The sequence below is a fragment of the Lissotriton helveticus genome, chromosome 11 (assembly GCF_964261635.1).
Source record: "Lissotriton helveticus chromosome 11, aLisHel1.1, whole genome shotgun sequence".
In the NCBI taxonomy this organism is placed as follows: Eukaryota; Metazoa; Chordata; class Amphibia; order Caudata; family Salamandridae; genus Lissotriton; species Lissotriton helveticus.
The window spans coordinates 53,556,774-54,659,081 of record NC_136072.1 but is presented as its reverse complement, the minus strand read 5'-3'; the positions used below and the strand labels follow the sequence as shown (position 1 = coordinate 54,659,081).

General features: G+C 45.3%; 4 protein-coding genes and 1 long non-coding RNA gene across 5 annotated transcripts; 2 read left to right on the top strand and 3 right to left on the bottom strand.

Annotated features, from left to right (window-relative positions):
* Positions 1 to 50,688: 50,688 nt before the first annotated feature.
* Positions 50,689 to 171,181, bottom strand: LOC144792908 (acetylcholine receptor subunit delta-like). The gene is made up of 12 exons (XM_078668111.1): positions 171,017 to 171,181; positions 114,567 to 114,712; positions 111,806 to 111,850; positions 105,812 to 105,921; positions 98,107 to 98,262; positions 95,613 to 95,728; positions 92,690 to 92,890; positions 91,489 to 91,600; positions 81,035 to 81,149; positions 65,981 to 66,191; positions 58,791 to 58,909; positions 50,689 to 53,560 (listed from the first exon to the last, which is right to left on the bottom strand). Exons 1-12 carry the CDS (start codon positions 171,066 to 171,068, stop codon positions 53,378 to 53,380), a joined length of 1,566 nt encoding a protein of 521 aa, XP_078524237.1. The 5' UTR covers positions 171,069 to 171,181; the 3' UTR covers positions 50,689 to 53,377.
* Positions 171,182 to 174,660: 3,479 nt separating this feature from the next.
* LOC144792760 (uncharacterized) lies at positions 174,661 to 220,690 on the top strand. Its single transcript, XR_013602617.1, has 3 exons — positions 174,661 to 174,713; positions 193,124 to 193,155; positions 220,606 to 220,690. It is a non-coding gene; the product is annotated as an uncharacterized LOC144792760 (long non-coding RNA).
* CHRND (cholinergic receptor nicotinic delta subunit) lies at positions 194,897 to 271,100 on the bottom strand. Its single transcript, XM_078667943.1, has 12 exons — positions 270,944 to 271,100; positions 256,070 to 256,215; positions 249,696 to 249,740; positions 248,859 to 248,968; positions 244,425 to 244,580; positions 242,332 to 242,447; positions 234,542 to 234,742; positions 229,862 to 229,973; positions 220,720 to 220,834; positions 211,260 to 211,470; positions 197,890 to 198,008; positions 194,897 to 195,243 (listed from the first exon to the last, which is right to left on the bottom strand). Exons 1-12 carry the CDS (start codon positions 270,993 to 270,995, stop codon positions 195,061 to 195,063), a joined length of 1,566 nt encoding a protein of 521 aa, XP_078524069.1. The 5' UTR covers positions 270,996 to 271,100; the 3' UTR covers positions 194,897 to 195,060.
* Positions 271,101 to 291,600: 20,500 nt separating this feature from the next.
* Positions 291,601 to 353,371, bottom strand: PRSS56 (serine protease 56). The gene is made up of 16 exons (XM_078666068.1): positions 353,305 to 353,371; positions 349,577 to 349,777; positions 346,403 to 346,456; positions 337,294 to 337,480; positions 329,543 to 329,651; positions 328,630 to 328,789; positions 327,283 to 327,425; positions 321,870 to 322,029; positions 313,332 to 313,520; positions 312,224 to 312,385; positions 306,345 to 306,441; positions 298,586 to 298,757; positions 295,647 to 295,797; positions 294,163 to 294,246; positions 293,823 to 293,929; positions 291,601 to 291,774 (listed from the first exon to the last, which is right to left on the bottom strand). The coding sequence occupies exons 1-16, from the start codon at positions 353,369 to 353,371 to the stop codon at positions 291,601 to 291,603; spliced, it is 2,217 nt and encodes a 738-aa protein (XP_078522194.1).
* A 194,148-nt stretch (positions 353,372 to 547,519) lies between these two features.
* Positions 547,520 to 1,072,992, top strand: LOC144790700 (solute carrier family 12 member 9-like). Its single transcript, XM_078665423.1, has 13 exons — positions 547,520 to 547,851; positions 655,296 to 655,430; positions 688,766 to 688,903; positions 724,339 to 724,638; positions 740,878 to 740,985; positions 751,173 to 751,284; positions 834,488 to 834,645; positions 922,766 to 922,848; positions 979,305 to 979,429; positions 1,054,732 to 1,054,924; positions 1,067,581 to 1,067,755; positions 1,070,083 to 1,070,229; positions 1,071,332 to 1,072,992. Exons 1-13 carry the CDS (start codon positions 547,671 to 547,673, stop codon positions 1,072,177 to 1,072,179), a joined length of 2,703 nt encoding a protein of 900 aa, XP_078521549.1. The 5' UTR covers positions 547,520 to 547,670; the 3' UTR covers positions 1,072,180 to 1,072,992.
* Positions 1,072,993 to 1,102,308: the final 29,316 nt, after the last annotated feature.

The window sequence follows — 1,102,308 nt, the reverse complement described above, 5'->3', positions numbered from 1 at the left end:
TGCTAATCGCACATTTCCCCTTCATTCCTATGGTCCTCCTGGCCCATAGAAATGAATGGAAAATGATTCCTTAATTGCGATTAGCAATTTGCTTATCGCAATTAAGGAATTCTATGAAATCGCTAAAAAGAAGCTGATTTCTACATACATACCATTTTGCGATTTCTATATAGCTATTTAGGAATCGCAAAACGGAATGTTGATACATATCGCCCTAAGTGCCTTCTGTGAATACCAAAATGGTAGTAAGTTTAGGATTTTGTCTTAAGTTAGTTCTGTGAATCGGGCCCTGTGATCTTGAATAGAATAGGGGTGTGACCAGCGAGTGTAGGGTAGGGTTGGACTCAGAAACGTAGCTATAAGAACAACATATTTTGTAGATATTTTGACAGGTTTTGTCCTACAGATATCTTCATATAAAACATAATGCAGTCATCTCAAATGAAAAATAAATGCAGATTAATCTGTGGGAAATGCATTTTTAAGGCAGGACAGCTTGGTTGGTTAATGCGATTGCTTCAGACATCTGTGGGTGTAAAAGGCGGTCACTCATTTGAATCATGGTCAGTGCCCTGGGGAAATAGTGACATGTATTTATAGTGCTAAGAGGAGCAAGATTGTGACAGAAGTCACAGCGAATTAAGTAAGTCATTTTTTTTAAAACATGCATTACACTCAATAGAAAGTAGATTGAACACGTGCAGTCAGGAAATGTGTAATAAGATGTTTAAATGTTTGCAATGCTTTCAAAATGTAGGTTTTTATCAATGCGTTATTGTACCTAGTGCAAACATCGTTTCGAGAGTTCCTTTAAAAGGAAAGCTTTTGATGTGGAAGCTCGCCACCCCCGTGTTCACCATTGTCAATGCCCCCTCACTCACAGCATCTTCCCGGAAGCTCCCATGACAGGCCAGATAGTTCCACTCCTAAAGAAACCTCCAATAGACCCTTGTGACATTTGACGAATGCTGCCTTTCACTCATCATCATCATCATCAAATAACTTTATTCGGTTATTTGTTCAAATACCATTAAAGTGTACAACAAGTAAAAACATTTGTCGATTTACAATTTAAAAGTATAAAAACAAATACATTCCCAAATCACAATTAAAATAAGAAACATTAAATCTTCGGACCGAACTGAGCAAGCGCAGCCTACGGTCCTCGACCTAGAAAGGGGGCTATAAGAATAGTCGGCCAAACATACGTCAGAATAAATAAAAACAGCTGATGTACAGGCTTCCTAGTGGAAGTAATACTGCTTGCAGATACATTAAAAAGAGAGGAAGCATTCCCACAATACGCAATGCATAGGGTACATGTACAACAAAAGACAGAAAATATAGTAATACAAGCTATGATAAAAACTTCTGTCGAATTATCCAGAAGGCAAATAAAAAGCGGCTAACAGCAAAAACTATTGGCGCTGATGTGTCCGGTTTTAGAATTCTAAAAGCAATCTGGTGCTGCCTTGCACCTAAATTAAGGCAAATTGGTCTTATCCACCTCTTGCATAGCTGTCGATATTTGGGACAAAAATACAAAATGTGTTCTTCATATTCTTTATCTTTAGTACATTCAGGACAAGAGTCTAATGATAAACCACCCCCTCCATGCCAGGGAATTTTAAAAGCAGATTGCCGTATCTAAATCTTACATATAAACTTTTAGCAAGAGGGGGCGAAATTTGGTCCAGGAACTGTGAGCATGATTTTATAGCTAAAAATGTAGATGATAACTGATTGCTAGTTAAAGTATTAGTGTAGCGATCTCCCACCACCTCCCAGTACCTAATTTTTAATCTTAGCAGATCACCTCTTGTGGCCCTTCACTCACTTACCCTTCATTAGCAATGTCTTTGAAAAGTAATCTGAGCTCAGCTCCCGCATCACTGCACACCGGATGTATGACGTTACAACGCATGCTTTTACCACGCATGCTGTTACAACGCAGTTTTTACAACGCAAACCTTTACAATGCATAGCGCTTTGGGGTGCTGGATAGTGAATAGTTTAATTTACTATTCCAACTCCAATCCCCGTGGACACTAGGGAAGGTGTTGGATAGTAAATTAAATCTATTCCCTATCCTAGAGCGCCCCCCAGCGCAATGCGTTGTACTGGTTTTCGTTGTAAAACCTGCGTTGTAAAAGCACTGCGTTGTAAAAGTTTCATTGTAAAGGATGTTTCCCCTGCACACCATCTCCTGCATGACATTCAATCGGGCTTCAGATCATACTATTGCATGTAGACCTCTACCATAGAAATCATAGACAATACCCTCCTGAACCCAGATAAAAATTATCTGGTGATGCTGGAACTCTCAGCAGCCTTCAACATAGTCGACCATCCATCCCACACCCACACCCTGAAGTTTCTAATGGGATTAACGGGTGATGTCTTTCATAGATTCTTTACCTACCGTTCCAGTCACCACCAGTTTGTCCACATGGGCACTTCCAGGTCCTAATAAAGATCCTATCACCTGCAGAGTTCCCCAGGTTTTCCTACTGGATTCTGTAATCTTTAGCCTCTACATGAAGCACCATCAAGATTCACCAGTATGCTGACAATACACAAAGCGCTTAATTTGTAAATGAATAAGTACCTAGGCCCAAAGATTTGCTCAAAGGCCTGCAGCCATTGAAATTGTATATCAGTGTGCTGCATTGGAAGGCTGCACAGTCTTGATTCCACCTCATTCCTCTTTTATCTACCATCAGACAATACCTGCCCCATTTGTCTCATCTCTTGCAGGGTCCTGCTTTCTCCTTTTGTTATTTTTGTTTCAATTTTTCTCTTCCTCCTTTTTACTACTTGTGTACTTTTCCATCTCTTGCTCTGGGTCAAAGTCTGATGAGAACAAATAAGTGCCGGTCCACTAGAGGGAGTGCCGACAGGCACTACTACCTGCAACCACCAGCTCCCGTTAAGCCATGAATACATGCCGCTACCCGAAAGTCTCCCCTGAACCACATATACAGATATCCAACGCTTCAAACACAACCTACACCTCATCCAGAGCTGAATGCCCAGAAATCACCTGAACCTCAACCCATCCAAGTCAGAATTGATTTTTTTTGCTGAGAACAATCAATAAATATTTAAACCTGGCTCAATGGCATTAAAATTTGACAGTTTTGAGCCACAACTTTCACCACATGCCAAGTCACTTTGATTCACCTTGGACACCATCCTCGCCCTTGAGGAACACACTGGAAAAAACATACAGAGGGCCTGGAGCCAGCTCTCTCTTCTAAAGAAAGTGAAACTGTTTCTTTCAGAAAGCGACTTCAGAACTGCTGTTTGAACTAGGGGTGGGCGGAATTTGCGTTGTCGTGCTACGCAAACCTCAGCGAAATAGTAAAAAAACTCTACGAACACGCGGAATTGCTTGTTCCGCCCGTTTACGATGCTTTTTTCCTGTTCATGAACGCTGTTTGCGTGCTCGGGGAGAAATATCTTGCAAACATGTATTTTGAAAGCGCAAACAAGCAAAACATTTTGCGAAGCCGCAGATTTTTTGCCGGTTAAGCATTCTCCGTGGAAAGCGAAATTATCCAAATTCCGTGAGCGGAACGGAATTTACCGTCCAGGCCTAGTTTGAATTCTTGTACTCTTATATCTGGATGGTGGTAACGCCCTGTTCCATGGCCTTGCAGACACCACAAGGAATCCATCAAGGGCACCGTACAAACTGCACTATATCTTCAGAAGAAATATGACCACATCACCTCCGTACTCCTAGAACTCCATTGGCTCCCCTTGCTGGCCCTCACCAACTTCAAAATTAGCTGCATCATTCACTAGCCTTCATGCCCAGCATTTCCACTTATCTTAGGGACCAGCTCACCACCTCTGGTGGCTCTCAGCACATCTGCAACCACAACACCATCTGACTGAAGACCAAGAAGTGTAAAAAAGGAAGAAAAAGATAACAGTAGGCCTTTTCCATCTATGCACCCAGGATCTGGAACATCCACATATCCATAAGGACTTCCTCCATGTTGCTCCAGTTTAGGAAAGAGTTGAAGACACAGCTTCCTCCCCTATCGCTCGGTGACTGTATGCTTCCATTTGACACAGTACATCGCTTCACTGCTTTTTTGGCTTGGTTTGTGCTATACAAATGCCACATACATTCACACATCCACGAGGCCTGAGAGAGGTTGTTGTGTTTCTATCTAGGACCCTAATTCAATATTCCCGATTTATGCCCTTATGTGGTTATAACAAATAATATCCTTATAAAGGCATAAGAATCATATCCATATTTAGTAATAGCCAATGCAGTCCAAATACGGCAAGGCTACTCCCCTAGACTCCTAGAAAGTACAACGCGTTCTTGAAACAAACCAAGCCTCCAGCAGCCCGGGAATTCCCCTTGCTTTTGTTTTGATTTGCACAAGAACTCATTGAGTCCAGAAAGAACTGTTAGTTCTTAGTGACGTCTTATGTCCAACCTTACGTCAAACCCGGCACCTTTCAGGTATAAATATACCAACGTTGCCTTAAGCAAACACACAGTGGTTTGGAGCAGAGTGGCTATCTACTTGCCCGGAAGCCCAGCTGATGTGAGAGCCGACGGAAGCCGCCCCTCCCCCTTTTGACGCACTGAGAGAGACGCTGTCTTTTCTCCTGCCGAGAAAATCCAGCTCCGGTGTTTCCAGTCACCCTTGCGGGTTGCTGGGAGATCGAGTCCTGAGAGAGAGATACAAGACCTCCTACATTCTATTACCAAGGTACGGAGCTGACTAAACCCTTAAGAGAATTCTTGATTCAGATTCTTGGCAAAAAACCTAACTTAATTTAAACTGCAACTTACTTACTCCTTCCCACGTATTAGGCTTAGGTCAGGTACACCTGGGTAGGCGTAGATTAGAAGCACCAGTTGAGTACGTTAGTCAATGTTTTTATGTATGTATATATTTTATCCATTTTAAAGTATCACATGGCTAAGAAACCATATCAATGCTTTTACAGTATTATTTCATAATACTCCTTTTACTGTACGTACTTTACTTCATGATAAGTATTGCAATTGTGGCAACTCATTTCTCTTGCATGAGAAAGGAGACTGCTCAATAAATAACACCTTTTATTGAAAACGCCCGTCTCTCTATTTCTCTGCACTCTGGTGAAACTAAGTATGCACGATTGACTGAGTGAAATAACCGTCTATTGTTTTCACACGACTCTAGCGATACACTCTTTATTCTGAGGGAGCAAAGTTGTCATGTTTATGCGGTTGTCAGAAACTAATCCCTTCTTGTCTAAATCTGGGGAGTTAACTCTCTCCTGAACATTCGAGAAAGTTTCTAGTGACCTCTGAGCTAGCTGGCAAAACTAATTAAGTCTAATATAGTCAGTAGAGACCTAGTCGACTGCAGTCCTACGTCTACACTGCTGTTTATATTATTCCAATGCGCAGAGCCTATTGGGAATATAGGAACTACACTACAAGGTAGTGGCCTTACCAGCAAAAAGGCAGTATTCATAAAACTAAAGAAAACACATTTGGCTCCCAACATTAGAACAGAGCAGATTCTAAATTAGGAATGCAATGTGGGAATATGCACTTAGAAAATTAAATACTACACTTGGCAATCTGGTGCAATGGTTGCATTTTTAATGCAAGCATATGCTGTCAAAATGTAGTAGCCTTAGGCTTGCATAAAACATAAATAAATAAATAAATACATAATTGAATACATATATTATTTAATGAATGAATGAATTAATAAATAACAATCATATATAATTTATATAGAAAGCAGTGTGTCTCCTTACAGGTGTACTTTAGGAGGTCATCAAAGCTTATTTTGATTTTATTCCATGTCACAGGAACATATGATTCTTATTAGCAGTAATAAAAGGTGCAATCCATTAAAAATTATTATAATATGAAAACATGATTTAAACAATCAATGATGAAAAAAATAAAATAAAAAAAGGATAAGAAATATACATAAAAAGCATGGGTAAAATAAAGTATTGGCCTGACAGCCCTGGCGCTGAAGGTCACTTTTTTTTAGGTGGATGAGCACATATAAAGAGGCAAATGCCTTTGCTCACACTTCAAGAGAATCAACAAATTAACAAGGCTGTCTTATTGCTCTTTGATGTATACTATAGTGATTAGAAGGCAAAATGTGAAGGACAGTTGAACAGGGCAATTGGTGGAGTGGGCTGACCCAGATCCTTTCCAATGTGTATGTTTCATTTGTTATTTTTATTCAATAATACTGGTGAGACAGCTAACGCTTTTTTTCCAGATTGGCCCTAAAAAGCATGCTCTTGAGCACCAATGTGCTTGAACAACTAAATATCTGTATTAGGGTAAGGCCTTTAGTCTTATCCGAAGTCTTCTGCTCAATCTAATGACCAGCAAGGGGTGTGCTTAAAAGGGGTGGGCCAGTATGTTGATGCTGGGTGTTAGAATTGAGGAGCGGCCATGCTAGTCTCCATAAGGCGATTTCCTGCTGGGAGTGGGGGAAAAGAACGAGTCTGACAATATGTTTCTTGTGAGTGAGGAAGTACAAGACAGGTGGCAACCTGAGCCAAAACTCATCTCTCATAACACTCTATTAAGACCTAAGAGCTTGTATAGGCAGTGGCGGCTGGTATTTGAAGGCGGTGGTGGTCACAAGGGCAGAGGGGGGAGGTAATTAAATAAAAAAAATACAAACTTATTCGCTTGCTGCTGCCTCCATTGGCGCCACCTTCTCTCGGTCCTCTTCCCCGCTTCCAGAACAGAAAGCAGGATGCACCCGGCACCCAGCTTCCTGATAGCCAAACACAATGCTGCAATACAGCGTTGTGATTGGTCTAAGCTCCGGGCATCAGAGCTCAACCAGAGAATAATGCTCACTTTAGGGAAAGCAAACCACTCCTCCCCTCCCCCACTTTGTCAGCAGAGCAGCCCCGCCTGCAAAGCGGCAGCAAAACGGAAAAAAAATAAAAAATAAAATGATAATAACTTAGTTTAAATAGTTGATAGATGACTTTCTCTTCTTAATGAGTTTTTTGTTAATGGAATAATTTCCAGAATTCAATGATCGTTTCCAAACACGGTGTATTTATTTAAAATTTTCACACATAAAACAAAGGACAGCCGACACGTGTTTGCCCCGTTTGGCCCGATGTCCGTGGGCTTTCTCAAGGCAGGTAGTCGTCGCTGGTAATCCAGTCCCATAAGTGCCATGTGTGGCGGTCTCTGCGGTCCCAAGAATGAAGAGTTGTTATCATTTTATTTTTCCATTAGTAACTGGGGCGATGGTCCTCAGCCTTAGTGGAGGAGCTGCCACTGTACATAGGGGTCAGTTCTGTCTATAAAAGAACACATAACAGCCAGGTCTTCCCTGAACCGGAAACAAGCATCCTGGGACCGGTTTCTGGGTAACACCCTTCATCAGCCAGGCTACCTTGAATCCAGTGGCAAAGTGAGCGAGGGACCCAAGTCTGGGCATACCCTTCCAACTTAGGGCGAGTAAAGCAAACACAAGGAGATGATGGACGGAGCACTGAAACTTTTCAGACACTCACCCCGTCACGGATCTGGGTTCAATCCATCATCGATCTTTAGTTCACTTCAACACCTTCCATTCTTATTGAAACTCCAAGCTCCCATGCTTGGGGTGCACAACAAAACAAGGTGTTGAAATCCTCTGCACAGTCCCTCTCCATCGTTTCAGTATTTGGGTGTGTATGTGATCCCTTATTGGAAAGAGAGGATACTCACTTGCATGAATCTTGAAAGACACTTAGTAATGGACCAAAACACAGCAGAGGACAAATTGGTTCCAGAGCCTCTAGTGTGTCCAGAATAACTGACAACTCCTTCTTTGGCAAAAAGCCGAAATGTCCATATTCCTTACAAAGCCTAAATACCTGCATAGGAATGAGATTGCAGATTCACCCAATGCTGAGTCATACTTGTAGGCATGCTCAAGTGTTTCCTCCTTTCTATGTTCATTCAGCTGGTGCTACTCACTTTTATACCTTGAAGGTCCTTTGATGGTAAACATCCTTTATAACGGAGCTAGAATCACCCTGTGCCTTTACAATGGCAATAAAATGAACACGTCATTATCACGCATTCGTTTAGCATGCAAGTATTTACAATGACTTGCTTTAGGGGGGCACATTGGTGGAGTGGTGTTGGATTTTAAGTCCAGCACCTTCCCTACTGTTGCTCAGACTGGAGATGGAATAGTAAATGATACTATTCCAAAATCCAGCGCTCCCCGTAGGCAAGATGCTGTAATGAGTTAAGGAAAGCGCCGTAACAACAGGTTCATTGTAATGGTAGAGTTGTAAAGGCATGCGAGCAAAAATGCATGCAGGATTCCATCATGCAACAGCCTTTGATATGAGGTGCTGCACAGAACCTAAGTCAATATGCGCTACTCTGTTGAGTGCCTTCTAGTTCTTTTGCTAAGCAAGTCCAAACTCAAACTGTGTTGTTTGACCAAAGATTCACACTTACCTGTTGTTAGAAGGTGGTTCTGACACTATGGGCCGCCCGGGTTTTTCGCTTTTTGAGCATCTAATTGTTGAGCTTTTACTGTGGGGGAGCATCATAAATTGGGACTCACCCACAGTGAACTCATAATGAAAGAGACTGTATGGGGATTTTACTGGTGTCCCCCTGGCTTGAACAGGCCACTGCGCAGCAGCTGGAATAAGGGACACCGGGCTGGATACATGCAGACACAGCTGTACATGCATGTGCACACGTGTAAGGGCTGCACAGGGGAGATTCTAAGCATGCGCGGTCCCGGAGCAGCTACTAAGTGAATGGTGTGGTAGGACTTATGCAGAATTGGGTGGTGACATGGAATAGGCTTTATACCCTCGGAAGGAATATGCCAGGGAAAGTCAGTGTGTTTTACTGTTTTTCACTTCATTATTCCCCTATGGGGGTGTGGAACCCATCGGCTAGAGCAAAGCTTTCCAAACTATGTGGTGTGACACATTACTGATTCGCGACCCATATGTCGGTGTGTCGCATCGTCATAGTCGAGCTGCAGGGGCTCTTAGAAGGGGCAAAGCAACAACAAAGCCCTATTAACATGCACAAGGTCTTTAAAGACCTGTGAAGTGCTCAGGTGCTGCTGTGAGCGGTTCCGGGCTGCCACACACGACAGGGGGGGGGGGGGAAAGTAGAGAAATGTCCAGGTTTTACAACAGCGTCCGGGTAAAACATCCAAATGTCCCGGTTTTAGTATGCTGTTTAGATCACCCCGGCGGGCCTTCCAGCAACATGCAGAGTGGCCCTGCAGGGGCTCTAATATGAATAACAACAAGGCCTTATTAGCACGTTAAATGGTCTTTTAAAGACCTGTGAAGTGCTCGGGTGCGGCTGTGTGTGTGCCCCCGGAAGCTGTCTCAGCCGGGGCCGACACACACAAGACGGAGGGTGGGGTGGGGAGGGATTCATTTGTGGATAGTCCATTTGGCAAAGGGCCCTTCAATGGGTGAATACGGTGGGTTATTGGGTCCAGGGGGTTGGCCTGGGGCAGCCCCAGGATCGCGGTGCATTGGAAAGAAAAGCTGCCAAGAAGCCCCGTAGAAGCTTTCACATTTACATCATTCGGCACGCTGCGGCTTGTAACCTTACGAAAACAAAAACATAAACAATTCAGTTCAATGGAGAATGCCCGTGTGAGCCATGGGCATGGAGGAGTGCAGGGGAGGGAGTGGGGAGGGGCTCTGCGCACCTGGGCACAACCAATACAGGAAAATATTAAAACGATTTAAGAATGAAAGCAACATTTTTTCCTCTTTGCCACAGACCCTTATGGAACCCACAGAATATGTTGGTCGGGGGAGAGGGAGGGAGTGAGACAGAAAGGGAGGAAGACAGAGAGAGAGAGTGAGACAGAGGGAGACAGGCAGGGAGGGAGACAAAGAGTGAAACAGAGAGAGTGTGACAGAGGGAGATAGAGAGAGTGAGACGGAGGGAGGCAGAGGGAGACAGTCAGAGGGAGTGGGAGTGAGACAGAGAGGGAGTGAGATAGAGAGGGAGGGAGACAGAGGGAGGGAGACAGTCAGAGGGAGAGGGGGTGAGACAGAGTGAGAGAGACAGAGAGGGTGTGAGACAGAGAGGAAGTGAGACAGAGAGGGAGTGAGACAGAGAGGGAAGGAGGGAGGGAGACAGAGGGAGGGAGACAGTTGGAGGGAGAGGAAGTGAGACAGAGGGAGGAAGACAGAGAGGAGGGAGACAGAGAAGGAGTGAGACAGAGAGGGATTGAGACAGAGAGGGAGCTAGGTAGGGAGACAGTCGAAGGGAGACAGATGGAGGGAGACAGATGGAGGGAAAGGCCACCTCCGCCACTGATTCCCTCACCAGTACCCTTTAACAGTGCCCCTCAAGTCTCTGTGTGTGGGGTGTGTGTGTGTGGGGGATGTGTGTGTGGGGGTGTGTGTGGGGGTGTGTGTGGGGTGTGTGCGTGTGGGGTGTGTGTTGGGTGTGTGGGGTTGTGTCTGTGGGGGGTTGTGTGTGTGTGGGGTGAGTGTGTATGGGGTGGTGTGTGTGTGGGGTGGTGTGTGTGGGGTGGTGTGTGTGGGGTTGTGTGTGGGGTGTGGGGCCCGAACCCACCATAGGTGGTTCGGGCTCGCTCGCAATGCTTCCTCGCGTTACCGTGTCCCTGAAATTTTTTTCACAATATGGTGTGTCACCAACATGAAAAGTTTGGAAAGCTGTGGGCTAGAGTAACTTTCATAAGGCCTACAGATTCTAGACACGCACTAAAGTCCACTGTAACGGATGTGAGAAGGAGCATTTGGCAGAGTCCAAAGTCATATTTGTACTGCTTTTGGGTCATCCAGAACTGTCATATTTCTCTGAGCAAGCCATAACCAGCCCTTGCTGGGAGCTGGCCTCAGTAGAGTGGATTGATGACCTTTCTCCCCAGAGCGAAGACCTCCTCTCCACAAAGACAAGATGGGTGGGGCTACAGGCTCATCCATCAGCAGCTATCACTGGGTGCCAGGCACCAGGCTGCACCAAGGAGGGAAGGCAGTGAGGGGGGAAGGGGATTTTTCAGAGACCATGTGGCCAGAGACCCTGGACGACTCCATCTTGAACCAACCCAGAGGCCTGGGCAGGAAGGAGGGAGCAGGGGCAGTGAAGTGATGTGTCACTGTTTGATAGGACAAACAGAGACTTCCTGACAGCCCCCTACTCAACTTTAAAAAGTGCTTGCACAGGAAGAGAAGCTCCCTCTGGGGTGTGGTCGGCTGAGGCAAAAGGTGCTGGAGTCTGGTGCAATGGGCAGTTGGAAGGAGGAACCCCCTGACTGCCCCCAGGGTCCTGAACAGCACCAGGAGAAGAGTCCAGGACTGGTGCACAGAATCAGGGGCATTGCATGGGTAGAAGAGAGGCCCAGGAGGAGAGCAGGCAAAAGGCTGGTGCAGGGAGCCAGTGAAGACAGCTCCCTGCTGAATCCCCCCTCTCAGAGACCCAGAGGGCAAAGGAGAGTGCTCCCAGTGGCTAGGTAGTGCCACCAGGAGCAAGAAGAGGCCAAAAGCAGGAATATCAAACCCCTGGGGGCTGAGATATGACCCCCAGAAGGTGAGCGAGCTTTGACCTGTGGCCAATCATAGAATGCCCACGGGGTGGGTCAGGTCCCAGGGGCTGCCCCCACAAGAAGCAAAATCGGGGAGCGCCGTTGTGCTACCCATGAAAAATGCCCTCCTTGGGGTTCCAGGAGCCCACCCTGGCCCCCATCAAAACCGGGGACAGGGGAGCGCTGCCGTGCCCCCCTGGGAATGAGAGGATTGGCCCGGGATCCCAACTCCGGGCCCCGTGTGAGACAAGGAGGCGGGGAAGCACTGTCGCGCCCCCGCAAAGATGTCTCGAGGGGCCCAGGACCCCATCCCTGGGAACGAAGCAAAGTCAGGGAGCGCCGCCGCGCTCCCCATGAAGATGCCCCCAAGTGGAGCACCAGGAGCCCACCCGGACCCCCGCCGACGCTTGATGGCGGAGTGCCATCGCACCCCTCGAAGATGTTCAGGGGCCCGGGATCCCATCCCCGGGCCCCGAGTGCTGGCAGGCGAGTGGGAAGCGCCGTTGCACTCCCCCGGGAAGCCGGAGGAGCTGGCGAAGATCCGAGCATCTGCCCGCCGGAGCGGGCAGACCAGAAGAGGAAGCCGGCTCCCGCTGCAGCACGCGAGGGTGCTGGCCAAGCGGGGAGCCGGCGGGGGCAGCCGGGGTTGGGCTCCCTGAGCTGGCCTCCACCGGGCCGGCATGTGGAGGCCCCGGGTGGGACTGGGACCCCGGAAGAGTAAGGAAGTGCGGCCAGGGGCCCGGTGAAAGTTGGCAGAGGCGGCCGGGGGTGGGCTCCCTGAGCCATTACACTCACCTGTGGGTCTGGGTGGGACCGGACTCTCCAGTGAGGGATGCCACGGCCGGAGGCCCACATCGCGTCTCTCCCCAGCGCAGCGGGAGAGACGCTGTTATAATAAGCATAGAAAGGAACCTGAAGCGCCCCATAATGCCTTGCAAGGCTTGGGGAAAACCATAGTTTTTGGTGCCTGGTGGCCCCCTGAGAAGGGGGGTCACCCTCATTGGTGAAAGAGGTGCTGCGGGAGCTGCTGGAGAAGCGCAGTCTCCCCCCCCTGTCCCCCCCCAGCACGAAGAGACGTCCCTCCGTAAGTCTCAGGGGGACTTGAAAAGAATAACCCCTCAATGGCTTAGCCAGCATTTTAACTCCTCTTGGGCTGGAACTTTTGTTCTACAGTTGGAGGAGGGTTGAGAAGTATATCAAGGAGTGAAAGGCTAAGTTGGGGATGTCTGGAGAAGGGCATCTCCTGGAGGTGAAAAGGTGTAATTGCACCTGTAATGCATTTACTAATGTTATTTCTTTTAGAGGGACTGAAGGTCAAATGTGTAATGTGAAGTGCCTCTGTAAGGCAATGTCATAAGCAAAGTGGGGTTATTTTGCCAGACATTCCTGCTAGGGTGTCTGGCTGTATATGCGTAATCCTGTGATTTCATTTGTGATGCCTTTAGGGGCTGTAATTGCAATGCATTCTAATGATCCACAAATGTGATGAGTACTGTCATTCTAAAGTGATGCTCAAACATGTATTCTTGCTGCTACGCTTAGGTGAAGGACCCAGACTGCTAGCCCTTAAGATGTAGAGGTGTATACTTCATGGTCAGTAGGATATGCTCAGTCAGGGTTATCTGTCACAAAAGCAGGGTTACCTATTTTAAATGCTTGTTGAGATAATGGGGTGGGTCGCCACTGAGATGGTGCCAGTGCGCAGGACCCTCGCTTCAGGTTATGTTCAACTAACTTCATTGGGGGCAAAATGATGTGCATACATGGGAGTGGTGGTACTAGACCCCAACCCCCTGAGGGAGGGGTGGAGATGTTATGCAATGTCACAAATTAATCCCAACAGCTTATGTATATTTGTAAATTGGTGCATAGTATTGAGGAGTGTGTGTGTTTAATTAATGTACTCTTACTTTTATAGAGCAAAGTACAGACTGGACAATCAATTATTGAGTGTTATTTCTGCGCACCTGCAAATGGCGATTTCTAGCCCACACCACCTCCCTTGAGTAAGCCTCAGACTGCTCTTCAACACTACCCTCTGAGAGTCAGGCGCTAGAATTGGGTGTTTGGTTCCCAGTGAAGGACAAATGTAGTCATGTTATTTGTGCAGGCCTCACTGATGCTGCCTAGTTTTCCAACACTTTTACCTTTCGCTGCACAGCAGACGGGCTTTTAGGACAATCGAAGGTCCCCCACCACAGCCACATCATGCAACACCTCCGACAACTCCACTGGTTCCCAGTCAACAAGGGAATCACCTTCAAGCTCCTCACACATGCCTAGAAAGCTCTCCATAATGAAGAACCATCATAGTCGAACCACCGCCTCACATCTTACGCACCCGCCAGACAACTCCGTTCCACCCAAGTCACACTTGCCGCTGTCCCCAGGCTCCACAAGACCAGAAATGGAGGAAGATCCTTCTCCTGCCTCGCCATCAAGATCTGGAACACACTGCCCCTCCAACTCAGGCAGTCGGCGTCGCTGACACAATTCAAGAAGGACCTCAAGACCTGGCTCTTCGAATTATTCTACACCCAGAAGAACCAGCAGCCCCTCCACCCCCAGCACCTTGAGACCCTGGCGGTTGAGTTGTCGTGCTATACAAACCCCTGATTGATTGATTGATTGGTTGAAGATCACATTTGTTAATGTAACATGGAAATCTGCAAGTGCGAAATGCTGGGTCAGAGTTATTAATGGGGGTGTACATAGCATAAATATATGGTACGAGAATACATTGCCCACGGTATTGTCTAACAAAAATATTTTTTCTAAATGTTGTCGACATAATTATCACACCATTGAAGAAAATCTACACCCAATGGAGCGATATTTTGGTAAACAATGTTTAGGCCACAATTTCTAGATCAGACAATATTTTTGTTGTGGTTGTCTTGACACAGACCCACATCACTGGGTTATGATTGTTAGATGTGCTGTGGAGGTCTGAAGACTCTGCTTTCCGGATGAGAAGCAGTAATACAACTTTTTAAAGGCCCAGGTAGAGGGTATTGCATGAGTCAATCACTGAAGCCCCAAGTAGAGCCATTGCTTGCACCAGTCACCAGAGCTCCAAGTAGAGTTTGTTGCATGAGTCCGTCACTGAAGGCCCAAGTAGAGTCATCGCATGAGTCAGTCACTGAAGCTCCAAGTAGATTACATTGTCTGACCCAATCACTGAAGGCCCAAGCAGAGGTCATTGCATGAATCGACTACTGATCAGAGTCCTCTGCTTTTATCAACCACTACATCTACAAGTAGGGTCTATTGTATGGCTCAGTTACTGAAGGGTCAAGTAGAGGTCATTCCATAAGGCACCCACTGAAGCAGAGCCTACTGCTGGTGTCAGATTCAGATTCAGATTCAAAATACTTTATTCGGTAAAAAAAGCAAAAATAACCATAAAAGTAGCATGAAAAGGTACAGTTTGCAGGGGAGTCAGGTGTTCATTATTAAAAATATATATGTACAACATAGAGATTAATTCATTTGAATCGATTTGCGACATTTAAAAACAGATTTAAAAAATTCACCAAATGAGGCTACCATAAAAACAGTTTCCATTTTCTGGCACTCTAAAAACGCTAAGCGACATCTGTGTATATTTAAGTCTTTAAGAATAGGGATGATAAGTTTCTTTCGAAAAAAGGTATAAAATTTACAAAAAAATAAAATATGTATATCAGACTGTGGGGACACATCGTCACAAGGGCAAAAGGATAGTACTTTCGACCAACAATTCATCACAGGAAAAGATAAAACCCTAAAAACAATGTTGAGTCTAAACCGGGTTAGAAGGAAACGTTCATGGTTGGACATATACAATGATAAATATGGCTGTAGTTTCTCTCCACATAAAATGTCCTGGTGGGCGGAAACAGTCTTTTTTCTTGCCTCCTCTAAGTGTCTTTTGTCCCTGAGGTAGGTAATGCACAAATTTTTCAGGTCTCTTCTCGATATGCCTACTGCTGGTGTCAACCACTGAAGCTCTAAGTGCAGTATTTTCATGAGTCAGTCACCAAGGTCCAAGTAGAGTACGTGGCATGACTCAACCACTGAAGGCCCAAGTGGAGTCCATCTCTCAGTCACATACTGATGGCCCCGGACAAATCAATTACATGTGTCAATTGCGGAAGCCCAAAGTAGAACCCATTACCTGGAGTCATGAAGACACAAGTAAAATGTGTTGCATGAGTCAATCATTGAAGCCCCAACTATAGCCCATTACATATGCCAATCACTGAAGGCCCAAGAAGAGACCATTATTTACTAACCACAAGGGCGACCCTAGAACAAGAACCAGGGGTAACAATAGCTATTATCCAAAGAATGGTTCTTGAGCTGCGTTAACAAACTCAACCACTAAAAGAACATGTAAATAATTAGAAAAACTATATATACCAGAGAAGAGGTGGGAGAAAAAACCTTATAGTGCCATCATTTCACAAATAACCATGTACATAAATAATTACATAAATAAATGTAATGAAAAACAAAAGGGCGCTCAGACAATTACACTCATACTATACACTAAAAAAACATTGACATGTATGAAATCAAAAAACAATGGCAGAGAAAAATATACATGTAACAATTAACACAGTACACAATCAAACAATAGTGTCATCTCTAATTTAGGCCATGTTAGAGGCGACAACGGCGTTTCAACCCGAAATTGCTTTAAGGGTCATCATCAGGACAATGGACTTCAAGAGTGAAAGCGACCACTTATTTAGGTTCTTAACAATCTTCCTGCACGTAACAGTACTCTTTCCCTATCCGACCAACATTTTTCAAAAGAGTTTGAAGGGGAGACCTGTTAGTATGTGAAAATCCCACTGAATGGAAAAGCTTCAGTAATAAAGAATTCAATAAAAAGGTCAGTCAAACGCTCCGGTTAGACAAGATGGAGCCAGGATATCAAATTCTTGTAAAGTCACCAGGGGGTTAAATAATTTATGAATTGGAAATCCTCGTGTGCCGAATCCCGTTCTCCATCGAACAGCCGGCAGTGGAAGAGACCATGGCATTGCCCTGTCCCTGAAGGCTCAAGTAGAGTCCATGGCATGGCTCAGTCCCTGAAGGCTCAAGTAGAGTCCATGGCATGGCTCAGTCCCTGAAGGCTCAAGTAGAGTCCATGGCATGGCTCAGTCCCTGAAGGCTCAAGTAGAGTCCATGGCATTGCCCCGTCCCTGAAGGCTCAAATAGAGTCCATTTCATGAGTCAATCATGAAGACCCATGTAGAATCTGTTGCATGATCATCGCTCCTACTCGGGCTGCAGGACAAAAGCCTTTTTATAGCATAACTCCATGTGCGTCATGTGGTTACTGGGGTACAGGCAACAGACAAAAGGGACAACGCATCTGCATGGAGGAGTTACTGCATTACATTTATACCTGGGGAGGTGCTTTAATTCTAATGTCTGTGCCCGGAGGAGGTTTTGTGAATACATGAATCTTTGAGGATGCACATGGGGCAGAGAAAGAGGGTGGGGAAGGGCATGTCTTTGAGCATAGCAGTGATATCCTTAGTTCTTGGAGGATGTGAGTCCAAATATGATCTTACAATTACCATACAAGCACCACAATAAATGACACTGACAACTCTTTGTGAATAAAACGCTGTCACAAGCTTATTGATTACACACGTTGGGTTAGCTTAGATCCAGGTGTCAGCGGTGAGGTCCCCAAGCAGCTGGCACCAATCCTGAGAAAGCTGGAGCTGTCCTGTTGGTGCTATCAGCAACAGTGCCCCTCACCTCTTTACAGCTCATTCACTGGACCTGGGTTCTCACCCTATCCTTTTTTTAGCACCATAAACTTGACAAGTCAGAGAGACCAAGGCCAGTCTCAACAGTCGCTCATGATTCCAACTGTGCCTTGAGGGATTGAAAAGCGCCAACATGTCGTCTCAGGCCCCACTGCAATGACTCCCTATGACCTGAATAATTTTCTTTTGGCTCCAAGATCCACTATCTTCTGGCCTTTGTCGCTGTATAAAGGTTTAGGATCGCCCTGTAACTCCGCCAAGCTTTTGGTATGGCACTTCGCGAGACAAAGATCCCTGTTAAATACATTTGGTCCCTCCATGGCCTCTTGAACATTAAGCAAAAGAGTGTCCATTCCATTTGCTAACACATGCACCTCACCTAATACCGAGTTTCCACCACATACTCATAAGACACTGAGTAACAAAGCCAAACCCCATTCGGCTTCATAAACTTCTGTCTATTGAGATTAATCGTCTTCCTAACAACTCAATGTGACTTGGTCTCGACCGAGAGTTATGTGGGTTGATTTCTGACCGAATTATTTCAGAATCCCTCAACAGAGCGGCCGCATTCCTATTGGTAGCGGCTCCTCCACTAAGGCAGAGGAGCTTCGCCCCACTGCTCTCAGAGCAGTGGAATAAGAAAAAAGAACATGATCATAACAGAAGTTATGATCAGTTTATTTTTAGCATCCGCCAGGTTAGTGCGAGGCTTGGCTCCCGAACCATAGGGGAGGAGGAGTGGTCGCTGCACTCTAAAGTTTATATGAATGTTTGGCCGGCCTTCTAGGCCCGGCCAAACAGTCTTGCACACTTTGCATGTTTTCCATCCAGGCTGCACTACAGCCGGGGTGGAGAATATACCTAGACTTCCATTTCCCGTCTGAGTGCCGAACCACGGCGCTCAGCCCTTTGCATGTTTTCCATCCAGGCTGCACTACAGCCGGGGTGGAGAATATACCCAGACTTCCATTTCCCGTCTGAGTGACGAACCACGGCGCTCAGCCCAATCACATCGCTGCATTGCAGGGTTATGATTGGCTTAGGGTAACCAATCAAAACGCTGCATTGCAGCATTGAGATTGGCTTTGGGGATCCAGGGTGCTTCTTGGTTGAGGAACGGAGGAGAGAAGACGTGGAAGGGATGGCTGCTCAGGTGAGTTAATTTTAAATGTTCTTTATTTTTTTTTTCTCCTCCCCCACCCTCTGCCCCGCCACCCCCGTACAGTACTGGCCGCCACTGATTCCTCTGACCCTTTCTCGTGTGTACTGTGGGGAAACTGCCCATAGGATGAAAGGTTGTTCCTCCAACTGTATTATAAATATGTCTGATTCATGCAAATTCCCCATTAACAGCTGGTGCATATAAAGTTCCAGCATGGTCCACTATACTACTGGGGTTCACCCCAAAGAAAGTTGAATTTTAGAGAACCTTTAGCTCTCTTTACCTTGTCCTGGGGCCCTGCTACGGTCACTAATAAGAGGCCCCTCACCCATAGGACTGACCCTTTTGCATGATGACAAGACAAGAAGTGTTCACCCATGTTACACTACTGAAGGTGAGGGTCCAGGGCAGGCCTTTGTGACTAGGGCACCGAGGGTCAATTTTACATCATTGGTAATTCAATGCAACGCAACCTTGAACACAGTACATTAGGAGCTTTCATGCTTGCCATTTTGGAACTAAATTCAGCTATAGCAAACATGATATTACCCAATTCCTATAGAGCTGTGATGGCAACCATCCGTAGAGGATTGGGTCTGCACATGTAGTTCATTACAAGAGTGCATTTCAACATAGCTTATAATTAATAGAACATCACAAAATAAAAATGGACGGAGTGTTGGAACTTTTCAAACACTCACCCCCAGTCACAGATCTAGGTTTAATCCATCATTCTTTTGCTTGCCACGCCACCCCAGTTCAGATCCGGCCATATGCAAATTAGTCCTGACCCTGCTCCTGATGGGCACCATCTAGCCGGAACTGCCAAGCCAGGGCCTCTCTGGACCAGAAACAAGCATCCAGGGACCAGTTTTGGGGTGACACCCCTCATCAGCCAGGCTAGCTTAAATCCAGTGGCGCATCGAGCAAAGGACCCACGTCTGGGCATACCCTTAACCACTTAGGGCGCACTCAGCATTATCACAAAATAAAATTATGGACGGAGTGTTGCAACCTTTCAAACACTCACCCCCAGTCACAGATCTGTGTTTAATTCATCGTTATTTTGCTCGCCACGTCACCCCAGTTTGGACCCATGAGTATACAAATCAGTCTTCAGTATGCCATCCATCTTTTTATTTTGCGATGATAATATAATTACTGTAACCAGGCCTAGCCCACAATAAATCTAGAGATTCAAGGATTGTAATTGGAAACTAAAATATCACTCCAGCACTAAGAGTGTTATCCAAATTTCAACAGAGGATGCTAATGCAACACCCTGGGAGACAGGTTTGTACATACAATCTCCTGTGAATTCTTTGCAATGTGCTGCAACAACCATTACGTAGTACTGTCGGGCATTCAACCAATGTCTTTGGCCAGCTTAAATGTAATCCCTGCTGGCATCAACGATTCATGCCAGAGGAGGTGATCGCAATCCCCTGAATGTCAGGTTCGACCGTACAATTTACAGTGTTCAAGTTGCCTGCTGCCACCTTTCAGGTTTGACTATACAATTTATATAAGTCAAGTTGCCACCTTTCTATATAGGATAGCACGCCTCAGGAGCCCCCTTCCCCAGTCCCTGCAGTAAAAACGTGTCCTGATAAATGTCTCCTTTTTTCCCAGTCCTCAATATTAACCAGCAAGCTAAGACTCTACCCACCACTTTGTGGTTTTGTAAAAATAGGAACTAGCAAATGTTCTTTAAACTAGGCCTGGGCGGTGAACTGCGCTCCATTCGCGGAGTTTGCGGAGTTTACTGGACTCCGCAGACCACGCGGAGTTCCGAAAAACTAAGCTCTGTGTAGCAGAGTTTTTTCTTCGATCACGCTCTCCAATGCCAAGTTGGCAAGCACGAGCAAGGAAAATCCACCTCCCGGCGAGATTTCTCAACACGGGCGGTCACAGACGGTCGCGACCGCTCATTTTAAGAAACCTTCTGTTCACGTTGAGAAAGCTGCCGCTCGGGTAAAAGATCAACACAAACGGTAAAAAAAGAAGCAGCGTCCGCTTATGATGCCCATGGTGCCTTTTCCGTGAATTTTACTATGTGGGACCAACACCCAGCACTGAAAATCAACGCTTACGGCATGACCAAGCACACTCTGCCACTTGCGGAACTCTGCGTAGCGCGGAGAGTTTTTTGGCCACCTCGCAGAGTTCCACAGCGGAACTCCGTGACCACCGCCAGGCCTACTTTAAACTGAATCTCTTGTAATAAAACCTGTTTTATTGTAAAGCACTATTTCAGCTTTGGGTGAAGTCTGTGCAATATGAAGAAAGAAAGAAAGAAAGGAAGAAAGAGGGAGGGAGGGAAGAAAGAAAGAAAGAGGGAGAAAGAAAGAAAGAAAGAAAGAAAGAAAGAAAGAAAGAAAGAACGAAAGAAAGAAAGAAAGAAAGAAAGAACGAAAGAGAAGAAGGGAAGGAGGAAGAAAGAAAGAAAGAAAGAAAGAAAGAAAGAGAGAAAGAAAGAGAAAGAAAGAAAGAAAGAAAGAAAGAAAGAAAGAAAGAAAGAAAGAAAGAAAGAAAGAAAGAAAGAAAGCAAAAAAGAAAAAGAGGGAGGGAGGAAGAAAGAAAGAAAGAAAGAAAGAAAGAAAGAAAAGTCAGTAAGTAAGCATGCAGGGAGGGGCATAGGATTGCAAGAGTTTAACAAGACAAAAACTGGGAATTACATATACACGTGCGTGCTTTTATTCTAATGCTTGTGCATAGAGGAGGTCGTGTGAATACAAGGAATGCGAGGGCGCACAAGGGGCAGAGAATGCGAGCGGGAAGGCCATGTGTTTCAAAATGCCAGTGAGTGTCTCTCATCACCCTAGAGTCTTGAAGGGGTTAAGTACCGCGCGCCGCACACTGTGTTCCTCTGCTATTCTTATCCAGCAGCCACGATACCTCCAAGGCCTCTGGGGAGATGGTGGCATCCTCTCCTCCTCGCGCCCTGCATCCTCTCGCCCCCGTGACCACCAGATGCCCACGTGGGGCCATCTTCCGAGAAGCACCCTTTGAGTGCCGACGGAGGGTGACTTCACCCGCTTTAAGAAACCAGGAGGCACCTGTGGCTGCCCCGTGCCCACAGCCTGGTACCCCGGCAGACGTCAGTCGAGGATCACGGCGCGACGGCGTGCGCAGCTGGGATTAATCCGCGCCATAGGCTGCGGAGCGCACCACCACATCAAAGCGACGCATTCCAGGCGGCTGTGGCAGTCTGCTGTGAGCACTGGGGGCTGGGGGGCACATGTAACAACAACAGGTGCCCACTATGACCACACATTCTGATGCCAACACCTGCCGCGTTCCTAAAATATGAGATGGCACGTAGCTCTCTGACCCCATGGTCCAATTCAGGTGAAGCAGTTGGCTAAAATCAGGGTGCCGAAGGCCTTAGTGCAAGCAAGAAAGTGGGCCCTCCGACTGCTGTATGGGTGTCAAAATGCTGCAGGTATCGGGGTTCAGTGAAAACCCAGTCTTCGGAGTCCCGGCGCCACTGCACCTGCTGCACCGTCCATAGCTGCAACCCTCGGTAAACATCTGGGCCCTCATTTATGAAGAGCTTGCGCCGGCGGTGCGTCAAAAATAATGGCGCATCGTCGGCGCAACGCATGCGCCATATTTATGAAGTGGCGCATCTCCGACGATGCGCCACTTTCTACCCACTGCGCACGGAAATCCACTGCGTGAAAATGCCCTGCGACACGTAAGTATTAATGTATGCATGGTGGGCGTTACGACGGAGAAACATGCGCAAAAGTGACGCATCCATATTAATGACTCAATCCACTTTTGTCGCATCTGTTGCGGAAAATGCGCATCGTTGCGGTTACGTCAGAATTGGTGCGCCTGCAAAACGGACGCGCAGGAAATGACGCATCGGCACATAGCAAGAGGAGAGGCCACAGTGGACATTGCTGCAACAATCCCCACACCATGGAGGTGGTAATGCTGCGAGTAGCTGCCAGACGGAGACGACTAGCACAAGGAATCCAACCACAACCCCCTGCCCCACAAACCCCCCCCCCCCCAAGGCAACGCCGCAGAAAGGAGCGGTTATTCCGTCAAAGGAGTGTCCTGAGAGGCCTCAGGAATGAGGAGGTCATAAGTCTATTTCGCCTCAAGAAGCAGACCATACTACATCTACTGCGACTCATTGGACCAAGGCTAGAGGTAGGAACCAACAGGCCTACCAACATACCGCCACAGGCAAAGCTCCTGGCTGTGTTGCACATGCTAGCGTCGGGCTCCTTCCAGACAACAGTTGCCAAAGTGGCAGGAATATCCCAGCCAGCTTTCTCATCATTCCTACCAACTGTCCAGGATGCCATCATCCAACTGACACCCCGCTACCTCTGTTTCCCCAACAATCCACAACAGCAGATGGAGATCAAGCAAGGATTCTATGACATAGCAGGCTTACCCCATGTGCTGGGTGCCATTGACTGTACACATGTGCAATTAGTACCTCCGGCAGCAACAGCACATTTGTACATAAATCGCAAACATACATATTCAATCAATGTACAGGCCATTGTGGATCACCGTGGACTATTCACCAATGTGCTGGCAAAATACCCTGGCAGTGTACATGATGCCTTCATATTCCGGAACTGCATCATAAATGACCGCTTCAAGAATGGCCAGTATGGCAATGGCCTACTTGTAGGTAAGCAAAAGAGTATGATACAATGCACCATCCATGCTACCATACTGTTAATATTGCTTCAATTACGCTTTAATGAGGACATGGATGGAATAATGTTGCACTACCATATACATATACATCAATAGAAGGGGCATAATTAATTTAGGTCATGCGCTGCTGGTGCCTAACTTTAAAAAAATTAAAAAGTCAGGCACCAGTGGCGCAAGTCCTTCAAAAAAGAGGGCCAAGGTCATGTAGAGGCATATAGGGAGTCAATGCATGTCCGCCCAAATCTGTGTCCATTTCCCAGCATAACTATGTGCCAAAGGTGTCTTGCATGTGAGTCACTGGGTGTGTTCACTGCAACATCCATGCCCAATGGACACTGTCAAAAGAAATATTACACACAACATATGGCCTGTACTCGACCAGAACCATTACAAGCATTTCATTGTACCTTCTCATTTATTCCATTACAGCTGACCAGGGATATGGCATCCAGCCATGGGTGATGACACCTTATGGAAACCCACAGTCGCCACAGGAAGTAGCGTACAACCAAGCACATTGCAGGACCAGGAACATTGTCGAAAGAACATTTGGTCTGCTCAAGGCCAGGTTTCGGCGCCTGGACAAGTCTGGTGGACGTATGCTGTATTCACCAGAGACAGTGTGCAAATTAATTTTGGCTTGTGCAATACTGCACAACATATGTGTGCTCACAAAAGTCCCCTGGGATGAGGGACCTGAATTAAATCCACAAATGCCGGAGGATGACCAGGAGGACGGCCATGCTCCTGTAAACCAAAGCACAGCAGCAGGCATCCGCAGACGTGCTGACATAGTGCATAATTTTTTTTAACAATGTCAAAAATAACAGCCTCAGCATGCATTTTGAGTTTTTGTAAGGATTAATAAAAATACATCATACTACCTTTACTCCCTTGTGTATGATTAGTTTTCTAAAATTTATACTGCAAGTTGAATGACAATCTCATATGTGGAGTACACAATCAATCAATCAATCAAAGCTATTATATAGCGCACTACTCACCTGGAGTGTCTCAAGGCGCTAGGGGAGGGGGGGTCCGCCACTGCTCGAACAGCCATGTCTTCAGCCACTGCCTGAAGGCAAGGTGGTCCTGGGTCAGGCGGAGGTGGGTCGGAGGGAGTTCCAAGTCATGGTGGACAGGTAGGAGAAGGACCTTCCTCCTGTGGTGGCTCTTCGGATGCGGGGGATGCCGGCGAGGGCGTGGACGGTCGATTGAAGCTGGTGTGTGTGAGCGTAGAATTTGAGGCGGATGTTGAGGAATCCTGGGCCTTGGTTGTGTCGGGCTTTGTGTGCGTGGGTGAGGAGACGGAAGGAGAATCTCTTCTTGACCGGGTGCCAGTGCAGATCTCTCAGGTTTCCGGAGATGTGGCAGCGATGGGGAATGTCCAAGATGAGTCGTGCTGAGGCATTCTGAAACCGCTGGAGTGTGTAGTGGAGTCTGGCAGTGCTTCCTGCGTAGAGGGAGTTGCTATAGTCCAGTCGGCTGGTGACGAGGGCCTGGGTAACAATCATTCTGGTCTGGGTGGGGATCCACTGGAAGATCTCACGTAGCATGCGCAGGATGTTGAAGCACGACGAGGAGACTGCGTTGACTTGTCTGGTCATGGAGAGGGAGGAGTCCAGGATGAAGGGCAGGTTGCGTGCGTGGTCTGTCGTTTTGGGTGCGCTGGCCAGGGCGGGGGCCCACCAGGAGTCGTCCCAGGCGGAGGGTGAGGATCCCAGGATGAGGACTACTGTCTTGTCCAAGTCCAATTTCAGGCGGCTGTTCTTCATCCACATGGCTACGTCTGTCATCCCTTCGTGTAGGTTGGCTCTGGCGGTGGCGGGGTCGTTGGTAAGGGAGAGGATCAGCTGTGTGTTGTCGGTGTAGGAGATGATCTAGAGGTTGTGTTGGCGTGCGATGGCAGCGAGGGTGTTCATGTAGACGTTGAAGAGGGTTGGGCTGAGCGAGGAGCATTGAGGAATGCCGCAGATGACTGTGGTGGCTACTGATCTGAACGGGGGGAGGCGGACTCTCTGTGTCCTTCCGGCGAGGAACGAGGTGATACATTCCAGTGCCTTCCCCTGGAGTCCAACGTTGCTGAGGCGCTGCGCTAGGGTACGGTGGCAGACAGGCCATGGAGAGGTCTAGGAGGATGAGGGCCGCTGTGTCTCCACTGTCTAGCAGGGCTGGGATGTCATCGGTGGCTGCGATCAGGGCCCTCTCGGTGCTGTGGTTGGGCCAGACTACGAGAGGTTGAGCGATCCGTTCATCTTGAGGAAGGCATCCAGTTGCTTGTTGACGGTCTTCTCGATGACTTTAGCTGGAAATGGGAGCAGCGAGATGGGGCATCCCCATTTAGTGGTGCAGAAAATGATAAAACCACAGGTGAAGATGAGCCCACATTATGAAATCACACAGCAGGTAAAAATAAGAAACATTTCTTGTATGTTGCTAAGTCATGTTGGAGGTAATTCAATAATAGGACAGACATTACATTCATTAATATGTTACACAGTGGATGTGAGGCTAAATATGACCATCCATGAAAAAGTACACCTCAGTGCCCACACAGGTTTGCACAATAGAACTAATGTGGCAGGCACATAAATGAAGTAGGTGTATCATACTTCACAATCTCATCCATGCATTCATGACTCTACACACAACTGTGACGTTGGGTCTGCGTACGTCACAATCTGACCCATGCATTCCGGACTCCACGCACAAAAGTCACGTTACACAAGGACCAAAGTGACTTTGGTCAACACATGTCATAGTGTGACTCAGCAGAATTTAGAAACATAAAATATTTACACACAAACATTTTGTGTTCCTGTTGAGACACTTTCACGCTAAGCGTAAACACACATCTTTTGGCCAGCGTCAAAACATACACCACTTAAGATATGCTACAACATTGTCAGATAATAACTGCAATGTGCCATTAATGAAGATAGTGACGCATGCCAATAAAGTCACATCTACATATAACACTGGTCGCACCTTGGGAGTAAAAGATGTCATCAGTCAGCCATGCATCTAATCAATGATGCGACATAATAAAGGTAGTGTCGCATTACAATAATGACGCTTCCACCAGAACTGGTCGCACCTTGAGGGGAAAATATGTCATCAGTCAGCCATGCATCTAATCAATGATGCGACATAATAAAGGTAGTGTCGCATCACAATAATGACGCTTCCACCAGAACTGGTCGCACCTTGAGGGGAAAAGATGTCATCAGTTAGCCATGCATCTAATCAATGATGCGACATAATAAAGGTAGTGTCGCATGACAATAATGACGCTTCCACCAGAACTGGTCGCACCTTGAGGGGAAAAGATGTCATCAGTCAGCCATGCATCTAATCAATGATGCGACATAATAAAGGTAGTGTCGCATCACAATAATGACGCTTCCACCAGAACTGGTCGCACCTTGAGGGGAAAAGATGTCATCAGTCAGCCATGCATCTAATCAATGATGCGACATAATAAAGGTAGTGTCGCATTACAATAATGACGCTTCCACCAGAACTGGTCGCACCTTGAGGGGAAAATATGTCATCAGTCAGCCATGCATCTAATCAATGATGCGACATAATAAAGGTAGTGTCGCATGACAATAATGACGCTTCCACCAGAACTGGTCGCACCTTGAGGGGAAAAGATGTCATCAGTCAGCCATGCATCTAATCAATGATGCGACATAATAAAGGCTCGTGTCGCATGACAATAATGACGCTTCCGCCAGAACTGTTCGCACCGTAAGGGGAAATATTTTAACTGTACCATGCTTCAAGTCAACGATGCGACATAATTACGTTTTATTCGCATGCCAATTATGACGCATCACCGGAAACGAGTCGCATCGCAACAGGAAATGATGTTACCAGCCTGCCCTGCCCAAAAACAGGAAGTTATATGATACTTTCGCTTTCTCTTTCACTCCTTTGTAGTCTCTGAGAGGTGTAGGAGTGTGTTTGCAAAGTGCTTGAGAGTTTTGTCCTGTCCTGCAGTTGTTTTACAGTGTGTGTCTTGCTAACTGTGTCCAAATTGTCTCTGTAGTGTTCAGTATTGTCTACCTGTGTGTTGTGTGTAAAGGGGTGTCTGTCTGTTTAGGGGTTTTATTATTCATTAATAGGGGGATTTGTGTTGTTTTAAGGGGTTTTCAAAGTTAGTAATAGGGGGAATAGTGTTCTGTTTAGTGGATTTAAACTATTAGGGGTATTCCTGTGAAAGCCACTATTTTTTTTGTAGCATTCACACAGCGTGGCTTGTGCTTTGTCACAATGTCACCCAGGTCTAGGAACCTCACTGAGCAGGAGTATGGGGGGCTACTGTGGCTGATTGTCCACTACCTCCCTAACATGATTGGGAGTGGAGGCAGGGTACTGCTGGGTTACCCAACCCAAGAAAGGAAGCAGAGGTGGGAGAGGGTCCGGTACCAGATGTTGCGAATATTTGGAGTGGACCGGACCCTCCGACAGTACAAGCATCGGTGGGCTGATGTCATCAACCGTGAGCAGGATCTCCTGGACCACCTTGGAATCGAGGTCGAGGGAACAATTGGTAAGTCAAAATACATTTATTTAATGTATTAACAGCTGTATTGTAAGGTTAAGTTATTCAATTGTGAAACTACAGGGGTCTCACTGATGATCCCCTTGCAACGCTGTGACATCAGATAAAGGGCCATATCTATCAACAAACCCTTTTGGTAATCTAAACTTGAGATTAGCAAGGAATCCATATTTATGATTTGACAAATGGTATGCATTAAGAAAAATTACTATTATTTTAGGAATCCATTAATCTTTCGTATGTGCAACTTTGCATGTTTAGCCTTAGCAATTAAGGGATAATTCCTTATGCATTGCCATGGCCCAGGAGGGCCATAGGGAAAATTTAAAATCTATACACTTATTTCAAATCAGCTATTTGCTAATCGACATAAGTGAATTATTACAAGGGTGCAGGGTTGTCTCAAAGACACACTGCTGCAGTCCTCAAAAGTATATGTGTGTGCATATGGTGCACATACATGCCCTATGGCCATGTGTGTTCATCACCTGCCACCTTCCAAAAAGCAAAATTGTGCATGTTGAGAAAAATAAGCACCTTACCATCAACTACAGGTTGGTGTTAATTTGTTAAATATCAAACATAATTAGCTACACAAAAATGCAACATACATAAAGCCAGATTAATGAGGCATGTGTGCCTCTTTGCACCGCTATTGCGTCACTTCATTTGACCAACTGCCGCACAAATAAAGCGCCCTATTCACAACTTCGTAAAGCACTGCGCCATAAGAAGGCGTTCCTGCGCAGGGGGGGGGCCTTCCTGCGCAGGAACCCCTCATGAAAGTGGCTGAGTGAAATCAATGAAATTTCACTCATTCACTTTCTGGGCAATGCTGCGTAACAACCCTGCGCCTGCTTGAAGCAGGCGTAGGTATTGACGCAGCATTGTGCAGATGGTGCATCCCCGTGCCTTGCTGGAGCTGCGTTGCGCTTGCGACGCAACTCCAGCAATGGCCCACAATTCCCACACAGATGCCTCGCGCATCTGTGCCGTTTGTTCACCATGGTGTGCTGCTTTATAAATGAAGTCCCCCATAAAATCACAATCACATACATCTACACAATGCAAACATATTATCGATATGGGACAAGTGTGCAAGTATTTGGCAAATGCCATCTCAATGTGACACCACAAACAAGGGATCACATGTGTGTCATACATGCAGTGGAAGAGTGTTAGAACCTGAGATGCCAGGTCACCTAGGGTAGCCTGGCCTAGGGGTAAGACATGCAATTTCTAGAGGCACAGTGTGAAGGTTGCAGACCACCCAAAAGTAAATTCACGCAATAGCACACAAAAACAACACTACACAAAATTTCAGGAAAATAAGTACTGCTGTATAAAAATAATATCTTCTATTCTTTTATGCTTTAGATTTTACAGTTCAGTACTTTACCATCAGTCAGGTGAAATCACTATCCGCTAAAGTTTTGGAAGAGAAACTACTACTCAATATACGCAAAGGCAGATATCATCACAGTATTAGCATTCTTTTTCGCAGAGTCACTGGCATTAAGAATTCACATTACATTACTAGAATTTCTAATAGTTATTTAGGCATAGTTTCTAAATATGATCTATACTCTACAACTGGTCTCAGCAATAGCAATAATACTCTTAAATTACTATGCTAGTTGTTAATTAATTCCAATAGCGCATTACAGTTAAATATGCACCACAACCAGGTCTGGTAGGTAACCCTTTTAATTCCATAGGACAGTTAATTATGCTATATGCTTTCATTTTGGCTTTTCAGACACTCTACTCCATCAGAGGGGGGCAAACTGTCATTGATGGTCAAGAGCCAGGGGTTGATTATGATGTTATACTCCTGGCACCCCCACTGGTAACCAGGCTTCTTGAGTCAGTTAGTGTTTAATAATTAAGCCTCTCGTTTGCCAGGCTCTCCTCCCTCCTCCTCTCTCTCAATTATAATCAGTGTAGGGAGGAAGCCAGACGATCAGGAGGCCTGACCAGCTCTCCCACGCTACCCCTCACTCCTCCCTGCTTACTTGTGAGGGTGGCCAGCAGGCGGATCTTCCGCTCACCCCCTGTACCTTTCAGATGCTTCTCTCCTCCTACTCGGCCTCTCCGCCCCCTGTGGAGCAAAACCGAAGCGCTTAACACAGCGCAACAGCCGCTTAACAGGCTGCTCCTCACCACCACGGATCTGACCCTCGGCGCGCAGATCGGTCCCAGCCACTCGCCGAAGCCGCCTCCTCACAGCTCTCCTCAGCGGTGGACGACAACGTTGATTTCCACACCCATGGGCTCCACTGCGCATGCGCGGGGGAAAAGCGACTCCGCACCGGGCCTGCTCAATCCTCGGCCCCTCCTCTCCAGGCAGTCCCCCAATTCAGTGGGGAATTAGCGCGCTGGCGCCGGGCATGAGCACTGCGCTCACTCTCACTCCTGGATTCACCGGACGCCGACACAGAGCGCGACAGGTGCCCCCGGGGTCCCGTTTACGGCGCTGGCCTCACAAGGCTGCCCAGGCTCAAGGGAATCTTCCTCCAGTCTCCAACCACTGGTCAATTAGTAAAGTGTCGGCTCCCTGCCAGTCCTGACACAGGTAAGAGATGCCCAGTGCCACCCAGGTCAAAAGCTTACTTCTTGCCCTCAACAGGGAAAGGGGGGATCAAAGGGGCTTCCACAGAATGAAGCCACAGGGCGCTTTTTCCACTCTAGGACCCCAGCCCTTTTTACTGGACAGTTAACAGGAGCCCTCTTTAGTACAGTTCCCACCACTGGGCAGAGGACTGCGCTCCACAGCGCCGCAGTCTCCTTATCCTACCTACACCCCACTATTTTGAAGCTAGGGTCAGTCAGGCGCCCAGGGTCTCCCTTAAACTTCCACAGCGGGGACAGGACAAGGAACCCACTGGAGAAATAGAGAAGTGGAATTATTAGGCTGCTTCCCAGTCCAGGAGTTCAACCCTTACACTAGTCTCCTCCCACCTGCCAGGATAGCCTGTCCTCCAGCTGACTCTCACAGGTAGACAAAAAGGCGGCCCCGCATTCCGCCTTTTATAGGCTGCCCTTCAGTGGTCCAGAATGGACCAGAAGGTTCTGGAATGCCCTATGCTGGTCTATGGGTAAGTTCTGGACTTGGCAGTTAGGGCAGTTGTTAGCCACCATTTTGTGGCTCCAACTTTCCCTGTCAGAACAGGCCTCTGGGCCTGAGGTAAAAGATTATGGGGGGAAAAAGAACACCTATCCCCTTGACCAACACCTATAAAAAGTAGTAGACACAAAAATATTAAGGGTATGAGGGGCAAAAAGGGGACAAAATAAAGAATAATGAGGAGGGACTACGCAAAAAATCCAGACAGGTCTAACAAAGAGTGTGCTTCACATGTGAAGCACTTAACCAGAGACTGTTGTATGAATCAGGTTGCCTCATGGGATGCATCGTAAGCCAATGTTGAAGATACCACTGACTCTCATGTAATCTCTGTACTATGTTGAAATATGCAACATACGCTGAGAATCTGCTCTATTGTCTTTCCCTTGTAGGTGGTCCACCACCATACACAAGGGGTGAGGTGGAGTCCTTCAAGGATCCTAAGGCCATTGGTGAGTTAGAAATCCTTACTATGTTTGTCTGTATGCTTAAAATGTCTCCTCATGCATGCCAAGTATGCAGACAGTGCCAAATTCATCATTCTTGCATGCAGCATGTTTACACATCACATGTGCATGGAAGTGTGAAGGACTCAATGGCACCATGTGGAAATCCATTTACTCAATGATAAGGGTCACATGTATGAGGTGTTACAGTGTGCAAGGGACACAGTAACAAATCTTGTGCTGCTGTAAGTATCTATCACATAAAATTAGACCACAATCAAACTATACATCTATACCTCCATAGAGCACCATACTCAGGTGTGAGGGTCTGAAGGCACTGAAGGGAGGGGGTGTGCTGCTACTGATGAAATAGGCAGCTCTTGAGTTCTTTCATTAAGGTAAGATGTTCCTGGTCAGTCGTAGTTGTGCGCCAAGGGACTTTCATGTCTTGGTGCCCAGGTATGAGGATGATCTACGTCCAGTGGTGGATGAGTCAATCCTTGGGATGGTGGCCAGTGGGAGGCTGGTGGAGCAGAGTTGGCGGGTAGGATGTGAGAACGAGAGGCGGTTGAGGAGTCATTCTGGGCCCATGTCATGTGTCTGTGTGTGTGTGTGGGTGAGGAGCCATAACGTGATCCTTGTGTTGAAGGTGACCCAGTGTTGGTCAATATGGCCTGTAGAATAGCAGCTGTGGTGAGGGCCGTCGAGGATGAGTTGTGCCGATGCATTTACTATGGGTAGTAATTGTAAGTGAAGTCTGGCAGTGGTTCCTGTGTATAGGGGCTTCCCGTTGTACAATTGGCTGTTGATGAGGGCCTGGGTGACCGTCTCACACGTTCCGGTGGTGATCCACCAGAATATCTATCCGAGCATGTGCAGGGTGTAGAATCATAAGGATGACATGACGTCCACTTGTTTGTTAGTTATGAGTGAGTAGACCTGGAAGTATCCCAAGTGGGGTGTATGCTCCGTGGGTGTTCTTGCAGTCACCATTGTTGTGGACCAATAGGCGTCGTCCCTGGCGGATGTTGATTTGCCAAGAATGAAAACCTCTGTATTGTGTGTCTACAGTATCCGCTGACTGACCTTTTTCCATTCTGCTGCGTCTATCTTTCCTTCATGGAGGTTGTTTTTGTTCGGGGCTGGGTCATGGGTGAGGGACCGTACCAGATGGGTGTCATTCGCATAGGTTTGTATGTTGTGGTGTTGTGTGCATACAATGGTGGCAAGTGTGCACATGGAGATGTCGAAGAGTGTCATGCAGAGCAAGGAGACTTGGGGTACGTGACAGTCAGTGTATGTAGACCATGGCTACGTGACACATGCTAATTCCAGTACAACATAGACATACCTCCTACAAGTAGGATTTCCTTGTGCCCCATGTGTGTCAGTACTTGCTATTGTTAGAGGGATGCAACAGTGCTGCAAGTCCATCATCAATCAGCACTATAATAATGCAGTTACCTATGCAACTAAAAGGGCTACCGGCAGATTTGACTATTGACATCAGTATTAAATATGCATTGATGTACATGTCTATAAATGGCCATAGCATCATTTATCATGCATTGTCAACTCACATACCAGGCCTTGATGCTGGCCATTATATGACGTCCCCTGTGAAGATGCGTCTAACATGAAAGTGTTGTGCAGTGTGTGTTGTGTAGTGTGAAAATGCAGCACTTATGTACTCCCAAGCAGCACCCCATGTACAAGAGTTAAATGATAGGAGGCGGTGCACAAATCAATTGCAGTGCACACCTGTGTCTTTCCTTGAAACACAATCCTAATTTGGCCATGTTTTGTTTCCATGGTGCATTTTACATGGGTGTAGGCTTGTGCAGCATACAGGGATGATGGTCCATATACCTTGCTATGTATCTGCGTATGAAGAGCACAATTACAATGCCTATACAAACCTTGCCTGCACACAGATGCACAGGCATCATTTTGAGAAGGGGCCTGCATATGTGAATGGCGAGCATTGGGTTCATGGCCAGGACATATGATTTGGAATGCCCAATCTCATATGTATTGAGGCCTTACATGTCATGTAGATTATTTATCATGTTAGGTAGTACGCAATATCACTTAGCATCCCTGTGTATGACCATAGATGATGATGCCACCATGCTTTTAAATTGATGCCCTGTTAACGATAGCCCCGTGACAAATGTACCGAAGGTTGCATGAATGTGCATGTGTACAGGTGTCAATGTGTTAGTGCAGACTGATGTGGATGTCATTGCTCCATTACAGAAAACATGACACAAGATGAGGAGAGGCAGTATCGCATCCGTCTAGAGAGATACCTCCACATAAGGAATGTTGGTCGTTCATTCAGGCAGATGGGACGCCGACATGAGCACTCACGTGCTGATGGAGCATGGAAATCACCAACTCCCACTCCACCATCCAACACGCGGAGCCGGAAGGAAAAGGCCAAAACCTCACACATGCACTCCGGACCACCAACAGGATCATGTGAAGATCAACATCCCCAGATGGACACTGAATCACCTACAGGGAGTGGACCATCAGGCATGCAGACATCAGCACCCTCAACATCAGGTTTGGTTGCACCCCCAGCTGATCTTGGTTCAGGATCTGCTACTCAATCCACTTCTGGACATCCCTCAGATATGACCCCAGTGACAACCACTGCTCACAAATCGCCAACCACCACAGCAGAGGCCCTTCCAACGAGTCCAGGTGGAGGTGCAGTAGGGCAACTTGGACGTACAGCAACAGGGCATGCAGCAGCTCCCCCTGAGATCGACGGTGTGCTCCTGATGGCCAAAATTAACAAGATTGAGGGGCAAATGGAAATGTTTGAAAAAGGCCAAAAGGAACTGACATTGAAGGTTGCGGGCATGCAACTGCAGCTGGCCACCCTGCTGTCCATGGTTGCGGACATGAAGGCCAACATTGAACAAATGGACGAGCAGGAATGAACACATAGTTAACAACTGTGGTCGTTGTCCATGACATGGAATTTCACTTGTCAAGTTACGGACCTTGTTATTGTTTACATTTTTTACATAGTATTTAGGATAGTTGTAGTACTTAGGAATAGTGTTAGGATAAGTGTTAAGTTATTAGGAGTGGGTGGGGGTTGATGTATAGTGTATGTTAAATGTATTTTTATATGTATAAAAAAAAGAAAAATATTAAAAAAAATATATCATTGTTTAGTTAGGTAGGTTAATTAGTATGTGTTTAGATTAAGTGTATGTATGCCTGATGTGTGATTGTTGAATAGGGGGTAGGGGGTCATCTGTGTGTTGTGTAGTATGTGTGAGGTAGGTATAGGAACAGTTAGACAAGATAAGTGTAGATGTTAGTGCATTAGATTAGATTAGTGTAGGATTTTATAAACATTTTTGAATAGTGTAGTGTAGTTTAGCATTACATTTAAATAGTCTGAACAATTTTTGTTAATAAAACATCTGTTTCAATTACAATCAGTTGTACTTGTAGGCATATGAAGTAGAGAAATCAGCTCTGGATGAGCCTTACCCTTGCTGGCCAAGGAATGTGAACAATGATCTCATAGCTGAGATTACCGTTACATGTTAGCTATTGTAAGCGAAATGTTCATTACCCTATCACTAATTCATACAGGCCAATACTCACCCTTGAGGGACTTTAGGTAATGTGTCTCAGGTGAGCCCATGTGATCAACAATCATGTGTAAAGATTCTGGGACCTCTGTCATGACGTTTTTCCGTAGTGGAGCACAGCAGGCCTTCCTGTAGCGCTACCCTTTTGCAGGATGAAGTGCAGGACCGTGCCGTATCTGCTAGTTACTGCGCAGTCCTGTTGTTCTCACCAGCACTGTTGCACAATGTCCTGTTCATCGCTAACGCAGTCACCTTTGCACAATGGGGCAAGTGTGTTTGCCTTGCTGTGAACATCAGACTTGTACAGGAACGGACACCTCTCAGTTAATCAATCATCACAACGGCCTCTTCCTCTTACTATGTCTACTGCATTGTGAGGAAAAGGGGAGACAAGGAGAAATCATCATATTTGTCAACATTGAGCCTTCTTCACGCCTGCACTGGGTCTGTGTAATTTCTGGACAGTGCCTCACATTTCATGTTCCTATTACATCTGTGGCAGTGTCAAAAGGCAATGGATGTTGCTGGGAAGGCACCCAGCAACACCCATTGCACGTGCCTGTACCGCAGATCAATGCGTGCAAGGGTTGGATTAACTGCATGCAGCATTATCCCATGACTATGTGCCTTGGTGATGGATGATGACTGTTAGGCAGGGTTAGGCATCACACAATGTCACAACAAGTGAGGGTCAGATGGCACATGGGCCGTCATTTATTGGGCCACCTGGTATTGAGACTGTACCTCAATGTTTGCAGTGTTTCCCAATGCTGAGGGCCAGTATGACCCACGTCTTTCCTGCAAGTGGAAAAGAAAGCAGGTTTACAGCCTGGCTATGTAGATGCAGGGAAATGTGACCATGGATAGGTCTGTATTGCAGACGTATGTCTTGTGGGCCTAGAAGCAGATTCATTGGTAGAGGTTTGCTGGCCCAGGGTTCTGGCTGACTGTGTAGGTGTGTGTGAGCTCCTTGAGTGTCAGTATATCTGTATGGGTGTGGATGCAGTAGAGCTCCTGTATGTGCAGGCGGAAGTGGTATTATCATGTGAGCCACAGGGAACGTCTACCTACGGTTGTCTGGACATTAATCTTTTTTGTACAGAGGGTATTTTTTGATAATGTTATTGAGGGCTTTCACATTGCACAGGCTGATGATGATGGGTGTGTGGCAGATCCAATCAATGCATCAGTTGGCAATAATTTTGATGCACTTGCAGAGTTAGCAGAGGGTGAAGAAGTATGGTGAGGATACTACTATTATCCGTAATGACGGGGTGAGGGATGTGTTCTGTACAATGTATAGTTTGTGTGGCACATATGAGTGCTGAACTGTTTATCCAGCCCAGGGTACCCCCAGGTATAGTTCCATGTGGTAGTGGTTCTTGGGATTATGATGATTTTTTTTTGACAACAAATGGAGATGTGTCCAGCTGAGGCACATACTTGTTGGCACATCTCGCATCCATTGTGGTTAGTCGTGTCCTGTAATGTTGGGTACCTTGGTGAGTGAGAGGCAGAGCTGGGTGTATTAGGCGTAGGGTACTATGCAGAGTCCATGTTCACTGATGCCCTCAGCAAGCGGAGCCATGTAGACATAGCAGACAAAGTTACTGAGGGACAGTCCCTGAGGAACTCAGCATCAGTACTCTGTGTGTTGCGCTGTGAAATGTATTAGGCTGAATCATCTGCTCCGGTCTGCAAGGGTGGAGACATTCCAGTGTGGTGTTTTACCTTGCCTCATGCCATAGTGGAGTCTAACTGCTAGTGTGTTGTGGAACATTGTTTCTTGCAATGATGCAATGTATTGTGTATATGGAGTGGCAGTGTGACCTACTTTGAGGATTGTGTGGATGTTGTTGTGGCATGTAGGAGGGACCTCTTGATGCTGTTGTTTGTCATGGCGGAGGATTGGGGATGTTCAATGTTCCTATGAACATCACTGGGTGCATGATGACCCTCTGGTTAAGGATTTAGACTGCATATGTGTGTGGAAAGATGTGCCTGTGGGTCTTCACATCTGTTTGGTCAGCAGGGGTGTAACTGCAAATGTCATGTAGCTCTCAGCATTTGCTATTACTGTGGAGGTGCATGTTCCAATGGTGGAGGCCATGTACTGTCACTGTTTGTGTGCTGTGGGGGATGCAGCCCTGTGGAAGATGTGCTGTGGGCAGGGGTGTGTGGGTGCTCCTTAAAGTATGTCCATCACGGTGTTTGTCATGTGAAACATGTAGCCAAGTGGACACCAGAGGATGGTGTGTAGTGTGGCTTACTTGGGCTAAGGTGTAGTGTGGTATGCCTTGCTTATGTTCATCTAGGTTGACATTCACCTTGATGATCTAGTGGTAGGAGACTGTACCAAGTGTGTATCTAAGGCAATGAGGCATGAGGGCCACAGTCTTTGCAGCAGCACTGAATTATTAGTAGGAATTCATACATGAGACACCATGTGAGTGTTGAATGATGTTGTTTCAATCACTGGTGTGAAGCATGTCCCTATTCCCATGCTTAAGTTAATAATATTGTGTGCTACTCTTCTTACCTTAGGATGTGCCTCTGATGCCAGCCACCTGCTGATGTTTTCCTTTCATACATACATGTGGTATGTCAGATATTTCATCATCACATACATACACCTTGGACTGAACCACAATCATGTTAGCGTGCAAGCATATCTGATGTTCCCCGTCACCCCCTCCTTGTACAAACTTGTAGTGTTACTCATTAGAACTAAAGTCATCATTCGTAATGTTGCACATTTGCTATGCTGTTGTACACACGTTACTACTCACTTTATGAACTTTGCCAGTTGGACTTTGCATGTTGTGGGTGCACATTGATGTAAGTGACACAACTTAGCAATTGGCAAGGTATGACAGGACTATAATGATCAAGGGCCACATACAGTAGGGTTGAGTTTGTATATGCACAGTCCATACATCAACATGACATTTAAGACATGCATGAGTGAGTAGTGTTTTTATTGTGTGAGAAGGGAGTGTCAAAATCATATGTTCACCTCATGGAGGGAGACCGCAGATAATTCATTGTACATCCATTGGCTAGCAGTAATTTGTTGTTCATCATTACTGTGGTACAATGTCAGTTTTATGTGCACCAGACAGTGTATATGTATAGTCCATGTACAATATGTCATGCTAACGCATGGTTCTGCGGAGGACTGGACAATCTTCAGACTCTTCTTCATCAGATGTGTTTGTTGTCACAGCTGATGGTGGACTCAGTGGTGCAGTTGACACGGGAGGCATAGACACATCAGGGGCTGCAGATGTAGATGGGATTGTACCAGCATCATGTTCGATGCCCATCAGGTACCGCATGAATGCACTGAGCATGAGTTGTTGATTTTCAAGCACAGCTGTTACATCATGTTGGTAGTTAGCCAATTTGGTCAGGTAGGCATCCTGTTTAGCATTCATATCTTTAAGGGTGTCCTGAATTTCCTTCAGTGTGTTGGCCACTTCAAGACTGCCACTTGTGTTAGGCATTTGTCTGTGCCTCTGCTGCATGACCTTTGATATCTCATTCATGGCGTGAAACAAAGTACGTGGTGGTGCATCATTGGTGCTACCAGTTTCCGCATTGCCACTATTGGATGTTAGGCAACGGAGCACTCCCTCTAGGGTGCCTGCCATGCTCTCAATGCCTTTACGCACCTCCTGTGCCAACTGCCCCTGTACATCCACGACACGTTGTTCAAAAATATTCAGCGTGTTTGGCGAGTGGTGAGGCAGAGATGTTGTGGGAGGTGGCGTAGGAGTGCTTCCAGGTTGGGCAAGCGGAGATCCCACTGTGCTGGTTTGCCTTCTGGGGCGGGGAGAGGGAGTCTGTATTGATAGTAAGAGGTCCTGGATGACGTCTGTGTCCACACTTGGTACACTTTCCACGGCGTCATCATCGGATTCAAACATAGGTTCCTGCTCATGAGGATGTGTACCATGCTCTGAAATAAAAAAATAGATGTATGTTTATGATCATGTCTGACATATGGTGTACAAAAGCACAATTCTCAGTCATCTACCCTTTTTGAGTTTGATGTGTGTCAACATGTCAAAGTTAAAGCTACACATCATCACTCATGTTACCTAAAATGACATGGCATGATTCATTTGATGGATTCTATATATTTGTCTAAAAACATGGCACATGGCCAGACAGTGCTTGCACACTTGCAACATTCAACTTGAGTGCATGTCCTGATGTATGTTTTGTTGGTGTATATTGGGGACTCATTCCAGCACAGTAGCAAGTCCAAGTGGCTTTATGCACTCTATATGTGTGCAACAGGTATCAGGCCATAATTACAGAGGATTGGGGACATGGATTTCTTACCATCTCCCATCATCCCACATGTCATAGCCATCACAGCTGTGTTGTTTGTATGTGGACCATTTCCTGTGTCTTCATGCTAATTACGTTACATTTTGATAATACAGATTGCTCCTGGTATGTTGCTCAACCTACACCCAGCTCCCCCTGTGTGCCCCTGCTGCCGCTGCTGAGTACACACTGGCAGGTGTGCAGTTCCACCATATTAGTGTCCCATTAGTGGCCTCATTACAACTATTTTACACACTGTTTGCACACCATTTTTGTTTCTGTGCCACTGTTCCACCACCCCATGCACACATGCTGCTCCCGCCTACCAGCTGCTCCTCCCTCCCACATCCCCATATGTCCCAAACTGTGCTCGACTGTGCTACTTGCGCACCAGAGACACACCTTAAGCAAGCCAGTCTGCTGCCATCTGCGCCTCGACCATGCCCAGCGGCAGGACCCCTTGTGGCCACTAACGCCACTACACCACACTCAAGTACTACGCCGGTACCCTCCATGCACTCAATGCCATCCAACACAACAGTTGTTTCCAGCCCACCACAATAACATACACACGGGACCCTTCTCCTGCCGCACATGCAGCTTCACATGCAAGTGAACCACCAAACCCCCATGGAGTGGACCCAACCACCTCTGATGCATTATCCACAACACCCACTCCACACGAACACAGCCCATGTGGCTCTGGGATGTGCTTGACACCTCCGCCCCAGATGTGTGATCATTAAACTTGAGCTGGTGGGACTAGTCCTCTGCAACCAACATCCCCATAGACATCCCAGACAGCTACAAGTTGAATCGCAGGGATTGCGCTGACTGATTTGGTGTATGGGTCACCATCGACCACAAGTCCCCCCTCAAGGTCGGCACCCATGCAGACAACACCATCAACACCGCCAACCACCTGCACATACACATCCACACCGACACACAACACCACCTTCAGAGGACCCTCATGTACAGCACACCAACCCTGTGCTCAGTTTTGCTGCTCGATCAAGGCCCTCCCCAGCACCCACACACTCCCCTCCACGCACCACATCATCCTGTGTGACCTGACCTTACACCTCAAGGACAACAACGACGACAACTCCACCATACTGATCAACTACCTGACCAGACCCGGCTGCAGACTACTCGGGACCAAACCCACGCCGCCAGCCACAAGCTGGACCCCGTCTTCTCAACAGGCACCCACATCACCTCCAACCACACCACTGACCTGCACTCGACCGACCATGCCTGCAGCAGAGCCACCCGGTTCACCGACTACCTCCAGACCTACCAAGGCACATGCCGGAAGATGGAGTGAACATGGCTCCATGGACACACACTGCACAACCACACAGTCCACAAGGACGCCACGTGTATACATCACCACCTCAACAGATTGGCAAAATGCTCCTCCTTCCAAACATTTCTGGATACCAATGCACACAACAGCAATGATGTCTTCTGCATCGTTATTGAACAGAGAAACCCATGCGAAAATGTTGTCAACATCCCACCCTCACAAGAAGTGTGGGACTCACTGTCCATCTTCTCACAGCGCACGTTTAGTGCCATCGACGACAGCTTCACCACCACATCCACACCAACTTTGCCAGACTCCACCTCCCCAGCGAGGACCACCAGCCCCAAACACAGCACATCCTGGTACTACGTCGACAAGGACGCAACACACAAGGTCATGAACTCCGTACACACCACCAGTACCATCACCACACCACTTATTGTAAAAGGCAGAGGAAGCGATCATACCCCAACTACACAAGTTCATCTACATTTACTTCAATGCAGCAACATTCCATGAAATATGGAGGCACGCCACAAGCAATGCCCTCCTCAAGATGCACAAGTCACACCCCGAGGCCCTCGGGGACTCACCGCCCATCTCCCTGCTCACGTTCCCAACGAAGTTCATCTAGGTAATGAAGAACATGCAATTGTGGCGCCGGCTGGAAGACCCCTACATGTTTCACCCGTCCCAGTCCAGATTCATACGTACATACAGCAGCAAGACAGTCCACATGTCCAGCACAGACAACATCATGCACCAACTAGCCAGCACCAAGTCAGCAGCCCTCTTCCTCCTGGACCGGTCAACCGCCTTTGACACGGTATGCCATCACACTCTGAAGACACACCTCCGAGAATCATGATTCCAATTGAAGGCCCTACACTGAAGAACGTCCTTTCTCTCCCGCAGCACCCAGAGCGTCCAGAGTGTCCAAAACCCATCCATCAAATGGGACGCCCTCAACATCATTTGCGGCTTACCCCAGGGGTCATCCCTCAGCACAACACTGTTCAACATGTACATGTCCCCCTCGTACAGGTGGGCCGCCATCACAGCCTCTACATCATCTCCTACACCAACAACACCCAGCTCATCCTCTCCATCACCAGGGACCCACTCACACCCTCAACAAACCTCGACGAGGGACTGAATTCCCTCACCAAGTGGATGAGGTGCAACAGTATGAAATTGTACTTGGACATGACACAGGTCCTCATCCTTGGACCCACACCCTGAGCCTGGGACGACTCCTGGTGGCCAACCACACTGGGAACAGCAACAACACCCACTGACCATGCACGCAAATTACTATACATCCAGTACTCCTCCCTCTCCATGTCTGAGCAGGTCGACGCCATGTCCTCCTCATGCTACAACTGCCTCCACATGCTATGCTGGATCTACAAGCGGATCCCCACCACAGACTGACATTAGTGTGACGCAGGCGCTGAGCAGCAGCGGACTGGACTACCGCAACGCACTGTACTGAGGATTCCCAAACAAACACTTACAAGTACAGCAACTCATCCAATACACTTACGGCTCATTGATTGTCAACGTCCCACACCGCAGCAACATCTTCCCCAAAATGTGAGACCTACACTGGTTCCCCATCAGCAAGTAGATTAGCTTCAGGCTCCAGACCCAGACGCACAATACACTCCAGTGGCCCGGAGCAGGCTACCTGTACAGCAGACTCAGCTTGTACACCCCCACACGCCAGGTCCACTCCACCAGCCTCCCCCTCACCACTGTCCACCGCATCCTATGACCAACCTCCAGCAGCAGATCCTTGTCCTACCTCGCCGCCAAGACCTTGCACACCCTCCCGGCCCACCTACGGCAGACCCAGGACCTACTCTCCCATTCAGAAGACTCATCATGACCTGTCTCTTTGAGCGGTAGCCGCAGCCCCTTCCCATCAGAGTGGGAGATCCAACAGGTGTTTTTACATGCTGGAAGAGTTGTTCCAAGGACACAGACTTCTGTTATCTCAGATTTATATTTTCAAGCAGCTGTGGTTCATGCAGACTGCAATGTAATGCATTCCACAATGTTGCAGAAAAAAACCTGCGCAGCCAAAACGCGTCTGCTAGACTCATAGTAGACATCCCGCACCAAGATCACATCACCAGACACCTAAGAGACCTCCACTGGCTCCCCGTCAACAAAATCATTACTTTCCGCCTTCTCACCCATGCACACAAGGCCCTTTATGATATAGGACCCAAATGCCTCAACACTCGACTGTCCTTCTACAAACCCACACGCCAACTAAGATCATCCAATCAAGTCCTCGCCGCAGTCCCGCGCATCCAATATTCCACCATGGGGGCCAAATCATTCTCCTTCCTGCCCGCCTAGACCTGGAACTCACTCCCCACCCACCTCCGCCTTACTCAGACCCACATCCCCTTCAGATTAGAACTGAAAACCTGGATATTCGACAAATAATGAACCCCTCCCTCTAGCGCCTTGAGACCCTCCGGGTGAGTAGTGCGCTATATAAATGCCCGAACTTGAACTTGAACTCCCTGGTACAATACTTTTTGTAGACCCTTCACAGTTCATGACATTGCATGACTACTCTTTCCACTACACGTCTGTAATTGAGCCGGCTACCTTACTTTATGCACTGCACAACATTACCTTCTTTGCACAGTTCCCCTTGTAGGGACTTACCCTGTGTGTCTTGCGGTTCCTCATGCTCTGCACTGTCCTGTCCTGGGACGCCAACCACCAACTCCTCTGGGATGACCGCCGTTACCCGCTCCTCAAGGTCATCCAGCTCTTCCTGTAGTGATGGGCTGCCTCCTCCTGTCACCCCAGCTTCTTTGCGGTTTCTTGCCATTTTCTCTTTTGTCCGGCGCTTTATGTCGTTCCAGCGTTTCTTCAGGTCAATGACTGTCCTCTTAGATTGGGCCACACAGTTGACCTTTGCCAATATGGACAGCCAAATTGCCTCTTTTTTTGATAGTGGCAACTTTGAACTGGCAAAGAGGTGGTGCTGGTGGTCTGTGACCTCATTTATGAGGATGGTGTTCTCCTCAGCGCTGAAATTAATTTTCCTCTTCCTCTTGCCATGGGTTTCTCCCTGTGTTTCAGGCTGCGCTTCCTGGGTGCCATGTGGCTGGACATCCTGGCTGCCATGTGGAAGGTCCCCTTGGCTGCTGCTGTGTCCTTCAGGCTCCATGGTAACAATTTTTTCCATTTGCGGGAGAATTGGGTGATGGATGCGTGTATTTTTGGCGTTTTCCAGATTGTGACGCAACGTAAATGTGACGCAGCGATGCGTAAGCTTACGTCAGTTCCGCGATTGCGACTTACGGCACTTTTCCCGCACTTGCGTGACTTTCCGGTACGTCAGGACGCCAGCGTCTGCGTGTCTTTTTTCCGGCTTACGGCATCACTTGCGACATGATGCGCCGTTCCATTAATGTGACGCATTCGCGTCGCAAACTTCTGACGCAGCGCGACGTAAGGAATTGTGGCGCATCCCTGCGCCTGCGCAAGGATGCGTCACTTTTCATAAATGAGGGCCCTGCTGCTAAGAACCGTGTCTACCATGAGGGTCACCCGTTCAAATCCTGAAGGGGAAGATGCAGCCTTTCATCCTTCTATGGTCGATAAAAACCGCATTAAGCGTATTTGACAATGAAAGTTCTCTTTTGTATTTTGTAAAGCACCGAGGGGCAGATTTACAAGAAAGTGACGCATCTATAGCGATGCGTCACTTCCCTTGTGCCACCCTAAAAAATGGGACGCACCATGGCGGAAGGATTGACAGATGCGTCAGAAATTCTGACGCATCTGTTGGGGCAAAAGTCACGCACTGCTTGAGTTGTGTCGCAAGCACGACGCAACTCCAGCAATGCATCTTGTGGCCTATTCCCACTACACTGTGTAATTCCTTACGCCTGCTTCAAGCAGGTGTAAGGCTTTGACTCAGTGGCGTCCTAAAAGTGATGCAGTGAAATCTTGTAGATTTCACTGCCTCATTTTTACGAGGCTTTCCTGCGTAGGAACGCCCCCCTGCTACATTATACCTGACGCAGGTATAATGTGATGCAGGGCTTTACAACGTGACGCATCTCCCTAGATGTGTCACGTTGCAAATAGGGCGCATTGTTTGTGCCACCACTGCGTCACAAAATGTGACACAATAGCGGCGCAAAGAGGCACAATGGGCTTGTAATTCTGCCCCCTAGAGACGTACACGAGAATACTGTGCACTATGTATAAATAAGAATACCTCTAGTAATAACTTCAAACAGTGGACGCTTATATAGTACATGTACACTTGACACATATTTTAATTCACAAATGTTGCACTATTTTAGTAAACACATCCTTTAGCCTAGAGCTCGTAATTACAGTGTACTATCGTAAACATATTCTACAATCACCACAGTTCCACTTTTCACTCAGTACTTTCTCTCAAATGTAACATGTGCATGCAAGTGCCTGTTAAAAAGTGCAACCCCTCATACATGTGCACACCCAGCCCCTGTTTCTGTATCCGACTTGTGCTACGGAAGACCTTCACATGGCTCCTTCAGAACTCAAGACGCACCGTCACACAAGCTCTCATCACCAGCAGATTGGATTACGGCAAAGCACTCTATGAGCAGATTGGATTACGGCAAAGCACTTTATGAGGATGTATGTCACTACAACGCATGCTTTTACAACGCATGCCATTACGACGCAGGTTTTACAACGCAAGTCGTTACAACGACTTGCGTTGGGGGGTGTTGGATAGTGAATAGTTTAATTCACTATTCCAACTACAGTCCCCATGGATAGTAGGGAAGGTGTTGGATAGCAATTAAACTATTCCCTATCCTAGAGCGCCCTCCAGCGCAATTCGTTGTAATGACTTGCGTTGTAAAAGTTGCGTCGTAATGGTAGTGCGTTGTAAAAGTTGCGTTGTAAAGGATGTTTCCCCTTTATAAGCAGATTGGATTACGGCAACGCACTCTAGGCAGGAATGTCCACTCACCTACTCCACAGACTCAAGACCATCCAGAACTCTGCCACAGACTCACCCTGGACCATCCAGGACGTACCCACATCACACCACACCTCAGAGAGCTCCATTGGCTTCCACTGCTGAAGCACTGCCACTTCAAACTCTTGACACACGCATTCAAAGCCCAGCACACCTTGGGTCCCACATACCTCAACCACCAGCTGAACTTCTACCAACCTAGCAGACCGCTCCGATCTGCAGCACTCCCGGTAGCACTCATTCCCCACAACCACAGAAGCAGAATGCGAGGCCACTCATTCCAATACATTGCAGACAAGTCCTGTAAAGGCCTCCCACATCACATTTGGGACTTCACCTCACTCCTCGAGTTCGAGAAGAAGCTCACGACCTGACTCTTCTGATCTACTTCACGGAAACCCCATAATCAGTCGGCCTGACTCCTGAGTCCATCTCGTGACCCCCGCACCTCCTCCTCACCTTGATACCCTCACAAATGGCAAGCTGTGCTTTGCAAATCTTCATAACATAGCATAACGAGCGACCCTTGACCCAACCAAGTAGGTCGCTCCTCCTCCGCACAGCACCGCCTGTGTCTCCCTGCCCCAGCTGCTGCTGTTGAGTACGCTCGAGGCCCTTCACCACCCGCAAGCTGCCACCTGCGCCTTATCCCTGGGGGCCAGTGGTAGGCCGTAGCTGCTCCTCCCTCCCACCTCCCCATATATGCCAGCCGCTGTGCAGCAGCGTCGCTGGCATGCAGAAGGCATGCTTAAGGCGAGCCCATCTGCGCCTGTCCGCACCTGGACCTCGCCCAATGCCAGAACCCCTGGTCCCCGCACCCACCACGACGACCGCCGCCACTACGATGCAAGCACTCTGCACGCTCTCAACTCCGGACGGAGACACACTTGCTTCAAGGTCATCCCGAAACGCACACATGGCCCCTTCACCTGCCGGAACTGCAGCTACACCAGCCTCAGAGCCGATGAACCACCGCCAAGAAAGACCCCAACCACCTCAGATGCATACTACTGAACACCCGCACCGCACGCAAACATGCCGTTGAGCTCTGGGACCTGCTCGACACAACATACCCGGACGTCGCCTTCCTGACAGAGACCTGGTTTAACGACTCCTCCGCACCCGACATCGCCATAGCCTTCCCAGAAGGCCACAAGATCACCCGCAGAGACGGCACCAACAGAGTCGGAGGAGGAATCGCCATTGTCCACAAAAACAGCATCTCGACTAGCACAGACGACGCGCTCAGCACCTCCAAACACATGCATTTCCAGATCCACGCAGACCCTAATTCCACCCTCAGAGGCACCCTCGTCTACCGACCCTCCCGGACCCCGCCCCCAGTTCAGCGACTCCATCACCGACTTGATAAGCACGCACACACTGACCTCCACCGACTACATCCTCCTCGGAGACCTGAACTTTCACCTTGAGAACAACAACGACAACAACTCCCCAACCCTGATCGATAACCTCGCCAACCTCGGACTGAAGCGACTCGTCACAACGCCCACCCACTCTGCCGGCCACACGTTCGACCCAGTCTTCTCCTCAAGCCCATACGTCTCCATCAGCCACACCACCGAACTCCTCTGGACCGACCACCGCTGCATCCACTTCGCCTTCCAGAAGCCAACCACACACCACCACACCCAACAGATCCCCCACCGCTGCTGGAGCAAAATCACCGAAGACCAACTACACGCAAACCTCGCTTCAGCCCACCCATCGAACGCTCCAACACCGCTGACGCTGCCCACAGCCTCAGACGCTGGATCGAGGACTGCGCCAACACCCTCGCCCGCTGAAGAAATCCCCCCACAGAGATACCAGCAAGAGGGCCAGCTGGTTCACCCCAGAGCTCCTAGTCTCCAAGCAAACCTGCCGGGAACTAGAGAAGAAAGGGCAGAGTGAACAAACTTCGGACAGCCACGCAGCCCACAAGGACGCCATTCGCAACCACCACCACCTCATCAGGGCAGCCAAGAGGACCTCCTTCAAAGACCGCCTCGACAACAATGCACACAATAGCAAGGAGCTCTTCAACATCATGAAGGAACTCTCCAACCCCAGCTCCAACACCAACGACATCCCGCCGTCGCAAGCCGTGTGCGACTCCCTCGCCACCTTCTTCCACCACAAGATAGCAGACATCCACAACAGCTTCAACACCCAGATAGCCCCAACAGACAGCAACCCAACAGACCCTCCGTACACCATCAACCACGACCCCCTGCTAGCCTGGAAAAGCATGAGCATCGATGGCACCATCAAGACCATGTGCTCAATCCACTCTGGCTCTCCGTCGGACCCATTCCCTCACCACGTCTTCAACAGAGCAAGCAGCACCATCGCACCCCACCTGCGCAACGTCATCAATCTCTCCCTCGAGACCGCGACCCTCCCAGAGATCTGGAAACATGCCAAGATCAACGCCCTACTCAAAAAACCTAAGGCAGACCCAAAAGACCTCAGGAACTTCCGACCCATCTCTCTGCTCCTCTTCCCGGCCAAGGTCATCGAGAAAACCGTCAACAGACAGCTAACCCGATACCTCGAAGAAAACTGAATCCTGGACCCTTCCCAGTCAGAGTTCCGCAGCAACCACAGCACCGAGACTGCCCTCATCGCCGCCACCGACGACATCAGGACCCTGCTGGACAACGGCAAGACCACAGCACTCATCCTCCTAGACCTTTCTGCCGCCTTCGACACTGCCTGCCACTGCACACTACGCACACGCCTCCACGCCGCAGGGATCCGAGACAAGGCTCTGGATTGGACCACCTCCTTCCTCTCTGGCAGAACCCAGAGCGTCAGCCTCCCCATTCTGTTCCAAAGCCTCCGCGATCATCTACGGCGTACCCCAGGGATCCTCCCTCAGCCCGACGCTGTTCAACATTTATATGGCCCCGCTCGCACACGTGGCCCGACAGCACGACCTCAACATAATCTCCTATGCCAACGACACTCAGCTGATCCTCCCTCACCAAGGACCCCATCAAAGCCAACCTCCACGAAGGAATGAAGGCCGTCACCGACTGGATGAAGACCAGCCGTCTGAAGCTGAACTCGGACAAGACGGAGGTCCTCATCCTCGGATCCAACCCTTCAGCCTGGGACGATTCCTGGTGATTGACAGCACTGGGGGCAGCCCCGACATCCACTCGCCACGCACGCAACCTGGGAATCATCCTCGAATCAACGCTCTCAATGACCAAGCAAGTCAACGCCGTCCCCTTCTCCTGCTTCAACACCCTCTGCATGCTCCGCAAGATCTACAGATGGATCCCGACAGATACAAGAAAGACAGTCACTCAGGCCCTCGCGGGTATGTAGTGCGCTTTACAAATGATTGATTGACAAATCTTCCTAACATAACATAACGTAGCAGCAGCTTTAGGGGAATCATTTTCTTCTGGTGTGCCAGATGTTTGCCACAAGTGCAAGGCACAATATTATTCAACATCTTTAACTTTGATCTTTTTTACCTTTAACCGTTGAACTTTAAGCTTTAACCCGTTTGCTGCTTTGAACATTCCACGCCGGTGCAGAGCATTCTATTAAGCGGGCGGGGCCACGCCAGCCAACAGACTTGCGCAGCACTACGGAGGTAGTGCTTGCGACAGAAGCAGCAAACGGGTTAAATTAATGCAGCACTGTACAAAATAAAAGAAGATGAATGAAATGCTTCCCTATTATAGCCACTTCTGGGCACGCGTTGGAACATGATGGATTAAACTAAGAACGGGTTTTCCAATTTCCACATTATTACCCTAGGTGTGCATAGAGACTAGGGGCCATATGCGCGAACGCATTTTCCTATAGACACAGAATGGGTAAAACCCTTTGATACATCTGGCCCTAGATATATTCATGACCCGAAAAATAAGACATTAGCTGCGTCACTGGTGTAACCTTCCTAAGCGTCTAAGTTCGGTGACTGAAAACACACTATTGCTATTTTATAAAACTTTGTGTATATTTTATGTGGTTCTCTTTGAGTTCCAAATCATCATAAAATCTTTGACTTTGAAAACTTACTATAACTCTGATCTCTTCTAAAATGTTGAAGATGGTATTTAAATGACAGCCTACACAGTAAGCAGTAACAACTCATTTGCAAAAATTGTTTCAGCACCCTCCATCTTGTTTCTGTGCCTTAGAGATGGAATAGACAATATACTTTCCCTCTAGACATCTGTACATATATCTGCTTATACATCTACAAACAAAGGAACACTTATACACATAAATCAAAGCAACACTAGTTAATATTAAATAAATCATTTATTTGAACAGTAACTTTTATCAGAGTAATCAAATTTATTTTTGTACATTAACCAATTGCCAACACAAGCACATGCATGTGCACACCCCGACACATATTGGTATAGATATTTTAAATAATTCTCGAACGTTATCACAGCTTTGTTAAATGCAAAGATTGACAATGCTCAATAAAGTCAGGAGACTACCATCCTGTCATCTGTGGGGAGGATTCATCCCAGCAGACAGTTCAATGTCTTTCATTATTCCTACATCTATAGACAGAATTAGATAACCTATGAAAAACTCACAAGAAAGATGTGATGAACTGAATATGTTCTTAATTGATAAAATAAAATGAATCAAAGATGATATAACAAGCAAATAAAGTTGGCTTCTTTTAGGTCATTTGATCAAGAGACCCTACAGTGTCTACTAACGAATTTAAAAGCAGCCTAGGTGCTAACCAATCACAACGCTGCATTGCAGCATTTTGATAGGCATGGGGAGTGCGGCTCTGACAGAGTCCGAGACGGAGGAGAGCAGTAGCGGAGATGCAGGACCAGCGGCACGGTAAGTGTATTTTTAAAAAAAAAATTACATTGTCCATCCCGCGCCCCCCTTTACTGTCTCCCGCACCACGCCACCCGTGAACCGTGCCGGCCGCCACTGGTGAGAACCCTGAATTATTAAAGAATTATCGGCCCATCTCATTGCTGCCTTATTGTGCCAAACTCCTTGAGGTTCATGTAGCACATGAAATTAGTAGTCATGCGCAAAACTCTAATTTCTTGGATCTTCATCAGGGCAATTTTCACCTTATATATAACACCGAAACAGTGAATCTTTCCGCCATTGACGACCTAGGATTTATCCACAGCCTTTGGCACAGTAGATCACAATATTTTACTCTATCGTGCTTAGGCTGCGGGTATCCCAGGGAGAGTACATACATGCCTGGCGTCATTCCTGAGGAGCAGAGTGCAGCAGTAAACCTACCTTCGATTACAGCTGGGGAGATCAGAGTGGAATGTGGGGTTCCACACGGCTCAGCTCTTTCATCTCATCGTTTTAATATTCAACCTTTATTAAATGAGTGGATTAATCAGGGATACCAGTTTTAATATTATGCAGATAACCCTCAGATTTTATTGTGCCTTGATGAACATGCACCTTCACAGCGAAAATCTTAGTTATGATTTGTTTCATCCATTTGGTCCAATTAGTCCTCGCCCATAGAAATGCGTACGCTCCCTATACCTAAGCGAGCGACTAAAAGACTAGGAGACCTAGTAGACCAACAGCTATCATTGAGATCTCAAATTAACACTGTGGTCTCAAAATGTATTTTTATTCTTAGGACCACTAAGAAAGTGCAACCTTTTCTTCCTTCAGAGGCCTTAAAGACAACCATTGCAACAGTGATTACAGCAAGGCTGGATTATGCTAATATTATATCTTGGCCTCCCCAAATTTGACATCCACAAATTATAATTGGTTCAGTACGTGGCGGCAAGATTTAGTATTTAAGGCCCCCCACACTACACCAGTCTTGAAAGAGTGTCAATGGCCACCTATTAAACAGCACATACAATTTAAAACATTTTTTTAGTTTAAAAGCCATTTACGGGCTGGCTCTGAAAATTTGTAGACAAACAAATGTCGAGAAACACACCTTCAAGACAACTCCACTTATCCACATCAAATCTACTGACCATGACAACATTTTGTAAAGCGAAATCTGGAAGTCAAAGGTTCTTGTGCTGGAACCTATGATTGAATTTCCTTCCACCAGACGTAAGATCACATAGTGATTTAATCACTTACAAGAGGGTCTTTAAGACCTGGCTATTCAATAAAGCTATTGACCACTAATCCTACGTGTCGCTGTTCTTTCCATGACACCATTCAGGTTATCTCCAGCGCCAAGAAACCTTTGGGTGACTGTGTACTTTATACAATTAACATTAACATCATTAACATTGACCATGTTGAAGTAACTCCCAGTGTTTTTCTTTATTACATTACACTGCGGTCAATATTCTGTACTCAACGTGAGAGGAACATTTCTGAAAAAGATATGTAATAGAACTTCTTAATGGTTCTAAATGTGTTCTCTGTCTGATAAATCTTTGCTCTATCTGTCCTTCTCAAATTCCTCACCTGCTCTTCCTCTCAAAATTTTAACTGAATATTCTAAAGGCAATATTCCGATAAATGTGACAGATCAAACTCCACTAAATCAAATTACTCAGTTAACGTCTACTCATAGTTCAGTGTGAGTCTCACTCTTTAGAAATCAAGCTTTTTTTACATCTGCTTCAGATAGGAATGTTACCTAAAATGTACATTTAATTAATTATTTCATTGGTACTTTGTATTTAACACACTACTTGGCTTATAACTCAACATTTCTACAAATGTATTTTTTAGAAAAGAAAATGTTTCTTAAGTATCATATTTACTTTGCTGCAGAGGCTGTTCCCAATACATAAATAAATAGTTTAACCAGCCGAAAAAATACATTCTATGTGATACATATGTCCTTTGCGTTGGTGAAGGCGAGTTAAAATTAATTTATTTGGGTGTTTATATTCTAAATCTGAGCATTACCTTAATTACCAATTTTTAATTTAGAATAATGTGTCGAAAAGACCCAGCTATGGGACATTCTCGTAGTCAAGAATGAGATTTATATATATCTCTTGTTTTTTCGCCCATGGGACAATCGCCTAGTCACGCACAAGATCTTCTATTTATATCTCTTGTTTTCTCACCCATGAGACAATTTCCTAATCAAGTATGAGATCTATACATATCTCTTGTTTTCTTGCCCATGGGACAAACTTATAGTCAAGCATTTGATCTCCTATAGATATCTCTTGTTTTCTCACCCATGGGACATTATCCCAGTCAAGCATGGGATCTACTATATATATCTCTTGTTTTCTTGGCAATGGGACATTCTGCAAGTCAAGCATGAGCTATTCTATATATATATATCATATTTTCTCGCCCATGGGACATTCTCGTACTCAAGCATTAGATATCCTATAGATATCTCTTGTTTTCTCACCCATGGGCCATTCTCCTAGTCAAGCACAGGATCTACTATATATATATCTTGTTTTCGTGGCAATGGGACATTCTGCAAATCAAGTGTGAGCTAATCTATACATATCCAATATTGTCTCGCCCATGGCACATTCTCGTAGCGAAGCATTAGATCTCCTATAGATATTTCTTGATTTCTCGCCCACGAGCCATTCTCCTAGTCAAGCATGAGATTGCCCATATATATCTCTTGTTTTCTTGGAAATGGGACATTCTGCAAGTCAAGCGTGAGCTTTTCTATACATATCTAATATTTTCTCGTCGTTGGGACATTCTCGTAGTCAAGCATTAGATCTCCTATAGATATCCCTTGTTTTCTCGCCCATGGGCCATTGTCCTAGTCAAGCATGAGCTCTACTATATATATCTCTTGTTTTCTTCTGAATAGTCATGAGGATCTCCAGCAAAGGGAAGAGGGGGTGGGTAGTTGTAGATGCCCCCCATAAAAATCGACACAGTTGCCAAAATCATCACCGGAGTCACCAAGAAGAGACAGAGCCGGTCGACCGTCCGCGCCATCCGGTTCCAGTTGTCCTTCTCCTGTAACGCAACAGGAGAAAGAATAAGCAATGCATTGAGGGAAACAAGTCAAATCCTTGTAAAATGGGGTGAAAATCAGAAGAGAAAGATAAGACAGGCAGGGGATTCTTTGATTTTGAGGTTTAGAGGATTGTAATAATTCACAGATAAAGTAATAGGAAACTTTTCCATGGGCAGATCTAAAACCTAATGACTCACTGTTAGAAGGCTAATTTATGAATGAGATACTGCAATTTGGGCTTATTGACACTGAAACCAACAAAATACATTTATCTAAAAATGCCAACTATTTTCTCAATGTATTAGTACAAGTAATAAGTTGTGGGGGTAGTTTTATGACAGACATCTTGGACACACGCCCAGGTTGTGCTTCAATGGTTTCCAGACCAGTTTACCATTTATCATCCACCAAACTGCTAGAAATACCAAATTATTCTTTAAATAGTTTGCATTCATTAGAAAATAATCTATCAAAACAGCAGAACCTTTTACTTCATATTTTACTATCTGTGGTAATAAAAGCCTGGGGTAGTAGAAAATACATAATATAGACATAAGATATATGCTGAAAGTTGGGGTGTTGTGACCGAGCCTTTTGATGTAAAGTGGGTGCAACTAATAGAACATACATAGGGGAGAGCTATAGATCACAGCTTCAGTGACCGCCAAAATGAAGAATTAAGGAAAACACACAATTGCCTGGAGGGAAAATACCCCATATTCCCAGTCACTGAACCCAAGTCAAATGAACAAACTTGAAAGTTATCAAAATTACTTAGAAATACAATACCATTGTAGTTGTATAGTAACTGGTAAGACATTAATGGTGTAATGAGTAATTTCTAACATGATACTCAAATGAAAGGGTAAAATGGTTAATTGATTGCTAGTATAGAAATTAATACAATTTCAGTTGATCCCTTGCACGCCCTGCTGTCAGTTTACCTCCCAGTTACCGGGGGTCCCACTTGACAGACCCCCAAAGTCCCAAAGACAAACTGTGACCTTTTCAAAGAAAAGGAGAACTGATAAGTGTCCCTCACTCCTCTACTGAGGTATGCTCTGGCAGGTAAGAGTGCTAGTAGTCAGGCAAGCCTGTCAGATAATCTCTCATCAGGTTGGAGTAAATGCTGAAATCAGCACACACACAATATTTGGTATTTTACACTATATTATACATTATTCTGCTCTAGAAATCATATGCACTTGCTTGATTAAGAATTTCAGATGGATCTCAGCAAATATACTTGTTACGACCAAGGTTAGATAAGTTATAATAATTTTTCATCACAGATTCCTAATCTTTTAGTCTAAAACCTACCTAAATTATTCCCAGTGGACCAGCATGGTTAAATTAGATGACCAGAAGTTACCAAGTCATGTAAAGTGAATTTCCGACTTGAGGCCTGATAGCACAATAAGGTACATTTAGAAGCTGTAGGACTTGGCCTTTTTGTCTAAAGTTCCCTAAACATTTTGCTTTCCCCTTTGACCGTTTTCTTGACTTAGAGTTGCCAATTTAGATTCTTTGGGTACTTTGCCACTGTTGATCAGTGTCAAAGTACAAGTGTTCCATGTGTAAAGTGTGATGGTAATTGGTTGGCCATGAATGGTATGTGTTTTTTTATTTTATTTATATTTTGTTTGCCCTCCTGCCCTGCTACCCCTGTTCCCTGCCAGCCTCTACTGCCTGGAATGTTATGTTATGGTAAGGTACAGTATGTTATAGTGTTGTATGCTATGGTATGGTATGCTATGGTATGGTATGGTATGGTATGCTATGCTTTGGTATTGCATGGGATGGTACAGTATGTTATGCTATGGTATGGTATGATAAGGTATGGTACAGTATGTTATGGTAAGGTATGGTAAGGTATGGTATGGTAAGGTATGGTATGGTATGATAGGGTATTTTATGGAACAGTATGCTATGGTATGGTATGCTATGGTATAGTATGCTATCTTATGCAATGATACAGTATATTATGGTACAGTATGGCATGATATGATATGGTATGGTATGGTATGGTATGCTATGCTATGCTAAGCTATGGTATGGTATGAAACGGTATGGTATGGTATGGTACAGTATGTTATGAAATGGAATGGGAGGGTATGGCATGATTAGTATGTTATTGTATGGTATGCTAGGCTATGGTATGGTATGGTATGATAAGGTATGGTACAGTATGTTATGGTACAGTATGTTATGGAATGGAATGGGAGGGTATGGCATGATTAGTATGTTATTGTATGGTATGCTATGCTATGGTATGGTATGATAAGGTATGGTACAGTATGTAATGGTACAGTATGTTATGGAATGGGAGGGTATGGCATGATTAGTATGTTATTGTATGGTATGCTATGGTATGGTATGGTTTGGTATGGTATGATAAGGTATGGTACAGAATGTTATGGTATGCTATGGGATGGTATGTTATGGTATGGGACGGGATGGTATGGTACAGTATGTTATGGTAATGAATGCGATCGTATAGGATGTTATGGTATCGTGTCGTTCAGTATGCTATGGTGTGGTATGGTACGGTATGATATGGTATGCTATGGTATGGTATGCTATTTTATGATATGATACAGTATGTTATAGTACAGTATGGTATGATATGGTACGGTATGCTATGCTATGCTATGGTATGATATGGTATGGTACAGTATGTTATGGTATGGCATGCTATGGTATGGAATCATATGGTGAGGTATGGGAAGGTATGGTTTGGGACGGTATGTTATGGAATGGTATGGTATGAAACGCTATGGTATGGTACAGTATGTTATGGTATGGCATGCTATGGTATGGAATTATATGGTGTGGTATGGGAAGGTATGGTTTGGGACGGTATGTTATGGTATGGTATGGTATGAAACGGTATGGTATGGTACAGTATGTTATGGTATGGCATGCTATGGTATGGAATTATATGGTGTGGTATGGGAAGGTATGGTTTGGGACGGTATGTTATGGTATGGTATGGTATGAAACGGTATGGTATGGTACAATATGTTATGGTATGGCATGCTATGGTATGGAATCATATGGTGTGGTATGGGAAGGTATGGTTTGGGACGGTATGTTATGGTATGGTATGGTATGAAACGGTATGGTATGGTACAGTATGTTATGGTATGGCATGCTATGGTATGGATTCATATGGTGTGGTATGGGAAGGTATGGTTTGGGACGGTATGTTATGGTATGGTATGGTATGAAACGGTATGGTATGGTACAGTATGTTATGGTATGGCATGCTATGGTATGGAATCATATGGTGTGGTATGGGAAGGTATGGTTTGGGACGGTATGTTATGGTATGGTATGGTATGAAACGGTATGGTATGGTACAGTATGTTATGGTATGGCATGCTATGGTATGGAATCATATGGTGTGGTATGGGAAGGTATGGTTTGGGACGGTATGTTATGGTATGGTATGGTATGAAACGGTATGGTATGGTACAGTATGTTATGGTATGGCATGCTATGGTATGGAATCATATGGTGTGGTATGGGAAGGTATGGTTTGGAACGGTATGTTATGGTATGGTATGGTATGAAACGGTATGGTATGGTACAGTATGTTATGGTATGGCATGCTATGGTATGGAATCATATGGTGTGGTATGGGAAGGTATGGTTTGGGACGGTATGTTATGGTATGGCATGCTATGGTATGGAATCATATGGTGTGGTATGGGAAGGTATGGTTTGGGACGGTATGTTATGGTATGGTATGGTATGAAACGGTATGGTATGGTACAGTATGTTATGGTATGGCATGCTATGGTATGGAATCATATGGTGTGGTATGGGAAGGTATGGTTTGGGACGGTATGTTATGGTATGGTATGGTATGAAACGGTATGGTATGGTACAGTATGTTATGGTATGGCATGCTATGGTATGGAATCATATGGTGTGGTATGGGAAGGTATGGTTTGGGACGGTATGTTATGGTATGGTATGGTATGAAACGGTATGGTATGGTACAGTATGTTATGGTATGGCATGCTATGGTATGGAATCATATGGTGTGGTATGGGAAGGTATGGTTTGGGACGGTATGTTATGGTATGGCATGCTATGGTATGGAATCATATGGTGTGGTATGGGAAGGTATGGTTTGGGACGGTATGTTATGGTATGGTATGGTATGAAACGGTATGGTATGGTACAGTATGTTATGGTATGGCATGCTATGGTATGGAATCATATGGTGTGGTATGGGAAGGTATGTTTTGGGACGGTATGTTATGGTACAGTATGTTATGGTATGGCATGCTATGGTATGGAATCATATGGTGTGGTATGAGAAGGTATGGTTTGGGACGGTATGTTATGGTATGGTGTGCCATGGTATGGCATGGTATGGTCTGTCTGCCTAAAAGTGTTCTCTGGCCCAAACGAACAAGGATGTTTGAGCATGGAAGGTACTTCAGAGCACACACCTGGAGCTTTAGTCACTTATAGCTAAGGAAGTGTACATGCGAAGATGAAAATAAACAAAGTCCTTTTTTCCCTATAGAATTAGTAACAAGGGCGAAGTTGTGGCACCACCTTCTACCAGAATAGTGATTAACTTCTTTGCATAAAGGTGAACCTGCCAGAAAAGAGAGAAAGGAATTCGAGTGAATGCTTTCATTTACCATGGAGTGAAGTGTTTAGCCAGATGGGTGGTGCTGCAGTGACGTATATCAGAATGACCCCAAGCTAAGAAATGATGAACGTGCGGCTAAAGTATTTTGAGTGATCATTAATTTAGTATTTTCTATCGTTCTGGAAATACAATCACTCCGTCACATCCCTTTTCAAATCTGAGGCAAAGATATTACTGTACGTGTTCTTTTGTCTCCAACCGGGCTCAAAGTTTGACAGAACAACATTAGTTAGGGACAATGGACCTGGACTTCTAAAGATTGTTAAAAAACAATATCAATTGGTAGGTAGCCAAAATACTCATGAAATAAATTTACCTGATCAGACATTCCTTTCACCCCAGACGACTATGAAGGCTTCATTCACAACTTCCTGGCACTTTTGTATAGCACTTTTCATAGATTTCTGTGCCTATTTCTATTGCTTTTTGTGAATTGCGTCAAATACATAAATATAGGCAAATCTTAAGCGTAAGGTTATGAAGCTCAATTTTTCACATATTTATTTGCATTTAGCCCCAAGTTCTTGATTAAATTGCTAGAAGAGATCACAGACCTCATTGTAAGCATTCCTGTCCCTCATGTGCTTGACTATGAAGTTGGCGCCTTCGATGGACGGCGTCACTTCGGTCAGCAGTTGCTCCTGGACTTCATTTTGGGTAAGAGGTTTCATGCCTGGACAGAAGGACGAAAAAATAATTTAAGAAAACAGAACTTTACTGATGATGCAATTAGGACGAATTCACTATTTATGATTTTACATGCCAAGCCCTGTTGGATTTTGCTAAATATTTAATTAATTGGATTTTGGTTGCTGCAGGCTTACTATCTAGAGATATTAATAACCTTTACCATTGTTTGGGGAACTTTCTCAACAATGTTAAAAAGAAAAAAATTAGCATGAAATTAGATCATAAATAAATCATCATTAATAGTTTCATGTCACTTACATTAGTTTCATGGCAACATGTTTTCCCTATCCTCTAGTAACGTTTTAAACCAAATCACCACCATGTTTTTGTTTCTTTGGGCATCTAACCGCCCCTGACAGGCTATGATGTTTCATCATGAATTTAAGTCACTCTTTTTTCACTTGTCGGGGCTAACAAACCATTTGACAAATGTCTTGCACTCCCACTCCTGTTGTATTTATTGATATTCATGCTACTATGATTTCTCTAATTTCTTTATTCTGGAAGATTGTTTATTAAATGTACTTGGCAGCAGTATTATATAGCATGTACCATACCACTGAGGGGCCAGAGTACTTTACAGAGTCACATAAGTTTTAGATTTAGGATGGTAGGTATAAAGGAGCAAAGAGGCCTGAAGGCCACCAACATTACAGTAAAATATACAAACAAAAATGGGATAAAAATGGAAGAAGGATGCTCTTAAATTTATAATTGACATGTACAAGGTGAGGTTGACCTCTTTATGACTTTAGTCATTAATGGGAGAAATTTTATGCAGTGAAAATTATTCAGGTCTTCTGGATCAGCATTGGGTTTTACGGGGTTCGGGGGAGGGAGTGGTGTGGGACACTTGTCCTAGCAACAGGGATGCTGCAACTCACATTTTCAGGGATGTGTTTATCAGGTTTATCCAGCAGATTCTCTAGAGATGAGTCAGTAGGAGGAGGGTTCAGTGCTCATTGTTATCTATGTACTTCTTTTGGGAGACCTCATCAAAGAAAGACCAGGTTTCTGCAGATTTCTTGGTTGGAGGATGGGGGTCCATAGTAAAAACTGCATGAGTTGAGAGGGTCTCAATCCCTTTGATTTTCTCTTCAAAGCATTATGAGAACTCCACTCCCTTCTTTGGTATTATTTATCAGCGGAATTTGATGGATTGGTGATCTTTTCAAGTATTGTGAATAGGTTCTTCAGTCAATTGTTTGGCTTGCTCAGTTTCTGTTATGTAATATGTGGATTTCTTTTCAAAGATAATTTTTTGAAGTGTCTGTATTCTAGATGTTGTGTTACTTGAAGGTGATTGTTACTAGATGTGTTCTTTAGCTCTGAGCAACGTCTTCACAAGTTGGCAGGTGTACCAGGGTGCTGGGCTGATTTCTTCTGCCTTAGTCCTTTTTGCTTTTTAGGGCAAAAAGGCTGTTTAGTATTTCAGATGCTTCCCCTTTTTGTTAGTGAGTCGCATGAGGGCTGATCTCTTGGTTCTAGGATGGATAATACAGGGCTGAGGAAACTTTGGTGGCAAGAGAGGAGGTGTTTATGTACTTAGGGGGTCATTAGGATTGCGGTTTTTCTGCATCCTCCGGGCCGGCGGAAGTGTCCGCCGGCCCGGAGGATGAGGAAAAACTGCTGCGGAGCCTTCAAAGACCCCCCATCAGATTAGGATGGCTGCAGGGTCAGGAAGACCGTCCGCAGCATTTCCGCCGCGGTCGCCTTCCGACCGTGGCGGAAAAGCACTAACATGTCTGGCGGTGTCTATCAGACACCGCCAGGCATATTAAGATGTCTGCATTTCTATGCCTTTCCACGGCGGCATTTCCGCCGTGGAAAGGCATACAGACTTTTGTTTGGGGGCCCGTTGCGGGCCCCCAGGGGTGAAGGGGGGAGGGGGGTGCACATGGGGGGTACCTATGATACCCCCCTGCCTTTGCATGCACCAAGCGGCAGGCACCGCGCGGTGCCTGCCGCTTTGTGCATGCAAATGCACTGCTTTCATTTTTAACATTGCGGCGGGTGCTGCTGCAAGCAGCACCCGCCGCAATGTTAAAAATACAGGATGTGACCGCAAGGGTGGCGGTCACATCCTAATTTGCACAGAGGGACCGCCGCTGCCCCTGCGGACGGTCCCTCCTACTCTGGGGTGGCGGACGGACGCAGGTCCATCCGCCATCCTAATGAGCACCTAAGTGTCTGCTAAACGAATTGTTTTGAATAAGATTACAGAGACAGCTTAGATAAGACTCTATGCTCTGACTGACCCTTTCTGTCTGATCGGTTGGCTGTGGATGGTAACCTGAGGATAGAACTTGATGTTCACCTAGGGAAGAGCAGATTGAGGGGCAGAACCCAGACATGTATTGAGAGGCCCTGTCAGAGTTTATGGTGTCAAAGAGCAAATGCAGGTGAAATATATGAGCCATATATTTGTTACCTATCATGCTGGCAGTCGGAAGCCTCCAACATAGGGAAAAATGAGCAACATTGAAAAAATGCTCTACAGTGACCGTGATCAGTGCATTTTTATAGTAAGTGGGAATTGTGTGTAAAGGATGAGGAGAAGCAGGCAAAAGCTGAAGAAAACCAAAGAGCTTATCATGGATTGCCTTGGACTATGCACAGATAGGGAAAGAGTGATTTGACATAGAGATAAACATCCTGGTGATCAGTAGTCCACCGGAAGGAATGCAAGATACATTCGAAGGTTGATTTAACTGCACAGTGCCCTGCTACCTCCAAATCATGACACATTTCCAGAACCTTGGTTTGAAAACACGTTCCAACAAGGTCTGCTGGAAAAAATATAGATTCTGGTTGTACTTGCCTCTGCAGAGCATCAAGATCTTCTAGAGAGATCACAGCATGAACACCTCTCACACGCTGTAAGAAGGACTTTCCCGGACAGTTAGCTTTGTCAGGGAGTAAAAGGACAGGTGTCCCGATACCCTAAACCACAATTGCTCATCTGGGCAAGGCATCAGCATGAATTATTTGAGTGACGGAGATGTGAGTTACAAAACAGTCATAGTTAGAAAGGAATTGGCCCTATGTCTGCTATTTTTACAGTGCATGCTCTACAGAAAATTGAGGTTTTAATCATCTGTCTGAACCTCTAAAGGTTCAACTGCCCCCATCAAAAAATGCCTTCCCTTCATACAGACATGTTTAAGGGTCAAGAGCTTTTATTCCAAAATGGAATACCTTGGTTCACAAGGGTTCTAGACATGGGCGAGATAAAAGATGGGATGGTTGAATGATATTGTTCTCCACCTGGAGCTCAAGCAGAACATTCCAAAAACAAAATTAGAGACATTGGTTGCCACAATAAATATTTTGGATGTACCTGAGTGTCTGAGAATAGGGGCTTGTGTGAAAGCCTTCTTGAGCTTGATAAAGGTGTCTTGAGCATATTAAGTTAAAACAAAACCTTTAGTAGGGTCTCCTTCATAGCAGCAGAAATGTGACTGTTCATTTCAGCAAAGTTATTAATAAACTTGCTGTAAAAGTTAGCCAGTCCCATACAACTCTGGGTCTTCTTGATTGACTTGGGGGTTGACAATTAAAAATTGCAGAGATCTTAAGAAAGTTCATAGTTGGTCCACCTTGTGAGAGACAGTATCCCTGATACTCCACTTCTGTTCTCTCGAATTCACATTTCTTTGCCTGACAGGTTTTCCCTGAAATGTAGAAGGACTAAATTAGCAGAGACTTAATGCTCTGGAAAGGAAGCAGAGAATATCTAAATAACTTCCAGGTATACTACAAGAGACTGGTTCAGAATGTCATCAAACCTGCTACTGATGAACCTCTGAAAAAACACTGGTGTGCGTGTAAGGCCAAAGGATGTCCAAAAAGTCATCTTCCACTCATCACCTTCCTTAACCCCTTCCATGCTCATGACGAGCTCAGCTCGTCATGGCATATTCCTCTCAGGTGCTCATGATGAACTGAGCGCAACATGACCACACCCGTTTTCATTTCTGTCTAGCACAGCAGGGGAAACTCTCAAGCAGCGATGAGGTTAATCCAGAGCAGATGGTAAGCTCTACTGAGATTTAACATCGTGAAATATTTTGCACAACAAATGGACTCAGGTATATCCTTAATGAGTGGAAGCAAGTAACGGTCCTTCTTTATGATCTTATTTAACCCATGTTAATCGATGCAAGGTCATAGCTAGTTTGACTTTTAAGGGACGAAAAAAGTGGGGCTCCAGCATGTGATGTTGAAAGGACAATTAACACATTTTGAGATTCTCATCTAAATATTCCTTTAAAAAGTATTTCTCATGCTGGGATAGAGAGTACAGTCTACCTGGGGGAATTATGACTCTGGGTACAGTTGGAAGATGTGATTATATCCAAAGCAATTGTCTCATTTTGATAGTTTAAAGACACTAAGAGCTGAACTTTGATAGATGTCATGAGACTAGAAGTCAAAGGATTACATCTTCCTAAATTGACATTTTAGTCATGCTGCCCAGTCTAAGTCAACATAAATGCAGGAGGCACTGAAATCTAACAGAGCAGGACGGACTTGCAGGATCAACTCTAACAAGAACATACTTGAATTGGATCCACAGAAGGAACTAACATCTTGAAGGAGAGTTGAATCTCCTTCCCTATTTTCTCTTACAAAGAATGGGACCTGGCAGTTCCATGTGGCCTTGAGAGACAAACAGTATCATTCCACAGGAGGTGGTTAGGACTCGCACAATAGGGACACAAATGTTCCTCACATCTTCATTCTCTTTATTCATTGGACAAGAGTCCTTCAGAAGTACTGAGCCTCATTGGCTCATCAGGCAAGGAACAACAGTCTCAGTAACTGCCTCAGTTTGCCTAACATCTCGGGAAGAAGGCGTCATTTCATTTCTCCTTTCATTAAGTCAGTGGGCAATCATGAGGACCTGGTTCAGAAGTTCAGTAAATAAAGAAGCTCGTGGAACTCTTGCCAGTCTATCGTTTAAGACCTTCTTTAACCCTCTCTGAAATAAAGTTACTAGTGTTCCACCCAGCTAGTGTCAGCAACAAGTTCGCAAAATTGAGTACTTCAGAATTTTCCTGAGAGATCTCACACAGGGTGTCCTCGATGGAAGCTCTGTGACCTGTGCTCTCAAAGATTTTCTTCAACTTTGCCAAATAAAATTGCATAATTATCCAGGCTAGGCTCTGCAACAACAACTACAAGAATTGCCCAGTCTGGAACTGCACAAATCAAGACACCAACTTTGGATCTGTTAGAAGAAAATTGTCCAGGTCAAAAGGCAAAATAAACATCCAGGCCATCCCAAAACTCATTCAACCCCATAGGATCTCTAGAATACTCTGATGTTGAAGGGCGATGGTAAGCAGAGCGCAAGGCCTGGAATGGATTGCTTGATGAAGGGCAGTAGTATTGGGCCTCAATTGGTCTCATTCCAGAGTTTGTTGCTGGAGAACAGTGGTCAGGTTAATACTAGGATCCATGCTGGAAACAGTCAGAAGTTTTTGTTTCATTTTTTTAAAATTCCAAATATCAATATTAAAAGAAGCTAAATATGTGTAACACTTAAAAGTAGCCGCAAACTGCGCATAAAAATATATTAAAAATAAATGAACTAGAATTATAATAAAACAGAACTGGTGCTTCCTAAAAGACGGGTGAACCTAGAAGATGTAGGAAAGTCCTTTTTTTGGTGTAAATGCATATTACTGGAAAATAAGGTTCATAATCACATAAATACAAAGGACTATTAGCTTTGCATTAGTGTGACCTGAAGACACAGTTCAAACACATTGGCAAAGCCCAGGGGTATTTTTAGAAAGGCAATGTCACTCTTGTTTTCTTGCACATCAAACCAGTAATCACTACTTTCCTGATGCAGGCTGTGGTGTTAAGCCAGTAATTGGGCGTTAGTCAGGGCAAACCAGGTAAAATCTACCAAATTCATAATGGTGTCCTCAGTGTCTGATTAATCCAAAGTCATCACTAAAGGAAGGTGGTTTTTAGTATTTGAGCTGAAGCAATGGAGAAAGACATTTCCCATTTCAATTAGTTCATAAACCAGGGAGCTTCAGGCTACGAAACTAAAACAAACTAAAATCCATTTGTTCAAGGAAGCAGAATAAGTGTTTCCACAAATAGGACACGTTACAATGCAAACATTTACAACGCATGCTTTTACAATGTGGTTTTTACATACCAACATCCATTTCAACGCATGATTTTACAACACATGCCATCACAATGCATTTTTGAAACTACATTTACAACACATTCCATTACAATGCATACCATTACAATGCATAATACTTTTAGGGCAACAGTAGGGTAAGTGTTGGATAGTATAGGGGTTCATCATCATCGTCATTAATACTTTATTTCGGCCTCTCGGGCCATTAAAGTGCATCGTTAAAACAAATAATATACACGTCTGGTTTAAAAACAGTGAATGCTGGTAAAAATTACTATTCCCACTCCAGTGAGTGCAACAGTAGGGTAAGTGTTGGATAGTGTAAGGGTAAAAATTACTATTTCCATGTACCTCAAAACTCATACCCACCCTAAAACGTAAAAAATGCCCATTACTTGCCTTATAATGCGTTGTAATGGCATGCGTTGTAGTGACATGCGTTGTAATGGCATGCATTGTAGTGACATGCGTTGTAATGGCTGCGTTGTAATGGCATGTGATGTAAAGGCTGCTGTGTTGTAACAGCCGCGTTGTAAAGGTAGTGCGTTGTAATGACTGCGTTGTCATGGATTTTTCCCATTTCCACAGTGTTAGTGCTACATTTTTAGTTCATTGCCTTCAGTGAGCTATATAAATGCATTCATTCAGACATACTCCCACACTCACCCTTACATGGGTACTCACACACTCACAATAATTCACTCATGTACTCTCACTCACTCACACACTAACAATCACTCTCACTCACTCACTCACACACTCACAATCACTTACTCATACGCTCTGACTCTCTCTCAAACTCACTCACACAGTAACTCGTTCAAGGCTACACTCACGCCCGGTGATGACATAGAGAAGCTCCAGTGAAGGCTCCTTACTTACTTGCAGGAGTGGTTCTGCTGGTCAGACCGTGGCGCTCTGACTGCTTCTCAAACATCAGTTCACTGCGCGATTTGATGTTGAAGTACTCCTCTGCCTTGACGATGTACCCCACAGAGCTGCTCCGCCTCTGCAGGACACCATCCCAGGGCTCCACTGGGCTCTCTTCTGGCTGGGACATGTGCAGGATCCGAGGCAGCTTGTACAGGAAGAGCTAGGACCAAAAACACAAACAACAGTTCAGCATCATCAGCAATAACAACTACTATATGATGACACATTTAACTAGTGTTCCAGGTGCTATATCACACTTCCAAGTTGGGTACTAGTTGACCTCAGTTTGCCTATACTTACTCTTTTAGTTAGCCTCATATGTGCTGCATGGCCGACCTTTGGTCCCACTGTTGTGCTGATGAAATTATTGGGGGTCACACCTGGTAGGTTTCCTAATCCCCAAAAGGAAGCTATGACCTTTTCCGAGAAAAGGAAACTGCCAGGTGTATCTTACTCCTCCTGCTGAGTTATGCTGGATAAGGGTGTTAGGAGTCAGACCAACCTATCAGGGAATATTTCATCTGCAGGGGATATATTGGAAACCCACACTGAACCCCAAAATCTGTACACACATTAAAGTAATAAAATAATATTTATTATGTACTATTCTCACACAAGATATGTCAGCATTATTACTATAATTATTAACAACTCTACTAACAAAATGGATAAAAGTGTGAACGATAACTACAGCCTTATTATATTTGTATACTTCAGAGCTATGATCTAAGTGCAATGGGTATACCAGATATGGGTCCTGTGCTCACTGTGCCACTGCAACTGAAGGGCCCAAACCAGGATGAAACCGGTCTTGTGCTACTTGTGTTCCAGTTCAGCCGGGACAGTTTGGGCTGGACTGCTCCTATTAGAGCATTTCCAAGATTGACTCTACTTGGGCCAGTGGTCGAGTCATGCCACGTACTCTACTTGGACCTTTGTTATTGACTCAAGCAAAGACTGCACTTGGGGCATTAGTAGACTTGGGACAAGCAGTAGACTCTTCTTCAGTGCATCCTGGAAAACTGGATGAAACAATGGATGGAAGGTGGATGCAAAGATGGAGAGGGTGGGGTCAGAAGGGGGTGGATGTGAAGATGGAAAGAACATTAAGACAGAATATATTGGAGAGCAAAGGTTCAGAGGAGAACATCAGTTCAAAGGGGACAGTTGAGATAGAAGGAATACCGGTGCTGAGTACAGATTGCTGGATCATTTTATGCAGAGAGAAAGGGAGAACAAAGGAATAGAAGTTTAGACAACTTTCTATATTTGGTTTGTTTGGTCTATAACACTCTACCTTTCAGCCACTCAGGAGCTCCTCAAGACATTGATTGCAATGCTGGGCAAATATTTAATCTAAGATAATGTACATACACAGGTGGGAGAACCAGTAAAGTGCATTATGAATTAGCACCAGCCCATGGATTCCTAACTGACAATATTACCAAATCCTAGCGGCTGCATGAAATATATCCAGGACACTCTTATGTGTTAATCTCCCTGCCTATACAGGATATGGATATTCTCCTTCATCTCTGGAATAGCCAGACTGCTCTGAAATCTAGCTGGCCTTTTTGAAATCTAATGGGACCTGGTAAAATTTGAAAGTGATGGGTGGTAAATAGAAGCCCACCTTTCCCAAAATTAGTGCGGCCTTTTTATGCTGGGATTGTTTAAAGTTCACCAGACAAATAGAGATCGATGGAAATTCAGCTCTGACGGCAGAGTTCGCAGAGTTTTGTGCATTCCACTTTCCATTTAGAATACAGAGTTCCATCTAAACTCTGCCAACCGTCGTGTGGCGGTGTTTTGTCACGCGAACTACTCACCAACGATGAGATTTCTCAATGCGAGCGGCAGGTTGAAATCCGTTCGCGTTGAGAAAGCTGCCACTCGAGTAGAAAATCTGTCGTATGGCATGATGAAGCCTCACTCTCTGGCACATCGCAAGGTGCCGTTTGTGTTGATTTTGCAGTGCGGAACAAGCGCCCAGTACAAAAAAATCAGTGCAAGCAGCGCAACATGCTAAATCCGCTCACTCGTGCGACTCCGCAGAAGCTTGTGGAGTTTTTATGTAACTCTGCGGAATAACGTGCAGTGAAACTCCACGAGTTCCATCCACCCCTACAGACAATACATTTTTAGAAGACACGAGCTAAAATTATGCAATTTACGGAACAATGCTAAATAAATTGCCTAAAAAGCTGCATGGATTACCTGCAGCTCCAAAGGGGTTCTATAAAATGTAAAATGTGTAGTTTCTTTGTGATTTGGGAAAGCCAGAGCCTCCCTGTAGGGCTTGGTGGGAAGGAGTTCCCACAAAGGAAATTTTGAAAAGAAATATGGTCAGTTGTGCCTTTCTCAGCATAATTTACCCAAAACAGGATACAAAAGATGCAGGTTGTACAAATAGTTCAAGTAATCTGTTTATGTGGTTCGGCATGGCATCCTCTTATTTTACTTGATGTACATAGTATCCTTCTTCAGTCCTGAATTTCACTTTCTTTGATTTATCCATCGTATCCATTCCAAATAGATTTGCAATTTTACAAAATAACCAAGAATTTACATGGGAGGGACAGGATTGGAAAATTAAAACCCCTGTGGTTAGATAGATCTCAGAGGCTAACATAGTGACAATCGGTTGCATAGACTTCACAGGTTTTGATGTAATACAAATGACTTAGAATTTGGAAACTGAATTACTCCCTCACAAACATGATGGATTTCCTGTCTGCCCTATTACAAGTGCCATGGGTTTTCCTTGACATTTGTGACGGAATAACCGGCTGCCAGACTCTGGCCCTTAGTCTACACCAGTCTTATATGCCTAGTCTGGAAAAAACTATTGCAAATATAATACTATAACACACTTTTTTATTATTATTATTATTGACATGAAACAACAGCCACATGGCAACCTCCCTATCACAAGGAAAGCATGTCAGCAATAGGTGCACCCAAATCAGTATGAATTGTCACTCTTAAAAGCAACTTTAAATATATCATGCGAATGCAGTAATTTTGTTGCCAAAAAACTTGCTTGAATTTTTATAACACAACACATATTTTGTATCCAAATGTGAGCTTTTCAATTTAGGTGAATAAACTCAATTCCCACAAATAAGGGGCCCGATTCACAAAAGTAATCTGAGACAAAATACTAAGGGGCAGATTTACAAGCCCCTTGCGCCACTTTTACGCCGCAGTTGCGTCACTTTTGTGACGCAGCGGCAGCGCAAAAGATGCACCATGGTGCGGGGTATTTACAACGTGACGCATCTCCCAGATGTGTCACGTTGTAAAGCCCTGCGCCAGAAGCGGCGTACCATCACAGGGGGAGGCGTTCCTGCGCAGGAACGCCTCCCAAAAGTGGCTGAGTGAAATCTACAAGATTTCACTCAGTCACTTTTGGGCCCATGCTGCGTCAAAACCCTGCGCCTGCTTGAAGCAGGCGTGAGGATTGACGCAGCATTGTACACATAGGCCCCCGATCATTGCTGGAGCTACATCGCGCTTGCGACGCAACTCCAGCAATGCACTGATTTTACGGCACCGATGCGTGACGCATCTGTGCCGTTTTTGCCCCATGGTGCGCCGCATTGTAAATGCGGCACATCATGGGTGGTGGAGCTGCGGCGCACAATTACTGGAGCATCTATGCCGATATGCAGGGATGCGCCAGTAATTGTAAATCTGCCCCTAACTTTACTACTCCTAAATGCCCTTTGTGAACAGTGAAAGTCGTAAAGTTAGGATTTTGTCTCTGTTAAACTTAAGTTTGTCTTAAGTTTAACCAGATAAATATTAAAAGTGTAGGGCTCAGTGATATGCCCTGAGCGATTACATTTTGATCCCTTTGCTTCCTGATTATTAGAAATTAAACATAGTTACTGTCTGGTATCTGTTGTACAAATACCCATCTCTGACACGTTTCTTCAAGTTACAGCGTGTGATACTGTGTAAAGGCCACCGACAAATCAAAACAGAATGAAGACGGCCTTCTCCCTTTTGTCTAGAGAGATTCTAATAAAGTTGGTTACCACCAGAAAGGCTGATTCTGTGCTGTAATGTGGCATGAACACTGACTGACATGAGAGCAGGAGAATAAACTGCTCAAAGCATTTTGTGAATTGATTATTAACCAACCTTTCTGTTAGAAATGACTGGAAGTATTTGAAACAAGGAGAAAATTGGCTATAGTCTTACAGTTTGCCACTATTATTTTTTAGGAGAGGTTGCTGGAACGGTGGCAAATTCTGAGGAGGAATTAGGCAAGGCATTCACTACAGGATTAATAACTCCTACTGCCTTGGTTAGTATTTTTGGCTGACAAGGGTCAGTGGTTATCCCAATTTGCAGCTTATAAAGGCTACCTCAGATTGTTGTTAAGTTATTTGATTATCAGCTTTTTTGGCCTCCAGAACATAGATTATTGATTTTAATGCCACAACAAGGTCCAGAAGGACCGTATTTATATATGGATACATTGGCAGTTATCAGCATGGCACCACAATTTAACAATGTCAAAACAGACCAAAAAAAGAATGAACTGCAAAATATCTTGTCTAAGGCATTGCGCTTCAAACCCCTGCCGCACCCCGCACCCTCGACTGTCAAACCATACAACATATAATGCATCATGACCATAAGACCAGACCTCCTCATCAAGATTTTGACTAATGATTTGGGAACAATTTTTGGCCTATATGAACAAGTGAAAAGTATATTGCGACTAAATATTGTGCAAGAGTGCTTGTTTTATTTTTATTTCGTAATATACTTTATGAAGGAGTTTTAAAAGAATATCCCGCTTGAGAAGAATTTGCATTGTTTAGAAAATTATGTAATTATTGTTATGTGATAAATTGTATACTCTTGATGTTATGATGCTAATCTTGTGATGGAAGTGTGGAAGAAAAAAAATAAAATAAAAAAAATAAAAAAAAAGATTTTGAGTAACCAATGGCTGGGGGACAAGGGTGAGACAAGGATAGCCTGCCCACTGCTTCAAATTTTGAAATTAGTCTGAGGGCATCCTCTAGCTCGAACAAATTGTATCTCTAGACCCATGCAAAAAACCAAAACCCTATTCCAGATGCCCACGAAGAACGGTGTCTCTGCCCTCCATACGCTGGCTATGTCTCGCTTAGCAAGTGTAAGGCCCAGGAAAAGGAGATGACATCAGTATCTGTTTCCTCCAATCCCTTCCATGTTGTGTAGTAAAGTCAGTCTGGGAGACCAATGGAGTACCCATATCTGGACCTCCGTAAGGAAAGAAATTACCCCGCTCTAGAATCTATCCAGAGCGGTACAGGTCCATACAGTGTGTAAGAAAGTGCCTTCATCAGTACCGCAGCGCAGACATATCGGAGACACCACTAACCCACTTTCCAAAGCCAATGGCGTGTATAGTGGGCCCTATGCAAGAATTGGAATTGGACGAGATCACTGCTCCTCTGGTAGATTCTAAGGCCTCAACCAAGAGGGGTGTGTGAGAGGGGTGTGAGAGAAGAGTTTGAAATGGACTTTGCATACCAGCTCCTTCTCTTTGATTCTTAAAACCTTTTCCATATGTAAGACCAAGGTATATGTTGAAAAATGGGACACTTGAGATTCCTAATCCAGCCCTGATTCTCAAATAAATAATGGAGTTACGTTTGTGTCATGAAGTGTCCCATCGCTGCCCACCGTAATGGGAGATGTGTCCCAGTGCGCTTTCAGGGTCTGCGCTACGCCTCGAGCGCCTAGGGACACCGGGGGAGATCTTGTATCCTTTTAAGAAGTAATGGGAGTCTCACCCTTCCTTCCCTACAAATCTCTGTCGTACTCAGCACACTCTCGGTTTGGAAAAGGGTCCAAGGATGCCTGACCCCAACATGGCCGACAATGGTGACTTCTTTCCCCTTGCTGAAGTTTTACTTACTCAACCTTTCTAGGACTGTGCCTGACCTCAAGAAGACTTCTAGAATTCTTTCGGACCATATCTCCCCCCCCCGCACTACTCTGACAATCCCTGAGTACACATGACCTCTTTCCTGACAGCGGAATCCGAGCATTATGTCCGACGCCTGGTGGAGCTGCTCTGTTCAGCTAATGAGGAGATCGGACTTGGTTCACCCCTGACCGTCACCTGCCCAGCCAAACCTTGGGCAACGTTTCTCCACTTCTCCCTGTCTCACCCACCCCCCCACCTCATCGTATTCCTGCTGTTCTGCTTTTGCCTTGTCTCCTTTCTATCCACCTGTCTGACCAATACCCGTTGGAGCATCCTTTGAGAGCTAGACTGGCCTTGGACTACCTCCCTGGCCGTCACCTACCCATTCGGTCTTTGGGCTGACTTTACCTCTGTCTCTTATTCCGTCTTCCCCCTCATCCTCTCCCTTCTCACTCCCCCTCTCTACTGGTCTCTCCTTATCTCCAGGGAATGTGCCTCATATATTTGATGTAATGTGTAATTGTTATTATTGTTGTAAATTTGCTGACCTTATGTAAAGCGCTCTGATACCTACAGGTCTAGCCAGCACTATATAAAACTCTTTAAATAAATAAATAAATAAATCATTGTCGATGGGTCCTAAGTCCAGCTGCCATGTCTCCCTAAGGGCCCTTAAGCACGGGGGCACTGTTTGTGATCAGTGTTTGATATATTTTCAAAATGTTATGAACTCCAAATTATCCTAACAGGAGTTTGCCTTCCTATGGATTGAATTTGGAGAGGGTCATAAGGTCAGAGATGTGTGGTAACAATTTGATTATCAGATTTTGGAGTGATGACTTGTATTTATAGAAGGTGGTTTTCGGAAGAACTTTGAGTGTGCTATTGAAATTATTACTGTCAAATTCGGATTGCATATTTGTCGCTTTCTGCTCATAAAAGTGGACACGTTATTGCATAGCTAGGGCCTAATATCCATTTGGCAAGCTCACAGGTTCAGAAATAACTTGCAATTATATTGTTTTACAGTTGCTTACAACCTACTGCATTGTTTCAGAGCAGATATATATTTTGCTATATCTTTAGACAAATAATTTCTATGCCACCTGTGCACAACATTTTTACATTTTCATTTTTCTGTAACTAGAGGCGTTGAGGACCAGGGGTCGGATTTTCTATGCTCATGTTGAGCAGTAGGGACTAATGAAACCAGCATGTCCATTGGCAACTGAATCCAGTTTATCAGTTAGAATCATTTTCATTGTCTCCAGTAATTGTTTGCATATAATTCATGAGAGCAGCTTGAATTTCATATTCCTTCATTTTACCCCATTTGACAGAGATGGGTAATCTCCCCACTTTTCTGCTTTTATCTTCTGATGTCTGCATAGCTAAAATTGATGACAGGTAGTCACACCATACTAAAAGTACAGGTTGTTAGATTTGTAGTGATTGGTCATTTGTTGCAAATAACTTGAGAATGTGGCTCGCTGAGTGATTAGGTGAGAAAACCTGCTGTTTCAAATATAAAATGTTATGTTATGTAATGTTGGTTTGTATAGTGCACTAATCACCCAAGAGGGTATCCAAGCACCTGGGCAAGATGTGCTGGTGTATGGTCCCCAGGTGCTTATATGAAGAGCCAGACCTTCAGCTTCTTGCAGAACTCAAGAAGTGAGTTCTGATGTGCTGAGGGAGGTTGTTCCGTCTCTAGGGTGCAATGTAGGAGAATGAGCGACTTCTGGTTCTGCTTTTGCAGATGTGGGGAGTGTGAGAGTGAAAGTGAGGCAGACCTGAGGTGTGGTGTGATATGGGTGCAGCAGGTTAGGTCAAGTATGAGTCATGGGCTACATTCTGGATGATCTGCCTTCTGTTTAGGAGTTGTTTGGACATTCCGGCATAGAGGGTGTTGGCGTAGTCCAGACTGCTGGTGGTGAGTGCTTGCATGATGGTTTGCCTGGTGTTCTGAGGCAACCATTTGAATATCTTCTGCAGGATGTGTAGGATATGGAAGCAGGAGGTGCACACTCTGTTAACTTGAGCCGTCATGTTGAGATTGTCATCTATGATGATCCCTAGAGATCTTGGCTTCTGTTGTCTGTGGGTGTTGGCCCTAGCTCTGATGGCCACCAGGTGGAATCTCATGGAGAGGCCTTGTTGGCGAGGATCAGTAATTCCATCTTGTGGGAGTTGAGCTTCACGCTTTTTGTTTCCATCCAGTCTGCTACCATGGATATGCAGTTGATGAAGTTGGTTCTGGTGGTGTTTATCTTGTCCACCAGGGAAAGGATGAGATGGGTGTCATTGGCATCCGAGATGACGGCGATGTCTTTTGATCAGATGATGTTTGTGAGAGGTGTCATGTATCTGTTGAAAAGAGTGGGGCTGATGGAGGATCCCTGTGGGATACCACATATCACTTTCTTGGTCTCTGATTTAAAGAGTGGCAGTTCTTTGGGTTATTCCAGTGAGTAAAGAACAGATCCATTTGACAGCAGATCCTTGTATACCAATCTCATGAATTCTTCTGGTGAGGGAGTTGAGACATAGTGTAGAAGGCTGCTGAGAGGTTGAGCAGCTTGAGGCTTGTTGTTTCGACTTGATCCAGGATGTTTCGAATGTCATCGTTGGCCGCGATGAGTGCTGTTTCAGTGCTGTGGTTCTTTTTGAATCCTGATTGTATGCTGTCTAGAAGATGGTAAGTTCAAGGTGAGTTGTGTGTTGCTTCTTAATGGCCTTCTCAATCAGTTTGGCTGGGTTGGAAAGCAGGGAGTAAGGTTGGAAGTTGTTCATTTAATTTGAGTTGTCTGTGGGCTTTTTGAGGAGGGTGTTGATTTCTGCAAGTTTCCATTCATCCAGGAAAGTGGTGGATGTGATGAAGGTGCTGATGATGTAGTATAGCATTAAAACTATACAGGTAGTAGTTTTCCCCTATAGAGAAGCATCCGCAAGTTCGCTAAGCAAAACAGTAATCTAGCAATAATAGAGCGTAAAAAATATAAGTATCCTGCTGTATGTCTGTACACGGGTGCTAGGTTAGCCCCAAACACCTACTACCTAATGGTGTTATCGTCACAACTAAATGTGCAACCAATTTGAACACAAAAAAAAAACTAGGGCTTTCACAGCACACCACTTGTCCTTATTCAGTCTTGAATCCGTATATCGCACCTCTGGCTATAAATAACCCTCTGCTACAAATAGAGACAATTCAACAATAGTGATCAGAACAGACATCCAGAAAGATCAATCTTCTTGCTGTTCAGCCATCTTTATTCATATTATAAAAGTGTAAAAACTCCCAGCACATGATTTGCCAACACGTGTTTCATCTCTTTTAAATACTTTTTCTAGCATGAATGTTGAAGTCAAAAGCCAGGACTGTAACTGGACCAAAATTGGTCCCGCGTAATAGTGTAAGTGCCGGAATCACCAGTCTGCCAATATGCGCTCCCAAGTCAGTTCCAAATATCCCAAGTGGAATTCATATGTTCAAGTCCTGTAATATGTGATCGGATCCCCGTAAGCACACCAACTATCCGCTGTATGCAACTGTAAACAGACCCTTATTAACGCCCCTGCTCCAATACGAGCTGTCACCTTATAATTAGTCAAACCGTCCTCCTTTACCGGTCTTCGGGGACTCTACTAGTATTGCCACGCACTGCTTAAAGGGTTACTTTGTTGGAAATAACCAAGCACATATCACCCATTCCCACCTTATACGGTCCACCCATAGTACGTTGAGATCTTACAGTTTACGTAGTCTGCAACCGATCCGCACCTCCCTACAGTCCCAAGGGACCAAGTTGCATACAACGGATAGTTGGTGTGCTTACGGGGATCCGATCGCATATTACGGGACTTGAACGTATGAATATTATCCATAGAGGAGGCGAATGAGTCTAGCGGCTAAATGATTGCCCGTACCCAGCTATAGAATTTATTGAACTATCGGGACTGAATTGACGGATATCAGGAATGTACCCGTTCCACTTGGGATATTTGGAACTTACTTCGGAGCGCATATTGGCAAACTGGTGATTCCGGCACTTACACCATTACGCAGGACCAATTTTGGTCCAGTTACAGTCCTGGCTTTTGACATCAACATCCACGCCTTGAAAAAGTCTTCGAAAGAGACGAAACACATGTCAGCAAATCGTGTGCTGGGAGTTTTTACACTTTTATAATATGAATAAAGACTGCTGAACAGCAAGAAGATTGATCTGTCTGGATTTCTGTTCTGATCACTATTGTTTGAATTGTCTCTACTTGTAGCAGAGGGTTATTTATACCCAAAGGTGCGATATACGCAATCAAGACTGAATAAGGACAAGTGTTGATGATGTAGGTTAGGGTGGTGCTGATTGGTGAAGTTCCTAGGTTGTTCATGTGGTGGGGCATGAGTACATTGGGACCCAAGAGTGGATGATTCGCATGATTGCCACTGTGCTGTTTCTGTTGAGGGTTGTCCATTCAGTCAGATGGCTGTCTTTGTTGTTGGTTAGAAGTTAGCAATGAGTACTCCGGGGTTGAGTTAGTGTGCAAAGTTGCTGCAGATGTTTGCGATTTTGCTGTGGAAGAAGATTGATGGGGTGTCGCAGAGTTGTTAGGAGGCAGCAATGTTGTTGACAGTGGCTGAGGGCGAGGTGAAATCCTAGACGATCAAGAAGATCTCCTTGCAGCTGTTGAAGCTTCCTTTGATGCGGTCCACCAGTACGTTTTCTACTTTGTGACTCTAATTTGCTGGTGATAATGTCTGAGTGAAGCCTTGTAGGTAGTCTGTCTGTGGTGTTGTGGCAGGCTCTCCATTTACTCTCTAGCTGTTTACCATGTCGTTTGGTGTCTCAGAGGTCTTTAGTGTACCAGCTGGCTTGTTTGTTTGATCTATTAGGCTTGTTGGGTTTGTTGCAAGGGAGTCTGTGCAGTTCTTGATCCAGTTGGTGAAGTTGTTGATGTCCTTGTTGAGGTTACCTATGGTGCTGTGAAGTTCCTACCAATCTGCACATTTGTTGGACAACATAAACTACCATGGTGTGAATGGTTTCTGGCAACAACTGAACATGACATCCCTGACCCCTAAGGGATCGTGGAAACAGTACGAAACCATTTTTTTTAGTCACTTGTGCTAACTTATTCACAGAGAAAATATACAGATTGATTGACAGAGAATACACAGTGGGGCGTTTTCAGCAAATTTATTGAACCAAAGTTATTCATGTATAAAACATGTGTGCTGTAAAGATCAATAGACAGAAGCAGATAAAAGTGATTACGAGCACCAAGAGCACAAATACTAGATATATTTCTACCATGGTGCCAAAGCAGTGTATATATGCAGGCATATAAAACAAGGCAGTACTCAATCATTCTCCTACTATGTGAACCCTACTCTAAGTGTACCTAGAGTGTGTGTGGGTGTAGAGCCAATAATCCCACCAAGGGACGATCCAAACCCATTATCTGATGGGATAGAATGAAGGAACCCGTCTTGGTGACGAACTGGACACCCCCCACGAGATGTCAGACCCCTGTGTGGTGAAGTCTCAGCATGCAGGGACCCTCGGTGTCAGCTGAAGTGCCCCCTCTACTAATCTATAAGGATGCTCATCTCTTATAATAGAATCAGCCTTGCAATGTGCGTATAGCTGGATGTATGACATTACAACGCATACTTTTACAACGCATACCTTTACAACGCAACATCCATTACAACGCATTCCATTACAACGCATGCCATTACAACGAATTTTTAAAAACTACCTTCACAACGCATTCCATTACAACGCATACTACCTTTACAACGCATTCTATTACAACGCATAACATTACATTGCATGTATGGTAAGTATTGGATAGTGTAGGGGTAAAAATTACTATTCTAACTCCAGGGGGGTGCAACAGTAGGGTAAGTGTTGGATAGTGTAGGGGTAAAAATTACTATTCTAACTCCAGGGGGTGCAACAGTAGGGTAAGTGTTGGATAGTGTAGGGGTAAAAATTACTATTCTAACTCCAGGGGGTGCAACAGTAGGGTAAGTGTTGGATAGTGTAAGGGTACAAATTACTATTCTAACTCCAGGGGGGTGCAACAGTAGGGTAAGTGTAGGATAGTGTAGGGGTAAAAATTACTATTCTAACTCCAGGGGGTGCAACAGTAGGGTAAGTGTTGGATAGTGTAAGGGTACTATGTGTTGTAATGGTATGCGTTGTAATGGTATGCGTTGCAATGACTGCGTTGTAATGACATGCGTTGTAGTGGTATGTGTTGTAGTGTGTCATGCGTTGTAATGGTTGCGTTGTAATGGCATGCGTTGTAATGGATGTTGCGTTGTAAAAGTTTTGTTGTAATGGTAGTACATTGTAAAAGTTGCGTTGTAAAGGTTCTTTCCCGTATAGCTTAGTGATGTTATGGATCTGTAGATAGCACTGTCGCCCTGTAGATGAAGATAAAGATGACATTTGTACATAGTGCGAAAAGAGACCATGTACATGAAGTTCAGGGCATTGTGATAATGTTGTGCGAATCTAGATGTGTAAACAAGTTTAGTTTCAGGGAAATTAATCCAACATTTTCATGCATGTAAATATGTGCGAATGGTCACAGCTGAAATTATATTGAAAGGACAATGTAAGAAAATTAGCTGCTTTACTACATTGGCCTAACCCGGGAATATAACAGTGGGGCTAGGCTGATCAGTGCTGAGGTTGCTCAGCCAGTTTGCTTATGTGATTTTGCCCCAGCTGTGGCTTGGAGTGCTGAAGCTGGTAAGAGTGTTGATTTGAGGTGTGTTGATTTGGAGTGGTCAGTCCATATGACGTGTGCTGCTGAAAACTAGAACACTATACTAGAAAGCTAGAAAACTAGAAAACTAAAATTATAAATATGTCTAAAATGGCTTGAGCATAAGGATCATCCTTATTATCAATGTTTAGAGTAAAGTCTCCAAGAAATGTAAAATTTGTGAATTTAATTGAATTGTGTGCATTAGCAACACTTAAGGAATTAATAAATAAGGAGTCTATATATTAAATACATAAAATTAAGTTTGTTGAGAAGTTTTAATACAAAAGCCAAGGCTTTCAGCATTTCATACATCTGCAAGTGGAAATATGGAGTACTGAAACAAGACTTTAAAAAAAAAATGAGGCTTTCTCCTCAAAGAAAATATCCAGGGACGAGGACTCGTTAATCCAAGTTTCGGTGATAAATAAAATATTGACCTTTAAATCAATAGAAAGGTCAGCGATGTCCATCACTTGTTTAGGGAATGACCATGTATTTAAGAGCCTTCTGGTGAAGTTAACAGGTAACATAGAATAGTATTTCAGATTGGATAGGGATATGTTGCTTAGAGCATGACCCAAGTTGCCTTACTTGGTGGCAGCCATAGCCAGCTGGTGACACTCAGGGCGTGGCACTGGACTGAAAATGTTTTGCACCTGGAATCCAACTTTGCAACTTTTGTTGGCACCCCACATTTTGAGTTCTTTAGTGGAATAAATAAGACTTGTGAGACCTTTGTGATGGCAGTATGGATGGTACTGGCCATGGAAGGGCCACTGATGGATGGGTGCAGACGGACTTGCCTTTGGCGCACCTTTGGCATGCAAGCACCGCAGCTGCTGCGCACACCGTTACAAGTCCACGCCTTGGTCTGTCTCATAAAGGGAGAATTCGCATGCATCCCTAAAAGACTAGAACGCTCAGCACTTCAAAAATGGCACCTTGATATGACTTTGAAGGGGGAAAAAATTCCATCAGACACTTAACTCCCCCAATAATTATACGTGGACTGGGGAGCTAAAGTGCACAGTAACCTATAAGTAACATTTATCCCCACATTTTAAAATATAAACACATGCCCAAAGTAAAAAGTTTTAAAACTTAAAAATGTCAAGGGGCTAAACCAAAACAAATTACCTCGGTTATCGGCTGAGCATATTGCTGTAAATAAAAGAATAATAACATGTTGTACACTTTTGAAAATATGAATGCACTGGCCTCTGTACTTCTGTCCTGTATAGTGTACTGTGTTGCACAGTTAACTGTGGGCCAGATGTAGGAGAGGAAATACCGGTCGGTAACGGCCGAATTCGGCCGTTACCGACCGGTATTTAGGATTCGGCATGTAGGGGCCAGCATTTTACAGAATCAGTAAATTTACCGGTTCGGTAAATTTACAGATTCGGTAAAATACCGAATCGGTAATTTTACCGATTCGGTAATTCCACAGGCCCTTAAGAGTCGGTATTTTACCACCCAATCCTATTGGGTGGTAAAATACCGAATTCAGGTGTGCATGCACATCTGTGCATGCACACCTGTGCCATGTGACACACAGACATGCCCTTAGGGCATGTATGTGTGCCACATGACACACATGCCTGTATTTGGGGTGCTAGAGGGTGTCAAAGGGACACCCCCTGCACCCTTGCAGGATTCGGTTACCGAATGTTACCGATTCGGTAATTTAACTTTAAGAATTACCTACATCTCCCACCTTCATATTTACCGATTCATAAATACCGAATCGGTAAAATTCGGTATTTATGAATCGGTAAATAGGAATTACCTACATCTGGCCCTTAGTAACTGTGAGTGTGTTACCTTTGTCCTTAAGAATGTTTTGGGAATTGCTCTAACAAAGTCAGTGTCGTTTTTCTGCATATCATCCATACTTTTGTATGACTGGCCTGCTTGTCACCATATTCATGAATAACTGGTTTATAATGCTCTTTATGGGTGGGTGACCATTGGGTGGGAGACCCACATCATAACCATGGAATTTCACCAATTTTTGGGGCCCTTTAGAAAATGTAAATAAGGAACATGGAGTGACAAGAGAACAACGGCTGCTATCAAAAGAAGCACAGGTGAACATGCGCTATTGCATTCAAAGAGACGGCCACATACCAATGGTGATGGACTGAATAATATATTTTATGCTGTTGTTTATTACATGCCCTCAGATGGATTTTATTTACAGTGAGTCCATGGGTATGGAGATGACCAAGGAAAGAAAGATGATTCTCTGCAGAAAGTAATCAATAGTTTCTTACCTCCTTCACCCAGGCTGGCATGGTATGGGTGCTTGGCGTCCGAAAGTGGATATTGAGAACAATTACACAGCACACAACCACCACTGTCACCAACACCATGATGAACAGCAAATATCTGTAGAAACAGAGATAACACTTTACTTTACTGACAATAAATCTCATAGTACATGAAATTTGAGGTTTTATTTCTAAGATGCATTACTGTTTACTTCCGGGCACCTTAGCTATTAGGGACTGGTAAACATAGAAAACATAGGCGGCTATTCACAAACTTTATTGTGTAGTATGTGAGTAGTGGAACTACTCACATACAACAAAATGTTATTCACAAACTTAAGGGCAGTGGCCTCCGTCGCTCAGATCTTTTCTGTGCAGAAACCTCCACAACATATGCAGAAATCTCGGCACATATATGTATTCCTTTTTTTTTGCAGTAAATGTGGAAGGTACAGTCGAATGGCAGGAAAACAGGGAATATTTGCTAGTAAATGGGGGGAGTTTCGTGAAATATAGGGGAGGGGTTATGACACTCTGTCGAAGGCTTTCTCTGCGTCTAGGGTGATTGCCACCGCAGGTTTGTTAGAACTGGCTGACTGTTCGAGGACGTGGCAGAGGAGTCTTGTGTTGTCATGTGACATCCGTGTCTTCAGGAAGCCTACTTGTGAGTACCTATTAACGTTGTGAGTATCACGTTGAGTCTTGTGGCTAGTATTTTGAAGTAGAATTTGCCATCTAAATTGATGAGGGATATGGGCCTGTAGTTCTGGGGCGTTGCATATCCTTGCCTGCCTTAGGGATAACTATAATGTTGGCTTCCTTCATAGAGTTTGACACCCTGCCCACCCCTCGCAGTGGTTGAAGACCTTTTTCATAGTTGGGAGTAGTTGAGGCCGGAAAGTTTTGTAGAAGGAGGCTGTATAGCCGTCCAGACCCGGGGCTTTGTTATCTTTAAGTGAGTTGATTGCCATCTCAATTTCGGCAGCACTTATCTCCCTACCTAGGGTGAGTGCCTCTTCGTTAGTTATCTTGGGCAGGTTTAGTCGGTTTAGGTATTCAGTGACTCCGTCCTGGTCTAGTGAGTTGTCCCTTCTGTAGAACTCACAGAATGTGCGAAGGATGTCTCTGTGGTGAGTATGCGTGTTGTTATTTGAGTCCGTGATGGATGATTAGGTATGTTGTCTCTGTTTGTATTTCAGGTGTGCCGCCTGCCTTATTGGCCTCGCAAAGGTTGATCTGTTTGTATTTGTTAATCCACAGACCCGCCCTTTCACTCAGAATTCTGTTATATTCGTATTTCTTTTTAGTCAGCTCACTTAATGCGTGCGCGTTCCTTGTATCATTGCTATGGGTACCCTCTAGAGTTTTGATGTCTGATTCTAGTTGGTCTTGGTGTAATCTCGCTATCTTGTTTAATTTTGCCATGATGTAGATTAGAGTACCTCTGACTGTAGCTTTTAGTGCGTCCCACATTACTGTGGGGTCCATGTCTAGCGTGTCGTTATGTTTTATGTATTCGTTAATGGCTCGCTCTATTCTAGACCTGTCTGCTTGGTTGTGGAGAACAGTGTTGTTAAACCTCCACCTGTGTGTGATGTGTTCGTTGTGTCAGCCCGACAATTGCAGGCTGATGCAGGAGTGGTCAGAGATACTCCTAGCCGCTATCTCCATGTGATCTATTAGGTGGGTGTGAGAGCCTGATAGTAATGTATAGTCTATACTACTGTAGGAGTTGTGTGGTTTGGAGTCAAATGTATAATCTCTGGTGTCTGGGTGTTGTAGTCTCCAAGGGTCCCTGAGGTTGAATCTGTTGCATATTTTCTTTACGATGCTTTGTGAGGCTGGGAGGTTGTGCGCCTGTGATTGTCTGTCTAAGGTGTGGTCGAGTGCCAGGTTGAAGTCACCTCTCAGCGCTGTCATGTCATTTGTGGGCTCGCTTCCAGTCTCCTGCCAACGTCCTCCAAATATGCGGTGTCGTCTGTTTTTGGCGCGTATAGGTTCACTACTTGGATTGTTTCGCTGCCTCTTGTCAACTGTGTTACTAGTATCCTACCTTCAGCATCATGTTGTTGGTCTTCTATGGTTATCCTAGATTTCTTGCTTATGAGCGTAATCACTCCTCTTTTTTTCCCCTGTCGCTGGTGAGCATGCAACCTGTCCTAACCATCTAGCCTTGACTCTAGTCGCGTCCTCTAGGGATAGTTTTGTTTCCTGTATCAGTATGACGTCCCCTATTCCTGCTGGCTCTCGAACCGCTGATCAGAGACATTGTAGCCAATAAGGATGTGTCGGGGGTCATTATAAATGAGGCTACTGCCAAATTAGCCGCTTACGCAGACAACATCCTCTTAATCACAGAGGACCTCAAGGCATCCATCCCCGCCCATATGGAAATCATAGGTATATACTCGGCCCACTCAGGATACAGACTTAACAGGGGCAAATTGGATTGCATGCCACTCAATATCCATAACATCAGAGAGGTGCTTGACAACTCAGGTCTTGTCTGGAAACCAGGGTTCATCAAATATCTAGGTATCCAATTTGGCAAAAACCTCAAATCCACACTCAACCAAAATGAGAAGCTAACTTTAGGAAAAATAACAAAGCTCCTGGAGGGCTGGTCCCCTAAGTTTGTATCCTGGTGGGGAAGAGTAGACACAGTTAAGATGATGATCATGCCGGTGATCAACTACCTCATGGGAATAATCCCACTTACACTAACGGACGACTTCCACCGCAAGACTGACAAAATGCTAAACAAATTCATTTGGCAAGACAAAAAACAGAGAATAAGCTTAAAAAAATTAAGACTAGATAAGAAACTAGGAGGCTTAAACCTGGCAGACTTCAGAACGTTTCAGACTGCATTGATAGCGAGACAGGGGATCTACTGGGTCATACCCAACCAGAGCCACACACCAGTTTGGCTCAAGATAGAGAAGGCCATACTCAACAACCTTGACCCACTATCATTACTCACCATAAACAAACAATCACAAAACATGAGCCTTATACTCAAAAACACCAGACTCGCTCTGCTCAAGGTGGATCAAAAACTAAAACACAGCATCAAAAACTCGAAATGGGAATCGTTGCGGGGAAACTAAAAAAATAGAGGGAAACCCCTCACCATAGACACATGGAAAAAATGAGGGCTCTCGTTCCCTGCCCAGCTGGAAGAAGGGGGATCACCCCTTACCTTTAACATACCTCAAATCCGACACAAACTACCTGACATAGAACTCTACAACTTTCTCAAAATCAGAACCATCCTATGGTAACAGAAAGGGCGGTATACAAAACAAGAGCTAACCCACATAAGTGGAACAAAATCTGGCAGCCGTGGAATACATACAGGGGGGACATTTGTGACCCATTATCAGAGGACGAAGTGGATAGCTCTGAGGATGAGACAGAGGAGAGCTAATTGATTGCCATAACTAACCGGGGATATTGTTAGAACTTTAGGATAACTTGATTGATGTTCAGATTAGGATTGTGGACCTTCCGGGTGGGGAGCGGGTGCCCATATCACGCACTAATGTGATGCCTAGCAGGATAAACTGAAAGATCTATGAAACAAAGAAAACCGTGCGTAATTTTACTGAGTCACAAGTTGAGTTTTTGTTAATATAAAAAAGAAAAGCAAGATGATAACGCATATATGTAATAAAATGAATCATAGCCCGATAAATATTCATACCCGCAGAATCCGTGAACCATGTCACAGTAACAGCCGGCCTCAGGGTTGTAGGCGCACAGATGTATGTTGTTGGAACTTCAATAAAATCTTGCATTTAAAAAAAAAAAAAAATCAGAACCATCCTAACCAAATCAAGTATAGCCAGACATGATCCATCAATTTTCCAATATATGGAGAATCTGAACAAAGTTGGCCATCAGATCTCCCACATATACAAACTTCTCTGACCCAACACTTCCACGCTTAATAGCAAAACAACCAACTACTGGGAGGCAGACCTAGACTCCGCCCTGACCGAACAAGAAAGACACGCCCACTGAATGCCCCCCTCGAAGAATATGGTATCCCCGGTACTCGCCCAGACAAAATTCTGGCTGCTGCACAAACTATATTGGACCCCGGCCCGCCTTACGGCCATGGGCCTGAGAGAACACGACCGTTGCTGGAACTGTGACTTAGAACAAGGGGACCCGGCACACCTCATCTTCCACTGCACAAAAGCCAAAAAATTCTGGAACAAAGTTTTTTCCTTCATAAATAAAGCCTTAGGTTGTACTCTTAAAGAAGAGTTCTCCTCACTCACCACCGCATTCATAACGTCTGCTCTAGATTCACAACACGACAGAAGCTTGCTCGACCCCCTATTAACAGTAACAGCTAAAATAGTCCTCACCAACTGGAAGGACACATCCACGGCCACCTTCAAGGGGTGGCTGAATTAGGTAACGTTCTTGAGGGGAGCCGATATCACAAACCCTACGCAACACACCATGGAGAAACCCCAATAAGGGACTGTGGTCCTCCCTGGACAGATTCCTAGACCTGTATGATCCACTGTGAAGGTGCAGGTCAACACCAGTGACATATCCCAACACGGTCCCGTTAGTCAGAAGCAGGACACCCCCACTCCCCTTTTCCCCTAGAACCCTCTATCCTCGCTCTCTTTTTCTTTCTTCCCCCATTCTTCCCCCCCTCAGAGTAACCCACGGGGCAGGGGCCCGACTAAGCCCATGGTCCATTGAACCCACCCCGACCCCTCGAACACCCCTAACACATAAAAGCCGCAGTGATGAACGGATAAACTTTGTACCTGTCCCATCAATTATTTCTACGGACCTGTAGCCTTTCTAGTGTTGAAAAGCCAGGATCTAGATCTATCACCCTCTCAATACTGCCTAGCCTTCGCATGCTCCCCCAGTGTTTGAGCTCTCTATCAGCCTCTTCCCTGAATTTAAACAATTTTGTGTGGATTTGGTGAGCTATTATGGTGTCCTGGTAATTTTAATATTGAATTTCAGGGAGCTTTAGTTTCCCTTCTGAACTTAGAATTGTGTTTCTAATTGATTTAAGAATCCAATCTGTTTGAAAATTGACACACCCCTAATGAAAGTCTTAGAGGCTTCCCAAATGACCAGATATGTTGACACTGACCCATCATTGTGCTTAAAGTATTCTTCAACACACTCACAAACTTCTCTGTACAACCAATTTAGGATGACACAGTCTTGCACCAAACATTTTCTTTTTTAATCTTAAAAAAGAAAATTCTGAAACAATATTTTTATTCTCGAAAGTAAAATAGTAATGCTACACTCACCAATGAGCGTGATCTCCCATGGCGGGAAGGGCATTGTTTGCAATTTACTGTCCCTCACTCCCAGGTTTTGATAGAAAATATATATTTTTAATAGTCTTTTTGCATAGACTCATATTTTATGTGACTGCAGCTTATTTTTCAATATTCAGCAAACACTCTTTGCGCCTGGTTTGTTGAATACAAATACTTTACCCGTATAGTACCTATGAAACTTATGGGTGAAATCTATGGGTGAAATGAAATATAATGATAACATATTCTGTAGGAAATTTTATTTCTACAGTGCAAACATTATTTTAATGTGATTTTGTAATGTAGTATTTTTAACAGCCTGCTTCGTGAAATAAATGAATATAATATGAAAGCACTGTCACTGGTTAGTGTAGGCAATCAATAACATATCATAAACACTTTTCGATGCACTCGTTCATTCACCCACCATCCCCTTATTGCATTTACTCACTCTCTGACTAATAGTAAACTACACACACAAAGTAAAAGAACAGAAGTAAAAAAAGAAAAAATGCTCCTGCCAAATCATGGCTGGTACATGTCTACTATAAAAAAAAGTTGTAAAAAATTAAATATAGCAGTGAACGATCATCATAAAAGGTTATTATTCATAGTGTGTCGTTGTTTGAAAGTTTAGAAGCAGTGACCACGTGGGATGTGACACATTGCAGATGAAATGAGTGGCCCAATAACACAGAACCCTTATTACGATGTCAGTTGTGGAATTGGGACTGACCGACCTCCGGTCCTCGGTCCCGACTGCAGCATTACAGTGCGACCGCACAAGGTGTGGTCGCATACCTCCATTCTCTATGAGAGCTTGTGCTGCGGTCGTAAACTGGCCATATCACAAGCTCCCATAGAGAAAAGGGAGAATATGTTGATCCCTGGACTGTGTGGCATGCACCTTATGGTGCCTGCCACATGGCGCAACGATCAACAGGGGGCACCATATGCGCCCCATCTGCCCCCAACAGGAGGCTGGAGAGAGAAGCGGGCCCTGCTAAGGGCCCCCAAAGTTGCTTTCTGACACGCTTTCCATGTCGGAAAGCCGGACATGGAAAGCCTGTTGGCAACCAACAGTGTAATCCTGACGGCAGAAACGTCCTCCATTGGGATTACGGTCAGGCCTTTGACTGGCCGATGGGCTCCTTGAGCCCGTCGGAATCCAGCTGGAATGACCGGCCAGTTTCACTTTCGACCGCTGCATCGTAATGCGGCGGTCGAAAGTGAAACCCATGGTGTGACTCAGAAAGCCTCCGACCGCAGCTCAGCGGCCATCCGAGTCTCATCCTGATTAAGCCCACAGTTGAGAATAGTCAGGTGCTCTAAAAACCCCTAAAAAATACAAAAAAGAAACAATAATTGATAACAGCCAAAAAAGGAGAAAATGAAAAAAGTAAAACACTGGCCCCCCCACCCCCGGCACTGATGCACACCCATTTTCATACAAATGTATACATGTGATCAGAGGAAAATGATGTAGTCTCTCAAAGGGAAAGCAAACCAATTGCTAGTGTGGCTGACCCATTGCCCCCAGCTAGAACCTCTCATGGCAGAAGCAGAATGTGTATGACACTTGAAGAGCCCATTGGCAAGAGACTCAAACTCCCTTTATGGATTTGAATGCAAGCATCTCATTATGGTTTTAATTATTACAAGAACCTGACAGATAAGAGTGCCAGACCAGATTAAATACTTTCATACAAATAGCTAACTATTATGCATGAAATTACAAATATGTATACAATTGTAGGAGGGAAAACAATACACAACCCCACTTAATGTGGCCTAACAAGGTTTATCACAGTTCAAATATATTTCTCAGAGCAGGAGCCAACAACTGAACACTTGTCTATTGTGGTAATCTGTGAGATTTCATGTAAGAAATGCTTATTCTCAGACTTTAACACAGTGTCATAAATCCATAATTTAGAGCCAACTGCTTTAGAATATATGCTTTTCACAATGAGTCAAATCTACTGTCTCTATTGTAACTTTTCATAACAAACAGATCAAATCTAAAACTTTGGACATACCTTTTCCAAATAAACCAATCAGGCTTGCTGGCTTGATCAATAGCTTGTCTGCATAGCCAGCTCAGGCCTACAGTACTGAGCATAATCTGTGCAATTCTTTTTTAACTGAAGCACACAACTTGGACCCCATTAATTCCTGTATGAAAGAAGATCTAGATTTCATCAGAGCCAAAGTCCGTCTCTCTTCTTAAAGCTCTTTTTCTGTTGGTCACACTCAGTTGAGTGAGAGCTGTGCTGTCAAGCCAGACCAAAATAAACCCCATTTCTCAAAAGTGACGCCATTTCAGCATGCATGACTGTGCACAATCTACAATTAGAACACTGGGATGTTGTGAGCTTCACTGAAGACAATGGAGTGCTCTGGGCATCAAATGGCTGGCAGATGCCGGAGCATCAACTTTCAAATGCTTTCCTTTCACAGCTGTTGCTGTGAACAAAGGCCTCATGGAGCCTGAGGGGACTTCAGCTCCTGGTGCTCTGTGAGGCCTTTATTTTACTCATTAGAACATTCTGCCTTCTATAGGTGGAATGTTCTAATAGCCTTATAGCCCTCTATAGCAGACTACACCCGCCATTAAAAGCCTACTCCCTAGTTAAAGACACTCACCTTCGGTTCGGGCCTTTAACACTGGAGCGGGCCTTTAATGGCCGGTATAGCTACTTACAGGAGGGCTATAAGGCTATATTAAAACCAATGCCAACATAGAGGTAATACACAGGCCTAGCCAGGAGTTGATAAAACATCTCCTAAATTAGAACATTGGAATGTTGGGAGTTCCAATGAGTACAATGGAGTAGCTCCAGGCTTCTAATGGCCAGTATAAACCTGAAGCTCAAACTTTTCAAATTTTTGTTTTACCTTTCTCCCTTTTTAATTTAGAACATTCTACCCTTAGAAGGTGGAATTTTCCAGTAGCCTAATTGCCTTTTTGCCTTGGGCTATACCGGTTGTTAAAGGCCCTCTTCCTCCTTATGGGGTTCAGGGCCTTTAACAACATGTATAGCCCTCGGCAGAGACCTATAAAGCCATAGTATGCTTTCTAAGATGTGACTCTGGGCCAGCATTCCAGGAGTAATTTGGAAAATGATGTGAATTTAAATTTGAATCCATTCAAAGTGATTAGATGTGTGGATGAAAATGTATGTCCTTCTTTTTTAAATGCCACCCCTGGAGGTTAAGATTCTACCAACCCCCCTGAGGCAATTTCTCTTATAGTGATTTATAGACCTTCTAAAGATTCATTCTCATTTGAATTTGACATCCCAGATAGATCTATTTTTTTAAGATGAAATCATTATTATTGGTCATTTATTCCAGAATTCCAGGACTAGAGAATAATGTGTGGAGCACTCTGAAACAACTTCATTAAGAGCATCCTGGACTGGCTACTTCCTGTTAAGATAATCCAAAGGTCATTGGTTGACATCAACTTGAGCGGCTTCATGAGGCTACTCATTTTATCATTTCAAACATCCTGGGTCCCTATCTAAGACTCCTACAAATATCTTTAGTACCTTAAAACATTAAGAACATTTAAAGAGTTGTAAAGGGTTAATAGTAAATTATTGGGATATTTTTCACTAAGGTGTTCTGACTGGCATCAAATATACAATGATAGCAAATCTTGACCAGCATGTCACTAAGGGCCATATGTAGGAAGCCAAATTGTGATTGCAAACGATGAAATTCACAGAATTTCAGCGTTTGCGATCACAATTTGGCTGTGTGCAATGTAGGTAGGCAAATACCTACTCGCAACATAAGGAATCGCAAAAATTGGGATTCCTTAGTTTGCGCAATCATTTAGAGAATCGCAGTTTGCGATTCCCTAAATGCTATGCTAGTGTGCATCGCAAATTGCGATATTGCCTTAAGAAATCGCAAATTACCACCAACTTCAAGTTGGTGGTATTTTGCGATTTCCATTAAAAAAAAAACTTTTTTGCTTTTTTGAAAGTGCCATGTGGCACAAATACATGCCCTTAGGGCATGTGTGTGCGCCACATGTGCACACAGGCACATTTCAGGGGTGCAACAGGGTGTCCTTTTGGAATTCTTGTACCCTTGAAACTGCGCACGCAATTTGCGAGTACCTCTTGTTTACTTGCAAATTGCGTGCGCAAATCCCATTAATTCCTTTGGGCCCCTTGGTCCATAGGAATGAATCGGAAGGTATTCCTTGATTGGGAATCTCAATTTGCGATTCGCAATTAAGGAATATTAAGGAATCGCAATTATTTTTGCGATTCCTACACACATTCCATTTTACGAGTCCTTAATAGCGATTCTGTAAAAATAACTATTAAGGACTCGCAAAATTGACTTTACCTACATCTGGCCCTGAGTACCTCCAAGTGAAACGCATCCCTGTTCTTTACTTTTGACCACCTTTTGTTTCCCACTGGTGTTCATCATAGCAGTGAATGACCAGATGTAGAATGTGGTATTCATGATAGAGGTTTCCAATAGAAACCTTACATAACATAAAGATGGGTAAATGTGAATAATCATGATGTTGTTGAGGAAATAGACAACAAGATCAAAGCCAAAGGTGTTTATGGCGTCACTCAGAACCCTGATGGGAATAACATCCACTTTAATCACATTTTGGCCACATTTAATTTTATGTTGTATGTACTCCACCTAAATCAGGTTCCCGTGCTTCCAAAATATATCCAGGCACAGAAGAGTAAAGAGAGGACCATATATATAATTTAAGAAAAATACTATATAAAAAATTTGGCCTCCATGTTCACTTTGGTTTATCACTTTTGTGATGTCACTACAGTGAATTACCAGATTCAGATCCTGTTATTCATGCTAATGGCTTCCACTGTAAGCTATATACAACAAGATCATAACAAATGCTTTGGATATCCTCCCCACTATTCAACCTGTGCATGACAGTAAAATACCATCTGTTCCGGCTGGTACCTCAGAAGTCTAACATAAGGTACTGTCAATGGATAGTGAAAAAAAAACCCACTGGTTTGGACTTTAAAAAATACAAAAACTAAAATAAATTGTCCTCTTTAGAAATAAAGGCCTCTACTTAAAGTCAACATTTCAAACCCAAAGGCCATTGCGCACCACAGTACTCACTTGCCGATGAGTGGAATAGCCAGGGAGGTTTCCGGCAGACGCTTGGAGATCAGGAGCAAGAAGACAGACTGGGCCAGCAGGACAGATATGGACACTGTCATCTTCTCCCCACCTGGAAGGAAGGAGACTACATTTGAAAAGAAGTCCTAGAACAGGGAAGGAATTGAAAGAGAAACAGAACCATTGGGCAAGACAGGACACCCAGGTGACTGCTGTCTGGTAGCGTCCGCTGATGTATGATTGGGGCAGTGCAGGGCCTGCCCCTTTAGTTTAATTTTCTCAATACTATTGGCCCTAGACTGTGACTGTATCAGAGTAGCCGCTGCATGGCATTACTTTCTTTACTTGGCCATTTTTCGCAAACATATATCTTAATAATGTGCTTTTTGTTCCCTATATCTCCCAGTGTCTCACACAGGTTTCCATGGCCAACAAATTTAGCTTTACCCCTTCCAGCACTACACAACACTTACGTTCTTTGGTACCCAGCTATAGACTTGCATTCCCATTATCACTGCCCCCTCCAAACCTATTAGGATTTAAGTGGAATTATTTAGGGACAAATACACTTTTAGTGAAAAATAATATGAAATACACTTGATACAAAGCTTTATATGGGAAAGGTATTCTGGACTAACATCTATACTGTGGCAGAATGATCCCCTAATTTGCAACATCACCCAAGGGCCAAAGCTGTACTATGACACAGGGGTGTAGTTATCAATGGAGCAGCAGGTGCAGCGGCACCGGGGCCCAAAGCTGGGAGGGGTCCTTTTCACCATATTATGGATGTTTTAAGGACCCAGAAATCTGGCAAACACAGAAATCTAAAAGTTTTTACGTTACCATCTGGAGAATGCAATCCCTGTTCACGCTCATTGTATTTCAAGTTGCAAAAGGAGTTCAGTAAAATCCAATTCTGATTGGTTGGATCAAATAGCGCTCACCAATCAAAATCATGATTCAATACTCCACTTTTTTAAAATTCATGTTAGAACAATCTCAATTTGGAATGACCCAAGAATTTGCCTCTACACACCTACAGAATGTTGCTTGGTGCAGGTGAGAACATGGATCCCCAGATCTGATAGCTAAATTGGAGCCCCCCTTCCTCTCCCTCATGCCCCTCCACCCACCGACAGCACATGTGCACACGCGCAGCGCCATGCAAATAATCCACCCTCATTACTTCATAACTCACTGTCTGCGGGCAGGTAAAAGACGAAGTTGGCCAAGCAGGCGATGAGGATGGAGGGTGTGAGGATGTTGATGACATAGAAGAGGGGCTTGCGTTTGATGATAAGGTAGAATGTGACGTCCTGGTACTTGTTGCTGTCCATCGGTACACTTTTGTCGATATTCATCTTGGCTGGTCGATGAACTATCTCCCACTCGCCATTTTCTGGTGGAGGAGAAATATCAGAAAGTCAAAGGTAGAAGGGGTTGTCTCTTTGAAGCTGGATGCCTTGATGGCTACTCTTAGGCGTCTGCGAAATTGTGATTTAGGAAGAAATAGTGTGAATTATGCATAATTACGCTAATGTGAATCCGTAATTTATTGCTATATTTTGGCGCGACATGAGTCCTTGCATCAAGGTTTGCAGTAAAAAGGCATAAGGAACAATATTGCAGATAACAGCGCCTGCTTGCTTTCTGGTTGTTCGCAAAGTTCCTGCACTCCCATGCTATTTTTTTGCCACGAATGGTGGCATAATTACATGATGTAATAATGGAGTAATTTGGGGAATTTCGCATAATAAGCTAACACAATTGACCCAAGATTATGCAAATTACAAAGCGTAAGTCAAATTTTGCCTGGGCCTCCTACTCATATGATGTATAAAATAATACCTAAAATGTTGTCACATGATTACCTGACGAGGCCTGAACTACACATACGCCCATCTCACTTACATTGGAAATGTCTGGCTCAATATTCCATCTTAAAATCACTCTTCCTGTGTAACTTCGCACACCAGGTAAATAACTTCAGTGAGTTAGAAAATGAAACATTTGAACCCCCTGATGATTCCATTTAAAAGCCTTCAATATCTTCAACTTCCATCTTTTGGCAATAGAAAGAGAAAAATAACTAGGAAAGCTTTCACCAAGCACACACCTATAGCCATAGGCAAGGACATAGTTTACTGCAGCTTAAACCATTGTTAGGGGGAGGTCTGTGGCACTATTTCAAAGATTATGAGTCAGGCAAGTTCTACCGTGCCCGTGATGCTGTAGGTCAAGTAGATAATCTTTGTGAGAAGTATGGACCTTGTTCTTGGAGACACAGGGACCAGTTGTTCCTGCAGGTTTACTGAATTGCTAAGCATCTTCTCATCAGAAGTCAAATTGCACTAATGTTCAAAGGGTGACCCTAAATCCCTAGCAATCTGGGTAATATAACCAACACAAAGAGTTGTGGTTTCTTATGAGTGAGGTGGAAATGCACAAATACCAAATCCATAGCAGCAGAATCTCATAAACTCATGGATACATGCCCGATAAAGTGTCGACAGAGACGTGAGGTATTCCTAATAGTTTGTGTGAGTGCCATTTAAAGATAATAAAAAGGTTGACGTTTCGACCCCTGCAAGTAATTTAGCACAGGGTCATCATCAGGATTGGGTCAATGACATTCAAAGGAAGCATCTCAAAAGGCAGCAATAAAACAGGCTCCAGAGGTAGGCGTAGCTGTCATAAATGATGAAGAATTATGTCACATTCAAATTCTCTCCAATAGACAGGTAGGTTCAAGAACCCAGGCAGTGCACCGTCACAGTCCTGTGTCTATGTGTTCTCTCTGATCTTAATCCCCCTTCCCCACTTTCTACCACTGGCCCTCATATAGCCTAATAGCCCACCGTAGTGGGCTATACCAGCCATTAAAGTCCCGCTCCAGCGTTTAAGAATGGAGCGGGCCTTTTAAAGCTGGTATAGCTAACTATGTAGGGCTATAAGGCTATTAGAACATTCCGCCCCTAGAAGGCAGAATGTGCTAAAAAATAAAACAAAGGCCTCAATGAGCCTGAGGGGATTCAAACCCCCTCGGGGTCACTGGTCAATTGAGCTCCCAACATTCCAGTGTTCTAATATTTTTGATCACTGGTTGAGGGTTGAAAGACGGGCAATAGCATCACTGAGTTGGATACTGCACACAATGCCTCCTAACACTTCCTACTCTGCAAGGCACTGCACTGTGATGGTCTATAAGTCGTATGAGAGGCAGTTGCGCTCTCAGTCTTAATTGAGCCTGACAGCCCTTCCAACTAGTGAATAAAAACATTTTGACATCTAAAGAGGAACAGATCAAGAAAAGTCAGCCACAGAATACACGTTTTACATCTCAGGAATACTAGAAAGGTACAGGAGGAAGGCATACTTACTGTCTGTGTGGTACACAACATGCAAACCCCATAAGTCATGTTAGTAGGAGTGTATGTTCCACTTTAATATGAAACTATACACTTGAATAGTTGATAGCAAATCATTTATCAGTTAAATACTGGAATAATGATAGTTTAAAATCAACCTTACACATTTTATCTGGCTTTGTGATGTCACACAATCAGCTAGACTCTATTGTACATGAACTTTAATGTGGAGTTTCAGAAACAAATTAATTAAATAGTATTTTAGTGAACCCAGCAGGCCACAAGTCCTCTTTGGTTTGGTTTAGAGGATGCAATTTTTATAAGCATCTCCAGACCAATAAAGGGTTGAGTTGAGGGGTATTACCATATACAAAAGAATCCCATGAAAATTTACCAGAAATGGTTGCATTATAAATGTCAAATATTTCTAATATTTCTATTAGAAATTCATACTTTACATCACTTTAAAGTTGAATTAAAAAAACATTCTTTTGAAATAAAATATTATTATATGGATTTCCCCCAGTTCAGATCCTCCGTAGCCACTAGTAATTTGTTTCTATCCTACTCCCTCACTGAACTCAGGATCCTTCTGCCTCAACCTTTCCTCTTATCTTTTCTTTTAGGGCATTTATTGTACTGTCCCTTCACTGATAACTTCAATCACACAAGACGTTTTACATAAATAATTCAAACAATAATACTTTGCCTTTTGCTTTGGGAAGGCCGATTGAAAGCGAAGGGTCTACTCACCTGTGAAGGCCTCGGTGTCGATGATGATGAACTCTACCATGTACATCTTGTCTTTTTCCGGGTCGTGGTCTACATGAAGCTTCATCGTGATCTCCTTGGCACTGTAGGCTAGAGAGCTGAACCAAAACGGGAACAGAGACTGTTGATTGTTACTGGGTATTCAATGCAACCAGATGTCCATCCTCTCTGTCTTCTCCCTTTCCATCATGGAGGTCTAAAAATATGTTAGCATCTTCTATTGTGTAAGTTGTGCTGCTCTTTTGTAAATCTCCTCTATATAATTTTTTCCAATTCTCCCATCTAATGCTATGGACTTGGACCCCGATTCACAAATGTTCTTCGCAATGAGAAACCTCAACGAGAAACACCTGCCTCTACTGCAAGGCCACTGCCGCGAGTGCCGAGGGCGTTTGTGAATCGGGCCCTTGGAGTATATCCAAGTCTGAGGGTGTGGTTGCTGTTATGACTCTGGAGATACCCGATAGATGGAAAATAAATCAGCCTAGTCAGCTAAATGACCCTTAAGTCCAGTAGAGTCTAGAAACCATGAAGGTTTAATAAAACATTAAGGGCCATATGTATCAACATATTTCCCCATAGACACAGAATGGGCAAAACCCTTTGATACATCTGGCCCTAAATGGCTATACAGAAGGCTAAATCATAAAGTTAGTCGAAATACATGTTAAAAAGTATATAGGAAAATAGCACAAGGCTCAGTCCAAAGCAGTAAACAGAATTCCATGAAGTCAAGTCTAAGAGTAAAATATTTCTATGTACCAAGCATTTTTGATTTAAGGCTCATTTAATTGAATATTCTGATTTATTTTCTGTCTAACTGGTATAGGTTGGGAAGCATTGCCTCATATAATCTTGAGGTTAACACTGTCCTTGATCCTGTGAAAGTGATTTATGTTAAATTAGCTAATAAGTAAGGTCTAAAACCTTCATTCAGGTGGTGGAGGACAATTGCATAAATTCACCAGGCTTCAATTGCTGAGAGGAGGCCCAACTCAATAGTTTGTCCTGGTAGCTTTTTGCAGTTTTCTATATCTCAGGTAAAGTTTAAATCTCTAGAGTTCCAGGTTTCTGATTGTTTAACAATAGACACTCATTCTTCTGAGAAACCCCCTGTCATTTATTTTTCAGTGGTAACATTTGTTGTAGTCTGAATTCTAGGTGGAGGCTTATGTGCCAACCCAAAGTAATTAATGCTCTCAATTGGAGAGGTGGTTATAAATTTCATTATTCCATTTATCAGCCTGGTGATGCGGGGCAGGTTGATGCTGACAGACGGCGGAATAGGTATTATTTATTTATTTAATTATACCTATTCCGTCGTCTGTTGACTTCTCCGCTCCCAATCAACCCACCCCTGCCACACCGCATTTACCTGTGCCGGCTGCCGCTGTCATCATCCTCCATATAATATTACTAAAGGAAGAAATAACATACTCAAGTATGTTAAAGAATTATGTTGATCTTGTGTTTTCATGGCTCTAATATTCTTAGAGACTACTATTTTAATAGGACTCTACTAAGAACAACAAAACAAAAGTTCAGTTTTTAATTTAAATAATATTTTGGTGGTCAATACAAAGTAAAGCCTTTTGTTGAGTAACATAATTTCCGCTCGCGCCAATTAATGAGTAATGGGTTTCTGGGTTTATGATGTCACCAATACCCCTTGATGGCAATGTCGGGCCAGAAAAGGAGAGTGTAACTGCAATGTTGGGCCAGAGAGAGAGAGGGTGACTACAAGACGGTGTGTTGTGTGTTGTGTGTGTAGCTGTGGTTACACCAGCAGAGGCTCATCTGAATGTGCACAGAGGGGTGAGGCTGGGCATGTGAGGGGGAGGAGAGTGTTGGTGCACTTTTAAGTATATGTGTCAGTTTATCTGGCTGTCTTAGGCTGGCCAAACTGACATGCGCACTTAGGATTCTCTAACCCAGCTGTATTGCCCAGCTGAGTTGGAGCAACAGCACAGATTTCATGTGGCTGAGCGAGTGTTAATACAGCCCATACAGGCCAATTACCACGCTGCTCAGTGGAGTGCACGTATTGGATGGGGAGTCAGTGATGCTGTCCCAAGGACTGCTGGGACCAGGAACTGGATGCAGAGGGGCACGAGGAAGCCAGCATCATCAGGTGCGTTTTTTAATTTTTTAATTTTTATTATTAAACCGTCCGCTGCTGTGCGCGCTCCCACACACTCCACCTGCAGCCCTCCCCACAACCCTCCACCCGCCTCACCACTCTTTATCTTTGTGGGCCACCACTGATGTATGCACACGTTTCAAAAAACAGGCGCACACTGTATGGGGTTATGAATAAGACATTAGGTTTCAATCTCAATTCAGTCCCATACCTTGCAGTCAGTAGGAATGCTAGATAATCAGATAAGCAAAACTTCTGCAGTGTGCTTCAAGTCTCATTTTGATTTTGGCTTTGACCACATTAATTATCTTTGTGTATATAGGAGCCAAATTTTACCTGAACTTCAAGGAGCAGTTCTGCCAATCGAAAGGAAAAAAATTGACGTTGATGGGGCACGTGCTGCGGAAGATGGATGGGGGTTGCCAGGACATAAAGCCGTCATTGGAGACCAACACGTTGCAGTAGTAAGCTACATTGAAGACTGCGTCATTGCTGGCAGGAAGGGAAAAAAGAAAAATAAATATATATATTTCTCACAATTTGCGATTCCTTATTTTGCGATTGCATTTAAGGAATCGCAAATTTTGCTATTCCTTAAATGCAAGGTAGAAAGCACCAAAAAAGTGCAATTTGGCCTTAAGGAATCACTAATTACCACCAACTTCAAGTTTGGTGCAGATAGTGCTGATCTCTAGACACGTGTTTCTGGTTTATTAACCGTCATCAGTAGAGAATACAGTCTTTTACTTTGGGGTTTGCTGAGTAGGCTGCCAAACCGTATATCAGGTCCGGTACCACTCACTGGCGTACAGGTGCTTCATCCACGAGCTCGTCAGTTCAATGCCTTAACCAAACAGAAGTTCACTCGTCAGGAAAGCCGCCCGACAGTGGCATTTCCAAGACCGTAGGAGCACCATACTCCTAAACCAGGAACCCAACTACCCTGGAGGACTCCCACCTGGATTCATGGCCCTTTGGATCCCCATCTAAGCCCGTACATTGAAACATAAGGGTTTCACACCGCCCGGCTTACGCAATTCCGAGCGAAGCCCTGACAATTCGCAATCCTCACCAGCGCCTGACCCAGGCCAAACCGTGGACACTGGCAGGCGTTCATAATTACAAAACAGGCAACTGATCACATAGTCCTGATGATGATCCCGGTTTACTAGGAGCCAGGGGATCGAAACGTCGACGGTTAAAATAGTTCTGCAATATATCCATTGTGTTCACAAGATTGCAGTAACTGTTTGTCAAAGCTTGCTGTATTATATAACCAGTTGCAAGAGACAATTGGCTCCAACGTTTATGCATGCTATTTCTTTCCCTTACTTTTTCTACTTTTTCCTAACTATATGTTTTCTTACTCTTGGATAGGTACAGGATTGTGCCCTATCTAATGCTTATAAATGGCCTTTCCAAGGCGTTCTATCTTTCTATTGATTTGAATAAATATTCCTTACCCGGCTAGGTATAGGAACTGAGAGTATAGCACTGATTCTAGTCTATAACTTCATTGTGGATTTAATCAACTCATCCTTAGGACCTTTGTTTCCTTTAATAGTTAACTGAATTCAAACAAACCTGCAGTACTTTCCCCTCATTGTCTCTGCATAACTACACGGAGAGAAGTTGAAAGACGTTAAAATATATTTTTGTGTGTATAGTACAGTAATTGCTAACATATCATATTAATACATACAAAGGTGTGGAGAATTTAAGTGCTGTGTTTGAGTACTTGCCTACTGAAAAATCCAGTACGTGTCTCACCCCCAGAAAAGGCATCTCAAACCCCTGGGGTCCATGCACCCTGGTGTAAGAACTACTGGTCTAGATACACCCAGGTGTCCTGGTTGACACATGTACATATGTTAGCAGAGATCTACTTATGGGAAGAAATGTGTTCTTGCATTTTACTGAATACAGGTAACCTATGATGCAGCATTACGTATGAGGAGATCTGCAATATCCCACTAACAATTTGCATATGCAAATCATGAGTGGCTTAATGAGCCATGCTTTGAGTACTCACGCTCACCAGAAAGTACTCATACACATAGTTTCATGTTCTAATGTCTTACCCTCTTCCTTTCTACAGGACTGTGTTCCTGAGACACCAGGAGAAAATGGAAGCTACACCAGTGATGAAGAGGAGTAACTTCATGGATATGGTAGCCATGGACATTTTCTAACCACCCCCATCATGGCTAGGATATTGTTTTTTGAAAATGTTTACTATCTGCATCATTCTGATTGTGTACACCAAGGCACACGGTCACAGGCACCACAACATCTTGATCTTGTGTCATACAAGTAATGATGTTGTGTCTTGAAATCCATACGTTACCATTAGTAACAACCACAAGTAACTGGGACTTATGCTTACAAGGTTGGCCTACAATTTTTTTTTATAACTCTTTTTATTAATTGTGCTCAGCAAATTAACCTGTCAGATACATACTTTGGATTCGGATTGTAAGATATACATTTATCCAGTGAACCACCTTAAGGCTTTACTGGAGGCGACAGAGCAGAAGCTTCGTCAATGGACTACCCTTCCCTACAGGCCCCAGAATGCTTGCTAGCACCCTCAAACGTTCTCCCATTTCTTCGGGCACCCTCTACTTAAGTAAATGGAGTGTTCTGCCTGCATTCCCACTTCAACCTAAAATTCAGTATGGGAAGTATTCCTTTCCTCAAGCAAAAAATTCTGTTCCCTCTCCAACCCAAGCTACAGAAGGGAAAGTGTTGGACTTTGGAGGGCGACAGATTAACTATTCTTACACCAACCTGCCTAACAATAGGGAAAGTGTTTGCCTCTGGGGATGAGACACACTTAATATTTCCACTCAAATCACTTCAACACTGATGAAAGTATTGGACATTGGAGGGATAAGATTTACTATTCCTACAAGAGTGGGGAAAATGCCAGACTACGGGGGGATAATGTTTACTATTCCCACCCCAACCTAATCAATAGTAGGGCAAGACAAACTTTGGAGGGGTCAGATTTTACAACTCGCCTGATGACCTTGTATTTGTTTAATTCAAGCAGGATGCATCTACACCTTCATGTGAATCCACCATTACTGTTTGTCTATTAGTGATATTGCAAATAAAGTATATTAGAACATTGGAATGCCCATGCTTCTAAGGGTCAGTAAAAGCCTGCAGAGCAACATTCCAATGTTGTTTGAACAAAGGCCTCTCAGAGCCCGAGGGGATTTCAGTCGGGCTCCTGAAGCCTTTGTTTTATTTGTTGAAACATTCTGCCCTCTATTGACAGAATGTTCTAACAGCCTTATAGCCCTTCATAGCTGGGCTATACTGGCCATTAATGTCCTGCTTCCTTGTTAAACGCTGGAGCGTGTCTTTATTGGCCGGTATAGCCTGCTATGGCGGGCTATAAGGCTATATTAAAGTAGATCGTTTTTTTGCTGATTGGGATATTGTGGTTAAAATACCTGCTGTCCCAAAAAATCCAACTTTACTTGTCAATGTAGAACCTCTAAAAATGAAGATTCATTTACTATCACAAAGATCAGTGTAACTGTAAACCAGATGACCTCTCTGTTACTTCAGGTCTCGCAATTCAGACTTTTTTCCCAGGAGTACTTACTTGTTAACAAATCTCAAGAAAAAAAGGAAATTCATGAGGACTGGACAGGGCTTCCCAGCATTTTGTCTGAAACAAAATCTGGTGGCATGGGTTGATGTTTGAATGAGTAGTATGCCGGAAAAACATACACAATTATGGTGCTGGAATGTACATGAGCTGGCAAATTTGATGGATGAATCAGATACCCTAATCTTTCTACGAACTTTCAATATTTTGATGTTTCTGGAAATTTGGAAAGAACAAAACCTACTAATTATTGGTTTCTAATAATTAAGCATTCCAGGCACCCGCTCATCACAGCAAGGTTGACCTAAATAAGTCTTTCCTTTTACATTACTTTTAGTTTTGCTGTCAAGATTGAGGCAATTGATTTTCAATTGAATTGGCTGCAGTACATTAAACTACACTTTCATTCCCCGGTGATAATTCTCAATATGTACCTGATTAGGCAGTGAAATATTAAATACTTAATTGTTCTCATTGCAGAAAATCAAAACTCCTAAACGTCAGCTTCCAAACAGCAGCTTAATTGTCTCTGGGGATTTTAACTTTCATTCAATCATAACTAATACTTCTGAAAAGCAGGGTAGTAATATGGCCCAATTTTGCTGTGAAAATATGTCATTTAGTCTCAGTGATCCTAAGTAAAACCTCCACAGAAAATGCATTAACAGTACCGACTTTTAAAAATCTGAAACATAGTTCCGCTATAGATTATACTTTTATTATGGAAGATTTGGCCAGCAATATTTTACACTATACCATCATACCGAGAATAGAAAGTGATCACAATCCTCAAGAACTAACCTTAGATTACTCTATCCGACATGTGCAAAAATCCAAGGTGCTACAACAAATTTCATCTGTTTATAATCTGAAAATAATTGTCTGGCAATCAGATAAACAAGATGAAATATTGAAATTTGCACACATTTTATTTGGAGAAGTGATAAGGCAACTGAACAACTAATGGTGGTTAAATGGAAGTTCATTTATAAATCTCGGGTGTACAAATTTGCACCAAAAAATATGTTAAAAGCAAAACCGCTTATATATAATATCAAAAAGTGGTATATGCATTATACAGTCAGAAACAGCTTTCAACAGACTCCCCTCTCAAAGAAAAACTGAGGAGGGTAAGGAGGGCCTATTGCCAAGAACTATAGAAGGCTAAAATGTCTCACCAGCAAGAACTATGGAATAGATTGTTAAGTGCTAGTAAGGCTAATATCTCCAAGGCTTTCTGGGGGATAATTAATTAACTTGAAAATGCTGTGATCAGGGCCTGAAGTGCAAATGTCACGGAAAATGACTGTGGTGATTATATCGCTACCTTTTATGGTCCTGATAATTTCTCTAAAGATTGGGGAAATGGAGTAGATGAAAGTGTACCATTTTGAATGAGGTTGAGTAGCCAAATTGATTCTGCACTGGGGTTAAGATTAACTTCTTTAAGATAAGATGAAGTATCACCTTAATACGACAGATTAGACCAAATGGGGCCGGGCCCAAATGGTCTTCCAAATGGCATTTTTAGAGAAAATACTGAGGTTTTTACTCTTCTATATAATGAGGTTCTACTAATTAATGTGGTTCCTGAGACATGCAAAGAAGTGGTGTGCAGCCTACTTACAAAACTGGTCCATATGAAAAACTAACCAATTACTGAATAATATCCCTAACAGATGTTGAGGCAAAAGTCTTTGCTACCAGTTTTTTGGTGGGATCTTGAAGAATGGTTGGTGGACAAGCATCTAATCTCAATCAATGAATCAGGTTTTCATAAAGGTGAACCCACAGTTACTAAGCTATTAACCTTAACCCTGATGTCAGAGAGATCAATTTTGAAAAAAATTAAATCTATATGTCCGTTTTTTTATCTAAAAGCAGTATTTGACTCTGTCTCACGAGCTACGCTACAGAAAAATTATTAGGATGGGGCATTCCTCGTAAATTACCGTACACAATTATATTATATACAAACACTTTGGTTCAGGTTAAGTTAGGGAAGGGCCTTGATCTGACTCAGCGAATCAAAACCATTATTGGTGTTAAACAAGGATGTGTACTTGCTCTGTGTTTCTTTAATCTTTTTATTTCTAATTTTTACCAGCATTTGCATAAAATCAATGCCCATCCACCTACGTTTGTAAACTGTTGCATAAAATATTTACAATATGCGGACAATATGATCCTACTTAGTCCAAACCCTATAGTGTTACAGTGATTCATAGATTCTTTTGAAGAATATACAACTATGAATTGTTTTGAACTAAATATTAAGAAAATTAAGATAGGGGCATCATTCGCCAAGTCTAAAGTATGGCATGCTAAAGAAATGACAATGGATGTTGCTAGAAGCTATAAATACTTGGCAATCCTAATTGATGCTAAGGTCTCTTTTAAAGATATATTTTAATGTTTTAAGAGCTAAGACATCATCGTCTATCTTTGCTTTTAAATTATTATGAGATCTAGGTGTCAATCGTATGACCATCTGGTGAAAATTGTGAGAGCCAAGTTGATTCCAGCCTTAGCCTACGGTTCAGTTATATTCAAAGGAAAGAAAGCCAAATTACTTGACTTACTTCAGATGTAAGCATTTTATGAATCCAAATTACACTAGCCAAGCTGGAGTTCAGCTAGAGTTTGGTCTATAAAGCCAAGTCTTAGCAAGGCAGGTGGCATTTCCCAAATGTATGTTTTCTTTATCTCCATCTGACTCAGGCTCTCTGGCGAACATGTGTTGGCAGGAAATAAATCACTTGACCCATACTGGTGCTTGAAGATTGTATTTATCCAACTGCTTCCAGACCAGACTTTTGAGCTAGAGTCTGAATTTCAGGAAATGGCTAGAGCCTCCCTTAAACTCTTCTCAACTGGAAAACAAAAGTTCTCTTGTTTATAGCTGATAAGGATGCTCTGGCAGCAAAGAAACATGCTTGGGCACTGAACATTTATTGGAAAAACAGGAAATCCAGCTTGAACTGTCTGCAAATTTTCCTTCACGGATGGCATACTAAATTGGATACAACAATGGACGGACATCTGTAGATGTTATTGTTAAATGCAAGAACATTTATTACACTTTTGTCTGTCCTTATTTTGTTGAGGCCTGTCATGTTCTTTTAAAGTCATTTAAATAAAAAAGGATTGAGAACATGTTGTAAAGCTTATAAGCTTTGCCTAGTGGGCAAATCAATTCCAATGACTTGCCAGTTTGTTACGCTTCTGGCTTTGGTGGAAGAAATTTTTAAATCTTTATCTTAAACCATTAGCATTGTTTTAGTTCTTCTTTTGCACTCCACTGTATAGTTTTAAACACTGTGATCATATGAAGAGATGTTTTACATCATATTGAGATTTAATGGACTGATAAATTATAGGCATTTATGTACTTTAGTATTAATATGCAAAATTGTTTTAAATATCTCGTATTTGTTATTTTAATATTCATGCTATTCTTGCTCATAGTGAATGTTTCACTGGCAAAATGTGGCTCTTTTTATCTTGAGCTATTTATGAATATTTTGTATTAATCAGACAACAAACATTGCTTACTTACTTACTATTGCCACTTCACTATAATCAAGAATAGGGAAGGTGTTCAACACTGGAGGGGTCAGATTTACTATTCAAACTCCAGCCTAAGCTAATTTTGTGAAGGTGTTATACTTCAGAGGTGGGGAGGGGACTTTATTATTTTTACTCCAAACTAAGCAACAGAAGGGAAGCAACACTGGACTTTGGAGAGGTCCAATTTACTATTTATTCCCACAGAAAACTATGCAACAGTAGGGAAAACATTGGACTTTGGAGGGGTCAGATTTGGAGGGAGCACTCTAACCTATGCAACATTGGTGAAGGTGTTAGCCTTTGGAGGGAAAAGATTTACTATTCCCACTCCAACCTAAAAAACAGTTGGGAAAGTGTTGAACTTTCTAGGTGTCAGATTTTCTTTCGACTCCCACTCCAACCGAAGCAACAGTAGGGAAAGTGGTGGGCTTTGGAGGCGTCAGGTTTATTTTCCTTACTTCAACTGAAACAACAGTAGAGAAAGGATTGGATGTTTGAGGGGTCAGATATACTATTTGCATTTCAATCTAAGCAGAAGTAGGAAAATGGTTGGATTTGAAAAAAGTGAGATTTACTATTCCCTCTCCAAATTAAGAAATTTGAAGGAAAGTGTTGGACTTTTGAGGCGTTACATTTTCTATTCACTCTACAAACTAAGCAATAGTAGGGAAAGCAAACCATTTTTAATGCACTGAGTACTTTCCAGTGGCGTTTTTAATTGCTACACTGTTCAAGTAGTTGAAGACATTAATTTTCACAGCCAAAATGTCAAAGTTGCATTACTTCTGATCTCAAACTGTACACAACATGACAAGCATTGATCAGGAAAATTATTAGCGCTCTTACTTATTCTCCAGAGTGATTTTGGGCAGCCACACCATGTCAGCAGGCATACGGATGATAGAGATGTTATAGAAGTCAGAGGGATTCCATGTCAGCCTATAATCATACCAGACCTGGAAGTAGCAAACAAAAGAGTGTAAATCACACTGCCTTGCTCTTGCGCTGTACTTTCATAAAGCTGCCACGTTAAATAAGCATTGGCAAAGTCAGCCAGTCTGGTTTATAAGCAAAAGTTAGGGTTTATTGATGGTAATTGTGGATGTGTGGGTGGGTCGTTGAATTGATAACGCATTAATGATTCAACCTTGGTAGCTGCAGCCTCACCTTTAATTCTCTGTGTCAGATCAGCTGCATAAATAACAGAATGTATTTATCTAAGATTTAAACAACTCCAAATTGGTCATACTTATATGAGGTACATAAGATCAATGTTGATGGAGTAGTTATAAATAGGCTTGGGAGTAATTTAAAATAAATCAGATTAATCTGGGTAATTTTGGTAATCCCACATTGCTCTTTGATGCAGGGTTACAAGTAATGATATGATAATCCCTGCTTGGGTAATTAAGAGTAATTTTGGAGTAAAAATCCTATACAAACTGCACATTTAGTGAGCAAAAGCGGCTACTCACAGTGCTATGCATGTTCTGTTCAATTTAGTGCTATTTCCAAAATGAATGCGAGGGGGCAGTATTGCGCTAAGAAAATAGCGCTACGTGTAGAATGACTCTTCTTGTGTAACTCTGTGGAATCTCACAGAATGAATAGTTCATTCCGCATGATTACGATACACTGAATTACGTGAGTTACATATACTCCTGGTTACAACCAGAGGTGGCTATGGTGACGGGTAATAAATCGGACAATACATTGACAGTACGTTACACAGTATAAGCATTTACAAGTTAGAGCACTTGGTGATAAAGTGATTTGCACAAAGTCACACAGTTGTTGGTACAATGCCACAGCTCTACCTTTGCAAGGTCAGCAAGATATCCACATCTCCTTTTTAACATCTCCCTCTTCCAATAACCAACATCTGGTAAAATAATCTATTTCACAAAACTGATACTCAGGGACAGAGTGCACACTTCATTAGTACTCAATGAACACATGTTTAATTTTTCTGCTGCTAAATAGGATGTGTTTGAAGGGAATATTAGTTTATGTTAATTGTACTGTGTGGAACAGGATCATAATCACACAAAAGGTTCCTTTAGATGATGGTGGCCAGCCAGCCTGCCAGATGAGCGGAGGATTTGGCCTCCACTCCACGATTGTCAGCCATATTTAGAGGTCTCGGCCTTGACAAAGAATTTGTGACAATCATGTCTTTTTCATATTCACTAATTATACTAATTACAAATACATTAATGAAATTTCCAATCAACACACAACCAAGGATTATCATAATAAGAAAAAGTGTTAATGCGTGAAAAGTCATGCCTTAAAATGTTGCGAGAGAATATAAAAATTAACTAACTGGAATACATGTGCTTCATTCAATTCTTACCCCAAGTTAAGGGAGCGAGTAACTAGGCACTTACGACCAAATGTACATCTTACTAACACATGGGCAAACTAAACCTTGAGCCGAGTGACAGAAAGTAATGTTTTGGGACCTATTCACAAACAGGATTTTGTAGTACGTTTTGTAATACTACAATAGTGCTACAAACTACAATATGCTATTCAAAAACCTAAGTGTGTAGTTTATACCTCTGCCTTCAATACTTTTTTCTGCATTGAGATCTCCGCCACACGGTGGAGTTTCCACACACATAAGTATAAGTTTTAGTAGTGAATATTGGTAGGGACATGGGGGTGGCAGGAAAATGGGAACTATTACTACTAAATGGGAGGTGTTAAGGAAGGAGTGAGAATTGGCTGAGAAAGGGCAAAGAAGGGGTTTAGATTTTTAGCAGTAACTTGAACTCCTAAGTTTGGCTCCACCCCTTTTTTCATGGGTAGAGATGTGTAGGTTTACACCTTTGTGTAAATTTATGCTTGGATTTTGTTAGTAAACAAACGTAGTAGAGTTACTCAAACGTGTAAGGGCAAAGTTACTTGTGTTAATTAGTCACTCTTAACTTACGCTTGTGAATAGCTTTGCCAGAGACCAAGAATAGGTAAACCAAATAAGCATGTACCAAAACGTTATTTTTACCAAATACCTTGAGCGATGGAACCAACAACAATGCTACATCGAGAAGCAAAACATAAATAAATAAAACACATATTCATGCATGTCTGTAAAGAATGATCAATATGGGTTGGTCCTCTTGCCCCCAGCTTACCTGGTAGCCCTATGTTCTGTCAGCATGAACTGCTGGTCCGAGAACTCGCTTTGTATCAAAGCAGATGATTTGTAACCAGCTTACGAAGAAAATTAATGATCACGCTACCCGGTTGCCTGGAATGGTAGTCTGTGTCGAAGAAACCTCTAAATCAAGGCAATAACTTTACTAAAATGCTGAAACTGCCTTTAAAATCCAAATTGTGATGCTGAGTGCAGCTGCACACTACTAATCAATGTCACACCTGGGGGCATACTACCAACAAATAGCGATATTTATCGCTAAGTAGGGTTAGCGGCAATATTTTTATCGCCGCGCCTCACCAGTATTTATCGCTGAGATAACTTGCTATTAGCAAGGTTTATCTCAAAAGCGATAAAAATCAGGCAAAATGTGTGAATATCGCTGAGAATACAGCGATATTCACACATTAGCGATGAAATGCTCTTAGCCATGTTATCCACCTCCCATTGGATAACATGGCTAAGAACTGGTCTGAGCAGGCGTTGGTTTTTGCCGATAGCGGGAATATTTCCATCGCTACGCCTGCCTTGCTTTCAGTCGCTAACAGGTTGGGTACGCCCACTTTGCATGTCATTAGCGATAAATATCGCTGACATGCAAAGCGGGCCCCAAACCGCTCGCTATCGCCTAAAAGCTGTCGCTAACATCAGTTAGCGACAGCTTGCTAATAGAGCGATATAATTATCGCTGCTTAGCAGCCGAAAACGGCCGCTAAACCGGCAATAATTGCCTATCGCCACCCTTGATAATATGCCCCCTAGTTCAGTAAGCCTGTTGCGCTCAAATGATCATCTAGCTATCGAGCTGTTACCCAGGTACCTACCTTCTAAATACATGGTAATTACAGCAACTTGTGTATAATCAGATTAATCCCTATATAATTCTGTAGTCACAAGATAACTCTCATTGTGTAGAGCACTAGGACCTACTTTCTTATTGTACTAGGGTAGCCATGGATCATTTAGTACAAACTTGGCATGTGATAAGGAAACATCACTGAACCAATATACAAGGATCTCGAATCATTAGAAAACTTCTAACTCATATAGTACCACCATGTGGTACACAATATCAGCTCCCTTCACATGTCACCCGGAGAGGAGCCGATATCACATCCCATGCACATAATTGACTAGAAATGCCAGCAGACAGCAGGTTTCCAGCTATTGTTTGGAGGCTCCAACAGTCGGTGTCCTTTATGGAGTGTCAAACACACACCATTGGTGGTACGTAGAAGGTTTGTTTTTTAGGTGCTGGAAACAGCGGGTACAAAACTTTGCTTACCGGGAAGAAACATCATAGCACCCTGCTCCAGATGACACATGTAATAGCAATCTCTGATCTTACTTGCATGCACCAGCCCGAGAATGAAAACAAATACACTTCAGTCGATAATCCAAAAATCTTTTTGGGACCAAAAGGGTGCAGTGTAGTGCAAAGTGGGATCTGATCAGCAGATGCTTAACAGTTTTTCTAAAAGCATTGATGGATTTAAATGTCAATGAAGCAGAATAAGTTTCTGGTTAGCCCCACGAAAAGACTTTAATCTCCTGTATATACATCAAAGGGCTGGAGTTGAAAACAGTAAAGATCACATTTCCCAGGGATCATATCTTCAAAGGGAAAAAGCCTAGTGTGACTGGTCATCTGAAGATAAGGAAGAACACTTCAAAGACAACTTTTTGACCAAAAGACACGCCACCCTTCCCTTGTGTAACTAAACATGTTGCTGAAGGGGCAGAAAAACCCTGGTACATTTATGACAGAATTAAATGGGTTTGTTAAAAATTTGCCACTTTAAAACTACAGAAAAGAGAATGTGCACCAATGTCCCCACTGCAAGCAATGGCAGTGCTGCAAGCAACATTCCAGGGCATGAGGATGAATTGTTTAAGATGACTTGACTCCTCAGAAAAGGGACCATACTCACATGCTCATGGATTACACCACAGGCTAAACATAAGTGGTTCCTCACAGTGGGAAAATAGATTCACACTTCTGTGAACTGTCATACCATTCTTTCTCTGATTGAGATTACAGAAGAACATAGTCACGGATTATAAAAGATAGCTCCTTTCCAGTCTCTTGAAATATGCGTGTGCGGACATTCAGAACTATCATCCGAGAAAGTCTATATACCATCACAGAACAGATGGTCACGTACATTAAAAGAATGGAATCATCAACTGATGTCACACAATACTTTTGGATCTCAATGTAGACCATACAAAGCACCTCAGAGTCCTTCAAACATTTTGAATCGGTCTTGAGGTACCAACCGCAGAATCATATTGATAGGACTCTACAATATTTTAAGAGAGCAGGGTTTCCTAGAGGAATTACCAATTGAACTCTACATTTTGGGACTCCCCCTTATTTTTAGCCACCGCTTGATGGATCATCGCAAAACTTTCTATGAAGGAGCCGAAGTGGATGAACCTTTTTGTGTGAAAGTTTTGGCACATTCATCGATTGGGACCAAAATTTATTAGCAAAACCAAAAATGGTCTTCTTATGAAAACTCTTACCTAACTATAACTACACAGTGTTGATTGCCACTGTGTTATATACATAGCATATTAGTCAACATTAACTCTACTTCAATCATGTTTTCAGGCTATATATACTAAGTAATGTGTCTCTTATTAGTGAAAATTAATTTTGACAGTATTCTAAAGTACGTACAATTGCATAATTGAGCAAAGCGGAAAAGTAGACTTAAAGCTGGAGAGTTGAAATGGAGCTGCAGCATCCATTCTATTCATATTTATGTAGAGTACTGTGCTTGTTTCAGTGCTCTAACACAAGAATGTACAATGCTGAAAGCATGCATACAATAAATGCAGGTGTGTTTGCCTCCACTTTAAAGAGAGAGGGCGTTTCTTCTTCTTTCAAGAAAATGTTTTTCTTTTTTTCTAATACCATTTACCCAAACTGCATAAAGTTCAATCTAGAAATGGGAAATATTGCTATATCAATAAAAAAAAAGTTCTTAAAATCACAACCTGATTTATATGAAGAATCAAGCAAATATTTTAAAACTGGATAAACTCTGATGGACTGGTCACTTTAAAACAATATTCGCGAGCTGAAAATACTTTAAATATATAACTATACCACAGATGGATAAATAATGTTTTTGTGGTTTCTTGTAGCTCTAGAACTTGAAGTTGTGCAGGAGAGAACCAATTTTAGATATACAGTCACCCTGGCACACAGAAGGTGATGTTTCCCATCATGACTTCCAGTGCTGCCACTCTATGAACTAGGTTAGCGCTCTAGTTCTTTACTCAAACTATGTGATGTTCACACACAGGCGGTATAGGCACAATATGCTGTGATGTGTTGGCTGGTCCTGCAACCAGGCATAGCGTGGCTTCTGGATATGAATCTCCCTGGTAGATATTGCCGAGCATGGGGCCAATCAAAATGAAGCATTTTCATTTTGTGCAGCAGACTAATTTTAAATCAAATTAACTTTCTCATTTGCATTGGAATTCACTGTTCATAATCATAATAATAACTGGCAACAACAAAACAACAACAAAAACAATAATCATAGTGATAATAATAGCAATAATAGGAGCAACAATTCTCCTACTACCTCTCCTACTACCAGTGGTAATAGTTTTACTACTGCTACGTCTACAATTAAAAATAATATTATATATCTTACATGCTTCAGCCACACATTTGATGTAAGCGTCTCATCAGCCTCTTTCTGTAAGAGAGTAAATCAAAGCATACAGTTACTACAGGTTATCCTTTAAGTTATGGAAACACATTCAGAATGTCAACTTGTTTACCGCTTACATGCGTTTCAAATAGAGGTATATAAGCCTGAAGAGTGACATATAGCCTCTTGAAGGCACTCATTGAGGTTAGCCAGGAGGATTTCCACCTCTTACCATCTAAATTTCTAATAGCTTCTTGCCAAGGTGGTGGCCATTTTTATTGTTGGCAGGCCTTCTTGAGATTTGAGGGTGAAGGTCTTATAACCATTGTGTAATAGTCTTTGTATAGTGTGCCAATATGAAAAGAAAACACATGGCGGTGAGAATGGGGCCACGTCTTGACTTACTTTAAGCAGACGCTCCTTGTGCATGCAACATTAGGTCCACATACATTCTACTGCTGATGCAAAACCTATTGAGCAATACTGAAGGTCTAAGCCATCATTTATGCAAAACACTTTCTACTTAAGTGAGATACTTGTCCAATGGAAATGGTGGAAGAAGGTTCTTTGCTTTACTGAGCTAATGGACTTAACTTTGACGTCTACAGAAGTAGACCTTGACCACTTCACAGTGTATTATAGATAGTGTCGAAACATGTCATGAGTGGTTATCCCACCTTTTTGCACCACTGTTATCCTACTCTACTACAAAAGGGGCTGCAGATGCTTGCGAACCCTTTGTATAATACGGATGGTGTCAGTGCAATCCCAAGGTTCTACGACCTTACTTGTAGGGTGCGTAGCCCCTTGCAAATGAGTAAATCCTTTGACTCTGCACCATGTTACAGATGTGGGTACAGAGGCAAAGAGGCCATTAACTGTGCACCAAAATAGAAGGTACGAGTGTCCCACATTCTCCAGGCATCTACCTGCAAGCGGGAACAGTCACTCTGTGTATCAGAGTACAGGGGTATCTCTGCCTCCCCTTTGCCAAGGAGTCCATGTTGCCATTTTCAGTCCAAAGGAGACCGGTAACTTGAAATCGCCGGTTCGTCTTTGCCTAATGGGTTCATGTCTACACTGAGAACAGTGGATTTGCTGTAATATGCACAGACTCCTGGTTTGCACCAGGTAAGCATATTTAAGGGTGCGCAGAAGTGCAAAGTGAGACAGTGCACAGTATGTCTCACGCGCCCCCTGAACTCCTTGCATACTAATGTAACAAACCCTGAATGTAGCTTGGCTACCAAAGATCATGGGTGCAAAGCAATCAGTGTATGGGAAATTTAAGTAGAAGATTGCTTTTCCTCCTTAAAGGTGTAATGGGCATGCCTTGTGAATGCCTGTACCATTTGATCTTTGGCTGCGATAATGTCATTATTTTGAAATCTGGAAGCTCGCCAGCTGCAGCCTAAGTCTTACTCGAGAAACTTCCTAAGGCAGTAAAGAAGATCACTGTTTAGGTCAGTATGTATATGTAATCCCTCTTCTGATTTGTAGCTTGAGTCATATAATTGATGTTTTAGTCATAATACTTTTCTTCCTTGGAATTTAGATGGATCCAAACTACTGATCTATCCCAGGGTTTCTTATTAGTTCACTAACAGTGTTCTGAATATTATTTGTATATCAGTGCTTAATTTGAGCCAGTGGTTTCCGGTGCCGGTACTTAATTGTCAACACCGGTGCTTGTGGCAGTTTGCCACAAGGTGGCAATGTCTGGCTAATTTAGAGATGAACACAACAACAGATAATTATCAATTCAATGAACATTAACAATGACTATTACCTGCAGCCCAAGCCATTCTTATAGCTTTGGGGGTGGGGGCTGGAATAGTCTGACTTGTCACACTTGAGGGAGTGTGATGGTTAGTAGTAGTGTTGTACCATCATTGGCAGCGTAGCAGGAGCTATGGGTGGTACAAGCTAAAATGGCCTCCTGACGAGAGCCACGTCACTTCTTTTTGTTTACAAATTAAGCACAGGATTAATATCTGAATTTATGGGCACTTGAATAACTATTTTTATCTGCTAGCAAGTTTACACTCAATAACATTTTAAGTTTCAAATTTAATTGTATAACCTCTGCACTTTATGGGAAACTCATAATTTTCAGAGTTTTGCAGCTCAGAATGAGGGAAATCATGTAGAATCACCGTATTAGTGCACATTTTGCGGTATCTTTCTTACAAAAATTTGAAGATAGCACTACCTCCAGCGGTAATAGCATCCGAAAAACCATGACCCTGGGAATGAGGCTCATGGTCTATCTCGGTGGCAAGGTGTATTGTTGCCTTAATCACATAAATCATTTTAATAAAATCATTGTTTATGAGAGTCAGCTGAGGGAAACAGGAAAAATAAAATTATAATAAAACCATTTTATTATTGTTTTATTTTTCTTTCCACCTAGAGCCAGCCATGCCTGGGCAGGGTGGGGCAATGTTTACAGCAGGGTAATGGTAGTGTGCACTGTAAGTGTGCATGACGGTTTGGCATCAAACCAGCCCACTCAGACCAATCATGGTGCAGCTCTCATGCTGTATAACCATTATGAGAGCAGTGTCTTGATTGGAGTACAGCCACTTGTGCAGTGTGCACCATCCCATGGGGAAATGGAGTCAGGACAGCAGCAGAACCCGAAGACGTCGGGCAGCAGGTAAGGGCTTTTTTGTGTGTTATTTACCCCCACCCCACACCTCCCCACCCCGCCGCACCACTTGCTATTGAGAGCAGCCGCTACTGCAGAGGAGTGACTCACTAGAGAAATGAGGTTGGAGAGGGTGAGTTCAAGGGCGACGTCCACAGTTTCATCCTTGTTTTTCACTGGCCGAATCTCCTTGTTATAACCTTTATCAACCATGAGGTAATGGATGAGGGTCTCCTCCTCACTCCGACCAGAAAGACCTGCAATGTAAAACAACAGCTGATTGGGTGGAGCTCTTGATATTGTGGACAGTCACATAGAGATATCAAAAAGGGAGGGGAAGCAGTTCAAGTAAAAAAATAAATAGATATTTAATACTTTCCTGAAGGAAATCTCAGTAAATAACATAAAGCATAAGGAAAATACATTATTGCATATTGATAATATAAAAACTAGAGAAAAGGCACCATTAGTACTTATACTAATACTAATAATACAGCTAATAATAATACTAATAAAAAAATTTGTGTTAGTCTTAGATCTGATCTTTTATCACTTCTATGTACAATTGTTTCACTGTCTTCCTGGCTGGTCCAGCACACCTCTCATGTTTGGATAAACCATTCCAGGAACTAGTTACAAAATTAACAGATGGCTAGATGTAAATAACATATATTAGAGTGTGATCTCATGATCCATTAATACATTTAAATATGGCTGCAGACCCTTCAATAAGAAAAGTTTCATGTACATTTGCCCACTTGCCTTTTCCAGATAGGGATAGCAAATTAATCACTTTCATCCTTTCATCCTGATCTATATATAGACCTAGTAACTGCAACTAGTGCAGGGCACCAGCAAGTCATCTATGAAATCACCAATAGCTGGATCACCCTTGATTGTCCACTCACGTCTTAGCTGTTATTGCAGTATGTCTTCATTAGCCTATTTACCACCTGCTGCTAACCCGCAAGAAGCCGGAAGTGATATTTCTCGATTTAGCCATTCAAATGGTATAGAGTTACCTATGCCGCATGGTGGTGCCATGATTAAGTCAAGGCAACAAGAGTCACCCGTACTCTATGTAGTGACACAGAATACAGGGCTAGAACATTTTTTGGTGCCATGTGCCTTCCTGAGTCCAGCTATTGCTTACCCAAAAAAGAATTGATTAAATATATTTAAACCATTTTGGCTCTATTCATTGTTTCCCTTTTCAAAATCACCAAAGGTTTCCAAAGTAACCAGGTGTCAATGATATGTCAAATTCACAGATTTGATTTAAAGTTTGCAAATGCTAGACAATTTTGGGATATATAAATCACGTTGAATTATTTTTGTTTAGTGTAGGCTGGGTCCAAATTGTGTTTTGCAGGTCATTTATAGTGGACTTTAAAAAAAGGTCTGGGTCTGTGTACTCATACCTGATTCTACTAACCCTAACCCAGCATGCCTAGTGCAGAGGGCAGAACTTCCACCACAGTCTGTGGGCTTGAAACAAGGTCTGCTGGCTTTTTGCTATGAGCATTCTGAAGCTTTTATTAGCTGAAACGTCATATATATTTCTATCACATCAAAAAGTGCATGTTCCATAACAACTGGAGGCATGTCTGCCATTTTGTAACCAACAGGACACCTGTGAAGTTCACAAAGACAATCAGTGCTCCTTCAAAAATGGAGCAGTGCCTGCCACATCTGATGGTATGAGCTTTGAGCAGCTAAAGAGGCTTCTCCAGAGGAAGAAAAATGAATTTGTACTGGGAACATCATACAAATGGAGAAGCACCTCAAGGACTCCATCACTTCATCACTTGGAAGTTTGTTACACATCCCCCAGGAGAGCAAAACTGAGCATGTGAAGGGTCATCTGCAAGCTCTGTGCTGGGAAATTAAGCCGCAGGAGAGAGGTCTATAGTCATTTAGCGGTTCCATCATTACGTAACCTCAAGCCAAAGCATGGCAATGTTGTTTCGAAGTTTCAGGGCGAATAAGCAAAAACAAATTATACGCAACTGATGCACAGAAAGCAGAAACACTGCATAACAAACCACACATCAAAATATTTGCCTTGTATTGCATTGACTGAAAACCAACCTTGAGGAGCAGAGAGAAGAACCCTAGGATTGAGAACAACAAGATGGAAGACAACCACAAATATTCCACCAATAAAAAGATGTTTAACGTTTGTAAGAGGTTATTTGCCAATGTAGTTGCACCAACGTTCAATAAAACACACAAAACAACTCAAAACGAAAAAAACACCTTAATAAATAATGGATAATTTTGAGTACCAGACTCAAGACTGAATAAAAGGCCTGTCTTTAGTAGGTCCTGAAAGGCCACCTGCTGCAGGATGGGTGCAGGGCTTGCTTCAAAGAGAGGACTCAGCCAACACTCACTGCGCATTGCCAAAGTTTGTGCCCAGCAGCTCTTGACCTTCTTCAGTGGTTGTGCACAAGAAAGGCCCTGCTCCCAACCCCTGCTAAGTATGGCCAATTCAAGGACGACTTAAGGCTTTGGAGGGAGTTAAGGCACAATTTATTGGTCGGGACATACCAAATGGGTAGACAGAGCACCCTTAAGGGGATGATTCAGTGGGCACTGATGGAAGGATAAGGGGGGAGGACCTTTACCACGCTGCCATTACAACGCAAGTCGTTACTACGACTTGCGCTGGATGGCGCTGTTGGTTAAGGAATATTGTAATTTTATATTCCAACACCTTCCCTACTGTTACGTGGACTGGTGTTGGTGTAGTGTTTTATCTAGGAAACCTGAATCGATATTCCTATTTTATGCCCTTGTCCGGTTATTATCAATAATGTCCATACAACGGCATAATAATCATATCCATAATTCAGTCGTAGCACATGCTGTCACATTAAGCAAGGCTACTTCTCCGGCCCCCTAGTAAGCACACCGAGTTCTCTAAACAAAACCAAGCCTCCAGCAACCTGGGAAATCCCCCTTGCTTTTGTTTTGATTTCATCCTAGAACTCCTGTAAATCACTGTAAGAACGGCCAGTTCTTAGTGACATCTTTATTGACGTCTTATGTCCAACCTTACGTCAAACCCAAGCACCTTTCAGGTATAAATATACCAACGTTGCCTTAAGCAAACACACGGTGGTGATTCTGGAGCAGAGCAGCTAGCTACTTGCCCGACAGCCCAGCTGATGCGAGAGCCCACGGACGCTGCCCCTCCTCCCTGACGCACTGAGAGAGACGCTGTCTTTTCTCCTGCCGAGAAATCCAGCTCCGGTGTTTCCAGATACCTTTGCGGGTTACTGGGATATCGAGTCCTGAGAAAGAGATACCAGACCTCCTGCTTTCTATTACCCAGGTACGGAACTGACTAAACCCTTACAGAGAATTCTTGAGTCAGATTCTTGGCAAAACAAACTTACCTTAAACTGCTACTTACTTACTCCTTCCCACGTATTAGGCTTAGGTCAGGTACACCGGGGTAGGCGTATTTAGAAGCACCAGTTGAGTATGATTAGTCAATGTATATATGTATGTATATATTTTATTTATTTTAAAGTATCATATGGCTAAGAAACCATATCAATGCTTTTACAGTATTATTTTATAATCCTCCTTTTACTGTACGCACTTTACTTTACCATGAGCATTACAATCGTGGCAATTCATTTCTCTTGTATGTATGTATGTATGTATGTATTTATTTACTTGATTAAGCGCAACTGCCACCCAAAGGGTACCCTGGCGCTGAGACTGCGTCCGTGCTGCAACAGGTCTATCATTACATTTTCCTAGGGAACAAGAACGTTTTCAGGTCCTTTTTAAAAGAGGGGAGATCCTGTGTACTCCTCAATGTCAACGGGAGTGAGTTCCAAAGTGTAGCGGCCGTAAAGCCAAACGCCCGGCCGCCCATCCTCACTCTATTTATCCTCGGGACCGTCACTAAGAACGCCGAAGAAGATCTTAATGATCTAGTAGCGCAGTACCAGGAAAACAGGTTTTGGATCGGCGTTGGCCCCTGTCCATGCAGGGCCTTGAAAACAAGACAAGCTGACTTGAACAATATTCTCTGCTGGACAGGTAGCCAGTGGAGATCAGCCAGTGCTCCCGTGGCAGAGGCAGATCGAGGACGCGCTAGAGCCAGCTTAGCCGCCATATTTTGTATCCTCTGTAGTTTTAAAATTAGAAGTTTTGGGGCCCCCAGGAGCAGTGCGTTGCAGTAATCTAACCGGCTAAGGATAGAACTGCGCACTACTTCTGTTCTAGCATTTTCAGGGAGAAGAGGTAAAATCTTGCGTAAGGCCCGAAGTAGGCCCATGCAAGTCGCTACTGTTCTGTTCACCGACGCATCAAGCTGCAGGTTGGGTTCAAATAGAACTCCCAAATTCCGGACCGACTTTGCTGCCTCCACCGTGCCAGGAATAGATGCAGGCCAGAAGTCGTCCGGGAGCGGGCGCGGTGTACGATCTAAGGAGCAGTGGACCACTTCCGTTTTTAGGCTATTAAATTGTAGCGAGTTCGCGAGCGAGTTGTATGAGGAAGAAGACTGCTCAATAAATAACACCTTTTATTGAAAATGCCCGTCTCTCTTTTCTCTGCATTCTGGTCATTTGACTGAGTGAAATAGCTGTCTATTGTTTTCACACGACTCTATAGATACACTCTTATTCAGGGAGAGCAAAGTTGTCATGTTTTATGGTTGTCAGAAGCTAATTCCTTCTTGTCTATCCAGGGAGGTTAAACTCCTCCTCGTTTATTCGAGAAAGTTTCTACTGATCTATGAGCTAGCTGGCAAACCTTAAGTCTAATATAGTCAGTAGAGACCTAGATAACCTCAGTCCTACGTCTACACTGCTGAATATACTATTCCAATGCGCAGAGCCTATTGGGAATATAGGAACTACACTACATGGCGCCCAACGTTTGGTAAGGCGATAAATCTAACGCAAGACGTTAGAGCAGAGGTACTCATAGTAAGGCCCGCGGGCCGGGGGCGGCCCGGCATGCCTTCCCTGGCGGCCCGCGCATCATACCTGTGTTTTACTTTTTTTTTTTTAAGTGTCTGCAGCAGCACGAGAGACTCTGCTGCTCTGTGGGGGCTGCCGGCCGGGCGATCCTAGCAATGGCCAGAGTAAAACTGCAGGGCCTAAGAAGAGGGGAAATACAAAGGCCTCATTAACATGCAAATGGTCTTTTGAAGACCTCTGAAGTGCTCGGGTGCGGCTGTGAGTGTGTGTGTGTCCCGGCTGGCACACAGGCAGGGTGAGATGACAGAGGGTGACAGAGGAAGTGGGAAGGAAAGGGAGGGGGAGGGGGATGGAGAGGGAGTGAAAGGGAGTGAGAGAGAGTGAGAGGGAGTGAGTGAGTGAGAGGGAGTGAGTAAGGGAGTGGGAGGGAGGGAGTGAGAGGGAGGGAGTAAGTAGGTGAGTGAGAGGGAGTGAGAGGGAGGGAGTGAGTGAGTGAGAGGGAGTGAGTGAGTGAGAGGGAGGGAGTGAGAGAGAGGGAGGGAGTGAGAGAGAGGGAGTGAGTGAGAGGGAAGGAGTGGAAGGGAGTGATAGGGAGGGAGTTAGTGGGAGTGAGTGAGTGAGAGGGAGTGAGTGAGAGGGATGGAGTGAGTGAGAGGGATGGAGTGAGTGAGAGGGATGGAGTGAGTGAGAGGGATGGAGTGAGTGAGTGGGAGGGAGGGAGTGAGTGAGAGGGAGTGAGTGAGAGTGAGAGGGAGTGACTGTGAGGGTGTGAGAGGGGCTGAGTGAGAGGGATGGAGTGAGTGAGAGAGAGGGAGTGAGAGGGAGGGAGTGAGTGAGTAGGAGTGAGAGGGAGGGAGTGCGTGAGAGGGAGGGAGGGAGTGAGAGTGAGAGGGAGGGAGTGAGAGGGAGGGAGTGAGTGAGAGGGAGTGAGTGAGAGGGATTGAGTGAGAGGGATTGAGTGAGGGAGAGGGAGTGAGTCAGAGGGAGTGAGTGAGAGTGAGTGAGAGGGAGGGAATGGGAGGGAGGGAGTGAGAGTGAGTGAGAGTGAGTGAGAGAGAGAGTGAGTGAGAGTGAGAGTGAGAGTGAGTGAGAGGGAGTGAGGGAGTGAGTGGGAGGGAGTGAGGGAGAGGGAGGGAGTGAGTGGGAGGGAGGGAGTGAGTGAGAGTGAGAGTGAGTGAGAGTGAGTGAGTGAGAGTGAGTGAGTGAGAGTGAGTGAGAGTGAGTGAGTGAGAGTGAGTGATAGTGAGTGAGAGTGAGTGAGAGTGAGTGAGAGTGAGTGAGAGTGAGTGAGGGAGTGAGAGGGAGGGAGTGAGAGGGAGGGAGTAAGTAGGTGAGTGAGAGGGAGTGAGAGGGAGGGAGTGAGTGAGTGAGAGGGAGGGAGGGAGGGAGAGGGAGTGAGTGAGAGTGAGAGGGCGTGACTGAGAGGGAGGGAGTGAGTGAGAGGGAGGGAGTGAGAGGGGGAGGGAGGGAGTGAGTGAGAGGGAGGGAGTGAGAGGCAGGGAGTGAGAGAGAGGGAGTGAGAGAGAGGGAGTGAGAGAGGGAGTGAGAGAGAGGGAGTGAGTGGGAGTGAGTGAGTGAGGGAGGGAGTGAGGGAGTGAGGGAGTGAGAGGGAGTGAGTGAGTGAGAGGGAGTGAGTAAGTGTGAGTGGGAGAGGGAGTGAGTGGGAGAGGGAGGGAGAGGGAGTGAGTGAGACGGAGAGGGATTCAGACGGACAGGGAAGGAGAGGGAGTGAGACGGAGACAGAGAGGGAGGGAAAGGGAAGGATAGGGAGGGAGATGGAGAGGGAGGGCAAGGGAAGGAGATGGAGTGAAAGGAGGGAGATGGAAAGGGAGGGAGACGGAGAGGGAGTGAGAGGGAGGGAAAGGGAGGGAGACTGATAGGGAGTGAGATGGAGGGAAATGGAGGGAAAGGGAGGGAGACTGATGGGGAATGACACTGAGGGAAAGGGAGGCAGACTGATGGGGAGTGAGATGGAGGGAAAGGGAGGGAAATGGAGGGAGGGGGAGGGAAAGAGAGGGAAATGGGGGGAGAGGGAGGGAAAGGAAGGGAGACGGAGAGGGAGTGAGAGGGAGGGAAAGGGAGGGAAATGGAAGGAGAGGGAGGGAAACGGAGGGAGAGGGAGTGAGAGGGAGGGAATGGGTGGGAGACGGAGAGGGAGTGATAGGGAGGGAGACAGAGAAGGAGTGAGAGGGAGGGAGAGGGAGGGAAAGGGAGGGAGACGGAGAGGGAGTGAGAGGGAGTGAGAGGGAGTGAGAGGGAGGGAAAGGGAGGGAGACTGATAGGGACTGAGAGGGAGGGAGAGAGAGGGAAAGGAAGGGAAATGGAGAGAGAGGGAGGGAAAGGGAGTGAAAGGGAGTGAGACGGAGAGTGTGAGAGGGAGGGAAAGGGAGGGAGACGGAGAGGGAGGGAGAGAGAGGGAGGAAGTGAGAGAGAGGGAGTGAGAGAGAGGGAGTGAGACAGTCAGAGTGAGACAGAGGAAGACAGGAGGGAGAGAGGGAGAGAGAGCTAGAGAGAGGGAGAGAGAGCTAGAGAGAGGGAGGGAGACAGGGAGAGAAAGAGAGAGATGTGTGTATGCTGGGACAGCTCAGTGGACGAAGGCGTCCGCTGCAGGGACCTGTGATCAACCTCATGGTCAGTTTTATGTTGTTGCTCTAGCCCCGCCCCCTCCCCCACTGACCCCGCCCCCCACCGATGCGGCTCTCGGACATAAACCAAACTGTAAATTTGGCCCCCGAGAGAAAGTTTGTGAGTACCCATGCGTTAGAGTAACTCAGTTGTGCTTTTTCACACAGACCCTTTTTCCCGTAAATACTCCAAAAGACGTCTGGAGTGGGTAAAAGGTAAAAAATCCGCCGGAACTTAGTAGGAAGAGATTTCTATGTATAGTTTCTGGTTTAGTCAACGTTGAAGGATACAGTGTTCCAAAAATATTGTTCACCTAATCTTTGTTTCCTTGAAACCTGATCTGCAACAAAAACCTTTCTGTCAGTAAAAATGTCAGAAAATGAAGAAGAAAGGGAGACAGCTGGAATAGCAGCTCAACTCCTAGAGGATGACACTAGTCTCCTGCAGACCGACCCGAATGCTATACTCATTCCGGTCAACATAAGAAAAACTATAACTCTTAAACTTATAGAGAATGGACTAACATCGAGAGGTGGTATAGTCGTATTCGTAATTGAGGCACATGAATATCGGCAGACAGAGGTATTCTATTCATGGATAAACTTTCCAGCAGCAAACGCTGTCACACACGAATTCCACTGTTACACAATAGAGGAACCTCCGCATGAATACACTCCTTTCGAGGAGGTGGAAATCCCATTAAAATACCAAGAGCACCTGCTCTGGTTTAAAGGCGCCCTAAAACACAATAATCACATCACCAGGCTCGATCCACTAGGTAGACCAGGAGCAACGTGGCCGGTTCTAGCCAGCTACACACCACATCCAGACATTGAAAAAATGTCAATACCAGAACTTTTAGCACAGCTAAAACAACTGATTAAAATTCATAGACAATTAGTCCAATATGTAATGCGGACTTCAACAGTCCAACCATCTATTAACATTCCACAGCTGACCCCTCATCAGGGGAACACAAACAAAATTACACCACAGAACATACAATCATGTCTGGGTAAAGTACCAATAAAACGGGAACAAATTCCATTCTGGTTAGCACAAAAAGTCACTCAAATAGAGGCAGTATTTCCTGATACTACCCCTACTAAGAAACACAGAATTCTGACTATCTGCCTTCCAATGGGATCGCACCACATATAGAGGACTGTGACACTTAGGGCACAGTCTTTGCTTCCATTTACACAAAAACACATGGTGTTCCGTCCATGGCGGTAATACCCGATGTGCTAAGACAGATTCAAAATTAATACGGTCCAGAACCTGCTTTAACTCTGGGTATGAAATTACTAAAAGACTTCAAGCAGGTCTCGGCTATATTATTAGCCAACATAAAAGGGGAAGCAGCATCTGTTGCGATCCGTCAGAAATTGAAAGAGACAGATATAGCAGAACAACCATTTGAACTTGCCAGAATCAAAGAAAAATCCTATGAAGAACTAGGAAGAGATAGTTTGGGTGGGAAACCAGTAAAACCCCAACTAACTGAAAATCCTGAAAAAATATTTATTAAAAATAATCTAAACACTCCAAAAAAGAGCTGGGATGGAAATAAACAATCCACTCCCAAAGAAAAAAGATTCCAGTCCAGAGGAACGTCTCCTCGGCGGAGAGAAAGATCTCAGGACCAAGGACACAAGTCTCCCCAGAGGGAGCCCTCTGAGAAAAGATACAACCTTAGAAATATGGATAATCTAAAGAAACCTGATAGATATCAAGATATTGATACACGTCCCTCTCGATCTTTTCAGACTTCCTCGCAGAAATCGGAAAGAAGAGGACGGTCAGAACAAAGGGAAGAGCACGTCAAGTCCAAAGACAAAGAACCTGCTCATCAAAGTAAAAAAATACAATTTCCAAGAAAGAAGGTAGCCAGCATTAAAATAGTCAACATGCCGAGGATACTGAGGACACAGCTGAAAAACGGAGAGTGGGCCCAGACAGTGCTAGACAGCGCAGCAGAAGTGACCATAGCTCGCAAGATCCTGAGGAATCATCTGGAGACAGTGGACACGAATGAATACATTCAAGTGGAAACTGCAGACAGCAGAGTTAGCAAACCTCATAAAATATACGAATTAACACTACGTATAGAGAGAGATAAGACTAGGAAAATAAGGGGTCTATTTTGGGATAACCTTTCCAAAGGCTATGACATCCTTTTAGCTGAAAAGGACTGGCCACCAGAGTTTGTCAGGGAGTGCCCTCATGGCGAAGAAATGATTATGCCTGCCTTCTCAAATCACATTCCAATTCATAAAAAATATACACTTGCAAGAAAGTGGGCAGTAGCCCAAGCTCCTGCATTATATAAAAATCATGTAGGATGGGATTAGGACTCTCCTCCTCACAAAATCCAATTAAAATGTCAACCGACTTCACAAAGGCAGTACCCAATTAAGCAAGAAGCTAAAAAACAGGTCAGGGAGATCTTAGATCAACTTGAATACCAGGGGGTGATTGAAACATGCACCTCACAAATGAACAATCCTTTGTTTCCTGTCTCCAAGCCAGACGATTCATATTGTCTAGTTTTGGACTACAGACACCTTAATTCATGTTGCAAGACATTTGCAGTACAAAACTCACACAGTGCAGCACTAATGAATAACATTGTGCGCAAAAAATACAAAACAACATTAGACATCTCTAATGGATTCTTTTGTCAAAACATTGCACCTGAAAGCAGGTATTTGACCGCTTTCTCAATAATGGGCTCGCAGAAATTTCTGTCGACTCCCACAGGGGTTCAAGAATAGCCCATGATTATTCTCAGCAAGAGTAACAGAGTTACTACAAATGTATGATGATGAGGCATTATCTTATGTCGATGATATCTATCTCACAGATGATGATTTGGATACTCACTTGAAAAGAGTGAACACCATAATACTTGGGTTCGCAGCAGAGGGTTACAAATTCAACTTTAAAAAGTCATGAATTGCCCATCTAACTGTCCTGTTTTTAGGATATGAATTATCAAGTGAAGGCAAAAGCCTAGCAGACCATTTCTTAGAGAAGTGTGCTGTACTCCAAGCACCAAAAACGCTGAGGAACTTACAATCAATACTAGGTTTCCTGAATTTCGGAAGAACATACATTTTAAATTATGCAGAGAGGGTTAAACCTCTCTATGAATTAATAAAACCAGATTTTAAACCAATCAATTGGACTCAAAAACACACAGAAATTTTGAGATCATTGCAAACAGACATGTTAGCAAAAACAAAATTGCAAACTCGCGATAACACATGCAACCTTGTAATCCGAGTCATCCCAGGAAGATGCAGATTCACGTACCTGACCTCTAATGAGGGAGAAAAGGTACCAATAGCATACAAATCACACTTGTACTCACAAGCTGAAAAAACATTCAGTCTTGCCAAAAAATTTTGTAAATGCGTTTCAAACAGCTGTAGCAAAAGAAAGAGCCCAGGCCCAAGGCAGACGGATTACTATTTTAACAGCAGAATCAGCCTTCGAGGCATTAACAAGCCCATGTAATTTAACTACCGTGGCATTAGATCCAAAATGGATACAATGGGAAAATTCGATTGCTACAGAAAAAGTGAAATACTATTTTGACCCGGAAATGAAAAAATTGAAATATCTAACATATGAAAAAGAATATCCTCTGCCTAACGACATTCTGCTCCTACAACAGTACGCCTGCGTAATATACACAAACAGTTATGCAGAACCCTCAGTTTGGGAAAAACAAGCTTATAACGCTACGTGCGAGGTTGTCAAATGCCGGTGGTGCGGAGGTAAATTGAGACCACTGGTAACAATGTCACAATCTGTAAAAAACAATTCAGGTCAACAGACTGAATTAATAGCTTTCAAAATGGCGCTCGACATTGCCGATCGCGAATTCCCGACACTAATAGTATGCGATTTGCATTCCTGCGTCAAATCATACAATAATGACTTGCAGACATGGGTTCAAAATGGTTACAAAGATGACACAGGTGCCACAATTAAGCAAAAATCGCTTTGGGAACAAGTAGTTCTTGTAAAGAAAGAACTACAAAAGACTCACGTGATACATACACTGAGTCATCAGCGTGATGGCGTTCACGCTGCAGGAAATTCATTGGCTGAAACACCCACAGCGGAAGCAACTAAACCGGCTTCCGTAGCCACAAAAAAGCGTTTAGAAAAACACATAGACGGGGAAACCGTGCTGGCGGTAAAAACGTCTTCAAAAGGCGACTGTGCAGCATTACCCGTGAACTATCCACTCAATTATACATACATAATCGATGCAAACTCCGTTCCTTTTGCTCGAATCCCTGGAGTGGGGGATAGAGTAATTCCAAACACGAACAGGAGAGTCTTGCTAATAGCAGACGCACACATGAGTGAAGGGCTAGGGCACCGAAAGATCAAGGAATCTCTGAAGGAATTACAATCAGAATACTGGTGGCCGGGAATGAGCCTGTAACATTACAAATTTGTAATAAGCTGTCAAAACTGCAACAGAGATCGCAGTGGCGAACCGACTGAAGTAGTGCCAGAACACCTAATAGAAAGCATAAGGCGATCTATACGCATGATTAAACAAGAAACATGCGTCCCAATGTATATTATTTAAGACTTGATTCACTTAAAATGTAGACACCAGCGCTCGGCTGACGCCAGAACTGTTATAAAAGATTTGCGAGTCTATATCGGCACATACGCAATTGGCATGCTACATTCTGACCATGGTCCTGCTTTTAGCTCTCGAGCTTATAAGGAGGCCATGACCAGCATGGGCATTGCATTGCGGTACTCTTGTCCCTTCCATCCTGAGGGAAACGGGATTGTGGAAAGAAAAAACCGAGACATAAAGCAATCTATAACGGCGAGGGTATTAGGTACGGGTACTGGGTGGGTCCAACATTTAACAAGTGTCCAACGTAGTCTTAACAATCTGCCAAGAAATTCTCTAAAAGGTTTCAGTCCGTATGAACTATTGTTCGGGGCTAGAATGCACATTCAGGACCTCGATAGTCAGACTTCAGTAGTAGAAGAAAAATACTTTGATATCAAAGATCGTTTGGCTATTTTACAGGACTTAAATGAAACAAGAAAAGACCTGAGCAACGTAAAGCAAAAACAGCAGCCAACAGCCACTGAAGAGAAACCACCTGTCCCAGCAAGGCCTATCTGGATTCCAAAGATTGGGGATCTGGTCAGAGAGAAGATCGCGGTGAAGAAGGAATTTGGGCCTTTTTACAGAAAAGCAGTACCTGTCTTAGCTGTCAACGGAACAAGATCAGTTGTACTACCGCCCCTTGCTGGTAAAAAGGAGAACCGAGTTGTATCAATCGACCTGGTAAAACCACAATCATGTGGCCGATAATAAGCAGTAGGCCCAGTGGACTCCCAAGAAATAGCAGAAGACCCATTCTTGCTACAATACAAGAGGTTCAAACTGAGAGACTAATCAAACCTGCAGTGATTAAAAAGGGACTATGCAATAATGCCATGGAACTTGTGCCTCTTGAAACCCAAATTGAAACAGTTCATCAAGAAACACCTGTCTACAACGATGTAGACACTGACTATGCTAATGAAACAAAGAAAATTCCAAAAGCAAATAAAAATCCGGAAGCGATTCCAACAATTGATAGAACTGCATCTGGCTACTTCATCAATTTCGATGACTTTTCTGAGGATCCAAGCGAGCCTGAAGAACAGCCATCAACAAAAACTTTTAAAGACAAAGTAACAGAACTCTTTCATCAACTCAAAGAAACCTATCTGATTTCTCCATGGATTGAATTTTGGGTTGTGTTAGGTGTACTTTTCCTCCTGCTTTGGCTCATCATGGTTCTTTGTTTGGGAAAATTCATTGAGGGTAAATATAGTACAATGGACACAGCAAGTCAGAACATCAACTTGGTCCTAAAGCCACACAAGTCATCTCACATCGAGAAAAGAGAACTATCATCCGTGAATGTCACAGACAATCCAATACCCGGTGGGGTAGCTCGGGACAAAACAGATTACGATATTTATGGCCCGGTCGAGCTCCTAAAGTATCCACACCAGTTTAAGATTTCATTGAGTGACTTTGTAAAACCGAGCACATTCTCTGATGATTGGGACTTTGAAAGTATTAATGATATGATGTCAGATTTAGTAATGTCAGCAAAATTTACAGAACATGATTACTTGCAGGGTTCATCTAATTATGAAGAAATGTACTGCTACAACCATTTTGCACATCACTATTTGCATAAATCTGCTCAACCTAGAAATGTTTTAAATTATAATCAGTGGGAACTGTGCAACTCCACCAAAAGGCAGTTCAAAAACATTTTATGAGAAATTCCCATACTTCTCAGGGTTTAACACAAGTGAAGCATAAGTATTTTATTTCAAAATGTTAAATAAGACAGGAATGAAAACAATGCTGACAAACACTAAATTAATCTATTCGGAAACATTTTATGAAAAAATGACTACATTTGGTTTTGATTTTTGGAAAAACAATATTGAAACAAAAACCATCTGGGGTACCAAAGATTGGCAGGTCCAAGGTATAGAATCATTATTTAGAGCCTGCATGATCCCAGAACAAATTATATTCTTGAATGATACCATTCAACAGACAACCTGTCTTGGTCTAGCCAAAATTAAAGACTTAAACAAACCGTCTATTCCAAAGCCAACACCTGACAATAATAGCACTACAGATGTTGAGATAGACGTATCCCATATTTTTAACCAAAACAGAACACATCCTGATTGGAAGAAATGGTTGATCTGGCCCACAGACACAAATAACTGTCAAGATAGATTCCTGAACAAAATACAGGGGTTCAAATTGACCAGGCCAGACCCTAGATACTCCCAGAGACAACATCCAGGGATAGTTACAACATACAGTGTAGGAAAACTCTGCCTCGAATGGCTACAGAAATCCACACAGGCAGAAATTAAGCAACACTTGACTTTCCTTAAAGACGGTGCTGACTTGCGTGATTTCATAATGGGACCACGCAAACAGCGTCAAAAACGTTTAATAGCGGCCAGTATATATGCAGCTTACAACGAAGCTTGGAAAGAAACGCAAATTGAAACAGCAGAAAAAATATGAGAAATTGACCGTATTAATTTGGAAAAATCACTTTCTGTTTTGGACAATGGGTTAATGACTCTGTCTTCCAGAATATATTCACTGGACAGCATTGTATCATCTGCTATAGATATAATAGAGCAGGACTTGCTAATGTTACAAAATGGTCAGTCCCAATTACGTTCTATTGTACAGCTTGGCTGGACGTTACAAAATCTGCGTTCAGGCTATGTGCCTTGGCGTTTAATCAACACAACGTCATTATTCTCTATCTTTAACCTTACTGATACACAAATCAGCTTGGCACAGAAAGGAGCAGAATATACAATTCTGAGCATTGAAAAACTTGAGAGATTACCATTGACAATGTCAGAACGACCTGTCATTGAATAGATAATACACGGAATAATAACTATTCCGATAACAACTTTCAAATTTAAATTCTGTCAAGAATATATACCAGCAGGCCAGTATGAAAGGTTGGGTAAAGGGTACATTAAGTCATCATGGAAATTACCTTACACACACACATGTTATAGTGAAAAGGAACAGAATGTATTTCTTAGTGGTAATAATTGTAAAAGATCACTAACTGGTATACTTCTGTGTCAAGGTATTAACTTGCATGGGGCCTGTTAGGGGACTTCAAATAACCTTTCATGTCACCAGCATGGCACACCTGCAACTCGAATAGAGCCATTCTTTAGACGGCTTTCTAACGGGAGCTATATTCTAATAGTGGACCACAGATGTTGTGGCATGGTGCCAGGAAAAGCTTATCTCGTGAGCGTTAGTTCCATGGTCACTTGCTGTGTGCAAGTATTGTTTCCAAACAGCACTCCAGACAGGGAGGAAAACATTTGGCCATTTTTGAATATCTCTTCTATTCGAATTGATACTTTAAGCAGAATGAAGTCTGTCCTTTTGCAGACAACTGTGCCCTTGACGTCATCAAAAGAAACGTATGATCTGCAAGTCGCAAGGACAACGGCAGAGATACATAGCCTTTTATCAACAAATTGCCCCCTACATTTCGCAGAAATGTTAAGCCAAATCCTAAATATGTCTGATACTGGCGGTATCCCACATGTATTTAAGACAATTTTTTCGGGACTGTTAACACCCTTCACAACAGTTCTGGGCATTTTTCCTAATTTTGTCCATTCTGTCTTTGGCGGCCTACCACTCCTGTTGGGACTCGTAGCAGGCATTTTATTTTTGATACTTCTGCTTCGTTATGGCAAGCCAAAACGCAGACAAGACTCCAGCAATGATGGAAGAAACGATCCTAGCTATACGTTATCGGGACCGCATAACTAAAGTCCTTGGATTAGCCCGGCTAAGAGATCTGAATATGACCTGGTTTCTTTCATTCAGACCCATCTGGCAGAATTGTATCGTACCTGTGCTTCGATGTATGCTATGCGGAGAAGAATGCGTGTTGGACGTCTGTCTTACACTACAATCAGCAGTACCATTGGATACAGATACTTTGCTAAGTCCTGTAACGGCTCATGCATCGTGTTGTCCCCAGCGGTTACCAATCCTGATGACGGGATTCGTTGAGACTTCACCACTGCGATTAAAGGGTAGTGAAGTACAAGATGAAAGCAATATCACCCAGGTTCGACCTTCTGTGAGCACTGCTGATCCTGTCATCGATGATAGCAATCATGCTCACGACTGCACAGTTGCGGCATTTTCCAACTTGGTCGAACTTTCACCTGAAGCGGTAAACCACTTTTTTGAAAGTCTGTCTGAAATGATGTTTTCCCCCGAACAAAAAGAATAACTTTTAAGCAAACTAGTACACAGCGTTCCCTGAACTCTGAATTCGGCCTTCGGCTTTGATAAACAAAAGCTACTGAACATATTTGGAACTATATTTTTTCTCTCTCCCCTGAAAGCGAAATTATTTTTTTTCCCGATTCCAAAATATTTACCTTTTTTTTTGGGCACATTTACTCTGCTTGAAGTAGAACTATTCTTAGAGAACAGAGCTTCTATTTTAGGAACTCTAAAGACAATATATCACGTCAGCCTCTAGCACATTTACAGCAACTGTATTTATATGTGATGGAATGGTCTCGACTCTTTTTTTCTGTATTAAGAGCCATTTCATGTGTAAATTTCGCAAATCATTCATGCCGATATATATATATGCATCCTTTTTAATGAATAATTACACTGCTTAAAAAGCGTACAGTACCTATAATCATTTTCATGTATTCGCATACACCATTTCAAATGCAAAAATGTATTTTGGGGTGGGTTGGTATACACATGCACCTTTTATGTTTACTATTGCTTAGTTTTTAGTAATGATGGACATTAATTCGTGGAGTGGGTGTAGTGTTTTATCTAGGAAACCTGAATCGATATTCCTATTTTATGCCCTTGTCCGGTTATTATCAATAATGTCCATACAACGGCATTATAATCATATCCATAATTCAGTCGTAGCACATGCTGTCACATTAAGCAAGGCTACTTCTCCAGCCCCCTAGTAAGCACACCGAGTTCTCTAAACAAAACCAAGCCTCCAGCAACTTGGGAAATCCCCCTTGCTTTTGTTTTGATTTCGTCCTAGAACTCCTGTAAATCACTGTAAGAATGGCCAGTTCTTAGTGACATCTTTTTATTGACGTCTTATGTCCAACCTTACGTCAAACCCAGGCACCTTTCAGGTATAAATATACCAACGTTGCCTTAAGCAAACACACGGTGGTGATTCTGGAGCAGAGCAGCTAGCTACTTGCCCGAGAGCCCAGCTGATGCGAGAGCCCACGGACGCTGCCCCTCCTCCCTGACGCACTGAGAGAGACGCTGTCTTTTCTCCTGCCGAGAAATCCAGCTCCGGTGTTTCCAGATACCTTCGCGGGTTACTGGGATATCGAGTCCTGTGAAAGAGATACCAGACCTTCTGCTTTCTATTACCCAGGTACGGAACTGACTAAACCCTTACAGAGAATTCTTGAGTCAGATTCTTGGCAAAACAAACTTACCTTAAACTGCTACTTACTTACTCCTTCCCACGTATTAGGCTTAGGTCAGGTACACCGGGGTAGGCGTATTTAGAAGCACCAGTTGAGTATGATTAGTCAATGTATATATGTATGTATATATTTTATCTATTTTAAAGTATCATATGGCTAAGAAACCATATCAATGCTTTTACAGTATTATTTTATAATCCTCCTTTTACTGTACGCACTTTACTTTACCATGAGCATTACAATCGTGGCAATTCATTTCTCTTGTATGAGGAAGAAGACTGCTCAATAAATAACACCTTTTATTGAAAACGCCCGTCTCTCTTTTCTCTGCATTCTGGTGAAACTAAGTACGCACATTTGACTGAGTGAAATAGCTGTCTATTGTTTTCACACGACTCTAGAGATACACTCTTATTCAGGGAGAGCAAAGTTGTCATGTTTTATGGTTGTCAGAAGCTAATCCCTTCTTTTCTATCCAGGGAGGTTAAACTCCTCCTCGTTCATTCGAGAAAGTTTCTGGTGACCTCTGAGCTAGCTGGCAAACCTTAAGTCTAATATAGTCAGTAGAGACCTAGATAACCTCAGTCCTACGTATACACTGCTGAATATATTATTCCAATGCGCAGAGCCTATTGGGAATATAGGAACTACACTACATTGGAATATCAAATTATAATAATCTTCAATCCGTGCCCTCCAACGCAAGTCGTTGTAACGACTTGCGTTGTAAAATCCGCGATGTAAAGTACCGCGATCAAAATGATCGCGTTGTACTATCATACATCCGTCTTAAACGCTCAGTTCTTGCCTCAGACTATGAAGGTAGGGGGGAGGGGTCAATGTCTTACAACATTGTCATTGTTTTACATGCCTATGTATCGCCTCTGTTCGCTACTGTGTGTGCACCAATGGTTTATGTACTTGAAAATCTTAAAATAAAGTTTATAAAAAAATAAAAACTATGGCCAAACCACCTTAGACACTGGTGGTTGGCTTCCCTAGGAGGGTTTCATGTAGGGCTTCCATACAGCAACAGTCATGGTTGTCTCAGTAATAGTCCTCAGAATAATGTGCTAAGTAATCTCACCTGTGTAAAGAACATGAACTTGAAGTTCTTTAAGTCAATGTCTCTCTGCACCTGTATAGCACAATGTGCGCTGATCTAATATCATCAAACATGAATGTAATTTTTTTATTTATCTGAATTGCCCTTTAGCTGCAATATTGTTTGCTAAATATTATTAATTTAGTAGGCCTAGACGTCCATGTTATTTTCAAAATCTGCACAGTTGAGCCGACAAATGTCTCTAGATTATTTGTGGTGTTGCTCACTATTTTCCCATAAAACACATGCTAGACTTTTGGCTTGTCACACATGTTGTGTTTTATTTTTACATCTGTAACATCATTTATGTCAGCTGGAATTGTGTTTGTCACATCAAGAGTCTTTATCAATACGCATTTCAATTGGTGTGCGGCTATGGTTTTCCAAGAATTTGTGTGAGTTACGGTTTTGTGAACCTAACCATATTTGGTGATTTCAATGGTTTTTCAGTTTTAATTTGATCCCATGCTTGACTTAAGCTATGATTTTTAAGTGAATTCCTAATATTTTAAACAACCATTAATGTCATCCATCTGGAGTCACCTGAAAAATACATCCATTTACTTTCTCTTTCTTCTTATGGAGACTTAACTTTACAATATTACTTTAGAGACACAACTGATTTCATAACCAAGGTTTTAACAATATATACTGGTAACCTGTTTGCATCATTGCTACACCAAATACAAATGCATTCTATAGTAAAATCAACCGTAAAGATGCTTGTCAGCATTAATTGAGCGTTAGACACATTAACCGTACAAGCACAACATGATGCTGATAAAAAAATTCAGAATGAGCGACACAAATTTCATCATGGGCTGGTGGGAGGAGCCAGTGGCCTAGCACCTCCCTCCCCCCACCTTTGGAGAGCTGTACTTAAATTGCAATCATGTGACTGTGTTGCATCAATGATTTGTTTATTATTTGCTATGGCTAGGAGAATGAGTTGGTAGAGTTCATCAAGATCTGGAAGGTGAATCAATTCAATTTGACATTTATGACATTTACCATCAACTATAATATCAATGCAACTGATTTTTTTTTATCTGAATTTACAAGAGTAGGAGCTACATGCATACTTCTCCACATGAAACCAACACTGGGCAACAGTATTCTCAATGCCACAAGTAGTCATCTAATAGCTCCTAAGAGGGGTGTTGCCCACAGGAAATTACTCAGATTAACAATTACGATTGTTTATGTATAAGACATTAGAGAGCTATAGAGCAAGAGATTTCGGGAACATTTATTAAGAAAGGCAGTGTATAAAGTAGACTCCCAGAATAGAAAAGCATTGGATCTCATGCAAATAAAATTGAGAGAATCAAAACAAGATGTAATCAAGGACGATAAGTTTAGGCTCTTTGAAACATTTAGTAAGCAAACCCACATTACCACCTTTAAACGTTGGAGTTTGTTGCAAAATTATAGCGTGATTGTGTGGTAGGAAGATCTCTGAAAATGACAAGAGGAATGTCTTGTTGTGGCTTAATGGATGAAAATGTATCTGTCATTAAAAATTAAATAAAATTCTAGGTTTCTTTTGTTACAAAAGATTAAATCTTTCAAACAAAGTACCATATTATTTTTTTCTCCTCTGAATAATCAAAAAAGAGGGTAAGAAACAAATAACATACCATTCTCAATATATCAATGAAGTTTTGACATGCCCTTCTAACCTTCGTTTTGGTGGAAAAAACTTCTTGCAGGTCAAGAAACTGATAATGGAACATATTAACGCCATCAATAATCCTGATGTAAAATATCCAAACAGAAGATTTCCATAAGAATGATTGGATTCTGATAGAGTGGCATAAGATCCCAGAGATGGAGCTGGGTTTTTGGAACTTAGAACATTGTAATCATGACACAAAATTGATTTGGAAACATCCGAACCTACAGGATTAAACAGTGGAGAAGAACTCAATGTGCCTTTATAAAATGTATGTGCTAGTATTTGTTCTGAGCTTATAACTCCTCTTTTTAGTGTGCTCTGACATGACTTTAAATCTATATATTTTTCAGTTTAATATTAGACATTGGGCTCTATTGAAGTGCATTATATTATGATAGCCAGAGGAGACTTCAACAATTATCTTGGAAAATCCCTGAGAGACAGAATGATTATCATACTTTACACTTAAACTAATTCTGTGACAGTAATTTGCCCATCATATGCTTTATATATCATATATATCATCATTACGGAGCAGCATCTACAAGCGGATCCCCGTCCTCACCTACACATAGATCAAGCTGCTGCTCGTGTGCTACTCAAAGGTGGACAACCTTGGAGCGACAATTTATACGCAGCCGTCAAGCCGCGGAGTATGCACCACCCCGTCATCCTTGGGGGTCACGGAAGTGAAACAGCAGCCATACACGGGATTGAGGACAGGCCCAATTGCGGGGTCCATACAGGACTTGATTATGTGTTTTCCGCACCACACTTCCCATAATACACAGTCTCATTTGAGCCTCCCATTGCTGGGTGTGTCATATGGAAAATGGAGAAGTGGGTTAGCGGTTGCGCACACCGCTTTTGTTAAAGCCCCTGAAGAGAAGCATATGGAGCTTTGAAACGCGTCGGGCAGATCCATTAGGGAGCAGCATCTACAAGCGGATCCCCGTCCTCACCTACACATAAATCAAGCTGCTGCTCGTGTGCTACTCAAAGGTGGACAACCTTGGAGCGACAAAATATATATACATATATATTATATATATATATATATATATATATATATATATATATATATATATATATATATATATATATATATATATATATTACCTACTGGCGGTCGCCAGTAGGTATATATAGTTAGGATTTTTTCTCTATGGGATTTTTGAAAATTCTATGTCTAATAACTTTGGCGTTTGTGGACGGAATTGGCTGAAATTTTCAGGAAAATGGAACATTTTGTTTCTGAGCAGATACTGAAAATTTGGGGGGGGTTTGTCAAGGGGGGGCTGAGAATAAAGGGGGGTCCCAAAACGTGTTTTTCCCATGTTAATTTCCATAGGGCGGTTGGCCTCACTTTTAGCCCAAACGGCTGAATGGATTTGTACGAAACTTGGCAAAATTGTAGGGACTGGTAGCCCGATGTGCCTTTGCTAGGTCTCAATATATGTGATCCAGTGGATTTTGAGAAATTAACGTTCCAAAAAAGATATATATCTGTAAGCGCGCTCCGGGCAGCGCTCCGGTTCGCGTACCTGACGCGTAACGGAACTTTGCGTAGCGAAGCTGATTGGCTCTCCGGTGTCTGTCAACATTCTAAACAGTCCGGAGCGGCCGCCATCTTGTCTCTCGGTAGGATCGAGAGACAAGAGGAGGCAAAAACAAAGGGGGAAATTACCATAAGGGGGCATAGTAGATCCTCCCTGACCCCCTAGGTTTGATGTTGAGGCTTTAAAAGGGCCCCGCTTTTTGCGTGGGGAGCGCCCGGTACGCGCACCGGGAAGCGCTCTGGGGAGCGTACTATAAGGAAAAAAGAATGATAGACTTTTCAAATATTGTATGTTAATTGATTGTTTGTTTTGTTGATTTTTTTTTATTTCTTTATTTTGTAAGCAATTATTTATTATTGTGATTGTGTTTCAAAATGTAATAAAATGTCTAACATTTCACTGTCTGAAATGTCGTTATTTTCATTGAACATAGCTTGTAATTTTTGAGTGTGTAAAATGTCCTCATTTTCAAGGAGGACATCTACTGATTGCACACATTGCAGTAGTTCTTGGTCCCAAGTTTCATCCATAAATTCAATGTCATTTGGATCAATGATTTCTTGGTTGGTCTCTGCAAGGACAATTTCAAATGAAACTTTCTGTTCGCCTTCCATTTTGTCTGAAATTTGCATAAAAAAATATATATTAGTAGAGATAGGGCACTGTTGGGATTAATTTTAGATAGGCAGTTTTTAACAGTGAATTTATCTTTGGGCAGTGTATAGTATCAGAGTGGAAGTAGGAATATAAAAAAGTGTATGTGATTTAACGTAAGTAAATTCATAATTATACAAGAGAAGCCTAAGTCCATCCATAACTATAACAGAGAATTCTATCTAAATCTATAACTACTACAGAGGGATAGTATATAACTATCAGAAAAAGTTTACCATATTAACTTAAAGTGCACAATATACTTCAGTTTTTAAAATAACAACTTACCTTTAAAAAGAAGTTGAAGTTATTAGTGAAAATCCTATTGAAATGTACACCAGGAAGTAGTAGTCAAAATGGCTGTGTTTCCTTCTCTTCCTTTATATATATTCAGGTACATAAGCAATCAAATGTCAGGCAAAAAAAAATAGAAAATGAAAGTAACATTTTAATTGGTTGTCAATTCCAACACTTCAGGTGTGTTTTGTGAAGTAATTTACCTCAGGGTATTTAGAGAGGTCTACAGGCTAAATGGCTAAATGGAATTCCAACCAAATTTGTGAAAATGGTAGGGATTGGTATGTAGTATGAGCTAATCTATATTTGGTGAAAGTGTCTCCAGGGTTTCTTCTGTAAATTACTTTCCCATCTTTTTTGATGGAGCGCTTCCCGGTGAGCGCCCCGGTACGCGAACCGGCAGCGTTACAGGAGTCCACCATTTTGTGTTTCGGTCGAATTAAGATACAAGATGGAGGGCAAATAATGTTCAGAATGGGTAGAAGGGGGCACGGTAGACGTATCTTGACCCCCTAGGTTTTCTGAGGGTGGCTGAGGAGGCCCATATGTGCGGAAAAAAAACATTTTGGTTTAAAAAATTTTGCGTGGTTAGCTTCTGGTTCGCGTACCGGGTAGCGCTCCGGGGAGCGTACTTTGTTGAAAATTTGTGAAAAAAGTTAGAGTAAAATAATAATTGTGAGTGATCAGATGTAGGGGAGCTCTGAGAAGAGCTTTTGGGTTTATGGTACATTTAGGTACTTATAAGTAGGTACCAATGCACAGTCTTAAATTCAAAATGAAAACTCTGTTGCCCTCATCTGAGAAGTGAACTCCATCTCCTCTGTAGATATCTTGCATGTAGTAACGCAAGTTATTGTTGTACATGGAGCCCATTCCATGGTCTCTCATGTAAGCTGAAACAGATTTGTTTACATGCTTCCTCGACTTCTCAATTTGTGGACAAAATTGGTTCGACCACCTCCATTTCTGTCTTTGGCATATATTTGAATATACCAAGGCAGTTTGAGGAAAAAGTGCCATCAATTGCTCAAAGGTGTCCTTTAAAAGCATTTCCAGACCTACACCAGTCAAAGTGCCCAAGTCATTTCCTCCACAGTGCACAATTAACAGGTCAGGTTTAGGCAAATGCATAAAGGTTTTCACCAATGGTATCAATTGGTGACATTTCAATCCTCTGTGGCCAAACCACTTAATTTCCACATCTTGTAAATTGAGGTTAGGTAAATTTCTGTTCTCAGCATACCTTTGAGCCCAGTAGATGTAACTATGTCCAACAATCCAGACAGAAAACATGGTGAGAGGAGGTTCTGCTGCAGTCAGATGAAGTGTGGCAATGAAATGGGAGTTGAAAAAATAAGAGTTTAAAATGAAAAACACTGTGGAGTTTCTGTGTTAAGGAAGCAGTAGCAGTGATTGGTGGATTTTGATTGCTGAAAACAGAAAGTTAGGGTGCATGGATGTGTTGTTTGAAAGGTGTAATTTGAATGGTCAAGAAAAAAATCATTTAATGAAAGATTGCACTGGATACGCAGGTGCACTGAGAGTTCAGAGTTCAATTGAAACATTGTTGTGTGAACTTGCAAACATGAGAGGTCTTTCAGGAGGTGGTTGCTATGCAAAAAAGGCAGAAAGGCCAGAGGGGGGAAGGGTGTTGATTTGAAAAAAGTGAGGGAAGAGTTTTGATTGGGTGACATGAGAGATATGTGTGATGAGTTACAGCATTTCTGTGCTTTTCATAGCTGCAGACTCTGGAGTGCATACCTTTTGCTCTGCTAAAGACAATTTGGTGTGTTTCTGAGACTGCTTTGAAACTCATAAAGTATTTGCTAAGGTGAGAAAAGATTCATTTAATTTAGGTAGAGAATAGTATGGTTTAGGGAGAAAATTATGAAGAAAGTTGTGTATTTAAAATGTTGCTTTGTGTCAAGTGTTTTACAAATAGATTTTGTTTCTTTGTGTTACATAGCCATGTTAAAAGTGATGCAAAAAAAGTGCAAGGGTCTTACAAAAATGCTTTCATGTGTCTTAGGGTATTTTAACTCACTTCCCCATGAATGTATGAATATAATTGTTTTACAAGATGTGTTTAAAAACGTTTTTAAAAATCAATTAGGTTTCTTGATATGTACTGCTAGAGTTTCATAGGTTGCTTGGGGCATATTTTCAAGGCTTTTGACTTCCTTTGATGTAATTTTTCCCATTTTAATTTAAGACCTTTCCCTGTGGTGCAAGGTCCTTGTAAATATGCCCCCATCTGTGCTTGGCAAATTTAGATTTTAATTCTTTGACTAACATAGCCATGTTAAAAGTGACCCAAAAATGTTGCAAGGGCCATTTTAAGTCATTTCCCCTTGAATGTAGGTATCTAATTGATTTAGTTGATGTGTTTAAAAACGATTTTTGAAATCAATTAGGTTTCTTGATATGTACTGCTAGAGCTTCATAGGTTGCTTGGGGCATATTTATAAGGCCTTTGTGTCTCTCAGATGTTATTTTTCCCATTTTAATTTAAGACCTTTCCCTGTGGTGCAAGGTCCTTGTAAATACGCCCCCATGTGTGCTTGGCAAATTTAGATCTTGATTATTTGACTTACATAGCCATGTTAAAAGTGATCTAAAAATAGAGCAAGGGCTTAAAAAAAACGCTTTCATGTGTCTTGGGGTATTTTAAGTAACTTCCCCATGAATGTATGAATATAATTGCTTTACAAGTTGTGTTTAAAAACGTTTTTTGAAATCAATTAGGTTTCTTGATATGTAATGCTAGAGGTTCATAGGTTGCTTGGGGCATATTTATAAGGCCTTTGAGTCTCTCTGATGTTATTTTTCCCATTTTAATTTAAGACCTTTCCCTGTGGTGCAAGGTCCTTGTAAATATGCCCCCATCTGTGCTTGGCAAATTTAGATCTTGATTATTTGACTTACATAGCCATGTTAAAAGTAATCTAAAAATGGAGCAAGGGCTTAAAAAAACGCTTTCATGTGTCTTAGGGCATTTTAAGTCACTTCCTGATGAATGTAGGTATATAATTTATTTAGATGATGTGTTTAAAAACGATTTTTGAAATCAATTAGGTTTCTTGATATGTAATGCTAGAGCTTCATAGGTTGCTTGGGGCATATTTATAAGGCCTTTGAGTCTCTCTGATGTTATTTTTCCCATTTTAATGTAAGACCTTTCCCTGTGGTGCAAGGTCCTTGTAAATACGCCCCCATGTGTGCTTGGCAAATTTAGATTTTGATTTTTTGACTTACATAGCCATGTTCCATACAGTTGTAACCTTCTGCGTAGTCTTTGATATGCTAGACTCCATCTGCACTATGAGATACCTAAGCAAAGGAAACACAGGTGATGTGATTGTGAAATGAGGAAAAGAAACTCCACATTTTTCAATTACATCACATGTGTTTCCTAAGTTTACGAATGACATTGTGCAGATGAGGTTTAGGTCAGTCCACGGACACAGAACAGGTCTGGCCTTTGTTCAAGAGTGAAGTGGACATGACTTACTTCATTGGTAGGGCTTCACATGTATTATCTCCTCTGTACTCTTCAAACAGCGTAAATTTCATCTGCAACCCTGAGTAGGCCTCACCTCAGACAAACCTCTGGATAGGGCACACCTTATCGTCATCCTGAATCAATCATTTAAAATATTAGGGACAGATTTATGATAGGTGTATGCCTCTTTTGCGTCACTGTGCGTCACTTTTGTGACGCAGCGGCGGTGCAAAAGATTTGCTATGTGGTGACATATTTACAACTTGATGCATCTAGGCAGATGTGTCATGCTGTAAAGTCCCGTGCCACATGAAACCGATGCAGCAGTGATGCAAAAGATGCACCATGTTGCAAGACAGGCCTCATTTCATCTCCAACAAGATAAGGAGCTGAATCTTCTCTAAATGTCAAAATTGTTGTATTCACTGCTCAACTTATGTGTACTCTTTGATATGCTGGAGTCCATCTGCACTATGAGATACCTAAGCAAAGGAAACACAGGTGATGTGATTGTGAAATGAGGAAAAGAAACTCCACATTTTTCAATTACATCACCTGTGTTTCCTAAGTTTATGAATGACATTGTGCAGATGAGGTTTAGGTCTGTCCACGGACACAGAAGAGGTCTGGCCTTTGTTCAAGAGTGAAGTGGACATGACTTACTTCATTGGTAGGTCTTCACATGTATTATATCCTCTATACTCTTCAACAAGCGTAAATTTAATCTGCAACCCTGAGTAGGCCTTACCTTAAACAAACCTCTGGATAGGCCACACCTTAATGTCATCCTGAATCAATCATTTAACATGTTAGGGACAGATTTATGATAGGTGTATGACTCTTTTGCGTCACTGTGTGTCACTTTTGTGACGCAGCGGCGGTGCAAAAGATTTGCTATGTGGTGACATATTTAAAAATTGATGCATCTAGGCAGATGTGTCATGCTGTAAAGTCCCGTGCCACATGAAACCGATGCAGCAGTGATGGAAAAGATGCACCATGTTGCAAGACAGGCCTCATTTCATCTCCAACAAGATAAAAAGCTGAATCTTATGTAAATGTCAAAATTGTTGTATACACTGCTCAGCTTATGTGTACTCTTTGATATGCTAGAGTCCATCTGCAGTATGAGATACTTAAGCAAAGGAAACACCGGTGATGTGATTGTGAAATGAGGAAAAGAAACTCCACATTTTTCAATTACATCACCTGTGTTTCCTAAGTTTACGAATGACATTGTGCAGATGAGGTTTAGGTCTGTCCACGGACACAGAAGAGGTCTGGCCTTTGTTCAAGAGTGAAGTGGACATGACTTACTTCATTGGTAGGCCTTTACATATATTATCTCCTCTGTACTCTTCAACAAGCGTAAATTTAATCTGCAACCCTGAGTAGGCCTCACCTCAAACAAACCTCTGGATAGGCCTCACCTTATCGTCATCCTGAATCAATCATTTAAAATGTTAGGGACAGATTTATGATAGGTGTGTGTCTCTTTTGCGCCGCTGTGCGTCACTTTTGTGACGCAGCGGCGGTGCAAAAGATTTGCTATGTGGTGACATATTTACAACTTGATGCATCTAGGCAGATGTGTCATGCTGTAAAGTCCTGTGCCACATGAAACCGATGCAGCAGTGATGCAAAAGATGCACCATGTTGCAAGACAGGCCTCATTTCATCTCCAACAAGATAAGAAGCTGAATCTTCTCTAAATGTCAAAATTGTTGTATTGACTGCTCAACTTATGTGTACTCTTTGGTATGCTAGAGTCCATCTGCACTATGAGATACCTAAGCAAAGGAAACACAGGTGATGTGATTGTGAAATGAGGAAAAGAAACTCCACATTTTTCAATTACATCACCTGTGTTTCCTAAGTTTATGAATGACATTGTGCAGATGAGGTTTAGGTCTGTCCACGGACACAGAAGAGGTCTAGGCTTTGTTCAAGAGTGAAGTGGACATGACTTACTTCATTGGTAGGTCTTCACATGTATTATATCCTCTATACTCTTCAACAAGCATAAATTTAATCTGCAACCCTGAGTAGGCCTTACCTTAAACAAACCTCTGGATAGGCCACACCTTAATGTCATCCTGAATCAATCATTTAACATGTTAGGGACAGATTTATGATAGGTGTATGACTCTTTTGCGTCACTGTGGGCCACTTTTGTGACACAGCGGCGGTGCAAAAGATTTGCTATGTGGCGACATATTTAAAAATTGATGCATCTAGGCAGATGTGTCATGTTGTAAAGTCCCGTGCCACATGAAACTGATGCAGCAGTGATGGAAAAGATGCATCATGTTGCAAGACAGGCCTCATTTCATCTCCAACAAGATAAGAAGCTGAATCTTATGTAAATGTCAAAATTGTTGTATACACTGCTCAGCTTATGTGTACTCTTTGATATGCTAGACTCCATCTGCAGTATGAGATACTTAAGCAAAGGAAACACAGGTGATGTGATTGTGAAATGAGGAAAAGAAACTCCACATTTTTCAATTACATCACCTGTGTTTCCTAAGTTTACGAATGACATTGTGCAGATGAGGTTTAGGTCTGTCCACGGACACAGAAGAGGTCTGGCCTTTGTTCAAGAGTGAAGTGGACATGACTTACTTCATTGGTAGGCCTTTACATATATTATCTCCTCTGTACTCTTCAACAAGTGTAAATCTCATCTGCAACCCTGAGTAGGCCTCACCTCAAACAAACCTCTGGATAGGCCTCACCTTATCGTCATCCTGAATCAATCATTTAAAATGTTAGGGACAGATTTATGATAGGTGTGTGTCTCTTTTGCGCCGCTGTGCGTCACTTTTGTGACGCAGCGGCGGTGCAAAAGATTTGCTATGTGGCGACATATTTACAACTTGATGCATCTAGGCAGATGTGTCATGCTGTAAAGTCCCGTGCCACATGAAACCGATGCAGCAGTGATGCAAAAGATGCACCATGTTGCAAGACAGGCCTCATTTCATCTCCAACAAGATAAGAAGCTGAATCTTCTCTAAATGTCAAAATTGTTGTATTGACTGCTCAACTTATGTGTACTCTTTGGTATGCTAGAGTCCATCTGCACTATGAGATACCTAAGCAAAGGAAACACAGGTGATGTGATTGTGAAATGAGGAAAAGAAACTCCACATTTTTCAATTACATCACCTGTGTTTCCTAAGTTTATGAATGACATTGTGCAGATGAGGTTTAGGTCTGTCCACGGACACAGAAGAGGTCTGGCCTTTGTTCAAGAGTGAAGTGGACATGACTTACTTCATTGGTAGGTCTTCACATGTATTATATCCTCTATACTCTTCAACAAGCGTAAATTTAATCTGCAACCCTGAGTAGGCCTTACCTTAAACAAACCTCTGGATAGGCCACACCTTAATGTCATCCTGAATCAATCATTTAACATGTTAGGGACAGATTTATGATAGGTGTATGACTCTTTTGCGTCACTGTGCGTCACTTTTGTGACGCAGCGGCGGTGCAAAGATTTGCTATGTGGCGATATATTTAAAAATTGATGCATCTAGGCAGATGTGTCATGTTGTAAAGTCCCGTGCCACATGAAACCGATGCAGCAGTGATGGAAAAGATGCACCATGTTGCAAGATAGGCCTCATTTCATCTCCAACAAGATAAGAAGCTGAATCTTATGTAAATGTCAAAATTGTTGTATACACTGCTCAGCTTATCTGTACTCTTTGATATGCTAGAGTCCATCTGCAGTATGAGATACTTAAGCAAAGGAAACACAGGTGATGTGATTGTGAAATGAGGAAAAGAAACTCCACATTTTTCAATTACATCACCTGTGTTTCCTACGTTTACGAATGACATTGTGCAGATGAGGTTTAAGTCTGTCCACGGACACAGAAGAGGTCTGGCCTTTGTTCAAGAGTGAAGTGGACATGATTTACTTCATTGGTAGGCCTTTACATATATTATCTCCTCTGTACTCTTCAACAAGTGTAAATCTTATCTGCAACCCTGAGTAGGCCTCACCTCAAACAAACCTCTGGATAGGCCTCACCTTATCGTCATCCTGAATCAATCATTTAAAATGTTAGGGACAAATTTATGATAGGTGTGTGTCTCTTTTGCGCCGCTGTGCGTCACTTTTGTGACGCAGCAGTGGTGCAAAAGATTTGCTATGTGGCGACATATTTACAACTTGATGCATCTAGGCAGATGTGTCATGCTGTAAAGTCCCGTGCCACATGAAACCGATGCAGCAGTGATGTAAAACATGCACCATGTTGCAAGACAGGCCTCATTTCATCTCCAACAAGATAAGAAGCTGAATCTTCTGTAAATGTCAAAATTGTTGTATACACTGCTCAACTTATGTGTACTCTTTCATGTGCTAGAGTCCATCTGCACTATGAGATACCTAAGCAAAGGAAACACAGGTGATGTGATTGTGAAATGAGGAAAAGAAACTCCACATTTTTCAATTACATCACCTGTGTTTCCTAAGTTTACGAATGACATTGTGCAGATGAGGTTTAGGTCTGTCCACGGACACAGAAGAGGTCTGGCCTTTGTTCAAGAGTGAAGTGGACATGACTTACTTCATTGGTAGGTCTTCACATGTATTATCTCCTCTATACTCTTCAACAAGCGTAAAGTTAATCTGCAACCCTGAGTAGGCCTCACCTCAAAGAAACCTCTGGATAGGCCACACCTTAATGTCATCCTGAATCAATCATTTAACATGTTAGGGACAGATTTATGATAGGTGTATGACTCTTTTGCGTCACTGTGCGTCACTTTTGTGACGCAGCGGCGGTGCAAAAGATTTGCTATGTGGCGACATATTTAAAAATTGATGCATCTAGGCAGATGTGTCATGCTGTAAAGTCCCGTGCCACATGAAACCGATGCAGCAGTGATGGAAAAGATGCATCATGTTGCAAGACAGGCCTCATTTCATCTCCAACAAGATAAGAAGCTGAATCTTATGTAAATGTGTATGCCTCTTTTGCGTCACTGTGCGTCACTTTTGTGACGCAGCGGCGGTGCAAAAGATTTGCTATGTGGTGACATATTTACAACTTGATGCATCTAGGCAGATGTGTCATGCTGTAAAGTCCTGTGCCACATGAAACCGATGCAGGAGTGATGCAAAAGATGCACCATGTTGCAAGACAGGCCTCATTTCATCTCCAACAAGATAAGAAGCTGAATCTTCTGTAAATGTCAAATTTGTTGTATACACTGCTCAACTTATGTGTACTCTTTGATATGCTAGAGTCCATCTGCACTATGAGATACCTAAGCAAAGGAAACACAGGTGATGTGATTGTGAAATGAGGAAAAGAAACTCCACATTTTTCAATTACATCACCTGTGTTTCCTAAGTTTACGAATGACATTGTGCAGATGAAGTTTAGGTCTGTCCATGGACACAGAAAAGGTCTGGCCTTTGTTCAAGAGTGAAGTGGATATGACTTACTTCATTGGTAGGCCTTCACATGTATTATCTCCTCTGTACTCTTCAACAAGCGTAAATTTCATCTGCAACTCTGAATAGGCCTCACCTCAAACAAACCTCTGGATAGGCCACACTTTATCGTAATCTTGAATCAATCATTTAAAATGTTAGGGACAGATTTATGATAGGTGTATGTCTCTTTTGCGTCACTGTGCGTGACTTTTGTGACGCAGCGGCGGTGCAAAACATTTGCTATGTGGCGACATATTTACAACTTGATGCATCTAGGCAGATGTGTCATGCTGTAAAGTCCTGTGCCACATGAAACCTGCGTCAGTTTTCATATAAGTGTTTTGTTGCAAGGTATGCATTAATTTGCATGAAAGCCCTGTAAAACTAACACAGTGAAATTTAGAAGATTTCACTGAGTCAGCTTTATAGCATTGTTGAATCAAATCCTTACGCCTGTTTGAAACAGGCATAAGAAGTGATGCACCATGCAATGTGAGGCTTCCTCCTGTGCATTGCAGTAGACATGTCGCGCTTATGACGTGATTCCTGCAATGTGCTGCTTTTGCGGCACAGATGCGTGACGCATCTGTGCTGTTTTTGCTCAATGGTGCTCCACATTGTAAATGCGGCACACTATCGGTGGCAGAGCAGCGGTGCACATTAACTGGTGCATCCGTGGGGATGCGCCACTTAGCATAAATCTGCCCCTGTACATTTAAGTATGAGCAGGGGACACAGAGTCGGTGAGGCTTATCCAAGGTTAAGAAGAGATGAGTCCTGTTCACTGAAAACTTGGACATAGGCCTCACCTCCTCAGCATCGCTGGACATGGCTAAATAATAGCTGCAAAATGTTACTCTTGTTAAACAAATTTACTATTATAATCTCTGAGATTTGTCTCTTACTCTGCAACATCTCATTGTTGTTCTCTTTCTTTAAAGATAACGACAACATCAACATGAGTGACAATCAGGAATCAGTTGATCTCGACCTCATCATTGAACTTGTAATTGAAACGTCAGTGGAAGTAGATCCCTTGGATGATTTAAATCCTGAGGATGATGAAGAATATGATGAGGATGCCGATTTGTCAGAATTGTATGACATAGGGTGGGAAGCTGACCTGCTTGAGCCTATGGAACTATAAACATTTATTTTTAAAATTTAAAATAAATGAAAAGTAAAAATGTAAACTGTTTAATTTTAAATTAAACACACCTTCAAAAACAGGTTATGTGTAGTGTCTTCAATAAAATATTAAAATATGCTCATAAAATTAGATCAGATTCACATATAAAACAGGACAGGTAAAATGAAGAAGAATTCCATTTCTTTTCTGCTATTTCTGTATTCTAAATTTGCCAAAGCACTAAAAAATATTATATGTAAAAATGTTAAGTAGTGTGTTAAGTTTTTGATGACTGTTATTGATTTACTGTTTGGTAATAGTGGTTAATAACATTTTTTATTATATTTTACCACAGATTCAACTGCAGATCATTTCAAATTTTGAGAATGCCAACTAAGGAGAGAATGAGAAAGGCTACAAAACGTCAAAGACAGCAGGTCCATCATTTACAGCAGCAGTCCTCTACAATAAAAAATCGTCAAGTCACCAAGAAAGCACCGGGTAAGACCACGAAAACATTCATAAGAAACATTTCTAGAAAAAAAAGTAGTACTACAGAAAATGTTTTTGTCCAGAAAAAGAGAAGCAATTTAAACTGAAAGGAAAGGCCAATCAAAAATGTTACTGCTAGAGCAAGAGATAACTCTGTGCATGATAGTAGAAGGAAACAACAGTTTAGGGACATTCGTAAATGAATGTTCCGCAACAGGATAATTGGCAATTTGTTAAAAAATATTAAGAAAGGTCAACAGAAAGTGGGTTTTTATAAGAGAAAAAAAAAGTTGAGAAAGTTATTGATCAGGCATTTGAAATTAAACGAAAGTTATTTATTTTGATAATCAATAGAATTGGGAAGCTAAACAAGGCAATTTATGATTTCAAAAGAAATAGTAGATGGAAGAGAATAGTTAATCGTAGTAATTTTTGTGAATTTTTTTCCGGAGAATGGATGCATAGTTCAAGTTGTGAGGCATTTTTCAATGAGGAGAGTTATTTCCAGGATAATGATTTGGTGCATGCAGTTGACACCAGTGGTCGAGCTTATGAGGTGAAAGATGGTTGTCCAGTTGAAAAAGAAAAACTTGTGACAACAGAGGCAGAAGAGATGTTAGGTAATGAGGTTTTAGGAAGACGTCCTAAGGGACCTGTGTACACCTGGAAGTGTAGTAGTATTTGCAGTGTGCGACAGGATTCCATCAATTTGCTTTGTGATTTTGTACGGACATTTAATAAGAAAAGTTTGAAGCAGAAAATGAAGTTGTTGCAAGAATTAGATCCTTGCAGAGTGAGAGAAGTGACAGGTTTGCATGGTCATTCACTGGCTTGTCTTTCCAGGAGAGTATGCCAGAGTGTTTTTCCTCATTTCAGGATGCTAGCAGTGCATCATAATAAAGTGAGGAAATTAGTTAGAATGTTGTATTATGCTAAGAGTCCAGCAGTTATGCTTAAACAATTATGCGCTGCTCTTTTGCATGGTTCTGAAATAGATGTGAAGAATATGTGTGAAGAAATTGAATTTTGTTACTTTGGAAGTAAAGAGGAGAATGTTGAAATTGACCCAGAAGAAGAGGGTAATGTGGAAGATAGTGTACAGGTTTCCAGTACAGATAATTTTCAGAAGGAAATTGCCACGTTTCAGGTGAAATCAAGTGAGAGGCCTAATTTCACTTGTGTGTGTTGTCGACGCACTTATTATAAGTATCAGACTAAGTTAGTGGATTTATATGCAAGAAGTGAAAGGGAAAATAATAGTGAATGGAAGGATTTCGCTACATACTTGATGGTAGAAAATTGTTTTGATTTGGGATCGGATCAACGTGTGTGTACTTATTGTTGTAACAAATTAAATCAAAACCAGATGCCTGCTAGAGCGGTTCATATTAATCTGGAATTGGTTGAGATTCCTTCTGAATTGAAGGATTTAAATACTTATGAATCTATTTTGATTCAAAGTATCCATCCCTTTCAGGCTATTGTAAGAATGGAGCCAAAGACAGGGAAATTGCCTCCATCAGATTTACAGAGAGGATTAAAGGGAAGAGTTGTTTATTTGCCTCTAGATGTGAAGAAAAACATTAACACAATTGGAGTAGAAAAAGTGGAAGAGGAACCTCTGGTTATCTTAGTTAATGGGGTTCCGACAAAGAATAAAAAAATATGGCAAGATTTAGTGGATGTTAGGAAAGTAAAAAAGGCAACATTGTATTTGAAAAAAAATAATAAGTACTATAAGAATGTATATGTTGCAGAAGAGGAAGTAAGTGAGGAAGAGGATAGCGATTTGTGTGCTGGTCAAATTGAGAAAGTAGAACCCTCTAAAAGTGAAGAAATATATGAACATTATAGTGTTCATCCTTTGCATTCCAAGGAAGTCATGGGGAATGCTATTGAGTTATTTCAAATGAAACAAGCCAAAGGGAGTCCCATTAGTGTCTGGGAGGAAAGTTTGGAAGCTCGGTGTTTTCCACAGCTATTTCCAACAGGTCAAGGAGGAAGATATGATGAGCGACCTCATCAAATTCCTGCTTCTGAACACCGGACTTTACGATTGTATGCAGAAGATGCTAGGTTTCGACAATGCATTCCCTATTTGTTTCATCTCCTGTTTGAAAGCGATCTGTCTGGACTGTCATATGCAGTGAACCACATCTTGAAAAGTGGTATACAGATGCAAAACATCTCGGCAAGTGACTTTATGGATAAAGTCAATGTCCAAGACAGTATTTTGGATTGTCACCTGATTAATCTCATGGCGTGTCAGCGTGGTACTAATGAGTACTGGTACCGTCGTCATGGTGATTTAAAATGTATGCTGAGGAACTTAAGAACTCCCATATGGTTCCTCACTCTGAGCTGTGCCGAGTATGGCTGGGAAGACTTACTTGAATTTCTACGAGAGGCAAATGGAAACATCGAAAACATCGAATTCAAGACACCCGGAGAACTGTGCTCTTTGGATCCAGAGAATGTATGCAGGTACTTCAATCATAGATTTGAAGCTATGATGTCTTTCATCATGAATAAGAAGAATCCACCTCTTGGAGAGGTGTTGGATTTCTTCTGGAGAAAGGAGTACCAAGCAAGAGGTGCTCCTCATATACATATGCTGCTGTGGATCAAGGATGCACCTAAATTTGGAACAGATCCAGAAGACTTAGTGATGAGTTTCATAGAACAGTATTCTACATGTGCTGTTCCAAACGCAAAGGAGGACAAAAGCCTAAGAGAACAAGTTCTACGCTTCCAAAGCCATCGTTGCGGAAAGTACTGTCGTCGTAAATTCAGAAACAAGGACAAGTTCTACACCAAATGTAGTTTCGCCTTTCCAAGACCGGTGATTTCTAAAGGAAGAGTGAACAGTTTGATGTCTTCGCTGCGACATAATGTGACAAGGAAATCACCTAAAAACACATACAATTTGAAGAGGAACGAAGAGTCCAAGTACATCAACGACTACAACCCAGTGATTTTGTCCATGTGGAATGCTAACATGGATATACAGTTTGTGGCTGATAACTGTATGGCTGTGGCTCGGTATGTGACATCTTACATCACCAAAAAAGAAAAGACAGAATTGAAGGATATGTGGGAGGACATTTCCCATGAAAAGAGCCTAAGTAAGAAGTTGTACAGTTTCAGTCTGAAGATGTTGTCGCATCGAGAAATCGGAGCTTACGAATGTTCTGATCGGTTGTCTTCAGCAAGTCTCTATGCCAAATCTAGGAGTATCGTTTGGGCGAGTCTTGGTCTTGCTGCAACGCGTAATCGAGTTCTGAAACCTGTGCGGGAAATTGAGTATTTGGCGGAAAAGGAGCCAAACAGTACCGACATTTTGAAGACCAACATGTTGGATACATATTATCCAAATCGAAGCAGTCACCTCGAGAATGTTTGTCTGTATGAGGTTCTACAAAATTACATATTCAAGAGGAACATCAAAGAAGATATTGATAAAGGAGTGTATGCTGTAATTGGAAGTGAGGGATGTCTGGTCAAGCAAAGAAAATGCCACTTGGTAAACCATCTAAAATTGAGTGGCGAATCTCCTGAAAAAAATGAGTTTTTCTATTTAGCACTTTTGCAACTTTTCAAGCCTTAGCGTGCAGAAGAGGAACTGCTTGGAGATTTCCTCTGTTATGAAGACTCTTTCACTGCCGCCAAGGAGACCATAGAATGTCCTGCTTTTCCCAAATATGTACAAATGTTGAATGCGGAAATCGAGCAGGAAGCAACGATTGCAGCCGAGATTGCCAGAGACAGTTCTCAGGACAGTCAGAGTTCTGTTTCATTGAGTCAGGATCCACTAGGAGGACCTGTTATCGAAAATGAAGCTGCCACTGCCATGAATGAAGTGGAAAGAGCCATGGCACATGCTCAGGAGGATGCGGTTAACTTAGAAGACTTGGAAAGACAACTCAACGTTGAGCAGAGGAAAATATATGACGAAGTTACCAAGCAAATTGATCATGGATTAAGTCATGAGAAGAAAGAGTGCTCATGTACATCGTTGAAGCCTGTCCGACTGTACGTGAGTGGAGAAGCGGGAACTGGAAAGAGTTTCCTCATTAAAGCAATTTCATGTTATTTGAAGGAAAGGACTGAGTCATCGCTGTCTTGTGTTGTCACCGCTCCAACTGGACTGGCAGCACATAACATTAAAGGTATTACTTTGCATCGTCTACTGATGCTGCCAGTGGAGCATGATAACAAATTACAATACCACAAGTTATCTGGAGATGCTTGTTGTGAAGTTTCAAGAGTCTTGAGGAAAATGAAACTTCTTATCATTGACGAAGTAAGCATGGTTTCCAATGTCATGCTTGCCTTTGTGCATTTGAGAATGCAAGAAGTTCTTAAAACAGAGTATGATGTGTTATTTGGTGGCAAACACATCATTGTTTTCGGAGATCTTCTGCAGCTGACACCAGTGAAAGGACAACCTGTGTTCAAAATGCTCACGCATGAAGATACCAGGAAGTGCCTAGGGAGCATTGGCAACGTCAATATATGGTTAAACTTCAATTATGCTGAACTGCATGAAAATATGCGTCAGGCGAAGGATGAAGTTTACAAGAATATTCTACAAGATGTTAGAATTGGAAAAGTGACCGAGCATGGGAAACAAGCTTTACATGCACGATTACTGTCAAATTTATATCCAGAACAAGACGTTGTGCCTGAGAATATTTTTCAGAAAATTACTGAGAAGAAATCTGGAATATGTTTGATGCCAACTCTTGCAGAATGTGCCATCTTCAACAACAAAATGTTGTATTTAGAAAACCAAGAGATTGTGAAACCGGAAGCTATTGACAGAGTAGAGCATATGGGATCAACAATTATTTTGTCTGAGAATTTGAAAACAAAATTGGATTCATTAGAGAAGACTATATCTAAAACTGCAGGTTTTGAAAAGACTCTGAATGTGTGCTTAAATTGCCGTATAATTTTAAGAAGGAATTTACATGTTGAAAGAGGTCTGGTAAATGGATCAATGGGTAATGTTGTTGATTTTGTGAAATACAGAAATAGAGATGGAATTGAATTTTTAAAAATTAAATTTGATGGCATTGAGGAAGTACAGCTAATTGGTCGTTGTTCTGCTAGATTTTTGCTTGTAAAAGACTTATATGTTCGCCGTAAGCAGTTTCCTGTTTGCTTGGCATATGCGGTGACAATCCATAAATCACAAGGTTTAAGTGTAGACAGTGCATTGGTGAATATTGGCAGTTCTGTGTTCAAGGAGGGTATGGCATATGTGGCATTGTCACGAGTTAGAACTTTAACGGGATTGTACTTGATTGAGTGTGATGTCACAAACATTTGTGCGGATCTAGATTGTGTTAAGGAATACAATAGGTTAAGAAGAGAGTATGCGCCACATTTGCCTCAATATCCTTTGTTTGAGAAACGTGTGGTAGGCCGGAAACGAAGAAATGTGACCAATACTAGGGAGGTTGTACCAAAAAGACGAAAAGTTGATGAACCTGAAATTATAAGCAGAAAGAAAAAGGATTCTGTTGAAGATGTTGTTGGTTTTCAATTTGAAAACAGTTCTGGTGTCAACTGCTATGCTAATGTAGTGGTTAATGTTTTGTTTTCTCTGCAAAATGTAAAAGAAGAGATTGTGGTCAATTCGGATCACAGATTTTGCAGTTTGTTAAATTCTGTGTTAGAGAAATGTAGCACTGATAGAACAAAAATAGAAAGTGTGTCTGAAATTCGAAATCTGTTAGACAGATGTTCAGGTCAAACACAATTCTCTCAAAATATTCAGCAAGATTGTCAGGAGTTTTTAATGTATATGCTTGATGTATTGCATGCTGAAGGTGTAGATGTAGATCACCTGTTTGGGCTTTCTTATCAATGGCAGCATGACTGCGAGAACTGTAGGGTATCAAGTACTACTAGTGTAGACTCAGAAAGATTTATACATTTAACTTTGCCAGACAGTAAATCAGTGTCCTTTAATAAGCTCGTAAAAGCAGCTGATCACAACATGGAGTGTAGCCAATGTAAATCTGAAATGATGTCAACATTATTTATACGAACATATGGCCAGTATGTCATTTTAATGTTCCAACGATGTAGGGCTGATGGAACAAAATTGACAACTTTAATAAAAAATGTTGTAGCTTCGCAGTTGTCAATATCAGGAAGGACTTTTGTAACTGCAGCAATTATATATCATGACGGTCCTTCAATAACATCAGGACATTACACAGCTTATTTAAAGTCTAGAAACGGCTGGTCATTCTGCAACGATTCTGTTTTAACTTTCAAAAAAAAATTGCCGTATGACCTTAAAAATTCTTACCTGGTGTTTTTAAAACCAAAATTTTAGGGAAAGAATCTCGGGATGTGCTCTGAGGAATTTCAAGAGGTTCTAATGGCTCCTACACGATTTGGCCTTGAGGATAAGTGTAGTACAGAGACAATAGTTCCTGGAAAAAAAGAAGATTTTCTTACAGAAAGTGGTGGGCACAGATTAGTTGAAGGACAACAGAGTATTTCCCAAAGCAAACGGTCTTCTTACCATAACACTTGACGTCATGGAAAAATAACTGCACTTTGAATGAGTTCAGAAAAACTGTTTCTTTTTATAAGCTAATTCAAGCAGCCAATCAAAACATGGAGTAGAGGGAATGTAAGTCTGCAATGCTGTCTAGATTATTGGTCCAAACTTTTGATTATAATGTCATTTTAAAAATCCAATTATATAAACCTGATGAAAGTAAGTCTTCAACTTTAATTACAAATGTTGTGGCTACACAGTCGTTGATTTTAGGAAGAAGATTTGTAACTGCAGCTATTATATTGCATGATGGTTATTTGACAAGATCCGCTTATTACACAGGTTATTGAAAATGTAAAAAAATTTGCTGTTTCGGAAATTATTGCCATTTGACTACGATACAATGTTGCCTTTTTACTAAAAAATATTCTTACTTTCTGTTTTCAGAAAAGAGAATTTAGGGTAGGTAACTGGCGTATAATGATTCTAGGGGTTGATATAATTTTATCTACTGTTTTATATTGCTTTGTGATTAAAAGTGATGTAGAGAATTAAATAATTGTAGTAGTCATAGAGGTAGTGTAAGTCTGCTTCATAGTAAGCAGTATCAGTGTCATAGGAAATGTAGAACATGAGTGAGCAAAAAGGGTAAGATATTACTAGTCTAGGATTGTGAAAGTGATCTTGAACGTTTTCTTTCTGAAAGTTGCGGAAATACAAAATGACGGGATTTGCTTACAAGAATTCCAAGAGTTATAAATGGCTCTTACACGATTTGGCCTTGAGGAAACGTGTGGTAGAGAGCGAGAAGTCATTTATTGTATGTAACATATTTTTCAAAACGATGGAGCTTTTCTTTCAGAAAGTGGCGGGCTGAAAAAACAGCACAACCGAGTGTAAGCTGTTCATAGGACATCCTTCGACGTCATGGAAAGTAAGTTACTTTTGAGGAGTTTTGATTTCTGATTGGTTATGTTATATGGGTTTTTTAAACACAATCATTTTGATTGTGTTTTTTTTTCCCCGCTGTTATATGATGAATACCTTCAAGTCACTGTTTTTAGTGAAATTTGATACATTCTGAGAACAGCAAAAATAAACCATTTAACATGTATAGTTAATTCTGTACTGTTTGTATTTATGATGTACATTTAGAACTGTGTAGGAGGCATGGAGAAGGTGAGGCTTCTGTAAGTGTCAAAGTTGTTGCATTCAGTGCGTACTCTTTCATATGCTGGACTACATCTGCATAATGAGATACCTAACCAAAGGAAACACAAGTGATGTGATTGTGAAATGAGCAAAAGAAATTGCATATTTTTCAAATACATTACCTGTGTTTCGTAACATTCCGAATCAAATTGTGCAGATGAAGTTTAGGCCTCTCCAGGGAAACAGAGGAAGTCTGAACTTTATTGGTTGCCCTGCACATGTATTATCTCCTCTGTACTCTTCAACAAGGCTAAATTTGATCTGCAACCCTGAGTAGGCCTCACCTGAAACAAACGTCTGGATAGGACACACCTTATTGCCATCCTGAAACAGTCATTTAAAATGTTAGGAACAGTTTTATGATGATTGTGCACCTCTTTTGCGCTGCAATTGCGTCACTTTTGTGAGACAACAGCAGTGCAAAAGATGCACCATGTTCCAAGATAGGCCTCAGTTCATCTGCATCAAGATACTGTTAGTTTAAAATGTATATCTTTAGGACTGTGTAGGGGGCCTGGAGAAGCAGAAGCTTCTGTAAGTGTCAAAGTTGTTGAAAAACTGTTTGTCCTTCAATCTTTTCCCTTGTCTTTTCTAATTTTTAAATACATGTTTTAATATTTTTCAAATGTTTGTTCTCTCTTTCACAGATTGAAAGTATAAAAATAACAAGTGACTAAGTTAACGACAATTATAAGGTAAATGTTTTGTACTCTTTTCGTTACATTTCTATCACATTTAACTACTATTAGTTCCACTGCTTCATTTCTTTAACCCTAACTTTCCTGCCTTTGCTACTTCCCTCATTCCTTTCTCTATTACTTACTTACTTACTCTACTCCTTCCACTCCTTTTCTCAGTCCCTCTCCTCATAGTTCCTCACTCTTGTTCACTCACTCCGTCTCTATTACTCTTAGTGTCTCTGACTGATCACTCTTTCACTACTTGTTCATTATGCTTTCTCTGTGTAGTTGAAGCACACTAAGGGGCATATTATGAACACAGCCAATAAAATTATTGCTGCTTTTATCGGCAGAAAACTGCTGCAAAAGTGGCTGTAGCGGCAGTTTTCTGCTGCAAAAGCGGCTTTAGCGACACATTTCTGCCAATAAAAGCTGCGAAACTTTTATTGCCTATGTTGATAATATGCCCCTATGTTATTTACATTTCTTTGCTGTTTCAATTATTCCTTTTCTGTTACTTCTTCTTTTCTGCTTTCTGTTTTTTCTCTCTGTTATTCCACATGTTTTAATCTTATTTTGAACATTCACTCACATTCTCTAAGAAACTCTTCTTTGTTATTCTTCTACTCTCCTTTTTTTCTTTCACTTCCTTATCTATTTTCTTTTTCACAATTATACCCTCTTCCATCTTTTCTTCGGTAAATAAATCTATTAAACAGTATCTCTGGTTTAGTCCCTATAGCTGTCTTTGTTTTAACATTACTCTCTGTTTACTTCCCTTATACTTACTCTTCTTTTTTTTTTTTATATTTTTTGGTTCGCTCCCGGTTCGCGTACCGGTTCGCGAACCGGGAAGCGAACCAAAAGAAATAGAGCTTGCCAGAGTGCTAAACATTCTAGCAATTTTTTTATAAAGGGGAGGTAGTTCTGAAAAGAACTTTTTTTTAATGTTTTTGTTGTTTTATATATATATATTTTTTTTCTGAACTTTTTTTTTTTTTGTATTTTTTGAACAGTTGTATGTTTTTTTTGGTTTTTTTGGGGGGGAAACAACAAAAAACAGGCATTGGAAAGGGCTCAACAGGAGCAAAAAAAAAATTTACTTTTTGGGGCGTTTAGAGCACTTGTGGTTTTCAAATGCTCTGTTTATTAAGTTAATGCTCATATTGGCACATGAGAGCAATGTACCACAATATAAACAGGTAATCTTCATATGGACAAAGTTGTCCTGAATGTTTGGCACGGTTTCCCGTGCCTCTGGCCCCGACAGAGATACCTGTGACGATGTCCTGGCCACAGGAGTTGGTGGATTGTCCTGAAGGTCACGCATCTCTGCCCGGCTGTAGTTTAGTGGATGCCACCTCAGCATGTGACGGTGCATAGTATAGTTGCCGTAACCATACTTCTTTTCTGTGCCTCTAGATAAGTCCTCTTTACATATCAGGCACGTCACATATCGAGCATTAACTTTTTTCTGTCCTTCAGGAAATGAAAAAAACTGCCAAATGAAACTAGTTTTATGATGAGATACCCGGGGCTCCTCTTGTAAAAACGGTGTTTCCTGTATCTCCTGTTCCTCTTCTTCATCCTCTTCCTCCTCTGTGTTGGTAATGAACTGTGGAGGTGGTCCTCTCTTCCTATGAGGAGGTGGTGGTGGTGGTGGGGGTGCACCAGCTGAAGCTACTAATGAAGCCATTGCTCAGTGATCACAAAGGGTCTTCCTCTCACAAAGATGAAAGTCAGAGTGAAGAAAGAAGGAGGGGTTTTCATCATTTTGGAAAAAAAATAGGTCTTAACCAATGAAAAGTGTTATTTTTAGGTCACATGACCTAGCCTTACATCATTAGGAAACCAAAAGTGAAATGAACCAATATAAAGTTTTATTAACAAGTCACATGACCTGTTACGCTTAAGTTACGCGCTGCGGAACGCGCCCCGGATCGCTTCCGGGGAGCTGCGCTTCGCGCCTCGGTTCGCGCTCCGGAGCACTTCCAGGTGCGCTAACGCGGCGCGTCATAAGACGCATTACACGGCAACGCAATACGTTGCGCTTTCGCGACGCGCCCCGGATCGCTTCCGGGGAGCTGCGGTTCGCGTACCGGAGCACTTCCGGGTGCGCTAACGCAGCGCGTCATAAGACGCATTACGCGACAACGCGATACGTCGCGTTTCCGCGACGCGTCACGATGTTGATTTCTAACGCGGCAGTTGCGCAAACAGAACGTTTACTGGTTCGCGGACCGGGTCGCGGCACCACATTGAGCTAACGGGAAGCTTCCCGGTTCGCGAACCGGGAGCGAACCAAAACATAATAATAAAAAAAAAGAATAATAAACATATAAAATAAATTTTTTGATTTAAAGAAGAATACATTTTACAGCTATAGATATTAGCTTTTAAAAAACCAATGAAATTCACTGAAAAAAACATAGGTTATAGACCATATATAGTTAGGAATTAGCATTTACAAAACCTTGAAAATTCACTGAAAAAACCATAGGTTATAGACCATATATAGTTAGGAATTAGCATTTAAAAAACCTTTTTTTACTGACACAAAACCATTGAAATTCCATATATAGTTAGTTGTACTAACTATATATCGCGCACCCGCAATCCACTGCTGATCATGTCACATATTACATCATTCATGACATGGTCAGTGACATCACTGATGACATCACTGATGACATCTCAAATGACATCACTGATGACATCACTGATAACAACATCCAGTGATTTTATGTTTCTGTAAAGTTTAAATATGTCTTACATATTGAAGAATGAGTGGATGTATAAGTGTCTGGATGAAGGATTTAGTAGGTGCATGACTGACTGTATGAGTGAGTGATTAAATATGTCTCACTGAGTGCATGGGTTAGTGACTAAACTGTCTTAATTTGTGCATCATTATGTCTGTTGTTCTGTAAACTGCCGCATGTGTTGATCAGTAGCTATATGAGTAACTTTATGGGTTATTGATTGGTTGCCCAAGTATTTGTATGGGAGACTGAGTGTGTGTGTTGATGGTTGAGAGGTGTATGACTCTGTGCATAGATGTGTGAGCAGTTGCTTCACTAGATGTATGGGTTCAAACGTGCATGTGGAAACAGCTCTATGGGTGGTTGACTGTGTGCATGAGTGTATTGGTGAGTGAATGTATATCTCAGTGCTACATGTCAAAGTAAAAACATATGTAAAACACAGTATATGTGAGAGTTGACATATATAAATAACTGTGCATAAGAGGCAGTGAATGTGTGAGTGGCTGTATGGATCATTATGAAATTGTATCAGGGATTGTATAAGAGAGTAAATATGTGTTAGTATCTGTTTGAATACGTAAGGTGTGTATAACTGCATAGTTGAGGAAATGGAGGTGTGATTGATTCTTTGCATGACTGACTAGGTGTGTGAGTAACTCCATGGATGAGTGACAGTCTGTGAGTGTCTATTTACACTGAGTGTACATAAGGTTATATTAGAGTCTGAAGAAGTTCATCGTATTATCACATGAATGATGTCATCAGTGATGTGATCAGTCATGTCAAATGAGATGTCATCAGTGATGTCAATTGAGATGTCATCAGTGATGTCATCAGTGATGTCATTTGAGATGTCATCAGTGATGTCATCAGTGATGTCACTGACCATGTCATGAATGATGTAATATGTGACATGATCAGCAGTGGATTGCGGGTGCGCGATATATAGTTAGTACAACTAACTATATCTGGAATTTCAATGGTTTTGTGTCAGTAAAAAAAGGTTTTGTAAAATGCTAATTCCTAACTATATATGGTCTATAACCTATGGTTTTTTCAGTGAATATATATATATATATATATATATATATATTCCACAAGTTGTTGCTGATAAAATCCTGTACAACAAAGAGCCGACCCAAAGAATGCTGGTGCAAGTTCAAATTTAATCCAGTGAAGCCAGCGCTGCCGCCATGACGCGTTTCGCCTCCAGGGAGGCTTGATCACATGACAAACTACACATGGTGTGTAAGGCTATTTAAAGTGACAGTGCAATTTAGTTAAATCATAGACATGGACAAAGTACTGTTTAGTAAAAACGCCGCTAATGTGCAAACTGACCAAACTAATGCCTATAATACAGCAAAAATATATGTATAGCTGACAAGAGCACACTCCATAATTTCCAATAACACAGAATTCATGGGAAAAGCGCATATTCATCGGGTAAAAATACATGACGACTAAACAAAGTATTTACATGACAATCAATATTATCTATGTGGCAACAATGTTTGATTCCTCCATATTCATGTAAAACCCTTTAGTGAATAGCTCAAAGATAGACAATAGCAGCGTTTTATCCAATGTCTTATGAAACTGTTTCGCAAAAGTAAAGCCCAAGTGGGCAAGTCACATCAAGAAAACTTGAATAGCCAAAGAGTGCAAAAAGCAATAGTGCAAATACCAATAAAGTGCATATAGTAAAATATATATATATATATATATATATATATATATATATATACATATATATATCCACTTCGGTTACACCAAAACGGGTCACTCGTGGACGGGTGCTGTGCGTGGTGGTGCCCCACGTAACATCCTCGCTCCAGTTTCTTTACTTACAGGTAAAGAGATAAAAGCACTCACGGGGAGAGTTTCTTGTTTATAATTTATTTAAACAAGTACACAAACGCGTTTCGGGTGTCCTTCTTCTTCATTGTCCTGAAGAAGGAAACCCGAAACGTGTTTGCCTACTTGTTTAAATAAATTATAAACAAGAAACTTTCCCCGTGAGTGCTTTTATCTCTTTACCTGTAAGTTAAGAAACTGGAGCGAGGATATATATATTTTATATATATATATATATATATATATATATATATATATATATATATATATATATTAACCCAAAGGTTAAAGTAGCATTATAGTTAAGTGAATTTGTAAGTGACAAACTAACTCTTGCAACTACAGAAAACAGAAATTCACCAGTTATAGTTAGCAGCGCTAACTATAACTTGCGCCCCCACCATGCACTGCTCATGACCCTACATAGGACATCACTAATGACATGTTCTATGACATAATTTATGACATCACTGATGATATCTCAAATGACATCATTGATGACATCACTGCCACTGTAGGTACTGTGTACCCCATCCTCCAGGGCCCTGTATTTTTTTAAGTATTTATTATTGCAATACACTAGGCAGGACCACAGAGGTCCTGCCAAGCATATTACTGCCTCTACACCGCCGCACCACCACCAGGGAATGGTGGTTCCCTGTCGTTTGTGGCGGGGCAATGGCAATCCAACTGCCCTGATTGTAAAAGGAAAATGTCCCTGATTTTATAGGGCAGTCAGGAGACTGCCAGCACCTCGCACCCATCAGTCTGGACCGCCAGACTCATGATCAAGCCCCAAGGGTGGTTTCCTCGGGGCTTACAGGTTATAAATGCGGGCCTGATTACTATTTTATTTCTCGATCCCACAAGAGTCTTGCTGAATCGTGACATTTGTTGTCATTTTTTACTCTTTTTTAGTAGGTTTGGGTGATAAATTCTGCACCGCCGGCGTGGTTGACAGAGTTTTGGCTACTTCCCATTACGCATGTAATGCAGAATTCCAGACAAATTCTGCCAACCTCCATGTGGCATATTTTTTTCTCAAGGTAGCTTGCCAATAAAATGTTGGTGAGTGCGAGCGAGATTTAGTGTCCCATAGTGTAATTTTCGTCGCTGGGAGGGAATACGGCATGATTTCCCCAAAGCAGGTTGTCGCAGGCGGCCACATCTGTTCATGGTCAGAAAACTGCTGCTTAAGTAGAAAATCTACTTGAGTGGCAGCAAAATCAACTTGAGAAGCAGCGCTCTCTGCATCGCCACCTCATGTCATTTGCGCTGATATTTCAGAATGGAACGAGCGCCTGGCGCAAAAAAATCAGCACGAGTAGCGCAACATGGCTAAATCTGACCGTTCATGGTACTCCGCAGAATCTCGCTGAGTTTTCATGTTACTCCACAAGCTCCACCCAACCCTAAAAAAAAATTTAAAAATTGCACTAGGGCATCCTTCATATGTGATATATGCTACCCTTTCTCCTAGAGTCAGAAGTATATGATTTAGATACTTCAGAGTCAGGGTTCACTACTGTGTCTGCAAGTCCTACGACTTTTAGGCTTGGTGGTATCTTGTTGCTCCTGCTTGCCAGAGGGTCAATGAGAGCTCCTTAGTGACGTTTGATATTGTAGTGGCTTCAATGCCAAGGCTGCTTTTTAGTTTGGGGAAAGATCTTCCAATCTATTCTGCTGGATCTTCATTGGTGGATGAGTCACTAAAACCTCACAGTAGTTTGCTCTTCAGTCCCCTGTAATCACAGGCTACCGTGGTCATGGATGCCTCCTTATTGGGTTGGGACACACATATGCATGACATCTGACCCAGGACCTGGTTCACTAACAGAATATCGAGGCCAAACATATTGTGATACAGAAATACTGTTTCCAAAATATCCAATTACAAAAATATCATTGTCCTATATTTATAATGGTAAGTACATAAATATTAGGGGAAAAAATATTGTTTTACACTAATATCGAAAGAATATATACAATAATATTGTTTTTTAATATGTAAAGTCAAAAGCAGTAAATATTAAATATTTTAACATTAATATAATGTGAATTAAATATGTTTAATATTTACAGATATATATAAAAACATATGTAAACAAGCACACATTAGTTACATAATTAATTACATAATTAATATTTATTATAAATTAATTATTACATCATCATAATTAAATTACTTCACACCCTATACCCTACAAAATCCACAACCTGCTACAACACTACAAATTACAATAAAAATTAAAACAAATATTTTACACATATACAATTAAAATATGTAGTAAAATACATAAAAATAATTTAAAAACAACATCATAAACAGCGATATTTTTGTAAATGAGATTAACTACATATATATTTTCAATTTTGATTTTAACATATATATTTTTATACATGAAATTAACACAGATATTTTTGTAAAGAATATTAATGGCATGGATATTTTTGACATAGATACCTTAGAAAATCAATATTCTTGTCACTGATATTTCTGCATCATGATATTTCTGTATCACAATATTAAAAACCCTACATTTTTGCATATTGACATTTTTTTTTGTATTTTGTCTGAACACCCAGGACTTTCAATCATAGTCAAACCAGCGGCTACATATAAACATGTTGGATCGGAGGGCTGTTCACCAGGTCCGAAAGGCTTCCCTCACTACCATCTTAGGGAGGAGTACCACCTACATCCTCTTGGACAACTCAACCAATATCAACTATGTCAACAAGTAGGGTTGTGTGGGTTTCTGAATCCTGTTTTTTGGGGGGGTGGCTTATGCCTGTGGCAATGGATTCTGCAGAAGGGCATCTTCCCTGTGGCAGCCAAACTTGTGAGTTTCTTAGCAATGAGTGTAGAGGCTTCGAGTCACCACTCCCCTCCCATTAGCGAACCATGAGTGGATACTTAATCCTTACTCTTCTTGGCTTGAAAAAAGACAAAGTTATGGATGGAATGCTTAAATTATTCTCAGCCACTGACAATCACAAAGGGCTACATCCCAATCCATCATTATTCGTCCACAATGCCACCTCAGTTTAGACCCAACCATATGCAAATCAGTATTGACCCTGCTCCAATGGGAACCATCCAATGCAAACTGCTATGTCAAGTCCTGCCTGAACCGGAATACAAGCATAGGACTGTTTTGTGCTTATTATGGGTTCATCAGCCAGTTATAGCTCGATTCCTGTGGCACAGTGAGCACGGGATTCCCGTCTGAGTATACCCATCACACTAAGGACATCAAAAAAGCAAAGTGATGGATGGAAAGATTGAATTAATCTAGCCACTGTGCTCACATTCATTCACCACATTTCTCAACTCTCTCCTTGTACTACTCAATCTAACCTAAATCCTCTATCACCTTTTCCTGTTACCTTCTAATCGCCCACAACTACTGTTTTTGCCCTTCTTCGTGCCCTGCTTCTTTCAAGACTGCCCCACACTCTTTAATCAACATCTTTATTCATTTCAGTTTTCATTCCATCTTCCACTTCACCAGTCTTATTCTCAACCATTGACTTCCTCTTTCAACCTATCTCTGTACTATTTTATACCTGTCTCAATCCACCAATTAAATCTCCTTCATTGCTTTTTTCCTACCTTGATGTATTTTTCTGTATTATACGGCTGTCTATCACTCACTCTCCTTTCTTTACTTTTTTCCTTCTTTCTTTTTCTGTGTTCTCTTTCTTGTTTCTTTTATTTTCATTTTTCGCCATTTCATTTTTTTATGTTTTCCTATGGAGTTCTTTCTTCTTTCATCTCCTTCTTTCATATCTCACTTTCTTTTAAATGTATTTACCAATTACTCTTCTATCTCTTCTACTCTTTCCTTCTTTTATGTTTTCTTTCCTTCACCTTTTATTTCGTTTGTGCTTTCTTTTCTCTTTTTAACCTTAGTCTTATCTCTCTTCTATTGGTTTCTCCTCTTCTTTCTCATTCTTGCTACTTACTTTCCTCTCTCGTTCTTTCCACTCTTGCTTTACTTCTTACTTTTTTCCTTCCTACTCTTTTTCTCACTCTTTATTCTCACTTTGTTTCTCTTTCTATTACTTTCTGTGTTGCTTTTTCAGTATTTCTTCTCTGTTCTCACTGTTTCTTTTATACCACTATTTTTGTTTCATTTTTATCTTTCACACACAATCTGCATTGTTCCTTTCATCCTGCATTCTTTCTTCCCCACAGCCTATTTATCTCTTCCATTCAATATCTATATTTCTCTTTTTCCGATTTTTCTTTTTTTCTTTCTTGCATTCCCTCTCAATTTTCTTTTTTCTGTTTTGTTCTTTCTCATGTTCATAGTTTCTCTTTCACTATGCCATTGCGCTCGCTTCTGCTGACATTCTGGCCTCTGACTTGTCAGCTCTGTTATGCTATTTGTTTACAGAGTTGCTTACGACTCTGAACTTCTTTATGCAGACATGCAAAGTTGAGATGCCCATAAAACATTTTGAAGGTTTAAAGTGACCCAATAAAACTGACAACACTACCTGCCAGGCTGAGAAGCTCAACAGCTCTGGTGGCTCGCTGCACATCGCAGCCAGAACACCATCAGACTGGAACTAAAGCAGTGTAAGGCCTCAAAAACAAGGCAACAGGCCTTGTAGCCGGATAGAAGAGAAAGTGAGCAGAGTTTGCTATTACTACTGCAAGCGGGCCGCACACAAGCACTGCTGCTGCTCTCTCAATGGGATGTTTAAATACAATGTCCCATAATAATTTTGAATATGTAGAGACTGATCGTTTGACACCACGACGCTGAAACTAAATGACTAGCCTTGAGAAAGCCCTGGCTCAATTTGCCACATAGGGCGAAACACGTGTCGGCTGTTCTCTTTCCCTAATAACTTATTCTGTGAAAAACTAAAAATGAGTGAAATGGATTTAATCAAGTGGTGAATAAAAAGAACTATTCTCACTCAAATCAACCTGGATTACTGTGTTGTATTTAAATAAGGAATTACCCTACTGACCAGAATTTACTCTTTGGAAAGGAGGAACACGTGCTCACACCCCCTCCCTTATCCAGCTAAGCACCTAGGATTTGGAATGATATCTCCATTTCCATGAGGACTGCCCCAATTTAGGAAGAGCTGAAAACTCACCTCTTTAAAGGACACTAAACCTTGTTGCAGCAACACTCCACAAACCAGTTTCCCCTCTGATCACACATTGACTGTGTTTTTGCCTTTGAACATGTACAGTTTTCTGCTGCCTTTTGGCAAGGTGCCATTCGTGTAAATACTAGGCCTGGGAGGAATTTTTATTATGCTGGAATAATTTTGGTAATTCAGCATTACTCTTGTGATGCAAAATTACGTGATTACCCCTACTGGGGTAATTAAGAGTAAATTAGGGCAAAAAACTCTTCCTCAGGATGACACGAGCAAGATACTTACCTAGCACAGAGTGGCTGCTGGCTTCTGCTGTTTGTGTCCAGCGGCGGTCCGTGCAGGTAAACGCGGTGGGGGGGTTCGGGCGGGCGGAAGGGAGGTCTGGACACAATGGAATATGGAAAATTAAATAAATAAATAAATCCTATTCTGTCGTCTGTCGACATCCATCCTGCCCCGCTCCACCCCGCTTATCTGCACTGACAGCTGCTGCTCATGTCCCGTTGCATTTAGGGCAAAATGCATCCTTCAGTCCATTTTGGATACAACGATTAATGTTGTGCTAATAAAATATGTGCTAAATGGTAGAATATGCTCCTCGCCTAATTATGAATAATTAGGAGTACTTTTGTGGTAATTACAAGTAATTAAGCTAGAGGCAATTACACCAGTTACGCCCACCCTTAAAAACCACATCCAAACATACTACATCCATGTATGCATACTTTCCCAGGGCTGCATGAGTTTTTGAGAGCAATGATATGTGGGACTTGACAATGCAACTGCACACACTCGTGCACACCTGAACATGCCAATACACACACACACCATGCAAACAAATTCACACTGCAAACATACACCCCCTCCCTCCCTCACACACAGACAGGAGTTGGCAATGGCCTCTGGCTTAAGAAAAAAAGGCTATTTATAGTAACTGCAGCTGGCCTCTCAGCCAGCCTTCCATGGCTGTGGTTAAAGGCATGTCCAGACCCCTGATAAAACTGGAGATGTTTACTTTTTGATCACAGAGGGGGGACGGTGGGGCTGGGGTAGAGAGATGTGCATTTCAGGGGCCTAATAGGCCTGGGGTGGAGTCATTTGCATGTCAGAGAAAGCCTGCACATAAACCCCCTTGTAATTATAAGTAACAAGGACCCCCTGAAAATTGGATCAAGCTCCTGGGTCAGGGTAAATAGACTATTGAAAATAACACACCCAGGTAAGCAACCTAGATAAACAATGTGATGAGATCCAGACAACTGAAAATGACATGAAACAGCAAAATAGTATCTGTTTTTAGAAAATTCTTAACGTTTTAATAATTATCATATACATATGAATAAAAAGGTTTTACATACAAAATATTTATACATAATAAAAGTACATTGCATGTCCATGCAATGTACTTTTATTAAATATTTTGTATGTAAAACTTTTTTATTCATATGTATATGATAATTATTAAAACGTTAAGAATTTTCTAAAAACAGATACTATTTTGCTGTTTCATGTCATTTTCAATTGTCTGGGTCTCATCACATTGTTTATCTAGGTTGCTTACCTGGGTGTGTTATTTTCAATAGCATAAACCCCCTTGGAGCAGTCGAAGATTCCTGCACTGGGTCAACTTAAAAAAAATCTTTAGTTCCTTTACAGAGAGACTCGCTTATATATTTTATAAGTAACTGAATATGCGTGAATCAGTGGGTTGACAATGTCCAGATTCATCAGTATGGAAACTATTTCTTTAATCGAAGCATTAAGTGGTGCAAATTAGAAAGGCTAGTTGAAAAAAAGTATACCTTGTTTACGGATAAATAAGAAATAACAAAATTAATCAGCTTTGGATGAGTGGGGAGGTGGCATGTTAGGGTGGTCACTCTTTGGTTAATATTTTTAATCTAAAAATTCAACGCTTCAAAATTATTCAAGAGCTGTATTTCACTCCAGAATACCGGATTCAGGGGCTTAAAATATTTGTCAGGTGTTTTCCATGTGGAAAAGAAGCTAGTCTTGTGTTCAAACCCTGTTGCCAAATACAAGATATTTTGGAATCATTTTTTTATATATTCTTCGCTCTGCCTTTGACAAGCAAAACTAAGAGAAGGTTGCCGGGGAAAGGGAGGGGTGGGGGGTGGATCTTGGGGCAATTTACACTAACCTTCATCTCATAGTAGACACTTGATATAGCTAGATGTATGGCTTAGGGCTCAAAAGGCGGTAGTTACCTCCTAGATTATACAAATATATGTGAGTCAACCTGCATCAAAGAATATACGAATATATAAGTGAGTCACCCCGCATCAAAGATTACACAAATATATGTTAGTCAACCTGCATCAAAGAATATACGAATACATAAGTGAGTCAACCTGCATCAAAGATTATACAAATATATGTGAGTCAACCTGCATCAAAGAATATACGAATATATAAGTGAGTCAACCTGCATCAAAGATTATACAAATATATGTGGGTCAACCTGCATCAAAGACTATACGAATATATAAGTGAGTCAACCTGCATCAAAGATTATACGAATATATAAGTGAGTCAACCTGCATCAAAGATTATACAAATATATGTTGTCACTCTGCTTCAAAGATTATACAAATACATAAGTGAGTCAACCTGCATCAAAGATTATACAAATATATGTGAGTCAACCTGCATCAAAGATTATACGAATATATAAGTGAGTCAACCTGCATCAAAGATTATACAAATATATGTGAGTCAACCTGCATCAAAGAATATACGAATATATAAGTGAGTCAACCTGCATCAAAGATTATACAAATATATGTGAGTCAACCTGCATCAAAGACTATACAAATATATAAGCGAGTCAACCTGCATCAAAGATTATACGAATATATAAGTGAGTCAACCTGCATCAAAGATTATACAAATATATGTTGTCACTCTGCTTCAAAGATTATACAAATACATTAGTGAGTCAACCTGCATCAAACTTTATACAAATATATGTGAGTCAACCTGCATCAAAGATTATACGAATATATAAGTGAGTCAACCTGCATCAAAGATTATACAAATATATGTGAGTCAACCTGCATCAAAGATTATACGAATATATAAGTGAGTCAACCTTCATCAAAGATTATACGAATATATGTGTCACCCTGCATCAAAGATTATACAAATATATAAGTGAGTCAACCTGCATCAAAGATTATACGAATATATAAGTGATTCAACCTGCATCAAAGATTAGACAAATATATGTGACTCAACCTGAATCAAAGATTATACAAATATATAAGTGAGTCAACCTGCATCGAAGATTATACAAATATATGTGTCACCCTGCATCAAAGATTATACGAATAGATAAGTGAGTCAACCTGCATCAAAGATTATACAAATATATGTGAGTCAACCTGCATCAAAGACTATACGAATATATAAGTGAGTCAACCTACATCAAAGATTATACGAATATATAAGTGAGTCAACCTGCATTAAAGATTATACAAATATATGTTGTCACTCTGCTTCAAAGATTATACAAATACATTAGTGAGTCAACCTGCATCAAAGATTATACAAATATATGTGAGTCAACCTGCATCAAAGATTATACGAATATATAAGTGATTCAACCTGCATCAAAGATTATACAAATATATGTGAGTCAACCTGCATCAAAGATTATACGAATATATAAGTGAGCCAACCTTCATCAAAGATTATACGAATATATGTGTCACCCTGCATCAAAGATTATACGAATATATAAGTGAGTCAACCTGCATCAAAGATTATACGAATATATAAGTGATTCAACCTGCATCAAAGATTAGACAAATATATGTGAGTCAACCTGAATCAAAGATTATACAAATATATAAGTGAGTCAACCTGCATCGAAGATTATACAAATATATGTGTCACCCTGCATCAAAGATTATACGAATAGATAAGTGAGTCAACCTGCATCAAAGATTATACAAATATATGTGAGTCAACCTGCATCAAAGACTATACGAATATATAAGTGAGTCAACCTACATCAAAGATTATACGAATATATAAGTGAGTCAACCTGCATCAAAGATTATACAAATATATGTTGTCACTCTGCATCAAAGATTATACAAATACATAAGTGAGTCAACCTGCATCAAAGATTATACAAATATATGTGAGTCAACCAGCATCAAAGATTATACGAATATATAAGTGAGTCAACCTTCATCAAAGATTATCCGAATATATGTGTCACCCTGCATCAAAGATTATACGAATATATAAGTGAGTCAACCTGCATCAAAGATTATACGAATATATAAGTGATTCAACCTGCATCAAAGATTAGACAAATATATGTGAGTCAACCTGAATCAAAGATTATACAAATAGATAAGTGAGTCAACCTGCATCAAAGATTATACAAATATATGTCACCCTGCATCAAAGATTATACAAATATATAAGTGAGTCAACCTGCATCAAAGATTATACAAATATATAAGTGAGTCAACCTGCATCAAAGAATATACAAATATATGTGTCACCCTGCATCAAAGATTATACAAATATATAAGTGAGTCAACCTGCATCAAACTTTATACAGTGTATGTGATTAATAAAAAGGACCCAGATAGTTTAATGTTTGAGAAGCGCAACCCTGGGATCCATATAGCATCTGAATAGGGTGACCAAAATTGCCTACGTGGGAGGTACCATGGCCCTACAAGTCGATGCCCAGAGTTCAAAGGTCAAGGTGCTTCCGAAGTGGGAGGGACCATGGTCCTATAAGTCGATGCCTAGAGTTCAAAGGTCAAGGTGCTTCCGCCTTTCACTCCCCAGAGGGCACAGACGCCTACTTACCTGCCATACTGCAGGCTGACAGCAGGGCCAGGAAGAGAGGGGTTCTCCACATGTTGGTTCGCTCCTGGGGTTCTGGCTCTGATGCAGCAGCCGCTAGGAAGAGGTTACGCTCTCTTCAAGTTTCATTTTCCAGCTTCTGAGCCCGATGTGGCCACGAGATAGGAGTGTCGCTGAACGGGGAGGTGGCGACGAGACGGGCACATCCGAGGAGTAAAAATAGACACTTCCTATTCCTGGCGCGGAATTCATAGGGTGGGTTGAGAACGTGTGTTGAGCTCGGGCTTCGACGCTTTTCTTGTCAGCCGACAAGAATGTGCTTTTTAAGGTAAGTCCCTCTCAACAGCAGAGAAGTACTGCCTGCACTGAGCACACAAGATACATATGGAAACGTGGAAAGTAGCAGGGATGTCAGGTCCCACTTTGAAAACAGATCCCCTTTGAAGAAAGGGTATAAGGTTAAATCTGTCAACTTAAACTTTGACAATTCAGGGCCTGACTCACAAAGGTGAACTTACACTTGTCGAGGTTTACTATTTTTTGGTATTCACAAACTACAAGTTTACTGTTACTAATAGTAATTGTGCGTCTGCATTCATTGCGGAGAACTCCTCACATAAAAAGATAGGACAGACCTATCTAATCAAGTGCGGAGTCTCTGCAGTCATAAAATTACTATTGTTAAAATTAAACTCGTAGGGGCTTATTCATAAAATACTTGCGCTGCCGGTGAGTCACTTTTAATATCGGAAAAAGTGATGCACTGATCACACAAGGGGCTTCTAAATAAGCCCTGTAGTTTTACGAGTAGTACACTTACCTTTGTAAATCCAGCCATATGTGTTACAGTGGACCAGTCACAGATGACTCGTCATCATGTTACTATCCATCATTATGTGTACCCTTCGATTAGTCAGTATCGCTGTTAATCAGTTTGTGTGGTATCGCGATGACTACCGCAGACTCCCAAATAAATTAGTATCCTCCAGGCTCCAGACTGGATCCGGAAACTTTTTCGACAGCATCATCTCTCCAGCAGCACCAGGTCAAGTGATACGGCTTTAGCCACAGACTTGTGATCACATACCGGCATATGTGGTTCTGACCGGCTCACGCGTGTAAGTTTCTGTTTTCCATCACCTCATTGATGCAGGTGAGGAGCACTTTTTTGTTTTTTACCAAAGTAATTCTTCAGCAAACCAGTTACGACTAGATCAGATGTCTTAAAAAAAGATGCCCTTATCGTATCTACATAACATCTCTATGTAGTGCCTTGGATATGACCGAGACCTCTTAACCTGTGATTCCTGATTTTCAGTGAATCCAAAGGCGCTAGGGAGCAGGATGGCATGATATCCAAGCTATATTCTGTCTATGGTCTGTCAAGAGACCCCATAGAGGTCCATTTCTTCCCCTTCAGGAAATTCTCCAGATAGGGAGTGGTCTCCAAAGGGATCTTTGCTCAAGAAAGATAAAAAAACACAGCAACAAGAAGTCCTCTTCTTCCTCAATGTCTTGTTCTCTGAACCCCTTGGAGACTCAACACTATTCAGCCATGCTAGCCTCTTCCTTGTCTTCCAAGGCCAAGGCATTTCTACAGGCCATGATGTGTATCTTGCGGATAGGCCCTCATCCCCCTGGACCACTCCGAAGAGTAGCCCTGATTTGAGATGTTGCCGTTCTAGTAGCTCTGTCTCCTCCACCATCAGACATCTTGGAAACCACCTTTCAATTATAGAAATCTATGAGATTCCATTGTTCCAATCATTCATTTAATGTGCGTCTTTGGTCAGACATTTAAACATTTCAGGATGCTGACAATGTGCCATATATATATATATATATAAGAAATATCCTTAGTACGAAGTATGAATGTATGGATACATGATTGTAGTTAGAATGTTGTATAGCTCTTGTTCTGTGATCTAACAAAATGTCTTTATAGAATATATATTGCAATAAATAATTTTGTATTTTTCTATCCCTAGTGTCACTACTTTCATTTATAAATATTTACTTAGATTGTGTATTAAGTAGCCATAGGAACTTCACAGCATCCTCCACCATCAGACCCAGTTTATAGGATCTGGCTTTGGTATAGTTTTAACTTTCTAAGCAGCTGCCCCTTGTGATTCTTTGCTGGCCATGGCACCATATTTAGACACTGCTTCCCCCTTTGAAGTCAATTGACATTATATGGGTAGCCTAAGAAAATGTTCATGCAAGTTATGATGATGCCCCTTTAGCTGAACGCTTACCTAGAGCTCAGAGTTTTCCCCAAGTGGAGGAACTTTAAGACCAGAGTCCAATGTCCTAGAAATGCCAAATAGACAACATTGTTGCAGGGAGGAAGATGATTCAAAACATAACATAACACATGTATTTGTAAAGAGCACATTCACCCAAGGGTATCTTTGTGCTGAATAACAGATGTGTATTGTTACTCATCTCAATGGTACTCATTTTTTCCACTTCAGGACGATGAAAGGCTGAGTGGACCCACTGGGATTTGAACCTGTAACCATGAGGGCGAACACAGGCCCCTTCAGTGGCTGCATTAGTTTGACAACCCACTTCATCCGTATAATACATATGATCCACTGTACCTGGACTTACAAAACACGAGTGGCCTTAAAATATCCCTGGAAGAGGAAATTCCTTAACCTTCTGGATCTCTTTAGAGGAAGTCTTTTCTTTTACCTCCATGGTTCCTAAAGCAAGAGACGCCCTGGAACTGTTAAAAGGAAGTTCAATGCCCTTCTGTATCATCATCAGTTTTGGAACCCTTGCTCCAACTTAATGAAGTCCACATGGAGCCAATTCTGGCTTCCCAGCAGAAACCCTGCAATCTGTAGACAAATTGCACAGTGCCAGAGACTGGCCCCCTTCTAGTAGGATGGAGAATGGCCCGCCATGGCGTGGTGCAAGTACTCCTACCTTGAAATCACCATAACAAGCAGTCAGCTTTGAACCATGCCTCAGCACACACAGCAATAATGTCTGTGCTCTGAATGCATTCTCAGGACATGGATTGAAACCCAGAGAAGGGGTCTGTGGTCTGAATGGACACTCCATTTGCACTCTCATTGTCGAGAATGACAACCGTCAGCTCACTGGGGTGTAAAGGGCTGGCAGTAGTGACAGTGATTTTATTCTAGATGCATCACTGCTGTTTGTATCAGTTGCCTGCCTGGGATGGAGGATTACCAACCTCCCAATGTCTTTAAAGGGGTCTTCCAGTGCACTGCAACCTGAGCCTTTGGCCTTCCACCAGGGGCGGCTCTTCTGCTAAGACAAAGGAGTGTCACCCTGCTGCTTTCAGCACTGCAAAAAAGGAAAAATAAAATGATAATAATGCAATGTTATTATCATTATTTTCGTGCTGCGGCAGCGTTGTGGGCAGGGCGAGGCCGGGTAGGAGTAGTTTACCCACTCCAAGTGAGCATGAATGTTTGGCAGGCCCTCTTGGATGTTCTCCATCTAGGCTGCATTATAGCCTGGGTGGAGAGCATGCCCCAGGCTCCCATTCCTTGGTTGAGTGCCAAACCACAGTGCTCAGACCAATCACAACACTGCATTGCAGCATTGTGATCGGTCAGGGGAGCCTGGGTGGGTGCTTTCTGTTGCTGCTCCCAGAACGAATTAAGAGGACACAGAGGACCGACGAGAGGCGGTGACTGGTCAGCCGGCAGGCCGGCAGGTAAGTGTTTTTATTTTTTTAAAACCTCCCCTCCCCTCCCACTAATGCTATTTGGAAAGAACTGCCCCTGCCTTCTATGTAAGAAATGTCATTGAATGTGTGTACCATGCTACGTGTGTAAAGGCTGCATGTACAGAGCATGTGGTTATAGACACACTGGGCTCCATTTTGTTGGCACTATGGTTGCTACATTCCAATTGAACCTATGGTATAGTGTTGAGGGGGAGTCAAGAGGTGAGTAGCATGGCTCCCATCACACAATATTCCAGGGACATATTTTCTAATGTGTCAGACTGAGGAGTCTTAAAGAAAGATAGGGCACTTTTGAAGCTATGGATTTTCCACTGTACTTTCCTTGCCCACTATTCTCAAACTTAAGTGGGGAAGCCACCATTGACTTTGTGCCCTTGTTTTGAGTTTCTCCTTCCTAGAGACTCCCAGCTCCACCCACCTTCCTGCTCCCATTTGTGACAAAGATCCTGGCCGCAGTAGCCTGAGTTGACTAAGAAAAAGTGTAGAATTGTCCATAACTGATAACATAACTGACTGTTGGAATACACAACTACTCTCTACAACTTGACTATAAAGCTGGGGAAGAAACTTCCTACCTGTGTCCCAAGATTTCCTTACTAGGAATCTAGGGTCTCGGGGTGGGCGGAATTAGTGTAATCGCGTTACGCAAATCTCCGAGAAACTGTAAAAAAATCTAAGCGAACACGCAGAAATTCGGCGAACACGCGGAATTGCGTGTTTGCTATGCTTTTTTACTGTTCGCCATCGCTGTTTGCGTGCTCGGGGGTAAATATCATGTGAACATGCATTTTGTGACGCAAACAAGCGAAGTCGCAGAACGCAGAATTTTTGGCAATTTCGTGTTCTCCACGGAACGCGAAATTACCCAAATTCCGCAAATTCCGTAACAGAATTTACCACCCAGGCCTAGATAACAATGATGACCGAGGAACTAAATAGTGCTCCAGGATTGAGGTAAGCACTGTAAATTCTGGATACTCCAGCTATGATTTCCATGAGAGGACCTCAATCGCTCTGCAACAGTGAAGCCTAGGGATGCTGAAGTGACCCTGCAGTCAGAGCGAAAATATGTAACACGATGGACAGACAATATGGAGAAATATGAGTTGTACAAGTTCCATACAGTCATATTCGGGTATTCTCCATAGGGCTTCAAAAACCAAAGTGATGGATGGAATGCTTGAATTAACCTCAGCCACTGGCAATCATTCAGGGTCACATCCTTAACCACCGTTTTTCACTCGCTATGCCACCTCAGTTTAGACCCAGCCATATGCAAATCAATGTTGGCCCTGCTCCAATCGGAAAAGTACTGCCAGAAATGCAGAGCCAGGTCCTCCCTGAACCAGAATACGAGCAACCTAGGACCCGTTACTTGGGCTCATCAGCCAGGTATAACTGGATTCTAGTGGCACGGTGCGCACGGACCCATGTCTGAGCATACTCAATACACTTGGGGTATCAAAAAAATAAAGTGATGGAAGGAAAGCCTGAATTAATCCCAGCCACTGCCAATCATTCAGACCACATCCCAATCCATTGCTTTTCATCCACTATGCTTCCTCAGTTATTTTTAGCGTTTTCTATAGCACAGACAAGGCCCAGGAAAGGGTATCAGAGCGCTTTACAAAGAAACAGAGGGGCATATCAACAAGCGGCAGCAATAATATTATCACTGCTTCAGAGCCCGTTTAGGCACGAAAAGCGGCGATAATATTATTGCATTATCAACAAGGACATGGCGATAATTTCCAGCGATAGCTGGCGATATGAAATCTGACGCTCAGAGCGGCCAGCGATAATTAACGCAGCCGCTTGTTGATATGCCCCAGAGTCATTTGTAGAAAAAAATTCTACAGACAGAGCAGACAAGGTATCATAATATTTGTAAAAACGTTCGGCAGGTAGCAGACACAAAAAGGGAGACGATTTGCTCGGAGTGGTATGAACAAGTTTGGGCATGTGTTTGTCAACGGGGCGACAATGTCAATAAGAGTTGTGGAGGGACAAATTTGGAGTCGTAGACTGGTTCAGTTCCATGCAATTCAATGAGAGCTGGTGCGGAGGTGAGGTCCTATGTGGTGAGGAATGTGCAGAGTTAAGAGAGAGATTTGCACATCAGCAATGATTTGGACCCAGCTATATGTAAATCAGGCTTGCCCCTGCTCTAGGGGGAACAGTCCAGCTCGAACTGCCAAGCCAGGTGCTCCCGGAACCAGAATACAAGTAACCTAGGACTGGTATCACCCTTGTTATGGGCTCATCAGCCATGTATAGCTTGATGACAGTGGCAGAGTGAGCACAGGACCCACATCTGGGCAAACCTGTCACACTGAGGGCAACCCTCATAGCAATTGCAACATTCCTAGCTGGTCCAGACCAGTCTAGACCCCACAACAGCTTTATTGCTCCTTTCAGGTGAACTTAAGGGATTCAACAATACCAGTAGCTGCTGCAAATTTAGACAGTTTCCACTAGATCTGCTGTCCCAAAAATATTTGACTCCTCCCACATTATTACTAAGTGAGGAATGATTGCAATAGATCTCTGGGTGCTTCAACTTATCTGCAGTGGCTATGCCCTTTTCTTCCTCTTGCTCCCCACTAGGACAGACATCAAATTCAACTTGACTCTAAAATATGATTTTGTGCACAAAGCGCACACTAATTCTAACTGCTTTCAGCTACAATTTCATAAACTTTGAGAGACTTTAAAATCCAGTGTGACGGATCGGCTAGCTTGCTTCCGTTTGTACAGGTGACATTCATAGAATGCGGCCACTGGCAAACCTGTCTCTTGGCACTGAGGGGCTTATTTACAACAAAATGACGCTGCGCGGCCTCGCAAGCCATTTTTCTGTGCCGAGCTGCGTCATTTCAAAAGCACAGGGGTGTGTGATATTTGCAACAATACGGCGCATCCCTGTGCTTTCCCCTCTGCTAGTGCACAATTGGCTGCCATTGCAGACACCCTTGCACTATGGATTGTTTTGTGCAGGAAGGGACACCTTCCTGCACAAAAACAATCACTGGTAGTGTTTTCCTCTTTCTATGTGTGCTTCAGAATGCAGTACACTTAGAAAGAGGAAAAAACAAGGAGAATTAAAACCTTGTTGCGCCTCCCCTGGGGAGGCTTAGGATTCTGACGCATTCCCAGGTTTACGAAAGTTGTAAATCTGGGAATGGGGCAGATACCATGGGTGTTGTGTGGGAACACCCACAGCAGCACCCATGGCACACTCCTTTCACGAAAGTGATGCGTGAAAAGGGATCGTATTTACAAGGCCCTGAAAAGCCACGAAGATTGGCTGTACATGGATAGAAAAGTGAAAGGGTGGGTTTATGAGTGTGGCCTTGTAAATATGAAGCGCCACGCTGCGCCTACGATGCATTAAAAAAAAGTGACACGCTGGTGGCGCAAGGGGCTTGTAAATAAGCCCATGAATGTATAAGTGTTACTGTTTCCTAATTAAGGGGCATATTTACAACAGACGGCGATAAATATCGCAAAGCGCGCTTAGCGCTTTTATATTAATTGCTGTCTATCGCTGGAATATATCACCATGCTTGCGCTGTATTTACAGCGCATAGTGAACAGCGATATAAATTCCATCAATAGCGTGGTAATCGCCGTTTTGCAGGGAACATCGCTGGGTTTCCGATATGCTTGTAACACAAGAATCCACCCCCCATGTTAGGTATGGGTGTGTCATGATTTTAGCAGACGTTAGTTTTTGGCAAAAAACAGCGGTTTTCACCCAAAGCTAACGTATGCTAAAATGTGTGCGCCACCTTGTAAATATCGGGATGTGCACATCAGCGATACTTACATGGTTGCACCGCCCAGTGACGCCCACTTTGCATCTCATTAGAGATGCAAAGGGAGGCGTTGGAAAAAGGGTGCTAACATGCGTAAATGCATGTTAGCACCCTCTTGTAGATAGGGCGATATTTTTATCTCCGAGATATGGCCCTTGTAAATATGCCCCTCAGTGCGCTCATTTCATCAAGCTAAACGTAATGAAAGTCAGCCTCACCGAGACTCGAACCAGCAGGATACATATAATAGATTTTCGCAGGCAGCAGGCGCTCAACCTCCGGAGCTGCCGTGCTTATTTCCACTGGCCACTAGCCTATGGTTCCTGCTGCAGCCAAAGGCAATGGCGCACACTCAAGACTGGCACATTCCTGGCGTGGTCCTGTTCGCACGCCCAAGCCTCTGAGGCCAAAAATAACTCCAGTGATGACATAAGCCTGCTGCCTGCTTCGAGGACTTTGTGGTGTGGTTTCAGGGGGGTGCAAGCAGCTAGCTGCCTGCCCCCAGATGACCTGCTGTGTACACAGGGCGCACAGCTTACTGCCTGACAGGGCTCATTTGTCGGCCATGATGCCTGGGCTCGGGGGAGTGGGGGTGCTGGGTGAGACGCTGTCACTCACCCTCCACCCACCAGCTGTTCTCTGCCCTTATAGAAGTGCCCTTTAAAACCATATCTGTTTTAACCCGTTGTGGCACAACCTTCTAACAGTAGGAGTCAAAATGACGTGCTACGTTACACGTCATTTCAAGGGAGTAGCCAGAAATGTAAAATACCCCCACTTTGAAACAAATCTTCAATGACACCGAGTGGGTGAAGCGGGTTAGCCTGACACTACCTAGAACTGTTCTCTTCAGCTGTATGCCTTCCTATCGTTCCTTTCACTGTCCCTCCCTTCCATTCACCCCTTCTTTTTATATAGCGCGGACTTTACCCGAAGGTGTCAGAGCGCTTCAAAATAGGAACAGAACTGATACATGAGAACATTACAAGTGAGCAAAATACAAAAGCAAACGTTACATTAAATGAAGCAAAAATGACAATTGTGCGCCAACAGGTAGCAAACAGTGCATTACAAAAGTGACAATCGTGAGACAACAAAATACAAGAGGTAGCAAACGGTGCATTGCAGGAGGAAAAAGTGACGTGTGCAGGTTACAAAAAGCGTACAAAATAAACATAGAGGTATAATACTGCAATATATGGAGGACACTCCAGCACAAGAACAAACGTTACGTAGGCACTGGTGGCACTTGTGCAGGTGTCGAAACAAACAAATGTAGGAGGTAGAAAACAGTGTGTTACCGGAGAGAGTGACGGGTGCAAGTTACCCACGAGTCCCAGACACAGGAAGAAGGACAATACTGCAATAAGAGGCAGACTCTCAAACCACAAGAACACACTGGGAAGACACTTCCATAGTCAAATAAAGTAGGTTTTTCAGTAGTTGAAGGGCTTCCTTCAGATAGCAGAGAGGGCATGAATTACATTTGGAAATGTCTTTGAAGAAGGAGAACTTTGAGGTCAGATTTGAAGGCTTGGGAGGAGGAGGTGGTCCGGAGCTGAGGCGGAAGTGAGTTCCAGATTCTCACTGCGCTGCCTGAAAAGGATTGGGCCATCGATCTCTCCTTCTTGAAAGTGGGAGGTTCAAGCAGTAGATTTTCCGCATTTCGTGATGGTCTAGAGCCTCCAGAGAGTTTCAGTTTATTCGCAGGGTAGCGCGGAGAGGAGGAGTGCAAGGCTTTATGGGTGATGCAGGCAGTCTTGTAGATAGCTCTAGCCTCGATGGGGAGCCAGCGGAGGGAGGATAACATGGGAGTGATGTGGTCGCTTCTTTTGGCCCCATAAATGAAACGAGCTGCTGAATGTAGAACAGACTTAAGGGGGGATAGGTGGGATTTGGGGAGGCCAGTCAGAAGAGAATTGCAGTAGTCCAGTCTGGAGAGGACCAGCGATTGGACCAGGGTTTTGAGGTCATGCACCGGGAAGAAGCGGCAAATCCCCCAAAGAAGGCGCAGTTGGTATCGGGCAGACTTTGCAATTGAATTAATGTGGGAGAGTAGATTGAGTTTTGTGTCGAGTATGACACCAAGGGATTTTGCGCTGTCGACAATGATGGGATTAGTGTTCAGCAGATTCATCTGATCCATCCATGATTGCACCGAGGGAGGAGAAAGTGAGGAGGAGAGGAGGAGGAACTCAGTTTTGGAGGGGTTCAGAATCAGTTGATGTGTTGACATCCAGTTATGAATGGAGTCGAGGGTAGAGCTTAGGACAGAGAGATCGTGAGTGGAGGCAACCTTGAGGTAGATTTGAGTGTCGTCAGCGTAGAGGTGATAGTTGACCCCAGATTTACTTAGGAGATTTCCCAGAGGTTCCAAATAGAGATTGAACAATGTGGGTGCAAGAATAGAGCCTTGGGGAACACCTTGACCCACCGCCAAAGGAGGTGATAGACTGTCCGCTATTTTGATCATTTGGGATCTATCAGAAAGGAAAGAAGCAAACCATTTAAGCACGGTGCCCTCCATGCCCATTCTCTGTTGAAGGGTGTTGAGGAGGGTGTTGTGGTTGACAGTGTCAAAGGCTGCCGAAAGGTCAAGGAGAATTAGAAGACAAGACCCCCCCTGAGTCTAGTATTCTCAGCGCGTCATCGATCACTTGCAGCAGGGCAGTTTCAGTGCTGCAGTTTTGGATGAAGCCGGACTGAAAATTGTCAAGAAGATCATTGTCCTTGATATGACGTGAGAGTTGTTTCGCAACACATCTTTCTGTGATCTTTGCAAGAAAGGGTAGGTTAGTGATGGGGCGGAAGTTGTTGAGGTCATTCGCATCCGCAGTGGGTTTTTTAAGTAGAGGTGTGACCTGCCCAGATTTGAAGGGAACAGGGAGGGAGCCTTGACAGAGGGAGAGGTTGACCAGAGTGGTCCAATAGGGAAGAGAAAGGGTATAGAAGTCAATGGCAATGGCACTGGGGATGGGGTCGAGCGAGTGGTTGGAGGACTTTGTTTCGAGGATGCACTTGAGGAGGACATCTTCAGAGATGGGGTCGAAGTTCTGCCAGATGGCTAGTGATTTGCGCTCCTCTGGAGGGGTAGGATGAGCGACCTGAACCACAAGTGATTTCACTTTTTCGTCAAAGAATACAGCGAAATCAGCAGCTTTCTTTGTAGAATCCTCCAATTTGGAGGTTGGGGGAGAGTATTTAGAGGTCTTGATGAGATCAAATCATTTTTTGGGTCTATTTTTGGCTGAGTCAAGGAGGGTTCTGAAGTGTGATGCTTTCCCAAGGAAGATGTGCTTGTGGTACTCGGATCTTGCTGAACGAAGCGTGGCCAAGTTATCGGTGGAGGGTGCTTGCCTCCATTGTTTCTCCAGGCGTCTTAGGTGCTTCCTTTCTTCATATAGGGATTTGCTGAACCAGGGTGCTAAGGGAATGGGCCTTTTCTTTTTGCTTTGGAGAGGAGCAACGCTATTGATTTCGACTGCAAGGACTGAGAGGCATTGTGAGGTGAGATCATCAACATCTAGGTTCGGGTCTAGCCTTGGAAGTGACAGCAAAGCTGATTCACAGAGGGAAACAGTGTCAATATTCTTAGCGTCACGGAACCAGGAGGTAGCCCTCTTAGGTTGGCCAAGAGTGATAGAGTGTGCTAGGAGAAGAGAGAATGGAATGAGGAGGTGGTCAGACCAGTCTACGTGAATAGGGGTAGCGATAGAAAGCATGCCTGCTTTAGAAATAACAAGGTCCAGGATAGAGCCCTTAGAGTGTGTTGATTCTGTGCAGTGTTGGGTAAGATCGTTTGTAGAGAGGAAGGAGGCCAGCCCGTTCGCGGAAGAGTCTTGCAGGGAGCCCCAGTGGAGATTGAAGTCACCCACGAAGGTCTGATTGTCACTTTGTGCGTATTGGTCGCTGATGAAGTCAGTGAGTTCCTCCATAAATGAAGGGCCACTGCCAGGTGGGCGGTATATGACATGGAATCTAAGGGGTGAGCGGTGGTGTAGTTGAAGCTCAAGAGATAGACATTCAAAAGTGCGGAATGCGCTGATGGGAAATGCCTTGAGTTGAAGGGAGTTTCTAAAGATAACTGCAACACCTCCCCCAACTTTGATAGGTCTGTCATTCCTGAGAAAAGAGTAGCCAGTGGGTAGGAGGAGATCAAACATGGAATGAGAGGTATCGTTGAACCAGGTCTCTGTTAGGAAAAACAGGTCAATATTGTGAAGGGTGATGGTATCAGAGATTTCGAGTTTGTGTTTTATTGCAGATCTGCAGTTGTGGAGCATGCAGGGCAGTTCTGTCGAGACTGTTTTGGTGACGGGGGCACTTGGGCAAAGAAGGGTGATAGGGATAATATACCTATATGGGGGTGCACGGGAGTGTCTAGGTGGATGCTTGGTTCTGACAGAGGAGATGGTTGGAATAGAGTAGGTAATTGGGTTACTCGGAGGTGCTGGTTGAAGAAGGGTGGCGTTCAAAGGCTTGTGTGAGTGAGCGATGTTTGCAGACGACAGGTTATGCTTGGCTATAATGGTGTGAGGGGTCAAGGTGCAATCTCGTGGGAAGGTGAGAGTTTTCCAGAGGAGTTGATGAGAATGGGAAAGTTGAAATCTTAGAGCTTAGAAGTGAAATGGAAGCTACAAGCTGGGAGATGGAGGTGATGAGAGAGCATATCTTATTTTCGAGAGAGAGTAGGGCAGAACACGGATGGTTGGGTGTCTCGATGGCAAAGGGATGGGGTGGTATAGGTGGTGGGAGGCAGGGAGAGGTGGGAGGACAGGAGGAGAGTTGAGGTATAGGGTTCATAGGTGGGGAAAGGGGGAGGTTGAGAGCGGGGGTTGGGGTATCACAGGAGAAGGGGAAGTTGTATTTGATGGCGCTGCACGAAGGGAAGGAATTAAGGACATGTTTAGGGGGGATGGGTGCGGAACAAGACGGTGGGGAGGAGGTAGAGGGGAGGACTGTGAGGAGTCATAGGAGTGTAGGAGGTTTGGGAGGAAAAAAGGGGAGGTGGTTGGAGAGGTCCTGTTGGCTAGGAGCGGTGGCTGTGAGGGAGCCGGTATCTGGTAGAGTGGGGGGGGTTGGGAGAAGGGGAAGTTGACGACAGGAAATGGTTCTGCTGTGCCTGAAGGGGGGGATGGAAAGGGGTACCAGGGGGTAAAGGGGGGGGGCAGCACAGCATTGCTAGCGGAGTGGGGGGAAAGAAAGAGATGCCATGGGATTGTGAAGAAATCGGGGAAAGAGGTGAGGAGAGGAGGGGGTAGAGAAGAGGGGGAGAGGAAGGGATGAGGGGAGCATAAGGAAAGTTAGCTGGGTGGGGAGGTTGGCGGAGAGGTGGACTAAAAAAGGGAGTAGCAGAAAGGAATGGGGGGACGAGATGAGATTGGGGTACCGAGAGGGTGCCGACTGGACGAGGAGCGTATTGCCTAGTGGTAAGGCTGACGTGATGAAGGGTGGGGCATACTGTGGAGTGGGATGAAAGGGAGAGGAGGGCACAAGGGAGGGGGAGGGAAGAGGGCCGACCTGAGCCTCCCGAGGGTGCAGCCTATTGGAGTGTAGGGGGGTCAGGGGAGGAGAAAGGGAGTAAAGGGTGGAGTTAGATGGAGAGTCGGGGGAAAAACCTGGTCGCAGGGGAGGGGAGGGGAAGAGGTGGTCAAAGGGAGAGAAGGAGGTGTCTTTGCCTTGGATCAAGACAGTACCATTGTTACAGTGGCCGTGGCCAGGGCGACTGACTCCAGAATCGGGGTATCACGGTTCGATCCCGGGCGCCCGTGGCAGATTAGCCCAGCACCATGTAACTCTGGGCAATAGCTTGCTTAATTTTCCCGACGGTCCCCAGCGCCTAGAGACCCTTACGGGTGATTGGTGCTTTACAAATGTGGATTATATATATTCCAACAATCCGTTCCATATTCCATCTATCCATCAGTTCACTGATTCATTCATTTATCTTTTCACTCATAAACCCACCCTTTCACTTTTCTATCCATGTACATCGGCGTCGGCAGGGCGTGGCAGGGGGGAAGCCAACAGACGACGGAATAGGTGTTATTTATTTATTTAATTATACCTATTCTATGGTCAGTTGACTTCCCCCCTCCCGCCCCGCTCCACCGCTCACCGCGTTTACCTTTGCCAGCCGCCGCTGTCCATGCATCCATACATCTGTTCATCATTGCATCCATCTACTGACCGGTTCCTTCACACATCAATCCATCTTTTCACACTTCCATCTGTTTGTCTTTACACCCTTTCGTCCAACCTTTCATCCACCCTTACAGCCTTTCACTAATTGATCTTTCACTTCTCCATCCAAACTTTCCCCCTTCCAGCCCTCTAGCCTTGCATCATTTATTTGTTTTCAATCTTCCTTCCTTTACCTTTTGTTTTCGAATGATATCTACCATCATTTTTTCCTGGTATTTCTTCTCACATTGTCCTTCATCCCCCACTCTATTTGCTCCTCTCTCTGTTCTTTTTAAATATGTTCATCATTTTTTCCTTTTCCTTTCCTGGGTCTGACTTCACAGCACTGGACCTCCACCTCTTAGCCCTGCCCTGGTATGTTTTATGACACATTGTCTGCCACCCTCCAGAATAGGCCAAATATAAAAGGAATCAACTTTCACTGGGATTCAGATTTCTGCGCCATGGGTGCAGTGCCGACTCCCACTTAAGCTGCTTTTCATACACAAACCCTGCACAGTCAGCACCTTTTTTGTTGTTGCAGTTTTATATAGCGAGAACTCGACCCGAATATATTGGAGCGCTTTATATGAGCAGCAGTTGCATTACACAAGGACACACTCATTATTTGGTAAGCACGGGGATATTAAGGGGCAGATTTACAAGGATTGGCGCATCCCTGCATATCAGCAGGGATCCACCAGTAAAGATGCGACACGCATTTCTACCCTTGCGACATAACGGGTGTGTCGCATTTACAATGCAGCACACCGTGGCGCAGGGATAGACAGATGCGTGTCGCATCTGATGGCGTAAGGGCAGCGCATTGCTGGAAATCCAGCAATGCTCAGGGGCCGTCCATTCCTAATGTGCTGCGCCACTCCTTTCGCCTGATTCAAGCAGGCGTAAGGTTTTGTCGCAGCGGCCTCTGAAAAGTGACTCAGGGAAATCTTGTAGATTTCACTGCGTCACTCTTACGAGGTTTCTTCCGACAGAACACCCACCCTGCATAAATTAAACCTGACGCAGGTTTAATGTGACGCAGGGCTTTACAACGTGACGCATCCCCTAAATGCGTCACATTGTAAATAAGTCGCAATGTGGCACATAATTTACACCGCCGCTGCGTCACAGAAGTGACGCAAAGTCGGCGTAAATGTGTCGCAAGGGGCTTGTAAATCTGCCCCTAAGTGATTTACCCAGAATCACAGGATGTTGAGCCAACGCAGAGACTCGAACCTGAATCCCCGCTCCAAAGTCGTCAGCTCTGGCCGTTACCTTTACTCTTACTGCAGCACACGTTTTTCGATTCTTTTTCCTATATCAGTCTCCCAAGTATTAGTCAAATTAGTAAATGGGCATAACAATCATACATGTTAAAACATTCTGCTGTAATGTGCCCGTAGTACAATGATGGGTGCTCCAGATTACATAGTACATCCTTTCTTCTTGTAATCTCTACTAAACTTCAGCTAAACTAAGCCGCTGTGCATTCCAGAGCTCTCGAGTTTCCTGGTTCCATGCCGGAGTAACTCACCCAGTCCAGGGTTTTCTTTCCGTTGTGGCCTATGTGGGGACTTCAAGTCCCAGAAGGCAAAGCGCAAACCTGGACTGGTGATTTTGCGCATAGCCGTCGGAAACCCAAGACATCTGTCACTCTCAGGTACAGCCTCACTCAGGTTACCAGAAGACTTCATGTCTCAGAGACGTTTTAAGGCATGGACAATGTGGGCTCTGGCCCCGGGCCCCATCCTTTCAGGGGACCCCTGATAGAGCCAGCTCTGTTCTGCAGACAATCTTGCCCTGATGACCTTGAAGACTTCCTAAACAGATAGTTTGAATACTGTTTCCTTTTAATTTGTTTTTATTGTGGGTGATGTGTGAGAATTTATTACAGACATTTTGCAGAGAAATGTTGCCTTTATGTTTCTTGCAACATCCATAAAAAAGTTTCTTTTAGATCAAATCCGACCTCAGATATGAGACATGGGAGGGGGGGGTGTCACAGAAATTATTTCAAGTAATATTGATGAGCTACTGCTGTGTTACAATATTGAAAACACACATCATTATCCCTGAATATTAGATGTAACAAATTTAGAATCTCAGGAGTGTTCCTATGCATTGCCAATGACCTGGCCAAAGAGGGCAGACTAGAACTGAAGTAGGATCATAAATTAAAATCTGTTCAGAACAGGGGCCCCCTAAATAAGTTAGGCCCAGGGGCTCTAAAATCCTTAAAATATCCCTGCATGTCATCAGGCGTACCGTGCTCCAGTCGAGTCTTCACTTTTAGGAATCATTGATGTCAGGAGTATTAACCCCTTTAGCGCAGCGTAGAATCCGCTACAGTGCGGACGTTTCCGTGCACGGGCGGGGCCGCGTCAGCCAACGGACGTGCGCAGCACAACGGAGGTAGTACCCATGACGGCCATTGGCCGACGCATGCAACAAACGGGTTAATCCAATTCATTGAACTGAAATAAAACAATAATAAAACTCCCAGAATGTGTTAGGCTGCTAAATAAACGCCCAGCACTAGAAACTGGAGTTAGATCTCAGTCAAAGCTCTTACAGTGTATAATTGCAGCTAGAGCTTAAAGTAGGCCAGGTCCTGCCAGTGCTGAGGTTCTAAAAAGCAGGTTCTGAGACGGGTCCCTACCGGGCTCTCAATTTCTGCCCTCACCCTCCAGGTGAAAAGAAAATCTCATCTCTGCAGCAGTGAGTGCCTGTGAGGTAACTCCAAAGAGACTCATTATAGTTCTTTCACTGTCTCATTGTTTCAGAACTGAAGCATTTTCAAGATCATATACAACGAAGCTATACTTGTTGCTTATTTATCCTATGTAACTAACAACCATTGGCAAAGCCAATAGACTGGCTTGCTGTAGGTGGGATGGTACTTGTATTATAGATCTGGATACAATGACAGAAACAGCAAAATACCAGTCGGTGGCACACTATGCTAAGCACAGGTTTTTTAGTTTACGAGTGTTTAAGCCACGCCTTTAATTACATAGGCCACGCCCCTTTCAGAGACCCCCTGTGTTTTCCCTCCACTTAAGGCCCAGATTGCAGCACTCTTCTGCCCAGTCCTTTGTGAGGAATTACAGGTTGGGGCAGAAGCCCTTTCTGGGAGGGAATTCCCCCCCCCTTGAAGGCTGTCATATAAATGCCATTTATAAGAGTGAAACTCACTCATGCTAGGCCTTGAAGGCTCCTGTGTGTAATAAAGAAATGGGTAACAACAAAGATGGCATTTGTCTGTGACTTTTAAGCTGCAATGTATGTATTTTGGTAGACTTGTATAGAGCAAAGCCAATTGAAAAAGAAAACAAGCAATGTTAAAGGTAGGGTGGTCAGACATCCCGGACTTGACCGGACAGTCCCGGGTTTTCACCAGCTTTCCCGGCAGATTTCGACAATTTTGGCTCATGTCCCAGTTTTTACAGGGGGTCGACTGAAAACAGTAAGAGGCACTTTTTTGGGTGTTCTAAAGCTTTACCAGTTAGCAGCTGTTATAAGTAAGCAATCTAATTAACAGGTATGATGTTGGTTGTAAAAATAATATTTTATTTTCTTAATGCATCTTCTTTGATCCTATGTTGATGAGAGCTGTCATTCTGCGTCATTCCGTGAGTGAATATTTTTAGTCCTTCTTCTATTTTTCCAAAGTGTCCTGGTTTTTGGTTCGCAAGATCCGGTCACCCAAGTTAAAGGAAATAGTTCTGGCTTTAGTGCGCAAAATGTACAGAAGCACAATTTCTTTGTGCCTTCATGCGCATGTGCAAAGACAATGAAGCCAGAAATATTGCCTTTCAGAAGCTTTTTATTCAAGTAAAAACAAATACAAGGAGGAACCATGGATACGAAACAGATAGAAAAAACTATGGTTATAATCATACATGGAAGTTTATGCATGTTTACATGCAGAGGGGAGAGATAAATGTAGAAGACAGACAAGAAAAAAAAGCTTTCAAGTGCTGATTGGAACATTAAAAAAGCCCGCTGAAATAAACATATAGCAAAAAAGATTTGTTTACAACTCATATATAAAATATATGACTTGTTTACAATTCATATGTAAAACAAATAGTGTAAGTGTAACGATTCAGTGTATTTATCAAATTTGAGATAGTCCCTCATACTTAGCTATGCAATCATTCCATAGGAGATGGGAGGATACACCACAGGGGGAACATCCTTTACAACGCAACTTTTACTCCGCACTACCATTACAACGCAACCATTACAACGCAAGTCATTACAACGACTTGCGCTGGAGGGCGCTGTAGGATAGGGAATAGCTTAATTTTCTATCCAACACCTTCCCTACTATCCACGGGGACTGGAGTTGGAATTGTAAATTAAACTATTTCACTATCCAGCACCCCAAAGCGCTATACGTTGTAACAGCATGCGTTGTAAAAACTGCGTTGTAATGGCATGCGTGGTCAAAGCATGCGTTGTGATGTCATACAACCCACCACAGAGACACTACGTGAGAAAGTATGGCTGGAGACAAAGCAGTTTATGTATGTTTTAAAGAATTACTAACAATAGGCATTGGCAAAAGCTGGGCTTTCAAGCCAGACTTAATACGTCTGTACAAAGTGGTGAAGAGGAAGATGCAAGGCATCAGTGGAGGGTATGGAGCTCCATGGGCACCTGGACCTCCAGTAAATCCATAATCTATGTTGCAGCAACTCATGGAGGAAAATTGCAATAAATGATATATAGCGCTGTATCAAATCTTGTGAACTCGTTCAGTACATCACCCAGTTACATGCAAACAAAGAGATTCTATCAATGTGTAGAGGTGCAGAATATTTTATAATTTTTGTGTTTGGTGAAATGATAGGCTCTCTCTTATGAATGGAAAGATGAGAGCACAATGTGCTTGTTAAAATACCCCTCACACACTAAAAAAATCCTTTAGTGTCATGCTTCATCATGGGGGTCTTCCCGTCCCTATAACGGGGCGGGGCGTGCTACGACCAAACGAACTACGCGGGAGCACTATAAGTGTGACAAGGCTATGTGTGGGTGCAGTGGTGTCAGTGAAGTGTAGGGACCTAGCTAGTGAATGCACAAAAATTACAAAAAATTAAAAATTCCCTGGCTAGTAGAAAAAATACATTTTATTGGTTTCTCTAGCTGGAAATATTAAAAAGGGGATGTGAGGTAGAGCAATTGCTAACTACCGAGTCAAGTTACTCCAGGGCAGTTTGACCCTTAGTACACATTGGGGCATATTTACAATAAACTGGGGGACCGCGGTGAAGCTCCAGAATTGCTAACGCAGCTCTCCATCAGCTTTCATAACGCAGGGATGCGCTGTATACACAAGAATGCTGTGCACCCCTGCATTTCCTCTGCGCTGGCGCTAAATCTAGCTGCCTAGCACCAACACAGGCACCCTTGCACCATAGTGCAAGAGTGTCTGCATTGCAGGGAATGATTGTTTTTGTGCAGGAAGGTGTCCCTTCCTGCACATAAACAATCCCTAATTGCGCTTTGTAACTTCTATGTGTGCTGCTTTTTGTTTTGAATTTTTAGACATGTAAAGGATAAATAAGACTACATATCACAGCATGCAACCGGGATAACCCGGTACCAGATGAGCTACCCAGACATGGAATGGGCAACTCGAGAGCTCTGCACATTTAGTGAACTTTCCCGCAAAACATCCCACCATGTCAGTGGCTCTGCTCACAGTACAGAGAACAAGCATTGGCAGAGAAAACCATCTTGGGCTATGTTAGATGAATGTGCCATTTGTTGGTAGGGTGTGCATGAGATGGAAGAAAAGTTGCTGCATATACTTTCAATGGCGATCACAAGACCTGTGGCAGGAATTCACAAACAGTAGTGTCAGAAGTAAGACAGACGTACGTGCAGTTCTCAGTTTGACCAACGACTTGGCTTCAGAAAACCAGATGTGTATGGAGAAATCCAAGGATGGATGGGCGAGACCTCATTGGCCTAGACTCAATGACGCTAAGAGGGAGTGTCTGCTTTGCACCACTAAGAAAAAGTTGCTAAAGTCAAACAGCTGTACTTAGGCATCCAATCAGAGCAGCTATGGGTTGTCCAATGGTGAAGATGACGACATTGATTGAATAAACACATATACATGCTGTTGATAGTACCACCGCATATTCTAAAAGACTCTTAGAACAATCATCCATTGTGGCCCCAAAAGCGCGATTACTGTATCTTCCTTTGGGTAGGGATTTACATCACAACGCTTCATTGACTGAATTCTTGCCAAAACCAGCTTCTAGGATTATTATGAATTTCCTCCTATGTTCCTTATTCATCTTGTTCTCCACCATCTGCAGTTGGGCTGGAACAGCCTTTTTCTAGGAAAACAATAGGCTATATAACATTATATACCACATTTAGACTTTTCGCGCCAAAAAAATCGTTCTATCACCCTCCCCCATTCTATGTTGTGATGAAGTCTTTTTACAGCTGTAGTCCTAGTGCTTGGATGCTCCATGCAAGTGTCTAGCGCGTTGCAAGCACAATGAATTAGCTTGTATCTTCAGGCCTCAGGTTATTTTCCTTTAAGTCCTTTGCCCCATCGCTGTCCCTTAGAGTCTGACATTAACGTGGTGTTGCTACTTCTTGGGATGTGATGTTTGTGATAATTCTGCGGTCAACTTTTGCTGGGATCCTGACATAGAGGCAACACAAATTACTTGCAAATAGTCTCTCTCAGCATTCAGAAAGGCCATCAAATTGAATAAAAGGCTATCAGCTCTCTGCACAGTTCAATATGTCTCTTGGACCTCTGATCTATCCTCCCATGATACATCTTGGAGTTACACCCTCCATTCTCACCCATTAGGGTCTTAAGGCACTGGGCGGGGGGTGGGGGGGGTGGGGTATTACGTTGCATGTCAGAAGTGGCACCTTTTTAGGTCGAGGGACCGTAGGCTTGGCCATAGGCCAAGCCGGAAGTCCGGAGAATTATTGTTTCTTAGAGTGGCTGCTTTATCCCGCCTCTCTTTTTGTCTCTCCTCCATTGGCTGGCTTCCTAAACGGAGGCCAGCCATTGGAGGAGAGAGCCGTCACTCCAATTTAGCCCCGTCTCTTTCGGATTTGGGGGCGTAAGTGTTGCTGTTCTTTAGACAGTGACGTTGTCTGTCACTCAGAACCACAAAACCACGCCCCCAATTCCGAAAAAATCGGAAGCTTGCGGCCGCCATTTTTTTTCACCGCCGCAGTGAAGGTGAGCATCGAGCCTCTGCCTCTGCCCCCGTTTATGCTGGTTTTAGTGTTCCTGCACCCCTGTTTGATGCTCTCTATCTCTTATGCTGCCCCCACAGTCCCCTCTCTGCTAGATGCGTGTGTTCCCCTCCCCTCTACGTACTGCATCTTCGGCTTTCTCCTCCCCGCCCCCTCCTGAATGCTTCGTGCTCGTCCGTCACCCCGTCTCGTCTCTGTGCCTTGTGATAGTGGGCATTTGTGCAAATTGGAAAGGAGGAAAATCTGTTCCCGGAGTCCATCACTGCGCCTGTAGCGCTGTAGCTTGCTATCAAAGGAGCGCGCATAGCCGATTCCGCCACTTCAAGAGAGCTGAAACCAGATTCAGCCCAATCTGAGAAAAGAGCACTGAGAGGTTCAGGATGAACTGCCTTAACGTGCCGGAGGTGACCCCCGGCTCCCCCAGCAAAGTCCGAGGACAGATCCAGGTACTGGGAGAGCGGGAGCTGGCACTCGTCCCAGAAAAGGGATGCATTTAGCCGGGGGAAGGGCAGTGGAGCTGGGATGTGGTCGCCCATTAGGAATGGTAGTCTGGATGCTTGTAAAATACTTGGTTGTTGGTGGTCCGTTAACTTTAGCTCACTTTGCCACGCTGGGTGATCTAAAATTCCTGCTGCCTCTGGATGATGTTTTGAAATCTGCAATACATCGAAATCAAAATGAAGGTTCTAATTAATTTCTCACACTATTTGTTGTTGTTGTAATTTAATGCAAAACTCCCTTGATTAACGCTATTGTTTTTTTGTAATTGGGCAGTACTGATATAATTGCCGCTCAGAAGGGATTGCGACGTTGGTGTGAAAATGTTTCATTTTCAATAATCTCTGGATTCGGGCTACACTATGGTACCATGGAAATTCTGACTAGCAGGTGTAGTCTGTGGAAGGGCTGTGGAAGGGCTGTGTTAGGGCGGGAAGGACGATGAAGGAGATGGTAGACGCTCTGCTAGTGCGGCCCTGCTTAGCATTGCCATTTACATAAATCGAAAAGGCGCACAGAAGTATTAGACTGTAAACGGTGGATCTGCATATAATTCAGAGGGTGGTTGGGCTTAGTTCTGATAACGTGAAGGTTAACAAAATGATTGTCCTCCTTTTACAGGTGATTTTTGGACCCATGTTCTCTGGCAAGAGGTGAGTGGCTTGCTTCCAGTTCAGCCTCCTTGCATGGTTTCTGTTGAAAATGCCCGCCATTTGTATGGCCTGGAAGCTTATCTTAACATTAGTTTGCCTTTTAATGTCCTTGAGAAGCCCTGCATTTTGTGTCTGTGCCTCATTTGTATTATTTGGGAACTATAAACCCGTTCTTTCTTGCCTATGCTCGCTGGGATGGGCCAGTTACCCTATCTGTGGAGGGGTAGCATCTTGCATGCACTTCCTGTTTATGGTAGCCCCCTCTGAGCAATAGAAACCATCATTGTGTTTATCTTCCGCCGGATGAACAGACTATGTTGAGTTTTATTTTCTATATCCATCTCCTCGAGATGTGTATGCCATGACTATCTTATTGCTGGCCCTATGGTTGCTGCTGGGGATAGAAATACCCCTGTCTCTCCCGACTGGCACTTTTGGTCGTGCCACCTAGACAGCACTTCGGAAGGCTACCACCATTGCATAAGTGGGATGTATTGTATTGTATTGTATTGTATTTGCATTTATATAGCGCTTATTACCCCTGACGAGGCGTCGAAGCGCTTTTTCGGCAGGTAGCACGCTACTCCGGGACCCACAGAGGATTAGTGTTGAATTAGTATAGTGAAACATGCAAGTATATTTTAAGTGGTGGATAGGTTAATCAGTTATTTGGATTTGGAATGATAGCAGAAGGATAGAGTAGGACAAAGGTACTATTATACTTACAAAAATGATATATTAACAAAGTCCAGGTAGTTTATGCCAGGATTTTTCTCCAGTCATTCGGGTGTGGGAAGATCAGAACAATTTCGAAGAGGAAATCTACTATTTATTTTCTTATAGACCCAAAATGTTGCATGCTAATACTTTAATAATCCCTTCTCCTTCAAGACTGTCCTTTGGGAGCTGTGGTTGAGCAGTAAAGACTTATTTGGAAAATATGGTGTAAAGGTTGTTTTCAGATACAATATAACTCACCTAATAAAGGTCAATGGTATATATATATATATATATATATATATATATATATATATATATAACATGAAGTTATATATTTAAGTTCTAAACAACAAAAAGCAGACATACACCAGTTATAGTTAGCAGCCCTAACTATAACTAGCGGCCCCCAATGCACTGCTTATGATCTCACATATGACATCACTCGCAACATGTTCTACGACATTGTTTATGACATCTTTCTGCTAATACAATAGGTCTCGCATATGCAAGCAATTAAGCTATTGCCAATATAAATGACAATGCCATTTATTTAGGGATACAAAAAAAAAATGAGCAATGCCAATAGCTCTACCTATAATATTGCCGAGACCATTGCATTGTTAATGCTTGTTTCTTTTTGAGTAAAAGAATTGTCTGGTCCCTGATACCAGATGTCGTCTCGATGAGGTCTGAGTTTCTATGCTACACCGCTTCCTTGTGTAAGCCTTGGAGAGTTCGATTTTGCTACTTTGAGGGTCAACTGCTAAAGTGGTATACTTAGTGCTCAGTTTTGGGCTCAGTGGTTGAGTAAAGTCCTAGAACACAACACAGGCGATAAAAGGCTCAGAGTGTTACAATTTAACCCACAAACACCTAATAATGGAGATATTCCATGATGATAAATGAACCTGCCTATTAAGCTGTATATATAAAAATATATATAAAGCAATCTTTACATAAATATCAATAGCTTGCATTTACTGACTGAAATTCTAGACTATGTTTAAAGAGATCAACAAACTCATAGTTCCTTTTTATTTTTAAATAAATATATTAAAAATGAAAAAAACAAAAGGTAAAACAGCGCACATTCCAAATGAGTTATTTGCCGTTATCAACATTACATATATGTTAAAAAATTCAAAATTTAAGACATTAGTTCTTATGGCAATGACAGGAGATTTCCTATATGTATCGTTTGTTGGATTCTCGGTAGTCGTAGGGGTCTCCGGCAAAGGGAAGTGATGGGGGATAGTTGTAGGCACCGTCCATGAAAATCCACATGGTCCCGATAACCATCACTGGTGTCACCAGGAAGAGACACAGACGATCGACTGTCCGTGCCATCCTGTTCCAGTTATCTTTCTCCTGTTAATAGAAAGAGGATCAGAAAAGGTGGCAGAGGAACAAGTGTTATGGCATGGAGTTCAGAGAGAGATTCTTGTAAATTTGAAGGATATTTTATAACTCTTTTTTTTATACAAGCTTCTTCTGCCTCTTTCAATTAATACACTGGACTATCCCTATCATTGATGATCTAATATTGACATAAATACAGAAACAGAAGCTAGGCTAGAAAGGACAGAAGCAAAGTTATTAAGTAAAAATGTTGGTATGGGTCTTAAACCATTCCATACCTCGGTGGTGGTTCTCTATGCGCACCCTCCTTACATGCTGACATAGCATCGAGAAAGATCTTAGGTATCAAGGAATACAGATATCAGGTCATCGCATACAGGGTTTGTTCAATTAAGGATAAAAGAAACCAAAGGATAACCCACTACACTAAAGACAAAAGAAACAGCTGATTGATGATAATGTACTGAAGAAAAAACACGGAACACAAACAAGGACTGAAAGTGGGATTACTTAATTTTACCACAGCCATCAAGAAGGTAAGGCATAACTTATTGTCTCAAACTACTAAGAGGTGTAACTATTAGACAACTCATCAACATTTCTACAAAAATAGGTAAAAAGGGAGAACAGGAAAATGCTAAGACACCATAAATAAATAAAATAGGAATATTGAAAGATGGGAGGATGGCAGTAATATATAAATAAACAATGAATCAAAATATCATACTGAAGGACTATTTAAGGAAAAGAAAAGAAAAACCATCATTCACAGTCAGCTCATAAGACACACTAAGCAATCAACTTGCCAACATTTGAGAACTAGATAATGTAAGAATAAATACAAAATGAAGTATCAAGTTAAAAAAAAACAAGTGGGTTTCTGTAATTTAAAAATTGAATTTAAAAGCATTTATTGCTATCTCTTTACAGGTGCTGTGGAAACTAAGTATACTACAAACTCATAAATGAGGGGCCTGAAGAAACTTATTTAGTCAGTGGTAATGTATGTTGTTTGACTATGTCCTGGTGAAGGGTCAAATAAAAAAATTCTGAAACAGGTTGACCCCCTATGCCGGGATACATTTTAAGTTTGAGCGGAATGGTGTGAGATGTAATCATTTTAATTGAGTGGCAAAGGTTATGATACAGGTTATCCCTCAATTCTGCTAATATCTAACCCCCAGTAGCCATCTAAAAAAGATGGTAGGGTCTAACAAAAAAAGTAAGGGTTATTAGGTAGATAGGTCCACACATCCGCAGAAATAGATTTATGAAGCGGACCAATTCCACGAATATTATTAAGGTGCAAAGAGAGTGAGATTAAATAATGATATTGTAATGATAATAACTGGTGCAGACTTAGAATGCCTACTTAAGAATAGGCAATGGAAGGTATTTTTAATGAAGACAATTTTAATTATCTTCTAAGACTGTGTAATTTTCTGGGAAGACTATTAAAGAGAATTCAACTTGCGTAAACTGGGTTGGTAGCGGCAATATGGAAAGCCTGGCTAGGGTTACAGCTGGAGCCCGACACATATCTACTGAATCAGATGCTACCTGATATGTATGGGAGCACAAGGTAATTTCACGATTATATGTGCTACTGACCCCGCGTACTGATAGACGTATGACTACACTGGAATCCCACTGGTAAAGAGATATGAGGGAAGACTTGGGGGAGAGAGAGTGGACGAGTATCGTCAGCGACGGCAGGAAGGTCACCAGCAATGCTCGGTTGAAATAATCCAGTATAAATGTGGACATAGGGAAACTGTGACACCTCAGATGCTGCACAGATTGGATCCGTCCAAACCATATAACTGCACCACATGTAGGATTGCAGTGAGCACAAATTTACACATGTGGTGGACTTGCTAGGAGCTGTGGAACTTTTGGGGAGAGGTGCTCCACACTGAGTGCATTGACTGGGATCCCGTTGCAGCTGACGATACAGTTATGCGTATTGGCTATATACCCCACCCTAAGCGAACAAAAGCAATGATCAAAGTGGTGGAATTAGGATTAGCGGTGGCCCAAAAATGTATTGCATTGAATTGGATAGTTAGTCAATTGTCGACTAAAGGGTGGTGGACCAGGGAATTTACCCGATTGGTACGAGCTGGATGTGGAGTGGGGTTCAAATAAACTGGAGGTGGCAGGGGGGAATCATGGAATGGAATATAATAGAAATCGAATTGCAACAAGCAGAATGAGAAGCCGCCAAAGGAGAAACCCTACAAAATGACATTGAGCTGCCAGGGTGAGAGATGGGAGGGGATTCCAATGTGTATATCCACTGGGTCCGATGGCTTAGTGGACTATTGAGTTCACTGTCGGGGCCTGTGTTTGACCTCATATTCAAAGATTCAGAACCCAGCTGGTCCACTCAGCCTTTCATCCTTCTGAGGTCGATAAAATGAGTAGCATTGATTTGGGTAACAATAAGCATTTGTTATTCAGCGCCAAGATACCCTTGGGTGAAAGTGGGCCTTATAAATACATACGTTCTGTTATGTTATGTCATTGAGCAGATGTGATGCAAATTGTGATAATGTAGGGCAGTGTCACTCAAAACCAGTGGCCTTAAAAAAAGTGCATAAATGTTGATGTAAGTTCTTCCATGTACAAGGGGATTAGCAGGGAAACACAAACCTCATTGTAGTCGTTTTTGTCCTTCATGTGCTTCACTACAAAGTTGGCCCCCTCAATGGACGGCTTTATCTCGTCGTAGAGCAGGTCCTGGACATCATTAGCACTCAGGGGGTTCAATCCTTTTTAGGAAAAAAGACAAACAGAAAAAGAACATGTTAGGGGTGATACAAGAAGTGGTTGTTGTACTGACTATGCAGTGAAAAAGCAGGAGGTATGGAGGCCAGGGCCAGAATGGGAACCAAAATCGGACCTGGCAAAGTGCACGGCCGTAGCCCCCCCCCACCCCCCTCCCCCCCCTGGGGGAGTTTTGGGGTGCAACCGAGCTGTTTGCCACGACCGGTTTCGGCCTATTTCGTTACAGCAGCCGATATTGCAGCTATGCTGCAAAAACAGCCCTGTAATAAAATCAGCCCCCAACCCGGGCAGCCCACTGGGGAAATGCCCGGCGTCCGCTAGGGCCAGTCCAGCCCTGATGGAGGCCTCCCTCCAGAGCATCCTCACTACAAACATCACTGGATAGGTTCATTGAAGTGAATAACTAGGGCTGCCTTTTATAACCTATCCAAGGTGAAAGTGGCAGTTTCCCCAGCTTGTATTAGGGCCCATGGCAGCCTGCTATGCCACTGCATGAACAGCACACAGTGAGAACTGAATGTCATCAAACAGAAAACAGACCTTTGGACTAGGACACAGTAAGATATCAAAGTGGAGAAATACTGTCAAAGAGCTGTAGGTAGAGCTGGTGGATAAGGTATGATCAGGGCCACTGGAATTATGTGATTGTGCAGCGATTTTTAGATAATTATAGATTTGCCACATTTGCCACATAATCCATAATTTGCTGCACAATCTGCAGATTTTAACCCCAAAAAATAGTTTCTAACCCAAACGGTGTAAAAGTGAATAAAAATCCAGCAAAAAGTGTTGCTGCACAGTGGAAGAACCTTTGCAAAGCTGGACTGGTCACCTTCATGTTGCTTATTGCTACCTTTGGGTGCTAAACTCGTGCTAATGCGGCAAAGCCAATGCCCAGACAGTGTTACCAAGTTTAAAAATGCCGAAATAATGAACTTATACTATTACAAAATGTGCTGCTTTATGCCGCATAATTTGCCTTTTCTGGCTGCCTAATTTACTGAAAGCTGCCACATAATTTGGCGCTCTGCTGCCAAATAATTCCAGTGGCCCTGGGTATGAAAGCTGCTGTTTATGCACCTGACCTCTCCACTACACTGACACTTTAGCATGTATTCAATTCTGCTTAGATGTGCAGTGCTTTGCTCCACAATCTTTTTAATTGAGAGTGGAACCTCTCAGTACAGACTGCCATTATTGTCTGCATCTTCTGGGTGGGTCACATGAAATTAATTGTGTGTTTTTTAGTCCAGTTACTAGGAGGGAGTGAAATGTACCACATTTGTTGTCCTACTAAATACAGATTTCCATCAGTGTTTGTTACTCAGGAGATGTGGCCTCCAGAACTCATCATAATGCTCTGAATTAATCCTTATGGGTGCTTGGTACAGCCATGGCACACCATCACTTTTTGAGTTGGTTATACTTATCCCTGGACAACCCAGTATGCCTTTCCATACAGCCTTATGTACACGTTTTACCTACAGACTTAACACACTATTAGTCCACTTTGTGATCTTCTGATGTTCTAACCAGAGGTGGCCAGATGGTACTTGCCTATTTATACTCAAACCCCACAAACACAACCATGGATGTTGATTTCACCAAAATGCCAGCTGAAATGACTTAACACAGTTATCACAGGAAGTGACCTCATATGATCTTTGACCCTGGATCTTCCCAGGAGGTGGTGTCACATGACCTTAACCCTGATGACAGCACAATAATTGTCCCCTAACTGCATGATTAATATCAAAACACAACATAGATAAATGTCTATATGAGAAACCACCCATATTAAGGTGCCTTCCTAATATGCCAGAGGACATTACTCATTCTCTTTCTAAGGCATGAAACTTAAGAGTTCGTTTGAAGAGGATATAGCCCCACAAAACACAGAACATCACTGGGATCCAAATTATCTATATCATAATCTCTCAATATTTATTAGTTTCCCTATTGTATACTGCAAAGAGGAATGTATTGATAAATCAGGTGAAGAGGAAAAAAAAGAGATAAAAAAAACAACAACAATAGTAGTAATGTAGGGGGCAGAGCTTGCCAGCACCGATGGCGGATGCTTGATTTTGGAGCTCCGCGCCTTCGCCACAATAATCCTACAAAATCCTTCCAAGTCGGTCCAATAGGAGGCAGGGTGCCTCGTATAATCTTCCGGAGCTCTACTCTGCCTGGTGTGGGTTCCAGCGCGACGCTGCGCCGCTCGGAGCTGCCGGAAACGAGAGTGCGGGAACCGACACCCTAGGCCACTAATCCTCGGCCTAGATTTAAACGGCAGCCGGCGTACGTGATCTTGCATGCGGCGGGCCAGTAGCACAACCATCCGGTGAGGCTGCAGAACACTTCGGGAGCCCGGGAACACACGCCGAGACACCGGAGGGGATCGAGTTTGACCTGCACCCCAAGCAACGCACTACACGACCAGGGGGAAGCCTCCCACGAGTGCACGGGTGGCGCGTCATCAGAGACGCGCTTCAAGACCCAGAGGCGCAGAGCATCGGCCCCCCTCCCACACCGCTGCACCACACGATGCCCTACGGCGGCAGCTGATTTACTGAGGCATCGCTTAAGTGGACACGAGGCTGCGGAACTCAGCGGGAGCCCGGGAGCACACGCCGAGGCACCGGAGGGGTTCGAGTTCGACCTGCACCCCTAGCAACGCTCTTCACGACCAGGGGGAAACCTCCCACGAGAGCACGGGTGGCCTGTAATTTGGGACGCGCTTGCAGACCCAGAGGCGCAGAGCATCGGAGCCCGGCGGCCCCCCTCCCACACCACTACACCACACGATGCCCTGTGGCAGCAGCTGATCTACTGAGGCATCACTTAGGTGGCCCAGAGGTCAGGCGCTAGCTACGCACGACCATTGGGGCTGCGCAGAGGGGCCCTGGGTGCCTGAGAACTTACGGCTGCCGGGTGGGCCCACGCGAAGACAACGCAGCTGCAGCAGGTGAAGAGTACAGGCTGTGCCCCCTGATTGCAGACGGTTTGAGTGGCCCGCCATGGTAGCGCTTTAGGGGTAAGGCACTCCCTTTTGACTCAAAGGACAGCTAGACTGAGTGATGCACGGACGGATCCCCAGTGGTGATAATTCCACCTTTGTGGCCTAGCTGCGTTTTATAACCCCGAGTCAGCTGCGACACCAGACAGCAGAAGCGAACATTTGGTGGACGGAGTGCTGTGTGGTTAACCGCCCGGCGCGGTGAAAGCGCGGCATTGCGAGAGTTCTACCTGGGAGTTACTCAGGGCCACTAAAGAAGCATGGGCAAAGGGGACAAAACCCAAACTAAATTACCCTTCGAGCAGCGCCGCACAAAGGCCCCAGACACGCGGGAAACGGAGGCTACGCCACAAAACAAAGGTACGGAAGGCTCGATTTACACAGACATTAAGGCCCTGCTGGTTACAATGGAAAAGAGCCTACAGGACAGTATGTCATCCCTGGGCACTAAGATTGATGCGCTCTCCTACCGCATGGACCGCATGTCAGAAAGGGTGGATAAACATGCGGAACGTCTGGATATGGCGGAGAGGCGCATAACAGAAGTAGAAGAAGCGCAATCGGAACAGGATAAAGTTTGCAAACAACACGACAGACTCTTGCAGGTAATTCAAGATAAATCAGAGGATTTGGAAGCCCGTTCCCGAAGAACGAACATACGCATTACGGGTGTATCAGAGACTGCCCAGACTGGGAAAATTGAGTTATTTGTGGAGAAGCTACTGACCACGTTGCTGGGTGCAGATGTATTTTCGCCAATGTTCATTGTCGAGAGAGCGCATCGTACGCTGGACCCGCGCCCGAAACCGGGTGCTCCCCCGAGGCCGATCATCGCCAAGCTTCTGAACTATAGGGATAAGGACACGGCTCTCCGGATTGCCCGGGAAAAGAAGATGCTGCAATATGAAGGATCAGACATATCACTGTATCCAGACTTCACTGCAAAGGTACAAGAAAAACAAAGGCACTATGCTCCCTACAAGAAACAGCTTTGTGACCTCGGACTGGACTACGCCATGCTATATCCAGCGAAATTGAGGATAAATCGGCAGGGCCATTCACACATTTTCACAGACCCCAAAGACTTCCAAAAAGCACTGAAAGTTTGGTCCAAGGAGCGTAGAGGTAGTCCCAGGAGTCAGAACGACGAAGAGGACCACGGCAGTCAACTGGAGAAACAAGACTAGAAACACTGAACGGTCTGGGGATCGAGCCCCGGGCTGAGATTTGGATGTCTGTTAAGCACCCGGGTCTGGCCTTGGGGCCCGGCAGTGATGCATGAAGCCTCCGGTCTCCTGAACACTCACAATTCAAGACTCTATGAGGGGTACTGCGAGTGCCTGGAGGCTCTGTCCAATGGGTGAGAATGTTCCGCTTTACCTACTACTTCCACGCTTAGTATATTTCCTGTAAATGCGCGTTAGCATGCAATTCACTCGCTGTGCAGGGATGTTTGAGGTACCTTGCCCGGAGCACTCCGAGGGATAAGCGAATTGAACTGAGGGCATGATATTATAGTTTACCGGTAATTTGTCGTCCCACGTTGGGATAAAATCTTTGGCGATGGCGCCGGGAGCGATGATTGCACAGGCACCAACTGAAGCAAAGACTACTACACCTGGCAACCTCGGCCCCGGCGCTGCATGCACTGTTCGTCCCCACTGGGGACCTCCAGAGTTTGGTGGGATTGACAGGGGGGGGGGTACTGACATGCTAGGCCAAGTTGGGGCTGGTCTGCTGTGGGTGGGGGGTCACGGGGTCCATAGGGGGGGAAGCTGCCGAGTTGGGGTTGAGCAGTTGCAGATTGGGGATGGGGGACACAAGGGGAAGGGAGTTCCCTGCTCCACTGGTGCAGATAGGATTAGACGCACACAACCACAGAAATTACTGCCTTGTTTGGATGAAGTTCGTTATGTTATCTTTGGTAATCTGATTAATCTGACCTTGCACCTTGTGATTACAACCTGCACTGAAGTACACTTGCTCCGATTATTCCGTACTGTATCTCACTATGGATGACTACTGCGGATGGGGGGACATCGCACACACCTAAACTAAAAGCTATCACTTGGAACGTTCGAGGCCTGAATGACCACCGCAAGGTCAGGAAGGTCCTCAGCTACCTACAGAGCCAGCATATAGACGTATCCCTGCTCCAGGAGACACATCTCCCTACACACAGTCACATGCTCAGATGCAGAGGGCTGGAGGGTAATATCTCAGCCGCAGGGTTTACCTCTAGTTCCAGAGGGGTTCTGACATGGGTGAACCCCAAGTCCAAATTGCAGATACAAACCCTAAAGTCAGACGCGGACGGCAGATATGCTATCTCTAGATGTCACGGCCCTACTGGGGAATTCACTGTAGTCAACACCTATGGCCCCAACTTTGATTCACCAGAATTCTATAAGGCTCTTGCTGCCGAAGTTAAGCGCTTGGACCAGACACACTTGGTTCTATGGGGGGGAGATTTCAACCTCACTATGAACCCGACTCTGGATAGGTCTTCCCGCCCTACTCGTAGACCCGCTGCCGCTGCTCTGGAACTGCAGGGCGCAATGACTTGCCTGGGCCTGGAGGACGTGTGGCGTTCACGAAATCCCCAACAGGGTGGGTACACACATTATTCAGCATTTCACAATGTCCATACTAGGATAGACTATTGGCTTGTGTCCTCCTCTCATCTGGATCGCATAAGAGACTGCAGAGTTCTGCCCAGAACACTATCCGATTACTCACCGGTGCTACCGGAACTACGTACACCAGGCAAATCTATACCGCCATTCACGTGGAGGTTCCCGCCTAATTCTCTGCTCGACCCGGGGTTTCGGGCGGAGCTGGCAGAGGTCAAAGATGTTTTCTTCGAAACTAACATAGGCTCAGTTGAGAGCTTCCAGACACTTTGGGAGGCCTTCAAGGTCTATATTAGAGGGGTCGTAATGTCTAAGCACTCGGGCATACTCAAAGCCATTCAGCGGAGGCTGGCGGACCTTGAGGTACGTCTAGGCAGGCTGGAACGCATACAGTGTAACCTCGAAGACGATACTGTGAGTGAAGAGATTAAAACTCTACTAACGGAGTATAATGAAGAGGCAGACAGGGAGGTTAGACACATGAGCAAATATTCCACAGCTAGAGTGTATGGCGAGGGGGAACGATCGAGTGCGGTTCTAGCCAACCTCATGAAGGGTGCAAGGCAACACCAGCATATCACTGTGGTGAATACTGCCGAGGGAGAACCGGTCACAGATGAAAAAGACATAGCTGAAGTCTTTAAAGGCTACTATTCGGACCTGTACTCCTCTAAGAGTGGCAATATGGAGGAGGAAATTAACGACTACCTAGATCATATCGATATTCCCACACTGCCTAACTCTGGCAGAGAATTCCTCATGCATCCTATTGAAAAGGATGAAATCCTGGAGGTGCTGGCTAGCATGAAGTTGAGTGGTGCTCCGGGAGCTGATGGGCTCACTGCGGCATTCTACAAAACTTTTAAGGATCAGCTACTCCCGTACCTATCGACAATTTTCGATGATATATGCGTGGAGGGCCGCATGCCCCAGTCAATGAGGGAAGCACTATTGGTAGCTATACTAAAACCGGGTAAGCCCCATGATGAGGGCAGCTCATATAGGCCCCTGTCACTGCTGAACGTAGACACCAAATTGTTTGCCAAGGTCCTAGCCACCCGCCTGGCGCTACTTGCTGAGGGGCTGGTTGCCCAGGAGCAGGCCGGATTCATCCCAGGCAGGAACCTAGTCTACAACATACGCACGGTCCTGGGCTCAATCCAACATGTAAGACAAGATAGGAAGGCACTGGCTGTATTCCTGGATATGGAAAAGGCCTTTGATTCAGTAGAGTGGCCTTTCATGCGTACAGTACTGCAGCGTATGGGCCTAGGACAGCCGTTCCTGCAGATGTTAGGGGCACTATATCATGACCCGAGGGCTCGGCCACGACTGGGAGATCTGGTCACGGACTCCTTCCCCATTAGTAGAGGAACTAGGCAGGGGTGCCCTCTCACCCCTTCTATATGCCCTGGTGGCTGAGCTGCTAGCATGCGCCCTCCGCGAATACCATGGAAACGTGGGTATAGGATTCCCGGGCTATAAGATCATAGTGTCGATGGACGCAGACAACACACTACTGTATATACGAGACCCAGACACAAACTTAGCATCGGTACTCAGAGAGGTGGTCCGATTTGGAGCGCTCTCTGGCTTGAGGGTCAACTGGACCAAATCGCTGGCTTTCCCACTAACATCGATCACGCAGCCAATGCCAATGGAATACCCTCTACAGTGGACCACAGATCCGGTCCGCTATCTGGGAATACAGTTGCACACAGACGCAGAAATCCTCTTCAGAGCCAACTACGGTACTGCTGTTAGCTGGCTTGAGGATGATGTGATTCACTGGAGCAACCTCCCTCTGTCCTTGATGGGACGCATATCAATAATGAAAATGGTAGTGCTCCCCAGATTCCTGTTTCTGTTCACGGCTATACCGATGGTCCTTCCCAAATCGTTCTTTGCACGGCTGCAACAACAGCTGACCAAGCTAGGTTGGGCGGGCGGACAACCACGTGTCTGTTGGACGACACTCACTCTGCCATATCACATGGGAGGGCTAGGCACCCCGGACCTGGAGGCATACTACCGAGTAGCCCAGGCATCACACCTACACACCTGGCTGCATGGAGACCGGAAAATACTGCATGTCCGCATGGAAACTCTCTTTGCACGTCCTGACCTGCTACAGCACACGATCTTCCGATCACCCGATCGCAGAACAGGCCTACTCAACTCTATAACAGCCACTAATCACCAAGACATGGGAACAGGCACTGGGCACCAGGGACACGCCCTCACCACTGATACGATTCCAATTCCATAGGGTGCGCAGCGCTATGGGCGAACTGTTGGGTGGGGACATGGCGGAGCCCCCTGAGGTTCCAGAGCTCACACATATCATTAAAGCTACTGCTCCCCGGAAACTGCTGTCCAACCTATACAAGCTGACACAGGCGAGCGCGCGTCAATCATACACTAAGGCAAGATTGGCATGGCAGACTGACTTAGACACTGTACTAGATGATGACACATGGCGATACTGCTGTACTAGCACTAAGACAATATCACTCAATGGTAGGCATCGCCTGGTTCACTTCAAATTTCTCAATAGAGTGTACTACACCCCAGCCCGACTCTGCAGGTATGGCTTGAGGGATTTGGCCCAATGTGAAAGGTGTGCTGCTCCAGAAGCCGACTTCCTACATCTTGCCTGGCAGTGCCCTGGCGTCAGGGATTTCTGGAACAAGGTATTTGCCGACATTAGCAAGCTTACAGAGGTGGAAATAGCGCCTGACCCCCTGATGGCACTCCTGGGGTATACAAAAAAATTGCCGAGGGCGATTAGACGTCTGGTAGACATGGGCTTACTTGTGGCCCGCCGAGTGCTAGCTTGCTGCTGGATGAGAGGCCCGCTGCCTACACCGAAACGCTGGGCTCACGACATGCTCTACTGCTGCACTCAATCTGAAAACTATGGGGAGTTGTTGCCCCCCGCTAGCAGACCTAAGAACGTTTGGGGCTTGTACCAAACCTACTTGGCAAACAAAGAGGTACCTGAGTTGTCTGCACAGTGATAATAAGTGGGGTGGTCTACAGGAGAGAGTGGCTGGGACAAAACTCGAGGGAGCTCCAAAATATGTTGTTGCGTGATGTACAGTATGTCTCATACCAGTAGTATGATTTACAGACGCAGCGAAACGCCGCCTGCCCAGTTACGGGTTGTTGGCTAAATGGCTGTGTACACACCTCTTAGAAGGATGCATTGATACCGTGCAGGCAGACGAAGTCAGTACTATCAGATTGGGGGGAGGGCGGGGCTCTTTGTTTTTGTTCTCTTTGTGCTGGATTATGGTTTAATCTTGCTGTTCTCAATGCAAAACAATAAAGACATTTAACAAAAAAAAACAATAGTAGTAATGTCTACATGTATTGTTCGCTATAGACCATATATTGAGTATGAAACACGTTACTGGTTTAAACTCTTGCTTATTAACTTATGATCATTTGCAAGGTATTATCACTCACGTGAAGCTCGGAGGTGAAGCTTCCATTCAAACACATGAATCTTCATATATTCAAGGTAATAAAACATGGCGACAACTTGTTCAAAAATGTGTTTTTGATTTTTAGTTCATTTTTTTATTAATCTGAAGCGTGTTCCTTGTACTGCTTAATTTATTAATTTAAAATACCCTAAAACAAAATGTCTTGGTTGCAGTGAAAATTGTAGAAAGTAAACAGTGCTCAGCAAGACACTAGTTTCCGTATGTTCTTGCGATGGCGGCTGGTGATCTTTGAAGTGGTGGCCATAATACTTTACTTTCCCTTAATTGTACCGAGTATGCAAAGTGAGTGAGCCCAATCTCCTACAGATGTGGTTCAGGGGCGTTCTTCTCATTAGAAAATTTCGAAAAAATTGAGTCATATAATTATGGGTGTGCAAACTTCACATAATTTGATTTCGGATAATAACGCCAAATATTGGCAAAATCATATGAAATTACTTATAATTATGTGAAATGTAAATCTGTCACTTTGTTGGATATTTTAGGGCAAAATGTGGCCTTGCGTCAATTTGTTATGCGAGGTAGCATTTTACAAGAAAAAAATTGTGGGAAAAAACAAAAGCACAGAGAAGAACAGCTGCACGTGTTCTGCTGTTTCCTGTGGGTTTGGGGTACAGTTTTACCGTGAATGGCACATTCATGGTACATTTTTACTGTGAATCGCACGAAATTGTGCAAAGTGGAGTAGTTGTGTAAGTTCTGGAATTCTATGTAGCAAGCATAATGGGAAAATCCCAAAATTACGGAAATTACACCGGTGTATTGTACATTTTGCCCAGGCCTACATGTAATGCATTTTAAAGCGCCATTTTCAAATAATTCTGTTAAAAAGCCATAGATGGGCTGCTCATTAAATATTCAAGTCCTTTCTTGCTATGTCAAGCTAATGAAAGCTGATGCTCACCATGAGTTGGTACAATTTTTAGCAAAATGTGTGCTCCCATATGTCAAAATTGACCCCCATTGTGTCAGGGCCTGCATTCTGCCATGAGTGCCCCATATATCATAGGTGCCCTATATATCATAGGTGCCCCTTTAAGACATAAATTGCATCCAATATGCCAGTGCCAGAATTTTACCATTAGCTCCATTCAAATCCATGGGTAACCTCATAGCAAAAACCTCTGGTAAGTTAGGACCAACATTTTTTCATGATTGTCCTCCTTCCTTACACAATGGTTGTCCTCCCTTAAACTAAGAATTGCCCACAATGTGCCAGTGCCAGAATTTTGCAGCGGGTGCCCTTTCTGGCAAGAATTTCCTCCAATATGCCAGTGCCAACATTTTGTCATCTATGTTAAGAATTACCTCTGGTTGGCAAGCGCCAGCACGTTGCCATTGGCTTCTTAAATGCTAAATGTTATCTCTAGTATTCCTGTGCCCAGTATTGTGCCACAAATATCTGTCATGCTAAGAACTGCCTCCAGTAGGCCGATGCCAGCATCTTGCTAGTGGTGGTTCTATAAACCAAATATCACCTTTAGTATGGCTGGCCCAATGGGAGATCAACACCACATTCTTCTTACACTCACCTTCCCTTACTCACACTCATTCTCATTTCCACTCACTTCCATTCATTCTCACTCTCTCTCACTCACTCTTACTAATTCTCACTTACCCACTCTCACTCACTCTTAATCTGACTCATTTATAAGTTCTCATACATCCACACTCGAACTGTCACTCACTCATTCAGACTCTCTCATTCCTATTCATTCACACTCACCATCACTCACATTCACACCCTGACACTTACTCACTTGCACTCAATCTTGCACTCTGTCTCACTTATTCTCACGCACTCCGAGTCACTCATTCTCATTCATTTACAGTCTCTCACTCTTACTCTCACTCACATATACTTTCTCTTTCACACTCAGTTGGACTCACTCTTTCACTCACTCACTCTCTATTCTGTTCTATCCTAGAGTTTTTATATAGCGCATGGCTACCCGAAGGCCTCCCAACAATGCAACAGACACCGTAAAACACCAAACTGCCAGAGGATCAGTTGCAGAAAAGCCACGTCTTCAGAGCTTTGCGGAAAGGAAGTTCCTGCTCTAATAGGCTCAGTTTCAGAGGTAGAGAGTTCCAACGTTCACTTTCATTTATCACTCACTCCGTTTCACTCATTCTCACTCACAGTTACACTCACTGTCATTCACTCATTCTCACTCACACTCATTCCTACCCACAATGCATTACACATTATTATACTTTAATTCTCATGCCCTTGCAGTCACCCTTTCTCTCACTCAGTCACCCATTCTCACTCATTCTGACAAACTCATACTTGCTTACTGACACTCAGTTTGACTCATCCTCTCCTTGACTCGCTCTCACTCAGTTTCGCTCTTGCACAAGCTCACACATACAGGAATCCATGCTCACACATAAACACGCGTTCTGGCACAGAAACACAGTCTCAAGCACATGCATGCACCCAACATATATTTCAGATCAGTTTACTTTATTTACCTCAGCTGCCAGTGAGTGTCCCATTCCAGCTCAGAGTGCTCCATTTTTTTTATTCAACTAATAGTGAATAATATACAATTGTTCACTGTTTGTAGACAAAACAATTGATAGAGAACAAGGCGAATGGAGCCCCAGTGCTCATAAGAATAGCCAGCTGTGTTTTCTTGGTACTGAGTTTGTCGCCTCTGAGGCTAGTGGTCACAAAGGCAGTGCCAGGGGTGAGAAAAGGCAAGTGAGGGTTAGCAGTTGTAAACCCTTTTGACCTCCAAATGACATCCTAAAGATTTAAACATCTTAAACAAACATGTATTTGTGAGAATACTCACAGATACACATATGTACACATTTGCTTAAGATGTTTAAATTTGACTTTGTGCATCTATCTAGGTACATATATGTATATATATATACTCACATACCTCAACAAACATGCATAGTCATATTTAAACATTTTAAGCAAATATGTAGGTTCATATTTTGCCTCAAACAATCACCGCTTTACAGTGAAAGGTAGTTGAACAAATTAATGTATGGGGCTAGGTGCAGCATCCGTCTTTTGGCCTCACACCTCCCTGTACATTGAACAGCCATGCTCGTGGGCCTCATTTGGGGGTCACCACTTTAGAAGTGCCCTTAGTGGGCGGTCCCATAATTTTATCACTAGTCCATCGTTTGGTCAGCTTTCCAGTTGTCAATGATTGGTCTAGAAATGTACGTCACTGTCCATGTGATAATATTTCAAATCAATCTACTATACACGTGATTCTCTTTTGTAAAATGTATTGTAATGAAATAACTAGATGGATTGTGCCATTTTTAAAGCAAGGGGGTTGGAGGCAGTGCCGTCCGGCCTTTTTATATTTGCAATTACTGGAAAATGTGTATTGTACGTCCATCATGACTGGCTTCCTGAAAAGCATAATAAGGAAAAGAAAGAGCATAACTGTGTGATAATGTGTATTATCACTTTTTTAAAATTTTAGATAGATTGATAAAAACCTGATGGAAATGTTTCAAAATATATTAGAACATTGGAATGTTGGGAGCTCCATTAAAGACAATGGAGTGCTCCGGGCTTATAATGGCTGGTAGAAGCCCGGAGCTCCAACATTCCAATGTTTCTTTGTTCACAGCTCTGGCTGTGAACAAAGGCTTCGGGGAGCCTGAGGGGAGTCCAATCCCCTCACGCTTCCAGAAGGCTTTGTTTTTTTTGTTAGAACATTTTGTCCTCTAGTGACAGAATGTTCTAATAGCCTTATAGCCCTTTGTAGATGGGCTATACCGCTATTAAAGTCCCTCACCCTTGTTAAAGGCCCTCGCCTTCGGCTCGGGGCCTTTAACGCTGGAGAGGGCCTTTAATAGCCGGTATAGCCCTCTACGGCGGGCTATAAGGCTATAATCTGCCTAGGCAATTCTGTTGAATTAATTATTGATAATAACGAACGTTTAAACTGTGACTTTTATGATTTTGACATGTTTTGAAATCGAATAAAGTTTATTCTGATTCACTAGTGCAACGTTGCTCTCTCCCTAAAATTCACTTCTAAGGATGCTACTTCTGCACCTCTGGTTTGCTAAAGGGCAATTCCTTACGTGCTGGCGTCACCCTGCTGGCCAGGCCATGCCGCTCCGACTGCTTCTCAAACATGAGTTCGCTCCGGGACTTCACGTTGAAGTATTCATCCGCCTTGACGATATAGCCCACCGAGCTGCTGCGCCGCATCATGATTCCATTGCAGGGTTCCATCTCACTCTCCGCCGGCTGCGACATACGCAGGATCCGGGGTAACCTGTAGAGGAAGAGCTGGGACAACACACAGAAGTCAAGAAGGTACACAGAGAAGGAACCCCCAACTCACACGATGCCTTAGCATTTTTAAAAGGGCAGTTCATGCTTGAGCACTGAGGGCCATATTATCAAGAAAGGGCGATACATTATCGCCGATTTTCTCGGCAGGAAACTGCCGCTAAAGCGGCAATAATGGACTTGATAATATGCCCTTGTGAATTTCCGTAGATGCCCAGGTTAACACCAGAACCTTTCTTGATAATATGGCCCTGAATAGGTTCCTGAAATGCCCAGTAAAATGAGCAGTATTGACTGCAGCAATATAACCCGGTCTACTGGAATTATGCGGCCGAGGAGAACCAAATTAGGCAGCAGTATTGACTAAATTATGCGGTAAGAAACCAAAAATTTTGCAGAATAATGAGGCACATTTTATTATAATAGTTTTACTTTATTATTTTGTCATTTTTGACAAAGGCATTCTCTGTGAGAAGGGTCCACCTCTTTAGTTTCAGTTTAACACCCAAATACAGCTATAAGCAACAGGAAAGTGCTCAGTCAAATTTATTCGATGGGACTTCCACTTTGTGGCAACATGTGTAGCCACATTTTTTGTAACTTTTGATCCATTTTAGCTAGAAACATTTTTTGAGGTTAAAATCTGCAGATTACGTAGCAGATGATGAATTACATGTCAATGTGGCAAATGCAAAATTCTGAAGGAACGCCCCAGCCCGCAGGGACAAAATCACATAATTCCAATGGCCCTGAATATAACCAAGTCTTGATCTCTATTCTATAGCCAAAGTCTAGTTCCATCGCCGTCGAGATGGGTGGACTATGTCCATCTACACTTTCCTCAGTGTATAAGTGATGTAATGTGCAGACCCAGCCTGTGAAGCTATCATATCTCAAATCGGGGGGATGCTCGTTGGTTCAATAGGGACTGTGGAGAGGGCCGCGCTTGCCTTATGTCATATTCCGTAGTATGCCATAGTGTGCATCGTGGAGGGGCGATGGAAGTAGTCAACGTATTAAGTGTAATAAATTTCACATTTATAAAAAGATCTACTAGATGCAGCATGTGCTTGTTAACCAGGATATCTATATAGGGAATTACCCCATAACTATATATTAGCAGCATAAAGTTGGGGTGGGCCTGCTTTTCTGCAGGATTCCCAAATTGCCCAGCGCGTAGAGTAAAATGTGCGGATTTAATGAGTGGGTCTTGGAAGTGGAGTTGAAGCAAGAGAGTGTAGTGAACAATCACTAGATGGTCTCTCTTGGCCACTACATGGGGAGCATGGCAATTTGTCTGTAGCCAGTGTATAGTTGGCTTGGGTGGTGAACTCCACTCAGTTTGCAGAGTTTTCTGCGCTCCACAGAGCACCCAGAGTTCCGAAAAACTTGCTGAATGGAGATTTCTCCTCACTCACCAACATTAAGTTAGCGAGCAAGAGAAATCCAATGCTAGACCACCTCCCAGTGAGATTTTTCAGCGTGAGCGGTCGAGGATAGTCGTGACCGCTCACTTTGAGAAACCATCCATTTGCAGTGAGGAAGCTGCCACTCGAGTAGAAAATCTACCAGAGCGGCAGAAAGTAGCAGCACCCTCTTGCGCTGCATATGGTGCAGTTCGTGCTGAGTTTTCAGTGCAGAACAAACACCCGGCGCTAAAAATCAGCATGAACTAACGCACTCCGCCACTTGCGGAACTCCACATAGTGCGATGGAGTTTTCTGGCCACTTCGCAGAGTTCGGCATAGCAGAACGCCGCGAACTCCACCCAGGCCTAGTGTATAGCTAGATAGGACTGAGCAGCATAGTAATAAATGTCCATCGGTGGGACTGTAAAATCCTCTTTCTCGATCATGACAGTAATGCATTGATTCTGGAGAAAAGTGTGGTATTCAACGTGACTGGGATAATGGTAAGTATTTAAAGTAAGTTCAGTGACTGACCATTTCAATATTAGCTATGCATCCTGCCACCGACAGAGGGAGTCTTATCCATCAGTCTGTCTGTAGCTCCAATTTTGAAATAGCTGTCTCTCACTATGTGTCACTGCCTCTGTGGGTTCGGATGCCCAGATATTTTGCAGAGTCATTGCACCACCATAGTGGTCCTTCAGTCTCTGTTGGCGGAGTCTTTACAGTGAGTGGGAAACCTCTGATTTGGCCCATTTTAGCTTGACAGACATGATGCTAAATTTGATAAATTCTCTGATTACTGGCTGAAGGATGAAGTCGATGAATTTCGATGAACAAAAGGAATATCGTTCGCATACAGGACCCAAGCATTCTCTGTGTCGGCATTGAGATTTCTCTATTTGGATAGCATTCCTGTAAGATAGAGAATAGGGGTTCTATTGCTTTGGTGAGAAGAAGGGGAGCAAGTAGACATCCTTGTCTTGTGCTTTTGCTGTTTGTTGACTGAAAAGGTTCAGAAAGGCAGCCTAGGATGGAAACTCTACACGTTGGGTTGGTATATAATAAGATAATGAGAGAAACCAGGTGTCTGCCAATGCTCAGTTGTTCCAGCACTGACAGAAAGACCGGGCACTCAAAAACGCTAAAAGCCTTCTAAGCCCCTAACAGTACTGCTGCTTCTCATGTGTTGTGGTACATCTGGGGCATAAAAACAAGCAGGGTTCTAAGATTATGGGATGCAGATCTTCCCAGTATTGAGCTAGACGGGTCAAGAAGGACCACTTTGTCCATCAAGTGTATTATTCTGTTAGCTATTAGGTAAGAGTTCCTTGTAGAACTGCCCGCCCCACAACAAAGGTCATCCTGTCACAGAGGGAGCGGCCCGCCTACAACAGAAACTTGGATTTCAAAGGAAGATGTAGTGATGCCTTGCCGACTGGCTCTGTTCTCCTGACACACGCTGCTGCTTTTTTTTTCCTTAAGAATTTTGGAAAGCCCCACGAGGTTGAAGAAGAGGGAGTGCGAGCATGAGGCCGGACCTTCCACCAGAGACAGGGGGAAAAGGTCCAGTGTCTCGTAGAGCCCAGCACAAGGCAAATGCATATAGTTACGGGAGACCACTCAAGACCGCGCCGTGAGGGAAACGGCCATTCTGATTCTGGTAACAGCGCACCTACCTGCCGCCGAGGCCGCCGTGAGGGAAACGGCTGAGGACATCACTGCACCCCTTGCAGCGCCGTGAGGGCAACGGCCGACACTACATTTCCCAGGTGCCCCGGGGCTCACCGGCGCACCGGTGACGACAGAGGCAGCACCCGGGGGCGCTATTAAGCACGAGTACGCCTCCCGTCCCGCGAGGACGCGCACGGGACGTGCCGGGCGGAGCCCGGGCAGAGGGCGGGCCGTCTAAGGCCGTCCAAGGACGACCAGGGATGGGACGGGCCACATCCCTTTCACCATGGGTAAGCGCAAACTGGTAACAACGGTGCCTGGTGAAGTTAAAGCCAAGGTGCCAAAGTACACAACCAGCATTATTACATATTTAACAACTAAGGTGGGGGAGCTATCAACGCAGATTGCAGAGTCAGAACGTGAGTTGGGTCTTGCAACCAGCCCTGGGGCACTTAACATATCTAGTGCGTCTGTCATAAACTGCATACCGTTGGAACCTAGGGTCATCATTGATTCTTGCAGACCCACCCTGCCACAATCCTCCACAATTCTTCCTTTACCGGTTTTGCCCGAAACAGTGATACCATCTTTACCCATGACCCCGGGGGTTGCATGTAAGACTGCTTCCAACCAGCCTGGGCCTTTACAGCAAACTTACGTAACTGAGGAGGGCATCTCAACTTTATTGGAAAAACTGTTTACAGAAAGACTGGGAGCCGCTTTAATCCAGATTGCTTCTGACATCACTGAGACTCTGAGGGATTGTGTCAAGACTCTTGTGGCAAAATGTGAGCGTATCAATGACGCTCTTAATAGGCAGGCCCCCGCTTCACTTACACCTATGGGGCCATGTCCTTCAATTGTCCAGGTTCCTGCCCCTAATGTCAGGGGTCCTTCCATAAATATATCGACTGTCACTTCTAATGTGGTCACTGAAAACCCTGTTAAAAAAAAATGGAAAGTGGAGGAGGGGATATATATTCCCATGATGGAGGCGGTTCCCAGTGTAAATACCTCAGTAAGGCCTAGAGACCAGCGGGGGGCTGTGGCGAGAAGGGTACCCCCAGTAAATCTACCTCCGGATGCAACACCTTTTGTAGCAATTCTGGTTAACGTGCCCAAACTTGCAGATGGGGAGGTGGAACATCAGGATACTCTTTTTAAGCATGTTAAAAAATGGTGCAATGCTAATTGCACGGGAGAGAGTAACATCGCAGACAATATTGTTACAAGTAGAAGGGTGAACTGGGTGGGCTCAAGTAAGAAAAATGTAGAAGGAGATTGTGTAATTGTTAATTTTAAATCTAGAAGTGTCGCCAGCCGCCTCTTCTGGGATGGTTCTCCTTTGGACCCTGTAGGAAAAGGTGTTCGAGCAATGCCCCTTGGCTTTTTCTACCCTCGAGCCTATAGGCCAGGCGATAGTGAAAACAATAAGCCACATTTTTCCAAAAATATTTGGGCGGAGGACAAACTTATCTCGCCTATGTGTGGTAATGACTGGGTGACAAAGCCACCCAAGGGTAGCAGCCTAGTTAATTCTGTAAGGATCAGTCCTTCAAACGATTTATTGTTGTCAAATAGGTTCTCGGCTCTAGCCGATCGAATAGATATTGAATGACTAGAGCCTGAGCACGATAACCGGACTGTCCCATGCCCAGTTAATGTAGAGGCCACCACATTAGATAATACGGTTAACATTGCTACAAATGACCCTCCAGAACTGGATCGGGGGCACATCAGGTTATTATCATGGAACATCGCGGGCCTACGGGCCAAACAGGATGATCCGATTTGGCTACACCAAGTGAAGGATCACGATATAGTTGCCCTACAAGAAACATGGTCAAAAGATAAGGGATTCTGGGTAGATGGCTATATTTCATTCTTTGTCAATGGGCAGAGCTCCACGGCTGGAAGGGATAGAGGGGGGCTGTTACTTCTAGTTTCAGTAAAATTAGCAGGGACAGTCAAAGAGATACCCAGTTCCTCACACTTTTTTCAGCTGGTGGAAATTCTTTTGGCAGACAAGAATAAGATTGTGTTTATAAATTGTTATAACTCCGTGCAAGGGGGACCCCCTAATTTTGTTCTTGAAGGTTTATCCTCTTTTTTAAATAATTACATGTCAAAACAAACCACTTTTGTTCAGTTAATTATGATGGGAGATTTTAATGTTCATCTGTGTGAGTTACACTGCCAGATCATAGATGATACCGGTCCAGACCACACATCGTTGCCACATTTCGAACATACCCCGAAGGGTGTGGCAATGGAAAATCTGTTATCATCCAATGATCTATATGAACCAGGGTTTTCAGATTCAACAAACCGTGTGGTCACGTATAATGCAAGAGGGAGTGAATCAATTATCGATTATTTTTTTATGTCCCCGGGGCTCTTACGTCATGTATTGTTTTATAATGCAATTGTAAGCGGGTTTAGTGACCACAACCCGGTGCTGTTAGTTTTGGATGCTTTTTCGGGTTTGAGAAAAGGGGATTTGAGGGCTACTGGTGCGAGGGACGTAAAGAATAGAGACCAGGGTAGGCGCCTCAAATGGTGTAAAGTTTGCCGTGAGGATTTTCATGTCCAGATTGAGCAAAAAATGGCCGCAGAAATTGAGAAATGTAGGGACGGAGAGAGGGGGGGGAAGGAGGTAGTTAGTGCCTTCGAAGCTATTTGTGCCAGAGTTGAAAAGGAACTAATAGCTAAACCAAGGAGGGGTTCCGCTCCAGCCTTTGGGTGGTTTGATCGCTCCTGCTCCAAGGCACACTCGGCTTTGCTGAAAGCCCTTAAACAATCCCCTAGAGATAGGTCTTTGGTGGCACAGTTGAGAAAAAGATATGCTTTGGCGGTTAAGGCGCGAAAAAAGGCCATCAAAGATGAAGCATGGGATTCACTAATGGATTCTGTAACCCTTAAACAAAGTTCTAAATTCTGGTCCATAATTAATAATCCTTTATTTGCTCAAACAAGCAACACCGATCTTGAAATTAACATCCCTGAAGCTGAATGGATCAAACATTTCTCTAACATATATGGCTAAAATGAACCAGTTGAGGCATTTGTAATGTCCGGCTCCCCAACTCCCCCTACTAAGTTAAAATTTAGTAAACCTTAAGTAGAACTGGCAATTTTAGGTTCTGCTGCTAATAAAGCTCCCGGCCCAGATGGGGTACCTTTGGACCTATACAAACTTAATCCTGAGATGTGGGCTGAGATTTTAGCCAATGTCTTTAACTGTGTGTATGAGGGGGGATTGCCAAAAACTTGGGCATGTTCAATCATAGTACCCATTTTTAAAAAGGGCCTAAGAAGTGACCCCAAGTGTTTTCGTCCAATTTCTTTATTGGATTCTTCCATGAAGATTCTGGGCAAAGTTTTGTTAGCAAGAATTAACAATTGGTCGCTAGACAATGATATTTTATCAGATGCCCAGTATGGGTTTCGTGCTGGCAGAGGAACAGAGGACCAATGCTTAAATCTTCATTTGTTAATATCGAAATACACTACTGCAAAAAAAGGGTCAATTTTTGTAGCATTTATGGACCTGTCCACGGCCTTTGATTTGGTAAATAGAGCTCGGCTGTGGACCATGCTGTTAAAATTGGGACTTGATCCCCCACTTGTATACTTTTTGGCAGAACTCCACAAGGATCTAAAAGCTTCTATTAGAATGGATCATGACGGAAATCGTACAGCTTGGTTCAAATCAAGTAGGGGTGTGCGGCAGGGCTGCATTCTTGCACCCATGCTGTTCACTCTATATATAAATTCCTTAGAGAAGACTCTTTTAACTGCTACCTTGGACACTCCGCGTGCAGGGGATACACGCATCCCTGTTCTCCTGTACGCGGATGACGCAGCTTTGATGGCTCGGACTCATTTAGGTTTGCAAAGACTTTTAAATGCTTTTAATGATTTTATGTCCTCACTTGACTTAGTGATAAATAACTCCAAATCTCACGTCATGGCCTTTGGGGCCGCCAAAAATAATACAAAGCAGTTTTATTGCAATGGCGGCGTGATCACAAATGTCAAAATTTTTACTTACCTGGGTGTAATTTTTGACACCAAAGGAAGCTGGGCTCCTCAAATTACAGCTAAAATCAAAGCAGTTAGGAGCTCGGCCAATGCTATTTTAAGTTTTTCGAGGCGACTGGGTGGGAAGCCAACTGGTGCTTTACTAAACTTGCACAGGGCAAAATCTGTGGCTATAGCGAGGTATGGTTCAGGTCTGTGGGGTTATGTGAATGGCGAAGCTATTCAGAGGGAACAAAATAAGTTCCTTCGTTCCATATTAGGGCTTCCCCAATCACCAGCCTTGTTTTCAGTTCATCAGGAACTCGGCTTAAGGTATATTACTGATACCCTCTTAATGGCTCCTATCTTGTTATGGATTAGGACCTGGGCCAATAATAATCTAGGTCTGAACCATAAAATACTGGCCGACTGTTTAAAACTGGATAACTCAAAAAAAATAGCTTGGCTATCATACGTTCAAAAATGTTCTTTGGACCTTGGTCGACCAGAGATTTTTTCTGCCCCCCATGGTCTAAAGAAATCTGATTTAGATTGGGTTAAGCTCAACTTTGCTAAGTTGAAATTTATGGAGAGGGAGGAACGCCAACTCACTAAACCCACGATCAGAGCCCATTTCTTGACCATCACCTGCTTTACTATACAACCGTACCTTGCCATTGTTAACATCCCTTTTCACAGGTGGCTTCTGGCTAAATTTCGGTTTAACCAGATTTACATGGTCCTTTGTGATAGTCAAGGCTGGCACAAGGAGGAGGATGCTCCTGTTTGCAATTGCGATAATTTCTCAACGCAAGACAATATGCACCTTATGTTATTCTGTCCTTTTTTTTATTGTGCCCAGACAAAAATATCTGATACCTTTACTGAAGGACAAAGCCTTCCACCAGGCAAAACCCGCCCTCCTGTATCTCCAATTGTTGGATTCAGCTTTGGTCATGTTTAGCGTGGCCAACTATCTTGTTGCTGCTGTTAGGATCAGGAGGAGACGACTTAAAACGTAACACAAGGGTTTTTGCACGAAAGAAGGAAATGGAAAATGCTTTTGTTCCTGTAATTTTTTAGCTAAATATTTATTTCTCTATAACTGTTTTTCTTTTAAAATGTGAATATATAAATTATGATTGATGGTTTTAAACTGTGTATATATAAATTTTTACTGAAGTGTGTAATCTCTAAAAGTAATCTCTAAATGAATATGTACTGTCCCTTTCCCTTTGACTGTAGAATGCTTTTATGATTTTTAACTAAATCGAATAAAGTGGTTTTTGACTTGACTTGACTTGACTTGTTAGCTATTAGACCGGTGAAGATTGTATTGTCAAGGTTAAGTACAGAGAGAAGGTGGTAGGATTGAGAGTGTTGCTCATCTTTACCGTGTTTCAGCAATGCTCCTGTCGCCAGATGATTTATTGTACTCGTATTGTCGCAATACCACTGAACCCCCTTCGATACATGTCTTATTTGGGGGAAACAACCATTACAAAGCAGTCATTACAAGACACTACCTTTAGAATGCTGTCATTATAACGCAACTGCCTTTACATTGCATGCCATTACAACGCATGCCATTACAACACATTTCACTACAGCGCATACCATTACAATGCATGCCGTTACAATGCATTATAAGGTAAGTAATGGGTATTTTTTAGTTTTAGGATGGGTATGGTTTTTGAGGTACATGGGAAGAGTATTTTTACCCCTACACTACACTATCTAACACTTACCCTACTTTTGTGCTCACTGGAATGGGAATAGTAATTTGTACCCCTACACTATCCAACACTTACCCCACTGTTACGCCAAAAGAATTATGCATTGTAATGGTATGCATTTTAGTGGTATGCATTGTAATGGTTTGCGTTGTAATGGTAGTTTCTAAAAATGCGCTGTAATGGCATGCGTTGTAAAATCATGCATTGTGATGGTAGTTGTGATGTAAAAAACATGATGTAAAGGCATGCGTTTTAATTGTTTGCGTTATAACATCATTTATTCCTTATAGGAATCTACTCAGCGATATCCGTACTGAGGACAGACTCATAAACAACGATGGAAATGGAAAATACCCAAGCCCTTCTCCTCAAGCTGCCTTACCTGTCCCTAAGGTCAGTCTTACCTCTTTGACCCAGGCTGGCATGGTGTGGGTACTGGGAGTTCGGAAGTGGAGATTCAGCACGATGACACAGCTCACCACCACCACAGTGACCAGCACCATGATGAACAACAGGTACCTGCAATGCCAAGGACAACCCATCAGTTGATCGTCATGGAATTCACCATTGTTAGCACCCATGGTACAGCCATTACAGCGTTGTAGGCATCCAGGGCTTCAAACTTCAGACAGACTCTGCCAATTATTTGCAAATGATTCTTCATTACATAGAGGCTTACCTCAGTAAGATGACTTTCCTCAACATCAACCACAGTTGGCAGTGCATCAGGATTCGAATTCTATTGTGTTAGTAAGCAGAGCATTCCCAGAGCAGAAACCATTGTCACTGTTTACCTAGAAACCATGGAAGAAGCCACGTGTTCCTATGGTATACCCAGAAATCTCAGGGGCATATTTACACGGAAATGTCAAAACGCTGAGCTGTGCCAAATTTTTCTGAACTGGGGTGGCAGAGTGGGCTAAAGAACGGTGATGGATTAAACCCAGATCAGTTGACTCAGGGTGAGTGCTTGTATTGTCAACGCTCCGTCCATCATTTCCTTTGGTTTTCCAAATTTGGCAGCGCCATGCTACCACATTTCCAAAATGCATTGTTGTGCCGTATTTACAAAAATATGGTGCATCCCTGTGTTTTCCCTGATGCTAAAATGAGCTGCCTCGTGACAATGCAAGCACAGGGAATGATTGTTTATGTGCGGGAAGGTGTCCATTCCTGCACATAAACAATCAATAATGGTGGTGTGTTACTTCTATGTGTGCTGCAATCTGCAACACACATAGAAGTAGCAAATTGTCATTATTTAATGATTATTGATGTGCAGGAAGGGACACGTCTCTACACACAATCATGAATTCCTCAGGACAAGGTGATACAAGGGACAGCCTGCACAATTAGAAATGGGTAGATTTTAGAATGGTGTGTTTGACAGGAGAAAATACTGCTCCTTTTCCCTTGTATCGTCTTGTCCTGAGGTAGACCCGCCGTGCCTATTAGTAAATCAAGCAACCCATCGGGTCGAAACGTCGACACGCTCGTGATAATCCTGACCCTACTCTCTCCGCCCCATGTGAAACAGATATTTAAAATCCCAAGCGGTGCAGAGCTTTATGTACCAAGGGATAGATGTCCTTTGAATGGCCAGTTTTAGCAATTCATACTGCACTGTATATATCCTTGTTCACATTTGGCACTTTTTTCACATCTTTTTTCACCATATCACTTGCGCCTTTGCAACAAATTGTATGTTGATGAACTTTGACAGCCTTCTAATGTCATTTCAACACTATAAAATGTTTAACAAAAATATGGATTTATCCTTCAAGACAGATTTTGATTGATTTGATTTTGGTGAGTTTTTTTTGTTTCTTCTCTTCCCTTTTCATTGATTATTACTGAAAAGTTTTCAGTATTATTGTTTGTTTTTATTGGTTATTATTCAGTAAACCAAGAATCGATTCTGTACCCAACATAACCAACATTTTCCACATCCTTGTACACCCAGGTTCTGAGGGGCACTGGGTCACCCCATTATACTAGATGCAATGGGTGAAATTAGGTAGACAAAATGCCGACTCAATGTATATTGTTAGCTATAAATCTGTCAAAACCAAGACCTAAAAATCATTACCAAAATGAAATTAAGCAGGGGCAAACCTTGCAAACTTGGCATAATTCACACAAAGGAAGCTATACACAATACCTGGGACAATAACTGCAATTATGCCTTATTAAATGAAAAGCATTCCCTCACCTTGTAATAAAAAATTAATGTGAGGATGCATTTTGTGCTAAAACTAGTGAGACATTACATGTGACACGAAGCAAGTGGCCATTTTGTTTAGGGTGTGGCAGTTTTATCTCTATTGAACTAATGAGTTAACAGCCATAGCAGCAAGTGCTCTCCGATGCCAAGGAAATAATATCAGCAACACATCATAGCAATTCGGTATGAATTGTCACTTAACTATCATCCTTAAACATATTATAGCAACACAATGGTTTTGTCTCCATTTATTAATGGATTCAGTTTCTTAAAATGCACATGTTTTGCTATCAAATGCAAACTTTTTATTTTGGGTAAACCCCATTACCCTAAAAAAAAGTATGTTATTTTCTACTTTTTTAAATCTCAGGTTTCATTTTTAGGATCACCATGTTTGGTCTCCACGCAACCTATGATCATTTTCATCAGGTATTCATTGTACATAACAGCCTTCCATCAACATTTTTTGCCTCATATATATCACCGTCGTATGTCAGTGCTGAATATTATGCTACAAGGATTCCCTCAGCATGAAACAGATGGTTGCTATTGTGTCAGGTCCTCCTTTGTGCAAGGACTGGATACCATAAGTCAAGGATGCCCACAGTGGTCAAGAATGGCCATCTTTATGCCAGGGTTGCCCACAGTTAGTCAAGGATCTGCAAACTATGTGAGAGATGGCTATAAAGGATGCCCACATAATGCCAAGAATTGCAGGAATTACGTCAGTTTCCCAGAAGACACACTCAATCATATAAGCACACATACAACAGGGTGCAAGAAGGTATACACACACCCAAGGCAGACCCCAAGGACCTCAAGAACTTCCGGCCCATCTCCCTGCTCCCGTTCCCAGCGAAGGTCATCTATAAGACCATCAACAGAAAACTGACCCACTACCTCGAGGAGAACAGCATCCTGGACCCCTCCCAGTCCGGGTTCCGCAGCAACCACAGCACCGAAACCGCCCTCATCGCCGCCACCGATGACATGAGGACCCTGCTAGACAACGGTGAACCGCGGCCCTCATCCTTCTGGACCTGTCAGCCGCCTTCGACACTGTCTGCCACCACACACTACGAACACGCCTCCATGAAGCCGGGATCCAAGAGAAGGCCCAGGACTGGACCACCTCCTTCCTCTCCGGCAAAACACAGAGCGTCCGCCTCCCCACCTTCTGCTCCAAAGCCACTGAGATCATCTGCGGCGTACCCCAGGGATCATCCCTCAGCCCTACGCTGTTCAACATCTACATGGCATCGCTCGCCCACGTCGCCCGATTGCACGACCTCAACATCATCTCTTAGCCGATGATACCCAGCTGATCCTCTCCCTCACCAAGGACCACCACACTGCCAAAACCAACCTCCACAAAGGAATGAAGGCCGTCACCGAATGGATGAGGAACAGCCGACTGACGCTGACCTCAGACAAGATGGAGGTCCTCATCCTCGGATCCAACCCTTCGGCCTGGGACGACTCCTGGTGGCCGCCCGCACTGAGAACAGCTCCAACACCCACCGACCACGCTCGCAATCTAGGGGTCATCCTCGACTCCACCCTCTCCATGACTAAGCAGGTAAACACTGTCTCTTCCTCCTGCTTCAACACCCTCCGCATGTTCCTCAAGATCTACAAGTGGATCCCCACGGAAACGGGAAGAACAGACACCCAGGCCCTCGTCAGCAGCAGTTGGACTATGGAAACGCCCTCTACGCAGGAGTCTCGGCAAAACCCCTGAAACAGCTTAAACACATCCAGAACGCCTCTGCACACCTGATCACACATCCCTTGCCACAGCCACATCACACCCTACCTGAGAGACCTGCGTTGGCTCCCTGTCAACAAGAGGATAACCATCAAGCTCCTCACCCACGTACACAAGACACTTCACAACACCTGACCAGCGTACCTCAACAGACGACTCAGCTTCTACACCCCTATCCGCCAGCTCTGCTCCACCGACCTCTCCCTCGCCACAGTCCCCCGCAGCAGAAGAGAGACCTCCAGCAGCAGATATTTCTCCCTCCTCGCCCCAAAACCTGGAACACCCTCCCCATCCACCTATGGCAGACCGAAAAACCTGCTGACCTTCAGAAAACTCCCCATGACCTGGCTTTTCGAGCAGTAGCAGCATTCCCCAGCGCCTTGAGACCCTCCTGGGTAAGTAGTGCGCTTTACAAATGCTATGATTGATTGATTGATTGATGGGCACAAACATACACAAACAGATACACAGATATGTGCACACAGGCACTTGCATGCTTGCGATCTCTCTATTCTGCACAGAAAGAGGAGCAGTTGCGTCTCAACTCCTAGTCTGGCCATTGTTTACTCAGAGCTCTTCCCAGCTTGTACACTTTCACTCTGACAGGCATTTTTTCTTTTGCGTGCACAATAAGGGTGGGCAGAATGGGCAGGATTTCATTCTGTTGAATTCCACTGAATTACATTAAAATTTCATGAGATTTCGGGAGATTCCACAGAATTCCAGTGCGGGTGGAGTGGGAGTTTGGGGCTATTTACTTGGGGAAAAATGCAGCCTTGGCTGCATTTTGAGCTAAGAAAACAGGGCAGCCAATTGCCACTCGGTGCCCTTACATACTCTGCAGTGATTACTGCAGAGTATGTAATGGCACGCCGCCGAGTGGTACGAAGGTGGTTTCTAACATTTAGGAAGCATTGCATATCCCTCTGCATTGCATACGCCTTGGGGCCCTTACCTACTCTGCAGTAATCATTGCCGAGTATGTAAGAATGCCAAGTGGAATGCACTGCTGTGGTTTCTAAACAGGGCAGCAAGAAAGAGCGGCCCCTCTATGTTGTCATTTCACAGGAAACTGTAATCTGCAGTGATTTTTAAACAGTACACGAAGGGAGTCACTGTTCCTTGTAGAGCATGAAAGAGGAAGAAACTTTTGTCGTGTGCTACTCTATCTGTGGGGGACAGTGTGTTCTCATCATAATGCCCTCACACACCCCGAAGGATGTCATGCTTCATCATTTGGGCTTTGCTCCTCGTCGGGCCGGCGCTGCAATGCCCTACGGGTCCCTCGAACGGTCTCTTTATCGGAGATCTTTTGATAAGAAGCCGTTTGGGTGCGTGGGTGTAAGTGTCAGTGAAGTCTAAAATGGTGTGTTAAAAAATTACTGGAGGGAGAGTGGGTACTATTTATTAGGGTGATGCCTCTGTCACTGTTAAAACAACGTGTGTGGTGCTGCTCTTCCTGTCTCCACCGGTGGATCGGCGGGGACAGGGAGAGGCACGCAGGTGGATCCGCCCTGCTACTGCGGGAGAACCTTCCCGAGTGCCCTCACTGATCTCATTAGGTCCTGACTCTAATATTAAGGGAAACGCTACTCCCTTCTACAACTTGGTGGCTCTGGTTAGTTCAGTAGTACATACTTTTCCAAGCAGGAGTGTTTACATATGGTCCATCAAAAGAAAGGACAGAGTGCTCATAATTCCCAAGGCCTCGTGCTATTTGAGGGCCTCTAGTTCATGCTGCAACATTTATATATAGATTTTAAAGCATGCTGGCCCTCCTTATTAATGACGTGCCCCGCTTCCGTTTTCTGTCCCAGGCACCGCAATAGCTTCTGGCATGCAAATGGATAACCATGGTGCAATGGTGTTTTAAGACTACATAGTTAATCTGTGTTAAATATATGATTTCCTGCTGATTTGTCAAATGCCTACTGCCCGTGAATCAAGCCAGAAAAATAACAGAATTTTCTAAAAATGCACGCATTTTCCAACCCAGCTATAAATGAACATATGAATTCTCAGGACCAGAAACATTTTAGAGCAAGTGGATCCATAAGAAATTTATTTTATTTATTTTGCGATTTCTAAAGCGCCTGGTGACCCGTAGGCATCCCCGCGCTATTCAACCTGTGAGGATACAAAGGGGGGTAGGGGGGTGCTTTATTTCGGGAAAAGGAGGGTTTTAAGTTTCCTGCGGAACACCATGTGGGAGGGTTCCAGGCGAAGACTGAGAGGGAGTGAGTTCCACGCTGTGGAGGCTTTGACCGAGAAGCGGCGACCGCCGGTGCGGGCCTTCCTAAATTTAGGCACCGTAGCAAGGTGTTCGGCGTCGGAGCGAAGGGGTCTTGAGGCTTTGTAGGGGGTGACCATGTGTTTAAGCGCGGCAGGGCCAACTCCGTTGATGAGCTTGTGGGAGGTACATAGGGCCTTGAACTCTACTCTCTGGCGGACTGGAAGCCAGTGTAGGGCTTTGAGGGCAGACTTGGCCGACGCTCTGGGGGGAAGGTTCATAATGAGCCTGGCCGCCGCGTTCTGGGTACGTTGGAGTTTGGCCAAGGTGTATTCAGGGGCCCCCAGATATATGGCATTGCTGTAATCGAGCCGGGCCAAGACCAGACCCTGGACAAGTAATTTCCTGGATGGAATGGGAAGAAGGGGTAAGATCTTACGTACGGACCGCAGGAGACCGCAGCAGGCACCTGCTGTCTTGGCTGCCTGCGTTTTCATGGTAAGGTCAGGTTCCAGCCAAACTCCTAGTGTCTTGATTTCCTTTCTAGGAGAGGGGATTTCGCCGAAGGTGTCGGGCCAAGATGTGGGTGGAAAGGTCGTCCATTTATTGCCCAGGAGCATGATCTCGGTCTTTGCGCCGTTCAGCTTCAAGGCAGAGTCACACATCCAGGTATGGATGTCCTGGAGACAGTGCAGCAGGCTGTCAGGATGGTTATCCAGGTGAGACAGGGATACAACAAGTTGGGTATCGTCAGCGTAATTAATTATTTTTATACCGTAGGGGGCCACTACGTCTTCCAGGGGAGCCATATAGACATTAAACAGGGTGGGGCTGAGCGACGACCCCTGGGGAACTCCATTCTTCAGTGGAAGAGGTTCTGACCGGGAGTTGCCGTCCCACACCTGGAAGGATCGATGAGAAAGAAAGGATTTGATCCAGGCTCGCGCCGTACCCACAACACCTGCCTTGGCCAGGCGGTGTAGAAGGACACGATGATCCACCGTATCAAAGGCGGCGCTAAGGTCCAGGAGGATCACTGCCACTGATCCCCCTGAGTCTAGGATACACCTTGCCTCCTCGATGACGGAGAGGAGTGCGGTGTCCGTGCCATGGCCAGGTCGAAACCCAGTTTGGGATTGGCGCAGGATATTGTTTGTCTCGAGAAATTGGGATAGTTGCGAGTTGACTAGTTTTTCAGCCATCTTACTGATACAAGGGAGCAGTGAGATCGGTCTGTAGTTGGACATGTCGTCCGGGTTCAGTTGGGGCTTTTTCAGTAACGCCTTCACAACTGCGTTCTTCCAGTTGGAGGGTACCGTTCCACCAGCAAGGGAAGAGTTGATAAGGTCCTTGATGATTGGGGCTATGGTGGAGGACACCTTTTTTAAGAATCTAGCCGGGGCTGGGTCAAGGGGGGAACCGCTTTTCATATTCTCTAGCGTGGACGTCACCTCGGTGAGGGAAACTGCCCTGAAAGTCTCCAGCTGTGGGCTGTTGTTTTCGTCCGCCGTAGCCAGGATGGGAGGGGGGCTGACGGTGGGAAGGGAGTCCAGTATCCGCAGAATTTTAGACTCGAAGTAATTAGCCAGATCCTTGCTTCTGTCTGGGGGGGGGGGAGTGAGGGGGGGGTGCTGTTGGGATATTTAGTAGTTCTTTAACTAAGAAATGCCGGATGTATGACGTTACAACGCATACTTTTACAACGACTACCATTACAACGCATTTTTTACAACGCAAAAACTTTTACAACGCATACAATTACAACGCAGGATTTTACAACGCAAGTACCTTTACAACGCATACCATTACAACGTAAATATTGGTAAGTATATAAAAAAAAATTAATATAAATTAATGTAAATTATTAAAATATAATTACATTTAATTTAATTTAATTTAATTAATTTAATTTAAAAATAATTTTAATTTATTTTTACAAATTAACCCTGTACCCCAAAAACTGAAAACTGACCCTGAACCCTAAAAATACCCCTTTACCCAAAAACTGAAAACTGACCCTGAACCCTAAAAATACCCCTTTACCCAAAAACTGAAAACTGACCCTGAACCCTAAAAATACCCCTTTACCCAAAAACTGAAAACTGACCCTGAACCCTAAAAATACCCCTTTACCCAAAAACTGAAAACTGACCCTGAACCCTAAAAATACCCCTTTACCCAAAAACTAAAAACTAACCCTGAACCCTAAAAATACCCCTTTAACCAAAAACTGAAAACTGACCCTGTACCCTAAAAATACCCCTTTACCCAAAAACTGAAAACTGACCCTGAACCCTAAAAATACCCCTTTACCCAAAAACTGAAAACTGACCCTGAACACTAAAAATACCCCTTTACCCAAAAACTGAAAACTGACCCTGAACCCTAAAAATACCCCTTTACCCAAAAACCCAAAACTGACCCTGAACCCTAAAAATACCCCTTTTCCCAAAAACCCAAAACTGACCCTGAACCCTAAAAATACCCCATACCCAAAAACACAAACATATAATATATTAAAAATAATTATATACTTACCAATACTTACGTTGTAATGGTATGCGTTGTAAAGGTACTTGCGTTGTAAAATCCTGCGTTGTAATGGTATGCGTTGTAAAAGTTTTTGCGTAGTAAAAATTTCGTTGTAATGGCAGTTCGTTGTAAAAGTTGCGTTGTAAAGGTTGTTTCCCGAAATGCCGTAGACTTTATTCCTACAACCTTAACCCTGCGTGGAATGTACTCCTGGAAAGTCTGGCCTGGGTGTAGTTTGCGTAGTTTTTCTACGCGAAACTCTGGAAAGTGACAAATAAACTCTGCAAAGTCTCTCAAGTGGCGGAGTGCAGTGCGAACTGCTGTTCACGTTGGTTTTCTTACAGCTCGGGCAGAAATTCTACCCGAGCGGCAGCTGGCGATCGTGAACTTACCGTTCGCAAGTGGGAGCGGGAAAAAAACTCTGCTGCACTACGCGGAGCACAGTTTTCTGCACTCTGCAAGCTCCGCGGAGTGCAGAAAACTCCGGAAACTCTGCGAACTGAGAGAAGTTTACCGCCTAGGCCTAGTTCCAGTACCTGGGGAGATCTATTTCATATCTCCACTGCAGTTACACCATTTTGGTGCTGATCTCATACTTATATGTCGTAGTAGGTCATATGAGACCAAGGTAATCCAGAGGAAAGGCTGAATTTTGGAATGAATGTGGTTAAACAAAAACATAGGTATAGACCCCTCCCCCTCACCCTATCAACTAGTATATTGCTTCAGGTTTCCATGCACTCTTATTCACCATAACAGCAGCCCAGATGGTAAATCACTTCCAAGACTCACTTGCCGATAAGCGGGATAGCGAGAGATGTTTCTGGTAGTCGCTGGGAGATCAGCAGTAGGAAGACAGCCTGGGCAAGCAGGACTGAGATGGACAGAGTCATCTTCTCACCACCTGGAAGGAGGAAAATGAAACCTTCAGCAAGAGAGTCCAGGTTCCATATGCAAAGGCTGTTTCTTGCCAATCAATACAAGATTATTAGAACTTGAAAGAAGCATTGGAGGCCGATATCATTTAAAAGTGGGCGGGCGCGGGGTACTGCAGGGGAGGGGGGAGGGCACAGGGATTGAGTAATAAAAACTAAAAACTTACCTCATGGTGACGGCTGTCTCGCCTCTCACTGCTTCTCTGCTCTGCATCTTCAGGTAGTCCCTGGGGCAGCATCACGGACTCCCCATCCAATCCCCATGCTGCTCTCAAGCATGACAGCAGTGTGGGGATTGGCCTGAGTTGGCTGAAAAGACACTCGCTCACGCACAGGGAGTCTGTGCTGTTTCTCCAACCCGGCTGTACAATGCAGCCGGGTTGGAGAAACAGCAAAGTACACATGTCAGTTTGGCCAGCCTAAGGCGGCCGGCCAGAATGACATGCGCACTTACAAGTGTACATACCACTCCTCCTCCCGTCTTCCATGGCCCGGCCCAACCCCTCCCTGCACACGCTGGCTCAGAGCTAGCAGATAAAAAATAAAATGATAGTAAGATGCCATTTTGTTTTTCAGCTGCTGGCTCTGAGCCAGTGGGGCGACGCTCCTCTGCCATTGTGGAGGAGCCGCCACTGTAAAGAAGCCCTCACCCTCTTGCTGGGACATCACTGACTCTTATTTACATCATACGTCTGCACCTTTATAAACATCTTCCTCAGAAGAAATCCTCAATAGGAGATAAAATAATGGTATATAATTGTGAGCAGGCTGGTGGGAGACGGCTTGGGCGACTAAGTATTGCAAGAATTTCAGCACTTGAAATAAAATGTAATTTTGCCATCTGTAGTGCTTGTCATGTGCTGAAAAAGGTAAGTTTCAGGCCTTTCCGTCGTTTCTGGGCCTCACAGAAGGTGGCGCCCAGAGGATGCCGGCCTGCCTTGCTTTATTGATGTGCTGGTACTACGCGGGCTCACAGGCATTCTGAATAAGCCTGGGCGGAGCTCGTGGAGTTCTGCTATGTGGAACTCTGTGAAGTGACAACAAAAACTCTGCCGTGCTCGCCAACTTTTTCGTAAGTTCCGGTAACACCACAAACTCCAACAGTGGATTGGAGCTCACCACCCAGGGTTAATTCTGAAACAACGTGGCAGAGTTGGTACCATTCCAGTGCTGCCTGAGTCATTACTGACCATACCTTAGTCTTAGAAATATTCCAGAGTACCCAGCCTTTTGGGATGTGTCCTGGATTCCCCCAAAGCCATTGAATATATCAGCACTCTAGGGGTAGAAGTGCCCAAGGACACACTGGTAATCCTGAAGAAGACCTTTATGGTTCAGGTGCAATCTGCTCTGTTATTTGTAGCTCATTAATTTCATGTCACGTGAAACATTGGAAGGTTTTAGTGAATAAATGGTCAAAATGTCTTTTACTATATATTTTTGACTAAATATTTGCAGTGAGGATGCTCGATGTATATTCGAATTTTTTGTTAAATATTTTGGGTTGGGAACTTGAATTGGAAACAATGTCAGTCTTTCCTCATTAATATTCAAGAACTAGATACATATGGGGCCAGGAGTTTACTACACGTCCCAGAGCCCCAGCGCCCCACTACCTCAGCGCCCCACCACCCCACTACCCCACTGCACCACCACTCTTACTTGTACTGGCTGCGCCTGCTGGAAATAGTGTTTTAGTTGATAGGGAGGGAGGTAATCAACCTATCTGGTGGATAAGGAGGAAGTTTAGTTAGATTCTGTTCAGACGTATTTTTTTTTTTTTGCAGTTTTATATAGTGCCAACTCGACCAGAAGGTATCAGAGCCCTTTACCAGAGCACCAGTTGCATTACAGATGGACAAATTAATTTTGTTAGGCACTGGGAGATTAAATGATTTGCCCAAAATCACAGGGTTGGGCGCCCCTGCCTGAGAGTCGTACCCAGTTCCCCAGCTTCGAGGTTGATCGTTTTAGCCCTTAGGCCACATCCTCTCCCTAATGCCTCTGTCATTGCAGCAATGTGACATTAAGCCCATAACACTCACTGTTTATTTTTTTAAATAAACAGAAATTACTTTATACATTGTTTTTGTTAGGAGCCCACCTCTGGTGCTGCTGCTTTGCAGGGTTACTAAATAGCAAGGCTGCCCAGGCTTGATTCCACATCATGCCATTTCTTTCCACCACCCTCCACTTCCTGTCTCTCCATTTCACTCTTTCCATCCCTGCTTTCTCTCTTTGTCACTGGTTCCTACCTTTCTCTTCCTTTTCCATTTACTGCCTTTCTCTGCCTTGTCCTGGTACAAAGTCTGATGACGAAACATAAGTCCTAGGCCCCACGACTCACTGCCTGTGCTCACATAGTTGCCAAGTTCCCCAGGTCCATGCCAGCCTAGTTGTTCCAGTTTGAAGGTTTTCTTTCCATTCTGGGCTTGTAGTTCTGGTTTAATAATGGGGTAAACAAGAATACAATTCCCAGAATGCCATGAGAAAACATGGACCTCCAACCACCAGCACAAATAAAGCACGACTGATGCCCATGGTGGGCATTAACGAGCAAAGGTTAGGTTTCCTTCTTGTGCCGCTCTATCTATCCAACCTCTAAGCGCCTGTTAAGAGGTTGGGTTACACACAATAGTGAAGGACCCCATAATCTTCTGAGAGACATGAACTTGGTGCTGGCTCCCTCGAAAGTAAGTCAAAACTTTGCGACCAATTCAACAATGTATGATCGAAAGCTGCTGAATGATAAATACACACATGTGGCTGGTATTTACTACATGCTAGTTTTTCCGATAAAGAAACATATTACTATCCAAGACCCTAACACATTCTTTTGGACGCACCATCTTGTGGTCCCCTCCCCCATTCAGGATTCCACTGTCAGTCAGTGTTGTGTTTAGAGAGAAACTGGAGACAGATCAATTTGGGGTTGGCCACCTTATCGCCTCTTATCGCTGGATTTTATCGCGGAGATAACGCAGTGTTACCAACGCAAAGTTTATCTCCACGGCGATAAAAAACCCAGCGGTAGTGGCGAATCCCATCTATAACGTGAGATTTTCAGCGATAAAATTCCTATTGCTAAGGAAAATCTCGATTATAGGCAGGTGGGGACTTAGCTGTAGAATCCACCTCCCATTGCCCATTATGGCTAAATCAGGTTTTTACCAGGTGTAAAATCCTGGCGCTAATCACTGTTAGCACGCGTTTTTTTACCGCGTCGCGGGTATTGCTAATAGGCGATAACTGTGTTAGCGACTGCTTTCAGTTGCTACCAGTTTGGGTACGCCCACTTTGCATGTCATTAACGACAAATTTCGCTGACATGCAATGCGGGCCCCAAACCGGTCGCTATCGCCCGGAAACTGTCGCTAACTGCTGTTAGCGACAGCTTGGTAATTGGGCGATAAAAAAATCACCACTTTATTTGCAAAAAGTGCTGCTAAAGTGGCGATAACGCCCTTGCTAATATGCCCCAGAGGGTGATGAATAATTCAGTATTGTGCAATAGAGTAACCCTTTTTCTGCTGAACTACTTATCTCAGTTGCCTCACTCTGGTCAAAAATGGATTAATCCAGATAATAAAAACTAATAGAAACTCATTTATATGAAATTAAATGGTGTGCATATGGAATTCGTTTATTTGAACCATGAAAATGTCTGTTATTCCGAAAGAAATATATCCCATTGATGTCATATTTAACTCCTCTGTCTAATTCCATACATGCAAAATTGTCAAAACGAAAGGAGCTATAGTTTGAGACATCAGCCCTAACACAGTCACATAATGTGTGCCTTGAAATGGTAATATACTGAAAAGTGTACTGCACAAGGCAGCAAGAGAATTTACATATTATGTTACAATATGGCTATCATCTTAATCCAAGCCACTAATTTGCAAAATGGTCATCAGCAAAACTCTTCCATTTAATACAAATATTTGGATTTTACAGCTCACTTTAAAATGGATGCAAGGACACATTTTGCACTAAAATATAGCTATAGATGTTGGGTTTGCATTTTGCATAATTATGCAAAAAGAATATTATGCTGAATTTCGCGCGACCCTCCCTGTGACCTGTACGTTTACAACTGATCACAGTCATGACACTGTACTTAAAAACCAAATCTACCACCCACATGCTCCGGCATGGGTTGGGAAATGGGACCTACCTCGAGGATGTCTCCTAATCAGTGGCAGCCGGCACAGGTTTGAGCGGTGGGGCAGGCGGGGTGGAGGGTAGTTGACAGACGACGGGATAGGTCAAATGAAATTTAAAAAAATAGAACCACTTACCTTGCGCTCGCCGCATTGCCAATGCGGCGAGCCCAAGGAAAGTGGTTTTATTTATTTTTTATTTAATTTGACCTATTCTGTCGTCTGTTGACATCCACCCCTCCACCTGCCTTGCCCCCGCCCGCCTCACCGATTTTACCTGTGCCGGCCGCCACTGCTCCCCGTGGCCCACTGTGTCCCTGTTCTGGATTGTGCAGAGTGGTCACCCCCTCCCACTGGTCAGCCCCACGACTCACTGTCGGCCGGCAGGTAGAAGACACAGTTGGCCAAGAAGGCGATGAGGACGCAAGGGATAAGGATGTTGATGATGTAGAAGAGCGGCTTGCGTCTGATGATCAGGTAGAAGGTGATGTCCTGGTACTTGGTGCTGTCGGGGGGCAAACTTGTGTCGATATTCTTTTTGGCTGGAATATGTGTGATCTCCCATTCACCGTTCTCTAAAGAAAAGAATGAAAATTGCATTATTTCCAAATTTTGACCACTCATTCATTGTTCAGTTCTGTTAATCATGCAGGGGTGTAACACATTCCCCTGAAGCCCTTGCAGAGATGTGGGGGCCCCATCCCTTCAAGGGGGGGGGGGGCATTCATCTCAAGGCCACTGAATACCTGTGAGATCTGGGCACCTCAGGGAACCCTCATGGCATTCTGAAGTGGCCTCATAATTTTGCCATATGCCTAGGGTGACCAGATCTTGAGAACCGAAAACTGGGACGTTTTGCAAAAATAGAAGAAGGACTACAGATTTACATCAATTTAGCAGTGCAGAACGACAGCTCTCATCAACATAGGAGCACAACAGAGTCTCTAAGAAAATTATAAAAATTTAGGGGCATATTACCAACAACTAGCGATAATTATCGCTATGTTGGCTTAGCGGCAATTTTTTTATCGTATCTCCTAAGCGATAAAAATCGGCCGAAATGCATGAATATCGCTGTAAAGTCAGCGATATTCATGCATTACCGAGCTAATGCTCTTAGCCATGTTATCCACCTCCCATTGGATAACATGGCTAAGAACTGCTCAGGGGCAGGTGTTAGCCTTTGGAGATATTCGCGCTTAGCGCGAATATCTCCAAAAGTTGGTAATAGGAGATAGCGATGTTAGCGACTGTTTCCAGTCGCTAACATCTTGGCACGCCCACTTTGCATGTCATTAGTGATAAATATCACTGCCATGCAAAGCGGGGCCCAAGATTGTCGCTATCTCCTCCTAGCTGTCGCTAACTGGTGTTAGCGACAGCTAGGTAATAGGGAGATAATTTTATCTCCGCTTTCTTGTCTTTTAAAGCCAAAAAAGCGCAGATAAACCCCCTTGATAATATGCCCCTAAATTTTTAAAATCAGCATCACACCTGTTTATTAAACTGCTCACTATTAACAGCTGCAAACTAGCACAGTTTTAGAACACCTAAAATAGTGCCTCTCACTGTTTCCAATCGACGCCCTCCAAAAACCAGTACATGAACCAAATTTGCCGAATCTGCCGGGACAGCTGCTGAACACCTGGGACTGTCCTGACAAATCTGGGATGCCTGGTCACCCTCCTTATGCCAGTGCATGCATGGTGACCCACTTAGGTGTGAAACATCAGGACACTTATGTCTTTGAAGTCTTGGTGTTAAACAATGTTCAGAATGAGACCCCACTCCATGCTAGGCCTTTCTGCACTAATAGCTCCTATTGTGAATGAATTATCTAGCATGTCTTCATTGATGCACTATGCACTGGACAAAATTCCACTTGCTGGGGAAATCCACCCTCAAAGCTGTAAATTAAAACATCATTTAGTAGCTATAAAAGCTGACATTTACTTTTAAGAAGTGCAAGTTTGCTTTTACACTGAAATGAACAAGCTCAACTTTTTCAAAACTTCAAATCATTTCCATAACTAAAGCAGGGTTTCAAGTTTAAAAATAAATTCGATAATTTCAGCAAACAAAACTTGTTTTAAAGTTAAATAACTGTTCATAAGATTTCCACAGACATTGCAGACAGTTTCAAAGCTCCCAAAGAAAGTAGAAGGTGTTGCTTGTACTATCACGTACATGTGAATGGCAAACAGTTCTACTATTTTTAAATCACAAGAATGCTGCAAGCTTTTAAACAAATCACTCACACCTTTAAAATAATCTGTGTTATCTGGAGCCCAATGGCACTTTACATTTATGTATTTATTTATTTAAGGAGTTTTATATAGCACGAACATGACCTGTCCGGATATCAGAGTGATGTACACATAGCAAAACAAGTTAAACACAAAAAATGCGAAAGAACAGGCAATACACAGATATCAATGCAAAAAGCAATAGGTTGAAACATCAAAAATCAAAAAAGAACAAGCAATATATATATATATATATATATATATATCCAAGAAAGAAGTGACTCAAACAGATATATTCACCAAAGAACAAAAATATATTTCCACTACAACGTTTCAGCTTCCGCCTTCCTCAGGTAGTTTCAAGATGGTAAGCTCAGTGGCTGCACAGATGACACAGCTGAATTTTCAAAAAGCATCATGAGTGAAGATTCCATTTGGAATGTGGAATCAATGCAGTCCTGAGAGTTCTTGAGATATGCAGTAATCAGGATGTGTTGTCAGTAATGTTCAGTCCATCTGGATGCAATGATTTTAAACGGTACATCCAGAAGTTTTCCCTGGAGGCCAGTAGTTCTTCCTTTGAGACATGTTCCACGGGGAAAATCTTCAAATCTGATAGTGAATGATCCACAAGGTTAAAATGATTGGCTACAGGCTGGTCAATTTTCTTATTGATTATTGCTGATTTGTGGTTCCTGAATCGTGTGCGGAGGTCATTCATTGTTTGGCCTACATATTGTTTTTTACAGCTTTGTCGTTGGCATTCAATCACATAAATAATGCATGTTGAGCGACATGTAAGATGCTGTCTTATTGCATAGGTCCTTCTGGTAACATAACTAGTAACTTGAAATTAAAAAATTAAAAAAAAAAAAATACCATCTTGAAACTACCTGAGGAAGGCGGAAGCTGAAACGTTGTAGTGGAAATATATTTTTGTTCTTTGGTGAATATATCTGTTTGAGTCACTTCTTTCTTGGATATTTTATTTCTTTGTGACTCATTGTATCCTTTGGGATCCAGATTTTTGCCCTGGCTGGCTGTTGTTTTCTTGTGATCCTTCATCTTCAAGTATATATATATATATATATATATATATATATATATATATATATATATATATATATATCTTGTAAACAAACACATTGTAGTAACTTTCCAACTTTTGAACGAATACATTTGACATTTTCGGCAGAAATTGTGATTTTCTGCTGAACAGCAAAAAATGATAGACGCGTGTGGATTTGATCCCTGCAGGGAAAATTCTGTCTAATCAAAAGCTCTAATGATTTTTAGTGTTTAAGAGTTTCTTTTCTTTACTGCACTGGCAACATCGGTAACATCTTTTTCTAAATAAAACGAGATGTGCACCAAGTTCTACTGCAGAAATAAAATTGAATTATTTTCTGCGAAAGATGGCAGTTTCAAACAAACAAGCCTGATTCTGATTTTTTTTTTTAAATCGTTTTAAATTTATTACATTTGGGCTTCCAACAAACAAACCCTAAAAAATTGTAAAAGTAAAAAATTATTAAGAATTTTAAAGAAGCTTGAACTGTTTGTTAAAACGATACAGGTGGTATTTGGGATTCAGAGTAACTTTCTGTTGATTAAAGATGCTTGCCTTTTACCAACATTAAATATTTTGCTAAAAAATTAGACAAATTCAGGATTTGTCCTTAATTTTTTCACAGTCATGATAAAGTTTAAGTTTAAAATATTTATCAAGCGCAACGTACACCTGGGCGGTTTCTTGGCGCTAAAGTAGAAGGCAACCAACTGAGCTAGAACGGTAACTAAGGCGGCAACTGGAAAACAGGTAATTTACTAAAGAAGAGCCTGAGAGAATAAAAAGGTCTTCAGAGCTTTGCGAAAGCCGGAGTACTCGGTGAGGGACCTAAGATGAAAGGGAAGAGAGTTCCAGAACATGGGGGCAAGAGTGGAAAATTTTGAGCCACCCAGTTTCTTTTTCCGGTAACGGGGTACAGCTAAAAGGAGATGTGCCGACGAGCGGAGGTCTCTGCCAGGGACGTAAGCCTTGATGGCTGAAGATATGAAAAGGGGGGCCAGGCCAGTCCTGGCCTGAAACGCCATGCAGCCTAGTTTAAACAGGGCGCGTTCCCGCACAGGGAGCCAGTGAAGAGTTTTCAGGAGGGGGGAAGTGTGGTGGAATTTAGGAAGACCAAAAGCAAGGCGGGCAGCCTGGTTCTGCACTAATTGCAGTTTACGGAGGCTGTACTGAGGGATGCCATTGTACAAAATGTTCCCGTAGTCCAGGCGGGACAGGACCAGTGCGGACATAATTAGCTTGAGTGCAGGAAAAGAAAAGAAACGGGAGATAGAACGGATAGTACGGAGAGTAAGAAAGCAAGAAGAAACCACCGAACCAATCTGGGAGTGCATAGTAAGTTGATTGTTTAGCTTAATACCGAGAGTCTTAACAGAGGGAACAGGGGTAGGAGGAGAGCCAAAGGAGGGGGGCCAAAAGAGAGAATTCCAGGGACTGGAGCAACCACCTGTCACCACAAGTTCCGTTTTATCGGGATTGAGCTTCAGGTGGTTGAAGTTCATCCAGTCCCTGATGAAAGATAGAATAGATTGGAAATTAGAAATAGAGTCAGGAGTAGAAGAAAGATTAAAGATGAGCTGGAGGTCATCGGCATAGTTATATACCGAGACCTCCAGTTGCTGTAGAGCAAAGATGAGGGGAGCGATATACAGATTAAAGAGTAAAGGAGAGAGAGAAGAGCCCTGGGGAACACCGCACTGGACCTGACAGGGGGTAGCTGAAAACTCCCATAAAGAAGAAGCGTGTACAATTGCCAACTTTGTAAAGTACTTTCTTCAATGTCATGAACTTAGAGGAGCAAAGATTGGTAATTTCGTCCATCTCTATAAAAAATACAAAAATTAACAGTTCTCCTTATGACACAATATTAAATCACACCAGTGGCGTCTCTTCCGCTTAGGCAGTGGAGTGTTGCCCCACTTCTCTTCAGCAGTATAAAAAAAATAAAGGAAAATAAAATGAAAATAACTCAATGTCATTGTCATTTTATTCTTCCTGCTGAGGCAGTTTGGCAGGGCGGGGTGGGGCTGCACTGCTCACAGAGAAGCAGGGGGAGGAGTGGTGGGCAATCTGTAAGTGCGCATGACTGTTTGGCCGGCCGTCTTGGGCCAGCCAAACAGTCATGCACACTAAGCATGTTCTCCATTAGGCTTTATTAAAGCCTGGGTGGAGAACATGCACAGGCCCATAGCCCCCATCGAAGCCCCAAACCACGGCTATCAGACCAATCACAACACTGCTATTAGCAGCGTCATGATTGGCTAGGGGAGCCTGTGTGCTTCACTGCTTCCTGCTTCGTTCCAGTCGCGGAGAGACGACAGAGGAGAGAAGCAGTGGTGAGGTGGGTTTACTTTTATTTCTATTTTTTTACACAACCAACCCCCTCCCTATTGCCCCGGCACCCCCGATCCGTGCCAGCGTCACTGAATCACACACACTAAACACCACTAAAATAAACAGAAGTGATCTGGGAAACTGTGGTGAAATTCACAACTCGTCAATTTGAAAAAAAAAAAAGCTATACTGACCACTATAGATTCAGAATTTGAAAAGGAAGAGTAATAAAGACATTTTAAATTGACGCATTTCCATAGAATGAGCCTCACCTACTAGATCATTGTATGCAAATGCAGTAGAATTTCTTCTGGACAAACAAGTTCTTTGATTTTCATCAATATAGTGCCTAGCATGCCTTCAAACAGATGAGTTGTTTGCACGTTATGAAGAGCAGGTCTGTGTTAGACTGTTGCTACCAGTGTCCATCAAAACTCTTGGGGGCTTATTTCTGGAATGTTTGACGGAACGCTGCATGCATTTCCTATGCCTGCCTTTCAGGGGCTGCTCCTCAGCAATGGTGAAGGAACATCACCCCACTGGCTCTGAGCCAGCAGGTGGAAAATAAAACAATGTTGCGTGGTGAAGGAACTCGCGGTAATGTCAGGGTAGTGACTGCGGAGTAAAGGCAGATCGTTGTCCTGCCTGCTGCGTAAAGGATGTTTTCCTTATTTATGTGGCTTGCGCCATCAGAGTGTCACTTTTCTTGATGCCCCTGCGGCGCAAACCTCTTGGCCATATCCAGGGAAGACATGTCTTGGCAGTTCGGGCTGGACTGCTCCCATGAGGCATAGGGTCAGACTGATGTGCATGTCTGAACTGGGGTGGCTGAGTGAGGTAAAGAATGGTGATGGATTAAACCCAGATCAGTTGACTGGGGGTGAGTGTTTGATTTGCTCAAACGCTGCGTCCATCATACCCTTTGGTATCGCTTTGTTCGCCCTAAGTGTGGCAGGGTATGCTCAGATGTGAGTCCCTTGCTCACTCTGCCACTGGATTCAAGATAGCCTGGCTGATGAGGATTATGAATCCGAAACCGGTCCCAGGAAGCTTGTTTCCGGTCCAGGGAAGACATGGCTTGGCAGTTCGGGCTGGACTGTTCCCATGAGGGACAGGGTCAGACTGATTTCATATGGCCATGTCTGAACTGGGGTGGTGGAGTGGGCTAAAGAATGGTGATGGATTAAACCCAGATCAGTTGACTGGAGGTGAGTGTTTGATTTGCTCAAACGCTCCGTCCATCATTCCCTTTGGTATCACTCCCTTATTTATGAGGCTTGCGCCATCAGAGTGTCACTTTTCTTGATGCCCCTGCGGCGCAAAGCTCTTGACCATATCTGTGAGGCAACAGAGAACCACTTTGCAAGGCTTTGAATGGCCTCATAGATATGGAGTCAAACAAAGCTGCGCAAGTCGCTTTGTTGCCTTACTATACGCCATGGAGGTGTTCCATGGGCATTGCGGTGGGTATTCCCATGCAACAACCATAGGTTTAAACGCTGCCCCAGATTGACTTTATCACGTAAACATGGTAAAGTGCCAAAGTCTTAAGCCTCCCCACAGCAGGCGTAATGAGGAGAAATAATTGTATTTCTCCTCGCGTTTTCCTCTTTTCATGTGTGCTGCATCCTGGTTGTATGTCAATACAACGCGGTGTTTACACCGTACTACCATTACAACGCTGGTTTTACAATGCAAGTCGTTGCCACGACTTGTGCTGTAGGGTGCTGGACTTAGGAATAGTAAGATTTACTATTCCAACTCCAGCCTACGTACAGTAGGGAAGGTGTTGGAAAAGTAAATCTACTATTCCTTAGCCTAGAGCGCCCTCCATCGCAAGTCGTGGTAACGACTTGCGTTGTATTGCCCGCGTTGTAATGGTAGTGCGGTGTAAACACCGCGTCGTAATGGATGTTCCCCCTGCATCCTACAGACATCTCACTAGAAAAGACCCTGCCCTTTATTTGACACTTAGCCTTACTCCATGGGAGCGGTCTCTCCGTTTCTGTTTTAGGGCTCGTACAGAGTGGCGGATCCTGAACGCAGACAACCCAACCAACATGTTGGAGGGAGGGGGCATATCTTAATCTGTTCCTGCGATGGGGTCTCTGAACAATCACTGTTACACTACATTTTTTTGGTAACTTTTTTAGATACCATTGTAGGCTTTTGCTCTAACCTTTGTTAAACTCATTGGGTCACCACAAATGTAGAGAGTCTTTGTTCCATCTGCAACTACTGAACATTTGCCATAGAGTGTGCTCCTTTTTAAAAGCTGTAGTTAGAACTAGGAAAACCACGCAGGATCCTCTTTGGTAAAATAATATTTATCTGTGTGTCGGTTTTTTAATTCTGTGTTGTATGTTTTTACCATTGGATTTAATATGTTTTATCTATTTCATCTAGCACTTTGCACTTTACAGAAATGTTGACTAATGCTTAATTGTTCTGCTTCTTTTATGACAAATATTTGGCCGATTAAAGATGTATTGATTGATGATTGACTCTCTCTTACCGGTGAATCCTTCCGGGTCGATGATGATCCACTCCACGGGATACGCCCTCCCGTTTTCAGGGTCGGTGTCTTGCTTCAGCTCCATCGTGATCTCTTTGGCACTGTACGTTAGAGAACTGGGTGAAAGCAAGCACAAGACACAGGGCTCATTACCTAAGAATAAACTTACATAATCCAAAAATGCTGCGACATAAGAGCACAAGAGCAGATCATCGCATATGGCACAAAAGTACATGAATCGAAGATGTAGGTTTTAGTGCTTAATTTGTCCAGTGGTTTCCGGTTCTTGTCACCAGCACTTAATTGTCAAAACCGGCATTTATGGCTATGTGCCACCACGTGGCGCTGTTTGTCTGATTTATAAATGAGCACAACAACTCCTTATTAATTCAAAATATACTACCAATGACTAATACCTTGTGTCCAAGCTGTTCTGAAAGCTTTGGGGCCTGAAAGAGTCTGAATTGTCACTCTTGTAGGAGTGTGGTTGTTAGTAGTTTTATGGTTCTGTGATTGGCAGCACTGGCAGGGGACATGGGTAGTGCGAGGTGCTGTAACCTCCTGACGAGGGTCTTGGCACTTATTGTTTTAAGTGAGGTGCTTTTAATCCTCTCAAGGGAGAAGACGCCTATGGTCTCAATCTGTCAGCAGGATCATGTGATAGAGCCCCACCAGTGAAACAAAGAAGTGGTTCTAAGTGAAGCAGTCTATTCTTATTACCCCTGTTATATGTGCGACATACTTTTTTTTTTTAGTTTTATATAGCGCAAACTAGACCCGAAGGTTTCAGAGCGCTTTACATAGCACCAGTTGCGTTACAGACGGACACATTCATTTTGTTAGGCACAGGGAAATTAAGTTACTTGCCCAGAATCACAGGATGATGAGAGTCCTTGCCGAGACTCCAACCCGGTTCCCCAGCTTCATGGTCGACCGCTCTAGCTGTTAGGCCACATCCTCTCTTACCAAGATGTTTAATAGAGGTCAAACAGTACTAGCATTGATAGTTGCTGGGAGACCCCAGGAAACAACTGCAGTCTCTGTGTGCTGAGAACTTGGAGGAGTAGGAAATGAGGTTACGACTTATAAAAATGTCTCTTTAAAGCAGAACATACTAAGAGGTCCAAACTGACTCAGTCAGGACTGAACCCAAAGTTAGAATAGGAAAAGATGGTTAATAAGCCCTTGGGCTGTATATGCCAAGGGAAATACACTTAGTGCGGTCTTAAAGGCGTTATCAGGGATATGATGTCATAATAGATCCTAAAACCCAAGCACACGTCATCATATAAAAGAAAATTCTGATACGATTATTGCTAGTGAATGTTAGAAATGGAGGTCTGGGTAAAGGGAACAGATATTGTCAGTGCTTAATTTGAGCCGGTGGTTTCTGGAGTTCAGCACCGGCCCTTAATCATCAACACTGACACTTTACTTTTCATGAGCACCAGTTAAGGACACCATTATTTTACAGTGAGAGTAAGTGATTTGCCCAGAATCACAGGATGTTGAGCCAATGCTGAGACTAGAACCTGGTTCTCTTGCGCTGAAGTTGGCAGATCTGGTCATTACGCCACATCCTCCACTTACTTTCATGGTTAGTAGTAGGCTCTGTTTTAGGCGGCGCAAACAGGAGAAATGGGCTGGTGCAAGTTGCCTCCTGACGAGAGCCCCGGAACTTATTTTTTTTACAAATTAACCAATGGTCATTCTCAATGCCCAATGACCCTTTCAGTACAGATCAGGAACCCAGATTAACCCATGACTTGTCTAATCCGACCACAATGAATCCTTCTACGTAAAAAATATCAAAATGTACATTTAATACTGCTGTGTACCCATAAACAGTGGTTTGAGCTAGAACTGTGTATCTCAATAATTTAATTGCCACTTTAACCCTGATAAACATTTATGTCTTTTGCACACTTCTTTCTTGTAAGGACTTTTGTAGTGTAGTGTGTACTTAAGAAAACAAATATTAAAAACAACTGAGCTCCTTTAAACTGGCCCCATGACTTGTACAGTATCATGTATCCCTTGGTCTGTAGTTTTTTTTTTTATCACTACAGGTGCAACATGTTAAGGCGCTATACCTGAACTTCAGGGTGCAGTTCTGCCAGTCGAACGGGAAGTAGTTGACGTTGATGGGGCACGTGCTGCGGAAGATGGCGGGAGGCAGCCAGTAGACGTAGCCGGAGTCGTAAACCAGCACGTTGCAGTAGTATGCCACCTCAAAGAGTCCGTCATTGCTGTTTGGAGAAGGCACAACAGTCAGTTATTCCTTAAGAATTCTAATATTTCAATAAAAATACCACTATACAGCACTCTGTAGATAACCAGCTAAATTTTCGAATTTATACAGTGCTGCAATACAAATATTTTTGGAACTCCAAGCAAAATGACACTTTGTCATTTATTTATTTGGTTTTTTACTTTGCCATTTATTTTATTTTTTAGAGTTTTATATAGCGTGAACAAGACCCTTACCGGTGACAGAGCATTTTACAGGAGCAGCAAAAGCAGACAAGTAATATTATAAACATAGTACAGCTTGATCTAGCATACATAACATAACATATACATATATCCCCGAGATCAGCAATTGCATGGGAAGTAGATCAAGAAGAGAGGGGAGTAAGTCCTCAGTGGGTGGTAAATTTGTTGGATAGTAGAATTTTTACTTCTTTCTTGAAAAGGCATGTGGAAGGCTGGCATCTGATCTCGGGAGGGAGAGCATTCCAGATTCTGGGAGCTATCTGGTCCCCCAGCAACGCAGCAATGTTTGAGGTTGTATGAGGGAATCTGGAGCCCTCATGTGGCCACTTCTGGTGGCCCCAAAAACAGATTTGTACTGTCAATTTAAAGCTTAGAGCCACCATGCCTGTTTTGGTCTCCCCTACCACACATGTTTTAGCTGTCTGTATACAAAAACAGAGAGGATGTAACCTTACGGCTAGAGCGGTCAACGTCGAACCTGGGGAACCGGGTTTGAATCTCGGCATCGGCTCAACATCCTGTGGTTCTGAGCAAATCACGTAATCTCCCCGTGCCTACCAAAAATGAATGTATCCTCATGTAATGAAACTGATGCTATGTAAAGTGCTCTGATACCCAATATCTTCGGGTCTAGTTTGCACTATATCAAAATCTACAACAAAAAAAACCATGTGTACCATAATAAAACCTTACAGTGGGCTTAGAGCCCGCTCCTTGCTTACCATTGGCTGGCTGAATTGTCACTTTCATTTGCTTGCTTCTTATGCTATGGCCTGCCTTCCTATTCTTGACCGTGTCCCTCTCCCGGATCACACCCTCTTTACCATCCTTTTGATCGAATGAGTTGTATTCTTCCACTGCTCACATTCAGGGAATTACTTTTTTCTTTTCTTATGAAGTTTACGTATTTAGGTATATTGTGATGAACAACGCCTCTTCCCCAGTCAAATGATCAAACTAGTACTAACCGCATAGAGACCAATTTCTAGATCAGTGCTATGCTTCCAGAAGAGCTCGGTATCCTAAAGCTCTTGACAATATGAAATGTTAAATTATTAATCAAATAAAAATATGCTCTCTAGTAACCTTATCAGTATTTAATATACAAAATCACTCCAATATCATCCCATAATTATAATCAAGGATACCAAGTGCAGCATGAAGTCTGTATTTCTTCCCAGAATCTTCAAGCCCGGACATTTCTCATCAATGGGATCTTTTGCAATCTTAACTGGTTTAGGTGTGACTAGGGCTGAGCGTAGCTTGCGAAGTAGCGCTACGCATAGCTACGCGAAGTGCACTTCGCGAACTAAGCGTAGCACTACGCGAATTGCGTAGTACCCTGTTCGCACTGTGCAAAATGCTGTTTTCAATGATTGCACAGTGCGGACAAGCATCCCGCCCTCTGCAATCATTGAAAACTGCATCTTGCACAGTGCGAGATGTAGTTTCTGCCGCTCGAGTAGATTTTTACTCGAGCGGCAGCTTTCTCAATGCGGACTGGTAGTTTCTCACCGAGAGCGGTCGCGAGCATACGCGACCACTCGCAATGAGAAACCTGACCTCCCCGCGTTGAGAATCTCGCTGAGAGGTTTATTTTCCATGCTCGCGATCGGCAACTTGATGTTGCTGATCGTGAAAGAGGAAAAAGTCTTGCCGGGATGTCATTCTGCTTGCTCGCGGTCACCAACTTGACGTTGAGGAATGCGAGCGAGCAAAAAATGACTGCTGCACTACGCTATGCTACGCTACGCTACGCTACCCGTGTTCGCACTGTGCTACGTGCAGTTCGCGTAGTGCGGAGTTGCACAAACTTCACAAACTACGCAAGCGTAGCATAGTGCTTTGCCCAGGGTTAGGTGTGACCTGAGAGAGCAGCACCCAGGCAATGACTGGGGCTGGATGGCTTGGACATATGGCAGACACCTTCGTGAAGCATCTGAGCTAAAGCCCCACATCCACATCCTCTCTTTTGTGGTTTTACCAAGGACTATCTACTTGACATGTATAAACAGCAAGGGGCGACATCACCCTGAAAAGGTTGACATAGGGGTGTGGATAATTGGAAAAGTTGCACTCACCAAGGATAGGTTCCCATCAAACGCTTGAAGTTGAATTTGCTTATAAAGCTCTAGATGCCATTTTTTCTACAAGGCTGTTTAACAGTGAGCACCAAAAGTTCATCCTGTATTCATCTTTTGACTCACAGAAGCTCTGCACATCATTCTAGATTGCGGACCAGACCAGCGACAAGATCCAAGCCTGTCTTCCTTTAAAGGCTTAGAAACAGATCCCTAGGACTGGAGAAACAGGATCTGTGCTTCTTTGCCTTGCCGGGAAGGAAGGAGGCTGCCTTGGGCACTTATAACTTGCCTTGCACTGCTAGGGCTTGAGATGTCCTGTACCCATGGTGCCAAGATGCGCTCAGCACTGAAAAGTTCAACGGTGACCAGAAATGTCACTCAATGGCCCAGAACTTGAGGAAAGTGAACACAGGAGCGGTCTGTTTATTGAAATTCTGGAGGCCGAAGAACCATTAGTGAACCAATGAGAGGCACCCCCATAAGGTGGCCCATTACTGCTGTGAGCAATGGCAACCTGCATTCCAAGGACAACCTTTGATCCTGCTTGAGAGTCTGTCCCTTTTGTGAGCCCAGCAGTGCTTAATTTGAGCCGGTGGTTTCCAGTGCTTGGCACTAGCACGTAATTGCGAACACTGGCACTTATGACTGTCTACCACTTGGTGGCGATGTCTGTGTAATTTAGACATGAACAGAACAACAGTTGTTTATTAATTCAATATGCATTAAAACGACTGCCGCCCAAGCCATTCTTATTTCTTTGTGGGCCTGGAATAGTCTGAATTGTCACTATTGCAGTACTGCTATGTTTAGTAGTTGTGTAAGTACTGTCGCTGGTAAAGGTAGTGGGTGGTTGAAGCTGCAGTGACCTCCTAATGGGAGCCCTGTCACTTATTTTATTACAAATTAAGCACTGATGACCAGCAACTAGGGAGCCAGAGGCGAACATGGGACCTTGGTAGTGCAATGAGGTGGCCCATCATCTCAGCGAGCGCTAGCCCCACTGCACAGGAAACACCCTTTAGCATGACACTGGAATCATGCTGTGCCATTACAGCACGGCAAATAAACTAATGTGTCATTAACTTGCGTTAGTTTAGCATGCAATTCACTACAACAACTAGCTTTAGGGGGGTGCATTGGTGCAGAGGTGTTGGATGTAAAAGTCAACACCTTCCCTACTGATGCGCAGACTGGAGTTGGATTAGTAAATTATACCAATACAAAATCCAGAGCCTCTAAAGGGCAAGTCGTTGTAACGACTTGCGTGCAAAATAAACACGCCATTACAATGCTTTTGTACTAATGACGGCATAAAAAGGCGTGTGTTCTAAACACATGCGTAATTCTGACATACAATCCCACTGCACATGTGACCCTGCAAAGCACTTCACGTGATGGCCTATCACACCCATGAATCTTGTGGACTCAAACCAAAAATGAACTTGATTCAATATCTTAAAAGCAACAATCAGTGGAAAAAAGCCACCATCTTCTCTTGCATGCAGTCAAAAGACCAGTGCAACCCAGACTGCAGTGTCTCTCGGTGTCAGCGAACCCCCTGTACAGTTACTTTATCACAAGTTTGTATGTTTGCATCACTAGAGGCCAGTTAACACCCAATTGGACCGTCGTCCATGGATAAAACACTGTGAGCCAATAATATGACTCCCCACTTCTGCCAACCTGTCAGGCTCCAAACACAACAGTGACCGTGTACCCATGTGGTGGCTCTGAATTCTCACAAGAGACTATGATAGGTGCCCTCATTAGTGCAACATTAGAAAAACGCCTGCATGCTTTGTTAATCCTAGATGACATTTGTTTAATTGTAACCCCGATTCCCCCTACAAGACATCCTGAGGTAATACAATGTGTAGCGCCAACTGATTGGCTCGCGCTCACTCATCTCACTCATGCGTAGTTCCTTGGAGACCTTCTGCCTCTTACTTGTTCTCCAGGATGATCTTGGGCTGCCACACCATGTCTGGTGGGAGGCGGATAGTTTCAATGTTGTAGAACTCTGTCTTGTTCCAGGTCAGCCTGGTGTCATACCAACCCTGGTGGAAGAAACACAAGAGCATTGACCACGTGTTATCAAACTATGGCAGTGGGATGCAAAGGACAAGACACCAGGGCTCTGGTCACACATCAACACGCAAGCTCTTTCAAGTTCCAAAAGCAAATTATTAACGGCTAGGTTTTTTTCTTGGATTTTTTTGGTACCATATTTTCTTGCAATTTCCATAGCATGGTCCACCCAACAGACTCACACATACACAACTGATTGATCTCACCCCACCAAAAATTTGGGGATCCCTTCCCAATATTACAGGATCATCTTTGCATTACAACGTTGATGCCAATGAGACAAACATGAGGAGCTTTCAGAAGTCCCTTTAGAAATTGCTATTTGGTCAAAAGGAGACAGGTAATAGTCAGTGCTTTATGAAAGTTAATATAGCCAGGGATAAGCTGGGATGCTTTTTTCCCTTTCGCTTTTCTGCATTTTAACTCCGGACTTCCACATAGTTCTTAGTGACCAACAGATTCAGCTTCTCTTTCATCATGTGTCACTCAGAACCTCTGGGTCACTTAAAGTCCTTGATACAGATGTTTGCATGTTACAGCAAATAACCAGAGATTTCACCTGCTAGGTACCACCTAAGGGGGTGAGAGCAGACCAAGGGTTATGATTGGCTCAAGAGGATCAGGGAGAGCTCTTAACATGCACCCCCCACCATAAGAAGACGCGCTCAGGTGTTTCATTCATGATTATTATCTTACGTGTTCAATCCACAAGTTCGTTGTAAGGGTCTCATCAGCTTCTTTCTGGAATGATCAGTGAGAAACAAAATCAATAATTAATAGCAATGTAAACAGTAAATGGAGAAACATGCACATAGTAGTGAGCTATGTAATGAGTTACGTGAATACAGTTAAATGGCGTGCGGAATTCACATGTTTTACAAAGTCCCTGTGAGCTCTGTGCTGATTTCTGAGACTATAGGCAAGGATTCCTTTCTTCGCCTTTTGTGTGTTTGATTTCACACCCTAAGTTGCCAGGGGTGTGCCCAAGCTTTTCAATTCTTATTCATGAATGTATCACGTAAGATTTAAACATGAATACTGGCAATTGTAATACCAACATTACAATCAATGTTACAGGCATTAAAATGCAAGTTCATTTGAAATGTTGATGAGGGATACATGTCAAAAAACAGGAGACAAGTTTTTTGACATGTATCCACCATCAACATATGATACATTCATGAATAAGGATAGTCTACACCATATGAGACTAATTACTAAATGTCGGTTGGCAGGTATCGTTTACAGGCTCAAATAAGCAACATAATCATTGTCTAAAAATTATTTGCATATAATAGTGAGATATACATTATTTTTGTTGATGGTGGTGTTTATTTCTATTTTCTTAGAGTCCCCTGACAAAGGGAAGTTTCCCGAAATGCATTGGGACATTTTGTAATAAAATCATGACATGTGGATTGATTTTACATCTCCTGTGTTTTGATAACATCTGTTCATGGCATCTGGATGAATACAATTAATTGAAAAATATTATTGAGCAAGATAAGTAAAAGTTTCTGAAGAATCGAAGAGGAAAATAATGAAGAATTATGTAGCTTTGATTGATTGGATTCATTCTACAATGGTTGTGACTGTACAGTTTGACTTGGTACCTAACTCTGGTCCCTTCGCTGTTCAAGTGCACCCACATGCCATTTCCTTTTTGTACATGTAAGGTACCCACAAGGGCAGGGTGCAGTGTATGAGAAAGGTAGGACATGAGCTGGTTTGTGTGCACGTCCTGATAGTAAAATACTAACAATTTTGTTTTTCCCTATTGAAAGGCTATCTGTCCCCATAAGTTAACAAAGGAGTTACTTTGTAACATCTTACAAATATAACTTTCCATTGGGACAAGATAGGAAAACAGAGTTTAGTATGTCTGAACTCAGAATTTAAAAATACATCTTTTAGGAAAGATGGTTTTTAAATTGTGTGTTTGAAAATGCCACTGTTAGAAAGTATATATGAAAAAACCGAGCACTGTCCTTGCGCTCTTGTACTGGTGCACTGCGCTGAGTGGGAACAACTCCCTCCAATTAATCATATTCCTCCAGATAATCCAAAGTAATCTTTTGAATCAATGGGATTTTCTTGCTCCTTGTTGCTATTTAATCCTAAATACGTAATATACTTCACCACAACGGAGACAGTAAGATACAATCTGTAGTCTTTATTAGACATTCCAAATACATACTGTATGCCATTTTAAGCTTCGTACAGCAGTACGTACAAATTGATCTCTGTGTCTCCGTTGTGGTGAAGTATATTAAGTATTAAGAATTAAATAGCAACGTTACCTTTGTGGTTTGGGGCGATCCGCATATCACTGGTAGTACACAATCATATGAAAATAATCAAGGATGGTATCTGTTAGAAAGTAGGCATTTTCTTGCTTAACCATCCTGTGTGCCTCGGCTGGATTGTGGATTGACTATCTGGCTTTGGAGTGACAGGGGCTTGGGATGTGCATTCACTGCAGGCAGCCACGGTGCACAGACATAATATCGACTCCAAAATATCGTCTGGACAGAATATCGAGTTTTAAATATCGTTTGGAGAAAATATCGACTAGACAGAATATCGACAGCCAAAATATCGTTTTTAAGGTAAGTGAAGTAATATCGACTGTAAATAATATAGACAGTGAAAATATCCAAGTATATAATCTAGATAGTAAAAAATATAGTTTTTTAAATAATATTTAATTATTTATAGTGTGTTTATGTTATAATATGTGTGAAAAGTGTCAATTTATTTTATTATTTTTTTTAATTAATTATTTTTTTAATTATTGTGTAATTTAATTCTGTAGCGGGTTGTGGGTTTATAGGGGAATAGGGTGGGAAGTAATTTAATTATAATTAATTAAATATGTAAATTTATTAATTGGTAGTAATAATTAATTAATTGGTAATTAAATAATATATGTTAATTATTTAAAATTTAATTGGTAATTAATTTTATTTAATTGATTAATTGCTAATTATGTTAATTAAAATAATTTATTTTCTCTAGCGGGTTGTGGGTTTATAGGGGAATAGGGTGGGAAGTAATTTAATTATAATTAATTAAATATGTAAATTTATTAATTGGTAGTAATAATTAATTAATTGGTAATTAAATAATATATGTTAATTATTTAAAATTTAATTGGTAATTAATTTTATTTAATTGATTAATTGCTAATTATGTCAATTAAAATAATGTATTTTCTCTAGCGGGTTGTGGGTTTATAGGGGAATAGGGTGGGAAGTAATTTAATTATAATTAATTAAATATGTTAATTTAATAATTGGTAGTAATATTTAATTAATTGTTAATTAAAAAATGTTTGTTAATTAATTAAAATGTAATTGGTAATTAATTTTATTTAATTGATTAATTGCTAATTATGTTAAATGAAAGGGGTATTTTTAGGGTTCAGGGTCAGTTTTTAGTTTTTGGGTAAAGGGGTATTTTTAGGGTTCAGGGTCAGTTTTCAGTTTTTGGGTAAAGGGGTATTTTTAGGGTTCAGGGTCAGTTTTCAGTTTTTGGGTAAAGGGGTATTTTTAGGGTTCAGGGTCAGTTTTTAGTTTTTGGGTAAAGGGGTATTTTTAGGGTTCAGGGTCAGTTTTCAGTTTTTGGGTAAAGGGGTATTTTTAGGGTTCAGGGTCAGTTTTCAGTTTTTGGGTAAAGGGGTATTTTTAGGGTTCAGGGTCAGTTTTTAGTTTTTGGGTAAAGGGGTATTTTTAGGGTTCAGGGTCAGTTTTCAGTTTTTGGGTAAAGGGGTATTTTTAGGGTTCAGGGTCAGTTTTCAGTTTTTGGGTAAAGGGGTATTTTTAGGGTTCAGGGTCAGTTTTCAGTTTTTGGGTCAAGGGGTATTTTTAGGGTTCAGGGTCAGTTTTCAGTTTTTGGGTAAAGGGGTATTTTTAGGGTTCAGGGTCAGTTTTGGGTTTTTGGGGTACATATACAATATTGCCTATTATTTAATTAAATGTTGTTACTATATATATATGTTTTAAGAAATATGATTAAAAATATATATTTTTTTTTTACTTTCATTAAATATTTAATTATTAAAAGTTATTTTAAGTATTGTTAATTATATTTTAGTAATTAATTTTTTATATTAATGTAATTAAACATTGTTTTTAGTAAAGTCGATATTTTTTACAACGATATTTTTGTAAACGATATTTTGTAGTCGATATTTTTGTACTTACCTGTTTGTACATACAAACTCGATATTTTTGTAGTAGATATTTTCACCTCGATATTTTGGGTACTCGATATTGTGGTAGTCGATATTCTTTCAGTGATCCGGCAGCCACTTGTGGGGGTTGAGGTGTATTCCGCCTTTCCTGGATGAGTCAGGACTGGGCTGAATAGAGTACTGGGAGGAGATTTCCTTGCACCTGAATAGGCCTAGTCTGCCTTACACAAAGCTGTTTCTACCTCCTGCCAGGTAACTGGGCCAGAGAGGACAGAACTGGTTTGGACCAAGCACAGAGACTCTCTGCCATAAGAGAACAAAGGGAAATGTGGTATAAATATTGGTGCCCAGACCTCAGAACTTTAGAAATCTTTTCGACTCAGAAACCTGCCAAGAAGAAGAGCTGGAGAAGTTGTGAGGAGGAACTACCACTTTTCTGTGCGCTTTGCTGTGTTGGCCTGCAGTGTCTGCTTCTGTCTTGGACAGAGAAAGACTGGACTCGTCTGAACTTTCTGCAAGTTCTTTTTTTGAGTTTCTCCAAGTGCCTGAGGTAGAGCTTGCCCCCTGTTCAAGGAGTCTCAGGAACAGCAAATACTTCAAGTTCATCTGCTACGAGCACTGGGATTTCTATGTTTTGTCCTGCAACAGAAGAAAAAGCAACCCAACACCGTCAATGACACCGCTTCCGACTAAGTGTCCTGAAGGCACCGCAGAGGGCATCACCGTACTTCGCACTGCAATCCAGGTCTCACCAACAATGACGCCTGATGCCGCATGAGCCGCTGCTAGCACTACACCTCCTCGCTGCACGCTGCTGCCCTCGACAACACTGCTCCATGTCAACCTCATTGACGCTGTTTGCATGATGGTTCAAGTACACTGCTTGTAAGTTACACAATGCACCACCCTCATCCTGCACCACAGCCTTGGCCTACCAATGCCAGTGCCACTGACTCCAGTCATCAGCCGATGACAGCGCTTCAGCAATGACGATGCCACTGCTTGCACCGTGAGCTGCCAGCATCGTGACGAGCCCCTCATCACTTCACATCCCAGCCCTGGTCTCACCGACTGGACAACCACGACCTGAGGGCACTGCACGCCACACTTCTGCACCTCACACCACAGCCCAGACACCTTCTGGCACTCCCGACTTCAACTGTGAGGAGTTTGATCTGCAGCGCATGTGACTTCAAGGGCCCGACAACTCCTGCACCGACCTCCGGAACCAATGCCTGCTGACGCTGGCTCTTCGGAGATCAATGAGAGGTCGCTGAAGCTATTGATTTCAAGGAACTGTATGGTGGATTGTTAAATCATTTTGGGTCTGGTTTGGAGCAGATAAAATTTTTGATATTTTTCTAAAACTGGTGAGGTGTCCTTTTTCAGTGTTTTCACTGTACTACTGTTGTTTAGGTGCAATGCTTCACACACTACCTCTGAGATAAGCGTGACTGCTCGTGCAAGGCTACCAAAGCTACCAAGGGGGTGAGCAGGGGTTGTTTCAGGAGTGTAACTCCCTTATCCTGACTAGGAAGAAGGGTCCCTACTTGACAGGGTAACAACCTGCCAGCTATAGACCCCCATTTCTAACAATGACTATGGGGTAGATAAACAGAAATGAGAGAGACGCAATGTGTGTAAAAAAGTGCATTTGTGCTTCGCTCAAAAAGTATAGCAAAAAAAGCAAAAGGATTGAGCAGAGCTTGGTGACAGAAAGACAGATGGAGAGGGGTTTCGAGAGCAAGGGAAAGAATATAAGTCTTCTCTGTATGCAACGAGTATGGAGCAGAGCTTACACTCCCATGGAGTGCTGTATAAGAAGTGAAAGCAAAATAATGTAGAAGAAAAATACTTCCATGATGTTGGCAGTGGAAGGATGCTGCCCAGTAAATAAAAAGCAAAGGTAAAGAAGAAATGCTCCGGAGATGGGACAAAGATGACAATATGGTAGAAAGCCATGCAATGAAGGCAAGGAACTAAGACAGACAAGAAAGCCATCCAATCATGAGCAAGGGGCTGACACACAGCTTACTACTGTATGCTATGCTGTCTTTAACAGGCAGCTGAAGCTGTCTTATCAAAATGCAAAAAAGAGAAGCAAGATGACTAGTTTGATGCAGAAACGCCACTCTGCTAATAACCAGAGTTTCATTTGTAACAAAATAAGTGCTGGGCCCTCGGCAGGAGGCCACTGCAGCTTACACCACACATTACCCCTGCCATGCTGTCAATGACAGTACCAGCTCAACTACTAACCATCACACTCCTACAAGTGTGACAATTTGGGCTATTTCATGTCCCCAAAACTATAAGAATGGCTTGGGCGGCAGGTAATAGTCATGTGTAACCCTTATTGAATTAAAAATTAACTGTTGTTGTGGTCATCTCTAAATTAGCTAGACAGTGCCACCTTGTGGCAGGCTGTCACAAGCATTGGTGCTGACAGTTGAGTGCTGGTGCCGAGCATCGGAAACCACCGGCTCAAGTTAAGCAATGCTAATGTCTACTATACTTTAACACTAAACTCAACTCACCACTTTTATTGCCTTCTTTCAATGGTCCTCTTGTATAACTATTTTAGTCTCACCCAGCAGATCTTCTGCCACACACATCAGCCTCACTTTCTTCCCTGCTCCCTGGCCTTCGGCTATATTTATTGGCCATCTTAAAAGACAACATCTGTGCGGATTCTTCAATTCATGCTCATTGTCTATCAAGGCTTCCTGTACAGTTGTTCCTCCAACACAACACAAGATGCCACACCACAGGCTTACTAGAGAGATTGCTCCTCAAGATATACTGCTAGAGATGGTCTTTCAGGGAGGCATGCTCATGGTCTTCATCCTAGTTTGTTTGTAAGAAGTAGCCTTACCAGTGAGATGAGGTTGGACAGCGTCAGCGCCAGATACACCACCACTGCTTCATCCTTGCTCGTCACTGGCCGCAGGTCCTTGTTGTATCCTTTTTCATTGAATAGGTGATTGATTAATTCCTCCTCTTCACTCCAGCAGACAATACCTGGAAGGCAGAATGTCAGCAATGGTGAGAGTGAGGGACATTAGGGCATTAGAGTACAGGATGTTGTGAATATTTGTGGGCACCTGTGCAAGAGTGGATCATGTTCTAAATGTTGAACAACACTGTTGAAGGCCTTCAGATCTATTTACTTGTGAGGTCTCGAAGTGATGAACAGAAAGAACATGAGGAAAGCTGTCCAACAGAATAATGAGAGGAGTAGAGGCCACAGAAACTGAGTCCCCTTCTGGTAACAGACTAACACAGGTAAGACAGCTCTGGAGGTTGAGTCTCTGCTGCAGCCCACGGGCAGCATCTCAGTAGCTCCAGTGCCAGTAGGACAACTTGAACATTCTTAAACCAGCAGGAACATATCAAACTTAAGATGCAGTCCTCAAAACATTATTGTGAGAGTGGAGTCTAGCTAAAGTCCCATCCTGTAGACGGGCACGACCTAAGCAACGCGGGCGGCTGACTTTGGAACACGTGTGACTATTAGTCACCACCCCGCCAGGACCCATGCTGTAATACCTCTTCATTTTAAAACATTTATTAACACATTCAGAAGTCCTGAAGGTGTGAAATTACGAACCGTGAGTAATCCGGTTCCTTATGAGGCCATAGGTTAGGGTGCACCTTAGCGAGTGCATACCGCCATGGTCCCTGGTCCTGAGGAAAACCTCACAACTGGCAAACAGAGGCTGAAACATGTAGACCTAACATTTTAATTTGGGATGTGGCTGACCAATTTACTCAGTTGCAACACCCACTACACATTTTTTATCTAGCCTTACTATCCCACCATAGTAAAGACTATTTTAACTCCACTTACTGCACCCTCACTTGCACTTGTCACAAAAATCCAGCTCTGCTGTAATCAGGCGTTGAAGCACAGCGGAGAGGCATTCGGCCTCTCTGGTGGGGGCCCAATGATGAAGCATGTCACCAACTAGGTTGGTGAGTGAGAGCCCTTTATAAAAACATGAGTGATTCCTGCTTATAGCCCTTCAACCTTCTGGCTTCACTCTTCTGTTGTTTATTGAATATTCCCGGTAAATAAGAGTGGAGGCAACGGATTCCCTCTCTCTCTTGTTGTTTATACATATAAAGTCATATTATACAAATCCAGAAGAGGATGATGTAAGCAGTAGCAACTTGGTATTGCCAGATGACACAGTGTACATAATCTCTTATATTCCACACTGAACAAATGTTCTACTTTAGTACTTCAATCTGCAACATTAGAACATTTGCATGTGATAGTAATGAAGACAGTTTCTGTGATTGGAGACGGGATACAGATGTAAGAGGTCAATTGACATCGCATTTGTTCCATCGTGCCACAGTCCAATTACGAAAGGCGACTTTATGAAGTACATCTGGAAGCCATGGTTATCTTACTTACATAATTCACTATTAACACAAGAGGAGAAATGGTGGCTTCACTCACCGCACTGCCTTCCAAAATTCATAACCACCAAAGGACGCAGCTAGGCTTTTCACGAGGGAGAGTGGTCCTTTACCCCCACCCCCCCATCTATCTGAGTGATGCTTATCCTAGATGATAACCTAGTCTGAGAATTGTAAGATATTGGATGAGGTGGTATCACCCATGTGATGTGGCATGCTTCACCATCTGCCACCTCATCCCATCCTGGTAAGATGGTACCACCAGGTAGGACTCAACTCCTGATTGTTGAGGAGTTCTTAAAATATAGTAATCTTCTGAATAATGTTTTGGGGATCTAGTTATATACTAAAAATACCTTAAGGTAAACCACAAGGATTTCCTTATTAGGTGGTGTCTTAGGAATGAATACAAATACTTTAAAGTATAATGAATGGATGCAATGAGGTACAATGTCCCTGGCATCCTTATTGTTTGCCAACAAACTCCACGCCACAATTCAGCTGAGGACAGGGGCTGTATAGGTGAATAATGGTTACATCTTCTTGACAAATGTGTGACTACAGAAGTTGCCATCCCTTCTCAAACCAGGAAATGCAGGAATAGCCCAAATAGGGTGTTATACTATTATTATACAGGAAAGGGAAGGTCGGACTTTGCCTCTGATTCTTTACATGTACTCTATGCTAGGGATCCTTCTAGAGCCCTGAAGAATGCCTGAGACCAGTGCATGGCTAAAAAGAGGCAGAAACATGTTGGCAAACGATAGGGATGCAAGGATGTATTTTGCGCTAACAAAATATTGCTAAGAGCGACAGAACATGAAAAGCAATCCGAGCAGTCTTTTGCGCTCACTAAATGTGCTCTTATTGTAGTATTTTTCCCCCCAAATGCTCTTAATTATACCAAAGGCATAATTGTGTTATTATTGCAAATTCTGCGTCCAGCAGCACACATTTTCTGAAATTACCCTGGCATAATTGAAGTTCCACCCTGGCCTAGATATAGCTGTTCATGTCCAACCATGTACTTTGTGTCAGAGAAAATAATGTTTCTACACAGAACAGGGGTATGGTGGACAGTCTGTGAGAACGAAGTAACGGCCACATGCATCATTGTTGCCGTTTGCGATTTCTTAATTGCGAAAATTAAGGAATCGCAATTAAGAAATCGCAAAAGGCTATGCATTAATAAATCGCAATTTTTTTTGCAATTTCTTAAAATTCCTTAATTGCGATTCACAATTTGCGAATCGCAATTAAGGAATCCCTTCCCATTGATTCCTATGGGCCTAGAGGCCCATAGGAATTAATGGGAAGTCATTCTCAATTTGCGATTAGCAATTTGCGAATCGCAAATTGAGAATGCAATTTCAAGGGTGTAGGTGGGGTCCAAAGAACCCCCCCTGCACCCCTGAAATATAACTTTAAGTGCATTTTTCACACACACACATGACCCAAGGGCATGTGTGTGTGTAAAATGAAACTTTCAAAAATGCACTTTTGTGCATTTTTGAAAGTTTTCGCAAATTACCATGAAGGTCAACTTCATGTTAATTTACCTCTCCCTATTTGTGAATTCGCAAATTTAAAATGTTCATGCATTGCATTTAAGAAATCTAAAATTGCGATTTCTTAAATGCAATCGCAATTTTAGAAATCGCATTATGATTGCGATTCCTAAAATTGCGAAAAACATGATGCATCCCAATTTTGTCAATTGCATTCGCAAACGGCAGAAAATTGCAATTCGCACCGTTTGCGAATGCAATTCACAATGATGCATGTGCCCGGTGGTCTTTGCCAAGATTTCAGATGGGCCCTACTGACTTCAATGCGCCGATGATTACAAGTGGTGATTTCAGAACCATGGACAGCTCCGGGCGGTTCCTGGTAAAGATACTGGGGGCAGTGCAAATCTATGGGGTGGGGGGCAGAGAGTGATGCTTCAGGCGTACCAGGGGCTCTTGCAAAACACTTTCCTTTGGGTTCCCACGTGTTATCATTGCCAGAACCTTGGTATTTGAAAAATAACACACAAGAGGATATAAATATTTAAAGTAAATTTCATTTGAGTGTTATATTTGTGTATTTGTGCTATTCCTAGAGGCACTGTTCTTGGGCAACTGGACAGTTATAGTGCCCCTAAATGTCCCACTGACCAATGAACCTGCACAGCTGGAATCAGGGTTCACAGGGGATTGCTATGATTTGGAACTTTCTAGTCATTAAAGAGTCAAAAACTCCGGATCCACTGTCAAGAACAACATTTTAGCCAATAGGGGTCACAGCTGGATGAAATGAACTTTGGCAGACATGTAGAAGGAGTCATAGACCCTACCTCCATTTCTATCATAGCAGAGTCTCCTTCAAGGTGTCTTTTAAAGGTTAGTAGATGCTTTAGGCAGGTTCTGGTCCTGGAGAAACTTCCTCCACCTTCATCCTTCCTAGTGAGGGAAAAATTTACCAAGGCACATCTAAATTCTGGAAACTCTTGCCAGCGCCTCACAGGCCCTCGGTTGTATTCTAAGTGCTAAGTGGAGGTTCCACTGCCTATACTGCCTTGAACGGAGTCTGCTCAGGAGGTATCATCTTGCACTTCTTCTCCGGCTACCTTGGGGGGAGCTGAATTGATGGAATAATCTGTGTTTTCCAGCCAGCCTTCTCAGCTATCTGTAAGACAACTCCATATGTATGCATGCTGTGACCAGCTGCATTTCGTTTGGCGGTGGGTCACATGTACAATTGCATTTTCCTCTCAACTTTAACTAGCTCAGACTGATAAATACATTTAGATCACACGTACATCATGTACAAACCCTTGATGTACACTTCACAATACATTTATTGCAGATGTTAGTGTTTCCTACATTTTTCACAATTTTCACACTTCTCAAGTCACGGTGTATCCCAGTACATTGAAGCAGCTGTAAGGCTGCAATGCAGCTATACACAATACATAAAAATACACCATAGCGTTTAATATCTAATGTACCTCAGAGAATTCATACCAATTAATTTCAATATCTTTTTCATTTTTACTTTGGTATATTTACCAAAGCAGGCCTTTTCCCCAAAGCCTTGCCTCTTTTCACTCAATAACCATCATTGTCTGTTCATTAGTTGTTTTCACTTTCACAGTGGGTATTGTTAATTTCAGTAGCACACACCACAAGGATTATGATTTGTTCTATTGGAATGGTCTGTGTTCCTGTTGCCCATTGTCCTACACCCTGCATGCAAGTCTGGTGCTCCATGCCTGTGTGCACGTGCAACACAAGCATCACTATTGTAGGGCCTTTCGGTGCATGTGCGACATGTCATATTTTGCTTGTGCATGATCAATGTTAGACACACAATGAAATGCATACTTATTAAATTCACATTTACTTAGCCCAGTTGAAAAATAATATTTTAGAGTAGATGGACGGATGATGGCATTTATTAAGGCGTTTTATCATGTTTTCCTAAAAGAGGTGTGTTTTGGGTGTCCTGCTAAAGGGGCAAGGAATGGAGAAACCATAAATGCTGAGGCAGGGAGTTCCAAAGGGTTGTCCCTTAGACTGTGAATGATAGGCCCTTCCTCAGTTTTTGTTTGGACTGAGGAGCTTGCAGCACCCTTTTGTGTTGGCTCCTCAGATCCCTGCTAGGTTCATACAAGCGATTCCCTTAGCTGTACACGAGGGGATGTCGTCGATGCGTCTGTGCATCCACCATCTCAGTGGGAACAGAATTCTCTCCTCACCATGCAGACTCCAGGAAGAGGAGATTTTACCTACAACTCCTGACCTCTCCTGCCCGGTCCCTGGATTAGCTTGACTGCGGTGGATAATCTAGGGATCTATGGACCCATTTGGGTGGCGGGATCCCTGCGTCAAGCATTGATAGAGTCAGGCACTAGCAGGATGATATATGGGATGGAAAGTCAGGATAAAGGTAGTCTGAGATTAAAGGATTGAGGATACCAGCTTCCCCCAAGGGGTCATTAAGAGTCAAAGTGGAAACCAAGGTTATTGAGTCTGAAGGCTACCTCTAGTCTTGAGGCACAGATTTCAGGGTACGGTGAAGGCTGATGTTGGGGCTTCAGAGCAGGATTGTTACTATGATGCTATAATCATAAAACAAATAGAGAAATACTTACCATTTGATATTTTAAAGACAGTGGTCACTGCCATTGTATTGACAAGACTAGACTACTGCAACAGCCTCTATCTAAATCTTCTGGTGGGCTCACTGAAGAAGCCTCAGATTTTTCTAAATGCTGAGGCACGTGTCCTTCAAAAGAGCCCCAAAAACCACTCAGCAAAAGCGGCCATTTGCAAACTTCGTTGGCTGCCTGTTAGGCACAAATTGTCTTTAAAACTCTTTGCAAGGCCTATTATACCCTTCATGGGCATGGCCTTTCTTATTTCAAAAAGAATCTGGGGTGGTGTACGCCCGGTAGGACCCTGCGGTCCAGATCTGCAAAGCATTTGGTGGTCCCAGCTTTCAAACGGGCCTCTTGGGGTGGCAGAAGAGCTTTTAGGTCCACTGTCCCACTTTGGAACAGACTGCCTTTTGAACTCAAAACAGCTGCCTCCCTTTCCCTTTTAAGAAAGTCATTGAAAACATGGCTCTTTGTACAGAAATAGATGATGGTGCAGGCCTTTTCTTGTCTTGTTCAGTGCTAAGACGCCTTTGGGTATTCGCGTGCACTTAACACGTTTCCTCGTTCATTCATTCATTCATTCATTCATTCATAAAGCTCGAGTTGGCTGCTGTGCATCCACTCTTGCCTGGTTATTAATACATTTTGAAGTTCCAGCACCGCAGAATGATCCAGACTCCACCTGCCCTAGACCTGGATCAGCAGATGACTCTGCTTTTACCTGCATAATCTCAAGAAGATGAAACAGAGGTGCCGGGTAGATACTGCCTCAGGTAGAGACGGGGTGCACCCAGAGGGACCCCACAGGATGAAGACAGCTCCCTGACGCTATGGAAACTTTTTGTGACCAGTTAGAGGGTTAGGGATCAAGTCACTTCAAAGTTTCATGAGTTACCTGAGCCATTGTGGTCAAACTGCTCAGCAGAAGATGGTGGTCCACAGCTCAGAAGCTGCGGAGACGCCCAGCATCGCCTGCAGACAGCTCGCAACCTCAGCAGTGGCGGCTGCCGCATAGCTAGATGGGGGGTGGGGAGGATGGCGAATAAGAAAAAAACGTACCTGTCAATGCCGGCCGCCTCAGTGCTCTTCTCCGGCTCTCCTCCCGACAGTCACTGGGGCACAGGCTCCGCACCCAATCCCGGCGCTGATCTCAACAGCATGAGAGCAACGCCAGGATTGGTCTGAGTGGCTTGGTTGGCCGCTCAGACAGTGCCTGGGAGTCTGTACTTTTTCTCCAACCTGGATGTGCAACACAGCTGGTTTGGAGAAACCTAATTGCGCATGTCTATTTATTTGGCCGGCCTAAGGTGGCCCTCCGAACCAACATGCGCACTTTAAAGTGCCCATCACTCTTCACCCTGCAAAGTTCGGGCCCGTCCTACACTGACATTGGGTTAGTAAGCCAAAGGAAAATAAAATTATAATTTTGTTTTATTATCATTTTATTTTTCCCTGACCAATTTTGGCAAGTGGGGTGACGCTCCTCCACTTACCCCTGAACACTGCTGGGGTCTAAAATGCGTCACCCTAAAGAGCTAATAGGGTTCAATCTGTGTTATATTGTAGGTGAAAACCAGATTAAAATGGAGCCAGGCTGCTGTTGCTCTTAAGGGCTTTTGGTAATCCCAGATTTCTCCACAATTTTGACCAGAACCGATAAATTGGTAATAAGCCAAGATCGAAATTTTCTACACTAACTTCCTTCTGTTTTTACAAATGCATCACCATTACTCTGACCTACAATCTTCCCCTGCAATTTTTTTACATATGAATCAACTAGGACATTCAACTGGAAACATAGAATTTCAAGAAATAAAACGGAATATTAAATAATCCTTTTTCTGGGATCGCCTAAACAATCTGAAACTTGTTTCCTAATTCCGCCTGCCATATTCTCTGGGACTGTGGCCTCCAACCTTTTCTGAAGTACAAGCTATTTATTCTCAATTGAAATATTCCTGAGCCACGAATATTAATGTTGTAATGCTGACCACATCAGACAAGATTACATTAGTGGCCACCCCTATGCAAATTACCAGCAGTGAACACATCAGTGCATGTTGCAGGGTTGGATGCAGAAATGCAAAAAAGGCTTTGCCAATGTGGAATGCATCTATATGAGTAATACACAATAACCATTGCTGCAATGCCCCAGTGCAAAGGTCATAATGTTAATTTTTCCAAAAACGTCACATTATTTATCACTCAAATATTAGCTTTAAATATATTTTGGGAACTCAACCATTCTTCTCCAAACATCAGCATATGAGTTCTGAAAATATATTAATTTTCATCTTGAGGACAAACTTTACAATTTTGGTATACATGTGTTAATTCAGCCAAGCAAAAACTTCAAGTTTAGCATGCTGGACTGCACACAGGAGAGCTACTTACAAGTAGTGGAAGAGCTGCCTGTAGCTCATGAGCTACTTATTGAAGAAGCCTGAATTATGGAATCTAAAAGTCTCCCCCATGCCACCAGCTCCCTCCAGCAACCGTCCTAAATGCACGCGCTGATCAACAAGTTAACATGAAGAACAAACCAGTTTGTCCTTCCCAAGAATGGGCACCAGTTTCACCAGAAAAATTGCACCTGCTATCGTCTGTACTTTCCTAGTGATTTTAATCAAGCGCCTACTCAGTTCAAAGCCCATTCTAGGTGCCTGGGTACCCTCCACTGGTTCCGTTTCTTGTAATGATGCCAATGTCCTAGTTATGCGTCTTTCATACACGACTGGCAATGCTCAACCTGTTCTGACACCTAAGCCACTATGCCAATCCACCACGCAGAAGATGAGCAGGCGCACCCGGTACTTAGCAGAGGCATACCTTTTGAAGCACCATATGCAGGTGTAAGAGGGAGGCGGTCAAATGGTTGTACATCTCGGGTGAGTGACATCATCAGAAGGAGTACATCTGGTAGTTTTAAAGCACTGTAGGTGAAGGTTGACTCCTCGTGGACTCCTATACTTGGGGCTGGAGACCCCATCCTGCTGAACACAAAGACCCACCAACCCTCTAAACGAGAGCTGAAGTGGCGCAATTGCTAAGCAGAAGTGAACGGGGATACACAAAAAGTGGACTGGATATGCAACTCCAACAGACAACGCCCCAGGAAAGCCACCTGGTTCACCACAGACCTCCAAGAGTCAAGATGCACCTGCAGACATCTCGCGAAGAACCGGAGAAACAGCAAAACGCCAGAAGCTCACAGCCTACAAGAACGCCATGACTTAATAGCACCAATGCATCAGGTCCACCAAAAGGACCTTCATCCGAAACAAGATCCTCACCAACTCTAGCAACTCCAAGGTACTTTTCAGCGTCATCCAGGAATTCACCAAGCCCCCAGTGAAACCAACCACGGACATCATCCCCTCCCAGTACCTCTGCGACAAGCTTGGATTCTACTTCCATCAGAAAATCAAGGACCTCTATGACAACTTCAAGGACCTGACACCTGACACCAGAACCACCTCCCTCTACAGCAACGCCATCTGGCCTACCATTTCTTCCTGGACCCCGGTGACCATGAGGACACCACCTCAACCATGAAAGGCATCCACTCAGAGGCCCCCACAGACCCCTGCCCCCACACATCTACCACAGGGCCGCCATTGCTCCCGAACTACGACGCACAATCAGCACCACTTTCAAGACCGGCACCTTTCCCAACGACTGGAAACGTACAGAAGTCAGACCCCTCCTCAAAAAGCCATCAGCAGACCCCTCGGACCACAAGAGCTAACGGCCCATCTCCCTCCTCCCTTTCGCGGCAAAAGTCACAGAGATCGTCAATTACCAGCATACAACATTCATCGAAGAAAACTCCATCCTTGACCCCTCCCAATTCGGATTCCAAAGCAATCACAGTACCAAGACCACCCTACTTGCCACCACACACGACATCCGCACCTTCCTCGACCAAGGACACACCGCGGCCCTGATCCTACTTGACCTCTCTGCAGCGCTCAACACCGTCTCTTACCGCACACTCACCACCAGACTCCACGACGCCGGCATACAGGGAACCGTCCTTGACTGGATCCGCTCTTTCCTCGCCGGCAGAACCCAAAGAATCAGACTTCCATCCTTCCTTTCCGAACACACCAAAATCCACTGCTGAGTGCCCCAAGGATCGTCGCTCAGCCCCACCCTCTCAACATCAATATGGCCCCCTAGCCACCATCCTCAGACAGCACAAGCTCAGCATAGCATCCTACACTGATGACACCCAGCTTATCCTCTCACCCACCAAGGACCTCGTCACCACCAGACTCAACTTCCAGGAAGAAATGAAGGACGTTGCATCCTGGATGAACAGCAGCTGCCTGAAGCTCAATACGGAGAAGACAGAGGTCCTCATCCTCAGACCTTTCCCCTCCACATGGGACAACACCTGGTGGCCCACCACCCTCGGCAGCCCTTCCACCCCCACGGACCACACCCAAAACCTCGGCATCAGACTCGACAGGTCAATGCCGCTGCCCCCAGCTATTTCAACACCCTCCACATCCTCCGAAAAACCTTCAAATGGATGCCCCCTGAATCAAGAAAGACCATCACACATGCACTCATAAATAGCAGACTGGACTACGGAAACACCCTCTATTCTGGGATCAACAAGTCTCTGCTCCACAAACTCCAGACCATAGAGAACACCGCAGCCAGACCAGTCCTCGGCATCCCTCGATGCGAGCATATCACCCAACACCTGTGCAACATCCAGTGGCTCCCCGTAGAGAAGAAGTCACTTTCAAGATACTCACCCACACCTATAAATGCCTCCACAACAACGGACCCCAATACCTCAACAAGAGGCTCTCCTTCCACGTCCCCAAGAGAAACCTCCAATCCACCGACCTTGCCCTGCCGAAACCTTGCGCATCCACAAAGCCAGAACAGGTGGAAGAGCCTTCTCCTACACCACGGCCAAGATCTGGAACAAACTCCAGATCGAAATCAGACGTGCCTCCTTCCTGAACAGCATAATGATGCTGCATTTCGTAATGATAAATTGTGTGAACAAGACTGCTTAGCCTGTTGAAACGCATTACAGTTTGTTAAATAAATTCACTCCGGCATAAACCTGAGAGAGTGAACAATTCTCCTTTCATGTTGAGTGCGATATATATATATATATATTCTAGGCTTTGTCATTAGTTGAAATGGCAGAGCGAGTTAGCAGTTTAAACGTGCTCTACTAATCTGCAGCAGCAGGCTGGGAGACATGTTTTACTTTCTCACACTGACAGTGACACAATATTTGCTTCAGCCCACGAGGGACACTTTAACTTACAGGCCCTGGTACTATGGTACTATATACTAGGGAGCTCTAAGTAAGGTATCCTATGCCAATTGGGTATAAGCCAATTACACATAAACTTTTGAGTGTCTAGAACGACTATGGAGGAAAAGATGTGATCCCCTGAATAAAATCACCTATAAATTGGTGCTGAAAGCCCACTATGGCAAAGTCTGTGAGGGAAAACATATTTTTTGGCCTCAAAAATTGAACAAGCTGGGAACAGCAGCAGGGAATTGTTCAAGATTGTAAAGGACTTTTCTTCCCCCAATGCGATAAAGAGCCCCTTCACACCTACTTATGAATGGACGAATCATATTGCGCAATACTTTTATAATTACATTTAAATTATCCAGGATTTGCTTTGGGATTTGCCTCTAGCTGGCAAGGGCAATACTGGCCTGTCCTCCCCTGGCACCTCAATTTTAGATGAGACCCTTCTGGAGTTCCCTCCCTTTCCACTGGCCACGTCACTTAAAATAATGCAGGCTCTGAAATCCGGCTCTCCCTCGGACCCCTGTCCTGCCAAAAATGTGGCATCCATCGCTGAGGTATTGAATTCAGCCGTCAACCGGGTTTTGAACCTGTCCTTGTCTGAGGGATTTATGCCTGATAGCAGAAAACACAGGAAAATCCTCCCGCTCCTAAAAAAAACCTCAGCTGATCCTTTGGTAGCCAGCAATTATATTCCAATATCGTTGCTGCCTTACTTCTCCAAAGCTTTGGAGAAGTATGTGACTGTTGTAGTCACTGATTTTGCAGAGGCAACCCATTTACTACATCCGAGCCAGTCAGGGTTTGGAGCCAACTTTAGTATGGAGACGGCCTTATTGGAAGTCTCAGAGACGATTAAAACTACTCTTGATAGAGGAGGAAAAGCTGTATTGATATTACTGGACCTTTCGGCGGCTTTCAATACCGTGCCCCATGACGAACTTCTGAGCAGACTTCAGGGCTGCGGCATTGGGAGCACGGTCCTTAGATGGTTCTCTTCCTTCTTGGAAAGCCGCCAACAAACAGTTTGGTCCCCCCTTTTTCGATCCTCATCCCTCCGTTGAAAGTATGAGTGCCACAGGGTTCTGTTCTAAGTCCAACCTTGTTCAACATATATATGCCCCCCCCTTGCACCTCTGGCAGAGGAACATGGGGCAAAAGTAATATCCTACGCCGACGACACTCAGTTTTTGTATACCTGTGAGAAGGATGAGGTGCTAAGAGGAAATGAAATCAACACGTGCTTGGCAAAGGTGTTCGCCTGGTATGGGCAAAATCAACTGCTATGCAACTCAGAAAAGTCTGAAATTATTTTCTTTGAACATACTCCAGGCGATGAATGGTGGCCCCAGAATTTGTCCCCTCCAGCAAGCCCAGTCCCCACCGTAAAAAACCTCGGGCTGAAACTGGACGCTGATATGTCCATGAATTCCCAGGTCCAATCAGTTGCCGGCACTTGTTTTGGGCTATTAAAAATTATGAGTAACTTCCTCCCCTTGCTTCCAATCTCACATAGGAAAACTGTGGTCCAAGCCCTGATTACGTCAAGGTTGGACTGGGTTAACTTGCTGTACTTGGGCCTTCCTGATTACTTCCTAGGCTGCCTGCAGGTGGTACAAAACGCGGCGGAAAGGGCTGTACTTATGGTCGGACCCAGGACACACATGACCCTTTACTTGAAGTCCCTGCACTGGCTCCCAGTGCGAAAAAGGGTAAATTTTAAAGCCCTGGTGCTGGCCTTCAAAGCCTTTTACAACATTGGGGTCCCTTATATTAAGAAAAGAATTCAGCCCCATACACCATCCAGAACCTTGCGGTCTTCGACCCAGCGCCTGACGATCGTGCCAAAGTTTTTTCGGTCACATAAGGGGGGACGCTCCTTTCAGGTGGCAGCCTCGAAGCTATGGAGTAGCCTGCCGCCTTCCCTATTTTCAGGAGAATCTTAAAAACGGAGGTGCCTGATGTTGTGTTTCACTTCTCTGTTATGGGGTTATGCTAGCGCCGGGACACTTCCAGGAGTAGCCGCGTGCTCTACACATACCATGTAACCTAACATAACATAACAGTGCTTTGCACCAGCACTTAATTTTCAATACCTGCACTCCTGACAGTCTGCCCCATGGTGGCGCTGTTTGTCTAAATTAGAGATGAGCACAACAACAGTTGTTTATTACTTCAATATGCATTAAAAATTAGTATTGCCTTCTACCAAACAAATTCTAATAGCTTTGGGGGTCTGGAAAAGTTTGAATTGTCACACTGGTAAGACTGTGATGGTTAGTATTTGTGTTGGGACTGTCATTGGCAGCGCTGGAAGGAGCAATGGGGGGTGCAAGCTACAGTGGCCCCTTGATGAGGGGCCTGGTACTCACTTTTTCACAAAATAAGCCCTGGAGCTAAGCTGTGACTAGATAAAGTGAGTTGGGGGGGGGGCAGACATGTTTGTTCTGTTCAGACACCAGTCATTGCTCAAACGTAACCAACTTGAACTAACCTGTGAACACAGAAGGTGCCCCCTGCTGTATCATTTTGTTCACCAATGGCAGTGGGGGCACCAATTTTCTTTCTGCTCATCACCCCAAGGCGCTATCCAAGCAAGGGCAAGCTTTTATTTATGTACATGTCATCCATCACAAGTAATATGGATTTAAATATGCAACTTCATTACTGTTTGCACAACTTTTAATCACACATAACTGTTCAAGTTACAGGTGACATAATTTTCCTTCCACATACAAAGTGGCAGTGTGTGACCAAACATCTTTAGAGGGATAAATCTTGATGTGGAGACTGTTTAGAGCCCACCAGTGAGATAGCCACCATGAACACAGTGATACAAATCACTAGCGCCCCCTCGCGGATGGATTGTGCAGTACATCAACTCATAGTCCTACCAAATGCATTACAAGCAACAGATATTTTATGTGGCACTCAAGAGTATGTGTAAGAGCTCCAAATTTTGGCCTGCAATATAAGGAAATAAAGTGCATGCCCAGGATCACACAGTTAGATGAAGTAGGGCGGCCACAATTAGAATGAAATATAAAACATATTGGGCCTAATTTATGTGTGTTTGCCGTGGGGCAGCGCACCAGGCCTTCCTGCTAGGCTGCCGTATGGCAAAAGAAAAGGGCAGGAATGAGTCGTATCTATGAGATATGGCGCATTCCTGTCCTTTCCCCCTGGGGTGGCGCACAATAGGCTGCCGTGCGCCAACACAGGCACCATTACACCACGGTGCAAGGGTGCCTGCATTGAGGGGATGATTGTTTTTCTGGAGGAAGGGAAATACACAAAAACAACCACAAGTGACGTTTTCCTCTTTCTATGTCTGCTGCACCGCTACTATAACAATAAGTTTTTTTATGCGTCTCAACATCCATGGTTTCCAGCAGCGACTCAGTACTTTTAGCACGCAGCAGGTACATTAGTCTGTCGAACTATCTTATCTGTCGAGTGCCTCATGCATTTCAATTTGGGGGAAAGGTAAAATAGCGCACAATTCACAAGTCCCACAGCTCCATATGTGAGTGGGTGATCTAGTCCCAATAGTTCCTTTGCATTCTAGTGCTTGTAGTCCTCTTTACCTCGGTGCAAATTAAAACTACAAGTAACAGAATGCAACAAAAAATGGAATGGAACCCCTACGAGCGCATGGAACCGGGCAACGCGAGAGATTTTCTATACAGGACTTGTTTTCATTCTGGGGTGTTTTTAGAACCCTCGAGAAAATAAAACATTTAGTTGCATGCATCCTTCCATGATTCCGAGCTGCCCAAACATTGACCCACTGAGCTATCCTAGTAGCTCTCACCACAGCACACATTTCTAGACAGGGGTGGTTCTTGGCACCCACTCTTTGCCCCCGTCCCCCCTACCTCTCAGGCAGAAGGCCCAGAGCAGGCCGAGGCCGAGCACCTCCTTCCCCATGGCGCCCGAGGCGCGGCTCGGGTGTCTCTCACGTGAGGGGCCCGGTCTCCGGTTCGAGGCCTCCCTGCTTCAGTTCCTCGCTCCTCAAGGCCGGGGCAGGCAGTGGCGAGTGCCAGGGTTCCGGGGACGGACAGGGGCAGGTGCCCAGGCGGAAGGGGCAGGAAGCCAGGGGGCAGGTGGAGGCCTGGGATGGAAATAGAAACGGCTGCCAGCTCGGCCCGCCACTGGAGAGACTGAGGAATGCCATTCATCCGCCTCCAGGCATGCGAAGGAGCCGGGCCTTCATAGCTGCCGGGCATGGCGAGGAGAAAACAAGCACTGGAAATGCAAGCGGTCTGGCGTTTGTTTGAGTTAGAGCTATAGGCATTGTAAAATGGCTATGTTAGTTACCTACGTGAGTTGGAATGTATGTATGTGGTGTGTAGTGGAAGTATGTGGGTTGGATTGGATTAGTTAGTTGTGTAATTGTGTGGTGTGTAATTGTGTGTCTGGACTGGAGTGGATTTGTGGAGTGGAATTATGTGGCATCCACTTTAGACACGCTTCTAAACCTGCCCACAAGTTATGCCCACCCCCAAAAATGAATGAAATATCTCGAAATTATGCGTTATGCAATTTCACTTTAAAAAAATGTTTATTTACTCAACCTCTCATTTTGTATCATAACGTCCTGACAAATTATATACCAGAGGGATGTTTTACAGACAGACATTTTAAACTTGAACCAGTCTCTTGATGGTAACACACAAGGGGCCTCATTTATGAAAAGTGACACATCGCTGCGTGAAAACAGCGATGCGTCACTTTTCATTGCGCCCTCCTTGCGACACCAATGATGCGTCATATTTAGAGTATGACGCATCATGGAGCAAGGAGATACAGAAACGTCAGTATTTCTGACGTCTCAGTATGGGCCAAAAGTGACATATTGCTAGAGTGTGTCACAAAAGTGACACAACTCCAGCAATGCGTCCTTTCACATGGGGCAAGCCCCATGTGAAAGGGCCTGCGTCAGTCTTACGCCTGCTGTGAGACAGGCGTAAGAAATCGACGCATTTGTGTCCTAGAAGTGGTGCAGTGAAATCTTATAGATTTCACTGTGTCACTTCTTTGACCCTGTCTTGAGTCAGAACGCCCACCCCTGCATACATTATACCTGGTGTAGGTATAATGTAGCGCAGGGGTTTACAAAGTGACGCATCTACCTAGATGCGTCACTTTGTAAATATGGTGCAACAAGGCACATTTTTTACGCTGCTGGTGCGTCACAAAAAGTGACGCACCGGCGGCGTAAAAGTGACACATGGCCTCATAAATGAGGCCCAAGGTATTTTTTACGCTATTTGCATATTCACCTAAAAAAGTGACATAAGGGTATGGCAAATCACATTTCACTATAACAGCATCATTTGGTGACTTTTTTGACGAATCTCAAAAATGTCTTGACGAAAAACAGACAGATTTTCAACTAGGTGTAATTGCAACTGTTTGAGGCTGGTGCAACCCATGACAAACCACATGATGCCCAACAACTGGCTGGTCCTGGGTAGTTTGTGAATGAAGGCCTCACTAGCCCCTCTAGTGCAGTAGATGAAGCGTTTATTCCCATTGTACTCCCTGAGTAGTGCGGTGGACGTGAACAGTCTGTCCAATGACGGGGGTGGGATAAGAGGGAATCTCTGGTGCTTGGAATGGAGGCTTCCCTGAGTGGGAATATGTATGGTGGCCAATGCGGAATTACATCCACACCCGCACTCACCCCTCCTTCCACCGATCAATGATGACATTGTGCCAACGAGGAGTATGTAAGTTAGGCTCTGTGAACAATCGCGGGATATCTCTATGGAATATCTGCTCCCAGCCGGCATCATATCTCTCCTTCCAGCAACACCTCTCGTAAAAGGATTCCTGTTGGTGGATCACATACACACAATGATTCACTAGCCTGAATCCTCACTGGACATCAAGGACATCTGTGGTTTTTTTTGGAGTGGGGATGGTCAGCCCCCCTGAAATAGGCCGACCCCCATAGGGGCAGTGGCATATACATAGTTTTGAATTTTTCCTTTCAAAGGTAAGCTGATTGAGCCCCCAAGGAATGGAAAATATGGCAGCCATTTTAACTCTGGTCGCACATGAAATGAAATGAAATGAAATGTGGCATTTATAGAGCGCATACTGTCGCTCCCAAAGGAGCCTTCTGGCGCTATACAGATAACAAACAAACTAGTGAGAAATTAGAGCCTAAATAAGGGCAAGACAAGATTCATCACTTATTCCATGGATCCAGGTCTTTAGAGCTTTCCTGAACTGTTTTTCTGATACCATAATTCTCAAAATGTTAGGTATGATATTCCATGCTTTTACACCTAATACATTGGCAGTCTTCCCTCCCCTGGTTTTAAGTTTAAAGCCAGGCAATTTGAGGAGGTTAGCAGATGTAGATCTAAGTATCCCCCCGGTGGTGTATGGTGTGAATCTCCTAGAGAGATATTCTGGTCCAATTTGGTAGCTCTGAAAATAATAACCAAGAGTTTAAAAAGAATTATCTTGTGTAGCGGGAGCCAATTAATAATTTTCAGAGCTTCTGATGATGAATACCTACGTGGAAGTTTCAAAACTAGTCTAACAGCTGCGTGTTGTACTACCTGTAGTCTCTTCAAAGTTGATTTATTAACCCCTGATAGTAGGCTATTACAGTAGTCTAGGCATGAGAGTATTAACACCCCAGCCACTGTTTTCCTTGCAGCCAGTGGAATCAACTCAAAGAATGTTTTCATAGTTTTAATTAGGCCAAAGCAAGTACCCACCAACTTAAGGGTATGATGTTTGAAATAGAGAGAGGAGTCAAATCACACCCCCAGGTTTTTGGCCACGTACACTGTGGCTGGGGGAGCTGCTGCCTCTTCCGGCCACCAATCTTTTGGTTGAAATGTATTGTCTTTCCCGATCAACAGGATCTCTGTCTTATCCGTATTACAATGAAGATGGTTGCTTTTCATCCATGTGATGAATGCTGTGAGACAGGCTTTAAAATTTTCTTCAGCCTCTGTTGAGATTTCCTCAAGGTACAGGATCAGCTAAGTGTCATTAGCGTAGGATGTTATCTCAATCCCGTAGGCTGAAATAAGGGAAATAAGCGGGCCATACATATATTGAACAGGATTGGACATAGTGAGGCCCCCTGTGGGACTCCTGTGTTGATAGTACATTCTGAGGAAAGAAAAGTGCCAAGGAAGGCTGCCTGCCTCCGATTGGACAGGAAGGATGTGATCCAGGCCAGAGCTGTGTTGGAGATGCCGCAAGATTTTAATCTGGCCAGAAGGATGTTATGAGATATAGTATCAAAAGCGGCCGACAGATCTATAAGGATCAGCACTGCCTTCCTGCCATGGTCTGTAATGAATTTCAGAGTGTCAAATATCTCCAATAAGGCTGATTCCATGGAATATTTTGGGCGGAAGCCAGATTGTTGAGAATGGAAGATCTGGGCTGATTCAACGAAATTAGAGAATTCCTTATAGACCATTTTTTCGGTAATGTTACCCAAGATTGGCAGTAATGATATGGGCTTATAATTAGACAAATTGGAAGGGTCAATATTTTGTTTTTTCTTTAGGGGCTTGACTATCGCAAATTTCCATTCATCAGGCACTATTTCAGAGGACAGCGAGGAATTCACAATCCCATTATTCACGGGGTTCACTATGTCCATAATGTGATGCAATATCATTGGTGGACAAGCATCCAGTGGGGAGCCTGATTTACACGCTAGGATCGCTTTGTGTGTCTGTTTGAAAGGTATGAAGAGAGGGTCTATCCTGCCTGTGATTTGATCCCAACTCGTTCACCACTTCTTCTGTTCTTAGTACTCCAAAGTCTTTTTGGATCTTGATGATTTTTTCCTCAGAAAATGTAGCGATGTCATTACAGAGAGATTGAGAGGGAGGGACTTCTGAGTGAAGGGCTTTAGGATCCATAAAAGAATTTACGATAGGAAATATCTCTTTTTGATTTTGCTTTGCCATAGCTATTCTATTCCCAAAATAGTCTTTTTTTGCAAGTTTGATAGCTGTATGGTATTGCTTCCTGTATGATTTAAAGATCTGTAGATTAGCTATCTCATAGCCCCTTCTCCATTTACGTTCTAGTTGTTTACTGTGTAGCTGGAGCTTCGCTAGATCTTTAGTAAACCATGGATCATTATGTGATTTTATTTTGCCTCTACTGGAGGAGTGTTTTAGAGGCATTAGGTCATCACTTATGGCCGTCATCCAGGTTTTGGAAATGATGGGAGTCTCCCGCTGGCTCTCCAGTAAGCGTAGGAATTGTTTCTTGGGCAATTTTGGACAAGCTGGGATTAGTAGCTAGCAGATGCCATTTCCGTTTTGGAACCCCTATAGAGCTATTATTAGAAGCTTATGGCACCTTGGATATTGGGATGGCCAAGGGAATGAAATGATGGTCTGACCATGCCTGAGGGATAGATGCCTCTATCTGGATTGAGGGAGAATTTGAAAAAACACCATCCAATGTGTGTGCTGCCCTATGTGTCGGGCCTTGAACTAATTGATTCAAACCAAGGGGAGTTATAATTTCCAGGAATGTAGTACCCCAGGGTTATTGCCACATTCTAAGTGGAGATTTATGTCCCCAATCAATGTAAAGTTATATCATATCTAAGCAGAGCTTGGCCAAGAGTTTCTCCTAGAGTCTAAAAACGTACCACTGTTGCCCGGAGGGCGATAGATTAAGGCTCCAGCGAATGAGGTTGATCCATTTATGGCACAACAGAAACCAAGGCTTTCGGCTCCCTTGAGTTCCTGTACAATAAAATTCTCCCACAGTAGAGTATCTCTGTGAATGATAGCCACTCCCCCCCCCCTACCATCCTCTATATCTTTCCTACAGATTGTGTAATTAGGGGGTAGGGAGACTGCAATATCTGGGCTGCAGTCTTCCTTTAGCCATGTTTCGGTAATGCATAGGAAATCTAAATCATTATCAATGATAAGTTCCCTGATGTCAAATGCGTGTTTAACTAGGGAGCGTGCATTAATTAGGCCCCCCTTCATTAGCATTTCATAATGGGCCATTTTGTTTTTTGGCATTACTTGATTAAATTGCAAAGGCAGAAGCTGTACTCTACATTCTCTACATGTAATAGGGCCTCTAAATTTGTCCACATCCAGGTGACGTCCACACTGATTTTTGGTATTTAATTGTTTTAAGGAGATGGAAGAAAATACCTTATCTAAATGTGAACCGGAAGCATGGCTGGCGCTGGACACGTTCCGGACGCTGATGGGCGCAGATGGGCTTGCCTATGGCGCGCCCGCTGTGCACGTCCGCTGCGCGTCAGCGCCATCAGCTGTTTTTATATCTGCAGTGCCGGTATACTTGTGCAGAGACTAGACCCTCTCCAACACAAGATGGCGTCGGTAAAGTGCCCTGGCAGAAGTGAGGGCAAATCTGGCGTAAGTGTTCCCTCCACATAACCAGCAAAAGCTGTGGTGGACCGGGGAACAAACGCGAAGGAGCAAGAAGACCCAGGCAGCAAGACCCACACAGGTACAAATGCGTTCTAACAGTATGCCCAGCCCTGACAGTTTGGTGAGAAGTACTATCTAATTACGGCGTATTATTAAAAGAAACAGGAATACATTAAAATCCACAACGAAGTGTAGGCATTTAAAAATTAACAGCAATAAACAGGAGCGTGACTGCCTCAAAACCTACTAGCAGCATTTATCTGATGCGCATCAGCAGGATGTATGACATTACAACGCATGCTATTACAACGCATGCCTTTACAATGCAAGTTTTACAACGCAAGTCGTTACAACGACTTGCGTTGGGGGGCGCTGGATAGTGAATAGTTTAATTTACTATTCCCACTCCAGTCCCCGTGGATAGTAGGGAAGGTGTTGGATAGTAAATTAAAACTATTCCCTATCCTAGAGCGCCCCATTGCGCAAGTCGTTGTAAAAGTTGCGTCGTAATGATTGCGTCGTAAAGGTACTTTGTTGTAACAGTTGCATTGTAAAGGATGTTTACCGCATCAGCGCCATCAGCTGTTATTATATCTGCAGTGCTGGTATACTTGTGCCCCTGGCCCTTCCACTCCTCTCCTCCTATCCCTGGGCTGCAATATTTACATGAGGGGCACCATTGGAAATGGAGTAAGTGAGAGGATTTAGGGGTGCAAAAAGGTTATAAACTTTATGTAGGCAACTTCTATACAAGAGTCTAGCTATTCAGCAAGCTTTATAAAGTCAGCGCTGTGGTTTGTGGTATAATTCAAAGTCACCACAGAAGAATCCCTTGGGAGCTTGTTTGTAAGAAGCTCCAAAAAGCCCAAAGCTGTGTGTTGTGTTACAATGACCTGCTCACTGTCAACTTCAGGCAAGAAGTGCATACGTTCACTACAATTTACAATGGAAACAGTTCTTCAGTCACAATTGATTCCGGGTCACCAAGGGCAGAGACAGCACAAGCTGCTAGACGGGTGTTTGAAGGCTAGAGTGAAGCCTCCCCCTAACTGCCGTGGTTCCCAAGTCTTACATAATGTAGAGGTACAATGTGACCTACTACCACAAAACGAATCAGGTTACAAATGTACCTTTTCCTTTCCTTTTTTTCACTTAATCACTTTATGGTCCTGAGGAAAGCCGACTGACCAACAGGCAGATAAGGCTGAAACATGTCGACCACTTTTAACCTCACAAGATTAGTGCGCTAGAATTCCTAAATAATTCCATAGCGACACGCCTTAACCTTCTACCCGAATCCAGAAATATTAAAGTTGAATCTCTGGCTGTCCGGGTATTTTAGAACACCTTTATAGCACTATTTCACTTATTCACCATCACTACTGTTTTAACCAATGGTACAACCTCCTGGCGGAGGGTGCAAACAAAAACTGACCCAAGGATTACGCACGGACACGTGTTACAAGAAGCGGGGACACATCATATACCGCTACACGACTCTGAAAAAACACGTGTATGAGGGTCTTTTATTTGGGAGACACCTACCGATCCACCTGCAGACCTTGGTTATGCAGGACCAGTGATCCTTTCCACATTGATTTATAATTATTGAAAGGAGATTGAAAGGATCTCTACTCTTTCTCCCTCCACCAATTGATGATTTGTGTTACAATGACCTGCTCACTGTCAACTTCAGGCAAGAAGTGCATACGTTCACTACAATTTACAATGGACACAGTTCTTCAGTCACAATGTGGAGTCAGTTGGCAGACATCTACAAGCCCAACTCTATACTTGATTACAAAAAGTACATGGGTGGAGTGGATACGATTGACCCGGTACTTCAACTATTTAATGTAAATCATAAAACTGACACATGACGTAAGAAGTTGGCTCCCCATTTGATCCAGTTGGAAGCATACAATCTGTGTCCAATCTACTGTCAGGCCATCACAGGTGTCCTTCCTTGATGTTTAGTTATCCATTTTTTAAAGTTGTACTGCCGTAGAAGGAGTAATCTCTACTTAATCAATTTATGGCAGCTGCTGCATGGCTGCGGGATCTGTACTTTGCACACCCCGTTCCTCCGACAGAGAAAAAGAGTACTCTGTATCACTGATTCAGAGTTTTGTCTCTGCAAGAAAATAATATACGGTCGAGTTGATATTACTGTCCTCAGTGGCAATGTCATCCTGGTTTTTGTTTTCCAACTTGACTCACTTTATGCCACATAAATGTGAAGTTATAGGAGTCTGACAGAAGTGGAGCAACTAGAGTAATCATAAGTATGTGATTTGAAATGGCTGTGCATGGATACCTTCCCTCCAAGTCCCATTTCTTGACTAGCTAAGTGATTTTTAGCACAAGGTGTTTGTCCCGCACTGGAAATTCAGCGCAAACAGCACCATGTGCAGCGCAAGAGGGCCCTGATTCCTTCTGCTGCTCGATTAGATTCTCTACTTAAGTGGCAGCTTCTTCCACGCGAATCGAAGGTTTCACAGTGAGAGCGGTGGGGCCCATCCGCGACTGCCCGCGTTGAGAAATCTCGCTGGGAGATGGTCTGGCGTAAGTTTTTCCTCGCTCGCACACGCCAACTTAATGTTGGGAAGCGAGGAAAATACTCCGGTCCAAACTCCGCTTTACATGGAGCGGGGAGTGGGAAAAACTCTACAAACTCTACGAGTGGAGCGGAATTTAACTCCGAGGCATATAAAGCAAACCTTCAAATGAATTTATCTAATTTAAAAACTCTTTCTTTTAGTTTTCAACCAAAAAAGTACCATCATTCAAGACTGCTTTTCCTACTAAACTGTCTTTATTGAATCCAGTAAATATGTACACATGTGTCTTGCTTGAGACTTACTTGCCACCTTCATATTCTGGCAAAAGATGCCAGGTGCTCAGTCCACTGTATTACAAGTGCCTTACAGTCAACAAACAACACATAACAGAGGCCAGGACTTCTGCCATGTTTTGACAGAGTACATTGTCTAAGCAACCCTATTGACCCTTAGTCTTTCTGGAAGTGCTCTTCAGGGAACTTTGCAGAGTCTGCCCTAGCATGTTTCCCCCACTTTTTAAATGCAGATGTGCTCACACTGTCTGCGTAATGAGAAGCAGGGCATCCTCAGCTCCCCCTACCCAACTTACTATTATACCTTGGATGGAGTTAGATTTAATGCAGGGAGTGTGCTAATGGTGTATGAAAGACAAGTCTTCCTAAGTACTGTGGCACAGGGCACCCACATAGAACTAGGTGGGACTCTGAGTGACACTGAGACATGAACAAGTCATCAAAGCTCAGCCTAGGTTTGTTTTCATAAGAATCCCATGTGCGTAGAGGACAGATGGTCAAGGTAGGAGTGACCCAAGATCCCTACACCCACCTCCACTCACATAAGTCATACTTATGGCTTGCTTGCTGCCTTCCATCTCTGTCAAAATGTTGACTGTAAGTTACAAGTGAATTACAATCATGCACTGCAGATGATGGAGGACAGGCAATCCACTGCGTTTTGATAGAATATTCTATGTGATAAGCCCTCTTAGTCTTTCTGGAAGTGCTCTTCTGGAAACTTAGGAATGTCTTTACCTGAATTTTTATCCCAGTTTTCAAATGTATTTATTTTCACACTGGCCGATGTATGGGTCAACAAAGACATTCTCATACACAAAGACATCCTCAGACTAAGGCCGGACTGGGAACCAAAACCGGCCCTGGAAAACTGATCGGGCAGCCCCCCATGAGGGAACAGGGTGAGTGCGGCTTAGCTGTTTTCTAGGGCCGGATTCAGCCGATTTTGTTACAGGGTCGAATATTGTCGGCTCCCTATAACAGAAAAGGCCCACCAGGGGTCCAAAACCGGTCCCCATCCTGGCGGCCCACTGGGGATATGCCCGGTGCTCGCTACGGCTAGTCCAACCCTGATCAGATACTGTCACCTTACTACCACGCAATGGGAAAAGTTAGATTTAGCCTCTAAGTGTGTAAAATGTGCATAAAAGACAAGTCTTCCTGAGCCTAAGCAGCCTGCCATGGGTTGGTGTTAGTAAAGTTGCCCCTAGTACCTGCACAGTATTAGTGATGACTTCAAATGAGACAGAGACACAAAGATCCAGTCCAAGCGTAGTCGATGCCTCTTTGCCTAGTAGGTGGACAGCAGATGACAACGTAGGTGACACACAGATGACAGCACCCACTGCTACTACTACTGGCAATATGTGTGGCTGTTTGCTGGTGGTATGTGAGGCTGTTGGCTGGAAGTATATGTAGTTATTGGCTGGCAATATTTATATAGTGGTTTGCTGGGGGTATATTTCCATTAAATTGGCCAATCACTGGGTGAGTGGTGGTGTGAATGCTGTTTCAGTTTTGTGGGCATATGGATGTGATGAATCCTTGAATTACATTTTGTCGATACACACTTCATGTTGTGTTGGGTCTGCTGCTTCGGTGAATGGCTTTGTCTGTAGTGCATGAAAGGAATGTGAATGGACAGCAAAATAGTTGGTGCCTTGATGTTGCCTCACAACTTACAAGCAAAGGGCTTTGGGGTTCAGTATTCTAATATACAAAAGGTTTCATTAACTGTAAATTTGGAGTTTTGATTCACTTGAGAATATGTTGTTAATAGCATTTGCTCTTTGAACCTTTTACCACTGCTTGTGCTAAATCCAACAGGTTTGAGTCTGTACTTGAGTAGTGGATTTGTATGCACTTGAGTATGGGGTGTTGTACAATAATTATTAGAATGGTTTCTTAGAAATGTAAGTGTCCAATAAGTCTGTTGCATTACTTCCCCTACACATGTGCATTCCAAAAGTCATACACATGAGATTTTAAAAGTAATTAACATTTTGTTTTGGAACAAGGGTGTGTGGGTTCTATCAAGCATAGGTTTTGTAACTGAGGTATACCCTTCCTGTACAAAAACTATGATTTGACATATTTTAATACTTTTCACACTTTTTCCGTGTTCTGTACAAGTATGGAGACTTTGAAAATGTGCTCCATTGTAACACCTACCTCAAGGACTCACAATTGTTCAGTGCAAATCCCTGTATACAAATGGTAGATAGGCATTTATATCAAAACACATGGACATTTGGGGGGGGGGACACCCTTGTACCAAGCATGAGATGCTTCCTTGAAATGGAAGTATCATAAAATAGCACTTAGTTTAGCACTAGTGCTACTTTGTGGTAACTTTTGCAACTTTCCAATGCAAGTCATGACTTTATGTTAGACAGTAAATCCCAACATAAGAGATTGTGCCAGGTTTGTGTGATGTTTTGGACACAAACCCAGCACAAATTATTAGTACATTTCAACCCCATTCTCTTTTAGGATAGGAAAAATCTACAGTGAGAAAGACACTTAAAGGGTTATCCTAAAGTTGGTCCCCACATTGATGCCAGCCTCACTTATGAACATTGAGCAACAGGTATTATTTCACAACTGCTGGGCTAGAAGTGACTTCAGGACAATGAAAACTCTGTAAGGTGACAACTTTATTGTAAGATTAATTAAAATCCTTTACAAAAACGGCAAATAGTGCAAGTTTAGAAAATATAATAATAAAATTAATAAAATCTAAATAAAACAACATGTTTAACATGCAAAGATACAATAAAGTAGCAGAACACAAATGACTTAGCACTAAAAAGAGAAAGGGAATAAAAAAAAAAACAAGCGTTCCATTTAGAAACAACGAATGCAGAATTTGACATGCGGAGGATGTGCAAAACTGCAGGAGGCATCCTGTTCCTATCAAAAATTAGTATAGATATGTATATTATTAAAAATGTGGTGATAAGTATTTAAAAGTGTCAAGTGACAATGAAAACTCAGCAATGGGGGTCCTCAGGTCCTCAGGAGTCAAAAGTTTGGTAACCACTGCCCTAGAATGCTTGCACATGCCCATACCAAATTGTCATCTGTGATGCCTGCAGTATTTTAGGCCTGTACCAGCTAGCTCAGAGGGAACATTAGCAACCCCTGACATTTTGTAAATCTAAACACAGAGGGAAGTCCTGGGTTGTGTGACTTGCAAGGCTCCCACCAGTGTCGCTCAGACTCTCTCGTGAGGCGGGAGATCTTATGCTCGCTGCTATTTTTAAACTGATCTTAAAAACTTGATTTTAGCTTGTATTACTGTGTTGAATTTGAACTGTGCCATTTCACTGCTCGCACCCGTTCCGCCCAGCAGATTAATTGCTGATGCGGAGAGGGTTGCCATAGCAACGCCGCCCTTCGGCTACAAGCCACGCCCCTTCACGCTGATCACGCCCACATCCAGCCCTTAAAAAGCGAAGCGCTGATCACTAGCGCTGTCGCTCAGACTCTCTCGTGAGGCGGGAGATCTTATGCTCGCTGCTATTTTTAAACTGATCTTAAAAACTTGATTTTAGCTTGTATTACTGTGTTGAATTTGAACTGTGCCATTTCACTGCTCGCACCCGTTCCGCCCAGCAGATTAATTGCTGATGCGGAGAGGGTTGCCATAGCAACGCCGCCCTTCGGCTACAAGCCACGCCCCTTCACGCTGATCACGCCCACATCCAGCCCTTAAAAAGCGAAGCGCTGATCACTAGCGCTGTCGCTCAGACTCTCTCGTGAGGCGGGAGATCTTATGCTCGCTGCTATTTTTAAACTGATCTTAAAAACTTGATTTTAGCTTGTATTACTGTGTTGAATTTGAACTGTGCCATTTCACTGCTCGCACCCGTTCCGCCCAGCAGATTAATTGCTGATGCGGAGAGGGTTGCCATAGCAACGCCGCCCTTCGGCTACAAGCCACGCCCCTTCACGCTGATCACGCCCACATCCAGCCCTTAAAAAGCGAAGCGCTGATCACTAGCGCTGTCGCTCAGACTCTCTCGTGAGGCGGGAGATCTTATGCTCGCTGCTATTTTTAAACTGATCTTAAAAACTTGATTTTAGCTTGTATTACTGTGTTGAATTTGAACTGTGCCATTTCACTGCTCGCACCCGTTCCGCCCAGCAGATTAATTGCTGATGCGGAGAGGGTTGCCATAGCAACGCCGCCCTTCGGCTACAAGCCACGCCCCTTCACGCTGATCACGCCCACAGCCACCCTTCCATTTCTATATACATGTACAGGAACCGGAAGCGCAGCGGACGAGCGCAGCGGGCGCGACGATTGCGCGCCGAAGGCGCGCATAAGGCAAGCTCGTCTGCGCTCGTCCGCGCCGAGGACGGGCCCGGGGCCACCCCCCCTGTTCTGCCTGGCCCACGACCCACCATCAATACTCCTCTGCTATGTTACTCCTCCGCAGAACTCTGGAGCTATAAACCTTATGCCGAAATAGCCCATCCCATACCCCTCTGTAATTACGACTCTTGCATTGGACCGCTTATATGTCCTACATGCATAAAGATACCGTCTACAGACATTACCACCTCCATACCCACAGTGTCTGCAGCTTTAATAAACGTTCGTTCCTTACCCAAACACAAAATGGAAATCGCCGAGTTCATTGACTCTCATGACCTCGACCTATTATTTATCACCGAAACCTGGGGAAATGAATCCTCTGGACCTGATTTCAGAGATGCCATGCCTAACAATTACTGTGTAAGCAAGCTAAACAGACCCCTAAGAAAAGGCGGAGGAATAGCAATCATACATAAAGAGCACCTAAAAGTAACAACATCAGAAACTAGCCTCCTTGAGTGTGAAGCTCTCCTCTTTGCCATACGCACCTCCAGCAAAACTACCTTTAGAGGTTTGTTAATTTACCGCCCCCCAGGATCCAGATCTAAATTTCTCTCAAATGTAGACAAAATCATTGAGATGTCTATTGGAGCCCAACACTTCACCGTATTAGGTGACTTCAATTTTCATCTCGAATCTCATGATGACCTTGATACAGGAACATTATTAGGTGACATGGAGTCAGTAGACCTCCTACAAATTGTTAAATCACCTACCCACTCAGCAGGGCATACCTTAGACGGCCTATTCACCAACGACAGAGATATTACAATCAATAATGTTCTTCCTCTAACTTGGACAGACCATTCGGCAGTTTGTTTTTCAGTCCCCATTACTCCTTGTCCACCCTCCCAGACTACTTCTGGACCAATAAAATTCAGAGACTGGAAAAACATTAATATCGACCAGCTCACTGAGATCATACGGGACAGCCCTCCGCTAAACAAGAAAGACCCTGTAGCTGCGTCAGCCACATACTTAAACATCCTGAACGCAGCCTGTAACAAACTAGCCCCCACAAAAACATCTAACAGGAACAGAAAGCATTATTCAGCCCCTTGGTTCTCGGAATCACTCAGATTGCAGCGCCAATATTGCAGGAACTTAGAAAGACAATGGCGTCGACACTATAATAACGCAGACAAGATCAGCTACAAAAACGCCCTTTCCATCTATAAAAAACTGATCACTTCCGAGAAAACCACTTACTATACCAACCAAATCAACCAGGCTAAAAATTCATCAGGAAAACTGTTCCAGGTAGTAACATACCTGTCCAATCCTCCCCCACCCCCCTCAGAGGGATCGCAGGACCTCTCAGATGCACTGGCCAAATTTTTTGAAGACAAGGTCAGAGCCATTTTTTCCACTTTTGCACCTGACCCTTCTTTATCCCCTACCGAGCACCCTACGACAAATAACTCTCCTAATTTCCCAGCCTTCGAAAACATTACGAAAGATACGGTTCAACCCCTTATCGCCAGAACCAAATCTGGATCCCCATTTGATCCATGCCCTCCTGCGGTTCTCAACCGTATCCCAGAAGCTGTTGCCCCGTCACTCACTACGATCTGCAACGCAATGTTCACATCCGGCACCTACCCTTCAGTATGGAAGGAAGCCATTATCAAGCCACTACTCAAAAAACCCAGTCTAGACCCGTCTCTTCCATCCAGCTACAGGCCTATTGCATGCCTTCCTTTTCCGGCCAAAATCTTTGAAAAGATTATGAACCAGCAACTGGCAACATACATCCACAACAACAACTTACTGGATGATACCCAGTTCGGGTTCCGTCAGGGACATGGCACAGAGACAGCTCTCCTGAAGGCAGCGGACGAGATTCGATCCACTATGGACAATGGAGGAGCTGCAATCCTCATACTCTTAGACCTGTCCGCAGCCTTCGACACGGTCGATCATGCCACTCTGATCGACCGTGTCGCGGCCATAGGAGTAAGGGACAAGGCTAAGGAGCTTCTGGCCTCATTCTTGTCAAACCGCCTACAAACGGTGAAGCTGGGACAATACACTTCCCAGACCTTCTCCCTGCCTTGCGGGGTACCACAGGGATCCTCGCTAAGCCCGACACTGTTCAATATATATGTGTCTGACTTAGCGAGGGTTATCAAGTCCCATGGTATCTCTCTCACTACATACGCAGACGACACACAGCTGGTGTTGTCCGTATTCGATGATGGCCAAACAGTAGCGTCAAACTTCCAATCTGGCATGGAAGCAATAAGCTCCTGGATGTCATCAAACTGCCTCAAACTAAATTCTGATAAAACAGAAGTGATGACATTCGGGAGACTACAACCAACCTGGTCTCCTCAATGGTGGCCCCAACAACTGGGACAACCTCCAGTACCAGTGATCAAGGTACGAAACTTGGGGGTCATCTTCGACAACAAACTGTCCTTCCAGCAGCACGCAAACTCAGTGGTCTCATCTGCCTTCCACACCTTAAAAAAAATCAAAAAACTCATTCCGTACCTACCATCTTCCGCAGGCAAAACTTTAGTCAGCACGCTAGTCTTCTCCAAGACTGACTATTGTAATGCCTTACTCCTAAATGCACAACAAAAGGTCCTTAATAAATTACAGACTGTACAGAATGCAGCAGCTAGGACCCTGCTACGCATTCCTAAATTTGCATCTGTCTCCCCCTACATCCAACAGCTGCATTGGTTGCCGGTAAGGAGCCGCATCAAATTTAAAGCCTTGTGCATAGCGTACAAAGCCATTCATAACCAGGGCCCCCTATTTCTAAAACAAGCCTTTCGTCCACCTGAACAGCAAAGAACATTGCGTTCATCTTCTGCCCATCTACTAACAGTCCCCCGCACAAGAAGGGCTAACTGGGGAGACAAACGTTTCACCGTTGCCACAGCTAGACTGTGGAATACTCTCCCTCTCCACCTTAAGTGTGCACCTACCCTGCTTAAGTTCAGAAAAATTCTGAAAACATGGCTATTCCATGCCTAGTTTCCTTTCCTACGGAGAGTTCTGTTGACACAGCGCCGAGACACCCTCGGGTATTTGCGCGCTCTAAAAATTGCCCCAAATAAATAAATAAATAAATAACACAAAGTTGTGCTCCGAAACCAGGGCTGGCACCATGGAAGGTGGGGGGTGAATACCAATGCTGCACAATCTTGATTCCACCTCTTGCCTATTTCATCCAACACCAGACACTCTCTACCCTTTGATTATGCTCTTCCGGGTTCTTTTTCATTCCTGCTTTCTTTCCTTATCTCTGTTTCTTTGTCTCTCTCTTCCTCCTTATTTCCCTAATATGTGTGTTTCTGTCTTTTGCTCTTGGTCAAAGTCTGATGAGGAAAAATAAGAGCTGGTCCCACCTGCAACCAATAGCTCAAATGAAGCACTGCCCCATTGCATTTTCTAACCCAGAATACTCTGCAAACATCAAACCTTGGCAAAAATCAAGAAATGTTCCTTTCATTTCTGTCTCAAAAGTTGTGGGAATCCACACAACTCCTAACATCCAACTTCTCCACATTGCTCCAGATAAAAATGGTGCTCCAGTTGTGTGGTTAGGCCAATTGCCTATGACGGGAACGGAAGAAAACAATGGCCATATGAAGTCAATGTACCATCAATGTGGTCTTCACATGGTCACTGACTTGGTTTGTTCTTGTCTCAGGTAAAAGACCCAGCCACACAAGGGGGACATTTTTTATTGTGAGAAGTGTGGGAATGCTGGGTGGTAGGAACTTTGAGGATCCCCCGAGATTCTTGAACTTTTCCTGAGCAAAATGTGTGATTTTAGCCAAATATGGATATTAGCAATACATTAAAAAAAAGAGAGTCAGATCAATGACAAATGAAATCACCCTCGACCCCACATGGTGTCCAGTTTTCATAAATGTCTCGGTTTGGTAGGTTTCTCCTGGTGATCACCAGAATATGGTAATTTTAACTCTGTAGATCTTCTGTTGTTGCTATTTTTAGAAAAAAACACGACTTATATATTCTTGCACACCACTTTTCCCCAGAAAAAAAAATGCTACATTTTGGTTATTTTCTCTATTTCCTCCAGGGAAATCCATAAATCCTGGCTATCCTTAGAATGCCCAAGGTATGGTAAAAAAGGGCACACTTTTGACATGGATACCTCATGTGAAAAAAAGATACGAAGGCTTTAGACTGAATTGCCTCAAACATCAGAAATACATATCTCAACAGTTGTGGGAAAGGGGAGTGGGGCGAGTAATCACAGCAGCTAAGCGGATGACTTTCAAACAGGAAGTGTTATGTAAACAAGAGTGAATTAAATTTTCAAAGCAGATATACTCTTCAGCACTACCAGTCAAGGCCACGAGAGGGCACAAGGCTGCAAAACATATTCCGAAAACTACCTTGATACTGGGAGAGGTGTATACATGGCAAACTAATTTTACCTGTAGATTTTAAAATCCTTCCCCCAGAGGGGACCTGACGGCGTACCAGACTTGACTGTCACTTTTTCATATTTCATGTTCTCCCCCTTAAAATCTCTGCATATTCAAAGAGCACGAATCCTGAAGATGCTACTTGTTGACCGGGCTAGAAACTGCTATGTCAGCCTCCATTGCAGTTAGCCTCAATTGTAACTAAGGCTCCCTTGTTTCCATTTTTACTGATTTTTACAGGTAAATATAGACAGAAAACAATGTGTTTTTTCTGTATTTATTTTAAAAGCAGAAAATACAAAAAATTGTGCTTTTTTGTGAGTGATTTTTGACATTGCCTTTTATTAATTCCAAACCAACATCTGAACAGAGCCACAGCATGGGGAGTTAAAAAACATGATGGGGTTTCCTTAAATGTAGGCATATGTTGACATATATTTGTAAAAATTGCTAATATTTACATGTGGGTGTTGTGTTCTGCTATATTGGCTGCTTAATTTGCTAAAACGTACCAGGCATTAAAGTATGAGTGCATTTTTATCAGTTAAATAAATGTAGAAATGCACCATATTATGACTCCATTTATTTTTAAAACACAAAAAATGGATAAATACCAATAAGATGACTAAAAAATAAATATGGATAAATACAGATGGAAATGTTGAAAATATAAATCCAATATAAAACCGGGAGCCCTAATTGTAACCGATTGAAAAGAACAAATAACAGACTCCTTTCTGTTTTATTGTAAGATCTTTATTGTAGTAAAAGTGTACAAAAACACAAACATGAGAATTCTATGTACAAATAGAGAAGATATGACATCAGGCAGTGCAACTCTTCCATAAGTTACTGGCAGAAAGTGGGTTTCAAGGACATGCTGTACCTGATATATTCTTATATACATATTTAACAATTTATACAACCTGAATAATTTACAATACAATCAATTTTCAGAAAATCAGACGCCTTAACTCATGGATGTTGTCAGTTAAGGTTAATCGATATGGAAGGTTCTGTGCTCCTAATCCTTTTTTTCACAGCGCTCATTGTTCACAGAACCGCGTCTAGGCACTTGAGGGAACTTTATGGTGTGATTTTAGTGCTCATCAAAGGATAAGTCAATGCAGCTTGATGCCATCCTGCATTAAGGAAGCAGTATAGGCCAAGAGGTAGGTACATCCTGCACATTCGGTTCTTGGCCTCTCGGCTGAGAATGTGTCCATCAAGGTCACCTAGCACCAGTGTGTTTTTAGTCCTGTGGACACCGATCAACATGGCATTGGTCTGAGACCGCAGACTCACTATTACATGGGCAACAGAAAAAGTCTGAAGGAATGAATTTTAATTTCTATGGCATTAGTCAAATTCTACACAGAAAGTAAGACAAACCAATTTAATATGGCAGTACAACATTGACGTCACTTATCAACACCATAGACAGGTCTCAGGGATGCTGTGTAAACAGGGCGGAGAAAAGGATGAGACGCCCCGCCCAGGTGATGCGTCACCTGCCACGTAATGGACTTTCACCCATTGTGGAGAAGTGCAGGTTTCTGGCTGGGGCTCTGCCCACGGACAGCTACAGTCGGGCATCGCTGGCCAGCGCAGAATGTGGATCAGGGGTTACCAAACTGGGGTGCCCTCACCCCCAGGGGGTACGCGGTGGCATTTCAGGGGCTGCGTCAAAGAGATAAGGTACATGACATCGTTTATATTTGCATTTTACTAACTTTTTTAGGGGGTGTGAACATTAATCAAACATTTCCTAAGGGCGCGAGGTATAGAAAAGGAAGGAAACCCCTGATATAGATTCAGCGGTGGCCGGCACAGGTAAATGTGGTGAGGCGAGGGCTAGCAGGGGGCGGCAGGGAATGTAGCCCACAGGTGACAGAATAGGTGTTATTTATTTATTTAATTATACCTATTCCGTCGTCCGTCGACTTCCCCACGCTCCCACCCGCCCCACCGCGTTTACATGTGCCAGCCGCTGCTGAGTAGATTCAAGTAGTGGGCGGCTCCTCAGGGGAGCACCCGTTTCGTCTGTTCACCAAACACATCCATCTCATGTCATCCACCAAATGTCCGCTCGTGCAGTGGGATGAGTAGATGAACGAGGGAAGGATGCATCATTACACAGGCCTATGAGGAAAGAGTTAATGATGAGATATCTAAAGACAGCACATAAAGCAACCCTCGCTCCAAAGGCTGCAGGCCTTGTTTTTTAGACCACATAGACATATAGTTACTCATGCCGGTGACCGGTGGACCTGCAGACTCCGCCTTTTTCTCAGGGGTTGACACTACACCCTTTGCTGTTGCTCAGTCGTGGTGCCTGCAGTATCCAGGGCATACAGGTAACCAATGGCTAGGACTGCCATTGCTTAGGCCAACAAAAGACGTGGGGCCAGCCTACTTTCCATTAGTTGAACAAGTGGAGCGATCCTGCACAAACGTCAACTTTCATTGGTGGCCTTCTGTAAGCATTTGAAATCTATGGCATCCATTGGTTCTTGCTGAAGAAGCATCATATGAGGAGCCTATCACCAACAGCTTGAGACGCTCTACTCTAAGACCTTCTAGAGATTGGGTGGGTAAGATACTCCGATATAATGTTATAAGAATCCCTTTCAGATAAGCCCACATTAACTGAGAACATCATATGAATATTCTACGCTTCATCCCGCCTGCAATGTTGTGGAGAGTCATCGTAAAGACAATCCTGGTGGAAACCAGAAAATGTGGCGCATCACCATGCAGCTGCGTAGGTCTTGTTGCGTACGGTCATGAAGATCGTCTTGCACGCTGAGGTTTGGAGTCAAGGCAACGGGACCATGTGATGAATGCTCCTCAATGTGTCAAGTCCATTGCATTCCTGGTCTCCTGGCAATTGACCGCCTGTTTCTTGAATGTTCTAAAAAATTGCCCTCAAGGGCTTCTAGAACCTGAGCTGAGTCTCCTTGGGAGTGTGAGGCCTCAGGTGAGCGTGGGGCTGTACGCCTTCCTTTAACTGACTCCACAGCGTACAGGATTCCATGAAGAGCGAACTTGGTCAGGCCAATGATCAATGAAAACATCAGAAAAGTAGCATTGCCATCAGTCTTGAATCCTGTCCTATTAGGCAATTGAACATCGAAGGTGGTTTGAATCATCACTTCCACGACAGCCTTCATCTTCTTCCAGACCTCTTCCGGTCCCTGGTTTCTGTTCAAGTGATGAGGATAAGCATGGCAACCTCCATAGACTCTCTTTGCATCAGCCTTGGCCAGCTCAGGCATCATCGGACTTTACGTCGACTGTCGATTCCTTGGTGTGTCATGGAAGCAGCGCTCCAATAGACTATCAAAGGCCAGGAACATGGATGGCTTTCGCCTTTCTTTGGTTTTCTTTGGTGCCTGAAGCATTGATCTTGGATCTGATCCAGACTACGGCTTCTTCTCTTCCCAGCAGATGTGGCCGCTTAGGTCTTGAACGCATCGAGGGCTGCGGCAATGACTGCCGGCACACTGCGATCCAACGAGTCCTTCTCCAGGCCCACCAGGCTGTTGAAGGTGATAGCTTTACCAGCCACTTTTGCTTGGACTCGGGCCCGGAACAGCCCTTTGCCGTTCTTTGAGCCAAGGTCTACCAGGATCTGGAAGAGAGAGAGGAGTCAATGAGTCAGCGGTGCTGACGCGAGCGAGGAGGAAAGCAAGAGACGAATGATGGACATCCAGAAACAGCAAGATTGAGGAGATAGAACATGATAAACATCAAGCCTCGACAAGGGACATGTGAGAGCGCTTTGAGAGAGAATAAAGAAGGTGCACGTAGGTGGAGAGAAGTGGGGAGTATGAGCAAGATATGAAATAAAAAAGAGAGAAAGGTATGGGGAGCTGAACAAAAATTGGGAATGAGTGATTGAACAATGTTACGAGTGATGACTGATATGAAAACAACTTACAGTGAGTAAGAGAGAGAAGAACAGAAGAAGACACTGGGGTTTGTGAACTGACAGAGTAAGAAAGAAAATGTGAAGGCAAGTGATAGAAAAGTGAGGAAGGGCATGTAAAAGTAAGATAGGGAATAAGTGGCATTGAAACAGAGAAAGACAAAGGTGGAAGCAAAGAGAAGACCCTTGGTCCAAGATGAAGCAAGAAACCTTCATGTAGGACCAAGAAATTGTGAGACAGCAAGAGTTTGTGAGGATGTGTGGATAGGGTGCGAGAGCAACTGAGGAGGTGGAAGAGATGAGAAAGAAGTCAACACTAATGTAGCAAATAAAACAGCCTTTGTTGAGTAGGCGGCAAAGATCCTGAGAAAAGAAGGAAAGAGATCTCGGCCAGGTCCATTATAGAAGCACAAAAAGAGGCACTGGGGGCACACTGGCCATCTATAGACACCCAAGCCGCTTGGCAAACAAGAGAACTGATCTCATTTATAGTATTCATGGAATCTCCATAGGTTGTTACCCTATGATGAAATATAGTTCTTTAAAAAACAGGAAAAATACAAGAAGTAGCTAAAAAAAATTAGCCTTTCCAGTGGAAGAACAAACTTCCTCAGTAATTTGCACCAGTCCATGCAGGTTTTATGATAGAGAAAAGGCTGGGTGTTTTTTTTTAATTTCTAGTTTTCAGGTTATGCGTATTTTTTATAGTTTATATTTTTCCACCACCTATTTTGTCTATTTAATTTTCACTCACATGAGGCTTGTTCAAGCAGAAAATGTCTAGTGAGCAGAAAATGCCTCAGCTGCATGGACTGCCATAGCAACATTCACTGTGTGACTTTAGAAGCTGGATGGACAATATAAAAAGAGAGTATCTTGGGTGAATTTTGTGCATAAGGACCAGGCACAATTCACGTAGTGTGAGTAATATAATGAAAATCACAACTATTACTCGTGCAAAAGTTGCACGATTTTACCAACTTCTACTAAAGGGTTGTGTAGATGTTGACTCTCAAGAACACCATTTGGTTGGGTTCCTCGGTGGCAACATCTTGCATGGTAGAGGGTCATAGCTTGATTAAGTGCATTTCACTATCCCGGCTAGTGGAAAGTGCTTCTTTCCAAAGTCTCCCAGTGATAAGTGTGCAAAAAGTGAGGCAGGAGTGAAATCACGATGATCCTATGTGCACCTTCGCCAAAGGCAGGGCCATCACAAAGGACTCAGGGGCTTATTTACAAACCCCTTGCGTCACCGGTGCGTCACTATTTATATGGGAAAAAGAGACGCACTGGAGGCGCAAGCGGATTGTAAATAAGCCCCTCAGCGTGCACTGTGGGTTGCCAGGGAGATGGAGCAGAGTTGAAGCACTGCGATCTCAGCCGGCTGGAGGGTGAGATAGCTGTGACTCTTCCAACAGGTGTATACCCTGATCATTGGGTTTTATTGACATGGACAACCATCATATAGAGCCTGATTTATGAAGAATTGATTCTGGATTAAGACAGGATTACAACCTAATGGTATTCAGCCTTTCCTGGCTGTAAATTTGCATTTCCTGGTTTAAAATTCCGAATGGTCACCTTGAATTTTCAGGATATTTGATAGTGCTGGAAGAAGAGTGAATTTATAGAGTAACAATTTCAAATCTTTAGGCACCATTTCTGGGGATATTTCTCTGTGTATTTAAGTTCTCTGGGAATCCGGTGATGGGTGAAATGGGTATATGACCCTGCTCAGCGCAGTTACCCACCTCCTGGAAGACCATGGACAGCTCGGGCTCAGGAACCTGCAGAATCCACCGGTACCGCTGCTTGAGGGCAGCGACGTGCGCCTCAGACTCGTTCAAAGCCTGGCAGGCTGGACAGAAAAGGGACATGTTGGATTCAGTAAGAGAATGTCATTGAAGTCAATTAACATCTGTTAATGCACTCAGCTTTGTCCTGATTTTCAGGAGATCCACCAGAAAATTAGACAGGAAGTTATTCTAAAGGAAATGTATTTACCATAAAGGTTATCCTGATCATGTGGCAGGGAAGGGGTGTGCCCATCACTTGTGTACTTTGTATTAATGTAAGCATCTCTCACTGTACCTGTAAAGTCCTTCCTTCTGTCCACAAGGGCCCCAGCTGCTTCTCTCTTTTGTCTCCGAGAAGGTCTTCCAAGGTGCTTGGATTCTGTTGAGAGTCACACATACAAAAACAATGTCATGAGAGTTCTTCAGTGTTAATGTCCTTTCTTTAACAAATCACTTCCTGTCATCCATAGCCCACTCCCTATCACTCACAGCTCACTTCCTGTTCAATGCCATCTAAAGCATTCATCTGTGCCGTCTCTTTGCATCTCACCTCACACTGTCCAGCACATCTCAGCGCGTCTAATACAAGTATTTTGGAAACAAATTGAGTCTAGAAAAAATCTACTAAGGCCCACTAGATACATGAGCCAGGAAGTAAAAAATGTCTTGGCTTTGTGTTTAAATTATGACTTCCAGATTGAGAGCCTCAGCAGTATCTCTAAACAGGAAGATACCCAGGTTAAATCTTTTTGTCATCTTATTACATCTCCTCACCCTCGCTCTGTGCTTGGCAAGGGCATTCTTACAAATCCCATTTTATTTATAAAGTTTTGGCTATTCTGCTTTCTGCTTTTTTTCTGAGGATTGAAAATCATAAATCAGAAGTGTAGTGGCACCCGTGTGGTAATACGGCGCTACAACTCACCATCCCTGCTCGGCAAGATTGATTGGTAATCAGACTCGTGGACACAGCGAACGAATCACTGATGGTCCGCCTAGGGAGCTGGTGCTGTTTCCCCACCTTGTCGTAGTTGGTGTAGAGAGCAGTTTCTCTATATAGTACCTGCTAATGTCCAAGGGCACCTCTCAGATACTGAGCAAATAGAGGTGGAGTGATGCTTCTTTCTCCGCCTTCACCAGTTGGTAGATCCACAAACCTGGCTCACTAGGCTGTGACATCGAATACTTCCCAGACCCATGTTGAGTATCTAAAATATTACTCTTAATTAGAAGAATCCAGAGGGGCTTTGGTGAATGCGTGGCATGCCATTTTCACCTGGCACCCACATCCTATGGGTCACTTGCTTTAGTCCTTCTTTGCTGTTCATGCGCTGGACATGGCTCAAGCTCCAGAACTTCCACCAGGTCAAGGGCTTCGGATAGCGAAGCTAGGCTGAGACTCCATGAGCAGACACATGTTCCTTCTCCAATCTCTAAGCGGGGCAGGAGAAGTACTGCCAATTTATGTCACCCCCCACTGCACCAAATATTAAATGACCCCTTAAGTCCCTTGACCCTGATATCCTGCCCCAATCCCTGAAGTCATGTCCAGTAAGGAAACAAGCATTTCACAGGTTCAATGTTTTTTTATTTTGCAGTTGAATCCCACCCTACTGCCGCCGCAGGACTAGGACTGCCAGAGACAGAATGCTCTGTACAGTGCGTCTGAGAGACTGAGGAAACATTTCATGCAATGCCAGATTGATTAGATCTGGATTCTGCCACTGGTATGCAGTGTGTTGCTACCTCCTGTTAAATCTGTCACAGAACTAACCTTACCGTTGAGTACGGGGACGTCCAACTGTTCTGCAACTGGCATTTCAAGATGGCCGACATCTTCCGCGAGTCCTTCTGTCGTCAGTTCCTGCCTCAATCTATGGATGCTCAGCCATCCCTGTCCTTTTAGCTCTTCCAGTGACGTATCATCCATCTATGAGGCAAGAAGCATTTTTATCTTTGATTCCCCTTGTTTCATATCATCCATACTCTTACATAATGTATTTTGTAATCAAAAGCACTTCCCCTTGCCAGGAGCTTCTAGTATTATTCTAAACATACCCAAAATCTATATCTATAGAACTTTGTTAGCATTTAGAGGCATTATCCAGTATTCTGTTGTGTTCTCTATTAAATCACTTATGCTTCACAAGTTCACATCTGTATGGAATACAGCATGCTGCTGTGATATGTTTAATCAAAACATTGAGCTTACACTGGTAAATTGACTACAGAAAACAAAACTGAACGAAAGTAGCATTTTTTTGGCATATATAATTTTGGTGCAGTAGGCGCACACACACCCATTTCACTATGCTGTAAATTTATACTACAAAAATAAGTTTGACAACTGTTTCCTATCGCCTCTGTGCCATGCTCAATTTGAGCCGGTGGTTTCCGGTGCTCAGTACTGGCACTTAATTGTCAACACCGGCACTATAAAAGTCTGCCACATGGTGGCACTGTTTGTCTAATTTGGAGATCAGTACAACAGCAGTTGTTTATTAACTAAGGATACATTATACATGACTAATATCTGTTGCCTAATATATTCCTATAGAATTCTGATAGTATTTGGGGACTGGAATAATCTGATTTGTCATACCTGTTGGAGTGTGATGGTTAGTAGTTGTGTTGGTACTGTAATTTGTGACATTAGTAGGGGCAATGAGTAACAGCAATAATAAATATAGAGCAGCTATGGGCTGCAATTCTACTCGAGTTTACGTGGCTTCACTTTCAATCTATACGCATTGAGGACAATAATTGTTCATGGATTACCAATAGCAAATGCTGCATTTTATCCACAAACCAGTGTTGGGGTCCCACAGGTAAATCCCTGAGAGGATGAAGTGTTCACACCCAGGGCTTTAAGTGAATTGAAAGCAGTGGAGAGGTCTCTAAAAGGGGCGTGGTCTGTGTAATTAAGGGATTGGCATAAACATGTAAACTAAATGTAAAGTGTAATGTGCCATCAACTGGTATTTTGGTGCCTGTATGAGTTTTCTGTTATTGCATTCTGATATAAAACACAGCAACTGACATGCACCTAAAACCAGACAGGGCTATTGGCTTTGTCAATGATCCTTGACTGCTTTAGATAAAGCACTTTGCAAGAGTAATATGCTACACAGAAAAATATAAACTAATAAGACTTTGGAAATAGCTAAAACTCTTAGGGAAAGCAAGATTAAGTATACCATGCAAAATATATACAGGAACTAAATCCCTGCCACTGATTACTTTATCATCAAAAATTGATAATTGTTTTTATGTGTAAGCTTAAGGACAATGATACAGGGCCAGTGAGGGACCCTTTTCAATGTCTGTCTTTAATTACTACCAGGTGTGAGACCTGGATGGCCCGGCACACTTAAAACCCAGACCAGAGACAGGTGGTTAATTTGTAGTGCATTATTTGCAGCATGCGACAACAGTGGGTAGCAACCTTACTCCTCATAGTCATTCCTCTCAAACGTCCAATTCCTTGGTCAGTCTTGGTTACTCCTTGACCCGGCTCGTAGGAGGTAGTGACCACTCCAGAAGGGTTATTCTGACTTCCTCTGGGTCCAATGGGTTCTGGTTGCCCAGAGATGGCCTCTTGAAAACTTACATCTTAAACTTGTTCTATGAGTCGCACTGGCCTCTTCCTGGATGGGCTGGTTCTCCAATCTCACTATGCTTAAGGGTTCTTTGGAAATTGCAGCTGGGAAAATCACATGAGGCTTTGGCTGCAACGCATCGTCACTTCATACTTGGGAAACTTTTATTTCTTTGGTAGGGGGGCAATGATCATTACCACTAAAACTATTCTCAGCCCCGCCCCCCAAAAGCTCCCTACCCAACCACACCTGCAAGGAAGCAAATGCTTCCAGTTACCGCCTGGTATATGGGAGCATTAAACCCTTCAGAATAGGAAATACTGTGTTGAATTCTATGGGAAACAGCCTTTACAAAGAGATTTTTAGCACGTTGTGCCTTTACCACACATTTTGTACGATGCATGTTTTTACCACGTAAATGCATTTACAACATATGCCTTTACCACGCATTTAAGGTAAATTGGGAGGGGCATGGGTGGGTCTCCCCCCCATAAATACATTGTTTATATAAAAATACAATGCATGGTAATGAGAATTCCGGTCACTGACAATCTCTGCGTGGAACTCCACCGAACTCATAATCAGGGCCTTAGTAGGGTTGTCTATAGGATATCTTTAAGAGATCCCTTTCAAACAACGTCTTGCCATGCTGGTTTCCTGGATTAAGAAAGGAAGCAATGCTGTCTTCACCACTACATTGTTTGCCCTTTATTAAAATATTTGTTTCTTCTCTGTAAGAAATGTCATTCCCTCTCATAAATGAAAATGGAAAAGGTCTGGTAGATTATTTATGGAAGGTAACAACACACCTACTCACTTACAAATACACAGCAAGAGTTTGGAATCTACAATAACGTTTTGGACTTGCATTTCTTTCCTTGCTGTACTATGTTTCATACTAAAGTATTATTGAAAGACTTGAACAGTCAAGTAAAACATATATAAGGCCAGATATGATAGGTCATGTGTATAAGTTGAGTTGAGGAAGTCTAATAATTTTAAAAATTATTTTTCTTGATATCCTCTATTATCTGATCATCTAGATGTCCATGGGTTTTCATAGGTTTCTCTGTCCCTCTCTAAGTTTATACTTTCAGGGAAGTGTAATCTTCTGCTTACCTGGAATAGTTGCTTCTCCATGGTCAGACCATCTGTGTCCACAGCTGGGGGCATTTCATTGGCCTCTGATTCTTCAGTGTTGAGTCCTCTCAGGTGGCTCACCCAGTCCTCTAGACTGGGGCCAACACCTTGGAATAAGGACTCGAAGGAGAGGGAGCGAGCCTTGAAAGGCCTGTAAGGAGGTGAGAGTTGAGCACACTGGTAAGAAACTGGTGCATGGAAAGAAGAGTGCACAGTGTCACCTAGAAGCATGTACTAGAAGCAACGTTTGTGAATAACTTTATCAGAAACGTTTGACCCAGAATATCCACAACCAAGACACAGGCTCATCTCAGCTCTAACCAAAAGCCCTGGATTTTTAGGGGGAAGGTGGGTAAAAGGCACAGACCTGGATGCCCTGATGTGGCTTCTGTGTGTGTGTGTATGAGGGTGTGTGGTGTAAGTATGTGTGTGTGAAAGAGAGAGATGGCACAGGTGCATACAGTTGTCTGGCGTTACACAAGATACTCTACCTGTAAATATATAATACAAGATTCTATTAGATTCTTTAAGACATGGGAAAGCTCCTGAACAGTTACAGTTATTTTCTATTACTTATATATTTACAAAATGGGTAAAGAGTGGACCTAGTGACAGAGAGACCTGATCAATTCCTCAAATAAAAAATAAAGAGAACATCTAGAATAGGGCCAGGAAAGAGACAAGAAGGATAGGCATTAAGGTATATTTTAAATAGATCCATTAGAACCTTTTTCAGAAAGATAGGAAGTTAAGGTTGAGTTTTAGATCAGTAACTATGCACAAAACAGTGAGCGTCTGCTGATTCACCAACACTACACTGAGGTGGGTGGACTACAAATGCTCAAAGATGGCATCCTTCATAAGATGCACTGACTCTCACCCACCGATGTGGCATGCTTCCTCATCGGGTATCGCTTCTCACAAGGTGGGCACTGCAGTACCCACTGGGCCCTCTTGGGGGCCCTTTGCTGGAGATCTTATAAGCGCAGGGGTGCATTTACTATCATTTTACACACCACAGTGCAGCAAGGGACCTTACTGTGCCACACTGCATGAAAGGGGGAGAGCAGAAATGCTCCATGTTTACAAATATGTGGAGTATTTCTTCTCTCTCCTTGCACTGGCGCACAGTGTGCGACCTAACGCCAATGCAATTACCCTGGCACCATAGTGCAAGGGTGTCTGTATTAAGGGCAGGGATATTTTTGTGCAGAAAGGAATACCTTCTTGCAAAAACACAATCTTTAGAGGCATATTCCTCTTTCTATGTGGGATGTATGACGTTACAACGCATACTTTTACATCGCATGCCTTTACAACGCGGTTTTTACATCGCATACCATTACAACGCATAGCGCTTTTGGGTGTTGGATAGTGAATAGTTTAATTTACTATTCCAACTCCTTCTATGTGTGCTGCAGAATGCAACACACATGGAAAAAGAAACTAACAAGGGGAAATAAAGATGCTTCTCCTTGTTATGCCTCTGTCATTTAGGGGCACCATTTTGGTGCAAACCCAGGTCTGCAAGTCTTTGTAACTCTGGGTTTGTGTCTAAGTACATGGGTGGATGCATGGAAACGTCCGTGCTCCACTTAAGTAATGCCTACCCGGCAGCGAGTAAGACAAGGCAGGGCTATGCTCTGCGTTTCTTTGTATTTACTAAACCACGCAAAGTGGCTTTGTGTGGCTTAGTAAATGCCAAAAATGATTTTTTGTCAGGGCTGCACCACAAAAGTGATGCAACACTGATACAAAATCACAGTAAATCTGGATCTCAATGTCCGGTGTTAGCCAGACAATGGCATGATGCCCTTCTCTTAACCTGTTTACCTTGGCGGAATGTTACCGCGGCGGACATTCCGCCTCGGTGCGGACGTTCGACGCTGTGGGCGGGGGCGCGCCGGCCATTGGTCGTGCGCACCACCCGGGAGGTAGTGCGAGCACGCAACGGGTTAACTATGGAAGTGATGTGGTAGATTAGAGCTGTGCTTGGAGCTAAAATTGCCTACTGGTTGTCCGATGCTGAATGTATTAACCTCTTCCATGCTCATGACGAGCTCAGCTCGTCATGAGCCACGGCGCTCCGGTGCTCATGACGAGCTCAGCTCGTCATGAGCCGTGGAACGCTCACACGCGGGGATAATTCCCCTGCTGTGCTGAGCGTTCCACGGCAGGTAATGCACCTGTGACGAGCTGAGCTCGTCATGAGCACAGGAGCGCCGTGCCTCATGACGAGCTCAGCTCGTCATGAGCATGCGGGCGCCGTGCGCGCCCCCCCAGCCCCCCAGCACAGCGGGAAATTAACACCCGCAGCGAAGGGGTTAACAAGAGTTGCCCATGCCAAGATTAAAATACCAAGTGAACCAACAGGGGGAATCTTGCCACTATTTCTACTTAAAACTAGGCCTGGGTGGAATTTCATTATGCCGGAGTAATTTGAGTAGTTGCTGTAATTCTGCATTACATTGATGCAGAATTACCTATAATTATGAGATTACAACTCCTTGCATAATTAAGAGTAATTTGTGGGTCAAAATCCTAGTGCAAGAGCACATTGAGCAAGTACAGGTGGCTGTTCACGCTCGCTATTTATGTTCTGCTGCACTGTGGGTTGTTTCTTTCAGTAAAATGCATCCTTGCTTCTATTTTGGATGTGAGGGTGCATTTTGCGCTAAGAAAATACCGCTAAATGTCATAGTAAATGTCACAGTAAAAATCCTACCCTAAGAGCACATTTAAAGAGCACGAGTAGCCGTTCATGCTCAGTATTCGTGTTATGTTGCATTTAGCGCTGTTTCTTACCACAAAATGCATCCTCGTGTCTCTTTTGGACGCGAGGGGGCATTTTTGCATTAAGAAATATCATTAAATGCAGAATTGCTCTACTTGTGCAATTCAAGTATGATCTTGCAGAATTTTTAGGTAATTCAGTGTGAATATGTTACACTGATTTACAGGAGTTACACCCATCCCTACTTAAAACTTTAAAAAGTCATATCTGCGGTTCCCAGCATTCGATTTGTCTCATGTTGGTGTCATTTTGTTTTTTAATTTGCAGTCTATTTCTCTTTTTGGGATTTTTATTCTTTTGCATTTCCACTTTATTACTGTTTTGGTACTGCATACATATTTTACATATTACCTCTAAGAGAAGCCTTTCTGCTCTGGGTTCTACCTACCAGAGGGTTGAACTCAGGTTAATTCAGTGACTTTGAGGGTTCACCCTGACAAGTGCTGTAATTATTCCTTGTGGTGGGGAAGTCACCAATCCAAACAATAATCCAATTTTTTCCAACTTCCTTTTTGGGAAAAACACTTAGGGCTTTATTTAGAATGTGGTGGATGCAGGATGTCTCATCTGCTAAAAGCAATATTTTCACCCAATGTGGTGGGGAGATACTCCACTCGGGTACCAATGGGTAACAGGTTAGAGATGGCAGAGGGATGGATGTGTGCATTTTACAGTGCTTATGTGTGCTACCCAGTGGTACAAGCAGTGAATGGCTGCTGGGACCCCAGCATGCAAGAGCCATGTCAGTTGTGTAGAAGCCCAACATATACGCCTCAACGTCGAAGGCGGAGTCGCGGAGTAGAACTAGTTTCAGCTGGTGTAACAGTAGAACGAAAAATGACAGTGAGGACTTCAGCCTAGGGCTATGACCTTTGCTTCAAAGAAAAGCTGGACTTGCCCATGAGGAAGTGACACCCTAGAGGAATAAAAAACAGACTTTTGCACAAGATTCGACCTGTGAGTTTTATGTTGCTCATGGTCAGAACATTATCTCACTGAGCTAGCTCATTAGAAACATCTGAAGTGTATCTGCTGGTTTAAAATGCTCCTATGAATGACCCACCTGCTGCAGGGATCTATTTGTGAACGACTATAGTTTATTACTCACAAGAGTAATGCATGAGCTGCAGAGATCTGTAATCACCTATGCATAGCTTTCAATAATCAATAATCAATAATCACAGGCTTAATGTAGACTCTGAAGAGAACTACATCTAACCAGCCACTGCACTGCTTTGAATCCCAGTAAGAAAGCTCAGTGGGTTTATGTGTTTACTGATGAGATCCTGTACAACAATAAGGGTTACTCTGACTTCCTGTAGTGCTAACAATGTCTCCTTCTTTTATGGTCAATAAAATGAATACCGTTGAGATGGCTATTATTTAAAACCTACTATGAAGTATCCAAACAATGCTATCTGTAGCTTTCTTATTGCTGACAGCAATGGGTGGTTCTTTGGTCACATATATTGATTGTTGCAGCATTAAAAATGTTTGATCTCGGGCTGCGCGTTGAATGCATTGGAGTCAGACAAGCCCTATGCTAATATGCATTGATGATGCCAGTGTAGTGAGATTGTATTGTACTTGTTAGATCTGTCAGCCTAAGGGTGGTCTTTCCCAAACATTTTGCCTACTTACCTCCATTTTGTTGCTGAAATGTGTTTTTCTTGGCCGTAGAACTCTGTCAACTTTACCACTGCTAACCAGTGCTAAAGTGCTTGTGCTCACAACCCTAAACATGGTTTAATTGGCTTACACCGGATTGGCACATACAATTAACGTATGAGTCCACTGCAGTGTGGTATACTGTAACCCAGGGCCTGTAAATTAAATGTTATTAGTGGGATGCAGCACTGATTGTGCCACCCACTTAAGTGAAACTCACAAAAACGACATCTCTTGTGAACCAGAGGTTGTGTATTGAGAGAAAAAGGAAAGCAGAAAGTGATCCTTTATAAGGATGAGAACCGTCACTCACCCGAGGGTGACATGCTCCATCATTGGGTTTCCTCCTCACATCGGGAGTAACACCTTAATACATGTTCCTGGCCGGCCATTGCAGCCTGAATGCAGTTTTAAACTTCAACTTCGACTTGCCAATGTGACCCCCTAGCCTTAAACTTCACTTTTATTGCATATGAAATACCTCTAAGGTAGTCCCTAAGTAGCCCTGGTGGCAGGGTGCATTGTAATTAAACGGTTGGGCACATACCTTTACATTTTACATGCAGTGGTAGTGAAAACCTCCAAAATTTGTTTTTCACTACTGTGCGCCCTATCTGTCCCATAGGATAACATTGGGTTGCCTTAGTACATTTAATAAGTGCTAACTTTCAATTGGGACCAGGTAGCCAGTTCATGTTTCATTTCTATGAAATTGCAATAAAAAACCTTCTTTAATTGTAAAGTCGGATATTTAATTACAAATGTGAAAATACCACTTTTAGAAAGTTGGCATTCCATTTTCCTGCCTTAGCCCTTTTATACCTGCAGCATATCTTTGGTCACATGACTGGGTGTAACTGGCAGCTATAGCTTGTGAATTCCTTCTAGACAGTCACACAATAGACAGATTAGGTGTGCCTGAGTGGGCCACCCGCTGGCAGGATGGTCGGGGAGCGAAGCTGAGTACTGCTCCACTTGCAACTGAATAGGCTGTGTGTGTCACAGAAAGGAATTATCACCTCCAAATTGTCACTGTAGCCAGATTAGCGCCAGGGCAGGTGAGTCAGGAAATTCCATGCACTTTAAAGAGACTTTCTAGAAGCTTCTCCCACCTTCCAGAGAAAGGGCACCAGGTATACAAATAGGACTCTCAGGCTCACTCCTCAGTCCAGTCCTGGTCCTGCGGAAGGACTCTCAGAGGACTGCCTGCTGCGGTGACCTGCTGTTCACTCTGCAAGGCTGCATTGCTGTACCTTGAAGGGCTGATTTGCTACATGGTGCCTGCCTTGAATCTTCAGAGGCCAGCCATGTTGTTTGAGCCCTGCATCTTCACCAAAACCCAGGACTACCAGAGTGATTCAAGGGGCTAGTTAGCTGGTCTCATGTTCAGAGTCACAGGGACATTAAAGGCTCTCACCATTTTGAACCCACACCTGGTCCCATTCTGAGTGATTTCTGAACACCAAAGTGATGGCCCACTAGCCCTGAACCCTTGGTTGTGTAGCTTATGGTGCTCAGATGGCCAAAACCTAAAACTGAGGACTTAGAAAATGTTTGGCCGAAAACTGATCTGAGAACCAGGAAGAGACCAACCTGCTTGCCTATCTGCCTGAGGTGCGTCGCTAGTCGGATTGACTTTGTGGCTTATCCCTCTATGTTCTTCTCTGCTGCAGCAGATACTGTTTAGCGGTTCTTTGCTAAAGGGCTATACGAGCCACTGGAATGGTCTTTGGCTACAGCCTTTTGCCTCATCCCGCTGGGGATTTTCACTTTCAAAAAAGAGACTAAGTCAAAATGTACAAATATTCACTGCAGCTTCGACCCAAGGCTCCCCGACGAAGATGCTCCCTTCTCGGCACCACTTGTAGCCTTGACCAGCTGAACTTTACCTTCTCAGAACATAACATTTCTTCAAAGTCTGAAGGTAAACGCTGTCTGTGCGTGCACCACTTCTTCTATCCGAATTGTGCTCCATTGCGGTCAGTCATATTTTGCAACTTTGACCCGTTCTTGTGCAATGTCTGCGGATGGCGCTAGTTTTTACTAAAAGCTTTAAAAGTTTATAGCTCTGGTTGTTCTGATTGGATTTTTGCCATTTTGGTGTCAAATCATCCTCTAAAATGTATTCTATGTTTCTAACTTGGTGTGGGATTTTTCTTGTATCATATTTTCACTTTATTACTGTTTGTCTGCTGCATAAATACTTTACATATGGCCTCTAAGTTAAGCCTGACTGCTTTTTGTGCCAAGCCAGGATTAAGCACAGGTCAATTTAGTCACTTTTTGCGGTTCATCCTGCAAGGGATTGTTACTGATGCTTGACCAGGACTCACACCCAAGTCAACCAACAACCACATCTCTCACAGTAAAGCACTGATTTAAGTCTTTTACCTAAGATGTAATAGTTTAATTGCTATCGAGCATCAATGTATGTGCCACCAATTTACAGTGAGAATTACGCGCTAATCTAGATCATGGGGCAAGTCCATGATATGCAGTGGTAAGCCTTATTTACTAATTTGTTCAATAAATTGAGATGTCATAGGAACTTCGCTCATAGATAGCGCCTCCCTCCAGTGAAACTGAACGTACATGTTTTTAACTTAAAAAGATCACGAGAAGGATGTCCAAGGAGGGGATATGTTTTAGGGGGGAAAACCTGGAACCACATAACTTGAGGTCAAGTGGCAGCTACTCCCAGATGTCCAATGTGTGCAAGCCTGAACAAATGATGTCATCTTCATCTGATGTTTTGAAATATCTGCCTAAAATGGATGACTAAATCGCATTAACAACTAGTAATGGTTCTGCCTGACCCTTGGTATATTACACTGCCTGGCCTTTTATGTCAGATAATTGTACAAGGCAATATTGTCCTGTAGCATTGTGTACAGATGTTCTGTTCTTAACTAGAATGGGGCAATTTTTTTGTAGACAATATTCAGGACACAATATATATGTTGGGCAACTTCTTGACTATGATATGCTGATACCACACCGCTTATGTGTACCTCTTATCTGTACAGAGGTAGCACTTGGAAAAAGAGATCAGACCCATTAGGTGGGATTTTATCAGAGGGTCTACTCATTTACTGGCTGCTATATGGACCACAGATTGAGCCCTCCTTCGAACCACATTTACTCTGTAAGGTCGGAAGCTGGATTACGGATTGAGCCCTCTTTCGAACCACATTTCCTCTGTAAGGTCTGAAGCTGGACCACAGATTGCACCCTCCTTCGAACCACATTTCCTCTATAAGGTTTGACGCTTCTTACCTCTCTGCGTCCTCCTCAGGTCGGGGTCTTGCGACTGTGGCATCTCTGGCCATCGGCCGTTGGGCTTCTTCTGAGGACACGTCCTTCTGCATCTGCTCTTTAGTAAAAGAATAGGGAACTCAGTAATAGAGTTGAGGGAGAGATGAAGGAAGCAGAGATTCTAACACCAGGGCATGAATACCAAACAACCCTCTTGAGTAGGGATGAGTGTGTTTATGTAATGCATGGTATAATGCTGGTGGCAGACTACAGAATTTGGGATGAGGCTACCCCGGAGGATGGTGGGCAGATAAGCATAGACCACTTTGTACAGGAAGCTATCTTGGACTCCCATGTATTCTCCAAAGCCAGGGGGATTTAGGAAACTTTAGACGGGTTGTTCAATTGTGTTATAAATGTGGTGACCTCCCAACGGCACAAAGTGGTAGACCTCTAACTCACTAGGGTGGTGGCAATGATATAGATATAATACAAAGGATGACTATTTAGCCCTATAGGTAGGTAGGCGTAAGTCTTTTGCCGCTGGGCTTGGGAACAAAAATGTCTAATGCAATCCAACTCAACAGGAAAGATACACTTAGGAGGAAATGCTCTACTCTGCCAAGCCAGGGCGACGTGAGCACTAGAAGTAAATAAAGGACTCCCTGAGTCATATTGCTTTCCCACTCCCCTGTTAATGTGAACATTAGGGTGCACCATCCCTTGGTGGAGTAACATGGTCTGAAGAGGGGTACGTTACAAAAAGGGGGTTTGGGACCAGGAGCCATTATTTAATTAGGTCCTGCATACAGGGCTCCTAGTAAACTGTGCTACAAGGGGTATGCAGTTCCTAAGGGGACAGAGAGGACAGGTCTTTCTTCTAATGCCCTCACACACCCCAAAGGATGTCATGCTTCATAATTGGGCTTTGCTCCTTGTCGGGCTGCAATGCCCGACGGGCTCACCGTAAATGGGGCTCTTTGGCGGAGATCTTTTTGAAGAAGCCGTAGGGTGCGTGCGGGTGAGATGGCAAAGATAGTGTAGTGCACAAGTAGTGTATATATCTATTTTATTGAAGGCATTGTTAACAATTGTATACTTTTATGGTTGTATAAAACCGAATAAAGTTTTATTGAATTGGGTAGTGGATATTAAAATCAGTCTGGAGCAGTCCTATTCAAAAACATTACACAGCAATATCCCTTTAGGAACATTACATCCACATAGGGCTTCCACACACCTTTTAACTAAGCTGGTACAACCTGAACCATTAAATTGTTTTTGACTTATACCCCTTGTAGCACTGAAGAGGGGTACATCATCTCATACAAGCGTTATGATGCATGACTAGGTCTGCCAAATCCAAGATAGCATTGAATTATGCTCATTGTTTGTTTGCAGTGAAATATATTTTATGTAAATTGATCTTGTGTGAATATCCTACAAGTCTGACCTGGATCCGGCCCTCTTGGGTCTACATTGGTCACCCCATTCTAAGGCATCACTTGAGCACATCCTTTGCAGGTATGGGCAGCGAAACAACATATATCTTAGCAGATATGTAGAGTAAACAGGGTTTTTATTACAACAACAAGCAAATGTTGATTCAAAGAAGGACTATTCAGCACAACTCCCACACTCAGAAGGCCGGAGAGTATATCTGCAAATTCGATTAAGGTAGGCACGAGTTTGGCAGGGGAGGGGGGTCTGTCATGATGTCCCTACTGGAATCCAACCAGGGAAGATGTTGTCTGTTTACCATAAAGAGTTGAATCGTACCAAAGTTAGAAACTGATGCCAATCTGTTTGATTAATTTGACATTAACGTAAACTATCCCCTATCCTTTGGCATAGCATGTGAATATATTTATTGCAAGGGAAATCCACTCGCATCACTGTTATGAAATCGGGACAGTAATGGTTGTACGTGGATCTTTGGGTAAGTGTGATTTCCCTTGTTGTGTTGCATTGTGCAGCTCTCTTGGTTTGTGATAAAGTAACACACACCATGTTTAAAGACAGGAGCCGAGTGTGAGGTGCATACAACAGGGATAATGCTGGAGGCAGGGTTACAGGGGTTTACTAGCAAGTGAGTGTGCATGTGTGTGGGTGTTACTTTGTGTGTACTGAATATATGTATTCATGGGAGGACAGCTTCTGGGAGGTGAGCTGGGAAGTTTTGTGTGTGCGTGTGAATGTGTGTGTGGGAGTGTGTCTGGATGTGTGTGTGTGGGTGCACGTGTGTGGATGTGTGTGCATGTGTGTGTGGGTGTGCATGTGTATGTGGGTCTGCGTGTGTGCGGATGTGTGTGTGTGGGTGTGTGTGTGTGCATGTGTGGATGTGTGTGTGTGTGGATGTGTGTGTGTGGATGTGTGTGTGTGTTGATGTGTGTGCATGTGTGGGTGTGTGTGCATGTGTGTGTGCATGTGTGGATGTGTGGGTGTGTGTGCATGTGTGTGTGTGGGTGTGGGTGGATGTGTGGATGTGTGTGTGCGTGCATGTGTGTGTGTGGGTGCTCGCATGTGTGTGTGTGTGTGAGTGTGCGTATGTGTGTGTGTGTATGTATGCTGTTAAGTATGCTTGTGTGTGTGATTGTGAGTAGAATATAGGATTAATAGACATTTTCCTGAGCTGGGGCAGCCCCAGGACATGTCCAGCGGGGGTGAACAGTTAATGTTGTGCATGTAAGGATGCTATAGAAGTGGATGTGTGTGTCTAGCAGGGTGCGAGTGAGTGACAATGTGCCACCTTAGCTGCAGTGCCTGAAAACAAGCCATCAGAACCCCTGTGCCAGTTGATATGCACAACAAAACGATTGATCAGTTAATACGATTTTGAAAATGATTGTGTTGGAACAACTCGCTATAAAAATTAAATTGACAGAAAATAATGTGAGACCGTAGCTGCAGTGTCTGAAAACCATACCATACCATCAGAACAATTGTGGCAGTTGATATGCACACCAAAACTGTTGTTCAGTTGCCATGACATTGAAAATTATTGTGTTGCAACAACTGAATTTCAAAAGTAAATTGTTAGTAAATAGACCTGTAAAACTATTGTGTCTGGAACTTTTCCAGAACTTTACCATATCAGTAACTTTACTCATTAGAGTGACCGGTCTCAATTATGTGGCACCGCAATTAATCAGTCCTTCGGAATTCCTGCACCATTTAGATTGAAATTAGAATGTCTGTGCCAATTAGACTCCCTATCAACAACGGTGCAGTTGATTGGCCCAACAGAATACACGCGCCAGCTAATGCGCCATACTGAATTAATGCAACGGTTCCTTATCCAGTAGAACTGCCATGCCAGTCGTATGCCACACAAATGACCATGGTACTTAATAGGATTAACTAATTGCACGCCGTTTCATTTGCCATGCTGATTAATTGCATGGTGGTCGCGGACAAGGACAAGCTTCCGACACATTGATGCCCACAGACCAGTGGCAAAGAGGCTACTGGGGAAGATGTCTGATCGCAGAGCCATCTGAGGTTCCACAGATGGAAATTGGCCAGTTTCCCCACCTTTCAATGAGGTGTGGACCTGAGGGTTTGGGGGGGTGGCGGTACGTTCATGACGCTTTAAAGCACTTCTCCAGTTCCTCTAACCGCTCAATGATCCCCTAAATTTGCACCAGAATTTGGGATTTGATACAGCAATAATCCAGACACCATAAAGATGTTCTCCTGGCACCTACTGAGGCTAAAGATGGCCGCCTACTGCAGAGAGACCCTTCGAAAGCATTGTATGGCCAGAATAAGTTGTGAAATCGAAGCCACTGAAGTATTGTATTATGGCAATGCTCCTTTTTGTTGGCCATGTGAAAGTACGCATCCTGAAAACTTGTGCACAACATCCAATGATATAGCTGCATTGCCTTCACAGAGATCCAAAATTTATCTGATTTCTAGGGTGGACAGAACTCTCAGGGCCCACTTCACAAAGGCAATCTGAGACAATCTAACTTTACAACTTTTGCTATATACATACGTCATTTACGAGTTTTATCTTTACGTCCGCAGTTGGGCCGGAATATCCGGCTTGGGCCGTACTCTCCACACCCGGGCTGTATCTCAGGCTGGGGCCGGAAGAAGTGTAGTCAATGAGCCAGAATGCAATTTTTACAAAAAGGAACATGTGAAAAATGGTAGAGGAGGACATGAAAATCAGTTTGGGCAAGGAAAAGGGTGTGGCGGACACTACATCATATCCCAAAAAGGTTTGCTCCTTTGCAAAATGGTAGATGCAGTCCACAATTTGAGCTCCCCTCAGTGTTGACTTTAGTATTAACACTACAGTCAACAGTCAAGTGGAGAGAAAATTGTGGACTGCATGTGCCATGATGTAAAGGAGCAAACTTTTCTGGGATATGATGTAGTGTACGGCAACACCCTTTTCCCTGCCCAAACTGATATTCATAACCTCCTCTACCATGTTTCACATGTTCCTAATGTTCCTTTTTGTACAAATTGCATTCTGGCCAATTGAATACACTTCATCCGGCACGAGCTGGAGAGTACGGCCTGAGTGCGGAGAGTACAGCCCATGGCAGAGATTCCGACCTGACTGCAGACGTAAAGATCCGACTCGTAAATGACCTATGTGAATACCAAAAGTCGTAAAGTAAGACTTTTTGTCTCAGATTGCCTTTGTGAATCAGGTCCCCAGAGTTTTACTCCACGAAATTCCACAGATTTACCTAAAAACCCTGCGAGATTCCACGAGCAGCAGAGTTTGGTACAACGTGCTGCTCGTGCTGATTTTTAGCATCAGGAGCTTCTTCTGGGCTGAAAAATCAGTGTGAATAATACCACGTGGCATTTGACAGGGCGCTGCTTCTTTCTGCCGGCTGAGTAGATTTTCTACTTGAGCGGCAGCTTTCTCAACGCGAGTGACAGCTTTCTCAATGCGAGCGGTAACAACCTGCTGCGACCGCCTACCTTGAGAAAGCTTGCCAGGAGGCAGTCTAGTGCTCAATTTTCTCGCTCGCCAACTTAATGCTGGCCCCACGTGGCAGTTGGGGGAGTTTGCCAAAACTCCATACTCCAAGCGGAGCGAGTAGTGGGGATGACTCTACGAACTCTGCCGGAGGAGCGGAGTTTACCGCCCACCCCTACTGATATTTCAGATTTTGGAGTAAAATCCCAAGGTTCATCTCTGTTACTGGAGCCGGGTTGATGGCTGCCAAAGAGAACAAAGCTGGGGATCTCCAGTAAAAGCTCTAGTGATGGTTTCATATATATTTTGTACACAATGCACATGGAGCTGATATTGGTCTTGGTTGACGTTGAAGGCTTCTATGGGAAAGAGTAGAGTCTACTGTTTGTGAACTGCTTCAGGAGTTCCAGGGCAGACAGGGGCAGTGGGGACCATATTATAACAATGAGGGCCTTTTTTCTGCAGACATTTTGCGATTTCTCAAATTACTGATCTCAAATCTGAGCACCAAGTACACCAATTTACAAGTTAATCATCAGTGCAGCAAAGCTGAGCACTCTAAGGCTTGCTGAGAGTAGTGGCATGGGGAGAAGCCCAGATGTCATTGAAACATGTAACAGCAGTCAATAAACCATCGTCTACCCAATGCTTTTGTTTTAAAAAAAAAACTTTACTTGTAACACACAACATAGTTCCGAACACATAAACTTCCGCGGGCAATTATGTTGTATATATAGGCCAAGGTAACAATTACTATCTGCAGGGGCCAGCCACTATTAGCTAATGTAAATCCTCACTAATAAAGTCTAGAGGTGGGCAGAATTATCAGTTTCATTTCGCAAAATTCTGCGGAATTACATTAACATTCTGTGAGATTCCATGGAAATCCACAAATGGGGTATTCAATAGCAAAGCTGGGCACACGAAAGCAAAGGCATGAAATGGGTAGTACCTGTAATATCCCTGCGGACACGGGCTGAAAAGACCTGGTGGTACATCTGCTCCATGAACTGTGGAAGGGTCTGAGTGAAGAAGGAGAAATCCACATTGTTGCGCAAGAACTCCTCGGCTAACCGCAGAAAATCCAGGAGCCCCTGCACGTACGAGCGAAGCTCTGAAGAACAAGAAAAGCACATAAGGCAATGCAAGTGCTGAATGCACACCATACTTTGTATTTGGGAATTGATGTAGGTCAGGAAGAAGCTGACAGCCGGTCACATGACACCTGACACCCTTCTTTGGCCAGAGACCCATTTTTCTCTTATTTGTCCCAGGTCCCTTCATGTTGTTGGCAGCCTAGGGGTAACTTCAGTAGTCAGTGTTGTCAGTGTTGTCCTGTAAGGCATTCCTACTGACAAACCTTTATATTCCACTTTTTCTCCTTCTTTCCCTTTGCAATCCCTTAACCCTTCCTATTGTCCTAAGGCAAAGATCCAGGGCAATCTTCCAAAATGTCTTCCCTCCATCTTTCACTACCCTCTAAAATGACCTCCCAGCTATCTGGTGTTGTAGGTGTTGAGTTATTGGCTGATTGTGTGTATTTTGAGTCCCATGAGACCTCCTCTCTCAGAGATAGTACATTGTATTGTTTTGCTCCACTGCCCTCTTGCAGTCCTTTTCCCTACTTCTCTCCTCTGGCGACCAAGACCAAGGAATGTTGCCTTCCTCCATGACCTTTTAGTGGGCCAAGAATTTGTTGTGTGACATATGGTCTGCCCTCATGGTCACCCTTTAAACTTTTACTCTTGCAAGTCCCTTTGCATGTCTCCTACTGATGCAAATTCACCAGACCGCTTTCCTTTTGCATTTCCCTCCCTCAATTGCCACCTTCAACACCAACCTCTCCAATTCCTCAATGCAGTAGATAAGCAGAGATTGGCTCGTATCACATTGTGTCACCTGACTTTTGTTTTAATGTCAACCAAAGGCTTCCTTGCCAAAGCGTACTAGCAAAGGACCTGACAAGATGAGGGACCATCAACACTTTTTGGACAGGGCACTGGAATCCCTCCTTTGATGGACATTGGCTGTATTTGTGTTTCTCTTGTCACTGCACTCACCACATTTCTTCAGCTTTACTCTGCATTTCTCCTCTGCCGCTTGGGTGCAGCCCGCCTGGCTCAGGTGTGGGGTGCACGACTGACTGTAGAAGGAGCAAAGCCGACCAAATTCTGACCCTTGAGCATCCTCTGGCAGCTTGGACAGACTCAACAACTCATGGCAGGTTGGCTCCCGGCTCAACGGTGATTCTGTGAGCAAAAAAGAGAACTTAGAGCTTGCCAACATGGCGGGAGAGAAGGCGATGGGACGGAACCAGGCACAAGTCATCATAGTTGAGCAAAGGGAGTGAGAACAGGGGGTGAGAAGGAACTTACAACAGACCAATATGGCAGAACAATGAGAGAGAGACCACTGGTTAGTGAGGTAACAGTAGAGGCAGGGGAATAGGGTGAAATGATGGAAGAGACAGGAAGAATAGAAGGAACAATTCTCAATAAGCTTGGCAGAACAACAGGGAAGAGGCCAAGTGGAGGGAAGGAACAACAGACAAGTCAGCATGGCAGAAGTCAAGTCAAGTCAAGTCAAGTCAGCTTTATTTCGATTAATAAAGAATCATAAAAAGCACACAGACACAGTAACATAATCAGGGGAATACAGTTGCAGTAAATTAAAAATACTGTTTAAAATTGAGCAATTTAAAATATTTACATAATTTAAAAAGAAACACAGTTTTTCAGTAATTTCATAAATTGTCACTAGAGGTATTATGTTGTCTGTTCGTCGTACATTTTTTAAAACGATAAGCAGCCACCAGAAAATTTGCAACACCAAACATGATTAGCGGGGAGTCTAACTGCTTAAGGTGAAGAAGAGCTGGTTTCGCTTGAACAAACCCCTTGTTTTTGAGTTGTGGGATAATATATTTTTTCCTAGGCAAATCAAAAAAATTACAAAAAAATATGAAATGTAGAGTGTCCTGCAAAGAATAACCATCGCAATTACATACAGGCAAATCCTTGGGCTTAGCCCACACCTTAGAGTCATTTAACAGGAGGTGAATCTGGTTAAATCTTAATTTGGTAAGTAACCAGCGGTGAAACGGAATTGACACAACTTTTAAGTAAGGTTCGATAGCAATAGTAGTCTTGGAGATATAGTGCCCCCTCACTGTTAGTTTCACAAGTTCGCTGCTCTCCCGCTCTAATTCTCTGTGTTTAATAAAAGTCGTTTTTAGCCATACCAGGTCGGCTTTAACAATACATTCAGGTTTCGAAAATAAATCAGAACGGCCCAGGGAGCTTAGGGTATTATTAATGTATGCTAACCACGGAATATTTTTCATCTTGTCCATACGTAGACAGTCCCTTAAGATTGTATGATTCAGGGTTAGGTTAGAGTTCAACCAGGTTTTTAGCCACATCATGATTGGAGATTGTTTAATGATGTCACTTATGTACCCCTGACCTAGCTCCGTGTGGACAGAAAAAGTGGCCGTGGATTGTGGTAGACCAAGGAGCATACATAAGATTTTATTTTCCTCTACCTGAATCGCTACTACATTGTTGGTGTAGCCCCATATAGAAGCCCCGTACCTTGCTATAGCAATTGTTTTGGCTCTGTAAATTGCTAACATGGCTTTTGTAGGTTTGCCACCCAGTCGTTTGGGAAAACCTGCAATAGCAGCCGCAGATCTTTTTATGGCATTAACTTTAACCGATGTTTGGGGTCCCCATGTGCCATTTTCGTCGTAAACCACCCCTAGATAGGTACAAGTTTTAACGCTGGAGATAGGTGTGTTTGCGCAGAAGAAGGACTTCAGCTTTTTGTTCTTCCTCCCACCCACTGACATGACATGTGATTTGTCTGTATTTATTTTCAGGTCGAGAGAGGTCATGAAGGCGTCAAAAGCCGTCAATAGTCTTTGTAGTCCAAGAGGTGTTCGTGCCACAAGCACGGCGTCGTCCGCGTAAAGGAGGACCGGGGTGGACAGCCCTCCAAAACGCGGGACGTCTAATGTCGCCAGATCCAAGGTGGATTCGAGATGGTTTATGTACAATGTAAACAGCAGTGGGGCAAGGATGCAACCCTGTCTCACCCCTCTGGTTGACTTGAAGCCAGCGGTACAAGCTCCCCCCTGAGTCATCCTGATTGAGGCTTCCAGATCCCGGTGCGCCTCAGCCAGAAAATGCACCAAAGAATGGTCCATCCCCAGGTCCAAGAGAATTGCCCACAGCCTGGACCTGTTGACCAGGTCGAAGGCAGTGGACAAATCCATAAACCCTAAGTAAATAGAACCTCTTGATGCCATGGTGTACTTTCCCAGGATCAGGTGTAGATTAAGACACTGGTCCTCAGTCCCCCTTCCCCTTCTAAACCTATATTGGGCATTAGATAGGATATTATTGCTGGCAGCCCACTCATCGATTCGTGCCAGTATCACTTTCCCCAAGATTTTAAAGGAAGAATCGATGAGTGAGATGGGGCGATAACACCTTGGGTCTCCCCGTTGGCCTTTCTTGAAAATAGGAATAATGGTTGCCTGTGACCAGGAAGCAGGCAGATTGCAAGTGGTGGCATTATTGAAAACATTTGTCAAGATTTTGGCCCAAAAAGGGATATTAGCTTTGTACATATCGGCTGGGACGCCATCTGGGCCTGGAGCTTTTTTCCCTTCGGTGTTGGTTATGGCCTTTTCAACTTCTTCCACAGAAAAGGAAAGTGCCGTCTTGGGTGAATTCGCTGCGAAAAGAGTGGAAGATTCACACACATAATCACTCCTATAGATGATTTTAAAATGGGCTAACCAATCTTCCTCGCTAATGTTGGCCTCTAAATTATCATTTACTTCACCGGTAAAGAGGGGATTATTTATTATGGCCCAAAAACTGGCACTATCTCTTAGTGTTGCCTTTTCCATGAGTGCAGATCATGCCTCCTTTTTAATGGCATCCTTACGTGCGTTGGTAATAATTTTGTATTCTTTTCTTAATCTGGACACTTCCCCCTTATCCCTTGGTGATTTTTTAAGTTCTGCCAGGAGTCTAGTGTGTGCTTTTGAACAGGCTCTATCCAACCAACCCTTGTGTGGCTGAACGTTCTTTCTGGCTTTAGCTGTGAGTTCATTAGAAACCAATGCGCACAGAATAGTATAAGCAGGGATCACTTCCTCCCCCTGTTTTGAACTGTCTAGGCAAATGTCTATTTCTTTGCGGGCTATACATGTTATGTTATTAAAAAAGTCTTCAGGAACTACTTTGGTCCACTTCACCCTTCTACCTTGGTCCATGGACCGCACAGCCGGGACTGACGGTTTAATGTTTCCTTCCTTGATCAAACCGACAGAGTTAGTGAGTTCAAGGATAACTGGATTATGATCACTAAACGCAGCCACGGCTGCATTATAAAAAAGAACCAGATTTAATAAACCAGGGGAAACAAAAATATAGTCTATAATTGATTCAGAGTTTCTTGCACTATATGTCATGACACGGTAACTGATATCATTAAACCCAGGTTCATATAGATCAACAGTAGATAAGAGATTTTCTAGAGCTTGTCCTTTTGAGCTGTGTTCAAAGTGTTGGTAATGTGCAGAGGTGGGACAATCTATATCTTCTATATGGCAAGATAGCTCGCAGAGATGAGTGTTAAAGTCCCCCGTGACTATGGTGTGTACAAAGGTTGTTTGCCTTTCTTTATAATTAATCAAAAAGTGCTCTAAAGAGCTGAGGTGCTCGATCGGATCTCCGTCTAATACGGAGTTGTAAAAATTAATAAAAATAAATTTGAGATCATTGACAAGACTGATCTCTAGACATAGAAAGTTAGGGGAACAGGTAGCGATTTGTTTAACAGTTCCCGCCAGGAGTACAGTGGTCAGGATCATGAGGCCCCCTTTGTCCCTACCAATGGGAGATGTGGTGGCTGGGACAAAATAGGATGTGTACCCAGGGACCCAAAAATTGCTATTGCAGTCCCATGTTTCTTGCAAGGCTATGATGTCATGTAGATTTAGGAAGTTTAGCCATGCACTATCCTCCCTCTTTGAACGGAGCCCGGCTATGTTCCAACTTACTATTTTAAGCCTTCTACTAAGATTTCCTGGCAGGGAGTTATTCACTAAGGGTAGAATAGGCGATGGGGCATTAAGGGTTTGGCGTCAGTTCTGCTCGGCAGCCCAAGTCAGAGGCATGAATCTGTTGTGCAAAGGTATAGGTCTGTTTAAGGCCGATGATGTGTATGTACTGGATTTAAAGTTGTTCGACCTATTACTCTTGGTCCAGCTATAGTCAGGTTCCTGAGGAGAGTGCACTGATTGAGTAGGCCAGGTGGTTATCCGATCATGTTCCTTTCCTTGGGCACAGCCCTTATTCAGGGTTAAGTGAGGTTTGGTGATGGGGTAAAAAAAGCCCAAGGGTACTGCTCGGGGCCCAGCATCCAGTCCTTCCAAAGGTGACGCGTCCCATAATAATCTACTCGCTTCCCCAGGATTATTAAAATTAATTATCACACAATCACCCTCTACTGATTTAGTAGTGCGCCCTATCCAACCCACCCGCCGGGCTGAAAGAATCGCGCTAGAAATATCATTGTCACCTGAGCAAATTGAATTTGACCACGACTTTACCCTTGCTAACAGTTGGTGGGATTGTTCATACTCTCTTGGCTTGAGTGGGGGAACATTAACCAGAATGGCTACAAAAGGCACAGCCTCAGGCGGCAAATTAATAATGAGCTGACGTGCCGAGCCAGGTAAGTTGGGTGACTTCTGTTGTGCCGGGGTCTTATTTTTAGGTGGCAGAGGGTTCCCTCCTGCTATACTAGATGTGTCTGCCTGGGTGGTGGCTAAGCCACTAGAAGAAATGGTTGTGGTTGCCAAGGCAGGTAAATTAAGTGGCTTCTGTTGTACCAGGGTCTTATTTTTAGAGGGCAGAGGCTTCCCTCCTGCTATACTGAGTGCGTCTGCCCGGGCGGTGGCTAGGCCACAGGTAGATGTAGTTGCCGCACTCTTTGCTACTGGGGATTCCTCTCTGGGTCTTTTTGAGCCACCAGTTAGCTGAGAGCAAGAGGGTCCTGGTGCCTCAGGCGTGTTCCCTTTAAAAACAAACATGGGAGGTTCAACGGTTTTTAGGCATGCGTTCAAGCGTTCACATTTCCTTAGAATACCATCAACACACTGTTGTAGGACGTCAATAATGTCTGAGGCGATTTTTGTTAGCGTGGGTTCAACCTTATCTGTAATAGCTTTTTCCACCATGCCTCTAATTGCTCTTTCCATTGAACCCACAGTGCCCCTTCCTCCCTTTGGTTTATATCTGTACTTTTTCTTGTACTGCCTCTTAGGTGGTTTAGGGCATGCAACAGTGCTTACTCCAGCAATACCAGAAGGAATTGGGGTCACCCCAGTAGTCTCAGCGGTGGCAGGGATAAGGATAGGAGGAGTGACAGTGTCATTTGATGGCCCAATAACAATCCTTGTTTCAAGAGGGATAGAAGTAATACCCCCCTTGTTGTTTGTTGATGGATCTAATCCCAATTTCCGTTCAGTCCTAGCAATTTCTGTGGTCAGCTTCCCCACCTCCGTAGTCAGGAAAGATAGGATACTGTTAGAGTTCCTGGGTGCTTTTACCTTTGGGGTACCGCCGGCAACAGGGGAGGGCAGCTTTCTCTTACCCATCTTGCGCTTGTGTCCTGACTCCTGGGTGTAAGGGAGTGGGCCCGTCCCGTCCCTCGTCGGTCCCGGACGGCCACTGACGGCCCCGCCCTTGTCCCGGGCTTCTCCCGCGCGCGCAACTCGCGGTGCGAGAGGGCATGGGAGGCTTTGAACCGCCTCCTGTCGCAGCCTGCGCATCAGGTGTGCGCCTGTGTCCCCGGGGCTGCTGGTGATTGAAGTCCTGCCGTTTCCCTCACGGCTGCCCGATGGCGATGTGCAGCTACGGAGCCGGAGGTCTCCCGACGCCCCCTCTGTGCCCGCAGCAAAGTTTGTGCTTCCACCGCTCCCCGCAGTGCTCGCTGCCGCGGGAGGCTTTGAACCGCCTCCTGTCGCAGCCTGCGCGTCAGGTGTGCGCCTGTGTCCCCGGGGCTGCTGGTGATTGAAGTCCTGCCGTTTCCCTCACGGCTGCCCGATGGCGATGTGCAGCTACAGAGCCGGAGGTCTCCCGACGCCCCCTCTGTGCCCGCAGCAAAGTTTGTGCTTCCACCGCTCCCCGCAGTGCTCGCTGCCGCGGGAGGCTTTGAACCGCCTCCTGTCGCAGCCTGCGCGTCAGGTGTGCGCCTGTGTCCCCGGGGCTGCTGGTGATTGAAGTCCTGCCGTTTCCCTCACGGCTGCCCGATGGCGATGTGCAGCTACGGAGCCGGAGGTCTCCCGACGCCCCCTCTGTGCCCGCAGCAAAGTTTGTGCTTCCACCGCTCCCCGCAGTGCTCGCTGCCGCGGGAGGCTTTGAACCGCCTCCTGTCGCAGCCTGTGCGTCAGGTGTGCGCCTGTGTCCCCAGGGCTGCTGGTGATTGAAGTCCTGCCGTTTCCCTCACGGCTGCCCGATGGCGATGTGCAGCTACGGAGCCGGAGGTCTCCCGACGCCCCCTCTGTGCCCGCAGCAAAGTTTGTGCTTCCACCGCTCCCCGCAGTGCTCGCTGCCGCGGGAGGCTTTGAACCGCCTCCTGTCGCAGCCTGCGCGTCAGGTGTGCGCCTGTGTCCCCGGGGCTGCTGGTGATTAAAGCCCTGCCGTTTCCCTCACGGCTGCCCGATGGCGATGTGCAGCTACGGAGCCGGAGGTCTCCCGACGCCCCCTCTGTGCCCGCAGCAAAGTTTGTGCTTCCACCGCTCCCCGCAGTGCTCGCTGTCGCGGGAGGCTTTGAACCGCCTCCTGTCGCAGCCTGCGCGTCAGGTGTGCGCCTGTGTCCCCGGGGCTGCTGGTGATTAAAGTCCTGCCGTTTCCCTCACGGCTGCCCGATGGCGATGTGCAGCTACGGAGCCGGAGGTCTCCCGACGCCCCCTCTGTGCCCGCAGCAAAGTTTGTGCTTCCACCGCTCGCCCATGGCAGAGAAAATGGAGAGAGCTAATGGGTTAGAAAGGAACTGGAGGTAAGCCATCATGGCAGAACCATTGGAGAGGCACAAGGATAAGAATGGATTAGCAGTAGGCCAACATGGCAGACAGTAAGAGAAAGACATAAGATTTGAGAAGAACTATAGGCAGGTCAACATGGCAGAACAGTGGGAGAGACCCAAGGATGAGATTAACCAGAGGCAGGCTAACATGGCAGAAGAATTGGAGAGGCACAAGGATAAGAATGGATTAGCGGCAGGCCAACATGGCAGAACAGTAAGAGAAAGACAAAGGGTTGAGGAGACCTATTAGCAGGTCAACATGGCAGAACAATGGGAGATACAATAGGGTTAGAAGGAACTTGAGGTGGGCCAACATGGGGGACAAGGATCTAGAGGCAGGTCAGCATGGCAGAACAATAAGAGAAAGACAAAGGGTTGAAAAGAACTATAGGCAGGCCAACATGGCAGAACAATGAGAGAAAGACAAATGGTTCGAGAAGAACTATAGGCAGGTCAACACGGCAGAACAATGGGAGAGAAACATGGGTGAGCAGGAACTAGAGGCAGGTCAACATGGCAGAACAATGGGAGGGACACAAGAATGTGAATGGAATAGCAGCAGGCCAACATAGCAGAACAGTAAGAGAAAGGCAAAGTGTTAAGAAGAACTACAGGAAGGTCAACATGGCAGAACAATGGGAGAGACACAAGGGTGAGCCGGAACTAGAGGCAGGCCAACATGGTAGAACAGTGGGAGAGACACCAGGTGGACAACGACATAGAGTCAAGCCAACATGGCATAACAATAAGAGAAATACAAATGGTTGAGAAGAACTATATGCAGTTCAACATGGCAGAACAATGGGAGAGACACAAGGATGAGAAGGAACTAGAGGCAGGCCAACATGGCTGAGCAATAAGAAAAGGGCAAAAGGCTGAGAAGAGCTATTGGCAGGTAAACATAGCCGAATAATTGGAGAGACAGAAGGATGAGAATAAACTAGAGGCAAGCCAACATGGCAGAAGAATTGGAGAGACACAAGAATGAGAATGGAATAGCAGCAGGCCAACTTAGCAGAACAGTGAGAGAAAGGCAAAGTGTTGAGAAGACCTACAGGCAGGTCAACATGGCAGAATAATGGGAGCGACACAAGGGTTAGCATGACCTAGAGGCAGGCCAACATGGCAGAACAATGAGAGGGACAGAAGGGGAAAAGGAACTAGAGGCAGGTCAACATGGCAGAACAATAGGAGAGACACATGGGTGAGAAGGAACTAGAGGCAGGTCAACATGGCTGAGCAATAAGAAAAAGGCAAAAGGCTGAGAAGAGCTATTGGCATGTAAACATAGCCAAACAATGGGAGAGACACAAGGGTGAGAAGTAACTAGAGGCAGGTCAACATGGCAGAACAATGGGAGAGACACAAGAGTGAGAAGGAACTAGAAACAAATACCGTATACTAGACTTTGGTAAGTGTAAGTAATGGTAGTGACAGCTTTCAGTAGTGAATCAAATGTTGGTGCATGATGCTTTAAGGCAGATACGTACTACTCATCTGATGAGAGATCCAGTCTGTGAAGGCCGTCACCCGAGTGTAAACTCCCGGCTTCCCTTTCTCTCCGCAGCCATCACCCCAAGACGTGATGCCATGCAGGACATACTGCTTGGAGGTAGGGTCCTGGCAAGCCAGAGGGCCCCCAGAATCCCCCTGGAAGGAAAGCATACGACTTTGAGTGAAATTGTTGGTTTTAGGTGAACATTAGTGAGACATTCTAAGAATCATTCCTCCCCCACAGAGGTGACCCCAGGAGCTGTAAAGGGCAGATAGGAGTGACCTGTGAGTACTAATATTCGTAGACATCAACTAGTGCATTGAAATAGTTCTAGAACAAACATGGTACTTAGCGTCACACCATCCTTGCACTCGGAGGAGTGAGTCAATGACTGCACTTGTGTAGTGCACTGTCTCAACTGACTAATTGCTGGTGAGTCTAGGTTTTTTGTGACAATAAGGCAGTAATCCCATGGACTCATTGGGGCAACCATCATTGGGAAGCTGTGGTGGATAGAAATGGTGGGTGGTGTAGCAAGATGCAGGAGCTAGGACGAGAACTGAAGTAATGGAACCTCTTTTGAATTGACACTAAGTGTGCTTGTGTACATACATTTCCCACACAAGGACGGTTCTCTCAACTCTCAAACTGATGTGTCTTTAAACTGCATCAAAGTAGTGAAAGGGAGAACATAGGTTTACAAAAGCACAAAGCCAATGGCCAATCTGGATGCAATGTTGCAGTGCACAGGACTTCACTGTATTTTATTTATTTATTTTTTATTTAAAAAGTTTTATATAGCGCTGGCTAGACGCGGAGGTATCAGAGCACTTTACATAAGGTCCCACAGAAATTATACAATTACTTCAGTTACACGTTACATCAGTTACTAGAAAAACATTTCATAGTGTAGAAGACGAAATAAATAGAGTTTAGAAGGGTAAGGGGGTGGGGTAAAGGGGTAGGAGTTAGATAGAAAGGAGAGAAAGGAGAGACGAAGGAGGGTCTGCCCAAAGTCTGGCTGGGTAGGTGACGACCGAAGGGGATGTCCACAGTCCATCTCCTCTTTAGCTGTCAGGTAGCTCCACCAGGCATCAGCCAAACAGAACATCTAGAAGTGAAGGGCTCATTGTGAGGGAGGCAGGTCTCTCACTTCAGATGAACTCTGGTGCTTTATACTAGATCAATCTTAATTAATCTATTGTGCTATACAGCGAGTGTTGCATGTTGATTCAACACTAATCGCTTCCAAAGGTTTGACAGAACTGAGTGGCAAAACCTTAAGGTGTTTACTAGGACTGAGCAGAGCTCTGCGTACGCCAGCTACACTTGTTTTTAGCGCCGGGTGTTTTTGCCGTGCTGTAAAATTAGTGCGAATGGCACCACGTGCAGCGCAAGTGGATGCTGCTTCTTTCTGCCTCTCGAGTAGATGTTCTTCTCGAGCTGCAGCTCCCTCAATACGAATGTACGGTTTCTCAATGTGAGTGGTAGCGACCATCTGAGACCACCCATGTTGAGAAATCTCACCGGGGGTGTTCTGGAGTAAGATTTTCCTTGCTCGTGCTCGCCAACTTAACATCAGTGAGCACGAGCGAGGAAAAAACTCTGTTCCATGGAGTTTTTTGGAACCCCACGCTCTACACCGAGCACAGAGTGGGGAAAATTCCGCGAGCGGAGCAGAATCCCACACCCGGGCCAAGTGTTTACCTTGGGTCACACAGTTCATTAAAGTGGAGAAGCTGAAATGCAATTTAGGCATATAAACTACATCTCCACTCAAATAACCCTAAGTAAACGTCACAAGAATATTCGCCAATGCAAACCCAGGGTCTCATTGATTGAATAAATTAGTTAGAAAGGTTTTGGAAATTCAAAAAAAACTAGACTGTCACAAGTGGGCATGGGGGCAACTGCGGAAATGTTCCCTCTATTCCACACCTACAAGTGTAGCAACCTGTCCTGGTCTTTCATGGGTATGCTTCTTTCTATTGATGTGGTGAAAGCTAGGATGGGGAAATGCAAATTTTTTTTACCCAGCTCACAAAAGCTTATGAAAGGCCTGCACGAAATAATAATTACAAAGTTTGTAAGCACACACTTTTGATATTTAAATACCTCGAAACAGAGGCCGATGTCTGAATGACAAAGTTTCTATTCGAATTTTTTTTATTGTCTACTTGATTAGTAGGTGTTATTTGAACAACAGCTTTCAGGTGAAAATCAGACATTTGGAAAAGAGAGGTTAACGATTTCACATTCGGGTTTTACTTTTACTTGCCTTGAATTAAACACTGGTTGATCAGTGAATATTATGCCATGTTTATATTTCGTTTTTTTGTCAGCATTCTCTACTAATAAGTTCCTAAACATGAAAAATAAATGTCTTTTAAAAAATGTGGAACTCTAGAGGGAACAGCTAAAAAATGTTTTAACTAACTAGTGCACATGCCCAATTTAAATAATGCATCCTCTGCCCCCATGTGTATGAAAACCCAAAGCATCCAGTTGCGCTAAGGACGCATCACTTAGCAATCCTTGGAAGCTGCACTACAGCTCAACTCTAAATATCACCTCCTTCCCATACTCCCCACCCACCCTGTCTATCTGGAGCTTGCGTCCAGCACATCCCTCCAGGGTGAGCCTTTTGTTCTCTCTCCTGAAGAAGGCACTACTCTCAAAGAACAGTTTAAATGACACGTAGCCTGCAGTCAGTACGGACAAGAAGTCTAATAGTGACAGATATCACGATCGCGGAAATATACATCCCAAAGGATATAAATTAGATTTATATTTCGGCGGACGGGATATCCCTCACCGTTGTGATGGAGTAACCCATCTGCAGAGATTTAAATCAGGCCCTTAGTTACAACAGATGCTGTACATAGGAGGAAGAAACCAGGGAGTGGATGGAAAATTTTGATTGAGTCAAAAGGTACAATCCAATGCTTTTAACGGGTATTGCCAAATGTAAGCCTTGGGAGGTTGTCCCTCCATCTTAACAGGCGGAGAGGAGTTGGCCTAACGGCTAGGGCGCTCGACCTCAGACCTGGGGAAGTGTGTTCAAGTCTCGGCAGTGACGCTGAACATCCTGTGATTCTGGGCAAATCACTTAATCTCCTCGTGCCTAACAAAAATGAATGTGTGTCCTCATGTAACGTAACTGGTGCGATGTAAAACGCTCTGATAACTGATACCTTCGGGTCAAGTTCGCGCTATATAAAACTCTGCAAAAAAATGTTTAAATCTGAAAGCAACCGGCAAGCACATGCAGTAGTGGTCTTCTTCTGTGTCCTACAGTCTGGTTCAGGAAGCAAATCATTGCTCCTTTTCACCAAAGGGTTACTCACTACAAGCCTGTGCACCAGAAGTTCAGAGGGCACCCAGTGCAGCTTGAGGCGTATTCCTTCTAAATAATGAAAGGGCTCTGTACTGGTATGGAAACCTACTGTGCCCAGACACCCCCAGGACATATAGCACCCATAAGGTGCCGTAGGGTGGGTATTTAAAGTCTCTCATGAGTAGTACATCACCTGTCACCCAGACTTATCATTTGTGGGCTCCCATTGGTCAGTAGTGAGATGCCCTCCGCAGAGACACACCCTCGGTGTCTCATAATTACTTTCCTCTGACTGACATTCACAAAGGTAACTATACATGTGAATATTTAGTAATACGCCTAGGTGTAACTCTACACTATTTTACTATTCACCATTTCCAAGTGCAGATTTACCCCTAGGTGTAGGCCCCTCTAACCAGGGGTGAGCCTACTACAACAACTTCAATGATTGTGAAGTTATTGGTACAAGTAGGTGGAGGTCGTCACCACCAAGGCAGATGGGAAAGTTTACGGAAAGTTACTTATGTTTTTTATCTTTAAAAAATAAAAATATTTTATTGTAAAATATACATTTTAATTTATTTTAAACATATATCTTTAATGTAGAACTAATGAAATAAAATGCTACAGCACACTAACTGTTCAAATTGAATGTGCTTTAAATATAATACTTTAAAATATAAGTAATATATTGTAAACAATAAATTTTTTAAATCCCGTGTCACTCACACTTGAAATTGTATTTAATATCTAGAAAACATCTAGTTGTGTTTGATCAAAGTAAGTTATTTGTAATGTGTTGAAGAAAGTTTCATTATATTTTGTTTTAGTAGTTTATTATTAACTTTTTTTTTTTTAACCTAACTTTATTACTTTAACATTTGTTCCTATGAGTTGTTTTTGTTTTCAGGGTCTACATTGTTGTATATGGGAGTCTGTTGTAGTACATGTGAGTTATCATATGTTGGTCTTGACTTAGCCGGAGTTTAATAAATTCATACACGCCTTGACACCTTTTGGGCTGTAGTAGCTACAAAAGTGAAGTTTGTGAATAGCAACGGTCTTACTCTTTGAAAGATGTGTGTTAGTGTTAGAATGTTCCTCCTTAACCCCCTCCCTAAATTTCCCTAACCCCTCCCATTAACTGGTAAATATTCTCTGTTTTACATGCTTTCCCAATTGTTTGTCCCTTGTTTACTACTGAAACGTATACCAATGTATCCAGAGATCCCGTAGCTTTCTCAATCGCATTTTGTTGTAATACTGCATTGCCACTTTACATACTACAAAATGTGGTTTGTGATCGGTTCTCATCTTTACATAAGAGACCCTGTGGCAACATCCATTGAGCGAGCTGTAAATACTACAAAGAGCCTTTGATTTCTCACCAAGCGGTGAGATCCAACAGTAATTTCAATACGTACAGCAGTCTTAAGTGATGTCCAAAGTTCACGCTAGAGAGGTGTGTGCATGTGCGCACCTGGGAGACAACCTAACTCTAATTCATTACAGCCAGTGTTTCCAGCCTGAACTTTTTAGTTACAAATCACTTCATCAGGTGTGATAGTCTAAATAATTCAATGAAACCAAAAAAAGACTAAAAAAACAGATTGCTTTAGGGTAACACAAAAAAGCCCTTATATGTGTGTGTACATGTGTGTGTCTATATGGGTGTTTGTGTGTCAGTTTATGTATGCTCATGTGTATGTCTGTGAGTGTGTGTGTGTGTGTGTGTGTGTGTGTGTGTGTGTGTGTGTGTGTGTGTGTGGTACTAACATATGAGTCTTGGATTTTCACCTGTTTGATGGAACGCTGTGCTAGCTTCCATGAGAACAACTCCCCAGTAAGTCTTTGTTCTTGGGCTATGTGGAGGGACCTAGATGTCAACATACGCGGAGAACAACACTCATTTACAAGCAGGTTGTCTGTGGTGAATACCTTGGCTGCGACAACTTAAGAAAAGTAGTTGCAGCTACAGGGGTTCCAAACCCAGGATAAAACTGCCTCCCGCCACACCTCGGCCAGTCTCTTTGTTCATGCAATGGGCTGTGACCGTACGTTACCCACATACCTGGCAGGAGTCTATGCCACCCGAAAGGTACCCAGCACAGAACATGGTGCTGGTGAGCAGGTCTTTGCCCAGTGCATTCCGGCAAGAATCCTGGCTTAGCATTGGTACCCGGGCCTCCATCACTACATCTGCAGAGGGTCCATCTTTCAAGGGCAAAGGTGGTACAAATAACAAGACATGGTCATCTTAAAGTACCAGAGGTTTTGAGTAACAGAACATAAAATAATACAAAGTGGCAAGGAGTTTAAACAGCAAAGGAGAACAGCATCTCATCATGGGATTAAAGTCACTGATGAACAGTAGGATTTAACTTGGGCCCATATGTACTAACACATTTTCCTCTAGACACAGAATGGGTAAAACCCTTTCATACATTGGGTATGTGTGATTAAAGTCCAAACGTGAATTCTGATAGTGTGAACATTGCTAGTGATATTTCTAAATTAGAGCAGTAATTTCCTTCTTGGTCTTCCTTTTGCTAACACTAGATCTCATTATTGATAAAAGAAAATTGCTATTTATTCTTACTTGTATGGAAAATTCTTCAACCTTTTCAGTCTCTCCAAAACAAGCATAAATATGTCAGAAATCTCTCAGCAGAGGATATCAGAGCAAGTGTACTTGGTCTAAGTTTATTTACATAACATTGGGGCCGATTTACAGAACTAACTAAAGACAAAATCCTAAACTTACTACTTTTGGTATTCACAAAAGTTAGGAATTTGTCTAAAGTTTGTCTTAAGACAAACTTAAGACAGACTTAAGACAAAATCCTAACTTAAGTCTGTCTTAAATTTGTCTTAAGACAAACTTAAGACCAAATCCTAACTTCTGTGAATACCAAAAGTAGTAAGTTTAGGATTTTGCCTTAAGTTAGTTCTGTGAATCGGGCCCACTGACATTATTTCCTTCAGCACACTGTGACTTGAATTCCATGTTTGCTCAAGAATCAGCAATCCTTTGCAGTCATCTGTGCTCACCATGTGCTGAGTGCCTTCATAGGTGTTAGCAAAAGTGTCTACTGATGAGTGTCAGACCCAAGGTGCCCTAATCCTGATCATTAATTGGCATTTTGTAGCTACTCAGATAAAACCGCAGAATCTTATAGAGAAGGGATTTTGCCTTGCAAAAGAAATGCGATATGCACTATTGACAACTACCACAACTTGGGGATCACAAACCTACACACCTGCCCAAGTGCCTGGATACCCTCTCGGGTGATTAGTGCGCTATACAAATCAATATAGCATATTATAACATAACAGCACTTGGCCTGGTCCCTCTGCGTGTGTGGTCACTGGTCTACTGGTATGGTTCAACCCATAATGTCTGCTCATTGCTGCTTACCTTGGTAGGCAGAGCCCCAGCCGGCAATGAAGCAAGGTGTGCCGGCGGGCGGGTCCTGCAGGAACTCTGGTAGGCAGACGGGGCTGGCATTTTCCAAGCCCAGAGTGGAGGTGGTGAGCTCCACAAGGGCCAGGTCATTATTGAAGGTCTTTTGGTTGAACTGTGTAGAAGGCAAAAAAACAACACACGCTGTGAATGACTGTGCGTCTCACTTTGGAGTATTGATGTTTTTATCGTAGAGTTTAATTTGCAAGACATCGGCTGGGCTAAGTATTCTGGTTTAACCCCTTTGACGCTCATGACGAGCTCAGCTCGTCATGAGTTACGCCTCTCGTACGCTCATGACAAGCTGAGCTCATCATGAACCGCGGGTTTTTTAAAACTTCAGCACACGGCGGGAAAATGCGCGGCACGCATGGAGTTAACTCCAAAATAGAGACCAAAGCATCAAGTGTGGCAAATGTGCAGTCAGCGTGTGAGTAGTCCCCAGAACCGCACAGTTGGGGGTGCGGGTGTGGATATCCCATAGTGGCTTCTTTATTGTAGGAAGTGGACACCCAACATGTCAGTATTAGAGGGGGTGATATGTTTGAGAAGGTTTGGAGGTGAAGAGCAGGAAATGGACTACAAGGGATGTTCCCTCCCAGCAGGGATTGGTCCAGGAGGGGTATTGTCAGTGGGTGGGCCAGAGTCCAAAGCTGGTACTGGCATCTAGGAGGGAATGGTATTTTTAACCCAAAGTCTGCTGGACAGCTGTCACTTTTAAGTTTAATTTGTACTGGGGTTTCAGCCAACTCATACTTGTTTGATTAAAGTCTAAACTTGAGCTAAACAGTGCTTCAGTCATTCAGTGAAGATTACTTGGTTCTCTACATCTTCTTGGCAATGAAGGTAAGTTCTGCCTCCTACCTACCTTAGGGTGGATAACAATCCGGTTCACCCCAAGAACAGTCTCCCCCTCATCTGGTTGGCTGAGGTCGTAATCTCCTACCACCACCGTCCAGTACAGCTCGTTGCTGTTCCTGCCCCGGAAACAAAAAGTCATAATTTCAGTAAAAATACCCTGTCAATTGATACTTTCTTGCCTCAAGATTACAGAACCTTTGGAGACATTTTATGCATTGTCTGGAATATTCACAAAGGTAAATAACACTTGTGTGTAACTTACATATGTAAATGTACTCTCATGCTTTTGAGTAACTTTACTACTTTTGGCTATTCACAAAATCCGAGTGTAAAGTTTCTGAAAAGTGTAGGCTAAAGCCCCCAACCCAGGAAAAGGGGTGGAGCCTAACTTACAAGCATGAGCTATCACTAAAAAACACAGTACTGAGTCCAGTGTAAGTTACGACTAAAAAAACACAGTAGTGTGTCCAGCACCACACATGGCCAACCCCTGGTAGAGCAAAACTCTCCTATAGAAAATAACGAAAGCAGGAGCTTAAATGTAACCCCATAGGAAATAATTTTAAATTAAATAAAACTAATTTATAAAATAAAAAATGTAAATATAAATTATTGTTAAAATTACATACAAATAGTCCATGTAGTGCACAAGTAGTTTTATAACTCTGCAAAATTTCTAAAGCTTTTCATCACAGCACCCAAAAATCTATTTTGACCACATTATGTTTTGCTGGGCCTTCCTAAAACAAAGACTATTACCGAACCTGTGTTTTTCACTCAACAGTGAAAAACAAGTTAAAAAGAAACTAAATATATTGTGCCATTAGAGACTAGTACTGCCTTTACTGTGTCTCAAGGAATTCAGCCCCCTAGAAATATTGTAATGGGGGCACAGCTCTCACTGAGATGATAGGCCAACCATGCAGTGCACTTATCCATTGCTGGCTGCTGGCGAAAACTCCAAATTCAGCTCCTCCAGTTCATGCATATAGCCTCTTCCCTCAGGCCAGTGACACATTGAAGCACACTCCATGTACGGTTTCTCTAAACCTGGACATTCCTTCATGGCACAGGCATGATCTACTTATTTGTCTCCAGTTTGGAGGAGGTGAGAGGGGTGGGCAGCACAAACCATGTCCATCAACAAAGATGGTGTTTTCTAAAAAGTCCTGTAGGTTGTGGCTGCCACCCACTGCACAGCTCTGGCCAGGGACACAAGAGGTGAGCAGGCTGAGGTCAATGTTTCTAGATTTGGATTTTTGTCACATAGCTAAGGATATGTTTTCCCATTTGTGTAGGTAAATAATGACTTGTTAAGGTTCTCATTCTTAAAAATGTGAATTACTTTCTACTTTCTGTGTTTAGATATGACTTTTTGATGACTTGTTTCTCATAGCTAGTTGACTAGCAGGCATGGAACGTGGCACGTGACAGTCTTAGTTGCTGTACATTTACAGTCCAAGTTGCAGCGTTTTTTCAGGAGGCCTGTGTTTTCGATCCCAGCTACCCCACATGGCACTTGACCAAATTGTGTGATCGTGGGCAAGTACCATTATCTTTTTATAACTCTCTTCCGATATCTTATTAAGAATGCCTTGGGGCAATTCAGTTGTGCTCTTTGCAAGCACACGCCCTATGCCTGAAGAAAATACTGTCAGGTAGTAAGCTCGTGTCAATGACTAAGGAACATGTTTAAGGAACATTTTGTCAGAATACATTCTCTGGGACGTTTTCTGAAGATTAGGCATTGCACTTTTGTCATTTTTAAGCTTTCTTTTAGCATATTACAAGCCACTATAGAGTTTTTAGTGGTTCATACATGCTTAAAGATTTGTCTAGGGCTATTTTGATTTTACTTCCCTAATTTTCCATATTTGCGTTAGTTTCTAAAGAAGTCTTTCTCCCCTTTGCTTGTTTAAGGATGTAGCTACAAATTTATTTTTAGGCATTTTGGTATTCTGCTATATATTCATCTTTGCACATTTATGGCCAGCACTACATATTTGTTTCCATATATTTGTTTGCTGAAAGGATACATTAATGGCATCTTTGTTAGCATAGGGATTACTTCCCATTATGCACAGCTTTTCTCAGATGTTTGCATTCTGGGACTTACAGTTTCACTTCTTTTGGTATATGTGTGGCCCTAAAAGACCTATCATGCAGTTGCAAAAACCCAGGGCTGATAGGAACTTTATTGCAATAGAGCTATTACTCAAGTGTGGCACTGTATAGTGTTTCTTTCACATGCTCTTAAGGAACCATTTATATGTTATGGAAGGGCTGCCTGCCTTCATTGATTAGGGTTCATACATTGCTTAAAGTATTTGTAGAACAGGCAGCATTAGGCACAATAATTCATATTGAATTTGTGGCAATTTTAGCCATATAAATATTAAATGCTGTAGCTAGTTTTGGCAGGTTGTATGATACAACTACCCATGCCTAAACCACAAGTTCCTTAACAACACGGTCAGAACAACGAATGTGTCTTAACCACGCATTCCTTTACCACGCCAGTCTTTACAATGACTTAACTGAGGAAAAGCGTTGGACTTTGGAACAGTATAATTTGCTAGTTCCCTTAAATCAACTCTCAAAATCTAGCAACACTGGCTGAGGTGAGGATACCTTTCTCTCAGATTTTGTGGCACATGGGGGCATGTTATTACTCCACTAGTATTCCTTCTACTAATAGACCACTGTTAAAATGAGGGAACTGGAAGCAATATTTGCAGAGCTGTGTATGTGGAGGCAGATTTACAAGAAAGTGACACATCTGTAGAAATGCGTCCCTTTCCCTGCTTCACTATGGAAAACCCTTGCATCACCATGGATGCGCCGTATTTACAATACGGCGCTCCATGGCACAAGGATTGACAGATGCGTCAGAAATTCTGATGCATCTGTTGACGGAAAAGTCACGCATTGTTGGAGTCGTGTCGCAAGCACGATGCAACTCCAGCAATGTGCATTGCGGCCTATTCCCAAATACACTGCGTCACTCCTTACGCCTGCTACAAGCAGGCGCAAGGTTTTGACGCAGTGGCGTCCTAAAAGTCACGCAGTGAAATCTTGTAGATTTCACTGCGTCACTTTTACGAGGCTTTCCTGTGTGGGAACGCCTACCCTGCATACATTATACTTGACGCAGGTATATTGTCATGCAGGGCTTTACAACGTGACGCATCCCTCGAGATGCGTCTTGTTGTAAATGGACCGCAACTTTTACACCACCGCTGTGTCACAAAAGTGATGCAATGGTAGCACAAATGTGATGAAACGGTGGTGCAAAAGTGACGCAAGGGGCTTGTAAATCTGCCCTGTGGTGTTTTTCTGAGGGTGATGTTCGTAACTGCGAAGTGGGCTCATGTAACGTGTGATACCTTCAGCCACTCTTGACTTTTAAGAGCACTTTGCAAGTTTAGCTTTTTGCGCCTATTCCTATTTTGACTACATTTGGTGTGACTACATGCCCCAGAATGCAATTTACTTTCAGATAAATCAATGGGCCTGGGTGAAGGTATCAGAGAGGACCGGACATGGATCTGTTTGGCAGCTGTGGTGTTTCTTGGCTACCTCAAGGAGTAGTCTAGCCTGTTATTAGGAAACATATTTTACTGCAGCCAGATAACGCAGATAGCCTTTGCATGAACTCTAAGAGGACAGTCAAAAGCTAAAATCATTCGACTTTTAAAATTATCACCTGTTTGATCGTTTACACCGAATAATAGGGGTTGCAAAGCAATTTAGAAGGGTTGTAAACAGGCACTTTTACACCCTCAGTAATTTAACCAATCCATTACTGCTATTTAAAAAAATATGTCTTACGCTTTTCCTTTTTGAATCTGGTGTTTTTGAATATTATAATTGCACATATTGTAACACGCTTCAATGTAAAGGTTTCTATAAAAGAAGTTAAAAACAAATACTAATAGGCCCTTCTTCCGGGTTAAAAGTCCAGTGGCCAACAGTTCTGACCTTGGCAGGATTGCCTGAACGCCTGTCCCTCTTCAGTATTTGTGAGTATGTGCCAAATGTGAGAACTGTGATGTAGGGATGGCTAGTGGCAAGTAAACAGGGCCAGCTTTAGCGCTGGCGGCGCCGAGGGCGATAGTATATTCTAGCCACCACTCCCCCCCCCCTGCCCCCCATGACCTCCTCCTCGGATTCCTTCACTACGACCCGCAAAAGTGCTTCTCATATCTCCATAGCCCCTCTCTCACATACATTTCATTCGCTTTAAGGCTCTGGTGAAGGCTGGCTTTACTAATCTACTTAGATCAAATACAGATCTGTTCTTTGCAGCTGGCATATTAACCCTCTGCGCTACTTCGTGGCGAGTCAAAACTGCTATTAGGCAAAACTTTGAGCTCGCTGGCTAGCAGGAACATTTAATCACAAGAGATATCTTGACATTTGTATTACTGTTTGAAACATGGACACACAAGGAACTATGGAGCAGTTGCTTTTAAATCTTAAGTTATTGCTAAACACAGCGCCCTCCCTCTGAAGTCAGCGCCCAGTGCAGCACTATCAGTCACACTGCCCTAAAGCCTGAAAGTTTTGCTCCCCTTTCAAGACTCAGTTTAACTTTGGTCGGACGTCCGCATAGCTACATGAAGTTCTTATTAGATCCTCTAGGGGGTAGTACAGGACAACGAACTTCAATCACTAAACTGTGCAAGGAGTTCTGGTTTGCGAGACGGCTGAAATAATCATTCACAGCCTATTTGGACTGTTTAATTTATATAGACCTAGGGGCATATAATCAAGAGATATATCGCCGTGTTTTCGGCACATAGCGCCGAAAAAGCAGCGAGTTTATTATCTCAATATTAGCAAGGCGTCACTAACATGCATTAGCGCATGTTAGCGGCTGAATCTGCAAAGCATTTCATGACAGCGATAGATATCGCTAATAAGATGCAAAGTAGGCGTTCCCTCCTAGGACAACATGTGAAATGATCGCAAAACCAACATCGTGGTATTACCAATGCTGCCCCTGAACAGCGAAGCGATGATAAAAGGCGCCCTAAACCCCCATTATCGCATGATTCTAACGCCTGAATAAAACCTGACTTAGCATTATTGCCTATGGGAGGTGGATTGTATGGTTAAGTACACACTCCCCTATTACCAAGCTTTTCATTAGCGCTGTGAAATCATCGCTGGATTTCACACGCTAATGATCATTATCGCAGTCTATCGCTGGATTGTACTTCGCCTGTTAGCAAAGCATTGCTAATATGCAGCTATCACCGCGATGTAATTCAGCGATAGAGGGCGATAGTGAAAAACGCGCTAAGCGCAATTTGCGATATTTAACGCGTGTCCTTTATAATATGGCCCATGGTTTTTCTGTCATCAGTGAGATGGCGACAGTGGTTCGGTGGAGATGCAGAATACTGGGAAATCTTTAGGCTCCCAAACAGGCACACTGATGTGTAGAACTGTAAACCAGATGTTTGCAGACATTGCTTGAGGTGGGGGGTTCTGAGAATGAACTCACCTGTGCGTTTGTACCACAGCCATAGTTCATTCACAGTAGAACAGATTCTTGTTACGTTGGTGATGTTGACAGTGAGTATCTCGAGTGTGTTATTCTGTGTTTCGGAATTATTTACTCCACGCAAGTGCCGATAAATCATTAGACTTGTATAACTCCAAATCAACCCAGGGTTTTTAACTTAAGTGTGGGTGTTGCATCGCACACAGCGCCACAATGTGGAATGTTGGAATCGACGTGAATTTGATATGCATGCCATTAGGTGCTTTCCACACCCAGCTAAGAACCATAAATCTTGCATACCCAGGTGTTGAAATGTGTAGGATTAAGGCAACCAAATATTCTGACATTGTTGCTGGGGGCATATCCTAGTGTAGACACATAGTGCCTGGTGGCCATATAATGAGGGTGGACACGAAGTGCCATGTGCCAGCATGAACAATATTGACGAATCTGTGTATCTGTATCTCAGCACATCAACCCGTTTGCTGCTTCGAACATTCCGTGCCGGTGCGAAGAGTTCTATTAAGCGGGCAGGGCCGCGTCAGCTAACAGACTTGCACAGCACTACGGAGGTAGTGCTCGCGACGGCTGTTGGTCAACAGAAGTAGCGTACGGGTTAAGTACGAACTGTTGCATTGAGGCTGACTGAAAGAAGATGGGTTACACCTGGAGTCAGATTGAAAGAAAAACACTGGACAGGGAAGATTGAGAGTACTGGTTTCTGGCCTACACCCAGTAGGGGCAGCCGGCATAGGTAAGTAAGTATGTGTATCTGAATAAAATGATTAATCGGTTAGGCTACAGTAAGTTACCAGAATTTAACACATTTATGAGCGGATCTTTATTATGGAAGGATAATAACAAACACTTCCACTGAGATGGCAGCTTTTACTGTCATGGAAATTAATTCTTGATGAAATAGAAAAATTTGCTGCCTGCCCTTTCCTCCTTTTTGCCAGACAGGAGGTGTCCTGTGCTCAGCATAGGCACCTAATAGTCTAAACTGGCGCTTAAAATGGTCTGCCACATGATGGCGATGTTTATTTAATTTAGAGACCAGCACAACAACAGTTCTTTGTCATTTCAATATACCTCTAAACTGACTAATACCTGCCCCCAAGCCATTCTTAAATCCTAGGGGGCTGGAATAGTCTGAATTGATACACTTCAAGGAGTGTAATAGTTAGTAGTTGTGTTGGTACTGTCATTGGCAGAGCTGGCAGGAGCAATGTGTGGTGCAAGCAGCAGTAGCCTACTGACAAGGACCTCTGCACTTATTTTTTCACAAATTAATCACTGCCAGTATGTAAAAGCACAATTGCCATTAAGATTGAATGTCGCAGTAAGGTCAGAACCATTGCCATCATGCGGGCATGCCCCCAATACAGAAGCACGACTACTGTTTTTGTGGCAAGTCAGTATGATTGCAGTCTTTAAGGCACCGTGGCTTTCATTTCAATGCACGTAAAGAGGCTCTGCATCATATCTTATAGTTAGGGCCACAGGAATTATACGATTGCGCAGCTGCTGCTACTTTCATATAATTATAGTTTTGCTGCATTTTCTACATAATTCATCATCTTCCAGGTAATCTGCAGATTTTGGAAACAAAAAAAGTTTTTTCTACCTCAAAGGGTTCAAAAGTTGGATAAAACAAAATGACTTGTGTTGCCACCCAGTGGAAGGACCTGTGCAAAGGTTGACTGGTCACCTTTGTGTAACTTATTGCTATCTTTGGTTATTAAACTGGTACTAATGAGGTTCAACTATTGCTCAGACAGTGTTAACGCGTTCAAAAATGACTAAATAATGAAGTAATTCTAGCACAAAATATGCCGCATAATTTGCCTTTTCTTGCTGCATAATTTACTCAACCCTGCTGCATAATTTGATCCTCCCCTGCCGCATAATTCCAGTAGCGCTGCTAAGAGTTCCACTGTAATCATATTCTGTGCCCTTATTATTTAAAGAACAATTTCACCTTCCTACACCTCACTCATTGGTCTCACTGGACAAGTCCAGCTCAACTGGAGTCACAAGCAAAGGAAAAAGTTACATCTGATTTTGTTTGCACATACCCACTCCGCAACGGCAACAGTTGGCCTACTTTTCCCCTATCAGCTTTAGAGTAATATTGACCTTTGTTACCTATATCTCATGAGTCCATGTTAATCTAGTGTGCGTTACATTGATGAGCAGAGATCCACCCGCCCAACACAGTTTAAAATGGCCGCTGTTGAACTCACCCTGAGAAGCAGTGCGCAGCCGTCAGCACCCAGGTCTGGCCCACCAACACCCCACCGCACATCAGTTCCCCGTTGAGGCGTATGGCCACCAGCCAGGGCCACGCCCCAGGGCCCGCTGCTGTGCCGCCCACGATCCTGCCCTTCACGGCCGTGGCATTGGCAGGAGCAAGCCGTCGACCACAGCTCCCTGCGGAAAAAAGAAGAAAGACTCTTAGAAACAATTCTGTAGTGCGACATGCAAGGCGAATATCTTTCTTTCTCCTCAACAATAATTCATTAATTTCTGCTTTTCTTAAGTGACTTTTAGTCATTCATGATTATTTTGACACAACACAGAAAAAGTGCAAACACTATGGGCACGATTCAGAAGGGTAAACTGAGACGAAAGTCAAACTTTACGCTTTTCTGTATTCACAAAGGGCATTTACGAATAGTAAAGTTAGACTTTTGTCTCAGTTAAACTTATGTTTTGGTCTTAAGTTTCACTGATCTGTCTCTGTCTGAGTGTCTCAGTTAAAGTTAGGAACAAAACATAAGTTTAACTGAAACAAAAGTGTTGGACCCGGCCTCGTGGCGTGGTTCGCCCCTGTCCCTCCACACCCTGTGAGTGTAGGCCTGTACCCCGAGTCCCCTGTGCAGCCTCCCCATTAGTGTAGCCTGCACCCCGAGCCTGGTCGCCCTACTCCAAGTAAACCTAGATCCCCCAAGAACCTTGACCAGGCTTGCCTTTCCCGCTCCACGCCCGGCTCCGAGCGCCTAACCATGCATGCCCCACAAGGCCCGGACGCCATTTTCCCTTCCCGAGATCGTTGTCTCCCTGGGCCTAGCGTGACCCCGGCCCCAGCGAAACCCAGACTCCAAAGGCGCGCCAGTCCCGGATGGGGGGTAAAGGGCTCCCCGAGTGAGATAAGCCAGGGAGTTTCGATGGCATCTCCAGCCCCCCCTGAGGGGCCGGTATCTGTCACACCTTTGGCCCTCCCCTATGGGCCAGTTTCGATCACCCCTCTGGCCTCCCCAAGGGCTGGCTCCAGACCCGCTGGGCGTCTGGGAATTCCCGGGCCCATCTTTCAAAGGGATCAAAGAGCCAACCGCCGGACCCCACCAACGACCAGCCCCCCGGGCAGGAGACCTCCGCCTGCGAAGGTCCGGAGATCAAAGAGCAAAAGGACTATAACTGGGCCCGCCCGACAACTAGCGGGCAGTTGTATCTTGGACCTGAAGCTTGCTGATCTGATCGCGGCTGACCCTAAGACGAACTCATCTGGAACCTCGGAGCCCGGCTGACGCTGTCGCGGCCCAAGCTGAACTGAACCATCGGAGCCCTGCTGACGCTGTCGCGGCTCAAGCTGAACTGTAACCATCGGAGCCCTGCTGACGCTGTCGCGGCTCAAGCTGAACTGTAACCATCGGAGCCCTGCTGACGCTGTCGCGGCCCAAGCTGAACTGTAACCATCGGAGCCCTGCTGACGCTGTCGCGGCTCAAGCTGAACTGTAACCATCGGAGCCCTGCTGACGCTGTCGCGGCTCAAGCTGAACTGTAACCATCGGAGCCCTGCTGACGCTGAGGCGGCTCAAGCTGAACTGTAACCATCGGAGCCCTGCTGACGCTGTCGCGGCTCGACCTCTCCAAGACCATCCGAGCCCTGCTGACGCTGTCGCGGCTCCTCACGAACTTCTCCAGATCGAGCCATGCTGACCTCGTCGCGGCTTGAGGAGTGCTCTGGTCCGGCTGGACCATCGAGACCACCATCACGACCGCGCCGACACGACGGAGGCGAAGCAGCCAGTACAACCATCCTCCCGTATCCCCCGGCTCGAGGATTGAGAGCTGTGCGTAGGGTACGCCTCGTACTGACCCAGAGACTAAAAGACTGTCCCGCTTCCCCCTTCCCGAATCCTCCAGGACTTTGTGGTCCCTCGACCACGGTGTATATAAGAGTGCTTCCTTCGTTTATTGCTTATATAAAGAACTTGTTATTAGAATCCAGCGGTGTGGTGTCTGTTCATAGTGTGGTGTGAGCTCAGTGTGTACGATCCTAGACTCGAAGTCCTCCCCGGTGAGGACCTCACAATCAAGACTCGGCAAGTTCTGTGGAAGAGGTGGGTCTTGGGAGGACTGGGTGAGCATAACCTGGCCCTCTGAGTGCGCCCCTTCCAACATTGGTGGCAGCGTCGCGATAAGAACCTACGTCTAGGGATCGTACAGCACTGACACACTACCCGAACGAAGAGCAACCACGAGCATCACAAACGACGAAACCACCTTCCAGATGGAACTTCTGGGAGAATATACACACCGGCAGCTGAAGCAGTTTTGCATAAATCGCCAAATACTGACAACGGGACTAAACACCAAAGAGGACTTTCAACAAGCTCTAACAGCCTGGAGGAGACCGGAGCCCAACCTCCAGCACCGACAGAAGCCGATGGAGGGGGAGCACCCCGGATCGAAAACCACGCCCCAGAGCAAGAAAGAGCAGAGTCCCCGACGCGGACTCACAGCACAGAGAGAGGTCTATCTCGAGAAGAGATGACAGACCGAGAACGCAACCGAAGCCACGAGCTAGAACTAGCCCGTTTGAAGATGGAGGTAGATCTCAAGCTGGCCGAGAAAAAGCTAGCCATCGAGCAGCTACGGCTGCAAGGAGAACTGGAGGAGAAAAAGCTCCAGAGAGAACTGGAGGAGAAGAAACTCCAGCGAGAACATGACGGAAAGAAGCTCCAGCTGGAGCACAAGCGCAGCATATTGGAAATGGAACTAAAGGCCCGGAACGAAGACAACCGAACAGCAGCGACCCGAGAGTCCGTTCCCCCGGTGGAACCCAAGGTCCACATCCCCAAGGATGTGGTCAAGGAATATTACAAAAACAATGATATCCAGCAATGGTTCAAGGCCTACGAGGTCGCCATGACATCCCACCGAGTTCCGCAGAAGGATTGGGGAGCCGGGCTATGGGGGCGATTCCTGAGTGAGGGGAGAGACACCCTACTTGACCTACCGTCTGCCGAGCAGACCTCCTACAGCCACATGAAAGAGGCCCTCCTCACAAGGTACGGGCTCACCCCAGAAATGTACCGCCAACGCTTCCGAGAATGCAAGAAGATCCCCGGCACCACATGGGTAGAATATGTCAATTTCTACAGCCGGGCCCTGGAAGGGTGGATCAAGGGCAGCAAAGTATCCACCTTCGAGGGACTCATCGACCTCATTGCTTATGAACATTTGTCCCTGAATTGCTTTGTGGAACTCCGACAGCACCTCCTGGACAGCAAGTTGGCTGACCCACGGAAACTGTCCGTCGAGGCCGATCGCTGGGGGAGCACCAGAGTACCCCGGGGGCCCGGGGGAGACTCTGGCCGAAATGAACAGGGACCTTCCCGCCCAAGGGGAGGGGGGAATCAGAATAGACAGAGGGGATCCCAGGGAGGGTCCTCGCGCAGCCCCCCCAGAAACCAGCCTGGCACATCGCCTCCCACAGCGCGCGCAGGGTTCCCCCCAGCTAAGCCAGGGCCCCGAGTCAGCCAAGCCTGCTTCCATTGCCAGCAACCCGGGCACTATGCCAATGACCCCCGCTGCCCTTTGTTCAAGAAGCCTGCCGCTGCCGGGCCCCCAGTGCGCCACATCACCTCAGTAGCCCTAGAAGAGGAGGAGGAAGAGGAGTTCGAGGGAGCTGACCCCGCAGCCATGATGTTAGTCTCCCTGGGTGATAGGGAGATGGTCCCAGGAGCCCCCCTACCAGACAACACAGAGAAATACCGACAGCAGGTGACTGTCAATGGCCATCACATAGGGGCGCTCCGAGACACTGGGGCCAGTATCACCGCCGTCAAACGGCACCTCGTCACCGAAGCCCAGATTGTTCCCCACATCTCCTGCAGGGTGATCGCAGCAGATAACTCCGTCCGCACCTGCCGGATAGCTCAAGTCCCGTTCGAATGGGGGGGCGTCTCCGGAGAGTTACGAGTGGCGGTCCGCTCAGACATGCCCGTGGACTGCCTGCTCGGCAACGATCTAGAGAGCTCCCCATGGCAGCGGGTTGAGAAAAGGACCCACTTGGAGATGGTGGGCCTGCCCGAGTGGGCCTGTGTGAGTACCCGGTCGATGACCACCCGAAGGGCCACCCCCGAAGGGGCGACCTTAGAGGCGGCACCGGCGACCCCCGAGGACCCCGAGGTCCCTGAACCGTCTGAGACCCCTGAGCTGTTCCCCGGAGAGAGTTTCCCCCCCGACGCAGGTCCCCTCGGCCCTGGCGTCGAACCGACCCCGAGCCTGGACGACCTTCCCGAGCTGGCCCAGTGGCGCCAGGAAGGAGGACCGTCCCGAGAAGAATTCTGCCTAGAACAGACCTCCTGTCCGTCCTTGGTTGGGCCGCGGCAGTAGGCCGCCGCCCAGGCCGCCGGTGACCAGTCCGGCTCCCACTTTGTCTATTGGGAAAACGGCCTCTTGTACAGCGAGCAAAAGTCTGCCGAGCTAGGGTCAGCCCGAGTGCTGGTGGTACCCCTACGCTTCCGTGGCTTTCTCCTGAACCTGGCCCACGATGTGCCCCTGGCGGGACACTTGGGTCAAGACAAAACATATCACCGCCTAGTCACCCACTTTTACTGGCTGGGCATGCGCTCCGATGTGGAGGCCCACTGTAAGTCCTGCCCCACGTGTCAGTCCAGCGGAAAGAGCAGAGGGAAGCGCAAGGCCCCCCCTCCAACCCTTCCCCGTGGTCAGTACCCCCTTTGAAAGGGTGGGAATCGACATCGTGGGCCCCCTCGACCCCCGGACCTCCCTGGGGCACCATTTTATCCTTGTCTTGGTGGACCATGCCACCCGCTACCCCGAAGCCATTCCCCTCCGAACGGTGACTGCCCCCGTAGTGGGCCGGGCCCTCATGGCCATCTTCTCCCGGGTGGGATTCCCCCGAGAAGTCGTCAGCGACCGAGGGGCCAACTTCATCTCGAAATACATGAAGTCCCTGTGGCAACAATGTGGAGTGACGTACAAATTTACCACCCCATATCACCCCCAGGGTAACGGTCTGGTGGAGCGATTCAACCGGACCCTCAAAGGAATGATCATGGGTCTCAAAGAGCCCCTGAGGCGTAAGTGGGACGTCCTCCTTCCCTGTCTCCTCTTCGCATACCGCGAAGTACCCCAGAAATCCCTGGGGTTCAGCCCCTTCGAACTCCTTTACGGGCACCCCGTCAGGGGGCCCCTCAGCCTGGTCAAGGAAGGGTGGGAGACGGCGGCTCCAGAGCCCCCTCCCGATGTGTTTCGATACATTCTGGCCCTCCGGAACCAGACGAGGAAGTTCAGAGAACTGGCCGAGGCAAACCTCGAGGCCAGTCAAGAAGAAATGAAATGGTGGTATGACCAGAATGCCACTCTGGTCGAGTTTCAGCCCGGACAACAGGTCTGGGTGATGGCCCCCGTGGAGCCCTGTGCCCTGCAAGACAAGTGGACAGGGCCCTTCAAGGTGGTGGAACGTAAGAGTCAGGTGACCTACCTCATTGATGTAGAGTCCCCAAGGAACCCCTTGCGGGTCCTTCACGTGAACCGCCTCAAGCCCCACTTCGCCCGGTCCGAGTTGAGCTTGCTCCTCGCCACGGACGATGGAGAAGAAGAAGAAATGGAGCCTCTCCCCGACCTCCTGTGCGTGAAAGAAAAAGATGGCTCCGTAGAGGGGGTGAGTCTCTCCTCCTCCCTCTCTCCCGAGCAGCGCGAGGACTGTCGCCAGTTGTTGGGACAGTTCTCGGACCTCTTCTCCCTCACCCCCGGCGTCACCAACTGGTGCGTCCACGACGTGGACACCGGGGACAGCCCCCCGGTACGGCACAGAGCCTACCGCGTCCCTGACAGAGTCCGGGCCTGCATCAAGGCCGAGGTATCAAAGATGTTAGCTCTCGGGGTGGTCGAAGCCTCTGACAGCCCATGGGCTAGCCCCGTGGTCCTGGTTCCGAAGGCGGCCGCTCCAGGCGCTGTTCCCGAGCTGAGGTTCTGCGTTGACTACCGCGGGCTCAACGCAGTCACCAGAACCGATGCGCACCCCATGCCCCGGGCCGACGAGCTTATTGAACGCCTCGGGGCTGCTCGCTTCCTAAGCACGTTCGACCTGACCAGTGGATACTGGCAGATCGCCCTCACCGAGGGAGCTAAGGAAAGATCTGATTTTTTCACCCCGGATGGTCACTACCATTTCCGGGTGATGCCCTTTGGGATGAAGAACGCCCCCGCCACCTTCCAGAGACTGGTGAACCAGGTACTGGCTGGGTTGGAAGAGTTCAGCGCTGCCTATCTGGACGATATCGCAGTGTACAGTACCCACTGGCCCGAGCACCTCCAGCACCTCTGGGCGGTGCTGACGGCCCTGAGAAGGGCTGGTCTCACCATTAAGGCGAGCAAGTGCCAGATCGGACAAGGGTCCGTAGTCTACCTCGGGCACCAGGTCGGAAGCGGCCTCGTAGCCCCCCTCCAGCCCAAGATCGATGCCATCGTGGCCTGGGAGGCCCCCATGACCCAGACGGAAGTGCGGGCGTTTCTAGGGCTCACGGGGTACTACTGCCGGTTCATCAAGGGGTACGGCAGCATCGTAGCCCCCCTCACGGAGTTAACCTCCAAAAACCAGCCGAAGAAAGTCAGCTGGACCCCCACCTGCCAAGAGGCGTTCGAAACGTTGAAAGACGCCATGTGCACCGCCCCCATCCTACAGGCCCCCGACTACTCCCGAGAGTTTGTAGTCCAGACGGACGCGTCCGAGCATGGCATCGGAGCCGTTCTGTCCCAGTTGAACGAGAATGGCCTGGATCAGCCAGTGGCATTCATTAGCCGGAGGCTACTCCCTCGAGAACAAAGGTGGAGCACCATCGAGCGGGAGGCCTTCGCGGTGGTTTGGGCCCTGAAGAAGCTGAGGCCCTACCTGTTCGGTACTCACTTCCGGGTCCAGACCGACCACCGACCTCTCCGGTGGCTAATGCAGATGAGAGGGGAAAATCCCAAATTGCTGCGCTGGTCCATCTCCCTCCAGGGGATGGACTTCACTGTGGAGCACCGGACTGGTTCTGACCACGCCAACGCAGACGGCCTGTCCAGATTCTTCCGCCTCAGCGAAGAGAACCCCCAAGAGGAGGGGTAGTTCTCCCCGCCTTCAGCTGGGGGGGACGCGTGTTGGACCCGGCCTCGTGGCGTGGTTCGCCCCTGTCCCTCCACACCCTGTGAGTGTAGGCCTGTACCCCGAGTCCCCTGTGCAGCCTCCCCATTAGTGTAGCCTGCACCCCGAGCCTGGTCGCCCTACTCCAAGTAAACCTAGATCCCCCGAGAACCTTGACCAGGCCTGCCTTTCCCGCTCCACGCCCGGCTCCGAGCGCCTAACCATGCATGCCCCACAAGGCCCGGACGCCATTTTCCCTTCCCGAGATCCCTGTCTCCCTGGGCCTAGCGTGACCCCGGCCCCAGCGAAACCCAGACTCCAAAGGCGCGCCAGTCCCGGATGGGGGGTAAAGGGCTCCCCGAGTGAGATAAGCAAGGGAGTTTCGATGGCACCTCCAGCCCCCCCTGAGGGGCCGGTATCTGTCACACCTTTGGCCCTCCCCTATGGGCCAGTTTCGATCACCCCTCTTGCCTCCCCAAGGGCTGGCTCCAGACCCGCTGGGCGTCTGGGAATTCCCGGGCCCAGCTTTCAAAGGGATCAAAGAGCCAACCGCCGGACCCCGCCAACGACCAGCCCCCCGGGCAGGAGACCTCCGCCTGCGAAGGTCCGGAGATCAAAGAGCAAAAGGACTATAACTGGGCCCGCCCGACAACTAGCGGGCAGTTGTATCTTGGACCTGAAGCTTGCTGATCTGATCGCGGCTGACCCTAAGACAAACTCATCTGGAACCTCGGACCCCGGCTGACGCTGTCGCGGCCCAAGCTGAACTGAACCATCGGAGCCCTGCTGACGCTGTCGCGGCTCAAGCTGAACTGTAACCATCGGAGCCCTGCTGACGCTGTCGCGGCTCAAGCTGAACTGTAACCATCGGAGCCCTGCTGACGCTGTCGCGGCCCAAGCTGAACTGTAACCATCGGAGCCCTGCTGACGCTGTCGCGGCTCAAGCTGAACTGTAACCATCGGAGCCCTGCTGACGCTGTCGCGGCTCAAGCTGAACTGTAACCATCGGAGCCCTGCTGACGCTGTCGCGGCTCAAGCTGAACTGTAACCATCGGAGCCCTGCTGACGCTGTCGCGGCTCGACCTCTCCAAGACCATCCGAGCCCTGCTGACGCTGTCGCGGCTCCTCACGAACTTCTCCAGATCGAGCCATGCTGACCTCGTCGCGGCTTGAGGAGTGCTCTGGTCCGGCTGGACCATCGAGACCACCATCACGACCGCGCCGACACGACGGAGGCGAAGCAGCCAGTACGACCATCCTCCCGTGTCCCCCGGCTCGAGGATTGAGAGCTGTGCGTAGGGTACGCCTCGTACTGACCCAGAGACTAAAAGACTGTCCCGCTTCCTCCTTCCCGAATCCTCCAGGACTTTGTGGTCCCTCGACCACGGTGTATATAAGAGTGCTTCCTTCGTTTATTGCTTATATAAAGAACTTGTTATTAGAATCCAGCGGTGTGGTGTCTGTTCATAGTGTGGTGTGAGCTCTTGCTTTGTCCTGTGCCACTACAGTTGCTTGGATTACTAACGGATGTATGACATTACAACGCATGCTTTTACCACGCATGCTTTTACATCGCAAGTTTTACAAAGCATGTCTTTACAACGCATAGCGCTTTGGGGTGCTGGATAGTGAATAGTTTAATTTACTATTCCAACTCCAGTCCCCGTGGATAGTAGGGAAGGTGTTGGATAGTAATTTAAATCTATTCCCTATCCTAGAGCGCCCCCCAGCGCAATGCGTTGTAATGGTTTGCGTTGTAAAAGTTGCGATGTAAAAGCACTGCGTGGTAAAAGTTGCGTTGTAAAGGATGTTTCCCATTACTAACCAATATTCTTCTTCAATCCTGATCCAGGCCTCTTTCTCCCTCGTCCTCTCCTTTCTCCCCTCCTCTCCTCTCCCCTCCTTTCCTCTCCTCTCCTCTCCTGGCACTCCATACAGACTCCCCATGTACAGATGGAAGGTGTGGGGCTCACCTGCAGGTTCATCCTCCGGGGCTGTGCTAAGATAGTCCATGTCCTGCTCCAGCTCTGTGAGGGAGATGTAGAAGAGCACACAGTGAGTTCTGGACAAGGAGAGGCCCACACAGCACACTGGCTGTCAGTACCCCAAGAAACATCTTGTTTACACAGACGACAACCCACAGAACACCAAATGTAGAGTGGGAAAACTCTGGAGCAGTTGTATTAGTTTTACCTCCATCATGGTTTAAATAGAATAATATGTGTTTACTTTTATAAGTATAGCACAGACTTGGCAATACATTCACTGTGTGTTATTCAATTGTGAAGTGCGTTTTGCTTTAAACCCCACACCACCCTTCAAGAGTAAGCCTCGACTGATCAACCTCACTCGCGTCCAAAGTCAAACCCTAAGCAAGAGGCCCTTGGCGGTCTGTGAGCCTACAAGGGTACCCGGTTCATGTGGTGCCAAAGTCAAAGGGTAACTCTTGCGGTACAGATTGAGCAGTTGCCATGGAGTTCCATATACTCCATGAACTACACAGGTTCAATTACACACTATTCTACTCAGAGGAGGGAATGTAACAAAGTTGTAATTTAGGGGCCGATTCACAGAACTAACTTAAGACAAAATCCTAAACTTACTACTTTTGGTATTCAAAAAAGGCATTTAATAGTAGTAAAGTTAGGATTTTGTCGTAAGTTTGACTCAAGACAAACTTTAGACAGACTTAAGACAGACTTAAGACAAAGTTAAGACAAACTTAAGACAAACTTAAGATTGACTTAAGACTGACTTAAGACAAAATCCTAACTTAAGTCTGTCTTAAGTCTGTCTTAAGTTTGTCTTAAGTCTGTTTTAAATCTGTCTTAATTCTGTCTTAAGTCTGTCTTAAGTCTGTCTTAAATTTGTCTTAAGTCACACTTAGGACAAAATCCTAACTTTACTACTACTAAATGCTTTCTGTGAATACCAAAAGTTGTAAGTTTAGGATTTTGTCTTGGGTTAGTTCTGTGAATCAGGCCCTTAGATACACCCAACACCTGAAAGGAAAACAACCTCTGATACACCTAACAGGGAAAATATGCAACTGGGAATACACTTCTATCAAATTAAACTTAATTTGGTGTAAGATGTGGCTTACTGTAACCCTGGGCGAAGCACTACGCTATGCTCGCGGAGTTTGCGAAGTTTTCGCAACTTCGCACTACGCGAGCTGCACGTAGCACAGTGCGAACATGCGCAGTGCAGCGTAGCGTAGTGCAGGGGGTCATTTTTTGCTTGTTCGCGGTCCTGAACGTCATGTTCGCGACCGCGAGCAAGCAAAATGACATCCCGGCGAGATTCTCAACGCGAGGAGGTCAGGTTTCTCATTGTGAGTGCTTGCGCATGCTCGCGACCGCTCTCAATGAGAAACTACCTGTTCGCGTTGAGAAAGCTGCCGCTCGAGTAATAATCTACTCGAGCAGCAGAAAACTACAGCTCGCACTGTGCAAGATGCCGTTTTCAATGCTTGCACAGTGCCGGATGCTTGTCCGCACTGTGCAATCATTGAAAACGCATCTTGCACAGTGCGAACATGCTACTACGCAGCTCGCGTAGTGCTACGTGAAGTTCGCGTAGTGCGAAGTGCACTTCGCGTAGCTTCGCGTAGCGCTACTTCGCGAACTACGCCCAGGGTTAGCTTACTGCACACATAAGATATGTTCATAGCTACAGTGAGACTGATTAGATGTAAGATGTGGTGTAGCACGCGTGCTCTCTACTTAGCTACCCTGAACCTGGTTGGGTATGGAGCCTGATTTGGTATAAGTTGTGGTGCATCACAAGATCTCTTCTTAGCTACACTGAGCCTGATTGGATATAACTGTGGTGTACAACACAAGATATCTTCTTAGCTACACTGAGCCTGATTGCGTATAAGTTGTCGAGCTGAGCCTGATTGGGGAAAAGATGTGCCCTATAGCATGAGATCTCAAATATCTGCAATAAGCATGTTTAACCCCTTGCACGTGGCGCGAATTTTCGAGCTGTGCGGGTATTAATTAATTAGTGGGCGGGATACGGACTCCGGGGGCTGTCCTCCGCACACACCCACCGTGATGCATGACGGCTCCCGGCAATCACGAGCATGCAAGGGGTTAAGTATAAGTTTTGGTCTAGCTCATAAACCTCTCCATAGCTCTACTAAGCCTGCTTTGGTATAAGATGTGGTCTACCACAACTGCATTGATGCTGATTGGAGGTAAGAGGTGGTCCAGAGCTTGTGATTTGTTTATAGCCCCCGTATGACAGGTACTCCTTGATTATAGGTATCAGACCGCACCTCCCCAAGTTCTGTTGGTTAAAATAAAAAAGAACTAACTGAATGTGAGCCTCAAAACAGAAAGGCACTTGGCTGCTACGTGTGTTTTTGGTGGCTAACCAAAGAAAGCGCGATGGATGGAAATGCTTAGATTCACCATAACCACTGCTAATTACTCTGAACAGCATTCTATTCCACTATTTTAGTTATTTGCTCTATTTTAGAAGGAACCCACCCAGATACAAATCAGTTTGGCCCTACCCAAAAAGGGACAGTCCAGCTGAGCTGCTAGATCTCACCTTTTAATAAGGGTGAACACAAGCTCAGATATGTTTCAGACCTATGGGGCCTCATTGGAGAGGTGAAGTTTGAGCCCCTGTGATACAGTGGGTTTGGGCCCTTAACCCCTTGGCAGTGGGGGTAATTCCCCCACTGTGCTGGGGGGCGCGCACAGTGCCTTGGTGCTCATGTGCTCATGAAGAGCTCAGCTCGTCACGGCCACACCCGTTTTCGTGGATCGTTCAGCACAGCAGGGGAATTATCCCCGCGTGCAAGCGTTCCACGGCTCATGATGAGCTCAGCTTGTCATGAGCACATGAGCACCGTGCCTCATGACAAGCTGAGCTCGTCATGAGCTCGGAAGGAGGTAAATCTTAGCATAACGGTACCACCTACAGCAGTTGACGTACACCACAAAAATGTGATGGACGGAAAGGTTTGGCTCATTCTTTACCATTACTCATAGTAACCTACAAGAGGTTCAAAGATATCCCAAGACCCCGCCGAGTCCATGTGGATCCACTTGAACAGCATTTGTGTGCCCAGGACAAGAGAAAAACATCCAACAAACCAAAACAAGCTAAGGTGAAGTGAAAGCACCTACTACACTCCTGCAGCCTGAGGTTGCATTGGCCGGCCATCACCTGGAGGCAGGTTCCTGCGGCAGCGCTCCCTTCGGGGCAGAACCGCTGGTAGTAGGAGCAAGCCTTGCTCAAGGCCCAGTTTCTTTGGGACTGTTCTGGTACTTTTTGGGTTTCCAGGATCACTGCACAGCTGGGCTCTGAGGTTTGGGTAGGATCAAGAGCTAGATAAAGGAGAGGTTGGAAAAACAGTTTAATACCTGTGAGTTTTGGGTACAAGTATCATTAGCAAAACTCTTGCGCTACTTTATAGTGAGAGGAAAGAGCCACACAGTAGACAGCGGAACAATCACGCACTCTACAAAGAGCAATCAGGACAATACCAAATTGGGGTGCACTAGAGATATATAAATAGTACAATAGAATGCAGTCTGCTGGTAACTGCCTGGGCAACATGGGAAGGATTTATGACGTTACAGCGCATACATTTACATCGAGGTACATTACATTGTGGTTTTTACAACCAAGTCGTTACAACGACTTGCGTTGGAGGGCGCTCAACTTAGGAGTAGTATAATTTACTATTCCACCTCCAGTCTACAAACAGTAGGGAGGGTGTTGGATAGTAAATGATACGATTCCTTGTCCTAGAGCGCCATCCAGCGCAAGCTGTTGTAATGACTTGCGTTGTGAAAACTGCAATGTAATAGCATCACGATGTAATCCCCGCGTTGTAAACGATGTTTCCCCATGGGAAGCAAGAGCTATTACTGCTCGGTCAAGCAAGTGCAATAATGGTGCAAATACCCATTTGCTTCTATTGGTGCATGAGATCATGGGTCTACATGATACAATAATTGTCCTGCTTTATCCTGACATTGCTCAACATCAACATTTGCACTTTGTTTTCAAAGAAATAAATTACACTTAAACAATTCCTCTAACTAAACATGCCCAGTTTATGGATTGTTTATTTAAACAGATATAAAGTTCTACTCAGGGAACTAGAGATTCGCCTTTGTTGAATTATTCAATTGCACAGATTTCATTGGTCAATTCTGGCCCAGATTCTTCAGAGGGATGTCCCAAAATGTACACAAAGGGGTGTAAAGCCAAAAGATTGACTCACACATTTTGCTCACTCAAACACAGTCCTAGAGCACACACTTGGACATCATGCCTACTGACAGCAGCAGTTGGCACCTGCTTCTCAATTAACTCTGTGCAGTTGACAAGGAACAGCTGAAGAACGCTGGAGACACAAGTGTAAAATAAACCTTCATTGTGGTGAGCACCACTTCCTAATCCCTGTCTGCTCTCTCATGAGTAAATCTCCACAATTTCTGTCTGCACTCTCATCAATACCGCCCTATAATCTTTGTCTACACTCTCATGAGTAAACCTCCATAATCCCTGTCTGCACTCCCATGAGTAAACCTCTATAACCCCTGCCTGCACTCCCATGAGTAAACCTGGAGGAGTGTGGCTCAATGGTTAGAGCGGCAGACCCTGATGCAGAGTTCTGGCCAGGGACCAGGGTTCGATATCCGCCTCGGCAGGGTCTCAGGCTCGATTTCCCCAGATCTGTTAATTCTCGCCTCGGTGCCTATTCTAATCATGGGCCCCACGCTGCAGCTCTGGGCAATAGCTTGCTTAATCTCCACAACAGCCCCAACAGCGCTTGGATGCCTAGCTTCACCCTGGGGGTGCCCAGGAGTGGACACTTCACAGGGAAAGCCAGGAGGGGTTCCACAGTGGTATGAGTATCAGTGCCAGGAAGCCGAATAGGCGACACCACAAGGTGACCATCTGGTGACAGTGCGCTCTATAAGTACCATGACATTTACATTTACATCATCCTCCATAATCCCTGCCTGCACTCCCATGAGTAAACCTCCATAATCCCTGGCTACTCCCATGAGTAAATCTCCACAATCCCTGTCTGAAATCTTATTAGTAAACTCCATAATCCCTGTCTGCACTCTCATTAGTAAACTTCAAAATCCCTTTCTTTCCTCTCATGAGTAAATCTCCGTAATCCTTGCCTGCACTCTCATGAATACCTCACCATAATCCTAGTCTACACTCTCATGAGTAATCTCCATAATCCCTGTCTGCACTCTCATCAATGCCTCACCATAATCCCAGTCTGCACTCTCACGAGTAAACCTCCATAATTTAATATTTGATAAGGGAGTACCTATGGTGGGTTAACCTCCCCCTCTCCCTTGGTTCCTATTTTTGGGGCCTAACAAGGCAAACCCATCCCAGTGTGCTGCAGACCCTTGGGAGTTATAAAACACCTGTGGCGGTCCACCAACGGTGCTCACCTGCTTTTAGTAGGAAGACACTTCTTACAGACCTACTTTCAATGGGTCTCTTTAACAACTGGTCAACCCAGAAGGGCTGGGTCCAGAGGTTGAACGTGTAGTTAGTGCACTTCTCTGTGTCGCGCAGTTCGTCAGTGGTGCCTAACCCACGACTAGGGTACCCTTAGTATATTCGCTTGAGGCAGCTACAGCACCATCTGGTTCAGCCTTCTTGAATTCCAAGCTTTAACCAGTCTAAACCACTCTCTGCAACATGCTGTGTCAATCAGCCCACGGTGGTCTCAACCTGGTGGCCCTCTATCCGCCTACTGTCACTCATACTCAGACAGTGTTTCCTGGAGCTCTGCCTGGTGAACCATGATAATAAAATGCACTTCCATCTGGAAACCAAAGCAGCAGACCAGATACACATCATCACATTCCTTAACTATGCATTCCTCTGGACCAAAGGGAACCCTTGATGCAATAGTGGTTTTAGCCAGAGATTGCGCGGTTAATCCAGACCTCTGACTGGTCTCCTAACCAATAAGTGCCTCAAGTTACTGCTATGAGAGTAAGGAACCTGAGAGCCCTATTGATTCCGGACACTCTTTTATTCGTAAAACTAATGTGGTGGTCGAGGGAACCATCTCCAACTCTTGCAACAACCTACAATCCTTCAGTTTCTCCCCTCCAAGCCAGCCATTGGGTGGAGCAGATGAGAGCCCTGGTGGGGGCAAGTTACACAGTAGCAAGACCATTAACGTATGCTTCTCAAAGACATTCACCAGTAGGATCTGTGCTCCGCGTCTGCAAACCTCATCACCTACCAAGCTGTCGACAGAATGAAGCCCGAAAGCTGGCCTCTGCGAGTCGAGGGCGCCAGGTTTTGAAATGGTTAAAACCTTCATGTAAGAACAGAATCAAACTATCTATAATTCATAAAAAACCTTCACACTAAACTGTTTTAACTCACTTACAATTGAACTCCATCCAACCTTCTGGGTAACATTTCTGGTGCAACTAGAGAACTCTGGAGTGACCTACAACATTCTGTAAATCTCCTTCCACATCTCAGTGTGTTTCATCAGTTCCACCCAAGTTGCTGGCCTCTCTCTTCTCTCTTAAATGGCCTGGACGTTAAGCATGGTCCTTGCATGGCTAACATGGCACACTGGGCTCTCTCTTTGTTTCCACTCCTATCTTCACACACACATCTAGTGCTGGGCTCAGCAAGGAATACAGCAGGCATGTTCTTGCTCGAGAAGGGAGGAAGCCCTATATTAGCACAGTAGCTAAATTAAGGGATTGTGCAAATTCTTTAACCAATGTCAAAGTTGACCAGAACCAGTTAGGACAAATAGCAGTAAAACATTGCCCTGTACACCTTACATGGATGTGGGTGACATGGACATTTGGGGGCCAACGTTAGATGAACTTACGCTCACACGCCTCAGCCTGGTTACCGCAGTCTTGGAAGAGACAGGAGACACAGCCTTTGCAATCCATAAGCAACCGGTTGCGTTGGGCCAGCGCCCCCTGCAGGGCCTCAAGGGCACGCTTTAGAGCCACCTCCAGCACCACGGTCCCTCTGCTGGACACTGCTGTAAACAACAAGAAACACAGGTCAGGGGTCATCATGGAATGCTTTCTAGGCAGTGCTTAATTTGCAAATATGTAAGTGCCAGGGCCCTTCTCAGGAGGCCATTGCAGCTTGCACCAATCATTGCCCCTGCCTGCACAGCCAATGACAGTATCAGCACAACTAACAACCATCACATTTCTACAAGTGTGACAATCCAGACTATTCCAGGCTACACAAAGCTATAAAAATTAGGTAGTTGAAAGGTATAATCAATTTTAATATTTGTTGAGTTATTGAACTCTCTGTTGTTGTGCTCACCTCAAAATTAGACAAACACCGCCATCACGTGCTAGCCTGTCATAAGCGCGGGTGTTGACAATTAAGTAACGGTGCCGAGCACCAGAATCCACCAGCTCAAATTAAGCACTGTTTCTAGCTAGGTCTGTGCAGTGCCATGCCATCCACCCAGAATCCTCACAGGGGGTTATTAATGAAAGCTGGGGCAGACTGCACACCGATGTGCAAATGGCTATAGGAAATAGGAAAAGGGCTGTAATATGAGGTAAGTTGAACGACTGTACAAAAGAAGTAGTAGTCTTGTGTAAAACATGTGACTCACTGCCCCAGCCATGCCTGCTCTAGTTTGTCAGGTAAATTCACAATGCCCATGTAGACCATAATGTCTGGCTCCAGGCTGGGCCTGGGGTGAACAATCTAACAAGGCAAAGCCCCTTAAGTGCCATCTGGGCCCAGGGATTTGAGGGCCCCTTTCTGCCCAAATTATGGATGTCTTTCCCACCAAACTGTCAGTAAGACAGTCCCATCTTCCTTGCTTACACTGGTATCCATGACAACCCAACTACTCCACTGGCAAGCCCTACCACCCTACATGCAGGGAAGTGCAAAATGTGAGTAATTTGCACTTGTGTAATTACATGACATTTCATATGAAATTGTTTGCAAATACATGAAATACAAAACTGGAATTTGCCGCTATATTTTATTGTGAAATGCATCCTTGGGTCCCTTTAGACCGTGGGGATGTATTTTGTGCTACTAATAAAACACAAGCACTGAAAATAGCACCTACTTATGTGCTGGTCGTCTGTGTTGTTCCCATGTGCTGAGTCTAAATGTTTGTGTGAACGGCACATACATATACAATTTGGTGTAATCGCTGAATTTTTGAGGATTTTGCATAATAAGCATAATGTAAAATTTCTGAAGTGACACCAGATGAAGCCAGCATAATGGATAACTCTCCCAGGCCTACCTACAACTTCCATAATCTTATATTCCTAGTTTTTCACTTAACAAGTAGCAGAACAAGCCAGATAAAATAGTAGTGCAAGAGCACCAGTAGCAAAAAAAGATGTCAGTGTTAATTGCAAGGGTGGGACATAGGGCTTGAAGACAGAGGGTGCTCTCTTGAGATGTTGTACCTATGTTCAACTAGTACACCTAACCACAAGGCACATAGTTGCTCACATGACTCCCAAACCCAACTGAAAGCAGATTGATGATGCCTACATTCCGCTAGATGGATTGATTGACAGCTCTTAGTAAACAGCTGTTTACAACTTTCCTAAAACACTGCCACAGTTGCTGTTCACTTACAAGCTGAGTGCATCATTCTTGACATCAAGGTGTTCATTATGAGCAACAACGTTAATAAATGTTATAATAATACATATAATGTTGTTTGTTGTCAAAGTTTACTCACAGAATTTATTTTAACTCATACAACTATGGTAAAACAATGGGGCATATTTACAAGGGGATATTGCCACCAGAATGTTACTTTTAGCGATATGCTCTTCTCCATATTTACAAAGCAGCGTTAAGCCACTTTTTGTGGCTTAACACCACCCATAAATATGGCTCCTTTACACGCATCACTTAACGTGAAAGGGACGTGCAATGGGTGTTGTTCTGGGCATTCCACCTCAACACCCCTTGCTTTTAACGCTGCCCCAAATTTACAAGGAAGGGTAAATCTGTGGCAATGCCAAAAACTATCGTCATGCACTAGCAGGCACTAGAATGGCGAAACTAGGAGAAATACTTTTATTTCCCCTCGTTTTTACTTTTTCTATGTGTGCTCCATTCTGCAGCACACCTAGAAAGAGCAAAATGCAATTAAATCTTGTTTATGTACAGGAAGGTGTCCCTTCTTCCGCATAAAAAAATCTATAAATAATGATGATTTGCTACTTCTATGTGTGATGTATTCCGCAGCACACAGAGAAGTAACACATCGCCATTAGTGGTTGTTTATGTGCAGGAACAGACACCTTACTGCACATAAACAATCACTCCCCCAACCCGGCACCCTTGCACTATGGTGCAAGGGTGCCTGCCTTGGCGCTAGGCAGCTACATTTAGGGCCAGCGCTAGGTAAGACACAGGTGTGCACCGTATTCTTGTGAATACGGCGCATCCCTGCATTTGGAAAATGTCGGAGTGCTACCAAATTTGGCGCAGCTCTGAGTTCCGACATCTTCTCGTAAATATGCCCCTATGTGTTATTTATTGACAGCTTCCTGCTCTTTGAAACATTAACGTTTTGTGCCATGTAGCTCTAGCATGGCCAGATGTTTGCCGCTGGAATCCAAACACTCCCCCCACTGTTGGCCTGCTAAGGTGGCTTTCTCAGGTGCTGGTCCAACCACCAAGACACATGGGGCAGCATTATGCATGCGGCGCATTTAACATCATTGCGCTGGGCTATCCTTTAAAATGGTGCCCTCAGCGCAATGAAGGAAAGTGAGCCACATTATGGTGAATGTGCTGCCCCCAGGGCAGCTGCAAACTCGGGCAGCACATTCCTGTGAAAAATGGACCAGCTGCTTTAAAGGTACTCCGTGTTTCCACAGTGCACGCCACAACCCGCCTACACTTTTAAGGGGATTAGAGACCCACTTGGTGGCGGGTGCAGTCAGTGACTGTACCCACATGCAAGGGGATGTCTGGGTGGGTCCATGGGACCGCCTTTTCCCTTCCAGACGGCTGATCTCAGGGGGCACACTGACAGTGCGCCACTGTCAAGGTGGTGCACTGTCAGTGCTCCTCCTGACATCTACTTTGCCTCTGCACCCGTGTCATAGGGAGCAGGCTGAAAGGCAAGGGTATTCCCTCATTTGCATGGGGCGTGCCCCCTGACGATAGCGCTGGCACTTTCTGCTGTAATACCGCTATCGGTTTTACAGAAGGGACCGCACAAGCGTCTGCGGCCCCATCTGTAATACCAAAGTGCCCCAGGGGCGCACAAAGTGGGTGCAAATGCCCAGTGTGCCCCTGGGACACTTTGTGTAATACTGCCCCAGATACACTAAGGACCTGGGGCCTCATTTATGAGGCCGTGCGTCAGTTTTGCGCTTTCGATGCGTCACTTTTTGTGAGGCATCGGCGGCGTAAAACATGCCTCCTGTTGCGCACTATTTACAAAGTGACGCATCTAAGCAGATGCGTCACTTTGTAAACCCCTACGCTACATTATACCTGCGTCAGGTATAATGTATGCAGAGGGGGCGTTCCCCCTGCAAAAAGCCTCGTAATAGTGACGCAGTGAAATCCATGAGATTTCACTGCGTCACTTTTAGGACGCTGTTGCGTCAAAATCTTGCGCCTGCCTCACAGCAGGCGTAAGACTGACGCAAGCCCTTTCACATGGGGCTTTCCCCATGTGAAAGGACGCATTGCTGTAGTTGCGTCACTTTTGTGACACATTCCAGCAATGTGTGACTTTTGCGCTTACAGATACGTCAGAAATACTGACGTATCTGTAACTCCTTGCGCCATGATGCGTCATACTGTAAATATGACGCATCATTGGTCTCACAAGGAGGGCGCAGTGAAAAGTGACGCATCGCTGTTTTCACGCAGCGATGCGTCACTTTTCATAAATGAGGCCCCTGCTTCTTTCTAGGAAGCAGCTCAAGACGCGTCTTTTTCAGCTCTGCCTCTATTGACTCTGCTTTTAAAACTCACAACCTTAGAAATAATTCCTGACTTTTCACTTTCTCCTTGCTGTTCCCATGATCTTGCGGTATATGGTCCTTTCCAGTGGCGGCTCGCCAAGGGAGTGCTGTGGGGTGGTGGGGTGGGGTGGGGGAGGGGCAGGGTGGGGCATAGTGGACCCGGACATACGACAGAATGGAGTAAAGTAAGTAAATAAATAAATAAAACTATTTGCAGTTCAGTCGCAGCATCGGAGGGTTGGTGATGCAGTGAGCGCAAGGTAAATAGTCTTATTTATTTATTTACTTACTTTACTCCGTTCCGTTGTATGTCCAAGTCCACTACCCCCCAGCCCTGCCCCTCCCCCGCCACGCCCCACCGCCCCGTAGCACTCCCTCTGCGAGCCGCCACTGGTCCTTTCCCCTTGTTATACTTTTACCTCTTGGAGCGAAACCTTCTCCCTCCTGCTGGCTTGTGAAAACTGCCAACTTGACTTACAAAATAAATGTCTGCCTCGCTCTACTCAGACTCATCCTAAGTCTCATTTTACGCGTCTTATTGTCATCCTAATTGCGGTCACCATGAGGACCCCCAACCCTCAATGCCTCTCCTCCTGCTACTTCCCTACTTCACACCTCCACATGACTCTTCCAGCCTCTCGGATCTCTAGTTTCTTCTTCCGCCCTCCACCCATCTCTCTGCTCAGTCTCACAAGGCTCCAAGCCCTGCACTCACTTCCCTTTGAATTACCAAAAGTTCTCCCTCCTGCTGTGTGTTATGAGTCCATCATCTAGATATGTGTTTATTAATTCAGTTTGGATGACTACATCAATTTCCATTATAGATGCTTGTTCACTGCATCAGAGACTGTCTCAAAATTGGTGGAAACACATAAAGTGGACTGACACATTCAATCTTGATGCTCTATGAAAAAATGCAAAATAAAATCAATTAATTCAGGGCAGATGATAAAAAAGAGGATAATCAGCTATTACGTTCAGATAATCTTCATTACTCAGAATCCTAGCCCTACTCATCACAGACCTTACAAGCTGTAGAAAGCTCTGGGACTAGAATTAATCAGGCAACCAGATATAGTGGTGTTATAATATCCTACAGGGAATCCCGGGTACCACAACATGTTGTATTTTCTATGTCCCACCTCAGGAAACCCCACTGGCTCCCCGTACAGAAGAGATGCCAATTCAAGCTGCTAACCCATGCACACAAGGCTCTACACAACCAAGAGCCCGCCTACGTTAACTCCCGCCTGAACTTCCACCAACCATCGAGAAGACTACGCTCCACCTCCCTTTTCACTTGCCCATACTCCCCGCATCTACCGAAGCAGAAGTGGAGGACGCTCCTTCTCTTACATCGCAACAAAGACCTGGAACAGCCTCCCCACGCACCTCCGGACCATTCACCTCACGTCCGGAATTCCGAAGGGCCCTCAAGACCTGGCTGTTTGAATAAGCTTTCGGAGCCTGCAAGCACCTGGATACGCTCTCGGGTGGTTAGATGTACTTTATTAATCCTGATTGATTGAATGATGATTGATGTCCGTTCCACCTGCCCATTTCCAAGTTGTGGATGCTTCTGTGACGGATAAAATAAAGTCAAGTGCACCAGATTACTGCAGGCTTCACCAGTGTCTGACCCCTTCCCTAGGTGTACATCTTGGAAAGGGAAAACAACGAAGGGGTGTGGTAAATTAACACTACTTGTAACCCTGTGGATTAGTATAGGGAAATATATGTTAATTTGAGGAGTAGACATGCAAGTCTTTAGTTGGATTGAATAGGGTAAAGGAGGGATTGAAGAGTCTAGAAAGTGTTATTTGGGAGATCATAGTAATAAGCTGAGGCTTGGGAAGAGTAAAATCAGAGATAAGGGAGGGAAGAGTCTCTAGAAAGGGATTAAGAAAATCATAGTAGTAAAATGAGGTGTGTGATGCATCAAATAAGGGATACATGAGGGAAGAATTTAAAAAGAGTTGCTTTGGAGATTATAGGGCCTGATTCACAAAACTAATTTTAGACAAAATCCTAAACTTACTACTTTTGGTATTCACAGAAGTTAGGATTTTGTCTTAAGTTTGTCTTAAAACAGACTTAAGACAGACTTAAGACAAAATCCTAACTTAAGTCTGTCTTAAGTCTGTCTTAAGTCTGTCTTAAGACAAACTTAAGACAAAATCCTAACTTCTGTGAATACCAAAAGTAGTACATTTAGGATTCTGTCTTAAGTTAATTCTGTGAATCGGGCCCATAGTCATAAAATGAGGTTTCAGGTGAGCCATGGAGGAATAGAGGGGTGAACAGTCTAGAAGGGTTTATTTTGGAGATCATAGTAGTAGAACGAGTTTTGGGATGGGTTAGAAAATGGAGTTAGAGGATATATTGCGAGAGTAGTGCTTAGGGGAGAGTTAAAGGTGTATTTTTATTTTTTTCTTCTTCTACAGTAGGAGCATAGTAATAAATATATAAATACATAACTAAATACGATAATAACAATTCACAGACAAAGTTGCAACTATGCACCCATGGGTTACCAGCCTCGCGTGAGAGCGTATTCCAAACTTCACAAAGGTTCCCAAGACACACCTGGGATCCTGCAACAGTTTCACAGTATAGGAACACTGCTGGCACACCTTTCAAAATTCACATGTCCATATGATGTCACTTCTGCACGAACACCTGTACGTATTGTACAACTTCACATGTGGGAATGCATGCCCATTTATGCAAACCAATTTTTTTTATTTTGTACTCTCTACAGAAAAAAACATTTCTCTCTGTGGAGAAAGCCCTTCACGTACAGCCCCACAAGTGCTGGTGGAACATGTTCTCTTTCCATTTACATCCTGCTCCAGGGCAGGGATCTGCATATTCCCACCACAGGAGTACATCTCCAACCTCTGAAATCCCTCTGAAATCTCAGAAACACAAAACCTCAAATAAATCCTTCGTGGGGAATGCTCCCAAGATCTGGAACTCCATCCCCCCATATCAGAATGACCACCTCCTTCCCGCAATTCAAATCGCTACTCAAAGCCCTCTTCTTTGAGCGCTCCAGTGCTTAACGAGAACCCCACACCTGACGGTGAAAGGACACTATCTCTTCGAACCCAGAGCCGGCTGATTCGCTCCCGATCTCCGTCCCATATTGCGCTCAAGTTGTTGTTATACAAACTCTATTTCCTGCTTGTGTTCATGATTCCTGTTTTGTGTCCTTATTTTCCTTCTTGCATTTTTTGTGAAGCGCTCTGATACCCCCGGGTCCAGCTAGCGCTATACAAAACTTCAATAAATAAATAAATGTGCGTGTGTGTGTGTGTGTGTGTGTGTGTGTGTGTGTGTGTGTGCATGGGTGCATGGGTGCCTGAGTGCGTACGGGCGCGCGTGTGTGTATGAGTGCACACAAACCTTGCGTTTGCACATTCTGCAGTCACTTATTTCTAGGCTTGAAAGGAGCACATGTGTGGCCATTCCTTTGGTGGAAAACTGCCTCCAAGAGTCATGTGAGGACAGTCCCAACCAAGGCACGAGGCTGGCATGCAATTACCGGAAGAAGGCAGGGCAGTACCCAGGCACTGCCAAGGGGAGGCAGGGCCTTAGCACAATACTGTGAAAGAAAGACAGGGTCTTAGCCAGGAACTTTTAGGGGCAGGCCAAGCCTCAGTAGGTCGGGGTCAAACAAAGACAGCCCCTTAACAGGGCAGTGCAGGAAAAAGGGAACGTTTTATCAAGGCAGTGGCAAGGAAGGCAGGGTCTTAGCTGGGCATTGCTCGGGGAAGTCGGAGCTGTGCCGATGAAAAGCAGCACCATAACAGGGCAGTGCCTCAAAAAGACATGCTTGTAGCAGGGCACTGCCAACAGAACCTTAAAAGGGTTCTGACGCATCAATGGACGACAGTGTCACCATACTGCTGAAGAAAGACAAAATGCAAACCAGAATACAATGCACGTGCATGAACCAACCTTGCATGGGACCAGTGCGCCACACTCAGGCGGCACCTAAAAGGGTCTCAAAGTGGCAACGCTGGAGGAATGGCAACCATGTGCACTGTTTTGATAATCAAGAGCCCCAAGTTTCCTGCTGTATAGTTTGGGGACCCTCCTTCTGTTGTCCTGTAGCTCTAATGCAAACCCTGCAATGCCCTCGGGAGGTCTGCAACAGTAAGGCCAGAGCTGCTGTTTTTAAAGCTACAAAATCCCAATTGTTTACATTTGAACTCAGTGCTGGAATTGGGTTTACCATATATTGTGGGTCAAGGTGTAGCAGAGGAAAGGGGGTGGAGTCATGAAGGGTGGAACTTGAAAAGCAGAGCAGGATGGTCAATTTATACATTTAGGGGCAGATTTACAAGCCCCCTGCGCCACTTTTGCGTCACTTTTCCCATGTTTCAAGTGACGCAACAGTGGCGCAAGTGGCTTGTAAATCTGCCCCTTAAATTATAAATATCTGCTTTAAAGAAAATATCAGCAAGGACGAATGTGAAAGTAAATATGTTCTAGATTACTTAATTGGTGACAAAGAAGCTGCATTTTAACAGGGATAAGACACCTGTTGCAGAGGTAATTGTGTGTCCAGCAATTTTGAGGGGGTTATAATTCCGGTAGGATAACTCTACTGGTTAACACCAATGCTGGGGGTTATGAGTTTAGCCTAGTCACAGTTTCGACTCATAAAGTAGCATAGAGGGTTAATGTGCATGCTTCAAAGCACATTCTGTGACCTGAGGATCACAGATTTGTGTCTATATAGGTAAGTGGTACAAAAGGGGGTAGGTAAGTGGCCTACTGCTTTTGACACTGAGATAATGTTGTTACTTCTAGTTCATAAGTTGAAATCGTTTCTAATATAGCACCGTGTTCTGTTTATCAGCATCAAGGAGCTGCATGCAAACTGTATGTCACGGGTTTAGATGCTTATTATTTTCCTCTCGACCTGTTGTTATTCTAAAATTGAAAAGAAGGGTTCCTTTGGGGAGTAATAATGTCTTATTAGTAGAATCACAGTCACTGTGATAAGTTTTATTTCCTGACTTTGTTTTTCTCCTGACTGTTCACTCTTACATATCTCCCCTACTTGTAAACATATGTTGATTCCTATACGTTTTAAGTATTAACCCTCATTGTCTTATGAAACATTTTCTGTGCCTCGAGATGCACATGTATGATTTATTGTGCCATTGTGTGTGATGTAAAGACTAAAGAGCTCTGACACCCTACACTGGCATTATTAGCCCTATAAAATATTTACATTTAAAAAGTAGCAGGTGCAGTTTACATCAATATTTGTTTAATTACTCTTATAGGTAGGTAAATCTTACACTCTTACTGTGCAAGCACATCTCTTACATAGGTAGTTGAACAAAGTTAAAAGCCTACCTCCAAATCACAGTTTCTCTTAAGTACTTGTGCAGTGATACCAAGCTGTGTGCCTTGTCTTTCCATTGCTTTGGCATCTAGATGTTAGGCTCCAGATAGCTCTCACACAGTATTACACACAAACAAAGGGAGGGCTGTCAGCCCTTTAAATGAAACCTTTATTTTGGATCCAGCTGAGAGTGTTAATACATAAATATCCCTTGCTGCCTGCACATTGCTGCTGGGAAAGGAATGCAGACATCTGCTGGCACTGAGGAATTGTGTCCCGGTGTCAAGAAATTACACCAGCAACAATGCCAAGTTTCCCACATTCATGTGTGATCTGCTGCTCCAGTCTGGGTTTTTTTCTTTGAATTCTGGGACTTGTAGTCTTGTTCGTTGCATTATAAAACAGTACTACAAGAACCACAATTCGAAGAAAAAATCCAGAACTGATGCAGCACAGCATACCTGGATCTAGGAAACTTGGCCGTTATGCACCAAGACGAATTCAAAAAGTTTCCCTGGGTCTGCCGGATCCAAGATCCGTCCCGAAGTAGCTGCCGGAACTTGGATCTGGCGGGATCCCCCTACTTTCCAGCACTGTTTAAATGTAAATACAAGCTGTGACAGTCTGCCCGCCTTTTACACACATACCACAAATTACTCAAAGAGCCTAGATAAAAGGATTGTTAGGATAAACGACGGGTAGGGTGCCTGACTTGAGTAGAGCAGCGTCCAAGGTGTTTTTCACATCACTTTTTAGGATTAGGTGCACAAGGTATACAACAGGTAGTTTTGACGTTGTTTTATTAGCTGCATAATTAATTACAATCTTTACAGTAAAAATGATCAGTATAGAAAAGCTAAAAACTGTGATTTCAAACTTGAGTACAGGTTAAAATTTGACACCACTCCCCGAGCCCCGTGTAGTCGTTCCCCAGCGCGTGAGCACCTGTTCTTTGCACCATTTGCGCCCTGAAGATGATCAAGTTTGCGGGGCTCTTGAACTGCCCTTTGTGGCCCGCTAAGTGTCTCTCGAGGGGCAGAGTTTTCTTCAATAGCATATGAAGAGAGCTCTGTTGATACATCGTTGATGGTCATTGAGAAAACCCATTAGCTTTCCTCCACGGGGATTACCATGCTCTTCCCCAGGGTTTCCCTACTTTCATTGGCTGCTTTTAAGGCTATCCTGAGTACAACAGTTTTTAGCTTTTCTATACTGATCATTTTTACTGTAAAGATTTTAATTAATTATACAGTTAATAAAAAAAACTTCAAACTTTAAAAAAAAAAACAGGTAGTAATTGGAATTACACGGTAGGTAACTTCCGAAATGAGACCTGCAGCTTTAAAATTATGCTAATTAGGCCATGATAAACTCTAAAGGCTGGTAGGACCAAGATGATAGACGCAAAGAAAGTTCCTGCTGCATAAGGCCCGCAGTAGTACAGAGTGGGATGAGAAATACTGACCTCTTAGAGTGGCGGCTGGCATGTAGTACAGGTCCTTGCCGGTGGGGGCGCTGTGGCTTCTGCCTGCGGCCAGCAGGAGGCAGAGGACGGTCCAGCCCCAGGGCTCCATCGTCTTCTTGCGGGCGGAAGTCTTCGCCGGAAACAGCTGGCTGTGCTCGTGCTGCTTCTCCCTTCTTTTGCACTGTTACTCTGTATTATTATTTTCTCTCCTTTTTGACCCCACTGCTTGCTCCTCTTTTCCCGAGCCTCTCTACTCTTTTCTGCCGTCTTTTATTTTAGTTAAATGGCAACTTGTTTTTCTCAGTGTTGGTAATATATATATTATTTTTTTGGGGCGATATATGCTGGTGGATGAGACAACTGATGAATAGTGCAATAAAGCTGGATGCTCAGGGTCACACAGTGTGATCAGTGGAGGAAACGTATTTGAAGACAAACCTCCTGATGTCGCAAATGGCAATTTCACCACCAGATCAAACCTTCCCTCTTGCTTATTGTACCTATTGTTCCTATTGTACCTTTGCCTTCCCTTAAATCTGGTTTTATTTCCTCAATCTATCTTGTTGTTCGCCCAATTAACTTAGTCCTCGCTCTTGTTATTGGCTGTTTCCCTCAGATAATGTTCTTGTTCTCTCACTCCGCAAACCATTGGTCTTTGAGTCCTCTTGTCTTCTCGCTCCCTCACTTCTGAGTCCTCTTGTCTTCTCGCTCCCTCACTTCTGAGTCCTCTTGTCTTCTCGCTCCCTCACTTCTGAGTCCTCTTGTCTTCTCGCTCCCTCACTTCTGAGTCCTCTTGTTTTCTCGCTCCCTCACTTCTGAGTCCTCTTGTTTTCTCGCTCCCTCACTTCTGAGTCTTCTTGTTTTCTCGCTCCCTCACTTCTGAGTCCTCTTGTTTTCTCGCTCCCTCACTTCTGAGTCCTCTTGTTTTCTCGCTCCCTCACTTCTGAGTCCTCTTGTCTTCTCGCTCCCTCACTTCTGAGTCTTCTTGTTTTCTCGCTTCCTCACTTCTGAGTCTTCTTGTTTTCTCGCTTCCTCACTTCTGAGTCTTCTTGTTTTCTCGCTCCCTCACTTCTGAGTCTTCTTGTTTTCTCGCTTCCTCACTTCTGAGTCTTCTTGTTTTCTCGCTTCCTCACTTCTGAGTCTTCTTGTTTTCTCGCTCCCTCACTTCTGAGTCCTCTTGTTTTCTCGCACCCTCACTTATGAGTCCTCTTGCTCGGTCACTCACTCACTTCTGAGTCCTGTTGCCTTCTTGTTCCCTCAGTCCCGAGCCCTCTTGCTCCCTCAGTCCTGAGCGCTCTCGCTCCCTCAGTCCTGAGTCCTCTTGCTCCCTCGGTCCCTAGTCTGCGTGCTCCCTCAGTTCTGAGTCCTCTCTCGCTCCCTCACTTCTGAGTCCTTTCGCTCCCTCTCGTTTGCGTCCTCTGCTCCCTCTCTCCTCCACTCCTCTGGCCTCTCAGTCCTCGCCTCTCAGTCCTGTCTCTCCCCTGCCCTCCGCGCGCCCTGAAGATGGACAGACGGACAATGATGCAGACGGGCGTCCGCCCCGTGTATATATACAGCGCGGCGGCTGCGGCGGCGGGGGGGGGGGGGGGGGGGGGGGGGGTTGCTTCCCAGGCCTCGGAAAAGCAACTGTTTGAATTCATTAATGCGGCCTCGGCCGTGCCAGGGGGGCGGGTGGCGGCTGGACGAGCGGGCAGTGATTGGGACAGTTGGCAGTTCATTAAAGGGCTGAGGTGGGCCGGCTGGGCTCTGCAGAGAGAGGATGCGCCGGTGGCTCGTCCTGCCCTGAATGGCCTCTTTGTGCTCCGGGCCCGGGGAGGCCGGGCCATCAAAGGCCCGTCCTAATGATCAGAGGCGGCGCGCTCCCTTCATCCCTTTATCCGGACCAATAAAATATTGTCAGTTCCTATCACTTTGCTCCTGCAAAAGAGACACCGTCGGAACAAACGAGGCCGCGGGAGCGCACCCGAGAGGCTGCGGGGAGCTTGGCGGGAGAGAGGCGGCGGGGAGGTGTCACCCAGGCCTGGGTGGAGGGGTCGAGCGACAAAAACGGGACACATTGGGGCCCTTGTTTCCAAAATGCACGCCCCGCACACATGCACGCTGCTTCAAAGTGGTGCGTTACGAAATGGTTTGGCTGCGATGGGGGGGTGGCAGGCTTTGATGTGCGCGGTGCCCTGTGATCTTGCCCAATCCAAGGGCCTGGCACGCGGTCTGCAGGGCCTTGGCGGGAGCTGTGATCTGGCCGGCCTGGATACTTCCAAGATATCTCTGCTTGATCATCGTTTTATGTCTGATGGGAGGTTACTCGCGTGGGGAGTGAAATAAGGAAAAAGGAAACACACAAACCATGATGAATAAAAGAGAAGGGGCTACGTGCGTGGAAGCTTTCAGTACCAAAGTGTCCAAGCTTGCACGTGGGCCCTCATACATATAAAGTAGTAGTGGCCCCTAAATCCCAGTGGGCCCTATGTCCCAGGGGTCCAGGAGATGGTGTGAGTAGGATACAGTAACACCTGCCAAATAAAGCAAACTTATCAACCACACACTGCAAACAAATTATGGAACACAGCATCGATACTATCTGTGCTTTTCTTGTGTTTTACTCAGTTCTATGTCATATTAGGTCTTGCATCATGTCTTTGTTTTGCTTTCTTTTTTAATTGTACGTCAGCAACACATGAGATTGTAAATTACAGATGTTTCTGTTGCCTAGAAAACTGTCCTGAAGAAGGTGAACATTTGTCTACTCGCCGAAATGCTGCGTCAACTTTTTTGTTTTCTAGTGATATTATTAATTGTTTTTAATATGTAATGCTTTTAATCTTGATTGTATTAATGAATAGAATACATCTTGCATGTGACGCAACCTACGCTTGATGGAGAAAGAGAAGAGCAGTACAGCAGGGTCCTGAAGCACCATGTGAAGTGTTTCCGTGCCAACTTCAATCCTATTAGTTTAAGGACTTTGTGCAGAAAAGGGGGAACCCCTAAGACGGGTATGCCCATATGAGGCCCACCCCGACAAATTGGCGCCCAACCAGTGGGGCTCATCAGTGCCTCGGATGCCCGAAGGAGTGTTCGAAAGAAAGGATTAGAATCTTTCTGCGGACGATCGCTGCCCGAGGAGACCCGCGTATTGGCAACCACAGTGTTTTTCCTCTCTTTCTGATCTGACCCTCCAGGTGGTGACGGTCCTCGACTGAGATCTCTTCTGTTGATTCACCGTGCAGTGACCGTTTGGTCGATTCAAGAACTTGGCAGTTGGAATCTGGACACCAAGGGATTGGATCAGTAGAGCATTCTGGATGCAGTTTTGATCAACATGAGTTTCCTATTGCCCAAGTTGAAAAGCAAACGCAAACTAGACCAAGCCATAAAAAGCACTGCAGAGAAAGTGTTGGCTCCCAGATTTGGCAGAGATGATGACTCTGTTTGTTTACAACTGGATGACATTGTTGCAAAGAGTAAGATGGCAACCATTTATCTCGTGGATGTAGATAAAGTGACTGTTTACACCCAGTACTTTGACATCAGTTTTATTCCTTCCACGGTTTTCTTCTTCAACGGACAGCATATGAAAGTTGATTACGGTTTACTGGATCAAGAGGGTGAGAGATGCCCAGGAGAAAGAAGCAGAAGCCCCAGCAGGTCATCTCTGACTGCGAGATTCCACCGGCTCCGAGAATGGCACTTCAGATGCCACCTATCAAGTTCAGGCAAGAGCCGCGTCGTGACCGGTGCCCATAATGGAATTTTTTAACGATGCCCCCTAGGCAGAATCTAGAACCTTCTGTATGTACTGCGGTGCCCGAGCAACCTTTGGTCGATGACCGGTGAAGCTGCCCTATGCAGCTATAGAGGAGTCTGGCCCCTTGGCCGTCACCTACCCAGCTGGTCATCTGCCAATGTTTTCCTCTTCTCCCCGTTTGTTTCTACCCTCACTCCCCCTCCCTCTGTGATTCTTTGATTCAAACGGTTGTAACTATGTAACCTGTAACTCGCTGATTCAACTGATATAACTATGTATCCTGTAACTTGCTGATCCTCATGTAACACGCTCTGATACCTCCGGGTCTAGCTAGGGCTATATAAAAACTTTGCAAATAAAAAAAATGTAGTTTGTGATTCATTCTCTGTGTTGCATTGTCCTACTTTACATTTTTTATTGTATAACATTGTTTTTATTGTATAACATTGCCTTTGTTCTGCTACTAATTTCAAGTACCTGTACTGTGTCTTACCATAGCTCTGAAATAGCTGTGATTTCGAGTAGGGACCTGTTTGTTTTTTAATTGTCTGCTTTTCTGTCATTTAGTCTTTTTTGTTTTGTTTCTTGTCAGGTCTTGTCTTTTGAGCCTTATCCTGTCTTGCATCTTGTATAGTAAAGTGCCTTGTCTCCTGTCTTCCTTTCTGGCCTCTTGTCTTGTCTTTTGGTTAGCATTGTCTTGTAACTTGTTTTGCGATGTGTCTTGTTTCCTGGTATTTTGTGTTTTCTTTTGTATTCTTCTTTCTTATCTTGTCTTTCCTCATCTAGGTTTGTAAACTGCCTCTCAACCGCCAATGTCTCGTACAATGTTGTTTTTTCTGGACTCCTTATGTCATCTTGTGTTTACTTACATCTTGAGTTATTTTTTTTCTGTGCCTGATTATTGTCTCATCTTGTTTTTTCTTGTCTCTTCATGTGTTTTGATTCTCTAACTCTGCACACTAAATTACTTTTATGTGCTTTTGAATAATGATCATCAACGGAGAAGACCATAGTAAAGCAATGTCATTACTTTAGAGACCTATTTTTGTAATGATGTATAGTGTATATACAAAGAAATCGTGCCTATATTGTGTCATGGCCATATGTGTAAAAACAAGAATAATAGAGGGCTGCTCCGGAAATTTATCAAAGCATTGTATCCATCCAACACTGCTATTACCGAACCCTCTGGTGTTCTATCTATAGACCTTAAGAACATCACATGGTATGTGGACCCAATGACATGTCAGTATGCAACCTTGAGAGACTCCAATAGAATTAGCAGGCAGGGCTTTCCAATGAGGCCTCTCTGAAACTGTTTCCTGGCAGTGTATCATGGTGCGACGCAAACCACTACCAGTAAATCCACTAGGCCGCCAGGGAGATCGCTATGGGGGTCGGCCCTCGGGGTGATGGGCCGCCACCTGGGGCACTTAAAAAAAAAGATGAATTTTTGTTTGGAGGGGGCGTGATTGCCCCCCTAGGGTATTATAATAAAAAAAAAAACAACCACAGCAAAAAAACAAAATGAAATTGTCAGGGGGTCGCCCTTTTGATTATGGGCTGATACCCTGTGGGGGCCTAATTTTGTAAAATATACGTGTGGTTTCTCTAGGGTCTGTGATTAGCCCCAGGGAAACTGCACATACATTAAAAAATATGTGATATATATATATATATATATATATATATATATATATATATATATATATATATATATATATATATATATATATATATATATATCTTTGTAATATATATCAGTGATGTCATTTGAGATGTCATCAGTGATGTCACTGACCATGTCATGACTCATGAGTGATGTAACATCTGAAGTCATAAGCAGTGCATTGCGGGGGCTTAAGTTATAGTTAGCTCTGGTAACTATAAGTGTAACCTTTGTTTTTAAGAAAATTTCTAAGCTTTTAAAAAAAAAATCCGAAGTGTAGCCTGTACCTTTGAGAGCTAGTGTGTGAGTGAGAGCATGAGTTTCTCATTGGATGTGTGAGTGAGTGTGTGAGTGTCTCAATGAGTGTGTGAATGTCTGAGTGGGCCTGGGAGTGACTACATACGTGTCTCACTGGGTGTGTGAGTGGGTGCATGAGTGTCTGGGTCTGTGAGTGGGTGCGTGAGTATCTGAGTGGATGTATGAGTGTCTGAGTGAGTGTCTAAGTGGGTCAGTGTGTGGGTGTGAGTGTGTCTGAGTAGGTATGTGAGTGCCTCCATGTGTGTGTGAATCAGTCTTTGAGTGAGTACCTGAGTGGGTCTATGAATGGGTGTGTGAGTCTCTGTGTGGGTACATAAGTATCTTAGTGAGGGTCTGTGTGGGTCTGTGAGTGGGTGCATGAGTGTCTAAGTGGGTGTCTGAATGGGTGCATGAGTGTCTGAGTTGGTATCTGAGTGGGTCTGTGTGTGGGTATGAGTGTCTGGGTTTATGAGTGCTTCCATAAGTGTATGAATCAGTCTGTGAGTGAATGCATAAGTTCCTGAGTGGGTCTGTGAGTGGGTGTTTGAGTCTCTGAGTGGATCTGTGAGTGGGTGCATGAGTGTCTGACTGGCTGTCTGATTGGGTGTTTGAGCGTCTGATTTGGGTGTGTGACTATCTGAGTGGGTCTGTGAGTGGGGATCAGAAAGTCTAAATGGGTTTGCAACTGCCTCTATAAGTAAATGGGTCAGTCAGTGAGTGAGTGCATGAGTGTCTGAGTAGGTCTGTAAGTAGGTACATGAGTCTGTGAGTGGGTGTGTGAGTCTCTGTGGATCTGTGAGTGAGTACATGAGTTGCTGAGTGGGTCTGTGAGTGAGTGTATGAGTCTCTGAGTGGATCTGTGAGTGGGTGCATGAGTCTGAGTGGGTCTGTGAGTGAGTGTGAGGGGCTGTGAGTGGGTGTGTCAGTCTGAGTGAGTCCGTGAGTGGGTGCATGAGTGTCTAAGTGGGTGTGTGAGTGGGTGTACAATTGTCTCAGTGGGTCTGTGTTTGGGTGCATGAGTCTGAGTGCATCTGTGAGTGATGTATACGTTTCTCAGTGGGTGTGTGAGTGAGTAGATGAGTCTCTGAATGGCTCTGTGACTGGGTGAATGAGTCCGAGTGGGTCTGTGAGTGGGTGCATGATTGTTTGAGGGGGCCTGTAAGTGGGTGTGTGAGTGACTTAGTGGGTCTGTAAGTGGGTGTGTGAGTGTCTAAGTGGGTCTGTGAATGGGTGCTTGAGTGTCTGGGTGGGTTCTATGAGTGGGTGCATGAGTCTCTGAGTGGGTTTGTGAGTGGGTGTATGAGTGTCTCATTGGGTCTGTGACTGATTGTGGGAGTCTCTGAGTGAGTCTGTGCATGGGGGTGTGAGTGTTTGAGTGCCCTCTACTGCTCTGCTTTGTCTTTTCTGCTTGTTTTTCTGCCCTCTGTTTTGCCTTTCCTGCTTGTTTTTCTGCTCTCTGTTCTGTCTTTCCTGCTCGTTTTTTGCCCTCTGTTTTCCCACTTAAAAGAAGCGAGGACCACCACCTCCCCGGGGCTTTACTGAAATTAAGGAGGGGGTCCGAGGGGACCCCCTCCCTCTAAGCTCCAAGAGCCTCCGGGACCGCCACCTTCCTGGACCTTCATTTCTTCCAAAGGAGGGGGGGGTCAAACAGACCCCCCCCTACTGGGCCTTTCAGATATCCCAGTGATCACCATCTCCCCAGGGCTAACTTAACAATTATGCGGGCTGTGCGGATGCCCCTGGGAACACCACCTCCCCAGGGTCAAAAAATTTCTTTAAAGTGGGAGGGGGCAACGCGGCCCCTTCCTGAGCCAATTTTGACCCCAGGACCCTGTCCCCTGGGAACAAGTCACAAAAAAATGGGAGAGGGGGCAGCATGCCCAGCCTCCCTCGGTCGAATTCGGCCCCTTGGGGCCCATCCTCGGGGACTCAGCTTCTTCATTGTGGGTGCCCTGGAGCACACCCAGGGCACCCAGTCACCACCGTTGGGGATCACAAGGGGAGCCTCAAGGCCCCTACGGTCCCTACCAGCACCTACATCCTGCAGGTGCCGGCATTGATCTCACAGACAGGGAGCTGCCAAACATGTGTCTCCCTGTCTGTGAGAGCAATCCTTTCATTTGTTTCCCTACCCGCATGACAGCGGGCAGGGAAACAGACACAAACTCAGCTCTCAGCAAGTGGGAGCAGTTGCACAATTCTGGCTTGCTGAGAGCAGAGTTCGTGTTTGCTCTGACTTGGCGGGAGCTGTTAAATTTCCCGCTAAGTCAGAGAAAATAGCTTTGTCCTGGGATGGTACCCTGGGACATAGCAGGAACTAGGCCTAGGGGGTGGTGGTCTCCAGGGCCATATATGGCTCCTGGAAGGGGGTAGCAAGGCTCCTCTCCTTTGTAGTTTGCATGCCGGTCCATGGGGCTGTATATGGCCTGGAAGGAGGGCCACAAAGCCCCGGTCCCATTAAAAAAAAATAATTTTGTCCCTGAGAAGGTGTGGTCCCTGGGCACGGGGGAGGGGGTCTGGGTGGCCCCACAATGTCTTTCTAGTTAGCCCTGGAGAGGTTGTGGCCCCCTAGGCCCAGGGGTCTGCGAAGCCCTTTCACATACATTGTATTGTAAAGTCCCTCAGAGGTAGTGGTCCCTGGTGCCCAGGGGTCCATGTGGTCCCCACACAATTTTTAAAAATTGGTGGTCCCCAGGGCCCAAAGGCATCTGCGCTGCACCCCATAATACATACACAAGCCCCAGGGAGGTGCTGGTCCCCAGGGCTTAGAAATGCCCATGGAGGAGGTCCCCATGAGCCCCCTCTTGTAATTAAAAAATATATGGACATGCCCCTGGCCCTGACCCACCCGGGGGCTTTTCCTAAATAAGCATGAAAGCCTGCACTTGCTTTTAATAAAAAACAATTGCCAGAATGGCAGATGCGCCACGATTTGTGGTGAAAAAAAGATATGTTTCCTTGCCCTGGCAGGGTGCCTCTGGGCTTTAAACTTCGCCCATTTTCTTGCCCATGTATTTTAGTTGCTCCTTTGACTGTTGTTTCCAAATGTTTTTTTTTATTGGTTAACTTCTGTAGTTGTCCCTTCTTAGTACCTCCTTTTCTCCTTTTGCACCCTCCCATAAGGACTGCCCCTGTTACACGTGTTGTTACTAGGATCTGTTATTTACAGTTCGTGAGGACTATTTTGTTAATTACTTTTTCCAAACTGCTATTGCAGCCACAACTCACCCTCCAGAGTACTATAGGCTGGGAAGGGGGGGGCACCAGCTGACTCCAGCTATCTTCCAGCTAGTTGATTCTGGCAATCCGGCTGGAAGCTCCCATGGAGTGAGGAAGGGCAGTCTGGGCATGCTCCTTGCTTCAAATGGAAACAAGCATGCTTCCTTTCCTCCACTGTCTACAATTTATTTTAATTTATACAAGCCTTTGCAATGCAATAGGTCTTGCATTAGAGACAGTTTGAGCTATTGGCTTTGCAAATAAAAATGTTTCCTAGATACATTTTTTTGTCAAAAAAATATTCCAGCAGTAGCATAAGGAATAATTTACATTTCACAAAGCCAGTAAAGGGTGCAGTGCCACAGGCTGTCACTTGGTGTCCCTGTGGAGTTGTAAAGGGACCTGTATTAGCCACATAATGCAGTTTCCCTTTGTTTTTATCGGAAGTGAGATTTTTGTTAGCTTGCTTTTTAAAAATGCACCACTGTGGTTGATTTAGGGTGTGTGTGTGTGGTGTGTGTGTGTGTGTGGGTGGGTGTGCATGTGTGTGTGTGCTGTGTGTGTGCATGTGTGTGTGTGTACATACACATTTGGTTTTTCTTTAATATCTCAAAAACTACTGAATGGATTGACACCAATTAACAAAAAGTGTTTTTTCTCGACCAAGAGCTAACTTTCTGCCAAATTTGGAGTAATTCTGTCCTTTGGTTCGGGCTGTAGTTGTGTCCAAAATCCCTATCAAAGTTAACTTTGGAAAACCACTTTTTTTTACCCCCCCCTTTTTTTTTTCTCAGCTCCGGCTTGACGGATCACCCCAAAACGTTCCAAGCACAAGAATCACGTGGCACTTTTTTGGGTAAATTTCATAAAGATTCGTCAAACAGCGCTAAAGATTTAGGCAGGTAAAAAAACGCTTTTCCTATGGAAACATGGTCCTAACTATAACTACCTACTGGCAACAGCCAGTAGGTAATATGTGTATATATTACACGCTGTCTGTCCGGGGGGCGGAGCCGGCTCGCACCTGACAGGAGGGGAGAAGGTACTTTAACCAGCATGTTTGCCCGCCTCCTACAACCACCATCTGGCGCTGACGAAGGCTAATCCACGCCGAAATGCATTCGCCCTAATTTTGGTGTTTGTGGCAATAAAGGACCCCTCTATGGATTGACACCAATTAACAAAAAGTGTTTTTTTCTCAACCAAGAGCTAACTTTCTGCCAAATATGGTGTAATTCTGTCCTTTGGTTCGGGCTGTAGTTGTGTCCAAAATTCCTATCAAAGTTAACTTTGGAAAACCACTTTTTTTTTACCCCCCCGCCCCCTTTTTTTCTCAGCTCCGGCTTGACGGATCACCCCAAAACGTTCCATGCACAAGAATCACGTGGCACTTTTTTGGGTAAATTTCATAAAGATTTGTCAAACAGCGCTAAAGATTTAGGCAGGTAAAAAAACGCTTTTCCTATGGAAACATGGTCCTAACTATAACTACCTACTGGCAACATCCAGTAGGTAATATGTATATATATTACACGCTGTCTGTCCGGGGGGTGGAGCCGGCTCGCACCTGACAGGAGGGCAGAAGGTGCTTTAACCAGCATGTTTGCCCGCCTCCTACAACCACCATCTGGCGCTGACGAAGGCTAATCCACGCCGAAATGCATTCGCCCTAATTTTGGTGTTTGTGGCAATAAAGGACCCCTCTATGGACTCCCCTGTGTGGCCTGTACTTCTTGCTGTTGAAGAGGATTGTTTGTTCATATATATATATATTTCCACATGTGTACTCCTGCTGCCACGCCACGCCATCAATCCTCGGCTGACCAACTAGCAAGAACACGGAAGACCCAGAGTGCTAGTGAGTTTTTTATTTAGCAGCACACCACGGCAGGATAACGTTTCGCCCTACACAGAGGGCTTGGTCACATGAATATATATATATTCAAGCTCCAAAAATCCACAGGATGTTAAATCCAAAAGAATGCAGCACACGCAGGGGTGGTTCCAACCAAGATTTTTAATGTTGGAACGCTCACAGCAACAATGTTGCTGTGAGCGTTCCAACATTAAAAATCTTGGTTGGAACCACCCCTGCGTGTGCTGCATTCTTTTGGATTTAACATCCTGTGGATTTTTGGAGCTTGAATACGTTCGCGGGCACACCCCCGCTTTGTGTGCACCCGCTCGAGAGTGCAGTTGGCTGGTGTTTGGGAGCTGTTATATATATATCATCAAAAATCCTGGATTACCAGAAATAAGGGTCGCACTCAACAAAGGTACTCGTTATCTTGACTTTGCATTTTTTATTATTTCATTTGATGTTGCATTAAATATTCCAAAGTAAGGCAAACAAAAGCCGCCGCGTTTCGCAGCAGCCGCTGCTTGATCACGGCGTCTACACACAGTATTTTTTTCTCCGTTTAAAGCATGTTTGAAAAACCCGACCCTTTGCATCATTTCCTGTCATAGTGTCAACCCGCCCCCTGGGCTTCTGGGACATGTAGTTTATATCCACAATGATGTCTATACATGGTATGTATTTGCACAAAACATTTTCAGAGGATTTGTCCGTGATTGGCAAAGTTATTATCTGACACATTTCTTAATTTTTCCAGTTGTTCTTATCGTTACAATATATATAGTGCAAATTTTATGACTCAAAAGAAATTCAAAATGATATCTGATTTCCAGGTTGTCATCAATACAAAAAATTATTCTTTTTTGTTCTTAGCTTTTTGTTTCTGTATATTTCAGTCATTATTTACTTAATGTGCACATATAATTCTTCGGACTGGTTCAAGCCGAATGGAGTCATTGTCCTGAAATTTAAAATGTGTCGTGATTCTTTTTGGCGCAGTATTTTTTCCATATTTCCTCCTCGTTTGTTCTCTGATACTAGGTCAATACCATAGAATTTCAGTACTGAAATTCTATGGTATTGACCTAGTATCAGAGAACAAACGAGGAGGAAATATGGAAAAAATACTGCGCCAAAAAGAATCACGACACATTTTAAATTTCAGGACAATGACTCCATTCGGCTTTATTTATTTATTTATTTAAACACTTATAAAGCACAACGAAGGCCCATGGGCATCTCGGTGCTAAGTATCTGCTGAATTCAGCCCTACAGGAGGATGTGATTATTGGTCAAATAGCCACGTTTTGAGGTGCTTTCGAAAGGACAATAGAGAGGGGCTACTCTTTATGGACAGTGGCAAAGTGTTCCAGAGCTTGGGTGCTGAAACGAGGAATCTTCTGTCACCCCATGAAACCAGTTTGGTACGGGGTACTTCCAGCTGGAAGCGATCAGAGGACCGCAGGGACCTGGTGGGCCGGTAGGGAACAAGTTGTTGAGTGAGAAAGACTGGTCCCTGGTTGTGCAACGCCTTATAAACAATGCACAGAGCTTTAAACTTAGTTCTGTTCCTGATGGAAAGCCAGTGAAATTCTCTGATGGTTCCTGAGACTGATTGAAATTTGGGAATATCACCCAGCAGTCTGGCAGCAGCATTTTGAATGGTTTGCAGCTTATTAAGGACTTTTTCTTGAGAGTTCAAGAATAGGGCATTGCAATAGTCCAAGGTGGACAAAACCAAGGACGTGATCAGGGTTTTACCAGCTGAGGCAGGAAGAAAAGGGAGGATTTTTTTAATGATTCGTAGCTTATAGAAAGCAGAGGAGGCAATCTGATTTGCGTGAGGGAGGAAAGTGAGAGGGTCGTCAAACATGACCCCTAGGTTCCTCACTTTGCTGACGGGAGTGGGGGGAGGGCCCATGGACTGTGGCCACCAGCGGGAGGACCATTCTGGGGTTAAGTTTCCAAAGATAACTACCTCGGACTTATCCGAGTTCAATTTAAGGCAATTGGAAGCCATCCAATTCCCTATGGCCTGCATGCCCAGATTGAAATTATCGGCGATTTTTTGGCCGTCATTTCTGATGGCTAAGACCAACTGGGTGTCATCAGCGTAGGATGTAAGGCTCATCCCATGAGCTTGAATGGTATTGGCAAGGTCCGACACGTATATATTGAAAAGTGTCGGACTCAGGGATGAGCCTTGGGGTACTCCGCACGGCAGGGACAGGGTGGTGGACTGAAAAGGCCCTATGGTGACCACCTGAGTTCTTTCAGCAAGAAAGGAAGCCAGGAGAGTCCTAGCCTTGTGCCTAATCCCCAGGCCTTCGACACGGTCGATCAAGATGGCATGATCGACCGTGTCGAATGCCGCTGACAGGTCCAGCAGTATCAAGACTGCTGTGCCACCCGCATCGCGAATGGTTCTGATGTCCTCTGTTGCCTTGATCAGGGCCGTCTCCGTCCCATGATGTTGGCGAAAACCAAACTGGGAATCATCCAGTAGATGGTGGGTATCTATAAAGGCTGACAGTTGGACATTTAGGGCCTTCTCGACAACTTTAGCCAAAATAGGCAGATTGGCAATAGGTCGATAATTTTTGAGCTCGTCCCTATCTAGGTTTGGTTTTTTCAGCAGCGGCTTTAGTAGTGTCTTTTTTAGATCGGAGGGGTAAACTCCTGTGTTAATCAAAGTGTTGCAGATGGTAGTGATGGCTGGGAGCAGCACTTCCGAGACTGGAAGCAATACTTTAAAAGGGCAGGGATCAAGGGCAGAGCCTGATTTGATGGATGACAAAATATCCCTGACCTGAGTGATAGAAACCTCCTTAAACTGAGAAAGAGAAGGGCCAGCCATGGAGGGACTCGCCATCTCAGGGGCCGTGTTTAGCGGCATTTTTACGCAGTTGGCAAAGACAGCATAAATGTCATTGACTTTGTTGTAAAAATAGTTTGCCAATGCATCACAGAATGATTGGGAAGAGGGGGGTTGTAGATTAGGCAAGCAGCCGGCCAGCTGTTTGGTGGTCTCAAACAAAGCCTTGTTTGAATTTTTGGAGAGTTCAATTTTCTCAGAAAAGAACTTCTTCTTGGCATCTAGGATCATGTTTTTGTATATGATGACCGAGTGCTTGTATGTTATTTTAGCCTCTTCGGAATAGTGTCTGCGCCAATTCCTTTCATTCCTCCGACACTGCTGCTTTTGTGTCCTTAGAGTTTCCGAGTACCATGGGGCAGACGGGGATGATCTGTTTCGGGAGCTTTGTTTTGACTGGACCAAGAGAGTGGTCGCAGATGCAACCCATTCATTGTATTGAGTAATTGCATAATTGGGATCATATAACAGAGGTGGACTGGTTTTAATCAACAGTGATTGTAAGCTGTTACTGTCAATATTTTTCCAATCCAGGAAAGTCTGACGATGATTACCATTTTCCATAGCTGTTCCTGGGGCATGGTTGATTAGAGTGGACGTTATGACAAAGTGATCCGACCAAATGGTGGGGAAAATGGCAGAGACCTGAAGGTCATTTAAATTAGTAAAAATGCCATCAAGAATATGGCCTCCTTCATGGGTAGGGGCTTTCACTAGCTGGGAGAGTCCGAAAGTTGTCAGGCATGCCTGAAGGGCGGCTGTATCATTATCTTCAATTTTGTCGAAGTGAAAATTGAAGTCGCCTAATATGGTAAATGAACCATCCAGGGCAGATACTTCCAGGATATGACTGATGTCGGAAATAAACGCCGACCTTTGCCCTGGAGGACGGTAAAGGAGGATACCTTTGAAGTTTACCGAAGGAGTAAGTTTAATGGAAAATTGGAGAGCCTCACAGGAGAGGAGCGGTATCTCGTTAATTCTAACCGCATAGATGTCCCGAGCAATTATGGCTATCCCTCCCCCTCTCTTGCGTTGTCTATCCAGTCTATGGATTGAGAACCCAAGGGGGACAGCAATAACTAAATCTGGATCGGAAGCATTGTCCAACCAGGTCTCTGTTAAAAACAATAAGTCTAATTGTTTATCTTCCATGAGCTCTGCTATTTCTTGTCGATGTTTACCTAATGAGCGAACATTGATAAGGGCCATGGAGTAGTCACTGGGGATTTTGTTGGGCTTCCGACGAGGGAGGTCGTGGCAATTTGATATTATGGCGGCACAGTTCGGACAGCATTGGGGAGCATTTCCCACAAGATAATGTGGGTCAAATGTGGAACATAGAGGATCTCGTGGAGGACGGCGGTTCCTAAGCTGGCTGGAAGTGTACGTCCCTCGTGGAGGTAGCGGAAAAAGGCCAGGGGTCATGGCCCTGGGCCCGGTTCCGGCGCGGACGGGTGCAGACGGGCTTGCCTTTGGCGCGCCTTCGGCGCGCCGCCGGCGCGCCCGCTGCGCCCGCCCGCTGCGCGGACGGGAGGAACCTTGACTTAAGTACATCCTAGTAGGTGGGAGGAGGGCGGGAGGGGCTGCGAGCTCCAGCGCGAGCCTTCCCCAGCCCAAGATGGCGGCTCCAGTTACTAGGGGAAGTGACCAGCGCCTAGCAACAGCGGCGCTGTGTCACCCAAGGAGAAATGTCCTAGCGATGTTAATCTTGCTACAGGTAGGGGCTCCTGTTAAAATATCCACATATTAAAATATCTACAGTTTTTAAAAAAAAGTTATTCGTAGTCAATAACTCACAGAAATACAATCAGCGTTTCAGCGTCTCACAATAGCGCGCAAGGGAGCGCAAAGTACCCCCGGCTTCCGCCTCAAGGGTGAATTAAGCAAATCTCCCGAGTGGCAAAGTAAACGCCCTTAAGTACCTGGGAGGGCGGGAGGGGCTGCGAGCTCCAGCGCGAGCCTTCCCCGGCCCAAGATGGCGGCTCCAGTTACTAGGGGAAGTGACCAGCGCCTAGCAACAGCGGCGCTGTGTCACCCAAGGAGAAATGTCCTAGCGATGTTAATCTCGCTACAGGTAGGGGCTCCTGTTAAAATCTCCACATATTAAAATATCTACAGTTTTTAAAAAAAGTTATTCGTAGTCAATAACTCACAGAAATACAATCAGCGTTTCAGCGTCTCACAATAGCGCGCAAGGGAGCGCAAAGTACCCCCGGCTTCCGCCTCAAGGGTGAATTAAGCTTGAACCAGTCCGAAGAATTATATGTGCACATTAAGTAAATAATGACTGAAATATACAGAAACAAAAAGCTAAGAACAAAAAATAATAATTTTTTGTATTGATGACAACCTGGAAATCAGATATCATTTTGAATTTCTTTTGAGTCATAAAATTTGCACTATATATATTGTAACGATAAGAACAACTGGAAAAATTAAGAAATGTGTCAGATAATAACTTTGCCAATCATGGACAAATCCTCTGAAAATGTTTTGTGCAAATACATACCATGTATAGACATCATTGTGGATATAAACTACATGTCCCAAAAGCCCAGGGGGCGGGTTGACACTATGACAGGAGATGATGCAAAGGGTCGGGTTTTTCAAACATGCTTTAAACGGAGAAAAAAATACTGTGTGTGTAGACGCCGTGATCAAGCAGCGGCTGCTGCGAAACGCGGCGGCTTTTGTTTGCCTTACTTTGGAATATTTAATGCAACATCAAATGAAATAATAAAAAAGGCAAAGTCAAGATAACGAGTACCTTTGTTGAGTGCGACCCTTATTTCTGGTAATCCAGGATTTTTGATGATATTTAAACGGCGTGGTCCAGTCGTTGGAAAACGCACCACAAAATGATCACCGGTTAGCAGGACTCTGGGACTAACATTGGGTATATATATATATATATATATATATATATATATATATATATATATATATATATATATATATATATATGCCGATTCACAGCGTGTAGCCACAACAGCTACGCCATGCACTCTCCTTGACAGCAGTAAAAGTTACTCAATCCCAATCTCGTGCGTGCATCTCAAAAGTATTTTATTCTTTCAGTTGCAGCATCATGAAAATTCAAACATGGAAAAACCCAACGCGTTTCAGCGACTCCTTCGCCTTGGTCACGGGTAATTTACAATGTTCACATTACAAACAATAAATAAAGTTTCACGTGAGAAAAGTGCTCAAAATAAACAAAGGACTCATGGTCCTAGTCTTGCGGCCATGTTGGAGTGTAGTAATAACCTCAATGTGACCCATATAAACGTCTTAAACCTTCCCAAACCTAAATACATAAAGACAATCCAGTCATTTAAAACAGGTATTAGGGTCGATTAAAGAAGGGTTATGAAGGAAAGTCAAAAATCATTATACCAAAATGGATAACTGAAGTATCCTCACTCCAGCTAATTGAAAAGAGCAATAGCACTTATCATGAGATGCTAAATAAGTGGCGGCTGGATGGTATTATTGAGTGGGAGGAATATTCTTTTTTGTTAAACCGACATCCGAGAATAGCCAGTCTATACTTGCTACCCAAGTTACATAAGAACCCCGTCAAGCCTCCTGGCAGGCCTATAGTGTCTTCCATTGGTTCTCTCCTTGAGAACACGTCAAGATATATTGATTTCTTTTTAAGACCCTTTGTTGAGAATGTTCCTTCCTATCTTAAGGACAGTAGGGACTTCATCAGCAAACTGACTAATTTTGTATGGCATGATGATTACCTTCTGATTTCACTTGACGTATGTAGTCTCTATACGTCGATTAGACATGAGGATGGTATGGAGGCATGCCGAAAATTCTTGAATGCGAGATCAATCTCATATTTCTGTCATACGGAAATGATCATGCAGATGATAAAATTCTGTTTAGAAAACAATTTTTTGGTTTTCAATGAAAAGTATTACCGTCAAAGGCAAGGTACGGCGATGGGAACTTGCTTTGCTCCCAGCTTTGCCAATCTCTTCATGGCGGGCTGGGAGCAGCAAGTAGAGAGGACACATCCGATGTATCGTGGTCATGTGAAATTATGGCTACGATATATCGATGATTTGTTCATCATCTGGAAAGGGACGCAGATACAGGCTGAAGACTTTATTGAGGACCTGAACAGAAACAATCTGAATATCGTTTTGGTTGGTCAGATCAGTGCAGAAACCATGGTGTACTTGGATCTACTGGTGAAGGTACGGGAGGGTAGCCTATCAACCAGTTTATACCGTAAGGAGACTGCCGGCAACACCCTGCTGCACGCGGAGAGTGCACACCCTAAAGCCCTGATAAAAAGCATTCCGTTTGGTGAGTTCCTCCGGGCTCGGAGGAACTGCAGTACAGATAATGGCTTTGAGAGTGAGAGTGAATGCATGAGAGAACGTTTCCTTGAAAGGGGATATCAACCCTCAGTCATAGAGACAGCTCTGAAAAAAGCTAGTATTATCAGCCACTCTTCTTTGTTGAAGGCCAAAGAAATCTCAAAACCAACTGAGAAAAATGAGGTGATTAGATTCATCTCTACGTACCATACTAAATCTTGGCAGATACAAAAGATTCTCAAACACCATTGGAATGTCCTGAAGACTGAGCCTACTCTAACTGAAGTTTTGGGTGATAATCCGAACATGACGTTTAGGAAGGCTCACTCGCTGAAAGACAAACTGAGTAGGAATGAGGTGAATGCTATTCCAGTAAAGAGCCCGGATATTCATGGCTTTTTTACCTGCATGAAGTGCAAAGCATGCAGGTATAGTAAGAACATTAAGAAAGTCTTTTTCCCAGTAGAAGATGTAGAGAAAACTATCAGTAAACATCTCACCTGTCTGTCAGAGTATTGTGTGTATGTACTCATGTGTCCTTGCTCTAGGAAGTATGTGGGTAGTACAATGTTCCCAGCAAAGAAACGTGTCCTGGAGCATATGAGATCGATTGAAAACAAAGATCAAACCTCCCCAGTTGCTCGTCACTTCGAGGAGTTGCACAAGAGCAATAGAAATCTATTGAGATTTTTTGTAATTGATAAACTCCCGGTTATGAAAAGAGGGGGAGACAAAATCCGCAAACTCAGACAGATGGAGAGTAGGTATATCCTCGAATTAGACACTCTGATGCCGAGAGGTTTGAACTCGGAAGAAGAGATGAAATGGCATCTGGGGGAGTGACAATTTCGGGGATGTAGAGTTGAGAAGATGGAGTACCTGCCTTTGTAGAATTGATGTAAGATTAATGCAAAAATAATGTAAATAGAATACTGAAATTAATACTGTATTATCGCATGCATTTGATAGTATCTAGAGTCGACTTAGTGCTTCTTTGATGATTTTAAAACTTTATTGTTTCACTTTTTCACTGATTTTGAGATCTCATGGTCGTGACAAGATCTAGAGGAGTTATAATATATGAGTTCTGATTGGCCCATTGCTTTATATTTCAGATATGGGAGCGTGATGAAAGGAAGGGAAACCTCACTGGGGTGTTGAGCACTGAAGACCGTATGGACTTGTGACTATGATCTCTCACTTGAGACTTTTTCAAAACATAAGCTGTACCAATAACCATTGATGTATAAATTCAGATTTGAACTGCCGAGTGGGGAGGTCACCGGTTATAAATTAAGAAAACAATTTTGTATTTGGTTACACTAACTCACTTGAGTATAAACAATATGTGAATATTAACATATGCTATGTTTTTGTTTATGGTGAAAACCTTTGACACAGATCATAAGCCACAGTTATCCATTTTGGTATAATGATTTTTGACTTTCCTTCATAACCCTTCTTTAATCGACCCTAATACCTGTTTTAAATGACTGGATTGTCTTTATGTATTTAGGTTTGGGAAGGTTTAAGACGTTTATATGGGTCACATTGAGGTTATTACTACACTCCAACATGGCCGCAAGACTAGGACCATGAGTCCTTTGTTTATTTTGAGCACTTTTCTCACGTGAAACTTTATTTATTGTTTGTAATGTGAACATTGTAAATTACCCGTGACCAAGGCGAAGGTGTCGCTGAAACGCGTTGGGTTTTTCCATGTTTGAATTTTCATGATGCTGCAACTGAAAGAATAAAATACTTTTGAGATGCACGCACGAGATTGGGATTGAGTAACTTTTACTGCTGTCAAGGAGAGTGCATGGCGTAGCTGTTGTGGCTACACGCTGTGAATCGGCATTTACACAGGGGAACCTTCGCCCCTGATTTGCACCGTTGTCTGAAGAGTCCCGGCATTTCGGAAGGACGTGGAACTGTATATATATATATATATATATATGTTTAAGCAAAGTGCCCTGAAGCTTGGAAGAGCACACAACCATTTCCAGCCTTCCAGCTCTATTGGTGCAGCCTCCGATTTTCATCCGTTTTAAATTTAGTATTGCCATCGCGTTTCAGGGCTTGACGCCCCTTCTTCCTGGGCAGAGAAAGCACGAAATGAAGCCTGCATTGCTTATTAACCAACTTTTATTCAGAGCCTTCCCTTCCACTGGGCGTGTCCACATATCACATGCCAGTGGTGCATCATGGGGAATGGAGTTCGTCATGCAGGTATGTATTTTGTCTTTGAGTAAGTTCATTTCAGTGTTCCCTTTTCATTCTGTACAGTCATTAATCCTCTGAGTGAGTTTACAGATGGAAACAGGTAGGCTAATCCGCACTTCGAAAACGGTGCTGCGCTGTCATGAAGTTCCGACAGCAGCCCACTCGCTGTTGATTGCTGTATTCTCCAGCTTGCAGTGGTGCCTCTCCCCGCGGCCAGGCAGCCGCGTGTATGTGTTTAAGCAAAGTGCCCTGAAGCTTGGAAGAGCACACAACCATTTCCAGCCTTCCAGCTCTATTGGTGCACCCTCCGATTTTCATCCGTTTTAAATTTAGTATTGCCAACGCGTTTCAGGGCTTGACGCCCCTTCTTCCTGGGCAGAGAAAGCACGAAATGAAGCCTGCATTGCTTATTAACCAACTTTTATTCAGAGCCTTCCCTTCCACTGGGCGTGTCCACATATCACATGCCAGTGGTGCATCATGGGGAATGGAGTTCGTCATGCAGGTATGTATTTTGTCTTTGAGTAAGTTCATTTCAGTGTTCCCTTTTCATTCTGTACAGTCATTAATCCTCTGAGTGAGTTTACAGATGGAAACAGGTAGGCTAATCCACACTTCGAAAACGGTGCTGTGCTGTCATGAAGTTCCGACAGCAGCCCACTCGCTGTTGATTGCTGTATTCTCCAGCTTGCAGTGGTGCCTCTCCCCGCGGCCAGGCAGCCGCGTGTATGTGTTTAAGCAAAGTGCCCTGAAGCTTGGAAGAGCACACAACCATTTCCAGCCTTCCAGCTCTATTGGTGCAGCCTCCGATTTTCATCCGTTTTAAATTTAGTATTGCCAACGCGTTTCAGGGCTTGACGCCCCTTCTTCCTGGGCAGAGAAAGCACGAAATGAAGCCTGCATTGCTTATTAACCAACTTTTATTCAGAGCCTTCCCTTCCACTGGGCGTGTCCACATATCACATGCCAGTGGTGCATCATGGGGAATGGAGTTCGTCATGCAGGTATGTATTTTGTCTTTGAGTAAGTTCATTTCAGTGTTCCCTTTTCATTCTGTACAGTCATTAATCCTCTGAGTGAGTTTACAGATGGAAACAGGTAGGCTAATCCGCACTTCGAAAACGGTGCTGCGCTGTCATGAAGTTCCGACAGCAGCCCACTCGCTGTTGATTGCTGTATTCTCCAGCTTGCAGTGGTGCCTCTCCCCGCGGCCAGGCAGCCGCGTGTATGTGTTTAAGCAAAGTGCCCTGAAGCTTGGAAGAGCACACAACCATTTCCAGCCTTCCAGCTCTATTGGTGCAGCCTCCGATTTTCCTCCGATTTTCATGACAAGACTTTGTCATTTTCTATCTCGGCGTGGATAGCACTGTGCTAATCCTATGCTTAAAAACTTTGATAGAAAAACAGACATTTGAGGTGAGCAGATCTAGAGTGTCGCTGGCGTTGAGAGTGCTCTAACAGGAGCTGCTTTCCACCTAAACTGAGAACTACCCAGAGTTCTCTCCTTCTTTTTTGCATATATATATATATATATATATATATATATATATATATATATATATATATATATATATATATATATATATATATATATATATATATATATATATATATATATATTCCAGCTCCAACCGTCCCTGGATTCCAGAAAACGATCACGCACTCACGGGGGTGTAAGATGCTCAAATTTTTAATATTCGGCTTTTCCATATATATTCGGCTTTATATATATATATATATGTGACCAAGGCCTCTGTGCAGGCCGAAACGTTATGCTGACGAAGGTGCAATAAAATAAGAACCTCACCTGATTTTGGGTCTCGTGTTCTGTGCTGCAGCGGCTTCCAGGATATTGGGTGTCCTCTGGTGTTGAACTCTTTGGAACATATATATATATATATATGTGTATATGTATGTATATAAAAAACTGAAAATAATATAAAAAGAGGAAAATGCAAAAAAGATTTAAAAAAAATACAAAAAGTGAGGAGCATTTTTAGAAATTTATTGGGTCCATTTGTAAGACTAAAGGTGTTATCTATACTACTATTATAAAGAGAGAACTGGGAACCTTTGAGGCGGGTAAACTCCAGAAGTACAGCACCAATCATAACACCCAATACACCATTGTAAAGGGGAATGAAAGCAGATGGACATAGGCTATACATCTGGGCACCATATACATTAGAAAGGTAAAATAACATAGGGGGATAAAGTAGTCCCCAAAAGTAGTCCCTTCTGTGCGTTGTAAAGTACAGTGGGCATGTCGTGGGCGTCATTGGGGAGCGTGGTGTGTGCCGTCTCATCGAGCTCAACCTTCACTACAGTGGGCGTGTCGTGGGCGTCGGGCGTTATGGGGGACCATTGCCGCGGGATACAATCAATCAATGTGGTCGTCAATCATAGAGCCGTCTAAATGGCCACGAACTACAAATGAAGCGCCGCCGCTTTATGCGCAACTTTCCACATATCGACCTGTAAATAAAACATAACGAGTATTAACAACAATATGCCGCATGACAATAGCGTTAGCCGCATGCATCAGGCCCCCTGAGAATAGCGTTCAACGCACCCTGACAACGTCACACGCCGCCTGCATCACGCACCCTGAGAATAGCGTTCAACGCACCCTGACAAAGTCACACGCCGCCTGCATCATGCCCCCTGAGACTAGCCTTCGCCGCTATCGCCGCAACGGAAACACAGGTTCGGCTAAAATCAAACGTACCCCGAGCATTAGCCTGTCTGCAAATATCAAGCAGACAGGTAAACTGACAATTTCTCCTTTTAAAAAATAAAGCGTGTTATGGATTCGTAGGATTGAGCATTAACTTAAAACTCTATAAGTAAGTTAAGTAAGCATTGAACACATTCTTTTTATGCCCAGACAACATCGGGACGGGCTGCTAGTACTCTATAAAACCTATATTTGTCCTACTATATTTTAAAATATTTTGGAACTCTATTATACTTCTTTTATTTAACTTTAAAAATTATGCAATGTTTTATATCTTCCCCCAGAAATATATATCTCTTTTGTTTTGTTGAGTAAACTGCACTCCCATACCGGTAGCATACCAAGCTCCATAACCACGCGAATCCGATCCACCATATTGCTAAACTCGTAAATGATGCACATTTCGTATCCGACGGGTTTGTGGCACCGCGTCCCGGGTAACATCATATACGCATGAAGTCGCCCCAGCTGCTACTTTGGTATTCAACGGGTACGCAGTACCAAGCAACGCGTTACGTCATGTACATATGGGGTCGCGCCCACTGAGCATTGCGTATGCGACGAGTGCACGCCACCAGGCCCTGTGTTACGTCACAGACGTGTGGTGTCGTGCCGGGTATGCCATTCCCTCTTTTTTTTGTCTCAAAAGTATATCAAAATAACTTTAAACAGTAAATGAGAGCAAGCGATAATCTAAAATATTTTAAACATTTATATATTTCTAACTGTAATAAACTTATATTATGATGAATATATTTTCTCAAAATCGCGTCGGGTGCAGACTCCTTGCACGCTCGGTGCCCGATTGCCATGTGACCTTAAAAAAAAGCATTTGATTGCTTCTTAACATTTCCCATTGTAACAGTTGGACGACCCCACCCATTTTAGTCATTCTCTCTACAGCGTTTGATGAGAGACATCTCTCCTGCTTAGAGAGATTTTTTGAAAAGTTTTTTGCTGCATACACATATCTTATATTACACACAACATGCAACGATCATCTTGATCAATATTCATGGTTTGTACATTAGCCTTCCACGTGTGATGACCATGCATCTCACATTATTGTGCTGCCTTTTGGCCTGGGTATTGGTGGCTCTAAGAAGTATCATCAGCCACGGGCAGAATGCACATCCTAGATCACATGTGACAAACAGTAATGTACGCTCTGTTGTCAGGCTTTACCATTATAGTAGTGTGTTATATGTGAGACTTTCAGATTCACGTATGACATACATTGCTCGACTGTAATGAGCGTTATCACTGTGTATGACGTAGCCTCACTGCTGATCCTCCCTTCATCCAAGCACATTCACATGTGTACGCTTCGTGATAGGAACACTTTTAATAATACCGCACACCATTGACATGCATGTCTGCGCATATCCACAACCTTGACAATGACATGTGATGTTTGCCATTCAATCTTTTCGAACAGCATCTCATTAGCGATAGTTGCCGCTCTCCCGGTACATGCTACATTAATGTAAATTGCGCATTCTGGGACATCAGAACTGAAAAAGAAACACACATAAGAACACTTCCTGGCCAGGCAGGAACTGAACAACTCCCAGATCCCCAGAACAATTATTCACACCCCTACGCTGGCCTGACGTACACAAGCCCAGCCCACTTTGCATACATATAAATAGGATAACGACAACGCCACATGTCCCAGTTCTTCCACACTGCCTCAGGTGATATGGCCGCATCCACCTCACATATCACAATGCGCAATAAAAAAAAGGAATCCATGAGGTGTATAAATTTGAGAATATATAACACCCAGGAAACATATAAGGACTGGCAAAATTAGAAAGTGAAACAATATTAATGAATAGTGATAAAGCACTGACAACAATATGGAAAATACATTTTAATACATTTGATAAAATAATGTCATGAAACAATTCATTGGCATGATAATTGATTTAAAAAACAGTAAAAATATGTTCCGTTGTTCGGATATCTCATTGGTACATATGTTATATATAGAATGATCCCGTTGACATTAAAGATGATTTTTCGTCTACGCGTTTCGACATGATATGTATGTCTTCCTCAGGACATTACCATCATTAACTAAAAACCAAGATAAACAGTATTATTAAAAAAAGTATATATTTGCAGCAACTTAATTTCTAACCTAACATCTCTATATCTTTTCCTTAGTTATATACTTCCTAATAGAATGCTATGATAAATGTTGTAATTATGTTACGGTTTGGCAACTATCGTAACTGAGTCACTATGTGTACTATATTTTATTTGTGGAACAGAAGAAATGAACAGAATCTATGTGGTAAATCAATGTCTAATTATCATATTACTGTCTGGAAAGTTCTTAAAGATAAAAATGTAGCAAATGCCCTATTTATGATGCACTGTTAAATATGGAGAAACACATATACGTTTTTTTAATAATACTGTTTATCTTGGTTTTTAGTTAATGATGGTACCTATACTAATGGGCTGAATTATGAATTACCTTGGGAAAATGCGATCACATAGAATCTTCCTACATAAGTATCCCATTGTCCTCCTGTTCCTGTACAACCAACTACTGAAATTAGAAGCTAATGTTTTTCAACTACTCAACACTTATAACATATATAAACATTAAGTACACATAAAATGATTCTCTCTAGCCTCCTGATATAGCGTTTTAATTATGCGAAGCGGATAAAATTAACTAATTTCAAATAAATATGGCCTTTCATAGAAGGTCTTTATCATGTTTTCTTCCTTTTCTTTCATTTAATTTTCACAAACCTTTGAAATAATATCTAAATGACTGGACCAACCACACACTTTGTGTGAACTAATGAGTAATGGAAAAGGATCTATCTATAATCGTGTTTGGTTATGTGATATAAAAATATTCAGCATATATCACTTTAAGAGGCGTAACACATTTCACTCATTGCCTATACCTGCGTCGGGTATATAAGCGAATCATAGGCAATGTAACAATTTTGATCTCTCCCGACGAAACGCGAGACGCCACTGCAGTGACCAGCAAGTATCTACATACAGGTAAATACCGCACGACTTTGGTCGCACTTAAGATCTTTTCCTTTCCCTTAGATTCATCGTATTGTTTCACATTGGCCATGTGCCATCTATTTTTAGATAATTGGATCCTCCCAACGTTAACATTGCGCCCGAGCCGAAACGCTTACATCGTGCCCCAGCCGCTACGAGTGTCATTGGCGTCTACAGATTGCTTAACCGCCGATCGGCTCTACACAAAGAACCAGGTACACAGTGGTTATTTGCAAGATTATGAACAATCTGGTAATGACAGCTCGCAATAGTATTTCAATTTGAGATATTTTTTACTTTATTAGGTGCCCGATATGCTTTTCCCATTATCGTAAACCTCTGAACAATCATAGATGCCAGCGCGTCATAAAGTCCCGATTATCTGTTTTTTCAACAAAAGATAGTGAGGTAAACGACAATCTTTATTACAAATTGTGTGCATTTAGCGAGTATGTATATAGCCTCTCCATTTTTGGGATACATACACATAATTAATAGGTATGCATTTATCCACAGCCTTTCATTACACCTCTAGAAATCTTTTACGATTATAACCACCTGCTAGTAATCGTCTTGTTCCGGGCATCTGTAGCTGGAAACTGCAATTATTCCATCGCTCCAACAGTAAAACAAACATCACAGAGAATAAGGTACAGAGCCAGGAACCATAGGAAAAACAATAATGCCCCTATAGAATCTGTAGAGAAATATACTTGATTATCAAAAAAATAGCCATTTTTTTGCAGCAAATTATGATGCAATTGTTGCAATTAATCTTCCGTGGGTTTTTTAACTTCTCACTTTGACCTACGAGTGACTATACAACTGTTTTTGTATTTATCTACCTATACTATGGCATTGAGATTAATTATGGGGCCATCATTTCCACACTAATAGACAGAAAACTAATATGTATACGCAGTCATGAGAAATAGCTAGCTTTAACTGTCTATATCTCTACCAACAAGTATCCACCCAATATGTATCAACCACTGTAGACAATGTAAAAAACACCCCTGATATTATATAATAGTTTTCTATCTTTTACTAATTTTGGTATATCTCTGTATTTTGGATTCTTTCTGAATATTAGCTACCAAGAATGTGCCGATAGCATTAATCCTGATTCATCACTTCAGTCCATGTTGCTGATTTTTGTAGATACAGACTTTGGTAAGTTGTGCTACTAGATAGCTATATTACTACTCAATAGATAATTATGCGCTTTCTATGTTACCGTTACTTCTAACGACTCAGCATCCATTCTAAACTATAACACCCAAATGGACCATCACATGAATGTCGATTTAAATGAGAAGTATATGGACATTCAATCAGATCGATTGGAGCTAAACCAATTCTTTCATTTGATTTCTATCCTTACCACTCTAAATGCATATTTTTGCAGCAACTTAATTTCTAACCTAACATCTCTATATCTTTTCCTTAGTTATATACTTCCTAATAGAATGCTATGATAAATGTTGTAATTATGTTACGGTTTGGCAACTATCATAACTGAGTCACTATGTGTACTATATTTTATTTGTGCAACAGAAGAAATGAACAGAATCTATGTGGTAAATCAATGTCTAATTATCATATTACTGTCTGGAAAGTTCTTAAAGATAAAAATGCAGCAAATGCCCTATTTATGATGCATTGTTAAATATGGAGAAACACATATACGTTTTTTTAATAATATTTTTTATCTTGGTTTTTAGTTAATGATGGTAATGTCCTGAGGAAGACATAAATATCGTGTCGAAATGCGTAGATAAAAAACCATCTTTAATGTCAACGGGATCATTCTATATATAACATATGTACCAATGAGATATCCGAACAACGGAACATATTTTTATTGTTTTTTAAATCAATTATCATGCCAATGAATTGTTTCATGACATTATTTTATCAAATGTATTAAAATGTATTTTCCATATTGTTGTCAGTGCTTTATCACTATTCATTAATATTGTTTCACTTTCTAATTTTGCCAGTCCTTATATGTTGCCTAGGTGTTATATATTCTCAAATTTGTTTGCCCTGACCCAGGAATTGCATCCTTATCAGGGGGACCCTGTTTTTTCACATATCCATGAGGTGTACACCATCCTGGCAATCAACACTGGCTCTAAATTGTGAACTCTACTGCCTGTTGTGTTTTGAAAGGGATCCCTGAGGTGTACACCATCCTCAAATCAACACTGCAATTGAATTGTGAACACTGCTGCCCGTAGTGTTTGCACACACAACAATAACAGCAGGTGAGCAGTGGGGCCTGGGTGCCCAGTGGCTCCAACTGAGCGTGGTGCTGTGGGAGGGGTGGGCTGCATCAGCCTGAGTGTGCAGGTGCGAACAAGCGAAGTTGCCCTGCATAATGATGTGATCTCTGACCTCATTCAGTCACATCTCTGTCTCATTTTAAAGACCTGCTGGACCGTACTGTAGGCCTGAGCCAATGGGCAGCGCTGCTCTACAGACATGCGTTGAGCACAGTGCTGCGGGAGGGGTGGGGTGCATCAGCCTGAGTGCACAGGTGCGAACAAGTGATGTTGCCGTGCGTAATGATGTGATCTCTGACCTCATTCAGTCACATGTCTGTCTCATTTTAAAGACCTGCTGGACCGTAGTGTAGGCCTGAGCCAGCGAGCAGCGCTGCCCTACAGAAATGTGGCGTTGGCTTTTACGGCACTGTAGTGAGCTCTTTACTAAGTGTACATGCACACAGACTTCCGCCACTGCATTACATGCGCACATTATGCTTCTAGCATCCGCTCTGTTCCTTTGTATGTAAACGTTGGCATAACATATTATTATTTAACCTTTTGTATTCTTCTGCACTCCAACTCCTCTTTGAACCACGATTACCACTAACAGTTGGTACATCGTACTTCAAAAACGAAGGATGCACTCAACTGGTGTTTTCTATTGAGCTTGAAATAAACCTTCATTTACCTCCACACGTTTCCACCATTAAATTATTCCTCCCTTTTCAGACACTGAATTAATTGACCCAAAATGAGCGGAGCAGGAGATCACCCCTTCCATTTGGGTATCAAGACACTTTCCCCGACCGGAGACCTGCTCTCCCACCCTAGAAAAGTACCCCAGAATCCGAACTTGCACCGGCATGTCGTTGGACACACCGATGGTGGTAGGTGAGCAGTAAAGCCTCGGGACGCAGGACCTACAATTGAGCACATTGCGGAGGAAGGGGCTGGGGTGCAGCAGTCTGGGTGCACACGTGCAGGCAAGCGATGTTCCCGTAGCTAATAATCTAATCTCTGGCCATACTGTGGGAGGGGTTGGGTGCATCAGCATGGGTGTGCATGTGCGAACAAGCGATGTGGCCATGCGTAATGAAGTGATCTCTGACCTCATTGAGTCACATGTCTGTCTCATTTTAAGGACCAGCTGGAACGTACTGTAGGTCTCAACTAGCGGGCAGCGCTGCTCTACAGACACATGTTGAGTGCAGTGCTGCGGGAGGGGTGGGGTGCATCAGCCTGGATGCCCAGGTGTGAACAAGCGATGTTGCCGTGCGTAATGATGTGATCTCTGACCTCATTCAGTCACATGTCTGTCTCATTTTAAGGACCTGCTGGACCGTACTGTAGGCCAGAGCCAGCGGGCTGCGCTGCCCTACAGACACGTGGCGTTGGCTTTTAGGTTACTGTAGTGAGCTCATTACTAAGTGTACATGCACACAGGTTTCCGCCACTGCCTTACATGTGCACATTATGCTTCTAGCATGCGCTCTGTTCCTTTGTATGTAAACGTTGGCATAACATATTATTATTTAACCATGTGTATTCTCCTGCACTCCAACTCCTCTTTGAACCACGATTACCACTAACAGTTGGTAGATCGTACTTCAAAAACAAAGGATGCACTCAACTGGTGTTTTCTATTAAGCTTGAAATAAACCTTCATTTTCTTTCAGACGTTTCCACCATTAAATTATTTCTCCCTTTTCAGACACTGAATTGATTGAGCCAAAATGGGCGGAGCGGGCGCTTACCCCGTCATGATGCCCTCGGCATTCTGACACCTTCCATCGTGGTATCAAGACACAGGTACCCCGGACTTGGAGCTTGCACCAACACGTCCTTGGACACACCGATGATGGCAGGTGAGCAGTGAAGCCTCAGTGAGCAGGACCTATAATTGAGCACAGTGCGAGGGAAGGAGCTGGGGTGCAGCAGTCTGGGTGCACAGGTGCAGGCAAGCAATGTTACCGTAGCTAATGTAATCTTTGGCCTCATTCATATGTTTCATGTTAAAGACTTGCTGGACCACACTCTTTCTCGCGGACCCCAGCATCCTAGACAAACGGGTAACGGGAGGTAAGCACTGAGGGCTCGGTGCAGTATGCCAATGCTCTGTCTCCTCCTCCCTCTGTTCTTTTGACCCTCCCTCCCTTTCTCCCTTCCACCCACTCCCTCTCCCTCCCATTCTCACTATCTTCCTTACATTAGGGCTATATCCCCTCTGGCCGAGGGCGGGACAGTCAGATGTTGGAAATCCACTGATATACCTGAGCTCACGAACTTCTTGGCCAGCTCAACATCTAGCCTGGCCCAGAATGTGGATCTTTCAGACACTCTAATCTCCTGCTGGTTAAAATCAGCAAGCGATCACTTTTCCCGTCCCAAAAAAATTAAGATACACCGAAAGGCGGAAGCTCATAAATGGTTCTCGACCGAACTAAAGGAGATGAAATTATTTCTCCGCCAGAAGGAGAGGAAATGGAGAGCTCGCTATGACCCAGGAGACAAGCTCCTCTATAAACAAGAGCAGGAAAAATACAATAAAGCTATTAAGGCAGCCAAGGTAGAATATTTCTCCTCCAAGATCTTAACGTCCACCAATAAATCGAGAGAGTTTTTCTCGATTGTGGATGAACTATCCAACCCTGATAGAGTGTCATCTAAACCAACTCCCACACAGGAACTATGCGATAAATTGAACACATTCTTCCTAGAAAAGATTGCAGCAATTAAAGCTAGCATTGTCTGCTCTCCATCAGTCGTGATTCCACCTGACTCTTTCAGGAATACCTGTACTATGGATAGTTTTCCTACAATCGATGATGAACTGTTCATCTCCTTGCTGTCCAAAGTCAAATCTGGATCTCCCCGGGATTGCTGTCCCCCGCACATAATGAGGGAAGTCTTCTACACTATTCCTCGACCTGCTCTATCTTTATTAAACTTATCACTTACTCAAGGCTGCATCCCAAAATCATTTAAGGATGCCACAGTGGTCCCTTTGATAAAAAAGGTCGGTGCTGACATTTCAGAACCATCTAACTATCGCCCCATCTCCTTACTTCCATATTTAGCTAATGTCTTGGAGGCACATGTCGCAAAATCCATGTCCGCCTTCATAGAACAGTCTGGACATTTGGATTCCCATCAAGCCGGCTTCCGTCCAGGCCATTCAACTGAGATGGTCATCTTGGCAGTTCTGGACGAGCTCCGCAGGGAGGCTGACAATGGAACTCCTCAGGCCTTGGTGCTTTTGGATCTGTCAGCCGCGTTCGACACGGTGGACCATAAGATCTTGGTGGACCGTGTCGGACGCGCTGGCTTTCAGGGCAAAGCCCTGAGTTGGGTCACCTCCTTTCTGGAAGACCGAACACAGGCCGTTCGCCTGGGTAACTTCACAGCGTCGGGACTGAATATCACATGTGGGGTTCCCCAGGGCTCCTCCTTGTCCCCACACCTGTTCAACATCTATCTACTCCCCCTGATCAAAGCTTTAAAACAGAGGAAAGTAACAACATTTAACTACGCAGATGATTTGCAGCTTTCCTTCACCATAGACCATTCCACTGAATCTGTTACCACCTTTCAGGATACTATGGTGTTCATCCGCCATTGGATGGATCATAACCATCTGAAGCTGAACCCCGGAAAGACGGAGGTACTGCTGATAGGAGACAGTCGTATCTCCTGGGGCCCTCACTATTGGCCGACAGAACTAGGGCCCTTCCCCAAACCCTCCTCTTCCGTAAAAAGTCTGGGGGTGACTATTGATAGAGATCTGTCCCTAAACGGCCAAGTGGGCACAGTGGTTTCTAAATGTTTCTTTCATCTGCGAAGGATCCAGAAGATACATCACTTGCTCACCCAGGCAGCAAAAATACAAGTCGTGATTGGCCTGGTCTTGTCCCATCTTGACTACGCAAATTCAATCTACCTCGGCCTTCCCTCTTATCAGATCAAGAGGCTCCAGCTTGTACAGAACCAGGCAGCACGACTGATTTATCAGCAGCCTAAGTGGCAATCGGCTAGACCCCTGATAAAAAAGCTACACTGGCTCCCACTGCTTTAACGGGCCACTTTCAAAACCGCTTGTCTCACATTTAAATCCCTAAATTGTTATAGTCCTATTTTTATTAACAATTTGATCTTGAGATACATTCCAACTCGTGACCTCCGTTCTAAACACCAAAATCTGTTGGTAAGGGCAAAGTTTAAACGTAAGCGGCATGGCGGGTGTCGCTTCGGTTATCTGGCGCCCCAACTTTGGAACTCACTCCCATGGGAGATCCGTTCCTGTCCCGATCTGCTTCAATTTAGAAAGCAGCTCAAGACATGGCTGTTCATATTACAGGCACATGAGTAAACCAGTCCTACTGTAGTCAACTCAGAACAGCTCGAAACAGCGCCATGAAACCTTGGTCGAAGCGCGCTTTATAAATAGATTATAACATAACATAACATACATTCGGACTGCCTTTCTTTTCCTCTTCCACATGGCACACATACTTATGTTACATTTTTGTCTTGCAGATTTTGTACGCTGCTTCCGGAGGAGTCTCACCCACTTATTTCATGTTATACTGTTGTTTGTTTGAATAAAGTTGTGTTTCCATTTATTTGTGTTGTTTTAATAAAGGTTATTTTTTTTCCAATAAATAAGTGAGTGTATAGGTCTTCTTTTTCTGACAATACTTGTCAGTAGTTTATTGTGAAAATCGTCTGTTTATAGGAGGTTATGAGAGAAAACATTTGTAATTTTGTGGTGCACCTACCAAATATAAACCAACAGAATATTACATAAATGAAGCCTGCGTAATTCTACAACTGCAAGGGTTCTATGCGTGTATCATTTTATAACACCATGAGTACTGCCTGTGTGATTACAGAACCAATAAGGTACTGCCTAGGACCACCGGGGCTTCAGGGACTGTCGATGCCCACCCTGCATATTTAAGTAAAGTCCCGGCGGGTGGCGATCCCCGGACTTCAGTTGGCCTCGAAGCACACAAACAATTAGTAAACAATACCCGGCAAGGTGACGATCCCCTAGGGTGCGAAACATCTCTGTGCCCTCCTGTGCCTAATTTACATGTGACATTAAGATCCCAGTCCCACAGAGACCCCGCAATATAATATTAGGATTGGCCATGGAACATTACCCACCAAGGGCCTCATTTAAATGAACGGGTGAGACCCCGCTTCTTTTTTTCTTTCTCTATTTTTACCATCCGGATCTGCTCTATTAAAGTGATACAAGGTTTTCCTCCTCTCGCTTGAACTAGTCTAACAAGGATTTGCTATCACAAGGTGGAAGCCATGCACCCGCCCTCTAATAGCAAACATAAATGTCCCGCGAGGCACACCCCGGGACATTGTATGAGCTGCGCCTGGGAGGACGCGCTCCCTAGGACCAGGATGCATTGGTTAGTATAAATGCATACTAACACTACTTACACACGTGTAGTACAGCGACCAGAGTATAGTGAAGAGGCAGAGAAGCGCAAAATCTAAAAATATAAATGCTACAAGAGGTCGGATTACATAGTTCAATGAGCCGACGACCCTGGGATGAGTAGAAACAACTACAAGAAGCAAACGGGTCTTCAGCACAATGCAAGCAACTTTGAAATATTAGTGAGTGCTGCCTTCTTTTTACCTTCTCCCGCTCGTCGCCAAATTTATGTAGTGAAGAGACAGACAGCAGAGGATCCGATAAGTAGATTTATTGCAGGAAAACAAGACACCTCAAACACCCACCAACAGGACCAGACAGCAAGGCAACTGTCTTCTCCAGCACTTTGTACAAACTCCCCAAGGTTCCCCTCATGGCAGCCCTACATTCTAACATTACATACTTACATTCTAGTAGAATTACATACTAACATTCTACTATGACTTACATTGGAATACTACACAGAGCACATGACTTTACAATAATGAGCTCATGGTTTCATCCAGGAGTCTTGAGACTGTTAGGGGTGAGTAGTTCGCTTCCCACTCCCTATATTGTATAAACGCAAACTGGGAGACGACCATTACAACGCGGTCTTTACACCGCACTACCATTACGACACGGTCATCACAACGCAAGTCGTTACAACGACTTGCGCTGGATGGCGCTATATACTAAGGAATAGCATGATTTACTAGTCCAACACCTTCCCTACTGTTACGTGGGCTGGAGTTGGAATAGTAAATCATACTATTCCTAAGTCCAGCGCCTACTGCGCAAGTCGTTGTAACGACTTGCGTTGTGATAACTGCATTGTAATGGTAGCGCGGTGTAAACACCGCGTCGTAATGACATACATCCCGCAAACTAACACTACTTCCACTGGTAAGCTACACTTTACAGCAATGAGCTCACGATTTAGGCTCACGGTTTAATCCTTGAGTCTTCGCTTCCCACTTCCTATATACTATAAACGCATACTAACACTACTTACACAGTTATACTACAGCAGATAGTATCCTACAGCGCCCAGAGCCCATCCCTTTACAGCAATCACCTCGGTTCGATCTCCAAGTTTTCACACCGGTAGGCGTGAGTACTTCGCTTCCCGCTTCCGGTATAGTATAAACGTACGATAGCGGTCAGTAGTTCCCTTCCCCCTCCCTGTATGGTATAAATGCCTACTAACACTACTTGCACATGTATGCTACAAGGCAAAGACCAGAGCACATCACTTTACAGCAATGAGCTTACAGTTTAGGCTCTTGGTTTCATACCCTAGTGTAGCAGCATATCATCTCAGCATCATATCACTCTGAGCAACACCGCACTTTCAGACCAGTAGGAGTGACTACTTCGCTTCACACTCCCCCACAGAGGTTACAGTGCTCCTACCCTCCTTTCCTACTTTTTTCACCCTTTTTTCCCCTTATTCCATTCAACGGAATCACAAAATGGCGGCAACACTTCCTAGTTGCAATCGCTTGCAGCGCTTGCAACCAATAAGCAGCAAGCTTGTGCTCGTAACGCCTCAGCCAATCAGATGGCAGAGTTCCCAAATATCGATATCTGTAAATTTCGATATTTCTCCAAAAGTACTGAACGGATTTACACCAAATAAACAAAAGCGTGCTTTCTAGACCAAGACCCTTCTCCCTGCCAAATGTGGGGTAATTCCGTTCACCCGTTCGACCTGTCGCCTTGACTAAAGTTTCCTATGGAAATTAACATGGAGAAAACACGTTTTGGGACACCCTTTTTATCTCGGCCCCCCCTTGATCAATCACCCCCAAACTTCCAACATGGGAGCTGATATGAACAAATAATTTGTTTTGAAAATTTCATGAAGATTCATCAAACGACGCCAAAGTTATAAGCAAAAGAAAAAAATGTATTCCTATGGAATCTTGGTCTAACTATACCCTACCTACTGGTGACCGCCAGTAGGTAATATATATATATATATACTCTTTGCATTCCTCTACTCTCTCCCTCCTACTACCTTTCCTATTCTCTCTCTCCTTCTTTCATCCTCAAACTAACTACTCAACCCCTCCCTATCTACTTATTCTACAGTCCTCTTCTCCTTTACCTGATCTCTGATTTACTCTTTTTTCCTTTTACACTTGTAAGACTCGAACGCCTTATTCTATGTTAACAAATTGCCGTATGTTGATCTTTTCTTGATGTGTAAAATATCCTGTAAAGCAATCTGATACTCTTGGGTCCAGTAGCGCTATATAAAACCTTTTAAATAGATTAAAAAATTGACTAAAAATGCAGATTTTAAAGAAATCTCAAATAACATAGACGTTGTTGGAGTGTCTGTTTTCTTTTCCCAAAGGACTATTGGGAATTGATTGACTTGTTTTATATATATATATATTAAAAACAAGCCCCTTGTAAATTTGACAGGACAAGTGAAGCGGGCACTGAGGAAAGCCGTCAGGCTGAAACGCGTCTGCCCAGCGTTTCACCGTATTTTACAGGACTGTGTGACCTTAGCCTGGAGAGTAATAAATTGAATTCAAGCCTCTGAGCATGTGTCGGACCCATTTTTAATGGGGTTTGGTGTGTATGTGTTAGCGGTTACAGGCACCGCTATACCGGCACGCCCTTTTGATCTGGAGCTTCGCGCAACGCCTGTGCAGTTTGGTGAAGTGTGGAAAGACACAGCGCGACGCCCCCCCGAAGGTCAAAGACACTCACCGGAGTTCGAGGCCGCATGGGGAAAAAGGAAGCAGCAGTCTGCTGTTTGAAGAGGCTTGAGTTGATTCTGTCATCTTTACTCCTTGCTCAGACCGCCGAGGGAGAAGGGCTTTCTGTGGCCAGCAGACGTTGGAACACCACATGGTGTATGGGAAAGCTGCTCACTGTACCAGCATCCACCAACAGGGAGCATGGAAAAGCCGACATGGATCTGAGCAGGACTGACAAGGCTGGAAGTCGTTGAGGGCGGGCCATAGTGTTTGTTCCAATGAGCGAACACATCGTGAGTCTTTAAAAACAAGCCCCTTGTGAATTTGACAGGACAAGTGAAGCGGGCACTGAGGAAAGCCGTCAGGCTGAAACGCGTCTGCCCAGCGTTTCACCGTATTTTACAGGTCTGTGTGACCTTAGCCTGGAGAGTAATAAATTGAATTCAAGCCTCTGAGCATGTGTCGGACCCATTTTTAATGGGGTTTGGTGTGTATATATATATATATATATATATATATATATATATTCACTGAAAAAACCATAGGTTATAGACCATATATAGTTAGGAATTAGCATTTAAAAAACCTTATTTTACTCACACAAAACCATTGAAATTCCATATATAGTTAGTTGCACTAACTATATATCGCGCACCCGCAATCCACTGCTGATCATGTCACATATTACATCATTCATGACATGGTCAGTGACATCACTGATGACATCTCAAATGACATCACTGATGACATCACTGATGACAACATCCAGTGACTGTATTTTTCTGTAAAGTTAAAATATGTCTTGAGTGGATGTATAAGTGTCTGGATGAAGGATTTAGTAGGTGCATGACTGACTGTATGAGTGAGTGATTAAATGTGTCTCACTGAATGCATGGGTTAGTGACTAAACTGTCTTAATTTGTGCATCATTATGTCTGTTGTTCTGTAAACTGCTGCATGTGTTGATCATTAGCTATACGAGAGGCTATATGTGTTATTAATTGGTTGCCCAAGTATTTCTATGGGAGATTGAGTTTGTGTGGGGGTGGCTGGAAGGTGTGAGACTCTATGCATAGATGTGTGAGCAGTTTATTCACTAGGTGTATGAGTTCAAGAGTGCATGTGGAAACAGCTACATGGGCAGTTGACTGTGTGCATGAGTGTATTGATGAGTGAATGGATATCTCAATGCTACATGTCATAGTAAGTACATATGTAAAACACAGTACATGTGAGAGTTGGCATATATAAATAACTGTGCATGAGAGCCACTGAATGAGTGAGTGGTTGTATCGATCATTGTGAACTTGTATCAGGGATTGTATAAGAGAGTAAATATGTGTTAGTATATGTTTCAATAAGTAAGGTGTGTTTAACTGTATAGTTGAAGAAATGGAGGTGAGATTGTTTCTTTGCATGACTGACTGGGTGTGTGAGTAACTCCATGGATGAGTGGCAGTGTGTGAGTGTCTGTATACACTGAGTGTATCTAAGGTTATATTAGAGTCTGAAGAGGTTTATCGTATTAGCACAAGAATGATGTCAAATGAGATGTCATCAGTGATGTCATCAGTGATGTCATTTGAGATGTCATCAGTGATGTCATCAGTGATGTCACTGACCATGTCATGAATGATGTAATATGTGACATGATCAGCAGTGGATTGCGGGTGCGCGATATATAGTTAGTGCAACTAACTATATATGGAATTTCAATGGTTTTGTGTGAGTGAAATAAGGTTTTTTAAATGCTAATTCCTAACTATATATGGTCTATAACCTATGGTTTTTTCAGTGAATTTTCAAGGTTTTGTAAATGCTAATTCCTAACTATATATGGTCTATAACCTATGGTTTTTTCTGTGAATTTCATTGGTTTTTTAACAGCTAATATCTGTAGCTGTAAAATGTATTCTTCTTTAAATCCAAAAATATATTTTATATGTTTATGAATAATTTTTTTTTTAAATATTTTTTTTTCTTCGTTCCCGCTTCGCAAATAGGGAAGCTTCCCGTTAGCTGACCTTGATGCCGCGAAATAGACCGCGAGCCGGTAAACGTTTCTTTACCGCAAGTGCCGCGTTACAAAACAACATCGTGACGCCTCCCGTCCGCATGACGTTTCACGTTGTCGCGTGATACGTCATATGACGTACTACGTTAGCGAACTGGTACGCGAAGCGAGTCGCAAAGCGCAGGTTTCTGGAAGCAAACCGGGAGGCCCTGCAAAGCGCTTAACGTAAACACAGCAAGTCATGTGACTTGGTAATAACACTTTTCATTGGTTCATTTCACTTTTGGTTTCCTAATGATGTAAGACTAGGTCATATAATCTAAAATGAACACTTTTGATTGGTTGAGAACTCTTGTTTTTCCCAAATGATGAAAATCCCTCCTTCTTTCCTCACTCTGACTTTCATCATTGTGAGAGAAAGACCCTTTGTGATCACTGAGCAATGGCTTCTTTAGTAGCTTCAGCTGGTGCTTCCCCACCACCTCCACCACATCCAAGGAAGAGTGGACCACCTGCTCAAGTTATAATTCAACAAGAAGAAGAAGAAGAGGAACAGGAGGACGAGCACGAAGAGAGGCAGTTTTTGCCTGAGCAGCCCAGGACGTCTCACCGGAAAGAAAACTTCATTTGGCAATTTTTTAAAATTCCCAAAGGTCAGAAAAAAGTAAATGCAAGATACGTAACTTGCCTTATATGTCAAGATAGACTGTCCAGAGGGACCGACAAAAAATACAGTTTCGGAAACTACACAATGCATCGCCATATGACTAGGTGGCATCCTAACAACTACAGTGCTGCACAGTTTCGGAACGACCTAGATAATCTCCCTATTATGGCCAGAAGATCTGTTGTACCGGAAGTAACGGGACCAGAGGGCAGGGAGATGGTGCCAAATATACAAATGAGATTTGGTGAAGTAAAACACACCTGCGTATTTTGCGATGGATTCATTTCCTACGGAGAAAGAAGCATCACTCTGATCAACAGAGCTATTGACTATCATATGCAAGTTTGTCCGAAACGCCCAAAATAATAAATACTTCTTTTTTTTGTTTTGTTGCTCCTGTTGAGCCCTTTACAATGAATCGTTTTCATTGCCCCCTCCAAGAAAAACCCAAAAAAATATAAAACTGTTCCGAAAAATTCAAAAACAGTAAAAAAATGTTCAGAAAAATAAAAAAAAAAGTTCTTTTCAGAACTACCTCCCCGTTATTAAAAAATTGGTACAATATTTGGAACTGTGCCAACCTCTATTTCTCTTAGTTCGCTTCCTAGTTCGCTCGCCGGTACGCGAACTGGAAGCGAACCAAAAACAGTAAGTATAAGGGAGGGAAACACACACTTATGTTAAAATAAAGACAGCTATAGGGGAGTAAACTAGAGATACTATTACCCGTAATCCACTGCTGATGATGTCACATATTACATCATTCATGACATGCTCAGTGACATCATCAGCAGAGGATTGCGGGTTTTTTGACAACATGCCTTATCCACGGTTTAATAACGCTGCCTTTTGCTTTATATAAGTTTTCAAATTGTATGAAATATATACCAATAGGTCGTTATGAACCTTTAGGTAGTGCTTTTCTTCATGAGGTCTGGTCGCTTCCATACACATACAGATGTTTCAAAGATGATCAAGAAGTTTATCTGAATGGAGAGGAATGCACTGAGACGCCAGATCATTCACTAATGTGTAGGCACATACAGTTACACGGTTCATGCAACAAACACCGACCAAATATGGCTTGCGTGTTGCAAGGCACGCCAGTTCCTGCTATCATCCCCACGTTCAAGTTGTTGGAAAATGGTAGTTATTTGATGCTCAATAATGAAGATTGTTCTGAGTTAATTAAAAGTATTCCTTTTATCGTAACAGTAAGTGAACGGGTTATTTGCTGCAGAAATGTTCTATTTCCTCCCACACATGAACATAGGGAGTTTTCAATCTGGCCACAAATACCAACCTTGGGACACGTTTCAACGGCATGGCAAGAATAAGAGCTCATTTGTCTCAGAGAGAGGTGGCCTTGAGTTCGGCCCGTGAAACTTTCGTACTTCACATAGCGAACACCCGTACAGAGGTGCACACCCTTTTCAATTAAGATTTGCCTTTCAATTTCAGCAACATGTTTCCGACTATCTTTAACGCATCCTCCACAAAGTCCCTGACACACTTTTTTAAAGTTGTTACCAGTGGTCTCGTGACTTCATTTGAGAAAATCTTTGGAGTCATCCCTGCTTCCTTTCATTGTATTTTCTGCACTCTGGTTCGTGGATTGGCATTTTTACTTGCATTACCAGCGGACGCTCTTGTGCTTTTTTACATTTTTAAATATGGATGTCCCTCCTATGCAACCTCCGACCCTGCAGCTGCTGACACTGTTCCGCAATCGCATGCTAGAATATTATGGCACAATGCCGTTGGCGATATTAAGCACGGCATATGGATTATCTTTTCGGTTCTCCTACTTCACCTGTGTCCAGCCTGTATTTCACTGCCTGACCTGTGATTTCGATTGGGCCATTGATTTGTGTCTCTGCGGACCGGTTTCTCCTGACGTCGACTTTAATCAGCTGATGACTCCTATCATTACTCACGAGTTGGTTTGTCCTGGCGAAAGGATTATGGCTGTGGCATTGATGCATGGACTACTTGGTCCCTGGAATTTACTGGCGGCAGCACAGTCTTTCTTGGAAGAGAGCTTTCTTGAAAACCCACCGAGCTGTCCTCTGATGGTGATAGAGGATCCGGTGCTGGGAGAGCACGTATGTTCTTTTCCGCTTTTAAATTGGATGGCTGAACTGTTTTCGGATGAAGACGGTGACTTCCTATTGGAGGCTGTTGCAGCTTATTTTGCATACACAGTTATGTCATAGACCTTTTTCATGTTTGATATGCTGAGTACTAGCATTTCATTGACAATTCATTGACTTATTTGTCAAGTTTTTATTATTTACCTTGCCTATTGGCTTAAGACTCGATAAAGTACTTGGCTGTTTTATTTTTCTTTAGCATTAAATTTTCCTAGTTTTTAATGCTTTACCTTGCGGACCGTCCACATATAAACTTGCAATCTGCTCTCATGAGATGGCACTTCTATTATCTTATTCAGTTCGTTTCCGGATCATGAGGAGGTGTCATCTAGGTCCTGGATATCTTTACACCGTGTTAAGTTAGCATGGGCTCATTACCGGTTTAAACGCCATTTTTCCTTTTTTGCAACTTCTGCACACGACACTTAGTTGTTGCTTTAGCTTTCCACCTAGTAGTTCATCGTGGTTTACATGAGAATAATATGTTATTGGTCTACTATCTGCTTTACTTGTTAAACTATATCTGTACAGCGAGTGCTAAAGTTTCAAGAACAACACGATACAGAATTGTTATGAGGTCTGATCTCCACGACTTCATACTCATAACATAAGTGCAACTTCTGCCAATTCTGGGCATGAGGCGGGTTTTATATTGCTTTGCCGAACACACATACACAACAGTTGATGCGGTTCACATGAAGAGAGAGCTGGTGTATGGTGATGTGATTCCTTCAAATCTAAGACACTAAAGTATGGGCACGCCCTAAACCAACACAAAGAGACCTTCTTAGCAAATAATATAATATGTGTATTAGGGAGGGTGAGATATAAGCAGCCGCGGGCCGTGGAGGGAGTTACGGTGAGGCAGGGAGGCGGGGAGGGGGAGAAGCAGGGTGGAGCCCTCTCTACCTTGCCCCTCCCCCTCCCCGCCTCCCTGCCCCACCGTAACTCCCTCCACGGCCCGCGGCTGCTTATAAGTGTTGCTAACTCTTATTCATTTACAGCATGTTAACATACTGTCACCATTCGCTTTTTATGTACTAGTAACTATGCTGGTAATTTTGCTACTGATAATATGTGTACTTGTATTCTCCACCCTGCTTCTCCCCCTCCCCGCCTCCCTGCCTCACCGTAACTCCCTCCACGGCCCGCGGCTGCTTATAAGTGTTGCTAACTTTTATTCATTTACAGCATGTTAACATACTATCACCATTCACTTTTTATGTACTAGTAACTATGCTGGTAATTTTGCTACTGATAATATGTGTACTTTTATTATCTAAGGTACTACGCCTGAGAAGACGGCATTAGTAAATAAACATTTCAAATACACATCTGTTCTTCTTAACTCCATGTTCTGGTTTCTAAGAAATCTATAACGACCGACTGTTCATGAGTTCCACGTATCCTGAGGTACTATAAGTTCATATTCTGGATTGTCTAAACATTGAGAGTTTGTTATATCCAATGTGACACTGTACCTAGCTTGCTAAGGAGTTTTTGATTACTAACGTGAGTTTTGGGACACCCTAATTCGCCGAGGTTCCAATCCTCTGTCCACAGTTCTGTGTGACAACAGAAACCCTGCGACAGGGGCACCCCCGACCCTTGCTGGAGCTTCATCACACTTGCGATACAACTCCAGCAATGCATTCGCCGAGGTTCCAATCCTCTGTCCACAGTTCTGTGTGAGAACAGAAACCCTGCGACAGGGGCACCCCCGACCCTTGCTGGAGCTTCATCACACTTGCGACACAACTCCAGCAATGCGCCACCTTTACGGCACAGATACATCACGCATCTGTGCTGTTTTTGCCCCATGATGCGCCGCATTGTAAATGCAGCACACCATAGGTGACGGAACAGCGGCACAGAATGACTAACACATCCCTGGTGATGCGCCAGTCATCATAAATGTATCCCTATGCTTCTTATCTTGTTAGAGATGAACCGCCATATATATCATCAAAGTTTTTTGCATTTCCTAAATAGCGAACTTTAAGGAATAAATAGCGATTCTTTACCATTCCTAGTTTGCGATGAGCTATTTGCTAATTAGCCGAATGTAGCCCAATGAAGCCCAATGTAGCCCAATGTAGCCCAAAGATGGCCGCCAGACACACAAAAAAACAAATGTAGCCCAAATATCAGCCAGATGTAGCCCAACTATAGCCCAGTGACAGAATGACCAATCAGCTTCGCAAACCTCCGTTACGCGAAGCGGAGCGCTGTTACAGATATATATCTTTTTTTGAACGTTAATTTCTCAAAATCCACTGGAGCACATATATTGAGACCTAGCAAAGGCACATCGGGCTACCAGTCCCTAATATTTTGCCAAGTTTCGTGCAAATCCATTCAGCCGTTCAAATATTATTATTATTATTATTTTTTGCCCCGCGGGGCCCTTTTAAAACCTCCACATCAAACCTAGGGGGTCAGCGAGGATCTACTATGCCCCCTTATAGTTATTTCCCCCTTTGTTTTGACCTCCTCTTGTCTCTCGATCCTACCGAGAGACAAGATGGCGGCCGCTACGGACTGTTTGGAATGTTGACAGACGCCGGAGAACCAATCAGCTTCGCTTCACAAAGCTCCGTTGCGCGATAAGTCCGCGAACCAGAGCGCTGCCCGGTCCGCTGTTACAGATATATATCTTTTTTTAAACGTTAATTTCTCAAAATCCACTGGAGCACATATATTGAGACCTACAAAAGGCACATCGGGCTACCAGTCCCTACAATTTTGCCAAGTTTCGTGCAAATCCATTCAGCCGTTCGGGCTAAAAGTGAGGCCAACCGCCCTATGGAAAACTCAATGTTAAAAACACGTTTTGGGACCCCCCTTTTTTCTCGGCCCCCACTGGACGAACCCCCCCCAAATTTTCAAGGGCTGCTCAGAAACAAAATGTGCCATTTTCCTGAAAATTTCAGCCAATTCCGTCCACAAACGCCAAAGTTATTAGACATAGAATTTTCAAAAAACCCATAGAGAAAAAATCCTAACTATATATACCTACTGGCGACCGCCAGTAGGTAATATATATATATATATATATATATATTGATTACAAAAATATTGCTGTAATAAATATCGTTTTCAAAAATATAGTTGACAAAATTATTGATTTGTTAATAATTCTACTTATCTATTTTAGTGTTATTTAATGAGAATTGTTTGTCATTTTATTATATGTTTTAGGATTTTACTAGTTATTAATTTATTTTAAGTTTAAGTCTGCGTTTTTAGTTCCGTAGCGTGTTGTGGGTTTATAGGGGAATAGGGTGGGAATTAGTTTAATTGTATAAAATGTATTGAATAATTAATGTATTATTGATTAATTAATAATAGTTTAATAATTAGTTGTTTATTAATTTCAATTAGTCAATTAATAATTAATTATGTTAATTGTTTAATTAATTTTAGGTGTGTTGTGGTGTTTATATGTGTAAATGGTGTGAAGGGTAGTAAGTAATTAATTTATTATTGATTAATTATTAAATATTTTAAATTAATTACCATTAATTAATTAGTAATTAGTAATTGTAATTGTGTAATTAATTTTAGCTGTGTTTTGTGGTGTTTATATATGTATATATTCCCTCTGTGGAATCCATACCTCAAAACAACCATTTACATGTCATTGTTCCTTTTTCATAGCCCTCCAGTGGGCTACAGACACATTTTTCAGTTGCTTTGAGGTATGGATTCCACCGAGGGAAAAAAAGTTACACTGCATCTACCAGCATGCTACTCACCTGGGAGTGCATGCGCATTGGTGAAATAAGGATGCAGCGCTCCACCTCCTCAATGCTGTGTCGTCCTTTGAGGAAGAAGAATGTACTTCGAAACGCGTCTGGACTCCTTTATTAACAGACACATTGCGCAGTTCCCAATAAAGAAGGTTGGTGACCTGTTCAATCACGGAGTGGCGTCTTCATGATCTGGGGCACTTTTGGAGTGATATATCTACATATATATATATATATATATATATATATATATATATATATATATATATATATATATATATATATATATATATATATATGAACACACTCCTTCTAACCCAATTGGAAAGAAGCACGCCGACCAGGCATCAGGATTCAAGGTACTGGATTTATTCGGGCAAAGTGGCAGCAGTATACAAATCTCAAGTCCACCCATTACGGCTTGGGTCTGCATGTAAGTATTACATGAGAAGGCACAATGTCCAGACGCGTTTCGAGAACCCCTCGTTCTCTTTCTCAATGGCGTTTGTGCTGGCTAGATTTCATGTTACCACCCATTCACTTTAAGAAGTCCTGCCCCAAAGTGGGCGTGGCACATTGCATCTTGGGACCTGTAGTGCGGGGTCTGTCACATTTAAAGTTGATACGTCGAACTCTAGCACAGGATCTCATTACAACACCCAGTGGTTACCTGAAAGGCTTATTTAACAGCATTTCAGGTAACCACTGGGTGTTGTAATGAGATCCTGTGCTAGAGTTCGACGTATCAACGTTAAATGTGACAGACCCCGCACTACAGGTCCCAAGTTAACTAACAGTCAGCCCATGAGGCAAGACAAGCCCCCATGATGCAGATACCATTATCTGACGCAGTCACACTACGGCACAGGAACGTGTTATCTGATTAGGTCATAACGCTTGAGATCTAATTAGACAAGCGACATTCCTCCAGCCCCTGATAAGGCATACGACGTTCTCATAACAAATCAAACCTATGACAACCTGGAAAATCCGTGCGGCCATTGTTTTGATTTCACAGAGAACTTCAGTAAAAGAATGTGCTAACGAGCAAGTCGTATGACATCTTTATTGACGTACCTATGTCCATCCTTACGTCAATCTCGGCACCTTTAAGGTATAAATATTACCGATCTTGCCCTATGCAAACACACGCGTGGTGACAAGACGGAGCAGCCACACTTGCCGAAGCCGAGAGCAGAGCAGACCCCGCTGGCAGCAGCCCCGCCTTCCTGACGCGCTGAGAGACGCGCTGCTATCTCCTGCCGAGAGACCCAGCACCGGCGCTTCCGGGCAGCCCTCGCAGGCAGCCTGGAATATCGAGACCAGAGAACGAGATACCATTCCTCATTCATCCTAAATTCCAGGTACAGAACTGAATAACCCCTCACAGAGAATTCTTTAGTTATTCACTTGGCAAAAACAAACTTAACTTAAACTGTAACTTTCTATTCCCGCCCACGCATTAGACTTAGGTCAGGTACACGGGGTAGGCGTATTTAGAAACACCAGTTGAGTACGTTTAGTCAAATGTATATATGTATGTAAATATATTTTAATCATTTTAAACATCATATGGCTCAGAAACCATATCAATGTTTTTACAGTATTATTTTATACTATTGCTTTTAATGTATGCACTTTACTTAACTATAAGTATTGCAATAATATCGATCCATTTCTCATGTATGAGAAAAGAGACTGATCAATAAATAACACCTTTTTATTGAACACGCCCGTCTCTTCCTTTTCTCTACATTCTGATGAGACTAAGAATGCACGTACTGACTGAGTAAAATAATTGCCTTGTGCTCACACGACTCTCGAGATTGACTCTTGATTAGGGGAGAGCAAAGTTGTCATGTTCTATGGTTGTCAGAAACGTATTCCCTTCTTGTCTAATCCGGGAAGTTAAGTCCTCCTTGAACATTCGAGAAAGTTTCTAGCGAACTCTGAGCTAAGCTGGCAAACCCAAAAATTAAGTCTAGTATCGACAGTAGTAGACCTAGTTAACGTCTGGTCTAGGCCTTTACTGCTGTAGGTATTATTCCAATGCGCAGAGCCTATTGGGAAGATAGGAACTACACTACATGGCGCCCAACGCGTTTGGAAAGGGCGATAAAACTAACGTAAGACATTTAGAGTAACTCAGTCGTGCTTTCTCACTCAGACCCCTTTTCCCATTATACTCCAAAGACGTCTGGAGTGGGTGAAAGGTTATATCCTCCAAAACCTCGCAGGAGGGAACTCCTATGTATGGTTCTTGGTATAGTCAACGTTGAAGGATACACTGTTCCAAAATATTGTGCATCTAATCTCTGTTTCCATAAGAAACCTGATCTGCAAACAAACAAAATAACCTCCAGGACAGTAAAATGTCAGACAATGAAGAACAAAGAGAGGCAGTCAGAGTAGCTGACGCTGCAGCACTAGATGCGGACGGGGATATAATACTCATCCCGGTCATTAAAAGGAAATCTATAACCTTAAAACTTATAGAAAATGGACTGACACCTAGAGGTGGCACAGTCATATTCGTAATTGAGGCACACGAATATCGGCAGACAGAGGTATATTATACATGGATACATTTTCCAGCAGCAAATGCTGTAACAAAGTACTTCCACTATTACAAAATTGAGGTACCACCTGACATTTACACTCCTTTCGAGGAGGTGGAAGTACCACTCAAATTCCAAGAGCATTTGCTCTTATTTGATGGCGCCCTAATACATAACAATCACATTACAAGGCTCGGTCCTTTAGGTAGACCAGGAGCAACGTGGCCGGTACTAGCCGGATACACACCACATCCAGACATCGAAAGAATGCCTGCAGCAGAGCTGTTAATACAGCTAAAACAACTACTAAAAATTCATAGACAATTAGTCCAGTATGTGATGCGGACTTCAACAATTCAGCCAGCGATTAAACTTCCACAGCTGACCCCTCACCAGGGGAACACAAATAAAATCACACCACAGAACATCCAATCCTGCCTAGGTAAAGTTCCAACTAAACGGGAACAAATACCATTCTGGTTGGCACAGAAAATTACCCAAATAGAGGCGGTGTTTCCTGACACCACCCCGCTAGAAAAACACAGGATTCTGACTATATGTCTCCCAATGGGAATCGCACCACACATTGAGGACTGTGACACTTGGGGTACAGTCTTTGCTTCCATCTACACAAAAACGCACGATGTTCCATCCATCTCGGTAATACCAGATGTGCTAAAACAAATTCAAGACGAATACGGTCCAGAGCCTGCTTTAACTCTTGGTATGAAATTACTGAAAGACTTCAAGCAGGTCTCGGCTATATTATTAGCCAACATAAAAGGTGAAGCAGCAAACGTGGCGATCCGCCAGAGGTTAAAAGAGACAGATATAGCAGACCAACCAGCTGAAATTGCCAGAATCATAGAAAAATCCTATGAGGAGCTAGGCAGAGATAGTCTAGGTGGAATACCAGTAAAACCGCAACTGACTGAAAGTCCAGAAAAAATATTTTTTAATAATAATTCACCAAAAAAGAACTGGGATGGAAACAAACAATCCAATCCTAAAGAAAAGAAATTCCAGTCCCGAGGAAGGTCTCTAGGCGAAGAGAGAAATCTCCAAACCGAAGACAGAGGTCACCGCAGAGTGACCCCTCTGGGAATAGATATAACCTTAGAAATAGGGATAATATTAAAAAACCTGATAGATATCAAGACATTGATACACGTCCCTCTCAATCTTTTCAGACTTCCTCGCAGAAATCGGAAAGAAGAGGACGATCAGAAGAGCACGCCAAGTCCAAAGACAAGGAACCTGCTCAACTAAAAAAGAAATTACAATTTCCAAAAAAGAAGGTAGCCAGTATCAAGGTAGTTAACAATGCCGAGAATACTGAGGACACAACTGAAAAACGGAGAGTGGGCTCTGACAATGCTAGACAGCGCAGCAGAGGTGAGCATAGCTCGCAAAGTCCTTATGAATCATCTGGAGACAGTGGACACGAATGAATATCTTCAAGTGGAAACTGCAGACACCAGCGTTAGCAAACCCCACAAGATATACGAGATAACATTACGTATAGAGGGAGATAAGACTAGGAAAATAAGGGGACTATTTTGGGATAACCTCTCCAAGGGCTATGACATCCTCCTAGCTGAAAAAGACTGGCCACCAGAGTTTGTCAGGGAGTGCCCTCATGGCGAGGAAGTAATTATGCCTGCCTTCTCGAATCAAATCCCGATTCATAAAAAATATACACTTGCTAGAAAGTGGGCAGTGGCCTTAGCACCTGCTTTATATAAAAATCATGTAGGATGGGATGAGGATTCTCCTCCTCACAAAATCCAGTTAAAATCACAACCTACTGCACAAAGGCAGTACCCAATTAAGCAAGAAGCTAAAAAACAGGTAAATGAAATACTAGATCAGCTAGAATACCAGGGGGTGATTGAAACTTGCACCTCACAAATGAACAATCCTTTGTTTCCGGTCTCCAAACCAGACAATTCATATCGTCTAGTTTTGGATTACCGACACCTTAACACATGTTGCAAAACTTTTGCAGTGCAAAACTCACACAGTGCTGCACTAATGAATAACATAGTGCGCAAAAAATACAAAACAACCTTGGACATCTCCAATGGATTCTTTTGTCAAAACATAGCACCAGAGAGCAGATATTTAACTGCATTCTCAGTAAATGGCACTCAAAAACAATTCTGTCGGTTAGCCCAGGGGTACAAGAACAGCCCGGGGGTATTCTCAGCGAGAGTAACAGAATTACTACAACTATATGATGATGAAGCATTATCTTATGTCGATGACATTTACTTAACAGATGATGACTTGGAGACTCACTTGAAAAGAGTGAACACCATAATACTTGGGTTCGCTGCAGAGGGTTACAAATTGAACTTTAAAAAGTCCAGAATTGCCCATCTGACGGTCCTATTCTTAGGATATGAGTTATCAAGTGAAGGCAAAAGCCTGGCTGACAATTTTCTAGAGAAATGTGCCGTACTCCAAGCACCTAGAACACTAAAAAACTTACAGTCGATTCTAGGCTTCCTAAATTTCGGAAGAACATACATTGCAAATTACGCAGAAAGGGTCAAACCCCTTTATGATCTAATTAAACCAGACTTTAAAAGATCCAGTTGGACTCAAACACACACAGAAATTTTGAGATCCTTACAAACAGACATGCTAATTAAAACAAAATTAGAAACACGTGATAACACACGCAATCTTGTGATTCGAGTCATCCCAGGGAGATGCGGATTCACATACCTAACCTCTAATGAGGGAGAAAAGGTACCAATTGCATTCAAATCACACTTGTACACTAAGGCTGAAATGAAATTTAGCCCAACGGAAAAAATTCTTACAGCAACACAGACAGCTATAGCAAAAGAACGAGCCCTGGCACAAGGTAAACGAATAGTAATCGTGACACCAATACCAGCCTTAGAGGCGGTAACAAAGGCAAGCATTCCAAATGCTAAAGCACTCCATCCGAGATGGATACAATGGGCTAACTCTCTTGCTGCAACAGACGTGGTGTACGAATTTGATCCTTACTTAAAAACACAAGAATTTCTCCAATATGAATTTGAATGTCCTCCGCCAACCGAAATTCTGCCTCTAGATCACTACGGCTGTATAATATATACAGACGGATCAGCACAACCCGCAGTAGGGGGTAAACAAGCTTACAGTGCTGCGTGCGCGATTGTTAAAGGTCGTTGGCACGAAGGGAAATTTAAACCAACCCTCACTAAAACACAATCCCTAGGAGATTGTACAGCTCAGCGAGCTGAACTACTAGCATTCAAGATGGCGCTTGAAAATACCGATCGAGAATTCCCCACACTCAGAGTGTGCGATTCGTATTATTGCGTTCAATCTTATAATGAATACTTGCAGATCTGGCTTCAGAACGGTTTCAAGGATGCGAAAGGTGGCACAATCAAGCATAAAATGCTCTGGGAACAAGTAGCTCTTTTACAAAAAGAACTACCAAAGACTCACGTGATACATACACTGAGTCATCAACGTGATGGCGTTCACGTTGCAGGGAATTCATTGGCTGATGAGGCCGCAAAGGCAGCTGTGCAAACGGCTTCCGTAGCTGCCGTCACCCGGTCAAAAACAAAAATAGACAGCGAAATATTACAAGCTGTCAGCGCTTCAGAAAAGGATTTGATAGAACCACTCCCTAAAGGCTTTCCAGTAAAATACTCATACATAACTGATGCAAACAATGTTCCTTTTGCTCGAATCCCTGGAGTGGGGGATAGGGCAATTCCAAACATGGAACATAGGTTAGGACTAATAATAGCGGCACACGAAGGGCTTGCTTCTATCCATGCTGGCGTCTCAGCCACGGTATAATTATTAAAACAGAGATACTGGTGGCCACAAATGAGAAGACAAACAAGGAACTATGTTCTAGAATGTGAAATATGTCAAAAAATGAAAGTATCAACGGTGAGACGTCCAGCTCAGACGCCCCTTCTAATCTCGGATAAACCATTAGCCTGTGTTTATCTAGACCACTGCGGTCCCTTACAAAGGGATGGTGTTAGACCTGTCTGCTTCTGGGAAGACTCTAACCATCGTGATTTATTTTTGTCCCCCTTAGCCTCCCAGAGTTTCTATTTTTATTTTTACATATGTCCATCAGGAATTTTTTAATGCTGTCAGGGGGCTAGGTGTTCCTTGGCGATGACGCCATTTTTCCCTCATAACCTGTGACGCCTAGTCAGCCCCCTTGAAAATCTAGGGATCTCCAGAAACCTAAGATGGTGTCCTCCAACTGCCATAACGGACACTACTGGAGGACAGGTCCATAGAATAACATTAGGGAACTTTCTAGAATTGACTAGAGACTTCTGCAGGTCTCAGGCCACCCTATATAAGGCCAGTGACCAGCAGCCATTTTGTGCTGACCCCAGAGTAGAGGAGTGAGGCAGTGGTGAGAGGAGGTGGACACACTGAGAGCAGCTAGTTTGTCACTGAGGCTGACAGTTACTTCAGAGGATTGTTCCCCCTTCAGCCTTTGACCGATCCCTCTCTCAAAACATCAACTATTGGAAAAGAAATCGAGCTACTTGAGGAAGCAGCCACTCACATATTGGAATCCCATTAAATCCATTCAGGATACCCCTAACTGAAGATATTCCTGGCTACCCCTAATCAGCGCTGAGCTTACCAGGGGACGTGGAGTAGCTGAAGTGAGTGCGGGGGTCTGGGGCACCCTGGCGACCTGTGGAGCGAGGGCGCCGTGTGTGGACATCCTTCCTGTGAAGCCCCAGTGAGAGACGACTGGAGGGAAGCAGCGACGTTGCTCTGATCGGCATCGGGACCCCGGGGGCACCGGCCGCGTCAGAAACGAAGAGATCAGCGCTTCCGCGCATGACCGGCAACTAGACGCTTTTCGTGAGGCAGGAGGGGCCTATGTTCGGGCAGGCCCGGGAGAGCAGCGTCACCAGAAGACCAGCGTCCTCCCTGTGAAGTGAGTGCAGAGGCGGGAGAAGAGCGAGCGCTTCCGCGCATGCCCAACGGAGTAGCGCGACTGAGGAGAAGCCGAGCGCGACGGAGCACCGGTAGCTGTTTCCCCAGCCTGAGGAGGCAGAAGCGCCACTACAATTGACCCAGTAAAGAGCCGGTGGGCCAAGAGAAGCTCCCTCGATCCCTCCCGACCGCCGACTGCTGCCAGGCTTCAACGCGAGTGAGAAGAGCCCTCGCAGCACTTCCAGGAAGCTTACAAGTAAGCCGGGTAGAGTGGGGACGGGAGGCAGCAGCACCAGGGAAAAGGATTGAGACAGTGGGACTGCAATTGAGAGACACACTGAACTGCACACAGAGGCATAAATGAAGAGAACGGGCTAGTGCTCAGCCCAAACCCTACTAAAATAACCCCAACAAGTAACTGAACAGTGGAAAGCCTAATTGAAGGGAAAACAAGCTAGTGAACTGGCCAATAAAGAGTAAAACCGATCCAATAACGGTGCAAGTGGGAGAGAGGTGAAAGTGGTAAAGGGAGCCACAGGGTTCCTGGGCTAAAGCCCTTACAGAGCTTTTGTAGCGGAGGGAGTAGATCCTCTACCAGTTAGGTGTACCTTGCTAATATTATTGTGTCTTTCCTTCTAGTCACATTATTGGTGGGAAATGCTGTGAGGTTCTACAACCAGGTCATTCTGTTGGGCTGAACAGTGCTTAAGAGCTGTGGGGTAATGTATCTGCAAGTGTATCGTTAAAAACATATTACTCTGCCAGACTGTATATTGCCTTCCTGTAAAATTATTAGTGAAGTGTCTTGTGTCCTAAATAACTACAGAACCTAAATGTACCTTTGATTCTCAAATTCTGAGCAGGAGAAATATTGAAGAGTGATTTAAATTTCATGTAGATGTGTAATTAGATTGTCTTTTAACCCTGACTAAAAAGCATAACAAGAAGAGCATATTATTTTTATAAAAGGTATCGGTATTTTTCCAAACAGAGGTGTTGTGTCTTTATTTTAGTGGTTCATCACTGAGTTACTGTGGGTAAGATTTGTAAGTACTTAGCCAACGCTTGGAGTTAGCTGTAGACCACTACTGTGCCAGGCTACCATATGTAGGCTTGGGTAATCTAGGTCCAACATAATTGGTGGCAGCGGTGGGATAACGGATTTGTACTTACACTCACTTATTAGTAACGCAGTGCTAACCACAAGACCTCATCTGGAGTTTTCTCCCTGCGGCCCTCCTAATTTATATTTTTGATTTTTCTAAATTTACTTCTGGTGGTGGGTGGAGGTTAACCTCAAGTCACTTCGTGGTTTTCTCCTGTGAGTAATTTTATACCATGGCAAAGTTGGAGGTGAATCTTAAAGAGTTGGAAGCCAATACTGTGGCCCAACTCAGGGATTGGTGTCAGCAGAACGGGGTATTTTTCAATAAAGGTGCCAAGAAAGGAGAGTTGCTGACAAGCATAAGGGCATGGTTAGAAGCTCGCCTAAGGGAGGAACCAGAAACGGAAATGGGTGATGGGGACACTGTTACTGAGGCTGCATTGCTGAACCAAATGGGGAGAGGGAATCTTCTGACAGGTCCCAGGCTACCTTCAAGGGCAAGCAGCAGTGTTTCAGACAGGGGCTTAACCGAAGCCGAGCTGGAAGATAGGAGGGAGGAGAGGAGGTTGAAAATAGAACTAGCCAGGATGGACATGGAAAGGGAGGATAGGAGGTTGGCACATGAGCGAACCATCAAAGAGATGGATTTACAAGCCCTAAACCGAGGATCCCCCAAATCAGAGAATGGTGGCAGCGATACCCAGACCAACATCAAAGAACCTAGACCGTACCTACCAAAAGATATTATGGCTTGTTATGTACCCAGTGACGACATTGCTAAGTGGCTAGCCGCCTACGAGGTCTCGCTAAGGGCCCATGGGATTCTGGAAGTCCACTGGGGAGGTGGGTTATACAAATACATGCCCCCCACTGGCAGGGATACTTTGTTGGCTCTTGACCAGAGTGAACAGACCTACTATCCGGCTATGAAATCAGCGCTGCTCAAGAAGTTTGGGTTGACCCCTGAGAAATATAGGCAAAAGTTCCGGGGTAGCTACAAGCTGGGCACGCAAAACTGGGTAGATTTCTTGGACTACGCCAGGAAGGCCCTGGAGGGTTGGGTAAGAGGCAGCGAAGTAGGAGACTATGAGGGACTATATGACCTCATACTCAAGGAACACCTACTCGAGAAGTGTCTTCCCGAACTAAGACAGCATCTGGTGGACAGCAAGCTGACCAGCCCCAGGAAGCTTGCTGAGGAGGCGGACATCTGGGTTAGTACCCGGGTGTCGACTAAGGGGACTGGAGGGAATTCCCAGAAGCAAGGACAGGGCGCCCCCCAGAGGAAAGAGGGAGGGGAAACTAAGAGGGAGTTCTCAAAAGGGCCACAAAATACTTCGCAAGGAAGGGGCAGAGGATTCATCCCCAAGAGTAACCCCCCTCGCAACCCTACCCCTGGCCAAAGCCAGCAGCCAAGGGTTGTTCATTGTTTTGAGTGTGGTGGTGTGGGACACTATAAAGGAGATGTGAGGTGCCCAAAAAGACCACCCCCTCCCACTGGAGGAAAAGCCCCGGGAATCACTAGTGTAGTGCTCGGGGAGGAGATACCTTTGGTTAATGGAGGGGAGCGGGCGGGTGTCACCTTAGTGTCCCTGGGAGATAAAGAGATGGTTCCCAAGACCCAGCTGCCCTCTAATACTACTAAGTATGAGCAGTGGGTCACCATCAATGGCCGAAGAGGGGAGGCTCTGAGAGACACAGGAGCCAGCATGACTATGGTAAGGAGTCAGCTGGTGTCTCCAGAGCAGGTCATCCCAGATGTACTCCATCCCGCCGTAATGGCTGACGGCAGATTGGGCCACTATCCTGTGGCTGAGGTTCCCTTTGAGTGGGGAGGGGTTGCAGGTCCACTTCGAGTTGCCGTAAGCCCTGCCGTGCCTGTTGACTGCCTGTTAGGGAATGATATGGAGCACAATGCTTGGAGGAGGGTGGAGTACCAGACTCACTCTGAGATGCTGGGACCCCCTGACTGGACTTGTGTCAGCACAAGGTCCGCGACTGCCCGAAGGGGGAGTTCATTGACGCTGGAGCCTGGAACAATGGCCCAGCCGGCTGCCAGAGAGGAGAAGGACAGGAGGCCGGAGGACCCTGCCTCGACATCTCCACCTCGTGAGACAACTGGACCACCTGCGGAGGTGGATCTGGAGTCCACCGGGGAGAATGTTGCTTCCCTGGAAAACCTACCCATCCCAACTGAATGGCATGTGGAGGGAGGTCCTTCCCGGGAAGAGTTCTGCAAAGCTCAGAAAGAGTGTCCTACTCTCGAGGGGCTGCGGCAACAGGCCAACGCCCAGGCAGCGGGAAACATTGAAGGGAGCTACCAGATTTACTGGGAGGATGGACTCCTCTACAGTGAGCCCAAGACACCTGGCCACGGTTCAGCCAGAGCCTTGGTGGTCCCCCAATGCTTTAGAGCCTTTCTACTGGAACTGGCTCATGAGATACCATTGGCAGGACACCTAGGACAGGACAAGACCTTTGCCCGGCTTGTCCCCCATTTCTACTGGCCTCGAATGAAAGTGGCGTCGGATACATATTGTCGGACGTGTGTGTCTTGCCAAGCCAGTGGGAAAACTGGGGTGAAGCTAAAAGCTCCCCTGGAACCACTACCCGTCGTTAGCACCCCCTTTGAGAGGGTGGGCATCGACATTGTAGGGCCATTGGATCCACCAACTTCAGCTGGACATCGGTTCATACTGGTTTTGGTGGATCATGCCACCCGGTACCCAGAGGCAATACCTCTGAGGACCATCACTGCACCTGCAGTGGCAAGGGCCCTGATGGGGATTTTCACCAGAGTGGGTTTCCCCAAGGAGGTCATTTCCGACAGGGGGACTAACTTCCTTTCAGCATACATGCGGGCCATGTGGAAGGAGTGCGGCGTTACCTATCGGTTTACTACTCCCTATCACCCACAAACCAATGGTCTTGTGGAAAGGTTTAACAAAACCTTGAAAGGTATGATACGGAGTCTTCCTGAGAGCCTACGGAAGAAATGGGACATCCTCCTACCCTGTCTCTTGTTTTCCTACAGGGAAGTGCCACAGAAGGGAGTGGGCTTCAGCCCCTTCGAACTTTTGTATGGGCACCCTGTAAGGGGACCTCTCAGCCTGGTGAAAGACGGATGGGAACAGACTCCCAGGAAGCTTCCCCAGGACGTGGTGAGCTACATGCTGGCCTTCCGGAGCCAAATGGCTAAGTTGTGGAAGCAGGCTTCAGACAACTTGGAGGCCAGCCAAGCAGTTATGAAAGAGTGGTATGACCACAACGCTCACCCAGTGGAACTGGAGCCTGGACAGAAAGTGTGGGTAATGGAACCTGGAGAGCTAAATGCCCTCCAGGACCGTTGGACAGGCCCCTTTGAGGTTTTGGAGAAAAAGGGGAAGTCTACCTATTTGGTGGATCTTAAGACCCCGAGGCAGCCCCTCAGGGTGCTGCATGCCAATCGTCTCAAGCCACATCATGAGAGGCCCGAGGTTGTCTTAATGCTGGTGACCGATGGAGCAGAGGAAGAAGAAAGTGAACCTCTCCCTGATCTTCTCTCGTACAAAGAAAAAGATGGATCAGTGGAGGGAGTGATTCTCTCGCCATCCCTGACTTCTGAACAGCAAAGTGATTGCCGCCAGATCCTGGAGCAATTTTCTCCCCTGTTCTCCCTTGTCCCAGGCAGGACCCACCTGTGTACCCATGACGTGGACACAGGAGACAGCCCACCTGTGAAATCTAAAATCTACCGGCTGTCGGACAAGGTGAAGGCCAACATCAAAAGTGAAGTCGCCAAGATGCTGGAGCTAGGGGTGATTGAACCTTCTGGTAGCCCTTGGTCTAGCCCGGTGGTTTTGGTACCGAAAGCTGCCCCACCAGGCACCACACCTGAATTGAGATTCTGTGTGGACTACCGAGGCTTGAACTCAGTGACTAAAACTGATGCACATCCTATCCCACGGGCGGATGAGCTTATTGACCGGCTGGGAGCTGCCCAATACTTAAGTACCTTTGACCTAACTTCAGGGTACTGGCAGATTTCCCTTACCGAGGAGGCGAAGGAAAGGTCAGCCTTCTCTACACCTGAGGGACACTACCAATTTCGTGTGATGCCCTTTGGGCTCAAGAATGCCCCTGCCACTTTTCAGCGGCTGGTGAACAGGGTCCTTTCGGGAATGGAAGCTTTTTCTGCTGCATACCTGGACGACATTGCTGTCTTCAGCAGCAGCTGGGAGGACCATTTGCAGCACCTGCAAGCTGTTCTTCATGCCCTACAACAGGCTGGCTTGACCATCAAGGCCAGCAAGTGTCAGATCGGACAAGGGTCGGTGGTGTACCTAGGTCACTTGGTGGGCAGGGGGACGGTGCAGCCCCTCCAGGCAAAGATTGAGACCATCATCGCCTGGGAGCCCCCCAAAACTCAAACCGAGGTCCGAGCCTTCCTGGGCCTCACTGGATACTACCGTCGCTTCGTGAAGGGGTATGGCACTATCGTGGCCCCCCTCACTGAACTTACTTCCAAGAAGCAACCCCGACGGGTAGTCTGGACAGAGGCTTGCCAGCGAGCCTTCATGACCTTGAAACAAGCATTGTGTTCCGCTCCCATTCTCAAGGCCCCTAATTTTGCTAGAGAATTCATTGTCCAAACAGATGCGTCAGAACATGGCATTGGGGCAGTGTTATCGCAGCTAAATGATGAGGGCTTGGATCAACCCGTGGTCTTCCTGTCCAGAAGGCTACTCCCCAGGGAAAGGAGATGGAGTACAATTGAGAGAGAAGCCTTTGCGGTGGTTTGGGCTCTGAAGAAGCTGCGACCATACCTGTTTGGTTCGCACTTCCTAGTTCAGACTGACCATCGCCCCCTTCGTTGGCTGATGCAAATGAAGGGGGAGAATCCCAAGTTGTTAAGGTGGTCCATCTCCCTACAGGGAATGGACTTTAGGGTGGAACACCGACCTGGGGCAGACCATGCCAACGCAGACGGTCTATCCAGATATTTCCGCCTTAGTGATGAGGACTCCCAAGGGGTTGGGTAGTTCTCCCCACTTTCAGCTGGGGGGGACGCGTGTTAGACCTGTCTGCTTCTGGGAAGACTCTAACCATCGTGATTTATTTTTGTCCCCCTTAGCCTCCCAGAGTTTCTATTTTTATTTTTACATATGTCCATCAGGAATTTTTTAATGCTGTCAGGGGGCTAGGTGTTCCTTGGCGATGACGCCATTTTTCCCTCATAACCTGTGAGGCCTAGTCAGCCCCCTTGAAAATCTAGGGATCTCCAGAAACCTAAGATGGTGTCCTCCAACTGCCATAACGGACACTACTGGAGGACAGGTCCATAGAATAACATTAGGGAACTTTCTAGAATTGACTAGAGACTTCTGCAGGTCTCAGGCCACCCTATATAAGGCCAGTGACCAGCAGCCATTTTGTGCTGACCCCAGAGTAGAGGAGTGAGGCAGTGGTGAGAGGAGGTGGACACACTGAGAGCAGCTAGTTTGTCACTGAGGCTGACAGTTACTTCAGAGGATTGTTCCCCCTTCAGCCTTTGACCGATCCCTCTCTCAAAACATCAACTATTGGAAAAGAAATCGAGCTACTTGAGGAAGCAGCCACTCACATATTGGAATCCCATTAAATCCATTCAGGATACCCCTAACTGAAGATATTCCTGGCTACCCCTAATCAGCGCTGAGCTTACCAGGGGACGTGGAGTAGCTGAAGTGAGTGCGGGGGTCTGGGGCACCCTGGCGACCTGTGGAGCGAGGGCGCCGTGTGTGGACATCCTTCCTGTGAAGCCCCAGTGAGAGACGACTGGAGGGAAGCAGCGACGTTGCTCTGATCGGCATCGGGACCCCGGGGGCACCGGCCGCGTCAGAAACGAAGAGATCAGCGCTTCCGCGCATGACCGGCAACTAGACGCTTTTCGTGAGGCAGGAGGGGCCTATGTTCGGGCAGGCCCGGGAGAGCAGCGTCACCAGAAGACCAGCGTCCTCCCTGTGAAGTGAGTGCAGAGGCGGGAGAAGAGAGAGCGCTTCCGCGCATGCCCAACGGAGTAGCGCGACTGAGGAGAAGCCGAGCGCGACGGAGCACCGGTAGCTGTTTCCCCAGCCTGAGGAGGCAGAAGCGCCACTACAATTGACCCAGTAAAGAGCCGGTGGGCCAAGAGAAGCTCCCTCGATCCCTCCCGACCGCCGACTGCTGCCAGGCTTCAACGCGAGTGAGAAGAGCCCTCGCAGCACTTCCAGGAAGCTTACAAGTAAGCCGGGTAGAGTGGGGACGGGAGGCAGCAGCACCAGGGAAAAGGATTGAGACAGTGGGACTGCAATTGAGAGACACACTGAACTGCACACAGAGGCATAAATGAAGAGAACGGGCTAGTGCTCAGCCCAAACCCTACTAAAATAACCCCAACAAGTAACTGAACAGTGGAAAGCCTAATTGAAGGGAAAACAAGCTAGTGAACTGGCCAATAAAGAGTAAAACCGATCCAATAACGGTGCAAGTGGGAGAGAGGTGAAAGTGGTAAAGGGAGCCACAGGGTTCCTGGGCTAAAGCCCTTACAGAGCTTTTGTAGCGGAGGGAGTAGATCCTCTACCAGTTAGGTGTACCTTGCTAATATTATTGTGTCTTTCCTTCTAGTCACATTATTGGTGGGAAATGCTGTGAGGTTCTACAACCAGGTCATTCTGTTGGGCTGAACAGTGCTTAAGAGCTGTGGGGTAATGTATCTGCAAGTGTATCGTTAAAAACATATTACTCTGCCAGACTGTATATTGCCTTCCTGTAAAATTATTAGTGAAGTGTCTTGTGTCCTAAATAACTACAGAATCTAAATGTACCTTTGATTCTCAAATTCTGAGCAGGAGAAATATTGAAGAGTGATTTAAATTTCATGTAGATGTGTAATTAGATTGTCTTTTAACCCTGACTAAAAAGCATAACAAGAAGAGCATATTATTTTTATAAAAGGTATCGGTATTTTTCCAAACAGAGGTGTTGTGTCTTTATTTTAGTGGTTCATCACTGAGTTACTGTGGGTAAGATTTGTAAGTACTTAGCCAACGCTTGGAGTTAGCTGTAGACCACTACTGTGCCAGGCTACCATATGTAGGCTTGGGTAATCTAGGTCCAACAAAAAAAAAATCAGACGCCCCTTCTAATCTCGGATAAACCATTAGCCTGTGTTTATCTAGACCACTGCGGTCCCTTACAAAGGGATGGTAACTATAAATATATCTTGGTTGCAGTGGACTCATGCACGAGATTCATATGGATGTGGCCCCAGCGAACGGCTGACGCCAGAACTGTTATAAAAGATTTGCGAGTCTTTATCGGCACATACGCAATTGGCATGCTGCATTCGGACAATGGTCCTGCTTTTAGCTCTCGGGCTTATAAGGAGGCCATGGTCAGCATGGGCGTGCAATTGCGGTACTCTTGTCCATTTCACCCTGAGGGGAACGGAATTGTTGAAAGAAAAAACCGTGACATAAAGCAATCTATAACGGCAAAGGTATTAGGTTCGGGAGCTGGGTGGGTCAAACATCTAATAAGTGTCCAACGTAGTCTAAATAACTTGCCAAGAAATTCTCTGAAGGGATTCAGTCCGTACGAATTATTATTTGGAACTAGAATGATTATCTCTGACCTCGACAGTCAGACTTCAGTGGTTAAAGAAAAAAGCTTTGATGTCAAAGACCGTTTGGCTATTTTGCAGGACTTAAACAAAACAAGAAAAGACCTGAGCAACATACAGTTGAAACAACAGCCAACAACCACTGAAGAATCACCACCTGTCCCAGCAAGACCTGTCTGGATTCCAAAAGTCGGGGATCTAGTCAGGGAGAAGATCGCGGTAAAGAAGGAATTTGGGCCTTCTTACAGAAAAGCAGTTCCTGTCTTGTCTGTCAACAGGACAAGATCAGTTGTACTACCGCCACTTGCTGGTAAAAAGGAGAACTGAGTTGTATCCATCGACCTGGTAAAACCACAACATGTGGCCGATAACAAACAGTAGGCCAAGTGGACTCCCAATAAGTAGCAGAACACCAAGGTTTGCTACCAGTACAGAGGTCCTATCAAAGAGGCTCATCACATTCGAAACGCCTACAGAAGAACAACAAGGACTATGCAACAATGCAATAGAACTCAGACCTCTGAAAACCCAAATAAAAACATTTAGCAGAGACACACCAACCTACAATGAAGTACCAAGTGACAATGCAAGAAATAAAAATCCTGAACCAATTGGAACAATTGACAGAACTGCATCCGGCTACTTCATAAACTTCGATGATTCCTCTGAAAGCTTCAGTGAATCAAAGACACAGCCATCATCAAAATCCTTTAAAGACAAAGCTAAGGAACTTTTGAACCAACTGAAAGAAACATATCTGATTTCTCCATGGATTGAATTTTGGGTGGGTTTTGGTGCATTTATCCTCATACTTTGGCTCATCATGGTATTAACTTTGGGACGCTTCATTGAGGGAAAATATGCTAAAATGGACACAGCAAGTCAGAACATCAACTTGATCCTCAAACCACACACATCTTCACACGTCGAGAAAAGAGAACTTTCTTCAGAACTTTCTTCAGCCAACTTCACAGCCAATCCGATACCTGGTGGGGTAGCCTGGGACAACACTGACTATGAAATTTATGGTCCGGTCGAGATCCTGAAATATCCACACCAAATCAAGATCTCCTTGAGTGACTTTGCAAAACCAAACTCATTTGCTGATGATTGGGACTTCGAAAGCATTAATAACATGATGTCTGACTTAGTAATGTCTGCTAAATTTACAAAACATGATTATTTGCAAGGTTCTACAAATTATGATAGTATGTATTGCTATAACCATTAGGGTAACCATTTTTTACATAAATCTGCACAACCTAGAAATGTTTTAAATTATAATCAATGGGAACATTGTGCTACACCTCCAAAAGGGAGCTCTAGAACAGTATATGACAAATATTCATATTTTTCAGGTTTTAACACAAGTAATGCTGAAACATTTTATTTTAAATTGTCAAACAAGACAGGGATGAAAACCATGATAACCAACACAAAATTGATTTATTCAGACTCATTCTTTGAACAAATGAATACTTTTGGATTTGATTATTGGGACAAAAATGTTGATTTGAAAAGTGTTTGGGGTACTAAAGAATGGCAAGTACAGGGTATAGAAGCTTTGTTTAGAGCCTGCATGATCCCAGAACAAATGATATTTTTAAATGACACTGTTCAACAAACCACCTGTCTTGGCTTAGCCAAAATCAAAGATTTAAATAAACCGTCTATTCCAAAGCCAACAATGTTTAGCAATAGCTCTGATACAGATGAAGAGATAGACGTAAACCATATATTAAACCAAAACAGAACACATCCTGATTGGAAACAATGGTTGATCTGGCCCACAGATACAAATAACTGTCAAGACAGATTCCTGAACAAAACACAGGGGTTCAAAATGACCAGACCAGACCCTAGATATCCCCAAAGACATCACCCAGGGATAATAACAACCTACAGTGTGGGCAAATTATGCCTTCAATGGCTACAAACTTCCACACTGCCTGAAATTAAGCAACACCTAACTTTACTTACTGATGGTGCTGACTTGCGTGATTTCATAATGGGACCACGCAAACAGCGTCAAAAGCGTTTCATAGCAGCCTCTGTATATGCAGCATATAATGAGGCCTGGAAGGTTACTCAAATTGAAACAGCAGAGAGAATACGGGAAATTGACCGTATTAATTTGGAAAAATCACTTTCTGTAGTGGACAATGGGTTAATGACTCTGTCCTCCAGAATTTTTTCATTGGACAGCATTGTGTCTTCAGCAATCGATATATTATAGCAAGACTTACTGTTATTACAACATGGACAGTCACAATTGCGTTCTATTGTACAGCTTGGCTGGACGTTACAAAATCTGCGTTCAGGCTATGTGCCTTGGCGTTTAATCAACACAACGTCACTATTCCAAATCTTTAACCTTACTGATAGACAAATCGGTATGGCGCAAAAGGGTGCTGATTATACAATCTTGAGCATTGAAAAACTTGAAAGATTACCAATGACAATGTCAGAACGACCTGTCAGTGAATGGATAATACACGGAATCATAAATATTCCAATCTCAACCTTCAGGTTTCAATACTGCCAAAAATATATACAGGCTGGCATGTACGAGAAATTGGGAAAGGGGTACCTTAAAACAACTTGGAACCTGCCCTATTCACATGCATGTGTCAGTAATAAAGGACAGAAAGTGTTTCTTAGTGGCAACAATTGTGCGATGTCACTAAGCGGCACGCTTCTGTGTAACGGAATTAGTTTGCATGGAGCCTGTGAAGGGAATTCATACAACCTTTCATGTCACCAGCAAGGCGCACCTGCAACTGAAATAGAACCATTCTTTCAAAGACTCTATAATGGGAGTTACATTCTTATTGTAGACCGCAGATGTTGTAGTCTTATGCCCGGGACTCCTTATCTAGTAACTACTACTGCGAAGGTCAAGTGCTGTGGACGTTCTTTGTTCCCCAGCTCCTTTCCAGACAGGGAGGCAAGGGCATGGCCCAATTTGAAAATTACTTCTATTCGAATAGATACTTTAAGCAGAATGAAAACAGTGCTTCTTCAGACGCCTACAAGGCTCACGTCATCAAAAGAAACGTATGATCTACAAGTCGCAAGGACGACTGCAGAGATACATACATTATTATCAACTAATTCCCCCGTACATTTCGCGGAAATCCTGAGCGAAATCTTAAATATTTCTGATACCAATGGGATCTCAGGGGTATTTAAGACAGTATTTTCGATGGCATTAACACCATTCAAAGCCATACTGGGTATTTTTCCAGATTTCGTCCATTCGATTTTTGGCGGACTTCCCCTGATCCTGGGACTAATTGCAGGAATCCTATTCTTAGTCCTTATTTTTCGTTATGGCAACCCATGTCACAGACCAAACTCTCGCGACAATGGAAGATACAATCCTAGCCATTGGATACCGGGACCGGATATCAAAAATCCTGGGACTCTCCCGGCTTAGAGACCTGAACATGACTTGGTTTCTATCATTTCGACCAATGTGGCAAAGGTGTGTTTTACCTGTACTAAGGTGTCTGCTATGCGGAGAAGAATGCGTGTTAGACACCTGTCTGACGCTACAATCGGATGCGCCAGTGGATGCAGATACACTGTTGGTTCCTACCAAGGTTCACGCTTTGTGCTGCCCTCAAAGGCTGCCAATCCTGATGACGGCATTCGTGGAAGCTTCACCACTACGATTGAAGAGTAGTGAAGTTCAAGATGAAAGCAGCATCGAACAGGTACGACCTTCTGTCAGCAATGCAAATCAGAATGTCAATGGAGACAATCATGCGCATGAATGCATGGTTACACCTATTTCCGACTTAGTGGAACTTTCCCATGAAGCTGTTGACAGTTTTTTCGAAAGCCTAAATGATATGATGTTCTCGCCAGAACAGAAATAGAGACTTTTGAGTAAACTCGCACACGGCGTTCCCTGAATTCGGCCTTCAACTTTAAAAATAAAGTCACATGAACAATTTTTCCCACCAGTTCACGGACAACAAATTTTTAGCAGCCCCAAACTATTTTTTACAAAATTTTCGGGACACTTATCTTCTGCTTAAAGTAAGAAACTATTCCTAGAGAACTAAGATTTCTATTTTTAGATACTTTATAATCTTTAGTTGCCCGCTGGTATGTTCATAGATGTTTTATTATGTGATGAAATGGTCTCGGACTTCCTTTCTGTATAGCCATATTAAGAGCCATTTCATGTGTATTTCTCAAATACCAAATTAGCAATAATGCATACAAATGCGTGTTTACTTTTGCATTTAATTCATAGCTTAAGTGCATACGATATATATGACTGCAATTTTTCAGTATATTTGAAAATTTCAAAATGCTTTTATGTATTTTGGGGTGGTAAGGTATACACTATACTCTGTAGTATGTTGTACTATGTTATACTATGCATAGATTAGTAAATATGTCCATAGTTAGCGTGGAGTGGGTGTCGTGTATTCCTATAGGTTCTGAATCAATCCCCCTATTCCTGGCCCTATTCTGGTTAAACTAACTATCAAGTTAACTAACAGTCAGCCCATGAGGCAAGACAAGCCCCCATGATGCAGATACCGTTATCTGACGCAGTCACACTACGGCACAGGAACGTGTTATCTGATTAGGTCATAACGCTTGAGATCTAATTAGACAAGCGACATTCCTCCAGCCCCTGATAAGGCATACGACGTTCTCATAACAAATCAAACCTATGACAACCTGGAAAATCCGTGCGGCCATTGTTTTGATTTCACAGAGAACTTCAGTAAAAGAATGTGCTAACGAGCAAGTCGTATGACATCTTTATTGACGTATCTATGTCCATCCTTACGTCAATCTCGGCACCTTTAAGGTATAAATATTACCGATCTTGCCCTATGCAAACACACGCGTGGTGACAAGACGGAGCAGCCACACTTGCCGAAGCCGAGAGCAGAGCAGAACCCGCTGGCAGCAGCCCCGCCTTCCTGACGCGCTGAGAGACGCGCTGCTATCTCCTGCCGAGAGACCCAGCACCGGCGCTTCCGGGCAGCCCTCGCAGGCAGCCTGGAATATCGAGACCAGAGAACGAGATACCATTCCTCATTCATCCTAAATTCCAGGTACAGAACTGAATAACCCCTCACAGAGAATTCTTTAGTTATTCACTTGGCAAAAACAAACTTAACTTAAACTGTAACTTTCTATTCCCGCCCACGCATTAGACTTAGGTCAGGTACACGGGGTAGGCGTATTTAGAAACACCAGTTGAGTACGTTTAGTCAAATGTATATATGTTTGTAAATATATTTTAATCATTTTAAACATCATATGGCTCAGAAACCATATCAATGTTTTTACAGTATTATTTTATACTATTGCTTTTAATGTATGCACTTTACTTAACTATAAGTATTGCAATAATATCGATCCATTTCTCATGTATGAGAAAAGAGACTGATCAATAAATAACACCTTTTTATTGAACACGCCCGTCTCTTCCTTTTCTCTACATTCTGATGAGACTAAGAATGCACGTACTGACTGAGTAAAATAATTGCCTTGTGCTCACACGACTCTCGAGATTGACTCTTGATTAGGGGAGAGCAAAGTTGTCATGTTCTATGGTTGTCAGAAACTAAATCCCTTCTTGTCTAATCAGGGAAGTTAAGTCCTCCTTGAACATTCGAGAAAGTTTCTAGCGAACTCTGAGCTAAGCTGGCAAACCCAAAAATTAAGTCTAGTATCGACAGTAGTAGACCTAGTTAACGTCTGGTCTAGGCCTTTACTGCTGTAGGTATTATTCCAATGCGCAGAGCCTATTGGGAAGATAGGAACTACACTACACAGATGGCATCAGAGCTATCAAATATTATCTAGGACAACGCCCCATTGAATTTTACCAACATAACAAAATGCTTGTTATAATGATTGAAAAATGTTTGAATAATAATGTTTTCTTATTCAATAATTCTGTCTACAAGCAGTTGAGGGGGGTAGCCATGGGGGCATGTTTCTCCCCCAGCTACGCGGGGCTCTACGTAGGCTGGTGGGAGGAACACGTCCTCAAGGGGCACCATGCCACCAGCTGGGACAAGAACATCATAAAATACTGGCGATACATCGACGATGTATTTATCATCTGGCGAGGCACCATACAACAGGCAAAAGACTTTGTTAATAACATCAATGATAATGTACTTAACTTAACTTTCACAGCTAGCATTAGTTCTCAGGAGGCGAGCTTTCTTGATGTGCAGATTAATATAGTGGAAAACAGAATACCCACCAGCCTGTTTAGAAAAAAGACTGCAGGCAACACCATTCTGCACGCTAAAAGCTTCCATCCGCGACACACTATTGCTGCCATCCCCTATGGGGAATTTCTCAGGATCCATAGGTCATGTAGCACCCCAGAACTTAGAGACAAACACCAACAAGAATCTAAAATACGACTCATTTCCAGGGGTTATGATGCTGCCAAACTGGACGCCAGCATGGCAAAAGCAAACCGTTTAAATCGTGCAGACCTGTTAGACCCTAGTACAACCAACAAAGCGACTATCAAAGAACTAGAAGAAAAAAACACTATTCGCTTCATTACTGGATATAGTCGCCAAGCCAGTCAAATCACCAAGCTGGTTAAACAGCAGTGGCCCATTGTCCTTACAGACCATGTGTTGAAAGAGATAATGCCCGAAACCCCCACCGTCACATACAGACGCGCTTATGCAATGCGCAATGACTTGGTGTCCAGTAGCCCTGAAACACCTAAAGAAGACAATTGGTTGTCTCCCCGTAATGGGTTTTTTCGCTGCAGCTCATGTAGGGCATGTAAATTTGGGGAAAACACAACGACCTATGTAACCCCATTTGATACAACGCCCATCAAATTAAGAGCCCATTTTACGTGCCGCATTGAACTAGCGGTTTACGTATTGAAATGTAGCTGCGGCCTCGTTTATGTAGGCAGCACCAAGTTACCAGTACATCAACGCATATTGCAGCATCTGAGGGCAATAGTTAATGCAGATCAAAGCTACCCCGTAGCGCGGCATTTTCAAAACAGCCATGAGAAAAATCTAAATCATCTCAAATATTTTGTTATTGATGCCATTATGCCCAGTAAAAAAGGAGGATACAATGAGAAACGACACAGACAACTCGAATCGAGGTATATTGTTCTTCTCAACAGCAAGACCCCGGGGGGGGGGGTTAAATATGGGAGAGGACCTTCACAACTTTTTGTAATCTCCAGTAATCATGAAATATTGGAGGGTCCTGTGTCAGGTTAATATTTCTGTAACTAACAGTCAATAGTAGAACGTGAATACGCCTTTACGCACCCGTATAGTACCTACGGCAGGATATGAAGATTATCCTTTGAGAATTTACTTTATACAAATAATTAATTGTTTAATGAATTTCTTTTTATGTTATCACCTTAGTAGATCACACACACTTACACACTCTCAGGATCTACATGAATCTTAGTTCATCCTGCCTACGCACTAGTCACTTTACAGTACCACGTTAGGAGCACTATAGATACATACACCCCGCTTAAGCTATGAAGTTAGGGTATCTGGGTAACGGGTTTATAATAACCATTACAGTTTTAATATGGCTATATGTATGATTTCACTTTGTTCTTTAAGACAAATGTTATCAAATGTTGGTAATGAACAGAGCAGATGTTGATATCTCAGGAGCAATGTATTTGAATTGGGATTGTTATACATTAGACAGTTGTATTATAACTGAAGGGACGTAGTAACAGCATACATGTAAATATGGTATTTGGACGGTAATAATCTAAGTATTTTGCATAGAGACAGCACACTTGTAAATAAGGTATTTGTTCGGTAATAATTTCAGCATTTTTGCATTTACACAACAGCAATACACTTTGCTTCCTTTGAAATGTGAATAATCCCGAAAGTATTTATTATTCACTTTGATTATTTGTACAAATGTATTTAATACTGTTCCTTATAAGAGATTTGCATGTTCCAAAATGACGCCCGAATCTGTATTCCCATTATGATCCCTTGTTTACAAACAGTCCTGTGTCGATGTTAATGACCAGGTAATGGCGCACTTTTTGCGGGGAGTTGCCCTATATCACAGTGGTAGCCCTTCCACTCTCTATCAGTGAGCAAGGACTTCACGTCTGAAACGCGTCTGAGGGCTTGTACCACGAATGAAATAAACTTTTCGGAAATTTAAAAGACTGACTTCGGCTACATTTCTTGCAGTTTGCGTACCTGTCTGTGCTACCAGGCACTTCCAAGACAAGTTTGGAGTTTCATATATATATATATATATATATATATATATATATATATATATTAGGCCTGGGCGGAGTACTGCTACAGGGAACTCCGTGAAGTGACCAATAAACTCCGCTGTGCGTTAGGTTGCGCCGTTCGTGCAGATTTTTTGCGGCAGGTGTCTGTCCCACACTGGAAAATCAGTGCCAACGGCACCATGCGCAGCACAAGAGGGCGCTGCTTCTTTCTGCCCCTCGAGTAGATGTTCTACTTGAGGAGCAGCTTCCTCAATGTAAACGGACGGTTTCTCGTTGCGAGCGGTCGTGGACATCTGCGACCGCCCAGATTGAGAAATCTCGCCGAGAGGTGGTTGAAGTAAGATTTTCCTTGCTCACGCTCACCAACTTAACCTTGACGAAAGCAAGCGACAGAAAAAAATCTGCGCGCAGAGTGGTGTTTTTCGCAACACCACACGCTACGTGGAGCGCGGAGTGGGAAAAACTCTGCAAACTCTACGAGCAAAGCGGAATTTCACACCCAGGCCTAATATATATCTCCAAGGTATGTGGCTGTGGAGCTAAGAATATTAAATCTATACTTACCTATTTGCACTTACCTTCTCAATATTTTGCTCCTCGATATTTTTTACAAGGTATTCCGTCCTCATGATATTTTTGTTTCCGATGTTCTGTTAGTAATCTGGGCAAGCCAGTCCTTTTGACTTTGCAAATACGTGTTAGCATTATCATTAAATGAGTAACAACAATAATTTTTTGGGTGAATAATTCGAATTGAAAATGTTTTAATTCTGAAAATATGAGACAATAAATCTAAAGTTATAGGGCCACATGTAGGTAGCTAAATACCGGGCGGTAAAGGCCGCAAATCGGTAAATTTGCCGTTACCGACCGGTATTTCGCCTTTTCCAATGTAGGTGGGTGTAAATAAGGATTTGGTAATTTACTGATTCGGTAATTTAAGGAATGGGTAAATTACCGAATCCTTAAGATACCGAATCTATAAATTACCGAATCCTCAATGTAGGGAGCACTCAAGTGAGTGCATTTGTGATTTGAGGATTCATTATTTACCACCAACTACAAGTTGGTGGTAAATATCGAAAACCATTCAAAAAGCAAATTTGTGCTTTTTGAAAAGTGCGATGTGGCAGACATACAAGCGGCATGTATGTGTGCCACATGTGCACACATGCACGATTCAGGGGTGCAACAGGGAGTCAATGTGACACCCTGCCACCCTTGAATATGTTCCCCCTATTACCGATTCGGTCTTTACCGAATCGGTAATAGTGAATGGCTTCCCATTCATTCCTATTGCCCTCCAGGCCCATAGGAATGAATGGGAATTACCGAATCGGTAAATACCGAATCGGTAGTGCTGAATATTACCGATTCGGTAAAATTTACAAAATTTTTATCTACATACTACTTACCAATTCTGAAATACCGAATCTGTAAAATTCGGTATTTTAGAATCGATAAATAGGCATTACCTACATATGGCCCATAATATCTTGGGAGTGTCTCAGGCCTAGATGTAGGTAATAGCAAATTACCGAATGGTAAATACCGAATTTTACCGATTCGGTATTTACTAATCGGTAATTGCTATGTAGGTAAAAAATTCGGTACAAATACCGAATAGGTAAGATTCGGTAATTACCGATTCGGTAATTACCGAATCAGTATTTGCCATTAATTCCTATGGACCTTGAAGCCCATAGGATTCAATAGCAAATACCGATTCGGTAATTACCGAATCGGTAAAATTACCGATTTTACAAGGGGGACAGGGTGTCACTTTGACACCCTGTTGCACCCCTGTTTCTGGCTTGTGTGCCATGTGATACACATACATGCCCTTAGGGCATGTCTGTGTGCCACATAGCACAGGTGTACATGCACAGATGTGCATGTACACTGGAATTCGTTATTTACCATGTAATAGTATTACATGGTAAATAACGAATCGGTAATGGCCTGTGGCACTGTTTTCAGTGCCACCTACATCTGTATTTACCGATTCTGTAAATTTACCGATTCGGTATTTTACAGAATCGGTAAATTTACCGAATCGGTAAATATACCGATTCTGTAAATTAAGCCTACCTACATGCCAAATCCCAAATACCGGTCGTTAACGTCCGAAATCGGCCGTTACCGACCGGTAATTGGCGACCTACATCGGGCCCTCAGTCACTCCAGTTCTTCCTCTTACACAACTATAAAATGCATTCTCTCTGTTTGACGCTTATGCCCCCCTGAAATATTTTTCCATCTATGTATCTCACACCTCCTTTCTTTACTCTCCAGCACACTCTTTTCTCACTCTCCTGCATGTACTTCCCTGCATCTCTTTCAATTCGCCTTCACCCTGCACACAGTTAGGCGTGCGAGAATTTTGTGAAATTTACTTTCGCGAAATGATGCAAACTCTCTGGAAAATCATGCCCAATTACACATAATTTTACAGAATACAACTCTGTCATTTAGTGACGTATTTTAGCTTGAACTACTTCCTCTTGTCAATTTTTGAATATGCAAGGATGCATTTCACGCTTAAAAAAATAGGTCAAAAAAACACAATTGACGCAAACAGCAGCCGCTCCCATTCCGGAGGTTGGCCTTGTTCCCGAGATAAAATGTTGCAGCAAATGGCAGTCATTTCGGGAATTTCAACATAATAACCGTAACGTGACATTCCCAAAACTATGCAAATGAGTCTGGCGTCATGAATGAACGTATCTTTTGAACCCCTTCGTGACCCACTGGCAGGGCCTGTGAGAAACTCAGTTTCTTCTGCCTCCGCTACAGTCCCGGCCAGGGATAAACACAGGATGTGACGCAGATCACTGTATCACACTTGAAAAGCTGGGATTCGAGGTCTCATTTTAAAACAAAGAGGGGGCGGAGGTTTAGGAGTTTAAATGGAGGGCTTCCCAGCAGGGAACACCAAGCTGCTTGAATACCTGGATGGAGGGTCTGTGTATTCCCGTGAGAGGGGAGTTAGTGAGCAAGAGGAGTCCACTTCAGGGTGACGGTGGGTTTCAGTTTTAAATTTACATTAAGTTTTCTGACATTAAGCAGTTGGAACCAAGCTGCTGAGTGTGTATGTTGGGGGGGGGGGGGGGGGGTGGAGGTTAGAGTTAAAAAATAGCTCGTTGGTTTCTGAGTCAATGCAAGGAAAAATCATGTCAGGGTGAAAGGTCAAAGTGGTTGAGAAGGGTTAGTAAAGCTTCACGGTATTACGTTATCATGGGAGCAGTGACGTAACGCAAGATAAATATGATGCAGAATGCCCCCAAGTCTCCTGTATCTTGCAGCTATTCCTTGGCCTCAATGGGGGGGCCCCAAGAAGGGTTAGAGGCCCCTTGCAGGGATGCACCCCCCCCCCTCCTCTTTCAGAGCACACAGGAGTGTGTGACATCCCACCCCTGGTCAGTGGGAGAGTGGGAGTGACAACCCACCTCTGGTCAGTGGGAGTGATATCCTCTTTCATTGCACACAGGAGTGTGAGTGACATCCCACCTCTGGTCAGTGGGAGAGTGGGGGTGACAACTCACCTCTGGTCAGTGGGAGTGATATCCTCTTTCATTGCACACAGGAGTGTGTGACATCCCACCCCTGGTCAGTGGGAGAGTGGGAGTGACAACCCACCTCTGGTCAGTGGGAGTGATATCCTCTTTCATTGCACACAGGAGTGTGAGTGACATCCCACCTCTGGTCAGTGGGAGAGTGGGGGTGACAACCCACCTCTGGTCTGTGGGAGAGTGGGGGTGACAACTCACCTCTGGTCAGTGGGAGTGATATCCTCTTTCATTGCACACAGGAGTGTGAGTGATATCCCACCTCTGGTCAGTGGGAGTGATATCCTCCTTCATAGCACACAGGAGTGTGAGTGACATCACCCTCTGGTCACTGGGAGTGATATCCTCCTTCCTAGCACACAGGAGTGTGAATGACATCACCCTCTGCTCAGTGGGAATGATATCCTCTTTCATAGCACACAGGAGTGTGAGTGACATCACCCTCTGGTCACTGGGAGTGATATTCTCCTTCATAGTACACAGGCGTGTGAGTGACATCACCCTCTGCTCAGTGGGAATGATATCCTCCTTCCTAGCACACAGGAGTGTGAGTGACATCACCCTCTGGTCACTGGGAGTGATATCCTCCTTCCTAGCACACAGGAGTGTGAGTGACATCACCCTCTGCTCAGTGGGAATGATATCCTCTTTCATAGCACACAGGAGTGTGAGTGACATCACCCTCTGGTCACTGGGAGTGATATTCTCCTTCATAGTACACAGGCGTGTGAGTGACATCACCCTCTGTTCAGTGGGAATGATATCCTCCTTCCTAGCACACAGGAGTGTGAGTGACATCACCCTCTGGTCACTGGGAGTGATATCCTCCTTCCTAGCACACAGGAGTGTGAGTGACATCACCCTCAGCTCAGTGGGAATGATATCCTCTTTCATAGCACACAGGAGTGTGAGTGACATCACCCTCTGGTCACTGGAAGTGATATCCTCCTTCATAGCACACAGAAGGGACATCACCCTCTGCTCAGTGGGAATGATATCCTCCTTCATAGCACACAGGATTGTGAGTGACATCACCCTCTGGTCACTGGGAGTGATATCCTCCTTCATAGCACACCAGAGTGACATCACCCTCTGCTCAGTGGGAATGATATCCTCCTTCATAGTACACAGGAGTGTGAGTGACATCACCCTCTGCTCAGTGGGAATGATATCCTCCTTCATAGTACACAGGAGTGTGAGTGACATCACCCTCTGGTCAGTGGGAATTATATCTTCCTTCATAACACACAGGAGCGAGTGTGAGTGACATCACCCTCTGGCCAGTGGGAATTATATCCTCTTTCATAGCACACAGGAGTGTGAGTGACATCCCGCCCCTGGCCAGTGGGAGTGACATCCCACCCCTGCTCAGTGGCAATGATATCCTCTTTCATAGCACACAGGAGTGTGAGTGACATTGTACCCCTGGTCAGTCGGAGTGACATCCCACCCCTGCTCAGTGGCAATGATATACTCCTTCCTAGCACACAGGAGTGTGAGTGACATCCCACCCCTGGTCAGTGAGAATGATATCCTCCTTCCTAGCACACAGGAGTGTGAGTGACATCCCACCCCTGGTCAGGGGGAATGATATCCTCCTTCATAGCACATAGGAGTGTGAGTGACATCACCCTCTGGTCACTGGGAGTGATATCCTCCTTCATAGTACACAGGCGTGTGAGTGACATCACCCTCTGCTCAGTGGGAATGATATACTTCTTCCTAGCACACAGGAGTGTGAGTGACATCCCACCCCTGGTCAGTGAGAATGATATCCTCCTTCCTAGCACACAGGAGTGTGAGTGACATCCCACCCCTGGTCAGTGAGAATGATATCCTCCTTTCTAGCACACAGGAGTGTGAGTGACATCCCACCCCTGGTCAGTGGGAATGATATCCTCCTTCATAGCACATAGGAGTGACATCACCCTCTGCTCAGTGGGAATGATATCCTCCTTCATAGCACACAGGATTGTGAGTGACATCACCCTCTGGTCACTGGGAGTGATATCCTCCTTCATAGCACACCAGAGTGACATCACCCACTGCTCAGTGGGAATAATATCCTCGTTCATAGCACACAGGAGTGTGAGTGACATCACCCTCTGGTAATTGGGAGTGACATCTCTTACAGAGCACACAGGAGTGACACCCTCTCTAACAGAACGCGCAGTTGCGGGGGTGATCTGCTCTGCATCTACTGATATCCTACTTAGAGTTATGATCTTATGCTTAGGACACACACGGTCAGGTGAGGACACACACGGTCAGGTGCAAAAAACACCTTAGACGTAGACATCCCTGGGTAAGAGAGGGAAAGAACCAGCCTGCGCCTGGGTCACATCGCAGTAGCTCACAGGGTCGCCAGAGTTCGCTGCGACGCCTATAGTGAGTCACACGCTTAAAACCTTACAGGGCCCACTCACTGGTTCATCCTTCTGAGGTCGATAAAAAACGCATGGGGATTGTAAGCGTGTACTAATGTAACCTCAAGTCTGAGGACGAGAGGGCCGCCGGTCCCCCCTGAGCCCACACTGCCCTTTCCCACTCTAAACCCATTGTTGCTTTAAACAACAACTGTTCTTGAATTGTATGTGGGGCGCCAGGGGGCGTGGAGGGGGCAGCCGCGGAGTCCCCCAGCTGTGTGAGGTAATTATGATGTTTTCCGTAATTGCTGACGGCAAGGCACACGCACCCCCGGCAGCTGAGGGCGAGGGGCGGCGGGCGGGGGGCTGCCGATGACAGGCCCTCCATTGACGGGGGAGCGATGGGAAGCAAGGGGCGGCCCCGGCCCCCGCCCCAGGGACAATGGGAGGGCGGACAATGGGCGAGGGGAAGCCGGACACGGAGCCGGGGGACAATGGGTGTGACGGGCACAGGCTGGGCGCGCGGCGCGGTGGCACGAAAAGGGCACAGGGACCCCCGGCTGAGGAGGGATTGGTGACATGCGTCAGAGTGCGCAAAGCCCCCTAGAGGAAGGGGGGGCATCATAACGAGAGGACATAGAGCAGGGAGAGTCTGTGAGGACCTCCCACCTCTCCCCCCACCATAGACGTGCACCCCCAAGGTCAGGGGGGGGCTGGGAGCAGGGGCGTAGGAGACACAAGCGTCCTCATTTATGAGGCTGTGCGTCACTTTTACGCCGCCGGTGCGTCACTTTTTGTGACGCACCAACAGCGTAAAAAATGTGCCTTGTTGCACCTTATTTACAAAGTGACGCATCTAGGTAGATGCGTCACTTTGTAAACCCCTGCGCCACATTATACCTGCGCCAGGTATAATGTATGCAGGGGGGTGTTCTGACGCAAGAAAGGGTCATAGAAGTGACGCAGTGAAATCTATAAGATTTCACAGCGCCACTTCTAGGACACAAATGCGTCAATTTCTTACGCCTGCTCACAGCAGGCGTAAGACTGACGCAGGCCCTTTCACATGGGGCTTGCCCCATATGAAAGGACACATTGCTGGAGTTGCGTCACTTTTGTGACACACTCCAGCAATGCGTCACTCTTGCGCCATACAGATATGTCAGAAATACTGACGTATCTGTAACTCCTTGCGCCATGATGCATCATACTATAAATATGACGCATCATTGGTGTCGCAAGGAGTGCGCAGTGAAAAGTGACGCATCGCTGTTTTCACGCAGCGATGCGTCCCTTTTTATAAATGAGGCCCAAAATGTCTGGGGGGGGGCAGGGACAACCTCGTGGACATTCCAGTGACCCTATAGATATCACCCATTGTATGAGACCGTTAAAGGGATACAATTGGATAGCTTTGAAGTGAAATATTGAGAAAGGCAGGCATGTAGTCACAGTTTGCAAGTATGCAGTATTGTTAATTGCATTCACAAAGTCTTTAGACCAAATATGGGAAAAATCATGTATACTTTTTTATAGTGCTACTCATAGTTTACTCAGCTCTGTGATCTGCATGGTACACGTTCTTTGCAGCAGGCACATCAACCCTCCGGGCTATTTTACGATCAGCCAAAACACCCATTAGACAACATTTTGAACTCTCATTATTAGGAACATTAATCACCAGAGTTATCTTGTCATTTTTATAGTTGCCTGAAAACTGCCTGCTGCACAAAGAAGTTCATGTGCTTTTAAACCAAAAATTATTTTTAAATACAGCGCCCCCTTCAAAAGTCGACTGCAGGTGCGGCTGCACCAGTTGCACAGCCCTACAGCCAGTCCTGCTCCCAGCAATGGGGCAGGACAAGCATTTCCAAAAAAGGGGTCAGAGCTAACCGCGTAGCCATTATATGTGGAAAAAGATGTATGTAAGTGGTGGGGTGTTGTACTTCCCCCAAGTTCCAACAAGCAGAACAATTTAACAGATTTCTCGTAGATGATTTAAGGGAGAGTAGACTTCTTCCCTGAGATTTGTTTTTTAATTTTGGGAATCAAGGGCCAGATGTAGGAGCCAAAATACCGGTCGGTAACGGCCGATTTCGGCCGTTACCGACCGGTATTTAAAGAATTGGCATGTAAGGGGCATATTTACCGATTCGGTAAATTTACCGAATCGGTAAAATACCGAATCGGTATTTTTACCGAAACGGAAACTTTCATATGTAGGTGGGACTCTTCAGAGTCCCAAAGGCAGTACAGATTCGGTATTTTATCACCCAATCCAATTGGGTGGTAAAATACCGAATCCAGGTGTGCATGCACATGTGTGCATGCACACCAATCCATGTGACAGACAGACATGCCCTTAGGGTATGTCTGTGTGCCACATGGCACACATGCCCGTCTTTGGGGTGCTAGAGGGTGTCAAAGTGACACCCCCTGCACCCTTGCTGAAATCGGTATTTACCGAATCGGTAAATAACGATTCGGTATTTCCCATTGACTCCTATGGGCTTCACAGCCCATAGGAATCAATAGGAAATACCGATTCGGTATTTACCGAATCGGTAAATACCGAATTAAAAAAAATTGGTAATTCAATTACCGATTCTCCCTACATCTCCCTCCTTCAAATTTACCGATTCATAAATACCGAATTGGTAAATTTCGGTATTTATGAATCGGTAAATTCAGATTACCTATATCTTGCCCCAAATTTTCTTAAATGCAGCTGACCCTTATGGGGCATTCATGAAAAATTCCAGTACTTTCACGGTGCACCAGGGAACCCTGGCTTTTCTTAGGTGTAAATATGATTTTTTTTAATGTCTTAAGTCAGAAATAGCTCCCAACATGCTAAGGTCCTCATTTTTCATGGGTGAGCCAATTGTCAATGAGTACATTCAATGAGGCTGTGCAAGAAATTTACCATGAATACTGCAGCCACAGTCATGGGTACCTCTAAAAATTCCCTCCGGTATACAAGGGTTAGAATTTTGCCATTGACAGTCCAGATGAAATGATTAGAGGAAATGTTATGGCAAAAGTTATGTCAAATTCCAGTTCCAATATTTTGCTCTGGATCCATCCCATATGCTAAGAATTACCTGCATCATGTCAGGGCCTTCGGCCAGGCGTGGTAACGCGTGTTCTGTGTCCCTGCAGCTGGATGTGACTGGGTTAGCTGCTTTCTCAGTTAGATTGTTCGAGACCCCACAGCCATAGAAGCATGTAAGGGCCTGCAGATTGCCATCGGTAATACCTCCCATCCATATTCTATCAGTGCCCTTGTCCATAAGGCAAGATTAACCTCCAGTTTGCCAGACCAGCACCACACTTGCACGCATAACAAACATACGCACTCATTTTCACTATGGGCCAAAAGTATCATGCCCAAATGCGTTCGCAAATGCTGAAATTCGCAGAATTTCGGCATTTGCGAACGCATTTTCGCAAAATGGTATGTATCACCCAAATCTGCATGCAAAATATCCTTATTTTGCGATTGCATTTAAGGAATCGCAAACTTTGCGATTCCTTAAATGCAATGTAAGAAGCCAAAAAAATTTGCTAAATGGCCTTAAGGAATCGCAAAGTACCACCAACTTCTAGTTGGTGGTAAGTTGCGAATTCCTTCAAAAATGCACATTTTTGCATTCTTCAAAATGCCATGTGACGCACATACATGCCCTTAGGGTATGTATGTGCGCCACATGTGCACCCATGCATATTTCAGGGGTGCAACAGGGTGTCCTTTGAACATCCCTGCACCCTTGAAATGATTCTCAATTTGCGATTAGCAAATTGCGAATCGCAAATTGAGAATAACTTCTCATTCATTCCTATGGGCCTCCTGGCCCATAGAAATGAATGGTAAAGTATTCCTTAATTGCGAATTTGCAATTTGCGAATTCGCAATTAAGGAATATCAAGAAATCGCTAAAAAATAGCAATTTTCTTGATACATACCAATTTGCGATTCTGAAATAGCGATTTCTTAAAAATCGCTATTACAGAATCGCTAATTGGTACCTTGATACATATGGCCCCAAATCTCTTGCTCTCCTTCGTACCTTTATACTCTGTCACACACACACACACACACACTGACACTCACACTTCCATTAGTACATTTGCTATTATTGTTTCAGAAAAGCTTGCCCTGCTACTTTACCTGCCTTGTCTTTTAGTGAAACTTAATAAAAACAGATTCTCTATATGTTTTTCAAAATATTATTATATTGCCTTGTCAATGTTTGTTACAAGTATGATGTGAATGAAAAATGAACTTCTTTAAAATAGCTCTGTGGGGCTTATATTTGTGTTCATGTGTTAATCAAGCAGTTACAGTATTGGAAATGAACTAATACACATTCTAACATGTAGCATCACAGCATCCAACTGACCTTATGAAATGCATGACTTCCTCCGCAACCATGGATTTCATCCAGTAACACATTACATTTTGGGGTTTTGAAGAGTCAACTTGCAATGTAAAAGAAAACTACATGTCTCGGGATGAAGCATTGTATGAATGGAAAGCCAGGATTGGCTGAATCTGACACACGTTCTTCAATCCACCACCATACCCCAAAGCCTCCGCCCTAGTCTCTCTCCTCCGCCATCCCACATTCTCAGTCCACTCTCCCTTCTTGCACCAGCACCGTTGTTGCAGATGGCATTAGGTATGATTCTAGTACCACGGAAAAAACAGGTATTTTTATGGGTGCCTTTGTAGAAATATGTGTAGATTCATGAGAGTTGAACAATATTTATACGTTATGTTATGTTATGTATAGGTTTTATATAGCGCTAGCTAGACCCGAGGGTATCAGATACGTGCCCAGTAAGAGGTGTGCTCGTGTAAGTGCTGGATGATGGTGAATAGTGTGAGGGAATGCCGCACGAGTGATGCGAGTGGAGGGTGTAAAATGTGCTAATGTGAGTGTCGGGCGAGCTGCATGAATGCAACGTGAGAGGAGAGCCCATGTGAGTGCCAAGTGAGTGGAGTGCATGCAGTGTGAGAGGAGCAAGTGCAAGGTGGTGTGCCTGGGTGCTGCAGGATGAATGGCAAGAATGAAGGGTGATCTGTGAGAGTGACTGGTGAGAGGAGTTAGTGGCTTGTTCCTATAAGTTCTGACAGACTGTTTCCCTGTGTGCAGGCAAGCTGACCAGGGTGTCTGAATGAATGCAGGCTGAGAAGTTTGTCCGTGTGAGTGCAAGGCGAAAGGAGGAGGTGAAGAGTAAATGGTGTGACTCCAGGGTGAGCGCTGTGCTTGTCAGTGTGCTATGAGTGCAGGGTGAGTGTTGTGCCCAGGTGAGTGAAGATGTGAGTCAAGCGTGATCTGTATTGGTGACAGGAGTGCTTATGTGAATGAACAGTGAGCTATGTGACAATGAGAGATTAGGGTGAGAGGAGTGACCGTAGGGTAAGTGATGTGATTTATGAGTTTGGGTATGGGTGAAAGTGCAGAGTGAGAGAAATTAATAAATGGTGAGAAATGTGCTTGCTTGAGTGAGACTGCAAAGTGAGCAGTGAGAGTGAAAGGTGAGTTAAGTGGCACATGAGTGCAGTGTGAGTGATGAGCTTGTGTAAGTGCAGGGTAAAAAGCGTGAGTGCATGGTGGGTGGTGTGAGTGCAGTGTAATCCCTGTGAGTGCAGGGTGAGCAGTGTGCTGATGTGACTAAAGGGTAAGTAGAGGGACAACGGCGTGAGTTCATGGTGAGGGACGATTGCATTGTGGGTGCTGTGAGTACAAGATGAGCAGTGTGCTCGTGTGAGAGCAGGGTAGAGGAGGAAGAATGGTGTGAGTGTGGGGTAACAGCGTGAGTTCCGTCTGATGGCTTTGAGTGTAGGGTGAGCGGTGACAGTGACAAGTTGACAAGTGAGTGGAGTGTCAAGTGCGTGTAGGGAGAGTGGTGTGCTCATGTGGGTGCAGGGTAGGGGGAGGGTGAATTGGTGTGAGTGCATGGTGAGCAGTGTGATCGCTGTGAGTGCAGGATGAGCGTGAAAGTGAAGGGTGAGTGATGAGAATGAGTAGTGAGGTGTGAGAATACAGCATGTATACCAAGACACCTGGAGTAACTCAGAATTACATTGACGTGTGGGTTAAATATGCACAGTATAAAGCCTGGCCACAGACTGAAGCCTTTTAGTTAAAAGTTGTGCTAGCAGAAGTAGGGCCCACAGAATGATCTTTGGGGTGTGGAATGAATTCAATTCCAGTTACAAAGGTGCTACATCTGTGGCAAAAAAAAAGAAGAAAAAAAACTGTTAAGTTTGCAATTGCGAATTTTGTAATTTTTAAGATCTCCCACCTGTTACAGGCACTCTTGCCAGCTCCAGACGCTATAGCCCCTAGAAAACTGCAAATCTGAAGAGGAGTTCAAGCATCAATTGCAAGATGGTTCACATCTGCCCAGTTGCAGCCTAGGAAAATCTTTGGTTTATAAAGTTTTCCACTTTGAATTTACAAAATGCAGGCCTTGCTGGCAACATATATCAGCTACATAAAACGTGCTGCACATAACTGAAAGTAATCAAACTTGTTTCAATGAAGAATGTACCATATGTCTATACCTGCTGAACAAAATATTTTCTGGTTTTGTAGAACTTTTAACAGTGCTCAAACATGCTTGTGGTCACTTCACAATTACCAACAACTAGGGCCTCGATTCCGATCCGGTAAAATATTCCGCCGTACGAATCGTATTCGTATCCGAATCCGTACGAATGTGAAATTACCGTCCGACCTGCGAATTCCGATCCATTTCCGTCGAATGCCGTACGAATATCAGCGAACCGTACGAACCACAGTCGATGACCCGTACGAATAAGCATTGGGAATCCTACCGTACGAATCGTAACCAGGCCGTACAAACACACTAGTACGATCCTGTACGAGAAGCCTGTCCGCGATTCGTACGGCCCAAAGTATTCGCGCATGAAGAATGATTCGTAGGGGAATATTCGCCTCACAGCAAGCGGCATCAACACATACCACACGTGTACCCCTCGCTCAAGCCTACGCGAACCCCCCCACCAACGGCCCGTACAAGTCGATCGCACGCACACCCCCTCAACAAGCCTACGCGAACCCCCCCACCCACCAACGGCCCGTACAAGTCGATCGCATGCACAAGTACGACACGCACACCCCCCCAACAAGCCTACGCGAACCCCCCCCACCCGCCAACGGCCCGTACAAGTCGATCGCATGCACAAGTACGACACGCACACCCCCCCATCAAGCCTACGCGAACCTCCCCACCCGCCAACGGCCCATACAAGTCGATCGCACGCACAAGTACAACACGCACACCCCCCCAACAAGCCTACGCGAACCCCCCCACCCGCCAATGGCGCATACAAGTCGATCGCATGCACAAGTATGACAAGCACACCCCCCAACAAGCCTACGCGAACCCCCCACCCGCCAACGGCCCGTACAAGTCGATCGCACGCACAAGTACGACACGCATACCCCCAACAAGCCAACGCGAACCCCCCCGCCAACGGCCCGTACAAGTCGATCGCACGCACAAGTACGACATGCACACCCCCCCAACAAGCCTACGCAAACCCCTCCCACCAACGGCCCGTGCAAGTCGATCGCACGTACAAGTACGACACGCACACCCCCCAACAAGCCTACGTGAATCCCCCCCAACGGCCCGTACAAGTCGATCGCACGCACAAGTACGACACGCACCCCCCTCAACAAGCCTACGCGAACCCCCCCACCCACCAACGGCCCGTACAAGTCGATCGCACGCACAAGTACAACACGCACACCCCTCCAACAAGCCTACGTGAACCCTCCCCCGCCAACGGCCCGTACAAATCGATCGCACGCACAAGTACGACACGCACCCCCCAACAAGCCTACGTGAATCCCCCCCAACGGCCCGTACAAGTCGATCGCACGCACAAGTACGACACGCACCCCCCTCAACAAGCCTATGCGAACCCCCCCACCCACCAACGGCCCGTACAAGTCGATCGCACGCACAAGTACAACACGCACACCCCTCCAACAAGCCTACGTGAACCCCCCACCCGCCATTGGCCCGTACAAGTCGATCGCACGCACAAGTACGACACGCACACACCCCCCAACAAGCCTACGTGAACCCCCCGAACGGGCCGTACAAGTTGATCGCATGCACAAGTATGACACGCACACACCCCCAATAAGCCTACGCGAAACCCCGCCCAACGGCCCGTACAAGTCGATCGCACGCACAAGTATGACAGGCACACCCCCCCAACAAGCCTACGCGAACCCCCCGCCAATGGCCCGTACAAGTCGATCACACGCACAAGTACGACACGCACACCCCCCCAACAAGCCTTCGCGAACCCCCCCCCGCCAACGGCCTTTACAAGTCGATCACACGCACAAGTACGACACGCACACACCCCCAACAAGCCAACGCGAACTCCCCCGCCAACGGCCCGTACAAGTCGATCGCACGCACAAGTACGACATGCACCCCCCCCCCCAACAAGCCTACGCAAACCCCCCCCACCAACGGCCCGTGCAAGTCGATCGCACGTACAAGTACGACACGCACACCCCCCAACAAGCCTACGTGAATCCCCCCCAATGGCCCGTACAAGTCGATCGCACGCACAAGTACGACACGCACCCCCCTCAACAAGCCTACGCGAACCCCCCACCCACCAACGGCCCGTACAAGTCGATCGCACGCACAAGTACAACACGCACACCCCTCCAACAAGCCTACGTGAACCCTCCCCCGCCAACGGCCCGTACAAATCGATCGCACGCACAAGTACGACACGCACCCCCCAACAAGCCTACGCGAACCCCTCTACCCGCCATTGGCCCGTACAAGTCGATCGCACGCACAAGTACGACACGCACACACCCCCCAACAAACCTACGTGAACCCCCCGAACGGCCCGTACAAGTTGATCGCATGCACAAGTATGACACGCACACACCCCCAATAAGCCTACGCGAACCCCCCCACCCACCAATGGCGCGTACAAGTCGATCGCATGCACAAGTATGACAAGCACACCCCCCAACAAGCCTACGCGAACCCCCCACCCGCCAACGGCCCGTACAAGTCGATCGCACGCACAAGTACGACACGCACACCCCCAACAAGCCAACGCGAACCCCCCCGCCAACGGCCCGTACAAGTCGATCGCACGCACAAGTACGACATGCACACCCCCCCCAACAAGCCTACGCAAACCCCTCCCACCAACGGCCCGTGCAAGTCGATCGCACGTACAAGTACGACACGCACACCCCCCAACAAGCCTACGTGAATCCCCCCCAACGGCCCGTACAAGTCGATCGCACGCACAAGTACGACACGCACCCCCCTCAACAAGCCTACGCGAACCCCCCCCACCCACCAACGGCCCGTACAAGTCGATCGCACGCACAAGTACAACACGCACACCCCTCCAACAAGCCTACGTGAACCCTCCCCCACCAACGGCCCGTACAAATCGATCGCACGCACAAGTACGACACGCACCCCCCAACAAGCCTACGTGAATCCCCCCCAACGGCCCGTACAAGTCGATCGCACGCACAAGTACGACACGCACCCCCCTCAACAAGCCTACGCGAACCCCCCCACCCACCAACGGCCCGTACAAGTCGATCGCACGCACAAGTACAACACGCACACCCCTCCAACAAGCCTACGTGAACCCCCCACCCGCCATTGGCCCGTACAAGTCGATCGCACGCACAAGTACGACACGCACACACCCCCCAACAAGCCTACGTGAACCCCCCGAACGGCCCGTACAAGTTGATCGCATGCACAAGTATGACACGCACACACCCCCAATAAGCCTACGCGAAACCCCGCCCAACGGCCCGTACAAGTCGATCGCACGCACAAGTATGACAGGCACACCCCCCCAACAAGCCTACGCGAACCCCCCGCCAATGGCCCGTACAAGTCGATCGCACGCACAAGTACGACACGCACACCCCCCCAACAAGCCTTCGCGAACCCCCCCCCGCCAACGGCCTTTACAAGTCGATCACACGCACAAGTACGACACGCACACACCCCCAACAAGCCAACGCGAACCCCCCCGCCAACGGCCCGTACAAGTCGATCGCACGCACAAGTACGACATGCACACCCCCCCCAACAAGCCTACGCAAACCCCCCCCACCAACGGCCCGTGCAAGTCGATCGCACGTACAAGTACGACACGCACACCCCCCAACAAGCCTACGTGAATCCCCCCCAACGGCCCGTACAAGTCGATCGCACGCACAAGTACGACACGCACCCCCCTCAACAAGCCTACGCGAACCCCCCACCCACCAACGGCCCGTACAAGTCGATCGCACGTACAAGTACAACACGCACACCCCTCCAACAAGCCTACGTGAACCCTCCCCCGCCAACGGCCCGTACAAATCGATCGCACGCACAAGTACGACACGCACCCCCCAACAAGCCTACGCGAACCCCCCCACCCGCCATTGGCCCGTACAAGTCGATCGCACGCACAAGTACGACACGCACACACCCCCCAACAAGCCTACGTGAACCCCCCGAACGGCCCGTACAAGTTGATCGCATGCACAAGTATGACACGCACACACCCCCAATAAGCCTACGCGAAACCCCGCCCAACGGCCCGTACAAGTCGATCGCACGCACAAGTATGACAGGCACACCCCCCCAACAAGCCTACGCGACCCCCCCCGCCAATGGCCCGTACAAGTCGATCGCACGCACAAGTACGACACGCACACCCCCCCAACAAGCCTTCGCGAACCCCCCCCCGCCAACGGCCTTTACAAGTCGATCACACGCACAAGTACGACACGCACACACCCCCAACAAGCCCACGCAAACCCCCCCAACGGCCCGTACAAGTCGATCGCACGCACAAGTATGACACGCACACCCCCCCCAACAAGCCCACGCGAACCTGCCAACGGCCCGTATCAGTCAATCGCACGCACAAGTACGACACGCACACATAACGCCAACACCCAAACCAGCACAAGGACTTTGCAAACGAGTTGCACAACAACACAACATGTCTCCTGTGTACACACCATTGAGAATCAATGTCCTGGTCACAGCCAAACAGGCAAACAGAGGTCAACATTAACACCCACCCCATATAACACACACACCACCAATTCAAAATAAGCCACACCCACTATTTGACCAATAAAAGGGTTCACACATACAACCCATCATCCTTTGCAACATACCCATTATTGCGAAGACACAGAGAGCACACCAACAATTGCAGCCACACACCTTCACACATACACCCTATCTCATCTACACCCACACCACCCCCTTCACATTCAGACTAACACACCCTCATCCATACACACCATCACCCCCTCAATCACATACACCCCACACCATGACCACACCCAAGAATCCAAAGTTCACTAACCCGGAGAATGAGATACTTACAGATGAAGTCATCAGAGTCAAGCCACAGCTGTTTGGCGCATTGGTCAGACAGACCAGCATGGCTGAAAAAACATGCCTGTAGGAGAGGATCGTAGACCGGGTCAATGCTGTGGCACCCATCAGGCGCACCAAGGGGGAATGCCAGAACAGGTGGTATGATCTGCGGAGGATGGTCAAGAAGAAGATGGACCAGGACTATGCCTCTGCACACCACACTGGAGGTGGTGGTCCCCGCAGACCTCCTGTATTCCATCCCTGGGAGGAGAAAGTCATGGCCCTGCTACCACCGGTGGGAGTACATGGAATTGAAGGAGCCCTTGAGTCTGGTGAGTGTACAATAAAAACATGTTACATGGGTGGACTTACAACAGTGCCCAGCAGCATGGGGTGGGTGGCCATGAGTCCCAGCAGGACACAACAAAATGGGGTTTGTTGCAAGGGGGAGGCACAAAGGGTGGAAGGTGGAGGGTAGGAGGCTGCTCTCATCCCATATGTCCCAGGGACACACCCAATCACCATGCCCAATGCACAGGGATAGGGAAATATCACACAAGATAGTAGACCACAGCTTATAAACAATTTCATGTTGCTGACACACCTTCCAGAGATGCATCATTTTTTGACACAGTAAGGCAGTATAGCAAGCGAGCGAGCACAAACAACCTGTCTCCATCCCTGTCTCCCTCCCTCCCTCTGTCGCCCTCCATCCCTCTGACTCCCTCTATCCCTGTCTCCCTCTCCCTCTGTCGCCCTCCCTCTGACTCCCTCTATCCCTGTCTCCCTCTACCTCTGTCTCCCTCCCTCTGTCTCCCTCCCTCTGTCTCCCTCCCTCTGTCTCCCTCCCTCCCTCTGTCTCCCTCCCTCCCTCCCTCTGACTCCCTCTATCCCTGTCTCCCTCTCCCTCTGTCGCCCTCTCCCTCTGTCTCCCTCCCTCTGTCTCCCTCCCTCCCTCCCTCTGTCTCCCTCCTTCCCTCTGACTCCCTCTATCCCTGTCTCCCTCTCCCTCTGTCTCCCTCCCTCTGTCTCCCTCCCTCTGTCTCCCTCCCTCTGTCTCCCTCCCTTCCTCTGACTCCCTCTATCCCTGTCTCCCTCTCCCTCTGTCACCCTCTTCCTCCCTCCCTCTGTCTCCCTCCCTCCCTCTGTCTCCCTCCCTCCATCCCTCTGTGTCCCCCTCCCTCTGTATCCATCCCTCAGTGTTCCTCCCTCTGTCACCTCACCCCAGCTCCCTGGGCACACACACAGTTGCACCCAAGCACTGCACAGGCCTTACAAAGACCATAGAGCAGAGTGTTTAGGGATGTCTCCTAATTACCAGCAGTCATCTACTAAGTGCCTGCAACACACCCACCATTTGCAGGCGACACTGTACTGTGTCAGGACACACAGTTTGGAAAGCTCTGTAGTACACAATGGGCACAGGTGTAGGCAGCACAAGTCCCTCCTGTGATCACTGCAAACACAAACACAGGACAAGGTCACACATCCTGTGCAGGAACACACAACCATGATTATGCCAGCATGCTACATGAGGGGACAGCCAAATCATGAACGATGGACGCTTGCAAATCACACGCAAACTACTAGCATGGCCTGTCATACACCCCCTTACAGAAACTCATCCCCTGGGGACAGGCTTTAGAGTGTAACACTGTCCCAATTATCATGTACCACAACTAAACACTCACTCATATGATAATGCATACAACTTTTACATGCACATTGCAGATGCTCCAGTCCATTGTGCCTCTCACACAATGCACGTGCCCCATCTTATGAACGTTGTGGATGCACTTAAGTACCAACATGGACATGGGTATTGACACGGTGATGCGTCTTGGAGAAGTGCCACGTTCCAAAGCCATGATCTAGAAGTGTGTGTACAGGTCCAGGGGTGTTGGCATTGTTTGGCCATCACGGAACAGCAACACCTTTCCAAAGTAGAAGATTTTATGCAATTAAATAATGCTCTGTCTCTTACATGAACATGCTGCAGCTAAACTCTGTGCATGCTTGACGCAGACATAGGCATTAACACCGTATCCTGGATGTTGCGTGAACCTGAGCACTGCTTTACATGTGTTGTGCCGGCAAGACAAGACACAGCAATGGCTGTGTCAGTCATTGTCAAGAGACTGGAAGAAGGAAAATACCCCAGAGTACATGTCAATTTACTACCACTACATACACAACTGAACAATGACAACAATGTAAAGCTTGTGGAACTGTGATGCTGATAATGGATAACTAATTAAGATGTCACTTGATAGTGCGTTAACAGTGTCTGTCTCTCCCACACACAGGAGAACGTGTGGCGCCCCCCCAACCAGGGGGGAGAAGGATCCCAGTCCCAGGCTCAGCAGGACCCAGACCCCACCGACAGTGACGCCACTCAATGCACTGTGGATGACCCCAACCAACCTGGCTCCTCTGGATCCCAAACCCCTGCAGCAACTGTACCAGCGACATCTGTGCAAACCACCAGAACCATTCCCACTACATCCTAGCAGACAGGTCAGAGCCCTGCCCATGATCCACCAGAGAGCCTCTCTGAAAATGAGGGACACCCTTTGTTGGGCGCCCCTGAGGTGGCAGACAACCTCTACCCTGCCAGCACTCGGGGGGCCCGTTGATCGGATGTGCCCACAAGCGCAGGCCGTGCTCGTTTGGGTCAGGGTGGTGGGAGTGGCGCAAGGCGGAGGCGAGAATCTGGCCAGTTAGCTGCAGGGCCCGGTATGCCTGAACTGACTAACATCCTGGAGGCATACCGGCGGGACACCAGGGAGGTAAGCCAGCTTGCGGAGGCCCTCAACCAGGTGAAACAACAGCAGGCAGAGCAAATAGCCAGGCAAGACCAACATTATGGACGGGTGGAGGAAAGTCTGGCTCAGCTCTTGACGGTGCATCGGGAAATGAGCCAATCTCTACGTCAGATAGCTGCCAACATGCAGCACCCTCCCTGTGTCGCAAGGCCAGCAACATCAAGGCAAAGTGCAACACCAGCCACAGGGAGGGAGGAGGAGGAGGAGGAACTGTCTGACGTAGCGTCCCATGCATCGTCCATGCCTGCACATGAGGGTCCCCCAAGGAAGGTGGGTCGTCCACGGCTAAGACATTGAGAGGCAGTGGGCCATGCACAACTCCCAGGACACTGGACCTGGCATATTGCCCTTGGGTGCAACAGCATCACCTATGAGACTCTCCCACATGGACTTGCTGGTCACAGTCTGCCCAATGATGCCAAGCACTGTGCCCTGGACTCTGGTGACTGAAACTGTAAGGCATCTCATCTCCGGCAGTGAACTTTGGATTCCACCCCTTTCTGTACAGCACCTATTCACGTTTCCTGCACAAGATCACCCAATAAATATTCTAAACATCATACGAATTTGGTGAGTTATCCTGTACCCACAGTATAAAATGATATGTGTGTGCAAATGTATGAAATGCAAGGGTATCCAACAAACTGCAGCCATCCACACACTTGGATCAGAATCTGGGTGAGGACACACATCATTCACAAATTCCTAACAACTAGATACATGGATGGAAAGACACACCTGTGTGGGATAGTAAATGCTGGAGGGGGTTTGGATCACAAAACTGCTATAACAGCCAGTCCCAGGAGAGTCACTTTGAGGTGTACAGATCAGTGTGACAAAACTAGTTGTCCACGTAGGGAGTACCTACATCTGTGTCCTCAGGTATGTGAACTATCATCAGCATGATGCAGTTCTGTGGATGTGATGAATGGCGCACAGGACAAGGGCGGCAGGACAGACTGTGGGCAATGGGCTGTAGCACTCTACACAAGCACACCTGATTAGGTGACCTCCCCTATGGAGCTAAAAGTACTATACTCCTGTTATGGGTGCAACGCATACAGAACAACTACCCACGTCTGACAATTATCTACACCAGAACGGGCAATTCACACCACACCCAAGAGACGTGGTCATGGTGTGTGTCCCCTGTGACTACTTGACTGACTGTGACAGCTATGTTGAAGTGGTGTGACCAGGTCGTGTACTGCCACGTGACTGTAAGCAAGCAGATTTTTGCTGCTGTGGTGTTGACAAGGTAACACTGTACAATATTGTGCCTATGGAAGGTGTGTATGTGCTGTACAAGGCACATTACCTGGTGGTACGTAGAGCCAATGTCATGTTAATCTGCATAGTCGTGCCAGTATGTGTTGCACACACAGGCATAGAAGCTGTAATGGCTGAGTTTGAGGCATCGTGATACCAGGAGGATGATTGTCTGGTGTTGTCTGTGCGTAGGGTGGCAGGAGCATGCTCTACAAATGGATGGAAGGAGGGTTATCCTGTAGGTGTGTGTGTTCCTGGATAGTGTGTGCTGCATTGTGGCTGTGTATGCAGCAGCAGCAATGAGTGAAGACATGACGGCAGGAGGGGTGTGACAACTTGCAAAACAAGCACATACCACAAGGGCATTGGCAAGCCACAAAGTGAAATGTATATGTGAAGGCAGGAGTGTCTGCCTCACTCAGGGTCACTGCAAATAAAATGGCACAGCAATCACCACAGATCACAGTCACTGGATCAGGGCCCTTACGGACAAGTGGGGCACAGGACACACAGCGTCAGCAGGTGTACACTACAGCTAGTGTGTTCAAAGCTAAACAGAAGCTACACAGCCATCTACCTCACACACAATATAGTTGTTTAGCCTTCACCAACACCATGCATGTAGTCACTGTACACGTAAACACATAACAAGCATAAGCTTACTTCATGCCATATAGTATCCATGCACATTAGAAGGACATGTGCGTTGACATCAAGGCGGCACAATATTCAGTTGAAATCACACGTCATGCACAACATGATGATCTACCTTGTGAGCCCATGGAGCATTATCAAACATACATGGGCATTGGCATTGGCAAGAAGTCCAAATAAGACTATGAATGATGTAACCTGTAATGCAGCAGTACTATTAGCTACAAGCCTGTCAGGGACTGGCCGTACCTTTCTTCATCAGAGTGGTGTGATGCTCAAAGGGTTCCACCTCCAAATAGCCCCTTGGTCTGAGTACAAATGACAGACACAAAAGGGTGATCAGGCGAGGGAAGGAGAAGATGGGAACTGCAGGGAGGGAGACCTGAAACAGAGGCAAAGAACCATTAGGAGTACATTCTCATGTCACTGACACTACAAAAACCTCATTAGAAACTCTGTACCAGTCACACCTGTGAAGTGTAACGACTGGAGCCAATTTGAGATTACTCATCATGCTATCACATGAGATCCGATGCTATGACACGGAGACATAAAACCTAGGACAGTCTGTCATCCATTTGAGTCTTGTGTAACGCTCACAAGTCAGCTACCATGCAATGAGATCTATGTGGATAAAACTAATTCACTGTCTCTGATGATGTGGACCCTACAAACAAATTAAAACATATGACAATGCTACTTACGCAAAGTGTAATATCTGTATTTGATTGTGTGTACCCGTAAGGGCCATGTAGGCAAACTTGACATCACCCACAACAGCTGTAAGAATCACATATGATGAGGAAGCTAATGAGCTACATGCAATGAAGGCACTCTGTAGCCAGTCTTTTGATCTATCAACTTTGCATTACTATGCTAAACATGACAAGCAGGTTGAAGAAAACTCTACTGCAAGTGATGTTGATCCAAGCCACATAATGATACCCTACCATTGCACAGAAATGCTGCACGGGACAAGAGAATCATGTGATTGACCGCACTCCACTGGTGCAACACAATAATTCACATATGCATCATCCCAACATTGTCATGTCTAATGCTAAACATACATGGCATCATGTGAATCAAAACAGAACTGCTACTCACTGTGAAGGCTGGCGTAGCAGTATTCGCAACCTGCACTGAGGTAACGACATGACAGTGACATGACATACTGCAACAAGGGGCAATGCATCCATGTAAACAGAATCACAGGACAGTTGTCTTAACATGTGGAACATACACTGGGCCACACCTACACGACATGGTTTAGTGGTAAACAAACTGGACTGGCCCACAAGGTGGAGGTGAGGAACCAGACACATTCTAATGCACACAGTGAGGCTGCAATCCCCCACAGAGTCCGTGGTTGTGACCTCTGACACAATGTCAAACCATGGTATATGCAATGTTGCAGTGTCAATGTCTACACACATTGATGCATTCACCAGAGTCTAAAACTACAACAGATGACTGTCATATGGGGTGACTATCCTGTCATGGGAGTGGGCATACATGTAATAAGTAACATTATGTTGTTGCATGTATGCATGGTCTCACTACATGCGCATGAACATGTACCACACATTTCAAACCATACCAACGCTAAACAGCCTCATATGAGTCCTTACCCAAATTGACTTCTCCACATGTCCATGCATGCTCCGTTGATTCGGCTGACGTTGCAATCATGATGAGCAATAGCAGGCTGACCACGATGACCCCAACGGACAACAGGCAGGGCGAGCTGGGGATGAGAGGCACACAAGGAGCCAAGTTCAGTATAATGTCATTCTGACATTGTCCTGTTGAATAGCCTGATGTTGTAGTACACCTGTACATTACATGTACAGACATAGCACGTGTGTGTGTTGCATTACATCTGCACCTGTGTGACACTGCACAACAAACATCCAAGTGACATTGCATACAGTCTGTTGCATACACAGCATGCTACCCATGCAACTCTATAGTACATGTTTTACAAAAAAGCAGCTATGACTCACCATTATGAAAAGAAGTTGCGGATGAGGTGACACCGGATATCATCATCATCATCCTCCTCGTCACTGGCATCCTGGGCAAGGCATTCATCCTCAACGAGTGCATGTTCCAGCTCATCAGGATCAAGGTAGAGTGGCACGGCCTTCTCCACTGCCATGTTGTGTAGCATGCAGCACACAGTGAAGATGTCACACACCTTGCGTGGGCTGTATTGGAGGGCTCCGCCTGTCTTGTCCAGGCACCTGAACCGGCTCTTCAGGAGTCCAAATGTTCGCTCGATCACCCGCCTGGTCTTCCCATGAGCATTGTTGTACCGCTGGTCTGCAGCTGTCCTGGGGTTGCGTAGCGGAGTCATTAGCCACGGCATGTTTGAATATCCTGCGTCTCCTGTAAATAGACATAATGGAAATGAGTGTGTAATATGATGCAGTTCAAGAAGTTGTGTCATACTGACATACATAGCTGACAGAGTTTACTCACCAACTAGACATGCCCGGTGGTTGTGCAGCTGCAGCATCATCTGTGGTACCCTGCTATGCCTCATGATGAAAGCATCGTGGCACGATCCTGGAAAACGTGCAGAAACATGTGAGATAATCATGTTGGCAAGACACACCACCAGGGCATTTATCGAGTGGTAGTGTTTCCTGTTGCGATACGCTTGCTCCTGAGCCTGTGGTGGCACCAGAGTAACATGTGTACCATCAATTGCACCAATTACATGTGGCATGCGTCCCAGGGCATAGAATTCCCCCTTGACATCTATCAACTGTTCTGGAGTAGGGACTGTAATGAATTCATCAAGGTGGAGCATCATAGCTGCCAATATATCCGTCAATACACGGTTTAACATTGTCTGAGACATCCCTCCCACATCAGCTATGGTAAATTGGAAGGTACCTGTGGCAAAGAAATGTAGGGCTGCCATCACCTTTACCTTGGGTGTCAGCGCAGTTGGATACCTGTGTCGTGGTTGCAGGTGAACATCCAGCCTGTCCGTCAGGTCCTTGATCAACTGTCTGGAGAAGCGGTAACGCCGTATGCAATTACGTTCCCTCATGGCTTCCAAGTCTGGCAACGGCCTTTCCAGAGGGGGTGCCCTGCAAAACAAAAGTATTAGAAAATGTGTTCAATTGTCTGACTAAGACAATAACAATGTACATGGCACAAGCAACCCAGCTTCAACAAATGTAGACAATTTTGAGTGTGGCGTGGGATACACACTGAGGAAACATGTGCCAGCTGCCTGCCACTCCTCCGTGAAAAGTAAAAGACCTGTGGTCTGTGGAATGGATATGACATGCATACAAATGATCTGATGGAAAGGTCTGAGTGAGCATGACAATGTATCATGTCAGTGACACACGTCATGTGAATGGTATTAGGAGGTTGTCTGCACATCCAGACAGCTGACAGCAATACACACACACACACACACACATCACATGTGCCATCATTTGCAGAGATCTGACATATTGCGGTGTGAAATTTCCCAAACTATTACATGGACATCATCATACAGCATAAATGTTTGATTTGTGACAAATGGTCTGTGATGCCATCACACATATGAGCGGTTCATTAGCACAAGTGGCATGGTGTACGTACATTAGAAACCCTGTCATCACGGCAAGGACCCAACATAGATGCTCCTACAGCAGATATACTGAACAGTATGAACTAGTTACTTACCATTTGTAACGAAATATCGGTAGGGAACAGTAGTTAGTAGCATATTCCTAATTTTGAATACATACCAGGCTTTTGACAAAATTGCCTCCGTGGATGCCATAGATCTGCCCAGTGAGTCGGTGCTATCCAGCCCACAGCGGATCAAATCCTGTGTCGAGGATTGGCATTCTACAAGGGCTTGGCCAAGTATTGCCCGTACCTACAACGCACACTCTGGCAGCAGTTCCACAACCGTGTCCCACAGAGAGTGTGTGTAGCGGACAAAGAGGCATGTGATGTTGGAAGACCTCAATCCCAGACTCAGGGAGGAGGATAACATCTTTCCGTACTGCTCATACCTCTTGGATACCTTGTACAGCGGAGCAAACGGGAATGTGGTCTGTGATTTGGAGGTTTGGATGCCCATGCTCTCTGTGGTGGCGTGGGGGGACAGGAAACATGGTTCGTCCGGGGAGGGGTGTGGGCATCTGGCAACGTGCCTATCTACAGCCAAACCTGCAGCGTGCCTGTACATGGTGGCCAACATAGATTCAGTAAATTCCTAACAAAACGGCTGCAGAGGCTCATCGGAGCTTGACTGCAGTTTAAGGAGCTCAGTGAGGAGGTTGGTCCTCACGGCCGCAATGGGGAGATGAAGGGGCAAGGCTTTGGCCGCCCACGTCAACACAACACTGTACGTTGCCCGCTCATCCAAAGACACGTTTGGAGTAGAGACATCACCAGTGTCTGGCGAGGTGTCCAGACCACTGGCATCCCCCAGTCCACCTGTCCTGTCGTCTTGGGACTGACACTCACGTGTCAGTGGGTCTTCATAACCCTCCCAATACTCCTTATCACCCATTCACTGATAATCAGGGTTGTCATAAGCTGTGCCCGGCTCGTTGAAGTTTAACTCCCCATGCAGCATTAAAAGCAGTGTTCTGCCGCGCAGTTCCCACGCCGGAACCGTATAGTGTGTGGTATCGGGGACAGCACCACCCGAGGACGGCGCCAAGGCTGACACCTGGGGGACTGTTGCCGGTGAGGTTGTGAGGTGAACCAGCGAGGACCAGGATCACCAATCAGATCCTGTCTGTCCCAGCGGGGCCGGGACGAATGCGCCGCCTGCGTCAGAGCCAAAGCGAGTGACGGCGTCAGGGGCAAAGCACCAGACCCGCGAGTGCCCCCAGACGGGTCCGCTGGGCCAGAAGCCGCTGCGTAAGCCGTTGGTGGAGTGAGGGACATCATGGCCATGAGGAAGCGCACTTAGTCCTCCTGCGTCGCATGCTGGGCAGGGACCGGAGGTCGTGGTGCAGGCTACGACGGCTGCAAATCTGACGGAGCCGCGTGGGCAGTGTCACCCGAATCCCATGCAGCATTGCACGTGCATTGTGGTGATTTTGAAGTGCGATGACGTCTCTTTGACTTTTTGGGGTTACCTGACGACTTAGCCCTGGAGGACTGATGTCAAATCCCGGGGCTCTGATGTCTCAACAACCACGCCCAGGCACTCGTCCAAAGTCCAGACCATGAGCTATTGTGGTGCAGGGCCATCTGCTGGAGTCTGAGCGGCTTGTGGGACCACTCACACCTGGCTTCATATGTCTGGTCCCGGCAGTCGGAGCAGCTCTTGTTGTCGTGCTTGACGTCAAAACAGTGGAGACACCGACGGTGAGGGTCAGTCATCGACATGAGTCGGTCGCAATCCTCACAGGCTATGAAACGGACATCCCTATTGGCACCGTCCTGAGTCAGACAATCCAAGTGAAATGGTCAGAAGTGATCGTACTATGATTTTGGAAAAAGAATTGACTAAGGTTACATTTATACGGGAACAGTGCTGGTGGTGTGAAAAAAGAGGACCTGACGTGAGCACGCAGAGGTGACGTATGAGTACTCAGACAACGTCATCACGGCGCACACAACGCCAACGACACACGCGGAGCCGCAGGAGATGCCTACCGACACACAAGTGTACTGCTAAGCGGAAATTGCCATATCCAGGATGACACTTGGGGATATTCTAAGGTGAGGAATATAATACTGACCTGTTCATTTCATATGCTAACAGCATGCACAATGTCGCACATGGCACACACATGACGTGGCCACACAGGGTCATGCTGTGCGTCAATTCGACCTCTGTGACAGTGAGCATGTTGCTGTCATCATGTGACAGTTCCCTGTACTGAATGGTGTGCCATTCCAGTGTTGATGTGCCTCACAATATGTTGCAGACGTTACTCAGGTGCGAAGTGTTGAATGTATGTGATACACATGTGCAAAATGATTAGTGACATGTCTCAACAGCTCTTCACACATCAACTAAGCCACAAGTCCCTGTGCTTCTTCAATGTCTGCCACACCTGGGGCATGCTGATGTAAGGATGCCATGCTGATGTATGCATCCACATCGTCAACATGAGTGTAGACTACATCCCTGCAATGTGATTTCCTGGAGTCACTCTCCCAATGGTGACATGAAGGAGGTCAGGAACGCAGCCTACACAATCGTTCACTTGAGCATGTCTGACGCACTGTACCCCAATGGTACGTGCGTGTGTACGCCTCGTTTCCCTATTGCATTTTACCCATACGCGAGCATAGCGTACCCCAATGGTACGTGCGTGTGTACGCCTCGTTTCCCTATTGCATTTTAGCCATACGCAAGCATAGCGTACCCCAATGGTACGTGCGTGTGTACGCCTCGTTTCCCTATTGCATTTTAGCCATACGCGAGCATAGCGTACCCCAATGGTACGTGCGTGTGTACGCCTCGTTTCCCTATTGCATTTTGACCATACGCGAGCATAGCGTACCCCAATGGTACGTGCGTGTGTACGCCTCGTTTCCCTATATCATTTTAGCCATACGCGAGCATGGCGTACCCCAATGGTACGTGCGTGTGTACGCCTCATTACACCATTGAATGGGTTGCATTAGCAACGGCAATGGCACCGTACTTGTGTGGGTATTCAAATAAATACATAGGGAACATCTAGGGGAACAGTGGAATGATCACAATGCAACCAGGTTGTCATGGAGACAGAGAGTTTTGAGCCTCCTACAGGTGTTCTAGAAAATTCAGTTGGGCAAAAGTATACAATGTTGCAAAAGTTGTTGTTCAGCTCTGGGTCAGTTTTCAAACCATGCATATGTGTGTCATGGCCTTATGTGTGATGTCATTGGATGGAACATAGGATGCTAACTATGGTGGCCTATCACACACTACTCCTTGGACTCACAGACCCTCTGCAGCACAGATATAAGGCAGCATGTGGCTGTGGGAGGGCACTTGCCTGCACAACATTGGAGTGGTAACCACAGCTGCTGACTCTGTATCCTCTGGACCCTGATTAGCTGAGCATGGAGAGGGCACCTGCATTCACTGATGTTGAGAACAAGGCCCTGCTGGATGCCCTCCTGCCTAACTACAGCAAGCTGTATGGGAGACCAGAGGATCAGGTGAGTGATGTGTGCAATACCTTGGAGTGTGCACCTGTTGTGTGTGTGACATTATAGCCACTGTGTATGTATAGTGGATAGATGCTATGTTGTTGGGAGTGAGTGCCAGGGTGTACAGTGTTTTTTCAAGAGAGTACTTTGTTGTAGTGGGGTGTGTGACAGCATGTCACGTGCTGCAGTGCACCCAGATGTAGCATATATTGGTCTGTGAGTGCCATGCTCAAAGAGTGTTTTGCACCCCTCATGTCATCTGTAGCCTTTCAATGGCATGTAATGCAGTAGTGTTTGCTCACAGGCCACATACTCCTGGACAATGATGCTAATGTGTGGAGCATACGATGCCCTGTTGTCATCAAGTATTTTGTGCACATATGTGTGTCTTTGGAACATGGACCAGGTGTACTGATGTTCTTTTACTTTACATTTTTGACAGGTATCTGCCTATGAGAAGGGTGAAATCTGGGTGGACATCGCCAGGGCTGTCAGGAGTGAGGGGGGCCCTCGCAGGAGGCTCAGAAACATCAAGAAGAGGTGTCAGGACATCCGGTGCTGGACCCGCCGCATCGCCAGAGTACAGCTGAAGCTGGAAGCTCCACGCCGGCATGTCAGCACCCGCCATCTCACCCCCCACATGCTCCGGGTCCTGGAAGTGGTGTTCCCAGACCTCCATAGGCAGTTGCAGGAGGGACAGCAGCAGGTAGGGGGTAAGTACATGTCTGTTTGTTGTCATGTGTGTCACATGCTACCTGCAGTGCTCCAAGGCATGGTAACACTCCCATAGTTTGAGTGGTGTGGTCAGACAGGCACTTTATGCATTGGCATTAGAATGTCCCAGTTTCAGCAGCTGCTTCTTTACATGCCTTGCCCTACTCCACATTTGACATGCGCTTTGGCTGATGATTGTTTTTCACATGTAATCCTATGGTGCAATGTCTCAGTATGCATCTTCTTTTGCACATCATCATGTTGGAGGGGGGTCTGTGACACCTGTTGGTACCTTACATGTAGCACTACATGTGCACTGTGTCTGCCCTTCTTCATATTTTGGCAATGATCTTGAGTCTCAACATGTGTTTTGTGCACGAGTCAGCCTCAGTGGCCTTTGTCCATGGTACACTTTCTAAGTGTTATGTGTTAGCTACAGGTGCACAATGTACGTGTGCAATATTTTGGGCTTATGCATACTCATACTGGGCAGTGCGTGTGTGCATATTCTCCAAATATGTTGCATGTTGTTTGTAAATAATATTGATGGTCAGCCACACAATGTGGCTTTGGGTGTAGACAGCTGTGATGCCAGTGTGAGGTGATGGTACACTTGGTTCAGGTCCCAGGATGGCATCACATGGCAGTTCAAGCAGGACTTTTCCCATGTGGCACAAGGTCAAAGCAAATCAAACATGACCAGGTCTGGGATTGGGTGGCAGGGTGGGAAAATGAACTGTGATGCATCATCAACTATCCTGTTGTCAGGTAGTGGAGCATCATTGTGTCTCTCATACTACTTTTTGCCTTGCCTGTTGCTTGTATCCTACTATACATTGAGCGTTGTGTCTCTCACAATTGGCCAAGACTAGACGTAGCATTGTGCAGAGTTCAGTGTCATGGGACTCATGATGCATGCCATGTTTAGAAATGTGCCCAAATGATTTGTAGCTGATATGTCTGATGTGTACAGGTGACTGATATGTTTTTGTTATTCTCCTTGCCAACAGCATCATCATCAGAATCTGGAGGAGACACAGGCGCGGACCAGGCAGAGGGACCCAGCGACAGTGCCACCTGCTTTGAGGAGTCAGAAGGAGGCAGTGGCACGGAGGATGAGGAGAGTCTGCAGGCCGGACGACATGTGACTGACACATCCTACCATGCAGACAGCTCCAAGTCAGACTCTCAGGAGGAGGGGGAATATGCAGCAATGGTCACATCTTCTTCTTTGGCTGCCCTCCCCTCCTCCAGTACCATCTCCACCCTCCTAGTCGTTAGTGTCCCTAGGGTCCGTGCTAGCCCCCGTGTCTCCTTTGTTCCCGGCACCACAGCCCCTGCCCCTGTGTCCCCTGCTGCCCTCAGTGCTGAGTCTGTGGAGCTACTCCGGCAGATTGCAGTAGGTCAGACATCCATGCTGACTGTCCTCCATGAACATACACAACTGCTTACACAGGTGGTGTCGTTCATGGAGAGCATGTCATCAGCCATGTCTGATCTACGTCGGAGTGTGGCTGCCATAGAGTCAACACTGACGGCAGCTCTGTACACCCAGCAGCATCTGTCCCCACCCCATCCTTCTGACCCATCCACCTCTGCCTCTCACATACCTACACAACATACACGCAGACGCCACAGGTCAGACACACCCAGCACACCCACACGGCAGAAAAAGCTCAAAGTTCCATGCACCCAATCTCAAGGGGATATAGGCACACCCACAGGGAGAGGGGAGACACCTCACACACGCATCCACACACCCAGGAGAACAGACTCACAGCCCCCTACCTCCACCCCCAATGTGTCCCCGGGTTCAGGTGGTAGTTTTTCCATACTGGCTGAGGTGTGCAGCCAGGTTTTTGAAGCTACATTCGGCGATGCACCAACCAGTGTGGATGAATCCACTACACCTGCACCCAATCCACCTGTCATTCCCTCTCCTGTCCATGCGGTGCCGGAGGATTCCACAGATGGTTCCCCCGTAGTTTCCACTGCGGATTAAACTCCATGTGCAGGCAAGTTTGGGTGTGAGCACACCCATGGAGGCACAAACTGTTGATCAGACTTTTTTGGACTGGCCATTGGCCTTTTATGAGCAAGGACTCTTTTTTGCGTTTTCTATTTTGAACCAGCTGAATAAAGCTATTTATTTCATTTTCTGAACTTTAGTTTGTGTGATAATGTCTGTGACTGCTGTGTGCCTGGGAGCTGGTGTGATGTTCAAATTTTGGTATGTTAACATGTGTCTATCTCCTGATGGTAATGAGGTTAACAATGGTATGTTTTTGATTTAACGGCTGGGCACTGCTGTGCACTGGTGGGCAGTGGTGGGGGTCTTTGCCACACACACACTCTGATGCTGGGCACTGGTGGGGGTCTTAGCCACACACACACTCTAATGCTGGGCACTGGTGGGCACTGGTGGGCAGTGGTGGGGGTCTTAGCCACACACACACTCTGATGCTGGGCACTGGTGGGGGTCTTAGCCACACACACTCTAATGCTGGGCACTGGTGGGGGTCTTAGCCACACACACACTCTAATGCTGGGTAGTGGTGGGGGGCTTAGCCACACACACACTCTGATGCTGGGCACTGGTGGGCACTGATGGGCAGTGGTGGGGGGCTTAGCCACACACACACTCTAATGCTGGGCAGTGGTGGGGTCTTAGCCACACACACTCTGATGCTGGGCACTGGTGGGGGTCTTAGCCACACACACACTCTAATGCTGGGCACTGCTGGGCACTGGTGGGCACTGGAGGGGGTCTTAGCCACACACACACTCTGATGCTGGGCACTGGTGGGGGTCTTAGCCACACACACACTCTAATGCTGGGCACTGGTGGGCACTGGTGGGCAGTGGTGTGGGTCTTAGGCACACACACACACTCTAATGCTGGGCACTGGTGAGCAGTGGTGGGGGGCTTAACCACACACACACTCTAATGCTGGGCACTGGTGGGGGTCTTAGCCACACACACACTCTAATGCTGGGCACTGGTGGGCACTGGTGGGCAGTGGTGGGGGTCTTAGCCACACACACACTCTAATGCTGGGCACAGGTGGGGGGCTTAGCCACACACACACTCTAATGCTGGGCACTGGTGGGGGTCTTAGCCACACACACACTCTAATGCTGGGCAGTGGTGGGCACTGGTGGGGGTCTTAGCCACACACACACTCTAATGCTGGGCACTGGTGGGCACTGGTGGGGGTCTTAGCCACACACACACTCTAATGCTGGGCAGTGGTGGGGGGCTTAGCCACACACACACTCTGATGCTGGGAACTGGTGGGCACTGGTGGGCAGTGGTGGGGGGCTTAGCCACACACACACTCTAATGCTGGGCAGTGGTGGGGTCTTAGCCACACACACTCTGATGCTGGGCACTGGTGGGGGTCTTAGCCACACACAGACTCTAATGCTGGGCACTGCTGGGCACTGGTGGGCAGTGGTGGGGGTCTTAGCCACACACACACTCTGATGCTGGGCACTGGTGGGGGTCTTAGCCACACACACACTCTAATGCTGGGCACTGGTGGGCACTGGTGGCCAGTGGTGTGGGTCTTAGGCACACACACACACTCTAATGCTGGGCACTGGTGAGCAGTGGTGGGGGGCTTAACCACACACACACTCTAATGCTGGGCACTGGTGGGGGTCTTAGCCACACACACACTCTAATGCTGGGCACTGGTGGGCACTGGTGGGCAGTGGTGGGGGTCTTAGCCACACACACACTCTAATGCTGGGCACAGGTGGGGGGCTTAGCCACACACACACTCTAATGCTGGGCACTGGTGGGGGTCTTAGCGACACACACACTCTAATGCTGGGCAGTGGTGGGCACTGGTGGGGGGCTTAGCCACACACACACTCTAATGCTGGGCACTGGTGGGCAGTGGTCGGGGTCTTAGCCACACACACACTCTAATGCTGGGCACTGGTGGGCAGTGGTGGGGGGGCTTAGCCACACACACACTCTAATGCAGGGCACTGGTGGGGGTCTTAGCCATACACACACTCTATTGCTGGGCACTGGTGGGCACTGGTGGGCAGTGGTGGGGGTCTTAGCCACACACACACTCTGATGCTGGGCACTGGTGGGGGTCTTAGCCACACACACACTCTAATGCTGGGCACTGGTGGGCACTGGTGAGGGGCTCAGCCACACACACACTCTAATGCTGGGCACTGGTGGGGGTCTTAGCCACACACACACTCTAATGCTGGGCACTGGTGGGCACTGGTGGGCAGTGGTGGGGGTCTTAGCCACACACACACTCTGATGCTGGGCACTGGTGGGGGTCATAGCCACACACACACTCTAATGCTGGGCACTGCTGGGCACTGCTGGGCAGTGGTGGGGGTCTTAGCCACACACACACACACTGATGCTGGGCACTGCTGGGCAGTCGTGGGGTCTTAGCCACACACACACTCTAATGCTGGGCACTGGTGGGCACTGGTGAGGGGCTCAGCCACACACACACTCTAATGCTGGGCACTGGTGGGGGTCTTAGCCACATGCACACTCTAATGCTGGGCACTGGTGGGCACTGGTGGGCAGTGGTGGGGGTCTTAGCCACACACACACTCTGATGCTGGGCACTGGTGGGGGTCATAGCCACACACACACTCTAATGCTGGGCACTGCTGGGCACTGCTGGGCAGTGGTGGGGGTCTTAGCCACACACACACACTCTGATGCTGGGCACTGCTGGGCAGTGGTGGGGTCTTTGCCACACACACACTCTAATGCTGGCCACTGCTGGGTGTGTTTTCTACACGCCTCTTACACTTACACTGACATAGCAGATGTATGTCCCACACGTCTATTACACTGGTGTTGTGCGGTGACGTACCGTACCCCGAGGTCAATGACGTAGGTGCGGCACGTCTCCGTATTACACTGGTGTTGTGCGGTGACGTACCGTACCACAAGGTCGATGACGTAGGTGCGGCACGTCTCTGTATTACACTGGTGTTGTGCGGTGACGTACCGTACCCCGAGGTCGATGACGTAGGTGCGGCACGTCTCCGTATTACACTGGTGTTGTGCGGTGACGTACAGTACCCCGAGGTCGATGACGTAGGTGCGGCACATCTCCGTATTACACTGGTGTTGTGCGGTGACGTACCGTACCCCGAGGTCGATGACGTAGGTGCGGCACGTCTCCGTATTACACTGCTGTTGTGCGGTGACGTACCGTACCCCGAGGTCGATGACGTAGGTGCGGCACGTCTCCGTATTACACTGGTGTTGTGCGGTGACGTACCGTACCCCGAAGTCGATGACATAGGTGCGGCACGTCTCCGTATTACACTGGAGGTGTGCGGGTGTGTGTGGCGCAACGTACCCAGACAATACAGTCGTGCAATGGAGATGTGCGCGTGTGGCAACACGTACAGGTATGTTGGACTTCGTTGTACTCACCTTCTGCGCAGTCGTCGGTTTCTAAGTACGAGGTGGTGGCCGTACAGGATTGGGATGAGACGGACGATGGCGTTCAGTCCTGCTTGTCACGTACCGGGGTGCGGTTCGTGCCGGAGTGTGGTTTTACCGTAGTTTTGAGCTCTCGTAGAAAAAGAGCCGTACGGAGTGTGTTCAACACGGATCGTACTTCCTGGTTCGGAAGACGCGGTCTATTTACGTTTGCACGTAGCGTGGAGCGTCAGCCGACAGCAATTCGTATGGACTTTCGATTTGTACGGCGTTGTTTACGAGGCGTACGGAGTGACGCTTTAGGTTGGGATCGTACTTGCAGATTCGTACGGGGACGCTTACAGGTACGATTCGTACGGGGAAAAACGCTACAAACGGCAATTCGGAACGCTTTTTACCGGATCGGAATCGGCGCCAAAGTGTGACTGAAGTTAAAAAAAAAACTAACCTGAACAGAGTTCAGCAATGTGCGAAATTATTCAGATTTTAGCTCATACAATTGCAGAAACTGTCAAGTGTCTCACCCCCCAGATTCCAAACTTTGAGACCGATGAGTTATCATACAGCATTTCAAATTATTGGGGTATTGCCAGAGGTTAATTGGCCAGGGTATAAACTCTAAGCTGTAAATCCCACAGAGAATACCCCAACATCCTTAAACCAGATTGACTATAAGGCACTAAACACCAACATAAAATGTGGCAGCAGTTTGCATGTGGAAGAACAGGTGCTTCAATAGTTGAGCACTGATTTTGAGGCTACGCAATAATGGTCACAGTATTCAAGTGCAACAAAAGCTTGTACATTTTTAAACAGTTCAACTTGCATTCAACGGTTAAAAATGAATGCTCTCATATGAAAATAGTTCTCAGGTTTAAAAGATTCCAACAAAGCAGTATGTCATAGCTCTGGGAAACCAACATTAACGACTAAATTACAACAAAAATGAACTTTAAGTAACAATATATTCTTAACAAAATGTTCTCTTGCAGACTTTGTAAACAAAAACAAATGGTCTGTATTTTTTGCGGGGAGGGGGGAATGTGTGGTCCCTACTTGTGAGATGCCTTTTCACTACATGCATTCCCCCACTGTGGCAGTCAAAAATAAAATAAAAAATAAGAAATAGCGAATAGGCAGAATGGGGACACATGGGATACTGGAATCAGTCAACAAAAAAACAAAACCTCCTTAACCAGTTCCAAAGGGATGTAAATGCTCTTTTGAAGACCTGTGAAAAACGTGCGTGTGTCGGATAAGAAGTCAGAAACAGCAGCTCGAGCTCCCCCTCATCCCCCACACTTCCTACGCCCATTGCTGTGAGGACCCACTACCACAGACGTGGACCCGAGGTCAGGGAGGGGCTCTGAAGACCCCCCACCATAGACATGGACCCACGGTCAGGGAGGGGCTGTGAGGACCCCCCCACCATAGACATGGACCCAAGGTCAGGGAGGGGCTGTGTGGAGCGTCCCCCCACCAGAGATAAGGACCCGAGGTCCGGGAGGGGCTGTGAGGACCCCCCCACCAGAGACATGTCCCAAGGTCTGGGAGTTGCTGTGAGGACCCCCCCCCCCCCACACACCATAGCCATGGACCTAAGGTCAGGGATCAGGGAGGGGGTGTGAGGACCCCCCACCAGATATGTGGACCCAAGGTCAGGGAGGGGCTGGGAGACCACCCGAGACATGGTCCTGAGGTCAGGGAGGGGCTGTGAGGACCCCCCCCCCACCAGAGACATGTCCCAAGGTCTGGGAGTTGCTGTGAGGACCCCAACCAGAGATATGGACCCGATGTCAGGGAGGAGATGTGAGGACATGTTAAATTCTTATTACTAATGCTTGAAATTGAAAACAAGGGATACTCTCATATTTTATTAGAATCTCACTTGTTTGGGATAACGACTGTCAACGCGTGTCGAACCCAATTTCCAATTAGTAGGGTTCTCTTCAGGACCATTTCTCTTCTTCCAGCTGTCCTGTTTCCAGCCCTTGTTTCATCACAGATGGCCTGAACTTTTGAGTTTGTCCCAGTCCAGCATGACCAGATACTCGCAGTTCCAGCTTCATGCGTTTTAGTACAATTTTATCCTAAAACATTCTGGCCCCCACTAAGCTCAGTTGCAATGGTACTTTCTGCCCACACTTATACTGTATCTGGCTGTACTTCCCTAATCTATGTCACCTAGAATGCTAGCACGAGAGACATGTTGTCTTTTCACAATGACGAGCGTAGCATTCTGTGCACAGTATCACAGCTGGTACATTGAAACAGCGAATGGCTCATTAAATCAGTTATGGTTCCTTTGATCGCTCAATAGGAGAACACATTGACAGCTTGCACTTGGCATTAGGATACTGACATCTACTGTGAGGTCCATTGTTGTGGGGACCCAGGGAATTCTGAACCCCGACATGCAAGAGCAGCATTCTTCAACACAAAGACTGGAAAAATATTGAACATATTAAGATGTGCAATGACCTCTAAACCCCTGTGCACATATAATCACAATGTGATGCACCGATATCTTTAATTATATATTATGCAATCATTTTACAATTCCCCATTGAATAATGAGCATCAGAAGAACACTATTCCCTTTCGGTCTAATAATGTTAGTCAAAGTTGCGACTATCAGTTAAATGTAGTCTTTATTTACTTATGTATATATTTTGTGGCGCTCCATCTTTCGATTGCTTCCCGAGTACGAAATGTTTGAACTCTTATCCTAAGTTTTTCATCTGACTCATGTGTAGGCGAGTTTGCTGAGCTCAGTCTTCAGATGTTTCTTGACTTTAGTTTGATTTGGCTCTCAGGTTTGGGTTTAGGGAGTCAGAGAACCTATGGCCCTGGACTGTCTCAATGTTCTGCAACACAACACATATGATGCTTGTTCCATTGGCCTAGACTCTACCTAAAAATTAGGAATCTAGGCTAATGTCTGTTCACTAACTGAACTCCTAGTATCCCTACAACCCCAGAATGGGCAGGGAACCTTTAGTGGCAGGTACTTTCACTACCTGTTATCATGATTGATGCCTCAGTGAATTGGCGGGAGATTGCGAAAGAAAGAAATCTAGAGAAAGGGTGTGTTCAAATTGACTTAAGAATCCCTCATGCACATGCTTTGTTAGTGGGGTACCTGTCAAGATTAAAAATGGTCTGGAGGACTGTTGCAATCAAAGAATGATACTCTGTACGCAGGTCACATAGGGCCTGATTCACAGAACTAACTTAAGACAAAATCCTAAACTCACTACTTTTGGTATTCACAGAAGTTACGATTTTGTCTTAAGTTTGTCTTAAGAAAAACTTAAGACAGACTTTAGTTAGGATGTTGTCTTAAGTGTGTCTTAAGTCTGTCTTAAGACAAACTTAAGACAAAATCCTAACTTATGTGAATACCAAAAGTAGTAAGTTTAGGATTTTGTCTTAAGTTAATTCTGTGAATCGGGCCCATAGGATTTATGATGACATTTTTTAGAAGATAATAGTCTTTGATACAGGTTACAGATGTCATGTAAATGCCATATCAATGCTCTACCAGGAGCAGCCTCCTTTTCTCAGCCCTTTCTCTCTAACTGATCCCTAAAGCATATATGTAAACATTGTGTGACATCACACACAGAGGCTGAGCAGCAGGGATCATGGCAACTAGGGAGAGAATGCATTCTATCTAATACAGAATATAACAAGGACCAAAAAGTCATGGGGCATATTTACAAATGAATTAGCGAAGCGTGGCGTTAAGCCAAGAAGACTTACGCCACGCTTCGTCGCTTTAGAAACGCAGAGCTGTACCATATTTACAAGAATGTGGTGCAGCTCTGCGTTTCCCCCTGCACTGGCGCTAAATTCAGATGCGTAGGGCCATCACAGGCACCCTTGCACCATAGTGCAAGGGTGTCTGCGTTGCAGGGGAGGATTGTTTATGTGAAGGAAGGTGTCCCTACCTGCACCTTAACAATCTTTAAATGCTGTTTTGTAACTTTTATGTGAGCTGCTCGATGCAGCACACATAGAAGTTGCAAAACATAATTTTTTTTAAATGATTGTTTATGTGCAGGAAGCGACACCTTCCTGCACATAAACAATCTTTGGTGTTGTGCTGTTTTCGTGTGTGCTGCACAATGCAGCACACATAGAAACAGCAAAAACGAGGAGAAAATAAACTCATTACGCCAGGGTAAGACCAGGTTTTCCCTCGTCTCAATTTTGGCGTAACCCCATATTTACGCTGCCCTTGCAAATATGGGGCAGCGTCAAAATCAATGGGTTTTGCGGTGGAATGACCACAGCAACACCCATTGCCCAGCCCTTTCACGCACAGTGTAGCGTTAAAGTGTGCCTTATTTACAAGGCAGCGTTAAGCCACAATAAATGGCTTAACGTGCCTTGTAAATGAGGTGAAGCCCCTATCGCCACCACAACATCCAGAAATGTGATGTTGTGATGGCGACAGTGGCTTGTAAATATGCCCCCAGAAGTAGTTTGGTAGTCCCCCTGTAATAGCCTACATGTTTCACTCCTAAATCTGCTCAAATGGGTAATTTGGCGTTTCATCAGAACATAAACTAATATTCACCCTACCATTGCGGGGTATAAATAAGGCTTCCAGTTTTCCGTTTTTATTGATTTTTACACAGACAGAAAACAATCTATTTCCATCTGTATTTATTTTCAAAAGAGCAAAAATACATAAAGTTGTGCTTCTTGTGAGTGACTCTCCATGTTGTCCTTCATCAATTACTGACCAACTGCTAAGCAAATAGACACCATAGGGATAAGATTCCCTTAAATACAGGTTTATGTTTACATATATTTGTGTATAATGACAATATTTACCTGTCAGAGCGGTATTTTGTTATGTTTGGCTGCTTAATTTGCAAAAACGTGACGGACATCAAAGTAGGGGTGCATGTGTATCAGTTAAATAAATGTGGAAGGAAACCAATGTATTACTCAATTGAATCTTTTAATCTCAAACCATAACATAAATATGGACAAATACCCCAAAAATGGCCCAAAAATAAATATGGATAAATACAGATGAAAATGTAAAAAAAAAACATAAAATCGGGAGCCCTAGGTGTAAATTATCAAAAAGTCCCTTAACATAAACTACTCCGGTGAGTACTTCACCTGACCCAACCTGCCAGCGTACACTCGCATGGAATAGGCAAATCTGACCCAGGAGTACAGAAAAGGACAAACACTGAGTAAGAAGTTTTCCATATAGTGGTCACTGCGCAAGTGATAAGTGCTCAGAGTGTGACTAAGCTATCCTATGGATCAATGTTCAGATCCCATAAATACGTCTCAACAATACTATCAAATTTCATAATTCTCAGAACTATCGGCGTAGGTATAGTTACTGGTCTGAGTCAGATCAGTAGCTAAAAACAAAACAAAATTTGCAACAAGTTTTTTAAATTTTTATTAGAACATTGGAATGTTGGTAGATCCATTGAAAACAATGGAGTGCTCCGGGATTATAATGGCTGGTATAAGCCCAGACCTCCAACATTCCAATGTTTCTTTGTTCACAGCTCTGGCTCTGAACAAAGGCTTCAGGGAGCCTGGGGGGATTCGAATCCCCTCACGCTCCCTGAAGGCTTTGTTTTATTTGTTAGAACATTCTGCCCTCTAGTGGCAGAATGTTCTAATAGCCTTATAGCCCTTCGTAGCAGGGATATATTGGCTATTAAAGTCCCGCGGCTTTGTTGAAGTCCCTTGCCTTCGGCTCAGGCCTTTAATGCTATATTATGAGGACAGTGGGAGCGGAAGCAATTGGATACAGCAACAGGAGAGGTTGGAAGCAAGAAAGGGTAGTGGGGGAAACACTGGTGCAAAATGGGGAGAAATACAGATGCAGAAGCAACATGAGGAAGGTAGGGGAACGTGAAAGGAATATGGGGGCAGATACAAAACAGATGCACACAGGCAGGAGCAACAGGAAGGTGTGTGGGGAGAAGCACACATGGACAAGCAGCAGCATGAGGGGGGAGCGAAGTAAATGAGGGAGACGGCTTGGAACACATGCTCTGTCTGTGAGTGCTTACACAATAAGTAAAAAGAAAGTCCCTGACATCAAGTGCAGACACCAGGCTAATGCACACATGGTGAAGAGACAAAGCTCCATGGGTGGATAAAAAGCAAGACAGGCAAGCTGGAACACAAATAAGAAGCAGGCAAATGAGAGTGACAAGGAAAGCCAACCAATGGTAAACATTGAGAGGGCTCCAAGCCCCTCTAGCTTCACGGTAAGCCATAATATGCCTCGCAACAGTAGGTTCAACCTAAAAAGGAATGCCGTGTGTTGTAATGTACTATTTACTCAATGCACTCTCCCTACAGAAGTTCTCTGCCTTGCTGCTCAGCTTATGATGAGGTCAGATATAATGTTGAGTGTGTTTGCATTGGAAGGGAGAATCAGTTGGTGTGGATGGGCTGAGCAGCGAGGATGCTGCTCCTGGTGGGGCACTTTAAAGAATCTTACTTATTACATCTTATACCTGTAACCAAGAAGTGATCTTGTGAATAAAGCTGTGATCCTGTTCTACATCACCTGGTCTTCCCAACATTCATCTTTGTAACACTGGCGACGAGGATGGGATTGGAACAAATCCCATTATCAGCTCAACTATTATGGAGAGGCAGACACAAACACTTACCAATTATCCCATGGCTACACAGCAGAGCATCTTTTTGGAGGAATGATGCCGTTAGAGTAGAGACAGTGACTGTGCACAAGGGGGGGGGGGTTGGAAGCTGGTATCAGCACAATATAAAATTCTCGGCTTCGGGAAAGGCGACTGAAATCCTTCTGAGAGATGAGGCATGAACTTTAACTCACACAAGAACAATATTGGAAATACTTTCAAATGACTCATTTTCTGAAGTGCCATTTATGACCCAAACTCTACACTCTACCTGAATCTCTAGAGCTCTAATACCTAATTAGGTGGGGAAAATACAACAGGGAGTCTTGGGCCTCCATAACACTTTACCAAACTCCCACTTCTCTTCTCCAGTAGAAGACGCCCCACAATTAAAATAGGAATCTGCCCTTAACCACAACTACTCAACAGAAAACCAGTCACTCAAACCAGACAGTCATGATGTAAGCCCTAGGTAAGTGCATCTCAGATTCATCCACTTAAAATTTCTCCAGCACTGGCACTTGTCATCTTATAAACTGCATAGAGCTGGATCCAGCGAGTTTCCAGATGTTGGAGATGCGCACAACTGAGAAGAGACCTATATTTCATTCAGTGGTCATGCACAACCTTGACACCATACCGGATGGAAGTCTAGAGACTCACCTCCATTTAGTAACATGGATCTGGTTGGCTGTACTCCACGACACAGCTGATCTCCATAACTTTACGCCACATGGGAGTAGATCGTCAACAATAGCTCAAGCGATGACCAAGCTATCATACATAGACACTCGCTTTCTCCCACCAGACTGACAGAAGAAGAATGACTGGGGGAAATGTTCAAAATGACATCTTACAAACGAAATATATAGGTTATGGGATAAAATGTCCATCAATCTTGACCTAAGGCCTAACTGTTTGGTTACGTTAACAATGAGCAGAGGGGTTCTCAAACGCAAGGGGGCAATGGGGCGATTCTTCGCCTTACTTACTTGATGTTACAAAGTGGCCTCAGGAGTGGGAACAGAATAAGCATGGGTTGGATATGAGGATGCCGACATGTTTCATGTATATTTCTAGCTTCTCGAAGGTACTTGTTCATGAGGAATAGAAACCTGCTGTATGTTGTGCAAAATTTATAAATAAAGGTGATGAAAGCAAATAAAATGGGGTTCTAGCTCTAAGGGTGGCATGAGAAGCACCATAGTTTGACTTCGAAAAGTCACAGATTTCTTTTACTGTGCACTAGTTTATAGGTTAAGTCAGCGAGGCACTAATGTTAGACAGAATATAACCACAGCACTGTTCACAGCAGAATTATAGTGTAAGAGAGCTGGAACAGTGAAAACAACCAAAATGTGAGTGGCTGTCTTTTATAGTTCTTATTTTTTTATGCTATTTTTAACGCCTTAACCGCAGCAGTGAGTTCCAGTGAGTGGGCGGGGCCGTGTCGGCCAAAGGACATGCGCAACACTATGGAGCTAGTGCTCACGACGGCCGTTGGCCGATGGGCGCACGGATAGGGTTAACAAAAACTGAGTCCTTGCATCAAAAATTGACATGAGAACACATTTCCTGCTAAAATATATTGTTAAATAACAGATTTGATACAACAGTCTCAAAGTGGCAGGGTCAACTCTGCAATGAGTCAGTGCAATGTAGTACAAACAAAATTCAAAAATTTGCTCCAAGGATAAGTGGAACGGCCACCCAACGTTCCAAGGTTTGGAGATGGATTCCCCAAATAACAATACAAAGAAAATCTTATCCTGAGCAAATGTCCATTCCAAAGTAAATCCAGTAGTCCGTAGTTTTGGTAATTTCTTTGTTCTATTCCAAATAGGTAATATCACAGCCAGTCTGACAGAATGCAGCCAAACATGTTTCATCTTGTGAATAATTTCCACCGACTTCATCAGGGCAAATAAGTCATAATCAAGTTTAGTCCTCAGTAGTAAACATAGATTTTCGCAAGCACCTATATCTCAGTACTTAGGGCCATATGTATCATACTACCGTTTTGCGAATTCCAAATAGCGAATTTTAAGGAATCGCTATTTGGAATTCGCAAAACGGTATGTATGTACAAAATCGCTATTAAATAGCGATTTTTTACCATTCCTAATTTGCGATTAGAAAATTGCTAATCGCAAATTACCCATTCATTTCTATGGGCCAGGAGGCCCATAGGAATGAAGGTGCAATTTGCGATTAGCAATTAGCTAATCGCAAATTAGGAATTTCTTCAAGGGTGCAGGGGTGTCTCAAGAACACCCTGCTACACCCCTGAAAAAGACATTTGGGGGCATATGGCGCACATACATGCCCTAAGGGCATGTATGGGCGTCATATGGCACCTTTTGTTTTTTGGAAAAAAGCTTTTTGAAAAGAATTCGCAAATTACCACCAACTAGAAGTTGGTGGTAATTTGCAAATCCTTAATGGCATTTTTTGAATATTTTTTGTTTGATACATTGCATTTAAGGAATCGCAAAATTTGCGATTCCTTAAGCGCAATCGCAAAATAAGGAATTGCAAATTTGGCTATTCCTTATTTTGCATCAAACATGTTTGATACATACCATTTGTCAAATTAGCATTCGCAAAGGCCGAAATTCGCAGAATTTCGGCCTTTGCGAATGCTAATTAGCTTGATACATATGGCCCTTAATCCCTTAATTCCTTATTATCTTTCAATCCAACAGTCGGCAGTCTAGCCAAGATACCACGAGGAGCGCTCTCCCCACATGAATTGCCGACTATTGGATTAAAAAATAACAAGGAAATTAGGGATTAAGTACTGAGATAGAGTTGCTTGCAACTTTTAGGAGTGGCTGTGTATGGCAGCAGCCATGTTTGTGCTTTAGCTGGAAGTAGACGTTTAGGGTTGTTCTTCCATTTTATTCATGACCCGCAATGTCACTGTCTGTGTAGTCATAGATTTCAATCAGCTAAATTACTTTCGGGTGCATTTGCTTTTAAAAATGGACTCACTGCAGTAAGTTAATTAGCAAGCATTGGCAAAGCAAACAGGTCTTGCCTACACAAGAGTTATTGGCTTTGCCAATGTGTTTTAGCCATTATATACAGCAACATGACTGTGTAGCATGGCTAAAAGTAAAGTTTAAAGAGTCACCTGGCTCTTCATTTTAATGTCATTTTTAGGAAAGGGTGTAGTCTGAAGGTTTGTTGCCAATTAGTAAAAAAGATGACACGGAGGATGTTGAGAGAAATGTATGTTAGAGGTAATAATAGTTTAAAAAAACATTGTTTTGCCTTAATGAATAGCTACAAGCGGCGATCTTCTGAAGCAATGGTTAGGGGGGAGGTTGTGAAGTAAAGGCCAGAACTGTTGACTGTGGAGCTGGGGAACCAGGTTTGAGTCTCTGCGTTGGTTCAACATCCTGTTATTCTGGGCAAGTCACTTACTCTCCCCCTGCCTACAAAATGAATATGTCATTGTGTAATGTAACTGGTGAGCATGTAAATCACTCTAATACCTTTGGTCCGTGTTTACGCTATGGAAAATTGCAAAGCAAAAAAAAAAGAAAAAAAGAAATGAAAAGTAGCCGCGACGAGGTAGGTAGTTGGGCGTTGAGTGAAGCAGGCAATTGGGGGAGAGAAAAACACAATAAGAAGGAGGAAGAGAAAGACAGAAAGCAGTGACAAAGGGAGAAAGTAAGGATGAAAAAAAACCTGCAAGAGTGAAATAAATGACAAAACTTTGGGCACCAGCAAACATTCGTTTACAAATTAAGCACTGGAACTAGCCCTCCAGGAGGTTCCCCTTCCAGGATCATTTCTTTTTTAGAAGAGCATTTAGCCACAACCACTCTGCTGGTTGGTCAGACCCAAGTCCAATCAAAAGAACAAACTGACGTTTGGTGAATTTGGTTCTGAAGTACTGTTGCCTCATTTCAGTTTTTGTTTTTCAAAGTACTCAAGAACAATCAGACTGGTGTAGAAACAGTGAGCCTGTGGCAACTATCCTTCCAAATGGTGCTCACTTACAGGCTATCCATTGGTTGGGCAATTATATATTACTCTTGGGATGTGTAATTACCAAAATTATGCGATATGACAGCTTGAGTAATTAAGAGTAATTTGGGGCAAAAATCCCACTGAAGGAGCACAGGAACAATGAACTAAGAGAAAGCAGCTGCTGCTGCTGCTGTTTGTGCCCTGTAGCATTTAGTGAGGTTTTTTTATTGCATCCTTGGGCCCATTTTGGACATGAGGGTGCATTTTGCTCTAAGAAAATAGCGCTAAATGCTGGATTACGCTTCTCACATAAAGTACGCTGTCAAAAATAGAAAGCTTCCATTTTGGTGAGGTTGGGGACATCGGGATTAGGAGACCGCCGTAGACCCATCGGCCTTTGCGAGCCCTTCCCAAGGTCAGAATGACATGGTTTAGTTGATAACTCAAAACAGGTTCTAATTACCAAAGAGAAGAACAGTTTGTTGCAGAGATAGCTCTGTCCACTCAAGAGACAAAGGCGCAACGTTGAGCCATTGTGATTTTGAATGCTGGGATGGGGGCCTGGTGTCCCATGGTTTGCATGGGCGTTCATGTAACTCAATTTGATGAGAATGACAGCGGTTATCACACTTTCATGCAAATGTTTTTTGAGGTAAGTCTCGGCGCAAAACTAAATGGGGTTGTGTTGCACATAGCAAAACCCTAAATAATGTGTTTCAAAATTGGAATATATGACCTTACAACTCAAACATTTACAACGCATGCTTTTACAACACATTTTTTATATCGCAACAACTGTTCCCCGGAAGCTTGTTTCCTTCCCAGTGTAAGAATTGGCTTTTGTAGTCTGGTCTGCCCTGTTCCCATGATGCACTGGGCCAGGGGCAGACTAATTTGCATACAGCCAGGTTCTGAAACTGGGATGGTGCAATGAGCTAAAAAACGGTGTTGGATCTAGCCCTGATCTCTTGACTGGGTGAGAGTACTCTGCTTAATTCAGAGACTCTGTCCATCACCACCCCTTGTTGTAAATTATCGCAACAACTGTTACATCACACGTCATTACAACACATTTTTGAAAACTACCATTACAACACATACCATTACAATGCATACCATTACAACGCATAACATTACAATGCAAAATACTTTTAGTGCAACAGTAGGGTAAGTGTTGGATAGCGTAGGGGTATAAATTACTATTCTCCCTACATTTAGTCCAACAGTAGGATAAGTGTTGGATAGCGTAGGGGTAAAAATTACTATTCCCACTCCAGTGAGTGCAACAGTAGGGAAAGTGTTGGATAGCATAGAGGTACAAATTACTATTACCAACTATCCCAAAATCCATACCCACCCTAAAACTTAAAATTCTCCATTACTTACCTTATAATACGTTGTAATATCATGCGTTGTAATGGCATGCGTTGTAATGGCATGAGTTGCAATGGCATGCGATGTAAAGGCAGTTGCGTTGTAACAGTTGTGTTGTAAAAGCAGTGCGATGTAATGACTGCGTTGTACTGAATGTTTCCCTCAAAACTGTATTGTATGGCAATATTTATATAGCGCTTGCTTCCCATATGTGAGGTGCTGAAGTTATTGCCCATATACGTAGTAGGCTATGCCAGTGACGGCTGGCAGAGGGAGTGCTGCGGGGCAGTGGGGCAGAGCGGGGGAGGGACAGGGGCAGGGGTAGTGGAGTCGGACATACGACAAGCAGGAGTAAGGTAAGTAAATAAATAAAACTGTTTACCTTGTGCGAGGTGATGCAGCGAGTGCAAGGTAAACAGATAAAACTGTTTACTGGCGATGCAGCGAGCGCAAGGTAAACAGTTTAATTTATTAATTTGCTTACCTTACTCCTGCCCTACGTATGTCCGACTCCACTAACCCCCACCCTGCCCCTCCCACGCTCCGCCCGCCGCCCTTGCAGCAATCCCTCTGCGAGCTGCCACTGGGCTACACGGACACTATATTGTGGAAACTCTGAAGCCACCTGTAGACGTCAGCACAGACCTAGGGCAATAATAGTCATGCAAAGTAACACCCCCTAGTGTTGTGTGGGATACAAGCGCTAATTGAAAAGTCGAGGTGAGTGACAATGCATGATTGTTCAATCCATAATACGTGAAACAATTCTGCAAAGCACACATTTTATGTGATGAACCTAAGGTTATGCCCTATGAACAAAAGCCATGAAAGATGCCGCTTTAATAACCTTTGCCCCACTGAGCTCCGCCATACAACGTTTTGCTTCGCATGAACAGGGAGCATTCAGTGACGTCATCATTGCCACTTTATAAATATGTTTCTTCGCCAAATTTGGCAGTTTGTGCAACACATCTAGGGGCAGATTTACAAGCCCCTTGTGCCACTTTGGCGTCATTGAGTTTTAACATGGGAAAAGTGACGTAAGAGTGGCGCGAGGCCCTTGTAAATAAGCCCCCTTTGGTTCATATTGCATTGCACAATGTGTCCGTTACTATATTAAGCACTTCCGGTATTGTCATGACAGACACACAAAGCCGGAAGACAATCGCTCAGGGTGACATCCCAACCCATTATTTTTTGCCCACTGTGCCACTCTTATGCACATTGGTACTGATTCTGTTCTCTCTCGCCATTGCACCTACACTATTCACATTGCATCCTTTGGGTGGGCTAGGAGGAGTCCTGTTCGTTCCCTCCATTAAAACTAATTTAACGAATGCACATGACAACGATTTGTAAAAAGAATGTACAGGGTGAATACTTGTCCTTCTGACATGAAGATATCTAGGAATCTAGTGAAACTAAAAAAACGCTCAATATCAAAATGCAACACCCTCGAAGATAATATGAGACTCCTGGCGCAATTTATCATGTTTACACCAGTCTCTGCTGCCACCCACAGGTATAGGGGTCAACTGCAAAAAGAAAGCGAACAACATTAAAATGTATTGCATTATGAACTAACAACAGAAAGAGACCGTTTGGCACTCTGCTGCCACCCAGAGGTATAAGGGACAACTGCAAAGAGAAAAGGAACATGCTTAAAATATACTGCATTATCATTGTCAACCAACATCAGAAAGAGACTACCAGGCACTCTGCTGGCACCCAGAGGTACAGGGGGAACACTGCAAAAAGAAAAGGAACACAATTAATATGTACTGAATTATCTACTAACAACAGAAAGAGACAGCCAGATCATCAGCTGCTACCCAGAGGTTTAAGGAACAACTGCAAACAAGCATTTGCAATGCAATAGGTCTCGCATTATGAAAGTTTGAGTTATTGGTCTTGTAAATGACATTTTTTTTATTTATGTGTTGGTTTTGAAAATAGCTAAATGAATAGCTTTGTCATTTACAATGCCAATAGTTATAACTTTCACAAATGTGACACCTACAGCATTTGTAATGCAACATGTTTTGTATTTACGTGACTTAGATGTATTGATATTACAAATAACAATGGCTTTTAATTTTTCAAAATAATTAATACTTAAATAAAAGTGATTGTAATTTATAATGGCAATAGCTTAAACTTTTGTAAATAACTTTTGTGAAGATTATGTTCAGTGTATTTTATTGTGATGAAAATCCAAGAACAGAAGTGAAATATTAACATCTTTTTGTGACATTTGTAATAAAGCTTGAAACATTGAGAGAACATATTTGAACCAGTTGTTGTTGAATGGTTGCACAGATTGATGCTATGATGGGGCGGAGTGATGTTGTGGTGGTGCTGAGTGGTGCTGTGGTGGTGCTGAGTGATGCTGTGGTGGTGCTGAGTGGTGCTGTGGTGGTGCTGAGTGATAATGTGGTGGTGCTGAGTGATAATGTGGTGGTGCTGAGTGGTGCTGTGGTGGTGCTGAGTGGTGCTGTGGTGGTGCTGAGTGATGCTGTGGTGGTGCTGAGTGATGCTGTGGTGGTGCTGAGTGGTGCTGTGGTTGTGCTGAGTGATAATGTAGTGGTACTGATTGATAATGTGGTGGTGCTGAGTGTTGCTGGGGTAGCGCTGAGTGATGGTGTGGTGATGCTGAGTGGTGCTGGGGTGGCGCTGAGTGATGCTGTGGTGGTGCTGAGTGGTGCTGTGGTGATGCTGAGTGATGCTGTGGTGGTGCTGAGTGGTGCTGGGGTGGTGCTGAGTAGTGCTGTGGTGGTGCTGAAAAACTCTGTTGATGTAAATAAAGCAAAACTCTCAAAAATCTATGCTGAGAAATGGATCTATGGGAAAGCGCTTGGAGATTATAAATAAGCAAAACAAGCACGTTAGGGTAGAGGCATTCTTTGCTTGTAAGAGTAGGCGCCAGTCCAGTTGGAAATCGCAAAGGGGTTGCAAACCACTCTATGAGAAAGCGCCTCACGGTTACTCTGCTTGTAGAATGACAATGGCCAGAGCACATGGGGATAAAAGCACTGAGTGCGTGCAAAGAGATTGGCTGGTGCCTGAGAACTTGCTTTCTAGTCCGTCTTGGTGAATTGGAAATTCCGGCACTTGCGCAAGGGAATAGAACCCCCCTTGCTTTTAAACTATGGAGGCGGAAGTATTGAGTGTTTGAAAAAGGGAGATTCGCGGGTGCCATGGGAGCTCGCTTCCTAATCCGTCTTTTAGAGTGGATAATATTAGAAAATGCACACAGGGATGTAAACCCTCTGCGCATGTAAAGTATGCAAACGTGAGAGAATTTGCTTACCTGTATTGGAGCTATTGGGTCACCAGTGCTCGGCTTCAGTCTTGAATAGAACTGTCAACCAGCTGGTGAAATACTGGAGTTGAGTTACGTCACGGCCAGCACGCCGAAGGTGTGCGCGGCCTGTGACAGCAGCTAAATACTGTTATCTCTGGCATCAAAAACCGGGAAGGTCAAAAGTTAGTGTAGATGATACTGACGAGTTACTGGTTAAAGTCAGGACGCGGGAATACATGCAAATCTGTGTGCCGCTTATAGAAAGTTAGAAAATACTAAAGGGGTTCTGCCCACATCACCCTCTCATACCGGAGCAAGGGTCATCAAAAGATGAAAAAAGTAGAAAAAGCGGTATTGAGGAATTAATTCGACATTTAATGTTAAGACACAAGAAATAATTAACTATCTTGTTCAGTCCAAATTAATGTAAGGAATTACTAAATCGCAAGTTAATACAGACATATAAACGTATCACAAGACAAAGTGGCACACAAATAATCAGAAAACAACACAAACAAATTATATTAAATCCTACTATACACAATACAGTAAATAGTTACAATACACATATATCATATATACAATACATATACAACAGTGTACCCAAATAAAGATAATAGAAACCTTTCTAAAATATTCACTCCCACTTCTGAGTGATATCAATCTAAAAGGAAATCCTCATAGCGCCTAAGATCTAAATTCTCTCAGAAACTGTTTTAGTAAGGGGCGCAAGAAATTGAAACAAGCACGAATAAAGATAGGGGGACTCCTTCAACAAAAGGGTGTCAACGCAGTCGCGGTTGCGTTTCAGCCAGTAGACTCTTTCATGGCATCATCAGGACAGGGGTACTTGCAAGTAAACAGTCGATGGACTAGCCACTCCCACACAGGGGGCGAGGCACGAGGCAAAAATCCTCTCAGACTGGTGCCCAGAACCTTATGGGCAGAAAAAAGTGCAATGTCCACTTTTCTAACAAACAGGAGAGTCTGAACTCGTGTCGGGCGTGTAGAAGAAAACTGTGCAGGGCGGGAAAATTCATTGCTCCTACAGCTCCTTAGAATGGGGGCTGAAATATTCCAACACCGGCATCCGAAAACCACAGGCAACAAGCTCCGCGTTCGCTTATAGAAAGTTAACATACTTTTTGGAATGAATAAAAGGGATGTTTGTAGGATACTGACAACTCAATTAGACCGCGTTGTGGGCGATTTAATAATGAAGGGGAGAAAGAACATGTAGTGTAACAAGCCCGTTCTGGTAACGAAAGAATTAGAAAGAGTCCACATCTTGTATGTTTAAAAATACCAAATGCCTGTTCTGTTACGATAAGAATCACAACAAGCATTGGCGGCCCCTTTGAAGTGAAGCTCACGGCCTCGCAGCCGTGAAAGTGAAAGCGGGATGTAATTAGGGGGGAGGAGAAGTGAGGCAGAGCGTGCACTGCGCACGCTGGGGAAGCAACAGATGCCTGTGGGAGGGAGGCTGATGGCTTTGATGTGCACACGCTTTACGCAAGAGTGCACCACACAAACTGTCCAAAATCCGCAATGGTTTAAGACCTTGGTTGGCCCACTATACTCTCGTCTATTAATCCCTTGCGGGATATAATTAAGTGTGGGCGGCCAGCTACGCTCCGTGCACGGAGTGCACGGAGTGCCGTCTCCTACGCATTTTGCATAGCGGGCGTAGCCAGGCGGCACTACGCGCGCTCCGCAGACGGTGCGTAGCCGGCCGCCACCCGCCTCCCTCCCGCCTCCCTCCCGCCCCCCTCCCGCCCTCCCTAAATACATAAATAAAAGTATAAAAAGCTTTTAAAAACACTTACCTTGTCTGCCGCGTCCCCGGGGCTCCCTCTCGCCGTCCCGCGATTCGCGCCGCCATTTCGGATCCTAATGCGCATGCGCGGGCGGCCGCGCATGCGCATTTCTCATGAGGAATGCGCATGCGCGGACTACCGCGCATGCGCATTAGGATCCGAATCGGTGGCGGCGCGAATCGCGGGACGGCGAGAGGGAGCCCCGGGGACGCGGCAGACAAGGTAAGTGTTTTTAAAAGCTTTTTATACTTTTATAGATGTATTTAGGGAGGCGGGCGGCGCGGAGTGGGGCTACGCGGAGTGCGCGGGTGGGCGTAGTTGTGTGCCCACTTCGCGTAGCTCCACGGAGCCCCACTCCGCACACTACGCCCAGGGTTAGATATAACAGTCTCCACCTCAAAAGACATGAACATAATTAAAAGATACTGCACTACCAACTAACAACAGAAAGAGACCACCAGGCACGCTGCTGCCATCCAGTGGTGTAAGGGACGACTGCAAAAAAAAAATGAACATAATTAAAAGATACTGTAATATTAACTAACAACAGAAAAAGGCGACCAGGCACTCTGCCTGAGGTATAAGGGAGAACTGCAAAAGTAAAAGGAACATAATTAAAATATACTGAATTATCAACTAACAACAGAAAGAGACTGCCAGGCGCATTTAATTTGCTAAAAAAATATCCGACCCTGCCAGATCGGCTGATGCTTTACTTAGTTCTCAGGTCCGTCACTGCTCTTAAACTATCCTGGTTCCCACCAATATCATTATTAGGTCTGGCCAAACAGAGCTGGGAGACCTTTTGTTTCCAATACATAACGTATACTTAGTTCGGGCTTTGGGCTAGTCTCTCGGTCATGAATGGATACATTTTCCATTTGCTCTTGAATCAGTGACATTCTGTCCCCGTGTTTGTTCACCTGGAGCACTTCGGTCTCACAGTGTATGGGACATGTAGCATCTTTCGATACCATGCAGCACTTCATGGGAGTGCACATATTTTCTTGTTCTCTGCCCCTTTTCCAAGATCACCTGCCGTGTTTGCATATGTACCTTGATACATGCGTTCAGACACCAGTTCTGACAAGCACTGGCAAAGCCAATAGCTCAACCTTTTGAAAGCAGAGACTAAAAAGGCTAATGGCTTTGAATTATTTTAGCAACGTTGTCCAAACACTCCTCCAGGTAGGTAGACCTAAGCATATGCCCTCTTTTTGAGATGAGAAGTGTCCTTAAACTACTCAAGGACTTTTGCTCCTACACCCCTCACAAAAGTCTTGTCCTAAAAACTTTGTGCCAGATGTACGAACAACTAGTTGTAAAATACTTGTTGCAATTCGCGACCAGTATTTTTGCATCAGTGTGGTAAATAGCAAAGTGACCTATGTACTAATAGGTTGATTTGAAAATTTCCAATTGGTAGTGGGTGGCAATTCGACCTACCACATGAATATTAACAAGGTAGGTCACAAATTGTTATCCACTAGGAATCATAGCCATCACCGGCATGGTGTCTAGCTGAGTCAGCAGACCACCGTGCCCATAACTGCTTTAAAATAAAGCTTTTTTTTCCTTTCAATTTAACCCTATTTCCTTAAAAGAAAAGAGGATACATTTAAACAAAAAAAAATGAAAAGTGTAATTTTCATTTTTTAAGAGTAGGCAGTGGTCCTGCCTACTCTTAATGTTTTTTTTTCAACATTCACAGGGAGGGAAGGGGTCCCTTTGGGACTCTTTCCCATTTGTGAATGGCTTAACACCTCCTTTGCTGATAAAATATTCATGTTTTGCGACCTGAGTTCAGTCACAAAATATTAATACATAGCATTCCAATTCAGTATTTGTCAGGGAATCCTTAAACAGGCCCCTTCCAAATGCTGAATCAGGATTTGGTCACAAACGCAAATTGTTATTTGGTAATGTGTTACCGAATCACAATTTGGGTTTGATATATTAGACAAAGATTTTTGCCATTGCAAAAAGCCTGTTACTGCAAATTAAGCCATTTGCGACTGCAAAAAGTTTTGTACATCTGGCCCTTTATTCTAAAATTACACTTTGATTAGAACATTCCAAGCCCTGGATCAAAACTTCTCGTAGAAGGCCATGGGGCACTCAGGGGCTACTGGGCCCAACCGTGGGGGTTGAGACCTTTAACTCCTAATGTCTCGGTGTCCGACCTACTATGGATCCTATGCAACTGGGCCAAGCACCCTTTCTGTACTTCACTGTAAGTGGTAGACATGAACGAACAGTCAAAGGCTCCTTCAAGGTGTAGGTGTGGCTACAGAGGTGTGGTGCAGGGGCCAGGGCAGCTGACTTAGGAGCACATGGCTCACAGTTCGATCCTCGGCTCTGGCGGCAGCTCAGCTCAGCACCATGTGACTCTGGGCTATAGCTCACTTAATTTCCACAACAGCCTCCAGCGCCTTGAGACCCGTAAGGGTGAGTAGTTCGTGCTTTACAGATATGGATTTATTTACAGATAGGTGAACACTGACTCACAACTCTAAGAGCAAGCAGAACCTGCTTTAAATCAATGTCCAGACAAATACTCACTTTTATTGAAAAGAGAATTATTTAATTTCTAATTCTACTTATTCAAAGGAAGATTATGACATTCACAGTCAATAACACATTTCCCCCTTGAGCCCGGGGCACTAGTGTTTCAATGGCAAGTCCCTGTGCCACTCTTTTCTCACAATGCAATTGGGGTTATTCCCCATTCACTGGTGACCACATCCATCGAATGCTGAACTAGCAGGCTGTATCTCAGGAGTCCACTCTGATTCTTAAAGTCAAGTCAAAAGAATCTTGGCGCCGCAGCGATGTCAGCAGTGTATCCGTCTGGGCCTGGTAGGCTTGAAAAAAGTGATACCAGCTCCAGCAGGAGTGAAATGTGCAGCTTCTCAGAGTGTGCCTCATCCACAGACACTCACCACAGCTCCAGTCCTCATTAGGTAAGTCGGCTGCACATGGAGTCAATGGCTGCACACGGCAGAGTGATAGGTGTGGGATGGTATGAAATGTTCCTTGCGGGGAACACTGGGAGTTTACTGGTGAGACACACTGCATAGGGAGAATTCTTTAGTGGGTACTTGCTGCCGGGTGATTGAGATGACAGGGCAAATAAAATTGCTCCACTTACCAATCAGAGAGTGAGTCTCCTTTTCAGTGGTGATGAGCTGCTATCAACCTCAACATGTCTTCCTGAGTGAATTTGCCTGGAGTTGTGCCTCAGGTGCAGTTTCTTCATGGCACTGTGAACAGACAAGAAACTTCAGTCTCTGCCAACCATACTACTGAGTGAGCGAACAAAGTTCCAAAGGTCTGTGGAGGAAGGCCGGCTAACAAGAATCTTGGGGGAATTGGTTCCAAGAGAAAGGAGCCACATTTTTGTTCTGACGTGTGACCACACAACAAGCCATATGCCTGCCCAAAGAGGCGTGATGCACACTTATTGTTGGCGGCCATCTTAGGTATTTGGGGCGTGCGGCACCATGACAAGCCCTATTTCTATAAACACAACACACGCTCAGTGTTGGCAGCCATCTTGGGTGGTTGGGATGTTAACCCTCCATTTGGATTAATACATGCCCAACTCATGGTCGAAACACACCCATTGTGTATGCAATATGTTGGCCATTATAGGAGTTGGAAATCTTCCTTTTACCTATAAGTGCATTTGAGACTACTGTCATGTTGCCTGCATCAGCTGTCGGTGACAGGCACACCTGCACACATTTACAATAACTTATGATTTGACTAGCACCAGATGCATATTACAGTCAAGTCAAGTAACACAACTTTATTTGGAAAAATACTATAAAAGTTACAGTTAAACACGATATATCAGGTCAGAATACATTCAACATGTGCATTCAAAAATAATTTGTCCAGTACTGATAGCTCAGGAAAAAATATTTTAAATCAGATCATATCACATTTCAAATTAGGTGATTTTCAGATAATAAAATACAATTTGTAAATGTTAATCATTGCACTAATTCATACTTTTTACTCACTGCTAAAACTATGCGTATAAAGTTTAATACTGTTACCTTAAATCTTGTGTCTCAAGACATTGTAGACATATCATGCTGTGCTTATCACAACTAGAATGTGATGCCCACAGGATTGGGACTAAAAATTGTTTCCATGGAGTGCTATATAAGGTACAAAATAATGTAAGATGGGTAGTGTTTTTCGGAGGTAAGTTGTTGCAAGGGCATCATGGCAGGCTTGTGAACCAAACGAAAACGAGTCAGGTAAAAGTTGTGTTGTGAGTTACTTGAGGTAGCCAAGTAGGGTTCTATACTATACGGGCACTATACGAGGCTACGCTCAGCATGCATTGGGATTGTTCTGCAACCAAATAGGAGAGTTACCTTTATTAGCCAAAAGGGATAGGGTAGTTTAAAACTAAACAAAAGTTGATTTCCCTTTTGTACTTGTTTGTATCTTTATCTTTACTTTAGATATATCAACTTTCCGTTTAAAGGAGTACACATTTGGGGTAGTATGCAACAAAATTATAAAGCAAACTAAAATAAAATTAAAAAAACAGTCTCTATCTCACTACCCCTGACATGAATTAACATTTATAAAAAAAATATTGACCACACATTCATGTTAAAAACATATTGATAAAAAAAACACAAACCTTAACACATTATAAAAAGACATACATCATTTCATTACAATGCTATGTAAAAATATATTTTAAAGAAGTCTGTGGATGCGATGTTTCAGTCGAGGTCAGATTGTTTAACACAACCTGCTTCAGGACATATTTATTACAATCAAAGGCTATAAGAGACAGAGGAGCAATCAATCACTCAAATGTATTATTACCCATTTACATACACTTTGCGATTTACTCTTAAAACAGAGAATTCATAATTTTCATACCGAATACCCCTATTAGGTTATGTATCTCAATATTTACTTAACATTTTGTTCATGATCCTGTACATATATTAGTTTACAGTGGGTGATTTCCTCTTGCCCACCATTTGTTGGATCTCACATCTTTGGATGGATTAACAAATATTATTTGTTGCTACATTTGCCTCATAGTATTATATTCCACCCAATTGAGGAACATATAGGTTTAGCAAACAATAATGGTTAACAACTTATGTTCAGTTGGGATTGTTCTGCCCTCTCTGGTTTTGGAGCAAACCTTTAATTCTTAGTTTACTAATTTTATCCATCTGCTCAGGATTAAAAACATATTTTGGGACACAAAGCTCTGGCATAGACTGCTTGATATGAGTGAGACAAAGTCTTTTTAGTGAATTATTAATCTCAAGGCAATCTTTTAGTACTAGTTTTGAAAATCTCTCCTCTGGCAAGAGCCAAATGTTAATCCATAGAAACATAGGGGCTAATCAATTAGTATCTGATGTGTAGTTTACCTCTAATTTGATGTGATTAATGTAGGTGGCAGCGCTCATGGGTACCTCGATGGAGTCCATATAAAAAAGTATTTTCCGCTCTTTGAAGAGCATCAGAATTAGTGTGACCCCATATAACTGCCCCGTAGAGAGCTTCTGGAATACATTTGCCAGTAAACAACTGTAGCATCACCGTCGGGGTCTGTGTCCAGCTTGGTTGCATAGGGAAAGATCGCCTTGGTCACCCTTGCAAATTGCTCAGATCTAGTGTTCACATAATTCTCAAGTAATTAAATGTTGACCTTCGTGACCTCTGCCGCCCCCTCCCCCATTGAAGTGGTGCTTGATTTTAATATTTCAGTCCACTCGTCATAAAAAAAGTTTTGCTAAAAGCTGCCTTTAAATCAAGTTTACTCATAAAAATCATAAAAACATCCAGAGGCGGCCAGGACGGTACAGGTGTGCCGAGGCAGGGTGACGCGGCAGGGAGGGGTGTGGGAGGGCAGTTAAAAAAATAAATCACTAACATGATCGCCGCATCTCTCCACCGCCTTTCCCACTTCGTCCCTCCACTCCGGCTGGAAGATGGCAGCAGCCAGGCTCCCCTGAGCGAATCACAACATTGCAATGCAGCGTTGTGATTGGTCTAAGTGCCACAGTTCAGTGCTCGGATGGGAAATGGGAGCCTCGGTATGTTCTCCACCCAGGCTGTAATGCACCCTGGGTGGAGAACCTGCTAAGTGCGCATGATGATTTGGCCAGGCCAAGATAGCCGGCCCAAAAAAGCATGCGCACTTTAGAGTGCAGCAACCACTCCTACTCCCTCGTCACAGGATCCCGGCCCAGCCCTACCTGAACCTGGCGGATACTAAAAATAAAGTGATAATAACCTATGTTATTATCATTTAAATTTTTCTTTTACACTGCTCCACGAGCAGTGGGGCGACGCTCCTCCACCTTAGCAGAGGAGCCACCACTGAAACCATCTAATAAAATCTGGAGGGCATTTGTGGTTCTGGCCAAAAGTCCTGCATCATTGGCATATAGCAAGGTTAATATTGGGTGTTTCCCAACCAGGGGCACATCAGCACAATGATGCGGAAGGAAGGATTCCAAACCATTTATGTATACTAAAAATAGGAATGGGGCTAGGATACAGCCTTGGCGTATGCCACGCTCAGAGCTTAGTAGGGAAGTACATTCTCCATTTTGGCCATATCTAATTCTGACTACAGAATCCATATGTCATTTCTTCAATAGGATGATGAGGGCAGTGGTGGCACCTTCTCTATGGCGAAGGAGCATCGCCTCACTGCTTTCAAGCAGTGCGAGAGGGGGAAACATAACATGATAATAACTTTCGGCTATTATCATGTTATGTTTCCTTTACGGGCGGGCGGGTGGGTAAAGCTGCACTGTTCATGGAGCAGGGGTGGAGTGGTTTGCCCACTCAGTGTGCAATGACTGTTTGGTCGGCCCTCTCGGGCTGCCCAAACCAGTCATACGCACTTTCCCCTTCTTCATGCAGGCTGCATTACAGCCTGCATGGAGAACAAGCCCAGGCTCCCAGTCCCTGGTTGAGTGTCCAATGCAGCATTGTGATTGGTCAGGGGAATATGGGTGCCTACCAATCACAACGCTGCAAACAGCGTTGTGATTGGTCCGTGGGGCCTGGCTGTGTAGTGCTCCTGGAGAACAGCAGGAGCTTAGACGTGGAACTCAGTGGGAAGGTAAGTACATTTTTTTAAATTATTATGTGGGGCCACCTGCCATCCACAACCCTACCCTCCCTCCTACAGCCTTCCCCCCATCCGCTAGCCATGCCGGCTGCCGCTGGAGGAGGGCCTCTTCCACTGTGATGGTTTATAACATATTCCATAGTTTTGAGCATTTTACATTGTCAAATGCACAAGAGATGTCCATTAAAGCCGTGTGTACTGAACCTTGCCTGGCCGACATACTTTCCTATTATTAGAGAGAGATTAATGGACTGTTGAACTGTGCCGATGCCTGGGCGAAAGCCATATTAGACTGCTGATAAGACGGAGTTTCAATTGGCCCAGTCCTCTAGTCTTGTAAGTAAAACCCATCCCAGGATCTTAGAGGTTGTATGAAGGAGGGAACTTGGTCAGTAACAATGTGGACTATTTCGACCCCTTTTTAGGTCTCGGCTAGAAGCGCGCGAAGTGCGTTCTCGTCAGAGAACTATAGCTGTCGGCTCAGCCGACAACGACTGGTGACAAGAGATGGCCCCGCGCATATTAAGAAGCATGGCAGAGTCAGATTCCGACGCGCGCCTTGGGTTTGAGTCGCGCGCGTGAGCTTCTACCGTAGACAGCTCACGTCACGCGACTCGTAGGTTTCGGTTTCGTTTTGACTTGCTCACCAAGGCGGCGCTTCTGTGAGCACATTAAATCCATCTGCACCGACATTCTGCAGCAGCACCCCAGCTTTGCAGTGGTTAGGTGGGTGAGAGCTGCACTGTCGGCTGCTGGTAGTGGTGCCATCCCTGAACCCCTGTCCCAACGCCCCCGCTGCACTCGTGCCAGCAGCGGCCCGCGCTTCCAGTAGGAGAGCTGTCTGTGCCATTAGGAGTGCCCCCGCTGTAGTAACCTTCTGAATGTCACATGTGCCCTGAGATTCGCGTGGAAGCGGCGAGCCCGGCTCTCGGGTTCCTGGCATGTTCACACTTGAGTGGGAAAAGCTCTGTCCTGTCATACTTCATCGGAGCAGCATTCACACCTGGGCTTGAAGCCGGTACGGAGGCTGAGGAGGGGACCAGCAACGCGTGCACCATGTCCGGGGTGTGGAGCGAGGAGTACCACTGGCAGCATATCCACGGGTCAGTTCGGTCAGGTGTTATGTACTGGCTTTGTTAGGCTAGTAGAGTGCATTACGTACAAAAAGGAGGGAGGAGTACGAAGCTGAACAGTGTGTGTACACACCCCACCCAAGGCTTGTTGGAAAGGCAGGGTATTAAATGATTGTTTTACGAAATACCACACTTGCGCTTATTTGCTTGTTTTTCTGACAGTGTCCACCACCGCCACTTTTCCACTCCACTGAGGTTGACATCATGAAGTCGCTGCACCGGCTCTTGCTCGGCAGATGGCTCCTTTACACGGCGCCGGCGCCCCTGTCGCAATGCATGTTTCCCCCCCAGTCAGCGCATTTCCATGGGGCAAAACCCTCTCCCCAGTAAGTGGCCTCGCAATTTGCCAACATAGGTAATTTTTGTGGCCACATCACTTTCAACCAAGGCTTTGCAGTCTGTTCCACACTCTAATTACTAGTGCCAAAAAAGGACATACATTTCACAATGGGTCGTAAAATCAGACGGAGGCACTGAATTGTCTGTGCATGCTCTTTATTCCAGGCAGCCCGTTTCTGCGGGGGGATTTGTTTTTTTTGTTTTGTTAACACTGGCGATCATGCTCTGAAAACCTGTGCCTTTGCAGAGATTTCCTGTTGGCCCAATCGTGGCCCTGCCTAGGAAGTCGTTGCTTGTGAAAGGAATGCCCTGAATTACTACCCTCTCGTTAATACCTGGGTATTAACTCTGCAGTTTTGCTTAGAGCTGCAGCAATAGCATGATAACAACACTCACTGGCAAAGCCAATAGGTCTCGCCTATGGGACCACAGATGCCGTGCAGCACGCTTAAAGAATAAAAATAAAAGCATTTGAGTTGGCGGCTTTTTTAAAAAAAAATTTTTTAGTTACCCATGGAAGATGGATCAGTAACTCAAAAGGAATAAAATGCTCAGTGTTTGTTTTTGTTTATTTATTTTTTTAAGCAGTGGGGAAAGCAACATGGTGGCGTGTTTGGGGGGCCAAAGCAGCATGGAGAGTGCAGTAAGCATGGGCGTAAAAATCCGTTCTGCTCGCGGATTTTGCGGATTTTCGGCAAATTCGCAATCCGCGAATTCCCGCGAATTTGCCGAAAATCCGCAAATCAGCGAGCGGAACGGATCCGGGGGGCAAAAGTTCAAGCTTAAAGCTTGTAACTATTTTAGAATGGTGCCGGCAATCTGCCAGAGCCATTCTAAAATAGTTACTAAGTTAGCTTCAACAGGAAGCACTAATAGATAAAATGAAGCAGGTGCTCGAGTTTAACTGAATTCGAGCTTCAACTCGAGCACCTGCTTTATTTTATTTATTAGTGCTTCCTGATGAAGCTAACTTAGTAACTATTTTAGAATGGCGCTGGCAGCTTGCCGGCGCCATTCTAAAATAAAAAAAGAGTGGGGCAGAGGGCAGAAGGGCACAACAACGAATGTGGCAGAGGGCAGAAGGGCACAACAACGAGTGGGGCAGAGGGCAGAAAGGGAACAACAACGAGTGGGGCGGAGGGCAGAATGGCACAACAATGAGTGGGGCAGAGGGCAGAATGGCACAACAACGAGTGGGGCAGTGGGCAGAAGGGCACAACAACGAGTGGGGTAGAGGGCAGAAAGGGCACAACAACGAGTGGGGCAGAGGGCAGAATGGCACAAAAATTAGTGGGGCAAGTGGCAGAAGGGCACAACAACGAGTGGGGCAGAGGGCAGAATGGCACAAAAATGAGTGGGGCAGAGGGCAGAAAGGGCACAACAACGAGTGGGGCAGAGTGGGTGAACCAGAGGGTGGCAGTGGTGAAACAGAGGGTGCTGTGATAAACCAGACGTAGAAACAACATGGTCGCGACCGCTGCGACCCGACAAGTAAGTTCGCGTTTGCGAACTGGTAAAAAACCTTCGCAAACTGGCAGAAACCCTTGCGAACACAAAAAAATCCGCAAATTCGCGAAAGTTCGTGAATTTTGCAGATTGTGAGTTCGTAAATACACAAATTCGTGAATCGCGAATTTGCAAAATTCGCGAATCGCGAATTTGCAAAATTCGCCCATACTTAGACTGCAGGTGGGGCGAGGGAACACGGGGCAGGGGTGTAGCACTGAGGTCAGGGGGACACAAGTGACACGGGAGAGCACAGGTGTGGCATCTGTAATATGGAGGGCGTGGGTGGGAGAAAACCAAACGTGTGAGAGGAGAGAGCGCAACAGGGAGCTGGAAGGGAGAAGCACAAGAGGGAGAGAGGATCATGGAGCACGGCGGAGGCGGAGAGAAATACCAGAGGGAAACAGCTAGAAAACACATGCACTTTTGAGGTGTGCTTAAACAAAAAGAAACAAGCAATTGCAATGCAATAGGTCTCGCATTTACGCAAGCTTAAGCTATTGGCATTGTAAATGACAATGCCTTTTATTTTTGTGTTGGTTTTTAAAATATAAATAAAAGGCATAGTCATTTACAATGCCAATAGCTCAAACTTGTTCCGGAGCTGCTGGTGCCCTGTCTGAGAAGTACCACATAAGCCACAATTGTTCACCCGTGCATAAAAGGAGACACCTCACGGATTCAAGGGTGCAATGAATACGTCATACAGTTCCCCGTGCTTTTTGTCATCGGAGTGTTCCTCTGTGTGAGGGTAAGCAGGCGAAAGGGGCAGGATATGTGCTAGTTAGGGAATGTTGTATATGAAGGAGTGTGAGTAAGTTGCTGTCTCCTAGTTTGCCAACTGTTGCATCAGTCAGTTTGCTGGATCTCACTACCTAAGATGGGATAAGGCTGCCCCTTTCACTTGAGTACAGAAGGTAGGGCACCACCCACTACAATGAAATCAGCGGTGCATAAATGGGGCTAGTATTTATATACACTATGCGAGTGGAGGGTGCCTCGTTTATTTCTATGCTTAGATTCCTCTTTTTAATGCAAACATGAATTCCATCCCCTCACTCCATCCCCCACTCCATCCATCCCCCCATCTATCCATCCCCCCACTCCATCCATCCCCCCACTCCATCCATCCATCCCCTCCCCTCCCCTCCATCCATCCATCCATCGCCCCCAATCCTTCAATCCATCCATCCCCCCACTCCATCCATCCCCCCACTCCATCCATCCCCCATCCATCCCCTCTCCACAGTGGTCGCTCCCCTCGCGCTGTGCCTCCCAACAGACGCCTTGCTCCCTGCTGCCTGCTTGCCCTGATTGAGCGCCTTGAAGCGCACGCAGCGCCTGGTATCGTTATCATTGATTTTTGCCTGCTGGCCCTGATATAGCGCATTTAGCGCCTGACATCGTTTGCTTGCCTTTGATAATTTCTGTACATTGGCCTTGCATTGCGGGGAAGTTAAAAGGGCCTGCACAGTGTTTAAACAATTTCTGCACCTTAACTCGCACTCCGGCGGTGCCCCAGTTTCGTTTCAGGTACCGGGCTGCCATTTGGTGGAGTGCTTGTTTTCTTCTGTGAGCCAGTGTCTACTCCCAGCTCCCGCCTCCCAGCTGCCCCTCCCACGCTCCGCCCCCCCTCCTCTCTCCATTTATGACCAATGACTCAACGCGCAGCGTCCACGCGCTGCAGCCGCGCCGAAGGTGCGCCAAAGGTAAGCCCGTCTACGCCCGTCCGCGCCTGGACCGCGCCCAGCGCCAGACCCACTGGTCCACGCTTCACCCACCCCTCCCACATTACATACGACGCCTCCACCCTCCTATCACTGAACCCCGGCCGACTCCCTAACTGCGCCCAAGCAGCACCAGGACACATCCATGGACCCTTCACCTGCCACTCCTGCAAATTCTCCGGCATCAAGACCCACACCAAACCCACAAACACCAAACAGAGAGCCAACACCACCCACCTTAAATGCATCCTTCTCAACACCCGCTCAGTTCACAAACACGCCATCGACCTTTGGAACCTACTCGACACCACTTCCCCGGACATCGCCTTCCTAACAGAAACCTGGATGAATGCCTCTTCAGCTCCAGACATCACCATAGCCATCCCGGACGGCTACAAGATCATCCGTAAGGACCGCCCCATCCAAACAGGAGGAGGCATCGCCATCGTCCACAAGAACACCATCCGCGTCTCAACCAGCTCAGAAGACAACCTCGCTATCGCCGAACACCTTCACTTCCAGATCCACACCGACCCCAAGACGACACTCAGAGGCACCCTCCTCTACAGACCACCAGGACCCCGTACAAAATTCAGCGAAGACATTACTGACTTCATCACCCCACACGCCCTCCCCTCGGAAGAATACATTCTACTGGGAGACCTCAATTTCCATCTGGAAAAGAGCAACGACAGTAACACTACCACCCTTCTGGACAATCTCGCCAATCTCGGACTTAAACAACTTGTCAACACCCCCACTCACTACGCAGGACACACACTTGACCCTATCTTCACTTCCAGCAAGCATATCTCCTTCACTCACACCACACCCCTCCACTGGACAGACCACAGTTGCATCCACTTCATTTACAACAAGTCCACGATCCACAACCACCCTCAACCAACTCTGCGAAGAAATTGGAACAAAATCACCATCGACCAGATCTCCACATCGCTTCTTCAAAAACCCCCCGCCTACTCAACGAACCCTAACCAAGCCGCCATCAACCTCACACAATGGCTAACCCAAACCGCCGACAAACTAGCACCCCTGAAAAAACATCAAATCAAACAAGGAAGCAAGAACGCCCCCTGGTTCAACGACGACCTTAAGAAATCAAAGAAGCTCTGTCGTTCCCTTGAGAAAACCTGGAAAAAAGACCCAAACACTATCACCCAAGCCGCCTTCAAAAACGCCACCCGCAAACACCACCAACTAATCCGGACAGCCAAGAAATCATCACTCAAAGACCGACTAGACAACAACGCCCACAACAGCAAGGAACTTTTCAACATAATCAAAGAATTCACCAACCCCATCGCCAGCTCCAACGACATCACCCCCTCTCAAGTCCTCTGCGACTCCCTCGCCTCATTCTTCCATGACAAAATCGCCGACATTCATAACAGCTTTGACAACCAACCCGCAAACCAGCCCACCCCTCTCACCCCCAAACCTGTACCTCCTCCGAAGAACCTTTTCGACTGGAACCCAATCACCACAGAAGACACCATTCGTCCGATGAACTCCATCCACTCAGGATCCCCTACAGACCCATGCCCCCATCACATCTTCAACAAAGCAGACTCCATCATCGCACCCCATCTCCGAGACGTCATCAACTGCTTCCTCAACTCCGCCACATTCCCAGAAAGCTGGAAACACGCTGAACTCAGCGCCCTTCTGAAGAAACCCTCAGCTGACCCCTCGGAACTCAAAAACTACCGCCCCATCTCGCTCCTCCCATTCCCTGCCAAAGTCATCGAGAAAGCCGTTAACAGCCAGCTCGCCGCCTTCCTCGAAACCAACAAATCACTCGACTCCTCACAGTCTGGCTTCCGAGCCAAACACAGCACCGAGACCGCCCTCATCGCAGGAACAGACGACATTCGAACACTACTGGATAACGGAGACACAGTGGCCCTCATCCTCCTTGACCTCTCCGCAGCCTTCGACACAGTCTGCTATAGCACCCTGATACAACGCCTCAGAAACATCGGAATTCAAGGAAAAGCATTGGACTGGATCATCTCGTTCCTCGCTGGAAGAACTCAGAGAGTCCGCCTCCCCCCTTTTAAGTCAGAGGCCACCGAAGTCATCTGGGGCGTCCCGCAAGGATCATCACTCAGCCCCACCCTCTTCAACGTCTACATGAGCCCCCTCGCAACCATCGCAAATCAACACAACCTCAACATCATCTCCTACGCGGATGACACTCAGCTGATCCTATCACTCACAAAAGACCCAACCACCGCCAAAACCAACCTACATGAAGGGATGAAAGAAGTAGCCGAGTGGATGAAGCACAGCCGTCTGAAATTGAACTCGGACAAAACGGAAGTCCTCATCCTAGGTTCATCCCCTTCCGCCTGGGACGACTCTTGGTGGCCAACGGCCTTAGGTAAAGCCCCCATACCGACGGACCACGCACGGAACCTGGGCATCATCCTGGATTCCTCACTCTCGATGACCAGACAAGTCAACGCCGTCTCATCATCATGCTTCAACATCCTGCGCATGCTCAAAAAAACATTCCGCTGGATCCCAACCGAAACAAGGAAAACGGTCACCCACGCACTGGTTACAAGCCGCCTGGACTACGGAAACACCCTGTACGCTGGTACCACCGCAAAACTGCAGAAAAAACTCCAACGCATCCAAAATGCCTCAGCCAGACTCATACTAGACATCCCCCGCACAGACCACATTTCCGCCCACCTGAAAGTTCTTCTCTGGCTCCCCGTCAACAAGAGAATAACGTTCCGTCTCCTCACCCACGCACACAAAGCCCTATACGAAACTGGACCTGATTGTCTCAACATGCGCCTTTCCTTTTACACCCCCACCCGCCAGCTGCGCTCGTCCAACCAAGCCCTCGCCGCTGTTCCTCGCATCCACAAAGCCACCATGGGGGGAAGATCCTTCTCCTACTTAGCGGCCAAAACCTGGAACTCCCTCCCCATCCACCTCCGACTTACTCAAAACCACCTAGCCTTCAGAAAACAGCTTAAAACCTGGATATTCGATAAGTAACCCGCCCCCCTTCCTCAAGCGCCTTGAGACCCTCTGGGTATGTAGTGCGCTATATACATTTTTTGACTTGACTTGACTTGACATCCCCCACTCCATCGCTATCATCTTGCAAATCATCTTTATACACCTATACAGACTTTGCTAAAAATTTAATGCAACACATTGTCATATACAATGCCAATAACTCAAACTTTAATGCTGCAAGACCTATTGCATTGCAAATGCTTGTTGAAAATGGGGACTATGACTGCTTCCCTCCATGATTTTATTGAGGCGTCCTGGATAACTGCGTGCAGGACATTGGTGATGATTGGAGCCCTAAAGGGAGATGTCCAACTTAAAGATGTCCACTGGCACTCCATCAGGGCCTGACATTTCCCCTGAAGAAGATATCTTAATTGCATGGACTACTTTATAAACTTTAATAAAACTATTAAGATTAAGGGACCCCGCAGATTTCACATTTTCAGCTGGATTGCAATCAATGCTACCTAAGTTAAAGACAAATGCAAAATGTGCCAAAAAATCTTTCAGCTGGGATGTAATTTTCGATTTTGGAGGTGCAGTTGTCATATAGATAGGGATGATTTATAATATCACAAAGAGCCATATATAGGAAGTCAAATTGTGATCGCAAATGCTGAGACTAGCAGAATTTCAGCGTTTGCGATCGTAATTTGGGCAGTGTGCTATGTAGCAGACAAAAACCCACTCGCAAAATAAGGAATTGCAAAATTTGTGATTTCCTATTTTGCGAATGCATTTAAGGAATCCCAAATTGTGATTCCTTAAATGCAATGTAGGAAGCACACAAGTTGTGCGATTTTGGCTTAAGGAATCGTAAATTACCACCAACTTCAGGTTGGCGGTAATTTGCGATTTCTTTGAAGAATGCACTTTTTTGCATTTTTCAAAGTGCCATGTGGTGCACATACATGCCCTTAGCACATGTATGTGCGCCACGTGTGCACACATCTTATTTCAGGGGAGCAACAGGGTGTCCTATTGAAAACCTTGCAACCTTGAAATTGCATTCTCAATTTGTGATTCTCTAATTGAGAATCGCAAATTGAGAATTTCTTCCTATTCATTCCTATGGGCCTTCTAGCCCATAGGAATGAATGGGAAGGTATTCCTTATTTGCGAATCTCAATTTGTGATTCGCAAATAAGGAATATGTAGGATTTGCAGAATATTTTGAAAATCCTACCTACATTGCGTTTTGGAATTCTCTAACTGTGATTCCCTAAAAATCGCAATTTGAGAATCGCAGAAACCGTTTTACCTACATATGGCCCAAAATGTCTTAGTGTCTGTATTTAAAGACCCTACTTCGAGACCCTCTCAGGTCGCTTTTCTAATCATAGGGCATATTATCAAGGAACGGCATTAAAATTATCGCCGCTTTGGCGACAAGAACCTGCCGCTAAAACGGCGATAATGAGCTTGATAATATGCCTTAGAGAATTCCAATAGAAACCCATGTTAACACCAGAACATGGGCATCTATTGGAATTCTCAAGGGCATATTATCAAGCCGATTATCGCCTCTTTAGCTGCAGTTTTCTGCCGCTAAACGGTGATCATTTTAACGCCATTCCTTGATAATATGCCTCCAAGTCTTTTTGGGTCTCTAAGGCTGTTTTACATGCTGAGCAAGCTTGTCTGACCCTAATGGTATTGCTCTGGGTCTTTTTAAGTGCCTCTTAAAGTTGTCTATGACCTGCAGAACATGCCGAGTCAAACCATCGCTGTAATGGTGTATCCTTTTTGTGAGGTTTGTTGGTGAGAATGCACTAAATCTCTTGGCTAATCAATTCCTAGCTGTTTACAATGCAGCTAGGGCTGGATTCCGATGCCAAAAATCGAGTCAAATTTGTTGGTGACAAAATCTTTCAAAAACTGTGAGGCATCTATTTTATTCATCTTGATTCTTACACCGCTGCTTTCATGATAGGCCAGCTCTACCTTCTACAAGTGTATGACAACTGGCCTTAATGTTAGGTTAAGGTTCAAATGTAGAAACGTATGGTCACGCATGCAGTTTGCAATGACCCTACATATTATATATTAAATGCTAATATCCAAGCTAATCAGTCATGGTATCTTCAGGCTAAAGTCCCTGGCCAACACTAGGTTGTACGTTGTGACCAGTCCATTCATTATCCTCCCCATATGTGGAATGTGAGGCCATAGATTGGAATATTACTATATTTGTAAACAACAGTGTTAAAATCTCCCACCCATATCACTGGTATTGAATTTTAACACTCATTAATAAATGTAGACAGGGTGTTTTCCAGCATATTCATTACCTCTATAGACCTATTGTCAAAGGTGTTATTATAAAAGTTGATAAGCAACAAGTACCACAATCCTGAAAAAGAAAAATGCAGAACTTGAAACCAAGCAGAACTGTTCACTGAGACAATCCTAGAGCATGCTATTTTTCAGGAGATAGGAACTGCCAGGCTTCCTTGTGCCTGCCCATTGCAGATGGAGTGGCGGGCGGCAATAGGCGTGATAACGGACAACATAGAAGTCCTCTGTGACCCGTGTTTCTTGACAACAAATGACGTCATAATGTTTTATAAAGTCCACCCATTCTGGGTTTGGTAATTTTGTTTGAGTGCCAGTTAGACTCCATGAAAGAACATTAAAGCCTTTACTATAGGTAGTACAATACCCCTGGGGTGGGGAGGATTGGAAATTAGCCATTGTAGGGGAGTCAGGTGGTGTCATGATGAACTTTTGAAGATGCAGAAACGTTTTTTTAGTTGCTCAAATGATGTTTCGCAGGGAGGTGCGAGGCCTCATTGTCATGTTCTCCATGTGCGCCGGGAGGTACACCATACACGGGACACAGGTTAGTTGCACGTTTCTTTATTGGCATCTCACATTACTGCTAGTTAGCCTCTCGGGCAGCTGCTGGTCCGCACGTCCGTCCCCGTCCATGTCCTAGTCATTGTCCACACTCTTTCCTCTGACGTCACCGGATCCGGTGTCCGGTGACCTGGTCACTCTGCCCACAGGGTCCTAACGCCCTACTGTCCGTCGCCCACACTGTCAGGTCACGACACCTCCCCCCTTGTTGCAAACAAATCTTTGTGACACATTTACTATAGTCCTCATTCACAGTTATATTGATGGAGGTGAATGAACGAGAGAAAGAGAGAGAGATAGAGAGAGAGAGAGAGAGAGAGAGAGAGAGGGAGAGAGAGTACTTGTCATTCTACATTTCTTCAATGAGTCTCTGTTGTTTACTGCATGCCCTTCGTGAATCTAGTGTCTCCATCGCTTCCTTGTCCTCTATCTTCTACCTTCCATGTGGCTGCAGTTGTCGCTGCCATTTCTTCTTTCTCCGCCTTCTTTGTCCTTGAAATGCTATCTCTTTTTTGTTATTCGTTATTTGTCGTAGACAGCCGTTATCATCCATCCTTTCACTTTCGTCACCGCCAGTGACTCTTTGGAGAACTTGTTGTCTTATCATCTATATTATTTCTGTCTCAACACCTTTGGTCCTGGCCCCGAGGTGCCTCTTGCCTTTATTTCCTTGGTGGCGCTTGTCCGCTCTGCTCATTGCATGTCTTTGTCCTTTCTTTTTTTTTTGCTGCTCTTTCTCCTGCCTTTTCGTTTTGCTCCTTTTTACCCCTTTTTTTTTTTTTTTTCTTTTTGGCTCTCCTTGTCCTTTTAGCCTTTTCTCGGCTCTCCTTGTCCTTTTAGCCTTTTCTAGGCTCTCCTTGTCCTTTTCTCTTGTGTCCCTTTTGTGTCCTTTTTTTCTTCTTCTTCTTCTGTTATTCTCCTTTTCGTTTAGCCTTTTCTAGGCTCTTCTTGTCCTTTTAGCCTTTTCTAGGCTCTCCTTGTCCTTTTCTCTTGTGTCCCTTTTGTGTCCTTTTTTCTTCTTCTTCTTCTGTTATTCTCCTTTTCTTTTAGCCTTTTCTAGGCTCTCCTTTGTCCTTTTAGCCTTTTCTAGGCTCTCCTTGTCCTTTTCTCTTGTGTCCCTTTTGTGTCCTTTTTTCTTCTTCTTCTTCTGTTATTCTCCTTTTCTTTTAGCCTTTTCTGGGCTCTCCTTGTCCTTTTCTCTTGTGTCCCTTTTGTGTCCATTTTTTCTTCTTCTTCTTCTGTTATTCTCCTTTCCTTTTAGCCTTTTCTAGGCTCTCCTTTGTCCTTTTAGCCTTTTCTAGGCTCTCCTTGTCCTTTTTGTGTCCTTTTTTTTTTCGTTGTCTTTGTGTCTCCCTTTTCTCTCTTTTTCTTTTATGTTCTCCTTTTCTCTTTTCTCTTTCCTGTTTCTTTGGTCCCTTCTTTCCTCGTTATTTTACTCCTCTTTCTTCTTTCTTCTTTTCTTTATTGCCTTGTAACTTCTCCTTTGCTCTTTCTTTGTCCTTGTGCAATCTTTGTCCTTTTATTTCTCTTTGTTGTTATGCTTTCTTTCCTTTTGTTTTGTTTTCTTTTCTTTGTTGTGTCTCTTTTCTGTCTTTTGATTAGCCTTCTCTGTCTTCTTCCACTCTCTTGTTCTTCTTTCCTATATGTGTATATATTCTTTCCTTCTTTCTCTTTCTCTATTTGTCCTTTTGTTATTCTCTGGTAATCTCTTTTCTTATTGCACCATCATCTTCCTTTGCCTTATTGCTCTTTTGCCTTTTATTTATCCTTTATTCTTCAATCAAGACATTAATTTCCTTTGTCTCCCTTTTCAGACCTTTTCCGTGCTTATCTTCCTTTTCTTCTTTATCTTCTTTTTCTTCCTGTCTTTTCTTCTTGCTCGCGTTCTCCTTAATTCACCTTGTCTTATGTTCTTCTTCTTCTTTGCCCTTTGCCTGGCTTTGAAATGGCTGCTCTCCTTTTTCCTATGACCTTTCCTTGAATGTCCCCTTCAAAATGTCACTTTGGTCGTCTTTGTCCTTTCTTGTCCTTAATATGCCCCTTTATTCTCCTTATTTCTGCCTTTGTTTTATTTATTTTTACTTCTCGTCATCTTTCCTTTCTCATTTCCTTCTTTTCCGACGTTATTTGGCCTTAAAATGGCCGCTCCATTATTGTCTATCTTTCTTTCCTGATCTAAGATGGCCGCCGCTTTTTTCGCAATTTCGCCGTCCTAATCGCATTGCCTGTACTTAAGATGGCCGCCACCGCTGTTCTCACTGCCCATTGGCTCAGCTCGCCTCCTTCCAATATGGCCGCCGAGACTCTCCATATTCTCGCGATGGCTCGCGCCAGCCTTTCCAATTTATTCCTTTTCTCCTCAGCGCTTACCGCATCATCTTCACCGGTGGCAGTCGAGGTGAGCTCCCGCCTCGCTGCTCAAAGGCCAGACTTTCTCGTGTCTCCTACCCTTCCAGGGTGGGCTCCTTGTGTGTCTCCAGCTTTCCCACGCGTCGTTCGTCACTTTCCCTCGTCGCCAGTTGTCATGTTCTCCATGTGCGCCGGGAGGTACACCATACACGGGACACAGGTTAGTTGCACGTTTCTTTATTGGCATCTCACATTACTGCTAGTTAGCCTCTCGGGCAGCTGCTGGTCCGCACGTCCGTCCCCGTCCATGTCCTAGTCATTGTCCACACTCTTTCCTCTGATGTCACCGGATCCGGTGTCCGGTGACCTGGTCACTCTGCCCACAGGGTCCTAACGCCCTACTGTCCGTCGCCCACACTGTCAGGTCACGACACTCATGATGAAGGGGTGGTGGCATATAGCAATAGCCTAAAGGTGGGCTGGAATTCTTCCAGATGCTTTGGACAGGTAATTCAAGCATTGTGAAAGGTGATTGACCAAAGTCGGTCTTCTAAAAGTTATAACAACACAATCTCTGGATGATTGTTTAGGAGTTTCTCCCACCCAGCCTACCTTTCCAGCAGTAAGGATTTATTTAGTCAGGTAATTGTGCCAAGCCCATTTTTGTCTGTCCAGTGAGCACATTTGTGGATGAGGTCTAGGCTGTTCCCTTGCTGGGTTGGAGTTAATCGGTGGACTGATTCAAGTACTATCACGTAAGGAGTACAATCCAGGGGAAGTTGTAAATCCATACCATAAATACCTTGTGTTGTGTTTGGAGCAATAGATAGTATATTAACAATTGGGATTACCCTGTTTGAACCTGTTATAGTGGTGATTAAGCAAGTGGAAAGGATAGGAGGCCTGAAAGGGTTGCTCATGTTGATCGTTAAGATGGAAGAAGATTGATGGTTTGCTAATCTCCGGTCACTTGGAGGACACATGTTATGTTGCTGTTGAAGTCACAATAAAATCACAGGTGGTGAATTTGACCTCTAGTGAATTTAAAAAGCTCTGTAGCTTGGTTCAAAATTTTGAATTTTTAGGCCAACCAGTGTGAGGAGATTTTTGCTGTGCTCTGGCCGTTCTGAGGTACCGCTGGTGGATGAATTGACAGCTTCAGTTTGTGTTGCCACCAAGCAGATATGTGACAAGTTGCTGGCCTCTACTTTGACCTGATTTCAAGGCAGACCTTCTTTCCTTTTGCGTTTAGAGGGTGGTGTATTGGCTGCTGAGCAATGGCCGCCCATTAGGTTATTTAGGCGATCATGTACTATAATATCAGAGTGAGAGGCAATGTTTTGGGCCATATTTGGGCTCCTTTTTTCAGGTTGCCCTCTACTGGACCTGTCACATGGGATTATCTGGTCATCATTTACCCAATTCCCAGTTGATGCTACACCTAGATCAGTGGGTGGGGATGTTGTGGGAGCCAGGATTGTTCGTGTGAAGAGGTTGGGGAGATTCCGAGAAAGCAGCTGAACTGCATCTATCCTCTCCCATCCAAGTCCAATCTCAGATGTAATTGCCCCATTACCATGGTCAAATAATTTGTAATTGAGGTTGACACAGAAGGGGCAGAGTCTTTTGGCCACATTGATGGGGTTGTCTTCCCTCCTGCCCATAATAGTGTGCTTCCTCTAAAGTCTCCTAGGAGATTTCTCGCCGCATCAAAAATATCACCAAAAGTATATCTTTATATGTTGATACAATCTTGGTCAGTCTTCAATGTAATTGTTGGAAATTGTTGAAAATGAAAGTAAAATAAGAATAAGATGCTGTATCAAATTATGCCACCCACTTACTTTTTCTACTCCCTGGTCTCTGATAATGGCCTCCAATATCAGAGACGAGCACAAGCAAAGGAGCACTGAAAAGGCACTCCCAAGCGCACAATGTCCTCCAACGTACTCCAGTGTACTCAGACTCTCAAGGCAAGATGGTCTTCCATTTTCCCCTCAGTTTTCTTTCTTTCTATCCTTTGCATATTACAGTCACATATGCAGCAAATATTGATGTTGCCAACAGTGTAATTATTTGGAATATTGAAGTAAAGTGCCCTGTGGTTTTGGGAGTGAATTCTACCATAAAGTACTTGTGGCTAAAAGGGTGAGGGCAGCAACTAACCCACATACAGTCACCTTATGAAGAGAATTTTAGCACCTCCACCTTTTCTTCAAATCCCTGGCACCCCTCCATTAAATTGACAACAGTGGAACGAGACTTTAACCCCTTGCATGCTGCCGCGATTCTGCGCCTGTGCAGCAAAATCGCGAGTGGGTGGGTTTATGACAGCCCCCAGCCGTCATCAGCACACGAGCGCCATAGTGCATGACGGATGGGGGCCATCATCAGCATACAAGGGGTTAAAGCGAATCTGGAGGCAATTGAAGGTGGCACCTTCACTTAAAAAAATAAAAAATCGTAACTGATATATAATTTAGGTTCTGAAGGGAAAACCATTTTGAAAACCATGCCTTTGGAACTTATCAATGTTTATATTGAGGGAGGGGAAAATGAGGGTTCCGTATCTGCAATGGATGAGTATGCATCCATCATCAAATCATTGAATAAAGAGATTCAACCCTAAAAAACATTGTGCTGGAGCAGTACAAGTTTTCGCAACATGCCCAGTTCTCTGGTGAATCATTTGATGATTTTGCTGCCACAGGGTGGGTCAGTGAATTCCCTGAACTGTTCAAGGAGATGTTAGGGAAGTTGAAAGGTTTCCAACACCATATAGTCTTGAAGAACAACAGACAAGAAGTTGCTAACAAGGTAGGCAAAAGTGCCATTGAGCTTACGGAATGTATTGAAAAAAGAACTAGAAAGGTTGTGTGATATGGGAGTCACTGAACCCACTGAAGGGTCGGAATGGCTCACTCCTGCAGTTTTAGCACAGAAGGCTGACAAAGCATTCAGGCTTTGTATTGATTTGAGAGATTCAAATGCAAATATATGGATTGAGTGTTAACCCTTGCCTAATATTAATGAGAGGCTAGCAACTTTAGGAGAGGCTGTATTTTTCACTCCTTTGGATTTGTCTGTAGCTTATCATCAGATCGAGATATTTGTTAATTCCAGACATCTCACATCATTTTTAATGCTGGGGGGAACATATTGCTATTTTCTTATACCTGTTAGGTTGGCATCAGCAGCAACGGTGTTTCAAAGATTAATAAGTAATTTGTTTAAGAACACTGTGGGGGTGCTTACTTCCGAGATGACATTTTAGTGTTTGGCAAAACCGAGGCTGAACATGATTGCAGGTCGAGAGAGATGTTGGAAATCATCAAGTCAAGTGGTATGACTTTAAGGAAGGATAAATGCACATTTTCCAAAGTGGTGTAGATTATTTGGGTCATCATGCATCTGGCAGGGGTGTTGAACCAAAAGTTTAAATTTTAGAAGCTATTTAGAATGCACCAACACCATGCAACAAAGATCAGCTTCACTAATATTTTGGTGTAATTGGGTACTGTGCTACATTCTCGAGTATGTTTGCTGATAAATCGACATGTTTGCACAAACTGGTAAAGAAAAATGCGAAGTATGTCTGGGATGATGTGAATTTTGAGACAATCAAAGATGCGATTGTGCATGTCCAACCTCTCAAAGCTTTTGATACTAATCATAAGTGCATTATTTCAACCAATGCCGAAAATGTATGTTCAGGTGCAGGCTCTCTCCCTCTATCTCTCACAATCGCGCTCCTGCAGCGATCGAACATGTTCCTGCAGGGTAAACTTCCATGCTTCCAAAAGGTGTGGTAATTTGGATTCTCCTGTCCTCAATCCCAAGCTGGGGTGCTTTACTGTACATCTGGCTTTTCCAGGGTGGCCCCTCATCGCACATGGAGTCATGCATTAGTTCTCTGAAGACTTCTGCCTTAATTTCATAGCAATGTTTCCCATAGCTATTTTCACGGTGGCCCTCTCCTGTTATACGGAGGTTGCTAACTCAATTCTGCACACAGGGAATGACCTGATCAGTGCAGCAGCCATTCCTGCGCACCTCACACCAAGAGTCCACTCAACAGGGCTCCCCATTGGGCCATACTTCCTCCAATGCTCTCCTCTTCCTCACAGGGCACACTGCCCTTGGCAAGCAGGCAGGCAGGCACTGGTGCTCCAGGTTCCAGGACAGGGTGGTATTGGTTTCGCTGAGAGGTGTCCCCTCACCGAGCAGAGAGACTAGCAGGCCATGGACATCAGTCCAGGTCAAAGGCAGAAGTCTCGCAGAGCTTTACCTCCTCACACAGTCCATCCGGCTGCTTTGCAGATGACGATTTGTGGGGTCTCAAACGCCCCTTCCTATTGTCTATTTCCAGACACCAAATGGGATTTAGGGTCTGGGTTTTTGAAGTTTTATGTTAGGGTTATGCTTCTTTTGAAGAACATACATCTCCTCTCCCTCTTCCTCTTGAAAAGCTGCCACAGCAGGAGGAACTACGAAACTGATAGTGCCACAAAACAGGCCATTGTGAGTGCTTAGAGTTCGCACCTGAGTGGTAGTAACGTGGATATCTGCATCAAACGTTTAACTGGGGGCTCCCAGCCCTACTCTTTATGATTCCCGTATCAGCCCAATCTCCTTCCTAAGATGTGCCCCGGCCCCTTCCTAGTGACCTTTCACAGAATCAAAGAGCATCCTTTGAAGAGTACCAAGGAAGCGTAGCTCTCCCCTACCCAGTGTGTCCTACTCTGCTCACAGAAATGCAGCAATACACAAATCTGGCTGGGGGAATCCTCCACCTCCTCAGGTCTTCACCATGTAGTCCTTGGTCTCCCAAAATACCATTGCAGGCGGTGCATGTACACAGCATACAAACTGTCCAGAACTGTTACCTCTATATATTGTGCCACCACAGGCACAAATACACTCAGCAGACACATGCACTTTGCATGCACTGCACAGCACTGCAGCCTTTCTGTATTTTGCCACTTGCAGGCACACATGTGCCCAACACACACATTTGCCATGAATGCGCTGCACAGAACTGCCCCCATCATGTACTGTACTCCTCACAAGTACACATGCACCCAGTACATGCATTCATCATGTACGCACTACACAGGACTACATTCTTTATGTTACAAATGGGGGTGGGGTCGCACACTACTCACACACCGGCGGTGTCGCCCCTAAGGACTCTGGTCAATGTAGTAAAGTGTTCGCGATGCATCATCTTTCGATCTTCTGCTATCTTCGCGGTCTTTGCCATCCCTGGACACGTGTTTCGGGGTATTACCCCTCATCAGCAGGGACAGGCCGTGTACTGGGGTTGCCGATGGCTGCCAATATCTGCCAGGTGGATCACTGAAATAATATCGACTGCCAAAATATCGACTAACCAAAATATCGAGGAAAAAATATCTACAGCCAAAATATCGAGTTTGTATGTACAAACAGGTAAGTACAAAAATATCGAGTACAAAATATTGTTTACAAAAATATAGTTGTAAAAAATATCGACTTTAATAAAAACAATGTTTAATTACATTAATATAAAAAATTAATTACTAAAATATAATTAACAATACTTCAAATAACTTTTAATAATTAAATAATTAATGAAAGTAAAAAAAAATATTTTTTTAATCATATTTCTTAAAACATATATATATATATATAGTAACAAAATTTTATTAAATAATAGCCAATATTATAAACGTACAAATACAAAAGAGTAAAAATTACTATTCCCACTCCAGTGGGTGCAACAGTACGGAAAGCGTTGGATAGCGTAGGGGTTAAAATTACTATTCCCACTGCAAAGAGTGCAACAGTGGATATATGACGTTACAACGCAACTTTTACAACGCACTACCATTACAACGTAAGTATTGGTAAGTATATAATAATTTTTTTAATTTAAATTATTTAAAATTATTTTAATATAATTTAATTTAATTTGATTTCATTAAATTAAATTAATGTAAATTTAATTTTACTTTATTTTTACACTGTACCCCTGTACCCCAAAAACCCAAAACTGACCCTGAACCCTAAAAAAACCCTTTACCCAAAAACCCAAAACTGACCCTGAACCCTAAAAATACCCCTTTACCCAAAAACTAAAAACTGACCCTGAACCCTAAAAATACCCCTTTACTCAAAAACTAAAAACTGACCCTGAACCCTAAAAATACCCTTTTACCCAAAAACTAAAAACTGACCCTGAACCCTAAAAATACCCCTTTACCCAAAAACCCAAAACTGACCCTGAACCCTAAAAATACCCCTTTAATTTAACATAATTAGCAATTAATCAATTAAATTAAATTAATTACCAATTACATTTTAATTTATTACCAAATATTTTTTAATTAACAATTAATTAAATATTACTACCAATTAATACATTTACATATTTAATTAATTATAAATAAATTACTTCCCACCCTATTCCCCTATAAACCCACAACCCGCTACAGGAAATAAATTATTTACATTTACACAATTAGCAATTGATCAATTAAATTACATTAATTACCAATTAAAATAATTAACAAATATTATTTAATTACCAATTAATTAAATATTACTACCAATTAATACATTTACATATTTAATTAATTATAATTAAATTACTTCCCACCCTATTCCCCTATAAACCCACAACCCGCTACAGGAAATCAATTATTTAAATTTACACAGTTAGCAATTGATCAATTAAATTAAATTAATTACCAATTAAATTTTAAATAATAAACAAATATTATTTAATTACCAATTAATTAAATATTACTACCAATTAATACATTTACATATTTAACTAATTATAATTAAATTACTTCCCACCCTATTCCCCTATAAACCCACAACCCGCTACAGGAAATACATTATTTTAATTTATATAATTAGCAATTAATCAATTAAATTAAATTAATTACCAATTAAATTTTAAATAATTAACATATATTATTTAATTACCAAATAATTAATTATTACTACCAATTAATACATTTACATATTTAATTAATTATAATTAAATTACTTCCCACCCTATTCCCCTATAAACCCACAACCCGCTACAGAATAAAATTACACAATAATTAAAAAAAAATCATTAATTGAAAATAATTATAACATAAAATGACACTTTTCACACATATTATAACATAAAAACACTATAAATAATTAAATATTATTTAAAAAACGATATTTTTTACTATCTAGATTATATACTTGGATATTTTCACTTTCTATATTATTTACAGTCGATATTACTTCACTTACCTTAAAAACGATATTTTGGCTGTCGATATTCTGTCCTGTCGATATTTTGTCCAAACGATATTTAAAACTCGATATTCTGTCCAAACGATATTTTGGAGTCGATATTATGTCTGTGCACTCTGCCAGGTATAGTACCACTCAGGCGCGTAGGTGCAGGATCCCAGGCTCGTCAGCCCGCTGCTCAAGGGAGCTTTAAAGTTACAAATGGGGGTGGGGTCGCACACTACTCACACACCGGCGGTGTCGCCCCTAAGGACTCTGGTCAATGTAGTAAAGTGTTCGCGATGCATCATCTTTCGATCTTCTGCTATCTTCGCTGTCTTCGCCATCCCTGGGCACGTGTTTCGGGGTATTACCCCTCATCAGCAGGGATAGGCCGTGTACTGGGGTTGCCGATGGCTGCCAATATCTGCCAGGTATAGTACCACTAAGGCGCGTAGGTGCGGGATCCCAGGCTCGTCAGCCTGCTGCTCAAGGGAGCTTTAAAGTTACAAATGGGGGTGGGGTCGCACACTACTCACACACCGGCGGTGTCGCACCTAAGGACTCTGGTCAATGTAGTAAAGTGTTCGCGATGCATCATCTTTCGATCTTCTGCTATCTTCGCTGTCTTCGCCATCCCTGGACACGTGTTTCGGGGTATTACCCCTCATCAGCAGGGATAGGCCGTGTACTGGGGTTGCCGATGGCTGCCAATATCTGCCAGGTATAGTACCACTCAGGCGCGTAGGTGCGGGATCCCAGGCTCGTCAGCCCGCTGCTCAAGGGAGCTTTAAAGTTACAAATGGGGGTGGGGTCGCACACTACTCACACACCGGCGGTGTCGCCCCTAAGCTCCCTTGAGCCGCCGGCTGACGAGCCTGGGACCCTGCACCTACGCGCCTGAGTGGTACTATACCTGGCAGATATTTGGCAGCCATTGGCAACCCCAGAATATGGCCTATCCCTGCTGATGAGGGGTGATACCCCGAAACACGTGTCCAGGGATGGCGAAGATAGCGAAGACAGCAGAAGATCGAAAGATGATGCATCGCGGAACACATAACTACATTAACCAGAGTCTTTAGGGGCGACACCACCGGTGTGTGAGTAGTGTGCGACCCCACCCCTTTTTTGTAACATTAAGCTCCATTGAGCTGCCGGCTGACGAGCCTGGGACCCCGCACCTACGCGCCTGAGTGGTACTATACCTGGCAGATATTTGGCAGCCATCGGCAACCCCAGAATATGGCCTATCCCTGCTGATGAGGGGTGATACCCCGTAACACGTGTCCAGGGATGGCGAAGATAGCGAAGACAGCAGAAGATCGAAAGATGATACATCGCGGAACACATAACTACATTAACCAGAGTCCTTAGGGGCGACACCGCCGGTGTGTGAGTAGTGTGCGACCCCACCCCCTTTTTGTAACATTAAGCTCCCTTGAGCCGCCGGCTGACGAGCCTGGGACCCCGCTCCTATGCGCCTGAGTGGTACTATACCTGGCAGATATTTGGCAGCCATCGGCAACCCCAGAATATGGCCTATCCCTGCTGATGAGGGGTGATACCCGGAAACACGTGTCCAGGGATGGCGTAGATAGCGAAGACAGCAGAAGATCGAAAGATGATGCATCGCGGAACACATAACTACATTAACCAGAGTCCTTAGGGGCGACACCGCCGGTGTGTGAGTAATGTGCGACCCCACCCCCTTTTTGTAACATTAAGCTCCCTTGAGCCGCGGGCTGACGAGCCTGGGACCCCGCACCTACGCGCCTGAGTGGTACTATACCTGGCAGATATTTGGCAGCCATCGGCAACCCCAGAATATGGCCTATCCCTGCTGATGAGGGGTGATACCCCGAAACACGTGTCCATCGATGGCGAAGATAGCGAAGATAGCAGAAGATCGAAAGATGATGCATCGCGGAACACATAACTACATTAACCAGAGTCCTTAGGGGCGACACCGCCGGTGTGTGAGTAGTGTGCGACCCCACCCCCTTTTTGTAACATTAAGCTCCCTTAAGCCGCCCGCTGACGAGCCTGGGACCCCGCTCCTACGCTCCTGAGTGGTACTATTCCAGGCAGATATTTGGCAGCCATCGGCAACCCCAGAATATGGCCTATCCCTGCTGATGAGGGGTGATACCCCGAAACACGTGTCCAGGGATGGCGAAGATAGCGAAGACAGCAGAAGATCGAAAGATGATGCATCGCGGAACACATAACTACATTAACCAGAGTCCTTAGGGGCGACACCGCCGGTGTGTGAGTAGTGTGCGACCCCACCCCCTTTTTGTAACATTAAGCTCCCTTGAGCTGCCAGCTGACGAGCCTGGGACCCCGCACCTACGCGCCTGAATGGTACTATACCTGGCAGATATTTGGCAGCCATCGGCAACCCCAGAATATGGCCTATCCCTGCTGATGAGGGGTGATACCCCGAAACACGTGTCCAGGGATGGCGAAGATAGCGAAGACTGCAGAAGATCGAAAGATGATGCATCGCGGAACACATAACTACATTAACCAGAGTCCTTAGGGGCGACACCGCCGGTGTGTGAGTAGTTAGCGACCCCACCCCCTTTTTTGTAACATTAAGCTCCCTTGAGCCGATGGCTGACGAGCCTGGGACCCCGCACCTACGTACCTGAGTGGTACTATACCTGGCAGATATTTGGCAGCCATCGGCAACCCCAGAATATGGCCTATCCCTGCTGATGAGGGGTGATACCCCGAAACACGTGTCCAGGGATGGCGAAGATAGCGAAGACAGCGGAAGATCGAAAGATGATGCATCGCGGAACACATAACTACATTAACCAGAGTCCTTAGGGGCGACACCACCGGTGTGTGAGTAGTGTGCGACCCCACCCCCTTTTTGTAACATTAAGCTCCCTTGAGCCGACGGCTGACGAGCCTGGGACCACGCACCTACGCGCCTGAGTGGTACTATACCTGGCAGATATTTGGCAGCCATCTGCAACCCCAGAATATGGCCTATCCCTGCTGATGAGGGGTGATACCCCGAAACACGTGTCCAGGGATGGCGAAGATAGCGAAGACAGCAGAAGATCGAAAGATGATGCATCGCGGAGCACATAACTACATTAACCAGTGTCCTTAGGGGCGACACCGCCGGTGTGTGAGTAGTGTGCGACCCCACACCCTTTTTGTAACATTAAGCTCCCTTGAGCGGCCGGCTGACGAGCCTGGGACCCCGCACCTACGCGCCTGAGTGGTACTATACCTGGCAGATATTTGGCAGCCATCGGCAACCCCAGAATATGGCCTATCCCTGCTGATGAGGGGTGATACCCCGAAACACGTGTCCAGGGATGGCGAAGATAGCGAAGACAGCAGAAGATCGAAAGATGATGCATCGCGGAACACATAACTACATTCACAAGAGTCCTTAGGGGCGACACCGCCAGTGTGTGAGTAGTGTGCGACCCCACCCCCTTTTTGTAACATTAAGCTCCCTTGAGCCGCCGGCTGACGAGCCTGGGACCCCGCACCTACGCGCCTGAGTGGTACTATACCTGGCAGATATTTGGCAGCCATCGGCAACCCCAGAATATGGCCTATCCCTGCTGATGAGGGGTGATACCCCGAAACACGTGTCCAGGGATGGCAAAGATAGCGAAGACAGCAGAAGATCGAAAGATGATGCATCGCGGAACACATAACTACATTAACCAGAGTCCTTAGGGGCGACACCGCCGGTGTGTGAGTAGTGTGCGACCCCACCCCCTTTTTGTTACATTCTTTATGTACTCCATTTCTTGCAGGTACATATAAACCCAGTATGTGCACTTACCATGCACACAAAACACTGCCCTATCCCATGATTGTACCCTTCACAGGCTCACAAACATCCAGCACAGAGTCTTTACATCTAACTGATGTAGGCCAAAGGGCAAGTTAAGCACAGAGCAGCAGAACTTTAAAAAGTGAGTGAACCTGTAGGCCTCACTCCAGTGACACCAGTTAAAAAGGACCTGTTCACTCCTACTGATCACTACATGGTACGCTGCCACCACCGCTCTCATGCTGCTTAACTCCTAGTGATGGCGGTAGCCTTCCACCACTATGAGGGGAGTGCTTTGGGTGCCCCTACCAGTCCAACAGGACCACAATTGGTGAGATAGGCCTATGGCATGGTGCACGCACATGATCCACGTTTGCCTATGACAACAAAAATCAGACTTCGGGATCCAGGCAGTATATAGTTGGGCCCTCAGGTTAGGGGGACATATCCATTACCATGAAGAGGACTTTTCTGTACCAACACCCTTGTTCAACATGTGTAGCCTTAGCACACCTGGATGTCACTGTCACAGTAGCCTTCCAATGCACGTACAGACCCAAGCAAGCTCTATTCTTCTTCTACTTTACAATTGGGATTTCAACAGCGTGAGACAATAAATGTAAAATATCACTATTTCTATTGAGACAGCAATGCTCCCTTATACCATTCTTCTCTACGGCCTCGTCCAAACTGGCCTTAACTAGCAATGCTGAGACTGAAGCACTGCACCTATAGAGGGGTTATTCTGCATTGTCAATATATGCAAAATAAGCAGGTACGTGCCATTTTTTCAAGTTCATTAACCACTTTAGTGTAAATCTGACTGTGATTAATCTTGTACTCCTGTTTTTTTCACTCTTTTGTTTTTATTTATCTTGTGTTTTTCAATAAGATTCAGGGTCAAACTCAGATTTTCCCTTTTTTCTTTACTTGCGGAGATGTTGCTCGAGCCCCTTTATCGTAACCTAGCACTGGGGCGACTCCTCTGTTAAGGCGGAGAAGTGTTGCCCCACTAGGGGGCAGCAGAGTTAAACACTTGAAAAATAAAATGATAATCAACCAATTTTATTATAATATTATTTTCCTTCTTACCTGCGCCTGCCAGCGAGCACGTCATAGGGCGGGGTCATGCACTCTTTGCAAAAGCAGTGGGGAGGAGGGGAGATGGACACTACTAAGTGCGCATGGTGGTTTGGCTGGCCATCCTTATGCCAGCCAAACCATCATGCACACTTAGCATTTCTCCACAGTCTCCGAGTCCCTGTCTGAGCACTGAACCAGGGAGCTCAGCAAAATGTGATGCAGCGCGCGCTACGAAATTCGTTTTAATAATTAAATTGTTTACTTACCTGCAATTATCCATATGCAGTGGCGGTGCGTCCATTGGGGGCGTTGGGGCGTTGCCCCACTATCCCATGGACGACCGCACCCGCACTGCCAATCAATCATTAAGTTATTTTAAAATAAATGCGCACTGACTCAGGCACCCGAGCACTGCGCACGACCATTCCGGGACCAGCCCGACTGAATCGGGCATCCATAAGGTAGTGGGCCGTGGGGGGCGGGGCTGCAGCAGAGAGAGTGACAGGCAGGCAGGCAGCATGAGCACACAGACAGGCAGCAGGCAGTGACTGCGCAAGCTAAAACCCGGAGTCGTCAATATTTTGACTTCCCCGCACATGCGCACAGTGTAGCCCTTCCCTCCCCCCCCCCTCTCTCTAGCACACACAGACATAGCAGGACTCGGGGGCCCGGGCTCATTTAGGGCAGATAGTCTCCTGCTCGTAGGCCAATCCTGGCGCAGTGGCGCTGATAACAATGCGCCAGGATTGGCTGGTGCAGCATGATGGGACCGCGCGTGGGTGTTGGCTGAGGGCCGCACAATATGGCCAATCACATATGGCTATAATCAGCCATGTCGTTTGTGATTGGCCATTTCCCTAAGCTGCAGTGATGTCACCGCGCGTGGCGCACCACTGCTGCCACACAACAGCAAAAAACTAGTGAAGGGATAGTGAAAATAGATCATCAGCACGAAGGTAAGGAGAGTGGACCATGTGACTCGTGCGTCGTCGTGACTGACTCGCAGTTTGTGCCTACAACGGATGGACCGCCTGGTGCTTGTTGTAATCTGCGTCAGTGGGAAGACGTCATCGATCGAGTACACTACAGAGAGAAGTTTCATCATACTAGTAAGTGCGCATGAGGGACAGAGACTGTCTGGTCTGAGGCCTCACACTTCACGTAGTCGCAGGCGTCGAGTCTGTCATTGGAGCGTTCAGGTCAGTTGTGAAATTTTAATCCTACCGGACCTGTGTGCAGGTATGGACCTGAAAAATACAAACACAAGTCTTTTTAATAATATGCTTAGAACACAATGCCTCAATCGAGGCCTATTTCGCGTCTGAAAAGCGGCTGTCATTTCTGAAACTGACACAAAACAGCACCAGTAGTTTGATAAAATGTCTCTCATTCCCCCAAGCACGCAAAACCATTTCGATGGCAGCGTTATGTTAAATGCAAATAATGTACTCAAATCGCTGTGGGACGGCGTGTTTAGTCATATACTATAACATGTCAGATGGAAGAGCCAACATCCAGTCACCGGCTCTCCAGGCAAAGTTAACGACAACCCTGCACCTGCTGTTCCTGAAATTGATATTTTTCGGACTTTTCGTGCAACACGCAGTGGTTCGGGTCCAGGTGGAAATATTATGCTTTGCAAGAGGCGCGCACATATGAAAACAGCCGCACTATAATATTCATGGCTCAGCAGGTATTCTCGGCTCACCGTATTGAGATGAGGTTTTGGATAGCTTGTTAAGTCTCTTGTTTCACACAATTCAGTACATTGATGTGTAATAGTGTAAGACAAACCACAACTGCACCAACTAATAATGCATCACGCTGCAGAGATGCCGGACCATTACCATGTGTTTCACGCACTGGAAATGTCAATTAATATCCTGGTGGGATCAGCGCATAAAAAAATAACCGGAAATAAGAAGAGCAGCTTTTTTCTGATGCTAAAACCACTTTGACACTTAATCGCTTTCTCGTATCTTATTGCATAAAATGAATCCTCTTTCCGTAAGTCTGGGCTCAGGAAAACTGTGGGCACATTGGGCGAGTGTCATTTTGAACAATCAATAAATTGTTCTGTCTGGGAATTAAGTGGCAGAAGGCCCCCGTTACAACAAATCAAATCAGCATGCAAACTAGTTCTGTTTCAGTGATCAAAACGGAGATATAACTAAGAGTTACCTCTGTGAAAAGCAGTTTTACCTTAGACAGAAATATTTATTCTGATTGCTGGAATACAGCTTTTTAGATATCGGATCAGATGTGCATAGCAAGATATTTTGTTGACCTATATGGGAGGAGGGGAGGGGTGGAGTAGAGTCTGCTTATTGCAAACCATTGATTGACTTTTTTGCTCAGTATCCTTACACTGCTCGCGCTTTCACTGCCTGTCTGTAATGCTGCTTGCCTCCCTCTACCTTCCTTCCGCTGTCCATTGTTCCTGGCCTCCTCCCACCAGATCTCACTGTCCCTCATGTATGTTGCTTGCACCCTCCTGCCCTTCTCCTGCTGTCAGTGGTAACCCCACCACCCTCCTGCATTATCGCTTGCACCAGTCCCCTCACAATACTTGTCCATACCCCTGCTCATGTTGTTGCTTGCCCTACCCCGACATGTTGATTGCCTCAGCTCTGACTCGTCGTTCCTTGCCCCATCCCACTGCCCCCTTCCCGTATTGCTCATTGCCCCACCCCCCTGCCACTCTCTTGAATTGTTGCTTGACCCGTCCCCCTCCCACATTGTGAGGCCTGTCACGCCCCTCCTACATTGTGTTGATAACCACGCAGTGGCGGCCAGTCATTTTAGGCGGAAGAGGGTGGACAGGACACACACAAATACACACTCACTCACACACCTCCACTCACTCACTCACACACATCCATTCACAACACTCATTGCCACATTTTCAAACAAGCACCAAACATTAATTCAACAAATAATCACACTTGCCTGCCGCTCTGCCTCGGAGGTTGGGGCTGCTTCCTTCCCTCATTTGTTGACCCCCCCCCACCCCCACGAGGACTGTGGAGTTTACTGGTCTAGGTGTTAATCTGCAGTATGTGCTAGAATTTACATGGCGGACTGCCTTCAGAATTTGAATTGCCTTTCTGCTGTTACTTCCAGAGGTGTTGTTTGGTGGTGAGAGATGGTGACTTCTTTAATGAGGTGAGGTGAAACCCTACAACAGCTGACTTCACTCAGCTGTCTTTACAGCTTCCTCTTCAAATCAGTTCTGTTGCCGGAAATGGTTCCCAATGTAAATGTTCTAGTCCATGTAGTAAAAAACCACCTAGCCACATGCTAGAATATAGCCATTCACCATTAGCAAGCCATTTCTACTGATTTTGTCACCAATTTACCTTGTTCTGAAGGTTGTTCAGTTATTAGAGAACTGCTGATACTTGAGTAATAAGGTTCATTTCACCTGGTTCTCTCAAACAGTATTTGAAAACACACGTTTTTTTTACATTATATTGTTTGTTTGCATGATATTCCCACTAAGATCTTTTCTGATCATGACGAACAAAATGTTTCTAGTCTTTGGAGATTCCTTTTGCCTGGCAATTGAACAAGCACTTTCATCGGGGTTTAACTCGCAGACCAAGGGCAAACCAACATTTCGGAACAGAACCTCTAGTGTTATGTTAAATTGTCTCTCTGTAATTGGAAGGTGTTATTGCCTCAGTGGAATTTGCATGGAATAATGCTGTTCATTTTGCAACTAGATTCTCTTTTTCTTTTTCATTTTACAATTTACGGGATGCACCCTGGGGGTCACTGAGTTTTTTTAAAGGATCATCTGGTTTATGAATTCCCTGACCTTACTCAGTTATATAATTGATAATCTAAAGGAAGCAAAGGTACATATTTGTATCTCTGCCTATGAAAGTTGTAGTAACATGCCATGAACATGAAGCTTTACGGTGCCAAATATCACAGGAAGTGATGTGATATAATATCCCTGGAAGTATTGTTTGTTTTTCAAGGTGAAAGCTATTTTTTGATTACATCAGACATTATCTTTATGTACCTTTTTCTTGACCCGATGTAATTGAGACAGTGACTCTCCATGTCTTCTTACTGAAACAAATTCTGATTTTCGAGCTTGGTAAAAATGGTAGACCCAGATTTGTAGCTCACTTTAAATATTATCTGCCCGATAATGGGCAGTGAAGTCTCAGTTGTCAGCAGGAAAGGCAAAGCATATGTGCAAAACACCCATGATTAAACGATAATAATTTTAATGATCGCATTCAAAAAGAGTAACATCATATACCTTCCCCCACCGTCATGCCAAGGAAAGCGTCTTCCCTCCTCCTCGGTAATGCCTCCTAATGTTTCACCCCCTCATTTCTCACGCTGCTCTTCTTTCCTTCCTGACTCTTTTGCCCTCTTGTTTACTCCTTATCTCTCAGACCCCTTCTGTGACTTGTGGAACTGGCTGTTTTCACTGCTTACTCCATTCCTTTTCCACACTTGGAGTGTAAGACTAGCTTCTTCTAGAAATTGTAAAATAACCGTCACCAGGGCTTTCTGTGGAAGCTTTTTCATTGTTATATACAAGCCACAGTTGCTGCTTATTTTTCTTTTGCAACTAACAACCATCGACAAAGCCAGTAGTCCTGACTTCTTGTAAGTATGATGTTACTTGTTGTATCATATATCTGGATGCAATGACAAAAACAACAAAATACCAGTTTGCAGTCTTCCTTTGAATTTGTATTTGTTGCATCTGTGAGGTACTAACCAATGCATTGTGTTTCAAAGTCTATTATGAAGCTCTGTGGTGATGATGAAGATGAATAAGCAGCTACCTATGTTATATGACACCACTTTATTAATGTAATAACTGCACTTTCACAATTGCTTTATTAACCTTCCTGCTTTCACAGATTTGCTTGAAAATGCACCATTTGTCCACTCTTTTTTCAAAATTTTCTCGGGGGGAATTCCCCCCGAACCCTCCTTAGGGGGTTCGGGCTGGCGTGCTACGCGCTCGCTACGCGCACTCGCTACGGTGCAGTGTGATTAGCTTTTTACGCCTCACCAGTTTCAAATGTCACCAGCCGCCACTGTCCATATTCCGGTTTTTAGCACCCTCCACCCTGCCCCTCCCCCTCCCCGCCTCCCTGCCCTACCGTAACTACCTCTACTGGAGCTCAGACCAATCCCAGCACTTATCTTATGCTAGGAATACTATTCCCAGCATGAGGACTGCGCAGTGTGATCAGCCCAGGATTCAACCATGATCAGGATGGGGAGAGGAGCAATGTGGTAGGTAAGTTCTAAATTTTCTTCTATTTTGTCTGTTCCCCTCCCCCTGCCCCACTGCTTCGGAACCCATGCAGCCTACACTGGCCTACTCCACTGTCTTTTTCAACTGTTCTCTTATGCTCTTCCTAACAGTAAAGCAATAAGAGCAGACAAATAATATTGCCAAATGGAAAGAGAAGACTTGGAAATTAGAGTAAGGTACCTTAGAATAATGGGATAAACTTTGCAAACGGGTGGCATGAACCAGGAAAAGGGGGGGCGCAGTGGTTTATCATTGGGGTTTATTAGTCTATCAGACACATTTGTTTTTTCATACTAACATAGGTACATTAATGTCCCAACAATATTAAAACATTATTTGTTTACAATTATGAGTGCCATTCAGGGGGTCCTCACTCCGCCATCAAGACAGTTGTAGAATGTATTCCATGAATAGAAGAAAAACCAAGGGAGCAAATGAGGTTGGAGGGAGATCAAAATAGAAGTTAAAGAGGTGGGAACTCAGCAAACTCTGCAGAGATTTAGGGACAGAAAAATAAGATGGAAGTTTCCTTGAGTTGTTTGATAGAAAATACTCCAGCCATTGTATTGCAAAGACAACTAGGGCAATCAAGCAATGTGGTGTGATGTTGGGTGACACCAATAGGTCTGAAAGACTCAGGCTGCTGATGAAATGAAATGAATTGAAATTAATTTGTACTTGTAAATCGCACTGCTGCCCCAGCAAAGGGGCGTCCTGGCACTGTACGCATACCGCTGTGGCACTCTTCCTGGCTTTTCCCTGTGAAATGTCCACTCCTGGGTACCCCCAAGATGAAACCAGGCATCCCAGCGCTGTTGGGGCCGTTGTGGAGATTAAGCAAGCTAGTGCCCAGAGTTGCAGAGTGGGACCCATGATTAGAATAGGCACCGAGGCGAGAATTATCAGGTCCGGGGAGATGGAGCCCAAGACCCGCCGAGGCGGGAATTGAACCCTGGTCCCGGGCCAGACCTCTGCATCAGGGTCTGCCGCTCTAACCATTGAGCCACACTTCTCTGATGCTGAGAAAACTCACCTGCCCTCTCAGCTAGTCTAGGGGTACCAACAGAAAAGACTCAGGGCTGACAATGAGGTGTCTCAGGATTCAGGGTATTAAAAAAAGTCACCCAGGGCCTTATGCAGAGTGTGTTTGACAGGGTCCTCTATCACAGACATGGTGGATGTCCCTTTTGCGACCTTACCCAGAATGCTCTGTCACAAACATGGTGGATTCAAGTGCATTCAAGTGAAAAGCGGGGCAGCTTTGAAGCAGCCGCTCCATATTTCAATGTGCAGGCGGCAACCTGCCTGCACTTTTAGGAGGTGAGAAAGATCTCCTTGCAGGAGGGTGCAGTGAGTAGCTGCACCTGCATGCAAGGGGTTGTCTGGGGGGTTCACAGGACCCCATCACCCCTCCAGAGGGCTGCCAGTAGGAGGTGCAGTGACAATGAGCCACCTTTTAGGTGGCGCACTGTCAGTTTGCTTCCTGACAGCTTCTCTGCCTTTGCACCCGCGTCTATATTATGGCACCCATGCAGAGGCAAAGGGATTCCCTCATTTGCATGTGGCCACGCCCCCATGCAAATGAGGGAACACCCTCTGGTGATAGCACTGGCACTATATCTGCACTAGCTGGCGCTATATCTGCGCCATCGCCACCTGTATTAGAGAAATGGCCACACAAGTGTCTGTGGCCATTTCTGAAATACAAAAGTGCCCCGGGAGGACGCAAAGCGCGCGCCCATGGCTGTTTCACCCCAGGGCACTTTCCATAATATGGCCCCAGGTACTTTGCACAGAGGTAATATTTTTTGCCCGCCCTGCTTCTCTCTTAGTAATGTACCAGGAAGCCCTACTTGGATTAACATCACATGTGCATGTAAAATGCCTTGGAGAATAGTAAGATAGGGCTAGATTCACAGAACTAACTTAAGACAAAATCCTAAACTTACTACTTTTGGTATTCACAGACGTTAGGATTTTGTCTTAAGTTTGTCTTAAGACAGACTTAAGACAAAATCCTAACTTAAGTCTTTCTTAAGACAAACTTAAGACAAAATCCTAACTTCTGTGAATACCAAAAGTAGTAAGTTTAGGATTTTGTCTTAAGTTAGTTCTGTGAATCGGCCCCAAAGTTCTAAGATGTATACATCAGAGACTATTGTAACAGGACACAAGATGATGGGATGGGCAAGTGGTCCATCTCTTTGAGAAAGATGTGCAGCCGTGGCTGCAGTTATTGTTAACATGTTGCTCTTCTAAGGGCTCTAACTTTCCACTGTGGAACTGGGTTGGACCTATACAGTACTATTCAGTGGGTTTGGATTCAAGTGCTTGCACTTGGTTTACAATGGTTTCTGCAGGGAGGGGTGGAGGAGACCAGTCACAAGAAGGAAAGAGGGGCACAGCAACAATGACACCATTAAACCCTATGGCACACCCTACCCTTAAGGGCTAAACACAAAGATAGAGAGCCCCAGCAATGGCCTCCAACACTCATGCACTCAAGCCCTCTCACAGACTTACAAAAGGATAGCAGCTAGGTACTTTCACCACTGGAATGGCTGTAAAAAGGCCTAGTACTAGCAATCATCTAACAACTGTTAATAGTGTCAATGCCTTGTCATGCGTATGCTTCTTATCCATGTTAAAAGGAGTACCACTTTGCCCCCCGCCCATAACCACACACCGTGGAACACTCTTTTGGTGATTCCGCTTACAAAATATTGCAGAGCTCTTATCGGGAGCCTCCTGACACAGGTCACCTAAGGAAGGAAAGTACCAGGTTTGTCAGAATGATAAAATGTGGAGCAGGATGTCCCATGGATACTGGAGCAGAGACTTTGATCCTGCACCATATTTAGTTCCACCTCCCTCCGCAGCATTCCTCCTTTGCTGTTCCATCTTTACATTGATTCCTTCCCTTTTCCCCTCCCCTCTGTATTCACAGCTCCATTCACTCATCTGCATTTCCCACGACTCTTCCCTTGTCCACTCCTCTTCCCACCCCCTCTCAATCCCTTCATTTTCTCCCTCCCCCTCTCTTCACCCCCCTCTCTCTCCTAACTTTTAATATTCATTTTCCACTTAATTTTATCTCTCTGCTTCTTTGCCCCCTTAGCCCTGTTGAATGCATTATCATACTGTAACTCTTTTTCGCTTGATTGTTAATTTTATCTCATTATGTTCACCGTCCTTGTAAAGCGCTCTGATACTCTTGGGTCCAGTAGCGCTATATAAAACCTTTGAAATAAAATAATTAAATAAATTGAAGGTAAAGAAATGGTTCAAGAAAGATGGTATATTGTGATTAAAAAGACCAATACAACACTCTTCGATGCAGTGGCATATGTTATATTTAACTGCTCTAATTCTACCATAAAAAAAATGAAAGTAAAAAAAGGTGCTATGTTATAAAGCACAATAAATAAATAAGACAGGCAGATGTCAGCGTCATACTGCATTCTGTACAATAATCACTGCATTGTGTTGAAATAACTCCCAAGTGGACTTAGGTCATGTGTAACACATTCAGTCATCTATTGCATTTTAGCCCAAACTATGTTGCATGATGGGACCTGTAGTTTCTCATAGTTTAATAATATCACTATGGACTCTCATATCCCGGCATGCAAAGCGATGTTTACATAAACCCCACGACCTTCCACAGAGTCAGCTGGAAGCAGAGCAGGGCTTCCACCAGCAGATCTTTTGTTTTGATTTCTGATTTGCTTTCAATGCAGACTCAGCAGCAGTACAAAGAGGCGGCGGGGTCAGCAGAAAGGGTGCAGCGAGCAGTGGCCATCCATGGGGAGCAAGCCGGATCTAAAACAACCACTGCTAAAACCATGGATGCCCAGAGCAGCTCACATGTGCAGTTGATGTTTATCCATATTTATTAAGATTGGCAAAGCTGCCCAGAATCTGCCTGGTTATGATCTCCAGATGACTCCTTGTCACCAGGGCCACATAATCCAGTCCAGGGCTTGTGTGCAACAACATAATGCATACATGTGCCTTGATGAAGTGCATTATGCCATAAGTATAAACTGCTACACTGGAATGGTTTTGTGAGAAGTAACCTCCTAGTATGGAATCAGTTGTAAATCTTGAGTCTTGGGAGTAGGGGGGGAGTAGGGGCCCGATGTAGGTAAATCCCATTTACCGATTTTGAAATACCGAATCTTACCGATTCGGTATTTTAAAATCGGTAAATGGGATGTAGGTCCCAACATCTGGATTTGTTACCGAATCCTTAACAATTCTTTAATTACCGATTCGGTAAATACCGAATCGGTAATGCCCATTCTTTCCTATGGGCTTTGAAGCCCATAGGAATGATTAGGCATTACCGATTCGGTATTTACCGAATCGGTAATTAAAGAATTCACAAGGGTGCAGGGGGTGTCACTTTGACACCCTCTAGCACCCCCAAAACGGCCATGTGTGCAATGTGGCACACAGACATGCCCTAAGGGCACGTCTGTCTGTCACATGGCACATGTGTACATGCACAGATGTGCATGTACACAGGAATCGGTTTTTTACCATGGATTTGTATTCCATGGTAAAATACCGATTCTGTAAGCCATGTGCTGATGGAACATAGGCTACCTACATTGCATTTTCGGTAATTTTACCGAATCGTTATCATTACCGAATCAGTAAATATTACCGACTCGGTAAATTTACCGATTTGGTAATGATAACGAATTGGTAAAATTACCGAAAATGTGCCCCTACATCTCCATAGCCCTTTACCGATCGGAAACGGCCGAAAATCGGTATTTTCGGCCGATTCCGATCGGTAAAGGGCTACCTACATCGGGCCCTAGATCTTTAAAGATTTTTAGGTAAAAACTAACAAGACACTTCACAAAGGGGCAGATGTATCAAGCGTTTTTTTGTCGCAAACGCTGCGAATCGCAAAATAGCAGCGTTTGCAACAAAAAAAACGGGAAATGCGATGTATGAAAAAAATCGCATCGCTAAATTTGCGATTCCTTTCTTTTGTGCTACCATTTAAGGAATCGCAAAAAGCGATTCCTTAAATGGTATGTAATAAACAAGAAAATTTTGCGAATTCACACTAAGAAATCGCAAATTACCACCAACTTGTAGTTGGTGGTAATTTGCGAATTCTTTTACAAATGCACTTTTTGCAATTTTTAAAGGTGGCATGTGATGCTCATACATTCCCTTAGGGCATGTAAGTTCACAACCCACCGCATTGCCATCTTCAATAGCCATTTAAACCATCTAGTCATTTGATCTTTTTGTCTGTTGCACTTTTTTCTTTTTTCTTGTATAATTACTTTTTGTACTTCCTTGATAAAAATGATTTAAAAATTACATCAAATATATTCAAAATGATAAAAATAAATAAACAAAATATATTTTTATAATAATCAGTTAGTAATCAGATTTCTTCCTTTCTATCTTGTTGTTGTGCTTTAAATTGTCACAGATGCTCACCTTTTTTGAAATGGCATTTATGATATAATTTGTCTTGCTACTGTTTTCTTTTTCACAAATGTACGCCATATGCGCACACATGTCAATTTCAGGGGTGCAGCAGGGTGTCCTTAAGACACCCTTGCACCCTTGAATTATTCTTAATTTGCGATCAGCAAATTGTGAATCGCAAATTGAGAATAATTTCCCATTCCTTCCTATGGGCCTCCTGGCTAATCGCAATTAAGGAATTTTAAGAAATCGCTAAAAAATAGCGAATTTCTACATACATACCATTTTGCAATACTTAAATAGCGATTCCTTAAAAATCGCTATTTGAGAATCGCAAAAGGGTATCTTGATACATCTGGCCCTAAGTGTCACTCAAGTGCATCTTGGCAAATGCAAAGTACTTCACAGCAGGTCACAGTCTCCCCAGATCTTCTCTGGTGCAAATCTGAGTGAATAAATTATTAGATACCTGGAGTGGAGCAGCTAGGAGACGTCCAGAGGTCTGTCAATTTACTCCAGAAACCACCAGTAGCTGCCAAGTGGACCAATGCTCTTGTATGTCACCTTCGACCCTAGCTTTTTAGCCAATCATACCAGGCAGCAGAATTTTTGAACTGGAGAAAACAAGGAAAAGGCAGAAAATCCCAAGCTGCATTTACCTTGCTGTGTATGCTGTTACCAACCGACTCCATGTCATGTGTAATACCATGAGCCAGTCCTGACATTCATTCATCAGCATGTTGCATTCTGGAGCTTGTAGTTTGGCTTCCAACACTAGCACTATGAACTCAAAACAACCAACAAACTAAGGAGTATTGGCTAACATCAAGAGTGTTTCCTTTCTTACAGACAAGGAGCATGTCACTGTAGTATTGCTAGCTTCCCCCATGCACAAAAGAGATCAAATATTGGGGAGCACCAGAGAAAGCTACCCTATACCGCAATCGAAGTGTGTCAGGCAGCAGTATTGTAGTGTATTGTATTGTAATTGCATTTGTACAGCACTTACTACCCCTTACGAGGCGTCGAAATGCTTTTTTCGGCAAGTAGCACGCTGCTCCTGGACCCAAGAGGATTAGTGTTGAATTAGTATAGTGAAACAGGCAAGTACATTTTAAGTGGTGGAAAGATTAGTCAGTTATTTGGATTCAGAAGGATAGCAGAAGGATAGAAGAGGAAAAAAGGTTTGCAGTTATATAGCGCTTGTTACCCCTGATGGGTGTTGAAGCGCTTTCTGGCGAGTAGCACACTGCTTCGGAACCCATAAAGGATTAGTTTTAAAAATTAGGATAGTGAAATATGAAGTAATTTGAGTGGTGGATATGTTGTTTGGATAGAGAACGATAGGTGGCGGAATAGAAGAGGGAAAGAAGTTTTGTATTTATATAGCGCTTACTACCCCTGATGGGGTTTTGAAGCGCGTTTTTGGCAAGTAGTACGCTACTCCGGAACCGATAAGGATAGTGTTGAACTACTATGGTGAGACATGAAATTAATTTGAGTGGTGGATATCTTGGTCAGTTATTTGGATTGAGGAGGGTTGGAGAGGGATATTAAAGGGAAAAAAGGTTTGCATTTATATAGCGCTTGTAACCCTGATGGGGGTGTTGAAACACTTTATTGGTGAGTAGCACACTACTCTGGAACCCAGAAAGGATTAGTGGTGAGTTAGTATAGTGGAATATGAAATTTGAGAAGTGAACATGTTAGTCTGTTGTTTTGATTGAGAGGATAGTGGAGGGATAGATGAGCGAAGGATTTTTTATTTTTTTATTTTACTTCATAGTAGTGCAGACTGTGTAGGGCTCAGTCACTGCTGTCCTGTAGCCCATACAGATCTCTGTAGCCAATGCTTAATCCACTGAGGCGAGGGCATGGGTGGATTATTGAGACCCTTTCACCTTAATGACATCACAGGAAGTGACATCATATGACCTGTGAGCCTGAATCTTCCCCTGGATGTGATTGACATACATTATGTATTGAATATGAAATATGTTATTGGCTTAAATGATTCCTTATTGTTAATACATTTTTATTTGATTCATGATCAATTGTAAGGCACTGACATTTGTGAGTAAACACATCATTTTTCGTGTGTTTGCAATAATGGAACATGGCAAAAACTTGTTGAAAAATGTATTTGTTTTCAGCTCATTTTTCCTTTATTTATCAGAAGAGTGTGTATTGCATTGTTGAGTTCATTTCTTTTACCATCACAAATGCACGGGCCCAGTGGAAGCTGCAGGAAGTATCCACTGCTCCTAAAGATACTCCTTCCCTTCAGTTCTTGCAGCGGCTGCTGGCGGCCATCAAACATTGGGGGTAATACTTGCCTTGAATTGTGGCGAGGGGGTACAAGTAAACTTGACTTCTTTCCAGATGCACCTTAGGAATTAACCCCATTAGTTTCAAAATATACTATGGGTGCTCCCATATGTCCACAATTCCCTCCATTGTGCAAGTGCCAGCATGTTATCATGGGTGCCTCCCACATATGCCATGGTGCTTCCTTAGGCCATAAATGACATATAATATGCAGATGCCATAACTTTGCCAGAAGTCCTATCCACATACCATGAATGATTCGTATGTCAAAATTAGGTTATTGTATATCGGGGCCAGCATTTTGTCACAATGGTCCCACCCACGCCCCTTACCCGCTGTACGCCACAGTTATTCTCTCATGTCAAGAATTACGTTCAATGTGCCAGTGGAAGCATTTTGCCACTGGTGGGCTCAATGCCTAGTAAGCATGGGCTGAAAATTCGTTCCGCTTGCGAAATTTGTGGATTTTTGGCAATTTTGCGTTCCGCAAATCGCGCAAAATTGCCAAACAATCCACAATTCCCAAGTTCGTGAATTTTTTTTGCTTGTTCGCGCTTCAAAAATACAATCCCGCGCGCGCTGCATTGACTTACCTTGATTCTGAGTTTGCCGAGTTGTTTTCCTCCCGCGAACAAGATGCTCGCGCCCAAAAACGACTGCATGGGTAAGTTCGCGGTAGCCGCGCTGAAAAAAAAAAACAGCGAACAAGCCAAAATAAAAACATTCGCAAGTTCGCACAAATTCACGGATTTTGCAGACCGCGAATTTGCTTTCACGCGAATTCGCGGAGCGCAAATTCGCAAATTTCGCCCATACTTAATGCCTAGAATATCCTCCAGCTTTTCAGCAACAGCAGTTTTTTACGGGTGCCCCTATGCAAATAAATACCATTAGTGTGCCTGCCAACGTCACCATTTTGCCATGGGTGTTCCATAGGGCACGTATTACCTCTAGTATGCAAGTATTTTGTCACAGGTTCCTGTCAAGCTAAAAAATTGCCTGCAATACCCCAATCAATCAATCAAGGATTTATAAAGCGCTGCAAATCACCTATGATGGTCTCAAGGTGCTGGAGTTGCTAAATTCTTCGTAGTGTTTGAACAACCAGGTCTTGCGTCCTTTCCTGAATTGCCGGAGCGATGAGGCGGTCCAGAGGTGCAGGAGAAGGTTTGGCCACCAGGTGTGAGAAGAAGCATCCTTCGCTGTGGATTCGGGAGTGTCTGCAAGGAAGAGGGAGGCGGATCGTAGGTGTCTGCTAGAAAGAGGGAGGCGGATCGTAGGTGCCTGGTGGGTCGGTGGAAGTTCATGCATTTGTTGATGTATGCTTTGTATGCATGGGTCAACATCTTGAAATGACATCTCTCTGGATCGGAAGCCAGTGTAGCTTCTTGAGGTGGGGTGTGATGTGGGTCCATCTGAGTAGTTTGAGGAGGAGTCTTGCAGCTGAGTTTTGTATTGTATGTAGTCTCTCCAGGAGGGACATGCGGTGATTCATATGTAGAGTGTATTCCTGTAGTCCAGCCTGCTGGTGACGAGAACTTGTGTGACGGTCCTTCTGGTGTTGACTGGGAGCCACCTGAAGACTTGCAGAGCATGCGTAGGGCGTGGAAGCAGGCAGATGAGACTGCGTTTACCTGTTTCTTATTCGATAGCTTGCTGTCCAAGATGATGCAGAGTTGGCAGACGTGGATTGCAGGGGCGGGAATGGGCCAAGTTCAGCCGCTACCATACATTGATCCAAGGCGAGGTGTTGTTCCCAAAGATGAGGATTTCTCTCTTGTCTGAGTTGAGCTTGAAACAGTAGTCCTTCATATAGTTGGCAACGTCCATCATGCAACTGTGGAAGTTCGCTCTGATGATGGAGGGGTCTTCTGACAGCGAGAGGATGATCTGGGTGTCGTCGGCTACCCCAGCGCTAGCATTTTGCCGTAGATGCCTCTGTAAGGCAAGAATTATTCTCACCATGTCAGGACCAACTGAAGATTCACATGCATAACACCACATTTTCACTCACTCTTACATTCACATGTTCACACTCATTCTGCCTCATTCACTCACTCCCTCTCACTCGTTCATTCTCTCTAGCTTGCACCCATTCATTCTCATGTTCTCCCTTGAATCACTCTTAATCAGGGGCGTTACACAGGCCCCCGCAGCCCACGCGGTGCGGGAGGCCCGAAGCTCCAGGGGGCCCCCTCGGCACTGCACTCTGTCCGGAGAGCTCCTAATTGAGCCCGGAGGGGGCCCCTCTAGATACCTTGCAGGGAGGCCCCCTTCATTTTCGTTACGCCAGTGCTCTTAATCTCACTCACTCATTCCCATTCACTCTCACTCGGACTTACTGAGACTTACTGAGACTTTCACATTCACTCATTTGCAGCCACTCTTATTCTCACTCACTCATTCACACTCAGTCTTACTTATTCTCACTCATTCTCACTCACTCTGGCTCACTCGTTCTCATTCACATTTACACTCATTGTCAATCACTCTAACTCAGTTCCACACACAATCATTATCACACACTCATTACACTCTTCAACCTTCATGCTCATTCTTACTAATTTGTTCTCAACCATTCACTCTCACTCACTTGGAGACTCTCTTACTCTCACTCACTCATTTTCACTCACTCTAACTTACTCATGAGCACTGACACAGTCTCACTCATCCTCACTTACTGTCACTCACTCTCACTCACTTTTACTCGTATACACATGCTCACACAGAAGCACGTGCTCACACACACTCTGCCTCTCACACAAACATACTATCACTGTACGAATGTACACAACACACATTTAAACACACTTTCTTTTTCCCATTCCAGTTTCCTGTGCTCCAATTTTTTTTAAATTAAACTAATAAGGATTAACAAACTGTTATTTATTGTGAGCATATAAAAATGTACATAAATAAGGCAGGTTGAGCCCCTACACCCATCAGAGAGAGCTCCCCTGTGCTTTTGATACTGCTTTCCCCACCACAGAGCTCAAGAATCATAACATTTTCTGCTTTGCATACATGTAGAGAAAGGCATGTATGTGGCACGTGACTGATCTACAAACCCTGATGGTTCCCAGCGTGAACCAGTGACCACAGCAAGGAAGGGTCGAGAGATGACGAGGCTGTGCCAGGAAGAGGCTCTCAACTTCACCCTGAAAGAGGAAGCAAACCGGTCTTAGGAGGAAGGACACACGCGTGTGCAGGAAAGAGACCTAGTAGCATTCTTCTTTACGGTACTAACAAGGGCAGGATGTAAACAGTCATAATATACCACTTCTCCTTCTGTGTATCGTGTATGGATGGGACGCTGAGTAGCTCTGCCTGTCTTTGAGACTGCGGTACTAAAGGTTGCATGAATATCTCACGTAGCAGGTGCATTGAGCCACAGAGCTATTTTCCTTTAAGCAGATCTGGTGACATATACTGTGTCCTTGCAATAACTTTAATACCCCATTATGAAAACGGCAGCCCTTTAGTGCCATTAGGGCACAAACATCACCCCTACTGGTCTAAGGGTTGGACTCAGGCTAGGAGTGCTTCATCTTGACGCGCTAGGTGCGTCACTTTCGGCGCACAGAGGTCGGAGGAGGGTTTCTGATACCTCCCCCACCTCTCTGGCATCCTCTTTGCGCCAGACATGCCGTCTCCCACCGTACCGCTTACCCGGCGTGGGGTTGGCAGGCAATGTACGTAGAACGTTGTAATGTTTTCTTTTTTCGTTGCAGGTGGAGTTACAGGGCGATCTGGAAGCAGACTGGTACAGTAAGGGTACCTCTGCGGCAGACGAGTACAGTAAGGGTACCTCTGTGTGGCACAATAGGGGGGCCAGAGCCAAAGACCAGGAGCCTCAGGGCAGGTTCCTAGAAAACCGCAATGGCGACCAGTTAGTCCTTCGGGTAGTTGGGGGCCGGACCAACCGGGGGTTTGCCCTGCTATGCTCCGCACTGAAAAGGGCGTGAGTAATAAGAGACCAACGTGTCACATGATCCGGAAGAGGATCACCAAAGGTGTAGCACAGTCTGGGTGTTGTTCCACAGTGCTGGCTCACCAGGCGGGTGTGGCAGCATAGGTTGGTACAGATGCCGGCCCTAGGCTTGCCCGTAAGATAACCCACCATATTGCATACTTTTGTAAGGAATAAACCTGCAGCAATATGTTCCCATAACAAAAGTTGTCTTGTGTATTTATTTATTCATGCATGCTCAGACTGTGGGTGGGGATGTTGCCAATAATGGCACAAGAGGCCTAGTAGCATTCTTCTTTATGGTACTAACAAGGGCATGATGTAAACAGTCATATACCACTTCTTCTTCTGTGTATCTTGCATGGAAGAGACACTGAGTAGCTCTGCCTGTCTTTGAGACTGCGGTACTAAAGGGGGTGGTGATGGACGGAGCATCTGAACCAATCAAACACTCACCCCCAGTCAACTGATCTGGGTTTGATCCATCACCGTTCTTTAGCCCACTCTGCCACCCCAGTTAAGACATGGCCATATGCAAATCAGTCTGACCCTGTGCCTCATGGGAACAGTCAAGCCCGAACTGCCAAGCCATGTCTTCCCTGGACCGGAAACAAGCTTCCGAGGACCGGTTTCTGGCATTCCAGTCGTCTTCAGCCCGGCTTGCTTGAATCTAGTTGCAAAGTGAGCAAGGGACTCACGTCTGAGCATACCCTGCCACACTTATGGCGGCCAAAAGCGGTACAAAAGGGGGTGGTGATGGATGGAGCATCTGAACCAATCAAACACAGGGTATGCTCAGACGTGAGTCCCTTGCTCACTTGGCCACTGGATTCAAGATAGCCTGGCTGATGAGGATTATGAATCCGAAACCAGTCCCAGGATGCTTGTTTCCGGTCCAGGCAAGACATGGCTTGGCAGTTCGGGCTGGACTGTTCCCATGAGACACAGGGTCAGACTGATTTGCATACAGCCATGTCTGAACTGGGGTGGCTGAGTGAACTAAAGAATGGTGATGGATTTAACCCAGATCAGTTGACTGGGGGTGAGTGTTTGATTTGCTCAAACGCTCCGTCCATCATCCCCTTTTGTATGTCTTTGAGACTGTGGCCTGATGGTTGCATGAATATCTCACGTAGCAGGTGCATTAAGCCACAGAGCTATTTTCCTTTAAGCAGATCTGGTGACATATACACTGTCCTTGCAATAACTTTTTAATACCCCATTATGAGTTTGACAGAGGAGGGGGTTTCTTTCCGCCACACTTTTGGATTCCCAATTTCCACAAGCTCCGAATTATAGAGTCCAGAGACACCGGATGCGATCATTCCAAAACGCTGGGCTCGAACTCGCGAGCGAAGCTGCAGGAATGTGCCTGTGCCCGACTTCCGCCGGTCCTCATACTGCAGCACCGGTGAGCAGAAGTAGCTTCCCTTGACTGAAGTTAAACCCGCTGTGCCCTCCCTCCATCCCCCAGCCCCCACTGAGGCAAAGGCCGCCACACATTTACCATCTGCTACAAGCATGATGTAAATGTTTGGATTTGAGGACCTTATTTCTATTGGAAGGGTCACAAACCCTCAGAATTAGACCTGGTATTCCCAAGTCCATGTGTAATTAGAATGGGGAGGGGTTACTGGCCTGAAAAAGGTAGCAGTATCTTCTGCAACCCCAGTTGAATGTCTGCTAAAGAATGACGTAGAGTCCTCACCTTAGGCTGAAGTCGACCTTAATTCCCATGCAGCCATGCTGGGAAATCCGAGCATAGAGCAAGGCTCAGGGTGAAAAAGAGGTGTTGGCACCTGAAATGATAGACCAACCCTCCAAGAGAAAGGGTAAGAAGTCTGAGAAGCCTGTTTATGAACAGCCACAAGCCCAGGTCCCCTTTTCTCAGGGAGAAGACCTGTCAGCCCCTGAGGGAACTGAGCCCTGCGAACTTGGGCCTTACATGGCAGAGCTGCTACTCTTAGGGGGATCCTCTAAGGAAGAGATGTGCCCAATCTTGAAAGCCTGAGACAACAAGCTGCTGCACAGGAACATGGAGATGTCAGTGGTTCCCACAGGATGTATTGGGAGGAGGGACTCCTTTACACTGAGGCCAGGGACCCCAAACCTGGTGCCAGAGGACGAGTGGCAGAGCCGCAGCAGTTCAGAGAGGTTCTCCTCACATTGGCACAAAATCCCCTTAGCTGGGCATCTTGGCCAGACCAACACTTGGAGCTTGTCAGCCACTTCTACAGGCCAAACATGCACCAGAAGGTGAAGGAGTTTTGCAACTCTGCATTTAGTCTACTTTTTCTTATCACAAAATGCACCCTTGCGTCAAACACAGACCTGAGGATGCATTTTGCGCTATGAAAAGAGAGCTAGATGCAACTGAACACGAACAGAAGCAGCTGCGTGCAATCCCTATGTTCCTAGTTCCTGTAGTAGCAATTTTAGGCAATGTACTCATAATAACGCGAACGGGCATAATCGCGTAATTTTAAGTAACTTCACATCAAAAGAGTAACACGAAATTACCAAAAAAACTCTGATTACTCCAGTGTAGATAACATGTGACCCCGGCCTAGTGTTGATTTGTATTTTTTAATACAATAAAATGTTGGACTTTCACTGCTGCTGTTGTGTGATATGGAACAGTGAGCTTTCCATTGAGGAAGGTGAGTCAGGCTGATGAGTACAAGCACAAGACAAGTTTGGTGCCACTCCAGGGGAACCTGAGTTCAAGCACAAATAGAGTTATTAAGTTGAAGAACATACGGGTGATTGCACCTAAACAGACCTGCCATGGTCTCTGGCAGCTGTCACACCGGCTGCTGGGCCTGTCCTCTCCTGTTATGTAGGCTGCAGACATGGCTTGTCCATAAACCAAAGTCAACCCTGCCAGAAATGTTTACATTTGCCAAACACATGTCAGGATCCAGGAGGCCATGATGAGAATTGGGCCACAGGGTCATGGTTGAATCATGGTTGCCCACCCACCTCTGAAAGAAGCCCCCTGGCCTGCAACCCACCGAGAAAATGCCAGAGAGACAGAATGGCCAGTCTGCCATGGGCTGCAGAGCAGGCCCTCTCGTGTCATATAGCCCACAGCTATATGACACAACCTGTCCTCTCTCGTGTCCTAATGAGCACAGAGCTTGTCCTCTCCCCGTCACACTCCCCACAGAGCCTGTCCTCTTAGCGGTCAGACTGACCTCAGAGCCTGCCCTCTCAGCTGTCAGACTGACTTCAGAGCCTGTCCTCTCCGCTGTCAGAGCCTGTCTTCTCTACTGTCAGGCTGACTTAGGAGCCTGTCCTCTCCGCTGTCAGAGCCTGTCTTCTCTACTGTCAGACTGACTTCAGAGCCTGTCCTCTCCGCTGTCAGACTGACTTCAGAGCCTGTCCTCTCCGCTGTCAGAGCCTGTCTTTCTCTACTGTCAGACTGACTTCAGAGCCTGTCCTCTCCGCCATCAGGCTGACCTCAGAGTCTGTCCTCTCTACTGTCAGACTGACCTCGGAGCCTGTCCTCTCTACTGTCAGACTGACCTCAGAGCCTGTCCTCAGCTGTCGGACTGACCTCAGAGCCTGTCCTCTCCTATGTCAGGCCAGGTTGACCTCAGACTGATCTCAGAGCCTGTCCTCTCTACTGTCAGACTGACCTCAGAGCCTGTCTTCTCTACTGTCAGACTGACTTCAGAGCCTGCCCTCTCAGCTGTCAGACTGACTTCAGAGCCTGTCCTCTCCGCTGTCAGAGCCTGTCTTCTCTACTGTCAGACTGACTTAGGAGCCTGTCCTCTCCGCTGTCAGAGCCTGTCTTCTCTACTGTCAGACTGACTTCAGAGCCTGTCCTCTCCGCTGTCAGACTGACTTCAGAGCCTGTCCTCTCCGCTGTCAGAGCCTGTCTTTCTCTACTGTCAGACTGACTTCAGAGCCTGTCCTCTCCGCCATCAGGCTGACCTCAGAGTCTGTCCTCTCTACTGTCAGACTGACCTCGGAGCCTGTCCTCTCTACTGTCAGACTGACCTCAGAGCCTGTCCTCAGCTGTCGGACTGACCTCAGAGCCTGTCCTCTCCTATGTCAGGCCAGGTTGACCTCAGACTGATCTCAGAGCCTGTCCTCTCTACTGTCAGACTGACCTCTGAGCCTGTCCTCTCCACTGTCAGACTGACTTCAGAGCCTGTCCTCTCCGCCATCAGGCTGACCTCAGAGTCTGTCCTCTCCGCTGTCAGAGCCTGTCTTTCTCTACTGTCAGACTGACTTCAGAGCCTGTCCTCTCCGCCATCAGGCTGACCTCAGAGTCTGTCCTCTCTACTGTCAGACTGACCTCGGAGCCTGTCCTCTCTACTGTCAGACTGACCTCAGAGCCTGTCCTCAGCTGTCGGACTGACCTCAGAGCCTGTCCTCTCCTATGTCAGGCCAGGTTGACCTCAGAGTCTGTCCTCTCTACTGTCAGACTGATCTCAGAGCCTGTCCTCTCTACTGTCAGACTGACCTCAGAGCCTGTCCTCTCCACTGTCAGACTGACTTCAGAGCCTGTCCTCTCCACCATCAGGCTGACCTCAGAGTCTGTCCTCTCTACTGTCAGACTGATCTCAGAGCCTGTCCTCTCTACTGTCAGACTGACTTCAGAGCCTGTCCTCTCCGCTGTCAGACTGACTTCAGAGCCTGTCCTCTCCGCTGTCAGAGCCTGTCTTCTCTACTGTCAGACTGACTTCAGAGCCTGTCCTCTCCGCCATCAGGCTGACCTCAGAGTCTGTCCTCTCTACTGTCAGACTGATCTCAGAGCCTGTCCTCTCTACTGTCAGACTGACCTCAGAGCCTGTCCTCTCCGCTGTCAGACTGACCTCATAGCCTGTCCTCTCTACTGTCAGACTTACCTCAGAGCCTGTCCTCTCTACTGTCAGACTTACCTCAGAGCCTGTCCTCTCCACTGTCAGACTGACTTCAGAGCCTGTCCTCTCCGCCATCAGGCTGACCTCAGAGTCTGTCCTCTCCGCTGTCAGAGCCTGTCTTTCTCTACTGTCAGACTGACTTCAGAGCCTGTCCTCTCCGCCATCAGGCTGACTTCAGAGTCTGTCCTCTCTACTGTCAGACTGACCTCGGAGCCTGTCCTCTCTACTGTCAGACTGACCTCAGAGCCTGTCCTCAGCTGTCGGACTGACCTCAGAGCCTGTCCTCTCCTATGTCAGGCCAGGTTGACCTCAGAGTCTGTCCTCTCTACTGTCAGACTGATCTCAGAGCCTGTCCTCTCTACTGTCAGACTAACCTCAGAGCCTGTCCTCTCCACTGTCAGACTGACTTCAGAGCCTGTCCTCTCCGCCATCAGGCTGACCTCAGAGTCTGTCCTCTCTACTGTCAGACTGATCTCAGAGCCTGTCCTCTCTACTGTCAGACTGACTTCAGAGCCTGTCCTCTCCGCTGTCAGACTGACTTCAGAGCCTGTCCTCTCCGCTGTCAGAGCCTGTCTTCTCTACTGTCAGACTGACTTCAGAGCCTGTCCTCTCCGCCATCAGGCTGACCTCAGAGTCTGTCCTCTCTACTGTCAGACTGATCTCAGAGCCTGTCCTCTCTACTGTCAGACTGACCTCAGAGCCTGTCCTCTCCGCTGTCAGACTGACCTCATAGCCTGTCCTCTCTACTGTCAGACTTACCTCAGAGCCTGTCCTCTCTACTGTCAGACTTACCTCAGAGCCTGTCCTCTCCACTGTCAGACTGACTTCAGAGCCTGTCCTCTCCGCCATCAGGCTGACCTCAGAGTCTGTCCTCTCAACTGTCAGACTGATCTCAGAGCCTGTCCTCCCTACTGTCAGACTGACCTCAGAGCCTGTACTCTCCGCTGTCAGACTGACCTCATAGCCTGTCCTCTCTACTGTCAGACTTATCTCAGAGCCTGTCCTCTCCACTGTCAGACTGACTTCAGAGCCTGTCCTCTCCGGTGTCAGACTGACATCAAAGCCTGTCCTCTCCGGTGTCAGACTGACCTAAGAGCCTGCCCTCTCTACTGTCAGCCTGACCTCATAACCTGTCCTCTCTACTGTCAGACTTACTTCGGAGCCTGTCCTCTCTACTGGCAGACTGACTTCAGAGCCTGTCCTCTCTACTATCAGACTGACCTCAGAGCCTGTCCTCTCTACTGTCAGACTGACTTCAGAGCCTGTCCTCTCCACTATCAGACTGACCTCAGAGCCTGTCCTCTCTACTGTCAGACTGACTTCAGAGCCTGTCCTCTCCGCTGTCAGACTGACATCAGTGCCTGTCCTCTCCGGTGTCAGACTGACATCAAAGCCAGTCCTTTCCAGTTTCAGACTGACCTCAGAGCCTGTCCTCTCTACTGTCAGCCTGACCTCATAGCCTGTCCTCTCTACTGTCAGACTGACCTCAGAGCCTGTCCTCTCTGCCATCAGACTGACCTCTGAGCCTGTCCTCGCTACTGTAAGACTAACCTCTGAGCCTGTCCTCTCTACTTTCAGACTGACATCAAAGCCTGTCCTCTCCGGTGTCAGACTGTTTCCAGAGCCTGTCCTCTCCGCTGTCACACTGACCTCGGAGCCTGTCCACTCCGCTGTCAGACTGAACTCAGAGCCTGTCCTCTCCACTATCAGACTAACTTCAGAGCCTGTCCTCTCTGCTGTCAGACTGACCTCAAAGCCTGTCCTCTCTGCTGTCAGACTGACCTCAGAGCCTGTCCTCACCAGTGTCAGCCTGACCTCAGAGCCTGTCCTCTCCGCTGTCAGACTGACTCTTCAGAGCCTGTCCTCAGCTGTCAGACTGATCTCAGAGCCTGTCCTCTCTGCTGTCAGACTGACTTCAGAGCCTGTCCTCTCTGCTGTCAGACTGACCTCAGAGCCTGTCCTCTCTGCTGTCAGACTGACCTCAAAGCCTGTCCTCTCCAGTGTCAGACTGACTCTTCATAGCCTGTCCTCAGCTGTCAGACTGAACTCACAGCCTGTCCTCTCTACTATCAGACTTACCTCAGAGCCTGTCCTCTCCGCTGTCAGTCTGATTTCAGAGCCTGTCCTCTCTGCTGTCAGACTAACTTCAGAACCTGTCCTCTCCACTGTCAGACTGACCTCACTCTCCAGTGTCAGACTGACCTCATAGCCTGTCCTCTTCCCTGTCAGACTGACCTCATAGCCTGTCCTCTTCCCTGTCAGACTGACCTCAGAGCCTGTCCTCTTCTCTGTCAGTTTGACCTCAGAGCCTGTCCTCTTCTCTGTCAGACTGACCTCAGAGCCTGTCCTCTTCCCTGTCAGACTGACCTCCGAGCCTGTCCTCTCCGGTGTCAGACTGACCTCACTCTCCAGTGTCAGACTGACCTCAGAGCCTGTCCTCTTCCCTGTCACACTGACCTCAGAGCCTGTCCTCTCCACTGTCAGTCTGACCTCAGAGCCTGTCCTCTCCGGTGTCAGACTGACCTCACTCTCCAGTGTCAGACTGACCACAGAGCCTGTCCTCTTCCCTGTCACACTGACCTCAGAGCCTGTCCTCTCCACTGTCAGTCTGACCTCAGAGCCTGTCCTCTCCACTGTCAGACTGACCTCACTCTCCAGTGTCAGACTGACCTCATAGCCTGTCCTCTTCCCTGTCAGACTGACCTCATAGCCTGTCCTCTTCCCTGTCAGTTTGACCTCAGAGCCTGTCCTCTCCGCTGTCAGACTGACCTCATAGCCTGTCCTCTTCCCTGTCAGACTGACCTCAGAGCCTGTCCTCTTCCCTGTCAGACTGACCTCATAGCCTGTCCTCTTCCCTGTCAGTCTGACCTCATAGCCTGTCCTCTTCCCTGTCAGACTGACCTCGGAGCCTGTCCTCTTCCCTGTCAGACTGACCTCAGAGCCTGCCCTCTTCCCTGTCAGACTGACCTCGGAGCCTGTCCTCTTCCCTGTCAGACTGACCTCAGAGCCTGTCCTCTCCGCTGTCAGACTGACCTCAGAGCCTGTCCTCTCGGTTGTCAGTCTGACCTCAGAGCCTGCCCTCTCCTCTGTCAGACTGACCTCAGAGTCTGTCCTCTCCTCTGTCAGACTGACCTCAGAGCCTGTCCTCTCGGTTGTCAGTCTGACCTCAGAGCCTGCCCTCTCCTCTGTCAGACTGACCTCAGAGCCTGTCCTCTTTCCTGTCAGACTGACCTCATAGCCTGTCCTCTTCCCTGTCAGACTGACCTCAGAGCCTGTCCTCTCGGTTGTCAGTCTGACCTCAGAGCCTGCCCTCTCCTCTGTCAGACTGACCTCAGAGCCTGCCCTCTCCTCTGTCAGACTGACCTCAGAGCCTGTCCTCTCCTCTGTCAGACTGACCTCAGAGCCTGTCCTCTCCTCTGTCAGACTGACCTCAGAGCCTGTCCTCTCCTCTGTCAGACTGACCTCGGAGCCTGTCCTCTTCCCTGTCAGACTGACCTCAGAGCCTGTCCTCTTCCCTGTCAGACTGATCTCAGAGCCTGTCCTCTTCCCTGTCAGACTGACCTCAGAGCCTGTCCTCTCCGCTGTCAGACTGACCTCAGAGCCTGTCGTCTCCGCTGTCAGTCTGACCTCAGAGCCTGTCCTCTCGGTTGTCAGTCTGACCTCGGAGCCTGCCCTCTCCACTGTCAGACTGACCTCAGAGCCTGTCCTCTCCGCTGTCAGTCTGACCTCAGAGCCTGTCCTCTCGGTTGTCAATCTGACCTCAGAGCCTGCCCTCTCCACTGTCAGACTGACCTCAGAACCTGTCCTCTCCGCTGTCAGTCTGACCTCAGAGCCTGTCCTCTCGGTTGTCAGTCTGACCTCAGAGCCTGCCCTCTCCACTGTCAGACTGATCTCAGAGCCTGTCCTCTCTGCTGTCAGACTGACCTCAGAGCCTGTCCTCTCTGCTGTCAGTCTCACCTCAGAGCCTGTCCTCTCTGCTGTCAGTCTGACCTCAGAGCCTGCCCTCTCCACTGTCAGACTGATCTCAGAGCCTGTCCTCTCTGCTGTCAGACTGACCTCAGAGCCTGTCCTCTCCGCTGTCAGGCTGACCTCAGAGCCTGTCCTCTCTGCTGTCAGTCTGACCCCAGAGCCTGTCCTCTCTGCTGTCAGTCTGACCTCAGAGCCTGCCCTCTCCACTGTCAGACTGATCTCAGAGCCTGTCCTCTCTACTGTCAGACTGACCTCAGAGCCTGTCCTCTTCACAGTCAGTCTGTCCTCAGACCCTGTCCTCTACGCTGTCAGACTGACCTCAGAGCCTGCCCTCTCCACTGTCAGACTGATCTCAGAGCCTGTCCTCTCTACTGTCAGACTGACCTCAGACCCTGTCCTCTCTGCTGTCAGTCTGACCTCAGAGCCTGCCCTCTCCACTGTCAGACTGATCTCAGAGCCTGTCCTCTCTACTGTCAGACTGACCTCAGAGCCTGTCCTCTTCACAGTCAGTCTGTCCTCAGACCCTGTCCTCTACGCTGTCAGACTGACCTCAGAGCCTGTCCTCTCCACAGTCAGTCTGACCTCAGAGCCTGTCCTCTCGGTTGTCAGTCGGACCTCAGACCCTGCCCTCTTCACAGTCAGTCTGACCTCAGAGCCTGTCCTCTCTACTGTCAGAGCCTGTCCTCAGAGCCTGTCTTCTCGGTTGTTAGGCTGACCTGAGAGCCTGTCCTCTCTGGCTTGTCTCGTCGGTGTGTTTGTGTGCGTCAGAGCCCGTCTCCAGGTTCTTGGGTGTTGCTTCCTCCTCGGTGGTTCTGTTGTTGCGACACTCGTCGCTGGTGATGTTGCGCAGCGTGGGCTGTGAGGGGCGGGGCTCGGGTACCTTGTGGTTTTGGTTTCTGTTTACCAATGGGGCGGCAGTGCCGCGTGCGCCCCTTCAACATGCTGAAGCGAATATCTAATTAGAACACGCATTGTTGTCGTTCAAAAGCGTCACGCGAAGGTGGCAGAAATAAATTAAATTTGAAAGTAAAAGTAAAAAAAAAGAAATTGAAAAATGCTTCCAACATAGTCAGCAATAATGAAGAAAATCTACCCAAGGCATCACTTTCTTGTGCGATTTTGTGCACAGGCGAAGCGATAAGTTGCAGAGTTCCACTGGGCGCTATACAATTTACAAGAGGGCGGCTACTGTTAGGTGTGTTTAGCCAAAGAAGCAAAAGAAAGGCAGGAGCACTCGAGAGGCAGTGTCACTTAAAACGTAATTTTGCTCATCTCAAGAATGTTTAATAATCAGAGACCTGTTTCTGCCGGGAATGTGTATGTAATGTAGCTGGCTTATTTACTTCGCCATTGGAGACAGGGTGTCCATATACCAAGCCAATTAAATGCCTGACGCGTAGCTATCGTGGGTGCAACAGGTTCAGTGACACCGGGTCCTATCGGTATGATGGGCCCTCTGCGCCGCAGTTATAGTCGTCCTTTGGTACCCAGCCAGCGTCAGGATTTAGTGGACCAATTTCCCATTCTTGCATTGGGGTCCCTGGCACCCTTTCCCCACCACTGTTCAATGCTATAGGCAGAGCTGCCTATCCCAGGTCCATGAGTGAAGAGTCAGGCCAGTCCGGGTTTTTTTTTTTTTAGAATTCTGGGATTTGGAGTCGTATTTAATCCAGTTTACAATCGGTACTACAAGTCCCAGAATTCTACTTAGAAAACAACTGGACTGCCCTAACTAGTCATGCATGGATCTGGGAAACTTGGCAGCTGTGTATTTAGAGCGCAAAATTATGCAGTAAAATTAAAGAAATGTGGAGAAGAAAGAGTCCCCTCAGGGTGTCTCGAGGGAGCGGAGACACTTCAGATAGGTGTGTCTCCGTTTGTTTGACTTTAGCTTGAAGTGCATTTTCCAGGAGGAGTGAGTTCACAGCTATATTCAAAGCTCGCACTTAACTGACCCCTCCCACGCCCCGCCCACTCTCTCTCCACTCGTCTCACTCGGTCTCTTCAGTTTCACACCTTTTCAGTCTGTGCAGGACACCTTCCCTCTCTCTTTCTCGCCCTCATACTCCCTCCTCCTGTCCCTCACTCTGCCCTCTCTCTGAGTTTTGCTCCCCCTCCCCCCACCGCCCTTTCTTTCCTGCCTCTGTCTCACATCTGGATTCTCGCCGCCCTGCTGCTTCTTTCCTGCCCCTGTCTCACATCTGGATGCACTCCCTGCCCTGCTGTTTCTTTCCTGCCCCAGTGATACATCTGGATTCACCCCCTTCCCTGCTATTTCTTTCCTGCCTCTGTCTCACATCTGGATTCTCCCCCGCCCTGCTGCTTCTTTCCTGCCCCTGTCTTACTTCTCTATTCACCCCCCGCCCTGTCGTTTCTTTCCTGCCCCTGTCTCACATCTGGATTCACCCCTGCCCTGCTGCTGCTTTCCTATCCCTGTCTCACATCTGGATTCTCCCCTGCTGTTTCTTTCCTGACCCTGTCTCACCTCTGGATTCTCCCCTGCCCTGCTGTTTCTTTCCTGCCCTGCCCTGCTGTTTCTTTCCTGTCCCTGTCTCACCTCTGGATTCTCCCCTGCCCTGCTGTTTCTTTCCTGTCCCTGTCTCACCTCTGGATTCTGCCCTGCTGTTTCTTTCCTGACCCTGTCTCACCTCTGGATTCTCCCCTGCCCTGCTGTTTCTTTCCTGCCCTGCCCTGCTGTTTCTTTCCTGTCCCTGTCTCACCTCTGGATTCTCCCCTGCCCTGCTGTTTCTTTCCTGTCCCTGTCTCACCTCTGGATTCTGCCCTGCTGTTTCTTTCCTGTCCCTGTCTCACATCTGGCTCCCCGCCCCTCCCTCTTGGCCTCTTCCCCGCCCACCCTCACGTCTGCCCCGCCCACCCTCACCTACGCTCCTGACAATTTTTTCCAGCCCCGCCCACTTTCACCCCTGCCCCTCCCTCTTTGTCTAGGCCCCGCCCACCCCACCTTTGCTCCTCCTACCCCCCTGCTCTCAGGGAAGTGACAGCAGAGTAGGTCCGCTGGCCGGGGCTCCCTGCGCTGGGAGCGGAGCAGACTCACAGGACCGGTGCCAGGACCCCCCCGGAGCTCGGACCCCCCTCCAGCCCCCCCAGCTGACCCCTTTCCCTCCCGCACCATGTCGGAGCGCAGCCCCCTGCTCACCTACCGCCTGGTCAGCATGTCCACCGAGGTGGAGGCGGCGGGCGGGGGCCCCCCCAAGGGCAAGGGGGCCCGCCGGAAGAAGCTCTCCACCTTCTTCGGGGTGGTGGTGCCCACCCTGCTCTCCATGTTCAGCGTCGTGCTCTTCCTCAGGATCGGTGAGTGCTGGGGGTGCAGGGGGGCTGGGAGGGGGAGAGGTATCACTGAGAGGATGAGGGAGGTGTCACTGAGGAGGGAACAGGGCGACCTGCCAGTGAGGAGGGGGGCTGAGCTGTCACTGAGGTGAGGCCAGAACTGTCACTGAGGAGGACAGAGGTGTCACTGTGGAGGGAGGGTAGAGACTTCACTGACACTGAGAGGATAACGGAGGTGTCACTGAGGAGGGAACAGAGCGACCTACCAGTGAGGAGGGGGGGTTAAACAACCCAGGAGGGGGAGGGGGGACAGAGCTGTCACTGAGGAGAGGGATGGAGATGTCCATTTTTTTTTAATCTATGCGATTTTATATAGCGCGGACTTTACCCGAAGGTGTCAGAGCGCTTTACAATAGGAACTGATACATGAGAACATTACAAGTGAACGAATTACAAAAGCAAAAATAAAGTTACATGAGGCGAAAGTGAGGAGTGAGGAGTGACTGAAGGGTAATGAGTGAGGGAGTGAGTGAGGAGGGAATGAACTATCACTGAGGTGAGGGCAGAACTGTCACTGAGGAGGGCATATGTGCCACTGGGGAGGGAGGGTAGAGACAGGGTAACGGGAGTGTCACTGAGGAGGGGGTCAGGTGTCACTGAGTGGAGAGGGCAGTTATAACAGAAGAGGGCACATCTATGACTGGGGGGTTGTGTGTGTGTATAACTGAGGTGGAGAGCAGGCCTGTCACTGAGGAGAGAGCAGGCCTTTCACAGAAGAGAGAGCAGGCCTGTCACTAAGTTGGGAACAGACCTGTCACTGAGGTGGGGAGCAGGCCTGTCACTGAGGAGAGAGCAGGCCTTTCACAGAAGAGAGAGCAGGCCTGTCACTAAGTCGGGAACAGACCTGTCACTGAGGTGGGGAGCAGGCCTGTCATGAGGAGAGAGCAGGCCTTTCACTGAAGAGAGAGCAGGCCTGTCACTAAGTTGGGAACAGACCTGTCACTGAGGTGGGGAGCAGGCCTGTCACTGAGGAGAGAGCAGGCCTTTCACTGAAGAGAGAGCAGGCCTGTCACTAAGTTGGGAACAGACCTGTCACTGAGGTGGGGAGCAGGCCTGTTACTGAGGAGAGAGCAGGCCTTTCACTGAAGAGAGAGCAGGCCTGTCACTAAGTTGGGAACAGACCTGTCACTGAGGTGGGGAGCAGGCCTGTCACTGAGGATAGAGCAGGCCTGTCACTAAGGTGGGTAGCAGGCCTGTCACTGAGTCTAGAAAAGGCCTGTCACTGAAGTGAGAGAAGGCCTGTCACTAAGTGGGAACAGACCTGTCACTGAGGAGAGAGCAGGCCTTTCCCTGAAGAGATTTTCAAAAAGCTTGTTTCTGGTCCAGGGAAGGTATAGCTTGGCAGTTCGGGCTGGACTGTTCCCATGATGCACAGGGTTAGACTGATTTGCATATGGCCATGTCTGAACTGGGGTGGCAGAGTGGGCTAAAGAACGGTGATGGATTAAACCCAGATCTGTTGACTGGGTGTGAGTGTTTGATTGATTCAGATGCTCCGTCCATCACCACCCCCTTTTGTACCGCTTTGTTCGCCATAAGTTGGCAGGGTATGCTCAGACGTGAGTCCCTTGCTCACTTTGCCACTGGATTCAAGCAAGCTGGGCTGAAGAGCCAGAAACCGGTCCTCGGAAGCTTGTTTCCGGTCCAGGGAAGGCATGGCTTGGCAGTTCGGGCTGGACTGTTCCCATGAGGCACAGGGTTAGACTGATTTGCATATGGCCATGTCTGAACTGAGGTGACAGAGTGGGCTAAAGAACGGTGATGGATTAAACCCAGATCTGTTGACTGGGTGTGAGTGTTTGATTGATTCAGATGCTCCGTCCATCACCACCCCCTCACCACCCCCTTTTGTACCGCTTTGTTCACCATAAGTTGGCAGGGTATGCTCAGACGTGAGTCCCTTGCTCACTTTGCCACTGGATTCAAGCAAGACCGGTCCTCGGAAGCTTGTTTCCGGTCCAGGGAAGGCATGGCTGGGCAGTTGGGCTGGACTGTTCCCATGAGGCACAGGGTTAGACTGATTTGCATATGGCCATGTCTGAACTGGGGTGGCAGAGTGGGCTAAAGAACGGTGATGGATTAAACCCAGATCTGTTGACTGGCTGTGAGTGTTTGATTGATTCAGATGCTCCATTGTTCGCCATAAGTGTGGCAGGGTATGCTCAGATGTGAGTCCCTTGCTCACTTTGCCACTGGATTCAAGCAAGCCTGGCTGAAGACGGCTGAAATGCCAGAAACCGGTCCTCGGAAGCTTGTTTCCGGTCTAGGGAAGGCATGGCTTGGCAGTTCGGGCTGGACTGTTCCCATGAGGCACAGGGTTAGACTGATTTGCATATGGCCATGTCTGAACTGGGGTGGCAGAGTGGGCTATGGAACGGTGATGGATTAAACCCAGATCTGTTGACTGGGTGTGAGTGTTTGATTGATTCAGATGCTCCGTCCATCACCACCCCCTTTTGTACAGCTTTCACTGAAGAGAGGCCACCCTGTCACTGAGGTGTAGAGCAGGCCTGTCACTGAGGTGTAGAGCAGGCCTGTCACTAAGGTGGGGAGCAGGCCTGTCACTGAGGTGGGGAGCAGACCGGTCACTGAGGAAAGAGCAGGCCTGTCACTGAAGTGAGAGCAGGCCTGTCACTGAGGTGGGGAGCAGACCTGTCACTGAGGATAGAGCAGGCATGTCACTGAAGTGAGAGCAGGCCTGTCACTGAGGTGTAGAACAGGCCTGTCACTAAGGTGGGGAGCAGGCCTGTCACTGAGGTGGGGAGCAGGCCTGTCACTGAGGATAGAGCAGACCTGTCACTGGAGAGAGAGAGAGCAGGGCTGTCACTGAGGTGTAGAGCAGGCCTGTCACTGAGGAGAGAGCAGGCCTGTCACTGAGGAGGGAGCAGGCCTGTAACTGAGAAGGGAGCAGGCCTTTCACTGAAGAGAGAGCAGGCCTGTCACTAAGGTGGGTAGCAGGCCTATCACTGAGCATAGAGCAGGCCTGTCACTGAAGTGAGTGCAGGCCTGTCACTAAGTGGGGAACAGACCTAACACTGAGGTGGGGAGCAGGCCTGTCACTGAGGTGAGGAGCAGGCCTATCACTGAGGTGGGGAGCAGACCTGTCACTGAGGATAGAGCAGGCCTGTCACTGAAGTGAGAGCAGGCCTGTCACTGAGGTGGGGAGCAGACCTGTCACTGAGGATAGAGCAGGCCTGTCACTGAAGTGAGAGCAGGCCTGTCACTACGTGGGGAACAGACCTGTCACTGAGGTGTAGAGCAGGCCTGTCACTGAGGTGTAGAACAGGCCTGTCACTAAGGTGGGGAGCAGGCCTGTCACTGAGGTGGGGAGCAGGCCTGTCACTGAGGATAGAGCAGACCTGTCACTGGAGAGAGAGAGAGAGAGCAGGGCTGTCACTAAGGAGAGAGCAGGCCTGTCACTGAGGAGGGAGCAGGCCTGTCACTGAGAAGGGAGCAGGCCTTTCACTGAAGAGAGAGCAGGCCTGTCACTAAGGTGGGGAGCAGGCCTGTCACTGAGTATAGAGCAGGCCTGTCACTGAAGATAGAGCAGGCCTGTCACTAAGGTGGGTAGCAGGCCTATCACTGAGCATAGAGCAGGCCTGTCACTGAAGTGAGTGCAGGACTGTCACTAAGTGAGGAACAAACCTAACACTGAGGTGGGGAGCAGGCCTGTCACTGAGGTGAGGAGCAGGCCTGTCACTGAGGTGAGGAGCAGGCCTATCACTGAGGTGGGGAGCAGGTCTGTCACTGAGGTGGAGAGCAGGCCTGTCACTGAGGTGGGGAGCAGGCCTGTCACTGAGGATAGAGCAGGCCTGTCACTGGAGAGAGAGAGCAGGGCTGTCACTGAGGTGTAGAGCAGGCCTGTCACTGAGGAGAGAGCAGGCCTGTCACTGATGAGGGGAGCAGGTCTGTCACTGGAGAGAGAGAGCAGGGCTGTCACTGAGGTGTAGAGCAGGCCTGTCACTGAGGAGAGAGCAGGCCTGTCACTGAGGTGGGGAGCAGGCCTGTCTCTGAGGTGGGGAGCAGGCCTGTCATTGAGGTGGGGAGCAGGCCTGTCACTGAGGTGGGGAGCAAGTCTCCCACTGAAGTGAGGGTGGGGTTAGAGTTGTCCATTGAGGAGGGCAGAAATATTACTGAGGTGAGGGCAGAACTGACACAGAGGAGGAGTGAGCTATCTCTGAAGTGATGGCTGAACTGTCGCTTAGGAAGGCAGAGGTATCATTGAAACGAGGATAGTGCAGTCACTGAGGAGAGCAGAGCGATCACAGAGGTGAGGGCCGAACTAAAGAATCCAGGAGAAGAGCAGAGCTCAGTCACTTAAGAAGATGACATTGGTGTCACTCAGGTGGGGTTAGAACTGCCACTGAGGAATGGAGAGCTCTCACTGAGGTCAGAACAGAGCTGTCACTGAGGGAGGGCGGAACTGACACTGGGTGGAGGGCAGAGGTATCTCTGAAATGAGAGCTGAACTGTCACTGAGGAAGACAGAGCTCTCACTGAGGTCAAAACTGTCACTGAGATGAGGGCGAAACTCTCAGCTAGGAGGGCAGAGCCCTCACTGAGGTGAGGGTAGAATTACAGGAGGAGGGCACAGCTCAACCACTTAGGAAGTGGGCACAGCTGTCACCAAGGTGGAGGTCAGAACTTTCACTGAAGAGGGTCGAACTATCAGTGAGATGAGGACAGAGCTGTCACTGAGGAGTGCTGAGGTATCACTGAGGCGAAGGAAGAACTGTTACTGAGGAGGGGAGAGCTGTCACTTATTCAGAGAGCTAAATAACACAGGGTGGTGGTGGTGGTAAAACCTTCCACTAAGAAGGGTAGAGCTGTTACTGCAGTGAGGGCAGAACTGTCGGGGAGGAGGCAGAGGTATCACTGTCACTGAGGTGAGAGCTGAACTGTCACTGAATAGGACGGAAGTGTCCATAGGAAGGGAGACGTATTTAAATTACGGAGAGGACAGAGTTATGCTAAAAGGAGGGCAGACCTCCCTATCAGGAGGAGAGAGCTATCTCTTCTAAGATGAAAGGCGGAGCGCTCAGTGAGAAAAAGAAAGCTGAACATCACTCAACAGGAGGGCAGAACAATCACAGAGAAGGAAGAAATAACTTTACAGCTTAGTAGAAGGTCAGAACTGTGTACAAAGGATGCCAGAGATACTGCTGACAAGGGGGAGTGGAGACCTCTCACTGAGAGGAGAGCAAACCTGCTATTGAGGAGAGGGCAGAACTACATAACACAGGAGGAGGTCGAAACTATTCCTGATAGGAGAAAAGAGCTGTCTCAGGCAGGGAGGAAATCTTCGAGGAGCACTGGCGGAGACAGGATCACAGGGCAGTAAAATACTCCTAACAAGCATTTACAATGCAACGGTTTCGCCTTCGAAAAAGTTAGAGCTATTGGCATTGTAAATGACAACATTTTTATTTATGTGTTGGTTTTCAAAACAGATAAATAAATGGCACTGTCATTTACAATGCCAATAGCTTAATCTCTCGCAAATGCAAGACACAAACACACAGACCCACACAGAGTCCCACACACATACATACCTACAGAGCCACACACAGAGCCGCACACTTCCAGTAGTCGGTGGGCAGCGTGGAGCAGACCAGCACCCAGCCTGACAGGGCCAGCAGGAAGGCCACGATCTCCCCCGCCATGCTGGCCATGGTCACCGGCGAGGGTCACAGGTGTCAGAGCTGAGGGCACGGGTGAGAGCTCAGGGCAGGGGTAAGAGCTGAGGGCAGAGGGGTAAGAGCTGAGGACACAGGGGTAAGAGCTGAGGACAGAGGGGTAAGAGCTGAGGACAGAGGGGTAAGAGCTGAGGACAGAGGGGTAAGAGCTGAGGACAGAGGGGTAAGAGCGGAGGGCGGAGGGGTAAGAGCGGAGGGCAGAGGGGTAAGAGCGGAGGGCAGAGGGGTAAGAGCGGAGGGCAGAGGGGTAAGAGCGGAGGGCAGAGGGGTAAGAGCGGAGGGCAGAGGGGTAAGAGCGGAGGGCAGAGGGGTAAGAGCTGAGGGCACAGGTAAAAGCGGAGGGCAGAGGGGTAAGAGCTGAGGGCAGAGGGGTAAGAGCTGAGGGCAGAGGGGTAAGAGCTGAGGGCACAGGGGTAAGAGCTGAGGGCACAGGAGTCAGTGAGGGCACAGGTTAGGGCAGCGTGGTGAGGGCTGGAGGCCTGGGTTGAGGTCAAAGGGCACAGGTGCCAGAAGTGAGGGCCTAGGAAGAGCTGAGGGCAGAGGGGTAAGAGCTGAGAGTACAGGGGTAAGAAGTGAGTGAGGGCATGGGGTGAGATCAGATGGCAAAGCAGCAACGTTGGCCTCTGCATTGTCTGAAATAATAGTAAAAATGTCTCCCTAGTGCTCGTTTAGTGCCTTTGGTACTTAAATCCAGCAACTCCAACAGGTAATGAGCCAAGGAAACCACCCTTGCCTCTATGAGACGATCAATCTGTTGCTGTCCCACCACTAGTTGCATGTGCTACTTCTGTGTGGGTGCTCTCTTTGACACAAAGTCACTTTCTACAGCCTTGTGTGGGTTTGAGGCGTGTCAGGTGCCTGCATGGCATAAATGTTCCCTTTACAAAAACTCGTGAGCACTTCTCAAGACTGTGTTGTGGTCCGCAATTGAAAATATGTGCTAATCATTAATATGCGATGGTTATTATAGGCGATATTACACGTATTTGTCCTATTGGTCACGCTTACAGTGTCCAGTTCCTGAACGCAGATTCTACAGGATGTTCGGAACAGGCAACTTAGTTAACAAATAAGACATAAGCAAAATATAAATCATTTCTGCATACATATATACTGACATGATGCTTGGTAAAATTACGTTCGATTGATTAAAACCCTCTATATAAAACCCCATATGTATATTTAAGTGTCAATACATACAATTTCCCCCGTTGCTTTTTATTCTACTCGCTGAGCCTTTCCTTCTGCACTCACCCATTCGCTCGCTGTGTGGCTGAAAGTGTAGAGCGCTACTTGGCTGGCTACGTCCAGAATTCCCCAAATATAGGGATCATGTCTACGCAGAGCAGCCAAGCTAATGTCCAAGCCCTTCTCCAGGAGCAGTCCACTCACCGCTACCCCAGAGGCAGCCATCTTCCCCTCAGCAGGCACCGGCGCCATGAAAACGGAATAAACTGTGGTGTTAAACGCAAAGTTTGTGCTCTTGAGATCTCTGCATTTACTCGAGTGTTTTCAATAGGTGTAGTTTGATTTGTTGTACGTTTTTTCCTAAGCAAAAACAATAACACATAAGCTTTTTCATGCCCTCCTTTCTCTCTGTTTTGCATTTCTTCACTTCCTCTTTATTTCTCCCTTTCTCTCTCTTGCTCGGAGTCTAAATCTGATAATGAAAGATAAATCCCGCTTCCCAGAAATTAGTGCCAGCATTACCACCTGGCCTGGGTATATTAAGCACTGGTCCTGGCTGCAGGCTAAATGGTCGGCTAATTCCTGGAAGTGAGGGAAGTTCCATTTCCTTATGGACATATCACAGTATCACACAAGCTCTCATCAGAGCAGCCCTGCTCCTCCCTGACGGCCTCAGCGTCTGGGTACCCTTAGGGGTGATAAATCGAGCTTTACAAATCTGGAATTATTATTATTATTGTTCCACACCCTATACCTCACCGAGTTAAGCATCCGTTGCTGACATCCGCGTGGGCTGCAGATGTTGTCTTTCAATTGAAGGCAGAACAATTCGGCCTTTCATCCTTCGGAGGTCAATACTGTGAATTGAATTCAACTGGGAAACAGTAACAGCTGGTGTAGGTTTAACACCCAGCTCCATGTCATCAGGGCACTGGGTTTTCAAAACTGGTCTTTTCTGTTCCGAACAAGTGTATTGAGACATGCAAGTCCTATTGGGTGAATGGAAGCAATGCATGACTACATCTCCCAGAAGGCAATGGGAATCGAATGAAAAACAACGGACTGAAAACGGAATAAACTGTGGTGTTAAACGCAGCATGAAAACAAGTTACCTCTAATTATTACAGTACTGTCCCACAGCCATATGCTCTTCTTTGGTCATGTCTGAGTGGAAGTCTAATATCACTAACCCCCCCAATCCCAATCCTCGTCACACTGCTGAGGCATCAATAAGCCACGGGGACTGGGGGAAGGCCTTCTGTTTAGAGAGGCCGCTGCGGCCCCTCCATCTGCCTGTGACTGCCGCGCGGCGCGGTTCCCATCAGGCCTGCTCTTTCGCCCGATCCGAGGGCAGACTCCCTCTAAACCACACCGCCCACGGGCCCCGCATCAAGAAGGGACCTTTGCTAAGAGGCCCTATGCCGCAGTGTGTGTGGGGAAGTGCAGACACGGAGCGGGCCACTTCCAAAGAGAACTTCCTTGCATCCCGTCCCCGGAGAGGCGCCCTTCCCCCCACCGACCCCTCTCGATGCGCGCAGGAGCCTCTCCTACCTTCATGTCGCTGATGATGGTCGGGAAGAGCCCCCCGAGGGCGCTGCACTCCTTCTCCATGCCGGCATCCATATTTCGGCGCTCTCGGTGCACAACACAGTGACTCAGAGCCGGTGCAGGACACGGACGGCGGGAGGGGGCGGGAGAGGACACGGACGGCGGGAGGGGGCGGGAGAGGACACGGACGGCGGGAGGGGGCGGGAGAGGACACGGACGGCGGGAGGGGGCGGGAGAGGACACGGACGGCGGGAGGGGGCGGGAGAGGACACGGACGGCGGGAAACGTGCGCAGGACAGCGAGGGGGGGGCGGAAAGGCACACGGACGGGGCGGGAATGGACAGACTTTCAGTGAAAGGGGAGGGAACGGGAAAAAACGTAACTCCGCCCTGGGAAAAAATCTCGGGAACGCCCCCGAATCTGGTCCGGCCTTGACGGACAGATCCGGCACTCAATGGCTAGCCTCCATTTATGGAGCTAGCCAATGAGAGCCGGGGGACGTTCCCGAAGTCCTTATGGTCAACATAGGATTTCACCTGCGCCGAAAAGCTGCGCAGAGCGCAGCCTTCGGCAGGCGAAACCCAAAAACTAGAGAAAATGTTGCTAATGTAAAACACCACGTGCACTTTATAAACCTATGAAGGATCTGTGACGTCATCCGAGAGGTCAAGAGCAGCGCATTTGAGAGTCCGTTTTGTAGCTAACCCTTAATATTAAATGTTATGTTTTTAGGTCAAGCCTGAGCCAGCACTCATGCGCTGCTCTGGGAGACTTGTTGTAGACGAGTAGCGAATAGAAGCTCCGCCCATGTTTGCCATTGGCTTGTGTCATTGTCTGTCCTACATGCTGGCTTCTGATTCATTAATAGGCTTGTTAGTCCCTCCTTAGTACCACCTCCTCTTCATTTGTCACCTCCCATGGCGACTGGCCCCTTTACTTCGAGTGTTGCACGGTACGTGTTATTTAGACTGTGAGCACCATTTTCTTTAATGAGGGTTCTCCTACTGCCTTCTTTACTTCCCCCTCCCTCCCATTGTACGTGCCTTCTCCCCACTTCCCCGCCTGCACTCCCGTTGTCCGTGCCTTCTCGCCCCCCCCTCCCGTTGTCCGTGATGACTACCATTTGCAATGCAATATGCGAGACCTATTGCACTTCAAATGCTTGTTTAGATTTTGGATCAGACCTTTGTCGTCTCACTTCATCACAACTTTTAAGGGAACATTTCGAATTTTCTTTGTTAGGTTTATGTTCTTAGTAGACAGGGAGGATGCACAGTAACATAATGTTTTCCTCGTAGTTCTGTTCTGTACTGAAACACTTTTAACAGTTGCCAACATTGGCCACTAACACTCCCCATGCCCCCTTGGTCAGAGGATGAGCGCCAGTTGTGCCCTGTGACCAGTGCCCCACCCCCAGTCCATGCTGGGCCTTCCTTGTGCCCGCAGCCTGGTGGGTATAGCAGAAGTTTGAGCAGAATAGATTTTGGGTGTCACAGTACGAACAGCTTCAGTAAAGATATTGAAGATGTTAACGGTAATGTGATATGTGATGTCACAAGTGATCTCACCTGTGACATCATCTTTGACATTAGGTGTGATATGGGGGAGTTATGGCTGTGAGCTCACCTTAACAGGCACATTTCAATGGTTGTATGCTTCTTAACAGAATACTCTTTGACTGAAGTTTTTAAGATATTTTTCTCTTGTTTATTTTGTTGTAATATTATGGTTTATTTTAATTTTGGGCCGGGAGTAACTCGTATAATTCCCATTTAGCGTATGCGCACAACTTCCTAAAAATTCCCCAATATTAAGCAAAATTACCTAAGCGTAATACTGCATTTAAAGCTATTTTCTTTGCACAAAAATGCTCTTTTGCGTCCAAAAGGAGGATACATTTTGCGCTAGTAGTGCTTATCAACAGAACATTTATAGTGAGCACTAGCAGCTGTTTGTGCTCACTAAATATGCATTTGGGTGTGGAACTTTCCCCCTATTTACTCCCAACATTTAACTCTAGTTTCTTAGTGCAAAATGCACCTTTGCATCCGAAATGGACACGATGATATATTTTGTAGGGATGGGCGGAATATGCGTAGTCGCACTACGCAAAGCTCCGAGTAACGGTAAAAAATCTCTGTGAGCATGCAGAGTTCCGCGAACACGCGGAATTGCCTGTTCCGCCCATTCGCGATGCTTTTATTCCTGTTAGTGAATGCTTTTTGTGTGCTCGGGGGAAATATCTTGTGAACACACGTTTTGAAAGCGCAAACAAGTAAAAAATTCTGCGAAGACCCAGATCGCGGAATTTTTGGTAATTCCGCGTTCTCCGCAGAACACGAAATTATCCAAATTCCACGAGCGGTCCCGAATTTACCGCCCAGGCCTAATATTTTGCACTATGAAAATAGCGCTAAATGCAATAAAACATAACCGCAGCGCCAGCGGCTCGCTCTAGCTAAATATGCTCTTGTGGTAGAATGTTTTCCTATATATTACACTTAATTACACCAGCGTCAAAACCACATCATGCCACGGAATCACTGAAATTAATCTGATTACTCTGGCGTAATTAAAATTGCACCCAGTGGCCAGTTGTAATGGTATTTCTCATCTGTGTAAACAACCACGACTTCCTAACTCTCCTGGAGCAAAAGCTAAAGTTAAAGGAAAGTTAAGGTAGTTGAAGTGTCATTTGCGCCTACAGCACAAAACCCCCCAAAGCAATCAAATTCACCAGTGGCAGCAGTACCCTTACCTTTTGTCTCACTCAGATGAATTAATTCAACCTTAAAAACACCTCTTGCCATCACTTGTGAAAAGTAGAAAAGAGAGCCAGGGTGAGTGTGTTGATGAGTGTCTAATTGTGCACATGCTTGTTCAACGCATTGCTGCCCGGGCCTCTGCACTGCCCCACTCGAGGTTACACCACACCACGCCAATCCACTCAAATCCACGCCACTCTACAGCACACCAATCCACTCAAATCCACGCCACTCTACTCCACGCCACTCTACTCTATGCTACTCCACACAGTGCCACTCTATGCCACTTTACTCTATGCCATTCCACTCAAGGCTACTCCACGCCAAACCAATCTACACCATGCCAATCCACTCCACTCGACTCCACTCCATGCCTCTCTACTCTATGCCTCTCTACTCTATGCCTCTCTACTCTAGGCCTCTCTACTCTATGCCTCTCCACTCTATGCCTCTCTACTCTATGCCTCTCCACTCTATGCCTCTCTACTCTATGCCTCTCCACTCTATGCCTCTCCACTCTATGCCTCTCCACTCTATGCCTCTCCACTCTATGCCTCTCTACTCTATGCCTCTCCACTCTATGCCTCTCCACTCTATGCCTCATTACTCTATGCCACTCTACTCTATGCCACTCTACTCTATGCCACTCTACTCTATGCCTCTCCACTCTATGCCTCTCCACTCTATGCCTCTCCACTCTATGCCTCTCTACTCTATGCCTCTCTACTCTATGCCACTCTACTCTATGCCACTCTACTCTATGCCTCTCCACTCTATGCCTCTCTACTCTATGCCTCTCTACTCTATGCCTCTCTACTCTATGCCTCTCTACTCTATGCCTCTCTACTCTATGCCTCTCTACTCTATGCCTCTCTACTCTATGCCACTCTACTCTATGCCTCTCTACTCTAGGCCTCTCTACTCTATGCCTCCCTACTCTATGCCTCTCTACTCTATGCCTCTCCACTCTATGCCTCTCCACTCTATGCCTCTCCACTCTATGCCTCTCCACTCTATGCCTCTCCACTCTATGCCTCTCCACTCTATGCCTCTCTACGCCTCTCCACTCTATGCCTCTCCACCCTATGCCTCATTACTCTATGCCACTCTACTCTATGCCACTCTACTCTATGCCACTCTACTCTATGCCTCTCCACTCTATGCCTCTCTACTCTATGCCTCTCCACTCTATGCCTCTCTACTCTATGCCTCTCTACTCTATGCCACTCTACTCTATGCCTCTCCACTCTATGCCTCTCTACTCTATGCCTCTCTACTCTATGCCTCTCTCTCTATGCCTCTCTACTCTATGCCTCTCTACTCTAGGCCTCTCTACTCTAGGCCTCTCTACTCTATGCCTCTCTACTCTATGCCTCTCCACTCTATGCCTCTCCACTCTATGCCTCTCCACTCTATGCCTCTCTACTCTATGCCTCTCCACTCTATGCCTCTCCACTCTATGCCCCATTACTCTATGCCACTCTACTCTATGCCACTCTACTCTATGCCACTCTACTCTATGCCTCTCCACTCTATGCCTCTCTACTCTATGCCACTCTACTCTATGCCTCTCCACTCTATGCCTCTCTACTCTATGCCTCTCCACTCTATGCCTCTCCACTCTATGCCTCATTACTCTATGCCACTCTACTCTATGCCACTCTACTCTATGCCACTCTGCTCTATGCCTCTCCACTCTATGCCTCTCTACTCTATGCCTCTCTACTCTATGCCTCATTACTCTATGCCACTCTACTCTATGCCACTCTACTCTATGCCACTTTACTCTATGCCTCTCCACTCTATGCCTCTCCACTCTATGCCTCTCCACTCTATGCCTCTCTACTCTATGCCTCTCTACTCTATGCCTCTCTACTCTATGCCTCTCCACTCTATGCCTCTCCACTCTATGCCTCTCCACTCTATGCCTCTCTACTCTATGCCTCTCCACTCTATGCCTCTACACTCTATGCCTCATTACTCTATGCCACTCTACTCTATGCCACTCTACTCTATGCCACTCTACTCTATGCCTCTCCACTCTATGCCTCTCTACTCTATGCCACTCTACTCTATGCCTCTCCACTCTATGCCTCTCTACTCTATGCCTCTCCACTCTATGCCTCTCTACTCTATGCCTCATTACTCTATGCCACTCTACTCTATGCCTCTCTACTTTATGCCTCTCTACTCTAGGGGAGAGGTGTGGCGCCGCGGCCAGGGCGACTGACGCTGGAATCTGGGGATCAGGGTTCGATCCCCGGCTCCGGCGGCAGGTTAGCCCAGCACCATGTGACTCTGGGCAATAGCTCGCTTAATCTTCCCGATGCCCCCCATCGCCTAGAGACCCTTACGGGTGATTGTGCGCTTTACAAATGTGGATTATATGCCTCTCTACTCTATGCCTCTCTACTCTATGCCTCTCTACTCTATGCCTCTCTACTCTATGCCTCTCTACTCTATGCCACTCTACTCCTTGCCACTCTACTCTATGCCACTCTACTCTATGCCACTCTACTCCTTGCCACTCTACTCTATGCCACTCTACTCTATGCCACTCTACTCCTTGCCACTCTACTCTATGCCACTGTATGTGCCACTCTACTCTATGCCACTCTACTCTATGCCACTCTACTCCTTGCCACTCTACTCCTTGCCACTCTACTCTATGCCACTCTACTCTATGCCACTCTACTCCTTGCCACTCTACTCTATGCCACTGTATGTGCCACTCTACTCTATGCCACTCTACTCTATGCCACTGTATGTGCCACTCTACTCTATGCCATTCTACTTTACACCACTCTACTCCATACAGTGCCACTCTATGCCACTTTACTCTATGCCACTCCACTCTAGGCTACTCCACACCACTCGACACCACGCCAATCAACTTGACTCCACTCTACTCTATGCCACTCAATGCTACTCTATACCACTATACTCTATGCCACTCGACACAATGCCACTCTATGCCACTTTACTATACGTCACTCCACTCGGTGCTACTCTACCCCACTCCATGCTACTATACACCACTCAACGCAGCTCTACTCTAAGCCACTCTACTCCATTCTCTTCTATGCCACTCTTCTCTCCGCCACACTACTACAGTTTAGCCATGCTGGCGTACAACATTGCTTAAAGACATTGGCAAAACCAGTAGCTCTCACATAGGCAAGACATATTGGCTTTACCAATGCTTGTTATTTTTATGGCACACATAACAGTTTTCACAAGCATATAAAATTGAGCATATTTCCAGTATATGTAGTGTCTGTAAACATCAAAATGATGGTAATATCATTAATGAAGGTGGTGTACAGTATTGTGAGGGATTTTAACCGCATGTGTGCGGCGGCTTTTCTCGCGCTGCGCGGCTTTTTTTTAAAAGCCCGTTACATGACGAGCTCAGCTCGTCATCAGCGCTTAAGCGGTTAATCGAAGATGGTCAGACTGTTAAAGTTTTGTTCATTGATGTATTTTGGTTGATGTCTGCGAATAACAAATTCAGTAAGATTACACGATACCTAAGCTAAATTACGGTCTGTGTGTGCCAGGTGGGAGAGTTGTCACCATTCGGGCAAGGTCTTTAATTTGATGTTTGGGAATTGTTCAAATCCAAAACCATTTATAAAGGGCCTAATTCCTTTGGTTTCAAGGTGCTAAGTTGCATAAGAACCCCTGTGTCTACTGGCCTAATAAGGCAGAAATCTGTAGGTTTTAATATTGTCCTGAATTCTTCGCCTTCTTCCATCAAACTTATGGTAGAAGAAAAGCATTCCAAAGTCCTTCCAAAGAAGGTTTATCTGCTCATGGTGTTGTCAATGACACCACTCTTGAGCCAGACAGACACCCACTGGTCTATATTCTTCAGCCGCGACATACTTCTCCGTAGTCTGTGTCCAAAACATTGGCCCTAATTTACACAGCACTAATGCATAAATACCAATCCTAAACTTTGCAGGCAACTGTTGTAGCTTTTGGAAGATAGGAGAAAACCTGCTCATTTTTATGTCCACCCATCAACACTTGAGCTGCATAGTTTTTGATTCTTCTGGGGGACTGCTTTGAGCCAATGAGATGAAAGAGTCAGCCACAGTTGTCCATACAGGGCCCAATATGTCTCCATGCTGCAGTTGCTCATACATGTTCAGCAACGTTAGGGCACATTTTAGTTAGCAGACGGAAGCAATGGGTGTATGTTTAGTGAGGTTACTGGCTTGTTTTTACAGAGTTAGGGAGGATCAACAAAGAACTCTATAGATTTTGCCTTTTTTGTAAGTGAGGATTTCAGCCTCACAGACCCAGAATGAGGCCCATGTTGGACCAAAGTTTTAGATGACTTTACTAACTTTGGCTGAGTCTGATATCACGTAAGGGTAAAATACCCCTATGTTATAAAGATATTGCATATAGGGTTCCTTAAAGCTCAAACCCTAATAGCTGGCAACTTCATACACTTGAACACAACACGTGATTTACTAAGTAGGGAAGTGGCAAAGTGTTTGTCATAAAAAAATGTAACCAAAAAAATCAGTGTTGTGCCATGCAAGGCCAGGAGCTAATATCACTATTCACTTCTGTTCCCTGATATCAAACATCCCCCCGGGGTATCTTTCCGATGGAGGAAGTTCCCCTGGATTAGTGAATGGCATATGAGTGCAGCACAAGGAAAACAAATCCCTGGGGCCTCATCGTGGTCTGACACACATCAGGCTGCCGAGACCTGGTGAATTTTAATTGCGTGGCATGAGACAAAGTCCCGGACCTTAGCTCTTCTGCACAAAGTGTGAAATTCCACAAATCCACCCACCTATGACGCTGTATTTGAAAGTTCACCCTGGCCTAACTGCAAGTTAGCAAACCGCTCTACCAAAAGTAAGGCAGATGGCCAATTTTTGTTTAAAGATAATGGGGCTCCAAGGTGACACATCTAACAGATAGCCGGGAACATTTTATTCCGTATAATACAAGGTTTCTTGGTCAGTATCCACTTAGTACCCTGTTAAAGTGTTTGCTTTTGCCCTTTTTCCTGATTTTTTTTATTTGTTACAGATGCGTGCAACAACTTTAAGGTCTGTAGTGTACACAGAAATATTGCGCCATTGTTCTGTAATGTGTTGCAAAACTATATGAAACATTTTGATTTAAGTCAGCATGAAAGCGGACTGTGTGGTTTGGAGTGTGTGGCAACCTTCAGAAAGATCCCCTTGTTTCTCCAGGGAACGCTAACAGTGCAATAAATCAACATTTATATCCAGTTTTAGATAAATCAATGGAAAGGGAACCTGAAGAGGTTATCCTCCCTCTGATTGGTTATTCGGCTGTTGATATTATCCTCAGGAAGTTGCTTCTCACTCCTTTTTTCTGGCTCTGGAGGGGGCACTGTGACGTCACAATAAAGTAACAATTTCAGGTTTTTTTCAGGGGACTCGTGATGTCACAACTGGAGTGTAATAGACTATGAGTATTAGACACAGGTTTTTATACAGGGATTGCAAGTTTCCACGATCATTTACAGGATACGTTTTCCTGTTGTGCATTATGTGGATACTGCAACTTGTGTAGGGGTTCTGTGACATTTATTGGAACAAGGCCCCTGGGAATATTTGGATCAGTGTCTTGTATCCTCCCTGTTAGGACAAGTCTGTCTCTGCTGCCAGGCCATGTTATAAATCCGCGTCTGCCCCACTTTGGGAAAGACCTCTTTAAAGAACACTACATCATGAGGCGGTAAGTGTCTGCTCCAATCACTCTTCAACCGTATCTCCGTGCGCTGCTGCCTTGTGGCTAGGATCGCGCAATACATCCATACATTCCAATCCCTATACCTGTGTCATTCTTGCCCTATCTGATGATGGCACCATCCAGCACTAAGGGTCACATGTACGTAGCTTCTTTGTTGTCGTAAATTTTGCGAACACAAAAAAGCCTTTTTGTATGTACAGAACTCTATTTCGCGATTCAGTGACCTATTACTGAATTACAAAGTGGGTTAGCTATTCGGTATAAGGAAGTGGCGTGTCAAGAAACCGCTCAGCCCTCCACAGGGCTTGGTCGCCCCACTCACTGCTGCCGCTCCTGCCTGCCTTTGCCGTCTCCTGCCTGCAGATTCCTTCGCTCGCTGCCCGCTGCTCCTGGGAATTTCCCGCTGCTCCTGGGAACTTCCCGCTGCCCGCTGCTTCTTGGAATTTCCCGCCGCTGCCTCCCTGCGGCCCCGCCCCCCTGTGATTCCATTCGCCGCCCCGCTCCCGCCACCCAGCTGCTCCTCCCTCCAGGCTCCTTACTTATGATGCCCCCAGAGCGACCGTGCAGCGGACGCGCGCAGCAGGAGCGCCGATTGAGCGCCGAAGGCGCGCCAAAGGTAAGCCCGTCTGCGCCCCTCCGCGCCTGGCCCGCGCCTAGCGCCAGGACCCCTGGCCCTCCCCGCCGAGGCAAGATGACCCGACTGACCTACGACGCCGCCACTCTCAACGCACACAATGCCGGCCGGACCCACGCCTGCTGCCGAGCCACCCCGAGACGCACCCACGGACCCTTCACCTGCTGCACCTGCAAGTTCACCTGCCTCCGAACCTGCCCCGCACCCGCCAAGACAAACACCAGCAGCAACCACCTCAAGTGCATCCTGATCAACACCCGCTCCGTCCACAGACACGCCGTGGAATTCTGGAACCTCCTCGACGCTACATCACCGGACGTCGCCTTCCTCACGGAAACCTGGATGAACGCCTCCTCTGCACCCGCCATCGCCATCCCGGACGGGTACAAGATCATCAGGAGGGACCGCATCAACCAGACCGGAGGTGGCATCGCCATCGTCCACAGGAACACCATCCGCATCACGACCGACGCCAACGACTCCTTCGCCGCAGCCGAACATCTCCACTTCCAGATTCACACCGACCCTAAGATGACCCTCAGAGGCACCCTCGTCTACAGACCCCCGGGACCACGCACACAATTCAGCAAAGACATCACAGACTTCATCAGCCCGCACGCCCTCCCCTCCACTGACTACATCCTCCTCGGGGACCTCAACTTCCACCTGGAGAACAACAAGGACCGCAACACCACTGCCCTGCTGGAAAACTTTGCCAACCTCGGACTCAAGCAACTGGTCAACACCCCCACCCACTACGCGGGCCACACGCTTGATCCCGTCTTCTCTTCCAGCAAGTACATCACCTTCAGCCACGCCACCGGACTCCACTGGACCGACCACAGCTGCGTCCACTTCAGCTTCAAAAGATCCACGACCCACCACCACCCGCAACAGGTACCTCACAGGAATTGGAGCAAGATCACCGCAGACCAGCTCACCACCTCCCTCAGCCAGAGCCCACCCGCTCACACAACGGACCCCAACGAAGCAGCCCGCAACTTCACACAGTGGCTGACCGCCTGCGCCGACAACCTCGCACCACTGAAGAACCCTCCCAGCAGACCGAGAAGCAAGAAGGCCTCCTGGTTCACCGACGAACTCAAGGACTCCAAGAAGAACTGCCGCACCCTCGAGAAAGCCTGGCTCCTTGACCGGACCACCGACAACATGACCGCCCTCAAACACGCTACGCGCAAACACCACCAGCTCATCCGCACCACCAAGAAGAAATCCCTGAAGGAACAACTGGACAACAACGCCCACGACAGCAAAGAGCTCTTCACTATCGTCAAGGAGTTCTCCAACCCCAGCACCGGCACCAACGACATCACTCCGTCACAAGACCTCTGCGACTCCCTCGCCTCGTTCTTCCACCGCAAGATCGCCGACATCCACAACAGCTTCGGCGCCCCACCCACGCACACAACCATCGAACCAACGCCCCCCACCGCCACCCTTCGCACCTGGACCACGGTGACCACCGAAGACACAGCCCGCACGATGAACACCATCCACTCCGGATCACCGACCGACCCCTGCCCACACCACGTCTTCAACAAGGCCGACTCCACCATCGCACCCCAACTCCGGAACATCATCAACGCCTCCTTCAACACCGCCACCTTCCCGGAGAGCTGGAAGCACGCCGAGATCAGCGCCCTCCTGAAGAAACCTACAGCGGACCCCACCGATCTCAAAAACTTCCGCCCCATCTCGCTCCTCCCTTTTCCTGCTAAAGTCATCGAGAAGATCGTCAACAGACAGCTGACCGCCTTCCTCGAGACAAACGGATCCCTCGACCCCTCGCAGTCCGGCTTCAGAGCCAACCACAGCACCGAGACTGCCCTCATCGCAGCCACCGACGACATCCGGACCCTGATCGACAAGGGGGAAACAGTGGCCCTCATCCTCCTGGACCTCTCTGCTGCGTTCGACATGGTCTGCCACCGCACCCTAGTCCAGCGCCTCAGCAACATCGGCATCCAAGAGAAGGCACTGGAGTGGATCATCTCGTTCCTCTCCGGAAGAACACAGAGTCCGCCTCCCCCCGTTTCACTCCGAGGCCACCGAAGTCATCTGCGGCGTCCCGCAAGGATCTTCACTCAGCCCCACCCTCTTCAACATCTACATGAAACCTCTCGCAGCCATCGCACACCAGCACAACCTCAACATCATCTCTTACGCCGACGACACCCAGCTGATCCTCTCCCTCACCAGAGACCCCGACACCGCCAGAACCTGCCTACACGAAGGGATGTAAGACGTCGCCGAGTGGATGAAGGACAGCCGCCTGAAACTGAACTCGGACAAGACAGAAGTCCTCATCCTGGGATCTTCGCCCTCCGCCTGGGACGTCTCCTGGTGGCCCCCAGCCCTGGGCACCGCACCCAAGCCAACCGACCACGCACGCAACATGGGCTTCATCCTGGACCCCTCCCTCTCGATGACCAGACAAGTCAACGCCGTCTCCTCATCGTGCTTCAACACCCTGCATATGCTTCGCAAGATCTTCCGCTGGATCCCGACCGAGACCAGGAAGACTAGCACCCAGGCACTCGTCACCAGCCGACTGGACTACGGAAACGCCCTTTACGCCGGAACCACAGCCAAGCTACAGAAAAGAATCCAGCGCATCCAGAACGTCTCCGCCCGACTCATCCTGGATGTCCCCCGACGCAGCCACATCTCCAGCCACCTGAGGAACCTGCACTGGCTCCCCGTCGACAAGAGGATCACGTTCCGGCTCCTCACCCACGCACACAAGTCTCTCCACGACCTGGGCCCCAAGTACCTCAACGACCGCCTGACCTTCTACACGCCCACCCGCCAGCTACGGTCCACCAGCCTCGCCCTCGCAGCCGTACCACGCATCCGAAGACCCACCGCGGGAGGAAGATCCTTCTCTTACTTGGCTGCCAAGACTTGGAACTCCCTCCCCATCCACCTTCGGCTGACCCAGGACCATCTCGCCTTCAGGAAACAACTCAAGACCTGGCTGTTCGAGCAGTAGCATACCCCTCCCCCCAAGCGCCTTGAGACCCTCCCGGGTGAGTAGTGCGCTATACAAATGGCATGATTGATTGATTGATTGAAGAAACCAGCGAGTGGATCACCACCTGCAGGAAACTAGCGAGTGGATCACCACCTGCAGAAAACCAGCGAGTGGATTATGACCTGCTTGAAACCAGTGAGTGCATCCTGACCTGCAGGACACCAGCGAGTGGATCACAACCTGCAGGAAGTGGATCACGACTAGCCAGAAAACGAGTTGGTCACCACCAGCAGGAAACCGGTGAATGGATCACCACCTGCAGGTAGCGTAGAGAGAGCTGGCGATGAACCAAGAAAAAGCCAAATTCTGCTGGAATCTGGTGATAACCCAAATGGAGTCTGTAGCCATCAGCTGCTTTTGGTAACTCAAAATGTCAACTTGCCCTTGGGTTCAGGCAAAGTATTTATGGTCCAGAACCAATTTGTTACATAAGAGAATGTGTTGGACATACCATACCCTTATAATGTTCACCAGAGCAGCCGGACACTGGTTAGATATGGATTGGGCCAATGGGTTTAGAGATTGGATTCTTCAACGCACAGATCATGGTGTCCAGGTATTGTTTTCTTCAATGCGGTCAGAGTGGGCAGCAGTGAATTATTATAAACTTTTAAGCCTAGATATTGCAGGATTACTTTTTGCAATCACAGGAAGTCGAAGGTTAATATTATTGGTAAAGGCACTGCTTGTCTCTGAAGATTAGAAGGTGTTATATTGTATTACATAATTGATATAGCGCTTCAGACAAGGCCTGCTTTCATCGTGATTGTTTCATCAGGAGGTCCTTTCATTGTCCATGTTCGGAAGGCTGTGGGTTTCGAGTGCGCATTTAACCCCTCCCATGCTGATGACGAGCTGAGCTCGTCATCAGCCACGGTGCTCGCGTGCTCATGATGAGCTGAGCTCGTCATGGCCGTTAGAACGCTCACACGTGGGGATAATTCCCCTGCTGTGCTGAGCGTTCTATGGAACGGGCGTGGCCATGACAAGCTCAGCTCGTCATCAGCACACGAGCACCGTGGCTGATGACGAGCTGAGCTCGTCATCAGCACCGGGGCACTGTGTGCGCCCCCCGCCCCCAGCACAGTGGGGGAATACCCCCCGCAGCGGAGGGGTTAATGGGCGCGTTGGGTGCAGTGCCTGAGGATCAAAGACTTGCTCCAATCGGAGCTTAATTTGTAGAAGAATGAGTGCTGGTGCCCAAATCTCTGCTCAGAAGCCCACAACTGGTGAAATTGAAAGTCGGTGCCCCAATACCATGGTTGCGCAAGTCTTGAATCCACCTCATGCCTCTTTCATCCACTATCAGTCACTCCCTGCCCCTTTATCACAGGCCTGCAGGTTCCCGCTTTCTCCCTTTGTGACCGATTTTCCGTCTTTCTCTTCCTTCGTCTTTCCCTGTTGTGTCTTTTCTTTGTTTTGCTCTTGTAAGTGTCTGATGCAGAAAAATAAGTGCCAGTCCCCAAACATTAGTGACGGTGGCCCCCACCGGCTCAAATTAAGAACTGGCTTATAATCGTTTGGAACATACAGGCCTATCCTGTCTAATGAATTGAGTCCTAGCCAAAACAGTATGCATTTATGTAGCTGGGTGTTTTAAATTCGTAAACAATTCAATGAACTAGGCCAGGGCGTAATTTTTATTACGCTGGCGTAATCAGTCATTTCGATAATTCCATGTTACTCTTTGATGCAGAATTACAGATAATAAACATGATTATGCCTGCTTGCCTAATTCAGTAACTTTGGGGGAAAACAATCTTAATGCGATTGCACATTTAGTGACCGCGAGCGGCCGTGCGTGCTCGCTATTTGTGTTATGCTGCATTTTGATCTATTTCTTAACTTACAATTAATCCTGGTACCACTTTGGACGCAAGTGTACTTTTTACACCAAGGCAGAGCACTAGTTTCCAGGAGTAAGTTGTTTGGAAAATTCTACCCCAACAGACATTTAGCGCTGTTTCTTAGTGAAAAACGCTTTCTTGCTCCCATTTTGGACGTGAAGGGGGCATTTTGCAATAAGAAAATAGTCCTAAATGGAGGGGGTACGTTGGGTAAAGATCCTACCCCACGAGCACATTTAGCGAGTGTCTGTGGCCACTCGCGCTTGCTATTCATGTTTTGTTGCATTTAGCGCTATTTCTTTGCGTAAAATACATTTTTGCACATATTTGGACCCAAGGGGGCATTTTTGCACTTTAGATATATCCCTAAACATAGATTTACTCTTCTTGTGTAGTAATAAGTAATCTCGTGTAATTTATAGGTAATTCAACATGCCTCCGCTGCACTGACAGAAACTACAATTTCCTACAATTAGTGAGGAGGTGATATTGCCCCACTCTGCAGTTCCCTACCCAAATTAGTTTACTGTGTTACTATATCCACCCAGTGCAGAACTTAGATTCTCTGTTTCACAACTTCTCGTGGCTGCCACACTTAAGCTGTGCTCATCATTTTCCTCTTAAACATCTTCCTCTTTTGAGCTACTCCACTATTAAGCTGACCCTCCCCAATTTGCATAAACATGATCCTTGGGGGCAAGGGGAAAGTTTGTGAACTCCTGGGCCACTGTGTACTCACCACCTCATCTCCCTGTCTAGTGTTGTGGGATTGTGCAGTGTTGCTGCGGGTCTGTAATAGGCATGGGTGGCAAATTCCGCTCCGCTCGCGGAATTTGTGGAATTTGGAAACGCGAAATTGCCCAAGATTCTGCATTCTGCGACTTCGCGAAATTTTTTGCTTGTTCGCATTCTCAAAATGCGTGTTTGCGAGATATATCCCCCATAGGATGCAAACAGCGATTGCGAATAGTAAAAAAGCATCGCGAACAAGCAATTCCGCGTGATCGCGGAATTTCTGCGTGTTCACGGGGTTGTTTTACCGTTTCACAGATTTGCGTAACGCGATTATGCAAATTCCACCCACCCCTTTTTTTTCTTTTTTTCTTTTTCTTCTTTTTTCTTTTTTTTTAGTCCTCATTTCACCATTGGCATCTGCAAATGAACACTTACAACCCGATTCCATTCTGGACGCCCAGGCCTGATGTTCTTGCTTTCACCTGGAGCCAGCCCGGCCTGCCCCTTTGTCCGAGGCATGGTGTAATCATAGGACCTTTTCGGGGCCTTAGACCAGCCTCATTTCTCTACCCCATATTATCAGAGGTTCCCAAACCGTGCTATTTACATTATGTGCCATACCAGATTCTAGACGTGCAATACCCAATGCTGCTCGCAGCCAGTTTTCGTAAAGAGGCGGGCTAGCGTCCTTCCATAACTTGCAAATCTCTCTGCGGGCAATAAGAATTAAACTAAAAAATAAAGCCACTTGTGTCACCCTTAACCCACTTATAAGATCAGTATCCAAACCAAACAAAACTCTAACTATATTCAGACTTAGTTTAGCTTTAAAAATACTCTCCATAGCCTTCTCTACATTAACCCAAAAGGGACCCAAGATAGGACAATCATAAAAGATGTGGATGTCATCCGCCTCAACTAATCCACATCTAGGGCACAAAGGGGAGGGGCTCACGAACTTCGCTATTTTTTTGGGCATATAGTAGAGCCTGTTAATAACATAGAAGTGGTTTTCTTAAGAGAGGCAGACCTAACAAACTTATACAAAATTTGGAGAGATGTATCCTAAAGAGTAACTGAGGCATCCTCCAGCCTAGAAGAATTCCAGACTTTATGTAATGGGGGGGCCTGTAGTTCCTCCGCCTCAAGCATATTTCTATACCAGAATCCTGCTTCTCTCTTTCTAGAGCCAGGGGATTGGAGAGCAAACTCCATGTCCCAATTACCGCCGATGTTCTCCTTCTCAGCTAAAAACCAGGAACAGAGTTGAATATATTTGAATCTGGAGAAAGAGTCCCCAATCTTTGATCTCAGCACCTCCCAGGGGAGGACCCCCTCTGATGTCACTAGGTCCGACCATACTGTTATCCCTGCTCTCCTAATGGGAAGAGAAAGACTATCCCTAAGGCGTATCGGTAAGCCCGGAGACTCCCAAATTGAGGCGAAGTCGGAGTAGTATTTTATACCCCATCTTCCTTTGACTCTATTCCACACTACGAGCGAGTTTTAATACCTTGAGACGTACCTTTTTGTAGAATTTTGGCGCCCCAAACTTATACAGAAAGCCAGTACCGCCCCCCGTTGGTCAACCATTATATTCAAAACCTGCCCCCAGTTAGAATCGTCGGGGCTAGTGAGGAGGAATCGGATATTTTTCAGCTGAAAGGAAAATGCATACCAAAGGACATCCGGAAGCGCAAGTCCCCCCTTTAACAATTTTATTTTTAGCTTTTTCCAGGATAGCCTGGAGTTTTTATTTGCCCAGATGAAACTGCCTATTTTACCCTGGATTTTCCCCAAGATTTTATCAGGAAAAATCAGAGGTATCGTACTGAACAAGTATGCATGTATTCCGCCCACTCCTAGTCTGTAAGAATGTCTGCTCTTGTTTACTTTTAGAAGTGTCACGCATTTCCAGTTGGAAAATCGGACGCTAGTCTCAAAATTAATAGGAGTGTGCGAAATTTGTGTAATTTGCTTTCTCATAATTATTCAAAATTATGTGCAGTTATGCGAAATGCGATACCATCCATTTTCACTTTATTCTACAGTGAAAGTTGTCTTTGCACCAAAAATTGACGCAATGGAGCATTTCAACAAAAGCTCCGTGAGCAGGCGCTGCTTGCTTTCTGTTGCTCTTGTGCAAATGGCACACTCGAAGGTGCATTTTTTCCACGAATGGTGAATAATTGTACAAAATGGATTAATCGCTTTATATGGGGAATTTTGTGTAATAAGTGGAATTTGTGTAAATTCTGGAAAATACACAATTACACTGGCATAATGTAAATTCTGCCCAGGCCTAAAAATTATGTTTTCAGGTACAGAGTCTGGCTATTGATATGCCGTGAAACTGAATTTTTATACCTAGCATAGCCACACAAAAAAAAACCTCATCAAGTTTAACCTAAATTAAGTTCTTGCTGCTGATCTCTGTGAGACCTTCAGGTTTGTTTATTAGAACTTGTAACACAAACTTTCCCTGAAATGAGTTTGAAAGTGTTGTGCAATCAGGATGCAGATTGTATGACAGAAGGTACACAGAAATGTGTACCAGACAACAGGCGTGGTGATGGAACAACAAGTGTTCAGCTGGTAGGGCTGCAGGTTATGAGTTTTCATCGTGGCAAAGCCATCTTCGTCTTTTATCCTTCCGATGTTTTCATGGCAAGTGGATTCTGAGAGGGCCAGTGCTAGCCCAGTGACTCTCAGCCATGAGTGTGAGTTTAATGGGGAAACATCCTTTATAACGCGTGACACTACATCGCATGACACTACATCGCATGTCACTACAACGTATACCATAACAACACATACCATTACAACACATAGTACCCCTACACTATCCAACACTTACCCTACTGTTGCACCCCCTGAAGTTAGAATAGTAATTTTTACCCCTACACTATCCAACACTTACCCTACTGTTGCACCCCCTGGAGTTAGAATAGAAATTTTTACCCCTATACTATCCAATACTTATCTTAAATGCAATGCAATGGTATGCATTGTAATGGTATGCGTTGTAAAGGTATAATGTGATGTAATGGAATGCGTTGTGAGGGTAGTTTCTAAAAATGCGATGTAGTGTCATGCGATGTATTGGAGTGCGTTGTAAAGGATGTTGCGATGTAAAAACTGTGTTGTAAAGGCATGTGTTGTAAATGTATGCATTGTAACATCTTACTTTTGTTTTATGGCCCCAAAGCACTTTGGGGAGCCCCAGAAATTCGAGCTTATTATGGGCAGTTTTTCAGCTCTGCCCCATTGACCCCAAACTCTGGTGAGACGCCAGCAAATTCGCACCAGGATGAAATGACGTGAGTAATCAGTGGTGCCAGAACTGTGCGTGTAGTGATCGCACCAGTGTGCACAGGAGGCCCTGTGGTACCTTAATCACTGCAGGGCTCAAGGACTGTAGTCCAGTCAGTTGTGCACAGTGTGTACGTTGTGCGAGCTGTCTGTCACCATTTACCACTTGGTATCCTCTGTAGGGGTTGTACAAGGCTGTCACATCTTGCTGCATTGTTTCTCACAGCAGCAGTCACTATGAAAGGATGTCTCTCACTTATACTTTGTGTCACAGGGCACCACTATGCCAGGCAGCCCGGCAGTTATTGCAACTTGGAATCTCATAGCAGCCCCCGTGCAAGGCTGCCCATCACCTTTAGCTACTTTGTATCACTCAGCAGTTGTCTCTGTGAGGTGTGTCTGTCACCTTTTGCTTCTTTGTATCTTTCAGTGGTCATTGGTTAAGGCTGGCTGTCACCTTTAGCTACTTTGTATCTCTCGGCAGTCACTGTACTAGGTTGGCTGTCACCTTTGCTACCTTGTATGTCTCTGCAGTTCTCTCTGCGTGAGGGTGGCCTCACCTTTTGCTTCTTTGTATCTGTCAGCAGTCATGGGGCAAGGCAGGCCGTTACCATTAGCTATTTTGTATCTCTCAGCAGGTACACTGTGCACGATTGGTTGTCACTGTTACTACTTTGTATCTCTTAGCAGTCTTTGTGCCAGGGTATCTGACACCTTTTGGTACTTTATATCTTACAGCAGGTACACTGCAATGTTCACAGTCTCCCAGAATTACTTTGTATCTCTCAGCAGTCACTGTGCAAGGTTGGCTGTCACTGTTGCTACTTTGTATCTCTTATCAGTCTTTGTGCCAGGGTGTCTGCCACCTTTTGGTACTTTGTATCTTACAGCAGGTACACTGCAATGCTCACAGTCTACTACAACTACTTTGTATGTCTCAGCAGTCACTGTGCAAGGTTGGCTGCCAGCTTTGCTACTTTGTATCTCTCCGTCTCTGGTGGAAGGTATCCCTTGCATTTTGCTACTTTGTATCTCTCAGTAGTCACTTTGCAAGGTTGGATGTCACCTGTGCAACTTTCTATCATATAACAATCTTTGGCTGTCGGACACCTCTTTCTACATTGTATTTTACGTTGTAACTCCACCCCATCTCCTGACTGTGCACAGATGTTTTGCAGCGGCAGTGATTGAACGATGGGACATGAGGCTTCCCCGCGCCTGTCCCCTGGGGTAAAACAGCCCTTTTATCTGGGCAGTAACAGCCGCCATCTTGGCTACTATTTGATTAACCCCTCGCGTGCGCATGACGGGACCACGCCGTCATGAGCCACGGGCGGGTGTCATGCGGCTGCAGCTCTGCCCACGCGGCATTAGTTCCTTGCCTGTGCGGGCAAATTAACCGCATCGCTGCGGCGGCTATTCTGCCGCAGCGCTAAGGGGGAGGGGCGGCCGTGTAGCAGCCGCATGCTGGTGACGGAACCGCTCCGTCATCAGCCATGGTTGGGCTGTGCTCATGACAGAGCGGTTCCGTCATGGCCCCGCCCGCTCAATAGAACGCCCAGCGCAGGCGCGGAATCCGCGAAACGCAGGCGCGGCAGCCGGGCCTTGACGGAACCGCTCCGTCATCAGCACAGCGCCACCGCAGCTGATGACGGAGAGGTTCCGTCATCAGCATCGAAAGGGTTAATGAGCGGGCGGGGCCGTGACGGAGCCAAGCTGTCATGGGCACAGGCCGCCCGTGACTCATAACGACGTGGTTCTGTCACGAGCACAGCGGTGCCGCGCTCACCCCCGCCCTGCGCCGCAGCGGAATTTGCGCTGCAGCCAAGTGGTTAAATGTCTTTGGGCATCACGAAAAAACAAACACACTCTTGTCTTAGCCACATACCTTTGAATCCGCACTTGTTCACAAATGTGTATCTTCAGGTTTTCAGCAAATGCCTTTCATCACCAGTTCTGTTTACATTTTAAACTCGAGCTATTTCATTTTTCATTATCATATTTCTCGTTGTTGATGTAAAATGTGTCATTTCAGGATCTCTCCAATGCAGTTTGAAGGACTACCTTTCCTGGGGGTCTGTCAAATCCTGCTGTTGGGCCTAGACGAAGAATAAAATCCGCCCGCGCTACCTCGTGGGCGGCTCAACTTTCTTTTGTCATCGCTGGCTGGTGACCCATGAGACCCCGCTAGGGGCTCACCCGACCCTGGGGTGTTGCATTTCTTGGTCTACCACATTGTGGGGTAAAACTTCAGTAGCATACAAGATTTGTGGGACTAGGGCCGGACTGGCCGTAGCGAGCATTGGGCGTTTCCCCGGGAGGTTGGAAGGGTGGGGACCAGTTTTTCCAGTGGTGGGGATGATTTAGATAATGGGGCCGGTTTTGCAGCGGCGCTGCAAAACCATCCCCCAGTAACAAAAGCAGAGGTGCTTCACCCTCCCACCCCCCGCGCCCCCCCCCGCCCCCCAGGGGGGGCTGGTCCGGCAAAATTGGCAGGCATGCTTTGGGCTCATAGGGCCATATGTATCAAACTCTGATTTTGCAAAACTCAAATTGCGATTTTTTGCGAATCGCTATTTGAGAATCGCAAAAAGGTATGTATGTAGGATTTGCAAATAATTTTGCAAATCCTACATATTCCTTAAGTGCAAATTGCGATTCGTAGTTAAGGAATATCTCCCCATTCATTCCTATTGGCCTAGAGGCCCATAGGTATGAATGGGAAGACATTCTCAATTTGCGATTCTCAATTAGAGAATCGCAAATTGAGAATGCAATTTCAAGGGTGCCAGGGTGTCAAAAGAACACCCTGTTGTACCCCTGAAATGTGCATGTTTGCACATGTGGCACACACATACCCTTAGGGCATGTATGTACGCCACATGGCACTTTTACAAATGCAAAAAGTGAATTTTTTAGAGAAATCACAAATTACCACCAACTTGAAGATGGTGGAAATTTGCGATTCCTTATGGTCAAATTGCAATTTTTCTGTGCTTCTTACATTGCATTTAAGGAATAGCAATTTGCGATTCCATAAATGCAATCGCAAAATAGGGAATCGCAAATTTTGCGATTCCTTATTTTGCGAGGCAGTTTTTCTTTCATACATACCACTGAGCCCAATTGTGATTGCAATTTGGAATGATACATATGGCCCATTGTCCGGCCCTGCATGGGACTGCCCCTCTAACACCAAACTGCCTTAGTTGTGTACAATCACTGTATAAAATGGGGTAGGCGTGCAGGTGCCCTGTGCCCTGTGTGTCCCTTGCAATGGGGTAGGTTGCCTTGCTTACCTCTGGGCATTCGTTTCAGCTAGGCTCACAAATCAACCGTACCTGCTCAATGGAGTGTAGGGGTTCCTGTGCCTATGCGGGCCGATTCATTACTCAGACTGTTACTGATATGCTTATGGTGATTTATGTGCCATTGGTGAAATATGGTTATTTATGTGTTTTGCCTTTAACCCCTTGCATGCTGATGACGGCCCTCATCCGTCATGCACTACGGCGCTCGTGTGCTGATGACGGCTGGGGGCCGTCATAAACCCGCCCACTCGCGATTTTGCCGCTCAGGCGCGGAATCGCGGCAGCATGCAAGGGGTTAACCTAACGGATGCATGTCATGCACTGATGTCATAATGTTTGTCGTTTTGATTCTTGCATTGTCAGGGTAACAGGCACGAGCTCAGGATTTGCATAGTTTGCACAGTATTTATGATTCATGTCATTTTTTGTCTGGTTTGAAGTACAATATATTATATATTTTACATAATCCTTTGTGAAGTCTCTTATACTGTGTATGTATTGGGGCACTGGTGTGAATATGTTGCACAAACGCTTTACACATTGCCTCTGATGCTAAGCCTGACTGCTCTACCGGGTAAACACAGGTTATCTTTGGTGTGTAACTGACTTGCACTGAGTAGAGGGGTGGGTTCTACCTGGCTTAGGTGCACACCCTAGCCAACCAGTAACCCTATTTCTAACAGTGTGCTTACTAAGAATATATAGGGGCCTTCAGCCCGCCCATTGCTGACCATTGGCTGGCTTTAATGTCACTACTCCATACTTATACCTGATTGAATGGCTTTCCTTGTCCCAGCTTGTCAATCTTCTGTCGGTCCCTCCCCTGGAGCATAGCCTCTTCACCATCTCTCTGAATGGCAGGCTTCTATCTATCCACTTTTCCTTAAAAGTGAGCTTTTTTTTTGAGGGGGGGGGGGTTAAGCCCTCCTTGTGATTGCTTGTGTTTTCCAACTCTCTCCTCTCCCCCATAGGATCCCCCAAATGTATACCCCTGTGTTTCTCTTTCATGTCCTTCTCCTCTCGTCCTCGCACTCCGAGTTGCTGTCGCCCTCATGAGCTTCTTCCCCACTCCCAGTGGGGCTGTCACTTTCATGGGCTTCTCATTCTTTTGGGTGCTTCTCCCCCTGCACTCATTTTTCTTCTCCCTTCTCCCCATGTGTTGCTTTGTTATGTTATGTTATGTTATGAAATTTGTAAAGTGCATAGCTGCCCCAGCAATGGGGCTTCCCAGTGCTAGTCCAGTGAGAAAAATGAACTGCAGAAAAAATGGGGCAGAATATATTTAGGGGAGAGGGCCTACACAGAGAAAGGCCGGGTCTTTGATGATTTTCTAAACTGCAAGTGGTTCTGAAGAATTCTAATATGGAGGGGAAGAACGTTCTAAAGAGTTTGGGCCTTTGCCCGGAAGGAGCGACCGCCTGCTCATACTCTCTTGGTGGTATTTTGCGATTTCTTTGAAAAATGCCCTTTTTGGCATTTTTAAAGTGCCATGTGGGTCACATACATGCCCTTAGGGCATGTATGTGGGCCACATGTGCACACATGTCAATTTAAGGGGTGTAAAGGGTGTCCTATTCACACCCTCGCAACCCTGAAATTGCATTCTGAATTTGCGATTCTCTAATTGAGAATCGCACATTGAGAATGTCTTCCCACTCATTCCTATGGGCCTTCTAGCTAATAGGAATGAATGAGAAGGTATTCCTTATTTGTAAATCGCAATTTGCAATGTGCAAATAAGGAATAAGTGGGATTCGCAATAAAATGTGCTAATCCTACCTACATTTCGTTTTGCGATTCTCTAATTGCGATTCCCTAAAAATCGCAATTTGAGAATCGCAAAATGAACATTAGCTACATATGCCCCATAGTAGGCAGTATGGAAATACCAAATTAGCCAAGATTGGGACTCCCTGGGAATACAGGATCTTATGGGTAGTACACAAGGCCTTGAAATGTACACGCCAATCCACTGGGAGCCATTGAAATCTGCGAAGAAGACCAGAAGTCGAGCAAAATCTTGGAAGTGAAAACAGCAACCTGGCTGTAGCATTTTGCACCAGCCGAAGTTGACTGATTTTTATTGACTCCCAAGTATAGAATATTGCAGTAATCTAACCGGGATAGAATAACTGCCTGAATAATAATTTGACGAACATCGGAGGCAAAAAAAAACATAATAGGCATAAGTCCACTCAAGAGCCTGAAACACATGCTTGCCACCGATTTAGTGTGTGCTTCAAAATATATAGTACTATCCACCCAGACTCCAAGGCTTTTAACGGCAGTCTTAGAAACAGGAGGGGGCACATAAGAAAGAAGGCCACCAGTGGGCGGCCCACGAGTGAGTGTCTTTTTCTAAGAAGAGGATTTCGTTTTTTGTTTTATTCATACGTAAGCAATTAGAATTCATTCATTCTGCGACCAGTGGATATTCCCTTCTGAAGGTGTTGGAGCAAGATCTTATGAGACCCCACATCGAATTTGGTGCTCAAGTCAAGAAAAATCAAGGCTGCAGATCTGCCATCGTCCAAAATGCTGTGGAATTGCTCTGTAACCACAAGAAGTGCGGACTCCGCGCTACACAATGGTCTTGAGCCATTTTGTGAAATATCCGGAATCTGGCTATTTTCCAGAAACGGAGTAAGGCAAGCATTGACATGTCTCTCTGTTACCTTAGCGAGAAAAGGTAAGAGCGAGATTTGACGAACATTTTCGGGCTGAGAGGCGTTCAGAGATGATTTCTTTAGAAGAGGAATAACTTTGGCATGTTTCCACGGACCAGGGATTGTAGCAGAAGAAAGAGAAAGATTGACCAATTCTAAACAAGGTAGAAGGAGGAAATCATGAAGTTCAAGAAACAAGTCGGGGATTTTAGCGGGTTGGTGGGTGAGCCCGACTTAACCTGGTTGCGTAAGGTCCGCAACTCAGGCAGACCTAGAAAGGGTATTGGAGTGAGCAGAGGCGGAGAAGTACCTGTAATGGCATCAGGCCTCCGAACAGAAACATCAGTGTTTATTATGCAAATAAAAAATCCTAAATCTTGCCGGTAAGATATTTGGCTAGATTCTCACAGTTTGTATTAGATGCTTCGATGGGGTCAATTGAGAGCGTTGGTTTAGTGAGGTTATTTGCTAAATTAAAAATGTATTTTGCAGGATTAATGCTATTCCTAATTTTATGTGAAAAATAGTCTGCCCTAGATTTCCTGATCAGTTTATGGTAGGATTTAATGGCTGCTCTATACCTTGTTTTTAGGGAGGTATCATATGTTTGCCTCCATAATCATTCTATGGCCTTACAGTGCTTTTTGGCAGTGATCAAAATGTCATTGAACCAGGGAGCCACAAGCTCCTTCCTACCACAAACCTGTCTAACAGGAATAAAACTATCTAAGGCTACAGTGAACCAAGATTGTAAGGTATTGTTAGACCTGGCATCATTGTTGTGAGTCTCCCTTCCATCTTTACTGATTGCCGCCTCTGTTTTTTATATGTTTTTGCTGGTTATATGCTTTGGGCACTGTGCCACTGCTATTCAGTGCCACAGTGCAAGTGCTCCCTGTGTTAAATTGATGTACTAATTAGTGACTCCATGATTGAGTCATTTGATTTACTTGTCAGACCCTAGTACAGTGCACCATGTGTGCCCAGGGCTTGTAAATCAAATACTGCTGGTGGGCTTGCCGCACTGGTTGTGCCACCCACAGAAGCAGCTTGTAAAGTGTGTCTCAGGCCTGCCATTGCAAGGCCTGTGTGCAGTCTGTGACTGCCATGTCGATTTGGCAAGTGCACCCACTTGCCAGTCCCTAAACCTTCCCGTTGCTTCATATCAGACACCCCTATGGTAGGCCCAAGGGCAGGGTGCATTGTAAGTATAAGGTAGGACATGCCCTGAGGTGTGTAGCATGTCCTAATAGTGAATTACAGCCGTTTTCATTTTTCACTATTGCAAGGCTACCTGTTCTCCATAGGCCAGAATGGGCAGTTAGATTATTACATTCTTATAATCCTAACTGACTCAGGGAACATGGTAGAAATTCGAATTTAGTATGCCTGAACTCAGAATGATAAAATACATCTTTTAGTAAAGTTGGTTTTAACATTCTGTGTTTGAAAATACCACTTTTAGAGAGTAGGTATTTTCTTGTCTAACTATCCAAAGCCTGCCTCTGCTGGGTTGTGTTTTCCTTGTCTGGAGTTTGAGGGAGAGGAGAAGGAACTTTTTAAGGACTTTCATCGTCTACAGAATATTCTCCAAGGGCTTGAATTTGTGCTTGCCTCCTGCTGAAGTCTCAGGGACAAAAGACTTCATCTCCAGCTCTCCCCTGAATTTCCTTGCTGGGAATTCTAACTGCAGAAGCCTGTGTGTCTTTGGGAGCTGGAAGCGGGACGCAACGAGAAGAAGCGTGTCGCAGCCTCAGCTGAAATCGTCGCACCGCCGGAGAAGCGTGCCGCCGCCGCATCCCCCAGAAAGCGTGTCTTCGTCGAAGCTGCCTGCTGGCTCATCACCGGAGCCGCGTGACGCCATCAAGAGAGTCACCATTGCATCACCAGAGAAGCGCGTCGCAGGGCCTTTCGCGGCTCCAAAGAATAGAGTCGTCGCAAGGCTGCCAGGGCGTCTATGCATTATCGCATCAAGGGCGCCAATCTTCTCGCATCGCATCAGGATCATCGCATTGCATCGAGGCGCCATCTTGCGCATCGCAACCGGCCTGCAAGTTGAGAATCTACTCATCCACCCCGCACCGGTAAGGATCACAACGCATCCCCTACTCTGCGCAAGCATTGAGGCGCGACACATCATCTCCCCCGGATCACGGAACCGATGCATCTCCCCTTTTGAGAGCCTTTTGTTCATTTTGCGTTACGCATCCAGGTACTTTGTTGAGAACTTTGTCGCATTTATCATCAACTTGAACTAAGTAACTTTTACCATCTTTAAGTCAATCTTAAGTGTAGTATTGTGGATTTTTGTTGTTTGTGGTCTTGTGTTAAGTCTATATAAAGAATACTTCTTTTTATAAAAGCCTGTGTTGTATCCATCTGTAGTGTTTTTACTGTATTACTGTGTATATTCACAAATGCTTATCACACTGCCTCTGAGATAAGCTTGTCTGCTCTTGCCAAGCTACCAAAGGGGTGAGCACGGGTTATCCAGGAGTGTAATCCCCTTATCCTGACTCAGAAGTAAGGGTCCCTATTTGGACAAAGGTGAATACCATTGCCAAATAGAGACCCCCAGATCTAACAGGTATTGATCGCTTTCTCAACATTAGAAGACAACTGATGATGACAGGCCTGAATAAAGTCACCAATTTCTTGGCTGTCAAGCCTGGGCCATGAATGTTTAAGGATCGGAGCAGAGATGGTGGCCTGTAATTGGAGAGGCAGGCAAATGGACATTGGGATAAGAAAATGGTCAGTCCATGGGAGGGGCAGGGGGGTCAACACCCTAATGGAGCCAAGATTAGAAAAGACTGGGGCTGAAATGTGCCCAGCTAAATGTGTGGCACCAATAAATGTTTGAGCTGTAAATGTAAATGTAAATGTAGTTGAGCTTATATAGCGCACAGCTACCCGCAGTGGGTTTCCCGGCGCTTGCTTAGGGAACCCTTCCTGGTATTCCCCTGTGAGATAGCAGGGTATCCACAAGGTGAAAGTCGGGCATCCCGCCGCGAGGGGCCGTTGTGGAGATTAGGCAAGCTATTGCCCAGAGTCGCAGAGTGTGAACCCGTGAGTCGAGGAGGCACCGGGGCGAGAATTATCGAGTCCGTGGAATTTTTAGCCCAAGACCCGCCGAGGCGGGAATTGAACCCTGGTCCAGGACCGATCTCAGCTTCCGGGTCTGCTGCCTCTAACCCCTGAGCCACACTTCTCCGAGCTGGAATGCAGCAAGGTCGTATATAAAGTTTGAAATGTCGCTTTTGTGACTGGCATCCAGATGAACGTTAAGATCGCCCAAGATGTCAAAATTAGCTGATCTGATGACTGAAGTGGTAACATCCAAGAATGCCTCCATAAAGACTTTGGACGGACCCTTGGGCGACAAATCAGGATCCCTAACAGTGTAAAATGAATATTCAATGCAATTTTAAATAGGCCTGGGCGATGAACTCCGCTCCGTTCGCTGAGTTTTCTACACTTAGCGCTTCGCGGAGCTCGCGGAGTGCAGAAAACTCTGCTCCACGTTATGCAGCTGAGTTTTTCCCCCTCTCACACATGGCGAGCGCGAGCCTCCGCTCGGGTAGAATTTTTACCCAAGCGGCAGGAAGAACAGCACGAATAGCAGTTCACGCAGCACTCTGCTTCTTGCGGAACTCCACAGTCTACGCCCAGGCCTAATTTTAAAAAGAGCACGTACCTAATCAGTGATATTACAAGGGGTCAAGCTGCAAGTGCATCTGTCTCTATAAATCCCTTCTATGCCGCCTCCTCTGCCGCTCGTTCGATTAAAATTCTACATGTAATATCCCGGGGAAAGGGCCAAAGCAGGTTCAGCTACCCAAAGCACGTTCAGCTACCTAGGCCTGGGTCAGCCATGTTTCAGTGAGAAAAAAAGACCGGGGTATTGTCATGAATAAAGTCAAAAACCTCAGCATGAAGTTTAACCAGGGAGCTACAGTTAAGGCTGTTAAGTTTATAGTCACGGACCTGGGGAAGCATACAGTTAGTAGGTCCAGCCAGGGCCGGAAAGGGAACAGAAACCGGCCCAGGCAAACTGCTCAGCTGCCCCTACCGGGGTGAGGGGGAGTGAAGCCGAGCAGTTTGCGAGGGCTGGTTTCTGCCGATTTTGTTATCGAGGGCCGATATTGCCGACCCCCGGTAATAAAAACGGCTCCCCAGGGGCCCAAAACTGGCCCCCACCCTAGCGGCCTTCCGGGGAAACGCCCGCTGCCCGCTATGGCCAGTCCGGCCCAGCGTTCAGCAGACCTAATCTTAAAACGGCAGGCCGTACAGCTGAAATGGAGCCCATCAGGAACCCACCTATGCTCATCAGTAACCTACTTGACTTATAAGTGCCATTTTTGCCTAACTAGTGATACTTATTTAATCGACCTGGAAAGCATGAAAGACGGAGTGAGTCCAACGAGTTCAAACTCCCATTTTAAAGATTTGGGGGCACATGTATCAAGCTTTTTACCGGTTGCAAACGGTTGGATTCACATATTCAGCCTGTTTGCGACCTGTAAACAGCCATTTCCGATGCATCAAACTTAAATGCATTTGCAAAATAGGTAATCGCAATTTTTGCGATTACCTTTTTTGCGAATGCATTTAGGGAATCGCAGTTTGCAATTTCCTAAATGCAATGCATGAAGCCTTTTAAAAGTGTGACTTTGCATTAAGGATTCACAAATTAACATCAAATTCAAGTTGATGTTAATTTGCAACTCCTTTGAAAAATTCACAAAATTGCATTTTTGTAATTGCCATGCGCCACATATGCGCACTTACCTTTTTGGGGGTGCATCAAGGGGGCCTTAGGCCCCCTAACATCCTTGAAGTTGCATTTGAAATTTGCGATTATCTATTTGGTAGTCGCAAATTACGAATGCTTTCCCATTCATTCCTATGAATGGGAAAGCATTCATACGACTGAATGGTAAGACATTCCCTAATAGCGAATCGCAATTTGCGATTTGCTATTAGGGAATATGTAAAAATCGCAATTTATTTTGCGATTCATACATGTATAAGGAATTGCGACTCCTAAATAGCCATTTCTTAGAAATCGCTATTGTGGAATCCCAGGGGCACATATATCAAATACCGTTATTGCGATTCTCAAATAGCGATTTTTAGAGAATCGCTATTTGAGAATCGCATACCGGGATGTAATAAAAAATGTGCAAATATTTTGCGATTTCTCGGCATTCCTTCATTGCGATTAGCAAATTGCAAATCGCAATTAAGGAATATCTTCCCATTCATTCCTGTGGGCTAGGAGGCCCATAGGAATGAATGGGAAGATATTATCAATTTGCGATTTGCAATTAGAGAATCGCAAATTTGGATGCAATTTCAAGGGTGCCAAAAGGACACCCTGTTGCACCCCCGAAATATGTATGTGTGCACATGTGGTGCACATTAGGGCATGTATGTGTGCCTGCATGTATGTGCACCACATGGTACTTTGAATAATGCAAAAAAGTGAATTTTTCACAAATATCGCAAATTACCACAAACTTGAAGTTGGTGGTAATTTGCGATTCCTTAAGGCCAAATCGCACTTTTTCGGTGCTTCATACATTGCATTTAAGGAATCGCAAGCCTTAATGCAATCGCAAAATAGGAAATCGTAAATTTTGCGATTCTCTAATTTGCGATGCCCTTTTGGGATGATACATCCCGAAAGGCCTTTTCCCGTTCGCCAACGGGCCGATTCTGAGTTTGAAAAGGGCTTGATACATATGCCCCCCCCCCCCATTCCTTAACTTGCTGCATGTGCCCCCTGATCCAGTGCTCTGCAGGAGGCGCATTACCCCTCCGGGCTGTAATGCTGCCTCGGTGCTCTGCCTCGTATCTGTGCCTCGCCACAGCAGTGTGCCAAGGAGAGAAGCCCGAAGCGGTGCCCCTGCCGAGAACTCGGGGGTTTCAGTGAAATGTGAACTCACACCGTGGTGAGCTTCATTCCACCGCACGTGCACGAGACATTCTGCACGAGGGTGGGAAACAGGAGACTAAAGACGGCACGTGCCTGGGGGAGACGCGCTAGGCACTATATTTCTGCAGAGGTGCTGATGCAATCAGACCCGATAGAATCCGAAGGGTCCTCGGCATGTTTCTGATAGAATGGGAGTGGAGGGCAGGTCAGGTGCATGGCAGACTCCGAAACTGGGCCAGAAGAGCTGGGCAGAGTCAATCACGTGCAGAACTGGGCAGATCTGTCGAATGTCAAACTAGCGAAGGATGGGTAGAATCCGTCATCTGTCGGGCTGAAATTTCTGGCCTGATGTGGAGATTTTTCGACCTGCATTGGAAGTCCAGAAGGGCTGGGCAAACACCGTCGCATTTCGAACGCCGAAAGGCCAGTAGGGGTTGCCCGAGTATTGTATTTTATTGTATTGTAATTGCATTTATATAGCGCTTACTACCCCTAACGAGGCGTCGAAGCGCTTTTTCGTCGAGTAGCACGCTACCCCGGGACCCATAGAGGATTAGTGTTGAATAAGTATAGTGAAACATGCAAGTACATTTTAAGTGCCAAGTAGAATGAAACTTTGAAAGTCCAGCAGAGATGGTTAAAGTCGGGGATATATTATCACGGCTAGACTTTGAAATGTAAAGATTCTGCCAACAGACTGGTGCGCCTCAGAGGCCTTTACGAAGAAACCGTGTCAATTACATGTCAGGTAACTAACACCTGACCTGGTCTCTCTACAACAGATGACCAAATGGACTAATATCTCGCCCTCCCTGTCAGCTATTTGCTTAACACTTTAACAAACAGATGGGACAAGTAGGCAAAGTTTTTGGTTCTCCACTTGCCGACCCTGGAAAGATGGCAGGCAGAGCAGCAATGGTTTAGAGAAGATGAAAGGTCAAGAGGGCACCAGAGGAGTATGTGACCTGCAAGATGCCAACAGATGTATTCACTAGGCGCATTAACCCACTGCGTTGCCTTGCCACCTCATATCACCCTCAAATACTTTGATAGGCCATCTAGACAAGGTCTTGGGGTGCCTCAGAGTGGGGAGCTGCATCGGGCTGTTGGACTCTGTAGCCCCAGAATCTGAACTCCAAGGAGAGCCCTGCTGAGCCTGGGCTTGAATAATATTTACCATTTTATACTGCTCATCATACGAAGGGATTCGCTTCTTGGTGCTTACGCAACGAATGTCGTCACTGCCAACTCTGTGGCATTCTTTGTGAAGTTAAGAAGGATGAAAGTCTGAGTCTGCCCTGTTGGATTTAAAAATTGTAACTTGTAAGTTACAGACAAGTCTGTGATTTCTCAACCCTTGTGCAGTAGCTGACCCCTTTAGATATGTGCTACATAAACAAATGATGGACAGAATGCTAAATACATCATACATTCACCCCCAGTCAAGACATCTGGGTTAAATCTATCATTCTTTTGCTCACCATGCCACCCCAGTTTAGTCCCAGCCATATGCAAATCAGTCTTGACCCTGTGCCTCATGGGAACAGTCCAGCCCGAACTGCCAAGCCAGGTCCTCCCTGGACCGGAAACAAGCACCCTGGGACGATTGGTAAAAATCAGCTTACACATTCGCCCATAGCGGTTCAAACCCACCAAAATACTTAGGAGCATTTTTTTATGATAAGGTTTTATATTGTCCTTTATAGAAAGCATAAATATATATATATATATCAGCAGGATAATAAGCACCGCGTACCACGTGTTATATTATTGTGAGCATATGGCCTGAATGGCGCAGGACGACCCAGCCCTATGCGCCTTTCAGATCAACCAACCTGTCTGAAAAATCCTGTGTTGTTACTTTCGTATATAAGTCTCACACTTGAACCCGCTAGGTCAAAAAACGTAATTTCCTAGAGTGACATGTAACTGACCCTGGCCCATTCCCAGTGCTCTACCGACTGTCACATGATCAAGCCTGGCTGCAAACCCCCCTATTACCCCAGAATGACATGTGACTGACACCTGCCCATCGTTTTAGCCTTACTGTTTTCCTGTGAACCAGCATATCTAAAAACCTGGGCCAAACTAGCCTTCCACATACATCAAAATGCCAGGAAATCTCTCTGTTTCCGTAAAACGACTTGTTATGTTATGTTATTTTATATAGCGCAGATCACCACTGGTCTCTAAGCGCTTCAGAGAAGGAGCAGGGCACTGCATGGCTGCAGGGCGGAAGATTAAACAGATGTCAGTGACTTGTGACTGACTCTGTCCCAGCCCTACCAGCCTTTCACATAACCCACCTGCCTGAAAGTTATCTGCTCCCCTACAGTGACAAGTGACTACATTTATCCCCGCCCTTCAGCTACTGAAGGGATCGAGCCATGGTGAAAACCCTTCTCTATCACTATCATAACATGTGGCTGACTCCGCCCCAGCCCTAGAGCCCTGAGAGTTTCTGGTCTGCCTGAAAATCTCTAGTTTAATGTGTTGATGTGTCCACCTCTGTCCACTTTCCCAGGCAGTATTATACTGCCTCTTATTTTGCACCAGCCAGTCTCCACCCACTGCACTGTGGTGAACTTCCGGGATGCTTGATCTCACAGATAATGGCCACGCGCCAGGGGCCTGTACCACAGCCAGTTACTTCCTGGTGAAACTCAATCGTGCTTTTATTAGAAGATAAATAAACAGAGTGGATTAAACCTGGACTTGTTTTCGTTTGTTCCTGGCCACTGGCTTTTACAATGGGACTTTGTACTGGAAGCAATGGCTGGGGAAGCACCTGCCCCTCCTCTGCACCTTCCTTTCTCAGAGTTTACTCATTCTAGATCAGTGATACTCAAAGTACAGCCCGGGGGGCCTCTTGCGCCCGCCTGACCTTTACAAGTGGCCCCCTGGTCAAGAGCAGCACTGGGCTATTGTTGTGACTCAGCACTAACATAATAAATATGTTAAATAAACATGCAAGTGTTTACTTTATTTAAAGGATAATTGAAATGAAAGAAAGGAAGTAACTAGGGTGTTCTAAACCACTTAACTCTAGGAACACCATAAGTTATAAAAACATCTTACAGTCAAATCTGTTAATAATTCATTAATATGCAGAATCGTTTCACCTTAGTACATCAGATTATCAGTGCATTGAGAAGTATTTTTTTTAAGTGATAGTATTCAAACATGAATTGTGAAACATTCATTCTTCCCTATACCCTAATAACAATTTCAATAGTGTACGAAGAGGCAATTCAGATGTCATGTGCACCTTTAGGGGGCTGGGGTTTTTATTATACATGAACAACATATAGTTTATTAAATTAAATACTATATACGACTTTGTACAGCACACATCCTGAAGTCATGTATTTCAAGGACCTTATGTGCTAATGAAGACGGAGGAAAAGTGAAATTAAATAATTACCCAGGCTCACACAGTTTGTTTAAACGGAAAAGCCGGGATTAATTCCAAATTTTTGGTTTCACATTGTGCAATTCCTGACACTACCGGTATACCGCTAGCTTCGCTTGCACCCACCTTACCACAAACACCTCCCCATACCCTCACCGCCACCTTGCTGGTATCAATGCGGCCCTCAGTCACATTACAGACCAAATGTGTGGCCCCTGGGAAAATGTTTGTGAGTACTCATGTTCTGGATCATCTCTATGAACTTTGAAATTAAAAATAAACTGTTCCTCGTCAGGGGTAGTAAGGTCTGTATAATTGCAAATACAATACACATTAGGAGCATTTACTTCTGCTGGCCCACACCAAATCGGCTGCTTAGTTGTAAGAGAAAAACATGGTCGAATCAGCGACAAAACTATCCAGGGAAAAAGGGTACTCACAGGTAGTTATTAAGGGTAGGTGTAACTCATACAATTTGTCATCGTGTAATAACGCGAAATTACAGCAAATTTATGCAGAATTACAGAAGGAGCATGCTCCAGCATTTAGCGCTATTTTCTTTCCAAAAACGATTTTGTAAAAAAAAATATCCCAAATCTAAAATACAATTTTCGGGCTTGGAATCCGAGAGTATTACGATTATATGGGGAACGCGACAAGGGTGTCCATGCTCCCCTTAATTTTTTGCTTTATATAGCAACCCCTTTCTAGAGGCGCTAATCAATAATCTAGCCGTAAGACCCGTGGTAGATAACAGATTGGTGACTAAAGTATTGGTGCATCAGCGACGTCGCCGTTGTTACTACTAATCCCAATAATGCGACTAAAGAAGTCGAGATGGATGCAACTAGGTTTGGGCAGATATAGGCGTATCCTCTTAATAGAGGGGAATATCAAATATTTTGTAATGAAAATACCTTATAAGGGACAATTGGAAGAATGAGAGGGCGACTTACCTCGGGTGGTCATCACTCCTACTATGCAGGATATTGTCCTACTGAACTACCACCCTCTGCTGCCCCAAATCAAGAGAGGCTTAAGACATTTCAATAATTTGCACTAGACGGTGATCGGTTGATCCAGTGTAGTCGAGATGTTGGTACCCCTAAAGTCCTATATCTATTCAGCGCAAAACCCGCTAGGAGTAGGCAACGGTTGGTTAAAAAGCTAGCCAGTATATGCAATAAATTAATTTGGGAATATAAAAGGCCAAGAAGGGCTTTGAAGTTTCCAGACACATTTTGCACTAAAACACATTGCCAAATTCCAGTTTTGTATTTTGTGTAGTAAATAACCTTAGGCAAAGCACTACGCTTGCATATTTTGCGAAGTTTGCGCTACTTCTCAGTATGCGAATTGCGAATTTTTTTTTGCTTGCTCGCGGTCCTCAACGTCAGGTTGGCAACCGCGAGCAAGCAAAATGACATCCCGGCAAGACTTTTTTCTCGTTCGCGATCAACATCAAGTGGAAAATAAACCTCCCGGCGAGATTCTCAACGCGGGGAGGTCAGGTTTCTCATTGCGAGTGGTCACGTATGCTCGCGACCGCTCGCGATGAGAAACTACCAGTCCGCGTTTAGGAAGCTGCCGCTCGAGTAAACATCTACTCGAGCGGCAGTAAAAGACAGCTCGCACTTTGCAAGATGCCGTTCTCAATGATTGCACAGTTGGACAAGCATCCGGCACTGTGCAATCATTGCGAACAGCGCACTAAGCAGTTCGCGTAGTGCTACGCGTAGCTCGCTTAGTGCACTTCGCATAGCTACACGTAGCGCTACTTCACGAACTACGCTCAGGCTTAGTAGTAACATCCTATTTTTCTTCATTTTGATGAGATGTTTTGTAAATATACAAAAGCAACTAATGTGAATTTGACACACCTTACTCCGAAACCAGAGCTGATAAACATCCCCATTATTCACTGTTACCCATCTATAAATTTATGTTATATATGGCCCACCAACATATTCTGCCCTAGCTTTCAAGTAGTACATTGGGATAGAAGAGTAATGGGGAGCCAGATGGAATATGGCTTCAACTCCCTGTCCCAAACATAAAACAATAATCATAATAAACAGCTCCCTTCCAGCCACCCAAATCAATATCCCCTCTACCACTAACTGCCCCTCCTCCAAAAGCTGTGTGTCTGCTCTCCATAGGAGCAGAGAGCCAGCACTGTGCTGATAGGCTCTCAGAGAGCCCTGTCAGAGCAGCCTTGAACTGCTTTATGACTTAGAAACAATGAGAAACAACTTTTGCTATACAGTGTTGTTACGTCAGAGCAGTGAATAACCAGATTTAGAATCTAGTGTTGATAATGGAGTTTCAAAGCGAGAGCCATATGTAACTTTGCTATTGTGAGAGGGAGCAATTTTAGTAAAAATATAAGTCGTTTAGTGGTTGTGTCAAGTTAACTGCAAGAATTGTGGTGTTTTTTTTTTATTTTATTTTATTTAATGCGAATTTATATAGCGCGAACATTACCCGAAGGTGTCAGAGCGCTTTACAAAAGAACCAGTTGCGTTACATAAGGACTTTGGGTTACATAAGAGATACAAACAGAAGTAAAAACATATATATAAATTGCAAATGTACAAGTGGAGTGAAAGGAGGGAAAAATTGCAAATGTACAAGTTGTAAAGTCACTCAAGGAAGAAATACAAATAGATAAACTTTAAAATCACATAGGAGTGGTAGTAAGTACAAAGGGCTACTACATATACTAGTGGTTAGAGTTAGTTATATATACAAGTGGAGTGATGAACATTTTTCTTTCATGCTTTTCTAATGGTAAATAAATGTAGTGCTCCAAAAGCTAAAAGTAATGTACATTTCCTATAGGTGCCCACATTTCTTCATCTTTTATGTGAGAGAACATTCTAACATGCTAGTAAAACACGCACTTCCAGAAGTAGCAGTTTGTCAGTTGATTCCCCACTGCTCTCTTGCAGTTTCACCACAGAGATCTCATGAACAACTAGAACGCTAACATTCTATATTCATGCCAAATAGAGGAACTCCTGGAGGCCATGTTGTTGGAAAATGAGCTTAAAACTTGTCCTATCGACGAGGCTAAAGCAAATGACCATTGGTGGGTCAGTGCAGATTTGAAACCAGCTATTTCAAAAACATGTGGGGAGATTATGATATTTCATTATTCATAGCATAATATACTTTAAAGGGTTAAACATGGTTAATGAGACATACTCCTACCTAAGTCTATTCCACATTTCCTCAGACTGCCAATCATCTCTGTTACTACATTTTAAAGTAGTAACAATTTGTTTTGAAATACAGGTTATTTATTCTTGTATTTTAATGCTTGTAAATATATTTTTAGAGGAGCAGATTAATTGATAACAGCCAACACATGTTTCACAAATAATTGTTTCTTCAGGGCTCAAATATGCTATTCTTAAATAATGTCACTTTACTCATTAATTTGATCTTCCAATTAAAGATGCCACAGTTATGAATACAAATAAAACTATCTTGAAATAGTTGAATGTTAATGTACAAATTAAGCCTTTTGCACAGAACATTGATGATTCAAAAGCTGTCTTCTTCAGGAGCTTGTCTCGCTCGTGCTGTCAGCTTGATAAACACTGTAGTTCTTTATTACAACTCTGGTTTCTTAAAAAGCAGCTATCAGGCGAAGAAGGCGTAGTGGCGCATGGGTTTGGTACAGTAAAGAGGCTTGTCTAAAGTGCTTGTTATATGAATCTCCTAGGCATATGTCATCTGGCTAGGAGCCAATCAAAATGCAGAATTTTGGTAGCCTATTGCTGTCTGATTTACAATGGTGTGTATACCTCGTCCACCCACATGCTCAGGTATAGGTGATGCTGCAACATTTTAATTACTAGGTCATGTTTTTTTAAAGACGTGTATGCTGTTTGGATTCCTTAATATGTATTAATGACATAGTGCAAGTCGCTAATCGGATTTGCACATTTATTTGTTTTAATTTGCTGTCATGAAAACAAGTTGGATTTTCAGTTTATTTTGTTCACATAGTACAGATGCAGGTGCAAAGTCTGACTGAAAATTCCTGGCCTCTGGTGAAAAGCATCTAACATGCAATATTGTGGTCTATATGCCTTTCAATGTCACTACTTAGAGCACAATCTACATCTTTTGTTTTTAGGTCTCGGCCTGATCCAGCGCATGCGCTGGCCTGTCCGAGACATCTAGGTGCTCTGGGAAATGCTACTTTGCGGCGACCAGCTTACTGTCATGCGCACAAGTGCGCACGTGACATGCACAGCTGCCATCGTAAGCACGTGCGGCATGTTTCCTTTCACTTTCCTGGTGCCGTGAAGGCATGTACCGCGATCATATCAAAATAATTTTTATTTTATTTTCTCCTAACATTGTAATGGGAAGTATCCTTCATACAATTTACAATTTCTGTTGATGTTTTATATTGGTGACAAGATTAGAAAGAAGTGTACAGTATTGCTGCTAATAAACAGTGGCAGCATGGAAATAACGCGATAGGTGGAAAATCCTCCAAGTCACCCCCGCTAGTCGGAGCAGCGCTCGGATTTTCAAATGTTTCCCTTGGCTTTTTAGATGCAGGACAATTGGCAGTTCCCCTGCTGCTGCTAAGTTCTAGATTACCATTCGCTGACGATAAATACTCAACGCTTGCTCTGTGCCTTCCCATGACACTGTGGATGAGAGAGCGCCTTCACCTCTTCATGGTGCACCAGTGACAGCATGGGTGAGAGCCCTGTCGCCCCCACTTCATAAACTTCCAGTATAATCGCTGGCACTCCCAGCATTTAGCCTTTGACCTTCACTCACTAAACATGCCAAATATGTCATCACGTATATTTGACATATATGCACACACAACATGAACACCACTTCCTCTTCCTTCCTCCTTGATTACTCTTCTCAGCCCCCCCCCCCACTTTCCCTGTTTACGGATTGTTTCATTTATTTTTTACGAGGACCCGGTGGCTGCAAAAGTGCTGCTAGGCTGCTCACTTTTATTGTGCTTTACACATACTTTTTCACTTTGTTTCGGTAGATAAAAACACAGGTGTGTACATCACAGATGAGCAGGGATTGGCTTTTCTTCAATCTAACATCATTTCATGATTGCCAGCCATGCGGATGCATGTGTCTGACACATGGGCATGCCATAGGCAAAAAGAAAACACTGAGAGCTCTGCCTTTAAGGGCCTAGACATCCTTCAACTTAATAAATAAAAACATATTTTTCTAAACGCAAAGACTTTGTTCTAACAGCCTGATAAGAGCAGCGACTCACTTCTCTTGCACTACAAACTTCAAGATCCTGCTGTGTAAGGCGTGATTGGACTTCATCACTTATATATAATAAGTGAAAGATATTCAGTCCACCAGTTTAACAAGTGACTGGACTTCCGCAGGGTCACTCTCTCGTCTGTCGTCCTCTAAGGAACTGGGACAGCGCCTCCTTCTTAGAGTTTGGCCCGGACTTTGTACAAAGTTCTCCTAAACCAGCCTGCATTTAGTAGTAGTTTCGCTATAACATGCATTTTCCTACGTCTAATTCCTGTTGAAAATTTGTCGAAGGATTCGAGCTTTTACAAATAGTCACACATTTATTCTACTGGCATTATCTTGTGAAATGCTGCCCCTGCCGGTGAAAAGCGGTAGCCAATTCACAACTCTCATCACCTGTACAATAAAACCGAGTGACCTGTCTCTGGCCATCTAAATAAAATTATGAAATAGATACTCTAGTGAATTATAGAGTCATAATCCCTCTTGATCTATATATCAGTATTGAATCACAATGCATTATCTGCCCATCTATACCTGATGCCTGCCAGCCTCTTATCACTCACCTCTGCTGCTGCTCCAGTCTTCTCGGGTCTCCAAGTTCAAGGCTGGGTGACTATTAATAGATCCACTGGCTGGCCCCCACCCCCTCCCGGTATTTACCCAGTAAAAGATCAGTCTTGAAATAGACTCTGAAATAACAAATCATTTGCCTGGCAAATGTGCTTCGACTTGTTCTCAATGTACCTCCTTGAGGTGCTAGAAAATATAAGAATAAATGGTTAATGCATTAGTTCAGCCCTAGGACCTCACTCCCAGCTTCCATATTGCTGAAGCTATCGATGCTAATTCCTTGTCGGATTTTCTTTCTACGACGGCCAGGAAAAAACACACAAAGTCCCCCACCTTTTACAAAACACTTTTCATAACAAAAGGTAGTGTGGATTCTCAGGGTAAAGAGAACATCTTGCTTCACAGGAAGCATGCTAGTATGTGACAAATAAATGGCAAGCAGCCATCAAAGAGTTGCCTTAGTTGGTAAAACGCAATGACGGTTGTGCTAAATGGTGATATCTAGGGATGACGTGATCTACCACGACCATCGCTATATAAAACCACCCATTAATAAAAAATATTTTGGAATGGGTGAATACGATCTCAATGAAGACCATGATATGTGCAGGCCAGACAATGGCAATACCAATAAATGCAATATCAATGTATGCCATAACCTGTGGCTGCATGACCATGCCAGTATCCATCCATGCAATGTCAATGTATGTCGTAACCAGCACCCGCACAGTGGTGCCGACACTGCAATGACGATATCAATGTATGTCATAATTCATGCACAAATGACGATAATGTTGCTAGTAAGAACAATGCCGATGTACGATATTACCCAAGAAAACATAACCGAGTCAATACCAGTAACAACAATGTCAATGTATGCTATGACTAATGTATGCACAATGTTAAGGATGTTGATAATAATGATACCAGTGGCTGCAATATTATTTTCAGGAATTCTAATGAACGTGCATCATTGCTGACCAATTCACCGAGGGTGACCTTCTCATTAACCCTGAGTCAGAGATCTGTGGTTAGACCAGTCCTATGGTCAAAAACACACGAGGGTCCCTGAGAGCAAATACTCGGCAGAGGAGGCAGGGAAAACACTATAATCAAGAACTCAAAAAACTCTCCTAGAACTAAGTATATAACAAGGTAACCACTCTAATCTTCTGATTCAAAACATTATCATTGTCCCACACAGAAGGTATTTAATTGAAAAACATATATATATTTAATATTATTTCTTTTCGTTTTCCAACATCTTCATTCATTAGTTAAATAAAAGTAAAAAACATCAATATAAATTCAATATACATTTCAAAACATATATGAAAAACGCCCTCTCATAACTTCAGTACACACACCACTCACACCCATCCAAACCATCATCAATCGTACCACTCGACAATATGTACAAGAAACACAGAATAATTACAAAACATTAACATTCATATATATACAAAAAGATCAAACACATAAGAAAAAAGACAAGTAAAAAACAGGAAAAAAGCGCCGACGCGCGTTTCGGAACAGGACCGATATTCGCCAATCCTTCGTCAGGGCGCATGTAGATACATGCAATTTCTTCAGTATCTTCTTAGAACATCAGAAGAATTTTCCTCAGATAATATCAAAAACTTAATTAAATCAATAATGATTGTGTGGCGAAATCAATTCAGGGCGGCAACTTCATATCTTAGAATTTTTTTTTAAGAGAATATCCCTCTCTTCAGACAGGGAAATATGGCGGTACATATATTGAATAATGTACTTCACTGAAGGGCTGAATTGGACTCACTATTGGAAAAGGTTTTCATTCAAATCAAAGGTTCCATATACAATGTTGGTGTGTACGCGTCAAGGTATGCTTTCAGACGGGAGCATCCTCTAAATCAAAAAAATGTGAATGAATGTCCACCGGAGAATGGTACTAACAGCCCGGCAGTTGAAATCCAGTCCCCAATCGTGGACAATGAGCCCAAAGACGTGAACAGTCCCTCGACAAAAGATTTCTCGTTGCGCCTAGGGATAGCGCATCTCCTTTCAACTACGTCGCAGCATGGATCCGGCGGTGAAACAGAAGCGTTCGACAAGTCGTATGACCCACACCCATGCCTATCGAATACCAGGTCACGGGTGGGTTCCCTCCTAACCTAAATACTAATGCATGCCCAGGGAAAACCCTGATCGATCGTACAGATAGATAGTTGCACCACAAACAGGTCTGAGAAAATTGGTCCAATAAAAAATATTTGGCCAATGGCTCACATTCCCTAAAATACCAGAAAGCTTGATATCACATGTAGATAGAAACACTCAACCAATCAGGACCCAACACGCACACCACATGTAGCGATTATGCGCTTCTCATGCCGCACATCTGGACACAAACACACTGGCCCACACTAGCTCTCCCAGGCAGTTAGCCATCTGTATCCTTATCAGATGCCCACCTTTGTTGATTGATGACTGAGATGCTTTTTTGGAATGTAGAAAATTGCTTTACGGTACTTTATGAACTGTATATAACAACTGCCAAACCTTTAACACTGAGAGAGACTTTGAGCAAACGAACGTTGTCGAGGCTCTCCTGGCCGCAGCGTTTAATTGAACGAACTTCTTCCTGCAAGGCCCCAGATATGTGAGCGCAAGCAAGATTTGGCATGCCCTAGTGCCATTTTCTAATGTGGACGGTTGCGGTCACAGGGCTGCTTCTAGTAGATTTGCTGCCGCTTGAGTAGATTTTCCACTTGAGCGGCAGCAAAATCAACTCGAATGGATGCATGCTCTTGCACACTGCACTCTGCCGTTTGCGCAGATTTTTCAGCACTGCTCGTACTACTGCTGCTAAATTGGAGCATGAGTAGTGTGACATGCATATTTCCACCTATTGGCGGAACTCCGCAAGTTCCACCCACCCCTATTCACAAGGTCCTGTGTAGGGACTTTCAGACCATTACATACATTTGAGTAATAAATGGTGGGTGGGACTGAATCAGACAATTAGGGGACACTGCATTCTGGTTTGAAGCCATTTTGCTGCAGGATCTTCGTGCAAGACACCCGTATTGTGCACCTCCATCCTTGTTACTATGAAAAGAAGCACTGGCCCCTCTGCACAGCTCGGGTTCACAGTGTGCAGGGCTTCCAGGGCAACATCCCATGGGATGCATGGCTATCCTGTTTATATATAAATAAATAAATAAATAAATACCAGTATTTGTAAAGCGCACAGCTACCTCCGAAGTGGTGTCCCGGCGCTGGGGGCCGTCGGGAACATTAAGCAAGCTATTGCCCAGAGTCACATGGTGCTGGGCTAACCTGCCGCTGGATCTGGAGATCGAACCATGAACCCTGTAGTCCGGAGTCAGGCACCCTGGCCGCTGCGCCACACCTCTTCCGCTGCGCCACACCTATAGTGTGTGACTTTGTCAGTGACTAGCACTCCTCCTGGTTGAGATTTTCGAATGAGAGGATTTGAAGATGGAAAGTAGGACTTGTGACCATGTACTGCTAAACTATGTCTTGAGGCTGTGCACTCTACTGAAAGTGGGATTTCCAACATTGAGTGCTTGTAAGTGGTATTGGCTTTTGACCATCCCTTACACCTCAGACCTGAGAATTTTCAGCATCATGCTGTGTCTCTGATTACCCATGTCTCCTCCGTGTCTGTGTCCTTTGCGCCCCTCTCTGTCTCCCCTGTGTTTGTGGCACCTGTTGCCCCAGTGTCTCCTTGCCTCCCATCCTACTGTTTCCCTCTCTTTTTGTCTCCTTTTATCTTTGTGACCTGAACCAGTATCTCTGTCCCCATTTCCCAAATTCTTTCCTCCTTGGATCCCCATGTTCCAATTTATTTGTGACCTGCAGTTTCCATATCTTCCTGTTATTGTGTCCCTTTCTACTTGTCTCTTTCTTTCAGTCCCTCTCTCCCAATCCCAGTTTTCTCTGTCTGTTCTTGTGCCCCTTTCTCCCTCTGTGTGTAGACCGGGATACTCCTTCCAGGATCCCAGATTGGTTCAGTTTTCTTCTCACGATCACAGGTGTGATCATGGCACCTGCCTAAAGGTCTCACTGTCCTGCAGGCTTCAGAAAAGGCACAACAAGCAGCACCTTCCTTTCTCAGGTCCAGTTTTGAACTTGGAGTTTTTGCTTTATTGTGGTGGGTTTCCTGCTGCTGCACCAGTGATATCTCAAAATTAATCTAACAGTGTTGTTCATTGGCAGGGACAAATACCTATTTTTCAGGAAGATGATTGGACTAGTAAACCCAATCTAGTCCTTTCTGTCCACTGGACATGCATTTTGGGGCACCACTGCAACAGGTTTCCTGAAATAGAGGTTGCTTTTCTATTCCATACTAAAGCAGAGGTTGATTTTCTCTGTAGCTTGTGTTTTTGTGTGGCTACCTGGTACAATGCGTAAGATCTTCCACTGTACTTCTGTGGGAATTGTCAGTTCCACGCTAACCTGGAACTAGTGAGACATTGCCAAACATTGGACCTCTGTGAGCCCCCCAAAGCTGGGCACATGGCGAGCTGCGATGGACTGGTGTACCAAACTGGAGGAACCAATATATGCAGCCAGGGGCTGTCCACAGAAAATATAGCAGAATTTGGGGGAAATGGTGAGCTTATTAGGAGTTGGCTTAAGAGTAGTTGGACTTTATTTCACATAATGCATAAGGCAGGTAACACTCTACACTGCAAAAGAATAAGGGTAGGCCCAAATTTCTGCTCAAAATCCTGTGTCAGCTCTATCGAATGTTGGGTGCCGAATACCAAGGGTGCTCATCCTCGATTCCATCTCACGCCTCTTTAACCCACCACCAGACACTTGCTGCCTCTACATCTCACTCTTGCAGGTTCCTTCCCATCCCTGCTTTCTCCCTCTGTCACTGTTTTTCTGTTTTTCTCTATCTCTTTTTTTCCCAGCTAATGTTTCTTCCTTCTCTGTATCAAAGTCTGTTGAGGAAAAATAAACCCATCCCAAAAAGTGTGCCCCGTCTACAACCACTGACTCAACGTAAGCACTGTATACGGATCTCCTGAGTTGACTCTCTGATGCATCCATTGAGTGATGGTTGATCCACCAGTTCCTCTTATAGGATGCAGCAGGTTTCTTCTCTTTCTTTAGTGTCCTGAAGTTCGGAAGCTCGGCTTCTGCTTAGTCTAGCTCCAGTTATCACGGAGAGTCTCTTCCAACGCAGTGGCTGTGTCCTCAAGGGAGTTCTCATCACTGTAGTTGTGATTTTGCTGTTATTATGAGGTTTGGGACTGGACTGACCTGCTGCTTTCGCAGTCATTCCAATTTATAGATGATGTTGATCCGAAGATTCCCTTCTGGTCCACGTTTGACGTTTCCTGGCTGTTCCATGTGTACACTAACCCTGGGCGTAGTGGGCGTAGCGGGGCTACGCGGAGGTCCACGGAGTTCCAAATAAACTCTGTGGAACTCCGCTACGCTACGCCACCCACCTCCACCCCTCCTATATTATCAAGTAAATCTACATTACGTACTAGTAAATTAAAACCACTTACCTGGTATGCCACATCCCCGGGCTGCCCTCCTCCTCTTCCTCGCAGTATCGTAATCCTTGAAAAAACTTTGCATGCACGCCCGTCCGCACATGCATATTTCTTGCAAGAAATGCTCAGTTTTTTCAAGGATTACCGATACTGCGAGGAAGTGGAGGAGCGCAGCTCGGGGATGCCATTTGCCAGGTAAGTGGTTTTAATTTACTAGTACATAATATACATTTACTTGATAATATAGAGGAGGTGGAGGCAGGGGCTAGCCAACTCCGATCCGTGTGCGGAGATTTGCCTTCACCGCGGAACTCGGAGGAGGCAAATCTCCGCACACTCCGCAGACAGAGCGAAGGTCTCCGCCCGGGGTTAGTGTACACACTATATGATGCCAACTGATGTTGTAGTTTTTCTAAGTCTTTATCTGCCTTTGTTTTTGATGGTTCTAAGGTTGTGTGCCTCACTTAGGTGTGTGGTCAAATGTTTCTCCTTTTCTCACTGTTGTCACTTACATCCAGGATGTATGTGGCGGAGGCATGTGGTTAAGTGTGTATTGCCTCATTTCCCAACTCTAGGGTGGTTTGTGCACTTCACAACACTGTGGTTTTTTGGTAAGGCGAGTTGCTTGGTAGACGTCTGTCAAGAGCTGCTTTGCTTTACTGCAGAAATAAATAATGGCTAGTTGGTAGGTAGTCACTCTTTTGCCAAAGGTCTATCAGACAGTTTCATTTGTTGGTACTGTGGAGATGGATGTGTTCACCTGGCTGTTTTGATCTTCCGCTAGGTAGTGGTAGTTGTTTTGTTGTTCACAGGGTGATGTACCTTTGATTGTTAGTCAGTCTTTGCTGTTCCATTCTCTTCATTCAAGTACAGGCTTCTGCACTCTGTAGTAATAAAGTTTTGGCTTCCTCCTGCTTCTGCACTGAGAAATTGGTTGTTGTTGGTGCAGTGTTTTCAGTAGTGACCCACAGTGGCTTGTTGCCTGGTGCCAGGACATTTTTCATGTGAGGGTTTGTCCTTGCTAATGAAGACTTGCATGGCCTTTGTGACTTAGAATGAGAAGGAAATACATTGAATAACTATTGATTTTTTTTTTTGATAGCCGGATTCTAACTATCACAGTATTTGAGTCCCTCCCGCCCATATCTCAAGCGGGTGCTCATTTGGTAATCCGCATGAGATGGTTGAAAGTCTTTGCTTCTATGTACAAGCAGACTGGGGCTGGCAATGTACAGGATATCCTAATTGTATCCGGTAGGATAATAAGTAATTGTATATTTTTGTGTGTCGGTTTCCTGAGCCTATTGAAGTGAATGACTTTAGCTCTACAAAGGCAAATTATGTAAAAAGCATTGACCTTCACTGTAATTATATTGATATGAGTTGCTGTGAATGAAATAAGCATTGTAAGACTGGAAACCAAATCTGAAATCTGAACACCCACCCAAGGCCAAATTGTGTGTTCCTGGACAAACAACTATACAGTCAGTTTTACTCGTTGTCCTTACTTACCAAATTTGTTTACTCCTACATGTAAATATGTCCAGGTAAATTCACCACAAAAAATTATGGGGGCTAGTCACAAAGGTTAACTTGAACATCAGTTAATCTACATGTGTAAATATACTCTTACATCTTTGAGAATCTTTACTACTTTCGTATAGTCACGATTTCAAGTGTAAAATTATTTAAAAGTGTAATTTTCATATCCCCACCCCCTGGATTTAATGGTTGGAACCTAATCTACAACTGTAAAGTTATTACCTGTAACTTTTTACACGTGGGCAGAGATCTCCACCACCTGGGCTAAGATTACCATGTGATGAAGTTTAGGGAAAAGTTTAAAAGTTTATTAAACTTACAAATAAATTAATATAAACATGTAAATGTTCAATATTGATGTAAATATATTTAAAACGTGTATTTTAAATGTTGAGAAAAATAACATTACTTAGGTCTTAACTGAGTATTTAATTATTTTAATATAGTAAAAATAAATTACAATTATTTTAATAAATTAAAATAAAAATAATTCCCACCTGAACTTTAAACAGTATTTATTTATTATGTAGTAAACATTATTAAGTTATGTATAGAATTAATTAAAATAAATGGTTACATGCATATTATGTAACATAAAGTAATACTTAAGTGTGTGTGTGCATACATATATATATATAGCAGCCCCTCCCGACGTTGTCCGGGTATGAAATAGAATGTGTGTAATGTGTCTATTTGGCAAGGGCAATTTATTTTAAAATCTCGCCGTAGACAACATTTTTTTGTTTCATTAGAATAGGGACGGAGAAGGGCCAGCTGCAGCCCTGGTTGATGTTAGCAGGCACGTGTAATTGGTGTAGTGATCCGCCGCCTGAGCCCGGCCACAGCCCTGGCTGATGTTAGCAGGCGCGTGTAATGTCATTGAATGGGAGAGTTATCTGCCGCGGCTGCAGTAATTGTCCCTGCAGACACGCTCATTTGCGTGTTCCCCCGCTTGAGGCCCAGATGCAGCCCTGGTTGATGTTATCCGGCGCATGTAATTAGTGTACTGATCCGCCGCCTGAGCCCGACTAGAGCCCTGGTTGATGGTAGCAGGCGCATCTAATTTAGTTGAATGAGAGAGTTCAGTAACAGCGTGCAGGAGAGGCTGCAGTAATGTTACTTACCAGGCCTCCAGCTGAACGTGTTTGTCATGCCCCCAGCACAGGGCCACGGCAGACGATCTTATGATTAATGTACGACCCACATGGCATGAAGGGCGGAACGTAGCACACGCCCCCAGCATTTCTCACGCCCCCAGCGTGCCCCTTGATGCGGCGCAATTGCGTTCGCATGGCATGAAGGCCGGACACACGCCCCAACGTTTCTCACGCCCCCAGCGTACCCCTAGATGTTGCGCAGCAACGTAATTGGCGCTTGTATGTTTGACTCACATGGCATGAAGGGCGGACACACGCCCCCAGCATTTGTCAGGCCCCCAGCACACGCCCACAGCCCACGATGTGATGGCCGTACCACATGCCCCCAGCATTAGTCACGCCCCCAGCCCACGCCCACAGCACAACGCAGACACGCCCACAAGGGACTACTTTGCTGGCACGGTTCTTTTACCTTTTAAATATATATGGTGTCCTACGGTACAATTGTATGTCTTTCACTGTTTGATTGTGATGAACACCACTGTTTCTTGAAAAGTTAATAAAAACAATTTTTAAAAAAATGTATATGGTGGTCGTCTGCATATCCTATGTCCTTCTGCTGCAACTGCCCTTTCCAACGCTGTATTGGGTGTTGTGATTGGTGCTGTGGTTACTGAGATTACCCGCCTCAAAGGCTTGGGCTCTCTCTTTATAATATTAGTATGGGTTATTTTTTTCACTGAAAAAAACATTACAATAACATTATAATAAGTTTGCTATGTCAGTGGCAACATTCATTTTTTTAGCACAGAAATTCACCAGTTATAGAATAATTTGCACCCCCACCACATAATTCTTATGACCTCTCATGTGAAATAACTCATGACCTGTTCTAGGACATAATTTAAGACATCACTGATGACATCGTTGATGACATCACTGATGACGTCATCCAATGAGTGTGTTTGTTTATTTTATAGTTTATATACGGGTGTGTAATTACCATATTACTTTTCTACCTAATTTTGTACAGCCTGTGTCCAGATAATGGGTGTAAGTATTTAAGAAAACTCATTTGCTCCTAATGCATCATAGGTGTGTATAGGTGTTAAACATGTTATAAATATTTGTATTGAAGAGTAACTTTGTGTGCAGGTGATAGTTCATACGTACTACATAGTAAATATTGTAAGCAGCATTGAGGTATTAGGCAGAATAATCGTAGCATGACCATTTCTATATAACATAGAAGACTGTGCGCACCAGGTACTAACCTATGTACATGTGGTCCCTTTGCTTCAGAAGATGGACTACAATCTTTAGCTCCTTCAGACCTTGGTTATTTTAAGCGTATTGTGTATTTTTTGACAAGTGTTTCATAGATTGTACAAATGGATACTTTTTAATATAGCCTTATAGCCCGCCGTAGAGGGCTATACCGGCTATTAAAGGCCCTCTCAAGAGTTAAAGGCCCCGAGCCGAAGGCGAGGGCCTTTAACAAGGGAGAGGGACTTTAATAGCGGTATAGCCCATCTACGAAGGGCTATAAGGCTATTAGAACATTCTGTCACTAGAGGACAGAATGTTCTAACAAAAAAAACAAAGCCTTTTGGGAGCGCGAGGGGATTGGAATCCCCTCAGGCTCCCTGAAGCCTTTGTTCACAGCCAGAGCTGTGAACAAAGAAACATTGGAATGTTGGAGCTCCAGGCTTCTACCAGCCATTATAAGCCCGGAGCACTCCATTGTTTTCAATGGAGCTCCCAACATTCCAATGTTCTAAAACTTGTTGGTGTATTTCTCATGAGAGTTTCATTGTCTGCAAACAGTAGAGTAGAGAGTAAACTCTTTCCATAGAGTAAACACTGTTTACCCACTTTTCTACCCCTATCAACTCCCTTTCTCGATGTAGATTCAGTGTCCGTAATAGAGGTATTAATTTTGGAAAAGACTTTGAGAATCTTCAGTAACTTGGCTTTCTCTGAACAGTTGTATCTGTGTGTAATGAGGGTTTCCCTTATATCTGTCCTTGATTATTAATGTGAGCTAGGCTGCCCATGAAGTGTATGTTATAGTGTCAATGTTGCTCATAACACATGCTTCCTACACCAAAGGGAATTGTATCTGTGATGGCATTAGTAATGCTTCATATTATTCTGAGCTATTTTTTTTACTTTCAGCCCTCTAATGCCATACAAGGTTATCTAGTAATGTGAAAACAGGAAGCATGCATGATGCCACCGGGGGTGTCATCAATGACGTCATTCAAAATAAAATCAGTGATGTCATAAATGATGTCATAGAACATGCCATGAGTAATGTAATATGTGAGGTCATACGCAGTGCATGGCAGGGGAGAAAATTATAGTTAGTTCTGCTAACTATAACTGGTCAATTTCTGTGTGTTTGTTTTTTTCAAAACATTGATGTTGTCACTGACATATTCACCTACATATAATATTACTTGATCCTTTGCTTTTTTCTGTGAATTTCTAAGGTATTTTTTTTAACGTAAAGTAACATTTTATTAACATACGAATGGACTTTCATCGTACGTGGCATGTAGTTGGCCGAAGGGCCTGGCTTGCAGCCGGCCTTGCTTCCAACTCCCTGCCGGCAGTCACCTGGAGGCAGCCAACCCTCACCTTGCACAGCCTTTGCTCATGCGTGGGGTTAGCTCCAGAAACCTCCGAAAGACTCTAGGGAGCCCATTCCCCAGGGCCATTTTCTTTATTTAAACGGGTCGGGGGCTGCTCGCCCCCCCCTCCATGGGCTTATTATGGCCTTGGGGACCCCATCCCCCAGGGCCGGCTTTAATGTAAGTGGAAGGCCCAGAGCCCACCTGGAGCACCCACAGTCCACACGTTGAGCGCCACGTGGGGAGCCCCAGGGCCCCTACAGCCCCCAGGCAGGCCACCCCATGCTGTGGGAGCCAGTATTTATTCCGTCCAGAGGGAACAGCTATTTATACTACTCCCTCTGGGTGGGAGCAATCTATTGACCTATTTCCCTGCCTGCATCAGTGCGGGTAGGGAAACAGATCTCAAGTCTGCTCCCAGCTGGTAGGAGCTTTTTGAAAGCTGCCGCCCGCTGCGAGCAGACTTTGTGTTTGCTCCCGTTTGGCCGGAGTTTTAAAAATGCTCAGACCAGATGGGAGCAAACTCAAGTTTTCCTGCCCATGCCAATTGGGGGAGTGACATGATGGTGTCCTGGTGGCAGTGGGGGCTCCCCAGGTGTCCCTGGGGCCATTAAAGGCTCAGGGAGGAGACCCATGCAGCCCCCCTCCCTTTAAAGTTTACTGACGGCTCTGGGGGATGGGGTCCCCAGGGGCGTTTAAAGGTCTGGGAACGGGGGCCGGCCCTCACTATAAAAAATACATTTGACCCTAGAGGATGGCGTCCTTGGGGTCGAATCCGGCTCAGGGAGAGGGGCTGTTCAGCCCCCTCAAAATATTTATTAAATTGGGCCCGGGGATGAGGTCTCCAGGGCTGAAAACAGATTGGGTAGGGTGGACTTGTGTCTCCCTCTCTCCCAATAATTAAAAAATGTGGCTCCAGGCACCATTTTTTTCTTTTTTTGCTGGGACCCCATGGGAGTCCCATAGGAGTGCGTCAAAAATTGCTGCATTTTTTCATTTATTTTGGCCTCAGGAGGGTCCCCCTGGGTCCTCCCTATGGGGACTGGGGGGGGGGGGAGGGGGCAAGGTATCCCAACCCTACCCCTTTATTTTAATTTGTTTAAAGTTCAGGACAGGGGACTAATTCCCGTGTGCTGTAATGGCTGCCAGCAACATTTTTCTCATGTAGCTGGCACCCAATCGGAGTGCTTGCTCCCACAGGAGTCTGACTTCAGTGGAGCGAGAAGGCCCAAGAGAAAATAAGCTCCCTGGGCCAATCAGAACACTCTATTTTTTTTAATTGGGTCCGAGGGACTCTCACAAGTGTCCTTCGAACCCAACTGTCCAGATATCCAATAATTTTTTAACCTTCATTTCTCAAGAACTACTGAAGGATTTAAACCAAATCACAAAAAGCATCATTGGCCTCCTTCTGACCCTCTAGCTCAGGGGTCTCCAAACCGGTCCTGGAGGGCCGGATCCATGCCAGATTTTTGGGAAATCCCCATTGAGATACATGTAGTAATTTTAAAAATCTGGCATGGATCTGGCCCTTCAGGACCGGTTTGGAGACCCCTGCTCTAGCTCCTCAAGAAGTCATGTTTTGGTGAGGCTTCCTTCTTTGTGCACAGAGATGATTTCTGGAATTTGCCATAGCACTGAAAACCTGGCTCTTCTCATTCATATAAATGCATGATATAGATGGCTGAATAGTCCTATTAACAAACAAATTGGAAAAGTAGGTATGTTACAAATGCACCTGGCCTTACACTATCCTCAGTATCTCTTGTTTATGTGCAGCGTTGTGCACTGCACCGCGTTCGAGCGTGCCTTTGACGTCACACACCTCCTCCAACACTTTTCTTATAGCACATAATATAGGCAACATCCTTCCAACCATACACTCCGGAGGAGGTCCCAGTAACCTGATGCAAATAGAAGCGCGTTGTGGCCTTCTCAGCGCTACGAAACCTGCATCAATTCTATTAAACACTTCAACGCTTTCCATGGATTTCTACGTGTTATGATGCACAATTTCTACATTTGCTGTATTGTAATTGTATTCAGTTAGCGCTTACTACTCCTATTGAAGCGCTTTTTGGCTGGTGGCACGCTATTCCGAACGCTAGGTTAGCCGTTATTCTGGTGCTTATTTGTTTTTATTTGATTATTGTATGTTGTTGGTTATTGGCAGGTTCACTGGAATTACGCAGCAGGAGAGGGCCAGATTATGCGGCAGGGTCGAGTAAATTATGCGGCAAGAAGAGGCAAATTATGCTGCATGGTGCGGCATATTTTGTAACGGTATTACTGCATTATATCGTAATTTTAAAACTTGGTAACACTGTCTGGGCATTGGTTGCAGCTCACTCGTGCCAGTTTAGCACCCAAATATAGTAACAAGCAACAGAAAGTTGACCAGTCCAGCTTTGCAAAGCATCTTCCACTGAGCAGCAACACGTTGCAGCCTTCAGGGTCGGCCTTAGGCATGTGCAAGCTGTGCACCTGCACAGGGCCGCCAAACCCCAGGGGCTGCTACGCCAATATATATCCTTAATATAATAATCCTCTGAGGATGGATACATATTTGCGAGGCGGCCCCTGGCAGGGATTCGGCGGCCTCCGACTCTGTTCCACTTCCAAACACCCTCGCCCCCCTCTTCACTGGCCTCCACCCGGACCCCCTCTTCCGGGGCCCCCTACCAACGCTCCCTGCCCAGGGCCGCCATGAGCCTAGAGCCGCCCCTGCAGCCTTCCTAGTAATTCTTGAACCGTTTGAGCTAGAAACAATTTTTTTTGCTAAAATCAGCGATTATGTGGCAAATAATGGATTATGTGGCAAATTCGACAAATCTATAACCGTGCAAAAATCACCGCAGCCGCACAATTCCATAATTCCAGTGGGCCTGTTTTTTGGGAATAGTCTTGTGCAGTTGCTCCTGTGTCTTTCTGAATTATATTAGTAGGCGCTAGGCGTGCCACATTTAGTGGTTGGTGGGATCAATAGACGGGCAGAGGAGATTGTTATTGTTAGGCTGCAGGGATATGGTTTCACGGAAGGAGGGGATGTGATCTAAGAGGCGGGGTTGTGTGTAACTACGACATTTACAAAGGCAGTAGCGCTGAGCTTCGGTAGATCTGCACATTGGATACAAATGTGAGATGCATTTCTGCGCAGAAGTCACTCCTTGCCAGAAAATAATAAAAGGAAGAACCTCACCCTTTCGGGGAAATAAAGGGAGGGGTCGAGAGAGGTTGCACAATCTGTCTGTGTGCCATCAGGTGTGACCCAGCGCGCAAAAACGCTGCCCGCCAAACTGCCTGTAAATTCATATTACACAGTTATTCTTTCCGTATCATGTTACAAGTCCTGCGTGTTTACGCTGGCAGCCACGGGCCTGTTTGTGAGCCAATAACGGCCCTTGAAAGTTGCTTATACATTTACAGTCGGGTATCGATTGCTTCTGAGGCGTGTACAAGCTCTGGCAGCGTGTTTCTGAACCTGGGGACGATCCCTCTGAGTGGGAAGCCCCCATTGGCTGCTGAGTATGGAGGTGTAATCAAGCATTGGTAGGAAACACCCCGTGAAGAGCTGTGATTTGCAGCATGTTGTTCAGCGAAAATTACACAAAGGTCTTTTGTTTCACAGCTAGACATCTGCCAGCCGTGCGTAATTCGCTTTTAGGAACCCTTTCACTCTGTAATAATTGCTCTGTCACATCGCCTGCTACTCTAGTGTTTCCGTTTCGTTGCCCTGTAAATGGCTTAACTATTACTCACTCCAGTAGTATTACGTTCGAGTCGGGGTACCACGCGGGTGGACGGCGTCTCCCCACTTAATTTACCGGGGGGGGGGGGGGGACGCCGTCCCCCCTGCCAAACAGCTGGACTTCACTCTTTGGCCTCTCTGGGACGAGGAGCTCGCCACCTTTCGTGACGTCACTTCCTGTCGCGACGTCACTTCTGGTGACCGCGTCCCCCCACTTCTTTTTTTAGGACTTGTGCCCTGCATTTATTGATCTGGGAAGGATGAAGAGCGCAGCTGGCCATGCTTGGATTCAAACGTGTGAAATGCAGGTAACACGAGCAAGTGCATAATTAACTGGATGAACCTGACAGGTGGACGCAGTCCAATGAGGACGTAGGAGGTCCGGCAGTTATACATTTACCTGAGCCCAGGGCTTTAAGTGGGGCAGGTCATGCCAGGTTTCAATAACAGACGTAATTGAAAAAGTACTTTGATACGGGCCCTATATTCTTGTGCTTCACTTTACACAGCGCTTGAAATGGAAAAATAGAAGCGCAGGTACTCTGTACCAGAGTAGCTATATGTTTCTGAGAAGTGTCGGTACTCTCCAATTAAAAGTATAACATTTCTCGTGAGAAATTCCCGTACACTCCCTCTCAAAATAAAAAAGTGCCCGGACTCAGTACCGGACAGTACCGGCCCATTTAAAGCACTGACCTTACAGACAAAAACATCCATCAATTAATGAACAAAGATAATCAATGACGGCACGTTAGTCGGGGTTTACATTTCACATGTTTTATTCACGCCCGCGTGGTACCCCGACTCGAGCCCTGCTTTCATTGCCTAAGAGTATTTTCTTTTTCCTTATTTTCTTTTTCCAGATGATGTGTTTAGTGTTTTTTTTTCCGGAAACATATGACTCTGGTACTGTGAACGTAGTAGTCATCCCTTCATATTGTGGCTCTCTGGTCATTACTGGGCACAATTGATAGTTCTGTTGTTGATGTTGTGTTCTCAGAGTTCTGTCAATGGATCCTAAAGGCGTTTAACACCTTCCATACTCGTCATGAGCCACAGTGCTCGTGTGCTCATGACGAGCTGAGCTCGTCATGACCGTTGGAACGCTTGCACGCTGGGCAAATTCCCCTGCTGTGCGGGCGCTCTAAAGAAACGGGTGTGGTCATGACGAGCTCAGCTCGTCATGAGCACACGACCACCGTGGCTCATGACGAGCTGAGTTCGTCATAAGCAACGGTGCGCTGCGCGCGCACCCCCTCCCCCAGCACAGCGGGGGAATATGCCCCGCAGGGAAGGGGTTAAACTAGGCCTGGGTGAAGTTCACGAAGTTCTACTCTGCGGAACTGCGTAAAGCACTCAAAAAATTCCGCAAAGTTCCGCCAGCAACAGAGTCTGTTAAGTCGCGCTGCTCCCATGGATTTTTAGTGCCAGGAGTTTGTCCCGCGCTGGAAAATCAGCGAGAACGGCACTACACATTGGGCCAGAGGGTGCTGCTGTTTTCTGCCGCTTGAGCACATATTCTACCCATGCAGCAGCTTCCTCAACACAAGCGGCAGGTTTCTCAACATGAGTGGTCGTGACCTACCGCGGCCGCCCGCGTTGAGAAATCTCACAGGGAGGAGGTCTAGTACATGATTTTTTCTTGCAAACGCTTTCCAACTTAAACCTGGTGAGCTGCTGACGAGAAAAATACTTTGCTCGGTGTCACTTCGCAGACTTTTTTGGAACTTTGCGCTCTGCGTGGAGTGGGTAAAACTCCACGAACTCCACTGGGGAGCATAATTCTTAGCCCACCCCTAGTTCAAACTACATGCTCCTCCAATCCTTGGCCTTTGCAGAAGCACAGAACAGTGGTCACATATGCACCAATTGTAATTAACATCTGTAGGAAATATTTGCATCTGTGGAAATATTGACCACACCAAAGGAGAAAAAAATGCTGTATTCATAGGTGAGGAAAGAGCGAGAGGTTGTGTGTGTGAGAAAGAGAGAAGGGGCAATAGAAGGGTAGGTGAGACAGTGAAGTACATGAAGAAGGACTGGGTAAAAAGACAGTGATGAAGAGGAAGGAGATGTGTGAGATGAGCAGATAATGCTCACGGGTGCTTGGTGAGAACCACAGGATTTTAGTTCACATATTTTAAGCGACACCCTTGATTACTTAGGTCACGCCTCTTGGAAAAGATTCCTATGTAGGCTTCCTTGACCAAGCCCATTATAAGGACCACCCACTTTTTTCCTTCCAGTCATCGCACAGCCTGTACCAGTGTCCCCCGCCAAACCTCTGATAACTAATTATTCAGCAAGGGGGATGCAAGTCACTATCCATGTCCCACCAAACATTTCTGTACATCATGTGTGGTTTGACACACTGAGGGTCATGTTAAGAAGCTCTTGTAGTGAGGTCTAGCAACTTCACTCTCCAGAGCCTCTTGTTCCGAAGGTACTCGGTGTGGGACGGATTTAACTCATTACAAGCGGAACTCAGTTCGGGTTCAGAAAACCACAACCTTAGTTTGTTTTTTAAACCCTCACATACCCTATTGGCGTCATGCTTCCTCATCGGGTCTCATCCTGATCCCTAAAAACTAGGATGGTCTCAACCGTATTCCGGAGAACACTTTAGATATTCTCCTGCTGGGGCCTTAACAATAAAAATACCTTGTAAAACCTAGGTATACTTTTATCGGTGTTCCTGGTATGATTAAGATGTGTAAGGAAACGAGTGCCTATGGGACACATGGTCCTACACACGACAAAAGAGTTGATATCTTTCAGCCCTAACATCAAATGGCAATCCAAGGCTATCATCGGCACTTGCTAGAAAAAATTCCCCGGAATAATGTTAAGAACTCTCAGTCAACTAATTCAGTCAGGGCAATATATAACATACAACCCAGATAGCATGCAAAGGGTCGACCCGCCCTTACACATACCGTAGTCATCCTGGTTCCCTGAATTCTCAGTATATTATGCTACGCGGGAGAAGTGAGGGATGTGCCCTTGTAGTCACACATTTGTTATGAGTGTTATGCCACATGTAGCAACTATTTCGGCCACATCTCCTCCCCGATGAACAGTTTTAGAGACCAGGATGAGACCCGATGATGAAGCATGACACCAATAGGGTGTGTGAGGATCTAAAAAACAAAACAATAAAGGTTGTGAATTTGTGAGGATTAAGCTTCATACTTTGTGAAAATAGGATACCTTTTGGTGATATTTGTTTAAGGCAGGAGGACGTATCCTAAGTTTTCCTCTCTTTCCCTAGATATCATTTGACTGACCCGCTGGTCTCTCTTTGCTAATATTCTTGGTGGATTAAAGTTTTTCCACAGTTTATGATTGCATCAATTTTGCCTGAGGCAGAGCTACAATTGCCTCAAGGTGAGGGTGGTAAGATGTCATAGGGGAAAACGTTAGATGGAAAATGAAGTGCATAAAACCTTGGACCGCTCTGTAGTACAGTATTATTTTGATGAGGAGAAGATAGAATTGAAGTCTGTAGCAACCAAAATAAGGAGATAGCACTGTCGCATAGTCCTCCCTGAAGTAATATCAGCTAACTGTGGGGCTGTATAGAGGTATTGTGATATGTACGAATTGGATGTATAGAAAAAAGCAACAAATATTGAAATGTATTGGTTTAGCTGCAAGGCTGGGCAATGGGCCTGAAGAAGGCTCTCATAAGTCTGTAAATGGTACTGAAACATGTTGACCAGGAGAAGGATGCAGGTTACCCTATAGAAGATATGTTTTAACCTTGTGGCAATTGTGTGATGTGTATACAGGTTTATTTATGTTTAATATCACTAGTTATCAAGACAAAAAAATACCTTGCCTGGACACCATGAAGACAGAGTTGGTTTTATGACAGATTTATAGGTCATACTCTTCCGCTTGGCACACTTATTACTAACCTATTGGTTGTTTCACTTAATATATCCCTTTACTACCTTGTCGGTTTTGCCTGAATGTTACAGTCCTTGATTGGAAGCAGTTTCTCTTACGTAACGAGCTCTACTACTGCTCGTACGTCAGTGTTACTTAAAAAACAAGCGTAGAGTGTTATTTTTCAGTATCTTTGTCTAGTGTGGGAGAGATAATAATGTAAAATAAATAATGTTACATGCTTTGTCTTGTGTATTTCATGCATTGATGAAACACACAAACTTTTTGGGACTTTATTAAAGAAACTTTTGAACAAACAACCCAATGACTGAACAAGAATTAAATGCCACCTTCTCTCCTACTTCCACCCAAAGGGTTTGGGAGAACAAGGTGTTGAGCGGTGTGCTTTATAGTCACTTCCCCAATGGACAGTGGCAGCTGCTACTTAACGGGGAGGGTGGGGCGAACGGGGGAGGGAGGGGTGGAGGGTAAATTATTTTTTTTAAACCACTTACCTTGCAGGCCAGCCACCACCTCTCGGTCTTCTTCGGCTCTTCGGTCGACTCCAGGAGCAGGAAGCACAGGCACCCAGACTCCCCTGGCCAATCACGATGCAGCTTTACAGCAGGGTTGTGAATGGTCTGAGCGTCGTGGTTCAGCGCTCAGAGAGGGACTGGGAGCTTGTGCATGTTCTCTATTCAGGCTGTGCATTACAGCCGGTGGAGAAAATGCAAAGTGCGCATGTCTGACTGGCCGGCCCAAGACGGCCGGCCAAACCATCATGCGCACTTATTGTGCTCACCACTCCTCCCCCTGGCCGCTACTCTGGCCAGCCCATCCCCGCCCGCCCCTAAGCAGGAACCGAAAAAGAAAATGATAATAATATTGCGTTATTATCATTTTATTTTTCCTTTTTAAACTGCTCACAGAGAAGTGGGGCGACGCTCCTTAGCGGAGGAGCGTAGCTGCCAAAGGTGTCGTCATAGACTATAAACTTTGGCTTTTCTAAAAGAATTTGAGTCTTGGAGAATCTAGCCAGGTTCCTTACACACAACAAACCTTGGGAGGAGCTGGGGTCTCCCTCTCCACTCCTCTACGCCTTCTGGTCCAGGAGGTGGGGTGTACCTGAGCAGTCATTCAGTATGATTTGAACCCCGCCTCCCTAATTATTTGGGTCCTTGTCTCCGAAGATAAACATTGACGCATTCAAGAGTTGACCAACAACTACACCGCACTCCTCAACTCCCGTTTGTACACATATTCTTAAAGGACTCAGCATGGTTGGGAGCTCAGTGGGTTGAGTTTCTGCTGCTGAGATCAACCAACTATCCTCTTCTGTGTGGTACATTCTGAAAATGATAAAAAGACTCTTGTCTTAAATTCCCCAAGAATTAAGTAAAACACTGATAACAGCACTGGCCTTATCCAGGCTTGATTACGGAACCACCCTGTATGCTGGGATACAAACTCAACACCTGACAAAAATTCAGCGTCGACAAAACGCAGCAGCAAGGCTGGCGCTGGACATCCCCAGATCTGAGCCGGTTGCCCACAGATTAAGAACCCTCCACTGGTTGCCTATGGAGAAAAGGCTACGGTTCAAGTCAGTTTGCCTAGCATACAAGGCCCTTCATGGGGTAGGCTCCCACTACTTAAACAAGCATTGGAAATGCAATAGGTCTCGCATTAGGAAAGTTTGAGCTATTGGTATTGTAAATGACACTTTTTTTATTTATGTGTTGGTTTTGAAAGTAGCAAATTTAATAGCTTTGTCAGTAACAATGTCAATAGTTTTAACTTTTGCAAATGTGACACCTATAGCATTTGTAATGCAATGTGTGTTGTATGTACGTGACTTATATGTCTTGATATTACAAATAACAATGGCTTTTAATTTTGTAAATAATTAATACTTAAATAAAAGTTGGTGTAATTTATATTGGCAATAGCTTAAATGTTTGTAAATAACTTTTGTGAAGATTATGTTCAGTGTATTTTATTGTGACGAAAATCCAAGAACATTGCATTTGCACCTAAACACACACAGAGCCACACACATATAGATGTGGTGGATCTGGGGGATATGGTGGTGGTGGATGTGGTGGTGTATGTGGTGGTGGTGGTGATGGTGGATGTGGGGGTGGATGTGGTGGTGGATGTGGTCGATGTGGTGGTGGTGGTGGATGTGGTGATGTGGTGGTGGTTGTGGATGTGGTGAAAGTGGTGATGGATGTGGTGGTGGTGGTTGTGGATGTGGTGAAAGTGGTGGTGGATGTGGTGGTGGAAGTGATGGTGGTGGGTATGGTGGATGTGGTGGTGGTGGATGCGGTGGTGGATGAGGTGGTGGATGAGGTGGTGGATGAGGTGGTGGATGTGGTGGAAGTGGTGGATGTGGTGGTGGTGGATGCGGTTGAAGTGGTGGATGCGGTGGAAGTGGTGTATGTGGATGCGGTGGTGGATGTGGTGGTGAATGCGGTGGATGTGGTGGTGGATGCGGTGGTGGTGGAAGTGGTGGTGGATGTGGTGGTGGTGGATGCGGTGGTGGTGGAAGTGGTGGTGGATGTGGTGGTGGTGGTGGTGGTGGTTGTGGAGGTGATGGTGGATGTGGTGGTGGATGTGATGGTGGATATGGTGGTGATGGTGGATGTGGTGGTGGATGCGGTGGTGGTGGATGCGGTGGATGAGGTGGTGGATGCGGTGGTGGATGGGGTGGTGGTTGTGGTGGTGGATGTAGTGGTGGATGGGGTGGTGGTTGTGGTGGATGTGGTGGTGGATGTAGTGGTGGTGGGGGTGGTGGTGGATGCGGTGGTGGTGGTGGATGCGGTAGTGGTGGAAGTGGTGGTGGATGTGGTGGTGGATGTGGTGGTGGTGGATGTGTTGGTGGTGGATGTGGCGGTGGATGTCATGGTGGATGTGGAGGTGATGGTGGATGTGGTGGTGGATGTGGTGGTGGTGGTGGTGGATGGGGTGGTGGTTGTGGTGGATGTGGTGGTGGATGTAGTGGTGGTGGGTGTGGTTGTGGCATCCTGAAATGTATTGTGTGTTGGAATTCCTCTTCCTTGTCAGAAGTATCAACATAAGCCTGTATGAGAAGGCTCCTTCTGGTTGCAATATTACAAGCTGCCACAGTTTTATTAGCCACGTATGGGGAATATTGGAGAGTGCCACTAATATTATGTAGGTAGCGAAATGTGACCTTTAGCAGTCCAAATGTATTTTCATTTATTACCCAGGTCATCTGTGAGTAACATTGTATCTTCGTGGTCTGTGAGTTACATCATTTAGGTATGGTGTCATGATCTAAGTACTAAGAGCCTATGCACTGTAACCAACACAAATGTAATGTTACAAGGTAAATCAGTACAAATATATATATTTAAAATAAAATCTACATTAATATAAATACGTTTTAGGAGGTACTCACCAACGTCTCATCTTGATAAGTCGGTTGTACAAGTGTAGGAATAATGTGCAGACCCAGGAAATTTAGCTGCAAAGTATGTTATTAAACAGACTACATTGAATACTATTTATATGTTTAAAAGTGCTGTCCTTGATGAGGGGGATCATACAACTTCTAAAAACTGCTAATTAGATATTCATTTAAGTGCAGTAAATCATTAACATGAAATATTACGCCAGGTCTACTTTGATCGCCGAGCCCCCAGAGTACTGGACATTCCAGCGGAATGGGGGGGGGGGGGGGGCACGGCTCAAGAAAGGATACAAATAAAGCGTTCCGTAAATGTATAGTTTACTAAACCATAGCCATCATATTTGATTGCAAGTTCAGATACCATAGGGGGCCAGTTGAAAAATCCCACTACCAGGATTACCTATCCAGTCACGTGCAAACAGGAAGTAAGGTAACCAATCACCAGGTAAGCAGTTTTATTTTTAGACGCACATGCTTTCAACCGCCATCTGAGCGTAATTATACGGTTCGTGCAAAGCGCTCCCGCGGCTACGAATACGAACTAAAATAAAGGAACTCCGAAGTACATTTTCATTGTTTCAACAAAGTTAAAAAGCTGCTTTTTTTCTGCCTCCCATTTCCTGCTGGAGTCACAATCGCGAGGCACAGGAGTGTAGGCTGATGGAAAACAAAAATCATCTCTGGAAGGAAGTGAAATGCTGAAGTCATGCTCCGGTTTCAGAAATTCCAATCTAAGCATGAGTAAAAGTAATAAAAAAAAAAAAGAAAGAAACACGGAATGGCGCAGTGGTAACAGCTCAGCGACATTAGCCAGTTTAATTTTTATTCGCAGTTTAGAGGCATTTATCTGTATAGTATTCCTACTGGTGGAGTGTAATTTTCCTCAAAGTTTACTCTGACAATGAAAGGCTGTTTGCGCAGCAATTCTGGCCAGCTGAGTGCGTGAAAGGCACATTACAAATAGAGATCCCAGCTCGAAAGTGTGTTTATCTAGAAGGATGGGTCTGCACATGCAACGGGCCTGTGATTCAGTACAAAGCTATGCAGCACGGCATTGCAAGCTGTAACTGGAGATCGTAAAGCCTTTTGTATGGATTATTTAAGCAACCGCCTTCTTTACTCTTAAAATCTCTGTGTAGCTTGTCCTAAAATATTAATATAGGACGAATCACGTTTACCACCGAAAACTTTGGCATACTGGGTGTACAATGTTCTGTATACCAGTCCCTCAAAGCTGGTAGCCTAAAGCAGCAAATGTTTCTCTCTCTCCTCCAGGAAGTCTGTAAAATGCAGGCAGGGGAGGGGGCAGAGTGACGGAGGGAAGGCAGAGAAGGGGGGGAGGAGAAATGCGACACGGCGGGCAGGGGAGGGGGCGGATCGGGGAGAGGGTGTGAAAGCAGCAGGGGCCTTTGAAGTGAAGCTAAGCTTCACTTCAAAGGTGTGGGAGGAATGCGGATGAGGGAACAGACGGCGATTTGGTGATGTGCACGCGCATTTTAGGTCAATGCGCTTGCGCATTGACCTAAAAGCGCACGGGCACAGCACCAAATTGCCACAGTTAGTTACACTTTGTTTAAAGCCCTATAGTCTCGCTTCTCTCAATGCGCATGCGCATTGATAGGTCACGAGACCTAAAACTCACTGAAACAGTATGAACCTCCAAGGAACCTAAGATCGAGCAAGGCAAAGTTGATTAAGGTTCCTAAATTCAAGCAATTAAGATGGGGGGGAGAAGCTTTCTACTGCAAACAGCTAAAACTTGGAACCAACCACCACTCTCAATAAAAAATAGCTCCTCGCTGCTTTTATTCAGGAAGGCCGTAAAAACTTGGCTCTTTACATCCTAGTTAGTACCTCGTATCACCGGTAGCTCCAGACTTTCTGCATTTAACACAGGGCCAAGATGCCCCAGGGCATTTGTGCGCTTTATAAGTTTACAAATCAAGTTTACAAATCAATCTGCTGAGATCTGTGAGTTTGTATGCGGCTGGGGTTGAGGGTGCGGTGTGCTGGGGTGCACTCAATCCAAAGGGCAAATCAGCTGAGAGGCCTGCTATGAGTATGGTCATTCTTAGATTCACTTTATGGGTCTTGAGGGATTCATGGCCAATTATTGCATCTAACACACAGGAAGAGTCTGGGATCATGGCTCAGACATATTGTTCCCCACACAAATCTGCATTTTGATGTCTGTGACGTCAGCACTTGTGGGTTGTTTTTTGAACATGGGTGCATGTCTCTCCCTGGCAGCTCTCTGTCTCTATGCTTACTCTAAGCATGCCTGATTCCTTGCATTGTTTTACCCATCTTTAGTTTATCTCTCTCTGTCATCCAGTGCCTTCTCTCTCCTGCAGCATATCTTCCTCCCAAGCTCCCTACTTAGTTAAAAACCAGATGCTTAACATTGTCTCCAGCACTGCCCCCTAGTGGGGGAAATCATTCACTTTACAAGACTCTTCCCTCAGCCACCTCTTCCTGTTGTTTCCTTTCCCCTTTCCTGTCAGATGTAGCGCTTTAGAAGGGCCATAGCACAACACAAGGCACTATACCAGTAACCAATGTAATATTACACCTTTCTCTCAGTTACTGGACTGTGATTGTGGGTAGCTGTGTCTTACAGGTAGATTCATCAAGCTTAAATCCGCTCGCAAAGGGGCAGATTCTCAGAATCTGCCCCTTTGCGACCGGTATTTTTGCATTTGGGATGCTTCATCCCAAATGCAAAAATCGCGAATTAAGAATCCGCTAAATTGTGAATCTTTGCATTTAAGGAATCTCAAATTGAGATTCCTTAAATGCAATGCATGAAAGTGAAAAAAATAGCGAATTCGCTATTAGGGCACGCAAATTACCATGAAGTACAACTTCGTGGTAATTTGCAAAAACTAAAGTGCATTTTTCAAAGTTCCATGTTGCGCACACACATGCCCTAAGGGCATGTGTGCGTGCAACATATGTGCACATATCAATTTCATGGGTGCAACAGGGTGTCCTTTGGACACCCCTGCACCCTTGAAATCGCAATCTCAATTTGCGAATCGCTAATTGCGATTAGCAAATTGAGATTGTCTTCCCATTCATTACTATGGGCCTCTAGGCCCATGGGAATGAATGGGGAGGTATTCCTTAATTGCGACTCGCAATTTGCGAGTCGCAATTAAGGAATTATTAGAAATCGCTTTTTTTTTGTGATTTCTAGATGAATAGCATTTTGCTATTCCTTAATAGCGAATCGGTATTTTTCGCTATTAAGGAATAGCAAAATGTGTTCTTTATGAATCTGGGGGTTAGTCTGTATGTAGCATGCATGCATGAATGTATGTATTGTGCGGTGTCTGCAGATTTGCCTGTGCACTGTCTGTTTTCATGCCCAGAGAGTGGCTTGCTGAGTTAAATGCCCACTGCTGACATCTGCGGTGATTTCCAGGTCATAAGATTGAATCTCAGTATTGCTGACTCAGCTTTGCATCCTTCCAAGGTCGGTGAATCGTACTGACGTAGCGCTCTATGCACAACATCCGACCGACAGACAAGACAGCAGTGGCGTCTACTTCACGCCCCTGGGTGAGGCTGTCAGGACCTGTCCTGTGCCAGCAGCCCTCACGGGCAATGCTGCTGGGTGTAATAAAACCAGTTAATGGCAGGGATTTGCAGCAGGCTAATGATTGACTCACCGGTTAACAAATATGCGTTTTTTGCTACTTCTGCTTTCCAGACCCCCGCCCCCAAGGCACCCTTCTTGGAAGTCACCCCCCCTTGTGAAGTTAAAAGAGGACGTGTTACTCGGAGCCCTGGGAAGGGGCAGGGAGTGGCGGCTGACACAGCGCCTTGCACAATCCCGGGGATTTAGAGCTTGCAAAGTTATGTTTTTTTCCAGCAATTCTGATAGACCGCATGTCAACAATATAGAGAGGGCGGGCCTTCCGGGATCCTCCTTCAGTGATTGGTCACGTTAGTTCTGCCCCCTGCAGCTATTTCATGATTAAACTGTCTCTAACTTGGATCAGCCAACCGGAGTACGGCGCAGTTATACATTAACAAAAAAAAGTACTCCAAGCCTGGGGACTGTACACATCAGAGTGAAGCTTGTAGAGAAAGCCAGACATTTCAGTCTGAGAGAAGGGCTGTCGTATATATAGGAATCAGAATGATGGAGGGACAGTGGGTTGCCTCAATGGTCTGTGGAGGGGTAACAAATGCAAAAACAACAGTTGAGGGACAGAATGCAGAACAATGTCATACATTCACCCCAGTACTGACATCTGGGCCTAAATCCATCATTGTGTTGCTCACCACGTCATTCCAGTTTGAACCTAGCCATATGCAAATCAGTCTTGACCCTGTGTCTCATGGGAACAGTCCAGCCCGAACTGCCAAGCCAGGTCCTCCCTGGACTGGAAACAAGCATCCTAGGACCGGTTTCAGGGTTTCACCCCTCTTCAGCCAGGATAGCTTGATTCCAGTGGCATGGAGAGCACAGGACTCACGCGCCCAACATGGTTTAATTAGATTGAAGACTCCCACGCCCGCAAGACTAGGCGGATGTGTGACACAACATACATACCTGATAAGGTTACCCCCCACAGTCCTGAGGAAGACCCGCCAGGCCGAGGCCTCAAATTACCCTCGCAGCCATAAGTCGGGCCGAAACGTCGCCGCCCATGTCTAGCCTGGATCACGAGCCCCATACTTGACGTACAACTTTGAGAATCATTCCTTGTTTCTATGAACGGTGTATATGAACAAGTAATTCTGATTGTTTCTAAGTGACAAATTTAAAGGAGACTGAGATTTGTGTATCAGTGCAACGTCTAAATGTCTTCAAACACCCCATATGACACTACTTGAATTCTTCTTCACATCTCCCACACTAGAGCCCCCAAACCCCCCCTTTTCCGCACGTTCCATTGGAGCAACCTTTCCTTTCCTTACCTAAAACAGTAACTAATATACTGCTCACCTGATGATATGGAAAAAATTCTTGGTGAAACTGTATTTGGTTGTTTGCACTCCTTTAATTTAAGTGAATGTATTCAATACAGCGAGCTAAACATTATATGCTCTTAATTTTGTTAAAAATAACAATTGTAGATTTGATAGATATCGTCTAAAAACACAGGTCTAGGACCATTGTCTTTTGTATCATACTGTACCCAGGTCCACGAACAGTATTGGGAAACCCCATTTTTTGCAATTTCAGCATCCAACAGCGTTGCTGTGGCTGGTATGTCGGGTTCAATTCTATGCAGTACAGAAAGCAAACGTGCGTAAGTTCAAGGATGTTGTTCGGTGTGGGACAAAACCCGTTTGTGCTGGAGCTATTACTTGATCGAGTAGCAAAAATTTTTGCCAGTATCTTATTATCAAAATTTAATAGAAAGAGCAGCTTGTAAGATCCCCATAATTGAGGATCTTTACCAGGTGTAGGTAGCAGTATGATTACCGCATTGCACCGTGTGTGTGTGTGGGGGGGGGCAGTATACCTTTATCCAAGGCTTCCCTATAAACGTCAAGGAGATGTGGTGCAAGCAGGTGTTTGTATGTCTTATAAACTATTCCAGTGTACCTGTCCAGTCCTGGTGCCTTTCCACCTCTCAGTGCATCAATTGCTTGGGTTATTTCCTCAGTTGAAATGGGGTTCTGCCAGATACTGCTGGTGTGCGGAGCTAAGCCACACCATTTCAATCTCCTGTAGGTAACGTGTCCTTTCCTCCACATCATCTGTGATTCAGGTTGTGTAAAGATCTGAATAGTATTCAGTGAGTGTTTTTTGAATAGCTAGATTATTGGTTATTTGAGTTCCCTCTCCGCTTCTGAGGCTAGTGATGTATCGCTGGGTTCTTGGTGTTTGCAGTATTTGCAATAGTGTTCTCCCGGGTCGTTCCCCCTTGTCGTATTTCCTGGCAGTGGCATACTTACTTAAGCAATGTGTCTCCCTCTCTGCTGCTTCACAGAATTCTGCTAGCATCACCTCCTGGAGGTGCATGGACGCCGGCGCTTCCTGATTTCTGGACACTTGGTCTAGTGTTATGAGTTTCTTGTCTAGTCGAATTAGTGTGCGTCTCAAGTCTTTCAATATCCCTGCATGCTTGGCAAGGAAGAGCCCCCTCGTATATGCTTTAAATGCTTCCCACAGTGTGGAGTAGGATGGTACTGAACCCTTGTTTAGCTCAAAGTATTCTACTATAGCTGAACGTAAGTAAGACTTAAATACTTCATCATGCATTGCCAGCCCTGGGAATCTCTATTGCCACTCAACTCCGCCCGCTATGGTTATCCTAAGTTTGAGTATAACCAGAGAGTGGTCAGAGAGTGTTCTGGGGAGGTGGTGTGTTTTGTCATGCCATGTTGTGACAGTGGGTGAAATAAGCCAGTAGACCAGCTGTGTCCACGTGTCATGAGGTGCCGCATAGTGTGTGTAGGAGGCATTGATTGGATGCCTGTTCCTCCAAATGTCAACTAAGGTATATGTGTCACAGAATTCCACAAGCATTCCGGGCTCATGGCTTAAGGCCCGGGTCCTTGGCCATGCTGTCTCGCAGAGGATCCAGAGCCAGATTAAAGTCACCCCCAAGCATATGTGATCCGCCTCAACCTGGTCCATCTGTGCCTGTAATTTATATAAGAAGAATTCCGGGCTGTCAGTGTTGGGGCATAGACATTCAAGAAGGCTATGGTGTATCCAATAAGGCGGCCAACCAGTTATACATTGCGGCCCATCTCGTCTACCTGGGTTACAAACTGTTAGGGGGACCATCCTTTACAAAAAAAGTTTGACAACGCGGTACCATTACCACGCAGGTTTTACAACGAAAGTCGTTACAACGACTTTCGCTGAAGGGCGCTCTAGGATAGGGAATAGTTTAATTTACTATCCAACACCTTCCCTACAATCCACGGGGAGTGGAGTTGGAATAGTAAATTAAACTATTCACTATCCAGCGCCCCCCAACGCAAGTCGTTGTAACGACTTGCATTGTAAAACCTGCGTCGTAACGGTACGCGTTGTAAAAGCACGCGTTGTACCGTCATACATCCACTGTTAGAAAGCTATACATTTTTGTATAAGTATTGCTGTTCCCCTGGAGAAGTTGCTGTATCCTGCAAAGTATGGTATACACCCATTACAACGCATTTTTTACAACGCACTACCATTACAACGGAACTTTTACAACGCAAATACTATTACAACGCATTTATTTACAACGCATGTTTTTACAACGCAGGTACTTTTACAACGCATACCATTACAACGTAAGTATTGGTAAGTATATAATTATATTTAAAATGTTATATGTTAGGTTTTTTTTAAAGGGGAATTTTTAGGGTTCAGGGTCAGTTTTGGGTTTTTGGGTAAAGGGGTATTTTTAGGGTTCAGGGTCAGTTTTGGGTTTTTGGGTAAAGGGGTATTTTTAGGGTTCAGGGTCAGTTTTGGGTTTTTAGGTAAAGGGGTATTTTTAGGGTTCAGGGTCAGTTTTGGGTTTTTGGGTAAAGGGGTATTTTTAGGGTTCAGGGTCAGTTTTCAGTTTTTGGGTAAAGGGGTATTTTTAGGGTTCAGGGTCAGTTTTCAGTTTTTGGGTAAAGGGGTATTTTTAGGGTTCAGGGTCAGTTTTCAGTTTTTGGGTAAAGGGGTATTTTTAGGGTTTAGGGTCAGTTTTCAGTTTTTGGGTAAAGGGGTATTTTTAGGGTTTAGGGTCAGTTTTCAGTTTTTGGGTAAAGGGGTATTTTTAGGGTTTAGGGTCAGTTTTCAGTTTTTGGGTAAAGGGGTATTTTTAGGGTTCAGGGTCAGTTTTCAGTTTTTGGGTAAAGGGGTATTTTTAGGGTTTAGGGTCAGTTTTCAGTTTTTGGGTAAAGGGGTATTTTTTGGGTTCAGGGTCAGTTTTGGGTTTTTGGGTAAAAGGGTATTTTTAGGGTTCAGGGTCAGTTTTGGGCTTTTGGGTAAAGGGGTATTTTTAGGGTTCAGGGTCAGTTTTGGGTTTTTGGGTAAAGGGGTATTTTTAGGGTTCAGGGTCAGTTTTCAGTTTTTGGGTAAAGGGGTATTTTTAGGGTTCAGGGTCAGTTTTCAGTTTTTGGGTAAAGGGGTATTTTTAGGGTTCAGGGTCAGTTTTGGGTTTTTGGGTAAAGGGGTACAGGGTAAAAATAAAAAAAAATTTTTTTTTAATTAAATTAAATTAAATTAAATTAAATTAAATTAAATACAATTACATTACATTATATTAATTTTAAATAATATACAATTAAAAAATATATATATACTTACCAATACTTACGTTGTAATGGTATGCGTTGTAAAGGTACCTGCGTTGTAAAAAAATGCGTTGTAAATTAATGCGTTGTAATAGTATTTGCGTTGTAAAAGTCCCGTTGTAACGGTATGCGTTGTAAAAATATGCGTTTTAACGTCATATATCCGCAAAGTATCGATGTGAACCCCCATGTAGCAGCAAACCCCTGCGACTGTGTGGGGGGTGATGTGTCTCCTGTAGAAAAGCTATGTCTACGTGGTGCCTTTGCAGGTACTGTATGACTTATTTGCCTTTGCGCGCATTATTCAGTCCTCTTACATTGCACATTATTAATGTTAAGTCTAGATTGGGCCTAATCTTATTGCGGGTACTCATGTGGGGTGCCATGTGTGTGCTGTTTTATGCCAAATGTGCTATTGTGGGTTATCGTTACTGTTAAGAGAAAATAATATTGTGCAAACTTCCCCCTGCATCTTCGTATTCTTCCCGTCCCCCCAATCCCTTTCCGACCCATCCCTACTGAAAGCATAGCAGGGACTACCCAACCTGTGAAAAAGTTACAGAATATTATATCCATACCAAGTCTTCTTACAGAATAAGAAAACCCAACAAAAAAAGGTGTGATCAACACTAAGAGGGTGGCGACTCATCACCAGCTGTCCGTAGTCATACATTTTGGGAAGATATATTATGTTTGCCAGTGTTTGTGGCAAAGGAAGCATGAAGATTTTATGGAGACATGTGAGGTTACTGTTCTGCATCAAAGTGCATTGCCTTGTTCATTTGGTCCTAGCTGCAGTGTATCTGATGGGGACTCATTCTGAGGAGTAAAGGTTGGTGCTGGTACCGTAGTTGCGTCTTTCCTGCAGGTTCCCTGGGCCCCAGAATACTTACGGCAGAACTCTTGTACTTCTGTTGGAGTGCCAAATATTCATGCTTTGCCGTCCACCATGATCCGAAGGTGAGCAGGGTATATTATCTCATAGTTTAGGCCCAGGTTTCGCAGTGTGGCCTTGATGCCTGTGTATTTACAGCATGCGTCCTGCACAATAGCAGTAAAGTCCACAAACGGGGACACAGCGGAGCCCTGCCAGGTCAGCGCCCCCTTTTCTCTGGCTAGTCTTAATGCCGTGTCCCTGTCTCGATAATTCAGCAGCCAGGTCATTAGTGGTCTTGGGGTTTGGGTTTGGCCCTAATGTTCGATGGGTTCTCTCTACCACGAATGTTGTTGTGGAGGGTTCCTTTCCAAATAATTCAATGAAGAGTGTCTCTAAAAATAGATCCAGGCACCCTGTGTTCGTGGTCTCTGGAATACCTAGGATACAAATGTTATTGCACCTGCCCCTCACTTCTAGGTCTTCGTTTTTCATTGCGACTGTTTTCAATAGCTTTTCCTTTGGTCCAACTTCTTTATTGCTTGGGCGGCCCGTCTTCAAGATCCAAGACCCTGCCCTCCACAGTGTCCAAGCACTTGCCATGGTCATCCAGCGGTGCTCCTAGTGTATCAAGGTGTACAAGATGGCTGTTATTCATTGGTGCTGGGTTGGCCCTTTCCTTTCCTCTTCGGTAGCAGGGGAGGGGGGAGGGAGTGTGTACCAACCCTCACTCACCTCCAGCAGGATCAATGTCACAGGCCCCCTTTCGTCTGTGTATTCGGGGCTATTTTCTGTTGCCCCCAAGGTCCTGCCTGAGAGCTGAGGCTTGTGCCACAGCGAGTGTGGCACGGGGGGCCACCGACCAGTCTCCAATAATGCCGCAGCCAGGCCCTAGGGCTCGTGGACAGCACCAAGCGCAGCTGGCTGACCCCGTTCAACCCTGCGGTTATCCCCCAAGCCGCCTTCGGACCCTGTCACCACATGGCCTCTTGGGGAACCCGGGCCGGCGTACCTGCAACTCAGCATGGCGGACTTACCATTTCCTCCATGAGACAGGGTGCCTCCGCAGTATGGTCCTTGCTGCCAGGGGGCTATGTGGTGATCTTCTCCAGACACGAGTCCGACCTTGGTGCGTGGTTCGCAGTTACCTCGCTCACTACCGGTTCAGGTGCCCCCGATGTCTCGCTGGGCCGCACCTCTTCTCCATACGCCACCAGCCGCAGCCAGCCCACCGGGGAAGCGCAACCAGTTCCTCCGCTCTCCTCCAGGATTTCCGGTCCTCAGTCCGTCACTCCGAACCGTCTGAAACCTATTGCATAGCTTCAGCAGGTAGGATGGTGCCGGAAGGATGTTGTTTGTGGCAAAGTTATGGGCTAGCTGGCAGAGCTACAGTGCTACATTGCCATCATGGTCGGTGGACTGGCCACCCCCTCTGTTAATTACATATACTTAATTAAACATTTTCCAATGACTCCATGTGACTCTCACTCCACCGACTCAAGGGCTCTTTTACAGAAACCCAGCAATATCCCATTAAGACAATGGAACTCTGGCTAACAAGGACTAATTCTAGTTTTAAAAAGTCACAGAAGATTCCTGGTGGCCATTAGTGGGAAGAGTGGCTTCATCAGATCGCCCCATGGAAGTCAGTTCACCAAAATGTCAGAGATGGCAGAAATAACATCACATTGCCACTGACTCCCTGATAACATCATCAGGTTGAACCCTTTTCTCACTCTTGGGAGTCAGCAGTGTTCTGTTGGTTTATAAAGTATTTAAAGAAGGCAAGGAGTGGACACTACATGAAGTGTTCTAAAGTGTTGTGAAGTGGCATAGAGTGGAGTACATTATTATGGAATGAAGTGGTGTAGAGTGAAGTGTCGTAGAATAGAGTGGAGGGTCAAAGAGTGTAGTAGAGTAGGGTCGGGTGGCATGGAATGGAGGGGCGTAGAGGGTCATAGAGTAGAGTGGCATGGAGTAGAGTGATTTAGAGTGTAGTGGAGTGTCGTAGAGTGGAGTGTCGTGGAGCGTTGTGGAGTGTGTAAGTGAGATGGTGTGGAGTGGCATAGAGTGGTGTAACGTGTAGTAGAGTAGCATGGAGGGGTGTAGAGTGAAGAAGTATATTGGGGAGTTAAGTGGCATAGAGTAGAATAAAGTGTTGTAGAGTGTCATAGAGTGGAGGGGTGTAGATTGGAGGGAACTATAGTGAAATAAAGTATCATAGAGTGGCATAGCATGGATCAGACTAAGTGTAGCACACTAGAGTGGAGTGGTGTAGAGTGGCATTTAGTGTTTGATCTGTGTACTTTTATGGTTATGATTTTTTAATCAAATAAAGTACAGTGAAGTAGAGTGGCACAGAGTATCATAGAGTGGAGTGTTGCAGCATGGAGTAGAGTGTCATAGAGAGGATTGGAGTGGTGTAGAGTGACGTACAATTAATTGGAGTGGAGTGTCATAGAGTGGAGGGCCGCTGAATGGAGTAAAGTGTCTTAGAGTGTAGTAGAGTGGAGTAAAAAGTCATAGAATGGAGTGGCATAGCATGGAGTCTCAGAGAGTGGAGTGTCGGGGAGTGAATTAGAGTAGAGTGGTGTAAAGTGGCATAGAGTAGAGTGACGTAAAATGTATGCATGGTGTGGTTGTGCACTGCCATTACAGACAATCCATTTTCAATTTAAATGGCCATTACATTTGCACTAACATACAGTTTTACTGATAAAACTATACGGCTCACAAATGATAATGTGTGGAAATGGCATCAACCTAGTGTTATGGTTAGTTTTGATCGTATTCAAATATTTGTTCCCAGCACACTTCAGAATTTAAAAAAAATTGCTTTCATTTGTGTTTTCCTACTTCTAATATATTTTTTAACATTTTCTCAGTTCATTGCAGGCGTTTACATTTTGTTGTGTGCTAGAAAAAAGCCTTCAGTAAGTAGGTAAAATAAAGTTGAAGACTGCACGGTACCCAAAGGTGTCACTGTGCTAGCAAAACAAGGAAGCTCTGACGGAGTTAGGGATATCAAATGAAAAATAAGAGAAAACCTTACACAGAATCAAAGGAAAAAAATCCACCCCTTTCATACCCCAAGATTGTCAGATAAAGCCTTTCACTTTGAAGTCGGAGAAATAAAAGTAAACCCCAAGCTCCCTCTGAAGACAGAGCCTTACATTTTAACTCTGTCTTTGACTACACAGGAAAATGGGCAAGACCAGAACAAGATTTAAAGGCTTGTTTTACAGAAAGTGAGCACTGTAGAAGAATAAAGTAAACAGGCTATGCTCCACGAGAAAGGACTACCTCAAGCTGGACAGCATACAAATAGAGGGAATGAATTGAAAGTAATCAAATGTGAGTTACAAATCATAAAGTGGATGGTAAGCAATGGGCAGAAAGCATTGCTAGGTCAGCTTTCCGAATGTCTCCAAGACGTTTTTAGCCAACCAGGCAGCAGCACTCTCGGGTAGACTTTGACCTATAAAGTGTTAACATTTATGCAACAGGTACCCCTTACGTAGAGTGACCACCTCCATCCACATCATCACAGACACTGTTTCTAGTCTTGGAATTTCTTGTGATAGGCTAATGCATTCTAAGTAGTGTCTTCTTTTGCTACTTTTAATGAATTACCTTAACACATCTGAAATCAATGATTCATAGATAAAATATCCAGGACTATAAACAACGTCTGTAATGACTATAGCGAGGTTGTCCCGCCACCCTTTCTACAACTAATTAATGCCCATTGGCCGCTAAACCCCATAAACAGCCTTGACAAGTCTCCCAGGTTGGGGAAACATCCTTTACATCGCGGTGATTACACCGCGATGCGTTTAGAACACTGGCATTACAACGCAAGCGTTACATCGAATCCCACTGGAGGGTGCTATAATCTAAGGAATAGTAAGATTTATTATTCAAACACCTTCCGTACTGTACGTAGACTGGTGTTGGAATAGTAAATCTTACTACTCCTAAGTCCAACGCCCTCCAGCGCAATTCTTTGTAACGACTTGCGTTGTAAAAATTGCGATGTTCCATACCGCGATCATTTTGATCGCGTTGTAACATCACATATTCCCCAGGTTGATGTGTTGCTCTGGGACAGGTTTTTTTAAATCCTGGGACTTTTTAGTCTTGTTTATTCCATTATAAAACAGGAATACAATTTCTAGAATGCAAAGGAAAAAGCCTGGATTGGAGGACCACATAAGGCATAGACCAGAAAAACTTGCATAAAGTTTTTTCTTGTATGCTGGACAAAAAGCCAACACGTTTTATGCTGGCCCTGTTGGCTGTGTGCATTCTTAACAAGCTGCGAGGGTCACAATAACTCTTTCTCTTAATGAATAAAAGCTGGGCCGATGGCTCTGCTGTGCGGCCTTTCTAAGTCCCCTCTTCGGTTGGGGGTGGTGGTGTTGAAGCGCTAGGTGCTGTTGTGTGGTGTTGTCCCGTGTTAGGCAACAGTTTCGTTTGGGGTTATCTCTACTCTCGCTTCCCTTTCTGTGATATTTTAAAATCGCAATCTATAGCGGTGTCTAGTAGTTCCCTTTCTTGTGGCTGGGAAAAGACTCAAGGTCACGTAACTCTTGGGAACCCTTGCCATGTGTCACTCTGGAAACGTAAACGCCCTGAAGCTTCCTGCTCTGTGCTGTAGAGACCTTTATTTAATTATATCAGATCATTTTTTAGTGTTGACTAAGCCTGTCAGACTGGTTTGATCAGCACAGTTCTACATACAAGCTGCTGCTATTTTATTTATGGCTCCTGCTCTTACGAACAAGTCTTTATGAAGCCAATAGTTTTTGTTTTTAGGTCGAGCATCAGCGTGCATGCTCTGTCTGCAAGACCTGCTGTAATCACTCTATCTGGAGTGTAATCCCGCCTTCTGCTTGAATTGGTTCACCCCTGCGTCGCTTGTGTTTCCTGGCTTCTTATTGGTGGTGCTCGTGACACTTCACTTCCGTTTTTTTAGTTCAGGAGCACCGGCCCACTACAGCTTCCTTACACTGTATTTGTTTCCTTTAGGTACTACTTACCTTTGGGTACTACTTGTTTAAAATTTAAATTTGTGCGAATGTTACTATACACAGGGGCACAATGCTTAATGTTTTAGCACTGCCCCCCTCTCTCGTCTTTCTTTGCGGGCGTTGTGCTTTATATTTAGCATGGCACCAACTTGTAACTGTTTTTTTTAAATTTATTACTATGGCACCCACTTCATTGATCGCTAAACACATACGTTTTATTTTGTTACATGGCTGCCACGCTTTGTTTTAACACGGTGCCCGCTTGTATTTTAGGTACTATTTAGGTAGATAAATGCTGCGCTCAGAAAGGTACCCTCCCTGGACCTGGGAAGTGCAAGAGCACTTGCCACCTCTATTCATTAGAAGTGTTTGCAGACCCTGAAAACCTGTGCACCGTGCTTTTTAAATTATTTGTATTACCATTGGCACGGAATCTGTCAAATTCAAAAGCGCCTTTAAATACCATCTAAGTGCATGTAAAATTGTAATTAAGACGGGCACAGTCAGAGCTATCCACTCTGAAATGGTACGAACAGACTACTATGATATGCCACCTTTGCACACACGTTTACTGTCTGTAACGTGGCACGGCAGGCTAATTGTGCCAAATTTAACATTGATATCTTTCAGCACTAAGTCAAGAGAGATGAAATTATGCTGAATTTGTAACAGTAAATTGAGGAAATTATTATACTACATACCACATAAATCTACATATTGTCCGCTCGTACTTCCTGTAGCATTGCGTCCAGGACTCCCCCCAGGGAGAAACATAGAAACAGGACTTGCCCTGAGTGTTTTCAGCCCTGGGCCCGCACTCACACACCTCTTAAGGGGCTGCGAACAGCCACGCAACACCCATTGGGCTCATGGGGCTTCAGCACCCCCCGTCGTGTGTGTCAGCCCGGGCTGACACAGCTTTGTGGGCTGGCGACCAACTAATTGCAGCCGCACCCAAGTACTTAACAGGTCTTTAAAAGACCATTTACTTCTAAATTAGGCGTTTGTTGTGTTTTCCCCCCTTCTTTCAGTCACTCTGTCGTTAGTTGGAAGAATTAGCCCCCCCCCCCCGAAATATTTTTCAGCCCCCCCAAAATTTGGCCTGGCTGCGATTGATTGATAGGTCGGCTGACTGACTGAAAATGGAGGGCAGCACGATGCAGGAGAAAGTTCTGAAGAGGTACAAAAGGGGGTGGTGATGGACGGAGCATCTGAACCAATCAAACACTCACACCCAGTCAAAAGATCAGGGTTTGATCCATCACCGTTTTTTAGCCCACTCTGCCACCCCAGTTCAGACATGGCTATATGCAAATCAGCCTGACCCTGTGCCTCATGGGAACAGTCCAGCCCGAACTGCCAAGCCATGCCTTCCCTGGACCGGAAACAAGCTTCCGAGGACTGGTTTCTGAAGACCCACACAGAAACCATCTAAATCCTGTTTCCAGGCCACGCCCCTTACGAGTTCAAAATACACAATCGTCGCACTGAAATACAATCGTCCACCTCTGTCGTCTTAAACCGCGGTAAATTGTGCGGCATCCATCTAAATTATCCTTACTATACTATTTTAGCAAATGTTTTACATTACCTAATGTATTACCTGACTAGACATATTGGCTGCTCATATGCCACTGATTTCATGCTGACATTCGTAGTCATCCTGCTTGAAAGACGTTTCGGAGCTAAAATAAGCACTCGCCTTTGCTTCGTGCTTGGATTCATTTTGTAATTTACTTTATGGATCTCCTAGAATTTCAGACCTTAGACGCCAGGATTCCCTAATGGTCTGCAAAACTTGGCAACTAAATTTAGCATGGATGTAATGGGGTTGCAGGCTAATTGTGCCTTTCCAGTTAAAGTCTTAGTGGCCTCTAAGTACACACTTTCTTCATTTGCTCAGCTCTCCATTAATAACCTACAGTAGTAAGGCAGTGAACGCCAGGAATGTTCAGACACAATACGCACAATTGAGCAACATTGAGAACACGTTGTTCTTTGGAGAGAAGTATACTGACAAAATTCAAGAAAAATGAGCATTATCAAAGCCACAATGTCTGGCTTATGAAAAAAAAGTCCCTGGATGCATTCATCCATGCAGTCATGCATTCTAACTTGTCGCCCATGCCCTCAGTCACTCATACATCTGTTCACTGACTCATTGATTCATTCATGCATTAACACACCTGAACATCTACAATACCCCAATCATACAAATATCAATTAATTTTTTTATTTTTTATTTTAGAAGTTTTCTATAGCGCTGGCCCTACCCGAGGGTATTGGAGCGCTTTACAGAGGATGGAGAGAAGACAAGTATATAACAATAAAGCAAAAATAGAGTCATACATGATCAGAGATTACAAATTATGTAGCGGCTAAGGTGCGACTTTGAGGTAGCGCGGTCAAAGGTTCAGGGTGTTCTGTTGAGGTGGAGCAATCCAAAGACATTTTCGATTCATAGTATTCTCAATGCAGGGTCAAAGTCACTGTTGGACTTCTTTGCGCCAGGACAGGCATACTAGTTACATAATTGAGTTCGGGAATGCACGGGTGAGGTAGAGGATTTTTAGACAGCTTTTGAATTCTGGAAAGGAGGGGGTAGTTCTGATGTCCACAGGGATGGAGTTCCAGATTTTAGGAGCGTTGCCTGCAAACGAGCGGGATGCAGTTTTTTGTTTGCAAATTTTCAGGGGGATGAGTAGGAGGGAGCTTGAACTTCTGAGATTTCTGGACTGACCAGCTTTCTTGAGCGTAGCGGCTAGGTATTCTGGTTTCCCAGTGTGAAGGGCTTTGTGTGTAAGGCAGGCAATTCTGAAATTAGCGCGCATTTCCACTGGGAGCTATTTGGAGAGTTATAATGCTTTATGGGCTATACCTATTGGCTTTACTGCTGGATCGTGAGGGGTGTGAGAGTGCTTTCGTTAGTATGTGTCTACTTGTCTGTGAGGGCTGTAAGCTCGCTAGTGTTGTGTGAGACTGCTGTTCTGTGAGGGGTGTGAGTGCTGACATAAGTTTGGCGCTGGTAGTCTGTGAGGGGTGTGAAAGTGCTTCTGGTGGGGCGTGACTACTTGTCTGTGAGGGTTGTAAGAGTGCTTTTATTTTGTGATACTCCTATTCTGTGAGGAGCGTGAGTGCTGCTGGTAGTGTGAGACTGCCAGTAAGCCCGGCGGTGTATGACTCCCAGAATGCGAAGGGTGGAAGAGTTCTTCTGGGGGAAACATCGTTTACAACATGGTGTTTACACTGCACGACCTTTACCACGCAGCCATTTCAATGCAAGTCATAACGACGACTTGCGCTGGATGGCGCACTTGGTTAAGGAATAGGGTGATTTTCTATTCCAACACCGTCCCTACTGTTACGTGGGCTGGAGTTGGAATAGAAAATCATATTAATCTTCAATCCAGCGCCCTCCAACGCAAGTCGTTGTAATGACTTGCGTTGTAAAAACCGCAAAGTAAAGTACCGCGATCAAAATGATTGCGTTATACTGTCATACATCCGCTTCTGGTAATGCATGACTGCTACTCTATCAGAAATGTGGGACCTGTCAGTGGTGTGAGACTGCTCCTCTGGGGTGAGTGAGTGTGACTGGCAGTCTGAGCGGCTGTGAGCATTATTGGAGCAATGTTACTAATAGCCTGTGAGGGGTGGAAGAGTGCTTTTGTTTTTTTTTGTTTTTTACAGAGTTTTATATAGCGTGAACTTGACCCGAATCGGGTATCAGAGCGTTTTACATAGCACCAGTTGCTTTACATGAGGACACATTCATTTTTTGTTAGGCACAGAGAGATTAAATCATTTGCTCAGAATCACAGGATGTTCAGCGTCATTGCCGAGACTCGAACCCAGTTCCCCAGATTCGAGGTCGGCCGCCCTAGCCGTTAGGCCAACTCCTCACCCCTTTGTTGTTTCTGAAGGGTGCTGTGTGAGGAGTGGACGGGGCTTCTTGTAGGGTGTTACTGGATGTGAGAGGTCTGGCTGTATTTAGGATTGATTCATTTCCCACCATTAGTGCTTTTACAGTTCCCCTCACATTTTTGGTGAGACCCTAATTAACCCGTTGGCTGCTTCGAATGTTCTGCTCCAGTGCTGAACGTTCAAAGATACGGGTGGGGCCGCGTCGGCCAACGGACGTGCGCAGCACTACCGAGGTAGTGCTCGCGACGACAGTTGGCTGACGGCAGCAGCCAACGGGTTAAAGACAGTCAATGCACTTTTTTTTAACGAAGGGCAAATCTAATTCTTGAAATGACGCTTCAGCAGTCAGTCCTTTTTTAAAAATTTTATTTATTTAAACTTATAAGGCGCACGGCTACCCGCAATGGGTTTCCCGGCGCCAAGGGATAGACTGAAGAAGAAAGAACTACCAGGCATCAATAAGTGAAGCTACCAGAAGACTGTTCAAAATTATTGCTGGAAAAGCCAAGTTTTTAAGCCCTTGCGAAACCGAAGAAGATCTGTTTCCATCTTCAGCCTCACAGGCAAGGCATTCCAGGATTTGGTGCCCAAATGGGAGAACGAGCGGCCGCCCATTTTCACTACCTTTCCACCACTTATGTGAGCCTGGGTGGTCAGCTTCCCTGATGAGAGTGCCACACGATTGGATGGGGCATTAATGACCAATGCTTCTTATTTATTTACTTTAGATGGCCTTTGAAAGTGACGGCCGGCAGGCCACGCCCACTCAAACTCCTGCATGTACCCCGCCCCCTACATTATGTGCACAAATGCTTTGGCCTCCTGCATCCCAAAGCATCAGTTACCAGGGCTCGAGTCGGGGAACCACACGGGTGGACGGCGTCCCCAACTTATTTTACCGGGAGCTCGATAACTGGAGCAAATGGAGCCACACATTCACTCTTTGGCCTCTTTGGGGCGAGATCGGAGCTCATTCAGAATGCAACTCACGCGCTGGCTTGTAGTGTAGTTCCTATATTCCCAATAGGCTCTGCGCATTGGAATAATATCTTCAATAGTATAGACGTAGGACAGAGGTTAACTAGGTCTTCTACTGACGATATTAGACTTAAGTTTTGTGTGCCAGCTAGCTCAGAGTTCACTAGAAACTTTCTCGAATAGGCGAGGAGGATTTTAACCTCCCTGGATAGACAAGAAGGGATTTAGTTTCTGACAACCATAGAACATGACAACTTTGCTCTCCCTGATCAAGAGTGTATCTCTAGAGTCGTGTGAAAACAATAGACAGCTATTTTACTCAGTCAATACGTGCATACTTAGTTTCACCAGATTGCAGAGAAAAGAAGAGACGGGCGTTTTCAATAAAAGGTGTTATTTATTGATCAGTCTCTTTTCTCATACAAGAGAAATGAATCGCTACAATTGCAATACTTATAGTTAAGTAAAGTGCATACAGTAAAAGCAGGATCATGAAATAATACTGTAAAAGCATTGATATGGTTTCTTAGCCATATGATACTTTAAAATGGATAAAAGATATACATACATATATACATTGACTAATCGTACTCAACTGGTGCTTCTAACTACGCCTACCCCGGTGTACCTTACCTAAGCCTAATACATGGGAGGGAGTAAGTAAGTAGCAGTTTAAGTTAAGTTTGTTTTGCCAAGAATCTGACTCAAGAATTCTCTATAAGGTTTTAGTCAGTTCAGTACCCGGGATTTAGAAGGCTGGAGGTCTGGTATCTCTTTCTCAGGACTCGGTATCCCAGTCACGCGCGAAGGTGAGCTGGAAACGCTGGAGGCTGGATTTCTCGGCAAGAGAAAAGACAGCGTCTTCCTCAGCGCGTCAAAAGGGGAGGGGCAGCGTCCGTGGGCTCTCGCATCAGCTGGGCTCTCTGGCAAGTAGTCACTGCTCCAGGTTTATCACCACCGTGTCTCTGCTTAGGACAGCGTTGGTATATTTATACCTGAGAGGTGCTGGGTTTGACGTAAGGATGGACATAAGACGTCAATAAGGATGTCACTAAGAACTGAGCGTTCTTGCAGTGCTTTACAGGAGTTCTTGGACTAAATCAAAACATGGCAGGCGGGGATTTCCCAGGTTGCTCGAGGCTTGGATTTGTTTAAGAACTCGGTGTGCTTTCTAGGGGGCTGGAGGAATAGTGCTTGCTTAATGTGACAGCATGCGCTATGACTAATTTATGAAACGGGTTTCTGTGCCGTTGTATGGATATTAGTGATTTATAACTGGGCAAGGGTCAGAAATAGGAGTATCGATACAGGTCCCTAGATAAACACACTACAGGCTTCTCTGATGCAATGGCACCTAAGGGGTGAGCGAGGGGAGGCAATGAATCTGATGGTGCAAGTCACCTTTTGGGATGTCAGCGTCCCCCCACTTCTTTTTTTAGGACTTGTGCTCTGTCCGTTACACAAGTGAACAGCGCCTCACCCCTCTCCCCCAGATTTCTTGGTTCCTGCAAACACCCACCAGCTGCTGGAGCCTGTAGTCCCACAATAGTGGGCCCTGGCAAGATGGACTGTAGCAGGGTCTGTTTTCTATGGGGTGATGAGCAATAATTATACATGGTGCATTGACATAACAGAGGAAATCAATGCTTAGGGTAGACATGGTTAATTGCACCTAGAGTGGGTACAAATGAGCTCATGAATAAATACATAGGTAGATTATAAGATAAGCTAGCACATTTAATTAGAGGATCGTCCTGAGAGGCTCGAGTGGAGTGTTAGGTGCCACACCTGTCCTGATATTGTAAAGACTTATGTGAATTACTCTGTTCTTGACTCCCTTGGGAGTTTTTACTTCTTTATTACTCTAGCCAGCCGAGGTAGAAGAAGCCGCCACAAGCTTTACGAACTGGCTTGAGGCAGCCTGCCTCCACGTTGCGCCTCCTAGAACTTACCACTCTACACGTCTAAGTCCTTCAGCCCCCTGGTTTTCTGAGTCGATCAGGGACCATAAAATTCGCTGCAAAAGAATTGAAAGAACATGGCGGAAGAACTATAAAGAGGAGGATAGAAAGCTACTCAATGCTGAGATGAGCGAGTACAAACGGACGATCCAAAAAGCGAAACATGATTACTTCTCTACTCGCATTGAGGAAGCCAGCAACTCCCCTAAGGAGCTCTTCCAGACAGTCTCGTCCCTGATGGCCCCCAAGCCAGTAGAGATTCCCCCAAGCAAGGAACTTTGCGAAGACCTGGCCAAGTTCTTCCAGAACAAGGTAAGAGAGATATTCCTGCCGTTAGACAAGCAAGTGATATTAGGTTCCCCTGCTGCTCTTATGGAAAGCAACGGTGTCAATATGACGTTCCCCAATTTTGCCCCGACCAATGAGGAGGAGATCACGATCAGACTTTTAAGGTTAAAATCCGGATCTCCTTCAGACCCTTGCCCTGCCACGGTGGCCAAACTAGCCCCCACGGCCATGGCCGCTGGTCTCACCCCTCTTTTCAATGCTATGCTGGACAGAGGAGAATTTCCATCTCGTTGGAAACAGGCCTCCATTCTCCCGTTACTCAAAAAACCGAACCTGGACATAACCGATTTGAACAACTTTCGACCTATTGCCAGACTTCCTTTTCCAGCAAAGATTATGGAGGGTATCCTAAACTCTCAGTTGAGCACCTTCCTGAGAGCTGGTCAGTGCCTAGACCCCTCGCAGCAAGGTTTTAGGCTAGGTCATAGCACCGAATCGGCACTAACCAAATCGGTAGAGAATATAAGATCTATACTGGATTCAGGTGGCAGAGCAGCTCTGATTTTGCTAGACTTGTCTGCGGCCTTCGACACGGTCCACCATAAAATCTTGGTGGACCGGTTGAGGGCCTGTGGGATACAAGGTAAGGCCCTTAAAATCCTACATGCCTTCCTATCTGGAAGGACTCAAAAGGTTGCATTAGGCACCTTTGAGTCCGACCATTTTGTACTTCCATGTGGCGTCCCTCAGGGGTCCTCCCTGAGCCCCACCCTTTTTAATGTTTATGTTTCCACCTTGGCGCCAGTGATCAGATCCTTTGGCTTCCAATTAACTTCGTATGCTGATGACACCCAGATAGTGGTTTCTCTACTTCCGGGGGAAACAGTAAACACAGCAGACAGATTCAGAGGATGTATGCGGGAAGTCAGTTCCTGGAAGGCAGGCAACTGCCTAAAACTAAATTCAGCGAAAACTGAAGTCTTGCTTTTTGGAGCCAGAGATAATTTCTGGTCTCCTCGCTGGTGGCCAGAGGAAATGGGGACGCCTCCGACACCGGCCACGAAAGTTAAAAATCTGGGAGTCATGATGGATGACTCTTTATCCTTCAGGCCCCATATAAATGCCCTTTCCTCATCCATCCATTTTATGCTGAAAACAATACGGAAAGTTTTACCGGTTCTTACAGAAGAGCATAAAAAAATAGTGGTTACTAGTCTAGTGCTATCACGCCTAGACTATTGCAACAGTCTGCTCCTAAACGCACAACAGAGTATTCTCAATAAACTACAAATTTTGCAAAACGCAGCCGCCCGCTTGATCACAGGAACGCCTAAACGTGTTTCGGTGGCTCGGGACCTGGTGAGGCTACACTGGCTCCCAGTCCGGAAAAGAATAATATTCAAATCTCTGTGCACCGTCTTCAAGGCACTCAACGGCCTGGGCCCTCATTGCTTGACTACGCTCTTCCACTGGTACAAACCAGTAAGAGCTCTTAGATCAGCTGAGCAATGGCTGGTGGTAATCCCCAGAGTAAGGAAAGCTCGCTGGGGGGGTAGGAGCTTTTCCTTGGGAGCGGCCAAGGCATGGAACGCTCTACCGCCCAGCCTGAGACAGACACAAGACCTGCTATCGTTCAGAAGAGCTCTAAAGACCTGGCTTTTTACTAACTGACCGCCCTAAAGGCAACAAATGCAACACATGCACCCTTTGTCATACAGCGCCAGGACACCTCCGGGTAACAGTGCGCTTTAAAAATGTGAAAAATAAATAAATAAATAAATATATGTTGGAGAAGATGATCTCATATGCAGATTGTATACGTTGACTTCTCATGATGTATTTTGGGAAATGAATACAATGTTTCATAAAACGTGGTTTAAGTTCTTCCCGCTCATGTGTCATTGGAACAGTCCTGTCCCCTGCAAACCCTAAATTACATGAAGGGGTTTTCCCCTGAATGAAGGGATGTATGCTGAAATACATTGATTGATTGCCCTAATAAAGAGTAGCTGCTGAACTAAGAAGAGGTTTCAATGTAATTTTGTATTCCACAGACATACACATTATGTACATTTCGAAATTTGTCTAAAATCAGCCAGCTCATGCGGCCACATGACCGGTGCACCTGTGGTGGTGCTCGATTGTTAACACTTTTGAGGCACTTCAGTTTGGAGTCTCCATAAGAGTTAAACTCTCCTAGGGTTTCTGGGCTGCAATCCACAGTGATGCCAGAGGTTTTGAATCTGCATTCATGCCAAAGGTATAGAATCTGCATTCATGCCAGAGGTATGGAATCTGCATTCATGCCAGAGGTTTTGAATCTGCATTCATGCCAGAGGTATGGAATCTGCATTCATGCCAGAGGTATGGAATCTGCATTCATGCCAGAGGTATAGAATCTGCATTCATGCCAAAGGTATGGAATCTGCATTCTGCCAGAGGTATGGAATCTGCATTCTGCCAGAGGTTTTTAATCTGCATTCATGCCAGAGGTATGGAATCTGCATTCATGCCAGAGGTATGGAATCTGCATTCATGCCAGAGGTATGAAATCTGCATTCATGCCAGAGGTATGGAATCTGCATTCATGCCAGAGGTATAGAATCTGCATTCATGCCAAAGGTATGGAATCTGCATTCTGCCAGAGGTATGGAATCTGCATTCTGCCAGAGGTTTTTAATCTGCATTCATGCCAGAGGTATGGAATCTGCATTCATGCCAGAGGTATGGAATCTGCATTCATGCCAGAGGTATGGAATCTGCATTCATGCCAGAGGTATGGAATCTGCATTCATGCCAGAGGTTTTGAATCTGCATTCATGCCAGAGGTATGGAATCTGCATTCATGCCGGAGGTATGGAATCTGTATTCTGCCAGAGGTTTTGAATCTGCATTCATGCCAGAGGTATGGAATCTGCATTCTGCCAGAGGTTTTGAATCTGCATTCATGCCAGAGGTATGGAATCTGCATTCTGCCAGAGGTTTTGAATCTGCATTCATGCCAGAGGTATAGAATCTGCATTCATGTCAAAGGTATGGAATCTGCATTCTGCCAGAGGTTTTGAATCTGCATTCTGCCAGAGGTTTTGAATCTGCATTCATGCCAGAGGTATGGAATCTGCATTCATGCCAGAGGTATGGAATCTGCATTCATGCCAGAGGTATGGAATCTGCATTCATGCCAGAGGTATGGAATCTGCATTCATGCCAGAGGTATAGAATCCACATTGTTAACAGAGGTATGGAATCCGCATCCATCTCAGAGGTATGGAATCCGCATTGAAGCCATAGGTATGGAATCCGCATTCATGCCAGAGGTATAAAACCCACATTGATACTAAAGGTATGGAATCCACATCCATCTCAGAGGTATGGAACCCGCATGCACGCCAGAGGTATGGAATCCGCATTGAAGCCATAGGGATGGAATCCGCATTCATGCCAGAGGTATGGAATCCACATTGAAGCCAAAGGTATGGACAGAAAGACAGACAATCCACTTTATTCGATTAATTAAAATCATAAAAGTACACTCAAAATTTAAACAAAATTAAACTAATCCATAGTTTAAAAACATTTTCATAAATTCAGTGTACATAATTTCATAGTAATAAGATAAGGTATGGAATCTGACTGCATGCCAGAGGTATGGAATCCGCATTTATGCTAGAGGTATATAATCTGGTTTCAAGCCAGATGTATGGAGTCCACATTCATGGCTGAAGTATGGAACCCTCATTCATGCCAGAGGTATGGAATTCACATTCATGCCAGAGGTATGGAATTTGCATTCATACCAGAGGTATGGAATCCATATTTATGCCATAGGTATGGAATCTGCATTCATGCTATAGATATGGAATCCGCATCCATGCCAAAGGTCTGGAATCCGCATTAATGCCAGAAGTCTGAAATCCGCATTCATGCTAGAGGTATAGAATCTGGTTTCACGCCAGAGGTATGCAGGCACATGCAACAAGCTAGGATTTTGCAAGTTCTTAATTACGATTATTAAGGAATCGCAATTAAGGACTCGCAAAAGCCTATGCATGTTGGAATCGCTTTAAAAATAGAGATTCCTACACATTCCTTATTTGCGAGTCGCAAATTGCGATTTGCAAATAAGAAATGGCTTCCCATTCATTCCTATGGGCCTACTGGCCCATAGGAATGAATAGGAAATTGCATGCGCAATTTGCGAATACCAATTGGTACTCGCAAATTGCGCATGCAATTTTAAGGGTGCAAGGGTGTCAAAAGGACACCCTGTTGCACCCCTGAAATTGATCTGTGCACAAATGTTGCACACACACATGTCCTTAGGACATGTGTGTGTGTAACCTACAACTTTGAAAAATTCGCTTTAGTGCATTTTTCAAAGTTTTTGCAAATTACCATGAAGTTCAACCTCATGGTAATTTGCGACCCCTAGTAGCGAAATCGCTACTTCAAAGTGGTTCTGGCATTGCATTTAAGGAATCGCAAAATGAGATTCCTTACATTTAATCGCAATTTGAAAACTTGCAATTAATTGCGAATTCACCTTGATGCATCGCAAAAGCTAATTTTGCAATCGCAAACAGCAGATTTTTGCGAATCGCACCTTTTGCAATCGCGAATAGCTTTGATGCATATGCCTGATAATATCCACATTCATGCTCGAGGTATGGAACCCTCATTCATGCCAGAGATGTAGAATCCACATGCTGGCTAGAGGTATGGAATTCGCATTCATGCCAGAGGTATGGAATTCGCATTCATGCCAGAGGTATGGAATCCGCATTCACGTCAGTTGTCTGGAATCCGCATTAATGCCAGAAGTGTAGAATCTGCATTCACGCCAGAGGTATGGAGTCCACATGCATACCAGAGGTATGGAATCCACATTCTTGCCGGAGGTATGGAATAAAAGAGTATCTGATACCTGGTTAGCTACTGCCTAGACATTCTGCTCCCCAAATATAGCCTGAATTTGTTCAAACCTACTTGTGATGTTGCCTGCCATATTTCGTCCATATCACGACAATCTTGTGCTGTTAGCCCTCCTTCCACCAGGAAGCCTAGAACAGTAGCCAGAACATTGCTCTGGTTGGCTTGGCAAAGGAACATTGCAGGTGACACATTGTTTGATTGGCACTTGTTTTTTTCCAAAAGCGTCCGGTTTGCCATTGGTCCTGGGCCTTCAGGGCCATTAATGAATGCTAGATCTCTACAGCATCAGCTAGACATGGTGCTGTACCTTGAGCTGATGTTCCCACAGTGCTTGAAAGAACTGAAGATCCGGAGAAGGCCAGCCTGTGAGCGAGGCAGCTGATCTCTCCAGAGACGGGAGGAGCTGCCCTGAAAGACCCAACTAGCATTTGCAATGCAATAGGACTCATGTTACTTATAGTTTGAGCTATTAGCGTTGCAAATAATAATGTTTTTTAATTATATTTATTTTTTAAATATACCTGCAGCAGTATAAGCAAGGGTGCAGTATCTTATATGCCTAATAGAGGTCCTTTTACAATTCCACAGGGACACCTAGTAAGAGCCTGTGGTACTGCACCCTTTTCGTTCTTTGTGGATTTTATTTTATTACTTATGCTACTGCTGGGATTTTTTTTTAACCACAGAAAAAACTTTAGCATTTGCAACGCCAATAGCTCAAACTTTCAGTAATGTGAGACCTGTTGCATTGCAAATGCTTGTTTTATAGTACATGCGCACAGTGACACAATCTCATGCACATATTTGTCTTGGATGCAGAGAGAGTTACATACCTATAGGCATCTAAGCCGACTCGTGGAGCAAGACACGCTTACAAAAGTCCCAGGACATTATTGGTACTTATGTAAACATATCACTAGACATCCAGCCCTTGCCAACATGTGTCCTAGAATGTATATCAACTGAGACATGTGCACAGACACACATACATACACACGCACATACACACATGCAGGCACACAACGGTGGTCAAATTCACCGATAGACAGAGGGACAGATGCAGCTTTGGTGACCACCATGGAGTTCCTCATACCCGCAGTGCAAGTAACTCTGTAGGGGTGGAGTTCATTGGGGTCACAGGTAGGGGTGGGCAGAAGGTTTCATTCCATCCATGGAATAAGTTGAATTTTGGTCACTCTGTGTTACTCTTTAACATTGGTATCTGGCCAGATTTCCAACCAATTGCCGCATGGCAGAATTTATATCCCACAAGGCTCCATAAAGTGCAAGCTGACGAGCGCAAGTGAGATTTGGCCTCCCCCAGCATAATTTTCTTACACGGGCAGTTGCATCTGGTACGCTGTCGACCAGAGCATTGCGCCTGTATAGATGTTATGTGAGGACGGCATGGGCAGTTTAAAGTCTGCTTTGAGCAGAATAGCCTTCAGTTAGCACAGCATGAGCTGGTGTTTGGCGGATATGGTGGTCTCTATACATATCTGGAAATGCTTTTTAATGTAATTGCACATTCACAAATAAATGAGAACATTGATGTGTTTTGCAGGGCTGTATGACGTTACAACGCATGCTTTTACCAAACCTGCTGTTACAACGCAGTTTTTACAACGCATACCATTACAACGCATAGCGCTTTGGGGTGCTGGATAGTGAATAGTTTAATTTACAATTCCAACTCTAGTCCCCGTGGACACTAGGGAAGGTATTGGATAGTAAATTAAATCTATTCCCTATCCTAGAGCACCCCCCAGCGCAATGCGTTGTAATAGTTTTCGTTGTAAAACCTGCGTTGTAATAGCACTGCGTGGTAAAAGTTGCGTTGTAAAGGATGTTTCCCGTTTTGCAGATTCTAGTGCCTTTCAGCAGCTTTTTGGGGAAGACCATCAGTGTTTTTTCGAATATGAGAGATAAGGAGGAGCTAAAATATTAGCCTGGGCATGAAATTCCAATTGGCTCGTGGAGTTTACAGAGTCTTTTTTCGCTCCACGTAGAGGGCAGAGTTCTGATGCGGGGCAGAGTTTTTTCCTCCCACATGCTCCCAGTGTTAAGTTGGCAAGAAGTGCAAGTAAGAAAAATCTTACACCAGACCACCTTCTAGAAAGATTTCTCAGCACAGGCGGTCGCGATGGCTGCTACTGCTCACGTTGATAAACCTTCCGTTCGCGTTGAGGAAGCTGCGGCTCAAGTAGAACAGCTACTCAAGCGGCAGCAAAAATCAGCAGCCTCTTGCGCTGCGCATGGTGCTTTTTGTGTTGATTTTCCAGCGCGTACAAATGTCCAGTGCTAAAAATCATTGCATATGGACTCTCCTAACACACTCGTCGCTTGCGTAACTCCGCGTAGTGCAGCAGAGTTTTTGATCACTTTGCAGAGTTCCGCGTAGGGGAACTCCGTGAATTACACCCAGGCCTACTAAAATGCACAATGATGCTATTAATGGCTTGTTTGTTCACAGAATATATTTGAAGGCTGCAGAGTATTTCTTCTAACAATTAACAATCCTCTACTGTAAAGACCTTGCAAAGAGGCGAGCCTTATGTAAAACAGAAAGAGGAACTCTGGGAAGGTGCCATTTTATGTGCAAAGAATGCAGAACAGAAAGAGGAACTCTGTGACTGTGTCATTGGTGGTAGAGAGAAAGTAAAACCGAAGAACTCTGGCAGGCTCCCAGTTTAGGTGGAGACAAATCCAAATCAAATTCCTTGATTTTATAGCAAATTCTTCTGTATTACATTACTGAAACCAATCTAGGCTAGGGAGGAAACAGCTAGTGCATTTACCATTCAAAGATGTTATTATCTCTGTTAGGTGAGTGATTGTGGCTTGCTGTGCTAGAGGCGCAAGTAGAGCCAAATTTCAGGGGGGGGGGTGGGGGCTACCAAAAATTTCTGATTTGTCCAGGAATATGCAGAGTGGAGATGCAGGGGTTCTAAGAAGGGGTGAAACACAACAAAGCCTCGTTAGCAAGTAAATGGTCTTTTAAAGAACTGTGAAGTACTCGGGTGTGGTTGTGTGTGCCCAGGAAGCTGTCTCAGCCCGGGCTGACACCCACAATTGGGGGGGGCTGGTAGAGGCCAGTTTGCCCCACTGTTTATCTGCACCTCAAACTTCCACTCCCCTGGGTCTGGTTTCCAGTAGCTAAGACACCCATACCAGTGCTTTCCAAACTTTTTGGAACCACAACCCAATTTTCACAATTACAAACATTTGCAACCCACCTAGCTTGAATGGACATGAGGTGGCGATATTTTAATGTATCATGTGTAGCGCACTGTCATTTACACAGAGCAGATCTTCCATTGTAATGACCACTAAATGTGTACAGGCTTACGGTTTTACTGATAAACTATTTTGTACACAATTAATAATGTGTTGAAATCGGTATTCAGTAAAAATTTATAATTTGTGCATCACAAAGTAAAACGTCTTGATTTGTTTTAATCCTAATAAAATCTTAGTTTTATCACACTTTAGAATTACGAAAAATGTACTTGATTTTTGCTTTTCCTAAATGCTGAATGTGCACAGTTTATTTATAGATATTTACGTTGTGTTGTAAGTTACAAAAATGGCATCCTATTGCCTTTCCTTTCACGTAATTCACTTTACATTTCCTTCCCTCACTGCAAAGTGAGAGGAGTTTTTAAATACCAACCCCCATGTTAAAAAAATAAGCAGAAATTTGTCAGAAGAAATAGCCTGACATTTGACCTCTGTCTTTGAAAAAGTATGTAATAAGGGAAATTCTGAATTTAAAGACATCTTTATTTATTGCTTGGACTTTAGCGACCCACAAAAATCGTCTGGCGACCTACGACTCACCACTGTGTCTCGACCCACAGTTTGAGAAACAGTGGTCTAGAAGGTGTTTACTGCAAACGTGGAAGAGCTCTGACATCTAGCGGGCAGATAAGGGACTGCTGCTTAATGGAGGCACCAAAGATAAAAGTCTATGGCTGTGAAGGCGAGTGTATTAACAAGCATATTTACGGGAGTTAAAGAGCAAAATCCTAGAAACCTAAGGGTATGCACAAATGTTACACTACAAAATAGCCTAGCAGTTTAGGTTGCTTGAAAAACTCCAAATAAATAGCCATCAAATTTCAAAAGCAATGTTGTTAGATATAGCCTGGAGTATGGGAACCTAACACTTTAAGAAGACATTTTACGTTAAAACATTTGCCTTCGCTAAATGATTTCTCCACTATCACGCGTGGAAGTTACTTTGGGAGGTAATGTTGCCCTGGAACACCCACGCCCCAGCCATATGAGCATTATACTCACGCATGGAAAATTCTGTTCTACTGGTGCACTTTTAATTGTGAATAAATCCATTTAAGTGGTTAAATTACACTTTGTGATTCAAAATCACTGACATTAATGTTCATTCTTGGATTGTGCTATTTGCTCACCTACTGGCCCCCGAGGTGCAATAATGCCTTCTTGAATTGTGCCCAACATCTTATAGGATGTGCGAGAATACCTTAATTTTTTATTGTGTGCTAAAGAAGTGGTTCATAAAAATCAACAAATGGACGATACCCAGTAAAACATGGGGCAGGTGCAATCTTTCTTGTGTCACACTTATAAGGACTCAAATATTCCTTTTTGTCATGGGGATCACGGGTCAATTGATGTCACTTCCTGTGACATCTTCAGGGGTTAAAGGGTGATGTAATTTCCCACACACTTATGATTGGAGTCACATCACACCATTGAGGCTTTCACTATATATGTTAAGTGGCTTCTGATGCATTTGTAGTTTTCCTAGGAATGTTGATACGGCCGGGAGCTGTAATTTTGCATTACACCAATAGGTGTGGTAGTACTGCATTACCGCATAGACCAATAAGAATAGGATTCAATTGAGGTAGTCGGTGTTTGCACACAAGTTTCTGCATTTCTTCCAATATTTTCGGCCATTTTTTTTATTAAGGCACAGTTTGATTCGTCATATGTCCCAGAATGCATTTATGTAGCGGAACTACCACCTTTCTTGTAATCCCGATAACTCGAGTTACAGGCAGGAGCGGTTTTACAACGTAATGAGGTCACGGGTTTTGATGTTCTTACTTCCTCTCTTGGTGATTCCCACACTTATAACCACTCCATCCTGTTGTCTTGTCTGGTGGAAGTGGCCAGGGTGTCAGAATCAGTTGTTTGCTTGCGCCATCTGTAACCAAACAGGAGATTGTGAGTAGCTTTCTGTGGCTTTGTGTCGTGTCATCTCTATGTTGTCCCCCAGGGGTACTGCCTCTCGCTTTTATTGCCTAACATTTCAGTTTTGCTACTTCACAACTGTAGGTCAACTCTAAGAGTTTTCCTTGACTGGTGTCAGTCTGTTTCAAAATATTTATCACAGTATTCAGGAGTGGATAACCAACACTCAAGGATGTTCTTTTTTGTGTGTGTTTTTTAGGTCTGGGTGACATTTTCCTTACTCTGGCATAATTTAGGGAATTTAGTGTTTCACTTGTTAAGTGAAATTCCTGAAAATACACCACTACGCCACTTGCATAGTTACTTATTAAAAAATTACTGAAAATGCATGGGAACAACAGAACATCAGGGGCAGTGATTCGTGGTGCTTTTGTGTAAATGCATTTTTGTGCCCAAAATTGATGAGAAGACGCATTTTGTAAAAAAATACAATGCAGAGTGACGGATTTGCATTTGTTAAAAATTTCACATAATTATGTAGAAGCAAATTACATGAACTTTGCATACGCCTATTTTTTGTTATGGTCCAAGATAAAAGGTAGCAGTTGTATTGAACCACAACCACATAATTCCACTAGGAACCTTCAGACGTCTTTACTTGCTAAAGAAGAGCAGTTCAGTGGTCGAAGATTCCACATTGTCTGTGGGACATCATGATATGTACTTTCTTTTGATACTTAAAGCAGTGGCGGCTCCTCCTCAATGGCGGAGGAGCGTCACCCACCTGTATGGCGGAGAGCCAGCAAACGAAAAATAAAACGATGCTCTAACATTTTATTTTTCAATCGCCAGCTTGTGCATGGAGGGGTAGGGCATGGGCGGGTGGAGGAGGAGTGTTTGTGCACTCCCTAGTCCCTAAGTGCTCATGTGTGTTTGGTCGGCCCTATTTGCTTATAATGTATCCATCATCTAGGCTGCCCTTTTGCCTCTTTTTGTATTGTTATCAACAGTGCTTTAAATTGGCAGGTGCTCCCGGGCACCTCTTTCACTTTAAAGGGTGAGTACCAGAACTTCTTGGCTTGGGAGCAATACTTAATTTTAATGGGAGAGAACCAATACTTTTCATCAGGGCTGCAATACTTTTAATGGGAGAGAACCAATACTTCTCAGCAGGGCTGCAATACTTTTAATGCGAGAGAACCAATACTTCTCATCAGGGCTGCAATACTTTTAATGGGAGAGAGCCAATACTTTTCACAGGGCTGCAATACTTTTAATGGGAGAGAACCAATACTTCTCAGCAGGGCTGCAATACTTTTAATGCGAGAGAACCAATACTTCTCATCAGGGCTGCAATACTTTTAATGGGAGAGAACCAATACTTCTCAGCAGGGCTGCAAAACTTTTAATGGGAGAGAACCAATACTTCTCATCAGGGCTGCAATACTTTTAATGCGAGAGAACCAATACTTCTCATCAGGGCTGCAATACTTTTAGTGGGAGAGAACCAATACTTCTCATCAGGGCTGCAATACTTTTAATAGGAGAGAACCAATACTTCTCATCAGGGCTGCAACACTTTTAATGGGAGAGAACCAATACTTCTCATCAGGGCTGCAATACTTTTAATGGGAGAGAACCAATACTTCTCAGCAGGGCTGCAATACTTTTAATGGGAGAGAACCAATACTTCTCATCAGGGCTGCAATACTTTTAATGCGAGAGAACCAATACTTCTCATCAGGGCTGCAATACTTTTAATGGGAGAGAACCAATACTTCTCATCAGGGCTGCAATACTTTTAATGGGAGAGAACCAATACTTCTTATCAGGGCTGCAATACTTTTAATGGGAGAGAACCAATACTTCTCATCAGGGCTGCAATACTTTTAATGGGAGAGAACCAATACTTCTCAGCAAGGCTGCAATACTTTTAATGGGAGAGAACCAATACTTCTCATCAGGGCTGCAATACTTTTAATGCGAGAGAACCAATACTTCTCATCAGGGCTGCAATACTTTTAATGGGAGAGAACCAATACTTCTCATCAGGGCTGCAATACTTTTAATGCGAGAGAACCAATACTTCTCATCAGGGCTGCAATACTTTTAATGGGAGAGAACCAATACTTCTCATCAGGGCTGCAATACTTTTAATGGGAGAGAACCAATACTTCTCATCAGGGCTGCAATACTTTTAATGGGAGAGAACCAATACTTCTCATCAGGGCTGCAACACTTTTAATGGGAGAGAACCAATACTTCTCATCAGGGTTGCAATACTTTTAAGGGGAGAGAACCAATACTTCTCAGCAGGGCTGCAATACTTTTAATGCGAGAGAACCAATACTTCTCAGCAGGGCTGCAATACTTTTAATGGGAGAGAACCAATACTTTTCACAGGGCTGCAATACTTTTAATGGGAGAGAACCAATACTTCTCAGCAGGGCTGCAATACTTTTAATGCAAGAGAACCAATACTTCTCATCAGGGCTACAATACTTTTAATGGGAGAGAACCAATACTTCTCAGCAGGGCTGCAATACTTTTAATGGGAGAGAACCAATACTTCTCATCAGGGCTGCAATACTTTTAATGCGAGAGAACCAATACTTCTCATCAGGGCTGCAATACTTTTAGTGGGAGAGAACCAATCCTTCTCATCAGGGCTGCAATACTTTTAATGGGAGAGAACCAATACTTCTCATCAGGGCTGCAACACTTTTAATGGGAGAGAACCAATACTTCTCATCAGGGCTGCAATACTTTTAATGGGAGAGAACCAATACTTCTCAGCAGGGCTGCAATACTTTTAATGGGAGAGAACCAATACTTCTCATCAGGGCTGCAATACTTTTAATGCGAGAGAACCAATACTTCTCATCAGGGCTGCAATACTTTTAATGGGAGAGAACCAATACTTCTCATCAGGGCTGCAATACTTTTAATGGGAGAGAACCAATACTTCTTATCAGGGCTGCAATACTTTTAATGGGAGAGAACCAATACTTCTCATCAGGGCTGCAATACTTTTAATGGGAGAGAACCAATACTTCTCAGCAAGGCTGCAATACTTTTAATGGGAGAGAACCAATACTTCTCATCAGGGCTGCAATACTTTTAATGCGAGAGAACCAATACTTCTCATCAGGGCTGCAATACGTTTAATGGGAGAGAACCAATACTTCTCATCAGGGCTGCAATACCTTTAATGCGAGAGAACCAATACTTCTCATCAGGGCTGCAATACTTTCAATGGGAGAGAACCAATACTTCTCATCAGGGCTGCAACACTTTTAATGGGAGAGAACCAATACTTCTCATCAGGGCTGCAACACTTTTAATGGGAGAGAACCAATACTTCTCATCAGGGCTGCAATACTTTTAATGGGAGAGAACCAATACTTCTCAGCAGGGCTGCAATACTTTTAATGGGAGAGAACCAATACTTCTCATCAGGGATGCAATACTTTTAATGGGAGAGAACCAATACTTCTCATCAGGGCTGCAATACTTTTAATGGGAGAGAACCAATACTTCTCATCAGGGCTGCAATACTTTTAATGCGAGAGAACCAATACTTCTCATTAGGGCTGCAATACTTTTAATGGGAGAGAACCAATACTTCTCAGCAGGGCTGCAATACTTTTAATGGGAGAGAACCAATACTTCTCATCAGGGCTGCAACACTTTTAATGGGAGAGAACCAATACTTCTCATCACGGCTGCAATACTTTTAATGGGAGAGAACCAATACTTCTCATCAGGGCTGCAATACTTTTAATGCGAGAGAACCAATACTTCTCATCAGGGCTGCAATACTTTTAATGGGAGAGAACCAATACTTCTCATCAGGGCTGCAATACTTTTAATGGGAGAGAACCAATACTTCTCATCAGGGCTGCAATACTTTTAATGGGAGAGAACCAATACTTCTCATCAGGGCTGCAACACTTTTAATGGGAGAGAACCAATACTTCTCATCAGGGTTGCAATACTTTTAATGGGAGAGAACCAATACTTCTCATCAGGGCTGCAATACTTTTAATGGGAGAGAACCAATACTTCTTATCAGGGCTGCAATACTTTTAATGTGAGAGAACCAATACTTCTCATCAGGGCTGCAATACTTTTAATGGGAGAGAATCAATACTTCTCATCAAGGCTGCAATACCTTTAATGGGAGAGAACCAATACTTCTCAGCAGGGCTGCAATACTTTTAATGCGAGAGAACCAATACTTCTCATCAGGGCTGCAATACTTTTAATGGGAGAGAACCAATACTTCTCATCAGGGCTGCAACACTTTTAATGGGAGAGAACGAATACTTCTCATCAGGCTGCAATACTTTTATTGGGAGAGAACCAATACTTCTCATCAGGGCTGCAATACTTTTAATGGGAGAGAACCAATACTTCTCATCAGAGCTGCAATACTTTTAAAGGGAGAGAACCAATACTTCTCATCAGGGCTGCAATACTTTTAATGGGAGAGAACCAATACTTCTCATCAGGGCTGCAATACTTTTAATGGGAGAGAACCAATACTTCTCAGCAGGGCTGCAATACTTTTAATGGGAGAGAACCAATACTTCTCATCAGGGCTGCAATACTTTTAATGGGAGAGAACCAATACTTCTCATCAGGGCTGCAATACCTTTAATGGGAGAGAACCAATACGTATCAGCAGGGCTTTAATACTTTTAATGGGAGAGAACCAATACTTCTCATCAGGGCTGCAACACTTTTAATGGGAGAGAAACAATACTTCTCATCAGGGCTGTAATACTTTTAATGGGAGAGAAGTAACACTTTTCATCAGGGCTGCAATACTTGTAATGGAAGGGTACCAGCACTTCTTGGCACAGGCCCAATACTTTTAATGGAAGAGAACCACTACCTCTCAGCAGAGGTGCAATACTTTTAATGGGAGAGAACAACTACCTCTCAGCAGAGGTGCAATACTTTTAATGGGTCAGGACAAATACTTCTCAGTAGCGGTGCAATACATTTAATGAGAGAGTACTGCCACTTCTAAAGGGAGGGGTGCAATACTTTTAATGGGACAGAACCGACACTTCTCAGCAGAGCTGCAATATTGTTATTCGGAGGGAAACAACACTTCTCAGTAGGAAGCAGGCACTCTGACTACTGAAACTTCTATGTAATCGTCCACAGCTCCAGGTCTCCTACAGTGTTCGTCATTATGCACAAATCCATCGATCCAACCCTGATCCTTAGTCTGTCTGCCCATCTAATGTGGTTTAATCAGGGTGTGCTGAGGTTCAACCCAGACTTACTGAAGGACCAACTGCCTATTTTAAGGCAGAGGCACCCAGAGCCTTCTGGGATTGGCCAGATGCCATGCCCAGCGGGTACCGGCACAGATGACTGGGCACTGGGAGAGAGGCCCTCTATCCAGAACTGGGTGGACATGACTGACGGCTGTGGGGCAGCAGGGCTGAATAGACACTAAATGCCTGCATACCCAAGGGTGAAATGGAAAAGTGCCCATATTCTAGGGTGACCCTTGCCATGCACACTGGTAGTGCCTCAGTGGAGATGTCGTAAGCAGAAACGATCAGTGCATGCTTGCCCTCATGGCTGGAGACCTTCTGCGCCTACCATGAGTACTTGTACGCGATGCACAAACTGCTGCATGTTTTAGTGCACTACTGGCCCTACAGTAAAAGCTCTGAGTTGGGGAATAGGACTACAGAAATCTAGGCTACAAAGAAAAAAATTAAAACAAATGAAACCAAAAAAATACAATGCATGAAAAAGTATCGACCTACAAAAAAGCAAACATGCCTCTAAACCCACCATCAAACATGCATCCCCAAACATGCAATAACACTTGTTAGAACACCACTTCTCCTGGATAGACTAGTATTTTAAACCACAGCTACAATTGGTGGATTGTGCTTGGAAATACTCAGAATTGTTTGAAAGGTCGAAATTATCCTAAATACTTTAGTTTGGTCTTTATTTTTGTGGTCTTCTTTTTAAATTTGTTTTTTTGTATGGTGACTTGTGCTTTTACATGGGGGCAGTGCATGATGGTGCGGTGTTGGGCATCAGAGTTGCAGAAAGAGAGGATAGGCTACGAGCCAACATTTGCAGTCATGTGGCAACCTCAAAATATTTTAGGCGAAGGGATCAGGGAGTTAGAAATCACTGCAAGAAATGTTCACCTACAGTTATACCTAAGGATCCTGAATGTCTTTAAATGTATGTTTCATTTCATCGGTGCTGCTCATTGTGGCACATAGCATCCCAGGTGGGATTCCGGGTGTTCCTGAGTTCCACCGTATTCATGATCCAGCCGCGTTGATGAAGAGGAAGATGGTGAGAAGTTCGAGGTGAGCCTCTAATCCTTTGTGCCTTTTTCCCTCTTCTGGTAGGTTTCGCAGTTGGCCAGGCTGGCTTGTACGAGACTGTGGCCATGTTCGTCGTTGCATACATCATCATCGTCATGACGGTGCTGGCGGTCTGCGCCATCTCGACCAACGGTGCCTTGGATGCCGGAGGAGCCTACTGTATCCTTTGTTGATATGTGTGTGGTCAATGTACTGTCACACCAGATGGTCCTGACACCACTCAGAATAAGGACAACACATGGGCATTGAAGGTTTGCGAGCCATATTGGGGGGGGGTGCCTTACCACTGCTGCGTGTAGCCTTAAGGAACTTCAGGATTACTAAATTCAATCCATTCTTTTGCACTTTTCTTGTCTTTACCTAATGGGTCTAAGAAATCTGAAATAATCACTCCAGTGACATATAAATTATTTTGTTTTGCATTTAATTGACTTTTTCTCAGGTTGGACCCTAACAACATATTTATTTTACAAAATACCTCTCGCCATGTACCCACTCTTATAGAGATTTATTTCCCCTTTTTTAAATCCCTGGATAGGAAGATACTGATCTTGTAGTCCAGAGTCACTTTTGCAGAGGATCACAATCCTTGTCATGGCGCGTGAAGCGGACATGTTGGTTGCATCACTGGCGGTGAAAGGTCACTCAGAAGTTCCTCCTAAACAAGTTCTGCTTCCTGAGTGTAATTCATCAAGACCACAGTCACCCATCAATGGTGCTTTACTCTGTTGCATCTCCCATTAATTTGAGTAAATAGTTGGGCTGTTAGAGGCTCTGCCCTAAAACAAGCAGTGGTGGAGATATATTATTTGTATGAACAGGACTTCCTTTAGACCCCTAAGATAAACCCAGGCTGTATCCTAGGCCCCTCACACCATCTGGACATCTCCTAGCTATGTCCGCCTATCTTTCCCTATGATGATACATTGTGTTCTCTTCTACAACTCACTGTACTTTTTTCTTAAAGGAGTGGTTCAAGCATGCTTTTATCTAATTCTTAAAAGTAATATGCAAACATATTTTATTTCCTTTTCACAAAAACAGTTTATTTTTTGAGTAAACTGTTGTGTTTTTTACTGGATTCAGTTCTCTGCAGTAAGTGTCTGGTCTATGAACTTTGTTTGATGTGATTAAAAAGGTCTACAGGGTAATTTTCTGCAATGCAATAACTACAGGTCTGCGGAATGTTTCATTCCGCCCTCGGAACTGGTGGAAATTAGCGACAATGCGGGCTCAAGGCAAATTCCGCCACTCGCCAAGTGTTGCTTTTCCCACAAAGCTCCAGAAATGCGAGCTGGCGAGTGCGGGCAAGATTTAACATCCCCAACGTCATTTTCTTATGTGGGCATTCATGAGCGGTTGTGGTCAGAGGGCTGCTTCTCAAGTAGATTTTCTACTCGATCGACAGGGAAATCAACTTGAATGGTCAACTATCCTGCACACCATATGATGCTGTTCACGCTACCAGTGCTAAATTGGAGTGTGAGCTGCAGGACGTGCATATTTTTCACCTGTTGGTGAACCTCCCTGGAATCTCGCAGAGTTTTTATGTAATTCCACTGAGTGAAATTTTGCGAGATCCGCCCACCCGTAGAAATAACCTTTTTCAAGATTTTACCTTACAATGGAAAATTGGGGATATGACCCATTGGCGCTTCAATTGATGTTGACCGTCCTCGCCTGCAGTAATATTCTTTCCTGGGACATCCCTGGATCCTACAGCTGGGCTCGCTGACACACTGAATAGTCAAATCCCATCAGGTTTTCAGAATATCCAAGCGAAATGAGTATTAAAATAAAACAAAATCTTTAATAATTCAGTTTTCTTGTATTTTAAAATCCCAATTGAATTTTGAATATCTCACCTTTGTGACTTGGTGTGTGGCACCCATCAAAACCTCTTCAATCTCATTAAGAGATCTGGGCCCAGTAATCAAATAAAAAAAGCTGTGGCCCATAAATTAGATTATTTTTTTGTGGCCCATGATTAATCGTGATTATTCATTTGTAGAAAACATGCAATTTGACCAAAGCTCTTTAAACACCAAGTTAAGCTTAGTTAACTGTAAGTTCATCACCAAATGTGCAATCCCCCCTTCGAGCCGTATGCCAGGCGCATTCAACGTTACCCATGAGCGGGCCACTTACAGGGCAGATTTTGAGCATACCCATCTGGGGTACTTTTATAGACCATTAGACCATAAGAACATGAGTGTTAATTCACCAAACTACACTGTGCAGCTGAAGAAGCATCACAGGTGCTTTGACTTCTGATGGTGTCATAATAGTGTCCTCTCATCCCTGAGGAGCTAATGGAAGAGCAAGTAATACAACCCATATATTGTAGAGAAGACGATTCCTGCTTTGTTAGCCCTATGTTCCTCCTTCTGTCATGGAAGCAGAGGTGAAGCCAGTGGGAGAAGTGGTTGCCTCTAGATGGCTTCAAATGATGTCCATGAATTAAGTTACATTTGGAATCATTTACACCATCTGTGGCTACCATGAAGATGCAACATTGATCCATCTCTTGTAGACAAATGTTGGACACAAGCGATAGACTGAAGCCATCCTCTGATGCCCACAGATACCCACTTTGCCACTTTCCTGATGCAGGTTATCCGCATATGTTGAGTTGCGCCCACCAACAGATGCAATGGAGCTCCTCCGTTGTTCTCTGACACCTTGCCTGCTGGTAACGTCACCGGTTGTGCCAGGATGACATTGCGCCCAGTGGGAGAAGATTTGCCTGGCCAGCATGGCTGATGGTCTGCAGACCTTGTCACTCTCTTTGACGTGTATTTGTATCCCCTAGGAGCCATAGGAATTGCAACAGCAGGGCAGTTTGGCGCCTTATGATATAGGTGCAAAAAGAACAATTGATGGATAGAGTGTTCAACAATGTCATACATTCCCCCCAGTACAGAGATCTGGTCCTAAAGCCATTGTTTTGTGCTCCTCCTGCCATTCCAGTTTAAATCCAGCCATATGCAAATCAGTCTAGGCCCTGCATCTGATATACAAGGCCCTATTACTTCATGCTGAACATTCAAGGTGCAGAATTGTATACATTTCAGTTTGTGTGCAGACCACCTATGCAATAAGTGCTGCTGGTGATTTACACCCAGATCTCTGTACTGGGGTGCACGTTTTTATGTTTGACACTTTTCAACATTCTGTCCATCAATTGTTCTTTTTGCATTTGTCACCCGAGTGGGACGGGTATGCCCAGATGTGGGTCCTGTGCTCTCCATGCCACTGGAGTCAAGCTAGTCTGGCTAGAGGGGACACCACAGAGGAGGAGGGACGAGGGCTTGGGAGTAGAGGAGACACCACAGAAGTGGAGGGATGTGGGATTCGTTGGGAGCAGGACAAAGCAAACCACCAGATGATGTGATTCATCCCAAGACTTAAATATGAATGAGGTTTTTCTTGAAAAAGTGGGTTTTCAGAGAGCTTTAGGTAGTTCGTCTGGTCGCGAGTTGTTCCAGATTCTTGGAGCAGAGCAAGGAAAGGCTTAGCTATGTATTCTGTCCTTTGATCATGTTATGGCCTCAAGTCGGATTACATGGCTGCTCCTGTGTTGTGTAGATGACCAAAGTTTTTCTTGACAAATATTGCAGCACGCCTGCTGGTTTGGAGAAAGGTTGTTGTTTGCTTGTGATTTTCTGTACACATAATGGATTCTGCAGCACTCTGCCCAGGGTTGTAATATTGTGTAAGTGGCACATTTTTTCAAAATGACCCACTGTTCAGTGGCACACAATTGAAACAATGCGGAATAATCACATCATCCCCACGTCTGTCCAGAGTGGGACTGCTTTGCTCTAATCCCCAAGGACTGGAGCTTCTATTGCTACACAACGCTTTAGAGAGAAGTGGGAAGGAGTAAATCCAGTGCTTAATTTGTGCCAGTGGTTGCTGGTACTCAGCATGAGCATTAGTTAACACCACCACATATTTATCTACCAAAGGGTGGAGCTGTCGGTCTTTCTTTTTTAACATAAGCAGAGTGTTTAGCCCTTTTCAAGCTTTAAAAAATAATACCATCGCACCCAGGTCAATGCTACATCTTAAAGTGACCCGAAAAGGTCCAAATTGTCGCATATTTGGGTGTGTGATGGTTAAGAGGTAGAGTTGATATAGGCATTTGGCAGCACTGGGAAGGGCAGTGGGTGGAGCTATCAGCCTCCTACGTGGCATCCTGAGCAATATGTTGGGCCCTGGCACTCGTTTAGTTAATACATTTTTTTATGTATATTTTAATTAAGCACTGGTAAATCGGATGTTTTGAGAGGCATGTGTCTGGTTTTCTTTTTTGTGGATCTTTTCAAAGTTTCCTCTGCAGAGTGCCTATTTAAGTAACATTCTGATCCACACACGTGTATAGGGATCCCTTGCGCTTACTCATCTCAAAGCTCGCACTAGCCGAGCAAGGATACTCACTATCTAGAAGAAACCAGTAACTATCTAGCCTCATCTCTGTTTCACAGAATGTTCTCTGGCTAGCCAAAATGAGACATGGAGGTAGGTTGTTCCCTCTGCTTCTGTTGTGACCTCATCCTCCCCAGGTCACCCCCCTCTCTAGGTACCTAATCTCCCCACCGAGCTCTAGCTCCAACTTTAGAGGGTCCCTCCACTCCCCGCTCCCAGACCAGGGCACTCCAGCTGCATGGCCTTTGTGAACAGGACTCCCATTGGGTGCCTGAGAAGACCTCTGACTCTCACCTGGGCCCTCCCATCCTCTGGAAATTGTCTCCATGATGTCTTTATCTGTGATGCACAATGTAATATCTTCTTCAGCACAAAGTCACTTGTTTTTGACAAAGGTGGGGCTCATATCAAGATGTTATACTTCTTAAAGTGATCTGGAATCTAGTTTGTTTCTCTCTGATCAAGCCTGTGTCTGTTTTTAAGAATCCACTTGTATTTTTGTCTGTAGTTTGTTCTCTACACTGACCCACCAATCTGTGAACTTTGTTGTTTGCAATAAGAAGGCCCGCGTACCAGTTTGCTGTGATATAACATCACATACCTATTGACCCCCAACGATATTGTAAATGTCTCCTCCCGTCTGTCAGTAGCCTCCTATTTCCAGGTGAAGTGCCTTAAAGAAGTTCAAGGGGTGGACACCACAGGTTCTTCGTGCTCTGTTACCTTTATGTCCCTGGTGCTGTCATAATTCTTGTGTTCAGCGACAGCGACAATGAACCAGGGATAGCTTCCATTGCCCTGGATACTCTTGACGTCCAATTAATCTAATTTTGAATTATGACATAGTGATTGAACATTATGAAAATTTGCCATTGGTCCACTGGACAGGGGGTGTCCTCAGATGTCCAGGGATGCTGATCATGCCATGGTCTGTATGCATGTGTTGAGCCAGGCCAACCTATACAGAGGTCATAAAGCTCCTCTGCTGTCTTTCCCTTACACCCTACTTATCTCCAACGTCTCCCACGTGTACTTACTAGCTGGCGGGATACCATGGAGCGCAGCTGGAGGAGATCTGTCTGCCTTGCCGGCATGGCTGATGGTCATTCATATCTGTCACTGAGTTTTAAGTATTCAATTCAATTCAAAATACTTTATTTGGCTTTTGTATAAAAACCATGAAAGTCCAAGTTACATTATAGCGGTAGAATCCCATCTATGAATATCTATGATAAATGGTTACAATTCATAATAAGGTACAAAAAACATTAAACAAATCCACATAATATATATAAAAAGCTTGAATGATCACTCTTTCAGGGCTACATTATAAATGAAATGTAGTCGCAGCTAGATCTGAGCCTAACTGCAGCCTTTAAAAAAACTAAGAACATGCCATAAAGTGGACCCTGAAAGCATGGCTAAAAAGATAAAAGCTGGGTGCACTTGCGTAAAGTTTGCTTGTTTTAAGAAGGGGATTACAAACATTTTCCTCGGCACCTCTTAGTAACCACAGAACATAAAAAAAATAATCATATTCTGAGGGGATTTGCCATCACACCCTCATGGCAACAGGATCTCACCTTTTCTACTCCCCCGTGGGTTGGCGAGGAGAAGGGGGAATAAATTAAAACTAAATGTTGTTAATAAAAAATGGTCATATGCTGTGGGAAGCCCTAGGAGATACGGTTCTATTGTGGGTACAGTCTTAAGAATAATATATTTATGTATACTGGGCTTCATTAGTTCACACTCTTCCCTATTCACCAGCCGCTGTCTAAAAGAAAGTCTCCTTGGCCCAAGGAAGATATTTTCTTTCAATTGAGTTCGGATTGCTATAGAGATCCACCCTACCAAGGGTCTTAAATTCATCCCGGATGTATTTTAACCAAGGAATGTGGAGGGTATGGTCCAAAGCTATAGAATCCACTAGGATCTCTCTATTTAGAGCAGTCCCCTTGTTCAACCAGACTATGAGCCAATGAGAAAGCGGCCAAAACGACAACGTATCTTTCAGGTAAGGCAGACCCGTCTCCTCATGTACGATGAATGCGGGGGTTCCCTGTGGAACACATAGGCGACGTCTCTTAAACACATTTTCAGATCTTTGTAGCTTCTCCAGTGCAATATAGCCCCACATTTAACTGCCATAAGATTCCCGAGTTAAACATTTTGCTCTATAGATCTTCAAAAGTTCACCCATGGGTTTATTACCTATTCAGGAGGCAAAATAAAAAATTGCTAAGTTACTCATTAAAAAAATCTCCTTTCTTTTTACTTCTCAAGGGGCCCCAGTTGAGTTTGGCATCCAGCGTAACCCCCAAATACAAAAAAGTGCTGGTCTTGGGGACTGGAAAGCCCCAACCCTGAAATTATTTTTTTTTTTAAACGTGACCCCACCTGCATCACATATGACTTGGCATCATTGACTAACGTATCCCGGCCCTCCGTAAACTTTACAAAGGAGGTAAGAAAGGTTTGCAAATCCCTCGCGGTCTAGGCCATTAGGACCGTGTCATCTGCATATAATAATACGGGCAAACCCCGCTGTCCCACCTTAGGGAAATCTGTCTGTGTGTCGACTAAAACTTTCTCCAAACTAGTAATATATAAGTTCAATAAAAAGGGGGCCAAAATGCATCCCTGTTGGACCCCTCCCTCAATTGGAAATTGACGAGTAACCTTACAACCTCTCGTGTACCATACCTCCGCTTTTGTATCCCTATGAAGCTCACGTAAAAATAAGACAATGTCTTTGTCTACGCCCATAATCAATAGGGTCTCCCATAGCTTTTTTCTATTTGCACAATCAAAAGCGGAGGGCAAGTCCTTGAAGGCCAAATATATCCTACCTGATCGAACAATGGAATATTTACTGACAATCATGTGTAAATTAAATTATTGGTCGACTGTCGACCACCCTGGGCGAAAATAATATTGGATGTCAGTTAAAACGTTGTTCGCATCCGCCCAACTAGATAACCTATCCAACAGGATGTGACCCACCACTTTAACAGAAGAGTCCAGCAGCGATATCGGCCTGTAACAGTGTGCTGTCCCTATTTCCCTTTTTGAAAACTGGGACAACGGTAGATATGGGAAACAACCTTTACAACGCAACTTTTACAACGCACCACCATTACAACGAAACTTTTACAACGCAACCATTACAACGCCTGACACTACAATGCATACCACTACAACGCATGCCATTACAACGCATACCATTACAACGCATAGTACCCTTACACTACCAACACTTACCCTACTGTTGCACCCCCTGGAGTTAGAATAGTAATTTTTACCCCTGCACTATCCAACACTTACCCTACTGTTGCACCCCCTGGACTTAGAATAGTACTTTTTACCCCTACGCTATCCAACACTTACCCTACTGCTACACCCCCCTGGAGTTAGAATAGTAAATTCTACCCCTACACTATCCAATACTTACCATACATACAATTTAATGTATGCGTTGTAATGGTATGCGTTGTAAAGGTAGTATGCGTTGTAATGGAATGAGTTGTAAAGGTAGTTTTAAAAAATTTGTTGTAATGGCATGCGTTGTAATGGATGTTGCGTTGTAAAAAAATGCGTTGTAAAGGTATGCGTTGTAAAAGTATGCGTTGTAACGTCATACATCCATAGATATGGACCATATACGGGGTGAAACATCCCTGATTGCTGCATTTATGACAGTAGTAAGGACGGGTACCCACAGTTGCGAGTTAGATATAAAAAGGTCCGGGGGGGATACCATCGGGCCTTCTTCATAGATAAGCCTGCAATACCATTACTGACTTCCTCTGCTGTAATAACAAGGGCCGACCTCCCTCGACCACTGGAGATGTTAGATTCGGATGGGCTGCCCAACATAACCTGGAAATGAGTCACCCATTCCTCTTCAGTGATGTGTGCATCGAGGGCACTGGCGTAATGAAAATTGAGGGGGCCTCCCTGCAAGGTACGTAGAGGGCCCCCTCTGAGTTCAATCAGGTGCTCTCCGTCCAGAGTGCAGTGCCGAGGGGGACCCCTGGAGCTTGGGGCCCCCCCCACACCGCGGGGGCTGCGGGGGCCTGTGTTACGCCCCTGATCGAGGGCCTATGGGTGCTCCCCTGCCACAAAAGGGCTGTTGACAACACTCCAAAACTGAGTGCTGTTTTTCGAGGTGCAGGCCTCAGTGAGCTTAGTCCATGCCTCATCCTTAAGCTCGGCCTTACGTCTTGCTAGTTCAGCTTTATATATACCTCTGCACTCTTTTACTAGGGCAGTGCCATTGGGTCAAGTCCCCAGGGCCCCCCTCAAGTTGATAGCCGTGCCGGAACAGCTATGATCAAAATATCTTATGCCTCGAGCTTTTGAATTCAAGGGCGGCGCCTTTAGCCTCCAATGGAAAGCGAGATGGCTGAGAATGCTTTTAACACCTCACCTCCTTGTCCCACCCTGTGGTACAGATATCAATTTCCCTCTGGCATTCAATCATGAGAGACTTATAGAAGAAGTCAGGGGTAATCTGATCCCACCCTAGCCTTCTACCTTGATCTGTTGCCCTTAATTACCCCCTAGAGGCTAACATTTGGGATTTTCCAAGTCCCAGTCATACAGTCGATATACACAATGGGTTATGATCACTAAAAATATTATCGTCAATGATAAAATCCAAAAGAAATTGGAAGAAAGGGATTGAAACAAAGATAAAATCTATGAAAGTTGCACTACCGCTTCCTGTTAATGTCGGATTAGGGGGGTTCCAGCTGCAGCGTCTGTGCACTGCAGGGCCATGTCCTATACTGCTCCAGCTGCAGCGCCTGTGCACTGCAGGGCCATGTCCTATACTGCTCCAGCTGCAGCGCCTGTGCACTGCAGGGCCATGTCCTATACTGCTCCAGCTGCAGCGTCTGTGCACTGCAGGGCCAAGGTCCTACACTGCTCCAGCTGGAGCGCCTGTGCACTGCAGGGCCATGTCCTATGCTGCTCCAGCTGCGGGACCAGTGCACTGCAGTGCCGTGTCCTATACTGCTCCAGCTGCGGGACCTGTGCACTGCAGGGCCATGTCCTATGCTGCTCCAGCTGCAGCGCCTGTGCACTGCAGGGCCATGTCCTACACTGCTCCAACTGCAGCGCCTGTGCACTGCAGGGCCATGTCCTACACGGCTCCAACTGCAGGACCTGTGCATTGCAGGGCCATGTCCTATACTCCTCCAGCTGCAGCACCTGTGCACTGCAGGGCCATGTCCTACACTGATCCAACTGCAGGACCTGTGCACTGCAGGGCCATGTCCTATACTGCTCCAGCTGCAGCACCTGTGCACTGCAGGGCCATGTCCTACACTGATCCAACTGCAGGACCTGTGCACTGCAGGGCCATGTCCTATACTGCTCCAGCTGCAGCACCTGTGCACTGCAGGGCCATGTCCTACACGGCTCCAACTGCAGGACCTGTGCATTGCAGGGCCATGTCCTATACTCCTCCAGCTGCAGCGCCTGTGCACTGCAGGGCCATGTCCTACACTGATCCAACTGCAGGACCTGTGCACTGCAGGGCCATGTCCTATACTGCTCCAGCTGCAGCACCTGTGCACTGCAGGGCCATGTCCTACACTGATCCAACTGCAGGACCTGTGCACTGCAGGGCCATGTCCTATACTGCTCCAGCTGCAGCACCTGTGCACTGCAGGGCCATGTCCTACACTGCTCCTGCTGCAGTGCCTGTGCACTGCAGGGCCATGTCCTATACTGCTCCTGCTGCAGCGACTGTGCACTGCAGGGCCATGTCCTATACTGCTCCAGCTGCAGCGCCTGTGCACTGCAGGGCCATGTCCTATACTGCTCCAGCTGCAGCGCATGTACAGTGCAGGTGCATGTCCTATACTGCTCCAGCTGCAGTGTCTGTAGAGTGTAGGGCTAAGTCCTATGCTGCTGCAGCGCCTTTGCACTGCAGGGCCATGTCCTATGCTGCTGCAGTGGCTGTGCAGTGCAGGGCCGTGTCCTACACTGCTACAACTGCAGGACCTGTGCATTGCAGGGCCATGTCTTATACTTCTCCAGCTGTGGGACCTGTGCACTGCAGGGCTATGTCCCATACTGCTCCATCTGCAGTGCCTGTGCACGGCAGGGCCATGTCCTATACTGCTCCAGCTGCAGCACCTGGGCACCACAGGGCCGTGTTCTGTACTCCTCAGCTGCAGGACCTGTGCACTGCAGGGCCATGTCATATACTGCTTCAGCTGCAGGACCTGTGCACTGCAGCAACATGTCTTGTACCCCTCCAGCTGTGGTACATGTGCACTACAAGGCCATGTCCTGTACTGCTGCGGCTGCAGGACCTGTGCACTGCAGGGCCATGTCCAATACTGCTCCAGCTGCAGCACCTGTGCACTGCAGTGCCGTGTCCTGTACTGCTCCAGTTGCGGGACCTGTGCACTGCAGGACCGTGCCCTATACTCCTCCAGCTGCAGGACCTGTGCACTGCAGTGCCATGTCCTATACTGCTCCAGCTGTGGCACCTGTACACTGCAGGGCCATGTCCTATACTGTTCCAGCTGTGGGACCTGTGCACTGCAGGGCCATGTCCTATACTGCTCCAGCTGCGGGACCTGTGCACTGCAGGGCCACGTCCTATACTGCTCCAGCTGTGGCACCTGTATACTGCAGGGCCATGTCCTATACTGCTCCAGCTGTGGGACCTGTGCACTGCAAGGCCATGTCCTATACTGCTCCAGCTGCGGGACCTGTGCACTGCAGGGCCATGTCCTATGCTGCTCCAGCTGCGGGACCTGTGCACTGCAGTGCCGTTTCCTATACTGCTCCAGCTGCGGGACCAGTGCACTGCAAGGCCGTGTCCTATACTGCTCCAGCTGCAGCACCTGTGCACTGCAGGGCCATGTCCTATACTGCTCCAGCTGCTGGACCAGTGCACTGCAAGGCCGTGTCCTATACTGCTCCAGCTGCGGGACCAGTGCACTGCAAGGCCGTGTCCTATACTGCTCCAGCTGCGGGACCTGTGCACTGCAGTGCCGTTTCCTATACTGCTCCAGCTGCGGGACCAGTGCACTGCAAGGCCGTGTCCTATACTGCTCCAGCTGCAGCACCTGTGCACTGCAGGGCCATGTCCTATACTGCTCCAGTTGCGGGACCTGTGCACTGCAAGGCCTTGTCCTATACTGCTCCAGCTGCGGGACCAGTGCACTGCAAGGCCGTGTCCTATACTGCTCCAGCTGCAGCACCTGTGCACTGCAGGGCCATGTCCTACACTGCTCCTGCTGCAGTGCCTGTGCACTGCAGGGCCATGTCCTATACTGCTCCTGCTGCAGCGACTGTGCACTGCAGGGCCATGTCCTATACTGCTCCAGCTGCAGCGCCTGTGCACTGCAGGGCCATGTCCTATACTGCTCCAGCTGCAGCGCATGTACACTGCAGGTGCATGTCCTATACTGCTCCAGCTGCAGTGTCTGTAGAGTGTAGGGCTAAGTCCTATGCTGCTGCAGCGCCTTTGCACTGCAGGGCCATGTCCTATGCTGCTGCACTGGCTGTGCAGTGCAGGGCCGTGTCCTACACTGCTACAACTGCAGGACCTGTGCATTTCAGGGCCATGTCTTATACTTCTCCAGCTGTGGGACCTGTGCACTGCAGGGCTATGTCCCATACTGCTCCATCTGCAGTGCCTGTGCACGGCAGGGCCATGTCCTATACTGCTCCAGCTGCAGCACCTGGGCACCACAGGGCCGTGTTCTGTACTCCTCAGCTGCAGGACCTGTGCACTGCAGGGCCATGTCATATACTGCTTCAGCTGCAGGACCTGTGCACTGCAGCAACATGTCTTGTACCCCTCCAGCTGTGGTACATGTGCACTACAAGGCCATGTCCTGTACTGCTGCGGCTGCAGGACCTGTGCACTGCAGGGCCATGTCCAATACTGCTCCAGCTGCAGCACCTGTGCACTGCAGTGCCGTGTCCTGTACTGCTCCAGTTGCGGGACCTGTGCACTGCAGGACCGTGCCCTGTACTCCTCCAGCTGCAGGACCTGTGCACTGCAGTGCCATGTCCTATACTGCTCCAGCTGTGGCACCTGTACACTGCAGGGCCATGTCCTATACTGTTCCAGCTGTGGGACCTGTGCACTGCAGGGCCATGTCCTATACTGCTCCAGCTGCGGGACCTGTGCACTGCAGGGCCACGTCCTATACTGCTCCAGCTGTGGCACCTGTACACTGCAGGGCCATGTCCTATACTGCTCCAGCTGTGGGACCTGTGCACTGCAAGGCCATGTCCTATACTGCTCCAGCTGCGGGACCTGTGCACTGCAGGGCCATGTCCTATGCTGCTCCAGCTGCGGGACCTGTGCACTGCAGTGCCGTTTCCTATACTGCTCCAGCTGCGGGACCAGTGCACTGCAAGGCCGTGTCCTATACTGCTCCAGCTGCAGCACCTGTGCACTGCAGGGCCATGTCCTATACTGCTCCAGCTGCTGGACCAGTGCACTGCAAGGCCGTGTCCTATACTGCTCCAGCTGCGGGACCAGTGCACTGCAAGGCCGTGTCCTATACTGCTCCAGCTGCGGGACCTGTGCACTGCAGTGCCGTTTCCTATACTGCTCCAGCTGCGGGACCAGTGCACTGCAAGGCCGTGTCCTATACTGCTCCAGCTGCAGCACCTGTGCACTGCAGGGCCATGTCCTATACTGCTCCAGCTGCGGGACCTGTGCACTGCAAGGCCTTGTCCTATACTGCTCCAGCTGCGGGACCAGTGCACTGCAAGGCCTTGTCCTATACACCTCCTGCTATGGGACCTGTGCACTGCAGGGCCATGCCCTATACTGCTCAAGCTGCTGGACCTGTGCACTGTAGGGCCATGTCCTATACTGCTCCAGCTGCTGGACCTGGGCACTGCAGTGTCATGTCCTACACTGCTCCTGCTGCAGGACCTGTGCACTGCAGGGCCACGTCCTACACTGCTCCAGCTGCAGGACCTGTGCACTGCAGGGCCACGTCCTATACTGCTCCAGCTGCAGGACCTGTGCACTGCAGGGCCACGTCCTATACTGCTCCAGCTGCAGGACCTGTGCACTGCAGGGCCATGCCCTATACTGCTCAAGCTGCTGGACCTGTGCACTGTAGGGCCATGTCCTATACTGCTCCAGCTGCTGGACCTGGGCACTGCAGTGTCATGTCCTACACTGCTCCTGCTGCAGCGCCTGTGCACTGCAGGGCCATGTCCTATACTGCTCCAGCTGCAGCACCTGTGCACTGCAGGGCCATGTCCTACACTGCTCCAGCTGCAGGACCTGTGCACTGCAGGGCCACGTCCTATACTGCTCCAGCTGCAGGACCTGTGCACTGCAGGGCCACGTCCTATACTGCTCCAGCTGCTTGACCTGTGCACTGCAAGGCCATGTCCTACACTGCTCCTGCTGCAGTGCCTGTGCACTGCAAGGCCACGTCCTACACTCTTCCAGCATCTGTACGTGTGCACCACAGGGCCAGCTCCTACATTCTTCTAGCCACAGCCCCTCTGAGCAGTAGGGGAGTCACCTCACCTCTCTAAAGGCTGCAGCACCTCCCTGCAGGAAAGGTTACTGTTCTTCACCCATAACACTCCCTGTGCAGTGCAGCACCGTACCCTGTCAGTACCGGCCCCTGTGCACTGCAGGACAGGCCTCCAGAAGCCCACTCAGCACAGCAGTCTCTCCCTGCCTCACCCTCCTTCCCCAGCAGATGCTGAAAATAACAACCCGAATCCATTAGGACCACTTTGTGATGCTAATGCAGAGCTGGCTGCACTCTCTTCTTGCAGGAGAACAGGTGTGCCGGAATAACATTTGAGAAAATTGCCTAAAAACTGTTGAACCCGGATCGAAAACATCTGCAAATGGGTTTCAAATGGAGGGTTGGCTGAGCAGGCGATTAACTCTGGTCACATTACACCAGGATTTTAAGACTATTAACGTCACACCGCTGCTGCCTTTCTGGATGTTGTAATTTAAATGTCTTGGTTGTTATTTGGTGCACAGTTCTCTCTGGCCTGGAGTGGGATTGAGTGCTCATTGCCGCGCCCTATCAGCTGTAGAAACAGATCTTGCTGCTTGTGTTGAGATAGGGCGGTACTGTTTGGGTGGGTGGAAACTGGCAAATGCCACATAGGGGCTGATAGAAGCAGGTGGTGAGTAGATCCTTGAGGTGATGTCTGACATCTTCCGAGGGCAGCTCAGCTCTCATGAGAGGATGCAGCAGCTATCTTCACCTCCCAGGCTCTCCGCCTCACCGCGGTTTGAGATTGTTCTGCATTCTGTCCATCAATTGTTCTGTTTGCATTTGCCACCCTGGGTGGGACGGGTATGCCCAGACGTGGGTCCCATGCTCTCCATGCCACTGAAGTCAAGCTAGCCTAGCTGATATGGGGTGTTATCCCAAAACCTGCCCCAGGATGCTTGTTTCCAGTCCAGGGAAGACCTGACCTGGCAGTTCAGGCTGGACTGGTCCCATGGGGAGCAGGGTCAGACTGATTTGCATATGGCTGGGTTCGAACTGGAATGGCATGGTGAGCAACAAAACGGTGGATTTATGCCCAGATCTCTGTACGGGGGTGAATGTATGACATTGTTCTGCATTCTGTACATCAATTGTTCTTTTTGTATTTGTCATCCCGAGTGGGAAGGATATGCCCAGATGTGGGTCCCGTGCTCTCCATGCCACTGGAGTCAAGCTATCCTGGCTGATGAGGGCTGAAAGCCTGAAACCGGTCCCATGATGCTTGTTTCCAGTACAGGGATGACTTGGCCGGCTGTTAGCTGGACTGTTCCCATGTGGAGCAGGGTCAAGACTAATTTGCATATGGCTGGGTTTGAACTGGAATGGCATGGGGAGAAAAACAAACAATGGATTTAGGCCCAGATCTCCGTACTGGGGTGAGGGTTTGACATTATTCAGCATTCTGTCCGTCAACTGTTAATTTTGCATTTGTCACCGAGGGCAGACGAAGCTGCCTCTAATGATCCATTCCTGATGGGGGTGGGCCTTCTCGAGGGGAAGAGAGAATGAAAGCCTTGTAACTCATGAAGTAGGATGTTGATCTTACACAGCAGGGCAGTGTTCAGAGGCAGAGGGCTAAAGCTTCTTGATCTCAGCTGGAGCAGGGACAGGAAGTACGCAAGCCACCATTTCCAGGGTGGCCCGTGCACTTCTTTGTGCTACTTCGTAGTTGTAGGGTCCACGCAAGTAGACCTCTCGGGTGCGGGAAGAAGCGCAGGCAAACAGCAACACACCTCACTCCCAGCTTTCTTCTCCCAATCTGCTTTCCCATCAGCTGAGGATTGACGAGATGGGGGGCCAATCAGAGAGTGGGAGAATGTACCGGTGGTCATTAACTAATGGGGGGCGCGATCACTTCTGAAAGAACCTTCCTTTTTATGTCGAGCTTGGGCAGCGCATGCGCTGCGAGCCATGCTGTATTCAGGTATGTATAATCACCACTGGGTATGGGTTCCCGTGCAGTAAGGCCAAACCCTGCCTGAACTATTATTACCAAACGAAGTGCCGATACTGCCAAGTAATTTCAACATACCTATTTCATTTCATGCATCTGAATATAACTAAATGCAAGGGAGACTCTTATCATCAGGTTAATCCATGTGAGTTTGCATTTTATTTGCAAGTTTTCCTCTTTTCCGTATTTTTCAAGATATTTTTTGTTACAAAAATAGTTTTTTTGAAGCACATTACAAATAAACAATACATAAGCAATAATTGTGAAAAACCTTTCTTTCATCCTTCATTCATACTGGGGGGCATGATCCATCATACTACACAAACACTCAAAGCAGTTGTCGGTCTAAAAGAACATACAATTTATACAACTTATATACACTTCATAATATGAAACCATAGATTCTCATTTGTGATATAACTCCTCTATTTTCAGGTTGTATTCAGATATCTTATGGCTTCTACGTAGGAAACGTGATCTGAGAAGGTCTACGCGTTTCGAACTCCTCAATTCTGGAGTTCTCGTCAGGACCTGGGGCTGTGGATAACAAACGGGGGGCCTGTGTTAGTGTGGGGTCTGTATAAACTGCTTTTGGTTCAACAACCACTTCTCTGCCGCTTACCTCTTCAAGTGAAAGCTAGCTGTGTATTCAGGTATGGACTTGAAGCTCTGTGTCAGGTTCCCCACAAGTATCTGTTTCTTGTGGAGATTTCTCGCAGAGACGACACGAGCTATCGCCCCCACAGCCACCCTACCCTATTCTGGATAAGGAACAAAACCAGGATAAGGATGGGAGTGAGGATGGTAGCCAATAAATTAGGATCAATATGGCGTCGGGTAGGAGGTAGTGGACGTCCCTCTGTTTGGATAGTCCTTGGGCGCCAGCTGGACGGAAGACAAGGGAACACTGGTTACCAACAATACGCTAACCCGGCATCCACTCACAAACATTCACTCATGTAGGAAAACAGCTCACCTCCTATTTAGTCTCAGAAGCAGTGCTACCATCAAATGAAAAAGGAAAGATAGTTCCAAGCGCGCCTGCGCTAGAACCAAAGAAAGAATATTACCAGCGCTCCTGCGCTATGCACCAAGGAAAGAATACTATCAGTGCTCTTGTGCTAGACCAAAGAAGGAATACTTTCAGCGCTCCAGCGCTATGCACCAAGGAAAGAATGTCATGCGCGCTTCTGAGCTAGAACCAAAGAAAGAATGTCATACGCGCTCCTGTGCTAGAATCAAAGAAAGAATGTCGTACGCGCTCCTGTGCTAGAATCAAAGAAAGAATGTCGTACGCGCTCCTGCGCTATGCACCAAGGAAAGAATACTACCAGCGCACTTACGCTAGAACCAAAGAAGGAATACTTTCAGCGCTCCTGCGCTATGCACCAAGGAAAGAATATCATAAGCGCACTTGCGTTAAACATAAGATAACCCCCACAAGCGCTCCTGCGCCATATACCCTAGCGTGGTACTCGCTGGTACCTGAGAAGCATGGAGTTCAGGTGCGAGGATTCAGGAGTAATAAGCGCTCCTGCGCTGCTGGAGTGACCACGGCTGGGACGGAGATAGGCTACCAAAGCAGGTGCTCCTGGGCCGTTGGAACGGTTCTCGATGGAAAGGAATCCGGGGACAGGAAACAGGACAAAGTTGGTATACGAAGCGCTGTAACCGGGTGAAGCCGCATCTGATAAGCAGGCTTCCCCGGAAGCGCTGATGATGCAACAGTACTTCCGGCCATAGGCTGAAACGCTAACCTGCCGAGGCCGGAAGTGAGGAAAGCTGCCTCCCGCACGAGTGACAGTATACACAGACACACGCAACAGGTAAACGGGAGGGGGAACCCAGAAATCATGACACTCTGCCCATTTTCTGCCCATATTTTCAATTGGCTCCTGTTACTGTCCTTTCTAAATCATTGCTTTTGATTCATGAATAGGCTTAGTAGTCCTTCCTTAGTACCACCTTCTCTGCATTTGTAACCTCCCATGAGGACTGGACTTTTTACTTGTGTTGTTACACGGTCTGATTGATTTACAGTCTGTGAGCACTATTTAATGTCCTTAATATAGCTGCTGTTGGGGGCACAACAGGCTCTCTCAAACCCACCCTGTTTTCATGACAGCGAGGCGCCCGATCATGGATGCTCCGCTTTTATCTTTAAAATGCTCCCTGCACAGAGCAGCACTTCTGCACATGCTATGCGGATTTACAAATGCTTTTTATTTGTAAAAGCACTCCATACCATGCTTTTACCTTAATGGCAGCCATCACCTTTCTATAGACGAGCCACGTCTAAGGAAAGGGGTGTGGCTGACATTAATGTGAAAGCACTGCATGGGGCGCTTTTACAACAAAAAAGAAAAACATTTGTTAACTTAAAAAAATGCTTTTTTTTGTAAAAGCGCCCCATGCAGTGCTTTCACATTAATGTCAGCCACACCCCTTTCCTTAGATGTGGCTCGTCTATAGAGTTTTCACTTTAATGGCTGCCACACACCTTTCTTCAGATGCTGCGAGTCGTCTAAAGAAAGGGATGTGGCCGCCATTAAAGTGAAAGCACGTCATGGGGCGCTTTTACAAACAAGCATTTGTAATGCAATATGTCTTGCATGTGCGAGAGATTAAGCTGTTGGCATTTTAAATGACAATACCTTTTATTTAGGTTTTAAAAACCAAAACATAAATAAAAGGCATTGTCATTTACAATGCAAATAGCTCAAACTCTTGTAAATGTGAGACCTTTTGTATTGCAAATGTTTGTTTGATGATGTCACTAGAAATCAGGATGTCCCTGAACAACCACGGTCAAGTGCTGTATAATGGCTAAAAAAGTCCACTGATGTCTTATGTAATCTTTAACTCTAACAAAAGAGAGGAGGGGGACTGGGAGCGAAAAAACTTCCAGTGCCCGTGCTCCAACGTGTCGTATTCGCCAAAACGAGAAGTCACTGTTCCTAACAAAGAAAAGAGGAGAAGAGGAACGGTCTAGGGTGTAGATAGGAGAGTCACAGAGACTCTTACTAGTTGCCCACACACATTTCAAGGGATGTCATGCTTCATCATAGGGTGGTACTCCTCAGCTGGCCGGAGTTGCAATGCCCTACGGGTCCCATGAAGGGTCACTTTTGCGGAGATCTTTTGGAAAATTCTCGCCGTATGATGCATGTGAGGAAGTGCTCATGAGAAAGTGATTGAATTTAAAATTGGCTAGAAGATATCAATGCTGTGTCAATTTAATGGGTGAATTCCTCTGTCAAAAGTAATAAACCCGAAGATTGGTGCTATTAGAGGGTTATAATGGCCCCAGGTAGTCAAGTGTAGATATATGTGGAGACAATTATATATTTATTGGGTTCACATGTTTCGGGCAGAGATCCTTGGTGCTTCTTCAGGACCTGGAAAAAAGAGTATTAAGTGAGTGGAAGTGTGCAGGAGCCATCCCTCTAGTAGGGTGGTGTAACCTATGTAATCTTTTTCCTAGTCCAGATTTAAGGCAAACCTTTGGCTTAGACAGTACTGGTCCCTAGCTAGGAACTGAGCCATGCTTGATGCCATGGGAGTAGGAGAAGATAGGCCCAAATTTGGACTTTCTATGATGAACGCCACTTCCTATTTCACAATTTACTGAAACAAAAGTTGCTTAAGGGAGATTATAGTTTTTTTCTTACATTTGAATATAATGTCTATTAAGACATTCTTATATGAAGAGTGCTATGGTTCCAATCCAAAACCTAGAAACCACTTAATACTGCCCAGTAGCGGCCGGTATCAGAGGCAAGTGGTGAGTCTGGTGGGTGGGAAGAGATGACGACGACAACAAAGATAAAGGGGAAAAAAAGAATGTACCTGCCCCCTTTGTCGATCTTCTGCTCTTCTCATGGCCCCACTCCAGGCACAGGCTCCCAGACTGCCCTGCGGCCAATCCTGAAGCTGCTCTCTTGCATAAGAGCAGCTTGACGATTGGCCTGTGCGAACTCGATTTGCACTCTCAGGAAGACTGGGAGGCTGTGCTTGCTCTCTCCAACCCAGCAACGCAGCTGGATTGGAGAGAGCATCAGTGCTCATGTCGGTTTGGCCGGCCTGCCAAACCGACATGCGCACAGTTAGCAGAGCACACCTGTCTATGCATGTCATGCCATTAGCCCCGCCCCATGACTCAGCCACAAAACAAAATAATACGATAATAAATCAGGATTTATTATATTTATTTTTTTCATTTCCTTTATACTGCTGGGGGGGGGGCTCCTCTGCCAGAGGGGAGGAGCAGCCACTGATATTGCCAGTTATTTTGAGTATCGTACCTCTCAATCTCACATATAACATATCAGCTGAATTCACAAATAAAGTGCAGAGTGACACTGCTGGTGACATCACACATATCATATGGCCATCAAACTGATTGATGACATCACTGAATATATTCAAGCCAGGGGCGTAACACAGGCCCCCGCAGCCCCTGCGGTGCGGGGGGGGCCACAAGCTCCAGGGGGCCCCATCAGCACAGCACTCTGGCTGCAGGGCTCTGGATTGAGCCCGGAGGGGGGCCCCGAGCTGCCTTGCAGGGAGGCCCCCTCAAGGTTCGTTACGCCAATGAATCCAACATTCCACTGGCTCAATTTGTGTCTGTACCCAGCAATCTATGGGAGCAGAGTCTGTACATAGGCCTCACGCTACATTGAGTGAAAAAGTTTAACAGCACAGATCCTGTTTCTGCTGTGCCCTTCAGACTCTAGTTGCAGGGTCCAGTCTTTGGCCCAGCCCTGAATTGGGGTGGACAGGGTGCAGAACCCAAATGACACTTTACTTGAGATTAGTGGACATTGGGTGAAGGACTAGGCGCTGGATGTATCAAGCATTTTTCCGGTCACAAATGGCTGATATTTTTAATCTCTTTGTTTCATAAATCTCACAGTGGCCCCATAGTCTCTGGAGAGGGTGACCAGCTGAATGGGTGATGGCAAGGAAATCAGCAGCACTTTATCAGGGGCTTCAGGGCACAGCCCCTGCCTCCTGTGAGGCACTGCACAATTTTCAATTTAGCAGTGTTCATGAAAACACTGGCTCCATGTTTTCATGGTCACTGCTGGTGTGAAGGTCAGCCTTGTTTCCAGGTTCCTGATGAGAGTTAGGAGGAGGAGGGGGCTGAGGTAGGATCTAGCTAGAGAGTGCTGTTAAACACAAACCTCTATAGCAGGATGTCTGGGTTGCACATGTCTGAGGGTCATAGTTCACCTACTATCCACTCACACAGGGACAATTCAATTTTATATAGCAGCCATACTGCGCATGCCTCAGGCAGCCCAGCATATCTGCTAAAATGTGGCTGTAGGGCACTCATCAGTGCATCTCTACAGTAAATGAAAAGCCACACAGAGCAGTAGAGGCAGGATCCCCCGCGCCACCCCAGCTTCTTATAGGGCTGTGCTTCCAGACTATTAAGAAGCTAGAAGAGGGATTGAGGTGGGTCTTCCCCTTTTCAAACCTCCCCTCGCCGCTTCATCAGGCTCCTCGTTGGGAATCGTGGTTTGCTGGTTCCAATTCCCAGCACCAGATTCTTGCTCTGCTGCTGCCTTTGAGCCTCCGATTTGCCAACTAAGTAAGCAAGGTAAGTGCAAAAAATGTTAATTTCTCTATGCATGTGTTTGTGAGTGTTTTTGTGAGTGATTGAGATGAATATGATTAACCCGTTGTCTGCGGGGCTGATTCCCCCGCTGTGCTGGGGGGCGGGAGGGGCGCGCACAGCGCCCTGGTGCTCGTGACGAGCACAGCTCGTCATGAGCCACGGTGGCCGTGTGCTCATGATGAGCTGAGCTCGTCACGGCCACACCCATTTCTTCAGAACGTTCAGCACAGCGGGGGAATTAGCCCCGCGTGCGAGCGTTCTGACCGTTATGACGAGCTCAGCTCGTCATGAGCACACGGCCACCGTGGCTCATGACGAGCTGAGCTCGTCATGAGCATGGGAGGGGTTAATTAAAAGTTAGTACATGGGAGTGATGAAGGAGTGTGAGTGTGTTAGAATGCTTAATTGACTGGAGGCTGTGAGAGGGAGTGCAAGTGAGTCAGGGTTGTAATTATATATGGTGACGCAGGTGCAGTTGCACCAGGGCCCAGAGTCAGTGATCTGTGCAAGTGTGTTAGTGAGAAAGAGAGCCATTGAATGTGAGAATGTTTGTGTGTGAGTAACAGTGAGTTGGAGTGAGTATGAGTGAAAATGAGCAGGTGAGAGAATGTGAGTGAGGAGAGAAATAGCAAATGTGAGAGAGAGTGTGTACAAGTGAGGCACATTTTGAAAAAAAATGGGAGAACTTCTACCCAGTTTTACCACCCACCACTTTCACAGATCACCAGCCACACTCGCCAAATTAAAACCAGAGTAACAGACCCCAATCCTCTCTTAGGACAGCCAGGGACAGGCTTTAGTCCAAAATGGATCAGTAAATTTAAAACAATGTAAAAAGAAGAAGCGTAAAAGCCCTTTTCGAAAGGCTTCGGACCTGGCATCAATTCACTATCTGGTCCTCACCCAACCCAACCCCCCCTAAAAATATAGGTTCGGCAAGGGGTAAAGATGAAGGGAGAAAGCAGCACATGTGGGAGAGCAACACACCGGCTTGGGAGAAGCACACGAGACACAAAGCACCATATTGTGTGGGAATATCAGGGTGTTGAATGGGGAGAAGCTAGCAACACTAAGAAGAAAGCAACATGGAACATAAGGTACGTTTTTAGCCTGGGCCAAGCACAGGATGGAGAGAGCTAAAAAGAATACAGCCCTGGTGGAGTGCTTAAGCAAAAAAAGTCATTCCTTTAAAGTGAGAAGTGGAAGGATAGAAGCCAGCCAGAGAGAGAGATGGTCCAGAGGCTATGAACCAGTGGAGGTACAAACACAAGATGGGCAAATTGGGACAAGGAAAGCCATCAAATAAGAAATAAGTAAATGAGAGTGACAACAAAACCAACCAATGGCAAGAATTGTCAGGCTGTAAACCCATTATAGGTGTTTGGTAAGTCCACAGTAGGTCTTTTGTTAGCAGATGGGCTTGAACTACCTGATAGACTCAACCTAAACAGCTTGGCAGAATGATTTCCCATTCTGGGAAGAGGAACTTCAAATAGCTGGACTTAGGTGTGGAAATAGCCAGAATACAGGGAGATACTTCCGCTCACTCTGGCACAGAGGCACTCGGGACAGGGAGACACGGGCACAAGTACCAGGACAGGGAGACGCAGGCAATGAGATCGGAGACACTGTTGTACAAGCTGATCCAGGCTTTAGTCTTTGAGTAACACCAATGCCGTTCATTCTTTCCATGCCGGTGACAACCCACAGCACTATCAGGCCATACAGTGTGAGAAGTGCACTATTTGAATAACTAGTAACACAAAGTAAGGCAACATAACATAAATTGTGATCGGATGATGAGAGACAGGATGATATTGCTCATCGGACTTGGAGTTGTCTTCAATGGAGCTCCCAACATTCCAATGTTGTAATCATTTTTGCACGGTGACAGAGGGACAGGGAGACAATGGAACTCATGATGGAGCATGGAGACATTGAAACATAAGACTTGAGCTTGGGAGGCTCTGACACACTGGCACAGAGACACCGCGGAGTGACTCCTGTACTTGAAAAAAGAGACATCGACCATGGGATAGGAAGAAACGGACTACAGGGACAGAGTAACTTGGACACTGGGACAGAGAGACAGTGACTGGGACAGAGACAGGGAGACACTGACATTAAGCCTGGGCAGAGGCACTGGGGACAAGATCTACAAACTGGGAACTGGAACATGGAGGCAAAGAATTTGAGACGAGAGACGTAGCGGCGGGGACGAGGAAACACCGCCACAGGGAAATGCTATCACTAAGGGAGATGGAGACACCCACAGTAGTACACAGGCTTTGGGGACAGGAGGATTCTGGGACACATACAACAGACCTGCTAACTTCTGAAAACTTTTCATCGTATGAATGGGGTCGGAGAGTTGGAAGGGCCGGCCCTTGGTTCGAACTTAAACTAAGGGACTTCTAAAGTCCCCCACCAAAAAGCATACCTTTTGAGACTGCCGCCTGTATCCTGAGGAGATGTCACATCCATAATGGACATTGGCAGTGCAGAGCCTCTGAACAGAAGCTGGAAACCCACTCTATGCAGGAGTTTCCAGCCCTTTTGTGGTGCTCAGTGTTTTATCTGTCCTTCTCTGGGAGACTGTGTGAAGAGAGCGGATATTGTGTGACACACGGTGGGGCTCTGTGGGTTGGAATGTCTGACATATGGACAGAGAGCTGTACAGACATTTAGACAGGGAGACATGTTCCACTGGGACAGGGTGACATGAACTCTGGGACAGAGAGATGCTGACAATAAAAATGTGAGACAGTAACATTGGGACAGGAAGACAAATCCACTGGGACAGGGAGACACAGACACTTGCAGTGAGACAGAGACACCAGGGACTACAAGACAGTGACGCACCATTTGGTAGAGAGAGACAAACAGTGTGGAAGGGATACTGTAGTAATCTGCTTCTTATGTAATGCATCTCCCTTGCCCTGCTTCTCTGCCTGATGCTCTAGCTATATGATGTCATTTGGAATGTTATGGATGTTTGTTCTTGAAGGTGGAGCTGTTGGAGAAGATGGGCTGAGCAGCCAGGAGGCCGCTCCTGGTGGGGCTTATATTAGGGGCTAATATTAAGACTTACTTTGGAACTTACTAAGCTGTAACTTGAAGAATAAACTACAACTACAAGAGCTGTCTACCAGAGCTCATTGATTTCTACAGATACGCATGCTGCGATACTGGGGTAGCGTACCCCACCACCCACCTTTAATGTGACTTGAATCGAATGGCGCAAACAAGCCACTTTACCCAACAAACCTATCCACCCCAAGAACAAGATTCAACATAGACCCAAACTTACAACTGCTCCCAGTGCCGTGCGATTGTCGCACATCCCTGACAACACACCCTGCCACCAGGCCACAACAGTCTCAGAGGTGCACTATATATTATCTAGAACACAGCAGAAGACCACATAATTGAACTTTTTGATCCGATGAAAGCTCAAAAACCTTTTAATGCATGGGCAAAGTGGGCAATTGTCCAGAGGCCCCACCTTCCAAGGGAAAGTGATCTTTTTCTCTATCTCACTTCTGTTCCTCTAGCCGGGTCTGAGGGCCTGTGTTCGACCTCATGGTCAAAGGTTCAAATCTCAACAGGTCCACTCAGCCGTTCATCCATCTGAGGTCTTTGAGTTGGGTAACAATAAACATCTGTTATTTAGCGCCAAGATGCCTACGGGTGAATGTGTGCTTTACAAATACACGTTATGTTATGTTATGTCCCTTTCTCTAGCTCAATCCTTAATGTATAAACCTTTACTGTTTGTCATCACGTGACTTGAATTGGCACAAAATGGGTAATAATATTTACAGTTGTTCTGAACTGGGCTTCCAAAACATGTCTTGCCTGGCCCCCATCATTTTTAAGATGACACTGCTTGCATTACCTGAAAATGGGTACATGAAAAATAAAAAAACAACCTGGTCCTGCTCTAGGGTAGAGAACATTTTATTGGATCTAAAAAGATTCATTTTCGAATAACAGATTTCATAATAAGAACTCGAAAAGGGTACAGTTTTGTTCTAAACAATTTTCCAATTAAACAAATAGGGATATGTACAGTTACTTGGAAAGATTGAGAAAAAAAAACACAAAGGCGTGAGGCAGGTAAATGGGAACATTATCGGGGCACAGGAGCTAAACTGGAGAATATTTGAGGAGCAGGTGGAGGACATATAGGAGAGGGAAATGTTCATTCCCTTTAACACTTTCGCTGCGACAGCAATTCCGCTGCAGTGCTAAGGGGGTGGGGGGGTCGCGCGGCACTCCGACGCTGGTGACGGAACCTCTCCGTCACGCCCCTCGGGTGGGCTGTGCTTGTGACGGAGCGGTTCCGTCAAGGCCCCGCCCGCTCAATAGAACGCACCGCGCAGGCGCGGCGGCCGGGCCGTGACGGAACCGCTCCGTCACCAGCACAGCCCACCCGACGGGCGTGACGGAGCGGTTCCGTCACCAGCGTGGGAGGGGTTAAAGCCTCGTTTCTCCATGGTTTATGAGGGTCTCTTTGGAAGTCCCCTGAGTTGTGTAACATTAGCTTCCGCAGCCCCCGCAGTGTGACAGCCCCTGAGCTCCAGAAGACCCCCCTTAAGGCACTGTGCACAGATGGGGGGTCCATGGCCTGACAGCTCCTGCCTGGGTCTGGGGGGGGGTCCTTCTATGTACTTTGCATGTGTGCCCCCTCAAGTTTCGGTACTCCACCCAGTCCCCCATGAAGGATACAAAATCTTTCACTTCCGGGCCTCAGACTTTTCTCTCCGAGGTTACTATGACCTCAGATCAGCCAATAAGGAAGCTACTTTTCCGGAGCAAAAGGATAACAAGCTGCAAATCACTGTTCTGCTGGGTTTGGAAATGACACCTCTTTTGGAAATATTGTTTACTACTGTGCTGAAAACGAGATTGTAATGGGCTTTCTGATTGGTGACATGTTCTTTCTAAGCACAGAGAGGGGCAGAGTACTGAGGTCAGCCTGTCTACCAGTACATTTGCGTTTTCTTTTCCAACATTCTTCCCTCAAAGACATACACAAATGAAAAAAGCAATAATAAAACTCTTCTGGCTTACTATATTGGACACAACACATTTTTGAATAGTTTTTAGGCCCTTGCTCTGAAGGTGCTTCTCTATTTAGCAGTATAATACTTGCAAGATAGCTCAAGTGAATGGTACACTTCATACTGGGGTGATTGTGACATCTGGTCACAGTTTTAAATTATTATAACATATTTCAGAAGGTGAATATATGCACTGCTTTGTTATCCATGCAATTTTACCTGGTTTCAATGTTTGCTTTTATGTATCATGGTTCTTAGCAGGGATGAGGAGATAGGCAAGCTATTATTTTAAGATTTAGTTTTGTAAACTCATGATATGGGAGCCATTATTTTCAAGATGTTTTTTAGACTTATGTATGTTATGATTTCTTATGTTTAAATCGATTAAAGTATTCTGATGATGATGACTATGTATACTGCACAGTGTTGTGTGAAAAGTGTGGGCCATAGTTTTGTATTCTCCTTAAGATATCTCCATGAGTTTATTAGTTCAGGAGTTTGTTGTATACTTGTTTGTGTTACACACATGTTGCAAGCTCCAAGACTGGTAAAAAAAAAGTTCTGTGAATTATGAGCAATTATTTACATGTACCCCCTACCAGGGTTGGATTGGGATTAAAAATCGGCCCGGGCACGCTAAAGAAAAGTGGCCCACATTTGCATATTGCCTTTCGGCAAAACACTGCTTCGGCGAACTTTTATTTAAAAAAAAAAAAGGGGGGATGGGTTTACATTTTTTTACGGATTTGTTTACACTAGTGAAACACACCTGAAAACAAGTGAGGCCACTTTTGCTCAAACCCCCTGCCCGCCCAATATGCATATTTTAATGGACTGGCTCAGCGAGAGAAAGGGAGTGACGCCTCTGCCCGTTGATAAAGGGGAGGTAATGGACGCCCAGAAAGGCCACTCAGCCACCAGCTGGCAGCATCGAACAAGGCAGTAACCACCCAAATCGGCCCCCGACTGCTAAAAAAAGCAGCCCACAGCTGGATTATGGATACCGACCCCTTGGGCATTGCCCGAGTGCCCGCATTACCCATCCGACGCTGCCCACTACTTACAGTGGTGTAGCTAGATGTACTGCCAACCATGGTGGCCCCTAAGTGTGCCGCTGGATGCAGTTAAGAGTAACCCTGGGCGTAGTTTGCAAAGTAGCGCTACGCGTATCTACACAAAGTGCACGTCGCACTACGCCAGCTACATGTAGCACTACGCAAACTGCGTAGTACCCTGTTCGCGATGATTGCACAGTGCCGGATGCTTGTCCGCACTGTGCAATCATCGAAAACGGCATCTTGCACAGTGCGAGCTGTCGTTTTCTGCCGCTCGAGTAGATTTTTACTCAAGCGGCAGCTTTCTCAACGCGGACTGGTAGTTTCTCATTGCGAGCGGTCTCGAGCATACGTGACTACTCGCAATGAGAAACCTGACCTCCCCGCGTTGAGAATTTCGCCGGGAGGTTTATTTTCCACACTCGCAATCGGCAACTTGAGGTTACTGATCGCGAATGAGGAAAAAGTCTCGCCGGAATGTAATTTTGCTTGCTCGTGGTCGCCAACTTGACGTTGAGGACCGCGAGCAATCAAAAAAAGCCTGCTGCACTACGCTACGCTGCGTGTGTTTGCACTGTGCTACGTGCAGTTCGAGTAGTGCGAATTAGCGCAAACTTCGCAAACTACGCGAGCTTAGCGTAGTGCTTTGCCCAGGGTTAGTTAAGAGCGGGGGTGGTGGTGGCCGACGGACGACTTGTTCTGGGGGAGGGGTGGGGAGTGGTTTCGTCTGTCAGATGACTTGTTTCTCAGGGCTGGGGATATGATAGTATGCTAGTAGTTGACAGACCCGACTTCCGCCATCCCCAAAAACAGTGCCACCCTCCCCTAGCTGCGCCTCTCTCTGCTTAATTTGAGACATTTGTTGCAGGTGGGGCCCACCAACACTCATTTTTGGGGATCGGGACTTATTTTTCTTTCTCAGACTTTGACCCAGATAGAGCATAAGAGAAAGAAACAAACAAGGGGAAAGGTAGAAGGAGGAGAAAGGCAAAATAACTACGGCAATTGGAGAAAGCAGGAACCTGCAAGAGTGAGATAAAGGGGGCGGTGTATGGTCTAGGATTAAAGAGGCATGAGTTGGATTCTAGACTATGATGCCTCAGTATTTGACACCCTAGGAATTTAATAGCACAGGCAGCTTACAACACTATCTCCCAGTCTTCTAATATTGATAAAATGGTTTCCATTGAGGTGGGTAATTGACAATAAATTAAAATTATAGTGTGCAGTGACGTATGTGGTTGAATATTTATGATAAACCTTAAACGTTTCATTCAGGTCAGGCCTAATTGTATGATAAACATGAATACACTAATCCTTTAGGGTGTGTATGTGAAAGGCTTATGGCCGAGAAAACTAATATTTTGAATTGGAATAATAGCTAACCAAATGCTCAAGATCAGCATTATTCTACAAACAGGTTGACTTTAGTTGTGCCAACATAAAAATCAGAAATGCAGCAAATGGGAAATCTTCCATTCTGATGTTTAGAAAGTTATTTGCAGTGAGAACTTTGCAAGGGCATCGGGCCGAGTACAGAGCTCATAAAGAAGGAAGCATGTTTTTCATACAATTGCTTGACTTTCGGATATGCCTCTAGCCGAGGAATTGTTCATATAGTGATATAGATGTGTGGTGCCTCATTCACCCCCCCTCTCCATAGAGAATCATTAGGAAGAAAGGTATAAAAAGACCTAAAAATCTGGGTTGGCAGACATTAAGATTGTTACTTGTGGAGAATCCCGAAGAGATTTAGGGCGAGATGTATGACACATTTTACCAGTCACAAATGGCCTTTTGGGCCATTTGCGACAGGTAATATGCATTTTCCTATATACCAACCCTATTTTGGGGGTCGGTGACCTATTACCAACTCACAAAATAGGATTTGTGGGTCGCAATTACGAAGGGACGTGTAAAGGGTGTCCCTTATACGTCCCTTCCTAATAGTAAGTCACACTGGTATGTATGAATGTTTTGCGATCGGGAATGTGGTTGCAAAGCATTTGCAGATTACCTCCAATTTCAAATCAGTGATAAACCATTTACAAACAAGATGGGGTCCCCAAGGGACCCCTTCCTCTTTGTAAATGGGGGCACCAACATTTTTTCAGAGCAAGCAGTGGTCCCACAGACCACTGCCCACTCTACTTTTCATTTTTATTTTTGAAATACATCCAGGTTTCCTTTAGGGAAAACTGGCTGCATTAAAAAAAAAACTGCTTAATTTTAAAAGCAGCCGCAGACATGATGGTCTGCTGACCCCAGCAGGCCACCATACTTGTGAGTGCTGGCCATTCCCAGTGTGTCACAAATTGCGACCAGCCTCATGAATATTAATGAGGCAGGTCTCTTGCGACCCATTTGAGAATCGTAAACAGTGTCTGAGACAGGAGTTGCTATAAAGGTATGCCGGGATAATTCATGGTTTAGCATAATATATTAAGCAAAAGTTCTAATTATTCAGCCAATGCCGTAAGTAGGGTGCTGACGCTAATATAGATAAAAAAAGTTAGGTAGAGGTTAGACTAACTATTACAGAGTATAGCCATGTGTGATATAAGATGATTTGGGTTTTTCTAATAATCATCTTGTTTTATATGAATGTACGTCAGTACAACGCGATCAAAATGATCGCGGTACTTTACGACGCAGCCATAACAACGCAAGTCGTTACTACGACTTGCGTTGGAGGGCGCTGGATTGTGGATTAGTTTAATTTTCTATTCCAACTCCAGCCCACATAACAGTAGGGAAGGTGTTGGAATAGAAAATCAAACTATTCCTTTACCAAGAGCGCCCTCCAGCGTCAGTCATAGTAACGACTTGCGTTGTAATGGCAGCATGGTATAGGACGCGCGTCGAAAAGGATGTTTACCGTTTTATATTATGGCTGCAGGAATAATAATAGTTCTTATCATTCTGATACATAACATGCGTGCACCGAATCATAAATCATTATAAACACAGACTGCTTTTCTATCTGGATATGAGTTCACGTAACTACCCATTACTGCAGATAAGAGCATCTCTGGCACAGTGGTTGACTCAAACCTAGATGAGTCTAACTTGTTATTGAGAAGAGGTAGAGACACCTGCTGTTTTCCTCCTCTCCAAAGATGGTGGGGGCAATAAGAAAACACCCCCTTGGGGCTAAGAAAATCTATCTAGGTTTGCTAGGGGGGTTTAGAACAGCAGTGTGGCTGTATAAATGATAACTATTAGTGTGACTACATACATAGCCTAATATATACAACCAGCATAGAGAGGAAGACAAGGTAATCAGATCCCTATCTGTTTATTTCTCTGAAAGAGTTCTCTTGTTACCTCTGATTGGCTGCTGGCTGTGGCGGTCTGGTGTGATTGACAAGCTCGGCTCCATTTGACGACTGACATCTGTTCCCAAAAAGGATACAGCTTGGAAATGGAGGAGTAAATGATTGTCCTTTAAGCGAGAAATGTGGCGCTTGTCAAGGGTGGTGAGAGAAGGGAGATGGAACTTCCATTTCCCCAAAACACAATTCGAGCTGATACTGCGCTTGGCAACCACATTGAATACGCGCTTGTGAAGCGTGTTTTTGAAGCTTGTTCCGGTGTGCGCAGACTGCACCTTAACACTACCCATCAGACACACAAACTCCGCCTACAACCTGCCAAAAAAACTCTAAATATCCCTTAATACTACCCTTCACTGAACCCAAAAAATCATACTTCCCCTTATTGCTACCCTTCCATGAAACCTAAAAAATTCTCACTGTGCCTTAAGCCTACACCCCTGAACCCTAAAAATCCCTCGCTACCCTTTTACACTACCCAAATCAGAACCTTATAAACCCCTTAATACCTCTGATGCTACCCTTCCCTGAACCCTAAAGAACCCTTACTATCCCTTAACACTAGCACTACCCTTCCCTTAACCAACAGAAAACCCTTACTTGGCATTAACACCACCAATCCCATACATTGTCCAATCTCTTACCACTCCAACCCCGTACCACTATTCTTACCTGAATCAAGACTAGACAATTGTTGATTTTTTTTTCTGAAGCCAGATTTGTTTATATTGTTTTTTTAGTAGATTACATTCTTAACACGCTTTTATCAGTCTAACATTTTCCATGTAATTTTTTACTGCAAACCACTCACTCCCCATTTCTTGGAATCACCATGCATTTATACCACCTGCGGAAATTCCAATATGCGTGTAGAGATCTTTCCATTCGGTGACATTTCCTTCCTGATTTTTAGTTTTCAAGGTTGGAATTAGGGATAAGGGGCCAGATGTAGGAAGCCTAATTCCGGTCGGTAACGGCCGATATTACCGAATTTCGGCCGTTACCGACCAGAATTAGGCTACTGAGATGTAGGTGCCCAAATTGCTAATTCGGTAATTTACCAATATGGGGCCAGATGTAGGTAGGCAAATACCGATCGGTAACGCCCGAAACTCGGTAATTTGTCCGTTACCGACCGGTATTTGGAAAATGAGATGTAGGTGGGCATATCACTGATTCGGTAATTTACCGAATCGGTATTTCGATTCCTTAAAATACCGAATTGGTAAATTACAGATTTTGCTATGTAGGGAGCACTCAAATGAGTTCTTTTCCCCTTTTAGGGTTCGTTATTTACCACCAACTACAAGTTGGTGGTAAATAATGAAAACCTTGGAAAACACATTTTTTTTGCTTTTCGAACAGTGCCATGTTGCAGACATACATGCCCTTAGGGCAGGTATGTCTGCAACATGTGCACCCATACACAATTGAGGGGTGCAACAGGGTGTCAAAGTGACACCCTGCCACCCTTCAATGTTTCCACCTTTTACCAAATAGGTAAATACCGATTCGGTAATTGGCATTCATTCCTATGGGCCTCCAGGCCCATAGGAATGGCAATTACCGAATCGATATTTACCGATTCGGTAATTACCAAAATTTACAGATTCGGTAATTTTTTCAGTAAAATTACCTACATCCCATTTGCCTGTTCTTAAATACCGAATCGGTATGATTCGGTATTTAAGAATCGGTAATCAGGGATTACCTACATTGGGCCCTTGGTATTTTAAGGAATCTGTATATTACCGATTCCTTAAAATACCGAATCGGTAAATTACCGAATTAGCAATGAAAGGAGCACTCAAATGAGTACTTTCCCCTTTTTGGGATTCGTTATTTACCACCAACTACAAGTTGGTGGTAAATAACGGAAAAAAAAAAGCAATTTCATGCAAATTGCTTCAGTGCCATGTTGCAGACATACATGCCCTTAGGGCATGTATGTCTGCAACATATGCACCCATACACAATTGAGGGGTGAAACAGGGTGTCAGAGTGACACCCTGCCACCCTTCAATGTATTCCCCCTTTTACCGAATCGGTATTTACCGATTCGGTAATTTACATTCATTCCTATGGGCCTCCAGGCCCATAGGAATGAATGGAAATTACCGAAACGGTAAATACCGATTCGGTAATTACCGAATCATAACGATTCGGTAATTATTACTGAATTATTAGCTACATCCCATTTACCTATTCTTAAATACCGAATGGGTATGATTCGGTATTTAAGAATAGGTAAATTGAGATTACCTACATCTGGCCCAGGGTGTGGATTTGGAGCTGTTGAAGCTCAAAAACGTTTTATGTATGATGCAGCTTTTTAACTCAACTAGGGTTGTTTTTTAAGATCTTTTATATTGTAAATTTGATCCATCAATGCTACTGCTGCCTTTTCTGCATCTTGCGTCTAGAAGCACACAGCTGGATTGACCATGCCGCAGATGTTTCGAAACTTGAATCCTCCATCCTTGACTCTCCGATTCAGATATGATTAGCCGGGCACTGGGTCCAGAGTTCGGCGGCAGCATTGGCATGATGTTCTTCCTGGGCAATGCGTGTGCCAGCGCCCTCTTTATTCTGGGTCTCGTGGAAGCAGTTGTTGACACTTTTGGTATCCCAATAGGTAGGTAAAGCAGTTTTCCCATTTTTCCCGAAATATTGTCCAAGAATGATATTCCTGGTTAACCTGCTGTGATTTGTGAATTTCCCTCTGAAAGATATGCAGTTACAGTGATTTACAGGAAAATCCTGTATTTTCAGACTATAATGGGCATGCAAAATGAATTTTCTGGCCACATATTTTGAGATTGGTGGCTTGTGTTACTGTTTGGAGGCATGATGCATGATTTTTGTATGTTCAAGATATGGTGTGCACAACTGACTGATAAACACAACTGGGTTCAAGAACCTTCTGGAAGGTGAAGTAGCGGTATGATGAGTGACACTTCAAAGGGTTTGGGGGGCACAGGCTGGTAGTAAGAAACTCAAGTGAGAGGAAAGGAGAGATGGCATCACCCAACCGGTGAGTAAATCACTTCTGGTGCCAATCTGTTGCAAAGGACTGCAAGAGGCTATTTTTTTTTGGGGTTAGATTTGTTTGTAAACAAATGGGCTGTATTTATTCTTTGAATATTGGGATTCAAGCAATGGATGATATATCACACGCTTGTTCGTCACTTCACATTTTGCTCACCTCACAGCTATTTTAGCATATATTCCCCCAGATTCATCAAGAACACATTTTACTATTCCTTAATAGCGAAAAATACCGATTCGCTATTAAGGAATAGCAAAATGCTATTCATCAAGAAATCACTTCAAAAATAGCGATTTCTAATAATTCCTTAATTGTGACTCGCAAATTGCGAGTCGCAATTAAATAATATCTCCCCATTCATTCCTATGGGCCTAGATGCCCATAGGAATGAATGGGAAGACAATCTCAATTTGCTAATCGCAATTAGCGATTTGCAAATTGAGATTTCGATTTCAAGGGTGCAAGGGTGTCCAAAGGACACCCTGTTGCACCCCGGAAATTGATGTGTGCACATATGTTGAAAGTTTTTGCTATTTACCACGTAGTTAGACTTCACGGTAAATAGCGGCTCCAGATTGCGAATTCGCAATTTTAAAATGGTTCATGAATTGCATTTAGGGAATCTCAAATTGAGATTCCTTAAATGCAATTATTCGCAATTTAGCGATTTCTAGAATTGCGATTTTTGCATTTGGGATGATGAATCCCAAATGCAAAAATACCGCTCGCAAAGGGCCAGATTCTCAGAATCTGGCCCTTTGCGAGCCGATTTTAGTTTGATGAATCTGGCTGATTGTTTGGTCTCCATTATTTATTATGAAAACATTCTTTAGAATTCACAAATGTATGATTATTTATTTAACGATGTTGCTCTAATGGGGGCAGCTGTTCCTTGAGACCTTGGGTCCCTGGGGGTTCCAGGGTTTCCCTGATGTTTTTGAAGAAGCATTAAGCAAGTCTCGCTGGCCTCTGACTACCCCGAATCTACTTCTTTCATTATCTTTATCTTTTTTACTCTCTCCTTTCTTCTATACTCTGATCTTTCTTGCTTCTAATCCCTCCTTCTGCCAGATTTCAAATCTCGCACCTCTCGTTTTCCAATCACAGCGTCATTTCCAGCTCCTGAATTTGTACGTTTCTATAAAAAAAAAAACGATAACTGTTTAAAAAAAAAAAAAAAGAAATGAGCTGACAGCACTAGAAATTCTGGGAAATTAATAGAAAATGAGCCCTAATAGTGGGGAGTCCATAAGAATGTGCATTTCCAAGCCGTGCAAACATATGCGCGTTCCCAATTGGATGTCTCTTTCTACATTAGGAAGGGCTAAAGTATGCTCAAATAAATGCCAAAAGACATAAACAAAGGCCATGCTGAGGGCAATTTGAAGAACTGGCTCACTGGACTACTTTGTCGAGGAGTTACAATGCACCCGTCAAATGACCCCGTAGCAAAGTCTATTCCCGCTGCCGAACTTCCCACTCCGTCGCTTGTTTTCGGAGCAGGGGTGCAAATTTGTCCAAAGTCCGCTGTAACACTTCTCACCCCCCGACCTGTGAGTTGAGCGCTGATTTTTATTGCATTTCCTCAGCTAAGGTATCTGCATCCTCGCTTGTTGCTGAAGTGAAATGATGGACTGAGCAGTTGTTCAAGCACATTGCGATAAAAACACCAGTAGGTGGCACTGCAGCTGCACGCACAACCATAATAGGCCTGGAGTTTTACAAACAAGCAATGGTAAAGCCAGTCATTCAGGTATTGTATTGTGTTGTAATTGCATTTATATAGCGCTTACTACCCCTGGCGAGCAGTCGGAACGCTTCTTTGGAGAGTAGCACGCTACTCCAGAACCCATAAAGGATTAGTGGTGAATTAGTATAGTGAAAATATGAAAGTAATTTGAGCGGTGGATATGTTAGTCAATTGTTTTGATTGAGATGGATAGTGCAGGGATAAAAGACGGAAAGAGGTTTGCATTTATGTAGCGCTTCTAAACTTGATGGGGTGTTGAAGCACTTTTTTGGTGAGTAGCATGCTACTTCGGAACCCGGAAAGGGTTAGTGGTGAATTAGTATGGTGAAAATATGAAAGTAATTTGAGTGGTGGACATGTTAGTCAGAATATTTGGATTGAGAAGGATAGTGGAGGTATAGAGAAGGAAATAAAGGTTTGCAATTATGTAGCGCTTGCTACCCATTTTGAGGGGATTGAAGTGTTTTTTCAGAGAGTAGCATGCTATTCTGGAACAGATACAGTGTTAGTGGTGAATTAGTATAGGGAAATATGAAAGTAATTTGAGTGTTGGATATGTTAGTCAGTTATTTGGATTCACAAGGATAGTGGCAGGATAGAAGAGGTAAAAAGTTTGCATTTATATAGCGCTTGCTACCATTGATGGGGTGTTGAGGTGTTTTTTTGGTGAATAGTACGCTACTCCGGAACCCATAAAGGATTAGTGGTGAATTAGTATAGTGAAATATGAAATTAAATTGAGTAGTGGATATGCTAGTCAGTTATTTGGATTGAAAAGTATAGTGGAGGGATAGAAGAAAAGGATATATATATATATATATATATATATATATATATATATATATATATATATATATATATATATATATATATATATATATATATATATATTTTAATTTTTTGTCTGTATTGGAGCTCAGAGCAGTAGGAGGAGGCTTGGGATGAGTAAAAGGGAGGTGGAGGAGGATGAGTACAAGGGAGGTGATGGGGAGGAGTCAGAGGGAGGGTGTGTAAAGGCTTGTTTTGGGTGATCGGATTAGTAAAAAGAGATATGAGATGATGCAAGGAGGGGTGGAATAGGGAAGAGTCTTGAAAGGGTTGTTTTGGTATCATAGTAGTGGTATGGGGTATTAGGTTAAACTAGAGAGTGAAGGTAATGGATATATTGATAGAGGTAAAGGGTAAGAAATAGGATAGTGCATTGGAATGAGTAGTAGAAAGAGGTTTGAGATGAATCAAAGAGTTGAGCTAGAGTACATATTGAGAGCAGTATAGGGTGAAAATAGGGTAGTGCATTGGATATGCTGAATTAGAAGAAAAGTAATAAATAAGTGAAAGTAATAAATATATAGACCCAAAAGTAATTAAGATATATATCCATAAGTACATGGAAGGTATATAGATGCACATAGGAAGGTAGCATATGTAGATTAAAGGTGCATTAAATGAACTCTGGCTTTCAAATGTTGTACTTTAAATTAGTTTTATTTATTGTTCTATATATTTTAGATCAATAGTGAAACAATTGTCGATTAATACTTATGATAAAAAGATTTACTTATTTATGCAATCACTTATATACATGTTAAAACATAGAATAATGTAATTATCAGTAATATGTACATTTGTTAAGCAGAATTAATTAATATCTATATAAAAGGATTTTTTTAAACATAAGTATTCTACACATTTATACAAAGCAAAACACATATATAGGTACATATCTATAGTACAAAGAAATGCATATATACAGAGCGATAAGCTGTGTATTTCTGTCTGTTTGAGTATGGCGGTTATGCTGGGAACAGCCAATTTTTTAGAAGTTTTCTGAAGATAAGGTGGTTATCCATGCATATTATGTTGGGGGTAAAGAGTTCCATAGTTTGGCTGCTTGAACAGAGAATGATGTGCGACCCATTGTTTTTTTTCTGGCATCTTGGGATTTTGAGGCGAGGTGCCACTCAAGAGCGGAGGTTCCTTTGTTGAATGTGTTTGGTGATTTGATTCCTGGTGAAGAGTGGTCCTGTTCCATGTATCGATTTATGGCTGATACAAGGCAGCTTGAATGTGAATCTTCTGGCAACCAGTAAGCGGTAACCAATGCGGGGCTTTGAAGGCAGGGGAGATGTGGTCTTGCGGTTTTATATGTAAGAGTAGTCTAGCAGCCGAATTCTGAATCCGTTGTAGTTTTTTCATGGTTGTTAAAGGTGATCCATAGTTAAGGCTATTGGTGTAATCGAGTTTGGACAAAACAAGAGAGATGTTAGCCCGGACCTTGTGTGGAAGTCCCAAATGGGGGAAGATTCGCTGCAGAGTTTTTATAGTAACAAAGCTTTATCTTGCTAGGTTTTCCACTTGGGCATTCATCGATTGCTTGGAGTCCATGTTCATTCTGAGGTTTTTTACTTCCTTCGATATTTTAGGCGGTGTTCCCAGATCATCAGGCCACATGGTGAGCGGGTCATAATGTTTTCAATTGCCAAATATGAGTATTTCCATTTTGGAAGCATTCAATTTGAGATGGTTCGACGTTATCCATTGATCCACGGCTCTGATACTACTTAAAATTGGCGAGTTTCCAATGTGTTTGGGGCATTACTTTGGAAGGTGTATTTGGGTGTCATCTGCATAGTTGTAGCACGTGAAGTGAAATTGATTGATCAGTGCAGGTAATGACTTCATCTAGATGTTGAAAAGCAGGGGCGAGATAATAGAGCCTTGGGGGACACCTGCTTTTTTGAAGTATGGTTTGGACAAGAAAGGTGGGGTATGGATGACATTAGTTCTTTTGCAAAGATAAGACCCGATCCAGTCTAGAGCAGTCCCCTCTATGCCGGCTTCTTGGAGTCTTTCTATCAGAGTGTCATGGTCAACCGTGTCAATGGCAGCTGAGAGGTCCAAGAGAAGGAGTGCAGCAACCCCGTTGCAGTCAACTGTCTTCTTCACGTCATCCCAGATGGCAAGGAGGGCAAATTCTGTGCCTCTTCCCGGACAGAATCCCGTTTGGAAGTCTGAAAGTATGGCATTCTTTTTAATGAATTGTGACATCTGGGCGAAAGCTGCTCTTTTTATCAGTTTTCCCAGGAAAGGTCCATTTGAAATCGGTCTGTAGTTGTCAGGGTTCAGCTGGTTTTCTTCAGTAATGGGCATATGTATGACTTTTTGAGTTCTTCTTGAAATATTCCGGTTGTTAAGGAATCATTGATGATTCTTCTTACTGGAGTGGCAGCAGAGGTTGTTAGAAGAATTGTCTTGAAGTTTTGGGGTGGACACGGGTCACAAGGGCTGCCAACAGGCCTGCTTGCTTTTACCAGGTCCATAAATTCATTGTGTAAAATGTGCTGGAAGGAACGGAGATGCTGAGTTAGAGTAGTCTTAGATTGCTGTTTTGTAAAAGGGTTAGTGCTGATGCTTTGTCTCTGTTTTAAGTACGAGTCCAACGTGTCTGCTTTGTCCGTATAATGATTTGCCAGTTTGTCTGTGAACTCTTGAGTAATGGAATGAGCTGCTTTTAGTCAATTTGCTTCATGATTTTCATTAAGAATTTTATATAGTTCTTTATTTGCACATTTAGCATTTTGAATTCTGTCGGAATAGTATGTTTTCTTTCCTTTTTTGATATCTGACTTGTACAATCTGTTGATTTTCTGTAGGGGAAATTTGTCTAGGCTGGCGTTTGTCTTGAGCCAGGCACGTTGTAGCTTTCTAATTTGTTGTTTCATCTCTTTTATCTCTGTATTTCTTCAAGGTGCTTGTTTTCATTTGTTCTGTTGTGTGGTTTTTAGGAGTATCATGATATCAAAAGCTTCCTGTAGCCACTCATTTTGTTTTTTAACATAATTTATTGTTTCTAGATTGCCACTGGATGTTAGTTGTGTTTGTAAGTGTTCCAAATTGAGTTTGTTCACGGCCGATCAGTGGATGCATGTAAGCTGGTTTTAGGTGCTTTGCTTAGTGTTGTTTTATGTTGGAAGGCAAGCAAGTGGTGGTCTGACCATGTGACTGGAGTCATCGTTTGAAAGGTAACTAGTTCTGTAATAGCAAAAATGACATCTAGGATGTGTACAGCGATTTGTGTGGGTTCGTGGACGATCTGATTCAGGTTTAGTGCTTCTAGGACATCAATGATTGTTTTTGGATGGGGCATATTTGGTTTGTCAAACCAAATGCTGAGGTCACCCAGAACGCCTAGGTTGGAGTGCATTGTTATCAGGTTTCAAACCGTGTCTAGAAATACATCTGGGAAAGTTGCCTTCCTAGGTGTAGGTATGTAAAGGAGCAGGAAGTTTACAGGAGGAAGATGGTGTAGAATTAGGATTGCATCTGGTGAAAAGGGCCTCACAATTGTTTATGGAGTTGTCGTCAACTTTAGTTATAAGTAATGTTTGCCTCAACACAACAGCTAGGCCACCTTCTATATGATTTCGGGTGATCATTTGATAGCCTAGAGGAACAGTTTCAAACAGGACTTGAGCCATATCATCGCCCAACCATGATTCAGTAATGAATAGTATGTCTGGGTGGATGTGATGTTTGTTCTTAGAGAGTGATCAAGCATTAGAAAACAGTTTAGCGAATGTTCTTTGGAGATAGCGTGACTATGTTCTGTAGAGGAGTGAGCAGTATTTTGTGGGCTTGCAGCTGGTGTGTCCTTAGTGTTGGTATTAGGTATATGAGGATAGCAATCCCGCAGCTTTTCTGTATCGTGTTCTTCGTCCAGCATGCTAAGAAGGCATTTTGATGGGTCTGTGTGCGTAGGTGGTGGAGATGGTGTTTGAGAGTGAGTTTGTGGTGTGCTTTGTTGTTTTTATAGTGTAACCTTGTTGTGCAGTAGACATGGAGAAGCAAAGTTGTGAGGTGTGGCAGGTTGCTTATTTTGTTGTGTCTGTTTATGGCAGAAGGAGTATGAGTTAGGGATTGCGGTGTAGTAAGGTTCTAAATTGTCCAATGGATGATAGGTGGTTAAAAGAGAGCTGCTGTGATGTGTATATGTGTCGGGTGTGGTGGAAGAGCTAAAGCTCAGCATTGGAGTTTGTTCATTTATGTAATTTTGGAAGGTGGGTGTATGTTTGTAGTTTATGATGGTAAATATTATGAGGTGTTGCGGTTGAGAGACTTTGTTGTGCTGGTGTCCATGATATGTTTTGTTTTTGAGTAGTAGTGAAAGGAGATGCTGATGTATTTGTTTTATGAGATGGATTTGTTATAGTATAGTATTGTTTGTGAGTGAAGGTTGTAAGGTAAAGGGGTGGTGATGTGTTTGTGAATCGAGTGTATGTTGTGTGGAAGAGGGCATAAAGTAGAGTTGTGAGTGTTTGTCTGAGACTTGTTTGGTGCAAGAGGTAATATGTGTGGTGTAATAGGGTGTAAATATTGTGTGGTTGTTTTATTATGGTCAAACGAAGAGGAGAGTGTTGGTCCGAGAAGTAATGGAAGGCTGAATATTGGTTTGTTAGTGACAAAAAGGGGTCTGTTGTGTATAATTACAGCAGGGAGTGTGTGTCTGGTTGGGATATAGTTCAGTGTGGTGTGGAATTGGGTTGTGTTAGTCATGAGTGGATTGGCTAGTGGTATAGGATAGATCTGTGTACTTTTTGTATATGATGGTGGAAATGTGTGGTAGCTGGGATAGAAGGGTGTAGAAGTGTGGTTTGTAGGGGTTTGTAATGGGTACTGACTGAGACATTGAATTGTGCATAATGTTAGTTTGTAGTAAATGTGTGGAGTACATTTGGTGTGAGTGTGTTATTCTGTTTGTTGATGTAGGTGGTGTTGGGTTGGTGCTGGTGAATGTATAATTGGCCAGCATTTCTGGCCCTGGCCCTGGTCCCTACCAGTCTCGAACAAGCTCAAACAGGCACTCACTCTTGTTCTAACCACCCTTAACCTCGACGCCCGGGCTGAGACGCCCAAAGACCTGGCCTTATATAGCTCCAGTAATCAGGTGACCCCTTCAGCCAATGAGAGCCCTAGCCCTCAACCTAACCAATCACAACAGTAGCCCTAAACACTTGAACCAATAGGACACCAAGCCCTTACAACCAATCATGGCCCTAGTCCAAGCACTCAATCAGGCACAAAACCCTAAATCTTACTTCCAATAGAAAGCCTAAATCCCGATCCTAGTCCCAAACCTATTTCCAGCAACCAATCACACAAGAAACCCTAAGCCCAATATCCAATGAAAAACCTATTCCTATGCCTAGTCCTAACCATAGTCGCATCATTGGCAAGCTGCCCAGGTTTTCATTAGTTAATGTATTTTTTTAAAGATATGTTACAGGCATTAAAACGTTGAAAAATATTAAAAAGATGGTATTGTCTAAATGTGGCCCAAGTGTGTTTGCATTGAAATAGGTCTCGCAATTGCGAGATTTTGAGCTATAGGCATTGCAAATGACAATGCCTTTTATTTATGCGTTTAAAACACCTGGAAAAATAAAAGGCATTGTCATTTACAATACCAATAGGTCAAAGTTTTGAAAATGCGAGACCTATTGCATTACAGAGAGCGCGGTGTCCCTGAAGTGGACGTCGCACTCAGCATTAAATTTGAAGGAAAAAAAGCAGAAACAGGGTGTGTGTCCTTGAAATGGGCGCCACACTCAACATTAACCCCTTGGACGCGGGTTTATTTCCCGCGCTGTGCGGGAAAAATAAACGGCGGGCAGGATTCGGACGTCTCTCGGCCGTCGTGCGCTCACGCCAACATGACGCATGACTTCCGGGAGCTGTCATGAGCATGCAAGGGGTTAAAGTTAAATAAAAAAATTTAAAAAGCAGAAACAGAGCACGGTGTCCCTGAAGTGGGCGCTGTATCAGCTTTAAAGTTGAAAAACAAAAGCTGAAAGAAAGCATGGTGTCCCTTAAACGGGCACGGCTCTCAGCTTAAAAGTTAAAAAATCAAGAAGCGGCTGCCAATGACCCGTGAGTGCTGTGTGGGGGCAGCCCCTTTTAAAGTGAAAGCGTGCATAGCACTCCATACAAGAAGCAGCTGTCATTGTTCAGCGAGTGCTGTGTGGGGACAGCCACTTTTAAAGTGAAAGCACGTATAGCGCCCCATACGAGATCAGCCACCATTGTCTCGTGAATGCTGTGTGGGTGCGCTGCAAATACAAGAAGCAGCCGCCATTGTCCCCATTATTCATTAAACAAAATAGTGCTCACCGATTTAAAAATCATACCATGTAACAAGACAAGTAAAAGGTCCAGTCGTTATGGGCGGTTAAAATTGCAGACAAGGCGGTACCAAGGAGGGACTAACAAGCCCATTCACAAATGAAAAGCAACGATCTAGCAAAGACAGTAACAGGAGCCAATTAAAAAATGGGCGGGAAATGTGTGGAGCTTGTATGTCATACCTCAATACAGCATGCCTCACAGAAGCGCATGCGTTCCCTAGACTCGGACTAAAAACGACCTACTATTTAAAAAAAAAAAAAAAAAAGTTACATTAAAACCGAGATTGTCCACAAGCCATGACACTCAAGCAGGCTATATTTTAGATGGATGTGTAAATGTGTACAAGCAAAATGCTGTCACTCATAGTGAAGAGATCCAATGGTTGATGTAATAATATGTATATTCATGTGCATATGTATATCAATATATCTATATATGTGTTTATATGTGTGTGTGTGTGTGTATATATATATATATATATATCAAACAAGTGCAATCACCCAGGCTCCGACCACAGCGACCCAGGAAATTACGCGGATCCAGTAAGTATGAAGCACAGATTTTTATTTAAAAGCTGAACCAAGCAATCTGACGCGTTTCGGGCATCCGCCCTTGCTCACAGACAGTCAGAGTTGGAAATGCTTGCGTTTTAAATAGTAACTGCCAAACAGTGAAAAAAGTGCATTTTTTTCTCTCTTTTTTTCATCATACACCTCGTGATAGTAGACAGCGAGGACAAACTACTTATAATGAGTAGCCTAGTCTGTTTTCCAAACAATTTTAAATGGCAACAGTTCGAAAAATTCATTAACTGGTTTAAATCCACATTTTAAATTTGACAAAAACGGAAACCCATGATTAAAAAGTTAAAAATTTAAAAAGAACTTTTTTAACAGCTTAGAATGCAAATACCAAAAGGTTGTATATAGCAAATATATATACACACATAAAGCCCACGCCAACATTCAAAGTTGATAGTGCAAAATAGCAGAATAAAGTGCAAAGTGCATCATTTAAAAATTAATTGCTGTTCTTATAACAGATGCATTTAAAAAAAACCCACAGTAATACTGTTGGTTAAGTGCAAAATACGTTTGAATGTAAACAGTATAATGTTGCATCTATATTCATCAAAGTGCAAATCAGCGTAATATGTAAACATACGATATATATTTATATGTGTGTATATATGTATTTTTTTTAAGCAAGGGGTAGCTGACAGGAGAATTGAACAGCCTTATGGTCCATCTAGACTAATGAAAATATAGATTCAGTCTTGACCTCTGCAGATTTATATATATGGAGTCAAAAATGTCTCGCGCCACGTGCTTAGATTCCGAAACTATTTTTCTGAAGCCCAAAGTAGGGCATGAGTCAGTAAGATTCACAAGAGACTCAGCAAAAGTCACCCAAAGGAAGGTTAAAATCACCTACATTAACTGGTTATTGCAGTCTAAACTCTGAACAGAAATTACGTGTAACAGAGAATTAAAGTGACTTGAGGGGTGAGTAAAATCCCTCCTGAGGGTCCGTTTGAAACTAATTTGGAACTATAATCCTCATTTTAAATAAAATATGTCCTTGTTTGTATAATGAAGGAGATTTTATTTTATTTTAAATGAGACCCGTAGCTCCGAATTAGTTTCAAAAGGACCTTCTGAAGGGGGTTAACATTGATAAAGGAAAAGTAGGCTATGGACAATGATACCCCCTATCTTTATTAAACTATCAAGGTGAGTGATCAAAAAGTCATTTTTACAGAGGACTGGTAAGGGGTGTAGCGTTAAAAGGTGGGGTCTCTGCAGATAGCGCTGTTTCATTCAGTCATGAAAGATGGCTGCTTTGGAGGGGCAGGATTACACACACGGACTGGATAGTGAGGAAATGAGCAGTATCGTGTGTCCAGCTGTCCTAATGTCAGTGCTTAATTTGAGCCGGGGGTTTCTGGTGCTCTGCACTGGCACTTAATTGTCAACACCCACACTTGTGACAGTTTGCCACTAGGTGATGCTGTCTGGTTAATTTAGAGATGACCACACCAACAGTTAATTATTAATTCAATATACATTAAAAACGACTATTACCTGCCACTCAAGCCATTCTTATAGCTTTGGTGGCCTGGAAAAGTCTGAATTGCCACACTTGTAGGAGTGCGATGGTTAGTAGTTGTGTTGTTACTATCATTGGCAGCGTGGCAGCGGCATTGGTGGTGCAAGCTGCAGTGTCCTCTGAACGAGAGCCCTGGCACTTATTGTTTTTTTTCTTCAAATTAAGCACTGCCTAACGGTGTACTGACTAGTGCAGACTGGCTTGCCTTTGCTGCAACATTGGTGTACCAGTGGCGAAAAGGGGCAGTAGCATCAATTTTATAGAGCCCTGCTGCCTTGCGCACAGTTTGCCAAAAAATAAAAAAAGGACTAGAACGCAGATCTCCAACCAGAAAAATGGCAGCCACCAGTGCAAAAAAGCAAAAAATAATTTACACATTTTCCTTTACACTGTGTTTTTCAATGTTGTAAATTATTCCTTCTATGTAAATATATATGTTGTGATGTATGCACATTTTTTATGTGTTGTCTTATATAATCCTTTGTGTCACATCTTATGTTTTGAGTTTAATGTGTGTAGCACTTGCTCCTTTTATATACAATATAGAAAATTTCTGATTAAGAATAAATGATCAGAATTAACAAATATGTGTTCATATTTTCAGTACATGAGTTTAGATTTGTTTGGTTCAAATCATTAATTGATATTCAAAAAAAGTTTTTATAAAAAAGAATTCTCGCTTAGGAGATAACTGTAGCAGAACCGCTGTTCTTGTAACGTAATTCTCCCCAGGTTCTGCGCAAAACCGGGTATCCCCATTGGGTAATATGGTCATGACTGTGTAACGCACAACTCTTTCTCTCGAAATCTGTGACCTCCCTCTCAGCTAGGTTAAGCTTCGAAGAGAGTGGCATGAGACATCTGAAAGACTTTAAACTCCTCACCCACCACAATTTCTCCCTTGCTTTTGCCACCCAGTTCCATTCCTCCAAGGAAGAACTTAATGCATAGCCCAAAGTTCTCAGAACTGCAGGCCATTTTCACTACTGGCCAGACCAAGTGGTCAGCCACCACCTCTCCATTTTTCTGGGGTCTCACTTGGCTCCTGACCCCGCCCTACAAGAGTTCCATATTGTCCATGTGATGGAAATTGTCCTGGTTGCAGCATTAAAGTTCTCATTTCATTCGATCAGCTCAGTGGCTTTCGATAATGTGGACCGTCCTGAGTTAATCGATAGACTTTACAAGTTGAGGGTCAGATCATGGGCACTTGATTGGCTGCGCTTTTTTATGATCAACTAAGATCCGTCGGTCTCCCTTCCTCCTTTCCAGGCCTCCTCCATTAGTGATGCAACGTGACGTGTCCACAGGGTGTCACTCTGTCCCCTTTGTTGAGCATGTGTGTGCCCACCCTTGAGACCTGATTAGATCCTTTGCATTTTCTTTCTTTGCATACATCACAGGAGTGATCCAGTTGGATGCCAATAAGTCTTAGACCATCTCCAATCTTCACACCTGCTTTCTGTGTGTTCCCTCTTGGAATGTTGAAAACAAACCCTAAAGCACAGACAACACCAAACTTTTAGTTTTTGAGTCTCCCATCTTTGGAGTTCTCTGAAGGATGCTCGCCTTTTTTTAGGTCACCTCCCATTCTGGCGACGAGGTTTCGAAACATGGCCATCCTTTTTGATGCTTCTTTGACATACATTCAATATGTCAACAAATTGCCTCATCTTCTTCACTTCCTGCCTTTGGGGATTTTAAAAAAAGTCTCCCATTTCTTGCACTAGAGAGTGAAACACATCACCTGTTTCTCGTCTACAATACAGAAATATGATTCTCCTGGTGCCTTCCAAGTATGTCATTCTTAAGGAGTAACTCATTCAGAAAGTTGTGTTTCATGAGCATCACTCCTGTGGCTCAAATGATGCACATCTCTGACCTCCTATCCAGCCAGCCTTCAGTGGCTTCAGAATGATGAAATAATCCTCTTTGCATCTTTTGATTGGTCCACCAGCAGTGTTTGTTCTAGAACCTCCTGGGGCCTCCTCCCCTTCCCTTTTGAAAGACCCTCTAAGTCTGCAAATCATGGATAAGAAGTTAGTCTTTCTCTTACCTAGGTACCACTAACTGGCAGTGCTTACTTAATATGTCAAAAAAGTGCCATGGTCCTTGTCAGGAGACCACTGCAGCTTGCAGCACCCATTGCCCTTGCCAGCGTTGCCAATAACAGTATCAACACAACCGATAACCATACAAGTGTGACTGTTCAGACCATTCCAGGCCCTCTAAACTATAGGAATGTCTTGGACAGCAGGAATTAGTTCTATTTAACGTGAATTGAATGAATAAACTATTTTTCTTGGGCTTAGCTCTGATTTGGACAAACAGCGCCGCCATGTGGCAGACTGTCATAAGTGCCGTTGTTGACAATTAAATGTTGGTGCCGACCACTGGAAACCACCGGCTCAAATTGAGCATTGCTTTCTGGAACAGTCTTCCTTAATCCATATTATGAGGAATCATTATCCTCACACAAAATAGTTAGGATCTTTCTTTTAAGAAAACAAAACGTCTCCACTGATCCATTCCAAAAGTAGTTTTGGGTTAGGGCCACTAAACCAATGCAGACTATGAATATTTTAATCTATTAATGAATGATGTATTCCACGGTGGTAGTACAACAGTCGCTTCACCTTTAAGAGAGTTGGGTGAGCTTCGAACGCGGTGTGTCGAATAAACTTAGAATTTTCACTATCTTCAGAGCTCAGTATGTGTGGCTGGCACTTTAACAAATAATATAGAGTTTTCACAGGCACATCCATCATCATGTTATGCTGAAAAACAGCAGCACAGCCATTGCTTTTGTTCTGCTTAACTAAGAGAACACCTTTTTAAATTGGTTCAAGTGTGGATAAAGTCACCACTGCCAACATCAGGCTATGATGATGAACTGCAAGGCAGCAGTTTGAGCTCTAGAAAGAGTCCTGCTTAAATTTAGTAGGTAACTTGGAGACATTTAAAAAGCACAAGGAGTACTTTGGAATGTTATGACTTATTTCTGCTATAGGATGAGATGGGAGAGAAGAACACTAGGTGATATTTGCGCTAAAAGATATTTAAGGTCAATGCCAGCATCTTTAACAAAGACACATGCCAGCTCCTTTCCCAGGAATCCCTTCAAATCCTTTCATTTTGTAGAGCCGCCTGGCTCCCAGATAGACTTGATTCTAAAATTGCTGAGAGCAGAATTCTAAAATGACCGGGATCAGGCGCAAGAAAGCGGGCTCTGCTGTTAAGAAGACTGATCTCCTAGGGTCTGGGCGAGGAGAGTTTATCTGCGTGCTGGCGTGCCATGGGGGGTGGGGGGGAGAGAGACGGTCCGAGGACACGTATTGGCTCAGGGCGGCGCAGAGGTCAAGGAGAAGGAATCAAGGACAGAGGGGGCGTGGTCTGAGGCCGCTCACTGCCCAGGCTCCATGAGTTTAAGGAGTGCTGGAGGATGCTGCAACGGAGTACCCACTCCCCAAAGTTTGAGGGGGCGCTGGAGAACGCTGCAACTGAGTACCTTCTCTTCAAAGTTTAAGGGGGTGCTGGAGGACGCTGCGACTGAGTACCTTCTCTTCAAAGTTTAAGGGGGCGCTGGAGGACGCTGCGACCGAGTACCTTCTCTTAAAAGTTTAAGGGGGCGCTGGAGGACGCTGCGACTAAGTATCTACTCTACAAAGTTTAAGGGGGCGCTGGAGGACGCTGCGACTGAGTACCTTCTCCTTAAAGTTTAAGGGGGCGCTGGAGGACGCTGCAACAGAGTACCATCTCCCCAAAGTTTAAGGGGGCGCTAGAGGACTCTGCGACGGAGTACCCTCTCCACAAAGTTTAAGGGGATGCTAGAGGACTCTGCGACGGAGTACCCACTCTTCAAAGTTTAAGGGGGCGCTGGAGGACGCTGCGACTGAGTACCTTCTCTTCAAAGTTTAAGGGGGCGCTGGAGGACGCTGCGACCGAGTACCTTCTCTTCAAAGTTTGAGGGGGCGCTGGAGGATGCTGCGTCTGAGTACCCACTCCCCAAAGTTTAAGGGGGCGCTGGAGGACGCTGCGACAAAGTACCTACTCTTCAAAATTTAAGGGGGTGCTGGAGGACGCTGTGACTGAGTACCTTCTCTTAAAAGTTTAAGGGGGCGCTGGAGGACGCTGCGACTAAGTATCTACTCTACAAAGTTTAAGGGGGCGCTGGAGAACGCTGCAACAGAGTACCATCTCCCCAAAGTTTAAGAGGGCGCTAGAGGACTCTGCGACGGAGTACCCTCCCCACAAAGTTTAAGGGGATGCTAGAGGACTCTGCGACGGAGTACCCACTCTTCAAAGTTTAAGGGGGCGCTGGAGGACGCTTCAATGGCGTACCCTCTCTTCAAAGTTTAAGGAGGCGCTGGAGGATGTGCGAAGGAGTACCCTCTCCCCAAAGTTTGAGGGGGTGCTGGAGGATGCTACAATGGAGTACCCTCTCCCTAAAGTTCAAGGGGGTGCTGGAGCCACTGCGGCAGAGTACCCTCTTCCCAAAGTTTAAGGGGGCGCTGGAGGATGCTGCGACTGAGTACCCTCTCTTCAAAGTTTAAGGGGGTGCTGGAGGATGCTGCAACGAAGTACCCTCTCTTCAAAATTTAAGGGGTGTTGGAGGATGCTGCAATAGAGTACCCTCTCCCACAGTTTAAGGGGGCGCTGGAGGACACTGCGACGGAGTACCCTCTCCCCAATGTTTAAGGGGGCGCCGGAGGATGCTGCGACAGAGTACCCTCTCTCCAAAGTTTGAGGGGGCGCTGGAGGACACTGCGACGGAGTACCCTCTCCCCAATGTTTAAGGGGGCGCCGGAGGATGCTGCGACAGAGTACCCTCTCCCCAATGTTTAAGGGGGCGCCGGAGGATGCTGCGACAGAGTACCCTCTCTCCAAAGTTTAAGGGGGCACTGGAGGATGCTGTGACGGAGTACCCTCTCTTCAAGGTTTAAGGGGGCGCTGGAGGATGCTGCGACTGAGTACCCTCTCTTCAAAGTTTAAGGGGGTGCTGGAGGATGCTGCGACGAAGTACCCTCTCTTCAAATTTTAAGGGGTGTTGGAGGATGCTGCAATAGAGTAGCCTTGCCCCAAAGTTTAATGGGGCGCTGGAGGATGCTGCAATAGAGTACACTCTCCAAAGTTTACGGGGGCGCTGGAGGATGCTGTGATGGAGTATCATCTCCCCAAAGTTTAAGGGGGCGCTGGAGGATGCTGTGATGGAGTACCCTCTCCCCAAAGTTTAAGGGGGCGCTGTAGACACTGCGACGGAGTACCCTCTCCACCAAACTCTAAATCAGCCCCTTGATCTGTTTTTGGAGCTTTGCTGCATTTTGAATCAGTACAAATGACATTGAAACTTGAGCTGATTCACTATGACACCTTGTTTTAAATGCACTTGTTTTTCAAGAGAATCTTCAGATATCGGGGTGACGAATAAAGCTACCAATTCTGGGGTGGCTTTAGCCATGATTCGAGGTGGCTCTCTTGTTTTCCACACACTCACCCTTTCCTCTGATTTGAAGACTCGATCAGCAATGCTCTTTATTTTCTTCAGGCTGCTTCATTTGATCGATACGTCGGGATCCTCTGATGCGATTATGATAATTTTGCCTGAATAATCTCAATTTACGATGGTTCTTATTCGCTAAACTCAATTAGGCGCAAGAGGGTCCTTATTTTCCATGCTGGTATTGCACACAAGCCAACAGACCCGTTTCAGATGGGAGACTCCTGATTTTTTAAGCCAAAAATATCTTTATTTTAACTATTTTCTACCTGTAATTGCCTTTGCTTCAATAAAAGTAAATGGGCAAAAATAGTCCCCCGATTTGAATTTTTTCAATCTCCCGCTTTCTTTTTCTAGAATGTTAGCATGTATGGAATTAAAGATTGTATTGTGACGTTTGCGCCACGTGCGCTTTCACTTACAGCCTTGGTGCTCAATCCATGCTACCAAACGTGAGCCAAGAATGCCTCACCTTTACATTTGCAGGGTGGACTGAAGGACATGGTCCAAGAGGCCACTTCTTTACCTTCATCCTTTGGGTCTCTGGGTAACATTGGCGCTAAAATAGCACCAAAGGTGCATGCCTTACCCTAACAGAGATGCGTAATAGAAGCGCATATCAAACAGATTGGAACTTTGATTCCATCTGCAGTGGTGGGCACCCTTAAAGTGCTAGAAGCTGTGTAAAAGGGGTCAACCAGAGCTCTGAAATATGTCAATGAACAAACATGGCTTTGGGAACTTTAAAATAGGCTTATATGAGACACATTATTCGCACACCCCGCACTGAAGTGTTGACACTTAAATATTGTATGTGATTATTACCAAACTCACTGATCCATTTTGTATGTATAAAAGGCTGAGTTGACTCCATTACAGGATTAAAACGTGTGGACTACTTGCACACAGATCTCCTCAGCTTGCGTCCCTGAATTATCATACATGTGCAAATAGTGCCTTCGGAGTCTTAACACATGAGCACACTGGGCAGTGGCCCGGAACCCTCATGAGCATAAGGTCCGCGTGCAGACCAGAATTTAACACTAATTTATTTATTTATTTATTATTAGTCTTGTAGAGCGCGAACAGCTACCCGTAAGGGTTTCCCGGCGCTAATTGACATTATAGCATAATAATCCAGAGGGAACTAAAGCGCAACAGACCAGGTCTTAAAGGTAACAGCTTTCCGAAGGAAATTATTGGGCAAAAAGCCAGGTCTTGACGGCTTTGCGGAAGCGAAGATGGCAGTGCTCTACTCGAAGGTCTAAAGGAAGAGAATTCCAGAGTCTAGGTCCTAGTACAGAAAAGGAACGACCGCCCATTCTAGTGAGCCTAAACTTAGGCACACAGAAAAGATGTTGGGAGGAGGAGCGAAGAGAGCGTGCAGGAACATAGGGTTTGACAAGAGACTGGAGATAGGTGGGGGCAGCTTCAATCTTTATCTTATGCATGAAGCATAGTGTCTTGAACTTCACTCGTTTATCAAGGTTGAGCCAGTGGAGTTGTTTTATGCGTTCGGAAATTGGGTCATATTTCCGACATCCACACAGAAGCCGAGCAGCGGCATTCTGGACTAATTGGAGACGGCGCATAACCTCCCTGGTCGCCCCCAGATAGAGCACATTACTGTAGTCCAATCTGGAGGTCACCAGAGCCGTTACAACGGATCTCTGGGTGTCAGAAGGCAGGATCCAAAAGATTTTACGCAGCCACCTAAGAATAGTAAAACAGGTGGCTGCAACCTTATTTACCTGATCCTTCATCGATGGCTCCCTATCGATAATGACCCCAAGATTTCTCGCTCGTTCCGATGGAATGGGTAAATCTCCCATAGTTGATGGCCAGTGTCTCAAACTCCATAGGTCAGGCTTGTTACCAAAGACAAGCACCTCTGTCTTATCGCTGTTGAGCTTAAGAAAGTTACAGCTCATCCAGCGGGAGATGTCATTAAGACCAGATTGCAAAGAGGAAGGTGATGAAGGGTCAGCTTGAGATAGGGAAAACACAATTTGTGAATCATCAGCATACGTGAAAAGTTTAAGACCAGAGTGATAAGCGACATGTGCTAAAGGAACAACATATAAATTAAAAAGAAGAGGACTTAGAATAGAACCCTGGGGCACACCATGAGGAGAAGAATAAGTGTTGGAAGTGGAGGTGTTGGAAAAAATTTGAAAAGTCCGATCGGAAAGAAAAGACGAAAGCCAGTGTAAGGCTTTGTCACAGATACCAAAGGAGACAAGGCTACTGAGGAGGATACTGTGCAGGACAGTATCGAAGGCTGCACTGAGATCAAGCAATATCAGTGCAGCCGTCTCGCCTCGATCGAGTAGTTGGCGAATATTCTCAGTTACTCCTAAAAGAGTGGATTCAGTGGAGAAGCCTTGACGAAAGCCAGACTGGGAGGGATGAAGGAGATTATTGGTGACAACAAAACGAGATAAATGTAGGTGAATATGCCGTTCTAAAATTTTAGAAAAAGCCGGTAACAACGAGATTGGACGGAAGTTGGCAGCAACATTAGGGTCCGCATTGGGTTTCTTAAGAAGTGGGGTCACCATTGCATGCTTCCAGCTCTGAGGGACCGTGGCTGAATCAAGAGAAGCATTTAACAAAGTACAAATTGCCTCTAATTGGGGAAGCTCAAATTGACGTAAAACCGAAATGGGTAAGGGATCCATAGGTGAGCCAGACTTAATGTTGTTTAAAATTTCCTGGAGGGTAGCGGGTACAAGATTAGGCCAGGACGTTATTGAAACCTGAGGACAAGGAGTAACAAAGGGTGGAAGTACGCTAATGATGGATTTCTCCTGGGCTGCAATGTCTTTATAAATTTTATCAATTTTAGATGTAAAGTACTGTGCCAGTTCATCACATTTCGTGTTGGAGAGAGGAGGGGGTATAGCAACTGTCTGAGAACCCGCAAGGTCTTTTACCACCTTGAATAGGACGTTGGACTTATTTATGGCTCCTGTGATCAGGTTATTGACATAGGTGGCTCTGGTGAGAGCACAGGCCTTATGGTAAAGTTTTAGTTCAGCTTTATACGCAAGCCCAGCAGGGATAGAATAATCTTTTCTCCAAGTTCTCTCAAGTTTTTTACATTGAGATTTGTGAGCACGGAGGGTTTCATTGAACCATGGAGCAGGGGAATTGTGGACAATATTTTTCTTATTAGAGAGAGGGAGGCAAATATTTATAGCCTCAAAGAGCCAAGAATTTACCGAGTCGGCAAAAGCATTTATGTTGTCTAGACCAAGCGGGTATTTGGGCATAAGATCATACAGTGTTTTATTGAAGGCAGCTATGTCCAGATTTTTCCAAATTCTCTTTTTAAGGTTCATCACAGAAATAGGTGTCGTATGTGTTTTATTGTATGTTATAGTAAATTTCACAAGGTAATGGTCAGACCAGGAGACGGGCAGAGGAGGAAAACATGTTATCTGTGAAGAATTTGAGAAGACGGGGTCCAAGAGATGTCCACCCTTATGGGTAGGGCCCTTGTTGAATAAAATTAGATTCATAGCAGCAAGGTCAGAAATGCAATTGTCAGCGGAGTGATCATTAGGATTGTCTAAATGTAAATTTAAATCACCGATAACCAGAAAGTTACTGGAAGAAATAAGCACAGAAGATAAATAGTCCAAAAACTGGGTATACCAAGAATTTACCGTGCCCGGAGGGCAATATAGTAAAAGCCCTGTAAGAGTAAACTTGGGATTTAAAGTAAGCTTAAAAGACAAAGCATCACATCCGTTAAAGGTGATAGGGTCCGAGTGACACTGATATTTTTTATTAAAAATAATCGCCACACCGCCCCCCGTCCTTTTAGGACGGTCATTTCGAACAATGGCGTAGTCAGTGGGCAGCGCTTCGGCGATGTCAGGGCCGGAGCTCTCATGAAGCCAAGATTCAGTGATGAATAATACGTCAGGCGCTTCATCTTGAAGCAGGTCGAAAATGTTTCGCTTATGTTTTGGCAAAGAGCGACAATTATGACTAATAAATGAAAATCCAGAAGGAGTAGTCACTAATTGACGTTGACTATTGCACAATAAAGGAATATTTAGCAGAAATGGACATTCGGGGCAGTGCTGAGGAAAACAATCAAGCATATCAAGTGAATGCATTTCATGCGTATTAGGTCTTAAGTCAAGTAATTGTCTGCTAGAATACGAATAAGACACCTTGGAAAAAGAGCCAGGGGTTTTGGCCCCGGGGCCCGGTTGGGCGCGGACGGGCGCAGACGGGCACGCCTTTGGCGCGCCTTCGGCGCGCCCGCTGCGCCCGCCCGCTGCGCGGACGGGAAATGACACACATATATACGGGAGGAGGGTGGGAGGGTCTGAAAGCCTAGACCGCGATCCCTGCACCTCCCTAAGATGGCGGCTGACCCCCGGCTGGATCCGCGACAGCGAGAAATCAGCTGTGCGGTCTGTGGTGGGTAGCGGAAAGCAACGTGCAAATGTGCAAATTAAGCAAAGTTTAAAAATCGGAATTAAAATACATCAGTAGCACAGAGTAAAATTACACAAACAAATTTCCCGGCTTTTCGCCTCAGGAAAACACGCTAGGTATCAATCACCGAGCCGTGCAAAATGAGCAATTTAAATACCCCGGGAGGGCGGGAGGGTCTGAGAGCCTAGACCGCGATCCCTGCACCTCCCTAAGATGGCGGCTGACCCCCGGCTGGATCCGCGACAGCGAGAAATCAGCTGTGCGGTCTGTGGTGGGTAGCGGAAAGCAACGTGCAAATGTGCAAATTAAGCAAAGTTTAAAAATCGGAATTAAAATACATCAGTAGCACAGAGTAAAATTACACAAACAAATTTCCCGGCTTTTCGCCTCAGGAAAACACGCTAGGTATCAATCACCGAGCCGTGCAAAATGAGCAATTTAAATACCCCGGGAGGGCGGGAGGGTCTGAGAGCCTAGACCGCGATCCCTGCACCTCCCTAAGATGGCGGCTGACCCCCGGCTGGATCCGCGACAGCGAGAAATCAGCTGTGCGGTCTGTGGTGGGTAGCGGAAAGCAACGTGCAAATGTGCAAATTAAGCAAAGTTTAAAAATCGGAAATAAAATACATCAGTAGCACAGAGTAAAATTACACAAACAAATTTCCCGGCTTTTCGCCTCAGGAAAACACGCTAGGTATCAATCACCGAGCCGTGCAAAATGAGCAATTTAAATACCCCGGGAGGGCGGGAGGGTCTGAGAGCCTAGACCGCGATCCCTGCACCTCCCTAAGATGGCGGCTGACCCCCGGCTGGATCCGCGACAGCGAGAAATCAGCTGTGCGGTCTGTGGTGGGTAGCGGAAAGCAACGTGCAAATGTGCAAATTAAGCAAAGTTTAAAAATCGGAATTAAAATACATCAGTAGCACAGAGTAAAATTACACAAACAAATTTCCCGGCTTTTCGCCTCAGGAAAACACGCTAGGTATCAATCACCGAGCCGTGCAAAATGAGCAATTTAAATACCCCGGGAGGGCGGGAGGGTCTGAGAGCCTAGACCGCGATCCCTGCACCTCCCTAAGATGGCGGCTGACCCCCGGCTGGATCCGCGACAGCGAGAAATCAGCTGTGCGGTCTGTGGTGGGTAGCGGAAAGCAACGTGCAAATGTGCAAATTAAGCAAAGTTTAAAAATCGGAATTAAAATACATCAGTAGCACAGAGTAAAATTACACAAACAAATTTCCCGGCTTTTCGCCTCAGGAAAACACGCTAGGTATCAATCACCGAGCCGTGCAAAATGAGCAATTTAAATACCCCGGGAGGGCGGGAGGGTCTGAGAGCCTAGACCGCGATCCCTGCACCTCCCTAAGATGGCGGCTGACCCCCGGCTGGATCCGCGACAGCGAGAAATCAGCTGTGCGGTCTGTGGTGGGTAGCGGAAAGCAACGTGCAAATGTGCAAATTAAGCAAAGTTTAAAAATCGGAATTAAAATACATCAGTACCACAGAGTAAAATTACACAAACAAATTTCCCGGCTTTTCGCCTCAGGAAAACACGCTAGGTATCAATCACCGAGCCGTGCAAAATGAGCAATTTAAATACCCCGGGAGGGCGGGAGGGTCTGAGAGCCTAGACCGCGATCCCTGCACCTCCCTAAGATGGCGGCTGACCCCCGGCTGGATCCGCAACAGCGAGAAATCAGCTGTGCGGTCTGTGGTGGGTAGCGGAAAGCAACGTGCAAATGTGCAAATTAAGCAAAGTTTTAAAAATCGGAATTAAAATACATCAGTAGCACAGAGTAAAATTACACAAACAAATTTCCCGGCTTTTCGCCTCAGGAAAACACGCTAGGTATCAAATCAATAGGTATCAATTTTCTGTTAAACATTTTTATTCCTGTGAGTGGTTGTGTATGCCAGGCCCAGTGGACTGCTTTGCCCAAGGGCCTATAAAGCTGTTAAGAAGATGCCGCCATCTTACATGGAGGCCTTGCCTGCTCCTCTTTAACCCCTTCGCAGTGGGGGTAATTCCCCCAGCGGTGCGGGGGGAGGGGCCACGTGCGGCGGTGCTCATGACGAGTCCTGCTCGTCATGCTGCCCAGTGGAGCTGGGGTCATGACTAGCTGGACTCGTCATGACTCCGCCCACTCCAATAGAACGCCCGCACAGGTGTGGAATGTGCCGCGCGGGGGTGTGTCAGCTCCACTGTGCCTCATGACGAACTGGGCTCATCATAAGCATGGATAGGGTTAACATACTCCACCTCCCTGGCATGAAATGTGTCCATTCGGGCGTACTGGGGGGTAAAATGCATCCTCCAGTGCCGCCGCCTCAAACCGGCGCTTTCCACCCATTGATCTACAGCCCCCGCGCTTCACCCACGTGGTCTCCTAAGAGTATTCCCGCCTCTAATCGAATCAAACAGGCCGTGCATCAGTGTCGCGGGCAGTAATCATGACAAATGACCACGGGCGGCGTTTTTATAAGAGCGAAACGAAATGCGGATGTGGAGGCAGCGGTGGACGCTTGGACGAGTGGCTAAGAGCCCTCTGAAGATGAGCGACAGGAAAGCATCAGCCGGGGAACCGGAAACAGCCCTGGCTGAAATGTTCAAACCAGCCCCACTCCCATCGTCTCCTTGCACAATCTCCCTCTTTTCATTCATTCATTCTCTCTCTCTTTCTATGACTGCTTTCTCACTATCTCCCCCTCTCACTAACTTTCCTTCTCTTTCTGCTGAAGCTCCCCTGTGCCTGCTGCAGTTAACCAGAAGTCTTGGCTTTCAAACCCAGCCTTCAAGGGTTCCAGCCCACTGAGGAACTCCTGGTGGAATAAAACTGAAATAAACAAAACAGTGATGGATGGAACGCTTGAATGAATCTCAGCCACTGGTAATTACTCTTGGGCACATTCCAAGTCCATCAGTTTGTGCCCACAATGCCACCTCAGATTAGACCCAGCCATATGCAAATCAGCTTTGATCCTGCTCCAATACGAACAGCCCAGCCCAAACCGCTAAGCCAGGTCCTCTTTAAATCAGTACACAAGCATTTAAGACCAGTTTTGCCCTAGTTGGGGCTCATCAATGGGGTGCAGCTGGGGTCCAGTGGCGAAGTGAGCACAGAACCCATGTCTGGGCATACCGGTCACTCCTAGGGCGTTGCACTGAAGTAAACAAAAAAAAAATGATGGGTTGGATGCTGAACTAATCTCAGCCATTGGTAACTACTCAGGGCTGCATCCCTTTCCATCGTTTTAATTGCCCATAATGCCACCTCAGATTAGACTCAGCCAAATACGAATCAACATTCTTCCTGCTCCACTAGGAACAGTCCATCCCAAACTGACAAGCCAGTTCTTCTCTGAAGCAGGACACCAGCACCGGATTTGTCCTATTTGGGGGTTCTTCTGTCGGGTGCATTTGGTTCCTGTGGCAAACTGGGCATAACATAACATAACTTGTGTATTTGTAAAGCGCTCGTTCACCCGTGCATCTTGGCGCTGAATTACAGATGTTTATTGTTACCCACCTCAATGGTACTCATTTTATCGACCTCAGATGGATGAAAGGCTGAGTGAACCAGCTGGGATTTGAACCTGTGACCATGAGGTTGAACCCAGGCCCCTGCAGTGGATGCATTAGTCCACTGAGCCACCAGGCCCAGCTCTAGGACCCACATTCCAATGTGATCCAATTACACCTGTTAATTCCTCTTTTTGTACCTGCAGTTTCCCCCAGATCTGTTTCTGAGCAACATTGAACTTTGGGCCCCTTTAATGACAAGGGTCATTAACACTGCTATCACCTGCGGTCTGCCTCCGTCCTGGTCTAAAGCGGTAATCGTGCCGATTTTTAAGAAAGGCAATAGGGACGACCCCAAGTGCTACCGCCCGATCTCCCTGATTGATGTGTCAGCAAAACTTTTGGGAAGGGCAATTCTTAACAGACTGTCCGAGTGGACCGATGAAAATAACATCTTCTCGGACACTCAATACGGTTTTAGGACAGGGAGGTCCACTAGTGACCAATGCCTGAACCTTTACATGCTGACTGCCAAATATACCATGGCTAGTGATGAATCCATTTATATGGGTTTCATGGATTTGGCAGCGGCATTCGATCACGTCAATAGGGAGAAATTGTGGGGCATGATGTTTAGTATGGGGATTGAGAGCGGCCTGATCAACATTTTGAGGGAATTGCATAGTGACACTACGGCTAAGGTCCGTTACAATAGGGAGGGGGATTGACTAACTCTTTCCCCTGTATGAGCGGAGTTCGGCAAGGTTGTATCCTTGCCCCTTTTTTGTTTTCCCTGTATATTAATAATTTGGAGCAGTTTTTGTTAGGTTTAAAGGCTGATTGCCCAAGGGTCGGGTCGCGTCATATTCCTGTTCGGCTTTACGCAGATGACGCGGTGCTGATTGCACGCACACCCAGGAGCTTACAAATCTTGATCGATGGATTCGTTAAGTTCATGGGTGCCCTGGACCTTTTTGTTAATTTGGGTAAATCCTATGTGCTCCCGGCGGGGAAAAAATCTACCTCCAAATTTACTTACACAATAGGTAGTCACATTGTAGAAGAGGTCAAAACGTTTCCCTATCTTGGTGTAACATTTGATGGCGCCTTACAGTTTGATTCCTTGGTGGAGGAGCGTTGTGGTAAAATGATTGCATCTAACGGGGCAATAGCTAGCTATGGCAGGAGGCTAGGAAGATGGTCCCCGGAACAGGTGATGAACTTGTACAGCTCTGTATCATGCTCCAAAGTTATTTATAGGGCAGAAGTATGGGGCTTCGTTAATACCACAAGAATCCAACAGGAAGAAAACAAATATTTGAAATCAATCCTGAGGGTACCCCAAAGCACCGCTGGATTGATTGCCCACAGGGAGTTAGGGAGGCCATATATAGAAGACCTGGTACAATTGAGGCCCATAGTAGCCTGGTTAAAAATTTGGGTCAATCCTGATGCGTCACTTAGTAGAGAAATCTTATCGGATTGTTTGGAGAGGGACAAATGTATGCGCATCCCCTGGCTCCATTATGTGAAGAAGACCTTAGAGGAACTAGGTTTTGGGAACCTCTTTACTAACCCTGCAACAATTGTAGCACAGAATAAGTTGCAAGTAGGGAAAATTTTTCTAGAGCGGAAAAACCTATGCAGAGCTGAGGCGGAAGGGTGTAAAAAGACAGTGAGGGCCCATAACCTAGTGAAGAGCGCGGAGGGTATGGAACCATACTTGTACCTCATGTATAACGCACAGGACAGGTTCTTGATGTGCCGTTTCAGGCTGAACCTACTCCCATTTATGTTGGCATCACCAGTAGGATTTGCTACATCAATTGAACAGAAGGGGCCCTGCGGCTGCGACAACAGGTCTCCGCAGGACTCCCTTCACTTTGTTTTACTTTGCCCCTTTTATACAATGCCCAGACGCAGATTCCTTGTAAACCTCTTAAAAAAAACAAAATTGGTCCATGCCAGGGAGGCACTAGTATTTTTACAGAAAGCTTCGGACCCCTTAACATTATGTAGTATTATGAATTTCATTAAGGTAGCGGTCCGTTTAAGGCATACCAGGGGAGAAGAATGAATTGTCTCAAATTTTAGGCCTTTTAAGTGTCATACATTGTTTCACTGTTTGTATTTTATGCTTTGTTTATACTCTGTACAAAGGATCTTGGAAACGTTTAATGACTTTTTACTATGTATATATGTGTGTGCTTTTATGGTGATTTTTAATCACCGAATAAAGATTCTTTGAATTGAATTGAACCTGTGACCATGAGGTTGAACCCAGGCCCCTGCAGTGGATGCATTAGTCCACTGAGCCACCAGGCCCGGCTCTAGGACCCACATTCCAATGTGATCCAATTACACCTGTTAATTCCTCTTTTTGTACCTGCAGTTTCACTCATATTCTGGGAGAAATAAACAGATCTACTGTGTTTTGTTGATCTCATCATTCACATGGGGTTGGTAACTGCTCTCAGCATCCCCATCGGAAAAGAAAAGTCCACTCATAATGAGATCCTAAGTGGGGCCAGAGGAAATGCACTTTTATTGATGTATAGGGAGGGCTCCAACAGGCAAAATCGTATTGTTCCTGGAACACCAAACATCTTTGCTTCTTTTTTTATCTTTGTATAGCGCCCAGAAGCTTTCCTAAGCTACATCCAATTTATAAAATGTGCTTATAGATGTGTACTGATCAATGGTGCACAAAACACAACAACTCTGATTACTGAACATATGAACAAGAAGGCAGCTGGTCAAATTATTCCAGAGGTGGAAAAGAGTGTCACAAGACACAGCAGGCTGCATGGCAGAGGCCTGTGCGTGGAGCCACCACACAGACATGACTGCATGGGCTGGGGTGAATATATAGTGTTGCAGCAGTTTTTTGAATCAGACCCTGATAATACAGGGCCTAATCAAGGCACACCCAGGCCTGGAGGTAGACACTAGTACTTTCAGGAAATGCTTTGTCAATCATGTCGGGACATTCAGGTGTAAATCACATTAATAGTAGGAGTAAAATACAGCTGCTCACAGAAAGAGCTTTGTTGATCAAGCCCATGAGGAAGCATTTACTACTACTGGATATTACTGAGTTAGACACACCTGTGCTTGCCGGAGTAAAACCCTTTTACACACAAGAAATGCTTGTGAATCAAGTTAGAATATTCGGATGTAATTCGCATTCAAGGCAGGAGTAAAACACAGCTGCCCACAGAAAGCTGTTTATTTGTCTGGCCCTTGAGGAAGTATGTACTACTTCAGGATATTAATGAGTAAGTCACACCTATGGCTCTATGTAGAAGAAATGGTTTGTGAATCAAGCTGGGATATTCGGGTGGAATTCAGATTTAAGGCAGGAGTAAAACGCAGCTGCTCACAGAAAGAGGTTTGTTTACCAGGCCCGTGAGTAAGCATGCACTACTTTTGCATATGAATGAGTAAGGGCCACCCATGCCTTGAATAAGGCACATCTATGCCGAAGAACTGGTTTCGGAATCAAACTGTGACAGTAAGGTGTAATTCACATTTTTAGGAGGAGTAAAATTCAGCTGCTCACAGAAGGAGCGTTGTTGATCTGGCCCCATGGAACTCATAGTACGCAGGGCCGGACTGGGAACCGAAACCGGCCCTGGCAAAGTGCTCGCCCCCCCCCCCCCAGGGGTTTGGGGGGTGCGACCGCGCTCTTTGCTAGGGCCGGTTTTCGGCCGATTTTGTTACAGTGCCGTTTTTGCAGCTATGCTGCAAAAAACGACCCTGTAACAAAACCGGCCCCCTGGGGCCCAAAACCGGCCCCCACCCTCGCAGCCGACCGGGGCATTGCCCGGTGCCTGCAACGGCCAGTCCGGGCCTGATAGTACGGCCCGTGGGCCGCCAGCGGCCTGGCAGGCCTTCCTTGGCGGCCAGCGGACCTGGCAGGTATTGTCCCCGTGGAGGAGGGGGGGAGGGGGAGGAGATATATAGAGAGAGAGAGAGAGAGAGAGAGAGAGAGAGAGAGAGACTGACTGACTGACTTAGAGAAGACCGACTGACTGAGAGAGATGACTGCCGGAGAGAGAGAGAGAGAGAGAGAGAGAGAGAGAGTGATTGACAGAGAGAGACTGACTGACTGAGAAAGAGAGAGAATGACGGAGAGAGAGACTGACAGAGACTGTCAGAGACCGAGTGAGACTGACAGAGAGCGAGAGACTGACTGACTGAGAGAGAGAGAGACTGACTGACTGACAGAGAGACTGACTGACTAAGAGGGAGAGAGACTGACTGAGAGAGAGGGACTAACTGACTGAGAGGGAGAAAGAGAGAGACTGACTGAGAGAGAGACTGGCTGACAGAGAGAGACTGATTGAGAGAGACTGACTGACTGAGAGGGAGAGAGAGCGAGACTGGCTTACTGACTGAGAGAGAGACTGACAGAGAGAGAGACTGACAGAGAGAGACTGACTGAGAGAGAGAGACTGATTGAGAGAGACTGACTGACTGAGAGGGAGAGAGAGCAAGACTGGCTTACTGATTGAGAGAGAGACTGACAGAGAGAGAGAGATAGAGAAAGAGAGACTGACTGAGAGAGAGACTGACAGAGAGAGAGAGACTGAGAGAGAGAGAGAGAGAGAGAGAAAGAGAGGCGTTAGTACTTTGTGAAGTCAGTACTTTGTGCCAGAGAGAGGAAACAACAAAAGATTACTGTAGGGGAGAAGCGAGGGAAAGAGCATGAGCTTGAAAAGGGCAGAGCTAAATATAGAGAGAAATATAGGAGAAAGAGCAGGACATGCACTTCCCTGGAGTGGTAAACACATATATCAGCATTTCAAGGGTAGTAAACAGAGGAGCTGCTCACAGAAATAGTCTTGGCAGCTTTGCGAGATTCAAACGGGGCAGTTTTACCCCAACAACAAAACTATGCCTTGAAGCCCCTACTGCATTTGGATATTTTGGATAAAAAGTTCTAAACGCAGGTGTCCATCCGTGAGAAAGACTAGGGTAGGCATCACTGTTGAAAAGAAAACCAGAGCCCTGCCAAGCCTTAAATATTATGGCCCCGATTCACAAAAGTAATCCGAGACAAAAATCCTAACTTTACAACTTTCGGTATTCACAAAGGGCATTTAGGAGTGGTAAAGTTAGGATTTAGTCTCAGTCAACTAAAGTTTTAGTCTTAAATTTAACTTAAGTAAAATTTAAGATTAACTGAGACAAAATCCTAACTTTACTACACCTAAATACCCTTTGTGAATACCGTAAGTCGTAAAGTTAGGATTTTGTCTCGGTTAAACTTAAGTTTTGGTCTTAAGTTTAACTTCGGACCAAAACTTAAGTTTATCTGAGACAAAATACTCATTTTACTACTCCTAAATGCCCTTTGTGAATACCAAAAGTTGTAACGTTAGCATTTTGTCTCCGATTACTTTTGTGAATCAGGCCCTATGTGTCTTTCTAAAGTGGTATGTTCCTATGCGAGGGATGGGGAAGTTAGAGTGCAATAAAAGTTAGGGAGCTAAGCCCATCTTCGAAGGAGGTCAGTGGAGTCCGTACCATCTGGTTAAACATCTCAGCTTCAGCCACCACCCTGGTCCCAGAACATCCAACCAGGTTATTGTGTCAAGCAAGGATTTAGGGAATCTCGGCAGATCAACGCTACCACCATCCAGCCATGTTTGATCGAAGAGTAGGGGATTCATTCGACTGTATCAATTTATCTTCTACAACAGATAAGTTGGTGCTGGGCAGATTTGGAGGTCTCCTTAGAGATACAACTTGTTGAAGAATGCGTGTCATAGTCCCATCACCCGCGAGCTCATGAAGTCCGAGCTCGACAGAACGAGTAAAGATGAACCCGAGTTTGACACCAAACCTACGATGTTGCTTGACGGTAGACCTGAGTAAGGGCAGTCCCGTGGTAGAACATGACCACAAGGGACCTAGACACACTCCCTGCAGTTCGATGTAGACAGGAAACAAAAAAAGTGAATGGTGGAACCTTGGCGACATCTAAGTGAACCGACACTACGAAAGTGCTGGATTCGTTTACCTACATCACTTGTGATTGGTTAGCTAGAACCATCTCAGTGTCACACCCCCTAGCCCCATGCAAGTCTCTAAGATGTTACTGAGGGTCACATGTTTTGTTTTGTCAAACACTATATAAAGGTGCAGTAGTAGCAGGACTCAGATTACTTCCGTCCAATAGGTGGTAGACATAGTCAATGATATGGAGGGTGGTTGTATCTGTGCTACAGCCTTCATCCCAAAAGCCAGAATCATTTACACCCAATTAATCATTCTGTTTGATGCAGGACAGACATGAAAAGTGCAACTTTCAAATACCTTAAATAGACAGTGGCTTGATATGGGTCAAAAGTATGCCATTTCCTCAGTTTCCAAGTGAATCTTTAATAAATGTTCACAAGATCCTCTTCTCCTTAAGAGTGTGAGGTAAACTAACCAGAGCCTGGGAAAGGTTATAAGCATCCAACAAGGTGGCACCTCCTGTATATTGTATTCTGGCAAAAGTTGTCAAGGCAGTTTTCTCTAGAAGAGTGAGAATATTTCATGAAGGAAGTTTTTTCCCTCCCTAATGGTAAGGCCAACGGAGACGATGGTCTGCCGATTGAATTTTTAAAAAAATTCAGAGGAACATTACGCAAAGAACTTTTAATATTAGTAAATGATTTACTCCAAGGAGGATCCCCCCCAGACTCTTTCCATTCAGCTGTGGTGGTTAGTATTCTAAAAAAAGGAAAGGACAGGGAGACTATAAATTCATACCGACCTATAAGTTTACTAAACACAGACTATAACATTTTTACAAAGCTTTTAGCAAACCGATTGAATAAAATAGTGGGTAGTCTGGTAGCTAATGATCAGTGCAATTTTATTGCAGGCAGGCACCTTCATACAAATACAAGGTTCGTATTGGAGGCACTAAATTTTTTAAAAACTAATAAAGTGAAGGCCCAAATCTGGTTTTTAGATGCGGAGAAAGCCTTCGATCTAGTGTCCTGGGACTGCCTTTTTGCCATTTTGCACAGTTTTAGTTTCCCGAATGTTTTGATCTCTCTTTTAAAACAACTATATTCAAGCTCAAGGGCACAGATTATCATCAACCATTCTAATGTTGGGACATATCAGGTCACTAGAGGTACTCGACAGGGTTGTCCCCTGTCGCCAATATTATTTGCACTATTTATTGAACCTCTAGCGATTGCGATTAGGAATACACAAATTAATACAGTCCCGGTAGCTGGCATGACTAATATAAAATTGTATGCTGATGATATTGCCCTTTTTTTTAGATGCTAACCCCCTAAGTCAAGCGAAAATCTTAAAAATATTCTCTGACTTTCAAAAATTAGGGGGTTATAAAATTAATGTTAACAAGACGGAAATTATTTTATTTAACTGCACTGTAGACACCGTAATACCAGAATTTAGGCAAATTTACAACTCAACGCCGAAGAGATATCTGGGAATATTTATATCGGACAATTTAGATGACTTATTCTCACTTAAATATTCACCGCTGCTAAAAAAGTTTGAGTCTCTTTTAGAACGTTGGAACTTATTACCCCTATCTATAATGGGCCGAGCAGCATTGATACGAATGTCGATTTTACCACTTTTTAACATTCTATTCAATGCAGCACCTTGTGTTATACAGATCTCCTTCTTTAAAAAAATCGATGCCCTGATTTCCTCATTTCTTTGGGCCAAAAAGACCCCTAGGCTCGCACTCAGCACTTTATACCTTCCATCTGCACAAGGAGGGTTATCCCTTCCAAATATCAGAGATTATTACTCTGCGTCTTTCGCTCACCACAGTTTTAGGTTTTTCTTTTTAAACACCAATGAGCAGACAATTTTTTTATGAAGATATGCTCTCAGAGGTAAAAATAATCGATCCAATTAGAGCCACTAAAGATCCTAAGAAAATTCGTTACAAGTCCCTACAGTGGATTTTTAGACAGAAAATCCAGTTTTTAAAATATCACTCTATCCCTAGAATAAGTAACACAACGGACTTGAACAACGTCAATCTATGGGAAGAGGGATGTATGGATAGTAAAATAATAAACCTCTGGAAAAACAATGGCTTTGAGAAAATTGAGGACTTCCTGGTCAGTAACAGGTGGAAACCATGGGATCAAATAGCCAGTCAGGTGAATCATTCTCATTTCATCTTGAAATGGTCTTTTCTCATGCTGAATCCAATACTCAGGGAGCTAAATATAGGAAATCTTTATTCCAAGGAAACTATCTCCACAGCGTTGAATAATAAAACTCTAAAAAAGATGAGTATGTGGATTAAAATACTAAAAGAGGACAAGAAGCAGGCATCCTCTAGAAAGATTATCGAGAGGTGGAAAAAGAGGGAGGATACTGAAATCAATCAACAAGTATGGGATAAAAAAAAAATTCAACAAAACAATCTTCCGCGGCGCTAATTTCAAACGCATGCAATTTTTTAACAAATGGCTGATTTACAGAACTCCCTCTGATCTCCACAATATCTTCCCCCTAGTTGCCGATAAATGTTTTCGCTGTGAAGACAAAGGGAATTGGAAACATATTGTCTGGGAATGTCCTAAAATACAGCCATTCTGGAAGGAAATTGAAAAATACCTCTCCCTTGTGCTTGAAGCTTCTATAATATTCGACGATTTAATCCCTGTTCTAGGCTGTTCAGCGATCAACACTCAATACGATGAATTTCTTTTCATTGCTTCTTTAATAGCTAAATCGCTAGTGCTGCAGTCCTGGAAAACCAACCAAGTACCGACCTTTCAGGCATGGAAGGCTAAATTATTACGAATCCAGGGCAGGGAAAGAAAATATGCGCTTAGATCAGGGGCGCTTAAAAAATATGAAAAGTTTTGGAGTGTGTTTGAATTATAAAATATATCTTTATAATCACCAGTCTGCTTATATGCACTTTCATGCACTTCTGCACTTTACAATTATTCTTCGCACTTTATAATCATGCTGTGCTTACTTGAATGCCGACTACTTATTTATATGCCATGTACTGTACTAAAGCTTTTACAAATGTATTCTCTAATATTGATCTTGTTTTTATGAACTCTCAATAAAAATATTTAAAAAAAAAAAAAGAAAAAAATGAAGGAAGTTTTTGGCACCCTCCAACTTAAAAGACAAAATGTTTTTAAAACATTAAGCTTGTTGAAAAAGTATATGACAAATTAGTTCAATTTTAATTAATTATATGACTAATTTCCACAGGAGGGTTTTTTTCTCTTTGTATATAATTCTGATTATCCAGGCTAGTTGTTAGAAAACTAGGTTATTTGCATGCTTAATATTAAATTATGTTATTGAAAATATATCCCTGTTTCTTGTTTCTCTTTAATTTTTTTTGAAAGAGTTTGTCATACATTCATATTTTACCAATATATTTAAAGTGTTTAGAAATACAATATTGTTTATGCAAATAAATAGCTCATCAAAAAATTCTTGAACAGAGGTAGACCAGGTTTGTGTAGTTTGGTGTTGAATCGTAGTCAAAGACAGTGTTTTAGACTGACAAGTGATGATTTTGGAAGAAGGATAAGTCGCAAGATCTTAAAATATTTGGGCACTCTTGATGTAAGGTGGTATTTTGGGGGACAATGAAAGAGATGCCCCCATGAAAGAGCTCCTGAGCTCTCTTGGCCACAGAATGTATTTGTGACTGTATGTAGGCTGACTTGCAGTAAATTGCAACTTTTCATAAGGTTTTCATCTACTTCAATTTGTGAGGAGCTGTGCAGGTTTCAATGTGTACATTTGCTCTAAATGTGTGGCTTGTGAGGGTGTTCATGAGATTAAGGAGATATTTACAACCCATCTTTAAGATTTTTTTCCTCTTTGTGTACATATGTCTTAGGGCTCCCGGTTTTATGGTATTTATTTTTTAGCCATTTCCGTCTGTATTTATACACATTTAGTTTTTGCTAATTTTATCTGTATTTATCCATATTTACTTTGGATTTTTGTGGAATAAGTAAGGTGAAATTAGTAAATGTCCACATTTATTTAACTGATAAATATGCACTCCTGCTTGAATGTCTGCCTGGTTTCAGTGCTGTGAACACCGACAGAAGATTAATCAGTGCCCTTATATGAAAATATGCAAATTTCAGTATCAACCTTGTGCATGTCTATGCTGTTAAATCCTCTATACTAAAACCCCTTTCTTTTTTAACCCTCTTATCTATCCATCCACACATCTATTGGCCTGACAGTCACGGCAGTTGGCATTTAGAATTACTAAAAAAGCAACCCAATTTCCGTTTTTATACACATTTAAAAATTAATACAGACAAGAAAATGAATGTTTTGTGTCTGTATTTATATGTAGAAATCAGTAAAAACGGAAAACAGGGCACCTTACATATGTGCTTATACTTTTCTACTCTCCTTTGTAAGTGTATAGCTAAGGACTCATGTGAAATTGATTGGGAGGTCTTTAATTTATGCTTTGTTCATTGAAATCTATTTGATTCGCAGGTGAAACTGTGGGTACGGGCGTCCAAGTCCTTCCCCGATCCTACTGGTATGAATTTCTCTATGGATCCGCCATTCTGCTACTCTGCCTGGTCATCTGTTTGGTCGGAGCGAGCATCTACGCCAAAGCCAACTTCATCATCTTCCTCATCGTCATCATTGTGCTGTCCACCGTCTTTATCAGTTTCTTTGCTGTGAGCCCGAAAAACATCCCTCTCCATGTCACAACGGGCAACATCACCCGGCTGGTCAACGGCAGCTTCACCGGGTTTAAACTCTCCACGCTGATGGAGAATCTTTATCGTGAGTATACTCATTTATTATCAAAATTACATAATCAACCATTAGATAGGACACTGTAGTCCTTTCACCCTAACTTTGGAAAGTGGAAATTGAGAAGTCCACATATGTGTATCGATAACTTGAACAACGCACAAAGCCAATCATGGACAAGTATTTATCCTTGATTTAGGTCCAATACGAGGAATTGACTGCGCTACTACACTTCACCCTCAAACAGCCCAGAAGACAGACTCTTCCATTCCAATGCGTTTTCCTAACCAACAAACTACTTAGGATAAAAGTGGTTAGAATTGTTCCGGGTCTCTCCAGCTAGGCCATGTTGTCAACTGCTACCGCCTCTATACCGTTTGCTTGGGTTGATTGATGCCTCTATAGCATTTTTGCAGTTGGGTGACTGGATCCCCATGCATGTCCACAGGATGTTTAGAAACATCCTATACTCACCGGTATTTAATGGCTATCCATCGGCCCTGTGGCGGCAAGTAATAGATCACCAATATCTAACATTCAAACAACATGGTGACATCCATGCAAATATTGAATAAGACATGTACAGTTGAAACCGCAAATACATACATTTTATTCTGGAATAAAACTAATGGAAAATTGACTTTACAGCTATGCCCTCTGTACAAGCTGTGCTAAATAGTCAATATTTTGAGCTTTCACTAAAAGACCCAAATAGTTTCCTCCCTATTATAACACAGGGTAGTTATTCCTGAGATCAGGTTTGAATGATATTTTGTCTCCCACATTCTTCTCAAGGTCTATGTTTAGGTTAGTATGTTGACATCAGGTGAAGGCTGGTGGGAGTATGCAAGTCTGCTGTGTTTCTTGTGAGGGTCCTCCGTTGGAAAATCCCTGAGTGAGTGGTGGGTCTGCTGCTTTTGTTTTGGGTTGCTGTGATGCATAGGTGTGGTATGCAGGAGGGAAAAGTGGATGATGTCGTTGTTGATCCAGTTCAGGAGTTTACCCGTCTTGCCTTTGCTTGAGTGTGATCTTCTCATGATGAGGTCTATAGTGCTGGCTTTGGAATGAGTGGGTTTGATAATGTGTTCTTTGATGCACAGAGTCTTGAGGAGTGGCATTCTTTCATTGTTTTCAGGTTAAAGTCACTGAGGAGGTTGAAGTCTCCAAAATTACAAAATTACAAAGTTACAGAATTTTGAAAACAGGAAAAATAGAATTAATACAGAACATATTATAGGTTGCATATAAAGCATTCCATAAAGGCAAGGAATAAGGTATTAAATGACATTCAGAATTCTTTAAAGATGTCAGGAAATATAAGTCAAGAGTGAATTATGCAAGGCTAATCAATAATTAATATTAAGAAGGGCTGGGAGTACTTAATGGTGGGCCTATTATGTTTTGATTCAGGAGGTCTGTGTGGTTAGGATGCTGTGATTGAGTCAGAGTGGAAACTGGTGCGTAAAGAGCGCCAAAGGCTTAGATGTTACTGGTCGATGAGAGTGCAAGTCCAAACTGACTTGTGGGTGGTGGCAAGTTCTCCTTCTTTCTCCTGTGTTTGTGGTCTGTGTTTTAATGTAATGGCCTGCAGGGTTGGGGATGTCAAGGATGTGTGCGGAGGAGGGATTGAATGACGTGTTTGTGATGATGAGATCTTCTATTTTGAGTGATGAGATCAGCTGTGTTTAGAGCCCGGATAGCTGCAAAGTGGGTATGGATAAACATGAACTGGAGGCCATGAGCTGAAAAGTGGAGTGTGGATGTGGTGTTTGGTGTTTTCTGTATGGCACTGATTTGTGTATATTTGAGTGTTCTGGGTGTGGGTAATTGGGAGTGTTCTAGCTTGTGAAAGGCATGTGGTGTTTGTGCCTTAGCTGTGAAGCCGGGGTTCTTGGAAGAGTGCAGGCTTTCAATTACCACAGCCATAAGAATTCTATGGCCTTAGTTACAGTTTAGCAGATGCGGTACTGCGTAATAAACATGATAGGATTTCCCATCCACCTTATTACAAGTGCATTATATACTGTCGCAGCTTGTGGAGGCTATATCCACCATGTTTGTAATGGAGTATCAGTCTCCAGAACTCTAGATCAGGCTTTTAGTCATGACATTGGTTAAGACATGGCAGTGACAATCGACGCTCAAAGAAGTTGCATAAAAGAGTGAACACACGAAGCACTCCAGCCTGCAAAACCATGCTTTGGGAACTGAGTAGGAGCACAAACAGGGACATGCTGTATTAAGGTACCTGTCTGCAAGAAATGAACTACAGGGTTGATAAAAAAGTAATGCAAACAGTGTGAAGGTCATGAGCAATTTAACAATATATAACACAGTATAGTGCCTTTGTTCTCTTTTCCCAATATGTGTGGATCAGTCAAAAATTGGTGCACTAACTAGATAATTGGATAGGAGCCTGACCATAGAGTCTTGACCATAGAGATTAGCTAATACCAACTCAAACCATCTTTTCATGGTCCCTCCTCAACAGTCCAGTCATTTCTTAGGTGAGGTTAGTCCACTTCTTTGGAAAGGCATCCCATTGCCACCTTTCCCCCCCACATCCTAAGCTGTTTAATCGGGTTTATAAGTTCAGTTTATAACCTGATGCTTTACAGGAGTTGCTCTTTTACATGATATGTCCATCTTCTCAGGCAAAGCCAATGCTTTGGCCAGGCTGTGCATTGGATGCACTGATCATGTATGAAAAGGTGTCGAGGTCCAGCTTTCCTTATCGTGTGATAGCTGAGGTCCCTGGTGGGTCTGGATCTGCTGACCAGGGTCCTATTATATAGGGTGCACCTTCCCGGTTTGCACCCCGCACACCTTAAAACAGGTGCGCCATGGGCAAACAGGGAAAGTGCACCCTATTGCATGGAATGCGCTGCCCCCAGGGCAGCTGCAAACTCATGCTTTTCCCCAGGACAGCACACATTCCTGTGAAGAATGGAGCGGCTTCTTTAAAGCCGCTCTGTGTTTTGACAGTGCAGGCGTTTCTCGCCTGCACTTTTAAAGGCGATAGAGATTCCCTTGCAGGTAGGTCCAGTCGGTGACTACACACACCTGCAAGGGGATGTCTTAGGGGTCCATGGGACCCCCCTTACTCGCCGCCGCAGGGCTCCAGTCAAGGGGCATACTCACATTGGTGGCGCACTGTCAATGCGCCTCCGTAGAAACTTCTTTGCCTCTGCGCCCGCATCTGTAATAGAGGCGGGTGCGGAGGCAAAGGGATTTGCTCATTTGCATGTGGCCACACCCCCATGCAAATGAGGGAACGCCCTCTTGAGAAAACGCTGGCGCTGTGTATGCACCAGGGCTTTCAATATTACAGAAGGGCCCGCACAAGCATCTGGGGCCCCTTCTGTAAAACCAAAGTGCCCCAGGGGCATGCAAGCGTGCGCAAATAGCTGTTGCGCCCTCAGGGCACTTGTGTGATACGGCCTCTGGAGATACCAACCTGCAAGGCATGGAAGTACAGTTTCTCTAACCTGGGCATGCTAGAAGGTTTGGAACTCTGGACTGGAAGTTAAGACAGTCTGTGGATGTTGAGCCTTCACCTGGAGGCAGACATTAGAGGATGCAGCAGTGTTCATCCCAAGAAGGACAGCAGACACTAGAGCCTGAACTGCAAAAATAACAATTGATGGACAGAATGCAGAACAATGTCATACATTCACCCCAGTACAGAGATCTGGGCCTAAGTCCATCGTTTTTTTGCACTCCACACCACCCCAGGTCAGACATGGCTATATGCAAATCAGCCTTGACCCTGTGCCTCATGGGAACAGTCCAGCCTGAACTACCTGGATCGGTAGGAGAGAAGAAGTAAGGTGTTTGAGACTGGGGCGTCAACCTCAAGGTTACTCCACCAGCTCCATTTTCATGCTAATGCTGACTCTCCAGCTCTTTGATGGTGCTGGGGGTGTTGCAACTTGCAGCATGTTTAGAGGTTGTGCTCAGGTGTGAGAAGTGCTCCTGGGTAGAAGTCACTCTCTTTGTATCTGGGAGTAGATCATGGCGAGAGCTTCTCTTTGTCTGCCGCACTCCCTATGAAGAGGATGCAGACCAAAAAGGGACACAAGAGACGTCACCACATGAAGCAGACAGAGCATTTTCCAGACACGTGGTCACCCGAAGGAGCACAAAGCATGCCAGATGCTTCTTCCACTGTGTTTAGATGCTTCCCTGTCCTGGGGTTGAGGAACACTGTTTTCCCATAAAGTCCATGGCATACTCCAGTTAGAAGTGCCATGGTTTGTGGTGGAAGGGTCTAACCATGTTTCTTTGGGATGAGATGTAGGAGCCATGGCCCTTGGCTTCTGCAGCTGTTTCCGAGGCCATGACGGGTGCTCAGAGTGCTTCGGTGCATGTGTGAGGAGCTAGCTGGTGATATCAACGATTAGAGGTATTAGTGAATGGTGCAGGGCCCCACAGAAACAATAGTATTTATTTTATTTTATTTATTTATTTTGACAGTTTTCTATAGCGCGAACAAGACCCTTCCGGGTATCAGAGCGCTTTACAGGGCACATGCAGGTGATTGACAGATACATAAAAATATGATGAATTATGCGAATACATTCCCGGTAAATGTTAGCGACTAGCACATGTCAAAAAGAGTATATAAGAAAGTACAGGTGAGTCTGGACAGGAAAATCGCTTTCACTTCTTTTTTGAAGAAAGCAGTGGACGGATTCAGTCTTGTTTCTGGGGGCAAGGCGTTCCAAATCCTGGGGGCCATTCCTGAGAAGGTACAATTGTAAGTTTTTTTCTTGGAGAAACGTTGTGGTATAAGTAGAAGATTATCAGAACTCCTAGTGGTTCTGCTACCACCCGATAGTACTAGTTTCTCCGCAATGTATCTCCCTTAAATCCTTTTTTGGCCCTTCTTTGCCTTTTCAAGGCAGGTCTGTGCTGGAAGGTCTTGGGTGAATGTAGACTGGAGGCATTGGCAGTGATGGATGTGTGTACTAGATGCTGCTGTAAACCACCAACACTTGCTTGCCAGATGTTCTGCGGACCATTTTCAAAGTCCCTAATTGTCAGATTGATAAAGTGCATTCACTTGTTCCTTTGGCTGGATGATAATATAACAGGAGGCGTAAGGCGGAGCGACTTCTGCTCCAGAAGACATTTAGATAAATCACTGACGCAACTTAAACAAGTTACCTCGGAACCTGATGGCCACCCTGATCCTTCCTGGGACGCTCTCGTTTCCATGGTATCTGCTGCTGCAGGAGGGATGGACTGGCCAGTAGGGCAACCTGGCCATATCAGAAGGGCTGGTCTGAGTTCAGTGCATGGGCCTGGTATATGTCTGTTTCTAGGGCTGTTTTATGGTCTTCTGGCAGGTTTCACTGTTGACGTCCCTGATATTACCACCAGCATTGCCTGCAGGAAGCGCATGCATGCAGTCTCCCACACATTGCCAAACACCGGTACATTATGGGCCCAATTCACAAAGGGCCTCTGCAGTTGTGGCCGAGGCCCCCCAGTCGTGGTGGTGGGGGGGGGGCGCAATCATGGTGGAACCTCTGCACTGCAGATACTCCATGCAGCATTCTTGAAACGCGTGCGGGCCCTGGTCACAAATGAGGGGACCCCGCCACGAACATGGTGGCCATTTGTGGATCAGGTTCTGATTTGCAAATGTGGGCCACGTTTTAGATATCTGAATCACTGATGGAGGCCATGTTTATTTTATCACCTGGGACTAATTTCTGTCCAATCCAAACCTGTGAAGCAGCTTCGTTTAAAAAAAATATGTATCTATATACATACATACATATATACATACATACATACTTAACAAAGCTTTGTTGCCATTTCTTAGGCATATAAAAACTGTTACCAGGTTGCCTGACTTTAGAAGAACAGAAAGCTTAGTTTGGCCTTCGCGTTTGTCACCGACAGCAGATGTCGGCAGAGGGCGCCTCCTCGACTGAGTCGTCTTGCAGATAAACTCTCTATAGGCATTGTCCTCTCTCTACCCAACCAATATGGTGCAGTAAACAGTGGGTGAGATGGCCTATAAAGGGCTTGATTTCCTCTTCCCTTCATTGAAGGTCATTGTAGGCACTAGTTGTGGCCTTTCATTTTTTTTTAAGTAGGATGGAACGTAGCTGACCAGCTCCTGATAAGTTGCATAGTGCCTCATGTTTGGCTGAGGCACCATCACGACAAACCCCATGCACGTCCATAATAAGGTCTGGGCAATAGATGGTCTGGAGAGTTCGGTAATAGCTTGGTTGGTTGAATGTGTCTGATTTCAGGGAGGTGGTGGTAGCCTCTCTGTCTACGCCATGTTCTTTTCACCCATGGGTCTGTTTCCATCCAGGGGGGCAGACCCAAGGCCTGCAAGGACAAGCCACTGCAAAGGGTAGCAGACTAAAGGGTCAGTCCCTCCAGCACAGGGTCTGTGTTCTAGTATTTGGGGGGTAGGGGATAGTGTGGACATCTGGTGGCACTTCCCTACCAAGGGAGGCGATTTATTCTGAAGCCGACAGGGATTTAAACATCCTTACTGATATCTCCTGCCTGGATCTAGCATTGGCAACCATGGGTCATACGGGTAAATTTAGTGGCCCGGCACTGTTATGCATTGCCTTGACAGCAGGGGATCTATGAAAGTAGTGGGCGTAATACTTGCCAGGAGTTCACCTCATATATTTACAAGTTTGCCTTGAGGTTCCCTCTATGTCCTAAATTACCTTATTTGAGCCAATGGCACATTTTTAATGGGTATCCCCTTATGCAAATATTTCATACAATATTCCAGTACCAGAATTTTGCCTTCGATACCACCCATATACCATGGGTGCCCCGTATGTCAAAATTTACCTCCAGTATTTCAGAGCCTGCATTTCATCATGGTTTGCTCTGCCCCAACCCGCCCCCCTCATCCCCAATATGCCACAGCTGCCCACTCTGATGCAAAGAATTACCTTCAGTGTGCCAATACCAGCATTTTCCCATAAGTATCCTCTTATGTCAACTATTATTTCCAGTATTTCAGGGTCTACATTTTGGCTTGGGTTGCCTCCCTTTGTCCAAGAATTACCTCGAATGCCCCAGCACCAGCATGTTGCCATGAGTTCCCCCATGCCAATCATTTTGTCCAGTATGCACGTTCCAGCTTTATTCCACAAGGGCTCCTATGCCAAGAATTGTTTCTAGTATGGCAGGCCTGCAGTTTGCAATGTGTGCTCATCTTGTGCCAAGAATTATCTCCAATATGACAGCTAACGGATATTACTGTGGGTGCCGCCATAACCCTAAAATTATATTGAGTATGCCATGGCCGACAGTGGACTTACAATCATAAAACATGTGAACAAACACTCTTATTCACTCACACTCTCTCACTCATACTCCTTCTCCTATTCACTCTCTTCTCCCTCATGCACTCTCTCTCACTTACTCATTCTCACTCAAGCTCACTACCACTCGCTGGTACTCACACACCAGCATATTCATTTTCAGGAGTTCTCACTTACAAACACACACACACACCTTTGCACACTCACTGGCTAGGTGCTTTACTGCAACTGCACCTGCTGCACCAGTGGTAGCTACACCTGATTCACTTCTGCTCCCTTTCCCAATTTCCGCTCACTCACATCTTATAATGCACTCACACTCATTCACTCACTCCTTCTCACTCACTTTCACTTATCCATGCACTCTCTAGAACTCAGATTCTCACTCAGGGCCCGATTCACAGAACTAACTTAAGACAAAATCCTAAACTTACAACCATTTTGGTATTCACAGAAGGCACTCACTCATTTTGGTATTCACAGAAGGCACTCACTCATTTTGGTATTCACAGAAGGCACTTACTCATTTTGATATTCACAGAAGGCACTCACTCATTTTGGTATTCACAGAAGGCACTTACTCATTTCGGTATTCACAGAAGTTAGGAGTCCTAACTTTAGGACTCCTAAATGCCTTCTGTGAATACCGAAAGTCTTAAAATTTGGATTTTTCTCAGTTTAGTAATAGTAAATTTAGGAGTCCTAACTTTAGGACTCCTAAACTGAAAAAAATCCTAATTTTAAAACTTTTGGTATTCCCAGAAGGCATTTAGGAGTCCTAAAGTTAGGACTCCTAACTTCTGTGAATACCGAAATGAGTAAGTGCCTTCTGTGAATACCAAAATGAGTAAGTGCCTTCTGGGAATACCGAAACGAGTAAGTGCCTTCTGTGAACACCGAATTGAGTAAGTGCCTTCTGTGAATACGAAAATGGTAGTACGTTTAGGATTTTGACTTAAGTTAGTTCTGTGAATCGGACCCTCAGTTTCACTCTCATAGACACTCACACACACTCACACACATACACTCTTATTCAGTCTCATGCACTCTCAAACACTTTCACACACACATGCACAGAGAAACAAAAAATGTTTAGTTGCTTCCTTTGCTGGCACCTCAGAGGTTCCCCAGCAACAGCAGAGCAGGAATGCAGTGCTGACATCAGAACCAGCAAGCCGTGATTCCCAACAAGGAGCCAGGCAGAGAAACAAGGCCAAACTTGTAAAGGGGAACACCCACCTGAATCCCTCTTCCAACTTCTTGATAGGAATGGAAGCAGCCCTGTTAAAACCTGGGATAGTGGTTTGGATCCCGCCCCTGCTGCTTTTTGTGGCTTTTCATTGGCTTCAGGAATGCACTGATGTGTGTCATGGCAGCCCCATTTTAGCAGATACCTGGTGTTGCTGCCTGAGGCTTGGGCAATATGGCTGCTTACTAAAATGGATTGTATCTGTATCCCTCAGACATGCGCAATCCAGATATCCGGCTTCGGAGTTCCTCGTTTTTTTATACAGCACTCTGTAGCAGGATCATGTATCTGTAAATCTCCCCCCCCCCCTTTCCTCCTGTCATCAGGAACATGGACATGGCAGTGTTCATGAAAATTTGAAATCTGTGTTTTCGGGTACTCTGTTCAGTTAAACAATTAGCAGTTGTGTTAAGGGGCAGTAAGTGGCCCCTCATAGGACACAGGGGTAGCTGTGATGTCCCTGAGAAGGAGCCATCAGTGAGATACTCAGTACCTGCACTTCTTCATTTTGAGAGGGAGAGTACCTGCACTTCTCAGCAGAGCTGCAATACCTTCAATTGGACAGTACCGGTACTTCTCAGAATCAAGCAGCTTCCCTGGTTATAGGGTACCTGCACTAAGCACTGGGTCATACTGTTTCATGGTACCGCCTATGCCATTGAGGAGGGCAATGGGGATTCTGGCTGTTTTCGGCTTCCAAGAATCAACGCATGCCGTAGATTCTCCTATGATTCTGTTTGGTGCAATGATGGTGTTCAATGAAGGTTTGGGCAGCGAGTGTTGTCTCGGGTTGGTATTATTGGTGTCTTTTAGCATGCGCTTCTTGATGGTTCTTCTGTTTGCTCTCTTTGTCATTAGCCGATGGTTGTGGATGTGTTCTGCTGCTAGATCTTCAGATACTGCAGGATATCACGCATGATTATCTGGAAGCCATCTTTGAGGAATTTGCTGCTCTCCTGGCCTCTAGCCTTGGCGCATTGGTTTTTCAAAAGGGAGGTCCAGAATTTTGGTTGTATTATCTTACACAAGTTACCTTCTCTATTTGCTATAATGGTTTAGTCCTTTCCTGGTCCATCATTCCGGCAGAGCAAACGCTCCACTCTACGGAAGTTCACAGGGCGGCACAGAGTGGACTGAGCCGGTATAGGGTTGAGGTGCCCAGAGGCTGGCGGTGAATGAGAAGCCCAAAGCTGGAATTAGGTCGGGAATCTTACCGGCCTCCGAGGGAATTTTGCGAACTTGGGGGCTACAGCTTCATGCAATCGCCTCCCTGATATTCTTATGCAAGGCTGAAAATTGAGATATGCCCGTTGCTTCGATTGGGATTGAAAGTTATCGTGTGGGAAGCCTTAGGCAAGAGCCCTTGGGTTCAGGGTTTGTAAGTGGTCAACGTTTTTATTCCTGCACTACACTGCACCACTATATGGTTCCAGCTACTATGGTGTGCTTATGGCAGGGTTTGGGAAAACCTGCTTAGTGGAAATGCATGAGTGAATCCTGAACTCGAAGTGGGAGGCACAACACAGAGATAATGGTTCGACTACATCCGGGTGGTCTTTCTTACCTCACTCCTCTCATTACAGGTTATCGATTTTATGAACCTCCATGTGGGGTCAACACGTTAACTATTTGGTCTTTTTGGTGACAAGAGAGGATGTTTGCGGGTGGGTGGTGCTTTTTTTACCCATTTGAGGGAGAGGCATTTTTGGCTTAAATTTTCAGGGCAAAAAGAAAGAGGCGGCAGTGGGATGCCAGTTTATGGAGCTGGGCGTAATATTAAGTTATCAACTGTTTGACTCTGATATTGCACAATGTTGTTTACTGTGCAGGAAGCATACCCTTGCTTGTTGAACACGCTCATTTATACTGTTGAACCCATCCTAATTGACTGAATGTATGACTTCCATTTGTTTCTCTTCAATTGATGCTGGCAGACAATATGGGAGATGCATTACACTAGCGCAACAGGCGTCTGTCGCCGCAGTTAGTCCTGATAACATTGCTCTTGTCATGATACATTGTCTTGCTGTCAGTTGGCATTGCCCTGTATATGGTAACATTTTTCTAAATTCCTACACTTGTGAGTAAGCAAAAAAAAATACAATAAGCAATAAACAGATTTAAACAAAATGGAGGCGGACGGAATGAGGAAAAGAAGATGTGGAGTGTTGTATATTACTCCTAAATAATTATAAAAGTAGAAAGCCTTGAGCATCAATAATCAGTTGCTAGGTGACACTGAAATTGCTTCCACATAAGTTCACTAGAAGTTCAAAAGCTCCAATACCATCTGCGAGGTGCAGGAGAAACATTGTAACTGGTCAACCAGTCTTTCCACCAGTTGAAAAAATACATTGGGGCTTGGAAAAAATTGACAGCCGGACAAAACAATGGAAACATTGGGGGCTTAAAGCAATGCCTGAGCATGAAGAAACCAGCGAGAATGTACACCAAATGTTTGAGAACATGAAAAACATGATTGAGCAGAGACAAATGCAGCCATTTCTCTCCCTCTCGGTCTCTCTTTGTGCCAGGGGCCAGCTGGGCATGTGGCCAGCTAGTAAAAAAAGCTTGTTTTTATTTGTGACTCTTGCTGTCACAGATGTGCAGGTTGGGACCTCCTTGGGAAGGTATCTCTCAGCCTGTCTGTGTCACTAAAGGGATTGGAGGGGGGGCTATCAAGGGCTCAGGTGGTGGGGGCATCACCGGTGCCTGCGTTCAGGAAGGCCGATTCCTGAAACTGCACTCCTCACGACTATGACTCCCCCGCGGCTGGCTCTAATTTAATTTCTGCCTGACCCCTGCGCCATCATAATCCAAGATTCATCAGGGAAATTACATTTAACGCTGTGTCCTATACTAACCGTGGTGAATTGGAGCTGGGAGAGCTGTAACAAGGCTTTCCGCCAGTAATATCGCTCTCTGCCCCCCCCCCTCCTCCCCCCCTTCCTCCCCCCCTTCCTCCCCCCCCCCCCCGGTGCCCTTCTTATAAAAGTCTCTGTGCCAGGAGCCCTCTGTTAGTCTGTTTTCAGATCTTTGTGGTCATTCTCCAGCTATGAGGTAGAAAACAAGATGGCCGAAGCTGAGACCTTGTGAGCATTGTGATGGTTGTTGTCTTGCTTACAGCAATGTGTAGCAAATGTCATCATACATGCACCAAATAAGGACAATAACCTACAGCATGGGCAGGCTTGAAAGGGCCACTGTGTGGACCAAAAAAACACCATGTACTGGCCCTTTCAACTCGGCCCATCCGGAAGTTCCCGAAGAGGCCCAATAGGCCAGTCCAACAGAGGAGATAAGTGTACGTTCCACCATGTCGTCACCTAGGGGTAGTGAGCTCAATGGACCCCCCCCCTAGCGTCTTGAGACCCTCACGGGTGAGTAATTGCACTTTACCATCCCTGATCGATTGATTGAGCTGGCTCAGGGTCGGCTTAGGATTTTTAATCCTATACTTATAAAGGTGAATGTAAAGCTACACTGTTCTGTTAGCTAAAATGTGGATGAGGATGTGGCATAATGGCTAGAGCAGTCGACCTCGAAGCTAGTGAACTGGGTTCAAGTTTCGGCAGGGACGCTTAACATCCTGTGATTCTGAGCAAATCATGTAATCTCCGCATGCCTAACAAAATGAATGTGTCCATCAGTAATGCAACTGGTGGTCATGTAAAGCGCTCTGATACCTTCGGGTTGAGTTTGCGCTATATAAAACTAAAAAAAAAAAAACATGGGTGCAGGAACCGTAGGGGGCAGGGGTTTATCATCCCTAGATTTTGTAGTGGCAACCAAAGAATAAACCGATGCAGACAAAAGATATCTGTCTAAGTCCATGCTGCACATGGCCTAGGTTCCCCTGAAGTGCTGTAACCAAAGAAGCAATCTCTGTGGGGGACACAAGACCTCTTTGATTTGTTAATTATTTATTTACAGCTCTTGAGGTCTTGAATCTCCTAAAAGTGTTCTGTTTGCCAAGCCTGTGAACCAGCACAGTAAGGGAAGGCAGGAGATGCTAGATTGTTTGTTACTTCTGGCTCTGCTGACTAGAAAAAGAAGGATTTTAGTAGAGGCTCCACATCTCAATGACCACAAATAAATAATTGTCAAAAAGGAAGGGGCTCTTGGAGCCACAGTAGACTCCGGCTTTTTGTTTACAGCTCTTCAAGGAGGCGCTTGCAAAAGGCATCATGATTTCTGCCTTTCATGTTCTGTCGCCATGTTTGATCTTCAGAGTTTGTGAAAGCATTCAACTACGTGAATGTACTTATGTGTGTAAAGTGTCAGTTTAATTTAAGGTGTGATAAGTGTATTTATTGAAATCCCTATACTAACTGAGCACAATGCACTAACCCTTGGTTCTATACAAAATAAAGAGGGATGGATGTAGCTCTATAGTATCTGATGAGGACATATGAAATCCTTTATTAAAATATTGGCGAGCCCAGAGGCTCAAATTGTGAGACAAGGGGGCCATCAATTTATTTCACTAAATAGCATTCTCCTTAATCATCCAGTTTGACAACACATTGTAGTAATTTACTAAAGTGTTGGTGTGCTACAAAAATCTTACATTTATGGTTAAAATAATGTTTCTTTACATTTAATAATAATATAGGCCATATCAATAAATTATATGGCAATCTGACACATTTTGGTAACTTGGCAATGTCGTCAGAGCATGGGTGTTTTCTTGAATGTTTCATATTTTAAAAAATTACTTTCAATAAATGACATTCCATTCAGTAATATAATCATATGTACTTATTTGAGACTGAGAAATGTTGAGAAATATATATGTTTAAGTCTTTATCATCTGTTTTAGTATATATCAGTCTTGACTCGAGCTTTGGCTCTCAGAGCCGAGCCACACCGCCTAACTTGTCAGTCTCCAAGTCTGTTTGTATCCTCCTCCTGGAATGTAGTGTCTGCTATGCCCCTGCATAAAACAAAAGCCAGTATTGAATTAAAGGTTCATACAGCACATTAAACACATAGACACTTGCCAAATATGCATGTAAGCAGATGGCTGAACAAGAAATAATTTAGATGTATTCATTATTTTGACAATTTGACTTGTTTTTTCTACCCCTTATCAGTCTGCTGCAGTCTGAGCAAAATAAATGTCTCATTTACACCAATTCTCACTTACTATGCCTTTCTCACACTTTGTCATACAAGGTGTCCCCATCCAGTAATATATGGACTTCACGAAATGTGAGGCAGTCTGGATTTGTTCTAGTCAAGCAATGACCTGCCCGAGTTGGCTAATTTTTATGAAGACTCCACTTGTTTCTAGCAGTGTTCTAATGTAAACATCTACTACATTTCCAACAAATGTAATGTTTTTGAAGCTTGAATAATTTTTCTCTCACTCAGTTGCGAAGCTGCCAGTTCCAAATAACGCATGTGGGCATCTTTTTCTAAGTACATGTCCTAAATGATTTGCCACATGCATGCCACAAGAAATAGTCATGCAGAATTCAAAAGGCAGCAGAAACTGTGCCTAGTCCAGAGAGGCCAGTGACACATGCAGTATGTTTCATCATGAAAGTACAATCAAGCTGACCGATAGGACAACGTTCTGGGTCCCCTGTAAATACCTCCTGAATGCCACCAGTCTGGACGTTCACTTGATGTTGTTGCACCAAGGATATTGTGCTGGATAACTAAACACTTATAAGGTCCCAAAGGCGAGACCTATTGGCTATGCCAATGCTTGTTTGACTTTTGGTTGCCTTGTAGCACATTCACAGAACAGAGATAACTGGATGACGGCAGAGCCAAACCCACAGAATTTTTAGACCTAGAAAAACTGTAAAAGGGAAAATGTAAAAGGTAATTTGTGGGCACTGGTAACACGGTACAAAATAAAACAATAACAATTTCATGATAATATAATATAAAATTGCAGACTAAGGGGCTGATTAGAATGTTTACCTTACTGGAAGGCTGGAATTAATGGATCCATAGTCTTTAATTCTGATCGATAATTCCTCCTATGGCCCAGAATATGGACTAACTCTCGCATACTGGAAATGGCAGCCTTTATTCTGAGGCGTAGCCTTAGGGGGGCGTTTGGGGCGTTACACCACACCTAATAAATATATTCTGTATTAAAGGTTAGGTACAGGTGCTTTAATTCGGGTCTAGTGAGGTGTTTGTCGAATTGCACTTGGGATACACCACACACCACACCACACACACCCCACCACCACCAACCCTCTGTTTTATTGGTCTTAAAAAATCGTTCTTGTACATTTAAGTACCCCTTACATTCCACAGTCCCTCTCTTTTTACAGATCTTTTCAACCCCCCTGCTTCTTATACAATATATTTGACCCAGAATGATTGTTGGGGCATCTGAAGCTCAAAACCCCCCCCCCAATCTTGGACAAGACCTCCTTTTCCCCTGAACAGGAGGGGCTCCTTTGAGTAAAGTGAAGAGGAGGAAACACTAGATTTGCATCCGCCCTTTGTGTCCTCCTATTCGGACGTGACAGTCTCCCTCCCCCACCTGCCCCTCCCCCTTCTGCTGGGATACTCCCCCCAAAACATGGAATCTGCTCCTAACAGTAAAAGGTGGACAGTCTTAAAGTTTGTTTAATTGTATATTTTAAATGCAGTAACAAAGTAAACCAATGCACTGATACTTCTAGAATAGTTGGAATACTGGCTTCAGAGATACTGTGGTAGAGAAGGGGGTCACCTAATCCGTATAACTTACTCAGCCCAGAATGCATTTTTCCTTTGTGATATTTGTGTCTCTTAAAAAAAGTTTAGGGCGAATTCAAATCTCTTTCCAAAAAATTGTTTGTGATCATGCTCATTTCACAGAGTTGTGCGGTCCACATCAGGAAGATCATTAACTAACAAGGTAGACTTGAGCTATCAGTACTCAACCCGTTGCATTATACGATATTCTATGACATCACTCAGTAGTTTGAAAAGCTTTCTCATGTTTATACCCTTCCGCGCTGATGACGGAACCGCTCCGTCATCAGCCGCGGTAGCGCTGTGCTGATGACGGAGCGGTCCCGTCATGGCCCGCTCGACGCACTGATTTCGCTCCTGCGCGGCGCGTTCTATTGAGCGGGCTGCGCCATGACGGAACCGCTCCGTCATGAGCACAGCTCAACCGAGGCTGGTGACGGAGCGGTTCCGTCACCCGCATGGGCGTGCCGCGCGGCCCCCCCGCTCCCTTAGCGCTGCAGCGGGATAGCCGCCGCAGCGAAGGTGTTATAAAACATATGAGACAACAAACTATGAGCGTCCACTATGAATGCATATCCTGGCATTTATGCTCTTTTCAACCTCTCCCAACTTTGACATAGTACGAACTAAGCCATAGAGGTAAACGGCCTGATTTAGATCCTGGCGAACAGGTTACTCCGTCACAACAGTGACAGATTTCGGGTCCGCCGAAATCTAAATCCCATAGGATATAATAAGATTTATGTTTTGCCAGATGAGGTATCCATCACCGTTGCGATGGAGTAACCCGTCCGCCAAGATCGAAATCAGGCCCAAAGGTTGTTAATCCCAGATTGCACCATTTGCTATAAATGTAACGCATGATTATGTAGCAGATCCTTATCGAAAAGAACCAGTTGCCACTCTGCTATTACCAGGTGTAATAGACAACCATTCGTCGATTTCATAATGAAGATCTTAACATTACGTTGTGTCTCGATTTCCTCGCAGCCCGCTATTCCCCAGACTACACCACTGGACGTATGATGACCTTCACCACCGTCTTCGCAGTCATGTTCAATGGATGCACCGGTATCATGGCTGGGTCCAATATTTCAGGTAAGAGGAACAGTGCACAATACCTTTAAGACAAAATATGAAAAGCATTTATGTTACTGTGGGATATTGTTTCCGTAGAGAAAGAGCACTGTTGCCGGCATAATAAACCCCTAACACACAAGCCAAAGTACGCGATGTACGTGGATGCAAACGTTGCCACCATGAGGGAAAATATTATGATGTTTTGATAAACCTACTTAAATACCCATGAGTCCAGAAAAAAATGTCCAGATCACTGTTCTCACAATAGTCAACAAACTTGGTGGCTCGGAAGCCGCACGTCTGACTTAGGACACGGTTCAGCAGGACTTTAGAACCAAATCCAACATGGGACAGAGAACGTTTTTAGTCTCATGAACCAGAGTCTGGAATAGTTTTCACTGTCTTTAGGTGTTGAAGAATCTTGTATCAAATACTGATCACTCCAATAACCCGCTGGCCGTGGGGGGAATTCCCCAGCTGTGTTGGGGGGCGGGGGGTGCACACAGCTCCCAGGTGCTCGTGACGAGCTCAGCTCGCCATGAGCCACGGTGGCCGTGTGCTCATGATGAGCTGAGCTCGTCACGGCCACACTCGTTTCTGTAGAACGTTCAGCACAGGGGGGGAATTAGCCCCGCGAGCGAGTTTTCTGGCCGTTATGACGAGCTGAGCTCATCATGAGCACACGGCCACCGTGGCTCATGACGAGCTGAGCTCGTCATGAGCATGGGAGGGGTTAAATACATCTCTATGCACAAAAATGGTCTCATAGTTTAGTTTGCAGTAGTTGTAACTTGGATGTCTACTGTTTCTACTGCCCAAGTAAATGTTCTTCATCGTTCAATCACTCAATTAATCAAAATGCATCAACTGTGTAGTCCCCATTGTGTTTAGGATACCCCAAGCTTTCTACTGACGCATGCCTTTCTGCATCCAAAATACATTATACTCTGAAGAGTGCAGTGGAATATGGGATAACAGAATGTTTAGTGTTTGGGATAAATAGGTTGTGAAAAGGGTAATTATGATCACTATAATATGTAGGGGAGCAGCAGAGGGAGGGCAATCAAAGTTGTCATTTTATGGGTTTCAAGAGCGAAGAGAGTGGTTACCTCCAAACAGGTCATATAAAAGGATTTAAGAACAAGCATTGGAAAAGCCAGTAGGACTGGATTTAATGTGCTAACAAATGCACTGTTAGGTCATTAGAGAGAGGCACAAGGGAGACAGCCAGAAGAGAGGGCTGAACAGTACTTTGTTTACAAACAAAAAAATAATGCCAGGGCCCTCGTCAAGTAGCCACTGCAGCTTACACCGCCCGTTACCGCAGCCAATGCTACCAATGACAGTACCAACACAACTTCTAATCATCACATTCCTACAGGTTTGATAACTTAGACTATTCCAGGTCCCAAAAACTTGGGATGCAGGTGTTAGTCATTTTTAATGTATATTGAATTAATAAAAAGCTGTTCTTGTGCTCTTCTCCAAATTAGACAAACAGCTTCACCATGTGGCAGACTGTCATAAGTGCGGGTGCTGACAATTAAGTGGTGGTGCAGAGCTCTGGAAACCATTGGCTCAAATTAAGCCCTGGGGCTAAAGTTGTAACCCTTCCCTCATGCAGTCCCATGCGAGCAGTGGGGTGGAGGCGGAAGGATACACCCAAGCAACCACTAGGTTATGGTCAAAGATGAATACTCCACTGGGCTGAACCAAGAAGTGATTGACAAAGTCTCAAGCCAGTGGTGAGAGAGGCTGGTTGAAGAAAGCCAAAAGCTGAAAGGGGCGGAGCTAAAGCCCACTCTTTGACCTTTGATAGCAATAGACCTTTTTATAGCCCCACATTCAAAACGCAGATGTAAAAACGTTGCAGGAGGCATACCTTTACTGATGAAAGGAATTGATTTGCCTTCTGTTAATGTTTTTGTTTTGATCACTAAGCCCTACTTGGCCAGCTTCCTGTTATTGTGCACTCACGACACAGTCCTCAGGATTTGTCATGCTTCCACTTTTCCATTCTTCTTGCACTGGAGAGGAAATATTAAAACTGAGTTAACAGCGTACCCATTTCTGTATCTCTTGGTCATGATACATTGATGCAGGCGGTTGCGGAGAAAAACCATGGAGCATTGGGGCATAAACATCTGGGTCACTGGGGAACCAGCAGGAGGCAGTGACAGGTTAGTGCTGGCCTTAGTGCCCTGTGCCTTCCCCATTCCTGACTCACGTGCATGTACTCCGGACTTGTGACAAATCATCAACATAGCGTAAAACGAGTGTCCGGATTGGAGCTCGTATTGACACTAGTCTTGCTCAGGTAACCCCTATATGTTGCTGTCGCCATGTGATCTGCACTTTGGCTCAAATATACTGGCAGAAAGCACTAACCTTGTACCCTGGCTCCATCCAGAATGATGTGCTCTTCCGCCGCTCACCACACCCACCACTATCCACACGCAATAAGACTATGAGGGCCAATGTTAGAAAGAGGGAAAGGGGAATGGGATGAGAGAGACGCTGGCTATCACCACTCCGAGTCATCACTGTTCTAAGCGCTGACCCCAGCATATCTACCAGGAGATATATTAGTACTCTGTCATTAAGTTAACACGTCTAGCCTCAGCAGAAGAAATAATGCACTTTAAGGACAACTCTCCGTTAACTAACTCTCTGTGCTGTTCTGTGAAGCTGGTGTTCCTGAAACTAAAGCAGGACCAGATTTAGGTAAATATACATTTCGATTCACCGTACGTCTCCATTAACAAGGTGACTGCCTTGTGCAAGGTGCTCTCAGATTCTGATAGGCTTAGATTCTAGGTTTTCTTTCACCAACTGCAATAATCCGCAGTTCTTGCTATAATCACTGTATTACTTTTCCAAATACCAAGTGTACCTACACAAACACACACACACGTAATAGATAGGCCAGGGAAATAGACAGATAGACAGATAGACAGATAGACAGATAGACAGATGGATAGATAGATAGATGGATAGATGGATAGATGGATAGATGGATAGATGGATAGATAGATAGATAGATAGATAGATAGATAGATAGATAGATAGATAGATAGATAGATAGATAGATAGATAGATAGATAGATAGACAGATAGACAGATAGACAGATAGACAGACAGATGGAGATGTGGATATGTGATAGGTGGATAAGTAGGTAGATAGGTAGGTAGATAGGTAGGTAGATAGGTAGATAGGTAGATAGGTGGGCAGGTGAGCAGATAGATAGGTGGGCAGGTAGGCAGATAGGTAGATGGGCAGATAGATACATGGACAGATACACAGATAGATAGGTGGATAGATGAATGGATAGATAGATAGATAGATAGACAGACAGACAGACAGACAATTGGTAATTGTTGGGGACGATTAACTGCATCTCCTAGTTTGTCTTACAGCACAGCGCCCCCTTTTCTCCTGCAGCCGAATTTCCAGGGGCGATTTGAGGGGGTCAATGAAATATTCTTTGCCTCAGCTGGGGTCTCACCGAACCTCCAAAGTACCTTGTTCTGTTTTGCATCACCATGAAGTGCTTTACCAATACAACTGTAACCTTTGACCTCCCAGGGCTGTGTGCCTTTCTACACATACGGATCCCCGACTGCAGCCCAATTCTGCCTTTCAGTTTCCTAATCCTTGACTGGCCACGGAGGGGTTAACCCGGGGCTTGGGAAGCGTAAAAATCTGTAATAAGCCGAACCGCTAAAGTGGAAAAGAAAGGTCGACAAAATATATTTTCTGTCTGCTGAGGTGTGTTGCTTTGCTTTTTTTCGTACCTTTTTTTTGCTTTTCAATCCTGCTCAGCGCGGACTGCCTTCTGCTCCCATCTCCCTCCCGCCCTTCTCCTCGTCCCAGAAATAATCAGTGGCTGCCTGCCTCTGCAGTCCTGCCATGCACCTACTTTTGTTAAAATATTCAGTGGAAATGAGAGGCTGGCCGTTAACCCCTGAGACGCCGAAAAAGGCAAAGCCAGGGGCTGTTAGAATGACTGTGAAGTGTAGTCTGTGAGTGTTTATTAGGTGCAGTGTTGTAGGTGTATTTAAATAGCGCTTCAGACCTCTTTGAGAGGCGCTGAACTGCATTATCAGATGGGTAGCTTTGTGTTGCAAAGATGTTCCACCTGCTGTCACACTAACTTTAAGGAAGTTTGGTGTCATGTGTGAATGACCAGAGTGGTGTTCTTATCGTGTGTGGAGTTGCAGTGCTTATTGGTGTCATGTAAAATGGATATGTGAGAAACTGTGTGTGCTCAGCAGTGCTTAATTTGAGACGGCGGTTTCCGGTGCTCAGCGCCAGCACCTAATTGTCAACATCGGCGCTTGTGACAGTCTGCCACGAGGGGGCGCTGTCTGAATAATTCATATATTAACTACAACATTCAAATATTAATTCAATATACATTAAAAATGTCTATATTACCTGCCTTGCCGCTCAAGCCATTCTAATAGCTTTGGCGGTCTGGAATAGTGCGATTGCCACACTTGTAGAAGTGTGATGGTTAGTAGGTGTGTTTTTACTATCATTGGCAGCATGGCAGGGGCAATGTGTGGTGCAAGCTGCTGTGTCCTCCTGACGAGAGCCCTGGCACTTATCTTTTTTTTACAAATTAAGCACTGGTCAGGTTACGTTAGACAGCTCGTACAGTTTATTCTGCAGGCCCCGGTGGAGATCCCTGGTGGAAGCGCTACATACATGATTGGTGGTGGATCGAAAATCTTCAATAACCGCCATGAATTCAAAACAAAATGGCGCCTGCAGAATAAACTGTGCGAGCTGTCTAACGTAACCTGACCAGTGCTTAATTTGTAAAAAAGATAAGTGCCAGGGCTCTCGTCAGGGGATGTATGACATTACAACGCATGCTTTTACCACGCATGCTGTTACGACACAGTTTTTACAACGCATGCTGTTACAACGCATAGCGCTTTGGGGTGCTGGATAGTGAATAGTTTAATTTACTATTCCAACTCCAGTCCCCGTGGATAGTAGGGAAGGTGTTGGATAGTAAATTAAACCTATTCCCTATCCTAGAGCGCCCCCCAGCGCAATGCGTCGTAGTGACATGCGTTGTAATGGTTGCGTCGTAAAGGCACTGAGTGGTAAAAGTTGCGTTGTAAAGGATGTTTCCCATCTCCACCGGGTATGGCAGGAGCTAGCCGTACCTAGCCAGCTGCCAGAAGGTAGCTCAAGGACATGCAGTCTAGCCTAACACAAAATTCCGAGTATCTGAAACTTAGCCATGCCTCCTCTTCCATAGTACCAGCTATGTTAAGTTGTAGACCCTAGAAGTGGCAGCCAGCCACACGAAACTCAAAGTTCTGTTACGCTATCTTATGCAGATTTGCAGAGCGCTCTATCACCCCGAGGGGATCTTGGCGCTGAGCAGATGTGAGTTTAGTCACAACTAGGGCTTAGTTGCACTACTTGAAAAGCAATGTCCTCAGCTTCTTGCAGCTTTGAAGTAGAGTAGAGCAGGTTCATATGTGTAGTGACAGGTCATTCCATGCTTTCGGAGATCAAACACACTCACATTGGGATTGACAGTTTTCAAGAAGTCCCAGTGCTTAATTTGAGCCAGAGGTTTCCAGTGCTCAGAACCAGCGCTTAATTCTCAGCAGCGGCTCTAATGGCAATTTGCCACATGGGGGCACTGTTGTCTTATTTTGAGATGAGCACAACACCAGTTGTTTATTTATTCAATGTGCATAAGAATAAGAAATTAATCTCACCTGCTGCCGACACCATTCTTATAACTTTTGATGGCTGGAATAGTCTGAATTGTCACACTTGTAGGTGTGTGATGGTTAGTAGTTGTGTTGCTACTGTAATTGGCAGTGCTGGGAGGGGCAATGGGTGGTGCAAGATACACTTGCTTCCTGAGAAGGATCCGTAACAAATTAAGCACTGTTCATACCACCATTAATTCTAACTACAAGCCTGCAAATAACTGGGTCTGCTATTACTGAATGGAATGGCACTTGCTGATCTGAGAAGGATGGGAGGTTGTTTGAAATCACAGCCTGGATGTCATAGCAGATGTCAGCAGCGAGTGTGTAAACTATTTGGGTCACCCAGGTGGCGATGATCTCAAGGATAATATCACATGAATATGATGCATAATTTGAGGTCATTTATCAAGCCATGTGTTAAGTCACAGTGCAGGTGACATGTTATGATTTCAAAATCATTTTAGCAGCCATAGTTTTGAGTTTTCGTTCATAACTTTAGCTTCACTCCAAAATAATTGTTTATAGAGAATTTCTCAGGTTTTTATACTGAAAAAAGCACCCACTCACTTTCAAGAAACTTAGTAGTGCCATAAATATGCACATATGTATACATTTATATGTATAGTAAATGTCTTTGGTTACAACTTTCAATGCATGTCACATAAACTATACCCTTAACATTGCTTACCTTGCCCTTGTCTCCTGACCTTGCACCTACTGCCGCCTGACATCACCAATGACATCACATATAACATACTAAAACATAATTGACGACATTGTCGATGACATAAAATATCACAGCATAAACTACGTTTTCAATGACATCATATCACATTTTTTCAGTCCCGTTAGCTCAGTGGGGTTGCAGCTAATCTCATAAATGCCATTGGAGCCCATGTCCCTTGTGTCACCCTCACACAGTGCTTTATTAGCACTGAGCTGCATTCTGGGACTTGTAGTTCAATGCTTCCTTGAGCGGTATGTACTTGAAACTAAGCATGGGTGTAAAATCCGTTCCGTTCGCGGAATTTGCAGATTTTCTGCAATTTAGCGGTCCGCGAATCTCGCGAAATCGCAGAAAAATCTGCAAAATCGCGTGCGGAACGGATTTTCAAAAACTGAAGTACATGAAGCACTTACAGGGTTACAGCAGGTGCCCAAGTTGAAGCTAATTTCTTTGTAACCATTTACAAAATGGTTACAAAGAAATTAACTTCAACTTGGGCACCTACCATAACCCTGTAAGTGCTTCCTGAGCGGCGCCTCCAGAGTTGTTGCCTACTTGCAACTATTCTCTGACCCTTCTCTGACCCTCTAAGCAGGGTCAGAGAATAGTTACACGTATGGCACAATGCTCCAGTCTGTCACAAAAATTAAACCACAACAGGAAGCACTTGCAGATAAGGAAGCAGGTGCCGGACTTGAAGCTCAAATTCAGTAACACATTAAGCAGCCCTCGGTTGAGGCTGGGCAGGTGTGCTTTCTCCCCATAATCTACAGTGGTGTACCAGAGGGTGCTGTGATGAACCAGAAGGTGCAGTTGTGAACCAGAGGGTGCTGTGATGAACCAGAGGGTGGCAGTGGTGAACCAGAGGGTGGCAGTGGTGAACCAGAGGGTACTGTGATGAACCAGAGGGTGGCAGTGATGAACCAGAGGGTGGCAGTGATGAACCAGAGGGAGGCAGTGGTGAACCAGAGCGTGGCAGTGATGAAACAGAGGGTGGCAGTGGTGAACCAGAGGGTGTCAGTGGTGAACCAGAGGGTGGCAGTGGTGAACCAGAGGGTGCTGTGATGAACCAGAGGGCGGCAGTGGTGAACAGAGGGTGACAGTGATGAACCAGAGGGTGACAGTGGTGAACCAGAGGGTGGCAGTGGTGAACCAGAGGGTGGCAGTGATGAACCAGATGGTGGCAGTGGTGAACCAGAGGGTGGCAGTGATAAACCAGAGGGTGGCAGTGATGAACCAGAGGGTGGTGCTGCTAAACTGCCCGGGAGCCCTGTGGGTGTGAGCCCCTGCGATGCTGAGCTGCCCAGGGGTTGTGAGCCCACGCACTACTGAACTGCCCCGGGGCTCAGTGTGTGTGAGCCCCCGTGCTGCTGAACTGCCCCGGAGCCCTCTCAGTGTGAAAATCATTTGTGCTTAGTTGCCTGGGAGCCCTCTGGGTGTGAGCACACATTGTGCTAAGTGCCCCTCTGCCCCCAGTACATATATACCCGTACCGCACAGCACCATTATGCTCTTGCACCATAAAGTCTGGTGCCTGGATGCTCCTGATCCGTGTAGGTGGTACCACCGTCTGGTGCAGTCAAAATGTAAAGTCATAACTTGCTACACAGCACCAATAAACACGTGTCCCTCCTGGCACCGGTATGCGCATGTACCAGGCGTGGAGCACCCGCATGCCACTGCACCCTACTGCCCAGCGCCAGCATGTGCCTGTACGGGGCAATTTAGTATGAGATGGGACATTGTCCAGCAGCAGCAGCTGCATGCGCCTGAACCCACTGAGCAGGATCAGAATGGCTTTGTACCAGCACGCGCAGCAGAGCTATCTTGGACATCTGAAGGATTCTGGGGTCCTGTGCCAAACCCTCGGCGCCTTTTGGCACGCTGGCAAAGTTACAGGCACACGTGGTCACATATTTGTGCAAATGGCACAAAAATCCGCGAGTTTGTGGGAAAATTCGCGAACTCACAGATGTTTTTGCCATTTCGCACAAAGTCGCGGATCGCGAATTTGCAAATTTCGCCCATACTTACTTGAAACTTCAGGTATGGAAAGTGCTGTTGGGTATGACGAGGGATCACAAAAAGGCTAGGAGTGATCATGTGGTGTATGACCCATCCAATAGCAAAGTCCAAAGTGGGTTATAGCGTCATTGCAAATGCTAGGTTTGAGAAAATAATCACATAATCAGTGCTTAATTTGAGCCAGTAGTTTCCGGTGCTTGGCGCCAACATATAATTGTCAGCACCAGCATTTATGACATCTGCCACATGGTGGCGCTGTCTGTATAGTTTAGAGATGAGTAGAAGAAAAGCTTATCATTAATATAGTATATATTAAAAATGACTAATAGCTGCCTCTAAAGCCTTTCTTATAGCTTTGGGGGGGTAGGGCTGAAATAGTCTGAATTGTCATGGACCGCGCTGGCAGGGGCAATGGGTGGAGCAAGCTGCAGTGGCCTCCTGTGGAGGGCCCTGGCCCTTATTCTTTTTACAAATTAAGCACAGCATATAATGGCTTCTTGTGGGTATTCTTTGCTCATTTGATGGCCATTCTGAAATCTGACTGGATTCTGGTCCTAGATGGCTGGATGTCAACAGCTCCAGCTCTACCGCCAACATTAATCGGTATTCGAGGCCGCTTGTAGCATCATTGCTGAATTTTAGCTTGTCTCTGTGTCCCGTTGTCTCCTCTAGGTTAGACCTCTTGTCCCATCTCTTCACCGGTCTGTGTGATGGCATCAAGGGACCATCATGGATGACACAGGAAATGCATATCAGCATTGCTGCATTACATCTCTGACCTTCTATGGTCTTTATGCTAACAGTATTGCCGCTCTCAAGTCACTGTGCAAATCACGGACATGGATCCTGAACATGTGGGCATATTCACATTTGACCAGTATCCTTGGTGTCATGGAAAGTACATATCCTGTGACCTCCCCAATGAGATCACAGGAAGTGATTTAAAATTATTTTTTTTACAGAGTTTTATATAGCGTGAACTTGACCTGAAGGTATCGGGTATCAGAGTGCTTTATATAGCACCAGTTGCATTACATGAGGACACATTCATTTTTTTGTTAGGCACGGGGAGATTAAGTGATTTGCTCAGAATCACAGGATGTTCAGCATCGTTGCCGAGACTCGAACCCTGTTCCCCAGATTTGAGGTCGACCGCTCTAGCCGTTAGGCCAACTCCTCTCCCTCTTGGCCATTAACTTTAAGTACACAACAAAAATTGGGATCACATTTTTAGACACTGTTGAAGTCACAGGGAGCAGCTATAAAAGACAGATAGTTAAAGTGTACAGTTTATATATGTAAGAATCTAATGAAAGCAGATAAAAGGCAGCCACATCTGGAGCAGGAGACCGCAGGGGATGCCCCTGCCATCACTTCCTGTGCCACAGAATGCCCGTCCATCATTTCCTTGTTATGTTTGAGTGATGTGGTGGTAAACAAAAGCGCCTCTGTTTGTACCCCCTTGGTTCTAGAGACTCTGTGACCCCTGGATTCTCATTATTGACATATACACACTTCTCTAGGTCTTCTCTGCCAGGTGTGCTGCTGCATTGACAGTCGCCAAGTACCGCTCCTGAAGCTGTAAATACCCAATTGAGTCTCATCTTTATATTTGTATCCTCTCTCAAGCTCCCAACATCTCAAACATTTACCATCACACCTTGAGGTGGATTGCTCTTAATTTCTCCTCTTTCTTTTCTTCCAGGAGATCTTAAGAACCCCAGCTACTCCATCCCAAGGGGGACCATCACCGCGGTCATCTTCACGTACATCATCTACAACGTGCTGTCGCTCATGGTCAGCTGCACGTGCGACAGGTACGTGTCCTTGGCCATTTTCTCAAGGGCCGGATCCTCTAATGAGGAGGATTTTCCCTGGATGGGCAAGGTTCATCTGTATTCATCAGTGCCATGTTGCTCAGCCGGAAACTAAGCTCTCAGAGTGTTCACAAAGTCTTTGTAGTCTATGTTAAAAGTGTTCAGAAAGGACGTAAGTGCTCGATTTCTTTAGGTACAGGTTCAGATTTAACTTTACCAGCAAAAAGAGAGACTCCCACTGATCGTTTACCCTTCCTGCACCTCATGTTAGAGGGTTTTCACTCTAGAACTAGGCTTGGGTGGTGAACTCCACACCGTTCGCAGAGGGTGTGGAGTTCTCCGCACTCCGTGGAGCACGCAGAGTTCCGAAAAACTCAGCTCCACAAAGCACAGCTGAGTTTTTTTCCTTGTTCATGCTCGCCAAACGTTGGCATGTGCGAGCGAGGAAAATCCAACACCAGACCACCTCCTAGTGAATTTCTCAATGTGAGGGGTTGCGGATGATCACAATCGCTCACGTTGAGAAACCAACCGTTCGTGTTGAGGAAGCTGCCGCTCAAGTAGAAAATCTACTCGAGTGACATTAGCAGCTCCTTCTTGCGCTGCACATGGTGCGGTTTGTGCTGATTTTCCAGCGAGGGACAAACACTCAGCACGAAAAAGCAGCGCGAATAGCGTGACCTAACGCACTCTGCCGCTTGTGGAACTCTGCATAGCGCAGCAGAGTTTTTGGGTTATTTAGCCGAGTTCGGCATAGCGGAACACCGCAAACTCCGGCCAGGCCTACCCAGAACATGTTTAAAATATAAACATACATTCCTGACATATACAGTCTGAACTCCTTCTTGTATCTTGAGATGCGCCAAACATTTAATTAAAATGAGGATGTCCGCTCGCTGCTTGTGCCTTGATTTGGATTGATGACACCTGAGAAAGGACTGCAAGGGTGAGTGTGTAATTAATTATAAGAAATATTTATTGTCTACTGCACGCTACTGTTGGTGTACTTTTTGACTTGCATTAATATGATATTACTAGGGAAGAACATTAATGGAGGAATGGGCATAGTGCCATAAAACTTAATAGAAGGATATCTCTTGCAGCTCTCACCGAAAGGATGAGCAGAGTTGGCTTTCGGAGTATGTTGGAAGGACAATTGTTATCCTCTTGGACCTGTTTTCATTGTCTCCTTAGGTGGGTTGTATGACGTTACAACGCATACTTTTACAACGCATACCTTTACAACGCATTTTTTACAACGCAACATCCATTACAACGCATGCCATTACAACCAACTTTTAAAAACAACCTTTACAACGCATTCCATTACAACACATACTACCTTTACAACGCATACCATTACAACGCATAACATTACATTGCATGTATGGTAAGTATTGGATAGAGTTAGGGGTAAAAATTACTATTCTAACTCCAGGGGGTGCAACAGTAGGGTAAGTGTTGGATGGTAATGGTATGCGTTGTAATGATATGCGTTGTAATGACTGTGTTGTAATGACTGCGTTGTAATGACATGCGTTATAGTGGTATGCGTTGTAGTGTCATGCATTATAATGGTTGCGTTGTAATGGCATGCGATGTAATGGTTGTTGCATTGTAAAAGTTTTGTTGTAATGGTAGTGTGTTGTAAAAGTTGCGTTGTAAAGGTTGTTTCCCCCTTAGGTGACCACCTATGTTCCCAACTCCCTTCCTTCTTTCTAAGATCCATTCCTCTATGGCAGATATAGCCACCCAATCAGGATTTTTTATGTGGTCTGATGATCTAGTTCCAGAGCACCAGATTAAGGTTACTTATTGACCAGCTGCTGATACAAGAACACATTTCAATGCCTCAGACTCCTATCAGATTCTATCTTTCATCCATCATGGCTGCTACATGCAAGTGCATCTGTGCCCACTAGAGCAACCTTAGTTGGCATCATTGGTGACCCAAAAGCATGCTCCTGTCTCAGAAATAATGTGGACAGCCTCATGGTACACCTCATATACTGTCTATAAACTCTGGTTTCCAATCTGCTCCACTTTATTTTTAGTGTGTGGGGAGGTTCAGAAGTGGATGCTTATCTCTAAGGATGCCCACCATTTTATATAGTCTGTATATTGTCTGGCTCTATTCACGTCACCTAGTAAAGTAAGGCTCGCCCTACTGCTGGTCAGCTTGAAGGGGTGTCTAGCCTGAAGCTGTGGGAAATAATGAATTCTAGATATTTAAGACACAGAGCCACATATATCAATATTGGAAATAGTGATTACCTAATTGCGATTTTCTGCAAATCGCAATTAGGTAATCGCTATTTTTAATGTATGAAACTCCATGAGTTTTGTTTAGCGTTTCCTAGTGGGTCGCAAATCGGCCCACCTCATGAATATTAATGAGGTAGGTCGCAATTTGCGATGCATTGGGAATTGCTAAAATCACAGGTATGGTGGCCTCCGGGGGTCAGCAGACCACCATGTCTGTGATTGTTTTTAAATTCAGCAATCTTTTTTTTTTTAAATGTGACTTTCCTTATGGAAAAGGGGTTGTGCTTAAAAAAGAAAAATTAAAAGTTTTCTTTTCCTTTGTTTAAGAGCAGGCAGTGGTCTGTGGGACTACCGGCTCTGAAAAACTCCACTGCCTGCTTTGAAAAAACTTTTTTGCTCCCTTGGGCACCCCTTCCTATTTGCGAGTGAGAAGTAGGTGGTAAAATGTGAATGTTTTCGATCGCATTTCGGTCGAAAACATTCTTACATACTGCTGCATTTCACCATTAGGAAGGGTGATCCTAAACACGCCCCTTCCTAATACCAAATCGATATGTATTCGCAATTTCAAATTGCGATTCGATAACATGTTACCGAATTACAAATTGGAATTAATACATACCAAAATGCATTTTACAGGTCGCAAACTTGCAACTGGTAAATTGCATGATACATGTGGCCCACAGGGTTTTCACTTTTCAGTAATTTACTCCACCTCATTACATACTTGTGTTATTTTGAGGCTATTGTGGGTGAAAATGTCTAAGTAAAATAGCAGAAAGGAGCAAATGCATTTACTAGAAAGTAGCAATGCAGCCATCAAAAAGAACATCAACATAGGGTATATGGGAGTCCCGAGTGGGCTCGCTACCTCAACCTTAGGCCCTTTCGGAGGAAACAGGTCTATGGTACCTCAACAGAGGGAATAATCTCTCTAATTAGGGGTCATTGTATGGCATCACAGATACATTCCTGTAGTGCTGCATCCTCCTGTTGAAATACTAAAGCGCTTTCTTGGAAGAGTAGAGGAGAGTAGCTTACTATAGCTTTATAGCCCGCCGGAGCGGGCAATACCGGCTATTAAACGCCGGCAGTAGCGATATAGGCCCGAGCCACTAGAGGGCAGAATGTACTAACAAATAAAACAAAGCATTCAGGGAGCGCGAGGGGATTGGAATCCCCTCAGGCTCCCTGAAGCCTTTGTTCACAGCCAGAGCTGTGAACAAAGAAGCATTGGAATGTTGGAGCTCCAGGATTATACCAGCCATTATAAGCCCGGAGCACTCCATTGGTTTCAATGGAGCTCCCAACATTCCAATGTTCTAATCCTCCTTAGGGCATGTTTGGTGGGAAGTGTGTGGGTTTATTGTGTGTGTGGACTATCAGAGGAGTGTTTTGGTGTCGTGAGTGTTGGCCCAAGGGATGCTCTTACCTTCTCAGGTGTAAATCTGCTGAAGTGTGTTGGAAAGTATAGTGTACTGAGCAGGAGAGAGTGATGAGTCGGCTACCTTCATACATCATCTTTGTGTGTGGTAGGAGAAATAGAAGTTTAAAGTGTGGCTTATTTCGCAGGTCTTTTGGTGGGGGGACCGGTGGTGTGTGGCTTTTCAGTCACTGTGATCGTGTAGCTGCACTATACACATGTGAATTAGCAAAAAGGAGCAATACATTTTTGAGCTTGGAAAGGACCTGGGACAACTTGCATCCCAAAGTGGATTTTCCTACTTTTCGGGACTGATCTGTGGCAAATCCCTTCTCGGGTCCTGGTATAGAAAGAAACCATGAAAGGTGTCCACCGTCACTGGGGTTCCTGAGGCTTTGGTGAGTTGCAGACGGGCACCAGTTGCAGGTGTGGATTAGTTTAGAGTACGTGACAGGTGTATTGCAGGCATGTGACACATTGAGGTAGGTTCTCATGTTTTCTAGTTGTTTTCCAAGTATGGATCTGGTGTGTTGCTATTGTGCAGCAGATGTGTTTGAGGCGGGTTTTTGTGTGTTATAGTTGTGTTTCATCTGTGGACCTGATGTCTTGCAGGTGTGTGGCAGATGTGTTTTAAGTGGGTTCTCGGGTGTTCCAAGCGTGCCCTATGCAAATGAGGGAATCTCTTTGCCTCTGCACCTGCGCCATATAACAGATGTGGGCATAGATGTAAAGAACCTCTCACAAGGTGCATGTGCCCCTAATGGAAGCCATCTGGAGGGGGAAAGTGGGTCCCATGGACCCCCCCGGTCATCCCCTTACAGGCCGGTGCAGTCACTGACTGCACCCACCTGCAAGGGGATCTCTAATCCCCCTTCAAACTGCGGGGGGGTACCCGAAGCACTGTGAAAACACGGAGCGGCTTCAAAGCAGCCGCTCCATTTTTCACAGGAATTGCTGCTCCCAGGGCAGCGCATTCACCCTAATGTGGTACATTTTCCTTGACTGCCCCGGGCACACCTTTTAAAGGTATGCCCGGCGCATTCAAGGAAAATGCATCGTATGTGTAAAGCGGCCCCTGGCATGGCAGGTGTGCGGCAGATGTGCTCAAAGTGGGTTTCCGTGGGTTTTAGTTGTGTTCCAAGTGTGGGCCTGGCATGCTTCAGGTGTGTGGCAGATGTGTTTGAGGTGGGTTTTCATGTGTTCTAGTTGTGTTCCAAGTGTGGACCTAGCATGCTTCAGGTGTGTGGCAGATGTGTTTGAGGTGGGTTTTCGTGTGTTCTAGTTGTGTTCCATGTGTGGACCTGGTGTGTTGCATGTGAGTGGCAGATATGTTGAGGTGGGTTCTCGTGTGTTCTAGTTGTGTTCCAAGTGTGTATCTGATGTGTTGCATGTGTGTGGCAGATATGTTTGAGTTGGGTTCTTGTGTGTTCTAGTTGTTTTCCAAGTGTGGACCTGGTGTCTTGCAGGTGTGTGGCAGATGTGTTTGAGATGGGTTTTCATGTCTTCTAGTTGTGTTCCAAGTGTGGACCTAGCATGCTTCAGGTGTGTGGCAGATGTGTTTGAGGTGGGTTTTCATGTGTTCTAGTTGTGTTACAAGTGAGTGTGGACCTAGCATGCTTCAGGTGTGTGGCAGATGTGTTTGAGGTGGGTTTTCATGTGTTCTAGTTGTGTTCCAAGTGTGGACCTAGAATGTTGCAGGTGTGTGGCAGATGTGTTTGAGGTGGGTTTTCGTGTGTTCTAGTTGTGTTCCATGTGTGGACCTGGTGTGTTGCATGTGTGTGGCAGATATGTTGAGGTGGGTTCTCGTGTGTTCTAGTTGTGTTCCAAGTGTGTATCTGATGTGTTGCATGTGTGTGGCAGATATGTTTGAGTTGGGTTCTTGTGTGTTCTAGTTGTTTTCCAAGTGTGGACCTGGTGTCTTGCAGGTGTGTGGCAGATGTGTTTGAGATTTGTTCTTGTGTGTTCTAGGTGTGTTCCAAGTGTGGGCGCGGGATGTTGAAGATGTGTGGCAGATGTGCTTGAGGACGTTTCTCATGTGTTCTAGTTGTTTTCCAAGTGTGGACCTGGTGTGTTGCATGTGTGTGGCAGATATGTTTGAGGTGGGTTCTTGTGTGTTCTAGTTGTTTTCCAAGTGTGGACCTGGTGTGTTGCATGTGTGTGGCAGATGTGTTTGAGATTGGTTCTTGTGTGTTCTAGGTGTGTTCCAAGTGTGGACGTGTTATGTTGCAGATGTGTGGCAGATGTGCTTGAGGACGTTTCTCATGTGTTCGTTGTTTTCCAAGTGTGGACCTGGTGTGTTGCATGTGTGTGGCAGATGTGTTTGAGGTGGATTCTCGTATGTTCTAATTTGTGTTCCAAGCATGGATCTGGTGTCTTGCAGGTGTGTGGCAGATGTGTTCCAGGAGTGTTCCTCGTGGCATTTAAGGCAATCCAGGTGTGTTCTGGGTGCGACAGGTATTTTTTGCCTGTCGCTGCTGTTGATTGCAGCTACACTTACTTCTTAGGTCTTGCCTGGTTTCCTAATTAAGACAGAGGCTATAAAACTAATAGAGCCTCCTGTCTCCCTGTCCTGCTAGTGATTTGTTGTCCTTTGGTGGCCATAACTCCCTGGAATCGCCATCCTAAATGCTGCCGGGAGCCAGAGAGCGCGGTGTACCGCCATGAATATGGCGCAGCTGACATCTTGTCTGCAGCTTCTTTCGGAAGTCTGTCTCTTCCGCACCAGTGGGGTCAGGATGCAGAGGAGCAGAATCACTCTCCCACTGCCCTTTTAAACAAAGCTGAACCTTCCTCTGTCATTAGCAGGGCAAGAGTCCTAAAAAAAGAAGTGGGGGGGACGCTGTCACCAGAAGTGATGTCACGACAGGAAGTGACGTCACAAAAGGTGGCTTGAACCATCAGGCTCATTGCCTCCCCTCGCTCACCCCTTAGATGCGATTGCATCTGAGAAGCCAGCGCATGAGCAGCCTGCTGTGAGCTCCGATCACGTCCCAGAGAGGCCAAAGAGTGAAGTCCAGCTATTTGGCAGGGGGGACGGTGTCCTCCCGGTAAAATAAGTGGGCGGAAGCCGTCCACCAGCGTGGTACCCCAACTCGAGCCCTGATCATTAGAAAAGTTGCTGTCAATCCCTAAACTGTACCCAAACCTGGTTCTTCTGTACCTCCACAATGACTAGACCTCGAGCGTACACACTGTTCGTCCCTTGCGACCATGGCACAGCCAATCCCGTTGGAGCAGTGACAGCGCGATAATGGGCCTGATTCGCAAAGGGCCTCAGCATTTGTGGCATAGGTCCCGCGGTCGTGGGGGAGTCTCTGCAGTTGGGCGGAGGCCCCGCAGTCGAGGGGGAATCTCCACACTCGGTCCCGGAATCTCCACGATGAGAGTTCTTGTTGCCGATGTTCCGCCACGAGTGCGGAGGCCCTTTGTGAATCAGGCCCATGGACTGCCCTTTACACAGATATTTGTGTACGATAACCTACACATGCAAATAGCTCCCTTTCCAAGGCAATCCCAGTCTATGGGGGTAATAAAGGCGTTGGCGGAACTGTGCGTTGTCTGAAGTTTGGCAGAGCCCCTTCACCAACCACTCAAAGCCCTTGTTTCTTTTAGAGATAGAGAAACTGACATCCAACTCTGTCTACAAGTGTGACCTATGTAATCAGGGACGTTTTCAAACCTCGTCTGGGGAGCTGGTACCGTCTATGCAGGGCTCGAGTCGGGGTACCATGCTGGTGGACGGCGTCCCCCCACTTATTTTACCGGGAGCTTGATAACTGGAGCAAATGGAGCCACACATTCACTCTTTGGCCTCTCTGGGGCCAGATCGCAGCTCATTCAGAACGCTGCTCACGCGCTGGCTTCTCTGTTAAAGTCGCATCTAAGGCGTGAGCGAGGGGAGGCAATGAGTCTGATGGTACAAGCCACCTTTCGTGACGTCACTTCCCGTCGTGAGGTCAGCGTCCCCCACTTCTTTTTTTAGGACTTGTGCCCTGCCGCTATGTATATCATGAGAGGAACCTGATGAAGAACTGCATCAGAAGATATGACTGAGGACTTCTTCCTTTTTTAAGTAAGACATAATAGGGGTTAGTACACCAAAAAAAGACAAAACAAGAAGTCGTCAGTGGTTCTTCCTGACCTGATCAAGGCAGTCTCACCTTTCTCTTTGGGTTCAAAATCCTCTTGTATTTTTTGTTTTGCAAGCTGACCTCACGCGCACAGAAACGTGACAGCAGCTGGAACCTAACAAAATAACATGTGTATCTGCTATGTTTCAATGGTAAATTAAAATGGGCTCCTGGCATCACAATGCAGGCGCACATCATGACGTTCAGTTCACGAGGCGTCATGAAGCTGTTGGTCATGCTGTAGTGAACCCATTTCAAAATTCCCGTCAAGTACTTGCACATGCGTCTTCTTAATGCATGAGCTTACATGTAATTGCAAAAAAAGCAATGGCAGATTTAATAGCTCGGCATTTTAGAGTCACTAACTATTGGATTTCTTAACTGCATTTATATTGTATTTGATTTCCTTTTGTTAACTGTGCAAGTGTTTGTATGTATTCTGTATTCGAGTTAAAACCCCTAACTATCTTCTAAGATAGCCATCTCCAAGGCATTCTTAGAAACAACAGCATCCAGGACCTAAGGACAGCGGGATGAACAGCAGTTTAAAACACTGAAAGTGCACTACAGTGCTTAATTTGAGCCGGTGGATTCCAGTGCTCAGCACCGGCGCTTAATTGTCAACACCAGCACTTATAACAATCTGCCACATGGTGGTGCTGTCTGTCTAATTTAGAGGTCAGCACAACAACAGTTGCTAAGTTATTCAATGTACATTAAAAATGACTAATACCTGCCTCCCAAGCTGTTCTTCTACCTTTGGGGGTCTGAAGTAGTCAAAATGTCTCACTTACAGGTGTGTGATGGTTAGTAGTTGTGCTTTTTCTGTCACTGTCCTGGCGAAGGCCCTGACACTTTTCTGTTTACAAATCGAGCACTAGTGCACGGAACTACACACTGTACAGGAACTCGATAAAGACCTGAGAGTCGGGTGCAGAGGGGACCCCCCCAAGAAAAATTTCAGATTTTCACAGATCAAACCCTCTCCACGTGATGCACAGCACAGAAAAAACAGCACATTTCTCCTTTTTCCCATTTCTTTTACCTGGGAAAAGTTTAAGTGTTTTTTCTGCTTTATTTCTCACAGTTTGTTTGTGAACATCTCTCATTTGAAGAGGACTGTTCTTGCCATTTTTTTTTAATATAATTTTGTGCTGATGTGAAATGGACTCTTTTATGGTACAATTTTGTTGCCCAGTAACTCCCTGACAAGCTTCAGATTGCATTGCCTGAGTGGCCCATCACTGTACGGCAGGCTCTGGGCTTGTTGATAGCAGTGAAATGCAGCAATAAAGGGAAAATGGACAAATAGTATCCGGGTAATGTGCTGCTCAGTTTGCAAGAATCGCGGTTTATTACAGATTTTATTGGTTCCTCAATTGTAAGTTGTAAGTCAGGGCAGTCACGCAACACCACCCCTTGCATTTCTGCCCACTCCGCCCCTTACCGCTTATCATGGACCACAGAGCGCTTAGTTTGTGGAAAAATATTGGCCTTATTTAGATCTCAACAGATGGAATAGTCCGTCACAAATGTGGCATATATCCAATCTGACGATAACAATCTCTATAGGATATAATGGAATCGTAATACGGCGGACGGGAGATCCGTTACGTTTGTGACTGAGTTTTCCCCTCCGCCAAGATCGAAATCAGCCGTATCAAACTACAGGAGGTATCCCATGAGCCCCAAGGAGACTAGAGCAATAATCTGTATCAAACAACAGTGTCTCAAACAAGGGTATTATTCTAAGGTCAAGTACATGTGGTACAATTAGTTGCGACAGATCAAATCCAAAGGGGGAGAAAACCAGGGAGACATTTTCTTGTGAAGGTAAATTGTATTTCAATCGATAAGCATGTTGGACATATAAAACTTCATATGTACAAGCACATGGAAGCCAGCACTGCGTTACATTAAATGGCATGTAACCTACAAAATACTGGGTACAAGTGCTCGTGAAGCTTTGTGACGGCGCAAGTGACACGTGACGTGGTATATACAGCTATAGTGATAGGTGTAACAAAAGACAAGTGGGATTTTAATATTCTTTATATATTTGGGACACCCAGGCAGTTCATGGTACATGAATACAGAAATTCAAATGTTTGGGGTATTTGGAAATGGGGGCACTAGGAGGTCCGCGGTGGAGGTCGACAGCGTTTCGGCCTGCAGAAGTGTTAGGCCATCATCAGGACCAGGTTACGGTTAATTTAATTTGCAGTGTGGAGATTCAAGGGCTGGCTCTGTCCAAGAAGATACTAGGATACACCTGTGGAACTTGATGAGTAGCAAGCAGGGTGGAAGGGATTGCAACGAATGCGAGGGGGCTGTTGATCGTCCTGCTTGAATCAAACAGCCACGTCAAGGAATGAATCTGCAAAGCTGGCGTGAGTCGGGCAATGAATTCACACCAGAAAAGCAGCTTGAACTTGCCAAAGTGACATTTACTTCCGCACCTCCTTATCCACTTTCCATCTTTCATCTCACTTGGCGCTAACTCTCTTCTACGATATCCTACATTGTCTTTTCAGTTTCTACTTTGTTTCCCTCTCTTCTCTTTCTTTATTCCACTTGTTCTCTTTTAGTCCTCTACCCTCTTCTTTCCCTTCTCTTAATTCTCCTTACCCTACTTATTCTCACTCCCTCTCCCCACTTCTCCCCTCCTCCTCTCCTCCTTCTCTCTTACACCTCGGTGTTCCTGTTCGTCTCTTTCTTCACTCATTTTCATCCCTTGCTCTCATTTTCTTCCATCTTGTTCTACTTTGCGCACCTTCCGTCTCAACTTCCTTCTCTCCTTTCTAAGGGGGCAGATGTAGGTAAATATCATTTACCGATTCTAAAATACCGAATTTTACCGATTCGGTGTTTTGGAATCGGTAAATGGTATGTAGCTAATGATTCGGTAGATTTTACTGAATCGGTTAAATTTGGTAAATACCGATTCGGTATTTACTGAATCGGTATTCCCCATTCATTCCTATGGACCTGGAGGCCCATAGGAATGAATGAGAATTACCGATTCGTTAAATACCGAAACTGTAATAGGGGGTAGACCTACAAGGGTGGCAGGGTGTCACATTGACACCCTGTTGCAGCCCTGTATAGTGCATGGGTGCACATGTGGCTCACATACATGCCCTAAGGGCATGTATGTCTGCCACATGGCACTGTTAAAAAAGCACAAAATTGCTTTTTTAACGGTTTTCGTTATTTACCACCAACTTGTAGTTGGTGGTAAATAACGAATCCTAACAAGTGAAAAGCACTCACTTGAGTGCTTCCTACATTAAGGATTCGGTCATTTACCGAATCGGTATTTAAGAATTCGGTAATTTACCGATTCCTTAAATTACCGATTCCTTAAATTAGGCCCCTCCATCCCAAATGCCTAATACCGGTCGGTAACGGCCAAAATTCGGTAATTTCGGCCGTTACCGACCGGTATTAGGCTTCCTACATCTGGCCCTTAGTCTCTCCCATCCATTCCTCGCTCCACCTCCATCGTCTGATGTCTCATCCTCGCCCCACCGTTTCCTCACCATCTTCATTTCTCCTATTCTCTGAATGACATCTTTCCTTACCAGTTTCACTTCTTACTTCAGTTCTACTGACCTCAGTCTCTCTCCTCTCTCTTCTTCAGCTCATTTTCTGATCTCTCCCTTCTCCTCCCGTCCTGCCCTCTCTTCTCTGTCCTTCCCCCCTCTTCCCCCATATACTTCTTGTCCCTCTGTGAGGTACTGGGAGCGTGACACTCCTTAAACAAGAAATAATGCCCTGCAGAAAGGGACACCAGCCTCTATCAAGGCCAGGCTTTCAGAGAGTGGATTAAATATTCAATAGGCCCATTTCTAAGCCTTATTAATACAGAGCGCGTCCATCCTAATGGCACCGGGGCCGTGCCAGGGCGGCGCTGCGCCTTGGGGCTACCCGGCATTGCGGGCTGTAAAACACATCTCCAGGACTGCAGATAATGTCTTTGTTAAACTCTGGATTGCCTACTTTTATCATGAATATTATTGTCACTTTAAGTGCTCGTGAAAGAGGGCCAGACATACTGTTTCATTAGCTGAGACACCAAACCCTAGCTGTTTATATAAGCTCATTAGGATGTGACAATAGTTCTGTTCGCTGCAGTGCTGCTCTGCGACCGGAAGTCACCCTGCCGCCATGCTGCAGGCAGTGACGCAGCGTGGGCCACAGGGGCGGTTCCCTGGGTGCAAAATTCTTAGGGGTGCAACATTTTAAAAGAAAAGTGGAAGGATACTTGCCTTGCCCCAGGCACTGGCAACCCACTCTATGCCGCGGACCGCAGGTACTCTTTTTAGGTCTGCCTGGAGAGTCCAGACCTCTGCTCACCTATTGTTACCAGTGCTCACCTATTGGTAACAGTGCTCACCTATTGTTACCAGTGCTCACCTGTTGTTACCAGTGCTCACCTATTGTTACCAGTGCTCACCTATTGTTACCAGTGCTCGCCTATTGCTACCAGTGCTCACCTATTCTTACCAGTGCTCACCTGTTGTTACCAGTGCTCACCTGTTGTTACCAGTGCTCACCTATTGTTACCAGTGCTCACCTGTTGTTACCAGTGCTCACCTATTGCTACCAGTGCTCACCTGTTGTTACCAGTGCTCACCTATTGCTACTAGTGCTCACCTAGTGCTACCAGTGCTCACCTAATGCTACCAGTAATCACCTATTGTTAACAGTGCTCACCTATTGTTACCAGTGCTCACCTATTGTTACCATCGCTCACCTATTGCTACCAGTGCTCACCTATTGCTACCAGTGCTCACCTATTGCTACCAGTGCTCACCTGTTGTTTACAGCGCTCACCTATTGCTACCAGTGCTCACCTATTGATACCAGTGCTCACCTATTGTTACCAGTGCTCACCTATTGTTACCATCGCTCACCTATTGCTTCCAGCGCTCACCTATTGCTACCAGTGCTCACCTGTTGCTACCAGTGCTCACCTATTGCTACCAGTGCTCACCTGTTGTTTACAGCGCTCGCCTATTGCTACCAGTGCTCACCTGTTGTTTACAGTGCTCACCTATTGATACCAGTGCTCACCTATTGTTACCAGTGCTCACCTATTGTTACCATCGCTCACCTATTGCTACCAGTGCTCACCTATTGCTACCAGTGCTCACCTGTTGTTTACAGCGCTCACCTATTGCTACCAGTGCTCACCTGTTGTTTACAGTGCTCACCTATTGATACCAGTGCTCACCTATTGTTACCAGTGCTCACCTATTGCTACCAGTGTTCACCTGTTGCTACCAGTGCTCACCTGTTGTTACCAGTGCTTACCTATTGTTACCAGTTCTTTAAAATATACATAGAGTGGGCGTTGGCTCAACCCAAAGACAAGTTATCTCTCACCACATGCTATAAACTGTTTCCTGTATCATTCTGCCACTAATGGAGAGCTTCCATTTTAATACATGAGGAACTCACTTACATCTCAAACATACACTAAATAATCATGTGTTAAATTGTTTGTCTCACAGATGGATTATATGCAAAAACCAATTTGTTTTGTGTTTTTTTTTTTGCCGCATCAGACTTTTCTTTTAAGCTGGCGTCAGGAACCAAAATGAAAGCCAGATCGATTGGCTTTGCCTAGGCTTGTTTAACATGTCATTTTTGTCTGTCACCCCCCCCCTACGCCCTGCATCCACACTCCATTTGTTTCCCTGCCATACTTTGTAGCCACAATTCTGTTGCTGCGCTGCACACATCTTTTCCCTACTGAGCAGCAATAATTTGCCTGCACTCTTTAGTTTCACTTTACTTTCCAAAACTCAGATAAACATCTCTCAACAAATGCACACATCATTTCATAATCCCTTCAGCCACACGTTACATGAAATGTCCTTTCTTGTTATTTACAAACTTGCAGTACTGCACACTGCAAAGTGCTTAATTTGAGCCAGTGGCTTGAATGCTTAGCACCAGCATTTTATTGTCAGCACCAGCTCTTATAACAGCCTGCTCAATGGAAGTGCTGTTTGTATAATTGTGTGAGGAACACAACTGTTGTTTATAATTAAATATACATTAAAATCACTAATACCTGCCACCCAAAGTTCCAGTGGCGGCTCGCCGAGCGAGTGCTGCAGGGCAGGGGGGAGGGGAAAGGTGGGGGCGTAGTAAACTCCGGCACACAGCGCAGCGGAGTTAAGTAAATAAATAAACAAATACAACAATTCACATTGCACGCGCTGCAACGCCAACTCGGCGATGCAGCGCACGCAATGTTACATTGTTTTAATTATGTATTTATTACTTAACTCCGTTGCGCCGTATGCTGGAGTTTACTACCCCCCACCCTGCCCCTCTCCCAACCACCCTACCACCCGCAGCACTCGCTTGGCGAGCCGCCACTGCAAAATTCTAAGAATACCGTGAGCGGCATGCATTCGCCATTTTTTATGTTTATTTAAAGTCTGAATTGTCACACTTGTATGAGTCTGATGGCTAGTTGTGATGGTAGTGTCGTTGGCAGCGCCCGCAGGGGCAAGGGGTAGTTGAAACTGCAGTAGCCTAGATGTATGCAAGGTTATTACTTGCAAAACCTATCAAACTTGTGAACACGTTATATGACAGAAGAGCCTTATTTTGCTCCATCAGAAAAAGGAACATGTTGCATAACATACAGTGAGTTATATTAATAGAAATGAGACACTCAACGAGTTACTAATCTAGGTGCATGAAGTGCTAATCTCTCTAAAGAACTTTCCCGTGTAAATAATAGTTATAAAGATAATACTACCATTGTAATATGACAAATGACAATCGCCTCTGATTGCTTAGTGTCCTAGGGATGTGATTAAATCTTTGTCCAGATTCTTACCAGGCTGTTTTATACAAAGGACTCTCTAAATTGGTTTGCTTTGAGTAATTTCAGTGCTTAGTCTTTTCTGGGAGCATAGGATGGTCTTTTATTAACTCTAATAACCCAACACTACTGGTAATTCACATTGATAAAAGTAATTTGAGTGTTTTGTTAATGACCAGTAGGTGTTTTCTTTCTGTAGTTTTAGCATGTTCTTTAATTCTTTTTTTATAAGTAGTCACTTTTTACTGACCGAATATATTCTACATAAGACAAATAAGAAAACGACAACAGTAGTTAAACAATTAATAACACTTTGGGCCTGATTACGATGTCGGTTGGAAAGGCTCCGAATGGCATTCTGAATTTTCTAACCCATGTCGGAACCCATGTTTCCGACCGATTCGGAAACATTTCCGACTGATTATGATAGAAGGTAACCGTTTGGTCTTTCTGACTCAGTTCCGACCGGCATTCAGGGACTCTGAGTTGGTTGGAGCCGAATCATAGAGGTCTGTGGACCGCGTTTCCAATCGCGTATTACAATGTCGGAATCGGACAGCCTTTCCGAATTGGTCTGTACAACATAAAGCAGCTGTCGGAAACTGACTTTGGGGCCCGTGGGTTTACCCATGGGTCCCCTCTTTACAACCAAGCACAGTGTGGCTGGCACCATGGAGTTCCTGCGGCAGGGTGCAACGTTTTCCAGAACCACCCCTTTTTTCAATGGGAGCCTGTGTTGTCGTCAGAACACAGGCTCTCATTGAAGTCAATGGGAGTCCTACGAAACAGTGTTTGGAAATATCGTAATCGGTCGGTCGGACTTGCCGAATCCGAGTCGGTCGGAACAGATTCCGACAAGGCTTCACTCGGAATGCTTTCGAACCGACATCGTAAGGAGGCCCTTTGTGTCTCATTGGTAGTACAAAGGGAATTAAGGGTGTTTTTAGCCGGAAATAATGCTTCTAGCATGACTGGTGTGGGAGTGGAAGAGTATTGAGTCATTAGTGTGTGGATGTCTTGTTCCAGTCTGCCTTATGTCTGGAGAGCCTCACGTTTTTCTATGTGCAATATCGCGCATTATGACCCCCATACCGCCACCTTCCCAGCCGTCAAGAGATATTCTGAGAGCTCGTTGTGCCCTGGTTGTGGTCTAAATACGCTCGGAAATGTTCCCAGAGTAGGGGTGGGCTGAATTGACAGAATTTGATTCCACAGAAATGCTTTTAATTTTGGTGTGATTCTGCGACTGGGCGAAGTGGGCATTTGGCAATATCTTCTTAGCGCAAAATGCGCCCTCACGTCCAAAAATGGATCTGAGGATGTATTTCGAGCTAAGAAATAGCACTCATAAATACCAAATATACTTACGGGGCATACCCCTCGGTGCCCTTACATACTCTGCAGTGATTACAGCAGAGTATGTAAGTACGTCGCGGGCTAAGCACTGTAAGTGCGTTTGGTATTTGTTGCTTCTCTTTTTACCCCTCGTACCCTTACATACTTTTCAGTTATCACTGAAGAATATGTAAGGGCACCGAGGGGTATGCACTAGAATGTATACCCCTCGGTGCTCCAGAGTATGTAAGGGCACTGAGGGATATGTACGGTGGTGAAATCCGAGTTGAATCAGTAACTAAAAACAACAAAAAAAGTGAAAGTCTTTATCGAGGCACAAGACAATCTCAGACCCCAGCCATCTGGCTTCTCCAGTGGTCACATTCCCCTTGAGTAGACAACAGACCCCCTTAGGATTGCAGGCTCGAGGCCAGGCCAGGGTGGGCCTTGACAGTTTGGAAAGCCGGGGTCACCTACTGGCAGGAGACATCCTTCGGTTGTGCACCCTGGCACTGTTAACCTCTCCCTCTTGGCTTCTAGATGTCAAATTCCTGCTCCCATGTTCATGGCTGAAGTGTTCTAGAGCAATGCAGACTGCTTCCACCACGCCCGACTCATAATAACCTTCACTGCATCCTCAGTGCTGTGTTGTTTTGCGTGTCTCACAATAAAAACACTTCTGAATAACCAGGGTACTTTGGGCAATGAATGGGCCCTTAACATCTCTAGATGGCCCAAACCAGTCATGCGCACTTTTCCCATTCTCAATGAAGACTGCATTACAACCTTCATGGAGAACATGCCCAGGCCCCCATTCCCTGGTTTAGCATCAAACCAGGACGCTCAAAACCAATCACAACGCTGCATTGCAGCGTTTTGATTGATCAGGGGAGCCTGGGTGTCTACTAATTACAACGCTACATTGCAGCATTGTGATTGGTCAGTGGGGCCTGGCTGTGCTTCCTGTCCTTCGAGGAGAGCAGGAGTAGAGACGCGGGACCCGGCGGGAAGATCAGTTAATTATTTTATTTTTTTATTATTATGCGCATCCTCCTGCATCTCCCCGCCACTTGCGAGCCATGTCGGCCGCCACTGAACAGAAATAACATATACTGTTGGTGGTGACGACGTGGTTGAGGTTCTCCGAAGCAATCTCTTCAAGACTCTGGTCTATGGACTGGTGAGGTTCACCCACCCCTACTTGATTTACATTGGATTATAATTGGAAGCTGAGCGAACCCTTTCCTGCTTCTCCCTGCTCCTCTTGATTAAAAGCTCTTGTGATCACACCGTTCTGTCACCGTGTCATACACTTAAGTGCACCCCAACTGAACTCTTTGTAATGTAATCTCTTTATAGTTGTGATCCATCGTGCACCGGGGCTCGTGTCAGGCGTGAGAACTGGTGAACTAAAGTACATTCCTACCAAACATCAGGGGTGAAAATGCAATCCTTTAATTCCCCCCAGCCCCCCTCTTGTCATATGTTCATGAGAGTTAGACAGTCATATAGTCCACAAAGACAGACACTGTGGGTTGGATTGTCAATTAAGAGCCGAGAGACTAGAAACGACAGTCTAGCTGGATAAAGTGCTTTTTGCACCAGACGCGTTGACGCATAGTTGGTCTGGTCTTGGACCACTGGAAGGAGGCCGGGGCCAGCAGGATGTGATCATGTCTTATCAATCTCAGGAGAGGTGATGTAATGTAATGTATACTTGTAAAGCGCACTGTTGCCAGCCGGCGTCCTGGCGCTCTATACCGCTGGGGAACCCGTCCTGGCTTTCCCTGTGGGATGGTCCCTGCTGGGAATCCCCAAGGTGGAGCCAGGCATCCCCGGCCTTGATGGGACTGCCCAGAGTTGCTGAGTGTGTTCCCTGGTTAGAGTAGGCACCGAGGCGAGAATTATCGAGTCCGCTGACCCTGGTCCACGACCCTGCCGCGTTGGGAATCGAACCCTGGTCCCGGGCCGACTTCTGCTTCCGGGTCTGCCGCCTCTAACCAGTGAGCCACACCACTCCATGTGCATTTGGTGTATTCATGCCATCTATCCCTTTAGCCAATGTTGGCAACACCATAATATTTTGACAATAACACCTCCTATAGCAATTCACCCCCCCCCCCCTTTCAGAGTGCTGCTAGTGATAGGTCTTACCAGTGCAAATTTGATAGGATTTAATTAACAGACCTTGGAAGGTGGATTTCCCGACATACAAATGGCTCAGACCACAGTAGATGTAGAGCTTAATTTGAGCCAGTGGTTTCCGGTGCTCGGCACCAGCACTTAAATATCAACACCAGCACTTGTGGCAGTCTACGATAAGGTGGCGCCGTCTCAGATGACCGCAACAACAGTCAATTGTTAATTCAATATACATTACAAATTACTATTACCTGCCACCCAAGCCATTCTTATAGCTTTGGTGGGCCTAGAAAAGTTTGAATTATCACACTTGTAGGAGTGTGATCACTGGCAGCATGGCAGGGGCTATGTGTGGTGCAAGCTGATGTGGTCGCCTGACGAGAGCCCCGCCACTTATCTACAAATTAAGCACTGATGCCAGGGGCGAGCGTTTAAACCACTTAAGTATCTTGACACTTCTGACCCATTCATGCCATGCCAAGAATTAAGAGAAGTTTCTTAAGTAAACCAATGCAAAACTGAGCTTCTTTCTTGATTGGAAAATGAGAGTAACTTTGTGAGAGGCTTCAGTATCTGCCTCTACATGTCACGTGACGAAGCAGGGCACGTGGCACGCACCAATGCCCCTTTATCCAACTTTAACCTACGTATCACTTCCGGGGCTCAATATTAGAGTGTGACTTGCCACCTGAATGTATCATGTACTGAATACAGCTGTTCCCCGCCCCACCCCCCTCTCCCTGCAGTGGTGGCGTCCATCTTGTCACAGGAGCCTTTACAGCCGGACACCATACATGACAATTAGAGGGGGGCGCCGCCTCCCGGTGATTCAAGGCCTTTCAGGGGCCGAGCCTGTGAATCCGCTCCTTGCAACACTTAAAACGTCCTCTGGCGATTTATGCGGAGTAAAGCTGTTAGGAGAAGCGATTTATGGCCCCTCCGGCTTGTACAAATCCTGCCTGTGCAGCAAAACGCCTTCTGTGTGAAGGTGTGAGATTGAAGGGCGCTGCCTCGGGGTAATGATGATGGAGGGGCCCCCACAGGTGCGAAGGAGCGGTGGGGTGCCCCTCCTGGCGGGGTATGGGGGGGCAGTGACCGTAACTCTGCACGTGTTGCCATATGAGGCCTTGAGAGCGCACTTCCAGCCCTGGCAGGCTAAGACGCTCCTCCCCTAGCGCTGAGAGGCCATGAGAATAGATTTCTAGCACTGTAAGGCAAAGAGGTTCTTACTATCGGGTGGTACCCTTTGAGACTACATTTCTAGCACAGTGAGGCAATGGCACTTCATCTAGAGCGCTGGAAGAGGAAGAGACCGCATCTCTAGCACTGGGACATCACGAGACAGCCTCTTTAGGGCTTGGACGCCACGAGACTGCATCTCTAGCAATGGAAGACCATGAGACTGCATCTTTAGAGCTGAGACTGCATCTTTAGAGCCGAGATGCCATGACACTGCACCTTTAGAGCTGAGACTGCACCTTTAGAGCTGAGACTGCACCTTTAGAGCTGAGACTGCACCTTTAGAGCTGAGACGCCATGAGACTGCATCTCTAGCAATGAGAGACCATGAGACTGCATCTTTAGAGCTTAGATGCCAGGAGACTGTGGGGCAGATTTATGATAACTGGCGCATCCCCAGGGATGCGCCAGTTATCTTGCGCCGCTGCTCCGCCACCCATGGTGCGCCGCATTTACAATGCGGCGCACCATGGGGCAAAAACGGCACAGATGCGTGACGCATCTGTGCCGTAAAGGCGGCGCATTGCTGGAGTTGCGTCGCAAGCGCGATGCAGCTCCAGCAAGGCTCGGGGGTGCCCCATCTATACAATGCTGCGTCAAGACCTACGCCTGCTTCAAGCAGGCGCAGGGTTTTGACGCAGCATTGGCCTGAAAGTGACTGAGTGAAATCTTATAGATTTCACTCAGCCACTTTTGCGAGGCGCACCTGCCCCGGAACGCCCCCCCCCACGCCGGAACGCCCACAAGCGGCGCAGGGCTTTACAACGTGACGCATCTGCCTAGATGCGTCACGTTGTAAATGAGCCGTAGGGATGCGCCACGTTTACGCCGCAGTTGCGTGACGCAAACGTGGCGCATTCCCATCATAAATATGCCCCGGTATCTTTAGAGCTGAGTTGCCATGACACTGCATCTTTAGAACTGAGATGCCACACGGCTGCATCTTTAGAGCAGAGACGTAATGAGACTGCATCTTCAGAGCTGAGACGCCATGAGACTGCATCTTCAGAGCTGAGACGCCATGAGACTGCATCTTTAGAGCAGAGACGCCATGAGACTGCATCTTCAGAGCTGAGACGCCATGAGACTGCATCTTTAGAGCTGGGATGCCACACGGCTGCATCTTTAGAGCAGAGACGCCATGAGACTGCATCTTTAGAACGGAGATACCATGAGACTGCATCTTTAGAGCTGAGACGCCATGAGACTGCATCTTTAGAGCTGAGACTGCATCTTTAGAGCTGGGATGCCACACGGCTGCATCTTTAGAGCAGAGACGCCATGAGACTGCATCTTCAGAGCTGAGACGCCATGAGACTGCATCTTTAGAGCTGAGACTGCATCTTTAGAGCTGGGATGCCACACGGCTGCATCTTTAGAGCAGAGACGCCATGAGACTGCATCTTCAGAGCTGAGACGCCATGAGACTGCATCTTTAGAGCTGAGACTGCATCTTTAGAGCTGGGATGCCACACGGCTGCATCTTTAGAGCAGAGACGCCATGAGACTGCATCTTCAGAGCTGAGACGCCATGAGACTGCATCTTTAGAGCTGAGACTGCATCTTTAGAGCTGGGATGCCACACGGCTGCATCTTTAGAGCAGAGACGCCATGAGACTGCATCTTTAGAACGGAGATACCATGAGACTGCATCTTTAGAGCTGAGACGCCATGAGACTGCATCTTTAGAGCTGAGACTGCATCTTTAGAGCTGGGATGCCACACGGCTGCATCTTTAGAGCAGAGACGCCATGAGACTGCATCTTTAGAGCTGAGACTGCATCTTTAGAGCTGGGATGCCACACGGCTGCATCTTTAGAGCAGAGACGCCATGAGACTGCATCTTCAGAGCTGAGACGCCATGAGACTGCATCTTTAGAGCTGAGACGCCATGAGACTGCATCTTTAGAGCTGAGACTGCATCTTTAGAGCTGGGATGCCACACGGCTGCATCTTTAGAGCAGAGACGCCATGAGACTGCATCTTTAGAACGGAGATACCATGAGACTGCATCTTTAGAGCTGAGACGCCATGAGACTGCATCTTTAGTGCTGAGATGGCATGAGACTGCATCTTTAGAGCTGAGACTGCATCTTTAGAGCTGGGATGCCATGAGACTGCATCTTTAGAGCTGAGACTGCATCTTTAGAGCTGGGATGTCATGAGACTGCATCTCTAGACTTGAAAGACCATGAGACTTTATCTCTAGCGCTGGAATGGCATGAGACTGCATCTTTGGCGCTTAGACGCCATGAGACTACATCTTTAGAGTTGAGATGCCATGAAACTGCATCTTTAGAGTTGACATGCGATGAGACTGCATCTCTAGCATGGGGAGACCATGAGACTTCATCTCTAGAGCTGAGATGCCAGGAGACTGCATCTCTAGACCTGGGATGCCATGAGACTGCATCTTTAGAGCTGAGACGCCATGAGACTGCATCTTTAGAGCTGAGACGCCATGAGACTGCATCTTTAGAGCTGAGACGCAATGCCATGAGACTCCATCTCTAGAGCTGGGATGCCATGAGAATGCATCTTTAGAACCTAGACGGCCATGAGACCTCATCTCTAGGCTTGAAAGCCCATGAAGCCCGCCCATTGCTTACCATTGGTTGGTTTTGTTGCCACTCTCATTTGCTTGCTTCTTATTCGATGGCGTGCCTTGCTCATATCGTGTTTTTCCCTCCTCTGGAGCATGTTTTCTTTATAATCCTTTTGATTGGCTGATTTGTTTCCTTCCACATTCACATTTAAGGGACTATTAATCACTCCATGAGAGAGCATGTGTTTTCTGGCTTTCTCCCTCTTGTACCGCTTCACTCCCTCAAATGCCGCACTGCGTTTACCCTCTCCTCCCAGCCTGTCTGTAAAAGCGCTGCAACAGGTATATTTTTGTTTTTGTATGGCTGAAGAGAAGACTTTAAGGGTTTATGAATCTCCTGCATTCCACATAGCATAAGATTTGGCACACAAAGGCCTTCATGGCACTCTGGGATGGGCCATCTGCAGCCCTCAGTCAGCTGGGGTCTGAGGCAGCATGCCTCTTCTGCTGCAGGCCCATACATCTGCTCCCCGGGTACTGGAGAGGATCAAATGGGCAAATCAAAGTGAAAGCAAATTGGGCCTTGGGAAGTATTTCCCTTTACATTCTGACACTTTTGTATTCTTTTTAAATTCTGTTTGGAGTTTCCTGAAAAAAAGCATTTGAAAAATAAATTGCTATTGATAAAAAATTGAAAGCAAATAATTCAGTGTACAGTTCTGAGATATCATAAGATTTTCTGTTGGTTTTTCCAGTAGTATGTAAAAGCAATTTTTTTTTTTTTAAAGAATGCTTTATAGACAAATATTGGCAAAGCAAACAGCTTGGCACTCACATTACAAAGGCAATATCTATTGGCTTTGCTAGTGCTTGCTTGGGTGTGGCTTTGTAATGTGGCTATCTGTGCGATCCATTATTGACAATGTTTTAAAACATGCAAAAAGTGGGCTTTAGCTTCATCTAGAATAATACTTTATGGCCTGGGGCAGATTGTGTATCTAAATGGGTCCTGTCACACCAGATAAGTGCTACATGTTTGAAATTTGCTATCTTTCGCAAACCGTTGGTTGATTAGTACTTGGGGATAATTAGTCTTATTGTAATTGGATTTAAAGAGAAATTGCTCCCCCTGCAGAAGCACTAAAAGTTGCACACTGGCTCCAGTTTTAATCTGAGTAAGAGTGAACTGGCCAGGGGCACGAGAGGCCGTTCTAGTGGTTCGGTGACACCAGTGGCGTAGCAAGGTCATGTGGTACCCGGGGTGGAAAATTTCTTGTCACCCCCGGCTTGACAAAATGGCAAAAATATGTCCAGCTGCCTCTGCTTGAACTTTCAGGAGCAGCCACATGCCATTGCAATGCTAATAAAATGTATTCGATAACTGGTTACTTTATGGTGGGAGAGGTGTGGCGCAGCGGCCAGGGCGACTGATGCTGGAATCTGGGGATCAGGGTTCGATCCCCGGCGCCTGCAGCAGGTTAGCTCAGCACCATGTGACTCTGGGCAATAGCTTGCTTAATCTTCCCGATGGCCCCCAGCGCCTAGAGACCCTTACTTGTCATTGCTCGTGCTTTACAAATATGGATTATTATTATTATTATCATGGTGTTTTTCACTGGCGGCAGCACCGATGGACTTACATAGATGTTTAAGTCTGGCTTGACAGTGATCATTATATAGATTTTTAGGTTTGTCTTGACAGTAAATTCATAAGCTAGGCCTATTGGCATTGCCAATGCTTGATTGTCACCTTTTTGCAACAAGCACTGGCAAAACCAGTAGACTGACTTTAATGTGGTAAACAGCAATTGTGCATGCATCATCAGCACATTAAGGCCAGACCTCCTTGCTTTACCAATGCTTGTTATTTACTGCTGATGAGCACTGGCAGCACCCACCTAAGTGAACATAGTGATCGAACTAACTTTATTGTGTTGACTCGGCTGTTCCCAGACCCTCTCTTTGTGTTGTACGTTTGGTTGCTGCTGTCTCTGCTGAAGCGTGCCTTCCCGCTGCCTGTATTGCATCGCTTCTAGGCGCTTACAGCCAGACTCATGAAGGTAAAATCGTCTCGCAAAGGGCCAGATTCTGCGAATCTGGCCCTTTGCGAGTGCTTTTTTTGCTTTTGGGATTCATCATCCCAAATGCAAAAATCACAAATTGCGAAATCGCTAAATTGCGAGGAATTGCATTTAAGGAATCTCTATTTGAGATTCCTTAAATGGAATTCATGAACCATTTTTGAATTATGAAATCGCTATTTTTGGCCGCTATTTACCGCGAAGTCTGACTTCGTGGTAAATAGCGAAAACTTAGAAAAATGCACTTTAGTGCATTTTTTTAAGTTGTATGTTACACACACACATCCTTGGGACATGTGTGTGCGTAACACCAACGTCCAATGTAATTTCAGGGGTGCAACAGGGTGTCCTTTGGACACCCCTGGCACCCTTGAAATCGCATCCTTATTTGCGATTAGCAATTTGCTAATCGCAAATAAGGAAGCTGTAGAATTCGCAAATAAAATTGTGATTTCTACATGAATCCCGTTTTGCGAGTCTTTAATAGCGATTCCTTAATATTCGCTATTAAAGACTCGCAAAAGGGGACAATGATGAATCTGGGGGTTAGTGACACTAGTGACGGTCTGTTCACTATGCAAACACCAGAACGACGGGCTTTGTCCTTGCTTCTTTCTATTTGCAGCTCTGCTTGCAACCAAATGTCTAGATTTCCCTCTAGGCCGGTGTGTCTCTGCCCCCACCCCCCTTTGGGACCTGACACCCCCCCCCTCCCTGCCTCACGCGCCAGCCGCCATCAAATCCCCCCTGACGGGCGCGCGCAGGGGGGGACTGGGGCGAGGTGAGTCGGGGAGCTTTACCGCCACGGCGGCTTCTCCCAAAATTGAATTCGTGGCCCATTTAAGCTCCAGTAATTATTCCGTCGCCCCGGCCTTCATTCATATTCATTCGCAGAATTGTATTTTCTGTCCATGCGTGATTATTTCGTAGATTGGAATCGGCCCGCGCTGTCGGACACAGAGACTTGTGCCGAGAGGTAATTAAGGCCGAGATAAAACGAAAGAAGAGGGTTCTATTATCTGACGGAGGAGAGGCGGTGGCGGTGCGCGGATGAGTGTGTTACCGACGTGGGGACGCGTTTCCCGCCACAGAGAACTTTCAGAGAGGCCTGGTGCGACTGACAGCCTCGACCACTCACGAGACTCTCTGTCCCAGCCTTGCTGCACCTGACAGGCCTCGTATTCGACTGTTCAACTGACGTGGCTCTGTCCCACCCTTTGTTGCATCTGACAGGCCTCATATGTGTGACTGTCAAGTTGACGTGACCCTGTCCCAACTTTGCTGCATCTGACAGGACTCATATGTGTGACTGTCAAGTTGACGTGACCCTGTCCCAACTTTGCTGCATCTGAAGGACTCATATGTGTGACTGTCAAGTTGACGTGACCCTGTCCCAACCTTTGCTGCATCTGACAGGCCTCATATGTGACTGTCCAGTTGACGTGACTCTGTCCCAACCTTTGCTGCATCTGACAGACCTCATATGTGACTGTCAAGTTGACGTGACCCTGTCCCAAACTTTGCTGCATCTGACAGGCCTCATATGTGACTGTCCAGTTGACGTGACTCTGTCCCAACCTTTGCTGCATCTGACAGGCCTCATATGTGCCTGTCCAGATGACGTGACTCTGCCCCAACCTTTGCTGCATCTGACAGGCCTCATATGTGACTCTCCAGCTGACGTGACTCTGTCCCAACCTTTGCTGCATCTGACAGACCTTATATGTGACTGTCCAGTTGACGTGACTCTGTCCCAACCTTTGCTGCATCTGACAGGACTCATGTGTGACTCTCCGGCCGACGTGACTCTGTCCCACCTTTGCTGCATCTGACAGACCTCATATGTGACTCTCCAGCTGACGTGACTCTGTCCCAACCTTTGCTGCATCTGACAGGCCTCATATGTGACTCTCCGGCCGACGTGACTCTGTCCCAAACTTTGCTGCATCTGACAGGCCGGACATGTGACTGTCCAGATAGCCATTCCAGTCTACTACGCAAATGGCATACGACGGACTCTGCCCCAACTCTAGCGCCTCTCCAATCTTCAGAAGAGTGGTTTGCACTGCCTCCACCATTCTACTCATGAAAAGGCCTGGCTTGTGAGTGAGTGCCTCTGCCAGGGTTATTTGGGCCCGGCATGTGAGGGGCACCTCCCCAGCTCACAGGGACTTCAGTGACCTTGCATGTGAGTGACGTGCCAGGCTCAGAGCCCTGAGTCATGTGTGACCGACTGTTCCACACCTTTGGAGCCAGCATGCATGTTTGTGACTTTGGCCTTTCCGGGACTGACTGTCTTACCAATGCCGCTCTTAAGGGTCCTGACTGATGTTTTTGGGCTTTTCCTAGCTCTCCCGCCCTTTCCGAGGGGGTACTTGAGAGCAACTGAGACCTGACATATGAGACGCGGGACTCCTGACCATGCTGGATTTTTAGGCAACTGACTGCCATGCTGCCAACAAAGCCAGGTCCCCCAAAATATTGGATGAGCTCAGGTTATACAACACTATTTTGAATATAAATTGAGAAAAAATGAAGGTAGAACAAAATTGTGCCATGCCTTCTCTGGGGCTGCTCCAAGAATATGGAACTCTCTCCCGCCCACCATCAGAAGACTGTCGTCTTTGGCACGCTACAGAAAGGTGACCAAAATTTTCCTAATGGGCAAATTCCTCGCATAACGATCGCATTACAATCACATCAACGACCTTGTTCCACCCACCATTACGGCGTTATCCATAGCCTTTCCGGATGATACCTTCCCGGCCCTTCTGGGCATCCCACCCGGCAGTTGAGACTGCTTATTTTCTTATATAATGAATCTACCTTTTTTATCCCAAATGTATCCAGGATTTGAGACTGCTTGGAAGGCAAAAGTTGATTCGGATTCTATCCACTTACTGTGAATGAAAAAAATGCTCAGCCCTACCTGCCAGTACCTATTCTGTGTGCAGTGTTAGAGAAGCTTGCCTTGCTGCTTATCCTGCCACCCCTCTTGTGTGTGTTAGTGAATCTTGTACTACTGCTTCACTTCCTATCCCTCTTGTGTATGATTGTGAAGCTTGCACTGCTGCTTCCCTTCCTATCCCTCTCATGTGTGTTAGTGAAGCTTGCACTGCTGCTTCACTTCCTATCCCTCTCGTGTATGATTGTGAAGCTTGCACTGCTGCTTCACTTCCTATCCCTCTTGTGTATGATTGTGAAGCTTGCACTGCTGCTTCCCTTCCTATCCCTCTCATGTGTGTTAGTGAAGCTTGCACTGCTGCTTCACTTCCTATCCCTCTTGTGTATGATTGTGAAGCTTGCACTGCTGCTTCCCTTCCTATCCCTCTCATGTGTGTTAGTGAAGCTTGCACTGCTGCTTCACTTCCTATCCCTCTTGTGTATGATTGTGAAGTTTTCACTGCTGCTTCACTTCCTATCCCTCTTGTGTATGGTTGTGAAGCTTGCACTGCTGCTTCACTTCCTATCCCTCTTGTGTATGATTGTGAAGCTTTCTCTGCTGCTTCCCTTCCTATCCCTCTTGTGTATGATTGTGAAGCTTGCACTGCTGCTTCACTTCCTATCCCTCTTGTGTTTGATTGTGAAGCTTGCACTGCTGCTTCCCTTCCCATCACTCTCATGTGTGTTAGTGAAGCTTGCACTGCTGCTTCCCTTCCTATCCCTCTCATGTGTGTTAGTGAAGCTTGCACTGCTGCTTCCCTTCCTATCCCTCTCATGTGTGTTAGTGAAGCTTGCACTGCCTGTTCACTTCCTATCCCCTCTTGTGTATGATTGTGAAGCTTGCACTGCTGCTTCCCTTCCTACCCCTCTCATGTGTGTTAGTGAAGTGAAGCTTGCACTGCTGCTTCACTTCCTATCCCTCTCATGTGTGTTAGTGAAGCTTGCACTGCTGCTTCACTTCCTATCCCTCTTGTGTATGATTGTGAAGCTTGCACTGCTGCTTCACTTCCTATCCCTCTTGTGTATGATTGTGAAGCTTGCACTGCTGCTTCCCTTCCCATCACTCTCATGTGTGTTAGTGAAGCTTGCACTGCTGCTTCCCTTCCTATCCCTCTCATGTGTGTTAGTGAAGCTTGCACTGCTGCTTCCCTTCCTATCCCTCTCATGTGTGTTAGTGAAGCTTGCACTGCCTGTTCACTTCCTATCCCTCTTGTGTATGATTGTGAAGCTTGCACTGCTGCTTCCCTTCCTACCCCTCTCATGTGTGTTAGTGAAGTGAAGCTTGCACTGCTGCTTCACTTCCTATCCCTCATGTGTGTTAGTGAATCTTGCACTGCTGCTTCACTTCCTATCCCTCTCATGTGTGTTAGTGAAGCTTGCACTGCTGCTTCACTTCCTATCCCTCTTGTGCATGATTGTGAAGCTTGCACTGCTGCTTCACTTCCTATCCCTCTTGTGTATGATTGTGAAGCTTGCACTGCTGCTTCACTTCCTATCCCTCTTGTGTTTGATTGTGAAGCTTGCACTGCTGCTTCCCTTCCCATCACTCTCATGTGTGTTAGTGAAGCTTGCACTGCTGCTTCACTTCCTATCCCTCTTGTGTATGATTGTGATGCTTGCACTGCTGCTTCCCTTCCTATCCCTCTCATGTGTGTTAGTGAAGCTTGCACTGCCTGTTCACTTCCTATCCCTCTTGTGTATGATTGTGAAGCTTGCACTGCTGCTTCCCTTCCTATCCCTCTCATGTGTGTTAGTGAAGCTTGCACTGCCTGTTCACTTCCTATCCCTCTTGTGTATGATTGTGAAGCTTGCACTGCTGCTTCCCTTCCTACCCCTCTCATGTGTGTTAGTGAAGTGAAGCTTGCACTGCTGCTTCACTTCCTATCCCTCATGTGTGTTAGTGAATCTTGCACCTCTGCTTCACGTCCTAGCCCTTTCATGTGTGTTAGTGAAGCTTGCACTGCTGCTTCCCTTCCTATCCCTCTCATGTGTGTTAGTGAAGCTTGCACTGCTGCTTCCCTTCCTATCCCTCTCATGTGTGTTAGTGAAGCTTCTACTGCTGCTTCACTTCCTATCCCTCTTGTGTATGATTGTGATGCTTGCACTGCTGCTTCCCTTCCTATCCCTCTCATGTGTGTTAGTGAAGCTTGCACTGCCTGTTCACTTCCTATCCCTCTTGTGTATGATTGTGAAGCTTGCACTGCTGCTTCCCTTCCTACCCCTCTCATGTGTGTTAGTGAAGTGAAGCTTGCACTGCTGCTTCACTTCCTATCCCTCTCATGTGTGTTAGTGAAGCTTGCACTGCTGCTTCACTTCCTATCCCTCTTGTGTATGATTGTGAAGCTTGCACTGCTGCTTCACTTCCTATCCCTCTTGTGTATGATTGTGAAGCTTGCACTGCTGCTTCCCTTCCCATCACTCTCATGTGTGTTAGTGAAGCTTGCACTGCTGCTTCCCTTCCTATCCCTCTCATGTGTGTTAGTGAAGCTTGCACTGCTGCTTCCCTTCCTATCCCTCTCATGTGTGTTAGTGAAGCTTGCACTGCCTGTTCACTTCCTATCCCTCTTGTGTATGATTGTGAAGCTTGCACTGCTGCTTCCCTTCCTACCCCTCTCATGTGTGTTAGTGAAGTGAAGCTTGCACTGCTGCTTCACTTCCTATCCCTCATGTGTGTTAGTGAATCTTGCACTGCTGCTTCACTTCCTATCCCTCTCATGTGTGTTAGGGAAGCTTGCACTGCTGCTTCACTTCCTATCCCTCTTGTGCATGATTGTGAAGCTTGCACTGCTGCTTCACTTCCTATCCCTCTTGTGTATGATTGTGAAGCTTGCACTGCTGCTTCACTTCCTATCCCTCTTGTGTTTGATTGTGAAGCTTGCACTGCTGCTTCCCTTCCCATCACTCTCATGTGTGTTAGTGAAGCTTGCACTGCTGCTTCACTTCCTATCCCTCTTGTGTATGATTGTGATGCTTGCACTGCTGCTTCCCTTCCTATCCCTCTCATGTGTGTTAGTGAAGCTTGCACTGCCTGTTCACTTCCTATCCCTCTTGTGTATGATTGTGAAGCTTGCACTGCTGCTTCCCTTCCTATCCCTCTCATGTGTGTTAGTGAAGCTTGCACTGCCTGTTCACTTCCTATCCCTCTTGTGTATGATTGTGAAGCTTGCACTGCTGCTTCCCTTCCTACCCCTCTCATGTGTGTTAGTGAAGTGAAGCTTGCACTGCTGCTTCACTTCCTATCCCTCATGTGTGTTAGTGAATCTTGCACCTCTGCTTCACGTCCTAGCCCTTTCATGTGTGTTAGTGAAGCTTGCACTGCTGCTTCCCTTCCTATCCCTCTCATGTGTGTTAGTGAAGCTTGCACTGCTGCTTCCCTTCCTATCCCTCTCATGTGTGTTAGTGAAGCTTCTACTGCTGCTTCACTTCCTATCCCTCTTGTGTATGATTGTGATGCTTGCACTGCTGCTTCCCTTCCTATCCCTCTCATGTGTGTTAGTGAAGCTTGCACTGCCTGTTCACTTCCTATCCCTCTTGTGTATGATTGTGAAGCTTGCACTGCTGCTTCCCTTCCTACCCCTCTCATGTGTGTTAGTGAAGTGAAGCTTGCACTGCTGCTTCACTTCCTATCCCTCATGTGTGTTAGTGATTCTTGCACCTCTGCTTCACGTCCTAGCCCTTTCATGTGTGTTAGTGAAGCTTGCACTGCTGATTCCCTTCCTATCCCTCTTGCGTGTGCTAGTGAATCTTGCACTGTTGCTTCCCCTGCTACTACTGTTGTGTTACAGAAGTTTGCCTTGCTGTTTTGCCTAGTACCCCTTTTGTGTGTATTAGTGAAGCTTGCATTTCTGCTTCCCTCTACTCCACCTCTTGTGTGTGGTCGTGAAGCTTGCACTGCTGCTTCCCTTCCTAGCACTGTCGTGTGTGTTAGTGAAGCTTGCACTGCTGCTTCCCCTGTTGCTTTGGTTAGTGAAGATGGCCGCGGGGTAGGAGCTCGGAATGCGAGCGTCCGTCCGGGGATCACTTACAAACTGAAAATCCCACCGACCCCCCACATCCACACTGCCAAAATAACCAGGACTCACCGGAACCTACCAGGAGAAGAACTAAAATGACGGCAAGCCAGAATCGGAGTGAATTCAACGTCCGGCGCCCGAGGCCTACATGACGTCTCATGCTCCTGTTTGAGGTGATTGTCGTGACGGTACCCTCCAAACGAACCCTAGACAGCCCTGATCTGGACCCGCAGGAGTCACAAAGCCGACGGTTAACCACACCTGGGCATGGGTGCTGGGAACCTGGATCGGAGTGCATTTCTCCGCTGGTTCTGCCCAGAATGCCGTCCTGAAAGAGAGGCTGACTGACCCCAAAATGGCGCTCCTGTTCCACTTGCAGCTCTCCCCACAACTTCTATTATGCCCCGCCAAGCACCGGAACACCCAGCGGAGCAAATCCCGACTTCCTCCCACCATGACCAGACCGGAGGAGACCTTTGAATGAAGACACCACAATAGACCTACAATGAGCACCGTCTCATAAGTTGAGACTACCTGACCCTAAAATGGCCGACTCGCCCCCCCCCCCCCCCGGAGAATTTTTCTCCCTTGATAACTCACAAAACCAGACCCTATTCAACGCGGATTGCTCCTTACACTCAATGTCTTGATCGACTAACAACTCACTATTTATCTTACGGCCATTCAGTACGCATCCAGGAAAGTGCCACCACCACTCAATTGCTGGATTGGCCTGACCCTGTTATGGCCACCATCCAGTAACTCCCGACCACTCGAAGCTACGCAACGGACCCCCGGTCCATTCAAATGAAGCGGGCCTCTTCTCAGACCACGACAACCCCTCACTTGCACCACAGACCACGTGGCTGACTCTTCCTCAGATCTTCTGTCTTTTCAGAGGGCATACATGTGTGGCTGATAGCCGACACATGCTTGACTCTTCCCTAGATCTTCTGTCTTTTCCGAGGGCATACATGTGTGGCTAATAGCTGACATATGCTTGACTCTCCCCCAGATCTTCTGTCTTTTCAGATGACTGATTCTTCCCTAGATCTTCTGTCTTTTCAGAGGGCATACATGTGTGGCTGATAGCCGACACATGATTGACTCTTCCCTAGATCTTCTGTCTTTTCAGAGGGCATACATGTGTGGCTGATAGTCGACACTTGCTTGACTCTTCCCTAGATCTTCTGTCTTTTCAGAGGGCATACATATGTGGCTGATAGCTGTCACATGTTTGACTCTTCCCTAGATCTTCTGTCTTTTCAGATGGCATACATGTGGCTGATACCGGGCATGTGGCTGACTCTTCTCTAGATCTTCTGTCTTTTTCAGAGGGCATACATGTGTGGCTGATAGCCGACACATGTTTGACTTTATCCTAGATCGTCTGTCTTTTCAGAGGGCATACATGTGTGGCTGATAGCCGACACATGCTTGACTCTTCCCTAGATTGTCTGTCTTTTCAGAGGGCATTCACGTGTGGCTGATAGCCGACACATGCTTGACTGTTCCCTAGATCTTCTGTCGTTTCAGAGGGCATACATGTGTGGCTGATAGCCGACACATGCTTGACTCTTCCCTAGATCTTCTGTCTTTTCAGAGGGCATACATGTGGCTGATACCGGGCATGTGGATGACTCTTCTCTAGATCTTCTGTCTTTTCAGAGGTCATCCATGTGTGTCTGAGGCCTGACACATGCTTGACTCTTCCCTAGATCTTCTGTCTTTTCAGACGGCATACACGTATGGCTGATTTTTCCTGCATTTTCCTTTGCTGCCCGTGGTCTGCCTCCAAACTCATGGTGGTGAAGGCAGCCTGATATTGTTGTAGCCAGTGTGTCATGGGCACTCGCGCAAGGAAGGAAGGAAATGGCCACCTGGCCTCTGTTTGAACATTGAAATACAGCAATATTCAGTGTTCTGAGGGCCCGCCTCTGGCCTTGGTGCCACTGAACCTGCTGCATTAATTGAAGCTATGCCACTGATGCTCCCTGAATCCTTCATGCATTTGTTAGAGTTAGAGCCTCTGGGACCTGGGATTAAGATACTTTAAATATATTCCAAAGATAACCTCGCATTACCCCAGCTTACCTCTACAATAGTAGGGTAGATTTCGAAAACAAGGGCACTGCAAGTAAGTGCATACGACTAGTATATAGTGGTCTGATGACACTTAGGGCCAGATGTAGGTAAATAGCATTTACCGATTCGAAAATACCGAATTTTACCCATTCGGTATTTTCGAATCGGTAAATGCTATGTAGCAAATCATTCGGTAAAACTTACCGACTCATAAAGATTCAGTATTTACCGAATCGGTATTTACCGATTCGGTAATTGCCATTCATTCCTATGGGCCTTGAGGCCCATAGGAATGAATGTCAATTACTGAATCGGTAAATACCGATTCGGTAAAAGGGGGAAAACATTGAAGGGTGGCAGGGTGTCACTTTGACACCCTGTTGCACCCCTCAATTGTGTATGGGTGCACATGTTGCAGACATACATGCCCTAAGGGCATGTATGTCTGCAACATGGCACTGAAGCAATTAGCATTAAATTGCTTTTTGGGGTGTTTTCGTTATTTACCACCAACTTGTAGTTGGTGGTAAATAACGAATCCTAACATGGGATAAGCACTCATTTAAGTGTTCCCTACATTAGGAATTCGGTAATTTACCGAATCGGTATTTAAGAAATCGGTAATTTACCGATTCCTTAAATTACCGATTCGGTAAATTACAGAATCGTTAATTTCGGCCCCTACATCAGAAAAGCCTATTACCGGTCGGTAACGGCCAAAATTCGTTAATTTGGGCCGTTACCGAATTGAATTGAATTGAAAAGGTTCTTCTATAGCGCATGGCTACTCGGAAGCATCCCAGCGCTTGATAGTTAAACAGAAGGGATAAGAATGAAAAGAAGTGAGGATCTACAATATGCTGAACCAGATTATCTATATCTTAGGGAACAGAGCAGTTTTTAGCTTTTTCCGAAAGACAGGCAGACTGGGCTCTAGACGGAGTGGAAGAGGAAGAGCGTTCCACAACCTAGCCGCGTTACGCGAGAAGAGGCGGTCCCCTGTTCGGGCTCTGTTGGTCCTAGGGATTGAGAGAAGATTTTGTTGTTTTGAACGAAGATCCCTAGATGGTATATATGGTATGACCATGTCATTTAAGATGGGAGGACCATTCCCATAAAGAGTTTTGTGGACCAGACAGAGAGATTTAAAATGTACCCGCTCCTTTATAGGGAGCCAATGCAAGATCCTAAGTGACGGTGCAGCTGATATACGGTGACTGGTTCCGGTAAGTAGCCTTGCTGCGGAGTTCTGGGCAATCTGAAGTTGTCGGATGACTGAGATGGGGGCGCCTAGATAGAGTGCGTTCCCATAGTCCAGCCTTGATAGAATGAGAGACTGGACTATGGTTTTCTTAGCAGCTTTGGGTAACTGGGGGAGGATTTTTCGGATTGTTTTGGTTAGGCCGAAGCAGGTGGCTACTGTCTTTCTTGTCTGGATTTTGAAAGACAATTCCATGTCAAGCCAGAAGCCGAGGCTTTTTATCTCAGATTTTGGAATGGGCCCAGGACCCATGCAGGGGGGCCACATGATGGTGTTGTTAAAGGTGGCCTTCCTTCCCAGCAGCATCAACTCAGTTTTCCCCCGTTCAACTTCAGATGGGACGCATCCATCCATTCCGCAACCGCCTCCAGGCAGCTGCAGAGATTAGTTGGAAGGGGTTCCACTCGATTTAGGGAGACTACTAACTGAGTATCGTCAGCATAGCTTATCAGCTGGATTCCAAAGGGGGCTACAACCTCCGCTAAAGGTGCCATGTATACATTAAACAGTGTGGGGCTGAGGGAAGAACCCTGTGGTACCCCACACTGCAATGGCACAGGGAGGGAGCAGTTGGTGTCTGAGAAGACCTTAAAGACTCTGTCACTAAGAAAGGACCGGAGCCATTCGAGGGCCTTGCCTGTGACTCCAATCCTCTCGAGGTGAGCTAGAAGGACACGGTGGTTAACCGTGTCAAATGCGGCACTGAGGTCCAGGAGGATGATGGCCGCACTGCCACCTGCGTCCAAAATCCTCCTGGAAGCCTCGACCACTCTCAGCAAGGCTGTCTCGGTCCCTTGTCCCTTTCGGAATCCTGTTTGGGTGGGGTGTAGCAGATCATAGGTCTCCAAATATGATGCTAGCTGTTTATTTACCCATTTTTCAGTAAGCTTACTGATACCAGGAAGGAGGGAAATTGGGCGATAATTTCAAAAATCATCAGGGTTGAGGTTTGGTTTTTTTAACAGGGCCTTTACCATAGCTAGTTTCCAATCTTGTGGTACTATACCGGATTCCAGTGAGGTGTTGACAAGATTAATGATGTGTATGCTAGCATAGGGTAGGGCCAGTTTCAAGACAGTCATAGGTGCAGGATCGAGTGGGGAACCGCTTTTTATGGAGTTAAAAAGAGCAGGAAAAAGTTCAACATTAAGCGGATGGAAAAATGCAAGGCAGGGTGAGATAGCATTTGTAGCATCCATCAGCGGCAGGTTCGATTTGGTTGCGGGAAGGGGGGGGGAGAGAGAGAAGAATTTTTTCGATTTTTGTGGCAAAAAAGCTTGCGAGTTCATTGCAGCGAGCGCCAGATTCCTCTGGTGATAGTTCAGAGGAGGGTGGGTCAGGGGCTTTTACCAGAGTTTTCACTATTCTAAACATCTCTCTAGGGGCATTGGCAGATTTTTCAATTTTTTCAGCATAAAAGATGGATTTAGCTGTATTGAGGGCAGATTTATATTTTTTTATGGATGATCTATACTTAATTTTCTTCTCCTCGTCAAAGTGTTTTCGCCATAGCCTTTCGTCTCTTTTACATTCCTGCTTAAGTGACCTAAGGTCTGAGTTGAACCAGGGCTGTTTATTGGAGCTTTTTTTGTTTATAGTACTTTTTTTTGGAGCACACTATCCAGTGACTGCTCAATCCAACGATTGAAATCTGTATTGGCCCTTTCAATGTTTTGATTGGCCAGAGGTTCGTTCTGCTTCAGTGATTCAATCCAGTCACTGGGTTCCAATTTTGTCCAGCGTCTATTTAGGATTTTATGAGAGGATTTTATATAGCTGGGTCTGGTTATTTTCCATGAAAAAGGAATGACCATATGGTCTGACCAAGGGATTGGATATGGTTCATCTGTAGACAGTTCTATAACATTGGAAAATATAGGATCTAAAAGATTCCCTTTAAGGTGGGTGGGATGCCGAACAATCAGATTAACATGACAGGTGGCTAGATCTTTGATTAATTCCTGTGCAATGGTATCCAGAGGATTGTTAAGGTGGAGGTTCATGTCTCCTAACACTATAAAATTAGAGACCTTATTGGCCACTTCCAGGGTGGTTTCAATTAGCCCTTCTACAAATTGACCTATCGAACCAGGTGGACGATAAATTAAAAGACCAGAGAGTGAGACTTCTGAGGACTGTGCAATGGAAAATTGTGTACTCTCGCAATCTGGGATAGAGCTGTCGATCAAGCGACACACTAAATGTTCCCTATATAAAATAGCGATCCCTCCACCAACCTTCGGTCCTCGGTCCCTATGTTGGATAAGGTATCCAGATGGTAGGGCTCGGACAATATCGGGGCCGGATGACAATCCAAGCCACGTTTCTGTTAAAAAGAGAATGTCCAAGTTTGAGTTTTCAATTAATAGAGCAATCTCTGTGGCATGCTTTGGTAAAGAACGGCAGTTAACCAAAGCCATCTTTAAAACAACCTCTACTTTACTACTTTTTGTACTTTGTATGGTGTTGATGGTAGCCTCAGTTGCCCTAAAGGGACAGTATATGCAAGAGAGACAGCCGAGTTCGATGTTAACAGAGTGGCTACAGTGGAATGGAGGTTCCCCTTTAAGCGAAAGGAGTGTCGAACGGGAGTATAATGGGGGGCATGGGGATGAAGTACCAGGGGTCCTGGCCCGTGGTCCGGACTGGTCGCGAACGGGCGCAAACGGGCATGACTCTGGCACGACTCCGGCGCAGATCCGGCGCGTCCGCAGTACGCGTCCGCTGCGCGGAGTCGTGACCATTCTTTTTATGGCGCTGCTAGAGCGCGCGATTCGCCTGGCCCACACCCAATATGGCCGCCAATAACGAATCCCAGCCCTCGGCGTCGATACTCAGCCGAGGGCGGTTCGGGGTATGGGAGGTCACAGAGCGCTTAAGAGCGCTGAAGGGGTCTCTAGTCTGAAGCGCTTAATAATCAAGCGCTATCGGGCACACTAGGAAAAACAATTTAAAAGTGCTTTTTAATCAAGCACGAACAGTACAAACAAATTACACAGTTTAAAAATGCTTCCTAATCAAGCACTAATACAAGCAAAGTAAAAACGCAAATTCTGGGGTGCCAAAAGAAAGTGAGAGAGAGAGACCTCCCGGCTTTCCGCCTCAGGAGGGAAAAGGGTTCTTTCTGTTGGTTATCGCCGACCAGTAATACCCTTCCTACATCTGGCCCATTGTCTCGGTGCACATATAGTGCTTGGTCACTGCTTCATTTGTATTAAAAAACAAACGAGCATGAAGCAAAATTGTCATTCGGTGCCTGCTGACAGTGCTGCATGCAAAGTGTTTTGTTTACCTAGTCTTGATTCCACTTCCTGATGTTTTCTTGCACCACCCACACCTCCTGCACTCTCACTCTTGCAGGTTTTTTTGATCCCTGTTCTCTTTCTTTGTGACTATTCTCTTATCTTTCTCTTCCTCCTTCTTCATGTTCTGCCTTTCTCTATCTTTCCCTGGGTCAAAGCCTGATGATCAGAAGTCCTGGTCCTTAGGGCCCACCACCTGCAACCACCGGCACAAATTAAGCACAGCACCTGCTGCAGGATTCGGGGGAATTGATGGAAATGGCGATGGTGTTCATAGGGATACTTCACCATCCCCAAGGAAGGTGCTGCAGCACTGGTCCTGCACTGGTTCAGCACTGGTCCAACACTGGTCCAACACTGGTCTAGCAATGGTCCAGCATTTGTCCAGCCGCCTGATGTTCGATGCGTTCATCATTCACTGGCTGAGTGATTTGTAATGCCGGTCGGGGAGGCAATTGTGGATATGTTGAGTAGGTGGCCCGGTCCTGATGTGGTGGTGGAGGTGTTGAACAGCGAATGCACATTTCATTGTCTAGGAGGACCAGCAGGTCTTGGGCAGAGGGTTGGCGATGGGTCTCGTTGGATCAAGAGATAAGGAATGAGTTTGGATGCCCCGAATGGAGGACTTAGATTGTCTCTGGTTTCTCTAGATTTACCATGAGGCGCTGTAGAGTCATCCTATGGAAATCGCGACATGAGACCAAACTCTATCAAGATTCTTCAACAAACTTTTTTGATGATTTCAGATGACGTTCATATTGCATGGACGATTATCATACTGGATTAGAAACTATTGAATAAACTTCAGGGTAATATTGTGATTTGAATTATACTACCCATGTATTAATCCATATTTTCACCCCACCATGCCCTGAGAAAGCGGCAAGTGTCACGAAACACGGGTTGACAAAGGGCACAGGAGAATTTTATGATATATGAGCGTGAAATGAAATGAACACAATTGATAAAGAATCTTCTTCTTGGAATTTAAAAATGATGAGATCAATTCTGAATGAAAAACAAAGGATTCAATTATTAATTGAACAAATCAGATTTTTTGATCCGATGAAGACATAAAAATGTTAGTCTTATTTCAATTCGATGAATCAGAAAAATATCAATTGGCGCCCCAGTTTTAAGAATTTTGAATAGTCAAAATGGATTTGCCCAAGAAGATGGTGGTGCTAAGTGTGATGCTCCAGTTCTGGACTTAAATTGGGATTAGTCTCGTTTATTAAGTTTGGGCTAGGAGATGTTCTTGAGGGAGGCTTGAGGTTCATTGTAAAACTTTGCTACGCCATCTCAAGAGCTGCAGGTGTTGGTCTGAGAAGGAAGAGGCCATGGGCAGCGCAGAAAGTTTTGTAGGTGTGTCGCAAGATGGTGTTGGGACAGAATTTGCATTCCAGGGGCGGTGGTGGATATAGAAGACGGTTGGAGTTGCGAGAGATTGATTGACAGCTCAGAGAACGGTATGGTTAACAGGTCAATATTTAGTAAAGATTGCTTTTCTTGAGTGGGCTGTGGAGGTTGTGGTAAGAGAGAATAGAGTTGAGTCGAATTTATCCTATTTTCCTGATTTCATGAAGATTAAAATCTCCAATGACCAGAATAGGTGTTCCATACTTAGGGTAAAGGCTGATCTGAGGTTGGTCAGCGCCCAGTCCTAAAGTCGTGCGGGGTGAGGTGGGCGACGATGGGCTATGATCAAAAAGTGGTAGGGTGTACACAGCAGATTTTGAGCCCCATGTATCAATGTTCTGTCAAGGGTGGTGGGCGAGAGGTGATCGGGTGGCCTTCCTCATAAACACACCCGCTGACCCCAATAATATTGGTACGGAATGTTAGGTTTTGGTGGCCATCTTTGTGTCGCTGGAGTTTTTCTGTATGTTAATGATGACCATATAAATATATATGTACAAAAAAATAAATATTCCAGCAGTGATCAGTGCACTGCTTTGACTGCCTGTGGACATGCTTGTGTCCACCTCAGCGAGCTTCCATCTCTGCTGCTGCCTGCTCTGAAAGGCTTTCTAAAATCTAAGCACAATGGCTGTCTTCAGTGCCTGCCCCCTTCACCTATTGTATTAATATGTATTACTTTTAAGAAGCATTGCCCTTTTTTGCTGATTACAATCCCTTTAAATATTAACTAGCGGTGTTCATAACCTCCCTCCGGCCTTCAATTTCCAAGGTTACCTTCATGAATCTGATGGCTTAATGCGGAATGGCTCGGGGCTTGCGCGGTTGCCTGTGCGCGCATCGGCGCGTGATTATGCTAGCGCACGCGTGCCCCGTAGTTCGCGTGTTTGGCGGTTGCTATGTACCTCTTCAATCCTTCTTATGTAAAAAAAAAAGCTCCGAATATTCAGAGTGCGGTGCACAGATACAAACATGCTCCCATAGCATACAGACAGTGTTTTGTGCCGCACAAGAATGTCTCCTACCTGTTGAAATGTTAATACTTGGGCAGTAGCGGCCCGTGCAGGTAAGCGCGGTGGGCAGCTGCGGCCGGCAGTGGGAGGAAATGCAGGGCGGTGATGTGGGGAGGGGGAGGGGCAGGGTGGGGGGTAGTAATGTATGGATTACGGAGTTTACAGGTAAGTAAACATTTAAATAAATAAAACGAATTTCGTTGTGCGCACTGCATCGCATTGCCGTGGCTGGCGGTGGGGCAGTGCGGAGGTGGGGTGGAATGTGAAATTGACAAATGGGATAGGGAATGTAAAACTAATAAATAAATAAAACCACTTACGTTGCGCTTGCCGCATCACTACGTGGGCGATGCGGCGAGCGAAGGTAAGTTTTTTTTATTTATTTATTAATTTTGCATTCCCTATGTCACTGTCACCCCCAGGCCCGGACTGGCCGTTGCAGGCACCGGGCAATCCCCCGGTCGGCCGCGAGGGTGGGGGCCGGTTTTGGACCCCAGGGGGCCGGTTTTGTTACAGGGTCGTTTTTTGCAGCTTAGCTGCAAAAACGGCACTGTAACAAAATCGGCCGAAAACCGTCCCTAGCAAAGAGCACGGTCGCACCCCCCAACCCCCCAGGGGGAGGGGGGGGGGCTGGCCGAGCACTTTGCCAGGGCCGGTTTCGGTTCCCAGTCCGGCCCTGGTCACCCCCTGCCCCACCCCACCACGTTTACCTGCACGGGCTGCGACTGTGCTTGGCCCAGCCACTGCGGAAAATATAAGAGATAAAAGGAGGCGCTCGTTCACTGTTGGTCACAATATGACCTTTAGAAGCCCCAGCGACAGTCCCAAGGATCCCCCTCCCTGTTCCCTCTTTTATAGTGAATGAATTAATGAATAGTGTATTTATTCAGTGCACTGTCACTCCCAGGAGAACATTGTGGCGCTACGCCGGAGATTGACTTAACCTGTACATGATGACGAAGAACCAAGAGATTGAGCTAGATCAGTGATACTCAAAGTACGGCCCGGGGGCCGCTTCAGGCCCTCTTGACCTTTACATGCGGCCCCCCTGGTGAACAGCACCGTGAGCTGCTGTTTAGTTGCTGAGCACTAATATTCAGAAAAAAAGTTAAATAACAAGCAATCATTTATTAACCTGCAAATAAATGCTTGCCCGTTTATTTAAAAATGTTTTAGGCCTCCTTACACAATCCCTGGCCCACCCAGACCCCCTACCGCCCCCATGTTGGCATCAGTGTGGCTCTTGGTCACACCACAGACCATACTTTGTGGCCCCATGGCAAATGTTTGCGAGTATCCATGAGCTAGATTAAAGAGTGACAGAGAGAGCCCTTGGCAAGAAAAAGCCAGGTCTTCAGACTTGTTTTTAATTTGGCTTCAGTGTCAATAAATTGAAGCGAGCTTGGTAGTTGGTTCCAAACTTTGGTCCCCAACACCGTGAAAGACTTCCCGTCACATGATTTGAGTCTGAAGGATGGGTGTTTCAAAAGATTGGCACTGGATGATCTTACCACCCTCTGGGCCCTGTAAGGTCAGAGCCGGGATTGAGGTATTTGGGACTGGTGGAATTAAAGGCTCTAAAGACCAATATGAGGATCTTGAATAGGATCCTGTCGTGGATTGGTCGCCCATGTAAGCTTTCCAGAGCTGCGGATGCTGAGCTCGGTTTGGGAAATTTTAGCACCAGTCTAGCAGAAACAAGTTGTACCATCTAGATTTTGTGGAGTATCTGCTTAGAGCTTCCTGTATAAAGAAGATTATAGTAGTCAAGTCTGGTTATTAAAGCGAAGGCAACTGTTTTCCTGGCGGACAGTGGAAGAAATTCAGATGTTTGTTTTTAGGAATTTGATCAGGTAAAGCACATGCCTGCCACTGCCAGAGCTTGTAGGTGGAAAAGGAGGGTGGTGTCAAATTTGATACCTAGTTTTTTTGCCACTTCAATTGTGGTAGGGGGCGAGGGGTGGAGTTAGGCCAACTTTGGATGGGGAGAACAGGTCTGATTTGCTGAACAGAAGAATTTCGGTCTTATCCGTGGTGCATTTAAGGTCATTATTTTCCCATCCAAAGGATGACACTGGTGAAGCAGTTTTTGAAGTTAAGTTTAGATCCAAAATATCCTTTGTTTAGGGATAGGATCAATTGTGTGTCGTCAGCATAGGATGTGATAGCAATTCCACAGGAGGCTATCAGGGAGACGAGAGCGGCCATACAGATATTGAATTTCACAGGGCTGAGTGACGAGGCCTGCGGGACTCCGAAAGCAACTGATCTCTCGGCTGACGAGAATTGTCCTAAAGCTGCCAGTTGTCTCCTGCCAATCCGGAAAGATCTGATTAAGAACATTACCATATGGGAAATGCAGATTTCTTGGATCCACTCCAAGAAAATGGTGTGGGAGATGGTATCAAACGCTGTGGAGAGATTAAGCATTGTTGTCAGCGTCCACGGTCACTTTGATGCTTTTTGATACTTCTAGTAGGGCCAACTTGGTGGAAATCTTTGGTCTGTACCCAGATTGGCGAGCGTGCTGCTAAGCAAGACATGCTGTTAAGCAAGACAGGATAAGAGCACCCTCTAGTCATTCACACCCAACTCCAAAAAGATTCCCACATAGGCTTACAGCAAATACAACAGAATTTAAGCCAAGCACTGCACACTATTTTGCGAGGAACCCATCCAATAATTCTTCTTTTGCAATAATGCATGAAGTGCGCAATTCCACTACAACACAATACAACTCGGCTGTAGTGTGGGAGAATCAGAGCGGGCTTTCTGATTCGTTACTATAGTGCGCCCTACACCAAAAAAAGACCACCAGCCTGATTTAGATTTTGGCAGACGGATTACTCTGTCACAACGGTGACGGATATCCCACCCACCAAAATATAAATTCCATTACATCCTATAGCTTTTATATTTCTCAGCGGACAGGATATCCGTCACCGTTGTGACTGAGTGACCCGTCCGCCAAGGTCTAAATCAGCCCCCTAGTGTTCACGACTTCCAAGGACATGCATAGACATGCAGGGACACCAGAGTGGTTTGTCCTGACATGCTGATTGGCTAGAATAATGCTGACACAATTGTGGCCAGCCTATTTGCTATTGGGGAGTGGCCCGTGTCCTATGTGGCTCCTCCCCCAGTAACACAAGGGCCGCCCAGGCTATTGGGAGCATATCTCAAGAGCTACAAAGCTCCCACGGCCCAACAAGTTCTCGAGCGTTCACGTGTAGAGTGGGAGAGCAGCGAAGTACCGTAAGACACCACCTACTGGCAGGTAATGGTAATGGCCTGGTGTGGGCACTGGGGGTGCAAGCCTAGCTTTCTATCCAAGAAATCAGCTTTTCTAACAAAACTCCTTCATTATTCCTTCGTGTAAATCCAATAAATATGCTAATGCGGGACACAGGCGGCTAAGGGTCCAACATCAATTTAGAAGGACGAAGCTAATTGTGTTTGGCACAAGCTTCTTTGATGATGGTCTCCGCGCACTCACAGCTCCGCCATAATGGGCCTTGGTCTGCGTGAATAAATGAATGAATGAATGACAATGCGTCCACGCCTCTTCTTAACATTGACGTATTGCTGCAGAGACCTGTGATGCATATGGATGTCCCTGCTGGGCATCACAGCCTAGTTAAGTTTGTTCAAGCCTTTCTCCAAAAATTGCAAATCTGTTGTAAATGCAAAAATGCTCACTCTGGAACCTAAACCTTTTCTCTTTTCTCTCTGCTCTCTTACCCATTTTAATATTCATTTATGCTTCTCAATCACTCTCCCTGCTTTCCTTCTTCCTCCTTTGCTCTCACTTTCCCTTTCCTCTCTCTTCCCTAATATTTCACTGTTCCCTTTGTTTTTCTGTCCAATGTTCCCTATTTTCACTGCCTTTTCTCTCCCGTCTTCCCATCTCTCTCTCCTTCCCCTGTTTCTAATTTTTTTTCTTCCACTTTCCACAATCTCCTTTATTACAGCTTTCTTCACCCTTACGTTTTTCTATATTCTCCTTCTGACTCCCCTTTTCTCTTCCCCTTTCCTGTCATTTTTTTTATTTTTTATTTATTCACTCATATGTTTTGTAAAGTACCAGCATTCAGTCCCTCATCCACTTTGCAGTGCTCAGAATGTACCATGGTGTAGATCAATGCCATGTCTTTGATGACATAAACCTTTGGCGGACAACCAACTCTAGGGCAGTGCTTAATTTGTAATAATATAAGTGCAGGGACCAAGCTATTTATCAGGAGGCCACAATGTTTAGCACCACTGCCCCTGACAGCACTGTCCAGGTCACTGAGGGCCATATCTACAGAATATAGGGATTGTGGTTCTTTGTGAAGCCCAATTAGGAAATCGCAATTTCTAATGTATAAAAACATAGCAGTGGAAATAGCGATTTCCTAATGGGGTTGCAATAGATCTACCTCATGAATATTAATGAGGTAAGTTGCTGTTTGCAACTCATTATACATTGCAACCGTCACAGGTATGGTGGTCTGTTGGGGTCAGCTGACAACCATGTGTGTGACTGCTTTTTAATTAAGCAAATAGTTTTTTTTAAAACAGCCTATTTTCCTCAAAAGGAAAACTGGATGTGTTTAGAAAGAAAAAAAAACCATGTAAGTTACATTTTTTAACCCCTTGGCTGCTGGGGTCATTCCCCTGCCATGCTGGGGGGAGGAGGGGGGGGGCGCGCACAGCGCCCCAGTGCTCATGACGAGCTCAGCTCGTCATGAGTCACGGTTCTCGTGTGCTCATGATGAGCTCAGCTCGTCATGACCACACCCGTTTCATTAGAACGCTCAGCACAGCAGGGGAATTCGCCCAGCGTGCGAGCATTCTAACGGTCATGACGAGCTGAGCTCGTCATGAGCACATGAGAACCGTGGCTCATCATGAGCGTGGGAGGGGTTAAGAGTAGGCATTGTTCCATGGAACCCCTGCCTGCTCTTAAAAAATATTTGTGTCAACATTCACAAAGGGGAAGGGGTTCAGTGGGAATCCCTTCCCATTCGCGAATGGTTGCCACCACTCCTGAGGTATCAGTGAAAAATGAATGTTTGCAACCTTAATTTGGACGCAAAATAGTCATGCATTGCACTGTAATTTGGTATTTGGAAGGAGCACCCTATACACACCCCTTCCAAATACCTAATTGCTAAACACAAATTGTCATTCTGTAACGTATTACCGAATTGCAATTTGAGCTCTGTACATTTGGAAAAGCATTTTTGGGGTCGGCAACGGCCCGATTCATGAGCGCAAAAATACTTTTGTACTTATGCTCCTTACAGCTGTAAATATGCCCTAGCCCCTCTGATTTTTTTTTTATCGTGATACTAGTAGAAAAATAAACAGCTCCACCATGTGGTAGACTCCCATAAATAAGTTCTGGTGCTATGCAGTGGCAAACTCTGGCTCAGATTAATCACTACTCCAGGGTCTCATGCCCAGTGGCACAGGGGTTTTCGATAGCTACTGATGGGGCTCCGTCCCTTCTTCAAGTCCTGGGGCTTCATGATGGAGTGATGAGAGCTCACACACCTCCATGACCAGGCCTGCTTTCACAGATGTCTTAAATGTTCCAGCCTGTGCGAGTGTCTCAGAGAGGGGGTGAAATTGTTCCAGAGTGTTGTATCCAGCACTTTGACGGCTCTTTCCTCATGGTCCTTGTGGAGGAAAAGTGCTTTCGATCTGCTTCATGTTAGGACATGACCAGGGATGTACTGAAGGGCAAGCTACTGCTGATAAATAATGCTTCTTTTGCTGACAGAGGTTCTGTAGACTGAGGTGTTCTTTAAAGAAGCTTGTGTTAAAATAGTGTGAATGAAATTAATTATTCTTTAAAGACGCTTGTGTTAAAATAGTGTGAATGAAATGAAGTATTCTTTAAAGACGCTTGTGTTAAAATAGTGTGAATGAAATGAAGTATTCTTTAAAGACGCTGTGTTAAAATAGTGTGAATGTAATGAAGTATTCTTTAAAGACGCTGTGTTAAAATAATGTGAATGAAATTAAGTATTCTTTAAAGACGCTGTATTAAAATAGTGTGAATGTAATGAAGTATTCTGTAAAGACGCTGTGTTAAAATAGTGTGAATGTAATGAAGTATTCTTTAAAGACGCTGTGTTAAAATAGTGTGAATGTAATGAAGTATTCTTTAAAGACGCTGTGTTAAAATAATGTGAATGAAATTAAGTATTCTTTAAAGACGCTGTATTAAAATAGTGTGAATGTAATGAAGTATTCTTTAAAGACGCTGTGTTAATATAGTGTGAATGTAATGAAGTATTCTTTAAAAACACTTGTGTTACAATAGTGTGAATGAAATGAAGTATTCTTTAAATACACTTGTGTTAAAATAGTGTGAATGAAATTAAGTATTCTTTAAAGACACTGTGTTAAAATAGTGTGAATGAAATAAAACGTTCTTTAAAGACGCTTGTGTTAAAATAGTGTGAATGAAATTAAGTATTATTTAAAGACGCTGTGTTAAAATAGTGTGAATGAAACGAAGTGTTCTTTAAAGATGCATGTGTTAAAATAGTGTAAATGAAATGAAGTACTCTTTAAAGAAGCTGTGTTAAAATAATGTGAATGAAATTAAGTGTTCTTTAAAGACGCTTGTGTTAAAATAGTGTCAATGAAATGAAGTATTCTTTAAAGACGCTGTGTTAAAATAGTGCGAATGAAATGAAGTATTCTTTAAAGATGCTTGTGTTAAAATAGTGTTGAATGGAATGAGGTGTTCTTTAAAGAAGTTTGTGTTAAAATAGTATAAGTGAAAGGAGTGTTCTTTAACCCGTTCGGTGCTGATGACGGCTCCCGGCAGTCATGAGTTACAGTGGGCGTTTGCTGATGTCCCGCACAGGCGCAGAATTCCGTCCGCAGCCAGGGGGTTAAAGAAGCTTGTTAAAATAGTGCTATAAAGAACTTAGAAATATATGTTTTAAACTATTAATACTTTGATCAAGGGTCAGAAACACATTTATAAGCACAATTTCATCCCGGAAGTCTGTTCAAATGTTGGTAATTTTAGTGAAAGATTACTTTGAATTTTCTATGCAAACTGTAACTAAACCCAAATATAGTTGTGCTATTGCTAAATTGTAATATCTCTGTGCAAAGAAGATTTTTTTTTAAAAGAGTATATGTATACATCTCATTACAAGTTTATCATGGACGCTTGAACCTTAATATTGTTAAATGATATATATCTTTCTGTTATTTTTCTCTTTCCTGCACAAACTCTTGTAATTGATAAATTTGCCACCTTTGGACATGTCTAATTTGTAAACCCTTATCCTCCCCTGTTCAGCATACTCTCACGCTCAGTTTGACCTTCATGTTGTAAATCCACAAAATAAATAAATCAAAGATTGATAAAATTGATAGTCTAATAACTCCATTGAGGGGGCGTGTCACATGATAGCGAACTATGAGGCAAAGTTTGCAATTGTTACCTCAGCTCCTTGACATGTTACCACTTCTGTATTTTTATTTTATATGTTTTTTTGAAACAATAAATGGGCATTGAAAGCATTACTAAATATTACAGCTGTATTTAGTAGCATACCACACTAATTATTACGTATTACATTGCTTGCAATTCCCAATTACAGTCATAATGTCATTATTCAAATTATGAAAAATAAAGCATTGATGGTTAAAACATAATTACCATGAAATACAGCTTTTGTTACTACAGCCGTGCGTATTGCTAATAAGTAATCTTGTAACATGCATTCCCCAGGAAAAAAACATAATTTGAAAAGAAACTTTGGTAAATACTTAAAACATAGATACAGGGCCCTATTCACAAAAAAAGTTTGGGTGGAAATGTAGATCTCTACCTTGTTCTACTTTTACATGTTATGGAATTTACTAAAAGTCCAAGAACTACGCATGGAGATGTGACCAAGTGCAAGTTTAAAGGTGTGATCTGGGAGTGTCATGTGACTATTCCCACCGGCTGCTATTCCCGCTGCACAGACTGTGGAAACCCACCCAGGGGAATGCCGCTTCGTAGATACATGCCCAACTTTTGTTTTGATCCACAGGGAAAAATGTTTCATGTGGGAAAAGGCAATCTCCTCCCTCCTTTAAATGTGGAGTGATCCGTTATTCCCCTTATCATCCTGGAATAATAGTTAATTACAATCCCAGCTGAAGTAAACCTCTAAGCATTTCTGGGTAAATAGAGGTTGTAGATACTTCCAAAAGTCCATGGCAAAAACTCATATGAACATCTTGGGATGAGCGGGATATACTGCTGTGTATTTCTAAGCACTCATGTGAGAAATCCCCAGGAGTAAACACCTTTATACATTTACCACTAGCAGGAATGTACAAAGGGACTCCTCCCATGAGTAAATGGGGTGTTTGTGGCTGCAAACTTATATCTATGGTCAAAAATGCTTTTGTGAACCAGTCGTACAGAATTGTGCCGGTTATGATTCACTATCCTGTAACTCCTTCCCCTGCAGGCTTCTCGGCATAGACATTTCAAAGATACAGATATCTGAGCAGACACAACTCCATTAGTACCAATGTTATCAAAAGGGCATAGGTTTCCAGTCCTAGACACTTACAAAGCTGAGTTTGTGGAGGAAAGAGAAAAATAACAGAAAGATATATATATCATTTAACAATATTAAGGTTCAAGCGTCCATGATAAACTTGTCATTGTGTTAAAGAGTAGATCTCCCTAGATCACCTCTCTACTGTTGATTCTACCTAATCCTCTGCCATCTACAGTCCCACCAGCTCTTCTCCAAAGCCACCCCAGTTTCCAAACCCTGGAGCCACTCCTCTTCCCTCTTTTATGTTTCTCACTTTTCTTTTCCCTTCTTCTTTCTGTACTTTTTAACTCCCACTTCTTTTCTCCCTTCCCCTCCCTTTACTCACCCACCGTGCTTTTGGTCAACCTCATGTTCTTCCTCCTGCTTCTCTTCACCTCCTCTCTCCACTCTTTTCCTCTCTCTTTCTCTCGCTCTTTCTCCCCCTCTTTCTCTTCCATCGCACATTATGCACTTCCGGAGTCCTCTTCTCCATGCTCCCAGACCTGCCTTCCTGTGGTCGCTCTCCTATCACACATAAATGTAAATGTAAATGTACATGTATTTATATAGCGCAAATCACCGACACGGTATCTAAGCGCTTGCTTAGGGAACCCGTCCTGGTATTCCCCTGTGAGATACCCCGGCTGGATATCCACAAGGTGAAAGCCAGGCATCCCGCCGCGAGGGGCCGTAGTGGAGATTAAGCAAGCTATTGCCCAGAGTCGCAGAGTGTGACCCCGTGAGTCGAGTAGGCACCGGGGCGAGAGAATTGTCGAGTCCGTGGAATTTTTGAGCACGAGACCCGCCAAGGCGGGGAATCGAACCCTGGTCCACGGCCGATCTCAGCTTCCGGGTCTGCCGCCTCTAACCACTGAGCCACGCTTCTCCACATCTGCCACCTTATATCTTCTTGACGGGCATGTTGCTTTGATGGCTCCCTCTGTATCAATAAAATGTGCATACATTCTCCTGATTGGTCTCAGCTTTGCCATAAGATTGACAGGGGTGTATTCATTTTGCAGAAGTGAATGCACAGTGTTCCATAGCAGGGCAGGCAGCATCTGCCTGCATCGAACCTTAGGAGTAACGTCTTCCTAAAGCTGTCTTCATGAAACATCAAGAAAGGACATTTGGGGTCTGAAAGGATAACAAGGTCACACTCCACCACAATGCAGAAGAGAGAGGACATCCCAGAGGTAACACACCTGGAGGTCTCACTGGCCCATTGGATCTCTGCTTGTACCATGCCCGCGACATGGACGCTAAGGGACGCTGAATCTTCGGTGACTCGATTACTCCCTTGTAATGATGGTACACAATCAGCCCGCTAGACCTAAAGACAGAAGCGTTTGGTGTCAGGTAAAAAAGGTAGGGAGGAGTGTGGACAATAATACCAACACAAAAAAAGGAACGTACCTGTCCCCTGCCGCATTGTTGCTCTTCTGCTTCTCTGGCTTCACTGCAGCACAGGCTCCCAGACTCTCCTATGGCCAATCCAGACGCTGCTCTTATGTGGCTGGAAGCATGAGAGAAGTCCTGGGATTGGCCTGACCAGTCTGGATTTGCACTCACCGAGAGACTGGGAGCTGGTTCCTGCTATCTCCATCTTGGAAACGCAGTTCAAGTTTGAGACATCTCAGTGCGCATGTCAGTTTGGCCGTCCTAAGATCACCGGCCAAGCCCACATGCACAATTTTAGCAGTGCCTTCCACTCCTCCTCCATGCCTGACGTCACGATGGCCCCGCCCCAAGACTTGGCCTTGTAAAGAAAAATAAAATGATAATAAACTTGTTTTGTTCATATTTTATTTTTCAAGTTTTACATCTGCTGGCAGGGTGGGTGACGCTCCTCCGCCATAAAGGAGGTGCCGCCACTGCCAAAAGAACAAAGATGAAAGACTACATCTAACGGGCTTAATAAACACTAAAGAGACAAAAAAAAAAGGATGGAGTATATGCTTTACTGAGTAATTATCGCTGGCTGAGTTTAATTCAAGCATTCCACTCATCACTTGTGTGTATGCCTAAATGTAATGCCCTAAGTATTTTGGTATGCCTAGACATGGGTCCCATGCACACTGTGCCACTGGAAGCAAGCTGCACCCTACTGGCAAGGCCCACATTGGCCACAACCAATCTGGGTTTGCTTGTGTTTCAGTTCAGAAGGGAACTGGCTTTGCAGATACACAATTCCTGTTAAAGCAAGACCGGGCTGATGTACATATGGATGGGTACTGACTGACGTGGCACGGAGGGCAAAAAAATGATGTACCAGGAGGAGGCCCGAGTCATTACCAATGGCTGAAATGAATTCAAGCATTCAACCCTTCACTCTATTGTATTCTTCCGTGAGGATTCAAGGTCGGGTATGTACTAACGGGATCATCGATGATTGTCGACGTGGGTTCCGTACCCACCTAGGCATGGTTGAGAATGCCACAGCTACTCCTGGATTTTATTGACCAAAGTCAGCCTTCAATAAGGTTAATAGGGCTAACCTTTAACCAGTTCTGGAAACTATGGATATGGAAATTGTTGAATTATAAAAAAAAAAGTCATTATGGTCTTACAGCTAGAATTGGGTATAGTTCTAGTGATGAACTATCCAATGGCTTTAGTTTAAGAAGAGGAGTGAGTCAGGGTTGGGCGCCTGCGGTAAACAACCTTTACAACGCGGTCAAAACACCGCAGTGCCATCACAACGCAGATTTTACAACTCAAGTCGTTACCACGACTTGCACTGGAGGGCGCTCTAGACTAAGGAATAGTAGATTTACTATTCAAACACCTTCCCTACTATACTTAGGCTGGAGTTGGAATAGTAAATCATACTATTCTAAGTCCAGCACCCTACAGCGCAAGTCGTAGTAACGACTTGCGTTGTAAAAGCTGCGTTGTGATGTACCGCGATCATTTTGATCGCGTGGTAACATCATACATCCGCCGCCTGCACCCCTTCTCTTTATACTTTACCAAAATCACCTGGAAGATCAGCCATCAGATGTCACTAAGGACATGCCACGCTTGCTCCATGAATCCATATGTTAATGCTGCCTTTCTAATGTCTAGAACATCAAACGGTTTAACGTAAATTGTATGGAGGATCTTGAGCTCTTTGGCCCAAGTAAACCAAATCTAGAACTTTTGCATAAGGTACCATGTTTTATTATTTAAAGGTATGATTTGTTAATTCCTGAAATGGTCCCCTTTATTACAGATTAGAAAATGATAGTTTATTAAAGCTATATGTGCAACTTTAGCAGGTAAAAAATAAAGAAAATGTTGTGCCTTTTACCTGAACCGTCCACTTGTACCTACTTGAATCAGTGGGCAGTGCTTAATTTGTATAAAAAAAAGAAATATGCCAGGGTTCCCGTCAGGAGACCACTGCAGTTTGCACCACACATTGCCCTGCTATGATGCCAATGATAGTAACAACACAACTATTAACCATCACACTCCTACTAGTGTGACAATTCATACTATTTCAGCCCCCCGAAGCTATAAGAACGGCTTGGTGGCAGGTAATAGACATTTTTAATTAATAATTAACTGTTGTTGTGGTCATCTCTAAATTGACCAGACAGCGCCACCTTGTGGCAGACTGTCACAAGCGCTGTTGTTGACAATTAAGTGCTGGTGCTGAACACCTGCAACCACCATCTCAAGTTAAGCACTGAGAGGCAGTCTTGTGGTAGACCTGGAGCAAATGTCAGGCAAGGTATTATTTATTTTGAACTGAATAAAGTATCTGGCATCTCTTCTGTTTAATGCCATTTTAATTGTTGTTTTGTGTTCCTGTCCTTAGCATAGATCATGCCTGTTCTTGAATTTGATACCCACGATTCTATCTTCCTTGAGTTAAAATGTGAGCAATTGTTATCAATAAGTGAGTATATCTTTATAACATCAACGTCTAATATTCAACATTGACACAGGATGAAGGCGGGTTCAACCTCCCAAAACAGTGGATTGGTATTGCTTGTATATCTATGGCTTAAGGGTGGAGACCAGACACCGAAGTGAAAAATAAAGGTTAATAGGGTTCTGGAAACTATGGGTATGGATATGAAAATTGTTGAATAAAAAAAAAAAACATGGGTCTCCCCAGACAATTCAATGAGGACCTCGTTAGAAAAGGGCTTCTGATTACCTGTTCTTCCTGAGGACTGCATGCTTGGTAGATGGTCAGTGTGGGAGATGGGACTGCATTTGTTATTGCTCAGGTGAGAAAAATTCCAGGCAGGTCCTTTCCTTTGTGTGTCTGATTACTCTGACAGGAGGCTTAATGACAGCCAAATGCAAGATTTCACATTTCATTGTGTCTATATTGTGAGTGCTTCAGAGTGGAGTCAGCCCCAGTGGTACTTGCTTTGATAAGCATTACTTTACACAAATTTGCTAAAACAGACTCTGTTCTCCTTCAGCAGAGGGAAAGGGGAGGAGCATAGCTACCAGAAACTTTTAAAGCACAACATTCCTGCATTTTGGGTGTTCCTTCCATAGACATTTATGAGAAAATGAAACCATATTTGTTAAATTCTATTCACCCAATTTGTGCTGGTGATGTGTGCGCACGTTGGGGTGCTCGTGCCCTACAGTGTTCTTGCACGCGCAAATAATAAGCGCTCTGATACCTTCGGGTCTAGCCAGCGCTATATAAAACTCTTTAAATAAATAAATAAAATAAATAAAATATCTACAGTTTTGCATGTTATCTCAAAAAGCCTCCACAATATTCCTAAAATCATGCATGAAAACTGACCTTGATCTAAAAACGTCAGATTGTCAACTCTCCTTTGTCTTTAGACAACTCTGCCATTCCTTTTGTATCCTCTGCTCATCTGTTCTCTGAGCACATCCTCCTCTAAGTCACATGCATGTTTGTCTGAATCCCTAACATTCCAGATCTGCAAATTGCCCACTTCTCCTTTCAAAGATCACAACTTCTTAATTAAAAGTGATACCCCTGCAACCTAACAATATCTAATGTCATGTAGCACATCTATAAATGATTACAACCATTGTATGAACTCATATTCCCCATCTCCTGCTAAAGACCACACCAAACACCTAATAATTTAACCTACCGTATTGAAAATAGAGTATATGCATGGTTCTGTTTCCTTAGAGCATAAGACATCCCAATAAACAGAAAAAATAACCCTGGGTTCCAGAGCAGTGTGCTGCCTAGCATAAAGTGGCTGGATGAAGTGTAATTGTTTGCGCCTGAATGGCAATAAGACGGAACTCCTTATTATCGGCCCGTCTCCTTCCGTATGGACCTCAGGCATTACAGCCTGCTTCGGCCCGGCTTGCTTAAATCCTGATGGTGCAGTGAGCAAGGGACTCATGTCTGAGCATACCCTTCCACTCCTATAGTGGCCAAAACGATTCAGAAAAGGGGGTGGTGATGGACAGAGCATCTGAATTAAGCAGAACACTCCTACCCAGTCAAAAGAACAGGGCTTGATCCATCACCGTTTTTTAGCTCACTGCACCATCCCAGCTCAGAACCTGGCTATATGCAAATTAGTCTGACCCTTGCCCAGTGCATCATGGGAACAGGGCAGACCAAACTACCAAGCCAATTCTTTACTGGAAAGGAAACAAGCTTCCGGGGACCGGTTTCTGGCATTACAGCCGTCTTTGGCCCGGCTTGCTTGAATCCTGATGGTGCAGTGAGCAAGGGACTCATGTCTGAGCATACCCTGCCACTCCTATAGTGGCCAAAACGATTCAAAAAAGGGGGTGGTGATGGACAGAGCATCTGAATTAAGCAGAACACTCCTACCCAGTCAAAAGATCAGGGCTTGATCCATCACCGTTTTTTAGCTCACTGCACCATCCCAGCTCAGAACCTGGCTATATGCAAATTAGTCTGACCCTGGCCCAGTGCATCATGGGAACAGGGCAGACCAAACTACCAAGCCAATTCTTTACTGGAAAGGAAACAAGTTTCTGGGGACTGGTTTCTGGCATTACAGCCGTCTTCGGCCCGGCTTGCTTGAATCCTGATGGTGCAGTGAGCAAGGGACTCATGTCTGAGCATACCCTTCCACTCCTATAGTGGCCAAAACGATTCAGAAAAGGGGGTGGTGATGGACAGAGCATCTGAATTAAGCAGAACACTCCTACCCAGTCAAAAGATCAAGGCTTGATCCATCACCGTTTTTTAGCTCACTGCACCATCCCAGCTCAGAACCTGGCTATATGCAAATTAGTCTGACCCTGGCCCAGTGCATCATGGGAACAGGGCAGACCAAACTACCAAGCCAATTCTTTACTGGAAAGGAAACAAGCTTCCGGGGACCGGTTTCAGGCATTACAGCCGTCTTCGGCCCTGCTTGCTTGAATCCTGATGGTGCAGTGAGCAAGGGACTCATGTCTGAGCATACCCTTCCACTCCTATAGTGGCCAAAACGATTCAGAAAAGGGGGTGGTGATGGACAGAGCATCTGAATTAAGCAGAACACTCCTACCCAGTCAAAAGATCAGGGCTTGATCCATCACCGTTTTTTAGCTCACTGCACCATCCCAGCTCAGAACCTGGCTATATGCAAAATGGTCTGACCCTGGCCCCGTGCATCATGGGAACAGGGCAGACCAAACTACCAAGCCAATTCTTTACTGGAAAGGAAACAAGCTTCCGGGGACCGGTTTCTGGCATTACAGCCGTCTTCGGCCCGGCTTGCTTGAATCCTGATGGTGCAGTGAGCAAGGGACTCATGTCTGAGCATACCCTTCCACTCCTATAGTGGCCAAAACGATTCAGAAAAGGGGGTGGTGATGGACAGAGCATCTGAATTAAGCAGAACACTCCTACCCAGTCAAAAGATCAGGGCTTGATCCATCACCGTTTTTTAGCTCTCTGCACCATCCCAGCTCAGAACCTGGCTATATGCAAATTAGTCTGACCCTTGCCCAGTGCATCATGGGAACAGGGCAGACCAAACTACCAAGCCAATTCTTTACTGGAAAGGAAACAATCTTCCGGGGACCGGTTTCTGGCATTACATCCGTCTTTGGCCCGGCTTGCTTGAATCCTGATGGTGGAGTGAGCAAGGGACTCATGTCTGAGCATACCCTTCCACTCCTATAGTGGCCAAAACGATTCAGAAAAGGGGGTGGTGATGGACAGAGCATCTGAATTAAGCAGAACACTCCTACCCAGTCAAAAGATCAGGGCTTGATCCATCACCGTTTTTTAGCTCACTGCACCATCCCAGCTCAGAACCTGGCTATATGCAAATTAGTCTGACCCTGGCCCAGTGCATCATGGGAACAGGGCAGACCAAACTACCAAGCCAATTCTTTACTGGAAAGGAAACAAGTTTCTGGGGACTGGTTTCTGGCATTACAGCCGTCTTCGGCCCGGCTTGCTTGAATCCTGATGGTGCAGTGAGCAAGGGACTCATGTCTGAGCATACCCTTCCACTCCTATAGTGGCCAAAACGATTCAGAAAAGGGGGTGGTGATGGACAGAGCATCTGAATTAAGCAGAACACTCCTACCCAGTCAAAAGATCAAGGCTTGATCCATCACCGTTTTTTAGCTCACTGCACCATCCCAGCTCAGAACCTGGCTATATGCAAATTAGTCTGACCCTGGCCCAGTGCATCATGGGAACAGGGCAGACCAAACTACCAAGCCAATTCTTTACTGGAAAGGAAACAAGCTTCCGGGGACCGGTTTCAGGCATTACAGCCGTCTTCGGCCCTGCTTGCTTGAATCCTGATGGTGCAGTGAGCAAGGGACTCATGTCTGAGCATACCCTTCCACTCCTATAGTGGCCAAAACGATTCAGAAAAGGGGGTGGTGATGGACAGAGCATCTGAATTAAGCAGAACACTCCTACCCAGTCAAAAGATCAGGGCTTGATCCATCACCGTTTTTTAGCTCACTGCACCATCCCAGCTCAGAACCTGGCTATATGCAAAATGGTCTGACCCTGGCCCCGTGCATCATGGGAACAGGGCAGACCAAACTACCAAGCCAATTCTTTACTGGAAAGGAAACAAGCTTCCGGGGACCGGTTTCTGGCATTACAGCCGTCTTCGGCCCGGCTTGCTTGAATCCTGATGGTGCAGTGAGCAAGGGACTCATGTCTGAGCATACCCTTCCACTCCTATAGTGGCCAAAACGATTCAGAAAAGGGGGTGGTGATGGACAGAGCATCTGAATTAAGCAGAACACTCCTACCCAGTCAAAAGATCAGGGCTTGATCCATCACCGTTTTTTAGCTCTCTGCACCATCCCAGCTCAGAACCTGGCTATATGCAAATTAGTCTGACCCTTGCCCAGTGCATCATGGGAACAGGGCAGACCAAACTACCAAGCCAATTCTTTACTGGAAAGGAAACAATCTTCCGGGGACCGGTTTCTGGCATTACAGCCGTCTTTGGCCCGGCTTGCTTGAATCCTGATGGTGCAGTGAGCAAGGGACTCATGTCTGAGCATACCCTTCCACTCCTATAGTGGCCAAAACGATTCAGAAAAGGGGGTGGTGATGGACAGAGCATCTGAATTAAGCAGAACACTCCTACCCAGTCAAAAGATCAGGGCTTGATCCATCACCGTTTTTTAGCTTACTTCACCATCCCAGCTCAGAACCTGGCTATATGCAAATTAGTCTGACCCTGGCCCAGTGCATCATGGGAACAGGGCAGACCAAACTACCAAGCCAATTCTTTACTGGAAAGGAAACAAGCTTCCGGGGACCGGTTTCTGGCATTACAGCCGTCTTCGGCCTGGCTTGCTTGAATCCTGATGGTGCAGTGAGCAAAGGATTCATGTCTGAGCATACCCTTCCACTCCTATAGTGGCCCAAACGATTCAGAAAAGGGGGTGGTGATGGACAGAGCATCTGAATTAAGCAGAACACTCCTACCCAGTCAGAAGATCAGGGCTTGATCCATCACCGTTTTTTAGCTCACTGCACCATCCCAGCTCAGATCCTGGCTATATGCAAATTAGTCTGACCCTGGCCCAGTGCATCATGGGAACAGGGCAGACCAAACTACCAAGCCAATTCTTTACTGGAAACGAAACAAGCTTCTGCGGACCGGTTTCTGGCATTACAGCCGTCTTCGGCCCGGCTTGCTTGAATCCTGATGGTGCAGTGAGCAAGGGACTCATGTCTGAGCATACCCTTCCACTCCTATAGTGGCCAAAACGATTCAGAAGAGGGGGTGGTGATGGACAGAGCATCTGAATTAAGCAGAACACTCCTACCCAGTCAAAAGATCAGGGCTTGATCCATCACCGTTTTTTAGCTTACTGCACCATCCCAGCTCAGAACCTGGCTATATGCAAATTAGTCTGACCCTGGCCCAGTGCATCATGGGAACAGGGCAGACCAAACTACCAAGCCAATTCTTTACTGGAAAGGAAACAAGCTTCCGGGGACCGGTTTCTGGCATTACAGCCGTCTTCGGCCCGGCTTGCTTGAATCCTGATGGTGCAGTGAGCAAAGGACTCATGTCTGAGCATACCCTTCCACTCCTATAGTGGCCCAAACGATTCAGAAAAGGGGGTGGTGATGGACAGTGCATCTGAATTAAGCAGAACACTCCTACCCAGTCAAAAGATCAGGGCTTGATCCATCACCGTTTTTTAGCTCACTGCACCATCCCAGCTCAGATCCTGGCTATATGCAAATTAGTCTGACCCTGGCCCAGTGCATCATGGGAACAGGGCAGACCAAACTACCAAGCCAATTCTTTACTGGAAAGGAAACAAGCTTCTGGGGACCGGTTTCTGGCATTACAGCCGTCTTCGGCCCGGCTTGCTTGAATCCTGATGGTGCAGTGAGCAAGGGACTCATGTCTGAGCATACCCTTCCACTCCTATAGTGGCCAAAACGATTCAGAAAAGGGGGTGGTGATGGACAGAGCATCTGAATTAAGCAGAACACTCCTACCCAGTCAAAAGATCAGGGCTTGATCCATCACCGTTTTTTAGCTCACTGCACCATCCCAGCTCAGAACCTGGCTATATGCAAATTAGTCTGACCCTGGCCCAGTGCATCATGGGAACAGGGCAGACCAAACTACCAAGCCAATTCTTTACTGGAAAGGAAACAAGCTTCCAGGGACCGGTTTCAGGCATTACAGCCGTCTTCGGCCCTGCTTGCTTGAATCCTGATGGTGCAGTGAGCAAGGGACTCATGTCTGAGCATACCCTTCCACTCCTATAGTGGCCAAAACGATTCGGAAAAGGGGGTGGTGATGGACAGAGCATCTGAATTAAGCAGAACACTCCTACCCAGTCAAAAGATCAGGGCTAGATCCATCACCGTTTTTTAGCTCACTGCACCATCCCAGCTCAGAACCTGGCTATATGCAAATTAGTCTGACCCTGGCCCAGTGCATCATGGGAACAGAGCAGACCAAACTACCAAGCCAATTCTTTACTGGAAAGGAAACAAGCTTCCGGGGACCGGTTTCTGGCATTACAGCCGTCTTCGGCCCGGCTTGCTTGAATCCTGATGGTGCAGTGAGCAAGGGACTCATGTCTGAGCATACCCTTCCACTCCTATAGTGGCCAAAACGATTCAGAAAAGGGGGTGGTGATGGACAGAGCATCTAAATTAAGCAGAACACTCCTACCCAGTCAAAAGATCAGGGCTTGATCCATCACCGTTTTTTAGCTCACTGCACCATCCCAGCTCAGAACCTGGCTATATGCAAATTAGTCTGACCCTGGCCCAGTGCATCATGGGAACAGGGCAGACCAAACTACCAAGCCAATTCTTTACTGGAAAGGAAACAAGCTTCCGGGGACCGGTTTCTGGCATTACAGCCGTCTTCGGCCTGGCTTGCTTGAATCCTGATGGTGCAGTGAGCAAAGGACTCATGTCTGAGCATACCCTTCCACTCCTATAGTGGCCCAAACGATTCAGAAAAGGGGGTGGTGATGGACAGAGCATCTGAATTAAGCAGAACACTCCTACCCAGTCAAAAGATCAGGGCTTGATCCATCACCGTTTTTTAGCTCACTGCACCATCCCAGCTCAGATCCTGGCTATATGCAAATTAGTCTGACCCTGGCCCAGTGCATCATGGGAACAGGGCAGACCAAACTACCAAGCCAATTCTTTACTGGAAAGGAAACAAGCTTCTGCGGACCGGTTTCTGGCATTACAGCCGTCTTCGGCCCGGCTTGCTTGAATCCTGATGGTGCAGTGAGCAAGGGACTCATGTCTGAGCATACCCTTCCACTCCTATAGTGGCCAAAACGATTCAGAAGAGGGGGTGGTGATGGACAGAGCATCTGAATTAAGCAGAACACTCCTACCCAGTCAAAAGATCAGGGCTTGATCCATCACCGTTTTTTAGCTTACTGCACCATCCCAGCTCAGAACCTGGCTATATGCAAATTAGTCTGACCCTGGCCCAGTGCATCATGGGAACAGGGCAGACCAAACTACCAAGCCAATTCTTTACTGGAAAGGAAACAAGCTTCCGGGGACCGGTTTCTGGCATTACAGCCGTCTTCGGCCCGGCTTGCTTGAATCCTGATGGTGCAGTGAGCAAAGGACTCATGTCTGAGCATACCCTTCCACTCCTATAGTGGCCAAAACGATTCAGAAAAGGGGGTGGTGATGGACAGAGCATCTGAAGTAAGCAGAATACTCCTACCCAGTCAAAAGATCAGGGCTTGATCCATCACCGTTTTTTAGCTCACTGCACCATCCCAGCTCAGATCCTGGCTATATGCAAATTAGTCTGACCCTGGCCCAGTGCATCATGGGAACAGGGCAGACCAAACTACCAAGCCAATTCTTTACTGGAAAGGAAACAAGCTTCTGGGGACCGGTTTCTGGCATTACAGCCGTATTCGGCCCGGCTTGCTTGAATCCTGATGGTGCAGTGAGCAAGGGACTCATGTCTGAGCATACCCTTCCACTCCTATAGTGGCCAGAACGATTCAGAAAAGGGGGTGGTGATGGACAGAGCATCTGAATTAAGCAGAACACTCCTACCCAGTCAAAAGATCAGGGCTTGATCCATCACCGTTTTTTAGCTCACTGCACCATCCCAGCTCAGAACCTGGCTATATGCAAATTAGTCTGACCCTGGCCCAGTGCATCATGGGAACAGGGCAGACCAAACTACCAAGCCAATTCTTTACTGGAAAGGAAACAAGCTTCCGGGGACCGGTTTCAGGCATTACAGCCGTCTTCGGCCCTGCTTGCTTGAATCCTGATGGTGCAGTGAGCAAGGGACTCATGTCTGAGCATACCCTTCCACTCCTATAGTGGCCAAAACAATTCAGAAAAGGGGGTGGTGATGGACAGAGCATCTGAATTAAGCAGAACACTCCTACCCAGTCAAAATATCAGGGCTAGATCCATCACCGTTTTTTAGCTCACTGCACCATCCCAGCTCAGAACCTGGCTATATGCAAATTAGTCTGACCCTGGCCCAGTGCATCATGGGAAGGGCAGACCAAACTACCAAGCCAATTCTTTACTGGAAAGGAAACAAGCTTCCGGGGACCGGTTTCTGGCATTACAGCCGTCTTCGGCCCGGCTTGCTTGAATCCTGATGGTGCAGTGAGCAAGGGACTCATGTCTGAGCATACCCTTCCACTCCTATAGTGGCCAAAACGATTCAGAAAAGGGGGTGGTGATGGACAGAGCATCTGAATTAAGCAGAACACTCCTACCCAGTCAAAAGATCAGGGCTTGATCCATCACCGTTTTTTAGCTCACTTCACCATCCCAGCTCAGAACCTGGCTATATGCAAATTAGTCTGACCCTGGCCCAGTGCATCATGGGAACAGGGCAGACCAAACTACCAAGCCAATTCTTTACTAGAAAGAAACAAGCTTCCGGGGACCGGTTTCTGGCATTACAGCCGTCTTCGGCCCGGCTTGCTTGAATCCTGATGGTGCAGTGAGCAAGGGACTCATGTCTGAGCATACCCTTCCACTCCTATAGTGGCCAAAATGATTCAGAAAAGGGGTTGGTGATGGACAGAGCATCTGAATTAAGCAGAACACTCCTACCCAGTCAAAAGATCAGGGCTTGATCCATCACCGTTTTTTAGCTCACTGCACCATCCCAGCTCAGAACCTGGCTATATGCAAATTAGTCTGACCCTGGCCCAGTGCATCATGGGAACAGGGCAGACCAAACTACCAAGCCAATTCTTTACTGGAAAGGAAACAAGCTTCCGGGGACCGGTTTCTGGCATTACAGCCGTCTTCGGCCCGGCTTGCTTGAATGCTGATGATGCAGTGAGCAAGGGACTCATGTCTGAGCATACCCTTCCACTCCTATAGTGGCCAAAACGATTCAGAAAAGGGGGTGGTGATGGACAGAGCATCTGAATTAAGCAGAACACTCCTACCCAGTCAAAAGATCAGGGCTTGATCCAACACCGTTTTTTAGCTCACGGCACCATCCCAGCTCAGAACCTGGCTATATGCAAATTAGTCTGACCCTGGCCCAGTGCATCATGGGAACAGGGCAGACCAAACTACCAAGCCAATTCATTACTGGAAAGGAAACAAGCTTCCGGGGACCGGTTTCTGGCATTACAGCCGTCTTCAGCCCGGCTTGCTTGAATCCTGATGGTGCAGTGAGCAAGGGACTCATGTCTGAACATACCCTTCCACTCCTATAGTGGCCAAAACGATTCAGAAAAGGGGGTGGTGATGGACAGAGCATCTGAATTAAGCAGAACACTCCTACCCAGTCAAAAGATCAGGGCTTGATCCATCACCGTTTTTTAGCTCACTGCACCATCCCAGCTCAGAACCTGGCTATATGCAAATTAGTCTGACCCTGGCCCAGTGCATCATGGGAACAGGGCAGACCAAACTACCAAGCCAATTCTTTACTGGAAAGGAAACAAGCTTCCGGGGACCGGTTTCTGGCATTACAGCCGTCTTCGGCCCGGCTTGCTTGAATCCTGATGGTGCAGTGAGCAAGGGACTCATGTCTGAGCATACCCTTCCACTCCTATAGTGGCCAAAACGATTCAGAAAAGGGGGTGGTGATGGACAGAGCATCTGAATTAAGCAGAACACTCCTACCCAGTCAAAAGATCAGGGCTTGATCCATCACCGTTTTTTAGCTCACTGCTCCATCCCAGCTCAGAACCTGGCTATATGCAAATTAGTCTGACCCTGGCCCAGTGCATCATTGGAACAGGGCAGACCAAACTACCAAGCCAATTCATTACTGGAAAGGAAACAAGCTTCCGGGGACCGGTTTCTGGCATTACAGCCGTCTTCAGCCCGGCTTGCTTGAATCCTGATGGTGCAGTGAGCAAGGGACTCATGTCTGAGCATACACTTCCACTCCTATAGTGGCCAAAACGATTCAGAAAAGGGGGTGGTGATGAACAGAGCATCTGAATTAAGCAGAACACTCCTACCCAGTCAAAAGATCAGGGCTTGATCCATCACCATTTTTTAGCTCACTGCTCCATCCCAGCTCAGAACCTGGCTATATGCAAATTAGTCTGACCCTGGCCCAGTGCATCATGGGAACAGGGCAGACCAAACTACCAAGCCAATTCTTTACTGGAAAGGAAACAAGCTTCCGGGGACCAGTTTCTGGCATTACAGCCGTCTTCGGCCCGGCTTGCTTGAATCCTGATGGTGCAGTGAGCAAGGGACTCATGTCTGAGCATACCCTTCCACTCCTATAGTGGCCAAAACGATTCAGAAAAGGGGGTGGTGATGGACAGAGCATCTGAATTAAGCAGAACACTCCTACCCAGTCAAAAGATCAGGGCTTGATCCATCACCGTTTTTTACCTCACTGCACCATCCCAGCTCAGAACCTGGCTATATGCAAATTAGTCTGACCCTGGACCAGTGCATCATGGGAACAGGGCAGACCAAACTACCAAGCCAATTCTTTACTGGAAAGGAAACAAGCTTCAGGGGACCAGTTTCTGGCATTACAGCCGTCTTCGGCCCGGCTTGCTTGAATCCTGATGGTGCAGCGAGCAAGGGACTCATGTCTGAGTATACCCTTCCACTCCTATAGTGGCCAAAACGATTCAGAAAAGGGGGTGGTGATGGACAGAGCATCTGAATTAAGCAGAACACTCCTACCCAGTCAAAAGATCAGGGCTTGATCCATCACCGTTTTTTAGCTCACTGCACCATCCCAGCTCAGAACCTGGCTATATGCAAATTAGTCTGACCCTGGCCCAGTGCATCATGGGAACAGGGCAGACCAAACTACCAAGCCAATTCTTTACTAGAAAGGAAACAAGCTTCCGGGGACCGGTTTCTGGCATTACAGCCGTCTTCGGCCCGGCTTGCTTGAATCCTGATGGTGCAGTGAGCAAGGGACTCATGTCTGAGCATACCCTTCCACTCCTATAGTGGCCAAAATGATTCAGAAAAGGGGTTGGTGATGGACAGAGCATCTGAATTAAGCAGAACACTCCTACCCAGTCAAAAGATCAGGGCTTGATCCATCACCGTTTTTTAGCTCACTGCACCATCCCAGCTCAGAACCTGGCTATATGCAAATTAGTCTGACCCTGGCCCAGTGCATCATGGGAACAGGGCAGACCAAACTACCAAGCCAATTCTTTACTGGAAAGGAAACAAGTTTCCGGGGACCGGTTTCTGGCATTACAGCCGTCTTCGGCCCGGCTTGCTTGAATCCTGATGGTGCAGTGAGCAAGGGACTCATGTCTGAGCATACCCTTCCACTCCTATAGTGGCCAAAACGATTCAGAAAAGGGGGTGGTGATGGACAGAGCAACTGAATTAAGCAGAACACTCCTTACCTAAAGCGCCGGGACACTCTTTTTGAGTAACCGTTGCGCTATACAAAAGCATAAATAACATAACATAACATAACATAACCCAGTCAAAAGATCAGGGCTTGATCCATCACCGTAGCGGGCATAAGGCATTTTCCCGGGAGGCTGGAAGGGTAGGGGCCAGTTTTGCAGCAGCGGGGGGTCTTTTTTGGTTCTCGGAACCGGTTTTGCAGGTTTGTTGCAATATCAGCCCCCAGTAACAAAAGCAGCAGTGCTTTACACTTGCACCCTCTAGCCCCAAGGGAGAGGGGGGCTGGTCCTACAAAATAATCAGGACTGCTTTGGGTTCCCAGTCCGGCCCTGGGCAGCCCCAGCGCTTGCAACGCATAATTCGCATACATAGACGCCTGTGCTCTGGCAAATGCTGTTTCCAGAAATGAATCCATCTTTTTTTCCTGGCAGGGAAAGTGTATAAGGACTTGCCAGGGCTCAGTGACAGGGGGCAGGTCTGCGGCGTGGGCAGCAAAGCTGGCATCCAGGAGTGGGCATCCAGAATCTAGTAGGGCTATGTGTAGCCTCTCATTTTCATCTGTGGGGAGTGCTGCCATAAATAATGGCTCCGGCCTCACTTTGATTAGCAGGAAGCCGGCTGAAATGGGTTAGAATTATAGCTGTCATGGTCTAATATCTTAATGCACCGCCATTACTTATAACGAGAGGGGTGGTGTGTGCCATGCTCCCAGTGTGTCTGGCAGTCACTATGCATGTAGGTGTGTGTGTGTGTGTGTATGTGTATGTGTGTGTGTGTGTGTGTGTGTGTGTGTGTGTGTGTGTGTGTGTGTGTGTGCGGTTGTGGTTGTGTGTGTGTGTGTTTGTTTTTCTAGCGGTGTGCAAAATTTGTGTAATTTGCTTTTGTGTAATTATTGAAAGTTTCAGCAAAAATGCCTTTTGCCGCTGTATTTTCATCGTAAAATGCATCCTTTAGTCCACTTTGGACACGAGAATGCATTTGGGCTGATATGATACCGCAAAAAAATTAAATCACCATGATTAACAGCCACTCGCGCTCAGGGCCGGACTGGGAACAGAAACCGGCCTTGGCAAACTGCTCAGCTGCCCCCCCCCTGGGGTGAGGGTGAGTGCAGCTGAGCAGTTTACGAGGGCCGGTTCGGCCGATTTAGTTACTGAGAGCTGATATTGCCGACCCCTGGTAACAAAAATGGCCCCCAAGGAGCCCAAAACCTGCCTCCACCCTAGCGGCCTACCGGGGAAACGCTTGGTGCCCGCTATGGCCAGTCCGCCCCTGCTCGCGCTCTTTTGTTTGTTGTCGTTCTCGCGAAGCGTAATTACCCAGTGTGGCGTAATAGAGTCATTTCGGAAAGGAATAACGAGGGTAACACAAAACTACCGAAATGATGGTCAGTATGATGCTAACGCAAATGTGGCCCGGTGTTTTTCATGTGTCTGTGTAGGGCGTGACAGTATGGGTATGTGTGTTTGCTTTTCTGTGTGTGTGTGGTCTGTATGTGGAGTACATATATGTGTGGGCATGTATGCTTGTGTGGTGGGTATGAGTGCCTTGCAACTCTCTATTGTACCAATAAATATATACAAGTATGCACACACATGTACAAACCCCCACGCACACATCTGCACACGTCTGCAGTATTTGTGTCTCACTAATAAGGGGGTATTATGAGCTCAACCTCTACTCTACAAATCCTCTGGCGTTGTGAAGTTTAGTTCTCCACCCACCTGGCATAAGGCTGCCCCCCAAACTGAGAGCTCCATCTCGGCCAGTTTGGATTTTTTTTGTTGCAATTTTATATAGCGCAAACTCGATCCAAATGTATCAGAGCGCTTTACATGAGCAACAGTTGCATTACAGGCTAACACATTAATTTTTAGGCACGGGGAGTTTAGTGGCCTTATTACGATGAGGCCCGGAAAGCCTCTGACCGCAGGTCGGAGGCTTTCTGAGCCTCATCACGGTTTCAATTCTGGCCGCCTAATTACAATGTTGGCGGTCGGAGTGTAAACCAGACAGTCATTCCGGCTGGATTCCGACGGCCGGTGAGTCAGAGACCGGCCCATAATCCCTATGGACGGTGTTTCCGCTGTAGGGATTACGATGCTCATTTTCCGACAGGCCTTCTAAGCCGGGCTTCCAGACATGGAAAGCCTGTCAGAAAGCGAGTTTGGGGGCTCGAAGCAGTGCCCCTTCTCATTGCAGCTCCGGTTGGTGGCTAAACAGGCACCTATGGTGCCCCCAGATAATCCCTGCACCGCGTGGCAGGCACCTTGAGGTTCCTGCTTCACGGTGCAGGGATTAACACAGTCTCCCATTTCTCCATGGGAGCTTGTGCTACAGCCGGTTTACGACCACGGCACAAGCTCCCATAGACAAATGGGAGTATGCGACCGCACCATGTGGGGTTGCATTGTAATTGCAGTGTTGGGACCGCCGACCGGAGGTGGGTCTGTCCTGCGACCGCGGCGGTGTGGGTCGGAGGCAACTCCGACCAACATTGTCATCGAGCCCTAAGTGATTCGCCCAGAATCACAGGAGGTTGAGCCAACGTCGAGACTCAAACGCAGTTCCCCAGCTTCAAAGTCGTCTGCTCTAGCCATTATGTCACTTCCTCTTGTTAAGTGTGCTCTTTTTCGTGGTGCAAATATATCACTGCTGTCATTTGGCAATGTTTTTTGTATTTCAGAAATAACCCCCAAAGCAGAAAATATTTCTGAAATATGAATATAGTTAGTAGTTGTGCTGTTACTGTCATTGGCAGCATGGCACTGGCAATGTGTGGTGCAACCTCCTGACGAGAGCCCTCGCACTTATTTTTATTTTTACAAATTAAGCACAGAGTCAGACTGGGTAGGCATTACGGCCTTCTGGTACGCCATAATCAGTTTATATACTATTATACGAGTTGGGGAAGCCATGTGAGGTGGATTAGAAAGGAAGATTCAGAAGAAAGGATTAACAGGGTGATCAACAGGCTGGAGACACACAGAGTTTTTTTCTAACTCCCCGCATCGCTACTCATAACATAACATAAATATGTGTATTTGTAAACAGCGTATACATCAAGACAGGTATCTTGGCACTGAATACCAGATGTTTATTGTTACCCAAATCAATGGTACTTATTTTATCGACCTCAGAAGGATGAAGGGCTGAGTGAACCCGCTGGGATTTGAACCTGTGGCCATGAGGTCAAACACAGGCCCCTATATTAGACCCATTAGACCAGGAAGCCACCAAACCCGGTACTCACATGAGCAGCACTTCATGATACCACATGCTCTCTTCCTTACATGACAGCACAAGTGCACAGAGAAGGAAAAACTCTAACTAAAAGACACAGCGCAGAGGGTGCAGGAATAGGAGGGGTGGGGCAGGGTGATGGTTAGAGAGAGAAGGGGTGGGTGGGTGGGGGAGAGGGGGGGGGGGTGCCGGTCGCTGAGGCAGAACTGGGCGCAGAGCGGCTGGAGACGAACTCCGCTCCCCCTCAGGGGAAATCTGCCCGTGATTGCTTGCATGGAGTGAGAGAGACGGCTGCATATTTAATGTCCGCCTCGTCCCCAAATGATAAAGCTTAATAGAGAGGCCAGGCCGAGGGCCGCCTCGAAATCCCTCTGCAATTCATTAGCGAGCAAGTCCCACACAGTCCTCAGCCAGGGAGCAGCTAAACCAGCCGTGGCAGGGCAGGGCTCGGGCCTGTGGGTGGGAGGGGAGGAGCAGGATAGATGGATGGATGGTGCAAGAAAGAGCCTGTGGGGAGGAAGCTAACAGGACAAAGCTGGGGCCGTGCTTAATTTGTAAAAAAAAAAAAAATGTAAGTGCAAGGGCTCTCGTCAGGAGACCACTGCTGCTTGCACCACACATTGACCCTGGCATGCTCCTAATGATAGTACTAGCACAACTACTAACCATTACATTCCTACAAGTGTGACAATTTAGACTATTCTAGGCCCCCCAAAACTATAGGAATAATAATTCAATTTTCATTTTCAATCTATTTTGGAATTAATAAACAGCTGTTGCTGTACTCATCTCTGAATTAGACAAACAGCGCCACCATGTGGCAGACTGTCACAAGTGCCGGTGTGGACAATTAAGTGCCGGTGCTGAGCACCTGAAACCGCCGGCTCAAATTAAGCCCTGGCATGACAGAAGGTGGCATTGAGGGTCCTCTGTGGAGGCAGCGGCCAAGGCTGGGATCTACAGGATTGGCCAGGGATGGTGGGAGGACGGGTAGGGCTGGCTGAGGTCTCTGCGAAGGGTGGCCAGGCTGTGGCCTGTGTTGGGAAAAAGAGCAGAGATGGGGCCTAAGAGGAGAAAGCGAGGCTTGGGCTTTAGGTGAGGGGGCAATGCTGGGGCATGTGGGAGCGGCCGCGCTGGTGCGGTTGGAAAGTAGCAAATGTGCGGGGCCTGTGCGAGGATGATAGGTTGGGGGAGAGGGCAGGAGGTCCTATGAGCGAAAGGGAGGTGAGTGTCCTATCTAAGGAAGGCTGCTCTGTGCTTGTTGGTAAGGTACTAGGGTATAGTCTGAACCAATGAAATTCACCAGTTATAGTTAGCTCTGGTAACTCTAACTCGTGCCCTAAGGTAACTATAACTCGGGCCCCCACCATGCACAGCTTTCTCATCAATAATTTCATTGCAGATGTTGCAGTGATATTATCAATGACGTCTTAGAACTAGGGCTGGGTGTAGTTTGCGAAGTAGCGATACGCGTAACTACTCAAAGTGCACTTTGCACTATGCGAACTACGCGTAGCACAACGCGAACTGCGTAGTACCCTGTTCGCACTGTGCAAGATGACGTTTTCAATGATTGCACAGTACGGACAAGCATCCGACACTGTGCAACAGTGAAAACGGCATCTTGCACAGTGCGAACTGTCGTTTTCTGCCGCTCAAGGAGATTTTTACTCGAGCGGCAGCTTTCTCAAAATGGATTGGTAGTTTCTCATCGCGAGCGGTCGTGAGCATACGCGACCACTCGCAATGAGAAACCAGACCTCCCCGCGTTGAGAATCTCGCCGGGAGGTTTATTTTCCATGCTCGCGATCGGCAACTTGATGTTGCTGATCGCGAACGAGGAAAAAGGCTTGCCAGGATGTCATTTTGCTTGCTCGCAGTCGCTAACTTGACGTTGAGGACCACGAGCAAGCAAAAAATTTCCGCTGCAAACTTCGCAAACTACGCGAGCGATGTAATATGTGAGATAATTAGCAGTGCATGACAAGGGCGCAAGTTATAGTTCCCTGAGGGCACAATTTGTAGTTACCAGAACTAACTACAACTGTTGAAATTCTGTGGTTTTGTACATTTTAAACCTTATGTTGAAACTGTAATGTAACTTTAACTTTTTTTTTGGGGGGGGTGAATTTCTGGAGTTGTATTTTGTAAAGAAATATTTTAGAACCACACATAAAGCCAACCCCCCACCACACATAGAAGAAAGCAGTGTGCGTTGGGGGTGGCTGCATGGCCTAACCTTCAGCCAGGCCCAACTTCCAACCCCTCAGGCAGCCAACCAGACACTGCACACAGCCTTTGGCCATCCGTGGCAAGTGGTTGGCCGCAGGAATGGTGGCCAACTTCCCATCCCCACACGCGGCCAACCCCACGCTGCGTACAGCCAAAGGACGTTGGCCACAGGGCTTGGCCTGCAGTCTGGCTCTGTGGCCAACCCACCCGGAGACAGCCAAACCCACGATGCGGACAACCTTTGGACATGTTCAGCGAGAGATTGGCCGCAGAGCCTGGCCCCTCGTAGGCTTCTAATGTCCACACTGCGCACTGCCATTGGAATATGCAGCATAGTGTGGCTTTTGAGCACGCGGGACACCATCACTCCGAAACATAACATACATATTAAGGGGTGAGGGACTTGTAGCCCCCTCCAGAGCCTATTTTGGCCCCTGGAACCCATCCCCAGGTTCTCTCTAAATTATTTGTGGGTGCCCTGGTTGGCTCTGGTAAATATAAGCACCCCCTAAGGTAACTATAATTCACACCCCCACCATGCATAGTTTGCTCATCAATAATTTAATTGGAAATGCTGCAGTGATATTATTAATGGTGTTAGAGAAGATGTCATGAATGGTGCAGTATGTGGGGTAATTAGCAGTGCATGGTAAGGGTGCAAGTTATAGTTACCTTAGAGCACGTGTTATAGTTGCCAGAGCTAACAATAGCTTTGGCCTTTGGCATGTGTGGCATAGGGTTGTCTTTCAGGCCCCCGGGACACCATCCCTGAGGCCAAAACATATATGTTAGGGGGTGGGGGGCTTTCAACCCCCCTCCCAGAGCCTATTGTGGCCCTGGGGCCCCTCTAAATTATATGTGGGTACCCCGGCGACCTTCTGGGGCACCCACCAAGAAACACATACTAAGGGGAGTGGGGGTGTGCAGCTCCCTCCCAGAGCCACATTAGGCCCCAGGGACCCCATCACTTCAGGGCCAAAGTCAATTAAAAAGGGGAGGAGGCCCAATGACCACTCCCTGAGCCTTATTAAGCACTGGGGACCCCATTGTCGGGAGCTTATTTGAACTGAAAACAGGATGAAGCCACGTGGTCCCCCCTGAGCCTTCATTGCTCCCAGGATCCCATCTCCTGGGCCCTATCTTATTTAAAAGGGGACGGTGAGCCATGCACCCCCCTCTCCAAGCCTTTTCGGGCCCCAGAGACCTTATATCCCAGTGCTATAGATGGGTGCCCTGATGCACACCCAGGGCACCCACAAATAACACGCTGGGGCCCTCAGGGGGAGCCCCAGGGCCCACTCGGCCACAGCCAGCTCCCGGCAGTCTGTTGGAGCCGGCAATGCTTCCTCTCAGAAGGAGCAACTGCTTTTCACATGCTCCCTCTGGGCTTGGGCCATATCTGTTCTGTTTCCCTACCTGCAGGAGTGTGGCAGTGAATTCATACAGAAGTCTGACCCCCAGCCAGTGGGAGCATGTTTAAATCTCCCGCTGGGAGAGATCAGACTTGGCTTCCCTGCCAGCACTCCTGCAAGCAGGGAAGACATGTTTGGTCAGGTTGGGCAAGAGATTAAAAAAATGCTCCCTCCAGGCTGTAGGAAGGTAGATCCCTGACTATGGTTGCCCCCAACTTTTTGCCTGGTGTTTTGCTGGTTTTCTGACTTAGTTGACCTGGGGCCCTGCTATTCAGGACCCCAGGCCTACTGCTCTCTCTGTAAAATGGATTCCATGTACCTTAGGTACATATCTAATTGGATACTGAGTCACCTTATCAGTCCCTGTACAGTGTACCTTAGGTACCCAGGGCATAGGTGTACCCAGGGCCTACCAGGGGCTGCAGCATGTATTATGCCACCCCTGGCTGGCCATCCAAATCTGACACAACTGGCTGCTTGACAGCTGGGGCAAGGTGGTGTAATCACCCTTTGCTTTAGATATAGTATACCTATATCTAACCCTAAAAATGGACACACAGATCTCCTATCAGTCACTCCTATGGCAGGCCTTGACAATCCTGAAGGCAGAGTGCTTGGAATCGTGTGAGATGGTGCTCTGGCATGAGCTGAGCCTGTCTGCGGCTTTCGGGATCCATCCCTTAGCCGTTTCCATGATATCGCATACCATATACTCTTAAGTGCATTATAATCCTCGCGGTTATATGCCAACTCTGGTATCGCTTTATCAAAACATGTCGAGTAAGGTGTCATACGAATTGGAATACTAACCCCTCGCCAATTCTGGCGACGGGGTTAGCATTCCACCCTTCTAGAGGGACACGACATGTATGTAACCTGAAACCCCGGTTAAAGTCAGACATAGCCTCAGCTCCACAAGATGGATGCTGCCACCGAGACACAAGTCTGCCCTCCTGCTGCTGGGAGTCCTCCCAGAGCAGGAGGCAAGGACAAAGGGTTTCCTGCCAGGGGCGGTGCCAGCACCGTCCCAGACAGGATTTTGTGTATCCTAGGTAGGCAGGGCTTCAGAGGAAGGTGACTGCAAGTGGCACCCCGGTGCTCACTGTGCATAGGCCGGCTGAAACCAGTTCCAGGGGCACTCCAGCCCCTGGCCTGGGGAAAGCCCGCCAAAGGAGAGGGATGTAACCATCCCCCTCCTAGTCCCACCCATAGGGCAGGACTTAGTCGCGTGCCAGCCCCTTTTTGCAGGATAAAGGTAGGAACTGGCCCCCTTCCAAATCAGATCATCTTTGAATCCTGAAACTACTTTCTTCAAGAAGGAACTCAAGACTCTTCCTAAGATTTCTCCCTTGTGACTAAGGAGTAGTCACCCTGCAGCAGCAGGCACCAACCAAGCATCGCGGTTTGTTGCCAGTCTCTCCTTCGGATCAAGACTGCTCCAGCACGACGAGAACCGGCTTCCCTGGCACCTCTGACCTCAACCTACATCATCAGCCCAGCTGTGATCCGTGGGTGTGACGAGACCTCGAGGGACCGGCCATCTTCAGAACTGCACGACGCTTGTCCAGCACGACGCCTGAGTGACCCTCGACTGAGTGCCTTGGGGTAAGAGAAGCCCCGACCCTGAGCAGCTCCAGCACCGAAGTCCAGCCCCCCTGCATCCACGAGATCGGCGTGGGGCCCTTCTGCTTTTTGCTGCTCACCGCGTTGTCCAGGTCACTTGCCCGTTGGCTAGTGGCCCCCTCACGACGCTCCACGACAACTAACACTGCTGGTCTGGTTGCTCCAGACTAGCCCGTGCTCCCCTCCAAAAGAGGAGCACCCTGGACCCTCCTGGTCCACTCAAGACGCCATTTTAGGTCCACCGCGTGGGCCTTGCATTTGCCAAGACTTGTTGCCCAATCCTGGGTCCAGCGACGTCGACAGCAAGAACCTTCGTGGGACAGCTCGCACCTCCATCCTGGTCGCCGACAACGCCTCCTGGTCCGAGAGACTGCAGAGCCCAGCAGCGCCCACTCACCTGACTGCGGTGACTTCGCCCGGTGCCATCCTGGTGCCCACTTAATCACTGGCTAGTGATTCAGAACTTGGTCCCCTCTGCTTTCAGGTCTTCTTCTTCCCTGATCCAGGCTTGGATCTCTTCGGACTTTTCTTCACTGGCCGCCTGCCAGCAACTTCTTCTTCAGGCTCCTGGTCCGTCAACGTGGGTTTCCGACGCAACTTGAACCCTATGCAGCCGCAGCCCCTGGGCTAGGTAAATCCAGCACTCCGGTGCCCCAGCATAGTCCAACACTCCAAGTGTTCGGATCCACTCCCGTTTTCGTCCCAACTAGTCGGGTTCGCCCGAGAACAGTAACTTTGCAACTGCTAGCCTCCATAGTCTTTTTCCCGCCTTACGCGTGAGAGTTCCCACTCTGCACACGACGTCCACAGGCCTCCTGCATCTAATCCCAATGTTTAGAATTGTAGGCCTAGCGATTCCTGAGTCTAGAAAAGTATTACTTACCTGCTAGCAAGTCCGCATTCTACTTACTGTGTATATGGTTTTTCGTGCCCCTAGGGCATTTGTGTAAATTGTGCGACTTAAAGTATTTTCGTAAGAGTTTTGTTGTGTGCTTAGCTCCCTGACTCATAAAGAGTTCAGGGTAGACTTGTTATAAATAAATATACATTTATTTTCATAACAACTTGTGTGGTGTCCTTTCACTTGGTGTTCAAGGGGTAATGTGATGGTAAAACAGCTGGCTTAACACGCCCTCTAGAGTCTTAGCCTTAGACTGCTCGTATCCATGCTACTAGGATAGCTGGTCTATAAGGTTGACTTACAACCAATCATCAATAAGGGTTGTTTGGACTGATACATAGTGATCACTAGAATAGTGAGCACTGCATATCAGGCCAACTTCTCACACAGGCAAGAGCAAACATATGTTTCCCTGCCCGCACTGCTGAACTACTGTCCCTCTGGAGATGGGGTAACCAGGGACTTTACATTTCCATCTTAATTACTATCACAGCCCTGGGGTTGGTGTCACTGGGCCTTTTGAAGGCTCGGAGAGGAGGGTTGCACAGCCACCTTCCCCTTTTATTATACATTTTGGCTCCTAGGGATAGGGTTCTCAGAACCTAATTAGCCTCTGGAAAGGGGGCCGCATGCCAGCCTCCCTTCATTTATGTTCGTGGCCCTGGGGGATGGAGTCCTTGAGGCCTTTTTAGGCTTGGGGGGTTGTGTGGCTGCCTCCCCTTTTATTATACACTTCGGGGCCTGGGGTCCCCAGGTCTGAAGTAGGTTCCAGGAGGGGAGCTGCACGCCCCCCTCCCTTCTTTTTAGATCTCATCTAGACACCTCATGTGCTTTCTCGAAGAGACGTGTTATATTCAACATGTGGGCTTCAGCCCGCCCATGGGGTTCCCATTTGCTGGCTCTATCATCGCTCTCATATTCTTTCTCTTCATTTGTCCATGGCATGTATGCATCATGCCTGTTCCTGTGTTTAGCCCTCTCCGAGAGCATGGACCATTTACTACTATCCATCCACTGCTTCTTTAGGAACTGTTTTAGGAACTACTTTTTTCTTTGTTTTTGAACACTTCACAGGAGCGTTTGTGTTTTCACTGGCTCAGAGCTCTATTTCCGTAAACAGGCCTGTAAATATTGTTCTTATCTTGTCACGTTTGCTGTGCATTCAAAGACTGGGATCAAATGTCAGATGCTGCATTCTGAGGATGCCTGTTTACTTTTCTTTCTCTGACTTCACATTGAGAGGATACCTAACATGAATGTCCCAGTGCTACTTGCCCATGTCCAATCCCCTCCCACTTAGCTGCTTGCCCGGTCCTCTCATCCCCTCCCTCATCGCTGCTTGCTTTGTATATCAGCACTTCATTCTTTTTTGTTCTGTGAGGCTACTTAAGGTTGGTATCTGTTTGCTTATTTTTACAACTGCATGAGCTATGCTTGGGCACGTTTTCTTGTATTATATGTAGCAATTTGCTGTTCCAAGTTACTTGGTTCCAATTATTGACAGCTGTTAAAAACAGGCCCGGACTGGCCATAGCGGGCACCGTGCAATCCCCCGGTGCGCCGCACGGGTGGGGGCCGGTTTTGGGCCCCTGGGGGCCGTTTTTGTTACAGGGCCGTTTTTGCAGCAGAGCTGCAAAATCGGCCGAAAACCGGCCCTGGCAAAGAGCTCGGCAGCACCTCCAACCCCCCTAGTAAAGAGGGGGGGCCAGCCGAGCACTTTGACGGAGCCGGTTTTGGTTCCCAGTCCGGCCCTGGTTAAAAAGCCCATAGATGGTGCTTCAGCCAGCTTATTAGTATTTTTGAAAAGCTAAGTTGTGTTTTGGCCTGCTTTTATTGAACTTTTAAGTTAATTATGTTTGCGCTTAAAAATGCAAATGGTGCTCCGATAAGTTGAAACGTTTGTTATTACAGGGTTCGACTTTGTAAATGCTGCCGTTCTGAAGGTTTGTGTACCTGCATGAAAAGCACTTCATGGGCCTGCTTTTCTAGATGCACAGGCAAAAAGTATTCTGTACGCTTGTTAGAAATGCTATGCTTGCGTCCACATTTCTATTGTCAACGCTTAAGAAACACCGGGATAGGGCAGTCCGTTTTAGAGTGCAGGTTTGATCTACTAGTGGCCCTCTTTTTTTTTAAAGGTGTGGCACATTAGAGATAAAAGTTGTGTTTGAAGTTACCAAAGTTTGTGAAAAGTAGAACAAATATACATGATTATGGGACACAATTTTTTTAAAGGTCTATGATGCAGCCAGTGCTGGCCGCTTCATACTGCTTTTTTCCTATAGTTTTACCCACCCGTGATGCTGTACAACATGGCTAAAAGACATTGGCAAAGCGTATAGCTCTGGCATAGGCAAGATATCCACATGTCCCCTCTCTGTTTCTTGCTGTTTTTATGTTTTCTTTTCTGTCTCTGCTTTTGTTTCACTTAGTGTGCATTCAATGTCTGTCTTTTTCACTGTGACCGTCTGTGCCTCCATCTCTTTATCTCTCTTCCACTGCCCCTCTCCATGCCCCAGTCTCTGGTGCCCCCTTATCTGGTATTTATGGCCATGTTGCAGCTAGATAGACCAAAAACAAATGGCAGAAACATTTCTATCAGTTGAACAACATTCACAAACAACAACTTCACATCACACAAACCAACACACTCTGGGGTCAGTACCACAGAAAACTAGAAAACTGTCCCCACCCAAAACCAGGGTCTATTTATATTTCTTGTTTAGTGTAGTTGCAGAAGTCCAGGTGTTTTTTTTACTCGCCTCTATGCTGCTTCCTTACCTCGGTCTCTCGCTGCCTCCATTGTGAGTGTCTCCACCACCCCTGCTGCTCTTTCCTCCCTGCCCACACCAAACCTCTGCTCGATTCTACCCACTTCCTATGTTTATAGTCACAGTTTTATATGGTTGGAACATGACCCAAGTGCTTTTACACGAGCACCAGTAGTATTACACAAAGCCGGATTATTTTTTTTTAGGTATAGGGATGTTATTAAATTATCTTTACATGTAATTTGGCACTTATACATATATGTAGCCAGTGTTACCGTGGTATGACGTCCCTGGGGAATTCATGCGCTAGCTTGAATGCCTCATTAGTAGGTCTTTAGGAGGTAATGATAACACTGTTTTGGCAACACAGAAGGAGTCTTCCTACAAAACCCCATGCCTTTGCATTAATATTGCAACCCCAGACCATGTGAAGCTGGTATCTGCTTTTGGAATTGACACCGTCGTGGCATCTGCAAGCGTGTGTTACAGTTGCCCAGAAGTTGCCTCAGACAGCCAGGCTACCAATCCAGATAGGCTGAAGGAAGCCTCATAAATGCTAGAAAACATAGACAAAGCCAACATAACTTGGATCGGCAAGACCTATTGGCTTTGCCAATGCTTGTTTTCTTTTGTCCTTGCAGTTTTCCATAGCAGAAACCCGCCCCTACTCACACACAAAAAAGATCTATGACTTGGCCTGCACTGGCTGCATCATAGCACTTTTTTTCAATGACTTTCAGCCAGGCTGAACAGCAGATGTGTGCTAGACAACATGGCTAAAAGACATTCACATTGGCAAGGCCAATAGCTCGGGCATTGTTGAGACCTATTGGCTTTGCCAGTGCTTGTTTTTTTTTTGTCCTTGCAATTTTCCATAGCACAAACCCACCTCTCCTGACACACACAAAAGCTCTATGACTTGGCCTGCGCTGGCTTCATCACAGCACTTTTTTCAGTGACTTTCAGCCAGGCTGAACAGCAGATGTGTGCTAGACAACATGGCTAAAAGACATTCACATTGACAAGGCCAATAGCTCGGGCATTGTTGAGACCTATTGGCTTTGCCAGTGCTTGTTTTTTGTTTACCTCGGCCCCAGGGAATGGGGTTCCCGAGGCCTTTCAGAGTCTTGGGGAGAGGGACCACGTGCCCCCCCCCCCCCCTCCCCCAGACCCTGGTATAAAAAAGAAAGTAAAAAGAGACAACAGAAGGAAAGAGAATGCAGTAGTTAGAAAGAAAAAGAGAGGGAGCTGTCTTTGGTCTTTTGTGAGTAAGGAAACAGTCTCTTTCTCAGATGCTTCTGCAGAGGACTGCCTCTCTTCCTATGGGATTGAGAGGGCTCTTAGTGGGCAGATGGCTGTCTCTTTTCTTGTGAGGGTTTCAAAGGAAATCTCTCCTCTCTCAACAACGTGCTCCTGTCCTTTGTCCTCCCAAAGTGGGATCACTTTCCATGGTTTTTGAAACACATAAGACTGCCTCTCATCTTCTTGGACTGAAAGCCCTCTCTCTGCTCCTGTCCAAAATATGCCTGTCCCTTACCCTGTTTGTCTGAGAGCATCTGCTCTTGGACCGCAGGTGCCTGTCTCTTACCCAAAGAGAGGGAGCCTGGTTTCTGAAATCGTGCACAAGAGAGGCGTCTCTCTACCTCTCCCTCAGTGCCAGGGAGTCTCTTCGCCTGTGAGGCAGGGCCGGCAGTAGCAGGGTGTCAGCGCCTGGAGGCAGCTCAGGAGTGATGCTGATAGCTGTGTGTGTTTAATGTCGCTTATTATCCTTCCATATCTGCATCACTCTGATGTCAATTGTTGTAATGTATCACCCAGCCTTCCCTCCGCGTTCCCCGCCTCTCCGCTGCCGCGTTCTCTGTCAATACGGAATCATCTCGCGGACACTGCGCGTTCCCTCCACAGGGTGCCAGCGGTGACACCTAAGATGGAATGGGTGCAAGAGGGGCCAGGCCTCGGTGTCTTGTTGCTAATACATTTTCTACAAATATCTGCAGAATTGTCAGACATTATTGTGAGACCTCGAGCCGTATTACAAAAGCGACCCGCGGGGCGCAACGGGTGTTTGCTCTCGCTTTACGCGCCCCCGGGACACTTTGGTATTACGGAAGGGACTCCAAATGCTTGTGCGTCCCCTGCTGTAATACAGATAGTGCTGGCGCACATATATCACGAGCGCGATCATTAGAGGGCGTTCCCTCATTTGCATGGGGGCGTGGTGCCATGCAAATGAGGGAATCCCTTGGCCTCTGCACCCGCGCTGTATTACCGACTTGGACGTAGAGGCAAACATGCCTCTAGAGGGCGCACCGTATTACACAAGCGACCCGGGGGCACAACAGGTGTTTACTCTCGCTTTCCACGCCCCTGGGTCACTTTGATATTACAGAAGGGACCCCAAATGCTTGTGCGTCCCCTGCTGTAATACAGATAGTGCTGGCGCACATATATCACAAGCGCTATCATTAGAGGGCGTGCCCTCATTTGCATGGGGGCGTGGTGCCATGCAAATGAGGGAATCCCTTGGCCTCTGCACCCGCGCTGTATTACCGACTTGGACGTAGAGGCAAACATGCCTGTGGAGGGTGCGCCTTATTACACAAGCGACCCGGGGGCGCAACGGGCGTTTACTCTCGCTTTCCGCTCTCCTATCTGTAATATGGGCCCTTGGGGAAAACAATGCGGGGTTTTCTGAACCTTTCTTTGTTTTTTTGCCAAATGCTACAAGCTCATGTTAATAACTGTTAATAGAAGAAAAACCAGTGGCTGCTGCCACCTACGGGAGGAATATGAGATGTTACAACGCCACATACTACATCGTGGTAGGTAACAAAGTGGACGTTACATCGTCAGTGTTGTTACCAAGCTTGGCATTACAACGCAAGTCATTTCTACGACTTGCACTAGATGGGCACTGGACTTAGGAATAGTATAATTACTATTCCTACTCCAGTTAGCACAACAGCAGGGAATGTGTTGGACTTAAAATCCAACACATTCCCTGGTGTGCAACGCCATCTAGCGCTAGTCGTTGAAATGACTTGCGATGTAATGCCATGCGTGGTAACAGCGCGGACGATGTAACATCCGCATTGTTACCAACGCGCGTTGTACTGACAGCGTTGTGAACGCTGTCTCCCACGGGGAGTGGTGAAGCATGAAAATAGGAGGTGTGCGCTGGTGCATGCGGCGCAAATTACATCAACAAAATTGCCGACACGCATTACACTATCGTAACTTTAAAACAGTAATTTAATGCATGTCAACTATACATTAAATACATTTAAAACATTAAAGAAAAGAAAACTCACTTACCTTGCGGCACATCCGCACTCCCGTATTGTGTCCTCGAATCCTCCATGTGGGCGCCAGGCAACTCCCCCAACCAATCCTGGCCCTGTTCTCATGCAGCATGAGAGCAGCGCCAGGATTGCATGGAACAGGCTCTCTCAGCCCTCCAAAGTGCACTGAAGGCCTTTGCTTGGTCCCACCCCAGCTGTCCAAGACAGCTGGGCTGAGAGGTTTAAAGTGCGAATATCTGGCTGCCCGTCACACGGCAGCCGGCAAAAAGGACATGCGCACTTTAAGCATAAGTGCCCTGCCCATAACTTCTTTCTGCTGCTGCCAGTCAGCAGCTGCCCCGTCCCCGTCTAGGTGCTCAGCTCGAGGCAGGGTTATAGGGAAAAAAGTGGTTATACATTAACTGTATTACCATTTTATTTTTTGTCTCTGTGGCATGGGGGCCTTTCAATCAATGGGGCAACACTCCTCTGCCTTAATGGAGAAAAACATGGCATTTATCCTTTAGTGGTATGGGGAATTAAGCTTTCTTAAGATTAAGAAAGGTGGCAGGTTTACTGCAATTGAAAATTCATAAATACATTTTACTGAATGAAAGTGAGGCCACAGAAAGTGCAGAGCCTGGGGCATAATACCTTCTCTGAACTTGCTCTCCTCTGAAGCCCCTGAACTTTGCACCAGTAGGAACTTTAATACCAAACCACAAACCAGGGTAAGAGAGGGGTACCTTTGCAGGTCCTAAATAGGAATACATTGGAAATTTAGGAGGAGCCCCTGAGGCGAGGCATGGGTGACTATCAGGTAGGGGTGGGCGGAATTTGCGTAATTGTGTTACGCAAATCTCTGCGAAACGGTAAAAAATCTCTGCGAACACGCAGAAATTCCGCGAACACGCGGAATTGCTTGTTCGCAATGCTTTTTTCCTGTTCGCAATTGCTGTTTGCGTGCTCGGGGGGAAATATCTCGTGAACACACATTTTGAGAACACGAAGTTGAGAAATGCAGAATTTTGGGCAATTCCGCGTATCGCGAAATTACCCAAATTACCCAACTTCCGCAAGCAGAACGGAATTTACCGCCCAGGCCTACTATCAGGCTGAGCAGGTGACTATCAGGCTGAGTCCCTGAGGTAAGGTGTAAGATGTCCCTGAACCTGTGATTTCAGGGTGAGTTCCCTGCGAGAGGGGTAACGAGGTTCTGAGACGGAAACTATGCTGCTATTTCCCAGAGTGAGAGGTGGGGTGTTCCTGAGGCAGGGAATATCACAGTCAGTCCCACAGGTGAGGAGTGGAGGGGTTCTTGAGCAGTTGATCATCAGGTTACGCCCCGAGTGAGGTGTGATGTGTTTCTTGGCAGAAGTATATCCGGGTGAGTCCCTGAAGTGAGGGGAGGCGTACCTAAACCGGTGTGTCTCAGGGTGGGTCTCTGAGGTGCACAAGTATTGGTAGCTAGGGGACCAGTTTGACGCACTACCAGAAGTGTTCTATTTGTTTGTGGTTTAAGCAACTGTCGCCCACCTCTGATGGCCATCTAACAATTGGCCATTAATTAAATACATTAGAACACAATTGAGAGGCAAAAAGACAAGACACACATGCAAAATTAATACATGGAACACCAAAAGAAAATGAGTCAAAAAGTCCTTTAGTTGATTCTGTGACTTTTTAATGAGAGTCTTCTTCACCAGATAAAGTTAAGTGTATCCAACGCGTTTCGCTTGGTTACAGACTTCCTCAGGGCAAGATCATGTGTCTAGCCAGGTGCATTATTTGGTGCAGACACGTTGTAACAAATGACTCACCAGTGTTCCACGAAGGTTCTTATAGCCACAGTAGGCTCTGAAATTTGGTCAGCTGCCAGTAAGCAGACAAGCAAGGCTTTATGCAATTGTTGTAAGAAATGACATCCATCCTTATGGCACTGTGGTCGCAATGAGTGATTCAACCGACAGCGTTCGGCATTCGTACATTTCGACTGTGAATGAACGCTGAACATTGGTGAGGGGTGAAATACATCTTGGCAGGTATATATCAGGATGAGTCCCAGAGGTAAGGGGTGAGATACTTCCCAGTAAGTATATATCACAGTGAGTCCCAGAGGTGAGGGGTGAGATACTTCTTGGTAGGCGGATACCAGGGTGAGTCCCAGAGGTGAGGGCTGAGATACTTTTCAGTAGGCGTATATCTGGGTGAATCCCTGAGGTGAGGGGTAAGATGCTTCTTGGTAGGTGTACATCAGGATGAGTCCCTGAGGTGAGGGCTGAGATGGCCGTCTGTGGGCGTATATCCAGTTAAGTCCCATAGGTGAGGAGTGAGATGGTCCCCTGTGGAAGTATATTGGGTTGAGTCCCTGAGATGAAATGAAATGATTATGATTACGCACTTGTATAGCGCACGACTACCCGTAGGCATCTCGGCGCTTGTACGAATACCGCCGAGGAACCTTTCCTGGCCTTTCCCTGTGAGAATCCCACTCCTGGGCACCCCCAAGGTGAAGTCAGGCATCCTCAGCGTTGTTGGGGCCGTTGTAGAGATTAAGCAAGCTATTGCCCGAGGTGCAGAGTGGGACTCATGATTAGAATAGGCACCGAGGCGAGAATTATCAGGTCCGAGGAAATTGAGCCCGAGACCCGACGAGGCGGGAATTGAACCCTGGTCCCGGCCAGACTACTGCATCAGGGTCTGCCGCTCTAACCATTGAGCCACACTTCTCTATGAGGAGTGAGGTACATCTCAGTCGACGTACATCAGGGTGAGTCCCATATGTGAGGGGTGAGATACTTCTCAGTAGGTGTATATCAGGATGAGTCCCAGAGATGAGGGTTGAGCTGCTTCTTGGTGGACGTTTATCAGAGTGAGTTCCAGAGGTGAGGGGTGAGATGGTCTTCTGTGGGTGTATATCAGGGTGAGTCCCTGAGGCAAGGGGTTAGATACTTCTCGGTAGGTATATCTCAGTGTGAGTCCCAGAGGTGAGGTAGTTGGCATCTGTCTAGTTGACATCTGTCTAGTCAGCACCTTTTAGTTGTTTGAATCTCAGTGCTTCTAAGAATGTGTATTGTAGCTTCTATATAAGCCTAAAATGGATTATTTTCCATTCGTTGTTTCTGAGTACCTAAGTTATGACTTAGACATGGGACGTCTCTACCGGGTACCAGTGATGCTGGTACGCCATGGGCGTGGGCTTCATGGCATTGTGGTGTAAGTGCCGGAATACCTCGGTATTTTGATGCTGCCTCAGTGGCTGGATTGGGTCATACCAGGCCCTCTTTGCACTGTCCATTATCCCAGTCCTTGAGTCCTAGACCTGGCAGAAACTCATCCTTGCTACCCTCTCTTTCCACAGGACCCTCCTCCTCAACAATTACAGCTTCATGCGGGACTTCAACGTCTGGCACCCCTTCGTCACCATTGGCATTTACGCCTCCATGATCTCGGCCTCCATGAGCAACCTGATCGGAGCCTCGCGCATCCTCTACGCTTTGGCCAAGGACGACCTGTTCGGTAAGTCACCAATGGGCACTCCAATGGGTTCAGACCAGGAGGGTCGTTCTTGGGTCCCTTTGCAGTAGGACATTTGTGGAACTGGTCTTGTAAAAGAGCATCTTGAGTTAAAAAGTGCCAAAGGTGGATGATGTGGATGTACTCGGACTACAGGAAAGAAAGGAATGAAGGAAGGAAGGAGGTAGCTTTGCTTCATGGCTGAAAAATGCAAGGATGGAACCATATACATCAGTGTGGCTACCCATTCTTCATAAAGCAGGAGGGCCAGCAGCAATTTACTTCCTGGCCAACCAAAAAAAGCTCAAATTAAAAATAAATTGGAACGAGACGTGGGCAACCAAGATCATGGTAGTGAGTGTACCTGGGGAGCAAAGGAAAAGAAGCACAAGGGGGGAACAATAAGGAGGGTGTGGAGGGAGGATGGACATGAGAGAGAGACCGACACTGGAGTGCAAGACGTAGCACACAGATGAGAGCAACATAGAGCATGAAGGTGGGGAGAAGCAAGCAGGCGAGAGAGCAACAACATGAGCAAGGGAGAGAAGCACACAATTGAGAGTCAAGTCAAGTCAAGTCAAGTCAAGTCATAGGATTTGTATAGCGCACTACATACCCAGAGGGTTTCAAGGCGCTTAGGAAGGGGAGGAGGATTACTTGTCAAATATCCACGTTTTAAGTTGCTTTCTGAACGCTAGGTGGTTCTGGGTAAGGCGAAGGTAAGCGGGGAGTGAGTTCCATGTTTTAGCAGCCAGGTATGAAAAGGATCTGCCTCCCATGGTGGTCTTGTTGATGCGAGGTACAGTGGCGAGGGCTTGGTTGGAAGAACGTAGTTGGCGGTAGGGGGTGTAGAAGGACAGTCGTGAGTTGAGGCAATCTGGTCCGATGTCATAGAGTGATTTGTGTGCGTGGGTGAGCAGTCGGAAAGTGATCCTCTTATTGACGGGTAGCCAGTGGAGGTCTTTAAGGTGACCAGAGATGTGTTCGTTGCGTGGGAGGTCTAATATGAGCCTGGCTGAGGCGTTTTGGATTCGTTGGAGTTTCTTCTGGAGTTTTGCGGTGGTACCTGCGTAGAGGGTGTTTCCGTAGTCCAGTCGGCTCGTGATCAGAGCGTGGGTGACTGTTTTCCTTGTATCGGAGGGGATCCAGCGAAATGTTTTTCTGAGCATGCGAAGAATGTTGAAGCAGGAAGAGGAAACGGCGCTGACTTGTCTGTTCATTGAGAGTGAAGAATCCAGGATGACGCCTAGGTTCCGTGCGTGGTCTGTCGGGATGGGTGCTTTTCCGAGGGCTTCCGGCCACCAGGAGTCGTCCCATGCAGAGGGGGATGTACCTAAGATGAGGACTTCTGTTTTGTCTGAGTTCAGTTTCAGACGGCTTTGTTTCATCCATTCGGCAACTTCTTTCATTCCTTCGTGTAGGTTAGTTTTGGCGGTGCTGGGGTCATTGGTGAGAGAAAGGATCAGTTGGGTGTCATCTGCGTAAGAGATGATGTTGAGGTTGTGTTGGCGTGCGATGGACGCGAGGGGGCTCATGTATACGTTGAAGAGGGTGGGACTGAGTGAGGATCCTTGTGGTACGCCGCAGATGACTTCAAAGGCCTCGGACTTGAATGGAGGAAGGCGGACTCTCTGTGTTCTTCCGGTGAGGAACGAGGTGATCCATTCAAGTGCTTTTCCTTGGATTCCGATGTTATAGAGGCGTTGTAGGAGGGTGTTGTGGCAGACTGTGTCAAAGGCTGCGGAGAGGTCGAGGAGGATGAGGGCGACTGTGTCTCCATTGTCTAGTAGCGTTCGGATGTCGTCTGTTGCTGCGATGAGGGCGGTCTCGGTGCTGTGTTTTGCTCGGAAGCCAGATTGTGAGGGGTCGAGGGATTTGTTGGCTTCGAGGAAGGTGGCGAGCTGGTTGTTGACGGCTTTCTCGATGACTTTGGCCGGGAATGGGAGGAGCGAGATGGGGCGGTAATTTTTGAGTTCGGTGGGGTCCGCTGTTGGTTTTTTCAGAAGGGCGGTGAGTTCAGCGTGTTTCCAGTCTTCCGGGAAGGTGGCGGAGTTGAAGGAGCAGTTGATGACGTCTCTGAGGTGCGGAGCTATGACGGAGTCTGCTTTGTTGAAGATGTGGTGAGGGCATGGGTCTGTGGGGGATCCTGAGTGGATTGAATTCATCAGGCGGATGGTGTCCTCAGTGGAGATTGGGTTCCAGTCGTTGAGAGTGTTCACGGGGGGAAGATGATCAGCAAATGGTAGGGTGGGATGATTTCCGGGTTGGTTGTCAAAGCTGTTGTGGATGTCTGCAATCTTGTTGTGGAAAAATGATGCTAGGGAGTCGCAGAGGGTTTGAGAGGGGGTGATGTCGTTGGAGTTGGCCGAGGGATTGGAAAATTCCTTGACGATGTTGAAAAGTTCCTTGCTGTTGTGGGCGTTGTTGTCAAGTCGATCCTTGAATGCTGTTTTCTTGGCTTTTCGGATCAGTTGGTGGTGAGTGCGGGTGGCGTTTTTGAAGGCGTCCTTGGTGCTGGTGGTTAGGTTTCTTTTCCAGGCCTTTTCAAGGGAACGGCAGAGTTTCTTGGACTTCTTGAGATCATCGTTGAACCATGAGGCCTTCTTGCTGCCAGGTTTACTTTGCCGTTTTTTCAGTGGTGCTAAGGTGTCGGCGGTGTTGGATAACCATAGGGTGAGGTTGGCGGCGGCTTCGTTAGTGTTAGAAGAGGGGGCTGGGGAGTTTTGAAGGAGCGATGCGGAGATTTGGTCCGTGGTGATTTTGTTCCAGTTTCTTTGCAGGGTAGGTTGGAGGAGGATGTTGGGTTTTGGTTTGTTGTAGGAGAAGTGAACGCAGCTGTGGTCAGTCCAGAGGAGGTCCGTGGTGTGTCCGAAGGAGACATGATTGCTGGATGTGAAGATGGGGTCGAGTGTGTGACCTGCGATGTGGGTGGGGGAAGTGACTAGTTGTTTAAGTCCGAGGTTGGCGAGGTTGTCCACGAGGGTGGCGGTGTTGCGGTCGTTGATATTTTCAAGGTGAAAGTTGAGGTCTCCCAGAAGGATGTATTCTTTGGAGGGGAGCGCGTGTGGAGTGATGAAGTCCGTGATGTCTTCACTGAATTTTGCGCGGGGTCCTGGTGGTCTGTAGAGGAGGGTGCCTCGGAGTGTGGTTTTGGGGTCGATGTGGATCTGGAAGTGAAGGTGTTCGGAGTTGGCGAGGTTGGCGTCAGAGCTGGTTGAGATGCGGATGGATTTCTTATGGACGATAGCGATTCCTCATCCTGTGTGGCTGGTACGGTCTTTGCGAGTGATCTTATAGTCTTCAGGGATGGCAATGGTGATGTCTGGTGCGGAGGAAGCGTTCATCCATGTTTCCGTAAGGAAGGCGATGTCCGGAGAAATGGTGTCTAGTAGATTCCATAGGTCAATGGCGTGCCTGTGGACCGATCGGGTGTTGAGAAGGATGCATTGTAAGTGGTTGGGGTCGGGAGCCTGATGTGTGGTTGTAGCGGGGATGAGAGAGCAACACAGAGTGTAGGGGAGAGAGAAATACACAAAGGAGACTGCTCCAAAGCACGTGCACTCTGATCCAGTGGTTAAGTAAAAAGAAAAAAGTAGTTCTCCAAAAGTGAGCAATGGAAGCACACAAGTAAATAGGGTATTCTCCAGTAGTAGGACAAATACATAATGATCAAGGCAAGCCATCGAAAAAGAAGTAGGAGTGGGAGGAATTTGTAGAGTTTCATGCCTCTGAATTTCGTGGAGTTACATATAAACTCCGTGAAATTCTGTGGCATGAAACAACCGGCAGAAAATATGCATTTTGCGCTGCTGGAGCTGAGCAGATCATGGTGCCTCTATTTTTTTAAGATCCAATCTTTAGAATCCTTTAGTCCAGCAAACCTTAGTTTTTACTTCCGTCCACCCCACTAAACAAATATTCAAATATTCATATATTTTTTTGAACAATCAAATGTAGAAAAGGATGCAACATTTTCAATTTTGCTTCTTTATTTGTATATATTTTATTAAATGCATTTCCTAATTTTTATATTATTTGATCTTGTAAAACAGTGCCAACCCCCTGAATAGGCCTCACAGACCCACAGGGGACCTCAAACTACAGCTCTAGTCCTTGCGCCGAGACACATCCATAGTGCCTAGACTCTTCCTTGTGGAAAGAATTGCTCAAAGAGGCTCTTTAGCATGAACACAAAGTAAACCTCAAACAAAAGCCAAGATTTAAACATAAGTAAGATGTGGTCCATAGACACAGCACACCATTTACTGCAATAAATGTGTCACTTTAGGCCTGTTTTCTGCTGAGTACACTGTTCTTTCTTACAAACTCACTATTCAACTTTGGAAGGAAAGACAGACCCAATAAAATCATGTTATGACTTTTCATAGAGGCAACACTTTTAATTGTTTGTAAGTACCATTTTATACAAGATCTGCTGAATGGGTGCAGTTTCTTTCTCAAGAAACCTACACATCTGTATAGCATTCAGATTTCTTTTGTATCAAAGTCTGTTTAAAAGGGCAATCTAGTTATTTATGACTATTTTATCGCATAGTAGACCTATGTTAATTTCATATCTCCCTATACTAATTCACCACTAATCCTCTTTGGGTTCCGGAGTAGCGTGCTACTCGCCGAAAAAGCGCTTCAACGCCTTTTCAGAGGTAGTAAGCACTATACATGAATACAATTACAATAATTTGCTTTTCTTTGTAGTATAATTTTCCACTCTTTTCCACCGTGGGGTATAATTTAGTCCACCATTACTGAATTATTCCAGTAGTCCTGGTCATACTGCAACTGATTTCTCAATCTACTACGGTCTCTTGTAGAAAGCCATAGCCGCTCGCCCAAGCTACTCATAGAGTCAATTGTCCGAAGTGAGTAACCTTGCTATCAACACAGGAGTGATGTAACACCTCAGAGGCCCCTGGACAGGATTAATAAGCAACATCTGTACACCTAATGCCTGCTTGGGTGAGTTCTTAGCCTCAGGGCTGAGGTCTGTCAAACAACTCCTGTCCTGAAGGAGATCTTAAATTGTAGAGCTCTTGAAACACACAAAATTGACTTCAAAACTCTCCACCAGCTTTTTTTTTGCTGAAATTGATCTGATTATCTCCCTGTTTCTTCTTGGAACCTTGTTGCTAAGATCCATGGACCAGGAGCCATCTGTTCACTTGCACCACTTAATTCCACTTACCTTGACCACTCTAAGTAGAGGCTCTGACAGCTTAGAAGGTTGCCTGAAAGCAGGCCCGCGAGCCGGCGAGCCCCCGCTCTGCGGTACTCGCTGTGATTCATGCTGACATTAGAAATACTCCATCACCATTATTTGGTCTTGCATTTAGGGCCCTCTTAGCTGGTAATTTACTCCCCAATGGGAGGAAGCGGCAGCACAGAGGGAGGGGAAAAAAACCAAGCCACTTAAAGCAAATAGAAATTCTGCACAGAGAAGAGACAGAGCGGTAAGGGCTCGCTCGAAGGAAGGAATTATCCTGCCGCGAGCACGAGATATAGTGGTTGGAGACCTTGAAGTAGTTGTGTTGTAGATGCATTTTTATAGCATCTATTGCTCTTGACAAGACCCTGAAGTGTGTTTTGTTCAATAGGTATCTTACTCCTCCATTGGTTATGCTTGGTCAAGAATATGGGTTGGTTTGCCCGCTTGTCGGGAGCACCATCTGAACCAACTCTCGGAGACTGGAAAAATGACATGGATTGGTGCATGGTGGCTGAAAAGGTTGTTTATGAAAGCAGGGGTTGCCCCAGAAAGTGGGAGCAGGTTTGGGGTAAGTGGAATGTCCATAGGGGAAGTCGGTGCACAGCCCCTCCACGCTTTCTGTTGCTGTCTCTATCTCTAATGTATGGAGAGGTGGGACCAGGCCAGAAAGCCTGAAGTAACAGTGAGAAATGTATGGATGCTGAATGAACCATTTGTACACACAGCTACTGTGGTGTATTTGCTGCCATATGATTTGTTGTATAATCAATAGAAAAAGTTTAGGAATAGAATATGGGTTGGCAATATGTCCTCTGTGAGAAGTGTTTTGGTGATGTGTGTGATGACCAGTGGGGTGTTCTTATCATGTCACATATAACCAATCTTTTGCTTGGAGTGGAGTGAAGAGAAGTGAGAAATATTCTCTTAAACTTATGCATATCATTGTTGGGTTTGGATGATAGAGTGTGGGTTTTTGGCTGTGCAGGTGAGAGTGGTGTGTGTGGCATGAGTTGGACACATAGGAGGTTAAATACACAGGATGCTGGGTTAAGGCCAGGCCCTGCAGATAATACCCACTGCACACACCAAATGTCTTGTGCAGGGGGCTGATTCAGCCTCTGCTAATGGGAAAATATATAAGAAACACCGTCCGCAGCTACTATGCACAGCATAGGTTTGGATTAACATACCCTACACCTGAGGAAGGTGTAAGGGATACATATACAGCCTGCCACTGGACAAGGAAGAGGGAAAGATGCACTCCTAATGCCCTTGGTCAAGGATCACTTATTTCAAAATAAATCCTCTTGCCCTTGAATAAAGCTGGAGGTGAGATCTGGCAACTTTTACTCTAAACAAGTGGGCAGAGAATAAGAGATAGGACACACGACTCCCACCTGGGGCAAATCAGGGTGTAGAGCAAAGCTACCCCCTGTCATGGGGCCAAGTAAAGGGTTAAAAGCAGCAAATCCCCTCTCTCTCCAAACATTGCCCAAAGCAGGAAGGGGGATAAACTGCTGCTTGGCCTGCACCCCAGTGCACTATTTTTTATTGAAAACATTGAGCCTGGAAAACTATCACCTGTTCCATGCCACCTTCATTCTCTAAATAGGTGGGTGGATCAGAGCTGGGGCAGTAGGCAGCTGCCCCTGCACCCTGTTCTCAGTCCCAGCTGTCCTACTTATCCTTAAAAGATGAGGGGCAGCTGCTCTGGCTCGCACTCTCTTAAGTGCGCATGACGATTTGGCGGCCTAAACCGTCATGCGTACTTTGCATGTTATCCATTCAGGCTGCATTACAGCCTGGGTGGAGAACATGCCCAGGCTCCCTGTCCCCGTCTGAGCACCATACCATGGCGCTCAGACCAATCACAATGCTCAATTGCAGCGCTATGATCGGTTTAGGGGAGCCTGGAAGCCTGGGTGCTTCCTGCCCTGGATTTCTTGAAGTGGGCCTCTGGCGAAGAGGACCGAGAGGCGGAAGCACACAGGTAAGTGATTGTTTACATTTTTTTTCATTCCCTCCCCCGCGACCCGCCCCCCCCTCACCACCTTTAAATATCAGCCGCCACTGATAGTGTTTAACACTGCATTTTGCTAGTTTTTTATTTGATCCAAAAATATTTCTTTGATGTGGACTTCTTCCTTATGACAGAAGCATCAAAAATGGTGCAAACTGATTCGCCATCTATTTGTTGACGGGGCCCCAGTGAGCTTGGAAATTCCTTGCTAAACATCACCCACTATGGCACAATAAGAGTGTTGGGGCCATATGTATCAACATACAGTTTTGCGATTCCTAAATAGCGATTTTTAAGGAATTGCTATTTGGAAATCGCAAAATGGTATGTATGTAGGAAATCGCTTCTTTTTAGCGATTCTTTAACATTCCTAAATTGCGATTAGCAAATTGCTAATCGCAATTTTCCCATTCATTTCTACGGGCCAGGAGGCCCATAGGAATGAAGGGGATATTTGCAATTAGCAATTTGCTAATCACAAATTGCGAATATTTTCAAGGGTGCAGGGGTGTCACAAGAACACCCTGCTGCGCCCCTGAAAATGACATGTATGGGCATATGAGCGTCATATGGCACCTTTGGATTTTGAAAAAATTGCTTTTTGAAAAGAATTCGCAACTTACCACCAACTACAAGTTGGTGGTAATTTGCGAATCCTTATGGGCATTTTTGAAAATATTTTTTGTTGTTACATTGCATTTAAGGAATCGCAAAATTTGCGATTCCTTAAGTGCAATCGCAAAATAAGGAATGGCAAATTTTGCGATTCCTTATTTTGCTGCCAAATTGTTTCATACATACCATTTAGCAAATTAGCATTCACAAAGGCCGAAATTTCGGCCTTTGCGAATGCTAATTTGCTTGATACATATGGCCCTTGGTGTGTTTGTTTTAAGGGCTGAAACAAGATTTTGCACACTTTTTGCCACTTAAGATGTTTTTTTTGTTGGTTTTTTTACACATGATGAGTTTCGGTAGGCAGCCATGGTATTGCATTGACAATTTGCCACAAAACTTTACTGGTGGTGACAAAGAATGCGCTCAAATTTGCGTTTCACACTTTTTTTTAACTTTTATTTGACTTGAGCCTAAATCCGGGGGTGACATTGGTACACAGCCATTTGTTGAAGTGCTGTAAGAACTTCAATGTCCTGGTTAGTTCTGCACTATAGGATAGTGGCCCACAGCAGAGAGCTATGCTCGTCATTAGACCATTAACGGCCCTTTCTTTTCCTGAGTTATGGACCCGAGGCATTATTGGCCCTCTGTCACTCCATAGCTTCAGTGGAGCATCCAACATTCCAATGTTCTAATACTGCATAAAACTAGGGGTGGACATAACTGGCATAAACCACCTCTCTAGCGTAATTACTCATAATTACCGTAAAGTGACTGGTAATTATGCGTAATTGTGTGAGAAGCATAAGCCAGCATTTAGTGCTATTTTTTTGTGCAAAATGCACCCTTGCATTCAAAATGGCCCTCAAGACGCTTTTTATGCTAAGAAAATAGCACTAAATGCTACAGGACACGAACAGCAGAAGTCAGCAACAGCTCGCACTCTCTTAATTCATTGTTCCCGTGCTCTTGCGGTAGGATTTTCCCCAACATTACACTTAATTACTCAAATAAACGTAATTTCTGTAATTTTGCCTCACAAGTCTGTAATTACTGAAATTAATCTGATTACTCTGGCATAATTTAAGTTTCCCAGGCCTACGTAAAAGCACTGCATCTGTTGGGTCACAAGGAGGTGGTGTCTCTCAATCAGCCTCCACTAGTTGCTGCACCCTGCATTTGATACTTATCTAATATGTTCTGCCTTTTGTTCCGATATTTAAAGTTCTGATCTTCTAGCTCTAAATTGTACCTTTAAGCAGAGCTCCAGCAGGTTTTGTTCAGGTTTGCACTATATACGAGTTGGAAATAAGTGAGTCTCCAAAAGTAAAGTCTGTGGAACATAGAGCGTGCCCGGTCCTGGAGGCAGCCTCATCACAGCGTCTTAGATTGCATCTCCTCTCGTTGCGTGGTAGCGGCGGATAGCGTTCTACGCGCAGCCGGCGCGCTGCTCCCCGCCTCCCAGAGAGCACTTCAGCTTGATTCAAGAGTCTTCAGGCAGATTACCCCTGAGTCCATATTAAGAGAACTACATGAAATCCACAGTTTTGCCCAACTTTATTCAGACCCAGGAAAAAGTTGAGTCGGGTAACTCAACCAAACTTTTTTATTCTTGACCTCCATTGCCTGTTCCTAGCATGCCTGCTTCAGTCTTAAAAAACAGGCTGACCCACTGTTTGAGCCACCTGGACCTTTCAGAATTTAGGGCCAGATGTAGGAAGCCCTTTACCGGTCGGAATCAGCCGAAAATACCGATTTTCGTCCGTTTCCGACCGCTAAAGGGCAATGGAGATGTAGGGGCACAAAAAACGGAAATTTTCGGTAATTTTACCGAATCGGTAAATACCGAATCTTACCGATTCAGTAATAAATACCGACTTTTTACCTACATCTCATTTACCGATTCAGAAATACCGAATCGGTAAAATTCGGTATTTATGAATCAGTAAATGAGATTTACCTACATCTGGCCCTTAGTGCCTGTGAGGGAATCTTTTAATTTCACAATAGACCAGTCAACCTCTGGATGCCATGAAATATAGAAGTGTTTACAGTCCAAATCTGTCTACTTGAGGGTTGTTCAACGTAGGCCCAGGAGGCCCAGATTGATAGGTTCAACAGGGAGGGATGTATATTATTGTGTACTATATATGTAAAATATTTGTATATATTTAAGATGAACTTGTAGATAATAAAATATTACAGCACATTAGCTCATCAAATTAAACATGGATTACATAATGAACTACTTTTAGTTAAAAATGTTATTTACAGAGTTGCTTCCCACCATGCCGTTCCAGACATAGTCCAGCCGTATGCCGATAAAGGTTGGTCCTGCGCGGATGTATTTCGTTACTACACATGCTTTTACAACGCATGCCTTTACCACGCAACTTTTACAACGCAAGTCGTTACAACGACTTGCGTTGGGGGGCGCTGGATAGTGAATAGTTTAATTTACTATTCCAACTCCAGTCCCCGTGGATAGTAGGGAAGGTTTTGGATAGTAAATTAACCTAGTCCCTATCCTACAGCGCCCCCCAGCGCAAGTCGTTGTAACGACTTGCGTTGTAAAAGTTGCGCGGTAAAGGTAGTGCGTGTTAAAAGTTGTGTTGTAAACGCTGATCCCCGTCCTGCGCCATCAGAAACATACTAGCCTGAGCTGCCAGGCCGGGTCCTCTCTAAAGAGGATCAAAAGGAACCCTGGACTGAGAGTGGCCCAAAGAGATTGCCAGCAGCTGGAAGCATTCTAGTTGCCACCACCATGTTTCTCTTCTTTGCAAATGAGTTTCCCTAAAACTGAGGGTAATGCCCAGACTAGGGTCATGAGCTGTACCCTAGGACTCAACTTCCTTCTCACTGAGGAGGCCCAACAAGGATAAACCCAGTCTGTGGTTGCTTGTGCTCTTGCTGAGAACAAACTAGACCTTAGCAGTTCATCCTGGCCCATCCCTTGTTGGGCAGGACCAAGCATCTGGTTGGTCACTGTTGGTAACAGCACAAACAAGTTAAAAAACACTGGACTGTAATGTGGCTCATCGCGATCGCTATTGGCTAAGATTAATTCATGCATTTCACCTGTTGCTTTTTGTGCTACACTTGTGTAAAACATAGCTTGGGCTGTGTGGGTTTCTTAAAACGCAACCCAAGTTGAACGCCCCCCGTGCGGCAGCGAATCAAATTTAAGGCACTCTTCCTGGTGCAAAAGGCACAATACGGTGGGGGCTCAGATGATTGTCAGGAAATGTTCAGGCCCTATATTCCTTCTCGAAACCTACGATCGGCCAGTCTTGGCCTGATCCGTACTCCCAAGTTCCGAAGGGCCAGATGGGGTGGCCGATCCCTGTCCAGCTGTGCGGCCAAATTGTGGAATAAGCTGCAAGCGACACTGAGACTACAACCCAACCTTTTGTTTTTTAGGAAAGCCTTGAAAACCCGGCTGTTTACTTCCGAGTAGTTCTAGCTCAGCCCCTGCTTCTGCCTACACTCATCAGCGCCAAGACGCCTCAGCATTCGAGCGCTTAATAAGCTCCATATCATCATCATCAACGCTGTTCTTTTCGGAAAACTCCGGAACATACTGGACTCGCAATGGCTCCTACGGTAGTGTGTTCAGGCCTTTCTCAGGCAATAATAGAGCTCCCTGATGAAGCAACACTCCCTCTCAAAGCTCTCATCATCGCATCAGGAGTTTTCATGTCAGTATCTGACATCGCGGCGTCTCTTACAATTAACAGCGTCGCTTTGCTGATTTTGTGCAGTTACCCTAAGACCTTGGTTGAGAAAAACGCACTATTGAGGAATCCTATGACTTAATGAGCTGTAATATTTTATGTTATTATCTCAAGGTTATTATATTAATAGACTATACATATTATCTTGTCAAAATAATCCTGCAGGGAGTGGCGGCGGGTCCTGTGATTAGGCGCAGCAGTCGGCGAGCAGCTCCATGCAATCGTGTACAGAGCCACACCGTGACCCCGACTCCCATGAGGCACCTTAATACCGCATTCTAAATAATTCCTTTCTACCAATGAGACGAAAGGATATCCTACCGTGAGTACATGGATTGGTCATAGTGACCAAGGGCAGGGTACACCTGAGCGTGTGTACACCCCCCGGGTCACTTTCACTGGTCCTGACGAAAACTTTAGAATTATGAGCAAAGGTTGAAACATGTAGACCATTTCATTGCACTTTATTTCACTGGAGGATGCTAAGGGTCAATCTAACCTAATACAGCATCTCAAAGAACTCTTTTTAATATTGTTCAGTTGCCCCAGAATACAAACATTTTAGCGGGTTATATCTGGCCAATTTTTAATGCACAATTTTTTTCTCACCTTTTTCACACAAAAAAATAACCAGCTCCACTGTAATCAGGTGTCGCAGCACACCCGAATGGCACTCGGCTATCCGGGTGGGACCCCAATGATGAAGCATGTTACCAACTGGGTTGGTGAGTGAGGGCTCTTTTACAGAAAGGAGATTTTCCTTTGTTGTGCTTTTTGCTTCCTAAGATTTACCACGAAGACAGTGCGCTGTCTTACGGGTATACTCCTCATTTTTGTTTATTTATCTAACATCAAGGGGACTAGGAGTATCTCCCTCAGGATTGTGTAAATCCCTTTCTCTCTTTGTGTTTTTGACAAAAATAATTTTGCACACATATATATATAACTATATAACTATCGCCACTGGGCAATTATAGTTAGGATCATATTTCCATAGGAAAAGCATTTTTTTGGTTTGTTAATAACTTTAGCACTAATTGACGAATCTTCACCCACCTTTCCCGCAAAATGTTCTTCCACCTAGTGGAGGAGTGTGGCTCCATGGTTAGAGCGGCAGACCCTGATGCAGAGTTCTGGCCAGGGACCAGGGTTCGATTCCCGCCTCGGCGGGGTCTCGGGCTCAATTACCTCGGACCTTATAATTCTCGCCTCGGTGCCTATTCTAAACACGGGCCCCACGCTGCAACTCTGGGCAATAGCTTGCTTAGCCTCCAAAAGGCCCCAACAGCGCTAAGGATGCCTGGCTTCACCCTGGGGGTGCCCAGGAGTGGACACTTCACAGGGAAAGCCAGGAGGGGTTCCACAGCGGTATGAGTATCAGCGCCAGGAAACCGAATAGGCGACACCGCAAGGTGACCGTCTGGTGACAGTGCGCTCTATAATGACATTTACATTTACATTTACCTCAGCTCTGGAATTTTTTGGGGGGTGATCCGTCAAGCAGGGGCCGAGAAAAAGGGGGGGTCCCAAAACAAGTTTTCTCTATTCATTTTTCAATAGGAACTATAGACACAGCTTCGGCCCAAACGCCTGAACTGATTTACACCAAATTTGGCACAAAGCTAGGTCTTGGTCCAGAAAGCATGCTTTTGTGGTTTGGCGTAAACCTGCTCAGCCGTTTTTGAGGAGTTAAGGATAAAAATTTTTTTTGTAGAATTCACTCTGCAGAGGAACTGCGGGCCGACAGATCTCAAACAGATTTCTGATTGACTAGACTACCATCACATCACCATGTCTGTGGCGCCAGCCATTTTAGGACTCAGGACTGAGTCCGAGTCCCAAACCAAAATGTTAAAAAAAGACATAAGGGGGCAGGGTAGAGACACCCTGACCCTCTAGGTCTGGTGGTGGTGTCCCAGGTGGATATTTTTCTGCAAATTGGTGGAGGATCTTCAAATCTGCTGCAAAAATGTTTTATTAAGTGTTGTCTCCTGCAATACTATTAAAAAACACCCTGGGGTAGGCCAGGGCCTGGGGGTGGTTGGGACCCCTTCCTGAGCATGTAATGACTTCAGGGTCCCCTTCTCCCAGGGCTAACTCAATTACTGTGTCCCGGGCACCCACCCCACGGACACAGTAGGTTCTGTTCCCGCAATAGCGTAGGCAGGGAAACAAAAGTTTGCTCCCACCGGGCGGGAACATTTTTAAACCTCCCGCTGGGTGGGTGCAGGCTTTTGTTTCCCTGCTGTTGCTCTTGCGGGCAGGAAAACATACATTGGTCCCACCCAGCTGGAGTAAACCAACATAGTGCGCCTTCCGGGCATGAGCAGTGTCAGCTCCCAGAGCAACATGGATCTGGCTGAGGCAGTGGGAGCCATGAAATGTACTGTTTGGGGTGTGCCCCGGGTGGGAATTTGGGCACCTACCCACAAGGTCCACAGGCCCCAGAATGGGGTCTCCGGGGCCACTATAGGCTTGGGTAGAGTGACTGCGTGCTCGGCTCCCTCCCTTTCAAGTTAACTATGGACCCAGGGCATGTGGTCCCCGGGTCTATAAGGGCTCCAGGAGAGGAGCCATGCACCCCTCCCCTTGAAATATATGTTTTGCTTCTGGGAGGGGGTCCTGGAGCAACTATTGGCTCAGGGTCCCCGGGGCTCTTAGTGGGATGGGAGGGGTGCCACACACCCCCTCCCATTAATAAAAAAAAGGCCTGGTGGATGGAGTCACCAAGACAACGTAGGATGAGCCGCGCATGCCATTTCCCTGCAAGCTGGACCACACTTATATGCATGCGCGGTTATTGCACTGCGCGGTCTAGATGCTGGGATGGGCAGGAAGAGGAAGGATCAGGAGAGAACGCGGTCTGGTGTTTGGGCTGTGTTTTGGGGGTTGGGGTCGTTTTTAAGGGTTGAGGGTACATAAGAGGGCCCGGTGATGGGGCTCGGCGGGTTGGAGTCGTTTTTAGGGCTCGGGGGTCTGAGTAGTTTTTAGGGCTCAGGGTGGGAGGCTGGGGTGTGATCTTTACCACAAACATCACTTTACTAGTCATGCCTTTACCACGAAATTGAGTGACAAAGGCATGCGAGGTAAAGGCATGCGAGGTAAAGGCATGCGTGGTAAAGGCATGCGTTGTTCAGACACATTCGTTATTCAGGCAGCTTTGTAGAGGCACATGCCGTTTAACCATGCATGCCTCTGTCATACAACCAAATAAAAAAGGCCCCTGCGGATCGGATCCCGAGGCCTGAAGTGGCTTGGGGAGGGGTACTGCAACCAACCTATGGGTTTGCTGCCTGTGGGGTTGGCCACTGGGACTGGCTGCAGGCCAGGCCCTGTGGCCAATCAACACCAAGCACGGCTGACTGCAAGGGGTTTTTTCCCTGCAGGGGGGTAGAAAACCCTAGAAATTCACCGAAAAACAAATGTTAATGTAACATTAGAATTAGATGAATATTTGAATGCTAACTTAACATTTAAAATGTACAAATCCACTGAAATTCACAAGTTATAGTTATCTAAATTTTCTATAACTAATACCCTAAGGTAACTATTACTTCCACCCTCGCCATGCACTGCTAATTACCCCACATATTACATCCCTCAACTCATGCTCTTTGACATTATTAACATTTTCACTGCAACATTTGCAATGAAATTATCGAAAAGAAAACTGTGCATTGGGTTGGGGGGCAATTTATTTATAGAAATCTTGAGGCAGGAGTTATAGTTGTTATTTGAGTAGAACGGGTGAATGTCAGTGGTTTTGTATGTTTAAATCATTACGTTGTCTCTGAAAAGTTCACCTAAATAGAAGGTTACCTTTGTTTTCTTCAGTGAAAAAAAAGTGTGTGTGTTATAGTTACGTGTTGAAATAAGATAAGAGCTGAAACCCCCCAAAAAAGTGAAATTCGACAGTTATAGTTTAGTGAACTAACTATGACTTTAGACCCCATTGAGCCTTCACATTTTACATCACTCATGACATGTTCAATGACAAAATTGATGATATCACTGAGGACCTCTCCATTGACACAATTGAAGAAATCACAGGTGACATCATCGAGTCTTTGTGACGCTATCCTGTGGGGTTAACTCTGGTCATTGGGCTTGGATTAGCCATCTTGGAGGTGTACAGGAGGTTTGCCAGACTGAAGAAAAGCCTTGGCACTTCTTTTCCAGTATAGAAGTGTGGCTCACTGGTTAGAGGCGACAGACCCTGAAGCAGAGGTCAGACACGGGACCAGGGTTCAATTCCTGACGCGGCAGGGTCTTGAGCCCAAATATCCACGGACTCGATAATTCTCGTTTCGGTGCCTACTCGAGTCACAGGTTCACACTCTGCAGCTCTGGGCATCAGCTTGCTTAATCTCCACTACGGCCCCCCGCGGCGGGATGCCTGGCTTTCACATTGGGGATGCCCAGTGTGGGTATCTCACAGGGAAAAACCAGGACGGGTTCCCAAGGCACGCGCTGAGATGCCTACGGGTAATCGAGCGCTATATAAGAACGCTTAATAATAATAATAATAATAATAATAATAATAATAATAATAATAATTTTCCGCTGGAGATGTCAGAGAGGCCTTCTAATATGCATCCATAGGACCTTCCTAGATGTTCAGGCGCCAATCACAGTGGGAGAGAGAATTAGTTTGGTCCGTGTTAGGTGGAAGGAGACCTCCTATAAATGGGGGAGTTAATACAGAGTTAAAAAAAGGGATGCCTGGTGGCAGGAGGGTTCTGTCATTTTGATACAGCAGTTCCTGTAAAATGTACAGTAAGGCACAGAGGAAGTGTTGCAAAAGGAGATGGGCATATTGTGAGAAAGTAGCTAGGATTTGGAAGGTAAATTTTCCTGGAAAAATCTTAAATCACTGGCTAGAGCACAGGATAAGAACATTCCTGGACTTTGGATGACCACAGCCTGAAGAAGGCCCTCGTGGAAGTAAGAAGAATCCTGACTCCTGATGAAAGAAGAGGAATCGGACTCCTGAGTCCTGCCGGCACCCAGGGCCTGAAAAGCTACCTAGGGTTAAAGATGTGGGCTTCCTGTTTCTCATCTTCAGGGATATGTAAAAGCCGAAGGACTCCTGATTCTAAGAGGGCCCAGCTGACCACAGAGGACTGCATGCATCCTCCAAGACCTGGCTGAAGAAACACCTGGTGTCCAGAAGCCCCCTCAGAGAAGCAGGAACTTTCCCAGAAGTTGGAGAAAAATTAAGCTTCTTCTTTCTGATGACCAAAACTTGGTGCAAAGGCTTGCCAGGGATGCCGTACCCAAGACCCACGCAAAGCTATTTGATGTGCTGAAAATGGGTTCAGCGAGACCTTGCAGTAAAGGTATAGTTGTGGACTCCTATCAGCTACAGCTTCCACCTTAGCCCTGCTGGAGGATATTGAGAAAGAATAGAGTGACTGATTCTGGCTAGGCATCAAGTCTATCTAACTCAAGTACAAAATCCGCCTTAGTAGTGCTCACAGCTTTTTGAATTAGACCAAATTACTTCAGCAGGAGCTCCACAAGGAAATGTCTGACTCGAGGGAGCCTCGCCAGCCTCAGGCTTGGACCTAGCCTTGCTGAAAGTGTTAGACCTTTATTTCCATCTTTGACCAGAAAACTTGCTTGGTGCTTCAGACATCCACTCAATTGAAGTTGGCCTAATATCGCACTTAGATTCTGGTCAGCTGCAAATTGGTGTTTTTCAATGGCACATTACTGTTTCAGGTCCCTTTTTCCTTAAAAAATTAAAAAGCCATATCTTCAGTTCCCCTTATACAATTTTGAATGGTCTTGGTATCTTTTTGCTCTTGGCATTTTCTGTTTTGCTCTAGTTTTTGGTGGCATTTTTTCGTTTGTATAACTTTAAAATCTCTGGTACTGCTCAAACTTAACACACACTCCTCCAGAGAGCCTTCTGCTTGTGCCACACCTACCAGGGGATCATCTGAGATTCGCTCAGAACTGTGTTTTGATCTAACAAAATTGTCTATTGAGGTGACGGGGGAACACCTGCCCAAATTAATAACACCATTTCTGACGTAGGTTCAGTAGAGCCAGATCCACACCAGATTTCTATGAAAACCACTGAATATGTCAGTGAGCTTTATTTCATGACTTATATGTGTGTAATGTATCTTATGTGGCTATCATGAAACTCTGGCAAGGATCCAACCCTGTTAAACCTATCAATCCTGGCCTCTTGGACAACCCCTCATAGAGACATATGAATTTGTACTTGTAAAGCGCACTTATACCCCAACCGTGGTTTCCTGGCACTGTACGCATACCGCTGTGGAACCCTTCCTGGCTTTTCCCTGTGAAGTGCTCACTCCTGGGCACCCCCAAGGTGAAGCCAGGCATCCCAGCGCTGTTGGGGCTGTTGTGGAGATTAAGCAAGCTATTGCCCCGAGTTGCAGAGTGGGACCCATGATTAGAATAGGCACCGAGGCGAGAATGATCAGGTCCGAGGAAATTGAGCCCAAGACCCGCCGTGGCGGGAATTGAACCCTGGTCCCGGGCCAGACCTCTGCATCAGGGTCTGCCGCTCTAACCATTGAGCCACACTTCTCCACATATGAACTGTAAACACTTCTATTCTGTATTTCATGGCATACAGTCATGAACTGGTCTGGTGAATTCAAGAGCTCCTCTGATATGCACTACCCTCTGAAAGGCCCATGCGGCTCAAACAGTGGGCATGCCAGGTTTTAAGGTCGAAGCGGGCATGCTAGGAATAGACAATGGTGGTGTTGAATAAAAAAGTTTGGATTACATCCCCAGCTCAACTTTTTCCTGGGCTAGAATAAAATTGCGCAGAACTGTGGACTTCATGAATTTCTCGTAAAAAGCACTCACGGCCAATCTGCCTGAAGACTCTTGAATCAAGCTGAAGTGCTCCTTGGGAGGCGGAGAGCAGCGCGCCGCCTGAGCGTATACGCTATCCGCCGCTACCACATATCGAGAGGAGCTGCAATCTACGATGCTGTGATGAGGCTGCCTCTAGGACCAGGCACTCTGTTTTCCAAAGACTTTACTTCTGGAGACACATTTATTTCCTACTTGCATATAGTGCAAACCTGAGAAAAAAGTGCTTGAGTGCTTCTTAAAGAACAGGCTTTGAGATAGAAAGAGCAACAGTGTGTAAGTCTGAAGAAAAGACAGGAAATGTATAGAAATGTGGCAAATGCAAGTTCATAAACAGTGGAGACTGATTGGGAGACACAATCTACTTCTGACTCAATTGGTCCAGTGGTTGTATGTCAATCAATCAATCAATCAGGATTCATAAAGCGCAGCAAATCACCTGTGCAATGGAACACTTGAATACTGGATGTTCCACAGAAGAGAAAGGATTGTAAGAAGGCCAATAATACCTCAGGTTAAAAATTCAGGCAGAGGGCCATTAATGCGCTAATACCAGGTATAGCTTTCAGCTGCTGGTTATTGTCCTTTTTTATGGAACTAACAAGGACATTGAAGCTCCCAAACTAAATGCAGAAGTAATCCTCCAATGTACTTTAAATAACATCATTGAATTTAACATTATTTCCTATGGGGTTTTACTTTAAGTCCCTACCTCCATTATTTTCAATGGAAGGGTTTTGCAAAACCAGTGGTTGTGAATGTGCAGTGCTGGACTTGCTACAAAAGTCTAAGTTACTGCAAATGTATAAGTTACTACAAAAGTGCAGTTTGTGAATACAGAAAAGTAGTAAATTAATTTACTCAAAAGTGTGAACTTACTAAGAAGCAGAAATTACCTTTGTCAATCAGGTCCATCATGTTACGGTGTTTTGGCTTTCACTTAAGAAACCTTGCATACGGAAGACGTAGCATGGATTGATGTCATTACTGTGAAATTATGGATTCAAATTCATGTATTTATTGATGTTCACACCTCCATGTGGTTCCTTCCAAGAGCTGAATGGATCAAAGGCAAGGATGAGAGTACAAAATTGAGTGCCTGAGGGTGCCGCTTGCTAGGCTAGGTGGAGCACGCTAGCTTCACTCCCATGTCTTTCTGAATATATTTACTTAGAGAAAGGGAACTATTATGGAATATGGCACCCTTGGAGTCATGTAGCGCCTTAAGTCAGAACCATTAGTTCTTTGGAGTGCATGAGTGTGGGTTTCTCTGGTGTGGCCCTGACTGTCAAGAAACTGAGCTCTGTGCCATACAAACAAGCAAGGGAGGACAGGAGAGAGTGGACAGCAGATGGTCTTTTGACTTGTCGTGAGTCAGTGGCACATTTCCTTCTTTTACTTTCTTTGCTTTTCTTTATGGGTCTGCCCATTAATGTTCTCTTTAAGGTACGACACAGTCGCTTGCCTGTCCTTCGAGTCCTCTGCCTGCTTGGCTCCCCCGCTGCCAGTATGTATCCCCCAAAGGCTGTGTCCTGTGCCAGGGACAGTGTACTTGCTCCTGGTACATCAGAGAGCAGAGTGAGACATCCGGTACATCCATCACAAAGAGTACCACGAGGAAGAGTGCCAGGTGAGAGTCCCCTGTGCATGGCGGGATGGAGTTTACGTGCCAGCATCCATCGCTCGCTGGGGTATTTGCCAACTATCTGGCTAGAAGCTGCAGAAAGCATTCATTACAGATGCTCGGGCTGTTTCTTCTCTTCAGTGGATTAATTCAATTTGTTAAGTTGCAAAATAATACATTGATTTTAAATGAAAGTGTTTGTTTACAAGGAGTTGAAGCTCATCATTTAAAGGTACCTCATCTGAACTTGACTAAAACACTCCCTCCCTCACTCACAGCACACTCCCCCTGTCACTCAGTCTTCTCTGCCCTTTGCTGTCCCAGATCCTATCAATCTGGCAGAGAACTGCTATAAGGATCTGGTGCCCTTCAGTAAGCTCATGTATGACCTTTGTAAGGACAAAAATCCAGAATCTACCTAGCAGCTGAGCCATCTGGCCACTTGTTTCACTTCTCCAAGGTTCTACTGAATTATTTGCTTTTCAGCCGTGTTTGTTGCTCTCTTCCTCCAAAGATGCCTCTCAAACTGTAGATGTGAAGGTCCCTCAGAATAACCTTTACATGTATTTATGAATGTATGGCTATTGATGGTCAATATCTCTCCAGGCTTCAGGATGATCAGGCGCTGGAAAAATGTAAAAACACAAAAAGGCACAAATACAACAAAGGCAATTGGTATCTTCAAATCCCAACAGCTAAGAGATGGTTTTCGCACAGCATGGACTCACCCACATCTAAAGAGAGTACCAGTGGGGCCAGACCACACCAACCACAATGGTCCTTTCCAAGAATCGGCATCAAACAAACTGTATGCACGAGGAGCATTGTGCAGAAACGACTGCTCGACGTCCAGAGGAGCACAGAGAAGAGGCAGCTCAGCTACTAAACGATAACCTCCCTCCGGTCCACCCACCACAGACTACCTGTCAAAGGAAGACTTGGGTTGTATCTCTCAACTGGACGGAGAGGACCTCAGATCAGTGGGTGATAGCCCCCAGCGCCCATAGCTACTGCGTGAAGTTTCATATGATCCCCCCAAACCGTCCATCCCTCCCTCACAAGATCAACATTGAAGACCCGCGGTCAAAAGGAGACTATGGTGATGGTGCAAATAAATCATCAAGGGCAAGTAGTGTACTCTCTGTACATCCTCATCCCCCCAAAAGAGACAAAAAACCAAGTCAAAGTCATAGTCAAATAAACTTTATTTCGATTCCATATAGAAAAATAAAAGTATACATAAAACCAAGTCTGATCTTGGACCTCAGAGCTCTAAACTGCTACATCACCTCAAACCACTTCAAGATGGTCAACTTACAAAAAGTCATCCCGCTACTTAATCAGGAAAACTGTATGATGCCCCTAACTTAAGGGATGTCTTCTTTCATTTCCTTCCCACCTGAGGTTTCTGTTTCATGAAGCATATCTGTCCAAAGTTCTACTGTTTGAACAAACTACATCCACATGATTGCAAACAAAATGTCTTGCTGTGGTGGTGTATTCTTATGTTGACGCCACAGTCATGTGTTTCTTTACATTGACGATTGCCTAGTACAGGGGATAAGTCAAGTGCAATGTCTCCCCCACACTCAACATGTTATTGTCATGCTGCACAAACTGGAATTTACAAACAATAACAACAAATCGTGTGTGTCCACAAGAACCTTGAGTTTCCTGCGGGTCTCTTTTTCAATTCAGTAACAGAGAAAGCCTTGCCCAGTGTCCCATGGCTGCTTCCACTTTACCAGATGCCGCTTTCTCTCAGTGTGAGAATGATACTATTGGGTATCATGGATGATGTATTGCTTCAGTTCTGAACTCAAGGTTGTACATGCAAGGGTTTTTGGCAAGATTAACCACAATACATCAGAGCACACCCAATCACTATATCTATAATCCAACAAGATAGTGAAACAAACAATAGTGGAGATTCTTCCCCGAGATGCGTTCAATTATCCTTGTCAAGTGTCTTTTCAATAAAGTTTCAAGCACACTCCTGAATCAGGTCTTTTCTGTTTAACATTTATTTCCAATTTTCTCAACACACGAAGAACAACAGCAGCCGACGCGCGTTTTCGCCCACTGGGCTTTTTCAAGACTCTGAGTTGGACATTTATCGTTGTATTTCCGTTGCCAATCAACGCTGGCCCGGCTTGATGAAGGGCGGTGTCCGTGTATAATTGTTGCGGAAAGAGTAGCAAGTAATGTTTTGCCAGTGGTGGAGCAGCGGAAAATAGTTTCAGACTGTGCAACTTTTACGGAAGCTGCCTCCTGATCCTGAGGCTCGCTACCATTCCTAAAAGCTTGTGTGCGTTTTCGGACCTTGATATGTCTGTTCTGTATCTCTGCTGTCCGTATTCGTAATCATGGTTATCAGCTTATCTTGTTGGATTATAGATATAGTGATCGGGTGTGCTCTGATGTATTGTGGTTAATCATTGTTCTAAACTTTGCAGTCCTAGAAATCAAAATATCCTGGTGGGTGGATATTATAACATCATATGAGCACCCTTTAGTAGTACGACTGAAAATTAACATCTAGACTTAGTATGTCAAGAGATGTGTAGACCAATTAGCAAATCCACATAATTCTTTGGATGTGTTTTTGGTAAGATGGTGGTCACAAGTGGCTGGGAACTTAAAAGATAAGTGTTGATGGAGCTCAGGGTTCAACCCACAAGACAATGATGGAGGAAGTTGTTATTGGGCAGATCATGTTTTGTTCCATGGACGCAAGTGACCTTCACCACTGACGCGTCCATGATAGATTGGTGAATGTACATGGGCACCCCATGTGTGTCGGGGGTCAATCGTTCCTACAAGGACAGTACCATCATATCAATGTGTTGGAGCTTTTGAGGTGCAATTGGCCTTTTGAACTTTACATATAAAAATTTACAACAAAAAGTTCCTGATTTGTACGGACAACATGACCACCATGTACTATCTACAAAAACAGGGCAACGGGGGATATGCCATCATATAAACGGCAGAACATGTTAAAGGGGTAGGCAGCAACTTTGCCAACCTGTTAAGAGGAACGCACCACAAATGGAGGTCAATTCTCACTTTCTAAACATATACTTCTGCTCGCTTTCCACAAGAAAGCAAAATACCTAAACTTATTCTCTGGGTACCGACACTCAAGAACCCTGTGCGATGCGATATAAATAATTTGGTAAAAGCCATTAACATAAGATTTTCACCTGCTACCGCTGATTCCTTACTCAGTGTGACCAGGGCGACTGACGCTGGAATCTGGGGATCAGGGTTCGATCCCCGGCTCCGGCGGCAGGTTAGCCCAGCACCATGCGACTCTGGGCAATAGCTTGCTTAATCTTCCCGACGGCCCCCAGCGCCTAGAGACCCTAACGGGTGATTGTGCGCTATACAAATGTGGATTAATATTATTATTATAGGACTAGTTCCCATTGGCTCAAGGTGGCCATGTCAACCATGGCACAATAATGTTAGAGATGTCCCTTCATCCCCACGGAAGACAAAAACTTGGTCCAGATGTACCCCATTGACATGAAAGGGCAGCTGCTGCATTCCAACCTCAAGGTGCTCTACCGTGTGATCTGGTACCTGAGGTCTTGTGATTTGGTTAATTGCAGCTTCCTGAGGACTGTGTGGAAGTCCTGAAAGAATCTAGAAAGCCCATCACTCGAACATTATGCGGCAACATGGGAATCCTTTGTCATCTAGAGAGGGCTGAGGCAGGGGCCCTTGGCTCTGAGAGGTCACAGAGGTGCTGAGGCTGGGGCCATTGGCACTGGGAGGTCACAGAGGTGCTGAAGCTGGAGCCATTGACTCTCTGAGGTCACAGAGGTGCTGAGGCTGGGGCCATTGGCACTGGGAGGTCACAGAGGTGCTGAGGCTGGAGCCATTGACTCTCTGAGGTCACAGAGGTGCTGAGGCTGGAGCCCTTGGCTCTGGGAGGTCATAGATGCCTGCGGTGCTTAGGCTGGGGCACTTGCCTCTGGGAGGTCACAGGGGTGCTGAGGCTGGGGCCCCGAGACTCTTAGAGGTCACAGGGGTGCTGATGCTGGGGCCCTTGGCTCTGGGAGGTCATAGTGGTGTTGAGGCTGGGGCCCTTGGCTCTGGGATGTCACAGAGGTGCTGAGGCTGGGGCCCTTGGCTCTGGGAGGTCACAGTGGACCTAAGGCTGGGGCCCTTGGCTCTGGGATGTCACAGAGGTGCTGAGGCTGGGGCCCTTGGCTCAGGGAGGTCACAGAGGTGCTGGGGCCCTTGGCTCTTGGAGGTCACAGAGGTGCTGGGGCCCTTGGCTATGGGAGGTCAAGAGTTGCTGAGGTGGGGGCCCTTGGCTCTGGGAGGTCACAGAGGTGCTGGGGCCCTTGGCTCTGGGAGGCCACAGAGGTGCTGGGGCCCTTGGCTCTGGGAGGTCACAGAGGTGCTGGGGCCCTTGGCTCTGGGAGGTCACAGAGGTGCTGGGGCCCTTGGCTCTGGGAGGTCACAGAGGTGCGGGGGCCCTTGGCTCTGGGAGGTCACATAGGTGCTGGGGCCCTTGGCTCCGGGAGGTCACAGAGGTGCGGGGACCCTTGCCTCTGGGAGGTCACAGAGGTGCTGAGGCTGGGGTCCTTGTCTCTGGGAGGTCACAGATGTCTGTGGTCCTGATGCTGGGGGCCCTTGGCCCTCGGAGGTCACAGATGCCTGTGGTCCTGATGCTGGGGGCCCTTGGCTCTGGTAGGTCACAGATGCCTGTGGTCCTGATGCTGGGGGCCCTTGTCTCTGGGAGGTCACAGATGTCTGTGGTCCTGATGCTGGGGGCCCTTGGCTCTCGAAGGTCACAGGTGTCTGTGGTCCTGATGCTGGGGGCCCTTGGCTCTGGGAGGTCACAGATGCCTGTGGTCCTGATGCTGGGGTGCCCTTGGCTTTGACAGGTCACAGATGCCTGTGGTCCTGATGCTGGGGGCCCTTGTCTCTGACAGGTCACAGATGCCTCTGGTCCTGATGATGGGGGCCCTTGGCCCTCGGAGGTCACAGATGCCTGTGGTCCTGATGCTGGGGGCCCTTGGCTCTGGTAGGTCACAGATGTCTGTGGTCCTGATGCTGGGGGCCCTTGGCTCTCGGAGGTCACAGATGCCTCTGGTCCTGATGCTGGGGGCCCTTGGCCCTCGGAGGTCACAGATGCCTGTTGTCCTGATGCTGGGGGCCCTTGGCTCTGGTAGGTCACAGATGCCTGTGGTCCTGATGCTGGGGGCCCTTGTCTCTGGGAGGTCACCGATGCCTGTGGTCCTGATGCTGGGGGCCCTTGTATCTGACAGGTCACAGATGCCTGTGGTCCTGATGCTGGGGGCCCTTGTCTCTGGGAGGTCACCGATGCCTGTGGTCCTGATGCTGGGGGCCCTTGTCTCTGACAGGTCACAGATGCCTGTGGTCCTGATGCTGGGGGCTCTTGGCTCTGGGAGGTCACAGATGCCTGTGGTCCTGATGCTGGGGCCCTTGGCTCTGGGAGGTCACAGGGGCCTCTGGTCCTGATGCTGGGGGCCCTTGGCTCTCGGAGGTCACAGAGGTACTGATGCTGGGGGCCCTTGTCTCTGGGAGGTCACAGATGTCTGTGGTCCTGATGCTGGGGGTCCTTGTCTCTGGCAGGTCACAGATGTCTGTGGTCCTGATGCTGGGGGCCCTTGGCTCTGGGAGGTCACAGATGTCTGTGGTCCTGATGTGGTCTCAGCGCCTGAGTGCGCTTTTTAAACCCACCCTCTCCTTACCTGTTCAGGGTCCTTGCCCTTGTTCTCTCCCTCCCGCGCAGCCGAGTTGGACGCTGCAGCGGTAGCCCTCACACTCTCTTCCCGCCTTCAGCGGGCGCCCTCCCGGCCACGCCCACTTCTTGGCCACGCCCCCTGGGACACTATTTAGCAGCTGAGTGCTAGCTGACTCGCCACAGGATCACTCCCTGCCTTCCGCGGGAGCTTTTAGCAGCCATATTTTACCAGCCCTGATTATTTTGCGTTCTCAGCGCCTGAGTGCGCTTTTTAAACCCACCCTCTCCTTACCTGTTCAGGGTCCTTGCCCTTGTTCTCTCCCTCCCGCGCAGCCGAGTTGGACGCTGCAGCGGTAGCCCTCACACTCGCTTCCCGCCTTCAGCGGGCGCCCTCCCGGCCACGCCCACTTCTTGGCCACGCCCCCTGGGACACTATTTAGCAGCTGAGTGCTAGCTGACTCGCCACAGGATCACTCCCTGCCTTCCGCGGGAGCTTTTAGCAGCCATATTTTACCAGCCCTGATTATTTTGCGTTCTCAGCGCCTGAGTGCGCTTTTTAAACCCACCCTCTCCTTACCTGTTCAGGGTCCTTGCCCTTGTTCTCTCCCTCCCGCGCAGCCGAGTTGGACGCTGCAGCGGTAGCCCTCACACTCGCTTCCCGCCTTCAGCGGGCGCGCTCCCGGCCACGCCCACTTCTTGGCCACGCCCCCTGGGACACTATTTGGCAGCTGAGTGCTAGCTGACTCGCCACAGGATCACTCCCTGCCTTCCGCGGGAGCTTTTAGCAGCCATATTTTACCAGCCCCGATTATTTTGCGTTCTCAGCGCCTGAGTGCGCTTTTTAAACCCACCCTCTCCTTACCTGTTCAGGGTCCTTGCCCTTGTTCTCTCCCTCCCGCGCAGCCGAGTTGGACGCTGCAGCGGTAGCCCTCACACTCGCTTCCCGCCTTCAGCGGGCGCCCTCCCGGCCACGCCCACTTCTTGGCCACGCCCCCCGGATCTCACCTCCCACTCTCACTACTTAACATGTGCCTCTACCGTTCGCGCAGCGGACGGGCGCAGCGGGCGCGCCGTTTGCGCGCCGAAGGCGCGCCTAAGGCAAGCCCGTCTGCGCCCGTCCGCGACCGACCGGGACCAGGGGCCACAGACTCTGCTCCTCGTCTGGCGTATTCTTCGGCCCAACTCTCATCTTTCTCTGCCTCAATCCCTCTTTCCCCATCTATAGCTCTTCACTTATCCTCGCATGGCATCTACGCCCCCCCCCTCCCCGGTGTCGCCTTGCCTCCTTTGTCTTCTCCGATCTCCTCTCCGTCCCCCCCTCCTTGTGTTTCCCCTGTCTCCCTTAATGCCTCTGCTATACTCCTGAACACACGCTCCGCCGTAAAAAATCAAACCGCTCTCTTCAATCTACTGGACACGGACCCCCCGGACTTTCTCTTCCTCACTGAGACTTGGTTTTCCTCTCATTCACTTCCTGACCTTCTTGCCATTCTCCCTGCAACTCACTATGCCCTCCGCGCCGACCGTCCAGATGGAAGACCTGGGGGCGGCGTGGCGATGATAGTCCGTCGATCCCTGCAATTCCAGCTTCTTTCGCATCCTGGCATTACCAATGTAGATTTTCTGGTGGCCCGCTCTCTCAACCTCCCGGTCCCCCTCACGGTGATTCTTCTGTACCGCCACCCTCAGTACATGTCCTCTTTTGTGTCCTCTTTGCAGGATCTCCTGGCCACCCTGGCTGTAGACAATTCGTCGCTAATTCTGCTGGGGGATTTTAATTTCTGGCCGGGCGACCCGCAGGAGGACCCCCTTTCGAAAGACTTTTCTGCTACTCTCTGTTGTCTCAACTTTTCATCCCACGTCCTGACCCCTACCCACATCCATGGTCATACTCTTGACCAGATCTGGTCTCTCCGTTGCAATCCTCTGGTGTCTTCTATTTCCCCTTGTGGGTGGTCTGATCATTTTCTGATCTCCTTTTCAATCCCCTTAGGTCAGCCCGAGAAATCTACTTTGCCCAAGAACATCTGGGCCCGGTGCTGGAATAAGGTTGATCTTAATGATCTGTCCTCCTCTCTCTCTCTATCTGCCCCCGCTCTGACTGACCTCTCTGTGGAGAATCAGGCGGATGCCATCCACACTTGGCTTTCCGCGGCCTGCGATCTGGCCGCCCCTCTTAAAAAGATTCGATCGGCCCGTCCTCACGACGCCCATAGGTGGTTTTCCGATGACCTCAGATCTCTGAAGCTTGAGCTCAGACGGTCGGAACGTCGTTGGCGCCGCACTTATTGCCCCACTCTCCGCCTGAAATATAGGGCCCTGCTCAATATTTACAAATCCGCTATTTTAACAGCCAAATCCAAATACTTCTCGGACCGCGTTGCCTTTTCGGCTAACAAAACTCGCGAGATCTTTTCTCTGGTCCGTAGCCTGGCCACTTCTGACCGTGCTGGTCTTTCCCCTGCTCCTTCGCAATCCCTCTGTCATTCCTTGAACACCTATTTCATCAATAAAATAACCATCATTAAGGCCAATATCCCGATTGTTCCTCCCCCTGATATACCGGACCATCCCCCCCTTTCTTCCCCCGTTTTTGATCACTTCACACCCATTTCACCTGAGCTTTTTCTTGACCTCCTTGCTAAGGTCAAGTCTGGCTCTCCGGTGGATTGCGCACCTGCTCGCATCCTCAGAACCTTATTCACTAGTTGTCCCACCCCCCCCCTAACCTTCCTCAACTCCTGTCTGGCTCTGGGTTCTGTCCCCTCTTTTTTCAAGTCTGCCATCGTGCTCCCCATCCTGAAGAAAGCTGGCCTGGATCCCTCCCTTCCATCGAACTTTAGGCCGATCTCCCTCCTCCCCTATCTAGGGAAGATTCTCGAGAGCCACGTAACATCTTGCCTCTCTTCCTACATCGAGGGGAATAACATCTTGGCCTCCCATCAGGCCGGCTTTCGACCGGGCCACTCCACTGAGGGCGTGGTCCTTGCGGTCCTTGACGAACTGAAGGGCAAGGCCGATGGTAATCTTCCTCAGGCCTTAGTCCTTTTGGATCTGTCCGCTGCGTTTGACACGGTCGATCATACTATTCTTCTTGACCGTGTCAGCGCAGCGGGCATTCAGGGCATTGCCCTTTCTTGGATCGCGTCCTTTCTGCAGGGACGCTCGCAGGCAGTCCACCTCTCCTCTTTCTCGGCCCCTCCCCTCCCGGTCACGTGTGGGGTACCCCAAGGTTCCTCTCTTTCCCCCCTCCTCTTTAACCTCTATATCCGCCCCCTCATTTCCTCTCTTCTTGAGCTGGGGGTCTCAGTGTATAATTACGCTGATGACCTCCAGCTCGTCTTTGATCTATCCTCTCCCACTCACTCTCTTCCCAAGCTCAGGTCAACTCTTGTCTTTATTTCTCAGTGGATGAGCTTCAATCACTTGAAGCTCAACCCTGACAAGACAGAGCTTGTCCTCACTGGTGGCCCCTCTAACCCCTGGTCCTCGGCCCACTGGACCCTTTCTTTTGGTCCCCCACCTTCCCCGGTTCCCTCTGTCCGGACTCTGGGCATCAAGGTCAGCAATGACCTCTCGATGCATGCGCACATTAGTTCTGTTGTATCCTCTTGTTTTCTCTCCCTCCGCCTCATCCGTAAGATCTCCCGGTTTTTTTCTGTTGATGCCCTTAAAGTTATCATCACTGCCCTCATCACATCCCGCCTGGATTATGGTAATGGCCTGTATGTAGGCATTCCTGCCTACGAGACCCGTCGTCTCCAGGCCATCCAGAACCAGGCGGCCCGTCTTGTCCTTCGTTTACCTAAGTTCTCTCACATCACTCCCGCCCTAAAAACCCTTCACTGGCTCCCCGTTCAGTTCAGGTCCCAGTTCAAACTTGCCTGCCTGGCCCTTAGTGCGCAGGCCCGGTCCGCTCCTCTCTTCATCAATTCTCTGATCTCCTCCCATGCCCCTCCTCGCTCCCTCCGATCTTCCTCCCTCTCTCTTCTTCACGTTCCCCGCTTCCGTAAGTCCCGCACAGGGGGCACCCGCTTCTCTGTGCGTGCTCCACAAATCTGGAACTCTCTTCCCCTCTCTATCCGCTCCATTCCCATTTTTTCCCATTTTCGGAAAGCCCTCAAAACTTTTTTCTTTCTTCAGGCTTTCCCGGGCTAATCTCTCCCGCACCAGTTAGGCAGATTCCGATGTGTTCCTCAGCGCCAGGAAGCCGCATGGCCACAGAGCGCTCTATAAATTTCTTTTTCATTTCATTTCATTTCATTTGGGGTCCTTGTCTCTGGCTGGTCATAGATGCCTGTGGTCCTGATGCTGGGGGCCCTTGTCTCTGACAGGTCACAGATGCCTGTGGTCCTGATGCTGGGGGCCCTTGGCTCTGGGAGGTCACAGATGCCTGTGGTCCTGGTGCTGGGGGCCCTTGGCTCTGGGAGGTCACAGATGCCTCTGGTCCTGATGCTGGGGGGCCTTGTCTCTGGCTGGTCATAGATGCCTGTGGTCCTGATGCTGGGGGGCCTTGTCTCTGGCTGGTCATAGATGCCTGTGGTCCTGATGCTGGGGGCCCTTGGCTTTGACAGGTCACAGATGCCTGTGGTCCTGATGCTGGGGGCCCTTGGCTCTGACAGGTCACAGATGCCTGTGGTCCTGATGCTGGGGCCCTTGGCTCTCGGAGGTCACAGATGCCTGTGGTCCTGATGCTGGGGGCCCTTGGCTCTCGGAGGTCACAGATGCCTGTGGTCCTGATGCTGGGGGCCCTTGTCTCTGACAGGTCACAGGTGTCTGTGGTCCTGATGCTGGGGCCCTTGGCTCTGGGCGGTCACAGATGCCTCTGGTCCTGATGCTGAGGGCCCTTGGCTCTGGGAGGTCACAGGTGCCTGTGGTCCTGATGCTGGGGGCCCTTGGCTCTCGGAGGTCACAGGTGTCTGTGGTCCTGATGCTGGGGCCCTTGGCTCTGGGAGGTCACAGATGCCTGTGGTCCTGATGCTGGGGGCCCTTGTCTCTGGGAGGTCACAGATGCCTGTGGTCCTGGTGCTGGGGGCCCTTGGCTCTGACAGGTCACAGATGCCTGTGGTCCTGATGCTGGGGGCCCTTGTCTCTGACAGGTCACAGGTGTCTGTGGTCCTGATGCTGGGGGCCCTTGGCTCTGGGAGGTCACAGATGCCTGTGGTCCTGATGCTGGGGGCCCTTGGCTCTGGGAGGTCACAGATGCCTGTGGTCCTGATGCTGTGGCCCTTGGCTCTGGGAGGTTACAGGGGCCTCTGGTCCTGATGCTGGGGGCCCTTGGCTCTCGGAGGTCACAGAGGTACTGATGCTGGGGGCCCTTGTCTCTGGGAGGTCACAGATGTCTGTGGTCCTGATGCTGGGGGTCCTTGTCTCTGGCAGGTCACAGATGCCTGTGGTCCTGATGCTGGGGGACCTTGGCTCTGGGAGGTCACAGATGTCTGTGGTCCTGATGCTGGGGGCCCTTGGCTCTGGGAGGTCACAGATGTCTGTGGTCCTGATGCTGGGGTCCTTGTCTCTGGCTGGTCATAGATGCCTGTGGTCCTGGTGCTGGGGGCCCTTGGCTCTGGGAGGTCACAGATGCCTCTGGTCCTGATGCTGGGGGCCCTTGGCTCTGGGAGGTCACAGATGCCTGTGGTCCTGATGCTGGGGCCCTTGGCTCTGACAGGTCACAGATGCCTGAGGTCCTGATGCTGGGGGCCCTTGGCTCTCAGAGGTCACAGATGTCTGTGGTCCTGATGCTGGGGGCCCTTGGCTCTCGGAGGTCACAGATGCCTGTGGTCCTGATGCTGGGGGCCCTTGGCTCTGACAGGTCACAGATGCCTGTGGTCCTGATGCTGGGGCCCTTGGCTCTCGGAGGTCACAGATGCCTGTGGTCCTGATGCTGGGGGCCCTTGGCTCTCGGAGGTCACAGATGCCTGTGGTCCTGATGCTGGGGGCCCTTGTCTCTGACAGGTCACAGGTGTCTGTGGTCCTGATGCTGGGGCCCTTGGCTCTGGGCGGTCACAGATGCCTCTGGTCCTGATGCTGAGGGCCCTTGGCTCTGGGAGGTCACAGGTGCCTGTGGTCCTGATGCTGGGGGGCCTTGGCTCTGGGAGGTCACAGGTGTCTGTGGTGCTGATGCTGGGGCCCTTGGCTCTGGGAGGTCACAGATGCCTGTGGTCCTGATGCTGGGGGCCCTTGGCTCTGGGAGGTCACAGATGCCTGTGGTCCTGATGCTGGGGGCCCTTGGCTCTGGGAGGTCACAGATGCCTGTGGTCCTGATGCTGGGGCCCTTGGCTCTGGGAGGTCACAGGGGCCTCTGGTCCTGATGCTGGGGGCCCTTGGCTCTCGGAGGTCACAGAGGTACTGATGCTGGGGGCCCTTGTCTCTGGGAGGTCACAGATGTCTGTGGTCCTGATGCTGGGGTCCTTGTCTCTGGCTGGTCATAGATGCCTGTGGTCCTGGTGCTGGGGGCCCTTGGCTCTGGGAGGTCACAGATGCCTCTGGTCCTGATGCTGGGGCCCTTGGCTCTGACAGGTCACAGATGCCTGAGGTCCTGATGCTGGGGGCCCTTGGCTCTCAGAGGTCACAGATGTCTGTGGTCCTGATGCTGGGGGCCCTTGGCTCTGACAGGTCACAGATGTCTGTGGTCCTGATGCTGGGGGCCCTTGGCTCTCGGAGGTCACAGATGTCTGTGTTCCTGATGCTGGGGGCCCTTGGCTCTGGGAGGTCACAGATGCCTGTGGTCCTGATGCTGGGGGCCCTTGTCTCTGGGAGGTCACAGATGCCTGTGGTCCTGATGCTGGGGGGCCCTTTGCTCTGACAGGTCACAGATGCCTGTGGTCCTGATGCTGGGGTCCTTGTCTCTGACAGGTCACAGATGCCTGTGGTCCTGATGCTGGGGCCCTTGGCTCTGGGAGGTCACAGATGCCTGTGGTCCTGATGCTGGGGGCCCTTGGCTCTGGGAGGTCACAGATGCCTGTGGTCCTGATGTTGGGGGCCCTTGGCTCTGACAGGTCACAGATGCCTGTGGTCCTGATGCCGGGGGCCCTTGGCTCTGGGAGGTCACAGATGCCTGTGGTCCTGATGCTGGGGGACCTTGGCTCTGGGAGGTCACAGATGTCTGTGGTCCTGATGCTGGGGGCCCTTGGCTCTGGGAGGTCACAGATGCCTGTGGTCCTGATGCTGGGAGCCCTTGGCTCTGGGAGGTCACAGATGTCTGTGGTCCTGATGCTGGGGGCCCTTGTCTCAGACAGGTCACAGATGTCTGTGGTCCTGATGCTGGGGGCCCTTGGCTCTCGGAGGTCACAGATGCCTGTGGTCCTGATGCTGGGGGCCCTTGGCTCTGGCTGGTCACAGGTGTCTCTGGTCCTGATGCTGGGGGCCCTTGGCTCTGACAGGTCACAGATGCCTGTGGTCCTGATGCTGGGGGCCCTTGTCTCAGACAGGTCACAGATGTCTGTGGTCCTGATGCTGGGGGCCCTTGTCTCAGACAGGTCACAGATGCCTGTGGTCCTAATGCTGGGGGTCCTTGGCTCTGGGAGGTCACAGATGCCTGTGGTCCTGATGCTGGGGCCCTTGTCTCTGACAGGTCACAGATGCCTGTGGTCCTGATGCTGGGGGTCCTTGGCTCTGGGAGGTCACAGAGGTGCTGAGGCTGGGGTCCTTTTCTCTGGGAGGTCACGGATGCCTGTGGTCCTGATGCTGGGGGCCCTTGTCTCTGACAGGTCACAGATGCCTGTGGTCCTGATGCTGGGGGCCCTTGGCTTTGTGTACTCTCAGAGGTGTTGAGATCACGGACTCCCAGTACGGCAGCACCGGTGGCTTGCAGTTCATTCTAGCTCAGTAAGTGCTCTAAGCTCTGTGTGCATCACCCGGGCCCCTCTCCATCGCTCTGACATTAGCGGGATGACAGTTGTGCCTTCCCAGCTCCGAGTGGAGTTTGCAGGTTCCATCGAGTCATTAACTCCGCTGATTTCGTGCATTTCTTTTCCAGCGGAAAGATGACTTGAAATGTCTGTGACAATAGTTCTGCACATTACGCTGTCATTTAGGGTAAAAGGGTGGATATAAAAGCAGACAACCAGAACACGGAATGGCTTCTGCGCCCAGGGAAGGCGCAGCCTGGTAATTTATATGGAGGTTAGATTGTTTTTTTGTGTTCTACGGTATGCGTCCTTTGGAAAAAAAAAGTCCCTGTAAATGGTTCAGAAGCCTGTTTACTCGTGGGTGGCTTCTATTAAAGAAAGAAAATTATTTCTGCACTTCTTGTGGGAGTGGGGGTAAGTCTGGAAGAAATATTCCAGTGTCCACAGTGATGTCTTCTCATTTTCACACTAATGTTTCACCTCACTCGTGTACTGAAGTCTGTTCACTCCCCCATAGGTATCCAGAGCTTCACTGTGTAATATCCTCAGCTCCACGCTGGGGTATTATCAGCTCCACACTGTGGTATTATCAGCTCCACACTGTGGTATTATCAGCTCCACACTGTGGTATTATCAGCTCCACACTGTGGTATTATCAGCTCCACACTGTGGTAATATCAGCTCCACGCTCTGGTATTATCAGCTCCTCAATGTGTAATATCCTCAGCTCCACACTGTGGTATTATCAGCTCCTCACTGTGGTATTATCAGCTCCACACTGTGGTATTATCAGCTCCATCCGGTGGTATTATCCGCTCCACACTGTGGTACCCTCAGCTCCACACTGTGGTACCCTCAGCTCCACACTGTGGTACCCTCAGCTGCACACTGTGGTATTATCAGCTCCACACTGGGGTATTATCAGCTCCACGCTGTGGTATTATCAGCTCCACGCTGTGGTATTATCAGCTCCACACTGGGGTATTATCAGCTCCACACTGTGGTATTATCAGCTCCACGCTGTGGTATTATCAGCTCCACGCTGTGGTATTATCAGCTCCACACTGGTATTATCAGCTCCACGCTCTGGTATTATCAGCTCCACACTGTGGTATTATCAGCTCCACACTGTGGTATTATCAGCTCCACACTGGGGTATTATCAGCTCCACGCTGTGGTATAATCAGCTCCACGCTCTGGTATTATCAGCTCCACACTGTGGTATTATCAGCTCCACACTGTGGTATTATCAGCTCCACACTGGGGTATTATCAGCTCCACACTGGGGTATTATCAGCTCCACGCTGTGGTATTATCAGCTCCACACTGGGGTATTATCAGCTCCACACTGGGGTATTATCAGCTCCACGCTGTGGTATTATCAGCTCCACACTGGGGTATTATCAGCTCCACACTGGGGTATTATCAGCTCCACGCTGTGGTATTATCAGCTCCACACTGGGGTATTATCAGCTCCACGCTGTGGTATTATCAGCTCCACACTGGGGTATTATCAGCTCCACACTGGGGTATTATCAGCTCCACGCTGTGGTATTATCAGCTCCACACTGGGGTATTATCAGCTCCACACTGTGGTATTATCAGCTCCACACTGTGGTATTATCAGCTCCGCGCTGTGGTATTATCAGCTCCACACTGTGGTATTATCAGCTCCACGCTCTGGTATTATCAGCTCCACACTGTGGTATTATCAGCTCCACACTGTGGTATTATCAGCTCCACACTGGGGTATTATCAGCTCCTCACTGTGGTATTATCAGCTCCACACTGTGGTATTATCAGCTCCACACTGTGGTATTATCAGGTCCACACTGTGGTATTATCAGCTCCACACTGTGGTATTATCAGCTCCACGCTCTGGTATTATCAGCTCCACACTGTGGTATTATCAGCTCCACACTGTGGTATTATCAGCTCCACACTGTGGTATTATCAGCTCCTCACTGTGGTATTATCAGCTCCTCACTGTGGTACGCTTAGCTCCTCACGGTGGTATTATCAGCTCCACACTGTGGTATTATCAGCTCCACACTGTGGTATTATCAGCTCCACGCTGTGGTATTATCAGCTCCACACTGGGGTATTATCAGCTCCACACTGTGGTACCCTCATCTCCACACTGGGGTATTATCAGCTCCACACTGTGGTATTATCAGCTCCACACTGGGGTATTATCAGCTCCACGCTCTGGTATTATCAGCTCCACGCTGTGGTATTATCAGCTCCACACTGTGGTATTATCAGCTCCTCACTGTGGTATTATCAGCTCCTCACTGTGGTACGCTTAGCTCCTCACAGTGGTAGTATCAGCTCCACACTGTGGTATTATCAGCTCCACACTGTGGTATTATCAGCTCCACACTCTGGTACGCTTAGCTCCTCACGGTGGTAATATCAGCTCCACACTGTGATACCCTCAGCTCCACACTTTGGTACCCTCAGCTCCTCAGTGTGTATTGTCATCTGCACAATGTGGTATTATCAGCTATGCACAGTGGTACCCCCAGCTCCACATGGTGGTATTATCAGCTCCACACTGTGGTATTATCAGCTCCACACTGTGGTATTATCATCTCCACACTTTGGTATTATCAGCTCCACACTGTGGTACGCTTAGCTCCTCACGGTGGTATTATCAGCTCCACACTGTGGTATTATCAGCTCCACACTGTGGTATTATCATCTCCACACTGTGGTATTATCAGCTCCACACTGTGGTACGCTTAGCTCCTCACGGTGTTAATATCAGCTTCCCACTGTGGTACCCTCAGCTCCACACTGTAGTACCCCCAGCTCCACACTGTGATACCCTCAGCTCCACACTGTGGTACCCTCAGCTCCTCAGTGTGTATTGTCATCTGCACAATGTGATATTATCTGCTATGCACAGTGGTAACCCTAGCTCCACATGGTGGTATTATCAGCTCCACACTGTGATATTATCAGCTCCTCATTGTGGTATTATCAGCTCCACACTGTGGTATTATCAGCTCCACACTGTGGTATTATCATCTCCACACTGTGGTATTATCAGCTCCACAGCGTGGTACCCTCAGCTCAACACTGTGGTATTATCAGCTCCACACTGTGGTATTATCAGCTCCTCACTGTGGCATTATCAGCTTCACACTGTGGTATTATCAGCTCCACACTGTGGTATTATCAGCTCCATACTGTGGTATTATTAGCTCCACACTGTGGTATTATCAGCTCCACACTGTGCTATTATCAGCTCCACACTGTGGTATTATCAGCTCCACACTGTGGTAATATTAGCTCCGCACTGTAGTATTATCAGCTCCAGACTGTGGTATTATCAGCTCCTCACTGTGGTATTATCAGCTCCACACTGTGGTATTATCAGCTCCTCACTGTGGTACTCTCAGCTCCACACTGTGGTATCATCAGTTCCACACTGTGGTATTATCAGCTCCACACTGTGGTATTATCAGCTCCACACTGTGGTATTATCAGCTCCACACTGTGGTATTATCAGTTCCACACTGTGATAATATCAGCTCCACACTGTGGTATTATCAGCTCCACACTGTGGTACCCTCAGCTCCACACTGTGGTAATATCAGCTCCACACTGTGGTATTATCATCTCCACACTGTGGTACCATCAGCTCCACACTGTGGTATTATTAGCTCCACACTGTGGTATTATCAGCTCCACACTGTGTTATTATCTGCTCCGCACAGTGGTACTCTCAGCTCCACACTGTGGTATTATCAGATCCACACTGTGGTATTATCAGCTCCACGATGTGTATTATCAGCTTCTCACTGTGTATTATCAGCTCCACACTGACGTACCCTCAGCTCCACACTGTGGTATTATCTGCTCCGCACAGTGGTACTCTCAGCTCCACACTGTGGTATTATCAGCTCCACACTGTGGTACTCTCACCTCCACACTGTGGTATCATCAGCTCCACACTGCGGTATTATCAGCTCCACACTGTGGTATTATCAGCTCCACACTGTGATAATATCAGCTCCACACTGTGATAATATCAGCTCCACACTGTGGTATTATCATCTCCACACTGTGGTACCCTCAGCTCCACACTGTGGTATTATCAGCTCCACACTGTGGTATTATCAGCTCCACGCTCTGGTATTATCAGCTCCACACTGTGGTATTATCAGCTCCACACTGTGGTATTATCAGCTCCACACTGTGGTATTATCAGCTCCTCACTGTGGTATTATCAGCTCCTCACTGTGGTACGCTTAGCTCCTCACGGTGGTATTATCAGCTCCACACTGTGGTATTATCAGCTCCACACTGTGGTATTATCAGCTCCACGCTGTGGTATTATCAGCTCCACACTGGGGTATGATCAGCTCCACACTGTGGTATTATCAGCTCCACACTGTGGTATTATCAGCTCCACACTCTGGTATTATCAGCTCCACACTGTGGTATTATCAGCTCCACACTCTGGTATTATCAGCTCCACACTGTGGTATTATCAGCTCCTCACTGTGGTATTATCAGCTCCACGTTCTGGTATTATCAGCTCCACACTGGGGTATTATCAGCTCCATGCTCTGGTATTATCAGCTCCACACTGGGGTATTATCAGCTCCACGCTCTGGTATTATCAGCTCCACGCTGTGGTATTATCAGCTCCACACTGTGGTATTATCAGCTCCTCACTGTGGTATTATCAGCTCCTCACTGTGGTACGCTTAGCTCCTCACAGTGGTAGTATCAGCTCCACACTGTGGTATTATCAGCTCCACACTGTGGTATTATCAGCTCCACACTCTGGTACGCTTAGCTCCTCACGGTGGTAATATCAGCTCCACACTGTGATACCCTCAGCTCCACACTGTGGTACCCTCAGCTCCTCAGTGTGTATTGTCATCTGCACAATGTGGTATTATCAGCTATGCACAGTGGTACCCCCAGCTCCACATGGTGGTATTATCAGTTCCACACTGTGGTATCATCAGCTCCACACTGTGGTATTATCATCTCCACACTTTGGTATTATCAGCTCCACACTGTGGTACGCTTAGCTCCTCACGGTGGTATTATCAGCTCCACACTGTGGTATTATCAGCTCCACACTGTGGTATTATCATCTCCACACTGTGGTATTATCAGCTCCACACTGTGGTACGCTTAGCTCCTCACGGTGTTAATATCAGCTTCCCACTGTGGTACCCTCAGCTCCACACTGTGGTACCCCCAGCTGCACACTGTGATACCCTCAGCTCCACACTGTGGTACCCTCAGCTCCTCAGTGTGTATTGTCATCTGCACAATGTGATATTATCTGCTATGCACAGTGGTAACCCTAGCTCCACATGGTGGTATTATCAGCTCCACGCTGTGGTATTATCAGCTCCTCATTGTGGTATTATCAGCTCCACACTGTGGTATTATCAGCTCCACACTGTGGTATTATCATCTCCACACTGTGGTATTATCAGCTCCACACTGTGGTATTATCAGCTCCTCACTGTGGTATTATCAGCTCCACACTGTGGTATTATCAGCTCCATACTGTGGTATTATTAGCTCCACACTGTGGTATTATCAGCTCCACACTGTGCTATTATCAGCTCCACACTGTGGTATTATCAGCTCCACACTGTGGTATTATCAGCTCCACACTGTGGTAATATCAGCTCCGCACTGTGGTATTATCAGCTCCAGACTGTGGTATTATCAGCTCCTCACTGTGGTATTATCAGCTCCACACTGTGGTATTATCAGCTCCTCACTGTGGTACTCTCAGCTCCACACTGTGTTATCATCAGTTCCACACTGTGGTATTATCAGCTCCACACTGTGGTATTATCAGCTCCACACTGTGGTATTATCAGCTCCACACTGTGGTATTATCAGTTCCACACTGTGATAATATCAGCTCCACACTGTGGTATTATCAGCTCCACACTGTGGTACCCTCAGCTCCTCACTGTGGTAATATCAGCTCCACACTGTGGTATTATCATCTCCACACTGTGGTACCATCAGCTCCACACTGTGGTATTATTAGCTCCACACTGTGGTATTATCAGCTCCACACTGTGTTATTATCTGCTCCGCACAGTGGTACTCTCAGCTCCACACTGTGGTATTATCAGATCCACACTGTGGTATTATCAGCTCCACGATGTGTATTATCAGCTTCTCACTGTGTATTATAAGCTCCACACTGACGTACCCTCAGCTCCACACTGTGGTATTATCTGCTCCGCACAGTGGTACTCTCAGCTCCACACTGTGGTATTATCAGCTCCACACTGTGGTACTCTCACCTCCACACTGTGGTATCATCAGCTCCACACTGCGGTATTATCAGCTCCACACTGTGGTATTATCAGCTCCACACTGTGATAATATCAGCTCCACACTGTGATAATATCAGCTCCACACTGTGGTATTATCATCTCCACACTGTGGTACCCTCAGCTCCACACTGTGGTATTATCAGCTCCACACTGTGGTATTATCAGCTCCACACTGTGGTATTATCTGCTCCGCACAGTGGTACCCTCAGCTCCACACTGTGGTATTATCAGCTCCACACTGTGGTATTATCAGCTCCACGCTGTGTATTATCAGCTTCTCACTGTGTATTATCAGCTCCACACTGAGGTACCCTCAGCTCCACACTGTGGTATTATCAGCTCCACACTGTGATACCCTCAGCTCCACACTGTGGTATTATCAGCTCCACACTGTGATACCCTCAGCTCCACACTGTGGTATTATCAGTTCCACACTGTGATACCCTCAGCTCCACACTGTAGTATTATCAGCTCCACACTGTGTTACCCTCAGCTCCTCACTGTGGTACCCCCAGCTCCACACTGTGGCATCCTCAGCTCCACACTGTAGTATTATCAGCTCCACACCGTGGTACCTTCAGCTCCTCACTGTGGTATTATCAGCTCCACACTGTGGTATTATCAGCTCCACACTGTGATACCCTCAGCTCCACACTGTGGTATTATCAGTTCCACACTGTGATACCCTCAGCTCCACACTGTAGTATTATCAGCTCCACACTGTGTTACCCTCAGCTCCTCACTGTGGTACCCCCAGCTCCACACTGTGGCATCCTCAGCTCCACACTGTAGTATTATCAGCTCCACACTGTGGTACCTTCAGCTCCTCACTGTGGTATTATCAGCTCCACACTGTGGTATTATCAGCTCCTCACTGTGGTACTCTCAGCTCCACACTGTGGTATCATCAGTTCCACACTGTGGTATTATCAGCTCCACACTGTGGTATTATCAGCTCCACACTGTGGTATTATCAGCTCCACACTGTGGTATTATCAGCTCCACACTGTGGTATTATCAGTTCCACACTGTGATAATATCAGCTCCACACTGTGGTATTATCAGCTCCACACTGTGGTACCCTCAGCTCCTCACTGTGGTAATATCAGCTCCACACTGTGGTATTATCATCTCCACACTGTGGTACCATCAGCTCCACACTGTGGTATTATCAGCTCCACACTGTGGTATTATCAGCTCCACGATGTGTATTATCAGCTTCTCACTGTGTAATATCAGCTCCACACTGACGTACCCTCAGCTCCACATTGTGGTATTATCTGCTCCGCACAGTGGTACTCTCAGCTCCACACTGTGGTATTATCAGCTCCACACTGTGGTACTCTCACCTCCACACTGTGGTATCATCAGCTCCACACTGCGGTATTATCAGCTCCACACTGTGGTATTATCAGATCCACACTGTGATAATATCAGCTCCACACTGTGATAATATCAGCTCCACACTGTGGTATTATCATCTCCACACTGTGGTACCCTCAGCTCCACACTGTGGTATTATCAGCTCCACACTGTGGTATTATCAGCTCCACACTGTGGTATCATCTGTTCCGCACAGTGGTACACTCAGCTCCACACTGTGGTATTATCAGCTCCACACTGTGGTATTATCAGCTCCACGCTGTGTATTATCAGCTTCTCACTGTGTATTATCAGCTCCACACTGTGATACCCTCAGCTCCACACTGTGGTATTATCAGTTCCACACTGTGATACCCTCAGCTCCACACTGTAGTATTATCAGCTCCACACTGTGTTACCCTCAGCTCCTCACTGTGGTACCCCCAGCTCCACACTGTGGCATCCTCAGCTCCACACTGTAGTATTATCAGCTCCACACTGTGGTACCTTCAGCTCCTCACTGTGGTATTATCAGCTCCACACTGTGGTATTATCAGCTCCACACTGTGATACCCTCAGCTCAACACTGTAGTATCCTCAGCTCCACACTGTGGTATTATCAGCTCCACACTGTGGTATTATCAGCTCCACTCTGTGGTATCCTCAGCTCCACACTGTGGTATCCTCAGCTCCACACTGTGATACCCTCAGCTCAACACTGTGGTATCCTCACCTCCACACTGTGGAACCCTCAGCTCCTCACTGTGGTATTATCAGCTCCACACTGTGGTATTATCAGCTCCACACTGTGATGCCCTCAGCTCCACACTGTGGTATTATCAGCTCCACACTGTGGTACCCTCAGCTCCTCACTGTGGTACCCCCAGCTCCACACTGTGGTATCCTTAGTTCCACACTGTTGTATTATCAGATTCACACTGTGGTACCCTCAGATCCTCACTGTGGTACCCCAGCTCCACACTGTGGTATTATCAGCTTCTCATTGTGTATTATCAGCTCCATACTGAGGTACTCTCAGCTCCTCACTGTGGTATTATCGGCTCCACACTGTGGTACCCTCAGCTCCTCACTGTGATACCCTCAGCTCCACACTGTGGTATCCTCAGCTCCACGCTGTGGTACCCTCAGCTCCACACTGTGGTATTATCAGCTCCGCACTGTGGTACCCTCAGCTCCTCACTGTGGTACCCTCAGCTCCACACTGTGGTACCCTCAGCCCCGCACTGTGGTACCCTCAGCTCCACAGTGTGGTATTATCAGCTCCACACTGTGGTATTATCAGCTCCACACTGTGGTACCCTCAGCTCCACACTGTGGTATTATCACCTCCACACTGAGGTACCCCAGCTCCACACTGTGGTACCCTCAGCTCCACACCATAGTATTATCAACTCCACACTGTGGTACCTTCAGCTCCTCACCGTGGTACCCTCAGCTCCACACTGTAGTACCTATAGCTCCTCCGTTTGTATTGTCATCTGCACAATGTGGTATTATCTGCTATGCACAGTGGTACCCTCAGCTCCACATGGTGGTACAATCAGCTTCTCACTGTGTATTATCAGCTCCACACTGTGGTATTATCAGCTCCACACTGTGGTATTATCAGCTCCACACTGTGATACCCTCAGCTCCACACTGTGGTATTATCAGCTCCACACTGTGGTACCCTCAGCTCCTCACTCTGGTACCCCCAGCTCAACACTGTGGTACCCTCAGCTCCTCACGGTGGTACCCCAGCTCCACACTGTGGTACCCTCAGCTCCACACTCTGGTACCCTCAGCTCCACACTGTGGTACCCCCAGGTCCACACTGTGGTACCCCAGCTCCACACTGTGGTATTATCAGCTCCACACTGTGGTATTATCAGCTCCACACTGTGATACCCTCAGCTCCACACTGTGGTATTATCAGCTCCACACTGTGTTACCCTCAGCTCCTCACTCTGGTACCCCCAGCTCAACACTGTGCTACCCTCAGCTCCACACTGTGGTACCCCAGCTCCACACTGTGGTACCCTCAGCCGGCACTGTGGTACCCTCAGCTCCACACTGTGGTACCCCAGCTCCACACTGTGGTATTATCAGATCCACACTGTGGTATTATCAGCTCCACACTGTGATACCCTCAGCTCCACACTGTGGTATTATCACCTCCACACTGAGGTACCTTCAGCTCCACACTGTTGTATTATCAGCTCCACACTGTGGTACCCTCAGCTCCTCACTGTGGTACCCCAGCTCCACACTAGGGTACCCTCAGCTCCACACGGTGGTACCCTCAGCCCCACACTGTGGTACCCCCAGCTCCACACTGTGGTACCCTCAGCTCCACACCGTAGTATTATCTCTCCACACTGTGGTACCCTCAGCTCCACACTGTGGTACCCTCAGCTCCACGCTATGGTACCCTCAGCTCCTCCGTGTGTATTGTCATCTGCACAATGTGGTATTATCTGCTATGCACAGTGGTACCCTCAGCTCCACATGGTGGTATTATCACCTCCACAGTGTGGTACCCTCAGCTCCGCACTGTGGTATTATCAGCTCCACACTGTGGTATTATCTCCTCCACACTGAGGTACCCTCAGCTCCACACTGTGGTATTATCAGCTCCACACTGTGGTATTATCAGCTCCACACTGTGGTACGCTTAGCTCCTCACGGTGGTATTATCAGCTCCACATTGTGGTTCACCCAGCTCCTCGCGGTGGTATTATCAGCTCCACACTGTGATACCCTCAGCTCCACACTGTGGTATTATCAGCTCCACACTATGGTATTATCAGCTCCTCACTGTGGTATTATCAGCTCCACACTGTGGTATTATCAGCTCCACACTGTGGTATTATCAGCTCCACACTGTGGTATTATCAGCTCCACACTGTGGTACGCTTAGCTCCCTACGGTGGTATTATCAGCTCCTCACTGTGGTCCCCTCAGCTCAACACTGTGGTACCCTCAGATCCACACTGTGGTATTATCAGCTCCACACTGAGGTACCCCAGCTCCACACTGTGGTACCCCAGCTCCACACTGTGGTACCCTCAGCTCCTCACTGTGGTACCCTAAACTCCTCACTGTGGTACCCCAGCTCCACACTGTGGTACCCTCAGCTCCACACCATAGTATTATCAGCTCCACACTGTGGTACCTTCAGCTCCTCACTGTGGTACCCTCAGCTCCACACGGTGGTACTCTCAGCCCCGCACTGTGGTATTATCAGCTCCACACTGTGGTACCCTCAGCTCCACACTGTAGTATTATCAGCTCTGCACTGTGGTACCCTCAGCTTCCCACTGTGGAACCCTCAGCTCCACACTGTGGTACCCCCAGCTCCACACTGTGGTACCCTCAGCTCCACACTGTTGTACCCTCGGCTCCACACTGTGGTACCCTCAGCTCCACACTGTGATATCCTCAGCTCCACACTGTGGTACCCTCAGCTCCACATTGTTGTACCCTTGGCTCCACACTGTTGTACCCTCGGCTCCACACTGTGGTACCCTCAGCTCCACACTGTGTTACTCTCAGCTCCACGCTGTGGTATTATCAGCTCCACACTTTGATACCCTCAGCTCCACACTGTGGTATTCTCAGCTCCGCATTGTGGTATTATCAGCTCCACACTGTGGTACCCTCAGCTTGTCACTGAGGTACCCTCAGCTCCACACTGTTGTATTATCAGCTCTACACTGTGGTACCCTCAGCTCCTCACTGTGATACCCCAGCTCCACACTGTGGTACCCTCAGTTCTACACGGTGGTACCCTCAGCCCTGCACTGTGGTACCTCCAGCTCCACACTGTAGTATTGTGCGTAGTCGAAACACACATGGCTCTGCCCGCGTTGTTCTGACTGTTTCTTGCTGGGGGCAGGTAAGGTTCAGCACCACCAGGAGTCACTGGGGGCCGTTAAGGTTCAGCACAATCAGGAGTCACCGGGGGCAGGTAAGGTTAAGCACCACCAGGAGTCATCCGGGGTAGGGAAGGTTTCAGCACCACCAGGAGTCACTGAGGGCCGTTAAGGTTCAGCACAATTAGGAGTCACCGGGGGCAGGTAAGGTTAAGCGCCACCAGGAGTCACCAGGAGAAGGTAAGGTTCAGGGCCACCAGGAGTCACCAGGAGAAGGTAAGGTTCAAGGCCACCCGGAGTCACCGGGCAGGTAAGGTTCAGCACAATCAGGGGTCACCAGGGGAAGGTAAAGTTCAGCGCCACCAGGAGCCACCGGGGCAGGTAATATACAATGCCGCTGGGAGTCATCGGGGGCCGGTAAGGTTCAGCCCCACCAGGAGTCTCCAGGACAGGTAAGGTTTAGCACCACCAGTGGCAGGTAAGGTTCAGCACTTCCAGCCGGGGCGTGCATATGTGGCTTCGGTGGTTCACGTTGCCTGGTTTGTGAGGCAATGACATCCTGAGCCTTCTGCTCCACTGTGAATAACGTGGTCAGAACAGGGAGCCCTTACAGGCTGAATAATGCCTCCTGGGCAGCCCCCCCATCCCACAGTACCTCCAATCTGAGGATGTTCATAGCTCACAACCTTATTGAGTCCTGTGACATCACAGTGAGATAGGATGTGTGGATTTTCTCAAGTCAGCTCAGGAGAAGAACCCACTGCTCTCCCTGCCACCACTGTGCGTATTTAACCCCTTGGGCACGGCCGCGATTCTGCGCCTGTGCGGCACATTCCGATCGCGGGTGCGGTTATGACGCCCGGAAACCATCATCAGCACACGAGCACTGTGTACCATGACGGCTCCCGGCCGTCATCAGCATGGAAGGGGTTAAAGGTAGTGTAGTCCCATCCATTCCTCTAAGCAAGGCATGGAGGCTCTGGCCCCACCTCCACTACTGCTTGCCATCAGTTATATCTCCTCAGTGGAAGGGAGTGAGGTCCCACAATGGTGGGCATGCGGAAAAGCAAAGCAAATGTACCAATAGCTCGGTTCACAAACTACAGAATCATGGATGCAATCCAAGCTACCTCGTCAGTATTCATGAGGTAGGTCGCAAATTTCAACTGACTGCGATAGGATGTTATCATAGGGATGATGGCCTGCTGGGGCCTGCAGTCTACCATGCCTGTGATCACATTTAAAAAAAGTAAACATTTTGTCTTTTTAAATGCAATACGTTTTCCTTAAAGGAAACGCGGATGCATACAGGAAGATTTTTGTTTTTGTTTTTAGTGTTTGCCTACTCCACATCAAACTATTTTTTTTTTAAGTTCAAAAAAGAATTTTATTTGGTAAAAGGAGAAAGGAACAAGGTGTCAATACAATATAAGTACATTAGTAAGCAGTGGGCACAATACAAGTGCAAACAATAATAAGATCTGATTATGAGCATCAAAACTAAATAAAGTGGAGACAATAATTGTAGTAATACGAGTATGCAAAATGGAATACATATAATTGATAATGAAGGAGAAATGGAATGAGGAGGGCATTTAAGAGGGTTTTAAGACTCCTTGCAGTGCAGGTCGTGGGTGAAATGAGCGTTTAGCACATACATCAAGATAAAGCGTAATAGGAAGCCATAAATCCATACGTTTTGCTGCCATGTGAGCAGCACAAACAAAGGCAGTGTCCAGTCTATGATTATGGCAAACATTATACCACCATGCTTTAAAGGAAATGTTAGAAAAGTTCTTCCAGTTGACTGTAATCTGCTGAAAATCAAACTTTTTTTTAACATTCACAAAGGTAGAAGAGGGCTCAAGGGGACTCCTTCCATTTAGGGTGAGCTAGCACCTCCTTTGAAGTGCCAGGAAACTCTCAATTTTTTGTGAGTGGGTTTCAGTCAGAAAATATTGATACATGCCTTAACGAATGACTATTTGGAAAGGATGCCCTAAACACGCCCCTACCAAATAGAGACACATTATAGGTTTCTAAACCCATTTTATAATCATGTGACCAAATTACAGAATGGACTTAGAACATAAAAATTGTAATTTTATGATCACAAACACTGTTATTTTGCAAAATTACAGGCTTTGAGACCTCAAAATGGCTTTGTACGTGAGGCCCTTAGATCCAAAGGACATTGTCAATGTTTGGCTGGTTTCACCAATGCCTTTTATTGGAAATATCTTAGAAAAGGCAGGAATGTTCTGGCTTTAGAGCTGTGTAGAAAAATCTTCTTGATCCTGACCAAGCATGACTCCTTCCCAGGGGAGTGTGGAGTGCAAAAAAACGATGGATTTAGGCCCAGATCTCTGTACTGGGGTGCATGTATGACATTGTTCTGCATTCTGTCCATCAACTGTTGTGTTTGCATTTGTCACCCCGAGTGGGACGGGTATGCTCAGACATGGGTCCCATGCTCTCCACACCACTGGAGTCAAGCTATCCTGGCTGAAGACGGCTGATAGCCAGAAACCAGTCCTAGGATGCTTGATTCCGGTCCAGGGAAGACATGGCTTGGCAGTTCGGGCTGGACTGTTCCCATGAGGCACAGGGTCAAGGCTGATTTGCATATGGCCATGTCTGACCTGGGGTGGTGTGGTGAGCAGAGCAAAAAAACGATGGATTTAGGCCCAGATCTTCGTACTGGGGTGAATGTATGACATTGTTCTGCATTCTGTCCATCAATTGTTGTTTTTGCATCCTTCCCAGGGGAAGCATAGTATTGGTGGTGCTTTTGGTCTTGGACAGTTTTTGGTTGGAGGTGGTCCCAGAGTCCTGATGTTATTCAACATATCAGCTGCTTTTAACACCATCACCCATCACTTCCTTATACAACGACTGCATGTTTTTGTTGCTGTGGTATAGCTCTACAGTGGCTTACACATCTTCTGTGGGTGAGCTGAAGAGGGGAGTGGCTTAGTGGGACATATTTTGCCCATGTTGTTCAATGTTTATATTTTTTATTTTTATATAGCGTGAACCAGACCAGAAGGTTTAAGAGCGCTTTACATGAGCACAGTTGTGTTACAGACATACAAATTCATTTTGTTAGACACAGGGAGATTAAGTGATTTACCCAGATCACAGGATGTTGAGCATCCCTGCCGAGACTAGAACCCGGTTCCCCAGTTTCGAGGTCGAACGCTCTAGCTGTTAGGCCACATCTATGGTTATTTTCAGCTTCTGGCTGGTGTTGGCCAAACAGACCAACTCCACTCATCATGTTAATGGCCAGTTCACTTTGTAACCAGCCTATCAAATGCACGTTGGCGGATGTGTGAGGGATGAATTCCAAAAGTTAAATCCAACAAAGACAGTAGTTTTTTTTTGTTTGAGATGTCTTCTCTAGTCTGGACACACATCTACTGGCCTCCATTTGTTTGCTGTAACACTTTTCGCCCTAAGTGGGATGGGTATGCCCAGACGTGGGTCCCTTGCTCACTGTGCCACTGGTTTCAAGCTAGCCTGGCTGAAGAAGGGTGACGTACCCTGAAACCGGTCCCAGGATTCTTGTTTCCGGTCCAAGGAGGACCTGGCTTGGCAGTTCGGGCTGGACTGTTCCTATGAGGCACAGGGTCAAGACTGATTTGCATATGGCTGGGTATAAACTGGGGTAGCATGGTCAGTAAACGAATGATGGATTTAACACAGATCTTTTGACTGGGGGAGAATGTACGATTTATTCAGCATTCCGTCCATCATTTGTTTGCTGTAACACAGGCCTCCATTTGTGGGCCTGTGCCCGGCTTCAGCCAGGTCTATCAGGAACTTGAATTTTTTATTGGACCACAAATTGTCCTACTGCAGTGATGTGCGGATACTTTCAGCATCTTTAAGTTCTTCGCAGAATCCTCCCATTTCTTATCCATTCACAGTTTACCAAAAATGCAGCTGTACGGCTTGTGAGAGGCAAGAAACAAGCACTGCCAAAGTCAACAGGTCTGGAGTTGGGCGTCTGCCCTTTCATTATGTTTTCTCATGGTATTTGCAACACTTTGTGTGGGAAGCTGCCAGCCCTCATCAATCTAATATAAATTATTAAAAGCATAAAATATTTTTAGCTTAAAAAAAGTACACATTGCCAAAGTATTTCCAGGCACTGAAGCTAACTACCTGGTGTACGGATGTGCTCCTTGCACAAGGGCAGCATGCAATAGCTCACAGAAAAATTAGCCAATGGCTGAAGTGGGCTGACTCGTTACCCCATGATGCATGCTGGAGAAAGAGGGGAAAACATGTAAATAACACATCATCAGACTAATGGAGGAATTCTGGCTGAACGCCCCTATAGCTAAATGTTTTACACATAATATTAGGAAACTTAAAATGTCTTGGCTAACACCAGCCCTAAAAAAAATCAATTGTTCTGGCTTAGGGTGCCAGCCTCTTTTCTTTGCTAATGCTTTTTTGTGATGTTTTGTAAATCTTTATTTACAAGCTTGCAAAGACAGACAAATAGAACGATGGGCAGATTTGCAATGAGATACATAGGGTTATTAAGATAGATATAGATAGGGTTAGCAAGTAAGATAGATATATATAGACGGATAGACGGAGAGAATGACAGGGTTGCAGAGACATAAATAGAGTAGCAAAAATAGATGTATATGTACAGATAAATAGAATGATAGAGTTAGTTTCAAAGATAGGTAGACAGGTAGATAGATGAGAGAGATAGGGAGGTAGATATATAGACATTAAGATAGACAGACACATTTATATGACTGGTAGATAGGCAGATATAGATAGGGTTGGTAAGATAGATACAGATAGACGGGCATAGACAGGGTTGCTAAGATAAATATAGGCAGAGAGACAGATAAGACTGGTAGATATGTATGTATGTATGTATTTGAGCTTGTAAAGCGCACTGATACCCGTCCGTAGGTTTCCTGGCTCTGTATAACTCTGGGAAACCCGTCCTGGCTTTCCCTGTGGGATGGTCCCTGCTGGGAGTCCCCAAGGTGGAGCCAGGCATCCCCGGAGTTGATGGGGCCGTTGTGGAGATTAGGCAAGCTAATGCCCAGAGTTGCCGAGTGGAACCCCTGATTAGAGTAAGCACCGAAGCGAGAATTATCAAGTCCGCTGACCAAGGTCCACGACCCTGCCGCGTCTGGAATTGAACCCTGGTCCCGGACCGACTTCTGCTCCTGGGTCTGCCGCCTCTAACCAGTGAGCCACACCACTCCACTAGATAGATAAACAGATTAATAGAATAAACAGCACCGCTTTAATTTGTAATGTAATAGTTTGGTGTCTAGTGTCTATATAAGCACAGCATCCAAGAGCACTGAAAGCAAACTATAAGCTATAAAAGCAGGACATTCAGGCGAAACTGATTCATAAGTTTAACAGTAGTTCTCAAGTAAAATACACACCAGCATGGCATAGAGGAGTGCATATAAACTTGCTTCATGGCATGAATACTAAAAAAGAACAATTTCATATAGAACAGTTTCAAATGGACACAATTTGGTGTGCTGTGAAATAGCAGCAGTCAGATAAACAAAGGGCACCCCAAAAGGAATTTACAACGCCATTAGCAGGAAATTGATCATGAGAAAGCTGGAATGTGCCCTGTGCTCCACATGGGGGAGTTGGTATAAAGTGCCCTGCTATCACATCTGATTCCAAACACAAAGGAACAATAAAGTAAAAACCTAAATACTGACACTAAAGGGGACTACCTTGTGTGCGGAGGTGCTCCTTGTGAAAGAGCAAATTGCAGTCACTCAAAGTGAAGTTATCCAGTGGCTGAAGTGGGCTGACCCCCATGCTCTATTCTGTGATGGGCGGAAGCAAAATTTGCTAAAAAGTAAATGTCACAACAACAGACTACTGGATGAAGATATATATATATATATATATATGTATATCTATAGTCTCGAACTGGTGCCGTGGTCTCGTAGTTCAAATAGACGTTTAATTAAGCAAACGGGTGCCCCTTTATGTACGTATAATATATATATTTATATATATCTTTGATTATTGTCCAAAACAATATCCACATGGAATCTGCTGCTTTCAGGGCATCCGCATTTAAGTGGCGCATCCCCTGGTCTGTAATCTATGACTCCTGTGCATTTAGTGCACTCGGTAGGGACGTTTAGGAGACAGAGCCTCCTCCATGTCTGCAGCCATACTATGGAAATCGGTACCTTTTCATTTACATAACTGACTCACCCTCACAGGATTTAGGAAACATCACAGTTGTCTCCTTTTCTAGTGGCAGAGAATCATACTTTGTTCCACAGCTCCTTGAAGCTTTGGAAATAGTGCGCTAATAATTAAAGTGTATTATAACACAGCGTGATGATTGCAGCTGAGAGACTCATACTTCAGGGCCTTCCTTCCGGTGTTGGTTCCAGATGTTTAACCTGGAAGAGATGGCCCACTCTACCACAGTGGTTGAACCGTGGATCTTCTGAATGTTCTTCGTCAAGAGCATCTCCCAATCCCAAAGAGGACCAAGCAAGGCAGAAAGCGAAGAGGAAGGCCACGCCTAACAGTGTGCGATGTCCAAGATAACACCAGCTCTAGGTGCTGCTGACATCAGCTTTTACTAGCACTGATCTGAAAACTCACTGTTAACTAACTCACCTGCTGCAGAACCTGGCCAATCCGGAGTCTCTAAATCCTCATGCTGCTTATGGAAGCCTAAATTCCTTGCCCTATTGCTGTTTTCCATGTTTTCTAACTGTAGCTCCTCATGGTGAGACCATGGGCTTTTGACCGCCATGCATGGTGGTGGCAATGGATGTCAGCAAACAAAAAGTGGGATACCTTACACCTGAGAAGACCCACACAAAACGTACTGTCCGACCATAGCCACCAAATGGTGAGAACATGCTCTTTGGAAACACAAGGAGATGATGGACGGAGCAATGAAACTTTTCAGACACTCACCCCCAGTCACAGATCGTTCTTTAGCTCACTTTGCCACCCCAGTTTAGACACAGCTATATGCAAATCATTCTTGACCCTGTGCCTCATGGGAACAGTCCAGCCTGTACTGCCAAGCCAGGTCTTTCCTGGACTGGAAAAAAGCATCCTGGGACCGGTTTCGGGCTTTCAGCCGTCATCAGCCAGGCTAGCTTGAAGACAATGGCAAAGTCGGCAAGGGACCCACATCTGGGCATACCCTGCCAATTTGGGGCGAACAAAGCACACATAAGGAGATGATGGACAGAGCACTGAAACTTTTCAGACACTCACCCCCAGTGACAGATCTGTGTTCAATCCATCATTGTTCTTTAGCTCACTTCGCCAACATGGTCTCTGGACCGGCATACAAGGCGGCACTGGTGAGATTTCAGCTAACAATCCCACACTAAACTATGCAGCTGGGGAAAGTCATACAAAAAGTGCTCGTAAGTAAGTAAAATTTTTCTATAGCGCAATTGCAAAGGCTTCTTAGCGCTACACATTCCTGCTAAAAGAAGAAATAGGAATCCAGTCTACGGAGAGTATATATATAAAAAAATGTTTTAAAATTGAATTCAAAATGTTTTTAATATTTTTTCAAATATTTTTCTAAAAGAAGAAAAGAAGAAAAGTTGTGCAGGGATCTCAGAGCAAGACGCGGGGTTCCACAACTTGCAGGCCAGAAAAGTAAAGCTCCTCCCTCTCCATCTCGCTTTTCTAATTCTAGGGACAGCGACAAATTTTGCAGCACCTGATCTTAAGTTCTGACTAGGCACATGCCAAGAGAAATGTTACCCAAAAAAATGCAGGACCTCCGTTCTACAGGATTTTGTGGATGATGCAGAGGGAATGAAATGTGATTTTATCGGTCACCGACAACCAATGAAGATCAAGGATGACTTTGGAGATTGAGTCAAACTTAGGAATCTTCGAAAGAAGGCATCCAGCCACGTTTTGAAGTGACTGAAGTTTTAGCTGTAGCTTTTTCTGCATGCCCAAATAAAGGGCATTGCAGTAGTCGATTTGCGATAAGATTAACTCGATGACAACCGACTTCTGCATGTGTACAGGAAGGAAAGGAAAGACCTTCCTCAAAGTCCGAAGAAGGTGGAAGCAGAACGATGTGACTTTATTCATTTGGTCTGAAAAACAAAGCTGTTCATCCAACAATACCCCAATATGTTTTACTTTTTATACTGGGCAGAGGAGAGCACCTAAAGAGGAAGGCCATCAAGATGTGTTCCAAAAAGAGTTATTGGATCCGAAGAGCATAACTTCTGTTTTTTCTGAATTCAATTTTAAAACATTTTCTTGCATCAAGGCAACAATGTTGGACGAGCAATCCTTAAACTTGGAGGCTACGGCTTCGACATCAGAAGATATGGATATCACAATTTCCGTGTCATCTGTAAATAAAAATCCAATACTTGTATAGCGCACGAATCACCCCCGAAGAGGTATCTCGGCGCTGGGGTCCGTTGGGAAGATTAAGTGAGCTATTGCCCAGAGTCGCATGGTGCTGGGCAGACCCTTGACACCGGAGCCGAGGATCGAACCGTGATCCCCAGCGTCCAGCGTCAGTCGCCGCGGTGCCACACCTTTCCCTTAGACACAACGGCGAAGCCGTAAGATCTAATAAGTTTGGCCAGTGGTACCATGTAGTAAGGCCATGGGCCTTAGGCGGCTCTGCATGGTGACGGTGGTGAAATAGTAGCTAACATTCCATTGCAGCCGTCCATCTGAGAAGAGCCATCCAAAATTGGCACCTCTGTTAGAAAGTTTGATTCTCACAACACCTCCCAAAATGAGTGAAAAAGTCCTTCTACGCATGAGGGTTAGGTAAACTAAAGGAAGGCCCCACTAAATCCAGAAAATTGATGTCAGCCATTTGATGTATCCCTTGTTTAGAGCCCTTGTGCAGTCACCCAATTTCTCTCGGTTTACCACCTCATGCCGGAAGAAGCTTTAGGCTGTCACGTGATGAAGGAATATCAACACCCGGGAGAAGTATGTGGAAGTAACATCTTCCTGCTCGGCGGTGTTACGTTTATTAACCCCTTGGCTGCGCATGATGGAACCACGCCGTCATGAGTCAGGGGCGGCGTGTGCTCATGATGGCGTGGTTCCATCATGCGGCTGCCGCTCCGCCCACGCAGCATTAATTCCCCGCCTGTATGGGCACATTAATGAGCGGGCGGAGCCATGAGGTAAGCATGCCGTCATGAGCACACTCCACCCGTGACTCATGACGGCGTGGTTCCGTCACGAACACAGTGGCACCATGCTCACCCCGCTCCGTGGCAAAATTTGCGCCGCGGCCAAGGGGTTAAATGTGCAGACCTGCTAAGGAGGGGTACCCAGTTAGAAGGCTCAAGCGTCCCAGTTCCATGAACGTGTGGTTCATCCAGACCAGGTTTTTTATTTGCATTCTGGGATTTGTAGTCCTATTGCTACCATTCTAAAATTAAGACGACAAGTTATGGCATGCAAAGAAAGGCTCTGGGCCTAAAGAGCTACTCACACATGGATCCGGGAAACTTGACGCCTCCTTCCATTTTGGAAAGAGAGATCGGGTTTAGAAAGGGGCTGCAATGCCTGTGGTAACCAGCTGTTACCCTATTTTCCATTCCTGGACTTTACTTTTGCTTGTCAGTGTCATCAGTTGGTTTAGTTAGTCCAATTGGCACAATTAGAATGAACCAAGACTTCAACTCCCAGAATGCACTGTTATTTAAAGGCAAAGTCCAGGAACAGCAAAGTGGAGCACTCTGGCCTCTCTAACAATACAGGCAGACAGATAGAAGCTGGAAAAAGCGCAAACACCGCCGAGGAATCACCTGTTTCCTTTGATTGCTATGTTGCTGACTCTTAGTAGATTTAGCAAAAGCAGGGAAAAACCTCACATGTCCTCAACTCAGCCTTGTTTCTCTTACTTTCAGTGGCTGAAATATTGGCCTCCATAAGCACTTCCTGCTCCGAGACTGCACTCTGCACTCACCATCCATTTACCTGTTTGCACAGCGGGGAGTTTTATATTAAAGGAAAGTGTTGGGAGGGAGGAAGGGGGTGTTTGCAGGGGAGGGGGGCCAAGACAGAGTGCGGCAGCTGCTAGATTTGTGCTTTTGTCTCTCACTACCTGCATGATAAACATTTATCACACAAATCTCTTATAATTTGGGGATAAGGCACCTCGGCGGCTGAGTGAGGCAATTACCCGGGCTCGCTCGCGCGGAATGGCGCCGAGCGCGCCCCCGCAGCCGGGCCCCGCCGACTCATTTACACATTTCACAGGGACTGCGCTTCATATTAGCCTCCGCCGCGCCGCTGAATTTAAGCTCCATGTTCGGACTTAATGTAACACTATTTCTTCCGAAATGAGTCTGCATAAACAGGGCGGCTAATGGCTTTTACATTCGGAAACACAGGTGGCGTTTAATCCGCCGGTTACGCGGGCTGCCTGATGATTGGGGTTTGGGAGTTGTGTTTTGGGGTCCGTGTCTGAACCAGTGGATAGCCGAGAGGACTAATGCACCCACTGGAGAGATCTGTATGTAACCTCAGCGTTACAGATAGAAATACATGCGAGACCTGTCAGTCGTTAATCCTTCTGAGGTCGATAAAATGAGTCTAGGTCAAAATGAACTCATGTTCTCAGGGGCTAGAGTCTAGACAAGTAGTCAAGTGTGCTCAGTACACTATATAAGCAGGGCCACCGGAATTATGCGCTTCTACTGCAGCGTTATGCGCATACCTATGGATTTGCCACATTTGCCACATAACATATCATCTGGTGCATAATCTGGTGCATAATCTGCAGATTTTAAGAAAAAAAACATATGGGGCTCGATTCACAGAACTAATTTAAGACAAAGTCCTAAACTTACTACTTTTGGTATTCACAGAAGTTAGGATTTTGTCTTAAATTTGTTTTAAGACAGATTTAAGACAAAATCCTAATTTAAATCTGTCTTAAATCTGTTTTAAAACAAATTTAAGACAAAATCCTAACTTCTGTGAATACCAAAAGTAGTAAATTTAGGATTTTGTCTTAAATTAGTTCTGTGAATCGGCCCCGTTGTTACTAGCTAAAACTGATCAAAAGTTACAAAAAAACGTGTTGACTTGTTCCACACATTGGAAGGAGATTCACAAAGGTTGACTAGTTCTCTTTCAGCTTCTCTTCCTCACCTTTATTACCAGATCACATGGAGGGGGCGGAATCTAAGGCAGTGTCCAAAGCCTGCCTAATCCAATTCTGGTGAATTAAGGGCTCTTCCTCACCTGTATTTCCAGATAGGACGGGGCAGTAAGGGTTATCGGACAACGCCTTGTGAGCCAGATTTGCGCAAGGCTGGGCGATGATGGATTTATTTCTCACAAGACTGATCATGCCTCCGGGTCTGAATTAAAGAGTGATCTGTCTAGACCTGAGGCTGTATTTCCACCACAGACATCAGTCCCGGCGGAGTGAAAATAAGATTAAGGATATGATTGGCTTTAGAATTAGGGCCAGAGACCATTTGCCCCAGACCCACTGTCGCCACAGACCAGGGCCAATGGAATTATGCGAAAGTGGAGGGCCAAATTACGCGTCAGGGTTGAGTAAATTATGCGGCAAGAAAAGCCCATTTATACGCCTTAATGAAGCACAGTTTGTGATAGTATTACTTCATTATTTTGTCATTTTAAAACTTTTTAACACTGTCTCAGCACTGGTTGCAACACATTAGTACCAGTTTAACACCCCAATGTCGCAATAAGTAACAATAAGGTGACCAGTTAACCTTTTCAAAGGGCTTTCAATTGAGCAGCAACACGTGTCGCTGCTCTTTTCGTAAATTTTGAACCATTTGAGTTAGAAACATTTTTTTGGGTAAAATCCGAAGATTATGCAGCGGTGTGAATTATTTGGCAAATCTATAATTGTGCCGAAAACACCACAGCCGCACATTTGCATAATTCAAGTGGGCCTGTCATAGACTCAATCAGATCCATGGGGTAAGGGTTGGTCAGAGCATCTGCCCAGAGGTTAGTCACATAAAGTCTGCTTCTAAATTCATTTTTTTAAAACCCTTCCACAAAGAAATTGGCAAGGACAAACATGATAGTAAATCTGTTCTGGCTTACTGAATCATCCATTATTTAGGACACATGCTGCTGAGATCCTTGTGTGGCCAGCAATTCTCCAGGGTTAATAATAATGGTAAGATAACTCTGGCGGTTAGTGCACTTGCTGACGAGATCTATGTTTTGTCTAATCAGTTTTGACTCAAAGTAGCTTAGAGAGGTAATGTTCCTGCTACTAATAACATCTTGAACATGCAGATCACAGATGTGTATTTTATGTCGATAGGTAAAAGGGTTACTGTTTCTGACACAGATTGTTTTGTTACCTGCAGTTCATAATTTGCAATTCTCCTATAGCACAGTGAGCTACGCACCAGCGCCAAGGAGGTGCACGCAAACTGCAAGGCATGGTATAAAAACATATATTTTTTTCTCAATCTGTCATTATTGTAAGGTTGCTAATAAGGATTCCTTTGGATAGTAATAATGTCTGATTAGTACTGACAGCTCTCAAAGCACGTATAGGATGAACAGGAGGGAACCCATAGACCAAGTTGGGATGGGTGTAGACTGTAAGTATAAACAATTCCCAACAGGTATCAATAGGAAGACAATTCAACGGGTGTATGCAATATGCATTACAAAAGAAAGAAAAAAGGAGTCACTGTAAATTTGAGAACAAACGGGTATTATTCACCATTTAGAAAGCAAGGCAGGTCTTTTGCAAAATCATACAGTTAAACAGCACTGTATACAGTAAATGGGGTGACAACCCGGTGGCACTTGGTGCAAGTGATATATACATGAATATATACAGTGAATAGTGATGGTGGTGCAAGTGCAGGGGTGAGAACAGCGTGGTCGGCGCGAAGTGACAGTGAAAATAACAGAGTAATGGCTCCAGGGATTTAAGTAATAATCACTTAAAACAAGATTCAATTTCAGGAGTACAAAACACGTAGGGCGCCATAAAATTAGGCTGTGTGGTCGACGGCGTTTCGATCCTCATCAATCGGGATCATCATCAGGACGGGGTTGTCGGGGAAAACAGTGAAGTACGCTACTGTCAAAGTCGTGCGGTCGGAGGGGCTGGATACGTGGGTCCAGAGCTGAATGAAGGGTAGGGGATGCTTGAGTCGGCGGGGGTGATCTGCGTCTGAATGAATCAGAGGTATTTCTCGTGGGTTAATCCGTGGTGTAGCTTCAAGCAGTGAATGCATCCCCTACCCTTCATTCAGCTCTGGACCCACGTATCCAGCCCCTCCGACCGCACGACTTTGACAGTAGCGTACTTCACTGTTTTCCCCGACAACCCCGTCCTGATGATGATCCCGATTGATGAGGATCGAAACGCCGTCGACCACACAGCCTAATTTTATGGCGCCCTACGTGTTTTGTACTCCTGAAATTGAATCTTGTTTTAAGTGATTATTACTTAAATCCCTGGAGCCATTACTCTGTTATTTTCACTGTCACTTCGCGCCGACCACGCTGTTCTCACCCCTGCACTTGCACCACCATCACTATTCACTGTATATATTCATGTATATATCACTTGCACCAAGTGCCACCGGGTTGTCACCCCATTTACTGTATACAGTGCTGTTTAACTGTATGATTTTGCAAAAGACCTGCCTTGCTTTCTAAATGGTGAATAATACCCGTTTGTTCTCAAATTTACAGTGACTCCTTTTTTCTTTCTTTTGTAATGCATATTGCATACACCCGTTGAATTGTCTTCCTATTGAGACCTGTTGGGAATTGTTTATACTTACAGCTCTCAAAGCACTGCATTCGTTTTAGATCCTCACTTTGTTTTTCTCCCAACCTTGAACTCTTAACATATATTGCCGCCCAGTTATGATGATATGTGACTTCTGCACCTTGTAGCCTTGATTGCAATATATAACATTTCTTGTACATTGATTTACACCCTTAGATGATTTATTACCTTTGTACGAAGATATACGTAGTTCAACTTGACTTCAAAGACTGGCACTGAACATATTCACACTCTGTAGACCACAGTCTTATGTATGTGTCTCCATGGAGAACACGTCATAAGTACCCACTGATGGTGTTTTAATTTAGGAGTGTAGAGCCCTTCATATTATAAGTAGAGATGCATGCTAATGCACTAGTGTCTTTATTAATTAACCTCATCACTGCGGTGCCTATTCCGCCGCAGTGCTGAACATTCCAATCGCGGGCGTGGTCATGACGGCTCCCGGCCGTCATCAGCACACGCCCACCGTGACTCATGACGGCCGGGAGCCGTCATGAGTACGGAAGAGGTTAAGGACTTCCAGAAAGACGTAAGTTATATTTGGCTTTGAACGATGGGGCGGATGGTTATTGCGGAGTGCTTATTTGCTTAGACGCTGGTTTCACGGGATATGGTGTTTGGTCAACACACCGTGGTGAATTTAGTTGTGAGAAAAATTTTCTGTTTCCTCTTCCCTTCAGTATAATCTCTTTCGGACTCCTCTTCTGTTTTGGGCGTCTTACTGTCCTGGTGTCTAGGTCTGTTATTCTGATGCTGGCAGCGCCGGGACGCCTCTTTGCTGGGGCAGCTGTGCGCTATACAAATCTGGGTAACATAACATGCTCTTGTGTTTTTACCTAAATCCATATTTTCTTGCGGAATGTACTTTTATTCCTAGCTCACTCTTACCCCATCATTCTCCAAGTTCATTGTAACAGCGCACTCCACTGGGCCACAAGGACAAAAGAGGGATAGGAAGCCTACAGAGGGTGGTGGATTTAGATGATAGTAGTGTCAGCGCCTAAAGCTATATCACATTTTAACTCCTGAGACAGTCCAGCATCTACGACCGGGAGCGGTCTAGTCCCGATACGGACTGTGGTGCTCCCCGACTAGAAGCGTTTTTTTTTCTAGTTAGGAGAACCCGTGCAATGATGCTGAAATATTCTCATAAGAATAACAAAGATTCCTGTTTCAATGCTTTATATGAGAATTAAACGGCAAAATATAGAAAAGGTGACATGAGCAAATTTAGCAGCAAATCATATGTCATAAGTACAAGGAACTCAGTACAGTTCTAAATTAAATCTGGCATAGATTCGCCTTCTAAGGTGGGCCATAGGGGGTCTCTCTTGCTAGCAAAGTCCACACTCTTATATAGGGCTTTAAACACAACTGTTCATACATTCTGTGGGAATACATGATTCTAACAGGCACATGCATCAAGGGTTTTTGCATTCGCAAACGGTGCGAATCGCAAAATTCGTCCGTTTGCGATGCAAATCCCTTTTTTTGGGATGCATTAAGGTTTTTGCTTTTTTCGCAATGTAAGAAATCGCAATTTATTTGCGATTTCTTAAATTGCGATTGCATTTAAGAAATCGCCATTTTGCGATTTCTTAAATGCAATGCATGATTGTTTTAAAATTGCGAAATCGCAAATAGGAAGTGGAAAATTACCATGAAGTTAACCTTCATGGTAATTTGCGAAAACTTTCAAAAATGCACAAAAGTGCTTTTTTAAAAGTTTTATTTACACACACACATGCCCTTGGGGCATGTGTGTGTGAAAAATGCACTGAAAGGTACATTTCAGGGGTGCAGGGGGGGGTCCTTTTGACTCCCCCCTGTACCCTTGAAATTGCATTCTCATTTAGCGATTCCTTAATTGCGAATCACAAAATGAGAATGCCTTCACATTCATTCCTATGGGCCTCTAGGCCCATAGGAATCAATGGAAAGGGATTCCTTGATTGCGATTCGCAAAATGTGAATCGCAATTAAAGAAAAAGAAGAAATCGCAAAATAAATTGCGATTTTTTTTATGCATAGCCGTTTGCGATTTCATAATTGCGATTCCTTAATTTTCACAATTAAGAAATCGCAAACGGCAACGTTGATGCATGTGGCCGTAAGGGTTTGGACCAATAAAGAACCATTTTACCATATAGTACATTTGAGGATTCTCTCAGCATAGGGGTACATTGAGAGCCACCATTCTCACAGACTTAGCTGCACAGTTAAGCCAATATATTGTTAAACATAGGCCTGGGACAGTAACAACTGTCCTTGGTTTAGTACAACAAGGACATTTCTCTGAGAACGCTTTCTGCTTACTCAAGTGAAACTAGACAAGTTTTATTTAGAACGAATAAAGAACAGTTATCACATGATATATTGTGATATTGAGGCAAGATGGAGGGCAGTGTAAACACAGGGTAATGTTAGCACAAGCTCAAATCGTAATGTTCTTTCTATTGGCAGAAAATCAAAGCTCACAGTAGTGTGCTAAGGACCCTTCCAAATACAATCAGCATTTTCCTGGAGTCAGCTTCCTTCTCCCGGTCAGTCCCAGCTACGATGCAGGATTGCAGAGATCAGACTGTGACAGGGCTGTAGTAGAAAGCACGTTCTATAGCTGGATGTAACAAATTTATCTTACATATCTTGCTTTTGAAAAAGTAAGCAGGAAAACTCATATTAGACCTCTTTTTAGTGTTTGTTTTGTCAAAAAAAACAGTCTGTCTCCGGCATACAAATAATAGAATGTATGTCGAACTAAGTCGTGGTAACAAATTTTAAGTTCACAAAAAGTTGTGAATTTGCTAAATTCCATTTCGTGTGTTACGAGCTGTGCAAAGTAGGTCATAGCTAATTGACACTGGCAAACTTTGTACACCTTAAAACATGTTCAAAATTCAATTCTTTCGATCTTAAAGGAACATTGGCACCAGCTATCGCAACCCAAGTAGTTCAGTACATAGACACTATGCCAGGAAATTGCAGACTAATCACTCTCGCAACATACTACGATGCTGTCGTTGGTTTTACCTGTTACCGATGCTGGGAGCCTCCGCGGTTGGTCAAGTTGGGCTTCATCCCAAGAAGGACGTCATAGTGTGATCTTGGCCAACTGCTTGGTTTGGATGGGTTGAACTTTTCAGTCCTGACCTGCAAAGACTTCAGAGGGCCTGATTCTGATGCGGGTTGGAAAGCTTCCCGACCGAATCGGTTTGGAAATGGTTTCCGACCCACTCGGATCGGGAGAGTCCTACCGACGGAGTACGATGCATCCGGATGCTTCCAGATACGATTTGTTTGGACTCCCATTGACTTCAATGGGAGCATATGTTCCTAACCGCATCATTATAGGGCCCTGGGTCGTTCCTGATCCGATTTGGAAGGAGCAAATGCCATTAGGAGTCCTTCCTAACCGCATCAGAATCAGGTCCTAGTTGGGAATGCTTTCCTAACCGCATCAGAATCAGGCCCTGAATGTGCACAAACACAAGGTCTTTCCTACATTTATAATCTTTTCTGAGCCTCCCTTTTCCGTTTTGTACTCACAGTAGGGTTTTTTCATAGACCCAAATACTGATGTCTTGTGTAGTCCAAAAAGTATACTGCGAGGAACATTAATATGATTGCTCTAGATCAGTGGTTCTTAAACTTTTGACTTCTTTGGACCCTCACGTAATCATTACTAGAATCCTGGGTCCCCCATGGAATCATTATTGGAATCCTGGGACCCCAATGAGTCATCACTGTAAGGTTAGACTCTGGTCTAAGCAATTTCGATGAATTTAACGGGAGTGGTGGGGCAGAGGGGCGGGAGGGATGAAAAAATGAAAAGAATAAAAATAAACGTACCTGCTTTGCCACCGCTTCCACCGCACGCCTCTCCTCCGTCTTCTTGTCTCCTTCCCTGCTGCTGTCGGCAGACTGCACCGGAAGCACCCAGGCTTCCGGACTCTGCCAGCCAATCACAAAGCTGAAAGAGCAGCGCATCACTGGTCTGAGCGGCCTGTGTGGGCGCTCAGGCAGTGCCTGGGGAGACTGGGCATGTTCTCCATGGCGCTGTGCAACCCAGCCCAATGGAGAACATGCCAACTAGGCATGACCGTTTGTCCGGCACCAGCGAGCCGTTCTACGCATCATGCGCATATAGGGAGGGAGTGCAAACCACTCCTGCTCCCTCTGCAGCGAGTCAGCCCCGCCCGTAGTCACAAAGGAAAATAAAAGTATAATAACTTCTTGTTATCATCATTTTATTTTTATTTTCCACTGCTCAATGAGCAGTGGGGTGATGCTCCTCCTCCTTAGCGGAGGAGCAGCCACTGATTGAACCACAAACCAATACACAAAAATACAGAAACAATCATTCATCAAACAAATAGACAAATGATGACATTTTATATTTATTTCACAAACAAATGTGAACAAAATCAAAATATAATTTCAATGAGAAGGTTGGAGATGTTCTAAATTCAAATGAAGCTACCCATTGTCCATTCTATACTCTATTTAAATGCACTTGCACTGTTCCCACAAATGCATCCGAGGATACCAACTTACTTTTGTTTTGACTCTAATTTCAAATTCCTTCACATTTACAGAATGTTTGAAATATTTTAATTTTACTTCTTTATTTATAAACATTTTAATAATTTATTAACATTATTTATTTTTCTAAGACGTGTGGACCCCCTAACTATGCTTTGAGGATCCCCAGGGGGTCCCTGGCCCACAGGTTAAGAACCACTGCTCTAGATTATTAATTTAGGACTCGAGGATAGTGCCAACAGGATTATGGACACTGGATCTATTTGGATCAAAAAAGTTATCTCAGTGTCCAAAACGTCCCTGAGTTTTTTAATAATCATAACTGGTTTGGAAGGGGTTCCAACTCTTTTCCACCCACTTGTCTCTTGCGCAGTGTCCTGAGTCTTAGCCAAAAATCTCTACTTACATTTCTGTACGGGTTACTTTCTGTTCAGAAAGTTCTCCCCATCCAGTTCTCTACTTCTCAGAGACATTGAGGAAATGAGACTGCAATCTTTGGTTTTCTCGTAAGTGGCCCACTCAGATGAAGATCTGCGTCACCTGAATTGTTGGATAACATTTTCGATTATTTGTAGGAGTCACCCAACATGAATTAATTTGTAAATGTGAGGGGAATGCTGAAATTCCCAAGGAAAAGGTAAATAATCAGAGGGGGGGGAGCTAAATAATATAAAATAGAAGTCCAATATTAATTACTCCCCTTTTAATCTCTGAAGATTAATCTCACAATTATTATTGATCCCCAAAATAACTAATAGACCCGGCAATTTTTACCTCACATTAACCAAAGTCACCATCCCCAATGCTACCAAGTCATGATTATGCCTAGAATGAGGCACTAAAACAACCGCAATAATAGTAATCAATGATGCCTTACAGATTTAGTCGATCACAAAACAAGACTTGGATTTCCCAGCCCCACATCTCCATGTGCGGTCTGTCAGGCAGCGAAAGCTCACCATCGCAAATGGTCGCTTTGTTTACCCGTCACTCCCCTCAGATCTCCATCATGTCTCCAGCAGGTCATCCTCTCTACAAAGTACCCCGTGAGTCGAACTGGGCGAGCGGGCGATAAATGTACATCAGAAGACGCGCAACATGCAGCTCTTCCTTAGTTTGTTGTGAGTCGAAAACATCCAGTGTTTGAGATCTTGAGCGATCTTCTTCCAGAAGCTCCCACATCGAAGCTCAAAGCATAATACATGGAGGAGACGACAGGAGGCGAAGCTTTCTCTTGGTGTGATCCTAGGATCTGGAAATCTACCAGGATCTCACTGGCTCCCTCACTCCTCTGCTTCATGAAGGATCTGAAGATCTTCCTGGTCAAGCCACACCATTGTGCAATGACTCGGAAGATGGACCTAAGCTGGTACCCATCCCTCCTCCTGCCACATCCCCATCCTCATTCTACTGCTCTGTGATGCTTCCTCTTTTTTACAGCGCTCTGTAGCTGGGATGTTGCTGTATTAATATAAACATGTACAAAGATATGTCCTTGGTCCAATACAAGCTCAACCACATGAAGGCTGAATTGGTCCTATTCAACATCAGGAAAGATGACACTGAGCTCCAAACTTGCATCACCAATACTGTTTTGGAGGGCTTTTTCTTTGCCCTGGTTCCCAGTACCAAATGCTCTGGATTTCAGATCTGCTTCTGCCTTTCAATAGTACTGCTAACAAAAAGATACAAGGATCATGATGCTGGACCAGCCTCCTGAAAAACTCCGAACTCTTTTGTTCCTTGATGCCACCTGTCTACCCAAAGATTTCAAAAAGTTCACTCTCATTGCCCACACCCTAATTGAACAACACTGGCTCCCTCTGTTAGCCAGAATTCTATTCACAATTTGCAAAATTGTCTGCATGGCATCACCAACAAAAAACAGAACTTAGCCATCTTGGGTTGGTCTGGCACCTCTATGAACCAAACTGCGTTAAGACCATGATACACTCTACTGAGAAGACCTTCAGACCGGCATTATCCATCGAAGCCCCAAGAAATAATCGTGTCCGATGGCCTCGTCTCAGATTTGCAACCTCTCAGATAATTGAGAAGGTCCTCCATCTTAGTGGCGTAACGTAAAATGTTGAGGGCCCCTGCAGAATGTGATAAGGGGCTCCTGAAACACCAATATCTCACAAATATTCATAGGCTTTGAGCTGGATGGGGGCTCCCTGAGGAGTTATGGAGCCCCATGAAGGGGTGGGGCTTGTTTTGCACCCCTGCTCCATTTCTGTTGGGTGCTTCTGGAGGCTCAATAAGGTTCTCCCCTTTTTCCAACATTCTAAATATGTCAACTATATCCACCACAAAAATAAAACATGCTGTATGGCAAACCTCTATGTAGCGCTGCATTGCTCCTTAGACCTAGTTCCTGCTACATAAATGCAGAAAATGTACATGTGAGAATCAAAAAACATTAGCTGGGTGTGTCATCAAACCATCCTAAAACATGACCTGATCTCCACACTTTAGAAGTCAAAGATTTGTTACCTCTGTTTATTAGAAGTTGACAACAAGATGGTGCCCTCAGCCTAGACTATCCTGTATATTTTAATCAACCCATTTCATCTACAACTTGTGCCAAACACATCTAAATCGTCTTCATTCTGCCCAGAAGTTGTGCATCTCTGTGTCCATATCAAAAATTCCTTTAGGCCCCCTCATGCTGCTGTCCTAGCTAAAACAATGGGCACGGGGTTGGTTTCCTTTCCCCACATTGTTTCTATTTTACCCTGAAATGTCATTCCCTAGTAATAATGAAAGTGGAAGTTGTCTAGGAGTAAAGTATAGCAGGGTAAAAGTAAGCCTCCTCAGGTAAACATAGAAAGAGCAAGGATTTCTGGGATTTAAGAAAAAGTATAGAATTCACATGGAGAGGTGAAGACAGGAGGGTGACTCGGGCCAGATGGTTCTGTTGTGTGTGCTCAGGGCAGCAACCTATCAGGTGCTTCGTCTCTCCAGGGGCGGCTCTAGGTTCATGGCGGCCCTGGGCAGGGAGAGTAGGTAGGGGGCCCCGGAAGAGGAGGCCCCGGAAGAGGCGCGGAGGCCAGTGAAGATGAGGGGGGGGGGTCTGGGTGTTTGGAAGTGGAACAGAGCCGGAGGCCGCCAAATCCCTGCCACTGGGACCGCCACGCAAATATGTATCCATCCTCAGAGGATTATTATATTAAGGATATATATTGGTGTGGCGGCCCCTGGGGTTTGGCGGCCCTGTGCAGGTGCACAGCTTGCACATGCCTAAGGCCGGCCCTGGTCTCTCACTCTCACATGTACAGGGTGCCAGTCTGGCTAGGGTCCGAACTATAACCAGACGAGGATTCAGCCAACTGGTGTTTTGTTCGTCTGCCTTCGGAAGTCCTCAGCAACACAAAAGGGGATTGGAGTAGGGAGACCATATTTTTAAAACCATAAATAGGGTCATTTCACAAAAATAGAAGTAGGACTACAATTTCACATCACAGAGGGGCCCAGAATGACTTGAAAGACATCGCCCACCAACATAGCACACGCAGACACCTTGGCACTAAGGGGCATAAATTAAGTTTAGCTATTACACAGCCTACCATATGTGCTAATTACATTGATTTCTGAAAAGACTGGCACCTGTTCCTGCACTGGAACTCATAAAAAGGGTGGGACCTCTAAAAACCCAGAACAAGTGCTTAAGTTACTGAAATCTGCTAGGACAGATTATTAAAAATCAGCATTGTCCGGGCAAATCCGTGACGCCTGGTCACCCTCGGTTGGAGTGTTAGGCCACATCCAAAATTTGACCTCTTTTAGCCTAGCAAGAGTAAGTGAAATCTGGATATTTAAAGATAATGTAGTTTCGACTCAAGTTTGCAAACTTAATTTCTCTTCCACTACTTTTCCCCATTCATGAGGTGTATCTGTACACACTAGGCAATATCCCCGTCTTTACAGAAGCGCCTGGCAACTGCTCGTGTCACCAACTCCCCTTCTTGCCCACTTGGGACCATTGACTCAGCTGGCAGCATCTATGCTTATTGCATTTTGCCATATGGACTACTGTGATTTTGGGGGGTTGTACCCACACAGAGCCCCCTTCACTGCTCTGGGGAGGTCAGTTCTGCATAGTTGCCTAAATGTTTTAGACCTATTTGCAGTTATGATTTGTGTGCCTACTCTCGCACCTGTCCTTCATCACACTGCAAGACGCAGGAACCCCAGACAAGACAAGAGTACCACTGGCCACTCAGGCACCTACTAAAACACTTCCAAAGTAGAGTTACGACAAATACAAAACTCTGCACGCCACGCACTCGCCCAAGGAATAGTGTTCTACACATCACCCTACATTGGGGTCTGGTGGCTCAGTGGACTAATGCATCCACTGCAGGGGCCTGTGTTCGACCTCATGGTCACAGGTTCAAATCCCGTGGGTCAACTCAGCCTTTCATCCATCTGAGGTCGATAAAATGAGTACCATTGAGTTGGGTAACAGTAAATATCTGTTATTCAGCGCCAAGATGCCCCGTTAGGGGTGAACGTGCGCCTTACAAATACACGTTATGTTATGTTATGAAGCCCTCATTGAACCCCAGAACTATTTCTTAAGTGATGAGCATGATTGTTAGCACTTGAGCAGACTGAAATGAAAAAGACTTATAGAGCCCAAACAAATGTTCAGGGGCTTCAAGGCGCTGATAGCAGTTAGTCCCAAAGAAGGAGAAGAAGATGGAATATAGGAGTTCCAGGATATCAAACCCCAAAAGCATCTATTATAAAGTAAAAAGCCAGTTTCTTTTTTTTTTCTGTAATTTTTTATTGTTAAAAAAAAAAAGCTAGGTTTTTAAGGCCTTACAAAATGGGAAGGGGGGCAACCTGAAGATTAGAGATGGAACGAGGAAGGGCGTTCCATAGCTTGGATGCGGCCACTGAAAAGGCTCCGCCTCCCCACCTTGCCTTTCAATATTTTGGATCAGACTAGAGGATCAAAGCTGTCTGGAGGGAATATACCATTTGAACATTTATTTACATTCTGCTGGCTGATGTTATGCAGTGCCTTGTGAACGATGCATAAAGCTTTGAAGGTTCACAGGTAGCCAATGGAGCTTCAGAGTCCCTGCCGAAAACAATTGAGATTTAGGAACATCAAGAACCAATCTTGCCGCCGCATTTTGGGCCGGCTGCGATTTGACTATTACAGTCTTATTGATATCCAGGTTGAACGCATTGCAGTAATCTAACCTGGCCATTCCAGAATTATACGCCTGGCTGGGCTTACTGCGTTCATAGCTCCAAGACACCCCTGGGTATTCGCGTGCTCAATAAATTTCATTAACATAACATAACATAATCTGGATGGGATCCATGTCAAAGTCACTGCCTTACGCGCCGGGAGGGACATGTAAGGAAACACTTTCCGAAGAGTCCTGATCATCCAAAAACAGGTCGAAACCGTCCGATTAACCTGAAGGTCAAATTATATGTTTTTTGTCAACCAGTACTCCAATGTTCTTTGCGGAATCTGTTGGTGCGGGTGATGTACCCCGCATATCTTGCCACCACAAATGGGTCCATATAGATGGTTGACTGGCAAAGATCAAGGACTTCCACCAAAGCGCTGCCTTTTTTGTGAGGTTGGGGACCACAACCATGATGTTGTGTGGTTATTGTGTACCAGGCATCTGTATCTTAACTCCTTGGATGCTCATGACGAGCTGAGCTCGTCATGACCCACAGTGCTCGTGTGCTCATGAAGAGCTGAGCTCGTCATGGCCGTTGGAACGCTCGCACGCAGGGCGAATTCCCCTGCTGTGCGAGCGTTCTAATGAAACGGGTGTGGTCATGACGAGCTCAGCTCGTCATGAGCACACGACCAACGTGGCTCAGGATGAGCTGAGCTCGTCATGAGCACCGGGGCTCTGCACGCACCCACCCTTCCCCCCAGCACAGCGGGGGAATATGCCCCGCACGGAAGGGGTTAATGGAATGGAATGTTACAGATATGGGCGTGGGTGAGCAAAGTACCCCGTTTTTGGGGAGGTGGGGGTGTTGGAGAGCCAGTTGCTGCGTTATGTTTGAACATCTTTTGTGCACTTAGCGAGCTAATATTCTTGCAACGCACAGTCTACGCTTATTCCTAAAAGCAGGGCTAGAGTGCTTTTAATACAAAAACAAATACAATAATACAGAGCCTCCCATGATCTGCAAAATGAGAGCATAAATCTCTCAGATAATGCAGTCTGTACTTTGAAGAAACCCCATTGTGAGAGTAAAAATGTAGAACCGAGATGAAGGCTGGAAAGTGCTCTGTAATTTCATGTCAAGAAGTGGCTTCTTCTTTCATGTAAAGTGGCCAGAGCGCCGGGCTCGGAGATTGCATCCTCTGAAAGGCTCACGAGAACAGCGATGTGAGTGTCATTCATTGTGGCCGAATGCATCTTCGGAGCTGGCTGCACTGACTCGTGTCACACGAAGCCTCTTCCCCAGTGCTTAATTTGAGCCGGTGGTTTCCGGTGATCAGCACCGGCACTTAATTGTCAACACCGGCACTCATAGCACCAACTTGACCCAATGGTATTGGAGCGCTTTTCTTGAGCACCAGTTAAGGACACATACATTTTTGGTAGGCACCGGGAGATTAAGGGCCAGATGTAGGTAATTCCATTTTACCGACTCTAAAATACCGAATCATACCGATTCGGTATTTTAAATTCAGAAAATGGTATGTAGGTGAAAAATTACCGAATCCCTAAGATTCGGTAATTACCGAATCGGTAAATACCGATTCGGTAATTGCCATTCATTCCGAATGCCAATTACCGAATCGGTATTTACCGATTCGGTAAAAGGGTGGCAGGGTGTCACTTTGACACCCTGTTGCACCCCTCAATTGTGTATGGGTGCACATGTTGCAGACATACATGCCCTAAGGGCCCTAAGGGCATGTATATCTGCAACATGGAACTGTTGGAAAAGCAAAAAAAATGCTTTTTCCAAGGTTTTCATTAACGAATCCTTAAAGCCCTGTGGCACTGTTTACAGTGCTACCTACATTTCAAAATACAGATTCGGTAATTTTACCGAATCGGTAAATTTACCGAATCGGTAATTTTACCGATTCGGTAAAATTACTGAATCTGTATTTTGAAATGTCCTACATTTCAGTATCCAAATACCGGTCGGTAATGGCCGAAAATCGGTATTTTCGGGCGTTACCGACCGGTATTTGGACACCTACATCTGGCCCTTAGTGATTTGCCCAGAATCACAGGATGTTGAGCCGATGCCGAGATTCGGACCTGGTTCCCCCAGATCCAAAGTCAGCAGCTCTGGCCCTTACGCCACATCCTCTCCCCACTTGTAGGGTTTCATGGTTAGTAGTTGGTTCTGTTATAGGTGGCACTAATAGGATTCATTGGATGGTGCTAGCTGCCTCCTGACAGGCGCACTTATTTTTTCACAAATTAACCACTACTCCTCCCTCTCCAAGTACTCAGGACCAGCATCCTCCCACTGTCCCAGCACTGGATGGAGACTCCTCTCTGCTGCTTGTCCACCAAACCTCACTTTACTGCCACTCCCATGGACAGTCGCGCGCCACTTTCTTTTGAATTTAACCTAGGAGTGTGCAAAATGTGCATAATTTGCTTTTGCATTATTATGCAAAGTTATGAAAAGTGTGCGCAAATTTATGCATCATTACGCAAAATGTGTAACAAAAATTTGGCACCATATTTTAGCATAAAATTCGTCCTCACTTTGCATTTTGGACATGAGGACACATTTCACGTTAAAGAAAATAGCGCAAAAAACAAGCATCGCATACAGCAGCTGCTAGCGTTCTGGTTGCTCATGTTGTTCCCTTAGTTCGTGCAAAATTTTTGCTGTGAAAGATGCTTAGTGACGGGAATAGAGCAAAACAGCTTATAATTTGAACAGAACATATTTTTTTATAGACTATAAACTCTCCCCAAACATGAGACTGAGTCTTGTAGCCCAAGAACCATGTCATTCTTCGTCTAGCTAATATTTAAATTAAGAGCACGTCAGTCCTTGGGCTCTTGATTCTACAGTAAAACATTTGTGCACACTAGCTTCTGGTGAGGGAAGGCAGACATGTTGTCCCTTTATGTATAAAGGTCTTATTCTGGTACGTTATCCACCAACTGAGCGCTTCTGACCACCAAGCAAGGGCTCCTGACCACCACTTGAGGGCTCCTGCCCACCATTTGAGGGCTCTTGTCCACCAACTGAGGGCTCCTGTCCACCATCTGAGGACTCCTGACCACCATCTGAGGGCTCCTGTCCACCATCTGAGGGCTCCTGTCCACCATCTGAGGGCTTATGCCCACCATCTGGGGGCTTCTGTCCATAATCTGAGGGCTCCTGTCAACCATCTGAGAGCTCCTGTCCATATTCTGAGGGCTCCTGTCCACCATCTGAGGGCTCCTGTCCACCATCTGAGGGCTCCTGTCCACCATCTGAGGGCTCTTGTCCACCATCTGAGGGCTCCTGTCCAACATCTGGGGGCTCATGTCCACCATCTGAGGGCTCCTGTCCACCATCTGAGGGCTCCTGTCCACCATATCAGGGCTCCTGTCCACCATCTGAGGGCTCCTGTCCACCATCTGAGGGCTCCTGTCAACCATTTGAGGGCTCCTGTCAACCATTTGAGGGCTCCTGTCTATATTCTGAGGGCTCCTATCCATATTCTGAGGACGCCTGTCCACTATCTAGGGGCTCCTGACCACCATCTGAGGGCTCCTGTCCATATTCTGAGGGCTCCGGTCCATATTCTGAGGACTCCTGTCCATAATCTGAGGGCTCCTGGCCATATTCTGAGGACTCCTATCCATAATCTGAGGGCTCCGGTCAATATTCTGAGGACTCCTGTCCATATTCTGAGGACTCCTATCCATAATCTCAGGGCTCCGGTCCAGTTTGTGATATTCTGTATTTCAAAGAGGTCGTCTGCAAGGATTTTCAGAGGTTCTACCTTCTTCATATTAAAGAGGCATGATTCTTTCTGCAAACTCTGGATACCTCAAAGGGACGGTAGACCCTCCTCATGTCCATCCCCAATGTGCTAGTATTGTAAACCGGTCCCTTACAAGGGCACGGATAACAATGCTAAAAAAGGGGCAAATTTTCAAAAGTAACCCTGGGCGTAGTTGGCGAAATAGCACTACACGTAGCTACGCGAAGTGCACTTCGCTAGTTACGCGTAGCACTACGCGAACTGCGTAGTACCATGTTCGCACTCTGCAAGATGCCGTTTTCAATAATTGCACAGTGCGGACAAGCATCCAGCACTGTGCAATCATTGAAAACAGCATCTTGCACAGTGCGACCTGTAGTTGTTTGCCGCTCGAGTAGATTTTTACTAGAGCGGCAGCTTTCTCAACGCGGACTGGTAGTTTCTCATTGCGAGCGGTCGCAAGCATATGTGACCACTCGCAATGAGAAACCTGACCTCCCCGCGTTGAGAATCTCGCCAGGAGGTTTATTTTCTACGCTCGCGATCGACAACTTGATGTTGCTGATCGCGAACGAGGAAAAAATCTCGCCGGGATTTCATTTTGCTTGCGCGCGGTCGCCAACATTACGGTGAGGACCGCGAGCAAGTAAAAAATGACCGTTGCACTACGCTACGCGTGTTTGCACTGTGCTATGTGCAGTTCGCGTAGTGCAAAGTGGTGGAAACTTCGCAAACTACACAAGCGTAGCATAGTGCTTTGCCCAGGGTTAGTCAAAAGGGGCATCGAAGAAGAATCCATCGGGTCTCCGTCTGCTCGTCGTTGTGCCCACAGTTGCCAATTGCACAACAGAAGTGGTCCAATGAGGTCTCCTTCTGTTTTGTGAATTTTGACCAACTAACAAGAGGAGACAATACTTTTTTAATGTTATTTTATGTTATGTTACTGAATATTTGATATAGCGCGCTACTCGTCCCGGAAAGGCCATCTCGGCGCTGAGGCAACAGAAAAGTTTAGGGCAAGCGTTTAAAACAGCCAGGTTTTAAGCAGTTTTTTGAAGCCTGCAAAGTCAGTACAAGCCCTGATGACAAATTGGAGCTTATTCCATTGGTGTGTCGAGGGCAGAGAAGGATCTGGTTCCTAGATCTGAGATTTCTGTCTGGACCAGAGGATGTCAGTTTGTCCTGAAGGTATTTGGGCCCACTACCTGCTAGAACTTTATGCGTCAGGCAGAAGAGTTTGAAAATTGCTCTCTTCTTTATAGGAAGCCAATGTAAGGCTCTAAGCAGAGGGGCAAAGGGGGTGCCGGATGGCTGTTTCTATATCAGTCAGGCTGTCGGATTTTGAACAACCTGTATCTTGGCATGGAGAGATGGGTTTGATGCTGCCTACCATGAGTGCGTTTCCGTAGTCCAGGCGACTGATAATCAGGGCTTTGGTGAAAGTCTTGCGGGAGGAGTCAAGTCAAGTCAAGTCATAGAATTTATATAGCGCACTACATACCCAGAGGGTCTCAAGGCGCTTAGAAGGGGAGGAGGATTACTTGAGGACAGTAGCAGCCATTAGATAGCCACTGGAAAATCCTCTTAAGAAGGAGCATTGTCCCAAAACACATGCCGCATGTAGATGTAACATTAATGCCTTGCATGATCAATCGCAAATAAGTGATGCATTTCCTTGTGAAGCGCAAGAAAGAGTTAGGTGACCGTCCTTCTTCCTGTCTTTTTTAATTGAAGTTCACATGGAATTCCAATGTTGCCATTGTGAGTCGAAAAGTCTGCCAACGCCACTTTGATACTAAGGGGCCCATTAGTATGTCGGGAGGATCGCCAGCTCCGCATGGCGGTGGCAATCAGCCCGACATTTCCTCCCGCCAGCATGTAAATTCCCCCGCCATATTACTATGGGTGACCCCAGCGGACGGAAAGACCGTCCGCCGGTTTTTCACCCGGTCGATGAGTCGACCGGCAGAAAAGCTGGTAATATGGTGGCGTTGTCTGGTAGACACCGCCATCCATATTTTGCGGCCTTCTACATAGGGGGGGTGCACAATGGAGGGTACCATAGCATTTCATGTACAACGTGGCAGGCCACCCACTGTGCCTGTCACGTTGTGCATTGAAAAGCAAAACTTACATTTTTGGTATTGCGGCGGGCGGTGCTTTCAGCATCGCCCGCCGCAATGTAAGAAATGCGGGAATGCGCCCGCCAGTGTGGCAGGCGCATCCTAATGGCATGTGCGGGGCCACCGCATACATGCTAATGACCCCCATAGTATTGTTGTTTTTCACCTCACAAAATCCGCAGTTTGTGCATTACAAATTCTGCGAGGATGATACAGATTTGAAACTTTGAGCCCTAAGTCTCTGCATAGTTGAACAATATATTTTATCCTTTGGATCAAGTGAATGCATGACGTTTGGACTGGAGGGGAGTAAGGGAGTGAATTGTCTTAAAGGGGTTATGGGTGCGAACAATTCTGTCATTACACATTCATAGCATTTTACGCCTAATTACGCATCTGCTGCACTTACAATTTACAACCATCTCCTGCAAAATTTGCAGATTTTAACAAACAGTGTTTTGCTAGTAACAATGCTTCACATTCCATACAAAGTTTCTCCAGAAACATTATAAAGGTTGATTAGTTACCTTGCACCTACTGTTTGTTGTGTGCTGGCATTAAAGAGGAGATAATTCTGAAAAGGTGCTATTAATATCCCCACAACATATTTACATGTAGTTTAATCAGGGTGGAAAGGACGATTGCTTATCTGTCATAAAGTGCTTTGTTTCACTACTCATGGAAATGTATGTGTGTGGCATAATGTTCAAAGAAGCAGGACTCTCAAAGGTTCAGGCAAATGTTGGAATAATTCCAATAAATTTTTAATCCTATTTAGACCCACTTTGGAAGTGACTACTGGCCCAATAAGAAATTTAAGATTTAATCTGGTTGTTTTCTTCCTAAAACAACCCCTGTCTAAAGCAGTATGTGTATAGCAGGTGGAGTCTCTGGTTGAAATACCTCGGGAATGAGGAATAACCAGGGGAAATTGGACAGTTACTATGTTACCATGCTGCTATTCCCCAAATTGTACTTGAATAGGTTGATATCTACACTCTTTTGTACATTTGCATATTTAGGAGATGCTTTGTACCCTTTTTCGCCTGGTAATTAATTTTAATATTTTTTTATTTGAAATAGAATTTTGGGTTTTATATAACATAAGAATTGGTAGCTATCTGATGTTTATGCACTTACTAGGATATTGTTTGTAATCTCATCCCTTATGCCGCAAACTTTAAACTGCCTTTGTAGCCAAATTGTTTATGTGTTGCTGTGGTAAATTTTATGATGGCACGTGTAGTGAGTCTTGTTATGTTTTGTTATTTATAATATTATGCACGTGAACTTTTGTGGACCTCCTTGGAGTTCAAAATCTTGAATAAAATATTGAATTGACAGGACTTCCTATTCCTGCCAGTAATATCTCATTCCCCGAAAGACCCTCAGGTCCCACCCATAATACCTTGTAACGCTGCTCCCCGTCAGCGTTAGTAAGGCTTCTGGAATGTGTAACTCCAGGGGCCAGAGTTATTGGCTACAGTTTGAGGCTAAATGAAGCTCTTAATCGTTTTTGTAGAACATTTCTAAGTGAGACACCTTCCTAATAAATATGTAATGTTATATACTGTTGTGTAGGACAGTGTTTGCTGCAAAGATGTCTTTCCAAAGCTCTGATATTATAAACACAGAGCAAACCCAGAAATAAAAACTCACTTCAAAACATAGCTAAGAGGTGCAGGATAAAAAAAACTGCACTTTTTGCAGGAATGAGATTTATATACTGAGTGTAACACTGCAGACGTTGAAAAGAATTTGTTTGACTTTGATTTTTTTATGCACAATATTTTGAACATGATCTGGAGAATGTGAATAGTTCTCTTACCTAAGAAATCTTCGGTCTATTCACAAAGTTGAATATACACGTGTAGATTTGCTCATGTGTAAATTTACTACTGCACCTAGTAGCAACATAACGCTCCTTTACTGTCACCATTTACAAATGTAAATGTGTTACTAGCTGCATATTTACATATCTCCACCCCTCAAAGCTGAGGGTGGATCTTGCTAGAACAGTATTCACAAATATACATTTACTACAAGTAACATTCCACATTTAGGTTAGAGGTCTCAGCCACAAGGGCTGTGATATCCTTATGGTAAAGTATCGGGAAAAATAAAAAAGTGTAATAATTTAAAAAGATCAAATTAAAACGAAAATTAACTTAAAATAATGATTATTAACTAAGGACTAAATACATAAAATGTTGCAGGACATTACCTCATCAAGCTATGGTTTTAATAAATAAATATATTCAATAAATTCATAATTTTTGTTTTCAATAATTGTAAAAAATACCCTCACTATCAATGATATATTGAATTTCTATTTACTAAATTTCATTAAAATAGTTTTTTTTAATTAACTTTGTTAATAAAAAAACTTCATTTTATTTATATTAAACAAACGTTATATATGAATGTATTTAATGTAAAAATAATTTTAAATGAAAGATTACTTTTAACACACATACACACACACACACACGATTTAAATTTAGATTTTAACTCCCTGCCTACATAATTTTCTATAGAGTTGTGTTGTAGTACCTACGAATGGCCATGTGCTACTGGACTGACTCCAATGCTGGGAAGGAGTATATTTACTGCTGTTTTGAGTCCTTTTTGGGTGTATTAATTTTAGAGTGCAGTTTGTGAACAGCAATAGGCTGACTCTTTTGTCAGTGGATGTTTGTATTTGCATGTCCCTTTCTAAACCCTTCCCTAAGGTCCTCTGTATGATTCCCTTATCCCCTCCTATTCCGTAGTAAATATACTTCATTTTTCGGCCACTCTCCCAGGTCTTAACCACATTTGTACTAAAATATATTCCAACGTGTTCAGAAATGTCCACATATGTGGCGGTGGCCTCCGCATAGCAAAGATGGGGGTGAAGTTCTCTGCACATTGGTTTGTAAAAAATATTTTGCAGTGAATAAATTGTTTAATTGCAATACTACTGAAAGTACTACAACGTGCAGTGTGTCAATAAGTCCATATGTGTTTTTTAGTGCAGCAGCCTCCATCTTGGATAATTGTGTGCTAATGACTCAGTAGCTTGACAACAATGGGATGAATTTACAAAATATTTCTTTTAGACGTGTATAGCACCAAAAACATTAAGCTTAAAATTTTAGTTCCAAAATAAAGAATTATGTAACGGATCCAATCGATAATTCTGAAATAAAACACCAAAATATTCAGCATGATTCACAAAGAAAGTAGAGCTAAATGCAAGTGCAAATGTAGACTTACTACTTTTTGGGATTCTCGAACATTCACAATAGAATGCATGGCAAGCTGCATCAGGTGCGAGTTTCCATGCAAACTTCTTGGAAGATAAAATGACATTCCAATCGGGATCTCATTCCAGAAATGTGAAGTCCTCAATGGTGGACTACTTTGCAAAGCAGGAATAGGATATTCTGTGCAAATGCACATTTTCTTTCTCAGCTGGCAAACTATTGTTCAGCATCAAAAAATGCCTTTCCCAAATCTTCAACAAATCTATACATGATACGTTCCACTTCCCAGCCTGTAAACCAATATAAATCAGGCTTTGGCTGGGTTAAAAATCCTACTATACACATTTGTGGACATTCACATACTTCCAAGCTAACTAAGTTTTTGAACACCCATTTTTGTACTGCTTGAGTTGGATTTATGAGTGCAGGAAACTCCAAACACATGGCAGAGATCTCTGCTCCGGCAAATTGATTTACACCTGTCAGAAATCCCTTTGTGTGTTCCTGTCAGATGTAAAAGAGGAAAATTTGGTCCCAAACGTATGTTTGTTACAAAACATTTCATTGGGAATATGGCCCAAAGTTTTTATTTATAATTTCCAAGCCTATATTTTATTATGAATTATGAACTCCTTTATTTAGTATTTAACAACAGGTTTTGTTTAAAAAAAATGCTTATTCACTCAGTTGTGAATTCAATTATTGATGTGAAAAATTTGATTAAATTACCACTCGATTAAATATTAATTGACATTTCATTTAGCAACCAATGAATGAATTAACTTTGTGAATCTAATGTGTATTCAAATAAATTATGAATCAATTACAAATCAGTTGTAATAAACCAGAGAAATGCTCCCTGTACCCTACCCGTTTTCTTTTAAATGTAGCAAATCAGCATTATCCATTTGCTGTTCTCCACAAAATACATATTGATGCCACCATCTTTACAAGAAGGATCATAATTCAGTTTCATGTGCAGCACTATTTGACAATATTTTAAAATGTAGAACTTTAATCTCCAAGAAGCTTTTTCTTGGTAGCGGTGCATGCTTATGTCAAAATGAGAGATTTACTCCATTTTATTTGCTTCATTTCATGAATTTTATAAAAAAAAACAGTCTGTTTTGGTAATTGAATTTACATTATATTCCCTATGTGTTTTGAGATGTAATCCTTAATGAGTGGAAATTATTTCAAATAATCCCAGTAACATAATTGTAAACTGACAAATCATTTTATAGCTTATTCTACATTTTTGTGCAATGAATACACTCTCAACATTTATCATATAACAGCAATTCTTGTTCCATTTGCTAGCGCAAATTGTTCTTATTTACCCAATCTTAATACTATAAAATAAAGTAGAGTAAAAAATAAACAAGAAATAGAATTCTGATATCATGTCTTTTATAACTTTTTGATAGTTTAGTTTTCAAATTCAAATTGTGTTTGTTCAATATGTCTTAATTTGCATCCTGTATGTTTGTGAAGATGTGGGTTTCCATCAGATTTCAGCTGTCACAGCCTTTTATATCATCATGTGCTTTGAGGAGATTTTGCCATTTCCATCTTTCCCATTTAAAAGCGGAACTCTAGTGTATGTTTGCATAGTGTTCTGGGTAATGTAGGACTGCAGGAAGTTCATGTTCTTGCTTTAGTTCCTTTCTATGTGGTTTATATGTCAAATGTTTTGGCATTTTGCATAAACATGTCAAAGTATCAATATTTGAAAAGACATCAACATTTGTGGTTTTACAGACTGAAGACATTTCTGCAATTCATTTAAACTCAAATCAAAGATACCACTGAATTGATCAATACATTGACAGAGGTCAAAATAGTGATTAAGATTAGAATCGTTAATCACTCTTGAAGTTACAAATTGATATGGTTCGATTACACATACTGAGAGTTTGCGAACCACTGAAGGTATGCTTATGGAACTTGTAGAAATTGACAGCCCACATTTCCTTAAATTATCATTATTATCATCGATTGAATTTACCAATTATTTCAGTTTTGATAAAAAGACAAATCTACCCACAATATGTACAACAGTGAGCAGTAATTCGCATATATGTATGTGAACTACCTTGAAATACTTATATCCATCTAGGAAATCAAAGATAAAACAATGATCATTTTATACAGATGATTTGTTAAAAATATGGAAGACATCCATGAATAATTATCAGTTTTGTCTGATTTTGTTTTTAAAGAAACCTATCACTCAATTAACTTAATTATTACAATTGGAAAACCACATGTACCTTTCTTGGATTCTACAATGTGGCCATGTAATCATCAAATGTGCAAATTTATACCAAAGACATAGCGAGAAACACATTGCCCTTAGCCAGAATCCATCACCCATCGTCATTAATGAAACTGTCTCGGGTGAACATTTAAGTAAAATATGTGAAAATTAAATGTTGAAATTTAAAAAATGTGGATCTAGTTTATCAATTATACAAGAATGACAGGAAAGAATATCTACTGTAACCTGAAAACAAGCATTGCAGCAGGATACAAATCAAATGAAGAATGTTTTAATTGAGTTTTTCTTTCAAAGCCCAAACATTGCACATCTGATAAGCCATTGAAAAGAATTGCAGAATACTAGACACCAATCTGCATGAAACAACAGCAGTTGTAAAGAACAAACAGTTATTTGTGCATATAAGAAACTCTAATTTGTGTACTATGTTATTAAAAGCAGCTATAAGACAAAGATCGCTGCCAACATTCACAACAAAATGCTTAATCTGTGTAAACTGTAGTGGCATATTTAAATTTTCTCAGGCATTTCATCCTCTTACATGACAGCATATTCCAAATAACACCTATGCAACTTGGAACCCATAACATATCATTCATCAAAAATCTACATTGGCAAACCTGCAGGAAAATAAATGTAAAATATGTAAATCCTCCACATAGAATAAAAACGAAATCGAACTTGGGTAAGCATCGGCAGGAAAATAACTATCAAATATGCCAGGTGAGATATCACATACGTGAAAAAATCACTGAGCATAGGAAAACCTTGAACAAACACTTCACCAATCAGAAGTATTCTGGAAGGAATGACTAAACTCCGTGGATCCGGCCAGCCTAAAAAATAAATAAAAGTTATTGTGATTTTTGTAAAGGAGCATGGATTAAAACTAGAATGAAGAACATGATGAATTAAATAAGCATTAACAAACAACCAAAATAATTTATGAAAGAAGGAAGTAATATTGGTTTATATATAGAAAAATCATTCTCTTCCAATTGATTGCAACCATCATAACACAGTCAAATAAAAGAAGCCAGTATTAGCTCACATTACAAAAACAATTCATCACCCACATTACACCAAACCCAGAACAATCCCACCAACTGGAAATCAAAACTACTGAAACCTTAATTCTGACATTTGTGAAGGAATAGAAAGAAAAAAATATATATTTTTTTTAAATCTTTGCACTCAATAAATCGTAGGTAATTCTTGTTTATCCAGAACACTTATAAATATATATATGTTACAATCGTGCATGTGAAATACAAAACACTTATGTATTAACCACATTGAAAAGACATGAAGCAGGAACATGAACTCCTGTTCTGCTACATTACACAGAACAATATTTGGTTATTCAACAGAAAAGAAGGAAACACTGAAGTTTCAATAAACATTGATGTAAAAGACCCTTATAACTCAAATTTGGAGGGAAACGGTGTTTCCACAACTATAAGTTATGTAAATTAATGAATATAGTATGCATAAATAGAGTTTGAATTTGAAAACCAAAACATTTTAGAGAAATAAATGTAAAATATTGGAAAAAGCAAAACAGATATAATACTAGAATTCAATGTATTCAACATTATTTTATGTTATCAACTGTTTGTAAATAAGAACAATCTGCCACATGCATCAACAGAAGGAATTGCAATTCCTAAATAGCGATTTTTAAGGAATAGCTATTTAGGAATCGCAAAAGCCTATGCATGTAGGAATCTCTATACAAATAGCGAGTCCTACACATTCCTTAAGTGCTACTTGCTAGTCGCAATTAAGGAATGCTATCCCATTCATTCCTATGGGCCTCCAGGCCCAGAGGAATGAATTGGAGATTGCATGAGCAATGTGCGAGTACCAGTAGGTGCTCGGAAATTGCTCATGCAATTTCAAGGGTACAAGTGTCAAAATGATACCCTGTTGCACCCCTGAAATTGATCTGTGCACATATGTTGCACACACACATGCCCTAAGGGCACGTGTGTGTGCAACATGAAACTTTGAAAAATGCACAAAAGTGCATTTTTCAAAGTTTTTGCAAATTACCATGAAGTTCAACTTTATGGTAATTTGCTACTCCTATTAGCGAAATCACAATTTTTTTTTTAACTTTCATGCATTGCATTTAAGGAATCTCAATTTGGGATTCCTTAAATTGAATTGCAATTTAAGGAATCACAATTGAATCGCAATTTAAGGAATCGCAATTTAGAGATTCCTTAAATTGCGATTTTTGCATTTGGGATGATGCATCCCAAATGCAAAATACCGGTCACAAAGGGCAGATTCGGAGAATCTGCCCATTTGCGACTGGTTTTTACTTTGACGCATGTGCCAAAGTATTTGTTAGCAGTTATAACAGCGATTGTTGCTGTATGATAAAAGCTGAGAGTAGGTTAATGATAAAAATTTAAAATACTTTATAATTTTTTTTGTTTTCTCCCAGATTTGTTTCAGCAAATACCTGCAGAAACAAAATCATATCCATGATGAAGGGTCTCGACCCAAAACGTGTTGAAAATATATTGTAAAAGTAATTACCAAAATAAACTGATTCTAACTGAATAATGTTTGACAGAAACCAAATACAAATTAGGTAAATCTCCTTTTTTAACGTAAGTGTGCCCCGTCACCAAGAAAAGGCTTCTTAGATATTGAAATGCAGATTGAAGAGGGCGCTCGCTCTGAAAGGTAAGCGCTGCGATTTCCACAGACAAACGGGCACATTCTTTAAAATACCTAAGACGCTGCTCAATAACGCTGCTTAATAGTCGCGTCTTTATTTTTGTTTCGAATAATTTCTTTTTCGGCTTTTGCCGTCTTAATTGCGCCGTACTATTGCGGGGAATCATTTCCTTTTCGGCTTTTGCCGTTTTAAATTGCATCGTATGATTGTGGGGAAACGGGGCTTGCTAGGACATTGCTTGCACCATAATCGGAAGGCTCACCGCTGTTACAGCGGCTCTTTAGTTGCGCTGCTGGACGAGGGGACATCTTGGTAGAGGCAGTGGTAGCGCCGGCTGCGGCAGACATCTTGGTCAGCAGGCTAGCTGCTGCCTGACGCCACAGGCTCACAGGAGCCCATTTAAACCTGGCCATGCAAGCGCGCAGCGTTCGCGCGCAGCGGGCGCGCCGTGGGCACGCCAGAGGCTCGCCCATCCGTGACCAGACGGGACCCGGGGCCAGGACTCCTGGCCGGCGTGTTACCTACGCTAGAGCGGAGCTATAGCTATTAAACTGTGGTAAGTTACCTCTGGAGGAGGGGAGCGCAGCCTTACTCCGACAGGAAAGTTTATGGAGGGTCCTAGATAATGGGCCTGGAGGTCATCAAACGCACCAAGTAGAGGTCATGCATTATGGCTTGTTAAACACCCGCTCTCTCCAAAAACACAACGCTGAGGTGTACTCTTTATTGGAGGACCGGGAGTTTGACGTGTTAGGAGTCACAGAGACGTGGTTAGAGGATACCTCGCTACCAGATCTCGTGGCGGCATTGCCGGCTAATTTCTCGGTTCTATGTTGTAATAGAACAGGCGAGAAGAAAGGCGGAGGAGTAGCCTTATTTTTTAAAGATCGGATGCGAGGAGAAACAATCCTGGCAGAAAATCTGGGAGGGACGGAGGTGCTTGGAGTCAAACTGAGGCGAGGGATGGACTGCTTGATAGTCTTGGTGGTGTATCGCCCTCCATGGGGTAAGCCAGAGTTCCCAGATTTATTCGTGAACCTCGTGCAGGATTTACGTTCAAGATATGACTCAGCCCCAAGGAAGGGCAGGCAAGCCAGATTGATGAAGCTTTATCAACGTTAGGGTTAGTCCAACAAGTAAAAAGTCCAACACATGTGAAAGGCCACATGTTGGACCTGGTGTGGACGACACTTCCGGTACAAGGGTCGCCGAGTGTGACGCCTTGTGTCTGGTCGGACCACTACCTCGTGAAAGGAGACCTCCTGATGATCACACAAAAAAAGAAACCCGTAGAGGGGCAGAGGGTGGTGAGGAAATGGAAAAATGTCAATGGAGATAGAATGGTGGCATATCTCCTAGCGAATCCACCCTTGAACCCGGGTGATAAGAATCCGGACGTCCTCCTTAATGATCTGGACGCTAGACTTCGAAAGGCGGCTGACTATGTAGCGCCAGCACGAAGGGTCAATTTAGTGAATAGAGGCTCTGGATCTCCCTGGTACAACGACTCCCTTAGGGAGAAGAAGAGCGTTCTGCGCAGGACGGAAAGAGCTTGGCGCAGAGCCTATGATATCAAGGCGAGAAGTCTCTACTTAATGGAACTTGCGACCTATAAGCGTGCTCTAATAGCCAGGAAGGCTGAGTTTTATGAAGAAAGAATCATTACAGCTACAGACCCACAGAAAGAAATCTTTAGGGTACTAAATGAACTCAGGAAAACGAAAGAACAGAGGCCGGAGTTCACTTGGAAGGATTGCCAGAGATTTCAGGATTTCTTCACCGGTAAAATAACTGATCTACTTTCTGAGATCGCTGGTACTCCCTTACATGACTGCCCCCCACAGATCAACCTGGTCAAGAAGTGGGTGGACAGCCCTTTAGACACCCTACCCTTGATCACGAAGGAGGGACTGTCTCAGCTCATAGGACGAGTCAAATCTGGATCCCAGACTGATCCTTGTCCTCCGGAAATATTCAAACTGGCGTTGCCAGGAATGGAGGAGGAGGTTTTAACACTCTTGAATTGATCCTTAGCATCAGGAAAGGTTCCGTTGGCCTTCAAGGAAGCACGCCTAGTTCCTCTGCCAAAAAAACCAGGGGCAGATGTGAAATGCATGAAAAATTTTAGACCCATATCTCAGATCCCTTTTTTGGCCAAAGTGCTGGAGCAGCAGGTACTCCCCTGCCTCTCGGATCATCTGGAAAGGAATAGCCTGCTGGAACAGAATCAATCGGGTTTCCGTGTGAATCATAGCACGGAATTGGTCATGCTATCTATTTTAGATGAGCTTAGGAGCAGGGCGGACAGGAAGATGCCTGGCGCCCTGGTGTTGCTAGACCTCTCCGCGGCGTTTGACACCGTGTGTCATAAACAACTACTGTCGCGGTTGAGAGATTCGGGCATCCAGGGCACAGCTCTCACCTAGTTTGCCTCCTTTTTGTCAGAAAGGACGCAAAGAGTGCAGCTGGGTGAATTAGTCTCCACAGCAATGCCAACATCGTGTGGAGTGCCGCAGGGGTCAGCCCTGTCGCCGCTGCTATTCAACATATATTTACAACCATTGATTGCCCTCCTCAACCAAATGGACTGTCAGGTATACAACTACGCTGATGACACCCAAATCCTCATCCAAATGGATGAGGTCCCGGGGGTGTCTACAAGATTGCAAAACATCCTTAAGCACATAACTAATTGGATGTCGCTGAACTCTAAAAATTAACCCTGACAAGACAGAGGTTTTACCTATCACTTTAGCGGGCAGCCCTTGGCATGATGGGTTTTGGCCCTTAGAACTTGGTCCACCCCCAGTACCTGCGGTGACGGTTAAAAGTCTAGGCATTCACGTGGATGATAAGCTATCCATGCGGAAGCAAGTCAGCATGGTGGTCGGAACCTGTGTTGGACTATTACGTCAACTCAGGAAAGTCGCACCACTATTGTCATTTTCAACCTTGAGACAGGCGGTTTCCGCAATGATACTATCAAGGCTGGATTATGGCAACTCGCTTTATATAGGACTGCCCCAAAAACTTCTTAACAAACTCCAAGTGGTAATGAACGACGCCGCTAGGCTCATTTTCAAGAAACCCAGGAATTCGCACGCGTCCCCACTCTTGCGCGAGCTACATTGGCTGCCGGTGAGACAGAGGGTGCTCTTTAAAGGGCTATGTATTGCTCACAAGTCACTCTATGGCAAGGCCCCAGGATATATCAAGACCCGTCTAACCCCATATATACCGGGTAGGGCACTAAGATCTGCCGATGCCTCTCGTCTCACCCAACCACGCGCCAGACTAGCCACGGTGGGTGGTCGTGCGATTTCAAACACTCTCCCTGCAGCGTGGAACAATCTGCCGATTGATCTGCGCAGGGAGTCCAATCTGATGGCCTTCCGGAAGAAGCTGAAAACTGCCCTATGCCAGGAAGCCTGGGTGGGGTTATAAGGCCGGTTGTACCAATCTAGGAATCTGTCTGTTTGTGCTTACCTAGGAATTTTGCGGTGCTACTTGGACAAGCGCTTAGAGACCCCAGGGTATAACGCGCTATATAAATCGAATAAAATAAATAAATAAATAAATAAATGCTAAATAGTGAACAATCTGAGGGGCCACAAACTGTATGGAAAGGTTGTACTAATAATAATATAGGGATGGACGTGACTTGCGTAATTTGCTGTTGCATTGTTATGCAAAATGACAGGAAAAACATGCAAAATTACAGAGAATTAAAGGGCCGATTAGTATTACGATGGCAGTGAGACTGTCACGACAGCACGTCGGTGGCGGTCTCGCTGCAATCCTAAGCAAGTTTCCTGCCTGCCATATTACAATGACAGGCGATTTGTTGGTGGTCGGAAATACCAACCGCCACGCATCTGACGGGCTCCTTGAGCCGGGCAGTGCGTTGGAGGGAGTCGTATTCCTTACAATGGTGGCGGTGCCTGCCAGACACAGCCGTAGGGATTACAATGTCCCTTCCCGCCAAGCTTTTATGAAAAGGCAGGTGGAAAGGGCCTTTGGGGGCCCATAGCTGGCCACCCTGGCCCCAAGCTGTTGGTTGGGAAGGCTACATATCCCACCATCATGTGGCAGGCACACATGTAGTGCAGGGTTATGTATGTAATGTATCCTATTTTTGCATTGCAGCGTGTGCTGCAGCCAGCAGGACCCGCCGCAATGCAAAATATAGGTATTGCGACCGCTGTGGTGGCAGTTGCATTGTAATGCTTCGGCCGGGACCGCTGACAGCCTGTCGGGTGGTCCCGTTTACAATAGAGTGGCGGGCAGACTAAAATCCGCCTGCCATCTACTCAGCCCCTATGTGAAGAGAGTAATCTGCTTTTAGCCCTATTTTCATAGCACAGAAAGCACCTTTGCATTCAAAATGGACCTGAGGATGCATTTTGCACCAAGGAATAGTGTTAAATCTAACAGAATAGGAACAGCAGCCGCTCGCGTTCCATTCCTGTGCTAGGCATTTTTACCCCTAATTACGCTAAATTATGCAAGCCGACGTAATCGCATAACTTTTTGTAATTTCGACTCACAAAAGTAACGTGAAATTGCCTACATTATTATGGAATTACTCTGATTACGCCAGTGTAATTAAAATTTCACCCAAGCCTAGTGAAATTTGCACCGAATGATTGGAGTTTACATGTATACAATTAAGCATTTTAAAATGTCCTAGTGCAAATTTAACAATGCAATATGATTGTACTTAGTGTTTTCCATTTTAACCATTTATTTTCTAGTATTATACGTTTTAGTTTTACATCTTTACTTCTGCCACTGAATGTGCAGCCACACCTTGCCTTTAATCTCATAAAATGATATATAATTTTTCTTTTCTTACTGTATTTTTTGCCTTCTTTTCTTACTGTATTTTTTGCCTTTCACTTCAATTAGTCACTTCAGTTAGTAGTCTTTGTCACAAATGTGGTCCTTCATCTGCTGTATAATTCTAGTTGCACTTGTTCAGATAGATTAGCTAAGATCCCAGCTCTAATTTAGTTGTAATGTAAATTAAACTTTAAAAATTACAAAAGACACACACTTCTGTCTTTCATAAGCTGATTTCTATTGTCTTCTGTGTGTGTGCCTGAGTGTTTGCAGTTGGTCTACATTCACTCCTGGTGCAATCGTCATTCAGACTATGGGGCCCTCTCAGTATTTCTTCTATTTCTAATTTTTTTTTTTTTTTTTTAATGCAGGTGTACTTCTTGCGCCCGCAAAAAAAACAGCTTGTGGAGGGAACCCTTGGGTGGCGGTGATCATGTCCTGGTTTCTGTCCCAGGTAAGTTCAACAGGTTTAAAGTTTCACTCCTGACATGCCAACCATAGGCTTACTAAACATTGAATTCAATAAGACACTGTGTTACACTGCAGTAACGTTGCTGCAGTTTTCAGATAGGCTGTCAGAACTATATCTAATGATTAAATCAGCCATACAGTGAATGATGTGACGTATGTCTCAAGTCCCATCAGAAATCATCAAGCAAAGGCCTATTGTTTGTGACTGTTAGTATTGCAGGACTAGGGGAAGAGAACTTGTTCATTAGATTACAGATTTCATTGATTGTACCTATACATTTGTTGATTTATCTTTCAATGTTTCAAACTCAAATCTTTTTGCTGTCCACTGTTTAACCCCTTGCGAGCCTAGGCAGCACCAACGTGTCACCTCTCCCTCCAGGGGGGTCTTGTTAGTGAACTTTAATTCAGTTACTAAGGGCCGTAGTGCAAAAAGATGTGAATCTCTGCACCTTTTTCCCTACTTTACAAAGTAAGGCATACGTCTATCCACGTAGCAGAAAATGTGCGTATGTCAATCTAGGTAATTTGTGAAATTTGATAGAAAACCATTCTTCTTTAACACAGAAAATATAGTTCACCCCCCCCAACTCTTAACAATATAAATGCACTTTCCAATGCTTTCTGCATCAGGTTTAGGATTGAGGTTTGGAAAAACACTCCAAATGGTTGTGAAAACCCACAAAGTCGCGACTCTGCAGATGCCAACCACAACTGCGTAGATCACTCTCACAAGCACTCACTAGGAGTCAGTTATGACTGTGGGACATTTTTTAGACATAGGAGTGTTCTTGCCTGTGTGAGTGACATTTCTATTTAAGCAAACATTTGCTGCTGCTATGTTTGCATGCAAAATACAGCAGTGATCTCACAGTGGTTCACCCTACACATGTTTTGAAAATTGAGCCTATATGTCTGATGCTCTTAAAAGCTGTAGCTGCTGTAAGAATACACTGTAACTAGAAGCAGAGGTCCAAAAAAGAAGGCATTCCACTGCAGCAGAGTCCACCGACAACAGATAAGAGCCTGGAACCAGCAAGTCAGTGTAGATTCCAGACCATCAGGGGCAGCCATCTTGTGAGCACACTGTAACCGTGTAGATAACAATGCTTGTAAGCAGTCACATTTTTTAATGCTCAAATATACTAAATAATACCCGATATAACATTCTGTTCTTTGTCAATTGAGAATATATTCCCTTTCAAGGTGATTTGTGAGACATGTTTGTGTTTTTAAACTAAAGGGAACCTATAAAACAAATAATGTTGTTCATTGCTATTAATGTTTTAACATATGTCCTATTTATCATTCAAATCTTCTTTTTATATATAATAATACTTAAGACCTTACACAAGCATGTGTCCAGAACCAAACATGTATAACAGGCTGGCATTATATGATCTGTGTCTCTCTTTGTTTTTTTTTTATTTGGGCTCAGGAGGAAGAGTGGGTCCTCCTCTGTGGAAAAGGCATCACTAAATGATGTTAAGCCAATAGTGTCTCTGGAAATAATTTTTAATCAGCAGTACACACAGTGCCAAAGAAAAAAACAGATGGAGCTATAGCAGACTAACATGAGGAGTCAATATGTACCTGTGTATGAGTGTATATAAATATTAATATCTATGTTTCTATGTATTTCTTGTGAGAGAGTGGATTATTATTTGGGGTGGAAAAGAGTCCACCATAAGTAATAATTAGGGGTGGGCGTAACTCGCAGAATTTGACTCTGCGGAATTCCGTGGAGTAACCAAAAGACTTAACGAGATTCTGCGAAAGTCTGCCAATGAGCGGAAAAAGGCTTGTTACGCTGTGATTTTGCACCGAGATTGCGCTCCACGATCTAAAATCAGTGCAAACAGCACCACTCAGAGCGCCAGAGGGTACAACTACTCAAGTTGATTTTGCTCCTGCTCAGGTACATTTTCTACTCAAGAAGGAGCCTTCAGGCAGCAAACGGTCACGACCGTACGCGTTAGAAAAATCTTACCGAATATCCTCCTACCGAACAAAAATCAGGTTAGCGGACACAAAATCTTGCTTGCACTTACCAACTTACCATTTTGGCACTCACAGTAGAAAATAATCCACCAAGTGATGATTGACAGAATTTGACCAGAACTCTGCATTACAAAGGTAATGCTGAGCTGCTAAAATGTCACCATTTCTGCCAGCGTAACAGAATATTTCACCCACCCCTAGAAATAATGTCACTATCATGTTAGATCAGTAATTTAAACTTGAGCTTAACCCCTGGTAGCTATGGCGCAGACCATACAGGCTTAATTTAAGAAAATCTGTAAAGCATTTAGAAGGACCAACACAGTTAAAAAGTCAAAAACACAACACAATAAAAATCCTACTCTAATTTAATAATATAAATTATAATTTGAAAGCATCAAAAAATCTGATAAAGGGAGCCAAAGATATTCATTTTTAAATATTTAAATAAAAATAGCACCAAAACACATTAAGTACGAATGTTGGCCAAATGGTTACAGAAGACCACAACCGAGGTGCGAGTTGAGGCCTACCATAATGGAGTCAGTGTTGGCTCAATCAACCAGGTTTCGACCTGGTGGAAAATTTACCTTTGGACTTAGTCTTGAAAATTGAAGTCAAAGTCCTTTATCAGGGGAAGGCAGCAGTATGAATCAGAGAAGGGCTCCTGGATTTCAGGTAGACGAGGTCCCGGTGAAATCGTTGGTAAAAGCTGGAAGGCTCTTACCGGAAAAATCCTAAATTTGCATTCAGGGAAGTCCTCTCACATGTTGGATACTTTTGGCACCTTTGTGCTGTCAAGTTTTATTCATCGGACACAGTCACTTTTTTGGGGCGGCGTGATCCTGCTCAATTGGATTTTCTAAGGCAGAAAAGCTCAGAGTGGGAGAACCCTAAATCTTCTGCCTGGCGACAATGCAGCATGGTTGAATCGACTTGGCAGGTTTGTCCTGGTCCTGCAAAAGTCTTTGGAGCCAAAAGTTTCCAAGTCCCAGGTTTTCCGGATGTTAGGAGGAGTGCACTTTGGCACAACCAAAGGTAACAGGGCCACATGAATTACATTTCGGGGCCAAGACTCGCTCAAGCAGAAGCCACCAGCAGGGTTCAGGGCAGATCCAGTTGGAACTTGTCAGTGGACTGGTCAGGAAATGGTTTTTGCAGCTTGTTGTGGTCCTGAAGGTTAATAGGTCAGCCAACTGGCCCTTGGAAACTATTTGTCAGTCCTGGGTACAAGTGGGAGCAAGTCCAACCCTTCACGTCCCCTCACAGCTCACGCACAGCAGGTGCAGTGCTTCTTCTGATCTTCCTCAGCTCCAGAGTGTTCTGAGGAAAGTGCCAGGGGATGTCACTTTTATGCTCGGTACTAGCTTGTGGTTTGGGGTTTCTCCTGGCTCCTCCTCAACCAATGGGGTAGAAGTTCCTAGGGATAACCCTACCCAATCTTCAGCATTTTCTGTGTGCCCTTCTGCAAACAATCACACAGTGCCCCTCTATGCCTACATTAAAGATGGTGAAACCCTACTCCCTTCTTACAGAGCCTGTGTGCCCAACCCAGAGGTGTTTTCAGAGAAACTAGCAACCCCTCCTCTGTGGTCACTTCAAACCTGTTCTAGGGGCACCTCCTTCCCCACTGGGATTGGAGTCAGCTTGACTGGGACAACAAAGAAAAGGACCTGTTTAGATGTAAGGTCACTGTCAAAATCATCATCATGCCTTAGGAACAGAAAAATCTCCCCACACACGGCCGTTGTCTCTGCTTAAAGGCTTGTGCAACCAGAGGGCTGAGGGGTGCATTTAGAGGCTAATGCAAATTAGCACCCAGAAGCTCTATTTAGGCAGGGGAAAAGTAACTTTATGAAATAACTTTTTCATGAATATTTATTAAAAACTAAAATTCACCAGTGAACTGAGTTTTAATAAGTATTACAAAGAGTCCACGAATTAACTTTATAGGTGTATCCTAGCCAAAGATAGCATTATTTCATTTAATAGTGCGTCTCAAAGTGTCTCTACGGAACAACAACAGCCTTGCTACAGTGAAAATATCTTTCTGTTTCTTCCCCTACAAGCACTGTCTCCTCCCGCAGGCTTTGCTAAATAGCACCAGTCCTGTTTTCCTTGTTACTTTTGCAGTATTCTGTGCTTTGTCTTTAGACCTGGTGATGATGCACAGTGGTGCGGGCCAGGAGTAGTGCAGCTGAGTCATGGTCCCCATTTGATCCCACCATGGTATTGCACAAGCTGTGCCATTGATACCAGTTGAGTGGCAATTCAAAGGGTGCCCCGTGTCCACCTCCATCTTGAGTCAGTGAGTCTGGTCACATTGGATTTCATTCCCATAGAGGCTAAATGAGTGAACAACCTCATCCCTGGTCATGAGCTGGACACCAGATCACCTCATATTTTTACACACTATTCCAAGATACTTGGGTCTGGGGGATTCCACACTCTGCAGATGAAGAGAGACCCAAATTCAAATCTGATTTTAGATTACCCCCCCCCCCCTTCCTGCCATGGACCAATATCAAAATATGTCCAGTTAATCTGGCCACTAAGGCAATAAAGCATATGCCCTATAAACTGAGATACAACTGGACCATGATAGTTGCCATTTCGCATTGGGGCAACGGTGGAAACTGTCCAACGTCTGATACTGCATTTCCTTGAACCTCAGGCCACGTACTCTGCAAAGCACTTGGTCACCATGTGCTGAGGGCCTAGATGCACTATCGCAAGAACCTAACTAAATAAAACTATTAAAAAATAAAGAGATACACAAGCATTTAGCTTGTCCCAGAAAAAAATGTTTCGTTTGTTGCATTTTTTATACAGAGCGAATTCAGTCCAAGCGCACTGGGGCACTTTATCTGAACACCAGTGAAATTACATAGGTTCAGATAAAAAAATTAAAAAATTGACATGGATAATTTAAGTGCCTGATTTAGATCTTGGCAGATGGGATACTCCGTCATAAATGTGACAATATCCCGTCCACCGTATTGATATCCCATTCACCGTATCCGTCACATTGGTAAAGTCGTATTCCATCCACCAAGATCTAAATCAAGCCCGGAGGGATTTGCCTAGTACCCCAAGATGTTGAGCCGATGCCGAGACTCGAACCTGGTTCCCAAATTCCAAAGTTGGCAGCTCTGGTTGTAATGCCATAACCGGGTTCCCTAGTTCCAAAGTCGGCAGCTCTGGTTGTAATGCCACAACCTGGTTCCCTAGATCCAAAGTCGGAAGCTCTGGCTGTAATGTCGCAACCTGGTTCCATAGTTCGAAGATGTCGGCAGCTCTAGCTGTAATGCCACAATCTGATTCCCAAGTTCCAAAGTCGGCAACTCTGGCCATTACATCACATCCTCTCCTCCATTAGCCCAGTGTGTTGCTTTGCTCATGTTGGCAGGCAATATGAGCAAAACAACCCACAGTGAGTCTAATTATGAGAGAAACAGGATTACAACAGTGAAACGAGGCTGGGGGACTTATGTTGTGTTAATATGAACTGCAGGATAAACCATAACGTGTTAATTGCACATCCCGCTCTCCTTTTGTTGGGCTGTGTTTGGAAAACTGCCTGCTGACATTTATTTGTCTGGTAGAATGTGTTACTCCACTGAGAAAATCACTAGTTCAATGTAATTAGAGAAAACAAAAACAGCATTTTCCATGGAAAGGATGCTTTAACAGTAACTACAAAGGAGCTATTTCTTCTCTATTATGTGTTTATGCGTTCTCCTTAGAAAGGGAAACAGCCATTATAACGCGGCTCTTTCCTCGCATATACTTAACCACTCATGCGTTACAATGCGTACACAGTTACGACGCACAGCCTTTACAACGTGGCTCCTTCCTCGCATATACTTAACCACTCATGCATTACAATCGTACACAGTTACGACGCACAGCCTTTACAACGCGGCTCTTTCCTCGCATATACTTAACCACTCATGCGTTACAATGCGTACACAGTTACGACGCACAGCCTTTATAACGCGGCTCTTTCCTCGCATATACTTAACCACTCATGCATTACAATCGTACACAGTTACGACGCACAGCCTTTACAACGCGGCTCTTTCCTCGCATATACTTAACCACTCATGCATTACAATGCGTACACAGTTACGACGCACAGCCTTTATAACGCGGCTCTTTCCTCGCATATACTTAACCACTCATGCATTACAATGCGTACACAGTTACGACGCACAGCCTTTACAACGTGGCTCCTTCCTCGCATATACTTAACCACTCATGCATTACAATGCGTACACAGTTACGACGCACAGCCTTTACAACGTGGCTCCTTCCTCGCATATACTTAACCACTCATGCATTACAATGCGTACACAGTTACGACGCACAGCCTTTATAACGCGGCTCTTTCCTCGCATATACTTAACCACTCATGCGTTACAATGCGTACACAGTTATGACGCACAGCCTTTACAACGTGGCTCTTTCCTCACATATTCTTAACCCCTCATGCGTTACAATGCGTACACAGTTACGGCGCACAGCCTTTACAACGTGGCTCCTTCCTCGCATATACTTAACCACTCATGCATTACAATGCGTACACAGTTACGACGCACAGCCTTTACAACGCGGCTCTTTCCTCGCATATACTTAACCACTCATGCATTGCAATGCGTGCACAGTTACGACGCACAGCCTTTACAACGTGGCTCCTTCCTCGCATATACTTAACCACTCATGCGTTACAATGCGTACACAGTTACGATGCACAGCCTTTAAAACGCGTCTCTTTCCTCGCATATACTTAACCACTCATGCATTGCAATGCGTACACAGTTAAGACGCACAGCCTTTACAACACGGCTTTTTCCTCGCATATACTTAACCACTCATGCATTACAATGCGTACACAGTTATGACGCACAGCCTACACAACACGACTCTTTCCTCGCATATACTTAACCACTCATGTGTTACAATGCGTATACAGTTACGACGCACAGCCTTTACAACGTGGCTCTGTCCTCACATATACTAAAACATTCATGCGTTACAATGCGTACACAGTTACGACGCACAGCCTTTACAACGCGGCTCTTTCCTCACATATTCTTAACCCCTCATGCGTTACAATGCGTACACAGTTACGGCGCACAGCCTTTACAACGTGGCTCCTTCCTCGCATATACTTAACCACTCATGTATTACAATGCGTACACAGTTACGATGCACAGCCTTTACAACGTGGCTCCTTCCTTGCATATACTTAACAACTCATGCATTACAATGCGTACACAGTTACGACGCACAGCCTTTACAACGTGGCTCCTTCCTCGCATATACTTAACCACTCATGCGTTACAATGCGTACACAGTTACGATGCATAGCCTTTAAAACGCATCTCTTTCCTCGCATATACGTAACCACTAATGCATTACAATGCGTATACAGTTACGACGCACAGCCTTTACAACGTGGCTCTGTCCTCACATATACTTAACCACTCATGCGTTACAATGCGTACACAGTTACGATGCATAGCCTTTAAAACGCATCTCTTTCCTCGCATATACTTAACCACTCATGCATTGCAATGCGTGCACAGTTACGACGCACAGCCTTTACAACGCGGCTCTTTCCTCGCATATACTTAACCACTCATGCATTACAATGCGTACACAGTTATGATGCACAGCCTTTACAACACGACTCTTTCCTCGCATATACTTAACCACTCATGTGTTACAATGCGTATACAGTTACGACGCACAGCCTTTACAATGTGGCTCTGTCCTCACATATACTAAAACATTCATGCGTTACAATGCGTACACAGTTATGACGCACAGCCTTTACAACGTGGCTCTTTCCTCACATATTCTTAACCCCTCATGCGTTACAATGCGTACACAGTTACGGCGCACAGCCTTTACAACGTGGCTCCTTCCTCGCATATACTTAACCACTCATGCATTACAATGCGTACACAGTTACGACGCACAGCCTTTACAACGTGGCTCCTTCCTCGCATATACTTAACAACTCATGCGTTACAATGCGTACACAGTTACAATGCACAGCCTTTACAACGTGGCTCCTTCCTTGCATATACTTAACAACTCATGCGTTACAATGCGTACACAGTTACGATGCATAGCCTTTAAAACGCGGCTCTTTCCTCGCATATACTTAACCACTCATGCGTTACAATGCGTACACAGTTATGACGCACAGCCTTTACAACGGGGCTCTTTCCTCGCATATACTTAACAACTCATGCGTTACAATGCGTACACAGTTACGATGCACAGCCTTTACAACGTGGCTCCTTTCTTGCATATACTTAACAACTCATGCGTTACAATGCGTTCACAGTTACGATGCATAGCCTTTAAAACGCGGCTCTTTCCTCGCATATACTTAACCACTCATGCGTTACAATGCATACACAGTTATGACGCACAGCCTTTACAACGCGGCTCCTTTCTCGCATATACTTAACCACTCATGCGTTACAATGCGTGCACAGTTACGACGCACAGCCTTTACAACGTGGCTCCTTCCTCGCATATACTTAACCACTCATGCGTTACAATGCGTGCACAGTTACGACGCACAGCCTTTACAACGCGGCTCCTTCCTCGCATATACTTAACCACTCATGCATTACAATGCGTACACAGTTACGATGCACAGCCTTTAAAATACAGCTCGTCCCTCGCATATACTTAACCACTCATGCATTACAATGCGTACACAGTTACGATGCACAGCCTTTACAACGCAGCTCTTCCCTCACATATACTTAACCACTCATGCATTACAATGCATACACAGTTATGAGGCACAGCCTTTACAACGCAGCTCTTTCCTCGCATATACTTAACCACTCATGCATTACAATGCTTACACAGTTACGACGCACAGCCTTTACAACGCTGCTCTTTCCTCGCATATACTTAACCACTCATGCATTACAATGTGTGCACAGTTACGATGCACAGCCTTTACAATGCTGCTCTTTCCTTGCATATACTTAACCACTCATGTATTACAATGCGAACACAGTTACGACGCACAGCCTTTACAACGCGGCTCTTTCCTCGCATATACTTAACCATTCATGTATTACAATGCGTACACAGTTACGACGCACAGCCTTTACAACGCGGCTCTTTCTGCGCATATACTTAACCACTAGATGCCCAGCCTTTACAACGCGGCTCTTTCAGCACATATACTAAATCATTCGATGCCCAGCCTTTACAACGTGGCTCTGTCCTCACATATACTTAACCACTCATGCGTTACAATGCGTACACAGTTACGATGCATAGCCTTTAAAACGCATCTCTTTCCTCGCATATACTTAACCACTCATGCATTGCAATGCGTGCACAGTTACGACGCACAGCCTTTACAACGCGGCTCTTTCCTCGCATATACTTAACCACTCATGCATTACAATGCGTACACAGTTATGATGCACAGCCTTTACAACACGACTCTTTCCTCGCATATACTTAACCACTCATGTGTTACAATGCGTATACAGTTACGACGCACAGCCTTTACAATGTGGCTCTGTCCTCACATATACTAAAACATTCATGCGTTACAATGCGTACACAGTTACGACGCACAGCCTTTACAACGCGGCTCTTTCCTCACATATTCTTAACCCCTCATGCGTTACAATGGGTACACAGTTACGGCGCACAGCCTTTACAACGTGGCTCCTTCCTCGCATATACTTAACCACTCATGCATTACAATGCGTACACAGTTACGACGCACAGCCTTTACAACGTGGCTCCTTCCTCGCATATACTTAACAACTCATACGTTACAATGCGTACACAGTTACGATGCACAGCCTTTACAACGTGGCTCCTTCCTTGCATATACTTAACAACTCATGCGTTACAATGCGTACACAGTTACGATGCATAGCCTTTAAAACGCGGCTCTTTCCTCGCATATACTTAACCACTCATGCGTTACAATGCGTACACAGTTATGACGCACAGCCTTTACAACGCGGCTCTTTCCTCGCATATACTTAACAACTCATGCGTTACAATGCGTACACAGTTACGATGCACAGCCTTTACAACGTGGCTCCTTTCTTGCATATACTTAACAACTCATGCGTTACAATGCGTTCACAGTTACGATGCATAGCCTTTAAAACGCGGCTCTTTCCTCGCATATACTTAACCACTCATGCGTTACAATGCATACACAGTTATGACGCACAGCCTTTACAACGCGGCTCCTTTCTCGCATATACTTAACCACTCATGCGTTACAATGCGTGCACAGTTACGACACACAGCCTTTACAACGTGGCTCCTTCCTCGCATATACTTAACCACTCATGCGTTACAATGCGTGCACAGTTACGACGCACAGCCTTTACAACGCGGCTCCTTCCTCGCATATACTTAACCACTCATGCATTACAATGCGTACACAGTTACGATGCACAGCCTTTAAAATACAGCTCGTCCCTCGCATATACTTAACCACTCATGCATTACAATGCGTACACAGTTACGATGCACAGCCTTTACAACGCAGCTCTTTCCTCACATATACTTAACCACTCATGCATTACAATGCATACACAGTTATGAGGCACAGCCTTTACAACGCAGCTCTTTCCTCGCATATACTTAACCACTCATGCATTACAATGCGTACACAGTTACGACGCACAGCCTTTACAACGCTGCTCTTTCCTCGCATATACTTAACCACTCATGCATTACAATGTGTGCACAGTTACGATGCACAGCCTTTACAATGCTGCTCTTTCCTCACATATACTTAACCACTCATGCATCACAATGCGTACACAGTTGCGATGCATAGCCTTTAAAACACTGCTCTTTCCTCGCATATACTTAACCACTCATGCGTTACAATGCGTGCACAGTTACGATGCATAGCCATTACAACGCAGCTCTTTCCTTGCATATACTTAACCACTCATGTATTACAATGCGAACACAGTTACGACGCACAGCCTTTACAACGCGGCTCTTTCCTCGCATATACTTAACCATTCATGTATTACAATGCGTACACAGTTACGATGCACAGCCTTTACAACGCGGCTCTTTCCTCGCATATACTTAACCACTCATGTATTACAATGCGTACACAGTTACGACGCACAGCCTTTACAACGCGGCTCTTTCTGCGCATATACTTAACCACTAGATGCCCAGCCTTTACAACGCGGCTCTTTCAGCACATATACTAAATCATTCGATGCCCAGCCTTTACAACACAGCTCTTTCCTCTCATATACTTAACCACTCATGCATTACAATGCATACACAGTTACGACGCACAACCTTTAAAATGCAGCTCTTTCCTCGTATATACTTAACCACTCATGCATTACAATGCATACACAGTTACGACGCACAGCCTTTAAAACGCTGCTCTTTCCTCGCATATACTTTACCACTCATGCATAACAATGCGTGCACAGTTACGATGCATAGCCTTTAAAACACTGCTCTTTCCTCGCATATACTTAACCACTCATGCGTTACAATGCGTGCACAGTTATGATGCATAGCCATTACAACGCAGCTCTTTCCTCGCATATACTTAACCACTCATGCGTTACAATGCGTACACAGTTACGATGCATAGCCATTACAACGCAGCTCTTTCCTCACATATACTTAACCACTCATGCGTTACAATGCGTACACAGTTACGATGCATAGCCTTTAAAATGCGGCTCTTTCCTCGCATATACTTAACAACTCATGCATTACAATGCGTGCACAGTTACAACGCACAGCCTTTACAACGCTGCTCTTTCCTCGCATATACTTAACCACTCATGCATTACGATGTGTGCACAGTTACGATGCACAGCCTTTACAACGCAGCTCTTTCCTCGAATATACTTAACCACTCATGCTTTACAATGCATACACAGTTACGATGCACAGCCTTTACAACGCGGCTCTTTCCTCGCATATACTTAACCACTCATGTATTACAATGCGTACACAGTTACGATGCACAGCCTTTACAATGCGGCTCTTTCCTCGCTTATACTTAACCACTCATGTATTACAATGCGTACACAGTTACGATGCACAGCCTTTACAACGCGGCTCTTTCCTTGCATATACTTAACCACTCATGTATTACAATGCGTACACAGTTACGATGCACAGCCTTTACAACGCTGCTCTTTCCTCGCATATACTTAACCACTCATGCATTACAATGCGTGCACAGTTACGATGCACAGCCTTTACAACGCGGCTCTTTCCTCGCATATACTTAACCACTCATGCTTTACAATGCATACCCAGTTACGATGCACAGCCTTTACAACGCGGCTCTTTCCTCGCATATACTTAACCACTCATGTAATACAATGCGTACACAGTTACGATGCACAGCCTTTACAACGCGGCTCTTTCCTCGCATATACTTAACCACTCATGTATTACAATGCGTACACAGTTACGATGCACAGCCTTTACAACGCGGCTCTTTCCTTGCATATACTTAACCACTCATGTATTACAATGCGTACACAGTTACGATGCACAGCCTTTATAATGCTACTCTTTCCTCGCATATACTTAACCACTCATGCATTACAATGCGTGCACAGTTACGATGCACAGCCTTTACACCGCGGCTCTTTCCTCGCATATACTTAACCACTCATGCTTTACAATGCATACACAGTTACGATGCACAGCCTTTACAACGCGGCTCTTTCCTCGCATATACTTAACCACTCATGCATTACAATGCGTGCACAGTTACGATGCACAGCCTTTACAACGCGGCTCTTTCCTCGCATATACTTAACCACTCATGCTTTACAATGCATACACAGTTACGATGCACAGCCTTTACAACGCGGCTCTTTCCTCGCATATACTTAACCACTCATGTAATACAATGCGTACACAGTTACGATGCACAGCCTTTACAACGCGGCTCTTTCCTCGCATATACTTAACCACTCATGTAATACAATGCGTACACAGTTACGATGCAGAGCCTTTACAACACTGCTCTTTCCTCGCATATACTTAACCACTCATGTATTACAATGCGTGCACAGTTACGACGCACAGCCGTTACAACGCGGCTCCTTCCTCGCATATACTTAACCACTCATGCGTTGCAATTCGTGCACAGTTACGACGCCCAGCCTTTACAACGCGGCTCTTTCAGCACATATACTAAATCATTCGATGCCCAGCCTTTACAACACACCTCTTTCCTCGCATATACTTAACCACATATGTGTTATAACGCATGCACTGTTACCATGCACATCCTTTACCACGTATGCCTTTACAACGTATTACGTTGTTAAGCTATGTGTGGACAAGGTATGTGTGTTGTACGGGTGGTCTAACAGTGTCGTTAGAGGAAACGGACCCACCCGCTTCCTCTTTACGCCGTGCCTCGCGTCTCAGCAGAGTTGGAGAGGTGATGTCGTTGAGTGGTAAGGGGGATTTTAGATTAATTTATTTAATAAAAATATATATAATGTTTTTATGTTTACTTTAAAGAGTCAGAATTTGTGCAGTGATCCCCTTTTAGGGCTCAGGGTAGTTTTTAGAAGGGCATTTGTGGCAGGGGGAGTAGGAGACAGCTTCTAGGGCCTAGGGGAGGGATAGTTTAAAGAAGGACTAAAATGAATGTGTGTCCTCATGTAACGTAACTGGTGCTATGTAAAGCGCTCTGATACCTGATTCAGTTCGGGTCTAGTTCGCGCTATATAAAACTCTGCAAAAAAAATAAAAAAAGGACTGGTGGGGTCACGAAGGCATCCGCTTCTAGGGTTTAGGGGAGGGGTATTTTTTAACCCGTTCGCTGCTGCCGTCGCGCGAGCTACCTCCCTGGTGCTGCGCACGTCCAACGGCCGACGCGGCCGCACCCGTTTCTTCAAACGTTCAGCACTGGAGCTGAACGTTCGAAGCAGCAAACGGGTTAAAAGAGTTTGGGGCTGGGCGTCGCGCAGGGTACATGGGAGAGATATATATTTTTTAAAAGAACAAATGGAGGGTGCAAGGGACCGGTTTTAGGACTTGGGGCAGGGAAAACCTTTACTACGAATGGAATATGCCCCTAAAATGCATGCTTTTTCAATGAAATTCATGTTAAAGGTATGCATGGCAAAAGTATATTTATGGTAAAGATTATACGTGGTAATGACATTCTTGTTGTAACGCATGTGTGGTAAAGGCATGCATCGCAAAGGAATACTTTCGAACGTCATGCAACCCTTAGAAAAACATCAACTTTAAATGACGATATGGTCATAACACAAAACCAAAAAAGTGCTGAAATCTGTAGTGTTTGGTGAATATAGGAAATCAACAGCAGTGCTCATGACGTCCACAGATGATGTGTGTGAGGGTAGTGCATGTGACTTTTTAAAGGATTCCCTGTGTGCGCCATTGTACTTGCCCTACAATTCAATTGTTTATTATTTTTTTTATTCATGAGGCAAACATATTCACTTAGACTCACAGCAAATCTGGGGGTGACCCACTGCCTTTGGATGGAGTAACTTTCTGACCATTCCCAGAGCAGGAAAGAACCAGATTTCAGTTTGTAAATGCACAGCAATGTGTAAGTTTCTGTGCTTTACAAGGATAACCAAGTTTTGCAATGTCCTCTTCCCACCTCCTGCGTGAGATTTACTACTGTAGATTGCTCCACATTTGTTCCAGGGAAATTATCAGTAGTAAATCCATTCACACCTGCTAGGAATCCTTTTGTCAATTCCTGGCATGCGTAAATGAGGCTTTTTCAGGCCCAGACTGGGAACCGAAACTAGCCCTGGCAAACTGCTGGGGTGGGGTGAGCTGTTTGCTAGCGCCGGTTTTAGCCAATTTTCTTACAGGGGGCCGATATTGGTGGCCCCGATAACAAAACTGGCCCCCAGGGGCCAAAAACCAGCCCCCATCCTGGCAGCCCACCGGGGAAACGCCCGGTGCCCGATACAGCCAATCCGGCTGTGGTAAACTTTTATTAACAAATAAAAATACTTTTGTGAACTGGGCCCAAACTGGAGATATTGCAAATGACATTTTCAAGGCACTACAAATGTGTTTAAGGCACCATAGGTGTCTATATATAGGACAGTGTAATTTAACACATAGGCATGTATGACCCAAATCACAGAGATTCAAGCAAAAAAGTGAGAAATTATCTCTTGCTTACTCCTAGATTTTAATAAAATTTTGGAGTTTTTCAAATATTGGCGACAAGCACTATGGGCCCTATTACAAGTCTGGTAGTCCTTGGACCGCCAGACTCGTGATGGCGTGGCGGTGTCAGATCCAGCCACAGCCGCATCGGTGATCCGAACGCCCCACTAGCAGTTGAGTCTGTCGGACCGCCCGGGAACCGGCGTCCCCTCGCATTGAACCAGCAGTCAGAGGCCGGAAAATGGAGGTTCTTCCTCCCTGTAAACCTTGGAGAAGAGGAAACAAAGGGGACTCTACAGGGGCCCCCTGTGCCTCCTCTGTATGTGGATGCACACAGGGGGGCATAACGTGCCCCCCTGTGTGCATGCACATAGGTTCCTGTATGGCATGGGTACTCACAAACTTTCTCTCGGGGGCCAAATTTACAGTGTGGTTTGTGGCCGAGGGCTGCACCGATGGGGGTGGGGTCAGTGGGGAGGGGGTGGGGCTAGAGCAAAAAAAACTGTGACCATGAGGTTGAACACAGGTCCCTGCAGCGGATGCCTTCGTCCACTGAGCCACCAGACCCAGCATACAGACATCTTTCTTTCTCTCTCTCTCCCTCCCTCTCTCTCTCTCTCCCTCCCTCTCTCTCTCTCCCCCCTCTCTCTGTCTCCCTCTGCTCCCTCTCTCTCTCTCCCTCTGTTTCCCTCTATCTGTCTCCCTCCCTCTGTCTCCCTCCCTATGTGGCCCTCCTCCCTCTGTCTGTCTCCCTCCCTCTCTGTCTCCCTCCCTCTGTCACCCTTTGTCCCCCTCCCTCTGTCTCCCTCTCCCTCCCTCCTTCTCACTGTGTCTCCCTCCCTCTGTCACCTCACCCCACGTGTGTGTCAGCCCGCAGCCGAGTACTTGTTAATAAGGCTTTGTTGTCTTTCACCTATTCTTAGCACTCCTGCATCTCCACTCTGACTATCGCTGGAATCTCCCGGCCCTCATAGAGTAGAGTCTCTCAGAGTCGCGCTGCTGCAACCGGAAGTGTTTGCGGACACTCTTTAAAAAAATTTTTTTAACACAGGTACGATGTCTGCAAGGTCCGAGGGCCGCCAAGGAAGGCTTGCCGGCTGCTGGCGGCCCGCGGGCTGTACTATGAGTACCCGTGCTGTATGGCAAGGACTTTCAAGTCAATGCCGTGTAGGATCTTGTAGTGCGGTCCCATTGTGGAGCAATTTCCAGCATTTTCATATGTGAACATTAGTGCAAAATACACAATTAATGTTCATTTGGGGGAAGCCAACCATTGCAGAGGACGTGTGTTGTGACTGTAGTTCCAAAAGTTCAATATTAACCTGATGAGTGCCAGAGCAGTAGAAGATCGTGAGGTGTGAACAGATTAGTCATAAAGCTGAGACTGCTGGTGGAAGAGAGGGTAAGGTCCCATCTGAGCAACGACCCCTCTGCTCAATCCACCCTGGCGTCCTGATCCTTCCAAGCTGATCTCGTCCAGACCCCACTCTTCATAGACCATCCATATCCTCATCTTGACTCCGACTCTAAAACCACTGAGGCACATCCAACCTACCCTCATCACAGTGTCGGCTTCTGTTTGAGGCTGGGGGAGCATCACCCCCCTGCCTGCTGCTAGATGTGCAGGAAAAATAAAATGGCAATGATAAAGATTTAATTGCCATTTTATTTTTACGACATGTGCACTGCAGCATCCAGCTGACCCCGAGCCCAAAGACATACGGGGCATGTCTTCTGCTAACGATTGGCAGCAGAAGACAGGAGCCGTAGCTGGCTGGATGCTTCAAAGTGTGTATGTCACTTTGGCCAGCTGTCTTTCACCAGCCAAAGTGACATGCGCATTTTGATGCTCTCCACTCAGCTGTCTTAAACAGCTGGGTGGAGATCACGCACGGGCCTACAGGGCCTGAAGGAGCGTCCAGCCAGCCTGCTCTTCCAATCCAGATACTTCTCTCAGGCTGGTTAACAGCATGAGAGAAGCGTCCGGATTGGTTAGGGGAACTCGACTGCGGATTCAGAAGTGGAACACCAAGGAGGACAAAGGACGTGACACCGTGGGTAAGTACTATTTATTTTATTTATTTTAAATGTTATTCTAGTGGGGTTTTTTTACTTTTGGATGGAGCAGTGTTTTATTTTGGGCTTTTGGAGGGAAGGGGTATTTTAATTTGAGCTTTTGGATAGAAGGGTAGTATCCTTTGGGATTTTGGAGGGAGTAAGTGCTGTTTTTTGGGAAGTGGTGGGGCACTTTACTTGCCCCACCACTTTCAAAGGGTACCAGCCACCCATGCCTCATCATGTACCAGTTCAGACTCCCAAGACAAAGCCCCGTCAAGACCTTTCTTCCCCTTAAGGCCTCACTCAGGCTTTCCTCTACTGACGCCTACAGAACCCTCTCTGAAGCTGGTCAAGATGCCCTTCCACAAAGTTACATCCGACTGGCAAAACAAAAAACAACACCAAGATGTCCTTCTACAAACTCTCACCCAGAATCCTTCCTTACAAACTCCAGACTCCAGCTTCAAAGACCTCTCCAGGCCATTGTGTGCCTTGCCAACTACAGACCCACTACCTACAAAGTTCTGAAAATGTTTCTACCCCACCAAAAAAACAAGACAACTCTGTAAAGTCTCAACAAGATGGCCGCCTTCAAGTACCCATTCCTTGATTCACCAACAAAGCCCCATTCAGGACTCGTCTTCAAAGCCCCTCCTTGACACCCTCAAAAAAACCCCATTCAATCCTCCACGTAAAGTACAATACGCCCCTCTCTGCTTTAGTAGCCCTTTGTTGTAGATCTACCAATATTCCCTGGTCCTCTCATAAGTCGCGCACTCATTTCAGGCCCCTTCTTGTGTACTGCCACTTGTAGACCTAATTAATAATGGGCCAGAGCAAGAATACAAGCTCAATGAGTTTCTTGTATCGTTTAAAATCAAATTCTGGTGAAAAACATGACACATGTATGAGGTTAAAAATCTGCAGCCCCAAAATTGTCACTGCAGTACCCCTCACCGAGAAGATAATTCTACCTACCACACACTGCATGCGGCACAGCAGGCCTGCCAAATGTAAATGTAAATGTGTTTGTATTTATATAGCGCACTTCTACCCAGAGGTCTCGTAGCGCTGTATTCATACTGCTGTGGAACCCTTCCTAGCTTTCCTGCGAGATGTCCACTCCTGGGCACCCCCAAGGTGAAGCCAAGGATCCAAGCGCTGCTGGGGCGGTTGTGGAGATTAAGCAAGCTATTGCCCAGAGTCACAGAGTGGGACCCATGATTAGACTAGGCACCGAGGCGAGAATTATCAGGTCCGGGGAGATTGAGTCCAAGAGCCGCCGAGGCGGGAATTAAACCCTGGTCCTGGGCCAGACCTCTGCATCAGGGTCTGCCGCTCTAACCATTGAGCCACGCTTCTACCAAGGAGGGCCACTCCACACCATGACAAAATGGTATCTGTTGCGCCATTTTGGTTTAGGTGGCCATTTTGAAGTGGGCATGGAATGCTCATATGTGCACAGACTATCTCCTTTTTGAAGGTATAATGTTATTGCTATGTGTGGCTTCCATAGGGATACTCTATTGTTTGCAACATCACTGCTATGACATAGCAACAGTTGATAACAAAACTTGCTACCCACTGTTGGTACCTCAGAGAAGCTGTCAGGGCTCTCTGAGAGCTGGTCAGTATAGCTCTGCTTGTTTGCTTGGACTAAAACCAGGAAGTAGAGCTGCAAGAAGGAGGAGTCAGGCAGGGAAGGTGGTGGGGCTGATTGGGGATGGCAGGTAAGGCATTTCTTTTCACAACTGGGTCACGGGGGAAAGGTCATGTTATGTACGGCTCCTCCATTACTCCTATGTCCCTGTGTAACAGCTGAAAGCGGGGGGGCTTTGATTCTGGGGGCCAAACATAACAAAATTATAGGCGAGTAAAGAGTTAACTGCGAGGATGTTTTCCCTTCCGGGTTCTGAGTGACATCACAGACAACGCGAGCTTCACTTTCATTGTCTATTTGGTGTCACTCAGAACCCCAACAGAGCATCCTCGTAAATGAATTAATGAATGAATGAGTGTTATTTATATATAGCGTGTGGCTACTGCAAGCGTTTTCACTGTTAACCCCTTCACCGCGGTGCGAATTCCGTCGCGGTGCTGAGGGGGGCTAGAGGGTGGGCGTGGCACTGCGGTCCTCATGATGGCTCCCGGCCATCATAAATCACGGTGGGCGTGTGCTCATGACGTCCGGTAGCCGTTCGAACTCCGCCCACTGATTAATTCTCCTGCACAAGCGGGGAATTAACACCGAGTGGGAAGAGTGGCAACGTTCGGACGGCTCCCGGCCGTCATGAGCACACGTCTACCGTGACTCATGGCGGCTGGGAGCCGTCATGAGCACCGAAGAGGTTAACATCTATAATTCTACATTTGTTTACACTTTCTGTAGAGCGCTACCTGCTGTTGTATTGGATAATCACTGCACTTCGAAAAGGCCAGAAGGAAACGTGTTAGGACACCATCCTACCTTATACAGCGGGGCTGTCTCTCATGTAACTGACACCATGCCACTCATGATTTAGACAACAGAGCTGTCTCTCGCAATCTCACACTAATGATTTATACAGTAGAGCTTTCTCTCATTTTACTTGCGCCCTTCACACTCGTGCCTTTCAGGAAACCAGCGGCATAGGAAGGGGGGTGCGGTGGGTGCGGGCCGCCCCCGGTGTCATCACTGACGGGGGGTGACAAAATGGCAAAAATATGTACGTATTGAAACTTTTTAGCTCAGTCAACTAACGCAACCAAGCGCGGCTGAACTTGATGCGGGGGTGACAAGAAATTTTCCGCACCGGGTACCACCTGACCTTGCTACACCACTGCAGGAAACGAAACGGAAGGCGTCAGAAAGGATGATGTGAAATGGACTAAAGCACAACTATTGAATATTTTTATGTTGGAACGTGAGGATCAGGAGCTACAGAAACCTCTTGTTAGGGCCCATTATCTGATAATATCCTCTCCATCAATTGAGCCCTACTTGAGAATAGTGACCAAGCCCTTCCATCGGAGGCTCCTGACCAGATTCCATTTTAACTTAATTCATTTCTCCCTGGGTACTTTCTCGGACTGGTCTAAACCTGAGAATTTAGATCCATGTCAGTGTGATAATTTTTCTTCACAGGATACACTGCATTTTATGATGTTTTGCGACTTTTATGCAGAAATACGAAGGAGGTTTCCAGTCCCTCTTTTGAGGGGCAAGGGTTTCCTACAGGTCAAGCTAGCTCTTTTTTTATTTACAAATGCTTAGCAACACCGGGGACATTTTTAGCGTCGCTAGCTTTCTTGTTGCAGCTGTACGACTTAAAAAAAAGAGACTTTCTCTGATAAATCCTGTTTGAAATCATCTATTTTTCCATAGATTTAATTTGTTATGTACCTGAATGTTTTTAATTTTAATGAAATATTTACCTACGCCCATTATGTTTTATATATTTGATATGATTGTGCTAATTTTTAAATGTGTATTGTACTTTTTGTGATTTTAAATAATCGAATAAAAATGGTTTGACTGACCGACGCATATTGTGGGCAGGTGCACCCTTCAGACAGCAGAGTTGCCTGGTGTTCCTCGGTTCCTACCGTCTTGTGCCCTCGACCCCAGAGCTCTCCCTAATATTACTCACTTCCTGCACACTGACACGCTAAGCAGCAGAAATGTGTCTCATTTTACCTGCATTATATATGCTCATGTCTTACCCGGAGAGCTGCATACTGTTATTGTGCAGCTACACACCTCTGACAGCAGAGCTGTGCCTCGTGTTCCTGGACGTCATTTAGTGGTCGCCAGAGGTTGCAGCTGCGACACTTGGCTTGCCCCGTGTGACCCCCTGGCATTACCTGTGAGACCCCTGATCTCGGAGGTGGCAAAATCAGTGCTAGGAACACAGTGCCAGCTCGTCCTTATGGAAGTCGATTGGGGCACCATTCCCTTTGTTTTCTATCAATGTGTTATACACTAATAGTACATAATTTTACATTACTCAATATCAGTGTAATAAATGGTGTACACTTAGCTGGAATTAGACCTTTCCTGGCAGCTGAGGTAACAAAATGTTTTTTGCTGCATAATATGTACCTGCTTGCGGGTTAGAGTGTGTTTACATGTGCGTAAGTGCGAGTCTGTGTGGGTATGAGTGAAAGTGAAGGTCAAAGAGCACCACTGGAGTCCTGCTATCCAGGCTGATGAAGGCTGATAGCCAGAAACCGGTCCTTTGATGCTTGATTCCGGTCTGGGAAAGACATGGCTTGGTAGTTCGGACTGGACTGTTCCCAGGAGGCACAGGGTCAGAGCTGATTTGCATATAGCCAGTGTCTAACCCAGGGTGGTGTGGAGTGCAAAAAAACGATGGATTTAGGCCCAGATCCTTGTACTGGGGTGAATGTATGACATTGTTCTACATTCTGTCCATCAACTGTGTTTTTTGCAATTTCACCCCGAGTGGGCTGGGGATGCTCAGACGTGAGTCCCAGGCTCTCCACACCACTGGAGTCAAGCTATCCAGGCTGATGAAGGCTGATAGCCAGAAACCGGTCCTTTGATGCTTGATTCCGGTCTGGGAAAGACATGGCTTGGTAGTTCGGACTGGACTGTTCCCAGGAGGCACAGGGTCAGAGCTGATTTGCATATAGCCAGTGTCTAACCCAGGGTGGTGTGGAGTGCAAAAAAACGATGGATTTAGGCCCAGATCATTGTACTGGGGTGAATGTATGACATTGTTCTACATTCTGTCCATCAACTGTGTTTTTTGCAAAGAGCATGTGATGCCACGTTTGCTGCCCCGAGGATTTTGGTGAATCGACGTTCATGCATGTGTTGCACAGATTATATTCTTCTAATTCTCTAAACATCAAATCAGCCCAGGGCCGGACTGGCCATAGCGGGCACCAGACGTTTCCCCGGTGGGCCGCTAGCGTGGGGTCCGGTTTTGTGCCCCTGGGGGCCCATATTTGTTACCGGGGCCAGCAATATCGGCCATCTGTAACAAAATCGGCCAAAACCGGCACTAGCAAACAGCTCGCCGCACCTCCCCCCCAGGGGCCCGCCGAGTAGTTTGGCAGAGCCGATTTTGGTTCCTAGTCCGGCATGGAACAGCCACTCACGGCCTATGGGTCAGGGGTCTTCAAACTAGGGGGTTGGAGCCCAGCCACTCACATCCTATAGATCAGGGGTCTTCAAACTAGGGGGTTGGAGCCCAGCCACTCACATCCTATAGATCAGGGGTCTTCAAACTAAGGGGTTGGAGCCCAGCCACTCACATCCTATAGGTTAGGGGTCAACAAACTAGGGGGTGGGACCCCTAGCAGCCCGGACTGGCCGTAGCAGGCATCAGACGTTTTTTCCGGTTAGCCGGAAGGGGGAGGGGGGGTTGTTACTGGAGCCGGTTTTGCAGCTGCAAAGTAGGCCCCCTGTAACAAAAGTGGCCGTGGTGCTTCCCGGGCTGAACTAGAGGATGTGCCAGGGCTGATTTATGTTCCAGTCCGGCCATGCCCCTTAGGGGGTTTTCAAGTGATCCCACCGTTTAGCATAAACGGTGATACCGGCCAATAGGAAAAGAGGGGCGGGGCTTAAAGCCAGCTAGTGAAAGCTCCTCAATATCATTAAATCTCGCCAGCGAGACTGCGCATGCGCAACCTATGCAGGCTCGACCTTAAAATGAGCGCCACCAAGCTGCTCTGTAATGGGCCATCACTGGCATCTTTTGTCATTTTATCCTGGCTGGGAGAAGGCGTCAATAGGGGAGGGGACTCTAAATATTCTTCAAACCCCCCACCCATCTCTAAAACTCACACTGTGCATACATTTACACGTTAGTGAGGTCTGCCTGACCAGAATAGTATGTTTAGTGATCATGTATAGGATTGCATTTTTAAAGTGATAACAGAACTTACCTGCAATGTTTATTAACAAATCTAGACATATTTCAACATTGCCAGTTTATTAGAATAATTATGAAAAATGTAGAGGGTGACTCCAATGATTTTTTTTCTCACTGTGGGGGCGCGGATTTTAAAAGTTTGAAGTCCACAGCAGCAGGATAATGCTTTAGGCAGCAGAGCTGTCGCTCACCTCAATTATATCTTTTACATTAATGCTTTAGACGTCAAAGCTGCCTCTCGTGTTATTCACACATCCTGCACGCTCGTGCCTATCAGAGCACACATTATAGTGCGCGTGCACGCGCCTCAGACAGCAGAGCTGTCTCTCTAGTTACAGCACTCTTGCAAACTCTCTGCTCAGACAGCAGAGCTGTCCTTGTGAATTAATGTATAGATCCAGTTAAGGACACCTGTCACTGGGGGCAGGGAGGGGCGGTTCAGATAAGGCAGTATGGATCTGAGCTGGAAGTGTGAGGCGCTTCTGTCCGCGAGGCTCGACGGGCCTCCTTCCCGCCATTAATCACTCCGGGAGCCCCCCGCGTCTCGGGGGTTCGGGGACATCCGCACAAACTTTCCTCCTTCCTTCGATCGAACTGAAAGGCCGAAAAAGCCAACTTTTCGTTCTTATCAGCAGAGCCAGAGAGGCAAGGTTTGATGCTGACACACGCAGAAAGCTCTGGATGAAACTAAACTGCGGCCCTGCACCTGACAGCACCCTTGAGTGGGGCATCACCAGCTTCGACTCCCCCACCCCCGCCCCCACCTGGGTAGGGAATCAAATACCTCACTTGTGAACCCAGAGATGTCCCTATGACACCCATAGTCCATAGAAACGTGTATTAATGAAAAAACAAAGCAATTTAGTTAGCACACCCGACAAAATATCTTGTCTGTAGACACTCATGTAATATGACCTATTGTCCAACCGGATAGTTTTGATTTCATCGACCTTGGTATGATGAAAGTCTCAGTTGGCCCCTCCAGATTTCAATTCTGTACCTTCATATTTGATTGCGTCTGTGAGGCCGGATTATTTCCTCATGTACCCTTTTCTGGAGTGCTTGAGGTGCAGATCAGGGTACAAGTCCTAAAAAAAAGAAGTGGGGGGACGCGGACGTCACGACAGGAAGTGATGTCACGAAAGGTGGCTTGCACTCAGTTGCACTTTATGGTAATCGAGCTCCCAGGTAAAATAAGTGGGGGGACGCCGTCCACCCGCGTGGTACCCCAACTCGAGCCCTGGGTGCAGTCCATAGAAGATGGGTGGTCAGAGAAGTGTATTGGAAGTCAGACCATTCGAAGGGGAGGGGAGGGAGAGGGGGATGGGAAAGGGGAGGGGGAGAGAGACTCTCTTTGCGTATACATCAGTTTTGATTGGCAGAAACATCCCTCTAGGTAGCATCTGTAGTACTTGGAAGCACTGCGAACAACCACCCTACCGCAGTCGTCTATGCAGGCATTAATCACGTCCCTTTTAAAGCCTAATAAAGATGGGCTTCAGATGGCTGACTATAGACCCCTGTCCCTTCTCAATACTGACTCCAAGATATTGAGCAAGGTGCTGGCATCAAGGCTTGTGCAATATGTACCTCAACTAGTCCACTCGGATCAATGTGGTTTTGTCCCGGGCCGCAATACAGCCATGAACCTCAGGCGACTAGCCCAGCTCATGCTCGGTGATCAAGAGGGCACGAGCTATGAGGGCTGCATCTCACTGGACTTGAAACAAGCATTTGACTCCCTTAGATGGGATTACATGTTTGACACACTGTCGAAATTTGGGATACCCCCCGAATTCCTCGCTTGGGTCAGATTGCTGTATACAGCTCCCACTGCTAGAGTGCGCACCTCAGGTCATATATCAGTTCCTATAGCTATTGCACGGGGCACCAGACAGGGCTGCCCACTTTCCCCCCTACTATTTGTCCTTGCCCTTGAGCCGATGCTCTGTAGGCTCCGCCATATGGCCCCCCGGTTTGGCATTATGCGACATGGGACGGCGCATATAGTGTCCGCTTATGCGGATGATATTATTTTATATTTCCGAGACTTGAGGAGCGACTTGAGCCCTGTTGCCCAGGTGTTTGAGGTCTTTAGGTCGATCTCAGGCCTGACCATAAGCGAGTCCAAATCATATGGCTTCACATTTGCAGCCGCTGGTCTGACTACTCCATTGCCCTTCGCCCCCCACGAGTTCCAGATAGCTGAAACCACCTTCAGATATCTGGGGATGCAGATTTACAGGGAAGCAGGTCAGATGATCGACGGTAACCTTGGGAGGGCCATTAGAGCACTGAAGTCGCAGATACAATTTTGGCTCACACTGCCACTCTCTATACCTGGCAGAGTGGCGATATCCAAGATGGTGATGCTCCCCCGCCTTCTCTACCACTTCACTAACTTGCCACACCTGATCCCGGCAGCTACCTTTAAGGCCCTGGACACTCTACTCACCGAACTGGTATGGGGGAACGGCCGCAGGCGTGTAGGTCTGTCCAAGCTGCAGCTCCCCTCTGAAGCCGGTGGCATGGGTTTGCCTGATTTTAGGGCCTACAACTATGCGTGTCAACTGCAATGGCTGGCCTTCTGGGTAGCGGGCCGCAATCTTCAGGAGATTAACATGACGGACAGGGATCATGAATTGGGGAGAATACACACGTTACTTTTGCCCAACTCAATTGTACCTAGGGATGTCCCACCTCTCCTCAAACTGGCGATAACATACTGGCGGAAGGCGTTAAAGTACACATCCCCTGAGTCGTCCTATGCCCCCACGATCCCGCTCTTGGGTATCCCAATGGCTACGGGGACTCTATCGGCGGCCTCGCTGGAGCAATGGCATGACGCCGGAGTGTCGCACGTGGGTGACCTGTTCGTGGAAGAGCGCCTACAGTCCTTTGCAGACTTTAGAACTACCCATGGAGTCCCTGGGGGCACCTTCCTGCTACACTCTGGCCTTCGCCACTATATCACACATAAGTGGTCCCCTAGGGGAATGGAGCCAACTACGAATCCTCTCATCACCATGCACTACCTGATGGGCACGGGCGCCCACCTTACTAAGTGGCTCACTGCTAGTATTAAGAAGGGGAGGGCTTTCGATCTGTCGCCACTCCGCGCAGCATGGGAGGTGGACATTGGTAGGCCCCTGAGGGATAAGGAATGGGAACGTATCCTTCAGTTCCCCAAAAAAGTAGCTAGGAACCCCAAGTTCAAGTTTATTCAGTCGATGCTTCTACACAGAGCCTACCTGACCCCACGCCGCATACACATGATGTTTCCTGATGCGAACAGTAATTGCCCCCGGTGTGACACCGAGGACGCAACACTAATACACATGCTTTGGCAATGCCCCAAACTAGGATACTACTGGACCACGGTCCATGCTTCGCTCCAGGAAGCGGGTGCTTTGACCCGATCCCCAACACTGGAAGGCACGTTACTGGGGTTGGGGCCCTCACAGCGCACTAGAACCGTGGCGACACGCTTCGCGGATCTGGCCTTGTTGCTGGCGAAACGTGCCATCACTATGAGGTGGAAGTCGACTAGGCCTCCTGACCCGGAGTTGTGGAGAGCGGAAGTGGTGAGATGGGGTAAGGCGGAGGGAGTTGCACTGCAGAGGGAGGAATACAGGGGATTAGGGAAAAAACCAATTTCTCTGGACTGGTATACCATATTAGGTATGTTTGAAACTGGGGGAGACGGGGATGACGAGGATACAAGTGCCTCTTCGATTGCACGATAAATGTGTCCTTGGTCGGACTGACATGCACTGTCACTAACCGTGGTGCGCTACGGAGAAATGAGGGGGATCCCCCCATTTTATATTTTCTGTATTGGTCTAGTTCCATCTATGTGGACATTTGAATAGAGCCATATGCTGTGGTTCTCTGAGTGCCCCCGGTCTACTGATTAATCAATTATATGTTGTTATGTGAGTGTCGGATGGATTTGTTGAGGGTGGGGGGAGGGATAGTCTTGGACAGGAGTTTGCATAAAATGTGATGGTTAATGTCACCAACAAACTGAAAATTAAGACAACTATGCAATTATATGTTCTAAGCGACCTTATATGTGTATTACTCTGTATCCCTCCGGGATTGGAAGTATTTGTGACTGCTTTACCTACTATGCTAATAAACAGATTTTCAAAAAAAAAGGTAGCATCTGTAGTATTATATTTGGAGTACTGAGTTTGGGTCTGTCTGCCTCAGCTGAGATATTAAGCCCAGTTCTGGGGGCAATGTCTCGAGTTTTGTTTCTAGTGTTTAAAAGACATAACTATAATGTTGTTTTCGGTTAAAGAGACCGCCTCTGAGAAATGTGGCCCTCACTCGTGGTCATATTTTGAGCATTGTGGCCAGCTCTGTATGTCATCTCTGGAAAAGATGGCCCAATTCACAAAGGTTAATTTACACATGTAGATTTCTCTGTTGAAAATCTACTTCTGTAATTAGGAGTAGAATTACACGTTTTGGCTATTCACCCTTTCTGAGTGTAAAGTTACCACTTGAGGTAGACCTACACGTCTCCACCCTAGGATGGAGCCTCTTAGAACAGGATTTGCGAGCTTAAAGATGCAGAGCGTTACGAAATAGGTGCAGTAGTGTATGAGTACCTACTATCCTTTGAGGAACATCCTGTATCATTCCATCCATAAGCTACAGAGCCTCGAACCCCACTGGTGTGACTGTGAAACAACCAGGAAATATGCTATATGGAGACCACCAAATTCGCAGAATTTCAGCGTTTGCGAATGCAATTTTGCTAAATGGTATGTGTGAAGGCAATTCTGCTTGCAAAATATGTGATTCCTTAAATGCGATGAAAGAAGCTCCAAAAAAGTGCAATTTGGCCTTAAGGAATCGCAGATTACCACCAACTTCAAGTTGGGGGTAATTTACGATTTCTTTGAAAAAAGCACTTTTTTGCATTTTTCAAAGTGCAATGTGAAGCACATACATGCCCTTAGGGCATGCATGTGCGCCACATGTGTACCCATGCTTATTTCAGGGGTGCAACAGGGTGTCCTTTGACACCCTTGCACCCGCATTCCCATTTTTGCGATTCTCTAATTGCTAATTGCAAATTGAGAATGTCTTCCCATTCATTCCTATGGGTCTCTAGGCCCATAGGAATGAATGGGGAGGTATTTCTTAATTGCGAATCACAATTTGAGATTCACAATTAAGGAATATGTAGGATTCGCAAAATGTATTGCAAATCCTACATACATAGAGTTTTATGATTCTCAAATAGCGATGTGCAAAAAATCGCTATTTGAGAATCGCAAAAGAGGATTTTGATACATATTGCCCTTGGTGTCCACCTGAGAATACTGATGTTTACACCCAAGGAGGTCAATAATTACCTCTGTGTATCATCAAGAAGTGACCTTGATGCAGTCAACAGGAGCTGGTGGTGTTGTTGATCAAATGTAGTAAACCTCAAACTCTGATCCTCAAGGTTGAATATAGTTAGTTTTAGGAAGACGAGAATGAGTGGCAAGGAAGCGGTTCAAGAAGAGGTTGAAAGACGGGGGCAAAGAGAGGGTAGGTGTTCTAGTTGTTGACCCTTCTAGGCAAAATGGGGTCCAAACAGGAGAGATGGCAAAACAAGATGCCCTTAACCTCTCTCCCAACATCCTGGACACCTGGGCTGGGTTCCTCAGGAGGAGAAACTCACAGGGGTCAGGAGTGAGAGAAGGGGAGGAGCAACCATCCAAAGATGGCCTATTGGTAGGTGAGAGGTTGAGTGATGGGTAAGGATTAACATGTGGAAAGGTCCATGCCACTTAGGGGATATTGATGGTCCAGGAACAGAGGTGTGCTGCAGGAGAGAAACAGCTGTTTGCAATCTGTGAGGGAAAACATACCAAGTAAGAGTAAAATGTAACACATTAGTCAGCTTGCAGCATTGATGGGAAAATGGAGGGTGATTGACGGGATACATCTAAGATTACTGACAGCCAGCTTGTACTTTGATGTTCTGCCTGGTACCCAAAGGATGCTGTAAATAAGAGGCGTCCACCAGCATAACCACCCTTGCCAGATATACTGACACCAAGACATCTGCCCAAGTATTGGTCCGTAACTCTTGAATGACAGCGTAATGAGTAATGGCAAGGAAGACCGATTTTGTGCATTTTTCTATTTTTCAGAATAAATCATACTCAAAAAGCATTGTTTTCTGTCTGTAGTTATGAATAATGAGTAAAAATTGAAAACTGGGAGCCTTGGATATGTTATGTTGTGTTGTGCTGTGCTATGCTTTGCTATGCTATGCTATGTTATGCTATGCTATGTTATGCTATGCTATGTTATGCTATGTTATCTTATGCTATGTTATGTCATCGGCCAAACCAGCCCTGAAGATGCTTCACTGGCTAGCTGTCTCCAAAAGAGTAAAATGTAAGGCTCCGTGCATGTAAATGTAAAATGTAAATGTAAATTGATACTTGTATAGCGCACAAGGGTCTCAAGGCGCTTGTACGAATACCGCTGTGGAACCCATCCTGGCTTTCCCTGTGAGGTGTCCACTCCTGGGCACCCCCAAGGTGAAGCCAGGCATCCTTAGCGTTGTGGGGGCTGTTGTGGAGATTAAGCAAGCTATTGCCCAGAGTTGCAGAGTGAGACTCCATGATTAGAATAGGCACCGAGGCGAGAATTATCAGGTCCGTGGAATTTTTGAGCCCAAGACCCGCCGAGGCGTGGAATTGAACCCTGGTCCCGGGCTAGACCTCTGCATCAGGGTCTGCCGCTCTAACCATTGAGCCACACTTCTCCACTAAGGCAATATGGGGAAATGGCCCTGCTATCAACAGGTCTTTCATTACCTCCTACCACCCCGAGAATGCCTCCGCTCGACTAATCTCCATCTTGCAGTCATATCTAAAATTAAAAGGGTAAGAAGTGGAGGCAGATCATTTCCTTACAATGTTGCCAGACTCTGGAACACAAAGCCTTTGCACCTTTGAGCTGAATCCCATTATCTTCCCTTCCAGAAACTTCTCAAGACCTGGCTATTCCAGCAATCTGCTTTATAAATTGAATCCGCATCCTCCATCCATCCGCTAGCGCTGGGATGCCCTGGGGTAGCTAGGCGCTTTACAAAAAATTAAATAATAATAATAATAATGTTATGCTATGTTATGTTATGCTATGCTGTGTTGTCTTATGCTATGTTGTGCTGTGCAATGCTATGTTATGTTATGCTATGCTATCTTATGCTATGCTATGTTAGGTTATGTTATGCTATGTTTTGTTATCAGAAGCACAAAGAGTAGCCTCCACACCATCTCGGTGCAGAGAAGACAGACATCTGCTCGTAGCTTGTCTCGAGTTGTTTCATAATAAGAGCGCCTGATCGTTAAACAAACACTAATGAAGAACTAGCTGTAAAGTGGCAATTAGCGCTGATTAATGTTCTCGGGCTGCGTGCATTTAAAGCTCCCCCGCCCTACAGCACTCCCCTCCTCTTCCTCAGCGAGGGTCAGTTTATGAAGAGGAGCACTTTATATTAACAGGGAGGTGTAATTTACTTCTGTCAGGTTAGCATCGATTAGCAGGAACACCGAGGAAGGCGTCCCCGCTGAGAGCACACGGCCGCCATGTTATGGAACGTGAGCCGCGCACTCTCTCGAGCCTGGCGGCGTCCTGCAAGAAACGTCATGCAGTAGCCCCTCACTAGGGGGCGCGCTAACACCCAACCATCATCCATTCAACACACGCGTCATCAGTCAGGTCACCCTGCTAATTAAAGGGGCGGGGCACGGCGCACGTGCCCTCGGCCAGTTATACTTACTCAGGACTTTAAGTGGGCCGGGTCCCGCTAGAGCTCAGCATCTGCAGTTCTGAAAATCAGGCAGGGGCGGCCTTAGGCATGTGCAAGCTGTGCACCTGCACAGGGCCACCTAACCCCAGGGGCCACCACACCAATATATATCCTTAATATAATAATCCTCTGAGGATGGATACATATTTGCGTGGTGTCCCCTGGCAGGGATTTGGCGGCCTCCGGCTCTGTTCCACTTCTAAATAAACTGACCTCCCCCTCTTCACTGGCCTCCGCGCTCCGCCCGGCCCGGACCCCCTCTTCCGGGGCCCCATACCTACGCTCCCTACCCAGGGCCGCCATGAGCCTAGAGCCGCCCCTGAATCAGGCGCGGAGACTGGCTCTCCATTGTTGCCCTCACCCTCCGAGTGAAAAAAAACCTTAACTCTTCAACAGTGCCACCCTTCACCGTCTTTGATGTGACTTCAAAGAGACTCGTTATAGTTCTTTCACAATCTCATCATTTCAGAACTGAAGCATTTTCAATATTATATACAACAAAACGGTAGTAGTTGCTTATCTTACGCAACTAGCAACCATTGATAAAGCCAATGGTCCTGGCTTGTTGTAGGTGTAATGTTACTTGTTGTATTATATATTTGGATGCAATGACAGAAGCAGCAAACCGAACTATAACCAGTGGAGTGGGTCACTACGCTAAGCACAGATTTTTAGCTTAAGCGGTTTTAAGCCACGCCCTAAATTATATCGGCTTCGCCCCTTTGAGAGGCCCTGCCAGTTTTTTCTTCCTACTTAAAGCCATGTAATTACTAAATTACAAAGTCCCTGTCGTCCTTTACAAAGCATGTGGGTGTAGGGCCCAGGAAGCTACAGGCCTCTCCTGGGACAGGAAGAGGATTGCTGTGTGGGATGCACTTCCCTTCCCTTCTTTGCTTCAGGGCACCAGCAGGTCCTCTTTGTACTCTTTGCATGGGTCCGGGGCTCACTGGGCCACTGGATTCAAGCTAGCCTGGCTGATGAGGGGTGAAACCCCGAAACTAGTCCCAGGATGCTTGTTTGCAGTCCATTGAGGACCTGTCTTGGCAGTTCGGGCTGGACTGTTCCCATGAGGCACAGGGTCAAGACTGATTTGCATATGGCCATGTCTGAACTGGGGTGGCTGAGTGGGATAAAGAACGGTGATGGATTAAACCCAGATCTATTGACTGGGGGTGAATGTTTGATTTGCTCTGCAGTCCGTCCATCATCTGTGTGTCTTTTGCTAAAATAATTAATGGACATTTATCAATGTGTTGGACTCAATTAATCAATTAATTGACACAAAGACCATCCATTCTTTTGTGGGCGTTTCAGAAGAAGAATTTTAAGATTGAGAGGCAAGTGCCAGTAAACGGATCAACAGGTACTAACTAAATTGTAACAAAAAAAGGAAGTCCAATTGGTCGCACACTGCTTGTCCTACCAGCGTGTTGCCCCAAAGCATTGTGGTCTATGAAGTAAGCATCAGCGGGTGCGCCTCTGCCAGAGTCTTGAGCAAAAATCACTGTCGCGTTGGCCATCCCTGGACACGTGTTTCGAGGTTGTTACCTCTCGTCAGCAGGGAATAGGCATATATGTAGGGGTGCTGCATAGGCTAACAAAAAATATTCTCAGGTCCGGTACCGCTCGTGGCACGCAGGTGCGTAACCCGGGCTCGTCAGCCCCACCAGCTCAAGGGAGCTTGAATATAAAAGAAAGTCCAATTGGTCGCACACTGCTTGTCCTACCAGCGTGTTGCCCCAAAGCATTGTGGTCCATGAAGTAAGCATCAGCGGGTGCGCATCTGCCAAAGTCTTGAGCAAAAATCACTGTCGCGTTGGCCATCCCTGGACACGTGTTTCGAGGTTGTTACCTCTCGTCAGCAGGGAATAGGCATATATGTAGGGGTGCTGCGTAGGCTGCCAAAAAATATTCTCAGGTCCGGTACCGCTCGTGGCAAGCAGGTGCGTAACCCGGGCTCATCAGCCCCACCAGCTCAAGGGAGCTTGAATATAAAAGAAAGTCCAATTGGTCGCACACTGCTTGTCCTACCAGCGTGTTGCCCCAAAGCATTGTGGTCCATGAAGTAAGCATCAGCGGGTGCGCCTCTGCCAGAGTCTTGAGCAAAAATCACTGTCGCGTTGGCCATCCCTGGACACGTATTTCGAGGTTGTTACCTCTCGTCATCAGGGAATAGGCATATATGTAGGGGTGCTGCATAGGCTAACAAAAAATATTCTCAGGTCCGGTACCGCTCGTGGCACGCAGGTGCGTAACCCGGGCTCGTCAGCCCCACCAGCTCAAGGGAGCTTGAATATAAAAGAAAGTCCAATTGGTCGCACACTGCTTGTCCTACCAGCGTGTTGCCCCAAAGCATTGTGGTCCATGAAGTAAGCATCAGCGGGTGCGCATCTGCCAAAGTCTTGAGCAAAAATCACTGTCGCGTTGGCCATCCCTGGACACGTGTTTCGAGGTTGTTACCTCTCGTCAGCAGGGAATAGGCATATATGTAGGGGTGCTGCGTAGGCTGCCAAAAAATATTCTCAGGTCCGGTACCGCTGGTGGCAAGCAGGTGCGTAACCCGGGCTCATCAGCCCCACCAGCTCAAGGGAGCTTGAATATAAAAGAAAGTCCAATTGGTCGCACACTGCTTGTCCTACCAGCGTGTTGCCCCAAAGCATTGTGGTCCATGAAGTAAGCATCAGCGGGTGCGCCTCTGCCAGAGTCTTGAGCAAAAATCACTGTCGCGTTGGCCATCCCTGGACACGTGTTTCGAGGTTGTTACCTCTCGTCATCAGGGAATAGGCATATATGTAGGGGTGCTGCGTAGGCTGCCAGAAAATATTTCCAGGTCCGGTACCGCTCGTGGCACGCAGGTGCGTAACCCGGGCTCGTCAGCCCCACCAGCTCAAGGGGGCTTGAATATAAAAGAAAGTCCAATTGGTCGCACACTGCTTGTCCTACCAGCGTGTTGCCCCAAAGCATTGTGGTCCATGAAGTAAGCATCAGCGGGTGCGCCTCTGCCAGAGTCTTGAGCAAAAATCACTGTCGCCTTGGCCATCCCTGGACACGTGTTTCGAGGTTGTTACCTCTCTTCAGCAGGGAATAGGCATATATGTAGGGGTGCTGCATAGGCTGGCAAAAAATATTCTCAGGTCCGGTACCGCTCGTGGCACGCAGGTGCATAACCCGGGCTCGTCAGGCCCACCAGCTCAAGGGAGCTTGAATATAAAAGAAAGTCCAATTGGTCGCACCCTGCTTGTCCTACCAGCATGTTGCCCCAAAGCATTGTGGTCCATGAAGTAAGCATCAGCGGGTGCGCCTCTGCCAGAGTCTTGAGCAAAAATCACTGTCGCGTTGGCCATCCCTGGACACGTGTTTCGAGGTTGTTACCTCTCGTCAGCAGGGAATAGGCATATATGTAGGGGTTCTGCGTAGGCTGCCAAAAAATATTCTCAGGTCCGGTACCGCTCGTGGCACGCAGGTGCGTAACCCGGGCTCGTCAGCCCCACCAGCTCAAGGGAGCTTGAATATAAAAGAAAGTCCAATTGGTTGCACACTGCTTGTCCTACCAGCGTGTTGCCCCAAAGCATTGTGGTCCATGAAGTAAGCATCAGCGGGTGCGCCTCTGCCAGAGTCTTGAGCAAAAATCACTGTCGCGTTGGCCATCCCTGGACACGTGTTTCGAGGTTGTTACCTCTCTTCAGCAGGGAATAGGCATATATGTAGGGGTGCTGCGTAGGCTGGCAAAAAATATTCTCAGGTCCGGTACCGCTCGTGGCACGCAGGTGCATAACCCGGGCTCGTCAGCCCCACCAGCTCAAGGGAGCTTGAGTATAAAAGAAAGTCCAATTGGTCGCACACTGCTTGTCCTACCAGCGTGTTGCCCCAAAGCATTGTGGTCCATGAAGTAAGCATCAGCGGGTGTGCCTCTGCCAGAGTCTTGAGCAAAAATCACTGTCGCGTTGGCCATCCCTGGACACGTGTTTCGAGGTTGTTACCTCTCGTCAGCAGGGAATAGGCATATATGTAGGGGTGCTGCGTAGGCTGCCAAAAAATATTCTCAGGTCCGGTACTGCTCGTGGCACGCAGGTGCATAACCCGGGCTCGTCAGCCCCACCAGCTCAATGGAGCTTGAATATAAAAGAAAGTCCAATTGGTCGCACACTGCTTGTCCTACCAGCGTGTTGCCCCAAAGCATTGTGGTCCATGAAGTAAGCATCAGCGGGTGCGCCTCTGCCAGAGTCTTGAGCAAAAATTACTGTCGCGTAGGCCATCCCTGGACACGTGTTTCGAGGTTGTTACCTCTTGTCAGCAGGGAATAGGCATATATGTAGGGGTGCTGCGTAGGCTGCCAAAAAATATTCTCAGGTCCGGTACCGCTCGTGGCACGCAGGTGCGTAACCCGGGCTCCTCAGCCCCACCAGCTTAATGGAGCTTTTTTTTAAATTGTAACAAATATATGCAAGCATTTCTGAACTTCCAGTGTTTTCAGCTCTATCCATTGCCAAGACAATACAGTGGGTTCAGTCAAAACTGCAGAGAACACTAAAGTCAGCCACCCAAATAGATTCCAATTTATTTGGAGGGCATCTTTTTGCAGAAGGGGTGCCTTTGAAAAAGTGGCACTATGGTGGCTGTGTGGAGAAAACTGGATTATTATTTGGGGTGGACATGTGTCCACCTCAAAGGATAAGGCCACCGCCTGCTAGATGTAAAAAAAAGCTTGATAAGGTAAGCCTGTGCTCAATCCCTGGTAACATTACACAAAGCAGTCAAGCTTAAATCATAGGAAATGTGTAGAACAGTGAAACGAACAGTAGAAAAAGGGACACAAAACACAATAAAACTGCACAACCATTTCTATAAGTCTAAAGGCCAAATTTTCATGAAAAAACACCACAAAAATAAAGCGGCCGAGGTAAGCCAATAGACATGGTAGACTGGAACCAAGGGTAAGTTTCATCCTGACTGCAATGGAGCCTGTAAAATTCTGAAAGGGTCGTTGTCTAAGTTCCAACGCAGAATAGGACTTTGTTACGTGTGGAGTAGAAAAATCCTTTCCGCACAGGATGCCACTCAAACTGTAGCCACTGCGCCACTGAAGACTTTATAACTGAAACCATTTGGTCCAGCTTTTGAGCTTTGACATTGATATATCACATTATAGTACTGCCATGAGAAGTACACAATAGGTTTTCTCAAATATTTGAAAGTCCTTTCATACACGATAATGAAGAAAAAAGAGCTAGGCTGAAATAAAATATTTGCCTAAGGTCACACAGTTTAAGTGAGGAAGCCACCATTTATCCAGATATTCTGGTTCCACTTTGTACAAATCAGTCAAGAAGTTGGTATTATTTGTCTTTGTTATTACCTCTTTCTACACTTCTCTACAGTTTTTGTATTGCGTGAACACTACTCAAATGTATTTTCAGCACTTCATATGAGCATTAGTTACGTTACACAAGGTCACATTCATTGTTTATAGGCGGGGAGAATAAGTGATTCATCTAGAAACCAGTGGTTAATTTAAGCCAGTGGTGTTCGGTACTCGGCATCAGCAATTAATTGTCTGCTGTGCTCTAGTCACAGTCCACCACATGGTGGCGCTGTCTGAGATGTGCACAACAACCGTGTTTATTAGGTCAAATAGTATTGAAAATGAATAATACCAGCCTTTCCCACCATTATTATAGCTCTGTGTGGCCTGAAATAGTCTGAATTGTCACACTTGTAGCATTGTAATGGTTAGGTGTTATGTTGGTACTGTCATTGGCAGCTCTGGCAGGGGCAATGCATGGTGCAGGCTGCAATGGCCTTCCGAGAAGGGCCCGGGCCATTTTTCACAAATTTAGCACTGCTGTTAATGCAGGATCTTGAGCCGACGCCGAGACTCGAACCTAGTCGACAGCTCTGGTTGCATCGCCTCCACCTGGGTTTAAGGAGGCAGACCGACATAAGCCACAGGAAAGCTTGTCTCGTAATGGGCTCGGTGTTGCAACAGGAGCCGCAGCCAGGCTTCAGTCACGAGGAGCTTTCAGTGGCTCGTCCACCTCTAAACACTCGGCCAAATGACGCTCCTATAAAAATGTGGAAAATGGGCAGTATGTGATATTACATCACCGCATATTCCCGCTAGGAGCTAAAATCATGTAAAACGGTGCGACCTTCTCATATTTACGTAGTTTTTGAAAGAAAGAAATACAGGTTGTGAAAAAAAATTACAACTTCACTTTGCCATAGAGGTGCCCAAGTTGGTTAGACGTGGAATGTAAATCCGTATTTATAAAGCGCGAACTGCTCACCCTTACGGGTCTCAAGGCGCTGGGGGCAAATCGTGAAAAATAAGTGAGCTATTCATACATGCCAACATTTTAGGACAGGGACGTGGGAAATTTAAAATAAAAAATCGGGAGAATGAACATTTCCCATTGACTTCTATTGTAGAAAATACAATTTCAGGCGGGAGACTGCTGAAATAAAGCCATTTTTGGCTTGAAAAATCAGTAGTCTCCCGCCTGAATCGTGTCTGTTGGCATGTATGGCTATGGCCCAGAGTCACATGGTGCTGAGCTGCCGCCGGAGCCGGGAATCGAACCGTGAACCCTGTCCTCTGAAGTCAGCTGCCCTGGCTCAAGTGGCCAAACTTGGCCTCCATGTTGGCAGTCACAGGAGAGGTGTCAAGGGTTGCACGAGCCTAAGTAGTCAATCAATCAATCAGTATTTGTAAAGCGTGGCCAATCACCTGTGAGGGTCTCGAGGCGCCGGGAGGTAGTGAGTTCCCCACTCCCTGCCTGTAGCGCTGAACGGCTCGCACCCCTGTGGCGTTCGCGAGCCCTCAGCGCTCTCCCCTCCCCACAGCGTTCAAAGTGTTCGTGTAAAGCTGTTCCGTTTACAGCGTAAGTTACAGCGCTCCCTCTCGCTCACCTTGCGCCCCTCCTTGCCTCTGCATCAGCACCCGGGAGCTCACACCACCCCGGGGCTTCACAAAAAGCTTTTAGCTCACGCAGGACTCCAAATCCCAGCTAAGAGCGCATAATTGGGCTGATAGCTGCCGTTGCACTCCTGGCCCCCATAACAGGATTGCCCCCTCCCCCCTTCACATCTCTTTTTATCCTGAGGGATGCAGGTAACTCTAGAGACGCTGCTCGCTGCCACCCTCCCCCCGCCCCTTTGCTGGCTGCCAGCCCGCCCCCTTCACCTTGGGCAGCAGCGGTAAGCGAAAGGCAATTCTTGTACAGTAAGTGTTCTGAGAAGAAGGGGAGAGGGCAGGTGAGGGTGGAGGAGGAGGAGGCAGCAAAGCAATGCAGAGTGAAAGAGAAGCAAGCATGGAGAGGATGCATTCAAGCATGGGGGCAGAGTGGCACAGGAGGTAGGAATCAAACAGGGTGCTGTGGAGTAGGTTCCCCAAATTATTGATGTGTCCGGCACCGGGTCATAGGAGCATTTTTACTGACATCAGACTCCTAAACCATGGGCAAACCACTCATTTATTAGGTCAAAGCAGACATCTTGGGGACATTCAGGAAGCTTCCCTGAGAGTGCATTCCACCCATTGCTTACCATTGGCTCTGTGGTTTGTAACTCACATTTTCTGGCTTTCTATTTGCTGGATTTATTTGTGTTAGGTTGTCCAGATTCAGTTGATCCCTCCCAAGGAGTAAAGCCTTTTCACACTACCTCTCCCTGTATTCTTCCATGAATGCTCCTTTCTGTAAACAGGCCTGTACATTTTTCTCTCATCTGGTCACATTTGCTGTGCATTCAAAGACCGAGCTCAAATGTCAGGCTGAGTCTTTGAGGGAGCTTGGTGTTTACTTTTCTTTCTCTGAATTCAAAGTGAGAGGATTTGTGTGACAATCTTGCTGGATACTGGGGATAGAGGAAAGGGTATTTTCTAGCGCACAACAAGATTCAAATGCACTGTGCAAGTATTTCAGAATTAGCAGAGCACAAATGAAGCCCATTTTTGGTAAGGCTGAAGTGTGTTGGAAACAACTAATGTAATATTTACTAAACAAATCATTACACTAGGTGATGCCATTTACACACATTATCGTTTGTGAGCTGTATCGTTTGTTTTAGTAAAACGATATGTCTGTGCAAATGTAATGGTCATTTCAATTGAAAATGTGTTGTCTGTAATGGCAGTGTGCTACCACACCATGCATACTCAACTCTAAGACACTCTACACCACTTCTCTCAGCACCACCCCACGCCACTGCACTCTACTATGCACTTCTTCACTTTACACCAAGCCACTACACTTTGCACCACTGCACTCTACACCACTCCACTCCATGACACGCCACTTCAATCTACGCCTCTGTATTTTACTCCAATAGAGATGCCTCGTGCAACCATGTTTCTGTTAGAAACAGGGCATCCAGAGTATTGTCCCACAAAAGTAAGTGCTGTAGATACCTAGATAGGGATCAGCAATTTATAATAAAGAAGCAGAAGTTTCTCCCTGTGATACTATCAGAGTTTCTTTCTTGATTGCTAGGTGGGTTGTGGGCGCAGGCAACTCTTCCTGGGATAAGATTGTGGCTGCAATCATGAGGCTTAGCTAAGAAGTTGCTGTTGGTACAGCTTAGCTGGTTTACCTGCGGTCTAGGGAGGACAGGCAAACGTCAGGACAGGCTGGTTGAAGTGCCCAAAATTTTTTAGATGTAAAGACAAGCCTTTATTGTTGGCAAGAAGCAGGGTTCCTGGCCCCTGGGCCCATTTGGGCGTGGTCAGGCACAGACACATCTTGCCTTAGCTGTGCTTGCTGTGCGCATCTGCACCACCTCCACTCTAAGTATGCGCATAAGGACTGGACAGATAACTCATGCAGAAACGCATCACACCTAAAATGGCTGCAAGTGTATATAGAAGCGGGCACTTAAACACGTGGTCCTCGCTTCCTGGGAATTTGTTTTTTCTAAATCAAAAGGCCCTAGGTCCCCCAACTTAAGTATTAATACTGCACAGAACAAGAATTTTTAAAAGTAACACTTCCGCATGCACAGCATAGTATTGCCTGGGGGCGACACCCGACCTTAGTTCAGGGAGTCCACACCACTGCCGCTCTAAGTTGGCACATAAAGACTGGACTGCTAACTCATGTGGACGCACGGCACACCCAAAATGGCCGCAAGTGCATATAGAATGGGCATTTAAACACCTGCTCCTCCCTTCTGAGAATTATGTTTTTTTTTTTAAATCAAAAGGCCCCAGGTCCCCCAACTTAAGTATTAATACTGCACAACAGAAGAATTTTTCAAAAGCAACACTGTCACATGCGCGGCGTAGCAGTGCCTCGGGACGACACCCTACCTTAGTCCCTATCGCTGCACTCCCATCGAACTATGCCATCGTTCAGCCGGGAGGGCAGGAGGCGGGATTCGCATTTTTTTTTTAGAACAAATACAAATGCAAAATTCAGGAGCTACCCATTCCTGACTGCGAAGCTTTGTTTTTATTTTCTCACTGTGCCTCACCCACATACTTGCAGTATTCAGGACCTTGAATTATCGGCCTCCGGGATACGCGGGGAACCGTTTTATTGGTGGCTCCCGACCTCTCTCTCCCTACATCCTCAAAAGTGCCAAATTTACAATCATAAGTGATCTTAACATCCATCTTGAAGCTTCAATGTGTCATCTGGCTACAACACTCTAAAGGATTTGAGTGGGCGGAATCTAGGTCATATAACCTTACCATATACTCATGAGGCAGGCCCCCTCCTTGACCCCATCTTCTCCAATATCACGGATCTCACCAAAGACCCACCCTTGCCATTAGCCTGATTAGACCATCTGGCAGGGCATTCTCTTTCAGGAGCCAGGCTACCCCCTCTACAAGGTTGGCCTACTCCACTACTCAACTCTATGACACTCCACACCACTCACCTCTATACTACTAACTGTTAGCCATGCTGAACAGCAGTCACGCTGGTGAATAACATAGCTTAAACACATTAGCAAAGTCAATAGCTCTTACAAAGGCCAGATCTATTGGCGTTGCCAATGCTTGTTAATTATGTATTAGTGCCAACAGATCTTCAAACCTAGCAAGTATGGACCAAGTTCTAAAAAAACTGATGGGGTACAAATTCTCATTCCAGTTGTCATGGGGAATTATTTCAGTCCAGCACTGCAAGAGTGATGAACAAACAAATTTGAAAACATGTCAAAGTGATCTACCTATTGTAACTCAGCGTGCCTCTTTTGCATGTGACAACGGGTAATTTAAATGATAAATTAAATGGACAAGCACGTTTTTCACTTTTAAGGGGCATTTTCTTCAATGAGCAGAACTTGTGACCTGATTTGTGTTCCCTTAACAGGACTGATTGACAGGTCCCACAAGCTCATTCAACCTGACACCTATCAGAGCCAAGGCAGAAATGGAAAAAGAATTTAAGATGCCATGTGGGGAATCCCCATGACAGAGCCACCAAAATGGCACAGGTAGTGAACGTGACATCACACAACGTTTATCGTCATAAAGATCACAATTGTGAACCTATGCCATCCCTGGACCCCCATGTAATTTCCATTTGCTGCTAAGTGGCACAGTGTGGAAACTAGAGAAAGGAAACATGGTTGTCAGAGTCAAGCTTCATCATATGTGTGCATTCTTCAAATATATATTCCGTATTCCAAGCTGTTCCCTCCCGAAGTTTCTGGACCTGTGTGTTACGTCATTTCCCCTATGAGGCTTTTGCATAGTGTACCTGGGAGACATTGGATTGCTCTTGTTGTTTGCTTCCCTTGGGAACGTGTCAGTGAAAAAGTGCCAATTGCTTTCCATTCCTGGTCTTGTGGCCACAGGCCTTATCTTGGGCTTGTGTAGTGGCCTACATTGTCCCAGTGACATCTCTGCTTCTTTTTTATGTTTTACATTTTAGGGTGCTGTTGTGTTAGTAGGAAAGTAATACAGAGGTGTTTCCGTAACCAGACCCTGAGTAAGTAAGCAACAAGACACCATACATCTACTTCCAACCGGGGAGCAGTGGGGTCTCGACCCTTCACAGCGCCCCTCAACCATTCAGGGGGTGCAGATTCATCCCACAGCCTTTGAATACCTGAGATATGGGCCTTGGAGGGGCTCATCACATTCTGCAGGGGGGTCCATCATTTTGTATTACATCACTGTGTCCCACCATCATATCCTTCCGTCTGCAGAAGAACACTGGCATTGTGTGCATTACGCGGTGATCATCTTCATTGAGATCAACACACCGCCATTCCCACGGATCATAACTTATTGCTTTTGCCGCAGGAATCCTACCACAAAGTGGGGTTTTATTCAGAGAGTATGGCACTGTAATCAGCCCAGAGTCTTAGGAGACATCAAATTTTGGAACAAGCAGCATGTTACAGTATGTGGCATGTTACAAAAAGATCTTCTTGGTGGCAGCTACTTCTGCCAAAGTGTGCCCTGTCTCGCACTCAGTTCACAGCTCAGTTGCTTTCCTCTTCCAATGAGGTCCCGCTTGCTCTCTCATGTATTCTCCATGGCTTCCAACTTCACATTAAAAATGTCGACCACACTTTTACCAGTTTTTCAAAGTTGGAAGCTTGTTTGTAGACTTCCTGGATGGGGGAACCACACTGCAGTCTTAATAAACAGCTCCTACTAGTGAACTCACAAGGGGAAATAGAAGAGGGTCAGCAGTTACTGCAAACTATAAGCAAAGGATTAATTTCCGTGACCCACACGGCCCAGGAAGAGGTCAGTATTTGCAAAACTCGCCCTTATTGCTCATATTATTTCATACTTCATCAAAATAAAGCAAAAACCCTGCCCGTGAGAGAATAAAAAACTGTATTTGTAACTACAGCTGTAATCATGAAAAGTAGAGGGTGAATCTTCTACTTCTACATGGCTGTGTTGTCTGCAGCATGTTTAATGGTATGAAGAAGTCCCCCCTTATAGTGAGCAAATGATTCGGCCATGTTGGAATGGCTGTGGCACACTTTAAGTGCTGTGGAAGTAAGAGGAAGGTCTGGTGTGGAGGTACTTTTGAAAGCGATGTCTTATTTGAAGGGATCGAGATGATTTTAGAAATAACTATAAATATCTGAAGCAAGCGCTAATTAGCAGTATTTTTCCTTAAGTGTGCTGTACTGAGTTACAACTGCTGTGTGTCGGAGCTGCACCACGCTGGGTGCAGTGATTCTCCTGCTTATCTCATTTAGCTTCTCTTCATTCTACTACAACTGCCGTTTCCTATAGTGTGTGAAGGGAAACTGCACTGCTTATGTCCGAGCACCACTTGTACCATCTAAGAGGCAAGCTTGCATGGCTTCTGCGAGGAATGCAACCGGTTCTGTGTCCTGTACTAGTTCTGTGGTCAGATGGGAAGCTTGCACTGCTGATGGCTGAACTCTTTGAGTTGTAATAGAAGCTTGCACTGCTGCTGAACATGCTGTACTTGTTTTTGTGTGTGAGTGAAGAGTGCAATGTTATTGGCTGTACAGAAACTCTTATGAGTAGCTGGTGAGTCATGCGAACACCTTTTCAATGTACAAATACCAAAAGTTTGCCCTTTTCTATGCATGTTTAGTTTTTTGTTCTTTCTCACTTTGTGCCAGCCTGTCCACTATTGCTCACAACAACACACAGCCACCTGCAGCCAACAAACCTGGTAGATTGAACGACTATAAATGATAGAGGGTATTGAGAGGTTCACAACATGAAGCATATAGAGGCCATTTTATTACAGTGAAAGTACTTGGTCAGACCACCATCTACAGAACTGTCTACACTTGGTGGTTAGTGGAGGTTCGGAAGGGTCACCTGTCCTAATCGGGTTTACACTTATCATAAACACTGTTAAAAGATCTCATCTTGGTGCTTCGTACAGCATGCCTTCCCCAGGACACCACGCTTGATTTCAATATTCTAAACAACTGCGAAGTAGGTTTACAATAGTCTACATCCCAATAGACACATTCATTTGGCCCCAAAGAGTTTACTTTCCATTAGATATTGATGAATGATTCCAGTGGTTCTCATTTTATTACACAGCAATATTTCATTCCAAAGATTTCTATCTCAGTAGACACAAACATGTTGCTCCAGTAGCCTACAGGCCTATAAAAGCTTTCCTGCTTTTCAGTAACCTGCATCCAAATATTTTGCTTGGCTCCAACAACCTACATTCGTCCAATAGTCTATGTTGGACCTGACATCCTTGATGTGGCTTTCTCCCTACTTTTTCCTTTCCTCCCTCCTGTTTTTACTGACTTTATTTTTGCCGGCTTTAGGACTTTGCATACTTTACCACTTCTAACCAGTGTTAAAGTGTGTGTGCTCTCATCTTTAAACATGGTGACATTAGCTTACACCCAAGTGGCACATTTAATTTACATGTACGTTCCTAGTAAACTGGTACCACATATACCCAGGGACAGTAAATTAAACGCTACTAGTGGGCCTGCAGCACTGTTTGTGCCACTCACTTAAGTAGACCTTTAAACATGTCTCAGGCTTGCCATTGGAGCCTGAATGTGCAGTTTTAAACTGCCATTGCGACCTGGCAAAATAAGAATTTTAACAGGCCTAAACCTTCCCTTTTAATACATATAGGTCACCCCAGGTTAGGCATAAACAGCCCATAGGGCAAGGTGCAGTGTATTTGAAACGTTGGACATGCACTTTTAACTAACCTGGTAGTGAAAACTCTTACATTTGTTTTCACTATTGCTAGGCCTACTCCTCCCATAGGATAACATTGAGCTACATCATTACATTTACTAAAAGATAACTTTCAATTGGGAGCAAGTAGAAATATCAAGTTTGGTGTATAAAGAATTGTAATTTTAAACTCTTGTTAACGATAAAGTTGAATTGTAAGTCACAATTCTGAAAATGACATTTTTAGAAAGTTGCCATTTTCTTGTCCCAACCATTTAGTGCCTGCAGCCTATATCCTGGATCAAATGACTAGGCATGCTTGGCAGTTGGTCTTTGTGTATTGCCCCCAGACAGTGAGACAAATGTGGAATAGGTGTTGGCAGGCTGGGCCATCTCTAACTTGATAGGGGGTGGAGCTGTCACCTACCACACTTGTACATCAGAAAGGCTCTGCCTGACATGCTCATACAAGATGGGTTCAGGACAGGGAAAGAGGAAGCTCCAGGCACCTCAGGGGGTGGAAACATCTAGAACCTTCTCCTACTTCAAAGCTGGCATTAGGTATAAATATTGGACCCTCAGACTCAACAATTGAGTACATCTCCGGACCTGTGATAGACTGCTGTGCTGCTTTGCTGCAAGAAGGGATGCCACTGGACTTTACTGCTACTCTGCTGCCTGAGTGAAAAGGATTGGACCTGCATCTTGAACCCAGGACCACCACATTGACTCTCTGGCTAGGTGGCTGGCCTCCTGATCAGAGCATGAGGGACAGAAAAGGTTTCAGCCACCTTGGACCCAGCACCTGAACTCTGCTGTGAGTCTCGTCCACCCTACGTTATGCCATCCTAGTCCTGGACCCTTAAAAGTGGGCCTGAAGGTTCCCTGCTAGCCCGCCTTTGGTCCTGTGGGCAGAAATGATGCAGCGCAACACATTTTCTAATAGCACAGCATCAGAACCGCTGCTGCGAGGCTCGTCCTCAACGCACGACTTCGCATCGCAGCCGCACAGCTCCTCGAAACCACCACTGCTAGACTTGGCATTGCAGCACTGCAGCTCTTCAGAACCACTGCTGTTTTATATATTCCCGACGTAGGACTCCGCATTGCATTTCGCAGCTCCTCGGTCATGAGATCTCGCAACACTTTGCAACCAAGATTTAAGGTGCTTTGTTCAGGCGGCCTAACTTGGTCCCTGTATCCGGCCCGTGCTCTATAGCGGTCAGCCTGTACTTGTGACTTTGTCCTGGCCCAGCGTAACCAGATAAGCACAGTTGGTGCTTTGTGCTTTCAGGAACTATTTTCACTTAAATCACTAAAATTGCATTTCCTCAGGTCTACTAATTAGATTTTTGGTGTTTTGGTCTCAAATAATTTCTTACATTTTCACTCTGTTTCTAAATTGGCATGGGATCTTTCTTGTGTTGTGTTTTCACTTTATTACTGGTTCACCCCCTTCAACCAGTAACTTAAATGTCTACAGCCTACATCCAAATAAGCGCACGTGTTTGGATCCAGCAGACCTACATTCTTGCAGTAGCCTACACCCCAATGAGCACAAATGTCAGGATCCGAGAGGCCTACATTCCTCCCATAGCCTATATCTCAATAAAACCATCGAAGTTGGGGTCCCACAGCCTACATCCATCCTTACATGCCAATAAGCACAGATGTTTGGTTCTAACAGGATTCCAATGTCGATGGAATTGCTGTGGGGTCATGGTGGACAGGAGCCACAGACTTCAAATTCGGAAATTTTGCAGATTTTGCGTATGTAGTTAACATTTTTCCCTGCCCTATCAATATTATTATACATAGGTCCTTATGCCATTTTGTTTATAGCACCATTCCATGTTAGAAGTGAGGCCTTTTAGGGTCAAATCACATCTTCAGATGGTGCTTCGATGTTTTTCGGTGTTGTGCTTCATTTTTCATACCCCCCAAGCTAAGCGTAAATGAAGACTTATTAATTTTAAAATGTATAACTCCCATCTGACATGTGATCAAACTCTTTCTGTATTCCAAACCAAATACCAACTTCTTGGGAGCTAACTGCTCTACTTGTTACCCTTGGGGAATCAAGGGTAGTATCTATTACCTAGAGCTGGGGAAAGTGCAGGGGCGGCTACTCCGTAATGGCAGAGGAGCGTCGCCCCACTGCCTATCCAGCAGATGATAAATAAAATGATAATAACACAATGTTATTATCATTTTATTTATTGCAGTATGAGCCGCGCAATAAGTATAGGGTGGAGCGGGCTGGGCATGGCAGGGAGGAGAAGCAGTGTGCACTTATAAGTGCACATGTCTGTTTGGCCAGGCATTTTAGGCCAGCCAAACAGACATGCGCACTTGTGTTTCTCCAACTGGGTTGGAGAAAAGCCACACGCTCCAAGGCACTGTCTGGGTGGCACACGAGGCCACTTAGATCAATCCTGGCACTGCTCTCATGCTATAAGAGCAGTGTCTGGATTGGGTGGGGAGCTGTTCCTTAAGGCCTATCCACATCCGGGCCAGACGAGAGGAGCAACGAGGCAACCGGGTACGTCAGCAGGAGTGGAGCGGCAGGCAAGTCTTTTTTTATTTTAAATTTATTACTGATCCCCAATTCCACCATTCCTCTTCCCACCACCGTAGATAGGTCGCCACTGGGAAAGAGGAAACTCACCACAAAGAGGTGGATATCCCGTCCATCATATTAGAAGTGCATTATAGCCGGCTGTACTTATAAGATTTCGAAAAAGGATAACAGCCATGTTTATGATGGAATATCCCATCTGCCAACCTCTAACTTAAGCCCTTGGATATCCAAATGGAGCATAATAGTACTCGCTCTGGGACACTAGTGGTAAACGACAGTACTCAACACAGATTCGTGCTGAACACAGTCGTAGAGAATGGGCCTCACCATTATCAATGGAGCTAGATAGGTATTATGAAGAGAACTATCTATATTCAAGACAGAGGTGTCTTCGAAGCAAGGACACTCGATGAAATTAGAGCCATAGAACTGGATGGCACTTTGCGAAATTACACTTTTGACACATAGGTGCTTGGATAGCCGTAAACGGATGGAGAGGCGGACAGAGAACCAACCAGATTTATCAAATATGCAAAGATGATAGGGCATTGTAATTTTGCAAATTGTGTCCTAAATTATTGAGATTTGTAATATGTGTTTGAAACTGGTGTATAACACTTGGAGAACGGAGAGAGCATTTGATGCTAATGAGTATATCGGTGTAATATATTAAGGTGCGAGGTTAACATGTGGATAGAACTGACTTTATTGAGGGATAGCTGGAGTCTGAAGGGAAGCCATGTTCACCAGCACCCCTTATAAAAAAAAGATGGTCTTAAAATGCATCCACAGGTTTTCCCCCTCACAGGAAGGCAGATTTGCAAACATCTGGAATTTGCAACCCTTTCCAAGTCAGCTCCTAAAATCCTGTGACTGTCACAGGCTTTCAGGAGTGCTCATGGGATTTTATTGAGGATTCCTAAAACATCAGTATATTTTCCTTTTTTTTCTACACAAGGAGAGCATCTCATTGCAGTGTCCCATTTTGTGACCCACCTGGGGTGACAGTGACCCTGTACTTCCAATTCATAGCAATTCTGGCAGCAGGTTATCGCTTTGATGGAAGGCTGCTTGTGACACTCATGATTAAGGCTACCAGTTTTCCGTTTTTACTGATTTTTACAGATAAATAGAGATAGAAAACAATGTGTTTCCTGTCTGTATTTATTTTTAAAAGTGGAAAAATACACAAAATTGTGCTTCTTGTGAGTGACCACCCATGCTGTCTTTCATAAATTCCAGGACAATGACTGAGCAGATAGACGGCATGGGAAGTTAACAAAACGGATGAGATTTGTTTAAATACCGCCATTTATGCCCACATATCTTTAGAATACTTCTAATATTTACCTGTGGGTGTAGTGTCTTGTTATAATTGGCTGTTTAGTTTATAAATAGACGACAGGCATCAAAGTATGAGTGCATGTTTGTCAGTTAAATAAGTGTGGAAATATACCATTTTACGACTTCTTTTTTTCTCAAAATACAAAATAAAAATGCGTAAATACTAATAAAATGGCCCAAAAATAAATATGAAAAAATACAGAGGTAATGTTAAGAAAATAAATACCATAAAACCAGGAGTCCTACTCGTGATTCAAGAGGATGAGTTTCCCTGAAGATACTCATGGGGCTATAACCAGGCCTGAGATGCTGGAAAAATAGTTCCCTGCAGATTTTCGTCCCACTGCCACAGGGTTTAAGGCTAGAGGGACACATAAGAGTCACGCATGGTGTGCTTAAACCCAATGTCTCAAGCGGAATCCAGTGTAGTCGGGAAACCCTGCAGGGATACGTTTCACAACTATGGAACACCTGTAAGAGACTAGGGTTACTACACCCACCAGGTGTCCTCTGGTCCTCCCAATATTAGAGATGCTACTTTTTTCTCCTGTGGAGAAACTCTATCTATAGATTTCGACCCTCAAAAAGGATTTACTCTGCCATGTGACTGTCGTGAATGTTCGGCTGTTGTAAGCAGGGCTGGATTAACCATCAAGGAAAATATGCACGTGCTGAGGGCATCAAGGGAAGGGGCCACCTCAGAAATTTTCCATTGATGGATTTACCATGGACCAGATGGTGCAAACCTGCAAATGGTGCAGCTGAACCTATAAATAAAGTGGGAGTATACAAAAATAAACATTATTTTCCATCTTACTGATAAGTTTTGTCTCATTCCGAAAAACAAAATTTTATTTTATAGTTTATTATTGTTTATGCTTTGATTTAGATATACATTGGGGTACCAAAATCTTTTAAGTGCTCAGGGCTTCTAAAGGACTTAATTCGATTGTAAGAGTGGAATAGGGTGGAAAAAGTTTGTGGGTGGCCACAAGCTTAAGAGTATGCGGGAGTTCTCAAACTTTCCAGCGCATCATCACAGAGGTCCTTCAATTCGCCGACTCTGTAGAAGTATTTAAATCTTAAGGATTTTGGGGGCTCTGTATCTAATTAATTTTGGGGGGTCCTGTTCAGAACAGCTTTGAATATATGATCCATACTTGGGCTCTTTCATGCCCACTTTGGCCAGGTCACTCACTGTGCACAGACAAACTCGTCCAAATTCTAAATGTGTTTACATCTAATATTCAGTTATAATAGTGGGTGTTTTCAATAATGTAACACAGCAGCAGCTCACTAATATTACTGCATATAATCTCTGTGACCCCCTCCCATGTCTCATATATGAGGTCATGTTTTGATCTAAAAGAAACTATTTTATGGATGTTGCATGAAATATAAACACAACATTGCTCTGCAAAATGTCTATAACAGACTCTCACATATCTGCCAAGTAAATTAAAGGAAAATGTTTTTACAACAAACTGGTTAAGAATTATTCAAGATCATCAGGGCAAGACTGTCTGTAGAACAGAGCTAACTCTATCGGGCCCTTAAAGGCTGGGGCCCGGTACCAGAGCCCACTTTGCCCATGCCTTAAAATGCATCTGCCCATCAGTACTATTACTCCATCAATTGGTTCAGAGGTGCGAGTTCAGCTTTCGAGAATCCCTTGCCCTCGTAAAACAAGCATTAGCTCCTGTAAGATGAGCTTAGCACTGAAATTTTAAGTGAGTCGTCAGGCTCTGCAGTGAAGCGAGGCTTCTGCACCTCAGCACAGTCCCTCTCCCTCCAAGGACACCAGCTCTCCAGGCTGATGGATGGTATGAATTTGCTGAAAATTGCATGTATGTTTAGTTACCACCTTAATCAAGATTTTCATTAGGTTCCCAGGACTGGAGATTGCAGGACACACTGGCACCGACCAATAGAAATCGCTATTAAAGAACCATTCGGGGCGGCAGACCGCACCTGTCTGCTCTGCGAATGTCCCTTTGTGGCTTCTGTCTGATCAGACACAATTGGTGCTATTTACAGGGCACTGGCGCCGCTTTGTAAAGCTGCGTTTGTACTCTCGCGAGGACTGGGGAATAAGCGCTCGCGGACAAGCCACTTAGAAGCAACCGCTCTAGTGTCAGGCCTGAACTCATTTCACCCACTTCACTGGCAGCGGCAGCGATTGGTTCTCTGAAACCACTTCCTAATGCTTGCTTGATAACACCAAGGCAGACATGAACTATCTACGCAAGCAAGGTTTCAGTACGAATTGTCGTGAGACTGACCTTCATCCACTCCAAGTTCAGTATCCTACATAGGCCCTTATAAAGAGTAACTACAATTACTGACCCCATTGGTATTACGAAATCCACACGCCTGTGTGACAGGTGACCGACATCTCCAGAGGTTTATTGATCTTGCCTTTATGGTATTCAAAAGGCTGATAGCCGTGGCATGGAAGGCGCCAGCTACCCCAGATCTCCAGCGCTGGTTACCCGCACTGCTGACGTGGACGTGGACACGGACAGAGGCCAACACTATGCGGCTACTCTGGATACGGGGGACACAAGGACCGGTGGCGAATGCTGGGACACCTTCTTGCTTCAGGTTGGGGCCAAAAATGACGCAAGCCCCCCTGTGAATCATGTCTGACCATCACACACTTCATCCCACACTTCCACGCACATGGGTGGGCCTCTCACCCTGTGTAGAGAAACCACACCATTCCCCTGGCACGCCATCTCCCTTACTCACATGACTACCACTAATAGTCCTCTGTGGGACACGCACTCCACGCCCTGGGTTCACAGGGACTTCGACATTGGGCTGATATCCCCTTACTAGCAATGCCCGCTAACACACCCCGCGTACACCCTACCCATGGTGGGTGACCTACTGTGACGCCCGATCCCCAACACTCAGGCCATTCAAGACACACCGCCACACTGTCATTCAAACGAAGACTCCACAGTTGCATTAAAACTTCAATAACTGTTTATTTGTTCAAGTGATCATCATGTTGATTCTAATCACATGTTCTGCTGATACCCGCTACACGGCTAGTTGGGAAACGTCTCTATGCCTTCGTTCATACTTGTCACCAACTTTATACAACGCCCATGAAACTAAATAAAACAACTCTGCAGGTCTGATGCCTTTCACTCAGACACTCCACCAGGTTGAGGCATCAGCCCTCTATTTTAGGCTATGTGTCTTATTTTGAATCTTCAAAAGAGAGGAAGGGAGTGACCCCACGCCCAAGAGAAGGGGTACCACAGGTATTTAAGAAATCAGGTTTCTCCTGGGGAAAGTTACACCACACTGAAATCAGTGATATCAGTCAGTCAAAACTCAAACTCATCAAGGTTTCCAATCCAACCAAGGCATACACACCAGCTATAATTGCACCATTCACAAACCATTCATGATCCCCACAATAGATTATGTAAAGCAACACGGATAGAAAACTAATGTGAAAAGGACAAACAGGGTTTTAATAACATTACATGTGATATGCAACAAGATTAAAAAGGAATCATGTGGGTAAACTCATAACAAATTCATTGGGCAAATGCAATTCTATATGTCAATTAAAAAACAATAAAAACAAGAGAACAACAAAGGACAGTGTATAATCATAAAAACATCATAAATGCGTTACTCGATCTCGAATTCATAACAGTATGTTGCGAGGGTCCATAAATCAATTTGTCTATTGAACACTCAAATAGTTCCTGGGATGTAACATCAATCAATGCATCGACGCGTTTCGTTGGCTCTTGTATAATTCTGGGCCACCTTCTTCAGGACAAAAATGAATCAATCGTTCTCTCTCAATAGAAACCCCCGAAAATGTCCTCTTGATAACTCTGGGGCAGTTCAGAATGGATTATGCTTAGCTTTAAGGAATCTTTCCTGGGCTTCTTAACGCTCCAGTTCCTCCTGATTCTATAACGGTCTTCATTAGAGGGACCACAACGGCTTTTTCCAGTTCTCTGGGAATACAGTAGTGTCCAGAGATTTGTTGAATAGGCGAGTTACAAGAGGATATTGTGCTGGTATAATCAGTGAGAATATGAAGTGAGGGCATAGGTCAAGTGGGGATCCCGATTTAACTTCGGCCATAGCTTTTGCGGCTTGTTCCTCTGTAAAAGAGGGATAAAATTGCTCAAATGGGTTTGGGACTCAGGGTGAGGAACCAGGGATTATTCCCATTCGGTCTCAACTGAGGGGGGATGATTTCTGAATGAAGAGTATATCTCGCTGATTTTGTCAGAAAAGAATTTGCTAATTTTCTCGCATCATTCTTCTGAAGGGGGCAGAGTTTGGGACATACTTTCTGGTTTGCATAATTCTTTTACTATTTTATAGAGCTCTTTCGGTGAGTTGCGGTTATCATTTATTCACAAAATAGGTCTTCTTTGCCTTCTTAAAGGCATTATTGTAAATTTTCATCTCTACTTTATATAACAATCTATCCTTATCGTGTTTTAACAGTCTCCACTTACGCTCTAGCGTTTGACACTTTCTTTTTAGTATCCTGAGTTCAGGCAGGAACCATTTCTCCGATGGTGTTCTCCTGTTGGGTTTGTCTTTTAGTCTGGGTGCGCATTGGTCCAGTATATTGGAGATCTCCACTTGACTTATTACACTAATAACCATTTATATAGCACTTACTATTAAGAGTTTATTGCTACCTAAGGTAACCCTTTTTAGCAACCTTAGAATAACAACAGATTGAGGAAAAGACAGTAAGGTTCTAAACATATGCCTTGTAGTTTTTTGCATGTAGCTCTTTGATGCAGGGTTCTACCTCACTAAGCTATAAGACAATGAATGATTTTAAAAATGTGTGACCTGCAGGTACCACAAGGATCTCTGCAACAAAACAAACAGTAACCAACTGAGCTCTCTACATAAAACAGGAATCTGTGATCTGCAGTTACACGCTGTGGTTTACAGCAGGCACATTGAACATCTGTGCAATTTTATGAAAAGTCAAACCATTGACTACATTGAACACAGATCTTTCCTGCAAGTCTATTTATTATCAGAGTTATTAAAACCCCATTGTATCTTGGAACTTGCTGGATACCCAAAGATATCTCTACCATGGGATATTTTGAAATGCAGCCTGTTATGACCAATTTGGAAAGCCACTTTGTTACTACCACATTTATTTATTTAATTATTTATTTATTTATTTATAAAGTTTTATATAGCGCAGACATGATCCCGAGGGATATCAGAGCACTTCACAATTATGGGAGGAAGGATGATCAGGGATGTACAGGCGTCAAAAACATGTCAAACGAAACAGTTACAGAGGGTGCATCAAAAACATCACAATAGCGAATCTGGTGTCTTGTCACATTATTTGGGGCAGAGATTTTAAACATCTCAGTTCTAACTTTCGCTCAGTAAGTAACAGGGGTAATTCACACTTCACAAAGTCTAAATACATTCACCCCCTTTCACACACAGAGGCTCAAACACATCACACTTCACACACTTTTTAAAAAACCTCACACACTTAAACGCCCATTTCATACTCTCAGAAACACGTTTTTACGCATGCGCATGCAGCTCTTCCCATTCTCACTGTGAAACACACGTTCACAAACTCACTCACTATTCGCTTTTACTTTCCACACGTTCTCTCACACGTTCTCATGGTGTCTCTTAACAATTTTAACAGGTGCAACACCAAGGCTGTGCTTATATTTGTTGCAGTGTGTGTTTGTATAAGAAACATTTCAGAGGCTGGCAGGGGTGTGTCTCTTTGGGGCAGAGTCACTCAGGAGGTGGTCTGGCTGATGTAAGTGACCTACTCAATTTACAGTCTATAAGACACTTTCATCAATAAATGGCACACTAAGGAATCTGTAATAGTCCTGCAGTTTGTCTTAAATCCTCAACGCAGTAATTTTAGTCTTGATACATGCATAACATTTCCACTTCGGGCGTCAGAAGACGTTCTAGTACGTACTGCTGCACTACAGTTCAGTGCACAGCGTGTGTGTGTGTGTGTGTGTGCGCGCGCGTGCATGCGTGTGTGTGTGTGTGTGTGTGTGCGCGCGTGCATCCGTGTGTGTGTGCGCATGTGTGTGTGCGAGCACGTGTGCATTCATGCATGTGTGTGTGTGTGCATGTGTGTGCGTGCGCGCGTGCATGAGTGTGTGTGTGTGCGCGCGTGCATGCGTATGTGTGTGTGCGCGCGCGTGCATGTGTATGTGCGCGTGCATGCGTGTGTGTGCGGGCGGGCGTGCATGCATGTGTGTGCATGCGTGTGTGTGCGCGCGCGTGCATGTGTGTGTGTGTGTGTGCGCGTGCATGCGTGTGTTATAACTTCCACAGCAGCACAAAACGAGCAGGTCTCAACAGACTGCATCTCTTTTGATGAACATTCATGCATTTCAATATAAGTATTGTGTCAGATGATGCAAGCCACGTTTGAAGCGCCTGGCTACCTTATCGGGTGATTAGCTGCTCTTTATAAATCATGATTGATTGATTGATTTTATTGATTGAAGTGCATTGACTTGTCAGTGCTGGCTCCATGAGTCCCAGTACTGCTCACATTGACAGGGCTCTCACAAGGAAATGGTGTACTGCTGCACAACTAAGATGCCCATTGAAGGGGCACAGTGCCATCCGGTTCCTTTGCAGCTTTCCCTACAACATTCACAAACCCCCCATCCACACACATCTTAAGATGTCACATGGACGGCTGTCACACCCCTGAGGCATCAACTGTGACTTCCTCTAGGCACCAGTACCCCAGGACTGACACAGATCCCAGTACTGACATAGGTACAGGAGACTTAGATTTCACCTCTAATCTGACCAACACATGACACACTATTAAACCAAGCTGCTTAAAAAAAAAATGATACCTTGCTGGTAGGCTTGGGGACATTCTATTTCTTTACTTTGCTCTACTTTCCTGTCACTCTTTCTCCATTTCTTTATATTCCCCATCCTTTTTCTTTTTCTCTGGGGTTGTCTTTCCTTGACACCCTTCTATTTCTCTGCCAGGCTCACACAACCCCAGTTGGTGCATAGATCTTTCTGCCTTTTCTAAAAAAAAATGCCAGGCGATAGAAGGACTCAGGGGCAGCATAGATGAATGCAGAGAGCCATAGCGGATCCCTGAAAGGATGTCTTATTTACTATTAAATAAAGCCAACACTGTGGCGACTGTTGCTATTTGTTTAAATGCATGATGTGTGTGAACTCCAACAAAGTATGTCAGGAGGGGCTTGGGAGCTCTCAAGTGGCTCCAAATAATTAGGCCTGGGTGGTAAATTCCGTTCCGCTCACGGAATTTGGGTAATTTCGCATTCCGCGGAGAATGGAAATTTTTGCTTGCTTCACTTTCAAAAAGCTTGTTCGCGAGATATTTCCCCCCGAGCACACAAACCGCGTTCACGAACAGGAAATAAGCATCGCGAACAGGCAGAACAAGCAATTCCGCGAGATTTTTTACCATTTCGCGGAGCTTTGCGTAGCAGGACTATGCAAATTCCGCCCCCCCTACAAATAAATAATGTGAAATGTTCAATCGAGCCTTGGTTTTTGGCATCAACACGGTCCATGTTGGAATGTTTGAAATACCATGCTTGTTATAAGAAAGTCATACCACAAGTCCCACAATGCAAATCATTGGCAGCTTAAATCCAAAATTGTCTAAAAGTGTCACACCTTCCATAGAGTCTCCCGTCTCATATGGTTTATATCAGGGTTTTCATATCAAACAAAAAGTTGCTTTTAAATGAACCAGATGATTCTGTAAACATTAAAAGGTCCAAGTTTGTTATGCTTTTTCCAACTTTTTTCTTTCAGTTTGATTTGTGAATTGGTGGAGATAGTAATTTTCAAGCAAATATGTTTCATTTAAATGTTGTTTTTACAGCTGGTGCTCTTTGCTGGGAAGCTCAACACCATTGCCGCCATTGTGACCATCTTCTTCCTGCTCGTGTACGCGGCTGTGGACATCGCGTGCTTGGCCCTGGAGTGGGCGTCTGCCCCCAACTTCAGGTACTGTACCAAGACACCCTTGCATGATGTTTGGTCCTACTGGTTGAAGAATGGTTTGTCCCACACAAGTGCAGTTGTGGTCCTGCTCTCTTCAGAATGGTTCATCCCACGGTGGCACTGAAGATGCCCTACATATTTCTGAATGGTTTATCCCAGGGGTCGTACCATCTTCAGGCCACTTTATCCAATGAGGACACAGCTACTTGTTTGGGAATGGAACATACCAAATGTTCATATCAGGGGGTTTGTCATAGGCTGAGGCCATTTGTTTATCACACACGAAGATGGCTGGTATGTATAGTTTCAAGTGGATTATCCCACGTGCACACCACTGTGCTCCAAATGGTTTAGGTACATAATATACAAAGGATGCACAGCTTGTGGACAACCAGTTTCAGAATGGTGCATCCCAGGGCTTTATACACTATAGATAGGGCCACTGGAATTATGCGTTTGTGCAGGTCAGTGATTTTTGCATTATTATAGATTTGCCGCATTTGCCACATAATACATCATCTGCTGCATAATCTGCAGATTAACAAAAAAATTGTTTCTATCTCAAACGGTTGAAAAGTTTTTAAAAATGCAGTGACACAAGTTACCGTGCAGTGGAAGGCCCTCTGCAGAGCTGGACCGATCACCTTTCTGTGCTTAAAAGCTATATTTGAGTGTTAAATTGTTAATGAGGTGCAATTAATGCTCATACATCGTTACCAAGTTTAAAAATGATAAAATAATAAAGTAATATTATTTAAAAACGTGAAACAGTATACCGCATAATTTGCCTTTTCTTACAGCATAGGTACTCAACCCTACCGCATAATTTGGGCCTCTCCTGACGCCTAATTCCAGTGGCCCGATACAGTGCTTCAAATGGTTTCACAATGTACCATCTCATGAGTGCACAGCTGGTGCTTCAGAAAAGTTCATCCCATGGATCTGAGAATGGTTTATCCCAAAGTCACAAACACAGCACAACATCTGCTAAGCTAACTCCTATAGTTGTCGAGCAGTTTGTACCATTGGGTGCTCGTCTTTATTTATTTATGAATGGTGCATACCATGCGCATGGCGTTCGCCATTGTGCCCGAAATGGTTTCAGAATGGTTTGTCCCATGAGTGCACAGATGGTGCTCTAATGCTGGCTTCAGAAGACCTCATTACATGGTTATGTACCCGATTGCATTGCAATGGTTTAACCCACAGACGCACAGCAAGGTTTGGACTAAGATGATACCCAAAGGTATGGTTTATAAAGCTCCCAATGGTTTAAGAATGATGTATCTTGTGGGTAAATGCATGCTGGACCAGTGAGGTAAAAGTCCTGATATGAGCTCTTACTGAATTCCACCAAGCCCCAGTGTCTAGCGCCTCTTGGTGGCTGTGGGGAGTACTGGGCTCACATTTGGTAGCAGGCACCAGCAGCAAGGCTTTCCTCTTTGAAATGTGTGCAATAAACTTGTGACAACTGACCAAACAGCAATATTTCTACGAAATAAAGAACAGAAAAGTCCAAAGCAAGTTAGTTAAAAGCCTAAGGATTTATTAAGGCAAATTAAGTTATGTTGTAGCGATCAGGGTTCGTTAATCGGCCCCCATGGTGTCCAGCTCCAAGGGGTTTCCCACGAGTCCAGGAAGCAAATTGTCCAGTGACAACAAGCTCTTGGGGTTACTCTGCTTCTACACCAACTTTCCTTGGTGTAGAAGACCCCAAGACCACACTTAGAGGCACCCTCGTCTACAGACCCCCAGGACCCCGCACACAATTCAGCGAAGACATCACTGACTTTATCAGCCCACACGCCCTCCCCTCCAAGGACTACATTCTCCTAGGAGACTTCAACAACGATAGCAACACCACCACCCTTCTGGACAACCTCGCCAATCTCAGACTCAAACAACTGGTAAACACCTCCACCCACTACGCCGGACACCCGCTCGACGCAATCTTCTCCTCCAGCAAGCACATCTCCTTCAATCACGCCACAGGACTCCACTGGACGGACCACAGCTGCGTCCACTTCAACTTCAGAAAAACCACGACACACCACCACCCACAACAAGTCCCCCGCAGAAACTGGAACAAAATTATCACCGACCAGCTCACCACATCGGTAAACCAAAACCCTCCCGCCAGAGCATCGGACCCAAACCATGCAGCCATCAATCTCACACAATGGATCACCCGCTGCGCTGACGAATTAGCACCCTTGAAAAACCACCACAACAACCCAAGAAGCAAAAAAGCCACCTGGTTCAATGAAGACCTCAAAAACTCCAAAAAAAACTGCTGCACCCTCGAGAAAGCCTGGCGAAAAACCCAACCACAGACAACATGACCGCCCTCAAGGACGCCACCCGCAAACACCACCAGCTGATCCGATCCACCAAGAAATCAGCATTCAAGGATCGACTCGACAACAACGCCCACAACAGCAAGAAACTCTTCAGCATCGTCAAAGAGCTTACCAATCCCAGCGCCGGCACCAACGACATCACTCCCTCTCAAGACCTCTGCAACTCTCTAGCCTCGTTCTTCCACAGCAAGATCGCTGACATACATAACAGTTTCGGCGAACAATTCACTCCCCTCACCACCGAACGGAAGCCCCCCACCACCACCCTTTGCGCCTGGACCCCGATCAGCACCGAAGACACCATCCGCTTGATGAACTCCATCCACTCCGGATCACCAACCGATCCATGCCCCCACCACATCTTCAACAAGGCCGACTCCATCATCGCACCCCAACTCCGGGATATCATCAACTGTTCCCTCTACACTGCTACCCTCCCGGAAAGCTGGAAACATGCCGAACTCAGCGCCCTCCTGAAGAAACCTACAGCAGACCCCACCGAACTTAAGAACTACCGCCCCATCTCGCTCCTCCCATTCCCTGCCAAAGTCATAGAGAAGTCTGTCAACAACCAGCTCGCCGCCTTCCTCGAGTCTAACGGCTCCCTCGACCCCTCACAATCCGGCTTCCGAGCCAAACACAGCACCGAGACCGCCCTCATCGCAGCCACAGACGACATCCAAATACTACTCGACAACGGGGAAACAGCTGCCCTCATCCTCCTGGACCTCTCCGCAGTGTTTGACACGGTCTGCCATAGCACCCTTATACAACGCCTCAGCAACGTCGGGATACAAGAAAAAGCATTGGACTGGATCATCTTGTTCCTCGCCGGAGGAACCTAGAGAGTCCGCCTCCCCCCCTTCAGATCGGAGGCCACCGAAGTCATCTGTGGAGTACCACAAGGATCATCCCTCAGCCCCACCCTCTTCAACGTCTACATGAGCCCCCTCGCAGCCATCGCACGCCAGCACAACCTCAACATCATCTCCTATGCTGACGACACTCAGCTGATCCTCTCCCTCACCAAAGACCCAAACACTGCCAAAACCAACCTACACGAAGGAATGAAAGACGTAGCCGAACGGATGAAGAACAGCCGCCTAAAACTGAATTCAGACAAGACGGAAGTCCTCATCCTAGGATCATCCCCCTCTGCATGGGACGACTCATGGTGGCCACCGGCCCTAGGCAGCGAGCCCAAACCAACGGACCATGCTCACAACCTGGGATTCATTCTAGACTCCTTCCTCTCAATGACCAAACAAGTCAACGCCGTCTCGTCATCATGCTTTAACATCTTACGCATTCTCCGAAAGATCTTCCGATGGATCCCCACCGAAACAAGAAAGACGGTCACCCAAGCACTTGTCACAAGCCGGCTGGACTACGGAAACACCCTATACGCCGGAACCACAGCCAAATTACAGAAAAAACTCCAACGCATTCAGAACGCCTCCGCCTAACTCATCCTAGACATACCACGCCACAATCACATCTCCGGCCACCTGAGAGACCTTCACTGGCTCCCCGTCAACAAGAGAATCAAGTTCCGCCTCCTCACCCACGCACACAAGGCCCTCTACGACCTAGGACCCAGTTACCTCAACACGCGCCTGACCTTTTACACCCCCACAGGCCAACTACGATCATCCAATCAAGCACTCGCTGCGATTCCACGAATCCGAAGAGCCACCATGGGAGGAAGATCATTCTCCTACTTAGCGGCCAAAATCTGGAATTCTCTCCCCACCCACCTCCGCCTTACACAGAACCACCTCTCCTTCAGAAAACAACTCAAAACCTGGCTGTTTGATAAATAACGAAACGCCCCTCCCCAAAGCGCCTTCAGACCCTCTGGGTGAGTAGTGCGCTATACAAATTTTTACTTGACTTGACTTTGGGTTAGTCATTTGGATTTCTCAGGCACAGGGAAGAGGTTTCCCTGACATTACTCAGTAAAAATGCCCAGTTGCCCAATCACAGCTATGGCGCTCTGTAAGATATTGTGCACTTTCCTTCTTCAAAACACATTTTCTGCAAGATAAGAAGTCTTTCCAGCTGGACCTGCCTTCTAGGACCTTGGGGATCAGGGAGAGGATCCCTTCTTTAGCCCTTGGACACCTTTCCAGACTCAAAGATCCAGGACAGAGCTGAAGACACACTTCTCTCCACAGTCGTATGTCAGGCACATTGGGTCTCCATTTGCAGCAGCAGGCAGTCTTCGATTCCCTTCTCCTGGTCTAGGTAGCTCTCTGTCAGAGGGATCCTGCAGGTGTTTTTAAAAGGCTAACATTATCTCTAATTGGCAGCATTTCCCAGGCAAATGAAATGAAATTCCAGACAGTTTCCCAGGGCTTTAAGTGGCATGAAAAAAACTGGCGGAGGGCCTCTCAAAGGGGTGTGGCCAATGTAATTAGGGCGTGGCTCAAAAGACACGTAAACTAAAAATCTGTGCTTAGCATAGTGTGCCTCCCGACTTGTATTTTGCTGTTTCTGTCATTGCATCCAGATATAACAAGTAACATCATACCTACAACAAGTCACGACTATTGGCTTTGTCAATGGTTGTTAGTTGCATACGATAAATAAGCAGCAACTATGGCTTGTTGTATATAACATTGAAAACTCTTCCACTTAAAGCCCATGAGAAGAGAAATCCAGAGAGATAATGGCCCTCTTTAAAGGATTTTCCTTCCCCTACAACGCTTACCTCCCAAGATGTCATGCCGTAACCTCTCCACTAGTGTGAAGTGAGCAGTGTCCACATCGACGTGCTCCTGTCACTGCAGTCTGGACAAAAACAGATCGTCTGTGCCAGGACACGAAACCGAGCCGAAAGAGACCCGTTTCGAGGCCTCTTTTAAAAAACTGCCGTGCTCAGCACCTGAGAGACCCGGCCCACTTAAAGCCCTGCAGTTTCCTCACTAAAAGCTTTCAGTAAAGTGATTCTGCTCCTATTTCCAAACTTTCCTTTACTCACGCAGCTAAACTGGAGTCCTCTGTAGTGCATCAAACCAAGATGTCCGGTCCCTGGGTCACCTTTGTTCCATTGCAAACAACTTCGAAGGACAACCGGGGCTGCCTCTCAAGGAATATATAAACCCCCACCCTTTAAGTCCCTTCCATTCCCATCAAATGCTGCAAAGGGCTGTGCTTGTCTCAGGGGGTCCACTCTACACACAGTGTTGTATCTTGACCCCCCTCTAATTCTCTGGAATGGTTTGCTCTAGGATTGCACAGCTGCTGTTGTCTGGTTGGGGTATCCCTCTTTGCAGGACTGGTTGACCAGAGTCTAGTGTTTATTCTGGTCAGGACGGCCTGTCCTGCTGTCCTAGGAGGCACTCTAGCTGCCATCTGTGTAGTAGAGCACAGGCCTCTGAGTAGCGAGCATGCGTGGCTCCCATTCCTCTTGTATGTGTGGGGGTATGTGGCATCTTCCCCAGCCGGGGTACATGCAAATGATCATGCCACACACGGAGCTTGGTATTACCCATCTGTACTCCTCAGTGTGTAACCATTAACTGAACATTTCACATCATGAATTTTTATCACCCACGCACTTACGTCACTGTTCTACGGAGTCCGCCAGGAACCAAAAGGGTCCCGTCATCTCTAACTCACAAGACACTACGGGGTGTTTGATACCCGGTCCAGATATGTTTCCTTCTGGGGATGTTGCAGCTCCCGTGCATTTATGACACATGTGGACGGCTCACGTGCATCTTATTTTACCGCTCCTATTTTGGGAGTCTGTGGGGCATGAGGTGGCACCAATGAGAGATGTATCCAGCTGTACCCATGGTTTCCACAAGTATGTGGTCCATCGCATTAGTCCCCTAACATACTTCCATTTCATTGGGGTGACTATTGATGCTAGCATGCAAGTTATGTAAATTTAAATGTCCAGTATTTGTAAAGCGCACAATCACCCGTTAGGGTCTCTAGGCGCTGGGGGCCGTCTGGAAGATTAAGCAAGCTATTGCCCAGTCAAATGGTGCTGGGCTGATCTGCCGCCGGCACCAGGGATTGAACCTTGAGGCCCCGGGTTTCGGAGTCAGTCACCCTGGCCACTGCGCCACACCTCTATCAGTTATGGTTTTGCTAGATAAGAGTCCTCCTTGCTTTCCCTTCAGGTGCGTTTGTTTGTTTGGTTTTTGCAGATTTATCCAGGTCATGTCAACATGTCACTGGAGGAGGTGAGGCAGGGTCTGTGAGTTTTGTGGCTCATTCAACCGGTTTGCCGTGCCACCCACTCCCGCGCGGTGCATTGCTTATGCGCATGAGTCTATGTAGCCGCTTTCATCAAACCAGGGCTAGCGAGTTAGCTCCAGTTCATCCTGCGCGCTTTATCAGGGCTAAATGTAGGTGTTTTATTTAGTCCCTGGCATGCGTAGTCTGGCATTGAGGAATAAGCACTGGGGGCCACAGAGGTTCTGTAAATGGGCCCTCACACGCGGGGACCCGCATGTTGAATAACCACATGCGCTCTTTTCAGGGGCCTGCGAATTATATTTCTATATCCCAAACCCATTCTTAGCCTGGTCCTGTGAGATGTTATGTTTAAGAGAGTAAACTCAGCCATGACTAAAGGTTGCCATGCATGGGAGTAGCCAGAAAATTAAAATACCCCCCACTGTGAACCAAACCCTTAATGACACCGATAACGTGAAGCAAGTAGGCTCAACAATTGCTAGGCTAGTTCTCTTCACCTGTACATCCTCCTATCTATCTATTCATTCATCATCCCACCCTTCCATTCATCCATTCTTTGATCCCTCCCCCCTTGATTTCATTATCCCAACAATCCATTGACATTCCATCTCCATCCAACATCCATAAGTGCTCTAATTGATCCAGCCATTCTTTCTATCATCCACCCACCTTTCCTCTATCCATCCATCCATCCTTTCATCGTTCAATGATCATTTCCTTTACACATTGATCCATCCATCCTTGACTACTTCCATCCGTTTGTCCTTACACCCTTTCGTCCAACCTTCCATTCACCCTTCCTTCCAACTTTTCAATAATTGATTCATTCACCCCTCCATCCTTGCACCCTGCCTTTGTTGTTTTCAACCTTCCTGCCTCTTCCATTTCTCTCCAGTTTCTCTCAAATGTCATTTTTTATTCTATCATATTTTTTTCACATTGCCTTTCTCCCCCCACTCACTCTATTTGCTGCACTTTTATTTTTTATGTTTTCATCATTTTTTTTCTCTTTCCTTCCCTGAAATGGGCTCACTTAACAGCCCTTGGTCCCACCTATTAGCCCTGCCCTGCTCTTCCCTGAGGTTTTATGAGACTGTCTGCTGGCCTGCAGACAGAATAGGCCACATATAAAACTAATCAACTTTCACTGAGACCCAGATTAATATGCCAATAGGTGCAGTGGCCACCTCCACCCAAGCTGCTAAAGCAGAAATGTACCTATGCCACTGTTGCGATATGGTATGAGAAGGGCACCGCATCAGGTTTGTGACCCGAGCCCCACAAAATCTTCCGGTCTGTTTGTGATTTCATAATGGACCTAGCACGACGGGTTATGCCCATGGGCAGTGTACCCAAGGTATGTCTGCATGAGAATGTGACATCCATCCGTGGCATCAGTTGTTTTGTAACATATTATGCATGGTTTCCCCTAAGGGAGTGGTGTGGCTCACTGGTTAGAGGCGGCAGACCCGGGAGCAGAAGTCGTCCCGGGACCAGGGTTCTATTCCTGACGCGGCAGGGTCGTGGACCAGGGTCAGAGGACTCGACAATTCTCACCTCGGTGCCTACTCTAACCTGGGGTCCCACTCGGCAACTCTGGGCATTAGCTTGCCTAATCTCCACAACGGCCCCATCAACGCCGGGGATGCCTGGCTCTACCTTGGGGATTCCCAGTAGGGACCATCCCACAGGGAGAGCCAGGACGGGTTCCCCAGCGGTATACAGTGCCGGGACGCCCCTTTGCTGGGGCAGCTGTGCGCTTTACAAGTAGACGACATTTAACATTTAATGGCATTGCCCTGCTTGGCAATGCTGGCACCTGTAAATGTAACCTCTGTACCAGCTAATGATTACCATCACAGCTTGTAGACAGACGATGCTGCACCCGTGGCTGAGAGATGCCGTTGCATTGGGCAGGGTGCTCAGGAAACTGCTGGAGGCCAAATTATGAAAGAGAGTCTGAGTTTACGGAATAGGATGCTTCACTCCTCTGTTGTTGAAGTTAGGCCTGGGCGGAGCTCGTGGAGTCTCGCTCCATGGAATTCTGATGAGTTGCCGCAAAACTCCACCAAATTGTGTGGATTTCAGTGAACAGGTGGAGTATTGCTTGGCCACCCCTAACGAAGTCCCCTTGGCTGCTGTGGGATGATTTTAACATTGCTATTGAACCCCCTCAAAAAAATACCTTCGGGTTTCCTAAAGGCTATTTTATATTTTGGATTTTTGGATCAGGAAACCAAATTTTGGTCTCTCGTGTTATACAGATGGTATTAATAACACAATTCTAGCACTGGCTTACTGTATGACATTTTTGTCCTATGGTATGTCTGAAGCAGACTCGACACAATGCTGGACCAGGCACAATGGAGGTAATTGTTGGCATGTGAGGGCATCCGTAGCACATTTTGAAACAATGGGGTCAACTCCTGGGGGCGACAGGTTTCATTGGCTTTCCAAACAATGAAAAGACTGGATTATTTATTGAGTATCCTTTCAGAGCCTATGTTATTTTTTTTTTTAGCAAAGTCATGTGCCAAATGTGCTTTAAAAAGCATTTTTGGACACTCATTCGTTTTTTTAATGTTTTCGGAGGTAGAAAGAGATCCACTACAAGAGGTCTGGTTCACTCGCTTTGCGCGTTCTCTCCCATTCAGGATCCATATTGGGCGCTATCACTATCAAAGATCATATCAGCACCATAATACAGGTGGTATCTAAAATATCATTAGCCTGAGCTGTGTTGTTCTAGTAATTATGCAATAATCATGAACCTTCAGATGTGTCAATAATTGTGATGTCCTCAAGGTAGAGGTTAAGTGGCACATGTATCAAAGTTACAGTTTGCGATTCTTTAATGACGATTTTTTGCAAATCGCTATTAAGGACTTGCAAACTGCTATGTAGGTAGGAATCTGCTAATATTTAACGATTCCTATGCATTCCTTATTTGCGACTCACAATAGGTACTCGCAAATTGCGCACACAATTTCAAGTCTGCAAGGGTTCCTAAAGGACACCCTGTTGCACCCCTGAAATGTGCAGTTGTGCACATGTGGCGCACATACATGCACTTATGTGCGCCACATGGCACTTTGAAAAATGCATAAAATTGAATTTTTAAAGGAAATCGCAATTTACCACCAACCTGAAGTTGGTGGTAATTTGCGATTGCTCGCAGCAAAATCACAATTTGCAATGTCTCCCAGAATAGCATTTAGAGAATCGCAAATTGTGATTCTCTAAATGCTTGCGCAAAATAGGGAATCGCATATTTTGCGATTCCTTATTTTGCGAGTGGGTTTTTACTTACCTGTATTGCACACAGCTAAATCGCGATCGGAAATGCTGACATTCTGCAAATTGTCATCGTTTGCGATCGCAATTTACCTTGATACATCCAGCCCTATGTGACATCGCTTCCTGGGAAGCGTCAAGGTCATAGGTCTTGTGATGTCACGTCCTGTAATGTAATTAGGGTCAAAGTGTGTAAGTGATGCCCCTGCCACTACACCTGTCCTTTTGGTGAAACAACGTCCATGGCTCATTCCAGATTGGCTGGAATAATTCAGTATGAAAGGAGATATTTATCTAGCAAAAGTTGTCCCGGTTCCAGGTTTCAAACACACTTCCAGGACCAGGGTCTTCAGAATAACCTGGGTCACAGCTCTTATAATAAAGAGGCCTCACCTCAAATGTTTTTCTACTAACTGATGTATCTTGTATCTTATGTAATTTTGTAACTTGGTGGAACCTTATGTAAAGCGCTCTAATACCTCCGGGTCTAGCCAGCGCTATATAAAACTCAAATAAATAAAATAAAAATAAATAAATCACCTACAAGATGGAAGAAGGCAAAACTTAAAGACCCTTCCTCATCTGCCAACATTTGGAGTGCATAAGAAAGGGCTTTATGGCACTGTGAAGCGTCATGAAAATACCAGGGCTATTATTTCAACTCATACCTCTTACTTCTTCCTGGTCGCCTCTAGGGGTGGGCGCAATTTGCGTAATCGCGTTACATAAAACTCCGCGGAACGGTAAAAAATCTCCGCGAACACGCACAATTGCTTGTTCGCAATGCTTTTTTCCTGTTCGCAATTGCTGTTTGCGTGCTCGAGGGGAAATATCTTGCGCACATGCATTTTTAGGACACGAACAAGCATAAAATTTCGTGAAGTCACGGAACACAGAATTTTGGGCAATTTCACGTTCTCGGCAGAACGCGAAATTACCCAAATTCCTCGAGCGGAACGAAATTTACCGCCCAGGCCTAGTCACCTCGAACTACGTGTGCCCACAGAGCCCCCAAGCCCTGCAGGTAGCCGCAGAGCCAGTCTGCAGAGTGGATTCCTGAAAGAATGACCTTCAACAATGTCCTTCTCGTGTTTGCCAGTAACAGGAGTAAGTGCCAGGATGCCAATGGCAAGAAATTTATTAAACTTTCCTCGAGGCAAAGTGCCAGTTTTTTGTGAGCACAGCTTACATTAGACTGTAATTAAATAGATTGGGACTATGTGGGAGAGGGGGGAGTGGGGAGACATTAGAGAGACAGAGAGAGACAGAGAGAGAGAGACAGAGAGAGAGAAAGGGAGGCATTCCCAGTAAGGGCCTTCTCCACAGCCTGCCCCCTCAGAACATCAATAATGCAGACAGATGAAGTTATCGCCAGATGTGTCGGAGACGCTGCCGCTCACTGTCGGGAGTAGATGGATGTCCCGGCGCTTTCCGGAGAGCCCCTGATAACGGTGATCAGCTTCATTCTAAGTATTCTCATTCCAGGCAGATCATGTGACTCAGGCAATAGATGCTACAGTGATTTGCCCAGGATCAAGGGATTTGGGTGAATTAGAGAAGCTGGGACTAGAGCTCAGATATTCTGAGTCTACATTGATGATATATCAATTAGATCGCGATTCCTCCACTGGACAAAACTAAATCTCCTCCACTAGACCAGAGTCTTCCATAAGACGACGCTTCCTCAGCTCGAATACACGTCCGACACTAGATTAGCCCACACCTTGTCCACTAGACCACACCGTGCCCACTGCACTGTTCATCCCCTGGTAGACTGCATCTCTCCGCTAAACCATGCCTCCTTCACTAGATGACACCACACCTTCATGCACCAGACTACACAACTTCCACTAAACATACCTCCTCTAGAGTAGAACATACCACAAACGTGGTTCAAACATCACACCACCTCCATAAGACCATACCATCTCTATTAGGCCACACCTCCTCCATTAGACCACACCGCCTCTATTAGGCCACACCTCCTCCATTAGACCATACCACCTCTATTAGGCCACACCTCCTCCATAAGACCATACCATCTCTATTAGGCCACACCTCCTCCATTATACCACACCTCCTCAATTAGACCATACCACCTCTATTAGGCCACACCTCCTCCATTAGACCATACCACCTCTATTAGGCCACACCTCCTCCATTAGACCATACCACCTCTATTAGGCCACACACCCTCCATTAGACCACACCTCCTCCATTAGACCATACCACCTCTATTAGGCCACACCCCCTCCATTAGACCATACCACCTCTATTAGGCCACACACCCTCCATTAGACCACACCTCCTCCATAAGACCATACCATCTCTATTAGGCCACACCTCCTCCATTAGACCACACCTCCTCCATTGGACCACACCTCCTCCATTAGACCACACCACCTCTATTAGGCCACACCTCCATCAAAATAGCGACAGCTCCTATTTTAGACCACACCTTCCTTCCAAACTCCCAGTTTAGTTCTTTTTCAGGTATGTCCAGTGTAGGTTTAAGTGCTGAATCCATGACAAATTTTCAGGATAACACCTCACTATGCAAACAAGTTACATCTAGATTCATTGTATTTAAATCCTTACCTGGACTGTCTCAAAATATGTCATGGATATGGCCAGCCTGGACCTATGTTGGACACCACAGTAAAAAAAGATGACCTCAAATTGGCTTTTTTTATATCAAGAAGAGCCATTTTAGTCCTCCAACTTCAGGAGTAGATAAGTAACTAACTTGCCACAAAGGGACTTGAACCCCCAACCTTCTCCTCCAAAGCAAGGCATCTTGACTATTTAGTCACTAGGCCTTCTTGATGACTCATGGCCGGACTGGAAATTCAAAACCAGCGCTGGCAAAAATGCTCAAACCAGTCCTCTCCTTTCTTTACTTTAGCTCTCTTTCTCCATCCATTCCTCCCATCTGTCTCCTTTTCAAGTCAAGTCAAGTCAAGTCAAAGGATTTATATAGCGCACCACATACCCGTAGGGTTTCAAGGCGCTTAGGAAGGGGAGGAGAATTACTTGTCAAAAATCCACGTTTTAAGTTGCTTTCTGAATGCTAGGTGGTTCTGGGTAAGGCGAAGGTAAGCGGGGAGGGAGTTCCAAGTTTTAGCAGCCAGGTATGAAAAGGATCTACCTCCCATGGTGGTCTTGTTGATGCGAGGTACAGTGGCGAGGGCTTGGCTGGAGGAACGTAGATGGCGGGAGGGGGTGTAGAAGGACAGTCGTGAGTTGAGGCATTCTGGACCGATGTCGTAGAGTGATTTGTGTGCGTGGGTAAGCAGTCGGAAAGTGATCCTCTTATTGACGGGTAGCCAGTGGAGGTCTTTAAGGTGACCAGAGATGTGATCGTTGCGTGGGATGTCTAATATGAGTCTGCCTGAGGCGTTTTGGATTCGTTGGAGTTTCTTCTGGAGTTTTGCGGTAGTACCTGCGTAGAGGGTGTTACCGTAGTCCAGTCGGCTCGTGACCAGAGCGTGGGTGACTATTTTCCTTGTATCGGAGGGGATCCAGTGGAATGTTTTTCTGAGCATGCGAAGAATGTTGAAGCAGGAAGAGGATACGGCGTTGACTTGTCTGTTCATTGAGAGTGAAGAATCCAGGATGACGCCTAGGTTCCGTGCGTGGTCTGTCGGGATGGGTGCTTTTCCGAGGGCTTCTGGCCACCAGGAGTCGTCCCATGCAGAGGGGGATGAACCTAAGATGAGGACTTCTGTCTTATCTGAGTTTAGTTTCAGACGGCTTTGTTTCATCCATTCGGCAACTTCTTTCATTCCTTCGTGTAGGTTGGTTTTGGCGGTGCTGGGGTCATTGGTGAGGGAGAGGATCAGTTGAGTGTCGTCCGCGTACGAGATGATGTTGAGGTTGTGATGGCGTGCGATGGCCGCGAGGGGGCTCATGTAAACGTTGAAGAGGGTGGGACTGAGTGATGATCCTTGTGGTACGCCGCAGATGACTTCAGAGGCCTTGGATTTGAATGGTGGAAGGCGGACTCTCTGGGTTCTTCCGGTGAGGAACGAGGTGATCCATTCAAGTGCTTTTCCTTGGATTCCGATGTTTCTGAGGCGCTGTAGAAGGGTGCTGTGGCAGACTGTGTCGAAGGCTGCGGAGAGGTCGAGGAGGATGAGGGCGACTGTGTCTCCATTGTCCAGTAGAGTTCGAATGTCGTCTGTTGCTGCGATGAGGGCGGTCTCAGTGCTGTGTTTTGCTCGGAAGCCAGATTGTGAGGGGTCGAGGGATTTGTTGGTTTCGAGGAAGGCGGCGAGCTGGTTGTTGACAGCTTTCTCGATGACTTTGGCCGGGAATGGGAGAAGTGAGATGGGGCGATAATTTTTGAGTTCGGTGGGGTCCGCTGTGGGTTTTTTCAGAAGGGCGGTGAGTTCAGCGTGTTTCCAGCTTTCCGGGAAGGTGGCGGAGTTGAAGGAGCAGTTGATGACGTCTCGGAGATGCGGTGCTATGACGGAGTCTGCTTTGTTGAAGATGTGGTGAGGACATGGGTCTGTGGGGGATCCTGAGTGGATGGAATTCATCAGGCGGATGGTGTCCTCAGTGGAAATTGGGTTCCAGTCGTTAAGGGTGTTCACGGGGGGAAGATGATCAGCAAATGGTAGGGTGGGTTGGTTTCCGGGTTGGTTGTCAAAGCTGTTGTGGATGTCTGCAATCTTGTTGTGGAAAAATGAGGCTAGGGAGTCGCAGAGGGTTTGAGAGGGGGTGATGTCGTTGGAGTTGGCCGAGGGATTGGAAAATTCCTTGACGATGTTGAAAAGTTCCTTGCTGTTGTGGGCGTTGTTGTCAAGTCGATCCTTGAATGCTGTTTTCTTGGTTTTTCGGATTAGTTGGTGGTGAGTGCGGGTGGCGTTTTTGAAGGCGTCCTTGGTGCTGGTGGTTGGGTCTTTTTTCCAGGCCTTTTCAAGGGAGCGGCAGAGTTTCTTGGACTTCTTGAGATCATCGTTGAACCATGAGGCCTTCTTGCTGCCAGGTTTGTTTTGACGTTTTTTCAGTGGTGCTAAGGTGTCAGCGGTGTTGGATAACCATAGGGTGAGGTTGGCGGCGGCTTCGTTAGCGTTAGAAGAGAGGGCTGGGGTGTTTTGAAGGAGCGATGCGGAGATTTGGTCCGTGGTGATTTTGTTCCAGTTCCTTTGTAGGGTAGGTTGGAGGTGGATGCTGGGTTTTGGTTTGTTGTAGGTGAAGTGAACGCAGCTGTGGTCAGTCCAGAGGAGGTCCGTAGTGTGGCTGAAGGAGACATGGTTGCTGGATGTGAAGATGGGGTCGAGTGTGTGACCTGCGATGTGGGTGGGGGAAGTGACTAGTTGTTTAAGTCCGAGGTTGGCGAGGTTGTCCATGAGGGTGGCGGTGTTGCGGTCGTTGATCTTTTCGAGGTGAAAGTTGAGGTCTCCCAGAAGGATGTAGTCTTTGGAGGGGAGCGCGTGTGGGGTGATGAAGTCCGTGATGTCTTCACTGAATTTTGCGCGGGGTCCTGGTGGTCTGTAGAGGAGGGTGCCTCTGAGTGTGGTTTTGGGGTCGATGTGGATCTGGAAGTGAAGGTGTTCGGAGTTGGCGAGGTTGGCGTCCGAGCTGGTTGATATGCGGATTGATTTCTTATGGACGATAGCGATTCCTCCTCCTGTGTGGCTGGTACGGTCTTTGCGAGTGATCTTATAGTCTCCAGGGATGGCAATGGTGATGTCTGGTGCGGAGGAAGTATTCATCCATGTTTCCGTTAGGAAGGCGACGTCTGGAGAGATGGTGTCCAGTAGGTTCCATAGGTCAATGGCGTGCCTGTGCACTGAGCGGGTGTTGAGGAGGATGCATTGTAGATGGTTGGGGTCGGGAATCTGTGGTGTGGTCGTAGCGGAGATGTTGTCGGTGCCGCTGAATTTGCAGGAGAAGCAGGAGAAAGGTCCATGGGTTTGGCCAGGGGCGGCTTGGACGCAGTTGGGAGCGCGGCCGGGGTTAAGGGCTAGGAGGGTGGCGGCATCGTAGGTAATGCGGGGGGGCAGGGAGGGACGGGGGCCAGGGGGTCTGGCGCTGGGCGCGGTCCAGGCGCGGACGGGCATAGACGGGCTTACCTTTGGCGCACCTTCGGCGCGGATTGGGCGCGGTCGCTGCGCGTGGACGCTGCGCGCGGGAACTACTGTCATATATGGATAGTGGAGGGGGAGGGGCGAGGGCGGTTCGGCTGGGAGGCGGGGCGGGCTCGGGTCAACACGAAGCACAACAACAACAGCTACAAAATGGAGGGGGGAGTCGAGCAGGGCGCTGTCTCTTTCCCCCATCTCTGATCTTTCTCTCTAACTCCTACCTCCCTCTCTATTTCTATCTCTTTTGAAACCTCCCATCCACTCTTGTGTTTGCTCCAGTTAACCTGAGTTAGCTGCTAAAAGTGACAGAGGCACCAGCAGCAGCCCTGGGGTCCCAAACCGGCCTCCAAGGGCACCAGCCCACCGGGGAAATGCCCGGTGGATTACACGACCAGTCCTGCTTGATGATCAAAAATCTCAGAGTACCTTAGTGATCTTTTAGTAATATAAGGTGTAAGTGACCTACACTACCTGTTATTCAGTTTCCAAACAAACTGACCTTGAAGTGTGCAATGAACTTTGTGCACTATTTCAGAGGTGCCAAATGAAAGCTTACATGAAAGAAAAATCTCAAAAGTTGCTCCTGTGTCAGTGATTTTCTTGGAGAACAGGCACAGCTATCATAGCCAGAGCCCTACTGAAATGGCAGTGAACCTCATTGTGTGCAGAAAAAATACTTTGTCTATTAATTTTTGAAGTTTTAGATAACACTATGGGCCAGATGTACGACCGTTTTTTGCGGTCGTAAAGGCGTTTAGGCCTGTTTGCGACAGCAAAAAACGTTTGGCCCATGTACCAACCCTATTTTGCGAGTCGCAAACAATTTGCAACTCGCAAAATAGGGTTAGCGACTCGCTATTAGGAATGGGCATTCCAAGGGCGTCCCTTCCTAATAGCGACTCCAAAACCTCTTTGTGAATGTTTTGAGACAGCAATTGCTGTCACAAAAAAAATGCAGTTTACCACCCTTCTCAGAAGGGTGGTGAAGCACTCACAAACGGGAAGGGGGACCCCTTCACCTTTGTGAATGCGTACGCAAATATTTTTAAGGGCAGGCAGTGGTCCCAGGGACCACTGCCTGTCCTTAAAAAATGAAACCGGAAAGTTTCCTTTTTATTTTTTAAATACATCCCGTTCTCTTTTAAGGAAAACGGGTTGCATTTAACTCCTTAACCATGGCGCAAATTCCGCTGCAGTGTGGGTGTTCTATTGAGTGGGCGGGCCGCGTTAGCCAACGAACGTGCGCAGCACTATTGAGGTAGTTATGTGCTCTTCCGTGCAATGGGGCACAAACTGCTGCCAAGCCCCGGCGCAGGCACCCTGGATGCCTGCGTCGTGGGGAGATTGTTTTTATGCTGGAAGGGACACCTTCCTGCACAAAACCAATTCCTAAAGGCTTTTTCCTCTTTCAATTGCATTGAAAGAGGAAAAAACAAGGAGAAATAAAATAATTTCTCCTTGTTGCGCCTCGCTACGCCTCCTCTAGGGTGGCGTAGCATTCAAACGCATCTCGAGATTTACCATTTCTCGTTAATCTGGAGATGTGTCTCATTCTATGGGTGTTGCAACACTGCAACACCCATGGAACACCCCTTCAACGCAAAGTGCTGCGTGTGAAGGGGACGTATTTACAAGGGGAGGAAAAGTCACGCAGGGTGGCTTTTCCTCTCCTTGTAAATATGGAGGAGCCCCCTGCGCCACCAGTACGTCACGAAAAGTGACGTACTGGTGGCGCAGGGGGCTTGTAAATCTGCCCCTTACTCTTTACAATGGTTCGCAGCTCACCTATTGTTGCACAGTGTGACATCAGGTCTCAATCTGCTGGCTGTGCCAAGGGAGCCGATGTCATGGTGGCGCCATGTGAGTCGGCTGGTCTGTTGTCTGACAAAGGTAGTATAAAAAGCGGTACAAAAAGAGGTGGTGATGGACGGAGCATATGAACCAATCAAACACTCTCACCCAGTCAACAGATCTGGGTTTAAGCCATCACCGTTCTTTAGCCCACTCTGCCACCCCAGTTCAGACATGGCCATATGCAAATCAGTCTGACCCTGTGCCTCATGGGAACAGTCCAGCCCGAACTGCCAAGCCATGTCTTCCCTGGACCAGAAACAAGCTTCCGAGGACCGGTTTCTGGCATTCCAGCCGTCTTCAGCCCGGCTTGCTTGAATCCAGTGGCAAAGTGAGCAAGGTACTCACGTCTGAGCATACCCTGCCACACTTATGGCGGCCAAAAGCGGTACAAAACGGGGTGGTGATGGACGGAGCATCTGAAGCAATCAAACACTCACACCCATTCAAAAGATCTGGGTTTAATCCATCACCGTTCTTTAGCCCACTCTGCCACCCCAGTACAGACATGGCTATATGCAAATCAGTCTGACCCTGTGCCTCATGGGAACAGTCCATCAAAGGTAGTATAGCACACTATTTTCTCCACTTTGTTTTATCTTAACTCTTCCTCTGCCTTTTGCATTTCCGGTTGCTAGATTGTCTGTTCAATGCTGTCGTGTTCCACCTCAGCAGTCTGCCAGCCCAGCAGCAAAGGACTAACCACAGTTAGGAGAATTGGATGGCTTTCCCCCGCCAAGTGCCCCCCTTGAACCTGCAGTTTAATGGATGTGCATCTGTAAACGTTGCTTAAGCGCCCCCTCGGTGGTCCGCCGTGGGATGCGTGGATGAGGAATCGGCGACAAGGATGAGCGACGACAAGCTGTCGACTTGGACCCCCGACAAGCCGGTCTGGCTTCCAGCCAGCCGAGTTAATTCGCCTCCATCAGAGTCTCTCGGCAGAGCGGGCGGGAATCACCACGTGGACGCACGCAAGACTGGGCCTGGCCGCCATGACGGGCGGGACGTGAAGCCGCCCCGCGGCCTATGGTTGAGGCGTGAGTGGCCAGGCTGCCTTATTGCAATCTAGGGTTCACCGGTATTAGGTATGGCTGTATAGAGTCAAGAGAGCTCTCAAGACCTGGCTTTTCGATTGACCGGAGCAGCACAGCTTTTTTCCCTTCCCCAGCGCCTTGAGACCCTCACGGGTGAGTAGCGCGCTTTACCAACTTTGAGATTGAGAGGCAGTGAAAGGCCGAACCAGAAGATGTGGCACCTGTTAACACACTACTTTAAGTGCTGTCTGTTGTTTCAAGATATCCCATAGAACCAATCATCTGTAATCCTGTCACTGTGATGGTGATGCGTCTGTTTTCATACCAAAGAGCTGGACTGGTATAGACAGGGCTTTAAATGGGCCAGTACTCTCCGGTACGGAGTACCAGCACTTTTGTGTTTTGAGAGAGAGAGAGTACCAGCACTTCTCAAGAGAAATGCAATACTTTTAATTGGAGAGTACCAGCAGTTTTTTATTTTGAGAGAGAGAGTACCGGCACTTTCTCAAGAGAAATGTAATACTTTTAATTGGAGAGTACCAGCAGTTTTTTATTTTGAGAGAGAAAGTACCGGCACTTTCTCAAGAGAAATGTAATACTTTTAATTGGAGAGTACCGGCAGTTTTTTATTTTGAGAGAGAAAGTACCGGCACTTCTCAAGAGAAATGCAATACTTTTAATTGGAGAGTACTGGGACTTTTTTATTTTGAGAGAGAGTACCGGCACTTCTCAAGAGAAATGCAATACTTATAATTGGAGAGTACCGGGACTTTTTTATTTTGAGAGAGAGTACCGGCACTTCTCAAGAGAAATGCAATACTTATAATTGGAGAGTACCAGGACTTTTTTATTTTGAGAGAGAGTACCGGCACTTCTCAAGAGAAATGCAATACTTATAATTGGAGAGTACCAGGACTTTTTAATTTTGAGAGAGAGTACCGGCACTTCTCAAGAGAAATGCAATACTTATATTTGGAGAGTACCAGGACTTTTTAATTTTGAGAGAGAGTACCGGCACTTCTCAAGAGAAATGCAATACTTATAATTGGAGAGTACCGGGACTTTTTCATTTTGAGAGAGAGAGTACTGGCACTTTCCAAGAGAAATGCAATACTTTTAATTGGGGAGTCCCGGCACTTCTCAGAAACAAGCAGGTACTCTTGTACAGAATACCTGCACTTCTATGTTTCTATTTCAAGCACTGGGTTATAGGTGATGTGTGTGTGTTCCCTTGTCGGAAGTTGCGTTGCTGTGGAACTCTCTTTACTCATCAGTAAAGGTTCGTCCTCTAGAATATTCTGACCATACTAAGGTCAGTAGTTCTATTAATCTCTCTGATCGTACATAGGTGTTTTTTCTCCTATGAACCACGCTCAGACCACATGGGTGTGCTCTTTTCCCTTAAACCACTTCATGATGTGCTTAGCTCCTGTGGAGCAGGTGTGCCACCTTCCTGTAGACTGCTAGCGTCTGGTTCATGGAGGGCTTCCAAATACCACTGTGTTCTATACTTCTATGGCCCACTTTACACCGCACTCCTAAATATAACTTTGCTAACCTCCTCTAGACAAATCACTTTACTTGGCTTCCCTATGGACACCATCTGCTGTAGACCACTTTATTCTGCTCTCTTAAAGTGCACGTTACCCCTTGCTATAATAAACCACTTGATGCTGATCCTCTATAGACCACTTTATTCTACTCTCCTACAGTATACGTTACCCTTTGCTATAATAAACCACTTGTTGCTGCTCCTCTATAGACCACTTTATTCTGCTCTCTTAAAGTGCACGTTACCCCTTGCTATAATAAACCACTTGATGCTGATCCTCTATAGACCACTTTATTCTGCTCTCTTAAAGTGCACGTTACCCCTTGCTATATAAAACCACTTGATGCTGATCCTCTATAGACCACTTTATTCTGCTCTCTTACAGGGCACGTTACCCCTTGCTATATTAAACCACTTGATGCTGATCCTCTATAGACCACTTTATTCTGCTCTCTTATGGTGCACGTTACCCTTGATATAATAAAGCACATGTTGCTGATCCTCTATAGACCACTTTATTCTGCTCCCTTACAGTTTACATTACCCTTTGCCCTTATACACCACTTTATGCTGCTCCCCAATAGAACACTTTATTCTATTCTCTTACAGTTTTCATTACCATTGGCTATAATAAACCACTTGATCCTGATCCTCTATAGACCACTTTATTCTGCTCTCTTACGGTGCACGTTACCCTTTGCTATAATAAACCACTTGATCCTGATCCTCTATAGACCACTTTATTCTGCTCTCTTACGGTGCACGTTACCCTTTGCTATAATAAACCACTTGTTGCTGCTCCTCTATAGACCACTTTATTCTGCTCTCTTACGGTGCACGTTACCCCTTGCTATAATAAACCACTTGATGCTGATCCTCTATAGACCACTTTATTCTGCTCTCTTACGGTGCACGTTACCCTTTGCTATAATAAACCACTTGTTGCTGACCCTCTATAGAACACTTTATTCTGCTCTCTTAAAGTGCACGTTACCCCTTGCTATATTAAACCACTTGATGCTGATCCTCTATAGACCACTTTATTCTGCTCTCTTACGGTGCACGTTACCCCTTGCTATAATAAACCACTTGATGCTGATCCTCTATAGACCACTTTATTCTGCTCTCTTACGGTGCACATTACCCCTTGCTATAATAAACCACTTGATGTTGATCCTCTATAGACCACTTTAATCTGCTCTCTTACGGTGCACGTTACCCTTTGCAATAATAATTCACTTGTTGCTGACCCTCTATAGAACACTTTATTCTGCTCCCTTACAGTTTACATTACCCTTTGCCCTTATACACCACTTTATGCTGCTCCCCAATAGAACACTTTATTCTATTCTCTTACAGTTTTCATTACCATTGGCTATAATAAACCACTTGATCCTGATCCTCTATAGACCACTTTATTCTGCTCTCTTACGGTGCACGTTACCCTTTGCTATAATAAACCACTTGATGCTGATCCTCTATAGACCACTTTATTCTGCTCTCTTACGGTGCACTTTACCCCTTGCTATAATAAACCAGTTGATGATGATCCTCTATAGACCACTTTATTCTGCTCTCTTACGGTGCACGTTACCCTTTGCTATAATAAACCACTTGTTGCTGACCCTCTATAGAACACATTATTCTGCTCCCTTACAGTTTACATTACCCTTTGCCCTTATACACCACTTTATGCTGCTCCCCAATAGAACACTTTATTCTATTCTCTTACAGTTTTTATTACCATTGGCTATAATAAACCACTTGATCCTGATCCTCTATAGACCACTTTATTCTGCTCTCTTACGGTGCACGTTACCCTTTGCTATAATAAACCACTTGATCCTGATCCTCTATAGACCACTTTATTCTGCTCTCTTACGGTGCACGTTACCCCTTGCTATAATAAACCACTTGATGCTGACCCTCTATAGAACACTTTATTCTGCTCCCTTACAGTTTACATTACCCTTTGCCCTTATACACCACTTTATGCTGCTCCCCAATAGAACACTTTATTCTGCTCTCTTACAGTTTACTTTACCCTTTTGCTATAATAAACCACTTGATCCTGATCCTCTATAGACCACTTTATTCTGCTCTCTTACGGTGCACGTTACCCCTTGCTATAATAAACCACTTGTTGCTGCTCCTCCTATAGACCACTTCATGCCACAATCCTATTGCCCAGTTTACGGTGCGTCCCACAGACCCTGTGCGCTGCACTTCTTCATCCACTCAGCGGTTTATTCTCATCTCCTATAGAACGCACGTGTATAGGTTGAACTTCCATAGATCACCTTTTATTGAAACCCCCAGAGTCCTCAGTGAATGCACAGGCCTTGTGTTCTCGACGCCTCCTCGTAGGAAGAGCCATGCCCCTCCCCACACACACACACACACCGCCCCCCCCCCCCCCATTCCCCCTACCACCACCACCGCCTGTGATTGATGCCTCTGAGTTATTACCGTTCCACAAACACATACTTAAGCCCTCGGCGGCGGCGGCGCGGGGGTTTATGAGGCAGAACGGGGCGGCTTCTGTGCTGTACGAGGCGGGCTGTGCGGGCCGACCCCTCCCGGGGAGCCGAGGGCAGGGGGAGTGGACTTCACCCCTACAGGGGGCGGATGCAGCGCCGCCCGGAGGCCAGCGGGCAGCCTGGTGGAGAGCCCTCTGCAGGGCCCAGGGCCACAGGGAGATGTCTCGGGAGCAACGCGAGAGGCGCCCAAGATCACAGTGTCAGAGAGGGCATCGGTACAGTACAGTGTGAGAGATGTGCCCGGTGCCCCGTTGGATTCATGGCACAGTGTGAGAGAGGTGCAGAATCTTAACACACGAAGAAAAGGCTGGTATTTTTCTATGGGAACAATGACAGCCCTTCCCGCAGGTAGTGTGGCTTTGAGTAATTGGATTCTGATCAGACAGATTCCCTGAAATCACACTTCAGCCACAGCTATGACGCTTGATACAGAGGTTGTTTCTGCTCTGTGAGAATTATTCAAACTAGGGCAGCCCAGAGTGGGGACAGGTATATTCAGTAGTCAACAGGCTGCTCCAGCTGCTGTAAGAAGCATTGATAAGCAGATGTGCCCCTGGCCCCACAACCTCAGAGAACACCATTCGGATGATCGGATCAATTATCAGACAGTAAGTCAAGCGCTCAACGCTAATAGAAACCTGTGTCTGGAGCCAGGCACTACGGTCCAAAAAATGCTGTTCGTCCATTGGTGCTCAAATGGTACTCAAACAACTTTGAGCCACTCACAGGCCTCCAAATTTCAGGAGGACTTCCTGTTCGTGTAATCTTCACAAAACCACTGCTTACTGTTTGCATCTTTCATGTCTAAACTCTGCACGAACTGGGTCATTGGCAAGCACTTTCACAGCACTTTCTGTCCTCCGCTCAACTGGCCGCACATTTAATTATTAAATCAGAGAAGTGTGTTGTGCTGGCGACTGGACACACATCTGACTTTGCCAACAACACTCTTCACAAACACTGGCTCCTGCATCCCAGACACACCTATCACAGCCAGGTTTCACCCTTACAAGGTCCATCCCTTTCCTTGGACTCTCAAAAGAGCACCATAGTCCTGACTGCCACCAAGGTCTGACTGCAGTGCTAGAACCAGAGCCAGAATCCCAGACCTGCCCTCAGGGCCTCTCATTAATTAATTAATTGCGGGTTTCTAACGCGCTAGAATCGACTACCGAAGGAGTATCTCTGCGCTATAGACCGCTGGGGAACCCGTCCTGGTTTTCCCTGTGAGATGGTCCCTACTGGGTATCTCCAAGGTGAAACTAGGCATCCCCGGCGTATGTGGAGGGCCTTTGTGGAGATGATTCATAAAAGGGGGGTGGTGATGGACAGAGTATCTGAATTAAGCAGAACACTCCTACCCATGTCAAAAGATCAGGGCTTGATCCATCACCGTTTTTTAGCTCACTGCACCATCCCAGCTCAGAACCTGGCTACATGCAAATTAGTCTGAGCCTGGCCCAGTGCATCATGGGAACAGGGCAGACCAAACTACCAAGCCAATTCTTTACTGGAAAGGAAACCAGCTTCCGGGGACCGGTTTCTGGCATTGCAGCCGTCTTCGGCCCGGCTTGCTTGAATCCTGATGGTGCAGTGAGCAAGGGACTCACATCTGAGTATACCCTACCACACTTATGGTGGCCAAAAATGATTCATAAAAGGGGGGTGGAGATGAGGCAAGCTAATGCCCAGAGTTGCCGAGTGTGATCCCTAGTTAGAGTAGGCACCGAGGCGAGAATTATCGAGTCCGCTGACCCTGGTCCAAGACCCTGCCGCGTCGGGAATTGAACCCTGGTCTCGGGCCGTCCTCTGCTCCTGGGTCTGCCGCCTCTAACCAGTGAGCCACACCACTCCATTGGCTGTATTCACCCTGGTAAACTATCTGATTGGCTGCTTAGACTGCACTGGTGTGTCTTGTTTTCTGATGTTTAGGGCTGGCACTAATCAGGATCTTTTAGTTTTGTTTAATTTGTTCTATATTTACTTACAGGGGCTTTAAGCCAGCCTTCTTCATCCATTTGTCTGCTGTTGTGTTATTTGCTTTTCTTCCTTTCTCTACAGGATGCAGCATGGAGCAGTGGTCTAGCCCACTTCAGCCATTGGCTAACTTCCAGCCGCGGTGGCTGCAGCTAAGAGCGGTGGGACCAGGTGAGGGGGATTTTGAGAGACGACCACAAAGGAAAATTAAATAAATAATTAATTTGACCTCGTGGTCATGTCTCGAAATCCCCCCTCACTTGGCCCCATCGCCCCACGGCTGTTACCTGCAGCGGCTGCTAACTTCAGTTGTGAGTGACAGCATTTTGCTCTTTCGCAAGGAGTACATTTGCACACAAAATAGCCCCCCCCCCCGCCACCCCAGCACTTTTGCCCATTATGGCAAAATGTACTTTTTGTGACCAATAAAATATTTGTGCTTTTAACCATTGTTTATATTGGAAAGAGTCCATCAGCACCCCTTAAAATAAAGTTTTAAAAAAGAAATGGCAAAAAAAAAATATTGACAAGACAAAAGCCTGGCAGACAATGCCAGACCTATAGCTGTTGCCAGTGCTTGTTTTCAATCACACATGGATTGTAGCATTCTGCCCCTGCTTTAAAAAACTGGTAGGTAGGAAGCAGGTGCGCAACACCCATAGGGCTCAAAGGGCTTCAGCCATCCCACCCCCCGCCGTTGTGTGGGCCAGCCTGGCCTGAGAGTGCTTCCCAAACACACACACACACAGACAGTTCTTGAGCCACCGTGTGCTGGCTGGTCTGGCATGTTATTGAAGCCACACCGAGTACTTCACAGGTCTTAAAAAGACCATGTACTTGATAACAAGGCTTTGTTGTGTTTTTTCACCCATTCCCAGAGCCCCTGCTATCTCCACTCTGCCTATTCCTGAAAAAAGTTGCAAATTACTTTTGCTGCCACAGTGTGAGAATGCATTTCCTGAAAAGTAACCTTCAGGTGTGTTTTTTTGCAGTTTTCTACAGCTCGAATTCCACCCGAAGGTACGGTGGCACTTTGCATGAGCACCACTTACATTATAAAAGGAAACATTGCTGGAAGTATTAGCCCACCCACCCTGAAATTTGGCTCTACATTGCTGGAAGTATTAGCCCACTCACCCTGAAATTTGGCTCTACATTGCTGGAAGTATTAGCCCACTCACCCTGAAATTTGGCTCTACATTGCTGGAAGTATTAGCCCCTCTGAAATGTGGCTCTACATTGCTGGAAGTATTAGCCCCCCTGAAATTTGGCTCTACATTGCTGGAACTATTAGCCCCCCTGAAATTTGGCTCCACATTGCTGGAAGTATTAGCCCCTCTGAAATTTGGCTCTACATTGCTGGAAGTATTAGCCCCCCTGAAATTTGCCTCTGCATTGCTGCAAGTATTAGCACCTGTCGTGAAATGTGGCTCTAGTTGAGCCCCCGGTAGGAAGCATGAAATCTGTCGGCCCTAGGACTACTTAAAAACATTAGCCCACCCCCTAAATCAGCAGAGTTGCACCCAGGGCCGACTGACTACCGGGCAGTTTGGAATGATGCCGAGCTGGGGGCTGATTTCACTGTGGTGGGGGCTGATTTCGTTCATGGAGACCTGCGTGTGCTTTGATATAATTAAAGCTAAACGAATTTCGTTTAGCACACACAGGTCTCCATGAACGAAATCAGCCCCCAGCTCAGCAGCATTCCAAACTGCCCGGTAGCCAGTCCGGCCCTGGTTGCACCTACCCCAAAAGAGGCTGGCTGCAACTGACTGAAAAAAGCTGCTGCTTCCTTCCGGTCTGACCCCAGACGTGAGATCATGCTGCAAGCCTCGGACGAGCACAGGAAGCAGCGGGTGAAAAAAGGCGGGAACGTGCGCGCGTGCGTTTGTGCCGCCTGCTTTCAGCATGACGGGAAAGCCCCAAACTGTGCGGCGAACACAGGCTTGCTAAGAGCGAGCGCTCACCGCTGGGCTCGTTGACGGGTGAAATGAAAGGGATTTTAATTACCTCTTAGCGAAAACAACAATTAGAGAAAATAGCACCGTCTGCGTGGGGCCCCGCCCCTCAGCGACCGCTCGTGCGGATCCGTAATGGATGGGCAGCACTCAGGCGCGATTAAGAGACACAACAAAATGCTAATAGGCTCTCTGCATAACAGGGAACAATTTTGAAAACTTTGGTTAAATGGAGGTGTTCGCTCGCCCCGGCCCTCACTTGCCTCTCTGAAATTTTCTGTGGTCTCTTGCCCCCTCATTATCATGCATATTGCGAGCATTAGCTGAAATTATTCGAGGTCTAGGCCCAGCAATCAGGCTTTCTGAGTTTTTTGATGGAGTGTCTTTCAAATGAAACACTTCTGTATCATCCTCTCCAGCACTCGTTCGTCCTGGAATCGACCTCGATTGCTATGTGGTTATGCTATATTGTTATTCGTATATCGTATAAATTTCCTTCGCTATGGAATCGCAGTGCTTTCGTAGTCGGAGTAATCATGAAATGGCTCTTAGGCTTCCGATCCGGCTTGTGAAAATGTGTTATCAGGAAGGTGGATAGTAAAGTTCCTTTGATGGATGAATGTTTCAACTTTAGTGAGTTGTAGGGGAATGTGTGTTTGAAGGCCCACTCACAAAGCAAATCACTTCATGTTATCAGAATGGCGGATTTGGGTGCCTTTTAGCTCTGCTAAAGTTCACTTCGGTTCAACTCAGTGGGCCTAAACAAGCAGTGCTTAATTTGTGATGGTGTATCCCAGGGCTCAAGAGGGTGTTGAGCCCCAGCATACACCATCACACATTAAGCACTGCTTGTTTAGACCCACTGAGTTCAACCGAATTGAACTTTGGCAGAGCGGAAAAGCAGTAAAGCACCAAAAAGCCTTAATTCTGAAAAAAAGAGGCGAGTGGGTGTTAGGAATGGTGGTCTCTATTTAGCAGGTTGTTACCCTGTCCAAGTAGGGACCCTTCTTCCTAGTCAGGATAAGGGAGTTACACTTCTAAAATAACCTCTGCTCACCCCCATGATAGCATGTCCCTAGCAGTCAGGCTTATCTCAGAGGCAGTGTGTAAAGCATTTGCACATAACCAACAGTGATACATTGAATAAACTACAGAAGGACACCACACCAGTTTTAGAAAAATAGCCAATATTTATCTGTGTAAAACAAGACCAAAACAATAAAAATCCAGCATACAGGTATTTAAAATACTCTTAAAGCATTAATGGAGTTTAAAAACAGCTCCTTGAAGTCGATAGCTCCATCTGGGGCTATCACAGCGTCATGAACCAACAAATCCAACAGTTCTGGCTGACCGCGGCATCGCAGGTCAGCTACAGTGTGAAGAAAATGCGCAAAACAGTTCTTTAAAAAACGAAGGCTGTCGGGGACCTCGCAGTGAGCTCTGAAGAGCCGGCGTCAGCAGGAGTTTGTTCAGGAGGTTAGTGTCCAGTGGCATCGGTGAGACCAGGACTCCAGTGCGAAGTGGGGTGGTGCTCGTTGCGGTGCTAGAAGTTCACGGTGCAGGCTGCAGCTCTGTCGTTGCTGAAGCGCTGTCGCCGGCTGATGAACTGGAGTCAATGGCGCTGATGTAAGAGCCAGTAAGAGCAACCTTTGCTGTTATAAGCCTCATTATAATGGGCTCCGGTTTAGGAATGGGGATACCTGGGGTAGAAGAGGGGGCGATATTTATGTTTCTTGAAATATCCACTGTTACATGTTATTCTACCCAGAATGGAAAATAACATCCCAACTGGTATTTTTGGGTCCAAAACTGCAAGCGATTCCCATTCCAGGTTCAACTGCAGGCACTTTTCCACTCACATCCACCAGCTGAGATGGTGGCTCACTGCAGGTCCAGAGACAAGGGGCGGAGAGGGTATCCAGGGAAAACGGAGCCTATTGCCGGGCTAGTTTGGGGGAGCATTCAAAGTGCCATGTGTTTGTTGGGATTTAGGATGTGATGATGCCTACAGCAGGGACATATGTGCACCCAGTGTAACTGGAAGTGAAGTTCCCGCACCCAAGATTACCAGGTGCGGTGACACTGGGCACTTCAGAATCACTTGGTGTGGTAGAAGTCAACCCAGGGATACTGCTCCAGGTGGCTCGAATAAGGGCCATAGGTCTGGAGAGAACTTAACTACAGGATGGATCTTCATCTTAGCCTTACAACAGCCTAGATTTCTTCCTTTCCGGTGTGTTATATCTGGAATCCATTGACCGATCAAGACAACATTAGTCCCAGAATTTTCATTGGACCGCATTAAAACAGATGAGCGTTTTGTAGATTTCAAGCACACAATCACATTTTCTTCACTCCACCACATCACTTCCACTAGACCACACCGCTCAAACAAAGCGCACCCCCACCACTAGACACCTCCTCCATTTTAATTAATCCGCTACTTAACAATGCTTCCTCTACCAGACCACACCACCAGTAGCCAACATATCTTCCACCAGACCCCACTTTTCCACTCCATCACGCCTCCTCCATCTGACCTTGCCTCCTCCAATAACCCACACTTCTTCCACCCACAATTCTTCCACCCCACACATCCCTTGCATAGACAACAACTCTTTTAGCACACCCGGTATCATTCACATAAACACACATAATTCACCACAACACACCTCTTCCACAACACCTCCTTCACCAGACTAGGTCTGTTCTATCAGACTGTCCCTTCACCACCAGACCATACCATTACCACCAGACCACTCCTTTCCAACCCCACCCATTCCACTACACCATGCTTCCTGCAACAGAGCATGCTTCTTTTACCCATTCATATCTCCTTCTTCAAACCACACCTATTTCATTGCAACAAACCTCTTCCACAATATCTCCTTCAACAGACTAGACCTGCTCTACCAGACTGCACCTTCACCACCAGACCATACCATTACCACCAGACCATACCATTGGCACCCCACGCCTTTCCAACCACACCCCACCTATTCCACTGCACCATGCTTCCTGCACCAGAGCTTGCTTCTTTTACCCAATCATATCTCCTTCTTCAGACCACACCTATTTCATTACAATACACCTCGACAATACACCTCAACCAAAACACCTCGTCCACCAGATCATACCTCCACTACCTGATGACACCTCTTACTTCATACTACACCCCTTCCTCTGTAGTATGTCTCTTCCGCCAAACTACACATTTCTCATCAGACCACACCTTATCCACCAGAACACCTTTTCTCAACCACACAAGACCTCTTCTACTATCATGAATCCATTCATATTGCACCATACCGCACGTAGTCATCCACACCTCCTATACCAGACCACACCTCTTCCACCACATCTTTTACAATATCACACCTTTTGCACAAAACCACATCTTGTCTACCAGACCACACTTACACCAGACTGCACCATCTTTACTCCACCTCCTCTCCTACACTAGATCTCATCATCTCCACTAAGCCACTCATCTGCTGTTCTACCACGATTCATCTCCTAAACTGAACCACATTTCTTCCACTTGTTCACATCACCATCATAAGACCACATCTTCTCCAATAGACCACACCTCCTAAAATAGACCACACCTCTTACAATAGACTACGCCCACTACAATAGACCACACCTCCTCCAATAGACCACACCTCCAACAATAGACCACACCTCCAGCAATAGACCACACCTCCAACAATAGACCACGCCTCCAATAAACCACACCACCTACAATAGACCACGCCTCCTCCTATAGACCACACCTCCTCCTATAGACCACGCCTCCTACAATAGGCCACGCCCCCTACAATAGATCACACCTCCTCCAATAGATCACACCTCCTCCAATAGACCACACCTCCTGCAATAGACCACACCTCCTACAATAGACCACAGGTCCTACAATAGATCACACCTCCTCTAATAGACCACGCCTCCTCCGATAGACCACATCTCCTCCAATAGACCACACCTCCTACAATAGATCACACCTCTTCCAATAAACCACACCTCCTCCAATAGACCACACCTCCTCCAATAGACCACACCTCCTACAATAGATCACACCTCCTACAATAGATCACACCTCCTACAATAGATCACACCTCCTCCAATAGTCCACGCCTCCTCCAATAGACCACTTCTCCTCCAATAGACCACACCTCCTACAATAGATCAAACCTCCTACAATAGATCACACCTCCTCCAATAGTCCACGCCTCCTCCAATAGACCACTTCTCCTCCAATAGACCACACCTCCTACAATAGATCAAACCTCCTACAATAGACCACGCCTCCTACAATGGACCACACCTCCTATAACAGACCACACCTCTTCCAATAGACCACACCTCCTCCAATAGACCACACCTCCTACAATAGACCACACCTCCTACAATAGACCACACCTACTACTCCTCCACAATATCGTACTTCCTCCACTTGACCATATTTCTTCCATTAGAACAAATCTCCTTTACTAGATCACATATACTATGCTAAACCACACCTCTTTCCTATAGTTTACACCCCTACAATGTTAGTCATCTGTTACTCCAGATCACACCTCCTCCACCTGACTATTCCTTGTCCACTAAACTACATCTCATCTGTTAGACTGCACCCTACTCATTACACCACACTTCCTACACCACAGCACATCTGCTACACTAGATCCCATCTCATCCACTACACCATACCTCCTACACGAGCTCATACCTGCTACACTACGATAACACCTACTACAATACATGTCTTACTCTAAGCCACATCTGTTCCATCAGATCACTCCTCCCTGGCAGTAGTGGTCCTCCATCTCTGACGTTGATACCAGCATAGGTCAGTTGACCATACTCCAGTGGCTGCATGCCGTGTCCGGAGATAGAAAGGTGCAATTTTCTACCACCACCCGTATCGTTCTAAATAGAGGCAAGACGGTGAGGGCAGGAAAAGAGAAGCACATCACAAAAGGATAGGTAAAGCAATGCTTAATTTGAGAGCTGATAAAGAAAAACACAGCCAAAAAGGCTATGTAAATCAATGCTTAATTTGAGCCAATGGTTTCCGGTGCCCAGCACTGGCACTTAATTATCAACACCAGCGCTTTTCATGAGCACCAGTTAAGGAAGCATTCATTTATGGTAGGCACAGGGAGATTCAGTGATTTGCCCAGATTCACAAAATGTTGAGGCAATGCCGAGACTCGAACTTGGTTCCACAGCTCCGAGGTCGGCAGATCTGGCCATTACACCACATCCTCTCCCCACTTTCATGGTTAGTAGTTGGCTCTGTGTTAGGAGGCGCTAACAGGAGAAATGGGCTGGTGCAAAATGCCTCCTGACGACCTCCCAACACTTCTTTTTTTTTCGAATTAACTGCTGAGGTAAAGGTTTAATAGCTGCTGCCATTTTCATATTTATAAGTAGGTGAAATGCATCCAAGCACCAGGTTGAGAAGCACAACTAAAAGGTAAAATGTTTCAGCACAGCCTCCTCATCAGGCTTTTAAAGTAATTCTTGGTGCACCATAGAGGGGAACATTTCTTTGAAAATGGATGAGCCACTTTCCCTGCTCCTTCTTCACAATTAAGGTACAACATTTTGTGTTGCTCTATTTTTTGTTCATCTAAAGAGGACCGTCTGAAGGCATTTTGCTGTCATAAGTGAGGTTTACGTGTTCCATGCCTTTCTTTTGCACACAGCAAGTCCGCAGTGCTTCCCTGGCCCACATACTCACTCCATCGACAAGCCCAAACCTATAGATGCTAAACTGTGAGGCAAAATCAGCCCTGTCAAATTTGTCATACCAGCTCAGTTAGGTAATTTGCAGGATCAATCGATCAGTCAGTATATTCGTAGAGCGCTTCTTGTTACCCGTGAGGGTATCCAGGCGCTGATAGAGAGAGCCTGCCAGATAAGGATGTACATTGTAGGAAGATTCCTGAGGTCCTTTGATGTGGACCATGTTCCTTTGAAAGGAAGGAAGGAGACAGATTTGGTATAGGGAGAGTCCTTGTTCCCTTCCCACTTCATTCTTTTTCACAGAGGTGTTACCATCCACAAACTGACAGGTGGTTGAATGATGAAACTTCACCTTCTTTTGTGCCTTTCTTTCGGGTCTCCTTGCCAGGGATCTCTCAACCACGCACTCCTTCCTGCTGACGCAAGAGGACAAATACTGTGGCTTGACCAGTCTCTGGGGGATACACAGTCAGGAACTGCATAAAACTGGACCTAGACGTGGGCAAGTGGAAGACAATCTCTGTCCATTGATAATTTATTTATTTATGATCAATACAAATATTTTACAATATTTTTAGTCACAAGAATACAATATATTAAAATACAGCAAGACCAACGATGATGCCTGGTCCAATGATAAAAACAATTACATAATCATCTAAAATACAGCAACATATTTCAACCCTACACTATTATAAAGTGCTTAATTATTAGCAAAGTGCTGTCCATGGTGGGGCGAAATGCTTGTAGCTGATAAAGTGCTGATGCCTGTACATAAAGTGCAAATAATCTCCTTCTGTAAACTTATGATAAGTTCCCGGGTGGATCCCCAGGTCACAATGCCAGGATTCTCATGGACCAGTGACAGGACCCATTCAGCAAGGGGGTGGAAATAACGTGGAAATAACGTGCGAGGCATGGCTGGGAATTGTGATTGCCGGCTTTGTTTCATGTGGGGACTTCCTGGGAAGAGCCCTTCTTGAAAAGAGCAAAGGCCCCATAGCCTCACGACGGAGGCACACACTTTAAATGCAAAGTGCATTGCCAATATACCATCTAGCTAAAGGGCAGAGGGCAGGCAATGCTACCCAGGAAGCAAAATTCTTACAGCTTGTTTAGGGAATAAAGGTCCTAATGGTTACCCTCCAAGTTAAACAAGCATTAAATGTAATCTGATCTGACCTTGTCATTGGTTAATTTTTTTACTGCAAGAATGTGTCGCAAAAAGAGAAAACATGGCCGCTTTACATATGCATTAAAATGTGTATTTTATTTTTTATCGCTTATGTAGATGTTTCTCTGGTGATGTTTTATTTTTTATTTTTTGTAAAAGCCTATGATATTTTGCTATTATTATTTCTAAAGACAGAAATACAGTACCTTTAACCAGCACTCAAACTGTAGGCAGCTACAGTTTTACAATGTCCCCTATATACTTTCAAACTTTAAAACAGAAACCGAATATAAATCACAATCCAACTGGGCACCTGAATTGCAGGCAAAATAAATAGCCGCTACTTAAGGTTAATATAAAAAAAATAACTAAAAGTAAAAAAAACACATTTGAACCCAGGTTAATTACTAAAGAGCGAGGATCTACTTTAGGTGAATATGAACGTTGTGCGTAGGTTTGTGCTGTCACTCAAAGTGAAGGGAGCCAATGGCTAAAGTGGGCAGAGCCACTGTCCCATGCGGTATAAAACATTAATCGCTGGTAACAAGTTTTCTTGAATTAATGAGTCAGACTTGTAGAGTTATTGGAAGGGTTAATGTTGTGTTAACCTGTAGGATTAGGGACAGGGTTAGATTAGGGTCTGTGGTTAATCAGAGCCATGGTTATGTATACCCTAAAGGGAGGGCTTCATAGTATGTTTGGGTTGTCCTTGTGGTTAAAAGTTGTGGTTGGGTTCAGGCTTACGGCATGTCTTTGGTTACCGTGAGAGTTGGACATGTTTCCAGATTTAGTTTTAGACCTAGGGGAGGTAAGAGTAGATCTTAAGGTTATACTTCCTATTTCTTTAGACATTATTTTCTTTCTACTGCTATTTGTCATAACTAACAATGCAAGTACAATTGATGTTTCTTCCTGGTGTCTTCTACATAAACACTTCTCCATGAAGGAGTTCCTGACTCTTTGCATACCTAAGTATTATGTAGATCTTCTTGTGTGAATGAACAGGCTGGTCCCACACACAAACCCCTTTGGAGGAAAGTCTAATTGTTTAGTAGCTTCTGAAGCTTGAGTTGAATCCTATGTGACCTTGAAGATGCTTCCAACAGCTCTGTCTTTTTCTTACCCATTCTCCTTTGTTTGTCCTTTTCTTCTCTTCTTCCCACAGTTACCTACCATTGCCTCTCCTCTTTCCCTCTCCTTGTCTTGTGCTTTGCACTTTCCCCCTCAGCTCACTCTCATAGACTCTATCACTTTCTCTCTCTTTGCCTTTTTTCCTGCTCTTTGTCTCTTGTTTCTCACTCACTCTCTCCTCTTCCTCTGTTCTGTATATTCTTGTGCACTTCTCTCCTTTTGATAGATGGAAAAAAAGACCCCCAGTTATAGGACCCTGCACTTATTTGCATGAAATTAGAACATTTCCTCTGTCAACTTGATAAAATATAACTTTTATCCAGGACATTGCAATGTAAATTGAAGTCTTAACCCTTATCTCAGTGAGAAATGACTCTCATCAGAGCTTCACAAAGTTGGCACATGTACCCTCTCCCCACTTCTTTTCTGGCCCTTTGCTCTTACCTACTTATCTTGCCTTCTACCCTCCCCTCTTCCCTTCTTTTCTTCTCTGCCCACCCCTCTTTCTTTCCCCTTTCCTTAGTCTCTCCCTTCTAACCCCCCTGTTTGTCTGCACTTTCTGTCCCCATCTCTTTTCCTGCTCCCCCCTCCCCCCGCCGGTGTAGGGGGAGGAGAGGCCCTCTCACAGCCCTGCTCTGAGTGCAGTTTTTCCTCAGCTGGGTGCATTAATGACAGTGGGGACGCTGATTGAAATGGTAATTGCCAGAGCTCAGCCCTGCCTAATGGATGTTTTCATTGAGCTGCGTTACTGTGGGAAATGGAAGGCTGGGCAGAGGGGGGGCGGGGATTGATATCAAACTATTGGCAGCTTCCGGTAGGAAACATGGGGGGGGGGATGGCCAGTTTCTGTGCATGTCCCTGCTGCAGGTACAGCTGCCCCTTCGGGTGGGCGTCCATTCTGTCTCATTCCTCATTCTAGCCGGACACACAGTGTTTAAATCATATTGTGGTATGATACTCTGTGTTTTGTAGCGCCAACTGATTTATTTTAGCTCCATCACAGTGCTGCAGAAACACAGTTTTCAAAGGAAATCAGAAACTAGGATGCCAAAAAATGCAGGAGAATGATGGTTTTTGTACCAGAATAGATGCCTTTACGGTATTATACTGATTACTAGCAGCCCGTCCCGACGTTGCCCGGGAGCAATTAGGCTTCAAGGCCCCCTCCCGCCCCGCTTTTGTAACCTGCAGACGTCACTTTTTCCTCCTGTAATTTACTTTGCTTCAGGGCCCCCGCCCGCCCCACTTTTGTAACCTGCACACGTCACTTTTTCCTCGTGCACACGTCATCCACCCCCTTCCCTCCACTCCATCCAAGGGACGCAGGTATTCGTGAAGGAAATATTCCTATATAAATATAATCTCCTATAGTGAAGCGAACGCATCTAAACAATAACATATTCACCGCTGACAGTTATGTGAGCAAACTCTCCCCTTTTTGACAAAAGGTGGCCTCGTTCGAGGGGGTACAGTTTTTCTCCTGACCGTGTGTAGGCCTTCGTTGCGCACTTTGTTAACGGCGGAGCACAGAGTCCCATTGAGAATAGCATGGGATTATCCTACGGAAGCCGAGGTGGCTCAAACGTTTACAGCATCTAAAACCCCTCTGGCTACACGTCACTTTTTCCTCCTTTTCCTCCTGTAATGCACCATTTGTCTGACATTTGTAGTGCACCGTTTGCCTCCTCTTTCTTGTCCTCAGGCTTCCCCGACCGCCGCCCGCCTGCCCGGCCCGTCCCGTCCCGTCCCCCGCCCGTCCCGTCCCCGGCGCGCCCGTCCCCCGCCTGCCCCTACATGAGTGCCCTTACCTCCGCCGGCGCTGCTCCCGCCTGTCCGCTCGCACCACCGCTCCTCCCCTGTGCCATGTCCGCCGCTCATCCTCCGCCGCCGGTCCTCTGCTCCTGACGTCACCGCTCCTCTTCCGCGCCATGTCTGCCGCTCCTCGGACGCCGCTCCTCCCCGTGCTCTTAACGTGACCACGCACGCCGCGGCCGGCGCTACTTTTGAGGGACTACTTTTTTATTTAATCTAACATTTTAAATAACGTTTATTTTTTTAATTTATGTAGCCTATAACCATCTACACACCCTGCCGATTTCAACGGTGTATCGGGTGTGTAGATTGGCGCAGTGGTTCCCGAGTTTACCCGCCTCAAAGCCTGAAAGTTTCTGCTTTATTATAGTAGGATATATATATATATATATTGACTGAAAAAACCATAGGTTTCACACCAGTTATAGTTAGGAATTAGCATTTAAAAAACCTATTAAATTCACTGAAAAAACCATAGGTTTTACACCAGTTATAGTTGGCTGGAAATTTTACTCGCATAAAACCATTGAAATTCCCACGTTATAGTTAGTTGGACTCACTATAACTTGCGCGTGCAATGCACTGCTGATGACGTCACATATAACATCACTCATGACATGGTCAGTGACATCACTCATGACATCACTGATGACACCATCCATTGAATGTGTGTCTTTCTGAAAAATAAATATGTGTTATATATGTATATGTAAAAGTTGATGGAAGAATAAATGTTTAAATAAGTGTTTACATGGATGTTTTTTTTTTTAATTGATTGGCTAACTGGTTTATTAAGAGTATCTTAGTGAATACATATATTAGAGAGTAATGTTTAAATATTCAAATATATGTGTTAGTGTTTCACTTTGTATATAAGTGGCTGCATGGGTTGGTGAGTAGCTACATGTGTGTGTATATGAGTTATTAGATGTTTTTTTAGTATCAGTATGAGTGTCTGTATGGTTTGGTGGGGGTATTACTTAGCACATACATGCATGAATGACTGACTCTTTGTATGTGTTTTGAAGACAGCATATGTGCAGGACTGTATGGGTGGATGAGTGTGTATATGTGTGTGTTAGTGAGTGAATGACTGTCTCACTAGTGTCTTTATCAGTAACTACATATGTTTTAATCTAGTATATGTGAATATTGATGTATATAAGTGAGTATATGTGAGAGGGAGGAATTGTAAGAGTTCCTGTTTAAATTAGTATGTGTTTCTATAAGTGATTGTTTAAGAGAGTAAGTATGTGTAAGTTTATTTAGAAGTAAAGTGGTAGTGTGTGTATAGCTGTATATGCAAATAAATGGATGTTCAATAGTTTATTTACATGTGTGAGTATGTGTGAGAGTATCTATTGGATGACTGTCGGTGTGTAAGAGGATGTATAGGTGTATCACTACATATGATGAGTAAGTATATGTACGAGTGACTATATTGAACTGTTGGTGAATGAGTGGATGTGTATATAGATGGTGGAATTATTGAATTGGTTGTTGTAACTGGTATGGCTATCTCCATTTTTTTGAAAATGTTAGTTTCTATTTTTTAATATGTGTTTCAAGGGTTACATTTCAGTGAAAGGAGGTATGTCACTCTGTCACAAGGATGGTGTCATCAGTGATGTCATGAGTGATGTCACTGACCATGTCATGAGTGATGTAATATGTGACGTCATCAGCAGTACATTGCACGCACAAGGTATAGTGAGTCCAACTAACTATAACGTGGGAATTTCAATGGTTTTATGCGAGTAAAATTTCCAGCCAACTATAACTGGTGTAAAACCTATGGTTTTTTCAGTGAATTTAATAGGTTTTTTAAATGCTAATTCCTAACTATAACTGGTGTGAAACCTATGGTTTTTTCAGTGAATTTCATAGGTTTTTTAAATGCTAATTCGTAACTATAACTGGTGTGAAACCTATGGTTTTTTCAGTGAATTTCATAGGTTTTGTAAATGCTAATTCCTAACTATATATGGGCCTCAAACCTATGTTTTTTTCAGTGAATTTCATATGTTTTTTAATAGCTAATTTCTATAGCTATAAAATATAATATTTTTTATAATAAATCCTATATTGTATATTTATGTAATACTATTTTTTTATGAATATTTTTAAAAAAATTTTTATTTTTATGCCTTGGTGCGCTCCCGGTGCGCGTACCGGTGAACGCATGGGTAAGCGCAGTGTTATGGCGCGCCCCGGTGCGCGTACCAGTGAGCGTCCCGTTAGCGCCATTGCCGCGAACGAAAACATCATCGTGACGTATCGCGTAGGCGCGTGATGCGTCTTATGACGCACGGCGTCAGCGCACCCGGAAGCGCCCGAGCGCATACGATCGCGCAACGTAAGCGCCCCGGGTGCGCACCGGGGCGCGTAGCGTAAGCGCGTCGGGTCATGTGACCTCAAAATAACACTTTTCATTGGTTCATAACACTTTTCATTGGTTCAGAACACTTTTGGTTTCCAAATGATGAAAGCCCGGGTCATGTGACCTGAAAATAACACTTTTCATTGGTTCAGAACAGTTTTGTTTTCCAAATGATGAAAGCCCCCACCTTTTTTCTTCATTCTCACTTTGTTCTTTGAGTGAGGAAGACCTGCTTCTATTGTTAGAGAAATGGCTACATTAGCAGCAGCAGCTGGAGCATCTGCACCACCACCACCACCACCACCACCACAAGGACCACCACAACATCACATTGGTGGTCAAGAAGAAGAGGAGGACGAGGAGGAGGAGGATGAGAGAAGGCAGTTCCTGCCTGAAGACAATCCCCCATATAAACCTAAGGAGCACTTTATATGGGAGTTTTTTAAAATACCAAGGGGTGCAAAGAAAGTTAATGCTGCAAAGGTGACCTTACCTCATCTGTGGCGCAATACTTTCCAGGGGGAACCCTGCAAAAAAATATTCATTTGGAAATCACACAATGATTCAGCACATGCAACGAAAGCACCCCAATAACTATTCTGCAGCAGAGGTCAGAGAACTGACCAAAAACCCTCCCCAATCTTCTCCGAGCACCTCTAAACAACCCACTCCATCGGGTCCAGAAACTAGAGAGATGGTCCCAAAAATACAACGCAAGTTTGGAGATTACAAGATTACTTGTATATTTTGTGGGACTACCATTTCTTATGGGGAGCAGAGCATCACACTCATAAACCGTGCTGGAGACAACCATCGGTGCCGAAAGAACCCTTAATTTTTTCCTGTTTTTTTTTGCTCCAGTTGAGCCATTTACAATTCCCTGTTTATTGTTTGTCCCCATAAAAAATACAAAAAAATTATAAAACTGTTCATAAAAGCCAAAAAAAGTAAAAAAAATTTAAAAAATCAAAAAAAACATAAAACAACAAAAAGAATAAAAAAACCTGTTCTTTTTAGAACTACCTCCAAATTATAAAAAAATGCTACATTTTTTAAAAACTGTCATTCTTTTTTCCCCATGGTACGCTCCCTGGTACGCTCCCCGGTGCGCGTACCGGGCGCTCCCCCCGCGAAAATCGAAAAAAAAATTACATTTTTTTTTTGCCCCGCGGGGCCCTTTTATGGCCCCCACATCAAACCTAGGGGGTCAGGGGGGTCTACCCTGCCCCCTTTTGATCATTTCCACCTTTGTTTTTGCCACCTCTTGTGTCTCGATCCTACCGAGACACATGATGGCGGCCGCTCCGGACTGTTTGGAATGTTGACAGACACCCGAGAGCCAATCAGCTTTCCGCGCGCGAACTCGCGTAGCGCGCTGGTATGCGCCCCGGTGCGCATACCGGGGCGCGCTTATAGATATATATATTTTTTGGAACCTAAATTACTCTAAATCCACTGGAGCACATATCTTGAGACATAGCAAAGGCACATCGGGCTACCAGTCCCTACAATTTTGCCAAGTTTGGTGAGAATCCATTCAGCCGTTCGGGCTAAAAGTGAGTCCAACCGCCCTATGGAAATTAACATGGGGAAAACACGTTTTGGGACCCCCCCTTTTATCTTGGCCCCTGCTTGACGAATCCCCCCCAAACTTTCAAGAAGGAGCAGAGCGGAGCGGGCCATCTAATTTGAGAAATTCGCGAAAATTCGTCCACCGGCGCCAAAGTTATTCTCAATAGAATGTTGCGGATTTCCTATGGAAACTAGGTCCTAACTATAACTACCTACTGGCGACCGCCAGTAGGTAATATATATATATATATATATATATATATATATATATATATATATATATATATATATATATATATATATATGTATTTATTTATTTAATCACTGTTATTATTGTTTACCCTTTAGTATGTGATTTAGGGGCTGGATGTGCAAAGCTATTTTGTGGTTTCAAAGCCTGCAATTCGCAAAATCACAGGGTTTTGACCAGTGGCGTAGCTAGACCTTTGGTCGCCGATGGCGGCCCCTGCGTTTGCCGACATGTGGCGGTCGCATGTAAGAGCGTGGTGGGGGCGTGCTGAGGCGATCCTTCATGATGGCCACAGCAAGGAGCTGTAGGGGTGATGGCGATACTTGCGTTTGCCGCAACGGCCTCAGTTAGGAGGGGAAAGGCCGCCGTCCCCCAAAACTTGTGCTGCCTGGGGTGCATTCTCCCCTGCCCCTCCCCGATATGCCACTGGTTTTTATTTCAAAATGCATTTTTTGGAAATATATTTAAATCATTTTAGAATTTTACCGAATTACAAAATGGGTTTAGAGAGGCATAACACATTTGTAATATTAGAGTTCAGATTTTCCCTTCCAAATAGCAATTCGTTACGGTATGTATAAAAATGTTTCGACTGAAATCCATTCTTAACTGCGGCGCGAATTCCACCGCGGTGCAGTGGTTTTAACGAGTGGGTGGGGCCGCGTCGGCCAACCGACGTGGGCAGCACTAGCCAGGTAGTGCTCGCGACAACCGTTGGCCGACAGGAGCACAGAAGGGGTTAAAACATTGAAAAGTTACAAACTTCAGTTAGGATGGTACCTCGTTCACAAAAGGGAAAGGTTGTGCTAGGGATGTCTTCCTCTTTGTATAAATAAAAAAAGCTTGTTACAGAACAGAAAATAAACTTGAAAAATTAAACTTAACTTTTCTTTTTAAATGCAGCCAGTTTCCTCTTAAGAAAACAGACTGCATTTAAAAAAAATGTTTACTTCACCTAAATGTGTTCACAGGCATGGTGGTTTGCTGACCCCATCCGGCCACCCCCTCTGGGATGAAATCCAATCAGAAAGAGTAGCAATTTGTGACACGCCTCTTGAATATTGATGAAGTAGGTGAGATTGTGACCCACTATGATTAGGAATTTTGTGAACTGGTTTATAAGTATATAGGTCGGTTTGCAAAATTGTTTTCTATTTGCAAAAATTTGGTGCGCCAATTTGCAACCACTTTTTGAAAATAGAAATCTCACACTTCAGGCCCTTGGTCTTTTTTTAAGCACAGTGGTATCCATCTAGGGTTTCCTACAAAAAGAGTGATCAAACAGACGAAGACGTTTCACCCCTGACTGTCATCGCGACACAGTGACCACGGGCCAAGTGGATTCAATCTCTGGTCGCAAATTGTGATTTTTCTTTTTGAGATCAGTCTCTTTTTTTTTTATCTGACTTATGTGAGAAGGAGCTTTTTATTTTTTTTTCCATTTTTTAAAACTTTCAGCGAAAGTTGGCAGTAGTAAGTGGACTACTGCCTACTTCCCCTGGAGTAGCCAGCCAAATTTGTAAAGGGGAAGGACTTTAAAAGTGATCATATCCAATATGCATATGAATCACGCCTCCGAATTGTGAGCCAGTAACTGTTCAATGGTTTCTGACTAGAATGGCCGGCGCAAACCCATGATACGTCTAATACCGAATCACAACTTGAATGGAACACCCACAACTTACAAATTGCAATCTGTGAACCATTTCTAAAGCCATTTTGGAAGTCAGTAAAACTTTACTAACTCCTAGAATGGGTTTATTACATTGAAAATAATTGTTTTCGCAGGTGCAAACACTCTAGTTTCTCTAAAGGTTTAGTACTTCTGGGACCATGATTCCAGTTTCCTCCTGAAGGTATGATGATCCTCTATATTCTTTAGGTTCACTGGAAAGTATTTTAATTAATCCAATTTACAAAAAGAATATGTCTGTACATCATAAAGTGCTGACTTAATGGGAAAGTGGTCTAGGAGTGCTTAACAAAATACAATACATTACACAGTCAAAAATAAATTCTTCCAAAAATGTCAGTAAATGATTTAGCAAACTTTGCTAAAAATGTAAGTTAGAAACTAAGTCATAAACTACACAAATGCAGTTAAGATAAGGTTTGAACTCATTCCTAGTTGAGAAACATGCACTGTCTTTTGGATTGTGAGTCCAGGTAAGATCAGGACATACAGAATGATTTTGAGATAAATTTGAAGGTGGCAGTTCACAAGTGCCTAATTTACAGGTGTGTAACTTACACACCAGTTCCAAAGTAAAAACCATTTTTTTTCCCATGGATGACCTAAAAAATGTCTGTTGTATACACACTTCACACATTCTCACACAAAGGCAAACTCTTTCAAAAGCAATAAATAAGTAAACACAAAGCACTACTGCTGAAACCGGTCCCAGACTCAAAAGCTCTTTATGAAATTTTATAAAAAAGAAATGGAAACAGGAAAACTTCACACAACTTTGCAGAAGTGAGGAAGCGTGTCACCACACAAACGTATGTCACTCTTTTGAATGAGGTTATAAAAATGAAGGAGGACCCCACACAGACTTATAGGGGACTGGCGGGAAAGTTAGCTTTTCAAGAAAAAATGTCCCCACGGAAAATGGACAATATAAAAGTGTCCAATTTTAATGTGTATTCCCTCGAGAAGACCTGTTATCTAACAGACAGCACGCCAACATTTGGGCGGGAAAGGCAAAGGTACAAGGTTTGGAGTTGTACTTATCAAATTCTGTTCACACTGGAACTACAAGGTGTTATCTCAGATACTAATAAATTTAAAGGAAACCAAGATGCAAACATCAATCAAAAATGCAAAGAATAAAGAAGAGAGATGATCCCCACACTATGCGTTTGATAAAACTCTGTTACAGTTTATTCTGATACCATGTCTGATAGGTTTTGAATGAGTACAACTGATGACAATATTTCTACCCAAAAATGCTTCCAACTGGAGGATTGTAACAGCTGCCTCAACCTATGAAATCTGTCTACCTCTGGTGTGTACAGCCTCGGATTCTTCTGACTTCTGAATGAATCCCAGGTAGATCCTCAGCCGCACCTTGGGTCGTGAATCTACTTGGAAGGGGCAGGACGGAACAATTAAAAGGAAAGGAAATGTACAAGTGAAGAACCATGGTAGATGCATTTTAAAAACTAGAGGCGATGTGAAATTGTATGACCACTTTTTAAACTGGCTCAAATTGTTTGGTTTTTAAGCAGTTTTTAGGGAAATTGTGCTGAAAAATGCAGAGTTTGCCAATATTCGTCAAACTTGTGGAGGGAGAACTCGGCCAACCACGGAGGGCATACCTAGAAAGTACTGGGATGTTTCAGAAATACCCCACAGGAATTTATGGCTTGTAGCCAAGTTATGAACAATTATGGTTCAAAATGAATTATTTTGCCCACTTTTTACAAACAATTTCTCAACAAACCTGTCCAAACATCCAAAAAGACTTTTGGTGACTGTTTTACTTCTAATGCGGAACTCAGGGTGGGTGTTTACGCCTCACGAGTTTATAAGTTCACCTGCCGGCACTTTTTTGTAATTAGGATTGCCATTTCTGGTAATCTGCAGTCGCATTTGCAATTACTCACAAATGTTGCGTACCAGTAAACTATTCCACTTATTATACTTAATTAAGAACTGTGCGGTAACCCTTAGGGTTAATTATTTTGGGGCCTGATTTACAAAGGTAAACTTAGACCTGATGTCTAGACTTCATATCTAAACTTAGACTTCAGGTCCAAACTTAGACTTCAGGTCCAAACTTAGACTTTAGGTCTAACCTTAGACTTTAGGTCAAAACTTAGACTTTAGGTCTAGGTCTAAACTGATGCTTCAGATCTAAACTTAGAGTTCAGATCGAAACTTAGACTTTAGGTCTAGGTCTAAACTTAGACTTCAAATCTAAACTTAGACTTTAGGTCTAGGTCTAAACTAAGACTTCCGATCTAAACTTAGAGTTCAGATCGAAACTTGGACTTTAGGTCTAGGTCTAAACTTAGACTTCACATCTAAACTTAGACTTTAGGTCTAGGTCTAAACTTAGACTTCAAATCGAAACTTAGACTTTAGGTCTAGGTCTAAACTTAGACTTGAGGTCTAAATTTACCTTTGTGAATCGGGCCCTTGGTGTATTACCTAAAATCCTTTAGTATTTTATTGTCTTAGATGGGAAATTTGCTATTGTATTGTCGCAGGTCTCCTCCAGGAGGTTTCTGCTGTTTTCCATCCCTACTTTCCCACCGACCCTCCATTCCTCACCCATGTAAATGCAGTCGCACAGCGTGCGCACTGATACTGAATATTAGCCACTTCCCCGCACAAAGTGAGCGTCCATGCAGCCGCCGCGTCTTCCCTCCCCTTCTGCATCTGCCAGCAGGTGATACTATTATGCACTCTGTTCTCTCCGCTCGACTAGACTGCAATTTCCAGAACCGCACAATAAAATAGAGTTTTTTTCTGGTCTGCTAAGACTGATATTTATTTCAAAGCATGCGCCACCACCAGCCGCGCATTGTCTGTGGCTCCTTTAAGGCGGGCGTGGGGGGAGGAGTTGGCCGTAAGGGGGCTTTTTATAGCTGCCAAATGGCCCCATGTTATATCTGACATTTTTATACGGTTCGAGCTTTTTAGCCAACAGCACTTTGCATGCTGGGATTAATGTACTCACACTTCTAATTAATGCATAACCCTTGCACATGCCCCCTTTTTGTCAGGAAAGAAGCATGCTTGCATGGTCTCACCCCTCACCCCCACCCCCACATCTCCAGGTAGACCTCTTTCTGAGGTCCCTGGAGATAAACAGTAGGCCATATTCATCAAACTAGTCTTAAATCTTTGTCTGCAGGTTGCTGTGTTCCATTGGTGCCGATTTCAAGCTCTTTGGAATTCACAAAAAGCTTCCTGGTAATGCCAGAGAACCTGCACCTGTCGCAGCTTTCCACGTAACATCATCGAAAGGTTCTCTGCCTCTCTCTTTTGTGTGAGGAAATATACACTTTTTTATGTTACATGTGAACAAAAACAGAACCGATATAAACCCACTAACTTTTTTATTTTTTCTCCATGGGGAAAGATATTTCCCTATGCTACCATCAGTTTAGTAGATATTATAGTCCACTCTCCAGCCTGCAAATAGATTGACAGGAGAAAAGTTCTGGTATTTAATTTGTTGAGATGGGGTCAGAAAATGGTCTGTTAATGCATACACCTATAACTTTGAGGGCCTTCACAAACTTTCCCAGCATTTCCTCCATGGAATAACAACTTTCCACCGACAGGAGATTTACTCACAAGGAATACCAGAATACCATGTGTGAATAAAGAATTCTTAATACAAAACTTGCTTCATATTTCTAAAAAAAAAAAAAAAAAAAAGTAAAAAGTAAAACAAAAAAAAACCCTTCCTCATGCAATCGTGTTTTACAGCACTGTATACTGAGAGGTCCCTATGCAGGTTAGAAATGTACGTTGTTTTCCCGGGTAGACTTCTACGCAGCATGAGGGTGGTCATTAAGGGCATGTGTTTTTTATTTTTTATTTACTAAAGATGAGCCACTTGTAGTCTCTTGCTGATTCAAAGCACAGGCCAGACAGACACCAAGCCTGAAAGGGGCTACACATCGAAGAAAGCCAAGTCATTTTTCATTGACACCTTAAAGAGGTTGTCAAATAATTATTACATTTTCTATTGACACAACACCAACCGTACTGATATTTATTTTTTAGAGTACACAACTTCACTTACAGACTCAAAGTGAATTCACAATCAGTCGTTGTGGCAGGGTGTTGTACCCAGTAAAATCTAGTATGAGCTAAGGGACTGGGAATCCCAAAAACCCTCATGAAGCGAGCTGTGCCCGTGTAATTGACGATCTAGTCTAGGCCATGGGGTGCCTCTTCCCAAGCGAACACCAGAGGTTTATCCCATCAATCTCACTACAGTAGACCCAAACTTTAACTAGCTGGGCTGATGTTCTTACAAGTACAGCAATCTTACAGAGGCCTGTGGAGGTCACTGAGCTATACTCCCAACTAGTGATTTACGTCTATTACGCTAGTGTTAAAGAAAAATTCTAGTTTACTCATTAATGTCTTGAGTTTCAGGTATTGCTCTTGTGTGGTTAGCTCATATCTCTGGGTTTTTCAGTTTATTATTTAAATGAGTGCTGGATACCTTGTACAATCACCTAAATATTTCTGGTTTTAGGTGTATAGGACAGGAGCTTGGGGACAGATCATTGAGAATGGAATCACATGCCTCAAAGAAAAGCCCCTCTTTATGATTTTTCTTGCTAAATTGGTATGTTGAAGCTTCTATAACCCCTTGTTGACAAAGGCCAACAATCATGTCCACAGTTGATTTGAGGCCTTTCTGTTGGTGTTGCCGCATTATCCACAAGGCGGGAATCTGGTCCTTTTGCTTTGCATTTTCTTGCTGTTTCGGCTTCTCTTCCGTATTTAATACGAAATCGGCATTCTAATATCTAAGGACATTTTGGCGGAGAAAGTAGCTGCTTCCAGTGAGGATACTGCAGAAAGGATATGTTTAAAACTGCCAGTTCAGAAATATCTTGAAGTTATTTTAAGGGGAAACATTTCCATAGAACTTCTAAAATACTGGACTACTAAAACATGACTGGGTGTCTATTAATATGAAAGATTTGTGGCACTGAATGATGGAATTAAGAATCCATTTGTAAGCCTCAGTACTAATCTGAATTGATGGCTTTGAATGTCAGGAACAGGCTGATTCAATTTTCTTTTAGAATTGCAACTTAGAAGCGGTCTTTCTAACTTTGTATTCTGTAGAAATGAGGGAAAGAGGATGTGTATAACTTTTATTTTTTTGTTACCCCTCATGTCAATAGTGTCTGAAACTCATATTATTAGACAGAGGGCCATGGTTTCCTTGCAGGTGCCTTGGTTAATGCAACACTTTCTGGGCATATTTTTTAACTGGGTAAATTGTGTGAGAAGTTGGCCTGGTATATGATGTTCTCTATTCTATTGAGCACCTTGCACCAGTCCAAACAACCCTTATGGTGATGGTTGTAAAGTCAACCTTATAGACCAGCTATCCTAGTGGTAGCATGGACAGAGCAGTCTTAGGCTATAAACTTCAGAGAGCATGTGAAGCCAGCTGTTTTACCATATGTAACCCCTTGAATACCAAATGAAAGGACACCACACAAGGTATATATCAAATATATATGTATTTATTACTAACACAACAAAAGTTGTGGTACAGATGAATCTTCCTGGCTGCATCCTGGTGCAGGCTGTCAACATGCCACACACGTGTGCAGAGGCACAGGCAAACTCTGATGGTGTGCTTTGGCTGTACTTACCCCGGCTTGTAGAGGTGGTGAGGAATTCGATGATCAGATCCTCACTATCGAAGGTCCTAATTTTCCCCATCAGGGCTTATAGCTCCGCGTACCTCATTTCATGGACAATTAGTGATTCCTTTTATTCAAGTTGTGACCTGGCTGGAAGCAGGTGTCTGAAGTCAGTGGCGGCATTGCCGGAACCCCCCCCCCCCCCCCCCCCCCACCCCATTGACTCTGATTCAGTTGCCTCTCCTGGTTATCAATCGGTGAGTTGCAGGATCCAGGCGGTGATCCAACAAAGTCATGTCCCCATGAAATTATTGTGTAATGAATCAGATTTGATCTGTAGCCAGACAACTAGACAAAGACCTCTGCAACAGGTGCATTGAGTACCCGAGCTATCTTCCCACTAGTATACGTAGAGACCAGATACCTGGTAACACTCTAAGGCATCCTAAAATACCCTCTGGTCTTCACTAATAAAGTAAGTCAATGCAGACTGGCTAATGCACTTTTCCTTCTCTGTTTCTTTGAGATATAGTTTCTAAAAATAGTGCATTTGTATTAGCAGACCCTAGGCTGGGTGTCAATGACTCTGCAGTTCTTCACTTCACCCTTTCTAGCTCCACCCTTTTTCTACCACCCTTTTCCTCCCTGCTTTGAAGTTTCTGAAGTACATTTTTTCCCATTTCCTATAATGGCATAATTTAGTTTTCATGAAGTGTTTTTTTTATAGGTCTCTGCTCTGTTATGCTGTTTATTGCCAATAACTATTGATTTTACTGTAAAATAAAGCATTGGAATGGGAGCGGAGTCACCCATTCTTACGAGTGTATGTATGGCTTTGTTGACTGTCTCAGGTGTCTGCTTTTGAATCAGTGGTTTCCTCCATAATTTTGTGTTCGTTCCCCCCAGGATTATTTCAGTCTCTCAGTATTTTGATTGGATGAGTTGTATCCTTCCACTCCTGACTGGTTGACACTCTGTTTTTTAGGTCTCGCCTAATACTTTTAACTGTCTGTTGTCATTACTTATGTGTACGATACCATCATGAGAGCTGGGGTGGGGGGTTGGGAGAAAGACAGCTTGTCATTATGCCTTGTTAGAGCTACTATGTAGCGCTTAACTTCAGTCTTGTATCACCTTTAAGTGCTCTAGGAGCACTTGAGGGGGTAGGTGACATGAGAGGTGGGGATGAGGGAGTTTCTGCTTTGAGCCAGTAGTCTGCAGCTGCCCTATCTTGCATTTGTTAGGTGTGGCTTCACACAGCTGCTGTTGCCCTATTGTTTCCAAACTTTTTGATCTTGCTATAGATAGTGAATGCGTTGTTTTTTCTCGAGACATTTTGTTTACTTACCTGGGGCTTTGAGGCCCTGCATTACTTATCATTGGTTGGCTTTGTTGTCACTCTCATTCCCCTCCTTCTTATTAGTCAGCTACCCTAGCCTTCCTTCCTCTTCACATGTTTGTTCCTCCTCTGAATCATGGATGCATTACTTTTGTCCTTCTATTGCTAATTTCTTAAGGCATTACTTTTTTGTTTCTGTTTAAAAACTCTACCAGAGTCATTTTTGGTCTGTCTAACTGGTGAACTTGACCCCCCCCACCCCAAGTTTCTACCACCCACCCATCCCTCTGTTCTGATCAGCTTGCCCACAGCCTTCCCTGCCACCTTCTGTCATCAGCTTGTCCTAGCACCTTGCCTCCTGAAAAAAACAAAACAGAAAGGCGTTATGACGCGACCACCGCTGGCCGCGTTATATCGCTTATTTCCCCACTCTCTGAGTCTGTGTTGCCCCAACCACATGCTCTTCTTCCATGTTGCTTACCGGCCCTTTCCTGCCCTACCAGGAGTCAAATAAATACCGCTTTGTCATGGTAATCGATGGCCATGTCATAACACTTTTGAGAACTGGTACGTAACATCCAGGCAGAGAGAACTGTGTACATAACACAGACATCAGGGAATGTCATGAACACAGCCGGGAAAAGAAAACAGAAAACTGAGGAGATGTTGGCAGCACAGGAAACATGAACACTCTAAAAAAAAAAAATAGGTCTGATTCACAAAGGGCCTCAACAGTCATGGCAGACCTCCGTGATGAGAAACTGCAGTGTGAAGTCCCCACCCCGAGTGCGGGGCCACCCCCATGACAGCTGGGCCGCCGCCACAAGTATGGGGGCCCTTTGTCAATCCCGCCATCTGTGCCTATCACAGGCACCATGAATAATAAACAAAGCAAGCAGAATGGTGTGTACACTACAGAATCACAAACACATCATGCCTGGGGTGGTCCCTGGTGCACATATAACTCAACATCTAGGTGTCTAGTATTTTAATAGGATCTTATATGAGATGTTTTTTTATTTTTTTCTTAAGAATCCTCTTTTTAAAAAAAACTATTAGGAATTTTAAGGAATTTTAACTATCTTGTATTGTAATATGTGTCTTTTATGATTGTTTATGATCGAATAAAGAAGAATTTGATTTGAATTTGATAACTCAACATCATATCTCAGTTAAACAAACATTGACATAGGCGTGACCTATTGCCTTTGCCAATGCTTGTCTAAAATATACATAGAGTGGGCTTTAGCTTTGGCCAAAGGAGTGTTTCAGCTTCACCACATGGCAGTTTGTTGTTGGGTGTATCATTCCACCTCCTAAGGAGTGCTTACATTCTCATTTGTATTTGTATTTTTGTATATTTCTAAAGCGCAAACAATCGCTCCGAAAGGAGCATCCTGGCGCTGACTAAACAGTGTGCAAGAATCAGAAAGGATAGGAGACTATATGAAGGACATTACGTGATCGTCAGAGAGAGAATAAATCCACGTTTTGAGTTGCTTTCTAAATTGGTTTTCCTGGGTTAGGGATCTGAGATGGTTGGGAATAGAATTCCACGCTTTAGCAGATAGAAAAGATAAAGACTTGCCTCCTTTAGTCTTAAGTTTGAATTTTAACGGCTTGATCAGGTTCTGACCTGAGGATCTTAAGGTCCTTACGGGATTGTAGTGTGGAAACCGTTTGATGAGGTAGATCGGGCCAGTGCCATTGAATGCACGGAAAGCTATAATTAAGATTTTAAACAGTATTCTTTTGGGAAGTGGTAGCCAATGAAGGGTTTTGAGGGCGGCCGAGGCAGATGATCTCCTGGGTAACTTGAGAACAAGTCTAGCCGCTGCGTGCTGCACGCCTTGGAGTTTTCTGAGGGTGTTTTTCTTTTTAACACCTGCCATCAGACCGTTGCAATAATCAAGACGTGCAAGGATTAAAGCCACTGCCACTGCCTTTCTTGAGTCTATGGGTAGAAAGTCGAAGAACTTTTTCAGTGACTTAATGATATTAAAGCAGCTTCCTGCAACATTCCTGACATGTTGGTCGAAGGATAATTCGGCGTCAAATAAAACGCCAAGATTCCTCGCTGATGCAACTACTTGTGGTGGCGCAGGGATGTCCTCAGGCCACCATTTGCTGGGGCAGAATTGGGGTTTTTTACCCAAGGGAAGAATTTCCGTCTTACTGGTGTTGCATTTAAGATGGTTTTGATCCATCCAGCAGAAGACATCTCTTAAACACTTCTTCAAATTCAGCTCAGCATCTATAGAGTTGTTCTCCAAGGGAACAATAAACTGAGTGTCATCGGCATATGATGTTACTAATATGCCGTATGACTCAATTAAAGAGATGAGAGGGACCATATAGATGTTGAACAATAAAGAGCTTAATATTGAGCCCTGAGGGACTCCAGAATGTACCTTCTTCTCTTTGGAAAGAAAAGTGCCCAAGGAGATGGTCTGGGACCTGTCTGCCAGGAAGGAGATTATCCAATCCAATGCAACATCTGTAATTCCTATATCCCTAAGTCTATCAATCAATAGGGAGTGGGAGATGGTATCGAACGCCGCCGTAAGATCCAATAAGATCAGGACGGCGTTCTTCCCTTGATCTTGTAATAGCTTTATTGAATCAGTGAGTTCAATCAGGGCAGATTCCGTGGAGTGGTGTGAACGGAAACCCGATTGCTGAGGGTGAAGGATATGATGTGTGTCTACGTAATTTTTTAATTCTTTATGGACCATTTGTTCAGTGATCTTACCCAGAACGGGGAGGAGTGAAATCGGGCGCAAATTAGCAAGGTCTGTAGGGGATTTATTTGCTTTTTTCATGAGAGGTCTCACGATTGCATGTTTCCATTCGCTAGGCACAACTCCTGCGCTCAGGGAAGCATTAACAATCTCATTTATGATGGGGTTGACAACCTCAATTAATTGGTGGAGGATTCTAGGGGGACATGAATCCGAGGGGGCACCTGATTTACATTACATGATTGCCTCCCGGGTCTGGAGGAGCGTGACCGGGGTAAAAGTTCTAATACAGCCCTTCAGGTTCTCTCCACAGTCCGGTGGAATAGCAAACAAGGCTTGACAAGGAGCTTGGAAATCCTTTTGTATTAATGAGATTTTTTCTTCAAAGAAATCCGCAATTTGATTGCAGAATTCTAAGGAAGGTGGGATTTCTGGTTGTAGGGCTCTAGGATGGGTAAATGACTTGACAATGGAGAATAACGTTTTTTGCTTTTGTTTGGCTGTATTAATAGCATTGATATAAAAGTTCTTCTTGGCTATTTTAATCGCCGTGAGGTAAATTTTCCTGTGCCGGGTATATAGACTTCTTTCTGTCGGGTCATAGGTTTTTCGCCAGCTACGTTCTGTTTTTTTTGCAAAATAGATGGATTTTTGCTAGCTCAGGTGTGAACCAGGGGGCATTTATCTTCCCTTTTTTCCCTTTTCCTTGGGGGCGATTCCGTGGAACTCTGTCCTTAATCTCCTGTCGCATCCACGTATGAAAGCATTTGGAGCCCTGGACAACATCACCAGGCATGATGGGGATAAGTGCGTCAACGATGGGGTTGAGCTTCAAGTTAGCCTCTACTCGCGTCCAGTTGACCTGGTTCCCTAAATTATGAGTCAGTTTGACTAAAGGTTGGGGCTGTGAGAGCTTAATGTGAAAGGGGACCAAGAAGTGGTCTGACCAAATCTGCGGGACAGGAGGCTGAGTCTCTAAGAGGGGAAAATTAGTGCATATTCCGTCCAAGGTGTGGCCGGCTTGATGGGTGGGCTGTGTGACTGTTTGTTGAAGGGGGATGATTTTACATGTCAGGTGTATAGGTCCTACTCGCACCCTCATACATGCATTATACACGGAAAGTACTCTTTTTTTCACTGCTGAAGGCTTTTAAAAAATATTTTCATTTGGACTTCAATTGAAACCCAGGCCTAATGGTTTTGCCAGTGCTTGTCGTTTGTTTACCAAAGTGCCTCCTGTGTTTGCATGTACGGTGCCATAAACTGAGAAGTCATCCAGGCACCTGCCCGGGCTACAGGTGGGACACTGAGTAACCTAACTTTTCTTCTCTAGGTCACATGCAAATTCCTTCTCATGACCCAACCACATAATGGGATGCCCAATTGGCACGTAGAAGTGATTTGGGTGTTTTGACGGTGTAGCCATTTTACGAGATCTAGTGACCCTTTTATAAGATTCATGCAGCCGCTGTGAGGAAAACCACCTGGACCCCACAAGCGTATACCAAATTATGTTTTCTATTAATGTGTCCTTTAGAAAAGCTGTGGGTCTCAGGTGAAGACTCTTTCCATCCACTAACACCTTCCTGGTCCCATCCTACTTTTCATTTCTGTGTTTCTCTTTATTCAACTAATACATAAAACTTCACGTGGTCAGCCCTCTGTGAAACATGCGGGACGAAGCTCAAATAGATGTTTCGGCTGCTGGTGGACCTCTATTTTTATTTTGAGTGGATGCTGAACTCAAAATCCTTTTGCAGTTTTCAGTAGCTAAACCTAGGAGTAAGCTCAGAAACTACTCCCTCACTGGACTGACTTCCACCAAATACTCTGGAAGTTGCTCCACTGTGGATTGGAGCTCGACCGCCATCCGGCTCCCTGGAAATGTTATACGTATTTGTCTGCTTAGCTAGTGTCTTAAAGACCTTCACCAACCTTAACTGCATGGAACTGCATTGCTTCCTGGGTGCAGATATGTGAGTTGCCCATATATACCTGCCTTTGACCAACCGTGGTCCTAAACCTCTCCTGTGCCTGCCAGTTTTCCATGGGTGCTTGTGTGAGGTAGGTCTCTGCCCCTCTGACCATATTTTAAGGTCTAACGTTAGCCAAAACCATTTGTTTTTATTTCAATCCTATGTATTATATACTTACTTCTAGGTGCTTTCATCCAGCCATCTTCAGCCATTGGGTGTTATTGTGTCATTTGTTTTTTTCTTCCCAATGCACCATATAGCAGGAGGCAATGGACCAGCCCACTTCTATGGACTAACTTGACTGTGAGTGACGTCATTCTGCCCTTTCACAGGGAATACACCCACACAAAAATAAGTTCTCTTGAGTGCCTGTCCCTAGTATTGCAATGAGTGTTTTTTGAGACCCCCAAAAAATATTTTTGCTTTCAGTCAACTTTTTTTACCTTTGAGATTCATGAGGGTCTGACAGCTCCCCCAACAAGACAGTTTTGAAAAAAAGTGACTGAATAAAATAAGCACCGACAAAGCCAAAAGGGTGCCATGGCAAACTAATTCCCTTTGCTAATGCTTGTTGGGACTGCTGTCAAGTCGCTCAGCCAGTGGCTGTGCGCATCTGTTTGTAAGCATAGTTTTCTAAATTAATGGTAACCTATTTTTTACTTTTCCTCTTGGTCCTGCCAGCTGATGTCTCTGACCTCCACAGGCAGAAAGTGGTGTCCTGGCAGGAAGTGCTCCACTGAAGAGCATCACAGTGCAGTGTAGCGGTCCCTGTCCATGCATCACTGTCATTGGAAAGTAAATAGCCGGGTTTCAGGATCAGGGGCTGAAACAAATAATGGACCAGAGTCATATTTTTTTTATAAAAATTTGTGTCTAGTCTGGAATCGCTTTCCTCTGCAGGGAGCGGATGACAGCCAAACCAGGCTATTTCTCCAAGACCTGGTGTAGGTACGAAGGACTGGCAGTGCCAGCGTTGGGCACTGGTATCTCTCCCCAGAGTCATAGTGCCCTCCGTGTTGTCGATTGCAAAGGTCACCCTTATCTCCTTTCCTTTCCTTGACCCTCCAGTAGTAGGTGCTGTCAAACAGCTACATCCCTCCTCTAGAAGTGGTTTAGAGGTTTGTCTCAGATGCAGTACATGGTGGCGCACGCTAGAAGGCACAGTAACAGTGGTATGAATTTATAGAGGGATATTGTAGTAACTTCGCTTACAGTGGTATGCAGTAGAAGCGTATTTATTCACAGGTACAAATATACAGCTTCACAGTAACCTCCAGCTTCTCAACTGACAAAGTCCTAGAACTCTCATATGATGTCACCCCATTGCATCATTGAGTTCCATAATAAGAAATCTATACTACTATAATAAAGGAAGAACTTTCAGCCTTTGAGGCGGGTAAACTCGGGAACGACAGCGCCAATACTCACACCCGATACACTGTTGGAATTGTCAGGGTGTGTAGATGGTTATAGGCTATATACATTTTAAAAAAAACGTTATTTAAAAAATGTTAAGTAAAAAAAAAAGTAGTCCCTCCGAAGTAGCGCCGGCCGCGACGTGCGTGCTCACGTCAGGAGCGCGGGGATGAGCGGCATCCAGGAGCGCGATGAGGAGCGGCGGACATGGCGCGGGGAGGTGCGAGCAGCGGACAGGCGGGAGGAGCGGCGGCTCGGGTAAGGGGACCCATGTCGGGGCAGGCAGGGGTCGGGGCAGGCGTGGGACAGGCCGGGCGGGGGCCCGGGCTGCTGCACAATGTCGGGGCGGGCGGGGAAGCCTGTTGCACACGGACAAGGTCAGGACGGGCTGCTAGTAAGAAATAAGACACTTCCACACCTCTACCCCTTACAACCGTTTCCTTATAATTGATAAAGAGAACATAAATGGATGAACCTAAAATGAATACAATTAAACAATTACAATTAGTACAGAAAATGATGAACATTGCAACATAAACATAATGAAAATAGAATCTATATTCTATTGGATATGGAATATGAACCCTACACAAATTACCCATACTCCTTCCAGAGATGTAACTCAAAAGTCAAGGCAATTCCAACCAAAAAAAAAATATCCACAGTTGAACGCTAAAGGCTCAAATTCCCTTTTTACCTGAAGGAATCTTCAAACGATGTTTGTTAAGCAAACGAGTTGTGCCATCCACTATAAAAATTCAAAATCCAAAAGAAGACACATCCATTTAAATCCAGGATATTTCAAATTGCATGCTATATTCAAGAGCAAGTCTCTGTTTTAGAATGATCAATCACTAGTTAAATATCGAAGTAGCTGTAACTCACGTTTTTCAATTTTCTGAATTCCCCCAGGAAAATCCTTCAGTTTACCGCTTTTTCCAAGGGTGGAGGTCACTCTGCACTCTGCCCCCTGCGCAGATCACTCGTCGCCAAAAAAGTGTAGTAACCATGCTTACAGTGGTATGTAGCCGAAGCGTATATATTCACAGGCACAAATATACAGCTTCACAGTAACCTCCGGCTTCTCAACTGACTGCAGTCTTAAAACTCTCAAACGAAGTCACCCCATTACATCATTGAGTTCCATAATTAGAAATAAGACATTTCCACAGATACGTCTTGAACATAATACTCCTCAAAACTCATCTGTTTCAACAAGTAGTTTAGTTCCTCAGCTCTTTCTGTCATTTTTTCTCCCACGTGCCAGGACAGTCTTGACTAACAGTGCGCGCTACAAATCCATTTATAACATAACATAACATAACATAATAGTACAAAAACAAAGCAGTAAATACAGAAACAATGATAAAAGTCTGGTGTCTTTAGCACTACATACATATTGACATACATCCAAATGTGTCTCTATGGCGCTAAAACAAAATACAGGACAAGGCTATAGGATCTCTTCTCAAAGTGTACTACTGCTTTGTGTAGGGTTTAGGCTTTTAGTAAGTGGGCACTACTCAGTACCAGTTTGTGCTTGTCCTGTCTAACAGTAATAGCGCACTTTTTGGCAATAACTTTATTTTATATCTTTATCTGGATCGGAGGAATATGGGAGGATGAGGGATGTTGGCTACAAGCTGAGGTGGCACATCCGGGTCGCCACTATGCATAGGGAATGTGTTTCAGGAACAGAGATGAAGACTATTTTGTAGGTCTGGCTTGATAGGGAGCTGTTGCTACACCTTACGTGAGTACTACAGAGAGGGGCTTTGGCTCCACCCACTTGTTAGTGGACATTAGTACATATTTTGATTGGGCAGAAGTTGTGTGCTTCCACAAACAATGCTTCCCCACCACACAACTTTGATTTTGTTGTTTGTTTATCCAGCAGCAGTGTGGTTTCCTTAAACATTTAGGGGCACACACATGGCACGGTAATTAAATAAGAGTACAATTTACACTGTTTGTTTTTCTCTGGTAGCAGTATCGATGAGATGACGTCAGTCATTAGGAATGTATTGCTATTTTTCAACCCTAGCTTTCTCCTCTTTCATCACTAACTTTAGACTTCAGAGTGCATTTTTTATTTTGAGAGCAGTAGGGGATGCACACCGTGATACTAATCTACATGGATTTGTAGGTTCAACTGGGGAGTGCAGCTATCGAGTGACCTTTTGTGATCAACAAAAAAGATTCTTCTGAGTACTTCTGCGAGAAGAGCTTAGGCTCCACCCACACAATGGCTACCCTGAGTACAGGATTTGATTGGGCCTGATTTGTGTGCTTCCATTAAAAGAGTGCTTGTATTGCACTTTTTGGTTTGTAGCAAAACATATACTCAATACAGCAGGTCTAAGTTGGTTCTGCTGGCAAGTCCATAGGCATGGATATGGTCCTGATCTGCTTATCAAGCAATATTATGATAAAGACAGCAGGTCTGACGTATTTATTGTGACAAGCATATGTTAAAGTCAAGGGGCAGATAAGGGTGGATTACTATTATTACAAATTTAAGCCCACAGATTTTTTTTTGTTATATGAAATCTCACAGATTACATTAGTAGACAAGGGTTTTAGTGCTGGTTTCCCATGTGACAAACCATGGGTACAGAAGAATTCACCTATCAGAATCCTTGTTAGACCCTCTTAGGAGAGAGCATTTTGCTTTGCCAGATGATCACTGAATGGCTAACAGTGAAATCTTATTCCACTATGTTACAGGCTGTGGAGAGATATTTTGTTACATGTAATCTCACAGATTACTAAAGGAGGCATAAATTTCAGCGTTGGTCATCCACTTTGAGAAACCCCAGGAGTAGATGATTTTCACACTGATGACTCTTGTTAGGCTCTACTGATATGGTTTGTATATTGTTTTGCTATCTGTAATTCTGTCAAATAATAATCCCAAACCTTTGCAGTGAACCACTAAAGTCACTACAGAAACATGAGCTTAACCCTCAAGTAGCTTGGCGTACACCAGTTAGGCTTTACTTAAATCCAATACGTAAAGGATTTATGCCGTACTTAAACAGTTACGAAGTGACAACACAAGAAAAATACCAAACCAAGTTAGAAAAATAAAGAATGTTTTAATAATTGTAATGTCATCAAAACATAAAAAATCCAATAAGTAGTACTGGAGATATGAATTTTTAAAGATTGTATTAAAAATAGCCCCAAAAAATACAAAGCAGCAACTGGTCAATGTCAAAAGTTGAGGATGTCCGCAATGGAGCGTGACTCAGACACAAGGTACAGGATGCTCAAGGGGGAAATTTTACCTTCTGATTTAAAACCTTTTATGGAGAAAAAGAGGTTGTCAATGAGCTGCAACTTGGATCTGAAGCAGGGTTCTACGACAGTGGGTTGCTAAAGACCAGGATCCCAGTGCAGTCGTCAATGGGAAAGCTCAGAGCGAGTGAAGCCCAAATTCCATACCTGGGAAGACCTCAATGTTGATTGGAAGCTGCATGGCATTGTCCCGATGAACCTGTCTGGAAGTAAGCTCTCCTCGAGCAGGGCAAACCTGCAAGCTGAGGCTGACTGACTGTCGGAGCTGTATCCTCAGGATCAATGTGGTCCACCTCCTGATATCCCCAACGTCTGATAGCAAGTGAACAGACATTAAAGGTGATCAAGCGCGGGAAGGTAAGGAAGGGGACAGCGGGGAGGGAGACCTGAAACATTAGGAAAAACAATCAACTTTCGTTTCTGCTAAGCACATATGACTCTGACGTACTAATCTATTTAACCTCATTGCTGCTTGCGATATTCCCCTGCTGTGCTGGACAGCAATAAAAACGGGTGTGATCATGACGAGCTCAGCTCGTCATAAGCATACGAGCACTGTGCTGCATTACGAGCTGAGCTCGTCATGAGCATGGAAGGGGTTAATCATACAATTTCTGCCCCTGTTTATACCTGTAAAAAAATAAACATTGTGCTGGCTTATGCTCCAAGAGCTGTCTCTTAGTAGAAGATCATCCACTGCATAAATACGCATCTACTTGGACATTAAGCAAGAAACACATAAAGACCATACAATGACTTTCCAGGTAATGAGACAGGTATGGATACATGAATCTCACATACCCTATATAGCAGTTGGATAGCAGAACAGGGACCGAGAGATTTGGCCACGTAGCTCTCTCTAGTACTAACCCCTGCTGTGGAGAAAATAAATACAGGACAGTGAAAGCAACCAGAAAGGACTGTATCCTGTTTACAAGGTCAATGTAGCAGCAGTCAATAGCACAGTTGTCTTACTTCATACGTGAACAAGATGCCTAATTAGTTCCACAGTACTCTCCATGAGCTAACCGCAATTGCAGCTCGCCAACATGAGTGAAAACGAGGGTGGAGAATTGCAACAGGGAAATGCTTGAAAACAGCACTGCACTTTCCAAACACTGAGTCGGGTACAGCCAGCAGTCTACATGCACTGCCTGTGCACAACGAACATGGGAATAGCTCCCGCTTTTCCCCGGGGCACACTATCTTTGAAACAAGAACAAAGCTGGTGCAACTAGACAACGGCGAAACATCAGCCCTCATCCTCCAGGACCTGTCAGCCGCCTTCGACACGGTCTGCCATCGCACTCTAAAGACACGCCTCCTAGAAGCTGGAATCCAAGAGAAGGCCTTTGACTGGACCACGTCCTTCCTCTCTGGCGGAACCCAGAGCGTCCGCCTCCCACCCTTCCGATCCGAAGCCACCGTCATAATCTGCGGCGTCCCCCAGGGCTCATCCCTCAGCCCAACGCTGTTCAACGTCTACATGGCCCCCCTCTCACAAGTGGCCCGCCATCACAACCTCAACATCATCTCCTACGCCGACGACACCCAGCGCATCCTCTCTCTCACCAAGGACCCACACACCGCCAAAACCAACCTCCACAAGGGAATGAAGGCCGTCACCGACTGGATGAGTAGCAGCCGTCTGAAGCTGAACTCGGACAAGACGGAGGTCCTCATTCTCGGACCCACCCCCTCAGCCTGGGATGACTCCTGGTGGCCAACCACACTGGGAACAGCACCAACACCCACTGACCATGCACGGAACCTAGGATTCATCCTCGACTCCTCCCTCTCCATGTCTAAGCAAGTCAACGCCGTCTCCTCCTCCTGCTACAACAACCTCCGCATGCTCCACAGGATCTACAAGTGGATCCCGACCGAACAAAGAAGAACGGTGACACAGGCCCTCGTCAGCACAAGACTGGACTACGGCAATGCACTCTCCGCAGGAATCCCAGCCAAACACCTACAATGACTACAACGCATCCAAAACGCCTCCGCCCAACTGATCGTCAACGTCCCCCGCCGCAGCCACATCACCCCCCACCTGAGAGACCTACACTGGCTCCCCGTCGACAAGAAGATCACCTTCAAGCTCCTTACCCACGCACACAAAGCACTCCACAACGCCGGACCAGCCTACCTGAACAGCAGACTCCGCTTCTACACCCCCGCCGGCCAGCTCCGCTCCGCCAGCCTCGCCCTCGCCGCTGTCCCCCGCATCCAACGGACGACCTCCGGCTGCAGATCCTTCTCCTACCTCGCCGCCAAGACTTGGAACACCCTCCCTACCCACATACAGCAGACCCAAGACCTACTCGCCTTCAGAAGACTCCTCAAGACCTGGCTCTTCGAGCAGTAGCAGCACCCCCCGCCCCCCCCCATAGCGCCTTGAGACCCTCACAGGTAAGTAGCGCGCTTTACAAGTACTCTGATTGATTGATTGATTGAAAGCTCCCTTACCAAACCTTCAGTACACAGATATCTCCGGGACAAACAGAATTAGTGGCACCGGCTCCATTCTTCCGGTCCCCCAAGTAGGGGGTGACGTCAATAACACGCGCGTCGACAGTGCTCATCACGAAATCTGCCAGGAAACGTACACTACCCATTCCTAAACCCTAAAATGTCTGCTGTATCAATCAATCAATCAGGGATATGTGAAGTGCGCTACTCACCCGTGAGGGTCTTAAGGCGATTGGGGGTGGGTGGGTTTGAGCAGCTCCGTCTCTTCCAAAAAGCCAGTTCTTGAGGCAGTACTGCTGTATACTACCAATGCCTGAATCCTCAAATACCATTGCTACCCCTATACATCAATCCATGAACCCCAAAAACCCATCCCACCGCTCAACTCTACTTGTCTCCAAATCCTAACAGCCACCCACCCACCTTAACCCTTAAATGGGTTGCAAATGTAATGCATTGTAACTTATCTCACTGTAATCACAAATGGGTTTTTTAGGTCTCCTGGCGTTAACCGCGCGAAAGCGCGGTCTCGCCAGAGACCTATTGTGAGCGACGCAGCTTTCGAGGAGACAAGACCTGGCCGAGCGCATCTGCCAGAATCGGATCGGAGCGGGTGGCGCGCACAACCACGCGCTCCGATTCCGGCAGGCTAGTCACACCCACACCAACACAGAGACGCGTGCGCACACACACACACACACACACACACACACACACACAGGCACACACGCAGAGACATACACGCACGCAAACACACACTAGCGGACATACACGCAAGCATACACACGAACGCACACATACAGAGACACACACCACCACCCCCCGCCGCACACACACAAGAGCGCGCACAGACACACACCCTCCCCCGCCGCCCCCCCACTACAACTAAGCCCCACTCACCTCATCGGCGAAACTACGGACTTCAGCCGCCACCGCGGGGCTCTCCCTCGGGCATGGGAGCCCCGCGTCACCACTGCTCCTCTCCTGACTGCTCCTCTTCTTGCCAGCCACTCCGTGGGCGCGAGCTTCCAGCAGGAAACGGAAGTCCCGCCCCACAGTAGTTTTCATCACGCGCACCACAGGTAAGCGGGCTTCGGGGGGCTTAATTTTTTTTAGGGGTGTATTTTCTTTGCTCTTGTTTAGGTAGCCTTTTAACCACTTAAAGGGACATTTCTGAGACAGTGAAACGAAGTAAACATGCAGCTGAGGCAGCAAAGTCTTTACATTGAGAAACTTCGCTGCATTTATCCAGCCAGGTTGCCCCCATTAAAAAGAAGGAAGCACTGGAACAGCTGTGAGCCCGTGCCTATGGTGCATCATCAGAGCTGTGTGAATAATAACTGCTGTGAGCCCGTGCCGGAGGTGCATCATCAGAGCTGTGTGAATAATAACAGCTGTGAGCCCGTGCCTAAGGTGCATCAGAGCTGTGTAAATAATAACAGCTGTGAGCCCGTGCCTAAGGTGCATCAGAGCTATGTAAATAATAACTGTGTCAGCCCCGTGCGTGAGGTGCATCATCAGAGCTGTGTGAATAATAACAGCTGGGAGCCCATGCCTAAGGTGCATCATCAGAGCTGTGTGAATAATAACAGCTGTGAGCCCGTGCCGGAGGTGCATCATCAGAGCTGTGTGAATAATAACAGCTGTGAGCCCATGCATAAGGTGCATCAGAGCTGTGTAAATAATAACTGTGTCATCCCCGTGCGTGAGGTGCATCATCAGAGCTGTGTGAATAATAACAGCTGTGAGCCCGTGCCTAAGGTGCATCATCAGAGCTGTGTGAATGATACTGCGTCAGCCCCGTGCGTGAGGTGCATCATCAGAGCTGTGTGAATAATAACAGCTGTGAGCCCGTGCCTAAGGTGCATCAAAGCTGTGTAAATAATAACTGCGTCAGCCCCGTGTGTGAGGTGCATCATCAGAGCTGTGTGAATAATAACAGCTGTGAGCCCGTGCCTAAGGTGCATCAGAGCTGTGTAAATAATAACTGTGTCAGCCCCGTGCGTGAGGTGCATCATCAGAGCTGTGTGAATAATAACAGCTGTGAGCCCGTGCCTAAGGTGCATCATCAGAGCTGTGTGAATGATACTGCGTCAGCCCCGTGCGTGAGGTGCATCATCAGAGCTGTGTGAATAATAACAGCTGTGAGCCCGTGCCTAAGGTGCACCATCAGAGCTGTGTGAATAATAACTGCGTCAGCCCCATGCGTGAGGTGCATCATCAGAGCTGTGTGAATAATAACAGCTGTGAGCCCGTGCCTAAGGTGCACCATCAGAGCTGTGTGAATAATAACTGCGTCAGCCCCATGCGTGAGGTGCATCATCAGAGCTGTGTGAATAATAACAGCTGTGAGCCCGTGCCTGAGGTGCATCATCAGAGCTGTGTGAATAATAACAGCTGTGAGCCCGTGCCTAAGGTGCACCATCAGAGCTGTGTGAATAATAACTGCGTCAGCCCCATGCGTGAGGTGCATCATCAGAGCTGTGTGAATAATAACAGCTGTGAGCCCGTGCCTGAGGTGCATCATCAGAGCTGTGTGAATAATAACAGCTGTGAGCCCGTGCCTAAGGTGCACCATCAGAGCTGTGTGAATAATAACTGCGTCAGCCCCATGCGTGAGGTGCATCATCAGAGCTGTGTGAATAATAACAGCTGTGAGCCCGTGCCTAAGGTGCACCATCAGAGCTGTGTGAATAATAACTGCGTCAGCCCCATGCGTGAGGTGCATCATCCACATTGCTCAGGTCACCCAAATTCCTACACTCTCTACCACACTGCTTTCAAGAACAGCATACTCTTGCACACACTCTGACTGCTCACCAATTCAAAGTTTGCTAAAAAAGTTATGCAACGCATTGTCATACACAATGCCAATAACTCAAACTTTAATGCTGCGAGACCTGTTGCATTGTAAATGCTTGTTTTCTTTGTTGTGGGGTGTCACTAGTTGTAGTGAATGTGTTGTAGTGGCATGATATTGCCAGCATCACCTGTAAAAACTTTGTAAAGCTGGGTACTATCAATTGTTCTTTTTGCAGAGTTAGATAGAGGGGCAGGGAGTGAGGTGTGGTGCATGAAAGAGGCATGAGGTGGAAGCTAGACTACCCAACTATGGCATTCAGCACTGGACCTCTGTCACTGCCCGCTGCAGACTTCTGAAAAAGAAAAGTGGGCCTGGCACTTATTACTTTATATAGTAAGCACTGCTTAGGAGTGCACTCGAGGTGGCCACAGTTTCTCTGTGTGGTGGATGGAGGTGGCACTGCCCTTATTGCCCATCCAGGGGCAAAGCCTCAGAGGGATGTTTGGGGTGTAACACACTCCTAATAAATGTATTTTCTGATGAATAGCTGGGTACAGGCGCTTTCAGTCGGGCATAGTGAGGTCTCTGTCATCGTTCAACAGGGATCATGGCATACACAAAGACAAATGTGCGCACACACACTCTCTCCCGTCCTCTGTTTCAACCCTTTCGTTGCGGCGGAAATTCCGCCGCAGCGCTAAGGGGGTGGGGGGCCGCGCGGTGCTCCGACGCTTGTGACGGAACCGCTCCGTCACGCCCCTCGGGTGGGCTGTGCTTGTGACAAAGTGGTTCCATCACGGCCCCGCCGGCTCAATAGAACGCGCCGCGCAGGCGCGGCGGCCGGGCCATGACGAAACCGCTCCGTCACCAGCGCAGGCCACCCGAGGGTCGTGACGGAGCGGTTCCGTCACACGCGTGGGAGGGGTTAAAAAACCCAAAAAAGTTGCTTAGTTTACAAAATATTGTGTTTTCTCTTACCTAGTTCCCAATCCGCATTCCTCTCCCCTTCCACTGCACCTATCATGTGCCCTGCTTGTCGTGTAATGTATTTTAACATTATATGCCAGCATGATTGTTGGAAAATCTGAAGCTCACCCCCCACCCCTCCTATTTCACTGACCAAGCTCCGCCCCTCCCTCCATAATTGAAGTGGCTTCCCTGTCTCCAGTGACCCCTCCCCTTTGAGGTGGCGGCGGGTTCTCTGAGTGAGGTCAGACGCTCACTCCTGGTGGCCTGAAACCCGCTCCTGCAGCCCCCTCCCCCGCTCTTCATTCCACATGGGCTGCAAGAAACCAGGGCTCTTCTCCTTAGGATAGCAACAGTAACAAGTATTGATTGGACATTAAGTGCCAATCTCTTTGTCTTCACAAGCGCTTTTAAGAACAACACATTTTTTACTTCAGTTTTTTTTTCTCACACTTTCTTTCCAGATAGTTTTAGCTCATGTGCCTTGTACTTTCAGTGCTGACAATTTACTAATTTATTTTTTATTACAAATGTCTAGACTCTCCGGATGCCTCTGAGTTGGGAGAAGCGCGGCTTGTTGTTTTGTCTTCTGTAGCCTGCAGGTGTAATGTAATATAAAGTGTATACAGCCTCTTTAGGATGTACTAGTCCCAGAAAATTGATACTGGCCATGAAAGAGAACAAGTCAAGCCCTATACGAAGCCAAGCAGAGCTTTGATCCCAGAGTCTGTGCATCTTTCTCCCAATCTCAGGGCTGAGACCATCTCTCCAGCTATTACTCCCCCTTAGTCATTTATTAAACCGATACCTAGAACTGTGGTCAGAACCTCCTTGGTCCAGACCAAATTGTCAATATTTATAGGGTTAATATTTGTGCCTTTAAATAAATACCGAAGTGCGGTGATCATATTTTGTAAGTCTTACCTTTACAACTGTGCATGAATAACTGTATCCCTTTTAAGAATACCAAATGATGTATGCATATATAGATTCACTGAAAAAACCATAGGTTTCAGAGACGTTATAGTTAGGTGGGCATTTCACTCGTTCAAAACCATAGAAATTCCACCGTTATAGTTAGTTCAGCTAACTATAACTCACACCCCCGCAATGCACTGCTCTTGACGTCACATATTACATCATTCATGGCATGGTCATTGACATCACTGATGACATCTCAAATGACATCACTGATGACATCATCCATGTGAGTTTCATGGCGGGTGAATAGCCATGAAAATTGTGGTGGTGAGGAAATTCTGAATATTTCTGCGGCACTACCAGCATATTTCTAGGACAGACTGCTGCTCCACAACCCAAGGGATCGCTGGTCCCCAGCAGTTGCGGTGGTCTTGTGGCGGTGAGACTGCCACACTCATAATGCGGCAGTCGGCCTGGCAGTGCGGCAGTTTTCACCACGAGTATGCCGGTCCTATGGACTGCCATACTCGTAATCACGCCCTAAGTTCCTGAGTCCTGTGATGCCTGCTGCAAAATTTTTGTTTATGTTGCAGTCAGACAATCCGAGATCTCGCTTCTGCCGGACCGCCACTCCCGGGGAAGAAAGATACCTTGCAATCAGAACGATCTCTTTTTTTAGGTTGAGCTTGCAGGACTCTCGCAAGAGTCCGTTGAATCCAACATTCATATATACAAATATTAGTGTACCTTAATTTCTTAAAAATTACTTAACGGCTTGCACCAAATCACAAAAAGTATGCTTTCAGGACCAACATCTGACTTCCTGACAAATTAGGTGTAAATACATTTGGCCGTTTTGGCTGTAGCCCTTTTCAAAATGCCATATGGAAATTGCATGGAGATTTTGCATTTTCAGACCCCTTTTTCTTGGTCCCCACTTGACGGATCACCCCGAAACGTTTTGGAAAGTTTGGTGAAAAGTTGTCAAAGTTATAAGCAAACCAACAAAGCCATATCATATAAGAAACTTAGGGGCCAATTATGATGTCGGTCAGAGTTGCCTCCAACTACCATAATCGCGGTGGTCCCGACTGCAGAAGTATGATGCGACCGCACATGGTGCATAAACCGGCTGTAGCACAAGCTCCCATAGAGAAATGGGAGATTGTGTTCATCCCTGCACCACGAAGCAGGCACCTAACGGTGGCCACAAAGAGAGAGGTGCCCTACTACGGGCCCCATACTCACTTTCCGACAGGCTTTCCATATCAGGAAGCCCAACATAGAAAGCCTGTGGGAAACCGAGCTTCGTAATCCAACGGTGGATACGCCATCCATTGGGATTACGGGCCAGTCTCCGATTGGCTGACGGGCTCCTTGAGCCCATTGGATCCAGACGAAATGACCGGGTGCTTTCAGTTCTGACCACATAGATTGTAATTAGGCGGTCGTAATTGAAATCGATGGTCTCGGTCGGAGGCTTCTAACCGAGATTGTAATAAGCCCCATAGATGTAACTATAACTACCCAGTAGCGACCACCACAGAGAAATATATAGCAAGTGGAATCCAGGATTGATGCAAGGTTTCTGTGCAATTTTTCCTGAAGTTTGTTATTTTATTCTTTACCAATTTTAGATCAAAGCTTAATGCTTTAATTCCTTGAGGTGTTAAGTCAGTGCACTGTATTAAATACATTCAGGCTATGCGTGTTTCATAAGACCTAATGATAGTAGTGTTTGGGGATGGTTATGTTTTCATGTCGAAGCTAAAATGAGAACCAGATCACCCATCTTTGTCAGTGCATTTTGACCATCTGCACCACATAATTAAACATCTTTATGCATTGTCATCTATTCTTGAGTTATTTCATCCACACACTCTTCACTTTCCATTGAGCCATGCAGCCCAGCCCTCCCTTCATCTATTCAATGATTGGATCAGGTTCAGAATAATTTTTTTTTTAATTATTTTGATGTATTTAATTTTTAAAATAATATTTGGGCAGAGAACCCCCCTCCCTACTTGAAACCTTCTTGCAATGGACAGGCTTGCTTGTTACTTGCAGTAGGGGACTGGTCTGACAAAATTTGCCAAGGGCTGCTTTCGGTTCCCAGCCCGACCCAGAGCAAGATGGGGAAAAAAAACAAAGGCAGGCATTCTGCATCTACAAACTGAGTTTCCGGAACAACATCGACAACAGTATTATTTTGAATACGTATTTGAATACGTATCTCTTGAGGGAGCACCTATAACCTTCATAGTAGCATTTCCTGTTACCTGTCCAAGTGGTAACAATTTAAATCATAACATTGAGTTCCCTTCCACTCTTCAGCAGTCAGTCCTTTCCAGCTAGGTCTAAGCTATGCAAATACTGTTCCATATGTTCATACACAGAGCAGGCCTACGTCATTTCCCTATTCTTCCTTTGCTAGCAGCCCATATATAGTTTTCTCATATATTTCTTGATGTATGAACCTATTGAACTTCTATTTTACATATTGCTTCTGAATAATATTACGCTAAGAGAGGCTGTCTCTAAAATTAAAACTGACTGCCCACTTCAGCCCTGCTAACCAGTGCTAACGTGCTTGTGTTCCCTCCTTAAAACTTGGTAGAATTGGCTTATACCCAATTGACATATTTAATTTACTTGTAAGTCCCATAGTAAAGTGGCACTACCTGTGCCCAGGACCTGTAAATTAAATGCTACTAATGGGCCTGCAGCACTGATTGAGCCACCCACTTATGTAACACTTTAAGCATGTTTTAAGCCTGCCACTGCAGCCTGTGTGGGTGCGCAGCTTTAAACTACTATGTCGACCTGCCAAAATTAACCTTTTGAATGGCAAAAACCTTCCTTTTTAATACATGTAGGCCATCCCTAAGGTAGGCCCTGGAACGCTCCATGGGCGGGGTGCAGCACATTAAAAAAGTTTGACATGTATTCTTAAGTTTTACAAGTCCTGGTAGTGAAAAAACTCTTACATACATTTTTTACTACTGCAAGGCCTACGAACTCCACAGGATAACATTTGAGTTACCTTATTATATTATATAAGTGTCATTTTCAAATGAGAACATGTTACCAGTTTGTGTTTGGTGTCTCTGGATTCGTAATTTAAAAGCCTTACTTGTGGGGTAGTCGGATTTTCAATTACAATTTTGAAAATACCACTTTTAGAAAGTTGGCTTTTTTTTTTTTGCCTTAGCCATTTGGTGCCTGCAGCCTGTCTCTGGGTCACATGACTTGGTGTAGCTGGCAGTTGGGCTTTGTGTATTCCTCCTAGCCAGCAACACCCAATGGGACGCTTAGGTGTGACTGCATGGGCCATCACCTGGAGAGATGGGAGTGAGGAGCTGGGCCTAACTCCAGTTAGACTTAAAGGCTGCGCCCTGTCTCCACACAAAGGACTGCATACACCCTTAGTTAGTCTGGAACTAGGGCCAGGTAGGCAGGGCACTTCAAAGGCATGCATCTAGAAGCGTCTCCCCACTTCAAAGGCACAAATGATAATAAATACTGGACCTCAGACACCACCACTTCAGTACACAGCAGGACCTGTGGATACTCTGCCAGGAAGAAGGACTCCTGTGCTGCTATAAGTACTGCCACTCTGCTGGACTGCTGCTTTGAAAGAACTCCTGCCCTGCTGTGCTGACCTGCTGCCTGATGCCCTCTTACCTGGGTGAAAAAGACTGGACCTCCATCTCTTGAACCCAGAACCCAGAGTTACTTCAAGGGCTAGTTGGCTGGCCCCCCGATCTGAAGCCTCAGGGACGTTACAGGCTTCCAACAGCCTTCCCTCTGCAACTGAACTCTGCCATCTGGGAGTCTACCCTTCCAAGTGGTGCCACCACAGTCCTGGACCCTTGGAAGTGGGCTTAAAGTTCTTTACCAGCCTCCGGGGATCTAGCGGAACTGATGCATCTCCTTTGCTTCACCATTGCAACCCCTGAGGAGAACCAACGCATCTCCGCTGCTGCGTGGATAGGACCCGTCTTAAAGACCCACAGCATGGGTGCAGCCCGTATCGCCTTCGGAGCAACCACTGCGTGGCACATCCTCAATGCAGGTCCTTGCATTTCCTTTCAACAGCAGCCTTAATGATGACGCCAGATTCTGCATCACAGCCTCGTCACTCCTCGGAACCAATGCATCGCCCCGACTGTGCACCACATCCTTGACGCTGGAATTCGCATTGCAAGCCCCTTCAATGTGATCCTCGACAATGATGAGGCCCTTGCAGTGCAGCCACCCCCCATCTTGCAACCAACACATTGCTTCGGCTGCGCAAGGCATCTTTGATGCAAATCCTCGCAACGCTACGCAAACTAGTTCCTGTAGCCAATCCACGCTCCATCGTGATCGGCCTGAACTTGTGACTTTGTCTGGGTCTGGCGCAACCAGAAATCCACAGTTGGCGCTTTACGCTTTTGGTGCTTTTTTTTACCAAAACCCAGTTTCTTGCAGACGTAGTTTACAATCTGCACATCTAGCCTAGAAATGATTGCCTTCAAGCCTGTTAGTCCAGTTAGGTCAGCAAAATGAGACTACAAGACCAAAATGCAATTAGGCTAGCTCACTGAAGCCCAAGACTTTAAACAATGACCATGATGACATGGAGTGAGGTGGTCATCCCACTCAGCACCCAGGAAATCGGAAATTGCCAGCCCATCTTTTCCATAGTGTACAGGTTTTTTTTTTAAACCATCATAGTGTACATCTATCTTTTGGGTTTGGGTGTATATGCTTCCACCCAATCAAAACCAGTAGGCTTACTTTGCTGCGGTTGAAACAATAATCGTGTGGATCCTAGCGTTGGTAACCAGCACTGCACACAAAATGAAGGAAATGGGCTCCACTTCAGAGTCAGAGCCTGATAGTATAATACCAGGGATTAGTGGCCATGCCTGATACCCAAGCGAGAGAGCCTGCAGAGGTGTCTAATAGAGCTTTTTGTTTTGACTAACTAGACATAGCATCAGCGGCATACCAGTGTTAATGGTAAATGATTGCAGGCGCATTGTGGTACCTACAGCGCTAAGTGTATAGCATTAGCGGCATGCCACCCGGTGCCAAGTGCATTAGCTTAGCTGGGTGCCTGTTGCTAAGCAAAGAGTTTAGAAATAAGCAGAACATGCAAAATACACAATGTGGGGCCTCCGACGCCGGACTCCCTGACACTGCTTTCAGCGACCAGTGTGGTCTGTCTCTGTTATGGCGATTGTGCCAGTTCTGGTGCATACGGATGCTAGATGACGGCACCAGCACAGAAGTTTATGCAAGTTAAGGTGCTGCAAGAAGAGCTTCTGGCACAGAGAGTCTTGCTTTAGCTTCTTCTTTCAAAAGATAAGGAGGATTTGCTCCCTCCCTCTGTTTGTGCAGCGTTGGAGCGGCTGCCACCAAGAGGGCCAGTGGCCAGGGAACACTGCCCCCTAGTGCTGGCAATGAGTACTGGGGTCAGTCAACTTCTTGTCTGCTGAGTCTTGGTTCAATGTTTCTCAGGTCCCCGTCCTGCAGAGAGCCCTCTTTAAGTTGGGATGTATAGTCTTCATGGCCCGCGCGGCTCCTATTTTCATCAATTCTAGGATCACCCACTATCTCCCCTGCCGTGACCTCCGTTCCTCCAGTCAGGCACTTCTCAGTGTCCCCCGCTTCCGTAAGTCCAGAACAGGCGGCACGAGGTTCTCAACCCTTGCCCCGCACTTCTGGAACAGTCTTCCATTCTCCATTAGGTCTATTACTAACTATCTGCATTTCCGCAAGGCGCTTAAAACTCACCTGTTTGCTCAAGCTTTTTCTCCTCAGTAATCTCCTGGTGCCCTCTCCTTCTGCTACCGCCAAATCCTCCCAGCGCCAGGAAGCCGCTTGGCCACAGTGCGCTTTACAAATACTTTCAACTTTCAACTTTCTCTGCCCATTGCCCCGCCCACACTTTTTAGCCCCCTTTCCTGTGCAGGTGGCTGGAAGGGAATCTAGTGAGGCCTGGATAATGCTGACGGCGAGTCATGGGTGAGAGTGCATGCCGAGAACAGACTGGACCCAATGAGGGTGACTTTCCTGGAGTGGCAATTGGGACAATATGGGTGTCCAGTAGGGGTGAGACTCAAGACCTTGAATATTAGGGTGATGACCCCGCTGACGGAGAATGCCTTCATGCGACGCATTCTTCGATATCAGAGTCTGCTGATGACTGGGTAATCAATAAATGTCAACTTATGTACTTTGGTGTTTTCATATCAAGAGCGGTAAAAGGTCCTATGAACCGCCCTATTGCTGACTTGATGATTCTAGGATCAACTGATCTTAATCTATTTTTTATATTATTGTTATGGTGTACCTTACACATTCGCTTTCCCTCTCTGGTAATTACTGGACCAATGTGTCTTATTTCATTATCATATCTGTGTATTTTACCCCAAATACAAATTTGTTGCCTGTTATGAAGATGCTGGAAGTATTATTGGAGAAAATGGATTCTCTTGTTCCTGATGCAGTCCCTGTTATCACTGGACATTTTATGCTAGAATAACTTGCTTATCTGCCTTTAACCTGACATAAAGGATTCTAATGACACCTGGGTGGTTCAGAGGCAGGTTTTGGATAGAAGAGCCCAGACTCTATTGCTACACAATAATTATCCAATAGCAAATGGATGTACTGAGGGTGATGTTCTGGGTGACACCTCCTATTCTTCTTCTAGGACTTCTACCTTGATTTCAGCTCCATACATGAGATCCTTTTTGAGACACACACCCAGGTCTCAATGCTTGAGAGAGCTGAGAGTGACCACTTCCCTCTGCCTTTTCAGACTATCGTCATCTGATCTCTGATATTAAATCAACCATCACCCACCGGTCCAAAACCGGTCCCCACCCTTCCAGCCTTGCAGGGAATGCACGATGCCCTGTACAGCCAGTCCCGCCCTGGCTGTGGGACTCGGCTTGGTGTACAGTGCTCTGATCTGATTCACTGGGATGATTTTGCCTTATTGGAGAGAATTAACCTGATTGATATGAGTGACTTTGTTGGGGTAACTTTGCTTGAAGCTTGGTTTGACTAAGCCAAATGGGGGTCGCTTTGCCTGACTGGTGTGATGTATCTGGGTGAGTGAGCTTATGGAGTTCACTGTCTCTGATGGGGTTAACTGTGACTGCTTTTCTCAGTATGTAAATGATTGTGTCTGGTAGCATTACTTCTACCTGGCGGCCTGCTATGCCTGATGGGGGTAATGTTGGCGACTGTGTCTTCTGGGATGGTTGTTCCTACTGGTGGTCACAGTGGCTGTATGTTCTGCATCACAGGGCTTTGGGTTTACAAGCTAAGCCTGTGAAACCAGCATTTTCCCTTAGCTGGCTCCTACTGGTAAGTACCTGACTTATTTTGGGTACCGTCAGCAGGTAAGCTGTGAAGAGATGTGGCCAGCGGCTGCAGCTGCTGCCTCTAGAACCAGGTTCGAATCCTGGCCTTGGCCCAAGACTCATCATCATGTGATAACATTTGAAAAATCACTCAATCTCCTTGTGCCTAAAAAATGTGAAATGTATTTGTGTAATCCAGTGCTTAATTTGAGCTGGTGGTTTCCGGTGCTCAGCACTGGCCCTTAATCATCACCACCAGTGCTTTTCATCTTTTCATGAGCACCAGTTAAGAACACATTCATTGATGGTAGGCAAAGGGAGATTAAGTGATTTGCCCAGAATCACAGGATGTTGAGCTGAGTCCGGGACTCAAACCTGGTTCCCCAGCTCTGAGGGTGGCAGCTCTGGCCATTATGGCACATCCTCTCCCCACTTTCAGGGTTAATAGTTGGTTCTGTTTTAGGCGGCGCTAACAGGAGAAATGGGCTAGTGAAAGCTGCCTCTTGATAAGAGCCCCGGTACTTATGTTTTTACAAGTTAACCACTGGTGTAATCTCATTTGCTCTACAAGATCATCTTCCAATCGCTCACATAATGTACAGCGCTCTGTTGATTGCTAGATAATTTGTACTATATAAATAGCAATACATACATAACTAATTTTTAAAGACATGTAGTCGGTTTCCTCATGTGTTATGGAGTAGAAGGCTAAATCCCTGAAAAATTCATTGGTAACGAGTAGGTTGGACTCTGGCAACAGCCCAATGGTTGGGCTTTCTTTGTAAACATTATTTACTTCTTGACAACCTTATCAGCTGCACCCACCCAGAGTCTTATTTTTTAATTTACGCTGAACATCACCCACCTCTCCTAACTGATCACTTGTCACCACCACCTCTATCCATTAAGGGGTACCCTCCTCAATTCCTTACTGTCCCAGGGTTCCCAAACTCTCTCTGGTATCTCCTCACCCACCAAAATAGTGGTTATATATATATTTTTTTCTTAATAGTATTTTACTAAGAGCAAATAACTAAATACAAGTAGTTGTACAATATAAGTTACAGAAAGTCTGTTAAAGTGTTATGACTTGTTTATATACAAAAAGGTAACATATTGTGCTGTTTCTAGTGGCATAGTGTGGGTAAATAATAGCAACATTTTAAGAAAGGAAATGAAAGAGGGAAATAATAGAATTAATTGATGTAATAGCAATATTATGTGTTAGAGGAGTTCTAACAACTTTTGGGCCCAGTGCCACTGCACCAGCTGCACCATTTGAATCATGCTTCTAGTGCCTCCTAGATAACTGCTTTTGTGACTGCCTGTTTAGTAGTAAAATATAGCAATATTTGGTGTTAGGAGGAGTTATGACAACTTTTGGCCCCAGTGCCACTGCACCTGATGCAAATTATGGCCCGATTGCCTATAAGGTAACTGCACTTGTGACTGCCTGTTCTGAAGTAAAACATTGCAATATTTGGAATTTAGGGAGGTTCTGAGAGCTTTGGGTCCTGGTGTCACTGCACCTGATGCACAACTGAAATCATGGCCCTAGTGCCTGCAAGGTAACTGCACTCATGACTGCCTGTTTAGTTGTAAAATCTAGTAACATTATGTGCTTAGAGGAGTTCTGACAGCTTTTGGACCTGGTGATCCTTGGGCTGCCTCTGACTTACTTCTCCATTCCATCTTTTAGGCCGACGTTCCGCTACTTCACCTGGTACACCTGCCTGCTGGGCGTCGTGGGCTGCCTCGTCATGATGTTCCTCATCAATGCCATCTACGCCTCGGCCACCATCGCCTTCATGCTGGTGCTGCTGCTGGTCCTGCACTACCTGGCGCCCAGCACAAGCTGGGGATTCATCACCCAGGCCCTCATCTTCCACCAGGTAAGGCGCATGTTGTGCCAACCGATCCCCATGCTGTGACCCCTACTTTCAGGGTCGGATTGGTAACGCAGGCACTTGGGCAATTCCCGATGGGCTGGTATCCGAATTCCAGCTGTGGGCTGCTTTTTTGAGCAGCCTGTGGCACCGATTTGGGTGGTTTCTGCATTGTTCGATGCTGCCCAGTGGGTGCCTGAGTGGCCTTTCTGGAGGTAGATGGGCGTCCATTACCTCCCTTTTATCAACAGCAGAGGTGTCACTCCCTTTCTCTCGCTGGGCCGGCCCATTAACATTTGCATATTGAGCGGGGGCAGGGGACCTGAGCAAAAGTGGCCTCACTTGTTTTCAGGTGTGCTTCACCAGTGTAAACTAATCCGTGCATCCCCCCCCCCTTTTTTTATATAATTTCGCCAAAGCAGTGTTTTGCGGAAAGGCAATATGCAAATGTGGGCCACTTTTTTTTTACCGTGCCGGGCACATTTTTAATCCCAATCCAACCCTGTCCACTTTCATGCAATCTTCGCAACGCATCTAAACTGATTGAAATGCAGTAGGTCAAGGTTTGCTTTCTGCATAAAGTAGCATTGATCAAAGCTTGCAGTTTCATTCCAAATATTTTAGATTCAATACCCTTTGTTGTGGTGGAGCGACAGATAGGGCTTGCTTTCTGTCGCAGACAGTATTGCATACAACACTAGATAGAGTTGGCTTTGGTTCAGCCCCTTGCTCATGACTGGATGACTTTCTTGTCTATCTCAATCCTCTGCTCTTTATTGGATGGCTTTCCTTCCTATTCTTGTGTTTCTCCCACCCCTGGTGTGTTTCTTCTGTACCGTCACCTTTAACCACTTGGCCGCGGCGGTAATTCCGCTGGGGGGGAGGGGGGTCACGTGGCACCGCCATGCTCGTGACAGAACCACTCCGTCAAGAGCCACGGGCGCGCTGTGCTTGTGACAGAGTGGTTCCGTCATGCCCCGCCCGCTCAATAGAATGCCCCGCGCAGGCGCGGAATTCCTAAGTGTGGAAGGGGCGGCCACGCCATGACGCAACCACTCCGTCACCAGCAGAGCGCGTCCGTGGCTCGGGACGGAGTGGTTCCGTCATCAGCACGGAAGGGGTTAATTGGCTGAGTTGCAACCTTCGACTTGGGAACATAGCTTTACTCTAGCTTTGTCCCCGTATTTCTAGGAGCAGCCCAAGCTCTCCCGGAAATCTGCAGCTGCCCACCTCATTCCTCCGTCCAGCCTCATTGTTGTATTTATTATAGCTTCAAACAGCTACACGCGTCTCTCGCTTCCTCACTAGTCATTTCTTCTGGTCCATGTCCTCACTGTTCTCTTAATTGTATTTATTTTTTACAATTATTTCAGTGAGGGCCATGAACCTTAATACTGTTAATGAGCTACTACTTCTTCTGTGTAGCATAACATATAGTGAATTTTATAAATCTTAAATGGGTGTCAGCCATCTTGGAAGAGTAAATAAAAGTTTTAATTACTATATTTATATGGCCACCAGTGCGTTGTGACTTGCATGCATGCAACGGCTGCCATCTTAGAATGTGTTTTCTTCGAGAAACCACTCCACATTGGTTGCAGTGCCGTGCATTGTAATGTCACAAACTAGTGGACATCTTAAAAAGTGACTTGTTGTTATAAAAACACATTCCAAGATGGCCACCATGCATATTTGTTTCTATTTTTTCATTAAGTTTATATCTTACAAATCAAAAGCAACCCCTTTGAGAGTACCAGTAGCAAATTTAACCCATGTTCACATCCACCATTGTAACAGTATGCACAAACCACACACTCACAACCATTCATGGACTACCCCCCCAAACCAGCACCCACCCCCCCAGAGGGGCTAGTCTCTGCTCGGATGTACATTAGCCCCCTCAGCCAGCAACCAATCCTAGTGCTAACCGTTCCACATCAGTACATCACATCCTGATATCCCAGCCTGAACCCTGCTATGACTTAGTACCCCATAAATCAACGGCGACAGAGGGTAGCCTTGCCTCGTGGCTCGGTGGATGTCGAACATGCCAGATATCAGCTGCCCATCTTATCTAACCCTGGGCACTGAACTGGGGAATTTTGCATACTCGGCGTTTCGCGGAGAACGCGAAGTTCCTGCAAAACGTCCGACAGCGGAGCGGAGTTCAGCCCCGAACCCTCACGTCTCTCCCGCCCCCGCAATAAATATTTTGTAACTAAAATGTATTCAATTCAAGTAAACTAAAAACGCACTTACCTAATCACCTACGTTATACATGTGTCATGGTAGGACTGCGCATGTGTAGTCCTACCATGATGTATGGGATTACGGCAAGGAGGAGGAGGAGGGCAGTCCGAGATGCCGCAGTAGGGTTAGTCCGCTTTCAATTTACTTTAATTGTACATTTTAGTTAAAACATATTTATTGCGGGGGCGGTGGGAGGCGGGGAGCAGAGTTTTTGGCAACTCCGTGGAGCTCCGCGTAGAGCAAATCCGCCTGCTACGCCCGGGACTAGTCTTAACACTCACATCTGATATCCATACAGGACCCAGATCCAAGCCAGGTATGCTGGACCCACATGCATCTCCTTTAGTGTCGCGAACAAGTAGTCCCAGTATCAAACGTTTTTTCGATATCAAGCAACATCGCCACAGACTCCCCCTGGTCCGCCCTCCTCAACCGAAGAAGCCGACAGACATTATCACAGAAGTACCATGGCCTGGGATAAACCCATTTTGATTCACCTGAGCCAAAGTACTGATTATGGGGAGGAGACTATTCACGAGGACCTTCCCCAATATCTTATAGTCAAGGTTCAGCAGTGATAGCGGCTTGTAGGAAAAAAACACCTAAGGTGCCCCGGTCCAGTTTTGATAGTACCACAGATGGGGCATCCCACAATGTGCCCGGAAGATGGCCTTGTTCCCACACTTCATTAGTGAACACAAGCAGATTTGGGGACAGGGTAACACTATAAGCTGCATAGTATTCTATGGGGACGCAACCCATGCCCGGAGTCTTGTTACGAGCAATTTTGGAGATGGCCATACGGATCTCCTCCAACAAGAGAGGTGCCTCCAAATCTGATCTCTGCAATTGGTTCAGGTAGGGTAGTGGCAGCCCCCGTAGATAGCCGTGCAATGTGGGCCCAGGAGACCAACAGGGAGTGCATACAGGGAGTGATAAAAATCCACAAATGCTTCATTAATATCTTCTGGGGTATTTAAGACCGCGCCCCCATTCAATCAAATCTCCCCTGTGGGAGGCCACAATTGGTCAGTACAAACCAGTGACGAGAGCATCCTAACTGCCCTGTCGCGATATTGCTTGTAATCAAGATGCCCCAATCACATGACTAATTCCCAGTGCTCTGTCTTTGCCTGGTGCAAGTGCGCAACTCTATCAATGTCCCAGCGCTGCTTGTTCTCCAGGTGATGCAAGTCCTGCAATTTATCCTATATTTTCCTGCGGAGTGTCTGACGGACTGGCCACGTGGTTGCAATACAATGACCCTTCACCACTGCCTTGTGTGTATTCCATTCCGTCACCCTAAATTATGAAGTGCCATCCTTATGCTCAATGTACATGGGCAGGTGCTCACCCTAACCTATGTGGAAGGGAGCATCAAGAAACAAATCAGTTTGAAGTTTACGTGTCGGTACACGAGAGCGGGCGTGCCCCCATCTCACCGACATCAAAAACGGGCATTGGTCAGACAATATGGGCACCTGGTATAACGTACGGAGTATTAATGTGCTGATATAGTCGCTACTCAGGAAAAGGTCCATACGAGTGTGAATGTCATGCACCGGGGAATAAAAAGAGTCTTTGCTATCCTCCAGGTGCTGGAGGCACCATATATCGCATACCCTTTGACTAAACGACCAGTCCCAAAAATGTTACATGCCTCTGCGACTGGTCACCTCCTCGAACAATGGGACCAAATGGTCCATCTGCACATCCAGTACACAATTAAAATCCCTGCCCCATAGAGTAGGGGGGGTGAGGATCATGCAACAGAGCCGGAGTGAGGAGGTCATGAAAGTGGAATGCCCCATGTTAGGAGAATAGATAGCCAAGAGCGCAAGGGGCATACCGCGAAGACGTCCCTCCACCACAACATACCTGACCTCTGGATCTACCTTGTGAGACTCCAGCGCAAATAGCACCCCTGGGACTATCCAGCCAGGCATCCCCTTGGGATAGGCCAAGACCTTGGTGCCATACTCCTGACTCCTCCGTTTCGCATAAAGCCGACCAAGCTCTGTCAGCGTCACATGTGTCTCCTGCAAGAATGCCATGTGTGGTGTGCGTGTGTCTTCACTTAAGGTTGGTGTGAATGCGGTATCACTTAACCGTAGTAGCCATGCCCCTCATGTTCCAGGTTAGGAGGTTGTATTATGGGGTCACATTCCTGTCGAGTGTGCCCCTATACCATGTGTAACATCATTATTAGGGCGGAGGTCATGACCCACTTATGCTTAGACTTCCCACAGGCGGCCCTCCATTTCCTTCCCCTAGTGAGTGAGTGAGGAACAACAGTGTGACTAACTAGAAGGCAACTGTATATGGGCAGCTCAAATTCCCAACAGAAACAACAAGCCCCTCCCCACTCCCCTGGCTGAGCAAAAACCTCATTGCCCCATCCCATGCATTCAGAAAATGCATAAAAGAATTACAGATTGAAATGTAGAACTCAAGTCCATTACAGTGATCGAAGGTGTGGGAGGCAACTGTCCATGGTAAGGAACCTCCAAACCCCATGTGCTACATGCCCTCCTCCTATCCCTGTCCTCATTCCCCGAAATATCGCAGAGAGGTCAACCAGCCCACAAAGTGAGACACAAGGATTACCACTCAGAATGGGCAACGTTCCATTAGAGCAAGTCATCCACCAGCCATGGAGTCAGAGCCGAACCATGAGACTCATTACTGGCGGAAACCACAGTGTCAACCGAGATCGAGTTGGAGTCGGAGATGTGATCCACTCGATGGACCTCAAAGGGGTTGTAGGACTGCTACAGCACTTCCTCCACCACTTGTGCATGTTCTTTAGGTGCCAGTTCAGACAAGAGCCTGTTCTGCAACCTCCTGGAACGCTGAAGGTTCAACCGTGGGGTCAGCCACTTCTCTGAGCCCAGGTCAACGCTGGCCGCTCAGCCAGTCCCTTGGCATGCAGCCAGGTCCAGGCATCTTCGATAATCTGAAAGAAGTGAGTACAGTCCCCATCAATCATCCTAACTTTTGCTGGGGAGAAGAGAGAGTACTTCACCCCTAAGCTCTGCCACTAAGGCTTCAAGGCCGTGTAGGAACTATAGCGCCTCTTCACCTCTGCTGTATAATTCGGGTAAATAGAAATGGCGCTGCCCTCAAACTGCCTGGGGCCCTTCGTGTGGAAGAGCTAGAGAAGCAAATCTGTCTCTACAGTTGATTAACTTCGCAATCATGGGCCGCAGTCGAACCCCTGGCAGGGGAGTTCATCCCTGCAGCCGGTGAGCCCATTCAAGCGAAAATAATTTTGGAATAATACCATCCAATACTGTATCCATCAACCATTTTTTCAAGGTAAAGTTCCATATTAGGGCCTTTGGATATCTCCAGGAAACCCACAAAGCGGACATTATTACACCTTAAGCATCGTTCAGTATCCTCTGCCTTCCGCAGCAAGAGGAGACATCAGCCCTCTTCCTGCACACCTGCGATTGTAGCTCTTGCAGCGTTGCATGCATTGTAGTCAGGGCCAACTCAGTGTCACCCACCCTCTCCACCACACGATCTGCGTGGGGCAGGCCACATTCCAGGGAGACCGCACCTATTTTGGATTTCAGGTAATTTTTGTGTCCAGGATAGCCTGGAAAATCCACTCAAACTGGCCCAAATGTTTATCCAAGGTAGCCTCAAGGTTGCACAATGGGCCCCACCGGCCCACTTCCCATCTGGGGACGAGGGCATCCCACCAGCTGGAGAGAAATTCTTGGGCTGCCATGGATTCAGCATCTTCACAGCATGCAGCAGGGTCAAGACAATCCCAGGCCCAAACCACTCATGCTCCAACGGTGGGCCCCCATAGGTACTCTCAGTGCTACCAAGCAATTACCAGGCCCGGAACAGCCGCAGGCCCCCGTCCTCCACCTTTACCAGATGCTGTGGGGCTCACAAGGGTGGCACCTCCCAGCCGCCCACGTGAACAATTACACTCAAGGCTCATCCACACACCAACAGACAGTCTTAGCAAGGGTGGCAAGGGCCCCCATAGGCCGTCAAACCACCACAGGTACTTTGGTAGGACAGTAGCACCTGTCGCCACCCGTGCTCCACAACTGTCCCACCGGGCGAGGCACGGCAATTCATCTTCCACCAGGCAGGGGAGCTCACAAGGGTTGCCCCTCACAGGCCCATGGTCAGCAGCCCAGCACACACTGCAAAGCTCACTGTGGGCGCTGCCCACCTCCAATCTGATCTCAACAATCTGGGACCTAGGCACTCCCCAATCTCACCATTCCAGCCGGAGAAACAGCGGGACGGCTCCAAGGACAGCAACCCCGAAGTCCACGGGTCATCAGGAGCACTTGGCACAGGAAGCCTTGCTCGCCGCACCTCACGTCCAGGACTGTCAGGTCCCATCTCCAGCAAAGGTCAGTAGGCGGCCGCAGCACCTTGCCCACAAGGGGAAAAAGAGGAAGAGCAAAGCTTGTTAAGATGTGTTGAAGTGTGACAACAACATTGTGAAGTGAGAGGTATGATGCATACCAAAATGGTGAGACAAGGTATGGCGGTGCGATTATGGTTGAATATGTACTAAGTAATGCCGCCCCGTTGTCTGTACTTTCTATGATGGCATATGCAATGGTCCTTTAGTATCAGAAGCTAGAGGAGTGATGTTGGCTGAATTCAATCACTGGTTGATTTGTCTATTGCCGGAACTGACATCAACTTCTGCCATGGGGTCTGAAACATCAACAGTACAGTCTGACCGCTTGATTGTGGGAGCTCATGATTGGCCATGAAAGTTGGCGAAACCATCATACCCAATCCAGCCTTCCCCGGTGGATGGAGTAAGGCAGCCCTGTAGGGCAGCTGATTGAGGCATCGTAGCCAATGCGCTGGTCATTAGAAAAAGCGATTCGGACTCTGGAGATTATGTGATCTCCAAACCTTTGCAAGATGGTATTGGGGAAGAAAGGGGGTTCACCAAAGTGTGCCCTCTCTAGTATATCTTTTCATACTGTATTATGTTTTCCTGACAAGGAAGAGCTTTTCCATTTCATAACAATATCTTCCATTAAGCACTGCCACTGTTCCAATACAACAGGCCATATTAGCGGTCCAAAAAGAGGAACACAACTTACACACCATAAACAAGTATTATCTCTGTGTACTTTTATTTGGAGCACCCACAACCTATATTGTCACTTGGTGTGAAATATTAGATGTGGTTAATTTCTTGGACAGAGTGGTACTCATCTTATCTTCAACCTTTCCAGAATCCGATCCTGACTATATGTCATGTCACCAAATATCTTTACAAGATGGTACTTACCTGTCCTCATGCAGGGCCGGCCTTAGGCATGTGCAAGCTGTGCACCTGCACAGGGCCGCCAAACCCCAGGGGCCGCCGTGCCAATATATATCCTTAATATAATAATCCTCTGAGGATGGATACATTTTTGCGTGGTGGCTCCAGTGGCAGGGATTTGCCGGCTCTGTTCCACTTCCAAACACCCTGACCCCCTTCCTGAGCTCCAGGGGGCTCCGCCCCGCCCGGACCTCCTCTTCCGGGGCCCCCTACCTATGCTCCCTGCCCAGGGCCGCAATGAGCGTAGAGCCGCCCCAGGACAAGAAAGTGAGGTTCGTGCGACTTGAGTCACCCTTTGGGCTGACCAGGTCCTGACAATGGCTAGAGCCGGAAGTGTTACTTCCTGGTCCTGATAACTTCCGGGGTTTACATGCGCCCCAATAAGTTCCTTGATCAAGAACAGGGCAATGCCCTTCTAAAGTGCTTTTTTCAAAATTAGAAGCTTGGTAGCTGACCCCTGCAAGATAAATGTAGGGGAAAAGCTTTCCAAATATATATATATAAAAAAAAAAACGGTTTATCTTCCTTTCACAAGTGTTTCAAAAAGCCATTATAAAGCTGTTCCTGCGGTGTAATGAGTACAGTGGCCGCCATCCTGAGAGCTTCTGCTTAAAAGCTAGAACAGCTGGTTCCCAGCAGCGCCAGTTAAACATAAAGTGTCATCGTTCTAATAGCTGTGAAGTGCCAGACGGGAGTCATTGTGGGACCCGGAGCAGCCACGCACCTGGTGCTAAGTGGCACAGCTGAAGCGGCAGCTACTTCACCGTCTAAAGTGAGGTAGTGGGGACACAGAGGCGCACCAGGGTTCATTCTCAAGCCATTGACTCTATTTTCACTCACTTCTCTCAAAATTCACTCCCTATGCTGCCTATTTAGAAGAGGTGTAGCTTAGCGGCCAGAGCGGCTGACTCCGGAGTGCGGGGCTTACGGCTCGAGCGCCGGCGACAGCCCACCTCAGCATCATGTGACTCTGGGCGCCACAGCAAAAAAAAAACCCAGACTCCATGGGCCTCATTAATGAGGCTATGCGTCACATTTACGCCGCCGGTGCGTCACTTTTTGTGATTCACCAGTGGTGTAAAAAATGCACCTTATTGAGTCATATTTACAAAGTGACGCATCTAGGTAGATGCGTCACTTTGTAAACCCCTGCGCCACATTATACCTGCGCCAGGTATAATGTATGCAAGGGGGGCGTATTGACGCAAGGAAGGGTCGTAGGAGTGACGCAGTGAAATCTATTAGATTTCACTGCGTCACTTTTAGGTCGCCGTTGCGTCAAAATCTTGCGCCTGCCTCACAGCAGGCGTAAGACTGACGCATGCCCTTTCACATGGGGCTTGCCCCATGTGAAAGGACGCATTGCTGGAGTTGCGTCACTTTTGTGACACACTCCAGCAATGCGCCACTTTTGCGCTTACAGATACGTCAGAAATACTAGTAACTCCTTGCGACATGATGCGTCATACATTAAATATGACGCAGCAGGAATGTCGCAAGGAGTGCGCACTGAGAAGTGACGCATCGCTGCTTTCACGTAGCGATGCGTCATTTCTCATAAATGAGGCCCCATATGTTATAGAATCTTCACAATCATGACGAGAACCTCTAATAATGCTACAAAGCCATCCTCCTGCCACTGTATGGTATATAATATTTAGCCCGGGTGAAATTTCCATTATGACAGTGTAATCTTGTATGAATTTCCAGCATTTTACATTGTATTGTAATGTAATTGCATTAATATAGCGCTTACTACCACTGACGAGGCGTCTAAGCGCTTTTTCGGTGAGTAGCACGCTACTCCAGAACCCATAAAGGATCAGTGGTGAATTAGTATAGTGAAATATGAAAGTGATTTGAGTGGTGGATTTGTACGTCTGTTATTTAGATAGAGAAGGTTAGTGGAGGGGTAGAAGAAAGAGGGGCACAGGGTTTGCATTTATATAGCGCTTGCTACCCCATTAGCATTGTTACACGTAAGGCTCAAAATGAAGTTATTGTGTTATGTCACATAAACAAGATTTCGTTCAAGTAAACATATCGTGGGAGCACAGGAGTCACACAAATTGAATACATAATTTCTGTGCTATTTTATTTAGCATGTAATGCCGCTTTGTGTCAGATTTGGGCACGAGATGACAGAATTGTATTTCGCGTATAAAACAAAATTTTACGTTGTTTTTTGGCATGTTGCATAATTTCTACACATGGAATTCCACAAGTTTCACCCAGGGTTAATAAGTACCACCTAGGAGGATTCACTTTTTGGGTTTGTGCACCACTGAAATCCTTATGTAATCTGACCCCAAGTTTATTTATTCAAAAGATAATACATATAAAATCTCTTCAAAATGTTTTTCTTTGTCATGAGGCCTGCTGAGCAAACTACAATACCTTTGAATGCATCGTTCGTAACATGTAACTGACGTGCGACATTTTTTAAACCCTAGTATTCATATTATTGATATTTCTTATCATGCGCTCATTTTTTTTGTTCTACAAATTAACTCCACTCAACAACCTCAGTCTAGATGGCGTTTGAATGTGAATGTTGCCCTTAATGAAAATAATAAACCAAAACTTTTTTCTCCAATACTGGACTATTTTACTTTTAATCCAGAAGGCTCTACCTCAATTGTAAATCATTGGGGTGCATTCAAATCATATGTCTGAGGTGTAACCATACCTATTACGGCACATGATAATAAGTCATTTAACTCTAGAATTAAGGATTTGGATAAACAAATACTTACGCATGAATGCCTCTTTATCATATCTAATGATATGACATGCAAAATACACTAACAACATCTTTGTTATAAGTAATCTCCCTATTAAGCAAGAGGTGGGCATTCACATTTCTAATAATAAGGCTAAATCTAGTTTCAGGGCTAATAGGTCTGGAAGGATACTAGCAAATTATCTTTGTATTAAAAAGATAAAATTCAGATGACGGCAATTCATGGTTCAATCATAAAATTGCACTAACTGACAAAGAAATTATCAAAACATTTTTGGATTATTATTCAATATATAAACAGTAATCCTCCATCTACTAATACTCACCATATTGATAGGTTCTTGGAGGTTTGTGGGATACCTAAAATTCCTCATTCAGTTATAGATTAATTGGATTTACCGATTTCTCTAGAAGAAGTTGAGTCAGGCATTAAATTCCTTAAAACACTTAAATCTCCTGGTCCTGACAGTATCACTGTTGAATTTTATAAGGAATTTTCTCCTCACCTTCTACCTTATTTACTCAAAATATTTGCTCACTTTAGTATTACAGAATCAACTACTGGGTCCTTCAATGAGGCCCTGATTATAGTTCTCCCGAAACCCAACAAAGATCTCACTAGAGTTTCAAACTATCACTCTATATCTTTAAGTAATCAGAACTGTAAGCTTTATGTGGAAAAAAAAATTGCAACCAGATTGGCCTCTGTGCTTGACACTGTCGTTCATATTGATCAGTCTGTTTTCATAAACATAGACACTCTGTGAACAATACTATATTATTATTCCATGAGATTGAAGCTGGTCCATCTGGCCTTTCCCTTCGGAGTCCTGGTACTGGATGCTGAAAAAGCTTTTGATAAAGTCCATTGGCAGTATCTATTTCGTACCTCGTCTGCATTTAATTTTGGCAGTTCATCTATTCGCATGATATCAGCACTCAAGTCCTTACACCAGACTTTTCAATAATGTTCAAATCTCTAGTAATCTTTTCCTTTTTAGAGGCTTCAGACGAGGATGCCCCTTATCACCACTGCTTTTTCTCCTTTCTATTGAACTTTTACTCACTGCCATCAAAAACTCTATTGAAATAGAAGGCCTTATTATTAAATTGCTATAAATACTTCAGTTTATACGGATGATGTACTAGTTTATATTAATAATCCTGACACTTCCATTCCTGTTCTATTACATCAAATTCAAAATTACTCTCAGATTTCAGGTTATACTTTATAAACTAATGAAATTGATTTTTTTCCTCTGAATGTTCATTGTACCTCTGATATGCTTCCCAACAACGTGATATTATGGCATTAAAATAACCAAATATCTTGGTATCCTATTTTCTTGCAGCTTTAATCAATCAATGACATTGATTTGTGAATACATTCTTAAACATATCAAAGACAAATTTCATAAGTGGTCCGCCTTACATCTATCTTGGTGGGGGAAAATTAAATCAATAAAAATGGCTATTGCTCCAGAAATTTGTTACTTCCCTTCTATAATACTGACTCAACTTCCTCGTAAGTTCTATACAAATGTAGATACATTCTTAACTAAATTTAATTGGAATAACAAAACACCTTGTATACGTTATAAAAACATAAAAATTGTAAAGTTTAATGGTGGTTTTGGTTTTCCAGATATTATCATAAAATGTTTATGTTTATTTTAAAGCAACGTTCTTTTTGCTTCAATCATACAGAGTTTTATAAATCACCATTGTGGCTTCTCATTGAAAAAGATTGAACTCAACATTCCCTTTACCTTCATTATTGGCTATGTCTAATGCTATAACATTACTAAAAGGGTCCACCATACTTAAATCTACAAAATGAATATGACAGGACTTAAAAGGAATCTAACATGGGCCCCTCCGGTGCAGAGTGGTCCCACTAACCATCCAGGGGGGCAGAGCAGCCTAAAAATGGTTTTATTGGGCATCTGTCACCAAGTTCCGAAATTATACATGCAAAAATCTAGCTTACCCACTAGAATAGTTTTTTTCCTCACAACAATTGGAAAAATATTGCCCATTTGTGCAGTAAATACCCCAATCTTGTAACACTACCCGTGATATATCAAAGTACATGCCACTTCCTCAGTGATTCCACTAGGTTAATAAATCTTGCCAATGGGTGTAGGATACACATTGCTACATCTTTTAGGCCCTGGATTGTAGTAGAGCACCAGGCAGGTTTGTTCCCTCATAATTGCTCTGGTGCACATTTTTATTTCCAGAAGTTGCATGGGTAGTTACAGTACAAGCATCATTGATTGGTCTGTTTTTTTTTACAAGGAATCGCTTGACATCTGTGTTTGTTCAATCTTTCAACAGGTGCGGAAATATCTCCTAATGCTGGATGTTCGCAAGGACCATGTCAAGTTCTGGCGTCCTCAGGTGCTGCTCATGGTGTCGAACCCCAGGAGCAGTATTCCCCTGATCTCCTTCGTCAATGACCTGAAGAAGAGCGGCTTGTTTGTCCTTGGCCACGTGGAGCAGGAGAATCTGGGTGAGCCGAAACTCTGCGTGAATGGAGTAGGGAGCTTATTTGATCCATCAGCAGGTCAATATTTTATATTTGCAAAAAGTAGATCAGTATTAGCATGGTGGAAGGCATATCTGACCGTACTTCCAAAGACAGTTACATCTGGTGCCTAACTACTCCAGAGAACTATTGTGAGGTTTGTTTTTCAAAGAGTTATATCCTACAATAATTACAATCACTAGAATTATTAAATATTTTTGAAAATAAAATATAAATAAAAAACAACTTTCCAATGTCCATATCCTTTTCATGTTCCACTTTCAAGAGCTTTTAATCCACTGTATAGCTATTCCAACTTCATAGATCTTAGAAAGACTCTCCTGCTGGGAGTAGCATACCATGCTTTTCATTGGTTTATTGCATCTTGGCTTTTCGATTGACAAGATTGTGCATCCATAAAATATAAGAAATCCTTGTCCTTTGCCGAGTAATCGTGGAGTCAGGCACATCAACTGTCAACAATAACTTGGCATTTTCAGAAAAGTCTGTGTACCTGAACTCCAAAACACTGTAGCACTGTAAATTTGCATATATTACTATATTTGTATTAGGGGTGGGTGGAATGTTTCATCCCGCCCGCAGAATTGGCGGAATTTGGCGACTGCGCATTACTCTTGTAATGCGAAGGTCTGGCCAAAATCCACCACTCGGTATGCGGCAGAATTTATTGAGGCTTCAGAAATATGAGCGAGGTTTGACATCCCCAAGCACCATTTTCTAATGTGGGCGGTCATTGTAAGAGGTCTGCTTTTAGAGTACATTTGCTACAGCTCAAGCAGATTTTTTACTTAAATCGAATGGCCGCGCGCTCTTCCACATCACATGGTGCCATTTGTGCGGATTTTTCAGTGTTGCTCATGCTACTGGTGCTAAACGGCAGAGTGACCAGCGTGACATGCATATTTCCACCCATAGGCGGAACTCCGCTTGAATCTTGCAGAGCATTTATTTAACTCCGCAAGTTCCGCCCTCCCCTAATTTTTTTAATCATATAAACCTGTGTGGGAAGGGCAAGCTCTCCAAGGCAGTGATGTTTTTTCTTTTGAAGGCCCTTAGAAGAGGGCACCCAAGTCCGGCAGCGCTGCATGTTTTATCCCGGTCCAGAAGGGCATGTCCAGCAGGAAAGTTTTACAAGTCCTGCAGGCGAAGGCACCTCTTTTTTATCTTTGATTGAAACAAGGTGTTTTTTTAATATTGTTTCTCCTTTGTTTGCTAAATAGGTGTGAGCTTAAGTGCAATGTGCACCAATGCTTATACTTGTAATACAAACATTGTCAATTATGATTTTACATGAGTTTCATTCCTTGTACAATTAAAATGGTAGACCAACTTTGGTTAGAATGGAATTGTGCTCCAACTAATGCTGTAAAGATAGTAGAAAGACTACTTTATTGACTTCTGATATCACCTATGGATTTTTAGAAAAACACATATTTAAATTGTGCTATTGTGCTGAAAAAGTCACAAATTTACTATCATTTATTCAAAATGATCTTGGCGTGAGTGAAACCTTAACACCCATGATGAGGGTCTGGCACAGTTGGCAGGGTTTTATAGATTTGGAATGTTTCAAAGGTGCCTTTTGAAAACCGATGGCTTTTAGAAAATGTATGGAAAAGTGTATACATTTTTTCAGAATTTCCATTGGGTGTAGACCTCTACTCCTCGAAATGTTCCGGGCTAACTAGGATCACTCTTACTGCTGACTTACTAGGCACAATTCTTGGTGGGTGTTCACATTTTCAGACCTTTACAGCTGCTACTGCTGCCAAATTTCCAAATCTGGATTTGAATAGCATTATAAAGCACTTAAAACCAAAGGTATAAAGACACTGAACATTTTCGACAACCAACACCAGCCAGTGGGAACCGATGTATTTTTAGGTTTTTCTAGAACTGAGCTGAGTTGCAAGAGGTCTTACTTCAAGATGAAGCACATTCTATGGTTCTGACCCAACCACTGTCACAGTTTCACCTCTTAGTAGCTGTTGGTGAAACTTTATACTAGCTGCAAATTGACTCTACAGATTGCAAATCTCTGACTGATGCTCACCAGGCCTTAGACCAATGAGCAAGAAGCAAAAATTGAAACTTAATGGGCAGATATTGTACGGGGTAATGGGGCGGCGGGTGGCGTGATCAAAGTTGGAGATGCTTCTGATTACCTGGATTGCACAATATACCACTTTCGGTAGCCAGCCTAATACCTTAGCTGGAACACTTAGGTGTGTAACATACAAGCAACAGAAGAAATTGTCTGATTGACTATGCTTTTTTACTTCTTCCTCTAGACTCACTTCCTTCGGACCCACTGCAGGATCAGTACGACTTTTGGCTCCACCTGGTGGATAGGCTGAACGTGAAAGCTTTCGTCAACCTGACCCTGGGGGACTCGGTGAGACACGGGGTTCAGCAACTCCTCTTCATCTCCGGCTTAGGTGAGCGTACTATCCAGCGTTTAACTCTGCAGTCCCCATACATAAGGTCATGAAAAACCTACCCTTCAGAGCTAAACCAAGGAAGAATCACCTTTTGGGAAATTAGGTGACTTCCGGACAATCTGGTGCCTATTATCGACTGTGAAAGCCGGGCAGGACCTATCACACATCAGGTTGTGAGAGGGATAGTCGAAATCTTGGCATGGAATTAAATATTTCACAGAATTACCCAGAAATCTACAGATTTTCCAACAGAATAGTATGGCTATGCAGGACCATCACAGACAGCTGGGAAGCCATGTGTGATTTGAGGTACATTTCCCCATGATAGCTGGTCACTGGATTTCATCAGTTGCATGTTGTAAAGAACTCAAAAAGCCAATCAGTGACTTCTTGGGAGAATTGTTTTGGATGTAATGTTGGTGAGGATAAACTTTGGGACAGGGGTCATTGAAAGAGAAGAGTCTGCCTTAAGATCATTGGTGGTGGCCACTCCTACTGTCCTTAGGGTAGGAACATTGGGAGAAGTTTGTGGTCACTTATTTTAGAGGTAGGAAGGAATAGCCACTGATGGGAAAGACCAAATGAAAGGCATTACAATATGCTGCTACTGAGGAGTGGTGCTGGAATAAGGGAGCAGCACTAACTAAGGGGCTAAAGGAGATAATTAAATCATAACAGACCACAGGGAAGGGTATTAAAGATGGACCCTGATGGGGGTACCTGGGATGTGAGAAATCATATCATTTAACTCCAGAAATCATTGTAAAATTGCATAAAAAAATGCAATTAAAATTTTAGAGTAATTACTTTTCACACATGTGTGTGCACTTCACAACAAAAATAAAAACTTGCAGGAGACTGGTGTGAGCCAACGATATCTCCCAGCAAAACATGTTCTGCATGAACAAGTCTCCATTGTTTAAAAAAATACGTAAGCTTGCATAATGTGAATCTGCAATAAATGTCTTGTAACATAAAATTCAAATATTTTGTGCAGGCTTAGTACATGGTCAATGAAGGGCAGTGGTAGACAGTCAAATTTTGAACAATGAGAGAAAGTGATACCTTTTGCTAACGTCATGCTCTTTTTGACCTGTAGGTGGCATGAGACCCAACACCATTGTGCTGGGATTTTACGACAGCTGCGCTCCACGTGATTTCTTGGAAGAACAGCCAGCCACAGATACCCAGAAGACAATGAGCATCACCAGTGACAGCAAAGACCTGGAGATCGGCTTCCCACCAGTGCGGAAGGGGATGTCCCCAGGGCGGCTGTGCGCCAAGGAGTATGTCTTCATCATTGCAGACTCCATCAAGATGCTGAAGAATGTCGTACTCGCACGGTACTTTGCAGACTTCGACAAGGAGAAGGCGTTTGCGCACGGAGGTAAGGGCGCCTATGTGGATGTTTGGCCAGTGAATCTCCTGCGCCCCGACAGCAACAGCTATGTAGACACCTGCAGCTTGTTTATGCTGCAGATGGCCTGTGTCCTGACGATGGTGCGTTCCTGGAAGCGGGCCAAGCTCCGCCTCTTCCTCTGCATAGAGTCCGCCAGCCCCCGCCCAGTGCAGGAGGAGAAGCTGAGGCAGCTGCTGAAGGAGCTGCGCATCCAGGCCGACATTGAAATTGTCAACTGGGACGCTGTGGCCGCCTTGCACTGGCACAAGCAGGCTGCCAACGCAGAAGAGGAGGACTTCGAGGCCTTCACCAACTTTCCGACCAATGCCAATCGTATCTCTGACGAGTACCTGGAGGCGGTGAACAAGATGATCTTGGAACAGAATAGCAAGCGCCCACCAGCTGTTCGTTTCCTCTATCTACCTCGCCCGCCAGCTGACACTGGACTTTACAATCGATACCTCCACCAGCTCGACACCATCACTAGAGACTTGGGTCCTACTTTGCTGGTCAACGGCCTGAGTGCAGTCATAACCACACAACTTTAGAGGCTGGTGCTGTAAAGCAAGGGCATGAGTATCAGACTGGATGAATGATTGAGTGAATCAATTAAGGTTTTATAATGGACAGGAGTGAAGACCAAGACACGATTCACGAAGGTAACTTACAAATCATCAAGTTACGAGAGCGGAGACTCTCTCTATAAGTTTCCTTCGCGAATCTGTCCTAAAATGTGGATTTTTAAGTGGTTCAAACTAGAACATTTCAACCTTTATAGGCCCTTTTGAAATGTATTCCTTAAAGAATGAACAATGGAAGGTCCATGGATTTTCAGACATGGCTCCCTGTATGATATTGTTAAATAAGAAACTAACTTCTTCCAAATTTATGATAGTGACCCAGGCAGGTGATCTGTTTTACATTCCAGTGGGAGGGCAGAGACATCTGTGTTGCTGAGTGTCCTAGATAAATGGGCAATTGCAAGATCCATCAAAAAGGGATTTTTACCAACAAAAGAACATTCTATTTTTTTATATGAAAGATTTTGCATAGTTTGAAAGCACTTTATCTGTTTTTCCATACTGAGTGAACAATAGTACCTTATGTGTAGAATTGCAAAAGAGAATTTAGAATGAGAATTACCTTCTATACAAGAACTCAGGAGTTTTTTTTGTTCAAGAAACAGATGCCCGCCTCTGCTAATTGGAAGAGTGGCCCAGAGCATGAAAAGGGAAAGAGATAATCAAGTTATGGGGCTGTGGTTGATGTGTGAATATAAAGTCTGAAGGCCTTTACTTGAAAGGTACTTGCAGGTAATTTATCCATACTCGGGATAGTAGAATATTTAAGACTATATTTATTTAAGACACTTACCCTACTGTTTCACCCCCTGGAGTTAGAATAGTAATGTTTACCCCTATACTATGCAATACCTATACTTTCTATAGGTCTTCTATAAAAGGGAATGTCTTTTTCCTCAACCTCTAGGTAGCCAAGTGACTGCTAAATCGTATCCCTTTTCATAATGGATCTTGTCTTCCCTAATTGGCACAGGATTCTGTAGAATGTGTCTAAAATGTTTAGAGCAATCGGTACTCACTTCAATATAACATCGAAAGGAATTGCAAAGAGTGAGATTGGGTAATGCGTCAACTCAATCCTCCAGACCATGATGAAATAGACAAGCATTCAGGTGGTTGCCTTTCCAGAGGTGATTGGTCTCTCCTACTAGTGGAGGAGAGTGGTAAATGCCCAGCTCTGTACAATTGTTTATAAAGTTGGTGGCATCACCAGGAAACCATTAACATTGATTGGAAAACAGTAGACATCACAGGATCACGGGCAGGAATTGACAATCAATTATCCGATATAGATGTCTACTGAGCCATGAATTACATGGGTTCCAGTGCATAGAGTAATGCATAGATGCGATAGTGGTGTTCTTACAATTTCAAAAAACAGTATTTATTTAATGTATATCCTTCAGTTACAGATTTGACCTCTTAGTGTCTGTCTGTGTTAATTCTCACTTAAGTGCTGACATAAAAGAGAGAGGTCATTTGGCTATTCCTGCTATCAGGGTGCCCATTCAAATGCTTTAATTAACAAAATAAGTTATATGTGTGTAATTTCCTTTCAGGAAGAGAACAGGTGAAATGCCAGCCTGTGTTATGTGGGTAGATAATTTGCTAGAACTGGCCAGCAGCAGCACACTACTCATTTGCTGTTGGCTAGAACTTTGTCCTGAGAGCATCTTGCGGAAATTTGGACCCAACTCTAGTGCGAGCAGCGAGCAGAGCTGTAGTTTGATTCTATTTTGGTGTGATGAGGTTGAACAGCGAAGAGAGTTCCAGGTATTGCATTCCCTATCCTGGTAACACCAAACGTTTGTGGATGTAAAATGCCAATAAGCGTGATAGCACATTCCGATGCCGCATACTGTTTGGAACGGTGGTCTGGTCTTGTAGAGTGGAAGGCTCTGCATGCCACACACACAACATGCTTTGAATTGCCTAAAGGGAGCCATGAAGTGCTGGCAGTCCCAGGGAAATATTAGAGTGTTGACGTGGCCATTTCACAAACGTATGGATCCACACCAGGCAGTAGATAGGAAAAGATGGCAGATGGAAATATAGACCATTGCCTCAGGCCATGTAATAAAACTTGAAGGCGGTAAAATATGACCTCAGAACACCTGGAAAGCTGCTTCATAATTGAACCTTGTGCCCTTTTTCCATAATGTATTTTTCTTAAGGCTCTCTTAATGGCAGATGAAAGGATAGTCCCAGAATTTTGAATGGCTTATGTGTAGTTGCCCGGTTTTAACAAGTAACCCTGAGTTCTTCTTCCATTGCCGTTGATGATGTACCATCACACTACCACTACGCATGCCCTCAGAAGCCATCACTTGTGCTTTTTCCCTTTCCCTCTGCCATTTTGCCTGTTCACGGTTGTCTGTGTCAATTTGCTCCTGAAAAGGGACGCCTCCAAATTTGGTTTCTTTATCCAATTAATCAGATTCTTCCTGGACCCCACCTTTACCTGGGCGTAAGTTGACAAGGAGTAGGCATTTTAACGTGTGTTTCAAGCACTACCTATTTGCAAACATGAGTATGTTGATGATCAGGGGTCTGGACTGATGTTTTTGTCCGGCAGAGAGTTCTTCACTGGATAAGCCCAGTGGTAAGACACATAGGCCCTTAATGGCTAGAGCCATGCCAAATCTTCTAGATAGCTACTCACTTTTAGAGCCAATCAATGTAAATTCATCTTGTTTTGAAACTTTGACAGTCGGGCATGGCTCTGGCTTTTGATGACCAACACAGCATGCCTCTGGTGAAGGCCCATGATAATCTATGTTCTTGGTCACAGCAATTTGCATATTTTTGTCTCCTTCGCTTTTTCTGCATGGTCCAGTCTATGATTATGTCATGACAAGAATGGGACCGCTATCTCCTACCCAGCAGCCGCTACCTCCTCCCAGTCTATCAAGGTGACTCTATACATAGTAGCAAAGATAATTTCAGACCTCCAAAATCCTTTAAATGCCCACTCTCTTCCTTTGATCACTCATAACAATTTTAAAATGTGTTCTATTATCTTCAAGGCTGTGATGTTGCATTCACAGAGATTCCTTGATACTCAATCGTATATATACAAAGATATGCTGATTTCCGCAGTCTATCTTGATATCTGTGTTTCTCATTCAATGCACCCTATTTCAATCTCCTAAATTCTATTCCTCCAACTCCAGAACTTCAAACTCTTTATCGTTCACTAAAACCTATCTGTTTGAATTAGGGATTGTGCATAGCAGGGTGATGCTTCCGAAAGTTCTCAGTCAACTGCGAGTGAATTCAGCTTTGATGGCATCATTAATTCTGTACTCTCGAGTATAGCCTGCTTCTGACCCTTGTAATGCAATTTTGGAAGACTATTATCTGTTTCTAACAAACCTAGCTCAATGTGTAAGACTAGTCCCGCATTCTGTAGCAAATAATAATTTGTACAAGACCAATGCTGATTCAACCCAAAATAACACAATGTGCAACCCGTGCCTTCTTCAAACCAAAACAATGCAATGTGCCACCTGTACCTTCTTCGAACCAAAATAATGCAATGTGCAATCGGTGCCATCTTCAAACCAAAACAATGCAATGTGCCACCTGTACCTTCTTCGAACCAAAATAATGCAATGTGCAATCGGTGCCATCTTCAAACCAAAACAATGCAATGTGCCACCTGTACCTTCTTCGAACCAAAATAATGCAATGTGCAATCAGTGCCATCTTCAAACCAAAACAATGCAATGTGCCACCTGTACCTTCTTCGAACCAAAATAATGCAATATGCAATCGGTGCCATCTTCAAACCAAAACAATGCAATGTGCCACCTGTACCTTCTTCGAACCAAAATAAAGCAATGTGCAATCGGTGCCATCTTCAAACAAAAACAATGCAATGTGCCACCTGTACCTTCTTCGAACCAAAATAATGCAATGTGCAATCAGTGCCATCTTCAAACCAAAACAATGCAATGTGCCACCTGTACCTTCTTCGAACCAAAATAATGCAATGTGCAATCGGTGCCATCTTCAAACCAAAACAATGCAATGTGCCACCTGTACCTTCTTCGAACCAAAATAATGCAATGTGCAATCGGTGCCATCTTCAAACCAAAACAATGCAATGTGCCACCTGTACCTTCTTCGAACCAAAATAATGCAATGTGCAATCGGTGCCTTCCTCAAACCAAAACAATGCAATGTGCAATCGGTGCCTTCCTCAAACCAAAACAATGCAATGTGCCACCTGTACCTTCTTTGAACCAAAATATTGCAATGTGCAGTCGGTGCCTTCTTCTAACCAAAATAACGCAATGTGCAACCCGTGCCTTCTTCTAACCAAAATAACGCAATGTTCAACCTGTGCCTTCTTCGAACCAAAACAATGCAATGTGCCACCCGTACCTTCTTCAAACCAAAACAATGCAATGTGCCACCTGTACCTTCTTCGAACCAAAATAAAGCAATGTGGAATCGGTGCCTTCTTCGAACCAAAATAATGCAATATGCAACCCGTGCCTTCTTCTAACCAAAATAACACTATGTGCAACCCGTGCCTTCTTCTAACCAAAATAACGCAATGTGCAACCTGTGCCTTCTTCTAACCAAAATAACAAAATGTGCAACCCGTGCCTTCTTCTAACCAAAATAACACAATGTGCAACCCGTGCCTTCTTCTAACCAAAAAAACGCAATGTGCAACCCGAGCCTTCTAACCAAAATAATGCGATGTGCACTTTTTTCTAACTAAAAAATAACACAATGTGCAACCTGTGCCTTTTTTCTAACCAAATTAAGGCAGTGTGCAAAACCAGTGTCTACCTCTGAGCAACATCATGCAACGGGTGACATTAGAGCGGATTCTGAGCAAGATATTGCAATGTTGAGGACCGGTACCTACCTCTGACCAAGATAATACAACGAGGTGCAATTGTGTCTCACTGACAAAGTTATTGCAGTGTGCAAGTGGAGTGCCTCCTTCTGAACAAAATAATGCAATGTGCAGGACCATTATCTACTTCTGACCAAAATAATGCAACGTCAGCGGCCAGTTCCTGCCTATAACCACATTATTGCAAAGGTTGGTACCTGTGCCTGCTTCTGGACAAAATAATAAAATATGCTAATCTTTGTTTTTGACTAAAATAGTGCAGTGTGCAGCATCAATGCTTGCTTATGGCAAAATTATTAAAATGTGCATAACCAGACCCAGCTGCTAACCAAAATTATGCAATGTGCAGAACAGAGCATTCTTCGATCCAAAGTAATGCCATGTGCAAACGGAGCATTTTTCGATCCAAAGTAATGCAATGTGCAAAATGGAGCATTCTTCGATCCAAAGTAATGCTATGTGTAAAACAGCGCTTTCTTCGATCCAAAATAATGCAATGTGCAAAACAGAGCTTTCTACGATCCAAAATAATGCAATGTGCAAATCAGAGATTTCTTCAATCCAAAATAATGCAATGTGCAAAACAGAGCATTTTTCGATCCAGAGTAATGCAATGTGCAAAACAGAGCTTTCTTCGATCCAAAATAATGCAATGTGCAAAACAGATCTCTCCTTTCGATCCAAAATAATGCAATGTGCAACACAGAGCTTTCTTCGATCCAAAGTAATGCAATGTGCAAAACAGAGCATTCTTCGATCCAAAGTAATGCAATGTGCAAAACAGAGCATTCTTCGATCCAGAATAATGCAATGTGCAAAACAGAGTATTCTTCGATCCAGAGTAATGCAATGTGCAAAACAGAGCATTCTTCGATCCAGAGTAATGCAATGTGCAAAACAGATCTTTCTATGATCCAGAGTAATGCAATGAGCAAAACAGATCTTTCTTCGATCCAAAGTAATCCAATGTGCAAAACAGAGCATTCTTCGATCCAGAGTAATGCAATATGCAAAACAGAGCATTCTTCGATCCAGAGTAATGCAATGTGCAAAACAGAGCTTTCTTCGATCCAAAATAATGCAATGTGCAAAACAGATCTTTCTTCGATCCAAAATAATGCAATTTGCAAAACAGAGCATTCTTCAATCTAAAATAATGCAATGTGCAAAACAGAGCATTCTTCGATCCAGAGTAATGCAATGTGCAGAACAGAGCATTCTTCGATCCAGAGTAATGCAATGTGCAAAACAGAGCTTTCTTCGATCCAAAATAATGCAATGTGCAAAACAGATCTTTCTTCGATCCAAAATAATGCAATTTGCAAAACAGAGCATTCTTCAATCCAAAACAATGCAATGTGCATCACCATTGCTTGTTCTCGAGTAAATAATGTACTGTTGGACACCAGAGTCTCTTTCTGATCACAATAAAGCAATATGCAAGATCACTGCTTGGTGAAAAATAATCAATACTTCCTACACTTGCCATGCTTTTGACCAGTGTCATGTACTCTATGAGGACAAAGTGCAGCAAAGAACAACAACCGCAAACTCAAGCCCAGCAAATGATGACCTTACTCTCTACCATCGGTGTCCAGCTGTATCTCCAAACGTGGTATCCCTCGTGTGCTTGCTGGTGCCCATGCTAACCCATCACACCACCATACAACCTCATCGCCTCCACTCCTGTGCAAAAACTTATCATCCATGGACAGAAAATGTACCTACCTTGCAGCGTCACCTCGAAAGACCTACAGGCAGTCCCAAATAACTTGCTTGTTCTATATGGAAATTACTGCTATGTGCAGCTTGGTTGCAAGGAGTGTAAATTGGGACTTCTTGCTCCAAATGAACATGGACCTGATGCTTAGACACTGTACCTGGAAGCAGGAGATGTTTTGGTGGACTCTGTTACATGAAACTTTGTATCATATGTCACTTTGCGGTCAATTACATGCCGTGCAGATCTTGAGACCGTGAGGCATACAAAGTGATGAGCCTTCCATATAACGTATGCATAGTTGTGCACGGATAGGGCCAGTGCCTCTGAACATTCTTTGACCCATTCTGTCACCACTGCGATGTGCAGTTTCACCATTGGCAAGCCAATTGGTGACAACACGTTCCAGACACTTCATGAACATTGAGGCTCAATAAAAAAAAGGTTCCATGATTAGCCTTGTCTGGGAAGGCTCTGGAGTCACATGATTGAGTGATTCACTTAACGTGTGCCTTGTGCAGAACGCAGTCTGATAGCTGGACTTATGTGGGTGCCTGAGGACTTCTGGCTCAATTCTTAACACCCATAAGGGCCTGAAGAAGCAATAAGTCAAGGGGAATTTAAAACTACAGAAGATAGGGCACACAGAAGAAACACAAAGGTTCTCTAAGCTCTTATTAGACTAAGGAGGTAACGCTTCAAGGTGAATGCACAGTCTACATCAGGATTCTCCAAAGGCTGTCCTGGAATCCGGTTCCATGCCAGATTTTTAGCATATCCCCGTTTGGATAAATATAGTTTTTCTTATAGATCTGTCATGGATCCTGCCCTCCAGGACCAACTTTGGAGAACCCTGGTGGACATCTTCAGCAGTTCCCTCATCAAACTTGGTTAGTCACACCACAGTATCCAGAAACTTCAGATCACACCACTGTCCGAGAAGCACGTATGTGGAGGCTAGCCGCCACATGCACACAACATCAGAGACCACAAATTTTCACACTTGCTCTTACAATAACACAGCATGCACAGACATACACTTCTCTCCTTCACATATAACAAGATACACATGCAACACCACCACACGTCTCCTACCCCACACATATCTCTTCCCCTAAATCAACCCAAAACACACATCTCTCCTGCTACTTCCTAATGCACACCAACATGGACAACTAGCACTCCAGTCGAGAAATGTACCGGCACGTATTCACCTGGTGTGAATGTAGTGATCTTGGGGCTGCCCAGGGTCAAGCTTCCACTCCACACACAAATGCACTCTTTGCACGCACACAATTGTTCACAGGGCTGTCCCCTGGTCGAGAGCATTGATCATCGCTTTAATTTGTGAGGGTGCCAAAATGCTATTCCTTTCCTTTCAATTGTTTTCACTGATCACCAGAGTTGTAATCACAAAATATACCATGCGTTGTAGCAATACGGTGATCACTGTAGGTTCTATGAATTAGATTAACATTTTTAAGATGCATATACGAAAGAAATAGTGTAACGACACGCCACACCAGCCCAGATCTTCACAACCCACCTCCATCATGCTGGCCATGCACACCATGGCAATGGAACACTCCAGATCAAACATTCTCAAAGAAACTTGGACCAGGGGGTATCCTCAGAATCCGCACCGTATCAGAGGGTGTCACGCGATACACTAAATCGGCTCTAAGATCAGATACAAGGTCTCAGCTATCTCACTTCATGTCCTCGATCCATGCAGCGTTGTTGTATCAGCTTAGTTGAACCTCAAAATGGTCACTCCAGTTTGTGCGAAGATGTTACAATCTTCATCTGTCTATGTATCAAAGGTCAGTATTTTTATACTAGTAAATGCAATGCGAGTGATTGTCTGCCATGCAGCACGAGCTTCAAATCAATGCAAAAATCAAATGTATTGAAAATGATTTTATATGAAGTCAGCAATAGCATTGATGTGATGCATATGAGAACCTGAACTTCTTAATTTTGTGTACAATTTCAAATGTAGCTCCCACAAAATGGGAGTTCTGACTATGATATATAAAATGTTGTATATTTTTAATGGAGAAATTTGAGAGCAAATAAAATTATTAAATGCGTGTTTTTAACATCTTTTTTTTTTTGTTGCAAATAGAGTCATCAGGTTCTGGTAATATTTTATTTTTTCCTGGCCAACTTGAACAGTGTACTAAGAATTTAAGCAAATTTTAAATGTGTTGTTTCTAAAAAGTATAGAACTGCTCGGATTGTTTCACTTAACATCTGACCTAATTGAAAGAAAGTGGTGTGCCCTGTAGAGGTGGATGCAATTGTTTCCAAGAAGTAAATTGGGTGGTATTGTATGCTATACTACTTCTCTGGAACCTGCTGGAAACATTTTCCTTTCTCCCCTCCAAATCCACTTTTTACTTTACTCATCCAAAAGCCTCCTCCTACTGCTAAAAAAAAGAAAGAAAAATATCAAAATCTTTCACTCTTCTATCCCTCCACTATCCTTTTCAATCAAAATAATAGACCAACATGTTCACTTCTTAAATTCCATGTTCCACTATACTAATTCACCACTAATCCTTTATGGGTTCCAGACTAGCGTGCTACTCACCAATAAAGCGTTACAACACCGCATCAGGGTTACACGCGCTATATAAATACAAACCTTTTTCCTTTTTCTACCCCTCCCCAACCCTTTTCAGTCCAAATAACTGACTAACATATCCACCACTAAAATTACTTTCATGTTTCACCATACTAATTCTATACTAATCCTTATGGGTTAAAGAGTAGCGTGCTACTCACCAAAAAAGCACTTCAAAACTCCATCAGGGGTAGCAAGCGCTATATAAATACATATCTCTTTCCCTCTTCTATCCCGCCGCCTCCCTTCTCTATCCTAATAATTGAATAACATATTCACCACTCAAATTACTTCATATTTCACTATACTAATTTTCAACATTAATCCTATATGGGTTCCGGAGTAGACTGGTTCTCGCCAGAAAAGCGCTTCAACACCCATCGTGGGTAACATGTGCTATATGAATGAAAACCTTTCTTCCCCTTCTATTCCTCAGCTATCCTTCTCACTCCAAATAACTGACTAATATCCACCGCTCAAATTACTTTCATATTTCACCATACTAATTCACCACTATTCCTTTATGGGTTCCAGAGTAGCGTGCTACTTGCCAAAAAAAGCGCTTCAACACCCTATCAGGGGTAACAAGCGCTATATAAATACAAACCATTTTTCCACTTTTATCCTTCTGCTATCCTTCCGAATCCAAATGACTGACTAACCTATCCACCACTTAAAATTACTTTCATATTTCACTATACTAATTCAACACTAATCCTCTATGGGTTCCGAAGTAGCATGCTACTCACCGAAAAAGCGATTTGACACCTCGTCAGGGGTAGTAAGCGCTATATAAATGCAATTACAATACAATACAATACAAAACATCCATGCATTCTCAGAACAAGTACACCCTCCTCTGAATAGGAGAATGAAACCCAGAGGGTCGGAAACAAGTGAGGTATTGGGTGTTAACAACATCATACAAAGCCCAGTTCAGCAGCAATTTATCTGTTCAAGAAGAGAAATGATTTCTACCAAATTGTAAGAAAAAAATTATCATGATATATTCAGCTGGGGAGAGAATATAGCCTTAGAGCCCGCCATAACAGGCTCTACCGGCCATTAATGGCCCACTAGAAAGGGAGCGGGCCTTTAATGGCCAGTAGAGCCTGCTATGGAGGGCTCTAAGGAAATTAGAACATTCCACCCCTAGAGGGCAGAATGTTCTAATTTGTAAAACAAAGGCTCACAGAGCGTGAGGATGTTAAAATCCCCTCGGGCTCCCTGAGGCCTTTGTTAAACATTGGAATGTTGATGCTCCGGGCCTCTGCTGGTCATTAACAGCCCAGAGCACTCCATTGTTTTCAATGGAGCGCTCAACATTCCAATGTTCTCATATCTGTCCACAAAGGTGAGAGTGCATTTATGGTTTGTGAAAACTAATTTATTAAGCAAACGTGCACCAGAGGGTCCTTTGGGGCTGAAGTAGACCACTAGTTGGAAAGATTATTTTTTTACTCCAGTTAGACCCAAAGGCGTGTTTAACCAGCCGTGTCTTCAAGTGCTTCCTGAAGGCTAAAATATCCACAGCTTTGCGGATTGTCCATGGCAGAGAGTTTCAAGTAGCGGGAGCCTACACCGCAAATCTCCTACCTCCCGATCTACTCTTTCGATATTTGGGAACAATAATTACATTAGATTGGAAAGATTTTAAATTATGGGAAGGAACCTATCTTGTAATCTTGTCTGCCACAAATTTCGAAGCTAAGCTTTTACACTCTTAAAAAGTAAACAAAAAAGTTTGCACTACCTTGCGGGTGCTGCCATACCCCAACGGCCGACAGAGCCCCGCCCACTCTTCAGAACGCCCGCACCGCGGCGGAAAAACCGCTGCGGTTAAGGCGTTAATTAGTACATGCTCAAACAACCATAACAGACATAATATGTATATACAACACAGGCAAAATGTTATGGGGTAGGTGATGGTGCGTTGGCACGACATACTATTTCTGATTCCAATTATGTGTTCAAAACCTAATGCTGCACAAGTCAATATGTATTAAATGGAATTATGTACTTTTTGCATAAGGGTATGTATTAACATGTTTCAGCTATGCAACCATGTCACTGTTTTATTGGGCCTTCACAAGGAATATGGGTTAAACCACTTGTGAGACAAAATTAGTGGTTGTGAAATATATTGTTAAAGAAAACTGCAGCACTGTTAAGAGGCACCTTTGCTGTACCCTCTAAAGCAATATAGCTATGATTCCTTCGAATTCTTTGAATGCTATCCAAATAATAATAACTTGAGTTTTATGTAGCTCTTTATACCATACTTTAAATAGTAGACACCACAGACAACGAATACTACAGCCGTCCATGTAAATGGTGCTCAATTTAATAACTCTCAAAAATGTGCCTCTTGGGGACTCAAACCCATGACTTAAATATCCCTGTAGATATTGACGGCAAGCATTTGACTCACTTAGGGCCCATTTACGAGTCTGGCATCCATGGACCGCCAGTCTCATGTTGGCGCTGATATTGTGAGGTAGGTAAAAACGGAGTAAATTAATAAATTAAACAATTATTGTCCCTCAAGGGCCTATGGGCCCCAATGGAAAACAGTGGGAGGCAGGAAAAATAAAAAATAAAAAGCTAGTTAATAAATAGTTTGTGTTCCATCAGGGCCCACAGTGACTCTATTAGATTCAGGAGGGCAGGCAAATATGAAATAAATTAATTAATAAATATTTGGTAATCCTCCTGGGCCATAGAGCCCCTGTGGGAAGTGGGGGAGGAGCGGTCAGGCAAAACTCAAGTAAATTAATAAAAAACAACTGTGTGGTACGGACTGCATCATCGTCCACAAGCACAAAAATACAAATTTGGAAAAATACATCAGGTAAAAAACAAAAATGACAGGGGCTTTAACACCGACTGGTTCAACAAAATGGCAAGCAAGAATGAAGGCACGGAGAACAAGGGCAAAAATTGACTTCTTATAGCAGCAAGGAGGGAGGTATAGAAAACTGAGATGAAAGGGCCACCTTTAACACACACTGGCTCTACAAAGTGGCGTCGCCAAATGGCCAGCAAAGAGGGAGGCATGGAGAACAAAGACAAAAATTGCCCCCTATAACATGCGCATACACTGGGTCCACAAAATGGCGGTTGCTGCATGTCCAGCAAGGAAAGAGGCATGGAGAGAAAAAACAAATAGATGCCCATGACACACAAACACAGGATCCACAAAATGGCTGTCAGTACATGGAGGCATGGAAAACTAAGGGAAGATGCTGCCCTACCCTGGCTAGAGCCATTTTCCTCCCCTCCATCAACAAAAATGTGCAGGATTGCAGGGGATGATCTACACAAATATACACCTAAAATGTGACTGGGCTTATACCAATAAAGCAGCAGCACCAACAATTAAACAGCAACAATAAATTCAACAGTTCACCAAAATCGAAACACTGAGAAAAGTAAAAAAATTTACTTTTAAAATGCCCCAAGCAAAAAACAGTCAAGAATCCTCCTGCAAAATACTTTTACAATTTGAAGAAAAACAAATAATCAACCATCTCACACAAACACACTTAAATGGTGGGCAAATACATGGGAAAGAACAAAGAGAAATGACTGCATACATGGACCTGGATGTGGACGCGTGGGGCCACCCCAACCGTAACCACCAACAGGCAAAGGCAGACCAAAAAGAACAATAGTTGACATGAATACAAGACCACACACAAGTCCCTAGAATTATAAAATACCTCTAGCACACAATGAATTAAAAAAACGTGAAATAACAACATCCAAGCCCTGCAGCAGCTGGCCTCAAATGGAAAACCCACCGCAGTATGACGACAAAATTCACAAAAACACAGGTAAAGTGAGAAAATGTTATTAACTCCAGACCTCCACCTTTCTAAAATGTAAATTATCTAATAATCTGACATAGGCAGACCTGCCTGCATTCTGCGTAATTTAAAGACTACATGGCTATCCACAAAAAACAGACAAACAAAAAAATAGTGGTGCCTGCCAACACAAGCATTTTTACAAAGAACTGTACCCAACTTACTAGATTTTCCAAAAACAAGCACTGATTCCAACTTCCAAGGGTGGATGATGTAGTGTAGATTGTAAACAAAGGAGGAGTGATGATTTTCCTCCAGAATATAAGTCCAAAATGACCAAGGGCTTGGAAAAGCAAAAGCAGGATTCTGCGAGCCTGGGACGGGAAGCAAAAGTTGATACTGTCTGTACAAGATCCCCACTCACTCTGGAGGGTCCACTGGGTAACCCAAAGGGAGAAACAAAAATATGCAAGTGCAGTGTGTCTCTGGCAAAGAACATCACTTCTATTTACCATGGACTCTCACTATACAACTTTTAAGCACAGTCCTGGGAATTACCCAAAAAGCAGGCCTAGGCGGAGTTCACGGAGTTCCGCGTGACCCAAAAGCTCTGCTATGTAGAGTTCTGCAACTGGCTGACTGCATTAGGTTGCACCATTCGCACTGATTTTTAGCATCGAGTGTTTGATCTGCGCTGGGAAATCTGCATGAAGGGCACCATGTACACAGCAAGAGGTTGCTGCTTCTTTTTGCGGCTCGATTAGATGTTCTACTCGAGAAGTAGCTTCTTCAACACGGACGGAAAGTTTCTCAACAAGAGCGGTAGCGGCCATCCGTGACTGCCCGAGTTGAGAAATCTCACTGGGAGGTGGTCTAGAGTAAGATTTTCCTCACACCCCGATGTTATGAAGTGAGAAAAAAACTCTGCAACATGGAGCGGAGATTTTTTTTAACTCTGGGGCATATTAGCAAGGAGTAGCGATATTTATCGCTAAATGCGCTTAGCGCGTTAATTTTAATCGCTGCCTATCGCTGGATATTTTAGTGGAGAAAACATGCTATTAGCAACGATTTTCTCCATTGTGCTAAAATATCCAGCGATAGGGGCGAAATGCGTGAATATCGCTGGAAATCCAGCGATATTCACGCATTAATGCCAATGGGGGCTTAATCTGATAATCCACCCCCACTGACTATACAGGTAAATCAACTTTTTAGCAGGCGTTAGATTATAACAATAATCGTGCTTAGCGCGATTTTTTTTATCGCTTCGCCTGCCTTGCTAATTGGCGATAGCTGTGTTAGCGACTGTTTGTAGTCGCTAACAGTTTGGGTACGCCCACTTTGCATGTCATTAGCGATAAAAATCACTGACATGCAAATGGGGCCCCAAACCTGTAGATATTGCCTAAAAGCTGTCGCTAACTGCTGTTAGCGACAGCTTGCTGATAGGGCGATAAAAATATCGCAGCTTTCGTGGCAAAAAGTGTTGCTAAAACGGTGTAGTGACCGGATAATTAGTCCTATTTGGACTGATGGTGACTATGGTCCACCGCCATCTCAGTATATACTATGAATCCTTTATTTCAGCCTTATTTGTCCCTATTTGTAGGGTTTACCTATGTACTTTGACATGATTTTGTGCCTTCTTTGCCTCTTTTCGGGCCTAAAGGCCTAAGAGCTAGAGAGAAGCCATCTTTGTTCTTGCCTCGGCTGTCTGAGACGCTTGGAGGGTAAAGGTAATGTTTAGAGTTTAGCCTGTTATGTGCTAGTGAGGAGCCGGTGAAGACTGGTTCTTATCGAAGGAATGTGTTTGTCTCTTGGATGCTAGACGCAACACGCAAGTGGCCACTGCGGGTGCGCAGGGAACCTGGGAACTGGTACAGAAATTCGGTGGGAGTCGGTCTGCTACTGGAAATTTCCATGAGGAGAGAGCATTCTATATTATCAGAGGGCAAGAGAGCAGAGTGGGCAGATGGTTTTTGGAGCGGTTGGAATTACATGTTTAGAAGGAAACGTGCAGTGTGCTGAGAAGGAGCCAGCTACAGTTCGAGTCAGAGAAGTCAGGAGGAGCTGGCAGTTGGAGTGATGAGGTGGTCTTTTAGAGTGGATGAAGTCAGTTTGAAATTTTGGAGTACAGCGACCAGTTGGAGTTACACCTGGAGATGATTCTTTGGAGTTGATAAGGACAGTTGGTGGAGTTATTTCTGAAGTGCAGTTGGAGCCAGTGAAGTGCAGAGGCCATGAGGAACAACAGATGTTGGCACGTTGGTGATGGTGGCTCAGTGAGCAGAGAGTCCTGATTCAACCAGAGAGGGACAGAGAGAATTGGATCCCCTTTCTAAGGGTGAGGTGTTCTAAGAATACTTTCATTATATCTGTTCATAATTATTCACTTTTCTTTCAACTACCTATTTGTATGTCACAATTAATCACTTTCCTTTTAGTTTCTCATATGTGCTGGTGCTATCATTGTGTCATACAGAGCATTCATGTTGAACCATCTTTACATTTCAGTTCTTTATATAAATGTATAAGTTGGTGATTGCTGGTTAGTTGTTATTCTATCATTGCGCCATAAAGAGCATTCGTTGTTTAGCTCCTTGTCATTTTATCATTGTGTAATAAAGAGGCCCCAGTGTGCAAATCCTGTTTGTTTATTGTCTCTGAGAGAGAGTAAAGGGTTCCTTTTTAACCAGATGCTGATGTATAGAGGGCTGGGAGACACCCCCACTTGCGGGTAACTGTTGATAACTAGGTACCCTACTCAGGATCAGGGATGGCTGCAAGACAGAACATATAATTTGCCCTTAGTTTCTGTGGAGGAAGGTCGGGACCCTTTTTTACCAAATGCTGACAGAGAGATGGGTGATTCCTCTCTGGTAAGTAATTGTAGATACGGAAGGAAAATCGGCTACTAAGCGGGAATGCCCAAATTGTTGATAGATTAACCCCACATAGCATAGAGAGCAGGAGGTATTAATAGGACAGTGGGGACACTATAAAGAGAGATCGCTCAGGATAGGGCGTTATATACTGGAGCTGCTCCCCGAGGAGCGAGGGGGTAGAGTAGTCCGGGCCGGATCGTCGTGGGACTACAAGTGGGAAAGAGCTGCTCTCCGACACGAGTGAGAGTAGGTTAGCCCGGACCAGATTGTCGTGGGGCTATAAGGTGAGATCATAGGATATACCATGGAATTCCGTAGTTATTACTGATTTCTATAGTTAGTTCTTGGCAATCCTCTAGATTTTAGTGGTATTTTGGCTGTGTAAGCTTGTATATTGTGAGTTCCCCATTCCCAGGTAAGTACCCAGGTACTGTTGTAAATAGGGTCTGGGAAGGGATGAGGTTACGTGATGACTGGGTTTGTGGTGTTTGGGTGAGCTGATAACTTGGTCAGGAAATCCGGTCATTACAAGTGGCGATATGGCCCTTGCTAATATGCTCCTCTGTGTGCTACGCGGAGTGGGAAAAACTCCACAAATCCTGCGAGCCGAGTGGAATTTCATGCCCCGGCCTACCTAAAATGTGAGTGAAGGGTTCAAGTAATGAGAGACAGTATACATTTTGCAAAGAGAGTCGATACACCGCTCTCCCAGGGGTAAAATTAACTGCACTATGAAACACCTGTCCTCGAGCGACAGTCTCCCAAATCCCGGAGATTGGCAGGATTACAATTTATGAGTACCCCTGGACTGAGTTGAGTGACAAATTACAAGTGGATGATCTAGTGGTGGTGTGATTCAAGGCTACTGGCCAGAATCACAGAGGGTAGTGCAGAATGCACGTCATCGAGTCGGGATGCGACTACAGGTTATCGCCCAGGCCAATCAGAAGGAAGAGGGCAACAGAGGAGTCCTTCTTCCCCAGGCATATTTGTAAATTTTGAAACAGGTTCTCCACCTATGAAAGGACCCTGGTTCACTATGATCAGCCGGGATGCGTAAAAGCTTCTGACATGGCTGGCTAATGGCGACTAGTTACCATTGGATAACTCTGGACACGCCCCTTGTACTTGTACAACAGGACATGGAAAATGCCAAATGAAACAAATCTATAAGCAATTTAACTTTAGACTTTCTTGGCTGCACAGTCTCAGCCTGTGCTTCTTGTATCTCTGGAGCTAATGAACTCACTAATCTTGATAATGCTATGACCCTTCAGATGATGGACAGCGCCGCACCAACGAAAGCATAAATTGCAGAAGAAGAGTCCCGCGCTCCAGGATGCGCTGCGGAGAAGCGAACTGAAAGGTAAATAATCATGATTGATCCTGAAAACACTTGAGAGAAATCCATAAAAGCAGAATCCAAACCACAGTCCTACAGCACTCCATCAAATTGAAGTCTAATTAAGTCAGAGCACTCTCCTTCACCATTAAAAGTATCTTCTCTGCAAGGTTCAGTGAGTTCTGGACTCAAGACAGATTGTAAACATCATTTTTAGTGGAGAAATCCAACAGAAAATAATCATTGTCTCTGATTGTCAATAACACAGTTATTTATACCATGAAAGTCTTTCATCAATCCAACCACAAAAAAAATCCTCAAAGAAATAGATCTTGATACCGTACAAAAATCTATCCTGCCCATAACCTGCGTCATTTAGCGATACTGCTAAATTCACAAAGGTATCTTCATCGTCATCAGCAGAATTGTCAATGCTTCGCTGTCGCAAGGTGTCTTCTCCACCTCTCTAAAATCTGGACCAATCGCAGCTCTTTTCTACAAATTGAACTTTGAACCTGCTAACATAAAAAATTGACCATGTATCCCAAACCTTCCACACCTGGGTAACAAATGTGGAAATCCATGTCTGAGCAACGCCTGCAGCACGGTAAAGCACCTTCACCCCGTATCCGTGACCCTGCATGCTGTCACAACACGGTCATTATAACGACCGCGTTGTGACAACGCATACCATTACTCCGCAAGTCATTACAACGGCTTACGGTGTGGGGGAGAAGGTGTTGGATTTAAAATTGAACACCTTCCCTAAAGTCCACACAGACTGGAGTTGGAATAGTAAATTTGACTATTCCAACATCCAGCGCCTCCCCCCTCCGCAAGTCGTTGTAACGACTTGCGGAGTAATGGTATGCGTTGTCACAATGCGTCGTTGTTACGACCACGTTGTGACAGCATGTGGGATAATGGTATGCGGAGTGAAGAGGCATATTCCTGCAGCACATCACCAAACACAACCTTCTTGCTTCCTTCTAATGCGGGTTGAGATTTTGTAGAAGCACCGAGACCGCAGTCCTACAGAAGTGGAGGATGGAAAATTCTGGACACCTTTCACTGTCAATCATGGAACCCTTCTGAATCCACTTACATGTGAAGGGCCTGGGACGGACCACTCAGTGTAGGCATTCCATACTGCAGATCACCTTTAAAGACAGAAGGGCATATTTACGAGGAGGTTTGCGTTGTGTTTGCACCATGCAACATGGTGCATGCATGTACGAAGCAAATCTTAAGTGAGAATTATGAAGCCACGCAAAGCCACTTTGCATGGCCCTGAGTGATTAATCTGGAGTAATGCAACACAGCACAAATCATTGTGTTTGTTGCATTACTCTTCCCTTGGAAGGCATTCCATGAGCTATCCGTGGGTGTTCTCATGCAACGGCCATGATTTTCGACGCATTCTCAGATGTACCAGACCTGGTGAACCTGGGAATGCGTCAAAGAGTTACGCCTTCCCAGGGGAGGGCTAACGAGGAGAAATGTCTCTATTTCTCCTCGTTTATTATTCTTTCTACATGTGCTGCAATATGCAGCACACTTAGGAAGAGGAAAATGCCTCCCAGGATGGTTTTTGTGCAGGAAGGTGCCCCTTCCTTCACAAAATAATTCTGCATGCAACACAGGCACCCTTGCACTATGGTGCAAGGGTGCCTATGTTGGCGCTAGGCTGCCGAAAGGTGCTAGCGCATGGGAAAAGACAGAAATGTGCCATATTGCCTTAAATATAGAGCATTCCTGCACTTTGCCCTATCGCACATTGCAGCGCAGCAAGGTGACTTCTGCGCTGTGTGACAACTTCGCAAATAGGCCCCTGAGTCTTCCCATTCATCTTCTGTAAAACTGCCCAATGTCACGCTAATTCTATCTACGATGCTCTTCAATCGCTCCATGGAACCCGGGTGTCAATCAGAGCGGCACAGGAAACTGCACTGCACAGATATGCAGCAGGCACCCACACTTACTCGCTGTAAGTCTGTATGGGTCATAGTAACAGACTGAAGCCTGCCTTGAACCTCTTGAAGTAGGGATGAGCTCAGGTGCACTTCTGCTCTTATAGACAAGTCACTGATCCTCAGCAGTTCACAGAAAGAGAGGGATCTTGGTGGCTTTTTTGACCAAATTGGCACCGGCCTTTTTACGTCTACCTCTGGCAGAGGAGTCTACTGGCCCTCAACAGTCTATGGAAAGCAATGGGATGTTGGTGGCTTGTTAGTGTCCCGGGCACTCGCCTTTTACCTGTGACAGATAATCTAGTGACCTCCTCATTCAACATTTGTCCAATCCCTGACTAAGGGGGGTCTCTTTCTAGAGTGTGTTTGCTCCCTGATTTGGCTACATGTGGTACATACAAAGACCTAGCATAGAGTAAGTAGTAGTATTGTAAATAGTGTCCTATGCAAGGACACAGACCCTATAGCACAGGACAGTGGTTCCCTGCCTACCTGCTTTTCTTTCTTGGAGATACTCTAGCAGCTGTAGCCACTTTTTGCTACTGAGAGTGCCTCCAGCCCAGCACCTGCCCTACAAATGCCCCTGCACAGCCAGCCCTGTCCTGACTGGCACTGATGCCAGGGCATTGGGATGGACAAGCATTGCATCATTTGCTGCTTCTCCTCCCTCTCTGTCCTGATTGGCTGAAAAGTTTCACAAAAGCTGTGGCCCTTTATAGGCAGACACTGGGCTAGAAATGGGGTTTTGGAGGAAGCCCAGCAGTCTCTTATTATGTACATAAGTAACTGACATTTGACATTTTCAAAATGTCTGCCTAAAAGGCACCCTATAATCATGGATGATGTATTTGTTTGCAATATCAGTTTGCATCCTGGCACTTATCTTTCTGCTGACCCTTTGCAAGAATGGGCTTGAACCTGCCATCATGGAATGCTATGTGTACTAAGAACTGGCAGAGAGTGCTACATATGTGTGAGTAACTTTATCTTTCCTGTTTTTTCTGATTAGTACCAAATCCTATATTCCCTGTACAGTGGCAACCTCACAGGTGGAGAGGTGTGGTGCAGCGGCCAGGGCAGCTGACTTCGGAGCACAGGGTTCATGGTTTCGATCCCCGGCTCCAGCGGCAGCTCAGCTCAGCACCATGTGACTCTGGGCAATAGCTCACTTTTCCACACAGGCCCCCAGCGCCTTGAGACCCATAAGGGTGAGTAGCTCGCGCTTTACAAATACGATTTATGTTTACAGTGACAAATGGTTTTCTGGCGCGAAATGGCAGGTCTAATTCTGACAAACAATGTCTGCCTAAGTTTAAGAGAGGTTCATACAGAACAAAAATTGATTTCTTTTTGATAGCGGTCACTATCTGGGATAAAATTGTTGACTTCAAATTAGATGACAGGGAAGATGGTGACCACTACCCATTATATTTAAAGCTCTCAGGATCCCTGATTTAAGCGAGATCTGTCCCTGAAGTTCCAGTCATTGTGCCAATCTTGGGTATTGATCGTGAGTCTATCAAATGGGAATTGATATTGGGAAATACAGAGACCCTATATTACATTTATAAGTCATTCTTTATGGTCTTCATTCCTCTATTCATCTCCCACCCATCGACATCCCCATAGTTGACATACATAATAAACTGTCGAGCATCTTAAAACGAGAGCCCTTTCGATGAAACCATTCGCATCTAGAGTAAAAAACAACTATGTCAAATCTTGGTACATGAGGGTCTGTAGTAGGGCTAAAAAAGAAGTTCTAATAAAAGCACTGAAATCTGAACCTCAAGTTGAGGTATTTGTGGCTAAAGCCCAGTATAAGGAAGCACTAATCTGAGCCCAGCGTAATTGGGATGATTCCAACTGGAACGAGTTGTTGGAGGAAGCAAGGTCAGGAGACAACAGGACCTTTTGGGAAATTATAGCTCACGTGAGTAAAAATTCTGAATCCCAGATTGAATGCTACCTGAATCCGGTTGTGTTTGGGAGGAACATTTTACCAAATCATATGAAAGTAGTTCTGATCAGGGCCGGACTGGCCATAGCGGGCACCGGGCGTTTCCCTGGTGGGCCGCCAGGGTTGGGGGCCGGTTTTGGGCCCCTGGGGGCATAGCTGCAATATCTGCTGCTGTAACAAAATCGGCCGAAACCGGCCGTGGCAAACAGCTTGGCCGCACCCCCAACCCCCCGGGGGGCTGGCCGAGCACTTTGCCAATGCCGGTTTTGGTTCCCAGTCCGGCCCTGGTTCGATTGACCGTTATACACCCTCAAACTCCCTAATAGAGCTCATTCCATTGGATACCTACTTTACCCTTGAGGAGACAAAATCAGCAATAGAAGCTGTCAAACTGGGCAAGGACCTTGGGCACGACAACATGCCAGTAGTGTTATTGCTCCATGATTTAACAATTTGGGTCCCATATGTCGACCGAACGTGCAACTCCATAGCATCAGATGTTACGATCCCTGAAACCGGGAAAGGTGTGCAGATAATTCCCATCTAAAAGAAAGGGGAACCCACGAATCCAGGCAATTATAGGCCAAAAAGCCTCCTGGACACCCTACAGAAGTTCTATGCAAGGCAAATTTTAAATAAACTTACTGATTGAACTGAGGCTACAAGGATTCCGTCTACTTACCAGGCAGTATTTAGATCTAGAGTCAGCACCATAGACCAAGTCCTAAGGCTTATCCTTATCGTCTGGAAATATACTAAGCTGAGAGACGGCCACTTGTATATAGCCTCTGTAGACCTCAGGGCCGCCTTCGGCTCGTCCCTAGGGGATTGCGGTGGGCTTTGCTTAAGGAGATGGGGGTTCTTGATGGCCTGCTTTACCAACTAATAAGATTACACAAGGACAATTATGCCCAAGCCCGATGGGGTCCTCTGGGGCAACTGACTGCATCCTTATAGGTAGAGGGGTGAGACAGGGGTGTGCGTTAGCTCCCACACTTTTCTACCTCTAAGTAAATGATGCTATAAGGGCCCTACTTGAAGGCAACATCGATGCTCCTAAACTTGAGGGGGTTTGTGTCCCTGCACTCCTAGTATCAGACAACACTCTACATTTCATAGACACCTAGAGGCCTGAAACAACTATTCAATCATTTTTATAAAAATAAGGGGCTGGAAATCAACACTTCTAAGACAAACTTTATCGTAATCAGGCCTCAAAAGTCCTTTAGAGGAGCTATATTCCTGAAACAGAGGAAACTGGAGCAAGTTTTTAGATTTAAGTAATTGGGGAACATGTTGTATAGCGGGGTATTGTGAACTGCTCCCATCCACAAATGTAGGATAGTGCTCCAGTATCAAGCCACTGTTTTTCTAACAAGCACCAAGGAACATCATCAAGAGCATAGACTAGTATAAGCTAAAGGCTCAATTTGCGGCCTTAATGGTGCTGAAATTAGGGGCCATGCAAATGCTGAATCTCTTACCCTGAGCGAGAATAAGTTGGTTCGCTCGCTCCTTCTCCTCCCAAAGAGTACCGACCCCTTGTTCCCATGTTTATTGATGTAGCACTTATAAGAGTAGAGCACATTGCTGTGCTAAGACCTCTTCACTGGGTGAGGATCTGAACTGTAGAGGAGCTTATGCCATATAGGAAGGCGGTGGCTGATCTATTGGTTTTTAGATAAGAACACCACCTCTCCATGGGGCAGGCACATCCACATCTGGTTTTTAAGGCTAAGTCTTGGGAGTGTTGGGTCTGATCTGGGCTCTTTAAATCGATCATCGAAAAAGCAATTGAAATCCCTTTATCAGAATTTTTTTTATAGCTATCCTCCATCCAAGCTCTACTCTGGGAAGACGGTCTGTCCAGTTCTTGACCTACAAGGATAGACTGTACTTTGAACCCTTCCTGGATATCCCCCAACCACAACAGGCCAAGTCCCCTGTATCTAAAGTTCTGATACGACACGCTCGAAATAGGGTCTTTTACAAGTCAATGGAAAACAGGCAGGGCCGCTGTCGATATTGGCACCTGCCCTATGGGCCACGCGCTTACTCAAGAAAACATCAAATAAGTCCTGTTTTTCTGTCCTGCCTATGTAGAGCCAAGATGCAAATGGAGTCGCCCATTATGTAACCGTTTAGGCTTCAGGCGCCACCACGAAGCATTAAGGGTGGTGAGGGTAATACATCAACCTACACTGTGATTATTATGAGTAGATATCTGTTCACAGTAGGGCTAATGAGGAAACAACAAGATCTAAAGTTTTACAGTCAAGATGATGTTTTTTAAGTTGACACTGTGCTCCTCCTGAGAGTGTATCTCCAAGCAGTAGATTCTCATAAGTTCCATAGTCATCAGAGACGAGTTTAATGAAGTGTTTTTTATAAAAGACAGCTAATTGCATTCCTTGTACCTTTTTATGTTTATTAGTGCACCTATCTTTTATGAGTTGTGTATGTCTTTATGAACAGAACTAAATGTACTTGCACTTTGAATACGCATCTCATTTGCCTCAAGGCAGCTATAGTTTAATTTTTAACCTCCTATCTTTATCTTAATAGCACAATATGAATTAATGATACTTGCATTAAAATGCCACTTCAGTATGACTATCTTTTTAGCTTGTTTTTTAAATTTTTTACCTTGCATTGTGTCTTTAACTGAAAATGAGTTTTTAACCTATTACTACTACTACAATTGCAAATGCAGACTACAGTTCTCAGGTCTGGTGGCTCAGAGGATGAATGCATTTTCAAAAGGGATCTATGATGATGGCATTGGTCAGACCGCCGGCAGCCCTTCGTTGGAGGTCCAATCACCAACAGGTCTTCGGTTCGACTGCCGTAGTACGACACTGGCAGTCGGACCCACAGCTGTCGGACACAACACCACCACCTTGACCAGGATCATAGAACCCGACAGTGCGGCATTCGGAAAACTATACCATAATGGTGGCAGTGCAGAGCCAAGCACCACCGTCGGAATTACAATATCACTTTCCGAAAACCTTTCCATGGCAGGGATGTAAAGGTTGTCAGAAAGGGATCAAGGGGCCCCAAACAGGGCCCCCGGGCTTCGGAGCCGGGATTAAAATGTGCCGGGGGCACATGGGCCCGATTCACAGAACTAACTTAAGAGAAAATCCTAAACGTACCACTTTTGGTATTCACAGAAGTTAGGATTCTTAAGACAAATGTAAGACAGACTTAAGACAGACTTAAGTTAGAATTTTGCCTTAAGTCTGTCTTAAGTTTGTCTTAAGACAAAATCCTAACTTCTGTTAATACCAAAAGTAGTAAGCTTAGGATTTTGTCTTAAGTTAGTTCTGTGAATCGGGCCCATGTAGTCCCCCCCAACATTAGCACCGTTGTGTGTGAACTGCGTGCCATGCACGGCATAGTGCATCGCACACAGTGTACTGACATGCTGAAGGCGCTGCACGGAGGTGGCATCTGCTGCAGCACTTTCCTGTGGCCGCAGCATGCCCTCGTCATGGTACCATCAAGTTCCAACTGTTAGCCCGGCGGTCCTATCACGATTCAGCAGTCGGACCACTGCATGCTTGTCGGGCGGTCTCCCGACCTCTCCAATGTGTGTTGGTGGTCTGACCATCCAGCATCATAATGAGGCCCTATGTTTTGACCTCTTGGTCATGGGTTTGAATCACAGCGGACCTACTAAACCTTTCATCCTTTTAAGGTTGATAAAATGAGCACCGTTGAGCTGGGTAAACTGAAAGAAGATAGGTGGAATGATTGCAAAAGTCCCAGCCCCTGCATTCCAGTCCATCATTTTTGCAAACTATGCCCCTTCAGACAGGGACCAGCCATATTAAATCAGCCCTGGTTCTGCTCCAGCAGAAACAGTCCAGAACCAACCTGCCTGCAAGTTTCCTTCCAAAGAGGAACACAGGTAATCACAGACAGGTTTTGGCCTACATAGGCTCCCTTAGTAACATACACTTTGATTCCAGTGCCAGATGTAGCATGGCTTAGATATCAGGACATACTCACCACACTGAAGAAAACATAAAGGTGCTTGGAGGAAACCTTGCAGTAGTTTTCACAACTCTTGATCACTTGGGCCACATCCCAGTCCATCATTAGTTTTGCAAATCATGCCACCTCGATTTGGACCCAGACAGCCATATGCAAATCAGCCTTGGCCCTGATCCAATTGGAACACTCCAGCTCAATCTCATTTATTCACAGCACTTAGAATTGGCAAATGTGTGGTATAAAGCTCTGTATGCAAATACATTTATAGCTTTTACTATTGTTCACTGTCAGGTCCTGAAGTACTGCACTAAGGACAAATGGAACCGTTGTAATGTAAGAGTTTTATTATTCTTCCCGCCTTCTCTGGGCCTTTAACGCTGGAGAGGGCCTTTAATAGCCGGTATAGCCCTCTACGGCGGGCTATAAGGCTATAGTATCAACTTAATACTAACTAGGGTGCTTCTATTCCTGGAGGGTGTCTTTTTGTCAAGTGGGTGCCCCAGATCCTTGGGTGCCACTTGCACCAGAAAACCTTGTTTGTGTCCAGCAGCCCTCTCTAAGATACAGGCCCCTGAAGTTACTGCTAACAACCTCCCAGGCCCAATGCTGTGCTACCTCATTTTCCAACACATTGGAAATTGTCAGGTGTTCTGTCCACCAACCCAGGAATAAGGCAGTCTTGGTTTCCTGAAAATATCTGCTTTAACACCTTCGAGTCTCATGAAGAGCTGAGCTCGTCATGAGCCACGGTGCTCGTGTGCTCATGACGAGCTGAACTCGTCATGACCGTTAGAACGCTTGCATGCTGGGCAAATTCCCCTGCTGTGCGAGCGTTCTAAAGAAACGGGTGTGGTCATGACGAGCTCAGCTCGTCATGAGCACATGACCACCGTGGCTCATGATGAGCTGTGCTCGTCATGAGCACGGGGCGCTGTGCACGCCCCCCCACCCCCAGCACAGCAGGGGAATTTGCCCTGCTGTGAAGGGGTTAAGCTAGTCTACACCACCACTTGCTAGCCAGTTTCCTTTTTGAACTTAGTTCCATTTTGAGATTGTTTCTTGGAGTTTCAGAATGTAGACCCTCAAAAACACAACTGTAGGGTCTCAAACCTACTAAACATTAGATGGTATGTCCTTGTAAGGTTCTTGTAAGGTGGTGGAAAGGTCAGATAGGTACAGACATATTTGTATCAAACCATGCCTGGGCCCTTTGACTGGAGATCTGATTCACAAAAAAAGCTGTGGAAGACAGGCCGCAGATTCACATCGAAGTACAGGCGAAAATTTGCAACTTTCTGGGATCCACAAACATACCCATTTGTACACCCGGAAAGCTGCAAAAGGCAACACGTTCCAGGTGTACGGTTAACATGAGACTATTCCAAGCGGATCACTGCCCCATGCACAGAGTTCTCCATAGACCAGAAGTCCACATAAGTGGAATAGGAACCTGTAGTGAATTAGTCAGGAACACAGGAGACGTAGTAGCTGAAGTTGTGGTTTAATGTAGCTTTTGGTGAACACAGCGACACAAGAGAGCACCAGGCTTCAACTGGCAAAATACTAACATTCTACTCAACAGCCCTAGAATCCTCATGGTAGAGAGTTCTATCTACAGGTGCCAGTGAGGCACAGCACAGAACATTACAGAACCCCTTATGCAAATGAACACTTTTTCTTTCTTTTCTATTATCCCATGGAGAAAATATTTTCCCTGTGGATAAAACCCTTCGTCTTCATTCTCAACAAATGCGTGTGTGATCTGTCCCCTTCACACCTCTGAGGATGAGTTAAGCCAACCCTATGCTAGAGTAAATCTTTGCCTATTGCCAGGGTGGAAAGGATTCACAGAGGAGTTTGGTAACACAACAAACATTTTTATGAATGTTCCCAAACTTCCAAGACAACCCACCCACGAAAACGACACTTTCTATTCCTTCACTGGGATATCTGAGTGAGGGTTTTTCTGCACTCATAGGGGAGGTCTCAGCCTTCATAAAAGGAATTTCACCTGCCAGGAATCCCTTTGTGAATCCCTGTAAAGTGGTAGAAAAAAGTTACCTTTGGTCATATTTATGTGTTTCCAACCAAATTTACCTTTGTGAATAGGGCTCTGGATGTGCACATCCCCAAGATTCACTGAAGGCTTGTGATAACTCCTCCCTTGTCCACGTCCCACACCACAGAGCAACATTGCCCCAAGGCCGCAGCGCTACAGGGTTGGGATATCATATCTCAGCGCTATTATATGGTGGAAGGCAGTATCCCGGCTCCAGAATACGCTACAAGGTTTGGGATGTCTTTGTTGATCTTCATTTTAACCACCCTGTGTCCTCAGATATACCAAATCAATGCTCATACAATAGTACTCATGGTCCTGGTAAACATGGGTGAAAGACTGGACTCACCAAAAAGCCCTTCAAGGAGGGTGAAGACCTCAGTCAAGGACTTTACGGATGCTGGCCCCAGCCCAGAACTTTTCACCTACAAATCATTGTTTTCTGGTTTGTGTCTAATTAGATTAATATGCATTAATTCACACATAAATCTAGGACTGGAAACAGTCTCTGTAACAATGTGGAGGGAGGCAGGAATTAGTCCCGGGCTAACTTTAAATTACGCTGGCATAATTTGCTGAAGTTTGAGTAATTTTCATTGTGCTTGTTATGTGAAATTCACTAAAGCGAATTTACAGCGAAACATGCCACGCGAGGTAAAGATTTACCACAAACGCACACGAACACCAGAACGCGATCAACTGTTGCTGATGGTGCTTTGTTTAAATGGATCCTAAAAATATATGATGGGAGGATGCTTTTCACTCTAAAATATAGCACACATGACAGAATTACATTTTGCGCAATTTTATCAAAATTTGGCGTAAGTACGAGAAAACAAATTATTTGAACTTTGCACAACCAAGTGGTCATTCTACGGCAGAGTAACCTCCAAGTGCCACAGGTCTTAGAGAAAAGACATCACATTGTTGGCCATTTGTGCATGATTTACTATACGCTTCATGCCAGGGTACTTTTATGATCGATTTAATAGTGCTGTACTGCATTTATGTCCATGCCATCAAATGTTTATATACATAAATATGAGCTGCAAGACATTTTCTTAATATAAATATTCAGAGAGCATTCCCTCAACACAGTAGCTAAATCAAATTCAGATTTTTATTCATCACAGTGTTATAAAAAGCTCACTACTTAGAAACAAGCAACAGCAGTCCCCAAAGAATTGGGGAGCTGTGATCCCCATAACCAACCTCCCCTCCTTGAGAAAGATCAAGAAATTTAAGTTGGTGCATCTGCACCAATATTATGTGGAAAAAAACAAATATTGTCAATGATCGATATTATAGATCATCGACGGGCACCAAGTCAACAGAAGCCCACATCGGATCCACCTCATCCCGCTGATAGATCCTGGTGGACCAGGACATCTTTCTAGACCACTGGGGAAAATGGGTTGAGTATCAAGCTGTCTCCTACAGTTATTGTCACCATTCCTGTTGAAACATTTGTATGATAATGAACACCCAGTGGCCAGACATCAATGTGTGTGTAGTGGTGTCCAGCCAGAGTCCTCACCATCCCCTCAGCGCGTCAATATCTATATGTAGGAGCTTACAGGTCAAGAACAAGTGACGATTACGGCAGTAAAGATAAAGAATGCAAAATACTCAATGCTTCCAATTGAAAGAAAATGTATGTCTAATTACAATTTCTTCAATTAGTGGGCACATCTAGGAATCCATGAATCTATGAAATCCCTTTTCCATAGGTCTTTGTATCTGTCTCAATCTTTTGTACATCTCTTTTCGCCTAATAATTTACTATTTTTAGCATCTTCTGCCTTCCTGAAGTATATATACATACACACACACACACACACACACACACACACACACACATATATATATACATATATATATACACACACACACACATATATACATTACACAAATATGCAGCACTCAAGGAGTCACAATTAAAGTTTCTCTTACTACACAAAAGTAGTAGCAGCATATAAATGCCAACACGTTTCAACCTTACGGTTTTGATGATGGCGGGTAAGTCCTTTTTTAGTGTTACCTTGTATATTTTTCCAGCTCTGACTATTATGGTGGAGGATGTAGCCTTATGGTTAGAGCGGTTGACCTCGAAGCTGGGGAACCGGGTTTGGGTCTCGGCATGGATGCTCAACATCCTGTGATTCTGGGCAAATCACTGAATCTCCCCTTGCCCAACAAAAACTAAACAATGTCTCCGTCTATAATGCAACTGGTGCCTAAATAAAGTGCTCCAATACCTTCGGGTCAACTTTGCGCTAAATAAAACAAAAAAAAACACAAATGGTGCATTCTGGCAAATGCAGTTCACAAATTACCAAACCAGTGAAAATGTGTGTAATCCACACCAAACTATAAATAACATCAATCATAAATAAATAAAAACAATTCTTATTATTTTACAATAGCAAATGTTCCCTCGTTGCTTATCAAGTCTCTGACTCTCTCTTAGCCATCTATTCTTAAATTATGTAAGACTTGTCACTGTATAAATGTGCTTATTGTTATTGTCTTTCTGTTTCTCCATCTGGTTACTTTGTGGCAAGTCCATCTGACAATTTCTCACTCCAGCTATGAAATGTTAACTTCTTATTGCAGTCTAAGTCGCTTGTTATGGGAGTTCCAATGTAATAATTCTTTGTAGCATTCGGTTATTGGGATTTTACTCAAATAGATGGCGCCTTGCTCTTTGTTGTTACAAGGTTACAATAAAACTTACCAAGATACATTAAAGAGAGAGGAAGCATCTAGTTTGATTGATAGCACTAATGCAATGTGACCACGAATGGATACATTGGAACTCCAATAGCAAGCCAGCCATTT

What these genes read in the sequence shown, in the direction of transcription:
- LOC144792908 (XM_078668111.1), bottom strand. Translation starts at nt 171,068, where the DNA reads ATGTGGAGAACCCCTCTCTTCCTGGCCCTGCTGTCAGCCTGCAGTATG. An exon ending in CGACACCGAGGCCTTCACAG is followed by an intron (nt 92,891 to 95,612) that starts GTGAGTAGACCC and finishes CTCCTCCACCAG; the next exon opens with AAAATGGCGAGTGGGAGATA. An exon ending in TGCCAGCCTGGGTGAAGGAG is followed by an intron (nt 66,192 to 81,034) that starts GTAAGAAACTAT and finishes TTTTGGTCCTAG; the next exon opens with CTCTTCCTGTACAAGCTGCC.
- CHRND (XM_078667943.1), bottom strand. Translation starts at nt 270,995, where the DNA reads ATGGGGAAGGAGGTGCTCGGCCTCGGCCTGCTCTGGGCCTTCTGCCTG. An exon ending in CTGGGCCTTCTGCCTGAGAG is followed by an intron (nt 256,216 to 270,943) that starts GTAGGGGGGACG and finishes TCTGCCTTCCAG; the next exon opens with GTATTGTCTGCTGGAGTGAA. An exon ending in CAGCAGGGTGACGCCAGCAC is followed by an intron (nt 198,009 to 211,259) that starts GTAAGGAATTGC and finishes TTTCCTAAAAAG; the next exon opens with GATTGAACCCCCTGAGTGCT.
- PRSS56 (XM_078666068.1), bottom strand. Translation starts at nt 353,371, where the DNA reads ATGGATTGCAAAGGCTGTGTCTCCTGTCTCTTCCAAGACTGCGGTAAC. An exon ending in CCAGGCTGAGGCGTGTGAGC is followed by an intron (nt 349,778 to 353,304) that starts GTAAGTTCATCT and finishes TCCTTTATCTAG; the next exon opens with CTCTTGATCCTACCCAAACC. An exon ending in GGACGTCCCCGTACTCAACG is followed by an intron (nt 294,247 to 295,646) that starts GTAAGGTTAGTT and finishes GACTCTCAACAG; the next exon opens with AATCCAAGCACCTTGGAAGA.
- LOC144790700 (XM_078665423.1), top strand. Translation starts at nt 547,671, where the DNA reads ATGTCGGAGCGCAGCCCCCTGCTCACCTACCGCCTGGTCAGCATGTCC. An exon ending in CGTGCTCTTCCTCAGGATCG is followed by an intron (nt 547,852 to 655,295) that starts GTGAGTGCTGGG and finishes CTCTTCTGGTAG; the next exon opens with GTTTCGCAGTTGGCCAGGCT. An exon ending in GGCCAAGGACGACCTGTTCG is followed by an intron (nt 834,646 to 922,765) that starts GTAAGTCACCAA and finishes TTTTTAATGCAG; the next exon opens with GTGTACTTCTTGCGCCCGCA.